Genomic DNA, 1,153,433 nt, shown 5'->3' on the forward strand with positions numbered 1-1,153,433 from the left:
AATAATCCCTTAAGGCTTATCGATATAACTTCCTCTTACCAGCCTTTAGACCTTTCGCGAAGGTCTACGACTGTGCTTCGCGAACCCTAAAGAGGTGAATCAACCACTTACGCGCCTCTGTAATTACCCTTAGTTCTGTATTTACCCAGATCAGCTTAAGTGTTTGATAACATTAACATGCAACAAGATATCCTTTGCGCAAACATTTATTATAACTTGCGTTTATATGACAATGTAATTCATGTAAAATTGCACATCAATATAATATTAATTCATAAACCCATCATTTGTCATAACATAATAGCACATTCATTCATAACATAAATAGATAGACAAAACACAGATATTTCCAGAATAATCTCTTTATTGATACTTCAGTTCTTATTACAAACTCAAGACTTCCCTGTGCACTTAGCTACAGACTCTACTCTAGGCCTCTGCACACACAATTGTAGAGCCTCTCTTCTACTCTAAGACTTCTTCGCTCTTACTACTAATGACCCATTACATTCATTCTTTGTTACTTCTATCTATATATGCCTTAGACTCTCTAAGACTCTCCTTTTTTATACAATCCCATGGTCCGCGGACCATGGGTAGGTCTATATAGCCGACACAACTTACATAATAGAAGGGTAAAGCCATTTATGACACTTTACCATCTATGTGCTCCGTGACCACATTTTGCGAAGACTTTACACTTTTTACAATAAAAATTGGGCTTTTGCCCCAAAATTGACCCTAGGGAACCCTGTCCCAACAGGCCCCCAACACAAATATCATGACTCGCCCCCGAATCACTCTGCTGGCGCGGAGATCTTACTACGGAGACCTCCCAGTTCGACCTGTGCCACTACTACCTCAACCGTGCTCAGCGTGGCTTCCTGCTTGATCTGCTCCACCAGCTACTCTGTTGTTGGTCCTGCATTGTCTTCCTTTATCTTTTTTTATGTCCTCTGTAGGCTCGCCAACTTCTCCTCAATGGTGGCAGAGATAACATAGGCCTGGTCCAGTTAAGGCCCCAATCTGGCCTTGAGGACCACCTCTTTCTATTGCACTGCCTCCACCTATTCAAGCAACTTCTTTTCCTCATGCAACTTAGCCAATCATTGTGATATAGCGACGGTGCGTGTCGTCACTCTTGCTTCATCATACTGCTGTTGTAATTCACGAGCTTCCGTATTCAACCTTTGTAGGTTGCGATCCTCCTAGAGCATTGTGACTACCTCCATGGATTGCTCAAAGAGCGCGGTGCAGTTTGCTACCGTGGCATCTACTGCTACGACTCCATCCTTTATAGCTGCCTTGAGCTATTCTCTGACCTCTGGTGGAGTTGAAGGATGTGACTTCAACTTCAGCTCTGTTATCCATAGGTTCAGTTCAAACTGAACCTTGGTCACTTCGGTTTTTGCATTGCGCACACCTACAACCAACTTCCTAATCTCTGCCTCCAACGACGCCTCTTTTGGTATATGTAGCTTAGGGACTGTTTTGCATGCCTTGGCCACCACGGCTGCAGTTCACTCGTTCTACTTCTGAACCTTCTTCCATGCTTCTAGTGTTGCTATCTTGTCAACGAACATTTGTTCATCGTTGACCTTATACTCGTTGATCATGATTAGCGTGTGCTGCTCTCCGGCCTGAATCTCTGCAATTACACCTTATTGTAGTGTGTGAAGGAATTCACTGGGGAGCGCGGCCAAGTTCAGACCAATATTCTTTAAAGTGCTGGCAGTAGCCTTGTTAGCGTCCGCCTCTGTGCTCAGAGCTCCATTAGGTAGCGTGACTACCCGGAGATCCAAGGATTGAACCAACTCTACTGCTTGAGTGGTCCCTGATGCCAAACTAGTTGATGCAGTGCTGCCCTTTCCTGCACCTTCCTGGAGTCTAGTTGTTTGGATATGCAGCTCGTGCAGACTCATCCGTATGGAACTTAGTGCCTACTTCTACTACTGCTCAAACTGCTGCTGCTCAAACTGCTACAGTAGTTCTGCTATTGTATCCCTTACCTTATCTCCAATATCGTCCAAGTCACCCTCTGTCAAGGTGATTTTATCTAGCGATGACTTGGATGCTTTGGTCTTCTTTCGTTGTCCCACCTTTTCATGTTCCCTATGTCACTTAACATAGAAGGGAGTGCTCTCCTGATTGTCGCTGCCCTGTTATGACCGCTCTTCTTCCTCCATTTGGGGCAATGGAGATTTCTGACTTTTGTAAGAGCCGCATTCTTCCTGCTCTGCTTGTTCCTTTCTGGTGCACTCTGCTTCTGCTCGGGCCTTCTCCTCAGTCTCCTTCTTCCTCTTTTCTGCCAATTGTTGAACCTTCAATTAGGCTGCTTTCTTTTTCTGCTTTTCTGTGGACTTGCTAGTCCCGGCAGCCAATTCCGATGTTGTGTGCCAATCTGCTAGCCATGGCTTGAGGACCTCTGCAATGGCATCATCTGTAGCCAAGTGGGGAAGATCATACCACTTCTGATCTAGATCCTTCTTTGTCCGGATGTAAACACAGTGGAAGTTCGCTTTGAACTCCGTGTACACAAATAGCTGCTCAAAGATGGTTGATGACAACTACGGTTTTCGGTTGATGGCTACACGGATACACACCTCCATCAGTACCCAAAACACTTTGCTTTTCCTGACTCGGTCAGCGTCCTTGGTGGCCCATAAAGATGCAGAATTTGTGGCTTCGGGAAAATCTGTCTCGATCAGAGGAAATTGGTTGTCCTTCGGAAACTCCTAGGCGACCAGCACAGTCGAGAGTAATAGCCATGAATAGTAAAATGTCTTGCCGTGTTCCTGTGCCTCCCTACAGTTCACAAGGAATTCACTGCACAGGAAGCATGCCCAGTTGAACTGTATGCCCTCTACGCACTGAGCTGCTGACGAAACCACTGCTGCCGGCACCTCGTCCGCACGACACTTTCTCATCACTTTGCCAACCAAAATTTGGGTGGCCAACTTCACCGCGGGGTCATTAATACTGGAAATGGAATACCTACACAGTTTCTTGACAAGTTTGAACTTGTCTTACATCTTCTCGGCGAGGTCAAGCTCGCTCGTCTTTCCGCCAAATGCTTTTGCCAGATTCAGTCCAGAATGAGGTAACAATGTGATCCGATGGATCAGCATATCAGTGATTGGTATCGGCTCACTCAACCACAAGCACTCATCATGCATAAGGCACAACAACTGCTTAATGACTGTCAAATTTATAGGGGTGTAGTGGTAATGAGGCACCCATAGCAAGTTCAGTAACCTTGCCTTGTTCAGCCCGCGAATCCATTCCATCAACTCCAGCATGGTGACACCAGACTCCTTATAGAAAACTCGCTTCATGAAGGTGTCAGTAGCTAGGTGGGGGAACCACTTGATGTCCCCCAAATCCCAATCTTCAAGCTTTAGATGCGGGATCCGCGCCAGGCACAGACCTTCAAAAGTTATGTTTTTTAGCAACAGGGGTGTGTAAAGGAGGAATTGTCCCTCATCTGGGTCCTTCGGGACCTTCACCTTTTCCTGACGCGGAGGGATATACTCTGAAAACTTAGAAATAGGGTCTACGCCCTCAATATCTATGTATTATGTGCCCTCATTGGCCTCCAGGTATACCACTTTTCCCCTCTCCTTTGCACTCGACTTTTCTTTTTGTTGAGCCTGCGTGGTTGCATGCTTCCTCTGTGACTTGCACACCGGCATCGATTTCTTTTGCTAATCATTTTTTAGGCTTAGGAATATCTCTCATCGGCATAGGCTTCGGCCTAGGTGACCTCGTCGCCTTAGGCACTATTGCAAGAACCTCCATACTCATGACCTCAAGGGAAGCTCCCTCAGAGGCGACAACACCCTCAGTACTAGAGGTCTCAACTGGTGTAGACATGAAGCTATTAATGAGGTTCTGATCAGACTCAGGATACTGATCAGACACAGGGCTTGCAAGAAAATTCTCAAATATCTCACGCAACAGACAACACAACTCAGAAATTCTCAGAGTACAAAGTGTTTCTTACTAGACGACCACCTGAAATTTATAGGCAAATTCGAATTCAAATTTGACTATTCCCCCAAAAATCTGCTCATAAATGCTAGATTCGTGGCAAATTTCCAAAGATATCACTCTTAAATTCAGCCTTAAATGCGCCTCCCTGCTCCTTGTAATTGTCTTGTAGTAGTCAAATCATGAACAATGACGGTAACGGTCACTTTTTGGTTGCGTTGCGTGGTCTCCATCCCTATAGAGTAGCTCCCTTCATGCTTCTTCTGGTATTGTGACATTCTCCTGTTTTGCGCAGACCCCTGATCACGTAGCTCTATAACCCGGGCAGTGTAGTTTATAGTCCCGCGCCTCCTTGCAGCTGCCTGGAGCGCTAAGAATGTGCCACCATCATCTAGTCATTAGTTTGGATCCCCGGTGTATGGCTTCACGCGGCTGCCATTGACCTTTCCAGGAAATCGATCTCCATTCAATTTCACAAGCTAAACTACTCCACCATCGGTAATCTCCTTGATCACATATGGCCCCAGCTAATGCATTTGAAATTTTCCCATAAATTTATCAAACTTGTTGTCATATAATAAAACTAAATCATTTACCTTGAAGGTGCGCAGTTCGATGTGATGATCGTGCCATGCCTTTTCGCGTTCCTTTTGAAATTGCTAATGGAATCTAGCCAAAAATCTATCTTCCTCAAGCTCTATCAGCTGCGCGAGCCTCTCTTCTAAGGCTCTGCGATCCACCATACCTATGAACATTGCTATGCGTAGACTAGGCACTATATACTCCATAAGCATCACAACCTCTACGCCATAGACCAACCTAAAAGACCTCTGACCAGTAAGCTTTTTACAAGTAGTTATATAGGCCCATAACACAACTGGTACGTGCACATTCCAATCATTCCTTTGCATGTTGCAAACCTTTGTCAACGCATTCTCTAATATCTTATTAAACGCTTCAACTGTCCCATTGGCCTAAGGATGATATGGCATACTTTTCTGGTGATAAACTTGGAATTCTTTCTTCAGCGCGCTAATTGTTTCATTGAGGAAATGCGTACCACGATCACTCATCAAAATCTTTGGGAAACCTAACATGGTCAACACATACTCTAATAAGAACTTCGATGTTGTTTCCCCTGTACAGTCCTTTACAGGTTGTTCCTCCGCCCATCTGGTCAAATACTCGGTCATGGTGATGATGCACCGCACACCTGTCTTCTTTCCTGGAGGTTGAATTGGGCCTACAAAATCAATTGCCCATTTCTCAAATAGTTGGAATGATACCTATGGATTCAAAGGCATCTGATCTCTCCACGATGGCCTGTCGGTTCTTTGACATGCATCGTGTTAGCGCTTGAAATTTCAACTCAGGCTGAGAAAGGCAAACTCCAAGGCAACATCAAACCACTTAGCCTCGTAGCTAGCCCTACGGGGCAGGAGAAGGCTCTCCCCGGTATATCTCGGTAAAGATCTTCTAAGGGCGGAGATAACCAATAAAGAACACTGATTTTAGGCTAGTAAACTGATATAAAAAGGTTTGATTTGGGATTTTTAGGGTTTTGGTGGAAAATTGGGGAAAGGCAATTTTGGGTGCGGGGATTGGACACAGTTTTCGCAGGGGGTTCTTTGGGGCGAGGTAGGAGACTGTATTGATGCCTTTGAAAGATTTGGATGTATGAGAATGATTGGTGAGGAGCTAAGGAGAGCAAGCAATCACCTTGAATTCTCCTTAAACAGCTGAAAACATTGATATTAAGCAAACTTAAAGGCAGAGCACAACAACCATGAATTCTACCTTAACACTTCATTTGCCTAATTTGCAGAAGAAAAAGGTAAGAAGATGATTCACATAAAAAACTTACAAGTACAAAGAGAAACACACCATCAATACATGTAACCACAGGAATCCCAAAAAGGACTGCAAAACCCTGGTCTTTCTTCCTTTGCCAAAATTGCAGAGATACAATGAGTAATACAATAGAAGCTTTCTCCCTCAAGAGTCCAACCATGAAAATGACCAATAAAGTACATAATATAGGCAATCTAACATCTTTCCTTGCCTCTAGGGGTCGAGCTCACTATCCTAGGAGCTGTTTCAACCAATTCTAAACTGAGCACTGAAAACTAGGCAGTCAAAACAACTTGCCTCTATAAGCTAGGAAACCAATTCATTCATTAAATTTTTGCCTATCTCATGAATGAATCTTCTAGAAGAGATAAATGAGTGTCAAAATATCATAAAATTACATCATTTACAACAAGGAGGATCAAAATCCACTCCAAAAAGTCAAATCCAGTCAAAACTGCGTTTTGCTGAGCTGTAGGTGCATTTCTGTGAAAATTGCCCAACGCGTAGCGCGCCTTTGGAGCAACTTTTGAGGCACTTCCAGGCATCCAAATGAGGCAAAAGTGGGCTTGTTGAAAAGGTCTGGATGTCTACTTTCCAGCCCAAGTGGAATTTCTGAATTTGGTGTCCATTTTCCCCTCCAAAATTGCAATCTCCCAAGATTGCTCCCTGTGTGTCAAAAAAATGGCAGAAAGTCATTTTTTGCTTGTTTTTTGACCTTCTGGAGGCTCAAAACTTGATGAAATCTCTTGGTAATTGCTGAGCAGGTGTATGTTTGCATGAAAAATCCAAAAATTCTGAGTTTTCCTGAAATGGAATTTCCCATCTAAAGGGTCGCGCACGGCGCGCTACGCGTTGAGGGCAAAAACCTGTGTTTGGTACAAAAAATTCACAATTGACAAAATTTTCTCCAAATTTCTTGAAATTTGGGCTGGGAGTCCCCAATCAAATACCATGCTCATTCAAAGAGGATTTGGCCAAAATTTGGAGTGGATCGGGCCTTTTCCGTCGTTTTAGTGCCTTGGCCAACCTCCTTGGATCTAGCGATTGTATTTTTAACATTTCTTTAAAACCATGACACCTGTGTAAAAAGTGAAGGAGGTTTTTCTTCTTTGGCATGTTTTGGACAAAAACCTCTCTCAGTTTTCCAAAATTCATCTTTGATTGCTCTGAAACATCTTTTGAGTGAAACTGATCCTGATGTGTGAAACAAGGAATTTCGTGGAAATGAAGCGAAATGAATGGGATAGGGGGCTTCTAAATTCTTGGGGAAATTTTTGGGAGTGGGGAGGGATGTTAGGAAGCAGGGGAAAGTGGAATCTTAGAGATTGAGTGAGGAGAAGGGGTCCAAAAGGGCAAAACACAGGCCCAACCTAGAAAATTACCAGGTTGTAGCTAGAAACTAGGGTTTGTGCGAAAATGAGGAATTTGGCGGATCTAAGGGATGGGAAGCATTTAATAAGGTACTTTAAGGATAGGGGAAGGTGTATGAACATCAGGATACAAGTTTTGCCGATGATTTGACCGTCCAAGAGAAATTTCCTTCAAAACCCTAGGAGAGGGAAATGACCTTACCTAGGCGCAACTGAAGCATGAACAAGGTGTAAAATGACTCATTAGACACTGAGATGATAATGAAAACCCTATGAATGATGATAGACTCAGCTGAATAGTGACATAGATTGGAATTTGGGCAACTTTGAATAGAGTGAGAGCAAACCCTAGACCTAATGCCTAGTGACCAAATTTTGCTTGAAGACTCACTGAAATGACAAAATTTGACCTTGACACTTCAAAATCATTTTGTAAGAGCACGTTTGATCACTGGAGGAAGGCTGGAAAGACTGACACTAACATTGGCTCCAATGGGGATGGTAGCTCCTTGGAGGTGCCAAGAACCTCAGACCTCTGGGAGAGCAGACCAATGCTTTCAACCATTGGGCGATGGAGTCATTATTTCGACAAACGACACAAGACTCTGACTCATTTATTGAATGAAACCTGACTCAAGCCACCACAATTATGAAACCTACATGACTGAAAACTGACTCACAAATGACTCATGACTGACTTAACTAAAACAAGAACTTACAAAGCTTATTGAAGGGCAGCAGTCCATCAAGATTTGAAATCATGATGACAACCACCTGTGTTTCTTACAAGACAATATACATCAAACTATATCAAAATGCCAATGCAACCAATCAAGCAGATGCCTTCTTGATTGATTCTTCCTATCAGAACTTCTGGTCAACAGTACAAACCTATCACTGGGCATCCAAAAACATAGTCGACCATATTCTCCTTCATCACTGAATACTGCAATAATCACCTTCACTGTTGACTGCAACAGGGCTGCCATTGGATCTTGAAAAACATGAAGTTTTGCCACTGCCACCTCTTGCTGAAAGAACAAGGTGTCTTTTGCTTCAAATTTTGATCTGCCTTCATCATGTGCTTCAGTAAAAGTATGCTCATAAGCTTCAAAAAACTCCGAACAAATGGATGAGCAGATCTCTTCTTGGAAAAACATTTCAGCACATGAAACATATGAAGAATCTGAAAGGTAATCCTGTATGCTCTGATCTTCTGTAGTCTGACAATATGGTAGGTCATCTTCAAATGATATGACAGCCGGATTATCATTACATTCATCAATCATGAGAAAAGAAATTTCAGATGTTTCGTGAAACCCAACACTAACATTTCTATCAGCTATCATAGATTCATCCAGAGAAACCGTTTCACTTACTTGAACGAAGATCTTGTCTTGTTTTTCACAGAGGCGATGAACTACCTCCTCATGAAGATCTAGTGCTGGTGAGATGAGAGCATTTAGGTCTGCTACTCCATTTTCTTCATTTGAGGCAGCCGCGACAATACAACTCTCTTTTATGAGATCCGGAACAACATGTTTTGCCTCATCACAATTTATCTCCCGATCTGATTTATCATCATCACTTTCTGAGATTGGAACATTACTTTCCTGCGTTACCTGCATGTTGTCTTCTTCTATGGACAGATCTGAAACAACATTTGCTCTTTCCTCATTTTCAACCATATGGAAATCTTCAGCCTGCTGATCTTGACAAGTATCCTCTAAGATTTCTGTGTGCTGCTGAAATGGATTCTCATACAGAGACTCCATAATCTCAACGTCCATAAAATTATCATCTTCATAATATTTCTCAAGGCCTTCAATAAAAGTTGAAGCATGTTTGCAACAGTCATGAACCAAATTTAATGATGGATAAGATGCTTGATATCTTTTAATGAACAAGGCATGAAAATCCTTTAAACAGTAAATACAAGCAGGCGGCAAAATTTCATACCAAGATTGGGCTTTACCTTCCAGAGTGGCCAAGAATATCTTCATCAAGCAATCTTCAGGAAAATCAACCTTCAACTTGCGAATATGCATGTGAAATCTAACCAGATGTAGAGCAACGTCCTTCCTACCATCATATTTAAATGTAGGCAAATTCCTTGACCAATCTACCTTCGGAATTTTATTAGGAAAACCAAGGATGTGATCTCGGCTCAAGGGAGCATATCTTCTTGTGATTTGGTCCATCTTGAAAATCTCAAAGCTACTGATCTCTCTGCAGTGAAGTCACCATGAAGCATTGATCTCTGGAGTTTTCGGTGAAGGAGTCACTAGTGAATGATTTCAGCCTTGTCAGTGTCTGATCGTTGTCCACTATCAACAATTAGATCTGAACTTGATACATGTACTGGGGCAATTAACAAGTTAAATGTCACGTTTACAAGCTAGACCGGAGATTGACTGAAGAAGCGTTTATCTACTTCTGCTAATGCAAAGCAAAAGCGTTTCGAAGGCTACCTGGCATAACTTCAGGCTCCGTCTGTAGCTTATAAAACAAATGACATCAACAAGCAAACCATTTGTTCTCCCCAGTATGGTCACCAATATGTTAGCACTTGAAATTTCACCTCAGGCTGAGAAAGGCAAACTCCAAGGCAACATCAAACCACTTAGCCTCGTAGCTAGCCCTACGGGGCAGGAGAGGGCTCTCTCCGGTATATCTCGACAAAGATCTTCTAAGGGCGGAGATAACCAATAAAGAACACTGATTTTAGGCTAGTAAACTGATATAAAAAGGTTTGATTTGGGCTTTTTAGGGTTTTGGTGGAAAATTGGGGAAAGGCAATTTTGGGTGCGGGGATTGGACATAGTTTTCGCAGGGGGTTCTTTGGGGCGAGGTTGGAGACTGTATTGATGCCTTTGAAAGATTTGGATGGATGAGAATGACTGGTGAGGAGCTAAGGAGAGCAAGCAATCACCTTGAATTCTCCTTAAACAGCTGAAAACATTGATATTAAGCAAACTTAAAGGCAGAGCACAGCAACCATGAATTCTACCTTAACACTTCATTTGCCTAATTTGCAGAAGAAAAAGGTAAGAAGATGATTCACATAAAAAACTTACAAGTACAAAGAGAAACACACCATCAATACATGTAACCACAGGAATCCCAAAAAGGACTGCAAAACCCTGGTCTTTCTTCCTTTGCCAAAATTGCAGAGCTACAATGAGTAATACAATAGAAGCTTTCTCCCTCAAGAGTCCAACCATGAAAATGACCAAGAAAGTACATAATATAGGCAATCTAACATCTTTCCTTGCCTCTAGGGGTCGAGCTCACTATCCTAGGAGTTGTTTCAACCAATTCTAAACTGAGCACTGAAAACTAGGCAGTCAAAACAACTTGCCTCTATAAGCTAGGAAACCAATTCATTCATTAAATTTTTGCCTATCTCATGAATGAAACTTATAGAAGAGATAAATGAGTGTCAAAATATCATAAAATTACATCATTTACAACAAGGAGGATCAAAATCCACTCCAAAAAGTCAAATCCAGTCAAAACTGCGTTTTGCTGAGCTGTAGGTGCATTTCTGTGAAAATTGCCCAACGCGTAGCGCGCCTTTGGAGCAACTTTTGAGGCACTTCCAGGCGTCCAAATGAGGCAAAAGTGGGCTTGTTGGAAAGGTCTAGATGTCTACTTTCCAGCCCAAGAGGAATTTCTGAATTTGGTGTCCATTTTCCCCTCCAAAATTGCAATCTCCCAAGACTGCTCCCTGTGTGTCAAAAAAATGGCAGAAAGTCATTTTTTGCTTGTTTTTTGACCTTCTGGAGGCTCAAAACTTGATGAAATCTCTTGGTAATTGCTGATCAGGTGTATTTTTGCATGAAAAATCCAAAAATGCTGAGTTTTCCTGAAATGGAGTTGCCCATCTAAAGGGTCGCGCGCGGCGCGCTACGCGTTGAGGGCAAAAACTTGTGTTTGGTACAAAAAATTCACAATTGACAAAATTTTCTCCAAATTTCTTGAAATTTGGGCTGGGAGTCCCCAATCAAGTAACATGCTTATTCAAAGAGGCTTTGGCCAAAATTTGGAGTGGATCAGGCCTTTTCCGTCGTTTTAGTGCCTTGGCCAACCTCCTTGGATCTAGCGATTGTATTTTTAACATTTCTTTAAAACCATGACACCTGTGTAAAAAGTGAAGGAGGATTTTCTTCTTTGGCATGTTGTGGACAAAAACCTCTCTCCGTTTTCCAAAATTCATCTTTGATTGCTCTGAAACATCTCTTGAGTGAAACTGATCCTGATGTGTGAAACAAGGAATTTCGTGGAAATGAAGCGAAATGAATGGGATAGGGGGCTTCTAAATTCTTGAGGAAATTTTTGGGAGTGGGGAGGGATGTTAGGAAGTAGGTAAAAGTGGAATCTCAGAGATTGAGCGAGGGGAAGGGGTCCAAAAGGGAAAAACACAGGCCCAACCTAGAAAATTGCCAAGTTGTAGCTAGAAACTAGGGTTTGTGCGAAAATGAGGAATTTGGCGGATCTAAGGGATGGGAAGCATTTAATAAGGTACTTTAAGGATAGGGGAAGGTGTATGAACATCAGGATACAAGTTTTTCCGATGATTTGACCGTCCAAGAGAAATTGCCTTCAAAACCCTAGGAGAGGGAAATGACCTTACCTAGGCGCAACTGAAGCATGAACAAGGTGTAAAATGACTCATTAGACACTGAGATGATAATGAAAACCCTATGAATGATGATAGACTCAGCTGAATAGTGACATAGATTGGCATTTGGGCAACTTTGAAAAGAGTGAGAGCAAACCCTAGACCTAATGCCTAGTGACCAAATTTTGCTTGAAGACTCACTTAAATGACAAAATTTGACCTTGACACTTCAAAATCATTTTGTAAGAGCACGTTTGATCACTGGAGGAAGGCTGAAAAGACTGACACTAACACATCGCATGCCATACAATATGCTTTGGAATCCTTATGCAATGTTGGCCACCACAACCCAACGCGTAAAATATTCTGCGTTGTTGCTTTTCCTGCATAATGGCCTCCGACATCTCCTCCATGAGCTTCAGCTATGATACTACTATGTTCAAAATAAGGCACATAGCGTCGCAGTATCTCGTCCGATCCCATTTTATACAAGTGACCTGCAATAACAGAAAAATTTGGCGCGCGCATCACCAATTCCTATTTTGTTGACTCGTGTATTCTTCTAAAGCCATTCCCATAGTCAGGAAGTGGATCATGTATGCAAAATAATTGTTTTCCATGTGCACCACAAAGAACTGCACGTCAGGAAACCCTTCCTCTAAATTGGTAGGCTCCTCTCTAGTTTCAATGCACGACAGATGATCTAGTCCTACATTCAATTGCCCTGGCTTCACAATGACTTCGAAATCATACTCCTGAAACAACAACAACCATCTGCATATTCCCCCCCCCCAACACAGGCTTGTTGACCAGGTACTTTTATGCAGCATGGTCTATGTACATCTTAAAGTGTCTGCCTAGCAAGTAATGCCTAAACTTCTAGAGCATGTACACCATAGCCAACCCTTAGCGCTATGTCGTCGAATAGTTATTTTCAGCCTTAGACTACTTCCTGCTCATAAATGCTATTGGGTGATCCAGTTCTCCTTCACCGACCTGTGTCAGTACTGCTCCCAATGCAACACGTGACGCATCCACATGAACATGAAATTCCTTCTTCCAATCCGGGAATACTAGGATTGGCTCGGTGACCATCTTCTCTTTTAACACATCCGGGCTCTACTGACATTCCTCATTCCAACAAAATGCAGCGTCCTTTTCCAACAACTTTTCCATCGGCGTTTTAATCTGGGAATAACTCTTGATGAACCTCCGATAATAACCAATATGACCCACCGTTGTGCGCAACTATTTAACACTCCTTGGTGCCTCCAAATTTATTATAACCATGATCTTAGCTGGGTCCACTATTAATCCTTGTCTGCACACCACATGACCCAACAAGATTCCAAAAGGGACGCAAAACAAACACTTCTTCAAGTTTAACGAGATCTGATACCTTCAGCATGTATCTAACATCAAGCGCAAACTAGCTACATGGCGTTTTACGAGCTCAAACACCGTCCAATCATCAAAGTATACCTCCAAAAACTTGTGAATGAACTCTTTAAACACCGCAATGACTACACGTGAAAATATCGTCGACACATTATTAATTCCAAAAGGCATTACAGTATACTGAAAACATCCCCACTCGGTCGCAAAGGTCATCTTACTCCTATCTTTTGGCACGATCTTTATCTGATGATATCCAGAGAAACCATCAGTGAATGAATAGGCCTCCTGTCCGCCAACATTATCCAGCACTTCATCGGTGAACAGAGTTAGGAAAGGATCATGAACAAAAGCATCATTCAACTTCCTGAGATCTACGCATATCCTTATTTCATCATTCTGCTTCTTTTCCTAGACTACCATGGGACTTACCCAGTCAAATTCCTCCACTGGTTTAATGATACCTGCTACAAGCATCTTGTCTAGCTCCAAGCAAACATTTTCCTTTTACTTAGGGTTAAGGCGATATGGCCTCTACTTCATAGCCTTCGCGTCTAGTTTCAACATTATTTTCATCACTCCTAAATCGCCTATTATCCCCTTCAAGTCTGAAAACTTTGTAGGGAACAAATCCTGGTACTCGCGGAGCAACTCAGCGACCTTATCCACTGTAGCATCATCCCAGTAGTCCCCTATCTTTGCAAACTTTGGCTCTGCCTCTATTCCAATGTTCACTTGTCTCGTTTTCAGCGGCGCGGTGATATTTGGGTTCTCTATCTGTGACTCCTCAAATTCACGATGACCTTCTACCTCTGGGATATTAATGTTCCTTGGATCCTCCTCTTCTTCTTCAGCAGTCACATTGTAGCACTCCAGCGCATGGCGCAGTTGGGTGGTCCAATCTGGTTGAATCAAATCCAAGGGATCCTGCAGTATTCTGAAGATCACTGCCTTGACCTCCTGCAACGCTTCATTGATGCATTTGAATCCATCCTCAAAGTTGAATGTCATCAAGAATCCTTGCCTCAAAATATCCCATTCATTCGTGCCATGGCGGAGCTCTGTTTCCAAGTACCAATTCATTAGTATTACGTCCAAAGTGTGACAGAACAAATGCACCCACTCCGGTTGCGGCTCTGTTCCATAAGCATCAGTCCATTTTGCTAAGTGATTGCACGGATCACTCCTCCTATCATATTTCTTGGTTAATCACACTTTTCGCAACCAAACTACACCCTCATCATTCTTCTGTATTCGTGCCATCCATCAAAATTGTCTTTATGCATACCCCACCATCTTGCGGGTGTAGCGCGTAACACCAAATCTAGTGCTTGGAAGCGATGATTATTAGGCACTTCCCTTTCAAATGCATCCAGAAATTTATCTACATCAATTAGACCATCATAATAAGGCAAACTCCTTGCGTCTGATGATACATAGCACAATGATTTAGTTGTCATATTATAGCACAACGTAGATACTTCATGCAACCTATTCTGCCAGTGTTCCAACTCTTCATCCGAATCCGATGTGCAGGAACTTTCGTGGTCGCATGTAATGCGTTCGTCTGCTGTCAGATTCACCCAATCTTGGTCTTGTGTTGTTATTTTGTAAATATGGTCCAAATCATCGTGACTTTCATAATCGTGGACTGGTTCAGTATAGCGCAGTCCTTCTGCAGGGTCCAAAGGTACTACTATGTGGGGTGATTTCCTCTCAAATGACATTGTCCGCTTCTTCAAATTGATCACCCCATTCATGTCAATAGCCCAATCTATCCCAAGGAGCGTGGGGTAGGGATTGCTATCATTGACAATCTCTATCACTTGAAATCAGCCAACGTGCTCGCACCTTCAATATCTATTGTCACTCCCTGCAATCGTCCCATGGGTATATTCTTTTGTTGATTCACCATCCTCAATTAAATCGAATACCACTGCAACGCAGGTCTCCCCATTCTCTCCCATATTTGCTTAGGAAAAAAATTTGCATCAAACCCAAGATCCAGAATAACTTGGTCCATTTCGTATTCACCTATTTGCGTGGTGAGCCTCATCTCATGCCCTGTTCTTGCCTTATGCTTACCAATTTTCCTGACCACGTGCGATCCCTCAGGAGCATTTTCTTTACCAACACATTTATTGATCAACTCCTATAATCCTTTCATGGCCTTGCTATCACGTAGCAGATTCATAAAGGTTTCCAAAAAGGTAGCAAGCATGGATGGGTCCATTTCTTTAGACTTCTTATCCTGACTTCCTAAGGTAGAAGCCTCAGCGAAGCTTTTCTTCAGTTCCATGAAGGTTTCTTTCACATGCTCTAGATCAAATCCAACCTCATTCTCTAGAGCTTTACAGACCCATTCACTTTCTTCAGGTTGCTTTCCCTTATCTTCACCAGTTGTCATTCCACTTCGCAACATAATATTCACATTAGGATCCTCTTCGCAGGGTTAAGCGCTAATAATTTGCAGATCCTGGATAGGTTGTTGCGACCACGGTCCCTTTTCTCGCATCTTAGCTATTAATACAGGGAAGTCTTATGTCATGTGGTCAAACTGAGTACAGTATCGGCACGACAAGCGTGTCGGGTTCATACACTCTTGTGCGTAGTGTCTTGAACCTCCAAAATTATAGAAAATTACTTGTCCCCGACCTCTCGCAGGCCCTCCTCCTGCAACGTAATTCATGAACACAGGGCAGTGGTCTTTATCATGCCCCTGACTTTTACATTTTAGACACCAAACTTCTTCATGCACCTCTGGTCGAGCCGCTCTATCTTTCTTCAGACTTTGGAATTCTAGGAAAATATTCTGCAACTCTGCGTGAATCTACTAAAATCCCAAAGTAGAATCTTGAATCGGTGTCTCATGCAGTCTCATCGCAATCTGTAGGGCTTCCACCTGGGTCCCAATATTTTGATGTAATAAAGCAACCCTTAAATGAGGCAAGAGCGAAGCCACAAACCATTCTCGGTGTTGGCCATTCGTAAGATTCATGTTAGCTTCGTGAATCTTGCATTTCAGTATTTGATCCAGCTCCCAGGGTGTCTCGCCTGGCTTCATCATGATTTCCTTGAATCCAACAATTGATTGCACTTTCGACTTGGGCCTTATAAATTCTTTATTCAACCTAGTTTTAATGTCTGCCAATGCAACTGTCAGGTTATAGGTGCAGTACTTAATGTACCACGTAAGTGCGTGATCCTGTAAAGTAATAATCAACGTTGATTTCTTCATCAGATCATCTGTAATATTCTGGGCTATCCATACAACCTTCGCAATGAACCAAAACTGGTCCAGATTCTCATTTCCCAAGCCTCATAAAAAGGGAAACTTCATTGCATTCACCATATTGAACGATGCAGAGGTGGTGGTGGTGTGGGCGAAGGGGTATGCTATGGAAGTGAAGATGGAGGTGGTGTGGGTGGATGGGGTATTTGCGGGAACCCTTGCCTTATTAATTGGAAAATGCTCTATGGTGAAGTCTATGTTGCTCCTTCATCATCACTTAGAGGAGGCTCAATTAGCAGGCTATTTCTCCTTCTATCCCTGAATAACTTTCCACTTCGAGTAGCTCCAAACATCAAGGTAATTGCATAACCCACTTTTCACACAAGAGCATTTTAATCCAAGTATTCAAAGATCTCAAATAATTACCTCGCGGTCCCTTGAAGAAGCATTGCTCTGCTTCGCTCTAGTTGATCGAGGTATCGACTGCGAACTCTATCACAATTCCTCCGATGACATGATTGAGCTAGTGATTGGCAACACGCGCGATCTTATCTTCAGAGGATTCAAATCTCCACACTAACTCTGGGGTCCACACTATTGGACAGTCAAGCCTCCACCTTCCCTATCCGTCTACTAATTTAGCGATCCACTCATATAACTTGATCAGGAAGGAATAAAAGAAAATATTGTGTATCTCTATGTACAGATACCTGTCAAAACACTGTTCTTTTGTCAATCGCGGATTTTTGTTTTCTTGCGCCGTGAATTCGTGGGTCTTTCTATCTAACCACTCCTCAATTTCTTTCTTTGATGGATTCTAGTTATGTGACATCACACATCTCTTTATGGAGATCCTGGTCCCGACAACGGAACCATTTGTTGGCTTAGTGGGTCTTGACCCAGGTATAAAGTTAAGTTTTCCAAACAAATCCCTACACTACTCGTAGTTTCGGCATCAACCCACGGAGCGCAGACTGAAATCTCACTGGAAGCAGTATGGGGGATGCTGGAACCAAGTTTCCACACCCAGGGATGATCGTGATGTCATTTTATACCCCTAATCTTCCTTCCCGCAGATCGATAATCCCTTAAGGCTTATCGATATAACTTCCTCTTACCATCCTCTGGACCTTCGCGAAGGTCTACGACTATCCTTCATGGACCATAAACAGGTGAATCAACCACTTACGCGCTTCTGTAATTACCCTTAGTTTTGTATTTACCCAGATCGTCTTAAGTGTTTGATAACATTAACATGCAACAAGATATCCTTCGCATAAACAGTTATTATAACTTGCATTTATATGACAATGTTATTCATGTAAAATCATGCATCATTACAATATAATTCATAAACCCATCATTCGTCATAACATAATAGCGCATTCATTCATAACAGAAATAGATAGACAAAACATAGATGTTTCTAGAATAATCTTTTTATTGATACTTTAGTTCTTCTTTCAGACTCAAGACTTCCTTGCGCACTCAGCTGCAGGGGTCCACACACTCAGCTGCGGACTCTACCCTAGGCCTCTGCGCACACAGCTGCAGAGCCTCTCTTCTACTCTAATAATTCTTCGCTCTTACTATTAATGACCCATTGCATTCATTCTTCGTTACTTCTATCTATATATGCCTTAGACTCCCTAAGACTCTCCTTTTTTATACAATCCCATGGTCTGCGGACTATGGGTACGTCTATACAGCTGACAAAACTTACATAACAGAAGGGTAAAACCCTTTATGACATTTTACCATCTATGCGCTCCGCGACCACATTTTGCGGAGACATTACAATTTTTATAATAAAACTTGGGCTTTTACCCCAAAGTTGACCATAGGGAACCCTGTCCCAACACGATGCCTTTAAAACCTATAACTTATTTAAGCAAAGCATATACAACAGCAGTAATAGAAAGCATGTTCATGATATATGTGTTAGATCATATAATCAAGTGAGCAATTACACATTAATATAAGATTTATAAGCAAATCACAACACGGATCAATGCATAAACATGATATATATCAGGAACAAAACATCATTTTTTTATTGATGTAAGCTAAATGAAAGGTGGAAAACTACAACTTGAGTCTTCCTCCAGCTCCAAGAGGAACCGTCCTCCGGATCCGTTCTGTGACGGCCTCAACAATCTTCCTCCATCAATACACACAAGGATCTCATAAGAGGAATGAAGGACATCTCAAAAGAGGAAACAAAGGTTTCTTATCACTTGGGGAGTGCAGGAGGCACAGAAATTTCTTCAGACTTGATTAGGGATCAATCAACTATAATATCAATATCTCATCTCTTCTTCTCTTAGGCCTTCCCATGGAAGTTTATTTATACTTCTCCAAATTAGTTTTTTCAGTTGAGAAATAGTTGGGCCACGGGTTATAGTAGGTGAGTAATAGGTAAAACCCGTAAACTCCACCTGAATTTAAGGAGATTTATTATTTTTTACTGTTTTAACACATATATGCGGGTTGGGTATATACTGACCCGTGTGTGCACACTTTTAACATAGGGAAAAGTAGCGTATGGGAAATAAAACATTGTTTTTTAGAATTTGGACCAAAGGAAGGGTTGCCCTAGCCCATAACCAAATCATTAGATCTACCAAGAGTGGTAAATGGTACTATAATAGATGCCCCCTAATATATGAGGTCAGAAGGGGTACATGATGGCTGAAATGTATTAAGTATATGGAAGGAATCATGCCGAGACCAAAGAAGAGTTCACCAGAATTTAGTTTGCCAAGCAAGTGAAAGAGATTAGAAAGAAACTGATGTCTAAGGCGGGCATACCCATGCTCAGAGATAATAAAGCATGTTCACATGACAAGTACAAAAGCGGATCCAATATGCATACAAGTATAAAGGAATTGAAAATACATAATGGATCATCTGATCATATCCAGATAAGTACATGTCTCAATATCACATATAAAGAACTGATCAATGATGCTGAAGTAGGAAGCTTATCACTGAAGTCATAAAGCTGATCCAAAAAAGTACCAAGTCAAATGGTGGAACAAATGGTACTACACTGCAACTTGGGTGCCAACATATAGGATGTCGTTGTAAGGAATTGCAACATATAAGGTGCATGGTGTCAACTAGCAGAAACAAGAGCAACTAACAAAAGAACTAAGAAATTCTGATACAAACCTGAGGTATTCACCAATCGCCATGGTACATTTCTACACAATTGGAATAAATGATCTGAAGTCGACCATGTGAGAAATCATTTGATTATCAGTCATTGATGTATACTGTTAACAAACACGAGACTACCCAATACAATCTAACAAGTGCGAATAAATGAGCTGTAGTCGAACACTTGGAAGAATCTATCAATCAAGATACAATGATATTTTCCCACTGTCGATAACGAAGGAGTCTTCCACTGATGACTGCAAACCCTAAGGTACTACCAAATGGACTCTAGATCTTCTTCTCAGAGCAATGAGTTGAAGTCGATGGGAAAATATCTGCTTGAAGGAAAGCATTAAGGCATCCTTCATCAATTTAGCACGAGTGTAACCCATAGGCCAATAATGTGGAGGGAATCAAACAAAAAAAGGTGTAGTAACCCAACCAAAGCACGTTTCCGGTGTACATAAGATGTTGCTAGCGCACGATAGAAACCCTCTAAACCAACCAATAATGAAAGCTGACAGAGAGGCGAGGAATCCACCAATAGGGTCAAATGGAAACCAAGGTACTACATGAATCCCAATGTGTGATAATGAAAGTTGACGTCAAACACAAGGGAAACCACTCAGTCAAAGAGCCGTGATACTGATCGATGTTGAGCACAAAATAACCTATTAATAATGAAAACAGGGCCAGGGTGCGACTCTAGATCTTCTCTTAGAGTAATTTGTCGTAGTCGATAAGAGAAAGACTCACCAGCAAGAAGTCAATGGAGACCTTCTCAAACCAGCACGAGCAAAGGACCAAATAGCTGATGTGATAGTGAACATGACTTTGATAACCAGGGATGGCCGATTGAAAAATAGGTCAAGAGACACCACAAAAAGGTCAACTCAGGTTTTTCTTCCCTTGAACAAAAGCACGACTCAAATGTGACTATACGGCAGCATATGATAACTTTGTATCAGTTTGTCATGCAGGAGGCATAAGCAAACTCTCCATATGATTGGAAGAGATAACCAATCGAAGGAGTACTAACTCAATAATAAGGTTAAGGCTTTCTGAAGTCAAACTAAAGCTAATCCCAATGGAGGAAAGACTTATTTTTTGAGTGCTTTATTCAAGGGCGACACAACTGAGTCCAAGTGCCATCAATTATCAAAATAATGTCCCGTTCCCGCTCTTTTTGGGATATATAATTTTTTTTGTCTTTTTCATATTCATGAAGCCTGAAAAAGAATAAAATAATGTTATAGTACACTGGAAAGAGTGAGTGTCCAAATACAAATACGTTAGTTCTTGGGAGGGGAACATTCCTATGCTCAATGCAAGGTGACGAAACTGGTCAATGACACTCAAAGGAATGTTCTTTCCACGAGTAAAAAGGTGTGTCAAGTTGTAGAGGCTAAGTGATTGCAAGGCTGATTTCACAGAAGACATGGTCAAAAGGTGGCTTAAACACAAGTCCAGGTGAAGCCAGATCAAGGCCAAAGGTATAAATGGTCAACATGCAATGCAACTGTATAACTCAACACAAAGGAGCCTCTAGGGTATAAAGCCAGAAAATAGCGAAGAAGAGAGAGAATGAGTCTTCAACGCACAAGTCATGGCAGGACTAAAGAGGACTCCCGAGCCTACACAATATAGTAGCATGGGCAACATATGTTAGCGATGATCTAAATAATATGCCCATGTAAAGGTTGACTCTACCATAATATCATGATTTTATAAGTCGGCGAGTGAAACTGGTTTGAGAATCAAGACATGATGGAGTCAACCCTATGGCAAAAAATATCACAGTATGAAGGCTAGTATGCAAAATGCAGCGGAAAGTGATATTCCCTAACCTATATGCAAACAAGAAAGTGATACCTGCCATGACGAGTCTTCAGTCATGGAACCGAAGCAATTTCTTAAAAAAATCTCCAAAGTATCCTGCAAAAATAACCCATCCTAACACTCCAAGCCAAAAGGTCAAAAAGTCCACAAAAGAAAAATAAACTTTAGAAAAATAATTTTCATTTGTCAACCTATATAAGGACTTTTGAACTCACAATTTCTCATTTGTGTTTTGAGCAATTGGGTGAAGGAGCTATGGAGAAAAAACCAAGCAAGCTTCCTCCATCAAATTCAACCGTTCAAACTACTTCAAATCTTCCAGGTAACCTTCTAATTGAACTTTTGATAAGTTTTAATGATTTTTAGATGTTTTATCATAAATTTGACCGTAAGAAATTATTTTTAAAATTTTTGCTCTGCGTACATGCAGGTTGGGTACATGTGACCCGCATATAGAAAATCCCTATACGCGACTGTGTTAATAACGAATCCGCGTGTGCATGAGTTTAAGATTAAAAAAATGGATTTAATGATTCAGAACATCATTTTTTGTAGGATGTCAATTACTTGGCGTGAAAGAGAGCATAATGCAATTGATAATCAAGTAATGGAGGATCAAAATGCATTAGATGCCTTACGAGGATGTGGATTGTTAAAATTATTCAAAATGTCGAATATGAAGGCAAATACTCGATTGCTTGAGATGTTAATCCACTACTGGAGTGTAGAAGAAGATGCTTTTGTGATTGATCAGATGCCCTTGAGGATTGAAATAGAGGATATCTATTTCATTACAGGTCTTTCCCGGAGGGGAGAGAGAGTCCACTCAACTGGAAGGACAAGAGGTAGTCTTAGTGTAGAAGACTATGTCTGCATATATTGTCCTGGAAACACTGAAAATATTGGAAGTCAGATTCCAATCAAGCATGTAGAGAGTTTATCACTGAGAATCTTGCTTTTTACCATAGCCAGGGTAAATGGTTCTGCTGCTCTACATTAGGCTTCACATGTTTCAATGAGTCTTGCAGTGGATTGTCTCACTACAGTCTTCAATTGGTGCACACCTCTACTAGCCAATATGAAAAAACAACTTACTTCTATCCAGAAGGGTTAGATGAAGAAATTTGGATATGAAACCATCTTGTGTTCCTTCTTTTTGAGAGAGTACCTGGGCTTCGTCCCAAGGTATTATCCACCATCAACAACCCAAGAGATCCACAGATGGGCAAGTGGGTTGACTTTATGAAACGACTAGGGGGCGGTGAGGTCCCTAGGACTACATTTGATGATGAGTTTTTCCTTTGGTGGGAACAACAGGTCATTGCAGTCGAAGACTACCCTTATGCCAGAATGGATTTCCGAGGAGATCTGGATCTAGTGTTGCCACTAGACGCAGCATGGGGTGCCATAGGTATAAATGATTTTTAATTTTTGAATTTTAAGATTTTTTATATTTTCAGTATAAATGAACTAAAAAAATGTTTTTGATGAGACAAAACACTTACAAAATTATTGATCATGACACAGATGTTGAACCAATGAGACCTGATGTTCTTCCTCAACACAAGAGTCGTGGAAGAGACGTCGAAGGGGCCGCAGCAGAGATTGAGAGGACCCTCCATGCAGTCTAGAGAAACTTGGTGAGGTTAACTCACCAAGTACCCATGGTGGCCATAGAGGACCTACCAGAGGAGATGCAACGACGCGTGGTGGGAGTACCATGGGATTGGGTGCGACTATTTTGGTGGGTGGCCAATGCCATCGTTTTCTTTCTTGCTGCTCATCCTAAGCAGGATCGCTAGATAGATGATCATATATTTTTTTATTAGACATGATGATGGGCATAAGCCCTAATTTTGTAGGACATTTTGTCCCGATTTTGTATATTATTTTGGACACAAAAACTCTATCTATATACAGACAGTTTTATCATGATGATCATATATATATAAATGATACTTCGATTATTTTTTATGTTTTAATGTGATGAATGATTTATATGCCAATCCAATGCTTGATTAGTGATAGAATCTGGTAAGGAACTTTCTAATCATGGAATATGAACAAATGATCTTTGTAATAAACGCATTCTCAGAAATTGGTGATATAAATAAGGATATCGCACGTGATAGATGTTATTCGGTTGAGATACCACTAATTGTGAATCCAAATAAACTACTAATGAATCAATATCAAGAGATATTGCCTCAGATAGTAAATTAATAACAACAGTATATACAACAATATTATTTGAAGTGGGATCGATACATACTCCTCACGAAACCAACAACTGTCCAGGTGGATAATAAATCACCCAAGCCATGGAAGCAAGGTTCCGAGTGTGTCTACTGGCACCATCGACGAACCCTAGATATATCAAATCATCCATCAATACATGCCAAAGAAGATCAAAAATATCAACATCACTAAAACCGATAGATAGATATGTACAAAGATACAATATATACAAACACGAAAATGCTAGGCCAAAGCCTAAGAAAAGTACTTCTTAAGATAGAGCCCATTTATGCGCTCCGCCAACTTTCCTTCAAAATCAATCAATTCATAAGCTCCCTTTTTCAAAACTTGTTTGGTAATGAAGGGACTGTACCACATAGATTTAAACTTGCCTGCCCCCAAGGCATCTTTGTCTTGATCGTAGACCAAGACAAGGTCACCTTCAGAAAAATTCCTAGGATGGACAACTTTATTGTATTGAGTTTTTACCTTCCGCTTATGAGCTTTGTTGATTATGGCGGCTTCTTGATGCTACTCATCGAGATGTTCCAAATGAACAAGGTGTTCTTCGAGACTAGAAGTATTAGGAATAAGTTCAAAAGCCAGTTTAAGGGAAGGAATTTCACAGTTCTTAGATGTCAAGCTAGGTGCTTGCAAAGCTGAGGAGATCAAAAAGGAAGGTTGAGGGCTTGAGCACTGAGTTTGTCTACTACGTAATTTTGGAAGGAGAGGAGGCCAAGTTATTGTGCAGCTGCACAGTTCAGGAGCTCAAGGCTAAGGCTTGAGGACTGAGATTGCGCAATGCGCAATTCAAGCTGGGCTAGAGAGGAAGATTGCACAGTTTTGGAGCTCAGGGGCGGGGCTTGAGCATTATGATTGCAAAGTGTGCATCTATGGGAGGAAAAGACTGGACTTTGCTCAGTTCCAAGAGGTAAGATTGTTGCTTGAGGACTAAGACTACATAATGTATGGTCTAGGAGGTTTGAAGGATGCCAAGTGGCTTGGTCAAGGAGTTTTTCCTAGTTTCGACTAAGTGTGGGAACAGTGAAATGAGCTTGAACAGGATCAAGACTTTAACATGATCACACCCTTGGATCACTTGTTGATACGCCATAGAACACCTAGAACTCATGAACAACATACTTTCCTCAATGCGACAACCTTATGACAACTCACTACTAGTGCGACACTAAAGATACACTTTGCGACAACAGTGATGACACTTGTGCGAAAGTGCTTGAAACTTTGGAAATGAGTGCGATGCATGTCTATATGATAAAAAAAAATACCCATTAAAAAAATATTACCCCTTGAAACAATCCAAAACTTCTTTTTACAATGTGTGATGCTTACCATGTCAAAAGGTGACACTTGTGATATGAGAATAAGAGTGTGAATGGCACTCGTGATATGAAAATAATGGTGAAGGTGACACATTTTAGAGTGAAGATAACATGAAAATGACACTCATTAAGTTGAAAGCAAGAAAAAGTGATAGTTGTAAACGTGAAAATGACACTTGCAAAAGTGAAAGTGCACAAAAAGCGACAACTGGAGAAACTCACTAAAAAAGAAGTATGATCACAAAAAAAAGTGAGAGACTATCAAGTGAGAGTGCATACTGACTGGTCAACATAGGTTGAGCATTACACAGGCACTGTCTTGATGGACTGTGCTTGGTCTGTTCAAGCTTATGTTAAAGAATGCACTCATGAATTGAGCATGTGTAGGCAGGTGACTTCAAGATTTACAATCCAAGAAGGGAGATCAAAGACTTAATAAAGCATCAATTGGCCAAGAAGTGACTATGGAACGACCAATCACAAGATCCATAGTAGGCTCCAAAATTCAAGTGTTGAAAAAATTTGGAGAGTGTTTGTCGCAACGACAACATAATCATAGTATTATAGCTTCTACACTAAACCTGCTACTATGGTGGTTTTCTACCAGAGATTGCAGCAACCATGGGACTCCCCCTGAGTTTGACACACCAATCACATCAATTCTAGCCCAATTTCCATCAAAACTAGCCTAGTGGTCATCAATGCTAAACTGGTTAACATCAATGCCAACACATTTGTTGCCACCAACATTCATGCTAGTCTCGTTGACATCAATGCCAACACACTTATTGTCACTGTCTTTCAAACAACGCCAACTGTCCAACAATACCCCCCTTTGGAATTAATGGAAAGACCTCATGACTTCTCCACATCGATGGCCAATCCTCATGATACTTCTACATTTCTCCTAGCATGAGCCACCAATGGATTTCTCTCCACTGAATGGGCCATCACAACCTCTCCTATAATATTCTCTATCCCTTTAACATCAATGGCAAAGGGCTACATGTTGTTTCTTCTTCCCCTTACAACTACTGACTAAAGAGTGTGGATGTTGATGTACATTGTTCTCTGCAAAATTATCTTCTCAAGGGTTGATATCTCTAATGAGACCCTTGAAATATGTAATCCAGAATTATCTACACTCATCATGGGCAAAGACACCTTCAAAACTAAACACGAGAAAAACAAGTCCTTGCACCTTTCTTGTAGTTGTTTCTACTCTATAAACTAGACATATGTGATATGCTCCCCATGAACACGTACTGCCTCTACTTTGAATAATCCTCTGGTTCTGAACACCTTAGGGTTGTTGGCTAAATACTCTCTCACCCAAGGCATCTCTTGTGCGAATTAAAATAAAATGATACCAAATAAAATTTCTCATGGCATTGTTACTGCGTACAAATACTAACCATTAGTGATGCATTTGGGCCTATTTTTCACTGTTGTTGAGACTGCGCTCACTTCACTCTAGCATACTAACAGTTAATGCTTCTCCCCTTAAGATCATACCTCTCAAAATATGGATTGTTGCTTAGATGATACCAATTGCACCAAAAAGTTGATACAAATTGGACAATGTACCAGGCAAACTCTTACGATTCCCTCTCAAGAAGAGATGTTCACTTGCACAAAAGGTTACTCCACATGAACCAAAGACCACCAATTGACATAGTGATACCAATTGTAGGCCAAGGGACATTAAAAGCTTATACTAATTGTTTTCATGAACATAAGATTTCTAGGCTTGGTCAATTTAACAACTTAGCTGAAGTAAGGGTATTTCACCCCATATGTAAACCCTCCATTTACTTAATAATATTTCTTCCTAAGGTTAAAAAATATTTTCTGCTAATGCTACTAAATCAACACCCCCTGAGCCAATGCTCTCTCCCTTTTTTTATCTCTCCGCATCTGCATGGGAACTGATCCTGTGGACTTGACTCAACTACGGGCCTCTTGTCATTCCACACTTATGCTACAACTCATCTTCTTCTCACAACATAAATTGTTGTTGTGTACTCCCCCTAAAACCATGTTGGTTGTATCTTCCTTTCTCTTGCAATGCTGATACATTTAAAATAAACCAATTTATTCTTATAATCAGCATAGGGACTCAATCATACCTCCAATGTTCAAATGTATCACTTTGTATAAGCTTTATTATGCTTGCATCTGACTTATTTGGCCTTCCTTGAGGCCATTCTCTTGCTTTACTAAAGTGAAATAAAGATTTTACTTCCCTTGAGCAGATCGTCCTCCTTCATCCAAACCTTCTTTGGTTGAGTACATACAACAAGATTTATTTCTAGCTTCTCCTTTGCCCATGTTTGAGCCTTTCCTTGGTTGCGCATGGCTAGAGAACACTCCCTTTTTTGTTCTTTTTTTCTTTCTCCATAGCTTCTTGTTTCCTTTCTTCCTTATAGAGGGGTTTGCTATGAGGGTAAGAAGATCTTTATTCTTATTTATTTCTCCTATTTTCAACTTGCTCCTTTGAAATAGAGCATTGAAGACATACTCATGATCCTTTGTTCTATTGTTCCTTTTTGTTTTCAAAGCTTGAGATGTTATATTTGCATGCATATGCTGAGAAGCATGCTTCTTCTTCTCATATCTGCAACTTTCTACCTTCTGTAAAATTCCACAGTCGCAACATTCAAAATGCCTTAGGAGTGGAGAAAAAGGATTGCTATACTTTGCAGCGTTCCTGTCAAAAATTATCTTGTGACCAACATGCCTTCTCCTAGGCCCTTTGTGTATTCTTGGGTTGTTGTTGCCCAACACATTTTGTTTGCTTGCATGCCATCTACAATCCATGGCTTTATATCCAAAATTATTGCAAGAAAAACAATAGCCATAAAAGGGCTTTTGAGGACTGAAGATACCTTTTCTTTGAGGGCTTTGTCCTTGAGGTGGAAATGACCTTTGTTGTTTCTTCATGTGCCTTCCATGGCAGTATGCATTACTACCTTGAGAGAAATTTTGTGTCGTTTCTACCTCCTCTGGCTATTACTCTCTCTTCTCTTCTTCAATGCTTTTGCTTAACATCTCGTTGTTGCTTATTCCCTTGTTGTTGCGGTTTAACATTTTGTTGTTGTTGTTGGCCAACAACCCCTTTTCTTTTACTGTTGTTTGGACCTTCAACTACCTTCTTGGAGCTTGAATCTTCTTTGAGACCCAAACCAGCCTTGATAGTAGAGGATATTTGATTAACAAGCATCTCATCCAAGGCCTTTCTGCTCTCCTCAAGCTTCTGATATTTAGATAACTCTTTACTTACCCTTCCTAGGTCATGTCTCAATGAGACAACTTCGACTTGTAGTCTCTTACAAAGGGCTTCTCTATTATTTTGTTGACTGGTCAACATCCCATTCAACCTGCTAGCCTCTTCTTGTTGATCATTAATATTACTATTCTTTTGCTCAACTTCTCATTCTCAAGCTCATACTTGTGCAACTTCTCCTTTTGTTTGAGATTTTCTTCTGATAGCTACTTGATCTATTTTAGAGCAGAGATTAAATTTTCCCTACAATAGATCCTTTTCTTTGCTATCAGTGGTGCTAGCTGAGCCACCACAAAGATCTACATTCATCTCTATGTCTGTGGAATCTTCCACATGCCTAAGGAGTATTCCATCTTCATCACTACTCGAGATACTCTTATTCTCTTCACGAGATATACTCTTTTCTTCTTCATAGGATCCATCATTTGCTATTGCTACAAATGTAGGTTTATATTAAAAAACACTAGATGTATGGCTATCTCTATCTTTAAAACAATCACATAAACATCTAGAAGATAAATGTTCTATCTCTTTACATTTATCATAGAGCAATAACATACCTCTTGAGCAGCATGGCATTTCTTCTAATTCTTCACCATCATAAACTTGATATTGATGAGCAACAACTTCATCAATGGAAGAAATATCTTCTATTTTTTTAGCATATTTCCTGTGAGATGCCTTCTTCTTCTTTCTCCTGTTCTCCTCACTATCATTTCCAGCAGCGGTATTTACAAGATCTGATTCACTGTTTGAACAAAAAGGTTCTTCAGCCTTCTCCTGAGCCACATTGTTATCTCCTCCATATATACAATGCAACTGGTTCAACATTTCTTTTGATGTTTCACATTGACTGACTTTATCAACACCAGGTATTGATAGCCCTTTTTTGATAATCTCCTTTGCCTCTGTATTGAACTCATTCCTCTCCCCATATACCAAAGATGACGAAATATCTTCATTGATTACCATCAAATAGGCTTCCATTCTAATTATCCATAGCTCATAATTTGGTCCCTTTAAGAATGGAACTCCCTCTGGCTTGCCAAAATTGATTATTTGTTGCTTCCCTTTGATCTACCTTTGAGCGTTTAAGCTATTCCTAAAGGAACCTTTGCTCTGATACCAATTGTTGGAAACAATGTTTAATACTAAGGGGGGAAGGGTGAATCAGTATCAAGTATAACGTTAACTTTTTATGCCAATTTATAATTTCTCATTCAAACATGGCAACCATTAATGTGACCAACAACAAAACATGTTTAATAGCAATACAAATCAACACATGAACACAGACACCATGAAAAACATACAAATGAGACACAAAGGTTTAACATGGAAGCCCTTACATGAGAAAAACCACTAAATCTTGTTTATTATTTGATATAAAAATCAGTTCCTATTCTATTACATCAGATTGCTTATGAACCACCACTCATAGGAAGCACCGACTCCCTTCGATTGTTTGCTAGCACCCGCTAGCAAGAAGCATCAACTCCCTTCTTTTGTAGACACCTGATCTGCTTGCCAAAAGCACCAATAGAAGAACCAACTTCTTGGATTTGTTACAAGCACCAAGTTGCATCTTCTTGGATCTATGCAAGCACCAACTTGTAGGAGGCACCATGATCCGAATGGAAAATGGCATCAACCCATGGTATTCATCCACCCATGGTATTGTAACTAGCATCCACCCATGGTATTGTAAGTGACATCCACCCATGGTATTCATTCACCCATGGTGTTTGCCCATGGTATTGTGACATCCACCCATGGTATTCATTCACCCATGGAATTGACCTGTGGTATTGTTACATCCACCCATGGTATTCATTCACCCATGGAATTGACCCGTGGTATTGTGACATCCACCCATGGTATTCATTCACCCATGGAATTGACCCTTGGTATTGTAACTGGAAAATACTAGAAGTAACAAGTCGAATTTTGTAAAAGGACAGATTGTCTGCCACGATGTAGTCTTTATGGTTATTCTTTATTTTAATAAAAAGTTTCTTTGTGGTTGTTTATTAGGCATTCTCCTCTTTTTCTTTTGGCAATTTCAATTTTTCAGATCTTAGGGGCCTCCCTCCCAAGATTCGGATCAATGGTATCAGAGCAGAGTATGATTCCATGGGAATGAAGGTTTGATACATATTCCAATTTCAAAATTTTCAGCAATATTCAACAAACTTCAGACATGTGCTACATCCTCCACAGAGCATTTTCTTAGGCCAAGCAGGAAGATTTTTTTTTTTTCATTTTTTTGCTGGAATGTTTTTGGGTGGTGAGTTTGAAAATCAGATCTGAAGTTTTTGGTGCAAAATTTATAAAAACATATAAAATATCTGGATTCCTTACGAAAAAATACCCAAATTCAAAAAAAAATCGGTCGAATCGAAGTCTAGATGAGGGAGATATCGCTGATTTAAAATCAGTTATGTTACATAAATGTTTCTAACGGCAATTTGTGGACGGCGGCTCTCCTATATTTTTTTGCAATTTTGGTGCATAATTTCAGAAAATTGATTGTATATCTGAGCTCCTCTCGAAAAATAGATCAATTTCAAAAAAAAAAAAAGGGTCGAATCGAAGTTCGGATGTGGGAGATATCGCTAATTTAAAATCAACCTCTTTTTTTTTTTTTTTAGAGTGTCTAGATAAGGATTTCCAACACATGGGAAGATGCAAAACAGTCCTTCTATTTCTAAAAACAGGTTATAATAAATATTCTGAGTTATATTGACTAATTTATGTGCATTTTACTTCTAGAGCAACATTCGGAGCGGATTCCCTTCGAAGACGTGCCCTCCCACCCCGCTTTAGTAGGCACTTGCTTCACATTCATCAATTTCAGCATAGTAGCATTCGGCTTGGGTTATTTGGAGATGTGCCCTCCCACCCTAGGCTATGTAGGCACCTGCTATTTCATCAACAACCAACATCACAGTTATGAGTCAACCACACAAAATCCTTATCATCGAAGTCCATTTGCTAGGCTGCACACTGTTAGTATCACAGTTGGTCACAAGCATTACAGGGTATCTCTATCCTCGGATCTTCATTTGTCATAGTTATGGGTCGTCCACAAACCCACACTTCATCAAAGTTCATTTTCTAGGCCGCACCCTGTCAGTATCACAATTGGTCACAAGCATTACAGGGTATCTCTATCCTCCGATCTTCGTTGATTATGGTTATGGGTTAACCACATAAAACCCTTCTCTTCAGTGGCTCTTCATATTCAACAAAGGATTCACAGGAGGGAACTTCACGCAATGGGGAACATTGCTTCTTAAGGAGGGAGGAATGATCTGAATGGAAAATGGCATCAACCCATGGTATTCATCCACCCATGTTATTCATCCACCCATGGTATGTATCCACCCATGGTATTGTAAGTGATATCCACCCATGGTATTCATTCACCCATGGTATTTATCCACCCATGGTATTGTAAGTGATATCCACCCATGGTATTCATTCACCCATGGTATTTTCCCATGGTATTGTGACATCCACCCATGGTATTTATTCACCCATGGAATTGACCCGTGGTATTATGACATCCACCCATGGTATTCATTCACCCATGGAATTTACCCATGGTATTGTGACATCCACCCATAGTATTCATTCACCCATGGAATTGACCCGTGGTATTGTAACTGAAAAATACTATAAGTAACAAGTCACATTTTGTAAGAGGACAGATTTTCCGCCACAATGTAGTCTTTACGGTTATTCGTTGTTTTAATAAAAAGTTTCTTTATGGTTGTTTATTGGGCATTCTCCTCCTTTTCTTCTGGTAATTTCAATTTTTCAGATCTTGGGGGCCTCCCTCCCAAGATCTGGATCACACCAACGCCCAAGGTCTACTCATACATCCACTAAGATGGAAGCACCAACTCCCTGGTTTGGAAGCTCCAACCCACACTCAAAAATCAACTATTGTTCACTGTAAATGGTAGCCTCTCTGCCTGTTTTCAGCGCTTTGTTCTCCTTTTCCTTTTGGCCCTTTGTTCTACTCAACACCCTTCACTCATAGTCAACCCTCTTTGCACCCTCTTTGTTCTCCTCTACCTTTTGGTCATTTGTTCTTCTCAACACCCTTCACTCATAGTCAACCCTCTTTACACCCTCTGTTCAATCTATAGCAACTCACTGTTCTCGACCCTCATATAATAGGCATCTCAACTCTCTCTCTTCATTTTTGTACAAGCACACTCTCGACCTCTTTCTATAGCATAGGCACTCTCGGCCTTTCACAGCAACATAAGCACACTTGGCATTTTCTCAACAACGTTCACCTACAGATCTCTCTACTCAGCTCACCCAACTATGATGCATTCCCCCACATTGCACAACTATAATCCATGGTTTTTTTCCTCTGCTGCATAACGAACAATGTTATCTATGTCAGTCATCACTCTTCCATCCACGTTGCCCGAGAGCATACTTCAAACACATGGTTGTCCATGTTGTTGTTACCTCAAATTGCTTGGCCTATGAACCACATTAAACCCTGGGAACGGGCTCGGTTCACTCAACCATTGCAGCTGCATGAAATCACTGAATGGGCACCTGAGTGTCTCTCCATATTGAGAATTAAACATTAGTCAAATATGCATACAGATAGGTTCTTCACGATTATTAATTTGATCGTAGTGCTCAGCTTGAACTCCAAGAATGGCTTTCCTTCCTGTTGTAGCATTTGATACATGGCAAATGCATTTGCAGCACGCCATTACAACCCTTAAATTCATTGGTATGGTATCCTTGAGCCATCTCTTCATTTAATTCTATGAGGCATGTAGGTAAGATCAAAGATGGTGCATCCATATTGAGGACAATTTCTCCATTTAATTTTGACTCTCATTTAGCTCTAGGTGACGTGAGAAGCACTCAAAATTGACATGTTCATATTGATTCATATGCTCCATTCATTTTCTTTCTAAATTGTGTTCCTCTCTATCTCAGTCTCCTACCTTCAACAATCACCATTGACTCCATTAATGCCTCTATGGAATCGTGGTCCTTTCTGCCTTGCATGGACGCTTCTCAGCAATTGTCTTTGAATTTAATTATCAAATCTGATTGTCAACTCATTTTCATGCTCAAAGGTAATAAGCTCTTAACTAGTCGATGACTCGTCCACGCTTGCATAATAAACTCTTGGCGAATAGACAAGTTGGCGTTTCTTCCAAATATGGCACACGGTGGCCAAGAGTTGTTGACTCGTTCCAACCATAAATCATAAGTCACTACTGCGGAGCCTGAAAATTCTTTAAAATGAATTGCATACACCTTACGGGCTCTCCGTTACAGGTTTTGTCGACTCACGGTTTCCTCAATTTTTGTTCCTCTAAGTTGGCCCACTTTCCACCAAGTTACATATACATATACCCTTACTGGGTTGGATCCATGAGGCCCTGGTCTCTTTTTGATAATCCTCCTTAATACATTATGGGCTTGCGGGCTTCCGAACTGGCCTACTTGTGTGCACCACTGATAATGCCTTAGCACTTTTCCCCTGGCGCCTTTACCTGTTTTCTTCCATAAGACCAAATGTTGTGAACTCCATCTAGGCCTCTAGGCACTAAACCTCTTTGCTAGCCTGCAAGGATACATTCCAATTATAACCTTCTGCACCCCTGATTCTTTGTTGTAGGTATGACCTCGTGCCGATGCTTTATCCTGTAGTCCTCTTTCAAAAAAATTTGGATTCCTCTTAGCATTCCGTGTTGTAAGGTGGGGTCCTCCCACTCTAATGAGGGCCAATAACATTGTCCCCACCTGTCAGCCTCTTGTACACCACTCTGAACTCTACATGTCGGCCCCACTACAATGCTAGACTCTTGACTGAAATTGCTTTTGGGCTTCAACCTTCCGGGCAAATGTTCCCACTAGCGCAACTCAAGACTATCCCATGTTACTTATTAACAGAGTTATGGGCTTCCGGGCTTCTAGGCATTGTTCATGCTAGCCCGACTCAAGACCATCCCATGTCACTTATTAATAGAGTTCGAGGCTTTCGGGAACTATAACTTTGACTATCAATAACTTAGGATATAGGAGGTCATTTTTAGACTTCCACATACCATTGGAAAGCTCTTTCTGATCACAATCCAACTATGCCATCTCTAGGAGCATCAGAGCTAAAACCCTAAGGCATAAATGTCTTCAAATCTTGGGATTCCCAACCATCATAATCACAATATTACAAATTCTACAATAAGCTTGCAACTATGATGGTTTTCTACCAGAGACTGCAACAACGATGGGACTCCCCATGAGCTTGGCACACCAATCACATTAATGCTAGCCCAATTGCCATCATAGTTATCCTAGTGGTCATCAATGCTAAACAGGTTAACATCAATGTCAGTACATTTGTTGCCACCAACATTCATGCTAGTCTGGTTGACATCAATGCCAACACACTTGTTGTCATTGGCCATTAGACAATGTTAGGTGCCCAACATCTAGAGGTTTGCAAGGTATTTCACTATGGATTATTTCATTCACCCCATATTACCTCCAAAACTGGATATACAAGAATAATGCAAAGGTACCGATTCAGTGGAACCTAATAGTTTGTGTCAAGGCAATATGTGCCACGTAGGCACAATGGGTCCACGTGGATGCCACGTTGCAAGCATTACTAACGTGGTGAGATATAATCACCCATACCTCAAATGAGCATATCTTTTAATACGAGAGTTGGATTGAGATAAATTTTACATCTCCGAAAAGCTTTCGGCAAGCTAAGCATGATGGTGATATTAGAAATTAATTCCACAAACTTTGGTGAAAGAGGGTTTTTGAAACCCCATCTTCATAGTAGACCATGGAGGTCAGGTTAATTTATAAGTAACACCTCCCACAATCGAAAAGGATACGAAGGGGGTGGTAGGGAGTGTTACAATCCACATCTATCTCCATCAAACTAGTGGATCAAAGAGCCATTTTACAACAAAAAGATTTCATGTTGTCTTAATACCAATGAATGGCTTAATTAAGCAAATAAATTAGTGGTTGGAGGGTCTAAATTTTACTCGATGGCTATTTTTCCTAACTTGGGGTTCCTATTGTGGCTTCCTTATTTGTAACAACACTTCTTTCTTTCTTTTTTTCTCATTAAAAAAAACTCATTAGTTTGATATATTTTTACTAAAATCTCCTTCTCTCCTTTCTATCCACATATTGGGTTGCCTAGAACTATTATGTCCACCAATTCTCTTGTAATTTAAATTACTCATAGTAGTTTGCTCATCTCTTTTATTTGTTCTATCCTTTTATTAGCTTGGTTGAGTTGGATCTAGGGAATTCCCCTTTGGGATCTAGTCGGAACATTTTAATCCCACTGCAACAAGGATGGAAAACACTCATATTGTAGGTAGAGCACCTCACAATCAATGTCTAGCTTGATCTATTTATTACTAATATTGTTTCATGATTTATTTCATAGATCGAGTACCTCTAGAAAGAAAAGAAATCCTAAGTAAGGCCCTTACTTGTATAGGTAAGGCCCTTACTTGTATAGGTAAGGCCTCGAGAAACAAGTGAGGTCTTAGTGAGTACGAGAGGGGACTTGATGGAAAAAATTCACATATATGGTGATATAGGAGTCTACGCTAGGGGAATTCACTTAGTGCTTTAGTATATAGTTTGCATTTTTTTTTAGACAACTTTTTATGTACATCACGACAAGGATCTTGGTGGTTTTGTGTGCACCCAAATGTTCAACCCTTGTTATTCTTTAGTGTCAAAAATATGATCTTTCATTGCCCAAGTGTGTTCCTTCCATCTATTTGCCCTTTTTAGGGTATTTCATTTTCATTTATTACTTTATTAGCTGGATTTCCTTTCTTGCACTAGCTTTATAGCAATAAAACACCTTTAGACTTAAGTGAAGTTCCTATAAAATCAACCTATCCCTAAGAGGAAATTAAACTAATTTTTAATAAATAATTATTGGTATTCTCTTTTATTTTTGTGGGTTTATGTTTTTCTTCAAGAACCGAGCAACAACTCCATTCCTTTCCTTCAGCATCTCAATGGTGGTTGGACCATTTGCGTTATGGTAAAATGTTTCAGTTTAACCAATTTATTGCATTTTTTCAACTCCATCGGGGAGCTCCTATCAACTCTTTTGTTCCTAAAGTGGAGGTATTTCAATCTAAATTTTGAAAATTACTATTTTGACCTTTAAACATCATTTATTTTCTTACAAATCTTTATGAATGAGGTTCTTGGTCACTCCATGTTCTACTTGTCACAAACTTTCCAATGAACAATCTGTGTCATGATTATGAGTTGAAGTAGGGAGATATGACTTTGACAAGGTGACCTACCATGGTGGGGGATTTTAAATTCCTCATCCCCTCAATTAGAGGACCATCCTATTCTTTGACCTAGATAACCTTCTTAGTCCTACTAAATGAGATGCCAATCTCACCTCCCCTTTTTGCATATGGATCATGTTCATTGATTTTAAGTTCACATGCATAATTTTTATTCATAATTATGTTATTAACATTATCCCTCTTCAAGTCTGTAAGGAAACTGGTCTAACCAATTTCTCTCCCATAAAAAATACTTATCTAGTTTTTCCAAAGTAGAAGAGAAACAAACAACTCTTTGAATCTAAACTTCAATCTTAAGCCTAACATTATGTCTTACTTATTCATAGTTCTTGATCAAGACCTTGAGTATAACCTCCTTCATGGATAACACCAACTTGATTCCATGATGGCCATCGATGCATCTTGATGGGAGAGCTAATATTTTACCATGAAGGTGAGCTTTATCATTTCAAGCAAGACCTATGCTTGTGCTCTCTTTCCCTAACAAAATTTGTTATTTACTTTTTCAACCTTCCTTCCAATCCTATGTATGACATTTTCTTTCTTTCTTGTGGCCGTGACCATTGCCAAATAAAGTGTGAATGCCCCCCCAACACAAGCCAACAAACCTATAATTTTTTGTCTACCTTGTCTCCAACAAACCTTGATCATATACATCCCTCCCAAACTTGATAAACAACATAACTATACGCACAAGATTCATGATACAAAGGATTATTGTTCTTTCCAGAAAATATTTCATTCATTGCATTTCCTTGCATATAATCCTACACCATCCTCCCTTGCCTCCTAATATGAGTTACTCCATCTCTCATTTCCTCATTTAGACTTGCTTCCTTATAGTTATCCTCCTATCAATCTTGACCTCGCACTTGAGTTTACCTGTAATCATTCTTCATTCTAGGACTATCTCCCTTGTGCCTCCATTGAACTTCCTACATTATTTCCTTTTATTCCTAATACCTATTTAACCCATGCTCAACCTTCTTCCTTAGCTTATTCCACCCTTGCAATGTCTTTATGCTCCCCTTTGTTGTCTACCTTAGGATGGATGGGCCCACTCATAACTTCCTCTTTTGCTTGACATCCTTCCTCTTTGCATACCACTCGGTCCAAGCCTCTCCCTATTATTGGGTGTGTGTTATATTATTTCCACAACTACCCCACTCGCGGGGGGCGACAACCCCCCCTTATGTTGCGCCCGATGCAGTAGGGGGGTTATAGGGGAGACAACTACCCCCTTTGTCGGGGGCTAAGCAGTGGGGCGGTAGCCCCCCTGCATGGGGTTTGGGGTAGTGACCCGAGAATTTTTTTTTGGACCCTATATTAGGTGGGCGGACCTACCTATGGTTTTTTGCATGGATTTCACACATGGTTTTGGGCATGATGGTTTTCTGTCCATGGTATTTTGTAGATCCAGTCAAGGGAACTACAATTATGTTCTAATCCAGGGTTAATGGATTAGGGTTTATGGATGCTTCGACATGTATATATATGTATTGTAACATTGAAAGGAATATAATGAAAAATCAATCTAGTAGCCCTGGTTTTGGGATCCAGGGGAAAATCTCTGTGTATACCTATTTTATGTTTTATGCTCTCGCTATTGTTATTTTCTGTTTTTAGAATTTGTATGCAAGTAATTTATGTACGGGGTTAAAACCTACATTTGGTATCAGAGTTGTTTTGGCTTCAAGGGGATGCCTTTGCTACTGAGGGGTTTTTCTCGGGCCTGTGGTAGACCCTATTCAGTGGGAGATCTACAAGATTGATTCTTGTGGTGAAAGAAGATGGCAAGTAGTGGAAAGATAGAGATCGAGAAATTTAATGGTCAAAGTTTTGAGTTGTGGAAACTCAAGATGGAGGATCTACTAGTGGATAAAGATCAGTGGATCGCGGTAGATCCGAGTACTAAACCAATGACAATGTCAGCTGAAGACTGGGAAAAGTTGGATTGGAAGTCAAAGAGAACAATACAATTGTGTGTCTTAGATTCGATATTGTTGAATGTATCAGGGGAATCTTCGACGAAGGCTTTGTGGGACAAGTTAGGGACTTTGTACCAATCTAAGTATCTAGTGAATAAATTGTTCCTACAGAAAACATTGTATAACTTGAGGATGAAAGATGGAGACTTGGTGATAGAGCATCTGAATGCCTTTAATACTGTGGTAAGCTAGTTATTATCTGTTTATATTAAAATTTCAGATGAAGATAAGTGCATTAGTTTGTTGTGTTCTCTACCAAATTTGTGGGATAGTCTCGTTGTTGTAATATGTAGCAATGCAACTGCCTTTCAATTTGATGAAATAGTCTCATCCTTGAAATCGGAGGAGATAAGATGGAAAAATATGGAGGGCCAGAATGGTGATGCCTTGTTTGTATGAGGACGGTCCCATAATACAAACAAAAATAAGTCCTCAAGTGGGATATCTAAATCTAGAGGGAGATCTAAATCTCCAGGAAAACCTATAAACATGTGCTGGAAATGCAGAAAGAAAGGGCACTTCATAAGGGACTATAAATCTAAATCTCATGAGAAAGGAAAGGGATCTGACGATGCTCCTTCTATAGAGGTGAAAACTGCCTTAGATGAAGGTGGGGATGTGTACTTGGCTTCTTCTTCAAGTACACATGTAGATCATGAGGCATGGTTGATTGACTCAGGTGCATCCTTTCACTTCACTCCCCATAGAGAGTGGTTCTGCGAGTATGAGAAATATGATGGTGGTGATGTCTTCTTAGGGGATGTCAGGAAGGCTAGAATCATTGGTTGCGGAAAAGTAATTTTAATTTATCGTTCACTTTGCAACTTGTGTTTGCTTACTTGTTTTTCCGACTAACCACAAGATGACCCAGTGACTTGGTTCAAATCCGGTTCTTGTGTTGCCTACCTTTCTCTCATGAATTGCCCATAGAAGTCCAATAGTCAGCCTTGCTCTCAGAAACTGCGCAGAGCAGGCAGTCAGCCTTGCTCTCAAAAACTGCGTAGAGCAGGCAATTAACCTTGCTCTCAAAAACTGCACAGAGCAGCTAGTCATCCTTGCTCTCAAAAATTGCGCAAAGCAGACAGTCAACCTCACTCTTATAAACTGCGCAGAGTAGGCAGTCAACCTCTCTCAGAAATTGCATAGAGCAGGAAATCATCCTTGCTCTAAAAAACTGCATAGAACAGGCAGTCAACCTTGCTCTCAGAAACTGCGTAGAGCAAACAATCAGCCTTGCTCTCCAGAATTGTGCAAATCATACCGGCAATGAGTTGAGGATCAAAACTGTGCAGACCCAACTGACAACTTGTCTTTAGTTGGGAAATTGTGCAAAGTATGAGAGGTAGCCAGAGCCACTCAACCCAGGAATTACGCAGAAGTATTCCTTCAATTGTTGCCCGCTGCATGTGCTAGTAGGTTGCCTAGTTCCCTTTAGAACTATGCAATTCTTCCTTGCATGCATGAAAACCTTTCCCGAAAAAAAAAAAAAAAAAAAAAAGAGAGAGGGAAAAAACATCCCTAGAAAATAGGGATCTATTTTTAGCAAGCAGGAGTTACACTCGGGTTGATTTTAAAAAACTTCCCACCAAGTGTTGTTTTTCATAGATTTATGGCATGTGCATCATAAACCCTAAATATACCAAATCTATTTGATGGACACCGTAGAGCTCATTCTTCACATTCGATCTTGGAGCTCTGGAATTCTCGAGGCATCTAGGAATCTTCAACATGATCTTCATGGCTTTTCTGGGTAAGTTTTGCTTTTCATGTCTTTTGCTGCTTTTTTTGTCGCTTTTCTTTCCTTGTCTTGTGTGAGTGTTGTTTTCCTTGATTTGTTGAACAACTGTTGGCATTTTAATGTATTTTAACTTGTAGAAGTGTTGTTTCAAGTTTTGCATTGCATTTCCTTAGTGTCGCATGCATGACCCTGTTTCTGCACTAACAGTCGTCATCATGACGACTCACTTCATGAGCTTTGTTGTTATTATATTTGACTGATTCTTGTAATTGCTCTTATTGCATGCATGTCCATTCACTCATATCTACACCATATTTGCACATGCATTCAGTCCTACTTATTTTCAAGTCGCCCTTGGGCAAATCTGGGATGCCTTGGCTCGGATCTTGCCTTGCCCGGAATGCACTGCCAATTACTGGGACTCAAGGCTCTGCCTTGGCTCCAGGAATTGCGTATAGGTTGCATGTCAATGGCTTCCTCGTTGTGCTCTGTGCAATTCTTGGAGACAATTCCGAGTATTGCTCCTGGGATTGCACAATCCGCAGTCCCAGCTAGAAATCAAGGTAGACTAAAATGCACATTGCGCAGTTCCAATCCTCAGTAATCCAAGCTGGACTGTGCTCTACGCAATTTTAGCCAACAACCCGCTCGCTAGTAGTCGGGACTACGCAATGCGCAGTTCCAGCTAACAGTCTCCCCCACTCTCAAAGTCATAATTACGCAATCTTGCCCAATAGTCACCCGGTTTGTTGCATAATCAATCCTTGAGTTGCTTTATGTTTTTCAGTTGACATTTGCTTTCCATGAGTGTCTCTTTGTCTCCAAGCACCACATGGAACAACAATAGTAGTAGTAGTGAGCAACAAACCTATGCAAGACAAAGGCAAGAGGAAGATTGTCGAGAGTGCAGAGGCAGAGCAAAGCTATAAGTTTAAGGAAGATCCACTTGTGGAGAAAGTATCTTTGGAGATTGAGACGAAGAGGTGATGGCATGAAAGGAGAGTATCGCAAAGAAAGAGGGAGAAGCAGAAACTGGAAGAAGCAAAGAGAAAGTTGTATGGAGTAGAGCAAAGGCTCAAAGAAGAACAAGATTTGCGTATAAGAGAGAAGGAAGCACAACAGGAACAGGAACAGGAGGAAATGCAAGGCACACAAACAGAGAAAACTGCGTCGATACAGGTAGAAGACCCAAATCCACTAGTAACAAATGATGAATAGGGTGAGTGACTGCAACAATAGGATGAACAAATGGACATGGATATGGTACATCCAAAACATGATCAGGACACAAATCTCATGCCAAAAGCAACCTAGGTCACTCCACAGGCTTCACCAGCTCCAACAACAAAGCAAGTCCCAAGTGAACAAGGAGAGATTGTTCTCCTTGAGGATGATTCAGGAACAGATGTGTACAACATAGCCTTTGATGAGTCACAACATAGGGTTGTATAGGCGTGCAAAGTGCACACCCCGGATGATCATACATCTCCTGCACACTTTGAAGAACGGGTGATTGTGTCTGATGTGTGAAGACATCCAACTACCTTGGCCGATGCTATGAAGGCTTATGCCGAAGCCACAAGCTCAAGTGTGAATTTCTTGATAGCAGAAAATGAGCACATGGCTAAGGACTTGCAAGCAGCCAAGAAGAGGGAAGAACAATCAACAGGATCCGCCAGAGAAGAAATGAAGAAAGCAATACTCGCTGAAGTATTGACTCTTGAGACAGTCATGCGAAGACTGTATGACAGGCTCGTCACCGTGCACAAGGTAGTTTTCCATTTACATGGATTTCAACAGTGTTGCATCAAAATTGCACGCACGCTCACAAAGATATATGCCATTGTTGATCACATATAGACATGGACAATGAGGTACAAGGGAGCCCCGCTTTACTTACACAAGATGATGAAGCTGCAGGCAGAGTTTGAAAAAGCACGCATCCGGAGTCAGAACTGGAACTATGAGGAAATCCTGCTGCTCATCACCAATGTTGAGGCTTCATATGCACAGTTTTTCAGGAGTTTGTATGTCATCGTGTGGACGCATTGGATCCCGTCCATCAGAACACTCACTGAGGACAGAGAGAAGAACCAAGTCCGACTGGAGATTGACATGTACTTCGAGTAGTGTTGTGCACGGTTGCCAGCACAGACTTGCAGATCAGCGCAGAGAACATGCAAAGGTATGTCGCCGATCGAGCCACACTCAGGACAATGTTGCACATGTTACAGGATGAGTTGCATAGAGGTTCTAGATCAGTATACCCGGAAGCGATGGAGACAAGAGTTCGTTTCCAGAAAGACGTCACCAAACAGTACGTAGACACCATTGCACACTACCAAGCTTGGCATCAGTTCGTCACCAAAGATCATGAGGAGGATGTTTCCGAGTTAGTCTTTCCACAGTGGTCCGAGTCTTGGTCTTGTCTTGTCTAGTTGACTCAAGCCTATTTTTGTCCCACATGGGTATAGGTGGAAATTGTATCGTTATTGTAAATATGTTGTAAAGTGAAATTATAAGTGTCATTAGTGGAATGCAAACAATCATATATAATGTAAAGAGTTATATGTAATGAAGTTGAAGAGTCATGAGGGTAGTCCAAGAGTCAAAGGAGGATGTCAAGGGTCACCCCACCCTTTGCTATATAAAGAACCTCGTAACTCATAGAAAGGGCTTTTGAGAGCCAAGCTTTTAGCTAGGCATTGCTTAGACAAGGCTTGGAAAGTATTGTGACGAGCCTTGGCTTCTCCAAAGTGCAAAGCAAGTACATCTCTTTGGAGGAGTAGGCGTGGTTGACTGTAATGTTCCACTATTGGGGCTAGTGGTTGTCAATGGTGTATGTATGGATGGAACTTTTACTTTATATATATATATATATATAATAGAGCCAACACGTTTTCATGCATATGTTGTTATTGTAGTTGGACTATTTTGGTTGATTTAGCAATGTATGTTATTTAACTTGCTCATTTGTGTATGAACTATTTTGTATGCAATTGTATGAATCTTGTTGAAGACGTGTTGTTGGTTTAACCTGTTAATTTGGATTATGGACTATTTTACTTTCCAGCTTGTTATGTCATTCAACTAGTGTGTTCCTTTCAGGTTGCGTACTATTACAGGCTTCTAAGGGACACACTTCCTTTTCCCCTCTGTGTGTTAGAACCCCCATGCATCTCACTTGATTCACTACAAGGTCGCACACTTGCTTCCGACAAAGATATCAAACTTACCTCTACGCTATCGCAGTAAAGGCATTGCTTTACTACCCATTGCTAGGACTCCTACTCCAAATGGTCTGAGGTCTAGTTGGGACTTCTTACCAGGGAGATCCCCTAACATGTTGGCTAGTTACATTCTCTTATAAGAATTTTAGTGTTTTTGGCTTATTTTTGTTCATACGTGTGAAGGTATTGGGGCAACTCTGTGAAATTACAGGTATGAAATTGCAAATCTAAATTACAGGGCTGAAATTCCATGTTTTTACCATATTTGCAAAAGGTTTGGCCAATGTTGACTTTCGTTGACTTTGACTTGATTGGAGGAGATCTGAAGGAGGACTGACTTGGGTCTTTGTGGAAGTGTTGGTCTTGGTCTTGGGTCTTGGGTATCTCACTTCGGTATGATTCTATATGAAGAGAAATTTTTGGGTTTTCCCCCTTGTGGGGTTTTTCCCTGGGTTGGAGCATACTTTTTGGTGTTCTTTGTTTTTCTGTGATCTTTATGTTTTTTATAATTGCTTGATGAAAATAACGTAATATTAATAATAAGCCAACAAATATTCACAAATAATTATCAAGTTAAGAGAAATCATTAGTATCTACTTGCTTTTGGTTTCTCAACATGGTATGAGAGCTAAGGTGAAGGAAAAAAGCTTAAAGATCACATCTTGTTGGCACTCTTGTTTGAAGACATTCTTGAAGTAGCTATCTTCTCTCTTGCTCTCCAATGGCAAGATACATGAAGGAAGGTCTCAATACCCTTATGAGTCTCCTTGAATCCATCAAAGGATGCACCATCAAGTTCATCTCCAAGTTATCTATAGAAGTCATGGATGGAAGTTTTTATTCCACTTTTGCATATTTCCTTGTTCCCAACAAGCAAAATAAAGAAATCTATTCAATAACACCCACCCCAATAGGCTCATTTGAATATGGTAATACATAGGTAATTGACAGTAGGGGTTCAAGGCACATGATAGGGGAACGTGGTCAACTCAAAACCCTATCAAAAGGAACCTCTTCTCACTCAATTGAACTCGAAGACAAGAATAACTACTAGGTCAAAGGAATTGGATCTACATCCTTAGAGTTGGAACCTGGTGGGAATATTCACCTCAACAATATCCTCTATGTTCCAAGTTTGAAAAAGAACTTGTTTTCTATTTCTTTCTTAAAAGATAAAGGTGATAAAGTGGCATTTGTTGATGGAAAAGGGATTTTTAGGCCCCTATAATACTAGTGTAGCCCCCATATTGTTGTGCCCTTGCATTATTATTGTTATGTAGGCCCTAATTATATTTTGACCCCTTAAACTCTTATATATACCAAGGAGGTCTTGTCATTTGAATCATCCAATAATTGTTCATTTATGTGATGTAAAAGGAGGTTTTCCCCTTGAATAAGCTTATTTTCAAGTGGTTGATCTATATTTTCCTCTGTTTTGTGATATGGTTACATAACATTTGGTATTAGAGCTTTGTATTCTAGGATTTCGCTGCTTCAAACAGGCCTTCTTGGATTTATTTTTTTTACGAGGCTTGAGAAGCTGAAATTTCTACCACAGGGAGCCAAAATCTTGGTGAACATCGTGTTAAAATTTCATATTTTGGTTCATTATATTCTCAGAGATATGGTTCATGAAAGTTAGGATTTTGTATGCTCTAGAATTTAGTCTCCATCAAGTGACTTGGGGAAAATTATCATAACTTTTGTTTCAGGCATCCAAAATGAATTTCATAAAAAGTAGCCAAAAATGAACGAACTACAATTTCTTGGTTATCATTTTTAGGGCTGAAATTTGAAACAATGACACATGGCATTCTGTAAAAGTTTGCTCCACTGAACTAGTCCATATGCAAGTCATCTTGGGATATTTGGTCGACCTTTATCTTGAAGATTCTAATATCAATCTAACTGATGGGGTTTAAAAGAGGATATAATGGGATACTAGAAGATGAAATTTTAGATCTTGGGAGGCTGAAATCACAAATATAGAATAGTTTCAAGATCAGCCTATCAACAAGATCTAAAAGGTATTTATTTTCTAAATTACATAAATTTTGCTTGAAAAATAAGTTTGATGTGATTCAAAGGGCATAGTGAAGCATATATATCATTACTCGGTTCTAAAATGTCTCCCAAACAATAAAATTCTACACCCATCAAGCCCTGAGAAAGATATATTATGACGCATGAAGAAGAACATATTTAACATGATATATCAAAATTGCGGGAACAAGTGCAACAATTGTCAGTGTCACAAACATAAACCAAAAATGAATTGGGAGCAATGAATCTTAAGATCGATTGTTTATAGGAAAAAATAAAAGCAAACATGGAAGTTTTGGCAAAGTTGTTAGAAGAAATGCTTCCTTGTGGTGATAAGGTATATCACGAATCCCATGATGAGAATGAAAGGAATGGGAATCATGCTTTTAGATACTCTAACTCTGGGATGAATACCAACCATATTCCAAATATCGATATGAGGAAGTTTGATGGAAAGGATTCGATAACATGGATATTATAAATTGAGTAGTTATTTGATCTATACACACAAAATGAACACATTGCATCCTTATATTTAGAACCCAATAAATTTGTATGGCATGGGTGGCTTCATTCTCGTAAATCACTTGTCACTTGGACAATTTTTACAGAGGAATTGATAACACATTATGAGGATACAAAGTGCAATACTTTCTTTATCCAAATGATAAATCTCAAACAAAAGGGTTTGGTCTGGGAGCACAGTGAGGACTTCCAAAGATTGAATATCAACGGAAATGATATTCCAGAGGAGCATTTGATTGATGTCTTCGTAGGGACTTTAAAGGATAACATCCAACATGAGGTTCACCTTAGGGAACCTAAGTCATTAGAGAATGCATTCAGGGTGGCAAGAAAAATTGAAAGCAAAATTATGGTAACAAGGAAGTCTACTACTCACAACTATAAAGATGGAAGTGTTGTCATTCCTAGCTTCCCACAACCTACAAGGTTGACACCCCAACAACTGGAGGAAAAAAGAGCAAAAGGGCTTTGTTACAATTGTGATAACAAATACACCTAAGGTCATAAGTGTGCTGAGAATAAATTATTTTACATAGACTGTGAAAAGGAGGAAAAAATGAACAAGAAACATCAAAAGAAGAAGATATACACCAGGAACCAACCTCAGAGGTACAAAAAGAAGGAATGAATCCAACCATATATTGTAATGCATTGGTGGGATTTACCACTCCTCAAAATCTCAACATAGAAAGATATATCGAGAAGAAAAAGGTAATAATGTTGATTGATTCAGGTAGTACTCATAATTTTATTCATTGTAAGGTACCCAAGGATTGAATTACTTTCTATATCCAGCACGAAAATGTCAATTGATGGTTGCAAATGGAGGAACTATTATTTTCTCAAGGATGTGCCATAATATCAATTTGACCATGGGGGAATACATATTGAATAGTCTAATGCTTGCCATTCCAATAGGTGGTGTGGATGTTGTATTAAGAGTCCAGTGGTTACAATCTTTGGGGACAATAGCTTTTAATTTTCAAGAACTTTTCTTGAATTTTTTCTCAGAAGGAAAAGAAATTGAATTAAGGGGTATCGCAGGGAAACCTGGAAAGATAATCGTTAATTGCACAAAGCTTTTGAAGGAAAAATGATGGGTAATTGCACAATTATGTTCACTAGATGTTCAAACATCTAAGTCATCCATTTCTCTAAATCTCCAAAAAGTCCTTGACAATCATTCCAAGGTATTTGATACTCCCAAAGGTATCCCACCTATTCATGATCATGATCATGTTATTCACTTGATTCCAAGAAGTGTTCCTCCAAACATTAGACCTTGCAGATATCCCTATGCCCAAGAGAGTGGAATTGAATGTACGATCGAAGAAATTCTAGAGGTGGGGATAATTCAACCTAGCCAAAGTTCTTTCTCTTCTCCAATAGTATTGGTTCACAAGAAGGATGGATCATGGCGCATGTGTCTAAATTATAGAGATCTCAACAAGCTCATTATTAAATATAAGTTTCCCATTCCTGCCATTGATGAATTGTTGGATGAACTACATGGAGCAACTTACTTCACCAAGTTGGATCTTCATTCATGATATCATCAAATTAGAATAAAGACAAACTACATTATGAAAACAACATTTAGAACTCATGAAGGTCATTATGAATTTTGGGTCATGCCTTTTGGCCTAACTAACGCACCTTCCACATTTCAAGGTTTGATGAATTCCACTTTCAAACCCTTCCTTAGAAAATTTGTGTTAGTATTTTTTGATGATATACTAATCGACTACAAGTCTTAGAAAGATCATGTTCAACATGTTTATAGGGCGCTCAAACTATTGGAGGAGAAACAATCGTATGAAAACCCTCCAAATGTTTCTTTGGGGTACAAGAAGTGGAATATTAGGGTAATATTTTATCCCATGAGGGTGTTAAGGTAGACCCTAACAGAATTAAATCCATCAAGGAATAGAAAATTCCCACAACATTAAGGCATCTTCGAGGATTTCTCCAGTTGACAGGGTATTATCGCAAGTTTGTTAAGAATTATGGGAAGATAGCAACAACTCTAACAACATTACTAAATAAAGATGCATTTTCTTGAACTCCACGAGCAATTAAGGCCTTTGAACATCTTAAAGAGGCATTGTGCCAAGCTCGGGTATTAGCTACACCAAACTTCACATAAACCTTTATTGTGGAATGCAATGCCTCGGGAAATGGCATTGTTGTTGTTTTAATGCAAGAAGGAAGACCCATTGCTTCTAAAAGTCATCCAATCAAGGGAAAGTATTTACAAAAACCTATTTATGAGAAGGAAATGTTGGCAATACTACATGCACTGGAGAAATGGTGCCCCTACCTATTGGGAAGACACTTCAAAGTAAAAACAGATCATGATAATCATAAATACTTATTGGAGCAAATATTATCTTTAGAATAGCAACACAAATGGGTCACAAAGATGTCGGGTTATGACTTTGAAATCATCTACAAAAAAGGGAACCAACATGTTGTTGTAGATGCACTCTCAATAAGGGATGAAGATGTGGAAGCATTACTCTGTGCCATTTCTATTATCTAACCTGATTGGATAACTGAAGCAAGGGATGAATGGAAGAATGATGAAGAGGTATGGACACTCATTCAAAAGTTGTAGTAGGATCTCAGTGCATGTGATTCAATTATTTGGAAAATTTGATTCATTGTGGTACAAAAATCACTTATATATATGTAAGAATTCCCAACTTATAAAAAAGGTTCTTCTGGAATTGCACACCTCTCTTGTAGGAGGGCACTCAAGATTTTTAAAAACTTACCACAGGGTCGAGAAGGATTTTTTTTGGGATGGCCTTAAATCTAATATTCAAAATTATGTGGCGAAATGTTGGGTTTGCAACCAAAATAAAGTTGATACAATTCAAACCCCAAGTGTTCTACAACCATTAGCCATTCCAAGTCAATGTTGGGAAGAGGTCTCCATGGATTTTATTATAGGTTTACCCAAGTTCGAAGGAAAGAGTGGCATCATGATGGTAGTTGATAAACTTACCAAGTATGCACAATTTGTTCATTATCTCATGCTCTTGAAGCTAGTACATTTGTTGTTGGATTTGTGGAAACAATTCAAAAGTTACATGGAAACCCAAAGATTATTGTAAGTGATGGAGATCCCATTTTCACAGGAAACTTTCGGACATAATTATTTTCTTGTCTTGGTACTCAATTAGCTCATAGTTCATCCTATCATTCTAAATTCAATGGGAAAACTGAGATAGTGAACAAATGTTTGGAAGTATATCTTCATTGTTTTGCATCTAATAAACAAACACAATGGGTCAAGTGGTTACCCCTGGAAGAATGGTGGAATAATACTTCCTTCCATACTGCAACAAAAATGACCCCATTTATGGCACTTTATGGATATCATCCACCATCCATCACATCATATTTAAGATACAATTCTAAGGTTCAAGTAGTGGAAGATCACATCGAACATCAACAACACATTCTCCAACTCTTAAAGGATAACTTGACTCTAGTGCAGAATATAATGAAACAATAGGGAGATCAACATCACAGTAAAAGAAGTTTAGATGTGGGAGAATGGGTATTTTTAAGGCTACAACCATACAAAAAAATGTCCCTCGGGAAAGCTAAGAAGGATAATCAAATATCACCCAAGTATTATGGCCCTTACAAGGTGTTGTAAAAGATTGGTACTATCACATACAAATCGGAGTTGTCTACATCTTCGCAAATACACCCAATTTTCCATGTTTCATGCTTAAATAAGGTTATATATGATAAGCTCACAGTTCAAACTATATTGTTAGAACTTGAAAAAGAAGGAAAAATCATACTGGAGCTTGAAGCAATCACAGAAACAAGAATCCATCAACTATGGAATATATCAATTTCAGATTATCTCATTAAGTGGAAGAACTTACCTATTGAAGACTCCGCATGGGAGGATGAGTATTTTATTTAGAAGCACCTAGAACTACTCAAGCATTAAGACAACACTTTTTTGAAGGAGAGGGGCATGTTAGGTCCCTATAATGCTAGTGTAGACCCCATATTGTTATTGTTGTGCCACATAGAAGCCCAACATTGTTATTGTTGTGCCCTTACATTATTATTGTTAAGTAGGCCCTAATTATATTTTGACCCCTTAGACTCCTATGTATACCAAGGAGGTCTTGTCATTTTAATCATCCAAGAATAGCTCATTTATGTGATGTAAAAGGAGGTTGCCCCCTCAAAGAGGATTATTTTCAAGTTGTTGAACTATCTTTTCTTTTGTTTTGGGATTTGATTACATAACAAGGATCTAGTATTGAAAATTCAAGGACTATTGGGATTCGTGAGGGGAGGTTGTATAGAGTAAATTTAGACATCAACCCTTGTGAATTATGGCATAGAAGGTATGAACATCTTCATTACAAGATATTGCAATCATTAAATCAAATGGTTACTAGTATACTCCAATTAAGAGAATATAATGAAAGAGTTTGTAATGGATGTGCCCTTGGTAAGAATGTAAAGAAACCATTTATTAGTAGTGATACAAGATGCAAGGAAATTTTGGGACTCATACACTCTGGTGTTTGTGGACTCATGTCAGAGAAGTCACTTGGTGGTCATCAATATTATGTAACATTTATTGATGATCACTCCAAAAATACTTGGATATACCTCTTGAAATATAAGGATGAAGTATTAAAGAAATTTCAAGGGTTTAGGCAGAAGTGGAAAATATGACAGAAAATAAGTTCAAAACCCTAAGATCAAATAATGGGGGAGAATATACTTTTAGAGAACTTGTGGCCTTTTGCAAAGAAGCATGAATTAGGAGGGAGGTAATATTTCCCTACAATCCTCAACAAAATGGCGTGGCAGAATGGAAGAACTGATCCATTGACGAATGTGTAAGACCCATGCTACATGACCAAGACCTTCCCAAGTTCTTATGTGGAGAAGCCTCTGCAAGAGTAATCTGCATATAAAATAGAAGTCCTCATAGAATTCTTGATGACCTGACCCTGGAAGAAGAATTCATAGAAAAAAATCCAAATGTTTATCACCTCAAATTTTTTGGATGTCCTGTATATATTCACATTCCCAAGGACAAAAGGAAGAAGTTGGACTTGATAGGTATGAAAGGCATTTTTGTTGGATACAAAACCTCATCAAAATCATATAGGGTCTATATTAAGGAATAACATCATATTGAAGTAAGCATAGATGTCACCTTTGATGAAAGCGTCACATAAAATAAGTCCAAGGATATTCCCATTGACTTTGATGAAGAAGAAGAACCTATCGTTACAAATGAAGAAATTTTAAGGCAAGACAATCCTCCATAACCTACAACTAATCATGAAGAACCTGAAGGACCAAGTGAACCCGTACAACCAGTGATCATTCCAGAAACTCGAAAAAGACCAACTTGGTTAATATCAACTCTACAAGAAGCCAAAGTACATGCAACAACAAAAGGGAACATTCAAAGAAAGCAAGAAACCCAATAGGATAATTAGGATATGCAACTTACATGAATAAACTTATTGAAGCAGAACCTACCACTTATGAAAAGTCAGTGGGACATCAAGTATGGAAGAATGCAATGTTAGAAGAATATCAATCTATAACGAAGAATGATGTTTGGGAAATTGTTCTTAGACCTGAAGACAAATTAGTTGTGACTTCCAAGTGGGTGTACAAAATCAAGCATGCAGTTGATGGAAGTATTGAAAAAAATAATTCTAGATTTATGGCAAGAGTATTCTCTCAACAAGAAGGAATAAACACAAAGAAAATTTTGCTCCAACGACATATACACAACCATTAGATCACTCACTTATATTGCAACTACTATGGGATGGAACATTCATCAAGTGGATGTAAATACAACTTTTATGAATGGGACGATTGATTAAGAAGTCTACATTGAGCAACCCCATGGATTTGAAGTTCATGATAAGGAAACACATGTTTGCAAGTTGAAGAAGGTTCTATATGGCTTGAAACAAGACCCTAGAGCATGGCATGCCAGAATGGATGCCTACTTACTAAGACTTGGTTTCATCAAAAGCTTTATAAGTCTTAATCTCTACATCAAAGTGGAAAAGAATGAACCCATGATTATACTCTATGTGGATGGATTATTGATAATAGGTGTTAAGCATCATATTCGTGAATGCAAGAAGCAACTAGCAACTGATTTTGATGTGAAATATCTTGGACTAATGCACTACTACTTGGGACTCAAAGTATGGCAAAACCTGGTAAGATTTATCTTGGTCAAGGAAAATATACGATCAAGATTTTGCAGAAATTTTGTATGATGGATAGTAACTCTGATGATCACTAATTTGAAGAAGTTAAGGAATTCAAATTCAAGTTTCCTTGGTCCTACATCCTACTGATAGTTGATTGGCTTCTTGATGTATCTTCTAAACACTTGGCCAAATATGTGTTTTGCAGTAAACACTCTCAGCCAATTTCAGATGGAGCTAAGGCATGATCATTGGATAGCAACCAAACACATTTTGAGATATCTTCATGGAACCATACATCATTGTTTGAGATATGATACAGGTAACAAGATCAGTTATTGGGCTACACATATTCAAATTGGGTAAGTGGTGGTGCATATGGAAAGAGTACTATAGGTTGATGTTTTTATTTGGGATCCTATATGATTTCATGGATGAGCATGAAACAAGACTCAGTTGCATTGAGTAGTGTTGAAGCTAAATATATAACAGCTAGCGAAGTTGGTTGTTATGCTCTTAACCTGCAAGACGATACCATAATACCAAATATGCGAAGAAATATACCCAAAACATAGAACAATGAGCAATAACAACAAGTATTTTATTATTCAGAAAGCAAAGTTCACTTGCCTCTTCAAGGGGGCAGCCTCCAATAGAGCTGAGCTCGATTACAAAATAAGACACGATGCTCCTCGCAGGGAGTCTCTATCCTTTATATAGGATTCATACATGCAATACCATGGTTCTTATTAATACCATCTATCTAATACCATGGCCCATTTGCAACTAACTGTGGTCTCGTCATTAAACGTGGGTTAAACACTTACAATTATTAATATGGGCTTTATTGACTCGTTACTTAACTATAACTATGACTCGATCCTATTATATAAATAAGGGGGTTAGGGTGGGACCCTAACATGCCCTCCCCATTAAGAATAGCCTTGTCCTCATGGTTGAAGCTGCAGAAACTGCTGAAGAAGAGTGGCTGGTTCCCAGGTTGCATCTTCTAGAAAGGTGTCTTTCCACTTGATGAGGACTTCCTTGATCATGCGGCCACGCAGGTGCCATTCTCGTGTGTCCAGAACCTGTTCAGGTTGGAGCCAGATTGACCCTTCTTCATCCAGTTCAGGTAGACTGGTTTGAATGCTACAATTGTTCCCAATCACTTTCTTGAGGCATGAGACATGGAAAACTGGATGGATTTTTGCAGTGGCTAGCAAAGCTAGCTTATAAGCCACTTCTCCAATGCACTGAAGTACTTGAACGGTCCGTAGAATTTTGGAGATAGTTTCTGACAACCCTTGTCTTTGAGTGATGTTTGCTTATATGGTTGCAGCCTCGAAAATACCTAATCCCCTTCTTGAAATTGGCGTTCTAAGCGATGTTGATCTACCTGTTGCGTCATGCGGTTTTGAGCTTGATGAAGATTCTCTCTAAGATGGGCCAGCATGGTTGTGTGGTCCTGTAGGAGTTGATCCACTGCTTGTACCTTCGAGCACCCCTTGATATAAGAAGTAGGGGAAGGAGGGAGTTGACCATAAACTGCTTCATATGGAGTCATTTTGGTGGTGGCATGATAGTTGGTGTATACCACCATTCAGCTAGAGGTAACAACTATACCCAGAGATGTTCCTTTTCTGAAGTGAAACACCTAAGGTAGGTTTCCAGACATTTATTGACTGCTTCAGTTTGACCATCAATTTGTGGATGATAGAAAGTACTGAGTTGTAGTTGGGTACCTTGTAGCCAGAAGATTTCATGCCAAATGTTACTGGTGAAGACCAGGTCACGATCAGACACAATGGAAGTGGGCATGCCATGCAATTTGAAGATCTGATCCATGAAATATTGAGCGACGAAAGTCGGTGTAAAAGGGCGCAAAAATGAGCATGCTTAGAAAGTCTGTCCACAACCACCATGATGACTGACTTGTTTCCTGACTTTGGAAGACCTATAATGAAATCCATAGAAACCTCCATCCATATTGATGGCGGGATGGGAAATGGTTGTAATGTGCCTGGTGCTTTGACTGTTTCTCCTTTGTGGCGCTGACAGATGTCGCATTCAGCTACAAAAGTAAGAATGTCCTTTTTCATGCCTGTCGAAAAAAATGATCTTCGAGTGCCAGCATACGTCTTCTGAAAGGTTGAATGTCCTGCAGTGGGAGATGAGTGCAACTCCGCCAAATGCGGCTTTTGAGGGTGGATGTTGGTGATATTACGACTCTGTCCTTGTAGCGAAGAATCTCATCCTGCCATGAGTAGACCTCTGTGGAATTGGGATCCGCCTGCAATTGAGTAATGAGTTGGGAGAGCCAGGGATGTGAAAACCATTCCTTGCGAGCCTCTTCAATCTAGTATGGAATGGGAAGGGAAATTGTGAGTAGGGTACTTTCCTCCTCAAATTGGCGAGATAATGCATCTGCTACAATAATTTCGCGCCCTTTCTTGTAAATTATCTCGTAATCATATCCCAGCATTTTGTCGAGCCATTTATTTTGTTGTGGTGAGGATAGGCATTGCTCCAGAATATATCTAAGGCTTTGATGGTCTATGCGGATTTGGAAGCGTCGCCCTAATAAGTATGGTCGCCAGGTATCTACTGCATGTAAGATGGCCATCATCTCCTTCTCATAGGTAGATTGTCCCAGATTCTTCCCACTTAGTTGTTGGCTTGTGAAGGCCAAGGGTCGACCTTCCTGCATTAAGACTGCCCCAATACCCGTACTCGAAGCATCACATTGAATGACAAAATATTTGGTGAAGTTGGGTAGTGTTAAGACTGGAGTGGAACACATGGCATTTTTTAGAGCTGTAAAGGCCTGTTGTGCTTCATCATTCCAGAGGAATGAATTTTTCTTGAGGAGTTGAGTGAGGGGCCTCGCAATGCAACCATAATTGTGGACAAATTTGCGATAGTAGCCCGTGAGACCCAAAAGTCCTCTCAGGCTCTTCAAGGTCTTAGGTTGAGGCCAATCCTGCATTTGCCTGGATCTTTTTGGGGTCCACCCTAACACCTTCATGCCCCACAATGTGGCCCAAACACTCAACTTCTTCCATGCCAAAAGAACACTTAGACATCTTAACAAATAATTTATGCTCGCGGAGTAGTTGCAAGAGCAGATCTACATGTTGAAGATGTGCGGCCCAAGTGCGATTGTAGATGAGGATGTCATCAAAGAAAACAAGGACAAATTTTCTGAGATATGGTTTGAGAAGGTGGTTCATAAGGATCTAAAAAGTGGATGGGGCATTACAAAGACCAAATGGCATGACCAGGAACTCATAATGGCCTTCATGAGTTCAGAAAGCAGTCTTTGGAATGTCGACTTCTTTCATGCGAATTTGGTAATAGCCTGAGCGAAGATCAAGCTTAGTGAAGAATTGAGCCCCATTTAGTTCATCCAGCAAATCATCAATAACCGGGATGGGAAATTTATCTTTGACTGTCAACTTATTAAGGGCCCTGAAGTCTGGAAACATACGCCATTCCCCATCTTTCTTGAGCACCATGACCACCGGTGATGAATAAGGACTAATGCTGGGACGAATGATGCCTGCTTCCAAAAGTTCCTTGATGCTATGATCATGTTCTCCTCTCGAGGGTGGAAGCTCATGAGGCTTGTCAAAGACTGGCAGATGGTTATTTAAGATTTGTTGCATCTCCGGATGAATCTGAAGAGAATTGGGTTCAAAGGCCCGGATGGCATTAAATTGAGCTATAACTCCATGATGGCCCTTTTTTAACAAATTTTCCATCCGATGTGAGCTGATGATAGAGGGAGCTCCCGCTTGGAGTCCGCGGAGGGTATGTGTGTGGTTGTTCTGCTTAAAGCTCATATATAACTCCTGGAAATCCATTGTGATTGGGCCAAGTGTGCGAAGCCATTTAGCACCTAGGACAATGTCACACCCTCTTGTGTGTATGGCAAACATGTGGGTCTTTAACTGATAATCCCCCATTTGAAGTTTGACATTTTCACAATGGCCTTCACATTTCATTGTTCCCCCATCAGCAATTTGGACTTGGAAGTTAGAAACTGCTTGTACAAAACAATGCACTACTTCCGCGACTCTTTGATGGATAAAATTATGTGTACTTCCACTATCAATCAAGACTACTACTGGGCAATGCTTAATAAAACCTCTGATTTTGAGAGTTTGAGGCGAAGAAATCCCTGCCAAAGCATGTAGCGAAATAACTAGTTCTTCAGGTATATTGTCCTTCTGGTTGTCCTCTTCTTCCTCCTCTGGTTCCTCAAGTGGTGGGGCTTCCTCCGATGAACTGTGATCAGTAGCATCAATTTGAAAGAATTTGGGCTCCTTGCATTTATGCCCGGGGGAGTATTTTTCATCACAGTAGTAACATAATCCTTGCTTTCTTCTTTCTGCCATTTCTGCAGGTGACACCTTTTGAACCTTGAGTGTTTGGGTAGTGTTGTGAGCCTATGGGGGGTGACCCTTGGCATTGAAATTTGGGCGATTGGACTGGGCCACTAACGCACGTTCTACTTCACGAGCTATCCTGCAAGCCTGCGGCTATGAGGGAGGGTGGTGCAGTCGGACGTGGGCTTGTATGGCCTCTTTAAGACCACTGACAAAACATTCCATGTAGAACTCATCTTGTAGACTGCCAGTGCGGAAAGCTAAGGCTTCAAAGGCTCTAATATATTCATCCATTGTTCCTGTCTGTCGGAGCTTAGTGAGACAACCCAAAATGGCAGAGTCATGGTCAAAGCAATCCATAAGAGCTTTTTTGAATGTCTCCCAAGTCAAGGGCCTTCCATAGCAACGTTGATGCCATTTCCACCATTGCCATCTTTCATTGTCCAAGTACAAGATACCCACACTAAGCTGAGTGGCATTATCCAGGATGTAATTCAAATTGAAATATTGCTCAATTTGTGCTATCCATGCTGCAGGGTGAGAGCCAACAAATTTATGCATGTCGAGCTTGGGTGGTCGCGGATGGGATTGTTGGTGGGTGCCAAAGAGGTGAAGAGACTGGCTAGACTCACCCTCACTGTGTTCAGTGCCAATATATGCCTCCTCGTGAGCCTCCACCTTGCCCTTAGAGAGTTTTGCATTTAATTCCTTCTGCTGCGCCACTACGGCTGTCAAGGTTGTTTCAAGGCTTTCCATCCGTTCATTCGCCATTTTTTGAGCTCTAGTTTGTACCATGCACCAAGGCGATGTGCTTGAAATTTGGGACCGCCCGTTTTTTTTGGCACTAACAACTGAATGGTACCACCTTACTCAGCTCGTCGTCCTAATTTTTATGGGCTAAGTCACCAATAAGCGCCCCGGGGGGTCTCAGGTTTTTTTTTTGTTTACTCCGAACGAAGTTTTACTCCTTCCTTAGGAATACTGCAGTAGCCGAATCCTAGAAATGTCAATGCTGCCAAAAGTCCTGCGAAAATCACGCCCATGTATAGGAACCCACACAAATACTCAGATCTGGATGTTGGATCTGAATGGCGGAACTGATTGCTGCTGTGGATCTGATGGATCTGAGAGATCTGAATGGTTGATCTGATAGATTTGAACTGCGAAACTAATTGTTGCTGCGGCGACAAAAACCCCACTTGCGAGATCTGATCTGGCAAAGATTATGTGTGATCCAGAGATAGATCAGGGAACTATGGTCTCCAGGAGTGTCAGGTGCTATAGATCGCAATATACATAAGGGTCTGACAGTAGTACTCGGCCCAATTTTTCAGGGCACTAACCAAGGAGGATCAATCGTACCCTTAGCCGTACAACCCGACTACCTTATCGTACATGTGAGTAATCTCTCCAAGTGTTGTTCTCAGTGTATTGTAGCGGCAAGACAATCGACGGTTTATCTATGGCGATGTTATCAAGGGAGCTAGGGGGCTTCCGATATACCCAAAGGGTACTTGGAAGACAGTCCGTGCGTGGTTCTGTCTAATGCGCTACTACTCGAAGGGGTATCCACAGGGGTTACAAGGGAGTCCAACAAGCGTGACCACCTCTTGTATTTCCTGCATGCATGCCTCCCCAAATCCACAGGTTTATGCGCTCAACAATAGATCCCGTGGTTTAAAGACGTCGAAACACGTCTCTAGCCAAAAAAAAAATTGCTAAAAATTGGAGATCCCACCAGCCCTGGAAAGCGCTCTGATACCACTTGTTATGCTCTTAACCTGCAAGATAATACCAGAATACCAAATATGCGAAGAAATATACCCAAAACATAGAACAATGAGCAATAACAGCAAGTATTTTATTATTCAGAAAGCAAAGTTCACTTGCCTCTTCGAGGGGGCAACCTCCAATAGAGTTGAGCTCGATTACAAAATAAGACACGATGCTCCTTGCAGGGAGTCTCTATCCTTTATATAGGATTCATACATGCAATACCATGGGGCAATACCATGGTTCTTATTAATACCATCTATCTAATACCATGGCCCATTTGCAACTAACTGTGGTCCCGTCATTAAATGCGGGTTAACCACTTACAATTATTAATATGGGCTTTATTGACTCGTTACTTAACTATAACTATGACTCGATCCTATTACATAAATAAGGGGGTTAGGGTGGGACCCTCACATTGGTCAAGACGAAATTTGGCTCTAGAAGTTGTTTTCATATTTGTTTAAAGGACCTTTGGATTCTACCATCATATGTCGGGACAACCAGAGTTGCATAAGGTTGAAAAGGGACACAATTTTTCATGCTAGAATGAAGCACATCAATATCAAGTACCACTACATTCAAATCTTGGTGCAGGATGGGATCATGAAGCTACAACACATCTCCACTGATGAACATGTAGTTGATATATTGACAGAGTCTCTTCCTAACAAGAAGCTTGACTATTTGAGAGACAATATTGGGCTTGTGGATATTTCCTCCCTGGTTGAGAGGGAGTGAGGATGGACATCATATTCTCCATGTGTCATGCACTATGGCCAGGACTAACAACTGTAAGCCTAGTGAGAGCAATGGTAGGGAGAATGGTGGATTAGATAAGCATTTGGGACCAATATTCTCCGAGGATTTGCATCCAAGGTAAGAATAGTCCCAAGGACTGGTATTCTTTGAAGATGGATGATATCCAAGATAAGAATGGTTCAATGAGGACATAACTAGTGAACATCCAGACGGGTTATGTGCCTTGAGAGGCAGTGGTGATGTCCAAATTTATGCCTCCCAGCATTGTGTTATGATCTAGCAGAGAGATAATGCTTATTAGTCAAGGCCTTTCTATTTTCGACAATGTTGGTTATAATGTTATGATGATGCTTGTCAATCTTGATTCCTACTTATGATAATATTTCACTTTGAGAGTATCCTGTTGTTTCATTATGAATACCTCCCTAATTAAGAGGGAGTGTTAAAAATGTAACTAGTGTCGGTCTTCATAATGTAACTCAAGTGTGTTATTTATGTATTTATTATATTCATTATTATTATTACATTCATTATTATTATTTTTATCTCTAGTCTAAGCATGTTCTTCATGCTTTTAAGGCTTATTGATTCAAAACATATGAGTCAAAGAAATGTATTTGAGTCAAAGTCATATTTAGTCTCCTTGTATGAAAAAGAAAATTATTTTATCTTGAGTAAAAAAGAGTCAAAAAGTCAATTTGTCATCCACAAGATCAAGTCGGCCCTGCTTAGAGAAGTTGGCCTAGAAGAGATATCTATTCAACCTCTTGGCCAACTATATATAGAAGACACTTCAACCTCATTCAATGATTCATCAATCACTTCGATTTCTGTGCCAAATATAAGAAGAAAGATAGTGGAGTCAAAGGAGAGAGAAGAAAAGTAAAATGAGAGAGAATTTAGGTGTTTTTGGCTTGTTTTTGTTCACACATGCGAAGGTACTAGGGAAACTCTGCGAAATTGTAGGTCCAAATTTGTAGATCCGAATTTCAGGTCCGAAATTCCATGTTTTAACAAGATTTGACAAGGTTTAACCAATGTTGACTTTGACTTGATTGGAGGATATTTGAAGGAGAGTTGACTTGGGTCTTTGTGGCAGTCTTGGTCTTGGGTCTTGGATATCTCACTTTGATCTGATTTTATATGAAGAGGAATTTTTGGGTTTTCCCTGTTGTGGGGTTTTCATTGGTTTGGAGCCTAATTCCCGTTGTTCTTTTTTTGTTTCTTTGTGATATTTATGTGTTCTATATTTGATTGGTGAAGAGAACATAATATTAATGAAAAACCAACAAATATTCACAAGTAATTATCAAGTTAAGAGAAATCAACATTATCTACTTGCTTTTGGTTTCTCAACATTATGATGGGATAAATATGTAGTGTATGGATTTCACATTGAGTGTGTCCATATGCTCAATGCTTAATGATGATCATGAGGCCTCCCATCTTCCATTATAGGTTTCTTTGTGTTTGTGACTTTAAATTGTTAGCCCTTTCCCCAGGCCTAGGTGTATGAATGTGTTTTCCATGTGGTCACTTTTCATTGATTGTTCTTTGGTCTTGCATGTTCCTTCTTGTTACCTTGATTGTACATACTCCTCTTACCTTGGATAGATTAGTTCACATCTCTATATCCATTATGGGTGCATAGAAGGGTGGATAAGATAAGAAATGACGTATCCCCTTCTTGATATGTCTCTAGTGCACAATCCATAATTTGTATAGTTCATTCATGTTTGTTTCTAACATGCCCTTGGACTATATGTTCCTTCTATGGTGAAATATTGTAGATTGGCCTAAGACTAATGTATGGTCAATCAAACTTGCAAATTAATAGTTATAGGGGCCAAATTTTCATCAAAGGCTATCTTTTGTACCTTTGATTCCCCATATGGTTCCTTGGTTTATAAATAGGCCTCCTTCTATTTGGTTTTTATTTGAAAGTGTTGTTACATTGTTCATTTTTTGCCAAGATCTCTCTTTCTCTCTCTTTTATATCAAGCACTTGGATTGCTTAGAACTATTGTCTCCACCAAGTCTATCAACAAATATTTAACCTGAATAGCTTATTTGTATAATCTTCGGACTAGATCATTCCCTTTTTAATTGGTTGAATTGGATTTGTGCTTATCTCTTTAGGACTTCTCTTGTATCCAATCAATATTTCTTTAACAAGTATTATTGATGCTTTTATTACAATGATACCACCTCACAATTAAGGGTTGTATTCATTTATTCACTTACAATATTGTATTGTTATTTATGTGACAGATCTAGTGTGATTCGTATGTATTTTGTGTCATTTTTAGATAATTTTCTAGGTACATTGCAAGGAGTATATTGGCACTTCTGGTGTAGAAGACTAGTATAGTTTGGAATGAAATGTAAAAACAATGATATATTCCATTGTACCTACTACCAATATCCTCACACTTTGATCATAGATTCATTACAAGTGAGCTTACCAAATTTCAAAGGAAGTTGTTACATATCCTTAAATTAAGTTCTATCCATGACCTGATCTTATTTTGTTATCCCTTCATTTAGGTAGTTAAGTAGAAACACATGGAACCTTATTATCAAAGGTTAGCAACTTAGTGTTAAATATCTTCAATAATTCATGATCCAAAATGGATTCTCAAAGAGAAATGGTTTGTTTTTAATGGATTTTGTTTATGAGTTAATGATTGTCTTCATTAAACATAATGTGGAATACCAAACTTGATTAGAAAAAGGACTATGAATAGAAAAAAATAATTGTGAAGACATAAGAAGACCACAATGAGATTGATAATGGAGTTCATCCAGAGCGCACTATGTCACTGGGTCTACTTCCAATGGAGTGGCCACTTTAATTATGATGGAAAATGACAAATTTACATCAAAGTCCTCAATCTCAAAAGCTGATTCTTTGCTTTGTAATTGCACAATAGCCTCTAAGAACCCTAGAAATCACTCTCTCCTTTCTCTCATCTCTAAAAGGGCACAAAATGAGTGTATTTACCATATATACGATGATAAACTCGCAAATATAAGCCAAGGGTTCAACTTTTCTATTCACAAAGCAATGTTGTGTAGCTACAAAATGACCCTATGAACCTTTGATAAAAACCTCTCCCTCTTTTTAATCTCCAAAAGGGGCAAAAGATCGATTTTTATAACGTATACAGTCTGAATTAGGCCTTAAGAGATAGGGGTTTGCCCCTCTACATACCAAATAATGTTGTGGTTCATTAGTAGACAAGATTCTTATAAAACATTGGGGCATGCCCAACTTGAGCTCAAATCCATTGGTGTCGCACCATTCGATTATACTCGACACACATACCATTTATAAACAATTGTGGTCGAACCATTTACAACCTTCATCACGTAGTGTATTCATTGGTGCATTGAAATAGAGTGTTGGTTTGTTTGGGAGGTCATGGGGTCAATCGCCTAGACCTTCCCACTTTGACAAACTGTTATAACCCCCTTCGTTAATATAAATTTTAAAAAGAAGATTTTCTATTATTATAATAACAACCATCACATGGCACAACGGTAAAACATTGTACCTGCCTCCACCAAGGTTGGAGGTTCGATTCCCCTTTCGTTTATTTCATAATTGTTTTCGAACTTTCTAGGCCTTTTAGGGGTGCCATGTGGTACCTTCTCAATGGCTACTTATGCACATTCAGTAGCCTAAAGCTCGGTCACTTGTTAAATCAGCTGCTACATAGAATGCCACGCTAAATGCCGAATCATTGCCTCTGCCATGTGTCCACTGCCAATGTTGGCACATAACCATGCCACATCATCCTCTTGTCACGTGTCTTCTTATACGCTTGTCACATCTCTCTAAGGTTGCCATGTGTCACCTTTGTCCTTCCTTTTTCTCAGTTTTTGCAAAAATTTAGAACGTGATAACTTTCTCATATGAAGTTTGTTTGAGCCCGTTCAAGTTGCATTGGAAAGATCTCATTGAGCTCTTCATATTGGAAATCTTTTCATATCAATTTGGGAGTATTGAATTTTGAGGCACCTTGGATCCTCATGGATTAGTACTAGAGTGAGGGAGGACATTATCGCATCAATCCATAGAATTATACCCTGAAGCCATCTTCTAATTGACAAAGCTTTTAATATCAATAATGCCTTATAATCCATATTTGTCTCATAATTGTTATTCATGTGAGGTTATTCACAACACACATACCTAACTATTCTGTTCTAACACACACATGATTATATAAGACTAGCGTAATTTGGAATGAAATGTAAACACAAGGATATATTGAATTGTACCAATATACTCACACTTTAATCATAGATTCATTACAAGTGAGATTACCAAATTTCAAAGGAAGTTGTTACATATCCTTAAATTAAGTTCTATCCATGACTTGATCTTGTGTTGTTATCCCTTTATTTCGATATTCAAGTAGAAACACATGGAATCTTTCAACTATCAAAGGCTAGGCACATGGAGTTAAATATCTTGAATAATTCATTATCCAAAATGGATTCTCAATAGAGAAATGGCTTGTTTTTAATGGTTTTTACGTTTTAGGTATCATTAGTGTTCAAAAAAACCTCATGAAAACCTTTGTCACAAACCTATTTTCACACCTCAAAAAGTTTTATGCATGTAGAGGAGACGTAGATGTCCTTACAAACAAGACTCTACGTATGCATAGCACATGGAGGTATGGTAAAGGTAGATTGTAGCCTTAGCTTTGTATTAGATGCCTTGCATAATAAATCAAAGAATAGATCAAGGCTATGTGGAGATGGGGGTGTAGAGATTTTTCACATGGAGATTGTGACAAAGTCAGATGAAGGTGTTACTTTAATGCTCCACACCTTGCACAAACTTTATACATATGGAAGGGATGTGCAAGAAAGAAGGTTGTAGAGTTGCGGCAAGGCTCAAGACAGAGTGTTACCTTTACCCTTCATTACTCAATGCACTATGTAGGAAGTAAAAATATGGAGAACACAAAGTACATGATACCTCTATGTTCAATCCCCTACACAATGAAAGTGCCTAAAAGAGATATATGAGTGAAAATTTGAAGACCTTGACCTACTTTGCAAAGGGTGTGGCCACACATAATAGTGACAATGTACCGTGCGACGAACATGGAAGGAAGACTAGTTAAATGATGCCATGTGACATCCATGTGGGTGACAATAACCATAAAAGAGAAGAATCATAATGTTCTATATTTAGGGAGGAAACAATTACAATCATGGTAGAAAGTTGGCATGAATGGTGAGACAATGACAATTGATTATTGGTGGGTCTCTTAACATTTCTAAAGAGAATGAATTGTTGGAGGAGCTAATAAAGAAGAGATTGGTCATTGATGGAAGGGGATATGCTAGAACATTAGAGGACAAACAAAAGGGTTTTCTGCATATGGGGATTTGAGAGTGGGAAGCTTGGGAAGAAGTGTGTAGCAATAAAGAGATTAATGCCTTAGATGAAGAAATTTGTTCCTATATTGAAATAAAAAATATTACATTGAGTCTATTCTTGAGAAACAAAGATTGTGACTGAGCCAAATTGGTATTCAACGAAGCACAACCCAAGATCAGGAATCCACAAAATCCTTGCTTGAGAGTGTATATTTCCCATTTGTAATATTTCTCAAGCATAAAAAAGCCAAATAAAGTTAATTTCTTATTGATATGCCAAAACTAGTTTCCATGGCAAAATATTTGTGTTGTCATGATGTTTAAGTTTTATTTCTACAATGTTGTTTTCTACATTCAATGACAATCTCCAACTATTAAATTCAATGTTAGTGAATCAATTCAACCATAAGTTTAACAGTTGCATATTACTCCAAATGATGAGACTCGGTTCAATGCACAAGAATTATATTTTTACCTTTTATTTTTGTACTTTATTCCAACCTCTTTTAAGGAACTTAATAAGATCACTCGATTTAGAAATTCTACTTTGCATAAACAATTATCTGGCGCATGGGCTTTGTGATTAATGGATCGAGAATTCACATGCATCTTGGAAAAGTTAAAGTTTAAGCACTAACTCATTCATGCCATAATTATTGATCGTTGAGAACTTCTTAGAATCCATTAAACATTCTTCCGTTCTTCTACTAATACTCCTACATTGTTTGCCTGTTGAATCAATCAAACAATTATAAGGCTCTTTATTGGACTCCTAAGTAAAAAAAAGTATTCCAAAACTTAAAATATACTCAGTGCTTTGCACCAATGCTTTCTATTCCTAGCTTGTGGTGGCCATTTAAAATTGAGAGATAACATATGCATTGTTATTTAGCATGGAAGACATGCAATGACATATCATTTGGAGACCTTGTAGCAAGCCAAGCTCAATCACAACATTTATAATAAGGAATTTTATGTGAGAAAAAAACAACATTATATCCTTGGTAAGGAAACTATCTTACATATTAATCATAAATGCCTTTAGTTTCTCAATTCTTATCTAAAATTTAGGATTAAAGGCATTTAAGACAAGCTTCTTACATTTAACAAATTTATTTGGTCATTAAATTAAAAAGACTAGCTCAAATAAAGTGGTTGATCTCTTGAGAAGACCTCATGGCAAGAGTATTTTTTTTTGACAAATTCGACTGTTGTTTATATTTCAAAAAAGTTTAGGAGGCAAAACTCCAGAAATACAAGATTGGAGCTCGAAAGATGAGCTTGCAATTTAACTACATTACCACATTCTGCTATTTTACTGTATTTTCTAACATGAAGAAGACTGACACAAGAGTAAATTTTGACGAACTGGAAGAGGAGAAGACAAGCTTTACAAAACATCCTAATCTATATTTATATGACTGATCTGCCGCGCAGTAGATTCCTCTGGCTTGCTTTCCTGATCAACAATTTTGATGCTGGAGCAGCTGGCGCTTGGAGCATTGAGTTTCTCCATCATATATTTGAGGATATCCATGGATTCTTGAATATGAGCGCACACATTGGATAAGGCGTTGAATTGCTCCTGCAAGGAGGTAACACGATGAAGAAAAAGATTTAAATCCGCTTCATACTTTGCATTGATTATCTGAGTGGAGGATTCAATCTTTTCATTCAGGACTCGTTGATGCACCCTGATTTGTTCTAGTTCTTCCTGGAGATCCCGACAGTGAAGGCAATCCTCATTTCGAGCCATCTGAGGATCTTGAGAGCGATGCAGAAGATATGCTTGAAAAATACTGCGCCAAGGAGTGGCAGTTGCAAACGGAATGGGAGAATCTGAGCAGAAGGTCGGAGAACAGAGAAGGGTATAAAAATTAAGGATCAGGGAGCGGGGAAGGAACCAAAGGGAGCTTCCAAAGAAGCCTATTGGAGGAGCAGAATCGGTTGGATGGGAAGAGATAAGATCGGACCTTAACAGCACAAGCAGTTCTAAAATAAAAGGAAAAGGCAAGAGAGGGCGCAAAGCCAAACAGAAAACAAGAAGAGCAGCAGCGACTGGAAGATCCAACGAACGAAAACGAAGAGGGGAGAGAAAAATTACTGAAAGGCAACTGAGAGAGAACGCAATAGCGGAGGAGAACGCCCTGAAGGAGATGGAAGGTTGAAGACGGGGTGTCCATGCCTTTATAGCCAGCATGCTATAAGGAAGATAGGACAGAGTCACGCGGTGAGGGGAAGAGGCCTCACCGATTTCACTTGAGAAATCAAAAATCGATGTGAATGAGGAGTCAGAAGGTATGGGAGGCAAGATATTTGGCGGAAAAAAGATTACAATATCAGGATTGCAATAGATTTGGACAGGGTACGCCTTATAATTTCGGTCAGGGTCAGTCTCAAAAGATTTGTCATAAGTCATAAAGGTGATTAGGGGAGGTAATGAAAGGATTCTTTATTGTTGCAAAAAAATTTTCCTTTGGTTCTAGTACAAGCTTGACTGGCGAGTTTGTCTGCTTCTCGATTTAAGGTGCGGAGGACGTGGAAAATTTTTATCTCCCAGGTTTGGCTAATCATGGTTTGGCATCTGCTGATGAGTTTCTGTATGTGGATATTGGAGGCCTTTCTCTTACTATTCATGAGACTTATAATAATAGCACAGTCCCCAAAGATCCAAGCTTTCCTGATTCCATATATTTGAAGCTGGAGTAAGCTTTGGTAGAGAGCCAGGGCCTCTGCTCTGTTATTGGAAAGAGTTCCCAGTCCCCACTCAAAAGTGACAAGGGGGTTTCCTTTGGGCGTGTAGATAATTCCCCTTGCCCTTGCAGCTCCTGGATTTGGCTTGGAGGCACCATCAAAAAATAGGATATGAGTGTTGTTGTTGCCAAGCCATTCATTAAATTCATCCTGCTTTAATCTTATTTTCCAGTTATGACCGAGGGTGTTGAATGAGCTATTGTAGGTGATTGCTGGAGGGAGGATGTTGCCCTTGTCTATCAGATTCCTGATGAAGTCTCTCTCTTTGCAACAGAGGCTGGCCATATCGATTTTCTTTAAACTCTTGGCAGCTATGGTTTCTACTGCAAGGCTTTTAGCTTTACTACAAAGATGTCTGGTTAATGTCTCTTGATCCTTGAAAACCTTGCAGTTCCTTGCAATCCATATTTTCCATAAGAGAGCATATGGGAGGGCGTCCCATACCCTCTTGGCTATGCTATTTTTCTTATTTTTCCAAGGATAACTTTTCTTCCAGTTGCTTAAGGCTTCACCAATGGAATGATGTGAATTCTTAGTGAAAGTGTCAAAAGAAGCCATGCCTTTCCAGTAGGAGATGGCGGAGGGACACGAGATGAAGAGGTGCTGCATAGTCTCTTCAGCCTCATGACAATTTGGGCATCAGGAGGGGCCCATGATACCTTTCTTTTGCAGATTTTCTGAGGTGAGGGTCTTCCCTTTTAGGAGGGTCCACATAAAGAATTTAACTTTGGGGATGGCTTCAACTTTCCAGATTGCTTTCCAATATGTCCAAGGAGAAGTGGGGTGATACCTATTACACAAATAATTGTAGCCTGCCTGTATTGAGTAGCTAGATCCTGTAGGGTCCCATTGAAATCCGTCGATACCATTTTTGGATATAGGCGAAATGTTGTGGAGATGGGTCTGAAAGTTGTTGAAGGTCTCTTTGAGATTATCAGGGATGGGAGGGAAGCTCCAGCCCTTCCATGCCTGTGAATCTATATCCCATTGAGAAATTTGATTTAAACGATATAATCCTTTGCTTTGAAGATAGAGGATGGTTGGTTCCATACCTGGATAACTACTGATGGCTTTGTTTCCCATTATCTCATCACCTCCACCGCTGATTTTGTTGCCACCTATGGGGACCATTGAGACATTTTGTGCCATAAAGGATATGGCTTTTTTGCAGAGTTTCCAAATACTTGTGCTGCTCCTGACGGGTATTTCACTTGTTAGAAGTTGTTGCCTTGGGCTTTTGAGATATTTGGCCTCGATGACATTTTCCACCAAGTTTGTTGCTCCTCTAACAATCTCCAAACAATCTTGCCACCAAAAGCTAAGTTAGTGAGAATTGGAGATCTGATTCCAAGCCCGCCTTTTTCTTGGCTTTGGATAACTTGTTTCCAACTAACCAAGTTATATTTTTTCTTATCATTTTTTCCACCCTGCCATAAGAAATATCTAAGAATACTCTCCATTTTGTGATGAAAAGAGGTTGGCGCCTAAGCTAGGGATAACTGATATAAAGGGAGAAAAGAAAGGCCTGATTTGAGGAGAACCAATCGGCCTGCTAGGTTGAGCCAAGAGGATCCCCAATTGTGGACTTTCCTTTTCAATTTATCAATCAAAGTGTCCCATATTTCAGCTCTATCACGTCCCATGCTCACTGGCATTCCCAAATAACTAAAGTGGTCCCAATTTAACTTGCACGACACCCCAAAGATGTTGGATAGATTTTGGTATGTTTGAGCTGAAGCATTCCAACCGTAAATGAAGCTTTTGAGATGATTTATCATTCCTCCAGAGTATCTCATAAACTTGTCTAATAGGGTTTTGAATCTTCGGGCAATTATTGCAGACGCTTCTCCTATCAGCAGGGTATCATCTGCAAATTGGGAGTGATTAATGTTTTTAACTCCATCTTCAAATTTGATTCCGGTGATGAGGCCTGCCTGGCGCTTATGGTCGAGGATGCAACTGAAGGATTCAACCATTAAAATGAATAAGTAGGGAGAGAGAGGACAACCTTGCCTCAATCCTCTTGAAGATTGGAAAGCAGGGTCGGGCCTTCCATTGATAAGGGGGGCTATCCAAGGTCCAGAGATGCAAGTTCTTATGAGGTTGATGAAAGGAGAAGTGAAACCCATTTTTTGAAGGGTATCAAATAGAAAGGAGTGCCAGACCCTGTCAAAGGCATTTGCGAAGTCTAATTTCAGAATGAAGCCCTTTTCCTTCCTAGAGTGGCTTGAGTGGATGGCTTCCTGAATTAATAGGATGGAGTCGGAAATTTGTCTATTGATCATGAAGCCACCCTGATTTTCAGAAATAAGCCTTGGAAAGAGAGGCTTGAGTCGGGAGGCAAGGACTTTTGTGAAGATTTTATATGAAGAATTACAAAGGTCGGAAACAGGAAAAATTAGAGGGGCGGTTCTCTTTGGGGATGAGGACAAGATGGGTTGAGTTTGTGAAGCCTCCCATTTTGTTTTTCCTTTGTATCCATTAGTAGTTCTTGATGAGATACTTTTTGATGGTTTCCCAGTGCTTCCTATAGAAACAAATTGGGAAACCATCCGGTCCTGGAGCTTTGTCAGGCTGGAGGCCCCAGATGGCTCCCTTGATTTCTTCCTCCTTTATCTCTTCGGTCAATCTTCCATTTGCTTCAACTGTGATTTTATTTGGCATATGCTGTAAGAAGTCAGCATAATTCTCTTCTTCCCCTTTTTCAGATGGGAGCTCTTTAAAATGTGCTGAAGCCGCATTTTTTATAGCAGCTTGATCATTGTGCTGAGTACCTACGCTGTCTATGATAGTTGTTATGTTGTTTCTGATTTGCCTAACTATTGCTTGCTTGTGGAAGAAGGTTGTATTCCTGTCCCCACTTTTCAACCAAACCTGTCTTGATTTTATTCGCCATTTTTATTCCTCTTCTCTTCTGATATTGTATAGTTGACTGTAGAGATTCTCTTCTTGGCTTTTCCTTACCTGAAGGTACTCTTGGTTTTCCATTGCATGGTGTAAATCTTCAATTTTAGCTTTCACATCTAACTTCTTTGCTTCTGGTTCTTTATATTGAGATTTTGCCTAATTCTTGAGAGCATTCTTTACATTTCTTAGTTTGCTCTCCCATATGAAACTTGGTGAGCCTTCTACATGCTGGCGCCAAGTTTGCTGGATAAGATTTTTTGCAGCTGAGATGTCATTCCATAAAGGGTTGTATTTAAAGGGGATAGGACCTAGGGGGCAATGGGATTCAAGGGATAAGGCAGTGGGATAATGATCTGAAGCAGCAAAGGGAAGAATAGAAGCATGGACAGCTGCAAAAGTGGAGAGAAGAGACACATTTACCAATATTCGATCGAGCCTTTCCATGATGTTGCTTTTTCCTAGCCTGCGGTTGCTCCAAGTGAACTTATGATTCTTTGGAACAATATCTACAAGGTCTCCAAGCTGCATTACATTCTCCAGCTGATTTCTAAAAGGATCAGGAGTAAAGCTACCTCCTCGCTTTTCATTAGCATGCAGGATAAGATTGAAGTCTCCACCTAAAATTATATTGCCGTTCTCTTCCTCCGCTATGTTGTTGTTGAGGGAGTTCCAACAAGCTTCCTTGTCTCTATAATGATTCAGAACATAAACATTGTAGATGATTAGCTGATGACTGCTCATGTTGTTCTTCAGAGTAATCTTTGTCCAGTGATGTTCTACTATTTCTGCTATATTGTGTCATTTCTCTTGAAGCCAAAGTGTAGCGATTCCTCCTGAAGCCCCTCTGGAATCACACACACATCCTTTATAATGCTTATGCTTCTCAATAATTTTATTCATCTCTACCTGTCCCAGTTTTGTTTCTTGAAGTAAAACTATCTCTGGTCTTTCTTGGATTATAAGATCTTTTAAGGCATTTGTTTTGATGGGGTGCCCCAATCCCCTGCTGTTCCAAGAAAGCACTTTCATCATTTCAGTTGGGGGGTGCGGGGATTTGCTCTTCCTCCCTGGTATTTATTTACTGAATCCTTGTTTAGTTGCCCTTGTATATAGGATTCTATGGGGTTCTGAATACCCAATGCTACGTCTATTTGCGCATTTTCATCTCTGTGTTGCTTGTCAGATTTTCTTCCAGGCTTCTTTCGATTATCAAGGATGGATCCAAGCTCCTTAGAATTGCTTCTTGTGGTTCTGAGAGGGGGGGATCAGAAGGGAGGGAAGAGGAGATAGACAAGGGAAGGGGAGATTCAGAAGGGACAGATTGAATCACTGGAGAAGGGGGATCCTCAGGTTGAGATAGGACATGGAAGGGATTGGAGGAAGGAGAGGAGGAATGGGGATCAGGCCGGTGAAGAAGGGGAGGGAGGGAGGAAGAGGGGGGAGGAGATGGCGGAGTGGGATTGGGGGGGATGAGAGGTAGGGCCAGCCTCCTGGGATGGGATGGGGTTAGGGGTTGTCTTTTTTTTTTTTTTTTTTTTTAACTATTTCCCATTGTTCCTCTCGTGGAAAACTGTCTACATTAAGAAGTTTAGAGCAAAGATTTGCAAAGTGGCCATATTCGTGACATACCTTACACTTGAAGGGGATCCGTTCATAGTCAAGGTACTGAATGTGGGTCCAGTCGTCAACCTTTAGCTTGATGGCTTCTAGCAGGCCTTTCCCCAAATCAACTTCAACACAAATGCGGGCATAGGCCTGCATGTTGTCTTTAGGTTCGCTCCGATCAATATATTTCCCAACAACATTCCCTATAGCGCGCACTGATTCATCTCCCCAGCAATGTAGGGGGAGGTGTCGAAGATGGACCCAAACAGGCACAACACTAGGGATATCCAGCTCCGGATCAAAGTCTGGAGTCCACTTATTGAGGTACAGTCCTCTGGAGTCCATGAAATAAGGCCCATTACGGAAGATCAGGTCCTTATCATCCTTTGTTTCAAAATGGAAAGTAAAGTATCCTTTTCCACAAAATCTGATAGAGATTTTCCCTTGAGTTTTGTCTGACCAGTTCCTTTCCACCCACCTCTGCACTGTTTTTGGAGAGGGCCAGAGACCTGTAAATTGTCCAATAAGGCCTCTTTTAGCCAAGGCAAGGGCAACCATACGAGGTAAGGTTGGAGGCAGAGAAACTTCCTGCAACCCATCAAGCTTTTTCACAAACTTGGTAACTGAGGGATGATTTCGCTAAGGCGGAAGAGAACGAACTAGGTCAGAGAATGCTTGCTGGAATGCCTCCTCCGATGGCGCCTCCGGAGGGGCCATAACGAGGCCAAGAGCCGAATCAAGAACGCTAGTTCAGTCGAAGGCGGGAGCAGGCGCGCGCGCGTATCTTCTAGAGGAAAAGTTATCAGCCAATGATATATTCTAATATGCCAAGAGTATTTTTATCCTAGATCTAACATGTGTAATTTGTGAGGATTGGAAATTCTCATATGCTATAGATTCTTGTTTGGGTTAGTTATGGAGTCGATACAACTATGCATTATGGTCAGTCACACTCCTTTCCTTGACTTTATAGCTTATGGTGGTTTCATTTAAAAGTTGAATTTGTTGTTTGTTCTGGCCAGATCAACTCACTTTCTTACTATCAAGGAATCCTATTCTTTATCATGTTGAGGACATTTTTGGTGTGCATAATACTTTATCACACTTAAAAAGGTATGACTTTTGGTTTTCCATATCAAAAAATGTGGAAAATCACATCCTCAGATACTCACCTTGAAACTAAAGCAAAACTGTTGACAAGAAGGTTGACATGTACAAACCTTTGTTAGTTCCCTTTAGGAATTGGGAATCCATCTACATGTATTTCATCAATGGTCCACCAAATGACTCAATAGAAACATGATTTCATCTTTGTGGTAGCATGTAGATCTTTGTAATCATAACTTTTACATCATGTAGCAAAATTATTGATGACTTGAAAGCATTGTGAATAGAGCTTGAATTCATGTTGTTAACATCTACCGCTAATGGAACAAACAATAAGATCAATGCTTGCATATTTTGTAGCACGATTATAACATAGTGACTAATATAAGGCACTCTCCAAGATTTGGTTTAGAGTTTCAATCTCTTTCTCCTTATGAGCTTCTAGTCACTTTCCAACTCCATCCACATTTGAGCAATGGAAGGAGCAAGACTCTACATTTTCATGGTGATAAAGTTTCATTGCATTTAGACAAGTAATGTTTTAAAAATCAACAACATCACAAGTTCAAACCCAACTTAGGTTGACATCCATGTTGTTGTGAAGACCAACGATTAAAGTTGTATGAACTACCTCACTTGAAGAAATTTGTTCCAGTCACACATTTGGAGGCCACCATTCCATATTTACAACCTTCCCTTTCTAATGTTTAAACCAAATCCAATAAGTAACATCACATCATTAACTACTTGGCGAGTCGTAAAGGCACCTTGGCCATTTTAGCTAGATGGTTGTCCAAACAAGCATGTGAGCAACAATTTCCCCATTTCTAACATAAATAGGGCATAATTTCCTTGGAGAAATTAATGAGACTTAGTATAATAAACACATGTAAATATGTATTTGTCACAAAAAGTTATATGAGGTGATTGGGAGGTAGGAATGAAATTCCCCCCACCTAAATTCAATTCCCACAAATGACATGACAATTATTAATAATAAACTTATTTTCCTCATATAAAATATACAACTTATACATATATGAAAATTATATATATATATATATATATTTTCTCCATTTTTCAAAAAAATATATATCTATTTTATAGTTCATTCTTATTTGTTCTAAATAACTTAATCTAAATTAATCATAATACTAATTCTCGCTACTTAACTACATGGCACTTTTGAAAATGAGTTATAAATAGAAATTCCACTTTCAAATCACTAACATGACTCTAAAGTCAAATGCATCAATCACTATATCTTAAAATTAAATCACTAACATGACTCTAAAGTCAAATGCATCAATCACTATATCTTAAAATTACTTTTAAAACTATAAGTTTCATTGTGCTTCACTCTTTTTTCTTTGTCAAAATTTACAAGGGTTCCTCTCTTTTGCAGGCTTTCCTTTCCAATCTCTTTTTAGGGTTCCCTCTTGGCTTCTTGAGTTGGACTACTCATGGACATTGTATAAAAAATGAACATAGATATTGTCAAAAGAAACTGCCAAATTACCACCAAGCTAAACATGTTCCAGATTTTGCATGGGAAAGCTGGCGAAAAGAACCAACATAATTCTGCCAACACGGACCCTCGGCACCCATGGGATAAGCCTCACCTCACTGCTTCTCTGCTTACGTGGCAAACGGTCACACAACTGCTGTACTCAGTGATACAGTTGCAGTCGAAATCTCACTCATACCAACGAAAATATTCAAATAAAAATGATTTGACGGTCTCTTAGCCATTGCTCTGCAAATATTATCGGCGTTGTTATGATTTATCTCAATTTCTCGTCATCCGGAGCAGATTTCCTATTCTTCATCGATATTCTTAGCAGGTATGGCATTTTCTTCTACCGCCCGATCTGATTTCTTTGCTACGAGATTACCAACCCTAGCTTGTTAGACCGTAGATGAATTTTAAATTCTACTTCTGTTATATTTTTCAGGATGGTATATTCTTACCTTCTTTTTCATGTTTAATCTCGAGCTCAATTTTTGCTGCAAGCCAGAGAGTTTTGTTGTGCAGAGTTTTATTTTATTTTTGCGTTTTTCTTAAAACTTTGATCCCTAGGTAAATTTATCGGGTTAGAATCTGGGCATCTATCGAAGCTGCTATTTGGGTTAGACAAGCACGCAGGTTTTAACTGTCCCGTCGCCTCGAATATGTAAAATTTGTACCTGTCCCTCAAATATCATGCATGGCAACGAGAATTAAGCGGAGTTGCAACAATTGTGTAGAACAATAACTGCAACCAGAAAATGTCGGCAAAAATTAGGAATCTCTTTTTATTTTGGCTCCCATTAACTGGCGAATTTGGTAATACTGAAATTAAGTATATGCCATGGAAAAACAGGTGCACATCATTTTGAAGCTTCACAGAAAGGGCCGAAGCAATCTGTCGCATAGGCTATCTTTAGCCATCTTTAGCCTGGTGGACGTTAAAATAATTTTTTTTTTCACTTCCAATTTAAAGTTGTAAATTTTTTTCAGTAATACGAACTCGTTGCAGCAAAATATGGGATCCTTTTGAGGGGTTGGGGGTGATTTTGACGAGTTTCCTGGGTAACTAGGACTTCTATGAGTAACACTGTTATCGGACAGACTGATGATAAAACAATTGCAAGAGGCCAATAATGATCTCCCAGGCCACTGTATATACGCGAGTGCCTAATAAGCAAGGAGTGACGTTTGAGATCTGAGCTTTGCTAGCTTAAAACCATGATCAACAACTTCCAGCTGTCCTGCGAATGCCCTGCCATTAACGTGTGCTTATGGTGGGTGTTCAATCTGCATCATAAACGTATTTTTTCTACTTATTGGCCATCCAATATCTTGAACACCCATTTTACAAAACACACCTTTAGTTTCAAAACCCCGATGCAACAAAAACAACACAAAGAGGATTTCTTTCGCTGAATGAGAGCAATCGAGCAATCGAGCTAGACAGGAATGTCTTCCTGCAAAATACACCAAGAAAAGCAACTTCCCATGTTTTTCAAAGGTTTTTTTATAGGAACACGTCCATCACCGGGAGCTAAAATCTTATACACTTCAGGTGTGAGAAGCTAGCTCATTTGGTGAGATTTAAAGCTCAATCTCTCCACCAACATACCTCACTACAAGTTTAGCAAAATATGATGTACAAATTCTTGAAGATGGGATAATCACCTCATATCAATAATATGAGCACAAAAATGGAAGGCAAAGAGCCAAGACAAAACAAAACAAGAAAGTGAACAAGGTGTCACAAAAGATGTGCTAAATTGTACATTGCTTTATACTTGTGAAATTAGTTACGTCCCAAACCACTCCCCTGAATCTGCTTGTTGGACACATGGGGTATGTTGGTCTAGTGTGTTTGACACGTGTCATTTATATGGGTAAGACACATGTGTCAGATATGCGGGGCATTAAATCAAGGCTTTGCAATGGAAATTTAGGGTTTCAAATATTTTGTAAGGTGCATTTGAGTTGGGAAATCATACACCATTTGAGCAGGGAGGCAAAAACTATGTGGAGTCAACTTATCTCGTCCAAGATAGTGTAATCTTCACATGTGGCCATGACCATCTCGTATTGTGCTATAAATGCATTTTGTTAGGCATTAATTATGGCTAAGGCCATCATTTATTGTCCTACTAGGTTATGGTTACATTTGACCCAATCAACTTTGATATGTAGGTTCAATAAGCCTCTTGGGCAGTGTTAGCTCTGCTACATACTTCGAGATTTGAGGGTCCAATACAGGTCTGGCCGTGTTGTTTGTGCTTAAAGAAGGTTTGCATCAGTCTTCCTTCGCATTCTCCTTCACTCCGCTATACTGTCATAACCCTGCGACCTCTGTTTTACCTCTAAAACCCTGTAAACCCATTTTCCCTCAGGTTCCCGGGCGCGGAGTTTAAACCATCATATAATTGTAATCACATGACCGTGCGCCTTCACAAGTTCTTTCCCCGTCACATCTGACGAAAACCTGTGCGATTAAACCCCCGCCGTCCGATCATCTTCACCGTGATCGGACGGCGTCTGCTCTTCCCGCGCCCACAAATTGACCGCACGATAGCCCGCGATCAAGAGTGGTTTTCGTTTGTCCCCGCCGCCACGCATCACAATTGCAATGGAATCGCGCACCTTTGTACGATTACCACCTTGTGCCCCGAGGCGGTGCGATAAATATCGCTCACCGTCGAAACCGTCCTCCTCGCTCATTAACCCTCGTGCATTTGCGACGCTCGATGACCGTTGGATCTGTCTGCCCGAAGATCCAATGGCCTCCGTCCACCCTACTTCCATACCTCCCGGTACTCCTTGCCAAGCCGTATCCGTCGTCCATCTGTTGAATCCAACGGCCAAATTTGTTCCTCCATCTAGTTTGTCAATCTACTGTGTAGTCCATGTCCTTGACTTATCCCATTCACCCGAAGGACGAAGGTGACCAGTTACTAGTGCACGGCCCATTTGCTCCTCAACAACTGCTTTCAAGAGACAGGATGGCCGAGAACGAGAAGGACGAGCCTCGAGCAGTTAAATGCATTTAACAGTTATGAAAGTTCATCCATATGACACTACACTTGCTCGAGAAGTACAGTAGAGTACCTGAGAAAATCAGATTTGTTCACTACAGCCAGCAATTGCACTCAGAAGCTCCATCAAGCAGTTAAAGCGGTTGGTGGTCAATTATGACCCCTCCATTCCTAAACCGACCAAGTGCCTTTGTAATGAGATCCTATATATACCCAGAAACTAGATGTAATCAAGGTTGATGGTTGTTGTTTTGATGTAAGGTTCAACTTTTGGAGACTGTAACTGCTTTGATACTTGCAGCGTCTCGTCTTCATTTTCAGCTAATACAAGCTTCTTTTGCTGTTAATTGCTCACTTTCCATCTCTTTTCTGTTTTAGGCTGTGCTTGATATGCATTCTTCATGAACTCTTGATGTTTAACATTAGAGGAGCTGTCATCCTACCTCTGTGTCTAAATCTTGCATGTATCAGTGAATGTGTTGATCAGGTTTCTTTTCACTTAGTGACAGAGAGCTGTCATCCTGTCTGTGCACTAGGTAATTAGATTTGCAGACCTCTTTACTGGTTGCAGCCGGCCATCACAAGGTCTTGTGCATTTGCTGGTGTGGTCAGTATTCTCCATATTCACCCAATCTTTAAACTGTGAGTAATTGGTGGTCTAAAGCCTTGTAGTCTGGGGGTGTTCACGCATGTCTGGAGTTAAGCATGGTAGAAGTGGTTATCTGGCTTGAACAAGTATCATTCCTTCCATTGATCCATTTCCAACATTAAATTGAGTTTGTAATGTTCCCGAGCATCTCCGAGCTACAACCTAGGAGAGTTTCTTGGGGTGATAACATTGATTGGCGCCGTTGCCGGGGATCGAAGATTGAAGCTCAGCTTCCCTGGGAAAATGACACAGTTCCATGCTTTGATGATAGATAAAGTCTGGACACATTTCTAGTTGTAATCATCTATCTGGCGACTCTACTGGAGAACCTACCTGGTGGCGACTCCACATTTCAGTTCTGGCTCAGTTTGTGAGGCATACCCGGAGAAATCCTCAGAAATCACCAGCTGACCCAGTGCCTGACCCTGAGAAGATTGCTAAGTAGAAGAAAACATCACAGAAAGGAGCATCAGGATCAGGTAAGCCCAAGAAATCTTATGTGTCTCTGCAGGAGAAAATTATAGTTGAAAATGTACATTTTGAAGATATAGAGCCTAGTATTGTTAGTGAACTACCCTCAGAGATTCATAAAGCTCCTTGTTCGTTTAGTTCCCCTTTGGATCTCAGTCCAAAGAAAGCCTCCCATACAGTCCATCATATTCCTTTGTGTCTGTCATCTATTTCATTACTTCCCACCATTCAATCTGCCAGTATCCTTCCATCTATCTCAGTCATGGCAGGCCAACAAGCTCCCACAAAGATGGAAAGAATCATAGCTGCTAGGTATGGACTCCTGGTCTTGCCTGTTCCTTTGAACACCATGCCTGCAGGTGAATATCAGAAATATATGCCCAAATTCAACGGTACATAGGGGGTAACAACTGAAGAACACTTTGAATCTTTTTATAGTTATGCTGATAACTTAGATATCAGTGAAGATGATGTATGGATGAGAGTGTTTGTCCAGAACCTCGATGGAGAGGCCAGAAAGTGGTTCAGAGAATTGCCCCATAGGTCCATCGCAGACATTGAAGCATTGGATGATGCATTCCTCAAGCAATGGGGGGATAGGAAAGATCTGCTCTATTACCATACAGAGTTTGGAAACTTAAAGAGGGAAAATGTGGAATCATTGCCTGATTTTAATAAAATATTTAACCGTATGTATAGTAAGATACCAGCTGAAGTAAAGCCTACCCCCACCTCTGCCAAACTCACTTATGCCAATGCTTTTGACTCTGATTTTTGCATGCTTTTGAGAGAAAGAAGATGTGCTACTCTAGCTGTTATGCAAGATGCAGCATTAGAGGTGGAATCAAATATCATGGCTGCAGAAAAGCTTAAAACACATGCTGATAGAAGATGCAGAGAGGTGAGGCTTTTTCTTCCTCTGCTTCATCTTCAGAACCCAAATTAGATAAGATGACTAAAATGATAGAGTCATTGGCTGCTGAGATATCCAAGCTGAAGGTTGAGCAGAACTTAGGACAAACAAGGCTTCCAAACACATTTGCTCCAAGAAATCCAAATCCATTCAGAAGAGCAAATGAGCAATTGCAAATCATTCAAAGAGGTAAAGAAGCAAATGAAGAACAAAGAGTTAAGGCTCCTTTCCAAAATGTAGTCATGGAGGAGGAGCAGTTTGAAGAGGAGGGTGAAATCCGTTGCATGGAAGACAAAGGCAGTGCTGCCTTTTTGACATTGGCTGCATGTGAAGAATCATTGCTGCAGGACCAAATCAGTCAAGAGTGGGACAGAGGGGCTGTTCTGCAAACTGATGAGCAACAAAGATACAATCTAAGGTCAAAAGCAAACAATGTCAAGGAAAATCCTGTCCAAAGAGCTGCTGTCCAAACAGAGCAAAAGAATATCAGACAGAAGAAGCCTGCAGCCGATCCAGTCATCCTCAAAGCACCAACTCAAGAGGTAAGAGGTCCTGATAAGTCCCCTTCCCCTTTCAGTTTTGAGTCAGAAGTCCAGAAGTTAAAAATATCTGTGCCTCTGATAGAACTTGTAAAGAGTGAAGTTTTTAGAAAGCCTATCCTTGAGGCTCTTGAGCTGAAAGCCTCACAAACCTCCACTGACTATGTCAATTTGCAAGATGACAAGCCTGCAGTTGTGCTTAGCCCTATGATCGAACCTGCTGATAATAATTCCCCATCATTTTATGTCTCCTTGACCATTCATGACAAAATCCTCCACAATTGCCTGCTAGACACAGGGGCCAGCCACAATTTGATGCCTAAAGCTATCATGGAAGAGTTAGGCCTTGATATCACTAGACCTTATCATGACTTATTCTCATTTGATTCAAGAAAGGTAAAATGCCTAGGATTAATCAAAGACCTGGCCATTACCCTCACTCAGCTGCCCATGAAGAGCATGATTATGGATATTGTGGTAGCAGATGTCCCTCCCAAGTTTGGTATGCTGTTGTCAAGAGGGTGGATTAAGAGATTAGGTGGGACATTACAGAATGACTTATCTTATGCCACCGTCCTTGTCTTTGGAGGGGAGAGCAGGAGATTGTACAGAGAAGCACAACTGGCCTACATCATTAGTGATGAGAAGAACCCTTCTAATCATCCCATATATGCCGTGGACACTGATTTTGGAGCTTGTATCCTCCAAATTGAAGAATCCCAGAAGGCCTCAATGCAGATCAAGAAACCAACAAATCAGGTCGAGGGAGAGCAAGGAGGTCTGGTTTGGGAGATGTTCTTTGATGGAGCATGTTCTAGGGAGACCGCAGGAGCAGGGGTGGTGCTGATATCTCCAGAACAGGAAAGCACACATCTGTCTTTTAAGCTGGCTTTTCAAGTCACCAACAATATAGCAGAATATGAGGCTCTGATATTGGGCCTTAACGTAGCCAAAGATAGGGGATTCAGGAACATAAAGGTGTTTGGAGATGCTGATCTTATCATTCAGCAAGTGAATAAAACATTCCAAGCAAAGCACCCAAGGCTGAAAGCATACAGAGATGAGGTATGGAGACTCAAAGATTCTTTTGACAGTTTTTGTATCTCATATACCCCTAGAACCAAAAATCAGCTTGCTGATTCCCTTGCTGTGTCTGCGAGCATGTTTATTCCTCCGATGCCTCCCATACTAGTTTATGAGGTTTTGATGAAATATAGGCCATCCTTGCCTGATAATGTCCAACATTGGAAAGTTTTTGAGGATGATGATGAAGTGAATAGGTTTCTGCAAGTCATTGATGAATTCTTCGAAATGCAAATTGACCAAGAGAATGAAGCCTTGGAAGAAAGTCCTCAATCCCAACTTAGAAACAAAATTGGCAAAGATAGCATTGTCCAACTGCCTTGTAATCATATACCTAAGGGTCTAGTTCCTTTAGAGACGCTGTTTGACCAAAATGATGTGCCTTATAAGGCTGCCCAAAAAGAAGACCAATTTGCAGTCTGTAAGCATAATATAGGGAGTCCAGATCAGCCCAGATACATAAATCTGTCCACTCATCTATCTGCCGTCCAAAGTGCTGAATACTGCAATTTAATGAAGCAATTCGCTGATGTCTTTGCCTGAGAATATAGTGACTTGAAAACATATGACATGAAAATCATCCAGCATAAAATCCCTTTAGATAAAGACACCATCCCTTTCAAGCAGAAGCTGAGACCAATAAATCCTTTGCTCCTCCCTTTGATTGAAAAAGAAATAAAAAAGTTACTGGCTGCCAAAATCATAGTCCCTCTCAGATACTCAAAATGGGTAGCCAACTTAGTGGTAGTGAGGAAGAAAAATGGAGAAATCAGGCTCTATGTTGATTTCAGAAACTTAAACAAATGCTCTAAAAAAGACAACTATCCTCTGCCCAAAATGGAGCATTTGTTGCAGAAAGTCTTAGGAGCCAAAGTGATGTCTTTCCTGGATGGATTTTTAGGGTTTAACCAAGTTGCTGTACATCCAGATGACCAAGAGAAGACTGCATTCACCACTCCTTGAGGCACTTTTGCGTGTTCCAAGATGCCTTTTGGGTTGATGAATGCTAGAGACATCTTTCAGAGAGCTATGGATATAGCATTTGTGGGAGAGAAGGATAAGTTTGTCCTTGTCTACCTTGATGATATAACAGTATACTCCAGTAGCCGTTATGACCATTTGCAGCATTTGAAGAAAGTGTTCCTTAAGTGCAGAAGGTTTGGGATTTCAGTAAATCCTAAAAAGTCACAGTTTGCTTTGGAAGAAGGCAAATTGTTAGGACATGTTGTTTCTGCTGTAGGTGTCAAAATTGACCCAGAAAGAGTAAGAGCAATACAGACCTTGTCTGTCCCGAGATCAAAGAAAGACATCTAGTCCTTTCTGGGCAAAATAAATTGTAAGGAGGTTTATCCCAAATTTTGCAGAACTTGTAAAGCACATTACCTCCATGTTGAGAAAGGGGTCGGAGAAAAAATGGATTGATGTAGCAAGAAGATCCTTTGAGTCCATTAAGAAAGCTATTATGGAAGCTCCTACTTTAAGAAGTCCAGATTACAGCCAGGAGTTCCATATATTTTCATTTGCCTCTGAAGACACCCTTGCAGCAGTTTTATTGCAAGCAGATGAAGAAGGCTTAGAGCATCCAGTGGCATTTTTCAACAAAACCTTAAGGGATGCTGAGTTGAGGTATGACATAATTGAAAAACATGCATATGCTCTTATCAAATCTTTGAAAGCTTTCAGAGTTTATATTATGCATTCCAAGATAATTGCATATGTACCCTCTGCTTCAATAAAAGATGTCTTAACACAGCCTGATGCTGATGGAAGAAGGGCTAAATGGATTGCAAAGTTAATTGAATTTAATATAGAATTGAAACCCACCAAGCTTGTCAGAGGTCAGGGCCTTGCCAAATTATTGGCTGAAGAGAATTGCAAAACATTGGACATAAATCTCATGGGCACAATTTCAGAGAATGGTCAAACGAAAGAAGAAGAAGCAGCTGAACCAGAAAAAAATCAGTCATTGGCAGAAAATCTAGCTTCTTGTGATTGGTACTCTGCAATAGCTCAATTCTTGCTGAAGCTAGAAACCCCTACAGGTCTTAGTGCAAGACAAGCTAGAACTGTTAAGCTCAGGGCAGCAAAATATTGCATTCATGAAAATCTGCTCTACTAGAGAGACCCCTCTGGAATCCTGTTGAGGTGTCTGGACAAAGAACAATCCATTGAAGTCATGCAGCAATTTCATTCCAGCATGTGTGGAGGGCATCATTATTGGAAAACTACAGCCCACAAAATCCTTAGAGCTGGGTATTATTGGCCTACTTTGTTTGCTGATGTCTTCTCATTTGTTAAATCATGTGACAGGTGCCAAAGATTTGAAGGGAAACAACAATTGAAGTCCCTGCCCTTAAAACCAATACATGCAAATGGCCCTTTTCAACAGTGGGGCTTGGATTTCATTGGAGAGATCAATCCACATTCCAGTGGCCAACACAGATGGATCTTAGTTGCCACTGATTACTTCACTAAATGGATTGAGGCCATCCCTACCAGAAAAGCTGATCATCATGTGGTCATGAGGTTTTTGACAGAGCATATCTTCACCAGATTTGGTTGTCCACATAAATTAGTCACAGACAATGCAACAACCTTCAGGGCAAAGGAATTGGTGGACATGTGTGACTCAATGGGCATTAAGCCGGTTCATTCCACCTCATATTACCCTCAAGGCAATGGTCTAGCAGAATCTTCAAACAAAAGCCTAATAAGGATAATCAAAAAGCTGTTGGAAGACAATAAAAAGAACTGGGATTCTAAGCTCAAATATGCACTGTGGGCTGATAGAGTAACCACCAAGAAATCCACAGGGAATTCTCCATTCAAGTTGGTATATGGCACTGAGGCTGTGTTTTCAATTCAGTTAACTCTCCCTGTGGCAAAGTTCCTACAAGAAGAGCAGAATGAGGAAGAAGATATGGCAAAAAGGATCACTGATTTAGCAGAAGTACACCAAATCAGAGACTAGCTGGTTGAAAAGTCTGCAACACACCAGAAGAAGATCAAGGATGCTTTTGACAGGAGGGCCAAAATAGATAATTTTCAAGTTGGAGACTTGGGCCTTAAGTGGGATGCACTGAAAGAGAGGAAAGGCAACCATGGGAAGTTTGATGCCTTCTGGATAGGGCCTTTTATTATTTCTCAGATCCAAGGGAACAATACTTTCATACTGCAAAGTATGGGAGGAGAAGCAGTTTTTGATGGCCCAGTTAATGGGCGTTTTCTGAAAATTTATGTTGCTTAAGGTCTTTGGGCCTTAAGATTGTAAATATGTTATCAGTTTTTAGTATAGGCTCAGTTAGACTCCATGCCCAATGGAACCCTAGGAAATTTTGCTATTTTGTTTTCACAGGAAAGGCATTGATCTGCAAGTTCTTGAAACCTCACAGAGAGGATCTCATCCCCAGAAGGAGCTAGTGTTAGCTCTACTACATACTTCGAGATTTGAGGGTCAAATACAGGTCTGGCCGTGTTGTTTGTGCTTAAAGAGGGTTTGCATCAGTCATCCTTCGCATTCTCCTTCACTCCGCTATACTCTCATAACCTTGCGACCTCCGTTTTACCTCTAAAACCCTGTACACCCATTTTCCCTCAGGTCCTCGGGTGTGGAGTTTAAACCATCATATAACGATAATCACATGACCGTGCGCCTTCACAACTTCTTTCCTCGTCACATCTGACGAAAACCTGTGCGATTAAACCCCCGTCGTCCAATCATCTTCGCCGCGATTGGATGGCGTCCGCTCTTCCCGCGCCCGCAAACCGATCGCACTATAGCCCGCGATCAAGAGTGGTTTTTGTTTGTCCCCGCCGCCACGTGTCACAGTCCTAATGGAATCGCACACCTTTGTACGATTACTACCTTGTGCCCCGAGGCGGTGCGATAAATACCGCTCACCGTCAAAACCATCCTCCCCGCTCGTTAACCCCCGTGCATCTGCGACACCCGATGACTGTTGGATCTGTCCGCCTGAAGATCCAATGGCCTCCGTCCACCCTACTTCCATACCTCCTGGTATTCCTTGCCAAGCCGTATCCGCCGTCCATCTGTTGAATCCAACGGCCAAATTTGTTCCTCCATCCAGTTTGTCAATCTGCTGTGTAGTCCACGTCCTTGACTTATCCCATGCACCCGAAGGACGAAGGTGACCAGTTACTAGTGCACGACGCATTTGCTCCTCAACAACTGCTTTCAAGAGACAGGATGGCCGAGAACGAGAAGGATGAGCCTCGAGCAGTTAAATGCATTTAACAGTTATGAAAGTTCATCCATACGACACTACACCTGCTTGAGAAGTACAACAGAGCACCTGAGAAAATCGGATTTGTTCACTACAGCCAGCAATTGCACTCAGAAGCTCCATCAGGCAGTTAAAGTGGTTGGTGGTCAATTATGACCCCTCCATTCCTAAACCGGCCAAGTGCCTTTGTAATGAGAACCTATATATACCCAGAAACTAGATGTAATCAAGGTTGATGGTTGTTGTTTTGATGTAAGGTTCAACTTTTGGAGACTGTAACTGCTTTGATACTATTAGAATATATCTCTATTTAGTAATGCTCAGTCTTTTTGATGTTTCTATTCTTATTCTTTTAGCAGTTTCTTAGATGAAACTGTTTGTTCGATATTCTACATAGAAACCTGATGTTTCTATTCTTGTAAATATCTTTGTATTATCATTGAGCTGTTTGCTCCATGTAAATTAATTCATTGAACATTCTTTTATGGTATCAGAGCAAGGTTAAGAGATTCTTCTTGAACAGTAACTCTCTTTGCATCGTAATCTCTTGAGTCCTTTCTAAGGTCGAGCCCTCTGTAAGCCAGGCAGCCTTCACTGAGTCTTAGCCTCGGCTTTGCTCGCTGTGATAAAAGCTTACAGTCGTCCATCTCGATACAGAAATGGATTCTTCTCTTGCATGATCATTTTATTAAAGAAATAACTTTGTGGCGGTGACTGTTTTCGTGGAAGCGAGATTTTTGTTTTGCTGGTCAGTTCTGCTTGGAATAACGGATCCGGCTATCTTCTTCTTCACCTGGCGGCTACTCGACCACACCGTGGAATTTCTCAGCATTTGTGATCCAGGTGTTCTACTTTCAAAACTCATTTGTTTGTTTGAAAAATCGGAGTTGTGTTTTGAAAATTGATCTGCGAGCATCGGTCAAATTTTACCCGTGTTCTAGTATCCAAGAAATCAAATAAATAGAGCATCCCGTGACATTCAGTTAAAACCCGTGGCTCTATTCATTATATATCACGCATCCTGGTTATTTTGCAAGCGCCCGTGGATTTCTAAGTCAAAACACGTGAATCTGAAGCCCGTGGAGTTATAAAGTCAAAACCCGTGGTTCATTAACCTTTTTTTTTTTTTGCAATCGCTGTATCTTGCAAACTCTGTTATATAACCCGTGGTTCTATAGCTCTGTCATACGCCCGTGGTTTTCTGAAAACTCTGATACGTAACCCGTGGTTTATTATATATACGCCCGTGGATTATTGTATACGCCCGTGGTTTATTGGATATACGCCCGTGATTTATTACGCCTGTGTTTTATTTGTATACGCCCGTATATAATCACCCGTGGCAATTATTTGTTGAAATCCCGTGGTTCATATATCAATTTTGATAACCCGTGGCACGCTGAGTCATTTCCAGTTGAGACGTGAAGGCTTGATAGCTCACGTGGGTCATCCGTGGTCTTTGCCGGCATTTGTTTTTCGTGGTTTTGGTTGACGGCATTTTTATCAGCAGATTTTTATTCCTTCAAAGGTCACAAACTCCAACTTTCTGGGTTATTAAAAGACTGTTATAAAGTTCTGGACCTGTGCCTTGTCTCCTGGGCAGCGTGTTTCTCAAACAAGTGCTGGAATATTGCTCCAAGTGCTGGAATATTCCAAGTGGACTGAACGTTGTGTATGAGCCTATTTTTGTTGGCTGCCACTAAATATCAGCAGGATTATCATTGATTTAGACTGGCGAGATATCTTTGCTGAGTAAATTTTTTTTAGCAGGACAAAGTTGGTCTTTGCTGGGTAACATTGTTTTTAGCAGGACAAAATCTGTTCTCTAATTAACATCAAGATAAACAGTCAGCTACATTGTTCTTGTGTGTCATACTTTTGTATTCTCTTTGTGAAAATGGCCACCCTTACCAATCTGATGTTAGAAGGAAATCAACGGTTTAATGGCAGCAACTATAACATCTGGAAACAAAGACTGCTGACCATTTTTGAGTACAGGCGTCTTGATCAACTCATTTTGGGCAAAGAGCTTCGTCCAGGTACAGCCGGGACCGATCAAGATAAATTTGATGATCGAAATCGAGAGGCTGTTATGCTTCTCAAGCTCTCTGTCGCTGATGATCAGTTACCACAGATCCCTTCTGGCAAGACAGCTGCTGAAATCTGGGAACAATTGAAAGAATTACATGAGACATCTGATAAAAGCAGAGCTTTTTTTCTTAAAAATCAGTTGTTCTCCATCATGATGGATGAACATATGTCTTTACAGGAACATCTCAACAAAATTAAAGACATTCGAGATCAGCTCGATGCCATTGGTCGGACCATGGAGGAAGAAGATATGGTAGTCATTACTCTGAAGAGTCTACCAAAATCTTATGAACACTTCATTGAAACACTCAACATTACAACCACAAATGTTGATCTGAAGTTTTCAGATTTATGTACCAAACTTCTACAGCAAGATAGGTGGAAACAGCAGTTTGGTAGTGGTACTTCATCAGTGCCCTTGGAAAATGCATTTGCTGCAAAATATCAGTCCTCTCAGTCTTTTCAGCAGAGAGGATCATCTCAGTCTTTTGATCCTAACAGGAAGAAAAGTGTACAGTGTAATTACTGTCACAAGTTCGGTCACATGAAGAAAGACTGCAGGCAGAGGATTGCTGCTGAACAAAAGAAACAGGGAGGGTCCCATCAGACAGCGAATGTTGCAGAACATTCTGAGCAGACAGATTCTGCCTTTTACGCCTTTATGGCTAAAAGGTCTTCAGAACATGTTCCTTCCTCTGCATGGTACATTGATTCTGGTGCATCACGCCACTTCTCTCACAGGCGTGATTGGTTTATTGACTTTTCACCTTTCAGTGATTCAGTTGTATTTGGTGGAGGTGAAAAGTACACTGTTGCTGGCAGGGGTACAGTTCAAATTCAGTCTGGTGGACGCACGCTTATATTTCTAAATGTATACTATGTTCCTGGTATGGAGATTAATCTCCTCTCTGTCAGTCAGATTATGAGGAATTCTCCTCAGCTTGATGTTGTGTTCAGTGCACACAAGTGTTCCATCATTGACAGGGAAACCAGTCTGACAGTTGCTACTGGCCTCGAGGACCATGGTCTATACAGGCTACTTGACACCGGTGACTTTCCAGAAGTAGCACTAGCAGCTCGTGCCTCTCCCATCAGTACTCTATGGCATCAGCGATATGGGCATCTCAATATGCAGTATCTCTCTCAGCTCTCTCGGGAGGGACTTGTGTCAGGATTACCTGATATTCAGACTCAGCAGTTGGGGGTATGCAGCGCCTGTCAAGCGGGAAAGCAACATCGGTCGTCATTCAAAACTGGAGAATCTTGGCGCGCATCCCAGGTACTTCAGTTACTTCATGCTGATATTTGTGGTCCTATGAATACAGCTTCTATAACTGCTTGCAAATACTTTTTACTTATTGTAGATGACTTCAGTCGAAAGATGTGGGTGTATTTTTTAAAAAATAAATCTGATGCTCTTAGTACCTTTCAGAAGTTTAAAACTTTAGTTGAAAACGAATCTGGTTGTAATATCATGACCCTTAGGACCGACAATGGGGGGGAATTTTGTTCCTCAGCTTTTGCCAACTTCTGTGATATTCATGGCATCAAACGTCAATTCACCACACCTTACACTCCCCAGCAGAACAGTGTTGTCGAGCGTCGCAATCGAACGGTTGTTGAAATGGCTCGTTCCATGTTACAACACCGGAGTGTTCCAAACAAATTCTGGGCTGAAGCAGTATTTACTGCTGTTTACCTTCTTAACCGATCTCCTACTCAGGCTGTTAAAGGGAAGACTCCTGAAGAAGTATGGTCTGGTCGTAAGCCCAAGATCAGTCATCTCAAAGTTTTTGGCTCAGTTGCATATGTTTGGATTCCATCTGCTAAGCGATCTAAGTTGGATTCCAAAAGTCAGAAACTCATGATGACAGGTTACAGTGATCATCACAAGGCTTATAGGCTGATAGATATAGCCACTGGTCGACTTAGCTTCAGTCGAGATGTAGTATTTGATGAAGACAGAGGATTCTTTCAGTCTTCTTCTTCTGAGCAGCGTTCTGAGGATCCGCCTCACAGTGTTCTTCTTCCAGTCAGTCCATCTGATGGGAGGGATGATGTAGCATCAAGATTTGATACTACTCTATCTGAGCTTCCTCCAGAAGCTAATCCCCCTCTTGCTGTCCCTACTGCTCTTGAGCCTGCTTCTCTTTCGTCTGATATTGGTCCCTCTAATCCTGAAATTGGTTCTTCTTCTCTTCGGCCAAAATGGTGGGCTAAAACCATAGGTGATCTCCGGGATGATGAGCTCCTTGAAGGTAGAACGTCTAGGCATAAGAACAGACAACAGTCTACAGTCAATTTTGCTCTTATGGCTAACCTTCACAGTACTTTTGAGCCTCAAACATATTCAGAAGCTAAGGGTATATCTGAGTGGGAACAGGCTATGGAAGCAGAATTTCAGAGTCTTCAGAAGAATCACACATGGACTCTTTCTGATCTTCCTGCAAACAAAAAACCCATAGGCTGCAAATGGGTGTATAAAGTCAAATACAAAGCTGATGGCACCTTAGACAAGTATAAAGCTCGGCTTGTGGCTCGAGGATTTTCACAGCAGGAAGGCATCGACTATGAGGAGACTTTTGCTCCTACAGCCAAGATGAGTACTATCAGGCTGGTGCTTGCCCTAGCAGCTCAGTTCAAGTGGAAAGTTCATCAGATGGATGTAAAAAGTGCTTTCCTAAATGGTGATCTCCAAGAAGAAGTCTATATGACGCAGCCTCCAGGATTCAAGGTTGCTGGTCAAGAACAGAAAGTGTGTCGATTAGTTAAAGCAATCTATGGATTAAAACAAGCTCCTCGGGCTTGGTACATAAAAATTGATCAGTATCTGACAGATCAGGGTTTTCAGCGGAGTCCATCTGATGCAAACCTGTATATCAAGCATACTGATGATGATATCTTGTTTGTAGTTGTCTATGTGGATGATCTTATCATTACTGGCAGCTCTGCACATTTGATCCATGGGATCAAACAAGATCTATGCAGAACTTTTGAGATGACAGACTTGGGACTTCTTCATTACTGTCTGGGGGTTGAAGTATGGCAGACTGAAAATTAGATCTTTCTTTCTCAGTCCAAGTATGCCAAAAATCTTGTGGAAAGGTTCAGAATGCAGGATTGCAAACCGGCCATGACTCCTATGGAACCCGGGCTCAAACTTTCAGCACAGTCATCCTCTCCTCTTGTGGATGAAACTTTATTCAGACAATTAGTGGGCAGTCTCATCTATCTTACTGCTACCAGACCTGACATCAGTTTTGCAGTAAGCTACATTTCTCGCTTTATGTCAGCTCCTAAAGCTGATCATTGGATAGCAGCAAAGCGGGTGCTACGATATGTGCGTGGTACTTCTGATTATGGCCTCTTATATACTCACAACTCCACTTCTACTCTCAGTGGCTACACTGACTCTGACTGGGCTGGTTCGGTTGATGACCGTAAATCTACAGCTGGGTATGTGTTTAGTCTAGGATCTGGAGCTGTTACTTGGACTAGTAAGAAGCAACAGGTTGTGGCTCTCTCCTCAACAGAAGCAGAGTATCGGGGAGCAGTTAAGGCAGCCTGTGAGGCAGTGTGGCTTCGTCGTATGCTTGCAGATATGCATGTTTTTCAGACAGGGCCTACTTCTTTGTTTTGTGATAATCAGGGAGTGCTCAAACTTGCCAAGAATCCTGTCTTTCATGAACGAACAAAGCATGTGGAAACTCATTGCCACTACATTCGACAGTTGGTTGAAGACGGCTCAGTTCAGTTGCACTATGTTCCCACCACAGAGCAGCCCGCCGATATCTTTACCAAGCCTCTTGGTCCTGATAAATTTGTAAAATTTCGCGGGTCTATTGGTGTTGTAAATAGATTGAGCATTAAGGGAGGGTATTAGAATATATCTCTATTTAGTAATGCTCAGTCTTTTTGATGTTTCTATTCTTATTCTTTTAGCAGTTTCTTAGATGAAACTGTTTGTTCGATATTCTACATAGAAACCTGATGTTTCTATTCTTGTAAATATCTTTGTATTATCATTGAGCTGTTTGCTCCATGTAAATTAATTCATTGAACATTCTTTTAGATACTTGCAGCGTCTCGTCTTCATTTTCAGCTAATACAAGCTTCTTTTGCTGTTAATTGCTCACTTTCCATCTCTTTTTTGTTCTAGGCTGTGTTTGATATGCATTCTTCTTGAACTCTTGATGTTTAGCATTAGAGGAGCTGTCATCCTACCTCTATGTCTAAATCTTGCATGTATCAGTGAATGTGTTGATTAGGTTTCTTTTCACTTAGTGACAGAGAGCTGTCATCCTGTCTGTGCACTAGGTAATTAGATTTGCAGACCTCTTTACTGGTTGCAGCCGGCCATCACAAGGTCTTGTGCATCTGCTGGTGTGGTCAGTATTCTCCATATTCACCCAATCTTTAAACTGTGAGTAATTGGTGGTCTAAAGCCTTGTAGTCTGGGGGTGTTCACGCATGTCTGGAGTTAAGCATGGTAGAAGTGGTTATCTGGCTTGAACAAGCATCATTCCTTCCATTCATCCATTTCCAACATTAAGTTGTGTTTATAATGTTCCCGAGCATGTCCGAGCTACAACCTAGGAGAGTTTCTTGGGGTGATAACAAGCAATGTGCCCTAATTATAGGGTCCATAACCTCTCTTGGGAGGATGCTCTACTTGAGTTGTGTCATCTCTTGAACTTGCACTAAAAATGATTAAAGTCGTTGAATGAAGTGCAACCCTAAAGGCACTTAGGAAGGTTTCCCACTATCACCACAATGACTCTTGCTCTCACTTTAGTCTAGCTCTCGTTCGGCACAAGGGGGGATTCACTAGAAAATAATGAGTAGGATATACTTTAGAAATGAATGGGATTGTTGAAAATAGTAGTAAGAAAGGTTCCTTGATTTGTGACTTAATTAAAGGGACCTCAACGAGTTTCTCCTTAACATGCTCGAGTTTCCTAAAGTTAGGATGAATTCCTATAATTTAGGATTTGTTCCTAAAAGTTAGGATGAGTTATCAAGCAGTTAACTAATGTGCAAAAGTGGAAGGCTGAGTTTATTGTCTTCTAGTGCGAGTTAATTTGGGAAAAGGACAAGTGACTGAATCTCAAGTTCTAGAATTGAGATGAAACGAGTTGCATGAGTTGGTTCAACTCAGTTGATTCATCAATCATAAAATCAATTCCTAAAATATAATTTGCTAGATTTAGCCATTTGAATTACTTATAAGGAGGAGCGAAGGCACAATTGCATTCATTCTTGAGCATGAGTTCTGTGTGTGAGCTTGTGAGAGAATGAGTCAAGCAAGAGGCTTGTGCGAGTTGATAGAGAGAAGAATTGCCTTGGGAATGTCCTAGGAAATAGGAGGAAATTCCTAAGAAATAGGAGTTCCTCATTTGCTAGGAATTAGGAGGCTATTTCCAGGATTTGCGCAAGGATTTGAGAGCTCATCTAGGAAAGGAAAGAAGGCATAGGGATTAGGGGTCTTGCAAATTGTTTCAAGCTTAGTTCAAGTAGGGAGATCATTGTATCTCTATTGAAGCACGAGTGTTTTGTAAAAGATCTATTGCTCACTCTTCTATCAATAAAATTCTCAATCAAGTAGAGGGTTTTCCTAGTTGGGTTCCCTAGAAAAATTGTGTTATTGAATTGTGTGCTTGTGTATTTATTTCTATTCCTGTTCCGCTGCAAATTAAATAGAGAAAATTCTCTATCTTGGGTTACAAGTTAGTTTCAGATTTGTTCATTCAAGCAGATCAAAATTTTCGTGGATTTTCTACATGGTGTTAGAGCAGTGAAGATAATCGAACAACACACATATTTCAAATTTGAGAGATAACCTCAGCAACATTGAGAGATTAGGATAGACTTGATGGCGCCTCGAACTTTGGTGTTTGGAAAGTTTGGATGTCATTCTTGTTGGAAAAGTTTGGATTGAAGGATTATGTAGAGAAAGGTGTTGTAGAACCTTCAGATCCAAACCAGTAATGACAGTTCCAAAGGGAGATGGCCAAAGCCAAGAGGATGATCTTAGGTGGAGTTCGGGATCATATAGTTTAGCATGTTTACGGTAAGGATACCGCAAAGGAAATGTGGGATGTCGTTGTGAAGCTATACCAGGATCCCTCTGAGGATAGTAAAATTATTTTGAAGGAAAAGTTGAGGACAACCAAGACGCAAAAGGGTGAGAACGTAACTTCCTATCTCACCAGAGTGTAAAATTTTCGTGATGAGCTAGTTGCTGTAGGAGAGAAGCTTGATGATAGAGAATTGGTGCGAGTTTCTATAAACAAGTGTACCAAGGAGTGGGCTACTTTCGTTCAAGGGATTACTTGACGAGATGAAATACTAGATTGGGAACGCCTGTGAAGTGATTTCACTTAGGAGGAGCTCAGACTCAGTCTTGTCGAGAGCAACAATGGCAAGGGGTCGAAGGTTGAGAAGGAAGAGGAGAATTTTTCTCTTGCAGGTAAGGCCAAGGGCAAGAAGGACAAAGGAGAGGCCTAGTCCAATCAAAAGGTCAAGAAGAAGGATCTAAGGAAGATCAAGTGCTTCCATTGTTGTGAGTTTGGACACAATGTCACTAAGTGTCCTAAGCAAAAGGAGTCTAGTAAGGATCATGTTGCTGCATCAGTGGAGGTAGATGCATTTTCTGCCCAATTCGAGAAAGATTTCTCATTGATTGCTTGCATGGCAAGCTCAACAGATAGCAATATATGGTATATTGATTTAGGAGCATCCTTCCACATGACCGAGAACAAGAAGAGTTTCAACCACCTGAAGGAGAAGGACATGCAGTTTCAAATTGAGCTAGGAGATGATGGTCAGTATGTAGCTAGAGGAGTTGGTACCATCAGTTTTCAAAGCAAGTTAGGTAATCCTCTTCATCTCAGAGATGTTTTCTATGTTCTAGGATTGAGGTAGAATCTTGTTTCTGTAGCTACCCTTAAGGACAAGGGATATGATATCAGTTTCAACAGAGGTAAGGCGTATCTCCAACACTTAGCTTCTGGATGTAAGAATCAGATAGGTGTGAGGGTGAAGAATCTCTACAAGTTGCAGGTATAGATAGGTGTAGCCTTGAGCAGCAAGGTAGGGAGTTCTCAGAGTGAAGAAGTGGTGGTTGAGTGTGAGTAGGATAGAACTCTCGAGATGGAGCCTCAGCCAGTATCTCAGTTTGAGTCTAAGCTAGTTGGAAGTTGGGTTGACCAACAAGACGATGAGGAGCAAAGCTCAGGGCGAGTGGAGGCATCCACTCAGTCAGAGACTCCCAATATAGGGAGATTTCGAGCCAAGTGGGTATGGGATTTAGTTAAGGGAGATCAAAAGAGAGTTGAATCTTCAGATATCACTTCCAGCCAGAGGAAACAACCACATAGGTACACAAGGTACATGGCACTTATGATTGTAGTGATGGACTTGCAGAACATGGTGGGAAAGAACGGGTCTTCAAATCAGGTTCAATAGAAGAAAGCAGGGAAGTATTTTAGTTTAGAGGGAGCAGTTGCAGCTCCAGGTGGACGAGGTTCTTCTAGAAGCACCTTCCTCGCTAAGAGGGAGTGTTGAAAATAGTAGCGAGAAATGTTCCTTGATTTGTGCCTTAATAAAAGGGAACTCAACGAGTTTCTCCTTGACATGCTTGAGTTTCCTATAAGTTAGGACAAATTCCTAGAATTTATGATTCGTTCCTAAAAGTTAGGATGAGTTATGAAGCAGTTAACTAATGTGCAATTGGGAAGGTTGAGTTTATTGTGTTCGAGTGCGAGTTAGTTTGGGAAAAGGACAAGTGACTGAATCTCAAGTTCTAGAATTGAGATGAGATGAGTTGCATGAGTTAGTTCAACTTAGTTGACTCAATCACAAAATCAATTCCTAAAATATAATTTGCTAGATTTAGCCATTCGAATTGCTTATAAGGAGGAACGAAGGCACAATTGTATTCATTCTTGAGCATGAGTTTTGTGTGAGCTTGTGAGAGAGCGAGTCAAGTAGGAGGCTTGTGTGAGTTGATAGAGGGAAGAATTGCCTTGGGAATGGGCTAGGAAATAGGAGTTCCTCATGCGCTAGGAAATAGAAGGCTATTTTTAGGATTTGCACAAGGATTTCAGAGCTTCTCTAGGCAAAGGCAAGAAGGCATAGGGATCAGGGGTCTTGCAGATTGTTTCAAGCTTAGTTCAAGCAGGGAGATTATTGTATTCTCTATTGAAGCCAGAGTGTTTTGTAAGAGATCTATTGCTCATTCTTCTATCAATAAAAATCTCAATCAAGTAGAGGGTTTTCCTAGTTGGGTTCCCTAGAAAAATTGTGTTGTTGAATTGTGTGATTGTGTATTTATTTCTGTTCGTATTCCGTTGCAAATTAAGTAGAGAAAATTCTGTCTTGGGTTACAAGTTAGTTTCAGATTTGTTCATTCAAGCAGATCAAAATTTTTCGTGGATTTCCTGTAAGGATGGTGGATTGCCATGAATAGTGCCTATCCAATGGAAAGTGGAGCCAAGATCAACAATCAAGAGGGTGCAAACAATATGGAAGAAGGTGAAGTTAAGCTATTATATACATGTCAAACTAACCAGATGGATTTACTTCAATATGCAAAAAATAAAGGAGGGCTCTTCTAAGGTGTCCTTCACAACGATACAAAATCAACCAAGTAATATTGTGTAACCATGAAAAATTAAAGGATAGCCACATATGAAATCATAAATGAAGTAGAAACCAGTGGGAAACCCACTTTATGAAATAAACAACCAATAATACATCAGTTTTCAAGTGTGATTTCACCCAACATCAAGATGGCCTAGACACCCACACTTAACCTTGAAATACTAGCTAGGGCAACACTCAAAAGAGAGTGGATAGGCTGAAACGAGAGATTACAATAAAAAAATTCTTCAATAAACACAATGATTGATTATTGCAAAAAGATGAAGGTGGGGTTTCACCTCAACATTGATGTCTTCCTTTTGGGGCAACACCAACCTTCTACAAAAATTATTTTAGTAGAGTTGTACAAGTAATTTCCAATAATCAAATCAACCTGAGAAAGAGAAAAGAAAGATGAAGGACGTCACTGTTAGAATTTTGAGTGGCTCAGAAGGTATTTCCAAGAAGGATACCCACCAAAGGTGGTTGGTTGGACAATTTACTGAAAAGTGGGGTTTTAGACCCAAAGCAATGGGTTTAGGACCAAAAGAAAATAATTGTTTATTCTAATGGGTTGATAGGCCAAAACCCTAAGTCTAGAGGTTTCCTAAATGACCCAAGGGAAACGGATAAATAGAAGAGAGCCAAGGAGAAGCTCATTGTGTGCAAGAGAGATGTGACTTCTCTTGTGCTAAGGGTGCCCTAGGAGAGGGCTAAGTTCTGTCCATGAAAGAGGCTAAGGATTTCTATTGAAGTGACCACGTGTATTCTGTGCAAGGAAAAGGAGTATCAGTGGTTTAGAACAGAGGCAGGCTGCAACAAAGATTAGGATCTTGGCTACAACCTGTAAAGGGTTCGTCTTGTAGTAGAAAGGGCCAAAAAGGGCCTAGATCAAATGTAAAAAGACTTGATCCAAGGCAGTTCAGGAAGAGCTGAGACCTATAGGACCTAGATCTATAGGCTAAGGTTTAGATCAAGGTGCCGAGGGCAGGAGGAAGGGTTTGTGGGTTAGGGTGAGGGCTTAAAAGGCTACACGCAAGAGGCCGTGAATAGAAGGGATGCTAAGGGCTGGAACAAATGGTTTGAGGGACAAATCAAAGTGGACGTAGGGTGATTAAGGCCTAGTATGGCAAAATGCTGCCAAGACAAAGGAGTTGAGACAGAGTTCAGGAGGGATGTCAGTCAATTTAGATAAGTCGAGGGGTAGATCTACTGCTACAACATGCAACAAAGCTCTGTACTGAGATCCAGGAGGTCTGATTAAGGCAAATCTCAAGCGTATCGATGGCTGGGAAGACTGACGTGAAGGCTGTGGATTTGAGATGGACAAAGGATAGTCCGTGGCTCTGACAAAGGGTGGTTGAAGTGCCCAGATTGGTTGAGTAGAACACAAGGAGCAAACCAAGGGAAATTTGGTGACTAGCTGTAGCAACGAGGGCGAGATAGAGGTGAACTGAGGTCTGTATCAACAAGTGACCTTTGTATAATAAGGAAGTTTGTTCATCAAGGAGGACTAAACAACGTGTTTTCGAGGGCTAATATATAATGACCTTAAAAGATCTAAGTCACTAGGAGTAGTTGTGTTTTAGAGCTGCTGTTATAGTGGATGGACCTGTGAGTAGCTGGTGGATAGAGGAGTATACGAAGATATTTCCCTACGGTCAAAGGAGGCAAAGGACTTGCCATGTTTCAAGACAAAGTGAATTGAAAGGGCTGGAGGCTAGCTACAAGTTAAGTTTTGTTGCCTTGTTGGGCAGATTGCAGATCTAAAGACGTAGATCACAAGCCTTAGTTTTGTATACTATGTATAGTAGTACTGGTGATTGAGGGGCATAATCCTTGGTACGAGAGCCCCATGATTCTTGTATTGATGGACTAATAAAATAATTGAGTTTTGGGCTCAAATAACTGTGTACTTAATTGATTTCTATTGATTTTTGTAGCTTGGGAGGTACTCCAAGCTTGGAGGATCGAGGGTTTGGAGGAAGGAGCTCCACAAATGGCCTTGTGGGCTTGAAACCCAAGCTTGGGATTTTGCACCCATCGATGTTGGGGACAAAACCATGAAGAGATTTCGACATGTGATGGATGAGGATGATAGTACTTGTCAAGACGAATCCAACGCATTAAAAATCATCCGATTTCGAGTTGTGGTTGAAGAAAAATGAATTTTTGAAGTATAGTGTGGGTGAAGAAGCCTACTAGTTTAGGTCGACCTAGTCTTTTTGGTCACCTTATGATAGTTAGCAACCCACCTTCATGAGATTCGTTGAAGCCCTTAAGAAAGCTATATATTAAGGACATGTGTGAGGTTATTTGAGACATCCAATGAGCATCTCTCATAGAAGACATATCTAAGGCAATCGCAGCAAGAGAGGAGACAAGTGCGTGGGAGTTTTTGGGACTGTTTTAGGTATGTTCTTGTCTTTTCCGGGGACCGAATTGCAGCAGAGGCAACCAAATGCTTAAGGAATAGTTTTGATGGTGTTTTTGGCACGATTTAAGTGGCTTCTCTCTTCTATATGGAGGCCGCAACCTTGAGAGGCTAATTCTGGTGGGCCACAGGCCTAGATTACACTAGTCAAGGGGCTAAAAGGCTGAGAGGTAGAATGCTGGGCTTATCTTCTTGAAACAGAGTATGAATAGGGCTTGTTTGGGGATGGAATTAGCCCAGATCAGCAGGGAATTATGGATAGAAGCTGGAAGAAGGAGGCCACAGTTGTAGAGGAAGTTTGGGTGGAGAAAAGGAGTGTTGTTGCAGATTGTCAACAACCCTGACTAGAGAACTAGACTTGCAGCAGTGACACCAGCCCTTAGAGCATGCAGAGGTATGATATGTTTATGTTGAGTTAGGTGCTAGTGGATGGCAGTCCTAGATTAGGACAATTGGTGGACATCTTAAGGAGCATATCACATCAGCAGGTTATGTGTCATGTCAAGAGGAGCAGCAGAAGGTTGCAGATTAGGTATGGTTTTCCTCTTGAGTTGATGTGATTTGCAGGTAGATAGGTGTCCTAGGAGAAGTTTGTTGGCAACCAAGTGTGAAAATTCCTGAATCTAACACATCAGAAACCCATACTGCAACTTCTGGTTTACTATCTCCTACTTGTTCTTTACATTAACAAGTTATTTAATTGCATAAACATCGAAGTAAACACAAATGAAACCTTCACAGATATACAGATCATGCACTGAAGTAAATAGAAACAATAACACAAGGGACACTGTTATTTTTGGACAATTGTCCCCGGAAAAACCCAATGCGGGAAAATCGGTGCAACATATATGAGGGTTTTATTATTAAGCAGATTTTGTGAATACAACTAGGGTGCTAGAATTGGCTCACCCAACAGAGAATGTCCATAGCAGTAGTACCTCTCTTCGGAGACAAATATTCCGGCAAATCAACAACCAGATGATCAACCCCACAGTGACTTTGATTGTTCCTTGTGTTGGACAACGAAAGCTACTCCAAGCACTGCTCTGGAACTGCGTCACCCTCTCTTGGCTGATCTGCTCTCAGTCTGCCCCACAAAATCTACCCAGCGTTGCCTTTGTACTTCCTGCGTCAGCCTCTACGACCTTCTGCATCCTCGACGTCAGCCCTTCTAGGGCTTGCGCTATCTCTCCTGCACTGCGCTGCCTCTCTACTATGTATTCTTCATCGTCAGATGGAAATCCCTTGTTGAACTGCCCCTCGCTGCAACTGATCGCTAACTCGATTTCCTCAGCAAACCTCGCCCCTAAAATCGAATTCTTGATCTCTCTTGGTGTGTCTCCAACTGACCTTGAAGCCTCCTCTTGTACTTTTCCTGTTGACGAATCAACGACCGAGATTAAGTCCCTAATCAATGGCTAAGATTAGAACTAGCTTGATTCTCGTCACTTAGAACTTTCTCATCCATATTTATATTAATACACATTAATATTTTTATTTTCCTAAGTTTAGACTTAGGAACACATTAAAAATATTAATTATTTTAATATCTCTTCATCCGGGTGGAATTTCTCCAAACGATTTCTGGGTCTTGGAGATCTCATGTGCCTTAGCGTCTCCACCAAATTTCATGGCTAGAGCACATCTGATGCATGGGACAACAGCAAGGTATAGTGCTGCTAAGATGGATGGGACAACAACTAAGATGCATGGGACAACAACAAGGTATAGTGCTGCTAAGATGCATGGGACAACAGCAAGGTATAGTGCTGCTAAGATGCATAGGACAACAACTAAGATGCATGGGACAACAACAAGGTATAGTGCTTCTAAGATGCATGGGACAGCTGCAAGGTATGGCAATGCTAAGATGCATGGGACAACAACAAGGTATAGTGCTGCTAAGATGCATAGGACAACAACTAAGATGCATGGGACAACAGCAAGGTATAGTGTTGCTAAGATGCATGGGACAGTTGCAAGGTATGGCAATGCTAAGATGCATGGGACAGCAACAAGGTATAACAAGTTGTGATGGTACAGCAGTGACAGCAGCAAAACAATGGGACAACAAGCAACCATGGTGCGGCAGTATGAGCAGTGACAACATTAGCAAGATGTCACAATATTGGAAGGTGCAGCAGTATGATGCATGGTCATGAGGTCCAGCATTGTGATGATGGGAGCAACACGGTGAGGTGCAACATGATGACGAGATGCAACACAATGATAGGTGAAGGAGTCACCTTGGAGAATCAGTTGAAGCAACATGTCTTCAACTGATCTCATGTATCATCTTCTTAGAGATGATCTAAGCTCTTATTTAGACAAGTCAAAGTATTGACTTCTGTTGTAAATGTACTATCTCTCTCTCTCTGCTGAACTATTGAAGAACATATAAGAAGAATTGATCAAGGGTTTCCCCACATTGGGGTTTGCCTTGGCTAGCGCCACATCTCGTGTCCTCTTGTCTTGGCTTGTCTTCTGTGATTTATGTTTATGTTCTATCTGTAGTTTACTTTAATGCTGATGTGATTGCTAATCTGGAAAATATATTGAGCTAACTGTGAAAATTGAAATAAATTGCTCTAAGCATAGAACATACCTAAAATTAACAATTAGCCAAACACTCAAATGACAAGTGAATGACAAATGGAAGGGAGAGAGGTGCTTATAAAGCATTTTCACTGGGTGAGCCAATCATCAAGCCTAGGGTCTTGACTACATGACCTCAAAGTTTGGTGGGCATCCACTTGGTTTTCATCCATAAAATCTTTTTCCCTAGGCGTTGCCCTAAGAGGGAAACCTTAGCTAGTTTTTCCACAACTTGGGGACTTCCTTGAGGGTTGTATGAGCTTGGTTCTTGGTGACGTATATCATAAGAAGCCTTTTCTTCTCATTGCCTTGATCTTGGAAGGAACTTCACTCACGATAATTCACAAAACCTGAGGTCTTGTGCAATCCATTATTAGGTTTCTCATAGAGTGGAAGTGCCTTTGAAGCTTTATATCACAACTTTTAAGCATTCCTTGAGAAGTCCTCGTGTATCACCTTGCACCTAAAACCCTTGAACATCTATTATAGGTGATCATTACTTTACCAGGACTCCTTCCATCAATGAAAGTCCATAAAGAGTAGGGGACCTTGGTTGTGGTGACAGTGGGCCATTGTCCCATTGTTAGCGCTTAGTCTAGCTCTTGTCTTGTAGGGTTTCCCTCTCCAAAGGTTGATAGATTTCGTGTTAACAAACGACACACTGTCTTCAAGAATAGAATGGCAACTAAGGCCGAAAATAACACGAGACTTGATGTGTAAAAATAGCAGGAAACCTTCTTTTAGATGGAGTGCTTCGATATCTCTATAAACATCTTACACATGTCCACTTGTGATGGAACTGGCACCTGCTGATGAAAACACCCATCCTCTATGCGAATGTAACTCAACAAAAAATCCAATGTTGCATTTGGAACCATGACATAGCCACTGTACGTGCTAAATATAGCCTTGCTAAAAATAGACATGCCAAAAATTGTTGTGGGATTAAAAAAAAATAAGAAACTCAGAATATGAAGAGAGTTGATATAAAGACACCTCTAGATATAGGCATAGTACATCTAAACATAGACACCGCTAAAAATAATAGTGTCTTGCATATCAATGAAATTAGTCTTATAAGATGTGTACCTGCAAGGAACCCAAATATGATGTGTACATACATGCCTTGAAACCCTTACTGCAAAAAATAGTAGTTCACAAAACAACTCACATGTTGCTAGAATGAAGCCTATTGGGGGCATGGGCTCCCAAGGACCAAAAAATATGTATAAGCCCAAACATGCGAGCCTTGGAAATCTGGCTCCTAGAAAGTAGGAAAACTGCTATAAATAGCAAGTTCTCTTAGATTTTGACGAAAACTTAGCAGTGTTGCAAATGTCATGATAAAATTGTGAAAGCATCGCAATATCGTGATTTCTCAACCCAGCTGAAAAAATGGCAGTAAAAATCAATGACTTTTTTCGTGATTATTGCGAAAAAATCACGCAACAATTAAAAAATTGCCAGTTAAGTTGGTTTTTCGGACTTTTTAAAATTTTATATATTTTTTTTAATTTTGCTGATTTTTACCGATATTTTCATGATTTTTACAATTTTTTGCTTTTCAAGACCCTTACCAATTTTATCTCAATGTTGATGTCAGCAGCATTGATATGTAGTAGGCTTTGATCAATGTAAAACCTTGGAAATACTTGTGAATGAACCAACACGATGAAATCAAGCTGGAACTTAACTCTCCAATTGCACGTGCAATATGGGGGTTAACAGGACATGAACGATTCATATGTATTATTATCTACTTGTAACTATGGCTAAGGCCATCCTTTATTCGATTTAGTATATGCTAGGTTTATGGTCAAGGCTGACCTAGTCAAACTTGATATGTAGGCTCAATAACCCTCCTGGGTAGTTTTCCCTTGTTATATGGGCCTATAAACCCCTCTTGGGACGATGCCTCAATTGAGTTGTGCATAAATAGATAACTCAAGCTCTCATTTGCATCATCTCATCTTGTGATCTTCTTGATTTAATATACAAAGTTCTATAATCCCAAGAACACTTAATTTTTGGTGTTTTCTCGTGTCTGGCATTTTCTCTTGGGAAATTTGGTTACTTATGTTTTGCACACTTGTGCATGGGTTTTGCACTCTCTGTCTACTGCACGCTACCATCTCTCTGGCACATGTGTAAGGAGGCTATTTCGAGAATTTGGGTGAGATTTGGTTCCATTGTTTTTCTTATTGACCCTTATAAGCTAGTATCTCTTTTGCCACTTCTCCTTCGAGTCAACGATCCCCCACTCCATATTTAGGTGGGAAGTAATAGGATTCTTGAGTCTCAATCTATTGTACATGTCCTTGTTGGCATAGTTGAAGGACTTTCCATTACTCCGTTTCAAATACCTCAAATATGAACTCGAATCCCAAATATAGAGTTTGAAACAACAATTTTTGGGGATCATTTTGCATCATTCTACCAGTGGCTCTACTTATTCTTAAAGCACAATTTATTTCTCCACACATGTCATGTGTGTTATTCCTTATTCCAATGACCTTCCTTGTAGAAGAAACCTTTTTTTGCATGCCTTTTTTGAGAGGTTAGCATGGCAATAAACCATCTTATTGATGTTACCATTGTAAAGTTCATTCAGAGACAATTCTGACAATGTATAATACCACATACTTTTGTTAAATATCAAGGTGGTCTTGGTTTCCTACAGTCAAGGTACATGCTTAAGGTAGTTCAACCGAAATGGGCATGCCACTAAGGTAATTCAAGGGTTATGGTAAACAAGACTCGTGCCTTTTAGCTTTTGGGTGCCCGACTTAGGCTATAAATATAATTCTTCTCTCCAAAAGCATTCTAGAGTTATGTTTTTAAGATTCTTCTTCTTGAAGGAGTCATGGAATTTATTCTTATTTAAGGATATTTGTACAAGACTCTATTAGTTTTTGGTAGCATCAGAAGTGCTCTAGCCTTGAAAATTGGTGGAGAGGCTAAGGCACATGAGTTCTAAAGAACCCATAAACCATTTGGTGAAATTCCAACCAGATTGTATTTTATTAAAATAATTAATATTTTTAATGGAGTTCCTAAATCTAAACTTAGGGAAATTAAAATATTAATGGGTATTAATCAAAATATGGGTGAGAATGATCTAGAAGGTGGATCAAGTCATGTTTTAATTTTATCCGTTGATTAGAGACTTTATCTCGGTCGTTGAAGACTCAACAGGAAAAGTATAAAATGGAGGCTTGGGGTTCATTTGAAAACACACAGAGAGATTGAGGAAATCGATTTTCTGAGGTGAGAAGTTCTCAGGAGAAAAATCGATTGGGGAGAGCTTGCAGCTGAGGAGTAGAGAGAATTTGGGAGAAGGACTTTCTAGAAAATACAGAACAGAGAGGCGGAGAGAGCTTGTAGAGAGGCAACGCAGTAGCCGGGAGAGTTGATGCTGGGTCAGTCTGGGCCCACGCAGTCCTAACGCAGAGCCAGAAGGGCCAGCGCAGAGCAAAAAAGTTGCCTGTCATGCAGAATCCAGAACTGCCGCAACAACCGAAATTGCTGGAACTGCCAGAACAGCTGGGAGAGTTGACGTAGAGGGCAAAGAAGGTGACACCGGGCTGACACAGAGCAAGCCCAGAAATAGCCGGGGTTAGCCAGTCTTGTGCCGGATCAGCGGGAATTCTGCCAGGTGAAGTGAGGTAAAACTCAGTCATATTTTCTGCTAGTATTTTCTCCGTAAAAGATTGCTAGATGAGCATCCTAGATTGTATTAAGATATTTACTGCCAATAATAAGAATCCTCAGATCTGCTGCACCGGTTTTCCCACATTGGGTTTTTCCGGGGATGATTGTCCAAAAACAAATGTGTCAATGTGATTGTTCATATGTTGATGTTTCTCTTGCTGTTTAATTTTCAGTTCTAGTCTGCAACTGAATTTATTTTGGTATTTACTGAAGTATTGGTAAATAATCATAAATAAGTAGGAGAAATAAATCAATTATTGCAGCAAATTTTCACAGAATCTACGTTAAGGGTTTGATATTATAGTACAATATTTATTGGCTTATTATGAACCTCTTCTATTTCTTCTTATTCTATTAGATTCAAATTTATTTCTATTGTTATTTTGGATATTATTAGTTGTGGAATGGATTTTGCTATTAAAGTTGTGCCTGGTGCATGACAAAATTTTTCTCATCGGTCCTGCTTGTAGATAAACATGAGAATTGAAAGAATGTATGATCACAAAAGTTTCTGGGGTAGAAACAAAGTGCTGTACTAGATTGAATGAATTCTGGGAAAATGCACTTTCTAAACGTGAAGAATACTTTCTTGAGAAAACAGTAGCTATTTCTCAAGTTGTTTTGTCATTGAAAAGTTGTCCTTTATTGGGATAATGTTTTCTAGGGTACTTGTCAGCTCAAAATGATTTTCTGGGAGATTTGATCAGGAAGCTTTTTGTGTTTTTGATACTTCAAATGCTCTACTTTGATGAGACTTTGTTACTGATGTATTTTATTTGTATTTTGTACTTATATATTTGTACATTTTATCTACTACTCCAACTTGCTTGTAATGTAAATGTCTCACCTAAGTTTTCATAAAATAGTCTCCAGATTCCATACACCAATTCAGTACTTCTATATATACCTAATGAAAAACAGAATGTATAGTGTAAACTTGTGACAATTCTCTTCGTAAACTTTGGTCTTGTGTGAGTTTCTCTTAGTGCTGTTTCACTTGTGCACATATCATATGTTGCAGGCTATCCATTCATGTTAGCCAATTTCATTGCATGAGCTATGGACAGCGTATCTTATATGAGGACTGTGCCCTTGAAAGCCTCATTGCCGGACACCTTGGTATGTGTTTCTATTTTCATTACATTGCTTCTATTTCATATGTTTCTCTTGCAAGAATATTAAATTATTATTGAAACGTTAATGGTGCTTTTGAAAGTTTGGAGGCTTAGATTTTAGGTATTTCGTGATAGAACTCTTCAACATCCAAAGTTTCCAAAGAGAGTTTAGTGTCGCTGTCCCACTTGATTTTACTGGCTGTGATGAGCTTCCAGATGCAGCCATGCTTGAAGAAAATGATGAAAACCAGTTGTAATTCATCGCAATCTCTGTTTAAATGCGCTGTCTTTTGTTTTCTTGCATCTGCTTGGCCTTTTTGATTTTGTCATAATCCTTTTCAAGTGTCTCCTTGAGTCTTGCAAACACATTTTTGCAACCTTCAACTCCACCTCCTTTACCATTAGTGATAGACAGTAGGTGGTCCATCACTCTTTTTAAGGACCCAACAAACTTAGAATTACATAATTTACATTTCAGATGTCTCCCAGGCCCATCCAATTTTTCCACATATTTCCATCCCTCTGCTGTTGATTTTTAGGGTGCTGTGGCAAATGTTTCTGCATCAATAAATCAATATCACTATTTATGGTTTAGGCCATGGCCAATTAACCAATATCAATATTTCTGTTTTTTGATATTTTTAATTTGTTTTTACATTTGGCATTCTGACATACATTGATATTGATTTCAACAGCTGGATTAAAAGAAGAAAAAACCATATTAAGGGACATTTTCTAGTTTCTAGAGGAGAGAATTGATTTAAAAGAAATTACAACAAAATTCAAACTTACCTCGTCAAATCACGAGTCATCTTCAAGTCTCACCCTGCACAGTGAAAGGTCTTCAAGTTGCTGCTGGCCGAACAGTCAGGATTCAGGTGTTCAACACAGTGGCTCCAGCTTACAAGATATGGAGATCTGTTGCAGATTTAATACCCATAATAGGTTGAGTAATTTTCCCAAGCTTTACTAACTGATCAAGGATGTCACGTACAGTACCATTGGAATTGAAAAGTCCACACCAGATGATGCTCCTGATGGAGAATATATGGCAGTGTTTGTGCCAATCAAATTTCCTGAGGTACCAAGAAGAGGACCTCTATATATGCTGGGTGTTCAAGATAAAATGCTGGGCTGATGTTTAAAATACTTTTCAACAGTCACTTTAATGATAAGTCCTCTTCAACAATGCTTTTGTGTGCTGTCCAGAATAGTCTGAAAAAAGATCTTTAAACAAACGTCTGTCTACATGTGATTTACGCCGAAGTTATTCTTTCAACTATTATGGATCACAAAAGCCTCAATTCAACTATACAAACAGTGGTAACATCAACCCTCTGTTTACATGCTGTGTGTTGCCGCAAAATCTAGCAGGCCTTGGAGAGGGAAGCCCTACAAGGTATAAACTATGGGAAAATTTCTGAATCTACACATCAGAAATCCTACTGCAATCAGTGGTTTATCATCTCCTACTTGTTATTACATTCAACAAATGATTTAATTTATACACAGTGATGAAAAATACTACTGCAGACTACATTGACATACAGATCATAAACTGAAAATATATGAGACAAACACACAAGGGACACCGTTATTTCTGGACAACACATCCCTGGAAAAACCCAATGTGGGAAAACTGGTGTAGCAGATAGAGGGTTTGTATCATTAAGCAAACAGAATTTGAGTACAACAGGTTGCCTCTCACACCGGCTAACTTTTCAGAGAAATTTTGGCAGCAAGAAATACATATGAGGGTTTACCTCGTTTTCCAAGTCACAATTGATCCACTGAGTGGCCTGATTCCAACAAACACTTAGAAATCCCAGAGCAATCCCTGCTTGGGCCAGTGTCTTGCCTCTAGGAGACTGCGTCACCCCTTCTACTGGATCGATTTGCTAGAGGAAGACTGCTGTTCAGCCCTCCCGGCTCAGAACCTCGCTTCTCCGGCAAAATCTCGAACTTCTGACGATTATCCTGCACTGCCACTGCAAGAGACCCTTTTGGCTTGCGTCAGCCCTGCGTGAGCCCCTTCCTGGGCTGCATAGGTCTCTCCGCTGCCTCTCTGCTTGGTACTCTTTGGCTCAGAACTCCTTTCTGATCCAAATCTCTGCTTCTGCCCCTCTCATTGCAACTCAGATCACCTATTCAATTTTCTCAGCAAACCTCGCCCCAAAAAAATCGAATTGACTGATCACTTGGTGTATCTCCAACTGACCCTCAAGCTTCCTCTTATACTTTTCCTGTTGATGAATCAATGGTCGAGATTAAGTCCCTAATCAATGGATAAGATTAAAACAGACTTGATCCTCGCCTCTTAGAAGCTTCTCACCCATATTTTTATTAATATTCATTAATATTTTTATTTTCCTAAGTTTAGACTTAGGAACCCATTAAAAATATTAATTATTTTAATAACTCACAATCCAGTTGGAATTTCTCCAAACGATTTCTGGGTCTTGGAGATCTTATGTATTTTAGCCCCTCCACAAAATTTTGGAGCTAGAGCACATACGATGCTACCCAAAATCAACACTCCCTATTAGCGAGGAATGTGCTCTAGCAATACTTATCGACAGAAGTATCACACTGATCCATGGCATTGGTCCTCTGTGTTGCTGATGCTTGGCCTACTGCCCTTCATCCACTGCACTGCTACACCCTGTACTACTGCCCATGACACTGCCACTGCCACTACTGCATTTGTACTACAACTCCCTCTCAAAATGCTGCAACATGCTGCCCATAACATTGCCATTGCTAACTGCTGCACTGCAACTCAGTTGCTGAGAAGTAGGCAACTGAAAAGCCACCCAAAAAGCTGACATGCTGGTCAATTTGGATACCTCTTAATGCTGAAGCTACCTCTGCTGCTAATTTGTGCTGACCCTCTGCTGCTACTGTGCTGCTGCAATCTGCTCTGTGCCTCCCGCACTGCTGCAACTTCCATTGCGCTGCTTCAGACTCTGGCACTCTAGCTCTACCATTGTTGCTCCATCATCCCTCACACCAACTGACTCCCGTCATTCTGCTACTGTCATTAAGGGCTCTCGTAGCCGTATGTGATCCAAGAGTTTGGGCACCTCAAGAATCCTGCCCTTGTGTAGTCCTCCTGACTACAACTCGATGTCACCCCACCTCTTCTCCGGAGGTGCATGGGCACTTATGGCACAATCCTCGTCATCATCCTCCTTGTCAGCTTTTGCTGGAGCAGCCTTCGAGTCTGAAGCCTCTTCCTTGCCCTTCTTCCGGGGGCACTAAGTGGCGAAATGTCCTAGTTCCCCACACTTGAAGCATCTGACTTTGGATATATCCTTTTTCTTCCTTTTCTGCTGCCCTTGCTGTCCCGATGATGCGAGAGCTGCATCCTCCTCCTCCTCCTTCTTGACCCGGGCTCCTCTGCCACTACTCCCTGCCTTGGTCAGTCTCCTGATCTCTTCCTGTCGAAGAGCTACCCACATCTGCTCCCAACTGTGGAGAGAAGCTCTGCCTAAGATACTCTGGACAAACGTCTCCCAGTCTTCGGTAACTGCATTCAGGACAGTCCTAACCATGAACTCAGGATCTCATGTAGACCCCACGAAGGTCAGCTGGTCTCGAATCCCTTGCAACTTGAGGTGGAAGGGATCGATCTCCCCTTCTGCATTTGGTATTGTCTCAGCTGATTCTCCAATAGCATCTTCCGTTGAACGGAAGTCCCCTGGTACAAGGTGGTCAACGGCTCCCACAGCTCCCTTGCTGTTTCCTTCTCAGCAATGTGTAGGACCACATGATCTTTGACCCCGTCTAGAATCATGCATTTAGCCTTCGCCTGGGCCTCCTCGTACTTCTTCAGTGGATCAACGTCGACCGGAACAACAACTACTTTCAAGGCATAGTCCTTGATGCGATTCTTGTCTAGGACTGCAAGGATCCTGGCCTTCCAGATGACAAAATTGGATGCTCCATCCAATCTGTCCTGATCCGTCAATCCATTGACTACCATCTTTACTCAACCAAATGTAGGATTGGTTCTCTTCTCCCTCTTCTACTGCTACTCCAGCAAGACTCGGATCTAGATTTCTTCGGCACTAGAAATCCTCTAAGGAACAAGCTCCTCTATGCCCCCTCTGAGTCCTGATTTCCTTCACGGAAATCCTCTCGCCAAATGTCGAATCGCTCCTCTCCAATCCTCCTTTGCTTCTGTTCAACAACCTGGATATAGATTTCTTTGGCTAGAAATCTGTCAAGGCAGTGACTCCCTCTACCTTGGCTTTGTCTCCACAGATACTGTTTTGTACCAACAGCAACATCGCCCCACCCTCTCCTCAGATCGAATCTGCACTGCTCTTCCAGCCCTGGCAACTGACTGATTTGAGCCTCTCAAGCTCTGTGTTGGCCCAGAGCGCTGACACAGTCACTGCGTGAGCTCCTCTTGGGTACTGTGTCACCCTCTACAGGCTCGAAATGCTGATGCAAGCACTGCGTGAGCCTCTGCGTCACTTCTCTGGATGCTCCTCTGCCTTCGAAACAACACTGTCACTCGGGACAATTGCTTCTCTGCAGCAAATTCACTGGATCTCCTGGCCAATATCTTTAGTGTCCTATGATCTGCAATGCTCTGATACCGTGTGAAAATTTCTGAATCTACACATCAGAAATCCCACTGCAATCACTAGTTTATCATCTCCTACTTGTTATTACATTCAACAAGTTATTTAATTTATAAACAGTGATGAAAAACACTACTGCAGACTACACTGACATACAGATCATAAACTGAAAATATATGAGACGAACACACAAGGGGACACTGTTATTTAAGACAACACGTCCCCGGAAAAATCCAATGTGGGAAAACCGGTGCAACAGATAAAGGGTTTGTATTATTAAACAAGAAGAATCTGAGTCCAATAGGTTGCCTCTCACACAAGCTAACCTTTCAGAGAAATCTCGACAACAAGAAATACATACGAGGGTTTACCTTGTTCTTCAAGTCACAACTGATCCACTGAATGGCCTGACTCCGGCAAACACTGCGAAATCCCAATGCAATCCCTGCTTTGGCTAGCGTCTTGCCTCTAGGAGACTGTGTCATCCCTTTTGCTCGATCGATTTGTTGGCAAAAGACTGTTGTTCCCAGCTCTAAGCCTCTCTTCTTTGGCAAAATCTCAAACTTTTGACGATTATCCTGCACTGCCATTGCAAGAGACCCTCTTGGCCTGCGTCAGCCCTACGTGAGCCCCTTCCTGGGCTGCGTAGGTCTCTCCGCTATCTCTCTAATGCTACTGTTGCCTCTTTGCCTGGTACTCTTTGGCTCATAACTCCTTTCTGATCCAAATCTCTGTTTCTGCCCCTCACTGCAACTCAGATCACCTATTCAATTTTCTCAGCAAACCTCGCCCCAGAAAAATCGAACTGACTGATCACTTGGTGTATCTCCAATTGACCCTCAAGCTTCCTCTTATACTTTTCTTGTTGATGAATCAACGACTGAGATTAAGTCACTAATCAATTGCTAAAGTTAAAACATACTTGATCCTTGCCTCTTAGAAGCTTCTCACCCATATTTTTATTAATACCCATTAATATTTTTATTTTCATAAGTTTAAACTTAGGAACCCATTAAAAATATTAATTATTTTAATAACTCACACTCTGGGTGGAATTTCTCCAAACGATTTTTGGCTCTTGGAGATCTTATGTATTCTAGCCCCTCCACAAAATTTCGGAGCTAGAGCACATCGGATGCTACCCAAAATCAACAAACTAGACAATAGTACAACAATGGGGTAGAGGTCCAATGTCACCTCAGCCAAAACCACCTACTCTTTACGGATTTTCACTGATTGGAGGAGTCTCGGTAAAAGAGCAATCACTTAAAATAGATATGTTAATGATGAGGTACATAGTGACCCTACTAGAGCTCATTCAAAAGAGGCACAATAAAGGTTCAAGGCTTCAAAGAGGCAAATCATTCTCAAAGAAAAGCCCTAGAAAACAAGGTTCAAGACCTAGGGTTTTGAGGTTTTCAGTGATGATAAGTATTCTCAATGTCAAGACTAGAGGGAAGGGGTTTCTTACAATGAAAATCAACTATTCCAAGGCTCATGAAACACTCAAGAGGGAGATTTTAAATTCAAAAGATGCACAACTCAAAGTTCTTTTGAAGGATTCAAGGAAAACAACTGCGCTTGGCGTAATGAATCAAGATTTCAAGACAATTTTGAGATGGTTTTTCCATGTGGTCCTTCATAGAATAATAGAGGCCTTGATGGCACACTTCTAGCCTCCACTACCTAAGTTGCCAGAAACACTGGCCCTAACCCGTTGAAACACCGATCCCCGTTTTAGATATGGAAACTTGTACGATCCAGCCTGGAAACGACATGGATCCGTAGTAGTCTCGTTTCATTTTTTTGGAAATGTAGTTTTTTTTGGAAACGGATCCTGGCATTTTTTGAGTTTTTAAAAATGTTTTTGAAATTCTGGATCCGTATCATGATTTCCGGATTCGTAACACGGAAATTGTGATACGGATTACAATTTTCTGGAAATGAACCGATTTTTGAAACCCTTCAAGCCGGAAACAGTAGGTAACTGGGCGCCAGGAATGGGCAAATTGCCGTTGGAAAAAATTGTTTAAAATTTTCAACGTGACAAAAGTTAAAACCTAATCTGCCGCATAGTTTAACATTTTCATTTTCCATTGGAGCTGCCGCATAAAACGTTGGAGCTCGCTTCCCGCTGGACTGGAAGTTGGAACCCGCTACCAGCTGGACAGTCGAGCGATGAGTCATGAGACAATGGATTCTAGACAGTCGAGCAACTGGAAGTTGGATACCGTCTGTCGAGACTGGTAGTTGGACACCATTTGTCGAGACTGGTAGTTGGACACCGTCTGTCGAGATTGGTAGTTGGAAACTGTCTGGAGCCATCTGTGACTGTCCACTATCCAACTTGCAACTTGGATGCACTGAAGTCTGAGCATAGTTGTCAGTGAGTTTTTAATTTTTTTCACTAGCTTGAGCCTTGGTTTAAGTAATGTTAGCATCGAACAATCTCCAGCTCAAACCTGACCTGAGTAAATCAAAACAACTGGCACTACCCTGAGCTCGAGCTTGATGCTAGGGTTCAAGACTTGAAAAGGTTTTAACCACATTTTGACTATCCCTCTCTCAAAAATATTTCAACTACATTGCTGATATGAACTTAGATTTCCCTTGTGACAACTCAAAATCTACTCACTACCTTAGTGATGACATAGGACAATATATTCTTGGGATAAGCATATCTGCATGCTTTATTGGTGGAGACTAAGAAGCATTCCATTTTCAAATGCCAATTTACTGTGACATAAAGAACAAATATTATAATTCGACATCTGTTGATCTGCCACCCTTTTCAATGCCTTGCTTTGATATCTAATAAGAACATTGAAATTCTTTGGTTAAAATTCCAATCCTTCATGTAAGACTAACTATTTGGAGGCAACTCATGTTTGGAGGCATGTAAATTGAAAATTCCTGCTCACAAAACTCTTGCTGTTGTACAATTTAAAGACTGGTTCATTTACTGGTTGATCATCTTCTGAAGACTGACTGTCCATCCTTGTGTAATTCATGTATTGCATATATAGTTATAGCGCATGTCTCACTTGAACTTCAGAATAGATTGATGTCTAAGTTGCCTCAACACATTTATTCTTTTCTTAAGCTTGAACATGGTTTAACTTTTACAATCTTGCACTTTTCTTCATATGATAAATTAGCCATAGAGTTAACATTTTGACATAATTGCACTAATGTTTAATGGGCCCTTGAAGTTATGCCAAGTAAATTTCTACCATGCCTATACTAAAATTGTGATTCTTCAATAAGAGGGGAATGGGAACTTTTCCTTCTGTAAGCTTCAGTAAGTCTTACAAAATGGCGTTTTCTAGAATCAAAACTACTTCTATCATCTTAAGCCATGGATTTTCCCATTAGCTTTATCTAAATTGTGCAAGCCCTTATCTCGATGTGCAAAATTTGAGATTGGAATCATTTTAATTTGAAGTAGCAAGTGATGAAATAAATTTAAATGCTTTTTAATGATCAGATTGGTTATCCATCCCGCTTGCCTTTCCATGTTTCTTTATCCCTTTAGAGCATCTCTTACAATTTTTAAGGAATAAAACTTGTGAAGATTGTATTGTGACCCATCAATTTTATTTTGCAGTTTCATTTACATCATCATCATGGCAACTTCAAGTTCATCCATTCGCGAGACAGAGGAAGTGGAACATGAAATTGAATCTGTCTCTAAAGTTGATTCAAAGTCACAACTTTGGAAATATGTAACCATTGTTGGGAAGATCCAAGGAGGGGGATCATTGTCATGGGTTTGCAGTGAGTGTAAAAAGGAGTATAAGGGATCATACACCCGGGTTAAAGCACATTTACTTGGGTTAAAAGGTAATGGGATTCGAATATGCAGTGGCCCACCTAAAGAGAATGGGACAGATGGAAATGGTTTAAGCAAGGCAAAACTTGCAAAATATAAAAAAAACAAGGCAGTTGTTAAAGCAAATGAGGCAAATCCTACTTCTGAATTCAAACAACCAAGGTTGGGAGCATCTTCATCAAAGCCTCCACTTTCCTCTCATGGAATTATCGATTCAAAGTGGTCTAATTTGGGACCACTTGAAAGGAGTTTTAATAATGATGCTCGAGAGATGGCAAATGCAACTATAGGTCATTGCATTTATGCAAATGGCCTTTCCTTTAACCTTGTGCGATCTCTTTACTAGGCAAAAATGATAAAAGCAATGAAAGAAGCCCCAAAAAGGTATAAGAGCCTTGAATATGAGAAGGTTCGCACTACAATGTTGAGTGTTGAGAAGTTAGATTTGGAGGCTAAATTAAGCCCCATTCGTAATTCATGGCGCATTTCATGGGTGTCTATCATTTTTTATGGATAGAATAGGCCTTTGCTCAATGTGATTGCTCAGAGCCCAAAGGGGGCAATGTTTTTGAAGGCAGTGGATTGTGAGGGGCAGATGAAAGATTCTCAATTCATTGCTGACATCTTGATTGAAACAATTGAATTGGCAGGGTCAGAAAATGTTGTCCAGATAATAATTGACAAGGCAACGGTGTGTAGGGCAATTGGCCTAATTATTGAAGGCAAATATCAACACATCTTTTGGACCCCTTGTGCTGTACATCCATTGAACCTCATGTTGGGTAAGATGGGGAAACAAATTGAGTGGATTCGAGTTATTTTTGAAGAGGCAAAAGAAATTCAAGCCTTCATCACAAACCACCACATGTCCCAAGGCATATACAGAGAATTTACGAAGTTGGAGCTCTTTAAGGTACCTAAACTTTAAAGTTTATTTCATAAATTCTAATTTCTATGACTCTAAATTCAAATATATAAATTGGATTTTCAAATGTCATGATTCGTGAATCATAATAGTTATTCAATCAAATTATGATTTTTAATTTATTGAAACATTGGCAATTTGGTAGTTGCAAGTTGTTGAGACTCATTTTGCTTCTCACATCATAGTCTTAACAAGGCTTATGTAGGCGAAAGAAGCATTACAATCAATGGTATGCAGTTCTATTTGGAATCAATTGAGGCAATCCCAATCTGATAGAGCACAAGCCGTGAAAAGATTGGTTGTTGATTATGAATGGTGGGATAGGGTGGAGTACCTCTTGGCATAAACTAAGCCAATTGTGGATTTGCTCCATATGTTTGACACAGATATGCCTAATTTGGGAGAGGTGTATGAGGGCATTGATTCCATGATAGAGAAGATAAGGGTGGTTATAAATTCCAAGGAGAATGACCCATAATTAACATGATTAATTATGCAGTTTCTTTTTTTACGGCAAAATAACGAATTAATCACACTACAATTTCTTCACAATAAAAACATTGCAAAAAAAAGATGTTGGAAACTAAATATAGAGTACACACATAAAAATTTGACACCATTATTTTTGGACAAATGTCCCTGGAAAAAGCGAATGCGGGAAAACCAGTGTAGTAGATGAGGGTTTTATTATTATGCAGCAGTGAAATAATTTGGGTACAATCTATGGATGCCTAGCTGGCTATCCAATCAACGGATATCTAACAAAAATACTAGAGAGAAAATTCTCTCACTCTACAAACATTCTTGACGCTGGCTACCTTAGAAAAAACTAGTCGTCCAAACCCTTGCGCAGGCCTTCTCTGTTTCCTCTGTGCAGACCCTAACACGTGTGGCTTGATTCAGTCTCTGATCAAGCCATCTTGCTTGTCCCTATTGTTGGAAGTGACTCTCCGACCCTTTGGAAAATTTTCCCTGCCTCTGGAAGCTGAATCGACCTCCCTCTCAGTTAAATCGAACTGCTCACTGAAGCTACTGCACAACCCCTGCACAACTTCACAGTGGAATACTTCAGTCACTTGCTGCTGCCTCTTCGAAATCGGAATCTCCTTCGCAATCACTGTCTCAGCCTCTCATTGACCGTGCTTCTCTTCTGGTTCGAACTCCTCTTCCCTGGTCAGTTGCTGTTGTTGGATAGCTCATCTACTAAGGGAATTGATGTCTCAAGTTTGTGTTTTGCTCCAACCCCATCGACCTCCTCTTATAATCTCTCATTGGCTTACCAATGACCATGATTAAATTCTCATCAACGACTAAGATCATTTTTGAGTTGATCCATGTGAGTTTCTAGAGAAATCTCATCTTTCTTAGTTAATTCCTGTTAATTAATCATTTTTGTTAAATTAGACTTAGGAAAAATTAGTTACTGATTAATTAACTCAATTAAGCCCTTTCTAGGTGTTTTCTCCTGAAACTTTTTCTAGGTTCTGGAGTCCGTGTGTTTCTAAGTTTTTTTGACCGAAGTCGAGACTAGAACATTCGTCTGATTAGCCCCTACCATAAAAAACTAACACTCCCTCTCAGCAAGGAAGGTGTTCTAGACGATCTCATAACATCCTCCCATACACGCTGCTGATGTTTGACAACTGTGACAACCTGCCACTGCCCATTAACCACTGTGCAACTCTGATTCATCTGCTACTATGAGTTGAACCACCCTGCATCTGCGCTGCTGCTGACACTGCACTGTACACCTTGTACGACTACCAACTCTGCATTGCACTGCAACTGATCTCATGCTGATGCAATTACTACAACTGAGAATTGAATCTCTGAATCAACTGTGCCATTGGAGTGGCTCTGCAACTTCCTCCTGAGTCTTTGACTGCTACTAGTCTCTGCACTGTCCACTAACTGTTTGTGCTGCAACTGCTCTGCTTCCCTCAACATCTGAATGCCACTAATATTGCAATTGTCCCTCAAGAATTGATTGCGCCATCCTGAATACTGATCCAACTGCTACTGAATACTCTGGGCCCCTGTAGCAAGGGTATTGATCCAAGAGAAAATACCTGATAAATGCTAAACACCTGTCCGATGCTCAACGCCTATCGGATGCTCTCCTCGAAGGATCCTGCCTAGCTCTACTCAACTTTGGAGTCTAGAGCTCAATGTCTCCCCACCTCTCTCTTGGAGGTATAACTGCATACAAAACGAAGTCTTCCTCCAACCTAGAGGACAACTGATCAATCTCTGCCGAAGCTGCTGCCTGCTTCTGCTTCTCCTTCTTGTCCTTCTTCCTCTGAGGACACTGAGTACTGTAGTGACCAAACTCACCACACCTGAAGCACTTGATCTTCGACAAATCCTTTTTCTTCTTTTCTCCTCCTTGTGAGCCTTGTCCCTGACTGGGACCTTTCTTTGACTTTCCCTTCGATGCAAGGGTTGCATTCTCCTCCTCCTTCACACTCTTCGATCCTTTGCTGCTGCCACAAAGACTACTCTTGGCTAGAGAAAATTACATCTCCTCCTGCGTGAAATCTACCCACAATCGATGCCATCCAAGTAGCTCATCTCATCCAGTGATGCTCTAGACAAAAGTAGCCCATTCCTCGGTGAAACGATTGATAACTACACACACAAGTTCAGTTTCTTGTGGCGTCTCTCCAACTGAGACAAGCTCATTCCGGATATCTAGATCCTAGTGAGGTAGGGGGTTACTCCTCCTCCCTTAGTGGTCCTCAACTTCTCCTTCAGGAACATCTTCCGATTCTCGGAAGGATTCTAGTATAGTGCTACGAGAGCATCCCACGTCTCTTTTGGATGTATTCTTGATCGCAATTTGTGAGACTACATGATCTTGAACTCCATCAAGAATCAACCACTTTGCCTTGGCCATATCCTTATTGTCGTTCTCTAGCTGCTGCGGGTCTATTAGTACGGCTCCAACCCTCTTTGCGTATGTCTTCAAACCATGCTCATCTAGCAGGAAAGTCATCCTGGCTTTCTAGATATAATAATTCGAGGCTCCATCTAGCCTATCTTGATCTCGAAGTCCTACTGAGACCATTTTCTACAAAACTCACTACTGGGAAAATAAATAGGAATCTCCTCCTTCCTGCTCGGCTGATACCATTGTTACACGCACTCTTTCTTGAAATGTGTAGATCTGCTTACTGCTTCTGCCACTTGCAACTGGAAACCACAGATTTTCTCCTGTAAATTAGATCTGGAAACCCTCTGAGAAATTCCTTCGATATGTGCCTTCTCTTCCTGCCCAACGCTAATCTTGCTCTGCGAATCTGCTGCAAAATCAATTGCACCTAGATCAAGAATTTGCTTTGTGAAAATGCTGATCTGCTCACCTATTGCTTGCTGGAATTGCTCTTGGGCAATTCAAATTTTTCCTGCAACTTGCCCTTGGAAAATCGAACCCTCTGCCCAGCAACTCGAACAATGTGGCTGACTCTCCACAAATTTGGAAAACGATCTTCCAGACTCCATCTAAATCTGCATGAGTTCTTCCTTCCACCTCTAAGCTTCCGATCTGATCAACTTTGCTCTCATACCATGTGAAATTTTCCTTGAAATGCAGCAACTGGAATTAATTCTTCTAACTAGATTAATTATGCAGTTTATTTTGTTTATGACAATAACAAATTAATCACACTGCAATTTCTTCACAATAGAAACGTTGTGGAAAAAATGATGGAAATTGAGAAATATAGAGCACACACATAAAAATTTGACACAGTTCTTTCTGGACAAATGTCCCCGGAAAAACCCAGTACGGGAAAACCGGTGCCATAGATGAGGGTTTTATTATTATGTAATAGTGAAATAATTTGGGTACAATCTATGGATGCTTTGCTGGCTATCCAATCAACAAATATCTGACAAAAATACTAGAGAGAAAATTCTCTCACTCCACAAGCAATCTTGACACTGGTTACCTCAGAAAAAACTAGATGTCCAAACCCTTGCACATGCCTTCTGTGCTGCCTCTATGTAGACCCTAACACGTGTGGCTCGATTTAGTTTGATAAAGCCATCCTGCCTATCTTTGCTGCGGGGCTCTCCAGTCCTCTGGAAAATTTTCCCTACCTCTGGAAGTTGAATCGACCTCCATCTTAGGTAAATCGCACTGCTCACTGAAGCTACTGCATAGCCCCTACACAACTTCACTGTGGAATACTTCTGTCACTTGCTGCTGCCTCTCCGGAATTGGAATCTCCTCTGGAATCACTGTCTCTGCCCCTCATTGACCCTGCTTCTCTTTTGGCTCGAACTCCTCTTCCCTGGTCAGCTGCTGCTGTTGGATAGCTCGATCTGCCAAGGAAATTGATGTCTCAAGTATGTGTTTTGCTCCAACCCCATCGACCTCCTCTTATAATCTCCCGTTGGCTCACCAACGACCATGATTAAATCCTCATCAATGGCTAAGATCATTTCTGAGTTGGTCCATGTGAGTTTCTAGAGAAATCTCACCTTTCTTAGTTAATCCCTGTTAATTAATCATTTTCCTTAAGTTAGACTGACGAAAAATTAATCATTGATTAATTAACTCAATTAAGCCCTTTCTAGGTGTTTTTTCCTGAAACTTTTTCTGGGTTCTGGAGTACTTGTGTTTCTAAGCTTCTCTGACCAAAGTCGAGACTAGAACACCTGTCTGATGCTACCCAACCATCAAAAACTAACATTCTGTGGTCTGGTTGTGCCCTAAAAGAGGTTGAATCAACCTCAGTACTGGAACAGAGGCAGCGAGTCACATCAGGGACGAATAGAGGGCAGTGGGACAGAGTTTTAAGGCTGTATTCTGAAGGAGATTGAGTGTTGGAGGGTATTGTGGAAGTCTGTCCAGCAAAGGGTGCTTGGATAGCATGTTTCAGGGTTGCATTGAACAGTGATCTAAGGAGCAGATTTGCTGTAGGTTGCAGACCTTGTTTTGAAGCCTATGTACAGTGGGTTTCAATGGCAAATCCACTGTCAGTAGCAGACCTACTTGGAAGCTGATATATGCAAGTATTTGGAGCAGCGAATACTCGGTGAGCAGCTGGTGGACAGAGAAGTACAAGGAGGTGTTTCTCTGTAGTCAAAGGAGGCAACGGACCTGCCTGATGTAAGTGCAAAATGTATTGGAAGGGCTGATCTAAAAGGGCTACATCAGCAAGTATGTTGTGTATTTGTTCATCTTCTCATTGGGCAGATTCAAGATCTGAAGTAGTAGATCGCAAACCCTAGTTTGTATACTGTGTATACTAGTTGTACTAGTGATCCAAGTCCATGATCCCTGGTACGAGAGCCTCATGATTCTTTTATTGATGGACTAATAAAATAATAGAGCTTTGGGCTCATATCTCTGTGCACTAAATTGACTTCACTGCTGAAGATTTCCTCTGTGCAAAGTGCTTTGAGTTGTGAGTATTTTAGTGTGTTTGTGATCATGTATTAGACATAGACCTGATTCTGAAGTGCCGAGACACAGCTTAGCATAATGCCTATTCTTGTGGACCCATGTATTTGTGTCTATTGATGTTTTGTAGGTCAACTATGTACTTCTGCACAGGTCTAAGTGACTAGATGTGTGGAAGCCGTCCAATCGTCCTTTATCCTTAGCAATTATTTTAACTATTAAAGTAATTTCTTTTTATAAGAAAAACTAAGTTAATCTAATGAAATGCAAAGGTTATTTGCATTAGTGAATTAGATAAATCTCAACTGTTGATATCAAGTGAAGTTGAGATTTAATCTCAACTGCGAATCACTTTGGAAATTAGGGTTGTGGATTTAGTCAATAACTCAAACTTATAAAAAGAGGGCTAGGCTAGGGAAAAGACACAGAGTGAATACAGTGTGGATATTAAAGGACTTTCATCCATAGTGTCTAGAGTTTCAAAGAAGATTATGGAAAGTAGTGATTGCAGCAAAGGAGAATCAATCAGGAATCTGATCTAGCAGAGGTCACACCAATCAGCAATAGAGGAAGGGCCATACTAATCAGATTGAGCAGCAGGCAAGAAAGGCAGATCGCTGCAAGAGAGGGCCATACTACGACTCCCAGCATAGCCGCTCAACCGTATAGCAATCCGTACATCAGTTCAGCTCAGCAGTACAGCGATCTGTACATCAGTTCAGCTCAGCCATACAGCTATCTGTATATCAGTTCAGCTCAGCAGTACAGCGATCTGTACATCAGTTCAGCTCAGCTGTACAGCTATCTGTACATCAGTTCAGCTCAGCCGTACATGAAATTCAGGGCCTTATAGGTTATACAAGGGGTGTACAGCAGGCAGCAGCTTGAGGGGCTGATTCAGGGAAAATTCTGAGTCATACCAGCCATAGAAGTGCACTGTACAAAACCCAGAAATTATTATAGCTTGTAAAATTTCTCTTGGGGCCAATTTCCTAGTAAAGGAGCCCTTGTATTCTAGGAAGTTATTTGAATGAAGAGCAGATTTGAACGGTTAATCTTCTGTGTTTGTTAAATTGGTTTATTTGCTTCTATTTATTTCTTGTTAAAATTCCAGTGTGTGCTTTTTATTCAATGAGTATATCTAAATTTAACTTTCAGGAAGGAAATTCACTAGGAAGTAATTTGCCGTAGATTGGGGTTAGAAAATTAACAGTGTCAATAGTCACAACTAAATAATAACTTATTACAATTTGACCTAGTTAAATTGTCCGTTAAAGATATACATATAGACAAAGATCTCAAAGAGGCACAGAAATGTTCCGAAGTGCACCCAAAAAAAATTTGGGCTTTAGGGAAAACACCATTAGCACCGTGAAGAGATTGCTGAAAATTTGCAAAGTGTTTCTTTGTTTACTCCCAAATTTAGTAATCTGGACTCAATTCAATAAATGATGTTGTTTACTTAGAGGATGTGCTTGTAAGCATTAAACAACTTACCCTGAAATTTTCTTTATAACCTTAAACAATTTGCTCTGAGAATTTCTTTTATAACCTTAAACAATTTGCCCTGAGAATTTCTTTATAACCTCATACTTACTGTCTGATGATTATATGTCAAATACCCCTCATGCATCCATAAAGGAATTTTAATGGAAAAAACCAAAATCAACTGCCATAGGATTTTTTCCTAACTGGTCGTTCGAGAATATATACAACGGTTGCAAAAGAAATTAGAAGGGGTTAAGTCCAATGTGTGCCTATCTTCTAATGATATGTGGAGAGGACATGCATTTTTGTGTAGATCTTTTATTATTTGATTTCAAAGTTAGATGAATCTGGAATATGTGTTTTGAACATGTAAAAACATAGATACTGAGTCTACTCTGTTGTCCTATGCTTGCAGCTTCCTAAATTGTCTTTAAGATGTTCATGGAATATACATTATGTACCCTTCAGACATTCTTGCAGCTATCTGTCTGAGGTGCCTGGGACCAACTTCAAGAATACCAGAAGTCCATTTTTGCATGTTTCTCAGGAAAAAGTGAAGTACAATTGCATTAGCAGATATAGAAGAGGACAACAGAGGATATTGAATGCTCATGGGCACTCTTTAGAAGTTGATGCTTTTGCACATACGTTTTGTGTTCACTCCTCATCTTCTCTTCAAAAGGTGGGAAACCGATCAGAGATAAGGGAAGAAAGTCCTCTCAGTACCAGCGAATCAGTCTACATGTTTCAAACAGATGCTGGAGGAGAGGTGTTACTACGCTACTTTTTCAGCAAAATGTGCATTTCTTGTACTTCTATGTTTATCAATGTAATACTCAAGTGAGCAATTAGGGAATTGAGTAATATACTTTCCTCAGGCATCTAAAAATAAGTTGATGAGTTAAATCATTCAAGGAGAGCGTAATTCAGGAATAGTACGAAATTGAAACGTATTTGACGTTACATAGAGTAAGCAAGGTCATTTCTCTTTATTTCTGCAGATTAAAAATACGTCATCAGGCATTTACTTGGGAGTTGTTTTAAGGACACACACACACTCACACTAGTGATAATGTCATTTATTTTCTTTCATTCTAGGTCACCATACAGAGAAAGCATGGTTATTTATTAATAATTTCATTCTTTCTTCAATGATTGATTTTCTGTCTACATGCGATTTCCAAGACCATGCTCCGAAATATGTCTCACTAATGTCAGAGTGCAGAAGAAACCTTTAGTGTCTGCCATTGAACAAATCTTAGACACCAACTTGTCTGTTTGCAACTGATGTAGCCGGCATTATATGGATATCCTGTTTGCATTTATTCTGAGAAAGTCACGCTGAAAATATCATGGACATGAATTATTATCTGTCTAGAGGGCAGTTGGGGAAAAGATTTAAAAAGGGTATGAGGTCCCTCCAGCTATGAATGTTATCCATATATTCCTTTAATATTAAATTGTGTAACACCATTGCAGTTACACAATTGCAAGAAATTATAATTTTTTACAAACCTTGGTGATATGACTCCTCGTGGAAGAATATCAAAAGTCTTGCAAAATTCATTAATTTGTAATAAAGGTCATTGTACATATTAGAAAAGCATATTGAAGTTTATTTATTTATTTTGTAAATAAGTATGTTACTTTCTTTATATTTACATATGGCAAAAAATACATGCTTGCTTGAAGTGGGCTCCAAGTGAAGTGTCTCAACCTGCTGGAACCCTTGAATTGTCCTGACAAGCACCAGGCCTGTGCTTTTACAAAAACAGAAATGAAAAGTGTGTGCATGCTGCCAGTCCTCTGACTTTTTAAACTAAAATGGAAACTTACACAACAGTTTAAACCATTTCCCTGCCTATGGGTTTTTCATCATTGTATACCAAAAAGGAGCAGTGTGATAAGAAACCAGCTGGCTATAGGAGAACTGCAGAAAAGCATAGAGAATATAGAGGCAAAAGTGAGATGCAAGCTGTGCTTCTGCAGCTTAGTCTGCTTCACTATCCAGTGCTATGGGATGCTGTGGGTCTTCTCCCATTGTCTACTCTTCTCCCTTCTCCTCTGAAACCATATCTGAGCACTGAAGAGCCTGTAACTGAAACTGATATTAGTCATTTAGATGCTGTAGCTCCTCCTTGATTGACCATGCTCTGAAATCTGTCTCACTAGTGTCAGAGTGCAGAAGAAACCTTTAGTGTCTGCCATTGAACAAATCGTAGACACCGACTTGTCTATTTGCAACTGATGTAGCCGGCATTATATGGATATCCTGTTTGCATTTATTGTGAGAAAGTCACGCTGAAAATATCATGGACATGAATTACTATCTGTCTAGAGGGCAGTTGGGGAAAAGATTTAAAAAGGGTATCAGGTCCCTCCAGCTATGAGTGTTATCCATATATTCCTTTAATATTAAATTGTGTAACACCATTGCAGTTACACAATTGCAAGAAATTATAATTTTTTACAAACCTTGGTGATATGATTTCTCGTGGAAGAATATCAAAAGTCTTGCAAAATTCATTAATTTGTAATAAAGGTCGTTGTACATATTAGAAAAGCATATTGAAGCGTTTTTATTTTGTAAATAAGTATGTTACTTTCTTTATATTTACATATGGAAAAAAAATACATGCTTGCTTGAAGTGGGCTCCAGGTGAAGTGTCTCAACCTCCTGGAACCCCTGAATTGTCCTGACAAGCCCCATGCCTGTGCTTTTACAAAAACAGAAATGAAAAGTGTGTGCAAGCTGCCAGGCCTCTGGCTTTTTAAACTAAAATGGAAACTATCACAACAGTTTAAAGTACCATTTCACTGCCTATGGGTTTTTCATCATTGCATACCAAAAAGGAACAGTGTGATAAGAAACCATCTGGCTATAGGAGAACTACAGAAAATCATAGAGAATATAGAGGCAAAATTGAGATGCAAGCTGTGCTTCTGCAGCTTAGTCTGCTTCACTATCCAGTGCGATGGGATGCTGTGGGTCTTCTCCCATTGTGTACTCTTTCTCCCTTCTCCTCTGAAACCATATCTGAGCACTGAAGAGCCTGTAACTGGAACTGATATTAGTCATTTAGATGCTGTAGCTCCTCCTTGATTGCTTGCAGTGATGGAGTGCTACCTTTCTCAAAAGAATCTGCGTGACAGATGATAAGTTCTTTAGTGTGCCATTATAAAGCCAACATTATAGAATACATGGTGTTCCGACTTTTGGAGAAGCCTGTATCAGGGATGATGGTGGCCAACTCTTCAACAATTTTGGAGTACCTGGTAGCTCCTCTCTTAGCACTCATTTTATCCTCTAGCTTCTGCAATCTTTGGATAGCAGTGTTGAAAATATCGGTATCGGCAAAATATCGGCGAGGGTCCAGAAAACATCTTATCGGCAATATCGGCAAATATCAGCAAGCATAAAAAATGCATAATGTATTCATTTTTTTTCAGATTTCTAAACATATAAAGCAATAACATCATGAACTAAACACATTGGCACATAAATATGAAGAAAGCACTGATATATATGATGTCAAATAGAAATGATACATCAAACTTCAAAGGCGATACCAAATCCTGCTGATCCCTGATAATTGTCCAATCAAGGACTCAAACAAAATAACATCACATATCCTGCTGATCCCTGATAATTGTCCAATCAAGGACTCAAACAAAATAACATCACATATCCTGCTGATCCCTGATAATTGTCCAATCAAGGACTCAAACAAAATAACATCACATATATAAAACTTTAAAAGTATTTCATCATCATGAGTTATAAACTTATATGTAGCAAAAGTTGCAAAACAAATAAAACTAGCAGCTATCTATCTGAGACCATTGGCCTCTCCCTAGCAGCGTTCTTTCTGTCTTGTTCAACAATTGCTTCAAGAACATTTTGTATAACCTCCGCACTAGAAACCATACAAGACATTACATCTACATCATGTGCAGGGAGTCTAGCCAGATGGTATTTCAATCGTGTAACCCCTCCTGACATCTTGGTCCCACACAATTTGCATGATATCTATGCCCGATTTGACCCACCAACAACCTCCCCATACTCCTAAAATGGGTCCAAGGCTTTTGGCATATTTGACATTTGTAGTGAACTAATTCAAACCTAGGGCACAAAAAAAAAATTGCATTAAACCCCCCAACACAAAAAATAATAAGTAATAACCACCTCATTTAAAAAAAATTACTACATTATTTGAATTTTGCAATGTGAATGAAAAATGGCAATAAGAGAAAACCCTTGCATTGGCTCATGGGCATGAAAATCATAGCAAATGGAAAAAAAAACAAATAAACAAAATGTTGGTAGGCAAAAAGGCAAGCAAGCATAACCCTAAATCTATGAAAAATCATTAACATAGGGGTTTTTAAGAACATACCTGTTAATGGAAGAAATGAAGTTTGTCTCATTGTTCTTCAATCTTTGATCCACAAAAAAATCTTAGTTGGTGGTGATACTCGTTGTTTGATCCTCAAACCCTCCTTGACAACCACCATAAAACTCTTCTCCTTACTTCTCCAACACTCAGAAATAGAAATGAAGAAAAAAAAAACGATTTTCCCTTTTTCTACCCGCGGCATAACACAATCGGCGATATTTTCTGTCGTCTCGTCATGTTTTGCCGAGATATCGACGATATCTCGGAAATATCGCGATATTTTTAGGAGCGCTGAAAATATCGAAATATTTCCGATATTTGGCGATATATTGCCGATATTATCATCACTGTTGGATAGTGTCTTGCTTGTGTTTGCCATGAAAGCTTCTGGCCATTCTCTGAGCATTGGTCTCCTTCCTAGCTGACCTGGAGGACCAACTGTGCGGCTTTTTCTGTGGCTGGTGATTTGGGAGACGACCTTTGTGAACTGGCTGAACCCTCTATTTCTCCTTTGCCATATCAATTTCGTCTTCTTAGCTTTTCTCAACCTCCTCCCTCTCTTTAGGCTAGCTTTGTTCTGCATGGTAGACCAAAATTGGATTCTATAATCCATGATCTCCTGCTTCACCTCCTTCAGCCTTCTATGCCTGCTTTGTAGCCTTGATGCCACTGGAGAGGCCATTTTATGACTATGGAAACCTATCATGAAAAGTTGTATAGATGGAACCAGCCATCCCACCCTCATTATCATGGTAAATAACCACCCGCTCCTGGGTATGAACTTCCTCATTGCTGGGCATGGGAGTGTCAATCTCCCCTTTGGTTCCAGAAGCTAAAATCTTCTCCTCGCCCAACAAATGACATGACTTGCTGTTAGGCCATATGCCCTCCTCTCTGTGCATGTGCTACTTGTCCCATGCCATCTGCTGCAAAGTGGTGGCTGTCATCATTTGATGAATGGTGGTATGCAATGGGCTTCACTCCCCCTAACACCACCCCATCTGGGTGAACATGCATATTGAAGTGTTACTGAATGATATAGTGAAGTTTCAGCAAACAATATCAGTTCGTGGCTTTTCAAAAGGAAGGGTGAATTTTATACAAAATTTAAATGGACAAGCTTGTGACCATTTTCAAAGTAAGATATATTAATACAATGGTTTTAATATATCACATGCTCCAATTTTAGACAGTTCTGGTGAGATTGGATCAGGTATATGGCCCTTGGGATGACATCTCTTTTTTGGGTCGTTTGTGCCTGGTGGATGTTTTGATAGAGACTACTAGTTCGGATCATTTGCCCATTCAGTTTGTTATTTCCATGGAACATGTAGTGGACTTGAAGCACTCTTTTTCATTTAAGCTTAATGTTTCACACTTGGAGTCTCCTCACTTCCGTGCTTTGGCATTATGTTTGGAACCTTTTATCTCACAAATCTGCATTAGCAAATCAATTGTAATGTCCCCTTACTAATATCACTGGTTTAGATTGCAGGATTTTTTTCAAATTTTTTTCAACAACTATGACTATGCTCTAGAAACTCACACAGATTGAGTTTGAGATGATCTTAGCCATTGATCGAGATCTAATCATGGACGTTGGTTCACCAACGAGAGATTAGAAGAGCAACTTGATGGGTAGAGGGGAAGACACACCGCTAGAGCGAATTCTTTGGTAGATCGAGCTACCCAGTTGCAAAGATCGAGAAAGGGAGAGAAGTTAGAGTCAAAACAGACACAAGAGTGAGAGGGAGTAGTAGCAAAGTGATTTCTGGTGGATTTCCAGTGTCGGAGAATCAACAGCAAGAGGGCCGAGATATTCCTCAGTGAGGCTGCACAGGGCCTGCTTAGGAAGCTTTAGAGGAGGGTTCAATTTAACTGGAGAGGAAGAGGATTCAGTTGCAGGAGGTCGGGAAAATTTCCAGAAGGCCAAACGAATCATTTCTGGAGGCTGAGTTGGGTAGAACGACATCATTAGAGCAGTTCCAAAGGTAGTACAATTTGGCCTGCATAGAGGTTGACGAAGGGGTGTTCAAGCAACCGGTTTGAGCCAATTTCGGAGCTGAGATCAGTGTTGGGTGAGACAAAAATTGTCTTACTAATTTTGGCCAGATTATTTTGTTGAAGATTGCCAGTATGGCATCCATATATTGTACTCAGATTTTGCTGCTGCATACAATAATAATAGGACCCTCATCTGCTACAACAATTTTCCCACATTCGGTTTTTCCAGGGACTTTTGTCCAAAAATAATGGTGTCATTTTATTGTGTGTGCGCTCTATTTTTCTCAGTTCCAATTTTATTTCCACAGTGCATTTTATTTTGGTGGAAATTGCAGTTGGGATTTTATTTGTTGTTTTCCATAATAACAAATGAATTGCACATAATAATATTCAGTTAGAAGAATAATTTCCAGTTTCTGCAATAGATGAAAATTTCACAAGTTACAACAAGTACCTTGCTGTCCCTTCTTTATTTCAACATCTCAAGTGCCATATTACTAAACCAACTGCACCGCTGCCAACTGCTTTGTGCCAACTGCACTGCTGCCAACTCTAGCTTTGCGTTGCTTAGTTTCTGGCGCTCCTAGCCATTGCAATTGTCACTCCGACACTCCTCTGCATCAACTGACACTGGTTCATCTTGATACTTCTGATCTGGGCTCCTGGCACCTGTAGCAAGGTATTGATCCGAGAGGTGGACTCCTCAGGGATCTTGCCCATCTGCAGTTCTTCCGAACTACAATTCTATATAACCCCACCTCTAGGCAATCATTGCAAATTCCTCCTCGATCTGTGCGGATGCAGCCTTTGGATCATGCTTCTCATCCTTGTCCTTCTTCCTGAGAGGACATTGTGTAGCGTAGTGACCAAGTTCACCACACTGGAAGCACTTGATCTTTGAAACATCTATCTTCTTCTTCTGCTGCTCCTTCTACACCTTAGATGCTGGAGTTGCATTCTCATCCTCCTTCTTTGGCTTCGTCCCACTGCTGCTGTTGCTACTATTAAAGCGCGCTTTTTTGACCATGCCGCATAAAGCGCGCGTTTTATCCCAAAAAAGCGCCGGTTTTTTTTTATAGCGCTTTTTTCCGAAAAAAGCACGCTTTAAATGGAAAAAAGCGCCGAGGGCGCGGGCAGCGGGCTTTTAATAAAGAAAATCGATTTTTTTTTGGTCATTTCTGACTGTCGCCGCGCGGAGGAGGAGGAGAAGAGCTGAAGGAGAAGAGCTGAAGGGTTTGGGTCGACTTTGGGAGCGAATCCAAGTGTTTTTAGGAGAAATCCAAGACAAGATCACCAATTTGTCCATAAAAACGGTATGTAGATTAATTTTTTTTTGTTTTCCTTCTTTAAAAACTTTGTTTTTCATTGTTTTTGGTTGGGAAACTTCATATGGGCACCATTTTCCTTTTGTTTTCATTGTTTTTAAAGAATTTTTTGTAATTCTTCATTGATTTGGGATGGGTAACTTGTTATGACTATGGGAACCAATTTTTTATTTTTTTTTTTCATTTTTTTTAAACATTGTTTATGTTTTTTGAATTTTCATTGTTTTTTGGCATTTGCCATTGGCATTTGGTTGGGTAACTTGGGTTTGGAAATTGGGATTTTGGAAATAATTAACTTGTAATTTTGTAAATGCTAAATTGTAATTTGTAATCCTAAATTCCTATTTCCTAATCCTTATTTTTCCATAGGTTTGCAAATTCAAAATTCAAAAGCAAACATGCCAAGGAAATTGGATCCTTTCTTGGAATATGGTGAACCTAAAGCTCCGAATGATAGACAAAACTTGAATTGCAAGTTGTGTGGAAAGGAGATACGTGGGGGGGTGTACAGGTTGAAGTACCACCTTGCACAAATCCCTGGACATGATGTGGGGACCTGTATAAATACAAATCCTGAACTTATCCAAAGAGCCATGAGAGCATTGGGAGAATTAGAGCACACTAGAGAGGCCAAAGAAGAACTCAAAAGGCAACTAAGAAGGTCAGCTGAAGGAAGTGGACCAAGTGGCACTGGTTCTACTGCAGCGTCAGTCAATCCGGTAGCTGCATCATCATTTTTTGTTCCTCGAACCACACCTGGTTCACAACCAACTATCGGTTCAATGCTAAAAAGAACTGAAAAAGAACAAGCTGATAGGTTGATGGCAAAATTTCTCCTCTGGAGTGATATTCCTTTCAGCATTGTAAGGAATAATCCATTTTTCCAACCTGCTGTTGATGCTATTGCCAGTGTTGGCCCGGGGTACAAAATCCCTTCTTATCATGATTTCAGAGGCTGGATTCTTCAAGAGGAAAAGCGTGACTGCACCCAAAGATTGGAGGATTTTAGGGCATCATGGGCACAAACAGGATGCACTGTTATGTCAGATGGTTGGACTGACCAAAAGGGGAGAACCCTTATAAACTTCTTGGTTAGTTGTCCCAAGGGGACTATGTTTATCAAATCTATTGATGCAACTCATCAAATCAAAGATGCAAGAACTTTATGTGATTTGCTGGATGTGTTTATTTTGGAGGTGGGTGCAGAAAATGTTGTCCAAGTCATAACGGACAATGCTGCAAATTATGTTGCTGCTGGTAGAATGCTTATGGACAGGCATCCTACTTTATTTTGGACACCTTGTGCTGCCCATTGTATTGATTTGATGTTAGAGGACATAGGGAAAATTCCCTTTGTCAAAGATATTGTTGACTCATCAAAAAGCATCACAAAATTTATATATAATCATACATCTGTGCTTAGCTTGATGAGAAGATTCACCAACAACAAAGAGTTGGTGCGCCCCGCCATTACACGGTTTGCGACGAGTTTCATATCTCTTCAATCCCTTTTGAATTCTATGTGGGATTTGAAGAGAATGTTTCTTTCAGAGGAGTGGCGTGCTTCGTCAATGAGCCGCAAACCAGAAGGAGAGGCGGTATGCAGACTAGTTTCATACCAGGAAGACTTCTAGGCGGGAGTGCAGGAGGTGTGCGCCGTTACTGAACCTTTGGTAAAGGTTCTTCGGTTGGTTGATGGTGAGAAGCCCGCAATGGGCTATTTGTATGAAGCCATGGACAGGGCCAAAGAAGCCATTCGGTCCTACTATGATGATAAGGGAGATGATGGGTTTCAGAAACAACTCCTTCTATGGGAAGTGATTGATGAGCGATGGAACAACACACTCCATCGTCCCATTCATGCTGCTGGGCTTTTCCTGAACCCTGCATTTTCTTATGCATGTGGGTTTGATTTTGATGTTGAGGTCATGGACGGATTATTAACCTGTGTCCAGAAGATGGTGAGATCTCCAGAACAACGTATAGAGATCTCTAAACAAATTGAGACATATAAGATGTCAGGTGGCACATTTGGCTTTGAGATGGCTGTCACTGATAGGACGATTAAAATTCCAGGTATTTTTTAGTTTGTACTTTGTAACTTTGTTTCAAATTTCATTGTCTCTTCAAATTCCATTTTTTTCTTATGTTTATTTAAAATTTTATTTGTAATTTTGTTGTAGACGCATGGTGGAAGACGTATGGTGGCAGAGTACCCCTTTTGCAAAAGCTTGCCGTACGCATCCTCAGCCAAACATGCAGCTCCTCAGGATGTGAGCGCAATTGGAGTGTATTTGAAAAAATACACAACAAGAAGCACAATAGGTTAACACTTAAACATTTAAAATATTGCAAATTTCCAAATAAATTTTTGAATTCATTAAACAATATTTTTTTTATAATATTAATTATTAATTATTATTTCATGAACTTTGTACAGGTTGGAGTCCCATAGACTTAATGACATGGTCTATGTCTACTACAATCTTCGATTGTGGGTGAGGCAACTAGAGAGGACACCTGATATGGATGCCATCTCATTGGATGGGATTGACACCACTGCTGAATGGAGGGTTGAGACCGAGAGGCCTCTCATGGATCCCACTGATGATTGGTTAGTGCAGGATGAGGGGGAGGAGGAGGGGGAGGAGGAGGAGGAGGAGGAGCAGGAGCAGGTGGAGGAGGAGGAGCAGGAGGAGGAGGTGACACCGCCTACCCGGGCTACCACTACCACCAGTAGAGGACGTGGTCTCCGTCTACCTCAGCCTCCTGTAGCTGCTACTACTAGTTCTTCAGCTTCTAGAGCACGTCAGACTCCACTGCCATTTCCACCAGCACAGGCACCAGCTTCTACATCTAGAGGGAAAGAGAAAGCTGTGCCATTTTCTCGCAAGAGGGGCAGAGGAAATCAATAGGATTAGACTTTCATTTTATTGTATATGACATTATGACATGATGAGATACATTATCATATTTTTTGTTGATATTTTGAGGCTGAGTTGGGACTCAGGACTTACTATTCAGGACATGATTCAATGTTATGTGTGATTTTAGCGCTAGAAATGATATTAAACATCTTAGATATTAGTTTTTTTATCATATTTATGTGTCAATGTATTTATTTTATGTTGTAGATGGTTTAGATATTAAAAAAATTGAAAAAAAATGAAAAAAAATGAATATTTTTGTGCCAAACGCTTTTTTCCCGCTTTTGCCGATTTTTTCCGCTTTATTCCCGGCGCCGATTTAATCCCGCTCGCGCTTTTAACAACATTGCTATTAAGTTTTCACTTGACTAAGTCTCTCCTCATCTCTTCCTGCTGAAGAGCGGCCCATATCCCTTCCTAATCTGGCAATCTCTCTCTGCCCACGATGCTCTGGACAAACACTTGCCAAACTTCTGAGACTGAATTTAGGGCAAACCTTACCATCTTTGTAAGCTGAGGTGTTGACCCCACAACTGCCAGTGAGTCTCGGATCTCTTGAAGCTTCATTAGGAACGGATCAATGCGTTCCCCCTTCTGAATCTGCGTGGATCTTATCTTCTGCTCCAAGTACATCTTCCGCTGCTTGGAAGATCCTTCGTATAGCGTGGCCAATGCTTCCCACATCTGCTGGGTTGTATCCTTGCCGACAATGTGACACACACATGATCTCTCACTTTGTCGAGGATTAATTGCTTGGCCTTTTCCATCTCAGCCTTATACTTCTTGAGCGGATCTGGATCCGCAGGTACAACTATCGCACTGTCGATGTAGGTTTTGAAAATCGTGCTCATCCAGAAGGCATGAGATCCTTGCCTTCTAGATCAAATAGTTGGATGCACCCTCCAACCGATCTTGATCTCACAACCCATTAGCTGCCATCTCTGCCAACAAAAAATGTTGAACTGCCTCCTCTCTCCTCTGCGCAGCACCTGAGAAATCAAACTTCTTGGCTGGAAGTCCTTTGATGAAGAATGCCCTCAACAATGTCTCTCTCTCTCCCACTGACGCTATTCTGCCAGCAAGTGCTGTAAAATATTTGCGTCCCAGCTGGAGATTTGCTTTGCAAGGAAAAATGCGCTTCTCCCTTCTACCTCTGGGAATCTTCGATCTGGAGATCTAATTTCTCTGTCAACTCTCTCAGAGAAATCGATTCCTCCTCAAAACTTTGATCTTCTGGCCCAAGGACTGCGCTGTGTTAAAATTGGCAACTAGGGCCAAACTCCAGGTGGGTCATCTTATTTATGGCAGCTGATATTTTTCTTGGATCCCTCTCATCGAGAGGTGTAGGATTGATCTAAAGATCATCCGATTCTGATAAGTATTCAAGGAGTTATGAATTTATTTGCATTATAAGACAATTCAATGTTCATCAAGGTCGGCCAGCAACCAAATAAACTCCACACGTGCTCAACATTTTAGTATAAATAGAGGTGGCCTTCAAGTCATTTCAACACACTTGAGATCTCTTCCTCTCTCTACATGTCTTTGGGTTTTAGTAGGAGGAGAGATCCTAAGGAATAACGTTGCCCTGATCCAGAGGGCAGAAAGCCGGAACTGCCGGAAAAGCTGGAACTGCCGGAAAAGCTAGAAAAACCAGAAAAGCTGGAATTGGAACTGCCGGAAAAGCCGGAACTGTCGGAAAAGCCGGAAATGCCGGAACTGCTGGAAAAGCTGGAAAAGCCGGAATTGCGGAACTGCCGGAAAAGCTAGAAAAGCCGGAAAAGTCGGAACTGCCGGAAAAGCCGGAAAAGCCGGAATTGCCGGAAAAGCCGGAACTGCCGGAACTACCGGAAAAGCCGGAACTGTCGGAACTGCTAGTACTGCCGGAATTGCTGGGAACAGCCGGAACTGCCAGAACTACCGAAACAGCCGGAGCATCTGTCTTCGAAGGAGAGCAGCATGCAAGGGACAGCTAACTAACATTGGGACAGTTGTATGGTACTTAGCAGCAAATACACCAAGCATGCAAGGGACAACTAGCATGCAACAACAAGCATGCTAGGGACAACAAGCAAGCAAGGTGCAACGAACACATAGGTCAGGATGGCAACATGGTGCAGCAATGGCACATAATGCAGTACAGTGATGGGTATAGTCATGATTAATGAAGCGTGATGAGATGCAACATAATGATGATGGGTGCAACATGGTGCAACGTGGTGAGGTGCAGCATGATGACGAAATGTAATACAATGATAGGTGAAGGAGTCACCTTGGAGAATTAGTTGAAGCAGCATGTCTTCAACTGATCTCATGTATCATCTTCTTAGAGATGATCTATGCTCTTATCTAGATAAGTCAAAGTGTTGACTTATGTTGTAAACTTACTATGTCTCTCTCTCTCTGTTGAACTATTGAAGAACATATAAGAAGAATTGATCAAGGGTTTCCCCACATTGGGGTTTGTCCCTGGCTAGCTGCACATCTTGTGTCCTCTTGTCTTGGCTTGTGTTCTGCGATTTATGTTTATGTTCTATCTGCATTTTACTTTAATGTTGATGTGATTGCTAATCTGGAAAAGATATGGAGCTAACTGTGAAAATTGAAATAAATTGCTTTAAGCATAGAACATACCTAAAATTAACATGGTATTGGAGCTGAGGTGAAGACAATGCCTAAGCAAGAGTGAAAGAGCAATCACCGAAGGCAGTTGGGAAAGGACAAAAGGATCAGTGGATTCCTCATCCCTCTTCTAATTCACCAAGGGTCAAGTCGAAGCAGAGAATATTATCAGAATGGCACATCGGAATATGGCCTACCTAAAGATCACTTCACTGGAAGGCCGGATCTCAGGGTGGAAGGAAAGGCAGATAACTAGTTCGGCCATTATGCGAAGGAGTGTCTGAATGGCAGGGACACATCACTTGATGATGATAACAATCATTCCAGGGACATCTTCAATGATCAAAGGAATGACAAGTAATGCAAGTCATCAAGGAAATGGCGGGCTCTTCATAGAAAGCAAGGAACCCCAGGTATGAAGAATCAAATGTTGTTTCTGATAAGATAAATAAGCGTTATCTTGTATTGGCCCTCTCCTTCAGATTCTTTGGGAATCTGGCTTATAGATTGTAGTGCTTCAAGGCACTTCATCGGATAGATGGGTGCAACTGCACTCTCTAATTTGGTAGAGATGGAAACAATCGTGGGATTATACTTGGAGTCGATGCCACCTATCTCGCAAAGGGTGTAGGGAATGTTAACTCTCAATTGAATAAGGGTAACTCGATTCATTTACAGAATCTCTTTTATGTATCTGATCGCAAGAAGAACCTGGTGTCCATCTCGGAAATGGAAGTCAAAGGTTTCAGGGTGGCATTCATCGATGGAAAGGTACGTGTTAAAAAATATAATTTTCAAAGATGCTTTTTCTCATGGGTTCAGGGTTGGCAATTTGTATCAAGTTGCAGGATGGTCCATTGGGGATCATGTCAATTGACATATCGCATCTATAATACTGGAGGTCTACCTATGGAGCCCTACCTGATGTGAGTCAAATGGTGATAGGGATGTCTGAATTCAAGTAGAGAATGAAGGTACATGTCTGAGATGTATCGAAGGAAAATCTTATAAGGGGATCATTCCCCTCATGCAGCAGGTCCACAAATTTGGAACAACCCGAGGAGTTTGAGATTCATGATTGGGAATCTCATGTATATAGGTGGAAGAAAGCCCTCTATGGCTTGAAGCAAAGCACCCCGAGCGTAGTATGAGAGGATTGATAGCTGTCTGATGAAGCTGAGATTCACTAGGAGTGAAATCGATCCAAACCATTACCCAAAGGTTGTGAATGATAGACCTCGCATATCGGCACCTTATGAGAACGACCTATTTCTGACAGGTGCAGACCCTTTCATTTGCAGAAGTAAGAGGGAGTTGGATTGCGGATGTGGAATGATAAACTGCAAGCCTGTGACTACTTCGAGGATCTTAACTTTCAGAAGTTATATGGTAGTCATGTCGGACCAGATTTGGGAAATGCCTCTGAGTTTCATAAACTCATTCGCATTGATATTCTTGGTGAAATTCCGTCCGGACATATGTTTTGCAGTTAGCATGGTGAGCTCATATTTGATTGAGCCTCACTAGATTGGTGCCAAGAATCTTCTGAGATATCTTTGGGGCATAATCTCTCATGGATTGAGATACACTGTCGGAAATATGAAACTACATGATTATTCGAACGCTGACTGGGTAGGCAGTGTGGAGGATCACTAGAGCACTTCTCAGTGTTGGTTCTCTTTAGATTCTGCTTCGATATCATGGATGAGTAGGAAGCAAAAGTTGATTGCTATGAGCACCGCGGAGACCGAATACATAGCTATGAGTATGATCTCGTGTGAAGTTGCATGGTTGCAGAAGCTCTTAAGTGAGCTGTTTGTACACATGATGAATACCACTGTGATTCTCTGTGACAACCAGAGGGGGGATTCGATTATTGATGAATCCCGTATTCGATGATTGCTCCAGCGGATAGACATCAGACACTGCCTTATCTGCGATATGGTAAGTCGATGAGCGAGGAGGCTCCATCGCATTGAGACTGATGTACAGGTCGCAGACATTTTGTCAAAGCCCCGGGGAAAGGTCAAATCTGTGACTTTCCCGAACGACTTGGAGTTGTTGAGAGACCTTCTTATAAGGGTCCTGCATGTTGCATGGATTGAGGTCTAGGAGCTCTTGGGGGCTTGGGGTACTTACTAGAGAAACATACGACCACAGGGCGACTCACCCTCCCTTGGTGTTGCGCTATGAACATGATGATTAGTTCTCCTGTGGGCCAAGATGATTTGTTCTTTGTGGCGACTGTGGAACAGGATGATTAGTTCTCCTGTGGGCCAGGATGTTTAGTTCTCCATGGCATCCACTGACAGGATGATTCGTTCTCTTGTGGACAGGATGATTAGTTCTCCTGTCGAGGCATTCTACCCATGCAGTTTGGGACTTATGGGAAGTACCTCTCATATGATCAATGAGCAGGGAAATAGGATAGGGACCGTAGTAGTACTATCGATGGATGCATCGCTGTATCTACTGTACTCCCTATGCTAAGATGACCTCCATTGATGTGGGATCAATGAAACTGATCTGGGATCAGTATGAGTGGTTTGAGACACTCTCTTGTGACATTAATCTGGGATCAATGAAATTGATCTAGGATCAGTATGAGTGGTTTGAGACACTCTTGTGACATTGATTTAGGATCAGTATGAGTGGTTTGAGACACTCTCTTGTGACATTGATCTGTGATCAATGAAACTGATCTGGGATCAATAAAACTGACTTTGGGTCAGTAAGAGTGATGTGACACACTCTCTTCAGATGAAACTGACTTCGGGTCAGTAGAGAATGGTATGAGACATTATTGATCAATTCTTCTTCTTCATGGTTCAGCAGAGCAGAGCAAAGCAGAGCAGAGTAGAGCAGAGCTCAGCAGATCAAAGCAGAGCAGAGCAGAGCAGTGCAGGGAACTGATGGCAGAGATAGTACAGTCGAACATATGGATCAACGGATGGAGTTCTCCCTAGTTGAGAGGGAGTGTTAAAATTGGCAACTGGGGGCCAAACTCCATGTGGGTAATCTTATTTATGGCAGCTGATATTTTTTTTGGATCCCTCTCATCGAGAGGTGTAGGATTGATCTAAAGATCATCCGATTCCGATAAGTATTCATGGAGTTATGAATTTATTTGCGTTATAAGACAATTCGTCAAGGTCGGCCAACAACCAAATAAACCCCACATGTGCTCAACATTTTAGTATAAATAGAGGTGGCCTTCAAGTCATTTCAACACACTTGGGATCTCTTCCTCTCTCTATATGTCTTTGGGTTTTAGTAGGAGGAGAGATTCTAAGGAATAACGTTGCCCTGATCTAGAGGGCAGAAAGCCGGAACTGCCAGAAAAGCTGGAAAAGCCGGAAAAGTTGGAACTGCTGGAAAAGCCAGAAAAACCAGAAAAACTGGAATTGCCGGAAAAGTCGGAACTGTTGGAAAAGCCAGAAATGTCGGAAAAGCCGGAACTGCCAGAAAAGTCGGAACTGCTGGAAATGCCAGAAAAACCAGAAAAGCCGGAAATGCTGGAACTGCCGGAAAAGCCGGAAAATTTGGAAAAGCTGGAAATCACTGCTGGAAAAGCCGATACTGCTGGAAAAGCCGATACTGCCAGAAAAGCCGGAAAAGCCGAAAATGCCAGAACTGCTGGAGCTGCCGGAAAAGCCGGAACTGCCAGAAAAGCCAAAACTGCCAGGAACAAGCGGAACTGCCGGGAACAGCCAGTACTGCCAGAACTGTCGGGAATCGCCGAAACAGCCAAAGCATCTGTCTCCGAAGGAGAGCAGCATGCAAGGAACAACTAACTAACATTGGGACAGTTGTATGGTACTTAGCAGCAAATACACCAAGCATGCAATGTTACAGCTAGCATGCAAGGGACAACTAGCATGCAACAACAAGCATGCTAAGGACTACAAGCATGCTAGGGACAACAAGCAAGCAAGGGACAACAAGCAAGCAAGGTGCAGCCAACACATAGGTCAGGATGGCAACATGGTGCAGCAATGGCACATAATGCAGTACAGTGATGGGTACAGTCATGATTAATGAACCGTGATGAGATGCAGCATAGTGATGATGGGTGCAGCATGGTGCAACACGGTGAGGTGTAGCATGATGATGAAATTCAACACAACGATAGGTGAAGGAGTCACCTTGGAGAATTAGTTGAAGCAACATGTCTTCAACTGATCTCATGTATCATCTTCTTAGAGATGATCTATGCTCTTATCTAGATAAGTCAAAGTGTTGACTTCTGTTGTAAACGTACTATCTCTCTCTCTCTCTTTGTTGAACTATTGAAGAACATATAAGAAGAATAGATCAAGGGTTTCCCCACATTGGGGTTTGTCCCTGGCTAGCGCCACATCTTGTGTCCTCTTGTCTTGGCTTGTCTTCTACGATTTATGTTTATGTTCTATCTGCAGTTTACTTTAATGCTGATGTGATTGCTAATCTGGAAAAGATATGGAGCTAACTGTGAAAATTGAATAAATTTCTCTAAGCATAGAACATACCTAAAATTAACACGCTGCTTGCGGAGATTTCGAATCGTTGCCTCTGCAGTAATTTCGAACTCCTCTTCCTTTCTGCTTCTGACCTCTTCTGCTTACGATTTGTTCTCCGATACCATGTGAAAATTTGGAAGACCCAAATTTCTATTGCAACAATTGATTAAGCTTCTTCTATTTGTTAAATTATTGAACAAATTATTTACTGCATCCTACAACAAATATGAAAACTAATACACTGCAGCTTTCACCAATTAAATTAAATGCGGAGACAAGAAACTGAGCAAAAAAGAAATAGACAACACATGACACCGTTATTTTTGGACAAATGTCCTCGGAAAAACCCAATGTGGGAAATCCAGTGCAGCAGTAGAGGGTTTGTATTATTAAGCAGTAGTTTTCTGAATACAATCTTTGGAAGCCTTGCTGGCTATCCAATATAGAGAATCTAACTGGCAGAAGATTAGTGAGAAATACCTCACACTATCACTGGCGATTTGACATTGATCTGGGCTCTGGATGGCTAGCCCCACGCTGGCTCTGCACAGTCACTGCGTCAGCCTATGCAGTTCTGCGTCAACCTTTCTGGGGATCTATGTCACCTCTTCTTGGATCTCCTGCTGTCTGGAGATTCGAACTTCAGCCCTTCTGGTCTCACACCGCGAGTTCTTGCACTAAATCTTGTCTCTCCTTGCTGGAATTTGAACTCCCTCTGAAGCTCTGTGCTGCCTCTGCATGAGCATATGTTGCCTAGCGTAGCCTTTGCACTGCCTTTTCTGGATCTTTCTTTGTATCCTTTGCGATGTATTCCCGGATCAGGAACTCTCCAATTGGAACTATCCCTGCCCCTCACTACAAGAAATCACTTCGATCTTCTCTCTAGCAACTGCTGCGCTGCCCTCTTTGAGAAATTCGTTCTCTTGATCTCTCTTTGATGTGTTTTCCAAATGCCCATTGAAGTCCTTATAATTCTCTAGTTGAGTAATCAACGGCCCAGATTAGATCCTAATCAATGGCTCAGATCATTTGGACTTGATCTCCGTCTTCTTCTAGAAGTTTCACCCTCAGTTTGATTAATACCCTTTAATTATTTTAATTGCTTAAGTCTAGACTTAGGCACCCATTAAAAATAATTAATTATTTTAATAAAATTGTCTCCGGGTGGAATTTCCCAAAACGATTTCTGGGTATTGTGGAATGTATGTCTCCTAGCCTCCCTGCAAATTTTGAATCTTAGAGTGCATCCGATGCTACAGAAATTAACAACCCTTAGATCGAACTCTTTCCTGCCTCTTCTCAGATTACCTTCTTTGAAATCTTCACCGAAAATCTTACCATGAAATGATAATCGTGCTGCCTATTTATAGTTGTTTCCTGTCAATATAAGCTAACCTGACTTGGGAATGAGGCGACATGAGATCATTTAATTAATCTTGAAGCCTACTTGCTTGAGGAGACTTTGCTTGGTCTTGGAGGGATGTTTACACTTATCTAATGACTCATACAAATTATAACATGCCCAAGAAGGGTCCTCCATACATGACATAGACTCAATTAGACTTTTATGATTAGATGACTCAATCCTAAAGGCTCACAATGGGAGCCATCACTAAAATAAAATTCCTTGCTCATGAAACCCATGAGACAAGCATTACAATAATAATTTTATTTTACTTCTTTTCATCAATTACATAAAATCACAATTACATATTTCATTATGAAGACTGAACCTAGTTACTTTTCAAAAAAGTTTGGTCTCAATGCTAGGGCTTGGTATATCTCGCAATCCCATTGTTGAAATTTCTTCAAATTTGGAGGAGACCTTGAGGACACACCAGTGCAGTATAGGCTACAAGATCAAAGTTTTTCTATGGCTACTTTGTTGGGAAAATGATGCCCTAGGTGGCCCAGCGTGGCTATACCTAGAAAAAGGGGGGGAAGTGAAGAAAAAGAGGTTTTAAGGTGATCACCATATGGTGGATCAATGCCTAATTCCTTTGGGGATATGGAGTGAAAGAAGAATTATGAGTATGGATCTCGTTTCTAGCTCAAGGAGGCTTTAAGGGCAACTTCGTTTAGCATTAGGGCAAAAAAGAGAGCGACCTTAAAGCATTTGTACTTCGTTTGCAAATCAAGATGGCTTATCAAGATAACTTTGATCTCTAGGAATATTCATTCAACAAACATGACCCATAGGAACAAGGGTTGGGACAATCATGGGTTCTTGAATGATAAAGGAGGCTCATCTAGCGCCTATATGAACCATGGTGATGGCCATGATAATGAGGTAGAGCTCATGAATTGGCTTTTGCCCACGTGCTAAATGCGTTTGTCCCGACCATCTTTTGCATTTTGTGGTACATTTTCCTGTTGAATATGGCGAATTATACTTTTACTTTTCTTTTCAGCTGCATCAACCTCTGGGGCATCATTCCATACCCGACCCAAGGTGTGGGCAAGGGGATGGGAAAGGCTAACCCTATGTGGACGCAGTGGAGGAATGTGGACCCAAGTGGGAGAAATGATGAATTGGGTTATAATGAGTGGAAAGGGGGCAATATATGTGGATGAGGGAGCGGGACCACGTAACCAAAATTAGGGTTTCCCATGAAGTACCATCCCTAAAGCTAAAGGGTCAGTAGAAGAGATCCCTCCCACAGGACTAGAATCCAAGGTTAACATCCAAAAGGGGTCTAGGGGACAAGAGCATAGACCTAGCTCATTCTATCTGCTGAATCCCCCCATTAATCCATGCCCAAAAGTGTCCATGATAAGCAAAGTATAATACTCAATTACCAAATTACAAGGCATACCTTTAGGTTCGGGAGGTCCACCTTCAAACATACGATCATGGCAGATGGGTGAGGCACTACATGGCTAGCTCAGGTGGCAGAGAAGTGGCACAACGAGCTAGTTGGTGCCAGTTCTGGACCATCTTGGAGAAAAAATTTCTCCTCGGGATATCATCCACAAAATGGTGGGTAATACTCCCAAAATAAAAGGCATGATTTAAGAAATGATAAGTTATGTCCTCCATATTTTGACTTTGTTATAGCTTAGGAATGCTTACTCTATAATATGAAAGAGAAACAGGATCAAGAGGAAAGCCACTCTAGTTTAAGAGAAGGGTGGCTCACATGGGAGCAAAAAATACATGGGAAATAGTCTAGAAACTAGCCCAAGTTTGAGATTTTCTTTTTTATGGTGCAAGAAAAGAATAATTTACGTCACTGAAAGGAGCTTGAACGAGGCTTAGAAGTTACTTCAAGAAGCTATTGGTTAAGGACCAGATCGACAAGAGTAGCAACTTCCTGAATAACTGATACATACAAAGCACACCAAATCTTAAGATGCATTTTTAGAAAACTAGACACAGTAAGATATGAAGATTCATAGTTTATGTAGAGTACTATCCTAATACATGTTGGAAATGTAACTAGTTTCGGTCTTCATAATTGTTATTGTACTCATTTCAATATGTATCTTATGTAACAAACAAAAGAAGAAAGAAAAAGTTATTATTGTAGAAGCATGAGTTTCATGCTCTTTATTGATGGTTATTCTAGGTAAAAGCATGTTCTTCATGCTTATAGGGTTTGTTAGGTTATAAGATTTATTGTCACGAGTCAAAAGAGTCAAGATCGTGTTTATAAGACCCTTCCGGGTAAAATATAGCTTGTAAATAATTTATTTTGAGTCTAGAAAGTCTTGAAAACCTCCAAAGTGCAAGTCAGCCTAAAGGAGGGAATTCGACCCCTTGGAAAGGCTATATAAAGGAGCAGTTCGACTTCATTTGGGACTCACTCACACACAAGTTCGATCTCAAGAAAAGAAGTTCGATCTATAGCTAGGAAGCAAAAGAAAATAAGAGAGAAGGTCTAAGAGGAAAGAAAAAAGAAGAAAAACTTTCTTTTGGGCTAATCTCTCCCATATGTGCGAAAGTCTAGGGTTTTTGCAGCTACAAAGGAGGCCGAAATTGTAGGTCCGAGTTGCAGTAGGGCAAGTTGCACTATCGAGTTGCTGAAAGGAATATTCTGTGACTTGTCTTGACCTCGTTGATCTTGGGAGGCGCTATCTTGCTCTAAGAAGAATTTCTTGAAGAAGTGGAATTAGGGTTTTTGCAGTAGCTACAGGACCAAAGTTGTAGGTCGAAATTGCTAGATGAAAGCAGGGTCAACGCTGTGGTCAAAGTTGCAGCTGAAAGCTGGGTGATGCAGGATTGAGCAGTGATTTTTGAAAGGCTGACTTGGTACTTGGAGGAGGACTTGGTCTAGGGTTTTGGTCTTCATTGTCTCAATTGAAGCAGATTCTATAAGAAGAGGAGTTTTTGGGTTTTCCCCTTGGAGGGATTTTGCCTTAGCTTGGAGCCTAACTTCTATGTCCATTGTCTTTATTATTGTTGCTCTTGATATTTGTTGGACGAAGAAGATCTATTAAAGAATCACAAGAAGAATAATAAAGTTCACAAACAAGTAATAAGGTTAAGGAAAATTGGAATTAATAGCTGCTACTTTGCATTTTCCAACATTACAGAGACCAAACCAGAGCCATAATTTATCAACAAAAAAATATGAGGAAACCAGCCCCCACTTCTAATCTAACTGCTACCTAATTTCTGAGGTTAAGTTGGCCCATTCTATTAGATATTTTGAAAGATGTCTTTATTTTATGAATGTTTCTTCTTTTCTTAGAGGCATTAGGGCTTTCAAGTTTTAACATGTGTAAATCCTAAATAATAAGCATATGAATGTACTACTTATACTGGTTCCTGTATAGTTTTTGCTGCTTTTGAGAAACTGATAATTCACTTTTTTAGTCTGAATACAATCTGAGATCCATAACATGATCACTCTAGATCCATTCTAAATGTGTTTATGTTCGTATGCTAAGCTGATTGCTTAGGTTGTGTATCTGGTAGTGGTTCCAGGTCTATCCTAAAAGTGTTTGTGTTAAGATGCTAAGCTGGTGTCTTAGGTTGTGTATCTGGTACTGGTCAATCAGATGGGACCCAACTGACCTATATACTGCTTGATAGGGTGTGACTATCTTGTGGTCAATCCGGTGGATTTTAGTTTGTAGTTATATCAATATCTCTTTTTCTTTCAATCTGCACCTATTCTTTTCTTTTCTGCTTGATGTGATTTTGACTATATGATATATTCCTTTTCTATCAAAAGAATGAAAATAACAATGGAAAATGAAATATGATGGTCAGAGTGATCATTGGAACTGATCAGAACATTGATTGTCAAATAGCATTTGAGGACAACATAATGCATCTCTGAGGTTGATATCTGAATATCAATTCCCTCCAGTGTGATTAGGGTGTTTCGTAGGCTAACTTAATTTCATTCTCTTAGTATCAACCATTAAAATGGTAAGTTTGAGCAAGTAAAACTAATATATTTTTTTTTTGGAAATTCTATCGCTGAAGCTTAGTTGATAATTTTATGAGACAAAATAGGAACTAGTAATCTAAGAATGGATAGTATGTTGCTGCAGGTAAAAATGGAATTCTTAACAAGTTTATTTGTCAACAGGTAAAGGCATTTGTTGGAAGAGTGGATACAGTATACAAAGTAACCATTGAAGTTTTCTTGCCACGAAGATTTGGTGATCTGGACCGTGATCTATGTTTGCATTGGGTATGTTGGTTCTTGAAAATCAGCATGCAAAACATGAGTTTTATTGGTGATTGCAAAGTTTAGTTTCTATCAGTTATGCATGTTCAAAATAATTGATTGATATAGATTTTTGAATTAGATGGGTCCAATTTCTAAATTACATCTAATCTGTCCAATTGTGAGTTCTCTAATTGTTACTTGGACATGATTTGAGACTTTTACATTGGTCTTGTAACTAGTAAGTTACTCATGAAGGTAAAACTGCATTATATTTACAAGGGATGGAAAATATGATTTATGCAGGTAAGCTGAAATTATGGATAGAAAAAATATTTTATGTAGATTTAATTCTTCAATGTAGTAACAACAAAAGGCTAATATATATGGGATTTTAGGAGGTCAATGTTTTATTTCTTAATCACTTTGCTTTTCTTTTCTCTTTATTTCCAGGTAACATTTCCTGAGGGAAATTACCTAGGCACTTCCAGTTCCCCTAATTCTAAGGATGATGCCTAGGGTGAACCCTGGATTCTTTAGGGCACAAGGCTAGGTCAACAACTTAATGGATAGATCATATATATCTCATTAACAATCAGCTCATTAAGAGTGAACATGTCACAAAGTAGGATTTGAACTCAACTATGGAGGGTAACAACTTCTCCTCACAATGATTTGATCTACACCCTTAATTACTTAATCACTTCATGTATTTCCCCACTCAGTTTGTTCAATCATGCAAATGGAAAATCTTTACAGAAGTTTTAGCATTTGTAGCACATTGTCCAATTTTCATGGGAAAATATATATTAAGTACTTGTAAGTTGTCATTCCAAACTACTTTGCTTTCTCCAAATATTGCTATTTCTAAAGTGAAAAAAAGTTATATTTTGGCTTCCAAGAAGCAATGGATAGGTGTTTTTTTTTCTGCAAAATACGTCTTATATTTATCAAAAATATCAAACATCGAAACAAAAGGTGGAATGGTATATATAATGAACTTTACATCCTCTTTCAAAGAGCCACTAACACTGAAACATTCTCTAAGTAGGCTAGAGAATCTAAACCTTTGTACTATCCCTCCATGGAATTCTTATATTTTTAAAGAAATTTTCTGAGTTTATATTGAGTTGTCCAGTGGTTACTTTTGTCAAACAGTTTGGTTATACTCTGCTGTAGGTACTCTCTTACAATTTTAACTCAAGAAGATAAGCACAGTAAACAACATGTGTCCAGAGGAAGTATTCCAAGAGTTCAAACTGATATATGTAATACTCAGAAGTTCACATATAGCTGATACATGACTTTGCCACATTGAAAACAAATTAGAGCAGCTCCCTTTTTCTGTTTCTTTTATATTCAATATGCAAATACACAGGAAGTAATGGAGTAGATGAACCTGGGATTTTGCCATAGGAAAAACTTCCAAAATATCAGTCAAAGATGAAGATTAGACCAGCCATGCAGGCTCAGGATTAGCAGCTCCAAACTAAGGTAAGGTAACAGTGCCACTGTTGACTGTGAGAAAAACCCACACAAATCTGAAAAGGGGAAATAATACTCAGCTCAACTCGTTCTCAACTCAGATATCCTCTTTGTCCAGGTGGGAAAAGATTCACGACCTGCCCAGATTTGTTGGTACTCTCCAACAAAGAAGCACTTTACCACACTGTTGTTAAATACCTTGGCAATTCGAACCTTTCTTGAAGAATATGTCCAGCATGCACGCACAGGGGTATTGTGGCCACAATACAGAGAGAAATGTCGACTATTATCTAGAGAAGTTCAGCCCAGAAAAGAGGTGATTCGACCAGCCCAGAAATGAGGGTATTCAATTCCCCTTTTTCCTTAGGGAACTCATCGTAACAGTGGTAATCTATCCAGCACATATTGAAGAATGTAACTAGTATCAGTCTTCATAATTGTACTTGTCAAAACAAATTTATTATTAAAGAAAACGACTTATTAAAGGATGGGTTTTATGCTTGGTTCAATGTTTTCTAGGTCAAAGCCTCCATTGAAGGCTTCTAGGTTTTGTATTGAGTCATTAGAGTCATTGTCATTTTTATTAGACCTTTCTTGGGCTTTTGTATCATGTAAAAATAATTATTTTTGAGTCAAAAAGGTTATTTGTCACCTCCACACCAAGTCGGCCCTGTCCCCATGAAGTCGGCCTACATTAGGGCAATTCGACCTAGCAGAAAGGCTATATATAGAGAGGCAGTTCGATCTATTTGGAGCACTCACTCAACAAGTTCGATCTTCAAGGAAGAGAAGCAGAAAAAAAAGAGCAAAGTAGCTGGAGAAGGACAAAAGAAGCTGGGAAGATCTAATTTGAGTTTCTGGGCTATCTATCTCTCACATGTGTGAATTTTCTTGGCAGTTGTTGGGGCTGAAATTCTGTGTCTACTGCAGGTCCGAAATTCTGTTGCCAGGGGCCGAAATTCTGCTGCTAGGGGGCCAAAATTCTGGACTGAAGCTGTTGTTGGGGAGCTGTCACTTGGAGACTTTGACAGGGATCATGTATTGAAGGGAAGGGCTCACTTGGTGGTTGGAGGGGGTCTTTGTCTAGGTCTAAGTTGTCTTGGCATGTCTCAACTTGATTTGAATCTACTAGTGGAAGAGTTGGATTAGGTTTTCCCCTTGAAGGGGTTTTGCCTTGGCTGAGCGCCAACATCTTGTGTTATTCATATACATATAATTTGGTAATTGTTTGATGAAAGATAGTCTAATAAAGAAGTAAAAGAAGCCAACGTAATTCACAACTAATTATCAAGAAAGAGGAATCAAACCCTAATTCCTCTAAGCATTGATTTCTCAACATGGTATTAGAGCTAAGGTCAAAGAAGGTTGAATATCACTTTGTTGTCTATCACTTGAAGAAAGGAAAATCTGTCTTGGAAGAAAAGGTTACTCCCTCTATGGCAAGTTACTTGAAGATGGGACTCAATATTGTGAGAATAGCACGAAGCTGGATTGGAAGAATCATCTAAAATTTATCTAAGAGTGTCAAGAGTGAAGGATTCTTGGCTGCACTTACAGGTACTCTTGATGACGACAACTAATGGATCACTGATAGTGGAACATCAAGACACATGACGGGAGAAAGTGGACAACTTCATACTCTATCAAGGGAACCATCATGACATGCAGTGGAGCTAGGAGACAACAACAATTATGCAGTCAATGGCCTTGGATCTACATCATTGAAGCTGGAAAGTGGAGCAAAGTTGCACCTCAGCAACATACTCTATGTCCCAAGTTTGAATCTACTAGTGGAAGAGTTGGACTGGGTTTTCCCCTTGAAGGGGTTTTGCCTTGGTTGAGCGCCAATATCTTGTGTCTCTTTTTCTTGTGGTATTCATATACATATAATTTGGTAATTGTTTGATGAAAGATAGTCTAATAACGAAGTAAAAGAAGCCAACATAATTCACAAGTAATTATCAAGAAAGAGGAACCAAACCCTAATTCCTATAAGCATTGATTTCTCAACATGGTATTAGAGCTGAGGTCAAAGAAGGTTGAAGATCCCTTTGTTGTCTATCACTTGAAGAAAGGAAAATCTGTCTTGGAAGAAAAGGTTACTCCCTCTATGGCAAGTTAGTTGAAGATGGGACTCAATATTGTGAGAATAGTAGGAAGCTGGATTGGAAGAATCATCTAAAATCTATCTAAGAGAGTCAAGAGTGAAGGATTCTTGGCTGCACTTACAGGTACTCTTGATGATGACAACGAATGCATCACTGATAGTGGAGCATCAAGACACATGACGGGAGAAAGTGGACAACTTCATACTCTATCAAGGGAACCATCATCACATTCAGTGGAGCTAGGAGACAACAACAATTATGTAGTCAATGGCCTTGGATCTACATCATTGAAGCTGGAAAGTGGAGCAAAGCTGCACCTCAACAACATACCCTATGTCCCAAGTTTGAAAAAGATTTTACTTTCCATTTCTTGTTTAGAAGATAAAGGAGTTAGGGTTGCCTTTATAGATGGTAAAGCTTTGGTTTGGGGAAAGGATTCAAGTATTGAAAAGGAAAAATGTTGGAAATACTGGGGGGGGTGAACCAATGTTTCTTTTCAAATGTTATAACTTATTTTTACTAGTTAGATCACTTATAATTAGAAGACAAAATGAACAATAAGAATAAATACTTTTATTAATCTCTTCTTTACAATAAATCCAATACAATAATGTGCAAGGCTCCAACCCTAGATGAAGACACCAATCTTCAATCTCCTAAGCACCGACTTGGACTTCCCAAGGCTCCAACCTTGTCACTTTGAGGCACCAACCTCTAGGGCTCCAACCCTATTTCTGGTACAGGCTCCAACTTGGTCTCTTGAAGACTCTTATCCTCTAGGGCTCCAACCCTATCTTCCAAGGCACCAACCTTGTCTCTATGAGGTTCCAACCTCTAGGGCTCCAACCTCTAGGGCTCCAACCCTCAACTTCAATTCGTCAAGATAAGTTTGATGATTCTTCACGACTCCCAATATCTTCTGCAACGAGCCCTGACAATATCTTCTTCAACATTGCCTTCTCCAAATCACTTCATCAATGACAACCTTATCTTCTTAGAAGGTATTGCCACTGCTCTTCATGTCACCCATACAAAAACTCCAAGGTTACTCCATGAGGGTGTTGATTTGTTGTAGCATTGGATGTGCTAGCTCCATGAAAATTGGTGGACAGACTAAAGCACATGAGATCTCCAAAACCCAGAAATCGTTTGGAGAAATTCTACCCGGATGAGGAGATATTAAAATAATTAATATTTTTAATGGGGTCCTAAGTATAAACTTAGGAAAATTAAAATATTAATGTGTATTAATATAATTTTGGATTAGAAGGTTCCAAGAGACGATGATCAAGGCAAATCTAATCTTAGCCGTAGATTAGGGACTTAAGCTCGGTCGTTGAAGACTCAACAAGAAAAGTATAGGAGGAGGCTTGAGGGTCAGTTGGAGATGCACCAAGATTGATCAGTCAGTTTGATTTTCTGGAGCGGGATTTTGCTGAGAGAATCGAGCTAGTGATCTATTGTAGCGAGGGGCAGTTCGACACGAGGCCGAGAATACACAACAGAGAGGTAGAGATAGCGCCAGAGAGACAGCGCAAAATCTGGAGAGGCTGACGAAGAGGCAACTGGGACTTACGCAAAGGCTGAGGAGGCCAACGTGGGTGACGCAGAGGGCCAGAGGGCTGATGTAGAGAGCCAAGGGGCTGACGCAGAGGCATCAGTAATTGCGCAGAGGCTAGCAAAGTTGACACAGGGCCAAGAGGCAGCGTTGGGAATTTTTCATGGGGCAGACTGGAGTTGAGAGGGTGATGCAACGTCTGGAAAGTGACGCAGAGTAGTGGAGAAGCTTGGAGAAGCTTTCGTTGTCCAGCTGAGGAGCTGCCATAGTTGCTATGGGATCAATCATTCGGTGGATAATCAGCCAGAATATCTATCTCTGAGGAGAGGTACTTCTGCCAAGGAAAATCTCTGTTGGGTGAGCCATTTTTGGCACCCTAGTTGTACTCAGAAACTGCATAATAATAAAACCCTCATATCTGCTGCATCAGTTTTCCCGCATTGGGTTTTTCCGGGGACAATTGTCCAAAAATAACGGTGTCCCTTGTGCGATTGTCTCAGTTATTTCAGTTGCTGATCTATATATGTGTTGAGGCTACATTTGTGTTTATTTCGGTGTTTACATTTATAAATAACTTGTTAATGAAAAGAACAAGTAGGAGAAAATAAACCGGATAATGCAGTAGGGATTTTTGAAGTGTCAAACTTAGAAATTTCAACTGAGGGCTTCAGCAAAGCATCATGTCTCCAAGGGTGTCTCCAAGACTTCAATCAATGCTTGGTGATGTCTCAAGGTGTCTTCAATCAATTGCTCAAGTTCTGCACAAGGTCTTCCAAACAACTTCAAGTACAAGGACTATTGCAAACTCTTCTTCAAGGCTTCATCAAGATATCTCCAAGGCTATCCTCAAAGGTGCTACTAAAAGGTCTTCTTGATTGTCCCAAAATATGCTTCAATAGGTCTATAAGATGCAACTTTCAAGAGTGCAAAACACCTTCCAAAACAAGGCAGCCTTCTACAAGACTGTTTACACACCTATCTAAAAGGGTCACTGTCTTGTAGTCTGCACTTCTCAAAAGAACTGAAGTTTTATAGGAAGTTGTCCAAGATTACAAATGCTTGAATGTTCAAGGCTCCAAATATGTGACTATTCTAGATTTCCAATACTCCACTGCCCAAGCGCTGCTATTTCTTGCTTTAATTGCTTCACTGTCTAATGCTTGCTCCTCTAAACGAGCTTTTGTAGCTATAAAAACATAGTCTAATCACCCTTCACTGGTCAACAATTTGGTGACTGTTCTCATTAATTTTTGAGTTGTGATGACAGTCCAAGCATGTCACAAAACCGAGCTACCAAGGGTATAACTGCCCACAGGTCTGTTGCTTTAATGACAAGAGAGCTTACCACAGGACCGAAGTTTCCAGGTCCACTACCTCCTTATATGATTGTCCTCCAATTCTTCACAGGTGTATCCTGAGCTACACCACAAGTCTGCAATCACAAGTTCGATGTCTAGAAAACTGCCCATTATCCGAGTTTATGAGGTCTGAGGTAATTCAGGTTTGCAATCCGAGTTTAGTTCAGGTTCTAGCCTCCTCACAAGTCCGAGGTCTATCACAACAATATGCCCAAATAATAATTCTTCTCGGCCTCTTTTCAGATCTCCATAGAGGTACGAGCTACATCAACAAAAGATTGTCCTCAAAACTTTTAATTGAATTTTCCCAAAACAGAGATATCAAGTCCTCCTCGGCCTCTTTGTTGTTCTATCCTTTTTTGTGTCTTATCTTTGAAATCTTCACCGAAATTCATGGTTAAAATGAGGAGTCCGAACTCCTATTAACACTGTTTTGACCTTCAACGAAGAGACATGTCTCTTGAGGGGACATGACAACCTACACAAGTCGGCTCAAGTCGAATAGGATAGAAAATGTATTTTTTCATCTTAAAAACTCAATTTCTCTTAGCCTATGAGGAGTTTGGGGGCGTGTAATATTTCGTTAGAAAGAGGAAAAAATCCTCTACAAGCCTATGGCAGTCTTATCCTTAAGTAGGGTCATTTTACTATCCATAAATTATATTTCGTGAATTGTTATAAATATTTTATTTATGGCAGCCTTATGGACATTTAGAATGTGGATAGGCTTCTTAATATTGAAGGACTAGGATGCAAGGGCATAGATGAAGGATCCATCAAATAGAATTTAAGGCTTTGCACCTTTTTCAACTTTCTTAGGGCACCTTCAACAAGGCAAGGCTTAGGGCATCATTATCACCTAAGGACAAGGGTGATCATTATGCATCACTAGTATTTTTCATGCATGTAGCATAGAGTTTCATATATGCATTAGGGTATCATTCATGCATAGGCTTAGGGTTAAGGTTTCTTAAATAGAAACAAGGACTCGGGCATCATAAGTATTAGGACATGCATCAATGTGTTAGGGCTAAGGTCTAGAGTATTATGGGCATTTAGATCATACATCAACAACTAGGGTAACATCAAAGGGTAAATGTACTTAGGGTTTTGTCATGTAGTTAGGGCAACATCACAAAAGGGTTTAAGGCATGAATCACAAGAATCAAGAATATTTGTCATCTCCAATAATGCAATATTGACATCAATGACAACCTTGGCCAACACAAAGGTTATTGGAGTTCGTGAAGGAAGGCTAGATAGAGTTATAACACCATCTCCCCAAGCCCTAGTTCACATGGTGATCAATCCTATCGAACTTTGGCATAGAATATATGGGCATATTCATTACAAGATAACACCCTCTCTTAGTCAAGACTCAAATGGTAAATGGCATCCCCAACATCAAAGAAGATCATGAAGGAGTATATAAGGGATGTGCTTTGGGAAAGAATACAAGGAAACCTTTTACAAGCAGTGATACAAGTCTAAGGAGATATTAGACTTTATTCATTCTGATGTATGTGGGCCAATGTCTAACAAATCTCTTGGAGGTCATCTTTGTTATGTGACCTTCATTGATGATCATTCTAGAAAGACACGACTCTATCTTTTCAAGGTAAAGGACGAAGTATTTGTAAAGTTCAAGGAATTTAGATCTGACGTGGAGACCTTAACCAAAATAAAGATAAAGACTTTGAGATCCGACAATCGAGGGGAATACACTTCAAAAGAATTAATTGCATATTGTAAAGAAGTAGGTATTAAGAGGGAGCTCATTGTTCCCTACAATCTTGAACAAAATGGAGTTGCAGAAAGAAAAAATAGAACTATTGAAGAATTCATACGAACTATGATATTTGCTCAAGATTTACCAAAATTTCTATGGGGAGAAGCAACAATGACAACAATATATATACAAAATAGAAGTCCTCATTAATCCTTCATACGATGACACTGGAGGAAGCATTCACAGGGAAAAAGCCATGTGTAGACCATCTCTGAATCTTTGGGTGTCCCACATACATTCATGTTCTAAAAGACAAGCGAAAGAAATTGGATTCTACAAGCATAAAATGGATCTTCATTGGTTATAGCCTTTCATCAAAGGCTTATAAAATCTACATCAAGGAAGGAAGACAAATTGAAGTGAGTAGGGATGTTATATTTGATGAAAATCATGCCTACAAAAGATCCAACGGTATACCAATCGAATCTGATAAAGAAGATGTACCGTTATTTGAAGACAAAGAGCATCATGACTAGACAACTACAAACCAAGTAGAAGAAGAAGAAGGACCAAGTGAGCCTATTCAACCTGTAATCATTCCCGAAACGAAGAAGAGGCCAAATTGGTTAAAAGCTACACTTGAATATGCCGAAGGACATGGAGCAACTAAAGGATATTTTAAAGAAAGCTAAAGATTGAAGAGATATTCAGGATATGTTGCATATATGAAAAAAAATGATAGAAGCAGAACCTACTACCTTTGAAGAAGCCGCTCATCAAGAAGAATGGAAGAAGGCGATGTAGGAAGAATATCAATCCATCATGAAGAATGGGGTTTGGGCAATCGTTCCTAGACCAAGTGACAAATCGGTTGTCACCTCCAAATGAGTTTACAAAATTAAACATGCTATTGATGGAAGCATAGACAAATACAAAGCTAGATTCGTCGCAAGTGGATTCTCACAGAAGGAAGGGATAGACTATGAAGAAATCTTTGCTCCTACTGCTAGGTATACTACTATAAGATCTCTGGTTTCGCTAGCTGCTACTATGAGATGGAATATCCATCAAATGGATGTGAAAACAACATTTCTAAATGGAACCATTAATGAGGACGTATACATTGAACAACCAGAAGTATTTGAAATAAATAGCAGAGATACACATGTTTGTAGACTAAGGAAAGCCCTATATGGCTTGAAGCAAGCTCCTAGGTCATGGTATGCAAGGACGGATGCATATCTCTTAAGAATTGGGTTGGTCAAAAGTTTGGTTGATGCAAACCTCTACATCAAGGTGGTGAAGAATGAACCAATCATTATACTATATGTGGAAGATTTGTTTATTACTAATGTGGAATGCAGAATACTAGAATAAAAAAAATGTTGGTGGCTGAATTCGAAATGAAAGATCTTGGACTCATGCACTATTACTTGGTCTTGGAAGTCTGGCAGAAACCCGGTGAGATATATTTGGGTCAAGGTAAATACATAATTAAGATGTTACAAAAGTTCGGTATGATGGATTCCAAGCCTATGACTACTCCCATGATCACTAACCTCAAGAAGTTTAGAAGCTCCCTCTAGTCTCATCGATCCTACTAGCTATCGTAAGTTGGTGGGCTCTTTGATGTACTTGGTAAATACACGACCTGATATATGTTTTGCTATAAATGTTCTTAGTCAATTTCAGTTGGAGCCTTGTCATTGTTAATCTAGGTTGTCATTGATGTCAATATGGCACTAGTCGAGATGGAAAATATTGTTGAGATGCCTGGTTCCAAATAATGATGTCATAACTCTTGTTTCATAAGAATGTCATCAATTAATATGTCAAGCCACTAATGAAGAAGTCTTAAGAAGTGCCAAGTGCCAAGTATTTAGAAGCCCTTGATGACATATGGAGGACTACATTTGATGATGTCATATTCTTGATGAATGACCACAATTGATGATGGCATTTGATGAGGTCTTGATAACATGGTTGGAGATCATTTGATGATTGGAAGATTATTTTGGAGTTATCCTAATGATGTTGCACTATGATTGCATTAGTATATGATGACATTGTTCATGCATCATGCTACATGGATGTTGTACTCCTACATAATGACTCTATGATCCTATGGTTACATTGATAACAATGAAGAAGCCACGCTGTCTCAAACATTCCTCATGCTGTCCCAAACTTTTTATGCATGAAATTTAAGTGTAGTCACAAAGAAAAAATATTTTGGACACCTTGGAGGCATCCTTTCAAAATGGATCCTAGACCATCTTAAAGAGGATTTTTTCGTCTCTCTAACGAGCCTTTATTTACCCCGAAACTCCCAATAGTTTGTGAGATATTGAATTTTTAAGTTAAGGAAATTATTCCTAGCAGTGAGCCGACCTACGCTTAGTCATACAAGTCGGCCTCACTTCAAATAGACGTGTCCCTTCAATTATAAACGAAATCTCTATAAATAGACATCTAAACACTTCATTTTTATCACCAATTTGGGCAAGAATTCAGAGATACGAAGTACAGAAGAAGACAGAAGGCCAAGGAGAACAAGGAGACTATTGTTTAGGACGAAAAAAGGATAATTTTGTTTGGGCATAAAATCTTGGTCGAAGTTGCCATAATTGTCGTGGTCGAAGTTGCCGTAGTTGTTGTGGTAGAAGCTGCCGTAGTTGCCATAGTTACCGTGGTCGAAGTTGCTGTAGTTGTCGTGGTCAAAGAGCTGCCATAGTTGCCATGGTAGAAGCTATCGTAGTTTCTGTGGTCAAAACTGCCGTAGTTGCCGTGGTCGAAGCTGTCGTAGTTGCCGTGGTCGAAGCTGCCATAGTTGCTGTGGTTGAAGCTGCTGTGGTTGAAGTTGTCATAGTTGTCGTGGTCGAAGTGTTGATTTATTGGGATTGGACAAATAGAGCTTGTTGAAGTCTTCTCTTGAGAACATAATAGGGCAGAGTTGGAGAACTTTGTGAAGCAACATATTGAAGATTTGTGGAGATCATTGAAGACCATGATGCATTGAAGCCATTATGAGGTGACCTTGAAGAAGTTTTGTTTGGGTAACATGAAGAGCAGTGGTGACACCTTCATGTGAAGAACAAGGTTGTCATTGATGATGTGACGTGGAGACTAAGTGAAGGCGTAGCTGAAGATTGATAAGGCTTGTTGAAGAAAACATTGGGAGCCGTGAAGTATAACCAAACATACCTTGACAAAGTGAAGCTATAGGGTTGGAGCCCTTGGGGTTGGTGCCTCAAAATTGACAAGGTTGGTGCCTTGGAAAGTCCAAGTTGGTGCTTGGCAAATATAGGATTGGTGTCCTTGGAGTTGGTGCTCCTAAACTCAAGGTTGGTGCCTTGGATAAGATAGGGTTGGAGCCCTAGAGGATCGGAGTCCTCAAGAAACCAGGTCGGAGCCTGAACCAGATATAGGGTTGGAGCCCTTGAGGTTGGTGCCTCAAAATTGACAAGGTTGGAGCCTTGGAAGTCCAAGTCGGTGCTTGGCAAATACAGGTTGGAGCTTGGGAGATTGAAGATCAGTGTCTTCACCTAGGGTTGGAGCCCTACATATATTGTACTTGATTTATTGAAGAATTTATAAAAGCATTTATTCTTATTGTTCATTTTGTGTTCTAAATATAAGTGATCTAACTGGTAAAAGTAACAATTGAAAAGAAATACTGATTCACCCCCCTCTTAGTATTTCCAACAATTGGTATCAGAGCCAGTACCTTCACTCAAAGCCTAACAACTTGAAGGTTGATCATTAGAACACAAATGGCGAAGCCAAGGAAGAAAGTCTCCAATCCTCCTAAAGATGTGTCTCCCTCAACCACCGAAATTGAAGTCAATCAATTTGTGAAGGCTCCATTGTTCAATGGAAACTTTGATATATGGGAGGCAAGAATGAGGAATTTCTTAAAGACTCAAGGCATTGAAGTCTGGAAATCAGTGATTACTGATAGCATGATGGATGGAAAATCCAAGGAACATAATACGAGAGCAATGAAAGTAATCTTGAATGGGTTACCTGATTCTATGAAGGCCAATTTTGAAAAATGTTCGTCAGCAAAAGGCATATGGGATAAAATTCATGATCTTCACTCAAAAGGAGCATTGACAATGATCTCTAGTCAAGAAAATGATGGAAAACAAGAAGGAAATCCAGAGCCCATCAAGGAAGGTGAAGATAAGAGTGATAACATCAAGGTTAAAGAAGACCTAGAAGATGAAGAGAATGAAAAAGATTTTGAAGATCTCCTCACTAAACTTATGGCTACCATGCCATGGAAGAGATTAACAATTTGAAAAAGGAAAATGAGAAACTTAAGAAGAAAGTGCAAGTTGGTGACCAAGACAAGACAAGGAAGGAAGTTGACCTTGTCAAGCTTCAAGTACAAGAAAGAGATGAGGAGCTCGCCAAGATTAAGGAAGAATTTCATCAAAACAAGAGAAAGCATCATGAAGAAGTCATATCCATGACAAATCAATTGGATAAGGCAAAGAAACAGGAAGATACCTTGTCAAGCCACCTTGAACAAAGGCACAAAAGCTTGAACAAATTTGAAGCAGAGATTGGTCAATACAAGGAAGAGGTCTCCTCCCTTAGATCTCAACTAGAAGAAGCAAGGAAACAAGCACAAGGAGCTGAGAAGGTTATGGAAGATTTGACATTCATAGAAGGACAAGTTGATGAAGCAGAAAAGGAGAGAAATGCCATGATATGCCAACTAGAAGAAAAGGATGATGACATCACCAAGTTAAAATCAGAAATCACTTCTCTTAAGGCCCAATCGTGTGAAGCAACCAAGATGATGGAAGAAATGAAGAAGCAACTAGTTATGAAAGATGAAGATTGTGAAAAGTTGAAAGGAGAAATTGTATTTCTTAAAAAGGAAGTTGACTTGCTGAATAAGAACTTGAAAAGCTCTCAAACCCTAGATGACATCTTAAATCATCAAAGGTCTCCCCTTGATAAATCAGGTCTTGGCTATGTAGGTGAATCCTCAAGCAAGAATGATGCAAACCCTAATGCTTCAAACAACAAGGATGTGAGGAAGCCTGGAAGAAATGTTGATGCTCCCAGTTCCAACAAAGGCAAGGAGAAGAGTCAAGACAACTATGGAAGAAACCTTCCTCCAAGAAGAAATGTAGATGGTGTCAAGGATGCAAGAAGAAATGGTTATCATCAAAGGATCCCAAGGCAAAAAGACTTCAGAAGTACATCAAGAAAACCTTCTTCTCCCAGGTACCAAAGTATATTTCTTGGTTATTGCTATTCTTGTATAAACTTTGGGCACATGGAAAAAGATTGCAGGGCATATCACAAAGATAATTATAATGTTCCCCGTCAATATCTGAGAAGTAATTTTGCAAGAAGTCATGAATTCTTATTCATGGACAACATAGAGTGCTTAAAGTGTCATAACATTGGACATATGGCACGTAATTGTAACTTGACTTGGGCACCTACTCAAGATAGAACTATGTCAGAAAAGAAATTTACACAAGTACGGAGAAGGAAGCAAATACAATCCAAAAATCTCTTGAACTCTCTAGCGAACAACACATGTTGTTGACCTGATCTTCGACAATCTAAGCATTTGATGGGGAAACTCTGCCAAAAGGAAGACCATGCATACAGTTAGGGGGACCTTATGCTGATTAGGCATTCTTACAAAAGCCATCCGTGAATGAGTCTTATGAAATCCTTGATGAGCTATATGGACAATCATTCTTTGATAGACCATCTCTCAGGAACACTCCTTGAAGAATATAATCCTTATTCATCCGATGGATTATTATTGAAGATCTCTTCCACTTGATCATTAGCAGGTAATCTTTTGTGAGGGGGAGTTGGTTCATCACATGAAGGAATTTAAGCACATCTATCATGGACCACATTGCCAGAAAGAAGAGCACCATGACAGGGGAGTAACATACCTATGAAGAACTACTATTCGTAAAGAAAAGAAGCAGCTTGATAGGGGGAGTACTTGGGCACCCCGTTTGCCATTGATGTCAAAGGGGGAGAGAATGTTGAAAGGGAAAGAATATTGCCATCAATGATAAAGGGGGAGATTGTTAATCTAGGTTGTCATTGATGTCAATATGGCACTAGCCGAGATGGAAAATATTGTTGAGATGCCTAGTTCCAAATGATGATGTCATAACTCTTGTTTCATAAGAATGTCAAGTCACTAATAAATAAGTCTTAAGAAGTGCCAAGTGCCAAGTAGTTAGAAGCCCTTGATGACATATGGAGGACTACATTTGATGATGTCATATTCTTGATGAATGGCCACAATTGATGATGGTGCTTGATGAGGTCTTGATAACATGGTTGGAGGTCATTTGATGATTGGAAGATTATTTTGGAGTTATTCTAATGATGTTTCACTATGATTGCACTAGTATATGATGACATTGTTCATGCGTCATGCTACATGGATGTTGCACTCCTACATAATGACTCTATGATCCTATGATTACATTGATAACAATGAAGAAGCCACGCTGTACCAAACATTCCTCATGCTGTCCCAAACTTTTTATGCATAAAATTTAAGTGAAGTCACAAAGAAAAAATATTTTGGACATCTTGGAGGCATCTTTTCAAAATGGATCCTATACCATCTTAAAGAGGATTTTTTCTTGTTTCTAACAAGCCTTTATTTGCCCCGAAACTCCCAATAGTTTGTGAGATATTGAATTTTAAGTTAAGGAAATTATTCCTAGCAGTGAGCTGACCTATACTCAGTCATACAAGTCAGTCTCACTTCAAATAGACGTGTCCCTTCAGTTATAAATGAAATCTCTATAAATAGACGTCTAAACACCATTTTTATCACCAATTTGGGCAAGAATTCAGAGAGATGAAGTACAGAAAAAGGCAGAAGGCCAAGGAGAACAAGAAGACTATTGTTTAGGACGAAAAAAGGATAATTTTGTTTGGGCATAAAATCTTGGTCGAAGTTGCCGTAGTTGCCGTGGTCGAAGCTGCTGTAGTTGCCGTGATCGAAGCTGCTGTAGTTGCCGTGATTGAAGCTGCTGTAGTTGCCGTGGTCGAAGAGTTGCCGTAGTTGCTGTGGTCGAAGAGCTACCGTAGTTGCCGTGGTAGAAGCTGCCATAGTTTTCATGGTCGAAACTGCTGTAGTTGTTGTTGTCGAAGTTGTCATGGTTGCCGTGGTCGAAGCTGCCATAGTTTAAAGAAGATAAGGCTAGGCAAAAAGAGTTAGAGGCTGAAATTGGGAGGAAGAGGAATATACAAAAAATGTTGGCTACCAACCCCCATTTTGATTTTGAGGGTTCTTCCTCTATCCCTTGTATTGATGCATCCAACCCCTTCTGATATGTTCCTCCCTCTTTTGAGTCTATTCAAGAAAAGGGAAAGGGTAAAATGAAAAAAGGTGATATGAATATCAAAAGTTATTTCACTCCCTCCTCTCCATCAGATGCACATGTTCCTCAAGCTAGTAGAAGTCATATGCAACCCACTTTAGATGACCATTGGAAGAAAGAATTGAGGGAGACTGCTTGTGATTACATAGCTAGATGGTGGTATGATGCTGATATCCCCTTCAATGCTTTCCGTTCACCATATTATGAGCCTATGTTTGATGTCATACATGCTGTTGGAAAAGGCTTCAAAGGCCCTACTATGCATGAGCTAAGGGGGTATTGTTTGTAGAAAGAAATTTCCTCCATTAATGAGTCTTTAAAAGATTTCAAGGACTCATGGGCAAGAACAGGATGTACCATCATGTTAGATGGATGAACTGATCAAAGAAACCGTACCATCATAAACTTTCTTATCTTCTGCCCACAGGGAACCATGTTTCTAAAATCAGTTGATGCATCTGATAAGGTAAAAGATGGGCAATTGTTGTTTCAGCTATTGGATGAGGTTGTTGAGGAGGTGGGGTTGGCTAATGTTGTTCAAGTCATCACAGATAATGCCTCTAACTATGTTCTTGCTGGTAAACTGTTAGAGGAAAAACACTTAACCATCTTTTGGACCCCATGTGCTGCACATTGCATAGACCTCATGCTTGAGGATATTGGCATATTAGATTGGGTCAAAAACACTGTAGATCATGCCAAAAGAATAACAAAATTTATCTATAATCATTCATGGATTTTGAGCCTGATGAGGAAACACACTGGGGGTAGGGAAACATCACTAGATTTGCTACTCATTTTTTGACATTGCAATCTATGCTTTCACAACTTAGAAACTTGCAAAAGATTTTTTCTTGTGAAGAATGGAGTCAAAGCCAGTGGTCTCATAAACTGGAAGGCAAAGAATTGAAAAAGAATGTTAATGAAGAAATATTTTGGAGAAAGGCAGCAAAGATTGTGAAGCTTGCTGAGCCACTGGTTAAGGTGTTGTGGTTGGTGGATGGGGAAAGATTGGCTATGGGCTTCATTTATGAGGCTATGGATCAAGCAAAGTAGCAAATAAAGAGGGAATACAGGATAAAGTGGCTAAGTATGGGCCCATTTGGGCAATCATTGATGAAAGATGGAACAATCAACTCCATCACCTTATACATGCAGCTGGGTATTTTTTGAACCCACAGTATCATTATAAAGCTAAGGCGAAAGGAGCTTTGAGGGGGGAGGTTAGAGATGGATTGATTGACTGCATTGATCACATGATCCCATTGGAGTGTGATCAGCTAGAGATACACCGACAGGTCACAACCTTCAGCACTACCTCAAGTACCTTTGGGAAGAACCTAGCAAAGATTGCAAGGGAAGCAGATGAGCCAGGTAAACAAAAATTTCAATTTTGAAATTCTTCATAGTTATTTTGTTAAATCGTTTATAATTTGAAAGTTGGATATAATTTGTAATTTTGTTGAGCTAACTCATTACACTCCTATGTTTTTTGTAGCACAATGGTGGGAGGCTTTTTGTAGCCATTGTCCTGAATTGCAGAAGTTTGCAATTCGTATTTTGAGTCAAACTTGCAGTGCTACTAGGTGTGAGCGCAATTGGTTTATCTTTGAGAGGATTTACACAAAGAAGAGAAACCGTTTGGATAAAAAATGGTTAGATGATCTAGTATATGTCCAATACAACCTCCGGCTCAAGCGCAACCAACTGCTGAACAAAAGACCTGATTTAGATCCCATTGTGTTGGAAGACATTGATCGAACATCAAATTGGGTAGTGGAGAGTCATCCAACGGAGTTTGCTTCTGATGAGGATATGGATTATGAATTATAGACGATAGCATCACTCGAACATAATGTTCAGTTGAATGCAGATCTTGATCCACTTGTACCAGCCTCAGCCTCAGAGCCAACAAGTCCTCCAGTTGCAGGTGCTTCCTCTGCTCAGCCACGACAGAAGCACATATCTTGTCTATCTCAGCTTGCAGCTGCTGCACAGCCTGCTAGTGCTACCACTTCTACAGTTGCAGTTGGAGATGATGATGAGGAGGAGCCATGGGGCCCCCTGTCTGACTCTGATCTAGAGATTGATCCACATGATCTCGGCTCCTCTAGCAGTAGCTAGTAGTACTGCATTGATTGACTGCATTGGTTGACTGCATTGATCGCATGATCCCATTGGAGTGTGATCAGCTAGAGATACACCGACAGGTCACAACCTTCAGCACTACCTCAAGTACCTTTGGGAAGAACCTAGCAAAGATTGCAAGGGAAGCAGATGAGCCAGGTAAAAAAAAATTTCAATTTTCAAATTCTTCATAGTTATTTTGTTAAATCGTTTATAATTTGAAAGTTGGATATAATTTGTAATTTTGTTGAGCTAACTCATTACACTCCTATGTTTTTTGTAGCACAATGGTGGGAGGCTTTTTGTAGCCATTGTCCTGAATTGCAGAAGTTTGCAATTCATATTTTGAGTCAAACTTGCAGTGCTACTAGGTGTGAGCGCAATTGGTCTATCTTTGAGAGGATTTTCACAAAGAAGATAAACCATTTGGATAAAAAATGGTTAGATGATCTAGTATATGTCCAATACAACCTCCGGCTCAAGCGCAACCAACTGCTGAACAAAAGACCTGATTTAGATCCCATTGTGTTGGAAGACATTGATCGAACATCAGATTGGGTAGTGGAGAGTCATCCAACAGAGTTTGCTTCTGATGAGGATATGGATTATGAATTATAGACGATAGCATCACTCGAACATAATGTTCAGTTGAATGCAGATCCTGATCCACTTGTACCAGCCTCAGCCTTAGAACCAACAAGTCCTCCAGTTGCAGGCGCTTCCTCTGCTCAGCCACGACAGAAGCACATATCTTGTCTATCTCAGCTTGCCGCTGCTGCATAGCCTGCTAGTGCTACCACTTCTACAGTTGCAGTTGGAGATGATGAGGAGGAGCCATGGGGCCCCCTGTCTGACTCTGATCTAGAGATTGATCCACATGATCTCGGCTCCTCTAGCAGTAGCCAGTAGTACTGGTCACAGTTTACTTTTGTTGCAGAGGCCATTTCTAGCCTCCTTGGTTATGTGTTTTTGTTTTGATCTCTATATCATGATCATGTATGTATTGGATAGTGCACTGGGTGCCATTTTGATATAATGGATATATTCATGAGCCTACTTTGATCATATGTTGTCTTCTATCTATATTTTAATGCTGTGTGTTTGGAAACATGAATGAAAATTTTTAAATTTTTTTTTTTATATAAAAAAATAAATATTTAATGTATTTTTTACAATGACCGAGTCATTGAAATCGAGCTGACTGAGTCGATATTGAGTCGGAGTCGGAGTCGGAGTTGGAGTCGGAGTCGACCCTCGGCCGAGTTGGAGTCTAAGTCAGAGTTTTAAAACATTGGTATTTCCAACAGTCATGACCATTGGATAGCTGCCAAGCATATCTTGAGATACTTACGTGGCACAATACATCACTGCCTAAAGTATGATGGAAGGGGAGTCAAGTTAGTAGGTTTTACTAATTCCGATTGGGGTGGCAGTGAGACTGATCGAAGGAGCACTACCGATGGATGTTTCAATTTGGGATCTATAATGATTTCATGGATGAGTAGAAAACAAGACCGTGTTGGGTTAAGTACTGCCAAAGTGGAATATGTTGCTGCATGTGATGTAGGAAAAGAAGCTGTTTGGTTAAGAAAATTATTGTCAGATTTGTTTGGAAAGCCTCTGGATCCTACAGTGATAAATTGTGATAATTAAAGCAACATCAAGATGTTTGAAGACCCCATGTTTCATGCAAGGACAATACATATCAATAAGAAGTACCACTATATTAGGAGTTTGGTACAAGATGGGGTCGTGAAGCTACAATATATTATGACAGATGAACATGTAGCTGACGTGTTGACGAAATCTCTTCCAATTAAGAAGTTTGAATATCTTAGAAGCATGTTTGGATTGGTTGATATGACAGATTTAGTTGATAGGGAGAGATGAAGCATCTTATGCAAGATGCTTGGGAGGACATTTGGTTGGCCTATGTGTTGATGTCTAGATCCCGATGTAGGGAGGGTGACATTGGTCATAGGGCTCCGACCTTGGATACACACCTAGATCCCTAGGTTGATGGTAGATCTTAAAAGCCTGATGGTACCTAGAGCGACTAAAGCTGGAGTCTGTCTTAGTCCCACTTGATTGGAGTACCCTGGTCAGGTATCTAATTTGTAGCATTGAGTCTGCTAGAACTCTTCACAGTTCATTTGACTTTGAGATCTTCCATGTACCTTCATATGTATGTAATTATGAATACCTCCCTAGTTAAGAGGGAGTATTGAAGAATGTAACTGGTATCGGTCTTCATAATTGTACTTGTCAAAAGAAATTTTATTATTAAAGAAAATATCTTATTAAAGCATGGGTTTCATGCTTGGGTCGATGTTTTCTAGGTCAAAGCCTCCATTGAAGGCTTTTAGGTTTTGTATTGAGTTTAGATTCATTGTCATTTTTATTAGACCCTTCTTGGGCTTTTGTATCATGTAAAAATAATTATTTTTGAGTCAAAAATATTATTTGTCACCTCCACACCAAGTTGGCCCTATCCCATGAAGTCGGCCTACATTAAGGCAATTTGACCCAGCAGAAAGGCTATATATAGAGAGGTAGTTCGACCTATTTGGAGCACTCACTCAACAAGTTCGATCTTCAAGGAAGAGAAGCAGAAAAAAGAGAGCAAAGTAGCTAGAGAAGGACGAAAGACGTTGGGAATATCTAATTTGAATTTTTGGGCTATCTATCTCTCACTCGTGTGAAGTTTATGGGCAATTGCTGGGGCCGAAATGCTGTTGTTGGGGGCCAAAATTCTGCTGCTGGGGGGCCGAAATTTTGGACTGAAGCGACTGTTGGGGAATTGTCACTTGGAGACTTTGACAAGGATCCTGTATTGAAGGGAAGGGCTGGCTTGGTGGTTGGAGGAGCTCTTTGTCTAGGTCTAAGAGGTCTTGAAGTGTCTCAACTTGATTTGAATCTACTAGTGAAAGAGTTGGACTGTGTTTTCCCTTTGAAGGGGGTTTTCCTCGGCTGAGCGCCTACATCTTGTGTCTCTTGTTTGTAGAAATTTCTGTTTTCCAACCCCGGTTTTCAGTTTCTCCTTATTTCTCCCATATATTTAAATGCCCTTTCCCATAACCATACATTTAACAAGCTGAAAAAAATAAATTTGCTGAAAACACAAATTCTGGAAATTTTACAGAATGTTGGAAATTGCAGAAATAAAAATCAGCAGTAATAAACAGCCATTAAAACACATTTAAACACTGAGATTTTTGGTCAATGTGACCCTGGAAAAACCCCCTACAACTCTTGGGGAAAACCAGTTTGAGAGCTCTTCTTTATTTCTGAAAATTGCCTTTTACAGTGAGAAATTTTCAGCAAAAAAATCAGCAAGCAAATTTACAACTTATCTCTTTTCCCATGCTTCACAGCAAACTGGAAATTACAGCAAACAGGACAGCAATAAATGCTGTACGGTCTCCTAGATTTTCGTGCCCACTTTCAGCATTAAATGCTGCTGTATGGCCCTCGTTTTGCGTGTAGAAAAACCAGCAAACTGCTCCTCGATTTTTGTGCAAATCTCTTCTCGAAAATCGTGCCAAAATCTGCCTTTCACTGTGTGTTGAATCAGTTGTACAAATCTGCTCAACTGTTGCCTTGGAATGTGTGCCAAGTTGCTGTCTCCTTCTCCTCCCTGCTCAGAAATCTCTCTTGCTCTCTTGCTCTCCTTCTCCCAATCTGCTCATGAAAGAATTGAATCGAATGTGATCTTTTCCTCCTTTTCCTCCCTTAATATAACTCCAAGTGACTTTTGGGTGACCCAAGTGACTTTTGGGTGATCTCTAAATCCAATGGCTGAAATAGATTTAGATTAATGGTTGAGATTAAATGCTCATTTAAATCTCACTTTTTATTTTTTAATTCACCCCACTTTAATAAAGACCCACTTCGTCATTTATTTCCAAAGTCACTTTTCCTTTCTAATTTTTCATTGACTTTATAAAAGTCACTTTAAAATTAGACTTAGTAACTTTATCACTTAAAGTCACTTTTAAATTAGATTTAACTTTATAAAATTATAAAGTCACTTTAGGAGAAAAATTAAATTCTTTTGGACACTTTTCCCTAGGCCAAAGATCAAAGCCTAAGGGAACCACCTGTCCTCCGGTACCAAATTTCAATACTCCCTCTTATCGAGGAAGGTGTTCCTCACCACACCCATCTTGTCTCTGAAGTAGACATGCTTGCCCCGTGGTAAGGCTTTGGTAAGGATATCTGCAACCTGCTCATCAGTGGAAATATACTCAAGCTTCACAACTCCCTTCTGAACATAGTCTCTGATGAAATGATATCTGATCCCGATATGCTTTGACCTGTCATGAAATACTGGATTCTTCGTAAGTTTAATGCAACTCTGATTATCACAGTAAATCACTGAAGGTCTCAACGGCTGAACAAATAAGCCAAACAACATCTTGCGAAGCCAGATAGCCTCACAACTAGCTAGACTGGCTGCCATATACTCTGCTTCCGCTGAACTCAGTGCTACTGACTGCTGCTTCCGGCTGAACCATGACACTACTGCTGAACCCAACCCAAAACAGCACCCTGAAGTGCTCTTCTTATCAGAAGCACAACCTGCCTAATCAGAATCAGTGTATCCTGCCAATCTCACTCCATCTCCCTGCCTGTAGTCCAGACCATAATCCACTGTCCCCTGCAAGTACCGCAAAATGTGTTTTGCAGCCACCCAGTGAACCTTCCTAGGCTCACACATAAACTGACTCATCGTGTTGACTGCAAAACAGATATCTGGTCTAGTGTTGACCAAATACATCAAGGAACCAATCAGCTGCCTGTACAATGTGGGATCCACCAACTCGGAATCCGAAGCATGAAGCTTCTTCCAGTTGGTGATCATCGGTGTCGACATGGGTCTACAATCCTCCATGTGGAATCTGCTAAGGATGTCCACAATATACTTCCCCTGGCTCAGGAAGAAATGCCCCTCCTCCTGCCACACCTCCAAACCCAAAAAGTAATGCATCAAGTCGATGTCCTTCATCTCAAACTTCGTCGCAAGATCTCTCTTGCAGTGCTCTATGAGTCTCTCTGCACCTGTAATGATCAAGTCATCCACATACAGCACCAGAATGAGAGGCTCCTCACCAATCACAATAAAGTAAAGGTTCGGATCTGCCTCACTCTTTGTGAAACTCATCCCCTGCAAATATGTATCTATCCTGGAGTACCAAGCTCTGGGAGCTTGCTTCAGGCCATAAAGGGCCTTCTTCAGTCTGCACACATGGGACTCCTTCCCATGCACCTCAAAGCCCTGTGGCTGCTCAATGTACACCTCCTCCTGTATGAAGCCATTGAGAAATGCGGTCTTCAAATCCATCTGGTGGATCTTCCAACCCATCTCTGCTGCTATCGATATAATGGAGCGGATCGAAGTATATTGAGCCACGGGAGCGAAGGTCCCCTCATAATCAACTCCCTCTACCTGGGAGAACCCTCTAGCCACAAACCTCGCTTTGAATTTCTCAACGCTGCCATCTGCAGCATGCTTTACCTTGTAAAGCCATCTGGAAGTAACCACGGATTTGCCCTCAGGCCTCGGCACCACCTCCCAAACATCATTCTTCATGATAGAAGAATACTCCTCCTGCATGGCCTCTCTCCAGACCTGCTGGCTAGCTGCCTCCTCATAGCTAGAAGGCTCAGAGTCAAGGATGCTGGTAACCATCGCCATATAGCTACAAAACCTCTCAGGTGGTCTACTCTCTCTGATCGGCCTCTTCGGAGCAGCAACAGATGTGGCATCTCTCAAGGTGTCCTGAAGCCACTTGGGCTTTCTCTTCCCTGAGCATGCTTCTCCCATAGGAGAATGAAACTCCTCCTCCTCATCACCATCAGTAGCCTGAACTCCTGACTGTCTGTCTGCTGTCCTCCTGCCTGCACCTGAACCTGTAGAAGCTGAGGCACCGTGTGAACTGTCCATTAATGGACTCCCTAGTGAACTGCTCTGCATGCTGCCCGGAGCACCACCCCTCTGGCTCGGCGAGCCACTGCTCACTGACGGACCTGACATCCTTATAGATGTACCTCTGGATCCTCCTGATCCCTGCCCACTGGATCCCTGCGATTGACTCAACTGCCGCTCATAGTTTTAAAAATCGGCGGAAAAAACTGGTAACCGGCCTAACCGGCCGGTTGGAGGCCTGGCCGGTCCGAACCGGCCTATCTAACCCGGTTTACACCCTCATGTGCCCAAAAATCGGCCCTAACCGGTAAAAACCGGCCGGTTTAGGGCGGAACCGGCCGGTTTATAGCAAACCGGCCGGTTTATGGACAGCCCGCCGGTTAAAAGAAAAAGCGCAGCGGTTTTTGGTTTTAGGGGTGGTTTAGGGGTTTTGGGGGGCAGGGAAAGGTATTTTCCCTCCAAAAACACCCTCACACTTGCTATAAGACACCCCTCTCACTCTCATTTGTCTCACACAACTGATTTGGAGTGTTTGTGAGTGTTTGTGAGTTTGTTTGTGAGCTTGGAGAGTGTGGAGTTTTTGCTGAAGTAGCCATCTTGGAGTTGGAGTTGGAGCTATTTTGGAGATAGTGTGTAGCTGTCAGTGGAGTTGCCATCTTCAAAAGGAGGCTAAGGGAGCTAGTTTGCATTTCCAGGTAAGGATTTGCACTTGATAATTCCTCATTTGAGTCTGCTGTCCATGAATTTTTTTTTAATGTGTTATACTTATAAACTTCTCACTTCTATGATCTATCATGTATGCTATAAACTCTCTAGCTCTATGCTATCAAATTTTGTAGCTTGAGCCTTGCATGTGCATTTGTTTTCCTACATTTATCTTTGGTTTTCCATTTTGCTTAGCTGCAATTTTTTTTTAAATGGCAGATTTCTTTGCAAATTGTTATTATTTCAAGCAAACATGGCTCCAAAAGGAAAGGACAGTGCATGGGTTCATTGTGATGTAATTGAGGGAAAAATGATATGCAAATTATGCCATAAATCTATTGGAGGTGGGGGTATTCTTAGGTTGAAACAACACTTGGCTGGGGTAAGAGGCCAAGTAAAGCCATGTGATGCACCAAAAGAACTGTTAGGTCCTATTAGGGCAGAATACATTGCCAAGCTTGAAAATTTTTATGAGGATAAGGCTAGGGAGAAGGCCATCCAAGATGAAATTGCAAGGAAGAGGGAATTAATGGAAGCCATGAATCTTATGAAAGAAAGTGGGTATGATGATTATGAGATTCAAGACTCCACTTCTATCCCTTCCACCAATGACCCCTTTCACTATGTTCATCCTTCTGTTGGAGTTGGCCAACCATCAAAAGGAACAAAGAGACCAAACATCCAAAGTTATTTCTCATCTTCTGCCAACATTGCCTCTTCTAAATCTAATCCCACTTCCTCCCAGCCAAGTTCTCAACCCACTTTGGATCAACATTGGAAAAAACAATGCAAAGAAACTTCTCACCAATACATTGCTAGATGGTGGTATGATTCAGATATCCCATTTAATGCTGCTTGCTCACCTTATTACCAAGCTATGTGGGACTCTGTTATAGCTGCAGGAAAGGGCTTCAAAGGCCCTAGTATGCATGACTTGAGGGGAGCTCTTTTGCAAAAAGAGATATCTTCCATTGATGAGTATTTGGTTGAGTTTAAAGAGTCATGGCTCAAAACAGGTTGTTCCATTATGTCAGATGGATGGACCGATGGAAAGAACCGCACTATCATTAATTTCCTTGTTTCTTGCCCTCAAGGAACCATGTTTTTGAAATCAGTTGATGCATCTGATAGGGTAAAGGATGCAAGCCTTCTATTTGAGCTTTTGGATAACATTATTCAGGAAGTTGGGGAGCAGCATGTTGTGCAGGTCATCACTGATAATGCCTCAAACTATGTTCTTGCTGGAAAGATGCTTGAGGCCAAATATAAGACCATATTTTGGACTCCATGTGCTGCACATTGCATAGACCTCATGCTTGAGGATATAGGCAAAGTGGAGTGGGTAAAAAACACTGTAGAGCATCAAGTGCATTACAAAATACATTTACAACCACTCATGGGTATTGAGCCTAATGAGGAAACACACTGGAGGCAAAGAGCTTGTTAGGCCTGCAATTACGAGATTTGCAACTCACTTCCTCACGTTGCAATGTCTCAATGGTCAACATAGAAACTTGCAGAAAATGTTTTCCTCTGAAGAATGGTCTGAATCTCGGTGGGCTCGTAGACCAGATGGAAAAGACACCAAAAAGAAAGTGTTAGACACTTATTTTTGGAAAAGGTCTGTAGAGCTTGTGAAAATTACCGAGCCCCTTGTTAAGGTGCTAAGGTTGGTGGATGGGGAAAGATTGGCCATGGGCTACATTTATGAAGCTATGGATCAGACAAAGGAGCAGATACGGGCAACTTACAATGACAGGTTAGCTAAATATGGCCGTATATGGGAGATCATTGATAACAGATGGAACAATCAACTCCATCGTCCTATACATGCAGCCGGGTATTTTTTGAACCCAAGGTATCACTATAAAAATCGGCTAGGAGATCAGCATGATGGGGAGGTCAGAGCTGGATTGATTGATTGCTTGGAGCGCATGGTCCCTAACCATGTAGACCAGTTGGAAATACATAGATAGCTTACTATTTTCAATCAAGCAAGTGGTACTTTTGGCAAAAACTTGGCAAAGATGGCAAGAGATGTGGACCAACCAGGTAAGCAATTCCAATTTCCATTTTGTTTTTCATTTCAAGTTAAAATTGTTTACGTTCTTTACAATTCAAATTATAAACTAAGTTACTAATTATTGTCTTTTTCTTTGCAGCACATTGGTGGGAGTCATTTGGTGGCTAGTGTCCTCAATTGCAAAGGTTTGCAATTAGAGTCCTCAGTCAAACTTGCAGTGCCTCAGGTTGTGAGCGCAATTGGTTTGTTTTTGAGCGCATACACACGAAGAAGAGAAACCGTTTGGAACAAAAACGGTTAAATGATCTTGTTTTTGTGCAATACAACCTTCGACTGAGGAGGAACCAAATGATGAGCAAATCACCTGATCTAGATCCCATTGTGTTGGACGATATTGATCCAACATCAGAATGGGTGGAGGAGACTGAAGATCCTGTGTTTGAGGCTGATTTTGATATCGACATGGCTTTAGCGGAGGATGAGGCAGATTATGTGGCGGCATCAGAACCAGGATCAGTAGCGGCATCAAGGAAAGGCAAGGAACCAATGGAAGGCACTAGTCGTGCAGGTCGAAAAACTCGTGCTTCCATTAGGTCCACTTCTATTGTCATTGGTGGCATTGATACTGATGTTGCAGATGAGGCAGAGGCATCCTCAGACTCTGAACCAGATGATGTCTATGTAGCTCCTGATGATGATCCTGTGTCTAGTAGTGGTGATGGACTTGATGATTGATCATGTGTACACTGTAGACTTGTAGTAGGCCAATGGCCTCATAGCTTGCAGCATTGTTTTTGGACTTTATAGGCCATTTAGAGCCTCATTTCTTATGTATTTTGCTATTTTGTCGATGATATGTATTGCACTCGGTGCCATTTTGATATATTCACCTTTGCATGGTATATAAATGAGCAAACTTTGCATATTTTGTCTCTATTGGCTTGGAATCATGGTTTTACATCTTAAAAATAGTTTTGTTTCATTAAAAATTAATTATTTAATGTATTTTTTAAAAATCGGTTCGTTTAGACCAAACCAGTCCCGGTTAGACCGGTTCCGGTCGGTAAACCGGTTCATTAGGTGGACCGGTCCGGTCACCGGTTCCGGTTTTAAAAACACTGCTGCTGCTGAGGGTCTGGCTGATCCAGATACTCTAACTCCCGTGACCTCCTAAAGGCCCTGTCCTCCTCGAACTTCACATCCCGTCTGACAACAACTCTCCTCTGTGCAGGAATGTAAATCCGAAAGGCCTTTGAGGTCTCACTGTAGCCCACAAAGATACCCTTCTCTGCGGTGGGCTCTAGTTTGGTCCTCTTCTCCTTGGATATATAGGAGTATGTAATGCATCCAAACATATGAAGATGACAAATATCGGGCTTCTTCCCAGAGAAAGCCTCCTCCAGAGTCATGTGCCCCAAGGCACGATGCGGACTCCTGTTCTGCAAGTAAACAACTGTGTTGCAGGCCTCTGCCCACAAGAACAATGGCAACCCCTGATCATGTAACATGGCTTTGGCAGCCCCTATGATGGATCTGTTCTTCCTCTCTGCAACCCCGTTCTGCTGGGGGTTGTAAGGAACAGTGAACTCCCTCCTAATGCCTGCCTCCGCACAATAGTCAACAAACTCTCCAAGGGTGTACTCTCCTCAATTGTCCGACCTCAAGGACTTGATCTTTCGACCTGTCTGAGTCTCCACAAGAGCTCTGAACTCCTGAAAGCGCTTGAAGACCTCACTCTTGGTCTTCAAAAAATGAATCCAGGTCCTCCTGGAGTGATCAACAATGAATAAAACATAGTACTCATATCCACTCAAGGAAACATGAGACATTCGACTGTTCACATCGGAATGAATCAAATCAAGTATCCCCGTCGCTCTGCTGTCACTGCTGGGAAAAGGGGATTTGGCAAATTTGCCCATCGCACAACCTCTGCAAGTATCAAAGTGATCAGTACTGAAATCTGGCACACCTGTAGTGATCTCCTGCAATGTCCTCAAGGCTCCATGATACATATGTCCCATCCTGCGGTGCCAAATCTCACACAGCTCAGAATTGCTAGCTCTGCTGTCGGTACTACTGCTCAATGCCAAAAGGGGCTGGAATGCAAACTTTTACACCTTTGCATGGCGTACACCTATCACTCTAGCTGAATCAGCTGGAGTGCCCCTGGGATACATCAACACCTGTCCTCCCCTGAACAGTACCTCATATCCTCTGTCCTCCAAAGCTTAGACGGATATGAGGTTCTTCCTCATCCCTGGCACATAAAGAACCTCTGACACCTTCAAGGGAGGTTTGGACTCCCTCTGAAATGTCACTGTCCCCACCCCGACTGCTCTAACAACTCTGTCATCACCGAGTACTACCTCAATATCAGTGCCACTCTCTGAAAGCTCTGAGAAGTACTCACGGACTCCTGTCATATGACGTGAAGCCCCACTGTCCACATACCAGATACCTGAAGATGCTCCGCTAATCGAGGGAAAAGCATGCTCCCTCTGAACCTGTGTGGCAGGTGATCCTGCACTAGAGGACGCACACGTAGTGAATGCAAACTCTCGGTCAAAACGACCAGCAAAGTCCTCAATCTCTGCTGAAGCTGCCACGTCCTGGTTCTTCCCCTTCTTCTTCTTCTTCTCCGGACACACAATTGCATAGTGTCCCATCTTTTGACAATTCCAACACTTCACCTTGGAATAGTCCTTCTGTGTGTTCCCCTGTTTACCTTTACCTTTGCCTTTGCCCCCACCACTGCTTGTGGAACCCTGCTTCTTCCCTTTGCCTTTCTTGCCTCCTGCCACCAGTGCTACATCCTCATTCTGCTCAACTGGCTTGGCTGCCCCAAGCTGACCTTTCCTGATCTCTGTCTGAATGCAATCATCCCAAAACCTCTCCCATGTGGGAAGGGTTTCACGTGCACAAACCCTATCAGCAAAGTTCAACCATGAACGGGGGAGGCCATTCACTGCAATCCGCACCAACTCAGTGGGTGGAATGGCCTCTCCAATCGCTGCCAACTCATCTCTCACATTAGTAATCTTTGTGAGATATCCTGCTGCACTATCATTACCCATCTTAATGTTCTTCAGCTTCTCCTTCAGGACCATCTTCCGGTTCTCATTGGTACTCTGGTAGAGATTGGACAATGCTGTCCACATCTCATGGGCATTGCTCTTTCCTCTCACATGAGGAATGCAATGGTCTTTGATTCCGTCTAGAATCAGCCTCTTACCCTTGTGGTTCTTTTTATTATAAGCTGTCAACTGAGTAGCATCAGTAGGCACAACAACAGGGTTCTGTGTGGTATGCACCATGATATCCCAGACTTCTGCCTCCTCAAAGATACTCTGCATTCTCTCCTTCCAAACGCTGTAATTTATATGCCCATCCAGCCTATCCTCCACCCTCAATCCCAATGACATCCTGCTGTCCTAAAACTGAAAAATAGCACTGCTGTAGTAAAGATAAAACTGCTGTTTATGAAAAAATCAGCTTGTTGGAATTTTCTGAGTGAAAAATCAGCAACTGTAATTTTTCCTTTTGCTGTCCCAAACTGCCCTTCAGCACTCAAGCTCTGATACCATGTAGAAATTTCTGTTTTCCCACCCCGGTTTTCAGTTTCTCTTTATTTCTCCTATATAGTTAAATGCCCTTTCCCATAACCATACATTTAACAAGCTGAAAAAAATAAATTTGCTGAAAACACAAATTCTGGAAATTTTACAGAATGCTGGAAATTGCAGAAATAAAAATCAGCAGTAATAAACAGCCATTAAAACACATTCAAACACTGAGATTTTTGGTCAATTTGACCCTGGAAAAACCCCCTACAACTCTTGGGGAAAACCAGTTTGAGAGCTCTTCTTTATTTCTGAAAATTGCCTTTTACAATGAGAAATTTTCAGCAAAAAAATCAGCAAGCAAATTTACAACTTATCTCTTTTCCCATGCTTCACAACAAACTGGAAATTACAGCAAACAGGACAGCAATAAATGCTGTACGGTCTCCTCGATTTTCGTGCCCACTTTCAGCATTAAATGCTGCTGTATGGCCCTCGTTTTGCGTGCAGAAAAACCAGCAAACTGCTCCTCGATTTTTGTGCAAACCTCTCTTCGAAAATCGTGCCAAAATCTGCCTTTCACTGTGTGCTGAATTAGTTGTACAAATCTGCTCAACTGCTGCCTTGGAATGTGTGCCAAGCTGCTGTCTCCTTCTCCTCCCTGCTCAGAAATCTCTCTTGCTCTCTTGCTCTCCTTCTCCCAATCTGCTCATGAAAGAATTGAATCGAATGTGATCTTTTGCTCCTTTTCCTCCCTTAATATAACTCCAAATGACTTTTGGGTGACCCAAGTGACTTTTGGGTGATCTCTAAATCCAATGGCTGAAATAGATTTAGATCAATGGCTGAGATTAAATGCTCATTTGAATCTCACTTTTTATTTTTTAATTCACCCCACTTTAATAAAGACCCACTTAGTCATTTATTTCCAAAGTCACTTTTCCTTTCTAATTTTTCATTGACTTTATAAAAGTCACTTTAAAATTAGACTTAGTAACTTTATCACTTAAAGTCACTTTTAAATTAGATTTAACTTTATAAAATTATAAAGTCACTTTAGGAGAAAAATTAAATTCTTTTGGACACTTTTCCCTAGGCCAAAGATCAAAGCCTAAGGGAACCACCTGTCCTCCCGTACCAAATTTCAACATTGTTCTTGTGGTATTCATATACATATAATTTGGTAATTGTTTGATGAAAGATAATCTAATAAAGAAATAAAAGAAGGCAACATAATTCACAAGTAATTATCAAGAAATAGGAATCATACCCTAATTCCTATAAGCATTGATTTCTCAACAACACATAAAACAGGGAACTCGTGCTTTGTTCACCCTTCAAAATCGAACCCCAAAATAGTAAGGAACCTAGACTTAGGAGTAGTGTGACTCGTCCTTCCTAGGGCTCGGTGTCTGCAATCTTTAGTGGTCCTTCCCATACGAGAAAGCTTCAGATTTGTCCATGGCTATCACTTGTAAGAGAAGATTTATAGAAAACACAATTTCAGTGAATAAATCAACTGGTAAGACCTCAATACCTTAGTATTCACTGCAAATTCTTGATTCCATTGAAGCACGACGGTGAAATCTGTGTGATCTCAATCCTTGAACCAGTTAGAGTGTATAGTTTCAACACTGAAACGCGCTACGGCGGCTAGGGTTTCCAGACCCTAAACTTCTTCTCCAAACTCTTCCAATTGTGGGAGTTCTGTGGAAGTGACAACATGTTGTCCCAAGGCCTTTTTAAGGCACGAGACATGTAACTCGTCTCAAATTTTCGAATGGCCCATAGAACTTGGGCTTCAACTTTTCTACCCCTTTTGTTTTGAGTGATCTCTGTTTGTGGGGCTGAAGATGGAGGCACACCATATCTCCCACTTCAAATCTATGCTCCACTGTGTGCTTGTTTGCATATAATTTTTGTTGATTTCTAGCCATGTGTAAATTTTCCTTGAGTACCTTTAAAATATCTTGGATTTCCTGAGTCCAATCCCTGGCTAGAGGTGCTTGACTATCCCCAAATATCCTGTTCGCAAATGTTGGGGCTTCATACCCATATAACGCTTTGAAGGGAGTCATGCTGATGGACATGTTGAAAGTGGTGTTGTAGCAATACTCTCCCAAGTGCAATCACTTTATCCATACCTTTTGTTGGCCGGTTACATAATTCTGGAGATAGCCTTCCAACCATTTGTTCACTATGTCTGTCTACCCATCAGTCACCCATCAGTCTGTGGGTGGTTGCTGGTACTTTGTGTTCGCTTAGTCCCCACAAGTTAGAAAAGCTCCTGCCAAAAGCTGCCCATGAACATACTATCTCTATCACTGACAATGGTCTTTAGCAAGCCATGTAATTTGAATACCTCCTTGTAAAACAACTCGGTCACTTGTGATGCTGAATATTTTGACAATATGGTGAAGAAATGAGGAAATTTTGTGAGCCAATCTACCACCACATATATACAATCTTTGCCCTGTGCCGGAGGTAATCCAGTGATAAAGTCTATGGAAACGCTCTCACACTTCCACTTCGATATAGGGATTGGCTATAGTAAACCTATTGGATGAGTGTGTTCTGCCTTGTTCTGCTGGTAAGTGTTGCACTCCCTCACAAAACTCAACACATCAATCTTGAGGCCTTTCCAAGTGAACCTCTCCCTAATTTTCCTGTAGGTCTTTACGTACCCCAAATGCCTCGCTAAGGGTGAGTTGTGAGCTACTTGCATATTTCTCTCTATGAGCTGTGATTCTGGTACCAAATAGGTCTGGTTTTTATAGTAAATGATATCATTCACAACCCGATACCTGTCATCGTGAATCAACCCCTCCAAAATCTCACAGGCAAATTTATTCTTTGAATACTCCACAAGTAGCAGCAACTTCCAATCATCTATCATCTCTATGAGTGAGAAGGTGGGTGGCATCCTCGAAAGTGCATCAAACATTATATTTTCTTTCCTTTAACGTACACTATCTCGAAGTCGTAGGATTGCAATTTACTAATCCACTTTTGTTGCCTCTCACTCAGTTCTTTCTATTCCATGAGGAACCTCAGGCTGTTATGGTCTGTCTTCACCTTGAACCTGTTCCCCACCAAATACTGCTTGAATTTGGCCAATGCATGCATGATGGCCAACATCTCTTTGTCATATATCGCATAATGCCGCTCATAATCTTTGAGTTTGGGGCTCTCGAATGCTATGGGGTGATGATTCTACATAAGGACTACTCCTATTCCCGTCCTCAAAGCCTCGCATTCCAACAAAAATGGCTGGGTGAAATCTGGTAGTGCAAGCACAAGGCACGTACTCATTTCCTTCTTCATCCTCTCAAATCAAAATGTAAAATGGTTTTGTATTGAGTTAAATATAATTTATGTATCCTCTATATCAAGTCGACCTAGAAGAGATCAAGTTGGCCTAAGGAAATCAATTCGACCTCCCTTGAAGCTTATAAATAGAAGCAAGTCGAATTCATTTGGAGCATCTCATCTTAAGCTAGTTCGATATCTCTAAGGAAGTCGAAGAAGTGCGAAGTGGGTCTAAGGAAGCCAAAAGAAGTGTGAGTTCGGTGGAGTCTAAGGAAAAGAAGAAAAACAAAATTTTGGTGCCTCTGTCTCTATGTTTCGTGCCCTAGTTTGGGAGATCGAAGTCTTCCAAGTTTCCCTGATTCCTGAAGCTGCTACATAGTCGAAGCTGTTGGAAAGGAGGTTGAAGATTTGGGAGGCTGACTTGGTGTGGAGGGAAGGTTTGGTCTTCATCTAGGGTGAAGAGTCTTAAAGAATATCATTGAAAGGAAGAGAATTCTGATTGGGTTTTCCTCTCGAGGGGTTTTTTCCTTGGCATAGTGCCTATATTTGTTGTCCATTGTTTTATGTTCTTTCGCTTTGGTAATTGCTTGATGAACTAAAGAAAGAAGATATAAAGAAAACTTAATAAGAGGTCAAGAACATCACAAGTAATTATCAAGTATAAGAAAATCTTTCTGCCTTTCCGATTTTCTAACAAAGGCAATGTTTTCTACTCAAGAACCTCCCCTAATGGCCCAATGGGTATAGGAGGGGCGCTACTTGGGAAGCCCTAATTGAGATAGCTCCATCTATCCCGTTCCATACTTATCACTTTACATGTTATATTACAAGCTCGATATGCCACCTGCATTCTTCGGGTTCAACTAACCATTGGTTCTCTGGGATTTGGCACCCATAAATCCTCATACCTGGGTAGGGCCCAAAACTTAGCCTTGGGAGGTTGATGCAACTAAAAGAAAAGGAAAAGGCATTATTAGCCACAAGCAAAACAATGGAAGGAATATTAAAATGCAAAAGAAGGTCGGGACATACACATTAACATGAGGGAAAATGACTAGCATGAGCTCTACCTCACCCCTTATGGCCATCACTTGGTTCTTGAGCACCATATAGCTCCTATACATCATGAAAGGAACCCTTGCATGTCCTTACTCCGACGAGCAATGAACTGCCTCATCATTGAGGGGTAATATAACTGATATACATCATACGAAGCAAGCTCTAACCCTTTGAGTGACGAGCGATAATACAAAGAAAAGGTATTGAGAGCCATGGGACTCCTAGCAACAATAGAGCATCATATGCACCCTTGGGCACTTCGAACACCCATAGTGTTTTGGCACTTGGCCCTACATTTGACGACTTTTGGGATGATGGACCTAGACCCATTATGCCCCCAGTTGACCTTAGCACTTTGTGAGGGATGGTAGCTGATCCAATGCTTAGATGAGGATAGTCTCACTCCTTGAGACATGGGAGGGCTAACACTACCTTGGAAGCCCTCGATGTTGGAGTAGAGATAGGCACTATGGCCATTTGGAGACCCATGAGACCACCTTTGTTCCCCAAGATGAAATTTGGGGTCCATAGAGGGAGATTGACAGAGATTTGAGGGCCAACCCTCAAAGGAGGATTTTAGAGGGCTTCTACACCACGCTTGGCACCTTAAGCCTTCAACATGCCTTAAAGGGCCTCACACATGGATGGTGTCAACACTTATTTCCCTACTTCTCACACACATGGGAAAATTCTTGTGTTTTTGTCTAAGCTAGTAGGTTAGCTTGTGAGCTAGCTCATCATTGTTACATATTTTATTGTTTTAGGGGCCTTTAGGCTAAAAAGAACATTAGCCCTCTTATAAATAGGAGGAATCATCTGTAGCTCATTATCACACACACTTGGAATTTCAACCTCTTGTGAATTTTAACCATCTTGCTTGTGGAGAATATTGGATCTATGAATGCATTTTGACATTTGGAGCTATTGTCGTGGATCAATGGATAGATTTTCATGCCTGTTATCTTGTAAGCGAGCACTTTATTGGATAAATCTTTTCTTTATGTCTAATGTATGGAACATATTGAATCTATGGTTTCCTATTGTGCCCTAATTTGTTGAAGATCTATTGGATAGAATCTAGATATCATTGTTGCATGCATTGCTCATGAATAACATGTGAATGATAATCTTGGTGGTGAACTTTGATTAGCTCTCCCATGAAGTTTCTTGATCGATTACATAGGTAATTGCTAAAGTTTTTTGTGCTAGGGCATCATCTATCCTTCCTCTCTAACAACTTTTAGCTATCCTATCAACTCATAGATTCCATACTCCCAAGGAACAAGGCACCGACCTTTCTTGGTTGTAATCAATTCCACTTTTCATACATAAACTTTTTCCTTTTTTCTTCTTGATCTAATTCGACCCCTTCAAGGCCAAGCGTCCTAGCTAGGGCTTGATGCAAATTTCTAGGAGAGAGTAATTTTTGGTGTTGGAGAGTCAAAATGCCAAGAGGATAGTGTTTGCCACAAAATCACTTCTTTTGGTAGGCATTCACTTCAATTTCATCCATAAATTTCTTTTCCCTAGTTGTTTGTCCTAGGTAAACCCTAGTTTGGTGTTGCTTCAACTTAGGGGCTTATTTGAGGGTTTCATGTGCCTTTGTTTTGTTGAAAATCATTGTTGGAAACCCTTTCTCCTCACCTTGACCTTGGGCCATCCCAACTTTCAACCTGCTAATCAAACCCTAGGTCTTGTGTACCTCTCCCTGTTGGATCCTTATACTTAAGTTTTGTCTTCTCCTTGGAAGCCCTTAGGTCACCTCATACCTCAAACCTAGAATACCTATTAGGTGACCATACACATACTAAAACTCTTCCCATCGGTGAAAGTCTGTAAAGAGCAGGGGGTTTTCGCTGTGGTGACAGTGGGCCAATACCCCATTATTGTCTCTTGGTCTAGTAATAGTCTTGTAGGGTACCTCTGTTAAAATTGGCAACTAGGGCCAAAATCCATGTGGGCCATCTTATTTATGGCAGTTGATATTTTCCTTGGATCCCTCTCATCGAGAGGTTTAGGATTGATCTAAAGATCATCCGATTCTGATAAGTATTCATGGAGTTAGGAATTTATTTGTGTTATCAGACAATTCGTCAAGGTCGGTCAGCAACCAAATAAACCCCACATATGCTCAACGTTTTAGTATAAAAGGAGATGACTTGAGAGTCATTTCACACGCACTTCACTCTTGATTTCTCTCCACTTGTTATGGGTTTTAGTGTGAGAGAAATCTAGGAGGAAGTAGCCCTAAGATGCAGGAGGGAAGGAGGCCTACACGCTGCCCTCTACAAGCCCTAGACGTAGTCCTAGATGATCTACACAATCCTAAGGAGGATGCCCTAACGCTGTCCTAACCTAGAGGACGCAGTCATGAAGAGATGCCCTATCCTCCATTCTGTCTCAAGGGTAACCTAGCCGCAGTCAAGAAAAGGATATACGCTGCCCAAATAGATCCTAGCCACAACAAAGTCATGGGTCTTTTGGAGGACCGAGCTACTGTTAGGAGGGCCGAGGAGCTGGGCTAGAAGGCCGCAATACAAGGTCTACTTCAGCAAAGGAGAGGGGACGTTAAGGTCACCCTTGTGACTGTTTGAAGAGGCAACAAGGTCTGTGTGAAGGGATGATTAAACCGTAGGCCTGTAAGTATTGTTTTGATGGTCAAAACAACCCTATACATGGAGCCGTAGGTGTCTCCTCAAACAACGAGGTCTCTTACCTTGTAAAGAAAGGGAGGCTGCATAATTCAAGGTGAGTTATGGCATGATCGTTGGGCTGCTGTAGGTTACAGGAGGATGCCCTAACCAGTGACTAAACTCTGTCCATGAACAATAGTACAAAGGTATGTATGTTCTCCATTAATGACTTGTGTTGGGTCCATGGTTTTGGATCAGTTTGGATGGGATGTGCTTGCAGCCTGTAGTAACCAAAGTGGAGGTTCAGACTTGGTGGTTAGATGCCCTAACCAGTGGCATCATCTATAGTGATTTATTAGACACTTGGAGAATTTGTTAGCAGCCATGTGGAGGGGTTTCTTAGGTGTTGGATATTGCCACATAGGAGCAACAATGTCACTAACAATGGGACAATAGTGCTAATAGTATGATGGCATGATGCAATGAGATAATAACAAGCATGGTGCTGCAAACTCATTAGGACAGCAGCAAGGTACAACATGCCAAATAGGACAGCTAGGCAAGTGTGCTTAGTGCAACATGGTAAGTGGGACAGCTAGGCAATGGTGCTTGGTGCAGTAAGCTAATGGGACAACAAGGCTATGATGTTTGTTGGAGCATAGCAAATGGGACAACAATATGCCAAACATGGAATGGCAATGTCACTAATAGTGGGACAACAACAATGGCACATGGAACATCTGTGGTAGCATGGTGCAACAATGGCACATGGGACAGTAGTGGCAGCATAAGGTGCAACAATATGATGTGTGCAGCATGGTCATGAGGTCCAACATAGTGATGATAGGTGCAACATGGTGCAACATGGTGAGGTGCAACATGATGACGAGATGCAACACAATGATAGGTGGAGTCACCTTGGAGAATCAGTTAAAGCAACATGTCTTCAACTGAGTTCAGACATTTCATGTATCATCTTCTTAGAGATGATCTATGCTCTTATTTAGATAAGTCAAAGTGTTGACTTCTGTTGTAAATTTACTATCTCTCTCTCTCTCTATTGAACTATTGAAGAACATATAAGAAGAATTGATCAATGGTTTCCCCACATTGGGGTTTGTCCCTGGCTCGCGCCACATCTTGTGTTCTCTTGTCTTGGCTTCTCTTTTGCGATCTATGTTTATGTTCTATCTGCAGTTTACTTTAATGCTGATGTGATTGCTAATCTGGAAAAGATATTGAGATAACTGTGAAAATTGAAATAAAATTGCTCTAAGCATAGAACATACCTAAAATTAACATGGTATCATAGCCGAGGTGAAGACAAAGCCCAAACAAGAGTGAAAGAGCAATCACTGAAGACAGTTGGGAAAGGACAAAAAGAACAATGGATTTCTCATCCCTCTTCAAATTCACCGAGGGTGAAATCGAAGCAGAGAATATTATCAGAATGGCACAACAAAAGCTTCTGATGGCCTACCTAAAGATCACTTCAATGGGAAGTCTGGATCTAAGGGTGGAAGGATAGGCAGATGCCTTGGGTGTAATAAGTTCAGCTATTATGCGAAGGAATGTCTGAGGTAGGGACACATCACTTGATGATGATAACAATCATTCCAGAGACATCTTCAATGATCAAAGGAATGACAGGTAATGCAGGTCATTAAGGAAATAGCCGACTCTTCAAGAAAGCAAGGAACCCCAGGTATGAAGAATCAAATGTTGTTTCTGATAAGATAAAGAAGCGTTATCTTGTATTGGCCCTCTTCTTCAGACTCTTTGGGACTCTGGCTTATTGATTGTAGTGCTTCAAGGCACTTCATCGGATAAAAGGGTGCTCTCTCTAACTTGGTAGAGATGGAAACAATCGTGAGATTATACTTGGAGTCAATGCCACCTATCCCAGAAAGGGTGTAGGGAATGTTACCGCTCAAGTGAATGAGGGTAACTCTATTCATTTACAAAATTTCTTTTATGTACCTGATCGCAAGAAGAACCTAGTGTCCATTTCGGCAATGGAAGTCAAAGGTTTCAGGGTGGCATTCCTCAATGGAAAGGTACGTGTTCAAAAATGGAATTTTCAAAGATGCTTTTGAGTTCAGGGTTGGCAATTTGTATCAAGTTGCAGGATGGTCCATTAGGGACCATGTCAGTCGACACATCTCATCTATAGCACCGGAGGTCTACTTATTATGGGGCCCTACCTGATGTGAGTCAGATGGTGACAAGGATGCCTGAATTCAAGAAGAGCATGAAGGTACATGTCTGAGATGTACCGAAGGAAAATCTTACAAGGGGACCATTCCCCTCATGTAGCAGGTCCACAGGTTTGGAACAACCCGAGGGGTTTGAGATTCATGATCGGGAATCTCATGTATGCAAGTGGAAGAAAGCCCTCTATGGCTTGAAGCAAAACACCCCGGGTGTAGTATGACAGGATTGATAGCTGTCTGATGAAGCTGAGATTCACTAGGAGTGAAGCCGATCCAAACCATTTCTTGAAGGTTGTGGATGATAGACCTCTCATACCGACACCTTGTAAGGACGACCTCTTTTTGACAGGTGCAGACCCTCTCATTTGCAAAAGTAAGAGGGAGTTGGATTCGAGATTTGGAATAGTGAACTGCAAGCCCGTGACTACCTCGATGGAGCTTAACTTTCAGAAGTTATGTGGTAGTGATGCCAGACCAGATTTGGGAAGTGCCTCTGAGTTCCATAAATTCATTCGCATTGATGTTCTTGGTGAACTTCCGTCCGGATATATGTTTTGCAGATAGCATGATGAGCTCTTATATGGTTGAGCCTCACTGGATTGGTGCCAAGAATCTTCCTAGATATCTTCAGGGCACATTCTCTCATGGATTGATATACACCACTGGAAATGTGAAGCTGCATGACTATTCAAACGCTGACTGGGCAGACAGTGTGGAGGGTTGCAAGAGCACTTCTGGGTGCTGGTTCTCTTTGGGTTTTGCTCGATATTCTAGATGAGAAGGAGACAGAAGACGGTTGCTATAAGCACCGCTGAGACCGAATACATAGCTACGAGTATGATCTCGTGTGAAGCTGCCTGGTTGTGGAAGCTTTTCAGTAAGCTGTTTGCACACATGATGGATAACACCGTGATCTTCTGTGTCAACTAGGGGGGGATTTTATTGTTGAGGAATCTCGTATTCTATGATTGCTCCAACATATAGACATCAGATACTACCTTATCTGGGATACGGTACATCAATGAGCGAGGAGGCTCCATCACATTGAGATTGATGTACAAGTCGCAGACATTTTGTCGAAGCCCCGGGGAAATGTCAAATTTGTGACTTTCTCGAACGACTTGGAGTCGTTGAGAGACCCTCTTATGAGGGTCCTGCATGATGCATGCATTGAGCTTTGGGAGCCCCAGGGGGCTTGGGGTACTTCTTGGAGCAACAAGCGACCATAAGGCGACTCACCCTCTCCTAATGGTGTGTTGTGTACAGGTTGAATGGCTCAACCTTTCCCTGTGATACCCCGTGGCGACTTAGGGACAAGATGAGTGGTTCTCTTATCGAGTCATCCTACCCATGCAGTCTAAGACTCATGGGAAGTACCTCTCATCTGGCCAATGACTAGGGAAATGGGGTTAGGGACCATAGTAGTACTATAGATGGATGCATTGTTGTATCTATTGTACTCCCTATGCTAGGATGACCTTCATTGACCTGGGATCGATGAAACTGATCTGAGATCAGTATGAGTGGTTGGAGACACTCTCTTGTGATATTGATATGGGATCAATGAAACTGACTTCGGGTCAGTAAGAGTGATATGACTCACTCTCTTGGAACTAACCTGGGATCAGTAAGAGTGGTATGACACACTCTCTTCATATGGAACTAACTTCGGGTCAGTAGAGAATGGTATGAGACATTCTCGATCAATTCTTCTTTTTCATGGTTTAGCAGAGTAGAGCAGAGCAGGGCAGGGCACTGATGGTAGAGATAATACAGTCTGGCAGATGGATCAGCGGATGGAGTTCTCCCTAGTTGAGAGGGAGTGTTAAAATTGGCAATTAGGGCCAAACTCCATGTGGGCCATCTTATTTATGGCAACTTATATTTTTCTTGGATCCCTCTCATCGAGAGGTGTAGGATTGATCTAAAGATCATCCGATTCCGATAAGTATTCATGGAGTTATGAATTTATTTGTGTTATAAGACAATTCGTCAAGGTTGGCCAACAACCAAATAAACCCCACATGTGCTCAACGAATTATTATATAAGGAGATGACTTGAGAGTAATTTCACACACACTTCACTCTTGATTTCTCTCCACTTGTTGCGGGTTTTAGTGTGAGAGAAATCTAGGAAGAAGTAGCCCTAAGACGCAGTCCTAGATGATCTACACAGTCCTAAGGAGGATGCCCTAACATTGTCCTAACCTAGAGGACGCAGTCATGAAGAGATGCCCTATCCTCCACGCTGTCTTAAGGGTAACCTAGCCGCAGTCAAGAAAAGTGTTGATTTGGGGTAGCATCGGATGTGCTTCAGCCACGAAATTTGGTGGAGAGGTTGGGGCACATGAGATCTCCAATACCCAGAAAGGGTTTGGGAAGATTCTAAATAGATCAGGGGATATTAAAATAATTAATATTTTTAATGGAGTTCCTAAGTCTGGAAGGCGAGAATCTTATCAATGCTTGACAGGAATCGTGTCAAGAACTTTGCCTTGAAGGTAATAGTTGTCCCAGTTGACCCCAACGAAAATTTAAAGGTATGAAGAGGCGATGGCAAGGGCCAAGTGCATTATCTTGACAGGGTCAAGGATCATGTGGTACCACATATAGCCAAGAAGGAAACAACAGTTGAGATGTGGGAGGCTCTCAAGAACCTGTACCAGCATACTTCTATGCAGAGAAGAATGCTGCTCGAGAACCAGATGAGGTCGTATCAGATGAAGAAGGGTCAATCGATTGACACCTTCCTCAGAGGACTGAATGAGATCTGAGAACAGTTGACTGCTATAGGAGTGACACCGGGTTAGAAGCTTATGGTGGGGACAACCCCGAATGCTGTCTCAGAAGATTGGGAAGTGTTTGTCTAGAGTACCTTGGGCAGAGGGACTCTCCTACCTTGGGACGAGATGTGCGCAACTCTTCGCCAAGAAGAGATCAGACGACAGTCGAAGACAGGTAGCAACAGCAAAGGGATCAAGGTCAAGCAGGAGGAGGAGGATGTGGCCCTAGCATCTGAGGGAAAGCAGGAGAAGCGGAAGAAGAAAGATTTCTGCAAGATCAAGTGCTTTCACTATGGGGAGATGGGTCATTATGCAACCCAGTGCCCAAGGAAGAAGAGTAAGGGAGAGTCTTCTGAGACTAAGGCAGTGCCAGCACGGGCAGAGAAGGAAGTTTTGATAGACGATGACTGTGCCATGAGTGCACACGCACTACTTGAGCGGAAGTGGGGAGACATCGAGCTGTAACCAGGCAGACTACATGCGATGAGGGGCAGGATCCTTGAGTTACCCAGCCTCTTGGATTTGACCTTGCTACGGGAGCCCCGACGAGGAGTAGCAGGACTGGTTGAGTGGGTAGAGACAGATGCGGATGGAGCGGCAGAGAGAGCTATAATGCAGGAGTCCTGAGACAGCGCAGAACTAGCAAGCTGCAACAGTGCGAGAGCAACAGGAGTGTTGCACAAGTGCAAGAAGGCACAAAGAGGTGTGCAATGGTGTGAGATGCAGGGAGTTGTTGCAGCAGCGCAGAGGTCAGAGATAGGGAGCACTTGTCAGCAGCAGAGGGAGCTTCAGCATCAGCGGATGTCTCTAGCCCAACAGGGAGGTCAGATTGGGAGATCAGTTACTTCTCAGTAACTGAGTTGCAATGCAGCAGTGGGCAGCACGATGCAACATGATGAGAGGAGGTGCAGTGCGGATGCAGTGCTAGGAGAAAGGACCAGTAGCAGCACAGATGTAGAGGGAGCTGTCGTACAGATGCAATAGTGGCAGTGGCAGAACCATGGGCAGCAGTACAGGAGGTAGCAGTGCAGAGGATGTTGGGTAGGAAGGCCTAGCATCAGCACAGGTACCGACGCTGGATGATCAGAGTAATACTCAGTGAGGAGTATTGCTAGAGCACGGTCCTCGCTAAGAGGGAGTGTTGGTTTGGGGTAGTATCGGATGTGCCCCAGCCACGAAATTTGGTGGAGAGGTTGGGGCACATGAGATCTCCAATACTCAGAAAGGGTTTACGTAGATTCTAAACAGATCATGAGATTTTAAAATAATTAATATTTCTAATGGAGTCCCTAAGTCTAAACTTAGGGAAAATAAAATATTAATGTGTATTAATATGAATCTGTGTTAGAATGGTCCAAAAGACATGGATCAAGCCAGATCTAATCTTATTCGTTGATTAGGGACTTGATCTTGGCCATTGAGATGTCAACAGGAAAAGTATAAGAGGAGGCTTGAGGGTCACTTTGAGAATACACTAGAGTTGATCAGTCATTCTATTCTCTACAGCGGGGTTTGCTAAGAGAGGTAGAATCAGTGATCGGGAGAACAGTTGAGGGGCATTGAGTACAGAGAAACAGAGAAGACAGAGATTGTGCCGGGCGAGCAGCGCAACAACCAAGGAGAGTGACGCAGAGCTATCAAGGGCTCACACAAGGCCACATAGAGGTAGCCAAGTGCTGCGCAGAGCACCAGAGAGGCCAGCGTGTTTGACGCAGAGGTCCAGAGTTGATGCAGGGCCTCCTGGGGCTGACGCAGGCCAAGAAAGGCTGACGCAGGGCCAACGTGAGACAGAGAGGAGCTGCCGCAGTGCAGATTGGGCAGACGCTGGGGTTGCAAGAGCAGTTTTGTGCTGAAGAGCTGCCGGAAGGATTTTTCCGGGGTTTCAGCTAGGAGATTTCTCTCAAACTATGAGTTATAGCTGCTAGGGAAATTCTCTGCTGGGTAGGCCAGTTTCGACACCCAGATTGTACTCTGATATTGCTTAATAAGAAAACCCTCAGATAGCTGCACCGATTTTTCCGCATTGGGTTTTTCCGGGGACATTAGTCCAAAAACAATGATGTCATGTGGTGTGTTTGTTCTTGTTTCTTTTAGTTGCTGATCTGTAATATGTTGAGCATGCATTGGTGTTTATTTTCAATATTTACTTTGTAAATAACTTGTTAAAGAAAAAATAACAAGTAGGTAGGAATAAATCAGAAAAAGTGCACGAAGGGTTTCTAAACTAAGTAAACTTAGAAACTTCAACAAAAAGGATATACGCTGCCCAAATAGATCCTAGCCGCAGCAAAGTCATGGGTCTTTTGGAGGACCGAGTTGCTGTTAGGAGGGCCGAGGAGCTGGGCTAGAAGGCCGCAATACAAGGTCTACTTCAGCAAAGGAGAGGGGACGTTAAGGTCACCCTTGTGACTGTTTGAAGAGGCAGCAAGGTCTGTGCGAAGGGATGATTAAACCGCAGGCCTGTAAGTATTGTTTTGATGGTCAAAACAGCCCTATACATGGAGCCGTAGGTGTCTCCTCAAACAGCGAGGTCACTTGCCTTGTAAAGAAAGGGAGGCCACATAATTCAAGGTGAGTTATGGCATGATCGTTGGGCTGCTGTAGGTTACAGGAGGATGCCCTAACCAGTGACCAAACTCTGTCCATGAACAGCAGTACAGAGGTATGTATGTTCTCCATTAATGACTTGTGTTGGGTCCATGATTTTGGATCGGTTTGGATGGGATGTGCTTGCAGCCTGTAGTAAACAAAGTGGAGGGGCAGACTTGGTGGTTAGATGCCCTAACCAGTGGCAGCATCTACAGTGATTTATTTTAGACACTTGGAGAATCTGTTAGCAGCCATGTGGAGGGGTTTCTTTGGAGTTGGATACTGCCACATAGGAGCAGCAATGTCACTAACATTGGGACAGCAGTGCTATTAGTATGATGGCATGATGCAATAAGATAGCAGCAAGCATGGTGCTGCAAACTCATTAGGGCAGCAGTAAGGTACAGCATGCCAAATAGGACAGCTAGGCAAGTGTGCTTAGTACAGCATGGTAAATGGGACAGCGAGGCAATGGTGCTTGGTGCAGCAAGCTAGCAAGGCTATGATGTTTGTTGGAGAATAGCAAATGGGACAGCAATATGCCAAACATGGAATGGCAATGTTACTAACAATGGGACAGCAGCAATGACACATGGAACAACTGTGGTAGCATGGTGTAACAATGGCGCATGGGACAGCAGTGGCAGCATAAGGTGCAGCAGTATGATGTGTGCAGCATGGTCATGAGGTCCAGCATAGTGATGATGGGTGCAGCATGGTGCAACACGGTGAGGTGCAACATGGTGCAGCACGGCGAGATGCAGCATGATGACGAGATGCAGCACAATGATAGGTGAAGGAGTCACCTTGGAGAATCAGTTGAAGCAACATGTCTTCAACTGAGTTCAGCCATCTCATGTATCATCTTCTTAGAGATGATCTATGCTCTTATTTAAATAAGTCAAAGTGTTGACCTCTGTTGTAAATGTACTATCTCTCTCTCTTTGCTGAACTATTGAAGAACATATAAGAATAATTGATCAATGGTTTCCCCACATTGGGGTTTGTCCCTGGCTCGCACCACATTGTGTGTCCTCTTGTCTTGGCTTGTTTTCTGTGATCAATGTTTATGTTCTATCTGCAATTTACTTTAATGCTGATGTGATTGCTAATCTGGAAAAGATATTGAGCTAACTGTGAAAATTGAAATAAATTGCTCTAAGCATAGAACATACCTAAAATTAACAACCTCTCTCCAAGGCTTGCCAGATTTTGCGGCAACACTTTCCGCAACCAGTAGTCGTGTGTTGTTTGGAGAACTTGTTACTGTGACATCCCTTTTCAAGACAAGTCATGGATAGGTTAGTAGATGATTTATTATTAAGGTTCTGGTTTGAATAGTTCTGTATGGTTGTTCAAAACTGCTTGCAATGTCTAAGTTGGCTTAATTATCTGTCTAAAGTCTAATTGGTTTTACTTAGATTTCAAAAGGCCTTGGGCGTAGTGTTCTTGATCTTAATATGACTCTCTTTATCAGTAATATTAAGCATATATTTGGAGGATATTGACAATTGCTAATTGCCATGCATGGCATTTACACTTTTTTGATATCCATTAAAATTCAGTTTTATAAGTAGAAGTTTGATGCTGTTGGTTTGAATCCTCTGAAAAAATTGACAGTATTAAGATTGCCAATTGTTACCTCATTTTTGTGTATGGTGTCCCATCTCCTGTAGTTCTATTTTTCTGGTTCTCTGAGTCTTTAAACTTTACAACGCTGATGCTTTGTGGATGGCAGGGTTTATATCTGTCAAATTCTTCAAGATTGGTAGTTCTGGATGCTGCTAGTGTACCTAATGGTACGACATCTGTGACTGTAAAGTAAGTAACATATTCTCTTTAGTAATTTATCTATTGATGAGATCTTTTTTCTTTGAACATAGCATTAAATTCAAATCCTTTCATAATGTCTGAATTTCAGATTGACAATTTCTTTTGACTGCAGTAAACAGAAATTTATGAAAACTCCATTCCAGCAAGATCCTACAGGTTCCCATACCCTGGACTTAGCATTTGATTCAAGCCAAGCGCCTTTATTTCTTACATTTGTATTAAAGTGTTCCAATGATCTTTGGGTCAGGTATACTCCAATGCTGGAGACACCATAATAGGATTTCATACTGTTACACATAGATGCAATTTTTCTATGGCCAGCTAACTCGATCCATGAGTAAAGAGGCAAAAATGCACACTTGATACAGGAAACTTACATAATTTTTTTTTGAGAAATGTTTTGAGCCACGTTAAAGGAAAGAAGATAATAATTTGCTTTGTCTTTTTGTAGGACTCATTTGGGTAAGAATTTTTGTCTGCCTGTTGGTTTTGGTCGAGGAAAACCAGATCCTCTTGGATTTTCAATGGACAGGGATGGATCTGTCAACTTTGCTTTATATTCAAGGAGTGCAGAGAATGTTGTCTTATGCCTCTACAATGCCACAAGCACTGATACTTCTGTGAGTTCATACTGAATTATTAGAGAAGTAATGAATTATCACATGATAAAGTGAATATTTTATTATGAGCATAATTGGAAAATGTGCTTAGGTGGAAATTGGTGTATAAAGATGCTAGAAACATTGAATTTTTGAAATTGGAATACACGTGTGCTATTCATACTCAGAGTATTCCTTCTTTTCAAGTAATTAATCCATTGAAATGTGTTTTGCGTAAATGAATCCAGATAAAGTTTGTAACTAGGAATTTCTGACATGCAGTTAGAGATGGACTTGGATCCTTATATGAACCGGACTGGAGATGTTTGGCATGTTTCATTGGATATGTTGGGGCATTATACACGCTATGGATATCGGTGTAAGGTAAGCAAGGAAGACACATTGCTGAATTAGATGCATTTATGCTCATTGATCCCCTTGACCACTTTTTGCAACCTTTCAATGTGAATAGATTTCATTCTTTCGTGGATAAGCCATATACTTGCATTTTTATAATTCACTATTTTGATGGAAACTTAGATACTTATATTTAAAAACTGATTCCTTAAATTGAAGAGTTCCAGGCAGTCCATAGAATATAGGGAAGTGGCTCCCTGCAACATTTTTATGATTCACTATTTTGATGGAAACTTGATACTTCTATTTAAAAACTGATTCCTTAAATTGAAGAGTTCCAGGCAGTCCATAGAATATAGGGAAGTGGCCCCCTGCAAATGGGTAGTTCAGGCATTTAAATCTTTAGTACTGTTGATTTTTGGTAGCTACGGTTGGTATCAAGTCGGCCTAATTAAAAAGGAATAAAACTAATATTTTTGAAGCTCATGTAGGCTTCAAAAGTCAGGTCGGCCCCACCAGTTGAATGGGTGTGACCCTCGGTCAAAAACCCACTTGATTTGACCACTATATATTTGCATTCGACCTCTTTCATTTAACATCAATTCAGATCATCAAATAGACATCTGTTTTTCTGTTCACATGTGCGAAGGGGAAGGAGAGGAAGGCCGAAGTTTGACCAACCTCATTAGAGAATCTGTTGATCAGAGTTGACCGGTTCTGTTGACCAAGTTTCCTGAGGTCAGTTTAACCGAATTTCAGAGGCCGTTGACAGAGTTTCCCGAGGTAAGTTTGACTGAATTTCAGAGGCTGTTGACCGAGTTTCCTGAGTCAGTTTGACCGAATTACAGAGGCAGTTGACTGAGCTCTGTTATGGGGAGTTTGACCAAGTTGCTAACCAAGGTTTGACCTGTGGAATTTTGTGGTCTGTTTGACCTAATTTGACTTATGAATTTCAGATTTTAAATTTGTTTAACTGAAGAATTTCGCCTAGAAAAGATTGCTGGGTTTTCTCCCTAGTTTGGGTTTCCCAAGAGAAAATTTGTCTCTTTATGTGCTTGGCTGTCTCTTCATGATCCTATTGTCATTATTGCATCACTGTTGAGGTTTTCTATGTATAATTGCTTAATGATGTATGTGACATAAATAAACTTGGTTAAAGAAATCATTGGAATGTAATATGAGTTTAGATTCTAGAAGATCAGATTTCCCTTTGAAAAATCAACATGGTATCAGAGCCTAGGTGAAAGAGCAGCCATTAAAGAGACTAGAAGAAGGCCATGTTACTAAGGATACATAGTAATCTGTCTGCTGGTTAAGGTAAAACCGAGTTTCTATTGTTACTTGGAGGAGGGCCGAAGCTCTAGAAGGGAGGCCAATAGGCATCAGGTCATGAACAGACAGGGCCACAGATGACTGATTTCTAGGCCGCAGGCTGAGAAAGGCCTCAGTTCGAGCTGCAGAGGGCAGAAAGGCCTGAGGGGCGACCTCAGGAGGGTTGAAAGGCCTGAGGGGCGACCTCAGGAGGTCCAAAAGGCCTCAGTAGACTGTGAACAAGGATGAGCTGCCTCACGACTATTGAGAGGCCAGCAAGGCACAAAAGGGGGCTATTGACAGTGAAAGAAGGCTTGAAGGATTTGTATACTATGAGCTCCTAGAAGAACAACCATTAAAAGAGAAGTTCTAGTTTAAGTTTTGTAGCCCTATTTCAGGGCAAAAAGCCTCAGACCAACAAGAGAGAACAAGTTAAAAAAGGTTTTGATTATGTCTTAGGAAGAGAAAGAAGCTGAGTTGATTGTCTAAGATCAGGCTGAAGGAAGACTGTTTTGTATCCGCTGGACTAAAGACGAAGGACTGTCGAATTAATGATCCTGACTAAGAAGTATTTTGTTGGGAAAACTGAGACTCTGTTTGTGTCCTAGAAGAGGGCCGAAACCTCTACTCTGTGAACAAAGCCTGTGGATAGAAGTTGCTGATGATTATTTTGTAAAGGAGGTTTGGTTTGAATAGGTTATTCACCAACTTGACTATTTCCCAATGAAAGTCAAGGAAGCTAGAATGAGAGGGAGAGAGAGCCTCAAGTTCTTAATTCTCAGATTGAGATTCATTGTTTAAAGGAGGATGTTTACAATTGGAGGAGATCTAGGAGCTTCCAAGTTCTAGATCTAGAGTTTGACTGCATGTTTTGAGGGCATCCTAGCATCTAGAGCAATTATCTTTTGATAAAGCACCCGGATTTGTGTCAAAGCAATACCATTGATTGCAGAGTGACAATGGCATTTTCATAGTTGTGGTTGTTGTTTGCACATATATTGAGGATCGGTTGATGAAGAAAGTTCGTTTGGAGGATTTTATGGAGGACATTCGAATGCCATGCTCTTGTTCTGTGTGAGTTTCTAGAGCATTCTCACCTTTCCTTAATTAATTGCTATTAATTAACTAGTTTTCCTAAGTTAGACTTAGGAAAAATTCAAATGATGTTTAATTCATTTAATTAAGGTGTTTTGCAAGCTCATCTCGCGAAACCTTTTCTAGGTTTTGAAGATCTCGTGTTCTTAACCTCTCTAACACAAATCGAGACTAGAACACCTGTCTGATGCTACAAAAACTAACACTCCCTCTTAGTTAGGAAGGTGTTCTTCTGTCTTTCTCCCATAAGATCTTCGATTCTTCCCTTATGCTGTTGATGCTTGACATCTGCAACAATCTGTCACTGTCCTGTGCTACTTGCACTGCTGCTAACTCTGTTCTGTGCTGCAACTGCTCTTATGCTATTGTTGTTGCTGCAACTATTGCAACTGAGAACCAAATCCCAACAACTGCCTTAGCAACTATCCACCGAGTCTCTGACTGCAACTAGCTCTGCTCTGTTTGCTGAGTAATTGTCTGCACCCAACGGTCATTGCACCCCTCAATAACTAATTGCTACTAGTTCTGCAACTGTTGCTCAGAATTTGACTACGCCTGCTGAATAATACGATCCAACAACTACTGAAAACTGTGGACCCTGATGATCCTACTAGAACAATTGGAACTGATCTCCTTGTTGCTTCTGCATTGGGTCTTGCCCATCTGGCACACTCAAGTTTCATACTCCTGGATTTGGCGCCGCACCATCTCCTTTCAGTTCTAGTCCCTAGCTGGAACCCTTCTTTGCTTTGCAACCAAGATTGGATAACTCATACTTCCTCCGACACCCGTCTCCAACAATTGGAAGTCAATCTGTTGCCCAGATCTCCATTTTGTCTAACTCGTATGACCTCCTTTGGCAATCTTGTACATCCATATCTGGAAAGCTGCAAAATCCGCGAAACTCAAATAAACTGGAGACTGGATCTGGAAATCTCCTTCTGTTAAAATTGGCAACTAGGGCCAAACTCCATGTGGGTCATCTTATTAATGGAAGTTGATATTTTTCTTGGATCCCTCTCATCGAGAGGTGTAGGATTGATCTAAAGATCATTCGATTCTGATAAGTATTCATGGAGATATGAATTTATTTGTGTTGTGGGACAATTCGTTAAGGTCGGCCAACAACCAAATAAACCCCACTTGTGCTCAACGTTTTAGTATAAATAGAGGTGGCCTTCAAGTCATTTCAACACACTTGGGATCTCTTCCTCTCTACTTATCTTTAGGTTTTAGTAGGAGGAGAGATCCTAAGGGATAAAGCTGCCCTAATCTAGAGGGCAGAAGCCGGAACTGTCGAGAAAAGCCAGAACTGCCGGAACTATTGGGAAAAGCCGGAACTGCCGGGAAAAGCTGGAATTGCCAGAACCGTTGGGAACTACGGGAACTACCGGGAAAAGCCGGAAATGCTGGAACTGTCGAGAATAGCTGGAATTGTCGGAACCGCCGGGAATAGCCAGAATTGTCGGAACTGCTGGGAATAGCCAGAATTGCCGGAACTGTCGGGAATAGCCGGAACTGCCGGGAATAGCTGGAATTTCTAGAACAACCGGGAAAGCTAACACAGAGGGCAGAAGTCGGAACTGCCGGGAAAAGTCGGAACTGCCAGAATTGCCGGGAATAGTCGGAATTGCCGGAACTGTCGGGAATAGCCGAAATTTCCGGAACAGGCAGAGCATCTGTTTCCGAAGGAGAGCAGCATGCAAGGGACTACTAACTAACATTGGGACAGTGGTATTGTACTTAGCAGCAAATACCCCAAGCATGCAATGTTACAGCTAGCATGCAAGGGACAAGTAGCATGCAACAACAAGCATGCAAAGGACAACAAGCATGCTAGGGACAACAAGCAAGCTAGGGACAACAAGCAAGCAAGATGCAGCCAACACATAGGTCAGTATGGTAACATGGTGTAGCAATGGCACATAATGCAGTGTAGTGATGGGTACAGTCACGATTAATGAAGCATGATGAGATGCAGCATAGTGATGATGGGTGCAGCATGGTGAGGTGCAGCATGATGACGAAATGCAACACAACGATAGGTGAAGGAGTCACCTTGGAGAATCAGTTGAAGCAACAGGTCTTCAACTGATCTCATGTATCATCTTCTTAGAGATGATCTATGCTCTTATCTAGATAAGTCAAAGTGTTGACTTCTATTGTAAACGTACTATCTCTCTCTCTTTGCTGAACTATTGAAGAACATATAAGAAGAATTGATCAAGGGTTTCCCCACATTGGGGTTTTTCCCTGGCTAGCGCCACATCTTGTGTCCTCTTGTCTTGGCTTGTCTTTTGCTATTTATGCTTATGTTCTATCTGCAGTTTACTTTAATGCTGATGTGATTGCCAATCTGGATATTGAGCTAACTGTGAAAATTGAAATAAATTGCTCTAAGCATAGAACATACCTAAAATTTAACACCTTCTATTTCCCTGCTCGACCTTCTTTTTGCTAATCGCAGTTCCTTAGTAATTTGCAAATTTTCTATTGATTGCCTCAGGATGTCTCTTCTCCGGTATTCACTCTACCTACTACTCCAACTGGGCAACTCGCACAACCTTCCATAAGTTCTTCGAAATTTGTTACACGTTCTGCTGCTCCTGAAGCTCGCATTGGTTGGCTGGAAAAATGCTACAACCTACTGCAACTGGAAATCACAGATCTCATCTTGAAAGTTTGATGTGGAAACCCTTTGAGAAATTTTGGAAATTCCTCTTGGTGTGCTTTTCTCTTCCATCCAACGCTGATCTACTATTGCGAAATCTGCTGCAAAATCACTGCGCCCATATCTGCTCAACGAAATCTCTGAGATGCTCACTGGAACTGCTACCTGACAACACCATTGCCTGCAAATCCCTGCAATTGAGGTTCTTCGATTTTTCTGCTACTTGCAAACTGAAAATCAAACCCCTGTTTTGCAAATTCTCACTCCTGGCTAGCCTTTGCGCAAATCTGGATGAAATTCCCTTAGATCTTCCTCTGAAATGCAAAATTTTCTCCCTCTTCCCTATTGAGCTCTTGATCTCATCAACAATGCTCTGATACCATGTGAAAATTCCTTGAAATGCAAGAACTGGAATTTATTCTTCTAACTGATTAATTATGCAATTTGTTTTGTTACGGTAAGATAATGTAAATCACACTGCAATTTCTTCAAAATAAAATATTTGGGAAAATAAGCTGGAAATTGAGAAAATAGAGCATACACAAAATAAAAATTGACACCGTTACTTTTGGACAAAAGTCATCGGAAAAATCCAATTGGGAAAACGGTGCAGTAGATGAGGGTTTATTTTTATTATGCAGCAGCAAAATGTGAATACATTATGTGAATGCCCAAACTGATAATCCTCCAACAAAATAATCCGACCAAATAATTTTGGAGAGGATTTGTTCCTTCTGCAAATTATCTCGGCCTCCCACTGACCTGCTCAAACCCCACTGAGAAACTCGACCTCTAGGAATTCACATTACATGGCCTGGGAAAATCGTACGACTTGCTAGCTATTTGCAAATGAGCCGTCGTACCTCCCTTTGCTATTGGAAGAAATTCACCTGGCCTTCTGGAGCTCGATCTGACCTCCAACAACACTGCAAATCCTCTTCTGGCAACTCGCATTGGGTTTTTGGCTACTCGCACTGGCTATTTAGCCTTCCTGCAAAAATATTTCAGCCTTCCTGCTCTGTTGTTGGGAATCTTTGCTGGAATACTCTGCTCCTGCTCCCTTTATCTCACTTCTGCATTCCTTCTGGCTCGAATTCTTCTTCCTTACTTTGCCTTTGCAGCTAGATAGCTCAATCTGCCAAGGAACTCACTCTCCCCGTGTCTCTTGTATTTCTATCTTCATCCCCATTGACTTGCTCTTATAATGTCTCGTTGGTGAACTAACGACCATGATTAGATCTCCATCAACGACTAAGATCATCTCAAACTTAATCTGTGTGAATTTCTAGAGCATTCTCAACTTTCCTTAATTAATTACTATTAATTAACTAGTTTTTCTAAGGCATTTCACAAGCTTATCTCGCGAAACCTTTTCTTGGTTTTGAAGATCTCGTGTTCTTAGCCTCTGACACAAATCGAGACTAGAACACTTGTTTGATACTACAAAAACAAACAGTCTACTGTTGACGTTATGTTGTAGAACACTGACCTAAATCCGATCCCTTAAGAAAGGAAATTCAAATTCAGAAACTGATATCATGGAGTATTTCTTATGGCATTCCTGTGGCAACATTCGAACTAAGGGTTGGAGATATTTGAGGCAACGTAGTATGTCGTTCGATCAAGTCGTAAGCAACGAAGTCAATGATTAAGTCCTGGTGCCATGAAGGTCACACTGTTCTGTGTATATTGGTTTAACTTCGTGAGTTTAAGAAAAATGACATATCCACAGTCATGATCCTTGGTACAATAGAACTGTCATAATTGAAGCACAAAAACCTATCTCCAAATGCCATGAGCTTATGCTTGAAAGGTAGTGCAATTAGAGCAATGTGCTGTTAGATCATAGTTGTCGTTAAATTTCCATGAAAATTCTACAACTGCTTAGTTGAACGATCTAAAACTAACTTTCTTTCATCAAGACATAGAATTTCTTAACACTTATAAGCAATGGAATAAACACAAAGATAAAAACACAGTCACACAATTTACACTATAATTTTTCTTGGGAAACCCAACTGGGAAATCCCTCTTCTTTGTTGTAGTATTTTATTGATAAAACTTGAGCATGAAATCTCTTACAAGGCAATCTGAGAACAACCTTGTTCCCTACAAAACACTTGGTTCCAACTCCTAAACCTTGCACACCAGCAACCCTATTTCCTAGTGCACTAGGGCCTAAATCCGTGTGCACAAAAACTCCTATTTTGTAGCACAACAGGCCCATATTTCTCTGCGCACCAAGTCTCCTACTATGTAGGACGCAACTCCTAAATCTATGCAGAAATCAACTCAATAACTTGTGCGTTCTTGCTCCTCAAGCCCACACACACCACAAGCAAAGAGGTCTCTCTCTCACTAACTCGTGAGGCTTGCTTTGTCTCACAACCTTGTGCACAAAACAATATTGAATACATGTGCCTTCATCCTCCTTTTATTGATTTGATCCATGCTAAAATTGGCAAGTCACAAATTTAGAATTGGAGGTTAACAATTTAACTAAGTCGAACTAGTTCTTGTCTCTCCAATCATAACTTGGAGTTACAACTCGTGTTTCCTTTAATCAAGGACTGAAGCTCCACTCATCCTATTCTAAATTTGTAACTTCCACTCGATCTGTAGTCGAGTTGAAGAAGGTCCACCTAACTAGTCCTCTAACACTAAGCATGAATTCGTCCATGGTCAAAGGAAAGACAAACTCGATTTTTCTGGCTAAGGCACGGGCTAGAGAAGACCTTCTCTTGCTACACTTTTCAACACTCCCCCTTACCGAGGAAGGTACTTCTGGAAGAACCTTGTCCACCTGGATCTGTCTTCAACACTACCACATTCTTTGCTGCTGCAACTGCTCCCTCTGAACTAGAAGACTTCCTTGCTTCCTGATGTGGAATCTGATCTGAAGACTTTTTCTTTCCAACCATGCTATGCGAGTCTATCATCTCAGTCATAAGTGTCATGTACCCCGTGTATTTCGGTGGTTGCTTCTTCTGGCTTAAAGTGATACTGGAAGATCCAACTCTCTCTTGATCTCCCTTAAGCAACTCTTATGCCCACTTGGCTCGAACTCTTCCTATATTGGGAGTCACTGAATGAGTGGCTGCCTTCACTCATCCTGGGCTAAGCTCCTCACCATCCTGTTGGGTAGCCCAATTGCCAACTAGCCGAGACGCAAACTAAGATACTGGCTGAAACTCCATCTTGAGAGCTCTATCCAACTCTAACTCAACCCTCACTTTTCTAATCTGCACACTTCTTGCCTTGCTGCTCAAGGCTACGCCTGTCTCAACCTGTAGTAGGTAAATGTTCTTCCTTTTGTTAATTTTCCACCGTTTTATGCTAGTACAATCACTTAGCCCAATTCTTTTCTTCAATTAGCAATCACTTTTAGTTTTAAATAAATTCAATCTTCCAATAACAATGAGCAATTGTAGATAGAACAGTAATTCGAATGCAATAGAAGACAGTCAAGAACAATGACAAGAGACACAAGGTTTGGTCAAAGACTGGGGAAAAACCCCACAAGAGGGAAAACCCTTTCAAAGTTCTTCTATTGGATTGTCATCAAATGTTCAGCAGAGAAGTACAATGTTTTAATTCAACAAGAATGAGTCAAAGGTCAACAATTTTGAGTATCCAACAATTCACTAACCAATATCCAAGAGATGAGCCCAAAAGTCAAAATTGGTCAACAAGTCAAATTTGCAATTTCTATCAAAGTAAACAACAACCAAAGATTCCCTAACCAGAGTTGAAGTCAACGGTCAAACAACCTCCAAAAGAGCTCGGTCAATAGTGAAATGTTGCGGCCTCCTTTGCTAGTCAAAGTCAAGTCAAAACAGTCCCAAAAAGATGCCTCCAAATCTGGTCAAAGTCAAAGTCAATCCTGCTAAAACCCTAGATGTAGACTTGCGGTTAATGTGGGTCAATGTTCCCAGAAAAAATTCATCCTCTTAGCCAAAGATTTCTGCCTCCAAAACAGATCCAAATTTTCAAGTCAAAATGAGTCAAACCAAGCCCAATCTCCAAAAAGTCAATGCTAGTCAAAGTCCAAGATAGAAGTAGAATTTGACCTAATAAGGAATCTTCTCTCTCCTTCACAAATGTGAAGATAGACCTACAATTTCAAACTTGTACAAACCAATAAATGAATAGAAGATGTGTTGATGTGATGCTCCAAAGTGATGTGACAAATGATGTATTTATATGCTTCTTAGGTGGTCAAATTAGCTTGCCCAGAGCAACTTGTACTTTTGTGTACCTGTGGGTGAAAATTAAATTTTTTCCTTGAGCAATCTAAATTCTTCCAAGGGCTAGGAGGGGTCTTTCTTGATGAGGAAAGTTGTCCAAAGGAGGGAGTTTATCTCTGAGCTGCCAAATTATCACCTTACACCTATCTGCTTCTTACATTCAGAAGCTAGGTGCTGGAGGTAAGCCTTGCCTCTGCTGCAGATGACATCATAACCCTTGTCCTCAAGGGTAGCTACTAAAACAAGAATTTGCTTAAGGCCTGGAACATAGAGGACATCTCTGAGATGAGGAGAATTACCTGACTCCCTCTGAAGATTGACAGTACCAACTCCTCTAGCTGCATACGTACCATGATTTCCTAGCTCAATCTGAAACTGCATGTCCTTCTCCTTCAGGTGGCTGAAATACTTCTTGTTCCCAGTCATGTGGAAGGACCCTCTTGAATCAATATACTAAACACTGCTGTCTGTTGAGCTTGCCATGCAAGCAATCAATGAGAAATCTTTCTCGAACTGGGCAGAAAATGCATCTACCTCTGCTGATGCAACTACTTGATCCTTCTTGGACTCCTTTCGATTTGGACACTTACTAGCATAGTGCCCAAACTCATGCCAATGGAAGCACTTGATCGTGCTTAGATCCTTCTTCTACTTCTTGCCCTTATGACTGGACTCGACCTCTCCTTGGCCTGTCTTGCCCTTGGCTCTACTGCCTTTGCCTTCTAGGCCAAAGTTCTCCTCTTCCTCTATCTTCATCGATCTACCATCTCTCGTTCCTCTCCGAATTTCATCTTGAACGCAATCGCTCCAAAACCTTTCCCAACTGGGAAAATTTTCCTTGCCACCCACTACATCTTGGAAGCCATACTAAGACTTATGGAGTCCCAGAAGCGCAAGAATCACAAGGTTTTTTTCTGTTGTTGTCTCACCCACATCACCTAGCTTATCTCGAATCTGAGTGAACTTTGAAAGATATGTGTCGACGGGCTCATCTTTGCTCAACTGAGCTAGCTTCCTGACATCACTGGAACTCTGATACAAATCTAAGATGGGTTTAAACATCTCAAACATTGTCTTCTTCTCATGGAGATGAGGAATAATATGGTCTCTGACCCTCTCTAGAATGATCCTCCTTGCCTTGGTGTCATTATTAGTATACTGGGCGAACTTTTGGGGATCTTGAGGTGGCACTGTAGCCTACTTGATAAACTCTCCCACCCCATTGTCTCCCAACACTCCTGTGATTCACTCCTTCCATGCACAATGTTTCGAGGCTCCCTCTAAGCTGTGATCTGATCTTAGTCCTAGGAACACCATACTGCTATCCAAGGAACTGCTCTTCAAAACTCACAAACTGATCTCTATTCTTCACAAACTGATCTCTGTTCTTCACAAATTGATTTCTGCATGCAGGTGAAGCGACAAAATTTGTAGCTTGTTGACTTAAATGTAAAAATACACGAGGTATTTTGTAATAATAATTTATTATACATATAAAATGTATATGTCATTATGAATGTTACAATGAGGACCCATATATATACTAGGTAGGTGTCCCTTCATGTTAAGTTATGGTATGTTCTATGCTTATAACAGTTTACTTCTTTTTCTTATTATATTCCACCGAATAGCAATCACATGTACATAAAGTAAAGTGCAGATAGAACATTAAACGATCGACAGAAAACAAGCCAAGACAAGAGACACAAGATGTGGCGGCTAGCCAGGGACAAACCCCACAATGTGTGGGGAAACCCTTTGATCAAATCTTCTTTTATCTTCAATAATTCAGCAGAGAGAAATAGTACAATAAATCTGATTCATATCAGCAGTAGCAAACCCTAGATCAGTAGCATCAGCATTAGCGGCTTCATTATCAAACTAGGGCAGACCATATCTCACAAACCGACAGTCGGATTGACTTCATTCCACCACCAAAAGTTTCGACTTCCAGAGGAGGTTCAGATGAACCTACAACGCAGTTCAGATGAGGAGATCTTCTAGGCCACGCAAGTCAATCTTTACTTCTGCAGTTGCAGCTTCAGTTTCAGCAATTTCCGACTTCAAACTAGGGCAGTCGATATCTTGTAAACCGTTCGTCAGATTGACTTCATTCCACCACCAAAAGTTGCGGCTTTCAAAGGAGGTTCAGATGAACCTACAGCGCAGTTCCAAAGAGGAGATCTTCTAGGCCACGCAAGTCAATCTTTACTTCTGTAGTTGCAGCTTCAGTTTCAGCAGTTTCCGGCTTCAAACTAAGGCAGTCGATATCTTGCAAACCGTTTGTCGGATTGACTTCATTCCACCACCAAAAGTTGCGGTTTTCAAAGGAGGTTCAGATGAACCTACAACGCAGTTCCAAAGAGGAGATCTTCTAGGCCACGCAAGTCAATCTTTACTTCTGCAGTTGCAGCTTCAAATTCAACAGCTTCCGGCTTCACATGTGTGAGAGAGAGAGACCCATTTCAGCGCAGTAGAGAAGAGACTCATATCTGCGCAGTAGAGAGAGAGAGATGTGATGAGATGAGTGAGTCCAAATGAGGAAAAGTCCTCTTATATTTATACACAACGTTGGTGGGTGAATAGATGCGACTGTTGGGCTTCTGAGCCTGCATGAGTTGTAGGTCGGCTTGATAATAATTCCATAATCAAAATAAATTCATATCTCCATGAATACTTATCGGAATCGGATGATCTTTATATCAATCCTACGCCTCTCGACGAGAGGAATCTAATAAAAATATTATCAGCCATGAATAAGATGACCCACATGAAGTTTTGCCCTGGTTGCCAATTTTAACACTCCCTCTCAACCATGGAGAACTTCATCTGCAATCTGTCTATCGGTCGTTACTGTTCATCCATCAAATGCATTGCCCTGTACAGCCTGACCCTTGCCCTGCTCTGCTCTATTCTTCCTGTTCTGCTTTGTCTTGTTCTGCCCTGCACTGATCTGTACTGTTTTGCTCTGTTCTGCTCTGCTCTTGCATTGTTCTGTTCTGCTATGCTTTTGTCCGAATTATGAAGAAGAAGAAATGATCGAGGATGTGTCATACTGACTCAAAGTCAGTCGCAGAGTATGTACCACTGGTCCCAGACCAGTCTCAACCAACCCAAAGTCAGCGTCATAGTGAGTACAAATCCAATGGTCCCAGACCAATATCATCCTCCACTGGCTCAAAGTCAGTCTCAGAGTATGTACCACTGATCCCAGACCAGTCTCAACCGACCCGAAGTCAGCGTCATAGTATGGTACAACTCCTACCACTGGTCCCAGACCAGTATCATTGATCCCAGATCAATGGAGGTCATCCTAGCGTAGGGAGTACGGTAGTTACAACGATGCGTCCATCGATACTACTATGGTCCCTAACTTCATTTCCCTGCTCATTGATCAGATGAGAGGTACTTCCCATGAGTCCCAGACTGCATGGGTAGGATCCCTCGACAGGAGAACTAATCAATCCTGTCCTCACAGGAGAACACATCAATCCTGCTACAATTGCCATGGAGAACACATCAATCCAGGCCTCACAGGAGAACACATCAATCCTGCTACAATTTCCATGGAGAACACATCAATCCAGGCCTCACAGGAGAACTCATCAATCCTGCTACACAGGAGAGCGAATCATCCTGTTCCACAAGAGAGCGAATCATCTTGTTCCAGTGTGCACCACCAGGGGAGGGTGAGTCACCCTATGGTCATATGTTGCTCCAGTAAGAATTGCAAGCCCCCAGAGCTCCCAGAGCTCAATTTATGCAACATGCAGGACCCTTTTACAAGGGTCACTCGACGACTCCAAGTCGTATGGGAAAATCACAGATTTGATCTTTCCCCGGGGCTTTGTCAAAATGTCGGTGACTTGTACATCAGTCCCAATGCGATGGAGCCTCCTTGCTCATCGACTTACCATATCCCAGATAAGGCAGTATCTGATGTCTATCTACTGGAGCAATCTTCAAATACGGGATTCCTTAATAATCGAATCCCACCTCTGGTTGTCACAGAGAAACACAGTGGAATCCAATGTAAATCCAAACAGCTCACTGAAGAGCTTTCGCAACCAGACTGCCTCACATGAGGTTATGCTAGCAACAATATATCCTGCTTCGGCGGTGCTCAAAGCCACCGACTTCTGCTTCCTGCTCATCCAGGATATCGAAGCAGATCCCAATGTGAAACAGCACCCGGAAGTGCTCTTACGGTCCACCACACTGCCTGCCCAATCAACATCAGTATATCCAAGTAGTCTCACATCTCCGGCAGTGTATCTTAATCCATGAGAGATTGTGTCCTGAAGACATCTCAGAAGATTCCTGGCATCAATCCAGTGAGGCTCAACCAAATATGAGCTCACAATGCTAACTGAAAAAATATGTTCGGACGGAGGTTCACCAAGAACATCAATGCGAATGAGTTTATGAAACTCAGAGGCATTTCCCAAATCTGGTCCGACATCACTACCATATAACTTCTAAAAGTTAAGATCCTCAAGGTAGTCACAGGCTTGCAGTCCATCATACCAAATCTTTCCAATATCTTTACCACATATTTCCCTTGAGATAAGAAAATTTCCCTTGGCTTTTGCCATACTTCAAGTCCTAGGAAGTAGTGCATCAGTCCTAGGTCTTTCATTTCAAATTCAGAGGCTAGCTCCCTCTTACATTTGTGAATGAGAGGGTCTGCACCTGTTAGAAAGAGGTCATCCACATACAATACCAGTATGAGAGGCTTGTCATCTTCAACCTTAAAGTAAAGGTTAGGATCAACTTCACTCCTAGTGAATCCCAACTTCATCAAGTAGCTATCGATCCTCTCATACCATGCTCGGGGTGCTTGCTTCAGCCCATAGAGAGCTTTCTTCAACCTGCATACATGAGATTTTCGATCATAAATCTCAAATCCTCAGGTTGCTCCACGTAGACCTCTTCTTTGATCGAGCCATGCAAGAACGCAGTCTTGACATCCATCTGATGTAGGTTCCATCCTTGTGAAGCGGCAAGGGCTATGATCGAGCGGATGGTCGTATATCTGGCAATAGGTGCAAATATCTCATCATAGTCTATACCTTCCTTTTGGGAGAAACCTCGAGCAACAAAACGAGCCTTATACTTTTCCGTGCTTCCATCTGCTGCATGCTTTATCTTGTAAAGCCATTTGGAAGTAACAACAGTCTTGTCCAGGGTCTGGGAACTACTTCCCAGACATCATTCTCCATAATAGACTCATATTCTACGGTCATAGCATCCTTCCATACTTGATGCTTGACGGCATCTGAGAATGACGAAGGCTCATTTTGTATGATCGTGCTCATGATGGTCAGGTATCCTTGATACCTATTAAGTTTCTTACTTTGACGGAAGGTTCCTCAGGGTGCAGCATGTCCTTTAGCATCATCAAGTATCCCCCTAAGCCATGAAGGCCTCTTCCTAGAAGAGGAAGGCTCATGTGGATGAGAATCTATCAGATCCATGGGTTCTTCTACATCAGGCATTGATTCATCATCCTTTTCTTTCGGTTCCCTGGTGTCGGCTTCTTGAGAGCTCCTCAAAGTCGGAAGATTGATCACCTTGCTGAGAGCCATATCTTCGTAAAAGGTGACATCATGACTAATTATGACTTCCCTTTGACTGGCTACATAGATTCTATAGCCTTTAGTATTTTCACCATAGCCCACGAAAATTCCCTTCTTTCCAGATGCTCCCAATTTATTTCTTTTCTCTTTCGGCACATGAAAGTATACAGGGCTTCCAAAAATTTTAAAATGAGAAACATCAGGTTTCTTACCGGTGAATTTTTCTTCAGGAGTCTTGGAACCCAATGCTTGATGAGAGCATCGATTTTGTACATATACGACGGTGATTGTAGTTTCAGCCCATAGAAACTTTGGAAGTCTTTGATCATGTAGCATGGCCTGGACAGCTTCCATCATCGTGTGGTTCTTCCTTCCCACCACACCATTCTGCTCAGGAGTATGTGGTGTAGTAGTCTCCCTCTTAATGCCAACCTCAGGTATGCCTGAGTAAACCAATTGTAATATATCGGAGGTCTTGCTTTGGCTTGAGGGGAATGGTCCCCTTTTGAGCTTTCCTTTGGCACATCCTGGACATACACCTTCTTTCTCTACTTGGAATTCGGGCATCCCTGTTACCATCTGTCTTACATCGGGTAGAGCTTTGTAATGAAGGTGGGCAAACCTCTGATGCCAAAGTTCGGACTAAAGAGTTGTGTCACAAGACATGACACCTAGCATGTCACAAGACATGACACCTAGCAGACTTCCATCGACCTGATATAATGAATCAACACTAAACCCAAGAGTAAAGGCATATTTAACATTATTTTTCCATATACGTACCTTGCCATTGCTGAAGGTTACCTTGTAGCCTTTGTCTTCCGTTGCTGAGATGGATACTAGGTTCTTTTTGAGGTCAGGTGCATTTAATACATCCTGGAATTTCTAGCCTTCTTGAATGGTTGTCCTCTTCCTTGATTCCCAGCTCTCCTCTTACCTTTGCTGTTGAATTTGTCATTCCTTTGATTGCCATCAGAGGGATTTTGATCATCGTCCTAGAGTGAGTCCTTTCTATCAGGGCACTCCCTTGCATAGTGACTTGCTTTATCGCAAACGTAACATCGTCATTTCCAACCTTTCCTTTTGATTTAGTCCCGGAATTATTTCTTTTCTTTGCATGAAAAGAAAAGGTAGCAGGAGGACCTTTAGGCATGGGCATTTCTTACACTTCTTCCCTTGTTTCTTCTTGAATGCATCTAGCCATTAATTCCTCGAAACCAGGAATTACATTATAGTTCAGAAGAGTAGTCCTGAACACATACCATTCAGATGGTAATCCTTCAAGAGTTGTGAGTGCCATTTCTCTGTCAGTAATAGTTTCCCCAATAGATAGGAGATCGTTCTTGATCTCGGTGATTCTTAAGAAGTATGCTTGTATACTTTCATCTTTACCCTTCTTGATTTCCCTAAGCTTATTTCTAAGAAACAAAACTTGATTTGCATCATTAACTTTAAATAAACTCACCAGTCTGTTGTAGATTTCCTTGGAGGTGTCTAGATCAGAGATGTAGGCCACCAAGCGCTTGTTGATAGAGTCCCGGATGATCTTCTTTGTTTTGACTTCTCCATTTTTCCATTTGTTCCAGGCAGCAGCAGATGCATTTGATGAAGGCTCAACAATATTGCCTCTTACATGGTCCAGCACTCCTTGATCTTCAAGGGTTAGATCGATAGACATCTTTCATCCGTGATAGTCAGCTTTCTCACGGAGCTTGTCTTCGGCAGGAAAGAGTGTTGAGGACCCCATAGTTCTTTTAGGATAGCCTTGCCAATCTTCTCTTCAATGATTGCTCTTGCTCTTGCTCGGGCTTTGTCTTCACCTCAGCTCCGATACCATGTTAAGTTATGGTATGTTCTATGCTTATAACAGTTTACTTCTTTTTCTTATTATATTCCACCGAATAGCAATCACATGTACATAAAGTAAAGTGCAGATAGAACATTAAACGATCGACAGAAAACAAGCCAAGACAAGAGACACAAGATGTGGCGGCTAGCCAGGGACAAACCCCACAATGTGTGGGGAAACCCTTTGATCAAATCTTCTTTTATCTTCAATAATTCAGCAGAGAGAAATATTACAATAAATCTGATTCATATCAGCAGTAGCAAACCCTAGATCAGTAGCATCAACATTAGCGACTTCATTATCAAACTAGGGCAGACCATATCTCACAAACCGACAGTCGGATTGACTTCATTCCACCACCAAAAGTTTCGGCTTCCAGAGGAGGTTCAGATGAACCTACAGCGCAGTTCAGATGAGGAGATCTTCTAGGCCACACAAGTCAATCTTTACTTCTGCAGTTGCAGCTTTAGTTTCAGCAGTTTCCGGCTTCAAACTAGGGCAGTCGATATCTTGCAAACCGTTCGTCAGATTGACTTCATTCCACCACCAAAAGTTGCGGCTTTCAAAGGAGGTTCAGATGAACCTACAACACAGTTCCAAAGAGGAGATCTTCTAGGCCACGCAAGTCAATCTTTACTTCTGTAGTTGCAGCTTCAGTTTCAGCAGTTTCCGGCTTCAAACTAGGGCAGTCGATATCTTGCAAACCGTTCGTCGGATTGACTTCATTCCACCACCAAAAGTTGCGGTTTTCAAAGGAGGTTCAGATGAACCTACAACGCAGTTCCAAAGAGGAGATCTTCTAGGCCACGCAAGTCAATCTTTACTTCTGCAGTTGCAGCTTCAAATTCAACAGCTTCCGGCTTCTTATTTGTGAGAGAGAGAGACCCATTTCAGCGCAGTAGAGAAGAGACTCATATTTGCGCAGTAGAGAGAGAGAGATGTGATGAGATGAGTGAGTCCAAATGAGGAAAAGTCCTCTTATATTTATACACAACGTTGGTGGGTGAATAGATGCGACTGTTGGGCTTCTGAGCCTACATGAGTTGTAGGTCGGCTTGATAATAATTCCATAATCAAAATAAATTCATATCTCCATGAATACTTATCGGAATCGGATGATCTTTATATCAATCCTACACCTCTCGACGAGAGGAATATAATAAAAATATTATCAGCCATGAATAAGATGACCCACATGAAGTTTTGCCCAGGTTGCCAATTTTAACACTTCAGGATAAGGCACGTCTTTTAGAGGTGCTTTTTCACTTAACTAATGAATTCTTAACATAATCATGACTTGATTACTTAATATTTATATTATTTATATTTATCTATTTTGTTATGAATTATATTCATAACATTGTCCCTTCCTTCAGAAGCTTTGTCCCCAAAGCTGTATTGCTAACAATTTCTTCATCCTGTGTTTGTCATCTGGGCATATGTACCTCGTCTCTTCGCTTGTCAACCACATCTTAATTTCTCAACGCTTCTATTGACCTCTGTCTTTATAATTCGCTGGTATCCTTGTTTTGAATCCAAGGTTATCGATATAATTTTTTTTGAATTTTTTGTTTATATAATTTTTTTTTAATTTCTTTTTCATATATATATATTTTAATAATAATAATAATAATAATAATTTATTTATTTATTTATATTACTAAATTTATCAAACCATGTTAATGTTTTATATAGTGCATAACCAATTGATTTTTTTTTTCCTTTTAACGTAGACGTCAAAAGCGGGTTACGGATCAACCAACGTCACCCTTTGATTTCTGGATGCAGTCTTTGACTGTAGCGTTTAATTTCGTGAGGATGACGGTAAGGTTCCGTCAACCAGGTAACGGGGAGGTTTTGGTGAATAGTCAACACGGAGCAAGAAGAACCTGAGCAGTGCCTCGCCGTTGTTGGGGGACGGGTCGCCCTCTGACACTTCTTTGTGATCCACGACATGTAGGGGTAAACAGGGAATTGCACTGTGGACTGTCTCATAAATCGTAAATACTAACATGCCATGAAAAGTCATTATGTGGTCTATCCATGTTTCAAAACTGATAGGGGCTACAATCTGTCGATTCTTGGGCACAACTCTGGGCTCCCTCGATGCCACAACATTTGCTTTCCTCACCATGGAATTGGAGGGGGAGCTAATGTCTATACTAATCATTTTATCGTTTACCTCTTGTAATGAGAGGACTATGTCACAACAAAGAGTAATAAAATTTAGAAAGCCTCTATGAATGGTTGATATTGTCATGTTGTTGACAAAGTGGCCATCCTCTTTGGAAAATAATATGAAATGCGTTTTATGACCAAGAATCTCTCGGTGGATCAGCGCAATCATAGAGTTCTCCGACTTGTGAAATCCACCGACCATTAGCCCTTGGAAAGGGCCAGAGAAAAAATCGCCTTGTATTGTATAGAGAATGGTGTGATTTTTCAATTCAAAGAACTTAAATTGTCTTTGGGCCTGGTTATAGAGAATACCCTTGCAGTTGGGAATGCCGAATTCAAAACATGATTTCCCCAGATCTTCTTGTAATCGGTGTGTTAATTGTATAGTTTCTTGTTGATAGAATGATACAATTGGGATTGTTTTCAATACAATTTCCCTATCTACAGTTATGTTTATAACCATAACCAAGGAATCATCTTGCTCGTTGAAGTAGAACGTGTGTATAATGGTTCTTTCTGGGAAATTCAACGTTTTTATAACTCTGTTCGTTTCTCGATAAAATATGAGCAAAGACTTTGAATGCTCATATTTCATAAACACATTGCGATCGCTGAAACAAACTTTCCTGATGCGTCTTTCAGTATCCCTTATGTTGACTTTCCACATATCTGTTCCTTGATCCCAGCTGCGGCCACCAACTCCTTGGACAATTTGATCCTGAGCAGGTCATCCATAAACACGGGATTCCTCTCCATAATATGTTGGCCCATCCCATGCATGCAGAGGAACTTGGTTATGGGGACCATAGACATCATCATCTTGTCTTTGCCAACCCAAGGTGCAATTATGCCTTGGAAATGCATCTGCACTATCCCGCATATGATAGCGAACACCACACATATCTGGAGATGGCCTGATTCCAAATAAGGGAGGGCTTGGAAATTGCTACGGCATATTGAGGAAGCCTCCATGTGAATGACCACCCTTGTGATGTTGAAAAGAAATGAACATGTTGCCTGGATCCTGTCCCTGACTAAGAGAATTCTAGTTCCCAACACCTTTCCAGACATCTTGTTTTGTTCCTCCCATGGCTTCTCTTTTGAAATGGCTGCCAACTTGGCGATCAGTCATTCGCTGATCTCTAGTAGCCGTCACTTCCTCAAATCCAGTACTTGATGGTCCAAGAATAGTAGGGTTATCAATACCAGGTCTGAAAGGTGGTGGAGGGGGAAAGACACCAAAAGGTCTACTTGTCAAGGAAGGCAATTGGGGTCTTATAGGACTTCCCATTTCCCTAGTCATGGGAGTCGAATGAGCTGTCCAATCTGACTTTCCACTAGGTCCAGGAGACAATTTCCCCCCTTTCAACTCTTTTGCATGCTTGTTATGCTCTTTTAGCTGGCAACACCACCCTTTAAATAAATTCCAATTTTAACAGATTGAGTTTTTCCATTTATGTCTTTCTTAACCACTCTATTTGGTTTGCTTTTTACTGCTACATTATTTACATCACTATCCATAAGGGAACCTTTATTGGCTTGTTTTAGATTGCCTCTTGTTGATAAAGTTTCTCATCTTCAAAGTTGTTACTATCCAATCATAACTTGGAGTTACAACTCGTGTTTCCTTCAATCAAGGGCTGAAGCTCCACTCGTCCAATTCTAAATTTATAACTGCCACTCTGTAGTCAAACTGAAGAAGGTCCAAATAACTAGTCCTCCAACACTACACGTGAATTAACCATCTCCATGAACTCGTCCATGGTCAAAGGAAAGACAAACTCGGTATTTTCGGCTAAGGCACGAGCTAGAGAAGACCTTATCTCACTACACTTTTCAACAGTCATATCATGAAAGGAATTTCCTATGCGCACATGGATCTAGTCCTATATATATATATATATATGGTATACGTTGGATCAAAAGAAGGTTGGATCAATTTTTTATTTTTATCTTATGTATCAGTCTGTGTTCCTGCACAATTTTGATAAACTGGATTGATATGCTGAACATTGGGCAATTAGAGAAATGGTGGAATTATTATATCAGAGACATGAATGGTAGAAATGTTAATCAATGCAATCTCTGCAGTGCGATTTAGTGCATTGGTGAGGTGCATCTGTGTTGGCAATCTGTAGTATGAATAATAGTCTTGTATGTGATGTGATGCATAGGGTTCAGATTTGCACACATCTTAGAGCCAATGGTAATCTGAATGAACCCAGTGCGAGAGGTTAGATCGATAAGTGTTGTATGTTAAACTGTTCAACAAAGATGGCCTTAGTCTTGATGATTTGACTGATGGTTGATCTGAGTTAGATGTGCTTTGAATGGAGTAAACTGTGTATCAATATGCGTGAGCAAAAGATGGCCAGAGTTTGATCTTGTATGATGGACATATTGTTCATGTGAGCAGAGAAGCATTTATGTTTTTTTGAACAGTTAAAATATTGTTGACATTAAAAACAATTGTATATTGCGAACAGGTCCATTGGATACGGTCTTGCTGAGTTAGGGTTTGGCTTAGAAGTTAGAATTGACAGTGTTGAAAAAATTGAACAAGCTTTTGTGAGTATGATAGTATATTGTAGAGTATTCATGAGAGAAGTTCATATTGCAAATAGGGTTGTAACTTGTTATTGTATGCTGCCGATACATTGACTAGATGGCTATGCATTGCTACCAAAAGTCCTTTTGTCTAGAACGAAGATGGCGAGGTTTGGCTTGATTTATGACCAAAAGATCCAGGAGTTGCACTACAATTTGTTGAGCTGCTATACTATTGATGCATTGAACAAGAGTTGAGACAATGTTATGCCAGGTTTTGATGCCACCAAAGCGCTGAAAATAATAAGTTCATTGTGAGTAGAAAGAGAAAGTGAATTCATGGTTTGAAATTGTTGAGGTTGTTGAGCTAGGGTTTCAGCTGCAACATTTGTATCAACAGTCAGGCTTGGTATTGAAATTGAACGAAGGTAGGGCAGTTAACAGAGTCTTTGGCCAAAGGCAGAACAATAGTATTGGTAATAGTATTGATGGTTGGTTGATGTAAGCAGAAGTTTTGTGAAGCAAGGGTCTGATGCATAGTAGTAGACTTTATTAAGTAGAGATTATATCGCAGTTTGTTGTATTGATTTTGAGTACACATGGATCCAGTCTAAAAATTGTGAAGCATGGTCCGCCGTGGTGAGCTGAAGGTTGGAGCCTTCAAGGTAAGTGGAAACTTGCTGAGCAATATGGCAAAGTGGTGCAAGGCTGAGAACACTTTAGGGAGGCAGGGTGGTGCTAGGGCAGGTTGAAGCTTACATAAGGCGTTGGAGTGTCCTTCTAGTTGGAGTTGGTAAACTAGGGCATCAGAGCGTCTTTCAAGTTGAGCCTCCTTCATTTGGAGCTGAAAATATTGGAAGTTGGAGCTTCCTAATTGATGTAAATTATTGAAGACAAATATTAAGAAGCATTCGACGGTTTTTCTCCTGGAAGGGTTTCCTTGATGTATTGTCTTGATGTCATGCATTACTGATGTGATGTTGATTTATGTTTGAACTAATGCTAATGCTATTTTGAATGCTCTGAAGATTAAAATTAACTAATTGAAGAGAAACACTGATTCACTCTCCTCTCAGTATTTCCAACAAGGACAAGGATGAGCATTTCTTTGATGAGCTTAGAAGATATTGGTGGCTGAAGTGCATATGGAGGAGCAATTTTTGAATTAGTGGCAAACCCACACTAAGATCATGGCATCTTTGAAATCAACTATCAAATTATGTAGACTTGAAGTATATGGTCGTGGACAGATAGAAGTAATATATTATTTATTATGTCAAAATTAAGATACAAAATTCAAGTCTCTCATGAGTAGTGTTTTAGAAAACAGCCGAGCCGACTTCGACTCGGCCGAGCCAGACCGAGCCAATGCCTGGCCAGGTCGGCTCGGTGGTCGAAACAGAATGGTTGGCTGGGTTGTTACCGAGCCGGCCGAGCTGGTCACTGACTCAGCCAACTCAGTAAAAACCCAACCGGCTCGGCCAGCTCGGTCACTGATGCAAAAGCACGGACAACAAAATTGGACCCCATAGCCAATTGTAATTTGCCTTAGGGTTATTTTGAGGTCCATTTACCTCTCCCAACTCTATAAAAGCTACCCAACCCCTCTCATTTCCTCACAATTATCTCATTGCATTTGTGTGAGAATTTGTGAGGAGTTTGTGAAGAGTTGTGGAGATTTTTTTGGAGCAACGGTGAGGAGCTTTTTAGGCAACCATTGGAGTAGCATTGAGGAGTTGGTTTGTTGGAGCAACATTGAGGAGACGGTTTGTGCCTAGAGGTTATTTTTTTTCACTTCTAAAATTTGTTTTTGCATATTTATTTTTTTGTCAAATTTGGAAATTGGAAAGAGTCTTTTTTGTAAAAGAAATGAACATTGAAGCAATGTTATTTTTTTTGTTTTCATTTTCAGATTTTTTTCCTTTCATTTCCAAGTCAAAAAATGGCTCCTAAAGTGAAAGATGCTGCTTGGGCATATGCTAAAATGGTTGATACTCAAATGCATTGCAAATTTTGCCATAGAAAAATTAAGGAGGGTCCTGGGGGCATTCATAGGCTGAAACAACACTTGGCTGGTATTAGAGGCCAAATTACTCCATGTGAATCACCACAAATTGGGAAGATTAGGAAAAGTTTAGTTAAATAGCTTTGAGAAGTTTCAGGAACAAAAAGCTATGCAAAAAGAAATAGAGGCTGAAATTGGGAGGAAGAGGAGTGTTGTCGCACAGATTGTCATGACAACGTGCAGACCGGGGGCTGTCACCTTGATCCCCGATCTCTTCGTTTAAGCTGTCTCTCGAGGCTAAGGGGGGTAGACCCTATGGGATAAAGGAAGACCAATTGTGGACCAGTTGGGTTGGGAGACACAGCAAGGCGATACCAGTACTTGATTGATTTTAGGAATTAATGTACCAGTGCCTTACGGAGTTAATGATTAAATGATTATTTATTAGATGTTGCAAAAATATAAACCATATAAAACAATCATTTATTATCAAATAACTCAAGCGATGCAAGATGTTCAATAAATGCACAAGGCTTTAAAAATGATCAAGCAATTAAACTTCCAAAAAAATTAAATGCTTTAAATGATCATAAAATTTAAATGCTGACCAGTTACCACTTTCACATAGTTAACTTCAAAGAAACGTTTGAGTGCACTTAACTATAGAGAAATGGAACATAGATACCACAAAAGATACCAAAAATGAAATTCCAATTTTCAGTTCAGCGTCTCCAAATTTTTTTAATTTTTATATTTTTATAAAATTCTAAGTCAAAATAAAACAAAACTAAAATCCTAAATAAAAAATAAAATCTAATCTAAACTAAAGTCTAATCTAAAATTTAGATGCCTTTTTTATATTTTTTAATTTTTTATTATGATATAAAGTTCTAAACTTAAGATCAACCTAGAACAAAACTAAAATTAAAATTTAATCTACACTAAAACTTAACATACCTAAAGCTAAAACCTAACCATATTACATAAATCACAATGAAGAAAATAAAACAACCAATTTTAGTTTTTTGATTTTTAATATTTTTTTATGATTTTTTTTTTTACACTTTAAAATTAAAACAAAACAAAACTTTTATAACTAAAGACTATATGACAAATCGAATTTTTATTTATTAACATACTTTATATATATAAAAAAAAAATATATGCTAAACTAAATCTAAACCAAACCCTGAGTTAAAAAAAAGGTCAAAAATAAATAATAAAAGCTAAAATTTAATCATATCACAACTATGAAGAAAATCGAACTTTTTTTTTTTTTTTTTTAAATTAACACACAAAAAAAAATTAAATGCTAACCTAAACAATACTAACACCTAATCTATATGAAACAAAATGAAAATCACAAATATGCTAACCTAAAACTAACATACTCATATAAAAAAAGAACGAAGAAGAACTTACGCTACCATACGCATATCGATTTTTTTGTTTTTTGTTTTTTGCTGTTGTATTATGCAGGTTGATGGCCGACGACACTATGGAAGATTGTTGCGCAGAGGCAAGGGCAAGGGATATAACGACGCTGACCTGATTGCGTGAAGGCAACGGGTTTAGATGGAGGATGGGCGTGGGTATGATTGCAATGAATGAGTAATACGCTGTGGAGAAAAGGATTGACGCAGGTTTAGTTTTGGATAGCAGCGAGGGAGCCATGGGGCGGAGGGAATGAGCTGGATGAAGCTGAGGTTTTGGCAGATGGATAATGCGAGTTTTTGCAAGCATGGCAGTGAAGAAAGGTGGAGAACGTTGGAGCAGTTTGAGTGGCAGCGTTCGATGGTTGGCCAGAAATCGTGTGGAGGAGAGCTGAGGTCTCTGGATGAGGAAGAGGGGGAAAACTTGGCAGCGGAGATGGGTTTCGAAGAAGACATGGGGCAGGAATGGATGACGCTAGAAGGAAGGCCAACGTGCAGGTATGCGTGGGAGGTTGTGGATTTTTTGCAGGTAAGGGAGCAGAGCTGCGGTGGAGAAAACTGTCACTATCATGCAGGTTTGGCGTGAATGGATCGCTGAGGCTGATAGCTGACTGCTCGTGAATGGGTAGCTGATTGAGATTTGTGTGGTGGCTGAAACAAATTTCGAAATCCTTCTGTGAAAAAGAAACCCTCCAGGCAGCAGCAGAAACCCTTGAATTTCCTCAGAAATTGGAAATTTTTTTGAATCAATCCGCTTCAGATTGCCTGATGGAAACCCTAAAAAAAACTTTTAAAATCTGTACCTGCAATGGCAAAAACAGAACATCGAGAAGTAAAATGTGCAAGAATTAAAACCTAAAACCCTAACAAAAACCAACTAAATAGTTACAGTAATTACAAATTAAAGGCTCTAAATAGCCAGATTCGCCATTATGCCACAAAAATATTTTCAGAATTTTAAATTTAATGTAAGGTGCTTTAGAAAACCCTTCATGTATCTGCAACTAAAATTCTAATAATAAGCCCGAGATTAAAACTGGATGGGCTCTTCTAGGAAACGCAATCCGGGAGTTGGCTGGTTTAGCCGAGAACTTCACCTAACGCCCGGTAATCTAAAAAGAAAAGGATTTCCTGCACAGCTTAAAATCAACCATTAACATAAAGGGAGAAAACAATAGTGAAATCCAGATCAAATGGAGATACCTGCCATTATATTTTAGAATCTAAACTATCATTCAAACCCCAGAGATCAGACAAGATACCTTTGCCTGAATCAATCTTCATCAAACTATCATCAATGACTGAAAATAAAATTATGCAGAAAAATAAAACATCTTACAACATTTCTGGAAGAGTAACACCAACAAGATTTTCAACCCCAAAGTCTTTCTTTATTGCACAAAAAAAATGACTACAAGAGAGCTTTCTTTAGCACCAGACTCTCAGATCCAAGCCCCTCTCAAATGACCCCTGACACCCTATTTAAAGGAAAAATTCCCAATGGCTAGTTCAAGTGATCCATGTCAAACGAATCTCGACCGTCAATGAGGATCAAAATCCCTTTCAATCTCATCCGTCGAAATTTTTAAATGCATTTTAATATATTAGAAATTAAGATTTTGCATTTATTTTCTCAAAACTTTGACTTTTATTATTTTATCTTATTTTTTCAATTTTTTATTTATTTTATTTTAATTTTTAATTTTTTAGTTATTTTTAATTTTTAATTTTATTATTTTTATTTTTTTATATATATTTTTTATTTTTGGATCCTCGAACCTGGCCTTTGGAAAAATCACCTAGGACCTGGGACTTAGGACTTATGAGGGGATAAAACATTTTCTAACCCTCAAGACACTTTACATCATGACTTTTACAATTTTACATCTCAAGGGGGAAAACCCATTTGACATTGACCCTCATAGACCACCCATCTCTACGACACAAATATAATCTAGCAGATCAAGCAATTTGTAATAACCTAACCAAATAGCTAGAATTATTTCCAAAATACTTTTACATAGACTCGAAGCACACTAGGATTCCCCTAAGATTCTAATGACAAAATTCATTCCGGCTTTGGGGTTAGGCTGAAGGAAAACTCTATTGATCATGGATCGGTGAGACAAAAAACCTTCCGGGACGTAGATTATCACTAGAAAATTAGGTTTGCCTAGGCAATTTACATACATGACTCAGATCTGCTAAGATCATTTACATTTTACACATGCAGACTAGGTTTACAACATAACATGATCGGGCTGATGATGACAGTCGAATGGCACGGACACGTCGATCAAGCACTATCTCTTTTGCGGAAAAAGGGAGTGTACTGCTATGGGTAGTTGACACGTAGTGGTCAACAAGGAGTATACAACAAATGATGGCTACCAACCCCCATTTTGATTTTGAGGGCTCTTCATCTATCCCTTGTACTAATGCATCCAACCCTTTCCGCTATGTTCCTCCCTCTTTGGATTCCATGCAAGAAAAAAGGGTAAGGGTAAAATGAAAAAGAAGGGTGATATGAATATCAAAAATTATTTCATTGTCACACCCTCCTCTCCATCAGATGCACATGGTCCTCAAGCTAGTAGAAGTCATACGCAACCCACTTTAGATGACCATTGGAAGAAAGAATTGACGGAGACTGCTTGTGATTACAGAGCTAGATGGTGGTATGTTGATATCCCCTTCAATGCTTCCCGTTCACCATATTATGAACCTATGTTTGATGCCATATTTGTTGCTGGAAAGGGCTTCAAAGACCCTATGATGCATGAGTTAAGGGGGTCTCGTTTGCGAAAATAAATTTTCTCCATTGATGAGTATTTGAAATATTTCAAAAACTCATGGACAAAAACAGGATGTACCATCATGGTAGATGGATGGACTGATCAAATGAACGTACCATCATAAGCTTTCTTATCTTTTGCCCACAGGGAACCATGTTTCTAAAATTAGTTGATGCATCTGATAAGGTGAAAGATGGACAATTGTTGTTTCAGCGATTGGATGAGGTTGTTGAGGAGTTGGGGGTGGCTAATGTTGTTCAAATCATCATAGATAATGCCTCTAACTATGTTCATGCTGGTAAACTGTTAGAGGAAAAACACAAAACCATCTTTTGGACCCCATGTGTTGCACATCACATAGACCTCATTCTTGTGGATATTGGCAAATTAGATCGGGTCAAGAACATTGTAGATCATGCCAAAAGCATAACAAAATGTATCTACAGTCATTCATGGATTTTGAGCCTGATGAGGAGACAAACATGGGCCAAGGATATTATTAGGCCCGCCATCACTAGATTTGCAACTCATTTTTTGACATTGCAATCTATGCTTTCCCAACATAGAAACTTGCAAAAGATGTTTTCCAGTGATGATTGGAATGAAAGCCAATGGTCTCACAAATAGGATGGCAAAGATTTGAAAAAGAAAGTTAATGAAGAAATATTTTGGAAAAAGGCAATAGAGATTGTGAAGGTTGTTGAGCCACTGGTTAAGGTGTTGCGGTTGGTGGATGGGGAAAGATTGGCTATGGGCTTCATTTATGAGGCTATGGATCAAGCAAAGGAGCAAATAAAGAGAACATACAAGGATACAGTGGCTAAGTATGGGCCCATTTGGGCAATCATTGATGAAAGATGGAACAATCAAATCCATCGCCCTATACATGTGGCTAGATATTTTTTGAACCTAAGGTATCATTATAAAGCTTTGGAGGTAGGAGCTTTGGGTGGGGAGGTTAGAGATGGATTGATTGAATGCATTGATCGCATGATCCCATTGGAGAGTGATCAGCTGGAGATACACCGACATGTCACTTGTTTCAGCAAAGCCACAAGTACCTTTGGCAAGAACCTAGCAAAGATTGCAAGGGACGCAGTTGAGCTAGGTAAACAAAAATTTCAATTTTCAAACTCTTATTTTGTTAAATTGTTTATAATTTGAAAGTCGGATATAATTTGTTGAGCTAACTCATTACACTACTATGTTTTTTGCAACACAATGGTGGGAGGCTTTTGGTAGCCATTATCCTCAATTGTAGAAGTTTGCAATTTGTATTTTGAGTCAAACTTGCAGTGCTATTGGGTGTGAGCGCAATTGTTCTGTCTTTGAGAGGATTCACGTGAAGAAGAGAAACCGTTTGGATAAAAACGGTTAAATGATCTAGTCTATGTCCAATACAACCTCCGGCTCAGACGCAACCAATTGCTGAACAAAAGACCTGATTCAGATCCCATTGTGTTGGAAGATATTGATCCAACATTAGATTGGGTAGTGGAGAGTCATCCAATAGAGTTTGATTCTGATGAAGATCTTGATTTGGATTTACAGACGGAGGCATTACTTGAACAAAATGTTCAGTTGAATGCATATCCACTTGTACCAACCTCAGGCCCAGCCCCAAGTCCTGCAGTTGCATGTGCTTCCTCTGCTCAGCCACGACGGAAGCGCATATCTCGTCTATCTCAGTGTGCAGCTGCTGTGCAGCCTGCTAGTGCTACCACTTCTACTGTTGCAATTGGAGATGATGATGAGGAGGAGCCATGGGTTTCCCTGTTTGACTGATTCAAAGTCAGAGCCAAATGATGTTGGCTCCTCTATCTGTAGGCAGTAGTACTAGTGACTAGTGATGTTTCACTGTTTACTTTTGTTGTAGAGGCCATTTCTTACCTCCTTGGTTATGTGTTTTTGTTTTGGTCTCTATATCAGTATTGCACAGTGCATTGGGTGCCATTTTGATATAATGGATATATTCATGAGCCTACTTTGATCATATGTTGTCTTCTCTCTATATTCTAAAGCTTTGTGTTTGGAAACATGAATGAAAATATTTAAAATTATGTTTGTTTATAAAAAAATAGGTTATTTAATGTATTTTTTACAACGACTGAGTCATTGAAATCCAACGGCCGAGTCGGAGTCGGAGTCAGAGCCGACCCTCGGCTGTTTCCGAACCGGAGTCGGAGTTTTAAAACATTGCTCATGAGAGAGACAATTACCTGTACAACCAACCAACATTATCTTAAAGTTAAGACAACTAAATCTGACTAGCACTTCAGATAATTTATTGAAGTGTTGATTGCATTGTTAGGACCTTTCCCAAACCATATAGAGATCATATTGATCACACTAGTTATAAAGCTTCAGTTGGTTAGTGGACTTTTTTTGCTCATCATTCATATTCTCTCCCTGAAACAATATTTTTTAATTAATTTTCTTCTTGTACTGTAGGCTTGTCATGAATCGTTACATTTATGTATTTTTATCTTCATTGGATGCATGGCCAACTTTAAAGAAATGGGGATCAATGCTCCTTCTGCTTAACGGAGTCATTTATTATTTAATGGAATGATCAAGAACAAAATATAATCCACTTCATGGTGACCTTTTCGAAATTGATATAAAAGTGTATTTGCTCTAGATCATCATCCATGATTTGAACCTGAAAGAATCCATCCTTAGATAACTCCAAAAATAGCAGTTACCATTTTTGGGATCTGTTAGTATATGACTTAAAATTGACAAAAATCCAACTCTCTGAGTCTCCACAAATATCAGTGACCATTATTGAGATCTTTTAGTATACGAAAGTGTTGCAGCTTTTGGAATATTAAGTTGGCCTCTTGTATGTTTTACATTTTACAGGGAGATATTAATTGGGACAAAGGTAATCGATTTCATGCAAGACGTGTTCTTTTAGATCCATACTCAAAGTTACTTGCTCCATTTGTTTCAGGCCAAGGTTAGTATTTCATGGTGAAATCATCAAACTGATTGCTTTGAAAGATGGATTGTTTTATGTAAATGAAACCATCTATTTTCTCAAACCATTTAATCTTCCCAAAGATTGATAAATCCTAATAGTAGGTTAGTTTGGTTCGATATGTAGATAACTCGATGTCACCTGCAAATTGCCTTGGCTGGTTGATTGAAGAGCCTCCATTTGATTGGGATGAAGATAGCCATCCATGGTAGTACTTTCTATTTTCATTTGGCGACTAAAATTCTAATGTGAACATGTTTTCTTCCTCTTTTATGTTCTTTCTTGCTATACATCTACGATGATTAGTGAAATGATTACAGCAAGATTCACACATTTGTGATTACATGGTATGCTATTTAAAATATTACGTCATGGTACAGGTACTAGGGATACATTCACGAGAACACTAAAGAACGCTCATCCATAAACAGTACCAGCAAAGGATAAATTGCACTAAGGATAAAATTAAGTAGTTTCCAGAAATAGTACATCACCATGACCAGTTAACAGTGAACATTAGCAAGGGTTACCACTAGTTTCAGATGCATTATTAAAGTGGCCAACAGTTAGAGATGGAGAAACTCCTCAAGGAATATGATGCATAAGATAAAAATTTAATTACATGATATCTAAACCAGCAGCTCCACAATTAGTGCACCATTTTATTTATATTGAAATATCCCAAGAGATAGTGTGTCGTGAATGTTTGGTTTCTTAGTGGGATTCTCCATCCAACAAGGTAAGCTAAATAATGAAACTAGAGTGACCAGATTTCTGAGCATCCATAATGAGTAAAGGAAATCTATGTCTAGTGTGACGAGCTTGAAATCAGAAAACTAACATGACACTTGCACCATGAAACTTTAAAATTGAACCAGATTTATTGAAGTGAGTTGGTTAGTGTCCAGCTTGTGTGTAATTAAACAGGAAAAATAAAGCCTAAAGCACTATGAAACAAGTCAACTTGCCATAAAACCAATGAGAAAAAAATTGACCTGCTATAGGAGGCTCAAGTAGTGAAAATATGAAATCAAAATGTCAACCTCTATTTGAGTAGTGTGTGATCTACCAATGAAAATGGTGCCTAGATTAAAACCTAGATCTCTACAATTTTTGGGAAAAATTAAAAAAATGAAAAATAGATAAAGAAACAAGAGAGAGATGGCCCTCACCATTGGGCTATGGAGTCTTGAAGACTCTAGCAATGCTTCCTTCACTGAAGGTGTTGAAGTTGTCCAACATCCTAGAACTGCTATAGGACCATCAAGCTAAGACAAGTCGAGCTTGCACATTTCATAGGTAAGTTAGTTGAAAAATAGAAACCAAACCCCAAGTACCACAAAGAAATTAAATTAAAGATTTAGCAAGGAAATAAAGCCATGTGACATGCATCTCTAATACTATTATATCTGACTGAGATATACTTGAAGAAACAAGGTAGAGAAAAATAAATCATATCTTGCTTGCTTGGAAATCTGCTATGTGATATCCTTTTACTCTTTAAAGTCAACTACACTATTATCTTATTATAAAAAATATAGAATATTGCCTGGAAAATAACTTGAACACACTCACCCTAGCAACTTACCTTGAAGGACTTAGAAAAATAGAAGAGGAAAATTTTGAAGTTTTTGTGATTTTTGACCAATAAAGGATTCCCATTCCCTGTTCCTATTAAAAAACCAAGATGCCAGAGGATTAGGATTGATTTCTCTTAAGTTAATAATTACTTGTGAATGTTTGTTGGCTTCTTATTAAATTTATATTCTCTTCATCAAGCAATTACCAAAAATGTACAAAACATGAAGATCACAAAGAGACAAAGGACACAAAAAATTAGGCTCCATGCCAAGGCAAAACCCCACAAGGGAAAACCCAAAGAAATCCTTTTCTCATAGAATTAGATCAAAGTGAGATATCCAAGATCCAAGACCAAGACCAAAACTGCCACAAAGACCCCAAGTCAGCCCTCCTCGAGTCATCTCCAACAAGTCAATGTCAACAAAGTCAATGCTGGTCAAACCTTTGAAATTCTGGTCAAACTGCAGAAAATTTCAAACCTGTAATGAAGGATGAATTTCAGCCCTGTAATAGCCTCATAAGACTTCAGAACATCTCGCGTGTGGGGGCAAATTAGGGCAGAAAACTCATATTTCTCTCTTTCTCTCCTTTTCTTGCACATAAATCAATGTGTACGGATGAGTGAATTAATTTCTCCTCAACTGGTCGAGTTGACTCATATTTATAGCTGCCTCTTTAGGGCGACTTGACCAAGGGGGCTGACTTGGTCTTGTGGATGACACTTTGACTCTTTGATTCAAGACAAATAGTTTTCCTTTTCTTACAAGAAGTCCAAATGGGACTTTGTCTCAATTACATTTCTTTGACTCATAATAAATTTTCTTTTGAGTCAATTGACCCTATAAGCATGAATAACATGCTTTGACTAGAAATAAAATAATAATAATGAATATAATAAATACATCAATAGTACATTTGAATTACATTATGAAGACCGACACTAGTTACATTTCCAACACTCCCTCTTAACTAGGGAGGTATTCATAATGACACAACATGATACTCTCAAGTTGAAATATTCTCATAAGAAGGGACTCAGATTCATAAACATCAACATAACTAGCATTGTCAAAAATAATAGGTCCTTGACTAACAAGTTCTGCCTCTCCATTGGATCAAAGCACAATGTTGGGAGGCATAAATTCTACCTCTCTAGGAACTTACCCCATCAGATGTTCACTAGGTATGTCCTCACAAGACTATTCTTATCTTGGATACACACCCTCAAAGAATATCGGTCCTCGAGACTATTCTTATCTTGGATACAAATCCTCAAAGAATATTGGTCCCAGATGCTTATCCAATCCACCATTCTCCTTACCAGTGCCTTCACTAGGCTTATGGTTGTTAGTCCTGGCCATAGTGCATGACACATGGAGAATACAGTGTCCACCCTCACTCCCTCTCAACTGGGGAGGAGATCCTCACTCCCTCAAACAAGGAGAAATAACCACAAGCCTAAGCTTATATCAAAAATATCCATCAATACATTGGTTATTTGTTCTTTCATGGAGATTTGTTTGTAGCTTCTCGGCTTCTATTTGCATCACAACATAACGAGCTTTGACCTTCTTGGTTTTCTGAATCCATAATGTCATCAAATGGTTCATCAAACGCCTTATGGAGCTTGTTGTCGCTCAGATTATATAGGCACAGAGCGACGACTTAGGGCGGGGGCTGTCACTATCATCCCCGACCTCTCCGTTCTAGTTGTCTCCCAACAGCAAGCTATGGGGGGTAGTCCTGATGGAAGATACAAATGAAAGACAAGTTGGCAACCAACGAGTTTGGGAGATACGATTGAATGGCCTAGCCACTTGGTTGATTTAACAAGGTTTTAGAGATTAGATTAAATTACTTATGAAACCAGTGCCTTATGGAGTCAACTTACTTGCTTTATATCAATTATGGACCAAATGAATGGATGAACAATTGTTGCTTGAATGCTTAACTATCCTATATGCTATGTAAACCCTATGACTTAGGTGTGATGAAATAATCTCGATTGCTCTTAATTAGATGCCTATTCTAGGTGTATCCTTCCTCTTAACTATTTTGAAGCTAGTCTCTAGAGTAGGTTGTGAGAAAGAGGCCAAGGGGAAGCAAGCAAAGGCTTGATTAACGATACCTCCCCTTAGGTACTAGCCACCTGGTGCCTCTAGCGCTGTAGAGACTGTGGCTCTGACGACTGCAAGGTCACCGTGTTAACCACTAAAGAGGTGCTAGGCTCCTCAAGCTAGATGAGAAAGGTGGTCCTATTTTCTATCAACCAAACTTATGCTTGGAGGTAAGTTATTAATGCAAGACTAGTCTTAGGATGCTAATGCAAGATTATTGAGTGTTTTCTTAAGGTGAGATTGTTAATGTTTTAAGTACTTCAGTTATGATTTATCTTAAATTATGACAATAAGTACTTAGCAATGGAAAAAGAGACAATCTCAACCACAAGAGTATGTGCCAATTTAACAAGTGCCAACAAGATACAAGATATATCCATGATACAATTGCTTAAGTGTTATGGATGCTCTTCCAAGTGATTATCATTCACAATAGGTATCCACTTTAGACATGAATCATAAATCTGGTGACGACTAGAGCACTTATCACTTAGAAGTTAGAACAATTAGCCAATGAGACAATTCGAGGATGCCAAGATTATCAATGTTCTTATATAATTAGAAGCTTTCCAAATTAGATTCCTTAATGCCATAAAGAGATGGATGATTTAATGCTCTTTCAAACACAATTAGAACAAGTTGCTTCAATACTAATCAATTTGATAGAGAAAGAGATTTTCAAAACGACAATTAATGTAACACAATATACTCAACCATGTAACAAGATATTAGTGTCAAGTGCTTTTAGAGAATGAGCTTATGTGTACAATTATGATTATGGAACTTTCACAAGACAACAATATGTTAGTGCCTTTGAAACAATAGAAAGAAATCCTTTCCACAATGAATTATTAGAGCATGATACAATGAAATTCCTTTGTTACTTATGTTACAATCACATCATTGAGTAACAAACCACCCTTTAGGACAACAGTGAGTTAGATTAGATTAAAGCACCTTTAGTATACATATGATAAAGACAAGATGCATATGCATGCCAAATGTGAATGAACAATTTTACTACCAAACCACTATTTAAATTACTAAACTCTTAATGTGTTAGGCCTTCTTATGATGATATGTTTATATCAGACCTCAGTGAGCCTTTCAAACATAGATGACTGTCGTTAAAAATATATGAAAATTGCCCAAACCATGAATGCCAAATATGCTCAAGTGGCTTATCAATATGTGAGATAGATTACCAATTATTTTATGCCACTTAGATATGTTTCTTACCACTGTTAAGAGGATATTAGATTGCTGTAGCAAATAGTGAGAAGAATAGAGTTTATAGGTCAAACCCTTAGGCCTTGTGTTACGAACATAAAATTCAATAAAATAAAAATAAACATAAATAAATATAAATAAATAACGAAATGAGGATTATTGTTAAATAGTCATTAGTTAAGTGAAAGGCATGTCTAAAAGACATGCCCAGTCATTAAAGGACACCTGCTTAGGTATATATGCGGGTCCTCATTGTAACATTCGTCATCACTTGTACATATATATATATATATATATAATAAATTATTATTTCAAATACCTCTGTGTATTTTTACATTAAGTCAACAAGCTATTAGTTTTGATGCTTCAGTGGTATCAGAGCCATGCCGCAACAATATAATCATGCAGGTCTTTGAACGTTGTTCGCAGTGTTTTTAAAACGGTTTTCAAAAACCGGTTACCGGTCAAACCGGCCGGTTAACAAGGCCGCCTGTCTGAATCGGCCAAAAAACCCGGTTTGATAGGGCATTTCACCTTTTTTTGGCCCTAACCGGTGAAAACCGGCCAGTTTAAGACGGAACCGGCCGGTTTGTATCAAACCGGCCGGTTTTTGGCACGCCCACCGAACCATGAAAAAAGGTGGATTTTGACTGTGGTTTAGGGGTTTTGGGGGGGAGGTAAAGGTGTTTTCCCTCCAAAAACACCCTCTCCAAGCTATAAGAGACCCCTCTCACTCTCATTTGTCTCACACAACTGATTTGGAATGTTTGTGAGTTTGTTTGTGAGCTTGGAGAATGTGGAGTTTTTGCTGAAGTAGTCATCTTGGAGTTGGAGTTGGAGCTATTTTGGAGATAGTGTGTAGCTGTCAGTGGAGTTGCCATCTTCAAGAGGAGGCTAAGGGAGCTAGTTTGCATTTCCAGGTAAGGATTTGCACTTGATAATTCCTCATTTGAGTCTGCTGTCCATGAATTTTTTCTATGTGTTATAAACTTCTCACTTCTATGATCTATCATGTATGCTATAAACTCTCTTGCTCTATGCTATCAAATTTTGTAGCTTGAGCCTTGCATGTGCATTTGTTTTCCTACACTTATCTTTGGTTTTCCATGTTGCTTAGCTGCAATTTTTTTTTTAAATGGCAGATTTCTTTGCAAATTGTTATTATTTCAAGCAAACATGGCTCCAAAAGGAAAGGACAGTGCATGGGCTCATTGTGATGTAATTGATGGAAAAATGATATGCAAACTATGCCATAAATCTATTGGAGGTGGGGGTATTCTTAGGTTGAAACAACACTTGGCTGGGATAAGAGGCCAAGTAAAGCCATGTGATGCACCAAATGCACTGTTAGGTCCTATTAGGGCAGAATACATTTCCAAGCTTGAAAAATTTAATGAGGATAAGGCTAGGGAGAAGGCCATCCAAGATGACATTGCAAGGAAGAGGGAATTATTAGAAGCCATGAAAGAGAGTGGGTATGATGATTATGAGATTCAAGACTCCTCTTTTATCCCTTCCACCAATGACCCCTTTCACTATGTTCATCCTTCTGTTGGCCAACCATCAAAAGGAACAAAGAGAACAAACATCCAAAGTTATTTCTCATCTTCTGCCAACATTGCCTCTTCTAATCCCACTTCCTCCCAGCCAAGTTCTCAACCCAATTTGGATCAACATTGGAAAAGACAATGCAAAGAAACTTCTCACCAATACATTGCTAGATGGTGGTATGATTCAGATATCCCATTTAATGCTGCTCGCTCACCTTATTACCAAGCTATGTGGGACTCTGTTATAGCTGCAGGAAAGGGCTTCAAAGGCCCTAGTATGCATGACTTGAGGGGAGCTCTTTTGCAAAAAGAGATATCTTCCATTGATGAGTATTTGGTTGGTTTTAAAGATTCATGGCTCAAAACAGGTTGTTCCATTATGTCAGATGGATGGTCCGATGGAAAGAACCGCACTATCATTAATTTCCTTGTTTCTTGCCCTCAAGGAACCATGTTTTTGAAATCAGTTGATGCATCTGATAAGGTAAAGGATGCAACCCTTCTATTTGAGCTTTTGGATAACGTTATTCAGGAAGTTGGGGAGCAGCATGTTGTGCAGGTCATCATTGATAATGCCTCAAACTATCTTCTTGCTGGACAGATGGTTGAGGCCAAATATAAGACCATATTTTGGACTCCATGTGCTGCACATTGCATAGACCTCATGCTTGAGGATATAGGCAAAGTGGAGTGGGTAAAAAACACTGTAGAGCATGCCAAGTGCATTACAAAATACATTTACAACCACTCATGGGTATTGAACCTAATGAGGAAACACACTGGGGGGTAGTCCTGATGGAAGATACAAATGAAAGACAAGTTGGCAACCAACGAGTTTGGGAGATACGATTGAATGGCCTAGCCACTTGGTTGATTTAACAAGGTTTTAGAGATTAGATTAAATTACTTATGAAACCAGTGCCTTATGGAGTCAACTTACTTGCTTTATATCAATTATGGACCAAATGAATGGATGAACAATTGTTGCTTGAATGCTTAACTATCCTATATGCTATGTAAACCCTATGACTTAGGTGTGATGAAATAATCTCGATTGCTCTTAATTAGATGCCTATTCAAGGTGTATCCTTCCTCCTAACTATTTTGAAGCTAGTCTCTAGAGTAGGTTGTGAGAAAGAGGCCAAGTCGAAGCAAGCAAAGGCTTGATTAACGATACCTCCCCTTATGTACTAGCCACCTGGTGCCTCTAGCGCTGTAGAGACTGTGGCTCTGACGACTGCACGGTCACCGTGTTAACCACTAAAGAGGTGCTAGGCTCCTCAAGCTTGATGAAAAAGGTGGTCCTATTTTCTATCAACCAAAATTATGCTTGGAGGTAAGTTATTAATGCAAGACTAGTCTTAGGATGCTAATGCAAGATTATTCAACGTTTTCTTAAGGTGAGATTGTAAATGTTTTAAGCACATCAGTTATGATTTATTTTAAATTATGACAATAAGTACTTAGCAACGGGAAAAGAGACAATCTTAACCACAAGAGTAGTTGCCAATTTAACAAATGCCAACAAGATACAAGATATATCCATGATACAATTGCTTAAGTGTTATGGATGCTCTTCCAAGTGATTATCATTCACAATAGGTATCCACTTTAGACATGAATCATAAATCTGGTGACGACTAGAGCACTTATCACTTAGAAGTTAGAACAATTAGCCAATGAGACAATTCGAGGATGCCAAGATTATCAATGTTCTTATATAATTAGAAGCTTTCCAAATTAGATTCCTTAATGCCATAAAGAGATGGATGATTTAATGCTCTTTCAAACACAATTAGAACAAGTTGCTTCAATACTAATCAATTTGATAGAGAAAGAGATTTTCAAAACGACAATTAATGTAACACAATATACTCAACCATGTAACAAGATATTAGTGTCAAGTGCTTTTAGAGAATGAGCTTATGTGTACAATTATGATTATGGAACTTTCACAAGACAACAATATGTTAGTGCCTTTGAAACAATAGAAAGAAATCCTTTCCACAATGAATTATTAGAGCATGATACAATGAAATTCCTTTGTTACTTATGTTACAATCACATCATTGAGTAACAAACCACCCTTTAGGACAACAGTGAGTTAGATTAGATTAAAGCACCTTTAGTATACATATGATAAAGACAAGATGCATATGCATGCCAAATGTGAATGAACAATTTTACTACCAAACCACTATTTAAATTACTAAACTCTTAATGTGTTAGGCCTTCTTATGATGATATGTTTATATCAGACCTCAGTGAGCCTTTCAAACATAGATGACTGTCGTTAAAAATATATGAAAATTGCCCAAACCATGAATGCCAAATATGCTCAAGTGGCTTATCAATATGTGAGATAGATTACCAATTATTTTATGCCACTTAGATATGTTTCTTACCACTGTTAAGAGGATATTAGACTGCTGTAGCAAATAGTGAGAAGAATAGAGTTTATAGGTCAAACCCTTAGGCCTTGTGTTACGAACATAAAATTCAATAAAATAAAAATAAACATAAATAAATATAAATAAATAACGAAATGAGGATTATTGTTAAATAGTCATTAGTTAAGTGAAAGGCATGTCTAAAAGACATGCCCAGTCATTAAAGGACACCTGCTTAGGTATATATGCGGGTCCTCATTGTAACATTCGTCATCACTTGTACATATATATATATATATAATAAATTATTATTTCAAATACCTCTGTGTATTTTTACATTAAGTCAACAAGCTATTAGTTTTGATGCTTCAGTGGTATCAGAGCCATGCCGCAACAATATAATCATGCAGGTCTTTGAACGTTGTTCGCAGTGTTTTTAAAACGGTTTTCAAAAACCGGTTACCGGTCAAACCGGCCGGTTAACAAGGCCGCCTGTCTGAATCGGCCAAAAAACCAGGTTTGATAGGGCATTTCACCTTTTTTTGGCCCTAACCGGTGAAAACCGGCCAGTTTAAGACGGAACCGAAACCGGCCGGTTTTTGGCACGCCCACCGAACCATGAAAAAAGGTGGATTTTGACTGTGGTTTAGGGGTTTTGGGGGGGAGGTAAAGGTGTTTTCCCTCCAAAAACACCCTCTCCAAGCTATAAGAGACCCCTCTCACTCTCATTTGTCTCACACAACTGATTTGGAATGTTTGTGAGTTTGTTTGTGAGCTTGGAGAGTGTGGAGTTTTTGCTGAAGTAGTCATCTTGGAGTTGGAGTTGGAGCTATTTTGGAGATAGTGTGTAGCTGTCAGTGGAGTTGCCATCTTCAAGAGGAGGCTAAGGGAGCTAGTTTGCATTTCCAGGTAAGGATTTGCACTTGATAATTCCTCATTTGAGTCTGCTGTCCATGAATTTTTTCTATGTGTTGTAAACTTCTCACTTCTATGATCTATCATGTATGCTATAAACTCTCTAGCTCTATGCTATCAAATTTTGTAGCTTGAGCCTTGCATGTGCATTTGTTTTCCTACATTTATCTTTGGTTTTCCATGTTGCTTAGCTGCAATTTTTTTTTTAAATGGCAGATTTCTTTGCAAATTGTTATTATTTCAAGCAAACATGGCTCCAAAAGGAAAGGACAGTGCATGGGCTCATTGTGATGTAATTGATGGAAAAATGATATGCAAACTATGCCATAAATCTATTGGAGGTGGGGGTATTCTTAGGTTGAAACAACACTTGGCTGGGATAAGAGGCCAAGTAAAGCCATGTGATGCACCAAATGCACTGTTAGGTCCTATTAGGGCAGAATACATTTCCAAGCTTGAAAAATTTAATGAGGATAAGGCTAGGGAGAAGGCCATCCAAGATGACATTGCAAGGAAGAGGGAATTATTAGAAGCCATGAAAGAGAGTGGGTATGATGATTATGAGATTCAAGACTCCTCTTTTATCCTTTCCACCAATGACCCCTTTCACTATGTTCATCCTTCTGTTGGCCAACCATCAAAAGGAACAAAGAGAACAAACATCCAAAGTTATTTCTCATCTTCTGCCAACATTGCCTCTTCTAATCCCACTTCCTCCCAGCCAAGTTCTCAACCCACTTTGGATCAACATTGGAAAAGGCAATGCAAGGAAACTTCTCACCAATACATTGCTAGATGGTGGTATGATTCAGATATCCCATTTAATGCTGCTCGCTCACCTTATTACCAAGCTATGTGGGACTCTGTTATAGCTGCAGGAAAGGGCTTCAAAGGCCCTAGTATGCATGACTTGAGGGGAGCTCTTTTGCAAAAAGAGATATCTTCCATTGATGAGTATTTGGTTGGTTTTAAAGATTCATGGCTCAAAACAGGTTGTTCCATTATGTCAGATGGATGGTCCGATGGAAAGAACCGCACTATCATTAATTTCCTTGTTTCTTGCCCTCAAGGAACCATGTTTTTGAAATCAGTTGATGCATCTGATAAGGTAAAGGATGCAACCCTTCTATTTGAGCTTTTGGATAACGTTATTCAGGAAGTTGGGGAGCAGCATGTTGTGCAGGTCATCATTGATAATGCCTCAAACTATCTTCTTGCTGGACAGATGGTTGAGGCCAAATATAAGACCATATTTTGGACTCCATGTGCTGCACATTGCATAGACCTCATGCTTGAGGATATAGGCAAAGTGGAGTGGGTAAAAAACACTGTAGAGCATGCCAAGTGCATTACAAAATACATTTACAACCACTCATGGGTATTGCACCTAATGAGGAAACACACTGGGGGCAAAGAGCTTGTTAGGACTGCAATTACGAGATTTGCAACTCACTTCCTCACGTTGCAATGTCTCAATGGTCAACATAAAAACTTGCAGAAAATGTTTTCCTCTGAAGAATGGTTTGAATCTTGGTGGGCTCGTAGACCAGATGGAAAATACACCAAAAAGAAAGTGTTAGACACTTATTTTTGGAAAAGGTTTGTAAAGCTTGTGAAAATTACCGAGCCCCTTGTTAAGGTGCTAAGGTTGGTGGATGGGGAAAGATTGGCCATGGGCTACATTTATGAAGCTATGGATCAGGCAAAGGAGTAGATACGGGCAACTTACAAGGACAGGTTAGCTAAATATGGCTGTATATGGGAGATCATTGATAACATATGGAACAATCAACTCCATCGTCCTATACATGCAGCTGGGTATTTTTTGAACCCAAGGTATCACTATAAAAATCGGCTAGGAGATCAGCATGATGGGGAGGTCAGAGCTGGATTGATTGATTGCTTGGAGCGCATGGTCCCTATCCATGTAGACCAGTTGGAAATACATAGACAGCTTACTATTTTCAATATGGCAAGTGGTACTTTTGGCAAAAACTTGGCAAAGATGGCAAGAGATGTAGACCAACCAGGTAAGCAATTCCAATTTCCATTTTGTTTTTCTTTTCAAGTTAAAATTGTTTACGTTCTTTACAATTCAAATTATAAACTAAGTTACTAATTAATGTCTTTTTCTTTGCAGCACATTGGTGGGAGTCATTTGGTGGCTAGTGTCCTCAATTGCAAAGGTTTGCAATTAGAGTCCTCAGTCAAACTTGCAGTGCTTCAGGTTGTGAGCGCAATTGGTCTGTTTTTGAGCGCATACACACGAAGAAGAGAAACTGTTTGGAACAAAAACGGTTAAATGATCTTGTTTTTGTGCAATACAACCTTCGACTGTGGAGGAACCAAATGATGAGCAAATCACCTAATCTAGATCCCATTGTGTTGGACGATATTGATCCAACATCAGAATGGGTGGAGGAGACTGAAGATCCTGTGTTTGAGGCTGATTTTGATATCGACATGGCTTTAGCGGGGGATGAGGCAGATTATGTGGCGGCATCAGAACCAGGATCAGTAGCATCATCAAGGAAAGGCAAAGAACCAATGGAAGGCACTAGTCGTGCAGGTCGACAAACTCGTGCTTCCATTAGGTCCACTTCTATTGTCATTGGTGGCATTGATACTGAGGTTGCAGATCAGGCTGAGGCATCGTCAGACTCTGAACCAGATGATGTCTATGTAGCTCCTGATGATGATCCTGTGTCTAGTAGTGGTGATGAACTTGATGATTGATCATGTGTACACTATAGACTTGTAGTAGGCCAATGGCTTCATAGCTTGCAGCATTGTTTTTGGACTTTATAGGCCATTTAGAGTCTCATTTCTTATGTATTTTGCTATTTTGTCGATGATATGTATTGTACTCGGTGCCATTTTGATATATTCACCTTTACATGGTATATAAATGAGCAAACTTTGCATATTTTGTCTCTATTGGCTTGGAATCATGGTTTTACATCTTAAAAATAGTTTTGTTTCATTAAAAGTTAATTATTTAATGTATTTTTTTAAAACCGGTTCGTTTAGACCAAACCAGTCCTGGTTAGACCGGTTCCGGTCGGTAAACCGGTTCATTAGGTGGACCGGTCCGGTCACCGGTTCCGGTCGGTAAACTGGTTCATTAGGTGGACCGGTCCGGTCACCGGTTCCGGTTTTAAAAAAACTTGTTCGCCGCATCATGTGCTATTACGTTCACGTTCTGAATGCATTGAGCAATTTAGTAAAATTCAAGAAGCATTTCAGCGATTATAAAAATTATGTGCAGACGTTACAACATGTTTAAAGAAAGGTTATGCAGAGGAAGATGATAGCGAAGGTAAAGAAACAAAACAAGAGGAAGCAAAAGAAGAAGATTTTGTTCAGAATAATGATAATGAATATAAAGATTTAATAGATAATGATCCAAATGAACAATATCATAACAATGAGGAAAATGATGAAGAAGACATTAATGATAATGAAGAGGAAAATGTTGAAGAAGATGAGAAAATTCATGTTGAAAGTCATTGTAAAAATTTTGAGTGTAAAAGATCCTATGAATTACCTGAATGAAACAAACCATCATATAGAAGAGGAGGATGAAGAACAAAGTGATGATAAGGAAATTGATGCAACAAAATCTCTTGTTGATTCAAGCATAACATGTGAAGGGGAGGAAGCGATGCTTATGGATACACCCACATCAACCGGAACTCTCATGAATTCAAGAGACAAACAAGATAAAAAGGCATATAAAGCAACTACAATAGAGAAGGACTGGGCTTTTTCAAATTGTATTGAAGAGAACAAGTCTGTTTCAAATACCAGAGACACAAATGCAAATAAGAAATTACAATTTAATGAACATAATTTCTCTACAAACATTGAAGCACCGCCTCCAGATATGTATGATCCAACTGGGTCGAGTCCAGGAGGAAGTTTATTCAATCAAATTGGCTTTCAAAATCTATTCCACAATGAGCACAATCATTTGCAAAAATTCTCAAAGCATTCATGTCATTGAATACTCTTTTCAGAAAAATTCTAGTTAGTGAACTCTGTCAGATTGCACCACAATGGGTGTTTGAATACAAAAGACTTGTGCAGGATAATAGTAGACAGGTTCGGCAGGCAACACATGACACTATGGCTAATCTTGCTCCACATTTGAGGTATGCAATGGGTGCATCGTGGTTAGGTCAGTTTGTGTTGATTTGGGGTAGCATCGGATGTGCTCTAGCCATGAAAATTGGTGGAGAGGCTAAAGCACATGAGATCTCCAAGACCCTGAAATGGTTTGGGCAGATTCTACCCGGTTAAGGAGATATTAAAATAATTAATATTTTTAATGGAGTTCCTAAATCTAGGAAAAATAAAATATTAATCGGTATTAATATAAAATTGGGTTAGAAGGTTCTAAAGGACATGGATCAAGCGAAATCTAATCTTAGCCATTGATTAGAGATATAATCTCGGCCATTGAAGGGCCAACAGGGAAAGTATAATAGGAGGCTTGAGGGTCAATTGAAGAATACACCAGATTGATCAGTGATTCGATTTTCTAGAGCGGGGTTTGCTAAGAGAAATCGAATCAATGATTAGAGTTGCAACGAGGGGCAGAGAGTGCCGAAAGACCAGCGCAGAGTCATAAAGGCAGATGTAGAGCCAGAGGGAGCCACATAGGGGCTAGCAGGGACTGCGCAGGGCCAGATTGGCCCACATCATCCATGCAGAGGCTGCAGGAGTGACACAGAGGAACAGAGAGGCTGCATAGAGCCTCAGAACACTGACGCAGAGGGTTTCACGCTGAAGCAGAGGCCAGGAGGGTTGACGCTGAGATTTAGAGTGCTGGAGAGGGTTTCGTGGGGCAGACTTTTCGAATATCTGCTTTTGAATAGAGAGGTATTACTGCCATATTATTTTATCTGTCCGGTGAGTCAATTTGGCACCTAGTTGTACTCAAAAAGACTGCATAATAATATAACCCCCAGAATTGCTACACTGGTTTTCCCAAGTTGGGTTTTTCCGGGGATGATTGTCCAAAAATAAAGGTGTCACTTGTGTGTTTGTCTATTTCTCTCAGCTGTTGATCTGTAGATGGTTGAGACTATATTGTGTTTATTTTAATGTTTATATGGTTAAACAACTTGTTAGTAATTAAACAAGTAGGCGAAATAAACCAGAGAATATAGATAAAATTTCTAACGGGTAATAACTAGAAATTTCAACATGGTATCAGAGCGTTGCACATCACAGGAGATGTAGAAATTTCTCATTTCCCACCCCGGTTTTCAGTTTCTCTTTATTTCTCCCATATAGTTAAATGCCCTTTCCCATAACCATACATTTAACAAGCTGAAAAAAATAAATTTGCTGAAAACACAAATTCTGGAAATTTTACAGAATGCTGGAAATTGCAGAAATAAAAATCAGCAGTAATAAACAGCCATTAAAACACATTTAAACACTGAGATTTTTGGTCAATGTGACACTGGAAAAACCCCCTACAACTCTTGGGGAAAACCAGTTTGAGAGCTCTTCTTTATTTCTGAAAATTGCCTTTTACAGTGAGAAATTTTCAGCAAAAAATCAGCAAACAAATTTACAACTTATCTCTTTTCCCATGCTTCACAGCAAACTGGAAATTACAGCAAACAGGACAGCAATAAATGCTGTACGGTCTCCTCGATTTTCGTGCCCACTTTCAGCATTAAATGCTGCTGTATGGCCCTCGTTTTGTGTGCAGAAAAACCAGCAAACTGCTCCTCGATTTTTGTGCAAACCTCTCCTCGAAAATCGTGCCAAAATCTGCTTTTCACTGTGCTGAATCAGCTGTACAAATCTGCTCAACTGCCGCCTTGGAATGTGTGCCAAGCTGCTGTCTCTTTCTCCTCCCTGCTCAGAAATCTCTCTTGCTCTCCTTCTCCCAATCTGCTCATGAAAGAATTGAATCGAATGTGATCTTTTCCTTCTTTTTCTCCCTTAATATAACTCCAAATGACTTTTGGGTGACCCAAGTGACTTTTGGGTGATCTCTAAATCCAATGGCTGAAATAGATTTAGATCAATGGCTGAGATTAAATGCTCATTTAAATCTCACTTTTTATTTTTTAATTCACCCCACTTTAATAAAGACCCACTTAGTCATTTATTTCCAAAGTCACTTTTCCTTTCTAATTTTTCATTGACTTTATAAAAGTCACTTTAAAATTAGACTTAGTAACTTTATCACTTAAAGTCACTTTTAAATTAGATTTAACTTTATAAAATTATAAAGTCACTTTAGGAGAAAAATTAAATTCTTTTGGACACTTTTCCCTAGGTCAAAGATCAAAGCCTAAGGGAACCACCTGTCCTCCCGTACCAAATTTCAACACTCCCTCTTACCGAGGAAGGTGTTCTTCACCACACCCATCTTGTCTCTGAAGTAGACATGCTTGCCTCGTGGTAAGGCTTTGGTAAGGATATCTGCAACCTGCTCATCAGTGGAAATATACTCAAGCTTCACAACTCCCTTCTGAACATAGTCTCTGATGAAATGATATCTGATCCGGATATGCTTTGACCTTGTCATGAAATACTGGATTCTCCACGAGTTTAATGCAACTCTGATTATCACAGTAAATCACTGAAGGTCTCAACGGCTGACCAAATAAGCCAAACAACATCTTGCGAAGCCAGATAGCCTCACAACTATCTAGACTGGTTGCCATATACTCTGCTTCCGCTGAACTCAGTGCTACTGACTGCTGCTTCCGGCTGAACCATGACACTACTGCTGAACCCAACCCAAAAAAGCACCCTGAAGTGCTTTTCCTATCAGAAGCACAACCTGTCCAATCAGAATCAGTGTATCCTGCCAATCTCACTCCATCTCCCTGCCTGTAGTCCAGACCATAATCCACTGTTCCCTGCAAGTACCGCAAAATGTGTTTTGCAGCCACCCAGTGAACCTTCCTAGGCTCACACATAAACTGACTCATCGTGTTGACTGCAAAACAGATATCTGGTCTAGTGTTGACCAAATACATCAAGGAACCAATCAGCTGCCTGTACAATGTGGGATCCACCAACTTGGAATCCGAAGCATGAAGCTTTCTTCTAGTTGTTGATCATCGGTGTCGACATGGGTCTACAATCCTCCATGTGGAATCTGCTAAGGATGTCCACAATATACTTCCCCTGCCCCAGGAAGAAATGCCCCTCCTCTTGCCACACCTCTAAACCCAAAAAGTAATGCATCAAGCCGATGTCCTTCACCTCAAACTCCGTTGCAAGATCTCTCTTGCAGTGCTCTATGAGTCTCTCTGCACCTGTAATGATCAAGTCATCCACATACAGCACCAGAATGAGAGGCTCCTCACCAATCACAATAAAGTAAAGGTTCGGATCTGCCTCACTCTTTGTGAAACCCATCCCCTGCAAATATGTATCTATCCTGGAGTACCAAGCTCTGGGAGCTTGCTTCAGGCCATAAAGGGCCTTCTACAGTCTGCACACATGGGACTTCTTCCCATGCACCTCAAAGCCCTGTGGCTACTCAATGTACACCTCCTCCTGTATGAAGCCATTGAGAAATGCGGTCTTCACATCCATCTGGTGGATCTTCCAACCCATCTCTGCTGCTATCGATATAATGGAGCGGATCGAAGTATATCGAGCCACGGGAGCGAAGGTCTCCTCATAATCAACTCCCTCTACCTGGGAGAACCCTCTAGCCACAAACCTCGCTTTGAATTTCTCAATGCTGCCATCTGCAGCATGCTTTACCTTGTAAAGCCATCTGGAAGTAACCACGGATTTGCCCTCAGGCCTCGGCACCACCTCCCAAACATCATTCTTCATGATAGAAGAATACTCCTCCTGCATGGCCTCTCTCCAGACCTGCTGGCTAGCTGCCTCCTCATAGCTAGAAGGCTCAGAGTCAAGGATGCTGGTAACCATCGCCATATAGCTACAAAACCTCTCAGGTGGTCTACTCTCTCTGACCGGTCTCTTCGGCTCAGCAACAGATGTGGCATCTATTAAGGTGTCCTGAAGCCACTTAGGCTTCCTCTTCCCTGAGCGCACTTCTGCCACCGGAGAATGAAACTCCTCCTCCTCATCATCATTAGGAGCCTGAAATCCTGACTGTCTGTCTGCTGTCCTCCTGCCTGCACCTGAACCTGTAGAAGCTGAGGTACCGTGTGAACTGTCCATCAATGGACTCCCTAGTGAACTGCTCTGCATGTTGCCCGGAGCACCACCCCTCTGGCTCGGCGAGCCACTGCTCACTGACGGACCTGACATCCTCATAGATGTACCTCCAGATCCTTCTGATCCCTGCCCACTGGATCCCTGCGACTGACTCAACTGCTGCTGAGGGTTTGGCTGATCCAGATACTAACTCCCGTGACCTCCTAAAGGCCCTGTCCTCCTCGAACTTCACATCCCGTCTGACAACAACTCTCCTCTGTGCAGAAATGTAAATCCGAAAGGCCTTTGAGGTCTCACTGTAGCCCACAAAGATACCCTTCTCTGCGGTGGGCTCTAGTTTGGTCCTCTTCTCCTTGGGTATATAGGAGTATGTAATGCATCCAAAGATATGAAGATGACCAATATCAGGCTTCTTCCCAGAGAAAGCCTCCTCCGGAGTCATGTGCCCCAAGGAACGATGCAGACTCTTGTTCTGCAAGTAAACAGCTGTGTTGCAGGCCTCTGCCCACAAGAACAATGGCAACCCCTGATCTTGTAACATGGCTTTGGCAGCCCCTATGACGGATCTGTTCTTCCTCTCCGCAACCCCGTTCTGCTGGGGGTTGTAAGGAACAGTGAACTCCCTCCTAATGCCTGCCTCCGCACGATAGTCAACAAACTCTCCTCCATTGTCCGACCTCAAGGACTTGATCTTTCGACCCGTCGGAGTCTCCACAAGAGCTCTGAACTCCTGAAACCGTTTGAAGACCTCACTCTTGGTCTTCAAAAAATGAATCCAGGTCCTCCTGGAGTGATCATCAATGAATAAAACATAGTACTCATATCCACTCAAGGAAACATGAGACATCCGACCGCTCACATCGGAATGAATCAAATCAAGTATCCCCGTCGCTCTGCCGTCACTGTTGGGAAAAGGGGATTTGGCAAATTTGCCCATCGCACAACCTCTGCAAGTATCAAAGTGATCAGTACTGAAATCTGGCACACCTGTAGTGATCTCCCGCAATGTCCTCAAGGCTCCATGATACATATGTCCCATCTTGCGGTGCCAAATCTCACACAACTCAGAACTGCTAGCTCTGTTGTCGGTACTACTGCTCAATGCCAAAAGGGGCTGTAATGCAAACTGGTACACCTTTGCATGGCGTACACCTATCACTCTAGCTGAATCAGCTGGAGTGCCCCTGGGATACATCAACACCTGTCCTCCCCTGAACAGTACCTCATATCCTCTGTCCTCCAAAGCTGAGAGGGTTATGAGGTTCTTCCTCATCCCTGGCACATAAAGAACCTCTGACAACTTCAAGGGAGGTTTGGACTCCCTCTGAAATGTCACTGTCCCCACCCCGACTGCTCTAACAACTCTGTCATCACCGAGTACTACCTCAATATCAGTGCCACTCTATGAAAGCTCTGAGAAGTACTCACGGACTCCTGTCATATGACGTGAAGCCCCACTGTCCACATACTAGATACCTGAAGATGCTCCGCTAATCGAGGGAAAAGCATGCTCCCTCTGAACCTGTGTGGCAGGTGATCCTGCACTAGAGGACTCACACGTAGTGAACGCAAACTCTCGATCAAAACGACCAGCAAAGTCCTCAATCTCTGCTAAAGCTACCACGTCCTGGTTCTTCCCCTTCTTCTTCTTCTTCTCCGGACACACAATTGCATAGTGTCCCATCTTTTGACAATTCCAACACTTCACCTTGGAATAGTCCTTCTGTGTGTTTCCCTGTTTACCTTTACCTTTGCCTTTGCTCCCACCACTGCTTGTGGAAACCTGCTTCTTCCCTTTGCCTTTCTTGCCTCCTGCCACTAGTGCTACATCCTCATCCCGCTCAACTGGCTTGGCTGCCCCAAGCTGACCTTTCCTGATCTCTGTTTGAATGCAATCATCCCAAAACCTCTCCCATGTGGGAAGGGTCTCACGTGCACAAACCTCATCAGCAAAGTTCAACCATGAACGGGGGAGGCCATTCACTGCAATCCGCACCAACTCAGTGGGTGGAATGGCCTCTCCAATCGCTGCCAACTCATCTCTCACATTAGTAATCTTTGTGAGATATCCAGCTGCACTATCATTACCCATCTTAATGTTCTTCAGCTTCTCCTTCAGGACCATCTTCCGGTTCTCATTGGTACTCTGGTAGAGATTGGACAATGCTGTCCACATCTCATGGGCATTGCTCTTTCCTCTCACATGAGGAATGCAATGGTCTTTGATTCCGTCTAGAATCAGCCTCTTACCCTTGTTGTTCTTTTTATTATAAGCTGTCAACTGAGTAGCATCATTAGGCACAACAACAGGGTTCTGTGTGGTATGCACCATGATATCCCAGACTTCTGCCTCCTCAAAGATACTCTGCATTCTCTCATTCCAAACGCTGTAATTTATATGCCCATCCAGCCTATCCTCCACCCTCAATACCAATGACATCCTGCTGTCCTAAAACTGAAAAATAACACTGCTGTAGTAAAGATAAAACTGTTGTTTATGAAAAAATCAGCTTGCTGGAATTTTCTGAGTGAAAAATCAGCAACTGTAATTTTTCCTTTTGCTGTCCCAAACTGCCCTTCAGCACTCAAGCTCTGATACCATGTAGAAATTTCTCATTTCCCACCCCGGTTTTCAGTTTCTCCTTATTTCTCCCATATAGTTAAATGCCCTTTCCCATAACCATACATTTAACAAGCTGAAAAAAATAAATTTGCTGAAAACACAAATTCTGGAAATTTTACAGAATGCTGGAAATTGCAGAAATAAAAATCAGCAGTAATAAACAGCCATTAAAACACATTTAAACACTGAGATTTTTGGTCAATATGACCCTGGAAAAACCCCTACAACTCTTGGGGAAAACCAGTTTGAGAGCTCTTCTTTATTTCTGAAAATTGCCTTTTACAGTGAGAAATTTTCAGCAAAAAATCAGCAAGCAAATTTACAACTTATCTCTTTTCCCATGCTTCACAGCAAACTGGAAATTACAGCAAACAGGACAGCAATAAATGTTGTACGGTCTCCTCGATTTTCGTGCCCACTTTCAGCATTAAATGCTGCTGTATGGCCCTCATTTTGCGTGCAGAAAAACCAGCAAACTGCTCCTCGATTTTTGTGCAAACCTCTCTTCGAAAATCGTGCCAAAATCTGCCTTTCACTGTGTGCTGAATCAGCTGTACAAATCTGCTCAATTGCTGCCTTGGAATGTGTGCCAAGCTGCTGTCTCCTTCTCCTCCATGCTCAGAAATCTCTTTTGCTCTCTTGCTCTCCTTCTCCCAATCTGCTCATGAAAGAATTGAATCGAATGTGATCTTTTCCTCCTTTTCCTCCCTTAATATAACCCCAAATGACTTTTGGGTGACCCAAGTGACTTTTGGGTGATCTCTAAATCCAATGGCTGAAATAGATTTAGATCAATGGCTGAGATTAAATGCTCATTTAAATCTCACTTTTTATTTTTTAATTCACCCCACTTTAATAAAGACCCACTTAGTCATTTATTTCCAAAGTCACTTTTCCTTTCTAATTTTTCATTGACTTTATAAAAGTCACTTTAGAATTAGACTTAGTAACTTTATCACTTAAAGTCACTTTTAAATTAGATTTAACTTTATAAAATTATAAAGTCACTTTAGGAGAAAAATTAAATTCTTTTGGACACTTTTCCCTAGGCCAAAGATCAAAGCCTAAGGGAACCACCTGTCCTCCGATACCAAATTTCGATAGTCCCTCTTATCGAGGAAGGTGTTCCTCACCACACCCATCTTGTCTCTGAAGTAGACATGCTTGCCCTGTGGTAAGGCTTTGGTAAGGATATCTGCAACCTGCTCATCAGTGGAAATATATTCAAGCTTCACAACTCCCTTCTGAACATAGTCTCTGATGAAATGATATCTGATCCCGATATGCTTTGACCTGTCATGAAATACTGGATTCTCCGTGAGTTTAATGCAACTCTGATTATCACAGTAAATCACTGAAGGTCTCAACAGCTGACCAAATAAGCCAAACAACATCTTGCGAAGCCAGATAGCCTCACAACTAGCTAGACTGGCTGCCATATACTTTGCTTCCGCTGAACTCAGTGCTACTGACTGCTGCTTCCGGCTGAACCATGACACTACTGCTGAACCCAACCCAAAACAACACCCTGAAGTGCTCTTCTTATCAGAAGCACAACTTGCCCAATCAGAATCAGTGTATCCTGCGAATCTCACTCCATCTCCCTGCCTATAGTCCAGACCATAATCCACTGTCCCCTGCAAGTATCGCAAAATGTGTTTTGCAGCCACCCAGTGAACCTTCCTAGGCTCACACATAAACTGACTCATCGTGTTGACTGCAAAACAAATATCTGGTCTAGTGTTGACCAAATACATCAAGGAACCAATCAGCTGCCTGTACAATGTGGGATCCACCAACTCGGAATTCGAAGCATGAAGCTTCTTCCAGTTGGTGATCATTGGTGTCGACATGGGTCTACAATCCTCCATGTGGAATCTGCTAAGGATGTCCACAATATACTTCCCCTGCCCCAGGAAGAAATGCCCCTCCTCCTGCCACACCTCCGAACGCAAAAAGTAATGCATCAAGGCGATGTCCTTCATCTCAAACTTCGTCGCAAGATCTCTCTTGCAGTGCTCTATGAGTCTCTCTGCACCTGTAATGATCAAGTCATCCACATAGAACACCAGAATGAGAGGCTCCTCACCAATCACAATAAATTAAAGGTGCGATTCGACAATTGGCAGGTGGATTTCCAGGAGGGAAATCGAGACTGAGAGGGAGTCTAGCAGAGAACTTCTAGGAGGGACGTAGCGACTCAAAGGGAGTCGAAGAGAGAACTTCCAGGAGGGAAGTAGAGATTCAAAGGAGTCGAAAATAAGAGTAGAGAGATGGCCATGAATGGACTGCGGGATCAGGATAGGCTAGACGGGGCGTCCAACTTTGTCATCTGGAAGGCGAGGATCCTGTCCGTTCTAGATAAACATCACATAAAGGCCTTTGCCTTGAGATCCGTGGCTATCTCAGTTGACCCAGCAGACAATGAAAAGTATGAGGATGCGATGGCCAAGGCGAAATGCATAGTCCTTGATGGGGTCAAGGATCATGTGGTCCAGCATATTGCCGAGAAGGAGATGGCAAAGGAAATGTGGGACACCTTCAAGAAATTGTATCAACACACTTCCGTGCAGAGGAAGATGCTACTAGAGAATCAACTGTAGTCATATCAGATGCAGAAGGGGGAGCAGATAGATCACTTCCCTGGCAGGTTGAAGGAGATTCGGACCAACTGACTTCCATAGGGGCCATGCCGGATCAGGAGTTGATGATGAGGACCGCTCTAAACGCAGTCTCCAAGGAGTGGGAGACATGCGTCCAGAGTATTCTGGGCAGAGCGAATCTTCCAGATTGGGAAGAATTGTGGGCGGCTCTTTGCCAAGAAGAGATTAGACAGTTGACAAGACGGGAAGTAGAAACAAAGGAACCTAGGTCAAGACAGAGGAGGAAGAGGATGCAGCTCTGGCATCTGCGGGGAAGCAGGAGAAGAGGAAGAAAAAGGACATCTCCAAGATAAAGTGCTTCAACTGTGGGGAACTGGGGCATTATGCGAACTAGTGTCCGAGGAAGAAGAATAAGGGAGAGGCGTCTGACTCCAAGGCAGCGCCAGCGAAGGCAGAAAAGGATGTAGAGGAGGATAACGATTGTGCCATGGGTGCTCATGTACCTCTAGAGAAGAGGTGGGGAGACATCGAGCTGTAGTCAGGAAGACTACAGGCGATCAGGGGCAAGATCCTTGAGGTACCCAAACTCTCAGATATACCTCGCTACGGGAGCCCTGAAGTGAGAGTAGCAAAATGGCGAATGTCAGTAGAAACAGATGCAGATGAAGCGACAGAGAGTGCTAGAAGTGCAGAAGTCCCATGCAGCGCAGAGGGGGTTGCAGCAGTGCGAGAGGCACAAAGGAGGTTGCAGCAGTGCAGGATGGCACAAAGAGGTTTGTAGCGGTGCGAGAGGCACGAAGTTGTTGCAACAGTGCAAAGGCAATAGTGTGAGCACGAGATAGCGACAGAGAGAGCTTCAGCATCGGGAGTGTTTTATGCTGATCGAATTGCTCTTTTTAGAGCCATGAAGGAATGTTTTATGCAGACTGTAAATAAGACATCAAGATATGTCGAAGATGGGTATGCTCAAAATGGTGATTCGAGTGAGGCCTTGTCACCCTTCAATCAAATGCAACTCTTAGGTATAAAACCCAATTCACTGACTGTCGTTAATTTGTTGTCTGTGTTAAGTTGTTTGGCAGCTCAGAAATAGAGCAAGGCTATCCGTAGTTATGTAACAAAATGTGGCTTTGAGTTAAGTGTTTTTGGGGCCACTGTCATCATAGACATATATGCCAAACATGTGAGAACAAATTGTGCAACCCAAACTTTTCAGAACATGCATGAAAGAAATGTGGTCTCCTAGAATATTTTGATGACCCTGATATTTTCTTCATGTCAATAAAAAATAAAAATAAAAATCGATGCCATTGTCACAGGTTGTGCCGCTGATGCTGGGTCAAACGACGTGTCCCCCAGGGCCAAACGCTGGGCCATACAACGTGTTCCCCGATGATAAGGTTCACATTTTTCGATATCTATATGTGCGTTCGACGTTGGTTCACATGTTTCAATATGTATATATGTTAATACAAGCTTCCACCGCTGTCCATGTTGTCATCAACCACGCAGCCAGGCACAACATTCTCAGCCGACACCCTTTCTTGCGCTGCCGTCTGCTGCCCCCTCTACAATCCAACAAACTTGATTGTTGCGGCCTTAAAATAAGGTGTTGTTCGCCGCTCAGTCCCAGTGTGATTTGAAAAGACCAGTTATGCCCATTCCTCTTTCTATTTGTGGTTAAAGGATTTGCTTTACTTACTTCAATATCCCGCCCCCCAAGATTGAGTCACGGATCCCGCTAACCAGAGCGAAAAGGAATTTGTCTGCTAGTCTCCCTAGTATGGCTGGCTGGTGGGGAAAAGAATTTGTAAGACGAACACAATTAGTAATAGGATCAAAAAAAATTGATATATGGTTGTTTTTGTTAAAAGCATACCGCCGCTCTTTCTCCACACTTGCTCTCTGCCCTGTCTCCTTGCAACACCTCTGCTCTTCCGACACTATTGCTGTCATTCCAGTCTCCATCGAAAAGTCGACTATATAATCTTGTTCCTGATTGACATGTAAAATATTTGCTGGCTGGGGGTCTCGATGTGTCACGCCTCATCTTTTATCACGATTCGTACGGGGTATAAGGGTAATCTTATATATATTACGAGGTTAATATATAATCGGCCAATAAACATTACATTAATACAATTATCTTATAATAACATAATTTAATTAATTAAAATTATTTAATTAATTAAATTATTTAATTATTATTATATCTATATATTTATTATTATTTAATATATATATATATATATATATATATACAAGCTAAGCTACTAGTATCGTTAAGTTACATATCCCAGGATGATAAAACACAGGGTGAAGAATTTGTTCGGGGCTAAGATGAAGGAAATTGCCAACAATAAGCTTTGAGGACAAAGCTTCTGAAGGAAGGAGCAATGTTACGAACATAAAATTTGATAAAATAAAAATAAACATAATTAAATATAAATAAATAACGAAATGAGGATTATGTTAAATAGTCATTAGTTAAGTGAAAAGGCATGTCTAAAAGACATGCCTAGTCACGAAAGGACACCTGCTTAGGTATATATGCGGGTCCTCATTGTTACATTCGTCATCACTTGTACATTATATATATATATATATATATATATATATATATATATAATAAATTATTATTTCAAATACCTCTGTGTATTTTTACATTAAGTCAACAAGCTATCAGTTTTGATGCTTCACCTTGAGGCCTGGAAGAAGCTTGCCCAACTTCTCCCAATGGTTAGGCTATCTACATCCACTGATGTTAGCTAAAAAATTGATGAATCTTTGCTGCACCCACCAATAGATTAACTCAGAAATTTACAATAACCCAATTAGAGATTAGATGAGGCAAGGAATAGGCAACGCTAGGCCCTAGAGGGCTAACGTTTGTGGCTAAAGAGTGGCTGCAAGGCCTAATAGGCCTGCGTTATGGTAAGAGGAGGCAACATATAGGTGAAAGAGGCCTGTTAAGCCTACCGTAAGGCTGGGAAAGGCACTAAGGTCTGTTGTCCAAGGCAAGGAAGGCCTGCGGTCTTAGAGAATAAGGCCTTTGGGCTTGCGACTAAAGGTTGGAGGGCAACTGAGAGGATAAAAAGGGAAGACAGAAGAGAAAAGGGCAACGAAGATGAGGAGGAAGAAGAGAAGGAGGGGCTGGAGGGCTAGGAGGGAAGGTCGAAGGGGATGGAGGGTCGAGAAGGCTTGCAGCCAGGGCTTAGAGCCCTAAAAAGGCCCACGGCAAGCCCTAAAAGGGCCACCGTCCAGCTCAAGGAGGGGGCCGAGTCATCTAAGCCTCACGACAAGGGTAAATCAAGGGGGTCGTGGCCCTTTAGGGTTGTGGCTAGTCTAACCAAAGGGAATGACTAGGCTAGAAGGTGGACGCTGGGCCTGGAGGCCCTAAAAAATTTGAAACTCTTGCCAAAAACTTTAGATTTGCTTTACATTTTCATTTTAGCCGAAATCACTGCAAAATTCTTCAATGTTGCCCCTGCAAAAAGTTTGGATACCAGATCTTACCCTCAAGGGCCTAGATCTAGCTCAAATCCCAACAAATCTTCTTGAAATAGCATGGATCTCACCTGCACAAATGAAAATAAAAACACCCAAGACCCCAATATATACAAAATTTGAAAAATAAAGCCCAAACCCCAACTAGCTGAAAAAAGGGTTAGAAAGATTTATTTACAAAATTTATTCTATAAAAATAATTTACAAGTTATATACAAATATACAATGCTTGTGAGATTTTTTTTTTTTTTAGATGATGAATAATGACAATAGTTAACATGTGTTTCGAAATTTATGGTGTGTCCAAAGCCTTAGCAAAACAAGAAAACCATATTAAATACCCAAAAAGCCCAAACAAGGTCGGCTCTCCTCCAAAGTCTGTGAAGTTGGAGCCCAAGAGCCGGGGAACCCACAAACCACTTAAGATAGACCCAAAATTTACCAATAGAATGTTCTTATCACCATCTAATGAATAAATGAACTTTTAAAATTTTAAGCACAATATAGGAAAGAACATACCCAACACATACCACAGATCATCGGACAAAGAACACCATGAACTGAACCCCAAAGTCTTTTATTATGATATTTCAAATGTTCCCAACAGATTAGCGGAACAAAACAACATTACAAAATTACATCGACTAGAGTCTGAGCTTTCATCATCATGACTTCAGAAGCAAATGGCTTCTAATTTATAGATAAATTCTCCATGGGGGAAATAATGGCTAGTTGGCTTGATCCATGTCAAAGTAATCTCGACTGTTGATAAATATTTGATCATCTTTTAATCTTTGCCGTCAAAAAATTTATTTTTGAGGAATTTTCGAATTTTTCATAAAAACCATTTTTCATTAATTCAAAAATAAATATTTTGGATTAATTTCCTCAAAAATTTGACCGACTTAACAACTAAGGTCCAAGGGCTCAATTTTTCTTAAAATTTATATTTTTGCCTTGGTGGGAGACCTTTGAAAATTAACTTCTTTTTTACCCACGAATTTTTTGGTCATTTTCCACTCGAAGAAATTTAATTTCTCTAATTTTAATTTTTTGACTCTAAATTAATTAATTTTCTAGCTTAGGATTTAATTTTATTTTGCTAGATAAATTAATTAATTGACACTCGAGGGGATTAATTATTTTTTCACCCTCAAATACTTTAGCCATGGTGTCTGATTGTGAGGGACTATGCACTAAAATATTTTTACATAAGATAATTACAAATTCAACCCCCAAAGAGGAATACCCATTTGTTATAGACCCTCATAATTTTTACCCAATCCTGTGACACAATATGATCTAGTTTGTAATAAAATAATTTAGGCAAATAGCTTAAATTATTCCCAAATTACTTTTACAATAAACTCGACTAAAAACACTAGGACTCACTTAAGACTTTGACAATAAATTCCACCCTAGCTTTGGGGTTTAAGCTGGAGGGAAAAACTTTGCCGATTATCTATGTTTAGAAACACACATAATTCGGTGAGATGAAAAACCTCTTAGGATGAAATTCGTCGCCAAAATCATAGGCTTACCTAGGTTGTTACATAATTAAATGGTCGTACTAGCATCATTTACATTACAAATAGCAAAAATTGGGTTTACAATGGCATGATAACTGGTTGGCTGATTATTTTGACTTTGAAAAAAATTGCACAAATGCTTCCTTGGACTTGTGACAAAATAGGTGCAACAGAGCCAAACTTCTTCATAGCTGATTTGCACAAGTCTTCACATCTTCTTTCTTTGTATTGTAACAGAATTCTGCTTCACGCTCTTCCAAGAAATCATATCAGCTCCCAATCATCAGTAGTATCTCTATCAACATCAGTACTATCAATCCAATCAATGTGTTCCCGAGTCAAACTAAGCTCCTTCTTTTCAGTTGAGGTAGGTGAACTTCTTCCTTTATATGTTGCCATTTAAACGATTTCTTCTTCCTATTAAGTCTTCATGCTTTGCCATATTCGTCCAGTTCTTCCATCTGCTAATCAAGCTTAGATAGATCTTTTCTTGACTTGCAACCTTTATTAGAAGACTATGAAAGAACAAAGGGCAAAGTACAAATAAAAAAATAGCATTAATAGTAAACAAGGAGATGTAGATACTTATCTTTTGAGGAAGGTCAACTCCCTTTAAATCTTGGACTTGTTCACCAACCTTGTTCTCCCATTAGCATGATCATTGTCATTATCATCAAGGGTTAGATCCAATGTTGCACACATCGCGATCGGGATTTAATCGGCGCCGGGAAAAAATCGGAAAAATCGTTAAAATCGGGAAAAAATCGGGAAAAAATCGTTTGGCACAAAAATATTCATTTTTTTTCATTTTTTTTCAATTTTTTTAATATCTAAACCATCTACAACATAAAATAAATACATTGACACATAAATATGATAAAAAAACTAATATATAAGATGTTCAATATCATTTCTAGCGCTAAAATCACACATAACATTGAATCATGTCCTGAATAGTAAGTCCTGAGTCCCAAGTCCAACTCAGCCTCAAAATATCAACAAAAAATATGATAATGTATCTCATCATGTCATAATGTCATATACAATAAAATGAAAGTCTAATCCTATTGATTTCCTCTGCCCCTCTTGCGAGAATATGGCACAGCTTTCTCTTTCCCTCTAGATGTAGAAGCTGGTGCCTGTGGTGGTGGAAATGGCAGTGGAGTCTGACGTGCTCTAGAAGCTGAAGAACTAGTAGTAGCAGCTACAAGAGGCTGAGGTGGACGGAGACCACGTCCTCTACTGGTGGTAGTGGTAGCCCGGGTAGCCCGGGTAGGCGGTGTCACCTCCTCCTCCTGCTCCTCCAACTCCTCCTCCTCCTGCTCCTGCTCCTGCTCCTGCTCCTCCTCCTCCTCCTCCTCCTCCCCCTCCTCCTGCACTAACCAATCCTCAGTGGGATCCATGAGAGGCCTCTCGGTCTCAACCCTCCATTCAGCAGTGGTGTCAATCCCATCCAATGAGATGGCTTCCGTATCAGGTGTCTTCTCTAGTTGTTTCACCCACAATCGAAGATTGTAGTAGACATAGACCATGTCATTAAGTCTATGGGACTCCAACCTGTACAAAGTTCATGAAATAATAAATTAATAATTAATATTATAAAAAAAATATTGTTTAAAACTTTAATGAATTCAAAAATTTATTTGGAAATTTGCAATATTTTAAATGTTTAAGTGTTAACCTATTGCGCTTCTTGTTGTGTATTTTTTCAAATACACTCCAATTGCGCTCACATCCCGAGGAGCTGCATGTTTGGCTGAGGATGCGCACGGCAAGATTTTGCAAAAGGGGTACTCTGCCACCATACATCTTCCACCATGCGTCTACAACAAAATTACAAAGAAAATTTTAAATAAACATAAGAAAAAAATGGAATTTGAAGAAACAATGAAATTTGAAACAAAGTTACAAAGTACATACTACAAACTAAAAAATACCTGGGATTTTAACCGTCCTATCATTGATAGCCATCTCAAAGCCAAATGTGCCACCTGACAACTTATATTGCTCAATTTGTCTAGAGACCTCCATACGTTCTTCTGGAGTTTTCACCATCTTCTGGACACAGGTTAATAATCCTTCCACGACCTCAACATCAAAATTAAACCCACATGCATAAGAAAATGCAGGGTTCAGGAAAAGGCCAGCAGCATGAATGGGACGATGGAGTGTGTTGTTCCATCGCTCATCAATGACCTTCCATAGAAGGAGTTGTCTCTGGAACCCATCATCTCCCTTGTCATCATAGTAGGACCGAATGGCTTCTTTGGCCCTATCCATGGCTTCATACAAATAGCCCATTGCGGGCTTCTCACCATCTACCAACCGAAGAACCTTTACCAAAGGTTCTGTGACAGCGCACACCTCCTGCACTCCCGCCCAGAAGTCTTCTTGGTATGAAACAAGTCTGCAGACGGCCTCTCCTTCTGGTTTGCGGCTCATTGGCGAAGAACGCCACTCCTCTGAAACAAACATTCTCTTCAAATCCCACATAGAATTCAAGAGGGATTGAAGAGATATGAAACTCGTCGCAAACCGTGTAATGGCGGGGCGCACCAACTCTTTGTTGTTGGTGCATTTTCTCATCAAGCTAAGCACAGATGTGTGATTGTAAATAAATTTTGTGATGGTTTTTGATGAGTCAACAGCCTCTTTGACAAAGGGAATTTTCCCTATGTCCTCTAACATCAAATCAATACAATGGGCAGCACAAGGTGTCCAAAATAAAGTAGGATGCCTGTCCATAAGCAATCTACCAGCAGCAACATAATTTGCAGCGTTGTCCGTTATGACTTGGACAACATTTTCTGCACCCACCTCCAAAATAAACACATCCAGCAAATCACATAAATTTTTTGCATCTTTGATTTGATGAGTTGCATCAACAGATTTGATAAACATAGTCCCCAAGGGACAACTAACCAAGAAGTTTATAAGGGTTCTCCCCTTTTGGTCAGTCCAACCATCTGACATAACAGTGCATCCTGTTTGTGCCCATGATGCCCTAAAATCCTCCAATCTTTGGGTGCAGTCACGCTTTTCATCTTGAAGAAGCCGGCCTCTGAAATCATGAAGAGAAGGGAGTTTGTACCCCGGGCCAACACTGGCAACAGCATCAAGAGTAGGTTGGAAAAATGGATTATTCCTTATAATGCTGAAAGGAATATCACTCCAGAGGAGAAATTTTGTCATCAACTTGTCAGCTTTTTCTTTTTCAGTTCTTTTCATCATTGAACCGATAGTTGGTTGTGAACCAGGTGTGGTTCGAGGAACAAAATATGATGATGCAGCAAACGGATTGACTGACGCTGCAGTAGAACCTGTGCCACTTGGCCCACTTCCTTCAACTGACCTTCTTAGTTGCCTTTTGAGTTCTTCTTTGGCGTCTCTAGTGTGCTCTAATTCTCCCAATGCTCTCATGGCTTTTTGGATAATTTCAGCATTTGTCTTTAGACAGGGCCCCACATCACGTCCAGGGATTTGTGCAAGGTGGAACTTCAACCTGTACACCCCCCCGAATATTTCCTTTCCACACAACTTGCAAATCAAGTTTTGTCTATCATTCGGAGTTTTAGGGTCACCATATTCCCAGAAAGGATCCAATTTCCTTGGCATGTTTGTTTTTGAATTTTGAATTTGCAAACCTATGGAAAAATAAGGATTAGGAAATAGGAATTTAGGATTACATAAATGATAATAGTAAATAGTAAATACAAATTACAATTTAGCATTTGCAAAATTACAAGCTAATTATTTCCAAAATCCCAATTTGAATTTCTAAACCCAAAAAACAATGAAAAATAAAAAAAAATAAACAATGTTTAAAGAAAATGAGAAAATAAAAATCAAAAATTGGTTCTCATAGTCATAACAAATAACCCATCCCAAATCAATGAAAAATTTCTAAAAATTCTTTAAAAACAATGAAAAACAAAGTTTTTAGAGAACCAAAACAAAAAAAAATTAATCTACATACCTGGTTTATGGACAAATTCGCGATCTTGGCTTGGATTCCTCCTAAAATCGGCTCCCACAAGCGACGGCAACCCTCTCCCTCCCTTCTTCTCCTTCTCCTCCTTCTCCTCCGCGGCGGACTGCTGAATGAATAAACAAAAAATCGATTTTACATATAAAACCCCCGCTGCCCGCGCCTCCCGCGATTTTTTCCTTAAAAATCGCGATTTTTTTCGAAAAAAAATCGCGATTTTTTCGATAAAAATCGTTAAAAAAAATTTCCGCCGATTTTTTGGATAAAAATCGCGATTTGAATCGGCATTTTGAAAAAATCGCGATTTTCCGATTTTATCGCGATTAAATCGCGATGTGTGCAACACTGGTTAGATCCACTTTTTACAATGGAAATGATTAGAGAGGGTTTTCGTTTGTAGGGTTCTTCTTAGTCCAAACTTTGCTAGGGTTTACAAACCCTAGATGCCAAAGACTTCAAGAACCGCTATTCAAAAATTGCAAATTCTACAAACATGCTAGAGAGTTAGTTACAAAACCCTAGAGATGCTATTTAAATGCTTTCTTTCTATACATGAGATCTCATATAAAAGCCTAGTCCTTATATGCAGGGAAAGACTTCAGATGCTATATCAACGAATTCTAACATATTTACATAGATCTTTTCATAATATGATACTAACTTTCAAAAGAGCATAAGATCATTAACCTTTTCCTCATGTGAGTTCACCATGATCTAGAAAACTTAGCATTATATGCAAAATACTTTGCAAGACAACTTTGAAATGAAAGAGAATTATACATACCTCTTTGACCTTACCTTATCCTTCTTGCTAAGATTTGATTTTTCAGTTGACATGTATCATACTTCATATCTAGCAGACTTTAGTGTATCAGTTAGGTCAGCTTTGTCAAATAGTCCTTCTATGTATAGGAGGAAGTCTTGGTATCTGCTTCATATACTGATGTCACAGAGATATGTTTCATATAGATTCAAATTCCTTGTCACATTCCTTGCACAGAATTTTGTTTCTTCTTTAGATTTGACAATATGAGCATTGTCCTTTTAAGGAGACTTTGTCCCAAAAGGTCTAATATTCAGTGTCACCATAGTGCCATAGAAGGCTCGAATGTCTTCTGCAGTAGGAAATTCGGTTGCCTCCACAGAAAGTTCAGATACCTGTGATGTGTAGGTGTTCGGATCTTGGATAAGTGTTATTTGGTGTCATCAGCGATGCCTTTAAGAAGATACTTTCCATGCTCAGTCTAGTTACGAATTTGAATGTCATACATGGTCTTCTGCAATAATCTCTTATCTTGCTCAAACTTTCATAAAATTCGGATGCTTTCTACTGATTTATCACAGAGATGCTCAGGTTGATTATAGATTTGAATGCCAATTCGAACAGTCATGAGGCATGATATAGTACAAACTTCGGATTTCTTTGATCATAGTCCCTATGTTCCAGAATTACTTCAAATTTGCAGGGATTCCATAGAGAATATACTTTAGCACCTTTATGTCTCAGACCTTTACTTCAGATCATCTTCCCAAATCTCCTTGAGCGAATAGCCTTGTCTTCTTGGATCAGATGAGAGTGTGTTGATGTGTTCTAATGCAAGTGTACTATATTATGGTTTTTCTTCACAAGGTTCCAGAAGGATAAAAAACTTGCTTCAGCTTCACCAAGTATTCAAAATAGTTCTGAAAGTAATCACATAAAATCACATAGTTTTGATCTTCTATCAATTATCATAGACCTTTGTACAGAATGCAGACTTTAGTTCTCAATGTCCTGGCCTTCTAGCACAGTTGTGAATCTCTTGTAAACAATTACGATTTCTTGTAGTACTTTCACAGGTTGGTTTGTTCCTCACAATTATCCCCACAGAATTCAAACCACAGAATTTTGGTTATGCACAGGAGATAAGATATATGATTCATTGTTCACAGATTTGTATCAAGCCACCACAGATTCGGATTAATCACAAATGCTACCACATGTTCGGACTGGTCAAAATTGTCATCACACATTTGGATGGATTCAGATGCCCAGAATTTACTTTCCTTTTCTCTGGCTTCTTCATTGATGTTCCAATTATAGTTGTCTTATAGGTGAATAGATGCTTCTTCACATAGTTCTTGCAAGGAAAACTGATCTTCTTACCATATCTTAAGAAACATGACTAAACATACCTTTTTCTTTAGCTCGGACTTCAAACAAAGAATGATGATAGCAAATTGGATCATAAACAAATGTAAGTTTCGGACTTCCTTGAATGTATGCTACAGACTTTGGATCAATATCTTAAACTTAGAACAAGATCACAAATTTGGAACCATGTTACAGACTTTATCAAGTGTTGGTACTGAACTCAGATGTATGCCACAGACCTTGGACAAGATGAATTATACCTGAGAGAGAGAAAATAGACTCCTTGCTTGAGTAAGCTTTTGGTTGCTTCTTGAATATACTTTCTTCCAGAATTCTGGTACTTGCCATAATCTTCATCAATGTTAATAGTAGAGATCCTTGTGTGTATTGAGAGGGTGATAACTGCTGTATGGGTGTCTTTAAGAGTGCTGATGATGTTGAGTGTTGATGAGTGAGAGAGATCCAAAAAGCTTTCAATAATGTCAAGAGAGAGATAGCTGCTATAATGATCTTCAAAAGTGATGGCTGCTACTTGAAGTAATCTTCTTTTGCCTTGATAGAAAGAGATGTAATTGGTACAATGATATCTTCAAATAAGCCAACAAAATGTGATCTTCAAACTGCCTTTCCTTCACCTTAACTCTGATACCATGTTGAGAAACCAAGATGTTAGTGAATTAGGATTGATTTCTCTTAACTTGATAATTACTCGTGAATGTTTGTTGGCTTCTTATTAAGTTTATATTTTCTTCATCAAGCAATTACCAAAAATGTACAAAACATGAAGATCACAAAGAGACAAAGGACACAAAAAATTACACTCCAAGCTATTGTAAAATGTAACTAGGTTCGTGTTGATTTGGGGTAGCATCGGATGTGCTCTAGCCATGAAATTGGTGGAGAGGCTAAAACACATGAGATCTCCAAGGCCCAGAAATGGTTTGGGTAAATTCCACTTGATTAGAGAGATATTAAAATAATTAATATTTTTAATGGGTTCCTAAGTCTAAACCTAGGAAAATAAAAATATTAATGGGTATTAATATAAACCTGGGTGAGAAGGTTCTATATGACATGCATCAAGCCAAATCTAGTCTTAACTGTTGATTAGAGATGTAATCTCGGCCGTTGAAGACCGAACAAAAAAAGTATAAGAGGAGGCTTGAGGGTCAATTGGAGAAACACTAGAGTGATCAATCGTTCTATTATCTAGAGCGGGGTTTGCTAAGAGAGATAGAATCAGTGATCAACAACGAGGGGTAGTGAATAGATAGTAGAAAGGCAGAGTTGGTACTAGAAAGACAGCGCAGAGCCCGGAGATGTTGACACAGAGGCAGCTGGGTGCTACACAGAGGCAGCGAGGAGCTGTGCAGAGCTAGGAGAGGCTAGCGTGTGAGACACAGAGGGTCTAGGGGCTGATGCAAAAGCTCCAGAAGATGTTGTAGAGGCTAGCAGAGCTGATGCAGGGCCAAGAGGCAGCGCTGGAAGGATTTCGTGGGACAAACTAGGTGCTGGTGAGACGGGTAGGGTGACGCAGAGCAGTGGGAGCTGTACTTGTTGCTGTGGGATTGTTCATCCGATGATTAATCAACTGAAATATCTGTCTTCGAGGAGAGGTACTACTGCTGAGGGCATTCTCTGTTGGGTGAGCCATTTCTGGCACCCTAGTTGTATTTTGAAAACTGCATAATAATAAAACCCTCTGAATAGCTGCACCGGTTTTCCCGCATTGGATTTTTTCGGGGACATTGGTTCAAAAATAACAGTGTCACTTGTGTGCTTGTTTTCTTTAAGTTGATGATCTGTAGATGTTGATACTATACTTGTGTTTATTTTCAGTATTTACATGGTAAATAACTTGTTAAGTAATTAAACAAGTAGGAAGAAATAAACCAGATAGTACAGGAATAATTACTAATAGGTAAGAATTAGAAATTCCAACAGTTCGGTCTTCATAACGACATGTAATTATGATCTTTGTAAATGATGAAATGAAGAGAATAAAACTATTTTTGTAATACCTTGCTCCATGGGTTTCATGAGCAAGAGATTTTATTTATATGGCTCCCATTGAGAGCCTTAGGATTTGTCATTAGAGTCAAAGAGACAATGTCATGTATGAAGAACCCTTCTTGGGAAAATAACAATGTATATGAGTCTATAAAATGTCTAGAAAGCCCTCCAACGACAAACACTAATCCTCCACTTGATGTCAGCCTCAAGATGCATAAGAAACTCATGTTGGCTCCTCATTATGGAGACACACCTATTCATTAGTTCAAGTCGGCTTATATATGCGGACAAACTACTATATATACTCACCTCGTCCTATTCCACAGTTCAAACTTCACATATCTCTGAGATTTTGCAAAAAAGAAGTTCGGATTTCTGAGATTCTTGGAGGTAGTAATAAATTCGTATACCCCACAGAAAGGAGGTAAGTTCAGACAGAGTTTGAAGAGACATCTAAGGGAAAGCGAGGATCTGTCTAGGGACAACAAAGACATGTCTCTGTGAAGTTCTCGGATGGGCTAAACAGAAGTTCGGATCTCCAATACTGAAATGAATTCGGATGATGAAGGCAACAAGGATATATTTTAAGGGTGATAACAGTAAAATATGAAGTTCGGATCTCTCCCAGAATTCATACCACATAATAAGAGACAAGTTAGATGTATCTCCAAAGTTTGTTTGTATGGAGACAGTGACATGACAGTTCATTGCTATGATAGAGATGATCTCAGTTTGTGTGCTATGTATCGAAGAAGGTCGAGATGGAAAAAGAGTTAAGAAGAAGGCTGACTGTCTTGAGAGCTTGTGTCTTGGTCTTGGAGTGACTAATAGGTCAAGGGTCATGGTCTTGGTATTCGTTGATTGGAATCTCTATAAAAAGAATTTGTGCGGGTTTTCCTCTTAAAGAGTGAGAGGTTTTGGCCCTAGCTCATAGCCTACATGCCGTGTCTCTTGTCTATTTATGTTCATGCATTGGTCATTGTTTGATGAAGAAGAATACTAATAATCTAACAAGAAGAAGATCCTAATCTAAAGTAGTAAAAATCATTCACAAGCAATCACTAATAAAAGAGAAATCACCTAATTCTAATGCCCTGGATTTTTCAACATGGTTTGAGAGCTAAGGTGTCAAAGTCAAATAAAGGGCATGCAAATCAAAGAGACACTCAAGGATCGAGTTTCAAGAAGGCATCAAAGCAAAGTGAAGGATCTACATTGAAGAGTCAAACCCTAGATCAAAGAAGGAAGTCTACTTAAGAAGTCTTGGGATCATCAAGGCAAATAGATCAACAAATCAAGGCAACTAAAAGTCTACGCCAACAAGAGTGTTGGATCTTATAATCCTTAGCAAAAGACCACAAAGACCCTCATCAAGATGAAGAGATCTACAAAGCAAGGCAACCCAAGTATAGACATCCAAGAGAGGCATTTCTAGGACTAAAATCACATCATCTTGGAGATTCTAGAAGCACCTCTGATTTACACTCATTCAACATCGAAGAAGTTGAAGTGTCTCGAAGGCAAGGAGGCATTATCATCTTCAAAAGCTATAAGGCAAGCTCCCTATCATTGCAGCAAAGATCCCCTCCTCATCCTTGAAGAAGATCATCCGAGGAAGCATCAAATCATCCTCATGAATCACCATCAACAAAGGAAGCTAGATCTAAAAGGCGTTGACATCATAAAAAGGAGTAATCTCCTTTATTGAAGAAGGGCTTTTCAATTGGAAGAAGATCATCCAAGAAGGGCACTGATACGTCTTCTTCAACGACCATCAAAGTGATCAAGGTGAAGATTTCATCTTCACTAGTCAAGTAAGTATCTTTCATTCTATAATCAAATTTGGTAAAATGACTGCGTTTTGCAAGGAGATCTATAAACTAGTTGGGTCATCGAAATTCCTTGCATGGAAAAAGGAGGATAGAAATAGTCCTCGGAGAAAGTGAATTCATTAAACATATCAATGGAAAGGTTTCCTCCCAATACATGGAAAGGGATTCTTATGAAAGGTCCCCTCATATAGCAGTATTGGAGACATCAACGAGATATATATGATAAGATGGGAGAGCTATTCTTCGAAGATGCGATAAATAAGGTCACATTACTTAGATCTGATCTACACAAACTGAAGGTATCAAAGAATAAAGGGTTATCTTCATAAGATCTCAATTGCAAGATCTGGGAGAGATAATCCTCATTGTTCTAAATGCACAAAGTAACAATGTCTATGAGGATAAGAAGGCTATCCCATCCAACAACTTATGGTTTGTATGCAGAAGACAGGTTGAGGGCAAAAGTTTTGAAGGATCAAATGAAAGGATTCAAACATTTTGTCGAAAGGAAAGAGGCACATAGCTAAGATTCAATGCTATGAGCATTACAGGAAAGATTGTCTTAAATTCAAGAAGGGAAATAACAATAGAGATAGAGAAGAAGCCCATTTCACGAAGAAGTGGAGAAAGATGAAAGAAGGAAGTCCAAGAAAGAGGAAAAACATTAGAAGTAAGAGCTCGTAACATCACCATAGGAAACATGAAGGATATCTGATAGTCAACTATGAAGGATATAGCTCTTGAGAACATCATTAATAAAGGGAAGAAGTCATCCAGGACAAGTCTCATCATACATCAAATCAAAAGGAAACATTTACTAAATAGGGATATGCAAGATCCTCAAGATTCTCTGATGGAATCCTCATCGGAGGATTCACTGATCTAGAGTGGAACCAAATGTTTCATCAACTTGTGGAATTCATGGGATGATGGTATGATGACATAAGAGATGAAGTAGATCAAGGGTTTGAAGATATTTTCAATCAAGGAAGCTGTTGAAAGAAGCCTAGATGACCTAAAGGTAAATGAGGTATGTATATTTATATTTGATTTTATAAAGTCATGTTGTATGGTTGCAGGTAACATGGATCACTGTTTGATCTTGAGAAGCATGATCAAAGGAAAGGAATCTCCTCCTATGAAAGGCTGCCGGAAGGCATGGGGTCACACTAGATGGAATCAACATAATATGTCCTCTTATGAAGTATGAGATGGCTAACTTCAATCAGTGTTTTAAAAACCGACCGGTTTGAACAAGTAACTGATCAAACCGACTGGGTCAAATCGGCAGAAAAACTGGGTTCGACCCCTCACTTCGCCCAGAAACCACAAAAATCGATGCTAGCGACTGGTTCATGGTCAATCTAGTCGGTTCCATCCTAAACTGGCTAGTTAGCTGTTAAGGCCACGGAGTACCCGAGCAACGCAATTTAGGAAGCTTCTAGAGTGTTTTGGAGGGAAAATAAGGGTTGTTTCCCTCCAAAAACACCTTCTCCAAGCCTTTAAAAGGAGCTCACCCCCCTCATTTGCCTCACACATCTCATTTGGAGTTTTTTTGAGTTTGATTGGGAGCTTGGAGAGTGTTGAGTTTTTGCTGGAGTAGTGGAACAACAGAGAGTTTGAGCTAAGTAGTAGTCATCATGCCTCCAAAAGCCAAGGATATTGCATGGGCTCAGTGTGATATGATTAATGGCAAAATGATCTGCAGATATTGCCAAAAATCTATTGAAGGAGGGGGTATTAACAGGTTCAAGCAACACTTGGCTGGGATAGGAGGCCATGTAAAGGCATGTGGAACACCGAATGAAGTAATAGGGCATATTAGGGAAGAATACCATTAGAAGTTTCAGACTCAAGTCATTGAACCAATAAAGAAGTTTGTGACTCAAGCAGTTGCAAAGTTTGGGAGTCGAGACTCAACCAACTAAGTTTGATCATGATGACTCATGAGAAGTTTCAAGTGATAATGTTGATCATTATTATCATATATGTAGACTTGTAGTAGGTCAGTGGCCCCATAGTTTCTAGGCTTTTTTTTTTGCACTTTGGAGGCCATTTAGAGCCTCATTGATTATATATTTTGTTGCTGATATGTATTGCACTTGGTGCCATTTTGATAAATTCACCTTTACATGGTATATATATGAGCAAACTTTGCATATTTTGTGTCTATTGGTTTGGAATCATGGTTTTAAATCTTAAAAATACTTTTTTTCATTAAAAATTAATTATTTAGTGTATTTTTTAAAAAACCGATTCATTTAGACTTGATCAGTCCTGGTTTGAAACTCAGTTTATTAGGTGGACCGGCCCGATCATCGGTTCCAGTTTTTAAAACTATGACTACAATTGAGGAATCGTGAGATATGAAACCATGGTAAAGGCAATCAACATCCGAAAGACCAAGAAGTTTTGACTAGGAAATTTCCTGGAAAGATATGAAGACTCTAATGGAAGTCTGAAAAAGATGAAGACCCTTGACAATGGATATCTTTGGGAGATATGTCAAAATGTATGACAATGGATATCTTTGGGAGATATGTCAACATGTATGCAGGATGCTGATGCACACAGGAAGATGTCATGGTGAAAGACCATTACAAAGGTAATTTTGATTTAAGTGTTCATTTCTTTATTTTTGAACAAATAACTGGATGGGCTTGTGCAGGACTACCAAAGGAAGAACTGTAGATGTCTTCCCCAAAAACCATGTAGAAAGATGTGTTAGTGTCAGTATTTGCATACTGCCATCAGTGATAAAAAATCCTCTTTTCATATCATATTAGGGTCCCATTCTGAATTTTTTGTCATTCCACTAGGTTGTCATGCAAAAATTTGGTCACTGAAGGTTGAATTAGGGTTTCCTTTACTCCTTTTAGAAATTTACCCCTTGCTGGCTCATTTCAACCTTGCTGAGTATCCATTGTCCATAAATTTAATGACATCATGCCATCATTTCAGTCATGTCATCTTGAATGTCATCTTGAAATTCAGTTCTTCAAGGTCTCATTAGGTCTTTTAGGGTTTTTCAAGGTTTCATTAGGTCATTAGGGTTTCCAAGGTTCCAATAAAGCTCCATTCCATTGCATAAGACCGACAAGTAAAGAGTGATCAAATAACATCTCTTCACCATGTGAAGATGATTTGTAAAGAGAAATGCTTATTCATCATGTACTTTTATGTTCACTATATGTAATATGTACTGTTCCTAAGCTGCCAACTCAATCTCTATATGCCAACTTCATTAAAGAAAAGTCAAATTCAAAGAGTTCTCAAAGACCATCAAAAGATCAATTTGTCAAAGGAAATAGTCAAGTGAAAGGGTAATGTTTCAAAAAGTTAAGTGAATGCCAAAGGGAGTTGTCTTTTCCCAAGGGTGTCCAAATCATCATTTTCCACAAGCACTAAACCCTAATTTCCTCTCCCACTGAGCTAGGGTTGGCTATGGAATTAGAGACATCTGAGTAGAGGAGGCCTAAGGGAGGTCATTTCAACAAGTATGAGGCCATTCCAACTCATAAACATCATGCCTCCATCATTTTTCAAGAAGTCATTCCAAGGGACAAATCATTTGCCACACATAGGGCCAGTTTTGCTTCCAAGTATGTTTCCAACCAAACAGAGATGAATTTTACAAAAGTGAGAGAGGTTTTTGTCCATAATAGTCCAAGGATGAAAAACCTCCTTCCGTTTTTACACAAGTGTCATGGTTTTGGAGAAATTTCAAAAATACAGTTGCTACAAGAGAGTTGCTGCACTTCTGGAGTGACCTTGGAAAAATCATTGTTTTTCTTAGCTGGAGTGTCCAAATGACTTTCTTGATGAGTCAAATGATAACTAGACAGAAAGAGCTTTCCAATGAGCTATCATGAGCTCAATTTGGAGTTGAGGAAGACCTCCAAAAGTTTCTTGCAAGATCACACTTCATTTTTGCACCCTCATTCTGCACTTTTTGACTAGTCTTGGGAGAATGAACTTTTGGAGGGTCAAATCAAGTCCATTTTGAAAACTAAAGGCAGATTTGGAAACTAGACTAGATAAGCTTTCCAATGAGCTATCCTGGGCTCAATTTGGACTTCGGGAAGGCAGTCAAAATCAGCCTGCAATATGGAGGGCGTGTTTGGGAACTAGACTGGATAAGATTTCCAATGAGCTATCCTGGGCTCAATTTGGACTTCGGGAAGGTAGTCAAAATCAACCTACAAGATGGAGGGCGCGTTTGACATAGAGAGGGCGCGTTTGACCAGTTGCTTGTCAAACGCGCAACACCTAGGGTGCTGCGCTCTTTTTTGGGGCATCTAATGAGAAAAAGGTCAACATCATTGGATTCAGAGTGATGAGGACATGCACCCTGTGCATTTGCTAGGCATTTGGAGACAAACAGGTCAGTCAAAAAGGTCAAAAACCACCAAAAAACCACCTTTCTGCCTCATTTCTAGCTTGGGCGCTGTGTGTTTACCAGTCTTGGGAGATTGAGTTTTTGACAAGGCAAATGAGCTCCAAATTGAAAACTGAAGACATGTCTAGAAAGTAGACTTGAAGGGCTTTCCAACAAGCCATCTTGGAGCAAATTTGGACACCGGGAAGGCACCCAAAAGCAGCCCTGAACTTGGAGGGCGCGTTTGACAAAGAGAGGGTGCGTTTCACTGTCTTCTCCAATTTTCTGAGTTTCTCTCCTGTTTTGATTTTCACCTTGGCAAATGATGATTTTACATATGTAAATGATCAAATTAGATTTAAATTGTAATTATCATGTTTTTACTATTACCTAGGGTAAATGCATTAGGTAAATCAAGCAAATGAGGTGTAATGAATCAGATCATTTAAGATAGGAATGAGTCACTTGGACCATCCTACAAGTTAGCTATCTCTTCAGATTTTTGTGTAATATCTTCCTCACCTCATGGATTTGACCCTTGAGGATGAGGGGAAGTGGTTTTCATGTCTATTTAGTCCCTTTCTTCACCATAGACAAAGGTTGGAATCAGTTGGATGTTTGGCTATTGATCAGAGACACTAGTGTAATCAATATTTGGCAGAATTTAATGAATGAGTTGCAACTATTTTGATGGAATACCTGTGGTATGGAATTTTGACTTAGTTTCTTCTTATGTTGCATATGTTTGAATGTTTTGTACTCCCATGTTTCACTTCATTTCTATGATATGTTGATTTTCAAGTTGATGAGCAAACTACATATTATATGCTCTGTTTTGGGGAAATCTTCATAATTTGTCCAGTTTCTTCAGTTTAGAAAGAATACATGCTTGTCTTGCTCTTTCTAGCACCTCACCAGTCTTATCCATCTCACTTCATAACCTTAAAGTGTTTGAGTGGCTACCTACCTTACTCCATCAGATGTCTGCAATCATACCCTCATTTGCCCTGACCTAATCTTTTTGATCTAATCCTCTTCGAACAACCCCACCAAATCAAATCAAAACGACCTCTGCACATGATATCTAGCCCCTTCTTGTAGACCTTGAATCCATTATTGATCTTGATTGGGTGAGGGATTATTCAACCTCTTTTTGATGCTAATCTCAAAGCCTAAGTTTGAACCTTGCTTTATATAGGAGTCACAGATGTGCTCCCACATTGTATCAATTCTAGTGTGCTTATTAGTGTCATTCACCCAAATTTGTGGTCATTGTTACCCACCCCCATGCATAGGTTAACCCTAGGAGAAATTTTTTCTCCTATGTTGTATTTTGATAGTCATTAGCCCTATCATGATTCATAGATAACTAACCTTAGATGCCTTTCTTCCACTTTCTAGTTAGTGCATTCTTTCATTTGGCTTTCTCATCTGATGAAGTTTCGTTGTCTGTATTGAATTTTTGTAGCTATTGTTTGTTATGCTCGTGACCTGCGAGAAGATGCCAGAATACCAAAGATAGGAAGAAACACAACCCAGAACACATAACAAAATGAGAAATAACAGCATGTATTTTATTATTCAGAGATGAAAGCAATGTTCACTTACCTCTTCGAGGGGTCAACCTCCAATAGAGTAGAGCTCGATTACAAAATAAGACATGACGATCCTCAATGGGGAGTCTCTACCCTTTATATAGGATTCATACATGCAATACCATGGGTCAGTACCATGGTTCTCTTAATACCATTTATCTAATACCATGGCCCGTTTGCAACTAACTGTGGTCCCTTTCTTTAAATGCGGGTCAACCACTTACAATTATTAATATGGGTTTTATTGACTCTTTAACTAACTATAATTATGACTCGACCCTATTACATAAATAAGGGGGTTAGGGTTGGACCCTAACATGCCCTCCCCCATAAAAAAAACCTTGTCCTCAAGGCTGAAGCTGCGGAAACTACTGAAGAATAGTGGCTGGTTCCTAGGTCGCATCTTCTAGAGAGGTGTCTTTCCACTTGACGAGGACTTCCTTGATCGTGCGGCCGCACAGACGTCGTTCTCACATGTCAAGGACATGTTCCGACTGGAGCCAGTTTGAACCTTCTTCATCCAATTCAGATAGACTGGTTTGAATTCTGCAATTGTTCCCCACCACTTTCTTGAGGCATGATACATGGAAGACGGGATCGATTTTTGCAGTGGGTGGCAAGGCTAGCTTGTAGGCTACTTCTCCAATGTGCTGAAGTATTTGATAAGGTCTGTAGAATTTTGGAGATAATTTCTAGCGACCCTTGTCTTTGAGTGATGTTTGCTTGTATGGTTGCAGCGTCAAGAATACCTGATCCCCTTCTTGAAATGTGCACTCCGAACGATGTTGGTCTCCCTGTTGCTTCATGCGATTCTGAGCTTGATGGAGATTATCTTTGAGACGAGCTAGCATGGTTGCATGGTTCTATAAGAGTTGATCCACTGCTTGCACCTTAGAGCATCTAGGGATATAAGTAGGTGAAGGGGGAAGTTGACCATAAACTGCTTCATATGGAGTCATCTTGGTGGCGACATGATAATTAATATTATACCACCATTCAGCTAAAGGTAACCACTGTACCCATTGATGTTGCTTTTCTGAAGTGAAGCACCTGAGGTAGGTCTCCAGACATTTGTTGACTGCTTCAGTTTGACCATCAGTTTGGGGATGATAGGAAGTACTTAGTTGGAGTTGGGTGCCTTGTAGCTTGAAAAGTTCTTGCCAAAAGTTACTGGTGAAGATTGGGTCACGATCAAACACAATGGAAGTGGGCATGCCATGCAATTTGAAGATCTGGTCCATGAAATATTGAGCCACCAAAGTGGGGGTAAAAGGGTGGGGTAGGGCGCAAAAATGAACATACTTAGAAAGTCCGTCCACAACCACCATGATGACTGACTTGTTGCCTGACTTCGGAAGAACAGTAATGAAATCCATAGAAACATCCGTCCAGATTAAGTCAGGGATGGGCAATGGTTGTAAAGTGCCTGGGGACTTTACTGTTTCTCCTTTGTGGCACTGACACACATCACGTTCAGCTACAAAAGTAAGAATGTTAGTTTTCATGCCTATCCAAAAGAAGGAACAACGAGTGCGAGCATAACTCTTCTGAAAGCCTGCATGGCCTGCAGTGGGAGATGAGTGCAACTCTGCCAAAATGCGCGTTTTGAGGGTGGCTGTTGGTGATATCACTACTCTATTCTTGTAGCGAAGAATCTCATCCTTCCAAGAGTGGCCCACTGTGGAATTAGGATTTGCTTGCAAGTTATTAATGAGTTGGGAGAGCAAAGGATGTGAAAACCATTCCTTGCGGGCTTCTTCAATCCAATCTGGAATGGGAAGAGAGATTGCTAGCAGGGTGTTGTCCTCCTCAAATTGGCGTGATAAAGCATCCGCTACAACATTTTCATGCCCTTTCTTGTAAATTATCTCATAATCATATCCCAGCATTTTGGCTAGCCATTTATTTTGCTATGGTGAGGATAGCCATTGTTCCAAAAAATATGTAAGTCTTTGATGGTCTATGCGGATTTGGAAACGCCGTGCCGATAAGTATGGTCGCCAGGTATCCACTGCATGTAAGATGGCCATCATCTCCTTCTCATAGGTAGATTATCCCAGATGTTTCCCACTTAGTTGTTGGCTGGTGAAGGCCAAGGGTCGACCTTCCTACATTAAGACAACCCCAATACCCATACCTGAAGCATCACATTCAATCACAAAAGATTTGGTGAAGTCAGGTAGTGCCAATACGGGAGTGGAACACATGGTCTGTTTGAGAGCTATAAATGCCTGTTGTGCTTCATCAGTCCAGATGAATGAATTTTTCTTGAGAAGGTGAGTGAGGGGTCTAGTAATGCGACCATAATTGCGGACAAATTTGTGATAGTAGTCGGTGAGACCCAAGAATCCTCTCAAACTCTTCAAGGTCTTTGGTTGGGGCCAATCCTGCATTGCCTGGATCTTTTTGGGATCCACCCTGACACCTTCACGCCCCACAATGTGGCCCAAATACTCGACTTCTTCCATGCCAAAAGAGCACTTGGACAATTTGACAAATAATTTATGCTTCCAGAGCAGGTCTACATGCTGAAGATGTTTTTCCCAGGTGAGGCTGTAGATGAGAATGTCATCAAAGAAAACGAGGACACATTTTCTGAGATATCGTTTGCGCAGGTGATTCATGAGGCTCTGAAAAGTGGATGGGGCATTACAGAGACCAAATGGCATGACCAGAAATTCATAATGGCGTTCATGAGTTCGGAAAGCAGTCTTGGGAATGTCTATTTGGTGATAGCCCGAGCGAAGATCTAGCTTAGTAAAGAATTGAGCACCATTTAGTTCATCCAGCAAATCATCAACAATCGGGATGGGGAATTTTTCTTTGACCGTAAGCTTGTTGAGGGCCCTGAAGTTTGGACACATGCGCCATTCCCCATCTTTCTTGAGCACCATGAGCACAGGTGATGGATAAGGACTGATGCTAGGATGAATGACACTGGCTTCTAGGAGTTCCTTGATGAGTTTTTCAATTTCATTCTTTTGGGCGAAAGGGTATCTATATGGGCGCACATTCGGTGGTTGTACCCCTGGGACCAAAGTGATGCTATGGTCATGTTCCCCTCTAGAGGGTGGAAGCTCATGAGGTTTGTCAAAACTCTGCAGGTGGCTGTTTAAGATTTGTTGCATCTCAGGATGAATATGAAGAGTAGTGGTTTCGATGGCTTGGATGGCATTAAATTGGGCGATAACTCCATGATGGCCTTTTTTAACAACTTTTCCATTCGATGCGCGCTGATGATAGGAGTACCTACTTGGAGTCCGCGGAGGGTATGCATGTGGTCCTTCTGCTTAAAGCTCATATATAACTCCTGGAAATGCATTGTAATTGGGCCTAGTGTGCGAAGCCATTCAACACCCAAGACAATGTCACAACCACCCATGTTGTTGGCAAACATGTGGGTCTTTAGGTGGTAATCTCCCATCTGAAGTTTGATATTTTCACAACAGCCTTCACATTTCATTGCTCCCCTATCAGCAATCTGGACCTGGAAATTAGAGACTGCTCTGACAAAACAATGCACAGCTTCTGCGACTCTCTGATGGATAAAGTTATGCGTGCTGCCACTATCAATCAATACTACTACAGGGCGATGTTTAATAAAACCTCTGATTTTGAGAGTTTGGGGAGAAGAAATGCCTGCCAAAGCATGGAGCGAGATAACTGGTTCTTCTGGTGTAGCTAGGAGCTCATTGTCTTGCTGGTTGTCCTCATCTTCCTCCTCTGGTCCCTCAAAGGGTGGGGCTTCCTCAGATGAACTGTGATCAGTAGCATCAATTTGAAAGAATTTGGGTTCCTTGCATTTATGCCTCGGGGAGTATTTGTCATCACAGTAGTAACACAATCCTTGCTTTCTTCTTTCAGCCATTTCTGCGGGGGACACCTTTTGAACCTTAAGTGTTTGGGTAGTGCCCTGAGCCTGGGTGGGGCGTCCCTTGGCTATGAAATTTGGATGAGGCGATTGGGCCGCCAAAGCATGTTCCACTTCGATAGCCTTTGTGCAAGCTTCCATCCATGTGGTTGGGTGGTGCATCTGAACGTGTGCTTGGATGGCGTCTTTGAGACCACTTATAAACCTTTCCAAGTAGAATTCATCTCCCAGACCTGCTGTGCGGAAGGCTAATGTCTCAAAGGCTGTAATATAGTCGTTTACCATGCTTGTTCGTTTGAGCTTAGTAAGACGACCCAAAAAAATAGATTCATGGTCAAAGCAGTCACAAATGGATTTTGTGAACACCTGCCAAGTAATTGTCCTTGGATAACATTTTTGATGCCACTGCCACCATTGCCATCTTTCTTGGTCCAAGTAAAGGCCTCCCACTTGTAGCTTAGTATCATCATTTACTTTGTGATTCAGTGTGAAATATTGGTCCATTTGTGATAGCCATATTGCTAGATTAGAGCCATCAAATTTGTACATGTCCAGCTTGGGTGGTTGAGGGTGGGAATGTTGGTGATTTCCATGGAAGTGAAGATGATGGCTAGATTTTCCTTCATGGTCTTCATTAAAAGCATAGGCCTCCGATTGTAACCCCGACTTGCCATTTGTGACTTTCTCTGTTAATGTTTGGATTTGGGCCGTTAAAGCCTCCAACCGTTTTTCAATGGTCTCCATCTTCTCATTGGTCACGGCTTGAACTCTGGTTTCTACCATACACAGATTTGGGTCACTTGTCGCCACTGTGAAAAAATTTGGGACCACTCGAAAATTGAAGTTGACAAGTGAATGGTACCACCTCCCTCAGCTCGTCGTCCTGATTCTTATGGGCTAAGTCTCTTATAAGCGTCCCAAGAGGGCCTCAGACTGCAGTAGCCAATTTCCAGAAAAGTTAATCCTGCCCAATGTCTTGCGAGAAACGCCCCAAGGTATAGAAGCCACAAGCCTCCCTACACAAATGGTTAGATCTGCCTGCAAAACCCCCAACTGCTGAATGTGAGTTGGACTGCGGCAACGACAGAACCCCAGCTGCTAGATCTGAATGGTATTGTGGCAGTAGACCTTGAACTGGTGGATTTGGTTGTTGTGGTGACGACAGAACCCCAACTGCTAGATCTGATCTGGCAAAGAAGATGATGGGCGATCTTCAGAGAGATGAGGGAACTATGGTCTCAAGGAGTGTCAGGTGCTATAGATCACAATATACATAAGGGTCCAACAGTAGTACTCGGCCCAATCTTTCAGGACACTAACTAAGGAGGATCAACCATACCCTTAGCCGTATTACCCGACTACCTTATCGTACGCGCGGGTAATCTCCCTGAGTGTTGTGCTCAGTGTACTGTAGCAGCAAGACGGTCGACGGTTTATCTACAACGAGGTTTCAGGTGAGCCTAGGGGGCTTCCAATATACCTAGAGGGTACGTGGAAGACAGTCCGTGCGTGGTTCTATCTAATGCGCTACTACTCGAAGGGGTACCCACAGGGGTTACAAGGGAGTCCAACAAACGTGACCACCTCTTGTATTTCCTGCGTGCATGCCTCCGCAAATCCGCAGGTTTATATGCTCAACGACAGATCCCGTGGTTTAAAGACGCTGGAACACGTCTCTAGCCAATTTTTTTTTTGCTAAAAATGGAGATACCATTGGCCCTGGAAAGCGCTCTGATACCACTTGTTATGCTCGTGACCTGCGAGAAGATGCCAGAATACCAAATATACGAAGAAACACAACCCAAAACACAAAAGAAAATGAGAAATAACATGTATTTTATTATTCAGAGATGAAAGCAATGTTCACTTGCCTCTTCAAGGGGGCAACCTCCAGTAGAGTAGGGCTCGATTACAAAATAAGAAATGACGCTCCTCAATGGGGAGTCTCTATCTTTTATATAGGATTCATACATGCAATACCATGGGTCAGTACCATGGTTCTCTTAATACCATCTATCTAATACCATGGCCCGTTTGCAACTAACTGTGGTCCCTTTCTTTAAATGCGGGTCAACCACTTACAGTTATTAATATGGGCTTTATTGACTCTTTAACTAACTATAATTATGACTCGACCATATTACATAAATAAGGGGGTTAAGGTTGGACCCTAACATTTTCGGTCTTCATATTGATATATTGATGTATTTGTTCATGTAAAGCATGTTCTTCATGCTCAAAAGAAAATCAGTTTTTTTTTTATGAAAAGAACAAATATTTAAATTTTTGAAAATTAGTTTTTGGCTCCCAAGTGTTCAAGTCAGCCGTGCGTCTCCCTGAAATCAGCTCAGCCAACATTGACACCCATTTAACCTCATGAAGAGGCTCTAAATAAGAGTTCTTCATCCTCCTCAGAGACACAACTCATCTTAGCATAAAACAAGATATTTCTGGGCATACAAATCAAGTTTAGATGCAAAGCAAAGGTGAAGAAGTCTCTTGGTTGAACGGATTATTTCTGTGGTCTATATCTGCTCTAGAAGGATGAAATTCTGTGGATGCCATTTGTACAAAGATCTGAACCTGTGTAGGCTATTGTGACAAAGGTCCGCACCTGTGATTGATCTCTGTGACAGAGGAGCTAATATTTCAGAGGTACATCTTCTATGTTCAGTTTGACGAGTGTTGGCTTGGGCAGTTGGTGAATGCTTGTTAATTTGACCACAATCTTTGACTTTGATATCTCTTGTTGAATTGGTTCTCTAAGAAAAGAATTTGTTGGGTTTTTACCCCAAGTGGGTTTTCCCGGGATAATAATTGTGTTGATATTGTGCACTGTGAGCTTTTCTTTCTTACTCTTGTATGTTTGATTTTCTCAAGTATAGTTGCTTGATGAAAAATTAGTAATTGTTGGAAGGATTCTATATATAGTAACAAGTAATTATCAGTGTTCAGAAATTAGCATATTTCCCTAGAATTTTAATAGTCTATTGTGAGGTACATTAACCATTTTTGTATTCAAGTGCTTCCATTTAATGTTTAAGGGCATTTTAGTCCCAGAGGGGCAGCTCAATTGGTGATCAAAGTGAAGTGAAATCGTACAAACTAAGAGATCCAAGGTTCAATCCCCCAGCTGTGACCTGGTCTACAGAGAGGAGGACAGGTTGTAGGCCCCCAGAGGTATAGTGGTAGTGGCTAGAATCGACCTTGTGTCATGTGAGCACGCGACTGACTCAGTTGCCGATTCCTCTGGGTTACAAAAAAATGATTAATGTCATTTTAGTATAAATCACAGGATGAATTGGATGATAGACTGCTATTGGTTGTACACTTTTTCCCTTGCTTCATCTTATCTACCATTCTATATTAGAAACGTTTTTTGGAAATTTTCATACTTTTGTTTACCAATAATTTTTTGTTTTTATTGTATGGAATTGTATCTGGGACTCTCTTTACTTTGTGTTTTGTCATTTACTATACTTTTCCATACATTTTGTTAGTCACTCAGAAGGCTTTGATAATATTTTGTTTCAGTTTTTTATGCTCAGAATTCACTATTATCTTTTAAATGTTCATTTTGAGAAAATCTAGGAATCAATGAATTTGAAAGAAAATGATTAAAGACTATTTTATTTTCCATGGAATAGGTTATAGTTTTTGAAATTCTGACTCTTGCTTTTCAGTCTACCATTGGAGAGCCTTGTTGTTTATCGATTAAATGTGGAAGGATTTACCATAGACAAGTCGAGTGGGCTGCAGGCTGATAGAAGGGGAACATTTTTGGGTTTGATAGACAAAATTTACCATCTAAAGAACCTTGGTAAGCAACTTTGAGGAGATTGAGTGACATTTTTCTTGATTCTTGTATTGGCATTTTTCAGCTTAACAGATGCTTGATTCAGTGGTGTTATTGATGATACAAGTTTATCACGTTATTTGATATCACTTTGTAGGTGTAAATGCTATTTTGTTGGAGCCGATTTTTGCATTTGACAGGAGGCAAGGTCCCTTTTGTCCATACAAGTAAGTACTTTAAGGCAAATTTATCCTTTTTACTACTCATGGCTGAGAATTGTGAGCTTTAAACACTAGATTAAAAGATAATTGTTGTGAGGATATAAATGTTAGCGCTTGTTGGGTTTGATTATTTTCCTAATTATTGGGTCCATTTGTTGGGTTTGATTATTTTTTATGGCCCATATAATCAAAGATCAAAATGCATTCACCTCTCTTGAATTCTTAAAACAATAATTATATGAAAATGCCCAGCAGTGGGGACTATTTTATTGTTTAGGAAGCTCAAAACAATCATTGAACAAATCCAACTTATGTTGTTGAGATGTCCTTATTAAAAGTGAAATTGCAAGATTTTGAATGCTACAAAATTCGTTCGAAATTCATGGCACAAACAAGATGTCTAGTGAACAAAATGTTACCTTAACCAAATGTAGCTTCTTCTTCTTAAAGGTCACAATGATGGCATGCAATGCAATAACTTGCTCACGTTACCTTTGCCTAATTATACATTGATATTACCAGATGTCTTCACCATAAGATACTAGCGGGTTTCTTTTTTTGTAAAATCATGCATATGTGGAAGGGTTCTTTAACAAATTGTCTAGTAATGATTTCCATAATTAATACTTGACTCATCATGTTATTGTTTGGCTATGCAACTTTTTTCTCATGATACTTTCATATACATTCTCTTGAGATTTGCTTTTTTTTTTCGTATTTAATTAATTATTTTTTGTAAATTTGTATATCATACACATTTAAGCTTGTGCTTCCAAAAGTTTAAATTTTTAATGCTATCTTGCTTTGTATTTTCAAGAGATGTTTCTTCATATTACTTGTGGTACTTGTGGTTGACTAAGCATTTAGGATATAGTCTTTCATATAGAGTGACCACTTCCATCTTTTAGTCATAGATCTCTACTTCTAGGCAAACTTGATTGTGAAGAATTGACAATAATCAATGCATGTTAAGATAGTTGCGTGCTACTAGTCCACATCCTAGAATACTTCGAATATAAAGATGGTTTCTGAAGGGGATAGTCTTGTTATACATTCTCTTGAGATTTGCTTTGTTTTCATATTTAATTTTGAAATGATTTTATGTAAATTTGTATATTATATACATTTAAGCTTGTGCTTCCAAAAGTTTAAATTTTTAATGCTATCTTGCTTTGTATTTTCAAGAGGTGTTTCTTCATATTACTTGTGGTACTTGTGGTTGACTAAGCATTTAGGGTATAGTCTTTCATATAGAGTGACCACATCCATCTTTTAGTCATAGATCTCTACTTCTAGGCAAACTTGATTGTGAAGAATTGACAATAATCAATGCATGTTAAGATAGTTGAGTGCTACTAGTCCACGTCCTAGAATACTTCGAATATAAAGATGGTTTCTGAAGGGGATAGTCTTGTTATATATGGCTAGGGTTAGACAGTGCAAATCATTTCCAATAAGATATCATAATCAATCTCAAAGTGTTTATAACTCCAAACATGAAAAGTGGTTTGAAATATCTTTTAGATGTGTTTTCACTTTTTGTCCCTTATCCTTATCCTATTTTACCTTTTCTAGCAAGGAAAGCCTGACATGAAAACCAATGGAATGCTTCCCCACATTCATGGATGGCATCCTTGGTGTCAACTAGTGCACCTTGCGTAGGGGGATTCAAACTAGGCACCTATTGTCATGGAATCTCTATGAAAGCTATTTTGACTACTGGGTTGATGAAATCTAGTTGGATCTTAACCTTCCATTTGCATATGCAAAACTGGGATTTAACACTGCCCTAGCCACCATGCAATTTTGAGGATTAGTTAACTCCAACATGCCCTCACCTTGCATACTTTTAAAAGGTTTTCTGTGCTAAAGAAGTTTCCCCTACAATTTTTGATAGCATGCATGTTGCTTTCTCTTGGGGAATTTTTTTGGCCTTATTTTAGCTTGCATGCTATTATTAAAAGAGGAAAATCAGTCATGCCAAGAGGAGTATTTCATTCTAGTTGAGAGAAATTTGGGAAGATTTAATTATTCGACTAGGTAATGTTGAGAAATCCATTAGGGCAGCATATTAAGGTTTCTTATTAATTTGATTTTTCTTTTTCTTTACAATTTCTTGTGATTAGTTATTACTTCTTCTTCTTTGTTATTATATATTCATCATCAAGACAATTGCCAAAACTATGAAGATTGCACGATGTAGGCACTTAGCCAGGGAAAAACCCTTATGAAGGGGAAAACCCAGTCAAACTCTTCCTCCAGTAGATTCAAATCAAGATGAGACAATTCAAGACCCTTTTGACCTAGACAAAGACCTCCTCCAATCACCAAGCCAACCCTTCCTTCAAGTAGACAAACTCTGCCAAAGTCACCAAGTGTTAGCTCGTCAAATACTGCTTCAATCCAGAACTTCGCCCCCTAGCAACAAAATTTCGGACTTGCAGTTACTACAAAAATTTCGGCCCTTGCAACTTGTCTAGTGTTAGGTCCCTATATTAATAGTGTAGCCCCTTATTATTATTAGTTCAAACCCCTTATTGTATTGTTGTGCCCATGTAATCCCCATATTGTTATTATTGTGCCCCATAGAAGCCCATTATTGTTATTGGTGTGCCCTTACATTGTTATTGTTATGTTAGCTTTGATTATATTGTGACCCCTTAGACTTCTATATATAGAAAAGAGGTTTTGCCATTTGTATCATCCACGAATTGTTAGTTGTGTAATGTAAAGGAGGTTGCCCCCTCGAAGAGACTTATTTTGAAGTTGTTGATCTATCTCTTCTTCTATTTTGTGAGTTGGTTGCATAACATTTGGTATGAGAGCTTTGGATTCTAGGGTTTCGCTGCTTCAAACAGTTCATCTTGGAATTTTCACTATAAATTTTTTTCTACAAAGTTTCAGAAGCTAAAATTAAAACCCATTTGAGCTGAAAGCTTTCTGAACCTTGTGTCCGAATTTCAGATCTTGTCTCGCTATATTTTCGGATATATGAGCTGAGGAAGTTAGGGTTTGTGAAAGCTCCTGAATTCCATCTCAAACAGGTCATCGTGGAATTTTCACGGTAACTTTTTTTCTAGGAAGCTTAGGAAGCTGAAATTAAAACCCATTTGAGCCGAAATTGTGCTGCACCTCATGTATGAATTTGAGAACTTGGTTTGCTATATTTTTCGACATATGATCCAAGGGAGCTAGGGTTTTTGTAGGATCCCGAATTCCATCTCAAACATGTGACCTTGGGAAAATCATCATAACTTTCTCTTTGAGCATTGGATTAAAATTTCGTAAAAATTGACTGAATGAGGATGGACTGTAGTTTGTTGGATATTGTTTTCAGGGACGAAGGTCGAAATAGTGACACGTGGCACTTCTTACAAGTTCGCTCTACTGAACTAGTCTATAATCAGGACATCGTAGGAAATTGGGAATAACCCTTTCTTGAAGAACCCAATCTAGATTAGACCTATGGGGTTGAAAAGATGACTCAGAGGGCTGCCATAGTACACAATTTCAGAACTTGGAGATCCGAAATTACAGAGTTACAGTCATTTCAAGATCGAGCTCCTAAAAGCAAAAAAAAGAGATATGAGAAAGTTTGATGGCAAGGATCCGATAACTTGGATACTACAGATGGAGCAATATTTTCATCTACATGATGTGCGACTGTTACAAAATGTACGTATTGCATCCTTATGTTTAGAACCGAATCAATTTGTATGGTATAGAGGGTTCTGTTCTCGTAAACTACTTGTCACTTGGTCAATTTTCACGGAGGAAATGATAGCACATTATGAGGATACAAAGAGCAACACCTTCTTTAGCCAATTGATAAATCTCAAACAAAAGGGTTCAATGGTAGAGCACATTGAGGACTTCCAAAAATTGAATATAAGGGTAAATGATATTCCAGAGAAGCAGAGGATTGATGTCTTCATAGGGACTTTAAAGGATAATATCCAATATGAGGTTCGCCTTTGGGAACTTGATTCATTGGAGAAGACATATAGGTTTGCAAGCAAAATTGAAAGAAAAATTATGGCAACAAGGAAACCTACTACTCATAACTATAAAGATGGAAGTGTTGTTGCTCCTAGCCTTCTACAACCTACAAGGTTGACACCACAACAATTGGAAGAAATAAGAGCAAAAGGGCTTGTTACAGTTGTGATAGAAAATAAACCAAAGGTTATAAGTGTGTCGAGAAGAAATTAATTTACATAGATGGGGAAGATGAGGAAGAAAATGAACAAGAAATGTCAAAAGAAAAGGGTATTCACCAGGAACCAATCCCAGAGAAAGAAGAAATGAATCTAACCATATCTTGTAATGCATTGACAAGAATTACCACTCCTCAAATTCTCAAGATAGAAGGACGTATTAAGAAGAAAAAGGTAATAGTGTTGATTGATTCGGGTAGTACCCATAATTTTATTCATTGTAATATAACCAAGGAATTGAATTGCTTCCTATATCCAACACCAAAGTGTTAAGTAATGGTTGAAAATGGAGGAGCCATAAATTGCTTTGGAAAGTGCTACAATATCAAGCTATTCATGGGAGAATATGTCTCGAATAGTCCAATGCTTTCCATTCCAATGGGTGGTGCTGATGTTGTACTAGGAGTCCAATGGTTACAATCTTTGGGGACGATAGCTTTCAATTTTCAAGAACTTTTCTTGAAATTTTTTTGGGAAGGAAAGGAAGTTGAGTTAAAGGGTATCACGCGAAAACCAAGAAAGATAATCGGCTCTAATAGCATGACAAGGCTTCTAAAGAAAGAACAACGGGGCGTAATATGTTCACTACAGGTTCAAACAACGAAATCATCTATTTCTCTAGATCTCCAAAAAGTTTTGGACAATCATTCTAAGGTTCATGTAGGAGAAGATTACATCGAGCATCAATAACAAGTTCTCCAACTCTTAAAGGATAACCTCACTTTGGCGCAGAATCGAATGAAACAACAGGGAAATCAACATTGTAACAAAAGAAGTTTTGATGTAGGCGACTAGGTATTCTTACGGCTACAACCATATAAACAAATGTCCCTCAAGCAAGCGAAGAAGGATAATAGATCATCACCAAAGTACTATGGTCCTTACAAGGTGTTGCAAAAGATTGGTACTATGGCATACAAATTGAAGCTTCCTACATCTTCCCGAGTGCACCCTGTTTTCCATGTTTCATGCTTAAAGAAGGTTATAGGTGACAAGCTCCCAGTTCAAACGATATTGCCAGAACTTGACGAGGAAGGAAAAATCATAGTGGAACCTAAAGAAGTCATGGAAACAAGAACCCGACAGCGACAAAATCGATCAATCTCAAAGTATCTCATCAATTGGAGGAGCTTAACTACTGCAGATTCCGCATGGGAGGATGAGAATGTTATATAGAAGCATCTAGAACTACTCAAGCATTGAGGAAAACACTTTTTCAAGGAGAGGGGCATGTTAGGTCGCTATACTAATAGTGCAACACCTTATTGTTATTAGTTCAATCCCCTTGTTGTATTGTTGTGCCCATGTAATCCCCATATTGTTATTATTGTGCCCCATAGAAGCCCACTATTGTTATTGTTGTGCCCTTACATCGTTATTGTTATGTCGGCTTTGATTATATTGTGACCCCTTAGACTCCTATATATAGAAAGGGGGTCTTGTCATTTGTATCATCCAAGAATTGTTCATTTGTGTAATGTAAAGGAGGTTGCCCCCTCGAAGAGGCTTATTTTAAAGTCATTGATCTATCTCTTCCTCTATTTTTTGAGTTGGTTGCATAACATCTAGACACCCTAAAAATCTCGCACGTGTGAGAGAGACATGTTCCAAACTTCAATTTTGCTTTCTCCTTGGTTTAGTTATGCTTCTCTTTGAATTCACTCTTCTTCTTGTCTCTTTTTCTTGCAAATCGAACTTGTGTGAGTGCTCCTCCAAATGAGTCGAACTATCTCTATTTATACTACTTCCACAGGGTCAAATTACCTTCAATAGGGCCAACTTGGTAAGGCGGGGTAAAATGACTGTTTTTGACTCAAAATAAATTTCTTTACATGATACAAAATCCCAAGAAGGGTCTAATAATTGTAACAATGACTCTTATGACTCAAGAGAAGACCATCCATCTTGCATTGCATTCTAAGTCTAGTTGCATTAATAACTTACCTCCAAGCATAAGCTTGGTTGACAAATACTTAGGGCCACCCTTTCTCAATTTAGCTTGAGGAATTTAGACCCTCTTTAGTGGTTAACACGTCGACCTTGCAGTCGTAAGAGCCACAATCTCTATAGTGCCGGAGGCATCCGATGGTTGGAACATAGAGGGAGGTATCGTTAATCAAGCCTTTACTTGCTTCCCATCAGATTCCATTTCACATCCTACTGTGGAGACTAATTCCAAAACAATTAAGAGGAAGGTTACATCTGGAATAGACATTTAATTAAAATCAACCAAGATTTTGCATTTCACCTAGCTTGTAGGATTTGCACTTCATATAGGATAGTCATTCAACCAAGCAACAATTGTCCATCCAATTACTTAGCATTTAATTGGTAATAAGCAAGAAGTTGACTCCATAAGGCATTGGTCTCACAATTCAATTTAGTATAATCTTTAAGTCTTGCTAAAATTAACCAAGTACCTAGGCCACTCAATCGTGTCTCTCGGACTTGTTGGTTGCCAACTTCTCTTCCATCTTCGCAATGCCATAAGGACCACCCCCCATAGCTTGTTGTTGGGAGACAACTAGAATGGAGAGGTCGGGGATCAGAGTGTCAACCCTGACCTGATTCGTTGTCGCAGTGCTTGTACAATCTGAGTGACAACAAGTCTTGGAACAAACAACATCGCTGCCACCTCCAGAAATTCTCCAATCTGACACATCCAACCCTCTTTACTGCATGTGTGGTGCTAGCTCCACTACTTAGATGCCAATCTGAGCCTGTCTTTGAAATATTGCAGAACATTGATCTTATCACTGTCATGTGTCTGTATCAAGGTTGCGAGGGAGTGTCCCCTCCCCCCCTCGATCTTGCTCCCAATCTGCGCTCCGGTCGGGAGCGACCTCCTGAAATCGATCCCGAATAGGGAGCGATTTCGGGAGCGCGCTCCCTAACAAAAAAAATGCTCCTTTTTTTTGCCAATTCGATTTAGGGAGCGTCGCTCTGGGAGCGGTTTTTCCAACCCGAGAGTGGTCAGGGAGCGATCGTTCTCGACTTCTCTTGGGTTGGAAAAATCGCTCTCATTCGTCGGCGAGCGATGCCCGTGCGACGTAGGAGAGGCGACATCGGTGTAGAGAAAGGAAGGGGATGGGAGGGAAAAAAGGGAGGGAGGGGAGGGAGGGAAAAAAGGGAGGGAGGGAATAAATAAACCCTCTCCCTATCATTATTCATTTCATTTCTAAGAGCAAGAGAGTGAGAGAGAGCAAGAGAGAATTTGGAGCAAGGAGAGGAGTTGGAAGAGCTTGCAAGGGGAAATTGGAGGCCAAAGAGGTAGGATCTACACTTTAATCTAGCAATTATTTTTTTATGTTCATTGCTAAATAAATAAATAAATTTTTGTTCTCTATTTCCCATTGCCATTCCCATTCCATTTTTTTTAGATTCAAATCTTCAAATTTCAAACATCATGGTTATATTTCTTGGCATTTTCTTCTTCTTGGTTCCTTTCCTGGTTTTTATGGTGTTGAGGAGTAGAAAAAGGAGGGATGAACATGAAGAAGAAGGGGATGAAGAAGTCGGTTATAGTGGATTTGATGAAAAGCTCGGAGAGGAGTACCTTGGTGAGGAGCTGGAGGAGAGTGAATATGATTCAGCGCAAAAAACTAAACAAGGCCTAACCCCATTGTGGAAATATGTTACTAGGCTTGAAGCAGGGAAAGGGGGCGGAACCACTAAATTTCACTGCCCCCATTGCAACAATAATTACACAGGTTCATACACCTGTGCTAGAAAGCACCTCTGCAGGAAAAGGCCATGGAATGGAAATAAACAAATAGGAATCAAAACTTGTACAGGTGTGTCAGTAGCAGAGATAGCCAAATACATATGGGAAGAGGAGGAAGCCCAATACAAGTCTAAATGATCAAAGGGTTTCTTTGAACCAAGCTCACAATCACATGCACAAAGAACTCCTTCAACATCCTCCTATGGCATTGGATATGGAGGCATAGGGTCACCAAACATCTCTTTAAGGCGTAGAACCATATCAAATTTCCTTGATGAAGGGTGTAGGAATGATGTGGATGCAAAAGTTTACCAGTCTCTATGCATGTGGGATGCCATTCAATGTTCTTCGATCACCTTATTGGCATGAAATGGGTTCTGCCATAAATGATGCCCCTAAAGGCTACAAGAGCCCTGGGTATGACAAGGCTAGAACCGTTAGACTTGATCATGAAAAAGCAAAAATATTGCATTCTTTGAGTAGAATGACAAATTCATGGACTGAGCATGGGGTGTCCATTGTATCTAATGGATGGACAAATGTAAAAGGCAATCCATTGATAAGTGTTCTTGCTGTGTCTGTTAGTGGTGCCATCTTTCTTTCAACATATGATTACTTAGACAAGTTCAAGACCGACATCAACATTGCAGAACCACTACTTGAAACAATTGACCATATTGGGCCATACAATGTCATCCAAGTCATTACTCATAATGCTGCTAATTGTAAGGCAGCGGGAGGAATTATTGAGGATAAATACCCCAACATGTTTTGGTCTGGGTGTTTGGTTCACACAATGAACCTTTTGATGCATGATATTATTAAGAACAAAAACCAGCAATACAAATGGATTGGTGATTTGTACAAGAGAGGCAAACAAATGATAAAATTTATTACAAATAATAACAATACCCATGGGCTTTTCTGCAGTCCCTCAAGATTGGAGCTGTTGAAGATTGCGGAGACTAGATTTGCTAGCTATTACCTCACCTTCAGGCACCTTTTGAAGGTAAGAGAGTCATTGGCTAGCATGGTATCACATCCACACTAATAGATATTAAAGGAAAGGGCTACAAATGCAACTGATAGGTAAGGTTTTGAATAGGTGGAGGAGACCGCTCTTGGTGGTCAGTTTTGGGCACGTGTGAGGCAAGTATTGGAATTCACCAAGCCCATTTATCACATGATTCGTTTTGCAGATATAGATAAACCAGTGATTGGGGAGGTGTATGAGCAGATGGATACCATGTTGGGGCAAATAAAAGATGTTGTTCAGAAAGATGATCCCAACTTGTATACACTGATTCACAATTGTGTGTGTACACGATGGAATAAACTTAATGTTCCACTACATGCCTTGGCGTATATCCTTACTCAAAAATACTACTCTCCAACTTGGTTGGGCCAACCTGCACCATGGGGTGGGGTTAGGGTCAAACCCCATATGGATCCATAGGTAGCTACAGGATATATGGAAGCATTATACAAGTTGGTACCTGACAAGGAGGAATGTGCTAGTTTGCATCTTGAATTAGGCAGATACTTCAGTTGCACTGGTTTGTTTGGTTCTTTGCATGCAATGGAAGATAGAGATAGATTTGATGCTCTCACATGGTGGGAAGCATATGGCGGCATGGGACTTTTGCCAAAATTGGCAAAAAAAGTTCTCTCACAGGCTAAGTCACATGACATGAGGACACGAGACACGGAGGACACGTAAATACGAGTATTCAATACGAAACGCAGCGACTTGGAAACAGGACACAGGGGACACGTTTTATATATATATATATATATACCGAAATATAGTTTTTTATCCATATTAAATTGCAGGTTGCAGCTTATCTAATCAAATTAAAATATAATTACTTCTCAAAGTTCATAGTTCACTTTTAAAAAATAAATAGAATCAAAATTTACTATTTAGAAATTAGAACGTGATATGCTTGGTCTTGATTCTTGAATATTCAATGTTCATTGTTCATGTACAACTTACAAGCACATAAGAAAATAACTAAAGTCTAATCCTATTGATTTCCTCTGCCCCTCTTGCAAGAAAATGCCACAACTTTCCCTTTCCCTTTAGATGTAGATGATGGTGCTGGTGGAGTTGGCAGTGGAGTTTGCTATGCTCTAGAAGCTGAAGAACTAGAAGTAGGAGCTATAGGAGGTAGACCACGTCCTCTACTAGTGGCAGGGGTAGCCCAGGCAGGTGGTGTCACCTGGAAATATTACAATCTCCGAATTCTGAAATCCTGAAAAACTGATAAGTCTGTTGCATTTTGAATGAAATCTAAAATTCTACTTTCTCCATATGAAATCCAATGAGGCCGGAACCACTCTCAAACATCCTGAGTCATTTCATGGTAATGTTAAAAATTTAAGTAAAAGGATGAAAATGAAGATTAAGGAGAATGTCACTTTTACTTTAAGAATTTAACATTACCATGAATAGCATATCAATACTAGGTCCTAGACTTGATCATTACGCTGCCCCACTCAAAAATTATTTGTTCCTTTAAAAAAAAAATGCAGCTTATTCAGGCAACGTTTTCTATCAACGGAATATGCGTTTTCCAGACGCAGGACACGATGAAAACCGGCGAATACGTTTTACATTTTACAGGACACGATGAAAAACGTTTTCGACACGTTTTAGGGCCGTTTTCGTGTCCGACACGTAAAATACGGGACACGGGACCTTGGAGGACGTGTCCTGTGACTTAGCTCACAGGTTGTAAATACTTCTTCTGCAAAGAGGTGTTGGAGCACCTACAACTTCATACATAATGTGAGAAGAAACAGACTCAATGAAAACCGAGCAGAAAGTTTGGTTTATGTGCACTACAACTTGAGGTTGTTGAGTCATTACCGTGATCGGGCTTATGAGGATCCAATATATAAAATTTGGGACAACCACCCAGAAGACGATAATTTGGAGGATGTCACTATACATCTCGAGGAACGGGAAGCAAAACTTATGAGAGAGGAAGATGAAGCAACAACCATGCCACCTGCACCATCCAGTAGTAGTGCTCGAGTTCCAAGTCTTGCTCCTTTGCTGTCTCCGCCTCCATGTACATCCTCACGTGGAGGGCATGTGGCTTCTGGTTCTGGTCGTGGGACTGTGCAGGAGGAGACTCCTAGAAGACCACCACGACCTGCTCAGAAATTAGACGTTATTCGTGGTGGCAAGAGGAAGATGTAGATGATAGATTTACTTGTCTTTTCTAGTTTCTAGTAGTTTTTATAACTGTTGACTCTTTCATATTTATTATGAGATTTTTTGTAAACAATATATGACAAATTAAGTTTGAACTTTGAAGTTTGAAGTTTGAAGTTGGCAATTATAACTCATTGGTGATGAATTATGAATATGATGCTTCGTGAAAGTTGAAAGTTTTTTCATTTCATTCATTTTATAACATTTCATTCCATGTTAGATATTATTTGTTGTAATGGTTACTCTTAGATTACAAGTACAGCTTTGGTGATCAATGATGATAAATGTTATATATTGAATTTGAAAGCTTGAAACTTTAAGATTGATGAATCATAATTCATGAGACTCAATATGTTGTATGTTACTAACTTGTCGACGTGGTTGATGAAGATTATAACTTCTAGATGATTGTTGTTATATGATTCAATGTATGTTTTTTTTTTATTTATTTTATTTATTTTTTTATTTTTATGTCTAATTCATCATTCTACATGTTTTTGTTGACATATATGCATCAAAATATAAAAGATATAAAATATATATATTATATAAAAAACGCTCTGGGATTCACTCCCAAACCGGGAGCTTCTGAAAATGTCGCTCCCGCTCCCATTTTCGTTTTCGCTCCGAAGTAACCTTGGTCTGTATACTCTACTGTCTACTAGCCATAACCCACTGTCCTCATACACAACAGTACTATTGTCTGAAATACAGGAAATAAGAGAAAACTCTTTCCCAAATTTCTCAGCAAAGTCATCAATTTTAGTTGATGCTACTACTGCTACTTGAGCCTATTTCTTCCTCTTCTTGAATGGACACTGACTTGCATAGTGACCGGTCTTGCGACATGCAAATCTTTTCACTTTGCTCATGTCCTTCACAGAAGTAGATCTCCCACTTCACTTTACCTTGCTTTTTCCTTTGCTCTTTGCAGTAAGAGTAACATTCTCCTCTTCTTCCCCACCACCGTTCCCTCCACTATTCACATTTCGCCTTATCTCCTCTTGATGGAAATCATCCCACATTGTTCCCCAATTTGGAAGTTTCTTACGACCAAATATCCCATCAATGAAGGCATCCCACTCCTTGGAAAAACCACTCATGGCTGATGTAAGCAACTGCTCATCAGAGATGGTTTCTCCCAGGGCTACCACCTCATTTCTTACTTGAGTGATCTTGGTGAGGTATGAGGATACAGTGTTGGTTTTGGTCATCTTGGTTTGCCTTAGTTTTTTTCTCGTAGCACCATATTTCTATTCTCATTAGTACTCTAGAAAGTTTAAATAAGGCTGCCCACATCTCAAAGGCACAGGGGTTCCCCTAAACATGGGAAATAAGGTTGCCTTTGATAGCATCTAGAAGGATCCTATTGGCCTTAACATTCCTCTTGTTAAAATCAGCCAACTGTACTGGATCAGTGGGATGTGTCATTGTCGTCTCAACACTATCCCACAGTTCAAACTCCTGAAGCACCAATACAAACCTCTCCTTCCATGGGCTAAAATTATTAGCCTCATTCAACCTATCTTTCACCCTCAACATTGTTGCCATTGACATGCTTATCAACACAAGGTTTCAAATTTGTCCACGGGTGAACACCAACTCCCTCTCAACCACAAATCCCTGTTTAGTTTATTGTTCTCAGTTGTTTCGCCAACCTAGCTTTGATACCATGTATAAATTTCACCTAGAAGCTAGTTTTTTTGTTTAAATTGGAAACTAGGTCCAAATTCCACCTTAGGACAACTTGTGTGATGGAGATGATTATTGCATTGGATTCCTCTTTTCGAAAGATTCAGTTTTGATATAAAGATCATCTCATTTTGACAAGCAGAAATGGAATTTTGAATTTATTCTTTCTCATAGACAAATTGTCAAGGTCGGCCTTAGTCAAATGTAGGCTCATGAAACCCAATGGATGTTTCTCCTCACCCTCAACAAAGTGTATAAATAGAAGTGACCTTTCTCTCATTTGGACATCATCATCTCATCACATATCTCTCTCTCTCCTCTCTTGATTGGTTCGTACAACTTGGAGGCTTCTCTACTTTGCACGTGTGGAAGAGGACGAATTTTGAGACTGGTTTTGGAGGCAAAAAATTTCAGAGATTAGGGCAGCATTGACCAACGTTGACTTGTATTGTTTGACCATATGTTGACCTCGTTTTGGAGGGGAGAATTCCGATTTTTGAAGGCCGCATTGATTGGCATGATTTTCAAGGTGATTGGGGACAGTTTGACTGAGTTGACTTCAGTGTTGACTTTTTGATGTGACTGCAGAAATTATCGCAGACTTTAACTAGGTTGACCAAGCTGTTTTTGGGTTGGCTTTGACTTCCTTGGTAGGCCGAATTCTTCTGTTGCTAACCGAGCTGCTTGGAGGGCATTTTAGGGTTGCTTTGACCACCGTTGACTTTCGGGTTAGGGCTGCATTGACTGCTGATTTGGCAGGACTGTTTTGGGCATGTAATTCTGATATTTGTACACTCTCTTTCTTTGCTGAACTATTGAAGAATAATACGAAGATTTGATCAAAGGGTTTCCCCACATTGGGGTTTGTCCCTGGCATCTGCCATATCTTATGTCCTTTTGTCTTGGCTTGTCTTCTGCACATGTTTTTATGTTCTATCTGCATTTACTATCAATGTGTTTAAGTTAATGTGATTGCTACTAGATATAATTGGAAATTGTCATTGGACTGCTAAAGGAACATTGAAGTAAATTGTGCTAAAGCATAGAACATACCATTGTTATCTAAAATTAATATGGTATCAGAGCTCAGGTGAAGACAAAGCCCAAGCAAGAGTGAAGCAAAGCAATCACTAAGGGAAGCTGTTAGACAAGGACTTGGAACTAGTCCCAATGATGACTACATCTTTCTTCAAATCCGAGGACAAGATTAAGGACAAATCTGATTATCATGCAGGGAAGATGACTCCAGATTTGACATCAGAAGAAAATGATGCCATTGACTATGTCAAAGGAAATCCTTCAAATGCATCTGCAATTGCACAAACAAAGTACAAGAAAGGTGAGGCTAAGGCTAAGAAAATTATTGTTGATTCTATTCCTAAGCCTTTGGTTGCCTATATTTCTGATTTGGAAACATCTAAAGAGATGTATGAAAAGTTGGTTGGGATGTTCAAAGTGAAGAATGCAAATCAAGATCTCTTTCTCAAGAACAAGTTGAAAGATATCAAGATTTATAGAGGAGAATCCATCCAATCCTACTTCATGAGGATTACCGAGATCAAGTATGATCTCCTATCTATTGGAGAAGTCATTGGTGACAGGGAGCTCTTTCTTATTGCACTTGGAGGTCTTACAAGAGAATGGGATGTGTTCAACACTACCATCCTCAACAATGACAAGATTCCAGGATTTGATGAACTATTGGCTAGATGCACTCAAGAAGAAATAAGGATGATGGAAAGAGACAAGCCCTCAAATGGAAACAATCCTACCGCCTTCTCTGCTCATTCTAAGAGGAGGAACAATGCTAGTCCTAGGAATCAAAGGAACAACAAGTTCAACAAAGGAAAGAGGAATGCTCCCGTTGCTCGAAATGGAGATGGTCGTCCTCCCAAGAAGTCGAGAAACTCCAGGTATGAAGAAGTTAATGTTGTAAAGCAAAAAGAATTTTATCTTATTTCTACCCTCACCACTGCCTCCCCTCTGGATACATTGGACCATTGGTTGATTGATAGTGGTGCCTCAAGGCACTTCATTGGGTACAAGGAGGCCCTCTCAAACTTGGTTGAAAATAAGACAAATATGGAGATTATACTTGGGGATAATGCCACTTATTCCGTGAAAGGAATTGAGGCTGCTACTCTTCACTTAAATCAAGGTCAAACTCTTCATTTGCAAGAAGTGCTATATGTAACTGATCTATTTCTGCGATGGAAGATAAAGGTTTCAAGGTGAGATTCATCGATGGGAAGGTTCGTGTTTGGAAAAGGAACCCAAGAGATGCATTCACTCTTGGATTCAGGGTTGAAGGTCTTTATCAGGTTGGAGGAAGTCCATTGGGAGTAAGGACTTGTGATACTTCTCTTCAATTCGAATTATGGCACCAGAGATTTTCTCCCCTTCATTTCAAAGCCTTACCTGATGTAAGGAAGATGGTCACATGTATGCCCAAATTCAACTTAAATCATGAAGGTGTTTGTCAAGGATGTGAAGTTGGAAAACATACAAGGGGACCATTCCCCTCAAGTGAAACTCAAACTACTGATATTCTTCAGTTGGTCCATTCTGATTTATCAGGTATGTTGCTCATGACATGTTTGGGTGGATATTTGTACTATGCTATTTTTGTGGATGACTTCTCCCGCAAAACATGGATCTATTTCTTAAAGAAGAAGGATGAAGTATTGAAATGGTTCTGGTCTTTCAAACCCTTGGTCGAGAATCAAATAGGGAAGAACAAAATATTGAGGATCGATAATGAGACCAAATATGAATCAAATGAATTCAAAGATTATTGTAGAGAAGTTGGTATTAAGAGGGAGACCACTATTGCATATACTCCTGAACAAAATGGTGTTACCAAAAGGAAGAATCGTACTTTCATAGAAGCCACCCATGCCATGCTACATGATCAAGGTCTTTCTAAGTTCTTATGGGGAGAAGCTGCCAACACTGCTGTGTATGTCCAAAATAGATGCCCACATCAAACTTTGGATTTCAAGGCACTCGAAGAAGTATTCACCGGTAAGAAACCTTATGTTTCTCTTTTTAGAATTTTTGGTTGTTCCATATATTTTCAAGTGCCGAAAGAGAAAAGAAACAAACTAGATGCATCTGGGAAGAAAGGAACGTTTATGGGCTATAGTGAAACTTCGAAGGCATATAGAATCTATGTGCTTGGTCAAAGAGAAGTGGAATTAAGTCATGATGTCACTTTCGATGAAGATTCTGTTCTTAGAAAGATCTGAATCTTCATATTCCTAGGAAGGACAATGATGATGCTGATGTAGAAAAGCAGGATGAACCTTCGTCCAATGAACTGATGCCCGACGTGGAAGGTTCGATGGATCCCATTGATCCACCTCCTAGTGAGCCCTCTACTTCAAGAAAAGGACCTCTGTGGCTCAAAGATACTCTTGAAGATGTTGAGAAACATATTGCATCAAGGGGGACATTTCATGAAAGCAAGAAGCTGAATAGGTGCCAAGGGTACTTTGCTGCCATGAGTACCATTGTACAATCTGAGCCTTGCACATTCAAAGAAGCTGTGAAGCAACAAGTTTGGAAGGATGCGATGAACGAGGAGTATGACTCGATCATGAAGAATGATGTCTGGGATGTGGTTCCTAGACCCAAGGAAAAGTCAGTGGTCACTTCGAAATGGTTCTATAAGATCAAACATGGAGCTGATGGGGGTGCTGAGAAATTCAAGGTTAGATTTGTAGCTCGAGGCTTCTCTCAAAAGGAAGGAATAGACTACGATGAAATATTTGCACCAATTGCCTGATATATCACCATCCGTTCGATTATAGCCCTTGCTGCTTCGCAAGGATGGAACCTTCACTAGATGGATGTCAAAACGACCTCCTTGCATGGTTCGCTTAAGGAGGATGTGTATGTGGAACAACTCGAGGGGTTTGAGGCTCAAGATCGTGAGACACATATATGCAAGTTGAAGAAAGCCTTCTATGGGTTGAAGCAAGCCCCTAGGGCTTCGTATGAGAGGATCGATAGTCATCCTATGAAGCTGGGATTTACAAGGAGTGATGCTGACCAGATCCTATACTTCAAGGTTGAAAAGGGAAAACCTCTCATTCTGGTCGTTTACATGGATGATCTCTTTCTGACAGGTGATGACCTTCTCATTCATCAATGCAAGAGGGAGTTGGCTTTTGAGTTCAAGATGAAGGACCTAGGACTGATGCATTATTTCCTAGGGCTGTAGGTCTCGCAAAAGCCAGGTGAGATTTTCCTTTCTTAAGGAAAATACATTGTGAAGTTACTTGAGAGATGTGGGATGGTGGATTGCAAGTCCATGACTACTCCGATGGAACTCAACTTTACGAAGCATGTGGAAGTGTTGTTAGTCCCAGATTAACAAACCCTACCGTGCATCGTCAACTTGTGGGGGCCCTGATGTTCTTGGTCAACTCCCGTCTTGACATATGCTTCGCTATGATTATGTTGAGTCAATATATGGTCGAGCCTCATCAGATTCATTGGATTGCTGCCAAGAATCTCTTGAGATATCTCTAGGGCACAATCAGAAATTTAAGGCTTCATAGATATTTAGATGATGATTGGGCAGTGAGTGTGGTGGATCGTAAAAGCACGTTTGGGTGCTGCTTCTCTTTGGGGTCTGCTTCTATATCGTGGATGAGCAGGAAATGGAAATCGATTGCATTAAGCACAGGCAAGGCCGATACATTGCTGCGAGTATGGCGTGTTGTGAAGCTGTTTGGTTGAGGAAGCTCTTCAGTGAGCTATTTGAGCATGTGTTGGATACCACTGTGATCTTCTGCAACAACCAGAGTGGGATTTGCCTATCAGAGAATCCCGTGTTCCACGACCGCTCCAAGCACATCGATATCAGGTACCACTTTATCTAGGATATGGTATAACTGGGAGCAATAAGGCTCCAACACATTAGAACAGATGAGCAGGTTGCTGATATTCTCATGAAGCCTTTGTGGAAGGTCAAATTCTGAACCTTTCGAGAGAGACTTGGAGTCGTGGAACGACCCTCCTATGAGGGTGCCGTAGGAGTTGGACACAGAGCTTTGGGAGCTCCTGGGGGCTTCGGGTACTTCTTGGAGCTATGAGCAACCATAGGGTGAGTGGTTCAACTTCCCCTAGTGGTGTGCTGGATACAGGGTGAGTGGTTCACCTTCCCTACCCAGACACATGCATGTAGGGTGAGTGGTTCACCTTTCCCTACGATTGACATATGCATAGGATGAGTGGTTCACCTTCTCCTATGGCATATGAACAGGATGAGTGGTTCACCTTCTCCTGCCGATGCCCCAACACACATCCTACCTATAGAGTCCGGGACTCATCGGAAGTACCTCTCATTTGGCCAATAAGTTGGGAAAAGATGGTTAGGGACCATAGCACTACCAATGGACGCATCGTGTACTACTGTACTCCCTATGACTAGGATGCATGGTGTTCATCAACTTGATCTGGGATTAAGGATTGACTTTAGTCAGTGGAGAGTGGTATGATCTTATGTCTCACTCTCGATCACTTCTACATTATTGCGTCATGGGTCAGCATAGAAGAGCAACACAGTGATGACATGGATGGTACATGATGACAGGATGGCATGATGACAGTGGGATTGGCAGGTGGAATTCTTCCTAGTTGAGAGGGAGTGTTAAAATTGGCAGCTAGGGCCAAATTCCACCTTAGGACAAATCATATGATGGAGATGATTATTGCAATGGATTCCTCTTTTCAAGAGGTCCAATTTTGATATAAAGATCATCTCATTCTGACAAGTAGAAATGGAATTTTGAATTTATTCTTTCTCATGGACAAATTGTCAAGGTCGGCCTCAGTCAAATGTAGGCTCATGAAGCCCAATGGATGTGTCTCCTCACCCTCAACAAAGTGTATAAATAGAAGTGACCTTTCTCTCATTTGGACATCATCATCTCATCACATATCTCTCTCTCCTCTCTTGATTGGTTTGTACAACTTGGAGGCTTCTCTACTTCGCATGTGTGGAAGAGGATGAATTTTTGGACTGGTTTTGGAGGCCGAAAATTTCAGAGATTAGGGCAGCATTGACCAGTGTTGACTTGGACTGTTTGACCATGCGTTGACTTCATTTTGGAGGGCAGAATTCCCATTTCTGAAGGCCGCATTGATTGACACAGTTTTCAAGGTGATTGGGGACAATTTGACCGAGTTGACTTCAATGTTGACTTTCTGATTTGACTGCAAAAATTACAGCAGATTTTGACTGGGTTGACCGAGCTGTTTTTGGGTTGACTTTGACTTCCTTGGTAGGCCGAATTCTTTTGCTACTGACCGAGCTGCTTGGAGGGCATTTTGGGGTTGCTTTGACCACTGTTGACTTTCTGGTTAGGGCTGCATTGATTGCTGATTTGGTAGGACTGTTTTGAGCATGTAATTCCAATATTTGTACACTCTCTCTCTCTCTACTGAACTATTGAAGAATAATAAGAAGATTTGATCAAGGGGTTTCTCCACATTGGGGTTTGTCCCTGGCATCTGCCATATCTTGTGTCCTCTTGTCTTGGCTTGTCTTCTGCACATGTTTTTATGTTCTATCTGCATTTACTATCAATGTGTTTAAGTTAATGTGATTGCTACTGGATATAGTTGGAAATTGTCATTGGGCTGTTAAGGGAACATTGAAGTATATTGTGCTAAAGCATAGAACATGCCATTGTTATCTAAAATCAACATTTTCTCTTGTAGGACATTTGTTAAACACTTGGCCAATATTATGATTTCAGTCTCCAATAAAAACTTCACAGTTGATGCATTAACTTAAATGCATCCAATCCATTTTTATGAGCTGAAATACACATGAATAAATCTGATTATTAACAGCTGAAAAATGAATAGTAGGCAACACACATTTGATGCAAGGATTTTTAGGCAAAGCCTCTGGAAAAATGCTGAAGGGAAAACCAGTGAGGGAGAATTTTTATTTCTTATCAGAGAATTTATTACAGCATTAAATGACAACAAACAACCAACTTATCTCCCAGATTTCATGCTCAGAATTCCTTGGGAAAAGTGTTGTAGTTGTTCCTTGAAATTTGTGCCAACAACCCCTTGATTTTAGTGTCTGACAAACCTCGTTTTATTTGCCAAATTTGCCTACAAAATCGTGCCAATGTCAGCTCTGTCTGTCCCTGAAAATCTTTGTTGCTCAAGCCTCGTTTTTCATGGCCAGATTTGCCTCGAAATATGTGCCTCAACGTCCTTGAAATTCGTGCCTAAGTTTCACAAATTTCCTTGCTGAATTTCTCCCTTGAAATTTGTGTTGGGTCCCTTGAAGCTCATGCTGGTCTGTAGCTTGGAAAACTCCTTGTCCTTCACCTTGAATTTTGTGCCTATCCACTTCCTCGAAATTCATGCCAACAAAGTGTTCCCTTCTCTGCCTAGGGATGTGTGCCCTCCTTGCTGTCTTAGCTACAGTGTAGTCTTCCTCTTGCTGAACTTTTCCCTGGTCTCTCTTTCTCCTCTTCTTCAAATCTCATGAATAATATTATGCCTCTTCACTCTCCCTTTCTCCTTTTATTTTGTCATCAATGACTAAAATCCCTAACCTTACAACTCAATGGCTGAGAATCAATCTGGCCATCTCAGGATGGCTTATTCTCACATTAGGCCCACTTAAATCACTTAAGTGACCCAACTTTATAAAGTTACACTCACTTTATAAAAGGTTTCTTTTTAGTCATTAAATACAAAAAGTCACTTTCTAACTTTATAAAATCGCTTTATAAAGTAAAGTAGAGAGTGAAATATGCTTGGTCACTTTTGCTTGTTGAACACTACCAATGTAGAAGTACCTCCCGAGCTACAAAAGCTAACAAAAAACACTTGTGCGAGAACCTAGTGTTGATTTGGAAAGGGGATCTTTGTTTGAAGTATTAATAGACCCTTAGCATTCAAGTTTGGTTCACTTAGATGCATTATTGAACTTAGTCCCTGATGGGTTGTTGCTTTGACAAGAATTCATGTTGTTTTGTGTTTGGTGGTTCAACAGTTATGCCTTTGGTACCCACTCCACAGGGTACCCAAGGCCTTCACAGAAATACATTGGCCTAAGCAGGTGCAATGTTGAGAGATCATAACCTCTTGATAGCATTAGAAAATGACATGTATCCCAAAGTATCTCCAAGACACAGGGCGTTGGTCTACTTTGACCCAGTTTTGAGGATTCTTCATAATGACACCACTGGACCCAGTATGTCCTTAGGTTGGCCTTGAAATATTGTGATGTGAAGGAGATGAGGCAAAGCCTAGATGAGGATGGTATCCCCTTGAGAGACTAGGGAGGTCTCATTTGTTGGAGACCCATGGACACAACTTTATGGCACCCCAACTGGATCTTGGGACCCTGCTGGAGGTCCACGACTCCTCGACCTCACTGCCTGCTGCTGTGACATGTTGCTGGTTGTTGGGACCCCCTTGTGCCTCGTCCTTGACCCCTGTATGTATCCAATGGATGGGCACGCAACATCAAGGATCTGTCTCGCATATGACAAACTGCTTTGCTTCTGCCAAACCACACAGCAAAATGTTCTATCCGAGCTCCTGATGATGTACCCAGATACTGCGTGGAGCCTAGGCATCCTCTTGATAACGAGGACTACCATCCCTTGTACCTCGTGCTCGCATAACAGCTTGGGTTATCCTGCCAATAGTGCACCCTACAACTCACTCACAGTCACCTCCCTAAGCCTGCACCCGTTAGCTCGTGCCCTGACAAAATACCACCACTGAGAAGTCTTCCCCTAGATACTCTGTGTCCTAACTAACTATCTCAAGCGAGCCTCTTGTGTCCTGTTGCTCGTGATGAAGGTATCAAGGGACAACACCCAACTCCTCTACGCTTGCAAATAATGTAGAAGTGAGAGAGGTGCGCGAGCCCCATAGATATCATCAAATGATGCTCATCCACGTGCTCATCGATCCTAGGTTATCAATACCCAATGACATGCCTGTCGTCTCTATCAGGCGTTCTCCTTGGTGGTAATGCTCCAAAATCTCAATGAGAAGCATCACACATCACTACATATGACCAAGCATCCCTGCGCTCCCCTACATAAGAACATGTATCTCCATGCCCCTTGGCACACAAATGCACCCAGTTGCACACCTTTCTGCACTACTGGAAACCACTACCAACCGCCATATCATCCCGAATCATCTGGCATCCCTCCTGTGACAAAGTAGGTATCACCCCATGCGAAACCGCGAGGTGGTGTGAATTTCTCCTCCTACTCCACAGTGCAAGCCCACACAACATGACACCCCTCCGTACCTCTGTGCTCCTCTACGAAACACTGAACTCTATGGCGTGACTCTGTGCACCACTGAACACCTATGCCAACTACCGCACCACCTTGCATCTTCAGCCATCCCACATGCGTCCATGCATCTGCTACTCTACTAGTGAATCCACTACATGCTAAGGGAAATGATACTACTGTGCTAGCCTCAGTAGCTCCTGTGTCTAATATGCCAATTAGAGAGCACTGTCTCCGTACAATGCCCTGACTGATGGCCTGCTGATGGCACCTCCTCCGACCAACCCTTGCCAGATTGTGTTGATTATCCTACAATCCCATGTATGCCCATCACCCTCGGACAACCCATAGAATCTTCCTGCCGCCTGCCAATCCAACCTGACTCTAGTGTTGATGGAGAGATGAAAGTGTGTGGGCACTCGGTCACCAGATCCATCGTATTGCTAATACCATCACTAACCAAGCCCATGTTGTGACGGGGAATCCCACCTGGATCCCAACAATAATTTGGCCCTCGTACTCCCCTACTAATCCGCGACCTTTGTTGAAATACAACCAGGGATGTACCCAACTGCCTAACCTGCTCCATCAGGTACCAACATAGTACCTCTTGCCATCAAATCCTGAAGGAGGGATCGAATGTACAATCTCCTGTGTATGGAACAAGACCTCCACGCTGACGTTGTGCCATACTCAACTCAAGTCGCTAGCCTCTGCTGACCTGGTGATCCCCTATGATCTGTCTAGACAACTCCGTCTCTCTCCATCCAATGCATAAGGGTGAGACAATAACGTTGTGGACGCCGTTAGTGTGCCTCTGAAGTGAACTGCGCTGGAATCCCAATGTTTGCTCTTTGCGCTGCCCCTCGTTAATCTATAGCCCCAAGGATGGCTGCACATCCTCCTCCATCATGGCCTCAACTTGAGTCTCCATCTGCTCCTCCACTGACAACCCATCATATAAAACATCCTCACCGGTCAGCTGTAGGTGACTATCGTTCAACAACTCTGTCATAGATCTGGATGCCTTTGTACCTATCGACTCCTCATCAACGGTGGAGATGTCACTTGACACCTCATCAACCTGTGGTGCGCTACTATCACCTGAAAACTCGGTCACAACGTTGGGTACCTCATCAACTGTCGACATCTCATCAACGGGTGTATACTCAATTGTCTCCTTGCCAACTGTGGCGCCTTCAACTACTTTTTCGTCTTCTGCCTTGATCCTCCTCATCATCCCTGCATAATTCCATTGAATTCCCACAGATTTGTGCATGTCTCTTAGTTCACAAAACTCCTAAAGGGAGAGGGTCACCTGAATGTCATGTCCCAATAATTGGTATGTCCTCCAATTTGCTGCCATTATTTTCACATCAGTTGCAATCATGTTTTGCCATCTTGATGCATTATCCATAATGGGCATAGTGGATTTGTTGTATAATTGAGAATGGTCCTGATTCCCAGTTGTGGTATGAATCAACTACTCCCCCACTTCAACCATCATTTGTTGCATCCTAATCACCTCATTCAAGTTTAGTGCCATGTTGTTTGATTTTAACTTTTCTTTGGATCCCATGATTTCTTAGCTTTTTATTCTGGTCTTGTCATCACTTGGCTTAAGGCCCACAACTTGGCCAAGATCGTGCTCTAATACCACTGTAATATTCCTAAGAGAAAATTAAGTGATAACAAAAAATAAAGAATAAACATGTAACCATAAAATTAATACACCAACATAATGACGAATTGCATCAGAAATTGTACCAAGAGTTGAGCCATTTTATTAACTGAGAAAACAAGGGACATATAAATGAAGAAGAGGAACCCAGGCTTGCTACAACAAGCTAGTCAAGTCCCAAGTGAAAATGGACTTGCTCAAGTGCTGGAAACTCCTCTCCCAAGTCTTTGTGCTGGCCCAGTAAATTCTACTATTATTGGTTGGAAAGGAATTGGTGTATCGAGCCTCTAAACTGCTCATAAAATTCAATGAAATTAACTGGAGTCTCCTCACAAGGAATCCAGAATTACCCAGAAAAATCTCGCTGACCCAAGTGGTGGAAATGGTCCCAGAATAAACTGTGTCCTCCTCCAATAATTTATGCCGCTTACTACTGAGTGGAACTAGGAATTTTTCCCTCAAGAGTGCTTTGAAAATTCTGCAAAATTATTCCTAGCATCCTCTAATAAAACCCACAAAAACCCATAAAGGGTTTGGGTTGAGCCCAATGTGCCTTAGTGACCCCAATTTGTGCGTGGACCTCTAATTTGCTAGCAAACTGGCTATAGATGAAATCTGCTATAAAATGCTCCAAATCTCTCCTAGAAAATCTCCTTCCCATCGGGTTACTTCCTCCTAAATTTTCCCTTATTTCTTTGTAGCCACACCATAGATTCTCCTTTCCCAAGTGATTGTGCAAGAATGCCGAGTGAGCCCCTGCGTAGGCCAAGAATTGCAGCAGCTCAATTCTCCCAAACACCTCACCAACAAACCTGCAAATTGACAAGAAACTATAGCCCTCTTTGTGGAAGGATTCTTTGCTAATTGGTTGGCCCAAATTCCCCTTTTTGCTGGCCCTCCCAAGAACCACAAATTTCTCTGCTGCGTCCAAAGAAAACTCGCTCCAGCTGAAGGAAATGACTTTAAATCTACCCAATGGAAGCTCTGAACTGAGTTCCCGAATTGCTTCACTAGGGAGACACTCAAAGTTATCCGAAATGAGGGTGGAGTTCTCGCTTAGGTATTCCTTGTGTTGAACAACACAATTGTCTTAGCTAAGTAGCTCAAGAGAACTAATGTTACATTGTCAAATGCTCAAAAGTACCAAATGGAGGCCTCCAAACTCTATTTATAATTGTTGGCCTTCTCTCCCTTGGTGGTCTCCACCTTCCATTAATTCACACCCCTTCCTTTCTCTTTCTTCTCACTAGTGCAAATTGCTCCTTTGGGTCAAATTTCTTTGTCTCGTGGCCCCCACATTCCACTAGAGCTATAATTTTCTATTTCTCCTAAGTCCCATATGCCAAAAATGTCTCCAATGCCCAAATTACAAAATTGTGCTATGCTTAGCACCTCCCCAATAAACTCCATTAATCCCCTCAAATGAAAAATCAAAATTGGGGATATTACATTCTTTCTTTCCTTTTCTTGTTGCCCTTTTTGAGTTTAGGACAATTCCTTTTGAAGTGCCCATATTCATTACATTTGTGACACTGAATCTTAGACATGTCAATTTTCTTTTGAAATTTCTTTCGAGACTCGAATTTTCCAAACTTTCCTTTCTTCCTTGTCATAGCTACAAATGCTTGTGCTTGCTTATTTGATCCATCATCATTCTTTGCTTTTAATATGGTTTCTTCAATCTTACTTAATGCACATTGATCACTGAATGGTGTAGCTTCCTTCTTTCCATAGATGCTTGATACAAAGTTGCCCCATTCATCTGGTAGTGCATTGAGTACACAAGTGGTCATCTCTAGATCTAACATTGTTTCTCCTAGCTCTTGTAGTTGATCTCTAATTTGAGATACCTTCATGAGATATGAAGCTACCCCTTCTTCTTTTGATACTTTCATGTTGTATAATTCAGTTCTTAAAGATATTATTTCACCAGTTGTACTTACATAGTACAACTCTACCAACTTGTCATAGATCTCTTTCAATGTCTTCAATTTTGCTACAAAGGGAATGAGAGAGTCCTTGATAGATTCAATGAGAATTGTTTGAACCCGTATCTCTCCTTTCATATACTTTGATAATGTTTGAGATTGTTCTTGAGGAGGTTTTGTGATGGAGCTCTTGATATACTCAAAAAATTCATTTTATGTGAGAATCAAATCTATTCTTTTCTTCCATGCAAGGTAGTTTGATGTCCCAACAAGTTTATTGTTCTCTTTGCAAAAAGTAGTCATTTGATTTGCAGGTTGAGACATAAATATAGAGTACTTACTTGACAAATGAAGATGCCTCCTTGCTAATGATGTCTCTCACTAGAGTGTGAGATTTAGAATAAGGTAGGGATGATCTACCTCCTTCAAAATGATGGTTCTTTTTCTTCAAGATGAGAGAGAGATGTTCTTCTTCCTTCACAATTTCTTGAGGTGTGATATTTTCTTCAATATGAGGGAGATCACTTTGATTCTTTTGATGATGATGAAGAACGTGGAGGCTTCCCAAAATACTTAAAATGTGTAGAATCCTTCTTTCTTTGAGATGGAGGTGGAGTCCTTGAGGTCTTCTTTTCTTCTTCCAAGAGTTCTTCCTTCAAGATGATAGGGTCTTTCTGATGTGATGACTAGATCTCCTTGATATTCTTCCTCTTATATTCGGTCCTTATGATCTTCAAGCTGCCTTACCTTGTCACCTCAGCTTTGGTACCATGTTGAGAAATCTCAGGTAGCTAGATTAGGGGTGATTTCTCTTTACTTTGATAACTGCTTGTGATGTTCTTTACTTCAAATTGATGTACTTATAATTAGCTTTTTCTTCTCTTGATTGTTATAATGTTCTTATCATCAAACAACTACCAAAACATGAAGATCAATAGAACAAATGAACATAAGATGTAGGCTGCTAACCAGGGCCAAAACCTCTCCTGGAGAGGAAAACCCACAAGAAATTCTTCTCTTCTTATAGAATCTTCAAATGACAAATTCCAAGACCTTTTAGACCCAAGATTGAGACCCCTCCAAGAGCAAGTCTCCTTTAGATGAGGTTTCTTTCCACAAAGTCAACACTTGTCAAACAACTACAAACTTCAGATTTCGGCCTATATTTCGGAATTTCTACTTCAGGTTTGCAGCTTTTCGGCCTTCCAACAACAGCTGCAACTTTGCACGTGTGGGTAGTAGAGGCTAAATTAAATCTTCTCTCTCCTTTGCTTGGCTTGATCTCCTTTCCATAGATACTGACCTTAATAAATGATCTTCTAGCAATAATTTTTTGACTTCTTGATGAGAACTTCAATGTGATCTTGTGACTGCAAAAACCCTAGCTGCAACTTCGCATGTGTGAGAGAGAGGCCCAAAATATTGGATTTTTTTATTACAACTTTTTTTCTTCTCCTTGTTCTTTGCTCTTGCCTTTAGACTTCTTCCTTCTTGTGATTGAACTTCCCTGGATACTCTCCTTCAAATGAGGTTGAATGCACTTATATATACCTTTTCATGAGGCTCGAATTGCCCTTAATGAGGCCGACTTCTTCTTTGTAGGCCGACTTGATCTTGGAGGGGTACTATGACACATTTTGACTCTAAATAAATTCTTTTGACTTGATACAAAATGCCCAATAGGGTATATTACATATAACAATGACTCTTTTGACTCCTACACTCTATGACAAAACCCTAGAAGCTCACAATGGGTGCTTGACCTACAAATAAATTGACCTTGAGCATGAAACCCATGCTATAAAATAATAATAATACATTTTTCTCTCTTTTTCATCAAATGCATAAAATCAATTGTACATAAAATATTATGAAGACCGAACCTAGTTACATATTCCAACAAGAATTTCCGGAACACTTACCCCGGGCATAGGCACTTGTGCAAGTTATATCTAATCGAGGTTGCTTGTTAGCTTTATTTATTTGACCAACACAAGACCAAATCTTTAACATTGTAGTTCGGATGGTTGCTTCATTTATGGATATGCCAAAATAGGTTCACTAGAATTAAACAAAAGGGATTTTCGAGTATGGGAAGGGGATGCAAGGTTATGATCTTAAGTTTGCCAAGGCCCAAAACCATCAATTCACAATTTTATGGTTTTATGCATTCAAAATGAGTAGGTAGTGTGGATAGAATGTCCACTTCAAGTTATAATTTCAGCCTTATTTCAGGGAGTTGCTTGTGGGTTAGCAAGAAGCAATCTGTAATGGTACTTTTCATGTGTAGAAGCGAAGTACAACATTTTAGTCAAAACAACATGCAAAACAGTTTGGTTAATAAGGCCACTTGAAGACTTAAACAAAAGGGGAAACTCAACTTTACTATGACAGGAATAGTGTGATTGTGGCCAAGAACCTAGTTTTCCATGCACACATTGAACATATACAAAGCTCATTGCCACTTCATTTTAGAGTATGCAGGACAACCAAATTGCAGTTGTATATCACCTAACTATAGAGCAAATTGTTGAGATTCCCATAAACCTCTTAAAACGTGAAAGCTTAGATTTTTGGGATTTGCTTCACGTAAACACCAACCAAGTGGCCATTAAAGGGAGTTGTTAGTAACTTATTGTTAAATGCCTTTCAGTGTCTGGGATTTAGATAACGTTTAGTATTTAACAGTAACATCAAGTAAGTCATAAATGTAATGTGTGATTATAAAGTTGGTGATTTAATTTCGTTGACAATTAGGTCTTTGGGCAAACACTTCATTAAGTGATTATATACAAGGCATTGTCTCCTTAATGTACATGATTTACAAGTAATAAAATCATTGTATGAGTTCCATCTCATTTATGAAGAACCTCACTTCACTCTCATAATTTTGCACCACTAGATAATGGTTGATAATAGTTCTTAGGTTTCTGAAACATAATGTAAAACTGTGAAATAACTATACTGTTCTTCTAAAATCTGTAAATACTAAAAGGGAAGGAATGAAATGTCACCATTAGATCTTTGTTAATTCAATTTTTGGAGAAATCAATTTTGTAGATACTTTGCAGATTTGATTTGATGGATTGTGTCATATATTTGGCTTGTAGTTTTTTTGCACCCATGGATTGCTATGGACCATTGGGAGATGGCATTTCAGCGAGCAGTTCCCTTAGGCAAATGGTTAAAGCATGTCATAAAATTGGCATCGAGGTACATTTTTGTTTTTGCAAAACATTGAAGCTAGATGTTTTGTTTCTTTTGTTTTTATGCATTCCAGATTAACTTGTTTCAGTGGCACTAAAGATGGTATGGTGCCTTTGATGAGACAAATCTTTGGATTTAGTTTGTGAGTAGCATGAATATGTTTCTTGTATAATTGTGTTGATCACATAAATAAATAATATAGTGTGTATGATATGAAAATGATCACATATTGTGATTTATAGAGGTAAGTCTTTGTTGTAGGTTATCATTGTATATACCCTTACACTTCTTATTTTCTCTTGATGTTAATATGTTTTGTAAAGCTAAACTTGTAATTTCCAAGAAGGTCACAAGGTCAAATTCATTGGGGTCCCTCGGAGTTAGGTGTGTATGTTGTCCATCAGCGACATCTACCTCGGGTGGCATTCACAAAATGTGAAGAACCTTTTGGCAATGTGGAAAAAGTCGAAGTCGGGATTAATTCGGTAAGGGTCCAAAAGTTGAAAAACTCGTTAAAGTCGGGAGTTTTTTGAAAAAGTCGGCAAAATTAAAAAAACACAAAATTATTCATTTTTTTTTTAACATCTAGAGTCGAAGTCATAGTTTAGAGGTGTTTTCAGTGTTTTACTACAATGTCATTCTTTACATGTGAATTCGATCACTAAAAGCATGTTACACTCTTGCAGTCTGCATTCTAAGTGCATTTTATCACCAATGTTTTTCAACATTATCCACAAAAAATATGATCATAATAGTGTTGATTCTTGGGAATTTTCTTCAGCTATTTACACTTTCTTGCTTGCTATTCTGGATACTCCTTGTCCTCTTGCTCTTATGTCTCACAATCATGCTCGTCGAGGTAGTTATGCACTTCTTTTTCATAGTCTTCTTAGTTTCTTATAGCAGCCTTCTGACAGCTTAGCCTCTGGCTAATGTCTCTTCTCTGTATTTTTTTGCACATCTCATATAGATCCCTATTGTTTTGCATACATAACATCCAACAAGAACAAACCAATAATAGCCATATATGTTTCAACATTCAACAGAACATAGCAACTAAGCAATTAATTTTCTCAGTAACACTAACCAACTATAATGCTTGAAATTAAGATTCAACAACAAAACAAATTGCACAGCACAACGTTATCATCAAATTTCTAGGGCTACGTTTGAAAGATTCCACTCTCTGCCTTAAGATTAAACAACAGACAATTATATCATTTTTTCCTTTGTGGCCTCTTTATCTTCAGCCTGGGAGGGAGGCCGACTTTTTGGGTCGACTCCCGATTAAATCGGGAGTATAACGATTACATTGCGATTTTTTCCTTTCTGAAAAAGTCGCCAAAAAGTCGGGGGATTAAATCGTTTAGTTTAAAAAATCGCATTTTTAGGATTAAATCGAGACTTTTTGCAGACATTTTCCACACTGCCTTTTGGAGGGTTTCCCTGAGGAAGTTTTGCATGGAAAAAGGTCTTCCTAGTAGGTTGAATGACGTATTTATTCCAATGATAATGACAATTTTTAAGGTTTGGTTACACATTTCATTCAATTACACTAGAAAGACTTTTAGAAGGATATTCCTTATTAAATTTTCTTTGAGGAATACATTGTAAGAATTTGAAGGGACTTGGTTAGAATTATTTATATACTAGATGAGAAATTATGTAAATACCATACTATATTGTAGAAAATTTCCACACTAGGGCGATTAATGCAACTTGGAAAATTTCACCTATTTCTTGTAGGTTTTTCGATATCTTATATAATATTCCTTCAAACACTTTGTATGCTATTAAACTAAACACCTACAACTGCGATATTTCAAAGCACAACCAAAATTTTATTAAACTTTGATCACAGAGTTTACATGCAAAATTAATTTGTGGAACCTACAATATGACTCCAACAAAATAACCCAATTGATTCGGCCCTCAAGAATGATAAACTCGACCCTCTAAAATAGAAACTCGATCCCAACAAGCAAACTCGGTCCAACATTAATTCGATCTTCTAGGTAATAGATTCGGCCTCTTAGCAAGATAATTCGGCCTTAGTAAGGTTGGCCTCCAGTAGATGAACTCATTCTCAACAAATAAAGTTAGCCTCTTGCGAACAAACTCGACCTACAGTGAATAAACTTGACCCCAACAAATAATTCGGCCTCAACAATAAATTTGTCCTCCACTAAATGATCACAGACTCTGGCAAATGAGGTCGGCCCTAATAATTGATCTGGGTCTCTAGTAAATCAACTCAGCCTTCAACAACAAACTCGTTCCCCTGTAAATTATGGCAAATGGAACTCCGCCCAACAACAACAATTTAATGTCAACAATAATTTGTCTTCAACAATAATTTGGCCCCTAGGAAATAAAAAAAATGAATTTGGCCCTCTAAAAAACTGCTCCAAAAACAACTGTAAAATTTGAACACACATGGATCTACCCACGACCGAACTACGGTGGCACTCTAGGTCCATCAAAATCAACTGAAGAGACAAATAGGGTGGCGCTTTAAGTCCACTGAAATTAGTTGAAGGGTTCTGCTTGAAACCCTTGCACCAAGCTCGCTTGAGCTAAATGAATACAACAAGAAATGAAGAATAGAATAGAATGATTGAGAAGTGACCCTCTCTCCCTTTTTAAAGATTTGTTGGGTCTTTCTCCAACCTTTTGGGAGCACCTTATTATTTCTTATTTTCCCCAAGTGACTTTTGCCCCCTTTTGGTCTTTTCTCCAATAAAAAGCACTTTTCCCCTCTTTTATTGTTAATTTTAGGTATGTTCTATGCTTAGAGAAATTTATTTCAATTTTCACAGTTAGCTCCATATCTTTTCCAGATTAGCAATCACATCAGAATTAAAGTAAACTGTAGATAGAACATAAACATAAATCACAGAAGACAAGCCAAGACAAGAGGACACAAGATGTGGCACTAGCCAGGGACAAACCCCATTGTGGGGAAACCCTTGATCAATTCTTCTTATATGTTCTTCAATAGTTCAGCAGAGAGAGAGAGAGAGATAGTACGTTTACAACAGAAGTCAACACTTTGACTTATCTAGATAAGAGCATAGATCATCTCTAAGAAGATGATACATGAGATCAGTTGAAGACATGCTGCTTCAACTAATTCTCCAAGGTGACTCCTTCACCTATCGTTGTGCTGCATTTTGTCATCATGCTGCACCTCACTGCGCTGCACCATGCTGCACCCATCATCACTATGCTGCATCTCATCATGCTTCATTAATCATGACTGTACCTGTCACTGTACTGCATTATGTGCCATTGCTGCATCATGTTGCCATCCTGACCTATGTGTTGGCTGCACCTTGCTTGCTTGTTGTCCCTAGCATGCTTGTTGTCCTTAGCATGCTAGCTGTAACATTGCATGCTTGGTGTATTTGCTGCTAAGTACCATACAACTATCCCAATGTTAGTTAGCTGTCCCTTGCATGTTGCTCTCCTTCGGAGACAGATGCTCCGACTGTTTCGGTAGTTCCTTAAAGTTCTGGCAGTTTCGGCTATTCTAGGCAGTTCCGGAAGTTCTGGTTGTTCTCGATAGTTCCGGCAGCCCCGACAGTTCCGGCTTTTCCGGCAGTTCTGGCTTTTCTGGTAGTTCCAACATTTCCAGCTTTTCTGGCTTTTTCGACTTTTCTGGTAGTTCCGGCTTTTCCAGCAGTTTCGTCTTTCCGACAGTTCCGGATTTGCCGGCGTTTCTGACTTTTTCGACATTTCCAACTTTTTCTGCAGTTCCGGCTTTTTCGGCTTTTCCGGCAGTTCCGTCTTTTCCGGGTTTTCCGACTCTTCTGGCAGTTCCGAAATTTTCGGTAGTTACGACTTTTTTGGCTTTTGCGGCAATTCTGGCTTTTCCGACTGTTCCGACTTTCTGGCAGTCTGGATCAGGGCAACGTTATTCCTTAGGATCTCTCCTCCTACTAAAACCCAAAGACAAGTAGAGAGAGGAAGAGATCCCAAGTGTGTTGAAATGACTTGAAGGCCACCTCTATTTATACTAAAACGTTGAGCACATGTGGGGTTTATTTGGTCGCTGGCCGATCTTGACGAATTGTCTTATAAAGCAAATGAATTCATAACTCCATGAATACTTATCGGAATAAGATTATCTTTAGATCAATCCTACACCTTTCGATGAGAGGGATCCAGGAAAAATATCAGCTGCCATAAATAAGATGACCCACATGGAGTTTGGCCCTAGTTTCCAATTTTAACACTCCTTCTCAACTAGGGAGAGCTCCATTCGTTGATCCATATGTCCGATTGTACTATCTCTGCCATCAGTGCCCTGCATTGCTCTGCTCTGCTGAACCATGAAGAGGAAGAATTGATCGAGAATGTCTCATACCATTCTCTACTAACCCGGAGTCAGTTTCATATGAAGAGAGTGTGTCACATCACTCTTACTGACCCGAAGTCAGTTTTATTGATCCTTGATCAATATCACAAGGGAGTGTCTTAAACCACTCATACTGATCCTAGATCAGTTTCATTGGTCCCAAATCAATATCACAAGAGAGTGTCTCAAACCACTCATACTGATCCCAGATCAATGGAGGTCATCCTAGCATAGGGTGTACGATAGATACAACGATGCGTCCATCGATAGTACTACTATGGTCCCTATCCTCATTTCCTTGCTCATTGATCAGATGAGAGGTACTTCCCATGAGTCCCAAATTGCATGGGTAGGATTCCTCGACAGGAGAACTAATCATCCTGTCCACAAGAGAACGAATCATCCTGTCAGAGGATGCCACGGAGAACTAATCATCCTGGCCCACAGGAGAACTAATCATCTTGTTCCACAGTCGCCACGGAGAACAAGTCATCCTAGCCCACAGGAGAACTAATCATCCTGTTGCATAGTTGCCACGGGAGAACTAATCATCCCGACCAACAGGAGAACTAATCATCCTGTTCCACAGCGTCCATGGCAGAACTAATCATCTCGGCCCATAGGAGAACTAATCATCCTGTTCCACAGTTGCCACGGGAGAACTAATCATCCTGGCCCACAGGAGAACTAATCATCCTATTCATAACGCACTACCAAGGGAGGGTGAGTCGCCCTGTGGTCGTATGTTGCTCCAGTGAGTACCCCAAGCTCCTAGATCTCCCAGAGCTCAATGCATGGAACATGTAGGACCCTTATAAGAAGGTCTCTCAACGACTCCAAGTCGTTCGGGAAAGTCACAGATTTGACCTTTCCCTGGGGCTTTGACAAAATGTTTGCGACCTGTACATCAGTCTCAATGCGATGGAGCCTCCTCGCTCATTGACTTACCATATCGCAGATAAGGCAGTATCTGATGTCTATCTACTGGAGCAATCATCAAATACGTGATTCCTCAATAATCGAATCCCCCCTCTGGTTGTCATAGAGAATCATAGTGGTATTCATCATGTGTACAAACAACACACTTAAGAGCTTCTGCAACCATGTAGCTTCACACGAGATCATACTCGTAGCTATGTATTCGGTCTCGGCGGTGCTTATAGCAACCGACTTATGCTTCCTGCTCATCCATGATATCGAAGCAGATTCCAAAGAGAACCAACACTGAGAAGTGCTCCAGTGATCCTGCACACTGCCTGCCCAGTTAGCATTCGAATAATCATGCAGTTTCATATTTCCGACAGTGTATCTCAATCCATGAGAGATTGTGCCCCGAAGATATCTCAGAAGATTCTTGGCACCAATCCAGTGAGGCTGAACCAAATATGAGCTCACCATGCTAACTGTAAAACATATGTTCGTACGGAAGTTCACCAGGAACATCAACGTGAATGAGTTTATGAAACCTAAAGGCATTTCCCAAATCTGGTTCGACATCACTACCATATAACTTTTGAAAGTTAAGATCCTCGAGGTAGTCACAGGCTTGCAATTTATCATTCCACATCCGGAATCCAACTCCCTCTTACTTCTGCAAATGAGAGGGTCTGCACCTGTCAAACATAGGTCGTCCTCATAAGGTGCCGGTATGAGAGGTCTATCATCCACAACCTTCGAGTAATGGTTTGGATCAGTTTCACTCCTAGTAAATCTCAGCTTCATTAGTTAGCTATCAATCCTCTCATACTACGCCTGGGGTGTTTTGCTTCAAGCCATAGAGGGCTTTCTTCCACTTGGATACATGAGATTCCCGATCATGAATCTCAAACTCCTTGGGTGTTTCCAAACCTGTGGATCTGCTGCATGAGGGGAATGGTCCCCTTATAAGATTTTCCTTCGGTACATCTCAGACATGTACCTTCATGCTCTACTTGAATTCAGACATCCCTATCACCATTTGACTCACATTAGGTAGGGCCCCATAGGTAGACCTCCGGTGTTATAGATGCAATATGTCAATTGACATGATCCCCAATGGACCATCCTGCAACTTGATACAAATTGCCAACCCTGAACCCATGAGAAAAAGCATCTTTGAAAATTATATTTTTTAACATGTACCTTTCCATCAATGAACGCCACCCTGAAACCTTTGACTTCCATTTCTAAGATGGACGCCAGGTTCTTCTTGCGATCAGGTACATAAAAGAGATTCTATAAATGAATCGTGTTACCCTTATTCAATTGAGAGTTAACATTCCCTACACCCTTTCTGGGATAGGTGGCATCGACTCCAAGTATAATTCCATGATTGTTTCCATCTCTACAAAATTAGAGAGTGCACCCATCTATCCGATGAAGTGCCTTGAAGCACTACAATCTATAAGCCAGATTCCTAAGGAATCTGAAGGAGAGGGCCAATACAAGATAACGCTTCTTTATCTTTATCAGAAACAACGTTTGATTTTTCATACCTGAGGTTCCTTGCTTTCTATGAAGAGTTGGCCATTTCCATGATGATCTGCATTACTTGCCATTCCTTTGATCATTGAAGATGTCAATGGAATGATTGTTATCATCATCAAGTGATGTGTCCCTGCCATTCGGACACTCCTTCGCATAATGGCTGAAGTAGTTATCTGCCTTTCCTTCCACCCTGAGATCCAGTCTTCCAATGAAGTGATCTTTAGGTAGGCCATATTCCGCTGCGCCATTCTGATAATATTCTCTACTTCGACTTCACTGTTGGTGAATTTGAAGAGGGATGAGGAATCCACTGATCCTTTTGTCCTTTCCCAACTGTCTTCGGTGATTGCTCTTTCACTCTTGCTTGGGCATTATCTTCCCCTCGGCTTTGATACCATGTTAATTTTAGGTATGTTCTATGCTTAGAGCAATTTATTTCAATTTTCACAGTTAGCTCCATATTTTTTCCAGATTAGCAATCACATTAGCATTAAAGTAAACTACAGATAGAACATAAACATAAATCGCAGAAGACAAGCCAAGACAAGAGGACACAAGATGTGGCGGTAACCAGGGACAAACCCCAATGTGGGGAAACTTGATCAATTCTTCTTATATGTTCTTCAATAGTTCAACAGAGACAGAGAGAGAGATAGTACATTTACAACAAAGTCAACACTTTGACTTATCTAGAGAAGAGCATAGATCATCTCTAAGAAGATGATACATGAGATCAGTTGAAGACATGCTGCTTCAACTAACTCTCCAAGGTGACTCCTTCACCTATCGTTGTGCTGCATTTCATCATCATGCTGCACCTCACCGCACTGCACCATGCTACACCCATCATCACTATGCTGCATCTCATCACGCTTCATTTATCATGACTATACCCATCACTGTACTGCATTATGTGCCATTGTTGCACCATGTTGCCATCCTGACCTATGTGTTGACTACACCTTGCTTGCTTGTTGTCTGTTGCTTGTTGTCCCTAGCATGCTTGTTGTCCTTAGCATGCTTGGTGTATTTGCTGCTAAGTACCATACATGATACAACTGTCCCAATGTTAATTTGCTGTCCCTTGCATGCTGCTCTCCTTCGGAGACAGATGCTCCGGCTGTTTCGGCAGTTCTGGCAGTTCCGGTTGTTGCCGGCAGTTTCGACAGTTCTGGTTGTTCCCGATAGTTCCGGAAATCCCGACAGTTCCAGCTTTTCCGGCAATTCCGGTTTTTCAGACAGTTCCGGCATTTCCGACTTTTCCAGCTTTTCCAGCTTTTCTGGCAGTTCCGGCTTTTCCTGCATTTCCAGCTTTTCCGGCTTTTTCGGCTTTTCCGACAGTTCTTTCTTTCAAGCAGTTCTGGCAGTTCTGACATTTCTGGCTTTTCTGGCAGTTCCGACTTTTCTGGCAATTCCGGCTTTTCCGGCAGTTCTGTCTTTTCCAGCAGTTCCGACTTTTCCAGCTTTTCCGGCAGTTCCAACAGTTCCAGCTTTTTCGGTTATTCGGGCTTTTCCGGTAGGTCCAGCTTTTCTGGCTTTTCCGGCAGTTCCGTCTTTTCCAACTTTTCTGGCTTTTCCGGCTTTTCCGGCAGTTCTGGATTTTCTGGCAGTTCCGACTTTCTGGCAGTCTGGATCAGGGCAATGTTATTCCTTAGGATCTCTCCTCCTACTAAAACCCAAAGACAAGTAGAGAGAGGAAGAGATCCCAAGTGTGTTGAAATTACTTGAAGGCTATCTCTATTTATACTAAAACGTTGAGCACATGTGGGGTTTATTTGGTTGCTGGCCGACCTTGACGAATTGTCTTATAATGCAAATAAATTTATAACTCCATAAATACTTATCAGAATCAGATGATCTTTAGATCAATCCTACACCTCTCGATGAGATGGATCCAAGAAAAATATCAGCTGCCTTGTAGATCTTTTCATACCGATTCCAACGAGGTATTAGACTAAGGTGTTCCTCCAAATAATCAGTCCCGAATAATACCTTAAGCGTAAATAATTAAAATATGCCTCATAATATATTTGTTTTATGGGAATCATCAGAGTAATGGAATCAAGGTTGAAGTGTGCGGAACTGATCTTGATGATGAAATATGGCAAGTAATCCCAGTTAGACCGCATAAAACTTCTCCAAACCTTCCAGGCCAACCATTGGTGTAATCCTGCTTTTATGACCTAGTTGACACAAGCTCTAGAAATCTCCCCTAACCACATCACAAGGTAATCCAAAAAATTGGGGGCATTACAGTCCCCCCTCCTAAAAATTGCTTGTCCTAAGCAATGCCAACAAGGCCATCAGGTTTGTTGAAGTTTCTAAGTTTACTTAGTTAGAAACCCTCCATGCACTTTATCTGATTTATTCTTACCTACTTGTTATTTTACTTAACAAGTTATTTACAATGTAGATACTGAAAATAAACACTAGTACATGCTTAACATATTATAGATCAACAACTAATGGAAACATAAACAATCACACCATATGACACCATTATTTTTGGACCAATGTCCTTGGAAAAACCCAATGTGGGAAAACCGGTGCAACTATCTGAGGGTTTTCTTATTAAGCAATATCAGAGTACAATTTGGGTGTCAAAACTGTCCTACCCAACAGAGAATTTCCTTGGTAGTAATACTTCTTAGTTTCTGACAAATCTCTTGGCTGAAACCCCGTATAAACCTTCCGGCATCTATTCAACACAAATCTGCCCCAGAAACCCCAGCGTCAGCCTCTCTCTGGACTGCATCAGCCCCTCTCTGCCCAGCGCTGGCCCTGCGTCACCCCGGATGGGTCTGTGTCAGCCTTAGGAGGCCCTGCGTCAGCCCTCTGGCCCTTTGTGTTAGCAACGCTGGCCTCTCTGAGGCTCTGCGCAGCTCTCGGCTGGCTCTGCGTGGCCCTGCGTGAGCCCTGGCTGGCTCTGCATCACTCTCCCCAGCTACTTCACTGCTCTCCTGGCACTATCTTTACCTCTCTGTCTCTCTGTACTCAATTGCCCTTTAGCTACATCTCCCGGTCACTAATTCTATCTCTCTTAGCAAACCCCGCTCTAAAGAATAGAATGACTGATCACTTTGGTGTGTTCTCCAAGTGACCCTCAAGCCTGCTCTTGTACTTTTCCCGTTGATATATCAACGGCCGAGATTAAGTCCCTAATCAATGACTAAGATTAGATCTGGCTTGATCCATGTCTTTTGGACCATTCTAACACAGTTTCATATTAATTCACATTAATATTTTATTTTCAATATCTCCTGAACTATTTAGAATCTGCCCAAACCCTTTTTGGGTATTGGAGATCTCATGTGCCCCAACCTCTCCACCAAATTGTGTGGTTAGAGCACGTTCCATGCTACCCCAAATCAACACTCCCTCTTAGCGAGGACTGTGCTCTAAACAATACTCCTCACTGAGTATTACTCTGATCATCCGACATCGGTACCTATGCTGATGCTAGGCCTTCCTGCCCAACATCCTCTACACTGCTGCATCCTGTACTGTTGCCCATGGTTCTGTCAGTGCCATTGCTGCATCTGTATGACAGCTCCCTCTGCATCCATGCTGTTGCTGGTCCTTTCTCCCAGCACTGCATCTGAACTGCACCTCTTCTCATCATGTTGCATCATGCTGCCCACTGCTGCACTGCAACTCAGTTACTGAGAAGTAAGTAACTGATCTCCCAACTCTGACCTCTTTGTTGGGCTAGAGACACCCACTGATGTTGAAGCTCCCTCTGCCGTTGACAAGTGCTCCCTCTCTGACCTCTGCACTGCTGCAACAACTCCCTGCATCTCGCACCGTTGTAGACCTCTCTGTGCTATTCTTCACTGGTGCAACACTCATGTGCCTCTCGCACTACTGCAGTTTGCTAACCTCGCGTTGTGTCGGGACTCTTGCACTATAGCTTTTTCTGCCGCTCCATCCGCATCCGTCTTTAACCTACTCAGCCAATCCTACTACTCCTCTTCGGGGCTTCCGTAACAACGTCTAATCCAAGAGGTTGGGTACCTCGAGGATCCTGCCCCTCATCGCCTGTAGTTCGCCTAACTACAACTCGATGTCTCCCCACTTCTACTCAAGTGGTGCGTGTGCACTCATGGCACAATCATTGTTCCTCAACACTTCCTTTTTTGCCCTTGCTGGCACTGCCTTAGTCTCAGAAGACCCTCCATTACTCTTCTTCCTTGGACACTGGGTCGCATAATGACCCAGCTCCTCACAGTGGAAGCACTTGATCTTGGAGAGATCTTTCTTCTTCTGCTTTTCATGCTTTCCCTTTGATACTAGGGCAACATCTTCCTCCTCCTGCTTGACTTCGATCCCCTTGCTGCTACTACCTGTCTTCGACTATCGTCTGATCTCTTCCTGGCGAAGAGCTGCCCACATCTCATCCCAAGGTGGGAGAGTCCCTCTGCCCAGTATACTTTGGACAAATACCTCCTAGTCGTCTGAGACAACATTAGGGCTTTCCTCACCATCAACTCCTAATCCGGTGTTGCTTCTATAGCAGTCAACTGATCTCGGATCTTATTTAGTTCTCTGAGAGAAGCTTTGGCTTCCGTGCTTTTTGTGGACATTCATTTGCCCAATGACCTTCCTTATTGCAAATAAAACTTCAGACTAATTTAGCTAGAGTCTTTCGGTATCGAAGGAATGGTCGTTTTTTCTGGAAAGGCTTATTTCCAGGCTAATATGGCTTCTTGTAAGCTTCTGGATGAAACTTACTCCCTGAGAACCAATGCTTCTTGTGTGGATCTTTGGATTTACAAGAACATTTGTGGTCGTGATTGAAGGGTACCTTATCCCAGTTGGGCATCTGGCCAACTGTTGTGCAAATCTTATTTGAAAATATCTTGTTGTACTCCTTGAAGTCAGTCATAATATGTTTAGCTAAACAATGTTCTTCAATGGCTTTCTTGATGTGGCCATGGATCATTGCTAAGGTCATGCCTAACAGGGAAAGATGTTTGTCTTCAAAATATTTGTTGATGGCGGTGGGAAGAACGCCAGCCATACTCTGAATATACCTCTTTAGGTATGCTGTATTAGCATAGGAATTGGATTGGATGAACCAATCCTGCATTTGACAAAAATAATCTTCCATAAGACCAAGATTGCCTAACTAGTTAGACACAGTGTTGTTAAAAGCGCGATTTTATCGCGCTTTTTTGACCATGCTGCATAAAACGCGCGTTTTATCCCAAAAAAGCGCCGGTTTTTTTTATAGCGTTTTTTTCCGAAAAAAGCACGCTTTTTCCAAAAAAGCGCGCTTTTTTCGAAAAAAGCGCGCTTTAAATGGAAAAAAGCGCCGAGGGCGTGGGCAGCGGGCTTTTAATAAAGAAAATCGATTTTTTTTTGGTCATTTTTGACTGTCGCCGCGCGGAGGAGGAGGAGAAGAGCTGAAGGGTTTGGGTCGACTTTGGGAGCGAATCCAAGTGTTTTTAGGAGAAATCCAAGACAAGATCACCAATTTGTCCATAAAAACGGTATGTAGATTAATTTTTTTTTGTTTTCCTTCTTTAAAAACTTTGTTTTTCATTGTTTTTGGTTGGGAAACTTCATATGGGCACCATTTTCCTTTTGTTTTCATTGTTTTTAAAGAATTTTTTGTAATTTTTCATTGATTTGGGATGGGTAACTTGTTATGACTATGGGAACCAATTTTTTATTTTTATTTTTTCATTTTTTTTAAACATTGTTTATGTTTTTTGAATTTTCATTGTTTTTTGGCATTTGCCATTAGCATTTGGTTGGGTAACTTGGGTTTGGAAATTGGAATTTTGGAAATAATTAACTTGTAATTTTGTAAATGCTAAATTGTAATTTGTAATCCTAAATTCCTATTTCCTAATCCTTATTTTTCCATAGGTTTGCAAATTCAAAATTCAAAAACAAACATGCCAAGGAAATTGGATCCTTTCTGGGAATATGGTGAACCTAAAGCTCCGAATGATAGACAAAACTTGAATTGCAAGTTGTGTGGAAAGGAGATACGCGGGGGGGTGTACAGGTTGAAGTACCACCTTGCACAAATCCCTGGACATGATGTGGGGCCCTGTATAAATACAAATCCTGAACTTATCCAAAGAGCCATGAGAGCATTGGGAGAATTAGAGCACACTAGCGAGGCCAAAGAAGAACTCAAAAGGCAACTAAGAAGGTCAGCTGAAGGAAGTGGACCAAGTGGCACTGGTTCCACTGCAGCGTCAGTCAATCCGGTAGCTGCATCATCATTTTTTGTTCCTCGAACCACACCTGGTTCACAACCAACTATCGGTTCAATGCTAAAAAGAACTGAAAAAGAACAAGCTGATAGGTTGATGGCAAAATTTCTCCTCTGGAGTGATATTCCTTTCAGCATTGTAAGGAATAATCCATTTTTCCAACCTGCTGTTGATGCTATTGCCAGTGTTGGCCCGGGGTACAAAATCCCTTCTTATCATGATTTCAGAGGCCGGATTCTTCAAGAGGAAAAGCGTGACTGCACCCAAAGATTGGAGGATTTTAGGGCATCATGGGCACAAACAGGATGCACTGTTATGTCAGATGGTTGGACTGACCAAAAGGGGAGAACCCTTATAAACTTCTTGGTTAGTTGTCCCAAGGGGACTATGTTTATCAAATCTATTGATGCAACTCATCAAATCAAAGATGCAAGAACTTTATGTGATTTGCTGGATGTGTTTATTTTGGAGGTGGGTGCAGAAAATGTTGTCCAAGTCATAACGGACAATGCTGCAAATTATGTTGCTGCTGGTAGAATGCTTATGGACAGGCATCCTACTTTATTTTGGACACCTTGTGCTGCCCATTGTATTGATTTGATGTTAGAGGACATAGGGAAAATTCCCTTTGTCAAAGATATTGTTGACTCATCAAAAAGCATCACAAAATTTATATATAATCATACATCTGTGCTTAGCTTGATGAGAAGATTCACCAACAACAAAGAGTTGGTGCGCCCCGCCATTACACGGTTTGCGACGAGTTTCATATCTCTTCAATCCCTTTTGAATTCTATGTGGGATTTGAAGAGAATGTTTCTTTCAGAGGAGTGGCGTGCTTCGTCAATGAGTTGCAAACCAGAAGGAGAGGCGATATGCAGACTAGTTTCATACCAGGAAGACTTCTGGGCGGGAGTGCAGGAGGTGTGCGCCGTTACTGAACCTTTGGTAAAGGTTCTTCGGTTGGTTGATGGTGAGAAGCCCGCAATGGGCTATTTGTATGAAGCCATGGATAGGGCCAAAGAAGCCATTCGGTCCTACTATGATGATAAGGGAGATGATGGGTTTCAGAAACAACTCCTTCTATGGGAAGTGATTGATGAGCGATGGAACAACACACTCCATCGTCCCATTCATGCTGCTGGGCTTTTCCTGAACCCTGCATTTTCTTATGCATGTGGGTTTGATTTTGATGCTGAGGCCGTGGACGGATTATTAACCTGTGTCCAGAAGATGGTGAGATCTCCAGAAAACGTATAGAGATCTCTAAACAAATTGAGACATATAAGATGTCAGGTGGCACATTTGGCTTTGAGATGGCTGTCACTGATAGGACGATTAAAATGCCAGGTATTTTTTAGTTTGTACTTTGTAACTTTGTTTCAAATTTCATTGTCTCTTCAAATTCCATTTTTTTCTTATGTTTATTTAAAATTTTATTTGTAATTTTGTTGTAGACGCATGGTGGAAGATGTATGGTGGCAGAGTACCCCTTTTGCAAAAGCTTGCCGTACGCATCCTCAGCCAAACATGCAGCTCCTCAGGATGTGAGCGCAATTGGAGTGTATTTGAAAAAATACACAACAAGAAGCGCAATAGGTTAACACTTAAACATTTAAAATATTGCAAATTTCCAAATAAATTTTTGAATTCATTAAACAATATTTTTTTTAGAATATTAATTATTAATTATTATTTCATGAACTTTGTACAGGTTGGAGTCCCATAGACTTAATGACATGGTCTATGTCTACTACAATCTTCGATTGTGGGTGAGGCAACTAGAGAGGACACCTGATATGGATGGGATTGACACCACTGCTGAATGGAGGGTTGAGACCGAGAGGCCTCTCATGGATCCCACTGATGATTGGTTAGTGTAGGATGAGGGGGAGCAGGAGGGGGAGGAGGAGGAGGAGCAGGAGCAGGAGCAGGAGGAGGAGCAGGTGGAGGAGGAGGAGCAGGAGGAGGAGGTGACACCGCCTACCCGGGCTACCACTACCACCAGTAGAGGATGTGGTCTCCGTCTACCTCAGCCTCCTGTAGCTGCTAATACTAGTTCTTCAGCTTCTAGAGCACGTCAGACTCCACTGCCATTTCCACCAGCACGGGCACCAGCTTCTACATCTAGAGGGAAAGAGAAAGCTGTGCCATTTTCTCGCAAGAGGGGCAGAGGAAATCAATAGGATTAGACTTTCATTTTATTGTATATGACATTATGACATGATGAGATACATTATCATATTTTTTGTTGATATTTTGAGGCTGAGTTGGGACTCAGGACTTACTATTCAGGACATGATTCAATGTTATGTGTGATTTTAGCGCTAGAAATGATATTAAACATCTTATATATTAGTTTTTTTATCATATTTATGTGTGAATGTATTTATTTTATGTTGTAGATGGTTTAGATATTAAAAAAATTGAAAAAAAATGAATATTTTTGTGCCAAACGCTTTTTTCCCGCTTTTGCCGATTTTTTCCGCTTTATTCCCGGCGCCAATTTAATCCCACTCGCGCTTTTAACAACATTGGTTAGACATAAACAATTCACTGTAATACTCTGGATCTTCATCAATTGTATGGTCGACAAACTGTGCACGTAGAGCAACTAGCAACTAAACAACAAGATCGTTATGGCCAAGGATGGCTTCTTGGGCTTTTGTGGAGGCGTAATGCCACCATGTATGTTCTAAGCCACCAAATCCATTGATAATGAGTTGTGCAATGCTAGAGAGAGAAAGGGTAGGGTCATCGATCTGTTTTTCCGTTGCCCAGCTATTGAGGAGACTCGTTGCATTCTCCAATTTGATCTTAAGCTGACAATTTGGAATAAACATAGGTTCTTGCGGCATAGCTTGGATGGCCGCACTCATAGCTGAAACTCCAGTCGTTGTTACTGATATAGGATGGGATGTTTCGCCAACTTGGGTAATCCACAAAGGGATACCTCGTTCTTTCTTAACATAAACAAGGAATTGATTTATTTGGTCCTTTGAAAGGGCAGGACCCTTTTCTTGCACCTGTTGCAAGAAGGATGTTGTGATCGAAGTAGCTACCTCGATCTCTTCTTCTTTGGCTTTTTGAATCCCAAAATTCCAAGTAGGTAGCTTATGACTAGCTATGCTAACGCTGAAAGTGCGTCTAAGCTTGTTCTTGGGATTATCTATAAACATAGCTGACTTTGATGGTTTGTCCAAAATAGAATAGTCAGGGGTTTGAACCTTAGATCCTAACTTCTTGATGATTCGTGTAGTTATGGACAAAACCTGAGATATAGCTGCTAGCCTTTGGTCTAGCTTTGTATTGGCTGCTGTAGGGACTGATATGTCAGCGATCATGTGATCTAGCAATTCTAATCTTGCTAAAATCTTCCTGCACAATTCCTTTTCTTTAGAGACTGCATGTTTAACCTTAAGGACGTCACTGTGCAAATCATCAATGTTCTTTGACTTGAGGTCGAGCTGGAGATTTGCATAGTTAAGTTGTGCAGTGTTAGTACCAGACGTAGTGGCTGCTGGTACTGTGGCATAAGGGATGAATTCCCTTTTCTTTTGACCATCATCATCAAACTGTCGAAAAGATATATAAGGCAAGTTCCTTCCTGGAGTGTAGGATTCTTCTCCCATGCTAACTTTGATAGTTTTAGCTGTTTCTTCTCGGGGTAGCCGAGTGAGCATGAGAATGTGAGGTCTTTCTGGCTTAGTAGCAGTACTAAGCTTTTGTATCAGTTGATTGCAGGCTTGAAAGTGCTGCTGCTGAACTTGGTGTTCTGTAGTAAGCTTTGTTGAAGAGCTTGCAGGATGGTTTTGGACCATCTCTGCAACCTTCTCTCGAAAGGTTGTTTGAACTTGGGTTGGTAACTAGAAGGATTGGGTAGCAGCATTAAATGGAATTGGGTGTGCTTTGGCAATCTTCTGGCTGTCTTTCAATAAGGTTGATTGGTGGTACTGTTCATATTTAGCTTCCCAAAGTTTAGGATATTGGATTCCAGTCCATTCAAATGTAATAGGAGTTGTAGATTTACTGGAACCATATTCCACCTCACTTATGAGTTGTGAAGTATGACGAATATGGGACTGTAGTGGGGGCATGTTGTCATTGCCAAATCGAACAACAGTCAAAGTTTTGAGCTGAATTATTTTAGATAGGCGTTTCATGTCAAAACCTTGGGGATGAATATAAGCTTGCAGAAGGTCGTAGATGTAAGGGTCATCTAATGACACAGAATACTTGGGATAGACAGTACCAAAGGCAGGGCCGTCATGCAGAGGACTAGCAAAGCCTCCTATTATGGCATCAGCTAATTGGTTATGCCAAGTATCTATCACAACGCAAAGGCTATTGATATTCATGGATGGTCGAACGAGAGCGTTAAGGCCAAAACGGATTGCACCCAAATGTCAATATTTGAAACCTTGGGATTTTGCCCAGTCAATCTGTGACTTTTCAAACAAGGGGATTTGGGTGGGTTCATCTTAAGATGTAAAATTTACATCAACAAAATGAAGCCGAATTTGAGAAGAGGCAAAATAGTTATAAAAGGGCATGTTATATACTTGAGCAGGTAATATTGGAGGGATTTGCTGCTTGTTAGGCATAGAAAACATAGAAAACGAGGGAAAACCCAACTAGAAGGTGAGGTTGCTTTGCTCTTTTTTCTCTGGTACGAAAATATGCAAGTGCCAACTAAGAGGCACTCTTTACGAAGTTACCTAAGACTTGTGGCTTGTAATGCTGCTAACCTACTATAGAACCTTAAGCCCCTCTGTTCTACTCTCTAACTTGCCACTCCTAATTGCACTACTCAATGATGGAACAAAATACAATTCCATCGAATGGAACCCCTACCCCTCCTTGTGGCCCGCTATTTAACATAGCCCAATAGCCACTTAGTGGTAAGCTTTGACTCCCTCAATCCTCAACTAGACTTACAAGCTTGAACCTTCTAGAGTCTCCTTTAGAGTCCACACATGGCTATCCCCTTATGCATGTGTAATAGGGGTGTTGGAAATGTAACTAGTTTTAGATTTCATAATTGTCATTGTACTCATGTCAATACATATATCCTATGTAACAAACAAAAGAAGAAAGAAAAAATATTATTTTAGAGCATGGCTTTCATGCTTCTTGTTGATGTTCTTCTAGGTAAAAGCATGTTGTTCATGCTTCTAGGGTTTGATAGGTCATAGGATTTATTGTCATGAGTCAAGAGGGTCAACACCATGATTATAAGACCCATCTGGGCAAGATATACCCTGTAAAATAATTTATTTTGAGTGTAGAAAGTCCTGGAAGCTTCCTAGCACAAGTCAGCCCTGACAACTTCAAGTCGACCTAAAGAAAGGTACTCAAACCCCTCAGATGTGTATAAATACAGGCAACTTTGACCTCATTTGGCATTCATTCACTAACAAGTTTGATCTCTAAAGAAAAGTTTGATTTGAAGCTAAGAAGACTAAGAAGGCTAGAGCAAAGATCAAGGAAGGAAGAAAAAGTCTTGGATATTTGTTTTTGGGCTCTATCTCTCTCACACGTGTGGAGAATTAGGGTTTTTGCAGCTTCAAGGAATCGTTTTAAAAACCGGTCAGTCTGAACCAAAAACTGGTCAAACCGACCGGTTCATTGGCCAAACCAATAGAACTAGTCAAAAAACCTAGTTTGGTGCATCATTCACCCTTTTTTTAGATAAACCAGGCATAAACTGGCCGGTTTATGACGAAACTGACTTGTTTTCCCATAAACCACCCGGTTTCATCATAAATCGGCTGGTTCATTGCCATGCCTACCACGGACCCACCAAAGGCATTCTTGGAGGCTTGTGAGGTGGTTTGGAGGGAAAATACGGGTTGTTTCCCTCCAAAAACAACCCCTCCAAGCCAATAAATGTAGGTCTCCCCTCTTGTTTGCCTCACACATCTCATTTAGAGTTTTTGTGAGCTTCATTGTGAGCTTGGAAAGTGTTGAGATTTTGTTGGAGTAGTGGAATAATGAAGAGTTTGAGCTTAGTAGCCACCATGCCTCTAAAAGGCAAGGATACTGCATGGGCTCATTGTGATATGATTGATGGCAAAATGATCTGCAAATATTGCCAAAAATCTATTGAAAGAGGGAGTATTAATAGGTTCAAGCAACACTTGGCTGGGATAGGAGGCCATGTAAAGCCATGTGGAGCACCAAATGAAGTAATAGGGCATATTAGGGCAGAGTACCTTCAGAACTTTGAGGCTCAAGTCACTGAACCAACTGAGAAGTTTGTGACTCAAGCAGTTGCAAAGTTTGGGAGTCGAGACTGAACTAGTCGAGTTTGATCGTGATGAGAAGTTTCAAGTGATGATGTTGATCACTAATATCATATATGTAGACTTGTAGTAGGCCAGTGGCCCCATAGCTTGTAGGCTTTGTTTTTGGACTCTAGAGGCCATTTAGAGCCTCATTGATTATATATTTTGTTGCTAATATGTATTGCACTTGGTGCCATTTTGATATATTCACCTTTACATGGTATATATATTTGAGAAAACTTTTCATATTTTGTGTCTATTGGATTGGAATCATGGTTTTAAATTTTAAAAATAGTTTTTTTCATTAAAAATTAATTATTTGATGTGTTTTTTAAAACTGGTTCATTGAGATCTAACCAGTCCTGGTTTGAAACTCGGTTTATTAGGTCAACCGGTCTAGTCACCGGTTCTGTTTTTTAAAACTATGCTTCAAGAAGGGCCAAAATTGCAGGTTTAAATAGCAGAAGAACAAGTTGTAGGATCGAGTTGCTCGAAGAGCGAATATTTTGATTTGACCTCACTGACTTTGAGAAACACTGTCTTGCTCAAAGGAAGATCTCTTGAAGAATTATTCTAGGGTTTTTGCAATAGTTATAAGGTCGAAATTGCAGAGTTGATGCTAGGGTCAAAGTTGCAGCTGGAAGATGGCTGATGCAAGATTTAAATTTGTTGATTTAATCCAATTGGAAGGGCTTCTTGGAAAGTTGACTTGGTGCTTGGAGGGGGACTTGGTCTAGGGTTTGGGTCATGGTTTTCTCATTTGAAGCAAATTCTATAAGAAGAGGAGATTTTTCTAGGTTTTCCCTTTGGAGGGGTTTTGCCCTGGCTTGGAGCCTAATTTTTGTGCCCATTGTCTTCACTCTTTTGCTCTTCATATTTGTTTGATGAAAAGATCTAATAAAGAAACACAAGAAGATAAAAGTTCACAAACAAACATTAAGGATTAAGGAGACATTGAATTAATAGCTGCCCTATTGCAATTTCCAACAGGGGGTTGACATGGCATCCATTCCTACCATCGTGATCAACATAGTAGGTAAACTTGTGGGAGTTGTAACTTTTGCATATGAACATTGTTTGATGCGATTCTTGCATTGTTGGAAAGGTCTTTGAGTGTAGACCAACATTTCTGGGTCCTACACTAAGGCGAGAAAGTTTTGATTCCAAAATATGTTGTTTGATGCCTCAAATGGGTTCTCAATGGTTTCAGATCCCAATTCTCCAAAATGGGACCCACTGTTAAAAGTGATCTTGCTAGCTGATTCTTCCAATTTTTTCACTTTGAAAGCATTGAGATAGATGACAAATAATATAGTGATCCAAATAGATCATACCTTCCCGTTTGGGGAGGCTTTTGGTCCCCAAAAGATTTATGAAATGAGGTAAGGTAAATTTTCCTCTTATCTTCTCCCTAGAGTACCTTTTATTTTTATCTGGAAGTTGTCCTTTCAAACCATTCTGCTAAAAGTCATGCTGCTGCTATCTTGTATTTTTGGACGTCTTCTACAAAATTGTGTCCTCTACAAACTCTGCCTAAGCCTTTGGTGCTAAGTCCTCTATGGAAGGTAGGACCCGCCCCTCCTTCTGATTCAACATGGAAGACTCATAGACTTTGAGATTCTACACATTCACTACTGTGTAAATACGCATGTATGGGGGTAGTCTAAGTTTGTAATCATGATCTCCTTATCTCAAAAAGACGATACCACAGAGCCTTGATCTTCATATCAGGGCCTTGTAGTCTTTCCTTCAATTGTAACCATACTCTGTCTCCCACTTTGAATGACTTCTTTGTTCTTTGTTGATCGTGCTTGGCCTTTTATTTTTCTTGGGAATTCTTTAGCATCTCATGTGCTTGTAAATGGATCTGTCTAATCTTCTCAAGAAATTGTTCTAGTTTTGTGGTCATTTGTTAGATATCTTATCTTAATGCATCTCCTGTGAGGTCCTCACTCACTCTAGTGAGAGGTTTCTGGTTTTTGAGGGTAGTAGATTTAGTGGTGGTTATGAGGACTAGGTCCAGGGACTTGATCGTCGGAAGCTTGATAGTGCTAGATCTAGTAAGGTTTGAGATGGAAGCCCTATAGGTAACTAGATTTAGAGGTAAGAGAGCATGCATGCAAGTATGAAAGGAAATTTTTGGAACTTTGTCAAGTTTGACCATATCTCTAATAACATACAATAAAGTGGGTGAGTGATCAATCTAAACTAAGACAACCAATTGAGATAAGGATAAAGTAAAAATATAATATATGTTCACATTTGTGCACTAGACTAAGTTGCATCATAATGTGACCCCTGGTTGGGAGTTAAATGGGCTTGCCAGCATATCACATCTTATGCCCTTGTTAAGTGATTGTCGCTGATCAGATGGGCCTTCTACAGACTGCTGCAGACTTGTATACAGTGATTAGAGGGGAAATGCCTTCATGAAAATTTCAGATTCATTACGTTGAATGTCTCTTTATAAATCTTCATATTGCTTGATGTTGTTAACCTTCTATTAATATCACATTACTTAACATTGAGTGCAAAGTTTTTCAATTAGTTTTCTCTTTTTTCTTTTCAATCATTTGAGCAGTATAATGTATGTGACTCTACCAAGGCTCATGGTTGGGAGGTCGTAAAATATATGCTATATTATAAATAGGAGAAATGATGAAAACAAGTTTGTAAATTAAGGGATTAAAGCAAGACAGGAAGACGAGCAGTATGGCAAGAAGAAAGTAATGCTACTTTATCTAAATCAACTATATGAAAGAAGAACAAAATACATCCCACTTCAAAGAGAACTAGTAAGTGATGAAATGAAAGGCAGAGACGATTGAGAACATTCTTCTTATATGAAACAGAAAATATGTGGAGCTTGGCTTTTTGAGTGACACTTGAGGTTACTTGACGTATTTAAAATGGCTAAGAGGAAGAATGCAAGATTTTTATTAGTATTTACTTGGTCTGGTTATTGTTTGTGACTGGTGAATATTAATTCATTTTCGTCAATATGCAGAATAGAAGAGAAATGTTTATAAATAAGGTAGATCAGGAAATAATTCTTTTGAAGTATTTTGCATCATTCTGTTAATAGTATTTATATTTGACCACTAAGTAATAAAGGTAAGTCAGCTCGTCTTTAGCTAGTATCTTGAAAATCTTAGCATGCCCCATTTGTCAATATGTAAATGTTCAATGGAAAGGGTATGCATAACTAGTTGTAAACAAAGTCATTTTCTTGAAGAAACTAGATCATCGTTTATCATGGTGCAAATTATGCTACTTTCATATTGTCTTTTTGTCAGGTAATACTGGAGGTCGTTTACACACAGACTGCTGAAAAGGGTGATGCAGAACCTGAAACATTGTCATTCCGTGGAATTGATAACTCATCATATTACATAATCGGTGAAAACAATGAGTATGTAGTGAAGGATAATGATAGGATCTAACATGCTATGTTGCTATGGAACTTGGTGTAGCCACTGCATCATTTCTACTTTAGTGTCGTGTTTCATTTTTTCTTAGTGTGATGAATCATGGAATCTACTAACTTCTGAATGCATTTTGAAGTATAACTTTATATATTAACTAGAAATATATCTGGCAAGTATTTGATGATATGATTTTGTCTACGTCAGGGTTGCTGTTGCTGAAACTGACAATCTATTCAACTGCAACCACCCAGTAGCACAAAATATGGTACTTATTCTTGACTGAGCCATACTTTCTTATTATACTTATCTGTCTAACAGTGTATCATCTCTAATTTGTATGAGAAAACTGTTTTATCCTGTGCTTTTTGCAGGTGTTTTTACAGTGCAAAAGCTTTATCTTATTTTCTCTTTTATTAATATTTTTTCTTTATGTTCTGATATGTTTTAAATGCAACTGATTATCAGTTGGATATGTTCTACAATTTAAATCGACAATGTGTGCTGCATCCTAACTGTTATATAAAAATTAATTATCCCTGTAATTATTAGTTAAATTAAAGCAAAGGGTATGATCAAAGATCATGCCCATTCACCAAGAGGCACCCGAGGCAGTATTTAAGCGAGGGGCCTCCCATAATTGTATCATCATCTTATTCATTAATAATATATACAAATCATTTTCTGTTAAATGTTGGGTTTCTCTGCAACATTTGGTATTAGAGCCATTACCACGCTGCTGCCGTTGTCCTTACAACGCTTCCACACCTTGTCCACCTCAGTTTGCTGCGCTCCGCCTCGTCTTCCTGTCCCCCTTTTCCCCGTCATCCTCACACCCTCACCATCGCTGTTCCCTAACCCCTCGTTGACACTCGACCCTCCACCCTGACACTATTCCATCCATCGACCCTCCATTCCGAAGCTGATCCGTCACCCATCCGTACGGCCCTGTCCCTGTCCACCTTAACTCATGACGTTGACTTCTGCCCTAATATTCACCGTCCCAGTGCTATCGAGCCGTCGTCCAGCCGGAATTCCATGCCATCGTTATCCTTGCCGCAATCCGTTCCAACCCACGCCACTGTCACCCGTAGTCGCCCATCTATGTATCCGCTGCTGCCACCAGTTCGACCGATCATCCTGTCAGTTCCATCGAACAACCGCGTCCATGTAAATAGATATAAGGGATATATATACAAACTTAATAATTATATATTATTAATATTTATAAAATAATTAAAAAAATAATTAAGTCTAATATTAAAAAATAAAATAAAATTAGGATGAAGTTAAGAAACAGAGTTAGGTCGGATAAATATACTCCACCCTAGACTTGCTCGATGTCTTCATAAATGTCAATGGCTGATTTCAATAAAAATTTGTTAGATCTTGAGGCTAAGGTGACCAGACATGTCGAAAAGATCGAAGCGCTGAAGGACACAACAAAGAGAATAGAAAGTCAGCTCGAGCAGAACAAGAATGAATTTAAAAAGGATCAGGCAAACCTTTCAAGTAAGGTAGATCAAGCAATGGCGATGTTGACCTATATTAGTGACAACATGAAGATTATGCCCAATCAAATACCCCAGAATAATGAGGCTACTCAACATCTCAATTCTCCAGATTCATCAAAATTGTCAGAGTCACATAAGAAACCCGAGTCTCCAAAAACATCTTCCATGCTTAATCAAGAAACTAGTAACACGAATGTTCAAAATAGGTAGTTGTGGAATCCATACACGAATATGTTGTTTTCAAATCAACACCCTTTCTTCGCTCTGTCGATAGCTACATATCAACGAAGAGCAAAACCTGAGCTATCCAAATATGACGGCAACGAAAAATGCAGAATTGCTTGGTTCAATAAAGCAGAAGAATATTTTGAGATTTACGGTATTGACAATGATGACGAAAAGATCAGGCATGCTTCCATGCAAATGGAAGGCAAAGTATATAATTGGTATATGTGGTGGAAAAAAACGACACTTGCTATCAGTTGGAGGAAATTGAAAAATGAGTTCTTTAAAAGGTTCCAAGGTGTCAAGGAAGAAGAATTATTCTCAACATTCACTAGATTGCAACAAAAAGGAGATGTGGATGAATACACTCGAGAATGGGAAACTTTGGCAACGCGAGTACCTAGATTATCATAAACTCGTTGGAATTAGTCATACATCACATGGCTTAAACCCTATATCTAGGCTGAGCTCAAGATTGATGACATCGCTTCTATGGAGGTAGCCACATAGAAGGCAAAAGCGACTGAAAAGAAGCACGAAAAATGGTAGTGGCCGAAGGTTGAAAGAGTATATTCGAGACGAAGATTTTCCCAAGCCGCGAACACGGACAACACAAAATATGTTCCACCACATCTTTGTGAAGGAGAAAAAACTAACGTGGAAATGCAAAGAATGAAAGAGGGCAAGTGCAAACGTTGTGGCGAAAAATTAGACCCTAAACATAGGTGTGCTAAAGGAAAAGAGACCAAGAAATTGTATAAATGTGAAGCAACTAATGACTCAGATAATGATGAATCAGTCGTAGAAGAAATCGAAGATTCCCTGGAATTCTCTCCAAAACTAGATGACGAGAGCATTTTGCAAGTATCATTATCAGCTATGACAGGTATATCACAACAACAGACATTAAAATTAAAAGGACTTGTCACGAAGAACAATGTAATGGTTTTGATCGATACCAGTAGAACCCACAATTTTTTGGACTCAACCATTGCCAAAAGACTCAACATTTTCACATTTCCCATGCCCAGCATGAAGGTTATTGTAGCTGATGGTAAGAAAATTGAAAAGGTAGGGAAATGCGATAAAGTCAAATTGCAGATTCAAGACTTTATTTTAGAATCTCCGTTCTACACTGTACCATTAGGAGGAGTAGATGTGCTCCTAGGTATCCAATGGCTACAAACCCTCTATACTTGCTCTGCCAAACATCAAAAGCAGTTTATAAAATTTAAATGGTAAGGGCAGAAATACAAATTATATGGGTTCTAGCCAGCGGAGAACCAATTTGTATCATCATCCCAGAAGATGAAAATGATTTGGAAGGGGGCGCCAACTTATGTAGTACAGTGTCATCAATTAGAAATGTTAAACTTTGAATTTGGTCAATGAAGAAGCACCAGAAGTCCAAGAGCTAATTCAAAAGCACAAAAAAGTATTCCAAGTCCTTCCGATGAACATGCCTCCTAAAAGAGAAATTGAGCATACAATAGAAGTCAAAGCAGGATCAAATCCCATCAACATCAAATCGTATCGATATCCACATCAATAAAACACTGAAATTGAGAGATTAGTCCAAGATATTTTAAAGTGTGGCATCATCCAAAAAATAAAAGTTCGTATGCTGCGCTAGTTGTATTAGTTCGAAAGAAAGATGGATCGTTCAGGTTATGCGTCAATTATCGAGGACTAAACAAAATACCAATAAAAAACAAGTTTCCAATTCCTTTTATCGATGAAATGTTGGATGAACTACATGGCGCTAAATACTTCTCAAAATCGGACTTAAGGTCAGGGTATTATGGAATTAGAATAAGGTTGAAAGACATAGCAAAAACTGCATTCTGAACACATGAGGGTCATTACGAGTTTAAAGTAATGCCTTTTGGTTTAACCAATGCATTGGCAACATTCCAAGCTGCTATGAAAGAGCTATTCCGTCCATATCTAAGGAAGTTTGTGTTAGTAATTTTTGATGACATTCTAATTTACAGTAAAACATGGAAGGAGCACCTACAACATTTGGAACAAGTTCTTACTGTATTAGAAAAACATCAGTTGTATGCTAGGAAGTTCAAATGCACTTTTGGGATGGGAAAAGTAGAATATCTTGGACATATAATATCCAAAGGAGTAAAAGTAGATCCTAATAGGATCAAGGCTATAAGGGAATGGCCTAATCCAGTTAATATCTCCAAGCTAATAGGATTCTTAAGATTGACAGGGTATTATCGAAGATTTATTAAAAACTATGCCCATATAACCACACCCCTATCGAACCTTCTAAAGAAGAACTCATTTTGATGGAATGATGAAGCAGAAAAATGTTTTGAAGACTTGAAGGAGGTTATGTCTAATGCCGTTGTATTGGCAACTCCAGACTTCTAAAAACCATTTGTAATTGAATGTGATGCCTTGGGTTTTGGCATAGGAGCAGTGCTAATGTAGGATGGTCACCCAATTGTGTTTGAAAGCAGGAAGCTCAATAAGCAAGAACGTCTCAAGTCTACATACAAGAAGGAAATGCTTTCTATTATGCACACATTAGCCAAATGGAGACAATTTCTGTTGGGAAGTAAGTTCATAATACGAACAAATCATAATAGTGTTCAACATCCCCTCCAACAGAAAATGCTATCTACAGAACAACAAAAATGGATAGAAAAAATCGCTACCTTTGACATGGATATATTACATGAGAAAGGGAAAGATAACGTAATAACTGATGCTTTGTCCAGGAAAGACGAAGAACCATCATTACTTGCCATTTCAGTGGTTGTGCTCGAATGGCTTAATGACATTTGAGGTGAATATGCAAAAGACCTAGAAAGAAGTGCTATAATCAATAATCTTCATTAGAATTCAAAATTTGAATGGAAGAACGATATTGAATGGTACAAGGAAAGAATTTATCTGAATGTAGATTCCAAATTTAAAGCCAAGGTTCTCAAAGAGTCGCATGATTCACTGTTAGACGGACATGTAGGATTCTTTAAAACCTACTATAACGCACGCCAATGATTCTTTTGGAAGGGAATGAGTAATGATATTCAAAAATATGTAGTCGAATGCGATAAATGCTAAGGAATAAAAATGAAAATATTATGACACTCTGGCTACTTCGACCCTTAAACATCCCGAATTAGAAATGGGAGGAAATTTCAATGGACTTTCTTGAAGGTTTACCTGTGTCTGATGGTAAGGATAAAATTCTTGTAGTAGTCGATAGACTCACCACGTATGCTCACTTTATTGCAATGAGGAAATTAGACTCGACAAAACAAATCGCTGAGATATTTTGAAAAAATGTTTAAAATTACATGGATTTCCCAAGGTCATTGTGAGCGATAAAGATGCCAAATTTAAGGGTAATTTTTGAAAAGATTTTTTCAAACATATAGGAACTTACCTCAACATGAGTTCAGCTTACCATCCTCAAATGGATGGCCAAACAGGTGTTCTCAATAAATGTATAGAAGCCTGCTTACGTTGTTACGCCACATACAAACAAAATAAGTGGGTTCAGTGGCTACATCTCGCTGATTGGTGGTACAATTCTACTTAGCACACGTCAGTGAAAATGACTCCATTTCATGCTTTGTATGATTACAAACCTTCGAGATGGAAGGACTTTGCTATGATCGAGACGAAGCTTCCAGCTGTTAAAAACCAGTTAGACGAAACCCAAAAAGTTGTCCAAAATCTAAAAGAAAATCTAAATAATGCAAGGAATCGTATGAAGTAGCAAGCTGACCGAAACATAACCGAGAGAGAATTTGAAGTTGGAGAATGGGTCTTTGTTAAACTCTAACCTTACAAGCAGTTGTCCTTAAAATAGAAGGGAAAAAACAAATTGGCACCAAAGTTTTATGGACCGTTCCAGATCAACAAAAGATCAGCCAAGTAGCATACAGTTTAAGCCTTTCCGATAAAAATCGTGTTCACAACGTTTTCCGTGTGTCATGCCTTAAAAAAGCACTTGGTCAACATCAATCAATGCAAACAACACTTCCGACTTTAGATGACGAAGGAAGGGTTATTCTAGAACCAGAAGGTATCATCTCCATCAGGGAAAAGAAACTGCGATCACGAGTAATCAAAGATCCCTAATCAAGTGGAAGGACTTACCAAAAGAAGTTTCTTGGGAGACAAAAGTGTTTGGTCAACAACACCCGTCGTTATGTATGCTTTGAGGACAAAGCATCTTTTCAGGAGGAAGGCAATGTTATATAAAAATTAATTATCCCTGTAATTATTAGTTAAATTAAGCGAAAGTGCATGATCTTTGACCAAGAGGCAACTGAGGCAGTATTTAAGCCAGGGGCCTCCCACAATTGTATCATCACCTTATTCATTAATAATATATATAATTTTATGTTAAATACTGGGTTTCTTTGCTCCACAAACTGTGGTCGCGGGCTTCATACACAGTCTAGTTGTGGGCTTCATCATGGGCCAGGTTGTGGGCATTTGCAAGTCGACTCTTTGGTCATTGTTCATTGTGTAATTATTAGTATGAATTTAATATTTATTAATTTGAATTTCATAATTATTAATGTTCCTATCATTAACATAATATAATTATGATTATTAATGTTCCTATTATTCATATTATTAAATATTAATGTAATTATTAATATGATTTTCGTATTTCTTAACTAGTTCAATGCTTATCTCAATGTTTTATACTTATTATTCATGTTTATGCATATGGTGAATTTTAATTTCATTTTAATACTTGAAATAACAACTACATAGTAGACAATATGCAATTTATTTTAAGGGGGGTTTTCTTCCCACTATGTTTTCCCTCTACACCTCAATTTGTCATATTATGTCCTACATCATGAGTACCTCACATGGGTGCAAATTGATTGCATTCATTGATTGTTTTACATGGTTAGTTGTACATAAGTATCTACCATGGCTGAAAATTATCAAGATTCATTCATCATTAGGGGATTTTTGAGATATGAAATGGGCCTCCTAAGGAAAATAATAAAATAAGAGTTATGAATTTTTAAAGGAAACTAAAGAAAATTACTTTTATTGTATTTTCGACTTATATCCTTATAGGCTTACTCGTATTTTAAGTGTGGGCACTTGTTGGATGTGGAATTAGATTTTGCATTCAATGAGTACCCACTTTGCATTCTTTTGAGTAGACCCACATTGAAAAAAATTGGAAACGCATGAAAAACGTGTTTCTATCTTGTTGTCACTCAAATTGTACAAGCGATGTGCGACAACGCTCAAGACAGGAGTTTTAACTTTGATCCCCACCCTCTCCATTCTAGTTGTCTCCCTATAGCAGGCTATGGGGGGTAGTCCCCATGAAATATGAAGATGGGAGACTTGTTGACAACCAACAATTCTGGGAGACATAATTGAATGGCCTAGCAACTTGGTTAATTTAACAAGTTGAAGATTAGATTAGATTTATCTTGAAAGAGCAGTGTCTCAATGGAGTCAAATACTTGCTTAAGATGAATTATTTACCAAGTCACCGGATGAACATTTGTTGCCTTAGGATGCTTCACTATCCTAGATGAAATGCAAATACTAAGATTTAAGTGAGATGCGAAATTTTGGTTTATTTTAGATTATATGCCTACTTAGGTGAATCCTTCCTCTCAACTCTTTTGAAGTTAGTCGAATAGGTTGTGAGAGAGAAACCAAGGGGAAGCGAGCTATGGCTTGATTAACGATCCCTCCCCTTTAGTTCTAACTGCCTGATGCCTTCAACACTGTAGAGATTGTGGCTCTGATGACTGCAAGATCACCGTGACAACCACTAAAGAGGTTCTAGACTTCACAAGCTAGGTGAGGAAGGTGGGCGGCTTTCTCTATCAACCAAACTTATGCTTGGAAGTTAATTAATTAGTGCAAGAAACTAGTCCTAAAATGGAAATGCACAATATGAGTGAATGCTCTTAAGGTGAGATTATTAGGTCTTGAAAGACAATGATATTCAATCTAGAACAATGAAATACGTTAACAATAAATAATGAAAAAGTGCGACCACAAAAAAAGTGCTCAAAATAAATGGTGCCAGAAAGTGTTACCAATATTACAAATAGACAATTGCTTAAGATCAATGTTCAAACAATTAGATGCAATTCTTTATGTACAATTAGCAAATAAGATTGTAACAATGGAAAACCAATATGCTAATTAGATACAAGAAAGAATTCCATATGGACATGATTAGATCTCTTATTAGGATTAAACTTGATTAAGTGCTTTAAGAGTGACTCAGATTACAAATTCACAAGATCTATTTATTCAACAATGTCAATCGAATGCAATGTGTCCACTTATCAAAACCAATGATAGTAATGAGAATCCACAATGTTACTTAGAGCAATTAGCCAGTCCCATCAAACACTTATCAATCCACTTAGAGAACTTGTGTTAGTTAATGAAATATGTTAGAAATATGCTTACGCAAGAATGCAAAATGGATGACAATGATGCAAGAAGTGCAAAAATGCAATGAAATGAAAAATGGGGCAGTCAATAAGATAAACGATTGCAACAGTAAGAAAATCACCCAATTCCACTAGAACACACTTATCCAGGATGCACAAGAGGGAAAGAGCAAATGCCAAATGAAATTAGATAAGTTCTATCACCTTTTGCTACCACTGTAAATTTTATATCAGACCTTCATGCAATGTATATCAGCCCTTAAATTATTATGACAACCTTCAAATAATGATCAAATATACCAATAGATGCAAGCCTAAACAATGCCAATGATAGAATATAATTGTAAATTGATTATTAGGCCAAGAGAATGTGATTTTATCACTGTTGTAGGTGAAATTATATGGCTGTAACGAACATATCAGATCTGGAAAATCAACCCACAGTCCACAAAAATTTCACTTATGTACATCCAATTAACTTTAGATTAATTTTCAAAGCCTTGGTGAATTATTAGTGAATTTAGGCTTGATTTAGATGCACTTAAGCTCTAATTATACTGCTGTCATAGAATGCTTCAGAATTAAAATGAGGACAGTGATAGGAATGAAGGGTTAGAGAGCAAACCAAGAGGCCTAGTGGCCTTGTAGTCATCTAGAGGAGCTTCCAACGAACTTGACTACTTGCAACCACCAAGTAAGGTCTAAAATTACTGCAAAACCCAGTGTTAGAGGTGAACTATTAAATCAAATGACTGAAAAATGACTGAACTAGGGCTAGGAAAATAGGCTAGGGAAAATAGAGGGCTGAAGAGGGGTAGAGAAGGCCCAAGAAGGCCACGGACAAGGAGGTGGAGCCCTCTAGGGTTGACGTCAAGCCTCAAAAGGCTAACATTGGGCAAGAGAAGGTCCAGTGCTATCGAGCCGTTGTCCAGCCGGAATTCCATGCCATCGCTCTCTTCCATGCCATCGTTATCCTCGCCGCAATCCGTTCCAACCCACGCCACTGTCACCCGCAGTCGTCCATCTATGTATCCGCTGCGGCCACCAGTTCGACTGATCATCCCGTCAGTTCCATCGAACAAACACGTCCATGTAAATAGATATAAGGGATATATATACAAACTTAATAATTATATATTATTAATATTTAAAAAATAATTAAAAAAAATAATTAAGTCTAATATTAAAAAATAAAATAAAACTAGGATCAAGTTAAGAAACAGAGTTAAGTTGGATAAATATACTCCACCTCAGACTTGCTCGATGTCTTCATAAATGTCAATGGCTGATTTCAATAAAAATTTGTTAGATCTTGAGGCTAAGGTGACCAGACATGTCGAAAAGATTGAAGCGCTCAAGGACACAACAAAGAGAATAGAGAGTCAGCTCGAGTAGAACAAGAAAGAATTTAAAAAGGATCAGGCAGACCTTTCAAGTAAAGTAGATCAAGCAATGGGGATGTTGACCTATATTTGTGACAATATGAAGATTATGCCCGATCAAATACCCCAGAATAATGAGGCTACTCAACATCTCAATTCTCCAGATTCATCAAAATCGTCAGACTCACATGAGAAACCTGAGTCTCCAAAGACATCTTCCATGCTTAATCAAGAAAATAGTAACACGAATGTTCAAAATAGGCAGCTCTAGAATCCATACACGAATATGTTGTTTTCAAATCAACACCCTTTCTTCGCTCTGTCGATAGCTACATATCAACGAAGAGAAAAACTTGAGCTATCCAAATTTGACGGTAACGAAAAATGCAGCATTGCTTGGTTCAATAAAGCAGAAGAATATTTCGAGATTTACGGTATTGACAATGATGACGAAAAGATCAGGCATGCTTCCATGCAAATGGAAGGCGAAGCATATAATTGGTATATGTGGTGGAAAAAAAACGACACTTGCTATCAGTTGGAGGAAATTGAAAAATGAGTTCTTTAAAAGGTTCCAAGGTGTCAAGGAAGAAGAATTATTCTCAACATTCACCAGATTGCAACAAAAAGGAGATGTGGATGAATACACTCGAGAATGGGAAACTTTGGCAACGCGAGTACCTAGATTATCATAAACTCGTTGGAATCAGTCGTACATCACAGGACTTAAACCCTATATCTAGGTTGAGCTCAAGCTTGATGACATTGCTTCTATGGAGGTAGCCACATAGAAGGCAAAAGCGACTGAAAAGAAGCACGAAAAATGGTAGTGGCCGAAGGTTGAAAGAGTATATTCGAGACGAAGATTTTCCCAAGCCGCGAACACGGACAACACAAAATATGTTCCACCACATCTTTGTGAAGGAGAAAAAACTAACGTGGAAATGCAAAGAATGAAAGAGGGCAAGTGCAAACGTTGTGGCGAAAAATTAAACCCTAAACATAGGTGTGCTAAAGGAAAAGAGACCAAGAAATTGTATAAATGTGAAGCAACTAATGACTCAGATAGTGATGAATCAGACGTAGAAGAAATCAAAGATTCCCTGGAATTCTCTCCAGAATTAGATGACGAGAGCATTCTGCAAGTATCATTATTAGCTATGACAGGTATATCACAGCAACAGACATTAAAATTAAAAGGACTTGTCACGAAGAACAATGTAATGGTTTTGATCGATAGCGGTAGAACCCACAATTTTTTGGACTCAAGCATTGCCAAAAGACTCAACATTTTCACATTTCCCATGCCCAACATGAAGGTTATGGTAGCTGATGGTAAGAAAATTGAAAAGGTAGGGAAATGCCATAAAGTCAAATTGCAGATTCAAGACTTTAATTTAGAATCTCCGTTCTACACTGTACCATTAGGAGGAGTGGATGTGCTCCTAGGTATCCAATAGCTACAAACCCTCGATACTTGCTCTGCCAAACATCAAAAGCAGTTTATAAAATTTAAATGGGAAGGGCAGAAATACAAATTATATGGGTTCTAGCCAGCGAAGAACCAAATTGTATCATCATCCCAGAAGATGAAAATGATTTGGAAGGGGGCGCCAAATTATGTAGTACAGTGTCATCAATTAGAAATGTTAACTTCGAATTTGGTCAATGAAGAAGCACCAGAAGTCCAAGAGCTAATTCAAAAGCACAAAAAAGTATTCCAAGTCCTTCCGATGAAGATGCCTCCTAAAAGAGAAATCGAGCATACAATAGAAGTCAAAGCAGGATCAAATCCCATCAACATCAAATCGTATCAATATCCACATCATTAAAACACTGAAATTGAGAGATTAGTCCAAGATATTTTAAAGTGTGGCATCATCCAAAAAATAAAAGTTCGTATGCTGCGCCAGTTGTATTAGTTCGAAAGAAAGATGGATCGTTCAGGTTACGCGTCAATTATCGAGGACTAAACAAAATAACAATTAAAAACAAGTTTCCAATTCCTTTTATCGATGAAATGTTGGATGAACTACATGGCGCTAAATACTTCTCAAAATCGGACTTAAGGTCAGGGTATTACAGAATTAGAATAAGGTTGAAAGACATAGCAAAAACCGCATTCCGAACACATGAAGGTCATTACGAGTTTAAAGTAATGCCTTTTGGTTTAACCAATGCATTGGCAACATTCTAGGCTGCTATGAAAGAGCTATTCCGTCCATATCTAAGGAAGTTTGTGTTAGTATTTTTTGATGACATTCTAATTTACAGTAAAACATGGAAGGAGCACCTACAACATTTGGAACAAGTTCTTACTGTATTAGAAAAACATCAGTTCTATGCTAGGAAGTCCAAATGCACTTTTGGGAAGGGAGAAGTAGAATATCTTGGACATATAATATCCAAAGAAGGAGTAAAAGTAGATCCTAATAGGATCAAGGCTATAAGGGAATGGCCCAATCCAGTTAATATCTCCAAGCTAAGAGGATTCTTAAGATTGACTGGGTATTATCGAAGATTTATTAAAAACTATGCCCATATAACCACACCCCTATCGAACCTTCTAAAGAAGAACTCATTTTGATGGAATGATGAAGCAGAAAAATGTTTTGAAGACTTGAAGGAAGTTATGTTTAATGCCATTGTATCGGCAACTCCAGGAGGAAGGCAATGTTATATAAAAATTAATTATCCCTGTAATTATTAGTTAAATTAAGCGAAAGTGCATGATCATTGACCAAGAGGCAACTGAGGCAGTATTTAAGCCAGGGGCCTCCCACAATTGTATCATCACCTTATTCATTAATAATATATACAAATAATTTTATGTTAAATACTGGGTTTCTCTGCTCCACAAACTGTGGTCGCGGGCTTCATGCACAGTCTAGTTGTGGGCTTCATCATGGGCCAGGTTGTGGGCATTTGCAAGTCGACTCTTTGGTCAATGTTCATTGTGTAATTATTAGTATGAATTTAATATTTATTAATTTGAATTTCATAGTTATTAATGTTCCTATCATTAACATAATATAATTATGATTATTAATGTTCCTATTATTCATATTATTAAATATTAATGTAATTATTAATATGATTTTCATATTTCTTAACTAGTTCAATGCTTATCTCAGTGTTTTATACTTATTATTCATGTTTATGCATATGGTGAATTTTAATTTCATTTTAATACTTGAAATAACAACTACATGGTAGACAATATGCAATTTATTTTAAAGGGGGTTGTAACTTTGATCCCCACCCTCTCCATTCTAGTTGTCTCCCTATAGCAGGCTATGGGGTGTAGTCCCTATGAAATATGAAGATGGGAGACTTGTTGACAACCAACAATTCTGGGAGACTTGTTGACAACCAACAATTCTGGGAGACATAATTGAATGGCCTATCAACTTGGTTAATTTAACAAGTTGAAGATTAGATTAGATTTATCTTGAAAGACTAGTGTCTCAATGGAGTCAAATACTTGCTTAAGTTAAATTATTTACCAAGTCACCGGATGAACATTTGTTGCCTTAGGATGCTTCACTATCCTAGATGAAATGCAAATTCTAAGATTTAAGTTAGATGCAAAATTTTGGTTTATTTTAGATTATATGCCTACTTAGGTGAATCCTTCCTCTCAACTCTTTTGAAGTTAGTCGAATAGGTTGTGAGAGAGAAACCATGGGGAAACGAGCTATGGCTTGATTAACGATCCCTCCCCTTTAGTTCTAACTACCTGATGCCTTCGACACTGTAGAGATTGTGGCTCTGATGACTGCAAGATCACCGTGACAACCACTAAAGAGGTTCTAGACTTCACAAGCTGGGTGAGGAAGGTGGGCGGTTTTCTCTATCGACCAAACTTATGCTTGGAAGTTAATTAATTAGTGCAAGAAACTAGTCCTAAAATGGAAATGCACAATATGAGTGAATGCTCTTAAGGTGAGATTATTAGGTCTTGAAAGACAATGATATTCAATCTAGAACAATGAAATACTTTAACAATAAATAATGAAAAAGTGCGACCACAAAAAAAGTGCTCAAAATAAATGGTGCCAGAAAGTGTTACCAATATTACAAATAGACAATTGCTTAAGATCAATGTTCAAACAATTAGATGCAATTCTTTATGTACAATTAGCAAATAAGATTGTAACAATGGAAAACCAATATGCTAATTAGATACAAGAAAGAATTCCATATGGACATGATTAGATCTCTTATCAGGATTAAACTTGATTAAGTGCTTTAAGAGTGACCCAGATTGCAAATTCACAAGATCTATTTATTCAACAATGTCAATCAAAAGCAATGTGTCCACTTATCAATAACCAATGAAGTAATGAGAATCCACAATGTTACTTAGAGCAATTAGCCAGTCCCATCAAACACTTATCAATCCACTTAGAGAACTTGTGTTAGTTAATGAAATATGTTAGAAATATGCTTACGCAAGAATGCAAAATGGATGCCAATGATGCAAGAAGTGAAAAAATGCAATGAAATGAAAAATGGGGCAGTCAATAAGATAAACGATTGCAACAGTAAGAAAATCACCCAATTCCACTAGAACACACTTATCCAGGATGCACAAGAGGGAAAGAGAAAATGCCAAATGAAATTAGATAAGTTCCATCACCTTTTGCTACCACTGTAAATTTTATATCAGACATTCATGCAATGTAAATCAGCCCTTAAATTATTATGACAACCTTCAAATAATGATCAAATATACCAATAGATGCAAGCCTAAACAATGCCAATGATAGAATATAATTGTAAATTGATTATTAGGCCAAGATTATGTGATTTTATCACTGTTGGAGGTGAAATTATATGGCTGTAACGAACATATCAGATCTGGAAAGTCAATCGACAGTCCACAAAAATTTCACTTATGTACATCCAATTAACTTTAGATTAATTTTCAAAGCTTTAGGTGAATTATTAGTGAATTTAGGCTTGATTTAGATGCACTTAAGCTCTAATTAGAGTCTAGACTTTTGTCATAGAATGCTTCAGAAATTAAAATGAGGACAGTGATAGGAATGAAGGATTAGAGAGCAAACCAAGAGGCCTAGTGGCCTTGTAGTCATCTAGAGGAGCTTCCAACGAACTTGACTACCTGCAACCACCAAGTAAGGTCTAAAATTGCTGCAAAACCCAGTGTTAGAGGTGAACTATTAAATCAAATGACTGAAAAATGACTGAACTAAGGCTAGGAAAATAGGCTAGGGAAAATAGAGGGCTGAAGAGGGGTAGAGAAGGCCCAAGAAGGCCACGGACAAGGAGGTGGAGCCCTCTAGGGTTGATGTCAAGCCTCAAAAGGCTGACATTGGGCAAGAGAAGGCCCTAAAGGGCTAGCGGCTAAGGAATAAGTCCTTTTAGGTGAAAATGAGGCTCCCCAAGCCCATGACAAAGGGAATAAAGGAAGGTCGAGGCCCTTAAGGTCATATGGCTAGGGTAAGGAAGAGGGCCGAGGGCCTTAAGAGGCAACGACAAGCCCTAAAAGGGCTGCGACCAAGCCAAGGAGGGAAGCCAAGGGCCCTAGGAGGCCCGTAGGCCTCACAACTACGGAAAAGGAGGGAAGACTGCTAGGCCTTAAGACCTAAAAAAGTTTCTAAAAGCCCGCAATTGCCAAAAGTGCGAAAAATCACTGCCAAAGTTTTGGAAGACTTCCCTTCTTCAGCTAGAGGTTGAGTTGCTGAATGCTAGGGGAGGCTAGATGTTACCCTCAAGGGCTTGGATCATCCTTCCTTACTTGGATGAATAGCCCAAAAAAATTTGTTGCTTCAAACCCTTGAGCTGTCAGCTGCAAAATAAATAAAAGAATTCCAAACCCCAAATATGTATACAAAAATATAAAGACCCCAAATACCCAAATGCTGCAAAATTACAAGTGTTAGAAAAATAGTTTACAAATATTTACGATATTTAAAAATTAAATATACAAGCTCTCATTAGCAAATAAATTCATCTTAGCCCAAAAAGACAAATAATCATTTTGAAAAATATTTTTTGAATAAACAATGGATGAAGAATTTCAAATGATTAGATTGGCCAAGCCCTTCTGCAAAATTAATTACCACAACAAAATCTTAGAGCCCAAACATCGTCGACTCTTCTCCAAGAGTCCAAGGGCTAGCGTACTTGTAAATCTCTATAATTTTCTCAAAATAAATTTGTTAGATCATATGGTGAATCGGATCACCTAATATAACATGTACCAATAGAATGCTCTTTTCAACGACAAATGAAATAACAATTTATTAGAAAACTATTTAACACAATATAGGATTACAGATAGATAACGCATACCATAGACCGACAAAAGAAGAACACCATGAACTGAACCCCAAAGTCTTTCTATTATGATAAAAATTTTTCTAGTAGAGTAGAAACTCAATAGCAGGGTTGCAAAATTACATCGTCCAAAAGATATCCAATAGAAGCTCAATAGCTTCTTTATATAGAGAAATCCCTCCAAGTGGAAAATAACCGCTAGTTGGCTTGATCCTTGTCAAAATAATCTCGACCATTGAAAATAACTTGATCATCTTTTAATCTCCATTGTCAAATTGTTTATTTTGAGGAAAAATTCGAGTTTTTCTTAATACCCACTTTTAATTAATTTAAAAAATAATATTTTGGATTAATCTCCTCAAAAAATTGACTTTGACTTAACCACCAAGGTCCAAGAGCTCAATTTTTTTTTAAAATATCCATTTTTCCCTCCGTGGGAGACCTGCAAAAATTGATTTTCCTTTGACCCATGATTTTTTTATTATTTTCCACTTGGAGAGAAATTAATTCCTCTATAATTATTTTTGGACTCAAAATTAATTAATTTTCTGGCTTAGGATTTTAATTTAATTTAGCCAGAAAAATTAATTAATTTATGCAAGAGGGGATTAATAATTTTTTCAACCATCAAATATTTTAGCCATGGTTTCTGATTGCGAGGGACCATGCACTAAAATATTTTTTACATCAAATAATTACAAATTCAACCCTTAGAAGGGGAAATACACATTTAAATTTAGACCCTCAATGACTTACTGTTAAGTTATGGTATGTTCTATGCTTATAACAGTTTACTTCTTTTTCTTATTATATTCCACCGATTAGCAATCACATGTACATAAAGTAAAGTGCAGATAGAACATTAAACGATCGACAGAAATCAAGCCAAGACAAGAGACACAAGATGTGGCGGCTAGCCAGGGACAAACCCCACAATGTGTGTGGAAACCCTTTGATCAAATCTTCTTTTATCTTCAATAATTCAGCAGAGAGAAATAGTACAATAAATCTGATTCATATCAGCAGTAGCAAACCCTAGATCAGCAGCATCAGCATTAGCGGCTTCATTATCAAACTAGGGCAGACCATATCTCACAAACCGACCGTCGGATTGACTTCATTCCACCACCAAAAGTTTCGGCTTCCAGAGGAGGTTCAGATGAACCTACAGCGTAGTTCAGATGAGGAGATCTTCTAGGCCACGCAAGTCAATCTTTACTTCTGCAGTTGCAGCTTCAGTTTCAGCAGTTTCCGGCTTCAAACTAGGGCAGTCGATATCTTGCAAACCGTTCGTTGGATTGACTTCATTCCACCACCAAAAGTTGCGGCTTTCAAAGGAGGTTCAGATGAACCTACAACGCAGTTCCAAAGAGGAGATCTTCTAGGCCACGCAAGTCAATCTTTACTTCTGCAGTTGCAGCTTCAAATTCAACAGCTTCCGGCTTCACCTGTGTGTGAGAGAGAGACCCATTTCAGCGCAGTAAAGAAGAGACTCATATCTGCGTAGTAGAGAGAGAGAGATGTGATGAGATGAGTGAGTCCAAATGAGGAAAAGTCCTCTTATATTTATACACAACGTTGGTGGGTGAATAGATGCGACTGTTGGGCTTCTGAGCCTACATGAGTTGTAGGTCGGCTTGATAATAATTCCATAATCAAAATAAATTCATATCTCCATGAATACTTATCGGAATCGGATGATCTTTATATCAATCTTACACCTCTTGACGAGAGGAATCTAATAAAAATATTATCAGCCATGAATAAGATGACCCACATGAAGTTTTGCCCTAGTTGCCAATTTTAACACTCCTTCTCAACCATGGAGAACTTCATCTGCAATCTGTCTATCGGTCGTTACTATTCATCCATCAAATGCACTGCCCTGTACAGCCTGACCCTTGCCCTGCTCTGCTCTATTCTGCCTGTTCTGCTTTGTCTTGTTCTGCCCTGCACTGATCTGTACTGTTTTGCTCTGTTCTGCTCTGCTCTTGCATTGTTCTATTCTGCTCTGCTTTTGTCCGAATTATGAAGAAGAAGAAATGATCGAGGATGTATCATACTGACTCAAAGTCAGTCTCAGAGTATGTACCACTGGTCCCAGACCAGTCTCAACCAACCCAAAGTCAGCGTCATAGTGAGTACAACTCCAATGGTCCCAGACCAATATCATCCTCCACTGACTCAAAGTCAGTCTCAGAGTATGTACCGCTGATCCCAGACCAGTCTCAACTGACCCGAAGTCAACGTCATAGTATGGTACAACTCCTACCACTGGTCCCAGACCAGTATCATTGATCCCAGATCAATGGAGGTCATCCTAGCGGAGGGAGTACGGTAGTTACAACGATGCGTCCATCGGTACTACTATGGTCCCTAACTTCATTTCCCTGCTCATTGATCAGATGAGAAGTACTTCCCTTGAGTCCCAGACTGCATGGGTAGGATGCCTCGACAGGAGAACTAATCAATCCTGTCCTCACAGGAGAACACATTAGTCCTGCTAAAATTGCCATGGAGAACACAATCCAGGCCTCACAGGAGAACACATTAATCCTGCTACAATCGCCGTGGAGAACACATCAATCTAGGCTGCCATGGAGAACACATCAATCCAGGCCTCACAGGAGAACTAATCATCCTGCTACACAGGAGAGCGAATCATCCTGTTCCACAAGAGAGCGAATCATCTTGTCCCACAAGAGAGCGAATCATCTTGTTCCATTGTGCACCACCAGGGGAGGGTGAGTCACCCTGTGGTCATATGTTGCTCCAGTAGGAACCGCAAGCCCTCAGAGCTCCCAGAGCTCCCAGAGCTCAATGTATGCAACATGCAGGACCCTTGTACAAAGGTTTCTTGCCGACTCCAAGTCGTTTGGGAAAATCACAGATTAGATCTTTCCTCGGGGCTTTGACAAGGTGTATCAACTTGTACATCATCTTAATGTGATGGAGCTTCCTTGCTCATCGACGTACCATACCCCAGATGATGTCTATCTGCTGGAGCAATTGACGAATACGAGATTCCTCAATAATCGAATCCCACCTCTGGTTGTTACAGAGAATCACAGTGGTATCCAATGTAAATCCAAACAGCTCACTGAAGAGCTTTTGCAACCAGACTGCCTCACACGAGGTTATGCTAGCAACAATATATCCTGCTTCGGCGGTGCTCAAAGCCACCGACTTCTGCTTCTTGCTCATCCAGGATATCGAAGCAGATCCCAAGGTGAAATAGTACCCGAAAGTGCTCTTACAGTCCACCACACTGCCTGCCCAATCAACATCAGTATATCCAAGTAGTCTCACATCTCTGGCAGTGTATCTTAATCCATGAGAGATTGTGTCCTGAAGACATCTCAGAAGATTCCTGGCATCAATCTAGTGAGGCTCAACCAAATATGAGCTCACAATGCTAACTGCAAAACATATGTTCGGATGGAGGTTCACCAAGAACATCAATGCGAATGAGTTTTTGAAACTCAGAGGCATTTCCCAAGTCTGGTTCGACATCACTACGATATAACTTCTAAAAGTTAAGATCCTCGAGGTAGTCACAGGCTTGCAGTCCATCATACCGAATCTTTCCAATATATTTACCACATATTTTCCTTGAGATAGGAAAATTTCCCTTGGCTTCTTCCACACTTCAAGTCCTTGGTCCTTCATTTCAAATTCAGAAGCCATCTCCCTCTTACATTTGTGAATAAGAGGGTTTGCACCTGTTAGAAAGAGGTCATCCACATACAACACCAGTATGAGAGGCTTGTCATCTTCAACCTTAAAGTAAAGGTTAGGATCGGCTTCACTCCTAGTGAATCCCAGCTTCATCAAGTAGCTATCGATCCTCTCATACGATGCTCGGGGAGCTTACTTCAGCCCATAGAGAGCTTTCTTCAACCTGCATACATGAGATTTTCGATCACAAATCTCAAATCCTTCGGGTTGCTCCACGTAGACCTCTTCTTTGATCGAGCCATGCAAGAACGCAGTCTTGACATCCATCTGATATAGGTTCCATCCTTGTGAAGCGGCAAGGGCTATGATCGAGCGGATGGTCGTATATCTGGCAACAGGTGCAAATTTCTCATCATAGTCTATACCTTCCTTTTGGGAGAAACCTCGAGCAACAAAACGAGCCTTATACTTTTCCGTGCTTCCATCTGCTGCATGCTTTATCTTGTAAAGCCATTTGGAAGTAACAACAGTCTTGTCCTAGGGTCTGGGAACTACTTCCCAAACATCATTCTTTATGATAGACTCATATTCTTCAGTCATAGCATCCTTCCATACTTGATGCTTGACGACATCTGAGAATGACGAAGGCTCATTTTGTATGATCGTGCTCATGATGGTCAGGTATCCTTGATACCTATTAGGTTTCTTACTTTCACGAAAGGTTCCTCGGGGTGCAGCATGTCCTTCAGCATCATCAAGTAACCCCTTAAGCCATGAAGGCCTCTTCCTAGAAGAGGAAGGCTCATATGGAGGAGGATCAATCGGATCCATGGTTTCTTCTACATCAGGCATTGATTCATCATCCTTTTCTTTCGGTTCCCTGGTGTCGGCTTCTTGAGAGCTCCTCAAAGTCGGAAGATTGATCACCTTGCTGAGAGCCATATCTTCGTCAAAGGTGACATCATGACTGATTATGACTTCCCTTTGACCGGCTACATAGATTCTATAGCCTTTAGTATTTTCACCATAGCCCACGAAAATTTCCTTCTTTCCAGATGCTCCCAATTTATTTCTTTTCTCTTTCGGCACATGAAAGTATACAGGGCTTCCAAAAATTTTAAAATGAGAAACATCAGGTTTCTTACCGGTGAATTTTTCTTCAGGAGTCTTGGACCCCAATGCTTGATGAGGGCATCGATTTTGTACATACACGACAGTGTTTGCAGCTTCAGCCCATAGAAACTTAGGAAGACTTTGATCATGTAGCATGGCCTGGACAGCTTCCATCATCGTGTGGATCTTCCTTCCCATCACACCATTCTGCTCAGGAGTATGTGGTGTAGTAGTCTCCCTCTTAATGCCAACCTTAGGTATGCCTGAGTAAACCAATTGTAATATATCGGAGGTCTTGCTTTGGCTTGAGGGGAATGGTCCCCTTTTGAGATTTCCTTTGGCACATCCCAGACATACACCTTCTTTCTCTACTTGGAATTCGGGCATCCCTATTACCATCTGTCTTACATCGGGTAGAGCTTTGTAATGAAGGTGGGCAAACCTCCGATGCGAAAGTTCGGACTAAAGAGATGTGTCACAAGACATGACACTTAGCGGACTTCCATTGACCTGATATAATGAATCAACACTAAACCCAAGAGTAAAGGCATCTTTAACATTATTTTTCCATATACATACCTTGTCATTGTTGAAGGTTACCTTGTAGCCTCTGTCTTCCATTGCCAAGATGGACACTAGGTTCCTTTTGAGGTCAGGTGCATTTAATACATCCTAGAATTTCTAGCCTTCTTGAATGCTTGTCCTCTTCCTTGATTCCCAGCTCTCCCCTTACCTTTGATGTTGAATTTGCCATTCCTTTGATTGCCATCAGAGGGATTTCGAGTTGCACCACTGCATACTGAACCATGCTTCTCTAATCATGATTATCATCATGCTACCCGTGTCCATGATTTTATCCATCATAATGTTGCTCAAACTAGTGTGCATCATCATCATGCTATCCTATATGTCCATGATCTCATGTTGCCCTTTATGTCCATGATCTCATTCATCATGATGCTCATGATCTCATACATAGTGACTTGCTTTATCGCAAATGTAACATCGTCATTTTCTTCTAGCCTTAGGTCCAGCCTTTCCTTTTTATTTAGTCTCGGAATTATTTCTTTTCTTTGCATGAGAAGAAAAGGCAGTAGGAGGACCTTTAGGCATGGGCATTTGTTGCACTTCTTCCCTTGATTCTTCTTGAATGCATCTAGCCATTAATTCCTCGAAACCAGGAATTACATTATAGTTTAGAAGAGTAGTCTTGAACACGTACCATTCGGATGGTAATCCTCCAAGAGTTGTGAGTGCCATTTCTCTGTCAGTAATAGTTTCCCCAATAGATAGGAGATTGTTCTTGATCTCAGTGATTCTTAAGAAGTATGCTTGCATACTTTCATCCTTACTCTTCTTGATTTACCTCAGCTTATTTCTAAGAAACAAAACTTGATTTGCATCATTAACTTTAAATAAACTCACCAGTCTATTGTAGATTTCCTTGGAGGTGTCCAGTTCAGAGATGTAGGCCACCAAGCGCTTGTCGATAGAGTCCCGGATGATCTTCTTTGTTTTGACTTCTCCATTTTTCCATTTGTTCCAGGTAGCAGCAGATGCATTTGATGAAGGCTCAACAATATTGCCTTTTACATGGTCCAACACTCCTTGATCTTCAAGGGTTAGATCGATAGACATCTTCCATTCGTGATAGTCAGCTTTCTCACGGAGCTTGTCTTCGGCAGGAAAGAGTGTTGAGGACCCCATAATTCTTTTAGGATAGCCTTGCCAATATTCTCTTCGATGATTGCTCTTGCTCTTGCTCGGGCTTTGTCTTCACCTCAGCTCTGATACCATGTTAAGTTATGGTATGTTCTATGCTTATAACAGTTTACTTCTTTTTCTTATTATATTCCACCGATTAGCAATCACATGTACATAAAGTAAAGTGCAGATAGAACATTAAACGATCGACAGAAAACAAGCCAAGACAAGAGACACAAGATGTGGCGGCTAGCCAGGGACAAACCCCACAATGTGTGGGGAAACCCTTTGATCAAATCTTCTTTTATCTTCAATAATTAAGCAGAGAGAAATAGTACAATAAATCTGATTCATATCAGCAGTAGCAAACCCTAGATCAGCAGCATCAGCATTAGCGGCTTCATTATCAAACTAGGGCAGACCATATCTCACAAACCGACTGTCGGATTGACTTCATTCCACCACCAAAAGTTTCGGCTTCTAGAGGAGGTTCAGATGAACCTACAGCGCAGTTCAGATGAGGAGATATTCTAGGCCACGCAAGTCAATCTTTACTTCTGCAATTGCAGCTTCAGTTTCAGCAGTTTCCGGCTTCAAACTAGGGCAATCGATATCTTGCAAACCGTTCGTCGGATTGACTTCATTCCACCACCAAAAGTTGCGGCTTTCAAAGGAGGTTCAGATGAACCTACAAAGCAGTTACAAAGAGGAGATCTTCTAGGCCACGCAAGTCAATCTTTACTTCTGCAGTTGCAGCTTCAAATTCAACAGCTTCCGGCTTCACATGTGTGAGAGAGAGAGACCCATTTCAGCAAGAAGAGACTCATATTTGCGTAGTAGAGAGAGAGAGATGTGATGAGATGAGTGAGTCCAAATGAGGAAAAGTCCTCTTATATTTATACACAACGTTGGTGGGTGAATAGATGCGACTGTTGGGCTTCTGAGCCTACATGAGTTGTAGGTCGGCTTGATAATAATTCCATAATCAAAATAAATTCATATCTCCATGAATACTTATCGGAATCGGATGATCTTTATATCAATCTTACACCTCTCGACGACAGGAATCTAATAAAAATATTATCAGCCATGAATAAGATGACCCACATGAAGTTTTGCCCTGGTTGCCAATTTTAACACTTACCCAATTCTGCAACACAATATGATCTAGTATGAAACCAAATGTGCTTGTAATAAAATAATTTAGCCAATGTGCTAAAATTATTCCCAAACACACTTTTACTAAGACTTGCAAAGGCCAAGGTGAAGGGGGTCAAGTCTAGAGTAAGGATCTGAGAAGCCTGCGTCTCTATGTGCGAGCATAGGGAAGAACCTAAAGTGGCCGGATCTTTTAGGATTGGTGTTTGTTTCTTCTAAGTCTTGTAATTTCTCTGTGGAGAGGTGAATCTTTTGAGTGTTCTTGTAACTACCAGTTTCTATCAATAATAAAATGGTATCAGAGCCAAATTGTATTTCGTTTGAGCATAATGTTGGGAACATCTGAGTTTGTTTGAGTCTCGATAATGTTTGTTGCCTATCAAGCCGGGGATGGCGTCTATGGCATTTGAAGACTAGGAGATTAGAACTTCTTTCCAAGAGGAGCTACGAAATCTGCTTTGTTTGCGACCGTAATACTGATAAATCTGGTACACAACATTTTGAAGATTTCTGTCTTTTACTCTGAAGCTGCATAAGTTAATTATCTTTCGCTATACTTGTATTTCTTCACGCTATTATGGATTCTTTATCTGCATCTAGTTCTCGCCATGAATTCGGTGATAAGTCATTTGAAGAAATTCTAAAAGAACAAGAAGAAGCAAATATCAAGAAAAGAAACTCAAATGTTATAGAATCTATAGTTCTTGATAAGTTTGTTAATCTATTCTCAGAACCTGTTGCATCTGATTCTTGGACTCTTCCAAAAGTAGACCCGAAAAATGTTTATAAGAATTTAGGATTACTGGACTCCATCCAGTTCTGGAGATATAAGGTCAAAGAGGAAGTCTTGCAAACGACTTCTAATAACAATATCCTTCATTCTCTGAATATTATAAATCAACCTGAGTTTGATGCTCCCAGAAAAGCTGGTTATAATTTTGCCCATTTTGGCCATGTCCAAATAGGTATTCAGTCAAGATGTTGCCTTTTTCTCTTGTGTTTTTGATCGGAGATGGAGAACTTTTCCTAAGGCCCTCATTGGTGGATGTCAAGGGACTCTTGCCTATGGCCCAGCCTCATGGTCATGCTTTCCTGACTTCTCCATAGCTTTAATAGATCCAAATGCTATAAATGCTTTGATATTAGGATTGCAAACACATGGTTATGATGATTTTGATGATGATAGTAAAAACATAGCCATCTGGTGGTCCTCAGTAGTCAAATTCTACAAAAAAACTACTCCTATGGTTAAATCCGTCTCCTCACAATCTAAATTCACCACTTTGATTACCCATGATTATGGCATGAATCTTATTACCCCCAGATGATTCCTCGATCTGAATTAAAACCTCCTTCAGAATGGGTTACTAAATGGGAATCCATCAGAAAACCTACTTGACCATCTCCTGTAAATTCCTCCACAATCTTTACCACCAGAGATGGTAATGTCCATACCATCTTTCCAGAGTCACGAACCGAGCGTGGTGGACCTTTTGTTAACATTTCTACATCTGTAAATACTACTCCCACATTCTCAGTTGATCCTACATTTCTAAACACTGTAAAAAAGTTAGTTCTGAGTGAAATTGCTTCCTCCAGTAACTCCCTAGTTGCTGTTCGTGACCATCCTCATTTCTCTAAAACCTTCTGTCAATTCTCTTCACAACTACCAAATCCACATGGAAATATTGAAGAAGATAGAAGGAGGATAAATATGATTACTTTTATACCAGATAAAAGTAAATCTAAAGAAGGATAGACTAGGAAATTTTTTTTCAACATTCATGAAGAAATAATTATTCAGTCAACATAAAAAAACAGCCATCAGGGTTTAGGATTCACGGATGGATAAAAAATTCCATCATACAGAAAAAATCCCAAAAATAAAATTCCAAGGCATGTGGAAATTCCTTCAGACAATGAAATTATTGCATTTCTGAAAATCTACAAAGGAATTAGTCCATATGATCCTGACAATCAATGATAGAAGAAAATGTTTAACTGGGACATTTTCACTCATAAATCTGGAAATAGATATGTTAAAGAACTCAGACTGCTGCCTAAAGAAGAAAGGAAAAATTTCAACAGTCAGAAAAATGAGGAATGGAAAATATGAATGAAATCCAACAATGAGTGGATTTCCTTCTATGAGTGGTATTATCCTTCCTCTAATCAGATAGAAGAATCCTTGAGAAAAAATTTCTTAAACCAGGCTAGACAGAAGAGGATTCTAAATGTTGATAATTTTGTAGCAGAAAAGATGGAATCCAATCCTGTTACTATTCCATCTCCTCTTGTAAATCTAGAATTTTCTCCAAAAATACAAAGCATGTTATCCAAACCTAACCTGCCCAGAGATTTGCAGGCCATCAGGACAAAAGAAAAAAAATTAATAAGAGATATCTGCAGTTGCTTGCAGGTAAACATGATTAGATCTGGTTCCCCTGCAAAACATAAATGGGAACTTTTTGATGGACAGATCTATGAAATTGACAATGATTTTCCACCATGGAAGAATTTTGTTATTAGAAAAAATGATAGAAAAATTTTCAAACTTTTCCCAATCTAGACAGAGGACTCGGTGAAAGACTCTGTCCTTGCCACAAACTGGACCAATCTTGCTCTTTCTAGTTTGGAAAAATATTTGAGAAACCGGCATAAATCCTCAGAAGAGATGAATAACATTTTGAAAGACTTAATGAATAGAATGTTGCAAAAGCAGGATTATGTGTTGGTTTGTTTGAATGATAATGTCAAGACTTTAGTAGAAAATGATAAACATATAGCTGAAAGCCTGGATAAACTCAGAATATCTACAGAAAGAAAGATAGTTGATGCAACTATAGTCCATGGAAAAGAAATTGTTAAAGTGAATTCCAGTCTTGATGTTATTAAAAAACAAGTTTTGAAGGTTTCCAATTCCATTGACTTATTGAAAAAGAAGCCTTCATCAGACTCTTACAAATCCACTACTTTGTTTAGTGAGCCTTCTTCACAGATGCCATACACTATCTCTGGTTCAGTATCAAGCCTTATAAAGCAGCCTGTAGAAATCGAGTTTCCCAAACCAGGAACCTCTTATCCTTACAGTCTTTTTGCTGCCCCAAGTTATTTTGGACATCTAAAATCAAACCCCATAACTTCCTCACATCCTAGTACATCAACCAGTTCTTCCCTCACAGAATGGATTAAGATGAAGAAAGCAGAAGAGGAAAGTGTAAAAGAAGAAGAAACAACAAAAAAGCAGTGGTACGATGAAGAAGAGAAAGAAGATACAGGTTTGCATAAGATAGAGATAGATGATGAAGAACCTTCCTTAGAAAAACTTGAGGATTATGTACAAAATTTTTCTCCTCAAGACAAAATTCAGTTTAACATTCCTGAAGACAATATGGTCCATGCAACCACATCCAGATCTACATGGAATTCTACTTGGACTCCTGCCCCAGACAGAAGAGACTTGATGAAATCTGAATATCATAAAGATTGGTTTGCATCCTCCACATATTCGTGGAATATAGATAATTGCACTGAGGCAGAAGTTTTGTCAGTCATGCATTCTATGCTTGTTTGTTATAGAACCTATTTGGCTGATGATATTGGACCCATTAATTCTACCAGAAGAATTATTGGTGGGTTTGAAGGATCTTTAGACTCGTGGTTAAAAGCTGAAACATTGAAAGATCCTGCTCTGTTAAATACATGGGAAAATTCACAAGTTCTGAATGCAGATGGGAGTGTGTACATGGACCCTACAACATCACTCCTTGTAAACAATATGATTGGTTGTTTACTTTATGGCATCACTGTAAATTTCATTGGGTTTCCACAGATTAATAATGATTTAACTGCTATTACTTTGGTTGCTATGAAACTCCATAATATGCAGCATTTTGATGAATATTTTAATGAGTTCCTACACAGGTTACACACTCTATCTCTTGAACTCATTCCTGAACCGGAATGGAAAGAAATATTCATCTCTTCTTTACCATTATGGGTTTCACAAGCAATAGTCACCAAATTGCCTGGAAAAATTGGTGACTATAAATTCGGAGTAATAAGGCAAGCAGTTAAGGCAATAATTGTTGAACTCTGCTCACAAATGAAGATTGCTAGAGTAGCCACAAATCTGAGAAAGCCGCATGGCTATCAACAATTATGCAAACAATGGCATCTTTCTGCCCCTAAAAATTCAGAGGGGAGGGAACAAAGTGCTTACAAGAAAAAGAAGCACTCTTCAAAGAATTTTTCTGGCAAAAGAATTATCCATTAGAAAAAACCTAAGGACTACAAAAAGACACAGCTATACTCCAGAAAGAAAGAAGTCAAATGCTACCATTGTAACAAGAAAGGACATATTTCTCCAAACTGTCCAGACTTACAAAAAGACAGAAAGAAAGGTAAACCAGAGAAAGGTAAGAAGAAAATCTTCTATAGAAATAAATCTGGAAAAGTAAATTATTTGAATTTTCCTAATAGCTGTGAAGAAATCACTAGTGAAGAAGAATCAGATTATGTAAATAGATTTAACTCTAATTCCAACACTTCTAGTTTTGAGGATGAATACTGCAATGATCGACATTGTGTGGAATGTTTCAAAGATAATTGTGATTGTAGTGATCCAGATGTCTGCCAATGTCATTCCCTAAATATGATGAAGCAACCAGAGACAGAAGAACAAACAAGAAATTTGTTTGCACAAATGATGGCAGCCACATATCCCCAGTTGAAAGAAATGTATAAAGAATTGCTGGTGAATCAGTTAAATTCAAAAACAACAAAGCAGAATAATCCTAACCGAGGATATGTGCCACCAGCTTCTCTTTTTTTAGTAGAAGCTTTGACAAGACAATTCAGGCAAGAATATTTTGGTGAAGATCTACCGCAAACCTTGCCTAGCATCCATAGAGCAATAAAGGAATTGAGAAAGACAGTGAAAGAGAACCAAAGGCTCTGTATTGAAAGTCATCAAGACTGTCAACTCAGAAGAATGAAAGCTGAAAATGAACAAGGATCCAGTTCAACGCAACCTGTTTTCTCAGCCCAGACATAGAATTATATTTATCATCAGAAACCTTTCAAAGGAGTGGAAATTCATGAGCATAATTCTGATGAAGAAACAAAAGAAGATCGAAGTGGTTTAGGATGCAACCAAATTACTGGTGATGTAATGTATTGCATTAAGCTCAAAGTCAGAATTGGTACCAAATTTGAATACTGGAGAGTTCTTATGGATACTGGTTCCAGGCTTAATATTGTAAATAATTCAGTTGTAGAATCTCGTCTCCTATGTCCTACAAGCTATTCAAAAGTCACAACAGCCAGCGGAGATATCAAAACCACTTCAGAAGTATCAGTTAATATCTTTCTTACAGAATCCATTGGAATCAAAGTTGTCTGTCCAATTGTCACAAGTATGGATTGCGCAATGTACTTAGGAACACCTTTCTTTCAAAACTTCCAAAAACATGGAGCAAAGTTTGATCAACAAACAAGGAGATTCGGCTATTTTCTGGAATTGGAAGGTAAAGAATTGTTTTTTCCTTTCATAAATTCAAGTTCACCTAACAGGATAAAACGGATTGAAAGGTTAGAAAGTTTGCTGGCAAAGATGGAAAAGAAAAAAGAAATCCTCAGAATAGATGAAAATATTGAACAAGGAAAATTTGATAAGGAAATAATTAATCTCAAGAACAAGTTTTTGGAATGTTGCTCAGAGGATCCTAATGCCTTCTGGCATGTACATAAGCATGAGGTTGAGCTACCATTGAAAAAAGATTTTAATGGGAAGCTCAGAAGATCAAAAGCCATTCCAATGAATCAGAAGCAGTTACCTCTTTGCAAAAAAGAGATCAAAGATCTCCTACAGAAAGGTTTGATCAGGAAAAGTAAGAGTCCAATAGCTTGTTTTGCATTCTATGTTAACAAGGATGCTGAAGTAGCCAGAGGAAAACCCAGGCTAGTAGTAAATTATAAACCTCTGAATAATTTACTTGACTATGATGCCTATCCTCTTCCAAAACCATCTACCATCTTGGCATAGATCTCTAGATCAAAGATTTTTTATAAATTTGACTTAAAGTTAGGATTTTGGCAGGTAGGGATCAAGGAATTAGACAAATGGAAGACTGCTTTTTCTATTCCAGAAGGTCATTTTGAATGGAACATAATGCCTTTTGGATTGATAAATGCCCCTTTAGCCTTTCAGCGCATCATGGATGAAACTTTTGGAGGTATGGAAGATTTTCTTAAAAAATACATTGATGATATTTTAATTCATTTAGTAGACATTCCTACTCATATCAAGCATTTGAAGATGTTCCTCCAAAGAGTAAAAGAAAAATGAATAGTTCTTTCTGAATAAAAAATGAAGTTATTCAAAACAATGATAGACTTTGTGGGATACAATATACAGTTTGGCTCTTACCAGGTAATCCAGAGGAGTCTAGATTTCATTGACAATTTTCTTGATGAAATTCTAGACACAACACAGTTGCAAAGGTTTCTAGGAAGCCTTAATTATGTATCAAAGTTCCTTCAGCATTATGCCCAAGAAAGGAAACTTTTGAATCAAAGGTTACAGAAAGAACCTATCCTGTGGAATGAAGAATGCACTAAAGCTGTTCAAAGGATCAAAGAAAGAATCCGCAGAATTCAGCCTTTAAGTCCAATACAAGAAAATTGGAAAAAGGTAATCATGACAGACGCCAGTAATATTGGATGGGGAGTTTTTCTTTGCCAAGAAAATCTAGAGAAAAGAAAAGAACCACTAGAGATCTGCCAATATGCCTCTGGATTATGGTCTACAACTCAGACAAACTGGGCAAGCCTCAAAAAAGAACTCAGAGTGGTGTGTTTGGGAATTGAAAAGTTCGAAGACTTTGTGATCTATACAAAGTTTTTAGTAAAAACTGATTGTCAGGCACTAAAGTTCGCCATCCAGAAATGTGATTTTGAAGATGCTGCAATGGTAAGATGGATGATGACACTCAGTCAATACAATTTTGAAATTGAATTCATCCTTGGTCATAAGAATTATTTTGATGACATGCTATCTAGGGAATTTTTGGAAAAGAATTCTATTCATTCTTTATCCTGCAATTTCATAAGAAGAGCCGAAGATTATGTTGAAATAGAAACCACTCATGGATGGGTCAGATATAACAATATTAGTAATACCAGTCTATCAGATCATGATGATGAGTGGTACCCAGTAAAAGAAATAAGGTGGAGAGAAGGTATTCCCAATCTCTGGACTTGGGATGATCAAGAAGTTGAAAATGATCTGGCCATTCAAGAACTTGATTATTTGGTTCATATTGGAAACATTTCTTATGAAATTTATTATGAAGATGATAACAGAATTGGAAATTGCAGACTCACAATTAGACAGTTCAACAATCCTTTTAGAAGAACTGATTTTGATCCAGAAAGACAAAAGTCTACCTTCTTCCAAATGATGAATTTAGAAAATATCTCATCTAACTTCTTCTATCATCTACAATTTGACTTCAGCTATGAAGATTGGCCAACAGAAAGAATGAATCAAGAAGATCCTTTTCCTAATTGGTTTGAAGGTTGGTGGAAAATCTACGGTCTCAGTGCTATCCTTACAATGCCCTATCAATTCACCCGATTAAAGATTGATGGATTCTCTGCACCTGGTACACTCCATACTAGAGTTTTGTATAAAAGTCTTAAAGATCTCATTGAAATAGAAGATATTGCTTTTCTAAATGCAATAAGAAGATGCGGTCATACTCATTGGTTTGTAGCCCAAAGGATTTGTGCAAGACAACTTGTCTCAAGTACTGATGGAACCAGAATGGAATACAATGATTTTCACCAACAATCAGATCCTGACAATAATGCTTTTGAAGAAGTTAACTTTTTCCTACCACCAGAAGATCATGAAAATAGGATATGGGAATCTGAAAAGGAAGTGACAGTTCAATTCTTTTCCACACATCTCATAGATCATTTCCGACATAGTTATTATACTCATCCTCAAGTGACCATTTTTACTGTAAAGTCTTTCTAACCGACAATGGTGTTAGACGTTTCTTTCATGGGTTCTTCGTAAAAGAATCTCCATTTTGTACACACCTGCACTTAGTACTAGGTATGTCTGTGAATCTCTGTGCAGATGTCATTTTGATGTTACCCGAAAGCAAGACCGTGTCAATCAATTCCACCCTAGCTTTGGGGTTTAACCTGGAAGAAAAACTATGTCGATTATCGGTGTTCAAAAACACACATAATTCTGTGAGGGTAAATTTTTTTCTAGGATGAAATCTTTTGTCAAAATCGGAGGCTTACCTAGGTGTTGTTACAGAATTAAATGGTCATACTAGCTTCATTTACAATATAACTTGCATAAATTGGGTTTACAATGACATAATTGTGTTGGTTGATGACTTTGATCTCTTCACTTCTTTGTACCTTGCTTCCTTGGACTAGTTACAAAGTGTGGTCAACATATCCAACGAGTATCCACTCTATATACATTTGAGTTACCCACACCGAGAAAAATTGAAAACACATGAAGAATTGTGTTTCTCATGTTTGATCAATTTTTCTTGGTGTGGGTGTACTCAAAATTATGCAGAGTGGGTACTTGTATCCGAAGTCTAATTCTGCATCCAACAAATGCCCACACTTGAACTTTGAGTAAACCTATAAGGAGATAAGTCAGAAATGCAACTAAAAAATGCAGTTTTCTTCTTTTCGCTCCAAAATATTTACTCGTGGAGATGACATTGCCATCTTGAATCATATTGGTTCTTTTAAAGTTGATTGTGTTAGTACATTTTCATTTTGAGGCCCATTTATGACTTCAAAATTCCCCTAATGTATGCACACTCCCTGATTTTTCTTTTGGAGGGGAGGGGGTTGTGTTTGTTGGGGTATAATCCTTCATGATGATATCTACATAGGCAAGATGTCCATGTAATTTGTATAAACTCTAAGGGTTGGTTATGTTTGAAGATGGCCTTATACGCTAAGGACATCATGGTGATGGGGGGATAGACTCATTGTTTGTCAACATTACATGCTTCCCCATGTCGGAAAGGTAACTAGGTTCTATCTTCATAATTGTTCTTGTGTTCATGTCATCTTATGTAATATGAATAAGAAGAAAGAAAAATTATTTCATGCGTGGGTTTCATGCTTCTTTTTATTGGTCAAACCAGGTTAAGCATATTCTTCATGCTTCTAGGGTTTGTCATGTTGTCATGAGTCAATATTAATTGAATAAGACCCATTTGGGCATGTCATATCATGTAAAAGAAGTTATTTTAAGTCAAGAAAGTCAAGAAATCCTCCAAGTACAAGTCGACCAAATTCAGGATCAAGTTGGCGTAGGAGAAGGGCTATTCGTCCTCACAAAAAGCTATAAATAAGACTTTGACTCATTTGTGGTTCTCATTCACTTCAGGTTCGACCTTTAATTATTAAAGGAGAATATCAAGTGCGAAGGGCAAGAAAACAAGAAGTATAACCTAACGAAGGAAGGAAGGACGAAGGAAGACTTATTTCTGTGATGTCTAGGGCCTCTGGGCCTATTACAGGGCTGCGAATAACAGATCGAAGTTGCAGGAATGTTGAAGAGGTCGATATCTATTGAAAAGCAGACTTGAAGAAGGTTCAATCTTCGTTGACCTTGGAAAATTCATCTTGTTAGAAAGAGATCTTGTTGAGAGGATGACTTGATGCTTGGAGGAGATTTGACTTTGGTTTTTAGGTCTCTAAGGTCTCATTTTTATCTGATTCTATAAGAAGGAGATTATTCGGGTTTTCCCCAAGTCGTGGGGTTTTGCCCTGGCCTATATCTTATCTCTATTGTCTCTTGTGATCTTCATTTTGATAACTGCTTGATGAAAGAGAACACATATAATTTAATAAGAAGCCAACTAAGCTCGCAAGTAATTATCATGCTAAGGAAAATCAATAATTGTTGAAATTTCTAAGTCTACCCGTTAGAAATTTAATCTGTATTCTTTTCGTTTATTTCTTCTACTTGTTAAATTCGAACAAGCTATTTAAATGATTTAAATACTGAAATAAACACAATACAGTCACAACATCTGCAGATCAATAGCTGAAAGAAAACAAATACACAAGTGACACCGTTATTTTGGGACAAATGTCCCCGGAAAAACCCAATGCGGGAAAACTGGTGCAGCTATTTTGTTGGTTTATTATTATGCAGTGTTTCCTTGAGTATAGCTGGGTGCCAAACTGGCTCACCCAACAGAGAAAAATAACTGGCAGCAATACCTCTCTATTCGGAAGCAGGTATTCAGAAAACCTGTCCCACGAAACCCTCTCCAACAACTTTGAAGCACTGTGCTGGCCCTGCTGGCCTCTACGTCAGCCCCTACTGCTACTCTGCGTCAGCCTCAGACCCCTCTGCGTTAGTCCTCTGAGACATTGTGCAAGCTCTGGGACCCTTTGCGTGGATGATGCAGTCCCTCTGGCCTCTGTGTTGTCTTTGCTGGGCTTTGCGTGGCCTGCTCAGGCTGCTGCTTCTCGCTCTCTGCCTTTGTGCTGGTCTCTCGACAATGTCTCTGCCTCTCTGTCCAATACTCACTGCCCCTCGCTACTGATCACTAATTCGACTTTGCTTAGCAACCCCGCTCTAGCAAAACGAATCACTGATCAGTATGGTGTGTCTTCCAACTGACCCTCAAGCCTCTTCTTATACTTTTCTCGTTGGTCCTTCAACGACCGAGATCAAATCTCTAATCAATGGCTAAGATTAGATTTGGATTGATCCATGACTTTTGGAACCTTTTAACCCAGTTTTATATTAATGACCATTAATATTTTATTTTTCCTAAGTTTAGACTTAGGAACTCCATTAAAAATATTAATTATTTTAAAATCTCCCAAACCGGTTAGAATCTGACCAAACCATTTCTGGGTCTTGGAGATCTCATTTGCTTTAGCCTCTCCACTGATTTTCATGGCTAGAGCATATCCGATGCTAACCCAAATAAAAAATAATAAACATCATCCTTCTTGATTTTCCAACATGGTATTAGAGCTAAGGTTGACTGAAAGAGGCTTGAAGATCACTGATGTTGGCTTAAGATGAACAAATTCCTCCATCAATGGCAAGGAAGGAGAAGTGACACACCAGATCCTGGCTAGCATTCAATTTCAAAATAATTCAACAAAAATGCAAATTCTAAGTATAGCAATGTGACTAAATGGTACGAGTTTCTCTACAAGAACTACATTTTGTAAAGGCAAAGGTTCATACCAATGATGATGAACACAAATCCGAATTTTGTTCAAGGAAGAAGGAAATATACAAGGTCTATAAGTCTATTTTTGTTCTACAATAAATCAAATTTGAAGGATGGTTAAGATTTGCAAATGAGGTCAGTAAAAGAAGAGTGTAGAGATCACAACTTGTTGGCATACCTGGAGTCTCTGCATGCATCAATTATCATCGAATCAACAGCAAGCAGGCAATAGACTATTGATGGCACACATCCGAACTCTCTATATCAACGTCTATGATTCAAGTCATAAGACAATATACATATTAAGACACATATCTACTCTGTCATAAATCTGCAATAAGAAAATTGAAGACTACTCAAGTGAAAGTATTAGTCTCTCTTTCATGAAATCTTGCAGACAAGAACTATAAGAAATCCGAGAAGAGGTCAGTTATCCAAAAGAAGCAAAAATTTATCTTACTATAGGAGCACAAAGAAAAGATCTGATGTTTTTTTCTACAAGGGTTTGAAACAAAATTGAAAATATGAGATAAGGCAGACTAGGCCAAGTCCTAGTAGAATGAAGCACATTCTTTATTTCAAAACTATTCTATCAATGCTTGAGGACAATGGTCTTCAAGGTATTATAAAAGGTTTATCCTCTTGATAATCTTGATAGGCCGAGCTTGATGATTTTGATAAATCAAGTTATACCACCAAGGAGACATTTGTCAAGTGACATCTGCCAAGGAAGGGAGTGCATATACCTCAAAGACGCAGGATCTAAAGTGGGCCGAAATGGAGCATAAAAGTTTGTCTCAAGTCTTACTAAGAAGACCGAGTATATACCCAGGTAAGTAGACGTGTTAGTGTGGTTTTTATGTAGGTCAGAAATATGCAAAAAAAAATGGAGGTATATCCTTGTGGTCTGTGCCCTAGATTAGGGCTCTGTCTAGGTTTGTTTAGGGAATCATTCAAGTGTCATAAAGGTCTGTTTAAGCATTGGATTTTTGCTGAAAAGTTCTATGCACTAAATGAGAGGGTTGAGACCCTAGATGAGCTAGATCTTCTCTATATTTAAGAACCCTTGTGCCTTAGGAAGTACGCCTAGCTCTGAGGAGATCCAATCCATGAAAGAAGGGCTTGAATACTCCCAAGTCTGCATAGAAATAGTGTGAGCAAGTGAACAAAAGTTGGGTAATGTATGGATGGTTGTCTGGCTATCATGAAGTAAAAGAGGAGCAAATTCAAGGAAAAAGTTGCTATGGTGGAAAAGTTGATTCTAAAGTATTTAGAACAACAGATTTCAATCCCTAGTTTAGGGAAAAGCACACATCCAAAAAGAAAGCCCTAGTCATAACCTTGGAAGAACTAGCAAAGGTAAGAAAGAGACCTGGTTGTTTCACTCTTTCTTATGATTGTGCAGAGGCAGATTTTGGACATAAGCAATGAAGAACAGATCGAGAACTAGTGGGCATATTCTGAGCATGAAATAGGTATATTCTCTATCAAGAAGGCCAAAACACTGGTAGAAGGGATGCCTTTCTTTGAAGGCTGAGTACCTAGTTCCAGGACTGGGCCGCATTCATCTACAACAAGGACACAGGAATAGGGTCTGATGGTATGGGAATTCATTGGTTTAGTGCAGGTATAGGATGGCCTAGACAGGGCCAAAATTGCAGGCTCAGAGGTGAAGTATTCAGAGGTTTGAAAGTGTTGAGCATCGGATGTGCTCTAGCCACGAAAATTGGTGGAGAGGCTAAGGCACATGAGATCTCCAATACCCAGAAAGGGTTTGGGCAGATTCTAAACAGTTTGGGTGATATTAAAATAATAATTATTTTTAATGGAGTCCTTAAAGTCTAAACTTAGGGAAAATAAAATATTAATGTGAATTAATATAATATTGTGTTAGAATGGTCCAAAAGACATGGATCAAGCCAGATCTAATCTTAGCCGTTGATTAGGGAATTAATCTCAGCCGTTGATTTGTCAACGAGAAAAGTATAAGAGGAGGCTTGAGGGTCACTTGGAGAACACACCAAGAGATCAAGATTTCAACTTTTTGGGCTGGGTTTGCTGAGAAAGTTGAGAGTGATCAAAGTTGCCGCTGAGGGGCAATGAATACAAACGCAGAGAGGCAGAGATCGTGTCGGGAGGATCAACCCAACAGCTAGGCAAGTTGACGTAGAGGGCAGACGCCAACACTGCCGGAACAACCGGGAAAGCTGACGCAAAGGGCAGAAGCTGGAACTACCGAGAACAACTGGAACTGCTGGAACAGCCGGGAAAGCTGATGCAGAGGGTAGAAGTTGAAACTGTCCAGAACAGCCGGCACTATCGAGAACTGTCGGAACTGCCAGAACTGCAGGGAAAGCTGACGCAGAGGACAGAAGCCGGAACTGCTGGGAATTGTCAAAACTGCCGGGAAAGCTGATGCAGAGGACAGAAGAGGCTGACGCTATCCCTAGAGGCTGACGTTGGGGTTTTTCGTGGGGCAGGTTGGAGCTGAGGAGCTGCCAGAGTGTTTATCCGGGTTTTCGTCCGGAACATTTGTCTTAGATTGAGAGGTGCTATTGCGAAGATTTTTCTCTGTTGGGTGAGCCGGATTTGGCACCCAGATTGTATTCTAAAACTGCTTAATAAATCAAACCCTTAGATAGTTGCAACAGTTTTCCTGCATTGGGTTTTTCCGGGAGATTAGTCCAAAAATAATGGTGTCATTTGTGTGCTTGTTTCTATTTCCTTCAGTTGATGATCTGTAATGTGTTGAGAATGTACTTGCGTTTATTTTCAGTATTTACTTTGTAAATAACTTGTTAATTAATTAGAACAAGTAGGAAGGAATAAATCAAAAAGTACATGAAGAGTTTTTAATGTGTCAGACTTAGAAATTCCAACATGGTATCAGAGCGTGGTTGTAGATCATAGGAGAACTGAGGACATCAGTCGAGCAAGAGCAACAATAGAAAATAGCTGTCCCGAGTGACAGAAGTTGTTCCTAGCAGAGTAGTAGTAAGGAAGGGTTGACACAGTGCCTGCGTCATCAAGATTGAGCCAAGAAGACGCTGCACAGAGGCTGAGGGAGGCAGAGACAGGCTCACGCAGAGCCACGCAGAGGCCAGAAGGGTTGATGCAGTTGGCTGATGAAGCTGTTTTGTTGGTATTGAGATTGCGCAGAGCCTAAGAGCTCTAACTTTTAGTTTGCTGGGGTTTAGGAGGTTGTGGGTAAGTTGCAAAGTGGAGCTGGTGGTGTATTGTACTCAGAACAATACCTAACAGGGCAAGACCAAGGTAGAGGGAGTTGCTGCTGAGGTGGATTTCTAGCCAAGGAATCCGGATCAGTGTTGCAGTTGCACAGACAATCAGAGAGGGGCAACTTGACGGTTGGCAAAAGGATTTCTAGGAGGGAAATCAGGACTTAGAGGGAGTCCAGAAAAGAACTTCTAGACAGGAAGTAGAGAGACTCAGCAGGAGTCAAACCGAGAACTTCCAGGCGGGAAGTAGACTCAGCAGGAGTCGAACAAAGAACTTCCAGACGGGAAGTAGACTCAACAGGAGTCGAACAAAGAACTTACAGCCGGGAAGTAGACTCAACAGGAGTCGAACAAAGAACTTCCAGATGGGAAGTAGACTCAGTAGGAGTCGAACAAAGAACTTCTAGAAGGGAAGTAGACTTAGCAGGAGTCGAACCGAGAACTTCCAGGCGGGAAGTAGAGAGACTCGAGGAGTTGACAGAGAAGAGCAGAGAGATGGCCATGAATGGGCTGAGGGATCAGGACAGGCTAGACGAGGTGTCCAACTTTGTCATCTAGAAGGCCAGGATCCTGTTTGTTTTGTGTGCCATGAATGCTCATGTGTCACTTCAGAAGAAATGGGGAGACATCAAGCTCTAGTCAGGCGGACTACAGGTGATGAGGGGCAGGATCCTCGAGGTACCAAATCTCTTGGATTAGACCTTGCTACGGGAGCCTCGGAGAGGAGTAGCAGTACTGGCGATGTCAGTAGAGATGGATGCGGATGGAGCGACAGAGGGAGCTATAGTGCAGGATTCCCAGGACAGCACGAGGCTAGCAGGCTGCAATAGTGCGAGAGGCACGAGAGTGTTGCTCTAGTGCAGGATGGCACAGAGAGGTGTGCAATGGTGCGAGATGCACAGAGTTGTTGTAGCAACGCAGAGGTCAAAGAGGGAGCACTTTTTAGTGACGGAGGGAGCTTCAGCATCAGGAGTGTTTCTAGCCTAATAGAGATGTCAGAGTTGGGAGATCAGCTACTTACTTCTCAGTAACTGAGTTGCAGTGCAGCAGTTAGCAGTGGTAGTGCTATGGGCAGCACGATGCAGCATGATGAGAGGGGTTGCAGTGCAGATGCAGCGGTGGTAGTGGCAGGGCCATGGGCAGCAGCACGGATGCAGCAGTGGCAGTGGCAGGGCCATGGGTAGCAATACATGATGTAGCAGTGCAGAGGATGTTGGGCAACAGGCCTATCATCAGCACAAGGACTGATGCTGGATGATTAGAGTGATGCTCAATGAGGAGTATTACTAGAGCACAATCCTCGCTAAGAGGAAGTGTTGATTTGGGGTAGCATCAGATGTGCTCTAGCCACGAAAATTGGTGGAGAGGCTAAGGCACATGAGATCTCCAATACCTAGAAATGGTTTGGGTAGATTCTAAATAGTTTGGGAGATATTAAAATAATTAATATTTTTAATGGAGTCCCTAAGTCTAAACTTAGGGAAAATAAAATATTAATGTGAATTAATATAAAACTGTGTTAGAATGGTCCAAAAGACATGGTTCAAGCCAGATCTAATCTTAGCCGTTGATTAGGGACTTAATCTCGGTTGTTGATTTGTCAACGAGAAAATGATAAGAGGGGGCTTGATGGTCACTTGGAGAACACACCAAGAGATCAAGATATTGACTTTCTGGCGTTGGGTTTGTTGAGAAAGTTGAGAGAGTGATCAAAGTTGCAGCGGAGGGGCAGTGAATATAGAAGCAGAGAGGCAGAGATAGTGCCGGGAGGACCAGCATAACAGCCAGGAAAGCGAACGCAGAGGGCAGAAGCTGAAACTACCGGGAAAGTTGACGTAGAGGGTAGAAGCCGAAATTGTCAGGAACAGCCGGAATTGCCGGAACAACTGGAAAAGCTGACGAAGAGGGCAGAAGCCAGAACTGCCGGGAACAACCAGAACTGCTGAGAACTGCCAGAATTGCCGGGAAAGCTGACGCAGATGGTAGAAGCCGGAACTATCGGGAACAGCTAGAATTGCCGGGAAAGCTGACGCAGAGGGCATAAGAGGCTAACACAGTCCTTAGAGGCTGGCGTTAGGGTTTTTCGTGGGGCAGATTGGAGCTGAGGAGCTGCCAGAATGTTTATTCGGGGTTTCATCCGGAACATCTATCTCAGATTGAGAGGTGCTACTGCTGAGGTTTTTCTCTGTTGGGCGAGCCGGATTTGGCACCCAGATTGTATTTTGAAACTGCTTAATAAATCAAACCCTTAGATAGCTACATCGGTTTTCCCACATTGGGTTTCTCCAAGGACATTAGTCCAAAAATAACAGTGTCATTTGTGTGCTTGTTTCTATTTCCTTCAGTTGATGATATGTAATGTGTTGAGCATGTACTTGTGTTTATTTTCAGTGTTGACTTTGTAAATAACTTGTTAATTAATCAGAACAAGTAGGAAGGAATAAATCAGAAAGTACATGAAGGGTTTCTAACGTGTCAGACTTAGAAATTCTAACAAAAAGGACGTCTTCTAGGAGAGAAAGATCTTCAAAAGAATGAGCAGATGGACTTGTACATGGAAGATGAAAAGGTAGACTTAGAGATAAAAAATGGAAGTTTGCTCATAGGTAATGAACAAGAATATTATAAGGGGCTTAGATCAGTCAAAGTCTTGATTGTAAAGTGCAAATCCTTTAGATCAGTTAGATTGTTGGACTAAGGGAAAAATTACAAACCCTAGTTCTGTTATTTGGAGCAGCATATCAGTGATTTGGGGCAATCTTGAAGGAACAAAATAGCAGCTAGAGGGAAGAATTATTTGCGACCGTGAAGCTATGTTGACTAATAGAGATTGATTGTAAAGGTCAGCCAAGTTGTGTTAAAACAATGGATTGGCTAACTCTGCGATCATCAGTTTGTTGAAAGAATTGTGTGATGGACTATCTTCAAGGAAGAAAGAAATGCATGAAGTAGTGATGATCACATTTGAAGATGATGTAAGGGAAGACCTCAAGTATAAGATAATGATCTATTAGGAGGTAGAGTTGGAGCCCTTGAAGTTGCAAGATGAGCAGTCTTAAGTGGTAAGAGAGCTGGTAAGAGGAGAGCTACAATTACAAGTAGCTGATGTAAGAGAAGTATGAGTGCTTCTGACACAAGTTGAGGCTTGTTGATGAATTCTCCCTGGTTGAGAGGGAGTGCACATGGATTTCTCCTCTCAGCTTGAGAGAGAGAAAGTTTGGACACTGGTTCTCCCTGTGTCATGTACTAGGCCAGGACTAACAACTGCAAGTATAGTACATGCATCATGGATAGGGAGAATGATGATTTAAATTAGCTTGGTTCTCCTTGTGTCAGGTACTATGACAAATTAGGAATGATATCCTAAGTCAAGTACATGGACATAGATAAGGAGAATGATGGATTGGATAAGCATCTTGGACAAACATTCTTGAGTCATTTAATGTGATGGATTAGGATGGAGATCGTAAGTCAAATGGACTTAGATAAGAATGGTTTGATGGACAAACATTCCTTTAGGGAAATGTTGATTTGGGATATCATTGGATGTGCTCTAGCCACAAAATTTGGTGGAGAGGTTGGGGCACATGAGGTGTCCAATACCCAGAAAGGGTTTGGGTAGATTCTAAACAGTTCAGGAGATATTAAAATAATTAATATTTTTAATGGAGTCCCTAAGTCTAAACTTAGGGAAATTAAAATATTAATGTGAATTAATATGAAACTGTGTTAGAGTGGTCCAAAAGACATGGATGAAGCCAGATCTAATCTTAGCCGTTGACTAGGGACTTAATTTCGGCCTTTGATATGTCAACGAGAAAAGTATAGGAGGGGGCTTGAGGGTCACTTGGAGAACACACCAAATGATCAATCATTCTATTCTCTAGAGTGGGGCTTGCTAAGAGAGATAGAATCAGTGATCGAAGTTGCAACTGAGGGGTATGGAGTACAGAGAGACAGAGAGGCAGAGATAGTGCTGGGAGAGAAGCGCAGGAGCTAGAGAGAGTGACGCAGTAGTAGCCAGAGCTCACGCAGGGCAACGTAGAGGTAGCCGGGAGCTGCGCAATGCTTCAGAGAGGCCACGTTGCTAACGTAGAGGATCAGAAGGCTGACGTAGGCCCATTCAGGGTGATGCAGGACCAGCGCTAGCCAGGGAGAGGCTGACGTAGTCCAGAAAGGCAGACGCTGGGGTTTCTGGGGCAGATTGGAGCTGAGGAGCTACCGGAGGGTTTATTTGGGGTTTCAGCTGGGACATTTGTCTCAGACTGAGAGGTACTATTGCCAAGGAAATTCTCTGTTGGGTAAGCCGGATTTGGCACCCAGATTGTACTCTAAAATTGCTTAATAAGAAAACCCTCAGATAGCTGCACCGGTTTGTCCACATTTGGTTTTTCTGGGGACATTGGTCCAAAAATAATGGTGTCATTTGGTGTGATTGTTTCTATTTCCTTCAGTTGATGATTTGTAATATATTGAGCATGCACTAGTGTTTATTTCAGCATTTAAATTGTAAATAACTTGTTAAGTAACTTAACAAGTAGGTAGGAATAAATCAGTAAAGTGCATGAAGGGTTTCTAACTGGTAGACTTAGAAACTTCAACATGGTATCAGAGGGTGGTTGCAGATCACAGGAAAACTGAGGACATCAGCTGAGCAGAGTAATAGTAGAAGAAAACAGTTGTCCCAAGAGACAGAAGTTGTTCCTAGCAGAGCAGCAACAAGGGAAGTGTGACGCAGTGCCTTCGTCATCAAGGGTGAGCCAGGAAGAGGCAACGCAGAGGCCAAGGGAGGCGAAGGGAGGCTCACGCAGAGCCACATAGAGGGCTGTGACGTAGTTGGCTGAGGAGGCCAAGTTGCTGGTGCCGAGATTGCACAGAGCTTAGGAGTTCTCACCTTCAGGTTGTTGGGGTTTAGGAGGCTGTGGGAAAGTTGCAGAGTGGAGCTCGTGGGGTACTGTAGTCAGAACAGTACCTGACAGGGCAAGGCCAAGGAGGAGGGAGTTGCTACCGAGGGTTTCTAGCCAAGAAATCCAGATCAGTGGTGCAGTTGCATAGACAATTAGAGTAGGGGACATCTTGACATCGGTAGAAGGGTTTCCAGGAGGGAAATCAGGGACTTAGAGGGAGTCCAGAAGAGAACTTCCAGACGGGGAGTAGAGAGACTCAACAAGAGTCGAACTGAGAACTTCCAAATGGGAAGTAGAGAGACTTAGCCGGAGTCGAACAGAGAACTTCCAGACGGGAAGTAGACTCAACAGGAGTTGAACAAAGAACTTCCAGACGGGAAGTAGACTCAGCAGGAGTCGAATAGAGAACTTCCAGGCGGGAAGTAGAGAGACTTGGAGGAGTCGACAAGAAGAGCAGAGAGATGGCCATGAATGGTCTGAGGGATCAGGACAGGTTGGATGAGGCATCCAACTTTGTTATTTGGAAGGCCATGATCCTGTCTGTTCTATGTGCCATGAGTGCTCACATGCCACTTGAGCGGAAGTGGGGAGACATTGAGCTGTAGTCAGGCGGACTACAGGCGATGAGGGGCAGGATCCTCGAGGTGCCCAACCTCTTGGATTAGACCTCGCTAGGGGAGCCTCGAAGAGGAGTAGCAGGACTGGTTGATGTGGGTAGAGATGGATGTGGATGGAGCGACAGAGAGAGCTATAGTGCAGGAATCCTGAGACAACGTGAGGTTAGCAGGCTGCAGTAGTGCGAGAGGCATGGGAGTGTTGCACCAATGCAGGATGGCACAGAGAGGTGTGCAACAGTGCGGGATGCAGGGAGGTGTTGCAGTACCGTAGAGGTCAGAGAGGGAGCACTTGTCCGTGGCAGAGGGAGCTTCAGCATCAGGAGGGTCTCTAGCCCAACAGAGAGGTTAGAGTTGGGAGATCAGTTACTTACTTTTCAGTAATTGAGTTGCAGTGCAATAGTGAGTAGCACGATGCAACATGATGAGAGGAGGTGCAGTGCGGATACAGTGCTGGGAGAAAGGACCAGCAGCAACATAGATGCAGAGGGAGCTGTCGTACAGATGCAGTAGTGGCAGTGGCAGAACCATGGGCAGCAGTACAAGATACAACAGTGCAGAGGATGGTGGGCAATAGGCCTAACATCAACATAGGGACCGATGCCGGATGATCAGGGTGATACTTAGTGAGGAGTATTACTAGAGCACACTCCTTGCTAAGAGGGAGTATTGATTTGGGGAAGCATCATATTTGCTCTAACCACAAAATTTGGTGGAGAGGTTGGGGCACATGAGATCTTCAATACCCAGAAGGGGTTTTGGGCAGATTCTAAATAGTTCAGGAGATATTAAAATAATTAATATTTTTAATGGAGTCCCTAAGTCTGAACTTAGGGAAATTAAAATATTAATTTGAATTAATATGAAACTATGTTAGAATGGTCCAGAAGACATGGATCAAACTAGATCTAATCTTAGCCATTGATTAGGGACTTAATCTCGGCTGTTGATATGTCAACGAGAAAAGTATAAGAGGAGGCTTGAGGGTCACTCAGAGAACACACCAGATGATCAGTCATTCTATTCTCTAGAGCGCGGCTTGCTAATAGTGATAGAATCAGTGATCGGAGTTGCTGTTGAGGGCATTGAGTACAGAGAGACAAAGAGGTAGTGATAGTGCCAGGAGAGAAGCGCAGGAGCCAGAGAGAGTGACGCAGTAGTAGCCAAAGCTCACGCAGGGCCACGTAGAGGCAGCCGGGATCTACGTAGTGCTTCAAAGAGGCTAGCGTTGCTGGCCTAAAGGACCAGAAGGCTGATGCATGGCCTCTTGATGCTGACGCAGGTCCATTCAGGGTGACTCAGGGCTAGCGCTGGGCAGAGAGAGGCTGACGTAGTCCAGAAAGGAAGACGCTGGGGTTTTTGGGGCAGATTGGAGCTCAGGAGTTGCCAGAGGGTTTATTCGGAGTTTTCGCTAGGACATTTGTCTCAGACTGAGAGGTAGTACTGCCAAGGAAATTCTCTGTTGGGTAAGTCGGACTTGGCACCTAGATTGTACTCTGAAATTGCTTAATAAGAAAACCCTCAGATAGTTGCATTGACTTTCCCACATTGGGTTTTTCCGGGGACATTGGTCCAAAAATAACGGTGTCATTTGGTGTGATTGTTTCTATTTCCTTCAGTTGATGATCGGTAATATGTTGAGCATGCACTAGTGTGTATTTTCAGTATTTACATTGTAAATAACTTGTTAAGTAACGGAACAAATAGGTAGGAATAAATCAGTAAAGTGCATGGAGGGTTTCTAGCTGCTAGACTTAGAAACTTCAACAGGAAATGATCCGATGGTAGATATACTCTGGGTATCCTAGGTGGAGTATATACCTTAGTGAGGTAGTATGGTGTCCTATGGAATGCCTCCCAGCATTGTGCTCTGATCTTGTGAGAGATAGAGTGTACTTGTCAAGGCCTTGGTAATGTGACAATGCTAACTATGATGATATTGTAATGCTTATCAATCTATATCCCTTATTATGAGAATATTTCAACTTGAGATGGACCTGTTAAGTCTTTATGAATACCTGCCTAGTTAAGAGGGAGTGTTCGAAAAGTAACTAGGTTCAGTCTTCATAATTGTTCTTGTGCTCATGTCATTATGTATATCTTATGTAATATGAATAGGTGGAAAGAAAAATTATTTCAAGCATGGGTTTCATGCTTCTTTTGATTGGTTAAACTAGGTTAAGCATGTTCTTCATGCTGCTTAAGTTTGTCAACGAGTCAATATTAATTGAATAAGGTCCATTTGGGCATGTTGTATCATGTAAAAGAAGTTATTTTAAGTCAAGAAAGTCAATAAATCCTCCAAGTACAAGTTGACCAAAGTCAAGATCAAGTTGGCCTAGGAGAAGGGCTATTTGTCCTTACAAATGGCTATAAATAAAAAGACTTCGACTCATTTGTGGCACTCATTCACTTCAGGCTCGATCTGCAATTATAAAAGGAGAATATCAGGTGCGAACCGCAAGACAAACAAGAAGTATAACCTAACGAAGGAAGGATGAAGGAAGACTTATATCTATGATATCTAGGGTTTTTGCGCTTATTATAGGGCTGAGAATAATAGACCGAAGTTGCAGGAGTGTTGAAGAGGTTGAGACCTATTGAAAATCAGAATTAAAGAAGGTTCAATCTTCGTTAACTTTGGAAAAATTCATCTTGTCAGAAGAAGATCTTGTTCAGAGGATGACTTGATACTTGGAGGAGATTTGACTTTGGTTTTGGGGTCTTTAAGGTCTCATTTTGATATGATTCTATGAGGAGATTGTTCGGGTTTTCCCCTGATGCGAAGCCTATATCTTGTGTCTATTGTCTCTTGTGATCTTCATTTTGATAATTGCATGATGAAAGAGAACACAGATAATTTAATAAGAAGCCAATTAAGTTCACAAGTAATTATCATGCTAAGGAAAATCAATAATGAACTTCATCCTTCTTGATTTTCCAACACCCCATTGGATGCACACCCTTTTGATTCTCTTAGAATTAGTTCAGAGTTGGATCTCGTTGACTATAAATTGAGATGGATGACTAGATAGACCATTTAGACAAGGGTTTGCCAACTACGTCATCTTCAAGAGATTGAGTTGGAGTAGCACGTGATCTTCCGTTGCCCTGTTTATTATGAGGTCCATGGGAGAGGAGATCCAAACCCTTTCTAGTTTCTTTCAATACTCTGACAAGAGATGTCTCTTCACATGCACGAGGCCCATAGACTTCGTACGAATACTCTCCAATCTGCTCTTAGGCCAGATCTTATTTAATGGATTACCTCTTTCTTTACAGTGCTCCCATCAGTGAGGGACATGTTGCCGCAAAATCTATCAAGCCCGGTGCAAAGCCTCATTGGGTAGGGCCATACCTTATGGAGATAAGAGAAAGGTTTGCCGTTGTCATCTCAACAACCTTTCTCCTACTCTTTAGTGGTAATTAACCACAAGGGAAGCTTCCCTAAATCATGTAAAATAATATTCTAATGCTCTGGTTCAAGGTGATGAATAAAGGTTCTATAAGATTGGATAGAGTACCAACAAGGCCTAGAATGGCCTAGATGTTCTATAGTGTGGTTCAAATACTCTATGCATAGACCAAAGGGAAGGTTGCCATAAGTCAGGGTTTGATTGATATGCAATAATAAGGTGCACATTATCATGTGACAAGCAATGAGAAGGCTTGCCAATGATATTTAGTAACAAAGGAGTAAAGGCCTTCCAATAAAGACTAGGGTTAGTCTAGGAAAATAATTTCTATGGCTGTTAGGTATGCATAAGCAACAAAAATAAGAATGGCGTCAACCTTAAATGACAGAAATTTACCTTGCACTATGCTAGATTTTGTTAATTACTACAATGTTCTATGTTGTAACAATCACTTAAACAATTTCTTCTTCTAGTAGCATTCACTTTTCCAGGTTATTTTCAATCACCCAATAACAATAAGCAATTGTAGATAGAATAGTAAACAATATGCACAATAGTAGATGACCAAGGTCAATGAGACACAAAGATTTAAGTCAAAGAGCAAGGAAAAAACCCAAAAGGGGGAAAACCAAACCATATTCTTTTTCTATTAGATATTCATCAAATGTTCAACAAACAATAGTACATCCATCAATGAGTCAAATCCAGTGTTGCACACATCGCGATTTAATCGCGATAAAATCGGAAAATCGCGATTTTTTCAAAATGCCGATTCAAATCGCGATTTTTATCCAAAAAATCGGCGGAAATTTTTTTTAACGATTTTTATCGAAAAAATCGCGATTTTTTTTCGAAAAAATCGCGATTTTTAAGGAAAAAATCGCGGGAGGCGCGGGCAGCGGGGGTTTTATATGTAAAATCGATTTTTTGTTTATTCATTCAGCAGTCCGCCGCGGAGGAGAAGGAGGAGAAGGAGAAGAAGGGAGGGAGAGGGTTGCCGTCGCTTGTGGGAGCCGATTTTAGGAGGAATCCAAGCCAAGATCGCGAATTTGTCCATAAACCAGGTATGTAGATTAATTTTTTTTTGTTTTGGTTCTCTAAAAACTTTGTTTTTCATTGTTTTTAAAGAATTTTTAGAAATTTTTCATTGATTTGGGATGGGTTATTTGTTATGACTATGAGAACCAATTTTTGATTTTTATTTTCTCATTTTCTTTAAACATTGTTTATTTTTTTTGATTTTTCATTGTTTTTTGGGTTTAGAAATTCAAATTGGGATTTTGGAAATAATTAGCTTGTAATTTTGCAAATGCTAAATTGTAATTTGTATTTACTATTTACTATTATCATTTATGTAATCCTAAATTCCTATTTCCTAATCCTTATTTTTCCATAGGTTTGCAAATTCAAAATTCAAAAACAAACATGCCAAGGAAATTGGATCCTTTCTGGGAATATGGTGACCCTAAAACTCCGAATGATAGACAAAACTTGATTTGCAAGTTGTGTGGAAAGGAAATATTCGGGGGGGTGTACAGGTTGAAGTTCCACCTTGCACAAATCCCTGGACGTGATGTGGGGCCCTGTCTAAAGACAAATGCTGAAATTATCCAAAAAGCCATGAGAGCATTGGGAGAATTAGAGCACACTAGAGACGCCAAAGAAGAACTCAAAAGGCAACTAAGAAGGTCAGTTGAAGGAAGTGGGCCAAGTGGCACAGGTTCTACTGCAGCGTCAGTCAATCCGTTTGCTGCATCATCATATTTTGTTCCTCGAACCACACCTGGTTCACAACCAACTATCGGTTCAATGATGAAAAGAACTGAAAAAGAAAAAGCTGACAAGTTGATGACAAAATTTCTCCTCTGGAGTGATATTCCTTTCAGCATTATAAGGAATAATCCATTTTTCCAACCTACTCTTGATGCTGTTGCCAGTGTTGGCCCGGGGTACAAACTCCCTTCTCTTCATGATTTCAGAGGCCGGCTTCTTCAAGATGAAAAGCGTGACTGCACCCAAAGATTGGAGGATTTTAGGGCATCATGGGCACAAACAGGATGCACTGTTATGTCAGATGGTTGGACTGACCAAAAGGGGAGAACCCTTATAAACTTCTTGGTTAGTTGTCCCTTGGGGACTATGTTTATCAAATCTGTTGATGCAACTCATCAAATCAAAGATGCAAAAAATTTATGTGATTTGCTGGATGTGTTTATTTTGGAGGTGGGTGCAGAAAATGTTGTCCAAGTCATAACGGACAACGCTGCAAATTATGTTGCTGCTGGTAGATTGCTTATGGACAGGCATCCTACTTTATTTTGGACACCTTGTGCTGCCCATTGTATTGATTTGATGTTAGAGGACATAGGGAAAATTCCCTTTGTCAAAGAGGCTGTTGACTCATCAAAAACCATCACAAAATTTATTTACAATCACACATCTGTGCTTAGCTTGATGAGAAAATGCACCAACAACAAAGAGTTGGTGCGCCCCGCCATTACACGGTTTGCGACGAGTTTCATATCTCTTCAATCCCTCTTGAATTCTATGTGGGATTTGAAGAGAATGTTTGTTTCAGAGGAGTGGCGTTCTTCGCCAATGAGCCGCAAACCAGAAGGAGAGGCCGTCTGCAGACTTGTTTCATACCAAGAAGACTTCTGGGCGGGAGTGCAGGAGGTGTGCGCTGTCACAGAACCTTTGGTAAAGGTTCTTCGGTTGGTAGATGGTGAGAAGCCCGCAATGGGCTATTTGTATGAAGCCATGGATAGGGCCAAAGAAGCCATTCGGTCCTACTATGATGACAAGGGAGATGATGGGTTCCAGAGACAACTCCTTCTATGGAAGGTCATTGATGAGCGATGGAACAACACACTCCATCGTCCCATTCATGCTGTTGGCCTTTTCCTAAACCCTGCATTTTCTTATGCATGTGGGTTTAATTTTGATGTTGAGGTCGTGGAAGGATTATTAACCTGTGTCCAGAAGATGGTGAAAACTCCAGAAGAACGTATGGAGGTCTCTAGACAAATTGAGCAATATAAGTTGTCAGGTGGCACATTTGGCTTTGAGATGGCTATCAATGATAGGACGGTTAAAATCCCAGGTATTTTTTAGTTTGTAGTATGTACTTTGTAACTTTGTTTCAAATTTCATTGTTTCTTCAAATTCCATTTTTTTCTTATGTTTATTTAAAATTTTCTTTGTAATTTTGTTGTAGACGCATGGTGGAAGATGTATGGTGGCAGAGTACCCCTTTTGCAAAATCTTGCCGTGCGCATCCTCAGCCAAACATGCAGCTCCTCGGGATGTGAGCGCAATTGGAGTGTATTTGAAAAAATACACAACAAGAAGCGCAATAGGTTAACACTTAAACATTTAAAATATTGCAAATTTCCAAATAAATTTTTGAATTCATTAAAGTTTTAAACAATATTTTTTTTATAATATTAATTATTAATTTATTATTTCATGAACTTTGTACAGGTTGGAGTCCCATAGACTTAATGACATGGTCTATGTCTACTACAATCTTCGATTGTGGGTGAAACAACTAGAGAAGACACCTGATACGGAAGCCATCTCATTGGATGGGATTGACACCACTGCTGAATGGAGGGTTGAGACCGAGAGGCCTCTCATGGATCCCACTGAGGATTGGTTAGTGCAGGAGGAGGGGGAGGAGGAGGAGGAGGAGGAGCAGGAGCAGGAGCAGGAGCAGGAGGAGGAGGAGTTGGAGGAGCAGGAGGAGGAGGTGACACCGCCTACCCGGGCTACCCGGGCTACCACTACCACCAGTAGAGGACGTGGTCTCCGTCCACCTCAGCCTCTTGTAGCTGCTACTACTAGTTCTTCAGCTTCTAGAGCACGTCAGACTCCACTGCCATTTCCACCACCACAGGCACCAGCTTCTACATCTAGAGGGAAAGAGAAAGCTGTGCCATATTCTCGCAAGAGGGGCAGAGGAAATCAATAGGATTAGACTTTCATTTTATTGTATATGACATTATGACATGATGAGATACATTATCATATTTTTTGTTGATATTTTGAGGCTGAGTTGGACTTGGGACTCAGGACTTACTATTCAGGACATGATTCAATGTTATGTGTGATTTTAGCGCTAGAAATGATATTGAACATCTTATATATTAGTTTTTTTATCATATTTATGTGTCAATGTATTTATTTTATGTTGTAGATGGTTTAGATATTAAAAAAATTGAAAAAAAATGAAAAAAAATGAATATTTTTGTGCCAAACGATTTTTTCCGATTTTTTCCCGATTTTTTCCCGATTTTAACGATTTTTCCGATTTTTTCCCGGCGCCGATTAAATCCCGATCGCGATGTGTGCAACATTGGTCAAATCCAAAGCCTTGACTTTCCAAATCAACTATCCAAAAGAATAATCAATGATGAGAGATAAAGTCAAATCTGGTCAAAGTACTAGTCTGCAATTTTTGGCCCTGTGGAAATCCAATCAACAACAATCAATGCCAACCCTAAACAGTCAAAGTCATCAGCCAAAACATTTCAGAAGAATTTTGTCAAAGCAACAATATATGCAACCTTCTTTCCTTAGTCAAACCCAGTCAAAACCGTCTTGAAATTTTGCTAGCAATTCAGTGACCTTCAAAGTCAACGTGCGATCAAACCCTACTCAGATTTGTGGTCAAAGATGGTCAAAGCGCCTAGGTCAAATTGTTTAAAGCCTCCTTGAATTCAGCCTCCCAAAATAAATTAGAAAATCGGTCAAGTTAAGTCAAATCAACCCAAGTTAATGCTGGTCAAAGTCTTGTTGACTTTCATGTTGACTCCAACCAACAAAATAATAATATTTTTCCATGTGCAAATTTGATTTTTTCCCATGTGGAAACGGGGTCTCTTTAGGGTTTGTTGGGCTTCCTCAATGTGGAAATTGCTCCCTCCATTGCCAAATTTCAACACTCCCTCTCAGCTAGGGAGGAATTTCCATCTGCGTCATATGTCTCATCTCGGATGTACATGTCTCATCATCGTTGCATCATATCTCATCTCGTCTCAACTCATCTCCATTGAGAAATGATGTCTCTGTTAGCGCTTGAAATTTCACCTCAAGCTGAGAAAGGTAAACCTCAAGGCAACATCAAACCATTTAGCCTCGTAGCTAGCCCTACGGGGCAGGAGAAGGCTCTCTCCGGTCTATCTCGTAAAATCTTCAATGGATGAGATGACCAATAAGGTAACACTGATATTAGGCTAGTAAACTGATCAAAGAGTTTGATTTGGGGTTTTTTGGGTTTTTGGTGGCAAATTGAGGAGAGGGCAATTTTGGGTGCGGGGATTGGACACAGTTTCTGCAGGGGTTTCCTTGGGGCGAGGTAGGAGACAGCGTTGATGCCTTTAACTGAGGTGAATGGTCAGGAATGAAAGATGAAGAGCTAAAGAGAGCAAACAATAACTTTGAATTCTCTTTAGACAGTAGAAAACATTGAAATTAAACAAACTTAAAAGCAGAGCATGGCAGGCATGAATTCTTACTTTAACACTTCATTTGTTTAATGTGCAGAAGTAAAAGAAAGGAAATGAATCACATAACAAGCTTACAAGTACATTGAGAAACACACCATCAACACATGAGTCCACAAGAATCCCAAAGAGGACTACAAAACCCTGGTCTTCCTTAGCCAAAAATTGCAGAGATACAGTGAATAATACAATGATAGCTTCTCCCTCAAGAGTCCAACCATGAAAATGAGCAAGAAAGTACATAATATAGATGATCTAACCTCTTTCCCTGCCTCCATGGGTCGAGCTCACTATCCTAGGAGCTGTTTCAACCACTTCTAAACTAAGCACTACAATCTAGGCAGTCAAAACAACTTGCCTCTATAAGCTAGGAAACCAATCCATTCATTAAATATTTACCTTTTACATGAATGAATCTTCTAGAAGTGTTAAACAAGAGTAAAAGTGTCTTAGAGTTACAATAATTACATCAAAGATAATCATCTTCCACCCCAAAAAGTCAAACTGGGTCAAAACTGCGTTTTCTGGGCTATACAATGCAATCTGGCAAAAACTGCCTGACGGGTCGCGCGCCTTTGGAGCGATGTTTGAGGCACTTGCAGGTGTCCAAATTGAGCAAAAGTGGGCTTGTTGGAAAGGTCTGTGAGTCTACTTTCCAACTCAACTGGAATTTTTGAATTTGGAGGTCATTTGCCCTGTCAAAACTTAATTCTCCCAAGACTGGTTTCTGCAACTCAAAAAAGGGCCAGAAAGTCATTTTTTGGTAGTTTTTTGACCTTTTGGGGGACCAAAACTGCACAAAATCTCAAGTCCATCCATGGGCATATGTAACTTTGCATGAAAAATCTAGAAATGCTGAGTTTTCGCCAAAAGGAGTTGCCATGATGAAGGGTCGCGCGGGGGGTGAGACCCGTTAATGGGAAAAACCTGCAAATGGCACAAAAAATTCACAAATGACAAAATTTTCTCCAAATTTCTTGAAATTTGGGCTGGGAGTCCCCAATCAAGTACCATGCTCAGTCAAAGAGGCTTTGACCAAAATTTGGAGTGGATCGGGCCTTTTCCGTCGTTTTAGTGCCTTGGCCAACCTCCTTGGATCTGACGATTGTAATTTTGACATTTCTCTAAAACCATGACACCTGTGCAAAAAGTGAAGGAGGTTTTTCTTCTTTGGCATGTTGTGGACAAAAACCTCTCTCAGTTTTCCAAAATTCATCTTTTATTGCTCTGGAACATCATTTGAGTGCGACTTGTCCCGATGTGTGAAACAAGGAATTTTGTCGAAATGGAGCGAAATGAAGGGGATAGGGGGCTTCTAAATTCTTGGGGAAATTTTTGGGAGTGGGGAGGGATGTTAGGAAGCAGGGGAAAGTGGAATCTCAGAGATTGAGCGAGGGGAAGGGGTCCAAAAGGGCAAAACACAGGCCAAACCTAGAAAATTGCCAGGTTGTAGCTAGAAACTAGGGTTTGTGCAAAAATGAGGAATTTGGCGGATCTAAGGGATGGGAAGTGTTTGGTAAGGTACTTTAAGGATAGGGGAAGGTGTATGAACATCAAGATACAAGTTTTGCCGGTGATTTGACCATCCAAGAGAAATTGCCTTCAAAACCCTAGGAGAGGGAAATGACCTTGCCTAGGCACAACTGAAGCATGAATAAGGTGTAACATGACCCAATGGAACCTAATATGATGATAGCAACCCTCTGAAGGATGATAGGCTCAGCTGAATGATGACAAGGACTGACATTTGGACAACTTTGAAAAGTGTGAAAGCAAACCCTAGACCTAATGCCTAGTGACCAAATTTTGCTTGAAGACTCACTGAAATGACAAAATTTGACCTTGACACTCTGAGATTACTTTGTAAGAGCATATTTGATCACTGGAGGAAGGCTGGAAAGACTGACACTAACAGTCTCGATCTAAATAAGAAGGATCATCATATGGGAGATCAATCTAGCAACCTTATATTCAATGACAATAGAGGAGATACACACTTACCATGCTAGGTAAGGATCAAACACATCCTATTATCTGCTGATCTTCCCACCTTGATCCTCAAGAATCAAGTGGTAGAACACCTGCATCCAATAACTTGGGGGAGATACACACTTACCACAAGTGGTAAGGATTAAACATGTCTCAAGTCTCCTCACCCGTTGGTTAGATGGGTGGTAATCCCAGTAAGCCGATCTTGTGGGTAAGATGCACACTGGTGTATACTTGGTCAAGTCCCAAACTTGATAGTAGGGGATACTTGGTCATTTGTGAATGAGAGTTTATAAAGGGAAGTTGATGGGCAGCTTTGGAGACACATTGAGTGAATTGAGTTGGGTGAGTTTTCACTAAGACACCAGAAGGGTTTCAACAACAATGATTGAGGAAGAGTTTTGCAATGTTTATTCTTCATTCGAGAAGACTTCCAGCTTTTGAGTTTCAAAAGGAGTTTTGCTGGCTACTTTATTATTTGCGAAGAAGGCCAAGTTATTTTCCGGAGGCAATGTGAATTTCCTAAAGGTAGTGCGAATTGCCAGATTAGCCAATGCGAGTTGCTAGAGGCAATGCAAATTGCCGTGAGGGTGTGCAAGTTTAAAAACGAGTTAGAACAACTTATTGATATTGAAGCATCAAGGTCCACATATAAAAAAAGGCACGTTGAGGAAAAGAGGGCACAGACAAATCCAATTAATATCATGACTCAAGAAGATGCAAATCTAGTTAAAGTGAAAACATTTTTAGATGTTGGAGTACAAACAATGGAAATTCCAAGTGAATATCCAATGACCAACCAAGCACATCAATGCATGAAGAAAATCATATTCCAAAAGTAAATCATGAAAATGCTACAAGCATGATAACAAAAAGTCATGTTACAAGAACTCCTTATGGACATCCAAATCATAAGAGAAGATATTTTAACTAGTCAGTGTATTAATATCACTTAGGACGAAAATAGTTGACTCATCTTCCAAAAAATATTGATGTCAATTGTTGTCACGTAGAGTGTCCAAGCACCGCGACAACGCTCAGACTGGAGGCTGTTAACCTGATCCCCAATCTCTCCGTTTAAGCCGTCTCCCTAGGCTAAGAGGGGTAGACCCTATGGGATAAAGGAAGACCAATTGGGAGTTAGCTGGCTTGGGAGACACAGTGGGGGAATCAGGGACTTGATCGATATTTAAAATTTGATTAGATCTTTAAATGCTTAAGACCAGTGCCTTCGCTAGATGAAGTGGAAACTGAGTAATTGGTTTGCTGCTGCTTAAGAAATCGAAATGTGAACAAACCTTTTAACCATTGCTTGAAAATACTTACCAAAATGTCTAGCATACAATGAGCATTTAAAATATTCAAGCAATAACGATCAATTTTAATGACTGAGCAATGCTCCAGTAAGTGAATTTCTAAAGATATGAATTCATTACTCAACCATGAAATTGAAATGCTAACCACTGTTAATCGTCAGATATAAGAATCTAAGCACATTTAACTGTGAATTCCAAAAAAATCTTTAACATAAAGAAACTTTAATCCAAAAGCTTAGAAAATCCTTTTCTCAATTTGCTAAGCAAGACTTAATGCAATAAATGATCAACAAAAGATTTTCAAATTTTAAAGCGACCAAACACATCCAATATATATATAAAATATTTTTTATTATTTTTAAAATCACAAAATAAAACAAAACAAAACTTAAATATATCTAATTGTAAGACTAAAACCTAAGCTAAATTCATGAACCTAAAAAAATATAAAACTTAACTAAAAAGAAAACAAAAATGAAAATCTATATGAGAAATATTTCTATCTTAATCCAAATCATAAAATGCACCAACGCCTAGTCCAATGAAAATCGAATATATAAAAAAAATAAATCTAAACCTAAACTATGCGAAGTAACATAAAAAGGGAAATCGAATTGCTGCTTGTGTTTAGTGTATGCAGGTGAGAGAGCAGAGACGACGGTGGAAAAAATCGAGCAAGGCAGAGGTTTGCTGGACGGAGGGTCGACCGGAGGAGGAAGAGCGATAGGTAATGGAAAGGCTACGGGAGGGATGGTTGGATAGAAGAGTTGCGTGGGAGAGCAACGCGCTGGAAAATGTATGAGGCTAGACACATAAGGAAGGAGGCAACACACAGGGAGAATGGTAGTGACGTCTGCGTGAAGGGCTGCAGATAGACGGAGGTGCAAGACTTTTCGATGAAATGGGCAGTGGATTTACAATGGGCAGTGATGTTGAGAGAAAAGGGTATCACGCAGGAAGGTATGCTAGCAGCGGTATGATGGCTGGCTCCATAGAGGAGGGAGATGAATACATAGGTGGAAGAGGGAAGGCATGAGGGTTCAACGCTGTAGCTACGGGCTTGTAGAAAATGGTGAAGAGCAAATTGAAGAGCTCTACGCTGCAAGTCAAGGAGCGGAAGGAACGCAACAGAAGATTTGACAGAGTGGAGGAGCGTAAATTCTTTGCGGGTTTGCAGTGATAGACGGCAGGAAAGATCGGCACCTCACGTGGAGAAACCGACAGCAGATAGGAAGGGTCTCACACAAATTTTGTAAAGTAAATCGAATCAGTTAGGAAGGAGCCATGTAAGGAGGAGCGACGACGAGGGTTTTAAAGAGATGCGTGAGAGGGATTGAAAACAACGAGGAGGGTTAGAAGGTTTTCACGTAGGAGGCTGAGCGAGTGAGGTGTGGAGAGAATGGTGAGACAACAATCCCATAGTCTGCTTAAAAATTTCGAAAATTTTCCTGTAACACAATGAAACCCCAGGCAACAACAGACAGATGGCCTGGGAAACCCTTAAATTTCTTCAGAAACCTAAAAGAAATTTTAAAACCTTTTGCTTCAAATTTGCCTTATAAAGGTCCCACGAGAAATTTCCAGATCCGAAATAAATACCCCTGCAATAGCTAATTCTAAGGCCAGATCTTACACTCCAGGGCCTAGATCTGGCTTCAAAAAAAATCTCTTTTTCAGATTTGCAATCTGCAATGGCAAAACAAAATGTCCAGAAACAATATATGCAAGGATGAAACTTAAAAAAACCCCAAAAACTAGCTAAATAATTACAATATCCACAAGTTAAAGGCTCTAAGTAGCCAGATCTATCATTATGCCACACATATATTTTTAAAATTTTAGATTTAAGATGAGGTGCTTCATAAAACCCTTAATGTATCCACAACAAAAGTTCTAATGATAAGCCCAGGATCAAAACCAGCTGGGCTCTTCAGAAAATGCTATCCGGGAGTTGGTTGGTCCAACTGAAGACTTCCCCAAATGCCCGGTGATCTCAAAATCAAGAATTTTCTGCACAACTTAATTCAACCATTAACATAGAGAGAGAAAACGACAATAAAATTTAGATCTAATGGAGATACCTGCCATTATATTCAGAAATTAAACTATCATTCAAATGCCAGTGACCAAACAAGATACTTGTGTTTAAATCACTCTTCAATAAGCTACCATCAATGGCTGAAAATAAATCTATGAATGAAAATAAAAGATCTTACAACATTTCCACAAAGAGTAACACCAGCAGAGATTAACTCCAAAGTCTTTCTTTATTTGCACATGAAAAACGATTACAAGAGAGCTTTCCCTTAGCACACGACTCAAAGATCGAATGATCTCAACTGACCACTGACCTCCTATTTAAAGACAAATCTTCCAACGGCTAGTTCGAGTGATCCTTGTCAAAGCGATCTCAACCGTTGATGAGGATAAAAAATCTTTTAATCTTATCCGTCGAAATTAAATTATTGAGGAAATTCGAAATTATCAATTAAATGCATTTTAATTAAAATCAAAAATTAATTTTTTGAATTAATTTCCTCAAAAATTTGACTTTGACTTAACCCTAGGGACTAAGGACATAAAATTTAGCAAAAATAATCATTTAACGTTAGTCCCTGGACCTCTTAAAAATTAATTTTTTAAAGGGCCCTCGAATTTAGCCTTTGGAAAATTTAAAATTACCTAGGACCTAGGACTTATGAGGGGATAAATTATTTTTCTAACCCTCAAGACACTTTACATCATGATTTTTACATTTTTACATCTTAAGGGGGAAAACCCATTTGATATAGAACCTCACAAACTACCCAGTTCTGCGAAACAAATATAATCTAGCAGATCAAGCAATTTGTAATAAAATAATCTAACCAAATAGGTAGGAATCTAGGATTATTCCCAAATCACTTTTACATAGACTCGATGTAGCACACTAGGACTCCCCTAAGATTCTAATGACAAAATCCATTTCGGCTTTGGGGTTAGGCTGAAGGAAAACTCTGCCGATCATGGACCGGTGAGACAAAAAACTTTTCGGAACGTAAATCATCACTAGAAAATTAGGTTTACCTAGGCAATTACATACATGACACAGATCTGCTGGGATTATTTACAATTTACACATGCAGACTGGGTTTACAATATAACATGATCAGATTAATGATGATAGGCAGACGACACGGACACATTGATCAAGTGCTATCCCTTTTGAAAAAAAAGGGGGTGTACTGCTATGGGTTGTTGACATGTAGCGGTCAACATCTGCCTCTACTTGGGGACACGTTGCTGCACTGTAGGAATGTGAGACTCTAGAATCTGCATCTACGCAACACACAACAAAACATAAGTAGCGTCCATCCAAAGATCATCATATAACATTAAGAACAGGAAAGATATAAGCTCTTCATTTATTAACTGTCTAGTAACATGAAAAGTAAATCTAATCCTAAAACAAAAATGAAATACTGAAAAGACAAGGAGTAGGGTTAGAAATACAAATGCCCCACGACATTAGATGTCATCTTTGAAGAATAGCTTGAGTATTTGGCCATTCGCAGGTAAGTCAAGTGGTTCGCCATCCAATCTGCTCAAGTGGAATGAGTTTGGTCCGGCAATGTCTCGAATAATGTATGGTCCCAGCCATAAACTGTCAAATTTCTTGTGTTTTCTTGGTTTTTCATTCTTGCGATTCCAAAGAAGTACTATCAAAGATCTAGATTGAGATGATTTATCAAAGCTTTTCCTAATGTTACATTGACTCTTACATATATTATCAAAAGCTGTCCTACGACCTTCATCTAACTCCACAATCTGATCAATTCGATTTTGAACATCTTTATTAGTGGAAAAATGCTGAAGGAGTTGGTAAGCTGGCAATTTCAGGTGCACAGGTAAGGTCACATGCAAGCCATAAACTAGTTCAAAGGGACTTTTACCAGTAGCATTCTTTTTAGTAATCCTATTTGCCCATAAACCATACTTGATTTTGCTATCCCAAGATCTTTTATTATCTCCTACTATCTTCTTGATAATGGTTATGAGATTTTTATTACTTGATTCACAAGACCATTACCCTGAGGATAGTAATTTGAGGAATGAGATAAGACAATGCCATATTTGAAACAAAAAGATGAAAATTCTGAAGAACTAAAAGCCTTGGCATTATCAGTAGTGATCTTAGCAGGGACACCAAATCTAGTAATGATATTATTTTTAATGAAATCCATAACTACCTTTTTAGTGGCATTCTTAGCAGGGATGGCTTCAACCCATCTAGTGAAGTAATCAGTAGCAGTCAAAATCCATGAGTAGCCATTGCTAGAATTTTCATGAAACTTTCCGATGAAGTCCAGACTCCAATGCTGAAAAGGTGCCTCCACAACGACAGGTTGTAAGGGCAGGACAACAAGCTTCTGTTTCCCAGTGAACAGTTGACAAGCTTGACAACTTCTAACAAACTTATGCACATCAGAAAAAATCGAAGGCCAATAATAACCAGCTCTCAGAATTTTGTGGGCAGTGGTTCTAGTAGCGTAATGACCACCACAAAACCCTGACTGAAACTCAGAAACCAACTTCTTGGAATCAATTTCATCAACACACCTAAGTACTATGCCCTCAGGATTTCTCCATCCAAGGCCATCCTTCATGAGGCAATACTTAGTAGCTTTTAATCTAAGAGGCCTTCTCTTATGAGCGACTAAATGGTTAGGACATGTAAGATTTATCAAGTAGTAGACAATATCCTTGTACCACTCATGCTCTCCTAATCTTTGCAACTCAGGCGAAGATGAATCGTTAAGACAAATCAAACCAAGAGCTTTTTCATTACTTTGGGTCATCATTTGAGCCAAGCCTTGGCCTTTGACTAACTTGGTGGGTCTAATCTCTAAATCATATTCTTGTATTTTAGTAACCCACCTAGCGCGAGTCCCTAAGTAACCAATGTGAGTTAATATATCTTTAACACCAAAATGTGGGACAAAAGCAATGATTTTGGAATAACCCACATAAGTCTTGAAATGCTTAAGAGATTTGACCAAGGCATAGGCTTATTTTTTCCATGGTATTGTATTTTAATTCAGAATTTTGAAGCGCTTTACTCATGAAAGCAATAGGCTGCTCTTGACCATCCTTATTTTTCTGCAATAAGACACCAACAATGGTATCTTCAGAAGTGAAAGAGAAAATCATGAAATCCTTAGAGTAATCAGGACTAATTAAAACAGGGGCTCTTGCAATAGCGCCTTTGATTTCCTGAAAAGCCCTTTTGACGTCTTTTTGCCAAACAAATTTTACATCTATCTTTAGAAGAATCTAAATAGGCTTAGCTACTTCTGCGTAATTTGGAATAAACCTTGTAAGAAAATTTGTTTTTCCAAGGAAAGACTGAATGGATTTAAGATTATGGGGAAGAGGAATCTTTTGGATTGCTTCAACTCTTTCAGGATCAATCTTGATTACATCTTTAGAAATGATGTGACCAAGTAATTTCCCTTCAGTTACTCCAAAAATAGACTTAGCCGGATTTAAAGAAATCCCGTACTCTCTACATCTATCAAAAACTTGCCTAAGATGACTTATATGACTAATACCATCCTTAGAAAAAACAGTGAGATCATCTTGATAAATTTCCCAATTAAACCCTTGAAGGCATAATCCATAGCCCTTTGAAATGTAGCCCCAGCGTTGGTTATTCCAAACAACATTCTAATGTATTCGAAAGTACCCCATGGTGTGGTGAATGTAGTTTTGTGACGATCCTCCTTCTTAACCCATACTTGGTTATATCCAGAAAAACCATCTAGCAATGACATCATTCCAGAACCAGTTACTCTTTCCAACATAGTCTCCATGTTCGACAAAGGGTAATTATCTTTCTTACATGCTAGATTAAGGTTTCGAAAATCGACACAAAGTCTTATTGTTCCATTCTTTTTCCTAACAATCACCAGGTTGGAACACCATGTTGAATGCCTCGTTTGAGCAATATTTCCTGCTGCAAGCATCTTCAAAAGCTCTTTTTGAACCAAAGGGGCTAGCTTAGGATTAATCTGCCTAAGCTTCTAACGAAAGGGTTTAGCATTTTCATTTTTCAAAGGGATAGTGTGTTCCATGACATCTTCCATATAGCCTTTTAATTCATCATAAGAAAATGCTAAAACATCTCTATATTCGTGAAGTAAATTGGTTAACTTTTTTCTTTCTTCAACATTAGTACCCTTACCAATTCTAACAGTCTTTGGGTTCGTAGAAGTACCAATGTTTACCTCGAGGTATTCGCCCGGATCCATTTTATTCTCCTCTTTCAACTTTGTGGCATCATGCCTATCAAAGTGTTGTTCTAAAGAAACCACATTCCTAGTAGTAGGATTTATGATATGCTCATGATTATCAGATCCATCCTCCTCAGAATTTATCCAAAAATTTTCAAACTCATCCAAATTATCAAGGAAACGAATCACTTGCTTTTCATCATTAAAGACTTGCCAATGCTCTGAGTTATCTGGAACAGAAGGTCTAAATATAACTTCCATTTTAATCTTATCCTCAATTAGCTCATCAGATAATTGCAAAGTAGAAGCAGCTACAACAAGCTCATCCGCCGAACTATTATGCTCTCTTGGGATAGCTTCAAGGTCAAGGGCATCAAAGTGTTCCATAGTATCCCATACAACATTTCGATAATTCCTTAACCTTTGATTTTTACATGTAAATTTATTTTTAAGCTGTATGCTAATTAAGTCAGAATCCCCCTTAATGCTAAGCAACTTAATTCTTAAAGCCTTTGCCAACTCAAGGCCCAACGACAAGGCTTCATATTCAGCAACGTTGTTGGTTGCTTCGAATTCCAATCGATATGCAAACTTGCAAATATGACCAAGGGGAGATTTTAATACTATTCCTGCACCTTTACCATGCCTAGATGATGCACCATCAAAATACATGTACCAAACTTTATCTCCGAGATCCCTAATCTTTTTATCACCCTTATCATCGGGAAGAACTATGAAATTAGACATGATAGCATAATTCCCAATGTCAGATTGTTCTTTAATTATTTCGTTATGAGGTCTTTTAGGATCTTCAACATGGAATTTTCTCTCGGGCTCTCTATTAAGTATCACAAAACCATCACCTCTAGGAGAAGGAATCATAGCATATGACCAATTCATTTGAATACTCCCTCCTAGATCAGAGGCCCATTTTCTAGATAAAAGCATACCCCAAGCATCAGGCACATCAACAACAACAATGTCCATAACAATCATGATGTTTGGGTAAACTGATAAATGAACGTGTAAATCCTTGATTAGACCATGAACTTCAATTTTCTTAGAATCCATGGCACATATATTGTAGTAAGGCCTAGAAACTCTTAAATTAAGCTGTTCCATGACTCTCTTGGTCATGACACAAGCTGACGCACCAGAATCCAACATGCAATTATTCAATTTATACCCATTAACCATCAAAGTGATAAAGAAAGATTGATGATCCTTGTTATCTGAATCTAAACTTTGCAAATATATAGGAGCATTGTGATAATCAACCTCCGGGGCTTTCTGTTGAGAAACATTAACTTGAGGACCTTCAATAGCTTTTAGTAACTTAGCCCTTTGGGAAGGAATTTTCACAATCTCGGAGACAGGAACCCAGATTTTTGCATTATTAAACCAACTTCCCAAATCGAGGGGGAACTTGATTCTTGCTTTGATCTTTATTCCTTCTTTGATAAGTTAAACCTTTATCTCTAGCAATTTCCATGATTTGCTCTGGAGAAGGTTTTTCACCATATAATTTAGCCATAATATCATCTTCATTTTCAAAATTATTTATACTAAAAGCTGACGAGGGATGCATAACATCTCGACTATTTTCCTTAACTTCCATCCAGTCTTTCATAGATAAAGGAAACTCTTTACCTACTACATTTATTTGATTACCTGCCCCAAACATTCCATTATCAAAAATCCTTCTAACCATGGGGCAAGTAGCCTCCTCATGAAGAGCATCACAAGCCCGACAATAAGGTGGTGCATGATCGACCAAATTAGCATGTTCAAGCAGATTAGGAGGTCTCTGCTCACTAGATTGACCCTTCTTTTGCCAATTATTATTTCTAGGCTGGAAATTTTGCGTTTGAGCTTTTTCCATTTTGACCAACCTATTCTGCAAAGTAGCTAATTCCTTAGCATGGTTAGAGGTTAATTTCGCTTGGTTAATCTCCATGATTTCAATCTTTTGCAGCAATTTTTGAAAATGGTTGTTATCAGGTTCTTGAACCTCTTTTCCTTTAGGTTCTTTCAATTTCGTTGAATGCCTATCAAAACCTGGGATTTCAGACTTTCCAGATGCTGCCTTTCTAGATGTTGCCTTATCCTTTTCAAGCTCTACGGCTAAAGCTTGACAATCCCTATAATCAAGAAGCTTAGCACATCTCAATTCATAAGAGGGCTCAGGGCTAAAGGCATCAATATAAAAATCTCGAAGAGATTTGTTGGTAGGTTTATAATCTTGAGGTAATTCCTTAATAATATCATTAAACCTTTTGTTAAATTCTTCAGCGGTTTCATTCTCTCTCTTTTTGATTATCCTAATAGCGTTCATGAGGTGTCTTCCTTCTCTCTTATCTCCATACTTTTCCTTAAAGGCATTAACAATCGATTGCAAGGAATCAAATGAATCTCAAGGCTTTTCCATAAACCAATCTAAAGCATCGTCCTCCAAGGTTAAAACAAAAAGGGTCATTTTAACATCTTCATGATTAAAATCAGCAGCCCTTGCATATTTTCCTAGCCATGAACTAAAAGCTTTCAGATGTGAATTAGCACTAATTGCATTATTTCCCTGAAAGATAGGCAATTTATCCATCCCATGCTTTGGAATATCATTGGGATAACCTTGAATGTTAGAAAAATCGCAAGGGGCAAATATATCCATGATGTCGTGCTCGACCGGGCTAGTAAAAAGCAAGCGGATATCAGAGAGGGCTTCTTGTCCGAGGTTAACAAGAAGTGTACGAGAAGAGAGTTTGTGTAATCGTACTCTGAGAGCCCTTTCAGGATCAGGAGCAGGATTAACCAAATTGCTTGGATGTCTTCTAGTATACACCCTTGCAGAAGGTAAATGAAGTGGAGTCACCACTTGGACAGAAAGTGTAACACGGAAAAACTCGAAAGGAAGGAGTCAAAGACAGGAAAGGACAAGAGGAAAGAACAAGACGAATGTCGAGGAAACCAAGGACAAAAAAAATTCTATCCCTGGAAACGACGCCAAAAAATGTTGTCGCACAGAGTGTTCAAGCACCGCGACAACGCTCAGACTGGGGGCTGTCACCCTGATCCCCGATCTCTCTGTTTAAGCCGTCTCCCTAGGCTAAGGGGGGTAGACCCTATGGGATAAAGGAAGACCAGCTGGGAGTCAACTGGCTTGGGAGACACAATGGGGGAATGAAGCACTTGATCGATATTTAAAATTTGATTAGATCTTTAAATGCTTAAGACCAGTGCCTTCGCTAGATGAAGTGGAAACTGAGTAATTGGTTTGCTGCTGCTTAAGAAATCGAAATGTGAACAAACCTTTTAACTATTGCTTGACAATACTTACCAAAATATCTAGCATACAATGAGCATTTAAAATATTCAAGCAATAACGATCAATTTTAATGACTTAGCAATGCTCCACCAAGTAAATTTCTAAAGATATGAATTCATTACTCAACCATGAAATTGAAATGCTAACCACTGTTAATCATCAGATATAGGAATCTAAGCACATTTAACTATGAATTCCACACAAATCTTTAGCATAAAGAAACTTTAAATCGAAAAACTTAGAAAATCTTTTTCTCAATTTGCTAAGAAAGACTTAATGCAATAAATGATCAACAAAAGATTTTCAAATTTTAAAGTGACCAAACACATCTAATTTATATATATATATATATATATATATATATTTTTAATTTTATTTATTTATTATTTTTGATTTTTTTTTAAAATAAAAAAATAAAACAAAACAAAACTTAAATATAAATTCTAAGACTAAAACCTAAGCTAAATTTGTAAACCTAAAAAAATATAAAACTTAACTAAAAAGAAAACAAAAATGAAAATCGATATGAGAAATATTTCTATCTTAATCCTAATCATAAAATGGACCAACGCCTAGTCAAATGAAAATCGAATAAATAAAAAAAATAAATCTAAACCTAAACTATGCGAAGTAACATAAAAAGGGAAATCGAATTGCTGCTTGTGTTTGGTGTATGCAGGTGAGAGAGCAGAGACGATGGCGGAAAAAATCGAGAAAGGCAGAGGTTTGCTGGATGGAGGGTCGATGGGAGGAGGAAGAGTGATAGGTAATGGAAGGGCTACGGGAGGGATGGTTGGATAGAAGAGTTGCGTGGGAGAGCAACGCGTTGGTAGAGGTATGAGGCTGGACATGCGATGAAGGAGGCAACGCATAGGGAGAATGGTAGTGATGTCGGTGTGAAGGGCTGCAGATAGACGGAGGTGTAAGAATTTTCGATAAAATGGGTAGCGGATTTACAATGGGCAGCGATGGTGAGAGAAAAGGGTATCACGCAGGAAGGTATGCTGGCAGCGGTATGATGGCTGGCTCGACAGAGGAGGGAGATGAATACACAGGTGGAAGAGGGAAAGCGTGAGGGTTCAAGGCTGTAGCTACGGGCTTGTAGAAAACGGTGAAGAGCGGATTGATGAGCTCTACGCTGCAAGTTAAGGAGCGAAAGGAATGCAACGAAAGATTTGACAGAGTGGAGGAGCATAAATTCTTTGCGGGTTTGCAGTGATATACGGCAAGAAAGATCGACAGCTCCCATGGAGAAATTGACAACAGATAGGAAGGGTCTCACACAAATTTTGTAAAGTAAATCGAATAAGTCAGGAAGGAGCCACATAAGGAGGAGCAGCGGTGAGGGTTTTAAAGAGATGCATGAGAGGGATTGAAAACAACGAGGAGGGTTAGAAGGTTTTCACGCAGGAGGTTGAGCGAGTGAGGTGTGGAGAGAATGGTGAGACAACAATTCCACAGTCTGCTTAAAAATTTCGAAAATTTTCCTATAACACAATGAAACCGCAGGCAATAGCAGACAGATGGCCTGGAAAACCCTTAAATTTCTTCAGAAACCTAATTTTTTTTTAAATCCTTTTGCTTCAGATTTTCCTGATAAAGATCCCACGAGAAATTTCCAGATTCGAAATAAATACCCTTGCAATAGCTGATTTTGAGGCTAGATCTTACCCTCCAGGGCCTAGATCTGGCTTCAAACAAAATCTCTTTTTCAGATCTGCAACCTGCAATGGCAAAACAAAATGCCCAGAAACAATATATGCAAGGATGAAACTAAAAAAAACCCCAAAAACTAGCTAAATAATTACAATATCCACAAATTAAAGGCTCTAAGCAGCCAGATCCAGTGTTGCAGGAATCGCCCCCCCCCCGGAGGATCCAAACCCGGAACCGCGGTTCGGAGCGAACCGTCCCGGAATCCCTTTAGGAATCGCGATTCTGAGGAGGAGGGGGCGCGGTTCCGTCTTTTAGACGCGGTTCCTGCCATATAGGTTGCGGCCACCCCGGAACCGCGGATCCGAGGGCGGTTCGGGCACGGGGTGGCGCCAAGCTTCCGGCCCGGAACCGCACGCCACCCGCACGGTTCCCAGGCGATTCCGGAAGCAACCCGCGGCATCATTTTTTTAACTTGATTTTTTTTTAATTTGTTTTAACTTGAGTCTTAACTAGCATGAGGGGGTGGGTTAGGTTGGTTTAGGGTGAGTCTAGGGTGACTTTAGAAAAGAATAAAGCCCCCATTCTCTTCTCATTTTCTCACTTTGAGTTTATGAGAGTTGGAGAAGAGAAGAGAGGAGAGGAGAAGAGAAGAGAGGAAAGGAGAGGAGAAGAGAGGAGAGCTTGGAGGAGTGAAGAAGGAGGAGCTAGGAGAAGGAGGAGGAGCTAGGAGAAGGAGGAGGAGCTTGGAGCAAGAGCTTGGAGGACTTCATCTACAAGAGCTAAAGAGGTAAGTTCAAACCCCAAACTCCCTTGTTTTTTTGAAAAAAAAATTGTATTTTTCTCCTCCCTCTCCTACTCTTTCCCATTGTTTCTACTTGCTCCTTTATTTACAGGTTGTCCACCACCTATATCCATATTCCAAGATGGTGTTCTTTTGGCTTCTATGTATCATTCCACTCTTGGTTTTAATGATGGCAAGGGTGAGGAATAGAGGGGAAGAGGAAGGGGATGAACTTGGTCCTAATAGTAGTGACCCAATGTATGATGAGGAGGAAGGGTTTGAAGAGGAAGGGGATGAACTTGAAGAGGACACTGAAGCACAAGATGGGAAAGGTACATCAAATCCCTTGTGGACCTTTGTGACCAAACTTGAAGGGGGAAAGGGTGGTGGATCTTACAAATGGATGTGCCCTCATGGTTGTCATGGAGGAAAACCATATACGGGTTCATATACCCGTCTGAGGAGGCATCTTTGTGGGGTGCTAGACAGTGATGAAAGAAAGGGTTCCGTGGGGGTAAACATTTGCCCAAACATTTCAAGTGAACAAAGACAAAAATACATCAAATTAGAGATGGCTGCACAAGGAAAAAACAAGAAACAAAAAACTCATTCTGAATCAAGTGCAACCTCTAAATTTGGTAGTTGCCCATCTCCTCATGGTACTTTTGCAACCTCTGGAGGTAGAAAAACAATAGGGGATTTCCTTAATGTTACTGGGAGGGATGATGTGGATGGAAAGATAGTCCGTTTTCTTTGTGCTTGCGGTGTACCATTCAATGTGCTTCGCTCTCCCTATTGGCAAGACATGGTAAAGGCCATCAATGAAGCCCCAAAAGGATACAAGGCCCCCAACTATGAGAAAGCTAGAACAGTGTTATTAGAAAGAGAAAAAGCTAAGGTTCAAAGAGCTTTGACACGTTTTACACATGAGTGGGTGGATTATGGGGTATCCATTGTATCAGATGGGTGGACAAATATTAGAAACCAACATTTGATAAATGTTCTTGGTGTTTCTTCTAGTGGTGCAGTATTTATTGCATCTCATGACTCCTCCTCCATCAGTGCAACTGCACAAAACATTGCAGATCTCCTATTGAAATCAATCAAAGATGTTGGTCCGAATAATGTGATTCAAGTGATCACAGATAATGCAGCAAATTGTAAGTTAGCAGGAAAAATTATTGAGCGTACTCATCCACACATCTTTTGGTCTGGGTGCCTGGTTCACACATTGAACCTTTTGATGCATGATATTGTGAAACACAAAGATTGTGGGTGGATTGCTGAGGTTTACAGGAAAGGGAAGCAGCTCATTAAATTCATCACAGGGCATACAAGGGTAAACTACTTCTATGGCACTTACTCCAAGTTGCAATTGCTTAAAATTGCAAAGACAAGATTTGCTAGTTATTACCTCACCTTTAGGCGGCTAGTGAGGGTGAGACAAGCTTTAACTAATCTGGTGTGTGCTGAAACATGGGATGAAATTAACAATGACACAGATGGTGCTAATGAAGTCAAGGACATTGTTCTTGACAGTTACTTTTGGTCACAGGTTAAATATGTTTTGCAATTCACCAAACCAATTTATTACATGATCAAGTTTGCAGATTCAGATCGACCAGTAATTGGGGAGGTGTATGAGCAAATGGATAGCATGTTGGGGCAGATTAAAGACATTGTTGAGCCTAGAGATACCACCTTGTACAAATATATTCGTGAAGAGGTGGTAAAACGATGGGATAGCCTAAATGTTCCATTGCATGCATTAGCATATGTTTTGACACCTAAATACTATCATCCATCATGGCTTTCAAAACCAGCACCTGGGGGGGGAGTCAGGAGAAGACCACACCAAGATAAAGAGGTTCACGAAAAATATATGGCTGCATTGAGTAGATTAATCCCTGATGAGGAGGAGGCTGCATTGGTACGGAGACACGTGAGCAACTATACGAGTAGCACTGGTCCATTTTCGAGCATGCATGCAATTCAAGATCGAGAGAATTTTTCTGCTCTTGAGTGGTGGAACATGCATGGAGGGCCTACTCCACTTCTACAGAGTTTGGCATTGCGGGTGCTATCACAGGTGGTAAACACTTCTTCTGCAGAGAGGTGTTGGAGCTCTTATTCTTTCATCCACAGTGTTAAAAGGAACAGGTTGAATTTAGACCGGGCAGAGAGCTTGGTTTATGTTCATTACAACTTGCGATTGTTGTCCCATTACTGTGAAGATGCAAAGTCTAATAAAGACTTGTTGACTTGGGACAAGAATCCAGAGGAGCCCAATTTGGAGGATGGAGTGTTGCGACTAGAGCAATTAGAGGATTCTCTTATCCAGGTATGTCCATTGTGGTATGAATTTTCCAATTTTCCCTTATAAAGAATTCATGTTTTTAATTTTTTTGTTAACTAGTGTTTTTTGTTTGCATGAATTTTTTGAGCGATTCTAGGATGATGACACGGGTGTTGATATGCCACCACCCCCACCCCCATCTGGTCCCTTGGTTTCTACTAGAGGAGGTTCTTCTTCATCAGTTCCAGTGCCACGACTTACACAGGGACCATCTTCTTCATTGCCACCACGTGGAGGCCCGCCATCACGTTCTATTCGTGGTGGAAGGAGGAGAGATTAGTAGATATATTCACAATCTACTTCTTTTTGTCATAGATTACTCATTAGACTTGTAGACTTGTGAATTTGAATTTTGAACCTTTTTGGCTTGGCGGTGACCAAGTGACATATTTTGTAAACATTATTATTTGAATTTTGGACATGACAAATGTTGACAGTTGCTCACTTGCTAGATAAATCATAATATGCTCTATGTTTTATGTTTTATAATATGCTTAAATGTTTTATGTTTTATAATATGCTTCAAAATTTGATGTATGTTTGTAATAGCTAGAATATAGATGATTGTTGTACATACTAGTAACTACAATGGAATCATGGATGCCATATCTATCTTGATTTATGCAAAAATATGCATGTTTTCATGTCTTCTACAATTAATTTGGTATTTGGGATGTTTGTTTTGAGTATAAATGCAAAAAAATATAAAAAAATATATATATATAGCAGACGCTTCCGCGGACGCTTCGCTCCCTAGATTTTTGGAAAATGACGCTTCCGCGCTCCGCGCTTCCGCTTCGCGCTTCCGCTTCGCTCCCGCTTCGTGCAACATTGGCCAGATCTGTCATTATGCCACACATATATTTTTAAACTTTTAGATTTAAGATGAGGTGCTTCAGAAAACCCTTCATGCATCCACAACAGAAGTTCTAATGATAAGCCCGGGATCGAAACCAGCTGGGATCTTCAGAAAATGCTATCTGTGAGTTGGCTGGTCCAACTGGAGACTTCCCCGAATGCCCGGTGATCTCAAAATCAAGAATTTTCTGCACAACTTAATTCAAGCATTAACATAGAGAGAGAAAACGACAATAAAATTTAGATCTAATGGAGATACCTGCCATTATATTCAGAAATTAAACTATCATTCAAACCCCAGTGACCAAACAAGATACCTGTGTTTAAATCACTCTTCAATAAGCTATCATCAATGGCTGAAAATAAATCTATGAATGAAAATAAAAGGTCTTACAACATTTCCACGAAGAGTAACACCAACAGAGATTAACCCCAAAGTCTTTCTTTATTTGCACATGAAAAACAATTACAAGGGAGCTTTCCCTTAGCACACAACTCAAAGATTGAATGATCTCAACAGACAACTGACCTCCTATTTAAAGACAAATCTTCCAACGGTTAGTTCAAGTGATCCTTGTCAAAGCGATCTCAACCGTTGATGAGGATAAAAAATCTTTTAATATTATCTTTCAAAATGAAATTATTGAGGAAATTCGAAATTGTCAATTAAATGCATTTTAATTAATTCAAAAATTAATTTTTTGAATTAATTTCCTCAAAAATTTGACTTTGACTTAACCCTAGGGACTAAGGGGATAAATTATTTTTCTAACCCTCAAGACACTTTACATCATGATTTTTACATTTTTACATCTCAAAGGGGAAAACCCATTTGATATAGACCTTCACAAACTACCTAGTTCTGCGACACAAATATAATCTAGCAGATCAAGCAATTTGTAATAAAATAACCTAACCAAATAGTTAGGATTATTCCCAAATCACTTTTACATAGACTCGATGTAGCACACTAGGACTCCCCTAAGATTCTAATGACAAAATCCATTCCAGCTTTGGGGTTAGGCTGAAGGAAAACTCTGCCGATCATGGATCGGTGAGACAAAAAACTTTCCAGAACGTAGATCATCGCTAGAAAATTAGGTTTACTTAGGCAATTACATACATGACACGGATCTACTGGGATTATTTACAATTTACACATGTAGACTGGGTTTACAATATAACATGATCAGGCTGATGATGATAGTCGGACGACACAGACCAGTGTTGCGGGGGAGCGCCCCCCCCCCCCCTCGCTCCCGCTCCCGATCCGCGCTCCGGGCGGGAGCGGGTCGGGAGCGCACTCCCAAAATCGCTCCCGATTTTGGGAGCGCGCTCCCTAAAAAAAAATTCGCTCCCTGCCTTTTCGGGAGCGTTTTGCCTTTTTTGCATTTTTTTTTTGTAGTAATGTTCGAAATGCAATTTTTTTTGAAAGAAACAAATAGTTTTTGAGTGGGGCAACTTAATGATCAAGTCTAGGCCCTAGTATTGATATGCTATTCATGGTAATGTTAAATTCTTCAAGTAAAAGTGACATTTTCTTTAATTTTCATTTTCATCCTTTTACTTAAATTTTTAACATTACCATGAAATGACTCAGGATGTTTGAGAGTGGTTTCGTCCTCATTGGATTTCATATGGAGAAAGTAGAATTTTAGATTTCATTCAAAATCCAGCAGACTTATCAGTTTTTCAGGATTTCAGGATTGGGGGATTGCAATGTTTCCATTGAATTTTGTCATGTATTAGGGTATGGAACTCATATTTAATCAAGAGTACCAATCCCTCTATGTACCTTGATGTTAGTGACATTGGTTGTCGAACTCCTCTATCATGACCCTTCTAAAAATGTACGCATCACTCAAACAAAATCTTGACTTGACATGCTATGCTTTTTCTATCTTATGTTAATGCTTAGAGGGTGATATTAATGACAAAGATCCCTATACAGATACAAAGGTAATGACAAAGATACCTCTGGATATTAATGCTTGGAGGGTGATATTAATGACAAAGATCCTGATTTTGCAACAAGACTAAAAAATTAGACATTTCTCGTGGTGGGAAGAGGCCCAAGCATAAGAAATAGATAATAGATTTACTTCTCTTCTCTAGTTTCTAATAGCTTTTATAACTATTGACTCTTTCATATTTATTATGATATTTTTTTAAACAATATATGACAATTTAAGTTTGAAGTTGGCAATTATAACTCATTAGTAATGAATTATGAATATGATGCTTCATGAAAGTTGAAAGTTGTTTCATTTCAATTTATTTTATAACATTTCATTTCATGTTAGATATTATTTGTTGTAATGGTTACACTTAGCTTACAAGTACAACTTTGGTGATCAATGATGATAAATGTTATATATTGAATTTTGAAAGCTTGAAACTTTAAGATTGATGAATCATGAGACTCAATATGTTGTATGTTACTATGTTACTAACTTGCGGACGTGGTTGATGAAGATTATAACTTCTAGATGATTGTTGTTATATGGTTCAATCTATGCTTTTTTATGTTTTTTATATCTAATTCATCATTCTACATGTTTTTGTTGACATATATGTATCAAAAATTAAAAAATATAAAAAATATATATATTTTTAAAAAATCGCTCCGGGATTCGCTCCCAAACCGGGAGCTTCTGAAAATGGTCGCTCCCGCTCCCGCTCCCAAGTAACATTGACACAGACACATTGATCAAACGCTATCCCTTTTGTGAAAAAAGGGGGTGTACTGCTATGGGTCGTTGACACATAGCGGTCAACAATCAATACAATTAAGTCATGATAAAAAATCATCATGAAAGTGCAAGGATCCAGGAAGAATTAAATTGCGTTGGTCAAATCCTTTACAGTTCAACAATTTTGCTTAGCACTTACAAGCTCATATTGTCTTGTATTATGAACCATGATAGCTTCAACAACAAAGAATGATGTGAAGACATCATGAGCTAGTGGAAAAGACATCAAGCCCTTCCATAAATATGCTTTGAGGGAAAATCATTTCTAAAGGGGAAGGGAATGTAATGAATATAAATATCAATTTTACATTTAGCGTTATTGATAATTATCGTCAGGGGTCCAAAATTTAAATTATTGGTAGTATCGGGGAAAATATTGGAAAACTTGGAAAAATACAAAAATAATCATTTTTTTCAAATTTTTATTCTTTTAAAGCAACATCAACATCAAATAAACACATTGTCACACAACTATGAAAATAAAACTACAATATAAAATGTATAAGATGTCAAGTCGTACAACAATCATTGATAATAGATATGGAAATATGATATTTGTCCCAAGTCCTGACATTGTTTCAAATTTTTGTTCTTTTAAAGCAAACATCAACATCAAACAAACACATTGTCACACAAGTATGAAAATAAAACTACAATATAAAATGTATAAAATGTAGAAATTGAAGTCTGAAATATGATATTTGTCATTTTGTATTGACTCCTCAGTGATAAGTTCTAACAAGGTGGTAGTTAAAACTTAATACAAAATCATATTAAAACAAAAATAAATGTATCTCATGAGATGATCATCATGAGGCATCTAGATTCTAGACATTGTAACAATAATCCGATAATAATACTGCACTAAGAAGGTGTGGCCAAGGATTAAGTTTCCCTCGCCTTTGAGAAGCTTGTGGTTCCCATGAAAGTCCTTAGTTCCTCCCTCTAATCTCTCTCTCTATTAGTATCAATAATTGATTTTTTTGCAATAAGGGCAATCTCTGGGGTAGCTCTAGGAAAAATATTCACATCATGCCCTGGGATTTTGGCAAGGTGGTATATCGAGCAGGTGATTACGCTGTACGCCAAACATTTCCATTCCATAGAGCTTGCACCTCAGCTTTGCTCTATTATCACCCTCACATGGCTCACCATACTCCCACATTTGGTCCAATGGCTCTGCCATTTTGTAGAGCTTTGATTAAATTTTCAAGTTTTGGACCTACCACACAAAACAAATGCGGAAATTCAAAAGACCATAAGAAGAGGCAGAATCTAAATTTATAGTATATACTATATACTAATCTTGGAAAACAATGAAAAGGAAGGCAATTTTTTTTCACATACTTGGAAATAATAAATATGGATATGGTATACTGGAGTAAATTTCCACTCCAAAAATGCTCTTTTGATGGCAAAGAAAATTAAGGGTTTTCCCTTGCTTGCTTGATGAAAAATGGTCACAAGACTCACACAACCCTCAGAGCTCAATCTTAGCACAAGAAAAATTGAAAATGACCTTTGAAAAAGCCAAACTGCAACCTATATTCACGTTTTTTAACAGGCCGTTAATTTCCCATTGTCTCGCAATAATTTTGAAATTATCACAATAATTACAAAATTAAAGTGATAAATTAACTTGGGCAAATTATCTCTATATTTTTTGACGACTATATCTGCAGAGGCTCTTTCAGCGATAATATTGATATTATCGTGATATGTGCAACTAGGGAAAATTTTTGGGGCTAATATTTGCAGTGGGCTAATTTTCCATATTTTTTCCAAAAAGAAGATTCATCAATTTCCATTGTTTTTAAAAATGATTCGCCCACATTTTATAGTATAAAATTATTTTACCTTAAAAATTGCCAAAATTTTTTATAGACTAATATTAATTGATTAGAAATATAAATATTTTTACAAAAATATTTCCAAACATTTTACAATTTGCATATTGGGGACTAGTAAGATTTGCCAAGGTTTCTAAACTTTAAGATAAACTTCCATCCTTAAAATTTTCCTTGTGTGCAACACTGATAAATATATCTAAACATTATCGCAATAATTTCAAAATTAAAGCGATAAATTAACTTGGGCAAATTATCACTATATTTTCTAACAATTATATCGGCAAAGGCTCTTTCGGAAATAATATCGCAACAATTCCGATATTATCGCGATATGTGCAACACTGATAAATATAACAAATATAAATATAAATAAGTAATACAATAAAGAATTATTAAGTAGTGAAGCGACACATCCCAACGAAAGAACATGATTTTTAATGAAAGGGCACTCTTCCTTAGATATATATTCAGGGTTCTCATTTGTAATCTGAGCATATATCATTTTCTCATATATTTTTCAATATATATTATTTTGTCCTAAATGGATTTCTTTATTTTCCAAGTATTTCGGATGTTTAATTGGTGAGCCAGGTTTGGTTGTCACATCTTCTATGCTTTAAGGTGCAGTGCTTATAGAGGCTCTATATTCAATTCCAACATTTCCATGGTTTCAATGCCCAAAGTCTGCCTCCTAAAATTTGTCGTTCACTCTATGCAGATTGCTTGTCAATGTTGTCAGTGTTTTTGTTGTGATTGGAGGTTTTCTTTTTGTCATTGATGTTTATGTCTCTATGTTAGTTTTATTGAATTCTAGGCCTTGATGTTGAAGGTGTTGTAATTCATTTTTCTATTCATCATTTTGTGTCCTGCAGTGTCATTTCATGCCAATCATTTGGAAGCTCTTAGTGGATTGTATTTATCTTTGACCATTTAAAGATTCCATTTGGCAGAATATTTTTGTGTACTGAACTAACCATCAAGATGTTTGTTTCCTCAGATCTTAGACAGTCTGCGCCATTGGGTAAATGAGTACCATATTGATGGTTTTTGCTTTTGCAATTCTTCATCTCTAATGAGAGGGCCACATGGGGAAATCTTAAGTCGACCCCCATTGATAGAGGCCATTGCCTTTGATCCTGTTCTTTCTAGGGTTAAAATTATTGCAGATCCATGCTTGCCAATTACGGCATCGTGCAAGGTAGGATATTGAGATTTCAGTATTATTTGGAAGAGTATTAGAAAATTATCTGACATTGTTTTTCTTTCATTTGCCTTAAGAAATCTTATGCATTATTAATATTTGACTTCTATCGACTTTATTGCTATTTGTTATTTGTCATACATATAGTTCTTGATATTTGCGTAGAAGAGCACCATTTCTGGGAATAGCTGACTGTTTCTTTGATAGAGTCCGAGTGCTTGAGTGTAACTAAATGGATTAGATGGCTACTGCAGGAAATCCAATTTCCACATTGGAAGAAGTGGGCAGAGCTAAATATCAGGTTCCATGATGATATTAGAAGATTTCTAAGGGGCGACAAAGGTCAATTAAGCAACTTTTCAACCAGGCTTTGTGGCAGGTTTTCATCTGCATAGCCATCTCTAAATTAAATTTTCCAGTTGATGGTGTGAGACCCCTACTGAACTGGCAGAAGTGGGTTGGAACTTGGAACTGATTTATGAACTGCACAAATGCATCCTGTGATTAATTTGCTTGCCACAATTAACCATTTTGTTTCTTTGGTATTGTCAGTGACTATTGTGCTTCTTTCATCTTCCTGATTTCAATTGCTTGGCCTATTTCTTAACATTTTATGCCAAAACAATGCTGTTCACACTGCACAGTATGTTCCAATGATGCCAGCCCTGACTTTCAGATTTCATATCTCAAATTTCCAAGTTTGCTCTCTTCTTGCTATAGGGTTTTCTATGCTACTATCTTTTTCCTGATGACTGATTTAGCAACCATTGCTCTTCTTTCATCTTCCTGATTTCAATTGCTTGGACTATTTCTTAATATTATATACCAACATAATGCTGTTTACAGCATGTTCTGATGATTCTAGCCCCTACTTTCAGATATCAGATCTCAAATTTCCAAGGTCGCTTCTCTTCTTGCTCCAGGGTTTTCTATGCTACTACCTTTTTCCTGATGCCTGATTCTGGTTTCTACTGTACATGCTTCTTGTTTCACTATAATATTGCTTAGTATGATACTTTATTCTTTGGCATTTCTAAATGACAATCCTACGCATGTTTTGTAAAATACATTTTTGAGGGTATCTTTTGCTGTGTTCTGGGCCAGATTTTGTCTATAAATATGACATTTGGATACACTTTGAGTAAGTATTGTTCCAAAAATATTCCTTTGGATTTGCTTGCAGTGGAGATCTTTTTACTGATGGCCGAGGTCCTAGTTTTTCCTTCAACTTTATTACCCATAACGTTGGATTATCTCTGGTCGACCTAGTAAGCTTCAGGTATATTTGTATACCATTGAAACTCGATGTAATATTATATTTCATTTTTTTAATTGTGATGTAAATAGTTTTAATACAAATATGTTTCTAGAATAAATTTTTCTACACAGTTCTTTTTTGTTCCTGTTTCTATCTAAGACTGAATTGTACTGCTGCAATACTTCAGTTCTGCAACATATTCAACAGAATTAAGGTAAGTTCTCTTCATAAGAAGTATAAGTTAGATTTTTTTTTTTTAACTTAATTTTCAAGTCTGAATACCAATTCCATTTGGCTTGTTGGAGAGTGCTTATGTGACTATGTTTCAACATCTTCCATGTAAAGATTTCTAACAAATATTGTTGGTCTATTTCATAACAGTTGGAACTGTGGTGAAGAAGGTGGTACGAACAATCATCTGGTTCTGGAAACACGATTGAAACAGGTAGCTTCTACTGAACCTATACGTTTTTATGCCAAAAATTTAGAGGAACTAGTAGGATTTTGTTCAGAATTTCGTTGAAGTGTATACTAAATACTTCTTGTTGAATCTAGAATCAACTGAAAATGTTGTCCGGCTGTTTTATATTATATACTCGGTTTTGATTGCTAAACTAAGATTTATTGAATGAACCAGTATGATACAAGCTGATATTTTCATCAATTAATTTGATAACAAAATTCTGGTAAATCCTTTCTTCACATTTTGAAGTTTGTCTGCACTGTGACCCTTACAGTGATGACAGAGTCCACGTTTGGTCTGCACATCATAACTGTGTTTGTGATATCCAATTTGCAATAGTCTTCTGTTATTTTACCCAGTGCTTACAGAATATAGCCTAATAATAATGTATGCATTTATAGTATGAATATTTAGTCCCATCCTTTATATAGAGGAACTGTCAAGATTTCAAGTACAGCCTTTGGATATCCCTGCTCATCTCCTAGATTAGTAGCGTTTCTCAATTTTCTTCACTTGTTTGCCAGTAAAGCCTGTTTTGCTGGAAACAATATTTCTTTACACTATCCTTTCCAGTCTTTCTCGCACCTAATAGAGCTTAACTTCCTTTACAGCCATTCATGGAGTATTTGTATTTGGTAGTCTTCATTCAAATGCAGGTTTACAAGTTTTTTTATCCTTGTTTTATTCATGATCAACATTCTGAGTTCATTATGTGACCTCTTAGATTGATAGACTAATTTTCAATTTTACACAAGATAGTTTTGTTGCAGAAGGCTGCAGACAATCTTGGCATTCTAGGCTAGCATGCAAACTTACTCCACTTTATGATCTGCCAGATTCGAAATTTCCTTTTCGTTCTATTCATATCACTTGGAGTGCCTGTGCTAAACATGGGAGATGAATATGGACAGACAAAGGGAGGATCAATGCATTTAAATGACAGGTTAATTTCTATCCAACATGATGTATAGAGCAGGAATTTGTTTTATTCCTTTGTCATATGTGATTACTGCTGTGGAAACATGAAGTACCTAGGTCGTGATGCATATCTTTATTTTTCAGACTATAGGAGCACCCAGTTTCTTAAGAAAATCTTGTTTCATTTTTTTTTGTAAATTACCACTGTAGATTTCTATTACGATAAAAAAGGAGGATTACATGGATATAGCTTGTTACTCTTGGGACTGTCTAAAATACTGAGAGACATTCAGTAGACAAAAAGAAAAAGCTGTAGGCACCTTGAGGTCGCCTTCAAAAAACAATAAAACAGTGCTACCCATTTCAAGAGCTAACTGTGGCCAGTAGGAAGAAAGACCTGTATACTAGAAACAAGTAGATAGCTGAAAAACCAGTAAAAAAACAAGTAGAAAGCCTTCGCCATCTGATTAGTACATAGTCAGAAAAAGAAGAGCAAGAAAAAAGGTCTAATGGACATATTAGTCCAGGATGATCACTGGAGAAGAGCGGAGAGGGTGTATCTGAATTGTTCAGTGGAGGGACCATGTGTAATGGAGGAGCGTTGATGACTGTATCGTTCTCCTGTTGATCATTTGATTCAACCCAGTTCAGCCTGACCACGATATTGTCCATGTCATACCTGATATCTGTCAGAATTCTTTTGATATCCTCTTGGCCAGTGAACAACTTATAGTTATCAACTTGTTTGTCTTGTATTACCATGCTTAGCAAAGTTTCCATTTGCCGGTGATTTGTGATGGTGTGAAGGAAGTGTAATCTTCGTTTCTGGAAATTGCCAGGGCCCGCTACCCATTTCAGAGAGCTGCTACCATTTTCAGAGTTGGAGTGGTAAATTCTGTCCCCAGACTCCCTTGCTTCAAGCTGTAAGATCTCCTTGTGGACTTCAGAGGGGCCAAGTCGAAAAATGTGTCTATGGAATCTTATCCAAATAGGCGATGATGCCTTGAGGAAGAGCCGCCTGAGGCTAGGATGATCACTGGAGAGAGCGGAGGAGAGGGTGGATCTGAATTGTTTAGTGGAGGGATCATGTTTAATGGAGGAGCGTTGATGACTGTATTGTTCTCCCGTTGATCATTTGATTCAGTATCTGAGTCAGAAAATGTATATTTCTCACCCGGTTCAACCTCACCACGATATCATCCATGTCATACCTGATATCCCTTAGAATTCTTTTGATATCCTCTTGGCCAACGAACAACTTATGGCTACCAACTTGTTTGTCTCGTATTACCATGCTTAGCAAAGTTTACATCTGCTGATGATTTGTGATGGTGTGAAGGAATCTTTGTTTCCAGAACTTGCCAGGGCCCGATACCCATTTCAGAGAGCTACTGCCAATTTCAAAGTTAGAGTGGTAAATTCTGCCCCCAAACTCCCTTGCTTGAAGCTATAAGATTGCGGACTTCAAGAGGGGCCAAGTCAATGAACATGGCTACGGACTCCCATCCAAATAGGCGACGGTGCCTTGAGGAAAAGATGCCCGAGGCGCCAACCCGTTGATAGGGAAACCGTTGTTGTGGGGCCATCCTCGTTGAGAAACTATCAAGAAAACACAAAAACCAGTGGAACCAAATGAAAAAAAGCCTAGCTACCGACATTACTAGATAGACCTAACCAACTGTATAATGTCAAGTGGAGGAGAGAGTTTTCGAAAAAAAACCTCAGGATGAGACACCAAAAATCCAAACGGTATAAGGATTGATAGGAGACACCAAATTGTTTTATACGTACTACCCTCGCACGGATATACTAGACTTCGGGATGAAAGGAAACTCCCCCAAAAATACGAGAGAAAATAGTCGGGTATGTCCGCAGTGTTCCAAAACAAAATCTTGTTTGGTTTATCATCTCATGATTGTCATTCCAAGGAAAAGGATTGTCCATTTTTTTAGGTCTGTTATTAGGATTTTGGGCTTCCTCATTTGCTGCATATCCCATTTAAACACTAGGAGATAGCAGGGAAGGTTGCCACCTTTCTAAGTTAAAAGGTACTTCATTTTATAACCTTATACTTTTCTGTAGATAGGAAAAGGGTGAACCAAATTGCAATGAATGAAAGGAACCCATATTCACTTGGGAAATTTGGCTATACCAATAGTGTATCCTAACCGATGTTATCAAAATCGAACTGGTGATCGAACCAAAAAACCTTGTGGATCGGGAACTGGTCAGCACTGGTAAAAAACCGGTTTACCAAAAACACATAAAATATTCATATTCTAAGGAAAAACATATATATTCATGTGCATTCATATGAATCCAAACCATTATACACAAATATGCAAAAGTTCTTATTTACATAGCATGTAAGGGTGCACATAACCAAAATAACATCGAGTGCAATCCATCTCTGAACTGAAAATACATCAACAAATAGGCTCTAGATGGCCTGTAGCATCCAAAAAAAATCATGCTACAACAAACACCTACATATCATCAAAACCATTGCCTATATTGGGGTCTTCGTCATCAATATAACCATTTAGGCATTAAAATAAGATAGAAAAAATGTAGCATGTCATGTCAAGATTTTGTTTGAGTGATGGGTACATTTTTAGTAGAGTCATGATAGAGGAGTTCGACAACGAATGCCACTAACATATGTACATAGAGGGCTTGGTGCTCTTTATTAAATACTAGTTCCATACCCTTGTACATGACAAAATCCAATGGAAACGTTGAAATCCCCCTAATCCTGAAATCTTGAAAAACTATCAAGTCTGCTGGTTTTTGAGTGAAATCTAAAATTTTACTTTCTCTATATGAAATCCAATGAGGTTGGAAACTTGGAACCACTCTCAAACACCCTGAGTCGTTTCATGGTAATGTTAAAAATTTAAGTAAAAGGGCTCTTTACTTTAAGAATTTAACATTACCATGTATAACAATACTAGGGACACAGGCTCGATTATTAGGTTGAGGGCCATAGGCTTGAATATTAGGCTAGCCTAGGGGAGAATTAAAAGTGGGCCAACCAATTGGAAATGTTAAAAAAAAAAAAAAGAGGCAAATTTTTTATGCTAGCCTGCATAGGTGCAAATTGGACGGAAACGGTCCTGAATCGACTGATTGGGTGAAGTAGGCCGATTTGGACTGAACTAGCTGGTTCTGATAACATTGGTCCAAACATTCATAAGTTTAAACTCAATTGACTCAGTTGAGTTTTTGGTTGTTACGATATTTACTTCAATAGTAACCTTGGGTTTCTTTTTCTCCTTTCTCTGTTTGTACATATCATGCGTGTTAAATATCTTTTCCAAAGGGTGTACACCATTCAAATATTTCAACTCAATTACTTTGACTTCTTCATGATATTGCTTTGCCAGTTTATTTTCTATAAATTCTTGAACATTATTTAGAAATATTATAACATGAGTATCATCATGGAAAATTTGAGGCCTAAAGATGATCTCCATTTTAATTTTTGTTTGTTAACACCAAGTCATCACAAGGAAGTAAGGTGGATGTTGCCTCAAACATCTCGAATTAATCCCATATTGCATGCCTATACCTTTTGAAACTGATATTCTTTGTAGAAAATTGATTCATAATTTGCATCACAATAAGTGTGAATCACCAATGACCTTCAATATTTTAATTTCCATCTATATTCCAAGTTCCAAACCTGAACGTAATGCCTAATACTCAACCATGTTGTTTGTATATTTGAACTCCAATTCATATGTAAAGCTTTCAGTATCACCTTGAGGAGATGTAAACACAATACTGGTTCCTGCTCCAATTCAAGATTGGGCTATGTTACCCACCAAAGTGGGTAACCCATAGGAGAATTTTTTTCTCCTCTTTGGACAGGAAGCCAACAACCCGATGGTCAACAATATATAGCTATACTTCAGAGTTCTCCACCTATGTTTCGATCAATGTTCTTTCCCATCTAGCATACTTATTAAAGGAAAGTGGGTCATCTATCTGAAGGTACACTAACCATTTTTGTAATCATGTGCTTTCATTTAATGTTAATGGCATTCTAATAGGGACCACAAGTTAATTTGGATGATTGACCACTATTGATTGTACCCTTGTTCCCACACGTTGCCTGGGAGGTTATCATTTCACCCTAGTCCAATTTAATCTTCCTTGAGGTATTTTCTTTCCATTGTTCAGTGTTGATGATTATAGTAGCGGATAGGTACTTCTGCATAGGCTTAGCACTAATTTGCAGGAAACGTGGCCCTAGGGGTCGTTTCCTCCCAGGAAACGAAACGAAACCCGAAAACGCGTACCGTACGGCCTGGAAACGCGTTTCCGGCCGTACTGCCACGTTTCCCTAAACGGAAACGTGGCAGTACGGCCGGAAACGCGTTTCCAGGCCGTATGAGCCACGTTTCCCCACATTTATGTGTTGTTTTTTAATTTGTTTTTAATTTTTTTTAGGTTTCCGGGATGTTCTAGAAACCTATTTTAAAGTTATAAAAGAGCAGTTTGTCTCATTCTCTCATCACACTATTCAGCAAGTCGTTTCTCTTGGAGACTGGCAGTTGTTTCAGCTAGGGTGTTTTGAGTAGTGAGCAAAGTAGATTTCAGCAGTAGGAGAAAGAGATTTCAGCAGCAAGAGAAAGAGATTTCAGCAGGAGATTTCAGTAGCAGTAGATTTGTCTCAGCTACAACCATATTTCTCTTCTCTTTTCTGGCATTTCGGGGTAGTCTCAGCCACAGATAATTAATTTGGGTAAGCCACATTCATTTTTTTGAGTTTTTTCTTACTATTTCTTCAATTTTTCTAGGGTTTAGGCAGCCAAAAATACGAGGATCTTGTTTATGTGCACTCCAACCTTCGCCTTGTATCTCGTAGGGGTCCAGAATACAACGGTGGTCCTTCTAAAGAATGGGATGTGGATGCAAAAAATCCTGATTTGGATCTCTCTCTTGCTGCCCTGAATATTGAGGCCGAATCTGATAGTGGAATTGGTGCATCATCTTCTTCAACACTACCATCCACTGTTGAGCATTGTGCTGCTTCTATTTTTGATGAGGATTGTTATGATGAGGATTAGTCTTTTGTGACTTGTCTCTATAGTTCTTGCAGCCTTATAGTCTTTATTGTACTTGCAGCCTCATACACTAATATAAATAAAGGCTGATTTTGGATTTTCCTATATTTTTATTTTCATTATGTGATCATTCATGACTCATGAGTAAATGTGATGTAAATTTAATCTTAATGTTTAAATGTAATAAATTATAATCATATAATGTAAATGTATCATTCATGCTTTATGATTGCACATATATAATAATAATTTTTAATTTTTTATATATATATATATATATATATATATATATATATATATATATATATATATATATATTCGTGTTTCCCCATTTCCAAAATTTGGGGAGGTCGCGTTTCGTTTCGCTTCCCGTTTCGGAAACTCGTTTCCGTTTCCCCGTTTCGTGCAACTTAGGCTTAGCATTAAGCATGCAAAAGTAGTCTATAATCCTCCTACTAATTTTACCGATTTAACTTGCAAAATATTCAAATTTTCTTTCAAAGTGTTTTGTCAAACACTTTGCATGTGAATAATGAGAGGTAAAATTAAGAAACTTATGCTAATCAATCTTATGCAGTAAATTCACCAAATAGACACCAATTGCTTCAGCCAAACTTTATTAAACCAAATCAAGGGTTTACATGCAAAATTATTAATTGATGGAATTTGGAAGTTGATTCAACAATTACTCAATCTGGCTGCAAGAAATGGAGGGAGAAATAAGGTGTCCACAAAGAATACGACCTCCAAATCCAATTGTGTCTTCCTCAATAAACTCAACCCTCAAGGAAGAATACAACTCGCTCAGCAAGAGTAATGTGGCTACCTCAAAACAACTAGGTGTCCTCGGAATAAATCCAGCCTCCACAAATAGCTCATTGGCCCAAGAGAAATCAGACTTCCACAACAATGCAATTCAAATTCCCTAGTAATATTTAGCTGCCACAATAAAAATTCTGCGTCCAAGGAAATTTGAGCTCCACAACAAAAATTCAGCCTCTTCAAAACCAATTCGGCTTCTCAAGGGAATTCGGCTCAGCAAGAGAAATTTGATTGCCTTCAACAAATTCAGCCTCTACAGAGAATTATACCTCCACAAAATTATCTAGATGCCACAAATGGAATTGAACCTACCAAATGGATTCGACCTCCACAAGTAATTTGGCTTTCTCAAGATGTATTCATCCTGCCTAGAAAATCCCCAGAATAACTGCAATGGGTAAATCATCTCTATCTCCAACCTCCATGATCTCCGAAAATATCATTTGTCTCCTTCACATTGAATCTCTATGAAAAATTTGAATGACTCTTCCCTTGTATCAACTAGGGTGGATATGTCTCACCACCAAAACAAATCTTAATTAGCTAGGGTGGATAGTCTCACTACCAAAATTGATTACTCACAAGGGTTTCACCTCTGTACATCAAGCTACAAGAACTTTCAAATTCAATTTTGCTAGTAACTAGATCGTACCCTTAGTGAGCTCTTATTTTCTTTTTATATTTTTTTGTATCATTGGAATACCACGGGTTATCAAATAATTTAATTACTCAACATCACCTTAGAAATGACCTTAAATAATTAAATTAATAGCTCCCTTTCTTCTGACTATAGCCTACGGGAATCATAGAGGCTACTAAGTCGACCTCTTATGGCCTTTACGTGAAAAGGGACATTACATCATCCAGAACCTTCCGAGGAACTTGCATTAGCAAGAAGCAAAGATCAGTAGCACTGACCTCAATAGGTAGATAAGATAAGATAAGATAATTTTTTATTAATGTCCAACAAATGACCATAGTAGGTCAATGGGATTGTCGGTTACAGTGATTACATCATGCAATTCGGTGGACGAAACGGTCCCCTTTAACATTTCTTTTAAAAAGCAGGAAATAAATCTAAAATGTAAATGAAGAAGCAAGAAGCTCATGGGTTCGGAACAAAGCGCTGCGATGAAGCAGAGAAGGACAAGAAGAAGAAGAAGAAGGGGAGGATCCCCTGTCTAGCCCCTACTCCTAACATCAGAAGTCGAGAGAAGAAAACTGAGGGAAGCTCTTCAAAGTCTGCTGTCTTGTGGGCATACTGGGCTATCGTTGATGTCACTTGGAAGTTCTAAGGTGCCTCCCAGGGGTGGAACCAATCCTGGAGCATTGGTGTAGTCTGGTGGGTCGACCCCCCCGGGACGACACTAATCTGGTCTCAGTGTCTGTGGGTTGGTCTATGGTTCTTTTGGTGCCCCGCGCTGAGGGTAGTGCTCTAAATAAGTTCGTGATCTTCTGCGTGGTGTCCAATCTGGTGGGGGGCTGAAGAAAATGGGCCCGAAATTTGAAGGCCTCTTGGAGATAAAGTGCTAGGCATCTCGAGTCAACATATCTGAGGAAGCTGGACAGGGTTTGAGAGGACCTGAAGAGACAATGGAAATGGCCTTGGATCTCGTAGTACGTAGGGCATCCGAAGATGAAATGTTTCTCTGTCTCTATCTCCTGTAAGTGACAAAGCTGGCAAATCCTATTTGCCCTATCGATGTGGTGATCTGTCTCCACTCGGAGTCTGTGAGACCCAACTCTTAGTTGCCCAAGGGGGATTCTAAGGGGATGCATCCAATGCTGGAATGTGTACTGGGGTCTGATGATGAGTCCATCCCTGATCTCTAGGCAATGCTCCGCGTAGAAGGCCATTTTAGGGCGCAAGCCATTGGGAGGATTGGTCCATGTAGTCTGAATGTATCGTCTGTAAATATCTTCCTTAATGATTTTGTTTAGCTCTTGCTGATTGGGAAGGAGGTGGCCTGGAGCGTTCAGAGAGTACTGAAAAGGAGGGAGATGGTCAATCTAGATTCCTGAAGCCTCCAGAATCTCTGTCACACTGGTGTACCAACATTTGGATCGGCCTGTCTGTATATGAGCGATGTTCTCCGAGGAGCAATATGATAAATATGGGTATCTGTCACGACCCTTCCTCGCGTCTGCTAGGCCACAGAGTCTGTGCAGGAGTGATACTAACCTGAATATCACCTCTAGGCGGAAAGGTTGAGCCCCGAACTCAGCTAAAATGATGTGCTGGGGAACTGTCTGCTTGCACCTAATGGAACGACGTAGAAGGAGGGTCTGGACTCACTCCATTGAAGCCCAATCTGACTCTAGGAGAGAGGGACCCCAAATCTCTGAGCCGTAAAGCACTGTGGGGCGAATCAAGGTGTTCATGATGCTCATTTTGGACAATATGTCCTGGAAATGGTGCCGGAAACATTGCCTCTCCAGAAGGGCTAGGGAGCCATACCCTTTGTTGATCCGAGGCTGGAGGGTTGGTCGCAGGCTGAAACGAGGCCCTGAAAACTGAACTCCCAAATATGTATAGGTGCTGACAATCTCGATCTCTTCTCCTTTAAAAAGGAAGTGGAAATAAGAGGTTTTCTTGACTCCATTGAAGATAATCACTTTGGTTTTTCCCAAGTTTACAGTTAGATGCCTCCAGTCACAAAAGGCTGCGAGTGCATCCAGCTGTCTCTGAAGGCCTTCATGGGAGGAGGCAATGAGGGCAATATCATCTGCAAAGAGAAGGATGGAAATTAGGACCTTGTGAAGAAGACATCCATCTATATCCTGGATATGCTCCCGAAGGAAGGACTCAAGCTCATCGATATAGATCCCGAATAAAGTAGGAGAAAGGGGGCATCCTTGCTTGACTCCAATGGTGCTTCGGATGAAATTCGACATTCCTCCGACTGTGCGGAGACGACCAAGGATGGCCTCATAGAGGCGCATGATAGCATTTAGGAGAGTCAAGGAAATACCAATCTCTCTTAGCCTCTATAAAATATCTTCCCTTGGGACTGAGTCAAAGGCCTTCCGGAAGTCTACAAAGCAGCAATACACTTTAGAGGATTGATGCCTAGCCTCCTCGATCACCGCACGAAGAGTAAGGATGTGATCGATCGTCTGGTGGCCTGGGCGGAATCCTGCTTGGCTCTTGGCCCTAAGTTGTCTCTGCTCAAGGAAATGGAAGAGTTTCCTGTGGAGTACTGTGGCATATAACTTGGAGAATGTGTGCCCAACCATGATTGTCCTGTAGTTGTTGGGGTCGGAAGTAGGCCTTGACTTGTGGATCGGGTAGATAATGTAGTGTGACCAACTATCTGGAAATCCATCTCGAACCACCTGGTTGAAAAGGTCCACCAGATATCCTACTAGGGGGCGAAGTCCATGCTTGAAAAATTCTGCCTGGAAGCCTTCTTCGTCTGTTGCCCTGCTGCTATTCATTGTCCATATTGCCTCTTTGATATCTTTGTCGGATAAAAGGTGGTAGGAGGTGGGGGGGGGGGAAGTAACCTGAATCAGAGGCTACCCAGGGATGTCATACAGCTGGGAGGTGTGAGAGAACATTGAGGCAGGATCAAGGTCGATTGGGGTAGGTGAGCGCCAGGAAAGGATGGTCCCCCAGAAATCTTTAGGGGAGTGAAGGAGGAGAGTAGAAAGAACTTGTCTCCTATGGGCAATGAAAAGGCGCTTCTTGCAGTGAAGGAGGCGACGATAAGCTGAACAAAGGTCTAAGTATGTTGGTAAAGAGTTCCGGAAGGCATGTCGGAGGTCCTGATGCATAGACTTGCATTCCTGGTCATGCCAGTTGTTCATAGGGCAGTTTCCTGGTTTGCGGGAGGTGGTGGCGAAACGGGTAGAGAAGGGGAAGGATTGGGGCGCAGCTTTCCAGATTGCATATGAGAGACACTGATATTTTTCCTTGGCAGAGTTGAGAGAGGTGAACTGGGACTTTGATGGGGGTGTCTGTCTAAGGATAGAGGAGAAGAGATTAGGGTCACCCTCCTCAAATGGGAAGGTGGTTCTGGGAGGGCTGCGGGGAAGAGTAGGGGATGGATTCGGGAAGTCAAACTGTAGTGAGAGTGAGAGGAGTGCATGGTCTGCGAGAGGGATGGGGGTGATCGAGAAATTTTTGATGTAAGGGAGGAGATTTGGGTTTGCAATAGCGTAGTCAACCACACTTGCCCTGCTTCCAAATGGTCTGCAGGTAAAGGAGTGCAAGGATGGGAAACATGGTAGGCCATTCAGAATTACTACCTCATGAGATTCTCCCAACTATAGCAGATATCTCCCATAGGTTGTGGTGGGTCCCAAGTGATCCTCGGAGGTCCGGTGCATGCCGATCGTGGTCGGGTCAATCCCCCGAGTGCAAAATATATCCTTTGTCTTGTTGTGCATAGGGGTCTTGAGGTCTTTGGTCCGGGCATTGAAGTCCCCCATGAGAATGACGTCCCCTACTGTTGAAAACTTGGTGATGTCAGAGTACAGGTTTGTAAAAGGGTCTTTGTCTGAGCTATTGTGAATAGTGTGGGAGGACGAGATAGGTGGGAAGTAACAGACTGCGACATAAATGTCTCTTGGCAATGATGTTCTGGCTCTGACCTGAATCCACATGAATTTGGCATACTCATCGGTCGCAACTACTGATACTCTGCTCCTGAGGCTATCACGGATGTGGCAAGCAACACCCCCTGATCCTCGGACACCTCCTGAACTCCGTGTCTCTTGTCTGCAAACTGCGGTCCACTGGTATCTTGTAATGTCGAGGAGAGGTCGGACTGGGCTCGCGCGAGTCTTGGTAACCAGGAGGATGTCTGCTGAGCTAAGTGCTTCATAAAGTAGGCCTGGTGAGGACCAGAAGGAGCCATTGCCATTCCAACAGTGAACTGAGAGATCGGTGCCCTGTCTCCTCTCAGCTCGGGCCCGTCATTTGAAGTTACCTGAGCGGGATACCCATCCTAGGGGGAAGGTGTCCCAAATAACTGCCCGAAGATTTCTAATCACTGCCGATTTCCCTGCCTGTCTTGCTGCTGCAACTTGTTCCCTGACTTGTTTCAGTTCAACTACTTGAGCTCTTGTGAGGTCTTCATCCAAAAACACTTTATTCGGAAGAGAAAATAACTTTCGCTTGGCTCGGAGTACTCGAAGTCTATCCGAGGAGTCACGGAATTTGAGGAAGAGGGTAGAGTCCTGCCCGATCCAAGCTTTATCCATGGTTATGTCTGGTATGTCAAGAGTGTTGCATAGAAATATGTTCCCCAGTTCCATTGGGTCTGCAGGGGGGGAGAGGTGTAGGGAGTCCTCTTATTTTAAGATTTAATTCTCTTGCTCTTCGGGTTCTTTCCTCCACGAGCTTTGCCTGTACTACTTCCTCCACTGCTATGAGTGGAGGAGCCTTGTCCTTTCCTTTGACCACCTGTGCCCATGTGGTGATATGCGAATCCATTTCCTGTTTAAGGGACATTTGTTGGGACCTGATTTCCCCCTGTTTACTTTTAAGATCTCTGATCTCCGCCTGTAAGGTTTCGTCAGAATTCTGCCCCGCACTTTGTTCTCGGTATTCCTGTAGTGTTTTTCTAATAAATGCATTGTCTTCCTCTACCGATAGAACTCTGTTTGATAAAGTGCCGATGTCGGCTTGCATTCTGCGATTTTCTGCCTCTAGGTGTTCCATTTTCCTTATAATTTGTTTAATTTGGGATGTCCAGAAAGCAAAATCTGTTTCTAATGCAATATCAGTGGGGCTGTATACGTTCTCATCTTTATTGTGGCACTGTTGTAAGTACTTCAGCGGACCTCTGTTGTTGAAATCTGGCATTTCAGCTTCCACGGGGTCCTTGTTGTGTTGCTGCTCTGTCATGGTGGTAATCTTTTAACTATTTGCACCCTACGATGGCACATCGCTGTACTCAGTACAAGTATCCGAATTGAATTCACCAAAAGTCGTCAAAGATTGTGGATGAGACTGCGGACAGGGCTGTGAACGAGAAAATGGACAGGCTGCGGGCTATTGACAGGACTATGGATGGACAACGGGACGGAGCTGTGGACGGGACTACAAGCGGGTTGCGGGTTACAGACTGGTTGTGGCTGTAGGAGAGCTGCGGGAGGCTTACGGGAAAGATGCGGGCTGTGGGAGCCATCGGGCTATGGGAGAGCAGGGAGAGTTACAGGAGGGCTACGGGAAAGGGGAAAGGGAGCTGCAGGCTTCAGGAGAGAGCAGAGGGACGGGACGGGATGGGAGAGAGAGCTGCGGGCTGTGGGGAGAGCAGAGGGACGGGACGGGAGAGAGCAGAGGGACGGGAGGCTGAATACATGTTTGCTAGTATGGCACCTTGTGAGGCCATTTGGCTGATAAAGTTACTTGCACGGCTCTTCAGTGAGAGTTTGGAACCAACAGTCATTCACTATGATAATCAGCTACATCAAGCTCTCTAATAATCTAGTGTTGCATGACAGGTCCAAATACATTCAAATCAGGTACCATCATCTTAGGGATTGTGTGAAAAAGGGAAAGATACACCTTCAATATGTCCCTACAACAAAGCATATAACATATATTTTGACTAAGACTTTGCCAAAGAGTAGCTTTGTATTTCACAAAAATAAGCTGGGTATTGTGGAGAACCACTCCCTCTTTAAGAGAGAGTGTCAAAGTTAAAGAGAAAGTTGTACAACTAGATTTGGAGGTCCGCTAAATCTGGCAAGGGATCGACCAAAACTCCACTAACAGCCATATTTTATTTTTCTTTGATGTTTGACTTAGGAAACATTTAAACTTTCCTAAGTGGGCGACAAATCAATCTCAACCCTTGGATCTTTTGATTCTCAGCTGTTGAGATCAATTATGGGGCCTATTGTCGCCTAAAGTGTACGTCTAAGGTACAACGCTCAGAGTAGGGGCTGTCACGCTGATCCCTACTCACTCTGTTTAGAGTTTCTCCTGGCTGAGTCAAGGGGGTTAGTCCCTAAAGATGCTGATGAGGGGAAAACTTGTTGGAACAACAAATTCTAGGAGACTTAAGGCAAGGCAATTTGTTATTAATGTAACTTGGTTATTAATTAAGGCAAGTATTAATGATATGAGCAATGTTAAGATTGATCCAATTAAGCTTGATTAGGCAAACCACAAGATAGAAATGATAGACCAATGCCTTTATACAATACGCTCAATGATAAATCAAAGTACTTACTAAGAAATGATATCAAGCTACGAAAATAACAATGTTGCGAGAGATATGAGTTAGACACTGCAATTTAAGCTAAACTTAGATGAGGATGCAAATGACGATCAGAATCTGCTCCAATTACACTGAAGATAATCAATTTAGGGCAATTATTCAACTTGCAATCGAGGTGACAAATATAGTTTGCCAACTTAAACTGCAATGCTTCAAAGAGATGACAATGATATCAAGATTTGCTTCAAATATGAATATGATGCCAATATGCTTACAAGATACAAGATTGCCAAGTTATAATGATGTTCCCAAACCACTCAATGAAACCATTAGATGAGAATTAGATGTTAGAGCAAAATCACAATGCCTTTAGATAATAATATGCTTATTAGATGTTCTCACTTATTTAGACAGTTCGACAAGCAATAAATTTATAGAGATATCACACTTGTAAGATGGCAAATGAGATTGCTAACAGGAAACAAGAGAGCAACACACTACTTAGATCAGCAATAAGACTAGAACAAGTATTAATGCAAGTTAGGAAATATGACTAGTTTGCTAAGTGTTTCAATATGAACAATGTTAAGTGACTTAGCAACCTCTTAAAAATGTGAATTAGGCGGTTGGATTAGGTTAATTCAATTAAACTCAATGCTAGCCAAATACTTGCAACTTATGAAATTTTACTTGAAACACAAACACTTTCAGCGATAATCACACAACGTTACAAATGCCACTTATTTTAGAGTTTCACTTCGTTATATAGCAATTTAGGAACCAGTGGCTCTTTTTAAGCACAGTATCTTAAGATAATGAGATTACCAACAGTGATTTAAGGACTGAACCATGCAATGCAACTTTTAAAAAGACGGAAAACAAAAAGCAAGATGGTTAGTGACAAAGGCCTTGACAAGATCCTGCTATGCTAATATCAGCTTTCAAAGATAGACCAGACCTCAAATTTACCACTGCCAACAAGAAATTAGATTGCTGTAGCCACTGTATTTCAATCCACTTTTTTCAGCCAAGAGCAATTATCAAGAGCCAAGGAAGAAGAATCAATGCACAATTACGAATTTAATGCCAGGAGCAGTGTGTTAAACTTTAGCGATGTGACTGTAAGCTCAGATCAGACTACTGAAGTAACACAATCAGTCAACTGTAGTAGCAAGAGCAGTCACCCGATGACAGTGTTTATCACCAAAGATGCATTGAGACAAGAGCAAGACACCTGTGATTGTTCTTATGATTGTTATGTGACTATTCTTAGGTGTTTTAAAGTCTTACTCTTACGAATCTTGTTATGATTAGGATCTGCAACAACTACTTCTGATCAGAAATATGTAACAGTGAGCAAATAAGGCCCAATGGAAAGGATTTGAGGCCGTGGAGGCTTGCGGTCTAGTTTCAAAGGCCAAGATGCCAAGGTGCAGACCTAGATCACAATGAATAAACCTCAAAAAAAATATGAAAACCATTCCACATCCTCAAGCTACCTCTGCAACTAAAGGACCTTAGCCCTAAACTGATATGCAAGAAAAAACAGACTTCTAATTGCTCAAGGCTATGGCAGAGAGGGCTGCTAGGCCTAAGCAAATAAGTCAGAGAAGCCCATGGCCAGGTAAATTAGCAAAATTTCAATCAAGAGATGTAAATTATGTGTGATAAATTTGATTGTGTCAAGCTCTTAGTACTTATTGAAATCCCTGTGCTATGGTGTTTTCAGGTACAGAGGGTTTTAGGCCTCCTCAAGTCTCACGGCCGGGAAGATTAGGCCTCCTAAGGCTGCAGAGAGACAAGAGATATCAGTATAATTCAGAAGAGCACAACGGTTACCAGAGATCAATGATGATACCCTTCAAGAAATAAAAGATAGACCCTACAATAATGAACTGAGACCTGCGAAACCCAAACTATCAGTCCTTGAAATAAGATGCAATCACTTGAAACCCTCACCAATGGAATGCGGCTAAGGGAGAAAGGCTTTTAATCCCTGTGGTTGAATACATTCAAGCCTATAGGCTTGCAGCAGAAGGAAAGAGGTCCCTTTGTAAGCCAGCGAATTTCCTTCAAGAACAATGACATATCAAGGTAGAATTTTGAGGGAAAATCCCTAACCAAAATCTCTGACAAATCCTTCAAATTAGTGGTGCAATACCCCTGAAAAAACACTAAAGGTCAGTCCACTCAACAGAAGCAACAGCTACAGGGCCTAACAGATATGCGGCTAGGGTGACCAGGCCTAGGAAAGGCTGCTGCTAGCCCAAAAATCAGAGATAAACCCTGCAAATGATGGAAAAAATACCTGCAAACAATGATAGGTTAATCTATAAATTAGATGCATTAAATTGATAAAACCCATGAAGCCCTGCAAGAAATTTACTATCCACTCCTTAAAACCCTTGCGGTTATGCCAGAGAAAATTCTTAAAACCCCTAATATGATGATATTCCGCTAGATCTTGGTCAATTAAGAGGAAGAAGAACCCTCGGCTTCACTAAAAAATTAACTAGTCTTGCACAATGAAACAAGTTAGAAGAACTCCTGGAAAATTTTGCAAAGTATTTTATTTATTAAAGCCCTCACTAAAGAGCAGATCAGATCTTTTAACGGCTTGCGATTGAGTTAGGTTGGCTTTTAGCTATTTTTGAAAACCCTGAAATAAAAAATTATATGTGTACAGCGAGGGTTTGTAGACCAAAAAGGGATATGCGGCCTCCCTCAAGTAACGATCCTGAAACTTTCAAAACAAGTCGAGTTAAAGATTCCCCAAGAAAGGACCTGCGAACAAAATAAATTTCAAACCCTACGCATTTGCTTTTATGTAGACATGCGGAAGTCACAAAGAAAGCTTCACGAATCTATAGATAGACCCATGGACATAAAGGTATGTTTGTAAAATATAAAAGATTTTAAAACATATATTTACAAAAAATAAAATAAAAAATTTCAAAGATATTTACATGATTGTACAAATATTTTCAAATTTATTTAAAACAAAATATTTAAAATAGAATATTTCAAAAAATATATATATTTATAAATCTTATTTACATAGGAAAGGAAAAAACAATTTACAATAATTATTTACAAACAATAACTTATAAATAATTTACAAGTAATTTACGAGTCTAATGGCTCTTTAAATAGCAAATTATTCATTTGTAGCTCTAGATAAAATAAATGATTTTCCTCAAACCTAGATCCAGAAACCCTACAATAAAAATCGTTAGATAGATCATTAAGGAAAATAGAGTGGGTTCTTCCACTTCAATGCTCAAGAGTGGGATGGTTTAGCCGAAAACATCCCCTCATGCTTGAGATCTATTTTATTCAAATGTTTTCTGCACAATTTAAAGAAATCTTGTTAAATCCACGTGAGATAAGAAAAATACGATGGAAGGAAGTTCTAGTAGTTTAATTGAAAATGACAATCCTGCATCTTCTAGATCCAATCAAGAGTGCAAGATAGTTATACATCAATGATTCTATAAAGGCATATAAACATAACAAATATAAGCACAAGTAGAAATTAAAAGCTCAATGAAACAATATTACCATGTCCATGGAAGAAAAACGCCACAATAGTAACCCCAAAGACTTTTTGCTTTATTACCAAAACAGAGAGCTTCAAGAGCTGAGAGCTAGAGTACAATGATCAAAAGATCAAAGATGTTTTCATTGAGGAGCCTCAGGCTCAATTTATAGAAAAATTGAGAGTTCTAGATCCCCCTCCAAGTGGAAAACAGCTAGGTCCAAGCAGTTGCATAATTTTGACTTGATCCCGGAGAATAATGGCTAGTTGTTGCTTGATCCATGCCAAATCTTGTCCCTTGATCTTGATGCATAAATTCAAATTCCATAATAATTTCCCTTTTTTCCTGGCCGAAAAAGTATTATTTTGACCTTTTTTCCTCAAAAAATCATTTTTGACTTAATCACCTTGGCCCATAAGCTCAATTTGAAAAAAATAAAATGATTTTTTCCTTGATGAAGGACCTTGAAAATTTGATTTCTCTTGGACCCACGAATTTTATTCAATTAACTGGACTTAGAAAAAATATTTTTCTTGAAAAAAAAATTTATTTTTCTGGCTCCAAAGAATTTTTTGTGGTTTTTTCTGCCTTGGAATTGAGTTTGTCAATTTAATTCTTCCTTGGGAATCACTACCTTCTCCAAAATTCGTTTTTCCACTTGGAGAGAATCTTATTTTCTCTCAATTTTATTTTTTTGACCATTTTTTGGTTAAATTTTTGTCATTTTTTGCGAGAAAACCAAAAATAAAAATAATATGAAGGGATAGACATAATTTCAACCCTCAAAAGGTGTCTAAACACTAAGTTCAGGTGTAGAGGTTCTAACTATGAGTACTCTACCCCCTTCAACTTTTACAATCATTTGATTTTACAATTTAGATCCAAATTATTAAGTTTCCTAACCAGCAGGAAATTTAATAATTAAAAATAGACACATAGACTCAACCAAATTTTGCAAGACTCAAGACATGATCTAGTATGATGAAAATACATAGGCTAGATACACTAGGACTTATTTAAGACATCACCACCAAATCCCACCCTAGATTTGTGGGTATATGTGGGAGGAAAACTTTGCTAATTATCTGACTGTTTAAAACATAGAGAATTAGTTGAGGTTAAGAAACTCCCTAGGATGAAACTTGTTAGCAAATTTTTTTAGGCTTACCTAGGTGTTTTGCATGTATTTATAGACATACTAGAATCATTTTAACAATGGCCCACACGACTGCAGAATTTGGGTTTACATGATTTCACAAGCTGTTGAAAGATAACGATGATCTTTGGCTGCTTGACTGCTCGAGCATCTTGGAGTGCTTTAAAAAATTTGTATGCTACTATAGGGTGGTTGACACAGAGTGGTCAACAGGGCCCAAGTCGATTTGAGAGGGAAAAGGTGTAGCGTGGAGCTTAGTATGCATCAAATTGTTTGGTGAAAGCTTCAAGAATTAGGGCAGCGCAACTACAACAAGATGCAGGCTTCAACAACAAGAAAATAGCAGAGAAGAAGGACGTAACAGTTGTGGGACAACAACAAAAGTGCCTAGCACTCAACAATTGTGCAGAATAGGCATGCAGAGGAGGTCGTATGACTTGTACGAATTGCTACAACGCAACTTGTGCAAGGTAGCCACAAGCTGGGTCAATTTTCAAGGTGGCTGAGTAAATTTCAGGAAGAAAATCATAACAAAGGTCTTCCTTCTAGACATAATTATTCTCTAAAATTTTCTATTTGCTGAGACTACCCTAATAGAAGCGACTAGACAAGCAGGTTTTCCCGTGTTGGGTTTCCTTGGTAAATTTTGTGTCTTTATGGTGATGTCATTGTGTTTTTATTTCTGGGTTTCTTGTTAAATTTCTGTTGCATTTACAGCTAGATAAAACTCAACATATTTCTGAAAAAAATTGAATTTTAGTTTTAGTTATTTACTTTTAATTTCTAGAAATTTGTTAGCTAGGTTTTTAGAGAAACTAACACCCTTTTCCACAAGTCAAGGACATGAAATTATGTCCACTTATAGACTTGGCATCACAATGCTTGAGATTTTGATTACTAAGTGTTTTACCAAGGATATGGCCCTAACATCAAAATAAGAGAAGAAAGTGAACCAAAAATCTACTAGGAGGGCTTCTTATGGAACGAATCCTCCAACTTAAGAAATCATCATTTATAGAAGATAAGGTTATTTAACCCAGAGAGGTGTGTGAAATATGTCCCAAAAGAGATGAACAATACCTTTTATGAATTACAAGAATGGTGTAAGATAAACCCCAGACCTTCCTCTTTCAACTCTTCTTGGATCGATTTCCTTATCCTTGTAATAACATTGAGTTGCTCCACAAATTTCCTTTGAATATATTTGATCAACCAAACAAGATAACAAAATTCACATGTAAACGCTTTTGTCTCATGAAAAAATTCACATTATATTAGATACCTCAACAAGTTCACAATGATTTTTCGAGAATGCCTATATTTATAGATGAGGTTATTCAAAATTCCCTCCTTGGTCTCCCACAAAATGAGTAATTTTCCATCCACAAAATGCTTGGAAGTTAAAAATTTAGTTTTTGCAAATTTACTTTGAGTAAACCCCAAATGGAGGAAAAATGCTAAATGGATGAGACCAAAGGGGGTTGTTTTGACTCTAAATGACCAAATGTTCCACTTGTGATTGCATGGCTAGCTTGCTTGTAAAATCAAGTCTTCTTTGTTGGTCCAACAACTTGATTTGATCTTCCTTTGACCCTCCAACGATTGGGCTAGGGTTGGCTGGTAGGCGTAGGTGGACGAATGGCATATGCTAATCTTCATTGGTTGGAATTTGGATGAATTTTGATTGTAAAGTGACTTTTCCTTGCCTTTTTCCTAATTCTTGACTCGTAGATGGCTCCTGCCATGCAACATCTCACACTTGTGACCTTCTTGCATAACAAATGAGGGGTCAACCTTTCCATGCAAATGCGTAGTTGATTTGGTGAAGAATGCTTGAATTTTGACTTGAATTTGACTTAGAAATACTTGAAATGGTCCTTAGGGGGCTCTCCTTCATCAATAAGATTTGTTAAGTTTTCTCGGAAAGGGATTCACCTTGGTCAAGGAGGGATTGGTCTCCTTCCTTGCCCCTTAATCTTCCCAATTGCTGCTTTACTTGAGAGAAGATGCTTGGATCTGACCTTTGAATTGATATTACTTGCTTATTTTAACCCTTGGGAGCCTAATTCTTGACTTCTTCCTTCAACAACTTGCTTAGAGATGCTTCCTTTGCTTACTTGGAGGAACTGGCCTCCCTTTCTTCCTTGGGATGCTAGCGGCTAGGATGATTTGAAACCCTTTGACCTTTGCATCGAGTAAGTTTGAGTTGATACTTGGATGAATAGCCCTTGAGGGCTCGATTTTGCACAAATAGACTTCAACATTCCAATATTTTCCCTTATCTGTGCTCTTAACTTCATCCAATAACCCCGAAGATGATGATGTTATGCCTCACATGTGGTGTAAATGCTTGGAAGCGCTTGACTTGATGTCACTTTAGTTGAGCATTGAGCTGATTTGGATTGGAGATGACACTTGCTTCACCTATCTTCTTTCTCCATTTCATCATTTGCCTCAAAATCTTGTTGCTTGCAATGTGACATGGAAAGCCCTCTTGCCCCAAAAGTGGGTCCAAGCTATAAATAGTGATCTGTGTGGGTGTTTTGATTGCTTTGAAAGACGTAGCATAGAGAATCAAATGGACACTTTCTTTGCCTCAAAAGACGTAGCATGATGCCTTGGGAGACAAATGCATTAGGAACTATGAGACTATCAGGATGCATAGCCAAGGCCAAAGGGGAGTGCAAAATACGTAAGAAACATGACACATGTGAGGTGGGGGGTGCACTAGGATCAAAAGGGACAATGTTAGGGAAATGTACATATAGTGATCACCCTTACAAGGATTTATGATGCAAGTGCTCCCTTAAACCATGAGTCCTAGTAATGTCTAATCCATGGCACCTACAACACCATCCCAAGGTATAAGAATACCTATTAAGGCGGGGATTTACTGCCCACTAGGGGGAAGTCAGCAATGCCACAAAGGAAGACATACCATGAAATAAACAAGACCAAGAGTAGCCATGGCCGTCCACACCAATGGGTATCTAAGAGTCACTTTGAAAAAATAACACAAACCCATTGCTAGAAAATTGGAAATGCAAAAAGATTTTCTTATGTTGATAATTACTTGTGATATCTTTGAATTTTTATTATTTTTATATGTTCCTTTTTTTTTTTATCTTAGTTCATCAAACAATCACCAAATCCAAAGCACAAAGATCAATGACACCAGATATAGGCACTTAGCTAGGGCTAAAACCCCTATTTAGGGGAAAAACCCAGTCAAGAACTCTTCCTTCGATAATTCAAAATGAGATGGACCAAGACCTTAGACCAACAGACCTTCCTCCTCCACCAAGGCAACCTTCCAAGCAGATTCAACAAACTTCGATAGTTACTTCTAGCTTAGCAGCAACAACTCAACAAAAACACACAAATTTCGGCCCTAGCTTCACCAACAACTTTAGAATTTCGGTCTCCCAGCCGCTGCAGAATTTCAGCCCCCAACAATAATCCAGAAATTTGCACATGTGAGATAAGAGATAGAAAGTTCGACTTTTAGTGTTTGAGAGAGACCTTCTTCCTTTTGGTAGCCTTCTTCCTCTTCTTCCTTGAAATTCACACTTTTTCTGGCCCCAAAAGATATAGATCGAACTTGGTGATTGAGAGTGACAAATGAGGTCGAGTTGCTGCCTTTATACAGGTGTTTCCACCCCTTAATTTAGGCCAAGTTGTTTAGTCTGAGGCTGACTTGTTGGAGGAGGCCTAGAAGACCTAATTTACAAAAAAATAAAATTCTTTCTTAACAAATAAATCCCAAGGGTTCTTTACATTATGACATGGACAAGGACACTTGACATAAACCCTAGAAGCCTACAATGGAGGATTTGACCTAAAAACAATTGACCCAAGCATGAAACCCATGCTTTAATAAGTCAATTTCTTTAATAATCAAATTTCTTTTTCTTTCCTTTTGACAAATAAATTACATCATGACTTAAATACAATTATGAAGACCGAACCTTGTTACATTGTTCAACACTCCCTCTTAACTAGGGAGGCATTCATAAATATAACTATATAGAGGTACATGGAAGATCTCTAAAACGAACTACGAAGAGTTCTAGCACACTCAGTGTTGTGGACCAAGGTATTCTATCCAGGTGGGACTAAGATCGACTCAAGCTTTCAGCTAGTCTAGGTACCACAGGCTTACTTGCTAACCATCAACTCAGGGATCTAGGTGCGTATCCAAGGTCGGAGCTCCATGACCAATGCCACCCTCCCTCTTCAGGATCTAGACATCAACACATAGGCCGACCATATGTCCTCCCAAGCATCGATCATTAGATGCTTCATCTCTCCCTAATAAACTAAACTAGGTATATCCATTTGTTCAAGCATGCTTCACAAGTGTTCATCCTTCTTTATGGAGAGATTTACCTGTTCAAACGCAAACTCCAATCAACAATAAACTTTTAAATATACATATAAGTAAACACAAACCTTTGGGGTCCTTAATCATCCTAATGCCACTTATTCATATTCAAGTTGTTAGAAACTTTTCTTCTTTCATTTCTTCAGTAGCACCAAGGCATCCTCAACAGACTGGAGATCTATTCATTTTCCAATTTCTTCTACAAGGTATCCATCATGACTATCGTAATATACCCTTCCTCTCAAGTAGGGAGATGTACTCTTTTCTTCTAATCACGCTTCCTCTTAACTTAGTGGGAGCAATAATTTTCTTCTTCTATAACATCAGAGAAGCTTCAACCTTTCATGACTTTATCAAGGTCATCTTTGATCCTCATTATCCTTATAACTTACTTCATCATGATCATCATTATTTTTCAAATACGAGTATCTCGAACATCTTGAAGATTATGTACCTACAAAAAATTATTAGCAAGTACATCCAAATACGTATATATATATATATATATATATATATATATATATATATATATATATATATATATATATATATATATATATATAGATATAGATATCTATGTATATAAGCATGAAGTTAACTATACTGAAAATCATATCATTATAATGGAAGCATTAAATCATTCAAACTTTAGACATCAAACACTTAAACCTAGATAGGTTCATAAGAGACACATACTAGATTTCAACCTCTTGCTAGGGTTTTGTTATAAACCCTAGACTACATCAACAACTCAGTCAAGATATTAGTCTCATTATATCTAGGGCCTCAATATAATTTTCAAAGATATATGACAGACTCTACTATGATTTATTGTAAACCTAGATTCTATTTTCGAGACACAAAGCTTTAGATATCAGCAATTCGATCAAATAATAATTCTACTATGCATCTAAGTTTTCAACTCTATTAGGGTTTGTTCAAAACCCTAGATTTTATCATCAAGGCTAAATTCATATCAACAATCGAAAACAATATCATGATCTCCTAGTACATCAATTTCTACTAGGGCTTAGTTACAAACCTTAGAATTCACAAACATGAGTATTAATAATAAGGTTAGCATACTCGCATATATCTAGGATAACATAATCATGCATTAGCATACAACTATATCTACTAGGTAAACCCAAGACACAAACATCAATACATTAGAGTTAGATATACAACAATTTTGACCAGATTAGGGTTTTGATCAGACAAATGAATATGCACCTAGGGTTTCATTCCTGGGATCTTACTATGACTATTACAATGGTTTTGCTTATAAACCCTAAATTATCAAATCCTAAAGATCTAGGGTTTCATTATATAACCAAGACCTTAGTAACAAACCCTAAAGAATTTTGGTTTCTATAACAATACCAAAACCCTAAACATCAAATGAATAGGATTTTTAGACTTTATAAACAACCCTAAGAGGACTAGGGTTTCAATATTATAGACATACCCTTAGCATCAAGAGGCTAGGGTTTTACAATGAACTGTAAAGGTTAGGGTTTCACTGGAATGATCAAAATGATAGTATGACGAGGGTAGATTTAATCTAATGCTTAATTACTCTTAACAAGAATCTTTAAGATTCAAAACCCTAGACATAATGATGTTAGTAATGTAAAGCAAGAATTTTAAAGAAGAATGATCACACCTTTTACATGAAAAGAACTTTGTAATAGAGCTTATAGTCTAAGACATACCTTGAGTTATTTTTTAACAAACCTTGTAGGACATCAATGCTTGAAGGGCTTCTTTTATAACAAAACTTCTTCCATGCTTCAAGTCTATCCTTTGAAGTCTCCTCAATAATCTTGAGCATTCAATAAGCTTTAACCAAGGAAAATATAAATAAAAGGTTATTAGCATATAATATAAAAAAATCTTGATATGAGAGAGAAACCAAACACAAAAGAGAGACAAGGAGTAAGATACTTATCTTTGGTAAAATGGTGAAGGCTCCCTCTTAATCCAATCTCAAGGGATACCTATAACTCATCAAAATAATTCAAAAGAAAATATTCTAACAAGATTTGTTAGACCTACAAACTCTAGAAATCAAAACATAAAGGAAAACAATTCAAAACTTTAAAATAGAAAACTAAGAGACATATGAGAGAGAGAGAGAGGACTTAGTAGTATAAGTACTTGACTTTCGATTCTTCAAATTTATTCTTCTTAGATGTAGCTTCATCAACAACATTCACATATTCTCCTTCTCTCTTCTTATTATTTGGATTCTTAGGACAATGACTTTAATAATGACCCATCTTATGACAATTGTAGCATTCAATATTTGATAGGTCAACTTTCTTCTTTTGTCCTTTGAACTTCTTGAAGGTTCCCTTCTTGTGATGAGCAGAATAGGCATTTGAGATGTTTTTTTTCTTCCTCCTCCTTGTTATTTACTAACGATATTCTGGCTTCTTCTTCACTACATGGATTCCACATTTGTTCAAATGTTGGAGTATCCTTCCAATTGTTAAGTCCTGATGCAAAGGCAATCCAAGATTTTGGTAGTCCTAGAAGAGCAGTAATTACGAGGTCTTTTTCTCGGACAACTTCATCTATTGCTTGGAGTTCATCTTTGATTCTAGATATCCTTATAAAATATGATGAAATTGTATCATCATTTTAACAGTTCCGAGTTCATTCTTGAGGCTTGCTATTTGACCAATCTTCTTGATTGTCAATAAGTTGGAGAGAGCCTCGTACATTTCTTGGGCGGAATTTATGTTGGATATGTATGGAATTAGGTTATCCTTAACTCCATCCACTATAAGATTCATAGCCAAGATTTCGATTTCTCTAAACTTTGCTTTTTCTGCTTCACTTGATTCATTTGTAGGCTTCTTGATTTCTCCTTGAACAATATCCAAAGCTTTGTTCTTTTCGAGAATGAGGTCTATCCTCTTTTTCTAGGTCGTGTAGTTGGAGGCTCCTTCTGATTTGTTTTCTCCCTTCATTGAATTTGACATAATTCTTGTAGATAGTAAGCTTGTTTCCTTATATGGTCCCCTTTAATGACCTTTTCTTGATCTTCTTTTTCCTCAATAGATCTTTTAACCTGCCTTTTTCTTCCTTCTTCACTTCAGCTCTGAAACCATGTTAGAAAATTAGAAAGGCAGAAAGATTTTCTTATATAGATAATTGCTTGTGATATCTTTGAATTCTTATTATTTTTCTTATGTTCCTTTTTTTCTCTTTCTTATCTTAGTTCATCAAGCAATTGCCAAATCCAAAGCATAGAGATCAATGACACTAGATATAGGCACTCATCCAGGGCTAAATCCCTATATAGGGGAAAAACCTAGTCAAGAACTCTTCCTTCAGTAATTCAAAATGAGATGGACCAACACCCTAGACCAATAGACCTTCCTCCGCCACCAAGTCAACCTTCCAAGTAGATTCAACAAACTTCAATAATTACTTCTAGTTTAGTAGAAACAACCCAACAACAACACAAAAATTCCAACCCCAGCTTTACCAATAACTTTAGAATTTTGGCCTCCCGGCAACTGCAGAATTTTGGGCACAACAGCAATCCAGAACTTCGCACGTGTGAGATAAGAGAGAGAAATTCTGACTGTTAGTGTTTGAGAGAGACCACCTTCCTTTTTTGCTAGCCTTCTTCCTCTTCTTCCTTGAAATTCACACTTTTTCTGGCCCTAGAATATATAGATCGAACTTGATGATTGAGATTGACAAATGAGGTCGAGTTGTTGCCTTTGTACAGGTGTTTTTGTTGCTTAATTTAGGCTGAGTTGTTCAGTTTGAGGCTGACTTGTTGGAGGAGGCCTTGAAGACCTAATTTACATAAAAATAAAATTATTTCTTAACAAATAAGTCCCAAGAAGGGTTCTTTACATTATGACATTGACAAGGACACTGAAGCAACAAAACTTATAGCTTGTTGACTTTTAATGTAAAAATACACAAAGGTATTTGTAATAATAATATTATATATAAAATGTATAAGTGATGTTGAATGTTACAATGAGGACCCGCATATATACTAGGCAGGTGTCCTTTCACGATTGGGCATGTCTTTTAGTCACACCTTTTCAATTAACTAATGGCTATTTAACATAATCATGACTTGATTATTTAGTATTTACATTTATTTAATTTTATATAATTTATATTCGTAACATTGCCTTCCTCTTCGAAAAGCTTTGTCCTCTAATTTCCGTCAATTTTCTTCACCTTTGCATTTTTCATCTTGGCATATGTAATTCGTCACTGGTACATTAGCTTGTAGAATTCTCTGGTGATGCTATTTTGAAACTAGGGTTTTATCCCTTTTTTTTAATAAATATATTACTATGCAAATATATTATAATATAGTTTTTTTTGTATAATTATAACTATTAATTATATAATAATTATAATTAAATTAGTTATAATTAATATTATATAGTTCACATAATTAATAAAGTCGACCGATGTAACCATTGACTTAGCGTTTTGGAAAAAGCCAAATCGTGACGGTTGACCTAGCGTTTAGAAATAAGCGGACCGACTAGAATGTTATTGTTGGTTGTTGGGAATTGGACAGAGGTTAGCGGTATGTAACAATGGTGCAGACCAGGAAAACGATGTGGGTGATCTGTAGCAACCCGTGGAATGATGGCCGCTGGATCAGCGAGAGCCGTGGTTAGAACTGTCGGGGGTGTCAGAGGTAGAGTTGTTGGAGCAGACGGGGGAAACACAGTACACCCATCACGCAATCGAGTGGAATATGTGGGCAGTGTGTCTAGAAAGTTGTGCAAGGCAGGGAAAAGTTTCTCGAATGGCAATTTCACCAAATCATCTTGACAGTAATTGAGCAGTGCCAGTCCTACCTTGAAAACAATTTTAATACCCTCATACAGAAAAACATCCCAAATGCGAAGGGATAAAGGAAAAGGGAGCAAATTGGAGAAAAGGGCTACAAACCATTGGCTTGCATACATGCCTGGATTGATCATTTCCTGATCAAAATGTGTGCCTAGCTCTGGCAGATGCTCCTTTACCAGTTTTTCAAATTGGAAAAGGTATTGTTGCACAAGGGGCAATCCGGGCAAATATAGTCCTTGCATTGGTTCATTAATTGCACCTTTCAACATGGCAACAAGCAGCCAAAATGCATCCTCCTCACTCATGTAAAGAAGAAGCAAGTCTGCAACAAACCCCATGCCCTGCACATAGCCCACTTCTCTATCATAGATAGAATAGGCCTTCAAAACATTGTATAGAGACCTCTGTCCAGGGCCATGCATCTGTTTATAGAACACATGGGTTGGAAAAGTGTGAGAAATATCTCTAATGATATCCAGTTCAGAAGCTGATGTCTCATACAATACCAGTTGGTCATATACTCTTCTGTTTTGCAGCAACAGGTCTCTACTGCCTGATATGAGTTGCCAAATTAGACTCCTTAGGCACTCTGGAATACCCTTTCTGATACGCCTTTTTACAACATTTGGTTTTTTCTGGCAAATTCCTTCCAATCACCTGCACTAGATCCAATCATTTTCCTCCACTTTACAACTCTCTTTTTCTCCCTTTCATTGTCATCGCTTGGTCTGCAATTGGTTGTTGGGTCTTCAACATTAGGTCGGTTACCCTCAGCTGATTTTCTAGAGCTGTATCTGTCTACTGCTAGGAAGGGAGAAACAACAACACCATTTTTCTTCATTTCATCATCCTCATCGTCAATATAATCATCAAAATCTGTCTTAATCTTCTCCTTTCTCTCTTCCTTGACAACATTTTGAAATTTGTCATCTTCATAATTATCTTCAAAAATATCTTCATCATTGTTATGATATTGCTCATCTTCTTATTTCTCAAGATAGTCCTCATCCACCTCATCTTCATCCTCACTATCATCATTCTGATCAAAATCTTCTTCTCTTACTTCACCTTGTTCCATTTCTTCACTGTTGCTATCATCTTCCTTATTATCGATTTTCTTTAGACATGCTTTAACTTTTGCATATGATTTTTCCCATTGCTGAAGTTTTTCTTGAATTTTACTAAACTTCTCAATGTATTCAGGGTGAAAACTTAATAGCATATTGTGTGGCGAACAATGTTCAAGAACTCGCCTGGTTATATTGTGCGACATGGATCTGATACCACTGAAGCAACAAAACTTATAGCTTGTTGAATTTTAATGTAAAAATACACAAAGGTATTTGTAATAATAATTTATATATATATATATATATATATATATATATAAAATGTACAAGTGATGTTGAATGTTACAATGAGGACCTGCATATATACTAGGCATGTGTCCTTTCACGATTGGGCATGTCTATTAGTCATGCCTTTTCAATTAACTAATGACTATTTAACATAATCATTACTTGATTATTTAGTATTTACATTTATTTAATTTTATATAATTTATATTCGTAACAGAGACTTGACATAAATTCTAGAAGCCTACAATGGAGGCTTTGATTTAAAAACAATTAACCCAAGAATGAAACCCATGCTTTAATAAGTTAGTTTCTTCAATAATAAACTTTCTTTTTCTTTCCTTTTGACAAATACATTACATAATGAATTAAATACAATTATGAAGACCAAACCTAGTTACCTTCTTCAACGCCCACATGGCTTTATAGGGCTAGAAGGCACAAATTATATGGCATGTTTAAAATGTTTTGGAGTACCCATGCTAAAAGAGGGGTAACATCTAGCTCCAACTACAAGACACACTCTCTTCTTGGGGGTGGTTGAGAGGCTCAAAATCTCCAAATGTCCATCAGTCAAAGACCTGCGTCTATGACACCAAAAAAAGGACAATTCTAGGAAAAGAAATAGACAAAAATAAAGAAAAACAAACTAACCTAGCATGCAATGCAATAAATTATAACGTCAATGACTCAAACCACACAAGTGTGCAAAGAAAAGAAAACACCTACTCTACCTGAGAATGCCACGAAGACATCAAATATTACCTAAATAGAATAGTTTTAGGGCTTGCCCATTTACAGGCAAGGGTAGCTTCTCATTGTCTAGGTGGCACAAATGGAAATAATTTGTACCCACAATCTCATCAATCATACAAGGTCCTAACCATAAGCTTTCAAACTTACCGTGATTACCTGGTTTTTCAACTCTTTTGTTCCAAAAGAGGTCTAACACCCCTTTTTGAATGTTATGCTAGCAAGCCTTGTCGAATTTCTTCTTTGTATTGATTTGACTTTTCCATAGGTGATCATAAGCATGTCTTCGACTTTCATCAAATTCCATGATTTGATTGATCCTTTATTGCAATCCATTTGAATTAATGCAGTAATGTTCCATGAATGTGAATACGGAAAGCTTCAAGTTAATAGGCAATGTAACATTGATCCTGTAGATCAACTCATATGGGATTTTACCATTGGAGTCTTTCTTCGTAATTCGATAGCCCATAGAGCATACTTAATCTTGCTATCCCAACTCTTCTTATTGTCACAAACTGTCTTCTTGATAATTGTCATGAGGTTCTTGTTGCTTGACTCTGTTAACCTATGACATTGGGGGTAATAGTTGAAGGAATGATATAGAACAATGCCATAATCAAAACATAATGTTGTCATCGCTACAAAATTGAAGGCTCCAAAATTGCTAATAGTAATCTTGCTTGGCATCCTGAATCTCATGAAGATCTTGTCTTCCATGAAATCCATGACCACTAAGTTGGTTGCCTTCTTTGTGGGGATTACCTTTATCGACCTAGTAAAATATTTTGTAGCGGTGACAATCCATTGGTGACATTGCTTGAATTTTCCTTGAACTCCAATGGAAGCTAAGCCTCATTGTCAAAAGGGAGCTTCCACTACAACTAGTAGAAGAGGGAGTGTCGCCAACTTCTTCTTTGTTGTGAAAAACTGACATGGATGACACTTTCTAACAAACTTTCGCACATGTATAAATACTAAAGGCCAATAATGTCCTGCTCAAAGGATTTATGTGCGATACTTTTTTCCAAATGATGTCTTTTGCACAATTGCTGATGTAATTCCTTTGTCAACTTTGCAGCTCCATCTGGGCTGACACATTTAAGGACCAATTCATCAGGATTCTTCCATCCAAGTCCCTCCTCAATCAAACAATATTGAGATGCTCTCAACCTCAATGACCTCTTCTTATGTTGCGAAAGATGTATTGGTGATGAAAGGTTCTTGAGGTAGAAGATGATGCCCCTGTGCCAATCATATCCTTCCAATTCATTGGTGACTGTGCATGTCAAGGCACAAGTATCATCCTTCACGCCTAATGCTTATTCATTTCCTCCTGTCATAAGTTGAGCTAACCCTTGACCTTTTATGAGCTTAGTGGGTTTAATTTCTAAATCATATTCTTGTATTTTTGACACCTATTTGCCTCGAGTTCCCAAACAGTCTTGCTGAGATAGTATATCCTTGACTGTTGGGTGGGGAACATAGCAAATCACTTTATTGTATCCAATGTATGTCCTGAAATGCTTAAGTGATTTGACCAAGGCATATACTTGTTTTTCCATAATGGCATAGTTGAGTTCTGAGTCTCTAAGCATATTGCACATGAAGGCTGTAGGTTTCTCTTTATCTTATTCATTCTTTTGGAGAAGGATACCTACAATAGATCTGTTAAAAGATCCATGACCACATAATGAAATGTATAGAATAATTAGGACTTACCAACGCTGGTGACCTTACTATGGCTTCTTTGATGTTGTTGAATGTTGATTTAGCATCTTCATCACATTTGAATGGGGCATCTTTCATAAATATTCCAGTTAATGGTTTGGTGATTTTTGCGAAGTTAGGTATGAAACTTCTTATGAAATTGATGTTCCCAAAGAAAGATTGGGGATCCTTTTTGGTGTCTTGGTGGAGCAATTTCCTTGACTCTTTGGATTCTTTCGAGGTCCACCCTTACACCTTCCTTTGAAACAATATGAACAAGTAGCTTTCCCTTGGTGACACCTAAGATTGTCTTCATTGGGTTGAGTGATATGTAATATTGCCTACATCTCTCAAAGACCTGCTTAAGATGAGATACATGGGCTTCCCTTTGTTTGGAGTATACAGTTAGATCATCTTGATAAATTTCAATAACTTTCCTCATTATATCTCTGAAAGCATAATCCATGGCCCTTTGAAAGGTGACACCTGCATTGATCAGTCCAAATGACATTATTGGATGTTCATAGGTACCCGAAGGTGTAACAAAAGTTGTCTTGTGTCTATCATCACTTTTTATAATAACTTGGTTATAACTCAAGAACCCATCAAGGAATGACATCATATCGGCCCCAGTGATTCCTTGCAATAGAAGTTCCATATTTGGGAGTGGGTAGTTATCCTTAATGGATGACATGTTCAAATTTATGAAATCAACACATAATCTGATTTCACCATATTTCTTTCTAACCACCACCAAGTTGGATAGCCACATGGAATATCTTGTAGGTACAATGTGTTGAACTTGTAACTAGAGTCGGTATTCTAATATAAATTTATCATTGATGAATTTATTATATTTATATTTTAAAGCATATTCTTCATGGTTAGAGTCAAAAGAGAAAATAATTTATTTTTGACTCAATAAAATTTATTTGAGTCATGTTGCATTTGGACATTTGCAAGAAAAATAATTTAAATTTTATTTTTGAGTCATAATCCCACAAGATGGCAAAGTCGACCCTCCTTGGACACATTGACCTAGTTGCACCTATTCGACCCTCTTGGACAACTATATATAAGAGACAATTCAACCTCTTGGAAACCTCATTCATCCATCACATCATGAAGTATCTTCTGCACCTAAACAAAGAAGAAGGCCGAAATCAAAGGAAAGAGAAGATAGTCAAAGCACAAGAAGAAAAAATGAAGTTTCTACCCTAATGAAGTGTGCACTTGTAACAAATTTTTATGTGGAACAAGGTTGAATTTTTGAGGTAATGGCAGGCCAAAATTCAGCCTCTACTACAAGGCCAAAATTCAGAGTTCGACCAAATTTTGAGGAAGTTTGACCAGCATTGAATTTGACTCTTGGAGGAGGGTTTGACTTGATATCTTTGTGGCAGTTTGGTCTTGGTCTTGGACTTGGTCTTGGTCTTGGATATCTCTTACTTTGCCCTAATTCTATAAGAGAAGGATTGTTGGGTTTACCCTTTGTGGGTTTTTCCCTGGCGTTTGGCCTAATTGTGATCTTTATGTTTTGAACATTTGTATAATTGGTTGATGAAGAAGACATAAGAAGTAATAAGAAGACATTTAATATTCACAATTAATTATCAAGAAGAGGAATCAAGTATGAAACTACACTACACTTGGTTTCTCAACATGGTTTTAGAGCTAAGGTGAAGGAAGGAAGCTTGATGATCACAAAATTATAGGCACTCTTGATTGAAGACATCTTTGTAGCAACTCTCCCACTCTTCCAATGGCCAAGTACATGAAGGAAGGCCTCAAGGCACTATGGATTCTCCTTGAACCCATCAAAGGATATATCACCACTTTTGTTTCAAAACTAACCATGGAAGTCTCTACTTTGCTCTTACAGGTTCAATTGAAGATGACAACACATGGGTAATCGATAGTGGAGCTTCAAGGCATATGATAGGTGAATGTGGACATCTCAACACTCTATCAAAAGGAAGCTCCTCTCACAAGGTCGAACTTGGAGACAAAAATAGCTATCCAGTTAAAGGCATTGGATCTACCTCCATTGAGCTAGAATTTGGTGGGAACATTCATCTCAACAACATCCTCTATGTTCCAGGTTTGAAAAATAATTTACTTTCTATTTCTTGTTTAGAAGATAAAGGAGACAAGATAGCATTTATTGATGGCAAGGTGGTTGTTTGGGCTAAGGGATCTAGTATAGATAGTGCTAAAACTATTGGGATTCATGAGGGGAGGTTGTATAGACTTCTAACTCCTCCTCCTCAAGCTTTAGTACACATTAACATCAATCCATGTGAATTATGGCATAGAAGATATGGCCATATCCTTTACAAGATATTTGCCATCCTTGAGTCAAATGGTTATAGATATGCCCCAATTGAAAGAAAAACATGAAGGAGTTTGTAAAGGGTGTGCTTTTGGAAAAAATGTAAAGAAGCCATTCCCTAGCAGTGACTCAAGATCCAAGGAAATCTTGGACCTATTCCACTTTGATGTTTGTGGTCCAATGTCTGAAAATCACTTGGTGGTCATCGATACTATGGAACATTTATTTATGACTATTCTAGAGAGACTTGGATCTATTTGTTAAAGTCTAAAGATGAAGTGTTGGACAAGTTCCAAGAGTTCAAAGCCAAAGTTGAGAATATGACAAAAAAGAAGATCAAGAACTTAAGATTTGATAATGGAGGTGAATATACATCTAAACAACTTGTAGCCTTTTGCAAAGATGCTGTGATTAAGAGGGAGCGGATATTCCCTTATAATCCCCAACAAAATGGTGTAGCTGAAAGAAAGAATCGATCTATCGAAGAATGCGTAAGAGCCATGATACATGATCAAGATCTTCCGAAATTCCTATGGGGAGAAACCTCCATGACTGCAATATACATTCAAAATAGAAGCCTTCATAGAGTTCTTGGTGACATAACTCTAGAATAAGCTTTTATTGGAAAGGATCCTAATGTGGATCACCTCAGAATCTTTGGATGTCCAGTATACATTCATGTTCCCAAGGATGAGAAAGAATTTGGATCCCGCAGGTATGAAAGGAATTTTCGTTGGCTACAACAACTCATCCTAAGAATATACACTCTACATCGAAGAACAATGACGTATTGAAGTAAGAAAATATGTCACATTTGATGAAAGCATTGCATACAAGAAGTCCAAAGATATCCCCATTGACTTTGATGAAGAAGAAGGACTTGTCTTTCCTAATGAAGATAGTCCAAGACAAACCAATTCTCCAGAACCCTCAGTTGATCATCATGAAGAACTAGAAGGACCAAGCGAACCTGTAGAACCTGTCATCATTCCAGAAACCAGAAAGAGACTTGCTTGGCTTAGAACAACTTTACAAGAAGCTGAAAGACATGCAACCATAAGAGGAACATTTAGAGAAAGCAAAAGACCCGAAAGGTATTTGGGTTATGTAACGTATATGACCAAACTCATTGAATCAAAACATTCTACTTTCGAAAAGGTTGTTGAACAAAAAGTATGTAAGAATGCAATGATGGAAGAATATTAATCAATAATGAAGAATTATGTTTGGGAAATCATTCCTAGACCAAAGGATAAATTTGTTGTGACTTCCAAGTGGGTTTATAAGATTAAGCATGCAACTGATGGGAGCATCAACAAATACAAGGCAAGATTTGTGGCTAGAGGATTCTCTCAACAAGAGGGAGTTGACTATGATGAAACTTTTGCTCCTACAACCAAATACACAACAATTAGAACTCTCATTTCTATTGCAGCTTCTATGGGATGGAATATACATCAAATGGATGTGAAGACCGCTTTTCTTAATGGCACAATTGATGAAGAAGTTTACATTGAACAACCTCAAGGATTTGAAGTCCATGGGAAGGAATCCCATGTTTGCAAATTAAAGAAAGCTTTATATGGCTTAAAACAAGCTCCTAGAGCATGGTATGCCCGAATGGATGCCTATCTAATAAGGCTTGGTTTCGTCAAAAGTATTGCAGATCCAAATCTCTACATCAAAGTAGTAAAGAATGAACCAGTGATCATATTGCTATATGTGGATGACTTATTAATAACAGGGGTGGAGCATCTTATTCGTCAATACAAGAAGGAACTAGCAGTTGAATTCGACATAAAGGATCTTGGACCAATGCACTATTACTTGTTGGGTGTGGAGCTTGATTATCTTCCTGGTTGTTCAGAGGTTTTTTGTTTCAATGGTTTTGGATCCCTGTTCTGTTGCCGCTCGTTTAATCGCACCAGGGGGGTTAATTTAGGGTTTTTTCCCTAGAAGGCAACCCTCAATTTATATGAGGGAATTCTATTGCGATTGTGTATTATTATTTTGAGCGAGAGAGAGAGAGGAGGCTGTGTGAGAGTGAAGAGGAAATTACAACGGATCTACTGTAGGTTGTATTTCTTCATTTTGTTGGATAATATAAAAGGAAGGATTGGCTGTTTCTTAGTGGACATAGCCCAAATTGGGTGAACCACATATATCTGTGTCTCTCTTGTTTTATGCGTTTCTGCAATATTTTGTGTATTTCATTACTCCGTTAATTAATTTCTAACATTACTTGGGACTTGAAGTTTGGTAGAAACTTGGTGAAATTTTTCTTGGTCAAGGAAAATATGTGATCACAATTCTACATAAATTTGGGATGATGGATTGTAAACCTATGGAAACACTAACGACCACCAATTTGAAGAAGCTAAGAATTTAGATCCAAATCTTGTTGATCCATCATCACATCGACATCTGATTGGTTCTCTGATGTATTTAGTGAACACCCGACTAGATATATGCTTTGTTGTGAATACTATAAGCCAGTTTCAGATGGAGCCTAGACATGATCATTGGATAGCAGCAAAGCACATCTTGAGATATCTTCGTGGAACCATACATCATTGTTTGAGATATGTTGCAGGAAATGAGATTCGATTATTAGGTTACATTGATTCTGATTGGGCAGGCAGTGTTGATGATGGGAAAAGTACTACTGGTGGTTGTTTTTGTTTGGGATCCACTATGGTTTCTTGGATGAGTAGAAAACAAGATTCAGTTGCACTAAGTACTATTGAAGTTGAATATATGGCAGCCAGTGAAGTTAGTCGTGAAGCAATTTGGCTCCGTAAATTGCTTGTTGATTTGTTTGAAGGACTATTGGATTTGACCATAATATGTTGTGATAATCAAAGCTGCATAAAGTTGTTAGAGAACCCAGTCTTTCATGCAAGGTTGAAGCACATTATGAATAAGTATCACTACATTCAAAGCATGGTGCAGGATGGAGCCGTGAAGCTACAATATATCTCCACTGACGAACAAGTAGTCGATGTATTGACAAAGTCCCTTCCTAAGGGAAAGCATGAGTATTTTCGAGACAAGCTTGGGCTTGTGGATATCTCCTCCCAAATTGAGAGGGAGTGAGGATGGACACCTTGTTCTCCATGTGTCATGTACTATGGCTAGGACTAACAACCGTAGGTCTAGTACATGAACATGGATAGGGAGAATGGTTAATTGGTTAAGTATCATGGATTGACATTCTTGAGACATGTACTATGACCAAGACTAACAACCGTAACTCAAGTATATTGATTTGACATAAGAATGGTCTGGAGGAACGATATTTCCTTGTGTCATGTATTGTGACAATGTATTAGGAAATGGTCCTGTGAGGACATACTTTAGTGAACCTAGGTGGAGTATGTGCCTCAGAGAGGTGGTGGTGTCCTATTGAATGCCTCTTAGCATTGTTCTATGATCTAGTGGAGAGATAAATCTTACTTATCAAGGCCTTGGTAGTTTGACAATGCTAGTCACGATGATGTTTATGAAGATGCTTATCGATTTGGATCCTTTCTTATGTGAATATTTCAACTTGAGATTACCCTGTTGAGTCATTATGAATACCTCCCTAGTTAAGAGGGAGTGTTGAAGTTGTCACTAGAGTTGGTCTTCACAATATGAATTTATCATTGATCTATTTTTTATTTTTTCAGTTCGACAACGGTGAGGCTACATCATGGTCATGTCCAAGAATAACACTCAAATAGGGTGTTGAAGAATCTAGGGCATTCAAAAAATACAATGATTCTTCGTTACATGATAACAATTTGTGAAGTATTTATACAATTTATCTTAGCTTGATGTTTCCATTATTATTAGTGTGTGTATGTTAGCTTCATCAAACTGCTATCAAGACAAAAGAGACAAGAACACAAATATTTGGCTTTCTGCTAGGGCCAAAACCTCTCCCTCTTGGAGAGGAAAACCCATGCAAAATTCTTCTTATAGAGATTCCATTGACAAATACCAAGACCATGACCCTTGACACAATCTGCCTCTCCAAGACCAAGACATCAATCCTCTTCCTTGCCACTGTTGAGATCATCATCACTGCTGCACTACTGCATCATTGATATCTTCATTTCTGCTGCCATCATTGATCACTTCATTGTTGCACCATGATTGTCCCTTGAAATTGCTATAGAGGTGATCTCTGCATTTTCAACGAGATCATGATCTTACACGAACTGGATCATGACTTTATCCTTGTCACAACTTCTTCCATTATGCCGAGAATATAACCATCACTATCATTGCTACAACACTTGACACTGCTTGAAACCCTCATCACTACACCTCTATATACCTGGACTTCGGAATTCTTTTCAACATGATGATATATACATATGCCGAGACTGAGATCTAGGATCATTGTGATATCTATTAAGTTGAGACAGTGAGGATAGTAAGGGTTCTGAAATCCTTCCCATCATATACACATACCTTGACTGCTGTGAGGTAGATCCACTGAGATTGTGATCTTACCTTCTAACTAGGTCGAGACTGTGATCTTACCTTCCTTTCATCATGCCAAGATTGTCATGCTCCTTCATTGTTATGGATCCAAGACTGATCATATTGTTACTGTTGATACTGCGGCTTACCAGGACTATGGAGATATTCTTTTATCAAGGTTAACTATCCTTTCGAGGACCTGTCTGCTCCTCCATGCATCCAAAGTGTAGCTTGCTTGCACTTAATACCCATCCGAGGTGCAGTCAAGCCCTTCCTTGTATGCCTACTCGTAGTGCGGATCTGATCCTCCATTCTCATGCGAAATTTCAGAGAAAGAACCCAAGATTTGTCTCTTCTTATTTGCGGAGACCTGCACCCATCTTCACGAAGTTTCAGAGAGAAATGCGAAGCTTTGATCTGCGTTTTGTGGATACCTTGACGGGGTATTTATAGTGGTGAGCCACCTATATTTGAGCCAACATGAACCCATGAACCGTCATGACTATTTCCTTGAGACGACATGACTTTCATTTATTTAATTAATTCTATTTGGAGCCGACATGAAGAATTTCTTCTTGTTTTCGCTTGCAGACTTCTTGGAGGATTATGCTTGGTCTTTGGAGGGTTTCTTCACAACTTTGTGGACTTGTATACATTTACATAAACTCATGAAGAGTTTCTATACATATGACATGACTATTTGACATATAAATAAATCCTAAAGACATCAAGAAGTCTTTCACCTAGTGACACTTCTTGCTCATGAAACCCATGTAGCAAGGCATACAAAAATAATTTATTTCCTTTTATTACATCATTTACAAAGATCACGTCATTATGAAGACTGATCCTAGTTACACTTTCTTCAACATAGGGTGGGTAATTGAACCAATGACTTAACATCTAGGAGTGCCTTAACAATGCACTCGATCATCGTCTATCCAAGACCCCATGGATAATTTATCATTGATGTATTTATTATATTTATATTTTAAAGCATGTTCTTCATGCTGAGTCAAAAGAGTCAAAAGGATTTATTTTTGAGTCAAAAGAACAATTATTTGAGTCATATCCCATTTGGACATTTGTAAGAAAAAGAATTTAAATCTTATTTCTGAGTCATAAGCCCACAAGATGACCAAGTCGGCCCTCCTTGGACAAGTTGGCCTAGTGGCACCTATTCAACCCTCTTGGATAGTTAATATATAGGAGACAATTCAACTCCTTGGAAAGCTTATTCATCCATCACATCATCAAGTATCTTCTACACCTAAGCAAAGAAGAGGAAGGCCAAAATCAAAGGAGAGAGAAGGCAGTCAAAGCACAAGAAGAAAATTTGAAGTTTCTAACCTACTGTAGCTCACACATGTGACAAATTTTTTCTGTGGAACAGGGCTGAATTTATGAGGTAATCATAGGCTGAAATTTGCCCTCTACTACAGCGCCGAAATTTTGAGTTTGACTTGTTTTTGAGGCAGCTTGACCAATGTTGACTTTGAATATTGGAGGAGACATGGAGAAGGGTTTAACTTGATATCTTTGTGTTAGTTTGGTCTTGGTCTTGGATATCTCTCATTTTGATCTGATTCTATAAAAGAAGGATTGTTGGGTTTTCCCCTTTGTGGGTTTTGCCCAGACCTCTGGTCTAATTTCTAGTGTCCTTTGTCTCATAGTGATTTTTATGTTTTGAACATTTGTATAATTGCTTGATGAAGAAGATATAACAAGTAATAAGAAGACATCTAATATTCAAAAGTAATTATCAAGAAGAGGAATCAAGCATTAAACTACGCTACACTTGGTTTCTCATCACAATGATACCTCCTTGAGTAGCTTTTCTAATTCCTTTTGTACCAGTGGTAGCAACTTGGGGTTGATTTTCCTTATTTTTGACAAAAAAGCTTAACATATTCCTTCAAAGGTAGCGCATGCCGGATCACATCTTCTTGGTAAGCCTTTTGGTCATTGTAAGACCATGCAAAAACATCTTTGAATTCATGAACTAGTTCTTTGATGACCTTTATTTCCCTTCTATTGTATTTGTATCAACTTTTATAATCTTTGGATCCTCCGGTTATTCAATGTTAACTTCATCAAATTCTTTTGGGTTGGTGTTTTTCTTCTTCCCTTTGTAGGAATCATCTCTCTTAAATAAATCTTTCAATGGAGCAAGATCGACCAGGATTTTGTTATCCATCAGCTGAACCATCGAGTCGGCATTGAAACAATCAACTTGATTCTCAGAGGATTCTTCTTGATTGTTCATAAATCTGAAAATTTGTTCATGATCTTAACAAACCTGCCAATGCGTATTGTTATCCGGAATGGAGGAACTACATATTACTTCTGGTTTCCCTATTGTTGAAAATCATCCAAACCTAACTTATAGCAGTGCATTTAGTGGTCTAAGTTTAGAGTGCTTGACTTTAGCATTGAAAACCTAGGTTGTCTTTGGCCTTGCCAAGTTCTCCGTCCATCTTTAGACCTTCAACAGTTTAACACCTTGAGCCCTAGTATTAGAATACCCTTATAGGTGATTTAGGGAAGCCTTCCTTGTGATTTAAATCCCACTAAAGAGCAGGAGGAAGGTTGTTGAGGTGACAGTGGTGACCCTTCTTAATTGTTGCAATAAGGTCTGGCCCCTCGCTTGATGAGGCTTTGCATCGAGCCTACTAGAGTTTGTAGCAACAATCCCCATATAAAACACTAGTCTTGTTTAGGATTATTTTGGGTTATATTTGGGACTCCTCCCTTGGCCATTTAGGAGGTTGTTGGGCATAAATAGCAGGGCCTTGGGCCAACGTTATAGTGGGGCCCTACCCACTGTGTGCCCATCTAGTAGGTTGCCAGGACCTTAGCAACCCTTGTAATCAGATTAGTAACACCTCTCCCTCCATTTCAATCACCCTCCTTTAAATTTTATTTTCATCTTTCAATGTGACATTCTCTTTTATCTTTCATCTTTATCCTTTTTCTTAACTTTGTAACATTACGATTATATGTTTCAGGATGTTTGAGAGTGGTTCCAACATCATTGGACATCACGTGGAGAAAGTATAATTTTAGATTCAATTCAAAATTCAACGGATGTAACAGTTTTCAGGATTGGCAGGATTGCAATGTTTCCATTGGATTTTGTCACGTATGAGGGTATGGAACTGGCATTTCATCAAGAGAACCAAGACCTCTATGTACCTCGATGTTGGTGGCATTGATTGTTGAAGTCCTTTATCATGACCGATTCTATCCATCCTTGAATCTGAGGCTAGCTGAGGCCATGTATGAGATTTAATGCACAAACTCCCAGATTTGAAAATTAATTCTTAAGAGAAATATTGTAACCCTGTAACTATTGATCCTTCTTTATAGCAGTTGATTTACATATGTAAATTCTTGATAGAGAAATGGCTTTCAAACCATGTAAATTTTCGTAACCTTTGGTGACCGCTGTCCTAATGTTCTCTCATTAAATAGCCCAAAATGTAATTAATTTAACAACAAAAAATTAAATTCCTGAATGTTGCATCGGTCACACAATAGGTTAAAAGTGAACAGTTGAAGCAATAAAATGAAACATTTACATTCACAAGCATTTTTCCTTCAAGTCGGCTTCTTCTTATCTTTGATCAAAGCTTACAAGGTAACTTTTGCAGGCTGCTTCAATCAGCAGCTGTACATTCAATAAAATCACCTCAAACATTAGATAATTACATTTGCACAAACTATGAAAAGAAGATACCTATATATAAACGAAACTGAAATCTGCAACGGAAAATGGGAAAAAGGGTCTTGAAAAAGGCACCTTTAAAACAGAATTCGACCCGTGCCAACAATGTTTTTTAAAAACAGGAAAAAATCAGCAGATCCAATCTTTTCTCGAGTCTGTTGTTTTTTCCAGGCTTGGCTAATTTCTTCCTCACAGGAATGCTGTCTGAATTAGACTCGGCAGTTAATTGGAAAATACTGCAATAGTGAATGTCCGCCGTGGCCATCAAATTCAGGAGACCTTGACATCATTGGCTCACCATCCAATCTCTCTCTCTCTTGACAGGTTCTTGAGCTGGGTTGTCCACATTTCCAGTCTTGGACAAACTCACTGAATGTTTTGTATCACCATACCTTTGTCACTGCTTTTCACATATTTTCTGATGTTACATATACTTGTGTAGGTTTCCTTCTTTGTATGTTTTTGGCATTTTCTAGGAGTTGCGCTGGCACTCCCACATTGTATTTATACTGGTTGTACTCTTCAGTTCCATACTTTTGTGGTCATTTGTTGGACATTAATAAAAGTATCTTATCTTATCTTATCATTACATACAAAATGCTTTGAATATGGTATTGACTGTTTTGAGACCATTTGATTCTGGATTGTAGCTTCCTTTACTGCTATTGATAAGTTTCGTTATTATTTCTATGTAACAATAATTGGAGGTTTGCAGCATTGATGGAAAAAAAAACCATAGTTCTGTTTAGAAATGAAAAAATTCAAGGCACCCGTTTTTTTTCTACTTTGCTGGATGGAACATTTATTCAACATTTATTCAACAGTTAAAATAATTTTTCTCTCTTATGGGTGTAACTATACTAGTATCAATTGACTATAATAAATGTTTGATCAACTGCATTATTAACCAAGGTGATTCTCTCTAATGTGATTTTCCAGGAAACCCTTTAATTGGGATGCTCTGAAAACTGAATTTGCTGTTCACACTATTCAGTTTATTGGATTTCTTAGTTCCTTCCGCACCCGTCGAAAAGATTTGCTTCAAGTAAGTGTCACTTTCTTTAAGTCTGATCTGAGGTTTTAAAATAAACTTTGGTCTAAAATTGCATAATTATTCTCTATGGTATCAAGAGGACTCATAACTTTGATGTTAACATTTCCTTCTTTGTAAACTGCTGAGTTATTGTTTGGGGCAATATCTGTGAAGTTTGTAACTTTATGGTTAGAGATATTGGCCTGAAACAGTAGATGCAGTGAACTTGTATCTGTGTAGAGGGAAATCTAAGTGGTACGGCCATTTATGCTTGTACCTAAACTTGTAATCTTGTAATCTTGTCATTGCTTAAATCATGCCTATTCTAAACAATCTCCTCACACCACTCGAAGTTCAACTGTGGTAGTCTTGGAAGTACCTCCCTCGCTAAGAGGGAGTGTTGATTTTTGATAGCTTGGGAGGTACTCCAAGCCCCCTAGGGTTCGGGGTTTGGAGGTTTGAATGCCAAAATATGGCATTGTGGGCTTTGAATCCAAGGTGTGGGCTTTGCACCCAAGCATGTGGGTGTGAAACCATAAGGATTTTTGGACATGTGATGGATGGAGATGATAGAGGATGTTGAGAGGAATCCAACGCAACGAAAATCATCGAATTTCGTGTTGCCCTTGTGGAGATATTAATTTTTGAAGTTGTGGAATGGGTTTGTCTAGGTTGGCCTAGTGTTAAGAGGCCTAATGATAGGTTGTCAAGCCCATGGTTGATGGATTCATTGGAGCCCTTGTGTTATGTATAAATACAAGGTGATTTGAGGTCATTTCAACCCATCCAAATGAGCATCTTCTTATAGAAAACCATCTATGAGGCAACCGCAGATTGGAGGAGCAACAAGGACAAGTGTTGGGTCTGTTTTGGTGTGTATACTCTCTCCCACAGGTCGGAACTTGAATCAGAAAGGAAACCACAGTTCAGGCAGTGTTTATGGTGTGTTTTGGAGTGATTTTAGTGAGGTTTCTCTTATATAGGCAGTGTTTATGGTGTGTTTTGGAGTGATTTTAGAGAGGTTTCTCTTATATTGAGAAGGCCGCATCTCTGGGTGTTCATTTCATGTAGGTCACAGGCCTTGTGTGTGTTGGACAAGGGCGCCGAAAGGTTGTTTTGAGGATCATAACAGGTCGTAGACATAAATCCCTTGCACAAGTAGACGTGGAGGCTTGTTGGGCGTTGTTTGTAGCCCAAAACTATAGTAGAGGGTGGATTTGCTTGAAGAGAGGTCGCAACTGTGGAGAAGGCTTATACGTGAAGGGAAGTGTTGTAGCAGTGATTTTTGCAGCCCTAACCAGTAGTGCAGACTTACAACGGTACACATGAGCCCATGAATAGAATTAAGGTATGTGTTTGTGATGGTTTTATGTCAAGTTAGATTGCTAGTTGGGTGGTGTCCTAGTGTGGACAAGAGTATTGGGTGCCTTTGGATTTTTGGAGGGTAGCGTGTAGGTGACCCAAGAATAATCCTTGATCAACAGTCATAAAGGAGTTTGATAGCTAAGGGTGGGTGAAGTGATTGAGCTTATGAGTAACTCCTTGGTGGACAAAAGAGGCTACTAGAAGAGGCAGATTGAAGGTCAAGGTTTGGCCAGCCAGAGGAGAAAATTTGATAGCCTGTGTTCATCATTGGAGAAGCGATATTTGATGGTGATAGGTGGCAACCCTCCTGCCCTATGTTAGCCTTCATATAGCAGTGATGGAAGGCTATAGTGGGAAGAAGACCTTGAGTAGCTAAGGAGTAGCAGTGGGCAGAGGGAGTTGTTCACAAACGGAGTTGTGAACAACTCAAACGGAGTCTCGATGTATTGATCCATTTGTGAACAACTCAAACGGAGTCCCGATGTATTGATGTGTAGATGGACTTACGATTAGCATGTGAGTAGGTGGAGTCATGTTCAGTGGCCAGATGGACTTGGTTCATTGATAGAAGCAAAGTTGTGATTGATGTATATCGGGAGCAACGAACCGACATGGCAAGATACAACATAGAGGCTGTGATTGTGCACTAGATCAATGAGATTGTCATTGTATCTTGTATCTTGTACTAGTGATGTATGAGGGCCATTATCCCTAGTACATGAGCCCTAGACAGTTGTATTATATGTTGATAATATAATGACGTTGGGTTACATATATTGTTGTTATTGTTCTTATTTTGCATGTGATTGATTTACTGCATTATATTGTTCTGCTGTGCAAAGTAGCTTCGTTGTGATTCTTGGTTTGGTAGCGTCAGTGATCTAAGATTCTATCCTAGTCACCAAGATCGTGGAAAAACAACACACATTTTCCTCTTCCTTCTCACCCTTCGTCCCCTTACTGCTACTTTCGTTGATGGTGCTCTTTAATAGAGCTCGCCTTAACTCTTCATGTTGTAGGTCTGATCACATCCTGTCCCATGTAGGCAATGTGTCTCGGCCCAAGATACTTTGGACAAAAACCTACCACTCCTCTGAGACACTGTTCAGTGCCAAGCGAACAAGCTCTGTTGGTTGAGGTGCCTCTCCAACGATTGCAAGTTGATCACGAACCTCTTGAATCCTGGTGAGGAAGGGATCTATGCCTTCACCCTTCAGCATCATGATGCTACTCAACTTCTCCTGCAGGAACATCTTCTGCTGCTCGGAATTACTTTGATATACTTGAGCGAGAGCATCCCACATTTCCTTGGTCGTTTTTTTTTTCTGCCACATGTGAGACTATATGGTCTCAGACTCCATCCAAGATCATCGGCTTCACCTTAGCATCTCTTTCTTGTATTCCTTCAGCTGATCTGGATCTTGGGGTATTGGTAGCACTTTCTCTGCATAGGCTTTCAAGCCAAATTCATCCAGTAAGAAGGACATCCTAGCCTTCCAGAGGACATAGTTGGAGGATCCCTCCAACCTATCCTGATCTCTAACCCCAGTTGTGGCCATCTTTGACTTTGATCGGAAATATCCCTCTTTGTTTTCTTGGCTGATGAATTTGCTATTCGCACTCCATTCTGGAGTGAGAAAAACTGCCTACAACAACTGCCAACTACAATTGGGAAAATCAAATTTCTAGGCTAGAAACAATCTGAGAGAAATTCTCTCTTTTTGCCTTTCTCTTCCATCTGACGCTGATTCTGTTGCTGCAAAACCCTTTTGCGGTCAAGAAAGGAATCTGCTTCACTGGAATTGCTTCCCGGCTTCACTACTACTTGTTGGAACCTAAGTCACCTGACACAGGGACATGAGACACGAAGGACACGAGGATTCGGGTGTTGGACATAGACACGTTGACACCCCGGAACATGACACATTAGGACACGTTATATATTATTTTATATATGTATATATTAAAAATTAGATATTTCTTACACTAATTCTAATTCATGATACAAATTCACTTATTCAAACATAGATCTTCATCTAGATGTAAGTTTTATAAAGTAACATTATGCATACAAATACAATTGTGACATAAATGATAAATCATAATTCATATTCAATTCATCAATGAACCAATAGGAGAAAGACAAGATATTGTAGTTTTCTCATTAAGTCATCAAAATCAAAATGTGTTACATAGGTAGTAGAATGCCAATGGAAAATAGAAATTTGTATTGCAATAACTGCATTTCCAAGCAACATTGCCTCCTCCCTTCATCTCGCTGCCTAGCCCTTGCTCTCTTATGACATATTCCCACAGGGGATATTTGTTATCTTGAGGCCGCTGTCTTCCCTCAACATTTGAAGCTGTTGTTGCAGCCCCACTTGCAATAGAGGGAACACTTGCAGAAAACCCTGATGAAATAGGAATGGGAGGGGCATATCCAATGGGGACATTCTTCCCCTTCCTTTGCCCCTTCCTTGCTACCCTTGATTGAGCCATGAATGCTGTAAAATAATAAACAAACAATGCACAAATTTGTAAAAGAAATGCACATGCAAACTGCTGTAATAAAAATGAAAAAAAAATAGAGAGAAAATGCACTTACCTGTTGCTTGAATCTCCTTGAAAATTCTCCCCACCCTTTGATCTTTGCTTTCACACAGTCACAACAAACCCACAACTAAGAGGAAAGGTAAATGTGGAAATAGAATGGACAAATCGACCTTTTAACGCCACGGGGAAGTCATTTTTTCAAGAATCGCGTCCAATCAAGACACGATTTAGACACGATCGTGTCTCGATTGGACACGAGTCTGATCGAATCGTGTTTGATTCGCCTGATTCGGGACACGAGAGGGCAGGGGGACGAATCTTTTTTCATAGGCTGGAACTGCTTCTGGGCTCTGCAAATTCTTCCTGCTAACTGCACTATAAAAATTAAACCCTCTGCCCAACAATTCAATCTGCTAAGCCAACCTCTATGCAAATCAGGAAATCATACTACCAGACTCCCTTTTAATCTGGATGATTTTTGCATTTCGCTTCTAAGCTACCTACCTGATCAAAATCACTTTGATACCATGTGAAAATTTCAACTATTGCAGCGATTGAAAATTTTTCTTCTAACTGTAAATTAATTAACAATTTATTTGCCCACACAAACAATGAATAATTCACAACTGCAATTTTCACCAAATTAAATTATGCGGAAGATAAATTGGAAATTGAGAAAATACTGGCACACACACACACAATTATGACACAATTATTTTTGGACAAATGTCCCCAGGAAAACCCAACTTTGGAAAACCAATGTAGCAGTCGAGGATATTATTATTAAACAATAGTGAGAAACTCTGAGTACAATAAATATCATGAAACTGGTGAATCTATCTAGGAGGAACACTGGCAAGAATTATCTGAGGCAAATTACCCTCTCTCTTGGCAATCTTGGCACCTCACTGCCTCTGAACAACTCGCTGTCCAACTAGCTCTGTGCAGGCCCTGTATCACCCTAACGTAGTCCCTCAAACGCTCCGCCTGAGTCAATTGCCAATCTACCCGTCTTGCCTACTACTGACTGGGAAAACACTTCTCCAACCGTTTGGAAAACTTTCTCGGCCTTTGGAACTAAAAATACATTCCTCTTCAGCTAGATCAAATTTCCTTCTTGAGGCTCTACGTTGTCTTTGCGCAACCTGTTGGAGAAAATTTCAGCATCCTCTTTCTGACTCTCCGGAACTAGAAGAAATTCCTTCGGACTCACTATCTCTGCCCCTCTCTTTCTTTGCTTCCCTTCTTTGGCTCGAACTCTTTTGGCAACTGCTGCTGCTCTCTGGAAAATCGAACCGCCCAAGGAAATCGATCTCGAGTGTGTCAAGTATGTGTTCTCCATCTACCCACTGACTCCTTATAATATTCTTTTGGACCTTCAACGACCAAGATTAAAACTTAATCAAGGGCTAAGATAATTTCTGGATCGATCCTTGTGAGTTTCTAGATGATTCAAACCTTTCTCAATTAATTCTGATTAATTAACCCCTATTCCTAAGTTTAGACTTGGAAATATTTAAAAATAGGTTAATAATCTAATTGAGACACTTCTAGGCGGAATTTCCAGAAACACTTTTTTGGGTTATGGAGAACTCTTGTGTTTTATCTTCTCCACAAAGTTTCGAGACTAGAACACCTCCAATGCTACAAAATTAACAAGAGGGGTAGGGACAATGATCCGGAGGAAGTTTTCTAGATCCGGAGAGGCAACAACAAGTGGCAGAAGTAATCCATGCAGAAGTTGCGCAAGAGCTACACAGAGCTTCAGCATAGCAGTTCTATTTGTTGGAGAGGAAGTCGATTCATCTTTTAGAGGTCAAGAAAGTCTTGCAAAGGCCTAGAGAGTCACTTCCTGCAGAGGAGGCAGGTAGGACGACTTGATTAGAGGTTGAATAGGGCCACACATACGAGAGGAAGTGCAAGGCAATAGAGGAAATTTCAGCCTAAAAGTGCCTATGAAATTTTCATGTAATTGCCATGTCATAATATGTAAACCAATCAAAATCTTTTAAATTTAAAAAGAGGTACATGTCCAAAATACTTTTAAATTGTGGGTATTCGTGAAATATTTTTCTATTAATTTGGGTATTGGTGAAATATTTTATTATTAATTTGGGTATTGGTGAAATATCTTATTAATGTTATTTACCTACCTTACCCATATGAATTAGAATATCAAAAAAGTTATTATCAATGTAAATCTTGATATTAGTTAAAAAAATATAAATTAAAAGTGTGCCCCCATTTGACATTAGTAACCATGCCCAAAAAGAACCAAAAAAATAGTTAAATATAAAATATATTTAGATAGTTAATATAAAGTATAAATATAGACAATTAAGTTAAATATAAAATAGTTAAAATTAAAATATAATTATAGTTAAATATAAGATAGTCAAATAGTTAAATATAAAATATAAAATAGTTAAAAAATAGTTAAATATAAAATAGTTAAAAAATATATTTTGAGAAGGACAAATTACTGCATTCCCGCCAAAAATATAGAATATATAGGTAAATATAAAATATTTAATATAATTAAATATTAAATAGTTAAATAGTTAAAAAATAGTTAAATATAAAATAGTTCAAAAAACATATTCCATTAAGGTCAAATTAGCAGATTCTGGCCAAAAAATTATATTCTGGACGAAATTGTGGCTTTAGTAGACAATGTTGTTAAAAAAATACAAAAAAAAATAGTTAAATATATATATATATATATATATATATATATATATAGGTAAATATAAAATATAAATATAGACAATTTTTTTTTTCCACAGAAAAGTTCTAACCTTCTATTAAAAATAGGGTTACAGTAAAATATAAATATAGACAACTAAATCTAAATATAAAATATATACAAAAAGTTATTTTAACAAAATTGACATATATTGAGGTACTTTGATAAAAGTAAAAAATTAGAAATAATATATTAAAAAATTTATTAAATCCCATGCTAATAAATATTGTGGAACATAGATAAAAATAAATTAATATTAAAAAGTTGTCTACATGGCATTTTGTATTAATTTCTTGATATTTTCTTAGGAGGCCACTTTTAGGCTGAATTTTCCTCTAATGACTGCATAGAGGGCATGCGCAAGGTTTTGGACGGCCAGATTTTCTGGAGCCAGTGTCGGGGTTGTTAGTGGGGTGAGAGAATTTTCTCTCTAATTATTTTTGTTAGATACTTGTTGATTAGATAGCTAGCGGGGGATCCATAGATTGTACTCAGATTATGTCACTACTGCTCAATAATTAAATCCCTCAGCTGCTGCATCGATTTTCCCAGGTTGGGTTTTTCCCAGGACTTTAATCCAAAAATAACAATTTCATAATTTTTGTATGTGTGTGCCAGTGTTTTATCAGTTTCCAACGCTATTATTTTCCGCAGTATTTTCGTGAAGATTGTAGTGTGTTTATTTCATTGTTGCTGTAGCAATAAACTACTAATTTAATTAACCATTAGAAGAAATAATTCCAGTTGTTGCTATAGGATTTCAGTGGTGAAATTTTCACGAGGAGTAGCAATTATAAATAGGAGAGGCAAACTCATTTTGGGGGTCCTTGATTGTGCATTTTCAGACTTAGAGTTTGCTTGAGCTGTTTAGCCAAGTCAACTAGTGTTGTTTAGCACAGGGATTTCCAAGCGGAAAATCTCAACTCTCTTTCGGTGAACCAAGAGTGTCACCCTAGGAGAGAATTTGGAGTTGTTTGTGGAGCCAACTTCCAGTGATTATGAGCCAATCCATCAATTGCAGCGGCTAGTGCGAGTTTTTAGGAGGATGCCGAGGCAAAATTTCGCATAGCTTGGTTGAGGGTCTTCCAGGGAGGAAACACTTGGAGAAATTGCAGAAAGTTCGCCTGAGGAAGGACAAATTTCCTAGGTGAATTGTAGTGTTGGAAGGTGCTGATTCTGTGAGGGTTGAATTTGTCTCTCCTAGGACTCGCGCAGGGGTTTCTGGGTGAAATTGCATAGCATAATTTGAGCAGGATTTGTGACAAAGTGGGGCAGGAAATTCACATACATCCACAGAGGTATTTTGCTAAGAATTTTCTAGGCTTTTGAGGGAGGTTTGGAGCTGAAGTGTAGCAGTATTTTTGGGTTGGATGCAAAGCCAAGTAGCTTGGAAATTCGCACAAATTTGGACAATTCTGTGTAGTCGGAACTAGCCCAAAATATTTATGGGTTTGGTTGATTGGGAGTTGAGGGTCTCAATAGTAATTTTGCAAAGTTTTTAGAGCAGATTTGAGGTCTCAAATCATAGTTTTCCTCAAGTAGCAGCTGCAGAAAATTTCTAAGCAGAGCATATGGTCAGTGAGCCCATTTTAGCGTGGATATTTCTTTATATTCAAATGGGTTTTGCATGCTTGCTATAGCAAGCACATATACACTCATTCCACTTCACTTTGTACTCAAATTGACATTGAAAATCTAATAAAATGGCTCAACTCTATTATTTCAGCTCAATGATGTTCTGATTTAATTTGCATGTGGAGTTTCAGATTTGCATGCCTTATTTAATTGTTGTATCTAGTTCATGTTTTTCATAATCCCTGTGTTTCTCTAGTTAGAATATTACACAAGATTACAAAGGCCAAGTATATTGCAGCTAGTTTGGTGAGTTGTGCAGTGTGGCTATGGAAGCTACTGGTAGGATTGTTTGATCAGGTGCAAGAGATGACAATGATGACAGGTTGAAGCACATTGAGATCATGGTACCACCACATTCAGTACATGGGACAAAAGGGAGTAGTGAGGCTCCAATGCATTTCTATGGATGAGCAGGTTGTTGACATTGTCACAAAGCCTTTGTCCCAAGATGAAGTTTGTATACTTTAGGGACAATCTTGGAGTGGTTGAGAATGCTTCCTTTGGTTAAAGGGAGTGTTGGTGTTGTAGCACCAAGGGGCAGAGATTCTCCCTAGGTCAAGGGTATTGAACAGGAGTCACGTAATGTGGCTAGGGAGATTGTCCCAGATAGCATCAAGGTCCAGATTGCTCCCTCGATGAGGGGTTACCTGGCCATATTGCCAAGGGTCATTTGGCTGGTGGGTTGAGTGAGTTCCTTATAGCATTGAGCAAGTGTTTTTCCGTGCAATAGCATTTGACAACATGTGGGAATGGTAAATGGGCCTAGTGTTTCACAATTGGTCATGGGGTTCCTGACATGGCCCCAAGTGATGACTTGTTGAGTTGGTGACCTAGGACTAGTCTTGTTGACCCTGGTCAGAAGGTTCTTACCATATTGCCACAGGGTTTTGGCTAGTAGGTGCCTAGATCATTTGCAAAGGGGAGTTGACTAGTAGGTAACTAGATCCCTTTGCATGATGTTGATGCAGGATGCTTTCCACATGTATTAGATGGATACATCAACATAGCGAGTTGATTCAATCTTTTCTTACGATGGGGAAATTTTTCAACAAATGTACATCCAAGGAAGTCATAGTGAATACCTCCCTAGCTAAGAGGGAGTGTTGAATTTTGGTAGCTGTAGTCGGTATTTTTTAATTGTATTAGCCCACAAAAGAAAAAGAAAAATGAAAATACAAATTTGAATTCAAGTTGGCTTCAAATAAAAGAGGGAAACGTTAAATTTTGAAATTCAAAATTTTGCCTCCAAAAGTCAAGTCGGCCCAACAAATGGACACACCAATTCGGGCTCCTTCAACCACTATAAATATATATTTAAGCTCCCTCACTTGGAGCAATTTGGATCACTCAAAATCATATGTTTTCAGTTCACACGTGTGAAGGAGAGAGAGAGAGCAAGAAGACGGAAGTTTGATTTGCATTGACCAAGAATCTTTCTGATATGTTTGACCGAACTTTGACTAGGCAGTTTGACTGATGTTTTGACAGGTTGACCGAAATTCTAAGGCAGTTGCAAGATGCCAAAATTCAGCCTGTTTGACCAGAGTTGACTAACTGTTGTAGAAGGTCGAAAATTTCTTTGTTTGACCAAGTTTGACCTGTATAGTTTATGTGGTCAATTTGACCTAGTTTGACTGGAAAATCAGATTGTATCATTTGTTGAATTGATCAAATTCTGCTAAGAAAAAAATGTTGGTTTTTTCCCTAGTTAGGTTTTTCCCAAGGAAAAATTTGTGTCTCTTGTGTTTGGTTGTCACCTCATGATCCTAATGTCATTATTGTCTTCTAGTTGAGATTTTCTATGTATAATTGCGTAATGATGGATGCGACATTAGATGAATTAATTAAGATATCATTAGAAAGTAATTATCAGATTAGAAGATCTTGGAAAATCAACACTCCCATTGGTGAAATTCCATAAGTAGCAGGGGGTTTTGGCTGTGGTGACATTGGGCCACTACCCCATTGTTGTCACTTGATCTAGTAACAGCCTAGTAGGATACCCCTCTCCAAGGCCTGCTATATTTTGTGGCAACAAATACTATGTTAAATTTTCTAACCCAAATCTACGAAAAACTATTTCCTAGAGAATTTCCTTCTAGAAAATTAATTTTAAATATGCTCATTGAATAAGATGCACAAATTGGAATTTTAACCAATGAATAAAATATAATTCAGCAGAAGTAAAGTGGCCAATTTCATGCACAAACACACTAAAAAAATATACGCTTCAAATTTGCTATTTCATTAATAGTCTTCATCATACAAGGGCTTTCACAACAGGGAAAATTTTGCCGAGCGAGGAAAATTACAAATAAGTAGCTAGAAATTTTCTAGCTAAGCAATCCTTTTTCTTTCCCAGTTTTGTAGTTGTATGGCCTCTTTCCAATATCTGGTTCCTTCCTTCATGTGCATGTGTGATCTAACATTGGCGTTTACAACCCAGTCTATGCATGTGTGATCTATCTGTGGCCTGTACGACTTCTACCTATGCATGTGCAAGCTCGGATCAGCTTCCTACGGCTACTACAAACCTGCCTAATCATTGTACCAACTCTGCTCGTACATGTGTCAGATTTCTAGAAAATTTTGTCTGCCACATGTGCGAGTTGTGTGGCCTCCTTGTGCTACAAGAACTCTGAAAAATCAGAGCTGTAATCTTGCTGGATGTTGGATATTTTCTCCCTTGCTTACTCCTTTTTCTCTTCCACTAGAATTTGCACACTTAGATGAATGTCCTTTTCCACCCAATCTTTACTGTCTCATTGTCTTGTGCTCACCAAATGTGTCTTCTTCCTTAGCCCATCCTTCTTTTTACAAGCTTGAGTTATTTACCAAATACACAATCCTAATATCCAAATTGATTGACAAGTGAGATTAGATCTCAACATCACTCGAAATCAATGGTTGAAATTTGTCTAATTCACTCATGCAAATAACCTTACATTTCATTACATTAAACTCACTTTTTCTCATAAAAATAAACTAGTTAATAATTAAAGTACTTGCTAAGGTTAAAGGGTAATTAAATGACTTCCACATGTTTACTTGATCTTGCAAACATCAACAATAATCTCAACAATTCACAACGATTTTCAAAGGATGGAGAGCTCTTTGTTTATAGATGAGTTTCTCAACATTTATCCTCCTTTTGCTCCCAAAAAAAGGTGATGTGTCATGCAAAAATTGCTTGGGGACTAAGTCAAATTACAAAATTTGTCTTTACATTGCTTAAAACCCTAAAAAATTGAGGTGATGTCCCAACAAAGAGATTCAATTTACAGGTTTAGAGGGTCAATTTGGCCTAGAACCACAACGTTCCCTAGATCTTGGCTTGCTTTGACTTGAAGAAAATTTAAATAGGCTTGGGAGGCCAAGCAACTCCCTAAACTTGCTCAACATTTCCCCAACTTGACTTTGAATTCCTCCAACAGCTAGAAAAGGTGGACGACATCTCTTCTTTGGTCCATTTGGTTATTTGATGTGTGATTTAAGGCTTGAGATTGATGATTATTGAGGTTTTTTTTGGTCCTTGTAGGTGTCCTTTTCTTGATTTAATCCTTTACTTCCTCAACAGTGATGCCACGTTGCCCCTTTTGACCTTATAACTGCCCCAAAGAAGAAGTTCACCTCTTAAGAAGGCATCCCAAAGTTGGAAAAGGAACTTTAAGGTGGGTGTTTTGAGTGATTTGACTTGGAGGTTGCAACAAAACTTTTCACTGTCTTGGAGGATCTGGAACAATCCCTTGGGGAGCGCAAACACAGTGAACTATGAAACTGTAATGAAGATTGAGCCAAAGAGGCACGCATACATAAGAAGATGGTCCATGTAGGGAACAAATAGTTGTATCGAGATAAAGGGAAAATGCGGAAGGTAGAAGAAGTGATCACGTTTATAGGGATTAAAGTTTAAACAAGAAGTGTTCCCATACATCATGTGTCCTAATAGGTCTACTTCCATAATGCCCACATACCGACCCAAGACATAAGAATGCCCATTAAGGCAGGGAGTTACCACCCACTAGGGGGTTGTTAGCAGTGCCATAAAACCAAGCACTATGAAGATGAAACTAAGAAGACTAGTCATGGCCATCCACCATCGGGGATCTAGGATACTCTTTCACATCATCATCCCACATGGCCTTACAGGATTATAAATTGCACACATTTGGGCTTATAAATGGCGTGGTCAAAAGTTTTGGAGTACCCCTGCTGAAACAAGAGTAACAATTGTTATAAAATCAGAAAGGCAGAATGATATTCTTATGTTGACCAGTGTTGATAATATCGGTATCGGGAAAATATCGGCGAGGGTCCAGAAAATATCTTATCGGCAATATCGGCGAAAATATCGGCAAAATATCGGCAAATATCGGCAAGCATAAAAAATAATTTTTTCAGATTTTTAAATATAGCCGATATTTTCAAAATATCGCGATATTTTGCCGATATTTTCCGATATTTGCCGATATTTTGAAAATATCGCGATATTTTAAAAACAGAAAATATCGCGATATTTTCTCGGCGATATATCGTTTTGCCGAAAATATCGCGATATTTTCGAATATCGCCGATATATCGCCGATATTATCAACAGTGATGTTGACAATTACTTGTGATATTCTTGTATTCTTATTAGCTTTCTTTATGTTATTCTTTTATCTTCTTCTCATCAAGCAATCATCAAATCAAAAGCATGAAGATCAATAACACTAGATATAGGTACTTAACTAGGGAAAAACCCCTATGAAGGGGAAAAACCTTGTCAAACTCTTCCACTATTCAAAATCAAATTGAGACAATCCAAGACCTTAGACCTAGACAAAGATCCTCCTTTTACCCACCAAGTCAGCCTCTCAAGATGAATAGACAAACTTCAATAGTCAACCTTAGTCAAACTGCTTCAACCCTCGTTCAACTCAGAATTTTGGCCCTCTAGCTTCAGAATCTCAGCCCTATTGCAGACTTGCAACTTCGACCCTCCTGCATCTTCAGTATTTCGCACGTGTAAGTCAAAAGAGAGAAAATGGTCTTTAAACTTCTTCACTAGGTTTCCTTTTTCTTTGCTAGGGTATTTGCTTCCTCTTTTAGGTATTTTGCACTCCTTTTCTCTTGCCACTGTAGATCGAACTTGATTGTGTGTGTCATCCAAATGAGTCAAGTAGTTGCTTATTTATAATGGTTTTTGGCTCCTTTTTGAGGCTGACTTGCCTTCTTGTTGGCCAACTTGGTGGAGACACAAATGACACTCTTGACACAAAAATAAATTTCTTTCTTGTTTTACAAAGCCCAAGAAGGGGTTATTAAATAATAATAAGGACTAGGACTCATGACATAAACCCTAGAAGCCTACAATGGAGGCTTTGACCTAAAAATAAAATAATAAAGCATGAAACCCATGCTAATAAATATTTTTTCTTTCATAATAAAAAATTATTTTTCTTTCTTTTGATAGGTGCATTACATCATGAATCAAATACAATTATGAAAACCGACACTAGTTACATTCTTCAACAACAATCACCAAATCAACTAGCATACTCCATAATCATCAAATCTATACGAAGATGGTGATCCATCAATTGAAGGCATGAACTATGAGAGGAATACCAAGCCATAAGATATAAAACATGACCATACAACAAGAAGAAATAAGTCCTTTCCAATCGAAAATACTAAATCAAGCCAATTGAAATGCCATCCTCATGAAGTTATCATCCTGCAAATCCCTATAATGTGTGATAAAAATCACACATGCAATCCTCATGCAGTATGAGGGGTAATAAACCCTTACACTACAAGCAACAGTGTGCCTCATACATTCCATGTAGAAGGAAAAGTATGGTTGCATTCAGATAAACAGTGATTTCACAATTGGCACCACAAGTCGAAACTTGAATCCCCTTTGCTCCGGCCCTTACACTATTTTACAATGTATTGGGTCAAATGCTTTATGTTTGGATCCTTTAGTTCATATTACAAACACAATGCGGTGAACCTTTGGCAAGTTTTTTTTATGAAGTGTGAAATTTGGAAGACGAGGGAGAAGTTTTACATCCGAAAATTGCAATTCTAGACATACATCTTTACTCTTGAAAAGATACTTCTCAGCACTACAGTGCAGACTAAAACGTCCTTGATAGGAAGAAAAGGATGAAGAAAATGTAGCTAGCCTATACTAGCCAGGACCTGGGCATCATACCTTGATTTTAGTGATTACATTATATATATGTAATTCGTTCTGCTATATCAGTAAAACTATGCCATCTTTGTACCCTCATAACATTGCTTTTATTTTATTTAGGCACGTTTACAAACATACTCAGTGCCATTGTTGTTACTCTACATTAGCAACCACAAAATAAGATCAATATAAACAAATGAAAGCATGGAATGTCCTAGTTCTTTGGTTGTTTTGTTTAGAATGGATGGATTACCTATATGAATCATGCATGGATTGCCATCATTTTTAATGGGCATGTTGGTATGTACATTAATCTTGACACTACATTTGTAGGACGGTTTGCATTAACTTTCATGTAGTATATCTAAGGATTGATAAATAATTTCCTTGTCTTGTTTAGCGTAAAACTTTTGCGAAGATTGAAAATCTGAACTGGCATGGACCTATTCCAGATCAACCCCAGTGGGAAGACTCAAGCAGGTATTTCCTTGTTCAACTTGCAAATTCTGTGAAGATTTTCTCAATCAAAGTAATTGAGATCATACAGAAACTAGTAGGCCTCTTATTTATATTGCGTACCTAGTATTCTTGAAATTCCTTTTGCTTTTTGGATATATTTCATGATGATACAATTTCCAAATGCATAGGATGTTGGTTTCAGAAACTTACATTGTTAGTATAAACTCCCAAAGAAAAACCAATTGCCTTATCATGTTAATATTAATCTTCTGAGTTTCACTGCAGATATTCCTTAGCTTATGGAACATTCTCAATTTACCAAATTCCATAATGCAAAAAAATTCTAGATAGCTTTTTACCCCATTGAAGAATGGCAAGTAAAGGACAACAGAAGTCCTTGTTTATAGAATCCTCCCAAGGAAAATTGGATGAAACTCAATTTTCACAATTCAGGTAATCTGGGACCTGCCAGAGGGGAAGAACAAATACATGATAGTGAGGAAGGGATCATTTTTTTTTTAATAAATTTCTAGGGTTGTTCACTAATAACAGGGCTGAGATGGATGCTCTTGCAGAAAGGATCAAGTTGAGCCTTAAAATTGGCTTCCAAAACTTAGAAGTGGAAGGTGACCCCAGAATCATCATCGACCAGATCCATATTACGAATAAAGAATGTGCTTGGTATCTTCAAGAAAGAATCAAATGGCATAAGTACACAACAGTGAGCAGGAACATTACTCTCAAGTGCACTAGAAGGGAGGGTATTAAAATTTAAAAATGACTGAGTGGGTAAAAATTGTAGTAGTGGAAAAGAGCATGGAGCTAGGATAACAAATGTTGGCGAAGTTATTAAGGAAATCATGGTGTGGGAGAGGCACCTAGGCTCTTATGTTGGTGAAGCTCCTCTGGCTGGGTTTCCAGGATTCAACAACCAGATCATCGTTAGGCAGTAACTTGCTCCCACTTTTTGAGCAGGTTGTTGGGTTCCAGATAAGCCAGCAAAGCTGGAATTTTAGACTTTGAAAACTTTCTGATATTTTCTGTTCTAGTTTGTACAGTCCAGGACAGAGCCTTAAGTGTCTTAGTTCTGTAGCGGGCAAAGCCATCGACTGCTTTGAATTTTGATTCTGGGTAATAGTATGTATGAACTATGAGGTAGTTGTGGGCATGATTATGGTTACGTGATAGAAATTTAGGCAGTCTTTTATGGATAATTATGATGCTTGGAATTTTTAAAAGATCCTGTAGTATATCATAACTGGGCCAGTGCCTTGGCAAATGACAAATATTGGAAAATTCGAAAATAACCACCAAACTCTATATTACTTGGCACCTATTACTGCTCATATGGCATGAGGATTTCCCCGGGTTGAATACCCTGCCCAAGCAGCCTTTGTTGGGGGCTGTTGGCTTTGGAACTATATATATATATATATATATATATAGATATAGATATAGATATGAAATGAAGTGACACATCCTGAGCGACATGACCTATCAACCATTGTGACTATCCAATATTATAGTACACCATCAATGTCATTGTATCATCTATCTGTCATCACTTATATAATATAATTGTTGAATGGTGTTGTCATTGATGCCAACGCCGATCCTTGAATGCTCTTAATATTTCTCTGGATTGTATTGATTGAAGCTCCAATGGTCAAGATGTCCTGGAAGCCCACATGCCTAATCATATTGCCCCACACTTGTTGAAGATTTTGAGGATGAATATCAGTGAATTTGCTCTCATAACCATCTTCATTTGATTCTCCTCGTCATCCCGATTCCAACGGTAGGTGGCACGTCCCGTGGGTCCTCTCAGTTGAGGAGATATGACTTCTTAAAGGTTGGAACCCCATTCACTGGTCAAGGAACCCCAAATTAGGTGCTACTAGAATTTTTCATTATCTAAGGAAATCAAAATTAAATGGGTCTATTCTAGTGAAAGTTAAATGAAGATTTTATCAAGGATAAATTACCAAATAATTGAATTTAAGTCGGCCTCCTAAAACAATTTACTTTTGGCTCCATATATTAAAATTTGAATTTCAAATTAAGGTCTGCTTTCTTCCAATTTTGATCAAGCTGTCCAGCAACAAAAAATGAATTTACTGTTCTTAACTAAGGCCGAATTCATGGTCTATTGGGCATATCGACCCCTCCTTTGAAGCCCCCCATCATCTAGTATATATTAGAAAGACTCGGTTTCATCCCATTACACAACTTCAACAATTATTTTTCAAGAAATTTCGGTTGGGTTGCTGAGGCCAGCGCAAAACAAAATTGGGTTTATTGTTTGATCTTTCGTTGAAGCAAGGGTTTTTGTGTCAGAATGTTAGGTCTTTTCGGCCTTCCAAAGCAGAGTTTCTATGGAAAATTTCTGGCCTCTTGTTGACGATGCTGGACCCGCCAACAAGGGGGATCTCCTCGGTATGAAGTCCCAACTAGACCTCACACCTTTTGGTGTAGGAGTCCCATCTGGTACGATGGCCCGGTTTCCATTATCTTAGAGATATGCCTTGGCTCAAGCTGTCAGCACATGAGAGTGTTACATTGGTATCTTCAAACAACAAGGTACGTGTGCTTGGTGAGTGCGTAATATAACTCATGTCTAGGTTCTCTTACTGTAAAAGGACAGAGTGAAGTGAGCCTCTTGATGAGAGGGAGTTGTCCCAACCCAGGAAGAAACACACGAGAAAACAACAAGGGTCTGTGCAATATCCAAAGGAATAGTCCACAACGGATGTGGCAGTGGTTGAAACAAAAGTTCAAGGGAAAACAAGTACACCATCCAGCGGAATAGTCCACACAGGGGTGACGGTCCTTGAAACCAAGAAAACACAAGGATGGTCTGTCTAATGTCCAGCGGAGTAGTCCACACGGACGGGATAACAATGATAAGATCCTTCCCAAGAAGACAACATGGAGAAGGCATTGTGACATGGAGCAAGGCTAGATGTGGACTTATCGATCACTTTTTGATGAAACGAATAATGACATGACTGACTTGCGGATGAAAGTGATGGATGGTCTGTGCCCTATGTAGAAGTCCCAAAGGATGAAGACTCTGTGACGAAGGAATTCATAACATCAAAGGAAGGAGTGCTTCATGCAGTTGAGGAGCTGCTGTAGGTCCCTAATGTTGAAAAATGTGTAACTAGGTTCGGTCTTCATAAGTGTGAAATGTATTATTGTAAATATAAAATGAAAAGAAGTTATTATTATTATTATTGGAGCATGGGTTTCATGCTCGAGTTCTTTTGTTTTATAGGTCAAGCACCCATTGAGTGCTTCTAGGGTTTGTCCTAGGTATAAGAGTCATTTTCATATACTGAAAATCGTATGGGCACATTGTAAATTGTAAAGAAAAAGTTATTTTGTCTTTAAAGTGTCAAAATACCTCCAAGATCAAGTCGACCTAAAGAGTTGTCAAGTTGGCCTACAGGAAGAGCCACGCCCACCCTTGAAGAACCTTATATATAAAGGAATTCGTCCTCCATTTGGATCACTCACTCACTCCTCTCTTATGCGAAGAAACAGAAGAAGAAGAAGTTGAAGAAGGAAGTGCGAAGAAGAAGAAATCAAAGAAGTCGAAGTGTTTCTGGGCCTTACCTATTTCTCTTAGGAAGATTGAAGTTAGGGTTTCTGCGCTAAGATCTCTTGTGGTTCGATCTTGGAAGCAGAAGAGAAGGGAAGGCAAGTGAAGGTCTCTTAGGGCATCTTATTAGCCCTAAGACTCAAGACAAGGCAGGCGGAGTCAAGAGGTAGGCTATTAAAGGAAGATCAAACTCTCCTAGAGAAGCAACAACAATTGCAGCAGTTGCTGGTTAGTAGAATTTTAGATCTACTGGGAGGTCGAAGATATTGCAGCAGGAGGCCATAGTAAACTTGATCTTGGAGGTTATTTGTCTCAGTCTCTAGGTCGTGGTAGTCGTCAATTGAAAGATCTAAGCAAAGAAGAGATTTATAGGTTTTCCCCTCAAGAGGATGGGCTTTGGCCTTGGCTTGCAGCCTATATACTGTGTCATTGTTCTTATTGTTTTGGTAGCTATTTGATGTATTGCACATTGGAATAATAACGAACAAAGCTAATAAGTAAAGATAACACAAACAATTGTCAAGTTAAGAGAATTAACATATTCATTGCCCTATTGAATTCTAAACATGATATTAGAGCTCTGGTTCTCTAAGGGCATCATGAAGATCTCCTCTACAATGAAGAAGGTCATCAAGAAAATTGCAAGCCATCTCAAGGAAGTTATCAAGGGAGCATGGAGTTTCTGATTTTCTTCAAAGAAGGCATCAATCAAAGAAAGGGATGAAGGTCTCTTCTCGACTCTCTCTGGTACATTCCAAGACGAAGACATGTGGGTAACTTATCAATCGATTGAAGACCTTATCAAAAGGAAAATGTTCTTACTCTGTGGAACTTGGAGACAACAAAAGCTATCCTGTGAAAGGCATTAGATCATCTTCCATAAAACTCGAAGATGAAAGCAACATCCACCTCAACAACATTCTATTTGTTCTAGGTTTGCACAAAAATTTACTTTCTATTTCAAGTTTAGAAGACAAAGGAGATAGAGTAGCCTTCATTGATGGAAAAGTAGTTGTTTGGGGAAAAGACTCAAGCATAGATCAAGCTAAAGTTATTGGTATTCGAGAAGGAAGGCTTTATAGATTAATATCTCCTGTAAACCAAGCCCTAGTTCACGCTGAGATTAGTCCATGTGAACTTTGGCATCGAAGGTTTGGTCATCTACATTTCAAAATACTTCCAACTTTAAGTTCCATAGTAGATGGAATCCAAAATCTAAAGGAAGATCATGACGGTGTCTACAAGGGATGTGCATTGGGCAAGAATACCAATAGACCATTTAGAAGAAATGCTCCACGGTCGAAAGAAATCTTGGATTTCATTCACTTTGATATGTGTGGCCCTTTGACTCCAAAATCACTTGGAGGCCATATATACTATGTTACATTCATAGATGATCATTCAAGAAAGGCCTGGGTTTACTTAATGAAAACCAAGGATGACATATTTACAAAATTTCAAGAATTCAAGGCTGAAGCGGAGAACCTTATAGAAAGAAGAATCAAGATACTAAGATCTGATAATGGAGGAGAATATACATCCAAGAAGATTATAGCATTCTGTAATGAGTCTGGGATTAAGAGGGAGCTGATAGTCCCATATAATCTCGAACAAAAGGGAGTCGCAGAAAAAAAGAATAGATCTATTGAAGAAAGTGTAAAAGCAATGTTACACGATCAAGATCTACCTAAGTTTTTGTGGGGAGAGGCAACAAAGACAGTGGTCTACATTCAGAATCGATGTCCTCACAGATCTTTAGATAACAAGATTCCGAAAGAAGTGTTCACTAAAAAGAAACCATTTGTAGATCATCTCTGGATCTTTGGGTGTCCTGTGTATATTCATATACCAAAGGACAAAAGAAAGAAGCTGGATCTTTCCGGTATGAAAGGTATGTTTGTTAAGTATAGTAACTCATCACAAGCTTATAGAATCTATATGAGAGATGGACATCACATTGAAGTTAGTTGTGATGTCATATTTGATGAGAGTATAGCATTCAAGAAGTCAAAAGAACTTTCTATAGATTTTGATGATGAAGAACTTCCGATATTTGAGGAGGAAGTTGACAAGGAAGGAGAAGAATCACACCATGAAGAAGAAGGGCCTAGTGAACCTGTTCAACCCGTGGTCATTCTAGAAACAAGGAAAAGACCTAATTGGTTGAAATCCACACTATTTGATGTAGAAGGTCATGGGGCAGTGCAAGGATTATTTAGAGAAAGTAAGAGACCCAAGAAATATTTTGGGTATGCTGTAGAAGGTCGAATTGAAGAATGTCAGAAGCAACTGTGAAAATTCTATCACTGCAGTAACTAATTTACTTTTCCTACTTATTCCACCATAAGTTATTCATAGAAAAATTCTCCAACACTTCTCCTGAACCTAGCATCAGCCTTGCTGACCTCTGCACGGCCTAAAACCCTCTGCATCAGCCCGTTGAGACTCTGCGCAGCCTCTCTAGCCTTTTGCGTAATTCCTGCAGCCTCTGCGTGGATGACGCAGGCCCTGCTGGCTCTGCGCAGTCTCTGGTGCCTCTACATGGCTCCCTCTGGCCCTACATCTGCCTTTTCTGCCTCTGCACTGATCTCTCGTCTCTCTGTTCCGTACTTGCCGCCTCTTGACTGCTCACCAGACCACTAGTTCAATTTCTTAGCTAACCTCGCTCAAGAAATTGAATTGACTAGTCTCCCTTAGTGTATTCTCCAAGTGACCCTCAAGCCTCCTCTTATGCTTGTCTTGTTGACAAATCGACGACCAAGATTAAGTCCCTAATCAATGGCTAAGATTAGATCTGGCTCGATCCATGACTTTTGGACCATTTTAACACAATTTTATATTAATTCACATTAATATTTTATTTTCCCTAAGTTTAGACTTAGGGATTACGTTAAAATATTAATTATTTTATCGTCTTCCACTGTTTAGAATCTACCCAAACCCTTTCTGGGTATTGGAGATCTCATGTGCCTTAGCCTCTCCACCAAGTTTCGTGGCTAGAGCACATCCGATGCTACCCCAAATCAACACTCCCTCTTAGCGAGGACTGTGCTCTGGCAATACTCCTCACTGAGCATCACCCTGATCATCCGGCATCGGTTCCTGTGTTGATGCTAAGCCTTCCTGCCCAACATCCTCTGCACTACTGTATCCTTTACTGCTGCCCATGGCTCTGCCACTACTGCATTTGTACGACAACTCCCTCTGCATCTGTGCTGCTATTGGTCCTTTCTCCCAATACTGCATTTGCATTGCAACTCCCTCTTCATTTGTGCTGCTAACACACTCATTTCTACTTCTGAAAGGGGTTCTTTACCATCCCCATCTTTTCCCTGAAGTAGTCAAATTTTGACTTTCCAAGGGCCTTGGTGAGGATATCTGCCACCTGCTCTCCTGTAGGAGTGTAGCTCAACTGTACAGCTCCTTGATGGACACTGTCTCTGACAAAGTGACACCGGATATCAATACGCTTTGACCTATCATGAAACACTGGATTCTCAGAGAGTTTGATGCAACTTTGATTATCGCACATGTTCCTGTTTGCCTCAATATTTCTTCTGAATAGGTTGACCAATAGTTTTCTAAGCCATATGGCCTCACACGATGTTGTGCTTGCTGCCATATATTCTGCCTCAGATGAGCTCAGAGCCACAGACTTCTGTTTCCTACTGCACTAGGAGGTCATTCGTGATCCAATGTTGAAACAGTACCCAGAGGTACTTTTCTGATCCACTGAACTTCCTGCCCAATCTGCATCGGTAAATCCACTCAACCTAATATGCTTCCCCTTGGTGTATAGAACCCATAATCAACTATTCCCTATAAATACCTGAGAATGTGTTTGGCTGCTGCCCAGTGTGCTCTCTTTGTTTCCACCATGAACTGATTGAGGGTGTTGACAACGTAGCAAATATCTGGCCTGGTATTGACCAAATACATCAGGCACCCTATGAGTTGCCAATATAGGGTGCGAGCGACATCCTTGTCTTTTGATGCATCAATCTTCTTCCAGATGGTGATCATTGGCGTAGGCATAGGTCTACAGTCTCCCATCCCGAATCTTTTCAGTATTTCTGTAGCATACCTCCCTTGCCCAAGGAAGATTTCTCCTTTCTGCTACCAAACCTCCAACCCTAGGAAGTAGTGCATTCGTCCCAGATCCTTCATATCGAACTCTGTGGCTAGATTCTTCTTGCAGTCAAATGATCATGTCAGAAAGAGATCATCCACATATAATACTAAGGTAAGCGGTGCGTTCTCTACGACCAGATAGTACAGATTCAGATTTGTGTCACTCTTGACAAACCCCATCTTCTACAAGTAGCCATCTATTCGACCATACCATGCTCTCGGTGACTACTTCAGCCCGTACAAAGCTTTATTCAGTCTGCATACATTAGACTTCTTCTCATGAGTTTCAAAGCCCTCTGGTTGTTCAATGTATACGTCTTCTTCCATTACTTCATTCAGAAATTCCGTCTTGACATCCATTTGATGGATCTCCCAGCCCATCTGGGCTGCAAGAGATATCACGGTCTTAATAGATGTATACCTAGCTACTGGGACGAAGGTTTCCTCATAGTCAATCCCTTCCTTTTGAGCATGCCCCTTAGACAAAAACCTAGCCTTGTATTTCTCAACACTGCCGTCCGTAGCATATTTGATCTTGTAGATCCATCTCGAACGTACCACATATATGTCTTGAGGTCTTGACACCACCTGTAACAACCCATCTCTAAATACACATATTATATGCTCCTAAATAAAAAAATAAAAAAATAAAAAAATTAAATAACTAAAAATAATATTAATAAAATAGAATAAAAATTAAGTATAAGTATTAATAATTAATTAATCTAAAGCTCTAAAGCTTACATTAAAAACAAACATAAATAAAGTAAAGGTATACATGAATATCGAAAGGTCAAAATGACAAACAAATATGATAAAGTACATATAAATATTATAAAGTGACAAGGGATATGTTATATGGTTATAATGAAACGTAATAGTGTTATAATAATAATAACACATATATATAATGTTTAAAACCTTATAATACCTTCATGCTATTAAAACTTAATAATAAAATATAAAGTTTAAAACCTTATATAAAAGGTGACGCATAAACCAAACCTGGTGATATAAACAAAGTACATGTATAAACAAAACAGATCAGATGAATAAATGTTTGAGAGTTGGAAATGAATGCGAAGGCGTGGCGGGAGGAGGAAGAGCGGTGGCTGCAGGAGGAGGGCGGCCACCGCCAAGCCCGCAATTATAAAACCGCATAGCTGAGCCAGAAACAGGGGTGGGAAAATCAGGAGGAAGAGAGCAGGGGAAAATCAGGAGGAAGAGAGCAGGAGAAAATCAGGAGGACAAACCAGGAGGAAGAAAATTGACCATTGGAAGAGCTTTAAGCAGTCTGAGGTTCTGGGCACGGGGGACAGTGAGCTTCTGTTGGGAAGCTTACTGGATTGAGCAGCCAGGCTCTGCTCAGTCTGGCTGGGTGGAAATTGGTCTTCCGGTAATTGGATTAAGTAGCCGCAGCATCATCACCAGAGCAGGCAGCAGGCAGCAGTTCAGGTAGGTATTCTAAATCTTTTACGGTTCCTGTATTTCAGCTTTATTTTTCGGTTCTTACACATGGTATCAGAGCTGTCGTTCAAACCCTTCGGGACCTCACAGGCCCTACGCTCTTGTAAGTTTTGTGGTTAAATTCTGCTGCGTAAAAACTTGTAAGAAATTCTTGGTTACATTTTTGCGGTTTCATAGAGACGACCCCTTCCCTAACCTCGAGACCTCCACCTTACTGAACTATTTCGCATGACGGTATACCGTTCTAACTGAGACGGGAGGCATTAGAAGCACTTTTTGCATCTGGCTTTTCATTCTTGGACCAACAATCTTTACAAGCGCTGTGTGTTATCACTAAACCCTAGACGCATGAGTTCTCTACGGCGTTTTACAGTGGTAATGGAAAAAGGGCAGTTGAAATGGATGCTAATGGGTTTATGAAGAGCAGATGGGTACATGAAATCGATAATTCTGATTTCTTAACTGTTGTGATTTCCCTGTACGTTGAATATCCGTACCGAATTTCAAATTGGCGTATTAATACATATTTTCGATTTACATATTTTCGTTAGAGAGTGAAATGCCCATGTGGTCCATGGCCTTGAAGTTTTGTTAGAATATTGCCAAATTTACATCTGACCGTCTTGAATTACGCTTGGACCTAGTGAAAACTTGACCTGTGCGCTCCAACAACCACGCCTTACCAACGCGCCACCGGGGTACCATTAGGGGCAAGATTCGCAATGGATCGATGGACGGTTGGAATAATTCGGGGTTCACCACACATGCAGACCACGAATGTGATGTATCCGTCGCATTTGGTTAGATGCATCAATTCGGGATGCAAACCAAGTCGAAGAAAGGAAGTCCCATCCTCAGAGGAGATAGTTCTTCATCCACTTTCAAACTGATACCAACCTACAGTCAACCCAATTATAAAAAAATATTGGTTTCATTCCTCTGACATGATTATCGAGCTTATGTCATGAATAATCTGAATCTATTAAACTGATGGCAAGTTACTCTTTGTAGCTGCCCTGACTATTAAAATCGGTAATTAATCAATCATTGTAAATGTATATATATATTTAAAATGAAATAAATCATAATTAAATAACTCCTAACTCTAAATAATCTTCTTATTTAATCTCTCAACGAGAAGATCTCTAAGCGTCCATATATTCATGACAGTATCAATTAACAAAAATACATTGAAATATTTGCGCATGCCAAAAATTAATGAAAAATGCTTCAGGTTGAGTTTGTGTAGGTTCTGCCATGCGTTTTGGCTGAACTTGGGAGTTATAATTTTACCAGCCGAATCTTCTTTTGGAACTGGACGAGTCTGAGCATGCAATAGCAGAGGTATATCCATTTAATAAGCCACTACAGGAACGAGCTGCTGAAATGGACCGATTCTCCCTGTAGAAAGGCACAAATTGGCTAAACTGGTACCCTTGTGACAGTGTGTACTCCTATATTCATATTCCATGTTTTATCTCTCCTGTGTGTGTATTTCCAAACAGATCTGAAGACTGTAATTATATGCTGATGTGTACATGTGATTTCTGGGTTTGCTAAGTGCTGATTTTTCCTTCTATGCGTGAGCCAACCTTTCTTATGATAATGTTAGCTATTGTTAATGCTTATTTTCAAGTGGCATTCCATCCAGGTCATGAATTCCATCTAAGTTATCAGGATCTGAACTACCTACTGCATCCTTATCAGTGATCAAGTTTTCCTTCTGTATCTTGTTTTCTTGACCTATACCATTCATAAGCACTCAATAAGTTCGATAATTAGGTTGGCATCCTTCATTTATCATCTTACTTAAATAGATCAAAAGCATGATCCACCTTGCCTGATTTGACGTTGCCATCCATCAATGATATGTATGTTACTTGGTTGGGTTGTAAACCGTTCTCCTTCATTTCACCAGTGCATATTTCAGCCTGTTCCAGTCTGCCTTCACGGCAAAGGCCATAGATCAGTGCACTATAAGTGTAGACATTGGACCTCACACTCATCAAGACTATGACTCGCACTATAGTATCCTTATGACTATATCGCACTTGCACAAATACAGGACCTTGATTTGGCGTTGACATTCAGCTCTCTTATATTGATCACATCACTATGCCATGTATGAAATCAGTATTCACATGCCTCGGCATTATTATAACAGCAATATAGCATGATTGCTCCCAGTTTTGATTGTACTGACTGTCATCTTAGCATGTGTGACATCAAGTTTCTTTAGCCATGTACTAACATAATCATCGCATAGTAAAGAACAAAAGCCTTATGGCAGTGTATGTCTTTGAGCATTTCTGAATCATATACATTCACTCAGAATCAGTTGGGTACAGTTCTGCCCAAAATCTCGAGTTCTGTTGAAACCAAATAAGTTGAGATGCAGCCGAGTCTTCTTAAAGTTGTAAATTTATCCATATGACTAAAGGGCCATCATAAACCTCTGTCGTGTCTTGAGGAATGAAAGAATGTCTCTGTCTTCAGCAAGCCTGCACCAATTATATTACAAATTCAAAGTTGTAATTCGAATCAGATTCTGAGTTTCACATCAAAGACTAAAAGTTTAGGTAGCTCTGTATATCTCTCCTACAGCATTGTTAGCATAGTCTAATGGTGGTAACTGGTAAATGCAACAGCCTATCAGTAATTGATATGCAATTACTTCATGTTTCCTTTTACCTTTAATATCCCTGCAGTGTGACCGTGTGAGCCATATAGCTAAGGTGATTAAAAATTCTCACCAGCCAATTTCCGTGCCTCTTGGCATAAGATTTTGTTTTATGAGAAAATTAGAATGTATTATTGAGACTCATGGTAGCCATCTTTTAAAGGTTGACAGCTACCATTTAATCGCTGTGTTATGCATTTTTCAACCATTGGAAAATTGCTAAGTTACCAGGATTCGGATACGAATACAGATACGGATCCGGATATTAACATCAAAATAAACCTTTTAATTAAATCGGAAATCTTTATATTGAAAGGTATTAAGATCACTGTTTGGTATTGGTAGAAGTCACAATATGTGTTATCGTGCAAAAAGCCTGAGTTGACAATTTGAAAGCTCAGACTTCTGTATACAATTCAATATCCCATGGATTTGTATTTGATAATCTTATTTTGACAATCAGATTGATTTGGAATCTTACATTCGTGAGAGCAGGCGTATATATCAAATTATGAAACTATAAAACATGTATTACTGTATTAAAACTATGGATCGATGACGCCATGGAATCGATTTGCTGACACGCTTCAAGGCATATCTAAAGCGAGTAGTGTGTTTATATTTGACCGGAATTTATGACAACATTAAAATATTATTCAAATTCAATAAAATCAATTAAAATGTGGATAGGATAAATGATTCGATTCATATTTTATGGGAGTTGGTATAGCAGAACCGTAGTTCTTCAATTTTTTCGCCGAAGTAATTAAAAATTTGTTGCGCTGATGACTGCACTGTCCGTCTCTGAAATTTTTTCGCCGAAGTAATTAAAAAAATGTTGACGCATAATTTTATTGAAATCTATATATATATATATATAAAAGCCAGCAGATGGTATTAAAAAACCACGTGTAATTTTATTTAAATCTTTATATATATACGCTGGCAGATAGTCATTAACTAAGTCACTAACTGACCGTACACGGATCCTAGCGTATCCGTATCCGTACCAGTTTCGGATTCGGGGATCCGCGGTTCCACCTCTTGCCTTCAGCGGATCCGGTAACGTAGGAAAATTGCTGCAACCATTTCAATTATTTATTTATTCAAAAGCCTTGTTTATTTATTGATCACCATGAATTATAGGTTGTTTTGCTGTTTGCTGTCATAATTTTGCATGTTGTACATTGTGCATAATAGCAATCATTAAATCAAAGATAGCATGTTTTGGGACCCATTTGAGTATCTCCAGGTCTCTTAGCCATAGGTCCTTTAAACTCCTTATCTCCATTTTGCCTGTTGCTATAAATATAAAAACAAATGGTAATTTATTACCATAGGCACTTTTGTAACCACAAGGAAATCATCAAAACCTTGCTATTGCATCAATTCCTTTAATAAGGAATCGAGAAAAAGGCAGCGTTATCAGTTTAAAATAATGCAAAGATTTGGAAAGAGGTCAACCATTTTCGTAGATTAATTGCTCCAGCATCATGAATTTTTGCAACATCTGTGCAATCTTTAGAAGTGGCTAGTAAAAAGTTTAATCCATACTTGTTATCATCGATACTGCTTCAATAATTCTTCAAAACTAAGTTCCATGCTGAAATTTATGAAGGTTCTACAATAATGATTAAACTCAGCAAACTAGTATTTTTCCAAAACCATAACTTTATGATCTTCCAGTACAATCTCGTGAGCTTATAAACAAAAATTAGATGTACATAAACGTACTTACATACAAGGATTTGTGTTTAGGTACAGAGTAGTTTCAATATAATGCATTGCTAGGTCATCTCTAAAGTAGCTCTAACATTGTCATGATCTTACAAAGTTTTGATTTTGTAGTCCCGTTACATAATGCCTGTAGGTGGCTCTTAAACATCTAGAAATGAGATGGTGCACTAATGTAGGAAAGGATACTATAGATCATTTTATTTACATACTATTAAACTAACCTCTTATAATCTTTACATTGTCCCCAAATGCATTCAAGTTTACTGAATGCAAATGCCAATTACCCCTCTGTCATGTGCCAAGGTGAACTGTTAAATTGCATACCTTATATTGCTTTTATGCTGCATTATCTGCTGAATGTCCACTTTAAAAACTTAATTATTTTATGCCAATGACATTTTGAACAGATGAACGGTGGAATAAGTATTGGATTAGCAGTGGAATACTAAATGAGGGATGTTAAATCATGGAAGTAATGTATGCATGGGTTATTCTAAACGGGTGAGGAAGGACAATGGGCCATTCAGTTTCACCTTGGGTATACTTGGGATTAGTTCATTCAAAACAGGGATTTCGAATTAAAGTACAGAAGCACAAAACTGCATGTATGACCTTATACAGAGCATAATTAGGAAACATTGTGTATACTTTACTGCACATAACACTAAGATTAAGGAATAGAAGTCATTTCCAAGTACATCCAATCAGTAGATCATAAAACTCCAATTTGGTCTAGCACACACTCTATGCCCTTTATATATGCAACATATATTCTTTTAAATTGTAAGAGCTGGGTTTCCAATTAATGGTAAGTTCATACTAAGAAATAATCATGTCTATAAATAGAAGTAAAATATAGAAGCCATCACAATAATTCTTACAATACAAAACTAAGTCTCATTTTAAGAGAGTCTGGTACAAAGAATGAGGAGTAGGTACTTATCAGTTTTAGCAAAAACAATTCACCTCAAGCAAATGAGGATAATAAGAAAATACCAAACTAGTGTGGCTTGTTCAAAGCCTGGTTACAAAGACATGAAATCTAACTTTGGGAGAAGGGTCAGTTAGGTTTGCTCCTTGAATATCACATGCTGTGAAATTGGGCAACGCAACCGCTCAGGAAGAGAGCTTGGATTACCATGATTTCAGTAAAAGTGTATGTTGCACAGTGTTGGTGCCTTTGGTCCTCGGTCACTCAAATTTCAAAGTAGGATGCTGTGGAAACATTAAAAGAACTATTTTTCTTCCTTGCCTGATCAACTGCAATATGTAGGCCACTGACCTACATTTTTAGGTACAATTTGACTATTGATCTGAATTTATCCTTCAGTTGACCCCAACCTACATTTATGGTACACTGCTGAAGTGTATCTCTTCTAGATTGTAATCATGACATGTCTATGGTAAATTTTCCGGCTAAAGGACAAACTGATTTGGAACCAGAACAACCCTTCATTTTATTATAGGTTTAATCCATATCTAAGTAATATATTCAAAAATATAATTATGTATGACCTTCTTTAAAGGTAATAGCTAGATTGAGGTATGACCGGTATGTTACCGATGTACATTGTAGCGAGACATTTAACATTTTCATTTTGTGGATATTATTTAGATGTTTGATCTTAGGAGCTAATAACCATACACTTCTGCATTATTCATACTAGGATAGAATACCCTGCATTAGGACAAGGAGGTCGCGAGACCACCCTCCTTGACCTCGGTACCAGTAAGATCCGCCTAGCGGATAAAAATAGCAAAACTATACCCGTTTATGAATGTGAAGTTGCAAAAGGAAAATTATGTGTTAAATTCGGTTGTCTACCTCAATTTTTATATATATAATTTTATTATGTGTTCAGGAACCATTACAATGGTAAGGACGTATGAGTGACGACGACGTGATCGGGCAGCATCACCACCAATAATGCCGCCACCGTCATCTCCATCACCATCATCACCACCAAGACCATTATCAACATCAATCGCCCCAGCGCCAGGGTTGACTGTGATAATGAACTCTTTGGAAGCCTTATTGGAGACATTAAAAGAATCAACTAAGGCTAAAACCAAAGAGGAATGTCAACATTTGGCTACCAGTTCAGCGGAACCGAAGAATTTTGAGCCCAGAAGAGCGAAAGAAGACATTTCTAGGGAGCTTCAGAAAATTAAGCTCCCAGAATTCTCAGGACGTCGAGCAGGTGAATGCGTTGAAGCATGGTTAGAAGGAATGAACAGATGCTTTAGGTTAAGAGAATATTCTTCTTCGGCAAAAACAAAAAATGCCATGTTTCAATTAAAGGAGAGTGCCTTAATTTGGTGGGGAAATCTGGAGAAGCAGCTGCACCTTACATCGGATAATGTCCCTTGGGAACTGTTTGAGGAAAGGTTCCGCGCAAAGTATTTACCTCCATACTTTCAACAACAACAAGCGAGAGCCTTTCATACATTAATTCAAGGAAATAAAACAGTGGAAGAGTACGAGATAAGGTTTATGGAGCTTGTAAAATACATTCACTACTTAGATTCTGATGAACGTCAAGCTGAACGCTTCATATTTGGGTTAAATCCTCGCATTAGAGCCTTGGTAAGCATGTGGAAACTGTCATCAGTAGCCGAGGCGGTTGAATGTGGTCGTTATGAAGAAGAGCACCTTGGAATCAAAAAAGAGATAGGGCTAGCAGAACCTTTACAATCAGGATTTCCAGGAAAGACTCCTCGACATTTCTTCAATGGAGGTAGCTCAAGGCCACCTTACAGTAACAGGTCTACCTCGAGAAATATAGTAACAAGAGCTCCCATGGCAATAAACACTATAGCCTCGGAATCATCAACCACCAGGTCATGGTCATCTCGAGGTACTGCCAGCAGAGGAAGAAATTCGAGAGGAATCAACATGAGAGGACGAAGCTCGTTCTCTAGAAATTCACGTCCTGAGTCAAGAGGATCAACGCCGCTAAATTGTTGGGGATGTGGGGGACCGCATTTTCAACGGGATTGCCCAGAAGCTTCGTCGAATATGTTGCATAGGACTGGAGAGGGACCAATATCAAACAATCAAGGTAATCATAGAATTCATGCAGTAATCAGCAACGACCAAGCAGTGCACCAACCCACTATAGCGGGATCTTCAGGTATGGGACAAGGGAATCGTAACGGTCGAAGCATTACGTATACTGGGACCAAGGTTGCACGAAACGGGGAAACGGGTACGAGTTTCCGAAACGGGAAGCGATACGAAATGCGACCTCCCCAAATTTTGGAAACGGGGAAACGCGATATATATATATATATATATATATTAGGAAATTTAAGAAATATGTGCAATCATAAAGCATATATGATACATTCTAATTTATTACATTATGATAAAACTGTCAATTGTCAATGCATAAACTATAAGTATCTAAATTTGCATCACATTTACTCATGAATAATCACATAATGAAAATAGAAATATCCAAAATCATCCACAAGAAATTTCTAATTTCTTGTCTCGTGCTTGATTGGGAGTCTCCTCCTACATAGTCGAACAACCTTAATGCTCTTGATTAAATACAAGTTTCATACCCTAGTACCCTACATTCTCTTGATTATTGGGAGTCTCCCCTGCTTAGAGGGCTTGGTTCTCTTGATTAAATACAAGTTCCATACCCTAGTACATGATAAAATCCAATGGAAACATTGCAATTCCCCCAATCCTGAAATCCTGAAAAACAGATAAGTCTGCTGGATTTTGAGTGAGATCTAAAATTCTACTTTCTCCATATGAAATCCAATGAGGGCGAAACCACTCTCAAACATCCTAAGTCATTTCATGGTAATGTTAAAAATTTAAGTAAAAGGATGAAAACAAATAAAGCACCTGGAAGCAACTAGAAGTCACTGGGCTAATGTAAAAATAGATTAGAAAACAAATAAAATAAAATAAAATAAAATAAACACAAGTAAATGCTGAAACGTGGGTCGTACGGCCCTGAAATGCGTTTCAGGCCGTATTGGCCACATTTCAGTTTCGTGAAACGTGGCAGTACGGCCTGAAACGTGTTTCAGGGCTGTACCAAACGCGTTTCAACGTTTTGTACCCGTTTCCGTACAGAAACGCCCTTCTGCCCCATGTTTCCTGCAACATAGACTGGGACGTAGGGTTCGACAGCTAAGAAACCGCCTGGTAGACCAAGTTAAGGTCCAATGGGACAACTATAGTCCTAGATCAACAACTTGGGAAAATACAGAGGACATATGTCAAATATACCCTAATCTATGTCAATTTTGAAGAACTTTAAACTATGTTTAGTATATATTTACTTCACTGCAATCAGAGACTCGGAAACATTTTGAATGATTATAGATAAACGTGAAATTTTGTGACATAATATATGTTTAACTTCTGCTGGTACATGGATACCAAAACGATATATCTGGTTCATCTTACTAAATTATAGTTGTCAAAGTAAAGTTAAGACAGTTGAATGATTTTACTTCTGATAGAAATTAAGATATTATAAATCTAATTTATTTATACATGTCAATATGATTAATGGGATAGAAGTCAGAGAGTAAATACATTTTAAATGGAAGTCAGAAGACATGTATGGAATATCGCAAAATATGTTGTACTGTAGTATCATAGGTGAATAATACATGAGTTATTTTGAATATGCTGATGCACATTTTACGAATGCATGGATAAGTGTATGATTGCAGGTAATAAACAAGTTACCGGGATGACCACGTGATGACAGAACCTCAAAACAATTAAAGCTCAAAGTGATTCTATGATAGGGTATTAGCCCTAATTCTACTAGGAGGGGTGGAGGTGTTGCTCACCGTTTATTCTCCGAACCTTGGAGTCATGGGAGGACTGTGTGAATCACGCTCCCCTAGACATGTGATGATGACTGCCGGATGCCTACTAGGAATCAGGTCGGTATAACCGATGCTGTCACCTTAGAGTTTATGAGTGGTTAGATCAGTAAAACTGACGTCATGGCATACTCTAGTAGAGGACGGATAGGATGGGAGCAAAAGAGATTAGGAAGGATAGGATGATTTTAGAATAGCTTGGGAACCTAGATAGGAAAAGGCATGTCCATTAAAACCTTAAACCTAAAAACTCTAAACTTCGGGACGAAGTTTTCTGAAGGGGGAGTGTATGTAACGACCCATCTCTAAATACACATATTATATGCTCCTAAATAAAAAAAAAAAAAAAATAAAAAATTAAATAACTAAAAATAATATTAATAAAATAGAATAAAAACTAAGTATAAGTATTAATAATTAATTAATCTAAAGCTCTAAAGTTTACATTAAAAACAAACATAAATAAAGTAAAGGTATACAGGAATATCAAAAGGTCAAAATGACAAACAAATATGATAAAGTACATATAAATATTATAAAGTGACAAGGGATATGTTATATGGTTATAATGAAACGTAATAGTGTTATAATAATAATAACACATATATATAATGTTTAAAACGTTATAATACCTTCATGCTGTTAAAACTCTATAATAAAATATAAAGTTTAAAACCTTATATGAAAGGTGACGCATAAACCAAACCTGGTGATATAAACAAAGTACATGTATAAACAAAACAGATCAGATGAATAAATGTTTGAGAGTCGGAAATGCATGCGAAGGCGTGGCAGGAGGAGGAAGAGCGGTGGCTGCAGGAGGAGGGCGGCCACCGCCAAGCCCGCAATTATAAAACCGCATAGCTGAGCCGGAAATAGGAGTGGGAAAATCAGGAGGAAGAGAGCAGGGGAAAATCAGGAGGAAGAGAGCAAGGGAAAATCAGGAGGAAGAGAGCAAGAGAAAATCAAGAGGAAGAAAATTGACCATTGGAAGAGCTTTAAGCAGTCTGAGGTTCTGGGCACGAGGGACAGTGAGCTTCTGTTGGGAAGCTTACTGGATTGAGCAGCCAGGCTCTGCTCAGTCTGGCTGGGTGGAAATTAGTCTTCCGGTAATTGGATTAAGTAGCCGCAGCATCGTCACCATAGCAGGTAGCAGGCATCAGTTCAGGTAGGTATTCTAAATCTTTTCAGTTCTTGTAGTTCAGCTTTATTTTTCGGTTCTTACACCACCTCCTAGACATCGTTCACCATTATGGAGTTATACTCCTCTACCATTGCATCTAGCCAGACTTGATGCTAAGCTGCCTCCTTGAAGCTGGCAGACTCTCCATCCTGAGCTACTAATGCTTGATATATGTCTGGCTGCTTTCGCTCCCTCTTACTGTTCCTTGGCTCAGCGATGAAGTTCTTTGCATCACGCAGAATCTGACAAAGTTCCCTGCGAGTTCTTTCTCTGCCAGCAGGTGCTTCTCTTCGCTCCTCCCCATCCTGAGAATCTTCTTGACTTGAGGAAGAATTCTTCACTTTTGTTGGTTGAAGAGGCATGACCAACGGATCCTCTTTCAACTGCTCTTCGGAAGGCATTTCGCAAGATCTTCTGAAATCTCTGTCCTCCATAAACTTTACATCTCGTCATACTACTACCTTCCTGCTCCTTGGAAGATAGATTCTGTATGCCTTAGCGTTCTCGCTATATCCCACCAGATATCCCTTTTCCGTAGTCTAATCCAGCTTCTTCCTCTTTTCTTCGGGTATGCGACAATATGCTAAACTCCCAAATATCCTGAAATGACTGACTTCAGGCGTCTTCCCAGTGAAGACTTTCTCTGGAGTAATCTTGCCCAATGCCCGATGAGGAGTCCTGTTCTGAACATAGACAACTGTGTTGCATGCTTCCGCCCACAGGAATTTTGGCATATCCTGATCATATAGCATGGCCCTAGTTGCTTCTACAATAGTCTTGTTCTTTCTTTCTGCTACCCCATTCTGCTCCGGATTGTAGGGAGCTATCCACTCTCTTCTGATGCCATCCTTAGTGCAATAATCAGTGAAGTCCTTATCGACATAATCTCCACCATTTTCTGAGCACAAAACTTTTATCTTCTTCCCAGTCAGATTCTCCACCAGAGCCTTGAACTCCTTGAATCGACAAAAAGCCTCATCCTTGGTTTTTCAGAAAATAAATCCAAGTTTTCCTCGCGTGGTCGTCAATGAAGGTAAGGAAATACTCGGCACCATTGAGAGCTTTGACGGACATAGGTCCGCAGATATCTGAGTGTATCAATCCTAGTACACTCTTGTTCCTGTGTTTGCTCCTAGGAAATTCCGCCTTGGCATACTTTCCTAGAGCGCATCCCCTGCGTACATCATCTCGTTTGGTACTCAGATCCGGAACTCCTGTTACAGTGCTCCTGAGAATTCTCAGAGCTCCATGGTGCAAGTGACCCATCCTTCTGTGCCATAGTTCGTTCAAGTCCTTGTCCCCATGACTGCTTATTAGTGTCATTGGTACATATGTTTGTAGATTGAAGAAAGCATTATATGGCCTCAAGCAAGCACCAAGGGCATGGTATGCTAGAATTGATGCATACCTACAGGGAATAGGCTTCACAAAAAGTTTTGCTGACTCGAACCTTTATATTAAGGCTGTAAATAATGAAACTGTAATTATTCTTCTGTATGTAGATGATCTTCTCTTGACAGGTGTAGAAGGTCGAATGGAAGAATGTAAGAAGCAACTGTGAAAATTCTATCACTGCAGTAATTGATTTACTTTTCCTACTTATTCCACCATAAGTTATTCATGAAATCACTTCAATAAACATTAAAATAAATATTGTTGTAGATATCACACCGTAATACAAAAACAAACATATGTAGAAGAATCAACACATTGACACGAATATTTTGGACTAATGTCCCTGGAGAAACCAGTGCAACAAGGGAGGATTTTATTATTTAGCAATTTTCTAGTACAACAGGGTGCCAAACTGGCTTACCCACAGATAGACAAATTCTCCAACGCTTCTTCTGAACCTAGCGTTAGCCCTGCTGACCTCTGCATAGCCTGAAACCCTCTGCGTCAGCCTTTTGAGACTCTGCGCAACCTCTCTGGCCTTCTGCATCACTCCTGCAGCCTTTGCGTGGATGACGCAGGCCTACTAGCTCTGCGCAGTCTCTGTTGCCTCTACGTGGCTCCCTCTGGCCCTGTGTCTGTCTTTTCTACCTCTACACTGATCTCTCGTCTCTCTGTTTTGTACTCTCTGCCTCCTGACTGCTCACCAGACCACTGGTTCAATTTCTCAGCTAACCTTGCTCCAAAAATTGAACTAACTGGTCTCCCTCAGTGTATTTTCCAAGTGAACCTCAAGCCTCCTCTTATGCTTTTCTTGTTGACAAATCAACAGTCGAAATTAAGTCCTTAATCAATGGTTAAGATTAGATTTGGCTTGATCCATGACTTTTGGACCATTCTAACACAATTTTATATTCCCTAAGTTTAGACTTAGGGATTACATTAAAAATATTAATTATTTTAATATCTCCCAAACTGTTTAGAATCTGCCCAAACCCTTTCTGGGTATTGGAGATTTCATGTGCGTTAGCCTCTCCACCAAGTTTTGTGGCTAGAGCACATCCATTGCTACCCCAAATCAACAGCAACTGGCAACATAATTTGACATGGAGGATCTTGGACTGATGCATTACTATTTGGGTCAAGAAGTATGGCAAGGACCGAATGAAATCTATTTGGGTCAAGGAAAGTATGTGATCGAGATTCTAAAGAAGTTCGACATGATGGAATGTAAACCTATGACCACTCTGATGATCACAAACTTGAGAGACTAAGGAGTTCTGAATCAAGCCTTGTGGATCCTTCCAGGTATAGACAACTCACTGGCTCATTGATGTACATGGTGAATACTCTACCAAACATATGTTTTGTAGTAAATGTACTTAGTCAATCTCAAGTGGAGCTGAAACATGATCATTGGATAGCAGCAAAGCATATTCTGAGATATCTGCGAGGAACTATCAACTACTGTCTGAAATATGATAGAAGGAATGATGTCCAATTGATTGGATATACAGATTCCGACTGGGGAGGCAGTGAGCAAGATGGAAGAAGCACTACGGGAGGATGTTTTAGTTTAGGATCCTCCATGGTCTCATGGACGAGCAGAAAGCAAGACATTGTTGCTTTGAGTAGCTTTGAGGCTGAATATGTTGCAGCATGTGAAGTTACCAGAGAAGCTGTATGGTTAAGGAAGCTGCTATCCGACTTGTTTGAAGGACAGATGAACCCTATCGTGATACTTTTTGATAACACCAGTTGTATTCGTTTGTTTGAGAATCCAGTGTTTCATGGAAAGACAAAGCACATCAAGAACAAGTATCACTATATTCGAGAGCTAGTACAAAATGGTGTGTTGCAGCTACGATATATCTCCACTGATGAACAGGTAGCTGACATATTGACGAAATCACTTCCGAACAAGAAGCTTGTATACTTAAGGGACAATCTTGGTTTAGTTGATTTGACCTCCCTAATTAAGAGGGAGAGATAGACACTACATACTTGTCTTCACTTGGGAAGAAAGAATGGAGGATTGGGTAACCATCTGACATTCAATACTCTTTGAGAATGTTGTAGGGAATTCAAGATAAGAGTAGTCATGGACCGATATTCTTTGGGATAGCTAACCAAGATAAGAGTAGTCCAATGGAAGGTCATACTCTGTCAACACTCGGGTGGAGTATGTACCTTGAGAGAAAATGATAATGGTGTCTATACATCATTGGTTTTGCCAACATTGTGCTCTAATCTTGTTGAGAGATAGAGCTATTAGTCAAGGCTTTTCTATGTGACAATGCTGATTAATATGATGTTAGACAGATGGGTTACCAATCCAACTCTTCTTATGAGATCTCTTCAGATTGAGAATGACCATGTAACTCTTATGAATACCTCCCTAGTAAAGAGGGAGTGTTGAAAAATGTGTAATTAGGTTTGGTCTTCATAAGTGTGAAATGTATTCTTGTAAATATAAAATGAAAAGAAATTATTATTATTACTGGAGCAAGGGTTTCATGGTCAAGTTCTTTTAGTTTATAGGTCAAGCATCCATTAAGAGCTTCTAGGGTTTGTCCTAGGCATAAGAGTCATTGTCATATATTGAAGACCTTATGGGCACATCGTAAATTGTAAAGAAAAAAATTATTTTGTCTTTAAAGTGTCAAAATACCTCAAAGATCTAGTCGGCCTAAAGCGCTGTCAAGTTGGCCTACATGAAGAGCCACGTCCACCCTTGAAGAAGACTATATATAAAGGAACTCGTCCTCCATTTGGATCACTCACTCATCACTTATGCGAAGAAACAGAAGAAGAGGAAGTCAAAGAAGGAAGTGCGAAGAAGAAGAAATCAAAGAGGTCAAAGTGTTTCTAGGCCTTATCTATCTCTCTTTGGAAGATCGAAGTTAGGGTTTCTGCGCTGGGATCTCTTGTGGTTCGATCTTGGAAGCAGAAGAGAAGCGAAGGTCTCTTTAGGGCATCTTATTAGCCCTAGGACTCAAGACAAGGCAATCGAAGTCAAGAGGTAGGCTATTAGAGGGAGATCGAAGTCTCCTAGAGAAGCGACAGTAGTTGTTGGGGAGCAGAATTTCGAATCTGTTGGGAGGTCGAAGATATTGCAGCAGGAGGCCATGGTAGACTTGATCTTGAAGGGTATTTGTCTGAGTCTCTAGGTCATGGTATTTGTCAATTGAAAGCTCTAAGAAAAGAAGATATTTATGGGTTTTCCCCTCAAGAGGAGGTGTTTTGGCCCTGGCTTGCAGCCTATATACCCTATCACTGTTCTTGTTGTTTTGGTAGCTGTTTGATATATTGCACATTGGAATAATAACGAACAAAGCTAATAAGTAAAAGATAACACAAACAATTATCAAGTTAAGAGAATTAACATATTCATTGGCCTATTGAATTCTCAACACCTAATTAAGAGAGAGCTTGGAAACCAGTTTCTTACTTGGAGGAAACTTGGAAATTTCTAAGCCAAGGGGGGGCTTAGGTACATTCCTTTTGTAGGAATGAGTACATTCCTTTATAGGAATATATATGTCCTCCCTAATTGAGAGGGAGAGATAGACACATCATTCTGGTCTTCACCTGGGAAGACAGAATGGAGGATTGGGTAATCATTTGGCATCTGATGCTCTTTGAAGATGAGATAGGGCATCCAAGATAAGAGTAGTCGTAGAGGACCGATATTCTTTAAGGGCTGGGGAGTCCAAGATAAGAATAGTCCCGATGGAACTCACCTTGAGAGAACTCGGGTGGGGTATGTTCCAAGAGAGACAATGATTCGGGTGTCTATAAATCATTGGTCTCGCCAGCATTGTGCTCTGCTTTAGTGGAGAGATAGAGTTGTTAGTCAAGGCCTTGCTATATGACAATGTTGGTTGATATGATGCTATATAGATGGGCTACCAATCTGACTCTTCTTATGAGAAATTATTCAGATTGAGAATGACCAAGTACCATTATGAATACCTCCCTAGTTAAGAGGGAGTGTTGAAAAGTGTAACTAGGTTTGGTCTTCATAATGACATGTAATTGTGACTTTTGTAAATGATGTAAAGAAGAAAAAAAATTGTTATTGTAAGGCTTGCTTCGTGGGTTTCATGAGCAAGGGATTTTATTTTTAGATGGCTCCCATTGAGAGCCTTTAGGTCATAAAAGTCATATAGCATCGATGTCATGTATGAAGAATGTATATGAATGGTCTAGTAGCCCTCCAAGATGAGCACAAGGTATTTCTTCCTCTTGTCGGCTTCAAGATGAAGTGAAGAACTTATGTCATCTTCACATTATGGAGACACACCTATTCATATTCTCATGTCGGCTTAGTTATAGAGGGAAACCACTATATATATGGGTGAAGGCTCTTCGCATTTACACAGTTCAGAATTTCGAATATCTCTGAGATTTTCGGATGACAATTACAGAGCTAAGTTCGGATAAGAAAGTAGAAGAAAGTTCAGTAAAGGAGCTCAGACTAGGATACAAAAGCATAGAGATAAGCTCGGTGCAGTCTAGATGAAACTCTATCTCGGTAAAGGAAGAATAAACCATGGAGAAATTACCAGTGTGGAAAAAGTCTGCAAAAAATCTCGATTTAATCCTAGAAATGCAATTTTTTAAACTAAACGATTTAATCCCCCGACTTTTTGGCAACTTTTTCAGAAAGGAAAAAATCGCGATTTAATTGTTATACTCCCGATTTAATCGCGAGTCGACCAAAAAAGTCTGCCTCCTTCCCAGGCCGCGGATAAAGAGGCCGTAAAGGTGAAAATGATATAAATTCTCCTATTTAATCTTAAGGCAAAGAGTGGAATCTTTCAAACATAGCCCTAGAAATTTGGTGATAACGTTGTGCTGTGCAATTTGTTTTGTTGTTGAATCTTAATTTCGAGCATTATAGTTGGTTGGTGTTACTGAGAAAATTAATTGCTTGGTTGCTATATTCTGTTGAATGTTGAAACATATATGACTATTATTGGTTTGCTCTTGCTGGATGTTATGTTTGCAAAACAATAGGGATCTATATGAGATGTGCAAAAAAATACAGAGAAGAGACATTAGCCAAAGGCTAAGTTGTCAGAAGGCTACTATAAGAAACTGAGAAGACTATGAAAAAGAAGTGCATACCTACCTCGACGAGCATGATTGTGAGACATAAGAGAAAGAGGATAAGGAGTATCCAGACTAGCAAGCAAGGAAGTGTAAATAGTTGATGAACATTCCCAAGAATCAACACTGTTATGATCATATTTTTTGTGGATAATATTGAAAAACATTGGTGATAAAATGCACTTAGAATGCAGACTGCAAGAGTGTAACATCCTTTTAGTGATCGAATTCACATGTAAAGAATGACATTGTAGTAAAACACTGAAAACACCTCTAAACTATGACTTCGACTCTAGATGTTAAAAAAAAATTAAAAAAATGAATAATTTTGTGTTTTTTTAATTTTGCCAACTTTTTGCCGACTTTTTCAAAAAACTCCCGACTTCAACGAGTTTTTCAACTTTGGGACCCTTCCCGAATTAATCCCGACTTCGACTTTTTCCACATTGGAAATTACAATGATCAAGTTTCGGTACTAGGATAAAGAAGGTTTCTATGTCTTGGTTCAGAAATACAGTCTTGGTGTCACTACAGTTCATTGCTATCACATATTGGTGATCATCTCTATGTGCTCAAATAGGAGATAATCTCAGTCTATCCACAATTTGTTTTGGAGCTATCTCTGTAACGTTGTTTCAGTGTCTCCATAGTGAGCAAGGCTTAATACTACCACAATTTGAAGGTATCGATGAGGACTCAATGCCATCACAAAATAAGATCGTTGTGTCGTGTTAGTGACAAGGTCTTGGTGGACACTATGTCTTGGTGCTAAGAAGGTCGAAGCGGAAGTAGAGTCAAGAAGAAGGTTGACTATCAAGACTCAAGAGAACTTGTGTCTTGATCTTGGAGTGACAAATAGGTCAAGGGTCTTGGTCTTGGTATTCGTCAATTGGAATCTCTGTAAGAAGAATTTTGTGCGGGTTTTCCTCTCAAAGAGTGAGAGGTTTTGGCCTTGGCTCATTGCCTACATTCTATGTCGCTTGTCTATTTATGTTCATGCATTGGTAGTTGTTTGATGAAGAAGAACACTAATAACTTAAGCAACAAGAAGATCCTAATCTAATGCACTAAAAGGCACTCACAAGTAGTTACTAATTAAGAGAAATCACCTAACTATTGATGCCCTAGATTTTTCAACAAGAGAGACCCAAAATCTACCAATAGAATGTTCCTATTCCCATCTAATGAATAACAAGCTTATTAAAATTTTAAGCACAATATAGGAAAGCACATACCCAACACATACCATAGATCAATGAGACAGACACAATGAATTGTACCCCAAAATCTTTTATTATGAATTTCAAACGTTCCTTGCAAAACAGTGGCTTCACACCAGCGTTACAAAGTTTACATCAATGAAGACAATGAATAGAAGCAAAATGGTTTCCATTTATAGAGAAATCCCTCCAAGTGAAAATAACGGCTAGTTGGCTTGATCTTCGTCAAAGTAATATCGACCGTTGATAAACACTTGATCATCTTTCATTCTCTGTCGTCGAAAATACTTATTTTTGAGGAATTTTCGAATTTCTCAATAAATCCATTTTTTATTAGTCCAAAAATAATTATTTTGAACTAATATCCTCAAAAAATTGACTTTGAATTAACCACCAAGGTCCAAGGGCTTAATTCTTCTTAAAAAAATAATTTTTGCCTCGGTGGGGAGATCCCCCACCAAGGGGGACCTCCAAAATCAACATTTTTTTTGACCCACAAATTTTTTGGTCATTTTCCACTTGGAGAAATTAATTTCTCTAGAATAATTTTTTGACTCTTGTTGTCGCACAGATTGACACGACAACGCTCAGACCGGGGGCTGTCACTCTGATCCCCGATCTCTCCATTTAAGCCTGTCTCCCGCGGCTAAGGGGGGTAGACCCTATGAAATGACGAAGACCAACTGTCGACCAGTTGGTTTGGGAGACACGAAAGGAAACCAGCACTAAATAGATTTTACTGAATTAATAGACCAGTGCCTTGTGGAGTTAATGTTTAAACGGTTAATTATCAGATGCTGCAGAAATATGAACTCATTAAGAGCAATCATCTATCATCAAAGCCTGAGCGAAAATTAACTTTTATCAAATGCGGGAAAATGCTTAACGGCTTAATGATACTCCAGCAATTTAAAATTTCGAAAATGCTTTGAACAATCACCTAAAATACTAACCAGTGACCACATTCATGCAGTTAATCCTCAGTCGAAAATTGAATCATATTAAACACTAATTCCCACGTTAAAATTTTCAACCTCAGCATAAAAGATGAAACCTAGGAAATTCCCGAGCCAAGATTGAAATTGCAAAATTTATTTTTATTTTTTATTTTTTATTTAAAAAAAAAAATTAAAGACTAAGGGCAACTTTAATTAAATCTAAACCACAAGAAAAGAAAATCTTTTTTTTTTTGAAATAAAAATAAACTTTAAAGAAAATCTAATTTAAAATTCAAACCCTAAGCTAAACAAATCAAAAGTTAAAAACTAAAAAAAAAGCACATTTATTTTTATTTATTTTTTTACTTTTTATTAATTTTTTGATTTATTAACAAATAAAACTAAAGCAAAACTAAATTCTAAATAAACTAAATGCAACTAAACTAAAAGAATATATACACTTTAAAAAAGGAAAGAAATAAAAAAAACCACGGGCTACATTAGAAATATAACTCGAATGAATTTTAAATCTAAATCAAACCTTTAATCTAGACTAACCAAGCATATCACCTAATCGAACTTTCAATTCTAAAATTATTCCTAAGCCCTAAAAAAAAGGTAAATCGAAATGATTGACGCTTTACGCTAAACCATCAAATGAAATGAGAAACCTGCGTTTTTTTTGTTTGTTGTTCATAATGCAGGTTTGCGGATAGGCAAGGAGGGCGACCAGGCAGCTCGCGTGAGAGGGATCCGTAGATGCAGGGATTTGATGACGTTGGATTTAAAGCAATCAAAGTAAACCTACTAAAATGTTGAACGCTGCTATTTTAGTTAACAAAACAGAGAAATCGTAACCCTGAGCGTTTCTGAATGGAACAATTTCGACTGGGATCGGATTTGCTGCCTGGCGAAGAATGGTTCACTCCGGAAAACTTTCAAGCAATACGTTTCTTACCTGGCATCACACGCAGTCATGCCCACACATAAAAAATTGAAAATCGATGCCTGGGCTAACCTCACGCCACTTTTTGAAGCGTGCAGCCTCCAGCAACCGGACGGCGGAATTTGTTTGTTTGCTGCGGGTGAGTTCAGTCGGAGGCGTGCTTAATCGGTGGAGGACGCAACAGCGGATTGCAACTCCCTTTGATTGAAACTTGATCTGCTTGCAACTCCCTTGACTGCTTGCAACTCCCTTTGACAATGATAGTTGCAGAGAAGTGATGCACAGACGGAATGTTGAATCATACGTAGCAGGAGTAAAAAATTGGGTAGCGTTGTCAATAAGAAAAAGAAAAGGCTGCACAGATGGAGTAGATGGCCTGGCAGTAATCTGGGAACTCCACAGAGCCTCCGCTTAAAGAAAAAATTTCAAAATACTTTTCCTGGAAATGAAATCCCTGCAACCTGAAATGAGAAAATCACCCAAAAGAAATGATATGTGCATAAAATAAAAAAACTGAAAACCCTAAACCCAGCAAAAATTTACAGTATTTACAAACTGAAAGCTCTTCAGAAGCCAGATTTATCAATAATCACAGTAATATTATCAGAATTTAATTTAAATGTAAAACGCTTCAGAAAACCCTGCATGCATTCATAAAAAATATTTCGAATGATAAGCCGGGGATCAAGAACTGGCTGGGCTCTTTCAGAAAACACAACCCGGGAGTTGGCTGGTTCAGCCGAGAACTTCCCCTAATGCCCGGTAATCTAAAGAAAGATTTCTTGCACAGCTTAAAATCAACCATCAACATAGAAGGAGAAAACAATAGTGAAACCCTGATCAAATGGAGATACTTGCCAATATATTTCAGAATCTAAACTATCATTCAAACTTCAAAGATCAGACAAGATACCTATGCCTAGATCAATCTTCATTAAGCTATCATTAATGGCTGAAAATAAAATTATGCAGAACAAATAAAACAATCTTACAGCATTTTCAGAAGAGTAACAGCAGCAAGATTTTTAACCCCAAAGTCTTCTTTATTGCACAAAAAATGAACTACAAGAGAGCTTCTTCAGCACCAGACTCACAGATCTTCTGATCTCAAATGACCCCCTAGGACCCTATTTAAAGAAAAAGAAATCCCAACGGCTAGTTCGAGTGATCCATGTTGAAATGATCTCGACCGTCGATGAGAATCAAGATATCTCTTAATCTCATCTGTCGAATTAGTTAATTCATTAAAAAATGAAAATTTGCATTTATTTACTCAAAAATATTTTTATTTTATTATTTTTAGGGTTTTTGCTTTATTTTATTATTTTTATTTAAATTTTTATTTATTTATTTTATTTTTTAATTTTTTAATTCTTAATTTATTTTTAAATGGATCCTCGAACTTAGCCTTTGGAAAAAACACCTAGGACCTAGGACTTAGGACTTATGAGGGGATTAAAACATTTTCTAACCCTCAAGGCACTTTACATCATGACTTTTACAACTTTACATCTAAAGGGGGCGAACCCATTTGACATAGACCCTCATAAACCACCCAGTTCTGCGACACAACTATAATCTAGCAGATTAACACACTAGGATTCTCCTAAGATTCTAATGACAAAATCCATCCCAGCTTTGGGGTTTAGGCTGAAGGAAAACTCTGCCAATCATGGATCGGTGAGACGAAAAACCTTTCGGAACGTAGATTATCACTTAGAAAATTAGGTCCACCTAGGCAATTTACAGACATGACTCATATCTGCTAAGATTATTTACAATTTATACATGCAGACTGGTTTACAACATAAATTGATCAAGCTGTCGATGACTGCAGAATGGCACGGACATGTCGATCAAGCGCTACCCCTTTTTGCGAAGAAAAGGGGGTGTATTGCTATGGGCAGTTGACCAGTAGTAGTCAACAACTCTAAATTAATTAATTTTCTTGCTTAGGATTTAATTTTATTTTTGCTAGGAAAATTAATTAATTGATTTAAGAGAGGATTAATTATTTTTCCACCCTCAAATACTCTAGCCATGGTGTATGATTGTGATGGACCATACATTAAAATATTTTTACATCATATATTACAATAATTCCACCCTCAAAGGGAGAATACTGATTCGTTATAGACCCTCAAATAATTTCCCAATTTTGCGACACAATATGATCTAGTAGATCGAGTGATTTGTAATAAAATAATTTAGCCAAATAGCTTAAATTATTCCCAAATCACTTTTACAATAGACTCGACTAAGAACACTAGGGCTCACCTAAAACTTCGACAATAAATTCCACCCTAACTTTGGGGTTTACACTGGAGGGAAAAAAACTCTTCCAATTAGCAGTGTTTAGAAACACAGGTAATTGGTGAAGTTAAAATATCTCCTAGGATGAAATTCGTTCCAAAATCATAAGCTTACCTAGGTTGTTACATAATTACAGTGTTACTAGCATCATTTACATTACAATTTGCATAAATTGGGTTTACAATAACATAGCTAATTGGTTGATGATTCTGATCTTTGAAAAATTTTGCACAACTGCTTCCTTGGACTTGTGGCAAAATGGGTGCAACAAGACTAATCCCCATAGGGCTAACGCTTAACTGTATTTTTTAGTTCATTTTTCACTTCTCACCATCAGCTTTATATGGGATGGCTATTTTTCACTTCTCTGCCAAAAATTTGAAAAAGCAAAAAACTAACTATAACTCAGTTAAACATGCATTGCTAACTTCAACTGGTGGCGGTTTTTAACTGCCCACATTAACAAAGAATAGCGTTGAGCTTCTACACTTGCCATTTATTGAATTCCTACCTAGCCATTGTAACGTTAGATTAATATTAATAATATCCTTTATGAATTACCTTTACATGACAAACACCATTAGAAAAGATGTCAAACCACTAGCTTCTCATTTTTTGAGGAGTCAGTATGTCATATGAGAATCAGAGATACAGGAAGTTGTATTATGTACCAAAGTCAGTATGTTTATTGGACCAAAATAATCTGATTGATCCCGTAGAAATCCATTAGGGTGATTGAAGAGAACACAATAGTTAAAGCGAAAAGTAAAAATGCAAAGTAATTCCATAGGAGATGTTTTCTTGTCAGTTCTTAATTCTCTCAATTACAAGCCTGAAAAGAACATGAATGAATCAGGATATAGTGGTAACTAAATGTCTAAAAAGAAAACATAGAACTAATTCTATATAAGATTTGTTTGACTTGTGGCAGTTCTTTCCTTGCTGTCAGTCTCAAGCCTGAAAGGTACGAGAATGAATCCAGATCAACTCTAGGTGATTTGTACATTGCTTTCAACTCTCAGCAAGCATCAGTCAGTGCTACCCTGCCTCAACTTCCTGATGGAATGTTATGGTAAGAAATTTGATCCCGAGCAAGGCTTGAAAACCATTCAGTTCATCTTTCAGAGATTAAAATATATGCATTCTATATCTAAGAAATCTGGTCCCTCTTAAAAAGCATTTGCTAAAATCATGGTGATGATTCCTCTAATTTGTTTTATTCAATGCCTTTCATAGTGATTTTTTCAATGTAGTTAGATGTTTATAGTCTCTGTAGTTGCTTTGAGTATTTATGATGTACTATCAAGTATCCAAATTTGGATTTATGCTTCGTTTCAATCCGTCTTCTGCCATATGAGCTGACTTTCTAATTGAAAACATGTTTGGATTTGTCAATGTACAATGACATTTTTCCTGCCTTTTATGTATATCTTTTGACGGATGTTTGTAATTTGGGCTTGTGAAACTATGAGTTGCAAGACAATCATAAAGTCTGAGACCATGAGTTGTAGACCTTATCTTTATGCAGTGTCATCATCCACTAAGTTGTCAGTGTGATCTAGATCTAGAAGATCTTGAAGATTCAATGACGTATTATAAATTCAGATTTTGAGATACAACATAAGGGCTTCAAGCCTTTTCCATCAATATACTTTCTTGTCTCAGCCCATATTAATTCTTAACATGGTATCAGAGCCATTGCAGAGTTATGAGATGCTCGGGCTTGAAGACTGAGTGTGCCAGAATATGAATAACAAAGTCATGCTGCAAATAATGTAGATTTGCTATTTGGATGCCCAAATTTGCAAAAAATAAAAATAGAGTTTGGATCTATTCGTGGAGCTGTAGATCTACACTAGCAATGGCATAATCCTACTATATTGAGTTTTGTGGGTGTATTTCTGCATAGTTTGGAGCTACGCTGCAAAGACAACCCACAACGATCTCCCACAAGGCAGCAAACGATGTTTTTTTGAAGATGGATTATTAAAGTGCGCGTTCAGGAGCCCATGAACTATGGTATGCCGTTGATTGGATCGGCCTGCGGCTGAGGAAAAAAAAGAAGAAGCTGGGGACTATTTTTATTAAAACAACTTGTTGAGCCGTGGGTGTTTCGGCTGGGCTGTATTGATTTTTTTTGGATTTTTGCATCCACTTTGGTGGTGACAAGTGATTTTTCACTGAGTTTTTCCAGATCCGGTATGGGTATTTCCAGATCTCCTCACTTTCTACATGTGGTCACATATATTGAAAAGCTGAGAATCTGAATTTCATCTGAGTGACTCCAAGTTGAAGCTGCTGTTGTGGAGCTCAGATCTGTTTCTTTGGCAATGCAGCCACTGATGCTAAAGCAAACAGACCAACCACAATCGCTACTAGGATCACCAAAAATCGAACAAAAGTAGATGGCAATCCATGCATGTTGATAAGATTAAAAATTGAGGCAAATTTTTGTATTGTGTTGCGAGTCTTTTTTTGTGGACTCCACGTATTACATTGTTGGGATCTGCGTCGAAGACTTGCTGTGGAAGTGTCAGTATCAGATGGTGTGAGACCTGAAAGAGTTGACCAAGAAAAACCATCGTTTTTTGATAGCTGCTGCTAAAAAAAGACAAGATTAGAATCGCTATTCCGGTTAAAGGAGCTGCCTGTTCGGAGTTGCAATTTAAAAATAAAGAGAAAGATGTCGTCTTTCTTATTGGGAACTTTCCCAGGTAGATCAATTTGCATCCCATGTATCATTGCTTTTTTGATTGGTAGCTACATATTCGTAAGTAAATAAACAAGAACCTGTGGAGTTGATATTCCTTCATGCAAGGACAGAGATAGGTATTTACCAGTGTTGATAATATCAGTATCGGGAAAATATCGGCGAGGGTCCGGAAAATATCTTATCGGAAATATCGGCGAAAATATCGGCAAAATATCGGCAAATATCGGCAAGCATAAAAAATGCATAATATATTCATTTTTTTCAGATTTCTAAACATATAAAGCAATAACAACATGAACTAAACACATTGGCACATAAATATGAAGAAAACACTGATATATATGATGTCAAATAGAAATGATACATCAAACTTCAAAGGCGATACCAAATCCTGCTGATCCCTGATAGTGATAAATTGATAATTGTCCAATCAAGGACTCAAATAAAAATTAAAATAACATCACATATCCTGCTGATCCCCCTCCAAACTTCCCCCTCCAGCAGCCCCGTGATGTCTTGTATCCCAAATACAGCTAAGGGAAATGTTATTATGGTTTACTATTCCATCAAAATACGCTGATCAAATACCATAAATATGGATGTATTTGTAATTGTGATTCATGTAAAGCCAAAAAGTATGGCAACGCTGCCACCCTCACAATATCTATTATCAACGCTACAATCTGCAATATCAATCTGCAATATTAACGTTGGAGCATATGTTCAAGCAGGAGCATATATTTTAAGGTTGGGAAATTTGTATATATTAAATGTTGGAGGCTGGAGCAATGTCAAATATACACCGTTCCCCGCTCCATGTTGCCGCAGGTCAGTTTCATATTTATAACTACTTATGAGTCATGACAGTATTACGGCTTGAATCATGGAAGGCTGAAGCATCATACGCTATGTAAGGCTGAAGCATCATACGCTATGTAGAAAATTCAAAAGACATTAAAATGTGCATTGTTGAAACTTGATTATAACGGTGGGGCATCCGGCATTCACATAGATGATAGATTAGTAATAAATTAATAATAGCATAGCTGCATACCTGTAGGCTGTAAACCCTCCTTCGCAGCCAAAGTTCAAACCCTCCTTCGCACTGTTCGCAGCGTCTCCAGCTCACGAAAACGAAATGACGAAAACAAAAACCAAAAACCCAATTTATAAAGGCTGCTGGCGATATTTACCATCGTCGCGCGCTATTTAGGAAAATATCGCCGAAATCTCGTAAATATCGCGAGAAATTCAAAACAAGCAAATATCGCGATTTTTTCGGGGCGATATTTCGGCTCGCCGAAAATATCGCGATATTTGCGAATATCGCCGAAATTTCGGCGATATTATCAACACTGGTATTTACAGCATTTTGTTTATTAAAGAATTTCAATTGCCATCGCCATTTGAAGGGGAGCATGGAACACAGTGCCACATTTCACCAGCGATGAAATTGTGGAGCTGTCGAGTTATGCATATATTCTTGTGGAGTTGTGCGTGCTGCTGGGTGAATGCAAGCTGCGTAGAAAAATGTGAAGAAACGTGTGTAAAGAGACTTGTATGGGAGTAAAGGCTGCGAGTAGAGCCTGTGGTCCAGAGGGCGCTAGTATAATTTTGCACTCTGGAAGTTTAATCCAATTTTCATCAGAATTTCTCTCCTGCGTCATTAATTGGCATCCAAGAGAAAAAATTGCTTAAATTTGCAGCCAAGAGGGAACCATGCATTTTATTCATCAGTGGCCGCATCATTTAAATCGCAGGGGAATTGCTGCTTTTCATCATTTATTTGCAAAGATATTCAGAGAAATTATTTACCTGAGTCAAATTTCGTAGGTTGGGCTAAATTAAAGCATTTTTATATTAAGACGATTCATGCCAAAAATAAGCTTTACACGGAGAGGGAAAATGTATGAGACTAATAGTAAAATAATGGATGTGAAGGAATAAATTAAGAGTGCGTTTTCGAAGATAAGAAAATAGCTTCTTAAAAGGCTTTTTATTCTGAAATGTAATGGAGTCCTTTCATAAGGAGATCTTGAGGGTGATAAGGTTATAAAATAAAGCTTGGCATATTTAATTTGTTTTTTAATTAAAAAGATATTCATACCTTAAGGGGGGTTATGAAATCTTATGGGTATTAAATATTCAATTTTTGAAGGAGCATTATTATTGTAAATTAAGGGAGCTAACTTCTAAGAACATTTGTATTAGCATGTGATTGTGTAAAAGAGGAATTACAAAAAGATCCGTTGTAAAGTGATCTGCCTGAAATTGAGTAAGGGAGTCAACCAAGTCAAGCGAGTTAATCATTGTTGCCAAAATTCAAGATTGTAATTGAACTTCAAGGTGAATTATTATTGTAAATTAAGGGAGCTAAGAACATTTGTATTAGCATGTGATTGTGTAAAATAGGAATTACAAAAAGATCTGTTGTAAAGTGATCTGCCTGAAATTGAATAAGGGAGTCAACCAAGTCAAGTGAGTTAATCATGTTGCCAAAATTCAAGATTGTAATTGAACTTCATGGTGCATCATCGGTAGTACCTGACACCCTTGAGAAACATAAAAATCGGGCGAGCGTGATCAAGTGAGTTGACACCCTTGAGAAACATAAAAATCGGGTGAGCGTGATCAAGTGAGCTGACACCCTTGAGAAACATAAAAATTGGGCAAGCGTGATCAAGTGATCTAGTACAAGCAAGCTTGAGAGGAAAGTAAGTCAAGAAAAAAATGGGTAAAGGTGGAAAGCATCTCAAGAAATTGAAGGAATACAAGAGTGAAACCATGAATTGCACAATAAAATTAAAATTCTTGAGTGGAAATTACAACAAAATTAAATAATAATTGATCAAATGGGTGACATACTAGCAACTGCAAAAGATCTTCAAAATGAATAGATATGAGAGAACAATTGATTGATGCACTCCAGATAAAATTGAGGCAAAAGCAAGATCTACTTGATGATATGATTGATGCAAGATCTGCAAAAAAGATAGATGCGATTTGTGACACAAAATATCTCATCCAAACAGTGAATACAATTTGTAAAACAGATTAACTCATCTATCATGTTGATGAAAGTTGTGACACGGTGGAGCTACTAGAGAAAATTGATGCAACTAGTTGTACTAAAGACCTAATCCATAAGGCTGATGCAGCATGTGATACAATTGAAATAATGGCAAAAATTGATGTAATTTGTGATACACAAGACTTAATACAAGTGATTGATGCACATTGTGATACAAATGACTTAATGGAATCAATGAATGAAGACAAAATATCAACAACAGTAGCAATTTTGAAGAAGAAAAAGGACAAGAAAACAGTCTTGCCGAGATAGTTATTAGATTGGGAGCCTTTGAGCAGTGCAAGGAGGTGATGAGCACGTGACTTGTGCTTGATAAAAATGGCAATGTTTGTATTACTGAAAATAAAACCCATTGGTCAGCTCTACGAAAGAGAGTTTGAACCAGGAGATTCTGGCTCTGCAGAACGCTCTCCATTGTTCATCAACATTACATATTAAATAGAATACATGGTTTTAGGGAAGTTAGAACAAAATCCTAAGAAATAGAAATTAATTCCTATCCTGAGGCTACATGAACCAGCTCTACCTATTCTAGGATATTCTCCATTATCTTCAACACTCCCCCTTAATGGAGAATGGGTTCACATATATGCCTAACATCTCCCTAAACATTTGAAACTTAACTTTTCCAAGGGGCTTACTGAAAATGTCCGCAACATTATCACATGTATTACAATATTCCAAATGAATTTCTTTAGATTGCACTTTCTCCCTTACAAAATGGAATTGAGTATCAATATGTTTCGTGTTTTTGTGAATGTTAAAATTGGCAACCAGGGCAAAACTTCATGTGGGTCATCTTATTCATGGCTAATAATATTTTTATTAGATTCCTCTCGTCGAGAGGTGTAGGATTGATATAAAGATCATCCAATTCCGATAAGTATTCATGGAGATATGAATTTATTTTGATTATGGAATTATTATCAAGCCGACCTACAACTCATGTAGGCTCAGAAGCCCAACAGTCGCATCTATTCACCCACCAACGTTGTGTATAAATATAAGAGGACTTTTCCTCATTTGGACTCACTCATCTCATCACATCTCTCTCTCTCTACTGCGCAAATATGAGTCTCTTCTCTACTGTGCTGAAATGGGTCTCTCTCTCTCACACTTGTGAAGCCGGAAACTGTTGAATTTGAAGCTGCAACTGCAGAAGTAAATATTGACTTGCGTGGCCTAGAAGATCTCCTCTTTGGAACTGCGCTGTAGGTTCATCTGAACCTCCTTCGAAAGCCGCAACTTTTGGTGGTGGAATGAAGTCAATCCGACGAATGGTTTGCAAGATATCGACTACCCTAGTTTGAAGCCGGAAACTGCTGAAACTGAAGCTGCAACTGCAGAAGTAAAGATTGACTTGCGTGGCCTAGAAGATCTCCTCTTTGGAACTGCGCTATAGGTTCATCTGAACCTCCTTTGAAAGCCGCAACTTTTGGTGGTGGAATGAAGTCAATCCGACGAACGGTTTGCAAGATATCGACTGCCCTAGTTTGAAGCCAGAAACTGCTGAAACTGAAGCTGCAACTGCAGAAGTAAAGATTGACTTGCGTGGCCTCGAAGATCTCCTCATCTGAACTGCGCTGTAGGTTCATCTGAACCTCCTCTAGAAGCCGAAACTTTTGGTGGTGGAATGAAGTCAATCCGACTATCGGTTTGTGAGATATGGTCTGCCCTAGTTTGATAATGAAGCCGCTAATGCTGATGCTACTGATCTAGGGTTTGCTACTGCTGATATGAATCAGATTTATTGTACTATTTCTCTCTGCTGAATTATTGAAGATAAAAGAAGATTTGATCAAAGGGTTTCCCCACACATTGTGGGGTTTGTCACTGGCTAGCCGCCACATCTTGTGTCTCTTGTCTTGGCTTGTTTTCTGTCGATCGTTTAATGTTCTATCTGCACTTTACTCTATGTACATGTGATTGCTAATCGGTGGAATATAATAAGAAAAAGAAGTAAACTGTTATAAGCATAGAACATACCATAACTTAATAGTGAAACACCGGATTGTTGGCCAGCTTGATTGAACTTTGATTGTTGCATCTGATTGTTGTTGCGACTATCTATTCTTCCCCAACATCCTAGAGAAGTCTCCGCAACCAAATTGCCTCGCACGTTGCTGCACACATGGCTTGATACTCTGCTTCTACTGAGGACAAGGAGACTGTGTTATGCTTCTTACTGCTCCAAGTGATCACCCCGGATCCAAGACTGAATGCATAACCTGTTATAGATCTACGATCATCTACATTTCCTACCTAATTTGAATTTGCAAATCTTGCCAGTCTAACATCAGAAGAGTCAGTGTAAATAATTCCATAATCTACAGTACCTTGTAGATACCTCAAAACATTCTTCATTGCATCCCAATGGCTTTCAAGTGGCTTAGACATAAATTGGCTTAACACGCTGACTGCATAAGCCAAATAAAGTCTAGTGGTGGTTAGGTAGATCAGACTCCCAACCAGTTGTCTATAAAGTGTTGCATCTGCTGCTTTTGAGCCATCCTCACACTGTAATTTGATGTTTTGTTGCAATGGTACCTGTGCAGACTTGCACTGATCCATTCTATACTTCACTAACAGGGATTTGACATACTTTGCTTGAGACAGAAATGTTTGACCTAAATCTCTCCAGATTTTGAGACCTAAACAGTATCTGAGTTCACCGAGATGCTTCCTCTCAAACATCTGTGACATCTACTGCTTGATTTCATCAATTAGATATATAGCATCACCTGTAATTATCAAATCGTCTACATATAATGAAATCAGCACTACGCACCCTTGTTCATCTTTCATGGTGTAAAGATTAGGGTCATTCTTGCTTCTATTGTAGCCAACTTGTAGAAAAAATGAATCAATTTTCTCATACCATGACCTAGGAGCTTGTTTTAGTCCATAGAGTGCTTTCTTCAACCTACAGACTAAATGTTCTTTTCCCTTCTGGACAAACACTTCCGGTTGCTCTAAATAAACCTCTTCTTCCAGTTCCCCATTCAGAAACGCAGACTTTACATCTAGTTGGTGCATCATCCAATGTTTCTTAGTAGCTAAGGCAATTAACATTCTTATGGTATTCAATTTAGCTACAGGGGCGAAGGTTTCTTCATAATCTATCCCTTCTTTTTGTGTGTACCCCTTTGCAACCAACCTAGCTTTCAGTTTTTCTATAGTTCTATCTACATTAATTTTTGGTTTATATAACAATTTGCAACCTATGACTTGTTTTCCTCTAGGAAGTTCTACCAATTCCCAAGTGTTTTTTCTGATTATTGAGTCATATTCCTGTTCCATGGCTATTTTCCATTCATTACTTTCATTTGCTTCTTTATAAATAGATGGTTCAACAACATTCATCATACTAGTTATAAATGCATTTTCCCTATATCTTGCAGGCATTTGAGCTTTCCTACCTCATCTCCTGAGTGGTGGGGTAGTGGTTTCAAACGTTATTTCTTCCTGCTGCTGTTGCTGTTGCTATTTTTTTTGTTGTTGCTATTCATCCTCTGCCTTTGTTTGCTGCTGATCCTGATTGTTCTCTGCATCCTCTTCTTCAAAGTACGAAACGTCCCATCCATCATAGTGTTCATCAGTTTCTTCACTATCCTGCTCATGGAATTTAACATCTCTACTAACAAAGATATTGTGAGTAGAGGGATTAAATAATCTGTATGCTTTATATGACGAACAATACCCTATAAAAGTGCATCTGATGACTTTTGAGTCTAATTTCTTTCTATCTTCCTTGGGTATGTGGCAAATGCTTTGCATCCAAATATTCTTAAGTGTTTTACTGTAGGCTTATATCCATACAAAGCTTCAAAAGGAGTTTTAAACTCAAGACTTCTTGTAGGACTCCTATTTTTTAAATAAACCGTAGTACTCACTGCTTCAGCCCAAAAACCATTTGAAAGATTCTTACCTTTAAGCATACTTCTAGCACATTCCACCAGAGTTCTGTTCCTCCTTTCTGTCACTCCATTCTGCTGTGGAGTATGGGGTACTGTAAACTGCTGCAAAATTCCATGATCTTTACAATATCTAATCAGCTCATCTTTCCTATATTCTCGCCCTTGATCAGAACAGAGAATTTTTTTCTGTTTCCCTGTTTGTCTCTCAATCATATTTTTAATCCGCGTAAAGTATTCGAATGTATGACTCTTCTTACTTGAGAAATACACCCAAGAAAACTTCGTACAATCATCGATAAACAGTAGGAAATACACTGCACCTCCTAATGATTTTGTCTGCATGGGACCACATAGGTCTGTGTGCACTAACTCAAGTATATCCCTCTGTTTCTTTTCTACTCTAATAGGGAATTCTTCTCTATGCATTTTTCCTAAAGTACAAGCATCACAATTATTATGTACTTGCTTTAGCATAGGAAGATCTCTTACCATTTCTTCCTCTGAAGTAACAACAAATCATTGTAATTGATGTGGCCGAATCTCTGGTGCCAAAGCTCTTCTGTAGTCAGGCTCGTTGCTGTCAATGCTCGAACTAGTGCAGGTCTCACATCCAACTTGTACAGTCCTCCTGTTCGGATCCCTGTAGCAATTGTCTTCATTCCATCTAGCAGATCTTTAATGTAACAATTAGATTTTAAAAATTCAACTTTCAAATCTTGATCTGTAATCATTGATACAGAAATCAAGTTCTTTGTTATGCCAGGCACATACATTACATTATAAATTTGTTTGATATTACCATTAGGTAGAATAACAGAAACTTTCCCACATCCTTTGATTTGATGGCTTCTGTCATCTCCTAGGTAAATTTGTGTGCCTTCGTTGATCTCTTTAAAATCCTCCAGCCAGTGCTTGTTCCCTGTCATGTGTGTTGACGCTCCTGAATCTACATACCAAATGTCTGCATCAACATTTTCATCACGATCTGCCATGAACAATCTCAAATTTTGCACCTGATCACTGTTTGCGAGATGTCCTGCATGTCTCTTTGACTTCTGTTGTTCTTCATGATACTTATTTTTCCTACATTCTCTGGCAATATGACCCAATTTTCCACAATAAAAACATTTAGTTTCAAAGTAGTTTTTATTCGAATGCATACCTTGAGTCAGATTTGGCCGTTTATGTGAACTTGCTTTGTTTTGCTGTTGTGGACCTCCTTTCCCTTTGTAGAAGTTTTTCCTCGCCACCAATGCAAGATCGACACTCTGGGGCTTCAGAGTTGATCTCCTCTCTTCTTCCTGCATTAGTATACCTGTCAGCTCTTCAAAGTGCGGGATCTTCTCTCTGGCATTGATCCCAGTGATGAACATCTGATAATCATCAGTGACACCATTCATTGTAATGGCCACAAGATCTATATCGTCCATTATATGACCAATATCTGATAATTTGGTTTTCAAATCCTTGATCCTTGCTACGAATGAAGCAATCGTTTCATTCTCCTCCATTTTCATGGACAAAATCTTACTCTTGAGGAACAAAAGACGATTTGAATTTCTGATCTCGTACAATTCCTTCAGAATTCCCTAGATCTCGTTAGCTGACTTACCTTCTCTGATGTGCAGTATAATGCAGTCTTTCACTGTCATCTTTAACATTGTCCTTGCTCTGCTTTCTCATTTCTCCCAGTGTTACTTGGGAGCGGGAGCGGGAGCGAAAACGGGAGCAGGAGCGACCATTTTCAGAAGCTCCCAATTTGGGAGCGAATCCGGGAGCGATTTTTTAAAAATATATATTTTTTATATTTTTTAATTTTTGATACATATATGTCAACAAAAACATGTAGAATGATGAATTAGATATAAAAAACATAAAAAAACATAGATTGATCATTGAACCATATCACGTCAATCATCTAGATTCTAGAAATTATAATTTTCATCAACCATGTCCACAAGTTAGTAAAATACATATTACAACTGCAACATAATGAGTCTCGTGAATCATGATTCATCAAATTCAATCTTAAAGTTTCAACTTCAACCTTTCAAAATTGAAAATTCAATATATAACATTTATCATCATTGATCACCAAAGTTGTACTTGTAAGCTAAGTTTAACGGTTAACCATTACAAGAAGTAATATCTTAGATATTTCTAAGTCCTAACTTCTAACTGTTAACATGAAATGAAATGTTATAAAATGAAACATGAATAATGAAATGAAATGAAACAACTTTAGTCTTTCACGAAGCATCATATTCATAATTCACAATCATTACCAATGAGTTATAATTGCCAACTTCAAATTTTCATTGTCACAGCCATATATTGTTTACAAAAAATATCATTATGATATGAAAGAGTCAAGAGTCAAGAGTCAAGGACTCAAAACTCAACAATTATGAAAACTAAAGTCTAATGGAAACTAGAAAAGACAAGTAAACTGTAAATCTACATGTGGCCCTTGCCACGAGAATCTCCAGGAGTAGAAGCAGGTCGTGGTGGTCTTCTAGGAGTCTCCCGCACAGACCGACGACCAGAACTAGAACCTCCACGTGAGGGTGTAGATGGAGGTGGCGACAATAAAGGAACAAGATTCGGACCTCGAGCACTACTACTGGATGGTGGAGGTGGAGGTGGCATGGCTGCTGCAGCTGCTTCATCTTCATCCCTTATAAGTTCCTCTTCCAGTTCTTCAAGATGCACTATACCATCCTCCAAATGTCATGCTCTGGGTGATTGTACCAAATTCTATATGTGGGATCCTCATAGCCCCGATCACAGTAATGACTCAACAACCTCAAGTTGTAGTGCACATAAACCAAGCTTTCTGCTCGGTTTTCATTGAGTCTGTTTCTTTTCACATTGTGTATGAAGTTGTAGGTGCTCCAACACCTCTCTGCAGAAGAAGTATGCACAACCTGTGATAGAAATTTTTTTGCCAATTTTGGCAAAAGTCCATGGCCGCCATATGTTTCCCACCATGTGAGAGCATCAAATCTGTCTCTGTCTTCCATTGCATGGAAGGTACCAAACAAACCAGTGCCACTGAAGTATCTTCCTATTTCAAAGCGCACAACTGCACATTCCTCCCTGTCAGGTATCAACTTTTCCAATGCTTGCAAATATCCACTAGTTACCTCTGCATCTAAATGGGGTTTGGTCCTAATCCCATCCCTTGGTGCAGGTTGGCTTAAACTAGATGTAGAGTAGTATTTTGGCATAAGGATATACGCCAAGCAATGTAGTGGAAGATTAAGTTTATTCCACCGTACACACACAAAATCGTGAATCATTTTGTACAAGTCGGGATCTCTGTTATGAACAATATCTTTTATTTGCCCCAACATGGTATCCATCTGCTCATACACCTCGCCAATCACTGGTTTGTCTGTATCTGCAAACCGAATCATGTGATAAATGGGCTTGGTGAAATCCAACACTTGCCTCACACTTGTCCAAAACTGACCATCAAGAGCGGCCTCCTCCACCAGTTCAAAACCTTCCCTGTCAGCTGCATTTGTAGCGCTTTCCTTTAATACCTGCTAATGTGGACTTGATACCATGCTAGCCAATGACTCTCTTACCTTCAAAAGGCGCCTGAAGGTGAGGTAATAGCTACCAAATCTGGTCTTTCCTATCTTCAACAACTCCAATCTCGAGTGACTGCAGAAAAGGCCATGTGTATTGCTATGATTTGTAATAAATTCTATCATTTGTTTGCCTTTCTTGTACAAATCACCAATCCATTGGTATTGTGCATTTTTGTTCTTGATAACATCATGCATCAGAAGGTTCAATGTGTGAACCAAACATCCATACCAAAGTATGTTGGGGTATTTATCCTCAATAATTGCTCCCACTGCCTTACAATTAGGAGCATTATCAGTGATGACTTGGATGACATTGTATGGCCCAATACGGTCAATTATTTCAAGTAATGCTTCTGCAATGTTGAGGCCAGTCCTAAACTTGTCTGAGTAATCATGTGCAGTTAGAAAGATGGCACCATTAACAGAGACAGCAAGAACACTTATCAATGGCTTGCCTTTTACATTTGTCCATCCATCAGATATAATGGACACCCCATGGTCAGTCCAAGAACTTGTCATTCTATTCAAAGAATGTGATATTTTTGCTTTTTCATGATCAAGTCCAACGGTTCTTGCCTTGTCATACCCAGGGCTCTTGTATCCTTTAGGGGCATCATTTATGGCAGAAACCATTTTGTGCCAATAAGGTGAGCGAAGAACATTGAATGGTATCCCACATGCATAGAGAAACCTGTAAACTTTAGAATCCACATCATTCCTACACCCTTCATCAAGGAAATCTGATATGGTTCTACGCCTTAAACCTGATGACCCTGTGCCTCCATATCCACTGCCTTGGGAGGATGCTGAAGGAGTTCTTTTTGCTTGTGATTGTGAGCTTGGTTCAAAGAAACCCCTTGATTTTTTTGATTTGTATTGGGCTTCCTCCTCTTCCCTTATGTATTTGGCTCTATCCGCTGCTGACACTGCTGGACAAGTTTTGATTCCTATTTGTTTGTGTCCATCCCATGGCCTTTTCCCGCAGAGGTGTTTTCTGGCATGGGTGTATGAACCTGTGTAATCATTGTTGCAATGGGGGCAATGAAATTTAGTGGTTCCACCCTCTTTCCCTGCTTCAGGCCTGTTAACATATTTCTATAATGGGGTTTGGTCTTGTTTAGTTTTATGAGAGTCATGTTCACCCTCCTCCAGCTCCTCCTCACCGGGGTTTTCATCAAATCCACTTTCTCCAACTTCTTCATCCCCCTCTTCATTTTGGCCCCTCCGTTTCCTACTCTCCAGCACCATAATAACCATAAAAGGGACCAAGAAGAGGAAAATCCCAAGAAATATAGCTAGGTCCATGATGTTTGATATTTGTAGGGTTTTGAATTTGCAAATTCATTTAATTTATTTAGATTAATTAATTTAATAATTTTAATCTATTAATTTAATTTATATTCATATTTTTTTTACTAAATATAGTTAATAAACTAAATTAAACTATCTAAATTACTAGCTAACTAAATTAAACTAACTAAACTAACTAAATTACTAAGTTACTTACCTCTCTGCAGGCTTGCTCCTCGCTCCTCAGCACTTGTTCCTCGCTTCTCCTCGCTCCTTTGCTCTTGCTCTCCTTGCTCTGGCTCTCATACAAGTGATAATGAAATCTTTGTTTGCCCCATTGGGCTTTTAAAACAATTTTTTTTTTTAAATTGGAAAAGAATTTCGCGTCCGCGGTTTTTTTTTTCCGCCCGGTTCGCTCTCGGCATTGGGCGATTCGCTCCTGGAGCGATTTTTTAACATTCGGGAGCGTTCACTCCCCGATCGCTCCCGAGCGTTAAAATTCGCTCCGGGAGCGACGGGAGCGAACGCTCCCGATGTCGCTCCCTAAATTGGCAGGGAGCGCAAATTTTTTTATCGGGAGCGCTCGCTCCCGAGCGTTAAAATTCGCTTCGGGAGTGACGGGAGTGAACGCTCCTGATGTCGCTCCCTAAATTGGCAGGGAGCGCAAATTTTTTTATTGGGAGTGCGCTCCTAACCGGCTCCTGCCCGGAGCGCGGATTGGGAGCGGGAGCGGGGGGGGGGGAGCGCTCCCCCGCAACACTGGTTTCTTCCAATATGGGACCGATGCTGATTCGGCTGTGGGCCTCGGCTCATCCCCATTCACAATCTACCAAGCACTCTACGTTTTAGTAGAGTCTGCATCTTAAACTTCCAATTTGCATAATTGGAACCATCGAGCGTGTTATGCTCGTTCATGCATGCTTTAAATATGTTGTTATTCATCTTGGCGATTTAGGAAAAAAAATTTGACAGGTAAAAGATGTTAAATTTACCCCAGATCTGTGACAGAGATAGATCACTGTTGTTAGATCTCGCAACACACATGCAGATCTCTGTGGCTTTCTTCTCAGCCTCCAGACAACCTCCTATTGTTAGCTACAACCTTGTTCTTGGCTTCCCCACTCAGCTTCTCTGACAGCTACAACCTTGTTCTTGGCTCCCTTTGCAATTTCTTTTATGTAAACAATCGTCGCTGATATTTGCCCAAGATCTGAGACTAGTTGCAACCGTCGCTGATATTTGCCCAATCTCCTAGACTAGTCGCTGAAATACACCAATTTTTAGAGACTAGTCGCAACCATCGCAAGCGTACACTGGAAAAGTGTGATGATCGAGAAAATGAAAATTTGGAGAAGTGTAGTAGTGTATTGTTGCGGCTATCACCTCAGAACCTGCGACGATTTCAATTCAAAGAACCACCCACCAGCGAGCGTACAGGTTCCTCAGCACTGGCACTCTGAACCATGATAAAAATGGCAATGTTTGTATTACTGAAAATAAAACCCACTGGTCAGCTCTACGAAAGAGAGTCTGAACTAGGAGAGTCTGGCTTTGCAAAATGCTCTACATTGTTCATCAACATTACACATTAAATAGAATACATGGTTTTACTGAAGTTAGAACAGCCTCCTAAGAAATAGAAATTAATTCCTATCTTGAGGCTACGTGAACCAACTCTACCTATTCTACGATATTCTCCATTATCTTCAACAGTGCTAGCCTTACCAAATTTTATGCAGCCATTTTTTCTTGAGTGTGATGCCTCAAAGGAAGGGATAGAGGCAATTTTGATGTTGAACAACCATCCCATTGCATTTGAGAGCAGGAAGCTCAAAGACTATGAGTGCTACTATTCCATCTACGATGAGGAGATATTGGCCATTATGCATGCATTGGCCAAGTTTAGGCGATACTTGGTAGGGAACAGGTTGAAGGTAAAAATTGATCATAACAGTCTCAGGTAGGGTTCCTTGCTCCCAATTCACGCTCCGGGCAGGAGCTAGTCGGGAGCGCGCTCCCGATAAGAAAAAGCGCTTGTTATTTTTTCGAGAGCGTTTAGGGGAGTGATCAAGAGTGTTCGCTCTTTGACCGCTCCAGGAGCATTTTTTCAGAGGAGGGAGTGGTCGGGGTGCAATCGCTCTCGACCGCTTCCTCCTCTGAAAAACGCTTCCATCCAAAAAAGAGGCGCGATCGAGAGGGAGGGCGACGACCGACGGCGGAGGAGGAGAGAGGAAAGGGAGGATAAAGGGAGGGAGGAAAGGGAGGAAAAGGGGAGGGGGAAAAGCATAAATAGACCCTCCCCCATCCCCATTATTGACTTAATCCATTGAGAGCAAGAGGAGCAAGAGATTTTGGAGCAAGAGAGAGTTTGGAGCTTGGAGGAGCTTGAGGATCTTGCAAGGGAAGATTGGAGTTGGGATTGAAGGCCAAAAGGGTAGGATCTACACTCTAATCTAGCATTTTTTTTTTTTTATGTTCATTGCTAAATAGATAAATTCTCTATTTCCCATTCCCATTCCTCCACTTTTTTGCAAACTTAAAACTTCAAACTTTAGACATCATGGTTATATGGCTTGCCATTTTCTTCTTCTTGGTTCCTTTTTCGGTTATTATGGTGTTGGAGAGTAGAAGAAGGAGGGTTGATCAAGAAGAGGATGAAGAAATGGGTTATAGTGGATTTGATGAAAACCTCGGAGAGGAGTACCTTGGTGAGGAGGAAGAGAGTGAACATGATTCAGCCCAAAAAACTAAACAAGACCAAACCCCATTGTGGAAATATGTTTCTAGGCTTGAAGGAGGGAAAGGGGGTGGAACCACTAAATTTGAATGCCCCATTGCAACAAAACTTACACAGGTTCATACGCCCGTGCCAGAAGGCACCTCTGTGGGAAAATGTCATGGGATGAAGATAAACCAATAGGAATCAAAACTTGTGCAAGTGTGTCAGTAACAGATAAAGCCAAATGCATAAGGGAAGAGGAGGAAGCTGAATACAAATCTAAAAAAATAAAGGGTTTCTTTGAACATTGCTCACAATCACATCAACATGCACAAAGAACTCCTTCAGCATCCTCCCATGGCAGTGGATATGGAGGCACAGGACCAAACATCTCTTTAAGGCGTAGAACCATATTAGATTTCCTTGATGAAGGGTGTAGGAATGATGTGGATTCAAAAATTTATCGGTTTCTCTATGCATGTGGGATACCATTCAATGTTCTTCGCTTACCTTATTGGCATGAAATGGTTTCTGCCATACATGATGCCCCTAAAGGATACAAGAGCCTTGGGTATGACAAGGCTAGAACCATTGGACTTGATCATGAAAAAGCAAAAATATCATATTCTTTGAGCAGAATAACAAATTCTTGGACTGAGCATGGGGTGTCCATTGTATTTGATGCATGGACAAATGTAAAAGGCAAGCCATAGATAAGTGTTCTTGTTGTGTCTGTTAGTGGTGCCATCTTTCTTTCAGCATATGATTACTCAAAGAAGTTCAAGACCGACATCAACATTGTAGAACCATTACTTGAAACAATTGAATGTATTGGGCCATACAATGGCATCCAACTCATCAGTGATAATGTTGCTAATTGTAAGGCAGCGGGAGCAATTATTGAGGATAAATACCCCAACTTATTTTGGTCTGGGTGTTTGGTTCACACAATGAACCTTTTGATGCATGATATTATTAAGAACAAAAACCAGCAATACAAATGGGTTGGTGATTTGTACAAGAGAGGCAAACAAATGATAAAATTTATTACAAATCATAGCAATACCCATGGGCTTTTCCACAGTCACTCAAGATTGGAGCTGTTGAAGATTATGAAGACTAGATTTGCTAGCTATTACCTCACCTTCAGGTGCCTTTTGAAGGTAAGAGAGTCATTGGCTAGCATGGTATCAAGTCCGCACTGGCAGGTATTAAAGGAAATGGCTACAAATGCAGCTGACAAGCAAGGTTTTGAATAGGTGGAGGAGACTGATCTTGATGGTCAGTTTTGGGCACGTGTGAGGAAAGTATTGGGATTCACCAAGCCCATTTATAGCTTGATTCGTTTTGTAGATACAGATAAACAAGTGATGGGGAGGTGTATGAGCAGATGGATACCATGTTGGGGCAAATAAAAGATATTGTTAAGAAAGATGATCCCAACTTGTATACACTGATTCACAATTGTGTGTGTACACAGTGGAATAAACTTAATGTTCCACTACATGCCTTGGCATATATCCTTATGCCAAAATACTACTCTGCATCTTGGTTGGGCCAACCTGCACCTAGGGGTGGGGTTAGGGTCAAACCCCATACGGATCCAGAGGTATCTACAGGATATATGCAAGCATTAGACAAGTTGGTACGTGATAGGGAGGAGTGCTAATCTGCGTCTTGAATTAGGAAGATATGTCAGTTGCACTGGTTTGTTTGGTTCGTTGCATGCAATGGAAGATAGAGACAAATTTGATGCTCACACATGGTGGGAAGCATATGGCGGCATGAGACTTTTGCCAAAATTGGAAGAAAAAGTTCTGTCACAGGTTGTAAATACTTCTTCTGCAGAGAGGTGTTGGAGCACCTACAGCTTCGTACATAATGTGAGAAGAAACAGACTCAATGAAAATTGAGTTGAAAGCTTGGTTTATGTGTACTGCAACTTGAGGTTGTTGAGTCATTATTGTGATCAGGCTTATGAGGATCTAACATATAAAATTTGGGACAACCACCAAAAGGACGATAATTTGAGGATGGCACTATACATCTTGAAGAATTAGAAGCAGAACTTATGAGGATCTAACATATAAAATATGGGACAACCACCAAAAGGACGATAATTTGGAGGATGGCACTATACATCTTGAAGAATTAGAAGTAGAACTTATGAGAGATGAAGATGAAGCAACAACAACCATGCCATCCCCACCATCCAGTAGCAGTGGCAGTGCTCGAGTTCCAAGTCTTGTTCCTTTGTTGTCGTTGCCTCCATGTACATCCTCATGTGGAGGGCATGTGCCTTCTGGTTTTGGTCGTGGGACTATGCAGGACGAGATTCCTAGAAATTAGAAATTTCTCGTGGCAAGAGGAAGCTGTAGATAATAGATTTACTTGTCTTTTCTAGTTTCTAGTAGTTTTAATAATTGTTGACTCTTTCATATTTATTATGATATTTTGTGTAAACACTATATGCCAATTTAAGTTTGAAGTTTGAAGTTGGCAGTCATAACTCATTGGTAATGAATTATGAATATGATGCTTCGTGAAAGTTGAAAGTTGTTTCATTTCATGTTAGATATTCTTTGTTGTAATGGTTACACTTAGCTTACAAGTACAACTTTGGTGATCAATTGTGATAAATGTTATATATTGAATTTTGAAAGCTTGAAACTTTAAGATTGATGAATCATGAGACTCAATATGTTGTATGTTACTAACTTCTAGATGATTGTTGTTATATGGTTCAATCTATGTTTTTTATGCTTTTTATCTCTAGTTCATCATTCTACATGCTTTTGTTGACATATATGCATCAAAATATAAAAAACGCTCCCGGAATCGCTCCCAAACCAAGAGCTTCTGAAAATGTCACTCCCGCTCCCCGTTTTCGCTCCCGCTCCCAAGTAACCTTGGTCTGAAGTTATTTTTGGACCAAAAGGAACTCAATGACAGGCAATAGAAGTGGGTCAGCAAGATCCAAGCATATGATTTCGAGATAGAATATGTAAAAGGAAAAAACAATGTGGTTGCAAATGCCTTATCTAGGAGGCTAGCAACATTTTCTCTGATGGACATCTTGGTAGATTCAAGATCCCACCTTCTAGTGGAGTACTCGAAGAACAAGTTGGCTTGTGAGATCCTGGATTTTCAACTGCAGGATGACAAGTACAGGGTGGTCAATGACATCATTTACTACAAGGATAGGATTTACTTGGTGCCCGAGTCTTAATTGAAAGAGAAGATTATGCATGCAACATATGATTCTCCATTGGCAAGGCATCTGGGCTTCCTCAAGACTTATAGGACCATTAGAGAGAGATTCTCGTGGAAGGGTCTCAAGGAGGACGTCCTGAGATATGTTCGTGAGCGTAGTATGTGCCAGTAAAACAAAGACGAGCACAGACATCCAACAGGCTTGCTACAACCATTGCCTATCCCAATTTAAAAGTGGGAGAGCATGTTGATGGATTTCATCACAAGGTTACCATTGGTACAGGGGAGAGATTGCATCTATGTTGTCGTGGATAGGTTGACTAAGTTCACCCATTTCTTTGCGATCCCTTCCAGGTATTCAACAGCTCAAGTAGAGAAATTATGCTTTCGGGAGGTTTTCAGGTTGCATGGTCTGCCCAAGACCATTGTTAGAGACAAAGATAATAGGTTTATGGGTGGATTTTGGTGGGAACCTTTTAGATTAGTGGTTACAGATCTCACACCCAGCACGAGTTATTACCCCTATGTTGATTTTGGGTAGCATCGGATGTGCTCTAGCTCCGAAACTTGGTGGAGGGGCTAGAACACATGACATCTCCAAAACCCAGAAATCGTTTGGAGAAATTCCACCCGGATGAGGAGTTATTAAAATAATTAATATTTTTAATGAGCTCCTAATTCTAAACTTAGGAAAATAAAAATATTAATGTGTATACATAAAAATATGGGTGAGAAGGTTCTAAGTGACGAGGATCAAGCCTGTTTTAGTCTTAGCCATTGATTGGGGACATAATCTTGGTCATTGATTCATCAACAGGAAAAGTATAAGAGGAGGCTTGAGGGTCAGTTGGAGATACACCGAATTGATCAAAGAGTTCGATTTTTCTGGGGTGAGGTTTGCTGAGAAAATCGAGCTAGTGATCTAAGTTGCAGTGAGGGGTAGTTCAGCAGAGGGACTTTAGTCCAAGGCCGAAGAATACATAACAGAGAGGCAGAGAAGCACTAGGAGAAACAACACAGCTCCAGAGAGGGTGACGTAGAGGCTAGAGGGGCTAACGCAGAAGCTGGAAGGGCTGACACAAGCCCTTAGAGGCAGCGCTGGGGTTTTTTTGTGGGCCAGAGAGAGAGAGCAGTCCAGCATATCGACTTTCTGAGCAAGGGAGGCTCACTGAGAGGGTGACATAGCTCCTAGAGGAGGTGACACAATTTTAGCGCAGAGCTTGGAGCAGCCATCACTACCCAACATTGGGGACAACAGGGTCATCTGTGGGGTTTGATCATCTAGTTGTTGGATTTGCCAAAATATCTATCTCTAGATAGAGTTACTTCTGGCAAGATTATTCTCTGTTGGGTGAGCCAGAATTGGAACCCTAGTTGTATTCAAAAATCTGCTTAATAATACAAACCCTCCATATGCTGCACCAGTTTTCCTGAATTGGGTTTTCCCGGGGACGATTGTCCAAAAATAACGGTGTTCCTTGTGTGATTGTCTCAGTTTATTTCAGTTCATGATCTGTATGTATGTGTAGGCCGCAATAATGTTTTTCATCGATGTTTATGTAATTAAATAACTTGTTAAATGCAAAGAACAAGTAGGAGATGATAAACTAGTGATTGCAGTAGGGGTTTCTGATGTGTAGATTCAAAATTTTTCACATGGTATCAGGGCATTGCAGATCATAGGAGACTGAAGACACCAGCCAAGAAATCCAGAAAAATTCATTGTAGAGAGCAGCTATCCTGAGAGACAGCGCTGTTCTAGAGCCCGAGACGTAAAAGGAGTGACACAGTTTAGAAGAGGCGACGCTGAGGCTCACGCAGAGCCTGCGTCAGCATTTCGAGCCAGGTAAGGGTGACGCAGTAGTTGGGAAGAGCCCACGTAGTCACTGCGTCGATTGTCCACACTAGCGCAGAAGCAGAGGGGCAGATCAAGCTCATGCAGAACCACGTCATCTTTTTGGACCAGGGAGGAGTGACGCAGTGGCCAGGAGGAGCTGATCCAAATCACGCAGTGATTGTACAGAGCCAGAGGAGCTCAGATACTTCAGTTGTCGGGGCTAGGGGAGTAGAGAAGATTCGATTTGAGGAGCTGGTGGGATGTTGTTTTTGTTAGTGCAAAACAATGTCTATGGAGACAGAGCCAAGGTAGAGGGAATCACTGCCTTGACAGATTTCTAGCCAAGAAATCTAGATGCGGGTTGCAACAGCAAAGGAGAATTAGAGAGGAGTGATTCAACAGTTGACCGAAGGATTTCCAGGAGGGAAATCAGGACTCAAAGGGAGTCTAGAGAGGAACTTGTTCCTTAGAGGGTTTGTTGCGCCCAAGGAATCCAGATCCAAGTCTTGCTAGATTGACGACAGGAGAGGGAGAAGAGAACTAGTCCTATTTTTGAGCAGAGATGGAAATGAATGGGTTGAGGGATCAGGACAGATTGGACGGAGCATCCAATTTTGTCATCTGGAAGGCTAGGATCCTGGCAATCCTAGATAAACATCGCATCAAGGACTATGCCTTGAAAGTGGTTGTTGTTCCAGTTGATGCTGATGTGGCAAAGAAGTACGAGGAGGCCCAAGCGAAGGTAAAGTGCATGATCCTAGACAGGGTCAAAGATCATGTCGTACTACACATTGTTGAGAAGGAAACAACAAGGGAGATGTGGGAGACCCCGACCACCTTGTACCAGGGCTCTTCCATGCAACGAAAGATGCTATTAGAAAATCAGTTGTGACAGTACCAGATGAAGAAAGGAGAGGAGATAGATCCCTTCCTTCTTAGGTTGCAAGGGATTCGTGACCAGTTGATTTTTGTAGGGTCTACACCAGATTCTGAGTTCATGGTCAGGGCTGCTCTAAATGCAGTCACGCAGGACTGGGAGACATTTGTCCAAAGTATTTTGGGCAGAGCAACTCTCCCTAGTTGGGAGGAGATGTGGGTAGCTCTTCGAGAAGAAGAGCTCAAGAGGTTGACTAAGGCAGGGAGTAGCGGCAAGGGAACCCGAGGCAAGAAGGAGGAGGAGGAGGATGCATCTCTCACGTCGTCGGGATAATAAGGGCAGCAAAAGAGAAAGAAGAAGGACGTAACCAAGGGCAGATGCTTCAACTGTGGGGAACTGGGACATTATGCCACTCAGTGCCCTTGGAAGAAGGGCAAGGGGGAGGCTTCTAACTCAAAGGCTGCTCCAACGAAAGCTGACAAGGCCAAGATGATGATTGTGCCATGAGTGCTGATGCACCTCTCGAGAAGAGGTGGGGCGACATCGAGTTGTAGTCGAGAGGACTACATGTGGGACAGGATCCTTGAGGTGCCTAAACTCTTGGATCACATACGGCTATGGGAGCCCTTAACGACAGTAGCAAAATGACGGGTGTCTTTTGGAACGAGTTGTGATGGAGTGACAATGGCATTGCTAGATTGCCAAAGTCTGAGGCAACGCAGTGGATGTTGTAGCAGTGCGAGAGGCATAGAGCAGTTTGTAGCAGCGCAGTGGCAGCAAAGGGTCAACATAAATTAACAACAAAGGTAGCTTCAGGATCACGAGGCATCCATACTAACCAGGATGTCAGTTTTTGGGTGGAGTATCAGTTACTTACTTCTCAGTAACTGAGTTGTAGTGCAACAGTTAGCAGTGGCAGTTCTATGGGCGACATGATGCAACATTTTGAGAGGGAGCTGCAGTATAGATGTAGCAGTGATAAAGGCAGAGTCATGGGTAGCAGTACAGGAAGCAGCAATGCAATGGATGAAGGGCAATAGGTCAAGCATCAACAGCACAAAGGACCGATGCAGTGGATCAGTGTGATGCTTCTAGTTGGGAGTATTGCTAGAGCACATTCCTCGCTAAGAGGGAGTGTTGATTTTGGGTAGCAACGGATGTGCTCTAGCTCCAAAATTTGGTGGAGGGGCTAGAACACATGAGATCTCCAAAACCCAGAAATCGTTTGGAGAAATTCCACTCGGATGAGGAGTTATTAAAATAATTAATATTTTTAATGAGTTCCTAAGTCTAAACTTAGGAAATAAAAAATATTAATATGTATTAATAAAAATATGGGTGAGAAGGTTCTAGATGACGAGGATCAAGCCTGTTTTAATCTTAGCCATTGATTAGGGACTTAATCTTGGTCGTTGATTCATCAACAGGAAAAGTATAAGAGGAGACTTGAGGGTGAGTTGGAGATATACCAAATTGATCAAAGAGTTCGATTTTCTAGGGTGAGGTTTGCTGAGAAAATCGAGCTGGTGATCTAAGTTGTAGTGAGGGGCAGTTCAACAGAGGGACTTTAGTCCAAAGCCGAAGAATACATAGCAGAGAGGCAGAGCAACACCAGGAGAGACAACACAGCTCCAGAGAGGGTGGCGCAGAGGCCAGAGGGGTTGATGCAGGTGACCTAAAAGCTGGAAGGGCTGACGCAGGTGACCTAAAAGCCGGAAGGGTTGATGCAGGCCCTTAGAGGCAGCGCTGGGGTTTTCTAGTGGGGAAGAGTGAGAGCAGTCTAGTATATTGACTTTCTGAGCAAGGGAGGCTCATTGAGAGGGTGACACAGCTCCTAGAGGAGGTGACGTAATTCCAATGTAGAGCTTGGAGCAGCCATCGCTGCCCAACACTGGGGACAACAAGGTCATCTGTGGGGTTTGATCATCCAGTTGCTGGATTTGCCAAAATATCTGTCTCCAGATAGAGGTACTTCTGCAAAGGTTATTCTCGTTGGGTGAGCCGGATTTGGCACCCTAGTTGTATTCATAAATCTGCTTAATGATACAAACCCTCTATATGTTGCACCGATTTTCCTGAATTGGGGTTTTCCAAGGACGATTGTCCAAAAATAATGGTGTCCCTTGTGTGATTGTCTCAGTTTATTTTAGTTCATGATCTGTATGTATGTGTATGCTGCAATAATGTTTTTCATCGATGTTTATGTAATTAAATAACTTGTTAAATGCAAAGAACAAGTAGGAGATGATAAATCAATGATTGCAGTAGGGGTTTCTGATGTGTAGATTCAGAAATTTTCACACCCTAGACTGATGGAAGACAGAGATAGTTAACAAATGGCTAGAGGGTTACTTAAGGAACCATGTGATAGGGTAGCAAAAGACTTGGGCGAAATGTTTGCACCTTAGATAGTACTACTATAATATCACATATCACATGGTGAGTGGGATGTTGCCATTTAGGGCTCTATATGGCTATGATGCCCTTTCATTTTCAAAGTTGGTATTTGGAGACAGTTGGGCCACAAAGGCCAAGGATTGGATGCAAGAGAGCCAATACATTGCCGAGGACAATTTACATATAGCAAAAAACCAACAAAAATTTTATGTTGATAGACACCAGATTGAGAGGAGTTTTGTGGAGACATGGTATATTTCCATCTACAACGTTATAGACAATCCACCCTCAAATAGAAAGGGGCAGAGAAGTTGAAGCCATGGTTTTATTGGCCATATAGAGTCACCAGAAGAGTGGGAGAGGTAGCCTATGAGTTAGAGCTTCCGAAAGGGAGCAAGATAGATAATGTCTTCTATGTGTCTTGTTTGAAGAAAGCATTGGGACAGCAGGTCATATCTTCATTTGAGTTGCCTCCTTTGGATGAGGAAGGACAGTCGGTGTTGGTTCCAAAGGAGAAACTAGAGATGAGAGAGAGGAGATTGAGGAACAAGGTCAGTAGGGAATACCTTGTTCGATGGAAAGATCTACCAATAGAGGACACAACATGGGAAGGGGAGCAAATACTTCAACATCCAGGATTACACTTGCTTGGGGACAAGCAATCTTGGGTGGGGAGGACTATAATGTCCCTAATCACTTGAGCATGGATTGTCTTTCCTACTAGCCTAACTTGTCTCCTTTAGGCTACAAAAGGGGAAATTGTTAAGGGGACAAAGAATTTTGTCCTAACTCTACTTTATAATATTAATAAATAAAAGGGGCAAAAGTCACTTGGAGAAAATAAGAAAAACCCACTTAGTGACTTTATCAATTAAAATAATAATAAAGGTGCTTCTAGAAGGTTGGAGAAAGATCCAACAAATATTTAAAAAGGGAGAGGAGGTCACTTCTCAATCATCCTATTCTATTCATCATTTCTTTGAAAATCGATTTGGCTCAAGCGAGTCTCATGCAAGGGTTTCAAGCAGAACTCTTCAATTGATTTTGATGGACTTCGAGTGCCACCCTAGTTGGCTCTTGGGGAGATTACTTCAGATCTTCCACTTGTGCTTCGACAAGAATTTTTGCAGGAGTTTGGAGCAGATTTCCAGAAGAGAAACCCTTGGTTGAAGGGTTAATTTTCTGAGCTTTGGTTATTGCAGGTTCGAAGTATATTGTTGGAGGCCAAATTAATTCATTGAGGTCATGTTTAGTTTATTGAAGGCCAAGTTCATTATCTATTTAGGCCAAGATCCTTTGTTGGCGCTGAGTACATTACTAGAGGCCGAGTTCATTTGCTAGAGGCCAAGAATTATTTGTTGGGTCAGGTTTAATTACTAAAGGACGAGTTCATCTGCTGGAGGCCGAGAATTATTTGTTGGGGCCGAGCTCATTTACTGGAGGTTAAGTTTGTTTTTCCAAAGCCAAGTTATTTTGCGAAGAGGTCAAATTTATTTTTCCAAGGGGTTGAGTTATTCACTAAGGCCAAATTCTTCCTTGAAGAGACTGAGTTATTTTGCTGAAGTCGAGATACCTTTGCAGAGAGGTTGAATTCGTAAATTTTGGGCCAAATTTGAGGCCGAATTGTTTCTTTGGGTAAGCTGAATTTTTGGGTTGTATTGTTGGATGAGTTCTGAGTTATATTTAAACAAGGGCTTTAGGTTCTAAACCCTCCCTTGTATGCCAATTGCAGTGGTAAAATTAATAAGTTCTGATTTGCCCCTATTTCATTGTTTTATTGTTGATTGAGATTTGAGTTTGGAAGTGGCATTTAGTAACATTTTCCAATTGTTAATATATTTACTAATGCTTCCTAGCTAAAACGATTTGTATGATGAGCTCTCTCCTCAATGCTTACGTTATGCTATGTACGCTCTTTTATGTTGGAAAATTGACTAGTTTCGGTCTTCATAATTGTCATTGTACTCATGTCAATATGTATATCTTATGTAACAAATAAAATAAGAACGAAAATTTATTATTTTAGAGCATGGGTTCCATGCTTCTTTTTGATGCTCTTCTACATAAAAGCATGTTCTTCACGCTTCTAGGGTTTGTTAGGTCATAGGATTTATTGTCATGAGTCAAGAGAGTCAACATCATGATTATAAGGCCCATCTAGGCAAGATTCTTGTTGATGCTCTTCTACATAAAAGCATGTTCTTCACACTTCTAGGGTTTGTTAGGTCATAGGATTTATTGTCATGAGTCAAGAGAGTCAACATCATGATTATAAGACCCATTTGGGCAAGATGTACCTTGTAAAAGGATTTATTTCGAGTCAAAGAAGTCAAAATAAGCCTCCTAGCGCAAGTTGTCCTTGGCAGAGACAAGTCTGTTGGAATTTGTAAGTTTAACCCATTAGAAATTCTTCCTGTACTATCTGATTTATTTCTTCCTACTTGTTCAATTACTTAACAAGTTATTTACCATGTAAATATTGAAAATAAATACAAGTATAGTATCAACACATACAGATCATCAATTGAAAGTAAACAATCACACAAGTGACAACTTTGTTTTTGGACTCATGTCGCCGGGAAAACCCAATGCGGGAAAAACTGGTGCAACTATTCAGAGCATTTTGTTATTATGCAATTTCAGAATACAACCTGGGTGCCAGAAATGGCTCACCCAATAGAGAATGCCCTCGGCAGTAGTACCTCTCAGTCAGAGACAGATATTCCGGTTATTACACTGGATGAACAATCCCACAACAACTATGCAGATTCCACTGCTCTGTGTCACTCTAATAGGGACTGCGTCACCCTATCCGGCAAATCCAGCTCTCAGTTTGTCACACGAAATGTTACCAACACTGCCTCTAGGCCCTGCGTCAGCCTCTTTGGGCTCTATGTCAGCTTCTGGAGCCTTTATGTCAACCACTGGACCCTCTGTGTCTCACATACTGGCCCTCTCTGGCTTTGTGCAGCTCTTAGCTGGCTCTGTGTGGCCTCTAGCTGCCTCTGCGCCCCTCTCCCGGCTCTGCGCTGATCCTCATGGTACTAACTCTGCCTCTCTGCTATGGATTCACTGCCCCTCAATTGCAACTCTGATCACTCACTCAATTTCCTTAGCAAACGCTGCCCCAGAAAAGTTCTTGATCTCTCTCGGTGTGTTCTCCAACTGACCCTCAAAACTCCTCTTATACTTTTCTCATTGATCCATGACTTTTGGAACCTTCTAACCCAGTTCTATATTAATACCCATTAATATTTTATTTTTCCTAAGTTTAGACTTAGGAACTCTATTAAAAATATTAATTATTTTAAAATCTCCCAAACCGGTTAGAATTTGCCCAAACCATTTCTGGGTCTTGGAGGTTTCATGTGCTTTAGCCTCTTCACCAATTTTCGTTGCTAGAGCACATCTGATGCTACCCCAAATCAACAAAGTCGGCCCAGAGAGGTTTATTCGACCCACTGAAAAGAGCATAAATAGAAGTTGTTCAGCCTCATTTGCTCACCAATTCGATCTCCAATTAGGGAGCTTGATTTGAAGTGCGAAAATCAAGAAGAAGGTCAAGAAAGGCAAGGAAGAAGGAAGCATAAGCTAGAAGGAAGGAAAATCGAAGTTTTGCCCTAGTTTTCTCTCACACGTGCGAAGTAGTTGTGCTGCTGTAGGGGTCAAAGTTGCAGAACTACTACAAGTTCGAAATTTTGAAGTTGGGGGGGGGGGGGGGAATTCTGAGTTTGGTGCAGTTCTGGAAGGATTTGTCTCTTGTTGACTTGGTTTGACTTTGACCTAATTGGAAGGTCTTCTTGGAGGGCTGACTTGGTGCAGGAGGAGGCTTTGGTCTTGTGGTTTGGGTCTTGGTTTTCTCATTTGAAGCAGATTCTATAAGAAGAGGAGATTTTGTGGGTTTTTCCCTTGGAGGGGTTTTGCCTTGGCTTGGAACCTAATTCACAAGCAAATATTAAGGAATAAAGAGAATTGAATTCATAGCTGCCATATTGCATTATCCAACATGGTTTCAGAGCTAAGGTGAACAAGAGAAGGCAGCTGGAAGGACACAAATAAGGGTTTTCTTGTCAAGGTGAATCATTTGCAGAATGACACTAGGAAAGAAGAAGGCCTATTGATCATGAAGGAAGATTAATACATTGAAGAGGATCCCATTATCATGCTCTCATTGAAGAAAGAACAAAGTTCTCATTGAAAGTTCCCTTGTATACTTTATCTTGACAAAGAAGAAAGTAGCAAGGAGTTTTGAGATCATCATTCACTCTTTGGAAGTTGTTTGACGACACTGTTGTTGAAGGCATCCTAGAAGACATCAATCTAGGGCATCATTAAGGTCTCCTTGGAGATCTTGAAAACATCAAGATAGTTGGAGGCATCATCAAGAAGGAGGACTCTTGCTTGACAAGTAAGTGTTAGATTGTTTTATATGTCCCAATCTATAAATCATATGGCTACATTTTGCAAGGAAAGCAACAAGCTTGTTGGATCAACAAACTTCCTAGCTTGGAAGAAAAGGATTGACTTGGCACTCACAAAGCATGAAGTCATGGAGTATGTCCTTGGAGAAGTAGTTGAACCTAGCAAAGAAAAGACTCAAGATTTAGCAAAGTACAACAAGGGGGAAGTAAGAGCACAAAGAATCATTGTGGAATCAATAAAAGATCATCTTGTTCCCTTTGTTGCTGATTTGAAGACATCAAAGGCTATGTATGATAAGTTGGTGAAGTTGTACTCTATAAGTACACAAGGTCAAAAGATTTCCTTGAGGAATCAACTATATAGAATAAGGAAATCAAAGGATGATGACATAGCCACCTATCTGATGAAGATCTCATAAATAAAAGACCAATTACAAGGGCTTGGGGAGATTGTTTCTGACTCTGAAATGACTCTTTGCGTATTGAATGCTTTGACACCTGATTGGAGTAGTTTTGCAACTAGCATCTACTCAATGACAGATACTACACCCTTTGACGAATTATGGGCTTAATGTATCTTGTAAGAATCTAGGATCAAGGCAAAGGATGATACTGAATCAAATGAAAGATCTCAAACCTTCATTGCTAGAACCAAGAAGTTAAGGAAAGGAAAGTTTGAAAAGTCCAAGAAGAAAGACATTTCCAAAATCCAATGCTTTGGATGCAATGAGTATGGACGCTATAAAAGGGATTGTCCTAACTCCTAACATCAAAGTGAACAACAAAAGGAAGGCAAGAAGTGAATCTCACATCATTGTGGAAGGAGTAGAACCTGAGAAGAAGTCGAAAGGAGAAGATCCCAAGGATTTCTACTATTGAAGGAAGTCTCATCTCTATCAAGTTCTTTGTGAATTTTTTTGTTTTTCTTTTATTAAGTAGAAAGTAGAGTAGTATGCATTATTACTCTAGAAGAGTCTTGATTTTGTAAAAGGCATGGCATCATAGATAGAAGCACATGATAGTAGAAAGATTAGAATCTACTTGTTTAATTTGCTTTGGGAAAGATCATCTAGTTTAAAGAGAATGAGAAGTTTGGGACCATATTGCATATTATTGTTCATCCATTTTCTAACATCATGTTAGAAGTAGTCATTTTGCATAGAAGGATCATCAAGATCCTATAAGAATCATCATTATGGAAGATTCTTGGAAGTAGCATTATGACTGGTATATATATTCCATCTAGTTTGGAAACAATATGTCTAAAGGATGAAGGAATGCTAATGGTCAAGTTACAGTATGAAAGACATAATGAAAGTCTTTATCTTCTTGGAAAAAAAAAACTCATCTTTGACAGGTATAAGAAGCAAGCTTGATCAAAGCAAAGGTATGCATTTTTGAGGTTATTCTTCCCTAGAGCATGGCTCACATTTACAAGAATCATGAAGGAAGAGTTAGTTATGAATGTGCTTGGTAAGCCTTCGATATGGCTGTATAATTTTGATATACTTTGGAATGAATGGAGATCAATACTCTCTCACAAATTTGCATATAACAATGTTGATCAACATCAAGAATTGTCTTTGGAAGAAAGAAAGGTAGTTAACAATAACAACTCCAAGGAAGATATTACAGATTAGTAATCAAGCTCGATCCATGGGCACTTTGAGAACTGTATGAAGAAATATTCATATGGAGATGGATCATGTGAAAGGATGTTGATCTCAAAGAACTCAAGCAAACTGAAGTCTTGATGAGAAGGGTCATCATGACAAGGTAAGTCGGATATTTTATACTTTGATATTGGTTATCTGGTTAACATATTGTTTTGCTACCCAGTAGGACATTGCAGGAATGCATGATGACAATTGAGGCAAGTTCAACTGTGATTATTGAACTCAATTCAACAAACATACGAATTGAGTCTATGATTTTGGAAATCAAGAAGTCAAGGAGTTCACATCATCACCTTGGGATTGAAAGGTAGCAATGAAAGAAGTTAACCCGATGTTCATCAACAAAGATCACTTTCATGTTTAGAGGGAGCTATGACTAGCTTGAAGTTTGACAATGCTCAACATAATGCCTTCATTGATGATGATTGGAAGAAAGTGATATGCAAGTTTGATGGCCTGAATCCTATCACTAGATTGAAGAAAGAAGATGGGTCCACAATATCTCTGAAGAAGGAAGCTCAATATAATGAGATACGAATGGGAAAGAGGAAGCCTTGCAGCTATCTCCATGAAGAACTGATAGATGATACATTTATGAAGGCAAGCTATAGAGCTTGTGGTTATGACTTCCTAATTGAAAGGAAGTTAGGAATTTCCTCCATATTCGAGAAGGAATAAAAGGAGTCTCCTTGAAGGTATGAAAAGGAGGAAGGATCTATTCCCTAATCAAGTGGGATTGAGGATCTACTCTCTGGTTGTGAGGGAGTGATGATGGACATCACATTTGTATTCTCTTTTTCATGTGTCATGCACTTGACTAAGACTAACAGCCATAAGTCTAAGTGAAGGCCATGGAGGATTGGATAAGCATATGTGATTTTCATGAGGATAGGAAAATCCACGATAGGAAATGGACCGACACTCTTTGAGGATTGGACAAGTATGCAAGACAAGAGTGGTCAAAGAGTACCGATATTCTTTGAGGATTGGAAATCCAAGATAAGAATAGTCCTAAAAGAACATACCTAGTGAACATCTGGATGGGGTATGTGCCTGGTAGAGGTTGTGTGGTATCTCACGTAAAGCCTTCCAACATTATGCTCTTGTATAAGAAAGAGCTTGTCAAGTTAAGTCCTTATTATGTTGACAATGTTGGTCATGATGTTGGTTCTTAAAGATGGCTTATCAATCCAACTCTTCTTATGAGAACTTTTTAGTTTGAGAATAACTGTGTACCAAGGTGTACAATTATGAATACCTCCCTAGTTAAGAGGGAGCGTTGGAAAATGTAACTAGTTTCGCTCTTCATAATTGTCATTGTACTCATGTCAATATGTATATCTTATGTAACAAACAAAAGAAGAAAGAAAAATTATTATTTTAGAGCATGAGTTTCATGCTTCTTATTGATGGTATTCTAGGTAAAAGCATGTTCTTCATGCTTCTAGGGTTTGTTAGGTCATAGGATTTATTGTCATGAGTCAAGAGAGTCAACATCATGATTATAAGACCCATTTGGGCAAGATGTACCTTGTAAAAGAATTTATTTTGAGTCAAAGAAGTCAAAATAAGCCTCCTAGCACAAGTCGGCCCTGGCAGAGACAAGTCAGCCTAGAGAGGGGTATTTGACCCACTCAAAAGAGTATAAATAGAAGTTGTTCGACCTCATTTTCTCACCAATTCGATCTGAAATCAAGGAGCTCGATTTGAAGTGTGAAAATCAAGAAGAAGGTTAAGAAAGGCAAGGAGAGAGCAAAAGCTTGAAGGAAGGAAAATCAAAGTTTTGCCCTAGTTTTCCCTAACAAGTGCAAAGTAGTTGTGCTGCTGCAAGGGTCGAAGTTGCTACTGCAAGTCCGAAATTTTGAAGCTGGGGGACCAAAATTTTGAGGTTGGTGCAGTTGTGGAAGGATTTGTCTCTTGTTGACTTGGTTTGGCTTTGACCTAATTGAAAGGGCTTCTTGGAGGGAAGAGTTCGTGCAGGAGGAGGCTTTGGTCTTGTGGTTTGGGTCTTGGTATTCTCATTTGAAGCAAGTTCTATAATAGGAGATTTCTGGGATTTCCCCTTGGAGGGGTTTTTCCTTGGCTTGGACCCTAATTTTTGTGTCCGTTGTCTTCACTGTTTTTCTCTTAATATTTGTTTGATGAAAAGATCTAATAAAGAAACACAAGAAGATAAATAAAGTTCACACTCAAATTATAAGAAATAAGGAGAAAATTGAATTAATAGTTGCCCTATTGCATTTTCCAACATTTTACACATGCTCTAGTCCTGTCTTCTCTTTACGCTCTGTCTTGTAGGCTCTTTTGACTGTGGAGGTTGCATTCCAAGCTCAACAGTTCCCTTGCCTAAACTCTTCATGGTGGGATGTGTTCTAATCCAATCGATATTCTAGTTGAACCTAGATATTTCAATCCTAGCTTTCAACTTTTATAGCTAATGGTTAGCTGAATTCGATGGGTTAGCTTGTGGAGAAATTTAAAATTCTTCTAGTTCATCTCTGTTATCTCTAGTAATTTCTTACAAAAAATATTACACAAACTTTGATCTACCTGAAGTACATTCCTTTGGAGTAACCTATGCTTTTGTATGCTTCATAATCGAAAGGAATGATGGACACTTCTTGGGAATGATCTTTTATTAGTGTCATTGATTTTGTCGAGGCACAATGGTCCCATAATTCTCCATTGGCACTGGATGTTTGGTCTATAATATCCTTGAGGTCCTCTACATGGTACCTCACAATTAAGTTCTCTATTAAAGATGAATGATTTATCATCTAAGGTGGAAATAGTGACATAGGATAAATCCATTTGTAAATTCCCTCTCAAGGTGGTAGACCACGTTCTACACAAGGGCATACCCACACATGAAGAACATCAAAAACAACATCCATTAGTATAGATATATCAGGGAATGTAGCAATTGTAATCTTCAAATCCTTAATGAGACCATGGAGTTCAATAGACTTTGAGTCGAAACCACACACATTTCTATAAGTTCTTGTAATTTGCAATCCCAATTAATTCATGACCTTTAAGTGCATCACATTAGTAGAAGCACCTGAATCAAGCATACAATTGTGAAGAAGCAAGTTGTTAACTACTAATGTGAGGAAGAAAGGTGCATGTTCTCCATTCTTGTGATCATAGGTTCTTCAAGCTCCTTGTCAAAGGTAAAGAAACTTTTCACTTGTTCTCTTTGAGGAGCTAGCTTAATCAATTCCATAATAGGCACAAATACATTCACTTTACCAAGGACATTACCCAAGTCAACATTTAAAGCAACATCATCATTCTTTTCAGTTGGAGGAGGACTATGATCAGTATTCAATGGTAATCAAGTTCTAGCCCATCCATTGAAAGGGACATCATTATTATGTGGTTGAGGGTTTGCAAGTTGTTTATTTCATCTCACATATTGTAACCCCTTACCAACCCCCTCCCTTGTTTCCACAAACTTTATGTCCATGTTAGAAGTATTGACACATCCCTTGACCATCTCCTCATGCTGTTGTTTTGTAAGATAATAAGTTTTGTTAGGTAACACGATGAGGGGATATGGATCATTAATCAAGTATAAATGCTCAGGATTTCTTTGACCATTCTCTTGATTGTCAAAATAATTATCTCTAATGTGGTTCTTCACAATAAGGGTATTGTTGTTGCCCAAATTGTATAGGCGAGACGTGACAATGCTCATGACAGGGATTGTCACTCTAAATCCCACCCTCTCCATTCTAGTTGTCTCCCTACAAGCTATGGGGGTAGTCGCTATGAAATATGAAGATGGGATACTTGTTGGCAACCAACAAGTCTTGGAGACGCAACTTAATGGCATACCAACTTTGTTAAATCAACGAATTAAATGACTTTGATTAAATTATCATGGAAGATTAGTGCCTTAAATGGAGTCAATTACTTGCTTAAAACAATTAGCAAGAAACCCTCCATGCACTTTATCTGATTTATTCCTACCTACTTGTTATTTTACTTAACAAGTTATTTACAATGTAAATACTGAAAATAAACACTAGTGCATGCTCAACATATTTCAGATTAGCAACTAAAGGAAACAGAAACAATCACACCATATGACACCATTATTTTTATACCAATGTCTCTGGAAAAACCCAATGTGGGAAAACCGGTGCAGCTATCTGAGGGTTTTCTTATTAAGCAATATCAGAGTACAATTTGGGTGCCGAAACTGGCCTGCCCAACAGAGAATTTCCTTGGCAGTAATACCTCTCAGTTTCTGACAAATCTCCTAGATGAAACCCCGATAATCCTTTCAGCAGCTACTCAGCTCCAATATGCCCCAGAAACCCCAACGTCAGCCTCTCTCTGGACTACGTCAGCCCCTCTCTGCCCAACGTTGGCCTTGCGTCATCCTGGATGGGTATGCGTCAACCTTATCAGGCCTTACGTCAGCCCTCTGGTCCTCTGTGTCAGCAACGCTGGCCTCTGTGAGGCTCTGTGCAGCTCCCGGCTGCCTCTGCGTGGCCTTGTGCGAGCCTTGGTTGGCTCTGCGTCACTCTCCCCGGCTACTGCACTGCTCTCCCGGCACTATCTCTACCTCTCTGTCTCTCTGTACTCAATGCCCCTCAGCTGCAACTCCCGATCACTAATTGTATCTCTCTTAGCAAACCCCGCTCTAGAGAATAGAATGACTGATCACTTTGTTGTGTTCTCCAAGTGACCCTCAAGCCTCCTCTTATACTTTTCTTGTTGACATATCAATGGCCGAGATTAAGTCCCTAATCAACGGCTAAGATTAGATCTGGCTTGATCCATGTCTTTTGGATCATTCTAACATAGTTTCATATTAATCCATATTAATATTTTATTTTCCCTAAGTTTAGAGTTAGAGACTCCATTAAAAATATTAATTATTTAATATCTCATGAACTGTTTAGAATCTGCCCAAACCCTTTTTGGGTATTGGAGATCTCATGTGCCCCAACCTCTCCACCAAATTTCGTGGCTATAGCACATCCGATGCTACCCCAAATCAACACTCCCTCTTAGCGAGGACTGTGCTCTAGCAATACTCCTCACTGAGTATCACTCTGATCATCCGGCATTGGTACCTGTGCTGATGCTAGGCCTTCTTACCCAACATCCTCTGCATTGCTACATCTTGTATTTCTGCCCATGGTTTTGCCACTGCCACTGCTGCATTTGTACGACAACTCACTCTGCATCCGTTCTATTGCTGGTCCTTTCTCCCGGCACTGCATCTGCACTGCACCTCCTCTCATCATGTTGCATCGTGCTGCCCACTGCTGCACTGCAACTTAATTACTGAGAAGTAAGTAACTGATCTCCCAATTTGACCTCCCTATTGGGCTAGAGACACCCACTGATGTTGAAGCTCCCTCTGCCGCTGACAAGTGCTCCCTCTCTGACCTCTGCGCTACTGCAACAACTCCTTGCATTTTGCACCGTTGCACCCCTCTTTATGCCATCCTGCACTGGTGCAACACTCCCGTGCCTCTCGCACTACTGTAGCCTGCTAGCGACGCACTGTCTCGGGACTCCTGCACTGTAGCTCTCTCTGCCGCTCCATCCGCATCCATCTCTACCCACACCAGCGAGTCCTGCTACTCGTCTTTAGGGCTCCCGTAGCAAGGTCTAATCCATGAGGTTGGGTACGTCAAGGATCCTACCCCTCATCTCCTGTAGTCTGCCTGACTACATCTCGATGTCTCCCTACATTTGCTCAAGTGGTGCGTGTGCACTCATGGCACAGTCATTGTCTGTCAAAACTTCCTTCTCTGCCCGTGCTGGCGCTGCCTTAGTCTTGGAAGACTCTCCCTTACTCTTCTTTTTTGGACACTGGATCGCATAATGACCCAGCTCCCCATAGTGGAAGCACTTGATCTTGGAGAGATCTTTCTTCTTCCGCTTTTCCTGCTTTCCCTTAGATGCTAGGCAACATCTTCCTCCTGCTGCTTGACTTTGATCCCCTTACTATTGCTACCTGTCTTTGACTGCCGTCTGATCTCTTCTTGGCAAAGAGCTACCCACATCTCGTTCCAAGGTGGGAGAGTCCCTCTGCCTAGTATACTCTGGAAAAATACCTCCTAGTTTTCTGAGACAACATTTAGGGCTGTCCTCACCATCAACTCCTCATCCGGTGTTGCTTCTATACTAGTCCACTGATCTCAGATCTCATTCAGTCCTCCGAGGAAGGTGTCAATCGACCTCCCTTCTTCATCTGATACAACCTCAACTGATTCTCAAGTAGCATTCTTCTCTGCACATAAGTATGATGGTACAATTTCTTGAGAGCGATGATGCTCTTGGCCATCGCCATTGCCTCCTCGTACTTTTCGTTATCATTGGGGTCGACTAGGATAGCTATTACCTTCAAGGCGAAGTTCTTGACACAATTTCTGTCAAGTACGGATAAGTTTTTGGCCTTCCAAACTGCGAAGTTCGACGCTCCATCCAGTCTATCTTGGTCTCTTACTCCATGTATTGCCATGATGCTCCTCTACTTCCCTCCTGGAAGTTCTCTGTTCGACTCCTCTGAGTCTCTACTTCCCGTCTAGAAGTTCTCTTTTGGACTCCCTCTGAGTCCTGATTTCCCTCTTGGAAATCCTTCTGCCACTGTCGAGATGCCCCCTACTCTGATTGTCTTGTGCAACTGCACCACTGATTCGGGTTACTCGGCTAGAAACCCTCGGTAGCAACTCCTCTTGGCCTTTCTCTTTCAGGTATTGTTATGACTACAATACCTCACCAGCTCCACTCTGCAATATTCGCACAGCGTTCTAAACCCTAGCAACCTGAAGGTGAGAGCTCCCAAGCTCTGCGCAATCCTGGCACTAGCAACTCGGGCCTTCCTAGCAACTGCGTGTAGGTATTGCGTCACCCTTCCCTTGTTGCTGCTCTACTAGAAACAACTTCTGTCACCTCCGGACAACTATTTTTTGCTGCAATCACTCCACTCGACTGATGTCCTTTGTCCTCCTGTGATCTGCAATCGTGCTCCGATACCATGTTGAAGTTTCTAAGTTTACTTAGTTAGAAACCCTCCATGCACTTTATCTGATTTATTCCTACCTACTTGTTATTTTACTTAACAAGTTATTTACAATGTAAATACTGAAAATAAACACTAGTGCATGCTCAACATATTATGGATCAACAACTAAAGGAAACAGAAACAATCACACCATATGACACCATTATTTTTGGACCAATATCCCCGGAAAAACCCAATGTGGGAAAACTGGTGCAGCTATCTGAGGGTTTTCTTATCAAGCAATATCAGAGAATAATCTGGGTGCTGAAAGTGGCCAGCCCAATAGATAATTTCCTTAGCAGAAATACCTCTCAGTTTCTGACAAATCTCCTAGCTGAAACCCTGGATAATCCTTCCAGCTGATAATCCTTCCAGAAGTAGCAGTGCAAGGGATGTGAGGACGCAGGCCAAGCATCAGCACAGGTACCGATGCAGAAGATCAGTGTGATGTTTCTATGGTGAAACATTACTAAAGCACATTCCTCACTAAGAGGGAGTGTCGATTTTTGGTAGCATCAGATGTGCTCTAGCCATGAAAATTGGTGAAGAGGCTAAGGCACATGAGATCTCCAAGACCCAGAAATAGTTTGGAGAAATTCCACTCGGATGAGGAGATATTAAAATAATTAATATTTTATCCGTTGATTAGGGACTTAATCTTGGTAGTTGAATCGTCAACATGAAAAGTATAAGAGGAGGCTTGAGGGTTAGTTGGAGATACACCAAGAGAGATCAGGAATTCGATTTCCTGGGGCAGGGTTTGCTGAGGAAATCGAGTGACTGATAAGTTGTAGCGAGGGACAGTTCAACAAGGGATTTCAATCCAAGGCTGAAGGATACATATCAAAGAGGCAGCAGAGTGCTTGAAGAGGCAGCGCAAAGCCTAGGAGGGCTGACGCAGAGGACAGAGAGGTTCAAAGAGGCTAATGCAAAAGATGCAGAGCTTTAGAGGCTGTGTTGAGGTGATTTTGTGGAACAGACTGAGAATTGATTGGCTGACGTAGAGCCGGAGAGGGTGACGCAGTTCCAGAGGAGTGCGTGGAGCAGCTTTCGCTGTCCAACACAAGGAACAACCGGAGTCACTGTGGGATTGTTCATCGAGTTGCTGATTAACCAGAATATCTGTCTGCGGATGAGATATTGCTGCCAAGGATATTCTTTGAAGGGTGTGCCATTTCTAGCACCCTAGTTGTATTTAGAATCTGCTTAATAATAAAACCCTCTATATGCTGCACCGATTTTCCCGCATTGGGCTTTTCCAGGGACGATTGTCCAAAAATATCAGTGTCCCTTGTGTTTTCTCAGTTTATTTCAGTTGTTGATCTGTATATTTGTGAAGGATGCATTTGTGTTTACTTTGATATTTATGCATTTAAATAACTTGTTAATGCAAAGAACAAGTAGGAGATAGTAAACCAAAAAATCTAGTAGGGCTTTCTGATGTGTTAGATTCAGAAATTTTCACACCTCCTCCCTCATATCCAAAGTCACTTGTGCATTTGCTAGTGTGGAGGATGACCCGTCTACAGTATCACCATCATCAAAACTGATAGGTTTTAGCACTGGATCATTGAGATCCAAGTTGGCCAATGCCAACTCAACACTACTGTCCAAACCCATATCATTAGGAAAGATGTCCCACATCTTTGTCTTTCCCTTCAACTACTCATCCCTCTACTTGTAAATAAGACGAAGGTTGGTGTGCACATACACCATTGTCTCTGCCCTAGACTGCTCAAGCCTGCTCTTCTTGACACTATACAAATTCCCATATGTGCTCCAATTCCTCTTGCAACAAGAGGATGAAGTCACCTGAGAGAGGAGCCTCATGGTTAACTGTTGTAGAGGAGGGCTTGTTGCTCCATGATTTTCCCACCAAGAATAGGGCTTCTTAGCCCCCCTGTCTCTAATCATATCATATCCTACAAATCGACTAGTGCTAGTGGAAAACTCTGCAAAGGCATCCTCCACCCCATCAAGGGATGCTCTATCCTGAAAAACCTGCCTGAATGCATCTTTCCTCCCCTGTGAGACTTGACCATCCATGTGAGGGAATCTTCGGGAAGGTCCACCATTCAACTACTCATGGCTATAGTATTTTGGGTTCAATGAGTGAGCCAAACAATGTAAAGGTGTGCAATTCTTGTCTCATTTGCTGACAAGAATATCCTTTATAGTGGTGAAGAAGGCCTCTGATGATGTCTCATACTCGGGGCACTCCCTCTGTAAAATAATGCTCCTCACAGACTCAATGATGGAATCCCATCCCTCATAAACCTCTCCTAGGATGGGTTGGTCTATATCTGCAAATTGAAGCAAAGAAATGATAGGGTCCATGATCTGAATAAGTAGATATACCCTCTCCCACCAAGCATCATCTAACATTGTGTTCTTCACTCTTTTAGAGGCTACTTGATCTGTCTTTCTCCAAACAGACCAAAACTTTGAAATAACCATGGCCCCAAGAGTAATCTTGACTTGCCTCAACCTCTTCAACATGATGAATGAAGAGGCAAACTGTGTATCCACAATCTTCAACAATGATAGATTGTTGTACTCCTTATAGATAGTGAGGGCATTTGTATAATTTTGTACAAAGTTACAGATATGCCGTGCATCCTCAATAATGTTACCAATCCAAAGCACATCAAAAGCAATAGATTTTAGTGCTAAGTTCAATGAATGGACAATGCAAGGTGTCCAAAACACTTGTGGATATTTAGCTTCCAAAATCATGACAATAGCCTTGCAAACAGTTGCATTATATGTAATGATTTGCACACAAGAATCAACACGTACATCTTCAACAACTTTAATAAACAACTCACCCATATATTCTGCATCCTTGTATTGTCCAAGTGCATCCGCTGCTTTCAAGAAAATTGGACCATTCAAGCAAGACACCATGAAGTTGATGGGTGGGAGTCGTGCTGGATCTGTCTATCCATTAGAAACAATGCTAACCTTAGATGTTGGCCATGATGCTTTAATAGGCTCAAGCATTTTTTCCACCTCTATTTTTCCTTCGTCAACAATGTGGTTCTAAGCTTCTCTGACCCATGAAGCACATACCCTGATGGAGCCCCTTGAGTTAGAGCTTGGCACATTTCAATAAATAGAGGTGAGCGTGCAACATTAAAGAATATGAAGTTTTATAGAAAAAAGCAGTGTGGAAAAAGTCCCGATAAAATCGGGATTTATTCCCCAAAACGCGATTTTTTCAAGAAAAGGATTAAATCGGCCGATTTTTTGCCGACTTTTTAAGAAACGAAAAAATCGGGATTAAATCGAAAAAGTCGGGATTAAATCGGGACGTTTTCCAAAAAATCGTGGTAGTTTCTTTAATGATTTTTTTTTCTTTGAAAAAATCGGGATTTTATTGAAAAAATCGGGATTTTATTGAAAAAGTCGGGATTTTATTGAAAAAGTCCGGATTTTTTTAAAAATGAATATTTTTGTATTTTTTTAATTTTGCCGACTTTTTCGAAAAACTCCCGACTTTGCCGAGTTTTTCAACTTTTGGACCCTTGCCGAATTAATCCCGACTTCGACTTTTTCCACATTGGAAAAAAGGCAATGGTGAGATCAAACTCTTCACATTTCTCCTTCTGAAAAATCTTGTCCATTGGACGAAGTGAAATTGCCTTTCTTTTTGCAGCGTGTCCCCCACTAGAACTCTCAAATGGGAATTTGTTGCTGCTTTTCCTCGAGAATGGAAGGGGGTCATCATTCTTGGTTTTTATTTTTATTTTGTAGCCACATTTTCCATACCAACATTGGACTCTCTTAGCATTTCTTTCCTCTTTGGTAAAGGCACATTTGTACAAGCTCCAATTCCACCACCTGGTAAAGCCAACAAATGACCTTTCACATGGAAATATGTGCTCCTGAAAGTATTGTAGCAATAGCTGCATTTCCAACTCACATTGCCTCCTCCTCCCTTCACCTTGCTGGGTGGCCCTTTCTCTCTTGTGACATATTTCCACAAGGGATATTTGTCAATGTTACATTGAGGAGGAAGTCTTCCCTCAACATTACTTGCAATAGAGGGAATACTTGCATCAAACTTTGATGAAATTTGGAGAGGAGGGGCATCTCTAATGGGGAAATTCTTCCCCTTCCTTTGCCCCTTCCCTGCTTCCCTTGATTGAGCCATGAATGCTATAAAAAATAAACCAAAAATGCACAAATTTGTAAAAGAAATGCATATGCAAACTGCTGTAATAAAAATGCAGAATAAATAGAGAGAAAATGCACTTACATGTTGCTTGAATCTCTTTGAAAATGCTCCCACACCCTTTGCTCCTTGCTCCCAAACACCCACAGCAAAGTAAACAAGTGAATGTGAAAAAATATGGGAGAAAAGTCGCTTTATAACGCTGCGCGGGTCACTGTCAAGACTCGATCCAGATTCGATCGTGTCCTGATCAGACACGACGTGTCCCAATTTTCGGACACAAATCGACCTAAATCACGTCTGATTCGCCGGATTTGCGACACGTCTGGCCTAGGGGACGAATCTAGTTTCTTAGATCTTATGCATTATTGGATCATGAGGAATGGTTCTAAAACATGATCAAGAATAGAACGATCTCTTTCACTAATAACATGTGCAAAGGCATGATTTACATATCAGTGAAGGTCAACATGAAGAAATGTCCTCACAAGGAGTATGAGGTGGTTGACTAAACAATCTATGAAGAAGCAGATGAAGAAAGAGATCAAAGATGAAAAGACACTATGGTCACTAAGAATCATTATCTGACAGATTCATTGAAGACATCTCCCGAAAGAAGGCACGAGAACTCTGACAAAGGAAGAAAAAGATTAAAATGGCCCTTGACACTTGGAAAGGCCTTGGAGATATGAAGATACCGGTTACTGATTCAAGTCAACAAGATGTCATGATGGAAAGCCATCCAACAAAGTACTATTTAAATTTTGAAGTAATATCAGGATGAAGTCATGAAGGGCTACTAGAACGAAGTATTGAAAGAGAAAGCACAACTAATCATTCACATGATGAATATTCTGGAAATAAAGCAATATGACAAAGGAGTAGCCAAATGACGAAAGATCTAGACATGTATCAAGAAAGCCACTTTCCACAAAGGAAGGAATGACATGACAAACTAAGAAGGAAAGTGATTGATAGTTGATGCCCTACAAAGAAGAAGCACAACAAAACTTCATGACATCAAGGAAAGAAGGAGATCCAACAACTAAAGGACCCACAAAGAAGAAGTTGTTGATCTGTAGAAGAGTCCCTCCCTAAGAGGGAGCTCTGACAAGTTCCTAATTAAAAGGGAGCTTGGGTACATTCCTTCAAGGAATGGGCATATCTTCCCTAGTTGAGAGGGAGAGATAGACACAACATTCTTGTGTTCACTTTGGAAGAAAGAATGGAGGATTGGGTAATCATCTGGCATACGATGCTCTTCGAGGATGTGTAGGGCATCCAAGATAAGAGTAGGCAAGAGGACCGATATTCTTTGAGGGTTGGGAACCCAAGATAAGAATAGTCCTAGAAAGTCATACTCAATGAACACCCAGGTGGGTATGTACCTTGAGAGACAATGATGAAGGTGTCTATAGTGATTGGTCTCACCAATAGTGTACTCTGATCTAATGAGAGATAAGAGTTGTCAGTCAAGGCCTTGCTATGTAAACAATGTTGGTTACTATGTTGCTATAACAGATGGATTGCCAATCCGGTTTCTCTTATGTGAATTCGTCAGATTGAAAATGGCCAAACACCTTGTAATGATTTATGAATATCTCCCTAGTTAAGAGGGAGTGTTGAAGAAAGTGTGACTAGGTCTGGTCTTCATAAATATAATTTTGATCTTTGTATTTATAAAAGAAAAGAAATATTATTTTGGTTATTTATATCAATGAGTTTCTTGCTCATTGGATAGGTCTAGCACATATCAAAGTGCTATAGGGAAGTCAAAGAGTCAAAAGAAATGTTGAAGACCCTTGAGGGCATGTTACACCATGTATATATATGTATTAGATTCCAAGAAATACCTCCAAGCAAAGACACAAGTCTCCTCCATGCAACAACATCACTAAAAGAAGCAATCTGAAGTATAAATGACAAGTCGGCCTCATGTCTACAAGTCAGCCTAAAGAAGGGACAAACCTCTATATATAAGAGGTTGTCCACTCCTCCTATGACAATGAAGATCACCTCTAAAACCAGCGAGAAGAAGGGACAAGTTAAGGGTGAGAAAGGGACAAAGAAAGGAGCCTCTAATGTAACGAAGGAGGAAGAAAAAGTACCGTGCCTTAGAGGATTGTTCTAAGGTCAATTACAGTCACATGTGCGAAGAAAAGGAGGCTCTTTGTTGTCATAGTAGCCCTCCACCACAGTCATACACATCTCATTGTTTGGGCTAGAAAGGTAGGCCTATAAGGCCTCTCATGTTGAAGTTTCTAAGTTTAATTAGTTAGAAACCCTCCATGCAATTTATCTGATTTATTTCTACCTACTTGTTATTTTCCTTAACAAGTTTTTTACAATGTAAATACTGAAAATAAACACTAGTGCATGCTCAACATATTACAGATCAACAACTAAAAGAAACAGAAACAAACACACCATATGACACCATTATTTTTGGACTATTGTTCCCTGAAAAACCCAATGTGGGAAAACCGATGCAGCTATTTGAGGGTTTTCTTATTAAGCAATATCAAAGTACAATTTGGGTGTCGAAACTGGCCTACCCAACAGATAATTTCCTTGGCAGTAATACCTCTTGGTTTCTGACAAATCTCCTAGTTGAAACCCCGGATAATCATTCCGGCAACAACTCAGCACAAATTTGCCCTAGAAACCCCAACGTTTGCCCAATCTGGACTGCGTCAGCCTCTCCTAGCCCAGCGCTGGCCCTGCGTCAGCCTATCTTGGCTTGCGTCAGCCCCATGACGCATTGCGTCAGCTCTCTGACCCTCTGCGTCAGCTACGTTGGCCTCTCTATGGTCTGCGCAGCACTTAGTTGCCTCTGCGTGGCCCTGTGTGATCACTGGTTGCTCCTGCATCACTCTCTCTCACTTCTCTGCCGCTCTCCCAGCACTATCTCTGCCTCTCTGGCTCTCTGTACTCAATGCCCCTCAACTACTCTCTAATCACTGATTCTATCTCTCTTAGCAAACCTCGCTCTAGAGAATAGAATGACTGATCACTCCGGTGTATTCCTCAAGTGACCTTCAAGCCTCTTATACATTTCTTGTTGACATATCAACGATCGAGATTAAGTTCCTAATCAACGGCTAAGATTAGATCTGGCTTGATCCATGTCTTTTGGACCATTCTAACACAGATTCATATTAATACACATTAATATTTTATTTTTCCTAAGTTTAGACTTTTAGGGACTCCATTAAAAATATTAATTATTTTAATATCTCCTGATCTGTTTAGAATCTGCCCAACCCCTTTCTGGGTATTGGAGATCTCATGTGCCCCAATCTCTCCACCAAATTTCGTGGCTAGAGCACATCCAATGCTACCCCAAATTAACACTCCCTCTTAGCAAGGACTGTGCTCTAGCAATACTCCTCACTGAGTATTACTCTGATCATCCAGCATCGGTACCTGTGCTAATGCTAGGCCTTCCTGCTCAACATCCTCTGCATTGTTGTATCAGATGGTTCTGCCACTGCCACTGCTACATTTGTATGAAAGCTCCCTCTGCATCCGTGTTATTGCTAGTCCTTTCTCCTAGCACTGCATTGGCACTGCACCTCCTCTCATCATGTTGCATCGTGCTGCCCACTGTTGCACTGCAACTCAGTTATTGAGAAGTAACTGATCTCCCAATTTGACCTTACTGTTGGGCTAGAGACACCCACTGATGCTGAAACTCCCTCTATCGCTGACAAGTGCTCCTTCTTTGACCTTTGCATTGTTGCAACAACTCCCTGCATCTCACACCGTTGCACACCTCTCTATGCCATCCTGCACTGGTGAAACACTCTTGTGCCTCTTGCACTGCTGCAGCCTGCTAGGCTCGCGCTGTCTTAGGACTCCTGCACTGTAGCTCTCTCTGCCGCTCCATCCGCATCCGTCTCTACCCACTCAGCCAATCCTGCTACTCCTCGTCAGGGCTCCCGTAGCAAGGTCTAATTCAAGAGGTTGGGTACCTCGAGGATCCTGCCCCTCATTGCCTATAGTCCTCTTGACTACGGTTCAATCTCTCCCCACTTCCTCTCAAGTGGCGCATGTGCACTCATGGCACAATCATCGTTTGTGAAAACTTCCTTCTTTGCCCTTTGCTGGCGCTGCCTTAGTCTTGGAAGACTCTCCTTTACTCTTCTTCCTTGGACACTGGGTCGCATAATGACCCAGCTCCCCACAGTAGAAGCACTTGATCTTGGAGAGATCTTTCTTCTTCTGCCTCTCCTGCATTCGCTCAGATGCTAGAGCCACGTCTTCCTCCTCCTGCTTGACCTTGATCCCCTTGTTGCTACTACTCGTCTTCGACTGCCGTTTGATCTGTTCCTGGCGAAGAGCTGCCCACATCTCGTCCCAAGGTGGAACTGTCCCTCTGCCCAGTATACTCTGGACAAATACTTCCCAGTCTTCTGAGACAACATTCAAGACTATCCTCACCATTAGTTCCTAATCCGGTGTCGCCCCTATAGTAGTCAGCTGGTCTCGGATCTCATTCAGTCCTTCGAGGAAGGTGTCAATCAACTGTCCCTTCTTCATCTGATACGACCTCATCTAGTTCTCAAGCAGCATTCTTCTCTGTACAGAAGTATGCTAGTACAGCTTCTTGAGAGCCCCACATATCTCAAATGTTGTTTCCTTCTCAGCTATGTGTGGTACTACATGATCCTTGACCCTGTCAAGGATAATGCTCTTGGCCCTCGCCATCGCCTCCTCGTACTTGTCATTATCACTGGGTTCGGCTGGGACAGCTATTACCTTTAAGGCGAAGTTCTTGACACGATTCCTGTCAAGTACAGATAAGATTCTAGCCTTCTAGACTGTGAAGTTCGATGCTTCATCCAGTCTATCCTGGTCTCTTACTCCGTGTAGTGCCATGATGCTCCTCTACTTCCCTACTGGAATTTCTATGTTCGACTCCTTTGAGTCTCTTCCTCCCGTCTGGAAGTTCTTTTCTGGAATCCCTCTGAGTCCTCATTTCCCTCCTGGGAATTCTTCTGCTGCTTGTCAAGATGCCCCCTACTCTGATCGTCTTGTGCAACTGCACCACTGATCTGGGTTCCTCGACTAGAAACCCTCTGTAGCAACTCCTCTGGTCCTACTCTGTCAGGTATTGTTTTGACTATAGTACCTCACCAACTCCACTCTGCAATATTCCTGCAGCCTTCTAAACCCTAGCAACTGCCTATTTGTGGACTGCGTCAGCCCCTTTCTGCATCACGCTGGCCCTGCATTACGCCGGATGGGTCTACGTCAGCCCTGGGAAGCCCTACATCAGCCCTTTGGCCCTTTGCGTCAGCAATGCTGGCCTCTTTGAGCCTCTGCGCAACTCTCGGTTGCCTCTGCATGGCCCTGCGTGAGCCCTAGCTGGCTCTGCATCACTCTTCTTGGCTGCTGCGCTGTTAGAAACAACTTCTATCACCTTAGGACAACGGTTTTATGCTGCTATTGCTCCGCTCGGTTGATGTCTTTTAGTCCTCCTGTGATCTACAGTCACCCTCTGATACCATGTTGAAGTTTCAAGTTTACTTAGTTAGAAACCCTCTATGCACTTTATCTGATTTATTTCTACCTACTTGTTATTTTCCTTAACAAGTTATTTACAATGTAAATACTAAAAATAAACACTAGTGCATGCTCAACATATTACAGATCAGCAACTAAAAGAAACAGAAACAAACACACCATATGACACCATTATTTTTGGACTAATGTCCCTGGCAAAATGTGGGAAAACCGGTGCAGCTATCTGAGGGTTTTCTTATTAAGCAATATCATAGTACAATCTAGGTGCTGAAACTGGCCTACCCAACAGAGAATTTCCTTGGCAGTAATATCTCTCGGTTTTTGACAAATCTCCTGGCTGAAACCTCGGATAATCCTTTCGGCAACTACTCAGCACAAATCTGCCCCAGAAACCCCAGCGTCTACCCAATCTGGTCTGTGTCAACCTCTCCTAGCTCAGCGATGGCCCTGCGTCAGCCTATCTCTGCCTGCGGCAGCCCCAGGAGGCCTTGCGTCAACTCTTTGACCCTCTACGTCAGCTACATTGGCCTCTTTGGTGCTTTGCGCAGCACTTAGCTGTCTTTGCGTGAGCACTAGTTGCTCCTGCGTCACTCTCTCTGGCTGCTCTACTGCTCTCCCGACACTATCTCTGCCTCTCTGTCTCTTTGTACCCAATGCCCCTCAGCTGCTCTCCGACCACTGATTCTATCTCTCTTAGCAAACCCCGCTCTAGAGAATAGAATGACTGATCACTCTGCTGTATTCTCCAAGTGACCCTCAAGCCTCCTCTTATACTTTTCCTGTTGACATATCAACAGCCAAGATTAAGTCCCTAATCAACGTCTAAGATTAGATCTGGCTTGATCCATGCCTTTTGGACCATTCTAACACATATTCATATTAATACACATTAATATTTTATTTTCCCTAAGTTTAGACTTAGGGACTCCATTAAAAATATTAATTATTTTAATATCTCCTAATCTGTTTAGAATCTGCCCAACCCCTTTCTGGGTATTGGAGATCTCATGTATCCCAACCTCTCCACCAAATTTCGTGGCTAGAGCACATCTGATGCTACCCAAAATCAACATCTCACTCAAGTGAAGAAGGAAAGAGGACTTTCATTTTGAAGTTTCTAAGTCTACCAGTTAGAAACCCTCCATGCACTTTATCTGATTTATTCCTACCTACTTGTTCTGTTACTTAACAAATTATTTACAATGTAAATACTGAAAATAAACACTAGTGCATGCTCAAAATATTACAGATCAACAACTAAAGGAAACAGAAACAATCACACCAAATGACACCATTATTTTTTAACCAATGTCCCCGGAAAAACCCAATGTGGGAAAACCGATGCAGCTATCTAAGGGTTTTCTTATTAAACAATATCAGAGTACAATCTAGGTGACAAAACCGGCCTACCCAACAGAGAATTTCCTTGGCAGTAATCCCTCTCAGTTTGACACAAATTTCCCAGCTAAAACCCTGGATAATCCTTCCGGCAGCTCCTGAGCTCGAATCTGCCCTAGAAACCCCAGCGTCGCCCTTTCTGGGCTGTGTCAGCCCCTCTCTGCCCAGCGTTGGCCCTGTGTCACCCTGAATGGGTCTGCATCAGCCTTAGGAGGCCCTGCATCAGCCTTCTGGCCCTCTGCGTCAGCAAGGCTGGCCTCTCTGAGGCTTTGCACAGCTCCTGGTTGTCTTTGTGTGGCCCTACATGAGCTCTGGCTGCTACTGGGTCACTCTCCCTCGTTACTGTGTTGCTTTTCCGGCACTATCTTTGCCTCTTTGTCTCTCTGTACTCAATGCCCCTCAGTTGCAACTCCAATCACTGATTATATCTCTCTTAGCAAACCCTGCTCTAGGGAATAGAATGATTGATCACTCTAGTGTACTCTCCAAGTGACCCTCAAGCCTCCTCTTATACTTTTCTCATTGACATATAAACAGCCAAGATTAAGTCCTTAATCAGCGGCTAAGATTAGATCTAGCTTGATCCATGTCTTTTTGACCATTCTAACACAGTTTCATATTAATACACATTAATATTTTATTTTCCCTATGTTTAGACTTAGGGACTCCATTAAAACTATTAATTATTTTAATATCTTCTGAACTGTTTAGAATTCGCCCAAACCCTTTCTGGGTATTGGAGATCTCATGTGCCCCAACCTCTCCACCAAATTTTGTGGCTAGAGCACATCCGATGCTACGCCAAATCAACATTTCACATAAGGTTCTAGAAGGAGTCCCCTCACATGTGTGAAGAGATAGGGTCACACTGCTGTCATGTTAGACCTGCAACTATATCTCAAGAAAGAGCTCGGTTGGAGAAGGGATAAAGTACTCTTCATATGTGAAGGGATTTACTAAGGATCAAAGAGGAATATCTCTTGTAGAACAAGCATAACAAGGACTACTGTTAGTTGTCGAAAGAAGGACAAAGTGCCGAAGGAAGGAGGACGAAGCGCTGGAAGAAGAAGGACAAAGACTTGACTTGTGCTTGGAGGATATTCTTGTCAAGGGTCTAGGGTTTGGCATTTATCAATAGAAGCTTCAATAAGATAAATTTGAGAAAGGGTTTTCCTCTCTAAGAGAGAGAGGTTTTGCCTTGGCAGAGAGCCAACATCTTGTGTTCTCGTCTTTTGTATTTTGGTAGCAGTTTGATGAAGTAAAAGAACATACACTAATTATAAGAAGAAGGTCAAGCTAACAAGAAAAGTAAACGTGTTTCACAAATTGTTATCATTGCTAGAAGAATCCTATCATAACTAATTTCCCTAGGTTTCCTCAACAATAAAATGGCTATAGCAAAACAGAGAAGAAAATAATGGAAAGAGAGTCAAACCAAGAGGCCTAAAGGCTAGTTTGACTTCCAATTGGCTTGGCTACGTGCAACCACCAAGTTAGCTCTAATATTGCTGCAAAACCACAATGTTAACCCACTCAAACAATAACAAATTTAGAGATGACTAAATACAAAGCTAGGGAAAGGCTTCAAGGCTAGGGAATCCCCAAGACTAGGCCTAGAAGAGGCACAAGACAAGGCTAGAGGCCAAAGAAGGGCAAAGAGAGTATAAATGAGTTCGGAAAAGGGATGAATGAGCAGAGATGAGCCCACAAGGGTTGACTTCAAGCCCTTAGAGGATAATGCAAGGCTAGGAAGAGGCCCTAGAGGGCCTACGGCTCATGGAAAATCCCCTTAGGGGCTGCGGATAAGGCCAAATGGAGGGCCGAGAGAGAGAAAGGCCTATTAGAGGCCACGACAAGAAGGAAGGAGGGTCAAGGCCCTTTTGAGGCTGGAGGGTAGGCCTAGAGGCTGGCCCAAGGAGAAAAGAAGCCCATAAGGGCTTGCGGCCTAGGGAAAGTAAGCATCTAAGTTATTATGACAATAAGCTTTCCAGTTGCAGATGATTACGTGTTCATGCCCCATCCACCATTTAAACTCCCCTGAATCATGTGCTAGTAGAAAATACAAATCATCATTAGTGATATCTGAAACAGGATGTACAGGAGCACTATAATTGTGTAGTAGAGAGGAAATTGGTCTTTCAAGAATGTGGACAAAAACAAATTCTTCTTCCTCCCTTTCATAAGACAAAGAATTCCTGCTGAAACTGAATGACCTTCATTAATAAAGGACCATAATGATTCTCCTTTATAAAATAATGAGAGATGCAGATCCCTTCCATTGGAATTCAACAACCCAATAGCCACATGTATAAACATCCTTTATTTTACCTTTTTCTCCTTCTCGGCAGTTTCCTTCTCTCTTTTTGCAATATCAATTCTTGCTTGTAAATTTCAGAGCATCTGGTTAATTATACAAAATACTGACGGTTTTGCGAGAGATCAAACTTTTGTTTGTATAGCTAAAATTGCTCTGTCCCCATATACGTTACCAGCAGCCATACGATTGATTTTCCTCAACTTCTCGACATTGGACAAAATGTCCTCGCCACCGTTTGCTGCCTCTTCCTCTTGACTTTTTGCCTCTGCATAGAATCCCCATGGAACCCCGATCCGCACAAGATGAAGCAATCCTCACCACTCACTATTCATTCAATAACATTATCCCTTTACTCTCCAGCTGGCCCCATCACTTCTAGCCTTTAAAATTTTGTGTAATTAAATAAGAAATGCTCGAAACCTGCATAGCTGTCATGGAATTCTTCCCAAACAATCATTCCTCAGCATCCTTTATTTAATTTAATAACGTCAACTTCAGCAACGTTAGTTTCATTTGCAGCATCTCCATTTGTAAACAATTTCTTTGTATGTGTGGAGCCTATTCAGGAATTTACCTGGGAATTTGTTTGCTTTCACTGGATCTTTAATTGCAATTTTCTTGTAACCAAAGTAGTTGCCAATAAAAAACAAGGGCAGGGAAATTCCAAACCATAAAAATACCAAGGCAAACATAGTCCTAAAAGGTACAGCACCAGAAAAATCCTCACCCCAATTCAATGCATTCAATACAAAGAAAATGCGGAAAACGATTCCAGGAAACATGAAAGTAGTTTTCAGTGTGTTTTTCTTTCATCAAGAAATCTGGATGTATACCCTTCAGAGATCCAAGGAAAGCTCCCAAAACGCCCAGAATTTGACAGAAATTCCCATATGAGATCTAATTGATGTCATTCTGCACAAAACCCACATTCCGGATTTTTGAAATTCGACTTCAATTGTTCAGAAACTGTACCTGAAATTCACTGCCTGAAAAGGGTTACGAATTTTGATTCATAGTTGAGCATCTCTGTATCATTTGTTCAACTCCCTTTACAAACATCAATTCTCCTGCTAATGTGCTCAAAAAGGACTGGAAGGTGGTTTAACTTTGCGCCTGATCGTAACTCAGATGTCTCAATTAATAAAGACTAAGTATCATCACTGGGATTGAGCCAGGAATGGTCTTTACATGGTAAGAATTATTTGGAGGCCTGCTCCAATTCCTTTCAACAACCATTCCAAAGAGTGCTAGAGGGAAAGAAATAAATGCCATCATTACATGAATACAGTCCTTCGCTCACATAACCAGATATAAATGGAGTATAGGCCATCCCGATTTCATTACAAACATCTTGTTTTACAATAGTTATCATTCTCGTGGAGAAGATAGACGTTGTGCATCTGAGACATGCCACTTAACAACCTTGCTGCCACCTTTAACCCTGCGTTGTCATTGAAACCACCAACGGATTTCAGAGGGGGTCCCTACCGGTAAATGGTTTTGGACCTGGGGGGTCTGAAATGCACTGGAATATGCTACATGGAAAAGTAGTTTATTTTTCAAAACAAGACTTTGGACCCCCCCTAGCTGTTAAAGCTCGGATGACCTTGGGGGGTCCAAAGTGAAATGAAAGTCATTGATCTTATAAGAGCTAATATTGACCATTAAAAACTGCTCCATATTTATCCCATGTGCTATTGTATTTCAATATTTGTAAAGGCGTGTTCCTCCCGTGCTTTGATTAGTATATGACTTATGATTAAAAATACAACTTTAATTTTAAAGAGATATTTATATAAAAATATTCAAATATATTTTTATAAAAATATCATGGTACTTTAAAATTAAAAAATTATAAATCATTCAAAAGTATTTAATCAACATATATCTTAGAATTTGGCCAAGAAAGAAATTGGCAATTTATCACTGAAAATTTGTAATTTTCAGTGTACCAAAATATGTTACAACATATCCCACCCTAGTTTTGGGGTTTAAGATGGAAGAAAAACTTTGTCGATTATCTGTGTTTAGGAACACACATAATCCAATTTTCAGTGTGCCAAAATATGTTACAACATATCCCACCCTAGCTTTGGGGTTTAAGATGGAAGAAAAACTTTGCCGATTATCCGTGTTTAGAAACACACATAATCTGGCGAGGTTAAAAACTTCCTAGAATGAAATTCGTTGCCAAAATCAGAGGCTTACCTAGGTGTTGTTGCATTTTTAAACCGGTCATACTAGCATCATTTACAATATAACTTGCAGAAATTAGGTTTACAATGCTACAAGAGTGTTGGTTGATGACTTTGAACTTTGAAAAAAAATTCTTCATGTCTTTACATTCTACTTCTTTGGATTGTTAACAAAGTGTTGTCAACATTTCGCTCTACTTGGGGATACGTTGTTTCGTTGAAGGAATGTGAGAATCCAAAATCCTGTATCCAAGAAAACAGAAGTCCATCAAATAGATATCCATTCAAAATCCAAATCATCGTGTACATATAGAACATCTGTTGGAATAGAAAAAATCTACTCTGACATAATAAAATGTAAAAACTTAAAGTATAGATGCATGAAAAGAGAACTAGCTAATGACATAAAGAAATCCTAACTAAGAGTGTAGGGCTAGAAATACAATACATAGGATGCCCCGTGGCATCAAATGTCATCCCCGCGACACAATTTGGAACACCTGTTTGCATATGGGTAAGTCAATTAGCTGCTTGTTAGATGTCCCTTGTTGAATCTTAACCCTTTTTAGCCTTCTCCTTTTCTTGCTTGGAAGATGAGATGAAGAAAAATGATGTATAGGCTGGAAGAACTCAGTGACCACTGCATTATGTTCTGAAGGATGACCCTGTGGTTCAATTTCCTCATCATTGTCTCACCTCTTTGGATTTTCAACATGGTACCTCCTTTCAACTTCCCTGTGTAACGTGATCTCACCACCTGTTGCTGCGGGAAAAATAGCATACCATAAATCCATCTAAATACATCCCACCCAAGTCAACTGCAAAAATTCTTGATTGGAGCATTCCCCATACATTCGGCACATCTATGATTTCTATGTCCATGTTGATGATTTTATATGGATAGTTTGCAAAGGCAACTTGCAAATCTTTGACTACACCCAAGACTTCAATCTTCTTCGAATCCAAAGAACAAATGTTGTGATAGGGCCTGAAATTCTTAGATTCAGTTGATCCATAACTTTCTTACTCATGACATTAGTTAAGGCCTCAGAATCTAGCATGCAATTGTGAAGCGAACGGTCATTAACTTCTAAAGTAAGGAAGAAAGGTTGATTGTCTTCATTAGTCATGTAATTTCAGATCCTTTATCTTAATTTCTTCGTCTTTCGAGTGCGTATCAGTCTTATCTTGTTGATCCATTCCTAGAGCTTTGAAGAATGCTACTCTTTGAGAAGGAATCTTTAGAAGTTATAGCACTGGCACAAAAATATTAACAATATTTATCCATGCGACCCAATCAATTTTCAATCCCGGTTGATAGCTTTTAGATGCAACTTGTTTATTCTGATCTTTGCCTTTCTTTTGATAAGTATAACCTTTGCTTCTAGCAATTTCCAAAATCTTCTCCTGAGACAGGGTTTCACCATATATTTGTGTGATAGGATCTTTCTCATCACTGAAGTTGTTGATGGTCAAAGATGGAGGGATCGTGTTCGTACAACGACCTTCCTTTGAAGAACTTTGATTTACATTATTTATTTTCTCATTGGTTCCTTAATCTAGGAGCTTTCTAGCAATGACACACGCATTTTCTTCTTGAAAACCTTCACAAGGTCTGCAAAATGGAATAGGTTTATTGACCATATTAGCAGACTCAAGAGGAATGGGAGGCCTTTGATCATTTAGAGGATTCCTTCCTGGCCATGGATTATTGTTACCTCTATTATTATTATTATTTCTAGGCTGATTATTTTGAGTTTGATTTCATTCTATTTGAATCATCCTAGATTGCACGCACTTATTTCTCTAGCATGCTCAATTCTCATCTCCTTAATCATTTGCATTAATTCCTTAATTGGGTCATGCTCTACTTCTTTTATTTCTTTTCCCTTAGCTTTGATTGGACCTCTTTTAAATCCAAGAATTCCGACTTAACAGATGCTTTCTATCTTTTTCTAATTCTTCGGCAATAGCTTGAGCAACGGCTAAATTAGTCGACTTTGCACATCTAATTTCATAAGATGTATCGACACAAAAATCTTCAAGATATTGCTCTAATAGAGATTTGTTTGGAGGCTTATAACCAATGTTCCACCAAGACTCCGGTGCGGGGAGACGCGGGTTCGGGGAGACGCACAGGGGGGACGTGTGGGAGTACCCTCAAATTTTAGGGAAATTTCGGGGGTGCGGGGAGTCGTCGAGGCGTATATATATATATATATATATATATATATATATATACATATATATATATATATAGATATATATATATATATATATATAAAATTCAAGTTCATATTCATTGTTCACTGTTCAATAATGAAAGCATAAAAACATTAAATAGGCAATTGAAATTTGAATCATTGATCCATCCTCATCATTCATTTTGATACATACATCATTCATATGACATACTCAAGTGACAAGTCTCATTATTGAATTAATTATTATTCATACATACCATGAGATTCGAAAAACAAAAATAAAAATCAATAATAAAATATTCAAATACATTGATCGATATCATTCATCATTCAATGGTTCATCATTCTACAATCTACATTGATTTAAAAACTAAATTCATCATTCATCATTCTAGAATCAAAATTGAAAGCAAAACATACTAGTATATTTTCAAAGTTTGAACACTAAATCTATATAACTCAAAGTTTTAAAGTTCAAACTCAAAAATAGTTAAGAGTGAAATGGAAATGACTTTGGGTTGAAATGAAATGAGCTTTTAACTTTAAGGTTTAGGCTTTTAAGTTTTAGTTATTTAGTTTCAATTTATTTTTATTTTTTTAGACTTTTAAGTTTTAGTTATTTAGTTTAAAAAAAATAAAATTTAATGGTTTTGAGTTTTGAATTTTTTATTTTTTATTTTGAATTTTTAAGTCTTATTAGACAAATTTAAAGGGGGACGCCCAGGCGCACCCTTTTTGGGGAGTCTAGACTCCCACATTGGGGAAACGCACCCCCTTGCGTCTCCCCAAGACTCCCCAAAAAGGGTGCGTGGGGAAACGCACCCCCAAGAGACTCCCCGTCCCGGGTGCGTGGGGTGCGAGGGGTGCGCGCACCCGACCCTGGGGGACGCGTCCCCGTGGAATCCTTGATGATACAATTGAATCTTTAATTAAATTCTCGAACTGTTTCATTCTCATTTTTCTTTATGTTGTTGATGGATTTGAGTAGATATCTTCCTTCTTTCTTTTCCCCATATTTCCCTTTAAATGCATTGGTGAGAGCTTGCAGAGAATCAAAAGAGTTATTCGACTTGTCTAAGTACCATTGCAATGCATCATCATCTAATGAGAGGACAAAGAGCTTCATTTTGACATCTTCATGATTGTAGGAAGCCGCATAAGCATGTCTTAGCAAGAAAGATGTGAACTTCCCGATGTGAACATCAACAATGATTGCATTATTCTCCTGAAACATAGGGATCTTGTCCAAACCAGCATTTGGCAAATTATGGGGTTGCCCTTAGATAATAGCAAAGTTGCAAGGCCTGTAGAAATCCATGAAGCCCTGACTGAAAGGATCAAGGAAAAGAAAGTGGACATTAGGGAGGGATTCCTGTCCTAGAAAGATTAAGTGCTTACTAGAATGTAATTTGTTTAATTGAGCTCTTAGAGCCTTTTCAGGATCAAGAGCGAGGTTAACCAAGCTACCAGGATTTATTCTAGAATAATCTCTTGTGAATGGATGAATAAGTGGTGTCATGATCCGAATTTAAACAGGAACGCAACAAATTACAGATATAACCATAAATACAAAGATGCAGTAGAAATAACACTTCATTTCATTAATATCAATTACTGAAATATGCTTACAAATAGAATGGAAATAAGACTAGCTCGGGTGATGGTAGCTTATATGTTAAAATTGGAAACTAGGGCCAAACTCCATGTGGGTCATCTTATTTATGGAAACTGGTATTTTTCTTGGATCTCTCTCATTGAGAGGTGTAGGATTGATCTAAAGATCATCCAATTCTGATAAGTGCTCATGGAGTTATGAATTTATTTGTGTCTTAAGACAATTCGTCAAGGTCAACTAGCAACCAAATAAACCCCACATGTGCTCAACATTTTAGTATAAAAGGAGATGACTTGAGAGTCATTTCTCACACGCACTTCTATCTTGATTTCTCTGTCCACTTGTCTTGGGTTTTAGTGGAAGAGAAATCTAGGAATGTAAGCCCTAGACACAGATGGAAGGCAGCCCTAGACGCAGATGGAAGGGTGCCCTAATGCAGACCTAAAGGCTACTCTAAACGCTGGTCTAATCCAGCCCTAAACGTTGATCTAATTAAACCTTAACACAGTCAAGTTTATGGTCCGCAGTGAGGGTTTGTTGTAGGTGATAGCGTGGCAAGGGTTGTTCCAAGTGCATAATGTTGGGTAGATTAGGCCGAGGAACAGCTGTGTGGACAACGGAGTTATAGCCGCAATATAAGGGGTCAAAGGAACAACGTGGAGGCTGCCCTAGACAATGTAAAGGGGCTGAAGGGACAACGTGACCTTAGCCGCAATTTGAAGGACCAGAAGGATAGCGTGGAGGCTGCCCTAAACAGCGTGAAGGAGCTGAAGGGACAGCGTGGCCTTAACCGCAGTTAAACAAGGCCTAAAGAAATAGCGTAGGTTTGGAGGGTTATTCCCTTGCTTAATCGCAGTCTTTAGAAGGTTGCCTTGTTGATTTGTATGGAAGATAAGGGTTGTAGGGTGATGCCCTATCAAGTGATGTAGTGTAGTAGTGCAGCGTGGTGAAATGACACATGGTAGCTAGGGTACATGGTGTTGCTCAGCAAGCAAGGCGACTAGTACAGCAGTGTTAAGGTTACATGGTGCTGCAAACTAGTGCAGCAAAGTAAATAGACAACTGGGCTACATGGTGCTGCCAAGATGCATGAACAAGCAGGCTACATAGTGCTACAAAGTCACATAGGACAACAACAAGGTATAGCAACTATGTTGGGACAGGAACTATGATGGGACAACCCTATTGACATAGGACAACAGACATTGTACAGCAGCTGTGATATGACATGGCAGCAAAGTGGGATAGCAGCTGTGATATGACATGGCAGCAAAGTGGGACAGCAGCTGTGAGATGACAACAGCAAGCATGCTGCAGCACGGCAAGTGTGGACAGCATGGGAATGGTGTTGCAAGCACATGAGACATGTAGTATGACAACATGATTCAACCATGGCACATGGGACCGCAGTGCAGCATTAGGTGCAACAGTCATGAGGTCCAACATTGTGATGATGGGTGCAGCATGATGACGAGATGCAGCACGATGATAGGTGAAGGAGTCACCTTGGAGAATCAGTTGAAGCAGCATGTCTTCAACTGATCTCATCTTCTTAGAGATGATCTATGTTCTTATCTAGATAAGTCAAAGTGTTGACTTTTGTTGTAAATGTACTATCTCTCTCTCTCTCTCTCTCTGCTGAACTATTAAAGAACATATAAGAAGAATTGATCAAGAGTTTCCCTACATTGGGGTTTGTCCTTGGCTAGCGCCACATCTTGTGTCCTCTTGTCTTGGCTTGTCTTTTGCGATTTATGTTTATGTTCTATCTGTAGTTTACTTTAATGCTGATGTGATTGCTAATCTCGAAAAGATATTGAGCTAACTGTGAAAATTGAAATAAATTGCTTTAAGCATAGAACATATCTAAAAAAACATCATCTCTGAGAAGAGATGTGGTGGCTACATGCCTTTGAACTGCGTTACAATGAGGCTTAAGGGCCTTTTTATTATTAAACAATAAGAGAAAACCCTAAATAGCCAAAACCCTAACCCGAGGAGATGTAACACCAAGAGTTTATGGGCCACGTTGGGGTGGGTTGGACAGCCAACTTCTGAGGTCGCGACTTGGTCATATTATCTCTGTTTGACGTGCATGATAACTCGTTGGAAATATCTCTCCGAGGACTACAACAGAAAAGACGATTTTAGACAAACAATTGTTGGCGGTAGATTGCCAAAAAAACGTCGTTTAGGGCCTCAAAACGGCTCCGGAAGTTTAAGACCCGAAAAACTGCTAAAAATAGTAAACTGTGCTATAATTAAGGAAACTACAAAAATTGAAAGAAACAAGGGTGGGGATCCAAGTGGAATTGGCGGGTGGCCACCAATATCCACCTGGATCATTCCTCCCCCCTTAGGAAGCAATGGTCCCCATTGCATTGAGTTCCAACATGAGATGAGGAAACTTCTGTTGAACTTGGTCCCTAGTGAGCCACTTGCCCTGGTGAAGGAGTTGGCCTGCTTTGACAACTCGATAGAGTTGGATCTTCTGCTGGCGAGTGTTCTTGTTCTGCGTGTCCATGATCCGATCAGTTGTGGCTTACTCCATGCAATCTCGATTTAACTCTGTAGGTGTGAGTTGTTTTGCAATGTCTGATGTGTCCAACAATGGTGGGAAGTATGGTCGACGGCGGTCCACATTGAACACTGGGTACAAGCCAAGGAATGGGGGAATGCTAAGCTCAAATGCATTGTCGCCCACAGCCTTGGTAATGGTGTAAGGACCATATTAGAGTGGTCTGAGTTTATGATAGGCTCCTGTAAGGCATTCCAACTTCCTTCTGCAAATGCAACCAGACTTTGTCGCCCACTCGAAACTTGTGTGGCAACCGATGTTGATCGTGTCGCTGCTTGTACTTGGCATTTGATTTCTCCAGAATGTCATGGACCTATTGGCGGATATGTTGGATGTGCTCAATGAAGTTGTTTGCCTTATTTGCTTCCGACTGCACATGAGCCGAATCTGCATGAGTAGCTGCAAACGGTATGGCCACATCAATGGGACATAGTGGCTGGAATCCCAAGCCCACTTGAAAAGGGTTGTGGCTAGTCGAGTTGTGGAGAGCCCGGTTATAGCTGTGCTGGACATAGGGAAGGCTCTCATCCCATGTGCGTGGATGCTTTGAGTTGTACATGCGCAGAATGTGTACGATCATCCTGTTGACGACCTCTGTCTGGCCATCAGTTTGGGGATGGAAAGTTGTGGACTTAGTGAGCTTGGTGTCTAGCATCGACCAGAGACTGAACCAAAATGTACTAAGGAACCTGCTGTCCCAATCTAAGATGATAGACTGTGGGATCCCAAAGTGTACCCACACTCGTTCAAAGAAGAGTTTAGCAGTGGCTTCTGTTGTGATATTCTTCTTGCAGGCCGCCAGAATGGCCATCTTCGAGAATCTGTCGATGACCACAAAAACACAATCATTTCCATGCTTAGTAGAAGGAAGGCCCAACATGTAATCCATGGAGATGGATTCCCAAGGTCGACTAGGGATAGGCAGCGGAGTATAGAGACCCTGCTTCTTGATAGTCAGTTTGGCAATGGCACAAGCAGTGTAGGATTTGATGTACTTCCCGACATCCTGTCGAAGATTTGGTTAGTAGAAATACTTTTGTAGTACTGCCACTATTTTCTTGACCTCGAAATGCCTAGTGGCCCCACTGTAGTGCGCTTCCCAAATCATCTTGGCTCGCTCACTTAAAAGAACACAAACGTGTCCTAGGTGGCATAGCAGGGCATCCTGGAGGAGAAAATTTGGAACTTGCTGACCCTCCAAGAGCCTCTGGTATGTGTGGCCGAACTCTGGGCCACTTTTGTAGAGAAGTGGCCAATTAGAAGTCTTGTGCCCACAAGAGTTGAGCATGGTGGTTAATGCCATGATCGGTGGTCGGCTGAGGCACTGCAAGATTGTTGGTGCTACCCTTCTTTTACTTGATATTTAAATGGAACTGCTGTAGGTATGTGACCACTTTTGATGGCGATCATTCTGCAACTACCCTTGCGTCTGTATGAACTGCAGGGGTCGGTGGTTTGTGTGGATGACCATTTCCTTCTCCAAAATGTAATGCTTCCATTGTTAGCAAGCCTGCACAATGGAATACATCTCTTTGTCATAAGTGGGATACTTACGGACTGTGTCTGAAAGTGTCTCACTGTGATATGCTACTGGATGCCCTTGTTGAGTAAGGACTACCCCAATAGCATAGTCAAAGGCATCTGTCTCAATTTCAAATGGTTGTTGCAAGTCTGGTAAAGTGACCACTGGTGCAGAGTAGAGGCGATGTTTCAACTCTGCGAATCCCTTCTGTTGAGATTGAGACCAAAAGAATTTTTCTTTCGCTCCTCCCTTGGTGACTTGACTCAAGGGCTAAGTGATATGAGAGAATTCCAACACGAACCTGCGGTAGAAATTGGCAAGACCTAGAAAGCTACAGAGCTCTATTAGAGTGGTTGGGGCTGGCCAATCCCGAATGACTTGGATCTTGGTTGGATCTAGATGCACCTCTCGTTTATCAATAATGTATCCCAAATACTGAACCTGGGTCATGCAAAAAGTGCATTTCTCCAAATTGACACACAGCTTGTGTTGCCGCAGTGTTTGGAGAACTTGTCAGATGTGGTGGAGGTGCTCTTCCCAACTCTGGCTGAAGATCAGGATGTCATCCAAGTATACCACTACAAATGAGTTGATGAATGGCTACAAGATGTCATCCATCAGCCTCATGAAGGTTGCAAGAGCATTCGTCAACACAAAAGGCATAACCAACCATTCGAAAAGGCCCTCCTTGACTTTGAAGGCAGTCTTCCACACATCGGAGGGTTCGATTGGTCCCTAGTGATAGTCAGACTTCAAGTTGATCTTGCTGAAATATTTTCCCCGCTTCAGTTGGTCTAGAAGGTCATCAATGTGTGGGATCGGGTACCTATTCCGAATAGTGATCTTGTTCAGTGCCCGGTAGTCAATACAGAGTCTCCAAGTCCCATCATTCTTCTGTACCAACACGATCAGGCTCCCGCAGTGTGATGAACTCGGATGAATGTGACCTTTCTGTAGCAGCTCCTGAATCTGCCTCTTGATTTCGTTGTTCTCCAAAACGGAGCGTCGATAGATTGGTCCATTGGGCAGCAATGCACCTGGGGTCAAATCGATGGAGTGCTTGACCTGACAGTGCAGAGTCACCCTTGTGGGGGAGGTGAAGATGTCCTCGTACTCCACGACCTTGTCCATCTGTTGTTTCCGTGCAGAGGGACCCTGTCTAGAGGTCGTGGCCACCATCTTCTTCTTTCCTTGAGGGCGTATCATCAGGAAAACAAATTTCCCGGTTTTGGAAATGAGCTTACTACATTGCTTTGCAGTAACCAAAGAGATGGCGGTAGGCAGTGCTACCTCTAGTATCCTGTACAACTTATTTCCCAAAGTAACAATAACAGCACAAGACCTTGACTCATACACAGTATGTCGCTTCCATAAGTATGGATGGCCTAATAATACATCACAAACATCGAGGGAAGAAACATCACATAATACCTCATCCGTGAAGGGCTTGATGTTGTATGGAAGGCGGCACTGCTGGCTCACGTGAAGATCACGTCCTTGGTGAAGCCACCTGATGGTGTACGATTGTGGATGTGCTGTGGTTGGTAAGCCCAACCGCTTCACGACCTCTGCCGAAATGAGGTTCTTTTGGCTCCCGTTGTCGACAATGAATTGTAGCGAGGAACCATTTACCCACATTTGGGAGTGGAAGAGGCGCTCCTCCACCAAAATTAATTAAAATCCTAAGCCAGAAATTTAATTAATTCTAGGTCCTAGGTAAATGTAAATTCTCCGAAAGCAAAATTCGTTGGTCCTTAAAAAATTAAATTTTAAGAGGTCCAGGGACTAAGGTAAATTAATTATTTTGCTAAATTTTATGCCTTTGATCCTTGGGGTTAAGTCAAAGTCAAAATTTTGAGGAAATTAATTCAAAAATTTAATTTTTGAATTAATTAAAATTCATTTAATTGAAAATTTCGAATTTCCTCAATAAATTAAAATTTCGATGGATGAGATTAAAAGAAACTTTAATCCTCATCAACGGTCGAGATTGCTTTGATGAGGATCACTCGAACTAGCCGTTGGAGGATTTATCTTTAAATAGGAGGTCATTTTGTCAGTCAAATTTATCCGATCTTTTGATCATGTACTAAGCGAAAAGCTCTCTTGTAATATTTTTATGAGCAATAAAGAAAGACTTTGGGGTTAATTTCTGTTGGTGTTACTCTTCGTGGAAATACTGTAAGATGTGTCATTTACATGCATAGATTTCATTTTAGCCATTGATGATAGCTTTCTGAAGAGTGATTCATGTACAAGTATTTTGCTCAGTCGCTGGGGTTTGAATGATAATTTAAGTTTTGAATATAATTGCAGGTATCTCTATTAAATCTGAATTTTATTATTGTTTTCGCGCTCTATGTTGATGGCTGAATTGAGTTTTGCAGGAAAGTCTTGACTTTTAGATCATCAGGCATTCGAGGAAGTTCTTGGTTGGACCAGCCAACACCCGATCTGTGTTTTCTAAAGAGCCCAACTTAAATTTGATCTTGGTCTTATCATAAGATATTTTTTATGGGTGATGTATGAAGGGTTTTGAGCTCAATACCTCCTCTAAAACTAAAATTTTCAAAAATTTTCTATGCTAAATTGATAAATCTGGCTTTTAAGAGCCTTAGATTATCAGATCTGGGAGCAGAGTTGGATTCACACTCGCCAGATCTGATAGATCTGCTATCCCTGTGCATAGAACTGTAATTTTTTATTTTTTATTATTTACTTTTTTTCTAACTAGGGTTTCTGGGGTTTCGTTTATTTTTGCATATCCAGGTTCTGGGTGTTTGTGTTTTCAAGTACAGGTTGCATATTTGAAGGTGAAGTTTAATTTTGAAGCCAGATCTAGGCCTTGGAGGGTAAGATTTGGCCTCAAAACCAGCTTTTGCAGGGGCATTATTTGCAGTTCGAGGGTTTCTTAAAAAAAAAAAAAAAATTATCTGGAAGGGGCTTCAATTATAAATCTGAATCAAAACATATCAAGTTAATTTGGAAATTTTTGGGTTTTATTGGACCGCAACCTTCCATTTTGCCTGTTGCCTAAGGTTTTCGTTTTGCAGTTTTGCTGAAGAAATTTCGTTTTTTTTTAGAGGCCCACAGCTACAGCTCTATGTCTTTCCATTTGCTGCTTTCTTCCTAAATCTACGGCCCTCCATACTCTGCGTACTAGCCAACCCTTCCTCGCTACTCTCCATTTTCCGCTATTCTTATTCAATCTGCAGTCATCACGCTACCTAAACCCTCAGATCACCTTCCTCTTTGCCTATGCAAGTCTTCATTAGATCTGGACGTCCACACCGCATTCATAACCTCGCTCCTTCACGCAACCTCTAAGCTTGGATGCTAACCCTCTATCTTCTGCGCGGTTCTGCTCACACCTTGGACCCCCATCTACCCTCATCTCTTTCCATGTTGCCTTCTTTCGTTGCTCTGTCCAGTTTCATCAGCCCGCCCACGCTGCTGTCAGATTGCTTTCTCCTACGCATCCTCCATTCACCGCAACTTGCCTACTTGCACAACAAACATTTCGATATTCTATTTTATGCATAGGCAATTTCTTTTATTTGATTTGTTTTTTTTTAGGGTTAGTGTATGAATATCTGTTTTAGTTTTATTAAATTTTTGACTAATTTTTTGACTTAGGTTAGGATTTGATTCTCATAAATTCATTTTCTTCTAATTTTCGTTTTGCTATCTTATTTTGATTTGAATTTTTTATTTTTAATTTGATTTCATTTAACCTTTTTTCATCTATAACTTAAAAATCATAAAAATATAAAAATCTTAAAAACTTCAAAAAATCCTAAACATTTAAAAATCTTAAAAATTTTAAAATTTTCAAAATTAAAAATCATAAAAAATCTAATTTTGGTGGCTAGAGAAATAAATTAAAGGACTTGCGTTTTCACATTGAAAATTTTAATGTGGCCTGTGGCCCATTAAAATTTCGATTTATTGAACCTTTCGATTCACTGTCATTAAAGAAATTTTGATTTCTTCATTTGTTGCATTTAATTAATTTCCTAAGGAATGATTGAAATGCTAATTTTAAATTCCTTGGTGTTTCTAACATTAAATGCATATTTTTCTATGGTCGAGGTGCAACAATTGTTTTAAGTTATATTGACTATTGGAGAAAGTTAGTTAATTCTAGATCTTAGTCATTAATGATAATCACTTTAAATTTGGAATATCTTGCGTGATAAAGTTTTGGGCATTTATATTGATTATTCATGATTGTCATTATTCTTCACATATTGAAAATCGTTCTGGTTAACTTGTTTTATTTAGTTGATGGTTAATTCAAATATTAAAGGCACTGGTTTATAATTATTTATATCTTGTGGTCATGTCTTGGTTACATTAGCATTTTATCTATTCATCTGAATAAGTCGAGATTCGTTTTCTTTCATCAAGTTGTCCATCATTAAAATCTCCTAGAGTTTGTTTTTCATAGGCTATCCTCATCCATTTACCTCAGGGACTATCCCCCTTGACTTGCCTAGGAGAGAGTCTAAACGGAGTAAGGATTAAGGGTGACAACCCTTACTCTGAGCATTGTTGCGATGCATAGACACTTTGCGCGACAATGGAACTCACACCACTTTCATGTGTCCTTCTTTGGCTTCGCGACGTTGTTCGTTGCTTGCGGCTTTGGCAGGTTGTCCTGGGCTACCATGCCTAGGTTTTGTCCTTTGTTCTGCGGTTTGGAGGCACCTTTCCCTTACTTCGGATTCATAGATCCAAAGTCTCGCTTCTTCTGTTTAAACTTTTGCTCGACCTTGACCGCATATCGGTACGCTGTGCTGAGTGAGGAGATGTCCAGGAATTCCATCTCGTTCTAGATGTACTTTAGCAGGCAACCAAGGTACATGAGAACCAAATGCTTCCTAGAATTCTTGATACCCAATTTCGTGCGAAGGGTATGAAAAACATTGGTAAACTCCGGCACATCTTGGTCCCCTCTCTGTCGTAGCGTTGTCCACTTTATGTATTTATCCTCATAGCTCCTGACAAGGTAGTACTTCTCCTTGATGGCATCCCGGAACGAGTTCCAAGTGGGTGCGGTTGAAAACAGTGAGTTCATACTTTCATCCTTCTGCTCACATTAGGTTTCCCACCAGTCCTTGACATGGGGGGCTGCTTTGAGAAGTGCAAAGGTGATCTTTTCTTGGCTGGAAAAATCATGAACGGAAAAATATCCTTCTAGCATATTTAACCATTTATCTACAACGTCTGCATCTATCTGACCCTCAAATATGGGAATGTTAAAGTTAACTTGTACCTTAAAGGGTGTGGCGCTTCCAGAGTAGTTGCCAGAATTAGATGTGTCGCCCTTGGGTAGCCACTGAAGGATCTAGGCAAAGTTGTCCATCATTGCGTTCCTTTGTCGCTCGAGGGCTTCCTCAAGCAAGATTTTGATAGGATCTCCTGCGCCCTCGTCTTTCTTTTCATCTACCATGGGAGGTCGTTGGGATTTGCGAGGCTGGTCTTGCAAAGGTTCGACTAGTTCAAGCCCTAACTCCTTATATCCCGACCTCGTTGGGGACATGCAAAGAAAAACAGAGAAAGAGCAAACCGCTCTGATACCACTGATCCAGATTTGAACAAGAACGCAACAAATTACAGATATAACCATAAAAACAAAGATGCAGTAGAAATAACACTTCATTTCATTAATATCAATCACCGAAATATGCTTACAAACAAAATGGAAATAAGACTACCTCAGGCGATGTTAGCTTATCTCTGAGAAGAGATGTGGTGGCTACATGCCTCTGAACTGCGTTACAATGAGACTCAAGGGCCTTTTTATTATTGAACAATAAGAGCAAACCCTAAACAACCAAAACCCTAACTCGAGGAAATGTAACACCAAGAGTTTATTGGCCCCGTTGGGGTGAGTTGGACAACCAACTTCCCGGGATCACGACTTGGTCATATTATCTCCATTTCATGCGCATGACAACCCATTGGAAATATCTCTCTGAGGACTACGGCGGAAAGGAAGATTTTAGGCAAAAAATCATTGGCAATAGATTGCCAAAAAAACGTCGTTTAGGACCTCAAAACGACTCTGGAAGTTTAGGACCCAAAAAAACTGCTAAACATAGTAAACGGTGCTACAAATAAGGAAACTAAAAAATGAAAGAAACAATGGTGGGGGTCCAAGTGGAATTGGTGAGTGGCCACCAATATCCACCTGGATCATGTTGCCACCCAAACAGGAAAGTAACCCAAATGTCCAGGTGCTAAGGTGCAAATAGAAAGGTGCATAAGGTGATGAAAATATTAGTGAAGGAATGAAGAATGAGAGGATGGAAAGATGATGAGATTGGAAAGGATGATGATAAAGTGTCCTAACGCCAAGGACCAAGAAATTCAATCCTCGACAACGGCACCAGAAAATGTTGTCGCCCAAATTGTACAAGCGAGATGCAACAACGCTCAGGACAGGGGTTGTCACTCTAATCCCCGCCCTCTCTGTTCTAGCTATCTCCCTATAGCAAGCTATGAGGCATATCCCCTATGAAATGTGAAGATGGGAGACTTGTTGGCAACCAACAAGTCCGGGAGACACAATTGAATGGCCTAGCAACTTGGTTGAATCAGCGAGTTAAATAATTTTGATTAAACTATCGTGGAAGACCGGTGCCTTAAATGGAGTCAATTACTTGCTTAAAACAAATTATTTACCAAGACACCAGATGAACAGTTGTTGCTTTAAAGATGCTTCACTGTCCTAGATGAGATGCAAATTCTATAATCTATGTGAAATGCAAAATCTTGGTTTATTTTAAGTTATGTGCCTATTCTAGGTGTATCCTTCCTCTTAACTTTTTTGTAGTCTCTAGAGTAGGTTGTGAGAAAGAAGGCAAGGGGAAGCAAGCTAGGCCTTGGTTAACGATACATCCCCTTAGGTTCTAACTACCTTATGCCTTTGGCACTACAGAGACTATGGATTTTATGATTGCAAGGTCACCATGTTAACCACTAAAGAGGTTCTAAACTCCTCAAGCTAGATGAGAAAGGTAGGCCTATCTCTCTATCGACCAAGGTTATGCTTGCAAATAAATTTATTGATGCAAGAGGCTAATCCTAAAATGCAAGTGCAAGATATGAGTGTTCTTAAGGTGAGATTACTTAATGTTCTTAAGTACTTGATTACAATGATTTTCAGTGAACAATGAAGTACTTACATGATAGATGAATGACAATCTAAACCACAAGAAAAAGTGATCAAAACTTAACAGTGCCAAAATATTTCCAATAAAGCCAATAGCCCAAGAGATAAACAAGACAAGATCAATGCTTCTCAAGACAATTAACAATCCAATGAATCACCAATATGCCAATTAGATACTCAAGAGAGAAATTTAGGTCTCTTATGGATGAAATTAGATCACTTATCATAATTATGATTAACTTGATTATGTGCCTCAAGAGTGAAATTTTACTACAAATCCACAAGAATTATCAATAATGAGAAGTGTATCCAATAATGACAATAGCAATGAGAAACAAGATCTATAGTATCACGTAGAGCAATTATCCAACCAATTCAATTAGAGCATATGAATGAAAATGCTAAAAGACAACAGGATGCCAATAACTCTCTTGACCAAATTTTAACTTCAAATCACTTCAACCTTAAATGATTATAAATTCTAAAAGTTCCTTAGCCAATTTTAGAGATTTATGAGTGATTTATCACTGCTGAAACCTTGTTTTCAGAGGTCTGCAATTTTGTGTCAGTGGTCAAAAAAATGATGCAAGATATCAAAGATAAGCGAGAAAATCAACACATTAAGCCTTCCAATGATTTCCGGTTGATTATAAGACTGCGTAGAGGCTATAGCTCAGACTTTTAGTATTCAAATCAGACCTCAAAATAACATATATCAGACTTGAAAAAATTTAGAAATTCAATGATTCTGTCCTTTATAAACCAACAAGGTGCCAAATTATTAATGCCAAATATGCTTCAACAATTAGGTAATCAAGTTGAGTGATTATTAGATGACCTTTGGACAATTTTAATAGATTTAATAGAGTTATGTGACTGCATAAAATGGCTGTAGCAAAACAGAGAAGAAAATAAGGGAAAGAGAGGCAAACCAAGAAGCCTAAAGGCCTAATTGAAGGCTAGTTTGACTTCCAATGGGCTTGGCTACTTGCAACCACCAAGTTAACTCCAATATTGCTGCAAAACCACAATGTTAGCCCACTCAAACAACAACAAATTCAGAGATGATTGAATACAAAGCTAGGGCAAGGCTTCAAGGCCAGGGAAACCGCAAGACTAGGGCTAGAAGAGGCACAAGACAATGCTAGAGGCCAAAGAAGGGAAAATAGAGGATAAATGAGGCCAGAAAAGGGATGAATGAGTAGATATGAGCCCACAAGGGCTGACATCAAGCCCTTAGAGTCTGACACTAAGGGAAAAGGCCCTTAGGGGCTGCGGCTAGAGCCAAATGGAGGGCCAAGAGGGAGAAAGGTCTCTTAGAGGCCACGACAAGGAGGAAGGAGGAGGGCCAAGACCGTTTTGAGGTTGGAGAGCAGGCCTAGAGGGAGGTCGAGGGGGAAAAGGAGCACTTAAAAGCTTGCAGCCTACGGAAAAGGGAGGGTCGAGGGCCCTAGTAGGCTCCTAGGCCTCATGGCTAGGCCTAAAAAGGAAAAAAGCTAGGCCTAAAGGCCTTAGAGAATTTTGAAACTTTGCAAAAACACAAATTTGCCTCAAATCACTGCAAAAATGTTGGATGTTGACCCTAGAGGATGATTGGAAGCTAGATCTTGTCCTCCTAGGCCTAGATCTACCTCAAAACCCTAGCAAAATTCTCTTAACCAACTTGAAGTCCACTTGCACAAATAAATCAAAGAATGTCGAACCCCAAATATATATACAAAATATAAAACCCCAAGTGTTGCAAAACAAATGGATTAGAATAATTTAAAAATTATTTACAAATATACAAATTTAAATTTTTTTGGAGAATTTTTTTTGGATAAATAACAATGGATGAATAAATTTTGAAAAATAAATATTGGCCAAAACCCTCCTGGAAAATCAAATACCATAAAGAAATCTCAAATCCCAAACATAGTCAGCGCTTCCCCACAGTATGTAAACTTGGAGCCCAACGGCTAGCATACTTGTAAATCTCTATAATATTCTCAAATGAAATTGTTAGATCATATGGTGAATCAGATCACCTAAGATGGCATGTACCAATAGAATGTTCTTATCACCGACAAGTGAAATAACAATTATTTAGCAATATTCGACATAATATAGGATCACACATAACTAACACATACCACAAATCAGCGGAAGAAAAACACCATGAACTAAATCCCAAAGTCTTTCTATTATGATACAAAATGTTCCCAGCAAAGCAACAACTCAATACCAGCGTTCAAGAATTACATCATCCAAAGATATTCAATAGAAGCAAAATGATTTCTTTATATAGAGAAACCCCTCCAAGTGGAAAATAATGGCTAGTTGGCTTGATCCTCGTCAAAATAATCTCGGTCGTTGAAAATAGTTTGATCATCTTTTAATCTTGTCTGTCGAATTTTTAATTTTGAGGAAAAATTCGATTTTTTCTTAAACACTTTTAATTAATCCAAAAATAAATATTTTAGATTAATTTCCTCAAAATTTTGACTTTGACTTAACCACCAAGGTTCAAGGGCTCAAATTTTCTTAAAACATCCATTGTTCCTTTGATGGAGGATCTCCAAAAGTTGACTTTCCTTTGACCCATGATTTTTTTTTTTTTTTTCCACTTGGAGAGATTAATTTTTATATAATTATTTTTGACTGAAAATTAATTAATTTTCTGTTTTAGGATTTTTTTTTAATTTAGCAAGAAAAATTAATTATTTGACACCAGAGGGGATTAATAAATTTTCCACCCTCAAATATTTTAGCCATAGTGTCTATATATGAGGGACCATGCACTAAAATATTTTTTACATTAAATTATTACAATATCAACTCTTGAAAGGTTAAAACACATTTAGACTTAGACCCTTAATAATTTACCCAATTCTGCGACACAATATGATCTAGTAGTATTGACCAAGGGTGTTTGTAATAAAATAATTTAACCAAATGTGCTTAAATTATTCCTGAACGCACTTTTACAAAGACTCGATATAACACTAGAACTTACTTAAGACCTTGTCAAGGGATCCCACCCTAGTTTTGGGGTTTAAGCTGGAATAAAAACTCTGTTGATTATCCGTGTTTAGAAACACACATAATTCGGTGAGGTTAAAAAACTTCCTAGGATGAAATCCGTTGCCAAAATCAGAGGCTGACCTAGGTGTTTTTACATATTTTAAACGGTCATACTAGCATCATTTACAATATAACTTGCAAAAATTGGGCTTACAATGATACAAGAGTGTTGGCTGATGACTTTGAACATTGAAATTTTTTTCTTCATGTCTTTACATTTGAAAATTTCTAAATTGAAATTCTACTACTGCAGCAACTGATTTATTTCACCTACTTATTATTCACAATAAGTTATTTTTACGAAATCCCTTCAGTAAATACTAAAATAAATTATACTGCAATTATCACACAATTACCTAGAGAAAAATACATGCACAAGAACTAATCACATCAACACAGTTGTTTTTAGACAATTGTCCTCTGAAAAACCCAATGTGGCAAAACCGGTGCAACAGATGAGGGCTTTATTATTCTTCAGCAGAAATGGCTTTTACAAGGAATGATTTTACAGAGAAACTGAAAGAAAACACCTGAGACTTTCCCTTTGAGACTTTCTGACACTTTGGAGACCCTGCTCCCACTCCTGCGTAACCCCTACGTTAGTTTGTGTGCCCCGGCGTGGCTCTGAGTGGCTTTGTGTCGGCCTGTGCAGGCTCTGTGTCTCTCCTCTAGACCGCATCTCTCTCTGCGTTGTCTCCCGCTATCCCTGCGTCACCTCCTCCTCTGTCACTTCCTGTTGTTGATGCCCTCCTCTTCCTCCACCCTGCAACTCTCCCTCTGAAATCTATCTCCTCTACTTGAAAATATATTTTTCTTGAGATATTGAGTATCTGTCGGTGTGTCTCCAAATGATCCTCAAGTATTCTCTTATACTTTTCCTATTGACGAATCAACGGCCGATATTAAATCCCTAATCAACAGCTAAGATTAAAACAGACTTGATCTTTGTCTCTTAGAAGCTTCTCACCCTTATTTTTATTAATACCCTTTAATATTTTTATTTTCCTAAGTTTAGACTTTGCAACCCATTAAAAATATAAATAATTATACTAACTTCTCATCCAGGTGGAATTTCTCAAAACGATTTCTGGGTCTTAGAGATGTCATGTGCCTTAGCCTCTACCAATGTTGCAGGAAGCGCCCCCCCCCCCCCCCCGGATCCTAGGCCGGAATCGCGTCCCGTACGGAAGCGTTCCGGAAGCGCCCTAGGAAGCGCGATTCCATTTTTTCCGAAGCGCGATTCCAAAATTTTAATGCGCTTCCTGGTTTTTGAGAATGCGGATTGCAATGGAGACAGTTCTGTTATGTATTACAGTGACTCAATGTTATTCCTATCACAGTTTCGATGCTACCTTGTTATTCCTATCACAGTTTCGATGCTACCTTGATTTCGATGCTATTACAGTGATCACACTTCGGTGATATTACAGTGATCACACTTCAGTGCAGTGATGCAGTCACAGAAACTCGAATTATCTCTGAAATAAAATTTGGGTACCACAGTAAGGTAATGCAGATTAAAGGTTTTGTGCTACCACAGTCTTGGTGCCTCAACAGTAAGAACAGTCATCAATAGATTTTGGTATAACTACAGTGATACAAATTTGGTATCACAACAGTGAGAAAGTTTTCATCACAATAAGAAGATCTTGGTACCTAACACAGTCTCAATGATAAGGGTTCGGTGAGAAGGTTTCACTGTCAAAGTCTTGACGCATAACAATGATATTACAAGGATAAGGACTTTGCATCACATACATAGAAATTCGATCAAGGCACTTCAGAGTTTCGATGATATTATGTAATGCTTAAATCAAAATTTTCCCATTTAATTTTACAATTGAATTGCTAAATTCATGTAATGCCCAAAACAGAATATAATATCCAAATTAAATTTCGAATTTGTTCTAAAATTTACTAACTACAATTTAAGCAAGAAATTTATCAATTTTAATGCACAGAGGCCTACAGTTGCTCACTTGCTAGATAAATCATAATATGCTCTATGTTTTATGTTTTATAATATGCTTAAATGTTTTATGTTTTATAATATGCTTAAAAATTTGATGTATGTTTGTAATAGCTAGAATATAGATGATTGTTGTACATACTAGTAACTACAATGGAATCATGGATGCCATATCTATCTTGATTTATGCAAAAATATGCATGTTTTCATGTCTTCTACAATTAATTTGGTATTTGGGATGTTTGTTTTGAGTATAAATGCAAAAAAATATAAAAATATATATATATATAGCAGACGCTTCCGCGGACGCTTCGCTTCCTAGATTTTTGGAAAATGACGCTTCCGCGCTCCGCGCTTCCGCTTCGCTCCCGCTTCGTGCAACATTGGCCTCTACTCCAAATTTCAAGGCTAGAGCACATTCGATGCTACCAAAAATCAACACTCCCTCTTAGCGAGGAATGTGCTCTATTAATGCTTTACTATAGAAACATCACATTGACCCTCCGCATTAGTACCTATGCTGATGCTTGGCCTGCTGCCTCACATTATCTGCACTGTTGCTTCTTGTAGTGCTGCCCATGACATTGCCACTCTCACTGCCACACTTGTACTGCAACTCCCTCTCAACATGTTGCATCATGTTGCCCATAGCACTACCATTGCTAACTGCTGCACTGCAACTCCTAACACTTATCCATTTCTGCTACTAAAATGGATTCTTTACCATCTGTTGAAGTTTCTAAGTTCACTTAGTTAAAAACCCTCCGTGCACTTTATCTAATTTATTCCTACCTACTTGTTATTTTACTTAATAAGTTATTTACAATGTAAATACTGAAGATAAACACTAGTGCATGCTCAACATATTATAGATCAATAACTAAGGGAAACAGAAACAATCAAACCATATGACCATTATTTTTGGACCAATGTCCCCGGAAAAGCCCAATGTGGGAAAACGGGTGCGACTATTTGAGGGTTTTCTTATTAAGCAATATCAGAGTACAATCTGGGTGTCGAAACTAGACTACCCAACGGAGAATTTCCGTGGCAATAATACCTCTCAGTTTTAGACAAATCTCCTGGCTGAAACCCCAGATAATCCTTCTCGCAGTTCCTCAGCATCAATCTGCCCCAGAAACCTCAGCGTCAGCCTCTCTCTGGACTGCATCAGCCCCTCTCTGCCCAGTGCTGGCCCTGTGTCACCCTGGATGGGTCTGCATCAGCCTTAGGAGGCCCTGCGTCAGCCCTCTGGCTCTCTGTGTCAGCAACGCTGACCTCTTTGAGGCTCTGTGCAGCTCCCGGCTGCCTCTGCGTGGCCCTGCGTGAGCCCTGGCTAGCTCTACGTCACTCTCGTTGGCTACTGCACTGCTCTCCCAGCACTATCTCTGCCTCTCTGTCTCTATGTACTCAATGCCTCTCAGCTGCAACTCCCAATCACTAATTCTATCTCTCTTAGCAAACCTCGCTCTAGAGAATAGAATGACTGATCACTCTGGTGTGTTCGCCAAGTGACCCTCAAGCCTCCTCTTATACTTTTCCTGTTGACATACCAACGGCCAAGATTAAGTCCCTAATCAACCGCTAAGATTAGATCTGGCTTGATCTATGTCTTTTGGACCATTCTAACACAGTTTCATATTAATACACATTAATATTTTATTTTCCCCAAGTTTGGACTTAGGGACTCTATTAAAAATATTAATTATTTTAATATCTCTTGAACTGTTTAGAATCTGCCCAAACCCATTCTGGGTATTGGAGATCTCATGTGCCCCAACTTCTCCACCAAATTTCGTGGTTAAAGCACATCCGATGCTACCCCAAATCAACACTCCCTCTTAGCGAGGACTGTGCTCTAACAATACTCCTCACTGAGTATTACTCTGATCATTTGGCATCAGTCCCTGTGCTGATGCTAGGCCTGCTGCCCACCATCCTCTGCACTGATGTATCATGTACTGCTGCCCATGGTTGTGCCACTGCCACCGCTGCATCTATATGACAGCTCCCTTTGCATCTGTTTTGTTGTTGGTCCTTTCTCCCAACACTGCATCTGCACTGCACCTCCTCTCAACATGTTGCATCATGCTGCCCACTGCTACACTGCAACTCAGTTACTGAGAAGTAAGTAACTGATCTCCCAATTCTGACCTCCTTATTGGGCTAGAGACCCTCCTGATGCTAAAGATCCCTCTGCCACTGACAAGTGCTCCCTCTCTGACCTCTGCGCCACTGCAACAACTCCCTGCATCTCGCATCCTTGCACACCTCTTTGTGCCATCTTGCACTGGTGCAACACTCCTGTGTCTCTCGCACTGCTGCAGCCTACTAGCCTCGCGCTGTCTCGAGAATACTACACTATAGCTATCTTTGTCGCTTCATCGGCATCCATCTCTACCCGACTTAGCCAGTCCTGTTACTTCTCTTCGGGGCTTCTGTAGCAAGGTCTAATCCAAGAGGTTGGGTACCTCAAGGATCCTGCCCCTCATCGCTTGTAGTCTGCCTGACTACAGCTCAATGTCTCCCCACTTCCGCTCAAGTGGTGCGTGTGCACTCATGGCACAGTTATCGTTTGTCAACACTTCCTTCTCTGCCCGTGTTGTTGCTGCCTTAGTCTCAGAAGACTCTCCCTTACTTTTCTTCGTTGAACACTGGGTCGCATAATGACCCAGCTCCTCACAGTGCAAGCACTTGATCTTGGAGAGATCCTTCTTCTTCCACTTTTCCTGCTTTCCCTCAGATGCTAGGGCAACATCTTCCTCCTCCTGTTTGACTTTGATCCCCTTGCTGCTGCTGCCTATCTTCGACTGCCGTCTAATCTCTTCCTGGTGAAGAGCTGCCCACATCTCATCCCAAGGTGGGAGAGTCCCTCTGCCAGTATACTCTAGACAAATACCTCCCAATCTTCTGAGACAGCACTAAGGGCTATCCTCACCATCAACTCCTGATCCGGCGTGGCTTCTATAGCAGTCAATTGACCTCAGATCTCATTCTGTCCTCCAAGGAAGGTGTCAATCAATTCTCCCTTCTTCATCTGATACAACCTCAACTGATTCTCAAGTAGCATTCTTCTCTACACAGAAGTATGCTAGTACAATTTCTTGAGAGCCTCCCACATCTCATATGTCGTTTCCTTCTCGGCAATGTGTGGTACTACATGATCCTTGACCCCGTCAAGGATGATGCTCTTGGCCCTCGCCATTGCCTCCTTATACTTGTCGTTATCATTGGGGTCAACTGGGATAACTATTACCTTCAAGGAGAAGTTCTTGACACGATTTCTGTCAAGTACGGATAAGATTTTGGCCTTCCAGACTGCAAAGTTCGATGCTCCTTCTAGTCTATCCTTGTCTCTTACTCCGTGTAGTGCCATGATGTTCTTCTACTTCCCTCCTAGAAGTTCTCTGTTCGACTCCTCCGAGTCTCTACTTCCCATTTGGAAGTTCTTTTCTGGACTCCCTCTAAGTCCCGATTTCCCTCCTGGAAATCCTTGTGTCGCTGTTGAGATGCCCCTTACTTTGATCGTCTTGTGCAACCACACCACTGATTCGGGTTCCTCGGCTAGAAACCCTTGGTAGCAACTCCCTTCTCTTGGCCTCGCTCTATCAGGTATTGTTCTGACTACAATACCTCACCAGCTCCACACTGTAATATTCCCACAGCCTTCTAAACCCCAGCAACGTGAAGGTGAGAGCTCCTAGGCTCTGTGCAATCCTGACACCAATAACCTGGCCTCCTCAGCCAACTATGTCAGCCTTCCCAGCTTCTGCGTGGCTCTGCTTGAGGCTCCCTTTGCCTTCCTTAGCCTCTGTGCTGCCTCTTCCCAGCTCACCCTTGATGATGCAAGCATTGCGTCACCCTTCCTTGTTGTTGCTCTGCTAGACACAGCTTTTATCACCTTGGGACAACTGTTTTCTGCTGTTATTGCTCCGCTCGACTGATGTCCTTAGTCCTCCTGTGATTTGCAATCACGCTCCAATACCATGTTGAAGTTTCTAAGTTCACTTAGTTAGAAAGTTGAAACCCTCCATGCACTTTATCTGATTTATTCCTACCTACTTGTTATTTTACTTAACATGTTATTTACAATGTAAATACTGAAGATAAACACTAGTGCATGCTCAACATATTACAGATCAACAACTAAAGGAAACAGAAACAATCACACCATATGACACCATTATTTTTGGACCAATGTCCCTGGAAAAACCCAATGTGGGAAAACCGGTGCAGCTATCTGAGGGTTTTCTTATTAAGCAATATCAGAGTACAATCTGGTTGCCGAAACTGGCCTACTCAACAGAGAATTTCCTTGGCAGTAATACCTCTCAGTTTAAGACAAATCTCCTGGCTGAAATCCTAAACAATCCTTCCGGCAATCCCTCAGCACCAATTTGCCCTAGAAACCCTAGCATCAGCCTCTCTCTGGATTGTGTCAGCCCCTCTGTAGAGTACGTTAGCCCCTCTCTGCCTAGCGCTGGCCCTGCGTCAACCTTAGGAGGCCCTGTGTCAACCCTCTGGCCCTCTGCATCAACGATGCTGGCCCCTTTGAGGCTCTGTGTAGCTCCCAGTTGCCTCTGCGTGGCCCTACGTGAGCCCTAGTTGGCTCTGCGTCACTCTCCCCGGCTACTGCGTTGCTCTCCCGACACTATCTCTGCCTCTTTGTCTCTCTGTACTCAATGCCCCTCAACTGCAACTCCCGATCACTAATTCTATCTCTCTTAGCAACTGATCACTTTGGTGTGTTCTCCAAGTGACCCTCAAGCCTCCTCTTATACTTTTCCTGTTGACATATCAACGGTCGAGATTAAGTCCCTAATCAACGACCAAGATTAGATCTGACTTGATCCATGTCTTTTGGACCAATCTGGAAGCTAAGATAGAATAATCGTAATTTATGTCCCTTGTGCATTCTTCTAGAAATCTCTATGAGTCACCTTGAGTGGATGCCTCTACATCATGGTCTTGACCCATAATCGATTTTCCTCTCCTGTTGTCAGATCTCTACTCTGATACCATGTGAAAATTTCTGAATTGAAATTCTACTACTGCAACAACTGATTTATTTCACCTACTTATTATTCACAATAAGTTATTTACGAAATCCCTTTAGTAAATATTAAAATAAATTCTACTGTAGTTATCACACAATTACCCAAAGAAAAATACATGCACAAGAACCAATCACATCAACACAGTTATTTTTGGACAATTGTCCCCAGAAAAACCCAATGTGGGAAAACCGATGCAACAAATGAGGGCTTTATTAATTTTCAGCAACAATTGCTTTTACAAGGAATGATTTTACAAAGAAACTGAAAGAAAATACCTGAGACTTTCCCTTTGAGACCTTCTGACACTTTGGAGACCCCACTCCTACTTCTACGTCACCCCTTCAACACTCTGCGTGGCCCAGTGTGGCTCTGAGTGGCTCTACGTCACTCTGCATCAGCCTGCGTAGGCTTTATGTCTCTCCTCTAACTACATCTCTCTCTGCGCTGTCTCCCACTGTCCCTGCATCACCTCCTCCTTTGTCACTGCCTGCTGCTGATTCCCTCCTCTTCCTCCACCCTGCAACTCTCCCTCTGAAATCGATCTCCTCTACTTGAGAATCGATTTTTCTTGAGATACTGAGTATCTGTCGGTGTGTCTCCAAATGATCTTCAAGTCTTCTCTTATACTTTTCCCGTTTACGAATCAACGACTGAGATTAAATCCCTAATCAACAACTAAGATTAAAATAGACTTGATCCTCGTCTCTTAGTAGCTTCTCACCCTCATCTTTATTAATACCCATTCATATTTTTATTTTCCCAAGTTTAGACTTAGGAACCCATTACAAATATTAATTATTTTAATAACTCCTCATCCTGGTGGAATTTTTCAAAACGATTTTTGGCTCTTGGAGATCTCATGTGCATTAGCCTCTCCTCCAAATTTCAAGGCTAAAGCACATCCGATGCTACCAAACATCAACATTACATTCTACTTCTTTGGATTTTTGACAAAGTGTGGTCAATAGGTACTAAGCATCATATTCATAGTTTACCATATTGAATGAGCTAAGGTGTTAGGAAAACTTTGTTTAGGCATAGATCTATTATTTGATTCACGGTTCCTTCTTGGTGGCTTATTGTTATTGAATTGCGTTGTAGGAGGATAGTTTACGTGTCATCCTTTATCCTTTTTTAGAATGGTCAATCTATTCATGTGAGTTGCTCTTGAATAAGCTCATTGGTTAATTTATCAAACCTTTTGGTTCATTTTGACCACTCCACAACCTAGTTTGACCTCTTGGGTATATTGGGCACGTACTAACTACATTTGGCCTTCAATAGCATATTTCATACACTAATTCACCCTCTCATCCTTGATTGGCAAATGTGCTAAGTTTAACATACTGCTTTTGTTGAGTAAAGCTTAAAGCTCGACTTTATCTTTTAGCATGAGAATAAAAGCTAAATCCAGTAATGCTGAAAGTATTAAAAATAAAATGCCTTCACCAACTTTGTTCGCATCAAAAACATTCTACGCCTATCTAGTCTCTAAAAGGGAATAGTTTGACCTCTTTTAGTGGTTGATTGTTTCTTTAAATGATAATTTTAGACATGAAAAATATCCTTGAAAGCTTTCAACAAATTATGTTGATTTGGGGTAGCATCAGATGTGCTCTATCCACGAAACTTGGTGGAGAGGCTAAGGCACATGAGATCTCCAATACCCAGAAAGGGTTTGGGTAGATTCTAAACAGTTTGGGAGATATCAAAATAATTAATATTTTTAATGTAATCCCTAAGTCTAAACTTAGGGAAAATAAAATATTAATGTGAATTAATATGAAACTGTGTTAGAATGGTCCAAAAGTCATAGATCAAGCCAGATCTAATCTTAGTCGTTGATTAGCGACTTAATCTTGGCTGTTGATTTGTCAACAAGAAAAGTATAAGAGGAAGCTTGACGGTCACTTGGAGAACACAGTAAGGGAGACCAGTCAGTTCAATTTCTGGAGCGGGGTTAGCTGAGAAATTGAACTAGTGGTCTGGTGAGCAATCAGGAGGTAGCAAGTACAGAACAAAGAGATGGGAGATTAGTGCAGAGGCAGAAAAGGCAGACACAGGACCAGAGGGAGCCATGCAGAGGCAGCAGAGACTGCGCAAATCCAGCAGGGCCTACGTCATCCATGCAGACGCTGCAGGAGTGACGCATAAGGCCAGAGAGGTTGCGCAGAGTCCCAACAGGCTGACACAGAGGGTTTCAGGCCACGCACAAGTCAGCAGGGCTGATGCTAGGTTCAGAAGAAGTGCTAGAGAATTTGTCTATCTATGGGAAAGCCGGTTTGGCACCTTGTTGTACTAGAAAACTGCTAAATAATAAAATCCTCCCTTACTGCACCGATTTTCCCACATTGGGTTTTTCCGGGGACATTAGTCCAAAATATTTGTGTCAATGTGTTGATTCTTGTGCATATGTTTGTTTCTGTATTACAATGTGATATCTGCAACAATATTTATTTTAATGTTAATTGAAATGATTTTATGAATAACTTATGGTGGAATAAGTAGGAAAAGTAAATCAATTACTACAGTGATAGAATTTTCACATGGTATCAGAGGAAGTAATCAAAAACAGAAAGGGAAAATCAGTTATGGGTCAAGACCACGATGCAGAGGCATCCACCTCAGGGGAGTCATGCAGATTTTCAGAAGATTTCACAAGAGAAAGAGATTTTGATTTCTCTATGTTGGCTTCCAGGCTAGAAGAAGAAGTGGCATGCATGACTAGTGCTGCATCATCAAAAGTATGGTATATAGACAGTGGAGCCTCATGGCATATGACAGGAATCAGGGAGTGTTTCATAGAATATCAAGAAGAGAAGATGAACCTGCCAATCACCATGGGGAACAAGGCAAAGTGTACTCCAGTAGGGAAGGGTACCATAGTTTTTCAGACAGAATCGGGAGAGCAGTTCCGTGCCACAAATTTGCTGCATGTACCAGGATTGGGGATGAACTTATTTTCCGCGTCACAACTACAAGGCAAGGGATATGGCGTCTACTTCATCAAGGAAAAGGTATACGTCAAACACCCGAGCTGGAAAAAGAAAGTGTAGATCAGGATCAAAAGTAATCGGTTCTATAGATTACAACTAGAATCATCAATGGCACTAATAGGTAGTCATGGGGACAAGGACTTGAACGAACTATGGCACAGAAGGATGGGTCACTTGCACCATGGAGCTCTGAGAATTCTCAAGAGCACTGTAACAGGAGTTTCAGACCTGGATTAGGAACGAGATGATGTATGCCGGGGATGCGCTCTAGGAAAGTATGCCAAGGCGGCATTTCCTAGGAGCAAACACAAGGCCAAGACTATACTAGGATTGATACACTCAGATATCTGCGGACCTATGTTCGTCAAAGCTCTCAGTGGTGTTGAGTATTTCCTTACCTTCATTGATGACCACTCGAGGAAAACTTGGATTTATTTTTTGAAAATCAAGGATGAGGTTTTCTGTCAATTCAAGGAGTTCAAGGCTCTAATGGAGAATCTGACTGAGAAGAAAATAAAATTTTTGCGCTCAGATAATGGTGGAGAGTACGTCGATAAGGACTTCACTGATTATTGCGCTAAGGAGGGCATCAGAAGAGAGTGGACAACTCCCTACAATCCAGAGCAGAATGGGATAACAGAAAGAAAGAATAGAACTATTGTAGAAGTAGCTAGGGCCATGTTGTATGATCAGGATATGCCAAAATTCCTGTGGGCGGAAGCATGCAACACAGTTGTCTATGTTCAAAACAAGACTCCTCATCAGGTATTGGGCAAGATTACTCCAGAGAAAGTCTTCACTAGGAAGACGCCTGAAGTCAATGATTTCAGGATATTTGGGAGTTTAGCATATTGTTGCATACCCGAAGAAAAGAGGAAGAAGCTGGATCAGACTGCGAAAAAGGGATATCTGGTGGGATATAGCGAGAACGCTAAGGCATACAGAATCTATCTTCCAAGGAACAGGAAGGTACTAGTACGACAAGATGTAATGTTCATGGAGGACAGAGCTTTCAGAAGATCTCGTGAAATGTCTTCCGAGGAGTAGTCGAAAGAGGATTCGTTGGTCATGCCTCTTCAACCAACGGAAGTGAAGAATTCTTCCTCAGGTCAGGAAGATTCTCAGGATGAGAAGGAGCGAACAAAATCACCTGCTGGCAGAGGAAGAACTAGCAGGGAACTTCGTTAGATTCTGCATGATGCAAAGAACTTCATCGGTGAGCCAAGGAACAGTAAGAGGGAGTGAAAACAGCGAGACAAATATCAGGGGTTAGTAGCTCAAGATGGAGAGCCTGCCAGCTTCAAGGAGGCAGCGCAGCATCAGGTCTGGCTAGATGCGATGGTAGAGGAGTATAACTCCATAATGGTGAACGAAGTCTGGGAGGTGGTGTCAAGACCTCAAGACAGATCTGTGGTAGGTTCGAGATGGATCTACAAGATCAAATATGCTGCGGATGACAGCGTTGAGAAATACAATTCCAGGTTTGTGGCTAAGGGGTATGCTCAAAAGGAAGGGCTTGACTATGAGGAAACCTTCTCCCCGGTAGCCAGGTATACATCTATTAGGACCGTGATATCTCTTGCAGTGCAGATGGGATGGGATATCCATCAGATGGATGTCAAGACGACATTTCTGAAAGGGGTAATAGAACAAGAGGTATACATTGAACAACCAGAGGGCTTTGAAACTCATGAGAAGAAGTCTCCTGTATGCAGACTGATAAAAGCCTTGTATGGGCTGAAGCAGGCACCAAGAGCATGGTATGGTCGAATAAATGGCTACTTGCAGAAGATGGGGTTTGTCAAGAGTGACGCAGATCCGAATCTCTACTATCTGGTCATAGAAAACGAGTTGCTTATCTTAGTATTATATGGATGATCTCTCTCTGACAGGATCATCCAGACTCATTGAAGATTGCAAGAAGAATCTACCCACAAAGTTCGATATGAAGGATCTGGGACGAATGCACTACTTCTTAGGGTTGGAAGTTTGGCAGCAGAAAGGAGAAATCTTCCTCGGGTAAAGGAGGTATGCTACAGAAATCCTGAAAAATTTTGGGATGGAAGACTATAGACCTATGGCTATGCCAATGATCGCCAACTCGAAGAAGATTGATGCATCAAAAGATAAGGATGTCGATCCCACCCTATACCGGTAGCTCATAGGGTCCTTGATGTATCTAGTCAATACCAGGCCAGATATTTGCTACGCTGTCAACACCCTCAGTCAGTTCATTGTGGAACCAAAGAGCGCACACTGGACAGCAGCCAAACACGTTCTCAGGTATTTATAGGGAACAGTTGATTATGGGCTCTTACACACCAAGGGGAAGGATATCAAGTTGAGTGGATTTACTGATGCAGATTGGGCAGGAAGTTCAGTGGATCGGAAAAGTACCTCTAGGTATTGTTTCAAGTTTCGACATTGGATCAGGAATGACCTCCTGGTGCAGTAGGAAACAGAAGTCCGTGGCTCTAAGCTCATCTGAGGCAGAATATATGGCAGCAATCACAGCTTCATGTGAGGCCATATGGCTTAGAAAACTGTTGGTGAACCTATTCAGAAGAAATATGGAGGCGACCAAGATCATGTGCGATAATCAGAGTTGCATCAAACTCTCTAAGAATCCAGTGTTTCATGATAGGTTGAATCATATTGATATCCGGTGTCACTTTGTCAGATACTGTGTCTAACGAGGAGCTACACAGTTGAGCTACACTCCTACAGGAGAATAGGGGGTAGATATCCTCACCAAGGCCCTTGGAAAGTCAAAATTTGACTACTTCAGCAAAAAGACGGGGATGGTAAAGAACCCCTTTCAAAAGTAGAAATGAGTTTGATAGCAGCACGAATGAAGAGGGAGTTGCAATGCAGATGCAATGTTGGGAGAAAGGACTGACAACAGCACAGATGCAAAGGGAGTTGTCGTACAGATGCAGCAGTGGCAGTAGTAGTGGGAAAGCCATGGGCAGCAGTACATGTTACAGCAGTGCAGAGAATGTTGGGAAGGAAGGCTTAGCATCAGCACAGTAACCAATGCCGTATGATCAGGGTGATGCTCAGTGAGGATTATTGCTAGATCACAGTCCTCGTTAAGAGGGAGTGTTGATTTGGGGTAGCATCGGATGTGCTCTAGCCACGAAACTTGGTGGAGAGGCTAAGGCACATGAGATCTCCAATACCTAGAAAGGGTTTGGGCAGATTCTAAACAGTTTGGGAGATATTAAAATAATTAATATTTTTAATGTAATCCTTAAGTCTAAACTTAGGGAAAATAAAATATTAATGTGAATTAATATGAAACTGTGTTAGAATGGTCCAAAAGTCATGGATCAAGCCAGATCTAATCTTAGCCGTTGATTAGGGATTTAATCTCGGCCGTTGATTTGTCAACAAGAAAAGTATAAGAGAAGGCTTGAGGGTCACCTGGAGAACACACTGAGGGAGACCAGTTAGTTCAATTTCTGGAGCGGGGTTAGCTGAGAAATTGAACCAATGGTCTGATGAGCAGTCAGGAGGCAACTAGTACATAACAGAGAGACGGGAGATTAGTGCAGAGGCAGAAAAGGCAGATGCAGTTCCAGAGAGAGCCACGCAAAGGCAACAGAGACTGCACAGAGCCAGCAGGGCCTATGTCATCCACACAGAAGCTGCAGGAGTGACGTAGAAGGCCAGAGAGGCTGCGCAGAGTCTCAACAGGCTAACACAAAGGGTTTCAGGCCACGCAGAGGTCAGCAGGGCTGACGCTGGGTTCAGAAGAAGTGCTGGAGAATTTGTCTATCTGTGGGTAAGCCAGTTTGGCACCCTGTTGTACTAGAAAATTGCTGAATAATAAAATCCTCCCTTGCTGCACCGATTTTCCCACATTGGTTTTTCCGGGGACATTAGTCCAAAATATTTGTGTCAATGTGTTGATTCTTGTGCATATGTTTGTTTCTATATTACGGTGTGATATCTGTAGCAGTATTTATTTTAATGTTTATTGAAGTGATTTCATGAATAACTTATGGTGGAATAAGTAGGAAAAGTAAATCAGTTACTGCAGTGATAGAATTTTCACAAATTAGAGGATAAGGAAGCAACAATAAAGGCTGGAAAAGGGATTAAAACAGCAGTTCAAAGCCTGTGTAGATTTGAGAGGCAAAGAAAGGATTAAACAATATTCTCTTGGCAGTTTTGTAGGAGCGGACAGCTCTTTACTATGATGCAACCAAACTCTCAGGTAATATGTAATTTGGTAGAATTATGCTTTGTTCTAGCTCTTTCAACCTATTGGATGTCATTGATTAAATTGTTCTGTAATGTTATGATAATTTACAATGAACTTTTTTCTAATCTTTTTGACCTAAGGGACACATTCCCTTTACTCATGTCCATTAAACATGTTGTTACAAGTTACAACTATCTCTAGGGTCTAATCTCAACCACTGAAATTTATTAATTAAAATTTATCATCTTTCTTGACTATTAACAGACAGCCAAAGAGGGAGTTCTTTGAGTGTTGATTGTCTTTCAATATGCGCACATTTATCAATTAGATGGCAGCATACACCTTTTAGGGACAACCCCCTATGACTGGAAAAGCACCAGTCCAAAATGGAGTCATTTAGCAGTAACAGGGTAAGATGTCCTATAATTATTAAGCAGGTCTGCTGGTACAGATTTTTATGATAACACAGATTAAACCTTGATTGTTGAACATCTAAGACCACCTAAACAATAAAAATATTGTATAGAATGGAGATTTGAATTAGCTGAAAATTTCAAATATTGAAGAAAAATGTGAGGAGATCAAAGACACCTAGAAACATATGTTAACAAATGACATAAGGTAATATTATTAATGTCCAAGAAATGACCACAAGAGTAGGTCAATTGCAACTGAAGAATAGTACAATCAGTATGAATACAATGTGGGAGTGCAAGCACAACTCCTAGGAAATGCTGAAAATAACACAAAGAAAGAAACAAACATGCAGTAGTGCTACTGTGACATGCATATAAAAGATTGTGGTATAATACAAAATAATCAATAGCCTGCCAAGAAAGAATGAGCAAGGAAGATCTGGTAATGGAGTTAAATATGTGTAAGGATTCTGAGTCTGATAATGAAACAACTCTCTTCCTTCCAAACTTTCTCAACCTGCAGAAGTAGATTGGCATTGTAAGTGATATGTTTTTCTTCTGGTTGTCAACAAAATATTTTTTCCAATGTAGTTATCCTTATTTTGTTCTATATGTATGATTTGTCTATTAAATGTGTTTTCTTGTCTAAACTAGGCACCGTTTGGTTGATACAAGTCTTCCATTTCCAGAAACTTTCTCAATGGAAGGGACAGCTACTGATATGTTGGGAATAAGGTGAGAGACTTTGTATAAAGCAGGGTTGTTATTAAAATCCTATTTAAATTAAAATAATTTTGCATCTTATAAATAGAAAATTAGTATTTATCGATTAAGGCATACTATTAGCTCATTAAGGACCCTTTCCCAAAACTTGATTCCAGTGAAAATTAACTCTCAAAGTTTGCTATATGTGTGTTTAGCAATTATTAGGTTTACATCGCTATCAATTTCAAGAATCTTGATGGTAAAATAATCAATGACACACAAATTTCAATGCTAATGTGTTAGAAAGTACCTCCAGTAATGTAAACCTTGAAAGGCCAAATGTTATCATATATACAACTAGTTATATAATGTCTAAATAAATCATTTACTGCTTAAATTAACATGTATGCATTGTGCAAATGAAATGCCAAATGACATCTACTTTTAGTCAGTCTTTGTAGCCTTATCTCTTATTTGATTAAAGTTTTTGCATGTCTCCTCATTTAAGCTTGGTTGGCATTTACCATTATCACTCATGTGGAAGTCTTAGATAATAAATGCAATAAACCATTGGTGGGTGGTTATCTGATCATGGTGGGAAATAGATGAAGGTATACAGGTAGTTATCAGTTTTGCATGTTTTAGTTGTCCATTTCACCAACATGCATGTCATGATGATTGATGCCAGTCCACAGTCGAAATATGCAATTATAATTTATGGGTGATGACAACAAAGGTATCAATGCAATAAATTAAAAGATTGATATGAATAATCACAATACAATACTAAATGCCACATAATTACATGATTATCACAGTAAAAGCAGTATGCAAGCACATAGATAAAACATAAAAATATACTAAATAGTTACAAATGCCTTTGGGTAAAGAACTCATATTAGTCTACATTTGAGAGATGAAATACTGAAGCAAGCTGTGATTTGTTAAAATTAAGAAAAAATGGTCCTAGTCATGACCCCACATTAGTATTTAATTTAACAAATCCATCATAAATACATATATCACCACAGTAAATGCGGTTTGGTTATCAAACTATGCAATAAATGTGAGTAGTCAAATTGCACCCTAAATGCAGATTAGTGGTCTTAACTGTGTAATAAATGTAGGTTGTGGTGAAATGTATATGGTGTCTGTTGTCCAAGGCTAATAAACATTATTTACTTGCTATTTCTCTTGTATTTTTGGTAGATTATTAAGCCATTACATTCTTAATTGATGTCCTATAATCAGTATTGTTGCCTCAAAATATAGCAGGCCTTATGAGAGGACTCACAAGGCGAAGGCCAGACCTTGTTGCAACAATGAGATAGATTGCCACTGTCACCTCAGCAATCTTTCTCAGCTTTTTAGTGGAATTTCACAAGAAGGGAGGCTTCCTAAAGATCACCTAAAGGATATCCCAGCTTATAGGGTTAAAGTTGATATAAGCATAGGCTAGGTAGAAATACTCAATGATGGACAAAGGCTCAAGACTCCTTAATGAGGAATAGCGTATGATGCATCTAGAGCTAGACTAGCAAAGACATATGTAACCTATTACCCACCAAAAGTGGGTGACCCCATAGGAGAAATTTTTCTCCTACCATCTCTTCTAGTTGGTAGCTAGCAGCCCTGACAGCTGCTAGTAGTTGATGATGATGTGCCATTCATGTCTCCGCCACCTACATCAGTCATATGTTTCCTTGTCCATTGGGCAAGAGCGCACATTGGAAGGTGGGATTCCAATCAAAAGGTACTTTATTCATTTTGCAATTAGATGCTTATGCTTGTTTCTATTTTGGGCATTTGGCATGGATTATGGGGTAACCTAGAAGGAAGAGGTGTTTTGACCACCATTTGGTTCCCCCACCTTAAAATGGGGATTAATCTTTCATCTTAGTCCACTGGGACCTCCCCTAATGGCCCAATGGGTATAGGAGTTGCACTACTTGGGAAAGCCTCAATGAGATAGCATTGTCCCATCTCTCCCTATTCCATACTTACCACTTTCCATCTTACACTACAAGCCCCATAGTCCACCTCCCTTCTTCGGGTTCAATTGACCATTGGTTCTCAGGGATTTGGCACCATACATCCTCATACTTGGGTAGGGCCTGGAACTTGGCCCTGGGATGTTGATTCGGCTAAAAGAACAAGAAAAAGCATATCATGGCCACAAGTAATCACAAAAGAAGATCAAAATGCAAAACATGGCCAGAACATACACATTAGAATGTGGGCAAAATCCTAGCATGAGCTCTACCTCACTCATTATGGCCATCACTCAATTTCTAAGCACATGTTGCTATTCATATTATGAAAAGGAGCTCTTGAATGTCCCAACACCTAGTGGGCAATGAGCTACCTCACCCTTAAGAAGGCAATTGTTGCTATACATCATACAAAGCAAGCTCTAACCCTTGAGCTACGAGTAGTAATACAAAGAAAAATCAAGGTAAAAAGCACACAAGAGGGGTGGAAAAACAAAGGCCGAGTTGGTAACAAATGCATCCATGATTGCTCCCTCCCCACATCTATATGCTCAGGATGAGGAGCCCACCATAGTGTTGATTTTTCATGATTTCCTTCCAACATGCATATTCTTCTTATGGCATATGGTGGGCTCCTCATCATAACACCATATAATTATTCTCTTTCTATCATTCTCTCCTTCAAGACATTGGCTCATATAGTGACCAAATTTGCGACAACAATTGCATTGAATCTCTGACATATCCTTCTTTCCTTGTGGAGCAGGTCTTCCTTTTGGTTTTCTATTTTGGAAACCAAACTTCTTCTTTCCTCCATTCTTCCTCTTAGAGTGTGTTGTGAATGCTTGAGAGTTTTTTCCTTTCTATCTCTTAATATAAGCCTTGATTCCTCTTGATCACAAGAGGTCCACAGTTGTTCAAAAAGGGAACTTCCTTCCTACTACTTATACTAGCTACAAATGCATCCCATGATTTAGGTAGTCCATTAGGTGTTGTAGTTACAAGTTCCTTCTCAAAGATGACTTCTTCAATTGCTTGAAGTTGGTCTCCTATTTGAGAGATTCTTACAAAATATGAGGCCGCATTATCATCATTTTTCATCCTTACATCACGAAGCTCATTATTTAAACTTGTGACTTGACCAATGTTGTTGAATGTAAATAGCTTAGTTAGGGCATCGTATATTTCCTTTGAATATTCAACCTTTACAATATAGGGGATTAGATGATCTCTAATGGAATCCACAATAAGACTTGTGGCAACAATGTCATCTTCCTTGAACTTCTCTTTTCTTGCATTATTTGTTGGTTCTACAACCTTACCCTTCACAATATCCAAAACTTTGTTCTTTTCAAGAATAAGATCAATCCTAGTTTTCCAAGCTCTGAAGTTCGAGGCCCCTTCTAAGTTGTTCTTTGATTTCGTAGAAGAAACCATGGAAGTAGATCAACAAGGACTCAACAATAGTGATCTCAATGTACGGTTTCTTCAATAGTGATCTCAATGTTCCTTCACCAAATGTCTAATCCCATGTTGATTTCTCTAGTTTAATAGATACAAACACAATATTTCTAAAAACTAATAATTACTTCTAATGATGTAGATCTGCTTTGAATTTTTCTAGTATATGATTAAGCAATTATACTTCAGAAATTCAACCATAAAACAGTAGGAGAGTAGAGATCACAATGCATAAAGAGAACACAAGATTTACCCTAGGTAAATCCACTTGGTAGAAAAACCCAACAACCTTTTCAATAGAGTGTTAGGTCCCTATAATACCAGTGTAGCCTCCATATTGTTATTGTTGTGCCCCATGCAGCCCCCATATTTTTATTGTTGTGCCCCATAGAAGCCCACTATTGTTATTGTTGTTCCCTTACATTATTATTGTCATGTAGGCCCTGACTATATTGTGACTCTTTAGACTCTTATATATACCAAGGAGGTCTTGTCATTTGTATCATCTAAGAATTGTTCATTTATGTGATGTAATATTGATTTGGGGTAGCATCAGATGCGCTCTAGCCTTGAAAATTGGTGGAGAGACTAAAGCACATGAGATCTCCAAGACCCAGAAATGGTTTTGGCAGAATCTAACTAGTTTGGGAGATATTAAAATAATTAATATTTTTAATGGAGTCCCTAAGTCTAAACTTAGGGAAAATAAAATATTAATGAGAATTAATATAAAATTGAGTTAGAATGGTCCAAAAGTCATGGATCAAGCCAGATCTAATCTTAGCCGTTGATTACGGACTTAATCTCGGTCGTTGAATTGTCAATGAGAAATGTATAAGAAGAGGCTTGAGGGTTAGTTGGAGAACACACCGAGTTGATCAAGAATTCGATTTTCTGGGGCAGGGCTTGCTGAGGAAATCGAAGGAGTGATCAAAGTTGCAACTAAGAGGCAGAGATAGTACTGGGAGCATCAGCACAGAAGCCAAGAGAGGGTTGACGCAGAGCCAACTAAAGGCCATGCAAAAGCAGCCAAAGGCCATGCAGAGGCAGCCAGGAGCTGCACAGAGCTTGAGGAGGGCCAGCGTGGGAGACGTAGAGGCTCCAGAGACTGATGCAAAGCCTCGAGAGGCTGACACTGGGCCAAATAGGTTGACGCTGGGCTAGAGAGGCTAACGCAGACCTAGAGGTTGACGCTGGGAGATTTCGTGGGGCAGATTGGGGCTGATATCTGTCTCCCACTGAGAGGTACTACTGCCGAGGGCATTCTCTCTTGGGTGAGGCATTTTTGGCACCCAGATTGTATTCTGAAACTGCTTAATAATAAAACCCTCAAATAACTGCACCAGTTTTCCTGCATTGGGTTTTCCGGGGACATTAGTCCAAAAATAACGGTGTCACTTGTGTGCTCGTTCTTTTCCTTCAGTTGATGATCTATATGTGTTAAGACTATACTTGTATTTATTTTCAGTGTTTACATGGTAAATAACTTGTTAATTAACATAACAAGTAGGAAGAAATAAATCAGAAAGTACAGGAAGGATTTCTAATAGATAGACTTAGAAATTCCAACATGATATCGGAGCGTGGTTGCAGACCACAGGATAACTGAGGGCATCAACCGAACAGAGAAGCAGCAGCAGAAACATTTGTCTCGAGTGACAAAAGTTGTTCCTAGCGGAAAAGCATTAAGGAAAGGGTGACGCAATGCCTGTGTCATCAGTTCGAGCCGGGAAGAGGATCAGCGCAGTGGCAGAGAGGAGATGACCTGACCTATACAGTGCCTAGTCATCTTTCTCAGTTAGGAAGGATTGATGACCGTGGCCAGGAGGTGCGGATTTTTCTGGTGTCGGATTTCGCAGAGCCTAGAGGCTCTAACCTTTAGTTTGTTGGGGCATGGGAGGCTGTGGGTAAGTTGCAGAGTGAAGCTGGTGGGGTACTTTGGTCAGAACAGTGCCTAACAGGGCAAGGATAATGAGGAGGGAGTTGCTGCCGAGGATTTCTAGCCGAGAAATCCGGATCAGTGGTGCAGCTACACTAACGATCAGAGTGGGGGCATCTCGACATTGACAGAGGGGTTTCCAGGAGGGAAATCGAGGCTCAGAGGGAGTCACACCGAGAACTTCCAGGAGGGAAGTAGAGAGACTCGAAAGAGTCGAAAGAGGAGCAGCGAAATGGCAGTGAATGGGGTAAGAGATCAGGACAGACTAGATAGAGCCTCAAACTTCGTAGTCTAGAAGGCTAGGATCTTGTCTGTTCTAAACAGGAATCGTCTCAAGAACCTCACCTTGAAAACGATAACGATCCCAGTTGACCCAGATGAGAACGAAAAGTACGAGGCAATGGCGAGGGCCAAGAGCATCATCCTTAACGGGGTCAAGGACCATGTAGTACCACATATTGCCGAAAAGGACACGACAAAAGCGATGTGGGAGGCCCTGACGAAGTTGTATCAACATACTTCCGTGTAGAGGAATATGCTACTAGAAAATCAGCTATGGTCATACCAGATGCAGAAGGGAGAACAAATCAACACCTTCATCGGTTGATTGAAGGAGATCTGGGATCAGCTGACTTCCATAGGGGCCACGTCGGATCAAGAATTGATGGTGAGGACAACCCTAAATGCAGTCTCAGAAGACTGGGAGGTGTTTGTCCAGAGCATACTGGGCAAGTTGACCCTTCCAGATTGGTTGGAACTGTGGGCGGCTCTTCGTCAAGAAGAGATCAGAAGGTTGACCAAGGCGGGAAGCAGCAGCAAGGGGGTCAGAATCAAAAACGAGGAAGAGGAGGATGCTTCCCTAACATCTGAGGGAAAGAAGGAGAAAAGAAAGAAGAAGGACCTCTCCAAGGTCAAGTGCTTCCATTGTGGGGAACTGGGTCACTATGCAAACTAGTGTCCTAGGAAGAAGAGCAAGGGAGAGGATTTTGAGACCAAGGTTGCGTCAGCTAAGGCGGAGAAGGAAGAGGAGACTGATGACGGAGAGGCTTTTGAGACCAAGGCTGTGCCAGCGAAGGCCGAGAAGGAAGAGGAGATTGATGACGACTGTGCCATGAGTTCTCATGCACCTCGAGAGAAGAGGTGGGGAGACATCGAGCTGTAGTTAGACGGACTACAGGCGATGAGGGGCGGAATCCTCGAGATACCCAACCTCTTGGATTATACCTTGCTACGGGAGCCTCGAAGAGGAGTAGCAGGACTGGCAAATGTCGGTAGAGACAGATGCAAATGGAGCAACAGAGAGGGCTATAGTGCAAGAATCCCGAGACATCGTGAGCAACAGTGCGAGATGCATGGATTTGTTGCAGCAATGCAGAGGTCAGTAGAGGGAGCACTTGTTAGCAACAGAGGCAGCTTCAACATCGGGAGTGTTTCTAGCCTAACAGAGATGTCAAAGTTGGGAGATCAGTTACTTACTTCTCAGTAACTGAGTTGTAGTGCAACAGTTAGCAGTGGCAATGCTATGAGTAGCAAGATGTAGCATGATGAGAGGGGATGCAGTGCAGATGTAGCAGTGGCAGTGGCAGGGCCATGGGTAGCAATACATGATACAACAGTGCAGACGATGTTGGGCAGCAGGCCTAGCATCAGCACAAGGGCCGATGTCGGATGATTAGAGTGATACTTAGTGAGGAGTGTTACTAGAGCACAATCTTCGCTAAGAGGGAGTGTTGATTTGGGGAAGCATCGGATGTGCTCTAGCCTTGAAAATTGGTGGAGAGGCTAAAGCACATGAGATCTCTAAGACCTAGAAATGGTTTTAGCAGAATCTAACCAGTTTGGGAGATTTTAAAATAATTAATAAATGGAATCCCTAAGTCTAAACTTAGGGAAAATAAAATATTAATGAGAATTAATATAAAACTGAGTTAGAATGGTCCAAAAGTCATGGATCAAGCCAAATCTAATCTTAACCGTTGATTAGGGACTTAATCTCGGCCGTTGAATTGTCAACGAGAAAAGTATAAGAAGAGGATTGAAGGTCAGTTGGAGAACACACTGTGTTGATCAAGAATTCGATTTTCTAAGGCAGGGTTTGCTAAGGAAATCGAAGGAGTGTCAGAGTTGCAGCTAAGGGGCAATGAATGCAGTAGCAAAGAGGCAGAGATAGTACTGGGAGCATCAGCGCAAAAGCCGGAGAGGGTTGACGCAAAGGCAGCTAGAGGCCACGCAGAAGCAGCCAGAGGCCATGCAGAGGCAACCAGGCGCTGCGTAGAGCCTGAGGAGGGTCAGCGTGGGAGACGCAGAGGCTCCAGAGGCTGACGTAGAGCCCCAAGAGGCTGACGCTAGGCCAAAGAGACTGACGCAAGCCGCCTCGGCTGACGCTGGGAGATTTCGTGGGGCAGATTGAGGCTGATATCTGTCTCCGATTGATAGGTACTACTGCCGAGGGAATTCTCTATTGGGTGAGCCATTTCTGGCACCCATATTGTATTCTGAAACTGCTTAATAATAAAACCCGCAGATAGCTGCACGGTTTTCCCGCATTGGGTTTTTCTAGGGACATTAGTCCAAAAATAATGGTGTCACTTGTGTGCTTGTTTTTTCCTTCAGTTGATGATCTGTATGTGTTGAGACTATACTTGTATTTATTTTCAGTATTTACATGGTAAATAACTTGTTAATTAACAGAACAAGTAGGAAGAAATAAATCAGAAAGTACATGAAGGATTTCTAACAGATAGACTTACAAATTCCAACATGTAAAAGGAGGTTTCCCCATCGAAGAGGCTTATTTGCAAGTCGATGATCTATCTTTTATTCTATTTTCTGATCTGTTTACATAACATTTGGTATCAGAGCTCTAGATCCTAGGGTTTTATTGCTTCAAACAGATCATCTTGGAATTTTCACTATAACTCTTTTTGGTGAGGCTTCAGAAGCTGAAATTTTGACCATGTGGAGCTGCAATCTTGATGAAGCTCGTGTAAAAAGTTCAAAGCTTGGTTTGCTGTATTTTCAGAGATATGGTCCAAGGAAGTTAGGGTTTTTGCATGCTCCAGAATTCAGTCTCAAATAAGTGTTCTGAGGAAAATCGCCATAACTTTCGCTTCGTGCATCGGATTTGAATTTCATAAAATGTGTATGAAATTGCACGGACTATAGTTGTTCGTGTAGAAATTTTAGGGCTAAAGGTTCAAATAGTGACATGTGGCATACCATACAAGTTAGCTCTACCGAAGCAGTCCATAATTAGGTCATCTTGGGAGATTTGGCATAACTTTCTCCTGAATCAAATTTCAATATAACTGGTGGAGTTGGAAAGAAGACACGAAGAGCTACCTCAGGACGAAGTTTCAGACCTTCGGAGGCCGAAATTACAGAGATACAATAGTTTCAAGATCAAGTTCCAAAAAGAAAGAAAAAAAGGTGTATTCTTTTAAATTTGCATGACTTTTGTTTGAAAAATCAGTTTGAAGTGATTCAAAGGGCATAGTGAAGCATAGATATCATTATTTGGTTCCAATATGCCTCGCAACAAAAAATGGATACATTTGTTGATTTGGGGTAGCATCGGATGTGCTCTAGCCACGCAATTTGGTGGAGAGGTTGGGGCACATGAGATTTCCAATACCTAGAAAGGGTTTGGGCAGATTCTAAACAAATCAGGAGATATTAAAATAATTAATATCTTTAAGGGAGTCCTAAGTCTAAACTTAGGGAAAATAAAATATTAATGTGTATTAATATGAATTTGTGTTAGAATGGCCCAAAAGACATGGATCAAGCCATATCTAATCTTAGTCGTTGATTAGGGACTTCATCTCGGCCATTGAGATGTCAACAAAAAAAGTATAAGAGGAGGCTTGAGGGGGAACTTGGAGAACACACTAAGGGAGACTAGTCAGTTCAATTTCTGGAGCGAGGTTTGCTGATAAATTGAACCAATGGTCTGGAGAGCAGCTAGGAGGCAACAAGTACAGAACAGAGAGATGGGAGATCAACGTAGAAGAGGCAGATGCAAAACCAAAGGAAGCCACACAGAGGCAGTAGAGACTGTGCAGAGCCAGAAGGGCCTGCGTCATTCACGCAGAGGCTACATGAGTGATACAGAAGCCTAGAGAAGCTGCGCAGAGCCTCAGTAGGCTGACACAGAGGGTTTCAGGCTGTAGCAGAGTTCAGTAGGGCCTACACTGGGTTTAGGAAAGTGTTAGAAGTTTGTCTATCTGTGGGTAAGCCAGTTTGGCACCCTATTGTACAAGAAAATTGTTGAATAATAAAATCCTCCCTTGCTGCACCGGTTTTCCCACATTGGGTTTTCTGGGGACATTAGTCCAAAATAACTGTGTCAATGTGTGCATATTTTTGTTTTTGTATTACGATGTGATATCTGCAGCAGTATTTATTTTAATGTTTGTTGAAGTAATTTCATGAATAACTTATGATGAAATAAGTAGGAAAAGTAAATCAGTTGCTGCAGTGATAGAATTTTCACATGGTATCAGAGCAAGTAATCAGAGACAGAAAGGGAAAATCAGTTATGGGTCGAGACCACGATGCAGAGGCATCCACCTCAGGGGACTCACGTAGATTTTCAGAAGATTGCACAAGAGAGAGAGAGATTTCGATTTCTCTATGTTGGCTTCCAGGTTGGAAGAAGAAGTGGCATGCATGACTAGTGTTGCATCATCAGAAGTATGGTATATAGACAGTGGAGCCTCGTGGCATATGACGGGAATCAGGGAGTGTTTCTCAGAATATCGAGAAGAGAAGATGAACTTTCAGATCACCATGGGGAACAAGGCAAAGTGTACTCCAGTAGGAAAGGGTACCATAGTTTTTCAGACAGAATCGGAAGAGTGGTTTTGTGCCACAAATGTGCTGCATGTGCCAAGATTGGGGATGAACTTACTTTCCGCGTCACAACTACAAGGCAAGGGCTATGAAGTGTACTTCATCAAGGAAAAGGTATATGTCAAACGCCCGATCTAGAAAAAGAAAGTGCAGATCAGTATCAAAAGTAATCGGTTGTACAGATTACAACTAGAATCTCCAATGGCACTAAAAAAGTCATGGGGATAAAGACTTGAATGAACTATGGCACAGAAGGATGGGTCACTTGCACCATGGAGCTCTGAGAATTCTTAGAAGCACTATAACACGAGTTCCGGATTTGAGTACGGAACGAGATGATGTATGGAGGCGATGTGCTCTAGGAAAGTATGCCAAGGCGACATTTCCTAGGAGCAACCACAGGGCCAAGAGTGTACTAGGATTGATACACTCAGATATCTGCGGACCTATGTGACATGTCCATCAAATCTCTCAGCAGTGCCGAGTATTTCCTTACCTTCATTGATGACCACTCAAGAAAAACATGGATTTATTTTTTGAAAACCAAGGATGAGGTTTTCTATCGATTTAAGGAATTCAAGGCTCTAGTGGAGAATCTGACAGGTAAGAAAATCAAAGTCTTGCGCTCAGATAATGATGGAGACTATTTCGATAAGGACTTCACTAATTATTGCGCTAAGAAGGGCATCAGAAGAAAGTGGACAACTCCCTATAATCTGGAGCAGAATGGGGTGGCAGAAAGGAAAAATAGGACTATTGTAGAAGCAGCTAGGGCCATGCTATATGATCAGGATATGCCAAAATTCCTGTGGGCAAAAGCATGCAACACAGCTGTCTACGTTCAAAACAAGACTCCTCATCAAGCATTGGGCAAGATTACTCCAGAGAAAGTCTTCACTGGGAAGACGCCTGAAGTCAGTCATTTCAGGATATTTGGGAGTTTGGCATATTGTCGCATACCCGAAGAAAAGTGGAAGAAGCTGGATCAGACTGTAGAAAAGGGGTATCTGGCAGGATATAGCAAGAACGCTGAGGCATATAGGATCTATCTTCCAGGGAGCAGGAAGGTAGTAGTACGACAAGATGTAAAGTTCATGGAGGACAGAGCTTTCAGAAGATCTCGCGAAATGCCTTCCAAGGAGCAGTCAAAAGAGGATCTGTTGGTCATGCCTCTTCAACCAATGGAAGTGAAGAATCCTTCCTCAGATCAGGAAGATTCTCAGGATGAGGAAGAGGAGCAAATAGAAGCACCTATTGGTAGAGGAAGAACCAGCAGGGAACTTCGTCTGATTCTGTGTGATGCAGAGAACTTCATCGGAGAGTCAAAGAACAATAAAAGGGAGCGAAAACAGCCAGACAGGTATCAAGCATTAGTAGCTCAGGATGGAGAGCTTGCCAACTTTAAAGAGGCAACTCAGCATCAGGTCTGCCTAGATGCGATGGTGGAGGAGTATAACTCCATAATGGTAAACAATGTCTGGGAGGTGGTGTCCAAACCTCAAGACAGATCTGTGGTAGGTTCAAGATGGATCTACAAGATCAAATATGTTGCGGACGACAATATTGAAAAATACAAGGCCAGGTTTGTGGCTAAAGGGGTATGCTCAAAAGGAAGGGATTGACTATGAGGAAACCTTCGCCCCGGTAGCCAGGTATACATCTATTAGAACCGTGATATCTCTTGCAGCGCAGATGGGATGGGAGATCCATCAGATGGATGTGAAGACGACATTTCTGAACAGGGTAATAGAAGAAGAAGTATACATTGAACAACCAGAGGGCTTCAAAACTCATGAGAAGAGGTCTCATGTATGCAGACTGAAGAAAGCCTTGTATGGGCTAAAGCAGACACCAAGAGCATGGTATAGTCGAATAGATGGCTACTTGCAGAAGATGGGGTTTGTCAAGAGTGACGCGGATCCGAATCTCTACTATCTAGTTGTAGAGAGAGAGCCACTTATCTTAGTATTATTTGTGGATGATCTCTTCTTGACAGGATCATCCAAACTCATTGAAGACTGCAAGAAGAATCTAGCCACGGAGTTCGATATGAAGGATTTGGGACAAATGCACTATTTTCTAGAGTTGGAAGTTTGGCAGTAGAAAGGAGAAATCTTCCTTGGGCAAGGAAGGTATGCTACAGAAATTCTGAAAAGGATCAGGATGGGAGACTGTAGACCTATGGCTATGCCAATGATCACCAACTGGAAGAAGATTGATGCATCAGAAGACGAGGATGTCGATCCCACCCTATATCGATAGCTCATGAGGTCCCTGATGTATCTAGTCAATACTAGGCTAGATATTTGCTACGCTGTCAACACCCTCAGTCAGTTCTCAGGTATTTAGAAGGAGCAGTTGATTATGGGCTCTTGTACAACAAGGGGAAGGATATCAGGTTGAGTGGATTTACTGATGCAGATTGGGCAGGAAGTTCAGTGGATCGAAAAAGTACCTTTGGGTACTGTTTCAAAATTGGATCAGGAATAACCTCCTGGTGTAGTAGGAAACAGATGTCCGTGGCTCTGAGCTCGTCTGAGGCAAAATATATGGCAGCAAGCACAGCTTCGTGTGAGGCCATATGGCTTAGAAAACTGTTGGTAAACCTATTCAAAAGAAATATGGAGGCGACCAGGATCATGTGTGATAATCAGAATTGCATCAAACTCTCTGAGAATCCAGTATTTCATGATAGGTCAAAGCATATTGATATCCAGTGTCACTTTGTCAGAGATTGTGTACAACATGGAGCTGTACATTTGAGCTACACTCCTACAGGGGAACAAGTGGCAGATATCCTCACCAAGGCCCTTGGAAAGTCAAAATTTGACTACTTCAGGGAAAAGATGGGGATGGTAAAGAACCTCTTTCAGAATAGTGTGTTAGCAGCACGAATGAAGAGGGAGTTGCAGTGCAGATGCATTGTTGGGAGAAAGGACCAACAATAGCACAGATGCAGAGGAAGGTGTAGTGTTGGGAGAAAGGACCAACAACAGCACAAATGCAGAGGGAGCTGTCGTACAGATGCAGCAGTGGCAGTGGCAGAACCATGGGCAACAATACAGGATGCAGCAGTGCAGAGGATGTTGGGCAGGGAGGCCTAGCATCAACATAGGTATCGATGTCGGATGATCAGAGTAATACTCAGTGAGGAGTATTGCTAGAGCACAATCCTCGCTAAGAGGGAGTGTTGATTTGGGTAGCATCGGATGTGCTCTAGCCACGCAATTTGGTGGAGAGGTTGGGGCACATGAGATTTCCAATACCTAGAAAGGGTTTGGGCAGATTCTAAACAAATCAGGTGATATTAAAATAATTAATATTTTTAATGGAGTCCCTAAGTATAAACTTAGGGAAAATAAAATGTTAATGTGTATTAATATGAATCTATGTTAAAATGGTCCAAAAGACATGGATCAAGCCAGATCTAATCTTTAGCCGTTGATTAGGGACTTAATCTCGGCCGTTGAGATGTCAACAAAAAAAGTATAAGAGGAGGCTTGAGGGGGAACTTGGAGAACACACTAAGGGAGACTAGTCAGTTCAATTTCTGGAGCGAGGTTTGCTGATAAATTGAACCAATGGTCTGGAGAGCAGCTAGGAGGCAACAAGTACAGAACAGAGAGATGGGAGATCAACGCAGAAGAGGTAGACACAGAACCAGAGGAAGCCACGCAGAGGCAGCAGAGACTGCGCAAAGCTAGAAGGGCCTATGCCATCCACGCAGAGGCTGCAAGAGTGATGTAGAAGCCCAGAGAGGTTGTGCAGATCCTCATTAGGCTTATGCAAAGGGTTTCAGGCTATAACAGAGGTCAGTAGGGCCTATGCTGAGTTTAGGAAAGTGCTGGATGTTTGTCTCTCTGTGGGTAAGCCAATTTGGCACCCTATTGTACAAGAAAATTGCTGAATAATAAAATCCTCCCTTGTTGCACCAGTTTTCCCACATTGGGTTTTTCTAGGGATATTTGTCCAAAATAACTTTGTCAATGTGTGCATATTTTTGCTTCTGTATTATGATGTGATATCTGTAGCAGTATTTATTTTAATGTTTGTTGAAGTAATTTCATGAATAACTTATGATGAAATAAGTAGGAAAAGTAAATCAGTTGCCGCAGTGATAGAATTTTCACAACATCTAGTAAGCCAACAAAAAACTCTACTATAATGCATGAAGAAGAGGAAGAAATGCAACATGATATATCAAAATTATAGGACCAATTGCAACAAATTTTGCTCTCACAAAGAGTAACCAAAAGTGAATTGGAAGCGATAATGAATGTTAAGATGGATGGTTTAGAAGTAAAAATAAAAGCAGACATGGATGTGAAATTTTATCTAATGTAGCTACTGGAAATTATTCTTCTAACTCACAAATTAATTATGTGGTTTATTTGCTACGACAAATAATGAATAAAATCACAGTTGCAATTTTCACTATCAACATATTGCGGAAAATAAAACACTAGAAACTGAGAAATTCTAACACACAATAATTCGACAGTTATTTTTGGACAATTTTCCCCGGAAAAACCCATCTTGGGAAAGCTAGTGCAGCAGATGAGGGTTTTATTATTAATATTCAACAGCAATTCTGAGTACAATAATTTAGATGCCCAATTGGCAATCCAATCTGAGGAAAATACTGGCAAAAATATCGTGAGAATTTTCTCTCACCCCACAGTTATTTTTAGCCTCCAAAATAGCTTCCCTAACCTCTGCGTTGAGCTCCCTGCATCACCCTTTGCGCAAAGCTTACATTGGCCCTCTGGAAATTTTGGCCTTCCTTTCTTTGCCTCTCCAGGGAACTGGAAATCTTCCTCCCGGAATGCTGCTTCCTTCCTCTTCCACCTGCTAGTCACCCTCTGGCTCTATCTTCTCTACTGAGCTGCTGCTACTAAGAAAATCGAATTGCCTGAGCAACTGAGTATCTACATTGGATGATCTCTCAATCACTACATCAAGTTCCTCCTATAATGCACTGTTGGAGCACCAACGACCAAGATTAAAACTTAATCAATGGTTGGGATCATCTCTGGATCGATCCGTGTGAGATTCTAGATGATTCATGCCTTATATCAATTAATACTGATTAATTAACCATATTCCTTAAGTTTAGACTTAAGAAATATTTAAAAATCCGTTAATAATCTAATTGAGACACCTCTAGGTGGAATTTCCATAAATGATTTCTGGCTTTTGGAGATCTCATGTATTCTAGCTTGTCCACCAAATTTCGTGGTTAGAACACATATGATGCTACAAAAACTAACAATCCCTCTTAGCGAGGAATGTGTTTTAGTGCTACTGCACACCCTGTCTTTGCATCATCTCCTGTCACATTGTTGATGTCTTGCCAAACTGCCCACCAACCACTACACAACTCTGATATACTTGCATCTATGTTGTCGCTAACACTGCAACTCCCCTTCATCTGTTGTTGCTGCAACTGCAACATCTGCAGCTGAAAAACATCCAAAATATCCTATCCCTGCTACTAAAATGGGTTCTCTGCCATACCCATCTATTCTCTAAAGTAGACGAACTTAGCTCTCCCTAGAGCTTTTATGAGTATATCTGCAACCTGCTCTTCTGTGGGAACACACTGTAGCTGAACCACTCCTCATTGTACACATTCTCTGATGAAGTGACACCGAATATTGATGTGCTTCGACCTATCTTGAAACGTTGGATTCTCAGAGAGCTTTATGCAACTTTGATTATCACAATAGACACCGGTCGCCTCCATCTTCTGCCTAAACAAGCTTACTAGCAGCTTCCGAAGCCATATGGCTTCGCATGTAGTTGTGCTGGCTGCCATATACTCTGCTTCTGTAGAGCTGAGTGCTACTGACTTCTTCTTCCTGCTACACCAAGAGACCATCCTTGATCCAACACTGAAGCAGTACCCACAAAGTCTAACGTCATCCTCTCAAGTGTATTTCAACCCATACTCCACTGTGTCGCAAAAATATCTCAGAATATGCCTCACTACTGCCCAATGTACCCTTTTCAGTTCTACCATGAAATGACTAAGGGTATTTACTACGAAGCAAATATCTGGCCTAGTGTTGACCAGATACATGAGAGACCCAATGAGTTGTCTATACAAGGTGGGATCGACATCCTTGTCATCTGATGCGTCTATCTTCTTCCAATTGGTAATCATGGGTGTAGACATGGGTCTGCAGTCTTGCATTTTGAACCTTTGCAGAATATCTGTACCGTATCTTCCTTGCCCAAGGAAGATCTCCCCATCCTTCTGTCACACTTCCAATCCTAGGAAATAGTGCATCAACCCCAAATCCTTCATGTCAAATTATGCTGCCAGGTTCTTCTTGTAGTCCTCCATGAGCCCTGATGATCTTGTCAAAAAGAGATCATCCACATACAAAACTAGAATGAGTGGCTCATCCTCTACCATCAAATGTTGATTTTTGGTAGCATCGGATGTGCTCTAGCCTTGAAATTTGGAGGAGAGGCTAAGGCACATGAGATCTCCAAGACCCAAAAATTGTTTTGAGAAATTCCATCTGGATAAGGAGTTATTAAAATAATTAATATTTTTAAAGGGTTTCTAAGTCTAAACTTTGGAAAATAAAAATATTAATGGGTATTAATAAAGATATGGATGAAAAGCTTCTAAGAGACGAGGATCAAGTTTGTTTTAATCTTAGCTGTTGATTAGGGACTTAATCTCAATCGTTGATTCATCAACAAGAAAAGTATAAGAGAAGACTTGAGGGTCATTTGGAGAAACACCAGCAAATACTCAGTATCTCAAGGAAATTCGATTCTCAAGGAAGAGGAGATCGAGTTCAGAGGGAGTTGCAGGTTGGAGGAAGAGGAGGGCTTCAGCAACAGGCAGTGATCGAGGAGGAGGTGACGCAAGGTCAGTGGAAGACAGTGCAGAATGAGAGACGCGGGGCCTATGCAGGCTGACGTGGAGGGACGCAGAGCCACGCTGGGTTAATCAGAGTCCCACATGCCACATCATTCCTTTAATCCCGCAATCACAATTTTCATGATAATCGGAGGTTTTACAAGTGTGAACATGCTCTGTCTTTTGATATCAATATCACCGATATTCACATATCACCCCGTAGCGGATGCGATATTTAATAATTTGTTTTAATAACTCTGTTGGGTCCACCACTCTATCGCAATCGGCGGTACGTCGGGTCCACAGTAATATCATTACGTTGGGTTCACAAGTCTTATCGCAATCGACGGTGACAACCCTTTATGATTTGCGTGACTTCCGATAATCAAACACGATGTTATTTAGGACTGTTACTATAGCTTGTTCGGGTCCGCATATTATATCGCAATCGATGTTTTGAATGGAACATCCCTTTTTGGTTTGCAATTATGCGACGGATGTGATATTATATTGAGTTGTATTACAATGGTGCAGCGAGTCCACAATGATATCGCAATCGCAGATTTTGGTGTGACATTCCTTTGCGATACATCTACTGATGCGGCAGTTCCGGTATGGCGATGTGATATAACAATAGAGCATATTGTTATGGAACCATTGGGTCCGTAATACATATCGTATTTGGAGGATTCAATGTGACACCGATATTGATTTCTCCTATGCGTTGTGAACTTTTAAAAGGTTTACACAGTTTATTACTATTAACTCTTCCATTATGGCTCTTACTCTTGGGTTCTCGCTCCTATGGCTTTTCTTCGCTCTTATGACTTCCGATAGCTACTCTTTCGATGTGTTCCTCTTTGCTCCTCTGATGAACTTCTTCCTCTTACTCTTTGGCTTCACGATGATTTCCAATGGCTTCCCTGATGGCTTTCCTCCTTGGCTTCTTGCTCCTGTTGTTTCATGGATCTGCTTTTCTTAGCTTCACATCATCATTTAGTATCCAGAATATTTGCCATATTGACATCAATGACAATCTAGATCAACAATCTCTCCCTTTGTTATTAATGGCAATATTCTTCTTCTCTCCCCCTTTGACATCAGTGGTAAAGGGGTGTACAAGGACTCGCCTTGTCAAACTGCTTTTGTTCTTTATGAATAGTAGATCTTCATGGGTATGTTACTCCCCCTTGTCGTGGTGCTCTTTTTTTTACTCAAGATAGAAGGATTGCTGCCTCATCATTAGCTAGCACATTATCCCTTCTTCATGTCTCAAAGGCTACTTTATCATGGCTTCAACAATGCTTAAAGATGCTCCATTTCAATGCTTCCAAATAGACTCCAAATAGCCATACACCAAATGTTCAAGTCCAAGTTTTTATGCTTCTACAATCCGTATTTTGTTGTCTCCATAGTCAGAATTAAGAGGTCTTCATAGTTCAAGTCAAGGGAAAATGCCACTGAAATTGTCTTTCTCGCAATCTCTTCTTCAGATCTGAGTTCCTCTGTATCTCTGTGCTTCTCCTTAAGTCACTTCCATCCAATATTTCAACATCATTGCATTCGGATGAAATGATGAGGTTGTGCCTCACTGTTGCTATCTTTTGTAAGTGACCAACATCAACCTGAGCTATATTCGATTGTTCACACATCATGTCATTGAGTTGAGACATTCAACTTTTGTAATAACAGCAACATAGTTATTTGCCTTATTAGCATTAGATGGCCTTCTCTGCTGCTCCAATTTCAGCTTAGTGATCAAGTGGAAAACATCTTCAACAACAGTCCATTGGATAGATAAGAGATCACGTTCTTCAACGGAGTGTTCTTGAGAAATGATCTATCAAAGAATGATTGTCAATATAGCTCAACAAGGATTTCATAAGGACCCTTTCACGGATAGCTTCTGCAATAATGATCAAGAATAACAAGCTCCCCCTAACTGTATGCATGATCTTTCTTTTTGGTAGAATCCCATCATCAAACACTCGAAATATCAAGGACATCTTCATCAGGTCAACAACATGTGTTGTTGGCTGGAGAGTTCAGGAGATTTTTGGATTGTATTTGCTTTCTTCTCCATACTTGTGTAACTTTCTTCTCTGGCATAGTTCTAGCTTGAGTAGGTGCCCAAGTCAAGTTACAATCACGTGCCATATGCCCAATGTTATGACACTTGAAGCACTCTATGTTGTTCATGAATAAGAATTCATGATTTCTAGCAAAATTGCTTCTCGGAGATTGTCAGGGACCATAATATTTATCTTTGTGATATGCCCTACAATCTTTTGCCATGTGTCCAAAGTTTGTACAAGCATAACAATAACCAAGAAATAAACTTTGATACCTGGGAGATGAAGGTTTCCTTGATGTATTTATGAAGTCTTTTTGCCTTGATATCCTTTGATTATAACCATTGCTTCTTGCATCCTTGACATCATCTACATTTCTTCTTGGAATGGGACTTCCTTCATTGTTGCCTTGACTCTTATCTTTGCCTTTGCTGGAACTAGGAGCATCAATATTTCTTTCTGGCTTTCTCACATCCTTGTTGTTTGAAGCATTATCATTCTTGCTTGAGGATTCTCCTTCATAGCCAAGACCTGATTTATCAAATGGGGATCTTTGATGGCTGAGCATGTCATCCAAGGCTTGGGAGCTCTTCAAAAATTTGTCCATCCCTTCTACCTTTTTCTTGAGGGAGACAATTTCTTCTTCCAATCTTTCGCAATCTTTATTATTTTTAGCAAGTTGTGTCTCAATCTCTTCCTTGATGCAAGTTGCTTCGTTTGCTTCTATTTTAGGAGAGATGATATCTGATTTCATTTTGAAGATTTCTTCATTTTCCTTAGCTAGACTGCTCTCCATTTCTTCCATGATCCTTGTAGCTTTACATGTTTCGGCCTTGAGAAGGTTGAGGTTGAATTTTAGTTTGAATATTTCTTCATCCTTTGCTTTTAGTTTTCATATCATGGTGTTTCTCTCCTTTTCTGCTTCATCAACCTGTGCTTCTATGATTACCAATGCTTCCATTGTCTTCTCAGTTCCTTGTGCTTGTTTCCTTGCTTCTTCTAGTTGTGATCTAAGGGAGGAGACCTCTTCCTTGTGTTGACCAATCTCTGCTTCAAGTTTGTTCAAGGTGGCTTGACAAGTTATCTTCCCATTTCTTTGCCTTATCCAACTGATTTGTCATGGGCATGAATTCTTCATGATGCTTTCTTTTACTTTGATGAAATTCCTCCTTAAGCTTGGAAAGCTCTTCATCCCTTTCTTGTACTTGAAGCTTGACAAGGTCAACTTCCTTCCTTGTTGGGTCTTAGTCACGAGCTAGTGCTTTCTTATTAAGTTCCTCGTTTTCCTTTTTCAAATTGATAATCTCTTCCATGGCAGCCATAAGTTTAGTGAAGAGATCTTCTTCAAAATCTTTTTCATTCTCTTCATCTTCTAGGTCTTCTTTGGCATTGATGTCACCATTCTTATTTTCAGCTTCCATGATGGGTTCTGGATTTCCTTCTTCTTTTCCATCATCTTCTTGACTAGTGGACATGGTCAATGCTCCTTTTGAGTGAAGGTCATGAAGTTTGTCCCGTATACCGTTTGCTGACAACCACTTTTCTAAATTGTCCTTTATAAAATCTGGTAGCCCATTCAAGATTGCCTTCCTTGCTTTTGCATTGTACTCCTTGGATTCTTCATCCATCATGCTATTAGCAATCACTAATTTCCAAACTTCAGTCTTTAAGAAATTCCTCATTCTTGCTTCCCATATATCAAAGTTTCCATTGAACTATGGAGCCTTTACAAATTGATTAATTTCAACTTTGGTGGTTGAGCGAGACACATCTTTAGGAGGATTGGAGACCTTCTTCCTTGGCTTTGCCATTTTTGTTCTAATTGATCAACCTTCAAGCTGTTAGGCTTTGTGCGATGGTACTAGCTCTGATACCAATTGTTGGAAATACTGAGAGGGGCGCTGAATCAATACTCCTTTCAATTGTTACTTATACCAGTTAAATCAATTATATTTAGAACACAAAATAAGCAATAGGAATAAATGTTTTTATTAATATAATCTTTATAACGAATCAAGTACAATATATAGGGCTCCAACCCTTGATGAAGACATCGATCTTCAATTCCCCAGTCTCCAACCTGTTGCCAAGCACCAACTTGGTATTTTGTGAGGCTCCAACCTCTAAGGCTCCGACCCTATTTTGTTAAGGCACCAACTTTGGATTTAGGAGCACCAACTCCAAGGACACCAATCCTTCCAATTCTGAGGCACCAACCCCAAGGGCTTTGACCCTATCCTGTCAAGGCACCAACCTTGGATTTGTTCGAGGCTCCAACCTTCAGGGCACCAACCCTCTGGGCTCCAACCCACTGCTATATTTTGTCTAGATATGTTTGATAGTAATTCTCTGCTCCCAAAATATTCTTCACTGAATTCTATCAATCTACAGCTTCACTGCTACATCAATGACAACCTGTCTTCATATGAAGGAGTCTTCACAACTCTTCATATTGCCCAAATAGAGTCTGCAGAGTTACCTCATGATGATTTCAAATAGGCATCATGATCTCCAATAATGTCTCCAAGATTTGTTGAAGTTTTTCAACAAGATATCTGCGCTAAGCCTCAATGTCTGCACAAAAACAATTCTCTGTTTCAAGCCTTTGTTCTTATTGTCGCGGTAACCACTTCAGGAGTAACTGCTTCAAGAGTGACTGTCGTAGTATCTCACTTCCAAGGAACAAACTCACAAATACTTCAATGCTAGTGTTGTCTACTGTTCCCTTCAAATGATGACTGATGAAATCTTACTTCACTGGTTCGAGGTCATACAGATCTTCACAAAATTGTTCTTCAGGTTGCGGTTTGTACTTCTTCTAATTCATCACAGGTCTGATCCTTTCAAAGATTAACCCAATCAATAGAATTTCTCGACCTTTGGCTCTTTTTCCTGTTGGACCTTCGACTTCCTTTCTTCCTGCTCGACCTTCGGCTTCCTCTATTTTTTCAAGTTCACAAGTTGTGAACTGTTACTTCTTCTCTATATTCAATGCCCAAGATCCATGCTTAAGGTGAAACGTTTAACCTGTATTTATATATGTTCCACCAAAAAGACACATCTAATGGAGGAAGGTTGACTTGTGCATGAGGTGGCATATTAAAAATATATTGGAGGGCCTTTTGTTAATATTCAATCAATTATAACATAGCCTTGTTATTTACGGATATCGCATCATAAGAGAGGCTATATCCATATTGGAGGTCCCACATGCCACATCATTCCTTTAATCCCGCAATCGCAATTTTCATGATAATTAGAGGTTTTACAAGTGTGCACATGCTCTGTCGTCTGATATCAATATCATCGATATTCACATATCACCCCGTTGCGGATGTGATATTTAATAAACTGTTTTAACTTTTAATAACTCCGTTGGGTCCACCACTCTATCGCAATTGGCGGTCTATCGAGTCCACAATAATATCGTAATCGATGGTCCGTCGGGTTCACAAGTCTTATCACAATCGACAGTCTGACGATGACAACCCTTTATGATTTGTGTAACTTCCGATAGCCGAACGCGATGTTATTTAGGGCTGTTACTATAACTTGTCCAGGTCCACATATTATATTGCAATCAATGTTTTGAATGGAACATCCCTTTTTGGTTTGCGATTATGCGATAGATGCGATATTATATTGAGTTGTATTACAATGGTGCAGTGGGTCCGCAATGATATCACAATCGCAGATTTTGGTGTGATATTCCTTTGCGATAAATCTTCCGATGCGGTAGTTCCAGTATGGCAGATGCGATATAACAATAGAGCTTATTTTTATGGAACCATTGGGTCCGTAATACATATCGCAGTCGAGGGATTCAATGTGACACATAATAAAGCGATAAAGCTATTGATATTGATTTCTTTGACGCGCTATGAACTTTTAAAAGGTTTACACGGTTTATTACTATTAACTCCTCCGTTATGGCTCTTACTCTTGGGTTCTCCTCTTGTGGCTTTTCTTCACTCTTATGACTTCCGATAGCTACTCTTCCGATGTGTTCCTCTTTGCTCCTCCGATGAACTTCTTCCTCTTACTCTTTGGCTTCACGATGATTTCCAATGGCTTCCCTGATGGCTTTCCTTCTTGGCTTCTTGCTTCTGTTGTTTCACAGATCTGCTTTGCTTGGCTTCACATCATCATTTAGTATCCAGAATATTGCCATATTGACATCAATGACAATCTAGATCAACAATGCTAGTGCATTAGAAAAATTTTGATGTCAAAAATGGGTCTCAAAACAAAAAAGTACAAACAAAATCAACTTTATAAGAACCAATAGGATTCAAGATCATGATGGCAACCATGTGGGATGATTCACCTTTTTTGGAGTAAAAAAGTAAAAGGATTAAAAAATAAAAAAAACTACTTTTTCAACTCGTATTTTCAACTTATCTCCGTGGTTTTACTCAAATTTCGAGCGGGAGGAATCATTGGATGCAAAATTTAATTCCTCATCCAAGGAGTACCCTTGTTGCATACTTTCAATGGATCCAACTACATGAAAAATGAGAAATACATGAAAAATGTGATTGCCATCATGTTTTTCAAGTATTTCTCATTTTTCATGTAGCAGGGTCCATCAATAGTATGCAACATGGATACTCCTTGGATGAGGAATTAAATTTTTCATCCAACGAGTGCTCCCGCTCGAAATTTGAGTAAAACCATAGGGAGATAAGTTGAAAAAGTAGTGTTTTTCTTTTTTCCCTCTAAACTTTGATGATTTAATCTAATCTTATTTTATTATTTCCACTATTATTTTATAATATTCCTTAGGAGGCCCATTTTAGACCTCAAAAGTTATCTAATGGTTTTCCCCTGTGATGAATAGTGTTTGAGCTATGCGTATAAAACTTGGAGAACATGACATTGGAGATGATGATGGTTCTTGTGGCACTTATTGTGGAATTGAGTTTCTACCCTACTAGAATATATGGAGAGTGGATCTAATGCTTTGAATGGTTTTGAAGCCTTGTTCTTTTCAGATGTAATGCTAGGGAAAGATCATGGAAAGATAAGCTTGATGAGTCTTGAGCTTGGTGTGATTCCTTTCTTGGAAGAAGCCTTGGTTATTGTTTCTTAATGTTCCATGGACATCTCAGTGCTTGTGTTGACGCAAAAGTTGAAGACCTAAGATTTGAGGACTCTAACCATAGGATGAACATGTAGATCTGGAGAGTAGTGCTAGAGTTGTCTTGCCATGTACTTGTGTGATTCAAAATGGCTGGGGTTTGTAAACCCTAAGAAGGGAAACTTAGCCAGTGTGGAGAGCGTGTGTGATTCAAGCTTGATGTTGGAACCAAGGAGTACTTGTCAGTGTTCATGCTTGGTTATTGTGGATCCTTGGTGGTGGGTAGGGTTTTCATGGTTTCACTAGTTAGGGTTTTGGAGTTCTTGAAGATTGTACCAACTTGTGATGAGTATGTACATATACCTCATTTCTTGTGTGTGTGTGCGTGTGAAGTTTCCAACTATCCAGAATTGTGTAATTGGAAAATTGATTTTCAGCTTGCATTGTCTTCTTGATTTGGTAATTTCCATTCCTTTTTGTTCATGCTGATTTGATATAACATATGGTTGAAAGTGTTAAGTGATTTAACATACATATTGAAAATGATAGAGAAGATTTGCTATTGTAAATGTGTAGTAATTAAAGTGATTACAGATATGTTTTATGCTTGGAAAAAAGTGCCTTGTTACCATCCAAAGTTGCACTTGAGTTATAAATCCCTAATAACAGTTGCAACCTTAGAGGGAACTAAAAAGGGTAACCCAATGTGGTGACATTGATGACTATAAGTGTTTGTTTACTTTGAACTGTAAACCAGCAACAACCTTTTACTAAAATGATGGCTGCAATTTCTTATTTTCAGCAGTAAACAACAAAGAACATAAGAAGGGAAAACCACAACCTAAGCTATTTTAATGGAGTAAAATTAATCGTCTCAAGAAGCCCTTACAGCAGACTTTGCAAGTGATTTCCAGCTATATAATTCAGCAATTTGAAGATGAAAAATGCCTCACATAACAAGATGAAACCCTTGAATTTCCTTGCCTTCAAAAGAGATATTCAATCATAAACCCTTGAATTTCCTTGCCTTAAAAAGAGATATTCAATCATATCCTAAAATTATTTCCACAAACTTTGAACAACCATAACAATGGGGGAGCTTTTCTTTATATAGAGACCCATCTTAAAATCCTCAACAATAAAATAATAATGAATAAGCTCTAGATCTAGGATCTCTCTTGGGATAAATAAAAATAATGTATCTCTTAACAACCTCCAAAAGACAAGTCAAAAATACATAATAAAATATAAGGACAAATAAGTTGGGGTGCCATTTGTCCTCTCCAAAAGAAAAATACCTCCTAAGATTAGGCTTATTTGACCATGTCATATGCATTCTTGAATAACGTGTAACATCCTCCTCTAGAGTGCTCATCAAGAACCCTCTCAAAACATGCTAGTGAGCAATAAATCGAGTTGAGGGAGTCAACTACCTCAATATACCAAAAGCATGCCAATAATAGAAAAATGAGCTAGGGCATTCTCTTCAAATGTAACAACTCCCTCCCTAGAAGATGGATCGCATGGATAGGTGTGCAATAAAGGTCCAATGATTGTTTAAAAACCTCCTCAAAGGATGGTGGGCTCAAAATACTTGCAAAGGACCTAGATCCATATGCATAACCACCATATCTCTTCCAAACAAGGAAATGCAAGTGGAGCAATTTAGGTAAATGAACTATCAAATTGGAGCACTCCTCAAGAAGCACACCCAAACACCTCCAATCAAGGCTTGAAGGTGGAACACTCTAGGGAATTGTGCATGAAAGGTGGAGTGTTCCTCCAAAATACACATAAGGACCCAAAACCATGTGCCAGAACCATCAAACCACCTCAATACAGGGGTCAACTATAGGGTGCTCTAAGAACATATTCAACAAGAGTGAGGTGCTCCTCAAGCCAAGTTCCAAAACCCTCAAAACCACTTTGGAACCCCCCAGTTGATGGGCATTCCATTCAAACTATGTGTTATGGCATGTGCGAAGTCAAATGTGGACTAAAATAAAAGGCATTCATCCAAATCCATCATCCAAATCCATAGAATGGTGATGATGTGTCATGCCTCCATATATGTGCATGTGCCTAGGGATATGTGAGATGCCCCCTCAAGTAAACAAATACGCATGAAATTGTGTAGATGAAGACTCCAAAAAGTAACAACAAGCCATATGCACCATCATACCTCCAAATATATGGTGATACCTCAGAAGATAATGCTCAATGAGACGATGAGTATCAAAAGTTGGAACCAATGCCTATCAAGCCAACAATCCTCTATAACACAACCTGTTGACAAAGGTCTTAAATATGATATTGATCCTCATGCATCATATGTGGTAACATTCCTTAAGGGCTGAAACTTTTCGGCATATGTTTGGTGTCGTTTCTCTTGGGCCGCCTAGTGTGTTGGGTTGAATTGAGATGAAATATTGTCCATTGCTTGTTGTAGCAAATTAATATTTCAAATCATCCATGTTACCCACCACCTGTGGGCAGTATGCATAGGAGAATTTTTTTCTCGTAGATGGTCCTCAGCCGATAGCTAGCAACCCCTTGCAACCCCCAAATAGCTCAATGTGCCATTTTATCTGCCACCTGAGCCAGCGATGTGGCCCCTCACCCATCTGTTATGAATGTATGTTTGAAGGTGGGCCTCCCGACCCCAAAGGTATGACTTTTCATTGGTTTGGTTGAGTAATCTTGTTTACTTTTCATGGGCACTTTTGGGCATGGATTGGTGGGGGGATTTGGCAGAAAGAGTGGGTTAGGTCTATATTCTTGTCTCCACTACCTGATTTTGTGGTTACCCTTGTATCCTAGTCCCATGGAATCTCCTTTACTGGCCATTAGCTTTAGGGATGGCACTACATGGGAAATCTCGATTTTGGTTGCATGGTCCCGTTTCCCGATACCACCTACATTACTCCCCTTCCACTCATTTTAGCCACATTGATCTCTTTTCCCATCCAGGTCCACATAGGGTTAGCCTCCCCCTCCCCTTCTCCACACCTTGGGCCAAGTAGTTATGAAGAAAAATCAATCAAAGACAAAAGGCATATGAATAAAGGTGGAAAAACAAAGATCAGGGTAACTCATGTGCCATGATTTGCTCCCTCCTACACTCATATATCCAAGTGTGGGCTTCCCTTATTATAGCTACCCTTGCACCTTGACATGTGGTTTGGATGATTCCCCTGATCCCCACTCCATTCCATTATTATATTGTTTACCGCCTACCACTTAACGAATGTGCCATGGACATGTCACCCCCTTTAGAGGTTGAAACCACCTAATAGGGTCCTTGGTTAACCCCCTATTGAGCTTGGAGACACTTGTACATGCCAAAGCCCACCATGGAAGGGCATGCCACCATGAAGTGACCCATTGATCCCATGACTTGTAAGCTTTATTACTTGATTATTCTAATGACTTGTTGTATTAAAGGGCAAGGGGATGCATTGGATCTTATGCAGGATTGCAAATGGGTCTTCATTTGGTCTCCCTATACGGGGTCTTAGCCCTCTAGAGGGCCACATTGGCACTTTTAGGGTGAGCGTTGAGAGCCATGGGCCTCCACCATAGCAGAGATTACTTCATGGATCCCCAACACCGATCATTGATTGATTGTGTTCCCTCTTTTGGATGAGGATGATGCACCTGGTTCACCATACCCAGTGGGCTCCACACTTTCACCATACACTTGGCAGATGTTCCAGGGTCTAGAGGATATCTCCCGCTGCAAAGGGAGGGCTAACCTCACCATCCTAGCCCTTACAGATGGTCAACGGGCATTTTCAATCCACTTGGAGATCCATGAGGATGTCCTTGTGCCCCCACACCCACTTGGGAGCACCACAAGTTCTTGCTTGGAAAACAAGGGTCCAACCCCTTGTCCACTATGTTCAGAGTCCATTTCTACATCATGGCACCCCTTGGACTTTTTTAGGCCTCTTCAAAGGCCTAACGGCTTACTCTATTGATCATTAGACCCTCTTGAGAGGCTTATTCTTATGTTATTGAGCTATTTGGTGGGCTTGTCACCAAAAGTATTGTTATTATGCACATTATTTTATTTTAGGGGCTAAATTAGGCCAATTTAGCTAAATCAAATTCATTAGAGTGTATAAATAGAAGTGAGATGATTCATTTTCATCATCATCACTTGGATTGGGTTATTTGCTCTTGTGAAATTTTCGTTATCCCTTTTGGAGGACGAGTTTGGATGTTATGGATGAATTTTGATGTTTGGATATCTCTCTCTTGTCTTGGAGCTTCATTATTGGCATAATTTGATGATTGGATATACTCTTTTATACATGTAAGTACTCTTTTAATGCTTATTCTTGTCATTTACTTTTGTCACATGAATGTTGCTGGGATTTTCGCTATACAAGTCTGAAATTTACTGCTGCTCTATATGAAATTGTGGGATTTTTTGTTCTTTATAGTGTTGCATCATGTCATGGGCCATGTATGAATGAGTGAATGTTCCTAGAGATAATTTATGTTAAATACATCTCGATAAGTCATCATTTATTGCAAATTGAAGTATAAAGTCCTTGCAGCAGTTGTTCTCATGCTCTAAATGCCATGCGAAGTTGTTGAAGGCCCCCTTGTTTGGGTGATTTCTTCCCAAACCATAAATTCCCGTTGACTCCATCTCTCCCAAAGGACAAGGCACTAATCCTCATTGGTGATCATTTTCAGCGCTTATTCTTTTCACCTCCCTCTTCTTCTAGGCCTAGCCTACATAGATCACCTAAGGCATCAATTATCTCACAATCTATCCATCCAAACACTTCTATTTTTGGTCCACAACTGCGCTGAGGTTTTCTCTAGAGGCCCTCCAAATTTGAAGCAAATCCGATAGTGGGATCTTGAGATATAGCAAGCCCTAGCTCAGGGACCATTTCTTGCCCTAGTTTTCCCTTGGCTAGTGTCCTCATTAGGATCATTGCATTAAATCATCAAAAGAAGATTATTTCCTTGATCCTCTTCCCTTCCCTAATTAGGTCAAGTACATCCTTAGTTGATCAACTCCATACCTTGACCTAATTTTGGGTCCACTTGGCCCTTTGTGGTCCCGCAACTTGTTGACTCCAATTCCACAAAGATCACTTAGAAGCCAAGCATTCATAGGGCCTTTTGAGTCTAGGGGCTTCCTTGATAAGATATACTCTCAAACCCTAACCTCAAAGACCCTCTTAGCCCTTCCTAGAGAGCCTATCACCTTGCTTCCCGAGCAAGCAAACCATACAATTGAGTCTCTCTTGTGAATAGGCCTTAGGAATCACTCCTTATCCTTTCATTGACCTACTCATCTTGTGATTCCCTTTATATCGGGTCTCCTCCCATCGGTAAAAGCCCAAAAAGAGGAGAGAGCCTTAGCTGAGGTGACAGTGGGCTATCGCTCCATTGTAGCTCTGGACCTAGTAGTTTCCTTTTTAGGATACCCTCCTAGGATCCCTGTTAGTTTGAGCGGTAACTAACATTAAGGCTTAAGTTCACAGGGACTCGATCCAAGAAACCTCCTTGTGAGGTGAAACTTATGTTTTGCATTAAAATTCATTAACATAAAAATTCTAGTACGGAGAATGGTAGAGGAACCCAACAACCATTAGATGAGGTGACGAAACCATTGATAGAGATGAATGGTAGATGTGTGACAAAAGCAGTGAAGAGAGTACCTTATCACCATTGGATCTCTAAAAAATCTGCAAGAAAAAATGCATATCAAGATTCTTTGGGATTGTCTAGTAGAATTCCTATCCAAGATCCCATTGAACCTTTGATAGGAGAAAACCTATGTTCCATGATGTAGGAGACATAAGAAGGAACATGAGAGCTTGGAGGATGTTTTTCCTTTGACCATGTCAACCAGTATAGATCCATCTTAACCGTAGATCTAGCAAGGGTCGAGAGGGATCAAATCCCTTGAGATGTAAACTTATTTTAGAATGCAAAACTTGAATTAAAAGTTTGCACCTCAATAGAAAGTTTGCACCTCAATAGATATGATCCTTATAGAAGTTTGATAAATCGGTAATTAAGATATATATATATATAAACCATCTGTAATTTTTCATTGTTTAAGTTGCATTTTTTAATGTATAAAATGGATTCAACGTCTTCAAAATTTACTTGTCACTTGGATTGTGTACACTACACAACCTAAACATGCAATTCCAACATATCTTTGCTCTGTTTGAAACAAATTTGATGAAGAAATATACTTCCTTAATTTCAAACAAAATTGAGCAATAAAATATACTTAAAAATGGGTCACAACATAAAATAATGAGGCTACTTAAAATGTTTTAACCATAAAAAAATTATTTTTTTCAGTTGCTTTACATAATGCATATATAGCCTTTTTTACTTCTAATTACTTTATGATGTTACATCTAAATATTTTATTTATGGCTGAGAGTGAGAGTGAAATAATTTTACCACTTCTCTTTTAGTATGGCCAGTGATAATACTTTTAATTAAACAAACCAAACACGAATATTTTTTTTATTATTATGTCTGACATTTTTTTTTTATTAGATATCATTTTTGGGATTCAACTGCGTTAAGTAAGTCATTCAAACGTATGACCATTTCCATGAGAGGTAGTCGTAACTGACTAATTTCTCATGATTTTTGAATAGTTCACTTAGCACTCATTGCATCGGGTGATGCTCACAGGGGTGAAGAATTGGGATTGAAACTAGTGAAATGTGGAGAACGAATCACATAGCATCACTCATCACTTCCGGGGCTTGCACCCGGTAACCAGGACTTCCCAGGAGGTCACCCATCCCAGAACTCCTCTGGCTCAAGCGCGCTTAACTGTGGAGTTTTTCCCCACAATCAAGCCCACTTATTTTTATTTTAAAAGGTACACGTATGAACTCCAAGTTAAGCACAGACAGAATTACACATCTCCCTCATACTGAACTGTAGAATAAATTAGTCATTGATTAGTCCGAGATTGGGTTACACATAAAATTCTTCACAAGAGTTGGAGCACAAGAGAAGATGCATAGATTAGTTGATATGGTTGCAGAGGTTAGAGAAAAAGATTAGTTGGATCAATCAAGTAGGTGAAACCGATGGGTGACAGAAAGAGAGCAGTTACAGAGGAGCGAGAATAAATAGATGGGAAACTCAATAGAGAAGGGTTTAATAATTCAGCTCTAGCAAGAGGATTGAAGTGCTCAAACGCAAAGAGATAATTCTATGTACTAGTAAATACTCTTACGAAAAATATGAGTATTGAATTGTCTTTCTATGTCTATTTCCTATGCGTGTGCACTATTGATTGCCCTAATAGTGGGTTTCAAGGCATTGGAGCCTAAGAGGACCAAGTCTTGTGTGAAAGGAAAATCGAATTTCCCTCAGTAAGCCCCTCTGCGGAATCATCTGAAGGGTAAATATACTACATTCCCGCCTCAGACATCCTCCCAATGAACATTCTAATAGTGGGTTGCAAGGCATTGGAGCCTAAGAGGACCAAGTCTTGTGTGAAGGGAAAAGCGAATTTCCCTAAGTAGCCCCTTTGCGGAATCATCTGAAGGGTAAATATACTACACTCCCGCCTCAGACATCCTCCCAATGAGCATGCAGCTATAAGTTAGCACTTCCTATGAGGTTTTGTCAAGGTGGAGCTAGCTTAGCCAACACCCCTAGTAGGGTGTACTCAGCATGTCCATATGGAGGGGACCTTTTCAGCCTCAATTTTCCGCCTCTTCACTTCACTTCATTTACCAATGTTTCTTTGCACCTACTGAAAAGAAGCAAACCGTAGTTACTTGACCACAAAACTAAGTCGATGCTTGCTTGTTGACTAATATACTCACTTGTTAGTAATTCGGTTCATAAATGAGAGCTTTCATATGTAGCAATGCAGTTATGAAGCAAATCACTAAGCTCTAACAAGTCTAAGCAACGACCACACCAAGACTGAACTATTAGTTTCCATTACTTTTATCCAACAAAAGTAGTTTCTAGTATTACTATATATACCATAGTTTCTAGTAATACTATATATACCATATGACTATAGATAATTTACTTCTATCCAAGTATTTTATACTATAATAATAATAATTCAATTTTAAAGTTACCGCCAAGCCAAACACCAAATTGGTGTATGGGACCCCCTCCATGCAGCAATTTGACTGCTAGAGTCTACAAAGATGTACATACTCTATTCCTATCTAGATTTGAACCTGGGACCTCTTATGAGGAAAGATAATTATATTTATATCCAACTATTGACCACAAAGTAAGTCAAAAGGACTATTTAGTACAATGATATCCATACAATGCGGGAGAACCAAACAGTCTCCTATAAAAAATACAATGCATTAATATAAAAGGTACAGTGCAGGAACATAAAAGATATAAGATACAATGTATGGAACGCCGTGGTGGAGAAGATCCATGAAACACATGTTCCTAACCACTAGACCCAGTAAATAGATTATAAGACACAGTATTAAATACAAGCAACAATATGCTTTTAGCCAAAGTGTTATGGGAAACAGAACTCACCACGTTATTAATGACTCAAATGTCTCCAAAAGCAGCATAAAATTTACCAAAATTGAAGAGTTTCAACACATTTCTGTGCTCTTTAATTTTCTTGGATTGAAAATGACTTTATAACTAGTGTTATAATTGGATTTGGGTTAGATCCCTCCAGCGTTCTCATTCCATTCTGAACAGTAAGATTATTTGTTTCATTTCATTTAGGCTTTTTGTTTAAGAGCAATTTTTTCATTAAGGTATGCATGGTATGTATTGCTAATGTGATGTTAACTATTTTTCCACAGCTTTTTCGCTTACCAAATGCAGCCCCATAGCTGTGTTCTGTTTGAAGCTCGTTCAACTAAAGAATGAAATTGATCTGTGGATTCTGTTGTCAAAGGATGAAGACAATCAATAGACAGTTTGGTTTTTGTACGGAACTGTAAATAATATGGATCTCTGAGCATATAGCGAGAAGGCTTAGTGTCATTCCTCGAAACTGAATCAGATTATGTATGTTCAATGATATGATATCTGGGAGTCATTAGTACTGATCATGAAAATTAAGTATGTCGGCATGTGTTTTTTTGCATGTCCTATCTTTATGTTTATACGAATACATACAGACATATTGTTGAGGTATATTCAAACGTGATGGCCCCTCTAATAGAGTTAAATAAGGACTGATATAATTTCATGGTCAGTCTTCAATATTATTTGAAACTCGTAAATTATAACATGTTTACCAGACTATTCATTTCTTTTCCCTTTTTGCAAATCCTTTGAATAATCCGTTTCAATATATTTGTTCATGTATAGTAGTACAACATTATGATTTGATACCATTGCTTATCGATCCAATCTGAGGAGTATATTGCCCTCTTGTCGAAGGTCTTTGGGCATTAATTTGGCAGACTTATGTTCAAGAAAAACAGAAGTCTTATTGTTAATGCCCATAAATGATTAAAATGTGTCAATGCGACTAACATGTACATCAAGCGGCAATGACAAAACATGAGTGTCTATTGCGACTCTGAAAAAGAGAAAAGGCCTAGAATAGCAAAATAAGAAAAGATAAGACCATGATATATATGGGTTATTACACGCAAAATCACCTACGAGGTGTGTTGTAAATTATAGAAATTTCATGATGGAGATATGAAAGCAAATTTGTATCAAATTAAAGTATTGTGTTCTTTGATGTGTTAACATGGACCTTCTACTACGAAAGAGATATATATATTTTTTATAATTGATATGGAAGTGTGAATTTTTGCATGAAAAAATACAAAATTTTCTTAATCGTTAAAAATTGATATACTTTCTTTATAATTAATATGAAAGTGAGAATTTTATGTATGAAAAATACAAAATGCTTTTAATGGTTAAAAGCTCATAAACTTTTAACATGGTTATGTTGTTATGTTCTTAATGGTTAGAAAGTGATATATTTTCTTTATAATTAATATGAAAGTGAATTTTATGTATGAAAAATACTAAATGTTTTAAATCGTTAAAATCTCATAAACTTTTAACATGGTTATGTTGTTTTTGTTTGTTGTGTTGAAACTTAATGGCACCCAAATGCACCATATCCACTTTATTCAAACATATGATGAAGCAGTGCTAATTAAAAGAATGTGTTGCAAAAACATATAAAATATGAATCTAATATAAAAAATTTAATTATTGTTATCATTTACTATTTGAAATCAAGTTAATATATAAATCATTCTAAAACAAAACTAAAAGAAAAAGAAAAAAGTATCATATGAATGTGAGAGTTTTAACCAATTCCAACATGCATAAAGCATTGGCTTATATGTATTAATGGTGAAAAAATACCTTAAAGTAATTTCTAATTATCAAAATTCACTTCAATTTAATTCTAGAGTGTTGGTGTTGGACATTGGATAAACCAACAGCCCCTATGTGTTTTGTGACATGGATTAACCGCTTCTCGTGGATCTTTATCTCTGGCAATGTGATCGTTGACTAACACCTGTGGGTTTTGGTCTAACGACAATCATAATTCCCAACAAATGGTATTAGAACGTAGGTCACGAGTTCGATGCACGCCCGACTCGCTTTGGGGGGGAGATTGTTGGACATTAGATAAACCAACGTTCCCCTTGTGTTTCATGACATGGACTAACTGCCTCTCATGGATCCATATCTCCAGCGATGTGATCATTGACTAACACCTGCAGGGTTTGGTCTAACGGAAATCGTGATTCCCAACAGTTGAGAGTAAATCAGCTAATGGCCCGAAACCAATTTGGTCCTATGAAAACATATATATCACTATTCAAAAGACCATGTTTGTTCAAAATTGATAAGACCACATTATAGGATTTATTTAGTGTTGTTTAAGAATCTCTGCTCTTGATAATTGAACATATTGCAACACGTATAATAATGTAGTATATTGTCACAATTTTACATTGTTACATAAACATATTTTTGGGGTTTTTCAGGGATAAATAATTTTCATTAACTAATTTTTATACTTTGTTATGTCAAATTTAAACAAAAGTTTGAGGAAGATCTTATTAAAGATACTAGGTTCAAAATTGCTTGATTGAAAGTTCATTTCAACATTTTAGTGTCAAAATATTAACCAATTTTTATTTATTTTAGATTGGTTCTAAAACTTCATTTAGTTATTTTATAGCAATTATTTTATATATTTATCAATGCTTCCTATTGGATAGATATATAAACCACGAAGTTTTTCTTGTTTATATTTGTGCTCTATAATTTTGTAAAGTGATATTAAATGCATAAATTCAAAAGACTTTTAAAGTGCTTGTCACTTTTAGATATGAAAACAAGAGAATTCTCAATTGTCAATATGTTTTAAATGTTGGTAATTAATAGTGAGGAAATAATTAGCAAAGTTGCATTGAGGAGAGGTGCATCTCACCTTCACCTTACCCCTTGAGTGCCAATCTCTAAACCTATTAGTGTTTCATCCTCAAGACACAGGAAGGTGTGTGATGGTAGTTGGTATGTGTGACAAGGCTTTTGGGGTAGGGTTGAGGGTGGAAGTAAGATGCCTCTAGTGAATTGCATGGATGTTGTCACTAGTTATTTTTTTTGTTATGGCAATCAAATCTATGGCTCATGACCTATGGGATTGTTTTTTTACACTTGTGGTGTTGGGTTCATGGCTCTGTGTGTGGCACGTAATCGCAATATGGAGAACATAGCTTTAGCTCAAGAGGGATCATTTTGTTGCTCTCTCTCACTATCCTATTGATGAAATGCCTAATGTTCTGTTGGTGGTGGTGTACTTGAATAAGAAAGAAAATTATGGTGGGGTTTTGTTTCTAGGTTTATTGGCCATGGCTTAATGAGAAGGTTACCTTTGACATTATTGTTAGAGGAAATGGAATGACCAAAGGATCTCAATTGTTGGCCTACTCGTGGAATTGGGAGTAATTGTCATGATGTGCTTACTTGCAGTGGCTTGATGATGTGGCCTAGCTCGAGTTTGCTTGTTTTTTCATAATAAATATGGGGTTTGTGCATGGATTAGTGATAAGATTCACTAGTTCTGATCCTTAAACCCTTTTGATTATGATAAATTTGAGCTTGGAACATGTTTTCCTCTTGGTATGTTAATATAATAATAATAATAATATAAGTTAATTAATAAGAAGGAAAAATTGAAAGGACGGATAAAAAAAAAAAATGTATTTGAAATGGATTGGATTAAAAATCTTGGGTTAAAAAAACTATCAGCTTGTAAACCACCAACAATAAAACCAATAGATGACCATAAAAATAATTAATAGAACATGAGCTCTACTAAAGATGCCTCCTTACACATTTAAATGAGACCCATTAAATTATATATATTTGTGTTTATAGGGGGAAAGGCGTTGTTAATTGTGAATTGGGTTTAGCTCGAGTGGTTTGGAGAAATGGTGTTATCCTCCCCAATTGAGTTCAATTCCTGTATGGGACATGTTGAACTTATATGGAATATTTCTTATAATGCCTACAAGCCTTGTTTTCTGAGCAATCCCTCCTAGACTAAAACATGTATATTTCTCACTGAAAAAATGTGTAGGTTAATTGAGAAAGATAGTACGTAAAGTTGAATCGATCTCATTAAATACCGTGGATTGTCAAAACCATGGGCCTATAAACCACCTATGGTAAAACCAATTAATGAGCATGAAAATAATTAATAGAAGGACATAACCTCGTAAAAGGTACTAAAGGTACCTCTTTACACATTTAAATGAACATGTTACAACAAATATTTGTACTACTCAAAATAAAGTCCAAAAGCCCCAGTGTGAGAAATGTTGTCATCAAGAGGGGGCCGTTGTCACCTCACTAAACCTTCTCTCACTTATGGCCAGCTCTCTTCAGGTTTAAGGCACATTCCCCTTAGTAGGTAGTAGGGATCAAATGGCTCAGTCAAACCAAGTCAAGAGCCCCCTAAGATTTCCACTGCAATTATCAGCAATCGCAAGTTCATACAATTATAGTTTAACATGGAAGATATGATTGCTAGGCTTTTAGGGTACTTTGTGTTCAACGAGAATGTCCATAAACAAACACATCCAAGGAAATACAAGGAGAGTAAAACACCAAACAGAATAGTTTAAAATGATTTATGAATGAAAAGAGTGATGGAGGATAGGATACCAATGTCTTAGCATGCAACATATTTTTGGGATGCATGGGTCAAGGAATAAGAAATTTGAAGAGATTGGATTGACACAAGAATCAAAAGAACTGGGTAATTTAACTTATGTATCTTAGGGTTTGAATTAAGACTCTCAATTTCCAAGGATGAATTAAGAGAAGGAGCTAACATGTCACTTCTTCAACAACTTGGAAGAAGGCTTAGTTTAACAAGGATCATGAAACAAATACCAATCTAACATGCTTAATACATTATCCATCCATCCCATAGAACATAAAACCAATATAAAGGAAGTTGACCTACTATATCTAGGATATATTCATTCAAGTTTCATTGTAACCATCCATGAAAAGAGATAAAAATCCATGTCAACAAAACCCCCAAGAAATTCCCTCAACTCATCCATCTATAGCCAAGTTATAAAAGAAAAAAATACAAAAATTTCAAACATCGTGAGGGATTTCTTCCCCGATCCAACCATGTGAAAATGAGAGAAAGTTTACCTCTATCTATATAGGAGGTGATCAACTTCCTTTATATTAAAATATTAGTTTTACAGACAAAATTCCCCTAAAATAACCTATGAAGGGGCAAAAGGACCCCTTCACTAATAATTAATCTAAATTACACAATTAAAGGGGCATTCATACCACATATACAAGGATTAAGGGGCATGGGCCCTCCAAAGTGACCAATGTCCATAAACAAAGGGGTAAAAGGGCTTTTGTTGCAACATCCAACCTCCATAGACCTTTCAACACTTATTCACTCCTCAAGACATGCATCTAATGACCCTTCAGGATCCCTTTTCCTCCACAAAATTATCTCCAAGGTGGAAAAATGGGCATCAACGGTACATGTTCATCCCCTAATAAAAAAACCCCACATGATCGTCTCCTCTTCCTTCAAATGCACTTCCCAAGGGGTATCTACATGCACCAAATAAGTAAGAAAACTCCCCATCTTCCCTTATGTGTGGATAGGTAAGTGTTGTAAGTAGGTGTTTATGTCTTCAAGAGGGTGAATGTGCATTACCAAGTCTGCAATCAGCTTGAAATGTGGACACAACATTGTTTCATATAGCCAAAAACCTATTTTATGAGATAGCCCCTTTAGAAACCAAATGACCCTGAATTGAAGATGGATCAACCGTGCATCATATTTCTTCAAAATAAGCAAAAATATTAAATTGATGTCACCTCAGCTCTCGTCTCAAGTTGGCCTATAATATTTATATTTTAGTCATATCAAATTTTTCCATGTTAGGTTGACCCAAGTCTCATTTAGGTCAACTTTTGAATCTAGACTTCATGTTAGTCGTCCAACATTATATGCCTTTATATGATAGCTACATGATGTAGTTAGCGTCAGCCCCATTTGAACTAGGTCATGCCCATACATATATATATACTTGGAATTGCCTCAACTTTCTATGTAATGTTGACCAACTCTATGTACTTACACTGCGTTTGATGCTCTACACTGGGAAGGTAGAGGTTCAGCCTTTAAAAAGCTAGGATCATGTGACAACAAAACACAAACAACTAACTAGAACATAGTTACCGATCAAACAATAACTATTACCTCAAAACAAGAACTCTAGCAAAAAAATTCCAAAAAAACATGAAAAAATACACTGAAAATGAGAAGTGTTGATGCTGGAATAACATATTTTTTTTTCAGGGTACATTTTCAACAGTTTTTAAAAATGGCAGTAAAAACCAAAAAAAATTGTGCAAAAAACACCCTAAAAACGAAAAGTGTTGATGCTACAATAACATTTTTTTTTCAGGGTAAATTTTCAACATTTTTTAATAATGATGTTAAAAATAAAATATCATGACTCTGAAAAAACTTTAAATTTCAAACGATTTTCAAACATGACATTAAAGATAAAATATCACGTCTTTGAAAAACCTTAAAATTCCAATGATTTTTAGACATGACATTAAATTTAAAATATCACGTCTTTGAAAAACCTTAAAATTCCAACAATTTTTACGCATGGCGCTAAGAAAAATACTTATAACTATTTTCAACCATATCATTAAGATAAAATATCATGACTTAGAAAAACATTAAAATCTTGACAATTTTCAACCATGGAATTAAAACCAAAAATTATGGCTACAAAAAAATCTTAAGTTTTCAAAATATTTGAAGCATGACATTATGGAAAAAATTTATGCCTAAAAAACTTTAAAAATAAACACTTGAATGAAAGAGTTATTATACCAAGAGTAATTTTTTTCTAAACGTTAAATGTATAACGATTTTAAAATCTTAGCCTAAGACAACTTAATACATTGCAACAAAAATTTAAAAATCAACCATCAAATTGACACGCAATGTAGGTGAACTCGACTCATTGTAATGAAAATTTAAAGATCAACCACAAAATTGACACATTCTAGGGGCAAAGTTGATTCATTATAATGAAAACTTTAAAATCAACTATCAAATTGCACATAATGGGATCAAGTTACTAGACGACATCGACACAGACTCTACAGAAATGAAAAAATCAAAATAATAAATAAATATAAATCAATAAAAATACAAAATACAAAAGAAAAAAACACAAAAATAATACTAAAGAAAATAAAAATTCAAATATTGAAAAACAATAAAAAAAACACACAAAAAATAAAAAATAATAAGCAATAAAAAATAAAAATAAAAATAAAAAAAATTAAATTAAAAAACATGACAAAAAAAATCAAATATAAAAATTATATAAAAAGACAAAAAAACTAGAAAATGTAAACAAAATCAAAATTAACTTGTAAAATTTAAAAACTAAAACAAAAAATAAAAATAAAAAAAATGGAAAATATTTTTAAAATACACGTAATTTAAGAAAAAAATAAAAAATAACTTTAAAAAATCAAAAACAATTTTTTTAAAGTTAAAAAAATAAAATTTTAAATTTTAAAAATTTTAAATTACAAAAATAAAATAAAACATCAAAAAAAAAATTAAATAAATAAAAAACAAATTAAAATAGAAAAAACCCTCCCTACCCACCCCGCGGCCCAACCGGCTCGGGGTGGCAAGGGGTCAATTCCCAAAGTTGCACGCAGTTCCCTCCTTCCCACCCCGCGGCCCAACTGGTTTGGAGTGGCAGGGGCCGCTTCTCAAAATCGGCCCCTCGCCACCCAAGGTGGTTGGGCCGTGAGATTTCTTTTCGTTTTTTAAATATAATTTTTCCTTTTAAACTTAAAAAAATTGTTTTAGATTTTTTTAAATTATTTTTTATTTTTTTCCCTTAAATTATATGTTTTTTTGAAATGTTTTCATTTTTTTAATTTTTTTTACAAGTTAATTTTGGTTCTTTTTACTCTTTTTTTGCCATGTTTTACCAACATTTAAAAAAAATATCCACACTCAATACATTAGAAAAATCAAAGTGTAAAATATAAGCCCTCTAAACAAAAATGGACGATACATCAAGTGAACATGAAAATCACTAACAAAAAAAAAAATTCATACTTGATACAAAAAAATTTAAAGTGACAAAAAAAGCCCTCTAAAAAAATGTGTTGATGTTCCATTAACACTTTTCAAAATAAGTGGGAAAATCACTAACATTTAAAATAAATATTTGTACTTGATACATAATAAAATTTAATGTGCCAAAAATATGCTAAAAAAAAATGTGTATTCTGCATCACCACTTTTCAAAATCGAGTGATTTTTTTCTACCTCAAAAAAAACGGGTACTAAGTAATTTTCTCATTTGATCGGTAACTATGTTCTAGAACTGTCCAAGTCTTATGGCTTCAAATTCTGCTCATATTTTTCTTAAAACCAATACTCGATCCAATCATCAATTTGTTGGTCACTTTGCTTCAGATTTAAGTCACTCTATATTTCCTTATATTTTATAATAAAATTCCATCTTTAGCCATGCCATAACTACCTTTAATCGAACATTTGTAAACATCGATTAGAAGGATGACCTTCTATTGTCATGATACCTCACAACAAGTCATTTACATACTAATTTTTGTTTAGATAACACTATGATATTGCATATATTGGCAATAGCAAGATAAAGATATTTAGTTTAAATAATATTCAGTGCATCAAATGATCTTGACCCCTTCTCAAAGGCCAAAATTCCCACTATTGGTTGACCATTATGCCTAGTGCTTCATCCTATACTCCTAACTTCATATGCATGGGTGTCTTCCCCATTATCCACTTTCCTTATTCAAACTAAAAGTGTATTATCATGTATTGATCGTGATCTGTGCTTGACCAATACCTCATATGGCATGTCTCTTAAATTATCTATTTCAAGACCAATGTGTTCCTTGTGCAATGCCCTTCTGCTCTCTCTTTCTAATGAACTATGGTGTCTATTTGGTAAAATTATAGTCACTCCAACCTTCATTCTATTGAGTTGAAATCTTCTATTTGATGTGCTAAATAGTGTGATTATGATGCCCTATGAATGATACTAATATTGAGATCGAGAATGATGAAGATTGCCAGGATAAGTGTCATATGAACTTTTGAAGAAAATCCAGGGTATTGGAATTTTATTAACGTTGATTTGGCTAGGGTTTGAAAAAGAAATCCTAGGGCTTATGGATCAAACCCTAGGACTGATAGCAATAATAATGAAGTTGGAAATGAATGCAAGAATGAGTTTTTAATACCTATACTAAAGAAATATTAGGGTTTGGATTCAAAACCCTAATTTATCTATTGTGAACCCTATCAAATCATTAGGTTTGGAGAAGAAAGCATTGATTAATTTTTTTCGCATAAATGAAGGAACACTAGCTCGTATAAGATTTGAAATCTTGATGATAAGGTTGATTTGTAGGTTGGATGAAAGAAGGCTAAACGATAAAGAGGGAGTTGACATGCTCTCAAAAATAAGTATCTTGTATTTATTTATTTCTTTTAAATTGTTATTAATGATGTGGACTCCTTGATAATGATGTGGAAGAAATCAACTTGATGATGATGATGTAGACTCCTTGATAATGATGTCGATGAAGTCAACTTCTTAATGATGATGATGATGTAGACTCCTTGATAATGATGTGGACGAAGTAAACTTCTTAATGATGATGACGATTTAAGCTCCTTGAAAATGATGTGGATAAGTTCAACTCCTTAATGACGATGATGATATGATTCCTTAATGATGATGTGGACAAGGTAAAATCCTTGATGATTATGTGGAATCCTGGATGATGTGGACTCCTTATTGATGATATGAACAAAGTTAAATCCTTGATGATTTGGATGAAATTGGCTAGATCTAAAAAAGTTAAGATCAAGAGGTAGATGACACACTCTCAAGAGATAAGTATTTTATTGATTATTTCTATTATTATTTCATTATGAGACTCTTGTATTTATATGTTTGGTTGTATTTGTTCTTCCATGGCCTCCTAGTGAGGATTGTAGGTACATGATTTAGTATTTCAAGGTTGTGGCAATCGTTGTAAATATGGAAGGACAAAGTGACAAGAAGACTTGTGATTGGATCAGATTTGTATTCAGAGCGAGTAGACAAGATAAGATTGATTGAAGCATAGAAGTTAGTTGAGAAGATGGCTTGAATTCTTGAGGATTAATGTTGATCCAAATATGCTAAAGAAGATCCTGTGAATTTTCTGCTATGTGTTAATGATATGATTCTGACAAGAACTGAGGTCTTCTTCATCCAGTGTAAGAAGGAGTTGACTGAAGAATTGTAAGATTGAAAATATGGTACGAGCCTAGTGAAATCCATTTTGAGGTTGTGTCATAATGGATTGTGAGTCCATGGAAACTCACTTGAGGAAAATTTAAAGAAGTTATGAGACTCTACTCTTGATTTGATGAACCCTTGTAATCATCTCGTTCAACCACTTGATGCATGAAATTTATTACTCTATCTGAACTGGATGTATTTTGGGTGTTATATGACATGGATGGTCTTGCATCATGTAGCACGATTGAAGCTAGAAATCTAGTTGATTTGTAATTTTGGTTGTTGATTTATTTGATCTTATGCTGGAGAGAAATGTTGGAAATACTGAGAGGGGGCTGAATCAATATTTCTTTTCAATTGTTAGTTTTACCAGTTAGATCATTTATATTTAGAACACAAGATGAACAATAAGAATAAATGCTTTTATTAATTTCTTTTTCACAATAAATCAAGTACAATGTATATAGGGCTCCAACCCTATATGAAGACACCGGCCTTCAAACTCCTGGGCTCCAACCTGTTGCCAAGCACCAACTTGGACTTTTGTGAGGTTTCGACTTCTAGGGCATCGACCCTATCTTTTCAAGGCACTGACCTTGCATTTAGAGGCTCCAACTCATAGGGCACCAACCCTTCTTTGGTACAGACTCTGATTTGGTTTCTTCACGACTTCGATCCTCTAGGGATCCAACCCTATCTTATGTAGAAATTTTGAATAATTTAACACATATTCAATGGAGATTATCCTGATCATGTACTAATGCGGAAAACATACACAATACATAAGCTCCTCTACGTTGATCAAGAATATAGCAGCATCAATAACAATAAAACATCAAGAGCATTCACACATTAACACAGTATGTATCACGGGGAAAGCATCTCGCTAAAAACCCCACACTATCTGTATATTAATGATTGAGTCATGTAACATTACACAACATAATACTTCTCACAAGTATCTCCACCTCTGTTACACACAATACAGCTCAGATCTGATCTCCAAATCTCTTCCACTGCTTGCCTGCCTCCACTGCTCAATACCTGCTCAAGAACTGATGAGAATTGCTTCCCAAACTCGATTTTCACCTGCAAAATAGTCACTCACTCTTTGTGGACGTGAGCAAAGGCTAAAATGCGGGCCAAATACGTGAGCAAACTCATTGGCATACTCAATCCCTTGATTGTGCAAGATCTGGTGCACAACTATAGTCACAACTGATAGCAATCTGATTCTCTACCACCTGTCCCTGTTGAACTGAACATGCACTGACATGCAACTGAGTTAACTGATGTATTATTTAGTTGTATTATGAGTTAATAATTAGTTTAACAACTCATCATTAGTCTATCTGCAGTTAGACTAACTACAACCAGTTTAACTAAGTTAAACTGAACACAACTCCATCAACTGTACCTCCAGTCCACTAAACTCAACTCACTTGAGTTCTAACTGAAGTCATGCATGCAACAACTCAACTGACTCATAAGAAAAACGAATTTCCTTCTGACAGCTGCATGTGCCACTTCCGTAGCTCAAACTGAAGTGCTCCAAGAGAATAAGATTAAGTTTATAGTCCAAATATTATTGTGAGATAATAATATTTGACTTTTCTATTTTTGACAGCCAGTCTAAAAATAGACTTGATCACTCACACTGTGATCACTCACACTTTCATCAAAAATAGAAGTCCATCTATTTTTCCCAACTTGATCAATCATCCATAAACATAGACATGATCCATATGTCTAAAAATAGACATAGTCTAAAAATAGACTTGCGCCAAAAATAGCCTGCGGGCCCACTTAGTGAAGGCGACTCTTTTCACTAAGCTCCATCATCTTGTTGCAATCTCAACACTCCCTCTCGACAAGATATGGATTATCAACAACCCCTATCCTGCCTCGGTGGTACTCGAATTTGCTCCTGGTGAGAGCCTTCGTCAGAATATCAGCATCCTGATCCTCCGTTGGAATGTACGAAAGTAACATGATCCTCCGCTGCACACAATCTCTGATATGATGGTACCTGATGTCAATATGTTTAGATCTATCATGAAATACAGGATTAGCCGAGAGTTTAATGCAACTCTGGTTATCACAGTAAATCACAGTAGGATCCAAATGAGAACCGAACAAACCAACCAGGATCTTCCTCATCCATATAGCCTCGCATGCAGCCAAACTTGCTGCCATATACTCGGCCTCCGCTGAACTGAGTGCCACGGATCTCTGCTTCCTGCTGTACCAAGAAACTGCTGTCGATCCGATACTGAAGACCCCTCCTGATGTGCTCTTTCTGTCTGTTGGGCTCCCTGCCCAATCTGCATCCGTGAAGCCACATAGCTTCACCTCATCCTCCTGTCTGTACCACAAACCATATCCCGATGTGCCTCTCAAGTAGCGCAATACATGCTTGCCCGCCTTCCAGAAGAGCTTGGTAGGCTTAACCATAGCTTGTGAAAGCTGGTTAACTGCATAGCATATATCAGGTCGTGTATTGACCAAATACATCAGCGACCCCACCAACTGTCGATAAACAGTGGCATCCACTTCTTCTCCCGAAGTGGCATCCTCCTTCCTCCAACCTCCAGGAAGAGGAGTATCAACAGGCTTGCAGCCATGCATGTTGAACTTCTCCAGTATCTCCCGAGCATACTTGCCCTGAGAAACAAACAGTCCACCACTGCGCTGCCATATTTCCAATCCTAGGAAATAGTGAAGGAGGCCCAAATCCTTCATCTCAAACTCTGTAGCAAGATCCTTCTTGCATGACAGTATCAACAGCTCATCACCCGTTAGAATCAAATCATCAACATACAGTACAATGATAAGCAACTTACCCTCCACCACAATCTGGTATAGGTTCGGATCCGCCTCGCTCTTGGAGAATCCAAGTCCTGTGAAATAGTTGTCTATCCGTGTGTACCAAGCACGTGGTGCTTGCTTCAACCCATACAGCGCTCTCTTGAGCCTGCACACATGCGACTCGCTGCTGAAGACTTCAAAGCCTTCGGGTTGCTCAATGTACACCTCCTCCTCAATGACTCCGTTGAGGAACGCAGTCTTCACATCCATCTGATGAATGTGCCATCCCATCTACACTGAGAGAGCAAGAATCGTCCGTATGGAAGAATACCTTGCGACAGGTGCAAAGGTCTCCTCATAATCGATCCCCTCAATCTGTGAAAAGCCTCGAGCAACAAATCTTGCCTTGTACTTCTCCACACTCCCGTCAGCTGCCTGCTTAACTTTGTAGATCCATCTCGAACCTACCACTGATTTCCCTTCCGGTCTAGGAACAATCTCCCATGCACTGTTTCTGACAATAGAATCATACTCTTCCACCATGGCGTCTACCCATGCGGGATCCTCCACAGCTTCCTCGAAAGAGGATGGCTCAGTCACAACACACTTGTTCATAAGAGCCATGTATCCAGTATACCGATCAGGTGACTGTCTCTGCCTGCGTTGGGCTGTAGGTGGTCCTACAACTTTCTCTGCATCTTGAGCCAGTCGCTTAGCTTCTGTCAAGCGCTTTCGCCCTCTGATGGTTGGCGCTGCATGAGTGGTCTCTTCCACTCCATGAACCTCGTCCTGTGGCTGATCCACGTCCTGAAGCTCATCCTTAGGAACTAATAGCTCCTCATCTGCATGCAAGTGTAGCTCCCTCTCAAGCGAACACTTCATGGTTTTCTCCTCCTGAAATTTTATATCCCGTCGCACAACAGTTTTACCACTGTCTGGCAAATACACACGATAGTTGTGGGGCGTATCAGTGTACCCCACAAATATCCCAACCTCTGCAGTCGGCTCCAACTTCTTTCTGGCATCCTTCGTCACATGCATGTAAACGTTAGCACCAAAAATCCTCAAATGAGAAAGATCAGGCTTCTTACCAGAATAAGCCTCCTCATGTGTACTCATGCCAAGTATCCTATGAGGACAACGGTTCTGCACATAAACTGCTGTATTGCATGCTTCCGCCCACAAGTGAAGGGGTAGGCCCTGATCATGCAACATTGCCCGTGCAGCACCCACAATCATTCTGTTCTTCCGCTCAGCTACCCCGTTCTGCTGTGGGTTATGGGGAGCTATGAGCTCTCTACGAATCCCTTCTGCCTTGCAGAAATCCTTGAACTCGTCTGAGATGTATTCACCACCATTATCGCTCCTAAGAGCCTTCACCTTCTTCCCCGACTCCTTCTCGACCAGTGCTTTGAATTCACAGAACTTTGAATATGTCTCGCTCTTCTTCTGCATGAAGAAGATCCAGCACTTACGAGAGAAATCATCAACAAAAATCACATAATACCTGTGTTTTGCTGTCGAAGCAACTGAGAAAGGTCCACACACGTCTGTGTGAATTCTCTCAAGGATCGTCGTGGCGCGACTATCCTTCTCGTGAAAGGTGGCTTTCACAAACTTCCCCAAAGTACACCCCTTGCATTGATCTGACTGCGCAAGTGTGCCTTTAGGAAGCCCTGTAGTGATCTGCTGCAGTATCTTCAAGGCTCCATGGTGAAGGTGACCCAATCTCCTGTGCCACAACTCGCCATCATCCCGGCTCACCAATCCTTCTACCTTGCCTGCCATTGCTGCGCATCCATCTACATGCAACTGATAAAGGTTCCTCACTCGAACCCCTATCTTCCGGGTCTCACCAGTTGTCTTGCTGCGCAGGAAGGCCTTTCCCTCGCTGAAAACAACATCATACCCCTTGTCTTCTAACATCGCCACTGAGATGAGATTCTTCTTCAATCCTGGAACATGCATGACTTCCTTCAATACAAAGGGTTTACCAGACTCCCTCTCAAAGGAAATGGTACCGATACCGGTCGCACTGTATCTACCATCATCGCCCATCTCGATGTGCACTCCAAGATCTTTGTCCTCCAGATCAGAGAACAAATCTCTATCTCCCGTCATGTGAAAAGACGCACCACTGTCCAGAAACCACACTGATCCCATCACACTTGAAACCAAGCATGCGATCAATGAAAAATCAAGCTCAAACTGAGAAGCTAAAGCCTCTCCCCCTGCAGATCCAGCAGCTTGCTTGTTCTTCTTCTTCTGCGGACAATTTGTGGCATAGTGTCCATGCTGGTGACAGTGAAAACACTTCACCTTGGACATATCCTGCTTCTTGCCTTTCGCACCAGACTGAGAAGCTTTCTTGCTCTTCCCTTTCTTTGCTTTGGCAGCCAAAGCGCAATTCTCTTCATCAGATACCTTTGATGAAGATCCATTCTCACCTTTATTGTTACTGAGTTTATCCTTGAGCGCCAGGTCGCTCTTGCTTTGGAATAACATTTGCAATCCGTTGAAAGACATTTTCAACAACACTGCTGCAAATTCGAATTTCCACCAGCTCCAACTCAACTGCTTCCAATCTAGAATTCGTGAGAACACAATATTTCTCGTACAGAGATTGACTGTATGGGCTTTTACCGGATATTTCACCTTCCAAAGGAAGGATGAATCCAGAGGATACCTGGCCCGATTACAGGCTCTGCCTAGAGAAATAGAATGTAAACACTTCCTGAATAGTAGATCTGATGATCAACAGCTTCGATACCATGTAGAAACTTTTTCTACAATTATCTAGCTCGCTCTGATACCATGTAGAAATTTTGAATAATTTAACACATATTCAATGGAGATTATCCTGATCATGTACTAATGCGGAAAACATACACAATACATAAGCTCCTCTACGTTGATCAAGAATATAGCAGCATCAATAACAATAAAACATCAAGAGCATTCACACATTAACACAGTATGTATCACGGGGAAAGCATCTCGCTAAAAACCCCACACTATCTGTATATTAATGATTGAGTCATGTAACATTACACAGCATAATACTTCTCACAAGTATCTCCACCTCTGTTACACACAATACAGCTCAGATCTGATCTCCAAATCTCTTCCACTGCTTGCCTGCCTCCACTGCTCAATACCTGCTCAAGAACTGATGAGAATTGCTTCCCAAACTCGATTTTCACCTGCAAAATAGTCACTCACTCTTTGTGGACGTGAGCAAAGGCTAAAATGCGGGCCAAATACGTGAGCAAACTCATTGGCATACTCAATCCCTTGATTGTGCAAGATCTGGTGCACAACTATAGTCACAACTGATAGCAATCTGATTCTCTACCACCTGTCCCTGTTGAACTGAACATGCACTGACATGCAACTGAGTTAACTGATGTATTCTTTAGTTGTATTATGAGTTAATAATTAGTTTAACAACCCATCATTAGTCTATTTGCAGTTAGACTAACTACAACTAGTTTAACTAAGTTAAACTGAACACAACTCCATCAATTGTACCTCCAGTCCACTAAACTCAACTCACTTGAGTTCTAACTGAAGTCATGCATGCAACAACTCAACTGACTCATAAGAAAAACGAATTTCCTTCTGACAGCTGCATGTGCCACTTCCGTAGCTCAAACTGAAGTGCTCCAAGAGAATAAGATTAAGTTTATAGTCCAAATATTATTGTGAGATAATAATATTTGACTTTTCTATTTTTGACAGCCAGTCTAAAAATAGACTTGATCACTCACACTTTCATCAAAAATAGAAGTCCATCTATTTTTCCCAACTTGATCAATCATCCATAAACATAGACATGATCCATATGTCTAAAAATAGACATAGTCTAAAAATAGACTTGCGCCAAAAATAGCCTGCGGGCCCACTTAGTGAAGGCGACTCTTTTCACTAAGCTCCATCATCTTGTTGCAATCTCAACATCTTATCCAAGGCACCAACCTTGAGTTGAGGAGCACCAACTCCAAGGACACCAATCATATATTTTCCAAGCACCAACTTGGACTTTCCAAGGCACCAACCCTAAGAGCTCCAACCCTATAGCTTCACTTTGTCAAGGTATGTTTGGTTGTACTTCACAGCTCCCAAGGCTTGCTTCATCGATCCCTATCAATCTTCAGCTTCAATGTAGTCTTCATGCTACATCATCAATGGAAACCTTATTTTCTTAGAAGATATTGCCACTACACTTCATGTCACCCAAACAAAATCTCCAAGGTCACCTCATGATGGCTTCAATGCATCATGGTCTCCAAGGGTGTCTCCAAAACTTCAAGGGTTCAAGGGTTGCAAAGGATTGTCAAGGTTCCTCTAAATAATGCTCAATGAACTACTTCTCAAGAGATGTCCAAACTCCCTCAAGTGTCACCTATCCAAAACATCAGAAGTTTGCTCACAAGTGTTAGCGCTACCTGCACAATGGTCTTCAGAATCTTCTTAAGTGTCCTTCAATAGTCTTCAAAATAGGCTCAAGCATTGCTTCAAATATGTTCCAAAAACTCCAGTTCAAGAGGTCTTCCAAAACTGTCTTTAAAGCTGCTATGAAATTGACTCTTAGTCTGATCTAAACACCTTCAATAATATCTCAAAAGACTGTTCCAAAATTCTTCTAATAGCTGCCCCCTAGATGCCTCTATAATTACTCAAGGTAGGCTTCAGATCATCACTTTTCAAATCTCCAAGTTTATCACTGTTCAAGCCTTCGAATTCTTCACTAGGCCACAAATCCTTTACTGTTCACACCTCCAAACTCATCATTGTTCAAGCCTTCAAATTCTTCACTTTTGAAGACAACGAGTTATTCACTGCTCTTGAGTGTGCAGAGGTTTCAAGTCTGAAGTGTCACATATAAATATGCTACAGATCCTAGCTCCACAAATAATTGTCCAACTACCTCTCCACAGGTCTGAGACCTCCACAAGTCATTGTCCACAAATTTGAGCCTTCCACTGTAACTGTTTGCTATCCGAGCTTTCTGAGGCTCACTGTACTACACTTCTTCCACAGTCTTAAAGTAGTCTGAGGTAAAGGTTTGAGCTTCTAGTATACTATCCACACTCTTGTAGATTGAGCCTTCAACCAACCCTCCACAGGTATGCACACAGGTCCGAAGTATGTAACTCCACGGTTGACTGTATAAATTGAGTTTTGTAGTTCAACAAAAATAGAATTATCCCACACTTATGTCCTCTGTTTTGTAATGGATATCTTAATAAATAAAAATTCCCAAACAATGATTCTCTGTCCTCTTCAACCTCCTTCTTATTTTTGTCCCTTTTCTATGAATTCTTCACCGAAATCTGATGGTTAAAATGAGGAGTGCGGACTCATATTAATATTGATTTGACACTTAAGATGAATGGACATGTCTTATGGAGGGAGGCCAACATGACAGGCCTAGCACAGATCAACTCAAGGACCAGATTAATATTCCTAACTTAAAAAATTAATATCTCCCAAACTATTTGGAGTTTCGGGCCAAGTAATAGCTCATTGGAAAGCTAAAAATATGCTCTAAAGGATGGTGAAGGTCTCATAGAGAAATTCTGCCTCTAAGGTAGTAAAAAATATTTTTTAATGTGACTGGTCATTTATTAGTGCAGAATTTGAGGTAGGGAAGTTAGGCTTCTTCATGGTTTGGCTTCTTGTTAGGCTTCTTCATCATAGGCTTATAATGTCATCAAGATAGTGATATGCCATTAATCATATGCAGCATTGAATTTTCCATGTCATCATAAAGTCTTCCATTATCAAGATCATCCGAGGTAAGAACATCTAAGGTTATGGCTTCATCATCAAGATCATCAAAGGTACATGATTGGTACTTCTTCATTAGTGTCTTGATATCTTCAAGAGTTATGACATCATTTGGCATCTCAAGAATATTTGTCATCCCAGCCAATACCATATTGACATCAATGACAACCTAGATTAACAATCTCCCCCTTTGTCATTGATGGCAATATTCTTTCCCTTTCAACATTCTCTCCCCACTTGACATCAACGGCAAACAGGGTGCCCAAATACTCCCCCTGTCAAGCTTCTTCTTTTCTTCACAAATAGTAGTTCTTCATAGGTATATTACTCCCCCTGTCATGATGATTCTTCTTTCTGGCAATGTGGTTCATGATATATGTGATTACATTCCTTTATGTGATGAACCAACACCCCTTGTCTGCACAACCACCTCTAGCTAAGGAAATATTACCTGCTTAGTGATCAAGTGGAAGACATCTTCAACAACAGTCCATTGGATAGATAAGAGATCATGTTCTTCAATGGATTGATCCTGAGAAATGATCTATCAAAGAATGATTGTCGATATAGCTCATCAAGTATTTCATAAGGCTCATTCACGGATGGCTTCTACAAGAATGCTTAATCATCATAAGCTCCCCCTAACTGTATGCATGTTCTTCCTTTTGGCAGAGTCTCCCCATCAAATAATTGGAATATCAAGGATGACTTCATCAAGTCAACAACATGTGTTGTTGGATAGAGCGTTCAAGAGACTTCTGGATTGTGTTTGCTTCCTTCTCCATAGTTGTGTAACCTTTTTCTCTACTATGGTTCTAGCTTGTGTAGGGGCCCAAGTCAAGTTACAATCACGTGCCATATGTCCAATGTGATGACACTTGAAGCACTCTATATTGTTCATGTATAAAAATTCATGACTTCTTCTTGCAAAATTGCTTCACGAAGATTGATGGGGGCCATTATAATTATCTTTGTGATATGCCCTACAATATTTTTCCATGTGCCCAAGGTTTGTACAAGAATAGCAATAACCAAGAAATATACTTTGGTACCTGGGAGAAGAAGGTTTCCTTGATGTACTTATGAAGTATTTTTGCCTTGGAATCCTTTGATGATAACCATTTATTCTTACATCCTTGACACCATCTGCATTTCTTCTTGGAGGAGGGTTTCTTCCATAGATGTCTTGACTCTTCTCCTTGCCTTTGTTGGAACTGGGAACATCAACATTTCTTCTAGGCTTCCTTACATCCTTGTTGTTTGAAGCATTAGGGTTTTCATCATTCTTGCTTGAGGATTCACCTACATAGCCAAGACCTGATTTATCAAGGGGAGACCTTTGATGACTCAGAATTTCATCTAAAGTTTGAGAACTTTTCAAGTTGTTATTAAGAAAGTCAACTTCCTTTTTAAGAAAGACAATTTCTTCCTTCATTTTCTTGCATTCTTCATCCTTCTTTGATAGAATGATCTCCATTTCTTCCTTCATCTTGGTTGCTTCACATGATTGGGCCTTAAGAGAAGTGATTTTTGATTTTAACTTGGTGATGTCATCATCCTTTTCTTCTAGTTGGCATATCATGGTGTTTCTCTCATTTTCTATTTCATCAACATGTCCTTCTATGATTGTCAAAGCTTCCATCACCTTCTCAGATCCTTGTGCTTGTTTCCTTGCTTCTTCTAGTTGAGATTTAAGGGAGGAGACCTCTTCCTTGTATTGACCAATCTCTGCTTCAATTTTTTTCAAGCTCTTGTGCCTTTGTTCAAGGTGGCTTGACAAGGTATCTTCCCGTTTCTTTGCCTTATCCAATTGATTTGTCATGGATATGACTTCTTCATGATGCTTGCTCTTGTTTTGATGAAATTCTTCCTTAATCTTGGCAAGCTCCTCGGCTCTTTCTTGTACTTGAAGCTTGACAAGATCAACTCCATTCCTTTCCTTTCCCTGGTCACCAACTTGCTCTTTCTTCTTAAGTTCCCCATTTTCATTTTTCAAATTTTTAATCTCTTCCATGGAAGCCATAAGTTTAGTGAGTAGATCTTCTTCAAAAAAAAAATTCTCTTCATCTTTAGCCTTGATGTCATCACTCTTATCTTCAGCTTCCTTGATGGGCTCTAGATTTCCTTCTTGTTTTCCATCATTTTCTTGACTAGAGATCATTGTCAATGCTCCTTTTGATTGAAGATCATGAAGTTTATCCCATATGCCTTTTGCTGAAGAACATTTTTCAAAATTGGCCTTTATAGAATCTAGTAGCCCAGTCAAGATTGCTTTCATTGCTCTTGTATTATGTTCCTTGGATTCTGCATCCATCATGCTATCATTAACCACCGATTTCCAGACTTTAATGTGTTGAGTCTTTAATAAATTCCTCATTCTTGCCTCCCATATATCAAAGTTTCCATTGAACAATGGAGTGATTTCAATTTCGTTGGTTGAGGGAGACACATCTTTAGGAGGATTGGAGACTTTCTTCCTTGGCTTCGCCATTTTTGTTCTAATGATCAACCTTTAAGCTATTAAGGTTTGAGTGAAGGTACTGGCTATGATCCCAATTGTTGGAAATACTGAGAGGGGGTTGAATCAAATTTCTTTTCAGTTGTTAATTTTACTAGTTAGATCATTTATATTTAGAACACAAAATGAACAATAAGAATATATGCTTTTATTAATTTATTTTTCAAAATAAATCAAGTAAAATGTATATAGGGCTCCAACCCTATATGAAGACATCGATCTTCAATCTCCCAGGCTCGAACCTGTTGCCAAGCACCAACTTGGACTTTTGTGAGGCTCCGTCCTCTAGGGCACCAAACCTATCTTTTCAAGGCACTGACCTTGCGTTTAGAGGCTCAAACTCCTAGGGCACAAACCCTTCTCTGGTACAAACTCTGATCTGGTTTCTTGAGGACTCTGATCCTCTAGGGCTTCAACCCTATCTTATCCAAGGCATCAGCCTTGAGTTGAGGAGTACCAACTCCAAGGACACCAATCCTATATTTTCCGAGCACCAACTTGGACTTTCCAAGGCACCAACCTTGTCAATTTTGAGGCACCAACCCCAAGGGCTCCAACCCTATAGCTTCACTTTGTCAAGGTATGTTTGGTTGTACTTCACAGCTCCCAAGGTCTTCTTCATCGAGCCTTGTCAATCTTCAGCTTCACTGTAGTCTTCACGCTACATCATCAATGACAACCTTATCTTCTTAGAAGATATCGCCACTGCTCTTCATGTCACCCAAACAAAATCTCCAAGGTCACCTCATGATGGCTTCAATGCATCATGGTCTCCAAGGGTGTCTCCAAAACTTCAAGGGTTCAAGGGTTGCAAAGGATTGTCAAGGTTCCTCTAAACAATGCTCAATGAACTACTTCTCAAGAGATGTCCAAACTCCCTCAAGTGTCACCTATCCAAAACATCAGAAGTCTGCTCAAAAGTGTTAGAAATGCCTACAGAACGGTCTTCAAAATCTTCTTAAGTGTCCTTCAATAGTCTTCAAAAAAGGCTCAAGCACTACTTCAAATATGTTCCAAAAACTCCAGTTCAGGAGGTCTTCCAAAACTGTCTTTAAAGCTGCTATGAAATTGACTCTTAGTATGATATAAACACCTTCAATAATATCTCAAAAGACTATTCCAAAATTATGTTAATAGCTGCCCCCTAGATGCCTCTATAATTACTCAAGGTAGGCTTCAGGTCATCACTTTTCAAATCTCTAAGTTTATCACTGTTCAAGCCTTCGAATTCTTCACTGGGCCACAAATCCTTTACTGTTCACACCTCCAAACTCATCATTGTTCAAGCCTTCAAATTCTTCACTATTGAAGGTCACGAGTTCTTCACTTCTCTTGAGTGTGTGGAGGTTTCAAGTCTGAAGTGTCACATATAAATCTACTACATATCCGAGCTCCACCAATCTGAGCCTTCCACTGTAACTATTTGCTATCCGAGCATTGTACTGCACTTCTTCCACAGCCTTAAAGAAATCTGAGGTAAAGGTTTTAGCTTCTAGTATACTGTCCACACTCTTGCAGATTGATCCTTCAACCAACCCTCCATAGGTCTGCACACAGGTCCGAAGTATGTAGCTCCACGGGTGACTGTATAAACTGAGTTTTGGATTTCAACAGGAATAGAATTAGCACACACTTATGTCCTCTATTTTGTAATGGATATCTTAATAAATAAAAATTCCCAAACAATGATTCTTTGTCCTCTTCGGCCTCCTTCCTATTTCTGTCCCTTTTCTCTGAATTCATCACCGAAATATGATGGTTAAAATGAGGAGTATAGACTCATATTAATATCAGTTTGACGTTTAAGATGAATGGACGTGTCTTATGGAGGGAGGCCTAGGATAGGTCGGCTCAAGGACCAGATTAATAGTCCAAACTTAAAAAATTAATATCTCCCAAACTATTTGGAGTTTTGGGCCAAGTAATAGCTCATTGGAAAGCTAAAAATATGCTCTAAAGGATGGTGAAGGTCTCATAGAGAAATTCTGCCTCTAAGGTAATAAAAGATATTTTTTAATGTGACTGGTAATTTATTAGTGAAGAATTTGAGGTAGGGCAGTCAGGCTTCTTCATGGTTTGGTTTATTATTAGGCTTCTTCATCACTATAGGCTTATAATGTCATCAAGATAGTGATATGCCATTAATCATATGCAGCATTGACTTTTCCATGTCATCATAAATTCTTCCATTATCAAGATCATCCGAGGTAAGAACATCTAAGGTTATGGCTTCATCATCAAGATCATCATAGGTACATGATTGGTACTTCTTCATTAGTGTCTTGATATCTTAAATAGTTATGACATCATTTGGCATCTCAAGAATATTTGTCATCCCAGCCAATACCATATTGACATCAATGACAACCTATATTAACAAGAAATTTGTTGATATTTGATTTTTTGAGAATCCACTTGTTGACTATTGGATTTGACCATGATTGTTAATGTTTTCTTCTGTGAGAAGCCCCATCTAAATCTAAATGAATAGCTCAATGTTGTTTTTTGCTGGAATGTTTGATAAAGTACTGAAATCCACCATGGTTAATTTTCTATTATTGAGTTGGTTATTGATGGTTATGTCATAAGACCAGAATGGCTGTGAATCCCTTTGGAGAGGGAGCATTGATTTATAACATCATGAATCTTCCTTATGTTGTGTGTTCGGAGAACTATGGATTGGTCAGTAAGGTTGTCACTCCCTTAGGTTGTGGGTCAAGAGACTAGTGAGTCTGTTTAGGGAGCTTGGTTTTGAGGCACTAAGTTTGTGATCTCTCCCTTAGGCTGTGTGCCGAGAGACCTATGGATTGGTTAGGGAGATTGATCTCGAGTTCTATCCCTTAGGTTGTGGGTTGAGAGACTTTGATTTTTGTCAGAAATTGAGATAGGGATTCCTCCCTTAGGTTGTGGGCCATTTTAACACCCCACCCCACATTTACCCACTTTTACATGCTTACCAGGGTAGGCGTGGGTTGAGAGTTACTATGCATGACCCAAATTCCAAGATGCAGTTATAGAAATGGGGTCCACTTGTCCAGAATTGATTGCAAACACCTAGAGAAACATGATCACATTGTTATCATCCTAAGTTTCCCTGGTGACCATTTTCCCTGAGCTTAAACCACTCCTTGACCTAGATTACTTCTCATTCACATGGATACAGTGTTGTTCATGTGGCCAAAGATATCTAGCTGCACGGATAGCCCATCCTCAGTGAAATTGTTACCGAGATCTCCTAGTTCTGATAATGTGGTCATAGACCTTCTTCTAGAAATTTAGGGCAAGATTTAAAGCCAAGTGCCCAAACTTTTCCAAAACTCTGTCAACGATATGTATAAGTCTTCATGCTTTGTTTAGTAAGCTATGTTCTTGCTCATGTTTTCCAAGCACATATTATTCATTTGTACAAACATCTTATGACTATGGTACCTGTAGGTCATGTATGCATAGTTTGTTCATTGTTTTCATTAGTTCATTAGATGTTCATCAAGAAGGCTTGTTTCTCTCTCATACATGTTGCAATAGAACACATATTAGCTCATGCAACCATATAAATTATCCAAGAGCTTGTCAAACCACGAAATAGATCAATAACAAGAACACTTCATATAACACGAAATACACTAAGCATGTAACATACACTTAACCAATAATGGAGCCATGACAAACCAGTCACATAATCAACACATTAAACCAAAAATTGTGCTCATTGATCTTCATTAAAAAATAACACATATTAACATATGCATAGTAGGAACCAAGTCAAGGACTTCCATGTTCCACCCAACCATAGATTGGGTTGAACCAATCATTTCTTCCATCCCAATCACCCCCATGGAATACTCCAAGCCTAAATTTTGGATTACATGGGATAAACCAAAACATAACCATACAAGGAATCTAGAGGAAAAGCACCTCCACCCTCAAGCCACTGAGATTTCACCTAAAGCGAGGTTCATAAATCACCCAAACCAATACAAGCTTGGATGCCTCATAATTTCTTCTCCATACCGAGAGGATTTTTCCTGTCTCCACCCACCTGTTAAGGGCTCACCTAGATAAAACCATGTCCACCCTCAACCCTTGAATTTTCCTGAGACCACCCAAACTAAGATCCAAAATCTATTGGAATCCAAAGCTTAATCAAACAAGTTTCAAGGAACCTACTACATCATGGCTATCTAGGAAATGGCATAAGGCAAGGTTTTAAATGATTGTCAATCCAGGAAAATCTCCATCCCAATGACACCAAAATGACCAGCAAACCAATGCATGAACCATGCATTCAAATCCCAACAAGATAATCAAACATGCACAATGTCCTTCAAAAATCCTCATGTTGGCTGCGCTTTTCTCTATTATTTTTTTTCCCTTGCTAGTTGTTGCTCAAACCTTCTTCTTTGATGCCACTCAAATTCCTCTTGCGTTTTACTTGCTTTCCTTGTTGGTCTCTACTTTTGTCCAATTGTTGTAGTTTCTCTCTCTTTTTTCCTCTCTTTTCCTCAAAACAAAATGTTAGAATGTTCTCTCTCACATTTTCTTTTCTTTTCTTTTTATTTTTCTTCATTTTTCTCCTTGCATGCATATTCTTTTACTATTTTTATCCTTTTCTTATCTCTTCCTCTTCCCCACCTTCTGAAGTGGAATTTCCTTCATCTTCCTTTATTACTTTTGCATTTTCACCTCATGTCCTTGATGGCCTGTAATAATTAATTTTCCATTTATTTCCTTTTGCCTTTTGTCAATGCCAATTTCCATAGCCAATAAACAATTAACCACAAGTGGTTCCTAATGTAATGGTTTTTCCCATCATTCATCTTGGAATACATGTCCCATGACCTTGGTTTTATTTTTTCTTTTATAATGTCCATCCATTATTTATTTACATGGAAATTTAACATGGAGTTATTACAAACCACTCCCCCTGGAGGGAACACCATCCCTGGTGTTCTATGACTCTTTTGACAAGACAAAAAATTTAAAAAAATGAAAAACATACTACTTATGGAGCTTTGTAAACACATCTCTATACAATATTTGCAATTATATATACATATATATATATATATGCACATTTGCTTCAACCAACAAATAAAGAAGGATACAATGCATGCATCAACAACAAGGGAATCCAAAGGCTAGCACCTCCACCCTCAACCAAAAACAAGGGAATCCAAAGGCTCACACCTCCATCCTTAACCAACAACAAGGGAATCCATAGGGTTACACCTACACCCTCAATCAGTAACAAGGGAATACATAGGCTTGCACCTCCACCCTCAATCAACAACAAGGGAATCTAGAGGCTCACACCTCCACCCTTAACTAGCAACAAGGGAATCCAGAGGCTCACACCTCCACCTTCAATCAACAACAAAAGAATCTAGAGGTTGGCACCTCCACCCTCAATTAGCAACAAGGGAATCTAGAGGCTAACACCTCCACCCTCAATCAACAACAATGGAATCCAGAGGTTGGCACCTCCACCCTCAATCAATAACAAGGGAATCCATAAGTTGGAACCTCCACCCTCAATAAGAAACAAGTGAATCCAGAGGCTCACACCTTCACCCTCAATCAACAACAAGGGAATCCAGAGGCTCGCAACTCCACCCTCAATCAGCAACAAGTGTATCCAAAGGCTCACACCTCCACCCTCAGTCAACAACAAGGGAATCCAAAGGCTCACACCTCCACCCTCAATAAAAAACAAAGGGAATCCAAAGGCTACAACCTCCACACTCAATCAACAACAAGGGAATCTAGAGGATTACACCTCCACCCTCAATCAGTGACAAGGGAATCCAGAGGCTGACACCTCCACCCTAGATCAATAACAAGGGCCCAGACAGTCCCATACCTATCTGTCCCAACACATTATATAACAAATACACATACACATGGTGTACAACACAACACATTTACATATACACATGATACAACACAATGAATACACATGTTACAACAGAATGAATACACATGTTACAACACAACATGTACACAATATACATGGAACATTACACCATGTACACAAAAATAGTATTGCACATCCAGAAACCACACCGTCTCTACCAGGAAACCTTTCCTCTAGTGTCTTTTCCACATCTTACTGCGTGCATCCAAAACCCAAATCCTGAGTCTGTGGTTTCTTCCATTATCCATGCTTCTCCCGACATGTTGCAGATTACATTGATTTTGTTCTACATATGTATCCTTTAACATTCCATGTTCATAGCATAAACATGGGTATAATTATAAGCAGATAATATCAAAATCATAGATCAGTCAGTCTACCTCTTTCCAAATTGATTCCTCATACAACCGAGAATATTTTCATGTCATCTATACCATCATTCTCCCATAGGAATTATCCTTGACAAGAAATTATCAGTCACATTGGCTTAACATAACTTCAGTAAACAATCATGTTCATGAATATAACACATATTCATACATATCAAGTAAGTTAAAGGTCTAGAGAACCTCCTTTGTTCCATTTTCATGGTTTCCAATTCACTGTCCATTATTTCCCATGGATCCAACCAACCTTCTAAGTGTTTTATCAGCCCCAAAGCACAAAACTTAGTGGCATATATATGCAATCCTTTGACCAAGGATTCTAATTAGTAATTAGTATACCTACTAACATCATAGTCAACATTTTTTGGTCACAAACATAATATAAACATGGGCACATGAATGTCATAATCGCATGATAATAGAAATAATTAACACTAAGAATTCCCAGTTGCTTATCGGATTTCTCACAAAAAAAGGAATTTCATCGGAGAACCTTATTGCGTTATCCAACCCATGTCATTCATATATTCATCAATTTTTATAAGCATAATCAATCATCCTTCCACAAGAATGATTCCTGACAACAACCTGTCAAATACAATGGAATTGCATATACTCATTTAATCATCAACATGTTCATGAATATAGCACATATTCACATAATATCATATAAAATCAAGGTTAAGAGAACCTCATGTATTCATGAAAAGCACACATTCATTTGGAACAACATTTTCCAAACATAGCCAAAGGAATTATCACCCAATTCCTTTCTTTTACCTTTTTACCTTGTTGCAATTGAGTCTTACTATGTGCTATCACATTCACCCAGTTGTTAGTTATACCAACATAAACAAATCAACTATTATCTTTGCATGTTAATACCAAACATGTTTCTTCACAATTGTTCACACGTGTTAGTCACATGTTCCAAGAATCAAGTCATCATGTCTATTAATTTAAAATAAGCCTTTTACTAAAATTAGCATCACGAAATTAAAATCAATATTTTACCAAGACTAGCATTATCAATTTTAAAATTAGTCTTTTACCATGACATAGTCTGCAATCAACTCACAGTCATTAGCCATAGTGCTACAACTAACACCCACTTGTACTCATGTGCATATCAACTGTCTCAACACATATTGTGTTAGTACAATTGTCTTAAAACAAGATCATTCCTTCATGCAATCTCATAAGCACATGTTCATATCACACACTTAATAAAACATTCAAACAATACTTTAAGGGTGCATAAGTTCAAGAGTCATAATCAATAGTTCTTAGAACACATGACTGGAGAAAACCATTTACTGCTAGCAACTTCTCATTAATGCATTCACAACTTTGTCACAATATGCATATCAACAAGTGTAGTTGTCACTTTTTCCATTTTCTCATCAATGCCTTATTTTCCATAGCCTTGGTTCCTCAAGGTTACATACAACACTCTTAGTCATATGAACGTGTTATGACAATAGAATGAGAGTCTTTAATCATGCACATCCATTACTGTATGCACTTAACATATCTTCATGCATCTAGCATATCATTATTTAATATCTATTTGATGGATATGAATCTCTAACTAAATCATATATGGCATTTTATTATGCTTATATTATTATTCGTCATCTTTTGACAACTTCTCAAAACATCAAATAAAACTATAAATTGGTAGGAGCTAAGTTGAGAGATCCCCCTTTATAATTTTGACTGCATCATTTAGTCATGAAATTTTGCAATACCTATTAGGATACTCTATGGAATCTAGTCAGCATTCTACATGTTTAGCAGGATGCATCAATCCTAGGAATTCTCTAAGCTACATCCCCAACTGTCTGTGCCTCCTGAGCACTGTAAATATGATGCCTGGTACCTTGATATGATGGAAAATCCTTCTTGTGATGGTCTCTACCACAAGTCCAACACCTTAATGGTTATTTTCCACTACCTTTATTCTGTTGCTCCACAGGTTGATACCCACGTCCTTTCTCAGCTACATTGAACCTCTTATGAGGATCCATATTTTGCTTCTCAACAGCATTCAGAGATATTCCTTGCTTCTTGAGTCATTTCCCTTTAGTCTTATTGCTACCCTTCCAGTCACACTTGAACTATGGCTTGTGCTTTGACTGTTCATATCAATGCTTCAACTTCTTGATGGCTTCCTCCAATGATTGAGGAACATCAATCATAATCTGGTCATTGAATGATAATGGAAATCCATTGATGAACCTTTGGTTCTTTTCTTTCTCATCCTTGAGATATGGCACATATATCAGTAGATCTAGAAATATGGTTGTGTATTCTTCATCTGACATGGAACCACATCTTGAGATCATAGAATTCATTGGCCTTTCCATTGTAATACCTCTCAGATAGGTACTTCTTTCTGAAGATTCTTTCAAACTCTTCCCAAGTCAACTTCTTTTCCCTGATTCCCCTGACATGCATGACATCCTCCTACCAGATATTTTCTTTTCCTTTGAGACTAAAAGTAGTTATCTTGGCTTTCATATTCTTTCAGTAATTATCAAGTCTAAAAAAAATTCTCATTCCAAGTAGCCATGCTTTTGCATCTTCTGATTTGGTCATCTCACCATTAAAAGTAGGAGGCTTGGATTTCTAGAATTCATCTGGTAAATACTCATTCCCACTCCTCCTATGATGATGTTGGCGGAAATGGTGTCTCCTAGAAGTAGATCTAGAATAAAATACGTGCGTACTATCCCCCTTTCTCAAGTGTACTCAAGGGTTTACCACTCTTTATTATATCATTTTTTCCATCCTATACTTTTTTTGAGACCATCTTCAATCTACCCCATTAGTCTTTTCTCCTTGTCTTTCTCCATCATTGGTCCCCAGTTGTCCATGTTTCTGTAAATTTGAAAGGCTTTGAAGAATAATTTCATTAACCTCATCTTGCTTTTCTTGAGAATTTTCAAGCCTTTATTGGGCTTCAATAAATCACTCATTATTTTCTTTGAAACTTCTGATCTATGTTGTAAGACTTCTTAATGTGTCCACTAGATCAAGAAAGTCTCCCTCTCCTTTCTTCTCTACTAATTTCTCCCATTCCATTGATTTCTCTTCTGGCCTATGTGGGGAGTCATATGAACTATACTCAACCATTATGTACTTCATCTCTTTTCCTTCTACTTTCCCGTAACATACCAATGTTAGATAAACCAAATAAAATGCATAATCAAAAGTATTACCTTAGTTTATTTCTGGTGAGGCTATTGCATTTGCACAAGTCAATCTAGATTAGTGAAATACATAATAATATAAAGATCATATCAGTTCATGCATGAATCAAGATAATGACACTAAAACTGTAGCAACATCATACACATGGATATATCAACAATAAAAATAAAATAACTAACATGCATGTATGATAAACATATGATCTGAATAAAAATTTGCATTTACCTCGAGGTTCATTGTTGTAAACCTGGACTGATAACACTTTGTAACACCCCACCCTACATTTACCCACTTTTACATTCTTACTAGGATAGATGTGAGTTGAGAGTTACTATGCCTGACCCAACTTCCAATATGTTGTTACAGAAATGGGGTCAACTTGTCTAGAATTGACTGTAAACATCTAGAGACACATGATCACATTTTTATTTTCCTAACTTTACCTAGTGACGATTTTCCCTTAACTTCGACAACTCCATGACCTAGATTACTTCTTAGTTGCATAGAGATAGGCCTATCAGTGTGGCTACAGACTCACAACTGCACAGATAACCCATACTCAATGTGGTTGTGGCCGATATCTCCTAGTTCTGATAGTGCAGCCACAGAACTTGTTCCAGAAATTTAGGGCCATCATTCAATCCAACTGCCAATACTTTTCTAGAACTCTGTCAAAAATATGTATAAGTCTTCATGCTTTGTCCTTAGGCTATGTTCATGCTCATTCTTTCCTAGCACATATTATTCATTTATATAAACACCTTGTGACTATGGTACCTATAGGTCATGTATGCATATTATGTTCATTGTTTTCATTAGTTCATTAGATTTTCATCAAGAAGGCATGTTTACCTCTCATACTAGTTGTAATAGAACACAAATTAGCTCATGCAACCATATAAATTATCCAAGAGCCTCTCAAACCATGAAACAAATCAATAACAAGAACACCTCATATAACAAGAAATACACTAACCATGTAACATACACTTAAACAGTAATGCAATCATGACAAACTAGTCACATAATCAAAACATTAAACCAAAACTTGTGCGTATTGATCTTCATTAAAGAATAACATATATGTACCAACCAATTCAAGGACTTCCATGTTCCACCCGACCATATATTTGGTTGCACCAATCTTTTCTTCCAACCCAATCACCCGCATTCTATATTCCAAGCCTAAATTTGTGATTACAGGGGATAAACCAAAAACTAACCATATAGGGAATCCAGAGGAAAACCACCTCCACCCTCAAGCCATAATGATTTAACCTAAACAAAGGTCCATAAATCACCCAAACCAATACAAGATTGGATGCCTCAAAATTTCTTCACCATACTCAGAGGTTTTTTCCTATCTCCAACCACCTATCAAGGGCTCACCTGGATAAAACCATCTCCACCCTCAATCGTTGGGATTTTCTTGAGACCACCTCAACTAGGATCTAAAATATATTGGCATCCAAATCTCAACCAAACAAGTTTCAGGGAACCCACTACATCATGGCTATCCACGAAATGGCATAAGGAAAGGCTATACATGATTGTCAATCTAGGAAATATCCATGCCATTGACAAAAAAATGGAAGATAAAACAAAGCATTAACAATGCATTCAAATTCCAGCTAGATAATCAAAGATGCACATTGTTACCTACAAAAATCCTCTTGTTGGCTTCTCTTTTATCTATTCTTTTCTACTCTTGCTTGTTGTTGTTCAAACCTTATTCTTCACTACCACATGAATTCCTCTTTCACTACTTGATTTCATTGCTTGTCTCTACTTATGTCCATGTGTTGTAGCTTCTCTCTCCTTTTTCCTCTCTTTTCAACAAAAGAGAATGCTAGAATGTTCTCTCTCCCATTTTTTTTTCTTCATTTTTTTCCTTGCATGCATATTCTTTTACTATTTTTTATCCTTTTATTGTCTCTTCCTCTTCCCCAGCTTCTGAAGTGGAATTTCTTTCCTTTCCTTTTATTTCTTTTGCATTTTTGAATCATGTACTTGTTAGACTACAATAATTAATTTTCCATTTATTACCTTTTGCCTCTTTCTAATGCCAATTTCCATAGCCAATAAATAATTAACCAAAAGTGGAACTCAATGTAATGTTTTCCCCTCCTTCAGCTTGGAATACGTGTCCCATGACCTTGGTTTGATTTTTTCATTTATAATGTCCATACATTGTTTATTTACATGGAAATTTAACCTGGGGTTGTTATAGTCATGAGACCTTGTTTGTGGTCAGGGAGATGTACCTTGTGCATATGATTCTCTCCCTTAGGTTGTGGGTCGAGAGACCTTTTCTGTGTTTATGGATTGAGATAGGGACTCCTACCTTAGGCTGTGGGTCGTGAGACCTTTTTTGTGGTCAGGAAGATGTACCGTATGCATATGATTCTCTCCCTTAATTTATGGGCCAAGAGATATTGTTTTCGGTCGAGGATTGAGATATGGATCCCTCCCTTAGGCTATGGGCCATGATAGCTTGTATGGGTTCAAAGATATGTACCCTGTGTATATAATTGGTTTGGCCTCATTCAATGTTATTTATCTTTCCTTGTGATTATATTGATGATATCTCCCTTAGGTTCTGGCTATGAGATCTATGGATTGGTCGAGGAGATTGATATTGATTAAGAGAGAAACTTGTACTTATGATCCCTCCAATGATCCCTCCCTTAGGCTATGGCTGGGATACCTATGGATTGGTCTGGGAGATTGAAATTTGACCTTGAGAGACAAAATGAAAAGTACCTCCCTGGCTAAGAGTGAGTGTTAGAAATATGGTAGCCATGGTCAGTGTTTTCATCATGTGAAAAAAAATGTAAATTTTGAATTTAAGGTTTTTCCTCCAAATAATTCAAGTTGGACTTCTATTATTTTAGGTCGGTTGGGACCCCAAGAGTCACCCGTTCGAACCCATGGGAGCTTAAACATAGAAATTTAATGTGCACATGAGAGAAGAGGAGAAACACATAAAGACATGAAAGAAGACAAAAGACTTGATAACGGAGTTCATCCAATTTGAACTACGTCTCTGGGCCCTGCTCAATCAATGGGGAGGCCTTCATTCATTAAGTGGCATGAGAAAGAAGAGAACAATCATCAGTTACAAAAAGGAGTCTTATACACCCATTCTTAAAAATGGCCGAAAAATGCAGAACTCTATTGGAGAAACGGACAGCACCATTGCATTCGTGGCATCGAGAAATGTTGAAACCATATAAAATTTGTTGAAATCTGACAAAGTGAAAATCTAGCCCCTTAGAGAAATTTCCTAGATCATGGTTCCACCTCCTCTCTCTACACTGCTCATGGTTCTGCCACCTGAAAAACTGGTCTTCCTCGAACTACATGCACACTCCTCTGCTACCTAGGTGCACTGGTTAAATGAGTTTAAATATTAAAAGGGCTGGTGGATTTTTCAAAAACTCCGTTGGGTGGAGTGATTAGAGATCCGACTATTGTGGAGGGGGTTTGGCGGTCAAACCATGCCCCCTCCCATTTTACATAACGACATTTGTTTTTTTGGAAGGGAGGTCAGGCTGGGCCCACCTTAGGCAGCCCACCCACCTCACCTCCGCTCTAACGGTGGCCCATATCCCTATCCACGTGGGTGGTTGTTTGTAGTTGGGTCCGTGCACTAAGCGCCGGCCCACATTTCACTCCATCGCGTGCAACGATAATGGTCAAGTATGGTGGGAGGGGCGGGAGTAGTGGCCCACCCCTCCATAATACATATATATGACAAGGGTTGTGGTGGCAAGGTTGATGGCCCACCACTCCCCTCTTTTTAATAATTTTTCCAGTTATAAAACAATATGGAAATTTTTAAAAATTTGGAATTTGGACCAAGGGAGACGATTTAACGAGGCGAAAATTTCACCCAGAATCTGGTCGGAGTTGGCCGGATTCCGTCTGCCGGAAAACTTCCAAATTGTGTCTCCATTAAGCCTACCCAATCAGCAAAAGTCAACCAAAACTTTGACTGCCTCTATCTTCCTCATTCGGACTCGGATTGGAGTGTTGTTCACACCGTTGGAATCAGGGTGGAGAGCATTTCGATCTAATGTCAAGTTAATCGAATTTCCACCACTTTGAATTTTGAGCCGTTTTCATGCCCTAGTGTCTAGAGATCCACCTAGATCCATCCTCCCCATTGAGGAGCTTTTGGGACGCCAAAAGCTTTATCAGACAATTGGCAAGTGAGGGAATTGTTCCCTCACTCTTTCTTTTTCCATCCATTTTTCCTTGCTAGGGTGCATCCCTTTGAAACTAACTCGAAGGTATTCCACATCTCCCCATCGTGAAATCCTGATTCTTCTGTCAAGGATGATATCTTCAGGTAACTCATCGAGATACTCTAGTGTAAAGTCATCAACTACAGGAACTGTGCCCACCTCTTCGGTGTCCATAACCAATGGTGGCTCATGCAGCTTTAAGTTTTCCACATTCACTATAGAGTACATTTGCATATATGTCAGCAAATCAAGACAGAAGGCATTGTTTCCAATCTTCTCCAAGATGGTGAATGGACCTGTTGTGGCCAGCAACAACCCCCCTTCTTATTTGGTGTTATTACTAATACTAAATAAGTGGGGACCCTTGGTCAAAAAATTTAAAAATTAATTAGTGCTTGTATTTCCTTTTTAATAAAACTTACCATCATAAACTTAGGAAAATACCCTTGAAAAATATAAAAAGTTTAAGTTTCATGATAAGGTAAGACAAAATATTTCCTTAAGAAAAATCGCATCGCAAAAAGGATAATGGATACTTCTGTACAAACACAATTCTAAGGTTGTGAGATCGCGATGCGAAACTTCATCGCATCGCATGCATCAAATATCACTTACGCTAAAAAACCTCAAAACTGTTGATATGCGATGGCGCATATTGCAAATCACATTTCACGGAAAACACATTAACAGATGATTGTCATATGCTACGCTCCAGCGATATTGTGATAATGCGTTATTGTGATTTTGCGATCGAGCGATAAAGCGATATTGCGATCGAGCGATCGAGCAATAAAGTGATATTGCGATAAAGCGATAAAGCGATAAAGCGATAATGCGATAAAGCGATAAAGCGATAGAGCGATATTGTGATGTTGCGATCTGCAATATTGCGAAGCAAATCGCAAAATCGCTTCATTGCAAATATTTCGGGCTCGTTGTTCAAAAAAGTATTTTCCATAAACCGAGACCTGGTTATGCGCTTTAATGCTAATTAATGAGTTAGTTGCCAATCATTAATGAAATAGGGTTTCGTGCTTATCGAAGAGCCATTTCACGTAAGGTGGTATATTTCATATGACTTCGGCATTTAAATCTTTCCCGTCACCTTTTCCTTATCATGACTCTCATCTCATTTGTAAACTGCAGGAACAAAGAACAAAGAACAATACAAAGCAGTGGGAAAGAAAGGCAAAGCTCTGAGTTTTGAAGATCAAGAAATGACACCCTTGTATATAGACACCGCCTGTAACAGAGACGTTGGTATTACTACTTGGGAAGGCATGTATAGTCTGCTTGAAGAAGAGAATCCCAAGGTGATGGAGGTTACGGCTACTGCAGGTTCACAAGGGTCTTCTAAGGCATAAGTTGCAGATTTAGCTTGTTCGTTTTTGCACCGGATAACAGCGAGGCCCAAAATTCTCCCATACACAGACATGGTTAAATGGGTATTGGATAGCGCTGACATCAAAAACAGACAATTTAAAACTCAGGGTCAAGAGCTTACGGAATCATTATTTTCACAAAATCTGAGCTTTATATCCGCTAAAAGAACACGCGCAAAAGGTGAAAAACACACCAAGGAAGCCCGGATCAAGAAACGAAGGCAGTTTCGATGCACAATTAGCGCCTAGTGCTAATCGCGCATTGTTGAGCAAAACCTCTTGAAAGGGAAAGCCTCTAATTGCTCAGTCACCTGTAAGCCCAAAAATTTGTAAGAAAGTAATGTTAGAGGTAAAAAAGTAAAACTTGAATCCTAAAACCAGTGGTATTTGTTAGAAATATCTTCAAAATGGTATGTATATATGCACAACAACTACAGACAGGCTAGAGACAGAAAGCTCAAGAAAAGGTAGAATTGATCAAAATATTAACTAAGTTGAATTGGGATTCTTATTGGGCACATTTGGTAAAACCACACAACGAGTGCATGACTCTCAAGTGTATCATCAATTATGCCGAGAAGATGGCGCCAGCTCTTGCCGATTTCGTTTTTGTAGCACAACTAAAATCGGAAGTTGGCCATCCGACTCTTCTCAAACAAATGCTGAACACGTGCGATTTCAAGGAGCAGATACAGAAATAGTTAGTTAGTATTTTTAATTTTAGATTCAATATTAGTATTAATTTTTCTTTACTTTTGCTAAAATGAGGACGGTTATTTAAACCATATCCTACATTTTTGTAATAAGTTATTTTTAGATTTAGTTAGTAGTATTTAAACCCTTCTCATGCATTTAGAGAAGGGTCTTGAAATTTATCAAAAACTTGTCCTCAAAACATGCACTTTTGCACCCTCCGAGGAGGTTTTGATGAATGAATGGAATAGGATTTATTGATATTTGTATTTAATATCTGCTACTGATGTTGCACTTCTGTACTCTTAGTGGATGTTGGATTAAGAAGAGATAAATCATTATCGCTTGAAGCTCATGAGTAGAACTAGCTATAAATGGTACTTCCATCTCTTAACTATTTCTGCCTTTGTGTTAAAAGTGATATTCATGTTCAGTTGTTTATATATTGATGCATGAATGTCTGAGTTATCATTTGGCACTTTTGTACGGTGATAGCTATTTATTTATGCTTAATGTATGAGTAGCTTATTATGCGATATGCCTTTCACAATTGTTTCATCTAACTTTTTATACGAAGTGGTTTATCTATATTGAATTCTTTTCTCATAACAGTTGAATGATCTTTATTATCAATTGTTATCTGAAATCATTTTAGATCGCATAACAGAAGGATTACACCCCGGGTTAGTGTAGACTTAGATATTTCTGCTTATTAGAATACAATTTGCATGTTATTAGATTAGAGTTAGAATTAGAGCATCTTACTTAGGAACTTTTAGAAAGGAAATATCAATTCTTCACAGACACACATAAACTGGAAACTTGTCCCATATCCCCAGTCGGACCCACTATACCAAACAGAAAAGGAGATGCTAACCAAGGTCCGGATCGGGTGGGTATCCCCCTTGTTGTAGACCCGATTTTCGGGGATTCAACATATTTGGCGCTAGAAGGAGGGCCTCGAACTGTGAATGGCAAGCGAGTCTAAATCTAAATACCATTATGAGAGTAAATCACCCTCACCATCTCCCCCGACTTCTCCATCGCACTTATAATCTTTAAATCCAGAGCCAGAAGTTGCAAGAGCAACAACCGTTGCTACAAACCCTGACATTTCAGAACAATCTACTATTGAACCTCCTGAAGTTGAATCTTTGATCCATAAACTTCAATGATTTTCTATTTCTCCTCAAAGATCTGATAAATCTTGAGGCAACGTGACTTCGCAATATAACCCTGCTCATCCTCTTACCAGATTAAAGAGCGAAAAATTTGGTGTTCAGCCAACCGAGTTACCTCTACCCATAAGGAAGAGAGAAAGGAAATATCCTAAAGGGTCCAATAGTGAGACTCTTTCATCATCATCATCCATCTCAACATCTCCACCGCGAAGTCAACCATCCACTCCTCCACTTCAGATCATTGCCCATCAGTCCACCGATACTCCCACATCTCCTTTTCAATCATCTGGAATTGTAATATCCTCATCTTCTCAACTGCAGGGATCATCTTCTGCACTTTCCTCTATTAATAGATCAACGATGGCCAAATCTCCATGGAACCCAGGGGCAGTCTCAATGCCTGCACCCTTGAGTCAGTTACCGGCCCATCCTGAAAAATGGCTGCCTAAGTTTAATTCTGAGGCAGGCATGCTAGCAAAAGAACATCTAAATAACTTTATGCTATCCATAAATCTCAATGGAGTTACCAACGAAGACGCTGTTGTTCGACTTTTTCCTTATACTCTGCAAGGAACAACCGGATCATGGTATTTTTCATTACCATCTGGATCTATCACTAGTTGGGATATCTTCCAAGAACAATTCCTTATTAAGTTTGGTGATGATAGGTCTACGGCGACATTGATCAACGACCTGTCTAACCTTAGGGCTGAGTCAAAAGAACCTATCAAAGATTTCAATTCACGTTTCAATAAACTCTTAAACAAAATTCCTACTGCTTTCAAGCCTAGCGAAGAAGTGCGAAGTGAATGGTACATCACTGCTTTACCATCAAACATAGCAATGTTTGTTGACAGGGCTAACAAAACAACTTTAGCCAAAAATATGAAAGAAGCAATAGCAGTAGAAAAACGTATTATAGCCCTAGAAAAGAAAAACGCGATAGAAGAACGAAAATCCAAGAAGGTTACTTTCAAGAAAACTCCCAAGAAAAAAAAATCGAAAGATCCATTCGATTTAGAAGGATTACAAAAAGTTTTGAAGACCATGTCTAACGAGATGGTCGACATTAAGAAACAAGTGGCAGAAACTTCTTCTAAAAAGCTATACAGACCTTTTAAAAGAAACCCTTCGACTGATTCCAAACCCCCTAATGCTATTACAAGTGTTGAGTCTGAAGAAGAAGAAGAGGAAATCGCTACTGAAGAACATACCTATGAAGAAGAAGTTGTAGAGTTACAAGGTATGTGGGATTTCATCCTCCCAGATGAAGAGGATCAAGAGGCATCCCCAGTTAGTACTCGCAGTAGAAATCAACTTGATCCTCCTCAACCTACACCTAAGCCAAAGAGCGCAAGCTCGATGACTAAGGATAAAGTCGCAGCCAAGAAAACGACACCTAAAGTTACTCAAACCAGCCCAGTCCAAATAGACCCATCAACTCCATCTAAAACGCTGATCATTTCGGATGAAATGGAGTATAATATCATAGAAGACATGAAAAATACTAGGGCCAATATCACTTTTTACGAATTGAGCAAGTTAAAACACCAACAAAAGATACTTTTGAAAGAATTACATGCTGTACCAGTTGCACCTTTGCCTGCTGCTGTAATCTCTCAAGCTTCCCATGGCATGGGAAGACCTCCAACCAATGCGATTAATAAAGTTGATCCAAACGATATCGCCTTAATTGAAGGAAGATCAAGATCTCATACTCCCCCATTTCTTCTTACTTATAAAATTTTCAATAAAAATTTGCATAATTGCTTAGTGGATTCTGGAGCTTCATCGAATATTTTACCAAAGTCAATATGTGCAAAATTGAACGTTCAACCAAAAAAATCCGCTATGCGCATATTTCAATTAGATCGATCGCAAGTCGAAGTGATTGGCGAATTAAATCAGGTTACCATAAGGCTGTCATCCAACCCAAAGGTATGTCAAGTTATCGACATTTTAGTTGCTGATATTCTAGAATTTTATGGCTTAATTCTTAGCAGAGATTGGTCAGAAAAACTTCATGGATACTTTGCAACTGACTGGTCGCACATGTGGCTCCCTTACAATGGTAAACCAAATCAAATAAAAGTTGAGCGGGAAAGACATCAGAAATACATAGTAACAGAACTGGAGGGAGAAAATGAACCAGTAGCATACAGCAATAACATCATTGGCAACTACTCAATAGATTCTTTCCTAGGAAATTTTAATGCTCATACTTCACCTTACTTAGAACATTCTGTTTTATCTCAAGTAGAAAATTTCTCTCAAACAGAGAGTTCTAAATGTATTAATTTTATAGATAGTCTTGTAAATAAATCTTTATTTTGGAAATTATTTTTTGACGGTTCTAAGTCTAACGAAGGAGCAAGAGAAGGATGCATGTTAATAAGTCCAGAGGGAGATAAAACTATGCTAAATTGCATAATCGAATTTGATTGCACCAACAATACCGTAGAATACGAGGCTTTAGTCCAAGGGTTATACAAAGCAATCAGATTAGACGTCAAATACCTTCAAGTTTTCGGAGATTCTGAAATTGTAATCAGACAGGTATGTAATGCTATACATTTTTTATCAGGTCATTTAAAACATTACCAATCTTTAGTTCAAGACATGACTGAACACTTTATAGCATTTAATATTTCATCAATTCCCAGACTCCAGAATGCTAGTGCAAACCTCTTAGCTAACGTAGCTTCCAATCTTATTCCTTCAGAAGATTTTAGACCTGACCGATTTTCAATTGAATTAATTTTTAGACCATCTATTCTTGATAACATTACCAATTGGAGGATTTTCAACGAGGATCTTGATATCGTGAGTTTCCTCACATCTGAAGGATCCTACACCAATCAAATAATTGATGAAGACCAACATGACCGACAATTGCAACAAGATAGCACTAATAATGCCATACCTAAGTCAGTAGTCAAGTTAGAAAACCTTTATGATTTGAAAGATCGATTCAAAAGATCTACCAATTCAAAATTGTAAAGTTCAACTTTGAACTATGAATTAGTAAATCTAGGAACTGATGCCAAACCACAGAATATCAACCTAGGCCTTGGCCTAGCTCCTGAAGAAAAATTAGCGTATATTCGTCTCTTGAGACAATACAAAAGTGTCTTTTCTTGGAACTATGATGAACTCAAAACTTATGACACTTCTATCATCCAACATACCATCCCAATAATAAACGATGAAAAACCTATCCAACAAAAGTTGATAAAGATCCATCCCAATCTAGAAAACCAGATCAAATCTAAACTCAATAAGTTATTGAAAGCCAAAATCATTTTCCCCGTTCGACATTCCAAATGGGTTTCCAATATGGTTCTCGTTACAAAGAAAAACGGAGACATTAGAATTTGCATTGACTTTCGAAATCTTAATAAAGCCTGTCAAAAGGATAATTTTCCTTTGCCTCCTATGGAGCAAATACTGCAGGCAGTCGCAGGATCAGAATTGATGTCCTTCTTGGATGGTTTCTTAGGATACAACCAAGTGTTGGTTCATTTCGATGATCAATTAAAAACCACATTCAGAACTAAATGGGGCACATACGCATATCAAAAGATGCCATTTGGTCTGATTAACGCTGGTGCCACATTTCAGAGAGCCATGGACATCGCATTCAAGGGGTTAGTTAATAAATCAATGGTAATCTATTTGGATGATATAACTGTATATTCCAAGAAACAATCATCTTAGAGATTTAAAAGAAATCTTCCAACGTTGTTAAAGATATGGAATTTCACTTAACCCAAAAAAATCCTTTTTCACATTAAGTGAAGAAAACTTCTCGAATTCATAGTGTCAAAATCTAGAATTCACGTTGATCCTGACAGAATCAAGGAGATTTCCGCAATACCCCTACCTCACAACAAGAAAACCATGCAATCTTTTCTTGGCCAGATTAACTTTGTAAAGAGATTTGTTCCAGATTTTTCAAGAATCGTGTCTCCTTTTACAAGAAATGATTAAAAAGAACTCAAAATTTAAATGGGGCGAAGATGAATATGAGGCATTCAATTTGATCAAACAAGCAATTGTTAATGCTCCATCTTTAGCAACTCCAAATTTTTCCGATCCTTTTATTTTATATACATTTTCCTCTGATAGATCATATGTTGCGATACTCACTCAAGCAAATCAAGAAAAGGCAGAAGCCCCAATTGCTTTTTTTAGTTCCAATTTGCAAGGGGCTGAGTTAAATTATTCAGATGTGGAGAAACAAGCTTATGTTGTTTTCAAAACAATTAAATATTTCAGACCTTTTTTACTCAAAACACATACAAAAATCATAGTACCGTTTCCAGTGGTAAGAAATCTTCTAGTACAGAAGGATGTGGGTGAGAAAAGAGCCAATTGGGTTACTGCCTTACAGGAATATGACGTAGAAATCAAACCAGAAAGTATTGTAAAAGGTCAAGGATTTTGCAAAATGCTGGCCGGAGCATCGCTTATGTCCGAAATTCCATCTGCAGAGATACAAATGTATGAGGTAAGCCTAAACGATGTTGAGTCATTATACGCTGATATCATTTATTATCTAAAGAATGGATATGCTCCTTCAAACCTCGATCATACCAAGAAAAGAGCTCTAAGGTTGAAAGCCAAACAATATCAGCTCGTGAATGATGTTCTTTTTAGAATAAATTATGATTCTATTCTCCTTAGATGTCTTGAGAAATCTGAAGTTGAAAAAGTCTTGCAGGAACTCCACGATGGGCCAGCAGGTGGACACTATGCTAGAGACGCTACTGCTCATAAAATATTATGCGCAAGCTATTACTGGCCCACATTATTCAAAGACTCACATAACTACGTGATGAAATGTCAAGTCTGTCAAACTACTGTTGGGAGACAAAAGAAACCATCCTTGCCACTACAACCAATTAACATTGAGAAGCCTTTCGATCAGTGGGGATTGGACATAATAGGTGAGATCGTTCCTCACTCTTCTAAACATCATAGATATATCCTTTCAGCAACAGATTACTTTACTAAATGGGTAGAAGTAGTTCCACTCAAGATGGCTAATGCTGAACATATCATCGAGTTCATAGATTAGTTCATAATCACCAAGTTTGGGTTGCCTTTTGCTTTAATGTTTGATAATGCATCATATTTTTCTGGTAATGCAATGACTGAATTTGCACTCAAAAGGGGTTTCAAGCTTAAATACTCCACCAATTACTATCCACAGGGGAATGGATTAGTTGAATCTACAAATAAAAACTTAATTAGAATTATTAAGCGAACCATTGACCAAAATCATAAAAATTGGCACAAATCTTTAATATATGCTTTATGGGCAGATCGAATAATGCAGAAAGTCTCCATCGACACTTCCCCCTTCAATTTAGTTTATGGGAAAGAAGTGGTTCTTCCAACTCATTTGGCAATTCCCTCTTTAGCCTTGGTTCAATATATTGATGAAGCACCAACTTCTTCCTTACAACTAAGGCAGTTGGAAATAATTAAGTTAGAAGAACAACGAGAACAGGCCAAAATAACTCAAGCTCATCACTAAGCATTAGTAAAAGCTTCTTTTGATTCAAACATAATATCTAGAAAGGACTTTCAGATGGGAGATCTAGTTCTAAAATGGGACAAGGCTCATGAGGAAAAAGGGAAACATACGAAATTTCAACGAATTTGGCTTGTCCCTTTCCAAATCATAGAAGTCATAGGTCCGTCCACTTTTATGTTACAGGATTTAACAGGAAAAAGAGATTCTTTTCCTGTTAACGGACAGATCCTCAAAAAATATTTTCCATAGGAGATTATCCTTCTATTTTGTAGATTAGTTTTTATTGCCATAATAAAACTGGTTGTAAATGGTTACATTTGAGATTTATGAAAAAGACACAAATTCTCTTTTAGATTTTGTTTTTTTTTTACTTGTATAAATATAATTCTTTTAGAAAATTGATCATTATTATTGAAAGATACAGTTAAAGACTCTAGGCCTAGAAATGATACTAGTTTCAACTTCGTAAATTTTGACAAAAAACGACCTTTAGTGAGAAATTGTTTTATATCAGTCCAATGAAAGGTATCAATAACAAAAATGAAGATTCTTTGTATAAAATCTCTTTCCAAAAAACTCTACCATTGTCGTCCAGAGTTGTCTTAAGGAAACAATGACTTCCTCCCCACCTAGGAAACGTCAACGTTCAGAGAATAATCCAATGATACACTTTAACTTAAAGAGTAAGAGGTCTCATCACGAGCCAACTTATCATGATCATAGATATTATAGCTTGCTGACTTTGCCAATACTGCATACCACAACAAGGCAATGACTCAAGATTGTTGCAATCAAAAGACAAGGGGTCTCATCACGAGCCAGCTTATTCAGCAAAGCCATAAATCAAGTGAATGACTATGTCATAAATTGGCTACCAAACCAAGACATTGTTCTTTAAGGGTAAAAAAGAAAAATGAAAGCAATAAGTGTGAATATGGATTTCTCTTTGAAAATTGTATATTTCTCTAAGGGGGATACAGGATCATTGTTGGGTAATAGGTAACCTTGTCGAGGCTATAAACGCCTATTGGTAGCAGAGGCTCTACCTACGACAAATGAGCATATTTAAAACTGATTTACAGAGAAGGCTTTATTTTTTATCTTTATAAACCAAGTAGTGACTGATGTAGATAAAAGGACTAGCTTGAGGGAGTAAATAATCAAAATTAAAAATAGAAGAAACAAAATATCATTGATAGGTAAAAGCATAATGTACTTTGTCTTTCTATAATAAAGTTTAATTTTCTGGAAAATTTTCTGTTTTGGAAGTTTAGAAAATACAAAAGAAAAGCAGAGATAACTGGTTCTTCAAGTGAATCGCCAATTGTTGTGGCCAACAACAACCCCCCTTCTTATTTGGTGTTATTACTAATACTAAATAAGTGGGGACCCTTAGTCAAAAAATTTAAAAATTAATTAGTGCTTGTATTTCCTTTTTAATAAAACTTACCATCATAAACTTAGGAAAATGCCCTTGAAAAATATAAAAAGTTTAAGTTTCATGATAAGGTAAGACAAAATCTTTCCTTAAGAAAAATCGCATCGCAAAAAGGATAATGGATACCTCCGTACAAACACAATTCTAAGGTTGCAAGATCGCGATGCGAAACTTCATCACATCGCATGCATCAAATATCACTTACGCTAAAAAACCTCAAAACTGCCGATATCGCAAATCACATTTCACGGAAAACACATTAACAGATGATTGTCATATGCTACGTGTTAGCGCTTGAAATTTCACCTCAGGCTTAGAAAGGTAAACCTCAAGGCAACATCAAACCATTTAGCCTTGTAGCTAGCCCTACGGGGCAGGAGAAGGCTCTCTCCGGTCTATCTCGGTAAAATCTTCAATAGATGAGATGACCAATAAGGTAACACTGATATTAGGCTAGTAAACTGATCAAAAGGGTTGATTTTGGGTTTTTTGGGTTTTTGGTGGCAGATTGAGGGGATGGCAATTTTGGGTGTGGGGATTGGACACAGTTTCTGCAGGGGGTTCTTTGGGGCGAGGTAGGAGACAGTATTGATGCTTTTGATTGAGGTGGATGGTCAGGAATGAAAGGTGAGGAGATAAAGAGAGCAAACAATCACTTTGAATTCTCTTTAGACAGTAGAAAACATTGAAATTAAACAAATTTAAAAGTAGAGCATGGCAGGCATGAATTCTTACTTTAACACTTCATTTGTTTAATGTGCAGAAGTAAAAGAAAGGAAATGAATCACATAACAAGCTTACAAGTACATTGAGAAACACACCATCAACACATGAGTCCACAAGAATCCCAAAGAGGACTGCAAAACCCTGGTCTTCCTTAGCCAAAAATTGCAGAGATACAGTGAATAATACAATGATAGCTTCTCCCTCAAGAGTCCAACCATGAAAATGAGCAAGAAAGTACATAATATAGATGATCTAACCTCTTTCCCTGCCTCCATGGGTCGAGCTCACTATCCTAGGAGCTGTTTCAACCACTTCTAAACTAAGCACTACAAACTAGGCAGTCAAAACAACTTGCCTTTATAAGCTAGGAAACCAATTCATTCATTTAATATTTACCCTTTTCATGAATGAATCTTCTAGAAATGTTACATAAGAGTAAAAGTGTCTAAAAAGTACAATAATTACATCAAAGAGGATCATAATTCACCCCAAAAAGTCAAACTGGGTCAAACTGCGCTTTTCTGAGCTGTACAGTGCATTTTTGGAAAAATCTGCCTGACGGGTCGCGCGCCCCTGCCTGACAGGTCGCGCGCCTTTGGAGCCCCATTTGGGGCACTTGCGGGTGTTCAAATTGGGCAAGAGTAGGCTTGTTGGAAAGGTCTGTGAGTCTACTTTCCAACCCAACTGGAATTTCTGAATTTGGAGTTCGTTTGCCCTGTCAAAAATCAAATCTCCCAAGACTACTTTCTGCAGTTCAAAAAAGTGGCAGAAAGTCATTTTTTGCTAGTTGTTTGACTTTCTGGAGGCCCAAAACTTCACCAAATCTCAAGTCCATCCATGAGCATGTGTAACTTTGCATGAAAAACCTAGAAATGCTAAGTTTTTGTCAAATGGAGTTGCCATGATGAAGGGTCGCGCGGGGGGTGAGACCCGTTAATGGGAAAAACCTGCAAATTGCCTGAAAATGCCAAAATTCACCCAAAATTCTCAAAATTTCTTGGGATTTGTGTTGTGGCTAGGCTATTTAGTGCCTTGATCCTTGAGTGAAGCCTCAGCCAAGATACAGAGGGGATTGGGCCTCTTTCTCCGTTTTAGTGCCTCGGTCAACCGCCTTTGAAACATTTTCATCTTTGCTTTGCACACATGCATCCTTGCCCAGTAATGGTTCTTCATGTTCCTCAGAAATTTCTTCTCTTGGTTGGCCTTAGCCAACAGCCTCTCCAAGTGTGCATTTACCTGGATGAGCATGGACTCTTGGTCAGCGGGCAATGGATCACCGGGTCTTCTACGGTTCAAGATTCGGTCACTACGAATCCTCCACAGCTCATCAAGTGCTTTCTCATCCTCCAACTGTTTGTTGCGCTGCTCCAGGTATGAGATTGTCCATTGTGCACCTTCTAGTTTCTTTTGCAATACCTCATTTTCAGCTCTAAGGTGCTGAATGACCTCCTTTGCCTCTTGGCTCGGAGAAATGGCCTCAAGATCAACAAGCTCAATATCTGGAACTCCTGATGGCCCCTCATCAATCATGGGCTGTTTGCCTCTCCCTGGTACCTGTGTTGCTGAAGAGAGCGAGGCCCCTTCCACCTGATGTGGAGATAACACTCGCTGAGCTGATGATGAAGGCGAGACCCCTTCCACCTGCTGTGGAGATAGTACTCGCCGAGCTGCTGCAAATAAGGCCCTCGGGCCTTTCTGATAGGTAACCAAAGGTGAGGAGTTGATATGTCTAGTGACAGGGATGTCATGCTACTGGGATGGTCCTCCCTCCTCGTGAACAACCTCAGGATGTGGCGAGGGTGGTGCTGTGAAAAACTCACGAGAGATGAACTCCTCCCATGAGATGCCCTGCTGAGCCAACTGATGCAATACTACTAGCTGAATCAAACGATAATGGTACAGGCTCCTATACTGCTGTGCCGGGCTCTTCCTTTGCAACATGGGCACCATCCTCTGAATGTTCTGATAGAAGAAAACAGGGATGTTCATCATCCTCACTCGGGTGAAGTGCATTAAGAGGCGAATATGGTATGAATATACCTGTGAAAATCTGCCCTCACAGGTAAAATAGTGCATGATGAGCCTCATCATGGGAACATACTCGCTCCTGAGAAACCTGAATGGAAACACACCTGCCAAATGTCTCATGAATGGTGGCCGGACAAAAGGCTCAAAGTGAACATTATCCAGCACCTTGCGCTTATTCCACACCTCCCCTACATTAGGTATCCTTGTGGCATGTGAGATCACCTCGGGTGTCAAAGTGAAGTCCACCCCGGCAAGGTTGACATGTCCATCATGCAAGTGTAAAACAAAAAGGCGAGCCAACTCTCGGTGGTGCTGAATCCGAGAGATCCTCTCACAAAACTCATAGCAAGACATATACTGGAAACATGTGACTGCCATAGGACAAGCCTGTAACTCTGCTAAAGAGGTGGGCTCCTCTCGCTTATGATGTCCACCCTTACCACCCTTATGAGGCCTCCTCTGTACCTCAATCTCTGAAGCTAATGACTGGTCATCACTTTGCTCATAGGTTTCGGTTTCTGACATTGTTTAAAGAGCAAAGTGGACAAACTGTGCTGCTGTTTCTGCCTGTAAAAAGCCTATTTATATGCTGTTTCAAGGGGACAAGGAACATGAGGGAAATGTTAGGGGAGGGACATTTTTACAAGGAGAATGGGAATACATGTATACAACAGGGAATTTAGGGAAAAACACTGCAAATATCACTGCATATGCATCATTTAAATACATGTGTTTACATGGGTATTATGAGGGGTAGGGTTAGGGCTTGATTTTTTATTTTTATTTTTTTAGGGAAAAGGGGTAGGGTTTATTTTCTTTACAAATTTAAGGGGAGATTTATATGGACATACAGGGAAAATGAAATGGGAATGAGGAAAAATGAGTACAAGGGAAAAAACCATTGAAACAACAACAAACCCTAGCAATTTTTTACAAATTTAATATACAGCCATATGGAGCATTTTCTCTTGCACAATTTGATCATTAAAAACACAATCATGATGTCCTTCAAGCATAACCAGCAATCATTTCCAAGTTTAGAGAACCTACCTCAAGCAATTTGATGATTTGGAGGGTGCTTGAACAAATTTGCAAAGGGTTTGGAAGGGAGGTCGCTGACGGGTCGCGCGCGCCTGACGGGTCGCGCCCGTTATGAAAATACAATGCAGGAACCCCTCTGACAGGTCGCGCGCCTCTGACGGGTCGCGCACCTGGCCTGACGGGTCGCGCGTCTGTCAGACGCCCGAATTCGCTCAACTTTCACTCCTTTCATTCAATCACTCGCCCAAACTCTCTTGCAAGTGTCTTGGATGCACAATGAGAGTAAAAGGAGGGAGTTTGGGTCTTTATAGGTTTCATTTGAATAAATTTCATGCTCAAACCCACTTTCTAATGTTTCTCTTTGACACTTTATAAAACTGACTTTTTGGTTTCCTTTGTCCTGAAATTGACTCATTTAGTGCTTTGGCTTGATTCTTTTTGCAGGGAGATCATCTGAAGGATCTTGGCAAGGGGACCAGGGTTACATGCTGTCCGCTGAAGTCTTTTGAAATTTCATCACTTTTACAAAAATTTGAAAAATGACCTTGGCTTTAAAAACAAAGTTTTTAAATCCAAGGTGAAAATTAACTGTACAAGATAAAAAACTTCGAAGAAACATCTTTACAATCATCCCTCTGGCTTGCTGAACACTCATTGACCTTCAGACACAAGACCTTGTAAACATACTTGACCAAAACCCTAGACCTAGGAAATTGACCTCAAGACAAGACAAGACAAGCTTGAAAGAGCTTAATGACTGAAATGACCTGATCCAGCAATGCCAAGAGCGTTACAAATACAACAGCTCCTCCATCAGGGTTATGGCATGCCTAATGGGATGCAAAAATTAACACTGATGAGACACCTACCTATGCAAATGCAAAGAGTTTTGATCGCTGATGGAGGGCTACAAGACCGACTCTAACATTGGCTCCAATGGGGATGGTAGCTCCTTGGAGGTACCAAGAACCGCAGACCTCTGGGAGAGCAGACCAGTGCTTTCAACCATTGGGCGATGGAATCATTATTTTGGCAAACGACACAAGACTTTGACTCATTTATTGAATGATAACTTGACTGAAAACTGACTGAAACTTAACTAAAGCTTGACTCAAACCGACTCGATGGCAAACTGAAATAACTTGAAAAACTCACTCAACAGACCAAACACAAATGACTCATGACTGACTTAACTAAAACAAGAACTTACAAAGCTTATTGAAGGGCAGCAGTGCATCAAGATTTGAAGTCATGATGACAACCACCTGTGTTTCTTACAAGACAATATACCATCAAACTATATCAAAATGCCAATGCAACCAATCAAGCAGATGCCTTCTTGATTTATTTTCCTGATCAGATCTTCTGGTCAACAAGGAATACTGGCAACTAGGTATCCAAAAACATAGTTGACCATGGCTGCAACAAAACACTGTAATAAACACCTTCACTGCTGGCTGCAACAAACTTGCTAGAGGATCGTAAAAAACATGAAGATTTGCCATTGCCACCTCCTGCTGAAAGATCAAGGTGTCCTTTGTTTCAAATTCTAATCTGCCTTCATCATGTGCTTCGGTAAAAGTATGCTCATAAGCTTCAAAAAATTCTGAACAAGTAGATGAGCAGATCTCCTCTTGTAAAAACATTTCAACACATGAGACATATGAGGAAGAATTTGAAATGGAATCCTGAATGGTCTGATCTTTTGTAGTTTGAATATATGGTAGGTCATCCTCATATGATATGATAGCCAGATTCTCATTACATTCATCAATCATGAGAAAAGAAATTTCAGATGTTTCATGAAACCCAACACTAACATTTCTATCAGCTATCATAGATTCATCCAGAGAAACCTTTTCACTTACTTGAACGAAGATCTTGTCTTGGTTTTCACAGAGGCAATGGACTACCTCCTCATGAAGATCTAGTGCTGGTGAGATGAGAGCATTTAGGTCTGCTACTTCATTTTCTTCATTTGAGGCAGCCGCGACAATACAACTCTCTTTTATGAGATCCAGAACAACATGTTTTGCCTCATCACAATTTATCTCCCGATCTGATTTATCATCATCACTTTCTGAGATTGGAACATTACTTTCCTGCGTTACCTGCATGTTGTCTTCTTCTATGGACAGATCTGAAACAACATTTGCTCTTTCCTCATTTTCAACCATATGGAAATCTTCAGCCTGCTGATCTTGACAAATATCCTCTAAGTTTTATGTGTGCTGCTGAAATGGATTCTCATACAGAGCCTCCATAATCTCAACGTCCATAAAATTATCATCTTCATAATATTTCTCAAGGCTTTCAATAAAACTATAAGCATGCTTGCAACAGTCTTGAACTAAATTTAATGATGGATAAGAGTCCTTATATCGTTCAATGAACATAGCATGAAAATCCTTTAAACAGTAAATACAAGCAGGCGGCAAACTTTCATACCATGATTGGGCTTTACCTTCCAGAGTGGCCAAGAATATTTTCATCAAGAAATCTTCAGGAAAATCCACCTTCAACTTGCGAATATGCATATGAAATCTAACTAGATGTAAAGCAGCATCCTTCTTACCATCATCATTAAATATAGGCAAATTCCTTGACCAATCTACCTTTGGAATTTTATTTGGAAAACCTGGAATGTGATCTTGGCTCAAGGGAGCATATCTTCTTGTGATTAGGTCCATATTGAAAATCTCACAGCTACTGATCGCTCTGCAGTGAAGTCACCATGAAGCATTGATCTCTGGAGTTTTCAGTGAAGGAGTCGCCAGTGAATGATTTCAGCCTTGTCAGTGTCTGATCGTTGTTCACCATCAACAATCAGATCTGAACTTGATACATGTACTGGGGTAAAATGCAAATGAAGTGATGTATTCACAAGCTCACGAAGATTGACTGAAGCAGCGTTTATCTACTTCCGCTTATGCAAAGCAAAAGCGTTTCGAAGGCTACCTGGCGTAACTTCAGGCTCCTTCTAAGACTTATGAAACAAAAACATCAACCCACAAACAAGTTTTTTCTCCCCAGTATGGTCGCCAATATGTTAGCGCTTGAAATTTCACCTCAGGCTGAGAAAGGTAAACCTCAAGGCAACATCAAACCATTTAGCCTCGTAGCTAGCCCTACGGGGCAGGAGAAGGCTCTCTCCGGTCTATCTCGGTAAAATCTTCAATAGATGAGATGACCAATAAGGTAACACTGATATTAGGCTAGTAAACTGATCAAAAGGGTTGATTTGGGGTTTTTTGGGTTTTTGGTGGCAGATTGAGGGGGTGGCAATTTTGGGTGCGGGGATTGGACACAGTTTCTGCAGGGGGTTCTTTGGGGCGAGGTAGGAGACAGTATTAATGCTTTTGATTGAGGTGGATGGTCAGGAATGAAAGGTGAGGAGCTAAAGAGAGCAAACAATCACTTTGAATTCTCTTTAGACAGTAGAAAACATTGAAATTAAACAAATTTAAAAGTAGAGCATGGCAGGCATGAATTCTTACTTTAACACTTCATTTGTTTAATGTGCAGAAGTAAAAGAAAGGAAATGAATCACATAACAAGCTTACAATTACATTGAGAAACACACCATCAACACATGAGTCCACAAGAATCCTAAAGAGGACTACAAAACCCTGGTCTTCCTTAGCCAAAAATTGTAGAGATACAGTGAATAATACAATGATAACTTCTCCCTCAAGAGTCCAACCATGAAAATGAGCAAGAAAGTACATAATATAGATGATCTAACCTCTTTCCCTGCCTCCATGGGTCGAGCTCACTATCCTAGGAGCTGTTTCAACCACTTCTAAACTAAGCACTACAAACTAGGCAGTCAAAACAACTTGCCTCTATAAGCTAGGAAACCAATTCATTCATTTAATATTTACCCTTTTCATGAATGAATCTTCTAGAAATGTTACATAAGAGTAAAAGTGTCTAAAAAGTACAATAATTACATCAAAGAGGATCATAATTCACCCCAAAAAGTCAAACTGGGTCAAACTGCGCTTTTCTGAGCTGTACAGTGCATTTTTGGAAAAATCTGCCTGACGGGTCGCGCGCCCCTGCCTGACGGGTCGCGCGCCTTTGGAGCCACATTTGGGGCACTTGAAGGTGTCCAAATTGGGCAAGAGTAGGCTTGTTGGAAATTTCTGTGAGTCTACTTTCCAACCCAACTGGAATTTCTAAATTTGGAGTTCATTTTCCCTGTCAAAAATCAAATCTCCCAAGACTGCTTTCTGTAGTTCAAAAAAGTGGCAGAAAGTCATTTTTTGCTAGTTTTTTGACTTTCTGGAGGCCCAAAACTTCACCAAATCTCAAGTCCATCCATGAGCATGTGTAACTTTGCATGACAAACCTGGAAATGTTGAGTTTTTGTCAAATGGAGTTGCCATGATGAAGGGTCGCGCGGGGGGTGAGACCCGTTAATGGGAAAAACCTGCAAATTGCCTGAAAATGCCAAAATTCACCCAAAATTCTCAAAATTTCTTGGGATTTGTGCTGTGGCTAGGCTATTTAGTGCCTTGATCCTTGAGTGAAGCCTCAGCCAAGATACGGAGGGGATTGGGCCTCTTTCTCTGTTTTAGTGCCTCGGTCAACCGCCTTTGAAACATTTTCATCTTTGCTTTGCACACATGCATCCTTGCCCAGTAATGGTTCTTCATGTTCCTCAGCAATTTCTTCTCTTGGTTGGCCTTAGCCAACAGCCTCTCCAAGTGTGCATTTACCTGGATGAGCATGGACTCTCGGTCAGCGGGCAATGGATCACCGGGTCTTCTTCGGTTCAAGATTTGGTCACTACGAATCCTCCACAGCTCATCAAGTGCTTTCTCATCCTCCAACTGTTTGTTGCGCTGCTCCAGGTATGAGATTGTCCATTGTGCACCTTCTAGTTTCTTTTGCAATACCTCATTTTCAGCTCTAAGGTGCTGAATGACCTCCTTTGCCTCTTGGCTCGGAGAAATGGCCTCAAGATCAACAAGCTCAATATCTGGAACTCCTGATGGCCCCTCATCAATCATGGGTTGTTTGCCTCTCCCTGGTACCTGTGCTGCTGAAGAGAGCGAGGCCCCTTCCACCTGATGTGGAGATAACACTCGCTGAGTTGATGATGAAGGCGAGACCCCTTCCACCTGCTGTGGAGATAGTACTCGCCGAGCTGCTGCAAATAAGGCCCTCGGGCCTTTCTGATAGGTAACCAAAGGTGAGGAGCTGATATGTCTAGTGACAGGGATGTCATGCTGCTGGGATGGTCCTCCCTCCTCGTGAACAACCTCAGGATGTGGCGAGGGTGGTGCTGTGAAAAACTCACGAGAGATGAACTCCTCCCATGAGATGCTCTGCTGAGCCAACTGATGCAATACTACTAGCTGAATCAAACCATAATGGTACAGGCTCCTATACTACTGTGCCGGGCTCTTCCTCTGCAACATGGGCACCATCCTCTGAATGTTCTGATAGAAGAAAACAGGGATGTTCATCATCCTCACTCGGGTGAAGTGCATCAAGAGGCGAATATGGTATGAATATACCTGTGAAAATCTGCCCTCACAGGTAAAATAGTGCATGATGAGCCTCATCATGGGAGCATACTCGCTCCTGAGAAACCTGAATGGAAACACACCTGCCAAATGTCTCATGAATGGTGGTGAGACAAAAGGCTCAAAGTGAACATTATCCAGCACCTTGCGCTTATTCCATACCTCCCCTACATTAGGTATCCCTGTGGCATGTGAGATCACCTCGGGTGTCAAAGTGAAGTCCACCCCGGCAAGGTTGACATGTCCATCATGCAAGTGTAAAACAAAAAGGCGAGCCAACTCTCGGTGGTGCTGAATCCGAGAGATCCTCTCACAAAACTCATAGCAAGACATATACTGGAAACATGTGACTGCCATAGGACAAGCCTGTAACTCTGCTAAAGAGGTGGGCTCCTCTCGCTTATGATGTCCACCCTTACCACCCTTATGAGGCCTCCTCTGTACCTCAATCTCTGAAGCTGATGACTGGTCATCACTTTGCTCATAGGTTTCGGTTTCTGACATTGTTTAAAGAGCAAAGTGGACAAACTGTGCTGTTGTTTCTGCCTGTAAAAAGCTGATTTATATGTTGTTTCAAGGGGACAAGGAACATGAGGGAAATGTTAGGGGAGGGACATTTTTACAAGGAAAATGGGAATACATGTATACAACAGGGAATTTAGGGAAAAACACTGCAAATATCACTGCATATGCATCATTTAAATACGTGTGTTTACATGGGTATTATGAGGGGTAGGGTTAGGGCTTGATTTTTTATTTTTATTTTTTTAGGGAAAAGGGGTAGGGTTTATTTTCTTTACAAATTTAAGGGGAGATTTATATGGACATACAGGGAAAATGAAATGGGAATGAGGAAAAATGAGTACAAGGGAAAAAACCATTGAAACAGCAACAAACCCTAGCAATTTTTTACAAATTTAATATACAGCCATATGGAGCGTTTTCTCTTGCACAATTTGATCATTAAAAACACAATCATGATGTCATTCAAGCATAACCAGCAATCATTTCCAAGTTTAGAGAACCTACCTCAAGCAATTTGATGATTTGGAGGGTGCTTGAACAAATTTGCAAAGGGTTTGGAAGGGAGGTCGCTGACGGGTCGCGCGCCTCACCCAACGGGTCGCGCGCGCTTGACGGGTCGCGCCCGTTATGAAAATACACTGCAGGAACCCCTTTGACGGGTCGCGCGCCTCTGACGGGTCGCGTACTTGGCCTGACGGGTCGCGCGCCTGTCAGACGCCCGAATTCGCTCAACTTTCACTCCTTTCACTCAATCACTCGCCCAAACTCTCTTGCAAGTGTCTTGGATGCACAATGAGAGTAAAAGGAGGGAGTTTGGATCTTTATAGGTTTCATTTGAATAAATTTCATGCTCAAACCCACTTTCTAATGTTTCTCTTTGACACTTTATAAAACTGACTTTTTGGTTTCCTTTGTCCTGAAATTGACTCATTTAGTGCTTTGGCTTGATTCTTTTTGCAGGGAGATCATCTGAATGATCTTGGCAAAGGGACCAGGGTTACATGCTATCCGCTGAAGTCTTTTGAAATTTCATCACTTTTACAAAAATTTGAAAAATGACCTTGGCTTTAAAAACAGAGTTTTTAAATCCAAGGTGAAAATTAACTGTACAAGATAAAAAACTTCGAAGAAACATCTTTACAATCATCCCTCTGGCTTGCTGAACACTCATTGACCTTCAGACACAAGACCTTGTAAACATACTTGACCGAAACCCTAGACCTAGGAAATTGACCTCAAGACAAGACAAGACAAGCTTGAAAGAGCTTAATGACTAAAATGACCTGATCCAGCAATGCCAAGAGGGGTACAAATACAACAACTCCTCCATCAGGGTTATGGCATGCCTAATGGGATTAAAAAATTGACACTGATGAGACACCTACCTATGCAAATGCAAAGAGTTTTGATCGCTGATGGAGGGCTACAAGACTGACTCTAACACTACGCTCCAGCGATATTGCGATAATGCGATATTGTGATATTGCAATTTTGCGATCAAGCGATATTGCGATCGAGCGATAAAGTGATATTGCGATAATGTGATAAAGCGATAGAGCAATATTGCGATGTTGCGATCTGCGATATTGTGAAGCAAATCGCAAAATCGCTTCATCGCAAATCTTTCGGGCTTGTTCAAAAAAGTATTTTCCATAAACCAAGACCTGGTTATGCGCTTTAATGATAATTAATGAGTTAGTTGCCAATCATTAATGAAATAGGGTTTCATGCTTATCGAAGAGCCATTTCACGTAAGGTGGTATATTTTATATGACTTCAGCATTTAAAGCTTTCCCGTCACCTTTTCCTTATCATGACTCTCACCTCATTTGTAAACTGCAGGAACAAAGAATAGAGAACGATACAAAGCAGTATTCAGGATACTATGGGAAAAAAAGGCAAAGCTCTGAGTTCTGAAGATCAAGAAATGACGCCCTTGTATACAGACACCGCCTGTAACAGAGACGCTGGTATTACTACTTGGGAAGGCATGTATAGTCTGCTTGAAGAAGAGAATCCCAAGGTGATGGAGGTTACGGCTACTGCAGGTTCATAAGGGTCTTCTGAGGCATCAGTTGCACATTTAGCTTGTTCATTTTTGCACCAGATAGCGGCGAGGCCCAAAATTCTCCCATACAAAGACATGGTTAAATGGGTACTGGATAGCGCTAACATCAAAAACAGACAATTTAAAACTCAGGGTCAGGCTTACGGAATCATTATTTTCACAAAATCTGAGCTTTATATCCACTAAAAGAACACACGCAAAAGGCCAAAAACGCACCAAGGAAGCCCAGATCAAGAAACGGAGGCAGTTTCCGATGCGCAATTAGCGCTAAACCTCTTGAAAGGGAAAGCCTCTAATTTCTCAGTCACCTGTAAGCCCAGAAATTTGTAAGAAAGCAACGCTAGAGGTAAAAAAGTAAAACTTGAATCCTAAAACCAATGGTATTTGTCAAAAATATCTTCAAAATGGTATGTATATATGCACAGCAACTATAGACAGGTTGGAGACAGAAAGCTCAAGAAAAGGTAGAATCGATCAAAAGATTAACTAAATTGAATTGGGATTCTTACTAGGCACATTTGGTAAAACCACACAGCCAGTGCATGACTCTCAAGTGTATCATCAATTTTTCCGAGAAGATGGTGCTAACTCTTGCCGATTTCATTTTCGCACCACAGCTAAAATCAGAAGTCTGCCAGCTGACTCTTCTCAAACAAATGCTGAACGCGTGCGATTTCAAGGAGCAGATACAGAAATAGTTAGTTAGTATTTTAATTTTAGATTCAATATTAGTATTAATTTTGCTTTATTTTTGCTAAAATGAGGACGGTCATTTAAACCGTATCCTACATTTTTGTAATAAGTTATTTTTAGATTTAGTTAGTAGTATTTAAACCCTTCTCATGCATTTATAGAAGGGTCCTGAAATCTATCAAAAACTTGTCCTCAGAGCATGCACTTTTGCACCCTCCGAGGAGGTTTTGATGAATGAATGGAACATGATTTATTGATATTTGTATTTAATATCTGCTACTGATATTGCACTTCTGTACTCTTGGTGGATGTTGGATTAAGAAGAGATAAATCATTATCACTTGAAGCTCATGAGTAGAACTAGTTATAAATGGTACTTCTATCTCTTAACTATTTCTGCCTTTGTGTTAAAAGTGATATTCATGTTCAACTGTTTATATATTGATGTGTGAATGTCTGAGTTATCATTTGGCACTTTTGTAGAGTGATAGCTATTTATTTATGCTTAATGTATGAGTAACTTATTATGCGATATTCCTTTCACAATTGTTTCATCTAACTTTTTATACGAAGTGGTTTATCTGTATTGAATTCTTTTCTCATAACAGTTGAATGATCTTTATTATCGATTTTTATCTGAAATCATTTTAGATCGCATAACCGAAGGATTACACCCTGGGTTAGTGTAGACTTAGATATTTCTACTTATTAGAATACAATTTGCATGTTATTAGATTAGAGTTAGAATTAGAGCATCTCGCTTAGGAACTTTTAGAAAGGAAATATCAATTCTTCACACACACACATAAACTGGGAAACTGGTCCCATATCCCTTGTCGGACCCACTATACCAAACGGAACAGGAGCTGCTAACCAAGGTCTGGACAGGGTGGGTATCCCCCTTGTTGTAGACCCGATTTTCGGGGCTTCAACAGGACCATACCATATTGGTTGAAACTTCTTCCTTTCTCCCTTCATCTTATCCTTGCTGATATGGAACCACATTTTGTCGCCCACTTGAAATTGATGTTCAACTCGGTGTTTGTCATGTCGAGCCTTGTACCAAGATTGAATTTTCTCCAACTGCTCTTGTACTATTTGGTGAATCAACTGGATCCTCTGAATGAATCACTATGCTTTGTCCCTATCATCACGTCCACTGGAGTTATCTTCCCTTCCAAAGACCATATCAAAATTATCTTTTGGTAGGTAGCCAAAACATGTCTCAAATGGTGAATGATGTGTAGTTGAGTGCATTGCTCGATTGTAGGAATGTTGCACATATGGAAGATGCTCATCCCACAACTTAGGATGCTTCCCACAATAGCCTCGCAACAAGTGTACCATAGTGCGGTTGACAACCTTTGCTTGTCCGTTGGTCTGTGGACGAAATTCCATGCTTCCTTTCAACTTGGTGTCCATCATCTTCCACAAGCTAGTCCAAAACTCTCAATGAGTCGAGAGTCCCGATCTGACACAATCGATGTGGGTAACCCAAAATGGACCAAAACATGCTTAAAGAAAAGATAAGTAGTCTACTTTGCAGTGATATTCTTTTTACTGGGAATTAAAATACACATCGTACTAAAACGGTCAATGACAACATACCAATAATCGTGATTTTTTCTAGACAAAGGAAAACCTCCTACAAAATCCATCGACACACTTTCCCATGGATGACTTGGAATAGGGAGTGGTGTGTAGAGCCCGAGTTTTCTATTAGAGGGCTTTGAAAGAGAACACATCACACATCCCTTTACATATATTGTCACAATGTTCTTCATATGAGGCCAAAAACAAAATCTTTATACATGACACAAAGTTTTTTCAACACCAAAATGACCAGACACAAGGGAGGTGTGGGCCTCCCGAATTACATCTACCCTTTCCCCTGTGGGTATACATAATTTACCAAGGTGATACAACAGTTTCCCCTACAAGTGATAGTTTTCCACCAGTGAACCATGGGTTAGTTTTGCATAAATCTCCTTAAAGTCATCATCGTTAGCATATTGTTCCGCATAACTTTCAAAATATAATGAAGCATTATGCAAAATAGCAGAAGCAGAAATAGGAGGGTGAGATAACATATCGGCCACTTTGTTGCTAGTGCCCTTCTTATATTTTATTACCAGATGAAATTGCCGAAGAAAACCCATCCACCTGAAATGATGAGATTGCTGCAACTTGGTTTGTGACTGAAGATACTGCAAAGGCTAATGATCCGTATGGATGATGGTCTCCTTGTATATCAAGTAGTGTTTCCACTTTTTCACACTCTGGACCAAGGGATATAACTCCTTGTCATAAGTGGGATGGTTTATCACAGCCTGAGAGAACTTCTCTGAGTGGTAACATATCAACTTCTTTTGTTGCATCAGTATAGCTCCCATGGCATATCCACTGGCGTCTGTCTTGATCTCGAATGGCTGCTGGAGATCTGGTAAGGCCAAGACCAGTGCGGTGATGATATTTTCTTTCAATGTTTCGAAGGACTTCCGTTGCTTTCCTCCCCATTGAAAGACTTTCTTTACACTTGTCAATGTGTGTAAAGGTGCAGCAATAATAGAGAAATTGGCAATAAATCTCCTCCAACACTGTACTGCACCCAAAAAGTTGCGAACCTCAGTTACACTAGTAGGCTTAGGCCAATTTATAATTGCTTCAACTTTAGAAGGATTAATTTTTAATTGACGATGACCAACAATATGACCTAGGTAAACCAAAGAGGTTTTCCCAAACTCACACTTTGACAATTTTACATAGAGTTTTTATTTTTTCAATACATCAAGCACTTTCTTCACATAGCATACATGTTCATTCCAGCTTTTACTAAAAACAAGAATATCATCTAGACATACAAGAACAAATTCATCAATGAAAGGCCTAAAGAGATCATTCATGACCCTCATGAAAGTGGCTGGAGCGTTTCAAAGTCCGAATGACATCACCATCCATTCGAACAACCCCTGTTTGGTCTTGAAGGTGGTTTTCCACACATCCTGCTCTGCCATTTGAACCTGGTGCTAACCACTACGCAAATCCAATTTGGTGAAATAGATAGCATTTTTTAACTGATCTAATAACTCATCAATGCACAGAAGAGGGTAACGATTTTTCATCGTGATTTTGTTTAGTTTTCGGTAATCCACGCACATCCTCCATGTGCCATCTTTCTTCGGCACTAATACAATCGGTGAGCCGCATGGAGAAGTGCTCGGTCTGATGACCCCTTGGTTCAATAGTTCTTGCACCTGCTTTTGGTCTCCTCCATCTCAAAGGTCGACATCTTGTACATGCCAATATTTGGTAAAGGAGCATCATGCTGCAAATGGATCTCATGTTGGATTTCCCTCTTCGAAGGTAATCCCCTTGGTTCCTGAAACATCTCATCATAGTTAGAAATTAATTCACATAATTCCTTTTTATGCACATGATCACAACCCTACAAAGCATCGGATAATTTTGCATCTTTCCCCCTTACAACCATAAGCATGCAACCCTTACTGGAATTCACCAACCTCTTCATTTGTCCTGCAGTTACAAGGCTAGCATTGATTTTAGTTTAATGATCCCTTACAATATATTCTACCCCATCTTTTGTGATTTGGTATTTGTTTTCATGACAGAAAAAGATTGCTTATCTATCATATAGATATGGATTCCCTAACACCATGCCACAGATATCCAATGGTATCACATCAAGTTCTACCTCATCCACTAACTTAGAAGCGATCACAAATTTAACCTTGCACTGCTTAGTTACATTCAATTTTTCTTTATCATGTATCCATCCAAGTGGGTAAGGTTTTGGATGTGGTTTGGTTTCTAAGCCTAGCTTCTTTTCCAAGGACTTTAAAATTAAGTTTTCTTGGGATCCGGTATCAAATAGAGTTTCCACTTTTGTATGATTTATGATAACTCTAATATGAAATAGCTCAATTCTCTTTCGTTCATCAGGAAGAGACTCATCTATTGAACTAGTGCCTTCATGTGATTCAGAATTAACATGAGGTGTAAGAGTACCTTTTGTTCCTGATGCTATGATCAATGCTTTATCTCCGGAATCGGATCCAAGGTCTTGTTGCACCGTTGACACTGTCTTATGCTTGCCATTTCCTCCATACTTCTTTGGTCTCTTTTTTGGGTACAGTTTCCAACACTAATCGTCGTCATGACCTTCTTTTTTGCAGTGAGTGCAATAAGGCCTTTCTCCTTCATCTTTCTTGGTTGATTATGTCCTCTTCTCCTTTCCTTTCCTTTCACTTTGGGTTTGCCATTGGGAGGTTTGAAAGGTGGTTTCTTGAAATGATCATCTCTTTCATTTTTGCCCCTGTTCTAAAGATGGATGGCCTTTACACTAGCCGAGTCAACTGTAGTTGGTTCAAACAATAATAATGAATGTTTAAGGTAACTATGTAATGATCCAATAAACTTAGTTACTACTTCAGGTGAGCCAAGTGTAATGCCCAAATTAAGTTCTTGTTTTCTAAACTCCTTTGTAAAGCTTTGAACATCCTAACCTCTACCTTGCCTTAAGTATTGCCAATCCATTAAGGCTTTTTTGCTTATAACCCAAGGGATAAAATTGTTCCTTTAATGCATAAATGAAACTAGGCCATGAGGAAAGAAGATTACCCACACTCTTACTGCTTCACAATTTTCTCTCCCACCAAAAAAGAGCAGTGCTACTCAGCCGAAGAGAGGCCAACTGAATCTTTGCCTCATCCTCTTCGATCTGTTGAATCTTGTAGTATATTTCAATATGCCTAATCCAGTTACTAAGCCTTTATGCATTACTTTCACCGTTAAACATGGGAATATCAAATTTGACATCTAATTTAAAGAAAGGTTTCTTATATGCATCCCTTGAATTTCTATGATAATGGTGATGAGAGGAAGAAGAACTTTCACTCATGGAAGGAGAAGGAGGGGGTTCTTCTTCACCATTTCCATGCATTGAACCTTGTTCTGCCGCCTTTTTCCCTTCTGATTTCTCTAGCCTTGAAAGAAACTGACTGACATTGTCTGCCATTGTATAGAAGGTTTTGCAGAAATTGAGCTCCTCTTCATAACGAGCCTCTTCATCCGCCATGTTTCTCCTTCGATGTGCACGCCCCGCTTCGGGATCCAAAGACTTTAGTTTCCCTTCGCCTCTTCGGAGCTTGTTTCTTGTTAGCATACAAACATGCAATTCACATCTACAATGACCTGATTTGATACCACTTGATCCAAGATCTTTTGGTTATAGATGTATTAAAGAATTACATGCATAAATTGTAGCTTAAACATATAAATTTAATGTGCACATGAGAGAAGAGGAGAAACACATAAAGACATGAAAGAAGACAAACGACTTGATAACAGAGTTCCTCCAATTTGGACTACATCTCCAGGCCTTGCTCAATCAATGGGGAGGCCTTCATTCATTAAGTGGCATGAGAAAGAAGAGAACAATCATCATTTACAAAAAGGAGTCTTATACCCCCATTCTGAAAAATGGTTGAAAATGCAGAAGTTTGTTGTAGAAATGGACAACACCATTGCATTCGTGGCATCAAGAGATGCTGAAACCATATAAAATTTGTCAAAATCTGACAAAGTGAAAATCAGGCCCCCTGGAGAAATTGCTCAGATCATGATTCTACCCCCCCTGCACTGCTCATGGTTCCACCACCTGCAAAACTGGTCTACCTCGAACTGCATGCATGCTCCTATGCTACCTAGGCGCACCAGTGAACTAAGTTTAAATATTAAAAGGGCTGGCAGATTTTTCAAAAACTTCGTTGGGTGGAGTGGTTAGAGATCCAATTATTGTGGAGGGGGTCGGGCGGTCAAACCTCGCCCCCTCCTATTTTACATAGCGACATTTTTTTTTTTTGGAAGGGAGTTTAGGCTGGGCCTGCCTTGGGCAGCCCGCCCACCTCACCTCCGCTCTAATGGTGGCCCATATCCCAATCCATGTGAGCGGTTGTTTGTGGTTGGGTCTGTGCCCCAAGGGCTGGCCCACATTTCAATCCACCGCATGCAACGGTAATGGTCAAGTATGGTGGGAGCGGTCGGGGGTAGTGGCTTACCCCTCCATAATACATACATATGACAAGGGTTGGGGTGGCGGGGTTGATGGCCCACCACTCTCTTTTTTTTTTTTATAAAACAATATGGCAATTTTTAAAAATTCGGAATTTGGACCAAAGGAGATGATTTAACGAGGTGACAAATTTGCCTGAAATCTGGCCAAAGTTGGCTAGATTCCGTTCGCCGGAAAAATTCCAAATTGTGTCTCCATTAAGCTTGCCTAGTTAGCAAAAGTCAACCAAAACTTTGAATGCCTCTATCTTCCTCATCCGGACTTGGATTGGAGTGTCATTCGCACCTTTAGAATCAGGGCGACGAGAACTTCGATCTAATGTCAAGTTAATCGACTTCCCGCCACTTTGAATTTTGAGCCTTTTTCATGCCCTGGTGTCAAGAGATCCACCTAGATCAATAAAGGATACCTCTCCTCCACATTTGGTACATCGATTATGTCTTGATTATTTATGATCCAACGAAGTTGGGAGCAAAAGGAGGGGGTTGAAAATCTGAAGGAGGGCTTGGCACTTGGTTTGGAATTTCTCTTGTTCTTGGTTATTAGTTTGGCTATTATCTTGATATCGTTGTTTCTATTGTAATGATGAATTGAACTCTCTCTCTCTCTCTCTCATAAGGAAAGACTTTTGTGGGCTTTTCCCTGGCCTCAGGCCTAATTTCTATGCCTCTTGTCTCATTGTCTCATGGTTGTTTTGTATTACTCTTTCATGTTCACTGATTGATATTTTCTTCTGTATAACTACTTAATGATATTGAATGTTAGGTGAAATTAATGCAAATTAATTCATTAGAATTAGTTATCATGCTGAAGAAAATTTGTTTTAGCTTGTGCACTAGAAAAATCAACTTTGAGTATGACTTTGATATAACTTATATAAAAGGGATAATAAAATGAATAACAAATGCTTTGAGTCGAAGGTTGTGTATATTTCAGTTATCCATTTAAAGACGAATTTGAGAGGGAAGTTGCTAGAATTATAAATTCATGATGAATGGTATAGAGAAGTAAGGAAGGAAATAGAAGAAATGGAATGAGAATTCTATAATATGAAGGACATGAGTTGGATAGTGGTGGATTATTACGATTTTATGGAATAATTTACATGCCACCTGGTAAATAAGTACATTAACTAATTATAACTAAAGCTCATCGAGTTGTATACATGGTACATCCTAATTTCAAAAATATGAAAGTGGATTTGAAGTTGTTGGTCGTTTGGAAAATGATGAAGAAAGATAGTAATTTTTTTTGTGCAATGTATTTAGAAAGCCAGTAATTGAAAGTAGAGCATTGACATCTAGAAGGATTATTGTAGCCTCATGCAATACTATAACTGAACCGGAAGTTATTTTGATGGATTTTATAGTAGGATTTACTATGATGACAAGGATACATGACTCTATAATTGTGGTTTTGGACATTTTGACCAAAATTTCTCACTTCATACTAGTCAAGACTACTTATAAATCTTGTGAAATGGCATGAATTTTCATCAATGAAATAGTAATATTGCATGGAGTCCCAAATAAAATTATCTATGGTAGAGAAGTAGTGTTTACTAGTAAATTTTGGACGAGTTACCAATAGGATTTGGAAACACAAATAAATTTCAATATGACTTATCATTCAAATATTGACAGAAAAACTGATTAGACTAACTAGATTTTAGAAGATACTTTGTTTGTGCATGTCATGTATCAGCAAAAATGATGCAAACATTTTTTACCACTTGTGGAATTTGTGTAGTACAAAAACTATCGATGTTCCTTCAAAATGGCACCTTTTGAGTTTTTATATAGAAGGTCATGTAGGACACCTTTGAGTTGGGATAAAATGAAAGACATAGTTTTGATAGGGCCAAAGGTAATACAATAAAAGGATGAACATGTGGCAATGATTAAATCAAGGTTGAAGGAATATCAAGATAGACAAATGAGTTATGATGATTCTCATTAGATTGATCGGAGTTATGAGATTGAAGATAAAGTATTTATGAGATTCAAACCTCAAAATAGTTCAATAAAGTTTGGAAAGAGAGTGAAGTTGTCTCTAAGGTTTGTTGGACCATTTGAAATTATAGAAAGAAAGGACTAGTAACTTATCGAATATCATTAGCTACACCATTAGAATTCATACATGATATGTTTCATATTTTTATCTTATGTCATTACATTTAGTATATGTTGCATATTATTGATTTGAGTCATTTTCAGGTATCAGACAAGGGGATGGTGATGGCTAAACCATTTTTCATATTAGACCAGCATACTTGACAACTTAGGCATCAATTACTGGATCAAGTAAAGATTCAATGGGAAGTTATAGTCCTAGTTCAACTTCTTGGGAGGATGCAGAGGATATGAGTAGACATTTTCCTTACTTGTTTTCTACTTCAATATAAAGTTTAGTTTAAGAGGGGGTATATATAATGACTCATTCTAATTTTATTTTGAGATAAACATTTCAGATTTATATTTACTTTGAGATGACATTATAATTGCTACATTATTGTTTGAGGACATCGAATATTGATGATTTATACATTTACTTCATGTGATGATGATTCGTGTTATGCTTATTGATGGGTTTGATATTAGATATGATGTTATTGATATTGAAGAACTTGTGATACATATATTTTATAATGTTTAAACATGCATGATCAGATGTTATTGATGATTTTCTAAGTGTGGTAAGGGACCATGATAGCACATAGGTGCATGATTGAAGGGGACCCAGTTTGATAATCGAGTAAAGTTTTTGATTAAATTTGAATTATTACTGAAAAATATGTTTTCAGAACATTAATGACATTATAGTGGATAGAGACACAAGGTACATGCTTTCCAAATAAATCACATATGGAAAATAGGGTTTTATGAAGCAAATTAGATCTTCTTTGTGGGGGGGGTGGGTTGGTGGAATAGCATCGTTAATTTCACCCTCGAGCACTCTATTCATGGCTTAGGTTAGAAACTGTGTGGCACCTTCACCTTGAAGTTTTACGATATTGTGAGAGTTAAACCATAGACTCAGACACTCATGAGGTATAACTAAGGGGTGAAAATTAAGGTGTACATATTAATCTTCATTCACCATTAATCTCAAAACAAGGGAAACCCTGGAGTTAACAATTGGCTCCATCATTGCACCAATGTTCCCCTGAAATAGTCATAGGTACTTGAAGGGCAACCGTTGTGGAACCCTTGGAATTATGCGAGGTAATTTCTAAAGGATTCAATGACTTTGAACCCTTGGTATTGGAAAAATGAAAGGTAATTGGAACTTAAATTGAATGTCAAAAGACTTGATCCCAATTATGAAAGAATGGATGTGAATCCTTAGTCAGTAATTTTGTTAAATTAATAAATACTAAAAAATCTTAAGAAAAAAGGATTTTGGTAGAAGAATAATATTTTAAATTAAGAGACTTGAAACATAATGACTAAATCATTTAAATATCTTCATTAATATATATGACAGATAAGAAAGGCATCTTAATAAGTAGAAGGAAATAAACCTCTTAGATTAGATTAACACTTAAGGAAAAGTGTGAATAAAATAAATATAATTTCACTAAGAGGCACATTCTACAACCCAGTATGGAGGTGATATGTGATTTTGTCCATGCCCAACATGGACTTGACACGTATCCCTTAAAAAAACTCTAAACAAAAGAACAATGTCGATTATTATAAAAAATAAAAATGAATATAAGTATTTGGTTAGTTTTAATTAAAAGTATTATAAACATCAATAGTCTCAATCTCATTGTGCTTGCTCTATTATTGATATTACATCCAAATCAGAAGGAGGTGTAAAAATATTTCACTCTCACTCTCATCCAAAATAAAATATTTAGATATCCATGTAAATTAACATAATTATATCTGTTAGCGCTTGAAATTTCACCTCAGGCTGAGAAAGGTAAACCTCAAGGCAACATCAAACCATTTAGCCTCGTAGCTAGCCCTACGGGGCAGGAGAAGGCTCTCTCCGGTCTATCTCGTGAAATCTTCAATGGGATGAGATGACCAACAAGGTAACACTGATATTAGGCTAGTAAACTGATAAAAAAGGTTGATTTGGGGTTTTTTTGGGTTTTTGGTGGCAAATTGAGGAGAGGGCAATTTTGGGTGCGGGGATTGGACACAGTTTCTGCAGGGGGTTCCTTGGGGCGAGGTAGGAGACAGTGTTGATGCCTTTAACTGAGGTGGATGGTCAGGAATGAAAGGTGAGGAGCTAAAGAGAGCAAACAATCACTTTGAATTCTCTTTAGACAGTAGAAAACATTGAAATTAAACAAACTTAAAAGCAGAGCATGGCAGGCATGAATTCTTACTTTAACACTTCATTTATTTAATGTGCAGAAGTAAAAGAAAGGAAATGAATCACATAACAAGCTTACAAGTACATTGAGAAGCACACCATCAACACATGAGTCCACAAGAATCCCAAAGAGGACTGCAAAACCCTGGTCTTCCTTAGCCAAAAATTGCAGAGATACAGTGAATAATACAATAAGAGTCCAACCATGAAAATGAGCAAGAAAGTACATAATATAGATGATCTAACCTCTTTCCCTGCCTCCATGGGTCAAGCTCACTATCCTAGGAGCTGTTTCAACCACTTCTAAACTAAGCACTACAAACTAGGCAGTCAAAACAACTTGCCTCTATAAGCTATGAAACCAATCCATTCATTAAATATTTACCCTTTACATGAATGAATCTTCTAGAAGTGTTAAACAAGAGTAAAAGTGTCTTAGAGTTACAATAATTACATCAAAGATAATCATATTCCACCCCAAAAAGTCAAACTGGGTCAAAACTGCGTTTTCTGGGCTGTACAATGCAATCTGGCAAAAACTGCCTGACGGGTCGCGCGCCCCTGCCTGACGGGTCGTGCGCATTTGGAGCGATGTTTGAAGCACTTGCAGGTGTCCAAATTGAGCAAAAGTGGGCTTGTTGGAAATTTCTATGAGTCTACTTTCCAACCCAACTGGAATTTTTGAATTTGGAGGTCATTTGCCCTGTCAAAACTCAATTCTCCCAAGACTGGTTTCCGCAACTCAAAAAAAGGGCCAGAAAGTCATTTTTTGGTAGTTTTTTGACCTTTTGGGGGACCAAAACTGCACAAAATCTCAATTCCATCCATGGGCATATGTAACTTTGCATGACAAATCTAGAAATGCTGAGTTTTTACCAAACTGAGTTGCCATGATGTAGGGTCGCGCGCGGGGTGAGACCCGTTAATGGGAAAAACCTGCAAATTGCTAAAAATTGCCAAAATTCACCCAAAATTCTCAAAATTTTTTGGGATTTGTGCTGTGGCTGAGCTAATTAGTGCCTTGATCTTTGAGGGAAGCCTCAGCCAAGATACGGAGTGGATTGGTCTTCTTTTTCCGTTTTAGGGCCTCGGACAACCGCCTTTGAAACATTTTCATCTTGGCCTTGCACACATGCATTCTCGCCCAGTAATGGTTTTTCATGTTCCTCAGCAATTTCTTCTCTTGGTTGGCCTTAGCCAACAGCCTCTCCAAGTGTGCGTTCTCCTGGATGAGCATGGACTCTCGGTCAGCGGGCAATGGATCACCGGGTCTTCTTCGGTTCAAGACTCGGTCACTACGAATCCTCCATAACTCATCAAGTGCCTGCTCATCTTCTAACTGTTTGTTGCGCTGTTCAAGGTAGGTGATGGTCCATTTTTCCCCCTCTAATCTCCTCTGCAAAGCATCATTTTCAGCTCTGAGATGCTGAATGGTCTCCTTTGCTTCTTGGTTTGGAGAACTAGCCTCTAGATCAACAAGCTCAATATCGGGAACTCCTGATGGACCCTCATCAATCATGGGCTGTTTGCCCCTCTCTGGTACCTGTGCTCGTGAAGAAAGTGAGGCCCCTTCCACCTGATGTGGAGATAACACTCGCTGAGCCGATGATGAAGGCGAGACCCCTTCCACCTGCTGTGGAGATAGTACTCGCCTAGCTGCTGCAAATAAGGTCCTCGGGCCTTTCTGATATGTAACCAGAGGTGAGGAGCTGACATGTCTAGTGACAGGGATGTCATGCTGCTGTGATGGTCCTCCCTCCTCGTGAATAACCCCATGATGTGGTGAAGGTGGTGCTGTGAAAAAATCTCGAGAGATGAACTCATCCCAAGAGATGCCCTGCTGAGTCAACTGATGCAATACCACTAGCTGAATCAAACCATAATGATAAAGGCTCCTGTACTGCTGTGCCGGGCTCTTCCTCTGCATCATGGACACCATTTTCTCAATGTTCTGATAAAAGAAGACCAGGATGTTCATCATCCGCACTCGAGTGAAGTGCATCAAGAGGCGAATGTGATATGAGTATACCTGGGAAAATCTGCCCTCACAGGTGAAATAAAGCATAATGAGTCTCATCATGGGGGTATACTGACTCCGGAGGAACCTGAAAGGAAACACACCGGCCAAATGTCTCATGAATGGTGGCCGGACAAAAGGCTCAAAGTGAACTGTATCCAATACCTTGCGTTTATTCCAAATCTCCCCGACATTTGGAATCCCTGTAGCCTGTGCAATGATCTCGGGTGTCAAAATGAAATCCACCCCAGCAAGGTTAACATGACCCTCATGCAAATGCAAGACAAAGAGGCGGGCCAATTCTCGATGATGCTGAATCCGAGAGATCCTCTCACAAAACTCATAACAAGACATGTACTGAAAGCAAGAAACTGCCATAGGACAAGCTTGTAGACCTGCCAAAGAAGTAGGTTCCTCTCTCCTGTGATGGCCACCTTTTCACCCCTATGTGGCCTCCTCTGTACCTCAATCTCTGGAGATGATGAATGGTCATCGCTCTGCTCATATGTTTCAGTGTCTGACATGTTTGAGGAGCAAAATGGACAAAATGTACTGTTGTTTCTGCCTTTAAAAGTGCTGAATTCTATGCTGTTTCAAGGGGACAATGACATGAGGGAAATGTTAGGGGAGGGACCTCTTGCATAAGGAAGTGGGAATATATGAATAACAGGGAATTTAGGGAATACATTGCAAACAAATATTTGCATATATACAGGCATACATGTACATAACAAGGATATAGGGAATCATTTACAAAATCACTGCATATAGGAATACATGTATAAACAGTGAACATAAGGGAATACATGTATGTAACAAGGGAACATTTGGAAACTTATTTACAAAACCTTTCACATATTCACCAAGAAATTTTTATGTTTATAGCATGCATATGGTGAAGCAAGAGTAGGGTTTGAGTTTTGATGCTTTGGGAGGGGGGTAGGGTTTGTATTTTTGGTGATTAGGGAGAGGGGAGGGTTTGCAATTATTTACAACATAGCATGGGGAAAATAGATATGAATGCAAATATGAGTACAAAGGGAAGGAGGGAAACAATTTACCAAGGGAAATACCTTGAAACAACACAAACCCTAGCACATTTAAACATTAACATTACAGTCATTTGAAATTTCATCCACTTGCACAATTTAACTTTTTAAACACAAGAATGAGGGTCATCAATCATAACCAACCACCAAACTAAAGTGTAGAGGGCCTACCTCGAACAATCTTGAAGATTTGAGGGAGTTTGAGCGATTTTATTTCGAGTTTGCAAGGGAAACCTTGATGGGTCGCGCGCGCTTGACGGGTCGTGCCCGTTCAAAAACTGAACTGTTGGATGGCCTCTGACGGGTCGCGCCCTCCTGACGGGTCGCGCGCCTGTCTTGACGGGTCGCGCGCCTGTGCTGAGCCCGAAATTCGACCAGTTTTCGCCTAACACTCTTGATGTTCGCTCACTCTCTCTCAACGATGCCTTGGATGCATAATAAGATTAATAGGAGGGAAATTGAGCTTTTGTAACCTCCATTTGAAAAAATTTCATGCTCAAACCCACTTTCTAAAGTTTATCTTTGACACTTTATAAAACTGACTTTTTGGCTTCCTTTGTCCTGAAATTGACTCTTTTAGTGCTTTTTCTTGATTCTTTTTGCAGGTAGATCATCTGAGGGATCTTGGCAAGGGGACCAGGGTTTCATGATGTCTGTTGCAGTCTTTTGAAAATTTCATCACTTTTTACAAAAATTCAAAAAAAATGACCTTGGCTTTAAAAAACAAAGTTTTTAAATCCAAGGTGAAAATTCACTGTACAAGATAAAAATATCGAAGCAACATGTTTACAATCCTCCCTCTGGCTTGCTGAGCACTCATGGACTTTCAAAGACATGACCTTGCAGAGATAAATGACCAAAACCCTAGACCTAGGACTTTGACCTCAAGACAAAACAAGACAAGCTTGAAAGAGCTTAATGACTGATATGACTGATCCAACAAAGCCAAGAGGGGTATAAATACACTAGCTCCTCCATCAAGGTTATGGCATGCCTAACGGGATGCAAAACTTGACACTGATGAGACACCTACCTATGCAAATGCAAAGAGTTTTGATCGCTGATAGAGGGCTTCAAGACTGACACTAACAATATCAATTTAAAAAGAGATAAAGTAGTTAAAAGTAAAGAAGATCTTGTATTTTCACTTTTTAATATGGTAGGAAGATGTATAATTATGATATTTATTTAAAATATTTCAATACAAGGCATAATTATTTGAATAACCATGTTAATTAAATAAAATATTTGAATACCCGTGTTAATTTATTTATTCAATATCAACTTTGTGTGTGTGTATTATTGTTAACCATAATAAAATATTTCAATACCTGAAAAGAAGAAGTTGTTAAGCTTAAAAAAAAAAAACTACTACTACTACCTAAAAGGAATATTAAGATGGAGATGCATAATTCAATCAATTCTTAATATTAAATTAATATGTAGAATTTGATAAAAAAAATAGTAATAATAAACAATTCAATTTTGATTGTAAATAAAATATTTCAAGATTCTGAGTTATATAATATTTCAATGTTAGCAATGTATATATTGTTTAAAAAAAATTATATATATATCTATATCTATATCTATATATATATATATATATATATATATATATATATATATATATATATATATATATATATATATATATATATATATACATATGTATATATATACATATGTATATATATACATATGTATATATATACATGTATATGTATATGTATATGTATATGTACATATACATATACATATACATATATATGCAAGCAAATGAAAAATTAAGTTCTTATGGTTAAAGCATTTCAAGAAGTCTTATTATTTTGCATTTTAGTTATTTTTCAAGTATATATTTTAGTGGGTTTGTGTGTGTGTGTAACTAGACCTATATCAATCATGAATCTAGCATAGTTGAGAGGGATCGAGTTTCTTGAGGTACATACATGTTTTCAAGTTTTATAGTTTAAAAGAGGTTTGCACCTCAAAATATTTGATCCCTCCTGGTGCTTGCTAGATCCATGACTGAGATGGATCTATACTAGTATAATTAATAAATGGAAAAAATATTATTCATGATAATTGTCCATGTGGAATAAACATAGAACTAGAATCTCAACCTAACTTTGAGTTTGGAGGTAAAAAGGGAAAGTTAAGAACATAAATTGGCCCCCTATGTAGCTAACTAAAGTTAAAGAAACATGTGAGCACAAAATTATGAAAAGCAAGAAAGAATCAAAAGATATTTAAGAAAAAAATTAGAAAGCATGTTTTGGGCAAGTGAAAATATTTTTTTTAAATAAAATAAGAAATTAAAATTCAGAGAGAGATAGAAAATAATAATAATAATAACAACAACTTAACACATAGGTTGGCGAATAAATTTTTTTTGGGGTTTAACAAATTGTTAATTTTGTATGCAAAAACAAGTGGCAATAATGAAAACTCTATAAAAAAGAAGAGCAAACTAAAAGGGAAGGACCTTATGGAGCTTAATGTTGGATAATTATCTTGATGCAAAAAATTATATTGAGTGACTAGCTTAAGCATTGTTGTGATTTTGGTGAATGGAAATTGTGTAAAGTAGAAACTTCTTGAGCTTAGTGAAACTCTTCTCCACTTTTCTATAGCTGTCCATTCCTTTTGTAGTTGTATTGCAGTTCAAGGATCCACAAGGAAGAAGAGTACCAAAGGAGCAACGAAGTCATTAATGAGTTGGCATCATTCGGTTAAGCAAGGTAGCTCACGTTGCAAGGATACGAAGTTGCGGGACTACATCAACCACATATTGGAATTTGTCACCCTTTGATGACAATACTACTGAAGTATTTCATTTGTAATAGTTATTCAAACTTTCAAGTAGAGTACATGTTGATGGTGTTGGACCATCCAACATTTAAGGGGTCTCCCCAATATGTAGTCCCAATTAGACCTCACACCATTTTGGATAGGAGCCCCATCTGGAATATGACCTAGTTTCTGATTTATTAACCATTTTCCTTGGCTCTAACTGTTAGCAAGAGAGAGGAGTGTAGATGTGCCTTTGAAAAGCAAGTAAATGTGCCTGGTGAGTGTTCAGTTGTAGGTGTGTCAAGGTTCTTCTACTGTGGAGGGAAGGAGAAAGTAAGCCTCTAAGAGAGAGGTAATAATACTACCCTAGTAGAGACACAAATGAACAGAAAAAATCTGCCTAACATCTAGTGGAATAGTCCACAAAGATGCAATGGTCATTGCAACCAATACAACACATTCTCAATATGATAAGCACTAAAAAAACTAAAATAGTTCAACTACTTTAGTACGGGGAAGGAAAACATGAATCATAAACATCCACATAATAGTATTACAAATATTCATAATCCATGCATAAAGAAAGTGTTGGTAAATCAAGTGTCTCGCCAATGGGAGGTCACAGGGTCGAATCCCGAAAGCTCTTGGGGTTACGTCAGTAAATAGGCCGAGGGGAGTTGATGCCCTTCGGGTGGCGTCCACTCAGTGTTTAAAACCCTGGATGTAGCAGCTACCCACTGACCCGGGTATCTGTGAACCAGTAAGTGAAAAAAAAAAGAGAAAGTGTTGGTCATCAGGCTTCGTATATCAATTAAAAGTCCCCAGACACATGTATACAATGAACACCACTAGCTCCAATAGTGGAGCATTGGAGCAATTACTTTCTCCCCAAAAGAACTAGCTTGTCTATCTAACGCCTTTGGGGAGGATCCAAGGTGAAAAGCCATTTTCTCATACAATGAGGGTGTATATATAACCAATAGGGTGATGATTCACCTCCCTTGTGACACTTTGACTACCCCCATGACTGTTTGACTTCCGATGAATTTTCGACTTTACATGACTCTTCATCTTCTATACATGCCCTTTGGACTTCCACTTTACAATACATTTTCGAATAAGAAATTACATAATCCACAAAAGTGATGTGGCACATGATGACTCTTGACATGACATGACATGACATTAATGACATGGATTGCATGATGACATAGAAATTTCAAGTCATTCTTGTTGCTTCTTAGCATGTGTCTTCTTGAGAATGCTCTTATGTCCACCTCCATATGGCTTAGAGACGAGGATTCTTCAGTTATAACAAATCTTGAGCAGTGGTACTGGTGTCCATTTGCTTTCTTCTGATTGATTCACTTGCATATTCAGCTAGAGAGGTGTCTTCTTGCATGTTCCCATTCTCCATATCCTTCTTAATCATCTATAATGGTATGATAAAGTACCTACATTTGCAATTCACTCATGACAAGACGACATCAATATGATAAACCCATAGTCTAAGATGTTTCATGAAAATCCACTAACTGAGCTGGAACTGAGTGGCAGGCTAAGGGAGAGGCTCAGTGTTGGCTTGATGGTCCATAATCCAGGTTCAACGTTAAGAAGCCAAGGAAATCCCTACACTACTGGCCCTTTCGAGATCAATCCGCAGAGCGTGGACTGAAGTCTCACCTGAAGCAGTATGGGTGGATGCAGGAACTAGGTTTCCACACCCTGAGATGGTTGTGATGTTGGTTATTTTCCCTAACCTTCCTTGATGCAGATCGATAACCCCTTTAGGGCTTATCAAAGTACTTTTCTTATTCATCCTTGAAGCCTCCGCAAAAGTCTCTGATCATCCTTCGTAGGCCCTAAATAGATAGATCAAACACTTACGCACCCCTGTAATTACTCTTACTTATGTATCTACCCAGATTCGCTTAAGTATTGGCTACTTTAACATGCATTTATGGTTATCTTCGCGTAAACATATATCTCTACTTGTGGTCATATAAAATAGAGAAACATATAGATTCGTGCATCAGAGTAGCATTAAAACATAAACCCAATAGTCAACATAACATAATCACATGCAATGAACAGAAGTAAAATACATAGGTAATTTCAGAATACTCCTCTTTATTATTGATTCAAATATCCAGTGTAGACTCTGACTACCTTGCATACACAGCTGCAGGGGTCTGCGCACTCAGCTGCGGACTTCTACCCTAGGCCTCTATGCACTCAGTTGTAGAACCTTTTCCTACACTAAGACTCTTCACTCTTAGCTCTCACAGACCCATTCATAAAACATAACAAGACTCAACTATGAACTGAACTATCTTAGACTCCTCTAAGACCTCCTTTTTATACAATCCCATGGTCCGCAGACCATGGGTAGATCTCTAAAGCTAACATGATTTTACACAAAAGAAGGGCGGAAACCCTTTATTGAATCTTGACATCTTCGCTCTCCATGACCACAAAATGCGCAGAATTTACACAAAATTTGGATTTTAGCCCCAAAACTTGGGTTTTTAACCCCAAAATTGACCCCATGGGACCCATTCCCAACAGGCCCCCAACACAAATCTGGTGACTCGCCCTCGAGTCACTCTGCTGGTGCAGAGATCTTGTCGTGAAGACCTCCCAGCTCCACTTATACGACTCCAACTTTGGTGGTGCACTGTGTTGCCTCCTGCTTCATCTATTCGACTAGTTGCTCCATCGCTAGACCTACTCCATCTGCCAGTACCTTTTGCTGCGTTCCTTGCAGACTAGCTAGTTTTCCTTCGATGGTGGTTGTGAGTGCATAGGCTTCATCAAGCCAAGGCCCTATTCTGGCCTTGAGGATGCTCTCTTTGCGCTGCGCTGCATCCACCTGCTCCTTTAGCACCTTTTCCTCCTGTAGTTTTGCTAGCCTCTGCATAAGGGCAATGGTGTGCGTCGTCGCTTTGACTTCATCATATCTCTGTTGCAGCTCCCGGGCCTCCGTTTCCAACCTTTGCAAGGTGGGATCCTCCTGCAAATTGGTAACCACTTTGAGCACCTGCTTGAAGAGCACTATGCACTCCTTCACTGCACTATCTATAGTGGCTACTGCATCTTTGACAACGACTCACGCTGCTCCTTTACCTCTGGCGGAGTCGAGGGCTAGTCCCTCAACGCAAGTTCTATGATCTTAAGGTTTAGTTCCAACTGAACCTTGGCTAGCTCTGATCTCGCTTCGCGCACTCCGGCAATGAGCTTTTGAATTTGTTCATCCACTGGCACATCTTCAGGAATATCCAGCTCAGGGATAGACCTACATGCCTCCGCCACTACCTTGGTAGTGTGCTCATTCTTTACATTGATAGCCTTAAAGAGCTCGATGGCAGAAGTCTTCTCGGAAAACATTTGGGCGTTTTTCACCTTTTGCTCACTGATGACATTCAATGCTCGTTGTTCCCGAGCCCGAAGTTCTGTGATCACACCATCATGCAGGGTGTGAAGGGCTTCTCTTGGAAGCATGGCCAAGTCTAGCCCAACCTTCTGGAGGGCACGAACAGTGGCCCAATCATCTTCTGCTTCTGTGGTCAGTGCTCCATCTGGAAGCGTGATAAACTAGGGGTCCAAGGGGCGAACCATTTCTGATACTTCAACTATCCCAGGTGTCAAGCTGGTTGATGCCACACTACTGCGACGCACAGTGGTTTGCACTTGTGACGCCTAGATCTACAGCTCATGCAAACCCATATTAATGGCACCTAAGGCCTGCTTCTGTTGCTGCTCGAACTATTGTAGTAGTTCCGCAGTGGCATCCCTCACTGTATCACCAATGTCATTCAGATCACCTTCTATTAAGGTGATTGGGTCGAGGGAAGTCTTGTTGGCCTTGGACTTCTTCCATGGCCCTACATTCTCCAGTTCCCTGTTGCACTTAATCCAGAAAGGAGTAGTCTCTGGGTCCGCTCCTCCCTACCTTGTCTGCTAATCCTCCTCCTCTTCTGTTTCCGAGGAAGGCAACTTCCGACTCCTATCAGAGTCGCGCTCCTCTTCTTCCTTTGTCTGTTTTTCATCAATGCGCTCAGCCCTGGCTTTGTCCTTAGCCTCCTTCTTCATCTTTTCTGCTAGTTGTTCCATCTTTTGCTTGGCCTCTTCTTTCTTTCACTGCGCTGTGGACTTGCTAGACCTAACTGTCAAGTCTGAAGCAGTGCACCAATCTGTCAGCCAAGGGTCAAGGACCGCTGTGATTGTGTCGTTTGTGGCCAAGTATGGAAGGTCATACTACTTTGGTTCAAGATCCTTTTGCGCGCGCATGGAGACCCAGTGGAAGTCTGCCTTGAACTCCACATACTCTGCCAGCTGATCATAAACAGTCTGCGACAACTGTGGTTTGCGGTTGATGGCCATGTGGATATTCATCTCCATCAAGATCCAAAAGACATTACTATCCTTGACCCTTTAGGGATCATTCATAGCCCAAAGTGAAGCGAACTTTGCCGCTTCCAAGAGGTCCTGCGCGACTGGAGGAAACTAACTATCCTCTGGTAATTCCCACACAACTAGCACTATGGATAGCAGTAGCCATGCATAGTAATACATCTTTCTTTGATCCTGCGCCTTCTGTAGTTAACAAGAAACTCGCTGCAGAGGTAGCGTGCCCAGTTGAACTGTACACCCTCTATGAACTAGGCCACTAAAGACACGACTGGTGTCGGCACTTCATCTACGTGATACTTCTGCATAATCTTGCCTGCCAGGATCTAAGCAGATACCCTGACTGCGGGGTTAGTTATGCTAGTGATGGAGTAGCCACGTGGCTTCTTTGTGAGCTTAAATTTATCCTTCCTTTCTTTGGCGAGGTCGTGCTCACCTGCCTTTCCTCCAAACGCCATGGCCGGATTTTCTCCTGCATGCGGTAACCAAGTGATCTTATGGATCAGCATTTCAGTGACCAGTATCGGCTCCTCTAGCCATAGGAACCCATCGTGCACCAAGCACATCATCTTCTTGATCACTATCATGGTTATGGGTGTGCAGTTGTAATGCAGTACCCACATCATGCTTAACATACCAACCTTATCCACCCCTTTTACCCACTTTCTTGGCTCCAGCGTGGTCACACCAAAGTATTTGTAGAATACATGGTGCATGAGTTGATTTTTGGCTAAGTGGGGAAAGCACTCCATATCAGCCAAATCCCAATCCTCCAATTTTAATAGAGGGACGCGCCCCAGGTGTGGTCCTTCAAAGGCAATTTTTGTTGGCAGCAAGGGTGTATGTAGCACGACCTTGTTTTCATCAATGTCCTTTGGAACCTTTGTCTTGCCTCTGCACAAAGGAATGTACTCGAGCAGCTTAGAGATAGGGTCGGACCCCTCATTGTCAACATCCTCTGCCCCTATCAATATCTTCTTCATCCGTAGGGATCTCCTCAACATCCTCTTCAAGTTCAAGGTCAATTAGCTTTCCCTTCTCCCACACGGTGGGCTTTGCCTTCTGCGTGTTCCTTTTGGGTGACACGCACACCGGCTATGGCACTTTCTGCTTATCTTTCTTTGATTTTGGACCCTCTTGGGTCGGCATAGGCCTCGGCTTGGGCGTCCTCAGTGATTTAGGCCCTTTTGTAGGTACTTCAACGCTCACAACCTCTGGCGCAGCTTCCTCAGCTACCATTGCTACTCCTGGGGCAGTTCCCTTAGCTGCCATTGCTTGTCCTGCACTCACGTTTCTGTGGGCACCGACATAATACTGGAAAATAACTCCTGCGTCTCTTTTGGAAACCTCTCAAACACCAAACTCACTATCAAGGCTTCAAAGCTCTCATGGTTCATGCATTCCTGAGAGCTCAACACCTCAATTCTCAAAATTCCAAGTGTTTTTCACTGGGCAGCCGCCTGTAATTTATAGGCATTTTCAAATTCAAATCCAACTGTTCCCCCAAAAATTCATTCATAAATGCTAGCTTTGAGACAGATTTTCACAGATCTTGCCCTTAAATTCTGACTTAAATGTCGCCCACTGCTCCATTTAGCCGTTTTCCCATTGCCAAGTCATGAATACTGACCATAACGGTCACCTTCTAGCTGCCATGCGCAGTCCGTTCTTGGATAGCGTAGCTCCCCACGCATTTCTGCTAACATTGCGACGTTCCTTCATTCCATGTAGTTCCCCAATCGCGCAGCTCCCCAACATGGGCAGTCTAGTTTATAGTCTTGTGCCTCCTTTCAACTGCCTGGATCGCTAAGACTGTGCTTCCACCATGTAGTGATCTAGCCAGATCATTGGTGTATGGATTCAATTGGCTACCATTCATCCGCCCTGGGAATGGTTCCCCATTCAAGTTTACCAACTGAATTGCTCCACCATCAGTAATCTCCTTAATGACATAGGGCCCCAACCAATGCATCCGAATTTTTCTTGGAAATTTATCAAACTTGTTGTCATATAATAGAACTAAATCATTTACCTTGAAGGTGTGCAGTTTGATGTGTCGATTGTGCCATGCCTTTTCACGCTCATTTTGAACCTGTTGATGGAATCTAGCTAGAAATATATCTTCTTCAAGCTTTGTTAGTTGTGCGAGCCTCTCCTCCAGGGCTCCACGATCCGCCATTCCTGTGAATGCCACTATGCGCAGACTAGGTACAATGTACTCCATCGGCATCACAGCTTCCATGCCATAAACCAGTCTGAACGACGTTTGTCCAGTCAAATTATTGCAAGTCGTTCTATAAGCCCATAGCACCGCAGGCACACGAACATCCCAGTTGTTTCTTTGAGCATTGCAAACCTTCGTGATCATGCTCTCCAATATTTTATTAAACGCTTTCACCATCCCATTAGCCCGCAGATGATAGAGTGTGCTCTTCTGATGGTAAACCTGAAACTCTTCCATCATCACGTTGATTGTCTCATTGAGAAAGTGTGTATCATGATCGCTCATTAGAATTTTTGGACAACCAAACCTTGTCAGCACATACTAAAATATGAATTTGGATGTTTTCATGCTTGTACAGTCCTTCATAGGTTGCACCTCCGCCCATCTGGTTATGTACTCAGTCGCGGTGATGATGTACCATGCACTCGTCTTTTTTCCTGGAGGCCGAATTGCTCCTACAAAGTCAATCACCCACTTATCGAAGGGTTGTAGTGATATCTGTGGATTCAATGGCAGATCATCCCTGCGCAAGGGTCTGCCCGTCCTTTGGCATGTGTCGCATGCCCTACAACATTCTTTTGAACCCTTATGCAAGGTCGTCCACCATAACCCAGCATGTAGAATCTTCTGCGTTGTTGCTTTTCCTGCATAATGGCCTCCCACAGCTCCATCATGAGCCTCAGCGAGGATGTTTTTTCATTCAAATTCTGGCACATAACATCACAATATTTCCTCTGATCCCATTTTGTACTAGTGCCCTGCAATGATAGAAAAGTCTGTCGCATGCACCACCAATTCTTTCTTCTGTTGGCTTGTATATCCTTCCGGAGTCGTACCTGTCGTTAGGAAGTGTATAATATCTTCAAAGTGGTTGTATGCGAAGCATACTGCAAAGAGCTACACGTCAGGTAGTCCTTCCTCCAAATTCATAGGTTCCTCTCCTGTTTCAATGCACGACAGATGATCCGGTCCAACATTCAAGTGTCCTGGTTTCACAATAACTTCAAAATCATACTCCTAGAACAACAACAGCCACCTACATATCTTCCCCCCCAACACAAGCTTGTTGACCAGGTATTTTAATGCATAATGGTCTGTATACATCTTAAAATGTCTGCCCAAAAAATAATGCCTAAACTTCTGGAGCACGTACACCATAGCTAGTCCTTCGCGCTCTGTCGTGGAATAATTTTTCTCAGCTTTGGATAGCTTCCTACTTGCGAATGTTATAGGGTGATCCAGGTCCCCTTCATCGGCCTGTGTTAGTATTTCTCCCAGCACACTACATGACACATCCACATGCACATGAAATTCCTTCTTCCAATCCGGGAATACTAGGATCAGTGCGGTGACCATTTTCTCCTTCAACACATCCAAGCTCTTTGGAATTCTTCATTCCAACAGAACGTAACATCCTTCTTTAACCGTTTTTCCATCGGCACGGTGATCTAGGCATAACTCTTGATAAATTTCCTATAGTATCATGTATGCCCCAACGTTGTGCACATTTGTTTCATGCTCCTTGGCACCTCCAAATTGATTATGACTGCAATCTTTGTAGGGTATAACATCAAGCCTTGTCTGCATACCACATGGCCCAACAAGATCCCAAAAGGGACATAAAACAAACATTTCTTCAGATTGAGCATGATCGTCAAAGTTCGAACACTGTCCAATCGTTAAAGTATACTTCCAAAATTTTATGAATGAAATCCTTGAACGCCACGATGACTACACACGAAAAGGTCGACAACGCGTTCTTCAGCCCAAAAGGCATCACCATATACTGGAAGCATCCCCATTCAGTCGTGAAGGTCATCTTACTTTTATCCTCCGGCGCGATCTAGATCTGATGGTACCCAGAGAACTCATCAGTGAATAAATATGCTTCCTAAACGCCTATATTATCCAGGACCTCATTGGTGAATGGGGTTGGGAAGGGATCATGCACGCAGGCATCATTCATCTTTATGTTTGTGGAAAAACCTGTGAACAGTTATTGAACCAACGTTTCTGACTAGCTTAGTGAGTCCATCATCAGGGAAATGATATTTGTATTTTGAGAAGAGAGAGCGTGAAATTATGGAGCTATTAATAGTTGATGTTTCTAGCTCTGGAAATTCTCATCTTCTCAAAATTTAGAGTGTTTTTCTACCAACCTGTATGGACTCTCTCTTTAACACCATTAAGTCCCACCATGGAAGGGACATAATGAACAATGCTCTAAATTTTGAGAAGATGAGAATTTCCAGAGCTAGAAACATCAACTATTAATAGATCCATAATTTCACGCTCTCTCTTCTCAAAATACAAATCTCATTGCCCTGATGATGGACTCACTAAGCTAGTCCGCAACGTTGGTTCAATAATTGTTCGCAGGTTTTTCCACAAACATAAATTCTACCAACTTGTATGGACTCTCTCTTTAACACCATCAAGTCCCACCATGGAAGGGACATAATGAACAATGCTCTAAATTTTGAGAAGATGAGAATTTCCAGAGCTAGAAACATCAACTATTAATAGCTCCATAATTTCACACTCTCTCTTCTCAAAATAAAAATCTCATTTCCCTGATGATGGACTCACTAAGCTAGTCCGAAACGTTGGTTCAATAACTGTTCACAAGTTTTTCCACAAACATAAATTCTACCAACCTATATGGACTCTCTCTTTAACACCATCAAGTCCCACCATGGAAGGGACATAATGAACAATGCTCTAAATTTTGAGAAGATGAGAATTTCCAGAGCTAGAAACATCAACTATTAATAGCTCCATAATTTCACGCTCTCTTTTCTCAAAATACAAATCTCATTGCCCTGATGATGGACTCACTAAGCTAGTCTGAAATGTTGGTTCAATAACTGTTCACAGGTTTTTCCACAAACATAAATTCTACCAACCTGTATGGACTCTCTCTTTAACACCATTAAGTTGTTGGAAATAATACTAAGAGGGGGGGGTGAATCAGTATTATTAAGTCAATTATTTCCTTTTTCAAACCCAGATCATATATGCTACTTCAGTTAGTGAAAACCGCGTATATACACAACTACAGATAAGGAAACTTGCGTATACCATGCAAACTTATAATTAATTTATCTTACAGATGTTGATCATTAATCTGTGTATCAGAATCAAATAAACAGTAACCAGAAACAGAGAAACAGTGCAGAAGACAATCACACACAAGAACACAAGATATAAGGTGGAAACCCAATGTGGGTGAAAACCACCTACTGCAATTCGTCTCTATCTTCTTTAATTATATATTTTTTTTTTTTTTTTACAATGATTCTGTACTGGTGCAGTCCTTTACCAGTACGCAGGCTGCAACCTGCAGAGAGCTACAACCCTCTCTCGTTCTCCAGCTTCTCCTGGAAGGGAGCTACAACCCCCTTAGCTCTTGCACTAGCCAAGATACTAGTACGTAGGTGCTGGCTTACAGAAGGCTACAACCTTCTCTTTCTTTCAGGGACCACGTTTCATAAATTTTCAGACTGGATCCATGAACATTAATCAATCATCAAGAATTTCTGCATTCACCAATTAGAACTGAATCAAGTAGACACTTCTCTGAGAGCTGTACCCAGAACACAGTAACAGTAACCACACACCAAATTTTGAACCCAGCACACTGCAGCAACAAACAGAAGCAACTAGAACACAACTCAATAGATGTACGCTACTTCAATACCTAGAAACCTGCGTGCATACGCTTCTGTGTTTGGACCAACCTACGTATACATTGTTTTTACTCACAGAACCAGCGTGTATACGCGCCTTCGCTTCACTGAACCTGCGTACAGATCTATAAAGGATAATTCACTCTTTCAAATATTCAGTCATTAATTAACCCAGATTACCAGATTTATAGATCAATCATGCGCCACATATAACGGATCAAAATCATACAAAGATACTATTATTCAACCCTTAAGATTATGACCCATCAATAGAACTTATCCTTCACTTTGCGCTCAGGTTCCTCCTTCATTCAGATCTAGATCTGCACCATAACCCAATCACCAATATTCTAGATCTAACACTTTATCAGATATTCAATAATTCATATGATGCTTTGCCAAATGATCTCCTTCCTCTTTTATAGTCTTAGGCCTTTCACAATACCACGGTCCAAAACCATAACAAAACAATACCATGGACCCAATACTTGGGATCAACACTTTTGACGAGATACCATGGCCCAAAACCATAGGTTCAATTACCAAGGACTAAATACCACGGACCAAAAGTAAGTTTTCCAACATGTACATGCTTTTCCTTGTGTGAAAGTGCGTGTATACGCATACGCGCCTTTGTAACGTATAACCTACGTGTATACGCATCTTCATCTAGGTGAACCTACATATATGTCTTTTCCTTCATTTTGAGAGCCTGAACTGAGATCTATCACCAGAGTGAGTTTCCATCAAGGACAACACCTGTGCCATAGCTCCAAACCTGTGCCATAATGCCAAAAATCTCCCCCTTTGGACTTGATGGCAACCCCCTTTGTCATTCTCCCCCTTTGTCATCAAGGGAAAAGGGTTGTGCTCCCCCTGAGTACATGCTGAAATCTTTGCTCTGCTGTGCTGACCATGCTCCCCCTGACTGTAAGCAAGATCTGCAAAAAAGATGTTCTTCAAGAAGAACCATGACTTATACATCATAAAAGACCTTTCTATCACCAAAATACTCTCTACATACATCCATCACCCAACCGAGTGGGGATCATCCACCCAACCAAGTGGGGATACATCAGAAATTTACATATGACAACCAAGTACATTACATCATTCATCCCAGGCATAGTGGGGAAACCAAAATAGGCTATTACATGACCTTGACACCATAAAAGAGATACATGACATAAAGACGAAATATCTAGAGCAAGACTTATGAAAGTCACCAATAACTGATATCAGCAGCATCTGACAATCACTATTCAGATCAGCAACCATGTTTTCCTTCTGTTCTCCCTCTGCATTTGTTCCACCTGAGATCAGCAGCTGTGAACTTGAACCAAGAGCTTCTAATGTAATGCCAACAATGCATTATCAAAAGTTTATCTGCTCCCCCTGAACCTGTGCCAGATGGTCTCTGTCAGACCCATATCAGACTTTCTTCAACCAGAGTTTGTCCCCACTGATTTCTTTCAAACTGCCATATACGCGATTGTCTCTGCATAAAATGGCGTATGTACGCAGATCCTCCTCAGGCAACTCGCGTACACCCATTTTTATCTGAAACATACAAGTTTCAACAGCAAGATGATGCATCAACTACTCCCAGCTTTTGTTTGAGGTATTCAAAAGTTTCCCTGGGCAGTGGTTTGGTGAGAATATCAACAACTTGTTCCTTAGAGGGAACATACTCCAATTTGACCTTTTGTTCCAACACTTGTTCCCGGAGAAAATGATACTTGATCGGTATGTGCTTATTCTTTGAATGCATGACAGGATTCTTTGAGATACTAATAGCACTTGTATTATCACATAAGATGGAGATAGGTGGATTACAAGTGATTTGAAACTCCTGCAAAGTTTGCATCATCCAAAGGATTTGTGTGCAACAAGATGCGGCAGCCACATATTCTGCTTCAGCTGTGGATAAAGCAATTGAACTTTGTTTCTTGTTGAACCAAGATACTAATCTAGAACCCATAAAGAATGCACCACCACTAGTGCTTTTCCTGTCATCCACGCTTCCAGCCCAATCTGCATCTGTATAGGCATGAAGAGTGAAATTTTTATCTCTAGGATACCATAGGCCATAGTTTTGAGTTCCTTGAAGATACTTGAAAATTCTCTTTACTGCCTGAAGATGAGTTTCCTTAGGATTTGCCTGAAATCTTCCAACCATTTCCACTGCATGCATGATGTCTGGTCGGGTACCTTTTAAATAGAGCAGAATTTCAATCATGGATCTATAAGTTGGTTGATGCACTGCTGCTGATTCATCATTTGCACTGAGGCTGCATCCTGTAACCATAGGGGTACATATTGGTTTCAAATCTTCCATGCCATACTTCTTCAAAATCTGTTTGAGGTACTTGGTTTGAGATAAAAAGATACCGCCTTCATTTTGTTGGATTTTTAATCCAAGAAAATATGTCAGTTCTCCAAGCAAGGACATTTCGAATTCTTTCTGCATCACCAAGGCAAAGTTTTGACTCATAGTTTCTTCATTGCTGCCAAAGATGATATCTCAACATACACAACAAGTATTATCAATTTGTTATTTTCAATTTTTATATAAATATTGCTATCTGCTGATCCTTTTGAGAAACCTTGTTGATGAAGATATTTGTCCAGACGATAATACCAAGCTCTTGGAGCTTGTTTAAGACCATAGAGAGCCTTCTTAAGTCTGCATACAAGTTTTGGATCATTTCCAAGGATGAACACTTCTTCTTCTAAATCTCCATTCAGAAACGTTGATTTCACGTCCATTTGAAATACTTTGAACTTCTGAAAGCTTGAGAGAGCAAGGAACATTCTGATGGCCTCAAGTCTAGCAACGGGAGCAAAAGTTTCTTCAAAGTCTATTCCTTCTTATTGAGCATACCCTTTACAAACAAGTCTGGCCTTGTTTCTAATAACTTCCCCATTTTCATTCAACTTGTTTTTGAATATCCATTTTGTCCCTATGACATTCTTATCTTTTGGTCTAGGAACCAACTCCCAAGTGTTATTCTTTTCGATCTGCTCAAGTTCTTCATCCATTGCCTTGACCCAACATTCAACTTTGCATGCCTCTTTTACATTTTGTGGTTCAATGGAGGAGAGAAATGCCAAATAGCTTGAGGCTTCTACAATTGTTCTTCTTGTTTGTATACCTACCTCTTTCTGCCCCAAGATTTGAGATTTTGGATGATTCTTTTGAACGTACCTGGATGGAGTTTTTTCTTCTATCCTTATCTGTTCTTCTGGTGCCCCATGGGTTTCTTCTTCATCATGAATCTGATTTGATGTTGATGGATAATCCTCATCATCTTCGAAATCTTCACATCTTACCTGCCTAGGAGTGTTTTCTTCTTCATCAACCACTACATCAATGCTTTCAACAATTTTTCCAAGCCTTTTATTGTAACACTTGTAAGCTTTTCTTTTGGGAGAGTAACCAAGGAGAATTCCTTCATCTGCTCTAGGTTCAAACTTGCTAAGATTTTCATCAGTATTTTTGATATAGCATTTGCTTCCAAAAATTTTGAAATATTTTACCGAATGAGTCTCACCATACCAGAGCTCATGATGAGTTTGAGTGTTGTTCACCCGGACATTTTTCTTGTTGAGAATAACAACTGCAGCAAATGCGGCTTCACCCCAGAAGGTTGCGGGAGTTCCAGACTCATCAAGCATAGCACGAGCCATTTGTTGAACCGTTCTGTTCATCCTTTCCACTACTCCATTTTGCTGAGGAGTCCTAGCTGTAGAGAATTCCCCTCTTATTCCATGTTCTTCACAAAAATCAAAAAATTCATTCGAGGTAAATTCTCCTCCTTGATCAGACCTGAGGCATTTGATTCTGTGATCTGATTCGTTCTCCACCAATGCTTTGAATGATTTGAACTTTTCAAAGGTTTCGTCTTTGTGATTCATAATTCCTATCCAACACATCCTGGAAAAATCATCAATGAATAATATAAAGTATTCTTCTCCTCGGGTGACCTTTTCCTAGATGGACCACATACATCAGTATGGACAAGTTCAAGTGGCCTGCTAGTTGATCCTTCCTTCTTAGGGAAGTTAGTTCTGGTTTGCTTACCAAACTGACATGATTTGCATATTGTATTGTCTGGAATTCTAATGTCTGGAAGACCACGAAATGCATGGTATTTGCATGCTTTCCTTATCTGTGAGAAGCTAAGATGCCCCAATCTTCTGTGCCATAGCCAGTGTTCATCATTCTTGCTTAGATAGCATTGATGTTGTCCTTCTTTGAATATGTATAAATTATTTGGAGTTCTTATGCCCTTGATCACTGTTTTTCCTGTATCAAGATCACGAACACTACATCCATTTGATCGAAATATTACCTCAGTTCCTTGATCGCACATCTGACTGACACTCAATAGATTATGCTTTAAGCCATCAACATACATGACATTTCCAGCTTTGACCCTTTCTTTCAACTGAACAGAACCTTTACCTTTTATGAGAGCAGGGGTGTCATTTCCAAAAGAGACCTTCTTCTCCTTCTCTAAGGCACTATATGACTGAAGTTTTTCTTTATCACCTGTCATATGTTTCGAACATCCACTGTCGATGTACCATTGATTTTCCTGCCCTTCCGCATATAAGGCTATACCACAGCTTTCTGGTTGTGGTTCTTTTATTCTCCATGTTTTGGCACTTGAGGCTTGCTCCTTCTGAGTTGTCTGCGGAAACCTGCTCCTGCATTCAGAATCTTCATGACCGAAATTGTTACAAATAGAACATTCTATTTCATTTTCAAGAGAAGAGAAGTTGTTGTAGGTACTTTTCATGATCCCAGTCATACTCCTCTGTTTTTGAGCTTCTCTAGTCATGATTGTCTTATAGGCAACACATTGAGCTGCTTTGTGACCAAATTTATGACAAGAGAAACATTGGCCATTGAAGAAACTCCTATGATTATCAAATCTACCAGCCAAATGATTGTAGTTCCTATTGACATCCATTCTTGAGGCAAATTGAGGAGGTTTTACCTGTGGCTGGTTGTGGCTTCTGTTCATTCTAAAAGTAGATTGCCCACGATTTATCTGATAGTCTTTGTTCATTCTTGAGGTGAATTGTCCCTGATTTACCTGGTGGTTTCCATTTGGCCTTTGTTCACTTTTCCTTGCTGCATCAAGATAACTTTTGGAGGTAGATGGTTCCTATGCTTGAGTTGTTTCTTCATTATATCCCAGACCTGTCTTGATTAGTGGAGAATGCTGCACTTTGATAATCTCATCTAATGTTTCAGATCCTTTAACAAATCTAAGATTAAGAGCTTTAGATTTCTCAATCTCTTTTCTAAGTCCCAAAATTTCACATTCTAACTTTTCATGATGTTTTTCCCTTTCAGCCAGTTGGAATTGCAGAGTATCGATAATCATATATTTCTCTTCTAAATAAATTTTGAGTTTAGAAATCTCTTCATAAAGACCTTCTTCACTTATAGCATCCACGAAACATCATCTTCAAAAGCCATTAAAAGTCTATATTTATTACCTTGTTCATCTTCATCACTATTTGAAAGTCCATCACTGTCTTCATGAGTGTAATAGCTTTTCTTATTTACATTCTGTTTCTTGTTCCATCTAACAGGTTCCTTACCCTTGTCAATCTTATCTTTATGAGGACATTTGGGAGCATAGTGACCGACTCTTCCACAAGCAAATCATTTGAAAGGTAACTTACCTCTGAATCTTCCAGCACCCCGTTGAAGGTTCTTGAAAAAATTTGATTCTTCCTCTTCTTCTGACATATGTCCTGACTCATAGTCATCTCCTTTGCCTGAAGCCTTGAATGCAGCTTCTCTCCTGTCTGATGGTCCTCCTTTCTTCATTTTGTAAACAGTTAGAATTCCGTGCAGCTGTGACATGGTAAGGTTCCGTAGATTCTCCTTTTCTTCTATTGTAGAAACTTTAGATTCAAACTTAGAGGACAAAGATATTAGAACTTTTTCAACCACAACAGCCTCTTTTATTTCTTCACCCAAGTTTCATACAATTAACAATCTCATCTATACGAAGGAAATAGTTAGCCACACTTTCATCATTGTGCATTCTGAGATTTTCATACTGAATTCTGAGGGTTTGAAGTTTTGCTCGCTTTACCTGTTCATCTCCTTCATAGCTCAGAACAATCTTGTCCCATATTTCTTTTGCTGATTCATACTGCATAACCTTGACGAATTCTGATTGAGATAGACATCCTAATAGAGTATTGACAGCCTTTACATGTGTTTCATATTGCTTCTTACCAGCCGGATCTGTAGGAGTTGCTGATGGAAAAGTGTACCCTATATCTATGATATCACAGAATTCTGTACCAAGAGATTGGAGATAGGCTGTGACTCTTACCTTCCAATAGACAAAGTTGGTCCCATCAAAAATTGGTGGCCTGATCGATGCTTCTCTCTCGTAGTTGCTCATGATGATAGATCTTCCTTCAAGTGATCAATCTTCTTCAGAAGGACCTGCTATGATCCCAATTGTTGGAAATAATACTGAGAGGGGGGGGGGGTGAATCAGTATTATTAAGTCAATTATTTCCTTTCTCAAACCCAGATCATATATGCTACTTCAGTTAGTGAAAACCGTGTATATACGCAATTACAGATAAGGAAACCCGCATATACCATGCAAACTTATAATTAATTTATCTTACAGATGTTAATCATTAATCTGTGTATCAGAATCAAATAAACAGTAACTAGAAACAAAGAAACAGAGCAGAAGACAATCACACACAAGAACACAAGATATAAGGTGGAAACCAAATGTGGGTGAAAACCACCTACTGCAATTTGTCTCTATCTTCTTTAATTAGAATTTTTTTTTTTTTTTTAACAATGATTCTGTACTGGTGCAGTCCTTTACCAGTACGCAGGCTACAACCTGCAGAGAGCTACAACCCTCTCTCGTTCTCTAGCTTCTCCTGGAAGGGAGCTACAACCCCCTTAGCTCTTGCACTAGCCAAGATACTAGTACGTAGGTGCTGGCCTACAGAAGGCTACAACCTTCTCTTTCTTTCAGGGAGCACGTTTCATAAATTTTCAGACTGGATCCATGAACATTAATCAATCATCAAGAATTTCTGCATTCACCAATTAGAACTGAATCAAGTAGACACTTCTCTGACAGCTGTACCCAGAACACAGTAACAGTAACCACACACCAAATTCTAAACCCAGAACACTGCAACAACAAACAGAAGCAACTAGAATACAACTCAATAGATGTACGCTACTTCAATACCCAGAAGCCTGCGTGCATACGCTTCTGTGTTTGGACCAACCTGCGTATACGTTGTTTTTACTCACAGAATCAGCGTGTATACGCGCCTTCGCTTCACTGAACCTACGTATAGATCTATAAAGGATAATTCACTCTTTCAAATATTCAGTCATTAATTAACCCAGATTGCCAGATTTATAGATCAAGCATGCACCACATATAACGGATCAAAATCATACAAAGATACTATTATTCAAGCCTTAAGATCATGACCCATCAATAGAACTTATCCTTCACTTTGCGCTCAGGTTCCTTCTTCATTCAAATCCAGATCTGCACCATAACCCAATCACCAATATTCTAGATCTAGTACTTTTTCAGATATTCAATAATTCAGATGATGCTTTGCCAAATGATCTCCTTCCTCTTTTATAGTCTTAGGGCTTTCACAATACCACGGTCTAAAACCATAACAAAACAATACCATTGACCCAATACTTGGGATCAACACTTTTGACGAGATACCATGGCCCAAAACCATAGGTTCAATTACCAAGGACTAAATACCATGGACCAAAAGTAAGTTTTCAAACATGTACGCACTTTTCCTTGCGTGAAAGTGCGTGTATATGCATACGCGCCTTTGTAATGTATAACCCGCGTGTATATGCGCCTTCATCTAGGTGAACCTGCGTATATGTCTTTTCCTTCATTCTGAGAGCTTGAACTGAGATCTATCACCAGAGTGAGTTGCCATCATGGACAACACCTGTGCCATAGCTCCAAACCTGTGCCATAATGCCAACATAAGTCCCACCATGGAAGGGACATAATGAACAATGCTCTAAATTTTGAGAAGATGAGAACTTCCAGAGCTAGAAACATCAACTATTAATAGCTCCATAATTTCACGCTCTCTCTTCTCAAAACACAAATCTCATTGCCCTGATGATGGACTCATTAAGCTAGTCCGAAACGTTGATTCAATAACTGTTCACAGGTTTTTCTACAAACATAAATTCTACCAACCTGTATGGACTCTCTCCTTAACACCATTAAGTCCCACCATGGAAGGGACATAATGAACAATGCTCTAAATTTTGAGAAGATGAGAATTTCCAGAGCTAGAAACATCAACTATTAATAGCTCCACAATTTCACGCTCTCTCTTCTCAAAATACAAATCTCATTGCCCTGATGATGGACTCACTAAGCTAGTTTGAAATGTTGGTTCAATAACTGTTCACAGGTTTTTCCACAAACATAAATTCTACCAACCTGTATGGACTCTCTCTTTAACACCATTAAGTCCCACCATGGAAGGGACATAATGAACAATGCTCTAAATTTTGAGAAGATGAGAATTTCCAGAGCTAGAAACATCAACTATTAATAGCTCCATAATTTCACGCTCTCTCTTCTCAAAATACAAATCTCATTTCCCTAATGATGGACTCACTAAGCTAGTCCGAAACGTTGGTTCAATAACTGTTCACAGGTTTTTCCACAAACATAAATTCTACCAACCTATATGGACTCTTTCTTTAACACCATTAAGTCCCACCATGGAAGGGACATAATGAACAATGCTCTAAATTTTGAGAATATGAGAATTTCCAGAGCTAGAAACATCAACTATTAATAGTTCCATAATTTCACGCTTTCTCTTCTCAAAATAAAAATCTCATTGCCTTGATGATGGACTCACTAAGCTAGTCTGAAACGTTGGTTCAATAATTGTTCACAGGTTTTTCCACAAACATAAATTCTACCAACCTATATGGACTATCTCTTTAACACCATTAAGTCCCACCATGGAAGGGACATAATGAACAATGCTCTAAATTTTGAGAAGATGAGAATTTCCAGAGCTAGAAACATAAACTATTAATAGCTCCATAATTTCACGCTCTCTCTTCTCAAAGTACAAATCTCATTTCCCTAATGATGGACTCACTAAGCTAGTCTGAAACATTGGTTCAATAACTGTTCATAGGTTTTTCCACAAACATAAATTCTACCAACCTGTATGGACTCTCTCTTTAACATCATTCATCTTCCTAAGATCTACGCATATCCTTATTTCTTCCTTCTACTTCTTTTCCTAAACCACTATTGGACTTACCCAATCAAATTCTTCCACCGGTTCAATAATACCTGCCGCGAGAATCTTGTCTAACTCTAAGTAAACCCTTTATTTATACTTTGGATTGAGGTGGTAAGGTCTTTGCTTCATAGGTTTCGCATCTGGTTTTAGGATGATCTTCATGACACTCATGTCCCCTATTATCCCTTTCAGATCTGAAAACTTTGTGGGAAACAGATCCTGATATTCGCAGAGTAGTTCAATGACCTTATCTATTGTGGCTTCGTCCCAGTAGTCCCAATCTTTGAAAACTTCAACTTTGCCTCCATGCTAATGTTCACCTGCCTGGTCTTGAGCTTCTCAGTTTGTTATGAAACCAACTCACAAAAAGATAGAAAAGATAGATCAACGCCTTAGAATTCAGCCTCTTCGAGGGGGCAACCTCCTTTACATTACACAAATGAATGATTCTCTGATGATTCAAATGACAAAACCTCCTTTCTATATATAGGAGTCTAAGGAGTCACAATATAATCCAGCCGACCTAACAATAATAGTATAAAGCCACAAAAATAACAATAGAGGGATTCTATGGGGCACAGTGATAACAATATGAGGACAATAGGGGCACAACAATATTAATAAGGGATACAATTACAATAGTAATGGGGTAATCACTAGTATTATAGGGACCTAACATGCCCCTCTCCTTTAAAAAAGTGTTGTCCTCAATGCTTAAGTAGTCTAGATTCTTCTGTATAAAATTCTCATCCTCCCATGTGGAATCTTTAGTGGATAAGTTCTTCCACTTGATGAGATACTCCGAAATTGATCGATTTCGTAGCTGTCGAGTTCTTGTTTCTGTGACTGCTTCCGGTTCGAATATAATTTTTCCTTCCTCGTCAAGTTCTTGCAATATTGTTTGAATGGGAGCTTGTCACATATAACCTTCTTTAAACATGAAACATGGAAAACTAGGTGCACTCTGTTAGCACTTGAAATTTCACCTCAGGCTGAGAAGGCAAATCTCAAAGCTACATCAAACCATTTCACCTCGTAGCTAGCCCTACGGGGTATGAGAAGGCTCTCTCCGGTCTATCTCGGTAAATTTTCAATGGGATGAGATGACCAATCAAAGGTAACACTGATATTAGGCTAGTAAACTGATTAAAAGGTTGATTTGGGGGTTTTTGGGGTTTTTGGTGGCAATTGGAGGGAGTGCAATTCAGGGTGCGGGGATTGAGCTCAGGTTTTGCAGGTGGGTCTTTGGGGCAAGGTAGGAGTTTGTGCTGATGCCTTTAGCTGAGATGGATGATCAAGGAAGAAAAAAGAGAAGCTAAAGAGGGCAAACAATGACTTTGAATCCTCTCTAGACAGTGGAAAACATAAACATTAAACAAATTTGAAAGCTGAGCATGGCAAGCATGAATTCAAACTTTATCACTTCATTTGTTTAATAAGCTGCAGTAAAGAAAGAGATGGAACACATAAACACACTTAAAATTACAATAAGAGAACACACCATCAACACAAGAGTCCACAAGAATCCCAATGATGTCTGCAAAACCCTGGTCTTCCTTTTCCTCAAATTGCAGAGATACAAGTAAAATATACAATAGGAGCTTCTCCCTCCAGAGTCCAACCCTGAAAATGAGCAAGAGAAGGCATAATATAGATGATCTAACTCCTTTCCCCACATCTAGGGGTCGTGCTCAGCTTCCTAGGAGCTGTTTCAACTAATTCTAAACTGAGCACTAGATAATAGGCAGTCAAAACAACTTGCCTCTAAAACTTAGGAAACCTATCCATGCATTAAATATTTACCATTTACATCAAAGAATCTTCTAGAAGTGATGAAGGAGAGTAAAAGTATCTAAGTGCCATGAAAATTACACAAAAATCCATCATTTACATGCCTCAAAAGTCAACCAAGATGAAAACAGTGTTTTGCTGGCCGAACTGGTCAAAACAGGCAAATTTCCCTGACAGGTCGCGCACATCACTCTGACTGGTCGCGCACATTCACAGCTCTGTTTGAGGGCCTTCCCTGTGTCAAAATCAGGTGCAAGATAGCTCGTTGGAAAGGTCTGCGAGTCTACTTTCCAACCCCACCAGAATTTTTGAATTTGGAGTTGATTTGACCCCTCAAAAGTCATTTCTCCCAAGACAGCTTTCTGCAACTCAAAATAGGGGCAGAAAGTCAAAATTTGCATGTATTTTGAGCTTTTGGAAGCCCAAATCTCCATAAAATCTGAAACCCATCCATAGGCAAGTGTATTTTTGCATGAAAATTTCAAAAATGCAAAGTTTTTCCCGTTCTGAGTTGCCCCCATGTAGGGTCGCGCGCGGGGTGAGACCAGTCAAATGGCCAAAACCTGTAAAATTCCCAAAAATGCTTCAAAACTCTCAAAATTTCTTGGTTTTGCTGCTAGGAGGATGCTAATGAGTATCATGGTGAGTGAGAGAGGCCTCAGCCAAGATACGGAGCGGGTTGGTCTTCTTTTTCTGTTTTTGTGCCTTGGCCAAACTCCTTGGATCCGGCGACTGTAATTTTGGCATTGCTCTAAAACCATGACACCTGTGCAAAAAGTGAAGGAGGTTTTTCTTCTTTGGCATGTTATGGACAAAAAACTCTCTCAGTTTTCCAAAATTCATCTTTTATTGCTCTGGAACATCATTTGAGTGCAACTTGTCCCGATGTGTGAAACAAGGAATTTTGTCGAAATGGAGCGAAATGAAGGGGATAGGGGGCTTCTAAATTCTTGGGGAAATTTTGGGGAGTAGGGAGGGATGTTAGGAAGCAGGGGAAAGTGGAATCTCAGAGATTGAGTGAGGGGAAGGGGTCCAAAAGGGCAAAACACAGGCCAAACCTAGAAAATTGCCAGGTTGTAGCTAGAAACTAGGGTTTGTGCAAAAATGAAGAATTTGGGGGATCTAAGGGATGGGAAGCATTTGATAAGGTACTTTAAGGATAGGGGAAGGTGTATGAACATCAGGAAACAAGTTCTGCCGATTATTTAGCCGCCCAAGAGAAATTTCCTTCAAAACCCTAGGAGAGGGAAATGACCTTGCCTAGGCACAACTGAAGCATGAACAAGTTGTAAAAAGACTCATTAGACACTGACATGATAATGAAAACCCTCTGAATGATGATAGGCTCAGCTGAATGATGACATGGACTGACATTTGGGCAAACCCTAGACCTAATGCCTAGTGACCAAATTTTGCTTGAAGAATCACTGAAATGACAAAATTTGACCTTGACACTCTGAGATCACTTTGTAAGAGCATATTTGATCACTGGAGGAAGGCTGGAAAGACTGACACTAACACACTCGAGAAGTTGCAGGAACCTCTAATTTGTATTCCGTAGTACCAATCTTTTGCAACACCTTGTACGGACCATAATACTTTGGTGATAATTTATTATCCTTCTTAGCTTGCTTGAGGGACATTTTTTTATATGGTTGTAGCCGTAGGAATACCCAATCACCTACATCAAAACTTCTTTCGCTGCGATGTTGATCTGCCTATTGCTTCATTCTATTCTGTGCCAACACAAGGTTATCCTTTAAGAGTTGGAGGACTTGTTGTTGATGTTCGATGTGATGTTCCACTGCTTGAACCTTAGAATTTTCTCTTAAATATGATGTGATGGATGGTGGCTGATATCCATAAAGTGCCATAAATGGGGTCATTTTTGTTGCTGTATGGAAGGAAGTGTTATACCACCATTCAGCCAGAGGCAACCATTTGACCCATTGTGTCTGTTTATCAGATACAAAGCAATGAAGATATCCTTCCAAACATTTGTTTACTATCTCAGTTTTCCCATCAGATTGAGGATGATAAGATGAGCTATGAGCTAACTAAGTACCAAGATAAGAAAATGATTCTTTCCAAAAATTTCCAGTGAAAATGGGATCTTTGTCACTTACAATAATCTTTGGGTTTCCATGTAGCTTTTGAATTGTTTCCATAAATGCAGTAGAAACTACACTGGCTTTAAATGGATGTGATAATGCACAAAAGTGTGAATACTTGGTAAGTCTGTCAACTACCACCATGATGACACTCTTGCCCTCAGACTTGGGTAAACCTGTGATTAAATCCATTCAAACCTCCTCCCAACATTGGTTTGGAATGGATAAAGGTTGTAATAGACCCGGGGTCTTAATCACTAGGAGAGAGAAAGATGATTGGGTTTGCTCAAGGAGAGAGGAAGAAGTTCTATCAAAAATGAAGAAAACTAGGGCAGAATTGAGGTGAGGTTTGGGAGACCTATAGGGCATGGATCAGATGGAGGGTGTGATTACTGGTAAGCTGGCCTACTACTGGAAGAGATCTTCTGCATAGAAACTGACAGTCAACCAAGAAAATCAAGCAACAAATGAAATGAGTGCATCCTAGGAAAAATAGAGTTTTGCATTAAAATGGCCTAAACTATTATGTGTAGAAGGAAATGCTGGGAAATGTTGTAAGAAAAGAGAGCATGAAAGAGGACTATTGAAAATCAGGAAGTGAACATGATAAAGGAGATCTAAAGCAAATAAAAATTGGACTATCAATCTACTAGAGAGCTGCAAACACTAGAAGTCCTAGGAATGAGTAAAATCTGTGTTTTTGGGGCAGCAAGAGAGTCTTTTCCTCAAGTCATGGTCCCAAAGGGAGGAAGAGAGGCTAGGCACTACTGCTAGCCTTTTGAATCTTCTCTAATCACTGCTTAACCTGCTACAGAAAGAATAAATGGAATCAAGCTACTAAATCATCAAAAGCAACCTATTCTTAACCATAAAGGAAATACATCTAACAACAAATTAGTCTACAAACTGAAGTAAAGCATACAAATACAAGTAAAGAAGCTTGGTTGCTTGGATTGGGCCTTAACCCAAGAGCTTCAGCCCTCTGAGGTAACTCAGTGCTAGCTCAAAAAGGATTCCATCTTCATTATCAAAAGAATATCAAGATTACATGACACTGTCACAAAATAATAAGCTCGAAATTTGAGCAGAGTTTACACAAGCAAAAAAAATCCGACCCTAGTGAGGCCCTAGGCCTCTCTACTTATACATCTAAAGCTATCAACAGCTTCCTTAAAATCAGGGAGGCTTGGCTCCCAAAACTTGAGATAACTATCAGTCATCCTCCACTTGCTCGGCTGCCTTCTAATGCATGATTCCGCTGCTTGTACTATGATCTGAATGAAGGGGAATTCGAAGTGAGGAGTAATAAATGAGGCGAATTCCCTCCTATAAGTCCTCTCCTCTGTCTACTTCGAGTTATTGCTGCAATTTGACCACTAGATCCTTGACTTTGACCTCGAAATCCATCAATAATCTACATTAAATACATGTTAGAATGCATGGCATCATAACTAACTCAACTCACCCTATAAGCATAAATATAATAAAAAAATCATACAATAAGCTAAGAGAATGGTTTATTTGACTAGGTTAGGAGATAAAATGAGCCCATATAATTACCCATTTATGAGGCTCATCAGCTACCAACTTAAATTATCAACCTGAGGTTCGTACAAACTTAAGAGGTGTCGACACTATATGTGCAACATGCATTGTGTCCTTCTTTCATTCATATGATGCAATGAAGTGAATATAATGAAATCAAAGCCTAAACTAATTGCAGAAATGGAAATGTTACTCTACTTGCACAAAATGGAAATGATGCTTTCTCAAATGTAAGTGCTAACCCTAGTCCTTTGAATGTAAAGGATATACTATTTGCATAAATGGAAACATTAGTCTACTTGCAGAATGTAAATTCTATGCTACTTGCGGGAATGTAATCACTAATCTAATTGAAAAATGTAAAAGTTGCATTGAAAAGGAAACTAACCTTATGCAATAATAGTGCTTGCAATTGAAACCCTAAAAGAAGGATGAATTCAAGAATAATAGTCCTAGTCTATATTGCATTGATAAATCAACCTTTAATCACTATGCTCAAGAAGATTAGATTTAGTGATAGATTTCATTAGGCATTTAAGGAGGAAATCAAGAAAATCATCATTGTAACTTTGAATTTAGAAATGTGCCCACTAACCCTAATTGTGTAAATGTGTTGTGTGAAGAAAAAGTGAGTCCTAAGTGGTATTTGATATCCCTAAATCATCGTTTCAGAGCCTAGATGACATTATTCAAGGCTAAGAGGAAAAAATCAATATTTTTGGAGAAAAGATATCCAAGTTTACATAGTGCTACAGGATTGCTACAAGATTGCTACAGGATCCTATAGGATTGCTACAATTTTCTACATGATTAGATCTGTGAGAATTATGAGGGTGGAAAAGGTGAAATAATGGTGGGAAAGGGTATATGAAGGTATATTAAGGTTGTATGAGGCATTTTCCAAGATTATCACCTCTCAGAGGCCCATCTTACACAAAAACAAATGCACATAGTGTCCTTCAATGACCCAAGAATGTACTTTTGGTGGCATAGTTTTGAGGGCATTATTTAGTGAGGAGAAAGAGGTTGATGATGGTAGGAGGAAATTAGTTTGACAATGCTAACCCTAAAAATCAACAATATTACCTTCACACTATAAAAATATTATGATTTGTATACTTGCAAAGACTAAAATACCTAGTTTTCCAACTAGTTCGTCATCCAATATATCTCACTGAATGACCTAGAAAATCGAATGAAAATGAGATGGGGTAAATTAGTTATTAATTAGGATGTCTTAAGACTCCAATCCAAGTGGAATCACTCAAAAATAACTTTTTTAACATGTGCTAAGTAATAGCAGAAAATTACTACTCCAAAAACTAGAAATTCAAGAATCAGTGAGCTAGTTAACCTACCACATGCCTAACCTGATCAAGTGAAAATGTTATGGGGTAAATTTTATTATTAACTTGATTTTTTTTAGGAATCTATCCAAGTGGAAAAAAATCAAAAGAGATTCATTAACATGTGCTAAAATTTAGTAGAATATACTACTATTTTATTACAAGAGACTTCCATAAATTCCATAATTCTGAACTAGTAAACCAATCCAGGTAGCTCAATGATGAATATGAATTTTCAATATTGTAAGGATGCATAATGCTTGTGACTCTATAAATAAATTTTAAAAAAACTCAATTCAATCATATAACCAATATAACCTACAACAAAGGAAGCATGAACACTAAATGCATACATAAGAGATGCTAGCGAAAAAGGCATTCAAAGAAAATAATGAAATTGTACAGCAAGGCTCTGAGGCTCCTAGGATGGAAAATCCCAAGGAAACTCAGAGTCATAAGAAGAAATCCAAGCCTTAGAAACAAAAAATGAAACCAAACTTCATTATTTGAATCAACCAAGTACATCCTTGTTGGAAATTAAAATAGAACTATTAAATAACAAGTTTTCTTCACAAGAAGACTAAACAATACACGCTCCTAGAGGAAAATTCAAATTGGTAATTATAAAAATTGATGGGGAAACATCCACCTTGAAAGGAGGTAGTTTTCCCCTCCAAAATCCCTCAAAAAGTGGATATGGTTCCCAACAGTAGGAATCTTCATTTAATGACACGGAGAACATTCCTAGATTTTCTCAATCAGTGGAGCTCCAGAATATGTCAATGATTTCATGATATTTTATTCATTTATTAATCCATGCCATAGCATCTTGTGGTAGGGAACAAGTCCCTGAATTCTCTCATTCGGAATTTACTCAATATTCTCCTGATATTCTACAGAAATAAATAATATTATGCACATAATATCCATTATTTATAAACCTTCCCAATGAACACATTATAGGTCAAAAAAAATGCTATCAAATGCAAAGAGATAGGTGGAATGTGTTGAAGGATAGTCATATGGGCCCTAATTTGTATCTAATTTGGATGCCCATCAAAACCATTCAATATGGTGTCTCTATGTGCAACCATGTTTGACCACTACCTTAAGGTGCCCCCATGGATCCACGAAATCCCTCGTGGGAATTGAACATTGCCCAATGGTGAAAAACTCCTTCATTTCCACCATTAGATCCAACCCCTTTGGTTTATTGTTATTATTAACATCTAATATATTCAACATTTTTTTTCTTTTAAATTCAAACTCAAAATACAAACTTAAATTTACTTCTTCCTTTTTAATAAGTGAGTTGTATTTATTTTTAAGTAAATATTTTTTATTAGTCCATGTTGAAGGCCAAGACTATAGCAATCCATTTATCATTGAATTTGTACTAATTAACCTTTTGACTACAAATTTTTGCATTTAGTTTACTGTTTTACATCAACAAAATATATTATTTAATTTCATTTATCTATTGTGTTATTAGTGGATACATTTTAAATGTTCTTGCCCAACTATAAGTAAGGCTCTATGATCTTTTGCTAATTTTCCGAGTTTTTTTGACTTTATGACTATGTAAAGGTGGATTATCTGCTTTTTAAAGGCCAAAAGACTCCAATTCTTGTTGATTTTTTGCTCATGGACTAAGTTTTAAAGCAAAAAAAAAACATAAAATTATTTGGTCTATCACAACATCATTTAATATCGTTAAACTTAATTAACTTATATTGATAATACATATTAGCCTAGTGTAACGAATAGATAAAATTTCCCTTTCTTTGGGCATTTTTCCAGTCCATTTTTCCAAAAATATTCATAAGGTTAAGCTATTTAATTTGTAAATTTCAAGTTCCCTAGGGTTTCTCAGGGTGTTGAATCCATTTATGCATTCAAAAATACATTTTAAACAATAAGAAATCATAATCTCACCTGAAATTGTACCACTAAAATACAAGGAAAAAGGTCATTTTGTCTATTATTCAAACTATGCCACACAATATATCAATTATTAATATACTTGGCATCTGTAGAAGTTTTTCAAGTGTAGTCGTCGATCACAAGTCAGTCTTTAACAATGATGAGAAGCTAGGGTGTGGGCTGATGCAATCATGAGGAGGATTTTTATTTGCACCTACTATGATCTACGTATAAGAAAGGAGCTTTGTGATATGGGATGTAGAGGTGCAAACAAAGATAGATTATGACAGTGATGGTAAGCTCTCTTACATGCTGGAAGGAACGATCGATAGTTTTATGGTTGAGGGAGCATTGATTTGCATGATCCATAGAAAATCTATGATATTGATCTAATAAAATCAGGTGTGGTGGCTTCATTGTCTTGGGAGGTCATCCGAACTCGCAAAATGAATGGATATGGAAACTCGTTTAGGTCTTTCTTGTCCACATTTAGTTTTTATGCAAGTACCGAGACTATTTCTTAAGAAAATCATTCATTTGCAGGGATATTTGGATTGGTATCCTAATCCAAAGTGGATCGGAAGACACAAATCGACCTCATTATGTGTTGTGGTGGATTATGTCAGTACACACACCAAAAACATTGATTGGTTCAAATGTGACCGCAAATTTAAAGGCCTCCACATGTAGTCTATCCAGCTAGATTTAGGATTTGGTTAGCCTCTGTCTAATCTAGAAATGAGATATAAGGAGATGGAAAGATTTCATATCTTCATAAAAAACCTCAATGGGAAGACTTTTGTTTACTAGCTCTGAGGTTTGGATCTAGTGAAAGTTTTGAAGTAGACCATCCCAAACAATATTCGTATACAAGCAACTCTCAAAGTTTTGGAATATGAAGGCAATGTGCTACAAGACTCTTTTCAGCTAGAATATTAAAGCGTGGAAAAGGAATCTACCACAATATTAAATATGAGGATGTGGGGAGGTTTTATAACCTTCATAAAACCTAATACAAATCCTAGAAAACCCTAGTGGACCTATATCATTAAAGGATGCACTTAAAGGGAAGATAGTCACTCAATTTGATTAGCCTCAAAATCTGCCAAGACCTTACATTGTCAAGAAAATGGACAAGGTACCAACCATGGATGTAAAAGCCCTAGAGGTAAAATATTACTTTGTTGATATTCAAACCAAGGCATTAATATGTCATTTTATTGGTTTTTTGGCTGAAACCAAAAGACTTGTATGAATGGGTGTGCTCTCCTTGGACAACAAACTATGATTTGTACTTGTCCTCTAATGGATTCTTCATAGTAAAATTTGATACACAACAACATATGGAAAAACTTCTAAATGAAGGACCATGGTTTTAGGGTAGGGTCAAGATTATTTTTATCCCATGGTTCTTATATTTTGATGCAAAAAACATGTTGTTAACAATGATGTTGTTCTGGATGAGGTTGCCAAACCTTCCCCTTCCTTTCTAGCACCATTAGGTCTTGGAGGATATCAGAAATATTTTGGGAAAGTTAAAAATAATGGATCTGGACAAAACATCAAAATATATTTTTACATTTGCCAGGATATGTGTAGATATCGACCTTAGCAAAGGTCTTCTTGATCATATTCTTATAAAACATGAAAAAATTTAGTGGAAATAGGTGTTAGATTATGAGAATATGATTTTCAGATGTCGAACTTGTTTCCAAATAAGATATTTACAAAATTCTTTCCCATGAGGAAAAAAGGCTCCAGTAAAGAAAAATAGGTAAGCCCTATGCCAAGGGGATGGCAATTTCATGATAGCTTAGAAGATGAAAAAGAAGAACCCGAGGAAAATCATCAAAATTTAAAAGCACAGACTCAACCCGATAGCCAATCAAATGGTGGTGAGGGGGATAAGTCCATATTAGTGGATCTTAACCAGAAGGTTATCAAATCAACAAAGCCCATAATACCATCTCAACAGAAAGTGAAATTTCCCACAGAAAATTATTCAAGATGCATAAAGATATTTTATGTATCTAAGAGCTCAGATCCAGACAAAGAAATCCCCCTAAAGACTGATGGAAATCATCGGGAAATAGTAATAGCTACTCTCAATCAAGGAATTTGGTGAAAGGTGGAGAAAAAGAAAGGAAAAAGGGGGAAGTTAAGTGATTTTTATCACACTTAGCCTGTAAATTTTATGTATTAATATATAATTTCTTCTTTTTATTATGCAATTGTCGCTGGGCTGATATGATCAAATGCTTTTGAGCATCTACAAAATGTAATGTTGTTCCTTGTTTTCGGGTTGAATAAAATTACGACTTTTTCCTCAAAAAAATCAACTATTAATATACATCTTTAATATCTAATTTTAATTACTATATATTATAATATTAGTTATACTATTACTAATTAAGCAATACATAATATATAATATAATTAGAATAATATTTATTTATAATAATAATAATAATAATTATTATTATTATTATTATTATTATTATTATTAAATACATATTATAATTATAATATGATCTCTATTATAAGTTAACAAGTATATATATAAATATGGTATTATTGGCATGTCGTTTGGTCATATCATGGAGGTCAAAGGACTAATGACGGTGGTCATTGGGGTTTCAGATTTTCTCGCAGCTAGAATAACCAGATTTGCAGTTGGGATGGATGTTGCCACTTAGGAAAGCCTCACTTTGGGCAGAAAGGAAAGGATCTTGAGAAGAGAGTTGTACTGGGATAATAGCATTGACTTCATGGTAGCACTTAACCATAAACCATATCTACCTCAAGATCTAGTAAAACAAGATCTATTAAAACAAGATCTATTAAAACAAAGAAAATATTTTTAGTGAAGGTTTCCTCCTATAGCCACGAGGATGTTATTACCTCAGATCTAGAGATTTGCGTTGTCTTTGTGAGATCACTCTCAGCGGGATCCTTCTACATGTAGGTCAAGGCCATATATCTCATTGCCTCACTCATAGCCAAGATACAATATTGGACGGGAATCCCATATGGTAGCATTCGTCTCCTACATGGAGGTAGGAAACTTCAAGATCTAAAATCAGTCAGCAAGTATGGCATAACTAGGGATGCCTTGATTCATTTAAATTCAAGACTAAGAGGTGGATCCAAAGGTTGGGGTGAATCCTCTTCTTCCTAACCTGATCTAGGTGGATATTGGTGGCCACCTGCCTATTCCACTTGGGCCCTCACCATTGTTTCTTTCTGTTTTTCGGTTTCCTTAATTATAGCATAGTTTATTATTTTTGGCAGTTTTTTGGGTCTCGAACTTACGAAGCCATTTTGAGGCCATAAACGACGTTTTTTGGGAAAAATTCATTCAATGATTTCTAAAGCAATCACGTCGAAAATTGTATTCCTTGGAGATATCTTTCCAACAAGGTATCATATGTGTCAAACAAAGATAATATGACCAAGTTACGACCCTGGGAAGTTGGCTGCCCAACTAACCCCAACGGGGCCCATAAACTCTTGGTGTTACATCTCCTCGGGTTAGGGTTTTGGTTGTTTAGGGTTTTCTCTTATTTATCAATAATAAAAAGGCCCTTGAACCTCATTACAACTTAGTTTGGAGGCATGTAGCCACCACATATATCCTCAGAGATAAACTACCATCGCCCGAGCTATCTTATTTCCATTATGTTTGTAAGCATAGTTCAGTGTTTTCTATTAATGAAATGAAGTGTTTTTTTGTTGCATCTCTGTGTTTATGATTATATATGTGAGTTGTAGTGCTCTTGTTTAAATTTGGATTAGTGGTATCAGAACGGTCTGCTCGTTCTCTATTTTTCTTTGCATGTACCCAATGAGGTCAGGGTATAAGGAGGTAGGGCTCGATCTGGTAGAACCATTGCAGGATCAACCTCGTAAAACCTGATGACCTCCCATAGCAAAAGAAAATAAAGATGAGGGGGTAGGAAATCCTTTCAAAATGTTGCTCGAGGAAGCCCTCAAGCAACAGAGGGACGCGATGATGGATAAATGCCCAGATCCTTCGATGACTACCCACAGGCGATGCATCTTCATCCAGAAGCCACTCTGGAGGCGCTACTCCTTTTAAGGTACAAGTTAACTTCAATATTCCCATAGTTGAAGGCCTGATAGACGCAGACGCGGTAGATAAATGGTTAAGTTTGTTCGAAGGATATTTTTTAGTTCATGACTTTTCCAATCAAGAAAATATTACTTTTTCACTTCTCAAAGTCGCCCCACACATCAAGGACTGGTGGGAAACCTACTGTGAACAAAAGGACGAGAGTGAACCCTCATTGTTTTCAGCCACACCCACTTGGAATACTTTTTGAGATGCCATCAAGGAACCATATTACCCTGCCGAGAGCTATGAAGATAAATACATAAAGTGGACCATGCTACGGTAGGGAAGGGACCAAGATGTGCTAAAGTTCACAAATACTTTCCATACTCTTCGCACGAAGCTGGGTATCAAGGATACTGAGCGGAATTTGGTGCTCAAGTACCATGGCTGTCTACACAAGTACATCAAGGATGAGATGGAGTTCCTATACATCTCCTCGCTCGGCACGGCGTATCGGTACGCTGTAAAGATTGAGTAGAAGTTTAAACAGAAGAAGCGGGACTTTGGATTTATGAATCAAAAGCAAGGAAAAGGCACCCCCAAACCACAGAACAAAGGACCAAGCCAAGGCGAGGCTACCTAGGACAACTCGCTGAAGCCAAAAGCAAAGAACAACACCACGAAGATGAAGAAGGACATGGGAAAATGGTGTGAGTTCCATAATAGCCCACTCACTATACAAGTGAGTGTTGGGCCAAGCAGTCACTGGTGGCCAAGCTGAAGGCTTCCGAATTAGATGCAGGTTCTGACTCTAAATCACATTAGGGGATTTTTTAGGTCTAAAATGGGCCTCGTAAGGAAATTATAAAATAATAGTGGAAATAATAAAATAAGATTAGATGACATCATCAAATTTTAGAGGGAAAAAAGAAAAAAAAATATTTTTTCAACTCGTATTTTCAACTTATCTCCCTATGGGTTTACTCAAATTTCAAGAGGAAACACTCGTTGGATGCATAATTTGATTCCTAATCCAAGGAATACCCATGTTGCATACTTTAGATGGACCTTGCTACATGAAATCTGAGAAATACATGAAAATATGATTGCAATCACGTTTTTTCATGTATTTCTCATTTTTCGTGTAGCAAGGTCCATCGAAAGTATGCAACATGGGTACTCTTTGGATGAGGAATTAAATTTTGCATCCAACAAGTACTCCCGCTCAAAATTTGATTAAAACCTTAGGGAGATAGGTTGAAAATACGAGTTGAAAAAGTAGTTTTATTATTTTATTATTTTTTAATCTTTTTACTTTTTTACTCCAAAAATGGTGAATCATCCCCCATGGTTGACATCATCACCTTGAATCCTATTGGTCCTTATAAAGTTTATTTTGTTTGTACATTTTTCGTAGGAGGCCCATTTTAGACCTCAAAGTCTCCTAATGAAACCCGATAAGGGAAGTGACAAAGGGAAGTAGATCATTGCTATGGAGCCCAGTGCCATCATGGCCACCACGAAGATCAAGAAAATTGAGCCTAAAGATCCAGAGGAGGGGGAATGTCTCTTCGACTCACAGATGTGGGTGAAGGATTGTTCGTTGCAATTCATTGTCCACAAGGGGAGCCAAAAGAACCTCATTTCAGCAGAGGTCATGAAGCGGCTGAGCCTAAAGACTACAACACATCCACAGTCGTACACCATAGGGTGGCTTCACCAAGGACGATATCTTCGCGTCAGCCAGCATGTCGCCTTCCCCACAGCATCAAGCCCTTCATAGATGATGTATTGTGTGACTTTTCTTCTCTTGAAGTTTTTGATGTATTGTTAGGACAAGCATACTTGTGCAAGTGACATGTTGTCTATGAGTCTAGACCTCATTCTGTGATTATTACTTTGGCTAATAAGTTGTATAGGATATAGTAGGTAGCCCCACTACTGCCATCTCTTTGATGACTGCAAAGAAATGCAATAAGATCATTTCCCAAACTAAGAAATTTGTTTTTCTTATGATTCGCCCCTAAAGCAATAAGAAGGTTGTGGCCACAGCTTCCAGGAAAGGATCCTATGCATAATAGTAGTAGATGGACAAGGTCATGGAGGAGTACATGGATATTTTTTCCTCACCCACAGGGGTATCTCTGCACTATTAGGTCAAACACTCCATCGATCTGACCCCGGGCACATCGCTGCCCAATGGACCGATCTATCGATGCTCTGTTCTAGAGAATGATGAGATCAAGAGGCAGATTTAGGAACTACTATAGAAAGGGTACATCATGCCAAGCTCATCACCCTGTGGGAGCCTGATTGTATTGCTACAGAAGAAGGATGGGACTTGGAGGCTCTATATTGACTATCAGGTGTTGAACAAGATCACTTTCCGGAATAGGTACCCAATCCTACGAATTGATGAACTCTTAGACAAGCTCAAGGGTGGGGGGTGGGGGATATTTAAGCAAGATTGAGTTGAAGTTAGGTTATCAATAGGTGCTTATTGAACCCTCCGATGTGTGGAAGATATCCAAGGAGGGCCTTTTCGAATGGTTGGTCATGTCATTCAGATTGACAAACATCCTTGCAAACTTCATGAGGTTGATGGATGACATCTTGTGACCCTTCACCAATGCATTTGTGATGGTTTATTTAGATGACATCTTGATCTTCAGCCAGAGTTGGGAAGAGAACCTCCACCATATTCAATAGGTCCTTCAAAGCCTTCGACAACACAAGTTGTGTGCTAACTTGGAGAAATGCACCTTTGGCCTGACCTAGGTTCAATATCTAGTTTACATCATTGATGAGTAGGGTGTACATGTGGACCCATCCAAGATACAAGTCATTTGGGATTGGCCAGTCCCAACCACTCTAACAAAGCTTCGCAGCTTTTTAGGTCTTTCCAATTTCTACCATAGGTTCGTGTTGGGGTTCTCTCATATCACTTGGCCTTTAAGTCAAGTCACCAAGGGTGGAGCAAAAGAAAAATTACTTTAGTTGGAAACCCAACAATGAGCGTTCTCTGAGTTGAATAATTGCCTTTCTTCTACACCAGTGCTCACATTACCATACCTGCTGTTAGAGTCGGTCTTGAGCCCTCCATCAGCGATCAAAACTCTTTGCATTTGCATATGTAGGTGTCTCATCAGTGTCAATTTTTGCATCCCATTAGGCATGCCATAACCCTGATGGAGGAGATGTTGTATTTATACCCCTCTTGGCATTGCTGGATCAGGTCATTTCAGTCATTAAGCTCTTTCAAGCTTGTCTTGTCTTGTCTTGAGGTCAATTTCCTAGGTATAGGGTTTTGTTCAAGTATGTTTTCAAGGTCTTGTGTCTGAAGGTCAATGAGTGTTCAGCAAGCCAGAGGGATGATTGTAAAGGTGTTTCTTCAAAAAAATTTATCTGGTACAGTTAATTTTCACCTTGGATTTAAAAACTCTGTTTTTAAAGCTAAGGTCATTTTTCAAATTTTCGTAAAAAGTGATGAAATTTCAAAAGACTTCAACGGAAAGCATGTAACCCTGGTCCCCTTGCCAAGATCCTTCAGATGATCTCCCTGCAAAAAGAATCAAGCCAAAGCACTAAATGAGTCAAGTTCAGGACAAAGGAAACCAAAAAGTCAGTTTTATAAAGTGTCAAAGAGAAACATTAGAAAGTGGGTTTGAGCATGAAATTTATTCAAAAGAAACTTATAAAGACCCAAACTCCCTCCTTTTACTCTCATTGTGCATCCAAGACACTTGCAAGAGAGTTTGGGCGAGTGATTGAGTGAAAGGAGTGAAAGTTGAGCGAATTCGGGCGTTTGACAGGCGCACGACCCGTCAAGCCAGGTGCGCGACCCGTTAGAGGCGCGCGACCTGTCAGAGGGGTTCCTGCAGTGTATTTTCATAACGGGCGCGACCCGTTGGGTGAGGCGCGCGACCCGTCAGCGACCTCCCTTCCAAACCCTTTGCAAATTTGTTCAAGCACCCTCCAACTCATAAAATTGCTTGAGGTAGGTTCTCTAAACTTGGAAATGATTGCTGGTTATGCTTGAAGGACATCATGATTGTGTTTTTAATGATCAAATTGTGCAAGAGAAAACACTCCATATGGCTGTATATTAAATTTGTAAAAATTTGCTAGGGTTTTATGTTGTTTCAATGGTTTTTCCCTTGTAATCATTTTTCCTCATTCCCATTTCATTTTCCTTGTATGTCCATATAAATCTCCCCTTAAATTTGTAAAGAAAATAAACCCTACCCCTTTTCCCTAAAAAAATAAAAAATCAAGCCCTAACCCTACCCCTCATAATACCCATGTAAACACATGTATTTAAATGATGCATATGCAGTGATATTTGCAGTGTTTTTCCCTAAATTCCCTGTTGTATACATGTATTCCCATTTTCCTTGTAAAAAATGTCCCTCCCCTAACATTTCCCTCATGTTCCTTGTCCCCTTGAAACAACATATAAATCAGCTTTTTACCGGCAGAAACAGCAGCACAGTTTGTCCACTTTGCTCTTTAAACAATGTCAGAAACCAAAACCTATGAGCAAAGTGATGACCAATCATCAGCTTCAGAGATTGAGGTACAGAGGAGGCCTCATAAGGGTGGAAAGGGTGGTCATCATAAGCGAGAGGAGCCCACCTCTTTAGCAGAGTTACAGGCTTGTCCTATGGCAGTCACATGTTTCCAGTATATGTCTTGCTATGAGTTTTGTGAGAGGATCTCTCGGATTCAGCACCTCCAAGAGTTGGCTCGCCTTTTTGTTTTACACTTGCATGATGGACATGTCAACCTTGCCGGGGTGGACTTCACTTTGACACCCGAGATGATCTCACATGCCACAGGGATACCTAATGTTGGGGAGGTGTGGAATAAGCGCAAGGTGCTGGATAGTGTTCACTTTGAGCCTTTTGTCCGGTCACCATTCATGAGACATTTGGTAGGTTTGTTTCCATTCAGGTTTCTCAGGAGCGAGTATGCTCCCATGATGAGGCTCATCATGCACTATTTTACCTGTGAGGGCAGATTTTCACAGGTATATTCATATCATATTCGCCTCTTGATGCACTTCACCCGAGTGAGGATGATGAACATCCCTGTTTTCTTCTATCAGAACATTCAGAGGATGGTGTCCATGTTGCAGAGGAAGAGCTCGGCACAGCAGTATAGGAGCCTGTACCATTATGGTTTGATTCAGCTAGTAGTATTGCATCAGTTGGCTCAGCAGGGCATCTCATGGGAGGAGTTCATCTCTCGTGAGTTTTTCACAACACCACCCTCGCCACATCCTGAGGTTGTTCATGAGGAGGGAGGACCATCACAGCAGCATGACATCCCTGTCACTAGACATGTCAGCTCCTCACCTCTGGTTACCTATCAGAAAGGCCCGAGGGCCTTATTTGCAGCAGCTCGGCGAGTACTATCTCCACAGCAGGTGGAAGGGGTCTCGCCTTCATTATCAGCTCAGCGAGTGTTATCTCCACATCAGGTGGAAGGGGCCTCGCTTTCTTCACCAGCACATGGTACCAGGTAGGGGCAAACAACACATGATTGATGAGGGGCCATCAGGAGTTCCAGATATTGAGCTTGTTGATCTTAAGGCCAGTTCTCCTAGCCGAGAGGCAAAGGAGATCATTCAGCATCTCAGAGCTGAAAATGATGCCTTGCAGAGGAGATTAGAGGGTGCACAATGGACAATCACATACCTGGAGCAGCGCAACAAATAGTTGGAAGATGAGCAGGCACTTGATGAGTTGTGGAGGATTCGTAGTGACCGAATCTTAAACCGAAGAAGACCCGGTGATCCATTGCCCGCTGACCGAGAGTCCATGCTCATCCGGGTAAATGCACACTTGGAGAGGCTGTTGGCTAAGGCCAACCAAGAGAAGAAATTGTTGAGGAACATGAAGAACCATTACTGGGCAAGGATGCATGTGTGCAAAGCAAAGATGAAAATGTTTCAAAGGTGGTTGACCGAGGTACTAAAACGGAGAAAGAGGCCCAATCCCCTCCGTATCTTGGCTGAGGCTTCACTCAAGGATCAAGGCACTAAATAGCCTAGCCACAGCACAAATCCCAAAGTTTTTTGAGAGTTTTGGTATTTTCAGGCAATTTGCAGGTTTTTCCCATTAACGGGTCTCACCCCCCGCGCGACCCTTCATCATGGCAACTCCATTTGACAAAAACTCAGCATTTCCAGATTTTTCATGAAAAGTTACACATGCTCATGGATGGACTTGAGATTTGGTGAAGTTTTGGGCCTCCAGAAAGTCAAAAAACTAGCAAAAAATGACTTTCTGCCACTTTTTTGAACTACAGAAAGCAGGCTTGGGAGATTTGATTTTTGACAGGGCAAATGAACTCTAAATTCAGAAATTCTAGTTGGGTTGGAAAGTAGACTCACAGACCTTTCCAACAAGCCTACTTTTTCTCAATTTGGCCACCTGCAAGTGCCCCAAAGGTGGCTCCAAAGGCGCGCGACCCGTCAGGCAGGGGCGTGCGACCCGTCAGGCAGATTTTTCCAAAAATGCACTGTACAGCTCAGAAAAGCGCAGTCTGACCCAGTTTGACTTTTTGGGGTGAATTATGATTCTCTTTGATGTAATTATTGTACTTTTTAGACACTTTTACTCTTATGTAACATTTCTAGAAGATTCATTCATGAAAAGGGTAAATATTAAATGAATGAATTGGTTTCCTAGCTTATAGAGGCAAGTTGTTTTGACTGCCTAGTTTGTAGTGCTTAGTTTAGAAGTGGTTGAAACAGCTCCTAGGATAGTGAGCTCGACCCATGGAGGCAGGGAAAGAGGTTAGATCATCTATATTATGTACTTTCTTGCTCATTTTCATGGTTGGACTCTTGAGGGAGAAGCTATCATTGTATTATTCACTGTATCTCTGCAATTTTTGGCTAAGGAAGACCAGGGTTTTGCAGTCCTCTTTGGGATTCTTGTGGACTCATGTGTTGATGGTGTGTTTCTCAATGTACTTGTAAGCTTGTTATGTGATTCATTTCCTTTCTTTTACTTCTGCACATTAAACAAATGAAGTGTTAAAGTAAGAATTCATGCCTGCCATGCTCTACTTTTAAATTTGTTTAATTTCAATGTTTTCTACTGTCTAAAGAGAATTCAAAGTGATTGTTTGCTCTCTTTAGTTCCTCACCTTTCATTCCTGACCATCCACCTCAATCAAAAGCATCAATACTGTCTCCTACCTCGCCCCAAAGAACCCCCTGCAGAAACTGTGTCCAATCCCCGCACCCAAAATTGCCATCCCCTCAATCTGCCACCAAAACCCCAAATCAACCCTTTTGATCAGTTTACTAGCCTAATATCAGTGTTACCTTATTGGTCATCTCACCTATTGAAGATTTTACCGTGATAGACCGGAGAGAGCCTTCTCCTGCCCCGTAGGGCTAGCTACGAGGCTAAATGGTTTGATGTTGCCTTGAGGTTTACCTTTCTCAGCCTGAGGTGAAATTTCAAGCGCTAACATATTGGCGACCATACTGGGGAGAACAAACTTGTTTGTGGATTGATGTGTTTGTTTCATAAGTCTTAGACGGAGCCTGAAGTTACGCCAGGTAGCCTTCGAAATGCTTTTGCTTTGCATAAGCAGAAGTAGATAAACGCTGCTTCAGTCAATCTCCGTGATCTTGTGAATACAGCACTTCATTTGTATTTTACCCCAGTACATGTATCAAGTTCAGATCTGATTGTTGATGGTGAACAACGATCAGACACTGACAAGGCTGAAATCATTCACTGGCGACTCCTTCACTAAAAACTCCAGAGATCAATGCTTCATGGTGACTTCACTGCAGAGCAATTAGTAGCTGTGAGATTTTCAAGATGGACCTAATCACAAGAAGATATGCTCCCTTGAGCCGAGATCACATTCCAGGTTTTCCAAATAAAATTCCAAAGGTAGATTGGTCAAGGAATTTTTCTATATTTAATGATGATGGTAAGAAGGATGCTGCTTTACATCTAGTTAGATTTCATATGCATATTCGCAAGTTGAAGGTGGATTTTCCTGAAGATTGCTTGATGAAAATATTCTTGGCCACTCTGGAAGGTAAAGCCCAATCATGGTATGAAAGTTTGCCGCCTGCTTGTATTTACTGTTTAAAGGATTTTCATGCTATGTTCATTGACAGATATAAGGACTCTTATCCATCATTAAATTTAGTTCAAGACTGTTGCAAACATGCTTCTACTTTTATTGAAAGCCTTGAGAAATACTATGAAGATGATAATTTTATGGATGTTGAGATCATGGAGGCTCTGTACGAGAATCCATTTCAGCAACATGAAGAGAACCTAGAAGATTCCCATAGAGATGATCATGAAAATTTGCAGCAGGACCAAGATCTTAGTACGGTGGGAAATGAAACAATTTCGCATCTTGACAGTCAACAGGAATTGCATGAAATGGATCAGCAGTATGAGGAAAATCTGTATACTCCTTCACTTGAAATCAATGAAGACAATCACTGTTTGAACAAAAGAAAACAAAAGGTATTATCTCCTCTATCTGAAGATGAGATAGATCTACTTTTGAGAGGTCTTGTTCTGGCTCAAGTTAACGCAGATCAGCAGGTTGAAGATGGCCATATGGCTGAAATTGATGAAAGAGAAAATCTTATTTCAGATCTGCCCACAGAAGAAGACAGCATGCAGATTGAAGAAGACACGACAACTACTTCAGTTCTAGATTCAGATTGTGATGACCAAGCATACCTTGTGCTGAATCCTAAAAAGGAGGGTTTTGTTGTTGAGACCATAGACAGAGTTTTTGATCCAAATGTTCTCATGCCATCAGAACAGAGCCTACATGAGGAGGTAATTCAGTCAGTTCATGAAAAGCAAGATGACATCTTAATTCAAGTAAGTGAAACAGCTCCTTTGGATGAATTTATGGTAGATGATAGAAATGTCATTTTTGCACTTCAAGAATCAGCTGAAGTTTCTTTCCTTATGATTGAAGAATGTAATAAGGAACTTGATAATTTGGTTATGATACCATATGAAGATGACCTACCATATTGTCAGACTACAGAAGATCATAGCATACAGGATTACCTTTCAGATTCTTCATATGTTTCATGTGCTGAAATGCTTTTCCAAGAAGAGATCTGCCCATCCATTTGTTCAGATTTTTTTGAAGCCCATGAGTATACTTTTACCGAAGCACATGATGAAGGCAGATTAGAATTTGAAGCAAAGGATACCTTGTTCTTTCAGCAGGAGGTGGCAATGTCAAGTCTTCATGTTTTCCAGGATCCAATGGCAGATTTGTTACAGTTAGCAGTGAAAGTGATTATTGTTGTGTTCAGTGATGAAGGAGATCATGGTCAGCTATGTTTTTGGATGCTCAGTTATAGGTTTGTACTGTTGACCAGAAGATCTGATAAGAAGAATCAATCAAGAAGGCATCTGCTTGATTGGTTGCATTGGCATTTTGAAATAGTTTGATGGTATATTGTTTTGTAAGAAACACAGGTGGTTGTCATCATGATTTCAAATCTTGATGCGCTGCTGCCCTTCAATAAGCTTTGTAAGTTCTTGTTTTAGTTAAGTCAGTCATGAGTCATTTGTGTTTGGTCTGTTGAGTGAGTTTTTCAAGTTATTTCAGTTTGCCATCGAGTCGGTTTGAGTCAAGCTTTAGTTAAGTTTCAGTCAAGTTATCATTTAATAAATGAGTCAAAGTCTTGTGTTGTTTGCCGAAATATTGACTCCATTGCCCAATGATGATAATGCACTGGTCTGCTCTCCCAGAGGTTTAAGGTTCTTGGCACCTCCAAGGAGCTACCATCCCCATTGGAGCCAATGTTAGAGTCGGTCTTGAGCCCTCCATCAGCGATCAAAACTCTTTGCATTTGCATATGTAGGTGTCTCATCAGTGTCAATTTTTGCATCCCATTAGGCATGCCATAACCCTGATGGAGGAGCTGTTGTATTTGTACCCCTCTTGGCATTGCTGGATCAGGTCATTTCAGTCATTAAGCTCTTTCAAGCTTGTCTTGTCTTATCTTGAGGTCAATTTCCTAGGTCTAGGGTTTTGGTCAAGTATGTTTTCAAGGTCTTGTGTCTGAAGGTCAATGAGTGTTCAGCAAGCCAGAGGGATGATTGTAAAGGTGTTTCTTCAAAAAAAATTATTTGGTACAGTTAATTTTCACCTTGGATTTAAAAACTCTGTTTTTAAAGCTAAGGTCATTTTTCAAATTTTTGTAAAAAGTGATGAAATTTCAAAAGACTTCAGCGGACAGCATGTAACCCTGGTCCCCTTGCCAAGATCCTTTAGATGATCTCCCTGCAAAAAGAATCAAGCCAAAGCACTAAATGAGTCAAGTTCAGGACAAAGGAAATCAAAAAGTCAGTTTTATAAAGTGTCAAAGAGAAACATTAGAAAGTGGGTTTGAGCATGAAATTTATTCAAAAGAAACCTATAAAGACCCAAACTCCCTCCTTTTACTCTCATTGTGCATCCAAGACACTTGCAAGAGAGTTTGGGCGAGTGATTGAGTGAAAGGAGTGAAAGTTGAGCGAATTCGGGCGTTTGACAGGCGCGCGACCCGTCAGGCCAGGTGCGCGACCCGTCAGAGGCGCGCGACCCGTCAGAGGGGTTCCTGCAGTGTATTTTCATAACGGGCGCGACCCGTCAGGCGCGCGCAACCCGTTGGGTGAGGTGCGCGACCCGTCAGTGACCTCCCTTCCAAACCCTTTGCAAATTTGTTCAAGCACCCTCCAAATCATCAAATTGCTTGAGGTAGGTTCTCTAAACTTGGAAATGATTGCTGGTTATGCTTGAAGGACATCATGATTGTGTTTTTAATGATCAAATTGTGCAAGAGAAAACGCTCCATATGGCTGTATATTAAATTTGTAAAAATTTGCTAGGGTTTTATGCTGTTTCAATGGTTTTTCCCTTGTAATCATTTTTCCTCATTCCCATTTCATTTTCCTTGTATGTCCATATAAATCTCCCCTTAAATTTGTAAAGAAAATAAACCCTACCCCTTTTCCCTAAAAAAATAAAAAATCAAGCCCTAACCCTACCCCTCATAATACCCATGTAAACACATGTATTTAAATGATGCATATGCAGTGATATTTGCAGTGTTTTTCCCTAAATTCCCTGTTGTATACATGTATTCCCATTTTCCTTGTAAAAAATGTCCCTCCCCTAACATTTCCCTCATGTTCCTTGTCCCCTTGAAACAACATATAAATCAACTTTTTACAGGCAGAAACAGCAGCACAGTTTGTCCACTTTGCTCTTTAAACAATGTCAGAAACCGAAACCTATGAGCAAAGTGATGACCAATCATCAGCTTTAGAGATTGAGGTACAGAGGAGGCCTCATAAGGGTGGAAAGGGTGGTCATCATAAGCGAGAGGAGCCCACCTCTTTAGCAGAGTTACAGGCTTGTCCTATGGCAGTCACATGTTTCCAGTATATGTCTTGCTATGAGTTTTGTGAGAGGATCTCTCGGATTCAGCACCACCGAGAGTTGGCTCGCCTTTTTGTTTTACACTTGCATGATGGACATGTCAACCTTGTTGGGGTGGACTTCACTTTGACACCCGAGGTGATCTCACATGCCACAGGGATACCTAATGTTGGGGAGGTGTGGAATAAGCGCAAGGTGTTGGATAGTGTTCACTTTGAGCCTTTTGTCCGGTCACCATTCATGAGACATTTGGCAGGTGTGTTTCCATTCAGGTTTCTCAGGAGCGAGTATGCTCCCATGATGAGGCTCATCATGCACTATTTTACCTGTGAGGGCAGATTTTCACAGGTATATTCATATCATATTCACCTCTTGATGCACTTCACCCGAGTGAGGATGATGAACATCCCTGTTTTCTTCTATCAGAACATTTAGAGGATGGTGTCCATGTTGCAGAGGAAGAGCCCGGCACAGCAGTATAGGAGCCTGTACCATTATGGTTTGATTTAGCTAGTAGTATTGCATCAGTTGGCTCAGCAGGGCATCTCATGGGAGGAGTTCATGTCTCGTGAGTTTTTCACAGCACCACCCTCGCCACATCCTGAGGTTGTTCACGAGGAGGGAGGACCATCACAGCAGCATGACATCCCTGTCACTAGACATGTCAGCTCCTCACCTCTGGTTACCTATCAGAAAGGCCCGAGGGCCTTATTTGCAGCAGCTCGGCGAGTACTATCTCCACAGCAGGTGGAAGGGGTCTCGCCTTCATCATCAGCTCAGCGAGTGTTATCTCCACATCAGGTGGAAGGGGCCTCACTTTCTTCACCAGCACATGGTACCAAGGAGGGGCAAACAGCCCATGATTGATGAGGGGCCATCAGGAGTTCCAGATATTGAGCTTGTTGATCTTGAGGCAAGTTCTCCTAGCCGAGAGGCAAAGGAGATCATTCAGCATCTCAGAGCTGAAAATGATGCCTTGCAGAGGAGATTAGAGGGTGCACAATGGACCATCACATACCTGGAGCAGCGCAACAAAAAGTTGGAAGATGAGCAGGCACTTGATGAGTTGTGGAGGATTCGTAGTGACCAAATCTTAAACCGAAGAAGACCCGGTGATCCATTGCCTGCTGACCGAGAGTCCATGCTCAACCGGGTAAATGCACACTTGGAGAGGCTGTTGGCTAAGGCCAACCAAGAGAAGAAATTGCTGAGGAACATGAAGAACCATTACTGGGCAAGGATGCATGTGTGCAAAGCAAAGATGAAAATGTTTCAAAGGCGGTTGACCGAGGCACTAAAACGGAGAAAGAGGCCCAATCCCCTCCGTATCTTGGCTGAGGCTTCACTCAAGGATCAAGGCACTAAATAGCCTAGCCACAGCACAAATCCCAAATTTTTTGAGAATTTTGGCATTTTCAGGCAATTTGCAGGTTTTTCCCATTAACGGGTCTCACCCCCCGCGCGACCCTTCATCATGGCAACTCCATTTGACAAAAACTCAGCATTTCTAGATTTTTCATGCAAAGTTACACATGCTCATGGATGGACTTGAGATTTGGTGAAGTTTTGGGCCTCCAGAAAGTCAAAAAACTAGCAAAAAATGACTTTCTGCCACTTTTTTGAACTGCAGAAAGCAGTCTTGGGAGATTTGATTTTTGACATTGCAAATGAACTCTAAATTCAGAAATTCTAGTTGGGTTGGAAAGTAGACTCATAGACCTTTCCAACAAGCCTACTTTTGCGCAATTTTTCCACCTGAAAGTGCCCCAAAAGTGGCTCCAAAGGCGCGCGACCCGTCAGGCAGGGGCGCGCGACCCGTCAGGCAGATTTTTCCAAAAATGCACTGTACAGCTCAGAAAAGCGCAGTCTGACCCAGTTTGACTTTTTGGGGTGAATTATGATTTTCTTTGATGTAATTATTGTACTTTTTAGAAACTTTTACTCTTATGTAACATTTCTAGAAGATTCATTCATGAAAAGGGTAAATATTAAATGAATGAATTGGTTTCCTAGCTTATAGAGGCAAGTTGTTTTGACTGCCTAGTTTGTAGTGCTTAGTTTAGAAGTGGTTGAAACAGCTCCTAGGATAGTGAGCTCGACCCATGGAGGCAGGGAAAGAGGTTAGATCATCTATATTATGTACTTTCTTGCTCATTTTCATGGTTGGACTCTTGAGGGAGAAGCTATCATTGTATTATTCATTGTATCTCTGCAATTTTTGGCTAAGGAAGACCAGGGTTTTGCAGTCCTCTTTGGGATTATTGTGGACTCATGTGTTGATGGTGTGTTTCTCAATGTACTTGTAAGCTTGTTATGTGATTCATTTCCTTTCTTTTACTTCTGCACATTAAACAAATGAAGTGTTAAAGTAAGAATTCATGCCTGCCATGCTCTACTTTTAAATTTGTTTAATTTCAATGTTTTCTACTGTCTAAAGAGAATTCAAAGTGATTGTTTGCTCTCTTTAGCTCCTCACCTTTCATTCCTGACCATCCACCTCAATCAAAAGCATCAATATTGTCTCCTACCTCGCCCCAAAGAACCCCCTGCAGAAACTGTGTCCAATCCCCGCACCCAAAATTGCCATCCCCTCAATCTGCCACCAAAACCCCAAATCAACCCTTTTGATCAGTTTACTAGCCTAATATCAGTGTTACCTTATTGGTCATCTCATCTATTGAAGATTTTACCGAGATAGACCGGAGAGAGCCTTCTCCTGCCCCGTAGGGCTAGCTACGAGGCTAAATGGTTTGATGTTGCCTTGAGGTTTACCTTTCTCAGCCTGAGGTGAAATTTCAAGCGCTAACACCTGCAACAACCATTTGAGATTGAAATAAATGCCTTTGACTATGCTATTGGTGCGGTTCTTACTCGGCATGGGCATCCAGTGGCTTACCACAGTGAGACACTTTCATACATAGTTTGAAAGTACCCCACCTATGACAAAGAAATTGTTGGCATTATGGCTAAAGTGTTGTCCTTGATGGCAACCCATTCAGGTGACAGGTCACTGTACTTCAAGTCAGCAGCAGAAGTTGATGATCAGCTATCAAATATTGAAGGAAATAAGGAGGACGCAGGTATACCTTACAGAAAGTGCGTACCCGCAGGTACACCATGCAGAATCCGCGTCCAAAGACGCAGGCCAGCCGTTCAGGAGGTGCGTCCACCCAGTGCACACATTTTAAGGCAGAGAAAAGCACACGTGGGGGTTTCTTGTGTTTTACTCTTGGTATCTAGCCGACGGTATTGTGTTATTATGGTGTCGGCTCGTGGTATTGTTCCATGTTTTGAGGAGGAGCTTGCCTATATAAAGCAAAGGAGATCATTTGGTTTGTATAGGTCTTGGGTTGAATACCTTATTGGGTGAGATCTGGTCTAGATCTAAAAGGCGAATCTACTAAAGGACTGAGATCTCTTTGGCGCAAGATCAGATCTGTAGATCTGACTGTTTGGGTTACACTTAAAGTCTTGAAATCATTCATACCCGAAGGGACGCAGGTACAGTGAAAGGAAAGCGCGCCGGGACGCAGTGCAGAATCTGGAGATCTGCGTGGGGACGCAGGGCAGACGAAGTTCAGGTGCGTCTGGGACGCAGTTCAGTGACTGGAGATCTGTGTGGGGACGCAGAGCGATCAAGGTTCAGGTGCGTCTCTGAAGCAAAAGGACGCGGCGCGATAGTGTTTTTGGGTGCGTCTCTGTAGCAAAAAGACGCGACGCGATAGTGTTTCTGGATGCGTCCTTGAAGCAACAGAACGCAGAGCAGTTAAAGGAACAGTGCGTCGGCACGCAGCACAGCATAAGGATATCTGCGTGTGGACGCAGAGGAGCAGAAGGTTAACTGCGTCTGGTCGCAGCCCTCAGAACGAAAAACTGCGTCTCTATCTTAAGATGTTCTGTTGATTGAATTTCTCTGTTGATAAGGTGTTCTGGGTTACTTCTGTTATTACTGATCTGATATCTGTAGTGGACTGTAACTGTTATGTACTTGTTGATCATCTGATTCTTTATGAAAAGAAGTAGGGGGTTGTAGCTCCCTTCCAGGAGTAGACTAGAAAACGAGAGAGAGAGAGAGTTGTAGCTCTCTGCAGGTTGCAGCCTGCGTACTGGTAAAGGACTGCACCAGTACAAAATCATTGTAAAAGAAGTTTATAATTTGAAAGAAGATAGAGACATATTGCAGCAGGTGGTTTTCACCCACATTGGGTTTCCACCTTACATCTTGTGTTCTTTGGTGTGACTATCTGTTTTTCTTTGTTCATGCTCATTATTTTATGGTACTGACATGCAAAAATAATTCAAAGATCAAATAAGGAAGATTTATTAAATTGCTAGATAATACTGATTCACCCCCCCTCTCAGTATTATTTCCAACAATTGGTATCAGAGCAGGTCCTTCAGAGAAGCTTGATCGCTTGAAGGTAGATCGTTCATCATGAGCAACTACGAGAGAGAAGCATCAATCAGGCCACCGGTTTTTGATGGGACAAACTTCAATTATTGGAAGGTAAGAGTTACTGCATATCTTCAATCTCTTGGTACAGAAGTTTGGGACATTGTAGAAACAGGCTATGCTTTTCCTTCAGCTACTCCTACAGATCCAGCTGAGAAAAAGAAGTATGAAACAAATGCAAAAGCAGTCAGTACTCTATTAGGAAGTATATCCCAAACGGAATTCATGAAGGTAATGCACTTCAAATCAGCAAAAGAGATATGGGACAAAATGGTCACGAGCTATGAAGGAGATGAACAGGTAAAGCGAGCTAAACTTCAAACTCTCAGGATTCAGTATGAGACTCTCAAGATGTATAATGATGAAAGTGTGGCTAATTATTTTCTTCGGGTAGATGAGATTGTTAATTGTATGAAAAATTTGGGTGAAGAAATAAAAGAGGCTATAGTAGTTGAAAAGATTCTAAGATCATTATCCCCCAAGTTTGAATCTAAAGTATCTGCAATAGAAGAAAAGGAAAATCTCCGAATTCTCACTATGTCTCAGCTACATGGAATTCTAACTGCTTATGAAATGAGAAAGGGAGGTCCATCAGACAGAAGGGAAGCTGCTTTCAAGGCATCAGGCAAAGAAGATTACTATGAAGCAAGCCATGTTCCAGAAGAAGAGGAAGAAGAATCAAATTTTGTCAGAAATCTTCAAAGGGGTTCTGGAAGGTTCAGAGGTAAGCTACCTTTCAAATGCTTTGCTTGTGGAAGAGTAGGTCATTATGCTACAAAATGTCCTCATAAGGATAAAGGAAAGGAACCTGCTAGATGGAACAAGAAACAAAGTGCAAATAAGAAAAGCTACTACACCCATGAAGATAGTGATGGTCTATCAAACAGTGATGAAGATGAACGAGGTAATGAATATAAGTTATTCATGGCATTTGAAGATGATGATTATATGGATGCTATAGATGTGGATAACCTTTATGATGAAATCACTAGACTCAAGAGATGTATAGAAGAAAAGAATGTGATCATTGATACTCTACAATTTCAAATTGATGAAAAGGAAAAACATCTTGAAAAACTAGAAGGAGAAATTGTTGGTCTTAGAAAAGAGATTGAGAAAACAAAAGCTATTAATCTTAAGTTTGTCAAAGGATCTGAAACTTTGGATAAGATTATCAATGTGCAGCGGTCTCCTCTAAACAAGACAGGTCTGGGCTACAATGGAGAAACCTCTCAAGCATCCACCTCAAAGAGTTATCTTGATGCAGCAAGAAGAAATGAGCAAAAGAACAATGAAGATCATCAGGTAAAGCAGGGACGAATTACAAACAGAAACTATCAAGGGCAATCCATCTTAAGGGTGAACCAGCCACAGGTAAAATCTTCTCAATTTGGTCCAAGAATAGATGAAAATAGAAATTACAATCAGTTGGCTGGTAGATTCGATAACCGCAGAAGTTTCTTCAATGGACAATGCTTTTCTTGTCATAACTTTGGTCACAAAGCAGCTCAATGTGTTGCATATAAAACAATCATGACTAGGGAAGCTCAAAAACAAAGAAGTATGACAGGGATTACAAAAAGGACCTATAACAACTTTTCGGTTCTTGAAAATGAAGTCGAATGTTCTATTTGCAATAACTTTGGTCATGAAGAATCTGAATGCAGGAGCAGGTTTCAGCAGAAAAAGGAGCAAGCCCCAAGCACCAAAACATGGAGAATAAAGGAACCTCAAACAGAAAGATGTGGAATAGCATTTTATGCAGAGGGACAGGAAAATCTATGGTACATTGACAGTGGATGTTCGAAGCATATGACAGGTGATAAAGAAAAACTTGAATCTTATTCTGCTCTAGAAAAGGGAAAGAAAGTCTCTTTTGGAAATGATACTCCTGCAACTATAAAAGGAAAAGGCATTGCTCAGTTAAAAGAAAAGGTCAAAGCTGGAAATGTTTTGTATGTTGATGGATTGAAGCATAATCTTCTAAGTGTCAGCCAGATGTGTGATCAAAGAACCGAGGTTATTTTCAGATCGAATGGATGTCTTGTTCGTGATCTTGATACAGGTAAAACAGTACTCAAAGGCAAAAGAACTCCAAATAATCTGTGCATATTTGAAGAAGGACAACAACAATGATATCTGAGCAAGGATGAAGAGCACTGGTTATGGCATCGAAGGTTGGGACATCTAAGCTTCTCACAAATAAGGAAAGCATGCAAATATCAGGCAGTTCGCGATCTTCCAGATATCAAAATTCCTGACAACACCATATGCAGATCATGTCAGTTTGGAAAACAAACCAGAACTAACTTTCCAGAGAAAGAAGGATCAGCTAGCATGCCTCTTGAGCTAGTACATACAGATACATGTGATCCATTCAGGAAAAGAACACCTAGAGGAGAGGAATACTTGATATTATTTATTGACGATTTCTCCAGGTTTGTCTGGTTGGGACTTATGAAGCACAAAGATGAAGCATTCGAAAAATTCAAATCCTTCAAAGCCTTGGTTGAAAATGAATCAGGTCACAAAATCAAGTGCCTCAGATCCGACAGAGGTGGGGAATTTACTTCAAATGAATTTTTCGATTTCTGTGATGAACATGGGATAAGGAGAGAATTCTCTACAGCCAGAACTCCTCAGCAAAATGGAGTTGTTGAAAGAATGAAAAGAACAATCCAACAAATGGCTCGTGCTATGCTTGATGAATCAGGAACTCCCGCAACTTTCTGGGGTGAAGCTGCACATGCTGCGGTCGTTATTCTCAACAAAACAAATGTCCGGGTGAACAGCACTCAAACTCCTCATGAGCTTTGGAGTGGCAGGACTCCTTCAGTAAAGCACTTCAAAATATTTGGGAGCAAATGCTATATCAAGAATACTGATGAGCAGCTTGGCAAACTTGAACCTAGGGCAGATGAAGGCATTCTTCTTGGTTACTCTCCATATAGCAAAGCATACAAGTGCTACAATAAAAGACTTGGCAGAATTGTTGACAGCATTGATGTAGTGGTTGATGAGAAGGGATACATTCCTAGGCAAGTCCCTCATGAAGACATCGAAGAAGATGAAGGCTACCCTCAAAGACAGAATGATGAAGAAGAAGAACCTCAAGAAGAACCTCAAGAAGAGCCAGAGGAGCAAACAAGAATAGAAGAAAAGACTCCATCCAGATATGTTCAGAAGAATCATCCAGAATCTTAGATTGTTGGGCAGAAAGAAGCAGGTGTACAAACAAGAAGAACAGTTGCAGAAGCCTCAAGCTATTTGGCACTACTCTCCTCTATTGAACCACAAAATGTGAAAGAAGCATGCAAAGATGAATGTTGGGTGAAAGCAATGGATGAAGAACTTGAGCAAATCGAAAAGAACAACACTTGGGAGCTGGTTCCTAGACCAAAGGATAAAAATGTTATCGGAACAAAATGGGTCTTCAAAAATAAATTGAATGAAAATGGAGAAGTAATTAGAAACAAAGCCAGACTTGTTTGTAAAGGGTATGTGCAGCAAGAAGGAATAGACTTTGAAGAAACCTTTGCTCCTGTTGCAAGACTTGAGGCCATCCGAATGTTCCTTGCTCTCTCAAGTTTTCAAAACTTCAAAGTATTTCAAATGGACGTGAAATCAGCCTTTCTGAATGGAGACTTGGAAGAAGAAGTGTACATTGAACAGCCAGATGGGTTCATTCTTGGAAATGATCCAAATCTTGTATGCAGATTGAAAAAGGCTCTCTATGGTCTCAAACAAGCTCCAAGGGCTTGGTACTACCGCTTGGACAAATATCTTCATCAACAAGGTTTTTCAAAAGGTTCAGCAGATAGCAATCTTTATATAAAAGTTGAAAATGACAAATTGATAATACTTGTTGTGTATGTAGATGACATTATTTTTGGCAGCAATGAAGAAGCTATGAGTCAAAGCTTTGCCTCGGTCATGCAGAAAGAATTTGAAATGTCCTTGCTAGGAGAACTGACATATTTCCTTGGTTTGCAAATCCAACAAAAAGAAGGAGGAATCTTTTTATCTCAAACCAAGTATCTCAAACAGATTTTGAAGAAATATGGTATGGAAGATGCAAAACCAGTATGTACACCCATGGTCACAGGATGTAGTCTCAGTGCAAATGATGAATCTGCAGCAGTACATCAACCAACCTACAGATCTATGATTGGAAGTTTACTATATTTGACAGGTACCCGACCGGACATCATGCATGCAGTTGGAATAGTTGGAAGATTTCAGGCAAATCTGAAGGAGACTCATCTTCAGGCAGTGAAGAGAATCTTCAAATATCTTCAAGGGACTCAAAATTATGGCTTATGGTATCCTAGAGATACAAATCTTACTCTTCATGCTTATACAGATGCAGATTGGGCTGGAAGCATGGATGATAGGAAAAGCACAAGTGGTGGTGCGTTCTTTATGGGTTCCAGACTGGTATCTTGGTTCAGCAAGAAACAGAGTTCGATTGCCTTGTCTACAGCTGAAGCGGAATATGTTGTTGCTGCATCTTGTTGCACCCAACTTCTTTGGATGATGCAGACTTTGCAGGATTTTCAAATCACTTGTACACCACCTATCCCCATCTTATGTGATAACACAAGTGCAATCAGCATCTCAAAGAATCCGGTTATGCATTCAAAAACCAAGCACATACCAATCAAGTATCATTTTCTCCGGGAACAAGTGCTTGAACAGAAGGTCAAGTTGGAGTATGTTCCTTCTAAGGAACAAGTTGCTGATATTCTCACCAAACCATTGCCCAGGAACACTTTTGAGTACCTCAGGCAAAAGCTGGGGGTTGTTGATGCATCATCTTATTGTTGAACCTTTTCTGATTGATGGTACAGGTTCAGGGGGAGCATATAATGCATTGTTGGCATTATGGAGGATGGTCAGAAGGAGATCTTGGAAATAGCTGCAATATGTCTCTATCTCTTTCATGGAGGATTATGGTTCTTTGGTACAGATCTGGTTCAGGGGGAGCATGATCTTAGGGGGAGCATAACCCTTTGCCCTTGATGTCAAAGGGGGAGAATGAAGCTGAAGTTTGTGAGGTTGCCATCAAGTCCAAAGGGGGAGATTGTTGGCATTATGGCTAAAGTGTTGTCCTTGATGGCAACCCATTCAGGTGACAGGTCACTGTACTTCAAGTCAGCAGCAGAAGTTGATGATCAGCTATCAAATATTGAAGGAAATAAGGAGGACGCAGGTATACCTTACAGAAAGTGCGTACCCGCAGGTACACCATGCAGAATCCGCGTCCAAAGACGCAGGCCAGCCGTTCAGGAGGTGCGTCCACCCAGTGCACACATTTTAAGGCAGAGAAAAGCACACGTGGGGGTTTCTTGTGTTTTACTCTTGGTATCTAGCCGACGGTATTGTGTTATTATGGTGTCGGCTCGTGGTATTGTTCCATGTTTTGAGGAGGAGCTTGCCTATATAAAGCAAAGGAGATCATTTGGTTTGGATATGTCTTGGGTTGAATACCTTATTGGGTGAGATCTGGTCTAGATCTAAAAGGCGAATCTACTAAAGGACTGAGATCTCTTTGGCGCAAGATCAGATCTGTAGATCTGACTGTTTGGGTTACACTTAAAGTCTTGAAATCATTCATACCCGAAGGGACGCAGGTACAGTGAAAGGAAAGCGCGCCGGGACGCAGTGCAGAATCTGGAGATCTGCGTGGGGACGCAGGGCAGACGAAGTTCAGGTGCGTCTGGGACGCAGTTCAGTGACTGGAGATCTGCGTGGGGACGCAGAGCGATCAAGGTTCAGGTGCGTCTCTGAAGCAAAAGGACGCGGCGCGATAGTGTTTTTGGGTGCGTCTCTATAGCAGAAAGACGCGGCGCGATAGTGTTTCTGGATGCGTCCCTGAAGCAACAGAACGCAGAGCAGTTAAAGGAACAGTGCGTCGGCACGCAGCACAGCAGAAGGATATCTGCGTGTGGACGCAGAGGAGCAGAAGGTTAACTGCGTCTGGTCGCAGGCCTCAGAACGAAAAACTGCGTCTCTGTCTTAAGATGTTCTGTTGATTGAATTTCTCTGTTGATAAGGTGTTCTGGGTTACTTCTGTTATTACTGATCTGATATCTGTAGTGGACTGTAACTGTTATGTACTTGTTGATCATCTGATGCTTTATGAAAAGAAGTAGGGGGTTGTAGCTCCCTTCCAGGAGTAGACTGGAAAACGAGAGAGAGAGAGAGTTGTAGCTCTCTGCAGGTTGCAGCCTGCGTACTGGTAAAGGACTGCACCAGTACAAAATCATTGTAAAAGAAGTTTATAATTTGAAAGAAGATAGAGACATATTGCAGCAGGTGGTTTTCACCCACATTGGGTTTCCACCTTACATCTTGTGTTCTTTGGTGTGACTATCTGTTTTTCTTTGTTCATGCTCATTATTTTATGGTACTGACATGCAAAAATAATTCAAAGATCAAATAAGGAAGATTTATTAAATTGCTAGATAATACTGATTCACCCCCCCTCTCAGTATTATTTCCAACAGAAATGTATTCCATTATGCAGGCACGTCGTCAATTGAAGCATTACATTCTGGGGAGGAAACGGTCATCCACACGGACCACCAACCTCTACAGTTCATACAGACACAAGGGAAGTTGCAAAACAATCACCATCATAAGTGGTCAACCTATCTGCAACAGTTCCATTTGAACATTAATTATAAGAAGGGAAGCACCAATAATGTTGTTGATTTCCTCAGCCGACCATCGGTCATGGCGCTAATCACTACGCTCTACTCATGTGGGCACGAGACATCGGGGTAACCACATATTTACAAGAGCGATCCAGAATTCGATAGCATATACCAGACACTCCTCGAAGGGAAGCAAGTTCCAAATTTTCACCTTTAGGATGCACTATGATAAACTTGGGATACATCTATGTTCCTTCAAGTGAGCGTGCCAAAGTGATTTGGGAGCTGCACTATAGTCGGGTTGCTAGACATTTCAGAGTAGAGAAAATAGTGGTGGTATTGCAGAAGTATTTTTATTGGCTGAAACTTCATCAGGATGTTGGGAAGTACATTATATCCTACACCGCCTACATCATTGCCAAACCAACCATCAAGAAGCAATTCTTGTATACTCCTCTACCTACTCCTAGTTGGTCTTGGGAATCTATCTCCATGGATTATATGACGGAACTTCCTTCTACTAAGCACGGCAACGATTTTGTTTTCGTGGTCGTCGACAGATTCTCTAAGATGGCCATCATGGCGGCCTACAAGAAGAGTATCACAACAGAGGCCACTACTAGGTTCTCTTTGAGAAAGTGTGGGTACACTTTGGGATCCCATAGTCCATTATCTCAGATCGAGACACCAAATTCCTGAGTCCATTTTGGTCAAGTCTTTGGTCGATGCTAGATACAAAACTTACTAAGTCCATAGATTTCCATCCCCAAACTGATGGCCAAACATAGGTTGTCAACAGGATGATCATACACAGTTTTCACATGTACAACTCAAAGCATCCACACACATGGGATGAAAGTATCCCCTATGTCCAACACAGATACAACAGAGATATCCATAGCTCAACAAGCCACAACCCCTTTCAGGTAGGGATTGGACTTCAGCCATTATGCCTCATTGATGTGGCCATACCATTTGCAGCCACTCAAGAGATTCAACTCACAAAGGGTTAACAGCTTCATTGAGCGCATTCAACACATCTTCCAATAGGTCCATGATATATTAGACAAAGTTAATGCTAAGTACAAGCAACGCCATGATCAACATCGAGTGTCGCACAAGTTCCAAGTGGGAAACAAAGTTTGTCTACATTTGCAAAAGGAGCACCTTGCTAGACCCCACCGCAAGCTTCGCCTGCTCTGATATGGGACATACACCATCACCAAGGTCATCGATGATAATGCCTTTGAGCTCATCATCCCACCATTCCTTAGCATGTACCTAGTGTTCAATGTAGATCACTTTCAGCCATACTTTCCACCATTGTTGGACACGTCTGACATTGCAGAACAACTCACACCAACAGAGCTCAACCTGGACTACATGGAACATGCCACAACTGATCAGATCATGTACACACAAATCAAGAACACTCGTCAATAGAGGATACAACTATATCGAGTTGCAAAGCAGGACAACTCCTTCACCAAGGACCAAGTTTAGTAGAAGTTTCCTCATCTCATAGAGGAACTCAATGCAATGGGGACCATTGCTTCCTACGGGGAGAGGACTAATCTAGGTGGATATTGGTGGCCACTCGCCTATTCCACTTGGACCCTCACTATTGTTTCTTTCAGTTTTTCAGTTTCCTTAATTATAGCATAGTTTACTATTTTTGGCAGTTTTTTGGGTCCTAAAATTCCGGAGCCATTTTGAGGCCCTAAACGACATTTCTTTGGCAAAATTCCTCCAGTGATGGCTATGGAAATTGTGTCATCGGTTGTAGTCCTTGGAGATATCTTTCCAACAAGGTATCATATGCGTCAAATATAGATAATATGACCAAGTTACGACCTCGGGAAGTTGGCTTCCCAACTAACCCCAACGGGGCCCATAAACTCTTGGTGTTACATCTCCTCGAGTTAGGTTTTTGGATGTTTAGGGTTTTCTCTTATTGTTCAATAATGAAAAGGCCCTTGAGCCTCATTGAAACTCATTTTAGAGGCATGTATCCACCACATCTCTTCTCAGAGATAAGCTACCATTGCCCGAGCTATCTTATTTCCATTATGTTTGTAAGCATAGTTCAATATTTTTATATTAATGAAATGAAGTGTTTTTCTGCTACATCTTTATGTTTATGATTATATCCGTAAGTTGTAGTGTTCTTGTTTAAATTTGGATCATAACCCAAATATTTTAAGGATATCCTCAAGCCAAGGTTTGCACAGGATATTCAAAAAGATATCTTAGGAACAACCTCCATTGTGGATCAGGCAGAAATTATCCCCACTATTAAAGTGGATCATCTTTAAACTGAGGATGCTTATATGGATTATTTGATGCATGCCATCGTCTATCAATTTAATGGGTTATGGCCTATGGCATTTGCGCTGTAGGAATTGGTGCATCAGACTTGGTCCCCAAATACATATATGTTTTTATGCTTGAAAGGTTTTTGTTTTGGTGTATTTTAAAGATATGAAGTATTATCGAATGATTTTTTATGAAGGACCTTGGTTTTGGGTCCATATAAGGCATTTTCATAACTTTCTTTGTTGTTTTTGACCATCTCCATATGTCAACTATAGTCACTCCAATTTGGATAGGACTCCAAATTTTTCCCCGTCATCTACACCATCTAGACACCTTAGTTGATGTGGGAAACTCACTCCTCATGCTTTCATTTCATTAAAGTATACATAGAAATACTAAAGAAGGGTATTGTGACCTTTTCTTGAATATATGTTGAAATTGATCCCAACAAAGGGCTATCGGACAAAATCCTCCTCAAGTGGAGTGACATTGTCTATTCCCAACTAGTGGGATACAAAAATATAACATTTTGTTGTAGGATCTATCAATAGTATGGTCATCTCTAGAATGATTTTCCCTCTTCCCAAGGGTTTTAGACTCCTTTAGGTTAGAGGAATAAGTCACGAGGATGGAAAGATCCAAAATTTCCAAAAGTAGCTAAGACTTTTTCAGCTCACAAGCCAAAAAATATGTAGCAACAAAAATATTCTATAGCTAAAATGGATCCTCAATCCTCATCTCAACCACATGCAAGGACACCTTATCATGTAGAAGTTTAGATCCATCCCTCAAATGGAGACGCACAAGATACAACTATGGTTTTGGATTTGTCAATGGGTGACCATAAATGCTTCCATGAATCATGTTAGGTCCCAATAATACTAGTGTATTCCCTTATTATTATTGTCATTGTAGCCCCTTATTGTTATTGTTTTTCCCATGTCCCCATATTGTTATTATTTTGCCCCATAGAAGCCCACTATTGTTATTGTTGTGCCCTTACATTATTATTTTTATGTCTCCTTTGACAATATTGTGAACCCTTAGACTCTTATATATAGAAAGGAGGTATTGTCATTTGTATCATCCAAGAATTGTTCATTTGTATAATGTAAAGGAGTTTCCCCCTCGTAGAGGGTGATTTTGAAGTCGTTGATCTATCTTTTCTTCTATATTGTGAGCTGGTTGCATAACAATTGCTATTAGAACTTTGGATTCTAGAGTTTTGCTGCTTCAAACAGGACATCATGGAATTTTCACTATAACTTGTTTTCTACGAAGTTTCAGAAGCTAAAACTAAAACCCATTTGAACTAAAATTTGATGAACCTTCGGTAAGAATTTCATATCTTGTCTCGCTATGTTTTTGGAGATATGATCAAAGGAAGTTAGGGTTTTTGTAGGCTCCCGAATTATATATCAAACAGGTGACCTGGGGCAAATCGTCATAACTTTCTCTCTAAGAATCAGATTGAAATTTCATAAAAAGGTACAGAAAGAGAACGGAATTTAGTTTTATGTGTATTAGTTTCTGGTTCGAAGGTCAAAACAGAGACATGTGGCCCTTCGTACAAGTTCGTTGTACTGAAATAGTCTATAATAAGGTCATCGTGGAAGATTTGGAATAACTCTTCCTTGGAAAATCCAATCTTGATCAGACTTGTGGGGTTTAAATGAGGACTCAGAGGGCTAACACGGGAAGAAATTTTAGACCTTAGAGATCTGAAATTATGGAGATACAACATATTCAATATCGAGCTCTTACAAAGCCAAAAAAGGTGTGTAGTCTTTTTAAAATTTTGCATAAGTTTGGTTTGAAAAATTAGTTTGAAGGAATTCAAAGGACATAGTGAAGCATAATTATCATTAATTGATGCCCCAAAGAAAGAAATGGAAACACCTAGTAAGCAACCTAAAAGATCTAGCATGAATCATGAATAAGAGGAAGAAATGCAACATGATATATCAAAATTATGAGACCAAGAGCAACAAATTTCACTCTCACAAAAAGTAACAGAAGCTAAGATGGATGGTTTAAAGAAAGGCGTGGAAGCTAATATGGATGGTTAAAGAATTGCGTGGAAGCTAATATGAATGGCATGAAAGCTAAGATGCATGGTGTGGAAGCTCAGATAGAAGTACACATTGAAGTTTTGAAGAAAGACATGGAAGATTTGAAAGGAAGTTTGACAAATTTGCTATAAGAAATGCTTCCTAATGGTGAATAGGTAGTAGAGGAAACTCATGATGAGAACAAAATAAATGTTAGTCATGATTTCATAGACTCTAATGTTGGACTGAAGACCCATCATGTTCCAAATATTGATATGAGGAAGTTTGATGGCAAGGATCATGTAACATGGATACTACAGATGGAGAAATATTTCGATCTCCATAATGTGCAAAACACACAAAAGGTACACATTGCGAATTTATATTTGGAACCCAATCAGTTTGTATGGTATCAATGGCTTTTATCTTCTAAACAAATTGTCACTTGGGAAATTTTTACAGAAGAAATGATATCACATTATGAGGATACAAAAAGCAATACCTTTTTTAGCCAATTGATATATCTCAAAAAAAAAGGTTCAATGGTGGAGCACATTAAGGACTTCCAAAAACTGAATATAAGGGTAAAATATATTCCATAGGAGAATAGGATTGATGTGTTCATAGGGACATTAAAGGATAACATCCAACATGAGGTTCGCCTTTTGGAACCTAATTCATTGGAGAAGGCATTCAGGTTGGAACAAAAAATTATGGCAACAAGGAAGCCTACCAATCACAACTATAAATATGGAAGTGTTGTTGTCCCAAGCCTTCCACAACCTACAAGGTTGGCACCACAACAATTGAAGAAAAAAGAGCAAAAGGGCTTTGTTACAGTTGTGATAACAAATACACTAAAGGTCATAAGTGTGCCGAGAAGAAATTATTTTACATAGATTGTGAAGAGGAAGAAGAAAAGGAACAAGAAACATCAAAAGAAGAGGATACACACCAGGAACAAAAGCCTAGAGAAATAAGAAATGAATCTGACCATACCTTGTAATGCATTGGCTGAAATAACCACTCCTCAAACTATCAAGATAGGACATATGAAGAAGAAAAAGTTAATAATATTGATTGATTCGGGGAGTACCCATAATTTTATTCATTGTAAGATAGCGAAGGAATTGAATTGCTTCCCATATCCAACACGAGAGTGTCAAGTGATGGTTGCAAATGGAAGAACCATAAATTTCTCTGAAAGTGCCATAATATCAAGCTATCCACGGGATAATATGTGTTGAATAGTCCAATGCTTTCCATTCCAATGGGTGGTGCTGATGTTGTACTAGGAATCTAATGGCTACAATATTTGGGTATGATAACTTTTAATTTTCAAGAACTTTTCTTGAAATTATTTTCGGAATGAAAGGAATTTGAATTAAGGGGTATCACAGGGAAGCCAGGAAAGATAATTATCTATAACGACATGACAAAGCTTCTAAACAAAGAACAACATGGCGTAATTGTACAATTATGTTCCCTAGAGGTTCCCACGTCGAAATCATCTATTTCTACAAATCTCCAAAAAGTCTTGGACAATCATGCCAAGGTATTTGAGACTCCCAAAGTCATCCCACCCATTCATGATCATGATCATGTTATTCATTTGATTTCAGGAAGTGTTCCTCCAAACATGAGGCCATACAAATATCCCTATGCCCAAAAGAGTGAAATTGAACGTATGGTTACAGAAATGCTAGAGGCTGGTATAATTCAACCTAGTCAAAGTTCTTTCTTTACTCCAATAGTATTGGTGCACAAGAAGGATGGATCATGGTTCATGTATCCAGATTATAGGGAGCTCAAAAAGCTCACTATTAAATATAAATTTCCCATTCCTGCCATTGATGAATTATTGGATGAATTTCATGGAGCAATTTCCTTCACCAAGTTGGACCTTTGTTCAAGATATCATCAAATCAGAATGAAGACTGAAGACATTCTAAAAACAACATTTAGAACTCATGAGGGTCATTATGAATTTTTGGTCATGCCTTCTGGCCTTACCAAAGCACCTTCTACATTTCAAGGTTTGATGAATTCCATTTTCAAACCCTTCCTTACAAAATTTGTGTTATTATTTTTTGATGATATACTAATCTACAGCAAGTCTTGAAAGGATCATGTTCAACATGTTGATAGAGTGCTCAAACTATTGGAGGAGAAACAATTATATGCAAGAACCTCCAAATTTTTCTTTGGAACTGTACAAGAGGTGGAATATTTGGGTCATATTGTATCTCATGAAGGTGTTAAGGTAGACCCTAGAAAAATTAAAGTCACTAAGGAATGGAAAATCCCAAAATCCATAAAGCATCTATGATGATTTCTCGGGTTGGCAAGGCATTATCGCAATTTTGTTAAGAATTATGGGAGAATAGCAACACATATAACAACATTACTGAAGAAAGATGCATTTTCTAGGACTTGAGAAGTGACGAAAGCCTTTGAACATCTTAAAGAGGCAATGTGCCAAGCACCGGTCTTAACTACGCCAGACTTCACAAAAACCTTTGTTGTTGAATGTGATGCCTCAAGAAATGGAATTGATGTTGCTTTAATGCAATAAGAAAGACCCATTGCTTTCGAAATTTGTATAATCAAAGGAAAGTATTTACACAAATCTATTTATGAGAAGGAAATGTTGGCAATACTACATGCACTTAAGAAAGGCGACCTTACCTAATGGGAGGACACTTCAAGGTAAAAATAGATCATGATAGTCTTAGATACTTTTTAGAACAAAGATTATCTTCAGAAGAGCAACAAAAATGGGTCACAAAGATGTTGGGTTATGACATTGAAATCATCTACAAAAAAGGGAAGCAAAATGTTGTTATAGATGCACTCTCAAGAAAGGATGAGGATGTGGAAGCATTACTTTATGCCATTTATATTATCCAACCAGGCTGGATAAACGAAGCAAGGGATGAATGGAAGAATGACGAAGAAGTGTGGGCACTCATTCAAAAGATATAACAAGACCCCAGTACATCTAATACATTTAGCTAGAAAAATGATTCATTATGGTACAAATATAATTTATACCTCTGTAAGAATTCCCAACTCAAACAAACTATTCTTATCAAATTGCACACCTCTCCCTTAGGAGGGCACTCAAAATTTTAAAAACTTACCACAGGGTTAAGAAGGAATTTTTTTAGGATGGCCTTAAATCTGATATTCAAAAGTTTGTGGTGGAATGTTTGGTTTTCCAACAAAATAAAGTTGAAACAATTAAGACCCCAGGTCTATTACAACCTTTATCCATTCCAAGTCAACGTTGGGAGGAGGTTTTAATGGATTTTATCACAGGTTTACCCAAGTCCGAAGGAAAGAGTGTCATCATGGTGGTAGTTGATAGACTTACCAAGTATGCACACTTTTGTGCATTATCTCATCCCTTTAAAGCCAGTACAATTGCTACTGCATTTATGGAAACAATTCAAAAGCTACATGGAAGCCCAAAGATTATTGTAAGCGACAAAGATCCCATTTTCACTGAAAATTTTTGGACAGAATTATTTTCTTGTCTTAGTACTCAGTTAGCTCATAGCTCATCTTATCATCCTCAATATGATGGGCAAACTGAGATAGTGAACAAATTTTTGGAAGGATATCTTTGTTTCTTTGTATCTGACAAATAGACACAATGGGTCAAATTATTTCCTCTTGCTAAATGGTGGTATAACACTTTCTTCCATACTGCAGCAAAAATGACCCCATTTATGGCACTTTATGGATATCATCCATCATCCATCACATCATATTTAAGAGAAAATTCTAAGGTTCAAGCAATGGAAGATCACATCGAGCATCAACAACAAGTTCTCCAACTCTTAAACGATAACCTCACTTTGGCATAGAATAGAATGAAACAACACGCAAATCAACATCGTAGTGAAAAAGTTTTTGATGTAGGTTATTGGTATTTCTACGGCTACAACCATACAAACAAATGTCCCTCAAGCAAGCTAATAAGGATAATAAATTATCACCAAATTATTATAATCCATACAAGGTGTTGCAAAATATTGGTACTATGGCATACAAATTGGAGCTTCCTATAGCTTCCTGAATGCACCCAGTTTTCCATGTTTCATGCTTAAAGAAGGTTATAGGTGACAAGATCCCAGTTCAAACAATATTACTAGAACTTGACAAGGGAGGATAAATCATATTGGAACTTGAAGCAATCACAGAAACGAGAACTCGACAGCTACGAAATCAATCAATTTCAGAGTATCTCATCAAGTGGAAGAAATTACCAGCTGAAGATTCCACATGGGAGGATGATAATTTTGTACAGAAGCATCCAGAACTACTCAAGCATTAAGGACAACACTTTTCCAAAGGAGAGGGGCATGTTAGGTCCCTATAATACTAGTTTATTCCCTTATTATTATTGTCATTGTAGCCCATTATTGTTATTGTTGTGCTCATGTTGTCCCCATATTGTTATTATTGTGCCCCATAGAAACCCACTATTAGTATTTTTGTGCCCTTACATTATTATTTTTATGTTCGATTTGAATATATTGTGACCCCTTAGACTCCTATATATAGAAAAGAATTTTTCATTTGTGTAATGTAAAGGAGGTTTCCCCCTCGAAGAGGTTGATTTTGAAGTCGTTGATCTATCTTTTCTTCTATTTTGTGAGCTGGTTGCATAACAAATCAGATCACTCAGATCGTGATAAGAAAGCAACTAAAGTAGCATAACCTCAGGGTTTGGATTTGGACCAAAGAGATGTTTTTGTTGTATCCTCTACATCGATCCCTAGTAACTCCTCAAAATGGAGTGATGTACAGAAGGAAAATAGAGAAAAGGACCCTCAGTAAGATCCAAGATCATACATAGGTTCTTTTACCAGGAAAGTAGTAAAAGTATGACCATTGTGATCATAGATTAGCTTGTCTCTTGATATTTCCTTTAGTTGGTATTCCCATGGAAATGACTAAGCCAAATTATTTGTGAACATGTAATGGATTTCTCAGAAGGTAATACATTTATTTTATTTCACATAAAAAAAAACATGTATATGTGTGTGTTTGTGTGTGTGTGTGTAGGGGTGGCAGGAGGGGGAGGGGTTTTGTATAGGCCCAAAGGAAATTTCTTTAAGAGACATGCATGGGGATCAGGAAGAATGACTAACATCTAGGCATAAATGCATGGTTTGTTGCAAGACCTGATATTCGCTAAAATTACACTTGGGTGACTCACTCACATAACCATTCAACACATGTGCAAAGGGACTTTTCCAAGATAGAAACACTTAGGGAATATTATGAAGAGAAACAAGCAGGCGTTGGAAGAAATTCCTCAAAAAAAATCTTCCATATTCTATGAAGCCAAAATAACGAGGCTAATAAGTGTGAAAACCAAGTGTGTTAGCTCCAAGCGAGACAATTAGCAATAGATGTAGATCTAGGATGGGGGAATTTTCCCTAATCTTAAGGACCAAATTATTAATTATGTAAGGTCTCATGTCCTATGAAAAAAATTAATATGCTACTACAAGAACCATGCACATAAGCTCATAAATTGTGCAAGACAACATAATAAAAAATGGGTAAGTGTCGTGACGGATGTCATCGCTCCCCATGTAAATTCGTTGCATGCATTTATAATCCAGAAAACATCACAAGGGAAAAGCTTAAATCGACGGCCAAAGTACATTTTTGGCACAAGCCATCCACCTTCAGCGTTGATTTCACTTACAAAAATGTAAATTATGAAGATTAATGTTGAAGTAAGGTTGGTAGCATGTGGGATTTATGGAAAGGCATATTATCTACTGCTACAACCTTGTTGTTGTATAGGATGGATATTTAATTTGACATTCAATTTGGAAAGATAATGAAGATGAAGGTGGACATGGCAGGTTCCATGGTTTAAACGCAAACGAAACCTCAATCTGAGTCTTTATGCAAAAGTTATAGCCGATCAAAGTTCCAGTCAAACTTGGCATTGGACAAATTTTAGTTGTACTCCAAATAAATTTGGACCATCACCGAAGTTGGTGATATTATCAAATTTGGCACAACTGCTAATCAAACAGCTAGATATAGAAAACCCTTGATAAATATGGTGGTGGGTTTAGCGCGGTACAAACTAGCGACAACCCCAAACCTGGCGACAATTATGTTAAATCAGGTGGACATGCAACATCACATTCAACATGTGTGTGTGTGTGTATTCACACAAAAAGAAGGGTGCAGAGTTTGGCCCTGAGACCCCGACGAGGGCATTGTATTAACATATATCTACCAATTGGGACCGACAACGGTCTCGTTGGACTATCTGCCGAAAATTTGCGTATTTCAACCCCTCACAAAATAGAGTTGGGGGATGACAGAGTAGAACAATATTTCATAACAGAGAGGAGGCGGGTGAAATTCTGAATGAAGGAACCATGCGGATGTGTGGAACTAGACCTATGGAACCCCGCCCAGGCATAGATCTTGAGACGAGACAATTTCACAAAATATTCTATGGTATATTCCCAAGGAATATTCTTAGTATATTCTTTCTATTGTGGAATCCTGGAGATTCTTAGAGGGCCTAGAAATGACGGTGTCATAAACTGGTCAATTTTATGCTCATTTTACTCAGAATTTCACAAGAACTGCACTAATGCAGTCAGATTTGGGATTTAAGCAACCCATTTTTAGGTCATTCTAGTAAGTGAGGTATAAGCATGTATTTTTCCATGTACTTGCCTTTCGATTTTCCAAGATAATATAGAGGTCTCTCCACTTTGAAGTTAGGCTTAGAGTCGTAGCTCACACATTGTGAGTGAACTTGGTTATCAAATATTAGTGCATTGTCTTTATGCTCTCCTTTTATATTACTTCTTCATCAATTTTGCATTACTAGTTTTACATGTTATTTTAAGCAATTATATTAAAAATGGCCGAAGTAAAGATCCCAGATCATGTTGATATCAAAGTGGTCTTCTTTGATGTGAATTGTGAGTGTGGATGCTTATCAGGGTCCAACTCAAAATGGGTGAAGGAAAACTCAAGTATTTTAACCCAGATATTGGACATGCAACACAAAGAAATAAAATGGAGGACAATAACATACGCACAAAGAATAAGCAGGCTTTCCACAAGTCCTACTAGATGGAAGATCGGGTGGAGAAGTTGTTTGAAAATTATGAAAGGAGAATGGAAAACGAGGGTAAGAAAGAGGGATCTCCAACATATGATAATGTGCCAGTTCACCAAGGAGGTGGAGGAGAACCTCTTGAATCTCCATCTTCAAGTTAAAGCTCTTCCTATTCCCCTCATTCTCACAATTCAAATAGTCATCATAGAAATTATTTTAAAAAGCCATTTTTGAAGTTAGATGTGAAATTTGAGTTTCCCGTGTTTAATGGAGAAGCTAATGTAGAAAATATAAACAATTGGATTAGATATATACATATATATATATATATATATATATATATATATATATATATATATATATATATATATATATATATATATATATATATAGATATATATATATATATATAAGTGTATTTTCATACACAACAGTTCGAAGAGAATGAAACAAAGATTTAGTTGGCATCTCTTTGACTAGGAGGTACAACTCTTGTTTAGTGGGAGAGAAAAATTTAGAAACGTAGTCAGTATAATGGTAAACTCCTTTCTTCATGTTCTAAGTTTTTTTTTCATTAAGAGGTAAATTTTATCCCTTGGGTTACCAACAAAAAGTCATGATGGAATGGAAAAACTTGAGACAAGGCAAAGGTCAAAATGTTCAAAATTTTATAGAATAGTTTAGGAAGCAAGCATTGGCATTGAATATTCCTTTAGACTCACTAAAAACTTTGATGAAGTACATTGGTGCTTTACACAGTTATCTTCGTCATTCAATTTTGTTGTTCAATCTCACTAATCTAGATGAAGCCAATGTGAAAGCAATTCATCTGGAAAATGAGGAATGCATGGAAAAGAATACCATCTAGATAAGTCTTCATACAAACCTTAGAACAAAAATTTCAAAGGGAAAGGAAAGGAAAAGAAGACGATGATAGAAAATAAAGAAGGGAAGCCATCTCGCACTCATTGCAAGAAAGAAGGGCACGATGAGGAGCATTGTTGGAAGTTATATCCAAAATTGAAGCCTAAGAAGGTTGGTGGAAAAGGGAAGAAAAATATTGTTTCTATAGCACAACAAGATCTTGGATCCAATTCTAGCGATGTGTTGCAAATTACATCTATTGGCATAAAAGGTAAAAATTCCCTTCATTATAATTCAAGTTCCGCAAATCATGATAATTCAATTTATGCAAATAATTTTAGTTCAAGTTCTGTAAATGAATCTCATTTTGATGAATGAAAGATAAGTGAATTATTCCATATTAGAGTTGTATCTAAGCACACAAAAATAAATACACTGCTTGATCTAGGTTCTCAAGTTAATTTGATCTCAAAATCAATTGTTAAGAAGTTGGGTTTGGAAATGAAACCTCATCCAAAACCCTACCCTCTTGGTTGGGTATGTGACAATGCAAAACTTAATGTCACCAAGTAATGTAGTGTTAGGTACACCATTGCTTCAAATATAATAGATGAGGTTGATTTAGATGTTTTTCCACTTGAAATTTGTGGCATAGTATTGGGAATTGCATACTTGTATGACAGGAAAGAAATATATTTTAGGCACAAGAACAAATACCATCTCACTAAATATTGGGGTGGAATATATTATCATAGATCACTGCATGAAGATCAATTCAACCCTTGCTAGTGCAAGATAGATGAAGAGACTCATCAACTTCAAAAAGAAGTGTATGCTCATGGTTGTGAAGGAAAAATATTTTGAATCATTTGATGCTTCCAAAGGATATAATCATTCTCATAGGAAATAAATGTTTGACATTGTCTCTAACTATGATCAGATTTTTCAGGAACAAGGTGGATTGCCTCCTAAAAGAGAAATCCATCTTCAGTAGGATTCCCCTATGCAAAATGTGGGAATGTGGAGGATGTCAGTTGTGGAAATGGAAGAAATCAAGAAGCAAGTGCAAGATTTGTTGAACCATGGAGTCATTAGACCTAACTCATCCCAATGTGGTTCACCAATTATTTGGTGTCAAATAAAGATGGCACATGGAGAATGTGCATGGATTATCGAGCTCTCAACAAGATCATGATGAAAAAATAGTATCCTCTCTCTGTATATATGATTTTCTTGATCAATTAAAGAATGTTGTTTATTTCACGAAGTTGGATTTGCACAGGGGTTACTATCAAATCAAAATTTTAGAGAATGATGTATGGAAGATTACTTTCAAAACCAATCAAGGATTGTTCGAGTGATTGGTAATGCCATTTGGGATTTGTAATTCCCCAACTACATTCATCATGGTGATGAACGATGTATTTTGACTATTGTTAAATAAGTTTGTGCTTGTATACCTAGATGATATACTTGTCTTTAGTAAAAAATGGGATGATCATGTAAAACATGTCAAAAACGTATTTGATACTTTTCTAACTTCTCCATCATTGCATATCCTTTGCATGCCTTGACCAATGTGAAGCAGATATTTTAGTGGGGAGGAAAGCAACAAATGGCACCTCAATCTAAGTCTGTATGCAAAAGTTATAGTTGGTTAAAGTTCCAATCAAACTTGGCATTGGACAAATTTTAGGTGTACTCCAGATAAATTTGGACCATCACCAAAGTTGGAAATCCGATCAAAGTTGGCACAACGGCTAAATATACAGTTAAATATAGCAGACCCCTAATAAATATGGTGGTCGGTTAAGCCGCAGGACAAACTGGCGGCAACCCTAAACTTGGCGACAATTATGCTAAATACGACAGACAAGCAAAATTACAACCAATGTGTGTGTGTGTATATATATATGTATATATATATATATATATATATATATATATATATATATATATATATATATATACATGACGGGCATAGGGTTTGGCCCTGCAACCCCGATGAGGGCAAAGAATTAACATATATTTTCTAACTAGGACTACCAACAGTCTCGTTGGACTATATGTCGACAACCTGTGTACTTAAACCCCTCATGGCATAGATTTGGGGGACAACAGAGTAGAAAAATTCCACGAAATAAAGAGGAGGTGGGAAAAACGCTGAACAAAGGAACCATGTGGGTGCGTGGAACCAAGCCTGTGGAACCCCACCCAGGAACAGATCCTAAGGTGAGAAAATTTTGCAGAATATTCTATGGTATATTCTGGGGAATATTCTCATTATATTCTATTTGTTGTGGAATCTTGGAAATTTTTAGAGGGTCCATAATTTATGGTGTCAAAACCTGGTCGATTTTATAATCATTTTATTCAGAATTTCCCAAGGAATCCATTGGTGCAGTCAGATTTGGGATTTAAGCAACCCATTTTCAAGTCACTCCTAAAAGTGAGGTATAAGGATGTATTTTTCCATGTACTTTCCCTTCATTTTCTAAGATAATATAGATGCCTCTCCACTTCGAAGATGGGCCCATAGACGTAGCTCACACATTGTGAGTGAACTCTGTTATCAAATATTAGTGCATTGTCTTTATGCTCTCATTTTATATTGCTACTTCATGAATATTGCATTACTGGTTTTACATGCTCCTTTAAGAAAAAAAATTAAACATTACCGAAGTAAAGATCCTAGATCATGTTGATATCAAAGTGGTCTTCTTTGTTTTGGATTGTGAGTGTGGATTCTTACCAGGGGCCAACTCAAAATGGGTTAAGGAAAACTAGATTTTTGTAACCCAAAGATTGGGCATGCAATATGAAGAAATAAAATGTAGGACAATGACATACACACATAGAATGAGCAGGCTTTCGATAAGGCCTTCTACCAGATGGCAGATAGGGTGGAAAATTTGTTCCCAAATTATGAAAGGAGAATGGCAAAAGATGGTAAGAAAGAGGGAGCTCCAGCAAATGATAATTCATCAATTCACCAAGGAGGTGGAGGAGAACCTCTTGAATATCCATATTCAATTTCAATCTCTTCCTCTTCCCCTTGTTCTCGTCATTCAAATAGTCATCATAGAAATGCTTCTAAAAATCCATTTTTGAAGTTAGATGTGAAATTTGAATTCCCCGTTTTAATGGAGAAGCTAATGCAAAAAATCTAAACAATTGGATTAGATATATCAAAGTGTATTTATGTATACAATATATTGAAGAGGAAGAAGAAAAGACTTAGTTGGAATCTCTTCCACTGGGAGGCAAAACTCTTGTATGGTGGGAGAGAAAGCTTCTGAAAGGAAGTCAGTATAATGGTAAACTCCTTTCTTCATTTCTCGAGTTATTTTTTTGCATTAAGAGGGAATTTTAATCCATTGGGTTGCGGAAAAAAAAATCCATGATGGAATGAAAAAACCTGAGACAAGGAAAAGGTCAGTCTATTCAAAAATTTACAGAAGAGTTTAGGAAATAAGAATTGGCATTGAATATTCATTTAGACTTAACAAAAACTTCAATGAAATACATTAGTGATTTACACAGTTATCTTCTTCATTCATTGTTGTTGTTCGGTCCCAATAATCTAGATGAAGCCAACGAGAAAGAAATTCATCTGGAAAACAGGGGAAAGCATGGACAATAAGATCATCCAAAGAAGTCATCAGCCAAGGCTCAGAATAACAAGTTGAAAGGGAAAGGAAAGGACAAGAAGACATCAACAACAAAGAAAGAATAAGGGCAACCATCTTGCACTCATTGCAAGAAAGAAGGGCACAATGAGGAGCATTGTTGAAAGTTTCATCCAAAATTGAAGCTTAAGAAGTTTGGTAGAAAAGGAAAGCAAAATATTGTTTCTATAACGCAAAAGGACCTTTGATATGATTTTGGTGATGAGATGAAAATTACAGCTATTGGTATACAAGGTAAAAGTTCCCTTCATGCTAATTCAAGTTTTCAAATCATGCTAGTTCATGTTCTACAAATGAATCTCGTGTTGATGAATGAAACATAAATTAATTATTCCATATTAGAGTTGTATCTAAGCACACCAAAATAGATACACTGTTTTATTTTGGTTCTCCAGTTAATTTGATCTCAAAATCAATTGTTAAGAAGTTGGGTTTGGAAATGAAACCTCGTCCAAAACCCTACCCTCTTGGTTGGGCATGTGACAATGCAAAACTTAATGTCACTAAGCAATGTAGGGTTAGGTTTTCCATTTCTTCAAATATGAATGATGAGGTTGATTAAAATGTTGGCCCACATAAAATTTATGTTATGGTCTTGGGAAGCCCATACTTATATGACATGAAGGCATTCTTTTTCAAACATGAGAACAAATACCATCTCACTAAATATTTGGGTGGAATATATTGTCATATTTGTCATATCTCACCACATGAAGATCAATTTTCAACCCTTGTTAATGCAATACATATGAAGAGACTCATCAACTCCAATAAGAAGTGTATGATCATGGTTGTGAGGGAAAAATATGTTAAAGCATATGATACTTTCAAAGGTTGTAATCCTTCTTGTAGGAAAGAAATGTTTGAAATTGTATTTAACTATGATGAGATTTTTCAGGAACTAGGTGGATTTCCTCCTAAAAGAGAAATACATCATGAAATAAATCCTTAGCAAGATTCCCCTCTGCCAAATGTGGGCATGTACAGAATATCAGTTGTGGAAATGGAAGAAATCAAGAAGTAGGTGCAATACTTGTTTAACCAAGGAGTCATCTGACCTAGCTCATCCCCATGTGGTTCACCAATTGTGTTGGTGCTGAATAAATATGGCACATGGAGAATGTGCATGGATTATCGGGATCTCAACAAGATCACGATGAAAAAGATCATAATTGCAGAGAATGGCGCATGGAAAACTACTTTCAAAACCAAGTAAATATTGTTTGAGAGGTTGGTAATGCCATTTGGGCTTTGCAATTCCTAGGTGGGTTGCCTCCTAAAATAAAAATACATCATGAAATCCATCTTCAACAGGATTCCCCTCTGCAAAATGTAGGCATGTATAGGATGTTAGTTGAGGAAATGGAATAAATAAAGAATCAGGTGCAAGACTTGTTGAACCAAGGAGCCATTAGACCTAGCCCATTCCCATGTGGTTCACCAATTATGTTGGTGTTGAAGAAAGGTGGCACATGGAGAATGTGCATGGATTATTAGACTCTCAACAAGATCAAGATCAAAAATCAGTATCTTCTCCCCTATATAGATGATTTTCTTGATTAATTGAATATTTTTTTTTATTTCACTACGTTGGATTTGCACATGGGTTACCATCAGATCAGAATTGGAGAATGATGTATGGAAAATTGCTTTCAAAACCAAGCAAGAACCATTCGAGTGGTTGGTAATTCCATTTAAGCTTTGCAATTCCCCAACTATATTCATGAGGGTAATGAATGATGTATTTTGACAATTTTTAGAAGAGTTTGTGCTTATACACCTAGATGATATACTTGTCTTTAGTAAAATATTGGATGATCATGTAAAACATGCCAAAAAAATACTAGATACTTTACAAAAGGATAAATTGTATGTAAAATTATGCAAATGTGAATTTGGAAAAACTTCTTTAGTGTATTTGGGTCATATTGTTGGAGGAGGACAACTGAAGATTGATACTCCTGAAATTGATGTGGCTATAAAATGGCCTAAGCCTACAAATGTGACATAAGTGAGAATCTTCTTGGGAGAAATACAGTACTGGATAAGATTCATAGCTAACTTTTCCATCATTGCATATCCTTTGCATGTTATGACTAATGTGAAGAAGATATTTCAGTGGGGAGGAAAGAAGTAGAAATCTTTCAACACCCCAAAGGAAAATATCAACACAGTGATAGTACCAGCATTGCCAAACCTTCAACAACCATTCTAGATCAAGACAGATGTTAGTGGTTATGCCATGGCTGTAGTATTAATGCAACTTTTGAAATCAGTTTGTTACTGTTAGCTCTGCTATATAGCACTGACTTTCTAATGACAGAGAGAAGCATCGTCTGTTTGGTTGTGTCCCAAAAGGGGCTTACATTGGTCACTTTTTCCTTTCTTCCCTCACCCCTCTCACCTTTAACCTTCCCCATCTCCTAAACGAACCTTCCAAATCCGACAAAATTTCCTTTGGCCTCAGCCCTAAGTGCAAAGCTAAACTAACCATAAAACCTTATCCATATTCCTTATGCACTCGTAACCCATCGCACCGCATCCCCATCGTTGATCAGCCCCTGCTAATCCAACGGCTCACATCGCACCTGATAAAGTCGACCCGCTCGGCCACTCTCCACCGTCATATCATCTCCACCAAGATTTGACGGCCTTCGCACATATCGCATGGGCAACTAGATCGAACGATAGCACGTGATCAGGGTTGTTTTTCTCTCTCATCCGCTACTACGTGTTGTTCATTTTGTGGAATCGCGATGCCCCAAGCAATTACCACTTAGCGCCCGAAAGCGGTGTGATGAAAACCGTTACCGCCCAAGTAAACCACCCTCAGCCGTTAACGCCCGTGCAACTCCATCACCCAATGATTGTCCGATCTATCCACTGAAGATCCAACGGCCCTGACGCACCCCACTCTCACTTCGGCTGATAGCCTTCACCAAGCCATCTCCGCCATTCATCTCCCCGATCCAACAGTAATCTCTCTCGCTCATCCCAACTGTCCACCTACCCATGCACCCTACGTCCTACAACCATTTTGTTGCCTGATGGAGGAGATGACCAGCTCTGCTTGACTAATAACAGTCGGATCCCCAATAACCACATTAAACAGAAAGCATGGACAAATGGAGAAAAGGACATGGCACGGCTCTGTAACAAAATTTATTAGTCATGGACTTCACTGCTGCGAGCATTCCAACTGCCTAAAGGACAGCACAGCAGTTGTACAGATCAGATTTATAGAGTGAAGCAAGCAACCTCATTCAAAGACTCCATCAGGCAGTTAAATGTAGTTTGTGGTCAATTAAGACCCCTCCATACCTAAACGGCCAGGTGCCATTGTAATGTAAACTTATAAATATCCAGAAGAAATATGTAATCAGGGTTGGCATTTGATGTAAGGTTCAACCTCTGGAGACTGTAGACACTTTGTCTCTTGTAGCGTCTCATCTTCATTTTCAGCAATACAAGCTTCTTTTGCTGCTAATTTCCCACTGTCCATTCTCCTTTGTTATAAGCTTGTGCCTGATGTGTTGTGTTATTGATCTCTTAATGTTTAACACTAGATATTTTTCATCTTGTCTCTGTGTTAAAATATTGAATGCATCACTGAATAGGTTATTCAGGTTTCTTTCTATATAATGCAAGAGAGCTGTCATCTTGTCTTTGCATTAATGGATTACATTTGTAGGTTTATGTACTAGTTGCAACCGACCATCATATGGTCTTGTGTATCTACTGGTGTGGTTAGTATTCTCCATATTCATCTAAATATCTAAACTGTGAGCATTGGTGGTCTAAAGCCTCGTAGTCTGATGGTGTTCATGCATGTCTGGAGTGAAACAGAGTAGAAGTGGTTATCTGGCTTGAACCAAACCATCATTCCTTCCATTAAACCTTGCAACAATAGTTGAACTTATATGTTACTAGGTATCTCCGAGCTACAACCTAGGAGAGTTTCTTGGAATCCTAACAGTTACCATTTAGATACTTTCTCTCAAGATGTTGTAAACTATCCCACATATGACAAAGAGTTGTATGAATTGGTCCAAAGTGTCAAGAAATGGAAGTATTAGTTGATTGGGAAGGAGACTATCATACATACAAACCACCAGCCTTTATATTATCTCCAATCATAGACCAAGTTGCAGTAAGATTGTCACTTTATGTGCATGGGATTCCTTCAAGAGTTCCATTTGGTAATCAAATACAAGAAGGCTACAAGTAACAAAGTGGCATATATTATTTTTATACCTCTTGTTTCTACATCTCTTGTTTTAAAGAATGCTTCTTTATCTCATGATAGCTATGTTGAATAATACGCTACTAATGAATATTTTAAAGAAGTATATGAGAAGCTAACCCATTGATCATAGGTGGAGAACTACCATTTGCAGGATAAGTTACTCATTTGAAAAGGTTTTGTTATTGGCCTCAGATGAAAGAAATGTAACCATATATGTGAATGGGTGTGTGATGTGCTTTGTTTGTAAGACCACTAATAGAAAATTTGGGTTGTACACACCACTCCTTATTCCTTCTCTTCCTTGGGAAAGTATCTCCATGGATTTTGTGGGGGAGTTGCGTTTGTCAAGAAAGGGTCATGACTACTTGTATGTAGTGGTGGATAGGTTTAGCAAGATGTGTGTCTTGATGCATTGCAAGAAAAAGATTATTGCTAAGAAAACTTCTCAACTTTTCTTTTAGCATGTATGGGTCTAGTTTGGACTACATCACATACGTTTAGCAAGATAGGGAAATGTGGAGTACCTTCGAGTGGGTTTCAAAGGAATGCATCCTAGCAAGGCAAGATGGATTGAAAAGAATAAAGTAAGGGAATAATTCCTTCACCTACTTGTTGATTGATAAGGCATTTTTAGGCCCAAAAGCTTCTTAGTGGGGAGGCTTGAACCAGGAGTGTCTAAAAAGGCCTAAAAAGAAAAGTTCCCAAATCTCATCAAAATTGGTGTCAAGATGACAATCTCATCGAGATGGTTCTAGTAAAGAAAACAACACCTCAATCTGAGTTTGTATGCAAAATTTATATCTAGTCAAAGTTCCAGTCAAACTTGGCATTGGACAAATTTTAGTTGTACTCCAGTAAATTTGGACCATAGCCAAAGTTGGTGATTCGGCCAAAGTTAGCACAACTACTAAAAAAATAGTTAAATATAGTGGACCCATAATAAAAATGGTGTTAGGTTTATCTACTAGGCAGAGTGTGTGTGTATATATATATATATCACACAAAATGACAGGCTTAGGGTTTGACCCCGTGACCCCAATAGGGGAAATGACTTAACATATATCCACCAAATGAGACTGCCAATGGTCTTGTTGGATTGTTCGTTGAAGACCCATATACTTAAACCTCTTGCGGCATAGAGTTGGGGGACAATAGAGCGAAATAGTGTCATGGAATAGAGAGGAGGCAAGCAAAACGTTGAATGGAGGAACTATGCAGGCATGCGAAACCAGACCTGCGGAACCCCACCCAAGCACATATCTTGAGGCAGGAATATTCTACAGTACATTCCAGGGATTATTCCTGGGGAATATTCTAGGTATATTATGCTTGTTATGGAATCTTGGAGATTCGCAGATGGTCCAGAATTAACGATGCCATATCCTGGTCGAGTTTATACTCATTTTACTTATAATTTTGTAAGGAATCCATTGGTGCAGTCAAATTTGGTATATGAGCGGCCCATTTTTATGTCACTCTCATAAGTGAAGTATAAGCATGTATTTTTCCATGTACTTGCCTTTCATTTTTCTAAGATAATATAGAGACCTCTCCACTTTAAAGTTGGGCCCAGAGACATAACTCACACATGTGAGTGAACTTCGCTATCAAAAATTGGTGCATTGTTTTTACGGTCTCCTTTTATGTTGCTTCTTAATTAATGTTGCACTATTGGTTTTACATGCTCTTTTAAGCAATATGTTAAAGATCACTTAAGTAAATATCTTGAATCATAACCACTTTTATTGGTCTAAGAGGAACCATAATCCTTGGCAAGAGAGAAGTACTTGTGGGGGGGAAATAATTTGACTACATCCATCTCCAGCGAAATTAATTCAGACCAAATCTCATGGGTTTAAACATTGAAACAATGTAAGAGCACTGGTAGCAGAGTAAGGTTGAATAGAATCAGTGTTTATGAGTTGCCCACCCCAACACATATCATACAATTAGGTAAGTGATAACTGAACAAGCCAAGAATCATGGAGGATCATCATTTATCATAATTGGTTGAACTAATTGAATCAACCTTAGAAGGGGAAGAGCTTGTAGAGCCCAACGAATGGTGAGATAAGATATTCTAAGATGTGGAGAATCCAAGAAGGTTCTTTGGGTACTAGCAACGGTGCCTAGTATACTAGCTACAACTACAAAGACAAGGTAACACAATTAATGAATAAATTGGATTCCTTTCAACTCTATTTGCCCATGATGAATTTGAATCTCAAGGATCATATGAAAAAAATTGTGCAAGAGATGGAGAAGTTCCAAGCCCTAACAGAAAAGACGGATAGAAAAGAGGACAAGGCAGAAGCACTCCGCTGAAAAATAGTAGAATTGCAAGAGCAGTATCAAATGCTAAGTATCTAAGGAATGATTATAACAATGTGAACTAGATCCCAGGAGTACAATGTATGGATCTCAACAAACCTCCATCAAAGGCAATTGATCACCTAAATTGAAGTATGCATGGTCGCAATATATTGAAATTTTAGGTAGTATGTGTCCTTTCACGGGTGTTATGAGACATCATATATAAGTATAAGAAAGAAGAGAGCCAAAAGGTAAAATTTCTTGAGTATTTGTTGTGACCATGCACAAACTTAATATAATCATTACTAGTTTTTGTTAAATATATATATATATATATGGGGGGCGGTTGGGGAAACCTAGTCACCCTTGGACCTTGTTTCAAGCTCTCGGTCCTGACTTCTTTGTTCGAGTGGCCAAATCCATTGCAACATAGTCATTGTCGACTTCACCTCCCTAGTGTGGTTCTCATCAACCTATATGTGTGTTTCGATTGTTGTCTTTTCGAGGAGTCTTGTCACCGTTATACCATGCTTTAGGCTTCCATTCACAGTTGCTTTGCTCGTGGGGTTGTTTGTTAGGTCCCTATAATACAAGTGATTCCCCCATTACTATTGTCATTATAGCCCTTATTGTTATTGTTGTTCCCCTATTGTCCCCATATTGTTATTATTGTGCCCCATAGAAGCCCACTATTGTTATTGTTGTGCCCTTATATTATTATTGTTATGTCATCTTTGATTATATTTTGACCCCTTAGACTCCTATATATAGAAAGGAGGTTTTTTCATTTGTATCATCCAATAATTTTTCATTTTTGTAATGTAAAGGAGGTTTCCCCCTCGAAGAGGTTGATTCTGAAGTCGTTGATCTATATTTTTTAATCTTTTTGTGAGCTAGTTTCTTAACATTTGGTATCAAAGCTCTAGATTCTAGGGTTTCTCTACTCCAAGCAGGTCATTGTGGAATTTTCGCTATAACGTTTTCTCTACTAATTTTCAGAAGCTAAAAAAAAACACCCTTTGATCTGAAATTAGTTTGAACCTCTGGTCCAAATTTCAGATCTCGTCTCGCTATATTTTTGGAGATATGATCTGAGGAAGTTAGGGTTTTTACAGACTCCCAAATTACATTCCAAACAGGTGACCTTGGGAAAATCATCATAACTTTCTATCTGAGCATCAGATTGAAATTTTGTAAGAACATATAGAAAGAGGACAGACTGTAATTTTTTGTGTGTATTGTTTAGGTCTGAAGGTCGAAACAGTGACATGTGGAACATCATACAAGTTATATCTACTGAAAAATTATATAATCAGGTCATCTTGGGATATTAGGCATAACTCTTTCTTGTAGAATCAAATTTTGATTAGAATGGTGGCATTGGAAAGAGGACTCAGAGGGCTACCATAGGAAGAAATTCACACCTTGGAGATCTGCAATTAAAGAGATACAATAGATTCAGTATTAAGCTTCTACAAAGCGAAAAAAGGTGTGTAGTCTTTTGAAAATTTTTCATAATTTTGGGTTGAAAAATTAGTTTGAAGTTCAAAGGGCATAACGAAGCATAATTATCATTAATTGATGCCCCAAAGAAAGAAAATGGAAACACCTAGTAAGCAACCAGAAAGCTCTAGCATGACTCATGAAGAAGAGGAAGAAATGCAACATGATATATCAAAATTACGAGACCAAGTGAAACAAATTTCACTCTCACAAATGGTAACAAAAGCTAAGATTGATGGTTTAAAGAAAGGCATGGAAGCTAAGATGAATGGTGTGGAAGCTAACATGAATGGCATGGAAGTTAAGATGGATGGCATGGAAGCTAAGTGGATGGCATGGACGCTAAGATGGATGGTATAGAAAAGAAAACTGAAAGGCGACATGGAAGATTTGAAGATAGATTTGACTAAGTTACTACAAGAAATGCTTACTAATGGTGAAAGGGTAGTAAAGGAAACTCATGATGAGAACAAAATAAATGTTAATCATGATTTCAAAGACTCTAACATTGGATTGAAGACCCACCATGTTCCAAAGATCGATATGAGGAAGTTTGATGGCAAGGATCATGTAACATGGATACCACAGATGGAGCAATATTTCGATCTCCATAATGTGCAAAACACACAAAAGGTACACATTGCAAATTTATATTTGGAACCAAATTAGTTTGTATAGTATCAATGGATTTTCTCTCACAAGAAAAAATTCAGTTGGGAATTTCTTTACGGAAGAAATCATAGCACATTATGAGGATACAAAAAGCAACACTTTTTTTAGCCAATTGATAAACCTCAAACAAAAGGGTTCAATGATGGAGCACATTTAGGACTTCCAAAAATTGAATATAAGGGTAAAAGATATTACAAAGGAGCATAGGATTGATGTGTTCATAGGGACTTTAAAGGATAGCATCCAGCATGAGGTTCGCATTTGGGATCCTAACTCATTGGAGAAGGCATTTAGGTTGGAAAGAAAAATGGAAAGAAAAATTATGGCAACAAGGAAGCCTACCACTCACAACTATAAGGATGGAAGTGTTGTTTCCCCTAGCATTCCACAACATACAAGGTTGACACCCCAACAATTGGAAGAAAAAAAGAGAAAAAGGGCTTTGTTACAATTGTGAGAGAAAATACACTAAAGGTCATAAGTGTGCTAAGAAGAAATTATTTTACATAGATTGTGAAGAGGAGGAAGAAAAAGAACAAGAAACGTCAAAAGAAGAGGATATTCACCAGGGATGAACCCTAGATAAAGAAGAAATTAATCCGACCATATCTTGTAATGCATTGGTTGGAATTACCACTCCTCAAACTATCAAGATAGAAGGACATATCAAGAATAAAAACGTAACAGTGTTGATTGATTTGGGAAGTAGCCATAATTTTATTCATTGTAAGATAGCCAAGGAATTGAATTTCTTCCTATATCCAGCACCAAAGTTTCAACTGATGGTTGCAAGTGGAGGAACCATAAATTGATCTCGAAAGTGCCATAATATCAATCTATCCATGGCAGAATATGTTTTGAATAGCACAAGGTTTTCCATTCCAATGGGTGGTGCTAATGTAGTACTAGGAGTCCAATGGCTACAATCCTTGGGTACAATAGATTTTAATTTTCAAGAACTTTTCATGAAATTTTCTTCGGAAGGAAAGGAATTTCAATTAAGAGGTATCACAGTGAAATCAGGAAAGATAATTAGCTCTAATGGAATGACAAAGCTTCTAAAGAAACAACAATGAGGTGTAATTGCACAATTATGTTCGCTATAGGTTCCCACATCGAAATCATCTATTTCACAAGATATCCAAAAATTCTTGCACAATCATTCCAAGGTATTTGAGACTCTCAAAGGTCTCCCACCTATTTGTGATCATGATCATGCTATTCATTTGATTCGAGGAAGTGTTCCTCCAAACATCAAGCCTTACAAATATCCTTATACCCAAAAGAGTGAAATTGAACGTATGGTTGCAAAAATGCTAGGGGCTGGTATAATTCAACCTAGTCAAAGTTCTTTCTCTGCTCTAGTAGTTTTGGTTCACAAGAAGGATGGATCATGGCACATGTGTCCAGATTATAGGGAGCTCAACAAGCTCACTATTAAAGATAAATTTCCCATTCATGTCATTGATGAACTATTGGATGAATTGCACGGATCAATTCACTTCACCAAGTTGGATCTTCATTCAAGATATCATCAAATCAGAATGAAGACTGAAGACATTCCGAAAACAACATTTAGAACTCATGAGGGTCATTATGATTTTTTGGTCATGCCTTTTGGCCTTACCAATGCACCTTCTGCATTTCAAGGTTTGATGAATTCCATTTTCAAACCCTTCCTTAGAAAATTTGTGTTCGTATTTTTTGATGATATACTAATCTATAGCAAGTCTTGGAAGTCTCATGTTCAACATGTTGACAGGGTGCTCAAACTATTGGAGGAGAAACAATTATATGCAAAAAACTACAAATGTTTCTTTGGAGTACAAGAGGTGGAATATCTGGGTCATATTGTATCTCATGAAGGTGTTAAGGTAGACCCTAGAAAAATTAAAGCCATTAAGGAATGGAAAATCCCCACATCCATAAAGCATCTGCGAGGATTTCTCGGGTTGACAGGGTATTATCGCAAGTTTGTTAAGAATTATGGGAGAATAGCACCACCTCTAACAACATTATTGAAGAAAGATGCATTTTTATGCACTCCAGAAGCAACGAGGCCTTTGAACATATTAAAGAGGCAATGTGCTAGGCACCAGTCTTAGCTACGCCAGACTTCACAAAAACCTTTATTATGGAATGTGATGCCTCAGGAAATGGAATTGGTGTTGTTTTAATGTAAGAAGAAATACCCATTTCTTTTGAAAGTCATCCAATCAAAAGAAAGTATTTACACAAAGCTATTTATGAGAAGGAAATGTTGGCAATACTACATGCACTTAAGAAATGGAAACCCTACCTAATGGGAAGACACTTCAAGGTAAAAACGAATCATGATAGTCTTAAATACTTTTTATAACAAAGATTATCTTCAAAAGGGCAGCAAAAATGGGTCACAAAGATGTTGGGTTATGACTTTCAAATCATCTACAAAAAAGGGAAGCAAAATGTTGTGGAAGATGCACTCTCAAGAAAGGATGAGGATGTGGAAGCATTCTTTGTGCCATTTCTATTATCCAACCAAATTGGATAAATGAAGCAAGGGATGAATGGAAGAAAGACGAACAAGTGTGGGCACTCATTCAAAAGATACAACAATATCCCAGTACATCTGATACATTTAGCTGGAAAAAGGATTCGTTATGGTACAAATATCACTTATAACTATGTTCAAATTCCCAACTCAAACAAAAGATTCTTATGGAATTGCACGCCTCTCCCTTAGGAAGGCACTTGGGATTTTTAAAAACTTACCACAGGGTTAAGAAGGAATATTTTTTGGATGGCCTTAAATCTGATATTCAAAAGTTTGTGGCGGAATGTTTGGTTTTCCAACAAAATAAAGCTGAAACAATTAAGACATCGGGTCTATTACAACCTTTATCCAATATAAGTCAACGTTGGGAGGAGGTTTCAATGGATTTTATCATAGATTTACCCAAGTTCGAAGGAAAGAGTGTCCTCATGGTGGTAGTTGACAGACTTACCAAGTATGCACACTTTTTTGAATTATCTCATCCATTTAAAGCCAACATAGTTTCTACTGCATTTATGGAACAATTCAAAATCTACATGGAAACCCAAAGATTATTGTAAGCGACAAAGATCCCATTTTCACTGGAAATTTTTGGACAAAATTATTTTCTTGTCTTGGTACTCGGTTAGCTCATAGTTCATCTTATCATCCTCAATCTGATGGGAGTACTAAGATAGTAAGCAAATGTTTGGAAGGATATCTCCGTTGCTTTGTATCTGATAAACAGACACAATGGGTCAAATAATTACCTCTGGCTGAATGGTGGTATAACACTTCCTTCCATACTACAGCAAAAATGACCCCATTTATGGAACTTTATGGATATCACCCACCGTCCATCACATTATATTTAAGAGAAAAGTCTAAGGTTCAAGCAGTGGAAGATCACATCGAGCATCAACAACAAGTTCTCCAACTCTTAAAGGATAACCTAAATTTGGCACAAAATAGAATGAAACAATAGGCAAATCAACATCGCAAGGAAATAAATTTTGATGTAGGTGACTGGGTATTCCTATGGCTACAACCATATAAAAAAATGTCCCTCAAGCAAGCTAAGAAGGATAATAAATTATCACCAAAGTATTATGGTTCGTACAAGGTGTTTCAAAATATTGGCACTGTGGCATGCAAATTGGAGCTTCCTGCAGCTTCCCGAGTGCACCAAGTTTTCCATGTTTCATTCTTAAAGTAGGTTATTGGTGACAAGCTCCCATTTAAAACAAAATTTCCAGAACTTGACGAGGAAGGAAAAATCATATTAGAACGTAAAGTAGTCACAGAAACAAGAACTCGGCAGCTACAAAATCGATCAATTTCAGAGTATCTTGTTAAGTGGAAGAACTTAACCGCTAAAGATTCCACATGGGAGGATGAGAATTTTATACAAAAGCATCTAGAACTACTCAAGCGTTGAGGACAACACTTTTTTGAAGGAGAGAAGCATGTTAGGTCCCTATAATACTAGTGATTCCCCCATTACTATTGTCATTGTAGCCCTTATTGTTATTGTTGTGCCCCTATTGTCCCCATATTGTTATTATTGTGCCCCATAGAAGCCCACTATTGTTATCTTTGTGCCCTTATATTATTATTGCTATGTCGGCTTTGATTATATTGTGACCCCTTACACTCTTATATATAGAAAGGAGGTTTTGTCATTTGCATCATCCAATAATTGTTCATTTGTGTAATGCAAAGGAGGTTTCCCCCTCAAAGAGGTTGATTTTGAAGTCATTGATCTATATTTTCTATGTTTTTGTGAGTTAGTTTCTTAACATTGTCTTTGGTGCGCCTTCGCCTCTGTCGCCATCGCCTCTTTGTTTTGGCTCTCATCGGCCTACTCGCATGTGGTTTTTGGGGGTTACTAATGGATTTTTTATTATTCGTAGTCATTTCTGTCTCATTTTACTGAGGTGTTTTGTTATGGTCGTCCTGCTATTGATGTTGCCTATTTTCCATCATCGCTAAATTTTGGTTTAGTCGTGTGTAGTCCTTGAGGTTTATCTACAATGACACATTATGACGTTGTATGCCATGATGTTGGTTTCAACATTTGTTTTTTCGGTAGTTGGGGTGTTATACAGTATTTTTTCACACTCCCCATCTCATATCCTGAAGTGTCTCACTTTGTGTCGTCAATGTCACAAGTGTCACAAAGTGATGAAATTCGTTGCAAACAATGTATTCACCATAAAACATGTTTGGAACATCCCTAAAGAAAAGGAAGAAAACTTGCCTTGAAATCATTTTGAAGAGTTTGTCAAAAACCTTGTTTTGCAAGACCAACGCTACTTATATTAGGAAAATCTGTGTTGGTAACCTTTTTCATAACTAGTGACTTGTGCTTCCAGCACTAATTTTACCACAAAAATTTTTGATGGTCCTCTTCAAGAAGTTTTCCCCAAAATGGAGGAGAAGATTCTCTTACTAGAAGTCTCGAGAACAGTGAATTGGTTATAGTTGAATGAAGATTAGAATGAGACCTCCCATTCCTGGTCCTTGATCCGAATTTCATGGATCTTTCCCTTAAGATGTGGAACTTCTCCCTCCTTTCATGGATCCTCAACTCCCCCTCCTTCCCTATAACTGATATCCCTACTATCCAGTAATGGTTGGCTAATTATTGGTTTCCTTCCTAGTGCTAAACTATGCCCAATTGCTGCCCATTTTTCTAAGGAGAAAGGGGTGCTTGAAGGTTAAGGCTAGGACTCGGAAACTCACCTAAAGGAGGCTTCCAAAATCAAGGATTAAGTGGTTATAATGCTCCCTTTACCATTTATTAATAATACATTATGTGTTTTCTTTCCATAAATGTGTCAATTATTGCTCATTTAGTGTAATACTCCTTGATCTGTTACATGGTTTATATTGGAATGAATTTTCCTATGTATGTGCTTGTTGTCTCCCCATGATCTTCCTTGCAGGTATCCATCCATAATGGTGAAGACAATATTGAACTTGGAAACGAAAGAATTAAGGACAAAACCAATGGATGTTAGCATCAGAGTGAGTTAGGTCATCTATCCTCCTTTATGTTTTCTGTTATAAACTAGGAAAGTTTACATATGTTTGTCTTCATTTGTTGTTAGATACTCCCATAGGACTAGAGGGATCGTTTCTATATGCAGAAAGGATTGCCTGCACAATAAAATGGTGTCTCCACTAGGAGTACATAACCCTTCAAACCTCCTTTTGTTTTTGGTCTCTTTTGATAAATTTTTGCAAACCTATTAGTGATCCATAACTTTGATTCATTGTGGATCCACATTCTGAGTGGTGTGTGGTTTAGAGTGTCAAATCTAGATCTCTATTCAACTTTGTTTTTTCCTAAGTTTTTCTCGACTAGCACACTTTTTTTATGCAAAACAGAGCATTGGAAGAGCTGATTTTGCCCATTACAGTAGTGTTGAAGACCCCGTCAGCGTGTATTTTGATCATTACAGTAGCGCTGGTCCAAAAATGACATTTTTTTAGGGTTTTTTACAGAAGATATGGAATGTATTGATCTCTAAAGTCTTTCTCCTACTATGTGTGCATATAATTTTGACTTATTGTTGTTAGATTCTTTGTGGATTGCAAAATTTTGTTCCATGTTTAAGTGTGAAAAAGAACTTTGGTTGAATATTAAGTTCTTTGGGTGATCAAATTTATTGTTTTTCTACTTGCATGTGTTACTAATTTGTTGCCTGATGAGAATTTTTAGTTCTTTTGGAAACCAGAAAAGAAATAATTTTTGCATTTGTTAAGCCTTCATCTCAAAATTGATCATTACTTCTGGAAATTGCATTAGATTACATTGCACTGGAAAGTTGTTTTAAAGATTTTCATTGGGCATAGATTATATTGCTTGGTGTTGAAATCTGATACGTGCATCTTCATTCATTTGAAATGAAAAAAATCATTTAGGTGAACTTTAGTGAATTAAAAATCATTTATTTTTTTATTGTTGCATTGGAATTGTGGAATTGAAAGATCTAGTTAGGAAGCTATTGTTGGTTGCATATTTGATTGTTTCATCAATGTTTGCACTTCTTCCCTACACTAGATAACTTTCATTGAAAATGAAAAGAGTCATTTTTTCATATTAGCTGCATCATAGGTTTGTTCAGGTGACATCGATTTTGATCCTTGAAACAGAAACATAATTCAATATCAACTTTAAAATTTGTCTCAATTAACCTAAAGAGAATTTGGAACATTAACGCAAACATCTAGAGGTCTAGGCTAGAGATGTGTTATGGCGTCGTTAAAAGTAGGAGCTATCATTTTTTGTCGGCGTTGCATCCCGGGGGTGAAATCTCATTCCACGTATGGAAGTGTATAGGATCATTCTCGACGTACCTTTGAGTATATCACACGGTGCTCCATGCTTGATAAGTATATGGGAACACTTTCATCAACGATTACACATTAGACAACACTACTACAGACTGCACTCCCACGTACCATCGAGTATATTTTAGGAGTACCCATAGGTAACTGATTATGTCGCCTTATGTATAGTGATACACCGAACAAAGCATTCGGGGAGATTGGTTGTCATACGTTAAGTCCTTGGTTCACCAAGATGTATATTGCAGTTCATGATTGCTTGGTAAACCCTTTTGCTTAGTTACCCCTTTCTTTTTTTTTGTCCTTGATTTCTAAAATCAATTAATTGACCGCGGAACAACATCTTTCATGTGGAAATCTTCCTTAGTATATCTTAGTTTGAGACTAATGGCAATAGTTCCTGAGTCCACCAATCAAGGAAACACCTCTAACGGGAATCCTGATCATTTCCCTTCTTTTGGAAATATTTGTGCTCCCTATATGGCAACATTTTCCCTTCCCGAATTTACCATTGGTTTACCAGTTTGGTTATTTTCGACCCCTATGGTCTCAAATGTCCAAACTACTTCTCAACTGAGTTCTCCTCCACCTGAACAACATCAACCTCATGTTGTTCCTAAAATTGACCCCTTGCCTTCTTCACCTGTTGTTTCTTCACCCCTTTCTCCCTCTTCACCTGGTGAATGTATTGATTCTAGTAACTAGGAAGCTAAGAAGAAGAAGCAGAATAAGCAAGGGGGAAACCAAGAAAGCATTTCTACAGATGCAACCAATGTGGGGGAACCTTCTAATCAACCCCGCAAATTTAAATTCCCTTTCATGCTTTGTAAGGGTGACCACCTTCTTAGATATTGTCCTATTTTTCCCAAGGTATTAGAAGTGTGGTCCAAAATCTCACATCAGCCTTTGTCATCAGCCTCTGGAGATCATTCTGGTGATAAACCCTCAACCAGTGATACTAAGGTCCATGGGAAAAAGGGTACAATCAAATTTCCCTATAGGTTATGTGAAGGGAATCATCATATTCACCTTTTTCCTAGTATGGATGAAGCCTCAAAAGTGTTGGACAACCTTACAGCTTCTTAGCCTTATCTTTAGACTGGTTATCGAAAGCTTTCCCCCGATCCTCTACTAGTTTATTAAGTGATTGATAAGAATTCATCTCTAGTAAATCCCACTCTCTCTGAATGTGAATGCCATGAGCATGTTCCCGACAAACCATTGGTTGAGAAAATGGTTGACTCGATTCCACCTTCAGTTGATCATACCTTTCTCGTAGAGAGTGAACTTAATACCACTCAGCTTCTTCTTGTTTCTTCATATTCCAATGAATTGGGTGGCAATCCTCCCATTCCCACGGTATAGGGGGGCGATCCTCCCATTCCCATAACGTAAGGGGGTAGTTCTAGCATTCCCATGGCACCCCCTCCAAGTAGTATGGTCACTTCATTTGATTGGATTCGACTGGAAGGATATCATCTTCCTTCTTACATGCCCTTTCAGATCATAGCACAGGGTTATAATATACCTGTACCTGACACAATCATAGACGAAGGTGCATCTATTAGCATTTTGTCCTCAACAACTTGGAAAGCTTTAGTTTCTCCATGGCTTGTGCCCATTACCTAGAATTTGTTTCCTTTTAATAGAGGAACCAGTCAACCGTTAGGGATCCTTCCTAAGATGCCTATTACTTTGGGAGGAAATATCATATATATCGATGTGATAGTTGTCCAAGACACTTTAGATGTTAATTTACTCCTCGGGTATGACTATGTTTATGTCATGAGAGCTCTTGTCTCTTCTCTCTTTTGTGTAATGTGTTTCTGGCATGAAGGAATAATTGTAACCATTGATCAGCTTTCATTCGTTGGTCCTAATTTGGCTCCCAATCAACCAACATCCCTAAATGGTCCTTATATGCAAGTGGTATCACCCCTGCCACAGGTTAATTATGTGGCCACCTCTTCCATGCTTGTGTCTACTGATGATTTAATCAGTGATATAGTGCATCATCTACTGGGGGCACTGGAGCCTGATCTTTCTATTAGATCCCTTGATATGTATCCCTTACAGAGTGTTGTAATCCCATCTGATGAGAACCTCTTGGAATCCATGGACTCTTATGGTCCATAATCAAGGTTCTCGAAGTAGAGTTCCTTAACTTGTGTCAAGCTCCTTAAAAAATGGATCAAGGTTTTCGGAGCAAAGTTCCTTGTCTTATGTCAAGCTCCTTAAAAAATGAATCAAGGTTCTTGAAGCAGAGTTCCTTCACTTGTGTCAAGCTCATTAAAAATGAAACAAGGTTTGATGATCATGGTTCTTTTCTTATTTCAAGCTCATTAAAAAATGAAACAAATCCCCTTCCAATTAAGTCTTTCATTAGATCTCGTAAATTCCCATTCGAGTCTTTCACTTGATCTTGTAAATGAACCTTCATTCCATCCACCTGTTAGTAACCACTAGTCTACTTAGGTGAACGAAATGAAGTTTGGGGGGAATGTACCTCGAATTGAGTCATTATGTTGGGGGAATGCAAACTTCTCAAGCATAGTTTTTCTTTGTTGCAAGCTTGTGTAAAAATGAAACCAATCTCAAGCATAGTGTTTCTTTATTTCAAGATTGTGTAAAAATGAAGCTAATCTCAAGCATAGTTTTTCTCCATTTATGTGTAAAAATGAAACCAAATCTAAGCATAATTTTTCTTTGTTTCAAGATTGTGTATAAATGAAACCAATCTCAAGCATAGTTTGTCTTCGTTTCAAGATTGTGTGAAAATGAAACCAAATCCAAGCATAGTTTTTTCTCATGTTTCAAGCTTGTGAAAAATGAAACCATCTTCAAGTATCCTCAAGCATAGTTTCCCATGTTTCAAGATTGTGTAAAAATTAAACCATTCCCACTTTACCTCTCATGATTTCCATTTTTATCAGCATGTTTTTACAAGATTAGCCTTGATTTTTTTTTTTCCATCATCACCATCTTCTTGGTTGATCATACACTTTCACTTGATTTTTTTTACCCTTTCCTAAGGAACTGCTATGATGAGTGGTCTTATTAGCCAACCTCTTGACCATTAAATGTTTTTAGAAGTTCCATCATGACCGGAACAAGTTTTTATCTTTTTATACCACTCATTCCTCCAGGTGGAGTCCTCTTTTAGCTCTTTTCAGACTCCAAAAATATGGAAAGATTGTCAAGCACTTGTCTTTTCTAACTCATAAAAGTAACTAAAAATATGTCTACTTGGTATAAGTTTAACCCTTTTCTGGACTGAGATAGACTAGTTACAGAAAAGGAATACCTTAGTCACACATGGCTAAGAGGTTCTCTCGAATATTTGTTGTTGGCATTATGTTTTCTGGTATGACTGTATGTTACAGATGTTGTACTTGATGGCAACTCCAGTGGTAAGGCTCTCAGTTTGTTGAAAATTAAGAAGGACGCAGGCAATCGGTTCAGAAAGTGCGTCCCCGCAGGTATACCATGCAGAACCCGCGTCCAGGGACGCCGACCAGCTGTTCAGGGGGTGCGTCTACCCAGTGCACACATTTCAAGGCAGAGAAAAGCACGTGGGGGTTTCTTGTGTGGTATCTAGCCGACGGTTTTGTGTTTCTATGGTGTCGGCTCGTGGTATTGTTCCATGTTTTGGGGAGGAGCTTGCCTATATAAAGCAAAGGAGTTCATTTGGATTATTCAGGGTCTTTGGATGAATATCTTATTTGGTGAGATCTAGTCCAGATCTAAGAGGGCGAATCTTCTAATGGACTGTGATCTCTATGGCGCATGATCAGATCTGTAGATCTGACTGTTTGGGTTAGTCCTGAAGTCTTCATATCATTTATATCTGAAAGGACGCAGGTTCAGTGAAGGGAAAGTGCGCCGTGACGCAGGTACTGTAAAGGGCAAGTGCGCCGGGACGCAGTACAGTAGAGAGAGACCGGCGTGGGGACGCAGGGCGATCAAGGTTCAGGTGCGTCTCTGAAGCAGAAGGACGCGGCGCGATAGTGTTTTCAGGTGCGTCTCTGTAGCAAAAGACGCGGCGCGATAGTATCTTTGGGTGCGTCCCTGAAGCAACAGAACGCAGAGCAGTCAAAGGAACAGTGCGTGGGCACGCAGCACAGCAGAAGGATATCTGCGTGTGGACGCAGAGTAGCAGAAGGTTAACTGCGTCTGGTCGCAGGCCACAGAAAGAAAAACTGCGTCTCTGTTTTAAGATGTTCTGTTGATTGAATTTCTCTGTTGATAAGGTGTTCTGGGTTAGTTCTGTTATTGCTGATCTGATATCTGTAGTGGTCTATATCTGTTATGTACTTGTTGATCATCTGATGCTTTATGAAAAGAAGTAGGGGGTTGTAGCTCCCTTCCAGGAGTAGACTGGAAAACGAGAAAGAGAGAGAGTTGTAGCTCTCTGCAGGTTGCAGCCTGCGTACTGGTAAAGGACTGCACCAGTACAAAATCATTGTAAAAGAAGTTTCTAAATTGAAAGAAGATAGAGACATATTGCAGCAGGTGGTTTTCACCCACATTGGGTTTCCACCTTACATCTTGTGTTCTTTGGTGTGACTATCTGTTTTTCATGCTCATTATTTTATGGTACTGACATGCAAAAATAATTCAAAGATCAAATAAGGAAGATTTATTAAATTGCTAGATAATACTGATTCACCCCCCCTCTCAGTATTATTTCCAACAATTGGTATCAGAGCAGGTCCTTCAGAGAAGCTTGATCGCTTGAAGGTAGATCGTTCATCATGAGCAACTACGAGAGAGAAGCATCAATCAGGCCACCGATTTTTGATGGGACAAACTTCAATTATTGGAAGGTAAGAGTTACTGCATATCTTCAATCTCTTGGTACAGAAGTTTGGGACATTGTAGAAACAGGCTATGCTTTTCCTTCAGCTACTCCTACAGATCCAGCTGAGAAAAAGAAGTATGAAACAAATGCAAAAGCAGTCAGTACTCTATTAGGAAGTATATCCCAAACAGAATTCATGAAGGTAATGCACTTCAAATCAACAAAAGAGATATGGGACAAAATGGTCACGAGCTATGAAGGAGATGAACAGGTAAAACAAGCTAAACTTCAAACTCTCAGGATTCAATATGAGACTCTCAAGATGTATAATGATGAAAGTGTGGCTAATTATTTTCTTCGGGTAGATGAGATTGTTAATTGTATGAAAAATTTGGGTGAAGAAATAAAAGAGGCTATAGTAGTTCAAAAGATTCTAAGATCATTATCCCCCAAGTTTGAATCTAAAGTATCTGCAATAGAAGAAAAGGAAAATCTCCATGTTCTCACTATGTCTCAGCTACATGGAATTCTAACTGCTTATGAAATGAGAAAGGGAGGTCCATCAGACAGAAGGGAAGCTGCTTTTAAGGCATCAGGCAAAGAAGATTACTATGAAGCAAGCCATGTTCCAGAAGAAGAGGAAGAAGAATCAAATTTTGTCAGAAATCTTCAAAGGGGTTCTGGAAGGTTCAGAGGTAAGCTACCTTTCAAATGCTTTGCTTGTGGAAGAGTAGGTCATTATGCTGCAAAATGTCCTTATAAGGATAAAGGAAAGGAACCTGCTAGATGGAACAAGAAACAAAGTGCAAATAAGAAAAGCTACTACACCCATGAAGATAGTGATGGCTTATCAAACAGTGATGAAGATGAACAAGGTAATAAATATACGCTGTTAATGGCATTTGAAGATGATGATTATGAGGATGCTGTAGATGTGGATAATCTCTATGATGAAATTACTAGACTCAAGAGATGTATAGAAGAAAAGAATGTGATAATTGATACTCTACAATTTCAAATTGATGAAAAGGAAAAACATCTTGAAAAACTAGAAGGTGAAATTGTTGGTCTCAGAAAAGAAATTGAGAAAACAAAAGCTATTAATCTTAAGTTTGTCAAAGGATCTGAAACTTTGGATGAGATTATCAATGTGCAGCGGTCTCCTCTAAACAAGACATGTTTGGGCTATAATGGAGAAACCTCTCAAGCATCCACCTCAAAAAGTTATCTTGATGCAGCAAGAAGAAATGAGCAAAAGAACAATGAAGATAATCAGGTAAAGCAGGGACGAATTACAAACAGAAATTATCAGGGGCAATCCATCTTAAGGGTGAACAAAAGCTACAACCAGCCACAGGTAAAATCTTCTCAGTTTGGTTCAAGAATAGATGAAAATAGAAATTACAATCAGTTGGCTGGTAGATTCAATAACCGTAGAAGCTTCTTCAATGGACAATGCTTTTCTTGCCATAACTTTGGTCACAAAGCAGCTCAATGTGTTGCATATAAAACAATCATGACTAGGGAAGCTCAAAAACAAAGAAGTATGATTACAAAAAGGACCTATAACAACTTTTCGGCTCTTGAAAATGAAGTTGAATGTTCTATTTGCAATAATTTTGGTCATGAAGACTCTGAATGCAGGAGCAGGTTTCAGGAGAAAAAGGAACAAGAAGGGAAAAAGGAACAAGCCACAAGCACCAAAACATGGAGAATAAAGGAACCTCAAACAGAAAGATGTGGGATAGCATTTTATGCAGAAGGACAGGAAAATCTATGGTACATTGACAGTGGATGTTCGAAACATATGACAGGTGATAAAGAAAAACTTGAATCTTATTCTACTTTAGAAAAAGGAAAGAAAGTTTCTTTTGGAAATGATACTCCTGCAACTATAAAAGGAAAAGGTATTGCTCCTTTAAAAGAAAAGGTCAAGGCTGGAAATGTTTTGTATGTTGATGGATTGAAGCATAATCTACTAAGTGTCAGCCAGATGTGTGATCAAAGAACCGAGGTTATTTTCAGATCGAATGGATGTCTTGTTCGTGATCTTGATACAGGTAAAACAGTACTCAAAGGCAAAAGAACTCCAAATAATCTGTACATATTTGAAGAAGGACAACAACAATGCTATATAAGCAAGGATGAAGAGCACTGGTTATGGCATCGAAGGTTGGGACATCTAAGCTTCTCACAAATAAGGAAAGCATGCAAATATCAGGCAGTTCGCGATCTTCCAGATATCAAAATTCCTGACAACACCATATGCAGATCATGTCAGTTTGGAAAACAAACCAGGACTAACTTTCCAGAGAAAGAAGGATCAGCTAGCATGCCTCTTGAGCTAGTACATACAGATACATGTGGTCCATTCAGGAAAAGAACACCTAGAGGAGAGGAATACTTGATATTATTTATTGACGATTTCTCCAGGTTTGTCTGGTTAGGACTTATGAAGCACAAAGATGAAGCATTCGAAAAATTCAAGTCCTTCAAAGCCTTGGTTGAAAATGAATCAGGTCACAAAATTAAGTGACTCAGATCCGACAGAGGTGGGGAATTTACTTCAAATGAATTTTTCGATTTCTGTGATGAACATGGGATAAGGAGAGAATTCTCTACAGCTAGAACTCCTCAGCAAAATGGAGTTGTTGAAAGAATGAACAGAACAATCCAACAAATGGCTCGTGCTATGCTTGATGAATCAGGAACTCCCGCAACTTTCTGGGGTGAAGCTGCACATGCTGCGGTTATTATTCTCAACAAGACAAATGTCCGGGTGAACAGCACTCAAACTCCTCATGAGCTCTGGAGTGGTAAAACTCCTTCGGTAAAGCACTTCAAAATCTTTGGGAGCAAATGCTATATCAAGAATACTGATGAGCAGCTTGGCAAACTTGAACCTAGAGCAGATGAAGGCATTCTTCTTGGCTATTCTCCACATAGCAAAGCATACAAATGCTACAATAAAAGACTTGGCAGAATTGTTGACAGCATTGATGTAGTGGTTGATGAGAAGGGATATATTCCTAGGCAAGTACATCATGAAGATATAGAAGAAGATGAAGGCTACCCTCAAAGACAGAATGATGAAGAAGAAGAACCCCAAGGAGAACCTCAAGAAGAACCAGAGGAGCAGACAAGAATAGAAGAGAAAACTCCATCCAGATATGTTCAGAAGAATCATCCAGAATCTCAGATTGTGGGACAGAAAGAAGCAGGTGTACAAACAAGAAGAACAGTTGCAGAAGCCTCAAGCTATTTGGCATTACTCTCCTCTACTGAACCACAAAATGTGAAAGAAGCATGCAAAGATGAATGTTGGGTGAAAGCAATGAATGAAGAACTTGAGCAAATTGAAAAGAACAACACTTGGGAGCTGGTTCCTAGACCAAAGGATAAGAATGTTATCGGAACAAAATGGGTCTTCAAAAATAAATTGAATGAAAATGGAGAAGTAATTAGAAACAAAGCCAGACTTGTTTGTAAAGGGTATGCGCAGCAAGAAGGAATAGACTTTGAAGAAACTTTTGCTCCTGTTGCAAGACTTGAGGCCATTCGAATGTTCCTTGCTCTCTCAAGTTCTCAAAACTTCAAAGTATTTCAAATGGACGTGAAATCAGCCTTTCTGAATGGAGACTTGGAAGAAGAAGTGTACATTGAACAGCCAGATGGGTTCATTCTTGGAAATGATCCAAATCTTGTATGCCGATTGAAAAAGGCTCTCTATGGTCTCAAACAAGCTCCAAGGGCTTGGTACTACCGGTTGGACAAATATCTTCATCAACAAGGTTTCTCAAAAGGTTCAGCAGATAGCAATCTGTATATAAAAGTTGAAAATGACAAATTGCTAATACTTGTTGTGTATGTAGATGACATTATTTTTGGCAGCAATGAAGAAGCTATGAGTCAAAGCTTTGCCTCGGTCATGCAGAAAGAATTTGAAATGTCCTTGCTAGGAGAACTGACATATTTCCTTGGTTTACAAATCCAACAAAAGGAAGGAGGAATCTTTTTATCTCAAACCAAGTATCTCAAGCAGATTTTGAAGAAATATGGCATGGAAGATGCAAAACCAGTATGTACACCCATGGTCACAGGATGTAGTCTCAGTGCAAATGATGAATCTGCAGCAGTACATCAACCAACCTACAGATCTATGATTGGAAGTTTACTATATTTGACAGGTACCCGACCGGACATCATGCATGCAGTTGGAATAGTTGGAAGATTTCAGGCAAATCCGAAGGAGACTCATCTTCAGGCAGTAAAGAGAATTTTCAAATATCTTCAAGGGACTCAAAATTATGGCTTATGGTATCCTAGAGATACAGATCTTACTCTTCATGCTTATACAGATGCAGATTGGGCCGGAAGCGTGGATGACAGGAAAAGCACAAGTGGTGGTGCGTTCTTTATGGGTTCCAGACTGGTATCTTGGTTCAGCAAGAAACAGAGTTCCATTGCCTTATCTACAGCTGAAGCAGAATATGTTGCTACTGCATCTTGTTGCACCCAACTCCTTTGGATGATGCAGACTTTGCAGGATTTTCAAATCACTTGTACTCCACCAATCCCCATCTTATGTGATAATACAAGTGCAATCAGCATCTCAAAGAACCCTGTTATGCATTCAAAAACCAAGCACATACCAATCAAGTACCATTTTCTCCGGGAACAAGTGCTTGAACAGAAAGTCAAGTTGGAGTATGTTCCTTCCAAGGAACAAGTTGCTGATATTCTCACCAAACCATTGCCCAGGGACACATTTGAATACCTTAGGCAAAAGCTGGGGGTTGTTGATGCATCATCTTATTGTTGAACATCTTCTTATTGGTGGTACAAGGCTCAGGGGGAGCACATAATGCATTGTTGGCATTATGGAGAAGGAGATCTTGGAAATAGCTGCAATATGTCTCTATCTCTTTCATGGTGGTGCGTTGCTGCAGATCTGGTTCATATTCAGGGGGAGCATGAGCTTAGGGGGAGCATACCCTTTGCCCTTGATGTCAAAGGGGGAGAATGAAGCTGAAGTTTGTGAGGTTGCCATCAAGTCCAAAGGGGGAGATTGTTGGCATTATGTTTTCTGGTATGAATTTATGTTACAGATGTTGTACTTGATGGCAACTCCAGTGGTAAGGCTCTCAGTTTGTTGAAAATTAAGAAGGATGCAGGCAATCGGTTCAGAAAGTGCGTCCCCGCAGGTATACCATGCAGAACCCGCGTCCAGGGACGCCGACCAGCTGTTCAGGGGGTGCGTCTACCCAGTGCACACATTTCAAGGCAGAGAAAAGCACGTGGGGGTTTCTTGTGTGGTATCTAGCCGACGGTTTTGTGTTTCTATGGTGTCGGCTCGTGGTATTGTTCCATGTTTTGGGGAGGAGCTTGCCTATATAAAGCAAAGGAGTTCATTTGGATTATTCATGGTCTTTGGATGAATATCTTATTTGGTGAGATCTAGTCCAGATCTAAGAGGGCGAATCTTCTAATGGACTGTGATCTCTATGGCGCATGATCAGATCTGTAGATCTGACTGTTTGGGTTAGTCCTGAAGTCTTCATATCATTTATATCTGAAAGGACGTAGGTTCAGTGAAGGGAAAGTGCGCCGTGACGCAGGTACTGTAAAGGGCAAGTGCGCCGGGACGCAGTACAGTAGAGAGAGACCGGCGTGGGGACGCAGGGCGATCAAGGTTCAGGTGCGTCTCTGTAGCAAAAGACGCGGCGTGATAGTATCTTTGGGTGCGTCCCTGAAGCAACAGAACGCAGAGCAGTCAAAGAAACAGTGCGTGGGCACGCAGCACAGCAGAAGGATATCTGCGTGTGGACGCAGAGTAGCAGAAGGTTAACTGCGTCTGGTCGCAGGCCACAGAAAGAAAAACTGTGTCTCTGTTTTAAGATGTTCTGTTGATTGAATTTCTCTGTTGATAAGGTGTTCTGGGTTAGTTCTGTTATTGCTGATCTGATATCTGTAGTGGTCTATATCTATTATGTACTTGTTGATCATCTGATGCTTTATGAAAAGAAGTAGGGGGTTGTAGCTCCCTTCCAGGAGTAGACTGGAAAACGAGAAAGAGAGAGAGTTGTAGCTCTCTGCAGGTTGCAGCCTGCGTACTGGTAAAGGACTGCACCAGTACAAAATCATTGTAAAAGAAGTTTCTAAATTGAAAGAAGATAGAGACATATTGCAGCAGGTGGTTTTCACCCACATTGGGTTTCCACCTTACATCTTGTGTTCTTTGGTGTGACTATCTGTTTTTCATGCTCATTATTTTATGGTACTGACATGCAAAAATAATTCAAAGATCAAATAAGGAAGATTTATTAAATTGCTAGATAATACTGATTCACCCCCCCTCTCAGTATTATTTCCAACATTTGTTTCTACCTTTTCAGACTTAAGAGATTATCTACGAAAAGGGACATCAGAAGTTTTCTTTTCGCCTCTTTTTCAAACTCTCTAAACATGAAAAAGATGTCAAGTAACCCCTCTATCGCACTCGTAAAACTAAAATGATGAATGATTTGTCACCATGACGAGACCGAGCTACTCCTTGTCAGGGCTCGTTATAAATACTAGGATGGAATCATCCAAAGGATGAACTTATATGACAATCATATGGTATCCTCTTCAAGCTTGAGATTAATAATAAAGAGGTACTTGATAGAAATAGTGGGGGAAAATGGAAGGAAACATGTATCCTATATTTTGTATAAAAGGCAACGTGATGCTCTTGAACATGACACTTATATGTATCTCGTGTTGGGTTTGGGTTATCCTCACTTCATCACTTGCCTTACTAGGTTTTGGGAATCCATTTGCCTCTCATATGATTATATCTTATTGTCATCATGACCTCTGATCCTATTTTGATTCAAATGCTGCCAAATTCTAGAGTAGTGTCTCTGATATGTTCAAGAGAAGTTCCATCTGCAATTCAAACCACTTATACCATGTTTGAATTTTTCTGCAACAATCATGAATTACTCTTGCCAACTTTGCAAAATCCTATGTTTTGTGTCGATGATGTGGGAAACATTATGGCCCTCCTTCGAAGGATCACTTCTTTTCGACTCCAACTCATTATCCTGGAAGATTATCTAGAAACTCCCTTTCAATGCCTTGGAGCTTGTATGCCTCAATGGAAGGTTCTTTGCATTCGATGATAGGTTCAAATCACTGGTCTTCAATCGGATGATTCTGCAAGTGTTCGACTTTAGCTTCATTATCCACACTTGTGGATTGTGTTGATATACCTTCAGGGCCATCGTCATCATTGGTGGTTTCTCTCATGCATGTTAATAGTTTACATCATTGATTGGTAGTCAGGTGGTTTCTACCATGTTCGACTACAACCCATTTATTTGCTTGGTGAGGTTCGTACTTTGTTTGGATCAAGACAAAGATGAAGACCCTGGGTTTCATTTGATAAATCTAGGTTGCATGCAGTTATTAAGTATTCATGATTGTAAACATGATCCTTTCTATACAGATGGTTGTGTCCATGTCATGGATCCATGTATTATTAGATGCTTACACTTTAGGCATACTTACATCAGAGATGTCAAATACATTATATTATGTTTGATTTGTAGGTCTCCTAGCGGTGTTTCACTAAGTCCTTTTCTTGGCTTGTAAATCACTTCAACCATCAATTATTGTTTTGTGTTCATGCTTTAGGGGGCATCTATTATTCAATATTTTTTCACACTCCCCGTCTCGTATCCTGAATTGTCACACTTTGTGTTGTCAATGTCACAAGTGTCTCAAAGTGATGAAATTTTTGGCAAACAATGTATTCACCATGAAACATGTTTGGAACATACCTAAAGAAAAGGAAGAAAACTTGCCTTCAAAGCATTCTAAAGAGTTTGCCAAAAACCTTGTTTTGCAAGACCAGCACTACCTTTATTAAGAAAAATTGTGCTGGTAACCTTTTTCATAACTAGTTCCTCGTGTTGCCAGCGCTATTTTTACCACGAAAATCCACATTGGTCCTCTTCATGTAGTTTTTCCCAAAATGGAGGAGAAGTATCTCTTACTAGAAGTATCAAGAACGGTGAGCTGGTTACAAGTGAATGAAGATTGGAATGAGACCTCCATTCCTAGTCCTTGATCCTAATTTCATGGATATTTCCATTGAGATGTGGAAATTCTCCCTCCTTTCATGGATCCTAAACTCCCTCTCCTTCCCTATAAATTAGATCCCTACTATCCACTAATGGTTGGCTAATGATTGGTTGCCTTCCTAATGTTGAACTATGCCCAATTGCTGCCCATTTTTCTAAGGAGAAAGGAGTGCTTGAAAGTTAAGGCTAGGACTTGGAAACTCACCTAAAGGACGCTTCTAACATCAAGGCTTAAGTGGTTGTAATGCTCCCTTTACCATTTATTAATAATACATTATGTGTTTGTTTTCCATAAATGTGTCAATTATTACTCATTTAGTGTAATACTCCTTGATCTGTTACATGGTTTATATTGGAATGAAATTTTCTATGTATGCAATTGTTGTCTCCACATGATATTCCTTGTAGGTATCCATCCATAATAGTGAAGAGGAGATTGAGCTTGGAAACGAAAGAATCAAGGATGACACCAACAAATGTTAACATCAGAGTGAGATAGGTCATCTATCCTCCTTTGTGTTTTCTAGCATAAAATAGGAAAGTTTACATATATTTGTCTTTGTTTGTTGCTAGATCCTCCCATAGGACTAGAGGGATTGTTTTTGTCTGCATAAAGGATTGTTTGCACAACATGGGGTTTTTCGCCTTATCTTGTTTTGAATTTTTGTTTATAACTCATTGTATGGGCTCTAGGCATCCCTCACTAAATGTAAGCAGGGTTTGTTATAGACATTTTTGGGCACTGCAACCCCAATTACATAAACCAAGGGCTTTTGAGTCCCTAAAAGTGTTGTTTCATGCCCTAAAGGAGCAAGGTCAGCTAATTACATCATCTCCCAGAAGTTCTCCACAGGAAACTGCTCAGAACTGGTCAAAACTGGACCATACAGGTTGCTTAGTGCTAAGGGTGTGATGCATCTCACCTGCCCAGTGTAAAAGGTGCGATGCATACTGGAAAGCCCTTCTGTAGGGTGCGATGGGCGAGAATGGACAAATGGCAGAGAAAGTTTGCAAGGTGGATGATCATGGAATCTTCCATAAACTTCTCCTGTGACACTTGCCTCTCTGAATTCGCCCAGGGATGAGTAAGAGATCATCAATCTCCAAGTGGAATCAAGAACTATCAGAGAGAAGACACTAATAAAAATCCCAGAAGCTGACTCACCTCCCTACAATCATCTATATATGGATCCCGCATCCCAGAGATCTAGAGGCTGGAATTTTGTATCTTGTAAGGAAGTGTTGTTGGTTTCCTGGTGGAATATCATAGTGTTGGGTGGTCTAAGCTTTTCATGAGGTGAAGAAGGGCTTTCATGCTGGGAGGATGAAGCTCGGTCAGATCAATGGGTTGTAATCCTCTCTTCTAACCTTCATATTAATAAAGCTATTCAAGTTTTCCTCCACATTCTTGTATGTCTGATAGTATATGCATTTGTGTGGTCAATATATATCTGGTCCTATATTGTTTATGATTGTAGATCTCTGCACTTTGAAGGTATTATGCTGCTTTGACTTTATAGGTACTCTTTGAAGTGGAGTGGTTAAGGGAGAAGCAGTAAAGACCTGCCGGTGAGGAGAAGGAACAAGCAAAGAACCAAGCGCAAGATCGAGGTTGGTATTCTTTGATCCTATCCTATCTACTTCTCGTAAAGGAAAACGAAAGTAACTTTAATCTATTTGTTTCTAAGATAGCTACCCATCTTAGTGGGACTAGAAGCTCTGCATAGACACTAGATTTCCCGATAACCAAATGGCGACTCCACTGGGGAGCGAATAGATTGTTTGCTTGTCTATACTTGTTTGTTTTATAAACTTACAAATGGAGCCTAAAGTTAAGCTAGCTAACCTTCGAACTGCATTTGCTATGCAAGTGCAAAGTATATCAATGTTGCTTCAGTCTATTTCCGGGTTTTGTTTATAAACTGAACAATCGATTTGCAAACATCCTAATTGCCCTAGTGGTGGCTCTAGTAACCTCATTAGATCAACCCCTATGATTTCTATTTACTGACTATCATTAGCTCGGCCTAAATCCTTGAACTAAGCTACAAACTGTGACCAAGAACCAAGTTGAAGTCTTGTCCCTGGACCATCACACTTTCTCCTCTTGGGAATCTGGATGCATCACACCTCCCTTGTGCAGTAGGTGTGTTGCATCGCACTTTCCCTGTGTTGCAAGTGCGCTGATCAGATAAGACCTCTTTTGCTTCCAGATTTTGGTTTCTTTGTTCACTCTTTTCAGCTTTATTCAGGAGTTTTGCTGTCTGTGATCAGTATACCACTATGGAAACTCCCTTCCTTTGCATGATTCCGCCTCCATAGTATAAAGAATTGTGAATGTTTTTATGTATTGTGTGCCATTTACAGTTCTCTTTTACAAAAAGTAGCGTAATCAAGCTGTCGTCTTTTGATTTGGAAGTGTCGCAAGTTTCATTTTCAGTCAAAGAAAATAATTCTATTGTTCTTGATGGTCAATTATACAGTTACCCTTGTACTTGATTTGAATTAGTAGTTTTTCAAGTGTCGAAAGCAATTTTCAATTCAAAGTTGCAAAGTGTCGTCATTATCTTCCTTTCGTTTTTGAATAGAAATTTGTTAGTACTGTCGCTTTGAAAAGATAATTCAGATTTGTACTCAGCATTCTTTATGTCATTCACACATTAAGAAAGTGAAAAACAAATACATGCATGTGCATTTGCATTTAGACTGCTTGTTGGTTTGATTTAGCACTGTGCATCTAGTGTGTGCTCTCTGCTCTATGTTGAAAGAATATCATCTCTCTTTCCTTAGTAGCTAGGATTTTCATTGCAAAAAGAAGATTAAATGATTGTTTATCATCTTAGATTGCATTTTAGGAATTATATATCTACATCATGCGGTGAACCTGAAAGGAAAATTTCTTAAGAAAGATCAACTATAAAATAAATTCAATGAACATAAAAACGCTTTGGAACCCAACGCACAACATTTAGAAGTCTAGGCTAGAGACGTATTCCGGTGTCGTAAAGCCTGCTAATTATCGCTTTCATTGTTGGTTGGGTGATTCCTCCTCTTTGAGACGACAAGTGCCAGTATGGACTTGTGCTCCCACGTATCGTCGAGTATATATTGGGAGACCACAATAGGCTATATCCTTTATCCATAGGAAGCCGTGTCTGCCGCCCTATCGATCGCAATGCACTGAACGCAACATTCAGGAAGATTGAATGTCGTACCGTAAAAAGTATTCTGCAGTTTTGCGATTGATTTGGTAATCCCTCTGTCTAGATTTCCAGAGTAGTCTCTTTCCTTCCTTTTCATACTCCTTAAAGGAAAAGGTCCATCTAAGCACTTATCACTTTAGGCTCATTAAAAATTGAAGGCGACTAGAGTCATCTTTTGTTTTTTCTCGACTCTTAAAAATTGAAAAAACAAGTTGTGTCAAAGCGTCTAAAATTCATTTAATTCAGAATCATTTCCCCTTTATTTTTAGTTGATCGAGTAATTCAAAATCATGGAGGAAAGTCAATCAAAACCCCGTCGTTCACGGAGACTTACGAGTCAACCGTCTTTGTCTCCAGAAAGAAAACTATTCCGGACAAAGTGAACTCGTTTAACTAGATCAAAGTCCCCTAGTTTGGTTGGAACAAGTGTTCCGACACCCTCAGAGACTCCAGTTACTCCAAACATTTCTGGTATCCCTGCCTCTACAGAAGAAGTTCTGCAGCCACAAGAGGATAGTAGAATTGATCCTAGTGTGAAGGTAAACACTTCTATTCCTGAACCGGCCCCATCTACAGCTGATTCAGAAGGTGTTATTCCCCAAACATCTGTCGCTGCAGAATCTATACCTTCTTCAGCACCGGAAATATTTTACGGACCTGATGGTCTCCCTCTTCCACCTGGATTGATTGCTATAGAAGATATTGTGGAGGATCCTCCATCTAGTACTCCATTGCATTTTAGAGTTGGGATCACCCTATATCCTTCTTCATCAGAAATTAGTATCCCGTCATCGGAAGTTCTTGTAGAATCACTAGGAAATCTTTTGGATGAACTCGATATGTCTGAACAACCGTTGACATCTAGGACTGTGTCATCTGACATAGCAGCGACAGAACTTCCTGCTGTCACTCCAACAATGTTCATCGACGTACCGTCTGTCCCAACTAGCTCTCAATCACTGGGTGGAATCCATCCAAGGGTTGTTTCGACAGTATGGTCTGTTCCCGTTTGTTCGTCCGGAATAATATCTAGAATCTCTTATGTTGAGTCTCAGAAAATTGATCCTTCACAGTGTCAATTTGGGTAGTCCGGTCCTCAAAGGCAAATCATTCCTTTGAGTATTGGATTACCGCCGTATGGGGGGCAATATACCCTTTCATTATCTCCTCTAGGAGAACAAACATATGAGAGTTCACAACAGAATTCAGGTTATGCTTGAATTACATCTAGCGGTTGGCTGCCAATACTGCCTCAACAACCAAGAGTTGTATACTCAATGCAACAAAGTCTACCTGTGTCAAATATCCCCACTATGTTGGCTATTGTGACTGTGTCACAAGTACAAGTGGTGCCTGTTGTATCCCAACCTCAAACTTCTCGAGTCGTAATACAACAGCCTCTTGTCTCTACAGCGCCACCACAATCGTCGAATAGTGGCTCCTTAACTGGAATGACCTAGGCTCAAATGGGTACCATCACCTCTCATCTTGGTCAAACAGCCAGTATTGGACAACAACAAATGGTTTCACAACCATGGCTGGTGCAATATCAACAACCGCAATTCCAACAAGTTTACCAAGGATCTGAGAACCAAAGCTTTGCAAGTAATGGGCAGCCGTATATTCAAAACGGTCAACATCAACCATTTCATAATGGTTATGCCCATCAACCTTACCAAAGTTATCAGCATCAAATGCACTATGTTGGTATGCAAAGGCCCACTGCTCAGGCAATCCCATCTTATCCTAGGTATGCTTCGCCAAACCTGAATCAAATGTTGCCCTTCGTGGCAACTTTAGAGTTACCAAATCTAAATCATCTGACAAACGATCCAATTGCTTATGCCCCTTGGTGGCCAGCAATTCCACATAAACTTCCGTCAGATATTCCTAAATTTAATGGAAATCTGAGTGAAGACCCGTCGAATCATGTGATGACCTTTCATCTGTGGCATTCATCTAACACTCTAAATGATGATTCGATTAGGCTTCACCTTTTTCAGCGAACATTAACTGGTCCGGTAGCAAAATGGTATATCGAATTGCCTAGAGCTTCATTCGATAACTTCAGCACCCTAGCCACAACCTTTTTAACCCATTTTCAGTTACCCATAAGGTACGAAGCAGGAACAAAGCTTCTTACCAATTTCAAACAGAAAACGACCACTCACATATCTGATCATATTCATGAGTGGCGACGTCATCGTAGAATGGTGAAAACATATGTCCGTGATCAGCTGTTAGCTGAATGCTTTATCAAGTTATTATTACCTTCTATTACGAAAGATGTGGCAAAGGGGGGAGTCGTCACTGAAGAGCAAGTCATTTCTCTTGTGCAATATCTAGACTTGATATATACTCACTCTGGTACGCTCTACGATAAAATCCCTGATGCTCCTAGACCAGAATTCTTCGTTCCTCCCCCTCCTAAATCAAGCAAAGACTCTCATGTCGGCGATGGCGTGATAGGTGCGACTAGTACGAAAACCGTAAAAGCTACATCAAAGAAGGCTCGTATGGTTTCAAGTCAAAATGCAAATGAGGAGCTTCTCACCTTAGAGGTAAATGTCGTGTTGACTGACAAAGGCAAAGAACCAAAGAAACCAGGGGGCAAGAAGAAAAAACAGGAGGAGTCGTCTCCTAAAAAATCTTCTGCAAACCCTTCTGGAGATGGGAAACCAAGTCATCCATGCTTCATATGTGATGAGGACCATTGGATGAAAGATTGTCCACATAAAGCCGAGCTTAGAAAATTCTTTAAGAATTCAAAAACCTTGGCAGTATTGACTGATCCGTTTCCAAATCCAGGAACAAATCTGGTTGCTAGTGACAATGCTTCCCCGTCCCAAGTGCTAATGTTGTCCATTTCGAAGCAGAAAAATGATGCTTTGATATCGACAAGGAATAAATATTATGGGAATCCACAGCTGTCGGACAATAAGGCTAATGATCAACCTAGTAGTTCGACAACAACTTCGACCGAATTTGTGCCACCCATCATTCCCGAACTAATGATAAAGCCACCAAAGGGAGTAATACACAAATCGACATTTAATCCTCGTGCCAGAGCATCACAGCATTATAATATAGTGGAGGATCTAGCCCAATTGTCATCCGCTATGTCGACACTCTGCAAAATTGCCTCTCCCAAAAGCAGGCTTTATTATCAACAATAGGTGGAATTGACCCAACGGATTCCAATCTTGTGGCCTTTAATCATAAAGGATATGACCCTCAGTTACCATCTCAACTATCTTTCCTTATTCAGGTGAAATCCCTCAACAAAACTGTTCATCGAACAATTATTGATGAGGGGGCATCTACATGTATTATGTCGATGAGTTGCTGGAAAACTTTAGGATCTCCACCCTTGTCACGATCTTCGACAACACTAAAAGCATTTGATGGACGAACATACACCCCATATGGGATTTTAAGTAACTTGCAAGTCGAACTGGGGGGAAAAACAGTAGAAATTGATGTTGAAGTGATCGACGGAAACCTCGATTACAACATCCTCCTGGGAAGGCCCTGGATATATGCTATGGTTGCCGTTGTGTCGACCTACTTCAGGAAGATTGCATTTCCCTTCCAAGGAGGTATTACAATCGTCGACCAGCAAACATTTCTCCCCAATAGTTCACAAGTTACGGGAACTGTTTCGATGATCCATGGAAGCCCTCATTCACTTCAAAATATCAGAGTAGGCCTACTAAAAGACCCTATATTAATGGGGACTTTTTCCCTACCGCCTCCAATCAATCTGGTGGAAGTGGCAAAGGTGGGAACTTGCAATATGATATCTTTTATTCAAAAGATATCTGAAAATGCTATTAGCATGGATCATCTGCAAGTATTGCCTCCAAGCCCAATAGAAATATTGTAGCAATCAATGTTTTCGGCTTGGGAGGCAAACCCAAATCAATGCTCATCAAGCGTTTGGATAGATAGGTCTAAGGAATATGGCACCCCTTCAGATCATTGGTCACAAGTACATACTACAGACGAAGGAATTGCTCAGTCAATGATGATTGACAGGGCACCATGGGAAGATTACCACCATTGTTCCCATCTTCCGAATTACAAGGAAGATAGTCCTAGTGACCTTAATCATCCTTCAGTTTTTTATTTTCTATCAAATACTGTAAACACGGTGGATTCCGAACGAAACTTGTCCAATATTGAAGAGACTATCGCCATAAATATCTCAACCAAAACGAATGTTGTAGAGAATATTCATGTCGGCAAATCTTGTTCTTCTTCAGAACTGGAAATTTATTACGCTCTTCTTCGCGAGTTCAGAGATGTCTTTGCTTGGTTGTATGATGAAATGCCAGGCATTGACTCGAGCATAGTTGAACACGAAATTAAGATGTATCCAGATGTCAAACCGATACGACAATGGCTACGGCAGGTGCACCACAAGAAAGCCGCTGCCATCAAGGCAGAAGTGGAAAAACTTCTCCATGCTGGTTTTATTTACCCGGTTCCTCTAACCGACTGGGTATCGAATATTGTTCCTGTAATGAAAAAATAAGGAACGATTAGAGTGTGTGTCGATTATAGGGATGTAATCAAGCTTGTCTGAAAGACAACTACCCTACACCCTTCATTGACCAGATAATTGATGAATGCACCGGATGTGAAATCTTTTCATTTATGGATGGATTTTTCGGGTATAATCAAATTAACATCCGCCCAAAGGACCACTCAAAGACTGCATTTATTTGTCCGTGGGGCACATTCACATATCACAAGCTACCCTTTGGTTTAAAGAACGCAGTGGAAACATTTCAGAGGGCAATGAATTATGCCTTCCATGACATAAATAAAATCGTTCAACCATATCTCGATGACCTTCCGAATCATTCGCGAAAGCGGACCAATCATCCGCAGCATTTGAGAGTGATATTTCTACGTTGCCGAAACTACAAGATACGACTCAATCCACACAAATGTGTATTTTCTATCAGTTCTGGTCATTTACTTGGCTTTGTGGTCTCAAAGGACGGGATTCATCTCGACCCATGTAAGGTTCAGGCAATCATTGATTTGCCTCCACCTTCAAATTTGCTTCAGATTCAGAAACTCCAAGGGAAATCAAACTTTCTAAGGAGGTTCATTCCAAATTACGCCGAACTTGCTAAAGGTTATACTCGTCTATTGAAAAAAGAAGCACCCTTCATCTAGGATCAGGTCGCACAAGCTTCCTTTGATGCTTTAAAGGAATCCTAATAAAAGCATCATTAATGTATGCTCTTGATTATCAAAAAGACTTTAACCTGTATCTGGCTGCAGCAGATACAACCATCGCAATCGTATTAGTTCAAGAAGAAAATGGAACTAAGCATCCTATATATTATTTGAGTAGAAACTTAAATGATTCGGAAAGAAAATACACCTACGTTGAAAAGCTAGCTCTCGCAGCTGTTCAAGCGATACAGAGATTTCGACACTATGTCCTCTTTCGAAAAACTAACATTTTGTCAAATTGTAACCCCATGACTTATATATTGTCGTGACAGTTGCTGGGGGGTAAATATTCAAAATGGATAGCAATTTTACAAGAGTTTGATCTGGAATTCATAAAATCCAAATCGAAGAAAGCCCTGGTTTTCACGGAGTTACTATGCGATCTCCCATCATCGTCCAACAATGCAACATCAAAAGAAGCGATCGTGGACGAATCTTTGTTTCTGACATCTTCAAGAAATCCGTGCTATGGAGACATAATAATCTATCTCCAAACCCAAACATATAGGTCTAATACCTCCCATTCGGAACAAAGACGCATTCGATACCAAGCAAAAGACTACGTGATCATCGGTGATACACTTTACCGTCGTGGTGTCGATACAGTTCTGCAAAGGTGCCTCACCCACGAGGAGGCCGAAAAAGTCCTGAATGATTTCCATTCATGCGTGTGTGGGGGGCATCAATCTGGTTACGCTACGACACAAAATATTTTACGAGCAGGATACTTCTGGCCAACCATGTTCAAATATTGCATAACCGCAGTCAGAAGTTGCCATGCCTGTCAAATCTTCGATCGCAAAACTAGAATACCACCCGCACCTCTGCAACCAGTAGTTGTTGTTGGGTCATTCACCAAATGGGGCATAGATTTCATGACATGTAACCCCACCTCGACTGGGGGGCATGGGTATATCATAGTCACAGTAAACTATTTTATCAAATGTGCTGAGGCGATGCCTACATCAAACAACAGCGGCGAAATGGATGCCCTCTTCTTTTTCAATCATGTAGTCTCTAGATTCAGCGTTCCACAGGCCATAGTTACAGATCATGGATCACATTTTCGCAATCACATGATGATTGAGTTGGCTGCCAAATTAGGACTGTCCCACGACAGCTCTACTATGTATTATCCGCAAGCTAACAGACAAGTTGAGGCAATCAACAAGGTCCTGAAGCGCATGCTGCAAAGGATGATTAGATTCCATAAAAGGAGTTGGCACCTGATCCTGTACTCGGCCTTGTGGGCATACCAAACATCGGTGAGGAATGTGACTGGGTTTACACCCTTTCAACTGGTGTATGGCCTGGAAGCAATCCTACTAGTTCAGTGCGAAATCTCGTCCCTTAAACTCACGGTCGACCTTCTCCCTGGAACTTCAAAAGAGGAGGCTCGTTTCTTGGAACTAATCCAATTGGATGAAACTCGTCATGATGCCACTTTGGCTAATGAAGCCCACAAGAAATGATACAAGGCGCAGTTCGACAAGAATGTCAAACCCCGTGTCTTCTCAGAAGGTGACCTAGTCTTACTTTACAACCAGGAGTCTGATAAATTGGGAGCAGGTAAGTTCAAGTCTTTATGGATGGGCCCCTATATTTTTAAGAATGTATTATCAAAAGGAGCCTACAAGTTAGTGGATTATGATGGGATTCCACTGGCGCAACCCCGCAACGGGTTGTACCTTAATCGTTACTATGCTTGACTCAAGATAGTAACCCCTATGATTTTGTTACATTTTTGTTTTCACTAAGGGTCATTGTTTTGGTTAAGTGATCCACTTTTGCATTTGTTGCAGATGTCGAACCTATTGGAATAATTTGTTGGATATGCCGATGGAGCAAGTCGTAGTTCGCGGAACCTATCTTCTGCAGCCTGGGCCATCTTCGATCCAAGCGGAAAGTTAGTGAGTTTCAGAGGGATATGTACGGGTCGGTCAACGAACAACATTGCTGAATACAGTGCGTTGATAGAAATCCTCTCTGATGCCATCACATGTGGCATACGCCGACTTGTCGTCAGGCTAGACTCACAACTCGTCATTCTACAGCTTATCGGTATCTACTCCGTAAGGAATCCAGCTATCTATTGCATGTTCCTAAGGGTCAAGATTTTGGAAAGGCAGTTTGGTTCTATTCAATATCAGCATATTTCCATAAACTTAAACACATTAATAGAACCATTGGCAAATTATGTCTTAGATAGACATTTGCAACATTTATAAAAGAAGCATTTCATCAATATTTGCATCAAGATCATGTAACTTAACCAAAATAAAGCTCCGAAAATCAAAAATATACATATAACTGTTTATGGTTTATACATAATGTTCTGTAACTGATGAGCCCCAAATTTGGTAACATTTTGGGCTCATTTGGCCTAACTACCCTTGCTCAACCCTTCATTTTTCATAACTTATGCATCATTTTTTAGTATATTTATGTCATTTGTACGAATAAGGGCAGTCACTAGTCCTAGGTGGCTAACACGTGCTTATTTCAGGTTTTTTGACATTTAATGGAGCAAAACCACGCAGATGTGGGCTAGGAGACAGTCAAGATGGGATTGAGATTTTGTAGGAAGGTTGTCCACAGCATTGAATGACCCTCCTCGTGATCTTCACCCCCAACTCCGAGCTCTGACAGCCACCACCACCGAGTTAGAAGGCAGCCAAACGGATTTTGAGGAAGCAGCAGTTCACTCCTAGTTTGGTCAGCCAAATCCCACTGATTTAGGAGGCCAGCTTGGGGCCTCGTAATGTATAAATGATGAGGCTTTAGCCTTCGAAGAGGACTTTTGAAACCTTGTTGCACATTCTGGACTACGAGCTGCTAGCTCTATTTTGCTCTTTTGTAGCCATTATTGGCATGTTATTAGACTTATGATTATCATCTTTTAATGGAAAGCAGGCAGATTTGAGTTCAGTTCTGAGTTCTTAAAGGAGCCATAGCTCTCGGGGTTGGGCCCAACCTGAGAGCCTAAGGCCTCCTTCCTTTGTATTGTTATCTTCCTTTCAGCATTATGTTTTTTTCCCTTTACATGCAATTGAAACGCAGTTTGCTGAGTTAGATTCCTTGGTATGGTTAAGTAGGTCATTTTCATAAGACAAAATTGCTCCAGCTGTTTAGAGTAGAGTGAAGAGATTGGAGTTGATAAAAGTTCTAAAAAAGGGGTTGCCTGCACACTCATTTTCACCTCTTTCTAGGGGCTGGAATTGCAGACAGTGATGCCCACCCAAAAACAGTGGTTTATGTGTCCATGCAATCTTTGATGCAATATTTTTGGTTGTAGAAGTGTCCATGCGTTCAGATCTCTTGGAATGTTTCTTTGTTTCAGTACCATGCATGCTTCTCCTTAGAAATAACGTTGTTGTTCCTTAATTTTATTAAACAGTTAGAATAGGTTAATAATATTTCGGTTATGTGCAGGACGTGGATGGTTTGTTTCGTTTACACTGTGCAGCGCTACTCCCTCACTCTCTTGTCTTTCTAAGTCATGCCCAGGCCAACTACTCGTCCCCCAATTAGACCCATTGTCTCTCAACTATTCTATTACCCTCGTTATTCTACCTTTTTCGGCCTTCCATTCCCTCTGCCCTCTTTAAGACAACCTAGCTTAGCACACCCCCTCTCCATCTCATCTCTCTGTTGCTGAGTCATTACAAACTCCCCTCCTACCTCCCTATCCATCCATGCAGCCTCTTCCACTCACCCATCACCCAAAAATCCGATTGTAGAACATCCTGTAGGAATTGCTGAACTTCTTGTAGAAATTCTGAACATCCTGTAGAACCCCTGCAGACTTCCTGTAGAAGCTCATAAACACAGTTTCTTGGCATCTAAACTTTGTGAAACTCTCTGAAAGGATGTTAGGGACTCCTTGGACCCTCTCTGAGCCTTCCTGACCTCTTCCAAGCATTTCCCCCCTTGATCTACCCCTGCACAGTAAAGATCCAGTTAGAAGCACATGCATAATAATTCCAACAACTTGAACAAAAACACAAAAATATGTTCTCTTCGGATCAAAGTAGTCTAGACACATGCATCTCACCTTCCTAGAAGTAATGGCATCTCTTTCAGTAGTTTGCATCCCCATCTCTGCATCAGTAAGACTAGCTGGTAGAATTAGGGTTTGCTAGGGTTTGCGTTTCTTGTTGGCCTTCAGTTCCTTTTTGCAAATAGATTAGCTTCTTTTGATATTAGCTTTCGCCCATCAGTTCAAAAGCTTCTTCTAAGAGCTCATAGAAGTTGGCTTGAGCCCCTAGCGGACTTGTGCCAGCTGACCAAGTGACAGCTGCGACAAGAGCTAGTACTTGTGCATACAGCACCGTCGCTTCCAAGTTTGTTACGAACTACCGGGTTGATAAAAATTAAAGAAGGAAGCTCCAGGAGTTGTAGCATTATTGCTACAATACTGGAGCCCACCATCTTTTTGGCGCCGTTTCCGGGGAAGCGTCAGAGTATTGGTGATTGTTGCTTTTCTTCTACTTTCCTACTCTCACATTCTCCTTAGTATTTCATTTCCATGCTGCAATTTCCTTTCTGCAAAAGTAGCATAGACATTTCCTGCTTTCGTAGATTAACATTTCAATTCCGCAATTTCCTTTCTGCAAGCGTAGACTAGCATTTCAATTCTGCAAAGCATAGCTTAGCATTTCATTCTTGCAATTTCATTTGAGCAAAATAGATTAGTTCTTTCATGCTTTCATTTCAATTCCGCATTTCCATTTCAGCAAGATAGTTAGTTGTAGTTCAATCTGTTTTAGTTTTGCAGGTACCAGAAAAAACAAAAGCAATCAAAAGTCTTTCCATTTCATGCCTCGTAGGAATCGAGATAAAACAGGCAAATTCTTACCCAACACCCCACCACATCACTGAGTCACCCTGCTCTCTTCTTTGGTGACAGTGATCAAGAAGAACCTATAGGCGAACCTCCTGAGATATACGAAGATCCTATAGCAAAAGAAGAGTTAGAGACCACTCCATCTGAAGCTATGGCTGACAATAGGGGAGAAGATGAGAGAATTGAAGGTGCCTTCCCCATCCGAGAGACCAATGGAGACATGAAAATGAAGAACATCAGTCCCTCCGCTTTACCTCACTTCCATGGACTGACTACTGAGGACCCTGATACCTTCCTATTTGAGTTTGTCGTCCTGTGCCGAACCTATGACTATACTGAAGATGAGCAAAAACTGAAACTCTTCCCCTCTACCCTTAAGGATGCAGCATTACGCTGGTTCATGGGCTTACCTGGGAATAGTATCACCACTTGGGCCCAGATGCAGCAAGCTTTCAATACCAAGTACCGGGACTACTGTAGGTCCAAGGAAACCAAGGGAGAAATCTTTTGGATGACCATGGGGAATGATGAGTCCTTAGAGGATTACGAGGAAAGGTTCCAGCTTAGCTATAAACGGGCCAGGTGCACACTTGACCCTGAATCTCTTAAGTTGGTCCTGCTCCGAGGAGTCCCGGAAGACCTCTTAGATACCCTTCACATGCTAGCTGGAGGAGATATTTACCAACTGCCTTATGAGGACATCAAGACCGAGTTTAGAAACCACTCTAGGGCAGCCCAGAAAAGAGGTAGAGGAAACATCCTCTCAGCTGGTGTTCCTTTCTCCAAACATGAGTTTGCAAATCAATTAGAGGATCTCAAGAGTGAGGTGAGACAGACCATCGCCATGCAACTTGATACATTCCGAATCCAGCAGAAGAAAGAGGAAGCTGAGAGGGCTTTGGCTATTTTCTGCCCTCGGTGTACAAGGAAACACCCTAAGAACGAGTGCCCATTACATTCGGTTGAGGTATGTTTTGTCTGTGAGGAGGACCACCCCACAAACCAATGTCCAACCTTACCTGGGCTTAAAGCCATGTATCAAGGGACATAAGCGCCCACTGAACCCCTCTATTTCCTCAACCAAAGGAGGCCACATGGACCTAGACCTTACCCACAGGGGATGCAAGGGACAACCCAAACCTATTACAGCCCCAACCAATCTGCTCCTATGCCTTCCTGGGGACCCCCTGTTCATCCTTCCTGGTCTATACCTCCTCCATGGTCTTACCCACCTCAGTACCATACTCAGCCCACTACTCCTCTGTTTCACTCACATGCCCAGCCACAGCCTCAGTGGAATGCACCTCAACCGGGGTGGAGGCCCCAGTACAATACTCCTCCCGCCATTTAGCCTCCACCACCGGCTCAACCACAACCATTACCTCCTGCTCCTCCAAGGCAGCCCCAAATGCCTGCTCAACCGAACCCGAACCCCAACAACCGACAGGCCCAGCAGGTATGTACTGGGGAAACATCATGCCCTACCTATGATGTGGAGATCCAGGAGATCAATCTGCAATCTGGAAAGACTCTTCCGGATCGCCAACCTCCTCCCCCAGAGGACGAGGAAGATAAACAGGAAAGTGAACCAAAGGCCATTCCACCCTTTCCTGAGAGACTAACAGCCACCACACAACCCAACCCAGAGGAGGATGAGCTTCTGGGAGAGCTCAAACAATTGTGTGTGAAAATACCACTTCTCCAAGCCATCAAAGATGTACCGATATACAACAAACTGGTTAAGGAAAAGTGTTTTAGACACCCAGGCAGGCGAAAGAGAGATGCTTCAACCATCAATGTCATAGGACAACTGTCTGATCTTATGTTGGGACAAGTCATCTGCCCAAAGTATTTGGATCCTGGGAGTCCTGTAGTTGATGTCCACATCAATGGCACCATCATCCCTCACACATTGATTGATCTGGGGGCTGCCATTAATGTGATGACCAGAGATACCATGCTCAAACTCAACCTTCAGGGTTCCCTGAGAAAGACCTCGACAGTCCTACAACTAGCAGATCGCTCCACTATGACTCCCGAAGGGATCGTAGAGGATGTCTTGGTCTCTGTTGACTCTTGGGAGTACCCTGCAGATTTCTTGGTTCTGCAACCAAAGGCAAAGCTTACCGGATACCCTCTTATTTTGGGAAGGCCTTGGTTAGCCACTGCAGATGCTTACATAAGCTGTCGTGTAGGAAACATGACCATCAAAAATGGTCCTATGTCCAAGCAGCTAGTCCTGTACCCTCCTTCCCAACCCTTATTAGAGCATGACTTACCACTTTGGTTGGAGGAAGGAGAAGAGGATGAGGTGTACTCAGCACCTTTGTGCACCCTAGACACCACTAGGGGAGGCCTCCCAACCGAGGATGATTTGATTGAGACCTTGATCCAGACTCCACCTCCCAGTGCATTGTCCTTAGAGGAATTGGTGGAGGATGCCCAAGCCAGCACCTTAGTGGACCTTTGTGCGACCAACCCTGTTACTCCCAGAGTCAAAAATGTGGAGTTTGGCCCTGAGAGAACATTAAAGATCAGCTCCTCCCTATCTCCTTCCCAGGAGAAGGAGCTGTGTAGTCTATTGGCCAGTCATCTAGATGCTTTTGCTTGGAGCTATAAGGAGATGAAAGGAGTCCATCCTTCAGTCTGTACCCATCACATCTACATCAAAGAAGGCTGTAAACCGGTTAGGCAACCCCAAAGGAGAATGAATCCAGCCCTTAAGGACATCGTCAAGGAGGAATTACAAAAACTGTTAGATGCCGGATTCATTTACCCCATCTCGGATAGCGAATGGGTGTCCCCTTTGGTGTTGGTTCCCAAGAAAAACGGGAAGTGGAGAATCTGTGTGGACTACCGAGAACTGAACAAAGCTACCAAGAAAGACCATTTTCCTCTACCTTTCATAGATCAAGTGTTGGATGGACTGGCAGGAAAGAAGTTTTTCTCTTTCCTGGATGGGTTTAGCAGGTACAACCAGATCCAAATCAGCCCAGAAGACCAAGATAAGACCACCTTCACTTGTCCTTGGGGTACCTTTGCTTACCGAGTTCTTCCCTTTGGACTATGCAATGCTCCTGCCACCTTCCAGAGAGCCATCTTGAGCATCTTTTCTGAGCTGGTCCATGATTCGGTGGAAATCTATATGGATGACTTCACTCCTTATGAGTCCAACTTCCAGGAAGCATTGTCCAATCTGGGAAAAGTCCTAACCAAGTGCATTGAGATGAACCTGTCCCTTAGTCCTGAAAAGTGTGAATTCTTGATGACTGAAGGGACCGTGCTAGGCCATACCATTTCTTGCCAAGGGTTACAGGTTCCTAACAAAATTGCTCTCATCAAGAAGGTTCCACCTCCTCAGAAGGTAAGAGATGTTCGAAGTTTCTTAGGATTAGCAGGGTATTATAGAAGATTCATTAAATACTTCAGCAAGCTAGCCTCGCCATTGTTCGGCCTCTTGGCAAAAGATGTTGAGTTTCAATGGACTGACGATTGTCAGAAGGCTCTGAATGAATTAAAGGACAAGTTGGTGTCTGCCCCAATCTTGAGAGGTCCAAACTGGGCCCTACCTTTCCACATCCACACTGATGCCTCGAACAAAGCCATAGGGGCAGCCTTAGGACAAGTTGAACAAAAACTTCCATATGCCATCTACTTTGTCAGCAAAAATTTATCCAAGGCAGAACTGAATTACACTGTAACTGAGAAAGAATTCTTGGTCGTGGTCCATGCACTGAACAAGTTCCGACATTATATCACTGGCTATCAAACATTTGTACATACTGATCATGCTGCAATTAGATATTTAATGAATAAACCAGATGTGAATGCTCGTATTATTAGATGGTTACTTTTGTTGCAGCAGTTTGATTTGACTATCGTTGACAAACCAGGTAAAGAGAATGTTGTTGCTGACTTTTTGTCTAGATTGGATTTACCTGCAGATGAGGATGGAACAGTGGATGACCAGATGCCTGATGAACATCTGTTTGCTATTTCAATACTCTCTCCATGGTTTGCTGATATAGCAAACTACCTTGTTTCAGCATAGTTCCCTCCACACTTATCTTCCAGAGAAAAGAGCAGAATCGTCAGAAAGAGTGCCTCATTCACTTGGATCGGGGGCAACCTGTTCAAGCTTGGCCCTGATCAGATCTTAAGGCGTTGTGTAAGGGAGGAGGAAGTCTTTGATATCCTCCTCACCTATCATGACGGGCCTTGTGGAGGACATTTTTCAGCAAAGAGGACTGCCTTCAAAATCCTACAGGCAGGCTACTATTGGCCCACTCTTCATCAAGATGTCAGAAGGTATATCAGCCAGTGTGACCGATGCCAAAGGATGGGGAAACCTCCAAGGGATGAAATGCCTCTCCAAATTCAAGTGACTCTTGAGCCATTTGAGAAGTGGGGTATGGATTTTGTGGGTCCGATCAATCCTCCTTCGAGGCAAAGGTCTTACATCATTGTGTGCACAGACTACCTGACAAAGTGGGCAGAAACCAAGGCAATCAAAGCAGCGACAGAAGAAAAGGTGGCCGAGTTCTTAAGAGAAAATATCTTCTACAAATTTGGCTACCCAAGAGAGCTAGTCACCGATCAAGGAAGCCAGTTCACCTCCAACTTAATTGAAGACCTGCTAGCTCATCACAAAATCAAGCATAGGACTTCCACCCCCTATCATCCTCAAGAAAATGGGCAGGTGGAAGTCACCAATAGAGCATTGGAAGGGATCTTGACTAAGGTGGTGAGCAGCAGTAGAAAAGATTGGGCAGATCGCCTGGTTGAGGCCACATGGGCTTACAACACCACTTGGAAGACCACAACCGGCTTCACACCTTATGAGCTGGTCTATGGGAAGAGAGCTCTGCTGTCAATTGAATTCGAGTACAACACTTTGAGGATGGCAGCTCAGCTGGACCTAGATCTCAGCCATGCCCAACAAGAAAGGTTATTGCAGCTAAATGGATTGGACGAGCACAGAATGCAGGCCCTTCTTCACTCAGAAGTGGTTCAATTTCAGAGGAAGGTGTGGCATGACCAACACCTCAATGACAAGCAATTTCAGCCGGGAGATTGGGCACTGTTGTATGATTCCAGGCATAAAGATTTCAAGGGGAAGCTAAGAACCAGATGGCTGGGACCATATGCAGTGGAAAAATATAATGACAATGGATCTGTTCTTATTCGGACCATTGATGAGGAGGCCATCCCTATGCTTGTCAATGGGCATCGACTAAAGATCTACAGGAAACCTCTCTCCAGACAAGAATTCATCAAAACTGTGGAAAAATCAGTGCTGGTCATAGATCAGGGTTCTGCCTCTGTTTTGGGCATACCTTGAAAATCTAAAAAAAATAAAAATAAAAATAAAAATAAAATAAAAATAAATAAATAAAGATCCTTGGGTGAAAACCTTTCTGAGGCTCCCAAGGCAGATGGTAGGGGTGAAAACCTCATTGAGGCGTCCTTACTATCTTTCTGAAAATGGTTGAAAAAAGACCCTTGAGTGAAAACCTCTTTGAGGCGCTCAAGGCAGATGATAAGGGTGAAAACCTCGTGGAGGCACCCCTGCTGTCTTTCAAAAAAAAAAAAAAAGAGAAAAACAAAAAAACAGGGACAGCAAGTTCACAATGTGGCAATGCATGCAGGTTGCAGGTATTCTATGAAGGAAAAGAGGTCCCTCAACTCAAAGACAAGGGTCCTTATTATGCTACCAGGTGACCTCACCAGCACCCCCTCCGAAAACACTCATCTTCTCCAAGGTCTGGGCACGATTTGATCACAGTTTAGTCTTCTACAGGAAGCTACAGACTTTCTACAGGAAGTTCTGTATTTCTACAGGAAACTTCCTGTAGAAGTTTTGGACGGCCCAGAACTAATTGTGTGGGGAGATCTAACGACCAAGGTCTGGCATGGAGGCATGCAAGCTACTATTTTCTCCATCACACACTGCTGTCACCTCCTTCTATCACCCCAGTTGCCATGCAATGAAAAAACCTGCACAGTCAAAACAAAACATTGAATTATCAAAGGGAGCGCTTCTCAAATAAATGAAAAAGATGCAGAGATACCATGCAATACTTATCAAAGCCATCCGAGGGCCCTGCGATCATGATCGTAATGCCACCGTCTTCGTCGTTCAACATGCACCCGAGGAAGAAAAACTGCTACTATATATCCTATAGGAATCCCGTAGGAGTTCAGCCAGCTAGAGTGTACACCATCAAAGCGCCTGCAACACATAGAGCGGGCACATGCACCACCCGCAGCTGAGTCACAAGCTTCGTCATCAGCAGCCTACGAAGAGGAACCACCATGCCTGTGCACGAAGCAGCAACAAGCAAATCCAATCACCATTGTCCTGAAACCTGGAAATCATGTCGCGGCCGCACAGGTAAGTGTCTCACCCTTCTTTCGCCAAATTACATGAATCATACTATGAAATGTTTGCAAGTGTGGGAATGAATGGGTTGAGCAGTCGAATGGCCATTCAACTGGCCACAATGACCAGTCAAATGGTCTAGTCGGATTTGGAAAGTGGCGGTCGTGGCAAGCAAAACGGGGAATAGACACATGAGAAGTGTCCAGTCGGGGAGAAGCGGCTTTTTAACAGAAATGACAACGGCAGATCTGCGGAGAATGATGCAGCAGTTAGGGAAACTCGCAGTGGAATGAGTAGGTGATGTCGTCCAACGGTCCGGCAGGGACAGCTCACCCCCGCGCCACGAATTCTGCCGGGATTCAAATCTATCGGCTAGATCGCCACCCCACGCATTTATCATCAGCCGTTTTGAAGTCGAGTGAGCGTCCGAATTTCTCTGAAGCTCGTTACTCCAAGTCTTCGGCTTGTTCGAACGTCTGGTAGCGGCATAGAAGGCGCAGAACCACTTCCGTGCTCCCCAGAACCCGTGCGCTGCTTCTACAGGAAAGCTACGCTACAGGAAGCTCACTGCCACGAGGAAAATTGGTCTCTTCACGTCAAAGGTGGTGAATTGGATAAGGTAAGCTTGAACCTATTCCTCCCATGCAATTGGTTTCGAGGGTGGCGGAGTCGACGTTCTCAAAAACGTAAAACTACAGTCTGATCATAAAAATTCCAAGCGTTGTCTTCCTTTTGCATGAATTGCCGTCGAAGTATATGTGGCGTTTTCTACAGGATGTGATTTGTAATTAAGCCCTGTTAAGGCTCATCTGTAGATAGTCTTCGCGAATTGTGTGTGTGGCAGAGGGGTAGTTCTACGCTCTGTCCCAAAAGGCTAGTTTTTGATACGCACCCGCCACCTCCAGCTAACATAGCAGGTTTTCACCATGCCGGGTGGATTCATCAGAAAGGAACCGACCGACTCAAAGAAACTAAGGGAGAACCCTGAGGTCGTAGAACTGTTCACTCGTGCGGGATGGATGTCGTTCTGCGACAAACTTCAAGGTTATGATGATGAGGTGGCAGAAGATTTCTTGCGAGCTCTGAAGCCAAAATCAAAAACGCTGGCCACTGTTAATTTCAGGGGTTTGAGTCTCAGACTCACCCCACAGTTCATCAGCAGAGTCACTGAGCTCCCAATGGGGGTACCGTGGGACAAGGAGGAGAGGAAATTAGGCCAAAAGGCTAAAAAGGAGTTCTTCCCACCAGAGGAGCAATTCTTAGAGGATAAGAACGGGGTTTGCAGAACTATCTTACTGCCACTTTGGAGCGAGGTCAGCCTCCAAATTATGAAATACATCACATGCGAAGGATGGTTCAACATTGTATATGGGTACCATTTCCAGCTACTCACAGAATTAAGGCATCAGATGGACCTACCTGCAGAAAACAAACTAAGTATTCCCTACTTTCTACTGCAGTCTATGAATGAATGTGCCACCAAGTTAAAAGAAGGCACGCCAGACCAGGTAGCCCACCATGGGCTCATTAAGCTCCTCGTGGAGGATGCACTCCACACATACAAAGTCCCTCTCTCGTGGGAAGCCTTCCGAAATCTGACTAAGGATGGCGATATAAAAATGTTGACCGAAGAGCTTGGTTCCTCCAGCAGCGAGGAGAAGGAGTCAGTACCCATAGAGAAGAAGGGAAAAGGCCAAGAACCCACGGCCAAAGCACCGAAGAAAGAGAAAAAGGGGAAACAAGAGAAAAAGGTTGCCAAAGAGAAGGATGACAAATCCATATTGACGCCCAGAGAGAAAAGATTACAAAGTAGGGTGGACAGGACTGAGCCAGTCCACGTCAGTAAAGGCACCTCGACAGCAGCTTCAGCAAAGTCAAAAAGCACAACACCCTCAGCCAAACAAGCTAAAACGGTGCCACCTGTTTCTACAGGAAAACCAAAACCGGCTTCTACAGGAAGCCAGAAATCATCTGATACAGGGCCTTCTACAGGAAGCCCTGAGAAAGGAAAACCAAAGGAAAAGAGAGACGAAATTCTTGCAAGGGAGGCAGCAGCCGTGCTGGCCGCCCTTAGTACACCTCCTAAGCCAAAGGAAAAGTGAAAGAGGGAGATCCCTCTGTATTTTAAGGCCCGGAGAAGTGTGAGAATCAAAACAGGGAGGCCACAGCCTCCATCCAGCAGCCCAATTACTATAGAGGATGCCCCTACTTCGCCCAAGGAGAGGTCCCCCTCAAAAATATCAGTCACTTATGAGCGGGGGAGCCCGAAGACAACCACGTGGAAAGAAAGAATGGACAGGTTGGCTTCAAAAGACCGGCTACAGGATGCTAAGGCCGCTCTACAGGAAACCTTGGCCCGGCTTAAGGAGACAGAGAGGATGGAGGGAGAGGCACCCTCATCACCACCGAGGGAAGACGAAGTAGAGATGCCAAGAGAAGAAGAGAAAGAGCATATTCCGGAGCCTAGTCCTCAGCCAAGTCTGAGCTCATATTATAACTTCTTAGAAGCTGGAAAAATTATACCACAGAAATTCACTGTGCCACTTTTCTTTGCATTGGAGGAAGAAAGGGTGAGAACCCACATGTGGATGAAAATAGCCAAATCAAAAGGTGTGGCAGATATAGGCCCCTTGGAAGAACAACTCAAGGAGGCATGAAAAGAATTAGCTATGGCTAAACACGTGGCAAACTGCCAGCAGGTGTTCCTACAGGAAGAAAACGAGAAACTTAGACTGCAGCTACAGGAGCTGAAGAAGGAAAAGGGCACATCCTCAGGGGACACTACAGTAGAACATCAAGGCAGAGAAGGACTGTAAGTCAGTCTTGGGGAGCCAACCTCACATCTACAGGAAGGGGAACTGCAAGCACAAATCGAGATACAAGCTCTCAAACAGCAGTTGCAGCAAAAAGAGGCACAACTGGCTTGCATGGCCAGTTGGGCCATGGATGCTCTACAATGCAGACAACCGGCCAAATCTTATGGCCTGTACCTACGAGACCAGTGGCTGCAATATCAGATAAATGCATTGGCACAAAGGGGTATCTCCCAACTCCAAGACCCGCAGCAGTTCACAGCATTATGTAATAGCAGCTCATCAGAGGATAAGGCCAAACTCTCGGAGTTCTATCTCCATAATTTGGCCCTTCCTAACGTGACTACATGGGATCCCAACACAATTGTAGGGGATATGCAATTGATGGCATTTGCCTCATGGTTGAACCATGAAGAGAAGAGGGCAGCAGAAGTCAAGGAGGTCATGGACCGAGAATTACATGAGCCACTACTGATCAGAGCAGAGCCAGGGGATCCCACTGCGTTGATATCGGCCCACCAACACTTAGCCACCAACCCTCAAACTTTATTGAAATATATGGATCAGCAGGCACAGGCCATAGCCCATTTCGAGGATATGGAGCGACTATTAGGGGACAACTGTGTTCATGCTTGCACCCGCCGATGGAACTCATTGTCCCACAGGTTTAAAATCAGAGAATACCATACTCCAACTCGGATGAGGGAAGCTCTAGCATGGGTGCCCCTTTACAATAAATCCATACAGAACCTCCAAGCCAATTGGATTGGCCTCAAGCTAAGCCCACATCTTCTGTTAGGATTGATGGAAGGCAGCACAGAAAAAGAAGAGAAAAAGCAGTGGGAGGAGGTGGAAAGGAAGGCTGGTTTCCATGCCAGTGAGGAGGAGACCACTTCAGAGGCCTGGGATGTGAGGGTGGCAGTGAAGGCAATGAAGGACGAGGAGCTGGATTAGTTGCTCAACGATGAGAAATCATTTTAGCTGGGGGGTGATGATGAGCCCCAAATTTGGTAACATTTTGGGCTCATTTGGCCTAACTACCCTTGCTCAACCCTTCATTTTTCATAACTTATGCATCATTTTTTAGTATATTTATGTCATTTGTACGAATAAGGGCAATCACTAGTCCTAGGTGGCTAACACGTGCTTATTTCAGGTTTTTTGACAATTAATGGAGCAAAACCACGCAGATGTGGGCTGGGAGACAGTCAAGAGGGGATTGAGATTTTGTAGGAAGGTTGTCCACAGCATTGAATGACCCTCCTCGTGATATTCACCCCCAACTCCGAGCTCTGACAGCCACCACCACCGAGTTAGAAGGCAGCCAAACGGATTTTGAGGCAGCAGCAGTTCACTCCTAGTTTGGTCAGCCAAATCCCACTGATTTAGGAGGCAAGCTTGGGGCCTCGTAATGTATAAATGATGAGGCTTTAGCCTTCGAAGAGGACTTTTGAAACCTTGTTGCACATTTTGGACTACGAGCTGCTAGCTCTATTTTTCTCTTTTGTAGCCATTATTGGCATGTTAATAGACTTATGATTATCATCTTTTAATGGAAAGCAGGCAGATTTGAGTTCAGTTCTGAGTTCTTAAAGGAGCCATAGCTCTCGGGGTTGGGCCCAACCTGAGATCCTAAGGCCTCCTTCATTTGTATTGTTATCTTCCTTTCAGCGTTATGTTTTTTTCCCTTTACATGCAATTGAAAAGCAGTTTGTTGAGTTAGATTCCTTGGTATGGTTAAGTAGGTCATTTTCATAAGACAAAATTGCTCCAGCTGTTTAGAGTAGAGTGAAGAGATTGGAGTTGATAAAAGTTCTAAAAAAGGGGTTGCCTGCACACTCATTTTCACCTCTTTCTAGGGGCTGGAATTGCAGACAGTGTTTCCCACCCAAAAACAGTGGTTTATGTGTCCATGCAATCTTTGATGCAATATTTTTGGTTGTAGAAGTGTCCATGCGTTCAGATCTCTTGGAATGTTTCTTTGTTTCAGTACCATGCATGCTTCTCCTTAGAAATAACGTTGTTGTTCCTTAATTTTATTAAACAGTTAGAATAGGTTAATAATATCTCGGTTATGTGCAGGACGTTGATGGTTTGTTTTGTTTACAATGTGCAGCGCTACTCCCTCACTCTCTTGTCTTTCTAAGTCGTTCCCAGGCCAACTACTCGTCCCCCAATTAGACCCATTGTCTCTCAACTATTCTATTACCCTCGTTATTCTACCTTTTCCGGCCTTCCATTCCCTCTGCCCTCTTTAAGACAACCTAGCTTAGCACACCCCCTCTCCATCTCATCTCTCTGTCGTTGAGTCATTACAAACTCCCCTCCTACCTCCCTATCCATCCATGCAGCCTCTTCCACTCACCCATCACCCAAAAATCCGATTGTAGAACATCCTGTAGGAATTGCTGAACTTCCTGTAGAAATTTTGAACACCCTGTAGAACCCCTGCAGACTTCCTGTAGAAGCTCATAAACACGGTTGCTTGGCATCTAAACTTTGTGAAACTCTCTGAAAGGATGTTAGGGACTCCTTGGACCCTCTCTGAGCCTTCCTGACCTCTTCCAAGCATTTCCCCCCTTGATCTACCCCTGCACAGTAAAGATCCAGTTAGAAGCACATGCATAATAATTCCAACAACTTGAACAAAAACACAAAAATATGTTCTCTTCGGATCAAAGTAGTCTAGACACATGCATCTCACCTTCCTAGAAGTAATGGCATCTCTTTCAGTAGTTTGCATCCTCATCTCTGCATCAGTAAGACTAGCTGGTAGAATTAGGGTTTGCTAGGGTTTGCGTTTCTTGTTGGCTTTCAGTTCCTTTTTGCAAATAGATTAGCTTATTTTGATATTAGCTTTCGCCCATCAATTCAAAAGCTTCTTCTAAGAGCTCATAGAAGTTGGCTTGAGCCCCTAGCGGACTTGTGCCAGCTGACCAAGTTACAGCTGCGACAAGAGCTAGTACTTGTACATACAGCACCGTCGCTTCCAAGTTTGTTACGAACTACCGGGTTGATAAAAATTAAAGAAGGAAGCTCCAGGAGTTGTAGCATTATTGCTACAATACTAGAGCCCACCAGTAACCAAGACAAAATTGGTCAAATGACCCAAAACTCAAAATGCTAGGGGGCACCCTAGTCTAATGATGTTGGTGATAACAATTCACCGCCTGTGCAATCATGCGTAAAAGCCTAGTCCATCGACTCGGCACGCCAGTAGTATGTCGCTGCAACCTCAGAGGCAGCTCGTCGGTCCTCATGTTCGGAATACCAAGAGTGAGACCTTTGACCTGATCCTGCAATGTTAAAAGAGTCTCGGCCACATCAAGGTCACGAAGGATAGCCCTCCCCACATCCTCTCTTGCGGGAACAACAGCTGGTGCTCTCAGACATACTGCTAGCCAAACTGGTCCAATATCTGCATGAGTACATGAGTTTTGATTAGTCTTGATAGAAGAAAGCACGAGAGAATTATTAAAAAAAAATGATAAACAAAGATACGGTTAGAGATTTTACCTATAGCACCCCACTGCTCACCAGCTAGCAGCACCAAATCTGGGTCACCCTGGAAATCCATACCAGCATATGGACACTCGGCAAAAAACCATCTCCTGACGGTTGAACCACTCGAAGAAGGTATCAGAGAAATAAACCTGGGACTGATCAGCATGTCGGGTCATAAGTTAAACCCATCTCTGCATCCGTGGCTCAGTCGGTGGAGGTAAACCAAGTGAAATGTATTGCGGCTGCATCAATGGGATCTTTTCCAAGGTGAAAGCGGTCAAAATAGAACCATAGCCGAAATTCTTGGATCTTCCGCTTTTTACCTTGGTCAGTTGTTCTTTCATCACAGGGAGTACTGTGTCACACCAGTTGAACACCTTTGTTTCAAGGCATTCCAAGGCGTACTGCATATAGGATCCCATGCATCGAGGAAATATTGCAACAAGTTGATTTGTTGCCTCATGCTAGAGATGCGGAAAAACTTGAGCAGGCCATAGTTCCGCAGTGCAATTACTATACCCGGATCATGTAAAGAAACCATGTCCTCTTCTTCATGCTCATGTTCTCCCCATGTAACAACCATTTTGCTCCGATGAATCTCTGCAAAACAAAAAAGAGAAGAGTCAGGGTCCTGATTTGGCAAAAAACAGGCAAAAATTCCATGAGAAAGTAGTGCAAAAGTTTCCCTTCTTGCTCCCATCACACCCCAGTAGTGTACTGGGTGAGATGCATACTGATTGGCCAATGGCCAGGTCAGTATGCATTGCACCTTTCGATATAGGAAGGGTGCAATGGAGCCAAGGCGAATTTTTCGAACCCCAGGGGCTCAGAAAAACAGGGAAACATGCTCAAAATTCAAAAAGGAAGGAATGCAATTGAAGAGCTCGGGTTTAGCTCCTACCTGGTCCAGACGGCGCCGAGAATCGTCCACAGAATCTCCCGGAATCAGCTAGTGAAAATCAAGGGGGGAAAGCACCTCCAGAGCTCCAACAAACCAAAGTTCAAATGAAATGGTAAAATGAGGGGTAAAAACCACTTTTAAATTATGTTTCACGTAATTCGAGTAAAGTATTAGTGTTTTAACTCATTTTTCAAGCATGTATTGTTCATTTCTAATCAGTTTTATGAAGCAATTGAACAGGCAGTACGACCATCAAAGGAACAAAGTGTTAGCGGTGAAATCAAATAATCAGTGACCATTATCACAAGCAATTTTTATGTGAAGTTCAAGTTCGTTAAAAAATTAAACCTAAGCAATGAGCAAATGTTTCCCCCAGAGTTTAAACTCATTAAAAAATGAACCAATCTCCAGTAAATAACCATTATGAATGCATCATCATCACCTCCTAAGCCTTGGTCATGTTCTCATCATCACCTCCACTCTGTTTTAGCCAACCATTCACCTCCATTTGATTGTTTAACCCTTTTTGAGGAACAACTGCGAAGAGTGATCCTGTTAGCCATCCTTGTGACACTGTCGTGATTGGAAAATTCCAATCCTTACCTGGAATCAGCTGCTACCTAAAATTATCACTCGTTCCTCAAAAAACGAGTCCCCTTTAAGCTCTTTTCGTCTGACTTGTAAAATATGAAAAGATTGCCGAGCAGTTGGCCTCTCTAGCTCGTTAAAGCTATCGGGAGTGATATCCCTCCTCTAGATTTTAATATTTTCGGACCTGAGGGATTATTACACAAAAATATCGAGCACTTGTTTTGTTCGGCTCGTTAAAATTATCGAAAATTCATCCCTTTCTTATTATTTTATACTTTTTCAGACTTAAGGGATTATATGACGAAAAAGGATTATTGGAGTTTCCTTTACATCCCTTTCAGACTCTCTAAAATTTAAAAGGACCGAGTTATCTTTGTCGTTAAACTTGTTAAAACCAATAGTGACAAACTTGTCCATATAGACAAGAACGAGTTTCACTGTCGCTGGGCTCGTTAAAACATAGCGACGGGTTTTCCCGAAGGGAAAATTATAGAACAAGCATATGTTATCCTCCTCCAGCTTGATAAAAATAAAGAGGTACTGGTCAGCAAAGACTGGGGGAAATTGGGAAGAAAAATTGAAGAAACTTTACTGGTAGCAAAGTCGCTCTTGAACATGACACTGTTGCTCCATGTCTGAGTCAGGTTGGGTTATTCTGTTCACCAGTCATATTACCATTGGTCCACAGTACCATCCATCTTTGGGGTTAACGCTACCAATCCATTTCAAGTGTCGCCGATATGTTAAAGAGAAGTCGATCAGAGAATTCACCAACCCATCTTGTGTCTCATCCACTGCAATACCTTTACACTTCATTCTTTCATGACCGCCACCCTGAACCCTTGTATCATCAGATTGTTTTCACCTCCAAAAGTCATTTGCTTCGTTCCGTGTCATGTGGGATTCATTAAGGCCCTCCTATGGCGGGTCACTTCTTATCGACATTAGCTCATTATCCAAGAAGTCGACCTAGGAACAACCCTTTCAGTACTTTGTAGCTTGCATGCCTCAATGGCAAGTTTCTCACTTTCGACGACAGGTTTACATCAATGGCCTTCGACCGAGAGACTTTGCATGGTGTTCGACACCAAGTCCAATTTTCACACCAGGCGAATTGTACTATCGTACCTTGAGGGTCATCATCATTATCAGTGATTCCTCTCGCGCCTGTTAACAGCTTACATCATTGGCTGGTAATCAGGCGATGTATTTCCATGTTCGACTCCAGAACATTTTTCACATGGATCGAATTGTACTACGGGCGAAGATTGGACGAGTTTGAAGACCTCGAATCTAGTTTCATCCATCCGGGCTGCGATATATTCAGGAAAATAAAGACATCAAATGTACATCATTGCTGCACAGATGATCATCCGAATCAAAGAATGATGGCTCTATCAAAATCATCAGTCTTCTACACAGACGGTTGTCTATCCTATGTACATGAAAATGAATTTATAAAGCTAAGCATGGGAATGCCCGCCTCAGCTAGATAATGAAAATGTTATGAAAATAATGTATTGTATTGTATCTTATTACATGTCACCTTCCGTTCGAAAAACCTCGGATCCTCATGATAAAGCATTTCACCCGACATCAAAAGATTAACGACCTCATGTTTTAGGGGGCAACTGTTATAGACATTTTTGGGCACTGCAACCCCAAGTCCATAAACCAAGGGCTTCTGAGTCCCTAAAAGTGTTGTTTCATGCCCTAAAGGAACAAGGTCAGCTGATTACATCATCTCCCAGAAGTTATCCACAAGAAACTGCTCAGAACTGGTCAAAACTGGACCATACAGGTTGCTCAGTGCTAAGGGTGTGATGCATACTGGAAAGCCCTTCTGTAGGGTGCGATGGGCGAGAATGGACAAATGGCAGAGACAATTTGCGAGGTGGATGATCATGGAATCTTCTAGAAACTTCTCCTGTGACACTTGCCTCTCTGAATTTGCCCAGGGATGAGTAATAGATCATCAATCTCTAAGTGGAATCAAGAACTATCAGAGAGAAGACACTAATCAAAATCCCAGAAGCTGACTCACCTCCCTATAATCATCTATATATGGATCCCTCATCCTAGAGATCCAGAGGCTGGAATTTTGTATCTTGTAAGGAAGTGTTGTTGGTTTCCTGGTGGAATATCATAGTGTTGGGTGATCTAAGCTTTTCATGAGGTGAAGAAAGGCTTTCATGCTGGGAGGATGACGCTTGGTCAGATCAATGGGTTGTAATCCTCTCTTCTAACCTTCATATTAATAAAGCTATTCAAGTTTTCCTCCACATTCTTGTATGTCTGATAGTATATGCATTTGTGTGGTCAATATATATCTGGTCCTATATTGTTTATGATTGTAGATCTCTTCACTTTGAAGGTATTATGCTACTTTGACTTTACAGGTACTCTTTGAAGCGGAGTGGTCAAGGGAGAAGCGGTAAAGACCTGCCGGTGAGGAGAAGGAACAAGCAAAGAACCAAGCGCAAGATCGAGGTTGGTATTCTTTGATCCTCTCCTATCTACTTCTCATAAAGGAAAACGAAAATAACTTTAATCTATTTGTTTCTAAGATAGCAACCTGTCTTAGTGGGACTAGCAGCTCTGCATAGACACTAGATTTCCCAATAATAGGGTTTTTTTAGGCCCTCTATAAAGTTTTTAGGTATTTTATTTTGTATCTACAAATACCTCTTTGTATCTATTTTTTTCTCTCATGGTAATTTTTCTTAAACATCTAATATATGTCGCCTTCATGGTGATGCTTTTCCTCTGGAAAGTTGATCCAGGGGATCAAAAATATGCTTCAAAATTAGAGTGCTCAAAATCGCTAGAAAGTAGTTCCAAATCATAGATATTGTCATTTTCATTCCAACAACGCTTGAATCACCTCTGTATGTGAAAGTTATTGTGTTCTGAAGATTTTGGCAAACAATTAAAAATTCAACTCGTAGGGTTCACTGGGATGCTAACTGGGCAGGTTGTAAAATGACATGGCGCTGACATCAACAGGATGACTAGGAAATACAGATTTCAGATGGGTCAATCCCATGCTAAACGTGGAAGGTCATATAGGTTGAATTGGAGAAGTTTCATTGGTTTGTAGTTCCATACTGGACCAATCAGAAGGCACCACGTGGCTAATGTGAGGGCGCCAAGTAGCCAAATATTTATTGGGCGGATCGATCGACCTTGGCATGGGTCGACCCCGCAACCTCCAGCAAAACAGCGAAACGACTAAGCCTTAGGCCATGCATATGGTTCTTACCATACCATAGTCTATAGTTATATTTAAAGTCATGTTGTTTCAATGTTGGGGGAAGGGGGTGGGGCACGTGGCCCTAGCCCCAAGTCACATGGTAACCGGCATGATCGAGCACTACAATAAGAGAGGCAGGGTGGGAATCCCTGGCCCTGAGTCCAATAACTCACCACATCACTGTGGCAGAGGCAGAAGTGGAGGGGGCGGGTGGTTAACTCATCCCCCGATCCCGTACCTACTACCATAACCTTCATCGGGGCTTGCAGAGGAGGGGTCGACACGTGGCGCCCAACCCGCGGACAGATAGCATGTAACGTGACCAGGAGCGGAAGAGCTTTCGGGCGCGTGCCCTTTGGTCCATGCCCCTATCCACATTAACCTCCACGTGACTGAAACCAAAGGGTCGAGTTTGGGCACGGGAGTCATTTTAAATGTTTGAAAATTTGCACCATTTGCGGTGGAATCGACACCGATCTCATGCCAAATTATCTCCTAGTGGATCCACTAAAGGAGGAAACTGTTGCCACTTTTTCTAGTTTTGTGAATTTGCAAGACAAATAGCAGAGAAATGGAGAAGCAAGCCTAATTTAGCCATCTTTCAACCTTTTTTAACCCAAGAAAAGCCGACTCAGGGTTCTGGATACAATGGAAGCATTATTTTTGTGATTTTAGCATTATATGTTGATGTAATTTATATTTTGAGCATATAATATAAAGGGAAAACATTAGAAGTTGGACCCAGAGGCATAGTCTAGGAGGGGTGAGCTTCGTCATCAAATTGTTGTTTTGTAATGTTACTTGTTGTCTATTTTTCTCTGGTTAAATATGAAAAACCTAACTAAAAATCACTAAGTTGATGTGTTTTTGCAATTTTTGTTCGTTGCGCACAAGACATAAACTAGCTTGCAAACTTTTTCAAGAAACTTTCAATTTTTAATTTCAGATCAGTTTGTTATCAGAGCATGGTTATTTTGAAGGTTTGATTGTTTTTGTAAGTGCTTTTGAATTATTACAAGGTCTAAGTTGAGAATAGGAGAAGGAATGTTTGAAGAGAACAACCCTCAAATTGGTTCATGGAGGTCACAAACTCTAAAAACTCCAACAGTTATGGCACATGAAGAATGATAGGAGTTGATGTCTGAGGATGAGAGAGCTTTCAGAAAGGCTTTCTATGATATGTCTGAGATGGTGAAAGTTTTGTAAAATGAGAGGAAAACAAGGTTGCAAGGAGAGAGTTCTAATCAACAAAAAGGTAATGGTGGTGATGGGAGCAAGCCTCCACCTCCACCTCTTCCTTCACCTCCATATTCACCTTCTTCAACACCTAGACATACTCCTCCTAGATCTCCAAAAGGACATTCTAAGTCTCATTTTTTTAAGCTTGATGTTAAGTTTAAATTGCCTATGTACAATGGGGAAGTAAATGTTGAAAAGTTGGATAATTGGGTTCTTCACATTGAAGCCTATTGTAGGATTCAAGAGATTTATGATGATATTACAAAGATCTAGTCTGCTTCTCTTCATTTGGAGAGTGTAGCCCTTATCTGGTGGGAGGCCAGAACTCAAGAATATTTCAAGAAAAGTGGTAAAATTATCTATTCTTGGAACGATTTTATAGATGAATTAAGAAGGAAATTTTATCCATTATCTTATATGAAAAAAGAAATTGTGGATTGGAAATTTTTAGATAATCTAAAGGTCAGAGTGTCCAAATTTACACACAAGAATTTAGAAGAATATCTTTAATCTTGGGTGTTGATTTGTCTTCACAAGACACTCTCCTTAAATACATAGGTGGATTACATAGTTATTTGAGACATACTATACATATGTTTAATCCCATCATGTGTTCGAACAACTCATTTAGAATCAAGAGGCTAGAATGTTCCTCAAGAGACTAGCAAGAAGCCATCCAAATATAGAGACAAAGGAAAGGGGAAGTTTAAAGGAAAAGTAAAAGATAATTCTACAATCAAGAAAGAGGGGGAGAAACTTACCTATAAACATTACCCAAAAGAAGGCCTTGATGAGGACCATTGTTGGAAACTACATCCAGAAATGAGACCAAAGAAGTTCAATAACAAGGGGAAACAAAAGAAAAGAATGTTGCAACAACTCAACAAGATATAGGATCTGATTCAGGTGACAAAACCAAAATCACAACCATGGGAATGAAAGATAAATCTTCTAATGCAAGTACTAGTTCTTCTAATAATCCTATTGAGTCTCAAGATGATAAAGAAAGAAGTGAGATTTTTCGTATCAAGGTCATTACAAAACACACCAAAGTTGATACATTATTTCATAGTGGTTCGCAAGTCAATATTATCTTTGAAGCTATAGTCAAGAAACTAAATATAGAAATTATGCCTCATACTAAAACTTACCCACTGGGTTGGGTATGTGAAGATTCCAAATTGCAAGTGACAAGAAAATGTAAACTCAAATTCACCATCACTGCAAACTTTATAGATGAGGTATATCTTGATGTTGTACCACTTGACATATGCAAAATTGTTTTAGGGAGTCCATACTTGTATGATCACAAATCCATATTCTATAGTCATGAGAACAAGTATCATATTTTTACATATGGAGTTGATTATATTATTAGAGCACATTGCAAGAAGATGAACTTGTCTCTTGTAAGTGTAGGTCAGATGAAAAGGCTTGTGAATGCTAATAAGAATTTTGTATTGTTGATGATTAAAGTTAAAGATAGTGCTAAATTTGAAGCTTTCATGGGATGTCATTCAAAACTCAATCATGATTTGGTTGAAGTTGTTAACACTTATGACAAGATGTTTCAGGAACCTAAAGGTTTTCCTCCTAAAATATGAATTCAACATGAGATTCATTTGCAGCAGGATGCACCTCTTCCAAATATTGGCATGTACAGGATGTCAATTTTGGAGAATGCAAAAATCAAGAAGAAAATTCAAGAGTTTCTTAACAAAGGGGTCATCAGGTCTAGCACATCTCCTTGTGGGTCTCCTATTTCCTTGGTTCCGAATAAAGATGGTTCATGGTGCATGTGTGTGAATTTTAGAGCTTTGAACAAGATCACGGTAAAGAAACACTATCCTCTTCCATGCATTGATGATTTTCTAGATTAGTTAAAGGATGTTGTTTGCTTTACTAAGTTAGATTTGAGAAGTGGTTATCATCATATAAGGATTGTTGAATATGATATTTGGAAAATTGCTTTCAAGACAAGACAAGGTTTGTTTGAATGGTTCGTTATGTCGTTTGGCTTTGCAATGCACCTGCAACATTCATGAGATTTATGAATGATGTGTTGAGACCATTTCTTGATGATTTTTTCTTAGTCTACTTAGATGATATTCAAATTTTCTCTAAGAATCTTGAAGATAATGTTAGGCATGTTAAACAAGTTTTATATGTCTTGAAAAAAGAGAAGTTGTATTTGAATATGTCTAAGTGTGAATTTGGGAAAACCTCTTTAGTTTATTTGGGTCATATTGTAGGAGGGCTTGAATTGAAGATTGATCCCTTAAAAGTTGAAGTCATTGTGAATTGGCCTAAACCCAACAATGTAACAAAAATTAGGAGCTTTCTCGGAGAAGCCCAATATTGGAGAAAATTTATAGCTAACTTCTCACTCATTGCAGCACCATTATATTCTTTCACAAGTGTGAAACAGGCCTTTCACTGGGGAGGCAAGCATCGGAAAGCCTTTGACACATTGAAAGATAAAATCAATGCACCACCAGTTTTAGCACCTACATATATTAAGAAACCATTCGAGATTCAAACTGATGTAAGTTCTTATGCTATGGAAGTAGTATTCATGTAGCATCTTAAGCCTATTTGTTGTCATTTTGAAACCTATACCAATGCATTAATTAACTATCCAACTTATGATAAAGAGTTGTATGCTTTGGTACAAAGCGTGAAGAAATGAAAGCACTATTTTATGGGTAAAGAGACGATTATTCATATTGACCATCAACCTTTTCAATATTTACAATCACAAACCAAGCTACAACAAGCTAGACATTTCAGGTGGATGGGATTCCTACAGCAATTTCATTTGGTAATCAGGTACAAGAAAGGTATATACAACAAAGTTGTTGATATGTTATCAAGGCCTATTATTAATGCATCTGTCATTCTTAAGCATAACTCAATCATGCATGAAATTTATATTGAATAGTATGCTCAAGATGATGATTTTAAAGATGTTTATGCAACTTTGATTCAAGGCAATCATGTTGAAGAGTTGGATTATCATGTTCATAACAAGTTTTTGTATCATCTTGGCAAGTTATGTGTTCCACAAGGTGAAAGAGTCAATGTCATAAGGGAATCTCACACTTCTCTTATTGTTGGTCACTTTGGTGTAGGAAAAACAGTTGCAAAAATTCAAAAGTAGTGTTATTAGCCTCACATGAATGAAATTGATTCAAGATATGTAAAGGGATGTTCGATGCGTGCTACTAGAAATCCTAGCAATAGGAAATTGGGTTTGTACACCCCAATTCCTATTCCTTCTTGTCCTTTGGAAAGTAATACTATGGATTTTGTGGCGGGACTACCAATTTCTAGGAAATTTCATGATTATATATATGTTGTTTTGGATCATTTCAGCAAAATGTGTGTGATGATGCCATGTAAGAAATAGATTACACCTGAACAAACTACAAAGATGTTCTTCCAAAATGTATGGGTTCACTTTGGGTTTACCACTTCTATTATTTCTAATTGATATTCTCGATTTTTTGAGAAGTTTTGGTCAAGGTTATGGGAACTCATCGACACCAAGTGAAAGAAGAGCATCGAATTTCATCCACAAACCAACGCCCAAAAAAAAGTGGTAAATAGAACAGTAGTGCATATCCTTCGTGGATATTGTGGTAAGCATCCTAAACATTGGGATGAGCATTTGCATTACATCCAACATGCCTACAATCGTGCCAAGCATTCATCTACACAAGTATCTCCATTTGAAGCTTGTTTGGATTATTTTCCAAAGTATCCTTTAGATTTCATCTTTGGTAAAGATATTACAATAGATGGACATAGTGATGTGGACAATGCCAAGCATTTGATTCAACAAATTCAATTAGTGCATCAAATAGTACAAGAGCAACTTGAGAAAATCAAAGCAGTGTACAAAGCAAGGAATGACATGCATAGAGTTGATCAGGATTTCCAAGTGGGAGATCAAGTTTGGTTGTATATCAGCAAGGAATGACTTCAAGGAAAAGGTAAAAATCTCAAGCCAATTACATATGGTCCTTTCAAAATATCATAGAAGATTGCTAACGATGGTTTCCAATTAGATTTGCCACCTTACATGAAAATTTATTATTTTGTGAATGTGGAAAACTTGAGATTTTATGAGCCTCCAATCATTGATTATCATGACAAGAATATTCAAATTCCATCTATTGAATATTTTCTCCTGAATATTTATATGAGTTGCAAGAAGACTCAACTCTTGACATGCACATTTGGACTTCATGCAGAGGCAATGTGGAGTAGCTTTGAGTGGGGCTCAAAGGTACCAATCTAAGTAAATCAAGGTGGATTGACATCAGGAAAGTGAGGGAGTTGTATCCTCACTTACTTGTTGAGTAAAAACAAAATTTTAGTGGTCCAAAAGCTTCCACTGGGGAGGAATGAAACTAGTGCCAAATCATAGATCTAATTGTTATTATTCCAACAATGCTTGAATCACTTCAATCTGAAACCGTATGTGAAAGTTATTGTGTTCTGATGTTTTTGGCAAACAACTAAAAATTCAACTTGCAGGGTTGAATGGGTTTCTGACTCGGCAAATCGTACAATAATGTGGCACTGACATTAGTAGGATAACTGGGTAGTGCATATGTCAGATGGGCCAATCCTGTGTTGTTATGCAATCAGCTCACAAAATAGAAGAAAAGATAGATCAACGACTTGAGAAATAACCTCTTCAAGGGGGCAACCTCCTTTACATCACATAAATGAACAATTCTTGGATCATACAAATGTCAAGACATCCTTGGTATATATTAGAGTCTAAGGGGTCACAATATAATTAGAGCCTACATAACAATAATAATGTAAGGGCACAACAATAAAAATATGGGGGCTACATGGGCACAACAATAACTATAGGGGAGCTAAACTAATAATAACAATAAGGGGGTTACACTAGTATTATAGGGACCTAACATGCCCCTGTTCTTCAAAAAAGTGTTCCCTTAAACACTAGAGTAATTCTAGATGCTTCTGTATAAAATTCTCATCCTCCCATGTTGAATCTTTAGTAGTTAAGTTCTTCCAATTAATGAGATACTCTGAAATTCATCGATTTCATAGTTGTCGGGTTCTTATTTCCATGATTTCTTCAGGATCCAATATGATTTTTCATTCTTTGGAAATTTTTGACAATATTGTTTGAACTAGGAGCTTGTCGTTGATAGCCTTCTTTAAGCATGAAACATGGAAAACTAGGTGTACTCATGAAGATGTAGGTAACTCCAATTTGTATGTCATAGTACCAATATTTTGCAACACTTTGTAAGGACCATAATATTTGAGGGATAAGTAATTATCCTTCTTAGCTTGCTTGAGGGACAATTTTTTTTTATAGTTGGAGCCTTAAAAATACCCACTCGACTACATCAAAACTTCTTTGAATGTGATTTTGATCTGCATATTATTTCATTTGAGTCTGTGCTAGAGTAAGGTTATCCTTTAAGAGTTGGAGAACTTGTTTTTTATGCTCGATGTGATCTTCCACTGCTTGAACTTTGGAATTTTCTCTTAAAGATGATGTAATGGATGGTGGATGATATCCATAAAGTGACATAAATGGGGTCCATTTTGTTGCATTATGGAAGGAAGTGGTATACCACCATTTAGTCATAGGTAATCACTTGACACATTGTGTTTGTTTATCAGATACCATGCAACAAAAATATCCTTCCAAAAATTTGTTCACTATCTCAGTTTTCCCGTCACGTTGAGGATGATAAGATGAGCTATGAGCTAATTGAGTACGAATACAAGAAAATAATTTCATCCAAAAATATCTAGTGAAAATGGGATCTCTATCACTTACAATAATCTTTGGGTTTCCATGTAGTTTTTGAATTGTTTCCATAAATGCGATAGCGACTGTATTGGATTTAAAAGGGTGGTATAATGCACAGAAGTGTGCATACTTGGTAATTCTATCAACTACCACCATGATGACACTCTTTCCTTCAAACTTGGGTAAACCTGTGATAAAATCCGTTGTGACATTCTCACAACGCTGACTTGGAATGGATAAAGTTGTAACAGACATGGGTTCTTAATTATCTCAATTTTATTTTGTTTGCAAACCAAAAACTCTACCACAAACTTCTAAATATCACATTTAAGGCCATCCCAAAAAAATTCCTTCTTAACCTTGGGATAAATTTTTAAACATCCAGAGTGCCCTCCTAAGGGGAAGGTGTGCAATTCCTAAAGAATCTTTTGTTTGAGTTAGGAATTCTTACAGAGATATAAGCAACCTTTGTACCATAATGAATCATTTTTCTAGATAAATGTAGTAGATGTACTGGGATCTTGTTGTGACTTTTGAATGAGTGCCCACACCTCTTCGTCATTCTTCCATTTATCTCTTGCTTTAGTTATCCAAACAAGTCGGATAATAGAAATGGAACAGAGCAATGCTTCCACATCTTCATCCTTTCTTGGGAATGCATCTACAACAACATTTTTATTCCCTTTTTTGTAGATGATTTCAAAGTCATAACCCAACATCTTTGTGACCCATTTTTGTTGCTCTTCTGAAGATAATCTTTGTTCCAAAAAGTATTTAAGACTATCGTGATTTGTTTTTACCTTGAAGCATCTTCCCATTAGGTAAGGTCACCATTGATTTAGTGCATGTATTATTTCCAACATTTCCTTTGCATAAATTGGTTTGTCTAAATATCTTCCCTTGATTGGACTACTTTCAAAAAAAAATGGGCCTTACTTTTTATATTAAAACAACACCAATTCCATTTCACGAGGCATCACATTCCACAATAAATGTTTTTGTGAAGTTTGGTGTAGTTAAGACCAGTGTTTGGCACATTTCCTCTTTAAGACATTCAAAGGCCTTAGTTACTTCTGAAGTCCAAGAAAATTCATCTTTCTTCAGTAATGTTGTGAGAGGTGCCACTATTCTCCCATAATTATTAACAAACTTGCGGTAATACCCTGTCAACCCGAGAAATCCTGAATATGCTTTAGGGTTATGGGTATTTTCCATTCCTTAATGGATTTAATTTTGTTAGGGTCTACCTTAACACACACATGAGATACAATATGACCCAAATATTCCACATCTTGTACTTCAAAGAAACATTTGGAGGTTTCTGGACATAATTGTTCCTTTAATAGTTTGAGTCTATCAACATGTTAAACATGTTACTTCCAAGACTCGTTGTAGATTAGTATAATATCAAAAATTACTAACACAAATTTTCTAAGGAAGGGTTTGAAAATGGAATTCATCAAAACTTGAAATGCGGAAGGTGCATTGGTAAGGCTAAAAGGCATGACCAAAATTTAATAATGACCTTCGTGAGCACTAAATGTTGTTTTTGGAATGTCTTTAGTCTTCATTCTAATTTGATGATATATTGAATGAAGATCCATCTTGGTGAAATAAATTGCTCCATGTAATTCATCCAACAATTCGTAATCATAGGAATGGGAAATTTATCTTTAATAGTGAGCTTGTTGAGCTCCCTATAATCCAAACACATTGTTAGGCCCCTATACTACTAGTGTAACCCCTTATGGTTATTAGTACAACCCACTTATTATATTGATGTACCCATGTATTGCCCATATTGTTACTATTGTGCCCCATAGAAGCCCACTATTGTTATTATTGTGCCCTTACATTATTATTGTTATGTCGGCTATGATTATGTTATGACCCCTTAGACTCCTATATATAGAAAGGAGGTCTTTTCATTTGTATCATCCAAGAATTGTTCATTTATGTAATGTAAAGGAGGTTGCCCCCTCGAAGAGGCTGAATTCTAAGGCGTTGAGCTATCTTTTCTATCTTTTCTTGAGCTGGTTTCATAACATTTGGTATCAGAGCTTTGGATTCTAGGGTTTCACTACTCCAAACAGGTCTTCATGGAATTTTCTCTATAACTTTTTTTTCTGCGATGTTTCAGAAGTTGCAAAAAAAACCCATTTGAGACGAAATCGCGCTGAACCTCGAGTCCGAATTTCAGAGCTTTTTGCGCTATATTTGCGGAGATATGATCTGAGGAAGTTGGTCTTTTTCCAAACTCCTGAATTACATTCCAAACAGGTGACCTGGGGAAAATCATCATAACTTTCTCTCTGGGGAACGAATTGAAATTTCGTAAGAAGGTACAGAAAGAGGACAGACTATAGTTTCTTGTATGCATTTTTCAGATCCAAAGGTCGAAACAGTGACTCGTGGCACGTCGTACAAGTTCGCTCTACTGAACTAGTCTATAATCAAGTCACTGTGGGAGATTTCACATAACTCTTTCTTGGAGAATCCAATTTGGATCAGACTGGTGGCATTGGAAAGAGGACACAGAGGGCTACGACAACTAACAATTTTAGAACTTAAAGATCTGAAAGTACAGATATACAGTCGTTTCAAGATCGAGCTCCTAAAATCAAGAAAAAGCAAGATGAGGAAGTTTGATGGCAAGGATTCGGTAAATTGGATACTTCAGATGGAGCAATATTTTGATCTACATGGTGTACCACTGTTACAAAAGGTATGTATTGCATCTTCATATTTAGAACCTGATCAATTTTTATGGTATGAATGATCCAGGTGGATATTGGTGGCCACCTGCCAAGTCCACTGGACCCCCACCATTGTCTTTCTCAGCATTTTCAGTTTCCTTAATTGTAGCACAGTTTACTATTTTTAGCAGTTTTTCGGGTCCTGAACTTCCGGAGCCGTTTTGAGGCCCTAAATGACGTTTTTTGGGAATCTGGGGCAACATGGGTCCATGGACCGATGTTGCCTCCCAAAGTGGTAGTACTCAGATAGATCTTTCTAATGAGCTATTGTACGCGTCAAACGGAGATCATATGCCAAAGTTACGACCCCGGGAAGTTGATGTACCAATTTACCCCCAAACGGGGCCCACAGTTTGGCGTTTCATCTCCTAGGGTTAGGTTTTGGAATGTTAAGGGTTTTCCATTGTTTCTCAACAATAAATAGGCCTTCGAGCCTCATTGTAACACAGTTCAGAGGCATGTAGCCATCACATCTCTTCCCAGAGATAAGCTACCATCGCCCTAGCTGGTTTATTTCCATTTCTAGTTGTAAGCATATTTCAGTATTTTCCATTAATGAAATGAAGTATTATTTCCGCTGCATCTTTGTGTATATGGTTATCTCTGTAATTGGTTGCGTTCCTATTTAAATCCGGATCAGTGGTATCAGAGCGGTCTGCTTTTTCTCTGTTTTTCTTTGCATGTCCCCAACAAGGTCGGGATATAAGGAGTTAGGGCTTGAACTGGTTGAACCTTTGCAAGACCAGCCTCGCAAATCCCGATGGCCTCCCATGGCGGACGAGAAGAAAGACGAGGGGGCAGGAGATCCCATCAAAATCTTGCTCGAAGAAGCCCTTGAGCGACAACGGAACGCGATGATGGACAGCTTTGCCCAAATCCTTCAGCGGCTACCCAGAAGCAACGCATCGGCTTCCAGCAGCTACTCTGGAAACGCCACACCCTTTAAGGTACAAGTTAATTTTGAAATCCCCATATTCGAGGGTCAGATAGATGCAGATGTCGTAGATAAATGGTTAAATCTGCTAGAGGGTTATTTTTCTGTTCATGAATTTTCGAGTCGGGAAAAGATTGTTTTTGCTCTTCTCAAAGCAGCCCCCCACGTCAAGGACTGGTGGGAAACCTACTGCGAGCAGAAGGATGAAAGTACTGTATCACTATTTTCAGCCGCACCCACCTGGGATTTGTTCCGGGATGCCATCAAGGAGCAGTACTACCCTGTCGGAAGCTATGAGGATGAATACATAAAGTGGACCACGCTGTGGCAGGGAAGGGACCAAGACGTGCCGGAGTTCACCAATCTTTTCCATACCCTTCGCACAAAGTTGGGTATCAAGGATTCGGAGCAACATTTGATACTCAAATACCGTGGTTGCCTGCACAAGTACATCCAGGAAGAAATACAATTCCTAAACATCCCCTCGCTCGGTGCAGCATACCGATATGCCGTCAAGGTCGAGCAGAAGTTTAAACAAAAGAAGCGAGACTTTGGGTCTGCGAATCCAAAGCAGGGGAAAGGTGCCCCTAAACCACAGAACAAAGGACAAAGCCAAGGCGGGACAGCCCAAGACAACCAGTCGAAGCTGCAAGCAAAGAATAGCGCCACGAAGCCGAGAAAGGACACTGGAAAATGGTGCGAGTTCCATAAGAGCTCCACTCACAACACAAGTGAGTGTCGGGCCAAGCAGTCACTGGTGGCTGAGCTAAAGGTTTCAGAATCAGATGCATGTACCGACTCTGAGTCAGAACCCGATAAGGGGTATGAAAAAGGGAAGCAGATCATTGATGTGGATCCCAGCGCCACTGTTGCTACCACAAAGATCCAGAAAAATGAACCCGAAGATCCAGAGGAGGAGGAGCGTCTCTTCCACTCCCAGATGTGGGTAAAGGGCTCCCCGATTCAGTTCATTGTTGATAGCGGGAGTCAAAAGAACCTCATTTCGGCAGAGGTCGTGAAGCGGTTGGGCTTACCGACCACAGCACATCCACAACCATACACCATTGGGTGGCTTCACCAAGGACGAGATCTTCGCGTGAGCCAGCAGTGTCGCCTTCCATACAACATCAAGCCCTTCACGGATGAGGTATTGTGTGACATTGCTCCCCTTGAAGTTTGTGATGTATTACTAGGACAACCATACTTGTGGAAGCGACATGCTGTGTATGAATCAAGGCCTCGCGCTGTTATTGTTACATTTGGAAATAAGTTGTTCAGGATACCAGAGGTAGCACCACCTGCCGCCATCTCTTTGATTACTGCAAAACAATGCAGTAAGATCATTTCCAAAACCAGGAAATTTGTTTTCTTGATGATACGCCCTCAAGGAAAGAAGAAGACAGTGGCCGCGGCCTCCAAACGGGGTCCCTCTGCACGACAACTACAGATGGACAAGGTTGTGGAGGAGTACGAGGACATCTTCACCTCCCCGGCAGGGGTTCCTCTGCACTGTCAAGTCAAGCACTCCATCGATCTGACCCCAGGTGCGCCGCTACCCAATGGACCAATCTATCGGCGCTCCGTTCTGGAGAACAATGAAATCAAGAGGCAGATTCAGGAGCTCCTGCAGAAAGGTCACATCCGTCCGAGTTCATCGCCCTGTGGGAGCCCGATCGTGTTGGTACAGAAGAAGGATGGGACGTGGAGACTCTGTATTGACTATCGGGCGCTGAACAAGGTCACTGTCCGTAATAGGTACCCGATCCCGCGGATTGATGACCTCCTAGACCAACTAAAGGGGGCGAAATATTTCAGCAAGATCGATCTGAAGTCAGGATATCACCAGGTACCAATCGAACCCTCCGATGTGTGGAAGACTGCCTTCAAATCCAAGGAGAGCCTCTTCGAATGGTTGGTCATGCCTTTCGGATTGACGAATGCTCCTGCAACCTTTATGAGGCTAATGGATGACATCTTGCGGCCATTCACCAACTCCTTTGTAGTAGTATACTTGGATGACATTCTGATCTTCAGCCAGAGTTGGGAAGAGCACCTCCACCACATCCGACGGGTTCTCCAAACACTGCGGCAACACAAGCTATGTGCCAATTTGGAGAAATGCACTTTTGGCATGACCCAGGTTCAGTATCTAGGATACATCATTGATGAACAGGGGGTGCATGTCGATCCAGCCAAGGTCCAAGTCATTCGGGATTGGCCCTCTCCAACCACTCTAACAGAGCTCCGCAGCTTTCTAGGTCTGGCCAACTTCTACCGTAGGTTTGTGTTGGGGTTTTCTCATATTTCTTGGCCCTTGAGTCAAGTCACCAAGGGTGGAGCGAAAGCAAAATTCTTTTGGTCTGAATCTCAACAGAAGGCATTCAGGGAGTTGAAGGATCGCCTCTGCACGGCACCAGTGCTCGCGTTACCAGATTTACAACAACCATTTGAGGTCGAGACAGATGCCTCTGACTATGCTATTGGGGCAGTCCTTACTCAACATGGACATCCAGTGGCATATCACAGTGAAACACTTTCAGACACAATCCGGAAGTACCCCACTTATGATAAAGAGATGTATTCCATTGTACAGGCCTGCCGACAATGGAAGCATTACATTTTGGGGAAGGAAACGGTCATCCACACAGACCACCGACCTCTGCAGTTCATACAGACCCAAGGGAAATTGCAGAATGATCGCCATCAGAAGTGGTCTACATACCTGCAACAGTTTCACTTGAATATCAAGTATAAAAAGGGCAGCACCAATAATGTTGCAGATTGCCTCAGTCGGCCACCGATCATGGCGCTAACCACCGTGCTCAACTCTTGTGGGCACGAGACTTCTGATTGGCCACTTCTCTACAAAAGCGACCTAGAATTCGGCCACACATACCAGACACTCTTGGCGGGTCGGCATGTTGCAGATTTTCACCTCCAGGACGCCCTATTATGCCACCTCGGTCACCTTTGTGTTCCTTCAAGCGAGCGTGCCAAGATGATTTGGGAAGCACACTACAGTCGGGCTGCTGGGCATTTCGGGGTCGAGAAAACAGTGGCAGTACTGCAAAATTATTTCTATTGGCCGAATCTTCGACAGGATGTTGGGAAGTACATCCGATCATGTACTGCCTGTGCCATTGCCAAACCAACCATTAAGAAGCACGGCCTCTATACCCCGTTGCCTACCCCTAGTCGACCTTGGGAATCCATCTCCATGGATTACATGTCAGGCCTTCCTTCCACTAAGCATGGAAATGACTGTGTTTTTGTGGTCGTCGACAGGTTCTCGAAGATGGCCATTATGATGGCCTGCAAGAAGAATATCACAGCAGAAGCCACTGCTAAACTCTTCTTTGAACGAGTGTGGGTGCACTTTGGGATCCCACAGTCTATCATCTCAGATCGGGACAGTCGGTTTCTCAACACATTTTGGTCCAGTCCCTGGTCAATGCTGGACACCAAACTCACGAAGTCCACAGCTTTCCATCCTCAAACTGATGGCCAGACAGAGGTTGTCAACAGGATGATTGTGCACATTCTGCGCATGTATAACTCAAAGCATCCACGCACATGGGACGAGAGCCTCCCCTATGTTCAGCACAACTACAACCGAGCTCTTCACAGCTCCACTGGCCATAGCCCTTTTCAGGTGGGTTTGGGATTCCAGCCACTATGCCCCATTGATGTGGCCATGCCCCTTGCAGCTACTCACATGAATTCAGCTCATGTCCAGTCCGAAACAGATAAGGCCACCAGCTTCATTGAGCGCATCCAACATATTCGCCAGCAGGTCCATGACATTCTTGAGAAATCAAATGCCAAGTACAAGCAGCGACATGATCAACACCGGGTGCCACACAAGTTTCAGGTGGGTGACAAAGTCTGGTTGCATTTGCAAAAGGAACGCCTTACTGGAGCCTATCGGAAATTGAGACCACTTCGATATGGTCCTTACACCATTACTAAGGCTATGGGAGACAATGCATTTGAGCTCAGCATTCCCCCATTCCTTGGCCTGCACCCAGTGTTCAATGTGGACCGCCTTCGGCCATACTTTCCACCATTGCTAGACACATCCGACATTGCAGAACAGCTCAAACCCACAGAATTAAATCCAGATTGCATGGAACAAGCTGCAACTGATCGGATCATGGACACACAGATCAAGAACACTCGCCAACAGAATATCCAACTGTATCGAGTTGTCAAAGCAGGCCAACTCCTTCAGCAGGGCAAGTGGCTCACTAGGGAACAAGTTCAGCAGAAGTTTCCTCATCTCATGGAGGAGCTCAACGCAATGGGGACCATTGCTTCCTAAGGGGGGAGGAATGATCGAGGTGGATATTGGTGGCCACCTGCCAAGTCCACCTGGACCCCCACCATTGTCTTTCTCAGCATTTTCAGTTTCCTTAATTGTAGCACAGTTTACTATTTTTAGCAGTTTTTCGGGTCCTGAACTTCCGGAGCCGTTTTGAGGCCCTAAACGACGTTTTTTTGGGAATCTGGGGCAACATGGGTCCTTGGACTGATGTTGCCTCCCAAAGTGGTAGTACTCGGATAGATCTTTCTAACGAGCTATTGTACGCGTCAAACAGAGATCATATGCCAAATTTACGACCCCGGGAAGTTGATGTACCAATTTACCCCCAAACGGGGCCCACAGTTTGGCGTTTCATCTCCTAGGGTTAGGTTTTGGAATGTTAAGGGTTTTCCATTGTTTCTCAACAATAAATAGGCCTTCGAGCCTCATTGTAACACAGTTCAGAGGCATGTAGCCATCACATCTCTTCCCAGAGATAAGCTACCATCGCCCTAGCTGGTTTATTTCCATTTCTGGTTGTAAGCATATTTCAGTATTTTCCATTAATGAAATGAAGTATTATTTCCGCTGCATCTTTGTGTATATGGTTATCTCTGTAATTGGTTGCGTTCCTGTTTAAATCCGGATCAATGAAGGGCTTTGTTCTCGTAAACGACTTGTTACGTGGTCAATTTTCATGGAGGAAATGATAGCACATTATGAGGATACAAAGAGCAACACCTTCTTTAGAGCAACACCACAACAATTGGAAAGAGTAAAAGGTCTTTGTGACATAGTGGAAAGAAAAATTATGGAAACCAGGAAGCATACCCCTCACAACTATAAAGATGGAAGTGTTGTTTCTCCTAGCCTTCCACAACCTACAAGGGTTACACCACAACAATTGGAAGAAAAAAGAGAAAAAGGGCTTTGTTACAATTGTGATATAAAATGCACTAAAGGTCATAAGTGTGCTGAGAAGAAATTATTTTACATAGAATATGAAGAGGAGGAAGAAAAGGATCAAAAAACATCAAAAGAAGAGGATCTACGCCAGGACCCCACCCTAGGGAAAGAAAAAATGAATCAGACCACATCTTGTAAAGCATTGGCAAGAATTACCACTCCTCAAACTCTCAAGATAGAAGGACATATCAAGAAGAAAAAGGTACAAGAAGTGAAAGATCACATCGAGAAAGAAGAAATGAATCCAACCATATCTTGTAATTCATTGGTCGAAATTACCACTCCTCAAACTATCAAGATAGAAGGACATATCAAGAAGAAAAATGTTCAAGAAGTGAAAGATCACATTGAGCATCAAGAAATGAATCCGACCATATCTTGTAAAGGATTGGAAGAATTGCCACTCCTCAAACTCTAGAGATAGAAGGCCATATCAAGAAGAAAAAGGTTCAAGCAGTGAAAGATCACATTGAGCATCAACAAGAAGTTCTCCAACCTTTAAAGGATAACACCACTTCGGTGAAAAATCAAATGAAGCAACAGGTAGATCAACATCGTAGTGAAAAATGTTTTGATGTAGGTGATTGGGTATTTTTATTGCTACATCTCAAGCAAGCTATTTATGAGAAGGAAATGTTGGCAATACTACATGCACTTAAAAAATGGCGACCTTACCGAATGGGAAGACTCTTCAAGGATGATGATGTGGAAGCATTGTTTTGTGCTATTTCTATTATCCAACCAGATTGGATAAACAAAGAAAGGGATGAATGGAAGAAGGAAGAAGAAGTATGGCCACTTATTCAAAAGTTGCAAAAGATCCCAATTCAAACAATATTGCCAGAAATTGAAGAGGAAGGAAAAATCATATTGGAACCTGGAGTAGTCACATAAACAAGAACCCGACAGCTACGAAATCGATCAATTTCAGAGTTTCTCATCAAGTGGAAGAACTTACCCACTGAAGATTCCACAAGGGAGGACAAGAATTTTATACAGAAGCATCAAGAACTACTCAAGCGTTGAGGACAACGCTTTTTGAAGGAGAGGAGCATGTTAGGCCCCTATACTACTAGTGTAACCCCTTATGGTTATTAGTACAACCCACTTATTATATTGATGTACCCATGTAGTGCCCATATTGTTACTATTGTGCCCCATAGAAGCCCACTATTGTTATTATTGTGCCCTTACATTATTATTGTTATGTCGGCTATGATTATGTTATGACCCCTTAGACTCCTATATATAGAAAGGAGGTCTTTTCATTTGTATCATCCAAGAATTGTTCATTTATGTAATGTAAAGGAGGTTGCCCCCTCGAAGAGGCTGAATTCTAAGGCGTTGATCTATCTTTTCTATCTTTTCTTGAGCTGGTTTCATAACACACATGCACCATGATCCATCCTTCTTGTGCACCAATATTATTGAATCATAGAAAGAAATTTTACTAGGTTGAATTATACCCGCCTCTAGCATTTCTGCAACCATACGTTCAATTTCACTCTTTTGGCCATAGGGGTATCTGTAAGGCCTGATGTTTTGAGGAACACTTCCTGACATCAAGTGAATAGAAATATCATAATTATGAATAGATGGGAAGCCTTTGGGAGTCTCAAATACCTTGGAATGATTTTCCAAGACATTTTGGAGGTTTCGAGAAATAGAAGATTTCTATGTTTGAATCTCTAGTGAGCATAACTATGCAATTACACCCCATTTTTTTCTTCAAAATATTTGTGATGCCATTAGATTTGATTATTTTTCCTGGTTTCCCTGCGATACCCATTAATTCAATTTCCTTTCCTCCCCAAAAAATTCAAGAAATGTTCTTGAAAATTAAAACTTATTGTCCACAATGATTGTAACCATTGGACTCCTAGTACAACACCAACACCACCCATTGGAATGGAAAGCATTGGACTATTCTCCGCCATGGTTAGCTTGATATTATGGCACTTTCAATAGCAATTTATAGTTCCTCCATTTTCAACCATCACTTGACACTCTCGTGCTAGATATAGAAAGAAATTCAATTCCTTAGCTATCTTACAATGAATCAAATTATGGGTACTACCTGAATCAATCGGCACTATTACAGTTTTCTTCTTGATATATCCTACTATATTGAGAGTTTGAGGACTAGTAATTCATGCCAATGCATTACAAAATATGGTAGGATTAAATTCTTCTTTCTCTGGGGTTGGTTCTTAGTTTATATCCTCTCATTTTGATGTTTCTTGTTCCTTTTCTTCCTCGTCTTCACAATCTATGTAAAATAATTTCTTCCCGCCACACTTATGACCTTTAGTGTATTCGCTATCACAAATGTAACAAAGTCATTTTTCTCTTTTTTCCTCTAATTTCTATTGTGTCAACCTTGTAGGTTGTCAAACGCTAGGAGAAACAACGCTTCCATATTTATAAATGTGAGTGAAAGGCTTTGTTGTTGCTATAATTTTTCTTTTAACTTTTCTTGCCACCTTGAATGCCTTCTCCATTGAATCAGGTTCTCAAAGGTGAACCTCATGTTGGATGTTATCTTTCAAAGTCCCTATGAAGACAAAAATCCTATTCTCCTCTCGAATATCAGTTTCCCTGATATTCAACTTTTGGAAGTCCTCAATGTGCTCCGCCATTAAACCCTTTTATTTGAGATTTATCAATTGGCTAAAGAAGGTGTTGCTATTTGTATTCTCATAATGTTCTATCATTTCTTCCATAAAAATTGACCATGTGACAAGTGGTTTACGATAACAAAGACATCGATACCATACAAATTGTTGGGTTCTAAATATAAATATGTAAAGTGTACCTTTTGTGTGTGTTTCACATCATGTAGATAAAAATATTGCTCCATATGTAGTATCCATGTTACCAGATCCTTGCCATCAAACTTCCTCATGTTGATATTTGGAATGTGGTGGGTCTTTAATCCAAAGATAGAGTCTCTAAAATCATCATTAATATTCCTTTTGTTCTCATCATGGGTTTCATGGAATACCTTTTCACCATTAGGAAGCATTTCTTGTAGCAACTTTGTCAAACCTTCCATGTTTGGTTTCAAACCATCCATCTTAGCTTCCATATATGCTTTTAACCCATCCTTCAAACCTTCCATGTTTTCTTTTAATCCATCCTTCAAATCTTCCATGTCTAATTTTAAACCATTCTCCAAAATCTACCTTATCTTCCATTTCATTTTTGGTTGCTCTTTGAGAGAGTGAAATTTGTTGCACTTGGTCGTGTAATTTTGATATATCCTGTTGTATTTCTTCCTCTTCTTCATGTGTCATAATAGAGTTTTCTAGTTGCTTACTAGGTGTGTCCATTTTTTTTTGTTTTGAGGCATTTCAGAATCAAACAATGATATCTATGCTTCACTATTCCCTTTGAATCACTTTGAACTAATTTTTCAAATAAAAGTTATGCAATTTTTAAAAAAATACACACCTTTTTCTTACTTTTTAGGAGCTTGATATTGAAATTGTTGTACCTTTGTAATTTTGGATCTCCAAGGTATGAAATTTAATCTTATGGTAGCCCTCTGAGTCTTCTTTCCAATGCCACAAGTCTGACCAAGATTGGATCCTTCAAGAGAACGTTATGCCCAATATCCCACGATGACCTAATTATATACTAGTTTAGGAGAGCGAACTTGTACAGAGTGCCATGTGTCCCTATTTCGACCTTTAGCCATGAAAATGATACAAGAAAAACTAAATTCCATTCACTTTCAGTCACTTTGTATGAAATTCAAATTTGATGCTCAAGCCGAAAGTAATGAAAATTTTCCCTAAGTCATCTGTTTGAGATTGAATTCTAGAGCCTACAAAAACCCTAACTTCTTCAGACCATATCTTAGAAAATATAGAGAACCAAGATCTGAAATTTTTACACAAAGTTCACCAAGATTTTGGCTCCATGGGGTCGAAATTTCAGCTTCTTAAGCCTCATAGAAGAAAATTTTTAGTGAAAATACCAAGATGACCTGTTTGAAGCAGTGAAACCCTAGAATCCAAAGCTCTAAAACCAAATGTTATGCAACCAACTCACCAAATAGAAAAAAAGATAGATCAACCACTTGAGAAATAGCCTCTTCAAGGGGTAAACTTCCTTTACGTCACATAATTGAACGATTCTTGGATGATACAAATGAAAATACCTCCTTCGTATATATAAGAGTCTAAGGGATCACAATATCATTAGAGTTATATAACAATAATAATCTAAGGACACAATGATAAAAATAGTGGGCTTCTATGGGGCACAACAATAACAATATGGGGGCTACATGGGCACAAGAATAACAATAGGGGATCTACACTAATAATAAAAATAAGGGGGTTACACCAGTGTTATAGGGACCTAACACGTGTTGACACATTGCAGGTTGTACAGGTTGAATGGCGAAGTTTCATTGGTTTGGAGTTTTGGTTTGGACCAATAAGGAGGCACCACGTGGCGTAATGGGAGGGTGTCATGTGGCCCTCGGGTTCTGTGCCAAAAAAAAATTGGGCAGACCGATCGACCTTGGCGAGGCTCAACCCTGCAACCTCTGGTAGAACAACGAAGAGACTAACCGTTAGGCCACGCATTTTGTTCTTATCATACAATAGTTTCCGGTTATATTTAAATTCATGTTGTTTCGATGTTAGGGGAAGGGGGTGGGGCATGTGGCCCCAGCCCCAAGTCACATGGTAACCGGCATGACCAAGCACTACGATGAGAGAGGGAGGGTGGGAAGCCCTAGCCCCAAGTCACATGACTTACCACATAACCGTGGTGGAGGCGGAAGCGGAGGGGGCCGACATTTATCCCAACCCCAAGTCTCATACTCATTACCATAACCACCGGCAAAGCTTGCGGAGGAGAGGTCGGCACATGGTGCCCATCTCGTGGCCATATGGCCTGTAACATGACCAAGAGCGATGGAGCAGAGGCCACGCGCCCCTGGCCACATTAACCTCCACGTGACCGAAAACAAAGGGCGGAGTTTGGGTGCAAGAATCATTTTAAATGTCTGACAAATTGCACCATTTGTGACGGAAGCAAAATCGATCCCATGCCAAATTGTCGCATGTCGGATCCACCAAAGGAGGAAAACATTGCCAATTTTGTAAGTTTTGTCAGTTTTGTGAATTTGCATGAAAAATAGTAAAGAAATGGAGAAGGGGGCCTAACTTGGCCATTTTTCAACCTTTTTTAGCCCAAGAAGAGCTTACACATGGGTTTTTGGGTGTTCTTGATGCAATGACAACATTATTTTTGTGATTTGAGCATTGTATGTTGATGTAATTTACATTCTGAGCATATAATATAAAGGGCCAACATTGGAAGCTGGACCTGGAGACATAACCTAGGAGGGGTGAACTCCGTCATCAAATTTTTGTTTGTGATGCTACATGTTATCTATTTTTCTCTAGTTAAATCTGCAAAACTTAACTAAAAATCACTAATTTTATGTGCTTTTGTAATTTCGATCCATTGCCCACAAAGCATAAATTAGCTTGCAAACTTTTTCAAGAAACCTTCAATTTTTAATTTCAGATCAAAAGCTAAAATTTAAGTGATGTTTTGGGATATTTCAGGAATACAGTCTTGAAGTGTATATGCAAAATGCAATATCATCCTTTTTTATGAACTAATTTACAGGTCTCATATCTATATATATATATATATATATATATATATATATATATATATATAATTTTCCAATTAAAGTTATCTAGGGTGGTTGAGCGGACATGATGAGCTATAATGCCTTGATAAATATTGTTGTATTGACTTCTAGCCTCATAATCTCTTAAGTGAGTATATATGTGGGTTCACCTTATACCAACAACGTCACTTTAGTCCTTGCAGTGAGAGGGAGGCCCCTCTCTCTCTCTCTCTCTCTTGCCATATATATATATATATATAACATTATTAATATTTTATATAAAATTATATTATAATATTAACTTTAACTAATAAAAAACTATATTAACTATAATTTAACTATAGCTATCTAACAAACATAGTATATATATGATATTTATATATATTATTGTGTTGATAGGCGCTCTACAACCTAGTATAGGGGAGTTGGTGTGAAGTCATGTAATGTTATGTTATGTTGGCTCAAAAATTATAATATAAATAATAATTATAATTATTAACTAAGAAAAATGAAATTATCAAATTAAGAATTCTAATAATTAAAAAGTATAATTTGAATTCTTACATGTTGTCTCACATCTTCTCGAAGAATCATAACCACAAATATTGCATATTAATATTTCAACTTACTTTTCACTTCTCAAAATGTAACAACTATAATAACAAAGTTAACTTTTCTCTTTGCGGATGATCTAGAAGGGCTTCCAAACATTCAATGATATCAGGAAAATTATTAACGACAAAAAAATTATGTTAAGGTATGTCATATGTCATTGTGTTAAGGCATTTCCTGTATGTTTTGTATTTCTTTACATCTACATGTATGAATGCCAAAAAGAAATATGTTGAGGTATGTCATATGTCATTGTGTTAAGGCATTTCCTATATGTTTTGTATTTCTTTACATCTACATGTATGAATGCCAAAATTATAAGCCCGTATATATAATGTATCACTATACTAAAAGCTTATATATCTATATGTGTGTGTGAGAACACAAAAATTGTCAAAAGAGACCATGTTTACAACAACAACAAAAATACGCAAATTAAGGAAAGCCATTGAGAAAGAAAGTAAGATTGGTGTCATATAGTTGCACCATAATAAATATTTAAGGGTAAAGGGTAAAGTTAAGTGATGTGACAAGGACATAAGGACATGCAAGTATTGATGGATTGTCAATGGTAAATGATGGAATTCACAAAGTGCATTGCATTAGAAAGGTTATTGTACAAAGTATTAATTGAAATAATTTCTCTAACCAGATCAAGTAATCAAATATTGAATGAGTTATAAAAAACACTATAACTTAATAGAAATATAGAAAAATGTTAAATTACTATAAATATTTAATTAGACATTTATATAGATATTTTATAATAAAAATCTTTAAAAAAGAAAAATGAAAAAAAAAACAAACAAATATGGTTAATAAAAAGCTAATCACATAAATCATCAACCATGGTTTCCAATATTTTACCAACAAAATGTTAACATTCATTAAAATAAAGTAAATACATTTACTCCAGTGAATATGCTTTTGATATGAAATCTCTATCATTACTAAATTACCATTAAAATTATATTTTATAACGTAAAAATATTTTTTTAATTATTTTAAAATTTAAATATAAAAAATATCAATAATAAATAACAATTCTCTCACTTAAAAAATTCTATATAAAAAAAATATTCCAAATATTGTTATCTTTAACCGATCATCACGTTAAACTAGTACAATTAGATTGCTGTAAACACATGATAACACCTTTAAAAAATGTTAATCTAAATATATAAAAATGTTAATGTAGTGACAAATTAATTTGAGAATGACTAACCTAAAGAAATAAGAAAATGAAAATAGAACAATTAAATACATCCACTAATTTGAGGATAACTAACCTAAAGAAATAAGAAAATGAAAATAGAATAATTAAATACATCATAACTAAAGTCAAATGAGTGCACATGAGTGCATGACCTAGTGGTCGGGGCAGTGGATTTCACGCACCCCGGCCACGATCGATTCCTGCAGCGCTGCGGATGCTAGCGCATATTCGGCGGATGATGGAATATTCTGGTTGATTTGATGGCTCCGATGTGATTCTTATCAGCTTGTTCTGATATGTATAATGCTGGCGCATATTCGGCGGATGATGGAATATTCTGGTTGATTTGATGGCTGCGATGTGATTCTTATCAGCTTGTTCTGATATGTATAATGTAACTAAAAAAGAGGGCCCGATTAAACTTCTACTTGGGAACTAGTCCCTCCCTTTTAAAATAAAAACTAAAATCAAAAAGTTATTATTGACCATTAACCTTGATTCATGAAAAAGTTAAATAACACTCAAAATCTAAATTATGTTTATATTTCCAATATAAACACATTATAGTTAGGAAATGACCAATCCAATAATATGTATTAAATACATCATAACTAAAGTCAAAAATTATTATCGACCATTAACTTGATTCATGAAAAGGTTAAATAACACTCAAAATCTAAATTATGTTTACATTTCCAATATAAACACATTATAATTAGGAAATGACCAATCCAATAATATGTAATTAATGTATCACCAATTTATGTATAATTAATATTAATTAAAATAAAATATTATATTTTGATCTGGCTGATGTATTTAAATAGAACTGGAATATATTTTGGAAATTATTAAGAATATTTTTTAACTTGCAAACAAGTTGGTAATGTTATAAAGAAGTGGGTAAGCATTGGAGAAATGAAAATAGAACGAGGATAATTAATTTGAAGGGAATGCCAATGGTTGATTTTTTTGAATATTTAAATATGGAAAAAGTTTAAAGAAAGTGAAATTGTATATGTTAGTTAATGGTAAAGGTCTTTATAAAATAAGTATAAGGTTGTTTGACTGATGGAGAATATTTTTTTAATTTATACAAGTAGGTAAAGTTATAAACAAGAATAAGGTTTTGGAAATTATAAACAATATGATTTAATTTGTTTATAAGTGGGTAAGTATGTTTCCAAGTGGGTAAGCATGTTTTGATATGGAGAAATAGATTTGGAGGAGAAATGAAAATAGAAAAAGGAAATGCATTTTGAAGAGATTTGGTGAGTTGATTTTTGGAATATTTAAATATTGTTATGGAAAATTGAAAAAATGTGAAATTGGATGTATTACTTAATAATAAATATTTTCATAAATATTTATAGAGTTTTGGAAATTATGAAGAGAGATAACAACACGGAAAATGTTTAAGATGGAAGTTTATGTTAAAGTTTAGAAATTTTGGCTAATAATAATAATAATATCCATTTTTAAGGTTACAGCCAAGCAAGACACCAAATTGGTGTATGAGACCCCCTTGTTAGTGGGACTGGAGAAATAGATTTGGAGGAGAAATGAAAATAGAAAAAGGAAATGCATTTTGAAGAGATTTGGGTGCGTTGATTTTTGGAATATTTAAATATTATTATGGAAAATTGAAAAAATGTGAAATTGGATGTATTACTTAATAATAAATATTTTCATAAATATTTACAGGGTTTTGGAAATTATGAAGAGAGACAACAACACGGAAAATATTATTATGGAAAATTGAAAAAATGTGAAATTGGATGTATTACTTAATAATAAATATTTTCATAAATATTTACAGGGTTTTGGAAATTATGAAGAGAGACAACAACACGGAAAATGTTTAAGATGGAAGTTTATGTTAAAGTTTAGAAATTTTGGCTAATAATAATAATAAGATCCATTTTTAAGGTCACAGCCAAGCCAAACACCAAATTGGTGTATGAGACCCCCTTGTTAGTGGGACAAGGGATCCACCTATATTTAAATATTATTATGGAAAATTGAAAAAATGTGAAATTGGATGTATTACTTAATAATAAATATTTTCATAAATATTTGCAGGGTTTTGGAAATTATGAAGAGAGACAACAACACGGAAAATATTATTATGGAAAATTGAAAAAATGTGAAATCTAATAATAATAATAATATCCATTTTTAAGGTCACAGCCAAGCCAAACACCAAATTGGTGTATGAGACCCCCTTGTTAGATCCACCTCCCTGCAGGGATTTCACTGCTAAGTCTACAAAGGCATACATACTCTACCCCCCTCTGGTTTTGAACCTATGACCTCTTAGGAGGAAACACATGCTCTTAACCATTAGGCCCACTCAAGTTGTATATTACTAGTCTGTAATATGCAAATTGTGAAATATTTAAAGATATTCTTGTAGAAACATTTAAATTTCTAATTATTTTATATTAGTCTATATAAAATTTTGGTCCAAGCAATGAACTTTTCATGGACTATCACAACCACATTACTAATGTGGTTGATATCCAACTTGTTTTCTATCTTTTAGAATACAATTTGTTATTTGATGTCATTTCCCATTTTCTAATTCTCATTTGTTATTGATAATTTACATGGCAATTTCATAATTGTGCTAATTAAACGTAAAAAGATAAATATGAATTTAGAGATGCAAGGTAATTATCTTTAATTTATAACCATAAAATAAAAGTTTGATTAAAAGAAAAAATAATCTGAAATGCTTATTACCAACAATATTTATAGATAAAACAACATATAAGTGTTAGATGTTCAACTCTATTATTTTAATACTCCCTCTACAACAATCATCCAACACTAAAAGCTCCCTCACAACCAACAAAATATACCAATATATCCAAATGCGTACACCTCATCTTCCAACCATAATTTACATATATGCTTTATCATCAATTTATAATCCTTTTTACTAATTGAAATTAAAATTTATAATTTAATCACAATTATAAATCTCACACAAGAAAAATCTTTAAGAAGGAAAAAAATCATAATTATATATCAAATATACATGGTTCATTTCTTTCACCTCAAAACTACTTATATTTAATCAGAATTTAACATAATCTATAATAAAAAAATAAAAAATAAAACTTTTCTCAATAGGAATCTTATACCCCTAACCAATTATGGTTATTATTTTTTAAAAATAACTAACTCTACACTTTTAAGTTTTATTAACAAATTTCACATGTTACCGTATAAAATTTTTCTTATAGAAAAAAATTGTAATTTTTATTGATAATGAAAAATTACATTTTTGTTTTTACACAAAGTACATTTTATTATTGGCTAATAACCATGAAAGAAAGAATATCAATTAGGGTTTTATAGGCTCATAAAGACTCTGTAAGTTTTTCATACATAAAAATACATACATATGTGTCATTGTAAATAAATACATTGTACATCGTCAAAATATCCTAGAGGCATATCAAAAAGTGGAAATGAAAAAATTTGATACTAGTCCATTTATGATCCAACTGCAGAGTCTCAATTAAAGGTTTGTGGTAGTATTCTATGTATTCCTCACTTGTCTATTCAAAGATTTTCCATAATCCCAAACTCTGCTCAGTGCTTGCCTTAGATAATGTGTATGTGATGATGTTACACTCCCATAATCCCAGAACTTGCTCAGTGCCTGCCTAATGGTGTTATGCTCCCTATAAATATGACGACAATAGATCTGATCAAAAGCAATTTTTAGATGTAAATTTTGCTTCAAAAATGGGGAGTAGTGTGTTCACATGACGTCACTGAGTCTCATTAAACTAGTTAATGATTATCATAAAATAGAAGAAGTTAATGACTATCATAAAATAGAAGAAGAATCTTGAGACTTGGCAACTCTATGTAATTGTTTGTACCTCTTCCCAACCCTGTTGTGTAGCTTGTAAAAATGATTTTCTTGCAAATATAAAATTTCCCCTCCCACACATTCACCACCAGTGTGATGATATATAGGGGGCATGTGTCGAGGCGAAGAAGGGAGGAGTAAGAAAATGGCAAAGATCTGAGTTGCCACTGTGTCAAGAGTAGTGAACTTATCCTGGATATTTTCTTTGTTCCTAGCGACCCAGGCCCCCCAATAGATGAGTGGGGTAAACCTCTGACATTTTTTCTTTTTGTTTTCTTTTTCCAACTTCCACCATTGTTTCCATGCATCCAGGAGAGTTTACCCCTACAAATTTGATGCATAACCAATCATAAATCTACATGTGTCCCATACTCCCCTAATGAAAGGACAACAAATGAACATGTGTACAAATGAAAGGACAACAAAGGAACATGTGGACCATTGATTCTTCAAAGTTTTTGCAAAGAGCACACCAACTAAGGTCTTCTTTTTTCCAAGCACCACATGAATAACCAGCTTTGGCTGAAACTTTTTTGCAAAGAGCACACCAACTGAGGTCTTCCTTTTTCCAGGCACCACATGAATAAGCAGCCTTCGCTGAACCACTGAATTTCCATATTTTCTTCCACCACCACTGAATTTCCATATTTTCTTCCACCACCAAATTAGATCTAATTTGCCTTCATCAATTAAATACAAGTATCCTAATTTAAGTGTGTTTTCCCCCATAAAAAGTGAACCCGACCTAAGGAATCTTACCTATTTCTTAATAGTATATAAAAAGTATTAAAAACAATAATATAATTATGCCACGACCCAGTATTGTAATACAATATCTCTTAACATATTAAACTTCTTTAATAATCACTTACCTAAAAACTCCTCTATTTGAAAAAAAAACAGAAAAGCTGAATGCTCAACTTTAGCACTTTTAATAGTTTGGTGGATTTTGAAAGCTTTAAAGCTTTAATATGTATTTCTTAATTGAAATTTTTTTGGTGGGCCTTTAGTTTTATCTGTAAATTTTCATGAATGTTTTTTGAAATTTACGAAAAGATTTTTATTTTTATTAAATTTTGGATTAAATTTTTTATAAAAATATAAAATACAAATTGAGAATGGAGTAAGGAAATAAATTATTTTAAAGATTACAATATGTTATTGATAAATAAATCAATTTATTCTGAAATATTCTGGGAAGCCACAACTATAAAATCTGTAACCAACATATGAATTATGAAGGCCTGAAAACAACAACGTTTGAAATTATGCAATTTAAATAGAGATTTTATAAAAAAAAATTATTTGGATGAATTCTTTGAAGGCCGAGTGGTTTTTGGAAGCGGAGTGGTCAGAATCTGAACTAAACAATTTCAAGAAATTTTATTAGAGCAATGTTTTGAATATTGTTCTTTATAATGGAAATAGATTCAGCACCATTAAAAACCTCTGAAATACCCAAGCCCTTAAAGTTTCACAACTATAACTTAAATATATAAAAATCCCTACTAAATTCTATCAAAGTCTCACAGAAATTTCCATGATTTTCAAAGTAAAAAACGATGTAATTAAACTAGAGAATATCTAATACATATCTAATACATAGAGATTCTCATATATACCAAAATCTGCAATTGAGGTCAATCTGAGCCTGGTTCAGACAGACAGGGAGCTAAATTTTTCCCCTAAAAGCAATTTCAGGTATGATAGAACGGCTGATCTAGAATTGATATAATCCGAGTCTGGTAAATCAATTCAGCACCATCAAAAACTTCTAAAGTACCCAAACTCTTAAAGTTTCACAACTATAACTTAAATATACAAAAATCCCTAATAAATTTTATCAAAATCTTACAGAAATTTCCATAATTTTCAAAACAAAAAACAACTAAAGAATATCTCTCTTCGTTTTTTTAATCCCAGTTGGTGCTGGAGATGTCTTGTGTCTAGGCTATCTGCTCTGTAGACTCATCCTATGGGTTATATGTCCTATGTTAACAAAAAACAACTAAAGAATATCTCTCTTCGTTTTTTTAATCCCAGCTGGTACTGGAGATGTCTTGTGTCTAGGCTATCTGCTCTGTAGACTCATCCTATGAGTTATATGTCCTATGTCTTTATAATTTGTATGATTGTTTTATTATGCAAACTCAATATAATACAATTTAGCTTTTCTTTCTGATAAAAAAATCCTCGTATATACCAATCTGCAACTGAGATCAATCCGAGCCTGGTTAACTTTTTCCCTTTTTCCCTGAAAAGCAATCAGGTATGATAGAATGGCTGATCTGGAATTGATATAATCCGACTCTGGTTCAGACAGGCAGGGAATTAAACATTTTCCATGAAAAGCAATTTCAGGCATGATAGAACGGCTGGAGCATAGAGACACAAACCGTCGACTCTGGTTCAGACAGACAGGGAATTAAACATTTTCCATAAAGATTCTCATATATACCAATCTGCAATTGAGATCAATCTGCAACTGAGATCAATCCGAGCCTGGTTAACTTTTTCCCCGAAAAGCAATTTCAGGTATGAATTTCAGGTATGATAGAACGGCTGATCTGGAATTGATATAATCCGACTCTGGTTCAGACAGACAGGGAATTAAACATTTTCCATGAAAAGCAATTTCAGGCATGATAGAACGGCTGGAGCATAGAGACACAAACCGTCGACTGTGGTTCAGACAGACAGGGAATTAAACATTTTCCATAAAGATTCTCATATATACCAATCTGCAATTGAGATCAATCCGAGCCTGGTTCAGACAGACAGGGAGTTAACTTTTTCCCCGAAAAGCAATTTCAGGTATGATAGAACGGCTGATCTGGAATTGATATAATCCGACTCTGGTTCAGACAGACAGGGAATTAAACATTTTCCATGAAAAGCAATTTCAGGCATGATAGAACGGCTCTGGAATTGATATAATCCGACTCTGGTTCAGACAGACAGGGAATTAAACATTTTCCATGAAAAGCAATTTCAGGCATGATAGAACGGCTCTGGAATTGATATAATCCGACTCATAAAGACACAAACCGTCGACTCTGGTTCAGACAGACAGGGAATTAAACAGTTTCCATTAAAAGCAATTTCAGGCATGATAGAACGGCTGGAAGCATAGAGACACAAACCGTCTGTCTGACAACCAAATGCGAGGATATGTGAAGGGCCCAACCGGGTTCGAACCGGTGACCTCTTGATCTGCAGTCAAATGCTCTACCACTGAGCTATAGGCCCAATTGGTTGTGATGTGAAACGTCTATCAATAAGTGGCGTATGTACAGTGAGTCCGCGTAATTCAAAGCCCTAGAACATAGTTTCTGCTCCACTGGGCTATAGGCCGAATTACATGTGTATAGAATTTCTATATCATATCTTTTTTTATATCAAACCCTAAATCCCCTCTTTGAAATGCAACAGCGTAATTATCCCTGACCTCAAATCAGCAGGTGGAATTTCGAGCATAGCACGGATTGAGAGGCCTCTGTGAGGGAAAAAAAGAGTTTTTTTTGGAAATAAGAATTATATTCAAACACGTAGGATATACATGAGCGTTTGCAACACATACAAATGGGCAAAGAAAATCCTGGGTTTGACAGTGAACAAATAACCAGAGAGATATAGCAATTAACACTAATGTCAAGGTGCGGGCTAACATTCTTCTACGAAAAGGTAATTTTCTTCCAACCCCGCCATTAAAATATAATCAGTTACCTGAACACAAAGAATTCAGCAACTATGTCTTCTGATTAGCCATTTGTATTTTTTTCCGAAGGCTGTCAAATATACCTAGTCTGACTAGATTGAATCACAAGACTTGTGGAGAGCAAATTTCCCCAACTTAACCATTAGATCACAAGACTCAGCCATCTGCCTTCTGTCCTTGCAGGCAAAGAACCTTAACCTACAGTCCCAAGTGCAACAGGTTGAGATCCATATATGCTAAATTGCCATGAAAATTCTGCATATTTATTCAACGCAGCCTTGAAATCTTTAAAGTATTCTAGGCAGACCTCCAGAAATCCCATTGCAATTGAAGTGGAAATACTTAGTGAATTGAAGAGGCAGTTAGGCATGAACAAGAACTGCCTACATGCTAATGATACAGATCCCAATGACATGGTTGTATGAACTGCCTAGATGGCCTAATGATACTGATTCCCAATGACATAGTTGTATAAGATGCTTTAACACGCTCTCTCAACATTCCTTTAGAAGTTCTTTGGATTGCTCTTCTGATATATGTAACCTTCATTCTTCTCTATTCCTTAGCAACTATGCAAAACAAAAGACAAGTATGAAGCAAAATCCATTTTTAATTCAGATGTCTTCTGAAACCTTTGAAACTCCTTCTTGGCTCAGAATAAATGCAAGGTTACCGAACTTTAAGCAAGAGTCTAACCACTGAATTGTAGATATGTAAAACAAGGTTTACATGAGTATAAGTACGCTCCCACCTTCATGCACTTCTCCCAAATCCAAAAATACATGTGGCAACTGCCCATTTGTTGGTTATTAAGTATTAGGAGTTTCTGGTGCCAACTGTACTTTTTCTCACTCCTTTTATGATCCTATACATATCACCTCATCTGGACGAAGTGAATGAAATGGGGATGTTGATTTTCCTCAAACTCATGAAAAGGAATTTTACAGTTTTGTTAAATGCATTGGGTATATTTTCCTTAAGATTCAGAAACATTATTATTGGTTGAAAAATTGGTTAAATAGTTAATCAAGATTATGTTTGTGTTTAATTGGTTTATTGATTACTTTTTCTCTTTTTCTATTTTCATTGAAGTTATTGTAATCAGCCATATGTTTTCAATGATAATAAATTTCACATAATTAATAGAGATTCATCTTAATTCCAAATTTCATATAATCAATAGAGATTCATCTTAACTCCAGATATATCAAGTGTTGAGAGGGATTTATTAAGTTTCTCAAAATGCAAATATTTTTTCAAGGTTTGCACTTTAAAAAAAGTTTGCACCTTAAGGAATTTGATCTCTCTTATTGCTTGATAGATTTCTGCCACATCAAAACTTTATATGATCATATTATGTGTATGTGTATGTTTTAGATAAATATACTCATTTGAAATTCACTAAGGATCATCCATTACGTATAGAGTACCATCAAGATTATCACTTTCAAAGTTACATCAAGAATAAATTGAGTAGTAACAAAATAACAATGTTCATAACAAAGACACTGAATCAAAAGAAAGTAATAGTATGAATATAATAAATAACAAACAGATTACATAGTGATCAATTTCAATCCATCTTCTTTAACTCTTATTATAGCCACACTAGTCAACTTTCCCATCATTCCATGTTGATTATATAATAGGGGCTAAAATTGAAGACCATTCAAACTTTAAACTTGAGATATTGCAGTAAAGGTCATACCTTCTCTCTCTTTCTCCTAATAATAATTGTAGCTTTCTCCAACATCAATCCCTGTGACTTACGAATAGTTAACCCTAAACAATTTTCAATGGAAGTTGTTTCTCATTACCACTTTATATAGATGTAATAGAACATTCTAAGAGATTGATTCATCCCTAGGAACCCCTTGCAAGAGTATTAAATCTTACTAAAACTTCCATGGTAATATGCAATTAGTTCTGCAACTCCAACAACACCATTGACATGTCCTACATTAGTCGATAACCTTGAAGCACACATCACCCTAACTCCAACTACAAAAAATGAGATGAGTTTCAAATCTTCCTCATTTGTCTCAATAGAACAGTTGCTTCTTCTCAATGTAGCAACACTAGTTGCAATGGGCAACCTAGATATCTCAAACAACACTTTTCATTATTTTGTGCATCATCATTTGTCACAAAAAAATCTATGACCTTATCAAATGACTCTTTTATGGAAGCATCCAGATAAGTATCTATATGATCCATGATTTGTATTTATGAAGGGAATGAAATGAAATACATATTTATATCAAAAACACATTGATACAGTAAAACTTGAACTCTACTAAAAATGGAATGTCCTGAAACTGTAAATAATGTGGAAAGAAACAAACTCACTCGAATGGTGGTAGCTTATCTCTAAGAAGAGATGTGACGATTACATCCATTTGCCAGATGATCTAAAAATAAAAGTGAAGGTTTTATTGATCAATTTGTAGGTTAGTTTATGTCCTTTTAAGCAACAGATTGAAATTGCAAAAGTACAAACATGAGTTAATTTGCAAAAATTTTACAGTAAAAAGAGGATAAAAATGCAGCATAAGACAAGTGTAAATTGATAACGGAGTTCACCCATCTTGGGCTACGTCTTCGGGTCCAATTTCCAATGGTGACCACTTTATCAAGATGCCCAAATTCTCATTACATAAAAATATAAGCCTCGATCTGCAAAAATAACACTCTCATGTTGTCTAGAATGCTCAAAAACCCTTGTTCAGGCTCTTGTTGCACTCAAAAAGGCTAAAAAATGAGCAAAATATGCCCTATTTACCAATTTGTCTGCAAAATTACACTTCAATTTCTCTCGGCCCTGAAAAAGTTTCATCAAAATGATCCCAGCCCAATTGATTGGGTGTGTTGGTTTACATCTCGTAGGTCAAAGGTTCCATCCACTAGTTTCAGCGTAGGTTACGTTGGGCGTTATTATATATTAAATATTTGTTTTAATATGCGCCACGCCTGTAGCACCTGCTCCCGGTCTTATTCAACAGACATATGGCTAGGGGTGTGGGTGGTAATGCCATGCCCATCCATTGAACACACCTGCCGCTTTAGGGTTTGGTCATATGTAATACAAAAAAAGCAACAATTGGGTTGGTCAGGGGCACCTGCGAGCTTGACCCTCTCCTCAACCATCGGACTATTCAACAATAAATATAATTGCTCCACATTGTTTAACAAGAACCACTTATGGCCTGTTGGTCAGGCACCTTTTTGCTATTAGGTGATGCGTTCAATTCCATCAGAGGCTTTCCAATCATTCAAACAAATTTTGGCCTAGTCAAGGGTGCCACGTGGCACTATGTGATTAGGCCATGTGTCACGCCCTGTCAAGGGTGCCACGTGACGCTATGTGATTGGGCCACGTGTCACACCCTGATTGGGCCACCTTCCCATTATACACCAATATTTGTATGCCACGTGCCCTCACATAATTGGCCCACATGTCATCGAACAAGTTCGTACTACCAATCAACCCTGCCACATCAACATTCGTACCTTGTACATTCAACCCTGCAAGTTGACTTTTTTATTGTTTGGCCAAAACTTCAAAACATAATAACTTGCTCATACTATGTCAAATTGGGGCAATTCAAACGTCGTTGGAATCAGAACAATGAGCTCTCCGATTTGGCGGTAGTTTCGAGAGAATTCGAGCATTTTTTGGATCCCCTAGATCACTCCTCCCCACTTAAAGCTTTTGGATCACCAAAAGTTTGTTTTTACTCAGTAAGTAAGTGGGTACAACTCCCTCACTTTCTCAATCTCTATCCACCTTGCTTTACTTGGGTTGGTACCTTTGATCCCCACATGAAGATAGTCCACATTACCCCTACGTGAAGTCCTTATTCTCCTGTCAAGAATTGTGTATTTTTGCAACTCATTTAAGTATTCAGGAGAAAATTATTTTATAGATGGAATTTGAACATTCTCCTCTTGATCAACGATAATACGAGGCTTATACAATCTCAAGTTTTCCACATTCACAACAAAATTAATTTGCATGTAAGATGGCAAATCCAATCAGAAAGCATTATTACCAATATTCTCCAAGATTTTGAAAGGACCATATTTTTTTTTGTTTGAGTTTTTTACCTTCACCTTGCAATCTTTCCTTGCTAATGTACAACCAAACTTGACCTCCCACTTGGAGATCATGATCAACCCAATGCTTATCATGTCTTGCTTTATACTTGGCTTGGCTTTTCTCCAGCTATTCATGTACCCTTTTATGCACTAATTGGATTTGTTTAATGAAATTCTTTGCTTTGTCCACATCACTATGTCCATCCACTGCAATGTATTTACAAAAGATAAAATCCAAAGGAGACTTTGGCAAATAACCCAAACAAGCTTCAAATGGAGATACATGTGTAGATGAATGCTTGGCACGATTGTAGGCATGTTGGATGTAATGCAAATGCTCATCCCAAAGTTTGGGATGCTTACCACAATATCCTCGAAGGAGATGCACTATTGTTTTGTTCACTACCTTTGTTTGACTGTCAATTTGTGGATGAAATGATGTTCTCTTCTTCAACTTTGTGTCCATGAGTTCCCATAAAATTGACCAAAACTTCCCAATAAATTAAGAATCTCGATCAGAAACAATAGAAGTGGGTAACCCAAGGTGAACCCATACATTCTGGAAGAACCTATGTGTAGTTTGTTCAGTTGTGACCTGTTTCTTACAAGGCAGTAACACACACATTTCGCTTAAACGATCCACTACAACATAAATAATCATGACCTTTCCTAGACATAAGTAGCCCCCCTACAAAATCCATAGAAACACTTTCCCAAGGATGAGATGGGATAGGAAGTGGAGTGTTCAAACCCAATTTCCTATTACTTGGCTAACTAGTAGCACACATAGAACATCCTTTTACATATCTTGATATAGTTTCATTCATATGAGGCTAATAACAACATCTCTGCAATTGAGAAACTATTTTTCCTACACCAAAGTGACCAACAATAAGAGAAGTATGGGATTCCCTTATGACACTAACTTTTTCACCTTGTGGAATACACAATTTTCCAAGATGATACAACAACTTGTTATGAACATGATACTCCAACTCTTCAACATGATTGCCTTGACTCAAAGTTGCATAAACATCTTTCAAATATTCATCTTGTGCATATTGTTCAATATAACTTTTTATGCATGATTGAGTTATGTTTAAGAATGATATATGCATTACAATAGGCCTTGACAATATATATGTAACTTTGTTGTAAAAACCTTTCTTATACCTGATGACCAAATGAAATTGTTGCAGAAATCCCATCCATCTGAAATGTCTAGCTTGTTGTAGTTGGGTTTGTGTTTGAAGATATTGTAAAGGTTGATGGTCAGTATGAATAATCGTTTCTTTACCCATCAAATAATTCTTCCATTTCTTCATGCTTTGTACCAAAGCATACAACTCTTTATCATAAGTTGGATAGTTAATTACTGCATTGGAAAATATCTCAGAATGATAACATATTGGCTTACCATGTTGCATCAACACTGCCCCATAGCATATTCGCTTGCATCGGTTTGAATTTCAAATGGCTGCTTGAGATTTGGAAGTGCTAGAACTGGTGTTATACTGATTTTTCTTTCAAAGTTTCATAGGCTTTCTGTTGCTTTACCCCCCACTAAAAGACTTGCTTCACACTTGTCAAATCATGTAATGGTGTTGCAATAGATGAGAAGTTAGCAATAAATTTTCTCCAATATTGGGTTGCTCCAAAAAAGCTCCTAACTTATGTTACATTATTGGGTTTAGGCCAATTCACAATGACTTCAACTTTGGAGGGATTAATTTTCAATTCCCCACCTCCTACAATATGACCTAAGTAAACCAAAGAGGTTTTCCCAAATTCACATTTAAACATCATCAAATACAACTTTTCCTTTTTCAAGACATCTAGAACTTGTTTTAAATGCTTGACATGCTCTTTACGAGTCTTACTAAAAATCAAAATATCATCTAAGTATACTATGACAAAATCATCAAGGAATGGTTGCAATACATCATTCCTAACTCTCATGATTGTGGCAAATGCATTACAAAGCTCATAACTAACCATTCAAATAATCCTTATTTTGTCTTAAAATCAGTTTTCCAAATATCACCTTCAGCAATCCTTACCTGATGATAACCGATTCTCAAGTCTAACTTATTAAAATAAACAAAATACTTTAACTAATCTAGCAAAGCATCAATGCAATGAAGCGGATAATTATTCTTTACCGTGATCTTGTTCAGAGCTCGGAAATCCACACACATGCGCTATATACCATCTTTTTTTGGAACCAAAACAATAGGAGACCCACAAGGAGATGTGCTAGGTCTGGTGACCCCTTTGTCAAGCAACTCTTGGATTTGTCTTTTGATCTAATCATTCTCCATGACTGACATTCTGTACATGCCAATATTCAGAAGTGGTGAATCCTACTGTAATTGTATCTCATGTTGGATTCCTCTTTTTGGAGGCAACCCTTCATGTTCTTGAAACATCTTGTCATAAGTATTAACAACTTAAACCAATTGATGCTTGAGTTTAGAATCACATCCTGATAAAGCTTCAGATTCAGCAGTATCTTTAACTTTTATCACTAACAACACAAAATTTGTAGTAGCATTCACAAGCCTTTTCAATTTTCTTGCACTAACAAGATATAAGTTCATCTTCTTGCTATGTGCTCTAACAATATACTCAACTCCATATTTAAAAATATGATATTTTTTCTCATGACGATAGAATATGGTTTTTCAGTCATACAAATATGGACTCCCTAAGACAATCCCACAAATGTCAAGTGGTACGACATCAAGCTCAACCTCATCTATAAAATTAGCAGTGATGGAAAATTTGAGTTTAAATTTTCTTGTCACTTGCAATTTAGCATCATCACATACCCAACCCAAAGGGTAAGGTTTTGCATGAGGTGTAGTCTCTAAATTAAGTTTCTTGACAATTGCTTCGGAAATAAGATTGACTTGAGATCCACTATCAAATAGTGTATCAACCTTTCTATTCCTTGTAATAACCTTGATATGAAAAAGCTCACTTCTTTCTTTATCATTTTGAGGTTCAATAGGCTTGCTAGAAGAACTAGTACTTGCATTAGAAGTTATACCTTTCATTCCCATGGCTGTGATTTTAGTTCAATCACCTGAATCAGATCCTAGATCTTGTTGAGTTGTAGTAGCAGTCTTTTGATCCCCCTTGTTATTAAACTTCTTTGGTCTCAATTCTGGAGGTAATTTCCAACAATTATCTTCATCATGGCCATCTTTTGAACAATGTTTTCAAGTAATTTTATCTCCATCTTTCTTGACTGTAACACTCTTTTCACCTTTTTCTTTAGCTTTCCCCTCTCCTTTGACTCCAAATTTAAAGGGTTTATTGCTAGACTCTTGAGGAACATTCTTGCCTCTTGATTCTATATGAGTATCCTAAACAAATACTTCATCTGGATTGGTGGGATTAAACATAAGTATAATATGTCTCAGGTAACTATGCAATCCACCTATGTATTTATGTATTTAAGAAGAGTATCTTGTGAGGTCAAATCAACACCCAAGATTAAAGCTCTCTTTCTAAATTCTTGAGCGTAAATTTAGACACTCTAACCTTTAGCTTGTCTAAAAATTTTCCAATCCATTATTCCTTTTTGCATGTAAGCTAATGGATAAAATTTCTTCCTTAATGCAACTATAAACTTATTCCAAGAAGAGATAATTTTAAAAAATTTCTTCAAATCTTCTTGAGTTCTTACTTCCCACCAGATAAGAGTTGCACCTCCCAAACGAAGAGAAGTAAGTTGGATCTTTGTGACATCATCATCAATCTTTTGGATCCTGCAATAAATTTTAATTTTACAAACCTAATTATCCAACTTTTCAGAATTTACTTCTCCATCATACATTGGTAATTCAAACTTGACATGAAGCTTAAGCAAAGGAGACTTAGCATGTCCTCTTGGATATGTAGGCGGAATTGGTATATGTGAAGAAGGAGGTGAAAAAGGGGGTGAAGGAGGAGGTGAAGTAGGGGGAGGAGGTGGAGGCTTGCTCCCCTCACCACCATCACCTTACGGCTTATTATAACTATCTCCTTGCAACCGGGTTGTTCTTTCATTATACAACACTTTCACCATTTAAGTCGTATCAAAGAAAGTTTCTCTAAAATCTCTCTCATCCTCAGACATTGATTCTTGTCCTTGTCCTTCTTCATGTGCCATGACTTATGTAGTAGGTGATATTTTTGAGCCAACTTGAGGATTAGTTTCTTCAAGTGCTCCTTCTCCTCTTCTCGATCTTGACCTTGTAAGTATTTAAAAACCTTGCAAATTATGTCAAACCTTCACAAAAACCATTCTTCGATACCAAACCGATCCAAAAATAAAAGTGAAGGTTTTATTGATCAATTTGTAGGTCAATTTATGTATTTTTAGGCAATGGATCGAAATTGAAAAAGTATATAAACATGAGTTAATTTACATAAGTTTTATAGTAAAAAGAAGATAAAAATGTGACATAAGACAAGTGCAAATTGATAATGGATTTCACCCATATTGGGCTACGTCTCTAGGTCTAGCTTCCAATGGTGACCATTTTATTAAGATGCTCAAATTCTCATTACATCAAAATATAAGCCTCAATTTGCAAAAATAACACTCATGTTTTCGAGAATGCTCAAAAACCCCTATCTAGGACCTTGTTGCACTCAAAATGGCTAAAAATTGAGCAAAATATGCCTTCTTTACCAAGTTGTCTCCAAAACTAGTCTTTAATTGCTCTCATCCCTATAGAAGTTTCAACAAAATGTTCCCATCCCAACTGGTTGGGGGCGCTGGTTTACATCTTGTAGGTAGTGGGCTCCATCCACCAGTTTCGGCAAAGGTTTTTTTTTTTTTTTTTTTTCTAAGTAAAATTAATCTATTGATATATGCAAAATGTACAAGGAGGCTCTGGCCTCAGCGGTGCTAGGTCAATGGGATGACCATTCTTTTCTTTCAAACTTGAAAATGAGACTGCCCCAGAAGGGGAAACCAGTCCCAGCCCAAAATTGATAATTTTCAACTGCCCACACAGGGGCTAAAGTTCTCATATACAAAAAATTGGAGTTAATACTGAGTAAATCAAAACTGGATTCAGACTTGACCATGTTTAGTCGACTAGTGGGGACAAAATTCCAAGCTATTACAACCAAGAAGGAAAAAGACTGTAAAAAGACTAGACAGGAAGCAAAACAACAAAAGACAGATGACAAAGCTGAACAGAACCTGGTTACTGCTCACCACGTAATCTGTCGGCCAGTTGCTTGGTTTCCTCAGTAGGTTCCTCCTCCACAATCGAACACCACTCGTAGACTTCAGAGCCTGTGTATTCTGCATGTCCGCCACCTGCGTTGTCCTCAAGTTGAATGCCTTTATCCTTTCGGTGGGTTTTGTTTTCCATAGTTCGCGGATTGCTGCTTGAGGGGAGGTCCTTATCTGTAGTTGGAGGTTTGGAGCTTGGCTCCCCTGGTTCGAAATTAAAAGTAGGAACTTGGCTGAAATCCCTGTTGGACGAAGGTTCTGAATTGGACTTAGAGAATTCCTTGAAGCCCATGGTGATGGTGACCATAATTCTCGGTGTGTTCAGGGTGCTGTGGAATTTGAAGTGAGCTTGCTGGGAGGAGGTGTTGGTCGCTGCATGTAGGGGAATGCTTCCAAAGATATGTGCCCCACTGAAGCTAGTTCTTCCTCACCCGCTTCTCATGTTCGGATATCTTCCATGGGGGCTGGGATTGGAGAGGGTACGGGACAGGGAAGTTTAAGGGGAAGAAGAGGCTGAGGGGGGACGATGGCCGGCTCGCGGAGCACCACTGCGATAGCCTCCACGCCTGCTGCTCAATCTGTTCCGCTATCTCATGGGGCTGATGGAGAGACGCTCTGCGAGAGGAAGAAGATGGGATTGGGAGTGGTGAATACCACTACCTAGGTCTACACAACACAATAGTCTGCATCTCCTTCCAGTAGTAGTGCGGAAGCTTGGTTCAGAGACGAAGGGAGGAAAGGAACAGTTGAGGAGTTGAATGGAGCTGGGTGGAGTCTCTTGATCCATATTTTGGGAGTTGTCGGGAATGTCTTGAAAATCCCAGGTGGTTAATGTTTCCAGCTTGAGAGCCAATATCTGCGTTGTAATCACACAAGCGGCAGTACAGATGGCTATACGGATGGGCTTCCTGTTAGCCCATCTTCTTGTGCGCCATAAATGCCTATCTACCACCCGCATCTGGGGATGTTGCATCCATTTGCACTAGCTTGGTGAATTCCTGTTGGTGTGAGGGATCTTTAATGATTTCTATCAGCCCTTGGTGGATTGGTCTATCATCTAAAACACCAAGATTGGCTAAGTGGTCAGCCACTTTGTTGCCAATTCTCTTAATGTGTTTGAAAGTGATGGCTTTATTTCTTGCTATAAGTTGTTCAATGTTTTCCAGACCAGCAGCAAGACGCCAGCTACAGGAAAGTTTTTCTGCAAAGGTCCCCGGAATGATTTGTTGGGCAATGTTGATGAGAATTTGGGAATCTCCCTCAATGATTAGGGGGAAAAAATTGTGTTGATGTGCGAGGATTAGTCCTTGCCATAATCCCTCTAATTCCGCTGAGTTGTTGGTATCCCATCCTATATTGCCCAAATATAATAGGAGAGGATTGCCTGAATGATCCCTGAAGATTCCTCCGAACCCAGCCTGACCTAGATTGCCTTTGGAAGCTCCATCAAAGTTGAGTTGAGTGATTCCAGAGGGTGGCGAGTACCAATTGTTGGGGGGTTGTTGGGCAGAGATGGACTTGGTGGGTAGATCCTGAAATTGGATGGGCTTGAGATTCCAATTCATCCAGATATTTCTTTCTTGTGGCTCGGTGGGGAAGTCCTCCTTGCTCCAAGACTGTAGTGCCAGGGTTTCCTGCAGGTTAATGCACAACGTGTTCCAGATTATTTTTGTGGGAGTGGTTTGATGCCTGAATATATGCCTATTCCTTTCCTTCTAGATAGTCCACATGATGTGTCTCGACAGTATTTTCCAAAGACCATTGAGCAGGGGACTTTTATATGGGTTTTTAGCCTAGAGTCGTATGGTATTGGTGATATCTTCTCTATCTCTCCCATCTTTTTGACATCTGAAAATTGTTTTCTCCCACAATTTGTTAGCTAGAGATCAAGAATGCAAGAGGTGCAGTATTGTTTCCTCCTGCTGCTCAAAATTGGAGCATCTTGATGGGCCATGGATGTTTCTTTTTCTAAGGTTGTCCCATGTGAGAATTCTTTTGTGGCAAAGTAGCCAGAGGAAGGTTGAGATTTTAGGCCAAATTTTGGAATGCCACACTTTATCCCAGAGAGGATCCTTATTTGCTAGAGCAATGATTATTAGATTGTATGCCTCTTGGGTGGTAAAAGTGCCACGTGGTTTGTATCCCCAGTGAAGGATGTCCTTTTCTTCAGAATATCTGATTAGCCTATTGGTTAATTCTGCGTTCAGCTCCCTGTACATTATCTCTGTTCCATTTCTTATAATATATTCTGCTTTGCGCCATTGTCTGTACCCCTAGTTTAAGGTGGTAAGCCAGTACTGGCTAACCATCTCCCATCTATGTGTTTCCTCATCCTCTAATGGGGGCAGGGAGATTAAGCTGTGGAGATTGGGTCTTTTCTACCAATAATCTGTCCAGAAGCGTGCATGATTGCCATTTCTTATCTCCCAGAAATTGTGCTTGTGAATTAGGTTTTTGTGCAATCTGGCCGCGTCACAGATTAGGGAACCCTTCTCCATGCTTGTTAGCCTTATTATCTCATCCTGCGATCTGTCATCGGCGTACTTTGCTCTCCAGAGGATTGCCCAAGGTGTATTTAGGAAATAAAGCCACTTCCACTAGATTCGAGCGCCCATGAGTGTGTTGCTATATTGAGGGTACCGGAGATCAATTCCCCCTTGCTTTCTCGGAGGCAGGCCATATCCCACTTGACTAAAGCCCATTTGCGATTTTGCCCCGTAGACCCCCATAAGAAATTTCTTTGGAGGTTTTTGATTTTTTTGAGAACCCATTTGGGTGCTGCTAAGATAGAAAACAAATAAAGAGGCATTGATTGCAAAATGGATTTGATCAGGATCAGCCTGCTAACCATGTTTAGGGCTCTGAAATTCCAAGAGGTGAGACGGGATTCCAGCTTGTCGAGAAGGATTTGCCAAGAAGAATGTTTGAGAGTAGAATCAGTAAGGGGGGCTCCAAGGTACTTGGAGGGGAGAGCAGCAGGCAAAAATCCCAGAATGCGGATTATGGATGATTGAGTTGCTGAAGGGGTGTGAAAAAAGAAAATCTGAGATTTGGCAGTATTAATACTTGCTCCAGAAGCAGCGGAGAAATCATCAAGGAGGGCTTTGTATTTTCTGGCTTCCTGGACCGAGGGGTGTCCAAATAACATATTATCGTCCACAAATTGCTGATGGGTTATAGCCGGGGAGTTGTGCAGGGATATGCCTTTAAGCTGGTTTTCATGAAGCGCATGCTTAATGGATCTGCCTAATCCTTCAGCCATGAGAACAAAGAGAAAAGGGGAGAGGGGATCCCCTTGGCATATACCTCTAGAAGGTTGAAAAGGGGAGGAGGGAATACCGTTAACCAGGATAGAGAAGAAAGCTGAGGAAATTAAGCTCATGATCCATCTAACCCATATGGGTGAAAATCCAAAAGCTGTTAATATAGACTGCATGTAAGTCCAACTTAGCTTATCAAAGGCTTTTGAGAGATTGATTTTAAGGAGCATACCTGGTTTTTTATGATGTTTTAGAGAGTGAATGATCTCATGGGTGAGTATGATCCCATCCATGATTTGCCTTCCTTCCACGTAGCCCGATTGTTTTGGCGAGATGAGCATGGGAAGTAGCGGCTTCAGGCGAGAGGCTATAACTTTGGAGATAATTTTGTAGATGACATTGCACAGGGCGATCGGCCTGAATTTATCGGGCGTGTTTGAGCGCTCCTCCTTGGGGATGAGGGTGATAAAGGTGGCATTCAGGGAGGGGAGCATCCAGTGAAGCATTCTTGATTCTTCGACTACTTGCCAGACTTCCTCTTGGATATATTCCCAGAATTGGTGGAAAAAGGTGGAGGTGAAGCCGTCTAGGCCCGGGGCTTTTCCTTCCTGCATCTGTTTCATAGCAGAGTCCACCTCCAGGAGAGTAACTGGGTGGAGAAGCAAATGATTGTGTTCTTCTGTGATCAGCTTAGGGATGTGCGAGAGAATCTTGTCAATCGCAGGCTTTCTGTTGATGGAGGGTTCTAGATGTACCGATTTGAAGTGCCTGATTAGTTCTGCTTCTATGTCCCCATGGTTTTCCAGTCTTTCTCCTTGTTGATTGAGAATGTGGGTGATGTTGTTTTGCATTCTTCTTTGGATTGTAGAGCGATGGAAGAATTTCGTGTTCTTTTCCCCTTCCTTTAGCCATTTTATTCGCGATTTCTATTTCCATAATATTTCCTCCTGTCTCTCCCTTTCTTTGATCTGCGTCTGTATCTGCTTTTCCTGTTCATTGCTAGCATCAGTCCTGCCTTCATTGATGATAGTTTGCTGGAGCTTCTCCATCTCCTGGGTTAAATCTTGTTGAGCTTGAAAAATGTTTCTAAAGGTTGCCTTGTTCCATTGTTTGATTTGCATTTTTAGGAGTCTCAGCGTTTGTTGAAATTGGAACATCTTGGATCCTGCAGGGGAGGGTCAAGCTTTTCCAAGTTTTCTGAACTAGATCTTTGAATTGAGGATGGGTCAACCAAAAAAATTCAAAGTGGAAAGGTCGTTTGGAGGAGACCCCCAGCCTTTGCCATTGAAACGAGATTGGCCAATGGTTTAATCCTGCATATGGTAGGATGGAGGTAGATAGATCTCCTTCAAGATGCATTGCATTATCACATATCAGGAATCTATCAAGTTGAGAGGCGATCTGATGAGTACCTGACCTTTTGTTGTTCCAAGTGAAAATCTCGTTGTTGTTGTGGAAGTCGATTAACCAGTTGCTCCCGTTTTCAATTTCCTGTCTGATTATTCCTCCCGTTTTTTCTTCTAATTTGGTGATCATATTGAAGTCTCCTCCCATGATCCAGAGTGGAAGGGATCTATTGGCGTTGAGAAGGGCTAGCGTGTCCAAGATGGCAATTTTGTTGTCAACAATTTGTGGGAAGTATACGTTGGTGAGATGATCGTGCACATTGGTCCCTATGACATGGAATTTGGCTTGAATGAAGTGGTGATTAGCATGAATGTCTGTAAGTTCAATGGCTTGAGCATTCCAAGCGATTGCTATGCCTCTCGAGGCCCATATGACATCCACTTTCATAGTGTGGCAGCTATTCCAAGCTTTCGAGAGAGTGGAGTTGAGCAGAGTACTGTTGCACTTGGTTTCTTGCATAAAGAAGATGTGAGGTTTTTCCTTCTGAATCAGATTTTTTATCATTCTGTATTTCCCTGGGCCATTCAGCCCTCTTACATTCCATGAGATGAGCTTCATGGTTCAGAGTTGGGGAGTGGCCTGTAGTACTTGGTGAGTTTTGAATATCTACCAGATTCAACCAACATTTCCCCAATGAGGATAGTTCTCTGTAGATCTGTCTTTCTCCCTCTTTTCTTAGTATCCTTGAATAGGTTCTTTCCATCCCAGTGACTTCCAGGTTGGATTCCAAGGGATCTTTGTTGATGTGCTCTAGATAGTATGACTTCTAGAATTTCTAGCTGCCTTGCTGGAATCTTATCATATTGTTTTTGCTTGCATGCCTGTTCAAGGCTGAAAATGTCCAAATCTCCTAGATCAATGCTTTCCGGTTCTTCCTCCATTTGCTTGAATTCAGCACTATCGAGAGGAATGTTCACGGCCTGATTGGGGATGAGCATTCGATTATCAATCTCCATGCTATTAGGTTTGCAAACCAAGGCTTTGCCATGTCCAAATGGGAGGGATGATTGGGGTAGCTCTTGATGCTGAGACGAAGAAAAGATCTGCTAGGGGTTCTCAGAGGGTGGAATAGGGATATCCGAGGTTGAGGATGGGAAGGTGGGTTCCGGTGCGGAGGGGTCGGAATGGGCTAAGATGTTGAAGTTGTTGCTCGATGAGGGGATAGGGATGCTGGCGGGGGCGTGATTAGGCTTAGAGGAAGGTTTTTTGTGAGTTCTCTTCCTAGAGTTTACTTTAGTAAAACCTTCTTGATCTGAATGCTTAGAGGTAGAATTGGGTGAGGGCTTGACATTGAGTGGGAAATCACGGAATAGATGTCCATGTGCATGGCACTTATGGCATCTGAAGGGAACATGCTCATAATCTAGAGTTTGAATCCATTCGAAATCATCATGATAAATACTTACCGAGTCCGGTAGTGCTTTGTTCAGGTGCATGTAGACGCAGATGCGGGCATATGAGGTATATCTTCTGTGTTTTGTTTCTTCTGCAACTTTGATGAATTCTCCCAGCCCATTTCCAATGTCTTTTAAAGTTTCCTCATCCCAGTATTCCAGTGGCAGAGAATATAACTGGATCCAAACAGGTGCTGAGCTAAGATCTTCTTTGTCAGGGTTGAATCTCTCAACCCAATCCCTTAGATAGAGTCCTGCTGCATTGAAGAAATAAGGACCATTATCTAAGACCCTGTTCCGATCTTCTATGCAGTTGAAGATGGCCGTGAAGAAACCTTTCGGTCCAAGCTTCAGATTGATGTGTCCTTTTGGTTTCCATTTGGCTGCTATCCAACCCTGAAGGGCTTTCTCCGTGGGCCAGAACCCTATAAATTTCCCAATGAGAGCATGGTCTTTCATGTATTGGATTTGGTTATTGATTCTCTGACTGGGCAGTTCAATCTTAGGCCATTCTGCAGCGACCGGTTTGCAGGTTTTGGAAGTCATTTTGGGTTTATCCTCTTTTTCCCCAATCTTTTGCTACTTATCCATTGGTATCTTTGTTGTGCTCTGAGATTCATTTGACGGATCAGTGTGAGGCTGATTTGTTTGCGCCTGATGTGTAGAGGCGATGTCAGGATTGTTCAGAGTCCTTGGTGACTGAGTCGTCATGGGGGGAGGCTCCGTGTCCTCCCCCATCGGGGAAGCCGTTGTAACGGAACTGTGCGCTTGCGGTCTATGCTTCTGGGTTGTGCAATGTTAAAGGAATAGGGGTTCTGAGAGCAGAACAATGTGCCATCGCTGAGAGTGATAAAACCCTAGGTCGTCGTCCAAGCTCTCATGAACGCTGCTTAGCTATTGCTCTGTCCGTTATCAACTAAAAAAGTTTCGGCAAAGGTTATGTTGGTTGTTATTATATATTAAATTCCTTTTTTTAATACAGACCTCACCCATAGTACCCCTCCCGATCTTATCCAATCGATATATGGCCAAGGGCGTGGGGGGTAACACCACTCGTCTGACCCCTACTCTTCCCTCCTCTATTGACGATCTTGTTATAACAACATATAACCACATGCCTACCTATTGAATGCACCCTCTGCTTTGGGGTTTGGTCATATGTAATATAAAAAAACCAACAACTAGGCCAGTCGAGCGCGCCCATCATCCCGACCCTCTCCTCAACCATTAGACCATTCAACAATAAATATAACTGCTACACATTGTTTAATAAGAAATACTTGGGGCCCGTTGTTCAGGTGCTCATTTGGTATTTCGTAGGTCACGCGTTCAATTCTACTAGAGGCTTGTTGGTCGTTCAAACAGCTAGTCAAGGGTTCCACATGGCACCCTATGATTGGACCACATGTCACACCTTGATTGGGCCATTCAAACCAATTTAGGCCTAGTCAAGGGTTCCACATGGCACCCTATGATTGGGCCACGTGTCACACCCTTATTGGGCCACCTACCAATTGTACACTAATAACCATATACCACGTGCCCTCACATGATTGGCCCACATGTCGGCTTTTGATTAGCTCCCATTGTATGAGTCTATACTCTCAGTCACCCCTGCCACATCAGTGTATGAACTGCCACATCAGCACCAGTACCCTGCAAGTTGACTTTTTTACTATTTGGAAAAAACTTCAGAACGTGATAAATTGCTCATACAGTGTCAGATTAAGGGTAATCAAGCGTCGTTGGAATCAAAATGACGAGATCTCTGATTTGGAATTGGTTTTGGGAGTATTTCATAACTTTGATCTTTTAGCATTTTTTGGATCCCTTGGATCACCAGAGCACATTACAATGAGGTCAAAAGGATCTTTTTAACATATAGCAGTAATGACGAAACCTTAAAAATAAAAGAACCTAACCCTATGAGATGAAACACCAAAAGTTTTGTGGCCCTAATGGGGTCACTTGGTACATCAACTTCCTGGGTTCATAACTTTTGCATATGATCTTTTTTTAGTGTGTTCAGTACCCCATCAGAAGGTTTAAACAAGAAGTACACATTGTAATTGAGAAATCAATCGAGGTTATCTCTGGTGGTTAGGAAAAATAATTATTATCTCCCCCACCCAGGTTCAATTCCTTGTGATGATGATAAATGTGACATTGTGATGAGAAATATCAATGTAGTGGCTACGTGCATATGAATATGTTTGTATTAACCCTCACTCTTTCCCTTGGGCTAATAGATAGGATGAATTCTCTTGAAAAGAAAGGCATACTGATCGGGCCTAGGAAAAATGTTATGGCTATAAACTAGACCCCTGCAACGTCAAAAAAACATCGTCTAGGGCCTCAAAATGGTCCTGATGTTCAGGACCCAAAAAAATGTAGAAAAAATATCAAGATGGAGAATTTTTCTTTGAGCCAATGGAATAGGTGGGTGGCCACTGATATTCACATGCATGAGTCTTACCCCCTTAGGAAGTAATGGTCTCCATTACATTAAGGGCCCCCATCGATGGGGAATTTTGTGTTGAATTTGGCCTTGGGTTAGCCACTTGCCTTGGTGCAGGAGTTTCCCTACTTTGACAACCTTATAAATTTGGATCCTCTATTGATGAGTGTCCTTAACCTTCCTCTCCATGATATTATCAACGATTTGTTGTTCCATGTAGTCGGGGTTGAGCACTATTGGTGTCAATTGCTTTGTTATTTATGATGTGTTTGGTAATGGTGGAAATTATGGCCAAAGGAGGTCCACATTGAACAATGGGTGTAAGCCAAGGAAGGGGGGAATACTTAGCTCAAAATCATTGTAATCCATAGCCTTGGTGATGGTTTGAGTTCCATAGTGAAGTGGAAGAAGCTTTCGATGAGGTCTAGTGATACGTTATTTCTACAAAAGCAACCAAACCTTGTCTCCCACATGGATTTTGTGTGACACTTGATGTTGATCATGACACTTCTTGTACTTAGTATTGCCTTTCTAGAAAATATCATGGACTTGTTGATGGATGTGTTGAATTTGTTCAGTGAATTTGGTGGACTTTTTAACCTCAAAGTGAGCATGGGAAGATTTTTCCAATGTGGATGGAAGAGGTACTACTACATCAATAGGACCTAATGGTTGCAGAAATCCCAAGCTTCCCTAAAAGGGCATATGGTTGGTCAAGCTATGGAGGGCTCCATTGTTGTGTTGAACATAAGAGAGACTTTTATCCCAGGTGTGTTGATGTTAGGATATTCCGACACATAGGAAATAGTTAAGTACAACTTGGTCTAGTTTAGAGTTAGGTATAGAGTTAGGTAAAGTGTGTTTCTTTACCGTTGTACATTTTGTAACTTACAATCCGGCGGTCACGATATGTAGTGATCCGACGGTTCATTCTCTCCTCGGTATTACCGACACTTGATCCGTGGCTTGACACCCGATTGGTCCATGAGTTCTATTTAAAGCGCATGGAGGGTCATTGTTCGGGTAATCCGTGCATGAGAGAAGCTTATGTAAATTTTCATTCTTTGATTAATAAATTGCCTGTAGTAGCCACGTTGGCGCAGGCCGTGGACTGTTTCCCTCTCTGAGGGTTTTAACCACGTCAAAAATATTGGTGTATTGATCTGTGATCTGGTTGTGAGCGGTGTCCTTTTGGTGTTCTTTCTGAGGAACTTACCCTGTAAATTCCTACATGGTATCAGAGCTATTTGAGGGCCACGTCCGTTGGTGATCCAAATCTGAAGCCGGTAGAACTGCATGCGGCTGTCGTTTCCTAGATCTGCTGTTTCTGACTGCTTTCGGGCCGAGAGGACTGCTCTGTTGCGTTCGGAGCATCTGTTCCAGTGAGGAACCCCTTTCGTTTCACGTGAAAAGGTTTCTGGTAGCCCTCGCTGCGTCATTTTTCAGATCGGGAGGTATACAGTGTTTTTTGCAGTTTACTGTTATTTTCTCTTTGCTTATTTCGGTTTCGGTTTATTTAGCCTCTTTTTTTAACCAGATCTATACCTTTCATTTCTGTGTATGCTCTTTGCCCTGCAACTCTGTGTGATCTGGGCAAATCAGAAACAAAAAGGAAGAATTTTTCTCATTCGGCTAAAGCTAACTTTGAGATTTTTTTTTTTTTTTTTTAATTTCTAGTTTTTTGGCTAAAGCTAACTTCGAGCCGCAAGGTTCGTTTTTCTTTGCATATTCGTGTTGGGTTTTTTGTTTTGTGTTTTTTAGGGAAAAAGAGCTTTCTCAAGGCAAGCACGCAAACCAAGGCCCCCCCCCCCCACCTCTCTCTCTCTCTCTCTCTCTCTCTCTCTCTCTCAAATTTTTTGTATAGATCAATTGGTTCAAAGCTATTTTAAGAGAGTAGAGGTCTTGGGTTCAAGAATCCATTTTGTGGGGGCGGATTTTTTCATTCCCGCACATTCGCGCACTTTGCCGGCAACGTCAACAATTTTTTTTCAAAAAGCCATAACTTCTTCATCCGGAAGCCTTTTTCAGAGCCGTTTTTTTTAAAACCGCCTATTTTTTCGAGATCTATCCATTGGAACACTTACTTTCAGCATCTTCAGCTTCAGTTTTTCTAAAAAATGGAAAGTCCATGCCAAGTCATTCTTGACAGCACTAACTACTTCCAATGGGTAGCCTACATGGAAGATTTACTTAGAAGTAAAGGTCTCTTCAGAATAGCCACAGACCAAGAGAAGAAACCAAAAGATGAAGACAAGGCTGCAAAATGGGAAAATAGACAAGATCAAGCACGTGGTTTGATAGGGATGTCTATTTCTCCTGATCTTAGATTCCACATTGCAGAACTTGAGACTCCTCATGAAGCATTAGAAAAACTCGCTAAAGTTTTTGGGATTAAAAATGAAATTAGAGCCCATCAACTTGAAAATGAGTTGCTTACTTTGGATCCTAATAATTTTTCTTGCATTGAAGATTTCTTGTCCAAATTCAAGACCCTTAGATATCTCTTGGAAGGTGTTAAAGTTAAGAAAGAAGATGGTAACCTTATTTATTCCATCCTTACTAAGTTGGGACCAACCTACTCTGTATTTGTTTCCACTTTCCATTCTACAAGGGAAGCTTTCATTTGTCAAGGAAAAAACTACAAGGCCCCTTCCTTTCACTCCTTTTGTGATTCCTTAATAAGAGAACAAGAAAAACTCTTACACCTTGGTCTTCTTAATCTTGGAAACTCTTCCACGAAAGCGTTAGCCGCCCAGTAGCAACCAAATTCAAAGAATCCTAAGAAGTCATATCCTCAAAAGAATGGTCCTAAACCAACTCAGCCTCAAAATGAATGATCATTTCAGCAAAATGATAAGACCAATAAAAACAAATGGAAGAAGACTGATAGACATTGTAACTTTTGTAATCGAGATGGCCACTTAGAATCTAAATGCTTTAAGAAGATGGAAGCCTTGGAAGCTGCAATGAAGAAACATAACATCCATGTGGAACCTACTTCAACTTCAACTTCCGGAATGGCACTTTCTGCATGTCGTTGTCAATCATCTCAGTCTGGTTATGCATTAAATGTATCTTCTTCTTCTTCTCATTCTCATGAGTGGCTCATTGATTCTGGAGCCTCTTATCACATGGCCAAAAACCAAGCCATGTTTTCTTCTTTAAATGATTGTAACACCAAAAATATATATGTTGGTGATGATAGATCTCTTAATGTTGTAGGGACTGGAACTGTTCATCTAGACAATGGTCAGTTTAATGATGTATTATGTGTTCCAACCTTATCCTGCAACCTTCTATCTGTCTATCATATAACTCATTCAGGTGAAGGTAAAATTGTTGAATTTTCACCTCATGATGTTGTAATCAAGGATCTAAAAGATCTTCTAGCTACTGGTCTTGCTGATGATTCCACAAGGTTGTATAAGTTTCACAACTTTGGGTCATCAAATCTTCCCTCAGTATTTGTTGCTCATAATGATGAAGTGAGCAAACTTTGGCATGAGCGATTTGGTCACTTAAACTATCGCTCCCTTCAGCATCTATGTAAAGAAAATATGGTGACAGGTCTTCCTATGGTATCTTGCAGAGATGGTGTTTGTTCCGGATGTGAACTCGGAAAACATCATCGGGCAGTTTTGACAAACGTGCCTCTTGGCACGCCTCAGCCCCTTTACAGCTTGTGCACAGTGATTTATGTGGTCCTCTTCCTGTTGCTTCATTCTCTGGCTGCAAGTACTTCTTAACTTTCATTGATGATTTCTCCAGACGCACTTGGGTATACTTCTTAAAACTCAAGAGCGAAGTATTTAACACTTTTTTGGCCTTCAAAGCCTTTGTTGAAAAAAAATCTGGACATCAAATTCTTAAGCTAAGAACTGATAATGGTGGAGAATATGTTAAAAACACATTCATCAACTTTTGCACCGAAAATGGAATTCAAATGCAACATACTGTTCCATACACTCCACAACAAAATGGTGTAGCTGAAAGGAAAAATCGCACCTTAAAAGAAATGGCTAATTGTATGCTGCAATCTAAAGGACTCAGTCTTAGTTTTTGGGCCGAAGCAATTAATTGTGCAAATTATATAATCAACCGCACTCCTACTAAGGTTCTAGAGAATATCACTCCAGAAGAAGCTTGGAGTTCCATTAAACTAGATGTAAGTCACTTTCGTGTGTTTGGAAGTGAAGCATGGGCCCATATTCCAGATGAAAAGCATAAAGCTTTAGAACCTAAGAGTGAGAAATGTACTTTTGTTGGATATTCTGAAGATGTAAAAGGTTATAGACTTATTCCATTTAAGTCCAAAAATGTTATCATTAGAAGAGATGTAAAATTTGATGAAAATAAATCGGCTTGCGAGCCTCGTCCGGCGGATGTGCCACCTCTTCCTATCTCTTCTACTTTTGAAAATATTTCTTCTTCAGATGATGAAAGCGAGGATGATAATCCTCCCCCACCTTCTCAGGATCCTCAACTTCCAAGATGGGTCCGTACTACTCGGGATGCAGCAGGTGATCTTGCCGGTGATCCTACAGATCAGCGACGTACATGTTCTCAGTTTGAAAGAGCCTCTTCTTTACTGGCTCAAGCTCCAGTAAATCATGATCCTGACACTTTTGCAGAAGCTTCAGGCCATCCACATTGGGAAGCAGCTATGAATGAAGAATATCATTCATTGATGACAAATGATACATGGGATCTTGTTCCTCTACCAAAGGGACGCAAACTTGTTAGATGTAAATGGGTCTACAGAACCAAGTATGGACCAGATGGGAAAGTTGATAAACATAAAGCTCGTCTCGTTGCTAAGGGATTTTCACAGGTTGAAGGCATTGACTACACTGAAACCTTCTCCCCTGTTGCCAAAATGAACTCTATCCGCCTTGTTCTTTCCCTTGCTGCCTCTTTAAAATGGGAAGTCCATCAGATGGATGTTAAATCTGCCTTCTTGCATGGGGACTTGCAGGAAGAAATCTATATGGAACAACCCATTGGCTTCATACAAACAGACTCCAGCCTTGTTTGTCGACTTAATAAATCCCTTTATGGCCTCAAGCAAGCTCCTCGGGCTTGGTATGCCAAAATGGATAGCTTTCTTTTAGAATCTAGCTTTTCTAGGTGTCATTCTGACAATACTGTCTACACCAAGAAAGTGGGCAACTCTCTTATCATCCTTGTTCTTTATGTTGATGATCTTATTCTTACTGGTAGTGATCCCAACCTTATAAACCATGTGAAGTCCAGCCTTAAAAAGAAATTTGAAATGACAGACTTAGGACACTTACACTATTTTCTCGGTCTTCAAGTCTTGCAATCCAAGGAGGGTATTTTCCTTTCCCAGTCCAAGTATGCTTGTGATATTCTTCGTCATTTTCACATGGAAGACTATAAGCCAGCCCCTTCTCCCTTTCAGTCTGGAGTCAAACTTTCAGTCTCTTGTACTTCTCCTGAAGTTGATGCTACCTTATACCGTCAACTTGTAGGAAAACTCTTGTATTTAACCCATACTCGTCCTGACCTTTCCTTTGTTGTTGGCCTTGTTGCTCGTTTTATGCAAAACCCCCGTGAAAGTCATTGGAAAGCAGCTAAAAGAATACTTCGTTATGTTCGAGGTACAGTACAGTTTGGGATTCATTATAGTGCCAAAGCAGCTCCTCTATTAGTCGGTTTCACTGATTCTGATTGGGCTGGTGACCCTGATGATCGAAAGTCTACTGCCGGTTATGTCTTCACTCTTGGTTCAGGACCTATTACATGGGCTTGTAAGAAACAGGCTGCCATTTCTCTTTCGTCAGCAGAAGCAGAGTATCGTGGTGCCGTGGAAGCTAGTAAGGAAGCCTTGTGGCTTCGTCAGATCCTATCAGAGTTTGGCTTTGAGCAGCAGCATCCAACCACACTTTGGTGTGATAATCAAAGTGCCATTCAGCTATGCAAAGATCCAGTCCAAGATCAGCGCAGCAAACACATTGAACTACACATGCACTTCATCAGAAAGCTCATTCATGACCATGTTCTTGAAGTGCAATATTGTTCAACAGATGATCAGGTTGCAGACATCTTCACAAAGGCTCTCACAGAGGCGAAGTTCACTAAACTTCGATATATGCTTGGAGTTCAGGAAGTTGTCACTAAGGGGGGATAGGCTCTAGTGCCTCCTTCCTTCTCCTATTGTGTCATATTTGTAAATCCTTCAATCCTATCCCAAGTTGTTCTTAAGGGGGGATGTTAGGATATTCCGACACATAGGAAATAGTTAAGTACAACTTGGTCTAGTTCAGAGTTAGGTATAGAGTTAGGTAAAGTGTGTTTCTTTACCGTTGTACATTTTGTAACTTACAATCTGACAGTCACGATATGTAGTGATCCGACGGTTCATTCTCTCCTCGGTATTACCGACACTTGATCCGTGGCTTGACACCCGATTGGTCCATGAGTTCTATTTAAAGCGCATGGAGGGTCATTGTTCGGGTAATCTGTGCATGAGAGAAGCTTATGTAAATTTTCATTCTTTGATTAATAAATTGCCTGTAGTAGCCACGTTGGCGCAGGCCGTGGACTGTTTCCCTCTCTGAGGGTTTTAACCACGTCAAAAATACTGGTGTATTGATCTGTGATCTAGTTGTGAGCGGTGTCCTTTTGGTGTTCTTTCTGAGGAACTTACCCTGTAAATTCCTACAGTTGATGCTTGGAGTTATACATGCGCAAGATATGTGTGATCATCCTATTGACGACCTTTAGTATGGCCATCAGTTTAGGGGTAGAAGGCAATGGAATTGGTGAGCTTGGTGTCCAATAGTGACTAGATGTTTGACTAAACATGCTTAGGAACCTACTATCCTAATCTGATATGATGGTATGTGTTATCCCAAAATGTACCCACACTCATTCGAAGAGGAGCTTGGTAGTGGCCTATGTTGTGATATTCTTCTAGTAGACTATGAGAATGGGCATCTTATAAAATTGATCAACAACCATGAAGACACAATCATTAACTTTCTTGGTTGAAGGAAGAGCAAACATGTAGTCCATAGAATGGATTCCTAGGGCTTGTTGGGAGTAGGAAGATGGGTGTAAATGCCTTATTTCTTAATGGCTATTTTGGCAATGGTGCATGCATTGTAGGACTTGATATACTTTCTAACATCTTGTCAAAGTTTTTGCTAAGTGAAATGCTAGCACAACCATTGTCTTTTCCATGCCAAAGTGTCATATTATCTTATTGTAATGAGATTTCCAAATCATCTTTGCACGCTCACTTAAAAGAACATGAATATGGCATAGATGGCATAATAGTCTATCCTAAAGATGAAATTTGGTGATGTAAATGCATGTGCTAGCATTTGGTAGGTTGTAGCAAATTCAGTATTTCTCTCATGGAGTTGGGGCCACCTGAAGGCCTCATGTCCACACGAGTGGAGCTCTGTAGTTAGTGTTGCAACTAGAGGTCAACTGAGGTTGTTGGTGATGTGATTAGTGCTCCCTATCTTATATTTGATATTGATATGAAACTGCTACAAGTACGTGGACCATTTTTTAGGACAATTGTTATGTACTTTCTTGTGTTTACATGAGCTGCAAAGGTTTTTGATCAATGTGGATGACTATCTCCTTCCTGAGAATATAATATTTCCATTGTCGGTCAGCTTCTATAATGGAATACATTTTTTTGTAATATGTGGGGTATTTACAAACGACATTTAATAATTTCTCACTATGATAGGCCACTAGATGACCATGTTGAGTGAGAACTGTGCTCACAACATAGTTTGAATCATTTGTCTTAATCTCAAAAGGTTGTTATGGATGAGGTTAATGAATGATAATTGCGCCATTTTATAAATTCATTTGTTATTTTCTATTTGGATGATATATTGGTATACAGTGCTAGTTGGGAGTAGCATATCTCACATTTGATGTTGGTGTTGGAGGGATTAAAGAAGCACTAGCTGCTAACAAACCTCAAGAATTGGGAGTTTACACAACAATATTTAGTGTATCAAGTGTATGTGATAGGGAGAGGATTGAAGATAGACCCTGTCAAGATGAAGGCCATCATGAAATGGTCGATGCCCACTAATGTTTCTGAGGTCAAGATTTTTTTTGGGGCAACACAATACCTGAGGGAATTCATAGCCTCGTTTTCAATGGTAGTAGCACCACTCCATTCCATAACAGCAAGTGGCAAGAGTTTCCAGTGGGGAAATGGTCAGTAGATGGCCTTTGAAGAGCTAAAGAAGAAGATAATTTAAGCACCAATTCTGGCATTATTGAACTTGCAGCAACCCTTTGAAGTGTAGACAAATGCGAGCGGGTATGCAGCGGGAGAATTCTTGATGCAAGGATAAAGGCATGTATGCTACCATTCTGAGGTATTTCATGTGGCAATTATTGACTACCCTACCCATGACAAAGAGCTTTATGCCCTAGTGAAAGTTGTGAAGAATTGGAAACACTATCTGATGGGAAATGACACAACATATCACCAACCACTATAGTTCCTATAGGCAAAGAGTAAGCTACAACAAACCAACCATTAAAAATGGATGGGATTTCTACACTAGTTTCATTTAATGATGAAGTATAAGAAGGGAAGCATAAACAAGTTGTTTGACATTCTTTCAAGGCCACCCATATTAAAGATCATAAATTTGGGAACTTTGATGCACATGGATACATTCGCCCAGGATGCATATGGAGAGGCATATTCAGAGGGTGAGGACTTCAAGGAGGTGTTTCAAAAATTGTGAAGCCAGAGTCATGTGCACGATGATGACAGCGCTAATACCATCTCTAAGACGAGTTACTCTACAAGTTAAATAAGTTATGTGTTCTTAGAGGTGAGTGATTGCAACTAATTAGAGAAGTCCATACCTTTAAGTTTGAAGGCCACTTTGGTGTAGGGAAGACAATGACCAATTTACAGAGGTATGTGTATTGGCCCATGATGCAAGAGTAGGTAGCTAGGTTCATAAGAGGATGCATGCTTTGTTGTGCCAACAAGCTTAGTAATAGGAAAGAGGTTCTATATCATCCATTACCTATACCCACTTGACCTTGGGAAAGTATTTCCATGGACTTTGAGATCGTTTTACCAACAACCAGGAAGGGATGTGACTACCTATTCATGGTAGTTGACATGTTCAACAAGATGTGTGTTTGGACGCCCTGTAAAGAGACCATCAATGGGTAAGAAGCAACAAATTTGTTTCTTGGATACATCTAGGTGCATTTTGGGATACCAAGGAGCATCATGTCAGATAGGAACACAAAATTTCTCACTACATTTTGGACTACATTATGGGAGAAAATGGAAATAAATTTAAATATGTCTACAACATTCCATCCACAGACAGATAGGAAGACAAAAGTAGTCAATAGGACTTTGGTGCAACTTTTGACAAGTGATAATTAGAAGCATATGAAGGCCTAGGATGAAAATATGGTGTATATATATAGCACTCTTATAATAGATCATTCCACGCTTCCACTGGTAACTCCCTATTTCAAACTTTTTTTGGATATTTTCCACCTTCATCTTTGGATATTGCATATGGGAAAAAAGGAGTTAGGGAGGATCTTACAAGGGATGTCGTAAGGGTTGATAAATTTGGTGAGAATATAAATAAAATCCATATAAAGGTATAGGATACACTATATAAGTTGATGGAAAAACATAAGGCTAGGCATAATCAACATAGAACAGGAAAGTCGTTCAAGGTGGGAGACAGAGTATGGTTACAGTTGAACAAGGAGAGGTTGGTAAGAAAATCAAGGCTCTGTGTTATGTTCCCTTTGAGATACTAGAAAAGGTGGGAGATAATTCCTATACACTCAATCAACCCACATACATGTGCATTTATTCAATTGTGGACGTCCAGAATTTGAAACTCTATGATCCTTCCATGCTAAACTAGGAAGAACATCAACTCATACCTTCTATGGAGGATTTGGCACCAAATGCTCAGGCGTAGATGATTGGAGATACATTTTTTCATAATAGGACCAAAACTACAAGATAGGGGAAACATTAACTTTGATAGATAGCATTGAAAGGACAACTTCCAAGAAAAGTTAAATGGAACACTCGAGAGAAGGTGAGGGAAAAAATTCCTCACCTCATTTAGTAGAAGATTTTGGGGACCAAAATCCTCCCAAAATGGGGAAATGTTATCCAAATTATATTATTGTATTGTTTTTCCTCCATATCGATGTTTTTAGAGTGGAAAAGGTGGAGTAATCATCTCAGAGGACCATTTTACTTGTGAGGTCCAATTTGGAAAATTGGGATCTAAAACCCTTCAGGATCATTTTGAGGCATAAAAAAAAATTAGATGTAAAACTTTTTTTTCTTTAGTCTAGAACCATTTTTCCTATTCTACACATAGAGACCTTTCCAATGGCATGAGAATTGCCTCAATCAGAGTCTATATAAAAAAGCCATGCCACTTGGAAGTTGACCTTCCTATTTTGGACACCATAATTTGTGAGGATGTCACAAAAGCCCCCATTATTCATGGAAAATGGGCTAAACATGTGACCATGATGAACAACACTCTATAAGAATCCATATTGTAACCCTAGTTAAGAGTTGAAGGAATAAAACCTAACCATTAGTAGGATTACCAATGATGGATTAGATCACATTAGTGTGAATCTCATGAATGTTGAAGTTGTAACTATGTTTTTTCTTCATAATGTATGATGTAAAAACTCAAAAAGAATTTATTTGAATATTTAAAAGAAAAAGAAAATTGAATTTTTTTTTAAAGCATAGTTTAGTGCCACCAAGTTTACCAAGTCAGCCTGTCGAAAAGTCGTGTACCTTCGCATGGACAAACAACTATATAATGGCACCTATTTTACACCATTTTGCACCAATTCAAATCTCAAATGTGGAAGCTAATGTGAGATATCTGAGACAGTTCGTTTATCATTTATGAGGTAGATCATACATCAATTTTTGAGGTAGTTCATATGATATTCAGATATGTTCTTGAGCACTGTGGTATATATTAATCTAAGGCTACTCTTTGTAATATGAACCTAAGGAAAACTAGTTTAATGTGAAGTCTGAGGCAACCAATTCATATGAAATTTTGAGGCACTTATCCCTATTTTTATATGAGCTTCTAAGGTAGTTTATCTATGTGGTGATGTGAGCTCTTAGGGCATCTTATCTCTGGTTTATGAATAGTTTTAGGAGCATAACTTTGTGGCAACTTAAGGACAACTTTGTGACATACTTCATGAAGACGATTGCTTGTTATGGATAGCTAACCTGGCACTTGGGTAATTATTCTAATTGGGCATTTTATCTATGACTTGGATTTCTCTTTTTGACTAAGATTCTATAAGGAAAGGATTGTTGGGTTTTCTCTTTGTGGGTTTTTCCCTAGCCGCTAGCCTAATTCTTGTGTTTCTTGTCTTTCTATGCATTTTATTTGTATAATTTATTTATGACCTAATGAATGAAGTAAAATGCATAATGGAAAACATAAATATACTATCACAAGTAATTATCATGATTAGAAATTCTAGATTCAATTGGAATTTCAACATGGTATCAGAGCTATGGTGAAGCACTAAGAAGGATCAAGAAAATGACAAGTCATCTAATATTTGTGATAAGAATGAAGTTATTTTTGTGACAAACATCAAAGTTATCTAATCTCTCCAATTAGAACAAGTGGCCAGAATGAGGTTCTATACTTTCACACACTCTACAATTAGAATGAAGTAACAAAAATGACAAGTGCAATTATCATATCCTAATATTGATCTAATATAACCAAGTTCCTTCTATAGTCAAGCTAGAGTTGGAGATAAAAACATGTTCATCTTCTTTTGTTATGGTCATCTAGCAAAGGTCTAGTCAAGAGAAATTTCGGATGCATATAGGTGAAGATTATGGGTAGCAGGTTTGTATAAATCTCTATGATTTGGGTCGTGATACTTTTGTGCATTTATGATGTTCCCTAGATCTATGGATAGGTTGAAATACCTATGGGGAATTGTTGGAAGGTTGATGTTTGTAAACCTCTGTTTTGAAAGGAATATTATTGTTGGGTAAAGGTTGAAGTATTACACAGTAAGGAGGGGCAAGATGAATGAGTATGAGGATGCGCAAACCATGATATAGATATGAACTGTGGAGAAGCCAATTTTTCTTTATGCGAGCTATGTTGATGCCAAGTATCATAACACAGGGTTGTGTTTCTAGTAATCTGGGCAGAGATTACAATTGTTTTGTACTTACTAAAGATTTGATATAAAGATTTAATACATGACTATGTTTCTTTAGAACACATATGAGGTGTAAAGTTTGATATGTGAGTATGCAACATGAAATTTGTCCTGATATATGACAACATTACAAAGCTTAGCCTCATGATAATATGTGACCGTTACTCAGAAATTTTGAAGTGCCTCTCCTTAGAAATGTTGCATTGTTGATTGGGCATTTTGAAATGCTCAGTCTTGAAATGTAAGAAGGATCTCTTTCACTAGCATTCGTTTGAAGAAAAATAACAGTGATAAAGGATTCTCAATAACAGTGAAAAGAATTCATCTACAGTTCAAAGTCTCTTTCTTAACCAGATAAGGTGTTGAGATAAGATGTTCGGTCCAGAATGATGAAGTCTATTCCAAAAGGCTAAGATAAAATGTTGTTTCCAAGCTCTTATTGAAGTCAAGAATGACCATTTACTGATTGATTACCATGAAGGATTTCATAAATATTTTAGGGTCTTTGGACATTGAAAACCCTAGCAATCAAAAGGGATTGAATAAGAAAAACTCTAGGGTTTGTGAACAAAACCCTAGGATTAGTTGTTATCATTGAAAGAAGAAAAAACTTATATCATGAAGAGATGAGAAGGTTGATTTGAAATAGGTGTGTGAAATCTAAGATCAAGAGGAAGTTGTCATCCCACCATAATATTCAAAATCTCCTAGTGAGGATTGCGGGTACATAAGGCTTTAGAAATGGTTGGAAGAAATGGAAGAAAGAAGTAAAGAAAGAGGACTTTCCAAACATGTTACTTGAAGGATATTACTAGATGAGCCTCAAGTTTAGAGGGAGAAATTTGTTTGAAGTGTGCCTCGATTATGCCTAAAAAAGTTCAAGATCTAGGATGCAGAAAATGGTAGCATGGTAGCAAGATTTGAGAAAGTTCTACCAGAAAGAGGGAGAGGATCATGTCAAGGCATTTGCCTTAGTTGCCTAATATTTTTTAAGAGCGTGAAGAATCCTCATGATCAAGGATGATTATATATAATTTGTCACCAACCAAGGGATCATTTGTGAAGAAATTGTTATCTACGCAGGGAGCAGTCAAAAAGTATTTTGACCCCGGAGAAACATTACCTCATGTTCTTGCATGATGGACTATCAGTTTCTGTTGTTTGATTTCTTGAAGCAGTATATTAGAGACAATGTATATTGTAGTTGGATTCACGAGCTAAGAAGCATTATAGCTTCAAATATTACTTGCAAGTTTTTATCAAGTGCAGGTTACATCATAATGACAAACATGGTGTCGAAGGGAGCAATGTTAGGCCCCTATAATACTAGTGACTCCCCCATTACTATTGCCATTGTATCCCTTATTGTTATTATTGTGCCCCTATTGTCCCCATATTGTTATTATTATGCCCCATAGAAACCCACTATTGTTATTTTTGTGCCCTTATGTTATTACTGTTATGTCGACTTGATTATATTGTGACCCCTTAGACTCTTATGCATAGAAGGGAGGTTTAGTCATTTGTATCATCCAAGAATTGTTCATTTGTGTAATGTAAAGGAGGTTACCCCCTCAAAGAGGCTGAATTCTAAGGTGTTGATTTATCTTTTCTATCCTTTTGTGAGCTGGTTTCCTAACATTTAGTATCAAAGCTTTGGATTCTAGGGTTTCACTGCTCCAAATAGGTCATCATGGAATTTTCACTATACATTTATTTCTATGATATTTCAGAAGCTACAAAAAAAACCATTTGAGCATAAATCATTCTAAACTTCTGGTCCGAATTTTAGAGATTTTCTCGCTATATTTCAGAGATATGATGTGAGGAAGTTAGGGTTTTTGCAAACTCCCAAATTACATTCCAAATAGGTGACCTGGGGAAAATCGTGATAACTTTTGTTTTGAGCATCAAATTATAATTTCGTAAGAAGTTGCAGAAATAAGACAACATGCAGTTTTCTGTATATCAGTTTCAGGTACTAAGGTCAAAACAATAACACGTGGCATGTCATACAAGATTGCTCTACTGAACTAGTCTATAATTAGGTCACCATGGGAGATTTGGCATAACTCTTCCTTGAAGAATCCAATATTGATAAGACTTACAGGATTAGAAAGAGGACTCAAAGGGCTACCGCAAGGCGAGATTTCAGATATTCAAGATCCACAATTACAGAGATACAATAGATTCAATATCAAGCTCTTACAAAGTGAAAAAAAAGGTGTGTAGTTTTTTTTAAATTTTGCATAAGATTGGTTTCAAAAATTAGTTTGAAGGAAATCAAAGGGAGTATTGAAGAATTATTAGCATTAATTAATTCCCCGAAGAAAGAAAATGGAAACACCTAGTAAGCAACCTGAAAGCTCTAGCATGACTCATGAAGAAGAGGAAGAAATGCAACATGATATATCAAAATTACAAGACCAAGTACAACAAATTTCACTCTCACTAAAGGTAAATGAAGCCAAGATGAATGGCGTGGAAGCTAATATGAATGGAATGCAAGTTAAGATGGATGGCATGGAAGCTAATATGGATGGCGTGGAAGCTAAGATGGATGGCATGGAAGCTAAGATGAATGGCATGGACGCTAAGATGAATGGAATGGACGATAAGATGGAAGAATTGAAGATAAATTTGAATAAGTTGCTACAAGAAATGGTCACTAATGGTGAAAGGGTAGTAAAGGAAACTCATGATGAGAACAAAAGAAATGTTAATCATGATTTCATAGACTCTAATGTTGGATTGAAGACCCACCATGTTCCAAAAATCAATATGAGGAAGTTTGATGGCAAGGATCTTGGAACATCGATACTACAAATGGAGCATTTTTTCGATCTCATAATGTGAAAAACACACAAAAGGTACATATTTCAACTTTATATTTGGAACCAAATCAGTTTGTATGGTATCGACAGCTTTGCTCTCATAAACAAATTGTCACTTAGGCAATTTTTACGAAAGAAACGAAAGCACATTATGAGGATACAAAAAAAAAACACCTTTTTTAGCCAATTGATAAATCTCAAACAAAAGGGTTCAATGATGGAGCACATTGAGGACTTCCAAAAATTGAACATAAGGGTAAAATATATTCTAGAGGAGCATAAGATTGATGTGTTCATAGGGACTTTAAAGGATAATATCCAACATGAGGTTCGCCTTTGGGAACCTGATTCTTTGGAGAAGGCATTCAGGTTAGCAAGAAAAATGGAAAGCAAAATTATGGCAACCAGGAAGCCTACCACTCACAACTATAAAGATGGAAGTGTTGTTTCCCCTAGCCTTCCAAAACCTACAAGGTTGACACCACAACAATTGGAATAGAAAAGAGCAAAAGGGCTTTGTTATAGTTGTGGTAGCAAATACACTAAAGGTCATAAGTGTGCTGAGAAGAAATTATTCTACATAGATTGTGAAGACGAGGAAGAAAAGGAACAAGAAATGTCAAAAGAAGAGGATATACTCCAGGAACAAACCCTAGATAAAGAAGAAATGAATCCTACCATATCTTGTAATGCATTGGCTAGAATTACCACTTCTCAAACTATCAAGATAGAAAGACATATCAAGAAGAAAAAGGTAACAGTGTTGATTGATTCGGGAAGTACCCATAATTTTATTCATTGGAAGATAGCAAAGGAATTGAATTGCTTCCTATATCCAACACCAGAGTATCAAGTGATGGTTACAAGTGGAGGAACCATAAATTTCTCTGGAAAGTGCCATAATATCAAGTTATCCATGGGAGAATATGTATTGAATAGCCCAATGCTTTCCATTCCAATGGGTGTTGCTGATGTTGTCCTAGGAGTCCAATGGCTACAATCCTTGGGTAGAATAGCTTTTAATTTTCAAGAACTTTTCATGAAATTTTGTGCAGAAGGAAAGGAAGTTGAATTAAGGGGTATTGCAGGGAAACCGAGAAAGATAATAAGCTCTAACAGTATGACAAAGCTTCCAAAGAAGGAACAACGAGGTGTAATTGCACAATTATGTTCGCTAGAGGTTCCCACGTCGAAATCATCTATTTCTCCATATCTCAAAAAAGTCTTGGACAATAATTCCAAGATATTTGAGACTCCCAAAGGTCTCCCACCTATTCATCATCATGATCATGCTATTCATTTGATTCCAGAAATTGTTCCTCCAAACATCATGTCGTACAGATATCCTTATTCCCAAAAGAGTGAAATTGAACGTATGGTTACAGAAATGCTAGAGGCTGGTATAATTCAACCTAGTCAAAGTTCTTTCTCTGCTCCAGTAGTATTGGTGCACAAGAAGGATGGATCATGGCGCATGTGTCCGGATTATAGGGAGCTCAACAAGCTCACTATTAAAGATAAATTTCCCATTCCTATCATTGATGAATTAATGGATGAATTGCATGGATCAATTTACTTCACCAAGATGGATCTTCGTTCAGTATATCATCAAATAAGAACGAAGATTGAAGACATTCTGAAAACAACATTTAGAACTCATGAGGGTCATTATGAATTTTTGGTCATGCCTTTTGGCCTTACCAATGCACCTTCTACATTTCAAGGTTTGATGAATTCCATTTTCAAAACCTTCCTTAGAAAATTTGTGTTAGTATTTTTTGATGATATACTAATCTACAACAAGTCTTGGAAGGATCATGTTGAACATGTTGACAGAGTACTCAAAATATTGGAGGAGAAACAATTATATGAAAAAAGTTCCAAATGTTTCTTTGGAGTACAACAGGTGGAATATCTGGGTCATATTGTATCTCATGAAGTTGTTAAGATAGACCCTAGAAAAATTAAGGAATGGAAAATCCCCACATCCATAAAGCATCTGCGAGGGTTTCTCGGGTTGACAGGATATTATCGCAAGTTTGTTAAGAATTAAGGGAGAATAGCAGCACCTCTAACAACATTATTGAAGAAAGATGCATTTTCATGGACTCCATAAGCAACAAAGGCCTTCGAACATCTTAAAGAGGCAATGTGCCAAGCACCGATCTTAGCTACACCAGACTTCACAAAAACCTTTACTGTGGAATGTGATGCTTCAGGAATTGGAATTGGTGTTGTTTTAATGCAAGATGAAAGACCCATTGCTTTCGAAATTCATCCAATCAAGGGAAAGTATTTACACGAAGCTATTTATGAGAAGGAAATGTTGGCAATACTACATGCACTTAAGAAATGACGACCCTACCTAATGGGAAGACACTTCAAGGTAAAAACGGATCATGATAGTCTTAAATTCTTTTTAGAACAAAGATTATCCTTTGAAGAGCAACAAAAAAGGGTCATAAAGATGTTGGGTTATGACTTTGAAATCATCTACAAAAAAGGGAAGTAAAATGTTGTGGCAGATGCACTCTCAAGAAAGGATGAGGATGTAGAAGCATTGATGTGCATCATTTCTATTATCCAACCAGATTGGATAAATGAAGCAAGGCAGGAATGGAAGAATGACAAAGAAGTGTGGGAACTCACTCGAAAGATACAACAAGATCCCAGTACATATGATACATTTAGCTGGAAAAATGATTCGTTGTGGTACAAAGATCGCTTATACCTATGTAAGAATTCCAAACTCAAACAAAAGACTCTTATGGAATTGCACACTTCTCCCTTAGGAGGGCACTCAAGATTTTTAAAAACTTACCACAGGGTTAAGAAGGATTTTTTTGGGATGGCCTTAAATTGGATATTCAAAAGTTTGTGGTGGGATGTTTGGTTTTCCAACAAAATAAAGTTGAAACAATTAATACCCCAAGTCTATTACAACCTTTATCCATTCCAAGCCAACGTTGGGAGGAGGTTTCAATGGATTCTATCATAGGTTTACCCAAGTCCGAAGGAAAGAGTGTCATCATGGTGGTACTTGACAGACTTACCAAGTATGCACACTTTGTGCATTATCACATCCATTTAAAGCCAGTACAATTTCTATTGCATTTATGGAAACAATTCAAAAGTTACATGGAAACCCAAATATTATTGTAAGCGGCAGAGATCCCATTTTCACTGGAAATTTTTGGACCGAATTATTTTCTTGTATCGGTACTCAGTTAGCTCATAGCTCATCTTATAATCCTCAATCTGATGGGAAAATTGAGATAGTAAACAAATGTTTGGAAGGATATCTTTGTTGCTTTGTATTTGATAAACAGACACAATGGGTCAAATGGTTGCCTCTGGCTGAATGGTGGTATAACACTTCCTTCCATACTGCAGCAAAAATGACCCCATTTATGGCACTTTATGGATATCATCCACCATCCATCACATCATATTTAAGAGAAAATTCTAAGGTTCAAGCAGTGGAACATCACATCAAGCATCAACAACAAGTTCTCCAACTCTTAAAGGATAACCTCACGTTGGTGCAGAATAGAATGAAACAACAGGCAGATCAACATTGCAACGAAAGAAGTTTTGATGTAGGTGACTGGGTATTCCTACAGATACAACCATATAAACAAATGTCCCTCAAGCAAGCTAAGAAGGATAATAAATTATCACCAAAGTATTATGGTCCGTACAAGGTGTTGCAAAAGATTGGTACTATGGCATACAAATTGGAGCTTCCTGCAGCTTGCCGAGTGCACTCAATTTTCCATGTTTCATGTTTAAAGAAATTTATAGGTCACAAGCTCCCAGTTCAAACAATATTTCCAGAACTTGACGAGGAAGGAAAAATCATATTGTAACCAGAAGCAGTCACAGAAACAAGAACTTGACAGCTATGAAATCAATCAATTTCAGAGTATCTCATCAAGTGGAAGAACTTATCCACTGAAGATTCCAGATGGGAGGATGATAATTTTATACAGAAGCATCCAGAACTAGTCAAGCGTTGAGGACAATGCTCTTAGGAAGGAGGGGGGCATGTTAGGCCCCTATAATACTAGTGATTCCCCCATTACTATTGTCATTGTATCCATTATTGTTATTATTGTTCCCCTATTGTCCCCATATTGTTATTAGTATGCCCCATAGAAACCCACTATTGTTATTTGTGTGCCCTTATGTTATTACTGTTATGTCGGCTTGATTATATTTTGACCCCTTAGACTCCTATACATAGAAGGGAGGTTTAGTCATTTGTATTATCCAAGAATTGTTCATTTGTGTAATGTAAAGGAGGTTTTCCCCTTGAAGAGGCTGAATTCTAAGGTGTTGATCTATCTTTTCTATCTTTTTGTGAGTTGGTTTCCTAACAAGCAATAAAGATTGAATGTATTTCTTTTAATGATAAAATAGTCGATATGTGGACAAATCCTATTTCTAAATAGAAGTTTGAGATGCCTCTTTTATTAAGAGGGAGTGATGATTATATCATGGATATGATTTCTCCCTATGTCTTGTACTTTGACCTGAATTAGGTAGGTTATCCATATGTCAACTACAATGACCAAAATTAGGGAGAATGGTTTGAAATATTGGATATCATTGTGGACTGGTATTCCTCATGTGCCATGTACTTTGACCTAATTAGGGAGGTTATACATGTGTCAAGTACATAGGCCTTATTAGGAAAAATGGTCCGGTGGACTGACATTCTTATTGTGTCACTGTATAGTGACTTTATTAGAGTTGTAGTATTTGTGTCACTTTGACCATATTAGGAAGAGTGGTCTTGTGGACAAACATTTTCCTGTGTCATTGTATGGTGACCTAATTAGGGCTATAGTCCCTATGTCACTTTGACCTATATAAGAAAATAGTCTGACAGAGGACAATCATTCTCTCTGTGTCATTGTATAGAGACCTAATTAGGGAGGTTGTCCTTGTGTCACTTTGACCAGATTAGAGACAATGGTCTTAAAGGCTATAGCCTCCCAACATCATGTTCATATCTATTTTTAGAGTGAGCTTGTCTTTCCATATTTCAAAGGTATTGATTGGGTTATGGCTATGTGTTTGATGTTGATAATGATATTGATGATGATGCTTATCCTAATCTTGATAATCATTTCTTATAGAAGTCTTCATCTTGAGAACATCTTAATAGCCATTACGAATACGTCCCTAGTTAAGAGGGGGTATTGAAGTTTTAACTAGGTCCGGTCTTCATAATGTATGATGTTGGAAAAATTCAAAAAGAGTTTATTTGAACATTTAAAAGAAAAAATTTTGAAAAAAAAAAAGTAAAGCATAGTTTAGTGCCTCCAAGTTGACCAAGTCGGCCCTCCATTTTCCAATTCATCCAACCCAAAAGGCGTGTCCCTTTGCATGGAAAAACAATTATATATTGGCACCTATCCTACACCATTTTACACCAATTTGGATCTCATATGTGGAAGCTAATGCGAGATATCTGAGACAGTTCATTCATCATTTCTAAGGCAGATCATACATCACTTTCTGAGGCAGTTCATATGATATTCAGATTTTTTCTTGAGCACTGAGGTATATATGAATCTGAGGCTACTCTCTATAATATGAACCTGAGGAAAACTCCTGTAATGAGAAGTTTGAGGCAACCAGTTCATCTAAAATTCTGAGGCACTTAGCCCTGTGTTGATATGAGCTTGTAAGTTTATCTCTTTGGTGATGTGAGCTCTTGAGGCAGCTTATCTCTGATTTATGAACAATTTTATGAGCAGAACTTTGTGGCATCTTGAGGAAAACTTTGTGACAAACTTCATGAAGACTATTGCTTGTTATGGAGGGATGACTTGGAACTTGGGTAATTAGTCTAACTGGTCAGTTTATCTATGAATTGGATTTTTTCTGTTGACTAAGATTCTATAAGGAAAGGATTGTTGGGTTGTCCCCTTGTGGGTTTTTCCCTAGTTGTTGGCCTAATTTATGGTGTTTCTTGTCTTTATGTGCATTTTATTTGTATAATTGCTTGATGACCTAATGAATGAAGTAAAATGCATAATGGAAAGCATAAATATATTGTCACAAGTAATTATCATGATTATAAATCTTAGATTCAATTGGAATTTCATGAAATATTACTTACACATGAGACTACATGCTATTATACAAATAGAAAAATTTAAATTTTTGGTCTTACTTTCCATTTACTAGGATTTTGAATCTACTGGATTGAACCTAATGTAGTAATATATATCAAGACAAAATGGCCATGTGTAAAAAACAACCTCCTTAGGAATCTCATAACCTTCTATAATGTATTGTATTGAATTGTTTTTCTTCACACTATTAGGAGCTACATAATGCATCACAATTCCAAACTAAGCGTGAAACCTTCATTTGAACTTGGAATGTTCACATAATCTTCATTACATACCACTATTCGAGATCACATTTGATTGAAAAAAATGTAGGAAATAAGACACATATAATGACTGTATTAAATGTGGCCACAAGACTCCAAGATATGATGGAAATGCAATGTCCACAATCTATAGATGAAACTGATCTAGTAATCACAACTTCATTGTCAACATATGTTAAAACAAGTTGGATAGTGGTGTGCTTCACATCATTTTTACCAACAAAATGGCCCAAAAAATGAAACTCCCTTCTGAATTTTTGCTCCCCGCCCTTTACTTGAGCTCATAGTAAAGAAAACATAAAAAACACCTACAACAAAAAGAGGCGCACTTATACTCACCATCAATGATGTTATGACACCAAGTGGGGGAATATATGGGGTTAAAAGGTATATGATATGACCCCAAGGAGGATCCATAAACCTTGGTTTTTATAAAATACCCAATTTGGATGAAAATTCACACCTTGAAGAATATGTTGGCATCTACTAGTAACATCCACGTGATTTTCAAGTATTCTTACCCAACAAAAATGTTTCAATGGTGGAAAACTATACTAAATGATCTTTCACTTCCATAGATTATGGAATTTTCAATTGCACATCTGTATAGATACCAAGTATTTTTTCCTAATACATATGGATATGCATCCATGTATTTATATTAAAATCAAATAAATTTGTGTTGCATAAAAAAATGCCATATGTTTGAATGAATTTCTTTCTACCAATTTAGAAAAAAGAAAACGTCATCTCTAAATAAGTGAGGCGCATTTGAACTAGATCTCATATAAAACCCTCACTTGATCACTACAATGGACTTTGTTTCATGGCATTCATATAACCCACTTAAATATAACTATGATTTTATTTCACTTAATGAAGGATGGTGCAACAATAAGATTTCCGCCTTCATCTATATACATCATATAAATGGGAAAAACATCACCCATATTGCTTGTCTATATGTTATTAGTAACAATAGTGTAAAGATTTGGATCATTACCACGAGGATCCTAGAGGGACAACTCTAGGTTTCTCATATGAGACTTATTAATAAAAAAATTATAATTTTTTTTTTATAAACTATTTTCTTCTTTAAGAAGAGAAAATGTATCAATGCTTGGAACAGTGCCCTAACATATTGCATAGATGAATGATATCAAAGTAGATAAAGTATAGGCCTGTGGTTAGTTGGGCTTTGAAAATAATTACTACTAGATGAATCATGGTCACTCTAATAATATTTTTAAGTGATTCTATATTATTCTTGTGAGTTTCATCATTGTTGAGATAATTGCCACTCCCTTTCTCGTTGTTTTTCTCTTCTAGAATCCTCTTCATGAAATACTTGGAATGCCTCTAACATGAATTATGTTGGCACTACGCTTAATTTATTTATATGGAAATGGATTAGGGTCTACATTCTCTGTAATCAAATTAAAAAACAAAATGTACAAGCATGAAAATATGCCTAAATGGGTTACATAGGTTACACACATGATCTTTGATTTAGAAAACAAAAGTAAAAAAATCAATCTGTTTGTAAGAATAATGAAAATGATAAATAATATTTAACCTTTATAAATGTGCCTGTGTGTGTGTGTCAACTGGGTTTAGCTCAAGCGTTTGGGATAAATGTTGTTATCCTCCCCACCTGGTTTCAATTCCTACATGTGGCATGTCGAGTTTATAATGAGTATTTCTTGTATCAGCTTCGAGCCTTGTTGTCAATGTAGTCCCTTTGAGACCAAAACGTGTATATTCTTCATATGGAATATGAATATATTTTTCATATATATATATATATATATATATATATATAGTTCTCTAAAGGCCTCATTACAAAAAGTGTATGGAGGCCTATACAAGGGGTTGGCTTGTGGGCACAGGTCATAGAGTCCAAATACATCCCTCACATCTCTATTGACTCCAATAAGTGCCCTCATGCAGTATCCATTATCTAAAAGGTCATTTTACATGCTTTCCCTCTAATTCATCATTAGCTTATCTAGAAAATTGGTTATGGAACCCAAGTTCTCATTACGAAACATCCTTGGGTTAGATGTCAACAAAGCCACCTCCTTCCTATACAAGTAATATAGAGGCTCAATGGATATGGATTTTTCTTCCATAATCACATGAGACTATGTTTCAAGTTGATTTTATCATTTATCCATGGAGACCTCCATCTTTAGGACAATATGGGCCCTATGTTGGATAACCACAATAGAGCTCTTCAAACTATTTTCATTCCTACAACTAAGTGGATGACCTAATTTGGTCTTCTAATCCCATCAGGGGATGTGTTTCCAAAATTATATATATTGTTATTGCATCGAGAAATGGTCCAATATTGGCTCCTTGGTGGACAAAGAAGTTGTGGAGCTAAAATTTCTACCAAATCCAAACTATTTATGTGGCTTCTAATCCATAATAAAGCCCCAACATGGGATATACCATAGTAGAAATCCTATCACAAACCTAGTCATTGTAGTCCTTTTTATTCAGATGAAGAAACAAATCTCCACCTTTTTCTACATTTCCCTTTCTCAAAAGCGGTTTGGAAAGGGATCCAAGTCAAGTTGGGGCAACCATTCATTTGGGAAAGAGAAAGGATAGAATTCGTTGCTCAAAACTAGTTCAATTCACGACATCCAAGAAAATATAAGGCCATTCTCCACTCAATTATTTGGGCTATTTGGTTTGGACAAGATAATGCAATATTTGAAAATCGATCTCCCTCCCCTCACTACACAATGATTCAAATCCTTGTTGTCACATAAGTCATTCATCATCCAACAAATTCTTCTTCACCTTTCTCATGAATTGATACTTCTTCTCAACAAGAAATTCCATGGGGATTCTTTCAAAGAGCCACACAAGGTACCCCTTCATGAGGAGGAGCTAGGGGAATTTTACATATCTCAGAAAAGAATTCCATTTCATTACATATGGGTCTAGTATAGCCACCAATAAATTTGGAGAACTAATGGCTCTCAATCTCCTATTACAACTTTTTGAGGAAAGGAACATTTCTTGGGTTACATATCTATGGAGATTATTTACAAAACATAAACTAGGTGAATGATGTGTATTCTCTTTAGAACTATACTCTATGGCCACTTTTTCAACAAATTAAAATATGATGTTCCCACTTCACCCACATTTCATTGACCCATGTATACAAAGACAAATATAGTAGCATATGCACTCTTGAAAGTTAAATTGGCATTGGACCAAGGCATCTAGAAGATTTAGGAAGCATCCATTGATGAATGCACAAAATATTTTCATGAATCATGGGTATAATTAGCACAGTTCTTTTTTCAAATTTTGGCAGTACTCTTTTACTGTTTAGGCTCTAGTTGAGTATGTTTTTTAATGCATTTGTTGATTATAAATGACTTTATTTTATGAATACTCATTTTGATTATAGGATGAAGTTTTCCTAATGATTCATTGGATCTTTCTCTTTGGTTTTTTTTTACATATATATTGTCCTTTATTGACAATAGTCTAAAGATGTAATTTAGTTTTGATTAAAAAAATTATTGGATTTTTTATATATCAACAGATACATTATCCTTTAGGGACAATACTTTTTGGTTACGCCAGCCAAAATGTTACATGGGATCTAAAGATGTAATTTTGCTTATATATATATATATATAGATATAGATATATTAAAGCAAAATTACATCTTCAGATCCCATATATATAGTGTTCAATTGGGTTTAGCTACGGTGGTTGGGAGAAATGTTGTTATCCTCCCCACATAGGTTCAATTTGTACATGTGACATGTTGAGATCATACTGAGTATTTATTGTAATAGTTGTGAGCCTTATTGTTTAAGATGTACCTTGAGAACCGAAACATGTATATTCCTCATATGTAAATATAAAGATATATATCACGGAGATATGTATATATGTATACATATATGTATATGTATATGTATACATATATGTATATGTATATGTATACGTACATGTACATGTACATGTACACACACATACACAGATATACACACATATATATATATATATATATATATATATATATATATATATATATATATATATATATATATAAACCCAATTGAACACTATATATATAATATAGACTTGAATTGGGTTTAGCTAGGGTGGTTGGTGTAGAAATAAATATGTAGATTATATACTACTTGTTAACGCTCGAATTTTCCCCAGGTTGAGGAAGGAAAAACTCAAGGCAACATCAAACCACGCTCAGCCTCGTAGCTAGCCCTACGAGGACAGGAGAGGGCTCTCTCCGGGTCAATCTCGGAAAAATATAATCAATGAGGCTCGAGATGACTCAAATTGTAACTAATCTTAGGCTAGGTATTAAGTGCAGAGGTTTAAAGGTGATTTTTTGGGGTTTCTGTTGAATCAAAGGGAAAGGCAATTTTGGGTGCGGGGATGAGACACAGTTTCTGCAGAGGTCTGATTGGAGCAAGGTAGGCAATTGTTTGATGCCTTAAAAGCTAATGAGGTGAGTAGATCAGACAGGTGAGGAGCTAAGGAGAGCAAGGAAAACTCAAGAATTCTCCTTAAACAGATGAAAACATAGGAGATCAAACAAACTTAAAGGCAGAGCATTACAGATTATGAATTCTACCTTAACACTTCATTTGTTCAATTGCAGAAGATGAGAGAAGGAAAATGATACACATAACAACTTACAAGTACTGAAAGAAGCACACCATCAAGACATAAAGCCACATGAATTCCAAACAGTGCTGCAAAACCCTGGTCTTTCCTTTGCCAAAATGTTGAAGTAAAATGTAGAATAGAGTCTCAAAACCTTTTCCCCAAGAGTCCAACCATGAAAATGACTAAGAAAATACATAATATAGGCAAGCCAACCCATTCACTTGCCTCTAGGGGTCGAGCTCATCATCCTAGGAGCTGTTTCAACCAATTCTAAACAAAGCACTACAATCTAGGCAGTCAAAACAACTTGCCTCTATAAGGTAGGAAACTGATTCATTCATTTAATTTTCACTTTTTAGTGAATGAATCTTCTAGAACAAGTAATAGAGTGCCAAAATTACATCATGTTTCGTTAATTACATCAAGAGGAGTGAAAAAATCACATCACAAGTCAAAACTGGTCAAACTGGCTTCGTTTCCTGAGCTGAAGATGAAAATTGTGCCAAAAAACCCTGTGCGCCACCCGCCTTTCCACCTGTTTCTGGGGCACTTCCCGAAATTCAAATTGAGCTCAGGTTGGCTTGTTGGAAAGCCCTGGATGCCTACTTTCCAACCCAAGTGGAATTTTCCAATTTGGTGTCCATTTGTCCCTCCAAAAGTGCATTCTCCCGGAAGTACTTCCTGCTGGTGCAAAAGGTGGCAGAAAGGTGATTTTCATGGTGTTTTTGAGCCTTTTGGTCGCCCAGAACTTGATGAAATGCTTTGGCCATAGCTTAGCATGTATATTTCATCATGACAAATCCAACACTACAAGCCATTTGTGATTTGGACCTCCCAATCTTATGGGTCGCGCGTGGTACGCTACGCGTTGAGCCAAAAAACCTGTTTTTAGGACAATATTTTCAAAAATGACAAAAATTTCTCCGAATTTGCTCAAATTCGGAGTAAAGACCCTCTATCATGTATTGTGCCCCGCCAATGAAGCCTCAGCCAAAATTTGGATTGGATTGGGCTTTTTCCACCGTTTTAGTGCCTTGCTCAATCGCCTCTTAAGGATCTTCATTTTTGCTTTACAAACATGCATGCAAGCCCAATAGTGAGTTTTCATATGATGAAGCATGTCCTTGTCTATGTTTGCCTTCTCCAACAATTTCTCCAAATGAGTGTTCACCCGCATGAGCATAGACTCTCGATCAATCGGTGTCAAATCACCGGGTCTCTTTCAGGCCAATTCTCGGTCTTCCCGGATTTGTCGTAGCTCATAAAGTGTATGTTCATCTTCCAGTTGTTTGTTGCGCTGCTCCAAGTAGTTGATCGTCCACTTAGCCATCTGCAATTAATTTTGCAACGAGTCATTTTCAGCCCTTTGCTGTCGGATGATCTCTTTTAGCTTCGAGCTAGGAGAGCTCGCATCAAGATCAATGATATCCATGTCCTGACCTCCTGAAGGGCCCTCATCAAACATGGGCCTCTTGATCCTATCCTGGATCTGTACCTGTGCTGAAGAAGAAGGCGAGACCCTTTCCACATGATGTGGAGATAATACTCGCTGTGCTGATGAAGTCAACGAGACCCCTTCCACTCCGGGTGGAGATAGTACTCGTCGTGTAGATGCAAATAAGGCCCTGTGGCCTCGCTAGTATGTCACATATGGAGGAGCAGTTATATGCTCAGTCTCAGGAATGCCTCGTTGGTGTGAAGGCGCTCCCTCATCATGAACTATCTCGGGAGGCGGTTGTAGCGCTACGAAGTAATCACGGGAGATGAAATCCTCCCAAGTAATGCCCTGCTGTGCCAACTGATGCATCACTATGATTTTGATCAACGCATAATGATATATGCTCTTATGCTGATGTGCTGGGCTCTTCCTTTGTACTAAAGGCACCATCCTCTCTATGTTGCGACACATGAAAAACGGAATGTTCATCATACGTACCCTCGTGAAATGCATCAACAAACGGACATGGTAAGCATAGAGATGCGAGAATTTGCCCTCGCAACTGAAATATCGAATGATGAGTTTCATCAATGGTGCATACTCATCCCTCAGGAATCTGAAAGGAAAAACTGCGCTCAAGTGTCTCATATACCCGGGTTTGATATATGGCTCATAGTAGAATCTGTCTAACAGCTGGCGTTTACTCCATTCCTCCCCTACATTTGGTATCCTGGTGGCCTGAGCAATAGTCTCGGGTGACAAGGTGAAATTCACTCCGGCAAGGTTTACATGACCATCCTGTAAATGTAGAACAAATAAACGGACTAGTTCCCGATGATGCTGGATTTGTGAGATCATCTCACAGTATTGGAAACATGATTGACGTCGAAAACAATCCATTGCAAGTGGGCAAGCTTGCAATTGGGCCAAAGAAGTAGGCTCCTCCCTGACACACTGACCACTTTTGCCACCTTTGTGATACCTCCGTGGCACATTTGGCACATTTACCTCCGGTGTAGAATCACTATCATACTCCTGCTCATAGACTGACCCGGTCTCTGACATGTCTTTGAAAACAAGATAGCTAGAATATATATGTTGATGTATAAACTGCGTGCACAATTGCCTGTAAACTGTTCTTTTGCTCTGCTGTGACCAAGGGGACACAAATGCACAAGGGAATATTAGGAAAGGGGAAACATTAGGGAATTAGGGAATTTGGAAATAAAAACAAGGGACTTAGAGAAGGGAAGGGAAATGATAAGGATAATGTGTTTTGTAATAGAGGTGAGGGACTAGGATTTGAGGGATTATAGTGTAGGATGAAGGAGGGAATTAATGAGGAAAAATAAGGGTGAATTTGGGAATGGGAAACAAAGGGAAATGGAGAAATAATGACAACCTTGGTTACACTCTATTTTTGAAACCCTTACAGCAATTTTTTGCATTCAAACCCTACAGCAATTTCATTGACAAGGAGGGCTTTCCACTTGGATTTCTAAGGCAAACATATCATGAACCCATTACATTTATCTTTCAAAAACCAAGCACAAGTGGTGGATGTGAGCCTACCTGCAATTTTGTGCGGAGAGGAGGCGAGTTCATGCGTTTCCAAGCAAATTTTGGGCTTAAACCCCAGTGCTCCACGCGCCTCACCCAACGCGTCGCGCGCCTCTGATGCGCCGCACGCGTGTATTTTTACACTGTGATTTTTTGCCTGATGCGCCGCGCGCCCCTGATACGCCGTGCGCCCCTGAAACTGCTCCAACTTCCTCACAAACTCACAATTTCGCTTTGGAATGATGTTCTTCACTCTTGGCATGCAAAATGAGTTGACAAATGTCATGAAATATCTTTATAAATACTCCCTTTTGATTTTTGCTTGGTCCATGACCCATTTTGTAATGTTTTGTCATTGACACTTTTTCAGGATTAATAGACTTCTGACTTTTTTGGTTTCCTCCTTAAATTTGGTTGAAATAATGATTTTCTTTGCAATTCTTTGCAGGGATAGTTGTGATATGATCTGGCAAAGGAGACCAAGGCTGCGCTTGGACGATTCAAGAACTGAAATTTTTGAAGATTTTTACAAAAATGAGATGACGACTTATCTTCAAAACGGAATTTTGAAGAGAAGTCCTAATTTATCTGTATAATGATGAAAATTATTGAAGTAACCACTTATCGAGGACATCCCTCTAGCCTACTGGTCTTCTTAGACTTTGCAAAACAAGACTGACTCAACCCAAGACCTAATGACCAAGAACCATTGCTATGACCCAGAAATTTGAAACAGGACACTACATGACCTTTGAAGACTTGTTTTTATGAATAGACCTGAACCAGCAGTGCCAAGCACGAGGGGAATGAGTAACACAAACCATTCCGTCAGAGTTATGGCATGCCTAACGAAATGCAACTAATCGAAACTGATGGGACACCTAAACATGAAATGCAAAAAAGAGCTTTGATCTCTGACGGAGGGATAACTAGACCGACTCTAACACTACTCATGAAAATTACTAAATCACAAGATTTGGAGCTACTCTACTCATATGCGGAAGTTAATTCACCATCTAAAACAAGAATCATAGACATGCAAAAAGAAACATCACACATGCACAAAGATTTATCTAGGGGAAAGAAACTGCTCAAAACTCTTTACTACTTGTATTGCATTAATCAAAGAATATGGATGAATACAATATGCTTGCTCAAGCTTGAGCACCAACTTGCACCGGTATCTTCCATCCTCTGCTTGACTGACTGATCCTGACCAATACTTAGCAAAATTTCAAACCCTCCTAAGCTCCTAATTTCTTTCATTGTTCCTTGAGGAATTAGGCCCCTATTTAATAGGAATTTTCCTCCATTGGATTGCGCAGCTCCTTTAGGCTCTTCCTCTGACTTCATGCATCACCTATACAACTTAGAATAGTTTACAATTGATATTACACTTCCCTTGAACTCTAATATCAAGTAGATAACTCGAATTCTCTGCATGCATGAGTTAATTTAGGTTGATTGATTAGTTATCTAGATGATCATTAAGTGTGGTTGAAGTTCCACTTCCACAACTTCACGTTCCACTAGTTCCTCCAACAGTTAGAACTACTTTAACTGACCATAACTCAATTTAACTTAATTAAATTGCTACAACTAAAATTAACTCAACCTAGGCTCCTAAAATTTAGGAACTCACTGCACACAACTGAACTTCATGTCCCTAACTCGGATTAACTACGCTAGACTCCTATCTTTTAGGAATCAACACAATTAAACTGAATCTCACCTCATTAACTTGAATTGAGTGTTCTTAATTAAGTGACAAGTGCCATGTCACCTCAGTTAACTCCTCCAAGTTTTCTGCTGATATGGAATTTTGAATTTCCTCAATTTAGGCAAAAATCAAATTGAGACTTTTCTTGTTTCATTTTCAACAGTTGGGATAAATTTTGTTATCCTCCCTACTCGGGTTCAATTCGTATATGTGACAAGTTGAGCTCATAATGAGTATTTCTTGTAATGGCTTTGATCTTTCTTGTCTGAGAAGTACCTCGAGAACCGAAACATGTATATTCCTCATATATATATATATATATATATATATAACTCAATTAGGTTTAGCTCAAGTAGTTGGGAGGAATTATTGTTGTTCTCCCCACTTAGGTTCAATTTTCACAAGTGACATGTTGAGCTTATATCCTCAAGCCTTGTTGTTGTACACCCTTGAGTCTTATGTAATATCTTATCCTTACGTATGGGATGGAGGGTGAGGTGCTTTGTCACATGGAAAATATATATTATATCTTCTCAACACCAAAAATATAGAAGCTCTAAAGCCATATTTGCATAAATTTGAAGTAAAATTTACTAATTTGGATACACAATTTTCTACAATGGCTCATGTACGATGCCTAAAATAAATAATTGCAAAACAAAAATCACAAAATTCAAAATAACAAACCTTATAGGAGGATTCTTCACACTTACAAGAAAGAAATTTAACAAAACTTGAAAAAATGTCCTCAAAAATCATTTTATCTTATGTAATGAAAATTTCTTAGCTCTCAAGTACGTCAAGCACAATCAAATTTTTCATCAACCAACAAGATGTAACTTGATTAAGTAAATGTAAGGTTGTTTTCCAAATCTTGTGTGTGTGTGTGTGTGTGTGTGTGAATTAACAAACCATTAATATCATGTATCTTCAACCCCAATGGGAAAGAGTTCTCAAAAAGGATAAAATATAAAAAAGAACCATGAATTTGTTCTTAAGACTATAATTTTTTTCCACAATAAAGTGTATCCTTTATCCATTAACAAATTGTTGATCTCATGTATCTTTAAACGGTGATGGAACCAAAACAAAAATATAAGAAAGGTCTAAAACAATAAACAAATAAACGAATAACTCTAAATGGCCAAAGTAAATCACTATACCAATTGTTCATTATCTTTTTTCTTGGCTCACGAACTTTGCATGCCATATAATCAAATATTTACATGGATCACATCTAATTTCATTTGGTCTTGGGTTTCACTAACCTAGACAGTTTGACCTAGTTTTTTCAAACAATTATCTCATACATTCAAATAGGGCATTACACCTAGTTTGTTCATGGGTTTCCCTAGCAAGGTTCGGCCAAGAAGAGCATTCAACCCAATTTGTACACAATATTGTCTCGCATGGTTTACTCAAGTGAGGAAGGCAACCTCATTAGAAAAAAATAAATCCACAAAATATGAGGGAATGTTCAAAAACCTCATTAACCTGCATTCTCAAATTTTCAAATGGTTAGTTATCCCCACATCATTTATCATTAAAAAATAATATTGGAAGAAAGTATTTTTAATGGAAAAAATGTTCGATTCATTATTTCATTAGTGTTGCTAATTGTATCTTAATGCAATTGTTAATCCAATTGTTACTTGAGATACATTTTGGGGTGGTAATTTCTTATATCCCTATCTGAAATTGACATCATTCAAACAATGGATATGTGCACATTGGCACTTGGTGATCCACCCCTAATCTATCATATGGAACTATTCTCCATATGCACTCTTTCATCCTTTGTCAATTCCACCAACACCAAAAATCATTGCTTCGCCTATGAAGACAGAACTAGTCAGATATTGGATCCATCCACCCCTTTATATGGTGTGGAAATGTCTTATGTTTTGTCTTCCTGTACAACACGTATCTTTCATTATAATGAAGAAAACCTAGAGGTTATTGTTGGGAATCAGTATTATCAGATCAATAAAACTTTTTCATTTCCATACTTAGATATGTATACGCTACTTCATTCAAAGGAAACCGCGTGTATACGCAACTATGTCTAAAGCAACTAGCGTATATCCAAAATACTTATGATTCAGTTAATCCATTAAATGTTGATCTTTAGTTAGTGCATCAGAACTTCATTAACCATATGAACAGTAAGCAGGTGCAGTAAAACAGAACAGATCATCACACACAAGAAGCACACATGAACAACATGATATAAGGTGGAAACCCAATGTGGGTGAAAACCACCTGCTGCAAGTCATCTCTATCTTCTTTCAATAAGATACTTCGTTTTACAATATTTTGTACTGGTGCAGTCCTTTACCAGTACGCAGGCTTCTACCTGCAGAGGGATACAACCCCCTCTCGTTTTCCAGACTCTCCTGGATGGGAGCTACAACCCCCTTATCTCTTGTACTAGTTGATCCATTTACTAGTACGTAGGTGCCTACCTATTGAATGCTCCAATCTTCACTCGTTCTCCAGCTGCTACTGGAAGGGAGCTACTAACCCCTTTGCTCTTGTACTAGCTAATGTACTAGTACGTAGGCGTCGGCCTACAATCTCCTTTCACCCTCCAGGGACCACATTTCATACATTTTTAGACTGGATACAACACTATAATCTGAAGGCCACGTTTCATCAAATTTTCATACTAGACCCATAAATATCATTGAAGCACAAAACAATCAATACTAGCATCAACAATCTCTGAATCTCTGAAACACTGAAACCCTGTCAACAACACAGTCACCAGAACACATAGCAGACAACAGAACTCTGCAACAATCAAAACCAAATGTACCATCAAAATTATGCATCAGAGTGCATACGCTACTTGGAAGTGCTGAACCTGTGTGTATACGCAACTTCATCAAGGTGAACCAGCGTATATGTCATTAATTACTTATTCATAACTTCGTTGCACTTCATGACTTCAGACATAACCAGATCATTACATATACAAGGATAATATATGTGCTAGCACCCAGATCTAGTCCATCAAATCTCATAAATATGAGTCATTATGATCCTAATCCAATATTAGTTCTCATCCATCAATACTGAAGCTAAACACATTCAACCAAACAAGATATGTAGAATACTGACACCTTTAAACTGTCATCAGAACCCTTCAACAACCAGAACCACCTGTAACTTCAAATATCATAGCTCAAAAGGTATACACTACAATGAACTCAACCTGCGTACATACGCGCTTACACCAAAGCCAACCCGCGTACAGATCTATAAATATTCAATCATGACCTGTAGCGATTTCAAACTTAAGTTATACCCAGTTCAAATCATTCCATGTGTCAGTATACAAATCTAGAATAAACATAATCAATCATATAGAGATAGTTCATTTCAAACCATTTGATCCAGATCTATTCTTAGATCTTGTTCTCCATCCACCGGTGAGATCCCTCCTTAGCTCAGATCAAGCAATGCATCATCAACCCATAACCTACATACTCGGTCTCATACTTCCTTAAATATTCAAGACTTTTCGGATGCCCTTGCCTAATGATCTTCTTCTCCTTTTATAGTCTTAGGCCTTGCTCAATACCATGGTCCAAAACCATAAAAAACCAATACCACGGACCCAATACTTGGGATCAACATGTCTAACGAGGTACCATGGTCCAAAACCATAGGTTCAAATACCAAGGACTAACTACCACGGACCAAAGGTAAGTTCTCCAACATATACGTGCTTTTCCTTGCATGAAAGTGCGTGTATATGCATACACGCCTTTGAAATGTATAACCAACGTGTATACGCGGCTTCGCTTCACTGAAACTGCGTATATATATTTTCTCTTCATTCTTGTAGTCTGACCATGAAATCCTTTTTGTCGACCTGCTGCACTGTGATCTGTCATCTCCTTGATTTTCCATCAAGGACAACACTTGTCTCATAATGCCAACAATCTCCCCCTTTGGACTTGATGGCAAAGCTAACTTGTCACACTTAGAACTATCATTTGATTCCTTTGAGCTGTCCTGCATCCCATGCATTCAGTCACATCTGATATCTCTCCTGAAGATTCATCTAGTTATAACTAAGTGAGATGTTCTTCTATGAGTGGGTTGCCATCAAGTACAACTCATGCATCATAATGCCAACAATCTCCCCCTTTGGACTTGATGGCAACAACACCAAATCACTCTCCCCCTTTGACATCAAGGGCAAAGGGCGGACCAAGATATTCTCTTTCTTTGGTAAACATTCCGTTGTCCATACTCCCCCTGAGTACCTGCTGAAATCTTTGAGTGAGCTCCCCCTTTGTATATGCCAAGGTGTACCAATCTAACCATGCTCCCTCTGAGTACATGCTAAAGTTTTTGCTCTGCTGAAGTGTGCAGTTCATGCTCCCCCTGACTGTAAGCAAGGTCTGCAAAAATATGTTTTATAAGAAGAACATGACTCTATCATAAATGACCTTCCTATCACCAAGGACTCATACATACATCCATTTCCCAACCAAGTGGGGATATACTAGAATTGACTCATCCACCCAACCAAGTGGGGATACATCAAAAGTTTACACATGATAAAACAAGAACATTACATCTTCATCCCAGGCATAGTGGGGAAACCAATATAGGCCGTTACATGACCTTGACACCATAAAAAAGATACATGACATAGAGACGAAATATCTAGAGAAAGACTTATGAAAGTCACCAATAACTGATAGCAGCAGCATCTGTCAAACACTTTTCAGAATAGCAACCATGCTCTCCTTCTGTTCTCCTTCTGCACCTGTTCTAACCAAAATAGCTTGTGTACACGAACCAAGAGCTTCTAAGGTAATGCCAACAATGCATTATTAGAAGTTAATCTGCTCCCCCTGAACTTGTGCCAGATGGTCTCTGTCAGACCCATATCAGACTCTTCTCATCCAGAGTCTGGCCCACTGATTTTATTCAAACCAACATATACGCGACTATATCCACAGAAACATGCGTATATACGCGGACACTCCTTATGAAACTCGTGTACAGCCAATTCCAGATCAGCAACCTATAAATTTCCTATGACAGGGTATGTCTGCAGATAGATATCAACTCATCATCATAAAATCATTCACATTATATCATATGTGTAAAACACCATACCCATCTTATCAACATGATCATCCATGTATCATTACTTGGGAATATCTGCATCAATCAACATATGTAAGTATTGACCTATCAACATATAGGTAAGAACTCATCATCGTCATGTCTCCAACAATGCAACTCCATGTATCCAGCACTATGTATCTAGAGCTCTTGATATCATCAACAGCAACAATCCTCATCCATATGAGCACCAATAATTATAGAAAAACCTGCATCATAACTGTATTATATGATCTTTATGCATATGATGACAGCAGCATATGAGTAACTCATCATCAAGTGAGGAAGATGTGTATTCAAGCTTTGTACTTCTCCTTATCCTTATGAAGATCGCCATGTAAGCACCATATATGCATCATCAAAGAATCAACCATAAATCTGATCTGAACATCTACTATGTAACCCCAAGAATCATATGAGATTTTATCATGGACAACTCATAACCACGTCATAGCAAGATATAACATTTAGCCATATAGCATCATCACCAAGGACTATTAACCATAATGCCAACAATGCATTATTAAAGGCATATGCTCCCCCTCAACCTGTGCCATCTGTTTACTATTAGATCTGATCATGCATAAATCAGCAATAAGCATCAAGACATCATCATCATCAAGTTAGGATCAAAACACCTCTAAACATCTTACAAGAATCAAAAATATTTCCACACATCCTCAGCAGACTGTAACTATTAATCCAATAGAGCAAATAATGGACTGAATCATATCAGACCCTTTTTCTGAGCCTGTCCCTACTGCTTTTCCTCAGACTGACATATACGCGACTTTTCAGTGTCTAACTCGCGTATATACGCGACTTCCCTTTAAGAAACTTGCATATGAGATTCAGGACACTAAAGTTTTACACTTTCAGCTCCCCCTGAGTCTATTATGTCTGTGCTGTGTTGTGTCTCAGTACATTGTGTTGTGCCACATCTTTCTGACTGTATTTCCTTCTTCTTCCATATCTTCAAGTGTGATGATGTTTTCTCCTTTTGGTGTGATGTCCGTCCTTTGTTCCTGCATTCCTTTGCTATATGTCCAAGCTTGTTACATGCATAACATCTTACTTGTTTCATATTCCTCCTGTAGCAATCAGCAGCTTTGTGACCAAACATATTGCAAGAAAAGCAATATCCATTAAAGTACCTGGAATGTGATGATCTTTCTATGTGATGATCTTGAACCATTCTTCTTCTGCATCTAGCTGCAACATGTCCAAGATTATGACATTCATAACATTCAATATTATTCATCTGAGTAAATGGCCGACTATTACTTCCATAGTTAGGAGAAAAAGATTTTCTTTGAAGAATCTCTTTCCTTGATTGTTGATGGGGTTGACCTCTCATCTCTCTTATCTCCTTGTTGATCATTTTAGATTTCTCTTTAGAGTTCCTTGCCTCACCTTGTGAACTAGATTCACCTTCAACAGATTCATGAAAACCAAGACCAGTCTTGATAGCAGGAGACCTTTGACTACTAAGAATATCATCCAAGGCTTTAGTACTATCTTGAAATCGCAACAGTTTATCCTTTTCTTCTAATTTACCTTTTAAGATATTTACCTCAATCTGAAGTTGTTCTTCCTTTTCCAGACATTGCTTCTTCAAGATTTCTTCAGACTTTCTTCCTTCTTCCATTTGTTGCCTTAGTTTGAGAATCTCCTTTTCTTGTTCTTCATTCAGATCCTGCTGCATTTGACGAATTCTGAAGGCACATTCTAGCTGAGATTTTAAGCTGATAACTTCGTTTACCTGTTTTTCAATAGCTTGGAGTAGATCTTTATTCTGCTTCTTTGATTCTTCAAGATCTTCCTTTAGCGAGCGGATCGTTGCTTCAAGACTTTCATAGTAACTGGATCTATCTCTGAGTTTCTTGATGGTTGTGCTTCTTTCATTGACTTCATCTCTTAGTGATGTTACTTCATCCTGCAACTTTTGATATTTGTCCTTGAATAACTTCCTTACCTTGTTTCCTTCCTCTAGTTGGGCCTTTAGTTTGGTAGCTTCTTCTTTGAAGTCACATTCCCTTTTGTTCAATAGATCTTGTTGATCTCTGATTTTATCTGAAAGCCTTTTAAATTTTGCCTCTATTTGATATCTTTCTTGTTCACCCATAAGAGCAAATTCAGTTGTTTCGCTATCACTTTCATCTTTTCCAAATGGATAGATAGCCGGAACATCAGAGGATAGCAAATTCATACCTGATAGTTCATCTTCATTCTGAAATGATTCTGAATCTGAAGAGCTTCTTACACCTAATCCCCAATCAATTCTCCCACTGTCATAGTTCTTCTGAGATGTCTTCTTCTTCTTAGGTGCTTTCTTCTTAAGCTTCTTTCCCATAGTTCCACGGATCTCCTTCAAGCGATCAAGCTTCTACCAAAGGACCTGCTCTGATACCAATTGTTGGGAATAATACTGAGAGGGGGGGTGAATCAGTATTATCAGATCAATAAAACTTTTTCATTTCCATACTTAGATATGTATATGCTACTTCATTCAAAGGAACCCACGTGTATACGCAACTGTGTCTAAAGCAACTAGCGTATATCCAAAATACTTATGATTCAGTTAATCCATTAAATGTTGATCTTTAGTTAGTGCATCAGAACTTCATTAACCATATGAACAGTAAGCAAGTGTAGTAAAACAGAACAGATCATCACACACAAGAAGCACACATGAACACCATGATATAAGGTGGAAACCCAATGTGGGTGAAAACCACCTGCTGCAAGTCATCTCTATCTTCTTTCAATAAGATACTTCATTTTACAATATTTTGTACCGGTGCAGTCCTTTACCAGTACGCAGGCTTCTACCTGCAGAGGGCTACAACCCTCTCTCATTTTCCAAACTCTCCTGGATGGGAGCTACAACCCCCTTAGCTCTTGTACTAGCTGATCCATTTACTAGTACATAGGTGCCTGCCTACTGAATGCTCCAATCTTCACTCGTTCTCTAGCTGCTACCGGAAGGGAGCTACTAACCCCTTTGCTCTTGTACTAGCTGATGTACTAGTATGTAGGCACCGGCCTACAATCTCCTTTCACCCTCCAGGGACCACATTTCATACATTTTCAGAATGGATACAACACTATAATCTGAAGGCCACGTTTCATCAAATTTTCATACTGGACCCATAAATATCATTGAAGCACAAAACAATCAATACTAGCATCATCAATCTCTGAATCTCTGAAACACTGAAACCCTGTCAACAACACAGTCACCAGAACACAGAGCAGACAACAGAACTCTGCAACAATCAAAACCAACTGTACCATCAAAATTATGCATCAGAGTGCATACGCTACTTGGAAGTGCTGAACCTGCATGTATACGCAACTTCATCAAGGTGAACTAGCGTATATGTCATTAATTACTTCTTCATAACTTCGCTGCACTTCCTGACTTCAGACATAACCAGATCATTACATATACAAGGATAATATATGTGTTAGCACCCAGATCTAGTCCATCAGATCTCATAAATATGAGTCATTATGATCCTGATCCAATATTAGTTCTCATCCATCAATACTAAAGCTAAACACAATCAACCAAACAAGATATGCAGAATACTGACACCTTTAAACTGTCATCAGAACCCTTCAACAACCAGAACCACCTGTAACTTCAAATATCATAGCTCAAAAGGTATACGCTACTACAATGAACTCAACCTGCGTACATACGCGCTTACACCAAAGCCAACCTGCGTACAGATCTATAAATATTGTAGCGATTTCAAACTTAAGTTATACCCAGTTCAGATCATTACATGCATCAGTATACAGATCTAGAATAAACATAATCAATCATATAGAGATAGTTCATTTCAAAGCATTTGATCCAGATCTATCCTTAGATCTTGTTCTCCATCCACCTGTGAGATCCCTCCTTAGCTCAGATCAAGCAATGCATCATCAACCCATAACCTGCATACTCGATCTCATACTTCCTCAGATATTCAAGACTTTTCGGATGCCCTTGCCTAATGATCTTCTTCTCCTTTAATAGTCTTAGGCCTTGCTCACTACCATGGTCCAAAACCATAACAAACCAATACCACGGACCCAATATTTGGGATCAACACGTCTGACGAGGTACCATGGTCCAAAACCATAGGTTCAAATACTAAGGACTAACTACCACGGACCAAAGGTAAGTTCTCCAACATATACGCGCTTTTCCTTGCATGAAAGTGCGTGTATACGCATACGCGCCTTTGAAACATATAACCCACGTGTATACGCGGCTTCGCTTCACTGAAACTGCATATATATATTTTCTCTTCATTCTTGTAGTATGATCATCAAATCCTGGCTGCTGACCTACTGCACTATGATCTGGAAACTCCTTGATTTGCCATCAAGGACAACACTTGTCTCATAATGCCAACAGTTATGACTTCCCCTGATATTCCTTGGGATGATTTCTCTTGTAAATCATATTTTATCCTAGGAGTCATTCTCATGAAATTGAACAAATACAATTGTTGAGGCTAAGAACTTCATTCTATATTGATAGATGTATTGATTCAAACATGTAATTCTTGTAAAACAAAAAACAAAAACCTAGAAAAACAAAAAACATTTCTCTTGCAACCACTCCCACCATTGAGGAAGTTTTTTCCTGCAAAGCTTCATTTTGAGGGTAAGTGAAGCCATATATTTCATTCTACCTCTATCACACATATCGTACATTCTTATGAAGACATCCAAGAGTCTATGATAGCCCTTGACATTCCTTACGATGATTTCCACCACTGATCATATTTTCTCCCAAGAAGCATTCTTATCCAATCGAATAAGAATGATTTTTGAGGCTAAGGAATTCATGCCATATTGATAGGTGAAATCGTTCAAACACACAATTCTCATGATAGACACATTTAGAAATGGGAAACTAGCCAAAATTTCGAATACTATCATTACTAACATTTTCATCAAACCTAGTGTAAAAAAATGTTTATCTCGCAACATATTTCACCCTTGAGGAAGTTTTTTCTTGCAAAGATTCATTCCAAGGGTTCAGTGACATCTTTGCATGGTTATTCATGGAAATTTCTTGCATTGATCCTCATGTTATGAAACACCACATTGACACCTAGCTTGATGCACCACTTGTTCAATAAAAACAATTTCTTACTAAACCCACTAAAGTTGAGCCATCTGTCCAAGCTAATATTGACAAAGTGCAAAAGGTCAACTTTATTTACTCGATTTCCTACATGTTGTAGGTGTCCAATTTTATCATCATCAACAAAAGTAGGGATTTATTAGGGTACGTATATACATTAATACCTCAGCCAGGCTTGCCCCAAAGACAACTTCCCTACTGCCTTTGTTGACCAAGTGATTCACAAGTGTCGTGACCATGAGACTTTGTCCTCCATGGATGAGTTATCAAGGTACAACCAAATTCAAACATATCAACAAAATTGGTAAATTTATACATTCGTGATGCCTTGTGAAACTTTCACTTATCATGTCATGTCATTTAGACTCAATAACATTGGAGATACCTTACAGTCCAGTATGTGTTACATGTTTCATGATACATTCCACATCATTCTAGCATAACTTGACAATCTAGCAACTAGATCCAAACAATGGTGATTATACTTAGTTTAACAACACAACATTTTTGTTTGATACCAACAATATAACATTGGTTAAACCCTATTAATTGTGTGTGTTTTTTCATGTTTGGACACATCATTAGATTCATTGTCTTTAAGTGAAGAATTATCATCATTTCCTTGAAATTTCAAACCATCAAATTCGCCTCCACCATGCAACCATCACCAACTTTATGGGCCTAAATAAACCACTTGTTCTCACGGTTTTTGTTTCTTTTGTGCAATATCCCTATTTTTGTCTAAGATAACTAGGCCCAACATTCATCCAACACATTTAAGCATGATCTCACAAAAAAACTCCTCACCACCCCCCATCTAACTAATTTAATAAGTATTGCATCTCTTCTATTTCATCTTGAGCTTTCATTGTCATTACTACATAACTACAACATGAGGCTGACAAGTGTGAGCATGTCATTCTTACGATGAGAACTTCACATTGGTTGTACTTCATTCCATTCGAGAACTATATCATTAGATCCTTCTTCATCGTGCCAAAGTTATGGAAAATTATAAAAATGTGTAGTAGATCTTGGAACAACAACTAATCAATAGTAAGTTTGCTCACTTAGTAGTTATCCTATAGGAGTTCAACATTTAATTTTCCAGCCCCAAAATAAAGAATATTTGGCCTTTTCTAGGTTCATCACTAACCTACCTACTAACATGGTTTACCCTCCCCTCAACAATGTTGTCCTAGATAAGCATCTCCCCATTCTATCATTTGATAACCCATAATACAATGACATCCTAGGATATCTTCGCATACAAAATATGTCCATGCATCCTTTATGATGACATTGGAACACTCATCACCAAGCTCCTCGTTGCCTCTTTGTATGTGATATTATATATTGTCAAGGAGTTGATATAGAATCATATGGATTCATATCTTATTAGGTGAGTGAGTGAGTTCTTAATGAGTTTCATTGTAGTGCTCGTGGTGACTACTTGTCTATAATAGCCCCTAGACAAAAAATCCTCTACATAGTTATTTATATCCCTCCTTATTTCATGATCCAATCCATGTAGTTAAGCAATGTCAGAATTACCAAATATTCACTTCTAAAACCCAAGCACCCCTTGCTCCCCTGCTTCCTATCATTGTAATTAGTTCCTTTTTTAAAATTGGGGATCAATTCATGGGATGACCCCTCCCTAACTCTAGCAACAATCATAAATACATTATTTTGATTATTAACTACTTCAATAAATGGGAAAAAGTGATGTTTGCCTTCCAGATGACTTCCAAAATGGTAGTTTTCTTCTTGTTTAACCATGTCATCACTCACTTTGATGCATTTGACCATAGTGAACATTTTGAGAATCAATATTTCTATATGGTGGTTTCATGGTTAAGATTTAAGCTCGAATTATCCAATGAAACATATCTGCAAGTGAATGGCAAAGTCAAAATTTGTTAGCAAAGTCATCCAAGCCATGCTTCAGTGCAAAATTAATAAACATAAATCTAACTGGAAATTTACCATTATTCTTGGTCCTATAGACATATCAAATATATGTCAGGACTATAAGAAGGTTCACACATTTTCATCTCATTTACAATATTGAGGCATTTTTTCCAATCAAATGAGAATTTTCCCCTCTTCATTTAGCAATTAGACTGCTCCTAGAGACCGTCGATATGGGAAAATGGTTAGTAGAATTGGAAAGATTGAATGAGGACTTCCATAATGCCTTACAATCCATCAAGGACATGGAAAATAAAGCCAAGGCCTACTATAATTAGTAGGTCCACCCTCACTCCTTTTGTGAGGGAAACCTCATCCTTGCCTTTCATTGCAACATAGAGAAGTTAGGACTTGGGAAATTCAAATTTCCATGTGACGATCCCTACATCATCAAAAAAAAAATTGGATAAGGAGGCATATGAGCTTATTAACCATGAAGATATCCCTCTTAAGGATCCCCTCAAAAAGCTTGACTTGAATAGTTTTATACATATGCAAACATCCTAATCATTGTACATAACTTTTGATTTCTTTTCATTTGCATTTGTATTTTCATTTTTAGGTTTTGTTTTGGTTTGTACCTCATGCCTTTTATTTCTCCAATACTTGTTCAAATGGTTCTCAATACCTCTTATCACATCATCATTATTGGTGGCTCTATTTGTTGGATATAGAATATCACCTATGTCAATTGGACAATTTACTCACTAGCACAAATGTTGCTCCATTCTAGTGGTGTCTACCTTAGCCCTATAACCAACAAATAGGTTGAATACAACACAGTGGTTGGTTTACTTGTTAACATAGTTTCCCTTGATATTCACCATATTCAAGCTCACATAGATTCATGGCTCTTCATCACATATTTGAATAACTTCTAGGTTATCCAAGAAACTCACTATTTTGGGATAATATCTATGGGTTAGACTTATATCATGTCAGTTTGATACCATCACATTCATACACCTTCTTAGAATTCATAATGCCTATGTAAATAATCTAGCGAAATAGATTTTTAGACTGGAAATTTTCACATTCAAGATAAGCACAAAGGCTACTTTGATGCCATCACATTCACACATGTTCCTAGAAGTCATAATGCCTATGCAAATAATTGATGGAGTGCTAGCTTGGAAATTTCCATATTCATTGCAAGCACAAAGGCCAATTACATGTATATCAATGTGTCATTTTTCCAAACATTCTAATCATATTCATTGCCGGAGAAGCTCTCTATAAGCTCTATAAGCTCTCTATAGCCCAGTATAAGAGTGACATGTAGGTGTAATGTAAGAATTTTTTTCAAGATTTTTACATGTCGGATTAAAATGTTGAATTTATATTAATATGTCCAATTTATAATATGTAAAGGATTTGTAAGATATTATATATAAAGGCCCAATGTGCGGAGATGTTGTAAAGTTTAAATAATAAAAATAATAAAATTCAATTTGTTACATTGTAATTTTTTTTTATTAATAAAATTAATATACATATTACATTAAAATATATAACTTATAAATAACAACAATAAGTTAAGATCCATTTTACTTTACAAAATAGAATAATGATTTTGTAACCATGTTTAAATTTAATTAATAAGCACATAAAAACTTTAATACTTACGATAAACTTACAATATAACAATATGTTTAACCATGGATATTCACTTGTAACTATCCTTTGTTACAATACCATGGCTCATCAATACAACATGCCTAAAAACCATCTCTCATTTCACAATCAAAATATTTTATAAATATTTTATTTGAATTTAATTTATAACATTTTTTATAAAATCTAAAAAAATATAATAATTACTTTTGAGATATATCTACACCTCGATCACATTAAAATATATAATATAGAAATAGTAGCTATAAATTAAGATCCATTTTACCATATAAATTAAAATAATGTTTTTGTAACAAAATTTAAATTTTATTAATAAGCACATAAAAACTTAATACTTTAACCATTGATATTCACCCCCACTTTAACATGGATATTATTAACCATACCATACCACATGCCCAAAAACCATGTCTCTTTTCAAAATCAAAATAATATTTACAATTTTTTAACCATGTATAGTCACCGACTTCACCATGGATATTATTAATCATACCATGGGCCAATACCATGGCTTATCAATACCACCACATGCCCAAAAACCACCCCTCATATATATATATATATATATATATATATATATATATATATATATATATATATATATATATATTCAACCCTGTTTTAACATGGATATTATTAACCATACCATACCCCATGCCCAACAACCATCTCTTCTTTCAAAATCAAAATAATATTTACAATATAACAACATTTTTAACCATGGATAGTCACCCCCATTTACAATGGATATTATTAATCATACCATGGCTCATCAATACCACATGAAACCACCTTTGATATATATATATATATATATATATATAATTACTTTTTTGGGCGGAGAGACACTCTCCTTCTCAATATGGAAGAGATGTTGTAATGTTATTATGTTATCTAAACATTTTGACTCAGTCAAATTACATAAAAATAAAAATGAAAAATAAAAAAATAAAATTATTAATTAAAACATTTAGACATAGTGAAATTAAATAAAAATTAAAAATTAAACCAGCCTAAATCCATATTAACTTCAGATCTATCAAGCTCGAGAGGGATGAAATCTCTTGAGGTGCAAACCTTTCTTCAAGTTTTGCACTTAGAAAAGACGCACCTCATAAATTTGATTCCTTTGGGTGCTTGGTAGATCCAGAGTTAAGATGGATATAAGTTGGTGTAAAGCACAAACAAAATATATATATAATTTCCATAGAGATTGTGCATAATATATATATATATATATATATATATATATATATATATATATATATATATATATATATATAATTTCCATAGAGATTATGCATAATAAGTATGTTTGTCTTAAAAAATATGCATAATGTGAGGAAGTGTGCCCGCCATCATTATGTGACCATAGGCTAGCCCTGAGATGGAAGGTTGAGGTGTAACAACCTTGGTTGATTTTCCGTGTAAAAAATAAATAAGACCAAGGTCATGGGACATGTATTCCAAGTTGAAAATTGGGAAAAACATCCTAGTGAGTGTTCATTTGGTTTATTATGGCTAAAGGAAATTGGCAAATGCATTTGAAAAGGCATGAGGCATTAATTTACATTTTATTTATGAAAATAAAGGAAAATAGGAGAAAATGAAGGTGAAAGGTCACAAAATTGCATGAGAGGGAAATTAAAGGAAAAATGAAGGAAAATGAAGAAAATAGAGGCCTCAATGATAAAAAGGCTTATGAGGATTAGTTCATAGACTTTTGACAGTTCACTCTTTGGTACTCTCATTCTATTCTCTCTCTTTCATACTCCTGGACACTTAGAGTATTTTTGGAACACTCTTGGAGGATTGTGACATACTTGGGATTTGGATCAAGAAAGAAAAGGAAGAGCAGGAAAGTGCATGAGGACATTGGGATTAGCAGCTACATCAGGTTTCTCTTGCAAGTACCAAATTGCATGTACTATTTCCTTGCTAGTTTTGGCATGCATGGCACATGCATGTGGTTTCCTAGTCATGGCTTCTTGATCATGATTTTTCATTGGCATGGAGGATTGCCTATATTGATTTTGATTTTGCCTAGTCTTTTCATTTCCTGGATAGCCATGGTGTTGTGAGTTTCTTTCCTTTTCTTTTCTAGTTGGATCTCATGTTCCTTATGGTTCTAGGTTGAGTTATTGGTTTCTAGAGCCTTGGTTGGACAAACACTCTAGAAGCCATATAACAACTTGGTTTGAGTTCCTAGTCCTGGAAGCCTTGGTTTGTAAAAATGCCCTAGATCCCTTGGTGGGTTGAGTTACTAGTCCTAGAAGTCATGGTTAGACAAACACTCTAGAGTCCAACAATAATTGTGGGTTGAGTTACTAGTCCTGGAAGCCTTGGTTGGAACAAATTCTCTAGAGCCCTGGACAGCTTGGATAGAGACCAATATGGTGATGGTTAGTGATGTTTGACCGTTAGGCGGAATCATTGGTTGAGGGTTGAGGTTGTTTAGCCTCTAGAAGCCCTGGTTCGGTTTTAGTTGATTGGTTTCATGAATCCCACATTCATTCTTGGAATATGGCATGGGGTTGATTGGATTAAAGAGATATTTGGTTCAGCCCAATCTATGGTTGGGTGGTACATGGAAGTCCCTGACTTGGTTGAATTTGCATATGTTAATAAGATCTCTTTTTCCTTCAGTATTTTATGAGTAAATGTGTTTGTAATTATGTCGGTTAATGGTTGTTTCTGCATTGATATATCTTTGGTCATAAGCATGTTTTATGACAGTTATGGTGTATGCCTTTCATCATGTTTTGGTTAGTATATGAAATATTATTGGATGAATGACATAATAGATGATAATGCAGTTATTGGAAGGAGATATCAATCCTCCTTGATGATTCTAAGATAAGTATGGGATCCATATGTTCAAATTTGTTCTTATGACCTGTAGATTTCATTTTTATGATACGTTTGATGAAATGTCTAGCATGGCTAGTAGGAGTCAAATCAAGTCATTTTTCAAGTATTTTCATTAGTAACCTTGTCTCAATGTTATTTATCATTTCTAGAAGTTCTGGGCATTGGCATGAGTCTTGGCTCTGAAAAAGTGGCACAGAATACGGGGTCACTGGCACTAAACTACCTGAAAAAGGCCACAGTTGCATGGATGCCTTGTTGCGGGAGCGACAAGAGGGTCCCAATTGCATGCATGCCTTGTCATGGGATCGACTGAGGCTCTAGTTTAGTGAAAAAGCAATTTCTCTTAGGGGTTGGATGCCTGAAGGGGTTGGTTGGCTCCTAAAGGTTCTATAGCTTCTAAGGAAGTTTAGATTGGACTTTTCATGTCAATTACACTTCCTCAACTATACATGGGGATTTGAATCATATCATAGTAACTCTTTGTCACATGTTTACCCCGATGTACTAGTTAGCTTGGGTAAATGTGAGAGGAGGGTGTTATAGAGTGGTATCAGAGCATGGTTCAAGCCTTGGCCTGGATGGGAGGAATGTGTTTTTCATGCATACATGAAGGATGTATATGTGCTTGTTATGTATGCATGGTGGTAGTCATTGTTACAGTTTTGTTTCCATGTAGGAGTTGACGATGTTGTTGTTGGGATGTGTTTGTAATGAATGCATGTCGGTTGTATATGCATTTGTTATGCATGTTAGTGTCTATATTTTGTTATGCATGCATTTTCATGGTTATAATTACGCATGTATAGTAGGTCAGACATGCATTGTGAGGTCATTGTATGTAGTTTGTGTCATCATGATGTCGTTGGTTGTTATGATGCTAATGTGTTGCCTTACATATAGAAAGAGATGCAGGTCATCAAAGCGAGGTTGCAACACTAGACCTCGAGGTAAGAACAGATCGTCATACAAGGTTGTATGGTGAGTATGTAGGTATGTTGGTTAATGGTTGTTATAAGCATGATGGTTATGTACATGTCTGTCAGCCTATGGTTGTTTTGGTTACATGTATGATATATGTTAGTTAATTAGTGTGATCATATGTACATGTGTCAGTTAATCATGAAGGATAGTAACTTGTTTTTATATGTAGTGTGATCATATGCATGATGGTTATGGTCATTGTACTTAAGATCTTGATGTTCTATGTATCGTGCTAGTCTGGATTGGTCTATGCAGATGATTGTGGTTATGATACTCAAGTCTGAGTCAATATAACTGTGATATTGTGACGCACTAATCTAGACTGACTTGTGCAGATGTGGTAGCCTCCCCTGAGATACATTGAGGTATGAGTTTGATTATGTGATCTATTTGGTGTTTGAATTTTTTCTTATGTCGTCTAGCTGGTTTATATAACATGGTATGTTTACAGTTTGTTTGAATGTTTTATTAATTGCATGATATATGTGTTTGTAGGATTGCATGAAGGAATGTTTTTGTCTTAAGACGGTTGTACTAACACAGTATGTGTTGATATAGTTGATATGCACTTGAGTGTAAGTAGGTGCTAGTTGTAATATTATGATTGTTGACTCTGATTTGATTATGACATGGATGTTAGTCTTGATAAATGTTGATTTCAAAATAATAGACATAATATCTTGATATATGGAACATGTGAATGACAGGTGTGAGCAGTTGCAGGGCAACATGTTTGGTATTAGTGTGACAAGGTAATAGTTGATTTGTTTATATAACTAACAATTGGATGATGTGATAGTACACAATAAGACTCATCTACAGTAGGGCAAGGTAAAAGAAAGGAATTGGGTGAGAATTCCTTTGGCTATGTTTGGAAACCGCAATTCCAAATGAATGAGTGTTTTGCATGAATACAGGAAGTATTCTTAACCTAGATTTTGTTTGACATTATGTGGATATATGTTATATTCCTAAACATGTATTTGACAGGTATAAAAATTGGTTTTCAGTTATGGCTAGATTTGTCAAGGGAATGGAGTCCCTTGAGAGATGATATATGTACGAGTTCAGTTATAGGTAAGCGTGTTGGGTACAACAAGGTAAGGTAACTGATATATTGTTATATTTATTTATACATTGACAATTATGTGTTTATGGCAATATAATGCATGGGATTGCATGGAAAAAGAGACTGCCATGAAATCTTGAAGAAGGCTCGGGTTGAGCTTTCCCTTGGAAGCATTAGGAACCCATGGGGAATTGAGTCATGGTGTTTGTTGCTAGTTTTTTGCTTTCGGTCTTTTGTGATTTGTTTTTGCTTGATTTTCATATTTTTTTATTTTTAGTGCATGGCCATACCACTTTGTTTGTGGTGTCATATTGTTATTGTTTTTTCATGGTTTTCTTCTTGTTTGTTTCTTGTTCTTTCCTTTTGTGTTTTGAGGGCCATGGGAATTGGTTGGGAAAAAGGAAATTTAATGGAGCTCAGGGAGAGCTGAATGAAACCCAACACGTAGTGTAAGACCCGGATGAAGCTCGATACAAGAATAAAGTGTAGCTGGGAGCAAGATTATGATAGTCAGATGGATGGGTTGGGTCCATTGATTTAAATGGACAGTGGTAGGACAGTCATGAGAAAGGTAACCAGGAAAGGTAAAGTAAATGGATTTGAGGCATCAGATGCCTTGACTAAGTTGGGAACTATTATTCTCAATGTTGTGCATGGACAAAGGGGTTCTGTTAACCTTGACCTTATGATATTTGGTAATTACGTTGTGATCATGATTATGTTGATGTCTCTATATGTATACATGTATGTATGTATGTCTTTGTCTAACAGGGTTGTAGAAGATCATGATTGTTTTATGCTAATGTTTACATGTATGTATGTATGCAGATATGTATGTCATTGTCTAACAGGGTCATCAGGGATCATGCTTGTGGAGGATTGATTGCTTATGCAGGTGAATGGCATGAAGAGGTTCATGGTCTTATGAGGAATCAAGTGAGAATAGTAGCCCTGGAAAATCTATGAGGTCAGTATCATGTGGATATGAATTGATATTATGTGATTATATTGTGTCTATGTTATGGCAGGTAATGTTGAGGGGTACATCATCAGAATGAAAGCAGCGTGATATGCAGCATGTTGGGGCAAGGATGGATGGTGGATAGACACTAGAAGCAATGTTTCCTGGTAGAGACAATGTAGTCTCTGGATGTGCAGTACTATTATTGTGTATATGTTGTACTTGTGATGTTGTATACATGTGGTTTGTGTATATATGGTGTTGTGTACATGTCATTTATGCAGTGTTGTGTGCAGATAGTGTTGTATGCATGTTGGATATTTGGTGTTATGTATCGATGGTGTTGTGCACATGTTGGATATGCTGTAGAGTCTCACAAATGTCTTCAAAATATCATCCACTTTCACCTTTATCGCCACCGTTTCACTCACATGTCACAACTCCATAGCCATATAATCTTTCATTAGCTTCCATTTTCATAATTATATGGGTTTCATTTGTGTTTTCCAAAAGCTAATGATTTGTAGTATTATAACTAAATTAAATGGTTAAAACTTAGAAAAATGGCATATACTTGCTAATACTTAAAAGTGGCTTGAGTTTCATGACATGTGTAGGTCATTTGGAAGTTTCCAAGGCATCCTTATGTGGCCTCCAATGCTCAAATTCGAATTCCCTTCAAGATATGGAAGAATATTTGGATAAAGGTCAAAGAGGATATGTGTCTCATCATTATCTATTTGAGTTGTAACTCTATGATATTTTCTAGGGATCTAGGGAGAGAATAATGGACCTCCATTAATGAGGTAGCTTATTATGTTTTTGTATAAATAGGAGAGCCTCCTCCTTTCAAAGACATGTGTAAAGTTGGGGAAATGCTCATGTTTTGAATATAGAATTTGGATTTGGCACCATGCTCATGAGTGATGTTCACTTTGATTTGGTTATGCTTGTATTTGGAGCCTCTCAACTTTCCATCCCTCATGCTTTTGGATTGGCCATCTATAATGTGTGAGATTTATTGTTTTTCATAGATTAAGATTTATTGCTTTCATAGATTAAGATTGATTTCTTTCATATATTTTCCTATGTGAGAGGTTAAGAGTGATTGTTTTATTTGCTTTCATATCTAGAGGTTAATAATCATTGTTTTGCTTTCATTTCATATCATGTGGTTTTGATTATTCATTTCATAGGATCCTAATTTGATAATGCACACATGATCCCTTAGAGTAGATTTCATTTCATGCAATTTCATTTCTGAAAAAGTGGTGTTTTTTTCAATTCCTGCAAGTGTGGTAGATTAAGATTTCAATTGCTGCAAGTGTGATAGATAAATATTTCAATTCCACACAATGTACTATAATTTCTTTTGAATTGATTGTTGAATTAGAATAGGTGAATTTGGTTTAGTAGTTAGATTGATCTAAATTGGAAGTTAATTTCTAGCATATATAGTGCACGCATGCTTCGCAAGTTTTATGAAACCCCCAGGTTGACAATTAAATGATAGGTAATTAACTTGCCTCAACAGTTTGGCGCCGTTGCCGGGGAAGTGTGGATAGGAACTATCTTTCAGTATAGAGCTCATTTTTTAGTTTTTTCTAGGTGCGTGATTAAAGCATGTAGATGCATAAATCATTTAGCTGCATATCATTTAAAAAAAAAAACACAAAAACAAAAACAAAAAACAAAACAACCTTCAATCGCCTACCACCTCCACTATATCATGTGGTGCAGTAAGAGCAACATATCCACATCATGAATTCTTATTTTTGCAAGTAGAAGAGATGAAAAAGGAGGATGAAGAAATGGATGGAGATCCTTTTGGATTTCCCATTCAAGAAACTGATGTCACTGTTTAAATGAAGAACATCCCTCCATCTGTACTTCCTAACTTCAAAGGTATGATATCAGAAGACCTGGAAACTTTTCTTTTTGAATTTGAAATCATTTGTAGATCTTATGGCTACTCATTACACATTCAAAATTAAATATGTTTCCAACAACATTGAAGGATAAAGCTCTTATATGGTTCATAAATTTAGGAACAAATTCTATAAGGACATGGGATGATATGAAAAGAGTATTTTTGGAAAAATATAGAAATCATTACAAACACCATGACCTTAGAAATGAATTCTTTAATATGAATCAAAAAGAGGATGAAAATCTAGAAGACCTAGTGGAGAGATTTACTTATAATATCAAAATATCTAAAATGCATAATTTAGGATCAGACATATTAAAATCTCTCCTACTAAATGCTATAAAGGATAAATGGATTGATCTTCTTAACCTGGTGGGAAAAGGAGATGTTTACCAATTGTCATTTCAAGAGATTTGTAAACTATGCAAGAACATATCAAGAGGAAAAGAAAAGTATGGAAGATCTCCTCAAGATCTAGTTACGGCAAGGGAAAGTAAGATGACAATGGAATTGGTAAGTCAAATTGAACTTAAAAACTTGCTAAACATGCTTGGTAATTTAAATGAACAAATTGAGATGCTAAGAACGCAAAACAAGAAAAAAGTTGAAAATGTTGCTTTGCATGAATGTCCACCTGATAACATTAAAATTTGTAAAATTTGTGCAGGATCACATGCTACTAAAGATTGCCCATCATTACCAAGGTTAAAGGCAGTTTACCAAAAGTATAATGGAGTGAATCAAGCTCCAAGAGGACTATGGTAGCCTCATCAACCCAATATGATGCAATATCCTTGTGCACAATTTCAGGGTTATGCACAACATAATTGGCAAACACCTTTGCCTTGGCAACCTTGGCTATCTCAATCCCAATATCAAAACCAATCTTGGAAACAGGGTTGGGAAGAGCCTTATAGAGGAAATCCATCATATACTCAATCTTTCCCTCACTATCATCAATACAAATATCAATGTTATCCATACCATTCACCTCCACCACAACATCAGTTTCACCCTCAATTAATCTCAATTCAACCTTTCCCATTACCACATACACAAACACCCCAAAGATCCATTCCCACGCCACTACCTGCACAACCATTTCGAATCCCCATTAATAAAACACCTCAATCCACTTACAATGTTGAGGTATTACAAAATGATTTACTAGCTGCCATTGAAGAACAACAACTAGAAGAAGAATATTTAGATAAGGTCCAAGAATCATAGATTCACGTCAATAAAGAACAGTTGCTGGAACCTAAGATTGAAAAGTTTCATGCATGCCTATCACCAGATTCTATGAATGGAAATCACATGTCTGAGGACTTGCATGGCATGATAGAAGGAAGCCAAGAAAAACAAGATTATATTGAATCTTGGTTCAAGACAATCATTAGATCCCAGTATTCCATTCTTCAGTATCTTCTAACATCATCTCAATCAAGACAATTGATCTCTCATACACAGGTACGTATCAAAGAATATATTTCAAACCTGCATATGAGTATATCTATCATTTTGTTACATACATGGCTCCATTGGAAACATTCATATACTTAAAAAAATAAAAATAAAAATTCAAGTAGATAAATTAGGAAAAATAAAATCAAGCTTGATTGCATTTTTTTTCTTAATTGCATTTTTTTAGAACTTTAAATCTTTTAGAATTTTATTTATTTTCTTGCATTTTTTTCATTAACATCATAAATATTTTCAATAAATTGATGTTTTTTATTTAAAAAATTAAAAAATAAAAATAAAAATAAAAAATCATGTTTTTGAATAAGGGAAATGTAAATTTTTAAATAAAAATTATCAATTCTTTTTTAAGAGAATTTAGAAATTGACTATTTAGGCTCTCATGCGACCTGTAAAAAAATTTGTGTTAGCTTAGTATCCATCATAATAAAAAAATTCATATATAAATCTTACTTCAAATCGCTGCATATTTATTCCTTTTTAGAGGAGCTGCAGAAATGACTCGTTTCTGCAGCCGACCTTGATTTGATTCAACATCCATCATAAAAAACTCTATGTGTTGAAAGGCTTGGCATAGACCGATTTTTAAATCCAAGTATCATAAGTCTCTAACCCAAATGATCCATATTGGTCCCTTGAGAGTGGGCTCCCTGTCCATGTAATTCTTGCACAGCATTCCAATGCACTTACTCTATTTTCTTGGAGCCCTCAACTTCCTTTCTTTGTCGCCATCCATTATTTCTCAGATTAATCAGATTCTTCAACATGAACCTCAGCTTAAAGGAAGCCCTTGATTATTGAACATTTTTGTGATCTTATTGAGTCCATGTATCATAGAGCACTTGCCTCTCATAGGATAGTTTTATCGTTGTCATTAGTTGTTGTTGTGTGAATGCATTGGGCACAATTGTTGGCATCTTGCTGATAGATTGATCAAGAAGGAACATATTTAGGGTGCCACCTTTGTTAGCTGTTGAGGAGTATTCATTTCATGCCAAATCTCCAAATCTAGCAGTCGTTCTAGAAGAAAGCCCGAGTGCAATACTTACAGAAGAAATGAGTAGCAGCTTAAAAACGTCAATTTTAAAACACAATTTCTAGCCAAATGAAAACGTATTTCGAAAAAATAAAATGTAGGTTTTTCTTAGAACAGGGTCAGTTATAAAACACAAGGATGATTTTCTCAAATTCGTAACAGATTGGGAGATATTCGCGGTTCCTTGGAGCCTCGCTTGCCAGATTTCGTGAAAAAAATGGGTTTTTAATTAATGCACAGAGTTAGTTGCGGCCCTGATCTGATCTCCCTGATCTACAGGAGCTCGATCCACCATGGAGATGCTGAGCAATACCATACCAATAGAAACTTGGTGAGCTTGAGAAGGATTGACGTGTATGCTATCTGGGATGCAATGCTGCCCAGTGATATAAATCAAACGAAAACCTTACGCAGAAGGTAGTTAGTTATGCTACTCTTTGGATTGCTTTTGAAGAACAAAAGAGCATTGGAGTCAGTTCCATTAGAAATTTTTGTTTCTCACAAGCCATCGTTTTGAATCAAATCGGATTTTTGCTAGGAAGGATTGTAGTTGTGCTTGTGACAATGACATTAGGTGCACCAATCGCCACTAGGCAGTCCTATTTTCATGGCTGGCCATCAGATTTGCTTGCAAGTTTGGCTAGTATTACCTCTTCTTACTGATGCTTTAGCACTTGCTGGACGGTCACTCATTTCTAGTGAACTTACAATAGGGACTATATCCAGGTCAAAAAGGTTGCTCTTTATGTTCTTCAGATAGGAGCAGGATTTGGTATTGCCTTAGATGTGATTCTATTTATACGATTTGGATCCTTTGCTAAGTTATTCACAAAAGATCCAGTGGTCTTGGAGGTTGTAAGATATGGAGTTTTGTTTGTTTCTGGTTCTCAACCAATCAATGCCCTCGCATTTGTATTTGATGGCCTTCACTATGGCATATTATACATGGCAAATTTTTTTTTTTTATTACATTGTTTTTTTTTGTTATGTTTTATCTTTTTGTTATGTTTTGTTTTTGAAAGTATATATATATATATATATATAATATTTGTTTTTTTTTTTTTCATTTTTCATTTTTTTTTAATGAAGTGTTTTTTTTAATAACATTTGTACATTTATAGGTTTTGTTATGATTTTTGTTACATTTGTTTGTATGTATATTTTAGTTTGTACATATGTTTTTCTTGTTATGTTTTTCTTTTATGTACATCTATTTTACTTTTTAGTTTTGTAAATATTTCATTAATTTTTTTTAGATTGTATATTTTATTGTTTTTCAAGAAAATTGCCATGAGAAGAATTGTCTAAAAATTTTGATGTGAAATCTGGAGCAAATTGAGAAAAATATTGTTCTAATGGTCCACTCAAACACACCTGTAGAAGCAAGAAATAAAATAAATAAATAAATTGTTCTATATGCTAATTTTTCTGGAAGATGCATTGATCAATTTGAAGACTGGACTGGTTATTTGTTCATAACAAAAATGCATAGTTGTGTGTATTTAACTGTCCGTTCAAAATTTTAGTTGTAGGAACTGCACAATTCTGCAGCTGAACCACAATTCTACAGCTGAAAAACAATTCTGCAGCTATGCATTTAACTTAATGATCTACTTGTCAACAATGCATTCTAATCAGAGAATCATGGTCAAAATTTATTGGTTTTGTCTAATGATTATGTTTTCAAGCATGATGCAAGAATGAAGAAGAAATATGAAGGCACTTTATCTGCAAGATCAATTGATGATTTTTTTATTGAGGATTATTTTGCAGTAATCATTAAGCATTCACAAATAATATTTCTTTATCTTTATGAAATGTTATGATTCAAACATATATTGAGGAAATTGTTTTCACAATTGTGAAAATGGACTAACTATTTGAAATAAAAACACGTCATGAACCTATCAATGATGTAAATTTTTTGTATGTACCCAGAGAAATTGATCACTGCTCTTTGAACACACTCATGTTTGTTGCAATATTAGTGCCATGTTTGTTTTCAGGTTCCAGGGAAATTGGAGAATTGAAGGAAGCCAATTTGTGCATGGTTGGTTTTCTACGACCAATTTCAAGAAACATAAACCAATTGAATCCATTTCTATCATCCATAAATGCCATCACTTTCCTCTCCAAACCCACAAGTTATCCAAGCATTTTCGCTAAGCATCGTCATCACCATTTTCCTTCACATTTTCCATTCACATTTTCCATAATTTCCATTCATTAACCCATTAATAGAGACATTCAACTCGCTTACATGCTGATTTGTCATTTTTCTTTCCGTTCACTTGTTTACCCTCTTGTCATTTTCCTTTCCATTAAATAAACCTTGATCCACTGCAAAATTTTTCATTCATAGTCCTTCCAAAATCATCATTTCATACTCGCGTTAGATGATGGAGGATTCATTAAGGCCTCCCTTCTAACAAGTCTTGGCCTATCGACATCAGCACATTATCTAGGTTCAAGGCTAGAGTCCTTATTAGTACCTTGAGGCTTGTATGCATCAATGACAAGTTCTCTCGTTGACAATCATGGGAATACATCAATGTCCCTTGATCGTTGGATCTTGCAAGTGGCTCGACATCAGCTCATATATTCGCACTTTGCAAGATGTACTTAGGTACCTTGGCACTCGTTGACATTAATGACGATTTTTCTCACATTGGTTAAGGACATTCATTAATGGTCGGTAATCCAATGACTCTCTTCATGCTTGACAACAACACATTCATTCGCATGACTAGAATTGTACCATCGGGTTTTGTAGTAGGTGAAGACTATATCATTTCAACATTTTGCAGCAAATACAACAGATTTAGCAGCAGAAATAAAGAATCCACTTTCACCACCTCATCCATTATTTATGCAACCAAGAAGCAAATGAAATTCTACATTCTATTCCATGATCCAACAACAATTACAACTTCTCTACATATGCACAATTTGTCCACTTCCTAGGTAAGTAAAGGTATGTTCTTTTCTAGCTTTTAATCATAGAATTCCTTGAATACTGAAGTTATATATTTTGGAAAATACTTCACCATATTTCCTTTCTCATTTGAAAAAAAAAATGTAAACACCTTTAGTTGGGGAGAAGGGACATCCATTTATGATCACTCTTCATATCACTTCATTCCATCTCACTTCATTTCATCCTAACATACTTGTCTTAATCATTAAGATTGCATTATGGTTCAAAAGTTCTATGATTTGCAAATAAAGACTAAATGATGAGCATATTATATGGTTGATTTAAATATGTTCAATGAATCTTGTTGCAACAAAACGAAACAAGGTATTGAAACACAAGAACCAATACCAATTAAGATTTGGTTGTCACACAAGAACCAACCAAACATGTTGCAATTCAATGTATGACAAGGAATACTTTGCAGAAAGAAATAAAATTTTCAAATACTATCAAACGCAAAGTTTAAGGACATATGATATAAGCCAAGCTCATTCAAAAGCAAATCATGATTAAACAATGTAGTAGATTGCATGAGGACATGCAATAATGTCAGTTGGGGGGTATGTAGAGTCTCACAAATGTCTTCAAAATATCATCCACTTTCACCTTTATCGCCACCATTTCACTCACATGTCACAACTCCATAGCCATATAATCTTTCATTAGCTTCCATTTTCATAATTATATGGGTTCCATTTTTGTTTTCCAAAATTTAATGATTTCTAGTATTATAAGTGAATTAAATGGTTAAAACTTAGAAAAATGGCATATACTTGCTAATACTTAAAAGTGGCTTGAGTTTCATGACATGTGTAGGTCATTTGGAAGCTTCCAAGGCACCCTTATGTGGCCTCGAATGCTTAAATTCGAATTCCCTTCAAGATATGGAAGAAGATTTGGATAAAGGTCAAAGAGGATATGTGTCTCATCATTATCTATTTGAGTTGTAACTCTATGAGATTTTCTAGGGATCTAGGTAGAGAATAATGGACCTCCATTAATGAGGTAGCCTCTTATGTTTTTGTATAAATAGGAGAGCCTCCTCCTTTCAAAGGCATGTGTAAAGTTGGGGAAATGCTCATGTTTTGAATATAGAATTTGGATTTGGCATCATGCTCATGAGTGATGTTCACTTTGATTTGATTATGCTTGTATTTGGAGTCTCTCAACTTTCCATCCCTCATGCTTTTGGATTGGCCATCTATAATGTGTGAGATTCGTTGTTTTTCATAGATTAATATTTATTGCTTTCATAGATTAAAATTGATTTCTTTCATATATTTTCCTGTCTGAGAGGTTAAGAGTGATTGTTTTATTTGCTTTCATATCTAGAGGTTAAGAATCATTGTTTTTGCTTTCATTTCATATCATGTGGTTTTGATTATTCATTTCATAGGATCCTGATTTGATAATGCACACATGATCCCTTAAAGTAGATTTCATTTCATGCAATTTCATTTCTGAAAGAGTGGTGTGCTTTTCAATTCCCGCAAGTGTGGTAGATTAAGATTTCAATTCCTGCAAGTGTGATAGATTAAGATTTCAATTCCACACAATGTACTATAATTTCTTTTGAATTGAGTGTTGAATTAGAATGGGTGAATTTGGTTTAGTAGTTAGATTGATCTAATTTGGAAGTTGATTTCTAGCATATATAGTGCATGCATGCTTCGCAAGTTTTACGAAACCCCCTAGTTGACAATTAAATGATAGGCAATTAACTTGCCTCAACATATGCGGTGTTGTGTACATATGGTGCTTTATGCATGTTGCATATGCAATGCTATGTACATGTGGTGTTATGTGCATGATTATACATGTGGCGTTGTGTGCATGATTATACATGTGGTGTTGTGTACATGTTATACATGGGGTGTTGTGTGCAAGTGGTGTTGTGTACATGTTGTGCATATGGTTTTTTGTACATGTTGTGCATTTGGTGTTGTGTACAAGTTGTGTTATGTACATGTTATGCAAGTAGTGGTGTGTACACGTTGTGCAGATGGCATTATGTACATGTGGTATTGTGTACACTTCATACATGTTATGTTGTGCACATGTGGTATTGTTTTATTGTGTTACAGGGATTGTGTAGTCGTTGTATCGTGACATGTGTATTCATTGTGTTGTACTTTGTGTACATATATGTATTGTGTTGTACGTCGGGTGTTGTGTTTTGTTGTGCACCGGGTGTAAATGTATGTGTTGTGATGTATAATGTGTGTATGTGTACGTGATTGAACAGGAAAGAAGGCACTAGGTGCTTGTCGGGTGTGGAAGCCAATCCGATGTGTGTACGGAAAGGACAAAGGACAAAGGTACAAGAAAAGGAACTATTAAAGGATAAGTATTCGCATTTTATTTCAGTTTTATTATGCATGTGATCTATGTTTCTAATTTATGATGGTTACATGTGATTTATGATTCTGTTTTATGATGATTTCATGTGATTCGTGATTTTGATCTATGATGGTTGTGTTTTTAGCTAACTGGATGTGATATGTTTATACAAGATGATTTGGTCAAGAGATGGTTTGGCTTATTGTGACAAGAAGTGAACATAAGTGCAAGTGTACATTATTGGCAGGCCACCAATGAGGTATAATTTGGATTTATTTCAATTTGTTTTGAATCTAATGGGAATTATGTTCTTGGTATAGGAAAGCATGGAAATTCCCTGATTGGGTAGTTGAAACTGGCTACAAGAATTAGCAACATTAGTGAAAAGAATTGGAACATTAAGCAGTATTTGGTAAACCACTTCAGGAGCAGGGCCATTGTGGGACACTGGTACAAAATAGTTTCCATTGATTTCCATAAGCATGTTATGACCAATATAATGGTTTTGAGGTAGGGATATGCCTTGGTTTTTGGATCTTCTGATGCGAGGAAACCTTGCCAAGGGAGGGGTCGTCTGAGGGACTATGTATTAGAGAAGGGGATGTTCGTAGAACTTGGAAGGTATGTGACTACATGGAAGGGGATGACCAGATTGCCTGAAGGATCGTGTAGCAGAGAAGGGAAGGTCAGGGATGGATTTGTTTTGGTCATTAGCATTGCCAGATGGAATCAGATGCACATTGGGAGTGTGCCCTGGAATAATGAGTCGGTAATTGTTCACTGAAAGGACAAGTGGCGCAAGATTGTAGCGTTGGACATTAGATGCAGCTTTGAATTTGGTAATCGATTCTAAACTTCCTGGGAAGGAGGTGAATCTTGGTATTACTTTGAGGGTGGATGTGTGAGCCTTTGGATTCCCTTGTTGCTAATACAGGCATCGTATTCTTTATTTGTTGGTTGAGAAAATTTGCATATGTGTATATGTGTATATTATTGTAAATATTGTATCGAGTTGTGTTTATAAAGCTCCATTGACAATATGTTTATTTGTTGGCTAAAGCAAATGTGCATGAGAGTATATGTGGTTGTTATTGTAAATACCGTAATGAGTTGTGTTATAAAGCTCTAGTAAAAGGTATGTTTGTCCTTTTTTCAGCAGTGGTCATTGTAAATATTGCAATGAGCTATGATATAAATATCCATAGGCAATATGTTTTTTTTTAAGTGGTTTTCTGGTTTATAAGTATCATTGAACACCAAGGACGGTGTTCCCCCAAGGGGGAGGGTTCTGTAACAACCCTGGTTGATTTTCCATGTAAAAAAAATAAGATCAAGGTCATGGGATACATATTCCAAGTTGAATGTTGGGAAAAACCTCATAGTGGGTGTTCATTTGATTTACTATGGCTAAATAAAATTGGCAAAGGAATTTGAAAAGGAAAGAGGCATTAATTGGAATTTTATTTGTGAAAATAAAGGAAAATAGGAGAAAATGAAGGTGAAAGGTCACATAATTGCATGAGAGGCAAATTAAGAGAAAAATAAAGGAAAATGAAGAAAATAGAGGCATCAATGATAAAAAGGCCTCTATGATAAAAAGGCTTGATGATGAACCACGCTAGATGGTTTAAAACACGTTGATAGATAAAATTTTATGTGATCTTCTCCGAAAAAATTATTGCAATCAAGATGTGGATCACAGAAGTCTAAATAAGAGAAAAGGAAGGTGAAAGGTCGTGAAATTGCATGAGACGGAAATTAAAGGAAAAATAAAGGAAAATGAAGAAAATAGAGGCCTTAATGATAAAAAGGCCTCAATGATATCTTTTCCTGATGATGAACCACGTTAGATGGTTCAAAATGTGTCGATAGAAAATATTTGATGTGATCTTCTCTGAAAAAATTCTTGCAATCAAGATATGGCTCAGAAAAGTCTAAATTTTGATAAAAAGGCTTTTGAGGATTAATTCACGAACTTTTGACAGTTCAGTATTTGGTACTCTCATTATATTCTCTCTCTCTCATACCCTTGGACACCTAGAGTATTCTTGGAGCACTCTTGGAGGATTGTGGCATACTTGGGATTTGGAGCAAGAAGGCAAAGGAAGAGCAGGAAAGTGCAAGAGGACATCGGGATCAACAGCTACAATGGGTTTTTCTTACAGGTACCAAGTTGCATGTATGATTTCCTTGCTAGTTTTGGCATGCATGGCACATGCATGTGGTTTCTTGGTCATGATCTATCATTGGCATGGAGGATTTCCTGAATTGACAGTGGTTTTGTCTAGCCTTGCCATTTCCATGTTGTTGTGGGTTTATTTCCTTTTGTTTTCTAGTCGGTTCTCATGTTCCTTATGGTTGTGGGTTGAGTTATTAGTTTCTGGAGCCTTAGTTTGGCAAACGCACTGGAAGCCCTGTAACAGCTTGCGTTGAGTTACTAGTCTTAGAAGCGCTGGTTGGGCAAATGCTCTGGAGCCTAGTAGTAGTTGTGGGTTTATTTCCTTTTGTTTTCTAGTCGGTTCTCATGTTCCTTATGGTTGTGGGTTGAGTTATTAGTTTCTGGAGCCTTAGTTTGGCAAACGCACTGGAAGCCCTGTAACAGCTTGCGTTGAGTTACTAGTCTTGGAAGCGCCGGTTGGGCAAATTCTTTGGAGCTCTGGATATCTTGGGTAGAGACCAATCTGGAGATGGTTAGTGACGTCCGACCGTGAGGTGGAATCACTGGTTGAGGGTTGAGGTGGTTTGGCCTCTGGAACCCCTTGTTTGGTTTTGGTTGCTTTGTTTCATGAATCCCACATTCATGCTTGGAATATGGCATGGGGGTGTTTGACTGAAAGAGAGATTTGGTTTATCTCAATCTATGGTCAGGCGGTACATGGAAGTCCCTGACTTGGTTAGATTTGCATATTTTAATAAGAGCTCTTTTTCCTTTGGTATTTTACGAGTAAATGTGCTTTCCATTATGTGGCTTAATGGTTGTTTCCTCATTGATATATCTATGGTTATTTGTTAGTTATAAGCATGTTTTCTGACAGTTATGATGTATGGCTCTCATCATGTTTTGGTCAGTATATGAAATGTTAATGAAAGAATGACCTAATAGATAACAATGCAGTTGTTGGGAGGAGATACCAATCCTTCTTAACGATTCTTAGATAAGTATGGGATCCCTGTGATCAAATCTGTTGTTATGACATGTAGATTTCATGTTGATGAGTTTGACGAAATACTTGTCATGGCTAGTAGCAGTCAGATTAAGTCCTTGTTCAATTGCTTGCATTAGTAACCTTGTTTCAATGTTATTTATCATTTATGGAAGTTTCATGAAGTTCTGGGCCATTAGGGGAATTTTGAGGTCTAAAATGGGCCTCCTAAGGAAATTATAAAATAATAATAAAATAATATTACATTACATCATCAAATTTTAGAGGGAAAAAAGAAAAACTACTTTTTCAACTCGTATTTTCAACTTATCTCCCTATGGTTTTACTCAAATTTTGATTGAGAACACTAATTGGATGCAAAATGTGATTTCTCATCCAAGTAGTACCCATGTTGGATACTTTTGATGGACCTGCTACATGAAAAACGAAAAATATATGAAAAATGTGATTGCAATCACAATTTTTCATGTATTTCTCATTTTTCATGTAGTAGGCTCCATCGATAGTATGCAACATGGGTACTCCTTGGATGAGGAATTAAATTTTGCACCCAATAAGTACTCCTGCTCAAAATTTGAGTAAAACCTTAGGGAGATAAGTTGAAAATACAAGTTGAAAAAGTAGTTTTATTATTTTATTAATTTTTAATCTTTTTACTTTTTTACCCCAAAAATGGTGAATCATCCCCCATGGTTGACATCATCATCTTGAATCTTATTGGTTCTCATAAATTTTATTTTGGTTGTACATTTTTCTTAGGAGGCCCATTTTAGACCTCAAAAGTTCTCTTATGAGTGGCATGAGTCCTGACCCTAAAAAAGTGGCACGAAATCTGGGGTTGTTAGCATTGAACTACCTAAAAAATGCCATAGCCGCATGGGTGCCTTGTTGTGGGAGCGACTGGAGGGTCCCAGTCGCATGCATGCCTTGTCATGGGAGCAATTGAGGCCCTAGTTCAGTAAAAAAGAAAGTTGTCTCAAGGGTCAAACACCTGAAGGGGTTGGTTGGCTCCTTAAGGTTTTGTAGCTTCTAAGGAAGTTCAGATTGGTCTTGTCATGTCGATTCCACTTCCTTAATTATACATGGGTATTTTAATCATATCATAGTAACTCTTCATGACATGTTTACCCTGATGGACCAGTTAGCTTGGGTAAATGTGGGAAGAGGGTTTTACATGAGGGGTCCTATGGCTTTACCATTACTTCTCTATCTAGCTTCCCTGAATGTCACAATACCACCACCAACTCCCTTGCATGAAGTGATACTGACTCAAGTACACTAAAATTTCAAGACACTCCACTTCATAGGCATCCCTATCATCAATGGTAGATATTGGTCCTATAATAAATTCATGTCAATAGATTTGAATCCCTCTAGTGTTCATTTATACTCTAGCATATCATATCCAAATCAAATTGAAAATATCCCACTCAATCCTAGCCCTAATCCTCACTCTATGTGTGTTTTCATTGCCCTACTCTTATTACCTCTGATTGTGGTGTTGGTTTCATAGGCTTGAATCCACAAAACCCAAATTCATACTATCCTTAAAGAAACATCTTGTATATTTTTAAAAATCAAATAAAAAAATAGATTTTTAAAACACCAAAAACATTATTCTCATCAAAGGGTACCCATGTCATCCTGAGAGGAAAGAGGTGAGTGTAATTCACCGATAAATAATATACCTTTGTGAGGGTACACTACTAAATCACAATGATATGTTAACTCTATGTAACGAAAAACTAGCCTTCAAACCTTTATCTTATCTGACCTCCCCCAAGGAAAGACATCATGGCCTTGTCATTTGTAGCTCTCATACCCCTCCTAGCCTCATGAACACACGGAGTCCAATAGATGGGACACACTTGAATAAGAAAAACATGCTCATGAACCAAAACTAGCCACGCCCCCACCATTGATACACTCTCGACTAAGAGCACACCTACAACCATAGTGTCATCGTCTAGCCATAGAGATGCCACTTCATGCATCTATCCATTAGGGTTATTTTTTTTCTTGACACAAATTACATCATGAAAAATCCCCTAATACTCAATATGTAGTGAGTAATCTTCCAACCACCCACTAATGCAATCAATCATAAGGAAAGTGTCACTCTTCCTTCTATGTCCCCTCCATGTACAAGTAATTTGTAGTGCCATGCTCTAGTTGACTAGATTTTACATTATCTTAAACTTTATATAGCCTTATGGCACATACATCATTCTTTGAGGACCTCAAGTCGAGGATTTGATTATTTTTACTATTATTATTAATGGATGTGATGATGCATTTGATGTCGAAAATTGATGTTATTATTAGTTGTGATGATGGCTTTGATGTACCTATTTGATTATTATGTGTAATCATGATCATGATTTCATTATATGTTTCTACATTTATATATTCTAATGACTACTTGCTTGATTTCAGTTAGCACTATGTTGAATATCATGTTATGCATAGCCATGATGATTTTGATACTCATATTATAGCATGTCTAAATATATCAATTATTAACCTTATGAGCATATGTTATTGATGCCTATTTGATTGTCTTTGAAGGCCACTGGAATGCGTGTGCATGTGATGAATATGTGACTTCTAATTTGATCAATTTCATATTATTGATACTAGAGTTTAATTTTTAAATAATATTCTACTATGATCTCTATTGTCATGTTAGTGGCTACAAGCACAAGTCAATTGCTTGTTCAAATGAATCACACATGGGTGGTGGGGTTATATAAGACATATGGACTTCACAAGAGGGGTGGGACAATGTCCCTAATTCCACCCAATAGCACTCCCATTATGGCTTGGGCTAGAGGCCTTCGCCTTGAAACTCATGGTGCCATGAGAGTGGACCCAAAATTGGGTCACTAAGAAGGATTTGATGAGGGACACATATCAACGCAAATTCATTGATATTCAGCACCATTAGTCTCACAACAAAGGGCGACACAGGAGATGACAAAAGTCCCCATCGTTGTGCACACGTTCCCCTCCTTACTGTTAAGGATGCGTAAGCAGGCTCGACCATAGGGCCGCCATCACCTTTAGGTACTCGACCATAAGGACCTTTAGGTGCTCGACTGTTAAGGCCGCCATCGAGAGGAGAGGACCCTTTAGGGTGCGTAGCACACTCGACTAATAAGGATGCGTAAGCAGGCTCGACCATAGGGAGAGGACCTTTAGGGTGCGTAAGCACGCTCGACTAATAAGGAGAGGTACTCGACCCCAAGGGAGAGGATGCGCAAGCAGGCTCGACTGTTAAGGCCGCCATCACCTTTAGGTACTCGACCATAAGGGAGAGGAGAGGGGGCTCGACTGATAAGGACCTTTAGGTACTTGACCCCAAGGGAGAGGAGAGGAGAGGGGCTGTATCGGCGAGATCCAACGGTGAACAACTAGATTCCCCAGAAGAAAACCCCGGCTGGAAGTCTGAGGACCTTTAGTACCCCCGAAAACACCTCCCCAGCAGCCAGCGCTTCGCGCCAAGCAAGACCGCGTCCCTTCATCCATTCAATAGGGCCTTTTCATTCCAATTCATTCCAATACGTATGGGGCCAAGCGAAAGTGGAGAGGGGTAGGTGCTTGTGGGGGAGGCTGCCCCTCGGCTCGGGAGGGAAGGGAAAGGTATAACCTCGAATATGATCAATTCCTCTCCTCTCCCTCTTGGGTTTACTTATTGGGTGGGGGGCTTATGGTCGAGCACCTAAAGGTGATGGCGGCCAGTCGAGCCTGCTTACGCATCCTCTCCTCTCCCTATGGTCGAGTACCTAAAGGTCCTTATCAGTCGAGCACCTAAAGGTGATGGCGGCCAGTCGAGCCTGCTTGCGCATCCTTATGAGTCGAGCACCTAAAGGTGATGGCGGCCAGTCGAGCCTGCTTACGCATCCTTAACAGTCGAGCACCTAAAGGTGATGGCGGCCAGTCGAGCCTGCTTACGCATCCTCTCCCTTGGGGTCGAGTACCTAAAGGTGATGGCAGCCCTATGGTCGAGCCTGCTTACGCATCCTCTCCCTTGGGGTCGAGTACCTAAAGGTCCTCTCCCTATGGTCGAGCCTGCTTACGCATCCTCTCCCTTGGGGTCGAGTACCTAAAGGTGATGGCAGCCCTATGGTCGAGCCTGCTTACGCATCCTTAACAGTCGAGTACCTAAAGGTCCTCTCCTTAACAGTCGAGCCTGCTTACGCATCCTTATGGTCGAGCACCTAAAGGTGATGGCGGCCTTAACAGTCGAGCCTGCTTACGCATCCTTATCAGTCGAGCCCCGTTGCCGGTCCTTATCAGTCGAGCAATAAATTTCAATTTACTTATTGGGTGGGGGGGCGTTGGTCGAGCGTGCTCCGCATCCTCTCCTTATCAGTCGAGTCATGCCTTCCTTGATGCGGGCTTGGGTGGGGGGCGTTGGTCGAGCCTGCTTGCGCATCCTTTCCTTCCTTATTGATTTTCCATTTCAGAAGAAAGGAGGTGGCCTGCGGTGTTATCTGAAGGGCGAAGGGAAAACGCTCCCCGAGGGAGGGATTACGAGGATATATCCCCGTTCTTTACCCACCCCCCCCGCTGGATATCCTTATTTATCCAGGGCTGGCTGAAGACCCTGAAGGCCTTCGGCCTCCCTCCGCTCTGCGAAGTGCTGAAGCTTTCTCTTTATATTATAAGGTGCGAAGCCGCTTGTCCCTCCGGGGGCAAGGAATAATTGCTCACCTGACAACGGAGGGTGAGGAAGAATCCCATATCGGCCGGCCCGGGAAAGCGCTGGCAACAACGGAAGGGAGGGGTCCATGTAGCTGCTGCGCCCATACTGACTGAGCAGCAGGTTTGGCATCTACTACGGCCACTTCAAACGCGTAAAACCGCCTGCTCTGCTAGACAGCGTGTGGAATGGCTGAGAGCGGACCTTTTGGATATATAATCCGAGAGAGTAGAGTTACGGAGCCGTATGATGGAAAACAACTTTCACGTTCGGTCCAGGGAGCACTTTTCTCGTAGATAATTTCTCGTTCTCCCTCGTGTGGCAAACTTCTGCTTGCTTGCTGAGCGAACACGAGTTAACAACTCGCTGGGCCCTAAACCCCCTCTTCTCCCGAGCCCCGAAGAAAACCCCCCTCCCCCTTGGACTCCATATCTCTCTCGACTCTATATATGTGGGCACCTGATATCTATGAGGGTTCACCCACCCTGGTTGCAGCATTCTTCTCTATCGCACCTAAAATCTCTATTTTTGCGAATATGTTACGTGTTTCTATCCATAGTTTCTATGGAACTACATTGCAACAAATCTTCTTTCTCCGCAGCATTGCTCCTATGATCCTAGGAGCACTGGCCGCCATGGCCCAGACGAAAGTCAAAAGACCTTTAGCTCATAGTTCGGTTGGACATGTAGGTTATCTTCGTACCGGTTTGTCATGTGGAACCATGGGAGGAATTCAATCACTACTAATTGGTATATTCATCCATGTATCAATGACGATCAATGCATCCGCCATAGTCCTAGCATTACGGCAAACCCGTGTCAAATATATAGCGGATCTGGGCGCTCCAGCCGGGACGAATCCTATTTCGGCTATTATCTTTTCCATTACTATGTTCCCATACGCAGGAATACCCCCGTTAGCCGGCTTTCGTAGCAAATTCTATTTGTTCTCCGCCGCTTTGGGTTGTGGGGCTTACTTACTAGCCTTGATGGGAGTAAGGTTAAATAAGGAGAAACCTTGGAACTACCATCCATTGGGTTAACCTAGACCAGATCTAAACAAATGTTGTGAGTACCATCAGAGATCTGGCCATACCATTGATTAGTGTTGGGCCTACTATCAATCCAAGCATGAGCAACAACTCGAAGAAGAGTAGAAAGGCCCCTGAAAACCTAAGAATACAAAACTAGAAATCTACTAGAATCCATTCCCATCACATAAATATTCATAGCCTTCCTCATCACATACGACCTCCACAGCCTTCCCAACCATCATCATCAAGTAAGGCTTCTACATCATCAGCAGCTACTTAGTCCAGCTAAACCAAACATGTAGAGAAGGACAAATTCATTGTTGGATCCATATAGGAGGTGGAGCACCCTGAGGTTTACATCACTACATGCACTAGCCATGCTACCCAGCCTTCTACTCATAATGCCAATTTAGAAACTAGTACTACCCCTCCTACATAGCCTACCTCAGGAAGCTCTAATCGACCTAATCATTCGTAGCCAGTACACCCTGTCGATAGGCCTCCGGCATAGCTTATATAACCATACTCAATTTTCATATACCTATCTTGCCTAAAGGCCAACTGCTACTTCTGGGTATGGAACTGGTACTTTAATGGGGTCATCTGGATATGGATCCGAACGAAAGGCATAACTTGGATCTCAATCATGAAGGTCAGAATCATAAGCTTGATCACGATCATTAGGGTATTATGGGTAAACTGGATATGTTTATGGATGCTATGGGTAAACAACTGGCTCTGCTACTGGTGCACATGCCCCTGCTTATGGCTTAGCTTATGGCTCTGCTTCTACTGGTGCACCTGCCCTTGCTACTCGTACTGCTACTGCTGGCTTTGCTGCTGGTTCATATAGAATAGATGGGACAGTAAGGGATGCATGCACTGGTGGGGAAGCTGCTGGGTATAGACTTGGAAGAAGGGACGCCACTAGGCGAGATGCTGGCTCGTATGCTGGGACTGGAACTAGAAATGGAACCGGGCGAAGAGAAGCTACAGGGACTCTCGATCTCGAAATGGAGCTGGAAGGTATGCTGCTACCTCTGCTTCTCTTGCGACTGCCTTAGGTGCTTGACCCGGAGATAGTGGTGGGGAAGTGGGTCAATAACTCTAACTAGTGAGGATGCTGCTACTAATGGTACTGGCGGTGGATAAGCTGGAACTACTGAAGCTAGTGGGGGTGCTGCTAGTGTAGGTGCTGTCTGCTTCAATGGCTGGATCTTGATCTCGATCGGAATCTGCTATTGACAGCTTTGCAATGAGATCTGGATATGGAAGGTATGCGTAGTGCATCGAACGAGTGCCTGGCATTGAGAGGGAGCGGGGCAACCTTATAAGTACCCGTTAAGGACAAGCGGCTTCGCACCTTTGAAAGAGAAAGGCTCTTTCCTTTGCGAGAAGGCTCCGACAACATGATTCATAGGTTGATTCACCAATAAGGGTAGTGGCATTGTCCGATAAGAGTCATGCTATAAAGCCTATACAAACTTACATGACAAGGGGTGTGGTACATACACAGTGTGTGTGTGCATGAAGGGCAAGTGGTGTGACACCCTTGGAACTTCAAGAGGAAGTTCCTGAAGGTAATGAACAACTTGGCATTCTTGTAATCAGGAAAAACTAGAAGGTACATGATGGTTCACGCTATTGCATTTATAACCACTAAAACACACAATAAAAATAACAAGGTACTGAAAAAAAAAAAAAAAAATTAGAAGTTAAAATATTTGGGAAGGGGAGAATAGGTGTCATAGAAAAGCTTAATTGAATAATAATCCTACCAATCATCCTCACACTTGGAAAATCTCAAAACAAAAAACACTTAGAAGTATCTAAATTGTCCTAATAGCAAGGGGGGAGGAAACATAAAGTCAAAATAGAACAATAATCTAGTGACAATTTACTCTCAATAAGAAAATGAGGTTGTGCATAAAATTAGAGAATGTTAATTTAAAATTTGAGAAAATGACTTCTATAAGAGAACCTCCATGTGGCAAGAGCATAACACAAAAATTTCCAACTAATTTTCACTTGAAAAAAAATAGAGGGTAGTTGGGGGATAATGACCTAAAACTTGCATGTTGACTTAAGTTAATGGACACAAAATGGGGAGTCTAAATTGAGATCAACAAGCAATTAGAAGTAGAAATAAGGGAACATGTGTAGGTGAGGAAAAATGGCTTTTTAATAACAAATTAAGAAAATAATTTCATGAGTTCTAGTGAAGGGATGACATATAGATAGATAAATAATCAAAATATTGGAATAAAGAAAATAATTGTTTTGCATATATTGCAAGCGTGACTATTGAAAGTCCTTATAAAAAGGAGCAAGTTATGAGAAAGGGACTTTTGAGCAGCATACTCTTAGATGACTATCTTAATGGCAATTTGAATTTTGACTGACTATTAAGGTATGTGATGAGTTTGGTGAAAGTGGAGGTCTTATGAGTAAGAACCTCTTGAGCTTGAGGGCTTTTCTCCACTTGTAAAGGTTGAGATGTCAACTGGTAAGTCAGTTCAATTGGGTTGTAGGAATTCAACAAGTGTGCGAGGACTATGTCAAGATAGTACGAAAAATCAGCAATCAAAATTTAAAATCTTAATTCTTAAAAAAAAAATTGTATTTTATTGAATTACTCATTAATAATGTATTCTCTTATAACCAATTAACTTTTAATGTGCAACTCTTTCTTTTCCATTATAATTATTGATGTATATAATAATTATATATTAAACTTTATGTAATAATATTATATGTATTTTATAAAATTTTAAAGGGGAGAGTCATACAAATAAACTCATTCATATCCCCTCAGTCTTCACATCGATGAAGTACTCAATGTTTTAAGTTTGTTATAGTTCATGTTAGCAAATTTCCATTGTATAAACCTTAAACATTGAATGATCTCATAAAAAGTTTGATCTTGAAAAGAAACAATATTGTGAGATATAAAGGAATCAAATAATAAGAATAAATAGATAGAGATATAATTAGTCCTCTAAACCAACGCCACATTGGTGGACATTGGTGATTGTTATATGTGGAAGGAAATTCTGAAATCCCTTTCTTATGATAATGTGGAAGGAAATTCTGAAATCCCTTTCTTATGATAATATGATATATAATTTGAAGGCATGTATTTTAATAAAATGCAGTTAAGAAAATAAGTAGATAATATTGTATGTTTTAATCCTGTATAGAAATTACTTGTATACAAATTTTAAAACATGGAAAATATATAATGTGAGAGCATAACACATAAAACACATATACATAGAGATTTTCCTCTGGATCCCAAAACCGGAACTACCAGCTTGATTTTTCATTATGTCCTTTTCAATGTTATAATACATATTTATACATGTTGAAGCATCCAATACCATGGACCGAAAAACCATCACGTCCAAAACCATAGACCGAAAACCATCGCGTCCAAAAACATGTACCAAAATCATGCACAAAACCATAGGTGGGTCCGCCCAACCTAACATAGGTTCCAAAACCAAACTTTTCCAAGGCGTTGCCCCGGACCCCATAGAGTGGGGTTACTTGCACCCTTCAAACCCCCTAGACCCCCCCCCCAGCTACACAATTGGCACAACGAATGGGGCTTCTGCCCCCCGTCTAACCCCCTAGTTAACTATGTGGGCTAGTCGTGGAAAGAATATAACACAACTCAACAAACATAGGGTGACAATGTTTTTATTCATTGTGGAACCCATGTATAAAGGAATTGCTTCTCATTGTGGAACCCATGTATAAAGGAAATGAATTGCTTCCCGTTGTTAATAGTTTCCAATTATTATTTTTTTTATTTTTTTTTAACAGAATCGGTTACTTTTGTATTATAAAAACCAACGGGAACAGAGTTCTAGTACATAAATATAGTAAATTTGAGAGATGAGGTTCAAAAACGGGTTCGCAGACCCTGTTTCCTCATTGCTACTTCTAGTATGACTGAAAGCAAAGTAGTAACGGCTATATTGCCGTACATAAGAACCGCCAATCCAACAAAATTTACATTCCATGGCTCCTAGGGAAGTTTCTGAGTGACCGAATCGTCAGGAAGAGGTTCTTTCCTGGCGCTAGCTTTAGTTGAAGCCTCTGCTTGGAAACTCTGAGTGAGAGAACGGATATGCTCGATGGCTTCCTCAAGATGACTGCATCTCTCCTTCAACGCCTCGATCTCTGCCTTGCGCTTCTCCAGCTTCTTTCGTTTCGACCTGCTATCAGCCTGGTAGTCATCCTTCAGCTCATTAAAATGCTTGACAAAACGGTTGATCATGAATGTATGCGTTTTGCACATAGTGCACTCGCTGTTGTTGAAGATCCTTTCTAAGGGGTTGTTGGCCTGCTCCTGGGCATTTGGCTGATCCTGCTGATCCGCCATCTTGGTGGACTGAATAAAAGAATCAGCAATTTGAAGAAGGGAAGCGGAGAGTGAGAGAGAATAAGCCAGAGAAGGAGGGAGCGGAGCAGCACAGGGAGGGATGAAATGAGATGGGAGCTGAGGGGCTCGATGTGCTCTGTTGAAACCAAAAAACCACCAGTTAGCAAAATTTAAAATAACAGAGATGGAACCGGAGGTTACCACATTCAGGGGACGAGAATCATGCTCCCGATGATTGCCATTCGCTTCAGGAGGGAGCCCACGCTTGATAAGAACGCACTGAGGAGTCCAGGCAGCGCAGAGGAGTGAGAGGTCGCTGAGACCCGGGCTGCTATAAATAGGATGATGAAGGTTCCTTAATCGCTTGGACCAGTTCTGGGAGGGACGGATCTTGACATGACTGAGATCCTCAGGATAGATCTTACAGCATACGAAGATGGTACCGGGGTGGTGATTCGGCATGTTGAGGCAGAGAACGACTGCTAAGGAGGCCTGATAATCATGGTAGCGGCTGTTTGATATGGTGTGGATCGGTGCAGGGGGGCGGATCTGATTTATGGAGTACTGGTTTGTGCAGTCGAGAGGATTTTGCAGGGGATAAGGAGATTCGATGGGATACCATTTTCGAGGAGTGTGCGAACTGAGGTGACTCGGCTGGAGGAGCTTATGGGATGGCTTTGTCATAGACATCATTGTTTTCTCTGACCTGACCTGTCCGTCTACTGATTGCTTTGTTGGCCTGTTCATCGGCCTCTGCATTGTTTCCTCTTAGAACGTGCTTGAAGATGGCCCCGCTGATTTCCTTGATATTGTCCATAACCCTGTATTTGATGTTGTTCAAAGCCATTTGATTGAAGTCCCTTCCAGAAACCATGGCCGCTATAATGATAGCTGAATCTCCCATAATTAACAGGTTTTGAAGACCAAGTTTTCTTGCAATAGAGGTCCCCAGAAGGAGGCTGTAGGCCTCTGCCTTATTATTAGACATTGATCCCAAACCCCATTCATAGGTTACTATTGTTTTACCTTGGAGGTCTTTAATGATTCCTCCAGCTCCTGCTTGGCCCGGATTATTCTTTGAGGCCCCGTCAAAATGTAAGGAGGGCCTCCCTTGCTTTTGTATCCAATCTCTAATTTCTTCTTTCGTCCCTCTCAACTTCCAATCCGACTTTCCTTTGCCTGTGCTTACTGTTTTTTGAATTCTTACTTCATATCTGAATTTGCTCATCCACTCTGTTTCTCTTGGGTCTTCCGAATTTGTCTCATCCTGGGTTATTCCATTCGCCTCAATGGTCTCTGAGATGAGCGCGATTGTTTTTGCTATTGTGTTGGAGATGTTGGGGACCTTGTTATTGAAAATGCACTTGTTTCTGGCGTTCCAAATCTGCCAGCACAGGTTTGAGGGAATGCTGTTCCACAACCTTTTAGCCAAGGACTTGCCTTTTTTGGGGAGGGGATAGCTATTTCCCCAGTTTTTCTGCAGGAGAGCCATCTGAGTGGGGAGATCGCCTATGATCAAAGGGCTAGTAATGATCTTCCAGCAAGTCTGCGCAAAGGAGCACTCAAGAAAGAGGTGGCTACAGCTTTCTTCCGACGCCCTACACAAACAGCAGATTGAGGGGCCATGTATACCCTTTTTCCTTAGATTTTCCGCTGTGAGGATTTTGCTGTTGAGGAGGGTCCAATTAAAGTATTTGACTTTTGGGAGGCTTTCAGTTTTCCAAGCCACTTTGTGGAGAGGCCAGTTGTTTATTGCTGAGGCGCTTTGAAGGACTTTATAACCCTCTTTGACTGTGTAGCTTCCACCATTGGAGTCCCAGACATATTTATCTTCTCTCATTCTATTAATGGGGGCGGATCCTATGAGAGATATCTTGAGATCAGACCAAAGGTTCTTAAGATCATTGGGAGGGGAGATAGACTTCCAGCCTATCCAACTATTTTGGTCCCAGGAGGAAATGTCATAGAGTGTCTTGAGATTTCCCTCTGTCATCCACCGTTGCAGGGGCCTGAGGTTTATGAGGGCTTCCCTTGCCTCTGATCCCATTATTCTGTCCGCCCATATGTTGATGTTTTTACCATTGCCCGGGACTCTTGAGATGCAGGCTTTGAAGTGAGGGAGAATTTTTTTAATAAGCTTCCATACCGGGGTGCACTGTCTGTCAATGATGGATTCTGAGAGGATGTTGGAGTTGGCCCCATTCAAGTATTTCTTTTTGATAACCTCTGTCCACCAAGCCCCATTTTCGTTGAGAATTCTCCATATCAATTTGAAGCCCATGGCCATGTTGGCGAGTCTTGGGATTCTTATTGCAAGGCCTCCTTTTTCGAAGGGTAAGATGACCTGTTCCCACTTAACTAGGCTGAATTTTTTTGATTCCTGCCTGCCTCCTTGCCATAAGAAGCTCCTAATGATAAGTTCCATATGTTTGTGTATGCTTGCCGGAGCAAGGGTGGTTGCAAACTGATAGATTGGGAGGGCTGAAAGGATGGATTTGATGAGAATTGTTCTGCCCGCCAGGTTAAGCCAAGACACCCCCCAGCTCTGAAGCTTCCCTCTCAGCTTCTCGATTATCTTGATCCAGATTTCGGTTTTGACCTTTTCCTTGGCTAAGGGTAACCCCAAGTAAGTGAAGTATGTCCAGTTCCTTTGAGCCGGGATTTCCAAGATTGTGGAGATTCTTTGAATGATATGCCTGGGGACATTCCATGTATAGATCATGCACTTATTATTGTTTAACTTACCTCCAGATGCTTGAAGAAAGAGATCCAGCGTGCTCTTGAATCTCCTGGCCATGAGGCTGGAAGCGCCTCCAATTAGAAGAGTATCGTCGGCGAAGAGGGAGTGATTTATTCCCTTGGTTCCCCGAACAATTGTGACCCCTGTTATCTCTCTTAGCCTGCGCAAATTCTCCAGGTGTATACTAAGCGTTTCAGCCATGATGATATAGAGGAAGGGAGAAAGCGGGCATCCTTGCCTCAAACCCCTTGAGCTTTTGAAGGAATTGCAGGGCCTGCCATTAATGAGGGGAGCTGTCCAAGTGAGTGAGATGCATTCCATGACCCAGCTGATGAAGGTCTCGGAAATGCCAAATTTCTTTAGGGCTGCCTGAAGGAATTGATGATTGACACGGTCAAAGGCATTCGCCATATCAAGCTTGATGATCATGCCCCTTTCCTTCCTATTTATGCTGCTGTGTATTGCCTCCTGGATAAGGATAACATTGTCCGTTATTTGTCTTCCAGGAACGAAGCCTCCTTGATTCTCAGAGATAAGGGAGGGGAGGATCTTTTTTAATCTGTTAGCTAGGATTTTAGTGATGACTTTATAGGAGACATTGCACAGAGATATTGGCCGGAATCTATCAAAGGTTTGGGGATTAGGATCTTTGGGAATGAGGGCTAAGTGGGAAGATTTGATGCTGCTGCCCATTTTGCATTTCGTAAAGAAATTCTTAGCCATTCTGATGTAATCCTTCTTGATAACTTCCCAATGGTTTCTATAAAAGGCCACAGTGAACCCATCTGGCCCCGGAGCCTTGTCCATAGCCATGCTGAAGATTGACCCCTCAATTTCCTCTGTCGTGATTTCTTTTTCCAAATCGGCATTTTGGGCTTCTGAGATTTTATTTTCAATTATGCTAAGGAAGTCTGAGTTATCAATATAATGAGGATCAGCTGTTAGGAGATCGCTGAAGTGCTGGGTCGCTGCATCCTTTATTTCCTCTTGTTCTCTGAGTTCCCTTCCTTCCATCATAATTCTCTCAATTTGATTCCCTGCCCTCCTGAGCTTAAGGCAGTTGTGAAAAAAGGAGGTGTTTTTGTCTCCCGCTTTGAGCCAAAGACATCTAGACTTCTGCCTTTGCTCTTCTTCCTCCTTTCTATTCTGTTTATACAGCTCTTTATATATTTCGTTTTCTTTTGCTTGATCTTCTTCTGTGTCCTGACTTCTTTCTTTTTCTTGGCTCCATTGTTCCAGCTTTGCCTGGAGTTCAATTCTTTTTTTGCCTTCCTCTGTTGCGTGGTTTTTTGCCCAATGTTTAATGGCAATTCTGAGAGACTTGAGCTTAGCTTCCCAGATGTAATGAGGAGATCCCACTACCTCTTTTGCCCATTGTTCCTTGATTAGTTTCCTGAATTCTTCGCTGCTGTCCCAGGCCTTATTATATTTAAATGGGAGCGGTCCCATATTCTTTCCTTTATCAAGAGTCAAAGCCACTGGCTTGTGGTCTGAAATGTAGCCTTGGATTATTTTGCTTTGGATATTTGGGTATCTTGCCACTATTCTCTCTTGGACGAGAATTCGATCTAACCTCTCTTTTATGTTATTGCTGCCTGTTCTCTTATTTGACCAAGTGAAGCGTCCATTTTGCGGAGGGATGTCCACTAAGTTATGGGCTTGAATAATTCCTTCTAAGGAATCTCTTGAGGGATCAGCAAAGAAGCTTCCTCCTAGCTTCTCATCAGCATTTCTTATAAGGTTTAGATCTCCTCCCAGGAAAATGTTCCTTCCCTGCACATTCAAAAGATCCGAGGTGATTGAATCCCAACATGAAGCTTTGTCTCTGTAATGGTTGGGGGCGTAGATGTTGTATATTGAAAATTCTTCTTTCGAGGCTGTATTTTGCATGTCTGATCTTATCCACCATCTGTTCTGCATTTGACCTTTGAGATTCCATTTGTTTTTGTCCCATAATGTCCCAATGCCCCCTGATGCGCCTACTGCGCTTAGTGCTATTCCTTCATAACTTCTGTATTTCTTTATATGATTTTGAAATTCTTGGTCCGTGATTTTGGTCTCCTGAAGAAGGAGGATGTCTGGGTGTTCAGCTTTTAGAAGATCTCGGACTGCATTTGCTTTTAGGGAGGAGCCCATCCCCCTACAATTCCAGGAGACCAAAATCATCATTTACCTTGTTTGTTGTGAGCCCCGCTTTTCTCTTTCATTTTTTCCCCACTTCCTTTAGTTTTATCTAGGTATGTTTCCATTGGTTGCTGGGTCCCGGTGGCCATTTCCTTTGCAGCGTTTTCATCCCTTATCTCTTTATTTGACTTCCTTCCAACTTTTCTGGGGGGGTCGGTGGAGAGGTTGTTTTCCTTTGATTTGTTCCTAGTTAAGATTCTTTCTACTGTCGGGGGAGGGGAGGGCTGGGGGGGGGAGATATGGGAGGGGGTTACCATGGGGCCTCGCGGGGATGGTGGAGGGGATGGGGGATCCTCTGCAGACAAGGATTCGAAAGGGTTAGAGGAGGAGGGGAAGGAAGGGCCAGATCCAGAGGGTTGGGAGGAGGGGAAGGGATTTTCCAGGGGGGGCTTAGAGGAGGGGCCAGGAGGGGGGTTTGATTTTTTCTTTTTGACTATTTCCCAAGCTTCTTCCGGAGCTTCTACATTGCCTTCAGAAACATTTGATTTAGATTTGCTACATCTATTGGCGAAATGCCCATATTCGTGACATACCTTGCACTTGAAGGGCAGCTGCTCGTAGTCCACTTGCTGTATGTGCGTCCACTGGTCAACTTTGAGTTTGATTGCTTCCGGCAGTCCCTTACCGAGATCTACTTCAACACATATCCGCGCACAGGCATGCATGTTCTCCTTTGGTTCAGATCTGTCGATATATTTTCCGACGGCATTCCCAATGGCCTTCACAGATTCGTCCCCCCAGCAATGAAGCGGCAGATGGGGCAGGCGAACCCAGACGGGGACAGCGCTGGGAACATCCATCTCAGGATCGAAGTCAGGGGTCCATCTGTTAAGGTAAAGGCCTCGAGAGTCCATGAAATAGGGGCCGTTTCTGAAGATGAGGTTACGATCCTCCATTGTTTCAAACAGGAAGGTGTAGAACCCCCTCCCGCAGAACCTGATTGCGATTTTCCCTTGCACTATCGAGTTCCAGTTTCTCTCGACCCATTTTTGGACTGAACGAGGAGAAGGCCACAATCCCGTGAACTGTCCTACCAGTCCTCTTTCTGCTAATGCGACTGCTGCTCTCCTCGGAAGGGAAGGGGGGAGCGAGACTTCCAGAATTTCGTCTAACTTCTTAATGAATTTAGAGGCTGTAGGGCGAATTTTGTTTGCTGCATTCTCAGGGATAAGAGAAGCGAAAGATTTTTCCAGGTCATCCGGATCCTGAGACGAAGGATTCATTTCAGGCATTGAAGGGGATCGAGGGATTCAAGAGGGGAACCGGGGGAGTCCCCGGTGAAGGGAGAGGGCAGAGGCCCGAAGGTTTGAAAAAAGAGGGCAGGAGGCCCCAGACCGAGAGGGGATCAGCAGAGCGCGGGCCTAGCAGCGGCGCTGCCAGGCACAGGCGCGCGGGGGGGATCAGGCTAGGTCAGGGAAGCTCGAAGCAGGATCGCCAGAGCCGCAAGCTGCAAAAGCATAGTTTCCAATTTTACCCCAAATAAATTATATTTTTAAATTAAATGATATTAATTAAAATAAATTAATATGATATATTTTTAAGCAAATATTTTCGTTAGAAATTATATAAGAGAATTTTTGGCTGATGTGTTTTGAATTAACAAGTGTGGTTCATTATCAAGATCAGATGAAGAGATAGATCATGGCAAAGGCTTAAATAAAAAACAATGTAGAAACATAATATGTAGAGACATAATATATTTGAACAATAATATTTAAATATATTATATGGCTATTTAATATACTCGTTACTTAATAATATTTGTTTTTAATATATTAATAAATTAATATCATAATTTAAATATTATTGGTCAAATATAGTCGTTACTTGAAATTATGTCTCTGCATTGCTCTCTATTGAAGCCTTTCTCATGGTCTGCCTCTTCATGTAGTCTTGATGATGAACCACACTTGTTGGTTCGAAACGCGTCAGCCAAAAATTTATCTTATGTGATTTCTATTGAAATACTTTGCTTAATTCATTATGGATATTAGAACCCTAAATACATAAACAAACAAAAAAATACATTTTTTGTTATTTATTCTTAAAATAGATCCATTTTTTATCGTGGTTTTTAAGATATATTATATTAAAGGGTGAAAGACTTTGCTTAATTCATTATGGATATTAGAACCCTAAATACACAAAAAAATACATGTTTGTTATTTCTTTTTAAAATAGATCCATTTTTATCTTGGTTTTTAAGATAAATTATATTAGAGAGTTCGATACATCAACCAACAAATATTAAGGATGTGATTAATCCTAAAATCAATTTCAAAAAATAATATCTTAGTTCCATAATTGAATGAAAGGCAATATTAATGATGTGATTAATCCTAAAATCAAATACCTTAATTCCATAATTGAATGAAGGCAAGTGTCAAAACAAAAGAATTTACTAGTTATATAATTAACATTATACAGTGAGTGGCCCTTATTGTTAAGAGCATGTATTTCCTCCTAAAAGATCAAAGGTTCAAAACCGGGGACGATAAAGTATGTATACCTTTATAGACTTGGCAGTTAAATCTCTGCCCATGACCTTAAAATTAGATAACCGTTGCAGGTGTGCTAACAAACTATTGATCCAAAAATCCTGCATGGAAGGTTAACTCAACTGGATATGTTTACCCTCATCTGTGCAGACAATGCACTAAGGTGCAAATTAGCACAAGCAATAACCAGATTACAGTTTATTAAATATTGTTAATGGAGCAATGCACTGAAATGCACCCTATTATTCTTCTATTACACTATTTCACCATTGCAGTTTTTCTCTCTAACAAGACATAATAACTGTTGTTCATCCAATTTATAATGATCAGGCTGAATCACTTCCACCAAAGAAGAATTACACTTTAGTATAATGTGGTATAATTGTTATGAGAGTGGAAACCTTTTCTTAACAGAATACAGACAGTAGCTAAGTGCCTTAAAATTAGCCAAAGTGTTAATGAGAGTGTTGTTTAACAGTTTTGATATTATTAACGGAAATTTTACAAAATAATTATTGACAAAATTGAGTGTTTTTATTGTTTAAAACATATTTTTGACTATAACTATGGATTCAACATCTTAAAAAATATCTTGGTACTAAAATTGTAATTCAATTAATTATAACAAATCCTCACCAAATTTTAAACAAATTCGACAAAAAAAAATATCCCAAAAAATCTAAAATATAAAAACTTCATTAAATACTCCACACAACCACAACCACAGAACAAAAAGGAAAAAAAATAAGAAAAATAATAATAATAAAATAAAATAATAACTAAATAAATTATACGGTTATTTTGAGTTACATTACTATACTGGCCACAAGCACACGTGAATAGGCTTCACAAGTTAAGTGTTGCCAATTTTAACCACTGGTATTTGATTCAAGGAGCAATTTAGTAAAAATACATGTTACACAATAAGTTCAATATAATAATTCTTCAATGTGTAGCATCCGTTTCCATAATAATCATATATAACACATGTAGGTTTCAAAAAAAATATAAATCAAAATTCATTTATTAATTATACAAAATAGTTATATAGAAGTAACTATATGTTATTATGATATGTTTTACTAATTTTAGAATATATTTATATACGAATAAAAATATGCTATAACCATGTTTTCAATCTAAAATATTAAAGTTCAAAGAATATGAAAAATGATATTAAAGTTCAAAGAATACGAAAAATGATATGGGTTACATTAAATGAAATTACTTCAATGTTTAATTATGAATTTAATAGTAAATTTTTGGGGGTTATGATTTGTCTTTCTCCTCGTAGCTTGGGCATTTCCTTCTCCTCGTAGCTCAGGGATTTCCTTCTCCTTATAGCTCAGGTCACAATAGGGAGATTTGAATCTAGGTCTCTAGAGTTTCAACGATTTCACATATCTCGGAATACCAATTGAGCTGCTCACTGACAATTCTGTAAGGGATATTTAAATAACATTTATTAAGGTTAATTTTCTATTGTTTGTCATAATGATAGGGAGCTGTCTTTAGTGCGACTTTTTGGAGTTTCTGGTGTTAGAATCCGATGGAAAAAATTGTGGTGAAATCTTGATTTTGTTATTTAAAGTAGTTTTTTTATTGTATATATGGATTCAGCGCCCTGAAAAACCCCTAGGGCACTTCTATTGTGCAGGGGTTACCCATCAAACTTGTGATTTCAATGAATTCCTACCGGATTTTAGAGAAATTATACCGGAAAAATCCACTGGAAAAGCTTCCAAAAAGTCGCACTAAAGACAACTCTTAATGATAGTGTTTTTCTTTATAAATCAACTATATATATAATAAAACACTAGTATTTTATATGTAGTATGAAACAATAACGACATGGTAAATTGGTGCATGTGTGTGTATTTAATGGTGGGAATAACATGATCCATTAATTTCTTCAACATCCTCTAGCATTGAAGTGTCATCTTTTGTCCATTTCATCATCATATGTCAACAACCGGTTAGGAAGTAAATATAATGCAATGTTAACTCCAAACATTGCCCCCTCCAACTCACATAGCCTCTATGTTCCACCTCCCAATTATGAGGTTCAATAACTCTCGGATTGTGTGTATCATGGGGATTTGGAAAAAATTTAGGAATCTACATACATGTATCATATCACAAGCATCTACATCAGCGATAATCGATGCCCCCAATCCATCATGCTACCATTCCCTCCACTCACATGACATCTTGTTTGCACATTAAGAAACCTAATTAACGAGAATTGTGCAACCCCAAAATTGCTCTCCCATGCCATTATTGAGGCTTGAGTTCTGTAACATTGCATGACTGTAGCCTCAACACTTCACACAATTCACTAATGCCCCATATGAGGTGATTTCTTGCCAAAATCCAAAAGCTAAAATCTAAATGGTTGCAAGCGTAGATTAGCCCCAGTATAGTTACTTAATGGAAGCATAATCTAAAATTGATGATCCAGTCTCCTAGAATCAACAACAATAGCTTTAGGGAATAACACTTGGCCACTTCAAACTCAAATGTGCAAATGATTCTCAAATTCCACATTTAGGCTTCATATATCACTAGTTTTCCCTAGTGTTTTACCTAGACCATCCAAGAGAATATGAGGTTTATTTTCCATGTTGTTCACACTGTTGATTTTAATTTTTCAAGCACTCTCTTACTATGGCCTTTGTTCTATGTGTGCATGATTTTTTTTTTGAGGGGGATACTTTTTCCCCTTCGTCCCTATTTCTGGTAGTTTCACTTCAAAGGTAATTCACTTCACCAACATATAGGTATACGGTCACACTCTGTTATGATGCATTTAGACTTGTAATCTAGGGTTTTGTGTGTAGGTGTTACTAGTAGTCCTTTGTACATATTAATATACAAGAATGTACACTATTAAACAAGCACACACATAGATGAGAGGAGAGAACACAAGTAGTAGTGAGACTAGCGATAAGAACTTTATTATCAAATACCACCACAATAGTAACTAACCAGTTGTTATCTCTTACACATGCTCATATTTATACTCATCTTTTAGTTACAACGTAGTTACGACTGCTAAACTACCTCGTTTAGTTGATTTATTCACAAACTTGACTACATTCTCAGTTGACTACACTTTAATATGGTTTATTGTCAAGTCTAGTCAATAGATTTGGCTATCCTTTCCAACATCTCCCCCCTCCTCAAATCATTTGTCATGCCATAGAAGAGGAAGATTTAGACTTACCATTACAAAATAACAAAGAATTTTATTACAAAAATGCTTTTGGAAAATCATCAAGTTGAAATAATGTGGTGCCAAAGTGGTCTATATGCTTGATTAGACTTGTTATATGTTGATTGGATCAACTATTTGTGGTACTATTGGTTGTGCTTAGATTAATGTTGTTTATGATGAGTTGTTTGATCCATTGGTTCTTTAGTTTGCACTGGTTGACACCTTTTTCTTGTCGATGCCCTTATGACCAGTCTAATACTTTTGTCTCTCCCACTGGAGTGAATGATCGCATTCCCAAAGATGGAAAATTAGACTTGGAAGCACTTAAACAAAAAAATTGGAATCGTTGCCTTGGGAGAAAATCCAATGTTGAATGTGGATGTGGCGATGGATGATACTATAGTTGATTGAAGGATCTTTATTGGATATGAAGTGCAAGTCCTTGCAGTTGTTGTCCAAACCTTTTCCATTCATTAATTCAATACTGAGTTTGCACCTCGAGTGACTACATTTGGGTGAGGTAATCAAGTTTGTATGTGATTGAAGCATATTATAGCTTTGTCGAGTCGATATTAAACTTCTATTCGAAATGATACACTTTGTGTATTGGTTCAAATGCTTTGCAATGTTCCTGGATCCATGTTGTGCCTTCTTGCCTTGTCTAAACATTTGTCACTCCTATTGAATTAATTATGCCTTAACTTTATTTTCTTCCTTAATCTACACTGCCAATTGATTGAGAATCAATCGTTGAGTCCCTTTTATAAGTCAGATCTTCCAATAAGTCTTGTTGACCCTTTAATCAAATGCAAGTCAATGCAAATTAGTAAAGTCATTTGCTCAAAACAATGTTCATTGTGGTCATTCATTCCATAGTTGCCTCCAAAGTTTGCCTTTTTTCTTTAAGCTTTGTACATTATGTCTACAAAATTGTTGTTGTTTGGACGATTTCCAATCATTTATTTTCTTCTTTAAGCTTCTAGTTATCTTCATGCATATATATGTTTACGTCAAGCAGTTGCTACACTACGTGTTTCATGAGTCAAGTCAGTCAATATATATCCTTGGTAAGTCAATGTGTAACCTCTCTTCTGCCAAGTCTATACATTCTTTACAAATGGCTTTTTACTTATCCTTTCTCAATGAAATTGTGACTCCATCCCTCATGGATTTTCACCTCTTGAGACTAATTCCTTAGCAATTTCATTGTACTGGTCCAAAACTTGGTTGTCTGAGGCACCAACTAAGTTGAAGATCACATTTTTTATTTTGTTTGATTCTTGTTCAAGACGAAATGTGATGTAGGCTCTAGGCATTTTTATTTTATCCTCTTGTTTCTTATTTTTACATGTATTTTGTGTGGAACAAGAGGTCTTCTATGTTAGCTTCCAAGGGTAAACTAGTGTATTTTCTATTAGGTTGACTATGTCAATCATTGGTGGGCCAAGTGGTGCTAAATACGTGGGAAAAGGAGTAGTTGATCGCTTTAGGGCATTATCTTGGATCATCAGCTATTGTGGTTGGACCATCAACTTATTAGTCATCCCCTCTTCCATTTGTGGTCCAATCATTTTTATTGAGTATATTGATCATTAATTTTATTTTCATTCTAGTCATTGGTTTAATGTTGTTTATCCTTTTTGTGATGTGTGGTTGGGTGGTCGATTAGCTAGTCGTTGAGTGGAGCAGCCAGTTATTGTTGTGGAACTTCCTTTGAACAAACTAACCTTTGTTCTTAGATTTATTTATTTTTATCTCATTTGTGTTACTTCTCTACCATATTTGAGTGTTCCTACTACTCACTTTGGGTTGATTGATGTTCATCATTTCCTGCATTGGGTTTTTCTTCCTCAAATTGGAGTCGTTATTTGCCTACACTTTGGTCAGTCTATTGAATCTATGCATATGATTCGCCATGCATACTAGGTAAGTTGGTCCAGGCCTATTTGCATTCTTCAACTGATCAAGCCTTCTCAGTTTTCACATCCAACTGAGTCTCATCGACTATTTGTGTTTAGATGATTAGGTCAACTTCTATGTCTTTTTATGTGAAGCAAAGGAGATCCCTAACAATTCTTGCATCAAGTCTATTCTATTTGGATATGGGGACATACTTTGTTCAGGTCTTCTTTGGCATGGATTTTGATGGCTTGGATAATTGTGCCTATTTTGTTTTTCTAGCTTTAGGAGAACGATTCCTAGCAATGTTAGACTCCTATTGTTGATCATATAATTGTTGTCTCTTTTCTCTTCTTATCTCCATTTTTTTCTTTGTTGTGATATTGAACTTGAAATCTTCAATAATGTGATATTTTACTTATGCAATGGCTTCATCATAGGAAGGACTGACACCCGAACCAAGGACTTCCCTTGTTATATTTGTTTATTCCCTTGTCAAAGTCGTTTCCCATTGAGTTGACTTTCCTTTCTCATTCGTCTCATGGAGAATTTATTCGGAAACCTTGTCTAATTTTTTCTTCATTTTTGGAAACTCAAAGTCAACCATGGTCGTGCCTTAAACGACCTCTTACTAGTTGGTTTTTTGTTAAAATTTTGCTACTTCATATGTTCTAGGGATTTCTTTTTCTTATTACTATTAAGCATGATATTTTTTCAATTGAAACCTATTGATGACATTCTTGAACAATTTCCCTTGCTATGATCTTAATTAAAATACATCATTTGAATGCCTTCAATTATAAATGGACCCTACCAAGTAATCTCCAACTTCCTTGGCTTCCCTTTAATTTGATTGTTGTGTAGTTGAACCAAGTATCCTTGTTTCATGTCCTTCTTTCCAATATGTCGGTCATGCCAAGCCTTTTATTATTGCTTCCATACTTATTGATGGTGTAATGCAATTAAACATTCCTCTTCCATTTGTTTAGTTGATGAACATGCATTGGTGTGTGGTGTTGACGGTGTTAGAAATCCGTCAACCAAGGGGTCTCCCTGATGTGAAGTCCCAATTAGACCTCACACTGCGTCGAATAGGAGCCCCATCGGAGTATCAGTCTAGTTTCCATGTATTCTTACAGATTTTCCTTGGTTCTCACTATCAAAAAGAGAGAGGAATGTGTGTGTACCTTCAAGAAGAAAGAAAGTGTGCCCGGTGAGTGTTCGATTGTAAGTGTGTCACATATCTTCTATTGCGGAGGAAAAGAGTAAAGTGACTTTGTAGGATAGAGGTAATAGTACCACCCAAGTAGAGACGCACACGAACAAGAAGGATCCATCTGACATCCAACAGAATAGTCCACAAAAGATGTGATGGTCATTACAACCAATGAGTGAGAAATATTTGTCTAATATCCTATGGAATAGTCCATAAGGATGGGAAAGTGATAACAACCATTACAGCACATTCTCAATAAGATAAGTACTAAAATATTTGAAATAGTTCAATGGCTTTGGCATAGATGAAAGCAAACATGAAATACAAACACTCGCATAATTTTCTTACAAATATTCATAATCCATGCATGAATAACATGCTAGCCTTGAAGGCTTATGTTATTAAGTAAAGGTTCCAAGACACATGTATACAATGAACATCACTAGCTCCAATAATGGAGTGTTGGAGCCACTCCTTGCTCCTAAAAAGAACTATCTTATCTCTCTAATGCCTTGCGGGAGGAGGCAAAGTGAAAATCCCTTTTCTCATACAATAATGGTGTATATATAACCAGATATGATGCTTCACCTTCCCTATGACTCTTTGACTACCCTCATGATTGTTTGACTTCCTATGACTTTTTGACTTTACATGACTCTTCATATTCTAAATGTGTCCTTTGGACTTCCACTTTACAATACATTTTGAATAGCTAATACATAAATCAAAATAATGATGTCGTATATGATGACTTGTGACAAGACATGACATGACACTGATGACATGGACTACATGATGATGTGACAGTGCCAAGTTTTCCTTCTTGCTACTTCTTTCTTTGTGTATTCTTGAAAAGATGGTACATGTTCTTCTTCTTCCTCCTCCTTATGACTTGAAGATGAGGAGTCTTCCATGTGATCTTCATCTTCATTTTATGTTATAGTCTGGTGTTCCTTCATCTTCTCGCTTATCTCTTCAACTCTATTTGTCTTCTAGCATGCCCTCCTTCCCCATCTCCCTCTTCATCACCTTTTCATAGCATGAAAGAGTACCTACATCTGCAATCTACTCACGACAAGACGACATTTGTCGTATAAACCCCTAGTCTAAGATGGTGCCTATTGATCCAAGAAACGAGTCGAAACTGGGTGAGATTCAGAGAAATAGGCTCAGTAACTATGCAATTGCGCATATCAAACAATTAGGGGTGAAGCTTGAACCTTGAGACAACACAATGCATAATTCAGGTTGGACTAAGGAAGAAAAACACGCAATATGGGAGCTCAGTGTGACTGGCTGAACGGATAGGCACTAGATCAACCTATTGTGTAGTTCAGGAGGATAGAGGAGATCTAGTGATTTCGCAGTTGTGCATCTCAAGATCTCAAGGGTTGGGCTTGAGCTTTGAGACTATGCAATGTGCATTTTAGGCCTGGCTGGAGGGCATGGTTGCACAGTTTTTTAGGCCGAAGCCTAAGCTTGAGCATTAAAAGTGTGAAATGTGTAGTACGTGAAGGATAGGAGGCCAGATGATTACGCATTTGCACAATTCAATAGCTCAAGACTGGGGCTTGAGGACTGAGACTGAGTAATGCACAGTGTTGGCTTGGCATGGAGAGAAACATTGTGCAGTTCTAGGACTGAGGGGTTGGGCTTGAGCACTGAGGTTGCGAAATGAGCAGTTCTAGGAGGCAGAGACTGCACATTTCATAGTGCCAAGAGACAAGGTCATTACTTGAGGGATGAGATTGTGCAATGCACAGTTCAAGAGGGTTGGATGAGGCTAGGTTGCTGGGAATTTTTCGAAATTTGGCTAAGTGTGGGACCGAAGAGATTATTGTGAACAATGATATGACTTGACTATGATCACACACTTGAAACACTTTGACGAAACAACAACATATATCATCTAGAACACGTTGACAGTATATTTCCCTCAATGCAACAAATTTGCGATGAATTTACGACAAGTGTGACACTAAAGGTACACTTTGCGATGACCATGACGACACTTGTGTGACAGTGCTTAAAACTTTGGGAATGAGTGTGAATAATGTTTTCATGGTTATACCAACTTATTCACACAAAGATAACCCATTGAAACCACCAGAACATGCATACATACATTTTATGATAGCTAACATGCGAAAAGACAACAATTGTTAAAGTGCAAATGACTCCTGCGATATGTGAACAATAGTGAAAATAACACATTCCAAAGTAAAGATAACATGAAAATGACACTAATCATAGTGAAACTGAACAAAAGTGACAGCCGAAAACATGAAAAAAACACTCTCGAAAATAAAGGTGCGCGAGAGCGACAATTTGCAAAACTCATCAAAATGGAAGTACAAACGCAACTAGAATGTGAGAAATTAGCGTTCTCAAAGCGCACTGGTTGTCGACATGGATTGGAAATCGCACAGGCACAGTCTTGATGGACCGTGTTATGTTTGTTCAAGCTTGTGTAAAATAATGTTCTCATGCACTTGTTACGGACTGAGCATGTGTGAGAAAGTGACTTCGACACTTCTTATCCAAGAAGGGAGCTCAAAAGCATCAGTTGACCAAGAAGTGACTAAGGAACAATCGACCGCAACATCTACCGTAGGCTCCAAAATCCTAGTTTATGAAAAATTTTGGAGGGTGTTTGTCACAGCGAAAACATGTGGCCATTGCCAGGTCATACCTATGGTCATATGATACCCTTGTTATGTTAACAAAATTGTAGGGGTAGTACGACTTCTTGTTCATATACTAGTTTAAAGGGCATATCATAAGTCAATTATTTGTATGTAGTCCTATAAGCCCATAATATTGTTGGAACCTTATCATGCCAATTTTCTATGTCAATCCCACAAATTTTAGTTGACCCCTTATGCAACATTTTGTTGAAGCACCCAAGCACCCCATTTCCCTGTGGATGATAAGTAGATGTCTTTCTATGGTTGATCATGAACTTGTATAGAAATAATTTTAGTTGGGCCATTAACAAAGTGTGTCCCTTAATCACTAATTATGCTTAATTCACATCCAAAACTTGTAAAAATGTTTCCATAGATAAATTTTGCCACAATTTATTTTGTACGAGACTTGACAAACCCTGCCTCAGCTTAGTTTTTCAAGTATTTGGCAGTTGCCTTAATATGTTTGGCTCCCATACATGTTTCTCATTGAGGGAATGGGTTGTAAAATCTGCTACCCATATCTCACACAGTAAACTAGGGTTTACCGAGTTCTGTGGCATCTCATCCTTCCATAACGGTAGATCCATTTATTAGAAAATATCACAATGTTTTACTTTTCTACAAAAATATTAGAGTCAGAGACCATAGACCAACTCAAAAAAAAATCCTTGTTGTTGTATCTACTTGAAAATGGCCACCCATATGACGAACATGTGTTTCATCAATTATACCTTCTCATTCACGTTCAAGGACACATCTCTTCAATACATTGTCGGTTCCCAATTTATAAAAGTTCCCATTCATGAGAGTGAATGGGAAAACCTTCATTACTAATTCTTTCTCTTTGAAAGATATTTAGGTTTAGGTCCCTCCCCCTCTTGAAATAATTGAACTATATATGTTAATTCCATAGTGGTTGCCTCGACTTGAAACAAGTGAGCATATAGTTGCTCATCTCTAGTCCCTATTTGGTCTTCACCAATTTCGATTCAAGACAATTGATCTGATCTAACATTCTTCTTCACCAATCAAACTCTAATGTCAAACGCAAAGTCCTCAAATAGTAACAGCCATCGAAAAATTATTCCTTAATGAACAGAATCGTTTACTAAATACTTAAGAGTTTGGTGGTTTGCGAAGAACATGAATGTATTTTCCAACAAATAATGATGAAATTTCTAGAGATAAAATACCATTTATAATCCTTCTCTCTCCATGGTCAAATACTATTACGTTCAGTTATGTTCAACTTTCAACTAGCATATGCATTAGGGTGGTCAACTATGTCATCATCTGGTTGAAAAGGTACTACTCAGACCACGAGGTTTGACACGTCAATATGAACATGAAAATTTTTTGACCAATCGACAAACATTTTTATGGTCACCTCCACCAAATTTATTTTTAACAATTCAATTGAGTCATTTCACTTCACACTCCACATGAATTCAACTCCATTTCTCAAAATCTTGTCAATGGGAAAAGTTTTGCTGGAAATAATGCCTTATAATATTTTTATCATACCTAGTGTTCCCAAAAAAATATTAATCTACTTTTGATTCATAGGGAATTTTAAGTCAAAGATGAATTTTATCTTTATCATATCCACCTTAATTCCATCCTTTCACATAACATGTCCTAATAGTATTCCAACATGTGTGGCAAATATACAGTTTTTTTATGTTAAAGAAAGGTGTACCTAACAACACCTCTGTAATAGTTTATGTGTTCCTTGAGTGGGTTGTAAATATTCCAGTCCTCAAAGTACATTGTCATTGTCTTGTAGATGCACTCTTGAAATGTTTCAACCATAATTCTTGGAAATTTTATTTGTGCAACGTGACTCTATATGCAAACAAGCCAAATTCTAATATAAAGATGATTTTTATTGCTCCTCCTCTGCAATGGGTACTTGGTTGTACCCCTAAAATCCATAAATAAAAGAATAACACTTATGATATACCTCTTCATTTATTATTTCATCTATGAATGGTGTCTGAAACGTATTGTCATTGTTAGCTTATTAAATCCCTTGAAGTCGACACATACTCTTAATTTCATCGAGATGTATTTCTTTGGTTGGATGACCATTCTAATTTATCTATTTGATATATAATGTCAACAACTAGCATCCCTTCAATATCTTTTTGTACAATGGGTTTATATTTATATGCTAAATTATAGTGACATTTCTTAATGGGAAGAGCCCCTAGTATGAGGTTGATTTTCATCTCCCCATATCTTTTACAAGTCTTTTTAAATATTTATAATCTCAAGAAAATACATCTTGATATTCTCTTACTAGATTGATTATCTTTGTGGTCTAGTTCTCTAACTAGTAGTCACCTACACAAACCATCTTTTGTCAACTATTGGTCAATATGTCAACTACTTTGATTTCCAACTTTGTTTGTCTACTTAGGGGCTTTGATTGATTAAGTTTTTTCTCCCCTTCTTTTATTTCATTGTAAGTGGGTGGAAAATATAATTTCTTTTTATTTTCTTTGCTTTCATCTTTGGATATTCTTTTAACAGTTTTTACTTGCATAGGGATTTTGGGGTGAGTATTTTTCCATCGAAAACTTTGTCTACAGAAACTTATGTTGTCCACATCAATCCAATGCACTATTTGGTTCTTTTGTCCTTGGCATGATACAAAATTACAATTCAAAGTTGACCCCATGCTGACTTTTGCTTTACCTCTTTTTACACTTTCATTAGGACTTGGTCTCTCAATAAATACTTTAAACTCTTGAACTAGCTCAATTAGTTGAGTCTCTTCGAGTCTAAATTCAAATTCTCTGATGAAATTTTCCTTAATATCATTTCCATGAAAAAAATTCACCGTGTGCTTCCTTAATCTTATACCATTTCTATAGTATGTCATCCATTATGTTTGGAAATATGTGTGTTCATATTTATTCGCCTTTATAGTTGATTCTCTTCCATTCATTCTCACATTATTGTATATGGGCTTTAGGGTCAAATCCAGACTTCAACTTGGGAATGTCAATCAGTAATAATAATTTTTCCTCTAAATCACTCCACGAAGCATGTAGTAGTGACTCTACATGCTTGTGGTCATGGAACGTGTGTCTCCCACCAGTGGGAAACTTTACCTATGAAATATTGCACTAATATTTCCATCCTTCCATGTTCTCTGATTGTTTTTTATACTTCATCGACATGGGCCAATGGAGATTTTCTTTCCTTAAATCCCATCAAATCCACTAGTCATAAATTTAAGCTAATGGGAAAGAGGATCAATGTTTTCTTAATCTTGTTTTCATATACAACATGTACAACTTTGATTGAAAAAAATGATCAAAATTATTAATTTAAATGGCCTCAATCAACCATCACTCCTTAGCCTTCAACTCATGTTTTCCATCTACTATTCATGCATATTAGTATATGAATTCAAGCCAATCAATAGAGGTGAACCACGTAAAATTTCTCTAGACATGTTTAGCTCCACATTATCCTTGTCCTCAATGATATGATACAATCTATTAGATTCTACATCCTCATCCCAAGATTAAAACCAAGGCTTTCCTTCCTTTGGATATAGACGTATCACAATTGTTTTACCATTTCCCTTAGGCTTTATTCTATCTCTCTCTCCAAAGAGATAGTTCCTTCATTTTTCTATCCCAACGGAATCCAAACAATGTTGAATATGTAGAGACACCTTCAACTAAGATGATTACTTCAAAGTCAACTAGAGTTGGAATTCCCATTATAACAATCTCAATGTTCTTCAAGGTTCCAATAAGACCTACAAATTTTTGATCTCCTAGTTTTAAATAGTTAATTGTACATGCCATTTCAGGCCTTCCAAGTTTCATCCATATCTCCCACGAGAGAATGCTGCCCTAAGACCCAAATTTTACCAAAACTCGATTAACCATGCAACCATCAATTTCCTAATCAATTTGAGGGTCATAATTGTCATAGGATTTATATTGAGACAATTTCCTTAGGCTTTTGTAAGATCTTTGATCTTATTTCTAGTCTTTTAAATATTCAATAGTTTTAGCAGGCATCCAATTGATTTTTTTTCTTTTAATAGCTACAAGGATTCTTCTAGGCCAACATATTTTATTATTTTTGCATTTTGTTGTTGATTCCCATGACCCGCGGATTTGTTGTATCCATTGTGCTTGAAGAAGTTAGGTGCCTCACGCATTAATTTTCCCTTTTACTCAATATTTGGATAAGTATTTATGTTTATGAGTGGTAAAACTAGTGAATCTTTGCACAGATAATTTTCTCGTCTAGCCTTAGACCTTGTGATGGTGTGTAAGTTCTTTGAATTCAACACCTCATGTTTTTGCATAGTGCACAAAATATTTACATTTCATTTGTTCATCGCCTTTTCTAACATTATAGGATAGTGTTCTAACAAGTGATCTCCTACTCCACATATATTACAAAACTCAAGTTCAATTATTTCTTTTAATGGATATTTCGGGCTTATGTAATCTTCCTTCCAACAATTAAAGCAATATTTTCTTCCTTGACCATGATCACCTTGTCCTCCTTTTTCATATTAATTTTTGTAGCCGCCTCAATAACATCCTCTTCCATATTCACTATTGTAACCACCTCAATAACCTCCTCTTCCATATTTATTATTCTAGCCACCTCAATAACCTCCTCTTCATTGATATCCACCCTTTTGTCCTTGATGCCAATTGCTCTTCCTAAGTTTCCTTGCTATGTGTTCTAATCGGATATCTGATGTATGGTAGATAATGTAATAGTTTGATTTGTTTCTACCATTCAATTGACATTCTTGATTCAAGTGACTTTCGTCCTCACAAATGGCACATCATTTGGTTTTTGTAATCTCTAAGTTGTGAGGACGATCTATGGGTTGTTATTTTACAAATATTGGGTAAATTTCACAATACAACACTAATCGAATTCATCTAACATTATATTCTCATTCAAAAGGTTCATTGTATTTAAAGTTATATATTCATGTGCCCCTCGTTCATGCAACTTTAGCACCACACGTCATTTCTTCAAATAGTAAAATTCTCAAAGATTGTTGAATCATTTCAATCTTTTATTCTAATATTTTATCAATGAATGATGATGTCAATGGCTAGTCATCATCGATTTGAATATTTTGAGCCTTCTTCAAGGCTTCTTCACACAACTAGATCATGCAAACCTTAGTGGACCTTAGATCTTCTATAACAAGCTCAACATATACAACTAGAATAGGATTTGTTCATCTATCATATATGGGATCTGACTCAACGAATCCTTGTATCTTTTGTCGCATTCACATATAGTCTCTACTAGCTTCTATATTCTTGACATATTATGCTTTAAAGGATCTTAGAAATTTTGCCTTGATGCCTATTTTTTACTTAGTTTGATTTCAATAAAAGCAATAAACCATGTTAAGGCTATGTTCTTAAGTCTCCAGAAAATTGAGCCATTTGTTTTGTTTTATATGTTATTTCTGCTATATCTCAATAGTTTTCACATATCAACCAGTGTGTCTTAGGATCTTCGTCATCTTCGTATATTGGTATGGTTTTTTGCAAGTTTTTGTGGTTGTCAGATTTTGAAGAATTTGTTTCCTAATTTTTATACACAGTGACCATTTTTAATCAACGTTTCAAGTCTATAACAAGACTCGTCATCAGGAGTAATTGGAATACTTGTGGGTTTCTTTGTTTGTCGACCAACTAGGAGCATCGACTAAGTTGTCGACTATGGTTCGATTGGGAAAAATTGACTATGGTGTGGTCAACTCAACTATGACAGTCAATGACTCGATTTATGTTTAAATATTTCTTGTCAAATACTTTACCTTGACCACTTTGTCCTCTAGGATTATATCATCCGTTTGACACCCTTTGTCTATATACTCTATGAATTGTCTATCTTGAGGGCATGTTAGTTCTTCACAACTATCAATTGATTGTGCATCTCCTTCTTTGATTAATAAATTTGGTAAAGGAGGAATATATGTGAGATACATTATATGGATGAGTATGTTTTCATCACCTTGATTTCCTACCCAACTTTGATCCATTAGGGATATCTCAAATAGTGATCAATCTCTCAAACTTTCTTATTTGTGAACTCAACACCACACCGAAGAGCGTTATAGATCAATATGCAAACTTTGATGAAGGAATTCTCTAATTTGGGAACTTTCTTCCTCATATTATGAGATTAATGTAATGTGAGGCCTGAATCATCTACTTCCATACTATTAATAGTATCTTCCAGTTGAAGGGCATAAATCACTACCTCAACCAAATGCAACCTTTCACTCCTTACAGGAGTCATTGACGCTACTCCTCTTGAAAGGCTAGTTGGCCATCACCAATCTCATATGAGTCCAATGCTCCAACAATTTTCCACTCTTAGGGATCCTTTCCTTTTGATTTCCTAGGATCTCGTGCATCACCCATCTCTTATCTCTTCCTCTATCTCTTGTCCAATTCTAACTTTTGAATGTCAATAGAAGGATTTTAATGAGGCATCCTACATTTCCTCATATAATGTGTGTTCATTTTTTCTTTCAATCTACTTCCTCTGTGATGACATAATTACCTTTTGGTGTAGATCAATTGGTTCTACTTCAAATCAAGCATCCCACGATTGAAGAAATCCCCCCTGTCACTTTACCAATTGTCGACCCCACCTTACTCTTGGTAGGCAAGTGTGAAGTTAATTGTCATGTTCATTTTTTAAGTAAGAAATTCCAAGATGCTTTGGTATCTATACAATCAGGTTCCAAAAATGCTTCCCAATCGCTTTGTCATTTCTCCTAGTCGGTATTTAGTGGTGTGTACACAATGATGCAATTGACTCCCTTATATAAGAGAAATTTATGTAGCAGAGAAATTATTATACAAAAGAAACCATTGTGGAAATTGTCATAAAGCATTCACTCCCCGATAACTACTTGTTTATAGTAATCTTCAGCAAATTTTTAAAACCACTCATACAAATATGTTTGACCAATGTTAATAATTTTGGACATAAACCACTCATTCATAGTGAGTTTTTTCATTATGGGGTCATGTTGAAAATAATAGCGAGAAATTGATTCCTTGATTTGTGCCTTAATTCAAGGAGTCAAATTCGATTTCCTTCTTGTGCATGGCTCGAGCTCCTAAAAAATAAGAGTCTAGGACAAGCTATGAAGTAGTTAACCAATGTGTTAAAATAGAAGGTCGAGTTATTTTTCTTCTAGCGTTAGTTTTATTGGGAACAAGACGAAGAGTTTGAGTTAGCCTCCTAAAATTTAGGAAGGACGAGTTAACCCTAGCAGTGAGCCTTTGTTAACTTGGGAACCACCAATTTGACTTACCTGACATAGAAACCACTAATTTTAGTCATTTTATTCGTTTTAAAACAAGCAGCGAAGGCACAAGATTAATTATTATTTTGGTTAGCACGAGTTAGTGAGACCAAGCAATAGGAATCACAATTTTGTGCATGGAGCTTGTGAGAGGAAGAGTGTGCAAGAGAAGATTGTGCATAGTTTGCTAGAGGGTAGCAAAGATCAACAGTCTTGCAAGGGTTTCAATCTTAGAACAAGCAGGAAAGATAAGTGTGTCTTTCATATTGAAATATCTGTATTTTGTAAGAGATCAATTGCTCATTTTATCTAACAATGAAAATTCTCATCAAGTAGAGGGTTTTCCCAATTGGGTTCCCTAGAAAAAAAATTGTGTTTTTCTGTTGTGTTAGTGTGATTTTTTTATGTTCTTATTCCACTGCAACATTTAGTAGAGAAATTTTGTGTTTATATGAAAAGAAATTATATTTAAATTGTTCATATTAACAGTTGCATAATTTTTTGGATTATCTAGAATCACATTAGACAATAGAATTTGAAGTTTTTGTATGAGGTTTGATTACAAGATCAGTGTTGCAGGTTTTCTCAAGGACTGAGGAGATGACTTCCACTAGACTCAAGCTCGAATATGCTCTGGAAGGAACCACAATTTTTTGGCATGGAAGATACGTATGAAGGCGGTATTATATGATAATAGGCTACTAGATTGCATCAAGACATATGTAGTTAAACTCCTAGAAGTTAATGCTCGGGATATCACTCAGTGGAAGAAGGATGTAGCTAAAGTGGCAAGGATCATATTGGAGGGAGTTCAAGATCATATTGTCTCGAATATCCACGAGAAATAAACTCCATTTGCTATGTGGAAAACATTGGTTGACTTGTTTGAGAACAACAGTGACCATAGGAAGCTGGTACTGAAGGACAAGCTTCATAGCATCAAGATGCAAAAGAATGACACAATTATGTAGTACCTGAGCAAGTTTACACAGTGTCATGATGAACTTGGTGGGGTCGATGTGATTTTCCCTTAAGAATATTTGGTAGCTCTAGCTTTGTTGGGTCTTCTTAACTGCACAATCCCTATAGCCCCTTCTGTGACTGCATGCACCATCTGTACAACTCGGAAAATTATACAACTAGTATTACACTTCCCTTGAACTCCAATCTCAACTAGGTAACTCGAATTTCATGCATGCATCAGTTAATTATGGATGATTTATCAATTAACTAGTTGAACACATGAAGTTGCACCCCACTGCTAGACCTCCTACTAGTTCCTCCAATATTTGGAACTAGTTTAACTGACTTTAACTCAATTTAACTGAATTAAATTGTTACAACTAAAAATAACTCAACCTAGGCTCCTAAAATTTAGGAATCATTGTACACAACTCAAGTTAGGCCCACAACTCAAATTAACTAAGTTAACTAAGTGACACTAACTCAATTAACTCATTCAAGTTGTCTTGTGATGTGGAATTACAATTTTCTCCTAATTTAATTCAAGGGAAAATTAAATCAGGATTTTCTTGTTTCCATTTTCAACTATCCCTCTCAACAAGAAATGGATTCACATATACCACAATCCAACTCCTTTGGAATGTATTGCATGCAACACTTCTCACTATTGTTGTTTCTACTGCAACTAAAGAGCATAAAAATAAAAATAAAATCATTGAATCAATATGCAACTATCTACTGGGAAAATTGTGTTGTTGCTTGACTCTTCTATTGATCCTCCTTCTCTGATGTCAACATTGTTATGTACTCCTCAGTATCTAATTGACATTGATCCTCTTGCTACAGAATATTGTGGGCCCTCATAGCGAGGTAATGATCCATGAGACAAAAACAACTCAATGGACCCTGCCCAAATTCCTGTAAATCTTGGGACTATTTCTTCACATTGCCCCACCTCACACCTGCAGGTATGGTTGCATGTGCTCACTCTGGCCACTTAGCTCGAAATTCCCCCCTACTAGAGGTCTCTGCTTGAGTGGATGTTTTCACTTTTCCCCCTCTCTTCTTCTCCAATTGTGGTTGCTCCACAACTTGTTGAGGTTGCTTCGAAGGCTCCATTTTGAGAGGTAAATTATGCTCCCTCTCAACCACCAAGTCTCTAACTTTTTCCTTGCTCCTCAAGGATTTTCATGCATCTTCGACCTAAAGTGCATACATGTTCTTGACTTTCACACCAATCTGCTTCACCTGTCCCATGACGATCTTTCTAAGCAAAACCTTTCCTTTTCTAAGTATCATAGTGTAGCCATGGTCTTTCAATACAGCGATGGAAACAAAATTCTTCTTTAGACCCAATACATACATCACATCCTTGAGATTGAGAGGGGAGCCAGACGCCCTCTGAAAAGTAGCAGTACCAATGTTTGTCATGTTATACCTTCCATCGTCTCCAAACACAATGTTCTGCTTAAGGTCTTTCTCGTCCAAGTCACTAAAGATATCTCTATTCCTCGTCATATGGAAAGAGGCACCACTGTCGATATACCACATGCTTCCCATTATTTTTCTTTCCATGCATGCAATGAGAGTAAAATCAAGCTCAAATTTTGAAGCTAGAGCTTCACCTGCTACTACTACTACAAGCTCCTTCTTGCTTTCCTTCTTATGTGGACATTTCATGGCATAGTGCCTAAATTCATGAAAGTGAAAGCGCTTGATATTGGACAAATCTTTCTTCTTTCCCTCCTCGCATTGGGACTTATTTCCCTTGGCTTTCTTTCCTTTGCAAACTAATGCAAGGTCCTCTTCATCTTGTTTGGACGAGGTCCCATCTCGGTTGTCCTACCTTATTTCTTCCAGCACTAGATTGGACCATAATGACTCCCAACTCAGTAGTTTGACTCTACTATTCACAGAATCTTGATAATTGTGCCATCTCTTGGGAAGACCCAACAGAGCTATATCTACCAAATATCCTTTAGGGACAATCACACTGACCCTGCCAAGTTCATCACGACACTACATAAACTTGCTCAGGTACTCTGGAATTGTGACATTCTTTTGCATCTTTATGCTACGAAGCTTGTCCTTTAGTGCCAGCTTCTTGTGGTCACTGTTGTTCTCAAATAATTCGGTCATTTTTTTCCACATAACGAATGGATTTTCTTTCTCGTGGAGATTTGAGACAATATGATCTCAAACTCCCTCCAATATGATCCTCCTCATTTTAGCTACAGCCTTATTCCACTAAGCAATATCATGGGAATCAGATGTTGGGGTTTTAACTAAATTTGTCTTGATGTAATCTAGTAGCTCGTTATCATCTAATACTGCCTCCATATAGATATTCCATGCCACAACATTTGTGGTTCCTTTCAGAGCATACTTGAGCCTGAGTTTGGTGGAAGTCATCTTTTTAGTCCTGGAGAAAACCTGTAACATTGATCTTGTAATTCGAACCTCCCGCGCAAACTTTGAATTCTCTTTTCTAGTGTGGTTCTAGCTCTAATACCATGTAGAAAATCCTTTTAGATTCAAACTGCTAATTGTAATTTACTAAAACAATATACTTGAATCTACTCTACCAATTGTGGAAACAATTAACAATCATGAAATCATGAAGCATACAAGAGAAAGAATTCAATCAACACATTACACAATGATTTTCTGGGGAAAGCCATAGCTAAAAACCCATGTTATTTGTATATTGCGTTACTCAGAAAATATGAGAAGATTACAATGCTTTGCTCAAGCCCAAGCAACCTCTGCACTATCTCTATTTGTCTCACTGCTTCCTAGACAAGATCTGGTCAATACTTAACCAAATCCAAGCCTTCCCAAGTCCCTATTTCTTTGTGTTGTTTCCTTGGGAATTATCCCCTATTAAATAGGAAATTCCCCATCCATAACTACACAATACCTATAGGCCCTTCTCTGACTGCATGCACTACCTGTACAACTTGGAAAATTATACAATTTATAGTACACTGCCCTTGAACTTCAATCTCAATTGGGTAACTCGAATTTCATACATGCATGAGTTAATTATGGTTGATTTATCAGTTAACTGGTTGAGCACATGAATTTGCACCCCACTACTAGACCTCCTGCTAGTTCCTCCAACAGTTGGAACTGGTTTAACCGAATTTAACTCAATTTAAATTAATTAAATTGTTACAAATGAAATTAACTCAACCTAGGCTCCTAAAATTTAGGAATCATTGTGTTAGGGTCCTATAATATAGGGATAAAAGTGTGTTTGTCTAACTATTCATTTTGGTTGTTTGTTTGTAAGATTTAGCCTATGAATTCACCGAGTATCATAGTCTAAGAGTTATTTGTAAAAAGCACTCAAATTGGTCAAGTCATTGTAAATATGTGTGTCAAAAGAAGTTTATTAGTCTTGGTTTGAATTGTAGGGTCCATAAGGGGTCATCATTTGAAATTAGTAATCATGGGGAAACAATGTCATTATGGGAATAAATTGGGGTCATTTTCATAAGAGTCATGTCAATCAGGTTTAAAGAATAGTTAGTGGTGGGTGACATCAACAAATGTACAACATTCATCATCAAATTTGGCATAATCCTATTTTTGTTGCGCTCAACCTTTTGATCTTCCTAAAGTACCATTATTTCCAAAGGAGGAGCGAATTTCTCTATAAAGTTATCAAATTGCATGCAAGTTCATCCTTCAACCTTCAAAGTTTGCAGACATTGCATATCCAAGGACTTGAAAAAGATCAGTTTTTTCGCTATGCATAGGTTGCAGGGGAAAAATGCACATGGATCAAAGAATCAGTTCTCCTCATCAAACGCGGGTTCCAGGTGTGTGTATTGATTTGGAGTTTTATTCTGTCAAATTTGAAATTCATTTACCCATTGCCAACTAAAAAACTGAGTTTGAAACACTAGATTTCTTACTTACACAGTGTTTTGCATGCCCACACAATCACCCCTTATTCATCCTATTCGATCAACCAAATCATCTTTGAACCCCGTATTTTATGTATGAGTATGATTGTTTAAAATTATAGGAATTTTTGGTATCCTTTGGAATGTAATTCATCATTGTTTCTCGGTCTTTCTCCTTATGTTTCCTTAACGTTGCTCATATTAAGTTGAAATTATCAGATGTCTTGTGAAGCTTGGGGGCATCTTAAGCCTGTCATTTGGCCAACAGAAGTGTATTTTCTCTCTATTGTTGTGTTTAGGGTGCTACACACGCACCAAAACAACGCATCTTCATCTCTTTCATTATCAATCATAAATTGTGGTCTCTCTGTATTGTTTTAGTCATTTAGGGTTTGAAAAGAATTTTCAACCCTGTCTTGAAGTCGTAACCTTGATAAACCATCAAACCCTAACCCAAGTTTTGTATCTTCAGAGTCTTATTTTGAGCAATGACAACTCCAGAGAAGAAGCGGAAGACAAAAGGATTAGAGATTCTGAAGTTTAAACAACAAGATCTCTCACTTATCAACTCAAACCCTGCCATCAGAGCAGCCTTTGAGCAAACAAGTTGTGTCAGATTTTGTGAAAAGATACAGGGGTATAATGTGGAGGTGACCAAATAATTTGCCCTAAATTTTGATGGAGATGAAGTAAAAGTTGGTGAATTGAAATTCATTGTGTCGGAAGCCACTGTAGCATCAGCCACAGAAATGCCTTTGGAGGGGGATAAATGGTCCAAAGGAATGCCTCTGGAGTTGGAGCATTATAAGGATTTCATGAAACCAAAGTATAAAACCCAAGAGTTTGGTGTTGTAGTGCCTAGTGACTATTTATTGGAACATTGCAGTAGGCTTCTCAAGGTAATTCAAAGGTACTTCATGTGTGAGCAAAGATTCACCAGGGTCCATCAATATCAGTTCAGGCTCCTCATGTGTTTCTCGGGTTAAAAGACCCTAAATCTACCCTTTTTCCTCTTCAGGGTTTAGGAAATATGGATGAGAGAGTAAGAATGAAGAAGGGCGTGGTTGACTCAGGATTATTTCATTTTTCACTGATAAAGTTATTGATATTAGAAGAGTTGCAAAAAAGAGGCAGGTATGGTAGGATTTTCTAACCTCATCCAAGTTTACAGTGCAATCTGTTGGAAGTCCATTAAGCCACAACGATACTCCCTCATCCACCACTAAGACTAATTATTCACCCCTAAAGAGTTCTATCAAGAAAATAAATCCATTAAAAGTTGAGCAATAACCAAAGAAAAAAGGAAAAAGACTACAGTTCTCATGCGAGGTAGTGGAGATTCTAGTGCCAAGAAAGCCACTCACAAAGGAAGCTACCAAAAGGTTACCATTGGAGAATCCAGCTGAAGAACTTGTTGAGCCTAAGGAAACTCAAGAACAAACAAGTTCTATGGATGAGAAATACAAGTAACTCAAGGAGTTAGAGAAACGGTTAAGGGAAGATCATTTAGTTATAGCCCAACTGCAACAAGCATATAGGCAGCTAAAGAAGACCATCTTAGGAAAAACAACTCAATCTAGTGAAGACATGACTATGGTTGAAGCCACACTAGTTGTTGTCAAATCCAAGGGCAAAGGAAAGGTAATCAAGGAAGAGGTTAAGAAGGCAAAGATACCAGCAACCAGGGTTACAAGATCCTCATATAAAAAGCTACAAATCCAAGAAGGGAAGAAAGTGCAAGAGGAGGAGGATGAAGGGAAGTTCACCTTCATGAGAATGAAGAAGAAATTAAAAGAGGCCCAAGATGAAATTGCTAAGCTCAAGAAGAAAGATGAAGAGGCCAAGCAGAAATGGAGTGATCTTATGGACATCTATCATCCAGCCATGGATGAGGCCAAATACATGTTGAGCAGATCCCTTCCTCTACACAAGCAACTAAAGAACATCTACAAGAAGAATTGGACATTGAAGAAGAAATTCATAAAAATGAAGGAAGATATTCAGTAGGCACAGCAGAGACTTCAAGATAAATATAGAGGAAAGCTATATTTGTTGGTTGAGGTAGTTGAAGCAAAGAAATCAAGTGAAAAGACGAGTTGACAGTGGCTACCCACAGATGCAGCACACAAGGTGAGCAACGATATTATGGTTTCTTGAAAAGGGGAATTTTTGGAAAAAAATTGGTATTTACAGGTCATGGACACCTTCATCACAGTCAGCAAGTCATCCACCAGCAGATTTTGACAAATTTGTAGCCATCTATGCAGTCAGAGAGAGAAAACTCAAGTGTTGTGCACAGATATAGTCACCTTTTTGGACATAATGTGTTACCTCAACATTGGAAAAGGAATGATTTTATCATGTATTTATTTATGTTTTATTATTTAAACACTTCACTCATCATAATTTTTATAAATTCAATGTATTAGGTGTCTAGGCAAGATTATAAGTAATAGTCAAAGATACTTTACTAGTTTCCATAATAATGGTTTTTCTTTCCTATCTTTATGAAATCATATCCATCTATTGGGGAACAGGTGGATTTCGACCTCCTTTGATCTAGAAATAGTATTTTGTATATAGGAGATGATTTTGAATGTTAAGGTTCTATTGGTTGATTTTAGAGAGAATACTTTTTTAGAACTGTCATTTTGAAGACTTTTGCAAGTGATTTGTAGGGATTCTTGTGTCATAATTTTGGTGGCTTGTGCTCCTTTGACTTGGGGTTATCTTATGTTTTTTTCATCCCTTTAATGTGCATCTTTATTGCTTGGAAAAAACTAGATGATTGATTCAGAATTCATCCTTAATGATGCTCTTATTAGTTTTCCAAGTTATTAATGTTTTTAGCTTTAAGAACAACATTTTAGAATTAATTTATTGTTTGATGCTCTAATGTGATTTTCCTTCAATTTTTCTTCCTTAACCTTCCACAACAATTTAATATAAAACCACCACCAAAGTTTCCTACCTCGCCCCTGTGGAGAAACCCTCTATTTTACCGTCTTCTAACTGGACAATAATCATATTTTAATCATGACTCTATGCCTAATGGTTTACCTCCTTTTCTCATCAAGATATATCTAAAATCAAAACCTTTTGAGCTTATTACCTAGCCTAATATCCTATTTATTGAGTAAACTAAGTGAGAGACCCCTCTCCAGGCTAGAAGGGCTAGATTCTAGCCTAAAGTGGTTTGTGGTTACCTCTGCAATTTTCCTCATCAACCTATGAAAACTACGGAGTGCTAACACACTATACACAACTCAAGTTAGGCCCACAACTCGAATTAACTAAGATAACTAAGTGATACTAACTCATTTAAATCATTCAAGTTGACTTGTGATGTGGAATTACAATTTTCTCCTAATTTAATTCAAGGGAAAATTAAATCAGGATTTTCTTGTTGCCATTTTCAACAGGTCATTCAATGCATCTTTTGATTTCTTTAGGGATCGCTTCAAAACAATTATTGTGGATTTCTAGGAAGAATTGGTCTCTCACCACTGCAAGTGTCAATTGATTTATACCTACATTATTTTCTTAGATAATTATTGATATTTTTCTCCAACCACACATGTATCTCTTCCAGGTTCAATGTCTATGGATGTAAATTATTTTACAGACTCAATTTTAGGAACTACCAGCAATGGAACCAATGTTATAATCTAGGGGTTTTCGTAGAAGTGTTACTAGTAATTATTTATACATAGAAATATGCAACAATGTATAATATTATACAAGCACACACATAGATGAGAGAAGAGAACAAAACTAGTAGCGAGACCAACAATAAGCATTGTATTATCAAATGCCACCACAACAACAACTAATTAACTATTATTTTTTACATGCATGCTCATATTTATACTCAAATTTCAATTACATAGTTACAACTACTTAACTACCTCTATTGGTGTACCTAACTTAGTGGTTAACTAACTTGTAAACTCAACTAAATTCTCAAATGACTACTCTTTAATTGCATCGGTTGTCAGGTCTAGTTGACAAAGTTGACTAGCCCTTCCAACAAGACCTTTTGCCACCTATAACTTTTCAATAGGTTTCCTCCTATCTCGAGGAACAACCTCACCAATATATGTTGTTTTTTCACCCTTGTTAAATGGTTTGCACTCTTCAAGTTACATGGGTTACCTTACTTTAGTGCACTTTTAATTTTGGCACCCAAGTTTCCCCTTCCCATAGGATTAGGGGTTTGTGTAATCTCTAATTGTATAAATGAGTATCTTGTCTCTATTTATAAAATGTTGACCTCTACCCCATGGACACCTAAGATTTTTGGTTTGATGCCCTACTTCACACTTTACATTAATTAACCCACTATTTTACCCCATCATTTTGTTAAAGCTCCATCTACATCCAAGCCCCCATCCCCCGCCCCCTCCAAGGAAACCCACCTAAAGTGCACAGTTGGTTGACACTCATCTGCTATTGTGCTCCCTACTAATCATTTGGTATTGTTCTATCACATATGGTGCATGTCTCCTTTTTGTAACATAACATCATTTTTTATTATTTATAAAGGACAACCTAAAAGCAAGAAAAACGAATTACAAAATTCTAAAAACATAAAAAAATAAAAAGGGAAAGGAATGTAAATTTGTATATTGTCACAAGGCACTAGATCATGTTACATCTGTTCACTAGTTTAGGGAGTTATCATTGTCAAACTTATTCGAAGGATCAGTATTATGTCAACTCATTCTAGCCGTTTGCAAGTTCCATGGCATATCAAGTGCCTTTTCTTTCCATCAATTGATTTTTTCATCATGTCATTCAACTCTCGCTCACCCCATTCTTTTGGGATCATCACCTAGTCGTTGAGTCACATTTATAGAATAGCTTATCACAATAGAGATATCACATTTATTATCACTAGGTTATTGCTCATTTTTTTGCAAATAAATGAAATATGAAAATTAAATAATAAGGGAATGAACACACCATACACACAATGAACACAAAATATACCCTGAGAAAACTGAAAAAAGGTAAAAACATAGCTAAAACATGAGGCATATGCTCTACTCACTCTTTTTCTAGTTATGAAAATGTAGATACAAAGAAAGGGGCATTCGCTATGCAATTTCTTTTAACATTGTGCCTTAAATGGCTACTACAAAATCTTCTTCCTCATGTTTTATACTCTCTAATCACACTCCTAGATGCTCTAATCAACTATGAAACAAGTACAATGCTAAAGAATGGAACCCCCTCTCTTCTTAATCGCCCAATATTTAACATTTCCCGACCAGTGTCTATGGTTATGGTTTTTCCATGCATCAACCTTCAATTAATGTTAGGTTTTAGTTCTCCTAGAATCTTATTGAAAATCCACATGTGAGTAATGGGCATTGATGGGGCAACCATTGGTTACCATGGTGGTCAAACAAGGTAAGTCAACTTGCACAAGGCATATTTTTTGCATATGAAATTCGATTGAGGTAATTTTCACACATTTGGAAATATCTCAATATGTGGAATGGAATCTAGGGCTAAACCCATGTTTGCAAAGTTTTGACCCTAAAAAGTGTTAGAATTTTAAAACTCAACAATCTGATTTACAGTTTACTAAATTTTTACACCTAGAAATGCAATACTAAAAGCGCAACACTGAAATTTAAATTGTAAACACTATTGAGTCTCTAACCATAGCATGCACAGTAGAAAATTAAAAGACTAAAGATAAACACACCATAAAACATAAACACCAGAAATACCCAGGAAACCCCAACTCTAGGGAAAACATACAAACTTATGTTCTTATTAGCTTCAACAAATTCTACAATACAAATACAGCTAGGTAAAACCCCTTTTAGCAAATTATTCTTGTTGTTCAGCACCCTCACTTAGCTCGGCTTGACCCTGATAGGTTGCGACATGTATATCATATGGTTGGTTGTGTTGGCCATATGGTGCAGTTGATATGAACTTGGCCTCAATCCTACACCTTTTGAAGTGACTGAACCTTGCAAATTAGCTGAGTATCGAGTCATATAATCCCCTTCCTTGCCCTCTTGGACACTAAAACACTCCAACTAATTGTTGACTTATTAAATCGACCTCCTCTTGTTGAGCACTTTGTACAAAGTGGTGTCACTCAATCTGATTTTCAACTTTTCCTTACTTCCTCTTTATAGGGTGCCTTTGTCCATATAGAAGGATCCAAGGGCTAAGATTTACCCATGCTCGATGAAGTTCAATGGCCATGATCTAATCTTATGTTGACTTTGTACTTTTAATTTTTACAAAATCTAACATTATTAAATAATTAAATTTTTAATTAATCTTTGCTGAGTGAATTGATCTGAGATTTCTACATGCCCTGACACCTGGGAAAGCGCAGAATCACCTCCTACTACTCCATTCAACAATTCCTCTTAGAGAGGAAGGCGTTATTCACCACTCCCAACTTGTCTTTTAAGTAGACAAACTTCCCCTTCATCAATGTCTTCGTTATAATGTCTACAACCTGCTCTTTTGTCGGGATGTACTAGAGTCTAAATGTACCTCTCTACACATAGTCTTTGATGTGGTGATACCAGATGTCAATATGCTTTGACCGATCATGAAACATTAGATTTCTAGAGAGCTTGTGTAACAACCCCTAGTTGATTTTCCATGTAAAAAATATAAGACCGAGGTCATGGGACAGATATTCCAAGTTGAATGGTAGGAAAAACATCCTAGTGGGTGTCACTTTCAGTTTATTTATGGCTAAGGAAATTGGCAAAGGAATTAGAAAGGGAAAATAGGCATTAATTAGAATTTTATTTATGAATTAAAGGAAAATAAGAGAAAATGAAGGTGAAAGGTCATAAATTTGCGTCAGAGGTAAAATGAAGGAAAATGAAGAAAATAGAGGCATCAATGATAAAAAGGCTTTTGAGGATCAGTTCGTTGAATTTTTTCAATTCTATGGTGGATATCTCTCTCTATTCTCTCTCGCATACTATTGCACACTTAGAATACTCTTGGAGAAATCTTGGAGCATTTTGGCATACTTTGGATTTGGAGAAATAAGGAAAAGGAAAGTAGCAAAGCACAAGGGAATAGGTGGATAAGCAGCTACAGCAATATTGCCTTGTAGGTAACAGGTTTCATGTATGATATCCTTGTTTATTTATGGATGCATGGTACATGCATGTGATTATTTGGTTATGATCTGTCATTGGCATGGAGGATTGCCTTGATTGACAGTGGTTTTAGCCTTACCTTTCCATTTCCTAGATAGCCATGGTGTTTTGAGTTTTTCCATTTGTTTGTTTTCTTATTGGTGCTCATAATTCCTTTTGGTTGTGGGTTGGAACAAACGCTCTAGAGCCCTGGAACAACTTGGGTTAAGTTACTAGTCTTGGAGCCTAGGTTGGGAAAATGCTCTAGATCCCTTGGTGGGTTGAGTTACTAGTCCTGGAGCTGGGTTGGATAAACACTCTGGAGCCCTGGGAGGATGTGGGTTGAGCTACTAGTTCTTGGAACCGTAGACATCTCGAAAGAGACCGAATTGGTTGGTGTTAGTGATGTTCGACCGCGAAGTGGAATCATTGGTTGAGGGTTGAGGTAGTTTAGCCTATGCAAGGCCTGGTTTGGTTTTGTTTGGTTTATTCCATGAGATCCCACATCCACACTTGGAATATGGCACAGGGGTGATTTGTTGAAAGAAATATTTGGTTCAGTCCAATTTATGGTCGGGTGGTACGTGGAAGTCCCTGACTTGGTTGGCATTTTCATATGTTAATATGAGGTATTTTATATTGCAATCTATGAGCATATGTGTTGATTATGTTGGTGATATTATGGTTGAGCTGCCATGGTTTATATGTTGGTTATATGATGTATATTATATATGGCTCTTGACACATTTCATGAATATATTAATGGTTGATGAATGCATGGAATAAAAAGTGTTGTTGCAGCTATGTGGAGAGGGCATAGGGCCTTCTTGGTGATTCTCAGGTGAATCTCAGATTATTATGATCAAATATGCATTCATGACATGTAGCTTACATGTTTGCCATATTTTTTACGATTAGGTCAAGTCCTTGATCAAGTTTTGTATGAATGGCTTTGTCCTGATATTATTTATTTCTGGAAAGTGTCATAGAGTTTTGGGCTGTGGTCTGGAGGCTAGCCTGAATAGTGACTCAGAATTAGGGACCGCACCATCTGAACTAGAATTTTTGGGCCATAACCTCACCCTTATAGACTTATGCATGTGGTTGGAGGCCTTGTCATGCATGTTGTTGTGGGCCCAGGTCACTAAAACAGCAATCTAGCTCAGGGTTTTGGCACTTGGGGTGATTCTTTGGCCTCTAAGTGTCTTGTAAGCCATGTAGGATGTCACTTTATGGTTGGTAAGTTCCAATTGTTGGACCCAATTCCTTAATTGGATTTAGGAGGTCGGGTAATGTCATAGTAGCTCTCTACCTCATGTTTACCCTTACAGGCCGGTGAAATTGGGTAAATGTGGCAGGGGTGGTGATAGATTGGTATTAGAGCTTCCATATTCAAACACTTGGACTGGATGGGTAGAATGTGTTTGTCATGCATGCATGTTAGTTGTCTACATTTCGTTATGCATGCATGGTGGTGTTCATTATGAAATTTGTGTCATCGTGATGTTGTTGGTATGTTATGATGTCGATATGTTGGTTGAGATGGAGTAGGAGATGCATATTATTAGAGTGAGCTTGTAACACTGGACCTCGAGGTATGAGCAGATCATCATACATGTTTGTATGTTGGACATGCGGGTATGTTGGTTAATTTCCATTATAAGCATTATGGTTATGTACATGCATGTCAATCTATTTTTGTTGTGGTTACATGTATGATAGGTGTTAATCAATCTGTGCATTCATATGTGTGAAAATTTCTAGATAGAAATCCAAATGCAGTGACTGATATTATTTCTTCTACTTATTAATTCAAAAATCATTTATTCACGGTGTTTCTATGGCAAATATCAAAATAAATTCTACTGCATCCTTCACAATTAAAATATTGCAGAAATTAGATGAAAGCAAAAATACTAGCACAAGTATAATCACAATGACACAACTATTTTTGGACAATTATCCCCGGAAAAACTCAATGTGAGAAAATTGGTGCAACAGATGAGGGTTTCTCTATTAATATTCAGCGTAAAATCTCATGTACAAGATACCACCAGCAGAATAGAAGAGGAATCTCTGTGAGAAATTTATTAACAATTCTCTCACACTTCCCAACAAGATTCTGATCCAGGAGAGGACCCGTTGGCCCCTCTGCGTCAGCTTCTGTCTGAGGACTACACAGTCCCACCGTCAGCCTCTGTGTTGTCCCTCTGCATCACAACCTATGTGTTGTCCCTTCTATACTTTTCATCTTCTACTCTTGCATTCCTTACTGATGTTGCTACCCTCTCTCTCCTCCTCACCTACAACTCTCCCTTTGAATCGATTTCCTCTTGCCGAACTTTGACCAATGAGAAAATCGATCTTACTTGGGTAACTGAGTATCTGCCTGGTGTATTTTCTAAATGACCATCGAAGTCCTTATAATCCTCTAGTTGAGAACTAACGGCTGATATTAGATTCTAATCAATGGCTCAAATCATTTGGACTTGATCTTCGTCTTCTTCTAGAATTTTCACCCACAGTTAGATTAATACCCTTTAATTATTTTAATTTTCTAAGTTTAGACTTAGGGTCCCATTAACAATAATTAATTATTTTAATAAAACTGTCTCCAGGTGGAATTTCCCAAAACGATTTATGGGTATTGTGGAATACATGTGTCCAAGCCTCCCTACAAATTTTGAGAATTAGAGCACATCTGATGCTACCAGAAATCAACACTACCTCTTAGCGAGGAATGTGCTCTAGCAATGCAACCTATTGAAGAATCACCCTATTTTGTAACATCTCCCTGTACGTTGCTGATGTCTGACATCACTGCCCACCAACTACTTCACAAATGTTGCATCTATACTGTTGTTGACCCCGCCACTGCCAACACTGCATTTGTACTACAACTTTCTTCCACTTCAACTGAGAAACCATTTGTTTTTGCTACTGAAACGGATTCTCTACCATACCCATCTACTCCCTGAACTGGATGAACTTAGCTCTTCCTAGAGCTTTTGTGAGTACGTCTTATCCCTGATTTTCTATGGAGATATACTACAACTGTACTACCCCACGTTAAACACGGCCTTTGATAAAGTGACATTTAATATCAATGTGTTTCGACCGATCATGAAATACTGGATTATCAAAGAGTTTAATACAACTCTGATTATCACATAATATATTGGTCGCCTGCATCCTTTTCTTGAACAAACTCACAAGCAATTTTCTAAGCCATATAGCTTTGCACATAGTTGTGTTGGTCGCCATATATTATGCTTTTGCTGAGCTTAGAGATATGTAATTTTATTTCCTACTGCACCAAGAGATGATTCTTGATCCAACACTGAAGGAATACTCGGAGGCACTTTTCTCGTCTACTGAACTACCTGCCCAATCTACATCTATGAATCCATTCAATCTGGCGTCATCTTCTCATGTGTATTTCAACCCATATCCAATTGTTCCATGCACATATCTAAGAATGTGCCTAGATGTTGCAATGCACCCATCTCAATTCCACTGTGAACTGACTAAGGGTGTTGACAGCAAAGAAAATGTTTGGCCTAGTGTTGACCAGATGCATGAGCGACCTAATGAGTTGTCTGTATAAGGTGGGGTCCACCTCCTTGTCTCCTGACGCATCTATTTTCTTCCAGTTGGTGATCATGGATGTAGCCATGGTCGATAATCCTGCATTATGAATCTCTTCAAAATCTCTGTAGCATATCTTCCTTGTCCAAGGAAGATCTTCCAATCCTTCTGCCACACTTCCAACCTTAGAAAATAATGCATCAAACCCATATGCTTCATGTCGAATTCTAATTCAAGGTTCTCCTTGCAGTCCTTTATGATCCTAGATGACCCTATTAGAAACAATTCATCCACATATAATACCAGAATAAGTGGCTCATTCTCCATCATTAGATAGTAGAGATTTGGATCAACATCACTCCTGATGAATCCCAACTGCTGCAAGTAACTATCAATCTAACCATACCATGCTCTAGGTTCCTGCTTGAGCCGATACAAGGCTTTCTTTAACCTACGTACATGAATTCTCTTCTCATAAGTTTAGAAACCTTCAAGTTTTTCTATATACACCTCTTCTATCAACCCGTTCAAGAATGTTGTCTTGACATCCATCTGGTGAATCTCCCATCCCATTAGAGATGTTAGGGATATAATGGATTGATTGACGTATATCTGGCTACTGGTGTGAAAGTCTCTTCATAGTCTATTCCTTCTTTTTGTGTGTACCCCTTTGCTACGAACCTAGCTTTGTACTTCTCTATACTGCCATCTGCAGCATACTTGATCTTGTAGATCCATCTGTGGAGTACTAAAGAGGTATGTTTTTAATGATCATTTCAGTGGCTTTTCAGTAGGACTTATGAATCTTTTACATCATGAATATGGAAAACAATAGAGAATTGTGATAAAATATGTGGAATTAGTATGCAAGACTTATCCGCTGATAGTTTTCATTCTCCTGTGCAGGAAAGGGTAAAAACGAGGAGCTGTTGTTCCAAAGAAGAAGATAAGAACAGGGTAACTGTTGTCCCTTTGTCAAAAGACCGAGTGCAAACGAGGCAAAGCAGGCTGAAGCAAACCGGTCCGGAAAGGGAGGAGAAGGCACCAGCTCGGCGGAGGAGAAAAGAAGTGATTAGGGATTAACAGTTTGTCGAATCCCTCAGGATCTTCGATCCTGAGGGATCGCTACTTTATTTATCTTATCACTTAGACATCTCCACCGTTACCCTTATATAAAGGGACGGAACTGTTAGTCTTAAGGGGAGATGCTTTTTATGTAACTTCTTGTTAAAGGTTGAACTTTGCTCATCGAGTCTCGTTGAACTTGGCTCATTGTATTTTCTGTTTTATGCATTAATATAAACTTGGTGATTATCTTATCTTTGCATCTGGATTAACTTAAAGCGGTGTACCCTTGAGGCTAAGGGCCCGGCCCCGGAGGACACTTGCTTCTGTATCACTACGATTTGATTTCTGCGTGGTTTGCTTATCATCGCTAGTTGGTAATCTGATATGCTTTACAAGTTACATCACATGCTCTGTTAAGATTCGTTCGTTAATATTATTTCTATTGACTCTGCATTATATTATCAATACTTTCAGAGTGGATGCAATCTTATTAGACTTAATCGAACATTGTTATCATTGTGTTATGGAGCTTCTATGCTGAGTATGTGTGTTAAGGAAATTATCTGAAAGGTGTGTTCTTTATGATTCAGGGTTCATGCTGTTCCATTTTGAAACACAGTTGTAATTCCTGTTGATGATTGGTATTAAATCAGATTACTTCTTTAGAGTGTTATGTGTATGATTTTCACATGCTGTTCCATAATTAGTAGTTAATGTTGTTCCATTAGTTGGTTGCGTGATTTGCTTGGAGAATGAAAGATTGGAGTTTTGGATTACAATGAGTGCATTTGAGTTGATAAGATAAAGTTTGATTATTACTCGCGAGGTTCAGTTATAGCGATTGTTGTTCCATTTCAGAATTGCTGTTCCATTTTAAGCATTGCTTTTCCATTCTAGATTTGCTGTTCAATTTCCTATTTGTCGTTCCATTTTTATCTGTCGTTTCATTTACTCGCATTTGGTGTGAGAGACGATCTGTGGCTGTAGTGAGCCTCGGTATTTACTGCCTTGCTCCCAGACCCGTGATCCATGCTCTAGTTTCCTTTCCATCAGTTTCCAAAGGGATGGGCTATTGCTGTCGAACCCTTGACTGATAAAGTTGCCTAGCTTTAAGAGTGTGTGCTTTAGTCATTTGAAGGAACTTAGTCATTGATAAGCATTAGTTTATTCTTGTGTTTTTGTAGGACGATGTACTACTAGCATTACTCTGACAAATAGCCTCAGATTGAGTCACTCTTTGAAATAACCAAACGCTCCCGGATTGACATATTAATGTGAGGTAATTAGAGGTGAAAGAGACCCTTTTTATAGCTCTACATTTTGGCGCCGTTTCCGGGGAAAGAGTGTGACCATTTGTCTTTTTCAGAGTAGTGTACGAACCTGCTAGGGAAGAGTTGGATCTTAAAAACGAAAGGTAAGAACCTGCGTGCAGAGCATGTAAAAGCCCTGCTCCATTGTCCGCTTTCCTAAAAGATTTGCTCTTGCTTTAATTGAATAGAATTTAGCAGTTCATTTGAGTGCATGACTAAGCAGAAAAAACCAGAAAAGAATATCAAGCTTCCATCCAAACCTGAAAAAGCTAAGGGGCCGGTGACCCTTGGCTGAACAACTTTCATAGATGAAATCTATAAGAAAACAGAATCTCAGCCATCAGTAGGTCCTAGGAAAATCATTTCTAAGCAGCCTACTAGTTCCCTTCAGGCCACAGGATCACCATCTGTAGCCTTTGCTGAGGTGCATAGTCAAACTGAAGAGCAGGACTTTCAGGAAATTGAAAATTCTACTCCAGAACTATTGCAGGAAGGGAATTTCAGTAACTTTTGTGAAGGAGAAGGAGAAACAGGGGAAACTGAGGAACCAAAATCTCCCATTGGAACAGATCAGCCATTAAATAGCCCAGATAAGGGGAGCGCTGCGAAAATCATTGTTGAGGGAATTCAATCTCCTCAGACATCAGGTATTCCTCTTATCCCAGATAAAGGAAGTGTCATTAAAACTATCCCTGCTAAAATCGTTCCCTCTCAACCTAGGAATACCCTCCTAGATATCCCAGAAGGTTATTGGCATATATTCGACCCTATGGCTCAGAATCAGCCAAATACTCAAACCTCTACATTACAATATCCTATAGTGGATTCTGCAGCAAATGCGCCCATGAAAGCTATCTCGCTTCAACATATCCCAACCTTTCACGGTCTCACATCAGAAGATCCGGATGCATTTTTATTCGAATTTGATGTGTTGTGTAGGGGATATGATTACACCACCGATCCCCAGAAATTGAAATTATTCCCCTCGACATTAAAGGGGGCTGCTCTAAGATGGTTTATGGGACTAGGTGGTGGGGTCATCAACAATTGGGATCAGATGAAAGAATCCTTCTTAAAAAAATATCAGGATTATTGTAGGTCTAGAGAATTGAAAGACGAAATATTTCAAATGACAGCCAAACCAAACGAGACATTAGAAGAATATGTGGAACGTTTTCAATATAATTTACAAAGATCTCCTTATGCATCACTACCTTTACCTGATAATGTATTAAAAACTGCATTGATAAGGGGCATGAAGGAACAGTGGATCGAAACATTAAACATCATGGGAAAAGGGGATATTTATCAAGAAAATTTTGCTGACATCATTGATTTATGCATCAGGATTTCGAGAGGCAGCACAAGAATAAAACCGGCAGAATATGATCGGTTTGCAAGAGACAATAAGATAGCAACAGAAGGAGTAACGTGTGTGGAGATTGGAAATTTATTAGAAAAATTTAAAACTGATATTCTAGGGACACTAACTACACAACTTGATATTATGCAGGCCAAACAGAAGCAGATGGAGGCAGAACAGAATTTGGCAATCTTCTGCCCCCGATGCAGAAAAAAGCATAGTCACAAGGAGTGTCCACTGGATACAGTCCAAACATGCGCCATCTGTACAAACGATCATCTTACGGAAAGATGCCCCTCACTTCCTGGATTAAAAGCGGTATACAAAGAAGCAGAGGAAGAACCAGAATCAGTGTACTTGATCAACTAGCGTCGCCAGTGGCAGCAAAGACAATCTGGTATGTTTTCAGACCCAATCTCTTCTTTTCAGCCTCCACAATATAATGCTCAACAATATAATATGTGGAAAAATCAGCCCCCACCCCCATTTTCAAATTGGTCACCACCATCGTTTCCTTCTTTGAACCCATGGCTGAATCATCCAAATCAATCTAGTTGGCCGAATTTCCCTTATAATTCACCATATTGGAAAAATAGCCCATATCCTCCGCAATGGACTCCCCCTACTTCACAAGGTTCATCCTGGCAGACAAACTGGCAAAGACCAATGCAACAGCCAGTAGGAACTATTCTGCTCCCTCAACCTACTCTGCCAGCTCTACAAAAAAATCCCCAGTCTAATTTGAGACCGCAACTCCCAGTCCAACCCAACCCCAATCCAAATAACAGACCGGTCCAATCTCTTCAAATCATTGAATCACCAGAAATAGGACCTGATTTGCGGGAGTGTAATGATCTTCAATTACGATCTGGACGTATCATCGAAAATGAGGGAGATAAAACAATTCATAATGAAGATCAGTTAGTAAGAGAACATCAGTAGCAACTAGAGGATGCAAATAATCAGCAGTCTCATAATCAAGCAACCACATCCTCTCCCCCGTTCCCAGAACGATTAGTCATACCTCGACCTTTACAATATCCTGACTTTGACATTCTGGGGGAATTACAAAATTTGTACATAAAAATCTTGTTCCTCCAAGCCATTCAAGATATTCCTATATATGCAAAAACTATTAAAGAATTGTGCATAAAGAAACCAAGGAGGAATATAACAACTAATACAAGAGTCCAAGTAGACGGTACTTTATCTGATCTCTTATCTAGGAAAGAAACACCCATCAAATATGAAGACTCAGGAAATCCAATTGTAACTGTTCAAATTTACGGTCAAACCTTGTCCAATGCCTTAGTTGATCTAGGAGCTGCAATCAATATTTTAACAACCACCACCTGTCAAAAACTCGGCATTACATCTGTAGAACCTACCTCTACTTTGTTAGAATTGGCTGACCGATCTGTGATTAGACCAGAAGGTACTCTACACGATGTCATGGTCTCTGTAGATTCCTGGGAATATCCGACCGACTTCCTGATAATTAATCCAAAAACCTGACTTGATGGACACCCGCTAATCCTAGGTAGGCCTTGGCTTGCCACCGCCGATGCTTACATTGGTTGCCGGCAAGGAAATATGACCATAACTAAAGGACCCGATATTAAAAATTTGGTTCTATACCCTCCAGCGCAGCCAAGTCTCACAATAATTAAAACTAACAAGTATCATGTATCATACCTTACTGATAACATTAGATCTCCATTGACTTTGCAAGAGGCACTTGATTTTAAAGACCAAACAGAAGATGATGCCATTAACAATTTCATTAGTCAAACCGAAGCTGAACCCTACACATAATGTCACATGATAGAAGCAGCATTTGACAATGAATTAGAGGAAGATCCTCTGAAAGACACACATGATCAAACAATACCTGTTACTTCTGTCGCAAATAGTAAAATTGTGGAAATTGAACTGGGCAAAACTTTAAATATCAACGCCAACCTCACATCTGAACAAGAAACTAAGCTCATCCATTTATTAAGAAAATATCAACAGGCATTTGCATGGGATTACCCTGATATGAAAGGAATCGACCCACATCTGTGTACACACCACATTTATATAGAAAAAGATGCTAGACCTGTCCGTCAACCGCAGAGAAGACTTAATCCTCATTTAAAGGATGTGGTGAAAGCGGAACTTCAGAAACTCTTAGATGTTAATTTTATTTATCGTATTTCTGACAGTAAATGGGTCTCTCCGCTTCTGGTTGTACCAAAAAAGAATGGGAAATGGAGAATTTGTGTGGATTACAGGGAACTCAATAAAGCAACACAAAAAGACCACTTTCCACTCCCATTCATAGACCAAGTGCTAGATACTTTGGCAGGAAAAAAATTCTTTTCCTTCCTGGATGGCTTCAGTGGATACAATTAGATTCAGATTGCCCCTGAAGACCAGGACAAAACAACTTTCACTTGTCCTTGGGGGACATTTGCCTACCGAGTTCTACCTTTTGGCCTATGTAATGCTCCCGCCACATTCCAAAGGGCTATCCTTAGCATTTTTGCAGATTTAATAAATGATGGACTTGAGGTGTATATGGATGACTTTACACCCTATGGAGATGATTTTGATCCAGCGCTAAATACCCTAGAAAAAGTCCTACAACGTTGTATAGCTACCAGGCTTTGCTTAAGTCACGAAAAATGTTACATGATGATGACTGAAGGACTTATTCTGGGACACTATGTTTCAGCAGCTGGCATTCAGGTAGACCCGGCCAAAATCCAAATACTCTTGCTTATTCCCACTCCTACTACTCAAACAGAGGTACGCAGCTTTCTTGGATTTTCTGGATATTATAGACGATTTATAGAACATTATTCACACATTGCTGCACCTTTATATGCACTAACTGGTAACGTTGATTTTCTTTGGACAGAAAAATGTGAACGTGCTTTCAAGGATTTAAAGAAGCTTGTATCCACAGCCCCAGTCCTGCGAGGACCAAACTGGGATCTGCCATTTCAGATATCAGTTGATGCCTCAGATACAGCCATTGGCGCAGTCCTTGGGCAGGAAGAGGACAGAAAACCATATGCTATCTATTACATCAGCAAAAATTTATCTCCTGCTGAATTAAATTACACTGTTACTGAAAAGGAATTCCTAGCTATAATACATGCTGTCAATAAATTTAGATATTATATTACAGGCTATCATGTTATTTTGTATACAGATCATTCCGCCATAAAATACTTAGCAAATAAGCCTGTCACAAATGCCAGAATAACCAGATGGTTGATTTTATTGTAGGAATTCAATATCACAATCAAGGACCGACCTGGAAAAGAGAACCCTGTAGCCGATTTTCTCTCGAGAATGCCAAAGCCAATTGATGCAGCAGCAGTTGAAGATCAATTTCCCGATGAACATCTGTTTGCTGTTGCTGTTCGAACACCTTGGTATGCCGATGTTGCCAATTACCTTGCAGTAGGTAAACTACCAAAACACTTAACCCCTAATGAGCGAAAACAGATTGTTCAGAAGAGTACTCGATTCTCCTAGATTTGGGGCTATTTGTTTCATACAGGGGCAGACATGCATATCAGGAGATGTGTTTGAGAAGATGAAATCTTTGACATCCTAAAAGCCTGTCGTGACGGACCATGTGGGGGACACTTCGCTGAGCATAGAATGGGACACAAAGTATTACAGACAGGATATTACTGGCCCACGATTTTCAGAGATGCAAACAAATTTGTCCAAGACTGTGACAGCTGCCAGCGAGCAGGACGTCCTGGTCAAGATGACGAGATGCCTCTCAAACCTCAGTTAGTCATCGAACCATTCGAGCGATGGGCTCTTGATTTCGTTGGACCCATCAACCCCTCATCAAATCAGAGAACATATATCTTGGTGGCAACAGAATATGTCACCAAGTGGGTTGAAGCAGAAGCATTGCCAAGAGCCACAGAGGACTCTGTTATACAGTTCCTCTTCCATCTATTTGTACGTTATGGCCTTCCAAGGGAAATAATCACAGACGGAGGACCACAATTTGCTGGCAATAGATTAGCAGCAACACTTAATAATTATCATGTCCAGCACAAAATTACTACTCCATATCACCCACAGGCGAACGGACAAGTAGAAAGCAGCAATAAGATAATAGAATCGATCCTAACAAAAACCATTGCGTCACATAGGCGTGATTGGGCTGCCCGACTACCTGAAGCACTCTGGGCCTATCGAACAACATGGAGAAGTACCACTAGTTACTCACCTTATCAATTAGTGTTTGGAAAACAACCCATTTTCCCTATAGAGTTTGAAATCCAAACATTACGAACAGCACAGGAAGTTGGCTTAGATCTAACTGAGGCACAGATTAATCGACTACAACAGATCAATGAATTGGACGAAATTAGGCTCTCCGCACTACAAAATACAACATTGATTCAACAGCAGCGAGCTAAATGGCATGATGCCCTCATCAAAAACAAAGTCTTCCATGAGGGAGACTGGGCCCTATTATATGACTCTCGGTTTCAGGATTTCCCTGGGAAACTCCAGACTCATTGGTTGGGACCATACGAAATCCAGAAAGTACATGACAATGGGACCATCACTTTAACCACCATTGACGGTTCTGGATATACCTTCAAAGTGAATGGCCACCGAGTTCGTCTCTATCGTAAACCACTCACTCGGGAATCCTTCTGCCAACAGCTACGCAGAGACGCTGATATGGAGATTTTAGGAGAGGAAGAGAAATCTTCCTCACCTGTAATTCATTAAGGAATTCATTTCTTTTCGCAATTTGTACATAATTTCTTTTCTTCAAACTTGTTTGTGCACACATAGATTTCAATCTTTCTGTCGTTCCTGAAACGAATGGCATTTGCATGTTTCTGCTGTTCCTTTTCAAAAGGAACAGCACTTTTTGATTTCCTGTTGTTCCTTTTCAAAAGGAACAGCACTTTTTGATTTTCTGTTGTTCCTTTTCAAAAGGAACAGCACTTTTTGATTTTCTGTTGTTCCTTTTCAAAAGGAACAGCACTTTTTGATTTTTTGCTGTTCCTTTTCAAAAGGAACAGCACTTTTTGATTTTCTGTTGTTCCTTTTCAAAAGGAACAACACTTTTTGAATTTCTGTTGTTCCTTTTCAAAAAGAACAACACTTTTTGATTTTTTGTTGTTCCTTTTCAAAAGGAACAGCACGTTTTGATTTTTTGTTGTTCCTTTTCAAAAGGAACAGCACTTTTTGATTTTCTGTTGTTCCTTTTCAAAAGGAACAGCACTTTTTTATTTTTGCTGTTCCTTTTCAAAAGGAACAGCACTTTTTGATTTTCTACTGTTCCTTTTCAAAAGGAACAGCACTTTTGATTTTCTGTTGTTCCTTTTCAAAAGGAACAGCACTTTTGATTTTCTGTTGTTCCTTTTCAAAAGGAACAGCACTTTTGATTTTTGTTGTTCCTTTTTCAAAGGAACGGCATTCGCTTGTCTTGTTGTTCCTTTTCTAAAAGGAACAGCATTTTGATTTTTGTTGTTCCTTTTCCAAAAGGAACGCCATTGGTATGTTCTGCTGTTCCTTTTTCAAAAGGAACGGCATTGCTGTGTTCTGTTGTTCCTTTTTCAAAAGGAACGGCATTTGCACTTTTGAAACTTATGCTCCTTTATTGATCTAGTATACTTCTTCTCTCTTTGTGAAACAGCTAACCTCTTGCTGGTCCAAGTAAGGATGCTTCTTGCCCCTATTCTTTCAAAGTCTTTTAGAGACAAGCGATGCACTTATGCAATGAATCCAAAATCACAACACACTGAAATCAGGCAATTATAAATCGCTATCTTTATAAGGCTATGTATTGGTAAGAGGACAGAAGGAAGGATGTACTTATCTTTTGTTGTCATTGTCTTACTAATTTTGCCCTGATTGGTTATCTTTTATCATGCCATTTTTTTTTATTTTTTTATTTTTTTTTTGTTCAGGAATAAGAGCAAAGGGTTTATATCCTCCTATTGAGATGATAAGACTTCTTCTGTTGACAATAATACTGAGAGGGGGGGTGAATCAGTATTATCTAATTCTTTTAATAAATCTTCCTTATTTGTTCTTTGAATTATTTTTGCATGTCAGTACCATAAAATAATGAGCATGAACAAGGAAAAACAGATAGTCACACCAAAGAACACAATATGTAAGGTGGAAACCCAATGTGGGTGAAAACCACCTGCTGCAATATGTCTCTATCTTCTTTCAAATTAGAAACTTCTTTTACAATGGTTTTATACTGGTGCAGTCCTTTACCAGTACGCAGGCTGCAACCTGCAGAGAGCTACAACTCTCTCTCTCTCTCGTTTTCCAGTCTCTCCTGGAAGGGAGCTACAACCCCCTACTTCTTTTCATAAAGCATCAAATGATCATCAAGTACATAAAAGTTACAGTCCACTACAGTTATCAGATCAGCAATAACAGAACTAACCCAGAACACCTTATCAACAGAAAAAATTCAATCAACAGAACAGATACGCAGTTTTCCCTTCTGTGTCCTGCGTCGCTACGCAGTTCACCTTCTGCTTCCCTACGTATACCCGCAGAGATCCTTCTGCTGCACTGCGTGCCCACGCACTGTTCCTTCAACCGCACTGCGTACTATTACTGCAGCGACGCACCCAGAAACATTATCGCGCCGCGTATTGTTACTATAGGGACGCACCCAAAAATACTATCGCGCCGCGTACTTTTACTATGCGGACGCACCTGAACCTTAGTCGCTCTGCGTACCGACGCAGCTCTCCTTCTTCTGCTCTGCGTACCGACGCAGCTCTCCTTCTTCTGCTCTGCGTACCGACGCAGGTCTTCTTCTTCTGCTCTACGTACCGACGCAGGTCTCCTGTTTCTGCTCTGCGTACCGACGCAGATCTCCTGTTTCTGCACTGCGTACCCACGCAGTTCTTCTGTTAAACACCTGCGGCCTTCTGATTAGGGAAAAGTAGGCAGTCCACCAGAGTGGCACAGTTGCTCAGATCTGATCATGCGCTCGAGAGATCACCCTTCACAGATTCGCCTTCAACTTCCCTTTTATATAGATCAAGCTTTTAAGACCATAACCCAATATTTCAGATCTAAAGATATTCAATTGCAAAAGATGCTTAGCCAAGTGATCTCCTTTGCTTTATATAGGCAAGCTCCTCCTAAAATCATGGAACAATACCACGAGCCGACACCATAATAACCCAATACCGTCGGCTAAATACCAGGAGTAAAACATAAGAAACCCCACGTGTGCTTTTCTCTGCCTTGAAATGTGTGCACTGGGGGGACGCACCTCCTGAACGGCTGGCCTGCGTATCTGGATGCGGTCCCTGCATGGTGTACCTGCGGGTACGCACCTTCTGAACTGATTTCCTGCGTACTTCTTAATTTTCAATAAATTGAGAGCCTTGCCACGGGAGTTGCCATCAAGTACAACATCTGTAACATATAGCCATACCAGTAACATAATGCCAACAATCTCCCCCTTTGGACTTGATGGCAACCTCACAAACTTCAGCTTCATTCTCCCCCTTTGACATCAAGGGCAAAGGGGTATGCTCCCCCTAAGATCATGCTCCCCCTGAAAATGAACCAGATCTGCAACAAAGAACCATAATCCACCATGAAAGAGATAGAGACATATTGCAGCTATTTCCAAGATCTCCTTCTGACCATCCTCCATAATGCCAACAATGCATTATATGCTCCCCCTGAACCTGTACCATCAATCAGAAGAGGTTCAACAATAAGATGATGCATCAACAACCCCCAGCTTTTGCCTGAGGTATTCAAAAGTGTCCCTGGGCAATGGTTTGGTGAGAATATCAGCAACTTGTTCCTTAGAAGGAACATACTCCAACTTGACCTTCTGTTCAAGTACTTGTTCCCGGAGAAAATGGTACTTGATTGGTATGTGCTTGGTTTTCGAATGCATAACCGGATTCTTTGAGATGCTGATTGCACTTGTATTATCACATAAGATGGGGATAGGTGGTGTACAAGTGATTTGAAAATCCTGCAAAGTCTGCATCATCCAAAGGAGTTGAGTGCAACAAGATGCAGCAACAACATATTCCGCTTCAGCTGTAGACAAGGCAATCGAACTCTGTTTCTTGCTGAACCAAGATACCAGTCTGGAACCCATAAAGAACGCACCACCACTTGTACTTTTCCTGTCATCCACGCTTCCGGCCCAATCTGCATCTGTATAAGCATGAAGTGTAAGATCTGTATCTCTAGGATACCATAAGCCATAATTTTGAGTCCCTTGAAGATATTTGAAGATTCTCTTCACTGCCTGAAGATGAGTCTCCTTCGGATTTGCCTGAAATCTTCCAACTATTCCAACTGCATGCATGATGTCCGGTCGGGTACCTGTCAAATAAAGTAAACTTCCAATCATAGATCTGTAGGTTGGTTGATGTACTGATGTAGATTCATCATTTGCACTGAGGCTACATCCTGTGACCATGGGTGTACATACGGGTTTTGCATCTTCCATAACATATTTCTTCAAAATCTGTTTGAGATACTTGGTTTGAGATAAAAAGATTCCTCCTTCTTTTTGTTGGATTTGCAAACCAAGGAAATATGTCAGTTCTCCTAGCAAAGACATTTCAAATTCTTTCTGCATGACCGAGGCAAAGCTTTGACTCATAGCTTCTTCATTGCTCCCAAAAATAATGTCATCTGCATACACAACAAGTATTAGCAATTTGTCATTTTCAACTTTTATATAAAGATTGCTATCTGCCGATCCTTTTGAAAAGCCTTGTTGATGAAGATATTTGTCCAAACGGTAGTACCAAGCCCTTGGAGCTTGTTTGAGACCATAGAGAGCCTTTTTCAATCTGCATACAAGATTTGGATCATTTCCAAGAATGAAACCATCTGGCTGTTCAATGTACACTTCTTTTTCCAAGTCTCCATTCAGAAAGGCTGATTTCACGTCCATTTGAAATACTTTGAAGTTTTGAAAACTTGAGAGAGAAAGGAACATTCGGATGGCCTCAAGTCTTGCAACAGGAGCAAAGGTTTCTTCAAAGTCTATTCCTTCTTGCTGCGCATACCCTTTACAAACAAGTATGGCTTTGTTTCTAATTACTTCACCATTTTCATTCAATTTGTTTTTGAAGACCCATTTTGTCCCGATAACATTCTTATCTTTTGGTCTAGGAACCAGCTCCCAAGTGTTGTTCTTTTCGATTTTCTCAAGTTCTTCATCCATTGCTTTCACCCAACATTCATCTTTGCATGCCTCTTTCACATTTTGTGGTTCAGTAGAGGAGAGTAATGCCAAATAGCTTGAAGCTTCTGCAACTGTTCTTCTTGTTTGTACACCTGCTTCTTTCTGCCCCATAATCTGAGATTCTGGATGGTTCTTCTGAACATATCTGGATGGAGTCTTTTCTTCTATTCTTGTTTGCTCCTCTGGTTCTTCTTGAGGTTCTTCTTGAGGTTCTTCTTCATCATTCTGTCGTTGGGGGTAGCCTTCATCTTCTTTGATGTCTTCATGATGTACTTGCCTAGGAATGTATCCCTTCTCATCAACCACTACATCAATGCTGTCAACAATTCTGCCAAGTCTTTTATTGTAGCATTTGTATGCTTTGCTATGTGGAGAGTAACCAAGAAGAATACCTTCATCTGCTCTAGGTTCAAGTTTGCCAAGCTGCTCATCAGTATTCTTGATATAGCATTTGCTCCCAAAGATTTTGAAGTGCTTTATTGAAGGAGTCCTACCACTCCAGAGCTCATGAGGAGTTTGAGTGTTGTTCACCCTGACATTTGTTTTGTTAAGAATAACAACCGCAGCATGTGCAGCTTCACCCTAGAAAGTTGCGGGAGTTCCTGATTCATCAAGCATAGCACGAGCCATTTGTTGGACTGTTCTGTTCATTCTTTCCACAACTCCATTTTGCTGAGGAGTTCTAGCTGTAGAGAATTCTCTTCTAATCCCATGTTCTTCACAGAAATCGAAAAATTCATTTGAGGTAAACTCCCCACCTCTGTCGGATCTGAGGCACTTAATTTTGTGACCTGATTCATTTTCCACCAAGGCTTTGAAGGATTTGAATTTTTCGAATGCTTCATCTTTGTGCTTCATAAGTCCTAGCCAGACAAACCTGGAGAAATCGTCAATGAATAATATCAAGTATTCTTCTCCTCTAGGTGTTCTTTTCCTGAATGGACCGCATGTATCTGTATGTACTAGCTCAAGAGGCATGCTAGCTGATCCTTCCTTCTCTGGAAAGTTAGTTCTGGTTTGTTTTCCAAACTGACATGATTTGCATATGGTGTTGTCAGGAATTTTGATATCTGGAAGATCGCGAACTGCCTGATATTTGCATGCTTTCCTTATTTGTGAAAAGCTTAGATGCCCCAACCTTCGATGCCATAACCAGTGCTCATCATCCTTGCTCAGATAACATTGTTGTTGTCCTTCTTCAAATATGTACAGATTATTTTGAGTTCTTTTGCCTTTGATCACTGTTTTACCTGTATCAAGATCACGAACAAGACATCCATTTGATCTGAATATAACCTCAGTTCTTTGATCACACATCTGGCTGACACTTAGAAGATTATGCTTCAATCCATCAACATACAAAACATTTCCAGCCTTGACCTTTTCTTTTAACTGAGCAATGCCTTTTCCTTTTATAGTTGCAGGAGTATCATTTCCAAAAGAGACTTTCTTTCCCTTTTCTAGAGCAGAATAAGACTCAAGTTTTTCTTTATCACCTGTCATATGCTTCGAACATCCACTGTCAATGTACCATAGATTTTCCTGTCCCTCTGCATAAAATGCTATCCCACATCTTTCTGTTTGTGGTTCCTTTATTTTCCATGTTTTGGTGCTTGAGGCTTGTTCCTTTTTCTGCTGTAACCTGCTCCTGCATTCAGAGTCTTCATGACCAAAGTTATTGCAAATAGAGCACTCAACTTCATTTTCAAGAACCGAAAAGTTGTTATAGGTTCTCTTTGTAATTCCTGTCATACTTCTTTGTTTTTGAGCTTCCCTAGTCATGATCGTTTTATATGCAACACATTGAGCTGCTTTGTGACCAAAGTTATGGCAAGAAAAGCATTGTCCATTGAAGAAACTTCTGTGGTTATCGAATCTACCAGCCAACTGATTGTAATTTCTATTTTCATCTATTCTTGAACCAAATTGAGAAGATTTTACCTGTGGCTGGTTATAGCTTTTGTTCACCCTTAAGATGGATTGCCCCTGATAGTTTTTGTTTGTAATTCGTCCCTGCTTTACCTGATGATCTTCATTGTGCTTTTGCTCATTTCTTCTTGCTGCATCAAGATAACTTTTTGAGGTGGATGCTTGAGAAGTTTCTCCATTATAGCCCAGACCTGTTTTGTTTAGTGGAGACCGCTGCACATTGATAATCTCATCAAAAGTTTCAGATCCTTTGACAAACTTGAGATTAATAGCTTTTGTTTTCTCAATCTCTTTTCTAAGACCAACAATTTCACCTTCTAATTTTTCAAGATGTTTTTCCGTTTCATCAATTTGAAATTGTAGAGTATCAATGATCATGTTCTTTTCTTCTATACATCTCTTGAGTCTAGTAATTTCATCATAAAGGTTATCCACATCTATAGCATCCATATAATCATCATCTTCAAATGCCATTAACAACTTATATTCATTACCTTGTTCTTCTTCATCACTGTTTGATAGACCATCACTATCTTCATGAGTGTAGTAGCTTTTCTTATTTGCGTTCTGTTTCTTGTTCCATCTAGCAGGTTCCTTTCCTTTATCCTTATAAGGACATTTTGCAGCATAATGACCTACTCTTCCACAAGAAAATCATTTAAAAGGTAACTTACCTCTGAACCTTCCAGAACCCCTTTGAAGATTTCTGACAAAATTTGATTCTTCTTCCTCTTCTTCTGGGACGTGGCTTGCTTCATAATAATCTCCTTTGCCTGATGCCTTGAAAGCAGCTTCTCTTCTGTCTGATGGACCTCCCTTTCTCATTTCATAAGCAGTTAGAATTCCATGTAGCTGAGACATAGTAAGAATTCGTAGATTTTCCTTTTCTTCTATTGCAGATACTTTAGATTCAAACTTGGGGGATAATGATCTTAGGACCTTTTCAACCACAATAGCCTCTTTTATTTCTTCACCCAAATTTTTCATACAATTAACAACCTCATCTACCCGAAGAAAATAGTTAGCCACACTTTCATCATTATACATTTTGAGAGTCTCATACTGAATTCTGAGAGTTTGAAGTTTAGCACGTTTAACCTGTTCGTCTCCTTCATGGCTCGTGACAATTTTGTCCCATATCTCTTTTGCGGATTTATAGTGCATTACCTTCATGAATTCTGATTGAGATATACATCCTAATAGAGTACTGACTGCTTTCGCATTTGTTTCATACTTCTTTTTCTCGGCTGCATCTGTAGGAGTAGCTGAAGGAAAAGCATAGCCTGTCTCTACGATGTCCCAAACTTATGTACCAAGAGATTGAAGATAGGCAGTAACTCTTACCTTCCAATAATTGAAGTTTGTCCCATCAAAAACTGGTGGCCTGATTGATGCTTCTCTCTCGTAGTTGCTCATGATGAACGATCTACCTTCAAGCGATCAAGCTTCTTTGAAGGACCTGCTCTGATACCAATTGTTGACAATAATACTGAGAGGGGGGGTGAATCAGTATTATCTAATTCTTTTAATAAATCTTCCTTATTTGTTCTTTGAATTATTTTTGCATGTCAGTACCATAAAATAATGAGCATGAACAAGGAAAAACAGATAGTCACACCAAAGAACACAAGATGTAAGGTGGAAACCCAATGTGGGTGAAAACCACCTGCTGCAATATGTCTCTATCTTCTTTCAAATTAGAAACTTCTTTTACAATGGTTTTATACTGGTGCAGTCCTTTACCAGTACGCAGGCTGCAACCTGCAGAGAGCTACAACTCTCTCTCTCTCTCGTTTTCCAGTCTCTCCTAGAAGGGAGCTACAACCCCCTACTTCTTTTCATAAAGCATCAAATGATCATCAAGTACATAAAAGTTACAGTCCACTACAGTTATCAGATCAGCAATAACAGAACTAACCCAGAACACCTTATCAACAGAAAAAATTCAATCAACAGAACAGATACGCAGTTTTCCCTTCTGTGGCCTGCGTCGCTACGCAGTTCACCTTCTGCTTCCCTGCGTATACCCGCAGAGATCCTTCTGCTGCACTGCGTGCCCACGCACTGTTCCTTCAACCGCACTGCGTACTATTACTGCAGGGACGCACCCAGAAACATTATCGCGCCGCGTATTGTTACTGCAGGGACGCACCCAAAAATACTATCGCGCCGCGTACTTTTACTATGCGGACGCACCTGAACCTTAGTCGCTCTGCGTACCGACGCAGCTCTCCTTCTTCTGCTCTGCGTACCGACGCAGGTCTTCTTCTTCTGCTCTGCGTACCGACGCAGGTCTCCTGTTTCTGCTCTGCGTACCGACGCAGATCTCCTGTTTCTGCACTGCGTACCCACGCAGTTCTTCTGTTAAACACCTGTGGCCTTCTGATTAGGGCAAAGTAGGCAGTCCACCAGAGTGGCACAGTTGCTCAGATCTGATCATGCGCTCGAGAGATCACCCTTCACAGATTCGCCTTCAACTTCCCTTTTATATAGATCAAGCTTTTAAGACCATAACCCAATATTTCAAATCTAAAGATATTCAATTGCAAAAGATGCTTAGCCAAGTGATCTCCTTTGCTTTATATAGGCAAGCTCCTCCTAAAATCATGGAACAATACCACGAGCCGACACCATAATAACCCAATACCGTCGGCTAAATACCAGGAGTAAAACATAAGAAACCCCGCGTGTGCTTTTCTCTGCCTTGAAATGTGTGCACTGGGGGGACGCACCTCCTGAACGGCTGGCCTGCGTATCTGGACGCGGTCCCTGCATGGTGTACCTGCGGGTACGCACCTTCTGAACTGATTTCCTGCGTACTTCTTAATTTTCAATAAATTGAGAGCCTTGCCACGGGAGTTGCCATCAAGTACAACATCTGTAACATATAGCCATACCAGTAACATAATGCCAACATCTTCCACCATTCCTACTCTTAAGGAGTGTTGAACCACCCTTTGTGGATATATAAGGAAAAGTGCTTTATGAAAAAAGAGAAAGAAAAAGCAAATGAATTATAAATTGTCAAATGCAGGATAGGGAGTCTCATCAAGAGCCAGCCTACCATGATCATGAGGATGGAAGCGAAGTAGCATTCCCACTATGGCCACCACACCAGGGATATGGTCCAAAAGGTATAGCAAATAAACAAACCTTGGAACTGGAGGTCTCATCACGAGCCGGCCTGCCCACTCTTCGCCCCCTCCTCGTGAATGGCATTATGGCTAACTGGTTACCAAGCTAGCATAATGGCCTACACTTTGACATCACATTCCTTAATATGCACATAAAGGATCATGGTTCCGGGGGTGAAATAAACAACTCTGCCAAGGTTATGGACACCTGTCGGCAGCAGAGCACTGTTAATGGTATCGAAGTCACATTAATTACACCAATAGGTAGGATACTAATACTCTTTTGTTTCTTATATCCTAGGCACTAATCATGCATTACCTCCCGACTTATATACCGCATGGACATTTATTACACCAATCATGGCAAAGGAGGTGACAATGACCACTTGAGGTTTGGCAAGTACGACAGATGTCCTATCCCCCGCCCTCGCATCATATCACAGCAGCCTCTTACGTAATATGCGATCTAACTTTACACCTCGATTTCGGCAATCGGTTGTTTTTCTAAACATGGCATATTTTCATACGTTGTTCCTTTATGACTTGGTTACATATCGGGGGCCGCTCCTTTCTTTGACGGCTAGGGCAGCCTATCGCATTGTGGGGGGGGAGGTTCACCTCATGATTCCCTGGGTTATGTGTCAGCTCACTATTCGGGAAAGATAGCGTACCAGGAAATGGCACGGTTTAACGGCATGACATTTCTATTTTTTTTTATACAAGTTGTTGTTCATAAGTCATTTCTGTTGCATACTCTATGTTTTTTTCTAAATCCGACGATTACTACCCTCTCTGTGTTTCAAACAGCACAAGCAGTTGTTGTTCCATTGAGAATCCACAGTGAAACCATGGGAGGCAGGGCAGTTCGAAGTGAACCACAGAAGTTGACAGTCTCCGCTGTTGCTCGGGAGATCCTGGAAAGAGCAGGGTGGCTGACTTATCTCAGTCGCCTGAAGGAGTCCAATGAAACAGTGGCGATGGAATTTCTACAGAACCTGCAGGAGGATCACTCCACGGTGCAGGGGAAGCAGATAGTAGTCACCGACGATATAATTGCAGAAGTCTCGGGACTACCAGCCACCGGACCTGTATGGACATTAAAGAAGGAAAGACTCTAGAAAAGCATGGAAATTTTCCAGGACGAAGGCCAGAGCTTAACAATTAAAGGGAAGGGAGTCCTGCCAGCAACGCTAGGAGAACCCTAGGCAGAATTAGCAAGAACAGTGCAAAGCTACATCACCTGCGAGGGGAGAAAAGACGTGGTAAGGCCACGACACCTTAAACTCTTAGTTGTTTTAAAGAAGAAATGCTCTCTAAACCTTCCTGCACTTTTGAATTCTTTACTCCATGACGCCACACGAAGCCTGAAAAAGGCACAGCATGTAGAGTCAGTTGTCAGCCACCATGGATTAATCCGACTAATAGTTAGTCATAGCCTCACCCAGCAGCAAAGCAGCTGGAAAGAATTAATCGCAATAATCGAGGGGAGAGTGACAGAACCTTCCCCAAAACGTAAACATACTCTAAGCACACCAGAACGTCCGGAAAAACGCAGAGAATTAAGAAAACAAAAACATGTTGCAAGCACATCTGAACGACCAGAAACCCGCCAGGAATCAGCAAAGCGTAAACATGACACTGATAAACCGGAACAGCCAGAGAAACGTAGAAAATCAGTCCGGTTAGCCCGAATAAGAGGAAGGCTGGAAAAACTCCAGGAAAGCACTAGCCAGCCAGTGGTAATTGAGGATGAACAACCTTCATGACCAGAAATAGAAGAAGAACAAGTTGAAGGAGAAAAGGAAGGAGAGGCCGAGGAGGCTAAGCGATCCGAAGAGGAAAACGATGAAGTAGCTGAGCATTTGGAAACAGAAGTTGAGCCTCCTGAGACAGGAGCTGAGCCCCCTGAGACAGAAGTTGAACATCCTGAGATAGAAGTCGAGAACCCTAAAATAGAAATTGAGCATCCTGAGGCAGAAGATGGACAATCTAGGCAGGAGGAAGAAATGGGACAACAGGTAGGTAGCCCACCACAGGACCCAGTGGGAGAAGAGGAATTGGCCACAATCTTGGCCAATATGGGTGAGTATGGCCAACCTTCCACTCCATCCTACCTCTGCGACAAACCCCAGGAAGAAGATGTACCTGAAAAACCACATGCAGAAGAGGTAGAAGAAGGAACTCTGCCCGTTCATGATGAGAAGGAGATAGGAGATACTGAGAGGGAACAATCTGTTCCCACGGCACCAGAGGAAATTCTAGAGGAAGTGAGGATAGAAAACGAAGCCACGGAACCAGCTAGGGTTCTTACCCCAGAACAGCCAGTACAAAATAGTGAAGAAGCACCCCAGGAGAAAGATCAAGGGACTAGTCACGGCCCAGAACGCAGCAAAAAGCCTACTGTTCCTTCTAATAAAACATTGGAAATTAGAGAATTACGAAAGGAACAACGGAGGTTATTGAGCATAATAGCCCAGCTCCACCAGCAGATCAGGATTCTGAAAGCAAGGTAGAGGACAAGGAAGACCGCCAGTAAGAAGAAGATGACCACTGTAGTAAGAAACCGCAGGATAAAACGGCGGAGGACTAAAAATCGCTCTGTTGATCAAAACCCTGCCCAAAATCCAACTGTTGTTCCAATTGAAGCTGAAAATCCAGCTGCTGTTCCAAATGAAGCCGAAGGCCCAGATGTTGTTCCAAGGGAAGCTGAAGGTCCAGCTGCTGTTCCAAATAATGTTGAGGGACAGACTGTTGTTCCATTTGAAAAGGAACAGCTGCTAGCCGATATTCGTGTTAAAAAAGAAAAGGACAACAAGGAGATTCAAACAGAGGCACCACCCTCAGGGGTGATAAGGGTTCTGAACTCAAAACAACGCAATAAGAAAGTTCAGGTAAAACTCCTGGCCTCCACTGATGCATGGAAAAGAGATCCAAAGACGAGAACCCTGCACAAGGGATTGGAACAGGCTCAACAAGAAATGGAGAAGCTTAGAGAGCAAACAGTCCCTCGTGAGAAGTATGAAGAACTCCAACAGCAACTAAGGAACGTCAATCAATCCGAAAGCCAGGCCTTTGAAGGGTGGCAAAAGGAATAGGAGAAAGTTACAAAGGTAACCCGTAGGCTAGATACTGTTATCAAACAGATGGATACCTTGTGTTCTTTATACAATGACGTTTTAGCATGTAGGGCCCCTACCAAAAACTATGCTTTGTTTTTATTGGAATGATACTTACAATTAAAGATAAAAGCTGTTAAAGCAGGCGCCCTGATACAAATTAACACTGTCAATGACTTTATAGATTGTTGTAAACATTATGGGGTGAAGGTCCAGAGATTGCTATGTGAATTCTATTTGCATAACCTCGTACTAGACCAGGAGACTGAGTTGAACCCTGGCCCTTTTGTTGGGGACATTCAATTGCAAGCATTCATCTCATTCGGGGTTAATCAGATTAAATGGCTCAAAGCCTATAACACTTTCCAAAGACAGGAAAATGGCCTAGACTTGTGGGTAAGGGCTGAGCCTAGGGACCCAGTACAGCTATGGAAAGCACATCGAAACATCATGAGGACTCCGGGTGTTATCGAAACGTTAGGACCCATGCACGAGGCACTCATTCGACAAGGTTTAAAATATTTTCTTTCTATCAAAGACCTCGCCATTGATGCAGCCAAATTCCGGTACCGATCCTCTAATCCAAACATCCAACTCAGGGAGCCATTTAAGTATGAGAATTTTCAATTAGCTGCCAATCGTTTGAACCTCTATGGTGAAAGAATTTTGAGGGCAGGGCCATCCTGGTTAGGATATAGATTCTGCAGCCCAATTATCTGGCACCCTGCACCCGGATATCAAGCCCTATATGAGATTCATGAGGGTCAAACAGGCCAGTTCTTTGACTACCTAGTCGCTCACCATGACTGTAGGCCTCCGCATGAGATTCCTTCTCCAGCCTATTCTCTCACTGCTTTGCATGTCAACTACAACGTTTTCATGAGGGCATGAAACAGGGTAAGCAGGGGGGTGTGTGGAGTACTAAAAAGGTATGTTTTTAATGATCATTTTAGTGGCTTTTCAGTAGGACTTATGAATCTTTTACATCATGAATATGGAAAACAATAGAGAATTGTGATAAAATATGTGGAATTAGTATGCAAGACTTATCCGCTGATAGTTGTCATTCTCCTGTGCAGGAAAGGGTAAAAACAAGGAGCTTTTGTTCCAAAGAAGAAGATAAGAATAGGGTAATTGTTGTCCCTTTGTCGAAGGACCGAGTGCAAACGAGGCAAAGCAGGCTGAAGCAAACCGGTCCGGAAAAGGAGGAGAAGGCACCAGCTCGGCGGAGGAGAAAAGAAGTGATTAGGGATTAACAGTTTGGCGAATCCCTCGGGATCTTCGATCCTGAGGGATCGCTGCTTTATTTATCTTATCACTTAGACATCTCCGCCGTTACCCTTATATAAAGGGACGGCACTGTTAGTCTTAAGGGGAGATGCATTTTATGTAACTTCTTGTTAAAGGTTGAACTTTGCTCATCGAGTCTCGTTGAACTTGGCTCATTGTATTTTCTGTTTTATGCATTAATATAAACTTGGTGATTATCTTATCTTTGCGTCTGGATTAACTTAAAGCGGTGTACCCTTGAGGCTAAGGGCCCAGCCCCGGAGGACACTTGCTTCTGTATCACTACGATTTGATTTCTGCATGGTTTGCTTATCATCGCTAGTTGGTAATCTGATATGCTTTACAAGTTACATCACATGCTCTGTTAAGATTCGTTCGTTAATATTCTTTCTATTGACTCCGCATTATATTATCAATACTTTCAGAGTGGATGCAATCTTATTAGACTTAGTCGAACATTGTTATCATTGTGTTATGGAGCTTCTATGCTGAGTATGTGTGTTCAGGAAATTATCTGAAAGGTGTGTTCTTTATGATTCAGGGTTCATGCTGTTCCATTTTGAAACACAGTTGTGATTCCTGTTGATGATTGGTATTAAATCAGATTACTTCTTTGGAGTGTTATGTGTATGATTTTCACATGTTGTTCCATAATTAGTAGTTAATGTTGTTCCATTAGTTGGTTGTGTGATTTGCTTGAAGAATGAAAGATTGGAGTTTTGGATTACAATGAGTGCATTTGAGTTGATAAGATAAAGTTTGATGATTACTCGCGAGGTTCAGTTATAGCGATTGTTGTTCCATTTTAGAATTGTTGTTCCATTTTAAGCATTGCTGTTCCATTCTAGATTTGCTGTTCAATTTCCTATTTGTCGTTCCATTTTTATCTGCCATTTCGTGTACTCGCATTTGGTGTGAGAGACGATCTATGGCTGTAGTGAGCCTCGGTATTTACTGCCTTGCTCCCAGACCCGTGATCCATGCTCTAGTTTCCTTTCCATCAGTTTCCAAAGGGATGGGCTATTGCTGTCGAACCCTTGACTGATAAAGTTGCCTAGCTTTAAGAGTGTGTGCTTTAGTCATTTGAAGGAACTTAGTCATTGATAAGCATTAGTTTATTCTTGTGTTTTTGTAGGACGATGTACTACTAGCATTACTCTGACAAATAGCCTCAGATTGAATCACTCTTTGAAATAACCAAACGCTCCCGGATTGACATATTAATGTGAGGTAATTAGAGGTGAAAGAGACCCTTTTTATAGCTCTACACCATCTTGATCCTACAATGATCTATCCTCTGGCCTAGGTACCACTTCCCAAACATCATTTGTCATGATAAAACTATACTCTTCTACCATGGCATCCACCCATACTTGGTGTTCTATGGATTCCTAAAAGCTAGAGGTTTCTTCAACCTATGCTACCAAGGCTTGGTACCTATCAGGTTGTCTACGATGCCTCTTCTCGGTTCTAGGAGCTCCGACAAACTCCTTTGTGTTCCTCAACGTTTGTCATACTTCTCTACTAGTTCTGCCACTAGTGGTGGGAGGCTCGATCAAATCCCCCTCTTGTTCCTATCGTTCCACCTACTAAAAACTACATGGATTTCCTTCTTCTAAGGAAATACGGTACTGATCATTGTGCTAGTTCCAGGTGTCTAACCTCCTACTTGTCCTCCTTGTTGCCCCTGCTACTATTGGACTAAAGGAATATCTACTGACTGATCTTCTGTTGGCATCTCTTAGGATTTCCTGAAAGCTCTATCCTCCATGAACTTCGTATCTCATCCTACTACAATCTTCTTGTTGTTAGGAATAAATATTTTGTATGCCTTCGAGGCCTCGCTATATCCTACGAGGTGCCCCTTTTCTGCAATTTGATCTAGTTTACACGCTTCTCATCTGGAATGTGACAATATGCCATACTTCCAAATATTCTGAGATGAATGAATTCTGGATTCTTCCTTGTGAAGACACCTTCGGGCATTTTCTTCCACAAAGCTCTGTGAGGAGTTCTATTCTAGATATACACCATTGTGTTGCAAGCTTATCCCCATAAGAATCCAAGAAAATCTTGATCATACAACATAGCCTTTGCTGCCCCAACAATAATTCTATTCTTACGCTCTTCTACTCCATTCTACTCCAGATTATATGGAGTTGTCCATTCTCTTTTGATGCCCTATGTTGCGCAAAAACTTGTGAAGTATTTATCTGTATATTCTCCACCATTATCTAAATGCAATACCTTTATCTTTTTCCATTTCATGTTCTCAACGAGGGCCTTAAACTCTCTGAACTGATCAAAGACCTCATCCTTGGTCTTTAAGAAATAGATCCAGGGTTTTCTAGAGTGGTCATCAATAAAGGTGACGAAGTATTCGCCACCACTAAGAGCTCTTGTGGACATTGGACCACTGATATTTGAGTGTATCAATCCCAATACACCCTCTACTTTGTTTTTACTCGTGGAAAAAGTTGCTTTAGCGTACTTCCCTAGTACGCATCCTCTGCATATATCATCATTCTCAGTACTATGAACTAGAACTACTGTAACTGTCTCTCTAAGCATCCCTAGTGCTCCATGGTGTAAGTGTCCCATTCGCTTGTGCCATAGCTCATTCAGTTCCTTTTCACCATTAAGATTGTTTTCTATTAGTGCCATTGGAGACTCGACCTGCAACATATATAATTTGTTTCTTCAAGCTCCAATTTGTCTCTTCTTCTTCCACCTTAGATGTTTGACATATACTTTATTTCCCATGAAGTATACATTGTATCCCTTGTCTTGTAACTAGGACACTAAAATTAGATTCATTCCTCACCCGGGCACATGCAAAACATTAGTGGCTCGGATGTCGATTCTTGCTTCCATCTGAAATTTTGTGGTGCCTCTCCTTATTGGAGTACAATTCATTATGTTTCCCATAGTAATATGGAAGTCCATTTTCTCTTCTTGATAGCTCAAGAAATATTCGCATACTCCAGTCATATGGGTTGAAGCCCCACTATCAATGTACCAAACATCTGTTGATGTTGAACTTGCCAAGCATGCAAATTATTCTTGTAATCTAGAAGATAATCCAAAGACATCTTGATTTTCCATCCTTCTTTGTGCTATTTTCCTATCGATTAATGATGCTTTTCTACCCCAACTACTGCTGCAAAATATTTGCATCCCTAGTTGAAGATCTACTCTGCAAGGAAAAATATGTTTCTCCCTTATGCCCCTGGTAAGTTTCAATATAGAGATTGAATTTATCTATCGACTCAATCAGAGAAATTGATTTCTCCTCAAAAATTTGTCCTCCTTGGCCTTCAAACTGTGTTGCCTCCGGGGTTTCAAATTGTTTCCTCTACAGTAATTTCAAAATCCTTTTCCTCTCTGCTTCTGATCTCTTCTGCTTATCATCTGTGCTCTGATACTATGTAAAAATTTCTAGACATAAATCCAACTGCAGTGACTAATATTATTTCTTCTATTTATTAATTCATAAATAAGTTATTCACAGTGTTTCTACGGCAAATATCGAAATAAATTCTACTGCAGCCTTCACAATTAAAATATTGCGGAAAGTAAATACAAGGAAAAATACTAGCACAAGTATAATCACAATGACACAGTTATTTTTGGACAATTGTCCCCGGAAAACCCAATGCGAGAAAATTGGTGCAGCAAATGAGGGTTTCTTTATTAATCTTCAGCAAAAATCTCATGTACAAGATACAACCAGCAGAAAAGAAAAGGAATCTCTGTGAGAAATTTACTGACAGTTCTCTCATGCTTCCTGGTGATATTTTGATCTAGGAGAGGACACGCTGGTCCCTCTACATCTCACTGTGTCAGCTTCTGTGTAAGGACTGCGCAGTCCCAATGTCAGCCTCTGCATTGTCCCTCTATGTCACAGCCTCTGCATCGTCCCTTCTCTAGTCTATGTCTTCTTCTCTTGCACTCTCGACTAATGTTGCTACCCCCTCTCTCCTCCTCGCCTGCAATTCTCCCTCTAAATTGATTTCCTCTTGCCGAACTTCAATCAGTGAGAAAATTGATCTTACTCAGGTAACTGAGTATTTGCCTGGTGTATTTTCCAAATTCCCATCGAAGTCCTTCTTATAGTCCTCCAATTGAGAACCAATGGCCCATATTAGATTCTAATCAATGTCTCATAAAATTTGGACTCGATCTTCATCTTCTTCTAGAAGTTTCACCCATAGTTAGATTAATACCCTTCAATTATTTTAATTTCCTAAGTTTAGACTTAGGGTCCCATTAAAAATAATTAATTATTTTAATAAAACTATCTTTGGGTGGAATTTCCCAAAACGGTTTCTGGGTATTGTGGAATACATGTGTCCAAGACTCCCTGCAAATTTTGAGTTTTAGATCACATCTGATGCTACCAGAAATCAACAATATGCACATGCATCGGTTAGTCATGAATGATAGTAACTTGTTGTTATATGCATTGCGGTCATATCCATGATGAGTATGGTCATTGCATTTAAGATATCGATGTTATATGTATCATGCTAATCTATATTAGCCTATAAATATCGTTATGGTTAGGATATTCAGGTATGAGTCGATATATTTGTGATATTGTGTCGTACTAATATGGTTTGACTTGTGCAGATGTGATAGCCTCCCCTGAGATACATTGAGTTATGAGTTTAATTATGTTGTCTATTTGGTTTACCTAACATGGTATGTTTATAAGTTATTTGAATGTTTGATTAATTTCATGATATGAGTATGTGTCTATAAGATTTCATGAGGGAATGATCTTGTTTTAATATGGTTATACTATGTTGAGACAATTGATATGTACTTGAGTGTAAGTGGGCGCTAGTTGTAGTATTATGACTAATGACTGAGTATATTATGACATGGTTGTTAGTCTTGGTAAAGGTTGATTTCAATTTAACAGATATGATGTCTTGATCTTTGGAACATGTGACTGACATGAGTGAATAGTTGTAGGGAAACATGCTTGGTAATAGCGTGACAAGGTAACTGTTTATTTTTTTATATAACTAACATCTAGGTGATGTGACAGCACATAATAGGACTCACTTGCAGCAAGGAAAAAAAAGGTAAAAGATAGGAATTGGGTGAGAATTCCTTTGGCTATGTTTGGAAACCACAATTCCAAATGAATCAGTGCTTTACATGAATACAAGAAGTATTCTTAACCTTGATTTTGTTCGACATTATGTGGATATGTGCTATATTCATGAACATGTATTTGATAGGTATAACAGCTAGTTTCCAGTTATGGTTGGATTCATCAAGGAATTGGATTCCCTTGAGATATGATATATGTACGTGTTTAGTTACTGTTAGCGCTCAAATCTGCCTCAGGCTGAGGAAGGCAAAACTCGAGGCAACATCAAACCAAGCTCAGCCTCGTAGCTAGCCCTACGAGGATAGGAGAGGGCTCTCTCCAGTCAATCTCGATAAAATGAGCAATAGGGTGCGAGATGACTCTAGAATGGGAACTGATTTTAGGCTAGTAAATTGATAGAAAGGGGTTTTTTGATAAATGATTGGGTTTTCTGGGCTGTGTTGGGCAAAGACAGCAAGAGCAGAGATTAAATGAAAAACGCAGATTATTCTATAAGGCAAGATAGGAAGTGAAATTTAACAATTAAATTTGAAATAATGTGGAATGTAAATACTGTTGAAGGAAATTGAAAAGGGCATTAAACAATGAATCCTTTCCAACAGAAGAAAAAACATAAACATGAACCCTTCTTCAGGGCAGAGCAGCAAGATGAATTCTACCCTTCTCACTCAGAAGCATTCAAATTGAAATGATTATGACTGGACTGAACATAACAAGGAACATATGAAACAAAGAAAAACATATGCCAAATTTCAAGCCACAGGAATCTTATAAATCAGAGTTGTACTCTTCAATTAATCTCTGTCAAACAACTGTACAATAAAGCTCTTTGTTCTCCTCCACGCACCTCTCAAAACTCTCTCTTCCAAGTGATTTTTTTTGATACAATAAATAGACTCAACTCTGAAAACACCCATTGACCAAAATAAGGGATGGTTTTATCATCATTAAACAAACAAAACTAAAAAACCAATCAGCATTTCTGAAGATAGAATAGCGCTCCATTTTCTACTCGAATCTGTTGATAACTGATGAAGAGGTGGCACTTATAGGTGTCAATCCCATTACTGAAGATAAACATAGGCAATCGAATCTTGTTCTCTGCTGTGGCAAGTATTCTTCATTTTATTTTAGGCCTATTTTGACATGGCATTTTTCATTTGCTATTTTAAATAAAAACCAATTTTTAATAAAACTAGCTCTTTTACTTTTTATCTCCTTCTTTTTCACAATGCTCACGTGTAACTTCTTCAAAAGCAGCAGAAAGTTTGAAAGTTGATCTTCTCTATCTTGGCCAGCTCTTTCATGCAAAGCCAAGGTGTTAATATGGGTTGTGCAGCTGTTGAAGATGCAAAAAGAAGTTGTTGCGTCTTTCGTATTACGTTACACATGCATATCCTCTGACACGGAGTTCTCAAGATCAGATCGAAACTTAAAATCTATGCCTAAACTGCAAAAATTATGGCTCCCTAAAGCAGTAGTGTATGTTGCTCGTCTTATTTGTCCTACAATTCCAAGTTAAATGGAATGTATTCAAGCATGCTTGCTTGTTTGCAAACACAATGCCTTTTTCAATGCTTGCCTTCAACTCCGGCTTCAGAGCTTCTAGGGCTTTCTGTTCATACTCAGTGAGCCCCTCAAGAACTGAGGAAATCACTGCTTCAACACCTTGCTTCCCAAGTTTAATCCTAGATGCAAAGAAAGGTAATTCTGTCAGTTCAAACTGAATATAGGAACACTTGTACACATCTGGATCACCATCAAGTGCACGGAGAGAAGATTCAACAAATCTCGCAACAGCATAAGCCATGGACAGTGTTGCAGATCCAGCACCTGCTTTTGCTTCCATAACTTCAGTTCCCGTGTTCTGAATTCTAACCGTTATCCCTTCGATCTCCTCCTGGGTGAATGTTACAGAAGGCTTTGTTTTGGACAGTAATGGAAGAATGGTGATCCCAGCATGACCTCCAACAACTGGCACATCAACATCGATAAGTCTTAGATTCTTTTTCTGAGCAACAAAAGTGTTTGCTCTAACAACATCCAAGGTGGTGACACCAAAGAGCTTTTTAGGATCATATACACCTTTCTTCTTGAGCACCTCAGCGGCAATGGGTACAGTTGAATTTACAGGGTTACTGATGATTTGAATGAAAGCATTGGGACAGTTATCTGCAACAGCTTCTACCAAGGTCCTCACTATACCAGCATTGATGTTGAAAAGGTCATCTCGAGTCATGCCTGGCTTTCTTGGAACTCCTGCCGGGATGACCACGACATCCACACCCTTCAAAGAATTTTCCAATTCAGCTGGCCCGGTAAAATCTAGAACCTGTGCTGGAGTGTTACAGTGGCTGAGATCTGCAGCAACTCCTTTCACATTTGCAATATCATAAAGATGCAAACCAGAAATCAAAGGAGACATTTTAATCAACAGTGAAAGAGGTTGTCCAATCCCTCCCGCAGATCCAAGAATAGCAACCTTAAATGTTGATTCCCGAATCTGACCAGCTTTCTGAACAATCTGTTGATTTTCTGTTGACTTTGACCTGCAAACTGAAGACCAAAGAACTGCATTTGTCTCATGACTAAAGAAAGATGCTTTAGATTCGCAAGCTACACCAGCTTTCAGGCCACTGAAATTCTGGAAAACCTTCTTCGTAGGAAAGCTGACTACGGAAGACTAGAGTCCAGCCCCACATCGCCGAGTTTCACTAATGGGTGCTAGAAACCCAGAGACCGAAACTGAACTCATGGACAATGTTGCAGATGCCATTGTACTCTTCAACACCAGGAGCTTTCAGCCAAAAGATGGGTTCAACTATGGACAATGTGTTCTGTGCGATTCTCCTCAGCTATGAATCAATCTCCTCAACTGACCAGCTGAGCCACAGACTTGCTGTTTTCCTCTGGATGGAGATATGGTCCCCAATCCTGCTTGAAAAGATAAACAGAGATACTCGCTTATGGATGTTGCAAGTCTATGGAGCCGATTTGATACGAAACTGGGCGCAAGACAACAATTTTTTGGGCTCTGTCGCTGTGTGGGTAGCGCCCCTGCCCAATGGGTAGCACACACCTAAGTGTGTAGCGCCTATGTATTTTTACACTGGCCAGCGGGGCCCAGTGCATAGCGCCCACCTGAGTGCATAGCGCACAGACCCAACGCGTAGCGCACACCTCCAAACGCTGTCCACGGGTATGCAAACACGGCTTCGGCCTTCCAAATCTGCAATTCGACCTCTGCCTTGCGGATTTCTTGCAAATGAATTTGTTTGCCATGTTTTATACATGAAGAAAATATCTCATCAAATCAAATTTAATTTCAAATTTATTTGATAACCCACTTTCATAATGTTTCTGCACTTTGATATTTGGTCATTTAATACAATGCTTTTCCTTTGGCTTTTCTGAGTTTTTGGACTGATAACTTTGCTGTCTTTTGCAGGGATCCGGCACTTGGCTTAGGAAAAGATAACCAAGGCTGCTTCTGAAATATTTCAAGGCAGGAGACTCTAAAATATAGATTTATTACAAACATTAAAATTTGAAAATTTCCTTTTCAAAACAAAGTTTTGAAAAAGAAATATCCTCGAACATGATGAAAATCTTGAAATGAAGCTTATTGGAAATCTTCCTCTGGCCCGCAGGTATTATGAAGCACCTTGAGAACAATAACTTGCACCTAGCCCTAAATACCAAATTAACTCCTTGCTGACCTAGACATCAAACAGGAATGTACATAACGAGAAATGAACTTTGATAATTTGACTCTGACAGCAAACTGGCAAGACGAAGCCTAACAGTTACAAGTCAGTGTGTTGGGTACAACAAGGTAAGGTAAATGGTATATTGTTATGTTTATTTATGCACTGACAGATGTGTGTTTATGGCAGTATGATGCAAGGGATTACATGGCAAAAGATACTACCACGAAATCTTGAAGAAGGCTCAGGTTGAGTTTTCCCTTGGAAGCATTTGGAACCACGGGGTTGAGTGATGGTGTTTGTTGCTAGTTTTGTGCTTTTGATGCTTTGTGGTTTCTTTTTTCTTGATTTTTGGTTCTTTTTATGTCTATTCCATGGACATATCACTATTTTTATGGTGCCATATTGATATTGGGATTTCATGGTTTTCTTTTTGTTTGTTTCTTGTTCTTGCCTTTTATATTTTAAGGGTCTTGGGAACTGGATGGGGAAAGAGGAAAGTTAATGGAGCTCAAGGAGAGTTGAATGAAATCTAATAGGTAATGTAAGACCCAGATGAATCATGGTGCATGTATAAGGGGTAATTGAAGGCAAGAATATGATAGCTAGCTAGATTGATTGTGCCCATTGGGATAAAAGGATGGTGGCAGGTTAGTCATGAGAAATGTAACAAGAAAGGTAGAGTAAAGGATATTGCACATGTGGTGTTGTGTACATATGGTGTTGTGTCCATGGTGTACATGTGGTGTTGCGTACATATGGTGTTGTGTACATGTTGTACATATGGTGTTGTGTGCATGTGGTGTTGTGTACATGTGATACATGTGGTGTTGTGTGCATGTGGTGATATGGTGACGTGTACACATTGTATAGGTGGTGTTGTGTACATGTGGTGTCGTTTACATGTTGTGAAGGTTGTGTTGTGTACATGTTGTGTTGTGTACACGTTGTGAAGGTGATGCTATGTAAATGTGGTGTTGTGTACATGTTGCGTTGTGTACACGTTGTGCAAGTGATGCTATGTAATATGGTGTTGTGTACACGTTGTGCAAGTGATGCTATGTAATATGGTGTTGTGTACATGTCATACACAAAGTGTTGTGCACATGTGGTATTGTATTATGTGTATTGTATAGTTGTTGTATCGTGACATGTGTATTCATTGTGTTGTACTCAGTGTACGTATATGTGTTTTGATGTACACTGGGTGTAAGTGTTTGTGGTGTGTTGTATATCGGGTGTAGGTGTATGTATTGTGGTACACTGTGTGTGGGTGTATGAGCTTGATGTACACTATGTGTATGTGTACGTGGTTGAAGAGAAGAAAAGGAATTGGATGCTTTTCGGGTGTGGAGACCGGTTTAGTGTGTGTACGAAAAGGACAAGAACAAAGGTAGAAGCAAAGGACGATTGGGAGTTAAGTATCAATATTTTATTTAGTTTTAATTATGCATGTGATCTGTGACTCTAATTTATGGTGGTTACATGTGATCTATGATTTTGATTTATGATGGTTTCGTTTCGAGCTAACTGGATGTGATAAGTTTATACATGATGATTTGATCAAACAGCTAGGTTGACTTGTTGTGACAGGAAGTAAATAGAATTGCAAGTGTACCTTATTGACGGGGAACTAATGAGATGTGATTTCAATTTATTTCAATTCCTTTTAGTCTAATGGAAATTATGTGCTTGGTGAAGGAAATCATGGGAAATGCCTGGTTTGGGTGGTTGAAAGTGACTGCAAGAATGTTAGGAGCAGTAGTAAAAGGAATTGGAACATGCAATGATATGTTGGTAAATCATTCAGGAGCAGGGTCATTGTGGGACAATGGTACCCAATAGTGTTCATTGACTTCCACGAGCATGTTATGACCAGTATGATGGTTTTTACGTAGGGATACGCCTTAGTTTTTTGACCTTCTAATGCGAGGAAACCTTGCTAAGGGATGGATCGCCTAAGGGACTGTGTAGTAGAGGAGGGGATGCCAGCAGAACTTGGAAGGTGTGTGACTGCATGGAAGGGGTTGACCAAATTTCCCGAGGGACTATGTAGAAGAGAAGGGAAGGCTAGGGAATGGATTTGTTTTGGTAATTAGCACTAGACATTGGATGTCGACTTTGATTTTGGTAGTGGATTTTGGACTTCTTGGGAAGGAGGTGAATCCTGGCACTACTTTGAGGGTGGAGGTGTGAGCCTCTAGATTCCCTTGTTGATTAATGCAAACATCATATCCTTTTATTTGTTGGTTAAGCAAATGCGCATATGTATATGTATATATTACTATAAATACTATATTGATTTGTGGTTATAAATCTCCATAAACAGTATGATTATTTGTTGGTCGAAGCCAATGTGCATGAGTATATGTGGTTTTTATTGTAAATATCGTAATGAGTTGTGTTATAAAGCTCCAGTAAACAGTATGATGCCATTTTTTCAGCAAATGTCATTGTAAGTACTACAATGAGTTGGGTTATAAAGTTCCATAGGTAGTATGTTTTGTTTTCAGTGGATTGCTGGTCATAGGTGTCATTGAACACCGAGGACGGTGTTCCCCCAAGGGAGAGGGATTTGTAATAGCCCATGCTTAATTTTCCATGTAAAAAATATAAGACTAAGGTCATGGGACACATATTCCAAGTTGAATGGTGGGAAAGACATCCTAGTGGGTGTCACTTTCAGATTATTTATGGCTAAGGAAATTGGCAAAGACAAAGAGGCATTAATTGGAATTTTATTTATGAAAATAAAGGAAAATAGGAGAAAAGGAAGGTGAAAGGTCACAAATTTTCATGAGAGGGAAATAAAAGGAAAATGAATAAAATAGAGGCCTCAATGATAAAAAGGCTTCTGAGGATCAATTCATAGACTTTTGTCAGTTCTATGGTGGAGCTTTCTCTCTATTCTCTCCCTCTCTTACTATTTCACACTTAGAGTTTTCTTGGAGCACTCTTGGAGAATTTTGGCATACTTTGGATTTGGAGAAAGAAGGAAAAGGAAAGCAGGAAAGCGCAAGAGAACAGGTTGATCAGTAGCTACAACGAGATTTCCTTGTAGGTAATAGGTTACATGTATGATCTCCTTGTTGATTTAAGGATGCATGGTATATGCATGTGATTATTTGGTTATGATCTATCATTAGCATGGAGGAATGTCGGGATTGAAAGTGGTTTTAGCCTTACCTTACCATTTGTTAGATAGCCATGGTGTTGTGGGTTTTCCCATTTATTTGTTTTCTGATTGGTGCTCATAATTCCTTTTGGTTGTGGGTTGGAAAAAAAGCTTTGGAGCCCTTGGTGGGTTTAGTTACTAGTCCTGGAGTCGGGTTGGGCAAATGCTCTGGAGCCCTGGAAGTTTGTGGGTTGAGTTACTAGTTCCTAGAGCCCTGGACAGCTGGGTAGAAATTGATCTAGTTGTTGTTAGCGACGTCTGACCATGAGGTGGAATCATTGGTTGAGGATTGAGATAATTTTGCCTCTAGAAGCCCTTGTTTGGTTTTGTTTGGTTTATTCCATGAGAAGCCACATTCACACTTGGAATATGTTGTGAGGGTGATTGGCTTAAAGAAATGTTTGGTTCAGCCCAATCTATGGTTAGGTGGTAGATGGAAGTCCTTCACTTGGTTGGCATTTTCATATGTTTCATATGAGGTATTTTCTATTTTGATCTATGAGCATATGTATTGATTATGTTGGTGATATTATGGTTGAGTTGTCATAGTTTATATGTTGGTTATTTGTTTATTATATGTTGGTTATATGATGTATATTGTATATGTCTCTTGACACATTCGATGAATATATTAATGGTTGATGAATGCATGGACCAATAAGTGTTGTTATAGTTATGTGGAAAAGGCATAGGGCCTTCTTGGTTATTCTCAGGTGAACCTCAGACTATTATGATCATATATGCATTCATGACATGTAGCTTATATGTTCGCCATATGTTTGATGAAATGATTGTCATGGTTAGGCCTGGTTAGGTCAAGTGTTTGATCAAGTTTTGTATGAATGGATGTGTCTTGATGTTATTTATCATTCTCGAAAGTCTCGCTAAGTATTGGGAAGTGTTATAGATGCTAGCCTTTGGCTTAGAATCTAGGACCGCACCCTCTTAACTGGAAGTTTTAGGCCATAATCGCACCCTTAGAGGCGTATGCATGCAGTTGGAGGCCTATAACCGCATGGACACCTTTTCATGCATGCGGTTGTGGGCCCAATGCACTAAAACAACAATATAGCTCGAGATTTTTGCACTTGGGATGATTCATTGGCCTCTAAGTGTCTTGTAAACCTTGTAGGATGTCAGTTTGTGGTTGGTAAATTCTAACTGTCAACCCCACTTCCTTAATTGGATATAAGATTCTGGGTCATGTCATAGTAGCTTTTCATCTCATGTTTACCCTCGCAGGCCAATGAAATTGGGTAAATGTGGGAGGGGTGGTTACAGCTTGATGTAACTCTAGTTTTCACAGTGGATCAGTGTAAGCTATAGATCTTACCCAAATAATCTGACAAACAGTTTCCTTATCCAAATGGCCTCACATGCTGCAATAAATGCAGCTATATATTGTTTGACATTGGATAAACAAATGTTCCCCACATGTTTCATGACATGGACTAACTGCCTCTCATGGATCCTTATTTCTGGTGATGAAATTGTTGACTAACACCTGTGGGTTTTGGTCTAACGAAATTGTGATTCCAACAAGTGGTATCAGAGCCAAAGGTCTCGAGTTCGAATCACACCCGGCTCGCGCTGGGGGGGGATATTGTTGGGCATTGGATAATCCAACGCTCCCCACTTGTTTCATGACATGGCTTAACTGCCTCTCGTGGATCTATTAACTCTATTGATGCGTCCGTTTACTAACACTTGCAGGTTTTAGTGTAACGGAAATCATGATTCCTATCAAGTGGTATCAGAGCATGGGTCACAAGTTCAATACACACTCAAATCGTGTTGGGGGGGATATTGTTGGACATTGGATAAAACAATGCTCCCTGTGTGTTTTGTGACATGGACTAACTACCTCTCGTGGATCATTATCTATGGCGATGTGATCGTTGACTAATGCTTGTGGGTTTTGGTCTAACGGAAATCGTGATTCTTATCATATACTTAGCCCTATTGAGCTCAATGCAACTAATCTTTGCTTCCTGTTAAACCAGGAAACTGTTGTTGATCCAACACTAGATACATAGCCTAAAGTGCTCTTCCAATCTATAGAGATACCTACCCAATATGCATTTGTGAATCCATCCAAATTCACTCCATCCACTTGTGTATCCCACAATCCAAATTCAACTATGCCCTTGAGATACCTTAAAACATGTTTTGCGACAACTCAATGAAGTTTCTTGGGCTTAAACATGAACTGAATAAGAGAGTTTACTACAACAACCCAATGAAATTTCTTGGGCTCAACCATGAACTAACTAAGATATTCTACTACAAAACAAATTCCAAGTGACATGTTCACCGAGTACATAAGCGACTGAATCAACTTCTTGTAAAGTGTGGGGTTCACTAGCTCTAAATTAGATGTATCCATTTTCCTACAGTTTGTGACTAGAGGCGTAGACATGGGCCTACAGTCCTACATCCCAAATCTCCTCAAGATCTCAATGATGTACTTGCCCTACCCTTGTAATATCTCTACATCCCCTTAACATACCGTCAATCCAAGGAAACAGTGCATAAGCCCTAGATATTTCATCTCAAGCTCACATGCAATATCTCTCTTGCATTCATGGATGAGCTTCTCTAACCCTATCATGAACAAAGCATCAACATATATTACTAGAATGATCGGTTCACCTCTAATAGTGATGTAGTAAAGGTTAGAATTTTCCTCACTCTTTGTGATTCCCAATCATTGTAGCTAGTTGTTAATGCATGCATGTCATGCCTATGGAGCCTTCTTGAGCCCATATAGATCCCTCTTCAACATACACACATGTATCTCCCTACTGTGTACCTTAAACTTGTTTTGTTGCTTGATATATATCTCCTTCTCAACAACTTCATTGAGGAATGTTGTCTTTACATCCATCTAGTGGATCCTCCACCCCATCAATGTTGCAACTGATAATATTTTCCTGATGAACGACTATTTGCCCATAGAGGCAAATGTCTCATCATATTCTACATCTTCCTTTTGTGGGAAATCGCTGGCCACAAATCTTGCCTTGAATTTCTCAATGCTCCAATCAACTCCATGCTTGATCATATGGATCCAACATGATCCCACCACATATTTTTTCTTATGCCTCTGCACCACCTCCCATACATCATTCTTCATTATGGAGGCATACTCCTCCACTATGGCATCTCTACACACCTTCTGTGTGGTTTCCTCCTGGTATTCGGAAGGCTCAGCCTCCAACAACTCTGACATTAAGCTCATATACCCTATGTACCATTATGGTGGTCTGCTATCTCAAAATGAAGTCTTAGGAGCTCTAAATTACTCTTGAGCTTCTCTGATCACATGATCTTCCCATCTCACCATCCTTATCCCTGTGTTAGGAGTCACAGGGTGGGGGGGTTACTCTCACTCCTTCTCATGTGTGTCCAACTCGACTTTATTCTTCTTGACTTACCCATCATTTTTTTTTACTGTTATCTGAGGAACTGGATGAGCTTCACGCTTGGGAGCCTGTTGCTCCTCCTTCTGTACTGAAATCTTCTCATTGTCAAGGGACTTCCTTGTAGCCCTTTCTTCCTCAAACTTCATGTCTTTGTGGATGACTGTCTTCTCGAGCGTTGGTACATATATTTTGTATGCTTTATAAGTCTCATTGCATCCCACAAAGATGTCATTATCTATAGTGGGCTCCATTTTCAACCTATTCTCAACTGGTACATGATAGCACACTAGACTACCAAATATCCTAAAATGAGATACATCTGGTCTTTTTCCTATGAAGGCTTCCTCTGGTGTGACTTTCCCCAACACTTCATGTGGTATATTGTTCTACAGGTAAACTGTAATGTTTCATTCTTCTTCCATTGAAACATAAATAGCTCTTGATCATGCAACATGGGTTTTGCCACTCCAACTATGGCTCTAATTGTGTGCTCTTCCACCTTGTTCTGCTGAGGATTATAAGGTGTAGTAAGCTCCCCCCTGATGCCCTCCTTGGCACAAAATTATTTGCAGGCATTGGAGGTATATTCCCCTCCATTATCTGATCTCAGCGCCTTAATTTTCTTTCTAGTCTAGTTCTCCACCAACACTTTAAACTCCAAGAATTTTTAGAAGGTCTCGTCCTATTTCTTTGTGAATAATATCTCGGTCTTTCTCGAAAAATCATCAATGAAGGTGATATAATACTTGTACCCACTTAGGGATACAGAAGACATGGGCCCACACTGATCCAAAAGGGATCCAAGAAACCCTCTAAGTCTTCAGAAATCAAAACAATCGCAAAAGAAGAAGTTTAGAAACATCAGATTACACTATCAGGAGGCAAAAATATGAAGAAAACAGTGAAAACAGGCTTATCAACGGTCAAAAGGAATAATGCACAGAAGCCATCGGATTTGGCCGATCAACGATCCAAATCCGATCGGCATATCGCAACTCGGCAAAGGCTATCGGAGGCTATCGAAGGCAGTCACATAAATGTTGCGATAGCGATCAGCGGGGTCAACAAGGACCGTCGATCAAGTGCGCATATTGACAGCCCACATTAACCCACCATATCACATCAACAGATTACAGCGGAAGCACTTACAACAGTCTGAGGCTCATGCGAAATGCGATTGCGACAAGTCGCATCGCAACATCGCATCAGAATATTACAATGGAGCAGGGCCGATATAAACATAACTCGTGATAGCCGGACCCGATAACATTATAAACGATGTTTGATATGATTTGAGATTCGGAAAATAGGGTTTTCCTTTATATTTGTGTTTTTCGTTAAATAAACGAAATACAAGGGATAAAGCGTCGATGCGATGAAATTGAACCTGCAAGGGTTTATCAATGCTATTGTATATTATTTCAAGTCCGATGTAAGCGGGATTTTCATGTTTAATGTATTTTTAAATAAAAAGGGAAATCACGAAACAAGCGGGATTTCGGGCGGGCCGTGGGCGGTAAGAGGTTTTGGCCGGGCTCCGCCCGAGCCCATACATTGGCTGCCACATGTCCAGGCCCTGGAGAGAGAAAACCACACCTTTTGGGTGGTTAACTCCAATATGCATGGGCAGCCCGAAATGAACCACAGTCGTTGGATCCAGATCTCCGAGATCAACGGTGGATATGCGATGTCGACATAAAGGCGGATCTGATAGGAGTTATAAGGCAAAATTGATAACATTTGAAATCCGATAAATGGAAGTTTGGCGATTTTTCACAGTTTTTAATGTATTTCTATGTGAACATAGAGAACATTGTTTCTGGGGATTTCAAAGGCCTGATGACCCATTTCGTTACAGAACAGGTGGCCACCATCCCTGAAAGCGTTTAGCAATGATTGCTAACGCTCAGAGGGGGATCTAAGCGGACAGAGGTCGGGAAGCCAGAGAGCCCGAGAAGGTGAAACGAACAGATAGCGTCGATTGGCTTTAAAGCCACAGATTGACAGAAAACAGAGCAGGCAGTGCTGAGACAGAGCAAAGACAAAGACAGAGAGTGATAGAGAGAGTCTATGTACTTAAAGAGGCTTGAGGGGTTCAAGCAAAACTCTTGTTGTTGTATCTGTTGTGTGTTGAGACTCAAATTGAGCTCATACTTTTGTAAAACTCTGCTTCTGAAGACATAATAGAGAGGCCACCACTGAAGGCTGGACCAGGAGATGTAGCCCAGGAGTTTTGGGTGAACTCCATATTAAACTTGTTGTGTTTATGTGTGTTGTCTATTATGTTTCTTTAACTGCTTCATTGTCTATGTATTTCACAATCTTATCGATCCATTGCACAAAGTAACATAGGCATATCCATGCACATGAGTCTGTAATACCTTAATAATTGTCTAAGATCTCATTATCAGATCAAGTGGTATCAGAGCTTTAGGTTTGCTAAGGTTAGACAAGCTTGTGCTGGATTGTTGAATGCTAACTAGGTCAAAGCTCAAATTAGGAGAAGGAGAACTGGTTGAGACTAACCCAGAAATTGGAAGAGTCTATCCTAGGAGGAAAATGGCAGAAGAAATTCCCTTAGAATCAAACCCTCAGTTCATGGACAGTTTCATGACCATGAGAGCCATGGTAGAAGAGATGTATCGAGAATTTAAGAAAGGTCGAGGTGCAGATACTTCACCCTCCAAACAAGACAAAGGAATGGAGGAACCTCTTCTAGATGGCCATTCTAAAGGCAAAGGGAAGGGAAAAGAGCCTCCTCTATCAACACCTCCTTCTAGCCCTTTGATTAAATTAGATGTAAAATTTGATTTGCCAATATATGATGGAGAATTAAATGCAGAAAAGCTAGATAACTGGATTGGATAGATTGATGTATATTGCAGGGTTCAAAACATCGATTCAGAAAGGAGAAAGATTTAGCTGGCCAGCCTTCGCCTTGGAGGAACTGCCCTAATGTGGTGGGAAGGCAGGACACAAACTAATTTGAAGAAGCATGGTAAAATTCTTTCTACCTGGAGTGAATTTGTTTCTGCCATTAAAAAACAATTCTATCCACTAGCTTATATGTAGCAAGCAATGATGAGATGGAAAAATCTTCACCACTTAAAGGGGCAAAGTGTACAAAGCTATACCCAGGAATTTAGAAAAAGAGCTTTAATTCTATGCATTTCTCTAGACTCACCTGAAACTTTGCTGAAGTATATACGTGGTCTGCATAGCTATTTGAGGCACACCATTCTCATGTTTAACCCCACTAGCATAGATGAGGTATCCGTTCAAGCTACACATCTAGAGGCTAGAGGCAAGAATGTGAACCCAGAGATTGGGGGATCATCAAAACCCACTGCAAGCAAGAACAAGGAAAAGTGGAAGCATAAATGGAAAGAGAGGAAGGCAAACCCTATAACGAAAAACAAACCTTCGTGCACTCACTACAAGAAGGATGGACATGATAATGAACACTATTGATCTTTGCATCCAGAGCTGAAACCCAAGAAGTTCGATGGCAAGAATAAGAAGACTGCTGCTACTATTTAGAAAGATTTGGGGTTAGACTCAGGTGATGAAACAACAGCCACAGCTACAGGTATAAAAGGTAAAAATTTTGAAGAATCTACTAGTAATTCTGCACAATCTAATGATAATGAAGAAAATGAGAGGAAAATACATGAGCTTTTTCATATTAGAGTTATTTCTAAGCATCAAAAGATTGATACTTTATTTGATAGTGGTTCACAAGTAAACTTGATTTCTGAAGCAATTGTAAAGAATTTGGGACTACTAACCACACCTCACAAGAAGCCATATCCATTAGGTTGGGTATGTGATAAAGGAAAGCTACAAGTGACTAGACAATGTAAACTTAGGTTTGTTTTTGGGTCAGCATTTATAGATGAGGTTGAGTTAGATATAGTTCCCTTGGACATATGTGGTATTGTTTTAGGAAGTCCTTACTTGTATGATAGAAAAGCCATTTTCTATAGAACTGAAAATAAGTATCAACTCACAAAAGATGGAATAGAATATATTGTAAGATCTCATCAACTCAAAAATAATTATACTCTCATAAACTCAGGGCAGATGAAAAGAATTGTAAATTCATGCAAGCAATTTTTACTAATGGTTGTAAAGGAAAAGACCCCTGACAAAACCAATGCATTTGAAGGTTGTGATGCTAAACAAAAAGATGATTTAGAAAAATTTGTTTTAGAATATGATATCCTATTTCAAGAACCTAAAGGTCTACCACCCAAAAGGGAAATTGTACATGATATTCATTTGCAGCAAGATGCTCCATTTCCTAACATCAGAATGTACAGGTTATCCACTTTAGAGATTGCAGAGATCAAGAAGCAGGTACAGGAGCTGCTCGAGAAAGGGTTCATAAGGCCAAGCACATCACCATGCAGATCTCTAATCGTGTTGGTGAGAAAGAAAGGTGGTTCGTGGAGGATGTGCATTGATTATAGAGCACTAAATAAAATAACGATTAAGAATTGTTATCCTCTTCCTCACATAGATGATCTATTAGATCATTTGAAAGAAGCTGTTTAGTTTTCCAAGTTGGACTTGCGTAGTGGCTACCGTCAGGTTAGAGTTGTAGAACAAGATGCATGGAATACTGCTTTCAAAAAAAATCAAGGGTTGTATGAATGGCTAGTTATGCCTTTTGGCTTAACTAATGCTCCTGCCACTTTCATGAGAGTTATGAATGATGTACTCCGACCTTTTATTGATGATTTTGTAATTGTATATTTAGATGACATTCTTGTTTTCAGTAAAACATGGGAAGAACATTTGAAGCATGTAAAGCAGACTCTAGATGTTTTGAAAAAAGAAAATCTCTATGTTAAGTTATCAAAATGTGAATTTGGCAAAACATCTTTGAATTATTTGGGTCATATTGTAGGGGGTGGTGAATTGAAGATAGATCCCTCTAAGGTTGAAGTCATTGTGAACTGGCCTAAACCCAAATCTGCTACAGAAGTTAGGAGCTTCCTAGGAGCAACACAATATTGGAGAAAGTTTATTGCTAACTTTTCCTTGATTGCAACTCCCTTACATGCTTTGACAGGATTGAACAAGGTGTTTCAGTGGGGAGGCAAACAGCAAAAAGCGTTCGACACCTTGAAAGAAAAGATTAGTACAGCACCAGTACTAGCATTGTCAGATCTTCAAAGACTATTTGAGATTGAAACAGATGCCAGTGACTATGCCATGGGAGCAGTGTTGGTGCAACATGGTAAACCCATATGTTATCATTCTGAGACATTTAATTCTGCAGTAGTTAATTATCCCACATATGATAAAGAATTGTATGCATTAGTACAGAGCGTGAAAAAGTGGAAACATTACCTAATGGGCAAAGAAACAGTTATACATACTGATCATCAACCACTTCAATATGTACACTCACAAACTAAGTTGTAGCAATCAAGACACTATAGGTGGATTGGTTTTGTACAACAGTTTCATCTAGTCATCAGATATAAGAAGGGCATACACAATAAAGTTGCAGATATGTTGTCCAAACCAATCATAAATGCATCTACCATACTTAAGCATAATTCAGTATTGCATGAAAGATACATTGAACAATATGCTCAAGATGTAGATTTTAAAGATGTATATGCAACTTTAAGTCATGGCAAACAAGTAGAAGAATTGGATTATCATATTAAGGACCAACTCTTGTATCATTTGGGAAAGTTATGCATTCCTCAAACTAAAAGAGTTAATATAATCTGAGAAGCACACACTTCTCTAATATCAAGTCATTTTGGTTTCAGTAAAACAGTTGCACAGCTGCAAAAATTCTGCTATTGGCCAAGAATGCATGAAACAGTTTCTATATATATTAAAGGGTGTACCATGTGTGCTAAAATCAAGCCCAGCAATAGAAAATTAGGCTTGTACACTCCACTACCAGTTCCTTCTCATCCTTGGGAAAGTGTTCCCATGGAATTTTTTGGGGGATTTCCAAAATCTAGAAAAGGTCATGACTATTTATATGTTATTGTGGACAGGTTCAGCAAAATATTTATTTTAATACCTTGTAACAAACAAATTACAGCTGAACAAACAGCGAAGTTGTTTCTTTTAGCATGTATGGGTGCATTTTGGGTTACCCACTTCCATAGTATCTGATCGAGATTCCCGATTTGTTGGGAAGTTTTGGTCAAGTCTGTGGGAGTTGATGGACACCAAACTGAAGAAGAGCACAGCCTTTCATCCACAAACAGATGGCCAAATAGAGGTAGTCAACAGGACAGTGATCCAGTTGCTCAGGGGTTATTGCAGCAAACATCCCAAGCTTTGGGATGAACATTTGTGTTATGTGCAACATGCTTACAACCGTGCTAAACATTCTTCTACACAAAGATCTCCTTTTGAGACTTGTTTTGGTTTTACACCAAGGTCTCCCTTGGATTTTGTCTTTAATAAAGACATAATAGTTGATGGACACAGCGATGTGGACAAAGCAGCTAATTTAATTAAACAGATCCAAGAAATTCACCAGGCAGTGCAGGAACAGCTGGAACAAAGCCAAGCCAAGTACAAGGCAAGGCATGATAAGCATCAAATTGAGCATAGCTTCCAAATTGGTGATCAAGTCTGGTTGTACATCAGCAAAGACAGAATGCAAGGTGAAGGTAAGAAGCTAAAGCCAATAAGGTATGGGCCTTTCAAGATACTTGAGAAAATTGGTGAGAATGCTTTTCGCCTTAATTTGCCAGCTTACATGCACATCTATTGAGTAGTTAATGCAGAGAAATAGAGACTATTTGAACCTTCATTGATTGAAGATCCCGAAGAGCAAAGTCAGTTACCTTATATTGATGATCTGTTGCCTGAATATCTCAATGAGTTGCAGGAAGATATAGTTCTGGACAGGAAGGTGAGAACTACGCGCAGAGGGGATGTTGAGTACCTCAGAATTGGACTCAAAGGTTCAAAACCAAGCAGTGCAAGATGGATAGAGATTGGACAAGTGAGGAAGCTATATCCTCACTTGATTAATGCTTAAAAACCAACTTTTGGTGGTCCAAAATCCTTTTCAGTGGGAAGGCGTGATCCAAAAGGGATCCAAGAAACCCTCTAAGTCTTCAGAAATCAAAACAATCGCAAAAGAAGAAGTTTAGAAATATCAAATTACACTATCAGGAGGCAAAAATATGAAGAAAATAGTGAAAACAGGCTTATCGGCAGTCAAAAGGAACAATGCACATAAGTCATCAGATCTAGCCGATCAATGGTCCAAATCTGATCGGCATATCGCAAATCGGTGGAGGCTATCAGAGGCCATCGGAGGCGGTCATATAAATGTTGCGATAGCGATCAGCGGGTCAACGAGGACCATCGATCAAGCGTGCAGATCAACGGCCCACGTTAACCCACCATATCGCATCAGTAGATTACACCGGAAGCGCTTACAACGGTCCGAGGCTCATGTGACATGCGATTGTGACAAGTAGCATCGCAACATCACATCGGAATATTACAATGAAGCGGGGCTGATATAAACATAACTCGTGATAGCTAGACCCGATAACATTATAAACAATGTTTGATATGATTTGAGATACGGAAAACAGGGTTTTCCTTTGTATTTGCGTTTTTCGTTAAATAAACAAAGTACAAGGGATAAAGCGTCGATGTGATGAAACCAGACCCGAAAGGGTTTATCAATGCTATTGTATATTATTTCAAGTCCGATATAAGTGGGATTTTCATGTTTAATGTATTTTTAAATAAAAAGGGAAATCACGAAACAAGCAGGATTTCGGGCGAGCCGTGGGTGGTAAGAGGTTTTGGTCGAGCTCCGCTCGAGCCCATACATTGACTGCCATGTGTCCAGGCCCTGGAGAGAGAAAACCACTCTTTTTGGGTGGTTAACTCCCGCACGCATGGGCCGCCCGAAATGAACCACAATCGTTGGATCCACATCTCCCAGATCAACGGTGGAGATGCGATGTCAACATAAAGGTGGATCTGATAGGAGTTACAAGGCAGAATTGATAACATTTCAAATCCGATAAACGAAAGTTTGGCGATTTTTCACAGTTTTTAATGTATTTCTCTGTGAACACAGATAACACTATTTCCAGGGATTTCAAAGGCCCGATGACCCATTCCATTACAGAACAAATGGCCACCATCCCTAAAAGCGTTTAGCAATGATTACTAACGCTCAGAGGGGGATCTGAGTGGACAGAGGTTGGGAAGCCAAAGAGCCCGAGAAGGTGAAACAAACAGACAGCGCCAATTGGCTTTAAAGCCACAAATTGACAGAAAATAGAGGAGGAAGTGCTGAGATAGAGCAAAGACAGAGACAGAGAGTGATAGAGAGAGTCTGTGTACTCAGAGAGGCTTGAGGGGTTCAAGCAAAACTCTTGTTGTTGTATTTGTTGTGTGTTGAGACTCAAATTGAGCTCATACTTTTGTAAAACTCTGCTTCTGAAGACATAATAGAGAGGCCACCACTGAAGGCTGGACTAGGAGATGTAGCCCAGGAGTTTTGGGTGAACTCCATATTAAACTTGTTGTGTTTATGTGTGTTGTCTATTATGTTTCTTTAACTGCTTCATTGTCTATGTATTTCGCAATCTTATCGATCCATTGCACAAAGTAACATAGGCATATCCATGCACATGAGTCTGTAATACCTTAATAATTGTCTAAGATCTCATTATCAGATCACACACATGTCTGAATGTACAAGGTCCAAGATGCCCTTGGCCCTGTGGTCACTATTGGGAAATGAGACTTTGGCATACTTTCGAAGTGTGCATGTTATGTAACCAGACACAAAAACATAATAAAAGACATATCAATGACTTAAAAATAATACTCTTTAAAGAGGCAACCTCCTTTTACGTCACATAAATGAGAAATTGTTGAATAATTCAAATGACAAGACCTCATTGGTATATATAGGAGTCTAAAGGGTCAAAATATAATTAGGGTATACATAAAAATAATAATGTAAGGGCTCTACAATAGCAATAGTGGATTTCTATGAGGCACAACAATAACAAAATGGGGGTTCTATGGTGCACAACAATAACAATATGGGGCCTATACTAGTATTATAGGGACATAACATGGCCCTCTCATTCAAAAAAGTGTTGTCCTCAATGCTTGAGTAGTTTTAGATGCTTCCGTATGAAAAAATCATCCTCCCATGTGGAATCTTCAATAGGTAAGTTCTTCCATTTAATGAGATACTCTGAAATTGATCGATTTCGTAGTTGTTGGATTCTTGTTTTTATGATTGCTTCAGGTTCCAATATGATTTTTCCTTCCTTGTCAAGTTTTGGCAATATAGTTTAAACTGGGAGCTTGTCACCTATAACCTTCTTTAAGCATGAAACATGGAAAACTAGGTAGACTCTCAAAGATGTAGGCAGCTCCATTTGTATGCCATAGTACCAATCCTTTGCAATGCCTTGTAAGGGCCATAGTACTTGGGTGATAATTTATTATCCTTCTTGGCTTTCTTGAGGTACATTTGTTTGTATGGTTGTAGCCATAAAAACACCCAATTACCCACATAAAAACTTATTTCACTACGATGTTGATCTACTTGTTGTTTCATTCAATTTTGTGCCAGAGTCTGGTTATCCTTTAAGAGTTGGAGAACTTGTTTTTGATGCTCGATGTGATCTTCCATTGCTTGAACCTTTGAATTGTCTCTTAAAGAAGATGTGATGGATGGTGGATGATATCCATAAAGCACTATAAATGGGGTCATTTTTGTTGCAGTAAGGAAGGAAGTGTTATACCACCATTCTATCAGAGGTAACCACTTAACCCATTGTGTTTTTTTATCATATACAAAGCAACAAAGATATCCTTCCAAACATTTGTTCACTATCTCAGTTTTCCAACCAGATTGAGGATGATAACATGACCTATGAGCTAATTGAGTACCAAGACAAGAAAATAATTTTTTCCAAATATTTCCGATGAAAATGGTATCTTTGTCAATTACAATAATCTTTTTGTTTCCATGTACCTTTTGAACTATTTCCACAAATGCAGTAGGGACTGTACTGGATTTGAAAGGATGACATAGTGCACAAAATTGTGTATATTTGGTAATCTATGAACTACCACCATGATGACACTCTTTCCTTCAGACTTGGGTAAACCTGTGATAAAATCCATTGAGACTTCCTCCCAATGCTGACTTGGAATGGCTAATGGTTGTAAAAGACCTGAGGTCTTAATTGTCTCAACTTTATTTTGTTGGAAAACCAAACATTCTGCCACAAACTTTTGAATATCATATTTAAGGCCATCCCAAAAAAAAATCCTTCTTGACCCTATGGTAAGTTTTTTAAAATCCTAAGTAACCTCCTGTAGGAGAGGTGTGAAATTCCAAGACAACCTTTTCTTTGAGCTAGGAATTCTTACATAGATATAAGTGATCTTTGTACCATAATGAATCATTTTTCCAGATAAATGTATTAGATGCACTAGGATCTTGCCGCAATTTTTGAATGAGTGTCCATACCTCTTCGTCATTCTTCCATTCATCCCTTGCTTTAGTTATAAAATCAAGTTTGATAATAGAAATGGCACAGATCAATGCTTCCACATCCTCATCCCTTATTGAGAGTGCATCAACAACAACATTTTTCTTCCCTTTTTTGTAAATGATTTCAAAGTCATAACCCAACATCTTTGTGACCCATTTTTGTTGCTCTTCTGAAGATATTATTTGTTCCAAGAAGTCATTTAGGACTATTGTGATCTGTTTTTACCTTGAAGTGTCTTCCCATTAGGTAAGGACATCTTTTCTTCAGAGAATGTAGTATTTCAACCATTTCCATCTCATAGATAGGTTTGTGTAAATACTTTCCCTTGATTGGATGAATTTCAAAAGTAATGGGCCTTCCTTCCTGCATTAAAACAGCACCAATGCCATTTCCTGAGGCATCACATTCCATAATAAAGGTTTTTGTGAATCCTGGTGTAGCTAAGATAGGATCTCTACACATTTCCTCTTCAAAATGTTCAAAGGCATTAGTTTCTTCTAGAGTAAAAAAAATGCATCTTTCTTGAATAACGTTGTTAGTGGTGTTGTTATTTTCCCATAATTCTTAACAAACTTGCGATAATACCCTATCAACCCAAGAAATCCTTTAAGATGTTTTAAGGTTGTGGGGATTTTCCATTCCTTTATGGCTTTAATTTTGTTAGGTTCTACCTTAACACCCTCACGAGATGCAATATAACCCAAATAGTCCACTTCTTGTACCCAAAAGAAACATTTGGAGGGTTTTGCGTACAATTATTTCTCCTCCAATAGTTTGAGCACCCTGTCAACATGTTGAAGATGATCTTTTCCGACACTTGTTGTAGATTAATATATCATCAAAAAAACTAACACAAATTTTCTAAGGAATGGTTTGAAAATAGAATTCATCAAACATTGAAATGTGGAAGGTGCATTAGTAATACCAAAAGGTGTGACCAACAATTCATAATGACCTTCATGACTTATGAATGTTGTTTTCAGAATGTCTTTTGTCTTCATTCTAATTTGATGATATCCTGAGCAAAGATCTAGCTTGGTGAAGTAAATTTCTCCATTTTGTTCATCCAACAATTCATCAATGATGGGAATGGGATTATCCTTAATAGTGAGTTTATTGAGATCTCTATAATCTGGAAACATACGCCATGATCCATCCTTCTTGTGCACCAATACTACTATAAAAGAGAAGGAACTTTTTCTAAGTTGAATTATACCTGCCTATAGCATTTATGCAACCATACATTCAATTTCACTCTTCTAGGCATAGGGATATATGTAAGGTCTGATGTTTGGAAGAACACTTCTGGGAATCAAGTGAATAGCATGATCATGATTGCGAATAGGTGGAAGACCTTTGGGAGTCTCAAATACCTTGGAATGATTGTCAAGGACTCTTTGGAGATCTGGAGAAATGGATGACTTAAATGTTTGAACATTTAGTGAGCATAATTGTGCAATTACCCCTCATTGTTCCTTCTTCAAAAGCTTTTTCATGCCATTAGAGCTAATTATCATTTCAGGTTTCCATGTGATACCCCTTAATTCAATTTCCTTTACTTCCCAAAAAAAAAATCAAGAAAATTTCTTGAAAATTAAAAGCTATCATCCACAAAGATTGTAACCATTGGATTTTTAATACAACAATAACACCACCCATTGGACTGGCAAGAATTGGACTATTCAATACATATTTCCCCATGTTTAGATTGATGATATGGAACTTCCCTGAGAAATTTATAGTTCCTCCTTTTGCAACCATCACTTGACACTCTATTGTTAGATATAGAAATCAATTCAACTCCTTGGCTATCTTAAAATGAATAAAATTATTGGTACTTCTTGAATCAATAAGCACCACTATCTTTTTCTTATTGATATATCCTTCTATATTTAGAGTTTGGGGAGTGGTAATTCCTGCCAATGCATTACAAGATATGGCCATATTCATTTCCTATTTTTCAACCCCTAGGGTTGGTTCTTAGTGTATTATATCTTCTTCTTTTGACGTTTCTTGTTCCTTTTCTTCCTCCTCTTCACAATCTCTGTAAAATAATTTATTCTCAGCATAATTGTGACCTTTAATGTATTTTCTATCACAAGTGTAACAAATCCCTTTTCCTCTTTCTTCCTCCAGTTGTTGTGGTGTCAATCTTGTAGGTTGTGGGAGGCTAGGAGCAGCAACACTTCATGTTTATAGTTATGAGTGGTAGACTTCCTTTTTTCCATAAATTTCTTTCAACTTTTCTTGCCACCCTAAATGCATTCTCCAATCACTTAGGTTCCCAAATTAAAACCTCATGTTGGATGTTATCTTTTAAATTCCCATTGAAGACATCAATCATATGCTCCTCTGGAATATTATTTACCTTGATATTCAACATTTGGAAGTCCTCAATGTTCTCCCCAACTTAATCCTTTTGTTTGAGATTTATCATTTGGCTAAAGAAGGTATTTCTCTTTGTATCCTCATAATGTGCTATCAATTCCTCCGTAAAAATTGTCCAAGTGACAAGTGCTTTACGAGAACAAAGCCATCAATACCACACAAGTTGATTGGGTTCTAAATATAAATATCAAATGCATGCATTTTTTGTACCACAACAATAACAATATAGGGGCTATATAGTATTATAGGGACCTAATAGTGCACCCCTTGCATATATCATGATGATCTATGTTGCATTCGAGCAACCCAGTCGCTATCTCCTTGAGCAACTTCAGTTCCCCATGGTGTAGATGCCCTATACACCTATACCATAACTCACCTGGCTCTCTCCTTGAGTCACTGCCAACTCTTCCAATAAGTGTTACAACTGTCTCAAACTACAATATGGACAAGTTCTATCTAACCCCAATCTACTTGGTGACTTTTGAATTTTGGGGTCGGATGAAGACTTTTCTCTTTCTGAAGGTTACTTCATACCCCTTATATTCAAGTGTTGAAACTAAAATGAGGTTTTTCTTGAGGCCCGGAACATTAATAACATCTCTAATATATAAGGGTTTTCCCAACTCCCTCTAGAATCTTAATGTACTAAGCCCTTTGCCTCAATACCTCCCATCATATCCTAGTTCAATGTGAAACTTTATGTCTTTCTTTGTAAGTTTGCAAAAGAATTTCTTGTTTCCCAGCATGTGACAAGACACTCCATTATTAATGTACCAAATGTGGGTACCAATATAATTTTCTATACAAGCAATGAGTGAAAACTCTCTCTCAAATTTGGTTGAGAACTCGTCACTCTTTAAAGAGGTTGCGACTTGGTCCTTCTTGGAACCCTTATTCCAATTAGGGAATTTAGTAGCATAATTCCCTTGTTTATGGCATGAGAAACAATTGATTTTTCTATGGTCCTTCTTCTTCTCTCCCTTGGAACTCGACTCACCACCCATCTTGACCTTTGATTTTCCCTTTTTAATAGCTAGGAATAAATTGTTTTCATTTTTTATCTTGGCATGAGACCCTGGAAAATACCCTCTCCAAATATACTCTTGGACGAAATCACTCTACATTCTCTTGCAATCTGGGAGCTTCTCCCTAGCCAAAAACTCATTGACAAAAGTCTCCCAGGGTTTGGTGAATCCCATCACGGCTAAGCGCACAAGCTCAGAGTCCAGGGCAGTCTCACCCACTCCAACCAACATATCCCTCACTTGGGTAAATTTGATGAGGAAAATCACCATGGAATCTGAGTTCGACATCCTAATGCTCCTCAACTTATCTTTGAGCATCATTATCCTAGCCTCATTATTGTTGATGGGCCTCCCAATTAGGTGCAAAATAAAGCCCATCTAACCTTTCCTAGGAATATAAAGGTTATATTAAATATCTCCTTCTACACATAATAATGTTTTCTTAGCTTTAATATATTCTTAGGAAGCTTTCAAGATAATTTATTATTATGTGCCTAATATTATTTATTTTGCATAATATTGAGAGAATGTTGACTAAATTTTGAAGATCTGCAGAATGAGAGAATTTAGGGGCTTCCTCCCTACCACATGATGGTACAAGATGCAATAATAAATAAATATGATATTATGAAATTATTGAATAGATTATAGAGCTCCATTGATTGAGAAAATCTAGGGATGTGTTCCCTGCTACAGGAGAAGCCAGAACTCAGTATTTAATGAAGATTCCTACTATTGGGAACCAAATCCACTTTTTGAGGGATTTTGGTGGGGAAGTTACTTCCTTTCAAGGAGTATGCTTCGCCATCAATTTTTATAAGTACCAATTCGAATCAGCCTCTAGGGGCATGGATTTTTTAGTCTTTTTGTGAAGAAAACTTGTTATTTAGCAGTTCTACTTTCATTTTCAGCAGGGATGTACTTGAATTGATTCTAATAATGAAGTTTGGTTTTAATTTTAAGATTCTAAGGCTTGGTTTCATTCATAGGACTCCGATTATCCTTCAAACTTGGCCATCCCAGGAGCCTCAGAGCCCTTATGTACAATTTCTTGGCCATCTCTTATTCTTGCATTTCCTATTTCTACACTTAGTATTCATGCTTAATTTGTTGTAGGTTAGATTGGATAAATGATTGAAGTAAGTGGTTTCACAATTCATTTATATAGTCACAAATATTATTCATCCCTAGAACAACACTGCAAAGTCATATTCATCATTGATCTATTTGGATTGGTTTACTAGTTCAAAATTATGAAATTTCTTGTTTCAGTAATAATTTTTACTGAATTTTAGCACGTGTTAATGGGATTATTTTGAGTTGATTCCACTTGGATTGAAGTCTAAAATCATTCAACTTAATAGTAAAATTTTACCCCATAGTATTTTCACTTGATTAGCCTAAGCATTTGGGTACTCATATCAGCTTACTGGTTCACTATTCTAAAATTTCTGGTTTTTAGTAGTAAATTTCTGTTGAATTTTAACTCATGCTAATGAAGCTCTTTTGAATTAATTTCACTTGTATTGAAGCCTAAAAACATCGAAATTAATTAAAAAAAATAACCAACAAAATTTCATTTGATTATATCGGGCATTTATCATATTAAATCGAGAAACATAATTGCTAGAACTTTCTTGTGCCTATCTTGTAGCAACAGATAGTTTCCTGTAGCAATCTGTTCTTGAGCTCTTCCCTTGCCTAGATTCACTCCAAATTCATGGTAAAAGTAGATTTATGTCTTATAATAGTCCATGAATTATATGAGACCACTTTGTTTAAGTTGATGTTTGGTTAGGTCGTCATTTAGCTTCTGGATTGCTTGCTTCTTGAATGTTGATTTCTCCAACTAGTCTAGACTTTATTTCCCGCAATTTACTTTCAAGCAAAGTATGATTTCTTTCCCAAGAGAGTAATCTATGGATTTCCTTTACTTCAAAGTAGAATATATTTCCTTTACTATTATTTCATTTCCAGCAAGATATATTAGATTTGATTTTTTGTCATTAGCTTATGTGTGTTTTCGTTTCTTTCAAATAGAATATATTTCCTTTCTGCCATTTACTTTCCAGCAAAAGTAGAACAGGTTTTCCTATTGCTATTTAACTTATGTAACTTAGGATTGGCGCTTACCTATATATTTGCTCATTTAAAGTTGTTTCATTTCCTTCCTTCACCTGCATTAAAGGGAGTCAGACTAGGAAAAGGAAGGTGTCTGTTGCACATACAGTATCATCCCCTCTTAAGTTTGTAGGAACCCAGGGTTGATAATTAAAGTTGGTAGCCTTGGGAGTTGTTGCATTCTTCTTGTAATATTGGTGCTCATCAATTGTTCTAGTATAAACCCACAATGGTTTTCCATATTTCCTTGGTTGTCATCTTGCCGGACAAGTGAGGTATTATGTGGTCTTTGACCCCTTCAAGTAGAATCCTTCTCGCCTTAGGTCCTTTTTGTTATGACCAACTAGAAATTGAGGTTTAGTGGATAATGTTGAAACATTGTCCACAAAGTCCCATACGCCTTGTTCCTCCATAACTATGCCAATGCATTCTCTCCATGGATAGTAGTTTGAGGCACCCTCAAGCTTGTCTTCAAAACAAAACCCTTGGGCCGCCATTGCTTTCTAAAACCCTAGTTTTTAAGTTGACTTGGTATTTTCTGCTCTCTCTGAATGTTGAACCTACTTTTGTAAGAAGAAACAATAGCGTTTTGGCTTCTAATCATAGGTTAAAGCTCTAATACCATGTTATACTTTTTAAAATCAGCAATCTGATTTATAATTTACTAAAGTTTTATACCCATAAATGCAATATTGAAAGTGCGGAGTTGAAATTTAAACTGTAAACATTGTTGAATTTCTAACCATAGCATGCATAGTAGAAAATTAAAATACTAAAGACAAACACACCATAAAACATAAACACTAGAAATACCCAAAAAACCCCAACTCTAGGGAAAACCTACAAACTTGTGGTCTTATTAGCTTCAACAAATTCTGAGATAAAAATATAGCTAGATAAAACCCCTTTCAGCAAATTCTTCTTGTTTTTTAGCACCCTCACTCAGCTCTAAATGACTCTGAGAGGTTGTGGCATGTACGATGTGGCTAAGATGAACTCAGCCTCCCTCTTGTGCTTTTCAAAGTGACTCTACCTGTCATATTAGATGAGATTCAGGTTTTACAATCCTCTTCCTTCAAGTGTTGAAACACTCTAACTGATTGTTGACTTGTTGAATTGACCTCCTCTTGCTAAGCACTATGAACGCAAGTGGTGTCACTCAATCTGATTGTAAATTCAACCTTATTTCCTCTTTTTAGGGTGGATTTGTCCTTCCAGAAGATCAATGGACATGATCTAATCTTATATTGACTTTGCACTTTTTAATTTTTACAAAATTTAACATTAGAAAATAATTAATTCAAGTTGAGTGAATTGATCTGAGATTTTTGCATTCCCTAACACTTAGGAAAGTGCAAAATCACCTCCTTATTTACTCCATTCAACACAAAGTGTTTGATGCTTCAAAATGGCTGTATAAGGTTCCAAACCCCAAATCTCCAAATCAGAACTTGCTAATAAAATGGGCCCTGCAAGCCAATTTCACCAATTTTTCCACCCATAAGTGCTAAGATAGATGACAAATTATATTATGATCCATTATGAATCATATCTTCATTTTACCTTCAACTCGTTTTGGTACCAATATGCCCTTAGTATTCCTTGCCTTACAGTGTCCACGTTTACATTCAAGTCAACTTTTTTAGTGTTTATAGTTGTTAACTAAGTTAGCGGTCAGTGATTCTTTGTTCAAGATAAATCTTGTGTCTCATACTCATCATAGCCTCCTCCCGTCGTGTGAGGTACAATCCTTAAATCTATGAATGTTCATAATACCTCATGTTGTTTACATGGAATCATCATTTCCCTTTCTCCATTGTATATGCCCCTACCGACCACAACACATTTGCTTTAAGATTTCATTTAGAGGCCCAATACCTTAGTTATCATTTTCACCATTAATAGTTTACCTCATATTCAACAACCGAGTTCCATCGTTTCTCCTTCACTACACGCCTTCTTTTGATATGAGTTTAGCACATCCATCAATGTTGTGGATATTCTTACTAATACTTTGGTACCCATCATTATAATGATGGTTTTCCTCATATATGGCAATGATTTCCATCATTTGATCATGGACCAAATGTTTTCTCTCACCCTCAACCACAAAACTCATTATTGTATCATGGAGATTAAAATGTGATGATAACCATGTTCAAGATCCAATTGAGGATTGGTGGACATGCACATTGTTTTTCTAGTATTATCATAAGCCTCCAATTTTAGGCTCACCTTCAATGAGCTATCAGCGTGTCCCAACCCTCTCATATTGTGGACCACATCTCTAGTAGTTTCATGCCCCCACCAAGGGACATTGTTCCATCACATATTTTTAGGCATAAGAAACATTCATTGTCTAATGTATTATGACCCAAATACATATTTACCATATTACAAAGTTGTGGTGCCATGTTATACTTGACAATTACACGAACATGGGTATGCCTCCCATGCTTGAATCTACATCAAACACATTATAAATCAACATTAACCAAAATAATGAAGAACGATATGATGGAGAAAGGCTCAATTATCCATGGAGGATCAAAATCAAACCAAAAAATATTACCAAAGGGACATTGTGTGTGCTCTTAGTTTAGTTGTCACGTGATTGTGTAAGTAATTCTTTGATGTTCATGTAGTCCATGTTTCACCGACATATTGAATTTCCCTTCCATTAAATTCCACAATGGCTTCATGGAGGGCTTTAGTCTTGGAACAATCAATTCAATCAAATTTCGACAATTAATGTGGATTACCTTATTCATCTAATGTCCATATAAATATTCAAAAGCAATCACACAAATAAAGATTTGGCAAGGATCTCCATTTTCCCTTCACCTCCTCTCAAAAATTATATAGGTGAAGGTCACCTCCTTGCAACTCAACATGTTCAATTAGAGTAAAGTTACATTGAAATATTTTAAACGTAGATTATAAAACCACTTGCGTCAATCCCTTTCATTGTGCTTTCATAAGTGGTTGTGCTACCCAAATTTCCTCTTCATTTTCCATTACAAAAGAAGAACTATTGCTCAAGTCACTCTAAGATTTGTGAGAACTACCTAAAAATGACCTTTCACTTCAAAACTTATGTTATGCCATGCAAGTGGTAGACCACAACAAAAACAAAATTCTTTCCCTAATAAAAAACTTAACAGTCATCTTAAATCAATGAGTTGTTTGTATAACTTTATGATGATATGTGAATTCAAGCATCCACTTTTTGATGGCACTCATCTCAAATCAATGTGTTGTTTGTATAACTTTAGGACGATATATGTGAATTCAAACAACCACTTCTTGATGGCTAATATTAAGACAAAAATCTCTCCAATCACCATCTTGGGGATAGTAAAAATGTGTAAAGGAAGCACTAAGAACCATGTGTTAATCATATTGTTGCACTCATCTACATCAAAAATGTTTGTAAGACCATTTCTCAATCTCAAGAAACTACTGAAATGTAGTTTTCCCAAGATCCAATAAAATTATTTCCCTAATAAATAGTGTAACACTCAACTCATGTGTTGGGTAGAAAGTGTGGGGTAAGGGGGTTGGGCCAGGTAGTCATTGACCCTGTATGGACAGACAAATGAAACTTGTTTTTCTTATAGATTAGATATCATTTCAAATAATAAAGTAGAGGCATATACATTGTAGCAAGGACTCAAAATTTTCCAAAGGCATAGATGTGCAATTCATCAAAGTGATCAAAAACTCCAGGATGATTATCAATCATAAGGTCAAAAGGACTACAAAGAGATAGCCATCTAGCCTCAATAAGACTGTCAGGAGATGACCCTCTAGCCTCAATATTAGATTGAAGTAGAGAAATAGGAGTCTTCTTCTCCAATATAAAATAGTATGATGTTGTATGAGAACAAAATAAAGAAGCAGATCAATGAACAAAAGCACATCAAAATGAGGAGAGTTTATGGTTAATAGTATATCAATTCCCCAACCAATGCCTTATTGATTTATTACATTTGCTACAGTATTGGGTTGTAATTTGTTTATATCTCTGTTTAATTGGATAATCAATAGTGTTCAACTTTTCTATTATTGTTGTTGAATAATTGTGTGACATGAGGAAAAATATATGTTATGTATATCCATGAAATTTTTATATGTTGGAAAACCCTGGCTACAAATAGAAACCTTAATTACCCTAGGAACTTATATTGGTATCAAAGGTGGCTTAACCTGGCATCATCCTATGAGCAATAGGGTTGATGTCATGAACCCAGGGTCTTCAGGCAAGACTCAATCTAGAATGAAAATCTTTGGGAAAAGTTGTGGCAGTAGCACCAACAGGGGATGTCTCATTTTCTTGCCCCACTTGGGACTAATACAAGAAGAAATCACTATGTTCCTATTCAACCTAATGCCCTCGAATAGGCTAGCACTAAGACAGCCAGTAAGAAGACTTTGAGACCCTGGCTTCCCCATTTCCTAAAGGGGCAGAATACAGGAAATTGTGAGCCACCAAAACAAAACAAAGATAATTCAAATTATTGGAGGGAGTACCAAATGCTAAAGCAAGGTACTCGAGTAGCCCTAACCTTTCAAGAATTATGTGATATTGAGTATGAAGGTAGGCCCTAGACTTGTGTAAGGGCACATAACAAAATGCAATGGCCACTACATCACAACCTGCAACAAATCCATTTGGCACGTCAAAATGAGGAGAGTTTATGGTTAATAATATATCAATTCCCCAATCAATGCCTTAATAAATGCACTGCACAATGACACTTTTAATTAATTCTTAATTAATGTTATGTACAATGACATGTTTAAGTATCCCTTAAGCAATGCATTGGACAACAACATGTTTAATGTTGGTATATCGTCATGTGGTGAGTACCAAAGGACCCATCATCATTCTCATGGTGCGTGTAATCTTGATGAGTCTTTCAAACATTTGAACATTAATGTGAAGAGACAAAACTCTTGCACTCGCATGCTACTAGTTCTTTTCTCTCATGATTTTGTTCTGCAACCCAATACATCCAAATCCCATTGTGGGATAATGGTATTAATGTTGGATACATGTTGTAATGTCCCTTTTTGATTAATTTCCCATGCCAGGAGGACAGAATAACCTATCCAACCCCATAGGCTATAGTCTTGATAAAGGGGTAAAAACCCAATTTTCCCAATGTTGGGGCAACATTGTGTAAAAGTTGGGTCGGGTGGGGCAGAAAAAATCGTGGTTCTGTAACATCCTTGCAACAAAGACTTATAATATGAGGCAAACTCGCTTAGTATTCTTTGTGTCTCTCTAGTAAGGAAACTCGGCCAGGTGTACAACAAGAAGATAGGATTCCAAGGCAACCAGGCAATAGGAGATCAACTTGTTCAAGAATGGAAGTTGTCCCTCATATGATACAAATTGTTACAAGGACCCCTTCAGTAAATTAATCAAATTTTGTAGAATAATATAAACTCTCAAGTTTGGGAATCAATTGCTAGATTGATTTATTATACTTGCTACAGTATTGGGTTGTAAGCCACTTATATCTTTGTTTAATTGGATAATCAGTAATGTTCAAGTTTTCTATTATTGTTGTTGAATATTTGTGTGACATGAGGAAAAGTATATGTTATTCATATCCATGGAATTTTTATATGTTGGAAAACCCTAGCTACAAATAGAAGCCTAAATTTCCCTAGGACCTTATACTGGTATCAAAGTTGGCTTACCCTAGCACCAACCTATGAGAAATAGGGTTGATGTCACAGACCCAGGGTCTTCAGGCAAGACTCTACGGAAAATGAAAAGTTTTGGGAAAATTTGTGGCAGTAGCACCAACAGGTGATGTCTAAGTTTCTTGCCCCACTTGGGACTAATACAAGAAGCAATCACTATGTTCCTATTCAACTTAATGCCCTCGGATAGGCTAGCACTGGGACAGCGAGTAAGAAGACTTTGAGACCATGGCTTCCCTATTTCCTAGAGGGTCAGAATACAGGAAATTGTGAGCCACCAGAAAAAAACAAAGATAATTCAACTTATTTGAGGGAGTACCAAATGCTAAAACAAGGTACTTGAGCAGCCCTAACCTTTCAATAATTATGCGACATTGAGTACAAAGGTAGGCCCTGGACTTGTGGTAAGGGCGTATAAAAAAAATGCAGTGGCCACTACATCATGACCTACAACAAAGCCATTTGGCACTCTTCAGACAATGTCTCAAAAGTCTATTGGTCAAATAAGGGAGTATTCTCGTTTTGTCCAATATGGAATTTCTAGCTTCACTGTTAATAAAAACTATGTGCAACTAAGGGTAGCATCTTTGTTGACTCCGAAGATAGATGGTACTAGTAGGGCATCATCATTGCAAAAGACAGTTACACGAGAGGTTGGAGACAAATTTTATTATTAAGACAATGACAAATAACTTTTGGATTAATCACTCCCAGATGCGGGTGAACAGTACAGTTAGGGGTACGAAGACGGCGGGATGGGCCGGCGCGTGGAGCACATTCAACGCCATCTGGCCTCACTCGCTGCCAGACTTCAATCTCCCAGCAAGCTTATTCATTGTTGCGTTAATGCAGCGCGACATTCTATACTGGCATCTTCGCTCTTATTTCATGGCGCTCCTCCAATTTTGCTCTGTTCCTCCTCTGCGAATGTCTGGTCTCCTCGTAGCTGCAGTGCTCTGCTCTTGGGTTAATCCAAGGACCCATTGCGCTCAGGAACGCGGGGTAGATTCTCAGCTGGAACTCCTGGTTTTCCAAAGTCCTACCATCATTTTCATTTTTCGTTTGTCCTCCTGCTTTTTTAGGTCTCCTTCGAGCGTGATTACTCTCCCCCTTCCAGTCTCTCCTAGTCCGAAAAGATTTGCTACTTGCACTGTTCCTTTTGTTCTAATCAGAATGCCTATTTTGTGTCAAAGAATGGGCTGCAGAAGGGGAGTCTCTCGTGGTCGACCCATTCGCTAGGCATCTTCCTCTTCCTCAGATACTTCTTCTTTCTCATCAGGTTTTGGCACAAAAAGCCATCCAGCCACTAGGCGAGATCGTGGTCGAGTTCGGGGGAACCAGGCCTTACTGTCGAACTCCCTCCATTCTCATGCTCATACAGCCCGCTTTCAAATCCCCTGCACTCTTAGCAATCACTCTTTCATTGCTTCGGTTACTATTCAGCTGAGTGAAGGTGCAGTTGGCTTGGTGTCGGCAACTCCAAATGCAACTACGGAGCTGAAGGTGGAAGAGTTGCCAGGTACCTCTCAGTATCATAGCCAGCAGAACAAAGTCCCAAGTGATTCTGCCTCCCAGGATAAGCCAACTCTGGCGCGTCCGAGTGTTCCTATTGAAGGTGGTTCGCCAAGAGAACAGGGCCATCCCTCAGACGATGATGATTCCTCCAGTTTTGGATGTTGGATTATGGAAGAAGTGCCTTCCACCGCTCAAGATGCATAATCAGGTTGTCGTTCTCTATTGCAATTTCCGTGTCTGTTCAAGGCTAAAGGTTTAGTTGTTTTTTGACTAAGTTTTCAGTTCGGGTCATATGTATCAGCTCAGTCAAGCAGTTTCGGTACTCCGGTTAGTCTACTTTTTTGGACAATGTGGTTCCTGTCTCTATGTACTAGTCATGGTCTGGGTTCTAGTCGGTCTTCTGCTAGTTTTCTTGAGTCAATTTTCAGAATTGTAATGTGAGTAAGCTGCCTTCCAGGGCTAGACCTCTTGAGGCCGCTGCCTCTTTGTAAAAATATTTTGTATCAATATAGGAGTAGTCTTATTCAAGAAAAAAACAAAAACAAACTTTTGGATTAATCACATAGACTTATTATTTCGAACCTACTAATGAGGTTCATCTTTAGGACCAAGGTGAAAAAAATGGATCAATCAATAGAATTAAATAGTAGTGAGATGCATTGAGTTCTAGAATTAGTCGTTATGATCATAATATTATTTAATAAAAATTAACCTTAACGGCTAGTTTTTGTTTAAGAAATTATAACTGATATAGTCAATGTATAGGAAATTTTTAATAATTGATATTAATAGTTAATTATTACTAATTTTTAATAATATTTAATCAAAACTAACCTTAACAGTGAGTTTTTGGTTAATGTATTATAACTAATGAAATTATTAAATTTAAATTATTAATTCTTGAAATGTTATTAATTATTAAAATATTATTATTAATATAGTTTTTAAATATTCACAACAACAAAAAAAAGAGGGGAAAAAAATTATTTAATTTTTACTACTATTAAAAAAAATGGAAATTATATATATATGCTAAAAAAAATAATAAGAAAATAAATAATCACAAAGAAATGGACCTAACTCTTAATTTCTATTTCTTTCTTTTTTCTTTTTTAAATAATAGTAAGATAAGATAAGATAAGATAATTATATTTATGTCCAACTAATGACCACAAAGTAGGTCAAAGGGATTGTTAAGTACACTGATGTATAAGCAAAGCAGGGGAACCAAACGGTCTCCTATAAAAGATACAATGCATGAAGTAAATCAACATCTGGTCCTAGTGGAGAAGATCTAGGAGCTAATAGGTCTGAGGATCAGACCCATCTCTCCTAACATCTAAAGTTGAATGAATAACACTGAAGAAACTCAACAAAGTCTGTTGGCCTGATGAAGAGCCGATGGAAAGTGCAGATTGTCCACTAAATCGTTTCCTGGGGGTTTCACATGTTGTTGAATGCTAGAGGACCTAGTCCGTCTCCCAGGAACGGATCTGAGACGGAACTGCTACTGAGATCTCGTGTGGCAGGGTGAGGTCCCACGGATCCTCACTAATTTGGAGTCTGGATACGTACTGGTATCAATTGATCTCTTGGTGCCCCTGTCTAAAGGTAGTACCCTGAAAAATGTCGTGATCCTCTATGTGGGGTCTAGTCTGATGGGAGGCTGAAAAATATGCACTCGGAACCTAAGAGCCTCTTGCATATATAGGGCCAAACATCTATGATCGGGGTACCTAAAAAAGTTGGTGAGGGTCCGAGAATCTCTGAACAAGTAATGAAACCTTCCTCTGATCTCGTAGTAGACAGGGAATCCAAGGATGAAGTGCACCTCGGCCTCAACCTCCTGTAAATGAAATACCTAGCAGAGTCTGTCTAGTCTTTCCACCTGGTGGTCCATCTCTACCTGAAGTCTATGAGAACCTACTCTGAACTGGCCTAGAGGAATACGAAGAGCATGCATCCAGTGGTGAAACGTATACTGGGGTCGAATAATGAGCCCGTATCTCAACTCCAAGAAGTTCTCAATGTAGAAGGTCATCTTTGGGCGCAACCCTCTTGGAGGATTGACCCAAGTGACCTGGACGAGCTTCCTATAGATGTCCTCCCTGATGATCTTGTTTAGCTCATGTCTAGTAGGTAAAATGTGACCAGGAGCATCTAAGGAATATCGGAAAGGAGGGAGACAATCCAACTGAATTCCCACTGACTCTAAGAGATTTGAAACTCCTGTAAACCAACATCTGGCTCGGCCTGAGGGAGTAGAACAGGCAATAGTCTCAGAAGAGCAATATGCCAAGTAAGGATATCGGCCCCTACTCTTTATCATGTCTACCAAGCCCTCGACACGATGCAAGAATGAAACTAAACTGAAGACAGTCTCAAGCCGAAAGGGCTAAGCTCCAAACTCTTAAGGATGATTTGTTGCGGCATTGTCAATTTGCACCTAATGATGCGGCAGAGAAGAAGAATCTAGACTCTCTCAGCTGAAGCCCAGTCTGACTCAAGTAAAGACGGTCCCCAAATCTCTAAGCCATATAGAACAATGGGACGGATCAAGGTGTCCATGAGGCTCATCTTGGACGAGATGTCCTGGAAGTGATGTCAAAAGCATTATCTCTCGAGAAGGGCTAAGGATCCATATCCTTTGTTGATCTGAGGCTGAAGCGCTGGTCGCAAACTGAAGCGGGGACCTGAGAATTTCACCCCCAAGTAAGTATACGTGTTGGTGATCTCAATCTCCTCCCCTCTGAATAGAAAGTGAAGGTTTGAGGTTTTCTTCACCCCATTGAAGATCATAACCTTGGTTTTACCCAGGTTGACCGTCAACTGTCGATGATCACAAAACAGAGCTAAGGCATCCAACTGCCTTTGTAATCCTTCTAGGGATGAGGAGAGGAGGACCACGTCGTCAGCAAAGAGTAGAATAGATATCAGAACTTGGTGAAGAAGGAAACCATCAGTGTCTTGGATATGCTCGTGTATAAATGCTTCCAACTCATCAATATATATCCCAAACGGGGTAGGGGACAGTGGACAACCCTGTTTAACCCCAATAGTGCTTCGAATGAAATCAAACATCCCATGGGCTGCCTGAAGACGACCAAGAATGGACCCATATAGGCGCATAATAGTGGTCAATAGGGTTGCATAGATGCCAATATATCTGAGTCACTGGAGCAAGGCCCCCCTTGGAACAGAGTCAAAATCTTTCCGAAAATCTATGAAACAACGGTAGACTTTCGAAGAGCGATGTCGTTCCTTCTCAATCATGGCGCAAAGGGTGAAGATGTGGTCAATGGTCTAATGAGCCAGTCGAAAACATGTATATCCCCTAGCTCTGAGTTGCCTCTGCTCAAGGTCACTGGAGAGATTCCTATGTAGAACAGTAGCATACAACTTCAAGAACATGTGACCCACCACGATCGTTATGTAGTTATTGGGATTTGAGTTGCAACCTGATTTGTGGATCGGATGGATGATGTGGTGTGACCATGTCGGTGGAAAACATTCACGGACTACATGGTTGAAGAGATCAGCCAAGTAGCTAACCAAAGCACGAAAATCGTGCTTAAAGAACTCTTCTTGGTAGCCTTCCTCATCGACTGCTTTGTTGTTGTTCATCACCCAAATGGCCTCTCTAATATCTCTATCTGAGAATAGATAACATGAAGAGGGTGGGGAGGTAGCATGAATTTGGGCCTACCTGGGAATATCATAAAGGTTGGAAGTGTGAGAGAACATGGATGTAGGGTCGAGGTCAAGTGGAAGAGGGGAGCGTTGGGGAAGGATGGTATGCCATAATTGTTTAGGGGAGTGGGCAAGGAGAGCAAAAAGTTCTCGTCTTCTATGGGAGACAAAGAGTCGTTTCTTGTGACGAAGGAGACGATGATAAGAATCTTTGAGGTCAGAGTATAAGGATTGAGAGTGGGTGAAAGCATATCGAAATTCTCGATGTAGAGTCTTGCATTCATCATCATACCATTTGTTCATGGGGCAAGATCCAACTATGGGAGATGGAAGTGGAACGAGTGGAGTGGGGAAAGGATTTGAGGGTTACTTCCCAAATGGCAGTTGAAAGACAAGTGTATTTGGTTGAAGAAGAATCAAACAAGGAGAACTGGGTTTTTGAGGGTAGAGAATAAGACATCAAGGTCTCCTTCATCAAATCGGAAGGTAGTTTGGGGTGGACCCCGAGGGGAGGGATGGGGTGGAAGGGGAGGGTAAAACCGGAGAGAGAATGAAAGAAGTGCATGATCAGCAAGGGGGATGAGGGAGACTGAGAAATGGCGAATAAAAGGGAGCAAGCTATGGCTAGCGAGTACATAATCAACTACACTCGCACCCCTGCCATATGGTCGGCCTGTGAAAAAGCAGGAGTCTGGGAAACAGGGGAGACCATTTAGAATCAACAACTCCTGGGATTCCCCCAACTGCAATAGATGTTTACCATAAACTGTAATGGTCCCTAAAGTATCATTTGACATCCGGTGAAGCCCTACTCAATCTGGATCTATCCCCTGGGTACAAAACACATCCTCTGATCGGTCGTGGAGAGGGATCTGGAGATCTCTAATGTGAGCATTGAAGTCATCTAGGAGGATGACTTCCCCAACATCACAGTACCCGGTGATGTCGATGTACACATCTATAAAGGGGTCCCCATTTGAGCCATTATAGACAGCAAATGGTGAAGAGGTTGGGGGGAAGTAACAAATTGCAATGTAGATGTCCCTTGGAGGAGAGACTCTAACGCTAATCTGAATCCACATAAACCTGGAAAACTCATCTTTAGCTACCAAAGATACCCTGTTCTGGAGTGAGTCACTAGACAAACAAGAAACTCCACTTGATCCTCTGACCCCTCCTGAGCTCCTCGTCTCCTGCCTGCAAACTGAGATCCAATGGTAACTTGCAATGTCTGGGAGGGGTCGAACAGGGCTCGCATGAATCTCGGTCACAAAGAGGTTGTTTGTTGATTTGAGAGCATCATACAAGAGTCCAAGCAATGACCAGAAAGATCCATTGTCATTCTAACGGATATAAATGTCTGTACCCTTTCGCCTCCCCAAGCGGGCCCGTCATTTAGATCCTCCAGTTTGGGGCTCCCACCCAAGTGGGAAGGAGTCTCGAATGATTGCTCGAAGATTCCTGATAACTACCCATTTCCATGCCTGTCGTGTTGCCATAACTTGTTCTCTGGATTGTTTAAGTTCCATAACCTGTGCTCGAGTGAGGTCCTCGTCCAAGAAAATCTTGTTGGGAAGAGAAAACAACTTCCGCTTAGCCCTGAGGGCGCAAAGTCGATCAGATGCAATCTGAAACCTAAGGAAGAGAGTGGAATCGTAGCCCAGCCAAGCTCTATCCAAAGCTATATCAGGGAGGCTAAGGGTGTCCCGAAGGAACCTAGCCCCCACTTCCATAGGATCTGGAGAGGGGTGGGGTAAGGGGAGACCTCTCACCTTGATATTCAATTCTCTTGCACATCTGTTGCATTCTTCCCCAAGTTTTTCTTGCATCACCTCCTCAACTGCTGAAAGAGGGGTAGGATTTTTATCCTTCCCTCGAACCACTTGTACCCAAGAATTGATGTGTGTCTTCGTTTCTTGTTTGAAGGTGGCTTGTTGGGATCGGATTTCTTCTTGCTTGCTTTTAAGGTCAAGAATTTCTACATGCAGTGCACCATTTGGAGGATGGAGAATTTCCTACTCTTTAGTTTCATGTAACATATTCTTAAGGGATAAATTATCCCCCTCCACCTCTGAAACTCTGGCAAAGAGGGTGTGTATTTATGAACGAAGTTGCTTGCTTTCAGTTTCGAGACATTCCATTTTCTGCAGCATTTGTTTTACCAAGGCTGTCCAGAATGAGAAATCGGACTCTGGGCTTACTACCACTTGCTCTTGCTGGTTTTCAACAGCTAATAATTCAACAAGGTTAAGCATGTCATCTTGGCACAACTTATCTTGTTGCACGAATCCAATCCCTGGATTTGGAACCCATTCTCTTGTCTTTGTCTATTCCTCAACAGTAAAATTCATCAAAGGATTTAGAGAAAAATGTATACCACCATCTTGGTATTAGAGTCACTGTCAAATTTAGTGGGTTGATTCCGTCAAACTTGACATGCATCCTCGGGTTGCATGTTCTGTTTCAGTAATTTTCCCTGCTCCTCACTGTTGCGCTGTTGTTGCCATCCATTGCTTGTTCGGGGAACTCTGCTTGTCGCTACCTGCCTGCTATCCGTTGCCCTGTCTAATATCTCACTACCCCAAAATTCCACTTACCCAAAACTCCATGACGATGAACGAAATATCTTCTTCCTCCCTTAGAGAGCACGAACGACGCCCGAAGATTGCATATCGATTATGCTTGTGTGAGTTTGGAACCTCAGACGCTCGTCTGTAACAGAGTCGAAACGCAACTACACAAATCTCACCTCAGATCCTCAAATATCGCAAAGAGCGTAGAGGACTCGAAAACGCAACCGCCAAGAGGTGATGAACAGATCTGAAGACGGAGCCGCAGTTATGGAGAAAGGACAATGATGCAATATATGTGATATGATGCAAACAGTGGGAAGAGTAGAAACCCCTGACTCATTTCTCCCGTGGAATTGAAATCCAAAAAATGGGTAACGATGGTTAGCTTTAAAGCATCAAAGCGACTTGTTTAACAAATGGTTGCAGGGAGCCCTAAGAGCCCTAAGAATGGATGGAGCAGGCGAAGCAAATTGGAAGTGTAAAGTACATCCATGCTTGACAACTGCACTAAAATAAAATCTCACAACAATGTTGCGCAAATTAAAAATAAATAAATAAATCAAAAATCAAAAATCAAAAAATCAAAAATAAAATCAAAAATCAAAAATAAAATCAAAAAATCTTTTACTTATTTTTGTGAATATTTAAAAACCATATTAATGATTATTATTTAATAATTAATAATATTTGAAGAATTAATAATTTAAATTTAATAATTTCATTAGTTCTAACATATTAACCAAAAATTAAAATTTAGTAATAATTAATCATTTAAAAATTATTAATTAATATAAATTATTAAAAATTTCCTGACTATATCAATTATAATTTCTTAACCAAAAATTAGTCGTTAAGGTTAGTTTTTATTAAATAATATTATGATCCTAATGGCTAATTCTAGAACTTGATGCATCTCGCTACTATTTAATTCTATTGATTGATCGGTTTTTTTCACCTTGGTCCTGAAGATGAACCTCACTAGTAGGTTCAAAACATAGCCCAGATAATAAGTCTGTGATTAATCAGGAAGTTAGTTTCTTACAATCATTATGGATCACAAAAGTCTGAGATCAAAAACAATGACAAATAGTTTTTTGGTTTTGATAGATTGTATGGTTCAAGAGGGGTTGTGTTGATAGGATGGTTGGGCCAATGCCTAGTACTTCCCGGCATGCAAGTAAGGCAATTACTTACAAGGTGGATGGGATCCATGTCCACACACAAGCAGAGAACGATACTTTAAAAGGCCAAATAGGTTGTACCTACAACTATAAAAAATCAGAACCTGACATGGTTGAGGAAATTGTTGATGTCGCACTCAGTTTGGAAGACAATAATATGAACACTAATTTGGAAGTAGAAATGGCTTCGATCAATTTTGAAGACATATATGAAAGTGGAGTGACCATAGGACAAGATGTCATTGCTAACAGTGAAGTCAATGTTGGCATGAAATAACCGTCTATGGTTTTTAAAGCCATCCCTAATGATGAAGTATCAACTTCTCAGAGAAATCCCCTAATACATAATTTAATGATGCCAACATTGCAATCAAAATATAGAATCCTAATGAAGCAGAGCCACTCAAGCAAATGAATGAGGAATGTATCAACGATCAATTTGATGATGATACAACTGCAGATTCCAACAAAGAGAGCAGCACAGAAATTGAAAGGGGCAAATTTGCTAACCCCACAAAATTAAAGTTATCAAGAATTGGAGGGAGGACAATGTGAGAGCAATTTTGAGAAATATTTAATGCCAATTGTGTATTCAAAAGTAAAAATAGAGAGAATCCCACCTCCCATAACTAAGGCAAAGGAAAGTTAGGATAATGAGAGCAATAGGCTTGACATGCATAGCAATTTTAATTTGTTATCAGACAATAAGAGGAACCGATTGAGCAGTTTCCCAAGAGTGAAATCGTATCACCTAAAAACTACAATGATAAAGCTCAAGAGGCCATGAAAGATGAAGTGCATGAAGTCAAGTTCATTTTTTAAGCTAATAGTAGAGAATATTTTGGCCTTGATGAATTGAAAGGTCCTCAAGTAGTGGAAGATGGCAGTCAATAGAATCATGAGAATGAAGATAAGGAAGATAGAGAAACCAGAGTCTTGGAAAAGAGTCACTGATTAGAGGAAATTTGATTTTAAAGACCTACTTTAAGCGTGAATAGTGTCCAAGTGACCCAAAACTATATTAGATATTAAAAATAAAATTAATAACTTAATCTATAAAAGTTATAATATCGAGAATATTTTTAATGAAGGGTAAAGCATGGGTTGAGTGTGTTTTTAATGAAGCCTAAATCATGGGGTGCTAAATAAATAAATTTAAATATAAAATCTTAAACTTAAATTTAATTTAAATTTTAAATTTACTTTTTTTTTTAATTTAAATTTTATCAAATTTTATATTAATAAATTAATTCAAATATAAAAAAGGAAAAGTCTACCAAGGCGAATGAATTGCATGGATGGGCATTTTTGGCCAGAATCCGGGCAAAAAAAATTCAACAAATCTTGCAGAAACAGTGTTTAAATCATGGTTTTGAAGGTGGAAATGGATTCAACATCATCAAAAACCTTTGGGGCACCCAAAATCTTGAAATTTAACAACTTTAACCTGGATTTACAAAAATCTCTGTCGGAATTTATCAAAATATAGCCGGAATTTTCATGATTTTCATGTTAAAAAAGTAGCATGTTTAGACTACGACTATAAAAAATATATAAAAGATTATTTTGATAAAAGTGCATTTATCTGAGCAATTTTAATTATAATTTTAAATATATTTTTTAATTTAAATTTAATTAAATCTTTTGTTAATAAACTAATTTAAATATAAAATATATAAACAAATATTTTTTATAAAAGTGATGTTTATTTGAGTAATTTAAATTTAAATTATTTTTTTTTAGTTAAATGTGGGTAATTTAAACTTTCAATTTACTCTTTCAATTTAAATTTTAATAAATCTTGTGCGCGTATATATATATATATATATATGACATTTATCTCGGTAATTTTGATAAAAGTAAAATAATTAAAATTATATATTAAAAAATTCTCTACATGGCATTATTTTATTAATTTCTTAATTTTTTCTTAGATGGTTATTTTTGAGTTGAAATTTCTTCTAACGGACCTCATTGGTTGTAAATAATAACATTGATATTTATTCCGTGTCTAATGAATAAGACCCGTAATTCTCTTCCTGCTTTAAGAGGTCTGAGAAGTCATCATCATACAACTCAATAACAGCTATTGTTCAAAGCCCCAGTGCATTATGCAGGATTCAGTCTACTCATTCTAACCCTTTTGGTTGTACATCATTTGTCAATTTGACATGTGAATTTGAGGGGCCACCTCTAACACTTCTCGTTAGCACCTATGCTTTACGCAGGTTCCTCATAAGTTTTTACTTAATATGGGGGCTGGTCATATGGACCTCGGGGTTTTCAGAAGGCATCAATTAAGAAATCGATGCCTAAGGGTCTTGCTAATCTATTGGATCAACCTCCAACCACCAACTTCAGTTTGAAATACATGACCCACTTATAGAGGCATGCAGGGAAAGGAGTGTGGTTCCTAAGGGTACCAAAAGTATGACAGAGTTGAAATCACACAAACCCATTTCAAGTATGCCTAGTAAAAATGAGTACCTTGTAATTCAAACATATAACTAATTACTGCAATTTATGTAACTAATAATCAACTGATAAATTATTCCACTAATTAGCATAGAATTTTGAAACCATTAGCAGAGAAGACTTACATGTAGCGATGATATCTCACTGGTGATTTCGAAGTTGTAACGCTACCCAGATCCTGATGACTGCAACAAAGTTTTGGGGACAACTCTCCACCCAAATGTAGATTCAGTTGCACATAATCTTTCTACGGTTGGTCACCCCCGAGCCTTTAATCAACCACTATTGCTAGGGAATCATGTGTCTCACAACACACTCCTTTAGAAAGAATGAATGTTTCTCATCCCCTTGTCGTCCATTAAATAGAATAAATGGTTCCAAAAATAAAAAGAGATTGGAAATAAATCCACATACACACAATCTATGTCTCAACATACCAACTTTTATTTCTTTATCGAAGTATAAAATTCCACACCCATTCGCTCTTGCCACTGGCAATAGGCCTTCCACACGAGTGCGGCCTGTTGAAGCAGTGGCTAGTGACATGAACCAACGCATTGATCCAAGGGGTACTCCACCCTCTTTCCCTCCTAAGAGGGAAAAGATGTCGATGAAAATGGGTACACGAGTTGTTTGCAATTCCTTGCTCTCTGAAAATCTACATCTACATGACTGGAAGATGGATCCATCCAAGCATAAAAAACTAGGGGATGACACCCATTCCATTTTTTCCCTGGCTGCAAGTACAAATTTGCCACTTTATATGCGATGAGAGAGATGAGAAGCGTAAACAGTTTTTTTTCAAAATTAAAGGTAAAATTGAATGCAAAGGAAGTGGAGAAAAATCAGTTGAGAGTGCCACTTTATATGCGATGAGAGAGATGAGAAGCGTAAACAGTTTTTTTTCAAAATTAAAGGTAAAATTGAATGCAAAGGAAGTGGAGAAAAATCAGTTGAGAGTGAAAACAAGGCAGCTGCAAGAAATTGAAATAAAGATGCTTAGGAAAATGTTGGCATTCAAAGGATCTCCCATGCCCTCATTCTTTCATGAAGTAGCTCCAACAAAGGTTGGGCCAGAAAAGATACCCCTTACCCGCCAAAAATATTCCGAGTTAGGACAGAGAAGCAATTATGTTGGTGTAGAAATTAAAAATGACCCAAAAGAAGGATACAAGGAAAGTGAGCGGTCCTCATTCTTGAAATAAGGGGACAAATTTTGCAACAACCAGACATGCAATTGCTCAAGGATAAGCAATGTCCAGAAGGGGACTATAATGTCTGGTTGATTAATTGCCCATGGAGGACGGAATAGTCAATCCAACCCGGTAATGCATAAAAAAAACCAAATTTCCCACCACCCTTCACATTTTGGAGCCCATGGAGAAATCTTAAATAGAGAAAAGTTGAAATCAAATCAGGACCAATTTGGATCATATATCTCTGGAGCCGGAGCCGATGGATAAATCGTAAATAGAGAAAAATTGAAATCAAATCAGGACAAGCAAAATTTGGATCATATATCTCTGTTTTCTTGGGCTGAGGCTCTTAGACTTTGAAGACCCCTTTCTCCTCTTAATTTTGGTGGTGAAAGATTCTTTATTTCCTATTTTGTTTTGGAAAGCGGGAAGCTATCAATCTGGAAGATATTCAAGCTTGGCGGCAGATCAAGGGAAAGAACTCAAATTCGTTGAAGACAAATCCAAGGTAGTTTTCAGTGCATTATTCTTTGTGACAAACGGATTTTCCTGTGATGTCTCTAGCATTTGCAGTGGGCACTTCGATCTACCTGAAGCAGAACTTGGCCCCTTCTCTGAGGCAAACTCGAGCTACTTCTGAGGCAACTCAAGCAACTATGAGGCAAACTTGGTCTTTTGGGGCAATGCGGGACTTTTCCGAGGCAAATTCCAGCTATTTCTGAGGTAACTCGGGTATCTCTGAGGCAAACTCGGTCCTCTGCGGTTCGAGCCACTCTAGAGGCAACTCGGGGTATTCTCTGACGCAAACTCGGCCCCCTCTTAGGCAACAGCGGAACTGTCCTGAGGCAATTTAAGGGTATCTTTGGAATTCATAAACTAGGGATTTTGTGGCATCTTTGTAGCCAGATTCGCAGTCTGAGGTAAACTCATGGTTTTGTGACATCCTGTAAAAAAGACTTGTAATATGAGGCAAACTCGCTCAGTATTCTCAATGTCTCTCTGCACAGGAAATTTGGCCAGGTGTGAAACAAGGAGACAGGATTCCAAGGCAGCCAGGAAACAGGAGATCAGTTTGTCCAGGATTGGAATTTGTCCCTCGTATTATACGAACTATTTTGAAGGACCCCTTCAGCGAATTAATCAGACTCAGTAGAATAACTTGATAAACTGTCAAGTTTGGGAATTAATTGAATTGATCGATTGATTTATTATACTTGTTGAAGTATTGGGTTATAAGTTGTTTATGTCTGTGGTTAATTAAACAATCAGTCTTGTTCAAGTTTTCTATCATTGTTGTTGAATAATGTGCGACATGAGAAAAATTATCTGCTATTTATATCGATGAATTTTTTATATGTTGGAAAACCCTAGCTAGAAATAGAACCCTAAATTGCCATAGGAGCTTAAAATGGTATCAGAGCTGGCTTACCCTACCAGCCTATGAGAAATTGGGTTGATGTCATGGACCCAAGGTCTTCAAGTAAGACTCAATACCAAATGGAGAATGAACATTTTTTGGAAAAGTTGTGGCAGCAACACCAACAAGTGATGTCTCAGTTTCTTGACCCACTTGCGACTAATACAAGCAGGAATCACTATGTTTCTATTCAAATTAATGCCCTCGGATAGACTAGCACTGGGACAGCTAGTCAGAAGACTCAGAGACCTTAGCTTCCCCAATTCCTAGATGGGTGGAATACAGGCAATTGTGAGCCACCAGAACAAAACAAAGATAATTCAGATTATTGGAGGGAGTACCAAACATTAAAAGATGGTACTCGAGCATCCCTAACCTTTCAGGAATTATGTGACATTAAGTACGAAGGTAGGTCCAGGACTTGTGGTAAGGCCACACAGAAAAATCCAGTGGCCACTACATCACAACCTGTAACAAAGCCATTTGGCACTCTTCAGGCAGTGTCTCAAAAGTCTATTGGTCAAAGAGGAGTCTTCTTCTTTTGTCCAGTATGGAATTTCTGGCTTGAATGTTAATAAGAACTTTGTGAAACAAAGGGCAGCATCTCTATTGAATCCAAAAACAGATGGTACTAGTAGGGCATAATCATTGGAAAATACAGTTACACGAGAAGCTGGAGACAAATTCTATTATTCAGACAATGACAAATAGTTTCTTGGTTTTGATAGATTGTATGGTTCAAGAGGGGCAGTGTCGATAGGGTGGCCAGGCTAATGCCTAGTGCTTCCTAGCATGCAAGGGAGCTGGTTACAAGGTGGATGGGATCTATGCCCACACACACGAAGAAAATGATACTTTAAAAGGCCAAATGGGTTGTACCTGCAATTATAAAAAATCAGAACCAACAAGGCTAAGGAAATTGTTGATGTTGCAATCAGTTTGCAAGACAGTAATATGTTCACTAATTTGGAAGTAGAAATGGCTTCGATCAATTTTGAAGACATAGATGAAAATGTAATTATCTTAGGACAAGATTTCCTTGCTAACAGTGAATTCAACATTGGCATGAAAGAACCATCTATGGTTTTTAAAGCCACCCCTAACGACGAAGTATCAGCTTCTCAAGAGGAAGTCCCTAATACAGAATCTGATGATGCCAACACTGTTATCAAAATAGAGAATCCTAGTGAAACGAAGCCACTCACTGTTATCAATGATAAATTTGATGATGATACAACAGTTGATTCCAACAAAGAGAGCAGCACAGAAATTGAAAGGGACAGTTTTGCTAACCCCACAAAATTGAGGCTTTATTAAGAATTGGAGGGAGGACAATGTGACAACAATTTTGAGAAATATTTAACACCAATTGTGTATTCAGAAGTAAAAATAGAGAGAAGCCCACCTTGCATAACTAAGGCATAGGAAAGTTGGGATAATGAGAGCAGCAGCCTTGACATACTTAGCAATTTTAATTTGTTTCTCAGAAAAGAAGAGGAACCAATTGAGCACTTTGCCAACAGTGAAATTGTATCACCTAAAAACTACAAGATAAAGCTCAAGAGGCTATGAAAGATGAAGCTCATGAAGTCAAGTTCAATTTTTCAGCTAATAGTGGAGAATGTTTTGGCCTTGATGAATTGAAAGGTCCTCAAGTAGATGAAGGTTGACAACAGAGTTATGAGAATGAAGGTAAGGAAGATAGAGAAACTAGAGTCTTGGAAAAGAGTTTGAGCTCACTGGTTGTGGATAATAGCGTTGATATTTATTCCCCACCCAATGATCAGGACCCACAATTCTCTCCCTGCTCTAAGTAGTATGACAAGTCATCATCATACAACTCAATGACAACTCTTGTTCAGAGCCCCGGTGCATTAAGCAGGATTCGGTCTACTCATTCTCACCCTTCTACTTATACACCATATGTCAATTCGACATGTGAATTTGAGGGGCTGCCTCGAGCACTTGCATCGGTAGCACCTATGTTTTATGCGGGTTCCTCATCAGTTTTTACTAAATATGGGAGTTGATCATCTGGACCTCAATATTTTCAGAAGGTAGCAATCCAGAAATCGATGCCTAATGGTCTTGCTAATGAATTTATTGGATCAACCTCCAACCACCAACGTTACTCTGAAATACATGAACCAACTGTAGCAGCACGCATGGAAAGTAGTGGAGTTCCTAAGGGTAGCAGAAGTATGACAGAGTTGAAATCACACAAGACCGTTTCAAGTATGTCTGGTAAAAATGAATACCTCCAAATGCAAAAGTCAAAGGCCATTTCATCCATGTACACTTCTATCAAAGGGATTAAAAGGGTTGCATCAAGGGGTAGATTTGACTTGAGTCCACATGGAAATACAGGGGAAAGGTCTTAATTGAGACATATGGAAGTCTCAAGAAGTACAGTTCATCGGCCAACAATAAGTGGAGCTGCAAGGTCGAAGTATACAGTTCCACAACCATTTGCTCTTTCCACTGACAAAAGGGCTTCCACAGGGGTGCAACCTGTCGAGGTAGTGGTTGGTGACATGAACCAACACATTGATGCAAGGGGTACCCCACACTCTTCAGCTCCTGAGAGGGAAAAGATGTCACTGAAAATGGATACACAAGTTGTTTGCAATTCCTTGCTCTCTGAAAATCTACATCTACATGACCAAACGATGGATCCACCCAAGCATAAAAAGCTAGGGGATGACACCTAGTCCATTTTTTCCCGAGCTGCAAGCATGAATTCAATCATATATTCTAAGGGTAAGGTTGGCAATACTCTTTCTAAGTTTGTTCCGCTTTAGATGCAATCAGAGAGCTAAGAAGCATAAAGAGGTTTTTTCAAATTAGAGGCAAAATTGAATGCAAAGGAAGTGGAGAAAAATCAATTGCAAGTCAAAACAAGGGAGTTGCAAGAAGTTGAAATAAAGATGCTTAGGAAAAGTTTGGCATTCAAAGGATCTCCCATGCCCTCATTCTATCATGAAGTAGCTCCACCAAAGGCTGAGCTAAAGAAGATACCTCTTACCCACCCAAAATCTCCCAAGTTAAGGCGGAGCAGGAGCTATGCTAGTGTGGAAATTGAAAATGACCAGAAAGAAGGATGCAAGGAAAGTGAGCAGTCCTCATTCTTGAACAGAGGGGGACAACTCTTGCAGCAACTAGACGAGCAATTGCTTGAGGATAAGCGATGTCAAGAAAGGGGGACTATAATGTCCCTTGTTGATTAATTTCGCACGGGAAGACGAAAGAGCCTATCCAACCCCATAGGCTATAATCTTGATAAAGGGGTAAAAACCAAATTTTCCCAATGTTGGGGCAACATTGTGCAAAAGTGGGGTCTGCTGGGGCAAAATTACCCAAAATAGGGGGTTGCACCTACAACCCCTCACATTTTAGGGCCCATGGAAAAATCTATAAATAGAGATGAGTTGAAATCAAATCAGGATCATCAATTTGGATCATATATCTTTGTTTTCTTAAGTTGAGGCTCTGGTGGTTTTAAGACCCCTTTCTCCTCTACTAATTTCAGTGGTGAAAGATTCCACTCTAGTTAGTAATTTTTTCTTTATTTTATGTTCAGTTATGGAAAGTAGGGAAGCTATCAATCTGGAAGATATTCAAGCTTGGTGGCAGATTGAGGGAAAGAACACAAATTCAATGAAGACAAATCCAAGGTGGTTTTCGGTGCATTATTCTTAATGATAGACGGATTTTCCTACGATATTTTTGGAATTTTCGGTGCACAGTTCTGAAGCACTTTGGCCTCCCTGGAGCAAAACTCAACCCCTTCTCTAGGATAAATTCAAGCTACTTTCGTGGCAACTCAGGCACCTCTGAGGCAAACTCGACCTTCTGCGGCACTAAGATACTTTTCTGAGGCAAATTTGGCTATTTCTAAGGTAACTTGGGTACCTATGAGGCAAACTTTGTCTTTTGAGGCACTGTGAGGCTTTCATAAGGCTATTATGGGCCACTCTTGAGGCAACTCAGGGTATTCTCTGAGGTAAACTCGGCCCCCCTGAGGCAACTGCAGAACATTCCTGAGGCAATTTTGGGGTATCTTTGGAATTCAGAAACTAGAGATTTTGTGGCATCTTTACGGCCAGATTTGCGTTTTGAGGCAAACTTGTGGTTTTGTGACAGCCCTGCAACAAAGACTTGTAATCCAAGGCAAACTTGCTCAGTATTCTCTACATATCCCTGCTCAGGAAATTCATATAGGCTTGCAACAAGGAGACAAGACTCCAAGGCAGCCAAGCAACAGGAGATCAACTCGTGTAGGATTCAAATTTGGCCCTCGTATGATACACACTGTTACAAGGACACCTTCAGTGAATTAATTAGATTTTGTAGAATAAGATAAATTGTCAAGTTTGGGAATCAATTGAATTGTTGTATTGATTTATTATACTTGCTACAGTTTTGGGTTGTAAGTTGTTTATATCTCTGGTTAATTGGATAATCAATCATGTTCAAGTTTTCTATCATTGTTGTTGAATAATTGTGTGATATGAGGAAAAATATATGCTATTTATATCCATGAAATTTTTATATGCTGGAAAACCCTAGCTAGAAATAGAATCCTAAATTGCTCTAGGACCTTACACATGTCCTGGGATTCTGAATCTTCTAAGCCAGACCACCATCTCTATTGCTTTATTTTTGTTCTTTGGTTTGCTAGAATTTTCCATGGATTTGCCAAGTGAACCAACTCACTTGTGAATCAGCAGTGTACCTCAAGTTGTTATTGAGCATGGAAGTTATGGACAAGGCAAGTGTGTGGATTTCGGGGTCGGCAACTCATCAAATTGAAATGTGTATTATGTTGAGAGGTGTATTATGTTTAATATTTAGAGTCAGAGGAGATTTTGGAGTTCTTAGGAGTCAAGGAACCCAGTGGTTTCAGTTGGCAGTGATGTATTTTCTTACAAAAGGCAATCTTTCCGAAAAGGGCACCTAATGGATTTGAGGGATTCACAGGAGATTTGCAGAGTTTTGATAAGTCATGAGCACATTCACTGTAACAAGTCTTCTCTCTTAAATCTTGCTACAAAAATCCATCAAATCAAGATTCAAATTACATCACAAATAGCAAAAATTATGGGGTCTCTAGTGGCATAAAGCAACAGCTGGCAATGGAAGAAGTTGAATGCAATCTTCTCTAGAATTTTACACCCATTCTTTGCAGGGGTGATCACTCAACAGTTTCGAATCCAAGGGATCTAGTTAATTCAAATATAGAGCAGGGTTAAAGGAGGAAAATGCTGTGCACTAATTTGATGAGGTAATGGAGCCTATGAGCCAAATAGTTGAACCAACAAGTACAGGTTTGGAGGATACTACTAGTCGCTATGCTCATTGATGATTCAAATGATGTTTAGAGTTTTTCATGCTAGGCATATACTATAGAATACATAGCATAAACAAACACTCGATAATTTTGCACAAGGCCATTTTTTGTTTTGGGCCTCTAAAAGGATCTTGTATAAATTGTTTAACTGTTATTTTGTTACTACTGGAGCTATATCATGATGTAATATGTGTTGAAGCATTTGTTGCAACCTTTTACTAACACAATTTAACCAGCGAGTGTTTCAAAAAAAAATCATCTCATGTGTTGTTCATATAACTTTAGTATGATATCACTGACTTAGATCCATCTTAACTCCAGATCTACCAAGCACCAAGAGGGATCAAATCTCTTTTCACCCTAAAAGAGGTTTGCACCTTAGATTTGATCATTTTCGATGCTTGGTAGATATGGAGTTAAAATGGATCTAGACTGGTTTAATTACCAGCCTCGAGCCATCTTAACTATGAATCTACCAAGCGCCGAGAGGGATCATATCTCTGTGAGGTGCAAATCTGTTTTAGATTGAAAACATATTTGATCATTCTCAGGGCTTGGTAAATCCAAAGTTAAGATGGATTTCGGCTTGTTGTTAATAAATTAATATTCTTAACTAATTAGTTAGGACAAAGAGAATTCAAAAGAAAAAATCTGAAATATTAATAATTTATAATATCAATGTAATGATGCTGTCAACTTTATTAAAAACAAAAAGGTTATAATTACTTTTGACATATATCTAAACTCTTTGTCCTCATTGCTACTAAAAATATTTCCTTGATATCCCATAGAGATTAAAACAAGTTTTAAAATAAAAATGAGAATATTTCATATATAGAGATGTAAAATTTATATAATTATTAATATTTATTATTCATATTAATATGAAATATATGATGTATATTTTTTTATTGATACATTTACTTTTAGTTGTAGTTGTAACATAAAAGACATTCAAAAATGTTGACGAACTTACTTATCTTACATTACTTAATTACATTACACATATCTTCCCTATACTAGGTTGTAGAGTGGGGCACAATTAATTATTTATTTTATTTTATTTTATACATTTTATTTTATTTTTATGTAATTTTATGGAGTCAAAATGCTATTATTATTATTATTGTGTACTTTGACCGAATCAAAATGTTCACAACAAAACAGGATGGGACATCTCTTCCATACTGAGCTGGAAAGTGCCTCTCCGACACAATGATGTTCAAACATCCATATTTAGATGGCTAATATTTTAATAGGAATCTCTCTGACCTTCGTCTTGGGGAAAAATAAAAGGCATATATGATGCACTATGATCCATGCTATAATCATAATGTTACACTGATCTAGTAGATGATTAAGATGTCTGTAAATCTATCTCAGGTTCAAGAAACTATTCAAATGTATTCTTGCTGTATAGACAAGTGAGACAGTCGAAGTGGTGCAACCCAAAAGAACTAAAATTTCATAAGGAAAACGCTGAAGGTGGCCTATTACAAGCTAGTTATGGCTAATTGATACTCGACAAATCAGTCCTGATAAATGTCTGCATACTACAAATCCAAGGCCACTTATAGTTATTTAAAAATGCTAAGGTCCATCTTCCACTCCCTGCCTGCACACAACTGCAATGCCGTTTGCAAGGCAAATATAAGTGATAACTAATTGAAACTCAAAATATTAGTCCTGAAAGATGTTCACAACCTGCACTTCCAAAGACAACTTGGAGTGACCACTGAGAAGGTAAGGTCCCTCTTTTACTTGCCATCTGCGCACAAATGCCTTGCAGCTTGCAAGGCAAAATAAGTAAGAATTGCATCTGCACCAGCACGTTTAATACAAAGAAGTGATTCCATCATTGCCTTTGTCTCATCCAGCATTCCTTTAGCAGCTGCAGCTTTAATCATTGAGTATTCACCTGAAACCTGCATAAAACAGGTATACTGATTACATTACAATATATGTGGCTCTGGAATCAGACAGTTTTAAAAGAACCAAGCATGCAATGTAAACGTATCAATGTGATGTTGTATGTGCTATGACCCACTCTTGACCTTGATGAACGGTAGAGACAAGCGGGCTTGATTCCTCACATTGGGCTTGGTTCCTCACATTGATTGAAGGAGGACCATTCCCATAAGATTATGGTTAACAAAAATGAAAAAAGAATAACATCACAAGTTGTTAAGACCTTGTTATGTGTTCTCCCACAATGTTTAACCATTTTCAAACTAATGTAAATAATCTGAACTTGGAAATTAGCATAATTGGCTTAACAGGAAGTGTAAACTATTCCTAAACGGCTTGCTGTGAAGCACAGGAATTCTAGTCAAATTAATCAATCATTATAGAGGTGCATCCATGTTACCTGGTATGCAGATATTGGTAATGATGAGTTGTCTCGGAGAAGCCTGATCACATCCAAATAGGGCATAGCTGGCTTGACCTATCCTCGAAAACATGAAACCCATTTGAATCTCACAATAGAGAGCTTGAACGTGAAAAAGAGTAACAAGATCATGTTTGTTAAGGAAAAACACACAAAAGAAGCATGCATACTATTAGAATATCAGCTCCCTCGTCTTCATCAGTACCAGATTCAATAAGAGCTTCTTAGTGGTTTCTAGGATTCATCTGATAACTGCTTATTGAAGTTGAATTAGATGGAAGTATTCATTCAAAAGTAATCCTGAATTCTTACAGCATACCAAATAAAACTTAGAAAATGGTAAGACATCATATGTTTTCTTGTCTCCAAATCGTGGGTTAGAATGAAGAGCTTTTCTGAAAGGTCCATAATGCACTTGCATATCTGTTTAAAGACACAAGTTCATAACATTCATGGAACAGTGATCTCCATAAGTCTTTATTGAAACATCACATTCTACCATTAAGAGTAGGAAGTAAGTGTAAGAACAGTAATGAGATGGTTTAATGAAAGGTCAAGAAGGTACTTTGCTGTATATGACATAATAGACACATCCTGAAAGCCTTCTCTATCTAATGCAACTCGAATGGCTTCAACACGCCCATCCATCATATCACTTGGACTTACAACATCAGCTCCTGCCCGAGCCTGTCTCAACATACCATTTGCAAATCACTAGTGTTATGCAATCAAGGAATAAGAGTAAATAAAATAAAAGTCAAGAAGATTTGAACACAATGTACATTAAATGAAGTGAAAGAACATGAGGGCAGAAGATTTACCTGGGCAACGGCCTGCTTACATAGCTGATGGACTGTTTCATCATTCATAATCACCCCTAAACAAAACATGCAGATGTAGAAACACTGAAAGTTACATCCCAAGGGAAAAGTAATAAATATAGAAATGGAAAAAGAAGAAATTAAGTAATTATAAGGCTTACCATCTTCTCTAACAATTCCATCATGCCCATCAGACGAGTATGGATCCAAAGCAACATCAGTGTAAATCACCTAGAAACAAAGAAGCGTAAATTATTTGTGCCCTACATATCATACACCATGTCAAGTTTTGAAGAAGAATTAAAGTGTGATGGTAAACACATTAAGATCCAAAGCTTACCAGATCTGGATACTTGTCCTTGAGAAGTCTTATGGCTCTAGGTACAAGCCCATTTTCATTGTAGGCTTCATCCCCTGTGGGTGACTGATTAAAACAGTGTTCTGGTTCAGACATTGCTAACCAGAAAAAAAGAAAAGAAAAGACCATGCACAGAAAAATACTGAACATACAAACCTTCAGAGCATCAGGAATTTTGGGGAAAAGCACCAAACTGTTAACACCAACATCCCGCGCCTTATATACCTGCATAATAGCAGCGAATTTGACCTTAGATTCAGCAGAGTGAAACTGAATGGGAAAAAATGTTGTGAACAGAATAACTTGAATATTCTAACAAAGTGACCAGCTAATCATGCATAAATATGAAAGCATGACCATTTAATAGAAAATATCCATCAGCAATTAACATTCTTAGAATGTAGTCTTGAAGAACCTCTTCAATTAATCCATTCTGCCAACCAAGCCTGAAACAACCTGGCATTGCTCCTATTGGGGTATCCTCTTCCCCTGTAATTGAAAAAGAACAGCAACTCCAATTTAGAAAAAGGCTGTTTTGTGTGCTTGTTAGAGAAATAAGAATCAAATTAAACAAATATTTATTATATCAAAGATACCATAGCAACAAATTGTTTTATATCAAAAATACAAAAGCAGCAAATTGTTCACTAACCTTCATGAATGAAAAGGGGAAGGATAAAATTTGCAGGAGATATAGTTGTTTCCTGGAAGGCAGCTCTCAGAGTAGCTGATTTGCGGTTGCGACGAGGACGTTTCAACATTGGCTACCAAGAAAATCAAAACATATATATGTTACATGCACCATCATTGTGAACGTCACAGCCATGTCTTCCAAAGTAATGCCTAACCAGTTTAATTCCATCCATCTTCTTAGTTACAAATTATAATTATATCCATGCATATTTATCATGCAAGATAATTTTCAGAGAATTTGAAATTCAATAAAATGCTGTGTTTGGCATATATATACAAGAGGAGAAATAGCTGGAGTTCCACGTGGAGAATGAGGCTTGGGTGGAGCAGCAGGCGCTGGGGGTGGATTTCCTGCTATAACAGCTGCCTCACATTCCTCAATAGTTTGTCTTGTTTGTGTCACATTTGCAGCCTCTGCTCTTATTAACTGCTTTTTCACAGGTGATCGACTTTTAACGCACAAGGAAGATGGCTGGCAGAAGATGCCAGTACGCCGCAAACCAACATAGCCCACATTATTTATGTGTTCCACTGTTATAGTGTTAAAAGGTGCACCAACCACTGCAAGGGCCATGATTACTGCTATGCTCCAAAAGAAAGATGGTCGCTCACTCTCTTATTAGAAGAGATATCCTGATTCAAAACATAATAACCCTGATGAACAGGAAAAACCTCAGCCAATAAATATTTAGATAGGATAAATTATACAGAAACTAAAACAAAGAAGACAAAAGTCGATTCCCTCGAGCATTAAAGTTTCTTTCACAGCAAAAACAAAAGGGTAGTGGCAAAAATTATAGTTGCTGTTTCCTCTTTCTTTCCTTTTTTCATTATTTTCTTAGATATTTGACAGATTAGCAGCAACTTTAGTATAGAATTCAGAACCCTAGGAAATTGACAACCAATGTAGCAACAACTGCTAGCTTATGAAAAGCTTATGAAAACTTAAGCAATCAGTGCGAATAAAATTTTCACTAAACAAAGAAACCTGAGACAAATAAGTGCCTTGAAGCCACAAAAAAGCCAAGTTACAAAGTCTTGCACAGTGATAGAGTCTATTAATCATGGCAGTCAAAAGCCTAATAAACTAAACCAGTGAAAACAGAAAAATTAAGCAATCAAATTACAAAGCCAATGAAACCAGAAATAGCTAAATACAAAGTTCAAACAGCAATTGCAATCAAATTTCAGTGGTTGAAACATTTCAATACTCTGAAGCATGTTCTAACAACTAGGCATGACTATATCAATGCCAGTTCAGCCACTTGAAAACTAAATAACAAGTGGATATCAATAAAACTAAATAGGTCCTTTTTCAATTGGATTTATATTGGGTGGTTGCAAAGAATGATTGGTGTTATCTCACAGGTATTCCTTAGAGCAGAGTCCCAAATTTTCCTAACCTAAGGGGATTTCCCTGCATTTGATTCCAATTTATCGTTTTGTATGAACAGTCTGATTTGGATTAGATTTTTTATCCTTTCTTAAATTGATAACCTATTCAAATTAAAGCTCAATTCCAAGGTGACACTGATCTTACAAATATCATAAGATTTCATCTGGCTTTATCCAAATTGCAAGATACCATATAAAATCAAATATCGATACCCATTCAATAGTGGTTTATGCAATCACGAGTCAAATCTAAGTAAACAAATTTGTTATCAGAACTCTGATTGCATCATGAAATTATTACATAAATAGCACATATGTCCAACGGCAAGATAAATCGAAATCAAGTTCGCAAGTGAGACCATGAAACCAACTTATGTAATGATGAGCCCATGCCAAGGGATTAATGTTTCATTAACATCACTATTCAAATAGTGATAAGTCATCAGCAAATTTATCCAAGAGATCCTTTATTTCAGAATAGTGTGAATTAAATGTAATTGGAATATTTCCCAGAATAGTCTTCCTCACCATAAATTCATCATGCCATAATTTGTGTACCAATTTAAAATATCTATTTGATGATATTTGAATCTGATAACCAGCCATTTTTAAAGAGCAATATGCATCATAAATTTGCAACCATATTTGTTAATGAAGAATTCCAACCATGTATAAGTAATAACAAATGTTGCTTAGGTGAGAATGTTATCATATTAGTTTGCTTCATTGACCAATGATATAAACAATGATCGCACAGTAGAGAGTATGGTAATGAAACCACGAAATTAGAGAAAATGTTCGATTCACTGGACACACATTAAATCATCCATTTGTTATGTTTTAAAAATATTTAAATGAGATACTAAACACTTTCTTTATTCAATCAGGTCTGCCAAGGATGATTCAGTTGCAATGCATGAAACCCACAATCAATGCTTTATATCACGATTTGGGGCAAATTTGCTTTCAAACAGATCGTTTGCAAGTTACTGAATGATATTTTCTGTAATAAAGAATATTCATAAACAAAGATTTTCACCACAGTTTTAAACTGAACATATGCAAATCAATGTCAGCACCAATATCTGTAAATTTTGCATGATAACACCATCAATGTCACCGACTCACAATAGGTATCCAAATTGATTTTAATGATTTGCTGGCCTGGCAAAATAATTGTAAATGTATAAAGTTCAAAAGAATCTGAACCATTTTGTAAAAATTACCACTGTTCACAAAACCAAGCCATACCCCTTGAACCCCGACAAGATATTAAAAAAAAGGGCAAAAGGTACTTCAATTATGAGACACAGGCAGAAAAGGCACATATCACCTTCAGCAATCAGAAAATAAAGATTGACACAAATTATTGTCATTTAAATGCTCACGAATATAATTTTATGTGGTGAAGGGAAAAACAAATTTTTCAGATTAAATTTTTGATGTGTCTTTGATATGGTTTAAATGCTTTGAAAAAAAATGGTATTAATCATAAAAATCAATTAAACCAAACAAACTTACCAGTTGGGATTTGAAACGTTGACGAAAAATGGTTTTCACTGTGGGTTCTCCGATTTCTAAGTTACAAGATATTAACCACAAAGGTCTTAAATCTATAATCATTTCCCTATGCGGAGGGGATACATGGAGTGAAATCATTTTACTCGAAAAATTTAGGGTGAAGATAGCAAGAAGAGCTGCAGAAAATCTCGCAATTGAGCTCTTCTACTATCAACATTCAAAATAGTCCTGATGATGGATCCCTGTTGGGATTTGAAACGTTGACGAAAAATGGTTTTTACTGTGGGTTCTCCGATTTCTAAGTTACAAGATATTAACCACAAAGGTCTTAAATCCAGAATCATTTCCCTATGCGGAGGGGATACATGGAGTGAAATCATTTTACTAGAAAAATTTAGGGTGAAGATAGCAAGAAGAGTTGCAGAAAATCTCGCAATTGAGCTCTTCTACTATCAACATTCAAAATAGTCCTGATGATGGATCCCTGTTGGGATTTGAAACGTTGACGAAAAATGGTTTTTACTGTGGGTTCTCCGATTTCTAAGTTACAAGATATTAACCACAGAGGTCTTAAATCCAGAATCATTTCCCTATGCAGAGGGGATACATGGAGTGAAATCATTTTACTCGAAAAATTTAGGGTGAAGATAGCAAGAAGAGCTGCAGAAAATCTCGCAATTGAGCTCTTCTACTATCAACATTCAAAATAGTCCTGATGATGGATCCCTGTTGGGATTTGAAACGTTGACGAAAAATGGCTTTTACTGTGGGTTCTCCGATTTCTAAGTTACAAGATATTAACCACAGAGGTCTTAAATCCAGAATCATTTCCATATGCGGAGGGGATACATGGAGTGAAATCATTTTACTCAAAAAATTTAGGGTGAAGATAGCAAGAAGAGCTGCAGAAAATCTCGCAATTGAGCTCTTCTACTATCAACATTCAAAATAGTCCTAATGATGGATCCCTGTTGGGATTTGAAACGTTGACGAAAAATGGTTTTTACTGTGGATTCTCCGATTTCTAAGTTACAAGATATTAACCACAAAGGTCTTAAATCCAGAACTTACCAGTATTTATACCTGTTCAATAAACCTTTTTGTACAGTCAAATTAAACTCGAAATTCGTCCCTGGAACGGGCAAAGAAATGGGTGGCTCAAAACTGGCAGAGAAATGGCCAAGAGCTGTAGGGATGTCACTAGTGACTCGACTGTGGAAGGATTGTTCATGGAAATGAGTGGAGATCCGCGTGTAGTTGAATCAAGTGGAAGTCGTATGGGGCCAAATCGGCGAGGTCCAATGTTGTGGATGCTAGGGTTCTCAGCCGAGTGAAATGGCTGATGATGTCGTCGGTTTCGGCTGCTAGCTCCAGGTGAGCTTGGAGTGTGGCTGTATTAGCTTTTGCATATGGATTAGAATGGTGAGCTCAAATCTCGATGCCCTGATTCTTGACTTTGGATAACACAATTTTACTCAAGTTCTTTTTTCTTATCTTTTGATTTTTTATTTTTTTATTTTTTTAAGGAATTAAATTCCCAAAAACAATATCTAAGTTTAAAATCAAACAAATTAAAATCTAAAAGAAATTAAAATCTAAATCTAGATAACTCCAAAATGAAATTCATTTTTTAAATAAAACCTAATTTAAACGAAAATCAAATTAAGATCTAACAATATTTAAATCTAAGTTCAAAGAAATTCGCATACCCGATCTAAGAGAGATGTTTCCCATGATAATGGTCTCTCCCCTTGCAAGCCCCTGATGGATATAGGAGGGGCACTACTTGGGAAACCTGACCAAGATAGCATAGTCTCATTTCTCCCTATTCTATGCTTACCACTTTCCATCTTACATTACAAGTACTATATTCCACCTTCCTTGGTTCCATTGACCATTGGTTCTCTGGGATACATTCTCATACCTGAGTAGGGCTCGGAACTTTGCAATGGGAGGTTGATGCAGTTAAAAGAACAAGAAAAAACATATTATGGCAACAATTAAAAACAAAATAAGATCAAAATGCAAAAAATGGTCAGGACATACACATTAGCACATGGGCAAAAGCCTAGTATGTGCTCTACCTCATTTATTATGGCCATCACCGGTGCCTAAGCAAATGTTGCTCTTCATATTATGAGAAGGAACCGTTGCATGTCCAAACCCCTGGTGAGCAATGAGTTGTCTCACCATTAAGAGAGCAATAATCGTTATACATCATACAAAGCAAGTTCTAACCCTTTGAACTATGAGCAGTGATACAAATAAAAAATCAAGAAAACGTAAAAGGCACGCAAGAGGGGTGGAAAAACAAAGGTCGAGTTAGTAACTCATGCATCCATAATTGCTCCCTCCCCACATCTATACACTCAGGAAGAGGAGCCCATCATAGTTGGTCCCTTTGACCATGCCACTTGGCCATGAAGTCTTTTCCCCATCATTCCATTGTTATTCACATGATACCTATCAATTGAAGGGTGGACCAAGGACATGTCACTTCCCCTTGGGGGCTAGAAACACCTAATAGAGTGGTCTATTAGCCACTCCTACCTAGGGAGGTAACACCATTGTGAGTTCAAAGCCTTAATTTTGGAAGGGAAGCCTTATTTGAAGTGTCAAATTGCCCATTTCTTTAAAGCTTGGTTCACTTAGATGCAAAAATGATTAAATGTACTTAATGACGTAGTTGTTATCACTCGATATTGTGCGTAATTGTCAGGTGATTCCACAGCCATGGCTTGGGCAAATTAACTAGGGCCCAAGTCTCTTAGAGGAGCATATTGACAATCACAGGTGGAGCCTTGAGAGCCATGGGACTCCAAGTAGTAGCATAGCATCATACATATATGTGGGCACCTCCAGCACCCACAGCATTCTAGCACTTTACCCTACATTGATGGATTTTATTGGATGATGCACGTAGACCTAGCATGCCCCCAGCCAGCTTAGCACTCTTAGAGGGAGGGTAGTTGATCCAGGGCCTAGAGGAGGATGGTCTCACACCTTGAGACATGGGAGGGCTAGCACCAACTTGATAGCCCCCAACATTAGAGCAGAGACCTGCATTTTGAACACTTGGAGACCCATGAGACCACTTTTGTGCCCCAAGATCAAAATTGGGGTCCACAGAGAAGCATTGACAGAGACCTAAGGACCAACCTTTAAGAGGTGATTTTAAAGGGCTTCTACCCACATCTTGGAACCAAGGAGCCTCAACGCTAGCCCTAGAAGGGCTTCCGCATGCATGATGTCATCATTCTCTCTCTTATGACTCGAATGTGTGGGCAAGAGTTATGTTTTATCTACTAGGTCGACGTGTGACCTAGCTTGTGTCTAGCACATTATTTTATTGTTTCAGGGGGTGTTAGGCTAAAATTAGAAGTTGAACTCCTCATATAAATAGAGGAGACATTCATTGTAACAAACCATCATCACAACTTGGAGATTTCGGCCTCTTTAGAGAATTTGGCCCTCTTCTCTTGTGGTAGAGAAGTGACCTATGAAAGCACTTTGATATTTGGAGCAAATCATTTGTCTTTGGGGCTATTGTCTTGGATCAATGGATGAATTATATTGCATGTTGTCTTTGTAAGTGAGCTTATTGTTGAATATCTATTTTCTTTATGTCTAATGTATGGAATATACTGAATTTAGGGTTTTGATATTGTGGCCCAATTTGTTGAATATCTATTGAATGGTATCTAGGTGTCGTTATTTGCATGCATTACTCATTAAATAACATGTGAATGATAATCATAATAGTGAAACTTGATTATCTCTCCCATGAAACTTCTTGATCCATTGCATAGATAATTGCAGGGGTTGTTGGTGCTAGGGCATCAATTATCCTTCCTCTTTAGAACTTTATAGTCATTTATCAACTCATAGACTCCATCCACCCAAGAATAAGGCATTGGTCGTCCAATGTTGATGATCATTTTGACTTTAATCCATAAATTTTCTCTCTCCTCTCCTTGCCCTAATTTGGCCCCTTTAAGGCCAAACAACGAAGCTAGGGCTTGTGTGAATTCCTAGGGAAGAGGAATTTCCGAAGTGAGAGCCTAAATGCCAAGAGGATAATGGTTGCCACAAAATCCTTCCTTTTGGTATGTATTCACTTCAATTTCGTCCATAAATTTATTTGCCCTAGTTACTAGCCCTAAGTTAACCATAGTTTGGATTTAGCTTCAACTTGGGGACTTTTTGAGGGCTTCATGTGCCTTGTTCTTATTGAAAATCATTATTGGAAACCCTTTATCTTTGCCTTGACCTTTGGCCATCCCAACACTCAACCCACTAATCAAGCCATAGGTCTTGTGCCTCATCTAATAGGCCTCTATCAAGAAAGTTAATTACCTCCTATTGGAACCTTGAGCCTAAAGTGTGTCTTTCTTATATCGTATACCTAGAGTACATATTAGGTGACCTTCACATATACCAGGACTCCTACCATCGATGAAAATTTGTAAAGAGCAGGGGGTTTTGGCTATGGTGACAGTGGGCCAATACCCCATTGTTGTCTCTTAGTCTAGTAGCCTTGTAGAGTGCCCCTCTCCAAGGCCTGCTAGAATTTGTAGCAACGGTACATATTGGAGAGATATGATCTATGGAGCATATTGTGTTTTGGAGCTTTGTTCTCGTCTTTGGACAAGTTGCCTTGGATCAATGATTGGATTGTACATGCATATTATCTTGTAAGTGCTTTTTTATTGAAAACTTTTTTATTTCATGTCTAATGTATGGAATAAATTGATGATCTAGGTTAAATATCATGCCCTAATTTTGTTGAATATCAATTGTATTGAAAACTAGGTCATATTATTGCATGCATTACTCATTGTATGATATGTTAATGGCAATCCCCTTAGTGATCCTACATTAGACTTCCCAAGTGAATTTTGATCCCTCACAAATGTAATAGTTAGGGTTTTGATGCTAGGGCATCAAAATATCCTTACTCCTTCGCAAATTCTAGCCAACCTTAAGAATCCATAGACTCCATCAACCTTAGACTAGGCATTGACCATCCTTTGTTGATGATCAAGTCAACTATTATCCATAAAACTGAATTTTCTCTCTTTCTATAATTTGGCCTTCTTAAGGCCAATAAGCCTAGCTAGGGCTAAGTGTGAATTGGCTAGGAAGAGCAATTCTTGGTCTTGGAAGGTCTCAACATCAAGGGTTGTAGTGGTTGCCTCAAAATCATTCCCTTTGGTGGTCATTCTTTCCATTTTCATCCATAAATTCTCTTGCCCTAGTTGTTTGCCCTAGGATAAAACCCTAGTTTGGTTATAGCTTCAACTTGAGGGCTTGTTGAAGGTTTCATGTGTCTTTACCTTGCTAACACTCACTATTGGAAACATTTTCTTGGCTCCTTGACCTTAGGTCATCCCAACTCTCAACCTATCAATCAAACCCTAGGTCTTGTGTTGCCTCAATTTGGCCTCTCTAAGGAAAGCGAATTGCTTCTTCTTCATTGTTGGAGCCTTGTACCTAAGTTGAGCCTCTCTTAGAAGCTTCATAGTCACCTTATACCTTGAAAACTTCAAAACCTAGAATATCCATTGTAGGTGACCTTATGTCGAGACTCCTCCCATTGGTGAAAGTTCGTAAAGAGCAGGGGTAGTAGTTGTGGTGATAGTGGGCTACTACATTATTGTTGTCACTTAGTCTAGTGATAGCTTTGTAGGGTACCCCTCTCCAAGGCCTGCTAGATTTTGCAACAACATTGTCTGTTGTTCATTTCTAGTTGTTAAAAACCTGATTTAGTCGTGTATTTTAGCTCATAAAATCAGATTGGAAGTGTTTAAGTTAATGCATTAACTGTGAAGTTTTTATTGGAGACTAAAATCAGAGTATTAGCTAAGTGTTTGAAGAAAGTCCTGCAAGAGAAAACTAGCTAAGTCATGTGTATTTAAGCTCATAAAATCAGATTGGATGTGTTTAAGTCAATGCATTAACAATGAAGTTTTTATTGTAGACTAAAATTAGAGTATTAGCTAAGTGTTTGATGACAGTCCTACAAGAGAACTAGCTCGTAGGTGAAATTCTAACATGGTATTAGAGCCAAGTTTGCAAAATAGTTGAGAACAGTAAATTAAACTGGGATTTGTAGTTGAGAGAGAGTTTGTGTTCATTCTTGGATAGATTTGAAATCTTGTGATGGTAAGCATGTCAATGACAACAAGGTTGAGGGTGGAGCATAGGTTGAATGGGACTGGTAATTTTAGCCATGGAAGTAGAGGTTTGCATTGGTGTTTTAGGAGTTTGAACTATGGGGTATCTTTGAGAAGACAGTGACACTTCCCACTAATCCAATATAGTTGGTTGATTTTAACAAGAGGAATGTTAAGGCCAGCAGGCTCCTTCTAGATGTTATTAAAGACCACCTTATTCCCCATGTTTCGAGGAAGACTTATGCCTTTGAGATGTGGGTTACCTTAATTAAACTTTTCCAGAGCACTAATGAGAATAGAAAGATGGTGTTGTGGGAAAAACTAAGGCAAACTAAGATGACCAAAATTGACATTGTATCCTCATACCTCATCAAGATCACTCAAGTGAGAGATGAGTTGGCAACCGTCGAAGAAACCATCTCTGATGAGTCATTGGTTAGATCAGCCATGAGTGATTTTTCCAAGGAGTGGGATGCCTTCATTGATGGGATAGTTGCCCATGAGAAATTTCCAAATTGGGGAAGAATGTGGGATGATTTCCATCAAGAGGAGATAAGGCGAAATGCCAAGAGTGGTGGGAAGTGTGGTGGGGAAGAAGAGGAGAATGTTGCTCTTACTACAAAGAGCAAAGGCAAAGGTAAGGTAAAGGGAAGTGAGGGATCTGCTTCTATGAAGGACATGAGCAAAGTGAAATGCTTTGCATGTCACAAGACTAGTCACTATGCAAGCCAAGTGTCCATACAAGAAGAAGAAGAAAGAGACTTAGGAAACAGTAGTAGCATCAACTAAGATTGATGACTTTGCTGAGAAATTTGAGAAAGATTTTTCTCTTATTGCCTGTATTTTGGATAGTAGTATTGTTGTGTATGAGGATAGTGGGTTATGGCTAGTGGACAGTAGAGCATCCAGTCACATGACAGGGATGAGGTCAGTGTTCCGCGGTATTTCAAAGACAGGCTCAAACTGCCCTGTGAGTTTTGGAGCTAGCACCACACATGCAATGAAGGGGGTTGGATGTGTCAGATTTTAGCTAGAGTCAGGGGGACTTCTAGAGGTGACAGGGACATTGTTTGTTCCAAGACTGACAGTACACTTGCTCTCAGTGTCAACCTTGAAGGAGGATGGATATAGAGTTTTGTTCTGGGATGGATAGGTGCTTCTATATTCATAGAAAGAAACCTTGGATGCAGCAGTAGTGCTTGGCATCAGACAAGGGCAGTTATACAAGTTGTTGGGACAGCCTATGGGTGTATCCGAGGGGATCTTGGATACATGATCAGTGTCAGTTACTAAGAGGGGACATGTGACTAGGAAGAGTGAGTCTTCAGGTACTGCCAGGAGACTTAGTTGGTATGACGTGGCATTGATAGATGCTCAGGAGTGTGACTCCTCGAAGCATTGTTGGTTTTGGCAGGCTCTCAGCTCAAGTTTCAAGTCAAGTAGCAGGACAAGCTTCAAGGTCAGAGGGAGCAGCTACAGGCACTAAGATGGGCTTCGAGACAGATCCAGGTGATGGAGGTGCCAAAAGTACCTCCCTCGCTAAGAGGGAGTGTTAGTTTTTTGTAGCTTGGAGGTACTTCTGCATTGGTAGTGCCTAGCATGTAGAAGTGACTAAGCACATTTCACTCCCTAGACACTTTACTTTATAAAGTGATTTTATAAAGTTGAGAAGTGTACCTTTTTAATTAATGACTAAAAGGTGATTTTTTATACCCCTGATGGTAAGTATGGGTCTTCATTATCCATCGATACACAGTGTTCTTCGACTTATTGCTAGATGGTAAGGATGTTATTGACTTTATAAAGTTGGGACACTTAAGTGATGTAAATGGACCCAATGTCAAATTAATTCATGACTATTGATCTTGAGATGGCTAGATAAAATCTCGGCCATTGAGATCTAGGGTTAGGGATTTTAGTCATTGATGAGAAATAAAAGTGAAAAGGAAGAGTGAAGACGCACATTATTCTTCATGAGATTTGGAGAAGCGAAGAAAGATAGCCAAGGGAGAAGTTCAACAAAAGGAAGAGTATTACAGCAGTTGGTATAGCAAGGAGGGCACACATTCATAAGCAGAGAAGGGAACACTTTGCTGGTACGAATTCAGAGGCAGTGGATAGGCACGAAATTCGAGGCAGTGGACAAGGAGTTTTTTGAGTTGCAAACAAGTGTGAGCTTCAAGGGACCCACTACAAATTTCAAGAGAAACTTGTGCAGTTGGCGTGAATTTAGAGGAGGCTGAGGCACAAAAATTTGGGCAGATCTGGGTAGGAAAAGCAAGGCTTGAACAACACAAATTTCAAGGGATATGCAGAGTTGAGATTGGCACACTTTTCTAGGAAGATTTGGCACAGAAAATGAGGTATGCCAAGCACTGAAATTGAGGGGTTGCTGGCACAAATTTTAAGGAATAGCAATAGCATTTTTCCCAAGGAGTTATGAGCATGAAATCTGGGAGATAAGTTGGTTGTTTGTTGTCATTTAATGCTATAATAAATTCTCAGATAAGAAATAAATTTCTCTCTTTCACTGGTTTTCCCTTCGAGGTTTTTCCAGGGGCTTTGCCAAAAAATCCTTGTGTCAAATGTGTGTTGTCTACTATTCATTTTCAGCTGTTAAAAGTCTGATTTAGTCATGTGTATTTCAACTCATAAAATCAGATTGGATGTGTTTAAGTTTAATGCATTAACTATGAATTTTTTATTGGAGACTGAAATCAAAGTATTGGCTAAGTGTTTGACGAAAGTCCTACAAGAGAAAACTAGCTTGTAGGTGAAATTCTAACACAAAGACCATCAAATTCGCCACCATGCATTTGGAAGGACAAGCTCATGATTGGTGGTAACATGAATTGATCACCCTGGGGCATTCCAACATCACTTCTTACATCGACTTCACATAAAGGTTGATAGACGATTTGACAAAAAGGATCCAGAGATACACTTCGGGGAGCTAGCACAGCTCCAGCAGACCAGAACCCCAAATGCCTACATTTTAGAATTTCAGTGAGTAGTTGTTATGGTGACAAACATATCTAAACAAACGTTGATCGCGCTCTTCGCAAAAGGTTTAGTCGAACCACTACATCGTTGGGTCAAGGCCTTTAAAACCACAACCTTACAAGATGCCATCACTAGGACACAAGGCATGGAGGACACAATACCTAAGGCTAAATTTCCATCCAAACCATTCATCACTCAGAAGAACATAGATAAGAGGTCATTTGAGAAGTAGCAAGTTAGGAAGGACGTGATGGAAGACGAGACTCGAACCAAACTGAGAAGGAAGAAACTTTGCTTCAGTTGCAAGGAACCATGGGAACTAAGTCACAAATGCTTGGGCAAGGGTGAGGTCCACTATATTGAGGTGTTGCCAGACAATGACAATGAAGAAGATATAAGGCCAACACCAAGCAGTGAGCCTAGCAGTTCAGAGGGAGAGCAGTCCCATGAGGGAGCTAAAGGGGATGAGAGGCCTTGTATGGGGATTTGAGGTGGTACTATTGCCACTCATTCTAGAGTCCCTGGATACCACACCTTCAGGATCAAGGGGGTCATACAAGGACAATGAATCACATCCTCGGTTGATGGGGGGAAACTCACAACTTCATCGATGCAACCTTAGTGGCAAAGAGGTATTTCCACAAAAGAGTTTGAGGTCTTTAACTTTGTGGTGGTTGATGGGTACAACATGACATGCACAAAGAAGGTTCCACACTTGAATGTGACAGTAGGCAATTACACATTTACTAATGGCTTCTTTGTAGTGGATCTTGAAGACACCAATGATGTATTGGGGGTACAGTGGTTATACAGTTATATTCATTGGGGAAGTTCTCAATAAACTACTAGGTAATGGAGATAGAATTTGGGGCCTCAAATGGCACTAAGGTAATGTTGTAGGGTATGTCCAATGGTGCTCCTCGAACTGTATCAGCTAAGAGAATGGAGGCTATATTCAGGCATGGAGATATAGCTTGCGCAGAAGAATGTCTAATTACAAGTCAGAAGTCGTCAAATAGTAGCCAACAGTATCAGGCAAATATTCAGTTATTGTTGAATAAGCATGACTAAGTTTTTGGAGAGATTCCTCTAGGGAGACCCCCTGACAGGGGTTTTGAGCACACCATAGAGCTAGAGGAAGGGGCCATACTAGTGATCACCAATACCACACCCTATAGGCATCCAAAGAAATTCAAGGATGAGATAAAAAAATTCATCAAAGAATTGTTATCCATGGGCCACATTAGACCTAGTTTGAGTCCATTCGCTTCATCAGTAGTTTTGGTGAAGAAAAAAGATGGTACCTAGAGGATGTGCATTGACTATCGAGCCTTGAACAAGAAGACCATCAAAAACAGGTACCTCATCCCAAGGATTGATGAGCTATTAGATGAGTTACATGGAGCAGTGTATTTCTCAAAGATTGATCTTCGATCAGGTTATCATTAGATCTGAGTCTGAGAGAAGGATGTGCATAAGACAACCTTCAAGTGCCACTATGGGCATTTTGAATTTTTGGTCATGCCATTTGGGTTGACCAATGCACCGGCCACCTTTCAGTCATGCATGAATCACATCTTCAACAAACAGTTGAGGAAGTTCTTATTGGTATTCTTTGATGACCTCCTCATATACAACAAAACATGGGAGGAGCATTTGGGACATTTGGATGAGATTTTGGGTATTATGAAGGAGCAGTCACTTTATGCCAAGGCATCAAAGTGTGAGTTTGGGATGACCGAGATCCTTTATTTGGGCCACGTGATCAGTGTGCAGGCACTACAAGTACATCAGGAGAAGATACAGGCCATACTGGATTGGCCCACACCTAGGAACCTTACCAAGTTGTAGGGATTCTTTGGGATTTGCAGCCACTACAGGTGATTCATTAAGGGATTCTCTCAGTTAGACGCACCATTGATAGAATTAACAAAGAAAGGGGCATTTCAATGGACAAAGGAGTCAGAGAGGGCATTTAACAAGCTCAAAGAGGTGATGAGCTCATGCCTGGTGTTGGCACTTCCTGACTTCAGCCAGGCCTTCGTATTGGAATGTGATGCTTTGGGTGAGGGGATAGGAGTTGTGTTGATGCAAAATAAACACCTAATAGCCTTCAAAATCCAGAAACTCAAAGATCTAGAGAAGCTCTATTCCATCTACAACAAAGAGATGTTCGCCATCATGCATGCTTTAGCGAAGTTCATACAGTGCTTGGTAGGGGGCAATTTTTTGGTCAATACAAATCACAACTTACCGCACTTCCTGGAACAAAAGGACCTGAATAAAAAAACAACAAAATTAGGTAAGTAAGATCCAGTCCTATGATTTTGATAGAGTACATATAAGGGAAAGAAGAACATTGTGGTTGATACACTCTCTAGGAAACCAACTATGTGTTCACTCATGGAGATCACAGGAGATTGGAAAGTCCAACTCTTGGTATAAGATTTTAAAAACAAGTTTGGTTGTGAGTTAATGGACAGCCTTATCTAGGACGATAGGTACAAAATAGTATATGGGGTCATTTTCTATAAAGGCAAGCTATACTTGGTCCCTAAATCCACACTCAAAGAGAAGATCTTGAAGGTCGCACATGACACACCACTAGCAGGGCACCAAAGGTTCTTCAAAATGTACAAGAAGGTCAAAGAAAGGTTCTCTTGGAAGGGCCTCAAGGATGATGTGTTGAGGCACATAAGGGAGTGCATAACTTGTCAGCAAAACAAGCCCGAGCATACTCCTGCAGGATTGCTATAGCCCTTGCCAATTCCAAAGCAGAAATGGGAGAGCATATCAATGGACTTTATCACAGGTGTACCCAAGGCACAGGGCAAGGATTATTTCTAAGTGATAGTTGACGGGTTGACCAAGTTCGCACATTTCTTTGTAATTTCAACAAATTAAATTATAAGGCAGCACAAGTGGCGAAGTTGTTCTTCATGAAGGTATTTAGACTCCATGCGTTGTCTAAAAATATAGTTAATGATCAGGATAACAAGTTTATCAATGCATTTTGGTAGGAGTTGTTCAATGGTGGGCGCAAAGTTGACCCCTAGTACCAGTTATCACCCAAAAAGAAATGGCCAAACCAAGATTGTGAATAAGTGGGTTGAGGGGTATCTGCATAACTATGTGTCAGAATAGCAAAGGGCATGGATCAGATGGTTACATCTCGGGGAGCATTGCTAAAACACCACTTACCATTTATTCATTGTGATGACCCCATTCAAGGCACTGTATGGGTACAATGCTCCATCATTTGTCAATTTGGCATTTGGGTATAGCAAGGCTCCAAAAGCCAAAGATTAGATAAATGAAAGCCAAGACATCCTTAAGGTCCTTAAGGAGAACCCGCAGGCCACCCAAAACCAGCAAAAGATGTGTGCAGACAAGCACATCGTAGAGTAGGAGATTTAGTTTTCCTAAGATTACAGCCATATAGACAATCTTCACACAAGATTAGTGATTTAGAGAAACTAAAACCAAGATTTTACAGGCCTTACAAAATAATAAAACGAATTGGTGAAGTAGCTTATGAGTTGGAGTTGTCGGAGGGGAGAAAATTCTGCAATGTCTTCCATGTATCATGCCTCAAGAAGACAGTGGGTCAATAGGTTACTACTTTAGTTGAGCTACTCCCTTTGGACGAGGAGGTACAATTAGTATTGATTTTGGAAGTTATCATGGTTGTCCGAGAGAGGACTCTAAGGGGCAGGATGCTCTCAGAATACCTTATGAGGTGGAAAGATTTTCCCAAGGAGGATGCCACGTGGGAAGGAGAATAGACCTTGCAACAACCACATTTGCAATTGCTTGAGGACAAGCAATGTTAGGAAGGGGGGACTATGATATCCTCTTCGAGTTAATTGCCCAAGGACGTAGTAGACTATATAACCCCCAGGCTATAGTCATTTCAAAAGGGAGAATTATTATTTAATGTTACTTGGCTAACATTAGATAATAAAATTAAATTGAAGAAAATGGAGGGAAACTTGCAGGTCACTCAAATTTGAATTTAGTAGGGAAAAGCCCCAAGGAGAAACTATATAAAGAAGGGAGGAGAGTCATTATGATCATCATGGATTGTTGTTCTTCTTGATTTTGAGATGAGTGCTCCTGGAGGGTTCTATGACCCTTGTCTCTGATTGGTTTCATTGGTGAAAGATTCCACCCTGCCCAATATTTTCATCTTTTCTTGCTACAGTGACGGAGTTCAGGTTGGAATCTATCTTTTCGAGGCAGCAAATGGCCGGAAGCTATCTTTCTAAGGTAGCAAGTGGCTGAAATCTAATTTCTTGAGGTAGCAAGGGTTGGTAAAGAGCAACAGATTGGGTTGTCTAAGGCAACGAAGGGCAGTGAACTGCCTGAGGGGGGGTTGGTTTCTAGTCTCCTGCAATGGTGAACTGACATAAGGCTAAATTCAGGGCAGCGAGTAGCCTAAGGGGCCACACTTAGGGTTCTAAGGTTGTCGTTGGTGGAGGGTCGACGCAGCAAGGGTCCAAGTCATAGTGCTTACCTTATTCGAAGGGTGTGGATTGGTCCTACTTCACTGGAAGGGAGAGAGAAAATCATAATAGTGCTTGCCCTAGATTGGAAGGGTCTAAATAAGTCCTACCTCGTTGGATGGGAGAGAAGGAATGATGGCCGTTCAAAGACTATACGTAATTCCTACCTCATTGGAAGGAGAAGGGTTAGTGCCTTGCCTCATTTCGAAGGTGTGAATTATAAGATGATGGAATAGAGAGGCCTAGGATGTAGAGAATCGAGACATAGAGAATACAATAGATGCCCTTTCTCATCTCGAATCTATTTCATAGATATATGTGAATATCATATCATATACATCCAGAAAGTTGTATGCCCTTAGAGAGGCTTGTACAGTTTGGTTTGGAACCCGGAAGAGATAGAGAAACTTCGACCTATTCTTTTCTAGCTGAGTCGAGCTCCCAACTAACAAGCCCGGAGGTTGCCCAGTGGGTTGAGTGCATTGCAACGAGCTATTAGAGCAATATAATTTTGTCAAGGCTTCTTGGAACGATCCATAGTAACATAGCGCCTTCTCTCTATACAATGAAAGAAGGTCGACGCAGCAAGGGTCTAAGGAAAGATTTTAGGGTGCCAGCTCGTTGAAAAGTGTAACTAGGTTCGGTCTTCATAATGACATATGTAATTATGATTTTATGTAATTGATGTAAAGAAGAAAATAAAATTATTTGTAATGCTTGACTCATGGGTTTCATGAGCAAGGAATTTTATTTTAGTTAAGGCTCCCATTGTGAGCCTTTAGGGTTGGTCATCAAGTCATAGAGTCTAGGGAGTCATTGTCATGTATTGAAGACATGTTACACATTGTAAAAAGTTATTTTGATTATGTCAATTACCCTCCAAGACCTTGTCACAAGCTCACCTTCAAGTCGGCCTAAGGAGGATTCTAGAAAAGGCATGTCGGCCTAGGCACCTATTCAAGTCATCTTATATTGATGAATGAAACACTATAAATAGGGCAGCTCGGCCTCCATTTTATAACGATAATTTCGGTGAAGATCTATAGTAAGAAGCAAGTACGAATCATGAAAGAGAAGCCTCCAACAAAGTGAAGAAGAAGGGACTAGAAGCTGAGTTATTTTTGGATATGTTTTAGGGCTATTATCTGTCACACGTGCGAAGAGGAGAGGCATCATCTGCTGCAGGAGAAGCCGAGAGTATCATTGTCATCTCAAGGAACCGAATTAGGGAAGAGGACAAGTCAAGAAGGAAGTCGAGTTAAAGTAAAATAAGTCTTCATCCAAAGCAAAGGGAACAAGCGTACAATCTTGGTGGTGACACTTCCCACGTGTTGCAACTAGGGCTTCTAAAATAGGCTGAGAATTGCAGGAGCTTCAAATCTAAAGGGTGGCCAAGAAGGAGAGAGAAGTTAGCAGTTTGACAATTGTTGACTCAAAGAAGAAGAGGTTAAGCTAAGAAGCCTTGTGACTTGGTCTTGGAGAGGTAAATAGGTCAAGGGTCTTGGTCTTGGTATTTGTTTCGGGAGAGGTTTTGGCCCTTGCTGATAGCCTACATTTTGTGTCTCTTGTCTCTTTATTGTTTATGCCTTGATAGTTGTTTAATGAAGAAGAACACCATAATAATCTAAAGAAAGAGAAGATCCTAATCTAAAGAATTGAAATGCAGTCACAAGCAATTATCATAAGAAGAGAAATCACCTAACCTTAATGCCCTAGATTTCAAAACATGGTATCAGAGCTAAGGTGACAAATCAAGGAAAGGGCATCCCATCAAGGGACACACAAGCACTCAAGAATCAAAGGATATCAAAGCAAAAGTCAAGATCTACAAAGAAGTATCAAAACTCTAGAACGAAGAAGATGTCTGCACTAGAAGAAGTCTTGGGATCCTCAAAAGACCACAAAGACCCTACTCAAGTTGCAGGGATTTACAAATCAAAGTTTCTTGAAGACTATTCATCCAAGAGAAGCAAGATCTAGGACATTGTCATCATCTTCAAAAGTTCTAAGGCAATCTCTCTCTCATAGAAGCAAGGTCCTTACCATTGAAGAAAATCATCCAAGAAGCATCAAGACATCATCAAGAAGTCATCATTGATCATCATCAAGGACATCACCATCAAAGGATCTAAAGTGATCTCCTTCTTTGTGGAATCAAGGATCACTCTTGAAGAGATCTATATTCATCAAGGAGAAGTTCTCTATCATCTATTTGGTCATCAAATTCAAGGAGGCAGCAAGTGGAAGAAGCATCTTCACAAGTATATTTATGTCTGAATCTGTCAAAACGTATTTTTGCAAGGAAAGCAACAAATTGGTTGGGGCTTTAAACTATCTTGCATGGAAGAAGAGGACAGATATGAATCTCATTGAAAATGAGGTTATGAATCATTTCAAAGGATCTATTACCAAACCAGCGAAAGAAGATGCTCAAGCACTTGCAAAGTTTATGAAAAGGGAAATGAGGGCTCAAAGGATTCTCATAGAACCCATCAAGGATCCTCTCATTCCATATGTATCTAAACTCGACACCACAAAAGAAATATATGACAAATTGGTAGAGTTGTTTTATGTAAGCACTACGAGTGAAGTTATTTCTCTAAGGCAAGAACTCTACAAGCTAAGGATATCAAAAGAAGAAGGAATAGCCTCATACTTTATGAGGATATCTAAAATAAGGGATCAACTTCAAGATCTGGGAGAAATAATGTCTGACAAGGAGATGACCACTGTAGTACTAAATGCACTACTAGAGGAATGGGGTAACTTTACTTCAAGCATTTATGGGAAGAAAGAAGCTACTCCATTCCAGAATCTATGGTCACTATGCAAAATTGAAGAAACCAGACTGAAGGCAAAAATTGATGTAGGATCCAGTGATCAAAATCAAGCATATGATGTTATAGCAAAGAAAAGAGGAAAGTCTGGGAAATTTGGTCCTCAGAAAAAGAAGAAGAACCTGGCTAAGGTTCAATGCTATGGATGTCAAGAATATGGGCATTACAAAGAGATTGTCCTAAGCTCAAGAAGGACAATAACAAAAGAGGTAGAGAAGAAGCCCATATCACCAAAGAAGTGGAGGAAGCTGAAAAGAAGAAGTCCAAGAAAGAGGAAGTAAGAGATCTCTACTATGATTGAGATAGTCTTCCTCACCTAGTTCTTTTCAAGTTCCTGTTTTCAAGTTTTTCTATTGTAAGATATGGCTATCATGATTCACTAAGGAAAATGATAGGATGCATCATGGCATCATAGAAGCATTAAAATCAAGAGCTTGTAACATCATCATAGAGAAGCATGAAAGATGGTTGAAATAGAAGTCTATGGAAGGATATAGCTCTTGGTAACCTCATTAGAAGCATAAGTGGCACTTATGGGAAAAGAAGAAAAAGGTCATCTAGCACAAAGCTCATCATACATCAGTCAAAAGGAAACATTTGCTAGATGAGGATACTCAAGATCCTCTATTGGAATCTTCATCGGAAGGTTCGCCAATCAAAAGGAAGCAAGGGTTTCATCAAAAATCCCATCTTGTGGGAATTCATGGGATGGTGGTATGATGACGAAAGAAGTGAAGCAAATCAAGGGATTGAAGTTGTTTCAATCAAGGAAGTTGTTGAAAGGAAGTCTAAGATGACCTAAAGGAAAAATGAGGTATGTATGCTTGTATTCGATATTGTAGAGTCATGTCATATGGTTGCAAGTAACATCGATAAATGCTCTATCTCAAGGGCATGATCAAAAGAAAAAAAGGATCTCCTCCCCTTAAATAATGCAGGAAGGCATGGGTCACACATTGTCTAGATGAAATTAACATAATATGTCCTCACATGAAATACGAGGTGGTTAAAGAATTGGATGAACTATCACTGAAAGTTCTTAGAAAGAAATGTGTGAAGAAAGAAAGGAAGAGATCATGAAATATGCAACTATGAAAAAGGCAATCAACATCCGAGGACCAAGAGATTTGACTAGGATATCTCCATGAAAGATATGAAGACTTTGATGAAGTCTGAAAAAGAAAGAGACCCTTGACAGTATATATATCTTTTGGAGATGTGTCAATGTGTATGCAGGATGTTGATGCGAACTAGAAGATGTCATGATGAAAGACCATCGCAAAGGTAATTTTGATTTAATGTTCATTCCTTATTTTTGAATGATATCTGGATGGGCTTATGCGGGGTTGCCAAGGGAAGATCTATGGATATCTTCCACCACTGATGTCCATGTAGTAGGATGAAAGATCCTTAAGGAAACATGGCATGAAGGAAGGCCAAATATGAACTGATGGATCACTTTCCAATGAAAGGAATAATGACATGACTGACTTATGGATGAAAGGAATGGATGGTATGTGCCCGACGAAGAAGTCCCAAAACATGAAGACTACTGAATAAAGAAAGAAGTTCATGACATCGTGAGGAAGAGTTCTTCAAACAGCGGGTTGTCCCATAATCTCCACCTAAAGAGCTGTTGTAGGTCCCTAATTAAGAGGGAGCCTGGAAACAAGTTCTACCTTGGTAGAAACTTGGAAGTAAATTCCTAAGCCAAGAGGGAGCTTAGGTACATTCCTTCCATAGGAATGAGTACATTCCTTCAATGGAATGAATATATCCTGGCTCCTCCCTAAGTTGAGTGGGAGAGATAGACACATCACTCTTGTCTTCACTTGGGAAGACAAAATGGAAGATTGGGTAAACATTTGGCATCCGATGCTCTTTGAAGATGAGTTAGGGCATCCAAGATAAGAGTAGTCATGAAGGATCGATATTCTTTGAGGATTGGGAATCCAAGATAAGAATAGTCCTGATGGAACACACTTTGAGAACCCAGGTAGGGTATGTTCCAAGAGAGACAATGATGAGAGTGTCTATACATCATTGGTCTCGCCAACATTGAGCTTTGATCTTGTGGAGAGATAGAGTTGTTAGTCAAGGCCTTGCTATGTGACAATGTTGGTTGATATGATGCTATACAGATGGGTTACCAATCTGACTATTCTTATGAGAATTCTTCAGATTGAGAATGTCCAAGTACCTTGTATGGATTATGAATACCTCCCTAGTTAAGAGGAAGTGTTGAAAAGTGTAACTAGGTTCGGTCTTCATAATGACATATGTAATTATGATTTTATGTAATTGATGTAAAGAAGAAAATAAAATTATTTGTAACGCTTGACTCATGGGTTTCATGAGCAAGGACTTTTATTTTAGTTAAGGCTCCCATTGTGAGACTTTAGAGTTGGTCATCAAGTCATAGAGTCTAGGGAGTCATTGTCATGTATTGAAGACATGTCACACATTGTAAAAAGTTATTTTGATTATTTTGATGAACGAAACACTATAAATAGTGCAGCTCGGCCTCCATTTGATAACAAGAATTTTGGTGAAGATCTGAAGTAAGAAGCAAGTGCGAATCATACAAGAGAAGCCTCCATCCAAGTGAAGAAGAAGAGACTAGAAGCCGAGTTATTTTTGGATCTGTTTTAGGGTTATCATTGGTCACACGTGCAAAGAAGAGAGGCATTATCTGCTGTAGAAGAAGCCGAGAGTATCACTGTCATCTTAACGAACCGAATTAGGGAAGAGGACAAGTCAAGAAGGAAGCCGAGTTAAAGTAAAAGAAGTCTTCATCCAAAGCGAAGGGAACAAGGGTACAATCTTGGTGGTGACACTTCCCATGCGCTGCAACTAGGGCTTCTGAAATAGGCCGAGAATTGCAGGAGGTCGAAATCTGAAGGGTAGCCGAGAAGGAGAGCGAAGTTAGCAGTTTGACCATCATTGACTCAAAGAAGAAGAGGTTAAGCTAAGAAGCCTTGTGACTTGGTCTTGGAGAGGTAAATAGGTCAAGGGTCTTGGTCTTGGTATTTGTTAATTGAAGTATCTATAAGAAGAAGAATTTGTTTGGGTTTTCCTCTCAAGTGGGAGAGGTTTTGGCCTTGGCTGATAGCCTACATTTTGTGTCTCTTGTCTCTTTATTGTTTATGCCTTGAAATCACCTAATCTTAAAGCCCTAGATTTCTCAACACAACTGACTAGGGATTGAAGCAGCAAGGGTTGAAATTTGAATACTGTGAAGGGTAGCAGCGTAGGGTATAAGGCCGAGTGCAAGGCAAACTGGTGAGATTTTGTGGCACCAAATCAGCACAAGGCCAAGACAGGGCCATAAGGGGTGCCGCTTGTTGAACCAAGGTGGTTATGGGCCTAAGCAGCACATCGCGGGGGGACTGTAGCAATAAGCTGAGTGGCATCAGCTAATCTAAGGTTAAGGCAATTTGTGTCCCCAAATATTGATGGATAGAGCAGGGATGGCTACAATTTTGTAAGCCTAGAAATTACATTTGTGTTGATATCCCTATTGAGAAACTGTGGATCTTTGTACTGCATAGTAAGTCTGCTATTTGCTTGTTGAATTGGCCCTACTTTATAGTGGTTGCTTGTGGAATCAACTGTTGCTTGAGTTCTTTATTATACTACTTGTGCATTCAATAAAGATCATCACTGTTTTATAGATTGATGAAGTACTGCAACACTGTTATAAAATACAATTCTGTCATGTGTTTATTGAAACCCTAACTCAGAATTTCAGCCCAAGGGTAATCTCTCTAAGAGGTATATTACATCACCATCGGATTTTATAAGTCGAACCTCAACAAATTGAATTTTTAGGCTGAGGTTCGTCAAATTTCAAACCCAAAGGTTCAAATTCAACAAACCTTGTGACTTGGCATGGAATAATTCAAGATCATTGCAACACAAGTTATAGTAAGAGGTTATACTTCTAATGGTCCATCAGGCTGTGGTATAGCGGCAGCTTGGAGTGGTCACTGTGACAATGACCCACTTTCAAATCCCAGCAAGCATGCTCCTCCCCTGCTTGGGGTTTGCTGGATGTCGCTATTGATTATATTGAATATTGTTGTTGAAGTCTTCGGGCAGATTATTCCGGCACTGACAAGATACCAGCAAACCCTATTCTTCACTGTGAGTTAAGCTTATTTCTGGCTTTACAATCTGTAAATAAGACAGGCTCCCATTTTTATAAAAATAGGTTCTTCTAAAGCCCAGAAATAACCTTAAAAAGTATACTCAAGACCCAAAGTTAATAATAATATAAGGGCAAAGATCTCAACTTTGTTTGCGGTCCAATAATGGCAGCACCTTCCTCCATTATTGAAAGTATCATTATCATCTCCTCCTAAATCTTCCACATCCAATTCTTCTCATTATTGAGTTCCATGGAGACACACAGGGATGTGCCCCTACAACTAGGGACACAGGTCTATACGACCTTGCAGACCTTGACCTCTGCATAAAACCCTTTGTTGCTAAACAATGGCATTCCCAATATATTGTCACCATATTGACAATCTCTTTGACCATGTGGACAAGACTCGAAATCTTCTTATAGTGAATATACCAAAAAAACTTTGTAATAATCAAATTACGGTACAAAATCTCAAACAAGGCCAAGAATCCATACATACACACACCCTAGTCCTTAAGGAAAAAACTGCTATGGTTGGACCTTCAGAACCAACCCTTCATAGAGTTTAGATTTGACCTTTCAGATGCTCCTTCAAAGATGACATTGGGTTTTTCATCCGTCTAGAGGCAAGCTTGAGCGCTTGCAGCAATGGTGACCCAAGTTCAACCCGGACTGGCACAAGGTTATGATAAACAGGCTGACCAAGTAATCTCAAAGTGCAGATTGTGTTAATGCAGCAGCATTGCTTTTATGATAATGCAAAGGTGTTGTTGATGGCGGTCCCTGTGCTGCTGCAATCTTCTTTGCAGGTGAGGCCAGGTGCAAACCTGGGTGAAGTTAATGGGTGCTACACTGGATCCTTGAGAATGCAGACATCCTGCTAATGACAGTCCACTGTTGATGCAATCTTCTTTGCAGGCGAGGCCAGGTGAAAATCCTGGGTGAATATAATGGCTGCAGGTTGTATTGAAGCAACAACACTGGCTCTGTGAGAATTCAAAGGTGCTGTTCATTGTAGTTCCAGTGCTGTTAGTCTTCTTTGGAGGTGACTCAAAGTACAAGTGTGGATAAGTTTGACAGATGTGGGTCATGTTAATGCAACAGCACATGTTCGATAAGAATGCAGACATGTTCTTAATGGTGATCCCTGTGTTGATGTGGTCCTCTCTACATTTGAGGCATGGTGCAAGTACTGGATGAATTTGACTGAATAGATATACCTCAATCACAACTTAACAACCTAAGGTCTTCTGGATATAATAATGAGCTTACAAAAAACTCCATGCCCTCTCCGGTTAAAAGGGGTTTGCATTAGATAAAATTAACACCGCTATAAATTTTCGGAAGAAAACTAACGCCAGATTAGTTTTCTCAAATTTTGAATAATTCACACCTGATCGAGAACTAGGGACCTAAAGTATTATCCTTCGCTAAATTAATGTATCTGTGAGATCTACAAAGCTCCAACTTTTTTCAAGCAATTTTAGGGGAAAATAGAAGCAAGATCTCCCCACTGTAAAATTTGGATTGTTGAAACATTTGCAGAAATATTCATTAAAAAACAGAGACAGGCAATAGCTAAACTATATATGGCCATGAATTGAAATATAAACAAGCAAGGCAAAAGATGGACAGATTGGTACCTGGCAAAATTATATACGACCATGAATTGAAATATTTACAAGAAAAGTAGAAAATAGATAGATAGGTACCACGCAGAACTTTTCTATGAAATGGGTTTGTGCAAGTTCAATTTAGGATTTCAAGATAAGGATCTTACTCGTTGAACATGAATTGAAATATTAACAAGCAAAGTAGGAAATAGATAGATGGGTACCTCGCAGAACTTTTCTGTGAAATGGGTTCGTGCGACTTCAATTTAGGATTGTGAGGATAAGGGTATCTCTGCGGATGGACAGCCCGAGCTCCGGCATTTGGTCAGAACAGATGGTAGCCGTAGATAGAATTCATGTGAATCACGTGTCATAGATCCGTCGAAGGTTGTTGCGCCAGCTAGTAATCAAGAACTCCATACCTTGTACACTTCCGGCGTCAACTGGGTTGGTCCGCTATTATCAATATTTTTCATGATAGCGACTTTGGTCACTATAAAACTAAAACTATAAAAAAATTTCCATGGGCTATATTATTATATTTCGAGTGTAGGTCAGATAATATATATAAAAATTTATAATGAAAAATAGTGGTGATGATGATGGTGGTGGTGGTTAACATTTATTGAGACCAAATTGGTCTATCGGACCTATAATTTTTTTAGTTTGTAATTATCTGGCTCCTCGTCTTTCTTGGTGAGATTGGTGTTGTAGCTTTCTTTTTTTTCTCTACAGTCTTCCAACTTCCTTTATCTTGCATCTCCTTCATCTCTTCTGGTTCTTGGGACATTGGTGTCTTAGCTTTGCGATCTATTGTGTTCGTCATTTTGAAGATAATCGGAGAAGAAGTTTGGTCTAGGAGATTTGCTTTGGTGTTAAATGAAGATTTATTTTGTGCGGTATTTGAATCCTCATAACTGTTGATTTGTTGGGCGGGGCTTTCTCCCTGCTTGTCTTGAGAGTTGTTTCTTTCTTGCTTGATTTCTTATGATTCAGAGTTTTCTCTCGAGTATTCTTCTTTGATGATAGTGTAGTGTTCTTTTTGTGCTCCTTCCCACCATGTAGATCTGTGGTGGTTTTTTCTAGCAGAATTTTTCTGGGAGGCTTTTGGGCAATTTTTGGTTAGATGGCCTGTCTCAAAGCAGGATCGACTCCTGAAGAGGACACTTTCATAATCGAGTTACTGGTTCCACACATAGTCTTTACTTGTTAGGTTTATTTCAGCTGGGAATCCGGCGCTAAAGTCCATTTCCACATAGATGCGTGCATAGGTGGTTCTGGCATATTCCTCTGTTTTTGGGCACCTGTAGTAAAATTTCCCAATTGCATTTCCAATGGCTTTTAGCGAGGAGAGATTCTAGAAATGCAAGGGTAGGCTTGGCAATCTCACCCAAACTGGTGCTGAGGTTATCACTGTTGTAGAGGGATCAAATGATGGGTTCCATGGCTTCATGAATAGGCCTGATTTTTCCCAAAACCAAGGGCCGGAATTTAGAATACATTGTCTCCTTTCAGGATTTTCAAAATCTACTATTTGAAACCCCTAGCGCAGGGGTAGATATTAATTTCATCAGAAATGACAGGCTTCCATACCTCCAAGATCCAATTGTGGAGAGTTGTCAGCCGCGGCCAAAAACCATTGAACCGGTAGATTAAGGCACTTTCAGAAAACTTCAAAGCCTCATCGAGTGAGGCCTGGACCATTGGGACAGTGGGAGCTGGGGTTTCACTGATGATATTAATCAAAATTTCTTAAAATATCATTAAATATCTATTTCTCTTTGTCTTTTTTTACGTGGTTTCTATATCTCACTCCTAAAAAAACACTCTCTCCATATTTATATATTTCTCACTCTCTCTCCATATCTATCTATCTCTCTCTCTTCATCTTCCTCTAGCTCTCTCTCCACCTTTCTCTTTTTATGTTTTTCTTCTTCCCTCCCTCTCTCGCCCCCTCCAACTCCATCTCTCTCTCTCTTCATCTTCCTCTAGTTCCATCTCCACCTTTCTCTTTTTATGTTTTTCTTCTTCCCTCCCTCTCTCGCCCCCTCCAACTCCATCTCTCTCTCTCTTCATCTTCCTCTAGCTCCCTCTTTCTCTCCACCTTTCCTTTTTTATGTTTTTCTTCTTCGCTCCCTCTCCCTCCCCTCCAACTCCATCTCGCTCTCTCTCTCCCCTCTCTCTTTTCCTTCCTCTCTCTCCCTCCCTTTGTCTCCCCTAGGTCAGTCTCTCTCTCTCTCTCTCTCTCTCTCTCTCTCTAACTTTGTCACTATCTCCTTCTCTCTCCCCTCCATCTTTATGTCTCCCCCCTTCTCTCTTTCTCTCCTCTCCTTCTATCTCTCTTCCCTCCTCCTTTCCTCTCTCACTCACTCACTCTCCATCTCTCCCTTGTCACTCCCTCTCTCTCTCCACTTTTATCTCTCTGTCTTTATTCTTCCCTCTTTTTTTCTCCCTCTGAATCCATCTCTCTCCCTCCATATATTCTTCTCTCTCCTAAGTCCTCTCTTTCTCTTCCTTCCTCTCTCTCCCACCTCCCTCTGTCTCTCCCCACCATCACTCACTCTTTCACTCTCTCTCTCTCTACCCTCCAACTCGATCACTATCTCCTTCTCTCTCTCCCCCTCTCTCTTCTCCTTCACTTTGGCTTCCCTCATTTCCTCTCTCCCTCACTCTCTCTCAATCTCTCCCTTGTCGCTCCCTCTCTCTTTCTACCTCTATCTCTCTATGTATTTGTTCTTCCCTCCCTCTCTCTCTAGCTCTATCACTATCTCCCTCCCTCTCTCCTTATCTCTACCCCCACTCTCTCTCTTCCTTATCTCTCCCCATCTCTCTCTCTCCATCCACATGATCGAGAATTGTCACTCTATGGTTAAGAATATTGTTACATTATAAGTTTATTGTAAGTATTAAGTTTTTATGTGCGTATTAATTACATTTAAATATGGTTATGGAATCATTATTAGTCCTTGCCAAGGCAGGACTCTAACAATCAATATCTAGCATTGACGAAAGCAAATTATAATGTTTAACTTTGAAAAATAAATAATTATTTTTTATATAAATAAGAAAACTAATTTTCAAACATTTGATTGGACCACAACATGAAGGTCTTATTGTTACCTTTGCACAATATAATGCTATGTGGACAATTGCTTTAAATATTTTATGTCATAGTTTATAGATATGGTTGCAATTGGACCATAACATGAAGGTCTTATTGCAGTCTTTGCACAATATAATGCTATGTGGATAATTGCTTTACATATTTTATGTCATAATTTATAGATATGGTTGCAATATTCATGCATGATTTTTAGATATTTGTGTAGTGACTTTTTTTTCCTCAAGTTTTTTAGGAAAACCATTCAAAAATAAAATCATTGAAATTAGTTTATACTCAAGTAAATAACATATATACAAATGTTATATAAATGTAAAAATTTGAAAAGCAATAACAAAATTGTTGTTGTATACATTGTATTTTTTTATTCCATGAATAACAAAAAATAACAGTTTACAAGTGAAAAAAATACAATTTACTTATCCACTTCACATTTCAATTTATTAGTTCTTACAAAAGCAATATTATAGGATGATTTTTCTATCAACCACTATTAATTTAGCATTGGCCAATGTAAGTTATAATTATTTATGCAAATTTTCCCATAGCATAATTCATAACTTGAGTTGGAGGGACTAAGTTGCTCTACAAAACAAAATTACAATATAACAAATTGAATTTTATTACTTTTATTACTTTTAACTTTTAACTTTTTATTATTAATTGAGTAAAGATTTAAATGTTTACACTCATTGCAACATCTCCATCATATTGAGCTCTATATTATTTTTAGTTTTTTATTATTTTTTAATTGATGCAACATATAAATGTTAAATGTTTATGTTTACAAACATTTACGCCTACACATTTTCTACATTGATAAACACATTATATTTATACTAGTTTAGATCCACCTTAACCTTGGATCTATCAAGTGCCGAGAGAGATCAAATCTCTTGAGATACAAACCTCTTTTAAAGTGAAAAGAGATTTGATCCCTCTCGGCACTTCATAGATCCAAGATTAAGATGGATCTAGGCTAGTTTTTATATACACACATACCATATCTAGGCTGGAACCATCTCTCCCTCTCCCTCTCCTCTCCTCTCTCTTTCTCTCTCTTCCCTCTCATTGTACTCTCTCCCTCACTCTCTCTTCATCTCTCCCTTGTCACCCTCTCTCTCTCTCTCTCCACCTTTCTCTCTTTATGTATTTTTTCTTCCCTCCATCTCTCCCCCTACAACTCCATCTCTCCTTCTCTCTCTCAAGTCCTCTTTCTATTCCTTCCTCTCTCTTCCCTTCTCTACCCCTCTCTCCTCCCCGTCCCTCTCTCTCCTCCCCATCACTCTCTTTATTTTTTCCCTCCAACTCTATCACTATCTCCCTCCATATCTCCTTCTCTCTCTCCCCTTCTATCCCACCTCCATCTCTGTGTCTGTCTTTCTCTCTTTCTCTTCTCTCCCTTTCTCTCTCCTATCATTCTCTCTCTTCCCTCCTCTCCTCTCTTACTCACTCTCTCTCAATCTGTCCCTTGTCACTCCCTCTCTCTCCACCTCTATCTTTCTATGCCTTTGTTCTTCCCCCTCTCTCTTCCCTCCTCTCCTCTCTCAGTCACTCTCTCTCCATCTCTCCCTTGTCACTCACTCTCTCTCTCCACCTCTACCTTTCCATGTCTTTGTTCTTCCCCTTCTCACTCTCCCCCTCCAACTCCATCTCTCTCCCTCCCTCTCTCCTCTCTCTCAAGTAATCTCTCTCTTCCTTTCTCTCCCACCTCCCTTTGTCTCTCCCCCCATCTCTCTCTCTCTACCCTCCAACTCTATCAATATCTCCCTCCCTCTCTCTTTCTCTCTTTCTCCTCTCCATCTTTATGTCTCCCTCTCTCTCTCCTCTCCTTCTCTATTTCTTCCGTCCTATCCTCTCTCCCTCTCTCTCTTTGATCCAGGTGGCTCCAGGAATGCTTTGAAGTCATAAATGGCTTTGCAAAAACTTAAAAACTAAAGTTTTTGGATTGAATTAAAACTAGAGTCAGATCAAATATCTCATCATAAGATTTCCGACGACGTAAACGACACCTCAATCCGAGTTCTTATGTGAAAGTTATGGCCAGTCAAAGTTTTGGTCAAACTATGCCCATTAGTAGCCAGTAAAGAGGCAACAATTTGACACTTATCGATGATGGATTCTCGCAGTTGAAACGGGCGAATTTGTCTCTTTTTTAATTTTTCCGGTAAATCCAAAAAACCGGTCAAATCTTTTTGGCTAATTCGTTTTTTATAGCTAAAAAATATTTAAAAATGGGTCAGTTGACCGACGATAAAATCTCGCCAGCCAAGCCTCAACCGTATTATATTATATATATATTATAAAAAAATAAAAATAAATAAAAAACGTGCGTTGGCGAGCTGCCAACCCCGCCACACACACACACACACACATATATATATATATATGGGTCAACGATCCACATGACAACGAAGCCAGTGGGGTTCGAACCCGCTTGACCCAATGGGTCAGCCAGCTAATCGGGTGACCCCAAATTACATGTGCCAACACATAACCACACACCAAAAGTGTTAATATGTCGTAACCAACATGTCAGTTCGGGGAAGGCCGTGGCGTTGAAACCTGGGCCTGCCCCCAACCAATTCGGTTCACTGTCAACAGCCCATCAGGGCAGCTTTGAAACTTTTGCTTGAAACCTTATTTAAGAGACTAATATTACATTTGGGGCAGACGAGGTGGAGATCCGACTAGCAGAACTGGGAGTGTTGAGTTGCAGGTGGAGGAGCGCGCCCCAAGTCGGAACCGTGCCCAGGCGGGCACATTTTTCGAGAAAGATTCTTAGGTATCCTTGGGAGATTCTTTTTACAAGGAATCTTGAAGGAATCTAAAAGATTCCTTAGAGATCTAGAAGTCACATGCTCATAACAGGGTCAAGTTTATAGTCGTTTGACACGATTTCGCGCCACGAATTCAACGATGATGTTTGTTTCTATAGCTGAGCTTTGCATTTTCACACCATTGCGGGAAATGGAGGTGTAAGGGTCATTTATGTAATTTATTGTAATTTATTTATGTTGTTATTTAATGGAAGAGGCCTCCCAACATGGAGTAAGGTCTAGAGACGTAGCCCACATTGGGTGAACTTTGTCATCAAATTATCTTGTGCCTTTAATCTCGTGGTTGCTTTTGATTTCTGCTTATTTTCATGTGTTTATGTTATTTGGTTACATACTCTTTTTAAATGCAATTTTGTATGCATCCATGAAGTAAAAAGATCTAGATCTAGTTTGGTATCAGAGCAAGTCTTTTTGATGTGAGTTGCATGAGTGAATGTTAACTAGGAACAAGCTCCAAAGAGGAGAAGGAAAACTCAAATCCTTTGATCCCAAAGCAGGGCGTGCAACATGAATACGGAACATGGCAGATGAGGAAGCTCGAATGAAGGAAGAGCGAAATTATTACAAGATCTTCTTCACCATGGCAGAGAAAGTTGACAAGTTGTTTGCAGAATATGAGAAGACAATCAATCCTGAGAAGCATCGGTAAATCATGAAGGTGGAGGAGAAGAGCCTCCTCCCTCTTCGTCCTCAAGTGAAAGTTATTCTTCTTCCTCTTCTCGCCATTCTAACAGGCATCATAGGAATGCATCTAAAAAGTCATTTTTCAAGTTGGATGTTAAGTTTGATTTACCTGTATTTAGTGGAGAATCTAATGCAAAAAAGCTAGATAATTGGATAAGACAGGTTGAAGTATATTGTCGCATACAACAAATCAAATAGGATGAAGCCAAGATCCAACTAGCATCCCTTCGATTGAGTGGCACTACTCTTGTCTGGTGGGAAGGCAAGCTATAGAAAGGTGGTAAGAGTAGTTGTAAACTTCTTTCATCTTAGTCTGAGTTCATTTCTGCTTTAAGAGGACAATTTTACCCATTGGGTTATAAACAGAAGGCCATGATGGAATGACAACATTTGAAACAAAGTAAAGGTCAAATTGTTCATAATTTTATAGAGGAGTTTAGAAAACAAGCATTAACATTGAATGTTCCACTAGACACTTATGAGACGTTGATGAAATATATTGGCTCTTTGCATAGTTATTTGTGTCATTCATTGTTATTATTTGAACCTAAGACTCTTGATGAAGCTAGTGTGAAGGTTGTACATCTTGAAAGTAGGGGGAAGCATGAGCAAGATGACCGCCTGAAGAGGGCAACAACAACTAAGAGAAGAGAAGCAAATCCCTCTTGTACTCATTGTGAGAAATAAGGGAATGATGAGGAGAATTGTTGGAAATTACATCTAGAATTGAGGCCTAAGAGGAATGATAGAAAAGAGAAGCAAAAGACAGTTGCAATTGTGCAACAAGACCAAGAATCTGAATCAGAGGATGATGAGAAGATCACAGTTGCAGGATTTGCAGGTGTTGGACCAATTGACCTGGGATCAGACTCAGGTGATGAGATGAAGATTGCAGCGCTTGGGATTACAGAAGATGGACCTATCGACTTGGGTTCTGATTCAAGCAATGAGGCAAATATTTCAGCAGAAGTTGTGTCGAAAATGAAGAGGGCACCAAATGTTGCATGGCTCCAAGAACTCGAAGAGATCAACCAAAGAATCCAAGCAGAGAATGTTGAACTAAGAATACTCCTACAAGAAGCAAAGAAGGAGAAACAAAGGTTGCAACATCAGTTACAAGCCAAGGAGGAGGCCTTGGAAAAGTTGCAACATAACAAGCCCAAGGTAAAAAGTGTTTATTTAATTTCATGTTCTTTTTATGATGATGATTTCGCTACTTTTGAGAAACATACTACAGGAATTGGATCAAAATTGTTGAAGAATATGGGGTATTAAGGGAAGGGCCTCAACATTAATGGTAAGGGCATTGTGAAACCCATCAAATTGGAGGAATTGCCTCGTTATGCGGGACTTGGATATGTCAGAAAGGAGGTTGGGGAATGCTCCAAGATAGCCAGTGACCAACCAATGATAGTGTAGAAATTCTCACTGTAGATTAATCTGATTATGCAATGTACTAAAGAAAAATACTTAATTTACTTCTACAATCAAACTTGTGGAAGCTTAATCAATTTGAGAAATATCAAACAGAACACATATAACAGAGAAGAAGAACCAATCACACATGAAACACAAAAGAATACTCTGGAGAAAGCCTCAGCTAAAAACCACGCTATTTGTATTATCATACAAGTGGAAATATCTCAAGATTACACAAAGCTTTAGCTCTCACAGTTATCCAGCTCTCAGTACAATCCCTCTCACTGCTCATAGACAGACTAGACAACTCATATGCCTTTCCCTCTGTCCTCCAAGCCTCCTATTTCCTTGCGTTGTTTTCCCTGGGTGCTCTTGTTGTAACCTTGTGTGACACTGGTCTCACACACTGCTCCAACACACTGTAAAACTGCGCAATCCTCAAGGAATGAATTCCTTCTGCATGCAAGATATTTTCTTATAGGAAAATTCTTGCAACTAATAGTACATTGTCCCTGCCTTTAATCTCAACTGGGCCTTTGTCTGAACTGACATGCATGAGTTATTTATGAGAGAATATTCAGTTATCTGGAGTACACTAGTTTCATGCATGCATGCATTAACTGACTGAACTCACAATCAGTTCCACAAACTGTTTGGAACTAATCTAACTGGACTTAACTCAATTAACTAAGCTAACTAATTACAACTCATCCTTATCTCCTTAATTAAGGGATAACTTCCTCAATCAAAGGGATAATTGTTGCATGACTTCACAAAGACTGCATGTTTGAATTTCTCTAACTAATTAACTCGGGATGAATTAATTAATTATTTTTTAAATAGTTGGTGAGACTAAATTTGAATTGTAATTCTCAATTTTAATTCAAGGACAAATTAAAATTGGAATATATCCTGAAATGCTATCTATAGCAATGTTATTTTTAGCATTTCTTGTTGCTATTTTCAACACTCCCTCTCAACAAGAAAGGGATTATCTGCCACTCTGATCATGTCTCTATGGAACTCGAATTTACACTTTGACAATGCCTTAGTCAAAATGTCAGCATCTTGCTCCTTGGTCAAAATATACTCCAACAACATGATCCTCCTCACCACACAGTCTTTGAGATGATGATACCGAATGTCGATATGCTTGGACCTGTCATGAAATACTGGATTCTCAGAGAGTTTGATACAACTCTAATTATCATCATAGATCACAGTTGGATCCATCCTCTGATCAAACAAACCAACTAGAATTCTCTGCATCCAAATGGCCTCACATGTTGCTTGACTTGCAGCCATGTATTTAACCTCTACTGAGCTGAGTGCAATTGACCTTTGTTTCCTGCTGTACTAAGAAACTACAGTTGAACCAAGGTTGAAAATTCCTCCTAATGTGCTCTTCCGATCTGATGGACTCCCTACCCAATCTGCATCTATGAAGCCTTGTAGCTTCACTCCCTTTGATCGTCTGTACCATAATCCATACTGAGATGTGCCTTTGAGGTATCTCAAAACATGCTTCACCGCCTTCCAAAACAGCTTAGTAGGCTGAACCATAGCTTGACTCAGCTGGTTCACCGCATAGCACAAATCTGGTCATGTGTTCACTAAGTACATCAGTGAACCCACAAGCTGTCGATACACAGTAGCTTCTACTACTTCTCCTGAAGTAGCATCCTCCTTCCTCCAGTTACCTGCTAGAGGAGTCTGCATGGGCTTTCACTTCTCCATGTGGAATCTCCTAAGTATCTCGTTGGCATACTTGCCTTGAGACACAAACAACTCCCCATCCTTTTGCCACACTTCCATGCCTAGAAAGTAGTGCATAAGACCCATGTCTTTCATCTCGAACTCTCTTGCAAGGTCCTCCTTGCAAGACATGATCAATTGATCATCACCTGTCAATATCAGATCATCAACATAAAGAACAATGATCAATTTCTTACCTTCTACCATGATGTGGTATAGGTTCGCATCCGCTTCACTCTTTGTGAAGCCCAACCTGGTGAAGTAGTTGTTGATCCTGGTGTACCAAGCATGAGGTGCTTGCTTCAACCCGTACAAATTTCTCTTAAGTCGGCACACATGCGACTCACGATCGAAGGTCTCAAAACCTTCCGGCTGCTCTATGTACACCTTCTCCTCAATCTTGCCATTGAGGAATGCAGTCTTCACATCCATCTGATGGATCTTCCAACCCATCTATGCTGATAGTGCCAACATCGATCTAATAGATGAGTACCTTGCTACAAGAGCAAAAGTCTCATCATAGTCGATCCCCTCAACCAGTGAGAAACCACGGGCAACAAACCTTGACTTATGTTTCTCCACACTACCATCAACAGCTTGCTTTACCTTGTAAAGCCAACGAGAACTCACAACTGACTTGTTCTCCAGTCTTGGAACAACATCCCAAACACTGTTCGAACTATGGAGTCATACTCCTCCACCATAGCATCAACCCAAATCGGTTGTTGCACTGCTTCCTCAAATGAAAATGGTTTGGTCTCAACACATTCCCCAACAAGGGCCATGTATCCAGTGTACCTATCAGGTGACCTCCTCTATCTGCGCTGAGAAGATGGTTCTCCCACATTCTCTCTCGCATCCGACAATAATCTATCAGCTTCTCTCATGCGCTTCCGCCCATCTCTGGAAGACTCTGCTTGAGTGGATGTCTCCGCTCCTGAAACCTCTGCATGCATCTACTCTACATCAGTCTGAGGCTCCTCCTCCTTAGGAACCAAAAGTTCCTCCACAGCCTGTAGTTGGAGCTCCCTCTCAAGGGAAACTCGCATGGCCTTCTACTCATCAAACTTTATATCTCTGCGTACCACTGTTCTCCAACTGGTAGGCATGTACACCCGATAGTTGTGAGGTGTATTAGTGTACCCCACAAGTATTCCCAACTCAGTTGTTGGCTCAAGTTTCTTCCAAGCATCCTTGGTCACATGGAAAAATACTGATGAGCCAGAGATCCTGAAGTGACTCATATCTGGTCTCTTCCCGGAGAAAGCTTCCTTTGGTGTCTTCATCCTAAGAATGCGATGTGGGCTTCTATTCTGCAAATAGACCGTTGTGTTGCATGCTTCAACCCACAAACGAAGTGGTAGGTCTTGGTCATGCAGCATCTCCCGAGCTACCCCCACAATTGCTTTGTTCTTACTTTCGGCCACTCCATTCTGTTGTGGGTCATGGGGTGCCATCAACTCCTATTTAATTCCTTCTGCTACACAGAAGTCCTTAAACTCTTGAGAGACATACTCTCCACCATTGTCACTTCTCAAGGCCCTGATCTTCTTCCTTGATTCTTTCTCAACCATAGCTTTGAACTCACAAAACTTTGAGAAGGTTTGATCCTTCTTCGGCATGAAATAGATCCAACATTTACGAGAAAAATCATCAATGAAAATCACATAATACCTTTGTTTTGTGGTGGAGGCTGTCGAGAATGGTCCACACACATCTGTGTGAACTCGCTCTAAGATCACCTCAGCTCGACTGTCTCGATCATGAAAGGAAGATTCTGCATACTTACCCAAGGTACAACCTTTGCATGTGTCCACTCGCTCAATTTTACCTTTGGGAAGTCCGGTAGAAATCTGTTGCATTATTTTCAAGGCCCCATGATGCAAGTGTCCCAACCTTCTATGCCATAACTCGCCAATATCTTGGCTTTGCACCAATTTTTCTCTGGAACTCAATGCAGCACAGTCATCTACCTCCAGCTTGTAGATATTCTTCACTCGAATCCCAATCCTCTTCATTTGACCTGTGGCTATGTGTCTCAAGAACGCCTTTCTTTTACTGAAGACTACATCATAACCTTTATCTTCCAACATTGCGACCGATACCAAGTTTTTCTTTAGTCCAGGCACATACTTTACATCAGTCAGGGTGAGAGGAGCTCGATTCTCCCTCTAAAACACAACCGTGCCTTCACCTGAAACGTGGTACTTTCCATCATCGCCCATCTCTATGCACATCTTGAGGTCTTTCTCCTCCAAGGTACTGAATAAACTCTTATCGTCGGTCATGTGGAATGAGGCTCCACTGTCTAGGTACCAAACACAACCCACCATCGATGAAACCATGCATGCGATGAGGGTAAAATCCAATTCAAACTGAGAGGCCAGTGCCTCACCTTCTGATCCCTTCGAAGATCCCTTCTTGGATTTATTCAATGGACAATTAGTTGCATAATGGCCCACCTCATGACAATTAAAGCATCTCATTTTAGATTTGTCAATCTTCTTCCCACCATAAGAAGAACTCGATTTGGAATAGGAAACCTTCCCTTTCCGTTTCCTTGCCTTCTTGGCTAAGGCTATATTTTCTTCATCATCATGCTTAGATGAAGAACCATCTCTAGTGCTCCTCCTGATCTCCTCCTGCATCAGATCCGACCACAGTCGTTCCCAATCCGACAGTTTCTCTCTTCCGTTCACTAAGTCTTGGTAGCTATGCTAGCTCTTAGGAATACCAAGGAGAGCAAGACTCACCATATCATCATCTATTGTCGTTATTCCTACACTTCCAAGCTCATCTCTGCAGGTGGTGAGCTTTTTCAGATATGTAGAAATAATGTCGCCCTTTTCACACTTGATTTTCCGAAGCTTGTCCTTCAGTGCCAGTTTCCTCTGGTTGTTGTTGTTCTGATATAGGTCTTTCAATGTCTTCCACATTGAGAATGGAGTCTCCTTCCCATGGAAACTGGAGATAATATGGTCTCGAACTCCCTCTAGAAGAATCCTCCTCGCTTTCGCCACACACTTCTTCCCTTCCGCCAATTCTTGGGCATTAGCTGCTGCTGGCTTGGGGATTTCTTGATCAATGAAATCCTTCAAACCATTGTCTTCTAATACCGCCTCCATGCGATCCTTCCATGCTATATAATTTGAGCTACCATCCAATGCATACTCGAGTCTCAAGCCATTGAACGCCATTGGTGAACTTGGAGGTGTGATAAGAATTCGATTTTGTACCTGCAATCAAGAACTTCAAACTTCGACTTTTCCCATCTAGTATGTTGTTCATAGCTCTGATCACCTTTGCTCTGATACCATTTAGAAATTATCATTGTAGATTAATCTGATTATGAAATGTACTAAAGAAAAATACTTAATCTACTTCTACAATCAAACTTGTGGAAGCTTAATCGATTTGAGCAAGATCAAACAGAACACATATAACAGAGTAGAAGAATCAATCACACATGAAACACATAAGAATACTATGGGGAAAGCCTCAGCTAAAAACCCCGTTATTTGTATTATCATACAAGTGGAAATATCTCAGGATTACACAAAGCTTTAGCTCTCACAACTATCCAGTTCTCAGTACAATCCCTCTCACTGCTCATAGACAAACTAGACAACTCATATGCCTTTTCCTCTGTCCTCCAAGCCTCCTATTTCCTTGCATTGTTTTCCCTAGGTGCTCCTGCTGTAACCTTGTGTGACACTGGTCTCACACACTGCTCCAACACACTGTAAAACTGCGCAATCCTCAAGGAATAAATTCCTTCTGCATGCAAGAGATTTTCTTATAGGAAAATTCTTGCAACTGATAGTACATTGTCCTTGCCTTTAATCTCAACTTGGCCTTTGTCTAAACTAACATGCATGAGTTATTTATGAAAGAATATTCAGTTATCTGGAGTACACTAGTTTCATGCATGTATGCATTAACTGACTGAACTCACAATCAGTTCCACAAATTGTTTGGAACTAATCTAACTAGACTTAACTCAGTTAACTGAGCTAACTAATTACAACTCAAATACAACTCATCCTTATCTCCTTAATTAAGGGATAACTTCCTCAATCAAATGGATAATTGTTGCATGACTTCACAAAGACTTCATATTTGAATTTCTCCAACTAATTAACTCGGGATGAAATAATTATTTAATTTTCAAACAACTAGTGAGACTAAATTCGAATTTTAATTCAAGGACAAATTAAAATTGGAATATATCCTGAAATGATATCTATAGAAATGCTATTATTAGCATTTCTATTTTTAGCATTCACGTGTCAGATACTCCATGCCTAGAAAGCCCCTATGAAGGAACTAGCTAGTGAAGATATTTAACAAGAGAATTTGCCATGGGGAGATGACCCATTCACTTTGTTGAGTAAGAGATAGTTTTACTAGATATAGTAGCTTGTCATGACCACATTTTGTAAATCATGTGTTGTAGTATAATTGTAAAAGTGATGATGTATTTTCTATCGCTTATTAAAGCAACAATGATGTTTTTCCTTTTGTTGATAGTCAGGGTATTAGTTTATGTTATGATGTAAACTTAACCAAAGAGTGTGTTATAAACTATTGGAAAGTATGGGGTTGTTTGAGTCATGTTTGGTTTTGTATGTAATTGTAAAGAATGTACCACAGATTTGCATGGAATGCAGATATTGAAAATGTGGTTTGACAAGGACACATGCAGATTGCAAGATGTGTTCATGCTTTTGGAGGACCAAAAGGTCCTCAATGGAGAGGAATGATCTAGGTGGCTCCAGGAACGCTTTGAAGTCATAAATGGCTTTGGAAAAGCTCATTTTTTTTTTGGATTGAAGTGAAACTAGAGTTAGATTGAAGATGCAAGCTTTCCAATGGCATAAACAACACCTCAATCTGAATTTGTATGTAAAGTTATGGCCAATCAAAGTTTTGGTCAAACTAGGCCCACTGGTAGCCACTAACGAGGCAACAATTTGGAACTTATTGGTGATGGATTTTGTCTGTCAGAACGGGTGAATTTGTCGTCTTTTTAATTTTTCCAGTAAACCCAAAAAACTGATCAATTTTTTTTTGCTAATTCGTTTTTTTATAACAAAAAATATTAAAAAAGGGATCAGTTGACTGATGGTCAAATCCGGCCAACTAAACCCCAACTATATTATATTATATATATTATAAAATCCGGCCAATTGAACCCCAACCATATAATATATGTATATGTATATATATATATATATATATATATACATATATATATATATATATATATATATATATATATATATATATATATATGGACCAACGACCCACATGACAGTGGAGTCAGCGGGGTTTGAACCCGCTCGGGCAGGTGGGTCGGCCCGCGAATCGGGGCGACCCCAAATTGCATGTGCCAACACATAATCGCACACCAAAAACGTTAATATTTCGTAACCAGCACGCCAATTTGGGGGAAATTGCGGGATTGGAACCCAGGAATGCCCCCAACCAATTTGGTTGACTGCTAACTGCCTAACAGGGTAACTTTGAAACTTACACCCAAAACCCTATTGAAGAGACCAACATTGCATTCGACCGAGGGCAGAGAAGGTGGAGATCTGACCAACAGAACTGAGAGTGTTGAGTTGCAGGTGGAGGAGTGCACCCTAATCCTAACTGTGCCCAGGTGGGCATGATTTTCGAGAAAGATTCCTAGAGAATCTTGAAGGAACATAAAATATTCCTTAGAGCTCCAGAAGTCACTTGCTCATAACAGGGTCAAGTTTATAGTTGTTTGACATGATTTTGCGCCACGAATTCAACAGAGATGTTTATTTCTACATCTGAACTTTTCATTTTCATACTATTGCGGGAAATGGAGATATAAAGGTCATTTATGTAATTGATTGTAATTTATTTCTGTTGCCATTTAATGAAAGAGGCATCCCCACATTGAGTAGGGCCCAGAGACATAGTCCACATTGGGTGAAATATGACATCAAACTGCCATGTGCCTTTGATCTCATGGTTGCTTTTGATTTCCGCTTCTTTTCATGTGTTTATGTTACTTTGTTACATGCTCTTTTAAATGCAATTATGTATGCATCAATGAAGTAAAAGGATCTGGATCAGTCTCTATCTGTCCCTTGTCACTCACTCTCTCTCTACCTATATCTCTCTATGTTTTTGTTCTTCCCTCCCTCTCTCCCCCTCCAACTCGCTCCCCTCCCTCCTCTCCCTCCCCTCCTCTCTCTCTTCATTCCTCTCTCTCTCCCTCTATCTTACACCTCCCTTTGTCTCTCTCATCCCCATCACTCTCTCTCTTTCTCCATCCTCTAGCTAGCTCTGTCACTATCCCTTCCCTCTCTCTTTCTCTCCCCTCCTCTCTCCCCGCTCTGTCACCCCTCCATCCATATGATGGAAAATTTTCACTCTATGTATCAATGTTATATGTAATGTCTAAAATATTTCACATTTTAATTTTTTATTGTGAAATGAGTTAAGTTTTTTGGAATATAGTATTGATAATCCATGTTATTTTAGCAAACCATATTTACAAGTTAATAATATCCATGGTAAAGTGGTGGTGGATATCCATGGTTAAGAAACTTGTTATGTTATAAGTTTATTATAAGTATTAAGTTTTTATGTACTTACTAATTAAATTTAAATATGGTTATCCAATCATTATTAGTCCCTTCCAAGGCATGACTCAAACAATCGATTTGTCTATTTGTATATTAATCACTATTGGTTTAGCATTGACCATTGTAAATTATAATGTTAAACTTTGAAAAATAAATATTTATTTTTCAACATTATTAAAAAAATAATTTTCAAACATTTGATTGAACCATAAATTGAAGGTCTTATTGCAACCTTTGCACAATATAATTCCATGTGGATAATTGTCTTACATATTTTATGCCATAATTAATGGATATGGCTAAAATATTCATGCATCATATTTGGATATTTGTGTAGTGATTTTTTATTTCTAAGTTTTGCAAGAAAACCATCCAAAAATAAAATACTTGAAAATAACTTATACTCAAGCAAATAATATATCTACAATCAATTACTTCCCACCGTAATTTAAGCAAGCCTTTGCATAAAAAATGGATATATAGAAATAAGATATAAAAAATATACTTACAGGAGTTACTTCCCACCATTACTTCATTTTTTTTCAACACTTTTTCCCCCTTGGAAAAATCGTAACTTTCATTAATAATAGAAAATTACATATTGTAGATGCATTCTGCATATGTTGTATGAGTGGTTGTTGCCAGTCAACAAAAAGAGTATCAAAAATGTAGATCTATGTTCTCCACGCAGGGAGTATAAATCTTCTGTAGTGTTCAAAATAAAGATAAAAAAAGCTACACGTAGGGAGTATTTATATTGGCCATGTATGTACATCTGATAACTTAATACAAATACTATAAACAAGTAAATAAAATGGCACCTTCAGAGCCAGTTATGCAGTAATATCCATGTATGGATGGTGATAGTACTGGTAATGTACCCCGTCCCTCTGCTCTAGGATCAACCATGAGCCACGAGGCCGGTTCGCCGCTTCCTTGGAAAGCTGGTCAGTAGATTGGTTCCTCTCCCTGTAGATATGGCGACAAACAAAGTGATTTCCAAAATGGGTCTTAGAGAGAATGCAATGCAGTTTGATTTATTATTTATCCAATTGCACACAATTTTTGAATCCCCAAAAATTTGGATGGTCCTACAATGTTTTTCTAGAGCAAAATGTATGAGGTGTTTTAGAGTGAGCAGCTCAGCGAAGTTGTTGGTTCCCCTTCCCAGTCCCATTTGTATTTTATAAAAATGAGAGTCAGTAAGGTATAGTAATGCCCCCCCCCCACACCCAGCTTCCTGTGTTGAGCCATCAAAGTATGCCCAGGGCTGTTCTCTGTTTATGATCTCGGGGGCAATGTTCCTAGGGCCAGGAATGTTATCTTCTTCTGGGAGGGAGTTGTAGTCAGCCAGCAAGCGGGCGATGATGGATGGCCAATGTGGAATGATATCCTGAAAGATGCAACGGTTACGAGCAATCCAAATTGCCCAGAAAGTGAGAAGGGGGAGATTCCTTTCTTTGTTTGAGGTCGCAGTGGACCACCATACGATCCATGCATCAAGCACAGTCCTACCCTGCCATGAGCATTGGGAGTTGATGGCCAAGAGGGTGGAGTTCCAGAGGTCTACAATAATCGGACAAGTGAGAAAAAGATGATCAATAGTTTCAGAACTATTTTTGCAGAGACAACACCAAGATGGTCCTTGCAATGCTCTTTTATTCAGATTGTCACCCGTGGGTGCCTTATTTCTCAGAACAGTCCACATGAATAATCTAGATCAGGGGGGATCCTTCAATTTCCACAGGTGCTTCCACCATAGAGCTACTGTCGGGGGTTGATGGTCCGCAATAATGCAAAGATATCCCTCTTTAGGGGAGTATAAGCCATTCTTTGTGTGAGCCTAGATAATCTCGTCTTCCCCTTCAGTGATTCTGGTGTGTGATTTTGTCAACGCTGCTATATACTCATTCCAATGATGGTGCCAGATCAGAGGGATGTGCAGGCTTCGATCAGATTTCCATGCCTGTTGTAAAATAGTGGTGTGTTCCTAGTCTGCTATATGACAGATAAGAGAGATGCCAGAATTGTTGAGATGAAGCAGAAGATCTTGTGGTAATCTGTGAGTGTTACCACAACCAATCCAGGGATCAATTCCAATGTGGATTGATGAACCTGATTGGATTTTCCACATGATCCCATCACGTATAATTGGCATGGAGTTTATCACAGCTTTCCATATGATCGAGATTCCAGTCTTATTCCAACTTGGTAGTCAGATCCAATCCATCAGGTTGAGGGGGGATATATACTTCGAAAAAGTTACTCTAGTCCATAAGCTGTTGGATGTAATCAGGTGCCATCCAAGTTTGGCTACCAGCGCAGCTGAGAAATCATCCAGCCTTTTGATTCCCCATCCTCCCCATTTCTTAGGTAGGGCGAGCGATTCCCATTTGGCCCAGGCAAAAATTTTCCCAGACTGTTTGCCTTTCCAAAGGAATCTGTAGCAGAGGTTTTGTATTCTTGTCAAAATGCCCCGAGGGATCCATGCCAGTGACATCCAGTATACAGGGGTAGCTTCAAGTACCGCTTTTATGAGAACAAGTCACCCTGCTCTTGAGAGGTATTTATGATGCCAGATGTTGAGTCTTTTTCCAAGCTTGGAAATTAACCAAGTCCAATCAACTATTTTGTATCCAAGAGGTTTCAGTCTGTACCCCAGGTACTTGAGTCCATCCTCCATTTGCAGCAGAGTGAATGGAAATCTATGTAGAGAAAACTGAATCTCATGTGGTGAGCACCCCGATGCTGTGAGCGTGGATTTGGAGTTATTGATTTCCATTCCTATGGCAGTTCTGAATAATGCCATGGTGTTTTGTAGGTTTGTCAAATCCCCAATGCCACTATTGAGAAAAATCATTACATCATCTACAAAAAGTAAGTGAGTCAGAATGCATCTGTCAGCAATCCTGATTCCTTGTAATCTGCCCAAGCTGTGCTCTTCCCTTATCAGTATGTTGAGCCCTTCCATAATAAGCAAAAACAATAATGGGGACAGAGGACATCCCTGTCTGAGTGGAAAAATGGTGATGCTGATCCATTTATGAGTACACTGAAAGATATGTTGGTGATGCAACACATAATCCATTGAATGAAGTCAACGGGAAAGCCGAGATGAGTTAGGAGCATTCGGATGTATAACCAGCTAGCACGATCAAATGCTTTGGAGAGATCTACCTTGAGGATCATACCTTTCAGTTTCTTTATTTGGACAGAGTGCATCACTTCTTGAGCGGTTCCAACAGCTTCATGTATCTGTCGATCCTGGAGGAATGTGAACTATTCTGAGGAAATATGGGAGGATAAGATGGGACGAAGGTGGTTTGCAATGATCTTCGCAATGATTTTATAAACGCAGTTGCAGAGGGAGATGGGGCGGAAGTCATCAAATGAACCGAGATTATTTGATTTGGGGATGAGGGCAATGAAGGTGGAGTTGAAGGCCTCGTACATTCTCCCAGAGATTTGACAATCTTCAATAACCTTGAGTAGGTCAGCCCCCAAAAGTTCAAAGAAGGCAATATAGAATTCCACTGACCATCCATCTGGTCCAGGGCTCTTGTCGTGCTTGAACCATTTCAAAGTAGCCTCAAGCTCACCCATAGTGACCTCCTTGTTGAGTTCCATTACATCCTCCTGATCCACGAATCGAGGGAATAGTTGTGCCACTCTGATGATTTCAGCCAACGTAGCATTGGGGGGTGCTTTATATAGCTGCTTGAAGTGGGATGTGGCCATGGTGGCTAATTGCTGGAAAGTGTTTACTCGGATCCCCTGCTCATTTGTCAGATGCCAAATGGTATTGATGGCTTTACGCCCATTTGCATATTTGTGGAAGAATTTAGTATTATCATCTCCTTTGAGCAGCCAAATGGCTCTACTTCTCAGCCTCCAAGTTTCTTCCCTGTCCTTTAAGATTTTGCTTCTCTGTGCTACTAAAGTTGATAGCTTCTCCTTCTGCTCAGGGGTTGAATGACCCCACCCTTGCTCCTCTTCCATAGCAGCAATCTCTGCCTCAGTGTCCCTTAGGGATTGGTCATCCCTTAGTCTTTTGTTGTGTGCCCAAATTTTTGATAATATTTTCAGCTCTCTAAGGTTATGAGCAAAACCCTCAGCTATATTCCCACAGGCAGCAGGAGGGTGTGTCCTCCAGTAATCAGTAACCATGTTTATATAGGCTGCATCATTCAGCCAAGATGAGTTGAACTTGAAAGGAGCTTTTGGCTTATTCAGGCCACCTCTTATTTCGAGGTATATCGGTGAGTGGTCTGAGATACCCCCCGATCCAACCCACTGTCTGAAGTTATAGTCCATGCTCAACATTCGCTCTTTGATAAGGAAGAGATCTAGTCTTCTAGCAAGGCTATCTTCCCCAGTTCTTTTGTTCCTCCAAGTAGGTTGAATTCTCGTAGATGGGATGTCAATGAGGCTGTGGTCCTCCAAGATGTTCTCGAAGAAAGCAGATAGAGGGTCGATCTGGGCATGGTGACCCCAAGATTCGGAGTATCCCATTGAGAAATTTAGGTCTCCTCCAAGTATTAGATTATCCACTTGTAATAGATTGGTATTCAAAAGGTGCTCCTAGAATTCTCCATGATTTTGACATGGCCCATAAACATTGAGGAGTCTGATGTCAGAGCCAAGTTCAGATGAGTAAATGTCCGCCCCAATGTGTCTGATACCTCCCCAAATATTACATACTCTGGTAGTCTTAGAAGTTATGCCCAAAGCAATGCCACCTGATCGTCCATTAACATCTAGGGAATGGAACGTCCAACTAGGTAACATGGATTTTAGAAGATGTATGATGACCTCGGCTAAGCCTAGGGTTTCCTGAAGGAGAATGACATATGTTGGTTCAGTACTCAGGAGCCTACGAAGAGCTAGTTTTTTAATAGGGCTAGCTAACCCTCTTCAGTTAAAGGAGAGCAACTTCATGGAGGAGATGGCACCAGGGGGTTTTGTGCTCTAAGAACCTGGTCAATAGCGAGCTATCTACAAGAGACAATCTCCTCCTCTGCCTGTTGCTTAGCTTTGGATAAGGAGGAGGGTCTGCCTCGAGGAGGTTTTGGGGGGATGGTAGGAGTTACCATGCCTATGCCAATGGTATCAGGGGGCTATGATTTGGAGAGCAAGCAGACGGGGTAACTGTGGGTGAGAGATCCTTAGTTAGACTCTGAGGAGCAGATAAATGGGGTCGAATTCAGAAAGGATGGGGGGGTGCAGGAGAAGGTGGGAGACGGAGGTTACAAGGAACATGCCAAATATTTGGGGAGAGGAGAGGAAAAGGAGATGCCTCGATGATCAACAACAGATGATGCAATAAAACATGAAGAATTAGAGAAATTCAAAGTATAAGGGGTTGATATGGGCATACCCGAAGTAAGCGCAACTGCAGCCGCTGCCCTAGCCCTAGCCCTGGTCAGTGGTGGAGAGGGAGGTCGATAGGGAGCTTTGTCGTGCTTCTTCAATGTTCCCTTGACTGCTGATGTCACTGCCGCCTCTGTGGATGTATGGTGCTCAGGTTCCATGGTTACCTTGGAGGGAATCATATTGCCCTTGTCTGCTGCCCTTGCTTTTCCATTCAGGGGATAGTCCTTGAATAAGTGACCCACCTTGTGGCATCGTCTGCATCTAAAAGGAACCCCTTCATAATCGAGGATCTGAACCCATGAGAAGTGTCTCCATAGCAGAGTAATATGCTCCTGCAACCCATCCCTGGTGTCAAGATGGACTAGTATCCTCGCATATGCCATGATGCCTATGGTTAGATATGATTTATCATGCTCCAGATAGGTGCCCAGGGAATTTCCAATGCGCCTGAAGATATCCTCCGACCAAAAATGCAGGGGCAGTCCTGGTAATCTAACCCACAATGGTCCCACGCCAAGTTGTTCTCTCTTAGGATCGAACAGAGGATCCCATTGACGGAGAAGAATGGGGGCTTGTTCAATGTGCCAGAAGGATGATAGGACCCAATTGGTGTGTTGAGATCTGGCGAAACGGAGGGCGAACCATCCCCGGACGAAAGTCTACAAAAATGGGAGTTCAGCCATGTGTTTCCCCCAAATTTCCGTTGTCCATTGTTTAAGCCTTGCCACAATATAACTTCTCTCATGAACCTTCCAAACAAGACTTTATTAGCAATATCCATGGTTTGACCCCACTTTATGTCTTCCCCCAGTTGGAGAGCAAAGTCCTGAGATCTGGGCTTGATGCACTTTTGTTTCTTCCCCGACTTGTGGCCCTTGTCGCTGTAATCCACCTATGAGTCACAATGAAGAGGGTTCCTATTAGGTTTTGGTGTATTCGTACCAAGTCCAGTAAGGTTTGCTCCCATATTCGGGGGGTTGCCTGTGAAGCAACCAGAAAGGGGAGTAGAATGGGAGGTAGCAGGAGGAAGGACTGAGGGTTCACCAGAATGGGAGAATGAGGGGAAATGTGAGCCGACAGACAGAATATGTGGGTAACCCGAGGAGCTCGCGGTGTGGTTAGGACCTATGCAATGAGCCATAAACTGAAGGGATGTCGGTGAAGGGGGAGGGGTGGCGAAAGCTAGCCAGGAGGGGGGGTCCTCCAGTAGGGTAACAACCGGACAAAAGGGGCCCGAAATCGATGGTAGAGGGGAAATGGCATCCAACAGTTCACTGCTGAGGGGAAACATTCCATTCAAGTTGATGGGGTGGCTTGTCCAGATGGTGACATCAATGAGAGGGTCTTTAGAATAGTCAACCGCATCCAACTCCATAGCTGCCTGTCGAGAGCGACACGCAAGCTGCCACCGGGAGAGGAAGATTGTCGATAAACAGAATCGAGCTGGGGAGAAAAAAACGGGTGTCTCAGATAGGTCACAGGATAATAGGAGAGCAAAGAAGACCAAATGGGGTTCAAGTGACGGCTTCAAAGCTAAACGATATTAAGTTCCATGCAAGTTAGTACGGAGTAAGGATAGCCTTCGTCAGCGCAGTTTCTGCAACTAGCCCTAACCCGTATCAGGCACCTTCCATCTAGGGTTCCCCATCTCCATCAGTTCAAAAATCCCCATCCTCCAGAACTCTATGAACTCTCTCTTCTTCAGCACTTATGTAGGAGTAAAATTGTAAATGTGTAGAACTACTAGTGGTTACTACCCACCAAAATTTATGCAAGTTCTTTGGCTTGAGCAAGCAATTTAATTATCCAGTTTAGACAAAAATATGATTTGTATATCAACCATTATTGATTTAGCATTGACCAATGTAACTTATAATTATTTATTTAAATGTTTACATTACAACATCTCCACCATACTCGTATGGATATTACTTTTAACCTATTATTATTATTTTTTAATTGAACTGACATATTTCCACTTTAGTAAAACTAATGTTAAACATTTACACTTGACATCTACCCCATATTGGGTGGTAGAGCAATTCTAGGCACAATAACATTATATATATTATATGATTTTATTTTTTAATTGAGTCAACATTATATTATTATTATTTTGTTAAATGCTTATCTTAAATGTTAAATTTTACAAAACATTTACGCTTACACATCTTCTCCTATACTCGGCTGGAGAGTGACTCTAGGCGCAATAATTATTTTTTGTGGTTATAATAAAAGAATTAGCGGAATCATATAAATTAAATAGTTGGTAAATGTCGATAAACATCAATCTATAATAAGTATAAAAACATTTACTTCATTATCCATTTCATGTTGCTAAAAAAATGATAAGAATTAACTAAATTATAAGTTTATTTAAAATTATTATTATTATTATTATTAACGATAAAAAAGAACTAGTTATTATTTTTTTTTTCCGAAGAAAAAGCGAACTTTTTATTAAGAGAATAAAAAGTTACATTGCATATGCTGAGCATTTCCGTAAGTAACTGCTTGCTAGACCAAGCATACAAACACAAAAAAGTCTCCTTTCTGTTTTTATGAACACAGAAATCAGAGCAGATTTGCAGTATAAAACAGCTGTGGCAAAACAGCTATGACCCGTGATGGACTCGTCTTTAAGAGACAGAGCAAAAAGCAGTAATACAAACATTACATTTCAGCCTTTGGGCCTCCTCAACAGAGAGGAAAACAGCCCACAAAAAAAAAAATATATGGAACCGAGTTTTTGTATAAAAAAGTCTGTGTGAAATAGTCTAAGCAAAGTATATAAGAGATAATAAACAAAAACCAAAAGCATCAGCTGAAGAGTTAAGTATAAGGCGGCACATCTGATGAAACTATCTGTCCTTGACAATCTTCCACTATTTTCCACCCTCCCAGAACTTGCTGCAAACCTTCCTTAGAAAGCTTGTCCGCGTCTTCATTGCTGTCCCTGTAGATATGGCATATGGAGAAAGAGTTAAAAGATGACTTTAATACCTGTATTTCTTGAAGCATGGGTTTCAATAATAGGTTTTTGCAAGAACTTTTTCCATTAACCCAGTTTATAACATTGAGGGAGTCTCCAAAGATCTGAATAGTGAAGGTGTTTCTTTGAATAAGCCAACATAGGAGCAGTCTTAAGGCTGATAATTCAGCAAAGTTATTTGTACCAGACCCCAAACCGACAGAAGCTTTGAGGGAGTGGTGAGCATTAATGTGAATGACGATTCCTGCACCTGCTGAGTTGTTTTGGGAAGCTCCATCAAAAAACGCCCAAGGAATACCATCTTTGATTTGGACAGTTTTGATATGGTTTTGAGGTCTTTTTTCTTCAGGTTCTGGGATGGAAGCGTAAATGGATACTACTTGAATGGCTGTGATGGAGGGCTGGGTACCCTTGTCTTGAAAAATTGATCTGTTTCTAGCAAGCCAGACTCCCCAGCAAATGATGGGTGGGAGATTCCTCAGGTCCCCGTCCGGATGTGATAGAAACTCTAAAGCCTTCAGACATCGTCTTGTCTCTCAGGGATTTTTCAATTTCTGGATTCTTCCCCTCATTCAAAGCTCCGACATTCTAGTGCATTTGTTGCATATATGTTAAACCATGGGGAATTTCATTTGCATCAAGGTTCTTCCCTCCTCCAAGGTGATGTCATTGCTTCAAATCTCTCGAGCTTTTCAGTCTTCGTGAGACCGCTCTCAAGGGGTACCCTTTATCTGTAAGTGACGACAACCAACTTTGTTTCTATAGCACATCCAAAGTTCAATATCAAATAGGAATCCCTCTCGTCTCAATGCGTCTCCTACATGGGGGTAGGTAGCTTCAGGAAGGCGTTTTGCTCAAATATTATGGTATAACCAAGGACTCCTTAATCCTCCTAGTCTCGAGATTAAATGGAGGAGCCAAATGCTGGGGTGCGCCCTCTTCCTCCTAGTCACGATCCTTTAAGGATGCTCTAAAGCCTTGTCTCTTGCAACTGACTACCAAAGATCGCTCAGGGTCAACCTTTATTATAGAACAAGCAAAACATATTTCAAATCTAGAGGTGAAAGACTCCTAATTCGATCTTTGTTGCTTATCCTATGAGAAGAATTCCATAATTTTTTGTTTTAATGAGCTTTGGCCATCAACATTTGTGCTTCGAGAATGGGTGCATCAAACGTGGTCCCCGAATACGGATCTATATTTTTGTTTGAAGGGTTTTTTCGTCATTTATTTCAAAAATTGAGAGGATCATCAAAGAGAGTTTTATCAAGGACCCTAATTTTGGGGCCACTCCAGGATCTCCTTTCAACCATGGTTTCTTGAATGCAACCCTTTAATCATGACACCTCTGGCCACTCTAGTTTGTGTAAGACTTCCTAATATGCCCATTCATTTGTTAACTCTAAATATCTTGGCTTCTATAGCAAACTCACAAGGTTGTTTTATTAAGATAGATATTAGAAGGCTTGGGAGGGGTATTGTAGCCTTTGCACGCATATGTGTTTCGAAATAGACCTCAACAAAGGGTTTCCCGATAAGATCCTCATCAATTGGAATGGCTTAACCTTTTTACAGTTGATGGATTATGAAAACATGACTTTCTGCAGTAGTTCCTGCCAATAGCTACATCATATCCAGAATTCTTTCCCTTTTTCTAAAGGGCATTCTCACCCCTTTGATGCCAAGAAAAATAATTGAGGATGGTAAGACCTAGAACATCCAAAAGGATCTAAGAATTCCTTGGTTCGCAAACAAGATAACATCTAGCAACAAAAAACATATGCAACCAAATCTAGTCCTTCAGCCTCACCTCATCCCCTTGCGGTTCCATCTCATCCCACAGTCCTTGGAGTCCCTCCTCCTACTCCAACATATCCCCACTCTCATATGGGCCCTTGAATGGAGAAGAAAGAGTCACAACCATGATCTTGGCTTTGTCCACGAGTAGACATAAACATTTTCATGATTTAGATCACTTGGACAGTGATAAGGAAGCAACCATTGTTGCAGACCCTCTGTAAATGGAAACACATTAAGAAAATACAACCATTGTCTCCATGTCATCTACTCTCAGGAACTTCTCGGGATAGATTTCCATTCACAAGAAAAAAGAAATAAAATACCTTCAAAAAACAAGATGACCATTTCTGGCCTCAAAGACTGGAAAATCAGTATATGTATTTTATATTTTAAATCTTTGGTTCGCTTGTCTTCTTGTTTTGGATTTGGTTGAGTTTCCTCAGTGATCAACCAATCTAAATTTATCAAATTTTCATGTAATCTCCTTTTCATAAAGTAATACAATTTTTACGTGTAATCTAACTAATAGATGAAATGGCCCTTTTTCGAGCACTTTTTTCTAGCCAATTTTGCCCAAAATTTGGTAGAGATTTTTAAGAATCATAAGTTTAAGTTTTTAAATCTACAAAGTTCGAGTGTCTCAAGGGTTTTTTAGGGTGTTGAATCCATTTATGCTTTCAAAAGTTCATTTTAAATAGCAAGAACTCAAAATCTTGCTCAAATTGTATTGTCGGATTATGGCCAAAAAGCATTTTCCTCTATTAGTTAGACTACTCTCAATTTTTACTCCACAAAAAAATGATAAAAAAAAATCATATATAAGTTGAACATATATACATTAAAAAAAACATATAACAATATTCTTAACCATGGAAATTCACCCCCACATTATCATGGAGATTCTACATTTGTAAATAGGCTTTGTTACAATACCATGGGCCAGTGCCATGGCTTATCAAATACCACGTTCTAAAAAGATCATAACTCATTTCAGATGACATTTTTTTAATTAATGAATTAAACTAAAAGGGAAAAAAGGCATAACTACTTTGGAAATAAATATTAACCTTTGATTTGTGTATACTACTAAGAATATTCTAGAATATTCTATGAAGGTTAAACTCATACCATCCACTTAATAATTATTGATAATTGAACTAAAATTCTAGAAGCCCTATTTCAAAATAGACACACTTATCATTTTTTATAAATATGATTTTCATTACTATTATAAACAACAATGCTTATATTGAAATGGTGGTGCTTTCACTTGTCATAGGCTACATAGCCACCAACATGTCTTGGCCTCCCATTAAATCCTAATGATTATTTAAAACATGGAAAGTAGGTTAGAGAGTTAATGAGGGTATCTTTGCTCATGGCGTTGGGGGCTACCCTATAATACCCCAATGCATGGCACAAGTGTCTCACATTTACTATAGCATTCTAAACTTGAAAAATGATATGCATATAAAGATTGGGTCAAAACAAAGAATTATCATGTTAAGAGAAGCTTTTTAAATGTGCAATATTCATTTTGTGACTTCCAACTAATAAATAATACGTATATTTTTATAAGTTGTTATATTGTAATTTATGGGGTTATCTCAATTGATTGTCCTCGATGTTGTTGAATATTGATGTGGTTTTATGCTCCAAGAGTTTGTTTTTAATCCACCTATATAAGTTGCACTAGTCTATGGTGACAAGTTTACTAGAGATGGCATCCACAAATGCAAGGAAGCATCCTTTAGGTTTTCCTTGGAAAAAGTTGTCATAATGTAGTCCAAGGGTTGAGCTCAATCAATGGTCACAAATGTTGTTCAAAAATATGATAATTCCATGCCAACATGTGCTCAATTTGAATGCCTATTTAAGAGGCACGTCGATATATGCCAATAATTTTATCGAGGACATCATCCATGAATATCAAGCAGCATCTCTTGGGTTTCTGCATAAGGTTTTCATTGGTGCAAAAAACAAACTACATGGAATTCAATTATTTGGGACAACTTATAGCATTATATAAGATAAGAAAGATAATATTATAATGTCTAACAAGTGATCACAAAGTTGGTCAATGCGAGAGTCATTCCCAAGGAATTGACATTAGCAAGAATTAGCCACAAAATTTAGTGAACAAACATACTAACATGGCATAGACATAGAACTAGAAAATATGTTTGAGGTTCTCTATCAAAACAAAAGAGGACATTTGGACTTAAGGATGCTCAGGTGATTAGCCAATGATTGAGAGCGAAGCCCTCAAGGATAAGATACCAAGTAAAGTAAGCCTTATTGGAATTGACAAAAGGTTTTTAGACATTGTGAAGACAACAAAGTTGAGTTATCTAATTGTTTTAAGCCTCCAAAGTTTAATCAATAGAGTATCTAACATAAGTTAATAGAAGTGCCACTAATCATTGTCAATAAACTTGTAAATTAAAAATGCATCAACCTTATTCTAATTTTAGTCCTTTTACCTAGTTACAAGAGAGTGCAAGCCTATAGTCAAGGAAAGAAAACTAGAATAACCCACTTCAATTGTTCAAGCATAAGCCTATCTATGTTGAACAATTTTTACCTATCTTTTAGTTATTGCCAAGGAATCCATTGCTCAATATGGGCATAAAAAAGGTCCCTAACTATGTTGATCTATATTCTAAATAATCTCAAAATTAAAAACCATGTTTTCTTAACCAACACTTTGCCTTCATACAAAAAAAATTGGTGATTGACATAAGGAATTGATCATTAAAAGAGAAATCAAATATGAAGCCTTAGCCTTTCCATATGAGACAAGGCTTAACATCCTCCTAGTGCTTCTAGATGCTTTATACAACACAGGTCATTTTAGCCTTAGTGATAGATAGTTTAACAATAATAGTTTACAAGTTTAGGTTTAACCAAGGTTTCATGCTGAGAGAGAGAGATTGTATAGAGAATGAAATGAAAGGGAAGAATGTGGATAGGAACACAATACAAAAATATTGCAAAAGCACAGTCATGTAGTGAAACTTGGATTCTATTAATGAAAGAAATAAGAAAAGATAGTAAAATGCAAAGGTGGTATCTTATTTATGGAGAGAGAGGTGTTAGCTATATTCATTCTCAAACTGCCATTAGAATAGGTTGAAAATGGCCTTTTAACATAAAGTAGTAAACCCTAAGAGGAAAAAAACCCAACCCTATAAGATAAAGTGCCAAATATATTGTGAGCATCAAAGCGATTAGTTGATACGTCAACTTCCTGGGGTGCAACTTTTGCATACAATCTCCATTAGAGGTACACAATAGCTCATTGGATAGGTCTAAGTAAGAAGCACAAACTTGGTAGGCCTTGATAAACCATGACAACCATAGGCCCTTGAATGGACAAAAGCATTGTTTAAGGCATCAAAATGGTCCTAGAAGTTTAGGATCGAAAAAATTGCCAAGATGGAGAACCATGTTGAGTTAATGGAAGATATGGGTGGCCACTAATGTCCACTTGGATGTGAGAGAGAGAGAGAGATTATCTTTCCTTTCCATTTGCAAGAATTTCCGTCATTTTTTTACATGTAGCATGTGATACATAAGTCTTTCTCTTGGGCCTACACTACAACTCCAAAGCATAATTTTCTTATTTAGCACATTGGTAGTCCAATGCACCCATGGTTAAATATTGACACACTACCTGAGTGCTTCATTAGTTTCAATAATGCACCATACGTATGACAATAAACTTTATTTTCCCTTTTCTTCATGTTGTTTCACATGAGATGTATGGGTGTACCATTGATATGGAAATTCCATTGAAACGCAACAAAGTTACCAACTTAACGAGAACTGTAACCTCAAAACGAGAACTCTAGCCCAAAATACCCCTATTTTAGCACAAAAAAACATGATAAAACACCTTAAAAATGAAAAGTATTGATGCTATATATATATATATATATAGGTTAAAATTCCAATTTTTTTTTAAACAATGACATTAAAAACCAATTTTTTGTGCAATAAATGTGAAAAACCACTCCGAAAAATGAAAAGCGTTGACGTTGCATCAACATTTTTTTCCGGGTTTAAATACATTTTTTTTGTAAACAATGACATTAAAAAGTAATTTCTTTTGTGCAATAAATATGAAAAAACACTCTAAAATCGAAAAGTGTTGATGTTGCATCAACACTTTTTTCTTGTTGAAATTCTAACATTTTTTAGCAATGGCGTTTAAAATAAAATATCATGACTCCGAAAACCTTAAAATTCTAATAGTTTTTTATGATAACATTAAAGATAAAATATCACAGCTCCAAAAAACCTAAAAATTCCAACAATTTTCAACCATGGTGTTAAAGATAAATATCATGACTCTGAAAAGCCTTAAAATTTTGACATTTTTGAACCATGGCATTAAAGATGAAATATGAAGACTTCGAAAAACCTTACAATTTTGACATTTTTCAGTCATGGAATTAAAACCAAATATCATGACTAAAAAAACTTCAAATGAATACTTAAATCAAAGAGTCATTACACCAGAATTAATTTTATTATTTGTTTAAACTTTGTAAAAAAATTAAAAAAATTAAAAATAAAAATCATTACATGAAACATTGCAAGGAAAAACAAAAAACAGAAACTTGAAAAACCCTTAAAAAACAAGAATCTCAAGAAAGAAGAAGAAGACAACTTGAAAAATGGTTAAATAACCAATATTTAAAAAAAAAAACATGCTTGAGACATAAGAATATTTAAAGTGTCAAAAATTGTCATCCCCGAAAAAAGGTTATATTGCATCAACGCTTTTCATAGTTAGCATGAAAATCACCAACATTTCAAAAAAATTATCCATACTAATACATAAAAAAAAAATTAAAGTGTCAAAAATAAGACCCCTCCCCCAGAAAAAAGGGGGTTGATGCTACATCAACATTTTTCAAAATCGGCATGAAAATCACTAACATTTAAAAAAATTGTTCATACTCCATACATAAGAAAAATTAAAGTGTCAAAAATATGCTCCAAAAAAAAGGTTGATTCTACATCAACACTTTTCAAAATCGAATGATTTTTTGCAACCTCTACAAAAATGAGAACTCGGTACAATTACAGTTAAGTTGGCAATTTTGTTGCACATCTATGCATTGAAAATATGCATTTATATTGGTATAAAATTGCAATTGTGAGAAGATCAAACTATGTGTTGCACCATAAAACATATGATGCACTTATTTGCAATTGTGTGCCATCATAGTGTCGTATTTAGAGCAAAACACATTAGTGGCTCCAGTGCTATAACAAAGCGCCCATGTGTCTATATGTCATAAGAGAATCATTTCACATGTTTAGTATAACAACACCAATGCTCTAGAAGCATGACAAGTCATTGGTGCTCCAATGTGAAAGCATTGTTGATGTTTCTTGTAATAGAGAAATTATGTTTAAACTTACATTACAAATAGAATGATTATTTGTTATGTTTCTTGTAATAGAGAATTTATGTTTAAACTTACATTACAAATAGAATGATGATTTGTTATGTTTCTTGTAATAGAGAAGTTATGTTTAAACTCACATTACAAATAGAATGATGATTTGTTCTAACAAGTTTGTTTTTCCAAGCACCTTTAAGAGTTATACTACCACACAGAGAGAAGATTATGCTTGCATAGGGGACACATGAAACCATCCCACACTCCTTGTATGTTGACATGTGTTCTCTCCTTCATGGTGTAGGCCTGCTAAAAATGTTGAAGAGGCAATATCATTCAAGGTGAAGAAATTAATCCATGCAACATCAGATTCATCAATGGGATCAAGAGCACCATGCATTATGGGTTGTGGTGAACATCTAGTTTATCTCATCAAACAATGATACATGTTTCATCAAATTATATTCTAGGAGAGTGTAGGGTGATCCCAATTTCCTTGATGTATGTAATAGATGATATTATATGAATGTTTATTTCAGTGAGGAGGCAACCAAAGTAAGGACACATGGGTTTTGGGGGGATAACTTGTTTTTTTTTCATTAAACACCTTTACTGATTTGCACCATTCAGTTTTTCCCAAGGAAAATTTTGTTTATTTTATATTTCAATAAAATGAAAAATATACATTGTATTTTGCATGGAAGCACTCGAAAAGGACTCTTAAAAAGCTAAAAAAGAAAAAGAAAAAAATATAAAAGGCTATGAAATTATAGTTATTTAAAAAGAATCGTATTTCTTTCTACATCCTAAACATATATAGCACATATGCTTTACCCAAAAAATAAATATAAATTAAGTGTTTATTGGTACCAAAACTTATTCACACATCAAGTAAAATTAAAAAACATTAAATGTTCCAATATCCCCACTAAAGGTGAAATCTTCTAATGTGGTTTATCTCATCAAAGAGACTTAACCATGTGGGGGTTGAAGGATGGTTGGATGTCAAAATCTCACCTCTTCCTCCTTCCTCATGAAAGTACTTGTATATGGGGGAGAACTTGCCTAGAAAGATCACTAACATGAACATTAAGACCTTGATATATGTGTTGAAAGTCAATTTTAGTAACCTTTCTTTTCGTGCCTTGATTCTTTGCAAGATTGGAGAAATGGTGATTTTTTGGAGTTTTACTTTACCATACATCAAATCAATGACTAACTTTGAGGCTTCTATGGTTGGAATTTGCAAAGTTTCTTTTATCTAACTAGTTTTATTGTTGACACCTAATCCTCCAAGATTTGGCAAATATATTGTAAATATGTAAATACAAAATAAGAAGACGAAGAGACCTTGGAATGTGAATCCTAAGGGTATCTCTCTCCTGTGTGTATATATTAATGTTCTTCTTAATATATAATCATTTTTTGTGGAGTTAACATATACCAGGTCTGACTTGGTATTAGAGTGCAAGTCCACGGGTCCCATTTTATCATTCCTCAGCCTTGTAACTCTTTTCTACTACCATTTCTTTATGCTATCACTTAGACCTATCCCTGCAAACTATTAATAAATTACGAGGGCAGCGAATTAGGGTAGATTTCTCTTACTTGATAATTGCTTGAGAATGTGTGTTATCTTCTTATTACTTTTATTATGCTCTCTTTCATCAAACAATTACCAAAACATAAAAAGAAGATCACAAGAATACATTGAACACAATAGATAGGCTCCAAGTTAGGGCAAAACCCCACAAGGGGGAAAACCAAATCAAATATTATCTTCCTATAGAATCAGATCGAAGTGATAAATCCAAGACCAAGACCTCCCACAAGACTCAAGTCAGCTCTCCTTCAATCCTTCTTCAATAAATTCAAATGCAACCAAGTCAACGATAGTTAAACCTTGGTTAAACTTTGATTTTCAGACTTGTAGTAACTTTTGAAATTTTTTCCCCTTGCAGTAGGCATGTAACTTCATATGTGTGGTAAAAACTAGGGCATAAACTTTGCACCTGCCACATAATTCTTCCTTCTCTGACCCTCACTCTATCTCTTTTGGTTTTTTCACTTTTCCTTTACTTCTTTGCTAGTTTTCTCTCTCTTCTTGACATAGAAATCCAACTTTCTTGATGATGATCCAAATGAGGAAGAGTTGCACTGTATTTATACACGTCCAAGAGGTTGAATGGGCCTCTTCCAGGGCTGACTTGTCTAGGCAAGGCTGACTTGGTCATGTGGGACAAAATTGACAATTTTGACTTAAATAAAATTCCTTTTCTTGCTTCTCTCAAAATCCAAATGGGACTTGGTTCAAGTATAATAGTTTGACTCATGACACATATTATTTGAACTCAATAAGCCCTACAAGCATGAAGAACATGCTTGACCTAAATAACAATCTGACTTGAGCATGAAACCTATGTTTAAAAATGAAATAAAATATATATATATATATATATATATATATATATATATATATATATATATATATATATATATATATATTATTTTGTTTTTTACATGAAATATACGATGACATAAGCATAATAATAATTATGAAGACCGAACCTAGTTACATTTTCCAACACTCCCTCTTAACTAGGGAGGTATTCATAATTACACAATCGGTACAAGGATACTCTCAAATTGAAATATTCTCATAAGAAGAGTCAGATTGATAATCCATCTTCAAGCATCAACATCATGACCAACATTGTCAAATTGCAATATAGCAAGGCCTTGACTAACAAGCTCTAACTCTCCACTAGATTAGAGCACAATTTGGGAGGCATACATTATATGGACACTAACGCCACAACCTCTCAAGGCACATACCCCATCCGAATGTTCACCAGGTATGTCCTTAGAAGACTATTCTTATCTTGGATTCCCAATAATCAAAGAATATCGGTCCTCTTCGACTACTCTTATTTTGGTTACCCTCTCCAATCCTTAAAAGAGTATCCGTCCACAGGACTACTTCCTATCTTGGATTCTAAATCCTTCAGAAGTATCGCTCCTAGATTCTTATTGAATCCTCCATTCTCCATACTAGTGCCTTCACTATAATTATGGTTGTTAGTCTTGCCCTAGTGCATGACACATGGAGAATACAGTCTCCTTTATCACTCCCTCTCAATCATGGAGGAAATCTTTATTCCCTCTCAAACATGAAGTAGGTCCTTGCTCCCTCTTAATCAGGGGGACACAGCCATAAGATTCATCTTGTCTCATTCATCAACTACTTGTTCTTCTTGTGGATATCTAGTTGTAGTTGTAGGGCTCCTTATCTCACATCATCATATCATACCTAAGCTTCGACCTTCTTGGATGTTATGGAGCTAAAATATTTCTCAATCTATCTTCATGACAGGGTTCTTGCCAACAACCTTTTATATCACTTTCCATCAACCATCATTAGTATATTTTGTCATCAAAAGTATCTTGTCAAACCAATAAATGTAGAGTTAATTCTATCTCCCTCTATCCATCTAGGAAACTGAACTTCAACATCGAATCCATCATGACCAACGAACTATTTTCTACCTTTCCCATCTTTACATATTTCTGCCATATATTCTTTGAGGCCATCACAAGTGTTGTCCACTTAATCCATGTCTTCCAAAATAGTCGTAGATACATCATATTATGTCAATTGTTATCATTTCGGCCTATACTTCCTACAATATGTTCTTCCAAGTAGCCAAATCATATCTCAAACAAATCACCAATATCAGAGTTACTAAATCATAATAGCCTATAGTCATGATTTCAAATTATGCTATCTACTCCCATTGAGATCAACATCCCTTTACATGGTTTATCTTCATACTGTGTTTCATGCTATTCATCCTTCAAACATCAATTAATGTGTTCTTGGAACGACCCAATCAATAAGCATCAATATTGCATCCATCAAGGTCTTCACGGCTCCCTCTGAAGTTATCATTGTTATCTTGCTTACGTTCTTCAAGAGACCATATTGGATTTTGGTTAATATCACCATGCTCATTTATCATTCATCTATGAATAACAATATGGACGAGTCTTGGCTTATTCAATCTAATCAAGACATACCAAACTCATTCTTCCAAGTACATTTTTGCATCAAGCTCTTCTTTCAATATTGTTTGGAGATATAAGTCTTTATTTCTAATGAAGATCCTTTTTTCTAAAGATATGCATACCTCTTCCTTTCATACAACCATGTAGTTGAATTCCTTTGAATGAACTGCTACTTTAAATTTCTTTGAAGATGAGATTCCTTTCTTAAGCTGAGAGATGTTTCAATTATGCCTGCATGCTGCAACTTTACTATCTTCATACCTTCAAGCTTCTTTGACATTTGCTTCCATAGCCTTCAAGTGGAATATACTCTTTCCATGTCACTATGATTTTTCCATATACTGAGGAACCTTATTATAATGATGGTTATGTTATTTTCTGAGATCCTTTTGATCCTTTCTTGCTATAAGACTATTCCTATAACATGATGCCAAAAAGTTGTTGCTTGAACTATGGAGTGCTAGATGGTCCAAAACCTTCTATTCTTACTTTGTTAAATGACTGCTACCAATGAGATGCAACTAACTATGTAGTATCTAATCCTTCCAATCTTATATGCTTCTTTCCATGATTCCATAATTTCCAAAATCCAAGACTATTCTACATATGTAACTGCATATGTTACTCTAACTGCCATTTTCTAATAAAAGAGAAAAACAAATTGTTAGTAAACCTGGTAAGAGTGGATTTCTTCAATAATAGATATTCTTATGATCTTCATTCTTCGGCTTCTTTTTATATTCTTAATTTTCTTCAACAATATGAGTTTCACTCCTTTCCTTCCTCTTATTGTTCTTCCTATTTTGAGGATCCTTGGGAAAATCTCTTTTAAAGTGTCCATATTCATTGTATCCAAAGGATTGTAATTTAGACATATCTTGTCTTCCACATGGCTGATCGTTGTTGTTATTGTTGTACTTTTGACAAGGTTCAAACCTTCCAAACTTTCCATTCTTCTTCTTCAATCTAGCAACAAAATCTTGAGACTTTTCATTGGGTTCAGTGTCATCTTTGCCCTTCAATCTTGTCTCTTCTAAAATACACAAAGCCCACAACTCATTGAAGTTTAGAGTGTCCTTTCTTGAATAGATGCTTGTCACAAAACTACTCCATTCTAAAGGTAAAGCATTGAGTACACAAGTAGTTAATTCAGAATCATAAATAACTTCTCCAAGTCCTTGTAGTTGATCCTTCAATTGTGAGACCTTTATAAGATATGAGGCCAAGTCTTCATCTTTCTATAACCTTGTTTTTTAAATTCAATTTCTCAAAGATATTTTTTGACCTACAGTACTAACTACATATAGTTTTACCAACTTGTCATAGATTGCTTTAGATGTGCCCAAATCTGTAACAAAGGGAATGAGATGATCCTTGATGGACTCAATAAGAATCCTTTGAGCCATAACTTCTCCTTTAGTGTACTTGGCCAATTTTTTAGTCTTATCCTTCTCTGATTTTGTAACCTTTCTTAGAATGCGATCCATGACTTCATTTTCTATAAGCATCAAATAAATTATCTTCTTCCATGCTTGAAATTTGATGACCCGTCGAATTTGTTGCCTTCCTTACAAAATGAAGTCATTTGATTTGAAGATTAAGACATATAGAATAATATAGTACTTACTTGTCAAAATATTGACTAGCTTGATGATATGTCTTCTTGAAGCTTCCAAAAATTTTGATGATCCCAAGAGTTCTTCAAAGATGTCCTTGAATGATGACTCCTAGGATGATTGGTACAATAGTGTCTTCAAACTGCTTCAAAGATAAATGATGATGCTTCCAAGAGTGTCGAAGATATTTCCAAGAATCTTGATGCTTCTTATGTGATGACTTCTATAGAGATGACTTCCAAAAGAGTTATGATCAAAGAGATTCCAAGAGAGAGAGAGATTGATAAGATGATGATCTTTTTCAAAAACATGATGAGTAATTGAGAGCCTTCAATGATAAAGAGAGAGATGAATATCTGATGTAGTAGTTGGATGGATGTCTTCTACTTATGCCAACAAGAGTGATCTTCGAGTTGCCTTCTCCTCACCTCGACTCTAATACCATGTTGAGAAATCACTAGGGCAACCAATTAGGGTAGATTTATCTTACTTTATAATTGCTTGTGAATGTATGTTAGCTTCTTATTACTTTTATTATGTTATCTTTCATCAAACAATTACCAAAACATAAAAATGAAGATCACAAGAAGACAATGAACACAAAATATGGGCTCCAAGGCAAGCAAAAACCGCAAAAGGGGGAACCCAATCGAATCTTCTCTTCTTATAGAATCAAATCAAAGTGAGAAATCCAAGACCAAGAACTCCCATAAGGCCCAAGTCATCCCTCCTTCAATACTTATTCAATCAAGTCAAATGCAACCAAGTCAATGATACCTCTTTAAACCTTGGTCAAACTTTGATTTTTGGACCTACAGTAAATTCTGAAATTCCGCCCCCCCTGCAGCAGACTTGTACCTTTGTTCATATGGTAGAAACTTCAAACGTGTTCTCTCTCTTCTTGGCACAAAAGTTGAACTTATTTGATGATGATCCAAATGAGGACGAGTTGCATTGTATTTATACACATCTAGGAGGTCGAATGGGCCACCTTCAGGGGCGACTTGGTCTTATGGGGACAAAATTGACAATTTTAACTTAAATAAAATTATTTTTCTTACTTCTTTCAAAATTCCAAAAGGGAATTGACTCAAGTACAATATTTTGACTCATGAAAAATATTTGTTTGACTCAATAAACCATAGAAGCATGAATAACATGCTTGACCTAAATAACAATTTGACTTGAGCATGAAACCCATGCTTAAAAATAAAAAATAAAAATTTATTCTTTTGTTTTTACATGAAATATACAATGACGCAAGTATAATAATAATTATGAAGTTCGAACCTAGTTACATTTTCCAACACAATAAAAAAAAAGTTGTGTGCTCTCCCTTGCTCAATGGTTTCACTCTATGCTTTCAAATGCTCCTTTCAAGGGAAGCATTTCTAGTCTCAAAAAATTGTTTGTTGAAAGCCCAAGTGTGAAAGAACTTACGCTACAGACGCAACTACAAAAGTGTAAAAGAACTATATGAATTGTCGTGGAAGACTTTTTTTTTTAATTTCAATAAAGAGAGCCATTGCTACTGGAGACCATTACGTGGTTGTTGTACACTAGTGTCCAAAGAATGCATTGTGCAGAGTAGCATAAAAGGATCATAGTATGAGAGGATTGTGCAAGTGATTTCATCATTGGAGGAAGCAGAGAATCCATGGTCGAATATATGGCAGATTGACATCTCCAACATGGATATGAAGAATATATTATGACTTTTTTGTGTGTGCACAATCCACAGTGAGAAATTTGATGTGTCTTGAAATGATTGTTTGGTATATGCTCCATGGCGTCGCATATGCATCTAATTATATGATTGTTTGAACTTTGGTACATGTTACATATGCATTTGTTTTGATGGTCTTTCTATTCATATGCATTGATCCATTCATATATGTGTTGAACCATTCGTTTATGTGTTGGTTACATGGTTTTTCAGATAGTATATGTGTTGGTTTTGGTTCTTCATATATACCATTCATTTATGTGTTGGAATATGAGTTTGATTATAAATTTATATATACATAGTGTGGATTATATGTTATATGAGAATTGCTTTATATTAAAGCAATTTTTTAAGATAGAGAGCTTGAAGCCAAATTCTAACATCAATTTTTTTTTTGTTATTTTGATTAATTTTTTAAGACAAATTTGTATGATGGGTATTTGTTGTTTATAAAGAGAATTTTATCAAAGGCTAGTGTTGCAAGTATTTTGACTATTCAAGGCCCAGTTCAGAATTTTGTAGAGATGCATTATCTAATCTCAATAGTTGGAGTATTTCTCACTAGCAAAGATAAATACCATGAATGGTCTATAAAGATAAAGCATACCCTCATTTTCAATGAATTATGGAAAGGTGTATGTCAAGGAGAAGGTGACAACTTACTTGCAAGGCCCACATCTGACAAAGAGCTCGCCAGAGAACAAGAACAACAACACCTATGCCTTAATTGCTACATTAATAAATGAAGAGGTGAGTCATCACATTGCGCCAATCACCAATGCCTTTAATGCTTTAAAGAAGTTGAAAGACTTATATGACTCACACTTAAAGCTTGAGGTAGTTTAGCTAATGATCAAACTCTTCAATCTAGAATTGAAAGATGATGATCCCCTTGCCCTAGCCTTTGAAATCAAAGCTATTTTGAAATCACTTACAACAAAATGATTTTAAAATCTGAGAAGGATCGTAGCACAACAATCTAATATTCTAAATCAAATGAATTTTGGTATCAGAGAACTAGTTTTGCTTTGTGAAAGAAGGATTTAATTGTGTTGCAAGTTTATGTCAAGCTTACAAGGTTAAAACTCAGAAGAGGAGAAGGAAAGTTGGTTGGAAGCCCTAAAATTGGGTCAAGAGGAAGGAGAGCAAGGTTTCCACAATCTCTAATGCTAGTTCAGCCTCAAGTTGCAGTTGGGACTCCAGAGATTGTGTCTCATGAAGGAGAACCTACAAACATTACAGAAGATGATAAGACCTTCAGAAAGGCTTTCTTTGATATGACAGAGAAGGTGAAGGTCCTCTATGAAGAGAGGAATACCAGGTTGCAAGGATAAAGTTCCAAACCTCCCAAAGGATAAGGTTCTTCAGGAGGAGGTAATGGAAAAGGAGGTAAGGGAAATGGAGGCAAACCTCCACCCTCTCCACCATCTTCTTCATCTTCTTATTCACAAGCATATTCACCCTCTTCCACTAACACAACCCTTACTCATGCTCATCATCATACTTCAAAAGGAATTGGTAAATCACCTTTTTTAAAACTTGATGTTAAATTTGAGTTGCCCATGTATAATGGTGAATTGAATGAAGGGAATCTTGATAATTGGATTCATCAGTTGGAGGTCTATTGCAGGATTCAAAACCTTCAAGAGGATGACATAAAGATTCAGTTATCTTCCTTAAGAATGGAGGGTGCGGCACTGGTATGGTGGGAATCAAAGACCCAAGAGGAGATTAAAAAACACGGTAAGATCTCAATTTCTTGGAATGATTTCATTTCTGCAATCAAAAGACAATTCTACCCTCTAGCTTATATGTAGAAATCCATCATGAATTGGCAGAACTTTAGACAGCTTAAAGGTCAAAATGTGCAAGATTACACCCAAGAATTCAGAAAAAGGTCTTTGATGTTAGGTGTAGATTTTCAATCACAAGACACATTGCTGAAGTACATAGGGGGTTTACACAGTTACCTTAGGCATACTATCTTAATGTTTAATCCCAATAATCTAGATGATGTGTGTGTGAAAGTCACTCATCTTGAGGCAAGAGGGAAAAACACCCTAGAAGAAGGTAGTAAAAATCCATTTAAGAGTAAAGGAAAGGAAAAGGCTTTCAAAGGGAAGGCAAAGAAAAATGTGTCTATCAAAAAATAAGGAGAGAAAGTTACATGCAAACATTGTTTTAGAGAGGGTCACGATGAAGCTCATTGTTGGAAGCTTCAGCCTGAAATGAGACCAAAGAGAAACAATAATAAAAGAAAACAAAAGGCAACTTCAACCACTCAACAGGATTTGGGATCTGATTTGTGCGATGAAACTAAAATCACAGCCATGGGGTCAAAAGGAAAAGAATCCATTTCTAGAACTAGTTCTTCAAACTCACAAAATGAAACTCCAAACGAAAAGAGGAGAATAGAACTTTTTCACATAAGGGTGATCTCAAAACATAACAAGATTGATACGCTTTTCGATAGTGTCTCTCAAGCCAATATTATCTCTGAAAACATTGTTAAAAGTTTAAACATGGAAACATTCCACATCATAAACCATATCCACTTGGATGGGTGTGTGACAATGCATAATTGCGGGTTACTAGAAAGTGTAAACTGAAATTTGCCATTACTGCAACTTTCGTAGATGAAGTGGAGCTTGATGTTGTGCCATTAGATATCTGAGGCATAGTTTTAGTCAACCCGTACCTTTATGACAGAAAAGCTATCTTCCATATACATGAAAAAAAATATCATTTATTCAAAGATGGAGTAGAATATATTATGAGAGCTCACAGCAAGAAAATAAATATTTCACTCATTAATGCAGGGCAGATGAAAAGACTAGTGAATTTGAGCAAGAATTTTGTGCTTCTAATGATCAAACCCAAGAATGATGTTGATAATAAAGCTTTTAAAGGTTGTGATTCATATTTGAAATCTGAATTGGTTGACGTAGTTAACCAATATGATGAGATATTTCAGGAACCAAAGGGATTACCTCCCAAGAGAGGCATCCAACTTGACATACAGTTGCAACAAGATTGCCCTCTTCCTAACATTGGCATATATAGGATGTCAGTGATGGAAAGCGCAGAAATTAAGAAGCAAATTCAAGAGGTGTTGAAGGGATCATCAGACCATCTTCCTCATCATATGGTTCACCTATTGTCTTAGTGCTAAAGAAGGATGGAACATGGCACATGTGTGTGCGGTTTCATGCATTGAACAAAATTATAGCAAGGAACCGTCATCCACTGCCTAGAATAGATGATTTCCTTGATCAATTGAAAGATGCAAATTATTTTATTAAGTTGGACTTAAGAAGTGGCTACTATCAAATTAGAATAGCTGAAGGAGACATTTGGAAGACATCATTCAAAACAAAACAAGGTCTGTTTGAATGGCTAGTTATGCCGTTTGGTTTATGTAATGCTCCCGCTACATTCATGCATGTGATTAATGATGTGTTAAGGCCATTTCTTGATGAGTTTTTCATAGTCTACTTATATGACATCTTAATTTTCAGTAAATCTTGTATGAACATGTCATGCATGTAAGAAAAGTACTTGATGTCTCGAAAAAAGAACAATTGTATCTTAAAATGTCAAAGTACGAGTTTGGAAAAACTTCTATAGTTTACTTGGGTCATATCGTTGGAGGAGGTGAGTTGAAAATAGATCCCTCCAAGGTTGATGTCATTGTGAATTGGCCAAGGCCCAAGACAGTTACTGAGGTAAGATGTTGTTTGGGAGTAGCCCAATATTGGAGGAAATTCATTGCTAATTTTTCTCTTATTGCAGCTCCTTCGCATGCGTTGACAAGTGTGAAAAATATTTTTCAGTGGGGAGGAAAACAACAAAAGGCATTTGATGCATTGAAGGAAAATATTAGTACAGCTCCAGTACTGGCACTTCCAAACTTGAGATATTCATTGAGATTCATACTGATGCTAACGACTACGCTATGGGTGCAATCCTCATGCAACATGGTAAGCCTATCTGTTTTCATTCAGAAACTTTTAATGGTGCAGTGATTAACTATCCTACATATGACAAGGAATTGTATGCATTGGTGCAAAGTGTGAAAAAATGGAAACACTACTTGATGGGTAAGGAAATAGTCATTCACACTAATCATCAACCATTGCAATACTTGCAATCACAATCAAAGTTGCAGCAATCAAGGCACTTCCAATGGATGGGTTTTCTTCAACAATTCCACTTGGTAATCAGGTATAAGAAAGGTATCTACAATAAAGTTGTTGATATGCTTTCTAGGCCTATTGTTAGTGCAACTACTTTACTCAAGCATAATTATGTTTTACATGAAAGTTATATTGAGCAATATGCATTAGATAATGACTTTCAAGATGTTTATGCAAGCTTGAGTCAAGGTAACCAAGTAGATAAATTGGCAAGCTTTGTATTCCACAGGGAGAAAGAGTTAACATCATAAGAGAGGCACGTACTTCTCTTATTGATGATCGTTTCGGTGTAAGTAAGAAGGTGGCACATCTACAGAGGTATTGTTATTGGCTTTGTATGCTTGAAAGTGTATCTCATTTTATTAAAGGATGTTCATTATGTGCAATTAGTAAGCCTGGAAATAGGAAGTTAGGATTGTACACACCACTTTCAGTTCCTTCACGACCGTGGGACAGTGTTTCTATGGATTTTGTAGGAGGTCTTCCATTGTCAAAGAGAGGTCATGATTATTTTTATGTAGTTGTGGATAGGTTCAACAAAATGTGTATTTTGATGCCATGTAAAAAGCAAGTTACAACTGAACAAACTTCTCAGTTATTCTTTCAGAATGTTTGGGTGCATTTTTTTATTTCCCATGTCCATTGTTAGTGATTGAGATTCTCACTTTGTTGGGAATTTTTGGTCAAGCTTGTGGGGATTCATGGACACGAAATTTAAAAAGAGTACAACTTTTCATCCATAAACAAATGGTCAAATAGAAGTGGTGAACAGAACAGTGATACATCTTCTTCATGGGTATTGCAGCAAGCATCCTAAGTTGTGGGATGAACATTTGCACTATATTCAGCATGCTTACAACCGAGCCAAGCACTCTTCAACTCAAACTTCGCCATTTGAGGCATGCTTGGGATACTTGCCTAAATCTCCTTTGGATTTTATTTTTGGCAAATATGTTGCTATTGAAGGTCATAGCGACATAGACAAAGCAAGAAAGTTCATTGAACAAATCCAATTAGTACACCAAAAGGTTCAAGAACAGCTTGAGAAAATCCAAGGCAAGTACAAAGCAAGGCACGACAAGCATCATCAAGATCACAAGTTCCAAGTTGGTGATGAAGTTTGGCTTCACATTAACAAAGAGAGGCTCCAAGGAGAAGGTAAAAAGCTAAAACCAATTAGATATGGTCCATTTAGAATTTTGGAAAAGATTGGTAACAATGCCTTCAGGTTGGATTTGCCTTCATATATGCAAATTTATGTTGTTGTTAATGTTGAGAATTTAAGGTTGTATGAGCCTCCTTTGATTGAAGATCAAGGAGAGAATATTCAAATTCCATCTATTGAATATTTTTCTCCAAAATTCCTTGATGAGCTTCAGCAAGACACTATACTTGACAGAAGAATAAGGACATTAAAAAGGGGAAGTATCGATTATCTTCCAGTGGGGCTCAAGGGTACAAATCCTTTAAAAGGGAAATGGATAGAGGTTGGAAAGGTGAGGGAACTATACCCTCACCTGTTGGACAGTTGAGAGTGATCCTTTTGGGGTCTAAAAGGTTTCCAGTGGGGAGGAGTGATGGGGTGCTCGAAATTAGGCTCAAAATTTAAAGTGGCAAAATCTCGACAAAATCAGCTTCAAATTGAATTTCTCATCATCCTGATTCCAACGGTGCAAATGACACTCGAATCCAAGCTCATATGAAGAACTTAGATCAAGTCAAAGTTCAGGTTTGACTTGGACACATGGCAAGAGTGGATGACGTGGCACGACCCTTCAGTGAAAGGGGAAGTGCCAAGTGGCAGGCAGTCATTGGCCTTGCATTTCGCAAATCGCATGTCGTAGGTGGGTCATCATTAAAGAATTGACCCCAGAACAAGCCAGGGTATGATGCGATAATCACAATCGCACATCACAACAGGGCAAGGGGGAAGGCATTAAATAATCGACCCCGACAGGTGCGACGCAATGAATTGGCCCCAACAAGTGCGATGTGATGATCGGCTCCGGTAGATGCGATACAATAATTGGCCCCCAACGTACCCAGGTTGCGATGGGAAATCACAATCGCACATCGCAGAAGTGGAGAGTCCCGTATATATGTTACCCCCTGAGCTAGCCGATTGCGAATTGCGATGGATCCTAGATGCCATAAGATGATGGGTTTCAATTAATAGTTCCGTCGGGTACACTGTATTGCAATTGCACATTGCCCCGTCGCATTCACATACCATAAGTCGTCGATTCTCCGTCGATTGTGATTTGCAATGGAATACTCAGCGTTGATAGATTATGGACCGCCGCGCGGTAAAATTTTCGCCTAGTTAGCGTAATTTGTAGCGAAATTGTAGGTTCATGCTAGAAATGGTGCAATTTATGGAGCGAATATTGGGAGAACTAGGAGAGGTCATAATTTCTTCAGTTTTCCACTAAATTGGATGCAGAAAGAGACTAGATAGCCATTCTTGGACATTCTAGACTCATTGAAGCAGGTTTCAGAAGCATTTGAGCATTATAAACACACATTTTTACACTTTTGAGAATAATAGAGAGGCCCAAGCCATTGGAAGTTGGACCAATGAGATGTATCCCAGGAGGGGTGAACTCCTTTATCATGTTTCTATTGTAATTTTTTTTTGATGATGTTTTGTACATGTTTATGTTGTTGTTCAATGTCTTAACTATGTTAAATTGTGCATAAAATTAACATAAAACTCATCATTTCACTTGCAAAAATTCATGAATCCTTAAGCAAAATTAAAGAATTTTGTTTCTAATCATAGGAGGATCTTAGCACAACACTCTAATATTCTAAATCAGATTAGAGGTGGCCACCTCCGACAGCTTCCCTACCTGATGGATTCGAGTGACGGAAGAAGCTTCCATCTCCATCGCTCAATAGAACCCTAGAACTCTTTATGGTTGAGTCCCCAACTCTAAATTCAATTATCTTTCGAACTTCATGCTCTACGACTTTCTGCCCTGTCATTCTGACCAATCACGTGAGAAGGAATCTGGGTCCATCAATTAGAAGCCTCCCTTCACTAGGGTTTTGACATTCCATAGGATAAGGTTATCCCAAACCTTCCTGTAAGTTCATGGTCTCCTCTTTTGTGCCACCACAAGGCCTTCCTCCTCATTTCGCCATGAATCAGTGAAGGGTCCTCGACTCTGCACTGCGTAGTGTCTTAGACGAAGAGCTTTATAACCTGCCCAGCTAAGAACTTTGCCACTGAACATGCTTCTTCAAGCTAGTCTTGCCAACTATTGCTCTATCTCAGGAATCTAGTAAACTTCCTTATGTGCTTCACGCTTTCATGACGATTCCATTCATTACTTAGGTCAATCTATGACGTTATTCCTCTTGAGCTTGGGTGATAGATTCTCCATTGGGTTTTTGGCCCGTGAGTCTTCCCTTCCCTCTAGGAGAGAATTTTACCCAAGGCGAAATAGGCGCTCCTGCACTGCTTACCTACCACGAGCTTGGTGTGGACTCCTGAGAGGTTCCTACCACACACCGACAGTGCCAGATCCCATGTTAAGCCTGCAAACATCTCCATGGCGCTACTCAGAGCCTTCAAGTTCCTTTGTAGCCACCCTAAGATGCCAACAACAGATATCCAACCCATTGAGAATGCTAGGTTGAAGGTCATTTAGGCAAATTTTGCGGCTCGACTAGACCCAGGGGAAAACTCCCTTGACATTAATGTAGTTCCGTACAACACAAAAATTGGTAACTTAGTAAACAAGTGACATGCAAGTGAATGCAAACCCTACTATACAAAGGGTCTTCCCTGTAATCTTCGTATTAATGAAAGGGTCACAAAACCCACTATGTTTCAAGTTTTAATCCAAGCTCTCATGGCTCGTCCATGACATGTAACAAGTTTTGTCTCTTCCTTAATAATTTATTTATGTGTTGCTTCTCACATTGGTAAACATGTATGTATATCCAGGCTTAGCACAACATTGTGGCTTAGTCTTTGTTATCATGCGGTTTGTTATGCCTCTTATGTAGCATATGCTTTGTGTCTACCATTAGTAATCATTACACACATTATTTCTTTCATCTTTCACACATGCACACACACACACACACACATATATATATACCCACATAGATGTACCACACACACAAGCATAATCAACACAATGCAGTCTTGAAATCCATAACCATTATCTACAACATAGTGATATGATTCATTAGAAGATAAATGACATAAACAAATACTTATCTTTGAACTTGCAAGCCAACTGAGTCTGAGACAAGGACTCTCCACCCAACCATAGATAGTTGTAGCCACACTTACTTGTAGTCATCACCCCCGAGCCAGATTCCAAAGTCTAGGGGGGTTGCTTGCTTCTGGGTCTAGCACACCAACTGCCACTGAACCAGGGACTCTAGAGGACTTCCTTCCTCAATCCCAACAACTGATAGTTACTTTCTTAGATGACTCCACAAGTCTAGAGGCACTCAAACTTGGCCCCAGGTGCACACACAGTGATTCACCCCCTTTTAGGGAGTCCATAATCTACTTTACCATCAAGGTGGTAACCACAAGTCTTCATTTCGGTTTTCCTCTCCTTCTGCTCTAGGATGGTCTCTTCCCAAGCTGTTACAGGGCTCTAGAGTCTTCTATCTCAACCCACAGCGTCCAGGGGACCCAAGCTATTATAGGGCTCCAGAGATTCCATCCTAACCTACAGCCTCCAGGGACCTAAGATGTTACAGGAGTCCAGAGACCTTTGTTTCAACCCACAACATTCAAGGACCCAAGTTGTTACAAGGCTCTAGAGATCTTATCTCAACCCATAGCCTCTAGGGATCAAGAGCCAATCCCCTTGTCTTCTCTTATCTTTAGCACTGTTTGCTGGAAGCTCTTGTTGAATCTTCCTCTCAATACCACTCTTCATCTGGATCTGTATCACCTCCTCTTCTCTCTCCATGTGTCTTTCCCCTACCTATAGCTTTTCTTGGCTTGTTCCTCATTACTGCATCCTTGCTGGCCTACAATGCATAATCCCTCCATAAAGTTCTTTTCCTTTTTCTTGTAGTTGCTTCTCAAGCAACATGGGCTTGCATACTTCCTCTTGTAGCTCATTTAATTTCAAGAGATCCTTCATCAATTCATGCACCAGCTAGCCTTTAATGGTTGTCCTGCATTTTAGGTTTCTTCTCTACATAAGAAACCATAACGTCCCAAGCAAGCGATCTCCTCCCCATCTCTAGAAGTTGTGTCCCTTGACTCATTCCTCTTTTCTTGATTTGAAACATTGAAAAAGATTTACAATACATTTATAATGTAGCTTATACGAGGACTTTCGGTGGGGTTGTCGCATTCCCTTCCCCCTTGAAGGAACGTCTCCCTCGTGTTCAATTTTCCATCTACAATATTGAATCAAAATGTGATACATACTATTTATGGAGCTTTACACACACACACACACATATATATGCGGCATTTACAGTTATATGTACTTTTTTAGCCATCAAACAAGAAGGGATAATAAACTCTCAAACCATTTCCCATGTGGCCTCCTCTGGCCCAAAGTGATTCAATTGTACCTTGACTTGCTCTATGGCTTGGTTCTGAAGCATGAGACTCCTCCAGTCCAAAAGGCACATTGGCTCTGGTTGGAACTCTCCTTCTAGTTCCACTTGTAGCATAGACCAATCAATCACATGATTAGAATCATGTATATACTTTTTAAGTAAAGAAACATGGAAAAAATCATAAACTCTAACTAATGGAGGTAAATCCATTCTATATGCTACTGGTCCTATCCTTTCAAGGATTTCAAATGGCCCGCAATACTGTGGTGCCATCTTGGCACATATCCCCATCCTTAGGGAACTCTTCTTGGGCTTAATTCTCAAATAAGCATGTTCTCCAACTTGGAATTCTTTGTGAACCATATGCTTACTTGCCTAGATTTTTTGTCTATCTCGTGCCATTTTCAAATTTTGCCTTATGGTATGAACTTTTCGTTCCATATCTGTGGGCATATTAGGTCCTACATGGAGCCTGTTAACCAGATCACTCCAATTAATAGGATTACTACATTTCCTACAATATAATGATTCAAATGGGCTCATCTTTATGGACTCTTGGTGCCCATTGTTGTATGAAAATTCCACAAGTGGAAGATACTCTTCCCATTTCTTGGGCTGATGCATCACATACATCCTCAACATATCCTCAAGGATCTGGTTGGTCCTCCTTGTTTGTTTGCTTGTTTGTGGATGATAGGCGATTTTGAATGCTAATTTTGTTCCCAAACCTGCAAACAGTTCCTTCACAAACCTGGAAGTAAATCTTGCATCTTTGTCTAACACAATCTTCTTGGGGATTCCATGTAGCCTCACAATCTCTTTTATGAAAATTTGTGCTATATCACTAGTAGAATTGGTGTATTTGACTACCACGAAATGGCTACCTTGGTAAGCTTATCCACCACTACCATGATTTCATCGTGTTTCTTAGTTGTTTTGGGCAATCCTGTAATGAAATTTGTAGAGATTACCTCCCATTTCCATCCCAGAATAGAGATGGGTTGTAACAATCTTGTCAGGTGCTTGCATTCAGCCTTTACTTGCTGGCATTCCATGCATTTTGCCACAAATTATGTTACTTCCTTCTTCAGATTTGGCTAGTAGTAGTATATTTTAATGGTTGTAAGGGTCTTTTGATACCCCGGGTGGCCTGAATAGGGATTAACATGGAATTCTCTCATTATTAGTCTTTTTACTTCATCATTGTTAGGCATATAGATTCTGCCTTTGAATCTGACTAAGTTGTCCTTAGTGAGGTGGTATTCTCCATCCTCACCACCTTGTCGCAACCTTTATTTTACTTGTTGGTATGTTGCATCTTGCTATCTCATGCTTTTGTTCCATTCTTATAGATTTGTTACATATGAGCTTACCATTGCGAAATGATTCACTTGGATTCTCCTGCTCAAGGCATCAACAACTTTGTTTTCCTTGCCCTTTATATACTTAATCTCGAAGTCAAACTCGTTGAGTGTGGCTAGCCATCTAGATTGCCTAACATTCAACTTCAATTGTCCAAACAAATATTTGAGTCCACTATCGTCTGACATGAGCGTGAACTTCCAGCCAAAGAGGTAGTGCCTCCACATTTTTAAATCATGAATAATGGCAGCCAAATCTAAATCATGCGTCATGTAATTTTCCTCATGTTTATTTAATTTTCTAGACTCATAGCACACGACTTGCCCTTACTATAGTAATACTCCATCAGGTCCCTCTTTGTAGGCATCGATACATACTACGAAATCCTTGTCAGGATCCACAATTCTCAACGCTGGCACACTAGTGAGCAATTGCTTTAACTACTCAAAGCTTTCTGCACATTATGCAGTCCACTCAAATATTTTCTCTTTTCTCTATAAGGTTGTAATGCGATATCCTATTTTGGAGAAATTATGAATAAATATCATGTAATATCTTGTCAATCCCTTGAATGATCTAATCTCATCCACGTTCTTTAGAGTTGGCCACTCCCTTATGGCTTTGACCTTATCAAGATCAACTAATACACCTTCCCTGGAGACGATATGCCCTAAGTAGTGTACCTGTGACTAGAAAAAGTCACACTTACCAAGCTTTGCATAGAGCTTATGTTCTCTCAATAATTGTAACACAACCACCAGGTGTTCTTCACATTCTTCTTCCATTTTTGAATAAACCAATATGTCATCAATGAATACAATGACAAACTTGTCCAAGTATGGTCATAACCCTTTGTTCATCAAGCACATGAATGTGGTAGGGGTGTTAGTAAGCCCAAAGGGTACCACTATGAATTCATAGTTCCCATATCTTGTTCTGAAAGCAATCTTATGAATGTCCTCCTCCTTGATTCTTACTTGATGGTAGCTTGACCTCAAGTCAATTTTGGAGAAGATTGTTGCTCCCCTTAACTGGTCAAAGAGATCATCAATTCTTGGTAATGGATACCTGTTCTTGATGGTTACCTTTCTCCATTGTATGTAATCAATGCATAATATCAAGGTTCCATATTTCTTCTTTACAAACAATATCGGTGCTCCCCAAGGAGACACACTTGAACTTATGTATCATTCATCAAGCATTTCCTCTAGTTGCAGTTTTAGCTCAACCAACTCTGGAGTGGTCATTGTATAGGGAGCCTTAGATGTCAGTGTTGTTCAAGGTACTACCTTGATAGAAAAATCTCTCTCTCTCTATGAGGAGGAAATCCAAGAACCTCCACTGGAAAGACATCTGCATACTGTTGCAAAATAAGGTACCTTTGAAACAATTGAGCTTTCTCATCTTCTGTCGCTCTATCGGTTCCCTCGTTCTTGGAAACTTGTATTGCAAACAACGTACATAACTTATTGTTATTGAATTCGCCTTGCATGAGTGATCTGCCTCAATGATATGGGATTTTTCTTGCCTTGCAACACTCTTTTCATTCCTTACTCATCCAAGCAATCTATTTCCTTTTCATGGCAATCTACCTTGGTTCGGTGTACGTACAGCTAGCCCATGCCCAGTATTAATTATTCTCCTTGTCCCCATTTCCAATTGAACCATCCTAGGTTCTCTATGCAATTCCTTGTCCAATCTTGTTGGCAAGCTTTGGGCTAACATAGTTATAGTTAGAACCTGGATCAATCAAAATAGAAATAAATTATTCTTGAAACTTACTGTCCATCTCAATGACGGATGCCTAGTGATCTTCTTGGTGGTTAACCAATGCTGCATAAATCCTCGGCATACTCCGGGCTACTTCGTCCACTGTGCTTGCTTCCTTAGCATTGTTGATTTTGGGTTCAAAAGCCTACTAATGTGGACAGTCCCTTCTCCTATGGTTCCCACCACAGGTCCAACACTTAATTGGTTCTCAACATTTGACCTTGGGTTATGCTGACGTTGGTTGCTACTCATTTCTCTTAAAGGAAACATTGGCTTTTTACTGAGACTATATTGTTTAAGCAAGGGGTTTCCCCTCTCTTTTTTTGGGTTCTTCCTGGACCAATTCCTATTTGGTCCAACAGTTCTTTTGGTTGGCCAATTACTTTTAATCTCAGACCTATGCCTTGCTTACTCATAGGAATGTTATAACTTCTTAATCATGTCCTTCAAGGTTTGGGGTTTCAACAATTCAACTATATCTTTGAATACCATAGGCAACCCACTATTGAACCTCTAAATTTTAAATTTCTCATCCTTGAGATATGGTACATACCTCAGTAGTCCCAAAAACTTGGTGACATATTCATCACTGGTCATCTGACCCATTTTGAGTTCATAGAACTCTTTTGCCTTATTGTGATAGTAGCATTCATACAAGTATTGCTCTCTGAAGAGATTTTCAAACTCCTCCCATATCAACTCCTTCTCAGTAATGGCTCTAGTATTCTTCAGGTCCTTCCACCAAATGTCAACTTTTCCTTTTAAGTTGTAAGAGGTGAATTTGGCTTTCATATTCTCGAAATAATAACGTATTCTAAAGAACTTCTTCATCCCTAACGGCCCTACTTCAACGTCCTCTACCTTCTTCAAATCCCCATCCAACGTGGGCGGTTTCCTTTTTAAATTCTTCAAGCATATGCTCCTTTTCCTTGCTCTCTGAGCAATGGTGACAGCGAGAGTGGTGGTATCTCCAGATAGCGGAACTAGACAATTTTCTCAAGCAAGGCACCTATGTTCTAGCCCTTCCTCCTGCAGTACTCAAAATTTCTTCCCCTGGCACACTGTCCTCACTTCCCTGCCTGGGCCTCTTTCTAGGTCCACCACCATTTGCTCTATTGGTGTTTTCTTTTGACCCACGAAGGATTTTTATGTCTCTATGACTAGTTCTCATCTCATATTTCCTTTGCCTCTGCCAGTCCGAGAGACTTTGCAAGATGATTGCATTGATCTCAACCTACCTTTCTTGGGCTCTTACCAACCTCTCATTATCGACCTTAAAGCTCCTCACCTCATCTTGAAGGCTTCTCAAGGTGTCCATCCAATCCAAGGAGTGATTCCCTCCCCCTTGCCTAACTGATCTCTCTTCTTCATTGGTTCTGACTCCATCACTTCCATGTTGGGACTGATCAGAACTATATTCAACCATTCTGGTCCTCATCACTATATATTTTCTACATTATGTTACTTGTGATGTGTTGTCAATCACACACATTGTTAGACATTTTAAAACAATAATTAAACACAAAATCAGGATCATGAGCTTGCATTCATGGATTTGTCATGGGGTTCCTATGGTAATAAAACAACCATGTTAACGTACAATCCATTTACAAATCATATGCAACATTCATTCAATTGTGCAATTGGTACATAATTAATGATAACAACGTATTCACAGCCATAATCTTGCTCCCATCAAGTTGTTAGCCATCCGCTAACTTACCTTAGCACAATTTCATTAACAAACAACAAGCACAGTTGAACTAACTAAGTACCTTATAATTACTTAATAAGAAATTCCTCACTTTCCCGTGACAAAACCCATCTAGTCCAAGTATTGAGCCTGGATGCTTTGATACCACTCTGTAACATACCTGAACCCTTCGATTAAAATTTGAGGAATGGGGTATTTTTTTTTACTAATTAGGTGCAGCTCCAGGACCTCGACATGCCTCGAAATTGAAATTTGGAGTCCCCTCTAGAATCTCGACCTTTCAGCTAGAGTGTCATGACTTCGGGACCTTGAGAATGTCTCTATCTCTTAATTTGAGGTTCCCCTGGAATCCAACCTTCTGGCTGACATGTCATGACTCCAAGACCCACAGAACATCTCGATCTCTCAAGTTGAGGTCGCCTCTGGAGTCTAACCTTCCAGTTGACATGTCACGACTCTGTGGAAATGGCCAACTCTCCCGCCAATGGCTTGTCACATTGGAGTGGTTCCGACCACCCATCCTTTATCCATCCCATTACATTGGGACATTCATCCATCCACATTTATGAGGTTTCTGACCTCTAAGGTCTAACCATCGGCTGGGTGATGTCATGTCGACGCCATCCACACCACATGTAGACCTACGAGAGGTCCATGTGTCACCCGTATATGGCTCCTTTGTATACTCTAAACTCACAAACTGCTTGCCACGTGCCCTTCAAGATGTCATGTTGACGTCGTCTTCACCTGATGATAAGTTTCCATCTGTCCAGTTAAGGAAAGCAAGGGATCCCTTGGTGACTAGGTTCGCACTTGGTTTTAATTAGTAAATGGAAACACTCGAACCCAGATCACTTTAAGAAATCATTCTCACAACACTCTGGGGCTCCGACCTTCTAGGCTTCCAGGGTGGCTACTCTAATAACTTCCCTGATGGATCCAAGTGATGGAAGAAGCTTTTGTCGCCATCTCTCAACAGAACTCGAGTGATCTTTATCATTGTGTCCCCGTATCTAAATTAAATTATCTTTTGGGCCTTAGGCTCTACAACTTTCTTCTCTGTCATTCTAACCAATCACGTGAGGGGGAATTTGGGTCCACCAATTGGAAGCCTCCCTTCACTAGGGTTTTGACCTTCCAAAGGATAAGGTTGTCCTAAACCTTCCTATAAGTACATGGCCTCACTCCTATGTGTTACCACAAGGCATTCCTCCTCATTCTTCCATGAGTCAGTCAAGGGTCCTTGACTCTGCATCGCGTAGTCTCTTAGACAAAGAGATCTGTAGCCTCCTCGGCTATAAACTTTACCGTCGCATAAGCTTCTTCAAGCTAGTCTTGCCAACCATGGATTTATCTCAGGAATATAGTACAATCCCATATGTGCTTCACGGTTTCATGACGATGCCCTTGGTTCCTTAGGGCGATATACGATGTTATCCCTCTTGAGTTTGGGTGATGATTCTCCATTGGGTTCTTGGCCCTCGAGTCATCCCTTCCCACTAGTAGGGAATGATATCTAAGGGGTTTTAGGTGCTTCTGTGTTGCCTAACTACCACAAGCTTGGTGTGGACTCCTGAGAGGTTCCTGCCTCTCTTGCCACACATCGAGAGTATCGAACCCCATGTCGAGTCGGAAAACAGCTCCATGGCACTACCTAGAACCTTTAGGTGCCTCAACAACCTCCATAAGACACCAACAACAAGTATCCAACCTGCTAAGAATTCCAGGCTGAAGGTCATTTGGGAAAATTTGGTGGCTCAACTGACCCCAGGGGAAAACTCCCTTGACATTAATGTAGTGCTTTCCCTGCAGCACAACAACTTGTAACTTGGTTAAAAATGACATGCAAATGAATACAGACCCTACTGTGTGGAGGCTCTTCCACTATTTTTCAAGTTTTAATCCAAGCTCTCATGGCTCGTACATGACATGTAACAAGTTATGTCTCTTCCTTAATAAGTTATTTATGTGTTGCTTCTCACATTATTAAACATATATGTAGATCTAGGCTCAACACAACATTGTGGCTTAGTCTTTATTATCATGTGGTTTGTTATGCCTCTTATGCATCAGATGTTTTGTGTCTACCATTAGCAATCATAACAACAATTTTTCTTTCAACTTTCACACACATGCATCTATGTATTCAAGATATATATAACATATCCCCATTGATATGTACCACATATGCAAGACAATGCAGTCTCTGAATCTAGAACCATTATCTACAACACAACGATATGATTCATGAGAAGATCAATGACATACACATATAATTATCATTGAAATTACAAGGAAAATGAGTCTAGGATAAGGACTCTCCACCCAACCGTAGATAGTTTCAACCACGCTTACTTGTAGTCGTCACCCCTGAGCCAGATTCCAGAGTCTAGGGGGTTGCTTGCTTCTGGGACTAGCACACCAATTGCCACTGAACCAAGGACTCCAGGAGACTTCCCTCCTCAATCCCACCAACTGAAAATTACTTTGTTGGAAAACACTGGGAGTCTAGAGGCACCCAACCTCACCCCCAAGTGCACACACAGTTATTCGCCCCCTTCTAGGGAATCCAGAATCCACAGTACCAACAGGATGGTAACCACAAGTTTTCATTATGGTCTTCCTCTACTTCTTCTCTAGGATGGTCTCTTCCCAAGTTGTTACAGGGATCTAAAGTTTACGATCTCAGCCTACAGCCTCCACGGGACCCAAGCTATTACAGGGCTTTAGAGTTCCATCCCAATCCACAACCTCCAGGGACCTAAGTTGTTACAGGGATCCAGGGATCTTATCTCAACCTAGAACCTCCATGAATCGAGAGGCAATCTCCTTCTCTTCTCTTCTCTTCTCTTGAGCACTACCTATTGGAATCTCTTGCTAAATCTTCCTCTCAATACCACTCTTCATCCGACTTTGTATATCCTACTCTTCTCTCTCCCTCTGTCTATCCCCTACCTTTAGCTTTTCTTAGCCTCTTCCTCGGCCACAATCGTTGTTGCGTCCTCACTGGCCTGCAATACATAGTCCCTCCATAAAATAGTTGTCACGCATGTCACCATTCACCATGTGACACATGGAAAAGGATGACATTAGATCGCAATTGGTGTTCGCAGGATAAGGCATATCGCTCCTTGAAACAAGTTCGCTGATTGAAATTCTCCAATAGAGGGGCTCTAATATGAGGGTTGGGCCATAGTCACAAAGAACACAAAAAATCGAGGGCTATTGGCACAACGGCGACAAGATAAATATAAGTTTTATGTGTTAAAATCATATGGTTAGGCGGATATATGTTAACGAAGGATTTTATATAAGGTTTGGCATAAAAGGTTTAACAAAGGTTTTTATGTATTAAAACCTGGCGCGGGCCCTCCCCTATTCCCTTTCTACGTGGATCAGACCACGTCACATATCGGAGATTGAAGGATTGATATTATCGCTGCTCCAAAGTAGAAAACTCCAATTGAAAGCTCTGATATTGGGTTTGTAATGCGGTGATATTCCAAAAAAATCGGCCCCATTTTTAACAAATACCAACAATCTTAAAAGGAAGTATAAGGGAAGCTTGCAGGATAAGCGCTTGTGAGATAAGTCGATGGTTACCACCCACTGGTTTTATGGCTTAAAATCCTTCCCATAGACATTATTTTATACTCCGCTATGTTTTTATGGTTTTGATTATTCGGAAGGAAGCCAATAAGTTACCCGATAAGCTTAAAGTGGGTCGATAAAGTAGAAAGGGAATGAACCAAGGCATTAAGAGGATTTTTGGCACCATGGAAAATGATTTGATATTTTCTGGAGGACTATGGGTAGATGAGGATGAAGATGATTTTCTGAGTTAATGTTGTTCCTATATTTGACCCAAATCTTGCTATTATGATAAAACACACCTTTTATCCACTTAGTTGGATAAATGCAATGTACCTGGCCTTAGGCTAAAATTGTATATAATGGATAAATATACAATGTAAGAAAGAGGGAGAATTGTTGAGAGTAGGAAGAGGCCCTATGTGTTTAATATTTTAATAAAAAATCTTAGAGCAGATTGTGTTATCAGTTTAAGAGATTCCTATGGTGTGTTTTCAAGTTTGTGTTCTCTTTATGTTAATCTAATATCCATTCCTGAAAATATTGTCTTCAATTCATCCTTAGAGGCACAAGATAATTGTGGATCTCATACATGATAGAATTCTTTATTGCTCATGCATGTTTCTTCTGAATATTTGGTCATGAGCAGAATTCATAATCACATACTCTTTTGAATTTGACTAATATTTTTGTGTTTCCCTCATTCTTCACTATACTACAACCGACAACTAACTTGAAATATGTGCCTACCTTACCTTTGTTATCTACATGGCACATGTATGTCGTGATGTTCTATGAACTTATACTTCAGTGGCCCTCTTTCCCAATAGTATTCATTAAATATTATATCATTTACCTTCTAAGCTTAATAACCAGTCTAAAATCCATATCCTATCATTGTTGAAAATGACAATAAGAAATGATAAAAATAGAATCTGGAAATTCCAGTTTAATTTGTCCTTGAATTAAATTGAGAATTAAAATCGAATTCTATTCTTATAGAAACTTGTAATAGCTAACTAAAGTGAGTTGACTTAGTTAACTTAAGAATTTCGAGTTGGAAGTCTTTCTGAAGTCATGTATATGTTCTCCCTATATTATAGGGGTCCAGGTTGAGTTAAGTATGAGTGGTAATTAGTTAACTCAGTTTACTGAGTTAAGTCTAGTTAAATTAGTTCCAAACTGTTTGGGGAACTAATAGTAAGTTAACAATCAGTTGATGCGTTAGTGCACTCAACTAGTGCTACTCCAGTTAACTGAAGATTCCCTCATCAGAAACTCATGCATGTCCATTCTAAGAAAGACCCATTTGAGACTAGAGTGAAGGGATAATGCACTATTTGTTGTATAATTTTCTGAGTTGTACTGATAATGCGTGCAATCAGGAACTGAGCCTAGAAGGGACTGCGCAGTTTTTGATGCATTGACTTACCTTTAAGATGGGTTAATCATCCATAGGAATTGCGCAAGGAAATAGGGGCTTGGAGAGCTAGAGAATTGGCTAAGTGTTGGCCAAGAGTTTGCTTATGAGCTGGAGATTGATTTTACTGAGTGCAGGGATTGTTCTTGAGAGGACAAGCATTGTAATCTCATCTTGGATTTCTGATTAATGAAATACAGATAATGGGGTTTTGAGTTGTGGCTTTTCCTAGATACTTATTGTGTTATGTGCCATTGATGTTCTTCCTTTTGTCGATTATTGTTTTGCTCGATCTTTTATGTGCTTCCATTTTAAAGAGTAGAAGTAGATTCTTGTCTCTTGCTTTAGTAGATTGCATGAAATTGCGAATCTACAGGTTTTTATACATGGTATCGAAGCTGTATACTAGAGGAGATTTCGAAGTTTTGAGTTTTTGGGTTACAGGTGAAATTCGAATTTGTAATACATACTTCAGGATCGACAGATGGCATTCTACGATTTGCGGCTCGAGTATGCCTTGGATGGAACCTTGAATTATATAGCCTGGAAGGACAGGATGGAGGTCATGTTGGAGGATAATGGCTTGAAGGAATTGATTGATCAGGACATTCCTAAGCCACCAACATCGGATCCTAAGAATCTAGCTGAATGGAAGAAGTGTGTGGCAAGGGCGAGGCGGATATTCCCTGAGCCAGTTCGAGACCACATTATCTCGAGTCTCCAGGGGAAGGAAACTCCGGGAAAGCATTGAAGGACCTTTTCCAGAACAACAGTGACCAAAGGAAGTTGGCACTAAAAGATAAACTTCGAAAAATCAAGATGGAGGGAGGTGACTCAATTCCAAATTACTTGACCAAGTTCACTCAATGTCATGATGAACTTTTAAGTGTTGGAATCACGGTTTTTTAGGATGATATGGTGAGTCTTTCTCTTCTTGGACTCCCAAAGAGTTGGCATAGTTATCAGGACTCTGTCAATGGTCAGGAGAACTCGCGAGATTGGGAACGATTGTGGTCGGATTTGATGCAAGAGGAGATCGGGAGGAGCACCAGAGATGGGACCTCTTCCAAGGAATTGGAAGAGGATTTTTCCTGAGAGAGTAAGGCAAACTAGGCCAAGGGAAAGAAGTACCAAGGCGTGGAGGGTGGAAAGAAGATGGACTTGACGAAAGTCAAGTGTTTTCACTGTCACGAGCATGAGCACTATGCCAAGAAATACCCACAGAAGAAAGAAATCAAGAAGAAGCTTACAGTAGTGGCAGCAGGTGAAGCTCTAGCTTCATAATTCGAACTTGATTTCACTCTCATTGCATGCATGGTCGGCACTGCCATGGGAGGTGTGTGGTATCTTAACAGCAGTGCCTCATTCCATATGACAGGAAATAAAGATATCTTTAGTGATTTTGAAGAGAAATACCTCAAGCAGAGCATAGAGTTTGGAGATGACGAGAGGTATAGAGCTACCAGGATCGATATGGTTACCTTTCAGAGGGAGTCTGGCTCCCCTCTCAAGATCACATATGTGATGTATGTTCCAGGACTAAAGAAGAATCTTGTTTCAGTCGTGGTATTGGAAGACCATGGCTATGATGTGTTTTTAGTAAGGGAAAGGTTTTCCTTAGACACATCACCATGGGACAGGTGAAACAGATCGGTGCACAGGTCAAGAACATGTATGCTCTTGAGGTTCAAGATGCATGCAAATCCTTGAGGATCAAGGCAAAGGTTAGAGACTTGGTGGTTGAGAGGGAGAGTAAATTATCTCTCAACATGCAACCCCAGAAGAAGCCTCATAAGCAACTTCAAGAAGTTGTGGAGCAACAACAACTAGAGAATATGAGAGGAGACCGAGTGGAGAGATCCACTCAAGCAAAGAAGAAGCAGTTTCAGACAATTGTGGAGCAACCACAATTGGAGAAGCAAAGAGGAGACTGAGTGGAGGCATCCAGTCATGCAGAGACCTCCAATAGGGGGAAATTTCGACCCAAGTGGGTAGAGGGATCACATGCAGCCATACCTCCAAGTGTGAGGTGGGGCGATGTGAAGTGCTAGTCCCAAGAGGGCTGAAATTGGGTAGGGTCCATTGAGTGGTTTTATATCATGGTTCATACCTTGCTACGGGAGACTAAAGTACATAGTAGCAGGAGGAATCAGTGGGATTGATGCAGGCAGAGCTCAAAGTTACAGAGGCTAGAGCAGTCAGATACTGAAGAAGCGTAGAGAAGGGTTGACAACAGTGCAGAAAGGCAAATT

The 1,153,433-nt window shown here is 39.3% G+C and overlaps 2 protein-coding genes, 1 non-coding gene and 3 pseudogenes across 6 annotated transcripts; 1 reads left to right on the top strand and 5 right to left on the bottom strand.

Annotated features, from left to right (window-relative positions):
- Window positions 1-74,688: 74,688 nt before the first annotated feature.
- Window positions 74,689-617,506, top strand: LOC149254893 (isoamylase 2, chloroplastic-like). 3 transcript variants are annotated; one of them, XR_016267196.1, is made up of 27 exons: window positions 74,692-75,008; window positions 106,095-106,192; window positions 122,851-123,204; window positions 145,756-145,860; window positions 192,140-192,222; window positions 192,347-192,481; window positions 192,686-192,854; window positions 193,116-193,217; window positions 223,766-223,862; window positions 224,010-224,091; window positions 275,601-275,737; window positions 275,871-275,940; window positions 304,812-304,914; window positions 327,548-327,663; window positions 327,884-327,944; window positions 404,276-404,476; window positions 404,734-404,858; window positions 405,663-405,758; window positions 405,925-405,951; window positions 406,119-406,182; window positions 407,037-407,143; window positions 449,407-449,512; window positions 464,384-464,463; window positions 496,966-497,106; window positions 582,792-582,839; window positions 583,898-583,978; window positions 617,048-617,163. XR_016267196.1 is itself a non-coding variant. In XM_089460267.1 (26 exons), exons 2-26 carry the CDS (start codon window positions 106,133-106,135, stop codon window positions 617,112-617,114), a joined length of 2,751 nt encoding a protein of 916 aa, XP_089316393.1. In that variant the 5' UTR covers window positions 74,689-75,008; window positions 106,095-106,132; the 3' UTR covers window positions 617,115-617,506. The 3 variants fall into 3 exon arrangements, 2 of the variants coding, with proteins under 2 accessions (XP_089316393.1, XP_089316392.1); XM_089460267.1 differs by lacking the exon at window positions 582,792-582,839 and having other exon boundaries at window positions 74,689-75,008; window positions 496,984-497,106; window positions 617,048-617,506; XM_089460266.1 differs by lacking the exon at window positions 582,792-582,839 and having other exon boundaries at window positions 74,693-75,008; window positions 617,048-617,506.
- LOC149254894 (uncharacterized) lies at window positions 252,981-254,899 on the bottom strand. Its single transcript, XM_089460268.1, has 3 exons — window positions 254,044-254,899; window positions 253,788-253,929; window positions 252,981-253,663 (listed from the first exon to the last, which is right to left on the bottom strand). The coding sequence occupies exons 1-3, from the start codon at window positions 254,849-254,851 to the stop codon at window positions 253,171-253,173; spliced, it is 1,443 nt and encodes a 480-aa protein (XP_089316394.1). The 5' UTR covers window positions 254,852-254,899; the 3' UTR covers window positions 252,981-253,170.
- On the bottom strand, window positions 433,775-435,195 carry LOC149254895 (uncharacterized; annotated as a pseudogene).
- Window positions 617,507-852,063: 234,557 nt separating the features above from the next.
- On the bottom strand, window positions 852,064-852,135 carry TRNAC-GCA (transfer RNA cysteine (anticodon GCA)). The gene has a single exon. It is a non-coding gene; the product is annotated as a tRNA-Cys (tRNA).
- Window positions 852,136-1,012,633: 160,498 nt separating this feature from the next.
- On the bottom strand, window positions 1,012,634-1,014,118 carry LOC149254897 (malate dehydrogenase, chloroplastic pseudogene; annotated as a pseudogene).
- A 50,001-nt stretch (window positions 1,014,119-1,064,119) lies between these two features.
- LOC149254898 (delta-aminolevulinic acid dehydratase, chloroplastic-like) lies at window positions 1,064,120-1,092,595 on the bottom strand (annotated as a pseudogene). The gene is made up of 13 exons (XR_016267197.1): window positions 1,092,366-1,092,595; window positions 1,067,219-1,067,595; window positions 1,066,901-1,067,012; window positions 1,066,664-1,066,737; window positions 1,066,405-1,066,473; window positions 1,066,231-1,066,314; window positions 1,066,052-1,066,121; window positions 1,065,891-1,065,946; window positions 1,065,635-1,065,756; window positions 1,065,416-1,065,492; window positions 1,065,240-1,065,314; window positions 1,065,049-1,065,126; window positions 1,064,120-1,064,605 (listed from the first exon to the last, which is right to left on the bottom strand). The product of XR_016267197.1 is annotated as a delta-aminolevulinic acid dehydratase, chloroplastic-like (transcript).
- Window positions 1,092,596-1,153,433: the final 60,838 nt, after the last annotated feature.

This window comes from Pinus tabuliformis, chromosome 7, assembly GCF_031772625.1.
Source record: "Pinus tabuliformis cultivar Carrire ecotype Pingquan chromosome 7, CPIR1, whole genome shotgun sequence".
In the NCBI taxonomy this organism is placed as follows: Eukaryota; Viridiplantae; Streptophyta; class Pinopsida; order Pinales; family Pinaceae; genus Pinus; species Pinus tabuliformis.

Excerpts from the sequence above, each read along its gene's own strand:
- LOC149254893 (XM_089460266.1), top strand. The coding sequence starts at position 106,133 with ATGGACAGCGTATCTTATATGAGGACTGTGCCCTTGAAAGCCTCATTG. Across the intron at positions 192,482-192,685 it reads TCCAATGATCTTTGGGTCAG|GACTCATTTGGGTAAGAATT; the intron begins GTATACTCCAAT and ends GTCTTTTTGTAG. Across the intron at positions 583,979-617,047 it reads ACTGATATGTTGGGAATAAG|CTTTTTCGCTTACCAAATGC; the intron begins GTGAGAGACTTT and ends ATTTTTCCACAG.
- LOC149254894 (XM_089460268.1), bottom strand. The coding sequence starts at position 254,851 with ATGGACAGGCATCCTACTTTATTTTGGACACCTTGTGCTGCCCATTGT. Across the intron at positions 253,930-254,043 it reads TAGGACGGTTAAAATCCCAG|ACGCATGGTGGAAGATGTAT; the intron begins GTATTTTTTAGT and ends ATTTTGTTGTAG. Across the intron at positions 253,664-253,787 it reads CACAACAAGAAGCGCAATAG|GTTGGAGTCCCATAGACTTA; the intron begins GTTAACACTTAA and ends AACTTTGTACAG.